The sequence below is a fragment of the Heterodontus francisci genome, chromosome 1 (genome assembly GCF_036365525.1).
Source record: "Heterodontus francisci isolate sHetFra1 chromosome 1, sHetFra1.hap1, whole genome shotgun sequence".
NCBI lineage: Eukaryota > Metazoa > Chordata > Chondrichthyes > Heterodontiformes > Heterodontidae > Heterodontus > Heterodontus francisci.
This window is the reverse complement of record NC_090371.1, coordinates 173,224,161-174,377,593: the sequence shown is the minus strand read 5'-3', so window position 1 is coordinate 174,377,593 and position 1,153,433 is coordinate 173,224,161. Positions and strand designations below refer to the sequence as shown.

The following is a 1,153,433-nucleotide window of genomic DNA, read 5'->3' as shown; positions in this document are numbered from 1 at the left end:
CAATTAAATTTTGAACTGGCTTTTTAGTTGAAGTCAGTTTGTTCTAACACACAGACAGAGGACACAGCTGTGGTGTCAGCACCTGGAAAAAGAGCTCTCAGCTTTTTAACTGAAGGAATAGGAATTTAGTCTGTCTAATTATTATCTCTCAAAATTCTAAAAAAATTAAGCCAAAATAGAGATCTCTGGTAATTTAAATTGAAGGAAGGGAAGTTAGACTGTGATAATCTTTTAGCCCTCAAAAACTCTAAAGTCAGATTGATTCTGTTGAAAGTGTTTGCAAGTCGTTAATTGTTGAAATTCGTTGGAGAAGGAAAGCAACATTCTGTGAGGACCTCAAGCAACATTCTGTGAGGACGTCAAGCAATATTGGACTTTAAATTTGCAAGGACTCTAATTTTTCTATTTTAAATGTTGTTCATATCTTCATAGTGTTTAAGAATTTAGTTCTTCTAATTAAAGAGTTAATTTGTTGATTTAAAGACACCTGGTTTGGGTAGCCTCATTCAGGGGCTAAGAGATGCTACAATTTGGTTGGGTCTTTCTTTAATTTGGAAAGTTTTAAATGATATGTTTGGCGATCTGTGGAGTGACGGGATTGAATTATCAGTGCATTTCTCCCACCACAATCAGAATCATGTATTTTGACTGGGGGCTTTGACTGGAGCAGTCAGTCATAACAATATCCTTGTATATTAAGCACCCCGTCCTCACCATTTTTAAGCCATGTGTCCATTATTGCCACTACATCATATTGCCGTACTGATATTTGTGCTTGTAGCTCACCAATCTTATTCACCACACTTTGTACCTTAACATACATGCATTGTAATCTTGTATTTGTATTCTTTGTAGCTTTTCTCAGTTTGCTTCTATCTAATATGGAACAACTCCCTTCTCTTGTACTCTGCAACACTCTCACATTATGCACCTTATTCCTTTTTTCTACTTCTATATCCTGGTACCAACACCCTGCCAATTAAATTTAAACCCTCACAACCAACTGGAAGTGAAAAATTCAGTTATATAGGGCTGATGTTCCAACTTCAGCAGAGGCATATAACTGCCGTGAGCCCGCCGAATTTCCTTTACTGTTGGGAGTAATGGAAAGTAAAATAGGGCAGGATAATCCAAATGAACATTTTTACATCTCTGCCAAAGTTGAAAATTCCATCCAATATTTCAGTAATTTTAGAATCAACTTTTCTACTGAAAATATCTCAGCAAACTAGCAGTTTATTTAGGCTTAGAATGATGATTTGACATTTTAATTAGCTGTGCATAAGATTATTATGTAGAATATACAAATTGTTGGATTATTGTGAGAAGATGGCTTGTTCATTATTGGCTACTTGAATTTGGTCCTGTAGACTAAAAGATATTTTGCATTTTGTAGACTGAGAAAAACTAGACTCAACTAATGAGACATTAATGATGTAAATATACTGGTGTGATGTCATACAGGATCCAATCATCAGCAAGAGGGGTATTTAAACAAAAGTGCATCTAGTATCCTGGGCAGCTTGTCATATTCTACGCTCCATAAACTTGATGTTATCCAAAACTCTGCTGCCCATGTGCTAATTCACACCAAATCTTGTTCACCCATCACCTTTGTGCTCACGGACCTACATTGGTTCCCAGTTAAGTAAAGCCTCGATTTTAAATTTCTCATTCTTGTTTTCAAATCCCTTCATGGTCTCACCCCTCCCTATCTCTGTAATCTTCTCCAGCCCTACAGCCCTCTGAGATATATGCGTTCCTCTAAATCTGGCCTCTTGAGCATCCCCAATTTTAATCACTCAACTATTGATGGTCATGCCTTCAGCTGCTTCAGCCCTAAGCTTTGAAATTCTCTCCCTAAACCTTTCTGTCTCTGTGCCTCACATTCCTCCTTTAAGGTACTCCTTAAAATCTTTGACCAAGCTTTTTGTCATTTACCCTATTATCTGCTTATGTGGCTTAGTGCCATAATTGGTTTTATAATGTCCCTGTGAAGCATCTTGGGATGTTTTCTTACATTAAAGGTGTTATCTAAATGCAAGTCATTGTTACTGTCTTCTTCTCTTCTTTGGCCTCCTTGTCTCGAGAGACAATGGGTAAGCGCCTGGAGGTGGTCAGTGGTTTGTGGAGCAGCGCCTGGAGTGGCTATAACGGCCAATATTAGAGTGACAGACTCTTCCACAGGTGCTGCAGAAAAAATTGTTTGTCGGGGCTGTTACACAATTGGCTCTCCCCTTGCACTTCTGTCTTTTTTCCTGCCAACTGCTAAGTCTCTTCGACTCGCCACACTTTAGCCCCGCCTTTATTGGCAGGCTGCCAGCATTGTTACTGTAGTTGTAGTAAAAAGTCACTAACAATTTTTTTAAATCTATTCATGGGATGTGGGTATGGCTGTCAAGGCTAGCATTGATTGCCTATTTGAATACAGCTGGGTGGCTTGCTAAGCCATTTCAGAGGGAACCTTAGAGTTAATCAAATCGCTGTGGGTCTGGAGTCACATGTAGGCCAGACCACATAAGGACAGCAGACTTCTTTCCCTAAAGGACATCAGTGAACTAAATGGGTTGTTACAACAATCTGGTAGTTACATGGTTACCATTACCGAGACTAGTATTTTTTATTACAAATTTATTTATTTAGTTGAATTTAAATTCCTCAGCTGCTATGATGGGATTTGAACTCACATCTCCAGATTATTAGCCCAGGCCACTGGATTACTAGTCCAGTAACATAACCACTATGCTACTTAGCTGTGATTTTGGGAAGTTTCTGCATTATGATTTCTCTGGGGGTAATCTTTTGGCTTTGTGCACTCAGAAGGATACATCAGCACTGATACTTTGTCCAGTTTTTACTTTAAAAAATTTCAATCATGAATAGTACAACCCAACTTCTGATATGTGATCTCAGCTGCCAGATGTTCCCTGTTAGAAACCTGACATTGGAAAATTACCACAATATGACTGGATAGACTTCAATGGAAAGGAAAATCAGCAGAGATGTAAAATGGACTGTTGCTTCACCATCACGCTTTACACTATGGCATCAAAGTCAAGATCTATCCTAGTTTGCTTATGGACATTGCTTTACAACCATGAGTACAATAGAAAAGTGATAGGAGAAGGGCTGAACTGTGACAACCTCACAATAAATTATTTAAGGGAAATGTTAAAACTCTATCATGATTAAACAGCAATATGGGTTTGATTCTTTCCATTCTGAAAGATTCAAGATAAATGATTGGTGAAGTCAGCCTTCAATCTCAGCTTTCAATCATCCTGTCCATTCCAGGAAGCACACACAAGCTCTTTTTTACTCTTAGTGATTGGGATTGAAAATACAGTTGTTGTTAATGAGCAGTCTCCTTAAACATTTCACACTGCATCCTTAAAGTCACAAAAAAGCAAAGGAACAGCTGTTGAAAATAATGATTAGTTACCACAAAAGTCTGAAACAACAAACACGATTGTGAAGTTGACACAAGAATCTGGAGTGGTTTCCCTGCAAGAACTGGGTGAATATAATAAATAAAGTGATAATTAATAGAATCATTCAACCCTTGTTATCTTTGTTTAGTCACAGGACACAACACTTCAATACTTTATTAACGATTTACGTGTAATAATGAATTTGCAAAGCAGAAACAAATATTAATCAACACATAGCTTTTTTTGCTTTTGGTGCAAAAATGATACTTGAGTGCTGGGAAAAATACAGCTCGTCCTCACAGATATGCTGGCATTGATTTTGTTTCATAATGATACACTGACTTTCACTGCAATGTTTGAGATCTAAATTAGGACTTGTACTAATTCATGAAGGGTGATTTTAACTCTGTCGGTGGAAACTGGGCAGAACGGGAATTAAAGTCTTGCGGTACTTTTTGCTAATGGGGTTACACTTACGTTAATGATTTGGTGAACACCTAGGGAAGAATTTTAATCATAACAGACGCGCACACAGTGGGAGGCTGGTAGTGGGTTAGGAACCTGTTTGTTCTGTCAAGCAGGCTTTGGCGTGGCTCTTTAACACAGACATGGCATTAGCGTCCTGCTTCCAGGTTTCCTGACCAAAAGAGAAGATGGGTGGGACCACACGCCAAATTTGTCAAAGGAAGGATTTCTAGTTAAAGGGACCCCACCAGGGGTCAGAAAGGCTAAACTCATTCCAGAAGCTTCAACAACCACAGGAATGGAGAGGAGACCTGAGAAGGCTGCTCCCTGGGTCTCTGACTTTTACCTGGAGTTACTGCTGCAGGATTTGAGGGGCTAAAAAGAGGTGATGTCTTGTAAGGACAGGAGAAAGAGGCAAGCATCTCAAACCAAGCAGGCGTGGATGGAAGTGGCCGAGGAAGTTAGCAGCAGGAGTGTTGTCCCTCCAACTGGGTTATAGTGCCCCAGGAGGGCAGAAAAGGTGAGTGTAGGAACACATTCAGGTGCAAACTCCGATATGCTGACTTTCCCAGCATTTTCCTGCTCAACAGACCTGCAGGTTGATAGGTGAATTGGCCATTGTAAATTGCCCCTAGTGTAGGTAGGTGGTAGGAGAATGGTGGGGATGCGGTAGGGAATATGGGATTAATGTAGGATTAGTATAAATGGGTGGTTGTTGGCCGGCACAGACTCAGTGGGCCGAAGGGCCTGTTTTAGTGCTGTATCTCTCTATGACTCTATGACTCTGTAACGCTCCTCAGAACAACGCACCTTACAGTTCCACTCATTCTTCCCTCTCCAGGCACCTCCTCAAATCCTCATCTGAACAGCCAACACTCTCACTCACCCTCATCTTCGAGCCATCTCACACGCATGCCTCATGGTCATCTTTCACAAATGTTGTCCTTCCTTTCTCTCCACACAATTCATTTCTGACACTCACAACTCTCTGCTTTCTCTCTTTGCAGGAGAAGAGAGCGCAGAACTCCAGGGAGAGGCAGAGAGCCAGGGAAGGGGAGGCACTTGTTGGCCACTGAAAATGCATGCCCACCTGGTCTCCTAGGAAGGAAGTCTTGTTCCAGGAGGTTGCAGATGGCAGCAACGAACTTCTATGAAAACCTGAGCCTCCTGAGGCACTGGTGCTCACACATGTCGAGAGCGCTGATTCTCTGCCTGTTGACCTTGTGTTGCGGGTCTCGCCTGCTTCGAGCTGGATCTTTGTGCCTATTCCCTCTGTCATGTGGAGTGGCAGCAAGTGCAGAGGAGGAGGCAGCAAGTGCTGCTGCTGGTGTTGCTCGAGCTGCTCCTGGTGCTGTTGGTGTTGCTGCTCCTCTTGTTCCTCATGCGAGGTCCAAGGTAGAGCTGCAGTGAAGGCTGACAACAGGGAAGTGCAGACTAAGGTGAGTGATGTCCAAGACAGGTGAAATTACTTCCAAGCAGTTGGAAATCACCTGTCAAGCAGTGAACTCACAATCTCAGAAGAAGTGCTGTGAGCACTAGCCTCTCACCTGGGCAGGGCAGCAGCTTTTTAGTTTCATTGTTTGAAGGATTCCCAGCTTGTCAGTTTCACTGAACAAACACTCCTCAGATTATTTCCAGCATTGTCTGTTTTTACCTCACTATGCTTTCACCTGATTGACCCTGGCGAGTTCCACACAGCTCAGGAAACCTGTTGCCTGTTAAAGCCAGAAGTCTAGGTTAAATCCTCAGTTAATTGGGGATTTAAATATCAAAATGATTTACCTGACAGCACCATAGGGGTTTCCCGCTCGCCTGCAAACCAGCCCGGGTTAAACCCAGAAGTGGGCGGGATCTTATCGAGTTACCGACCTGATGCCACTTTTCGGCACTTTCAACCCTGACCCAACGTCCGCATCCCGAACCTGTCCCACCTTGGCAGTTAAAATTCTGCCTCTTGTCTCTTCCAATACGTGTCCTTCATCATACCACTGGTTCAAACTAATTTTACATGGGACCTTTACATCTGCCAGAAGGTAAAATTCACACAATCAGTCTGCGCTGGATTCAAAATAAGGTCCCAGCGATAAAAGAATTAACTCCTTGGGACTGTCCAATGCAAATTGTTCTAAAGATTTTTTAAACTTATTTTCTGCATGTGTTTAAGACTTCAGGTGCACTCGTTATTGTAGCAATTTCAGTAGACTCTTTGAGGTGAGTTCCAACTACTCATAGAACCACATACAAGCAGGTTGAAATCAGCACTCAATTTTGATAGCCTTTGGATTTGTATGATTAAGCTGAAGTCATGGGGACTTAATGTCACATTAGGGTAAGACACTCCTTTTATTACTGGAATTTGGATTCAATTCCAACTCAAACAAATGGAATGAATGTCACATCTGTCAGAAAGGATCCAAAGTGAAATAAGTCTGGGTGTGGTCCCAGATAACAAAATGCCCACAATTCAATAAAAATTGCCCTTAAATGAGATGTTTTGAACAGAGAACAGAAGAAAAATGCCTCCCAATGCTGTTCTGAAGTTGTAAATACATTTTTGCAAAGAGCAGAGGAAGCTTTTCTTGACATGTGATGCAGCTGTATCCGGTTTACCACATTGTTCCAATTGAAGCTTAATGAAAGCTCAGGGAACTGCACTGTCTCTATCTATTAGACATTTTGTAGTCCTATGACCTTAATATTGACTTTAAGAAGTTCCGATTTTAACTTTAGTTCCCATTTTTTCTCTGGCAGGAGACAGTGGTGGTATGAGGTGGGTGTATTGGTATTTTGGGAACAGGATAGGACATGTTAATATGGGTGAAGGATAGGTTGGCACTTTTCCTCTGTTGGAGCACTGTGCTCGTGAATTGCTTGGCACCCTTGCTATCGGGCTGTTTTTCTCATCTCCCAGGTTCCTGGGCCAGTTTTTCTTTCTTCCATTTCTATCTGCTTTACTTACCCAACCCCCAACACCAACTCAGCTGTTCATAGTCTCTGTCTCATAAATGCTTTTCACTTATCGAACTAATGCCTGCTATTGTCTCATATTAATATCACTTCAGCCATTTCCTGTTTTCCATTTGATGATTTTACAGGCCATTCTATTAAGGTTGCCAACTCTCCTGGAATGCTCAGGCATCTCCCAGAATGGGCCCTGAATCTCATGGGTACTGCTGCTGGCAACCTGAGAATACTTCATGGCCCGTGGCATCACCAGCTGCTGCTGCAGAGAAAGCCTCCGGCTTGGTAAACAATGTTCTTCCCCATTCCAGTCATTGACACTCAATCCCAATAGAAGTATGGAGCCAAAAAATCTGCGTGTATTTGTGCTCGCTCTTAGGTGAATTGTTCACCTGTCATAAAGATATTAACATTAACTTTGTACATCTCAGAACTACAATAACCACAAGTTGATAATTCATTATTTTATAATATACAGCGTCCTCATTGGGTAAGACAGCCTATTGTGAAACAAATATCTGGAGATGTGGTCATAAACAATACACAGCTTGCAAGCGATCAAAAAATATGACTAAGAGATTGATAGGTTGATTTATATTTATTCGTTTGGTAATTACCACAGCAGTTAATTATCAGTTGAAATCTGGGCCTATATTTTGCAATGGGATTGTTCTGGGCAGCCTGTATGACTGAAGCAGAAATGTCTTTGGGAGCTGCTGCTTTGGCTTCCCACTTTCCCCTGCCACTTCCAGGATTTCCTGCTGGAAATGACAGGAAACGTATAAGACATCTGCCCATATATGGGTGCACCATAGCAGCACTGGGAACAAGGTGTATTCTTGGCATTGCTGTGCTGGCAGAGGTGGGTATTTAAATTTTAAAGGACCTGAGCAATTACCCATCTTATGTTATTATGTTAGTTACATGTAAAGAAAACCCATTTATTTGAAATTATGGACAAAATCCATCTACAACTGGTAATTATTCTCAGCTTGTTTTAAGCAAGTTTAAAGATCATGAGCAGATTGAAGCACAGAACTATTTTGGCATAAAACATGCTGGAGTGTTAATTATTATCAAAATGGTCTGTTCAGATCATCAAAATCATTTGAATCAGCAAATTTTGAATAATTCATGTTTTACCCTGTTTTTTTTATTCGTTCGGGGGATGTGGACACCACTGGCCATGACAGCATTTATTGCCCATTCCTACCATCCTGTGGTCTAGGTAGGCTCATGAAACCGTTCCTGCAGCATTTCACCATTCTGTGAACTGGCTTCCAAATGGAAATTTCCTCCTTAAAGAGGACTTATGGAAAAGTAATGATTTTAGTAAGTCACTTTCCAGGAAAAATTAGGGATGTTGGAAGTAGAAACATTTCTTTTACAGACTCTTGTTACAGACCACAGAAAATTGGCAGGTCATTCACTCTCGCAACACAGGGAAATCTGAACCACATTTTAATGGAAGCAGAATGAGATGGTCAAATACTAAAATCATACTGCAGTCATCTGTGAAGTTTCAGCTTTCTGCCTTCAGGGCCTCAGGACAAGATTCTCTGTTCAATTTTTATTCAGATATAACATCGACAATTTCACCAATATGACCAAAGGATTTTGGTTTTCATTGTTTCACGATAAGTTAGGTACGATGTTTCGATGGGGAGGGGGCTAAAGAGTCATCGAGAATCATAGAGTCATTTACAGCACAGAAGGAGGCCATTCGGCCCATCGAGTCCATGCCTGCTCTCTACGGAGCTATTCAGTCAGTCACACTCCCCCGCTCGATCCCCGTAGTCCTGCAAGTCTATTTCCTTCAAGTAGCCATCTAATTTCCTCTTGAAGTCATTAATTGTCTCCGCTTCCACCACCCTTGTGGGCAGCGAGTTCCAGGTCATTACCACACATTGCGTAAAAAAGTTCTATCTCACATTCCCCCTGCGTCTCTTGCCCAAAACCTTCAATCTGTGTCCCCTAATCCTTGTACCATTTGTTAATGGGAACAGTTTTCCCTTATCTAACTTATCCAAGCCTGTCAAAATCTTGTACACTTCTATTAAATCTCCCCCCAATCTCCTTTGTTCTAAGGAGAACAAACCCAGCTTTTCCAACCTAACCTTGTAACTAAAATTCCTCGAATCATTCTGGTAAATCTCCTCTGCACCCTCTCAAGGACCCTCACATCTTTCCTAAATTGTGGTGACCAAAACTGGATGCAATACTCCAGTTGGGGCCTAACCAGAGCTTTATAAAGATTAAACATAACTTCCCTGCTTTTGTACTCAAATCCTCTCTTTATGAAGCGCAAGATCCCATATGCTTTACCAACCACTCTCTCAATATGTCCTGCCACCTTCAAAGATTGATACACATGCACTTCCAGGTCCCTCTATTCCTTCACGCTCTTTAGAACTGTGCCATTAAGTATATATTGCCTGTCCCTATTCCTTCTGCCAAAATGCATCACCTCACACTTGTCAGTATTAAATTCCATCTGCCACCTGTCTGCCCATTCTACCAGCCTATCTATGGAGGCAGTTTATATCATCCTCACAGTTTGCCACACCTCCAAGTTTGGTGTATTAGCAAATTTTGAGATTCTACTCTGTATTCCAAGATCCAAGTCATTTATATATAGCAAAAATGCAGTGGTCCCAGCACTGACCCTTGGGAAACACCACTGTCTACCATCCCCCAGTCTGAAAAGCAACCATTTACTACAACTAACTGTTTTCTGTCCTTAAGCCAATATATTTGTCCAATTGGATACTGACTCTCTTATTCAATGAGCCTCAATTTTGTTAATCAGCCTTTAATGTGGCACCTTATCAAACGCTTTCTTAAAATCCATACAAACAACATCCACCGCATTCCCTTTATGAACCTTCTCTGTTGCTTCATCAAAAAACCAAATTAGATTAGTCAAGCATGATCTGCCTTTTACAAATCCACACTGGCCATCCTTAATGAACTCAAACCTCTCCAATGCCTGTTGATTTTTTCCCCTGATTATTGGTTCTAAAACCTTACCCACCACTAATGTTGAACTAACTGGCCGGTAATTGCTAGGACTGTCCTTACACCATTCCTTGTATAAGGGTGTCACATTTGACTCTCTCCAATCCTCTGGCATTTCTCTCCTATCCAGGGAATATTGGAAAAATATGGCAAACTCTTTTGCTATCTCCATCCCCACTTCATTTAGTAAGGATTAATGTTGTTCATTTAACAGCAATGAATGTATTTTAGAACTTTGTTCAATTACAATTCTTGTGATCATGAGGCTTTGGTTGTACCTTTGCTGGGCATCAGTGGTACGGCTCCTCACAGGTGTCATCAGTCACATCCTTTGACGGTAGCCCTTGTCTCCAAGGAGCCACTCTGTTTGGGGTGCGAAGATCTGTGGGAGAATTGACTGACGCAGAATGAAGGCATCATGGTAACTAGAGAATATTTTGCAGAGACATACATAAAAATTTTCCAGTGGTTAGATCACAGCTGAACATTGATGGAGTGGAATCCCTTCTGATTGACAAATACTGCTAGATGATCTGAGGGTGCCTTGCTTGCCACACATATTCAATCTATGATCCCTGAACCTGTGGGAATGCAGCCAGATCAGCAAAGGTGAGGACCCTCTGGTTCTTACTGACCTCATCAGTAGCAATGTGAATGTAAGTGGCAGCCCTGGCAAACATGGCATTGGTCACCTGGGACATGCACTTCTGAGCAACAGATTGTGAAATCCTGCAGATGTCACAAGCAGATCCCTGGGAAGATCTGCAGACGAAGTAATTCAGGACTGTGGTGACCTTGTCGGCCACTGGCAATGCTTGCCCACCTGGTCCACTGGTAAGTAGGTCTTGTTCCTGGAGGTTGCAGATGTCAGCAACCATCTGCCATGAAAGTGTGAGATTCCTAAGGCACTGCTGCTCAGTCATGTTGAGAAAGCTGATTCTCTGTCAGTATACCCCGTGATGGAGGTTTACCTCCTGTGAGCTGGAGCTCTATGTTCATCCTCTCTGTCCTGCGGAGTGCAGGTGGCTGAGGAGAAGGCAGCTGATGTTGCTCCTGCTGCTGCTGGCGCTGCTCCTCTTGTTCCTCATCAGAGGTCCTAGGTAGAGCTTCATTGGCTGCTGCTGCTGAGAAGGCTGACAGCTGGGAAGTGCAGATCAAAGGCACAATACTGCAAGGTGGTCAAAATAATATCCGAAGCAATGAAAGCACACCTCAGAAGAAGTCCTGTGAGCAAAAACTTTTCACGTAGGGAAGGAAGCAGTTGTCATTGGTCTGTATTTAAAGCCTTTGCAGCCTGTCCATTACTCAGCCCCATCAATCTCAGCTGTTCTCTCACCTTGTTCAACGTGGCGAGTTCCAGAAAGCTCAGGAAATCCATGTGCTGGCAATTCAAGCCTGACACCAAATAAAGATGCAGTCATTCAAGTGGGGGGAGAAAAGAGAAATGTAATAGTAATAGGGGATGGCATAGTTAGGGGAATAGATACTGTTCTCTGCAGCAAAGACAGGGAGTCCAAAAGGCTGTGTTGCTTACCTGGTGCCAAGGTTAAGGACATCTCTTCTGGGCTGGAGAGGAACTTGGAGTGGGAGGGGAAGGATCCAGTTGTTGTGATCCACGTGGGTACCAATGACATAGGGAGGACTAGGAAAGAGGTTCTGCTGAGGGACTATGAGCAGCTCAGGGTTAAACAAAAAGCAGAACCACAAAGGTAATAATCTCCGGATTACTACCTAAGCCATGTGCAAATTGGCGTAGGGTAAATAAGATTAGAGCGGTAAGCTCAAAGATTGGTGTGGGAGAAATGGGTTCTGATACATGGGGCACTGGCACCAGTACTGGAGAAGGAGAGAGCTGTTCCATTGGGACAGGCTCCATTTGAACCATGCTGGGACCAGTGTCCTGGCGAATCATATAACTAGGGTTGTAGGTAGGACTTTAAACTAATTAGTGGGAGGCAGGGTTCAGTTGAAGAGAAGTTTAAAAAATTAAAAAGAAACGAGAGAGCAGAGGTGCAGGATAGTGAAGAGGCAAACGGTAATCAAAGTGTGACAGGAAGGGGCAGAAAATATAAGCAGAAGAGTGCAGCAGAAATTAGAACCAGAATGAGTAATAATGGTAAAAAGCTAAAGCTTAAGGCTCTTTATCTGAATGCACACAGCATTTGTAACAAGATAGATGAGTTGACGGCACAAATAGAAATAAATGAATGTGACATGATAGCTATTACAGAGACGTAGTTACAGGGCGACCAAGACTGGGAACTCGATATTTAAGGGTATTCAACGTTCCGGAAAAATAGGCAAAAAGGAAAAGGAGGTGGGGTAGCTTTGTTAATAAAGGAAGGTATCAGTGCGGTGGTGAGTAGAGATATAGGTGCAATAGATTGGGATGTGGAATCAGTTTGGGTGGAAGTAAGGAATAGCAGGGGAAGAAGTCACGGCTGGGACTCGTCTATAGGCCCCCGAAGAGTTGCCTCACTGTAGGACAAAGTATAAATCGGGAAATAACGGAGGCGTGTAAGAGGGCGCAACAATTATCATGTGTGATTTTAATTTGCATATTGAATGGACAAATCAGATAGGCAGAAGTAACATGGAAGACAAACTTGTAGAGTGCATCAGGGATTGTTACTTAGAGCAATATGTTGCAGAACCTACCCAGGAACAGGCAATTTTAGATCTAGTAATGTGTAATGAGGTAGGATTAATAAGAGAGATTGTAGTTAAGGATCCTCGAGGGGGTAGCGATCACAACATGGTCGAATTTCAAACTCAGTTTGAGGGCAAGCAACTCGGGTCTCAAACCAGTGTCCTCAACCTAAACAAGGACAATTACGGAGGTATGAAGAAAGAGTTGTCTAAAGCGGGCTGGGAAAATAGACGAAGGGGAAGGTCAGTGGATGAGCAGTGGCAGACATTTAAGCAGATATTTCATAACGCTCAGCAAAAATTTATCCCGGTCAAAAAGAAGGACTCGATGAGAAGGATGAACCACCCGTGATTAACAAAGGCAGTCAAGGAGAGTATCCAATCAAAAACTAAGGCATACAAAGCGGCAGAAAATAGTGGTAGGCCAGAGGACGGGAATTTTTTAGGAACCAGCAGCGGATGACTAAAAAGCCAACAAATAGGGAGAAAATTGATTATGAAAGTAAATTGGCAAGAAATATAAAAACAAACAGCAAGAGCTTCTCTGGGTATATAAAATGCGGGTAGCTAAAGTGAGCATGGGACCCTTCGAGGATGCGACTGGAGCATTGATAACGGGGAACAGTGAAATGGCAGATAATTTAAATGAATATTTTGCATCGGTCTTCATGGTGGAGGACACTATAAACATCCCATAGATATCAGATAAGCAAGGAGCTAATGGGAGGAAAGATTGTAACAGTCTCTATCACAAAGGACAAAGTATTTGACAAACTAATGGGACTAAGGGCCTGATGACCTACATCCAAGGGTTTTAAAGGAAGTGGCTGCAGAGATAGTGGAGGCATTGGTCGAAATATTCCAGAACTCACTGGATTCCGGGAGGGGCCCAGCAGACTCAAAAAATGCTAATGTGACATCCCTGTTCAAGAAGGGAGGGAGACAAAAAGTAGGAAACTATAGGCCAGTCAGCCTAACATCGGTCATTGGGAAAATGCTAGAGTCCATTATTAAGGAAGAAAAAGCAGGGCATTTAGAAAAGCTTAACGCAATCAAACAAAGTCAACATATTTTTGTGAAAGGGAAATCATGTTTGACAAATTTGCTAGAGTTCTTTGAGGATATAACAAGCAGAGTTGATAAAGGGGAACCAGCAGATGTAGTGTATTTGGATTTCCAGAAGGCATTCGATAAAGTGCCACATAAAAGATTATTTCACAAGATAGGAGCTCACAGTATTCGGGGTAATGTATTATCATGGATTGAGGATTGGTTAACTCACAGAAGACAGAGTGTCGGGATTAATAGATCTTTTTCAGGTTGGAAAGCTGCAACTAGTGGAGTACGACAAAGATCAGTCCTAGGGCCTCAATTATTTACTATCTATATTAATGACTTGGAGGAGGGGGCAGAGTGTAATATATCCAACTTTTCTGATGATACAAAAATAGGTGGGAGGGCATGTTCTGATGAGGACGTAAGGAATCTGCAAAGGGATATAGATAGGTTGAGTGAATGGGCAAAAACTTGGCAGATGGAGTTTAATGTAGGAAAGCGTGAGGTTATGCACTTTGGTAGGAAGAATCAAAAGGCAGACTATTATTTAAATGGAGAGAGACTTCAAAAAGTGCAGCACAGAGGGATCTGGGTGTTCTTGTGCATGGGTGGGAGGGTGAGTTGTGAAGAGGATGCAGAGAGGCTTCAGGGTGATTTGGACAAGTTGAGTGAGTGAGCTAATGCATGGCAGATGCAGTATAGTGTGGATAAATGAGAGGTTATCCACTTTGGTAGCAAAAACAAGAAGGCAGATTATTATTTGAACGGCTATAAACTGAGAGAGGGGAATACGCAGCGAGACCTGGGTGTTCTCGTACACCAGTCACTAAAGGTAAGCATGCAGGTGCAACAGGCGGTAAAAAAGGCAAATGGTATGTTGGCCTTCATAGCGAGAGGATTCGAGTACAGAGGCAGAGATGTCTTGCTCCAATTATACAGGGCCTTGGTGAGGCCACACCTGGAATATTGTGTGCAGCTTTGGTCTCCTTATCTGAGGAAGGATGTTCTTGCTATAGAGGGAGTGCAGCAAAGGTTTCCCAGACTAATTCCTGGGATGGTGGGACTGATGTATGAGGAGAGATTGAGTCGGTTAGGATTATATTCGCTGGAGTTCAGAAGAAAAGTGAGGGGGGGATCTCATAGAAACCTATAAAATTCTAACAGGACTTGACAGGGTAGATGCAGGAAGGATGTTCCCGTTGGTGGGGGAGTCCAGAACCAGGGGTCATAGTCTAAGGATATGGGGTAAACCTTTCAGGACTGAGATGAGGAGAAATTTCTTCACCCAGAGAGTGGTGAGCCTGTGGAATTCGCTACCACAGAAAGCAGTTGAGGCCAAAACATTGTATGTTTTCAAGAAGGAGTTAGATATAGCTGGAGGGTCTAAAGGGATCAAAGGATATGGGGCGAAAGCAGGAACAGGCTACTGAGTTGGATGATCAGCTATGATCATAATGAATGGTGCAGCAGGTTCGAAGGGCCGAATGGCCTACTCCTGCTCCTATTTTCTATGTTTCTATGCTGGAGGTGGCAGAAATGGTGGAGGATGACCGGTGAATACGGAAGCTGGTGGGGGTGGAAGGTGTGGACAAGGGGAACCTTATCATGGTTCTGGGAGGAAAGGGAAGGGGAGAGAGCAGAATGCATGAAATAAAACTGGCATAGTTGAGGGCACTATCGATGCTGGTGACAGGGAATCCTCAGTTGAGGAAATGGGAAGACACATCTTCTCCTTCGACAGCACCTCCCAAATCTGTGACATCTACCGCCAAGAAGGACAAGGGCAGCAGATGCATGGGAACACCACAACCTCCAAGTTCCCTTCCAAGTCACACATCATCCTGACTTGGAACAATATCGCCATTCCTTCACTGTCGCTGGGTCAAAAACCTGGAATTCCCTTCCTAACAGTACTGTGGGTGTATCTACACCAAATGGACTGCAGCAGTTCAAGAAGGTGGTTCACCACCAACTTCTCAAGGGCAATTAGGGATGGGCAACAAATGCTGGAGTACTGTGTACAGTTTTGGTCCCCGTATTTAAGAAAGGATATACTGGCATTGGAGGCAGGTCAAAAGAGATTCACTAGGCTGATTCCTGGGATGAAGGGCTTGATTTATCAAGAAGGCTAAACAGGTTAGGCGTATATTCATTTGAGTTTAGAAGAATGAGCGGTGATCTTATTGAAACATACAAGATTCTAAGGGGGCTTGACAGGGTAGATGTTGAGAAGATGTTTCCACTCGTGGGGGAATCTCAAACTAGGGAACATAGTTACAGAATAAGGGGACACTCATTTAAAACTGAGATGCGAAGGAATTTCTTCTCTCAAAGGGTAGTGAATGCCTGAAATTCTCTATCCCAGAGAGTTGTGGAGGCTAGATCACTGAAAGTATTTAACGAGGAGGTAGATAGATTTTTGAAATATCAGGGAGTTGAGGGCTATGAGGAGCTGGCACGAAAGAGGAGTTGAGGTCTGGGGCAGATCAGCCATGATCTTATTGAATGGCGGGGCAGGCTTGAGGGGCCGAATGACCGACTCCTGCTCCTATTTCGTATGTTCTTATGTTCTTATGCCTTTTAGTAGACCCGCCTGTCCCACGTGCCCCAGTTAAATGCGGAAGTTGGCAGGCTCCTGTCGGTTTCCCAGCATACCAACATGTTTTGTGTTTTAACCTCCCCCGCACACTGACACCCACCCCGCAAGCTAAAACTCCCCCCATTGAATCATGTAATATGCTATCCTGAAAGAGTAAGTGGTTGCTATTTATTCATAGGAAAAACTCGTACGCCACAGAGTTGGAGTTATAGGCATGAAGATATTTTCAGCAGTAAACTGCCATTGACCGTGTTATGTTAGCCTGAATGTCTAATGCACAATATTCTGTCCAACTGCTACTTAATTAATAATCAGGATTAAGTTAAACCATCCAACTACCAATTCTCACAAAGAATTTTGCCACTCTGATCTATGCATATAAGCTTGATTCATATCAATGGAATTAAAGGGCAGAAAGTGTCAACAAACACAAATTAAGTTTCACTCAGACTAAATTATTTTTGTGAAGCGATTTGGAATGGAAGGAAGCATTCTTTGGGATAAAAATAGAATGCTAAAACTGCAGGGCTGTTGAAAAAGTAGTCAATAATAGTGAGGAAGTAAATACAATTTCCAAAGCTTTTCTTTTCAATTGCTCCATTTGCCATATCTCCTCCAGATTATCAACCTCCAATGCCAAGATTTTTCGCTGCACCTGAGCAGCATGTTCTCTGCATTGTTCAAACAATGCAGTGAGAGCCTATTTTCTCAGTATGTGAGGCTGGCAGTGAACCTTAAATATTAATAAGTTTTAAAACATTGTTGTGAAATGAATTACTTTTAAATGTTGTGTGAAATGTGCCATGCCTGCACTTTCCTAATATGCATAACTGGCAGGCAAAGGTCCCTCCGACATTGCATATTGGCAAAGTCAGCCCTGCAGACTCCAGTAAAACAGATGTAGCATCACATCAGCTACATAGGTGGCTGTTGGCCCTTCATCACCCTGGCCACACATCCAGAGTGCGGGGGAGGAGGAAACCGGCAAACACATCAGGCCCTTGAGAATATCAGTGCGGTATGGAAATGTAATCTTCCAGCTGCACAACAACATGATAATGTATTTAGCAGGGCACAGCTAATGAATTGGATCGGACTTACAGTGAACACACTCAATACAGTGGTCAGAACTCAGCAAGCTCAACGGTGAAATGAGTCCTCTGAAGCTGTTCTGTTGGGATTATGGACACAGTCCCTTTGTAGCTGAAGCATCACATCATTCATATGTGGACCATACTTTGAGTGCTGAGTCCATTAGCAGCTAATCAGATAGGCCTTTTTAGTGCCTGTAAATGGACATTGGAATTAGTTTTGTTGAAAATGGTGTTCAAAAATTTCCATTTTACATATTTTCATATTTTTTCAGTGCTGAGTATGTTTTTGCATAATTTTGATTAAATTCAAAATTTTTTATTTGTTTCATGTTAAAACATTGTATTGAAATTGACAACTTTTTACTTTAAATAGCATGTGAAATACAGGAATAATGTAATTACCTGTGAAATCCGATACGATAATTAGGTGTAATATCATGTTTTTTATCCAGTGCCTTTTGTCTTTATCATGCTGGTGGTCATTCAGGTTTATACAGACTAAAAAATGCTGCAGGATCTTGCTATTTAACTTGCAATGTGCAGCTCAGTTTCTAGAATTATCCATCACAAATTATACCCTTTTCGTCTGGGTCCTGCTTTCATGTAGAAAGAGCTTATTCCAGTTGAAATAAAAATGGTTCCATTCAACATTGTGTCCATTCAGAATTTTCTGTCACATGATTATAGTAATAGGAATATGTGTCGATTTATGAAATATATTTTCCCTTTAATTATCAATAGAGAAAGGAACAAAAAACCTTGTAAAATTAAATAATCTGGAACGATCATTCATGAATCACGAATGTTAAAAGACCCAGAGCCTGAAATAAGGAACCTTAAGCCCTCTTGCCTCATATTTTAATTAACCTTCTCTGGTGGCACATTCAGCCTAGAACATGCAGGATTATTTATTAACTGCAGCCTTCCTTGCCTTTATAGTTTTAATAAGCACTGTTTTACACAAGCCGACATTCCATTATCACTGCTATTATTGTACTGTAAGCAGCAAAATCTTGGCATAAAATGGCGAAGTGGCATTTGAAAGAGCAGCAATTTACTCAAATCCAGACTGTTCGCCAAGTTTTGTATTTCATCAAAATATGGAATGCCAGAGAGCACGTTCAGACATCTGTCTCTTCACTTGTCCAGTGGTGCTGCAAAATTTGGTGCCCAGCCTTTCAACCCAGTTACACGGTTGTTTAGCAGCTTGGGGAAGGGGCAGTCAAACTTGAAAGTAGCACACGCCAGTCTTTTTATGCAAGTACCAGTGCATTATCAGAGACCATTAAACTCTATAAGGTGGGCCAAAGTGTGAAGGAAAATTCTTCCTCGCAAAATATTTGCCCTTTTCTTATGCACTATTTTACCTTGCGCTCTGTATGGGATGGAGGTGGGTGGGGTCTAGAGTTTCCACCACAATTCCACCTGAAATGGAGTGGGATAGTAATGCAGAATGGGGCAAAATCAGGCAGTGAGGCCTGTGCTGCCTCACTGCCTCAACCTGAATTTCCCTCCACATCCAAGACCAGTCTTTCCCTTTCCTTCCCTTTCTGTCACATGCAGATACCGAGAAGGTGGTGTGGTGGCAGCGGAGGGAGGAAGAGCATGTAGGTGGGTCCCAGATCCCAGGCTCATCTAATCTGTCTGCCATAGTTGCTGCTGCTTCTTGGGACCACAATGTGAAGGGTGGCAGTAGGGCTGGAGTAATGCTGGCAGGCACCCAAGGTGAGGGAATGAAGGGAGGGTGTCATAAGAACATAAGAAATAGGAGCTGGATGAGACCATTTGTTCCTTCAAGCCTGCTCTGCCATTCAACACGATCATGACTGATCTTCCACCTTAACTCCACATTCCCCCACTATCCCCATATCCCTTAATTTCCTTTGTACCCAAAGATCTCTCAACCTCTGTCTTGAATGTACTTGCCGACTGAGCATCACTGCTCTCTGCGCTGGACAATTCCAAAGATTCACAACCCTTTGAGTGAAGAAATGTTGCCTCATCTCAGTCCGAAGTGGCCAACCCCTTATTCTAAGTCAGAGAACCTGTGTTCTAGATTCCCGAGCCAGGGGAAACATTTCGCAGCAAACTACCCTGTCAAGCCCTTAAGAACTTTATATGTTTTAATTAGATCACCTCTCCTTCTTCTAAACTCCAGGAAATATAGGCTTAGTCTACTCAATCTCTCCTCATATATCTGTTGTATGATTACCTTTAAGAGCGATGTCCCTTTAAGATCTTAGTATGTTATTGAGCTAAATACCAGGATGTAGTCATGTGACTCAAAGTCAGGGTCACTCTGTAACTGTAACACCCAGAGTAAGGTTCTGTAAATAGTTAGCTCTATACTGTATAATAGTTCAACTGTTAATAAAACTGTTGGAGATCTTCAACCAACTGGACTCCATGCATTTCTTTTATGTTGCATCAGACAACATAAAGAACTCATAATATGGTGGCAGCCCTGGTGTGAAGAAAAAAAATCTAAGTTGAAGACCACGGATAAAACAGCTGTGAAAACGATCATTCCTACAGCCGCTAGAGAGAAAGTAAAAAAAAAACTGGCTCAAACAGTGAAAAAAAACTTACCTCAAGCTGTAGAAGACAGAGCTCAGAACAACAGGCTGCAAGTAAATCGGGTGAGTCAAAAGAAAAAACTCTGAAGTTCTTTAAAAGATTGATTCTTTTAAAAGCTCCGTGTAGAAAAAAAAGGGAAGACCCGACTCCCCTCCCAGGCTGATTGAGGTCGGCGCCATTAGAGGAGGTGTCCTAATACAAAAAGCACAGGAAAACTCTGATCACTGCAGAGGCTTTATCCACACAGACAAAGTTTTTTTAAAAATCCATTAAACCACTTGAGCGTGAATAAGAGCTTCCATTCACAAAGCCACAATAAAAAAAACCCATTAAAACCACTTGGGCATGAAGAACATAAACAAACTCTTTAGAAAGGCTATTGAACTGCCGATTGATCAGCTGTGTAAACAGAACAAGCTTGAGTGCTGGAAGCAAAATAAACACACAGCACTAGCAAACACCAGTTCCTGTCAATGGTGTAAAAACACTGGCTTATCTGAGAAGACCAGAAAGATCCCACAAAGAAACAGAAAGTGCTAGAAAATCAGTGCCAATTATGACTAAATTTTAGAATTCACCGCCTGGAATTGATGTTCTACAGGCATCAGCCACAGGAATCAATAGACCAGTTATCAGTAGATGCCATAGTAAGTGCAATGAATGCGATTTTTCTGAAAATGAGATGTCAGAGCAACTAATGGAGTTGGTGATGTTTTAACACCCATTGAAGCATTTCAGAAAGACCTCCTGGGGAGAAAGAAAGGTCACAGTATTGATGCACTGTTAGAAAATGGCAGGAAATATGAAGCCATGGTAGCAGGACGACAGAATCTGCAAGCACTAGGTGCAGCTAATAGTATTGGCCCGATAACCGGGTTGAAAAGAGCAAGCAAGCTGTGTGTAAGTGTGGTTGGACCCACTCACTGCAAAACTGTCCTGCATTTCACGATCCATGCAAGGTGTGCGGTGCAAAAGAACACTGGGCCTGTCTATGCAAGAAATCTGGCTCTAAAGATGCAGCCAGAAGTCACAGTAGAACATAACCAAACAGATGACAGACACAGCAACAGGGCAACAGCAACAAGAAGAGTTCCAGAGACCTACGTAAAGGCAAGACGATACATGAGGTTCACAGCGAAATAAAACTGAGACAAGACGCAGCGAGAAGTAATTCTCAGTCAGAAGACGAGCAAGCGTTCCACATTGTGAAACTGACACATCATGTTGATGAAGTCAAACAACTGGAAGCTTTCACCACTATCAACATCATGTGCTGAAAGAAAGCTGGCAGACATACACTCAGGGTTAATATTGACATCAGCGCTAGTGCAAATATCCTACCAGTCAGAATGTTGAAGGATATGTACCGGAGTTGTTAAAAATCAATGATACAATCAACAACTGCAAAGTTATCTGGATACAATGGGTTACCCAACCCTTGCAGTGGCACACTAACAATGCAATGCAGCTATGGCAAGTCGGCTTGGAAACCACAAACATTCTACCTAGTAGACACAAGTTGACCAGCCATGGCAGGACTACCAGCGTGTAAGGACCTCAACATCATCACCATCCACAAGGTCACCAAGGTACCAATTACAGCAGAAGAGACCAAGGGTGCCTGCATTGAGTCACAGTTCCTCCAGGATCTCAGAATTTCTGGTTTGGAGAGTATCAGCCCCTTCTCAGAGACACCACACCAAAAGAATGAAGATCCAAATTCAGATGGTGAAAGTTCTCTGCCAACAGGCAGTATCTCTTCGCGTTCCAGCGACTCAGAAGAAGAGATTGACGTTGAAAAGCAAAGTGGTGAGCATTGCCAAGGGGAAATCTCCAAGGACCGGAACCCACTTATAGATTCTTAACAGCATCAAATGGTGCAATCTGGAAATGCAGAAACAGCACAACTGCATTGCGCCTTCACTTCTGCCCTCCAGAGAGCCACCAGCACAACAAAGAGCCAGAATGGACAAGTATCTCCATGAGACCAAATACTCTCCCTCTAACAAGTCCTTGACCTTCAGCCCCAGGCCTTCAGATGCAGAGGACGAGAAGAGGTGAAGGACACGCAATGTCCTGAAGAGGCAGAGGACGAATGAGTTGAAGCATTGTCTGTTGGCTCTTTGAGATGAGGTGCTGGAACTTTCCAAGAATGACAAAACCTCAAAGGTGGTCAGCTTGAGAAAAGCAACAGAGTATGTTAGCAGGCTGAAGGCAGAGCAACAGAAGCTGAATGCAGAGAGGGAGAAACTTAAGAAAGAACAACCAACACAGTGGCAACATCCCTGCAAACCCAAAACAGCCAAGGATGACATCCCCAACAGGTTATACCATGACCAGATCTGGAAAAGCTGTCAAACCACCAAAATAATCTATGGACTCTTAAGCTTCTATACTTATAAATTTCATAATCTCTATAACTGTTTAAATAGTTTGGTGTTAGCTAATTTTGTGTGTTTTTACTTTTAGCATGAGACTTATTTTTGAAAAGAAAGGGGATGTTGTATGATTGCCTTTAAGAGTGATGTTCCTTTAAGAGCTTCGTATGCAAATGAGTTAAGGAAATAGTCATGTGACTCAGAGCCAGGGTCACTCTGCAACTGTAACATCCAGAGTAAGGTTCTGTAAGTAGTTCGCTCTGTACTGTATAATAGTTTAGCTGTTAATAAACCTGTTTGAGATCTTCAACTAACTGGTCTCAACGCTTCTCATTTGCGTTGCATCAGAAAACATAAAAGAACTCATAATATGGTGGCAGCGGTGGGGAGAAGACAAAGTTTGAAGTTGAAGACCACGGTCAAAACAGCTCTGAAAATAACTTTTCCTACAGCCAGTAGAGAGAAAGAAAAATACTGGTTCAAACTGTGAAAAAAGAACTTACGTCAAGCCAATTCAATTCACTCTGCCTGATATCAAGAAATGACTGAAGGCTTTGGATACTGCAAAGCCTATGGGCCCTGACAACATTCCGGCAAGAGTACTGAAAACCTGTGCTCCAGAACTTGCCACGCCCCTAGCCAAGCTGTTCCAGTACAGCTACAACAGTGGCATCAACCCGGCAATGTGGAAAATTGCCCAGCTATGTCCTGTACACAAAATGCAGGACAAATCCAACCCGGCCAATTACCGCCCCATCAGTCTACTCTCAATCATCAGTAAAGTAATGGAAGGTTGCGTGAACAGTGCTATCAAGCGGCACTTGCTTAGCAATAAACTGCTCAGTTTGGGTTCCGCCAGGGCCAATCAGCTCCTGACCTCATTACAGCTTTGGTTCAAACATGAACAAAAGAGCTGAATTCCAGAGGTGATGTGAGATGAGAGTGACTGCCCATGACATCAAGGCAGCATTTGACAAAGTATGGCATCAAGGTGCCCTCGAAAAACTGGAATCAATGGAAATCAGGGGGGGAAATTTCTACTGGTTGGAGTCACAAAGGAAGATGTTTGTGGTTTAGTTTTAGTTTTAGAGATACAGCACTGAAACAGGCCCTTCGGCCCACCGAGTCTGTGCCGACCATCAACCACCCATTTATACTAATCCTACACTAATCCCATATTCCTATCACATCCCCACCTGTCCCTATATATTTCCCTACCACCTACCTATACTAGGGGCAATTTATAATGGCCAATTAACCTATCAACCTGCAAGTCTTTGGCATGTGGGAGGAAACCGGAGCACCCGGAGGAAACCCACGCAGACACAGGGAGAACTTGCAAACTCCGCACAGGCAGTACCCAGAATCGAACCCGGGTCGCTGCAGTGGCAATCAGAGGGAAAACTCTCCACTGGTTGGAGTCATACCGAGCACAAAGGAAGATGTTTGTGGTTGTTGGAGGTCAATCATCTCAGCTCCAGGACATCACTGCAGGAGTTCCTCAGGGTAGTGTCCTAGGCCCAACCATCTTCAGCTGCTTCATCAATGATCTTCCTTCAATCATAAGGTCAGAAGTGGGGATGTAAACTGATGATTGCACAATGTTCAGCACCATTCGCCTTTCCTCAGATACTGAAGCAGTCCGTATAGAAATGCAGCAAGACCTGGACAATATCCAGGCTTGGGCTGACAAGTGGCAAGTAACATATAAATACCGTAGCTACATGAGCAGGTCAGAGGCTAGGAATCCTGTGATGAGTAACTCACCTCCTGACTCCCCAAAGCTTGTCTACCATCTCTAAGGCACAAGTCAGCAGTGTGATGGAATACTCTCCACTTGCCTGGATGGGTGCAGCTCCAACAACACTCAAGAAGCTCGACACCATCCAGGACAAAGCAACCCGCTTGGTTGTCATCCCATCCACAAACTTTCATTCCCTCCACTACCGACGCACTGTGGCAGCAGTGTGTACCATCTACAAGATGCACTGCAGCAATGCACCAAGGCTCCTTAGACAGCACCTTCTAAACCCAGGACCTCTACCACCTAGAAGGACAAGGGCAGCAGATGCATGGAAACACCACCACCTGCAAGTTCCCCTCCAAGTCACACACCATCCTGACTTGGAACTATATCGCCGTTCCTTCACTGTCGCTGAGTCAAAATCCTGGAACTCCCTTCCTAACAGCACTGTGGGTGTACCTACCCCACAAGGACTGCACCATTTCCAGAAGGCAGCTCACCACCACCTTCTCATGGGCAATTAGGGATTGGCAATAAATACTGGCCTAGCCAGCAATGCCCACATCGCCATAAAAAAACAAATTTAAAAGAAGCTGCAGAAGACAGAGCACAGAACGACAGGCTGCAAGTAAAGTCATTGGATGAGTCATTGTGCCAACAGGCGAGGGATACTGCTTTAAAAAACAGCCTTGAAGTGCTTCAAAAGCTTGTTTTAAAAGAACGCATTACAAAATCAGTACCTTTATCCCAGATCCCAGGAACCAGTCCTGTTGCACTTCCTCTAGGGCAAGTATGTCCTTTCTTAGGTAAGGAGACCAAAACTGCACACAGTAGACTGAATTTAGTGAGCTCGTCGTGGGTCCTGGCAGCGGACCCAGAAGTGGGCACCAACCCCGCTCATTACTTGTGCGGCCTGTCTGATGCGATCATGCAGCGAACAGCGACTTTACATAATGAAGGCACAGGGCACAAGAAATAGGAGCAGAAGTAGACCACCTGGTCCATCGAGACTGCTCCGCCATTCAATACAATCATGGCTGATCTTAGGCTTCAACTCCACTTTCCTGCCCACTCGCCATATCCCTTGATTCTCTGAAAGACCAAAAATCTATCTATCCCAGTCTTAAATGTATTCAATTCTGAAGCATCCACAACCCTCTGGGGTAGAGAATTGCAAAGATTCACAACTCTTTGAGTGAAGTAACATCTCCTCATCGCAGTCCTAAATGAGACTGTGTCCCCGTGTTTTAGATTCCCCGACCAGCAGAAGCAATCTCTCAGTGTCTACCCTATCCAGCCCCTTCAGCATCTTGTATGTTTCAATGAGATGGCCTCTCATTCTTCTAAACTCCAGAGAATATAGGCCTGGCCAATTACGTGACGGGGTGGGATTCAAGGTGTCGAATAAAGCATCAGATGATTCCGGAGCAGGTGCTAGCACCATATTTAAAGCCCTGCCAGCCCTGCTTGATTGCTGACTTAAACTCATTTGCAGTGCTCCCTGCTGAAGCCCTTGCTGCAGTGACTCCTGCCCCCTCCACCACCCCTGGAGAAGGATTCTGCAAGATGGCAGAAGCAAGTTACCTCCCTCGAGATTTTCCTCCAGGCTGCAAGGGAAAGGCGAGAAGTCCTCTTCCTCAGTGATGGCAAGAAGAGGTCCTCCCGCCTGACCAAGCAAGCCTGGATGGAGATCGCAGAGGAGGTCAGAAGCCGTGGGGTCAGCCCCTGAACATGGGTCCAATGCTGCAAGAGGGTCAATGACCTCCTTCGTTCTGCCAAGGTGATTGCTCCACTCCTTTTTAGCGATTACATGTGTCTTCGCAGGAGGAAGCGGGACATGGGGAGGGAGGCACAGCAAAGGTGCTAGCAAAGGGGATTAAGCGTCACCACATCCTGCAGATGCATGGCTGCATCTCATCCACAGGCCACCTTCTTTCACAGCTCACCTCCGTTAACTCTCCTGAGAGCTGATGGGAGGATGAGATATCTAGGAAACCCCAGCAGAGGACGAGGGGCTGTCACTAGCAGAACTGTCATGTCGCTCTTTCTGCGAAGTACTATTATCTCCCTCTTTCCACTTGAAGGAGAAGAGAGCCCATAACAGCAGGGAGATATCGCGGACTGGTGGAGTCATGGCCAACATTCGGCCTCCCTTGACAGCTGAGGAGGGGCCACTGGAGTTAGTGGGGACCCAGGGTGGCCGCTCAATAGCTGATGTTGAGACTGGGATCTCCGCACAAGAGAGTGAGGATTGTCTTCAAATGACATACAGTTCACTTCTGGAGATTCACACCATGCATGGTTGGTATGATGAGATTTGTAATGCCTAACCCACACATGAAGGTCGGCAGCCGCAGGAGACTCCAGCAGAAGGGGGATAAAATTCCACCTCTGAGAAGGATCAGCAGTCAGATGATGCACCGTCACATGACTCTCCTGCACCTTCCACCAGCACAGATACTTTCACCTCAGTGGCTTTCAGCTCAGCTTTAGAATCAGGGTCACAAGCTGGTGAGAGCTCGACACACGTGCTCGAGCAGCTGGCCGAGGCTGAGAAAGTTGAGGCCTCTGATAGTTGGAGGACTGTGGGTGGCCAGGCCCAGGCTGATGACGAGCCTCTGGTATCAACAGCACAGGGCATGCTGGAGTTGCAGAGAGAGGTTTAGTTTAGTTTAGTTTAGAGATGCAGCACTGAAACAGGCCCTTCGGCCCACCGAGTCTGTGCCGACCATCCACCACCCATTTATTCTAATCCTACAATAATCCCATATTCCTACCATATCCTCACCTGTCCCGATATTTCCCTACCACCTACCTATACTAGGGGCAATTTATAATGGCCAATTTACCTATCAACCTGCAAGTCTTTTGGCTTGAGGTAAGACAACATCTGGCTGAGATGCCAGAGGCCATGCGCAGCCATGAGCAGATGATGGAGGAGTCCATCCATGCCATTAGTGCTGCCATATCTCAGGTGTGCAAGCACATGGCTTCCTCCATCGAGAGGTTGGTGACCCTCATGCAGAGCCAGATCCCACAAATGCTCGCGGATCTGCACATCATCACCTTGGCCATGAGCTCAACGTAGCAGTGGCAAGGTGAGAGAAGGATGAGGCGCTTGGAGTCTTCTCCAAATCCTAGTCCTTCTCTGGTCATAAGGGAGGTTCAAGTGAGCCTTGAAAGCGAGGAGGAGAGACTGACCTCCACATCTGAGGACTCACCTCAGGGCACTCTTGAGTGTGGATGACAGCTCCTCAGCCCCTCTGCCAGTGAGCCCAACTCCAGTATCTGCGATACCTGAGGAGAGTCCTGCACCTGTGCAGGAAATCCTCAGGCAGCTGGGGCCCTCCAGGCCTCAGGCCGCTGAAGTCATCACAGGCCAAGGGACAGCCTGATCAGCAGCCTGCCTCCAGCCCAGCTGATAGCACAGGGGTTACACCTCATAGAAGCACTTGAAAATGTATAAAGAAAAGCACATAGACAGAGTTGAGGTTTCACGGGTATTTGAAATTTGCCATTTGTCTTATAAAATAATTTTGTTTTTGAATTTACTTTTCATTGTGGAAAATGCTTATTCTTTCATACCTTAATTGTGAGATACTGACTTCACCTTCCCCCTTAGTGGCTGCCAACATATGTATAGCCCTCATTTGACTAGCGTCTCCCATGGGCCACAGCATGTGGTTTAGCTGGGCGCTGTGCACAGAACAGAAGTAGAAAAGCGGCAACAGACTGAATGCATTGAGGCGAGTCTTTATTGATTTCACTCCAAGAGGCCAAATAGTGGATGGTAGCGGGTAAGTATGAGATTGTCTCTTGATCTCCTTGGCCCATCCAGTGCTGTCTGCTCATCACCCTCTTCCACGCTCTCCTTGTCGGTTGAGGGGTGAAGGCCAGTCATGTACTTGTTATGCAAGGCCTCCCCCCTCTGCAGTGCTAGATTGTGCAGAGCACAGAAGACCATTACAAAATGCGAGACCCTCGCTGGGACATACTGCAGGGCTCCGCCAGATCAATCCAGGCACCGAAATCTCATCTTCAGCACCCGAATGGCCTGCTCAATGGTCGCTCGGGTACAGCTGTGGCAAGTGTTGTATCTCTTCTCTGCTGTAGTGCGAGGGTTCCTCACAGGTGTCAGTAGCCATGTCTTCAATGGGTAGCCCTTGACCCTGAGAAACCATCCCTGCACGCAAGCAGGGGGTCTGACAAGCTGTTGCACCTGGGACTGTCAAAGTATGCTGCTTCCCGGGAAGTGGGCACACGCCTGCAGGAAATGCTTTCAGTGAATGTTGATGGAATGGAAGCCCTTCTTGTTGATGAAGGTGGCTGGCTGGTCTGTTAGAGCCTTGATGGCCACATGTATGCAATCTATCACACTTTGCACCCGGGGAAATCCAGCAATGACCTCGAATCCGATGGCCCTCTCGGCCTGACTGCCAGGGTTGGTCCAGTTGCCGGCCCTCTTGAACAAAGCATTGGTCACCTCCTTGATACAACGATGGGCTTCAGCCGGGCAGACGCCACACATGTTCCCAGTGGATCTTTGGAATCATCCAGACATGTAAAAGTTAAGTGCCATAGTGATCTTCAAGGCCACAGGCATACGGTGACAACCGAATCCCATAGTTCGCAATTCTTCCTGCAACATGGCGCATATCGATGATGGCCTCCCTGGACACCTTTGTTGACAATGCTGCTCAGACATTTGGAGGTAGCTGAGTCGAGTCCGGTACACTCTCCGATGCAAGTGGGCCCTTCTTGGCATGGCTGGTTGCTGTCGCTCTCATCGGAGGCGCTGCATCATGCCACGGGGGCCCAGAAATACCTGGTGTATGAGTCCCATGCCAGGTGATCAGTAGGCCTCAAGAGCACTGTCCTTGCAGAGATGAACCTGCCTCGCAGCTTTACCTTTGCTAATCCTCTCAGCTGTCTCACTAATGGCCCTCAGTGCCCACCCTTGCTGATAGCCAACCCTCTCACCCAGCAGTATGGTCACCCAGTACTGCCATTCGAGACTAAGCCCACACTTGCACAGTGCATAGCACTATAGGCTGACAGTGGCCTCCGTTCCCCCCTCTTCCCCTGTGCAGTGCTGGTTATGATTGCCTACTCGTCGCAGCAATGAGGTCTTGCCTTGGTGCCTCCAGCTCTAAATGGCCAGGGAATCAAAGGGACGTGAGGGCTGTCCGTCGTCCACTTAATTCCAAGCCCTCCATTGAATTGCAATCAATTACATGCTAATGCACTAAAATTAACTGTTCTACAATTTAAATTACACTCTCGTCGCGTCGGGGTATTGGCGCCGCCGCCTTGGTGCTTTCCCGTCGCTGACTAAATCCGGAACCGGATTTCTGGGCGTACTCGTCCGACACTATTCTCCGACCCCCCCACGTCTCTATTCCTGCTCCATCGGCCACACTAAATTCAGCCTCATCCTCCAGCTGTGGCCTCACCAAGCTGCCTGCAGCAGATGCTTCTGTCCATGACAGTATTGGTAGGAGTGACCACCGCACAGTCCTTGGGGAGACGAAGTCCCGCCTTCACATTGAGGATACCGTCCATCGTGTTGTGTGGCACTATCACTGTGCTAAATGGGATAGATTTCGAACAGATCTAGCAATGCAAAACTGGGCATCCATGAGGCGCTGTGGGCCATCAGCAGCAGCAGAATTGTACTCAACCACAATCTGTAACCTCATGGCCCAGCATATCCCCCACTCTACCATTACCATCAAGCCAGGAGACTAACCCTGGTTCAATGAAGAGTGCAGGAGGGCATGTTTAGTTTAGTTTAGTTTAGAGATACAGCACTGAAACAGGCCCTTCGGCCCACCGAGTCTGTGCCGACTATCAACCACCCATTTATACTAATCCTACACTAATCCCATATCCCTACCACATCCCCACCTGTCCCTATATTTCCCTACCACCTACCTATACTAGGGGCAATTTATAATGGCCAATTTACCTACCAACCTGCAAGTCTTTTGGCTGTGGGAGGAAACCGGAGCACCCGGAGAAAACCCACGCAGACACAGGGAGAACTTGCAAACTCCACACAGGCAGTACCCAGAATTGAACCCGGGTCGCTGGAGCTGTGAGGCTGCGGTGCGAACCACTGCGCCACTGTGCCGCCCAGGAGCAGCACCAGGCATACCTCAAAATGAGGTGTCAACCTGGTGAAGCTACAACACAGTATTACATGCATGCCAAACAGCAGAAGCAGCATGTGATAGACAGGGCTAAGCGATCCCATAACCAACGGATCATATCTAAGCTCTGCAGTCCTGCCACGTCCAGCGGTGAATGGTGGTGGACAATTAAACAACTAACTGGAGGAGGAGGCTCCACAAATATCCCCATCCTCAATGATGGGGGAGCCCAGCACATCAGTGCGAAAGATAAGGCTGAAGCTTTTGCAAGAATCTACAGCCAGAAGTGCCGAGTTGATGATCCATCTCGGCCTCCTCCTGAAGTCCCCAGCATCACAGATGCCAGACTTCAGCCAATTCAATTCACTCCGCGTGATATCAAGAAACCACTGAAGGCACAGGATACTGCAAACGCTATGGGCCCTGACAATATTCCGGCAATAGTACTGAAGACCTGTGCTCCAGAACTTGTCGCGCCCCTAGCCAAGCTGTTCCAGTACAGCTACAACACAGACATCTACCCTGCAATGTGGAAAATTGCCCAGGTATGTCCTGTACACAAAAAGCAGGACAAATCCAACCCGGCCAATTACCGCCCCATCAGCCTACTCTCTATCATCAGTAAAGTGATGGAAGGTGTCATCAACAGTGCCATCGAGCAGCACTTGCTTAGCAATAACCTGCGCAGTGACGCTCAGTTTGGGTTTTGCCAGGGCCACTCAGCTCCTGACCTCATTACAGCCTTGGTTCAAACATGGACTAAAGGGCTGAACTCAAGAGGTGAGGTGAGAGTGACTGCCCTTGACATCAAGGCAGCAATTGACCAAGTATTGCATCAAGGAGCCCCAGCAAAACTGAGTACAATGGGAATCAGGGGGAAAACCCTCCACTGGTTGGAGTCATACCTCGCACAAAGGAAGATGGTTGTGGTTGTTGGAGGTCAATCATCTGAGCTCCAGGACATCACTGCAGGAGTTCCTCAGGGTAGTGTCCTCGTCCCAACCATCTTCAGCTGCTTCATCAATGACCTTCCTTCAATCATAAGGTCGGAATTGGGGATGTTCGCTGATGATTGCACAATGTTCAGCACCATTCGTGACTCCTCAGATACTGAAGCAGTCCATGTAGAAATGCAGCAAGACCTGGACAATATCCAGGCTTGGGCTGATAAGTGGCAAGTAACATTCGCACCACACAAGAGCCAGGCAATGACCATCTCCAACAAGAGAGAATCTAACCATCTCCCCTTGACATTCAACAGCATTACCATCGCTGAATCCCCCACTATCAACATCCTACAGGCTACCCTTGTCCAGAAACTGAACTGGAGGAGCCATATAAATACCATGGCTACAAGAGCAGGTCAGAGGCTAGGAGTCCTGAGGCGAGTAACTCACCTCCGGACTCCCCAAAGCCTGTCCACCATCTACAAGGCACAAGTCAGGAGTGTGATGGAATACTCTCCACTTGCCTGGATGGGTGCAATCCAACAACACTCAAGAAGCTCGACACCATCCAGGACAAAGCAGCCCGCTTGATTGGCACCCCATCTACAAACATTCACTCCCTCCACCACCGACGCACAGTGGCAGCAGTGTGTAACATCTACAAGATGCACTGCAGCAATGTACCAAGGCTCCTTAGACAGCACCTTCCAAACCCACGACCTCTACCAACTAGAAGGAGAAGGGCAGCAAATACATGGGAACACCACCACCACCTACAAGTTCCCCTCCAAGTCACACACCATCCTGACTTGGAACTATATCGCCGTTCCTTCACTGTCGCTGAGACAAAATCCTGGAACTCCCTTCCTAACAGCACTGTGGGTATACCTACCCCAAATGGACTGCAGCGGTTCAAGAAGGCAGCTCACCACCACCTTCTCATGGGCAATTAGGGATGGGCAATAAATGCTGGCCTGGACGGTGTCGCCCACATCCCATGAATGAATTTAAAAAAAACCCTGTACAATTGCAGTAAGACTTCTTTACTCTTGTACTCCAATCCTTTTGTAACAAAAGTTAACATAGCATTTGGCTTTCTAATTGCTTGCTGCACCTGCATGTTAACTTGCTGTGATTCATGTTCAAGAACACCCAGGTCCCTCTGAATGCAAACCTTTCCCAGTCTCTCACCATTCAAAAAATATTGTGCATTTTTATTTTTCCTACCAAAGTGGATAACTTCACACTTCGCCACATTGTATTCCATCTGCCATGTTCTTGCTCACTCACCCAACCTGTCTATATTCCTCTGCAGCCTCTTTGCATCCTCCTCACAGCTTACTTTCCCATCTAACTTTATTTCATCAGTAAATTTGGATATGTAACATTCAGTCCCCTCATCTAAGTGATTAATACAGATTGTAAATAGCTCAGGCCCAAGTACTGATTCTTGAGATACCTCGCTAGTTACACCTGCCAACCTGAAAATAACCCATCTATTCCCACTCCCTTTTTTCAGCCTACAGTCCTCAATTCATGCTCATTTATTATCCTAACCCCATGAGTCCGAATTTTATGCAGCACCTTATTGAATGCTTTTCGAAAATCCAATTGCAGTCCATCCACTGGTTCCCCCATATCCATCCTACCTGTCACATACTCAAAAAACTCTGGTATATTTGTCATACAAAATTTCCCTTTCATAAATCCATGCTGATTCTGCTTAATAATTTTATGATTTTCTTCGTGCCCTGCTACCATGTCCCTAATAATATATTCTCGCATTTTGCCGTTTTCTGACGTTAGGCTAACTGGCCTATAGTTCCCCATTTTCTCTCGTCCTCCTTTCTTAAACAGTGGGATTATGTTTGCTACCTTCCAATTCTGGGAAACTGTTCTAGAATATATGGAATACTGGAAGATCAAAATTAATGCATCGATGAAGGTATCGCTTTTGAAACCCTCGGACGCATGTTGTCAGGCCAGGAATTTGTTGCCACTTAGTTCCATTAATTTCACCAGTACTATTTCTTTACTTGTACTGATTTCTAAAAGTTCCTCATTCATGCTAGACCCTTGAGTCATAGAGTAATTATGGCATCATAGAGTAGTTAGGCACAGAAGGAGGCCATTCAGCCCATCGAGTCCATGCCTGCTCTCCATAGTGCAATCCAGTCAGTCCCATTACCCTGCCTTATCCCTATAGCCCTGCAAGTCTCAATATGTTCTGACACCTTCAAAGATCTATGCACAGGGAACCCCAGGTCCCTCTGTCCCTGCACACTCTTTAGGACTGTTCCATTAAGTATATATTGCCTGTCCCTATTCCTTCTGCCAAAATGCATCACCTCACACTTGTCAGTTTTAAAATCCATCTGCCACTTGTCTGCCCATTCTGCTAGCCTATCTATATCCTGATGCAGTTTTGATTAGCATCATCTCACTGTCTGCCACACCTCCAAGTTTGGTATCATCAGCAAATTTTTAAACTTTTCACTGTATTCCAATATCACATCATTTATATATCACAAAAAGCAGTTGTCATGAGTTTCTTTGTGTTAAATTAAACAATATAATGAGGTACATGGATTGGAGATACATGGATTCCAGTTCCTTGAAGATCTCTGGAAGGTTTATTAACAGCTAAACTAGTACATACAATACAGAGCAAATTATATACAGAATCTCTGTCCAGGATGTCACAGAATGACTATGGCTTCTAGTCACCTGAATACATCCTGGTACTTATCTCATTAGCATCCTGAGTTCTTCAAGGGCCATCACTCTTAAAGCGATCATACAGCATCCCCTTTCTTTCCAAAGACAAGCTTCGTATGCTCCAAGTAAAAACACATAAAATTGGATAATATCAAAATTAGTTATACAGGGATAGAGATAGAAAATTTACAAGTATAAAGATAGGGATTGTGTTATTTATAAGTGCAGAAGCTTAAGAGTTCATATATTGTTTTGGTGGTTTGACAACTCTTCCAGATCGTGTTGCGATATAACCTTCTGGGAATGTGGATTTCATCCTTGGCTGTTTTCGGTTTGCAGACTTGTTGTCGATGTGTTGGTTGTTGTCCTGTTGTTCAGTCACACCCTCATCATCACAGTGTGTTCTTTTGAGTCCACTGTGCGTAATTGGAGTATTGCACACTTCTCATAATTGGCTTTCGTTCCTCCTCAACACTGCTCCGTTAGATGTTGTAATCTTGTAGGACCTAGGCTCACTGCATACTTTGGATACCTCTGCGGGTAACCATGTTCAGATTGTGGAGTGTATGACCTTTTGTCCTAAGTGTAGTAGAGGTAGTTCCACCCCTGCATGTCAGTCCTGCACCATCTTCATTCTCCCTTGTTTTTTGAGCAGTGTCTCCTGCATCTCGAAGAATTTGGACAGATAATGTCTTGGCAGAATCGTTCTCACTTGTCTGTCAAACATGATCTCCGTTGGTCACGGTAAGTCCATATCCAGAGATGTAGCTCTGAGGTGTAACATGGCCACATGAAAATCTTGTTTTGATGTCCTACACTTCAGGATAAGCGATTTAACTGTGCGAATCATTCACTCGGCGAGATCATTAGATCTAGGGTAATGTGCTGAGGACATCACATGGTTTACTCCCCATTTGGTACACATATCCCTGAAAGGTCTGCCCGTATACTGTGGCCCATTGTCAGAAATAATTTCTTCAGGTGCACCGAACAGACTGAATATGGCACTCAATATGCTGGATTTGATCTCGGCGGCAAACCTCAAAAATGGCGGCCTGCCTGTGTGAGCCGCACCCTAAAGAGCCGCTTTGATCTCAAGCATGGTGGCTCATTTAAATAGCCAGGGTGGGCTGCCCCACCACCGATCATGTGGAGGGCTGTCCATTCCCGGCAATGGCGTCAGCTGCCTGTACACAGGCGCTGATGCCATTTTTAAAGGACTGTTAGCCCTACCGGCTTAATTAAATATTTAAATATAGATTGAATTAAATAAATAAATACATTTCTTTTGCCCCTCTTCCACCCCCCCAATAATAATTGAATTAATTATTTGCCCTTTCCCCCAAAACATTTATCTTTACCATCTGACCTTCCACCCCCAAACTGCACAAACTTTAAACAACAACTCTTCCCACCATCCCCTACATACATACGTTAACTTGACCCCATTTCACCCCCCCCCCCCCACACTGATAAACTTACCTCCTTCCCCTACCCCACCAATGTTGCGCCTCATTTCCCCAGACAGGGATCTGAAAGCATGGGAGTGCCGGCCGGAGTGAAGTTGTGACAAGATGTCCTGTCGGGGAGCTTTGGGCACAATCACTTGTTTTCCTTTGAAGGTGAAGCCTCTCGGGATCCCGAGTTCATCTCTGCAAGGCCAAATGCAGCTGAGGGTTTCTGGCACCTCTTTTATTGCGTCAGGCCATCCTTCTATGATGACTCTCTACAGTGCCTTCAGTTGTAGGTCATTGACTGTTTCTGATTGCAGTTGATCACATTTGTCCTGACCAAAATACAGTAAATCGATTTTGAGCACATTTTCCACCTCGATGTCCATGTGCTCTTTGTTCAGCTCTGTGTGTGCCTTCAGCACTGCTTATTATGACATTTCTATTTGTGGCTTAAGACTTGTTTTCAAACCTGTTCTATTAACTCTGCATTGTTCCCCCTTTAAGAAATTCATTTTCTCTAAGGCTAGCTGCTTTGATGGAGTGTAACAGGTGCTTACCAGTGTTCTCTTTCTCTTTCAGCGCTCTGCTGAAATGTTTACACAGCTCCTTATTGGAATTCACAGAGTGTTGGATAGTTCCAGTTGCTTTTTTTTGCTAGAGTTTATTTACCTTGTTCATGCTTGACTGGTTTAATGTTTTTTTCTTTCTCAGCTGTGGCTTTATTAATGGAGACCCTGCCCACTTCCGGGTTTCCCATGCTTTTTTTTACTTTATTATCGGACTTTTTTTCTCAGTTCACCCGCTTTTCAGGTTTCCCCCTTTTTTTTCTCTTGCTCACACGGAGACTTTAGAAAATGAATTTATAAAATAAAAACTCTTCAAAGGCTTTTATTACTGGGATTTCTCGATTGCTGGCACAATGACTCACCTGATTGCTTGCTCTTCAGCCACACTTCCATTCTATAGAGTTTTTCTCAGCCTTCTAAGGTATGTAGCTTTCTTTCAGTCTTTTCAGGTACTTGTTTTAAAGTTTCTTCACTTGGTTGCTGTTTTACCCGTGGTTTTCAAGCTTACATCTTATCTTTTCACCACCGCTGCCACCATATCACGAGTTTCTTTGTGTTATCTTAAGCAACACAATGAGGTACGTAGATTCCACTTCCTTGAAGATCTCTAGAAGATTTATTAATGGCTAAACTATTACATACAATACAGAGCAAACTATATACAGAACCTTTGTCCAGGTCTTATAGTCCAGATGGACTATGGCTTCTAGTCACATGAATACATCCTGGTACTTAGCTCTTTAGCAAACTGAGTTCTTCAAGGGACATCACTCTGAAAACGATCATACAACGGCAGTAGCCCTAGCACTGACCCTTGGGGAATACCACAGTCTACCATCCTCCAGTCTGAAAAACCACAATTTACCACGATTAGCTGTTTTCTGACCTTAAGACAATTTTTTTATCCAAGCTGACAGTGATCATCCTATTCCATGAGCCTCAATTTTGTGAACCGGCCTTTTATATGGTATTTTCTTAAAATGTATCCAGACAACATCCACATCATTCCATTCATCGACCTTCTCTTACTTCAAAAAATTCAATTTGATTATTCAAGAACAATCTTCCTTTTACAAATCCATGCTGGCTCTCCTTAAATAACTCAAACCACATCAAGTCCCTGTTAATTTTTTTCCCTGATTATTGTTTCTAAAACCTTACTCACCACTAATGTTAAACTGACCAGCCTGCAGTTACTAGGAATGATCTTAAACCCTTCCTTGAATAAGGGTGTCATGTTTGCCACTTTCCAATCCTTTGGCGCCTCCCCTGATCTAGGGAAGATTGGAAGGTCATGGCAAGTCCTTCCGCTATCTCCACCCCCCCCCCCCCCCCCCCTCCACCTCGTTCAGCAACTTGGGATGCAAGCCATCCGGACCAGGTGACTTATCACTCTAAGCATAGCCAGCCTTTCTAGTAGGTCCTGGCTTGTAATATTCTGGTTACTTTACACTTTGAACCGAATAAAGATGGTAGTCTGTGGGTTAAGGTAACAGGAGTTTATTTACAAACGTCTATCATCTAGGCTGCCACTGCAATATTCCTCACACGAGGCTCTGTACAATCTGTGACATCACATCCTATAATGATTCTTACAGTATAGTTACGTAGCAACAACTTACATCACATTATACTACATCTCCTCCCAAGACTCTGGCTTCATTCATCAGGTTAAGTAAGTGTGGTGTTTTCACGACTCTGCCACAACATGTTCTCCTTTCACATGTAGATGTTTGGGGATTATAGTCTCTTATTCCTTCCTCTTCACTTTCTTGTATTTGAGTGGAACTATTTGATGACTCCAGTTCTCTATCTTGGTTGTCCTCTGGATTGTCTGCTAATTGTTGTATCACTGGTCCATCAACACTCACTGATAACTGATTCTCTTGCATTTCTTCTATTTGTTTCTTCTGAGGAACTGGTACCTTAACTTTAACCAATCTCTTGTAATGGTCAACGACAATAAGGAACATCTTCCCTTTGTGCTCAAAGAGATCCATTCCTAGACGCTCCCATGGTCTGGATAGAAACAAAGATGATATAAGTGGCTCTCTCTCTTGTCTGGTACTAGCACATGTGATGCAACTGAATACCATCTCTTTGCTATCATTTGATATCGCAGGCCACAATTCTGAGTTTCTGGCTCTTGCTCTACATTTAGTGATTCCTCAATGACCTTGGTGTAATTTCTCCAAGATATCCAATCTAGAAGCTCTTGGGATGGCCAATCTTTCCTCGTAGACTAGCAAATCATTTGCAATACCCAGATGACCTCTTTGCTCATGATAATTCCTTAAAACCGGGTTAGGTGGCATATTTGCTGGCCAACCAATTTGACAATATTCTCTTATTCGATTGCATACCTCTTCTTCTTTCTCAAGTTTCTGATTTCACTCAATTTTTTCGCTGTTGCCAGTAAATTCTCAGTTACTGTTAAAGCAAAGGCTTCTACGTCCTCCAGAAATGAGACATCTCTTTCTTTAGAACTTCCAATTGTTGCTCTTGATAATGCATCTGCTGCCAACTCTGCCTTCAACTTCTCTCACATCACAAGATTCATGGTCACGTGCAAAATCACTGTGACTACGTAGTCTTTGATGTTGCAAGTCGCTTCATTATTGCTAATGCTGTTTGCGATAGTAGTGTGGCTAAGCATATCAGCTACACGGTTGCATGAACCTGTCAGACACTCGACCTCGAAGTTGTACTGATGAAGATGTTCAAGCCGTCCCTAGATTTGTAGAGGTCGATGACCAGATCCTGATGTAGCTAACAATGTAGTCAACGGTGCGGATGGTGAACTTCCTACCATAGAGATACATGTGCCAATGTTCACAAGTGTAGATGCAAGCTAGTGCTTCCTGTTCTCCAGTGGAGTATTTGTGTTCAGTTTCCGACAGTGGGTGTGATGCATACACAACCAGCCATTCGCTTCCTGCAATATACTGTGAGAGTACAGCTCCTATCACATTTCCTGATATGTCTGTTGTAACATATGATTCTGCATGTGGGTTGAAATGCATGAGGACTGCGGAGATGCTATCTTAACCTTTAACGTGGTAAATGCTGTTTGCTGTGCGATTGTCCATTCCCATTGTATATCTTTGGACAGTAGCTTTTGAAGTGGCTCTGCAATCTCCACGAACTGGAGCACAAATTTGTGATAAAAGTTGGTAGTGCCGAGGAATTATGCCAACTTTTTCGCATTAGACGGGGTTGGAAGCGTTTGAATGGCTTTGACATTGTTGTACTTAGGCTTTACTCCAGTTGCTGTCACTTTGTATCCAAGAAAGTCAATCTTGGATGCTGCGAAAGTGCATTTGTTCTTGTTGAGTGTCAAATTGTGTTGTGCAAGTCGAACGAGCACCGTGGATAACCACTGATCATGTTCTTCTTTGTCCCTTCCATGATGACGATGTCATCGAGAAGGTTGAACGTCCCCTTGACGTCTGACAAGTCTGAAGAGACAATTTTCTGGTACATGCTAGATGCTGAACTTAGTTCATAGGGCATTCTGTGGTGAAACACGCCGTCATGTGTAAAAAAGGCTGTAAGATGTCAGCTTTGCTGTGCCAGTTGATCTGAAGATAACTCCATCGCATATCGAGCTTTGTAAAGATTGTGGAGTCATGAAATGTTGCCCATTGTTCTTGGATCGTAGGGAACAGGTACTTGTCTGGAATAATTGTTTTTATGACTGACTTAAGGTGACTGACTATAATGCATAGTTTAAGTTCTCCATTTTTGGGTCACGCAATGACTCGGTTCGATATTCATGGGGATGAGTTGATTCGCTTCCAGTTGTTTCAGCCCCTGTGAAACTTGGCATGGATTGCAAACGGCAACTGTCTTAAATTTTGCAAAACAAGCAGAACTGACGTGTCAGAATTGACAGTACCCCTTAATCTCCCCGAATCTGGTGTAGAAGGAAGGATACTGTTGTGCGTAGTCTGTATCAACTATCACATTAATGTGTACTTTGGTGGGATCTGCAAGTTTGAGGTCAAGCTTATCGAACATGTTATGAATGCTGGACTTTGTAACATGATTATCTTTTAAAAAACTGTGATTTTTAAAAGTTTAAGATAGAGTCAGAGAAGTCAGGTGAACTCATATCAATTCTACTTCGGGACAAGACAGAAATCTTGGTTACCAGAACAACGGAGAACCCAGAGCAAAGACATTTTTGAAAAACTGAGACTGCAAGGGTATAACACCTGAAGAACAATGAGTTTCACCCTCCCAGACTTTCAGATTGTAAACAAGAAGTCAATAATTCTGAGGATGCAAATATGCATGGCAGTTGCTAACACCTGGAAACAATGAAAAGCCTGGGTGACTCTGCTGAAGCCAGACTTGTGGACTTTGCATATTGGAAAAGGACAATGGGTTATTGACTTCTGATGCAGATGAATTTAACAGGCTGTACAGAAGACAGTGGTGGCAGCCTCAGAGAAGGCTGTAAAGCAGACAACCAGCAGTGACAGCCTCAAGGGAAAGAAAGAAGGAACAACTGCTCTCAGAGGAAAAACTGATACAGTGAAAGGCTGCAAAGACTTGAACCTGTTTTGAAAGTTGAGGTTTGCAGAGAAGTAAAAAACCAACAGGATCACCAGGAATCACCTTATTCATGGACGTCTTGGTCAAAAGTGCTCGGAGAAGTGAGCTAAGAGGACATTGACTTTGAGAAAGGGCTAGGAGATCCAACCCATTGGAACTGGGAGGAGTTTGGGACTTTTAACCTCAAAGCTGTTGACATCAACGAGGACTGTGTAACGCATAAGGGTGGTGTGAGGTTTTCAGGTGTTTTAATGAGTGAAGAAAATACCTTTCCCTGTGACCTGGGGTATCAGCTACTTACAAATTACTACTTAGTTAATGCAGATTTCTTTTAGTTAAGTTGTTATAATAAAAGTCTTAAAACGTGAAATCTTGTTGTCTAATTCTTTTAATTTGTCTGAGGGTTCATATCATGTATTTTAACGTTAACAGTCTCACTGAGTTCTTACCAAACAGGTCTAACCCTTAAGGCTCCTGCCTTTGACCACATAGAATGTGAACTTGTCCAGGTTGACATTTTTGTAGAGCACTGGAACTGTGATCATTCTGTAAGCTTGAAGAGTGTCTATCTCATCAGTGAAAGTTGCGAAAAATAATCATGGCGGAGGTCTTTGTTCAATATGGATACTTTCGCACCCACATCAATGAGGAGTGACATTGAAATGCCCCATGATCGCAACTGTGCAATCCTTGAAGTGAACCCCGTAAATAGGACCGGGTGCTTTACTGTCTGCGATAGTATAAACATACCGTCTTTCACTCTCAGGAACAGGTTCCTGCATGTGTTGAGCTGATGAATTCTTCTTCGATGACCTGCATACCTTGCAAAGTGATTCATCTTTTAGCATGAGTTGCACTTTTTCCCTCGTGTTTTGAATCCATGGGTACCCCCACAATTTGGGCACTTTTTTGAGGGTGCCTGGCCATGATAGGGGGAGTGTTGATGAGCCTGCTGAGGTCTCTTTGTCCATAACCCTTGCACTCGAGCTGATTGGGCAAGCTGCATCTGTGACCCTGAGCTTGAGGATGTATTTTTGTGTAACATTTTCGAATCTAACATGGCGGATTCGATTTGGACAGCCAAGGTCGTGGTCCTTTCTAAAGTCAAGCCATCATCCTCCATGAGTAGGCGTTCCCTAATTCATGGGATTTAAGTTTTTCAATTAGTTGGCCACAAATTAGTTAATTAGTTAGTGTGCCAAATTTGCATGTAGAAACCAACTGACACAATGCTGCCTCATATTGTTTTATGGGCTCACCATTGCCCTGACATCTCTGGCAGAATGTGTATCATTCGATCATTATACTTTTCGTCAGACAAAAGTATTTCTTGAGAGCAGTTACCACCTTATCGAATGTAGACGTATCATCCATTAGCTGCTCAAATATACGCTGGTCCTCTGCTCCGAGGCAATGCACGAGTATCGCCTTCTTGTGGATAGATGTTACTTCCGTACCGTCCATACCCATAGTGAGCAAGTAGGTTTTAAACCCAGAAATCCATCTGTCCCACGGAATCGGAGGATCTCCTGATGATGGCAGGAAAAGCGCTGGGGCTGGTAAATATAACTTACCATCTTCGTTGCCAGATGTTATGTTTCGTACTCCAAGCATGAAGAAACTAAATTCACGATTTCTGTGTGTGCGTAGGCTTTATTCAGATGGCTGCCCAGAATCACATTTTGGAACCACACCCCCTCAGGGTTGACTGACAGCACAGTGAGCAGTCTGACAAACATAGCACAGAGCAATCAATCACTGGGCAATCAAACACAACAGTAAACACCAATACAAAGTCCTCATTAAGTAGGCCTGAAGCTCTGGCGTTCCCTCCCTACACGTCTATGCCTCTCTATCTCACTTTCCTCCTTTAAGACACTCCTTAAAACCAAGCTCTTTGGCCAAGCTTTTGATCATCTGACCTAATATCTCCTTATGTGGCTCGGTCTCATTTCTTTTATATTGCTCCTGGGAAGTGCCTTGGGACATTTTATTATGTTAAAGGTGCTATATAAATATAAGTTGTTGCTGTTCTAAGTACCCTAGCCTTTCCTTGCTCCTCTAAGCATATAATCGCCTTCTTTGTCCTTAATAGGCCCCAACCTGCCTCTTACGACCCATTTACTATTTACATGCCGGTAGAAGATTTTAGGGTTCCCTTTTATATTAACTGCCTTTTTTTCTCATATTCTCTCTTTGCCAGTCTTATTTTCCTCTTCACTTCCCCTCTCAACTTATTATATTCGGCCTGGTTCACCTGATGAGCATCATACACCCTCTTTTTTTGTTTCATCATATTCAGTATCTCCCTCATCATCCAAGGAGCCCTGGCTTTGGTTCACTGCTTTTCCCTTTTGTTGGAATGCAGGTACCCCATACCTGAACCATCTCTTTATCAAAGATCATCCATTGTTCTGTTACAGTTTTTCCTGTCAGTCTTTGGCTCATCCCATTGAAGTTAGCCCTCTTCCAATTTAGAAGTTCTACTTTATATTGTTCCTTTCTCTTCTCCATCACTAATCTCAACCTTTTGATACGGTGATCACTCTTACTCAAGTGCTCCCACACAGGCATTTGGTCAGCTTGACTTAGCTCATTCCACGGCACTTACGACAGTACTCAAGACCCTGGGTGAAGCTGTTTCCCTGACAGGTAATTAAAATGCTAGCAATAGAAATCCCCATTTACTGAGATAGTTGCTCACCATTTTCTTTCGACATGTACAGTCAGTGATTTTGGACTGTTGCCCGCGCATCGATGTTCTGCAGTGAAGGTCTGCTTTTCAGGAGCCTCCAGTATCCCAGGCGAAGACTTGCCCTAGAATATCCCAAAAGTTGTTTGTGTGCATGTGCAGATTTGTGCACATTTGCAGAGTTCCCCAGCACATCTGTCAGTGTGGGAAGAATACTCAATGTGCGAAAGCCACACTCCAAGTAGGGACCTCTAATGTGTTCTGCCCTGACACTATGGGCTGGATTTCAAGACCCCGTTGTCGCTCTCGCATGGCGACTCATTTAAATAGCTGGAGCGGCCCGCCCACCCTAGCCACGTGGAGGGGAGGGCTGTCCGATGCCAGCAATGGCATCAGCTGCCTGTGCGCAGGCGCTGGCACCATTTTTAAAGGGTAACCAACCCTGCTGGCAGATGTACATTTTTAAAGATACACTCCCCCAAAATCTATCAAATAAAACTATAATGCCCTTTCCCACCCCCGATAACAATTACATTCACTATTTGCCCTTCCCTCCACAAAATACCTTTTAAATCTGACCTCCCCCCCACCCCCGAGACTGCACAAAGTTTAAAATTCACCCCTTCCCACCATCCCCTGCACTCATAACGTTTATTTGACCCCGTTCCGCCCCCCTGCACTGAAAATCTTAATTCCTCCCCCCTCCCCACCAATGTCATGCCGGCTTTCCCCAGACAGGCAATTGAAAGCAAGGGAGTGCCAGACGCCACACTGAGGATTGCGGGGGGGGGCCCAGAAGAATGCGGGTAAGTACATTTAAATTTATTAATTTCATTGATTTAAATATGTAGATGCAGGTCCTGTCGCCCATCGGCGGGGGGTGGTGGGGGTTCCCGCCAAGGAGCCTCACTGCCGGCGGCAGGGTCAGGCTAGGCCCTCCAGCGTTGAGTTCCGCGGTGGGCCTCTGCTGCAATCATCTTCTGGCCCACCTCCCACTGCCATGGAGCCCGATGCCGTGGGCTTGGCAAGTGGCTCAAAGACCGGTGTGGTAGAAGTGGGTTCCAGTTCGTGGGGCGCTGGCACCGATACTGGGGAAAGTGGGGGTTGTACCGACGGGACGGTCTACACCTGAACTATGCTGGGACCAGTGTTCTAGCGAGCCACATAACTAGGGAAGTAAAGGGGATTTTAAATTAAATAGTGGATGAAAGGGATCAAATTTGGAAAGATGTGGTAAATCAAAGAGTAGAGACAAGGCAAGAGAAAAAATTATTAATATGGGAAATGAGAAACAGACCATGACAGGAAGTGACAGAAAGTACAAATCTAAGAGTAAATCAGCAGATAAGGCTAGAGGTCACAAAAATAATAAGACAAAACTAAAGGTTCTGTATCTGAATGCACGTAGCATTCAAAACAAAACAGATGAACTGATAGCGCAAATAGAAATAAATAATGTGATCTGATAGCCATTACAGAGACATGGCTGCAGAATGACATAGATTGGGACCTGAATATTGAAGGGTACATGACATTCAGGAAGAATAGGAAGCTAGGAAAAGGTGGAGGGGTGGCCCTGTTAATTAATGATTGTATTAGCACATTAGAGAGGTATGACCTAAGTTCCGGAAACCAGTATGTAGAAGTGGTTTGGGTAGAGATGAGAAACGATAAAGGCAAGAAGTCACTTGTGGGAGTGGTGTACAGGCCCCCTAACAGTAACCACATGATAGGACAGGGTAAAAAGGAAGAAATAATGGCAGCTTGTCAGAAAGGTAATGCAATAATCATGGGGGATTTTAATCTACATTTAGACTGGAGAAGTCAGATGGGAAAATTTAGCCTAGATGAGCAGTTCAAAGAATTTTTTCATGATAGTTTCTTCGAACAGCACCTTCTGGAGCCAACCAGAGAGCAGGCTATACTAGACCTGGTGTTGTGTGAAGAGATAGGATTAATTAATGACCTCATAATGAAGGTACGCCTAGGCAGCAGTGATCATATATGATTGAATTTTACATTCAGTTTGAGGGAGAGAAGAGTCTGTCTAAGACTAGTATTTTAAACTTAAATAAGGGCAATCATGAGGACATGAAGGCAGAGCTAGCTAAAGTGAACTGGCAAATTAGGTTAAGGGATAGGTCAATAGAGATGCAGTGGCAGACATTTAAGGGGATATTTCAGAATACACAGAATAGATACATTCCAACGAGAAAGAAAAATTCCAACGGGAGGACCTACCATCCATAGTTAACTAAAAAAGTTAAAGATATCAAACTTAAAGAAAAAAAGGCATATAATTGCGCAAAAATGGGTGGCAGAAGATTGGACAGAATATGAAAAACAGCAAAGAATGAATAAAAGGAGGGAAAAATTTGAATACAAGAGAAAGCTAGCTAGAAATATAAAAATAGACAGTAAGAGTTTCGAGACATTTAAAAAAGAAAAGAGTTAACGAAGTGAACGTTGGTGCTATAGAAATTGAGTCTGGGGAATGAATAATGGAAAATAAGGAGATGACATATGCATTGAACAAGTATTTTGCATCGGTCTTCCCAGAGAGGATACAAGTAACATCCCAGAAATAGCTGTAAATCAGGAAATGGAAGGGAGGACCTCAAGAAAATTACAATCACCAGGGAAGTGGTACTGAGCAAATTGTTGGAGCTGCGGGCTGATAAGTCCCCGGGTCCTGCTGGACTTCATCCGAGGGTCTTAAAAGAAGTGGCTAGTGAGATAGTTGCTGCGTTGGTTTTAATTTTCCAAAATTCCCTAGATTCAGAGAAGGTTCCATTAGATTGGAAAATAGCAAATGTAACTCCTTTATTCAAAAAGGGAGGGAGACAGAAAGCAGGAAACTACAGGCTAGTTAGCTTAACATGTGTCGTAGGGAAAATGTTAGAAGCTGTTATGAAAGACGTTATAGCAGGGTACTTAGAAAATTCAAGGTAATCAGGCAGAGCCAACATGGTTTCGTGAAAAGGAAATCATGTTAAACCAATTTATTTGAATTCTTTGAAGAAATATCATGTGCTGTGGATAAAGGGGAACTGGTGGATGTACTGTGCTTAGATTTCCAGAAGGCATTTGGTAAGGTTATTGGTTATTGCAGAAAATAAAAGCTCATGGTGTGGGGGTAATATATTGGCAGGGATAGAAGATTGGTTAGCTAACAGGAAACAGAGAGTAGGCATAAATGGGTCATTTTCTGGTTAGCAAGATATAATGAGTGGTGTGTCACAGCGATCAGTGCTGGAGTCTCAACTTTTTACAATTTGTGAAGAAATGACTTGGATGAAGGGACCGAAGGTATGGTTGCTAAATTTGCTGGTGATACAAAGATACATAGGAAAGTAAGCTGTGAAGAGGACATAAGGAGGGTAAAAAGGGATATAGATAAGTTAAGTGAGTGGGCAAAGATCTGGCAAATGGAGTATAGTGTGGGAAAATGTGAAATTGTCCATTTTGGCAGGACGAATAAAAAAGAGGCATATTCTCTAAATGGTGAGAGATTGCAGAGCTCTGAGATGCAGAGGGATCTGGGTATCCCAGTGCATGAATTGCAGCAGATTATTATGCAGGTACAGCAAGTAATTAGGAAAGCTAATAAAATGTTACCGTTTATTGCGAGGGGAATTGAATACAAAAGTAAGGAGGTTATGCTTCAATTACACACAGCATTGGTGAGACCACATCTGGAATACTGTGTACAGTATTGGTCTACTTATTTAAGGAAGGATGTAAATGTGTTGGAAGCATTCATATTCACAGAGAATATTTACTAGACTAATACCTGGAATGGGCGGGTTATCTTATGAGGAAAAGTTGGACAGGCTAGGTTTGCATCCGCTGGAGTTTAGAAGAGTAAGAAATGAATTGATTGAAACATATAAGATTCTGAGGGACCTTGAAGGGTGGATGTGGGATGGATGTTTCCTCTTTGGGAGAATCTAGAACTAGGGGTCACTGTTTAAAAATAAGAAGCCGCTCATTTAAGAAAGAGATGAGGCGAAGGTGTTTCTCTTAGAGGGTTGTGAGTCTTTGGAACTCTCTTCCTCAAAAGGAAGCAGAGCCTTTGAATATTTTTAAGGCAGCGGTAGATAGATTCTTGATAAGCAATGGGGGGTGAAAGGTTATCAGGGGCAGGCGGGAATGTGGAGTTGAGGTTACAATCAGATCAGACATGATCTTGTTGAATGGCAGGGCAGGCTCGAGGGGCCGAGTGGCCTACTCCTACTTCTAATTTGTATGTTTGTATGTGAGTTACAAATCTAATAGAAATTATGGCTTTTAGAGGGGATTATTGGAATCTGAATAGACAGAGTAACAATTCTGATACAGCCTATAAAAATAGCTACAGGAATTGGAATAATATTACCTGTGCTTTCAACACCCATGGCATACAAGGCTGGGACTTAGTTTTATGTAAAAAATAAAGATGCTGGGCAGAATTTTACATTCCCACCAGTGCTACCCCATGATTAGCTTTTGCATACTTACTAATTGGGTATAATGTCACTGGAAAATTGCATCAGTTATCCCATACTTCATTGCACTTGAATTGACTTTGTTAGACATGAAAGCAGATATGTAGTATTTTATATCTCAATACAATGACTCAGCTAGATAGATAAATATTTTAAGCACCCAACTTTATCCTCACCAATCTACCAGTCACAGATGCATCTGTCCACGACAGTATTGGTAGGAGTGACCACCACACAGTCCTTGGCAAAATAAAGTCCTGTTTTCACACTGAGGACACCCTCCATCTTGTTGTGTGGCATTACCACCATGCTAAATGGGATAGATTCAGAACAGGTCTAGCAGCTCAAAACTGGGCATCCATGAGGTGATGTGGGCCATCAGCAGCAGCAGAATTGTATTCAACGACATTCTGTAACTTCATGGCATATCCCCCATTTTACCATTACCATCAAGCCAGGGGACCTGGCTTCAATGAGGAGTGTAGAGAAGCTTGCCAGGAGCAGCATCAGGTGTACCTAAAAATGAGATGCCACCCTGGTGAAAATACAACACAGGACTACATGCATGTAACAGCAGAAGCAGGATGCTGTGGACAGAGCTAAGCAATCCCACAACCAATGGATCAGTTCATAGCTTTGCAGTCCTGCCATGTCCAGTCATGAATAATGATGGATAATTAATCAACAAACAGGAGGAGGAGACTCCAAGAATATCCTCAACCTCAATGTTGCCGGATCCTAGTATTTGAGTGCAAGAGACAATGCTGAAGCATTTGCAAACATCTTCAGCCAGAACTGCTGAGTGGATGATCCATCTCTGCCTCCTCCTGAGGTTCCCAGCATCACAGATGCCAGTCTTTAGCCTATTCGATTCACTCCACGTGATATCAAGAAACAGCTGAATGCATTGGATACAACAAAGGCTATGGGACCTGAGTACATCCCGGCTGAAGACTTGTGCTCCAGAACTAGCTGCATCTCTAGCCAAGCTGTTCCAATACAGCTACAACACTAGCATCTACCTGACAAAGTAGACATTTTTCCAGGTATGTCCTGGCCACAAAAAAGCAGGACAAATCCAATCCAGTCGTTAACCACCCCGTCAGCCTACTCACAATCATCAGAAATGTGAGGGAGGTTTTAATTGACAGTGCTATCAAGTGGCACTTACTCACCAATAACCAATGCTCAGTTTGGATTCCGCCGTGACCATTCAGCTCCAGACCTCTTACAGTCTTGATTCAAGCAGGGACAAAAGAGCTGAATTCCAGAGATGAGGTGAAAATAACTGCCCTTGACATCAAGGCTGCATTTGACCGAGTGTGGCATCAAGGAGCCCTAGTAAACTGAACTCAATGGGAATCAGGGGGAAAACTCTCCACCGGCTGGTGTTATGACTTGCACAAAGGAAGATGGTTGTGGTTGTTGGAGGTTAATCATCTCAGTCCCAGGACATCACTGCAGGAGTTCCTCAGGGTAGTGTCCTAGACCCAACCATCGTCAGCTGCTTCATCAATGACCTTCGCTCCATCATAAGGTCTGAAATGAGGATGTTTACTGAAGATTGCACAATGTTCAGTCTCATTCGCAAATCCTCAGATACTGAAGCAGTCCAGGCCCTCATGCAGCAAGACCTGGAGAACATTCAGGCTTGGGCTGATAAGTGGAAGTAACATTCAAACTACAAAAGCGTCAGACAATGACTGTCCCCAACAGGAGAGAATCTAGCCAACACCTCACCCCTTGACATTCAGTGGCATTGCTATGTTTGAATCCTCCCCATTAACATTAATTGACCAGAAACTTGTCTGGACCAGCCACATAAATACTATGGCTACAAATTTTACCAGTTTTTATTGAATCCAAGATTCTAACATTATTTCAGAAATTGTCTCAGCGACTGTATGTACATGATTTTCATGGTGTTTTTACTTTCCAAAATATTTCAATCTAGCCTGTTTGCACAATGGCTCTCCGCTCACAACTTTTTGAACGTATGCTGGCCTCCTATTCTCCAATGGTCTCTCTTGTGGGTACATGCCCAGTTAACTAAACTGGTTTGCTCCCAGGCCACCTTTAAGGCAGCTGTTTGCAGGACCAACAAGGCACATGAGAGCTATCTTGTAGACACACTTGGTAGCTGGGATATTCTGCTTAAGTTACTCCTGGAGTCTGGCATAATGTAGATGGACTTGGGAGGGAAATGTCACAGGTACCTGTTTGCTCAGACCTCTCCAGGACTTCATTCTGAAGATAATTTAGTTATGGAAAAAGACTTGAGAAACTTGGCTGTTAAACCTGGAAAGGGACCCCTCTGAAATGACCCATAGAGGTATAAAAGATAGTAAATAGTATAAGAAAGTTAAATTCAGAAAATTGCTTTAAACACGTGGACAAAGGTCACAGGAATTCAGAATTCACATTTATATAATCTTTATATAATCTTTCACAACCTTGCTGTCCTAGAAGCTTTCCTAAAGCACTTCACAACATTTAAGTGTGGTCATTGTTGTAATGTAACTAATTTACACACAGCAAGGCCTCATGAACAGCAGTGAGATAGTCTCTTTTGATGAGATTGAGAGATAAATGTTAGCTAGAATTACAGGAAACCAGTTACCAAGCTATGGAGGAAGAGATTAGGAGGGCTGCCAAAAGCTTGGATGAAAAATACTGGGTTTGAGAAGATTGTTAAAAGAGGAGAGAAAATTAGAGTGGTGCATGGCTTTAGGGGAGGAATGCTAGAGAGTGGGGTTGAGGCAATTTAAGACTCCACCGTATCATACACAAAAGGACAGTCGAATGCACACAGGAAGAAGCCTACCACAGCCCTCACAGAGCAACTAGGGATGGACAATAAAGATGCCCTTTATGTCCTTGATGTGATGACATCCCAAGAACAATTTTTTAAAAGGCTGCGTTTGCTGACACGGAGACCGAGGGGTGTTGGGGGGGTTAGAAGCCTGGAGGAGGTTGCAGGGTTAGGATGGGGCAAGACTGTGAAGGGGTTTGAAGGCAAGTTGAATGACCTTTGCATTCTGTATCCATCTTGTGAGCTTGTGAATTTCATATGAGTGCAATAAGCATTCATGCACTGGTATTTCAGACCCGAATCATAACCAATCCCAAGATTTTTTCATTTACCAAAGTTCAACATTAAATAACAATACACAAAGGAGTTCATTTTCAAACTTGACATTCATACATGTGGTGTCTTTTTAATCATCAGAAAACTTATATTTTCAGTCCCCTCATACTGATTTGTGAAGGCATGCAAGTGCTTTCCTCACTAATATTTAAACAAGGGGAAAATGAAGTGCAGCGTATGGGGCTGTTTTCATGTTTTTCCCACAATCTGTTGAAAGAGCTTGGCACTCATGATTGCTACCGTGAAAGGAGGTGAATTTGTGCGACAAATCACTCCAAGCCTCTCTTGTATATCTCCAAGCAGCCAATGCAGGTATCGCACTTGTCAGAGGTCATGTTCTCAGCCAGGGAATAGCATGTGGCACAGAGACTAGAAGAAGGGGGACAAAATATATTTAAATTGCAGGCAGTGTTGGGGGGAAAATATAATGAAAGGGACAAAGGTCTTAACATCTGGAGAGAGAAAAAATCAGACAGGAGGAGCTGTCTGCTTCACAGGGCTAAGTGACAGACACCAGTTCCCAGTGTTATGAAACATGCAGCCAGTAGACTGCTAATTGCTCAGTTCTCAGAGTCTCTAGTATGTGCTCAGCAAGCATCTGTGACACTCAGAGACTGCACATGGCCATTAATTTTATTCAAATGTGGAGATTGCCCTATGATAAGTGCTCCAGATACTTAGTACCTACATGAAATAGGCACTACAGGAGAAAGTCGATTTTGGGCACTTAATACATCACAGTCCAATTGGGATGTCACTACCTGAAAAAGGACAAATTCTTCCTCCAATATTTTAATGGAAGGATGAGCCTGTTCATTTTAAACAAATCCATTAGGTTTCACGAGAGTAACCTATTGCCATTGGCTATTTGTTTGCAGTTATTACTGTGGTTCTTTGGTGTTCTTCTGGTGAAAAGTTAATCTATGGGCTGGATTCTATGAGCCTGTTGCTGATCTCAGCAGCAAGCTCAAAAATGGCGGCCCGCAAAGTGCGGCGGCTCATTTAAATAGTCGGGGCAGCCCGCCTACCCCAATCACGTGGAGGGGTGGGCTGTCTGTCCCTGGCAATGGCGTCAGCTGCCTGTGCGGAGGCGCTAGTGCCATTTTTAAAGGGTAGACAGCCCTGCTGGCTTATTTACATACTAAAAAAAATATACACCAAAATTAAACAAATGCATTTCTTTTTCCCCTTTCCCACCCCCTAATAACAATTACGATAACTATTTGCCCCACCCAAAACACTTAGCTTTTACATCTGACCTTCCCCCCCCCATAAACTGCACAAAGTTTAAGGTTCAACCCTTCCCACCATTCCCTGCATCCATTACGTTTATATGACTCTGTTCCCCCATCCCCCACACTGACAAACTTACCTCCTCTCCCCTCCACACCCGTGTCACGACTCATTTGCCCGGACAGGGATCTGAAGGCATAGGCGTGCCGGCTGCTGCTCCGAAGATCACGGCGGACCTTCAACATCTGAGGTAAGTGTATGTAATTTAATTAATTTTATTGATTTGAATATTCAAATTGTAGTCCTGTTGACCAGGCAGCGGGGTGGCCACCATGGAGCCTTGCCGCCGGAGGAAGGATTAGTCCAGGCCTTGCCGGCGTGGAGGTCCGTGGCGGGCCTTATCCGGAGCCATCTTCAGGCCCCTCCACCACGGATCACGACGTCGCGGGCTTGTTAAGATCCAACCCTATTTATCTATTTGTTGCAAAACATCCAACTTACAGATGGCTTCTTAAAGTTGGATCCCATTTTCTACCAGTCCCAAAATGTTTGCACTCTGTACTCTTTCTTAAAGAAACCAAATAAACTCAGAACACATCAAAAGCAGCTAATGGAGAATTGTATAGTAGTAGCAGATGAAACAAGGGCAATAGAACCCTTACATTTTGTATGAAGCAAGGATATGTTCCATTCCTTATATAATAGGTCCAGGGAACAAATCAATCTAATATTACACAGGGCAACTTGAACACTCAATAGGGAACACTAACCATGGGTAGGTTCAGCAAATGATGAACTTATTTTGCAGGAGCATTCCCCACTATGAACATCATCTTGATACAAGAGAACCGTCTTGGCTTAATCATATTTTTTCTGCAATAATATTTTTTAATTGATCTTAATCATTTTGCAAATAAAGCTTCACAAATCAAAATAGCTAACATAATGTGAGCTGGTACTGTTGCATATTGCGCCCCTGCGAATTAAATTATAATACTGAGCAAGTAATATTTACTATCACTAACAGGTGACAGAATAATACATGCTTAGGGTTCGATATAGATGCATCAACAGCAGTAAAATAACTAGTACACCTGTTAGTGCAGTAATAATGAAATAACTACCACGGAACTGACATCAATATTATGCTCAAAATTTGTATTGTTACAATAGTATTATAACTTATCATTATGGCCCAACTTGTTAACCAAACCCATTTGGAAATAAACCCTACGGGAAAAAACAGTTCTCAGAGAAGTCACTATCTTAATTCTATCAGTTGTGTCTCTGGGCAACAGAATAATGGCTATTTCTTTTACTAATGTCACGCAGCACTGCTTGCCTTGAGTGCGCATAAACATGGGTGAAAACTTTCTCCAGGTTTATTGAATGTGCTCTAAGGACATAATAAAGTGAACTTTGAATCCAATTCTTAACACTGTAGCTGGAGTAATATTTCTTCTTGGGTCACCCAAGTGCTTGTGATAACACCCTACAGCTTTTGTTTGAAGATTTATTATGTAGTTTAGCAGCTTGGAGTAGCTGATCAGGAGCTTCAGGCTACAGTGCACATGGCTCATTAGTGTTGCCTGAACCTCAAGATGGGTTTTTAAAAATTCTTTCATAGGATGTGGGCTTCTCTGCCAACGCCAGCATTTGTTGCCCATCCCTAATTGCACTTGAGAAGGTGGTGAGCCACCTTCTTGCACTGCTGCAATCCATCTGGTGCGGGTACCCATACAGTGCTGTTAGGAAGGGAGTTCCAGGATTTTGATTCAGTGACAATGAACGACGGTGTGTGGCTTGGTGGGGAACTTGCAGGTGGTGGTGTTCCCATGTGTCTGCTGCCTTTGTCCTTCTAGGTGGTAGAAGTCGCGGGTTTGAAAGGTAGTGTCGGAGGACCCTTGGTCAGTTGCTGCAGTGCATCTTGTAGATGGTACATACCGCTGCCACTGTGCGTCAGTGGTGGGGTGAGTGAATGTTGAAGGTGGTGGGTGGGGTGCCGATTAAGTGGACTGCTTTGTCCTGGATGGTGTCGAGCTTCTTGAGTGTTGTTCAAGCTGCACCCATCCAGGCAAGTGGAGAGTATTCTATCACACTCCTGACTTGTGCCTTGTAGATGCTGGACAGGCTTTGGGGAGTCAGAAGGTAAGTTATTTGTCTCAGAATTCCCAATCTCTGACTTGCTCTTGTAGCCAAAGTATTTATATGGCTGGTCCAGTTCAGTTTCTGGTCAATGGTAACCCCTAGGATGTTGATAGTGGGGATTCAGTGATGGCAAAGCCATTGAATGTCAGGGGAGGTGGTTAGATTCTCTATTGTAGGAGATGGTCATTGTCTGGCACTTACGTGGCGCGAATGTTACTTGCCACATATCAGCCCAAGCCTGGATATTGTCTAGGTATCGCTGCATATGGACACGGACTGCTTCAATATCTGAGGAGTTGCGAATGGTACTGCACATTGCACAATCAGTAGCAAACATCCCCACTTCAGATCTTATGATGGAGGGAAGGTCACTGATGAAGCAGCTGAAGATGGTTGGGCCTAGGACACGACCCTGAGGAACTCCTGCAGTGATGTCCTGGGACTGAGATGATTGGCCTCCAACAACCACAACCTTTGTGCTAGGTATGACTCCAACCAGTGGAGAATTTTCCCCCACTTCCCAGTGACTTCAATTTTGCCAGGGCTCCTTGATGTCACACTCGGTCAAATGCTGCCTTGATGTCAAGGGCAATCACTCTCACCTCCCCACGAGACACATGTTAAAGTGCATTTACCTTACAATGTTGCTATCTCAGCTTCAGCAGCAGTGCTGTAAATGTATGTTAGGTGACACTAGTACCTCCAGCAGCACAGATGCTGTTTTCCATTTACCACCAGAGGCCCAGAACCTACAGTAGCAAACGTAGGATGATGCTGCAGGTGCCACTAGGTACCACCTGATGCTTTTTTGTTGGCTATGTGTACACATGAGTCAGCTGCTTGTAAAAGTCAGCAATGCGGTTCCCATATTTCTGCTCTGCAGAGACCTTCCTCAAATACTTGGGAAGATCCATGGTCAGAAAGTTACAGCCACAACTATATGCATGAGCACAGTTGCTTTTTTGATCCTGTAGGTGATGTGGACTCTGCTCCACAATGTAAACTGGGTGGGTTCTAGAGCACCGGAAGCCAAAATAAATAGATCCACTTCTACCTGTAACAGCTCAGTGTGATATAATGTGATTTTATTTTATAACATGTGGTCAAAAATAGACTGTTTCACATAGGGCTGTATTTTGCGGTCAGCAATGAAGCAACGGTGCTCACCGCTGATCTCAAAGAAAGCTGCAAATAAAGATCTAGTGATCTCGATGACGTGGATTTTCCCTTTCCTGATACGAATTCAAATTTGGCGCCAAGTCAAGGGGATCTCCAGGTGCCCAGCAGCTGTGATGTCAGTAAGCATGGCAGGCAGCCAATCACATTGAAGTATTCTCACAGATAGGAAAAGAAGGAAGATAAAAGCACTGATTATCATTCGTTTTTAATTTAGATTTTCAGATAGTGAAATAAATGATTATGATTGCATTAAGATAGAAGCTAAAATATCATAAACAAACTTTAAAAAATTATTTTAAAAGTGTGTGGATTTTTAAAAATCATAATTGGGCAAATTTTACATTCCACTAATATAAAGTTAGCTTTTCGAGACCATTGAGGCTGCTTAGCAGTAATTATGAAGTTCGGACACCATTGAAAAATCCAATTACACCTCATTCAAAAAGGTGTAACTTTTTCAAAGGTTTTTACAGTGAAACTAACAGTGTAAAAGTGGAATTTTCATCAAATCACTGATTGTTTAGGGATTGCACTCTTGGGGGGACCTCAACAGCACACTCTCTGGAGAAGCGGCACAGTGGTGCAGTGGTTAGCACCACAGCCTCAGCTCCAGTGAACCGGGTTTGATTCTGGGTACTGCCTGTGCGGAGTTTGCAAGTTCTCCCTGTGACTGTGTGGGTTTCCGCCGGGTGCTCCGGTTTCCTCCCACAGCCAAAGACTTGCAGGTTTGATAGGTAAATTAGCCATTATAAATTGCCCCTAGTATAGGTAGGTGGTAGGGGAATTGAGAGAAGGTGGGGATGTGAGAGGGTAATGGGATTAATGTAGGATTAGTATAAATGGGTGGTTGATGGTTGGCACAGACTCGGTGGGCCAAACGGCCTGTTTCAGTGCTGTATCTCTAAATAAATAAAAGTGTAGAAACACTGACAACAACTTCTGGATTTTCACGTTATTCCGCACACATGTGGATCACTGAAGTTGCTGTCAGTTTCAGTGGAGTAATAACGGTGCATGCAGACAGTTATGCCGTCATTACCAGTGCACAATTCAGCTTGTAGTCAGTGCACAAGCAGAGAGACTGGAGTAGATGGGTCAGAACAAGGTAAAACTGGTTAAATTCTTCCACAGACTTTGAAAGGTTTATATCTTTGCATTCAGGTACATCCAGTGATTCAATGGCACATATCACTCCATTGATGCTCTGAGGATCATCTTCAAATCCTCACTAGATGCAGGCGAGGTACCAGAGGATTGGAGGTCTGTGAACATTGTACCATTGTTATAAAAGGGTGGAAGGGATAGGCCAAATAATTATAGGCCAGTCAGTCTGACCTCGGTGGTGGGCAAATTATTAGAATCAATTCTGAGAGATAGGATAAACTGTCACTTAGAAAGGCACGGATTAATCAGGGATAGTCAGCATGGATTTGTTAAGGGAAGGTCATGTCTTACTAACTTGATTGAATTTTTTGAGGAAGTAACAAGGAGGATTGATGAGGGTAGTGCAGTGGATGTTGTCAAAATGGATTTTTGTGAGGCATTTGACAAGGTCCCATATGGCAGACTGGTCAGAAAAATAAAAGCCCATGGGATAGAGGGGAATATAGCAAGTTGGATCCAAAATTGGCTCACTGACGGGAAACAAAAGGCAATGGTTAACGGATGTTTTTGTGAATGGAAAGCAGTTTCCAGTTGCATTCCACAGGACTCAGTGTTGGGTCCCTTGCTGTTTGTGATAAATATTAATGATTTGGACTTAAATGTGGGAGACATGATTGGGAAATTTGCAGATGACACAAAAATTGGCCGTGTAGTTGATGGTGAAAAGAATAGCTGTGAACTCTAGAATGATATCAATGGTTTGGTTGAGTGGGTGAAAAAGTGGAAAATGGAATTCAATCTGGAGAAGTGTGAGGTAATGCATTTGGGGAGGGCAAACAAAGCAAGGGAATACACAATAAACGGGAGGATATTGAGAGGGGTAGAAGAAGTGAGAGACCTTAGAGTGCATGTCCACAGGTCCCTGAAGGTGGCAGGACAGGTAGATAGAGTGGTGAAGAAGACATATGGAATGCTTTCCTTCATTGGCCGAGGTATAGAATTCAAAAGCAGGGATGTAATGCTAGAACTGTATAAAACATTGGTTAGGCCACAGCTGGAGTATTGTGCACAGTTCTGGTCACCACATTACAGGAAGGACATAATTGCTCTGGAGAGAGTACAGAGGAGATTTATAAGAATGTTGCCAGGGTTCGAAAGTTGCAGCTATGAGGAAAGATTGGATAGGCTAGGGTTGTTTTCCTTAGAATAGAGGAGGCTGAGGGGTGACTTAATTGAGGTGTACAAAATTATGAGGGGCCTAGATAGAGTAGACAGGAAGGACCTGTTTCCCCTAGCAGAGAGGTCAATTACCAGGGGACACAGATTTAAGGTGATTGGTAGAAGGATTAGAGGGGACATGGAGAGAAACTTCACCAGAGGGTGGTGGGTGTCTGGAATTCACTGCCCGGATTGGTGGTGGAGGCAAAAACCCTCAATTCATTTAAAAGCTACCTGGACATGTACCTGAAATGCTGTAACCTGCAAGGCTACGGACCAGTTGCTGGAAGGTCGGATTAGAGTGGGCAGCTAGTTTTGTCAGCTGGCACAGACATGATGGGCTGAATGCCCTCCTTCTCTGCCGTAACTTTTCTATGGTTTCTATGGTTACACATTTCTATTTAATGCTCACCTTCACTTCACATAGATACCAATATGCATTCAAAAACACCAGAAAGTTACTTCTGTGCTACTTATTTAATTTAACAGTGAGTGAAGTAGACAGACTGGGTGTTCTGGCTTCTGAAATCAGTGTCCCTAGGCTGACAGTTTTTCTTCAAGTTTAAATCATCAAATACACACGTACTGTTTTTAGGATTACTTTCAAGCTTTGAGGATTAAGGTTGGAAATATAAAGCAGAATAGAGTATTTTTTATTCATTCCTGATATGTGGGCATTGCTGGCAAGGGCAGCATTTATTGCCCATCACTAATTGTCCTTGAGAAGGATGTGCCACCTCACTGAACAATTGCAGTCTGTGTGGTGCAGCTACACCTACAATGCTTAGAGAGGGAATTCCAGCATTTTGGCCCAGCAACACTGAAGGAACGGTGATATGGTTCCAAGTTAGGATGGTGTGACTTGGAGAGGAACTTGCAGCTGGGATGTTCCTATGTGGCTGTTGCCCTTTTACTTCTAGGAGGTAGAGTTCACAGGTTTGAAATAAGCTGTCGAGGAAGCTTTGATGAGTTACAACAGTGCATCTTGTAGATGGTACACTATACATTGCAGCCAGTGGTGGAGGGAGTGAATGTTTAATGTTGTGGATGGGGTGTCAATCCAGCAGGCTGCACAGTCCTGGATGGTGTCAAACCTCTTGAGTGCTGTTGGAGCTGCACTCATCCAAGTAAGTGGAGAGTATTCTGTCAAATTCCTGAGTTTTTTTTATTCATTCATGGGATGACGGCATTATTAGCAAGGCCAGCATTTGTTGCCCATCCCTAATTGCCTTTGAGAAGGTGGTGGTGAGTTGCCTTCTTGAACCATTGCAGTCCGTTTGCTGCAAGTACATCCACAGTGCTGTTAGGGAGTGATTTCCGGAATTTTGACCCAGTGACAGTGAAAGAATGGTAATATAGTTCCAAGTCAGGATGGTGTGTGACTTGGAGGGAAACTTGCAGGTGGTGATGTTCCCATGTATCTGCTGCCCTTGTCTTTCTAGGTGGTAGTGGTCGGGGGTTTGGAAGGTGCTATCGAAAGAGCCTTGGTGAGTTCCTGCAGTGCATCTTGTAGATGGTACACATTGCTGCCACTGTGTGTCAGTTGTGAAGGGAGTGTGTTGAAGGTGGTGGATGGTGTGATGATCAAACAAGCTGCTTTGTCCTGGATGGTGTTGAGCTTCTTGGGTTTTGTTGCAGGTGCACCCATCCAGGCAAGTGGAGAGTATTCCATCACACTCCTGACTTGTGCCTTGTAGATGGTGGACAGGCATTGGGGAGTCAGGAGGTAGTTACTCGCCACAGAATTCCCAGCCTATGACCTGCTCTTGTAGCCACAGTATTTATGTGGCTGGTCCAGTTCAGTTTCTGGTCAATGGTAACCCCTAAGATGTTTATATTGGGGGATTCAGTGATGATAATGCCACTGAATGTCAAGGGAGATGGTTGTATTCTCTCTTGTTGCAGATGGTCATTGCCTGGCACTTGTGTGGGGGGAATGTTACTTGCCACTTATCAGCCCAAGGCCCAGGGCTTGCTACATATGGACGCGGACTGCTTCATTATCTGAGGAGTCGTGAATGGTGCTGAACATCGTGCAATCATCGGTGAACATCCCCACTTCTAACCTTATGATGGATGGAAAGTCATTGATGAAGCAGCTGAAGATGGTTGAGCCTAGGGCACCACCCTGAGGAACTCCTGCAATTAAGTCCTGGAGCTGAGATGATTGGCCTACAACAACTGCATCCATCTTCCTTTGTAATAGATTCCAGCTGGTGAAGAGATTTCCCTGTGATTCCCATTGACCTCAACTTACTCGGGCTCCTTGATGCCACACTCAAACAAATGCTGCCTTGATGTGAAGGGAAGTCACTCCCAACTCACCTCTGGAATTCAGTTCCTTTGTTGATGTTTGAACCCAGGTATAATAAATTCTGGATCCAAGTGTTCCTGGTAGAATCCAAACTGAGCATCAGTGAGTAGGTTATTACTGAGGAAGTGCTGCTCGATAGCATTGTTGACGACCCCTTCCATCACTTTGCTGATGATTGAGAGTAGACTGATGGGGCGATAATTGGATTGATTGGATTTGTCCTGCTTTTGTGGACAGGACATACCTGGCAATTTTCCACTTTGTCAGGTAGGTGCCAGCTGTCTTGAAACAGCTTGGTTAGAGGCACAGCTAGTTCTGGAGCACAAGTCTTTAGCACTACTGCCAGGATATTATCAGGGACAATTGTCATTACTCTGTCCACTGTGTTCAGCCGTCTCTTGATATCACATGGAGTGAAACAAGTTGTCTGAAAACTGGTTTCTGTAATGGTGGGGACTTCAAGAGAGGCCAAGATTGATGATTCACACAGAAATTCTGGTGAAAGATGCTTACAAATACTTTGGCCTTGTCTCTTGCACTCATGTGCTGGGCTCTGCCTTCATTGAGGATGAGGATGATCAAGGTGCCTCCTTCTCCTTTAGTTCTTTAATTGTCCACTATCATTCACAACTGATGTGACAGGATGCAGAACTTTCATCTGATCCGACCAGCAGACCCATTCACCCACCTCCAGCATTCTCCCTCTACCTGGACTCCTCCCCCTGGCCTCTTACCCACTCTTGATCTCTTCACTGAAAACTGTCGGCGAGACATTGGTCATCTCAATTTCTCTGCCCCCCTCACTCACTCTAACCTGTCCCCCTCTGAACTTGAGGCACTCCGTTCTCTCAGGTCTAACCCCGACATGGTCATCAAACCTGCAGACAAGGGTGGTGCTGTTGTTGTCTGGCGTACCGACCTCTACCTTGCAGGAGCTCAACACCAACTCACAGACACCTCTTCCTACCTCCCTCTGGACCATGACCCCACCACCGAACATCAAGCCACCGTCCAAAGGACTGTCACTGACCTCATCTCCTCTGGAGATCTTCCCTCTACGGCTTCCAACCTCATAGTCCCAAAACCCTGGACAGCCCGCTTCTACCTCCTTCCCAAAATCCACAAACGGGACTGTCCCGGCAGACCCATTGTGTCAGCCTGCTCCTGCCCCACTGAACTTATTTCTTCCTATCTAGACTCTATCTTTTCTCCGCTGGTCCAGTCTCTTCCCACCTACATCCGTGACTCTTCTGACGCCCTACGTCATTTTGCCAATTTCCAGTTTCCTGGTCCCAACCGCCTCCTCTTCACTATGGATGTCCACTCGCTCTACACCTCCATCCCCCACCAGGATGGTTTGAGGGCTCTCTGCTTCTTCCTGGAACAGAGGCCCAACCAGTCCCCATCCACCATCACCCTCCTCCGCCTGACTGAACTTGTTCTCACATTGAACAACTTCTCCTTCAACTCCACGCACTTCCTTCAAGTAAAAGGTGTCGCTATGGGTACCCGCATGGGTCCGAGTTATGCCTGTCTTTTTGTGGGATATGTCGAGCATTCTTTGTTCCAGTCCTACTCAGGCCCCCTCCCCCAACTCTTTTTCCAGTACATTGATGACTGTATCGGTGCCGTTTCCTGCTCCCGCCCCGAACTAGAAAACTTTATCAACTTTGCTTCCAATTTCCACCCTTCTCTCACCTTTACATGGTCCATCTCTGACACTTCCCTTCCCTTCCTCGACTTCTCTGTCTCCATCTCTGGGGATAGGTTGTCTACCAATATCCATTATAAGCCCACCAACTCCCACAGCTACCTCGACTACACTTCTTCACACCCTACCTCCTGTAAGGACTCCATTCCATTCTCCCAGTTTCTCCGTCTCCGACGCATCTGCTCTGATGATGCTACCTTCCATGACGGTGCTTTTGATATGACCTCCTTTTTCCTCAACCGAGGCTTTCCCCCCATTGTGGTTGACAGGGCCCTCAACCGTGTCCGACCCATTCCCCGCACCTCTACCCTCACCCCTTCCCCTCCCTCCCAGAACCGTGACAGGGTTCCCCTTGTCCTCACTTTTCATCCCACCAGCCTCCATATCCAAAGGATCATCCTCCGCCATTTTCGCCACCTCCAGCGTGATGCCACTACCAGTCGCATCTTCCCCTCCCTTCCCCTGTCAGCATTCCGAAGGGATCGTTCCCTCCGCGACACCCTGGTCCACTCCTCCATTACCCCCACCACCTCGTCCCCGTCACAGGGCACCTTCCCCTGCAATCGCAGGAGGTGTAATACCTGCCCATTTACCTCCCCTCTCCTCACTATCCCAGGCCCCAAACACTCCTTTCAGGTGAAGCAGCGATTTACTTGTACTTCTTTCAATGTAGTATACTGTATTCGCTGCTCACAGTGTGGTCTCCTCTACATTGGGGAGACCAAGCGCAGACTGGGTGACCGCTTTGCGGAACATCTCCGCTCAGTCCGCAAGCAGGACTCTGAGCTTCCGGTTGCTTGCCATTTCAACACTCCCCCCTGCTCTCATGCTCACATCTCTGTCCTGGGATTGCTGCAGTGTTCCAGTGAACATCAACGCAAGCTCGAGGAACAGCATCTCATCTACCGATTAGGCACACTACAGCCTGCCAGACTGAACATTGAGTTCAATAATTTCAGAGCATGACAGCCCCCCATTTTACTTTCATTTTTAGTTATTTTTTCTTCCTTTTTTTCACATTCTTTTTTACATTTTTTACAATCTTTTTTTTTGCATTTATTTCATTTCATCTTAGTTTGTTCAGTTTGCTTACCCACTGTTTTTTTCAGGTTGTTTTTCTTCAGGTTTGCACTTGCTGCTGTTCAATATTCAGTGTATTCACACCTAATCTGTACTAATGCTTTGTCTTTCAACACACCATTAACATATTGTTTGCCTTTTCTCCGTGACCTTTTGGTCAGCTATGTGGCCTGGTCCAATCTGCACCTTCTCCTTTGTTATCTCTTGCCCCACCCCCACCTCACTTGTTTATAATCTGTGACTTTTCTAATATTTGTCAGTTCCGAAGAAGGGTCACTGACCCGAAACGTTAACTCTGCTTCTCTTTCCACAGATGCTGCCAGACCTGCTGAGTGATTCCAGCATTTCTTGTTTTTGTTTCATCTGCTCCGTTGGTTGAGGGGTTGCTTTAGCTTTGTTTATAGCATGCTGCTTCTGCTGTGTAGCATACATGTAGTCCTGTGTTGTAGCTTCACCAGGTTGGCACCTCATTTTTAGATACACCTGAGGTGGGTGGAAATTTGGAGTAATCAGTTCAGCCATGAACTTATTGAATGGCTGAGTGGCCTACTCCTGCTCCTAATTTGTATGTTCGTATGCTCTTCTCCATTCTTCACTTTTGGTCCCCTGGCGTGATGGTAATGGTTGAGTGGGGGATGTGCTGAGCCATGAGGTTACAGATTCTGGTAGAAGGATGGCCCACAGCACCTCATGGATACCCAGTTTTGAGCTGCTAGATCTGTTCTGAATCTATCTCATTTAGCACAGAGGTAGTGTTACACAATATGATAGAGGGTGTCCTAAATGTGAAGATGGAACTTAGTCTCATGGGCAGATGCATCTGTGACAGGTAGATTGTTGAGGACAAGGTGAAGTAGGTTTTTGCCTCATGTTAGTTCTGTCACCACCTGTTGCCAGTCCAATCTGGCAGTTATGTCTTACAGAACTCAGCCAGCTCAGTCAGCAGTTGTGCTGCTGAGCTACTCTTAGTGATGGACATTGAAGATCACCACCCAGAGTACATTCTGTCCCTTTGGTGTCCTCAGTGCTTCTTCCAAGTTGTGTTCAAAATGGAGGAGCTCTGATTGATCAGCTAAGGGAGGGCAGGAGGTTTCCTTGCCCATGTTAGACCTGGTGCCATGAGACTTCATGGAGTTGGAGTCAATGTTGAGGATTCTGAGGGCCATTCCCTCCTGCCTGTATACTACTAGGCTGACACTTCTTGTGTGTCTGTCATGCCAGAGGGACAGGACACACCTCAGTGACTCTTCCAAGTTGTGTTCAACATGAAGGAGTACTGGTTCATCAGCTTAGGGAGGACAATAGGTGCTAATCAATGGGAGGTTTCTTTGCCCATGCTCGACCTGATGCCATGAGATTTCATGGGGTTTGGTGTCAATGTTGAGGATTCCCAGGGTCCCTCCCTCCGGTCTGTATCTATTGTGCTGCCACCTTTGATGGAACAGGACATACTCAGGAATGGTGATGAAGGGGTCTGGGATGTTGTCTGAAAGGTATGATCCAGTGAGTAGACTCTGTCAGGCTGTTGCTTAACTAGTCTTTGGGACAGGTCTTCCAATTTTGGCACAAGTCCCCAGCTGTTAGGAGGGCTTTCCAGGTTGACTGGTCTGGGTGTGCCTTTGTCGTACCTGGTGCCGAGATTGATGCCAGGTGGTCTGTTCAGTATTTATATTTATTATACTTTTTTGTAGCAGTTTTGTAGAACTGAGTGGCTTGCTGGCCCATTTCAGAGGACAGTTCAGAATATAAGACAAATAGGCCAGAGTAAGTAAGGATGTCAGATTTCCTTCCCTGAAGGACATTCGTGAATCACTTGGGTTTTTACAACAATCATGGTCACCATTACTGATACTAGCTTTTTAATTCCAGATTTATTTAATTAACTGAATTTAAATTCCCCCAGCTGCCATGGTCGGGGTTTCACCTTATGTTTCTGGATTATTAGTCCAGGCATCGAGGTTACTAATTCAGTAATATAACCACTTATATTTCCTTGGCTGTAAGTATTAACAATGCAAACTACTCCTGCCTTGTATTTACTCATTACAAATTGAAACTCTAACCTCAAATCAACAGGAAAGAATGATATTCAAAAAGTGTTCATGGCAAGTTCCCAGTTCAGGAATTTGGTCCTGAACCACAGTTAATTACCACTTAATAGTCCACATTATGTCATGCACTTAGGGACACACTCCAAAACAAACCCATAACTATATAGAATAACAAAGCATTAAGGTCAAATTTTACAAGACTTCTTTCACTTGTGTGAACCATCGAAACTCTGTCACTCGTGAAATAACTTCACTGATGTGCCACATTGCAGTCTTTTTGTTTACGATGCACTTGGTGCGCATACCATTGATTAGCTGTTGATGACTTATGTTTCTTTCCACCTGCTACTTGAACTGTTTTATAACTGTTACATGCCACTTGTGAAAGCTGTTAAGCCTTCATTTGTTCCTGATTAGTTAATATTCGGGAGTTAACAGAATCAAGGTGACAATAGATAATTGGATTGGTGGTGCTTTGTGTTGGGGGTAAATTCACTTTCTCACCTTGCTGTGCTCTCAATCTCAGCAGTGCTGCTCAAAGAGCCAGGAAAAGAAAGGTCTACAGTGGTGACAGTGCAAAGGAAAATGAGATACGTTACCTTGATAATCCACTTTGTAAAATTGGGACATATAGTGTTGTGGCATGATTTCCATCCACCATAAAGGTGCATCCCTAATCCCAGATGATTTTCTGACCTCAGAGTTACTTATATAAGTGAGCTCCCTGAAATCTGATGGGGAGTCTGCCTGATGGGGAGTGTGGGGGGGTGGGGGCTGAAACACAAGATCTAGGCTGATAATTCAGTGTAATACTAGAGGAATGCTGAACTATTGGAAATAGTATTCCTTGGATTGCCCATTAAACTAATGCCCCGTCTACCCTCTCAGGTGGACATAAAAGATCTCATGGCCCTATTGCAAAAAAGGAGAGAGGATTTCTCCCCAGTATGCTGGTCAATTTTTTTCTGGAGTCGGACTTGAACCCACAACCTTCTGACTCAGAGAGTGCTACCATAAAAGCTGCCACTTCATCTAAAATCCATGGTCTAATGACATAATCCCAACTTGATTTTTTACAACATTTCTGTTATGACACAAGGACAGGACGCTATCTCGCAAATGATCTGTAGTAACACTAATAGTCCCAATGGGATCAGTCAAGCCTCACGTGATGCCTGCCTGCAACCCATCTCCAAGCCTTCACAGGCTTGAAGAGATAGTCTTCTCCAATCCGGCACTTCAGGCCTCTTAATGAGTCACCTGAGCATCTATGAAAGTAGTACAGGTTGCCCTTTATGGCTTGTGTCTGAGAACCTGTTGCAGTTTGCTTTGTAGTTGCTAAGCACACCAAGATGGATTGCAGAGTTGCAAACCTGTTCTCCAATGTCCTGTATATGCTGCGAGTGAACTCCTCCACTTTGCCTGCATTTAGCAGCAAACTATATGACATGGTTCCCAGCAAATACACTGACATTTGATGTTCTCCAATTATTGTTCCTTTAAAAGCTGGAGCAAAGAGATCATGATACACAAGCTCTTCAGACAAGACGCTATGCAACATAACCCTCTGGCCAGTGATGTCAACCTCTTTTGACCAATATCCACCATAAGCCCACTGACTCCCACAGCTATCTTCCCCACACCTGCTTCCTGTAAGGACTCGATTCCATTCTCCCAGTTTTTCCATCTCCGTGGCATCTGTCCTGATGAGGCAACCTTCCATACCAATGTTTCCGATATGTCTTCCTATTTCCTCAAGAAAAGATACCCTCCCCCCCATTGTGGTTAACAGTGCCCATGACCATGTCCATTTCATTTCACACACTTATTTTAACTCAAAAATAAAAGCAAAATACTGCGGATGCTGGAAATCTGAAATAAAACAGAAAGCGCTAGAAATACTCGGCATGCCTGACTTTCTATTTTTACGTATTTTAACTCAAATTGGCCTTAATATCAACAGACAGTTGGAAAGTGCCATAACACAAGTTTATGATTTTGCTAGAAATACTAAGCTGTGGAAACTTTACTGCACTCTTTACTTAAGTTTAGACTGTGGGATATTACCCCCACTGATTATATTAATCAGCTTCTGGTGCAAGATATTTTGCCTATTTGCTCTATCTTCCCAACTCCCCCACCATCCAGAACCATGACAGGATTCCCCTTGTCCTCACCTGCCATTCCACTAGCCTTCATATTCAACATATTCCTCCACTGTTTCCGCCATCTCCAGTGTGATGTCATCACTGAACACATCTCCCTTCCCCTCCCCTTTCAGCATTCTGAAAGGACTGTTCCCTCTGTGACACCCTGGTCCACTCCTCAATCACTCCCAACATCCCCTACCCTTCCCACCTCATCTTCCCATGCAAGCACAGGAGATGTAACACCTTTTACCTCCTCCCTTCTCAACTTCCAAGGTCCCAACTACTTCTTCCAGATCAAACAGTGATTTATTTGTACTTCTTTCAATTGAGTATATTGTATTTGCTGTTTACGATGTGGTCCCTCCACTGGGGAGACTGAATGCAAGATTGGGTGACCACTTTGCGGAACACCTCTGCTTAACCCACAAGCAAAACCCTGAGATTAGGTCATGTTTCATTTTGATTCTCCGCTCCAATCCCATTCTGACCTCTCTGTTGTCGGCCTCCTACACTGTTCCAATGAAGCTCAATGTAAGCTCCAGGAACAGAACATCATTTTTCGATTAGGCACTTTCCAATCTTCCAGACTCAACGTTGAGTTCAACAATTTCAGATTATAACCTCTGCCCCTACTTTTTGTGTTTTTTTGTTTTTGGATGGCAGCTAATGTTCTTTTTTGCCCATCCACACTTCCTCCAGACACATCTTTTGTTTCTTTACTTGTCCCATTAGGACCTGGTTTTACCTGTACCATCATCCCATTTGTCATTTAATCCTGCCCTCCACCCCATCACAGACCTTCACTTTTGTTCTTAACCCCTCCCCACTTCCCTGCCTCTGTACTTTCCTGTTACCTGTTAGATCTCAAATTTTTTCCAGTTCTGACAAAAGGTCATCGACCTGAAACATTAATTCTGTTTTCTCTCCAGGGGCTCCCACTCTTGCTGAGTATTTCCAGCATTTTCTTTTTTTATTTCAGATGTCCACCTTGTCCTCATGTATCATCGGCTGCTCTTCCTTTTCATGTCACATGAACCCTGTGAACTCCCTCAATTCCCCAGGTGATGTTTCTAGTGGTGCTTTGGAGGAAAAGAGTAACAAGCCACTTGTCTATACATCACTGAAGGCAGCAGCACAAGTGGATAAGGTGGTTAGGAAGGCATATGGGATACTTGCCTTTATTAGCCGAGGCATAGAATATAAGAGCAGGGAGGTTATGATGGAGCTGTATAAAACATTAGTTAGGCCACAGCTGGATTACTGTTTACAGTTCTGGTCGCCACACTATAGGATGGATGTGATTGTACTGGAGAGGGTGCAGAGGAGATTCACCAGAATGTTGCCTGGGCTGGAGCATTTCAGCTATGAAGAGAGACTGGATAGGCTAGGGTTGTTTTCCTTAGAGCAGAGAAGGCTGAGGAGAGACCAGATAGAGGTTTACAAAATTATGAGAGGCATAGATAGGGTAGATAGGAAGAAACCTTTTCCCTTAGCGGAGGCGTCAATAACCAGATTTAAGGTAAGGGGCAGGAGGTTTAGAGGGGATTTGAGGAAAAATGTTTTCACCCAGAGGGTGGTTGGAATCAACACACTGCCTGAAGGACTGGTAGAGGCTGGAACCCTTACAAGATTTAATAAGTATTTAGATGAGCACTTGAAACGCCATAACATACAAGGCTATGGGCCAAGTTCTGGAAAATGGGATTAGAATAGATAGATGCTTGATGGCCGGCATGGACACAATAGGCCGAAAGGCCTGTTTCTGTGCTGTATAACACTATGACTCTCTGACTCTAAGCCACACAAGTGCCAGGCAATGACCATCTCCAACAAGAAAGAATCTAATCATCTCGCCTTGACATTCAATGGCATTACTATCCCCCACTATCAACAACCTGGGAGTTACCATTGACCAGAAACTGAACTGGAGTAGCCATATAAATACCGTGGCTACAAGAGCAGGTCAGAGTCTACGAATCCTGTAGTGAGTAACTCACTTCCTGACTCCCCAAAGCCTGTCCACCATCTATAAGGCACAAGTCGGGAGTGTGATGGAGTACTCTCCACTTGCCTGGATGGGTTCAGCTCCAACAACACTCAAGGAGCTCAACACCATCCAGGACAAAGCAACCCACTTGATTGGCACCCCATTCACAAACATTCACTCCCCCCACCATGATGCACAGTGCCAGCAGTGTGTACCATCTACAAGATGCACTGCAGCAATGCACCAAGGCTCTTTAAACAGTACCTTCCAAACCTGCGACCTCTACCACCTGGAAGGACAAGGGCAGCAGATGCATGGGAACACCACCACCTGCAACTTTCCCTCCAAGCCACACACCATCCTGATTTGGAACTACATCACTGTTCCTTCACTGTCCTGGAACTCCCTTCCTAACAACACTATGGGTGTACCTACCCTACATGGACTGCAGCGGTTCAAAAGGGCAGCTCAGCATCACCTTCTCAAGGGCAATTAAGGATGAGCAATAAATGCTGGCCTAGCCAGCGACGCCCATATCCCATGAACGAATTAAAAAAAAGTACTCTGAAGTGCTGGCAGAGCTGGCTTTTTTGGGTTTTGTGCATTCTTCCTCAGCAACATCTAGAGGAAGAAAAGAAGAGAGTGCATAATGAATTCCCAATAAACAGAGCTCACTTGCAATTACAGCAGAAGGAATGACACGAGAATTTCATGATTTAATACTGGAATACTGTGTGCAATTTTGATCTCCATATTTAAGGAAGGATATACTTATATTGGAGGCAGTACAGTGAAGGGTCACTAGATTGGTCCCTGGGATGAGAGGGTTGTCCTATGATGAGAGGCTGAATAAATTTACTCTATGTTCTCTGGAGTTTTGAAGAATGAGAAGTGATTTCATTGAAACATTCAATATTATAAGGGGGCTTGACAGGATAGATACTGAGACTGAAGACTGATACTGAAGAAGGGTTACTGACCTGAAACGTTAACTCTGCTTCTCTCTCCACAGATACTGCTAGACCTGCTGAGTATTTACAGCATTTCTTGTTTTTATTTCAGGTTTCCAGCATCCACAATATTTTGCTTTTATTATAGCAGTTAGCAGTATTTCTTCTTCTTGCTGAGCAAACAGGTAGTTCCTTTAAACTTCCTGGGTCATGGTTCTTGCTGGGGACTTGGCAGACATTTTGTCTCTCTCCTCACAAGCTATGCTGTGTAGGATACAGTGTTGCAAATTAGGTGATCATCTTAAACTGAAAGGATGAGTTTGCGGGCAGCTTGTCTTATAAAAATGTTTGTTTTTAAAGTACAAATTCAGACCTCCAACCAGTGAACCAAAGAAAATTATCATTCAACAAAACACATTGGCGTAACAGTACTGTGATGTTGTTTCCCCTGGCTGGGGAATCTAGAACAAGGGGAGCACAGTTTCAGGATAAGGGGGCAATCATTTAGCACTGAAATGTGGAGAAATTTCTCCACTCAAAGTGTTGTGAATCTTTGAAATTCTCTACCCCATGGGGAAGTCGGATGCTCCATCATTGAATATATTTAAGGCTGAGACATACAGATTTTTGGTCTCTCAGGAAATCAAGGGACATGGGGAGCAAGTGGGAAAATGGAGTTGAAGCCCAAGATAAGTCATGGTCATATTGAATAGCGGGGCAGGCTCGATGGGCCGTATGGTCTACTCCTGCTCCTATTTCTTATGTTCTTATGCAGTGTGATGACAGCTAATGCGCGATAGGATATGAAGAGAAGCAGATGTTTGTCACAAACTCACAGCTGACACGTCCTCCTACTTCCCCTATCTCTGACACTCTGTATGACCTCTTTTCCCTGGATTGCTGTTCATATTATTCATAGTGGAGGAGAGATCAAAGGTTTGCAGAGCTACCACCTGTCACCATGCTCCCTCTCTCATGTATGGACTAAATTCTCTTTGAAAAATAATGCAAAATGGGAACTTACTTTTGTTTCTGTGACACGCAGCAAAATACAGATATCAGATTGTAGTCCACAATGGGAATCATGACAAGTGTATGCAACATACTCAAGTGAGGCTTTTGTGGGGTGAATGCATGTCAGAACTTGAGAGAGGAACACTATCCAGATGAAAAATAGAGGTGTCGAGGACATGATGCAACCTGATTGGCATGGATGGAAAACCACTAAAGCACTTAAACACATTGTGAGGAGAAGATCTTCGTAATTGCCAAGGTATGTTTATTACTGTTACGACCAGGTGAGAGGGGTCTAGGGGTTCCCTCTCAGCCTTTGCCTGGTTTAACCATAACAGGGTTTAATTTTTAAAAAAACAGTGTTGTAGCTCCCCCTTAGTGAATCCTTGTTCACCGCTTTCCAATTGCAAGGCAAAGAAATTAATTCAGACAGGTTTTCTTAGTTTTGAAACAAGAAAGGTAGACTTTTATTAATCTTAAGCTCTAATTCGATTACCGACTCCGATTATGCGATGTGACCATGCTGGCATGCACATGCGATAAATATACACATAGATAGAGTCAGAAAAGTAGAAAAGAATAAAGGGGAAAAGGTTGAGGCAATAGATGGGTTTCTATTTTTACTGTCCTTTGGGTTTGTTGTGAAGTCTTTGGTTGCTGGTCAGACTTGCAATTTGTTGGGGCCCAGTGCACGCTTCAACTTGTTTCGAGGTTGAAGTCTTTTCTCTGTTGAGGTTTACGTATCTTCCATGGGTCCGGTGGCTTGGGAGAAAGTGAGAGAGAGAGAGAGAGGCTTCCTTCTTCCAGATTCAGTTTCAAACTGCCTTCTGCCTTTCTCTGTGGTGCGATTCAATAAAATCCCAGGTTGCCCAGTGGGTTAGTCATGTGACTAGCTGGTTTGACCATTTCTGTTTGTGGATTCTGTCATCTTAGCAGATCTCCTGGAATGTGAGCTTCCTTACCTTCAATGTCTGGTGATCAAAGTCCATTTTGGGTTAACTGGAGCAGGGAATAATCCTTTGTCTCTCCAAGCACTGTCTGTTAGTATGCAAATGTTTTTCCAGCCACTGCTGATTTGTTTAAAAAGTAATTTCCTCACTCCAGCAACAGTTTAAAATTCATGTTCATATGACAAAATTAATATGTCTCATTCTTGACAGGTGGGGGAGGCTGCATAACAATGACAGTGCTTTCTTAAAAGGTATGGGTGACTTCTCTTAACTTGGTTGACCTGGTTGACCATTGAGTGATAGAGTTAACATATACAGCCTTGGTTACTTCCTTCTATTGCCTCTAGGCAGTTCTCCTTGGAGCACTGCAGCACTCTAGACGAAGGCCAGCACTCTGTGCCAAAGAATATCTTCTTCCTCTAGCTCACCTCCTTCAGCAGTATCTCTACAGCCCCATCAGAAAGCCTGGATGCTTTCTGCCCTCCTGCAATGCTAGCAGCCATAATGGAATTTTAGAGTCTTTTCTCCCGTAGCAAGATAGTAATGATAATCCCTGTCCCTATAAGGTGCTGATGACCTTTTAATCCTGTCAAAGCTATTTTCTGCTCCCAAATGGCTGCTTTGCCAATCTGAGCTGTTTCTGAAGTTTGAATATCACCCAGAAAGTTATATTGAGGAAGACATTATGGTGAGTTTAGTACTCATTGGGGTAGAAATTCATCTTGGGAAGTAGCACAAAATGGGCATTGCATCAGCTTCCTATTGTATGTAATGCATGATTATTCAGTTCAAGTTCAAGTCAATGGAACTGGATATTAGGCAAGGAGGATGATGATTGGCCCATGCGATACTGCTTGCGTTGCACTATCATTCTCGACAGATTTCCACTCCTTTACACATCGAGAGCAGGAGTCATGCTCTGTCGTATTTCCAGTCAGCTTCACCAATCAATAAAATCCAGACTACGAATTCTTAATCATTGAGAAAGAAGAACGGGAGAACATTGATGCCATCATAGCATTTAACATTAATGTCACAAGAAAATTACATATTTTATGACAATTGACATTGTCTCATTGCACTATTGGACAAAAAAAACGACCACACTCTTTTATTCAAATGCATTCCTAATAATTCGGATATTTTGCAAATATCCCTATTTCCAGCTGAACATAATTTATATTTTGTAACTTACTTTAGCATAGATGCTACAAGCTCTAAATGTTTTTCACTGCCAGCACGGATATTTAAATCAGTGGAAGTAATATGGAGTAGATCGGAATAGAACTCATTGCATGATAACTCACCAATAACTATGTCAGTCTTGCCAGTACTAAAGCATAAGGTAAAAGTGTGGCAGATGATAACCAGCAGAGTATTTTGGGAACTACCTTAGTCATCATAAATCATCTTTGACTTGCTGTGTTTTGCTGATGCAGAAGTGGAATGGTGCAAAGTAATCACTCCTGTAAAATGGTGGATAGCTTCGAATGATCAGATGATACACTACACTCTTCAGCTTTTACTCAATGAATTAACAGTACACTCATATTTGATAGAGTAACATGCATCTGGGCAGCCCCACATTAATTTGATGTTGACAGCTGGGGATTTTTTAACAGAAACCAGACCTCTATTGGCGCCAGAGTTGTACCTGACCCAAACAGGGCAGTCATAACTCTGACTCAGACTGTAGTCATGACAAAACACTGTGTGCTTAGCAGTGTACCAATATACCTATTGATTCTTAGCTTGGACTGTTGGGTGCGGGAAGATTCCATGCTGGATGAAGAATGGCACTATTATGCTTGGCTAAACAAAATAATTTTCCTAACTCCCATAGGCCATTCTGTTGATAACAAGTTGCAGCTTCTAGTCAGATGAGAGTGGTGTACAGTTTCAGCACGCTTACCTTGCAAGCTTTATGTGCTATTTGAGATATAGCAAGAGGACAGTGTAGTCCGATCTGTGGGGTATTCCATGCCTACCTATATGGAGGTAAGAACTCTTCTGGTTGCTCTGTGAAGTGACATCAGAAATGTGTTTGATGATTTCTCTTGTGTGTTTTTTCTAATGAAATTATAAAGGCACAATAAAAGAACACCTACATGCTTTCGCAATTTGAAATTATCACTTTGAATGAGGAGGGCGATTAGGAGAAATATCTTTGCACAAAGGATTGTTGGTGCACAGAATGCTTTGCAGCGAATGACTGAGGCAGCGACTGTTGCATTTTAAGGCAAAAATTGGAGGAATATTTGAAGCAGAGGAAGACACAAAGATATGGGAGAGAGAGCAGGGCAGTGGGATTCATTTTGGATTGTGCTAGCAAAGAGCTGGCACAGGCACAACAGGCTGAATGGCCTCATCCTGTGCTGTAATCCTCTATGGTTCTAAAAATAATGAACAGAAGGAAATTCTTAACAAATATACTTACAATCCTGCTCTATGTAGTTACCAGTGGAATTCTCACCCATGGTGAACAGATAGGCAGTCTCTTGGGATTTATTGGGCTACTGTAGCAATAGTTGCACATGTATGGGTGTTGCTCCATGTATAGTGGATTTGAGTTATTCAAATTGCAAAGATTGGCAAATTATTCACTTAACCCATAAAATGATTCATGCTTTGCCTCTTTAAGTACAAAGAAAAGAAAGAGTAATACAGTCATAGAGTCATTTAAGGCATAGAAATAGGCCATTGGGCCCAGAGAGTCTCCTTGGAGCTATCCAGTCAGTCCCACTCTCTCGCTTGATTCCCATAGCCCTGCAAGTTTATTTCCTTCAAGAGCCCATGCAATTTCTTTTTGAGATCTTTGATTGTCTCCACTTTCACCACCCTCATGGGCAGAAAGTTCCAGGCCATCACTGATTAACAAAGTTCTTTATCGGATTCCTCCTGCATCTCTTCCCCAAAACCTTCAACCTGAGTCCCCTAGTCTTTATATCAATAGCTAATGGGAACAGTTTTTCCTTGTCTAACTTATCTAAGCCTGTCATAATCTTGTACACCTCTATCAAATATCCCCTCAATCTCCTTTGCTCCAGAGAGAATAACCCCACCTTCTCCAAACTAACCTTGTAACTAAAATCCCCCATCCCTGGAACCATTCTGCTAAATCTCCTCTGCACCCTCTCAAGGACGCTCACATCCTTCCTAAAGTGTGATGACCAGAACTGGATGCAATTCTCCAGTTGGGTCGTAAAGATTTTTAAATATATAGCATCTTTCACTGCCTCATGATGTTTTACAGCTAATGAAGTACTTTTAAAGCGTAGTTACTGTTGAAATGTAAGACACACAGCAGCCAATTTGCATACAGCATGTTCTGACAAACAGTAATGTGATAATGACCAGATCATCTGTTTCTTTTTAGTGATGTTAGTTGAGGGAGAAATATTGACCAGGACACTGGGGAGAATGCCACTTCTCTTATTCGAAATAATGCCTTGGGACCTTTTACATCCACCTGCGAGAGCAGAAAGGACCTCAGCTTAGTGCCTCATTTGAAGGACGGCGCCTTCAAAAGTGATGCACTCCCTCAGTACCATACTGGAATGTCAGCCTAGACTTTTGTGCTCAAGTCTTTTTGGAGTGGTACTTGAACCCAGAACTTTGTGGGCTGAATTTTACCTGGCTCATTGGTGATGGGCTGGGAGGTGGGAGGGTTAGCAAAATGGCGGGGTAAGACATCTGGAGGGGAGCCCAACATCTTCCTGTTCTGATAAAAGGTCATAGACCTGAAATATTAACTCTGTTTCTCTCTCCACAGATGCTGCCAGACCTGCTGAGTATTTCCAGCACTTTCTGTTTTTATATACTGAAGAGGATGCTGACAAAATGTCGGTAGAAGCAGAGATGGTAATGGGTGGGATGAAAATCAGTTGGCAGGATGTACTGGAAAGGTCGGCTATGCTTAGTGGATAAGTCACCTGGTCCGGATGGCTTGCATCCCAGGTTGCTAAAGGAAGTGGGTGTGGTGATAGCGGAAGGCTTGTCATAATCTTCTAATCTCCCCTGGATATGGGCAAGGTGCCAGAGGATTGGAGAGTGGCAAATGTGACACCCTTATTCAAGAAAGGGTGTAAGGACAGTCCTAGCAACTACAGACCAGTGAGTTTAACAACAGTGGTGTGTAAGATTTTAGAAACAATAATCAGGGAAAAAATCAACTCACACTTGGAGAGTTTTGAGTTAATTCAGGAGAGCTAGCAAGGATTTGTAAAAAGCAGATCGTGTTTGACTAATCTAATTGAATTTTTTTGATGAAGTAACAGAGAAGTTTGATGAAGGGAATGCAATAGATGTTGTCTGTTTGGATTTTAAGAAAGCATTTGACAAAGTACCACATAAAAGGTTACTTAACAAAATTGAGGCTCATGGAATAGGAGGGTCAGTGTCAGCTTGGATAAAAAAGTTAGCATTGGACAGAAAACAGCGAGTCATGGCAAATGGTTGTTTTTCAGACTGGAGGATAGTAGACAGTGGTGTTCCACAAGGGTCAGTGCTAGGACCACAGTTATTTTTGATATATATGAATGACTTGAATATTGGAATGCAGAGTAAAAAGTAAAAATTTGCTGATCATACCAAACTTGGAGCTGTGGCAAACAGTGAGGATGATACCAATTGACAGCAATAGGACAGAGATAGGCCAGCAGAATGAGCAGACAAGTGGCAGATGGAATTTAATACAGTAAAGTGTGAGGTAATGAATTTTGGCAGCAGGGATAGAGAGAGGCAATGTAAACTTCATTGCACAGTTCCAAAGAGTATTTACAGACAGTGGGTCCTGGGGTTCAAGTGCATCAATCTTTGAAGGTGGCAGGACATATTGAGAGAATAATTGGTAAAGCCAATGGGATCTTGAGCTTCACAAAAAGAGGCATTAAGTACAAAAGAGGGAAGTTATGCTGAACCTTTATAAGGCTCTGGTTAGGTCACAGCAAGAGGAATGCGTCCAATTCTGGTCACCACACTTCAGGAAGGAAGTGAGGATCCTTGAGAAGGTGCAGAGAAGATTTACCAGAATGGTTCCAGGGATGAGGGATTTTAGCTACAAGGTTAGGTTGGAGAAGCTGGGGCTGTTTTCCCTGGAACAAAGGAGATTTTGGGGAGATTTGATAGAGGTGTAGAAGATTATGACAGGTTTAGATAAGGTAGACAAAAGAGCAACTCCCATTAGCTGATGATACAAGGACTAGGGGACACAAGACTTAAGGTTTTGGGGAAGAGATGCAGGGGGGATGTGAGGAAGAACTTTTTTATGCAGTGGGTGCTAATGAGCTGGAACTCGCTGCCTACGAGGGTGGTAGAAGTGGAAACAATCAATAATTGCAAAAGGAAATTAGATAGGCACTTGATGGAAACAAACCTCCGGGGCTACAGAGATAGAGCTGGGTAATGGGACTGACTGGATGTTCTACAGAGAGTCAATGAACTGAGTGGCCTCTTTCTGTGCTGTAATGACTCTGACATTATGATTCTATGACGCTATGACTATGCTTTGCATCCACTCAGAGTTTACTTAGATTGAGTTATGTATAAAGTGAGCTAAATAAGTGTTTACTGAGGAATTACATTCATAAGGACTGCAGTGGTTCAAGAAGGCAGCTCACCACCACCTTCTCAAGGGCATTTTTAAAAATTAATTCATGGGATGACAAGGTGCCGCACAAGAGGCTGCTGCATAAGATAAGGATGCATGGCGTCAGGGGTAAAGTATTAGCATGGATAGAGGATTGGTTGACGAACAGGAAGCAGAGAGTGGGGATAAATGAGTGCTATTCTGGTTGGCAATCAGTCACTAGTGGTGTGCCTCAGGGATCGGTGTTGGGACCGCAATTATTTACAATTTATATAGATGATTTGGAGTTGGGGACCACGTGTAGGGTGTCAAAGTTTGCAGATGACACTAAGATGAGTGGCAGAGCAAAGTGTGCAGATGACTGTGAAACTTTGCAGAGGAACATAGATACATTGAGTGAGTGGGCAAAGGTCTGGCAGATGGAATACAATGTTAGTAAATGTGAAGTCATTCATTTCGGTAGGAGTATCAGGAAAAAGGATTATTACTTGAATGGTAAAAAGTTGCAGCATGCTGCTATGCAGAGGGACTAGGTGTCCTTGTGCATGAATCGCAGAAGGTTGGTCTGCAGGTACAGCAAGTAATTAGGAAGGCAAATGGAATTTTGTCCTTCATTGCTAAAGGGATTGAGTTTAAAAGCAGAGAGGTTATGTTGCAGCTGTATAAGGTACTGGTGAGGCCGCACCTGGAGTACTGTGTGCAGTTTTGGTCTCCTCACTTGAGAAAGGATATACTGGCACTGGAGAGGGTGCAGAGGAGGTTCACTAGGTTGATTCCGGAGTTGAGGGGGTTGGCTTATGAGGAGAGACTGAGTAGATTGGGATTATATTCATTGGAGTTCAGAAGAATGAGGGGGGATCTTATAGAAACATATAAAATCATGAAGGGAATAGATAAGATACAAGTAGAGAGGATGTTTCCACTGGCAGGTGAAGCTAGGACAAGAGGGCATAGCCTCAAGATTAGAGGGAGCAGATTTAGGACTGAATTAAGAAGGAACTTCTTCACCCAGAGGGTTGTTAATCTATGGAATTCCTTGCCCAGTGAAGTAGTTGACGTTTCTTCAGTAAACGTCTTTAAAGCTAAGGTAGATATCTTTTTGAACTATAAAGGAATTAAGGGATACTGTGGGAGCGCGGGTAAGTGGATCTGAGTCCATGAAAAGATCAGCCATGATCTTATTGAATGGCGGAGCAGGCTCGAGGGGCCGGACAGCCTACTCCTGCTCCTAGTTCTTATGATCTTATGATCTTATGATGTGGGCATCGCTGGCTAGGCCAGCATTTATTGCCCATCCCTAATTGTCCTTGAGAAGATGGTGGCGAGCTGCCTTCTTGAACCACTGCAGTCCTCGGGGTGTAGGTAGAAGCCATAGGTTTGGAAGGTGCTGTCGAAGGAGCCTTGGTGCATTGCTGCAGTGCGTCTTGGAGATGGTACACACTGCTGCCACTATGCGTTGGTGGCAAAGGGAGTGAATGTTTGTGGACGGGGCGCCAATCAAGTGGGCTGCTTTTTCCTGGATGTTATCGAGCTTCTTGAGTGTTGTTGGAGCTACACCCATCAAAGCAAGTGGAGAGTATTCCATCACACTCCTGACTTGTGCTTTGTAGATGGTGGACAGGCTTTGGGGAGTCAGAAGTTGAGTTACTTGCTGCAGGATTCCTAGCCTTCAACCCGCTCTTATAGCCACGGTATTCATATGGCTTCTCCACTTCACTTTCTGGTCAATGGTAACCCCTAGGATGTTGATAGTGGGGGATTCAGCGATCGTAATAACATTGAATGTCGAGGAGAGATGGTTAGATTCTTTCTTGTTGCAGATGGTCATTGCCTGGCACTTGTGTGGCGCGAATGTTACTTGCCACTTATCAGCCCAAGCCTGGGTATTGTCCAGGTCTTGCTGCATTTCTACTCAGACTGCTTCAGTATCTGTGGAGTCGCGAATGGTGCTGAACATTGTGCAATCATCAGCAAACATCCCCACTTACGACTTATGATTGAAGGAAGGCCATTGATGAAGCAGCTGAAATGGTTGGGCCGAGGATACTATCCTGAGGAACTCCGGCAGTAATGTCCTGGAGCTGAGATGATTGACCTTCAACAACCACAACTATCTTCCTTTGCACTAGACATGACTCCCACAAGCAGAGAGTTTTCCCCTTCTTCCCATTGACTCCAGTTTTGCGAGGGCTCCTTGATGCCATACTCAGTCAAGTGCTACCTTGATGTCAAGGGCAATCACTGTCACCTCTGGAGTTCAGCTCTTTTGTTCTTGTGTGAACCAAGGCTGTAATGAGGTCAGGAGCTGAGTGGCCCTGGCGGAACCCAAACTGAGGGTCACCGAGCAGGTTATTACTGAGCAGGTGCCACTTGATAGCACTGTCGACGACACCTTCCATCGCCAATGATCGAGAGTAGACTGATGGAGTAGTAATTGGCAAGACTGGATTTGTCCTGCTTTTTGTGTACAGGACATACCTGGGCAATTTTCCACATTGCCAGGTAGATGCCAGTATTGTAGCTGTACTGGAACAACTTGGCTAGGGGCACGGCAAGTTCTGGAGCACACGTCTTCAATACTACTGCCGGAATGTTGTCAGGGCCTATAGGCTTTGCAGTATCCAGTGCCTTCAGCCGTTTCTTGATATCATGTGGAGTGAATCGAATTGGCTGAAGACTGGCATCTGTGATGCTGCGGACTTCAGGAGGAGGCCGAGATGGATCATCCACTCGGCACTTTTGGCTGAAGCTTGTTGCAAATGCTTCAGCTTTATCTTTGACACTGATATGCTGGGCTCCTCCATCATTGAGGATGGGGATATTTGTGGAGCCACCTCTTCCAGTTAGTTGTTTAATTGTCTACCACCATTCACGACTGGATATGGCAGGACTGTGTCTATCACATGCTGCTTATGCTGTTTTGCACGCAAGTAGTCCTGGGTTGTAGCCTCACCAGGTTGACACCTCATTTTGAGGTGTGCCTGGTGCTGCTTCTGGCATGCCCTCCTGCACTCTTCATTGAACCGGGGTTGGTCTTCTGGCTTGATGGTAATGGTAGAGTGGGGGATATGCTGGGCCATGAGATTACAGATTGTGTTTGAGTACAATTCTGCTGCTGCTGATGGGCCACAGTGCCTCATGGATGCCCAATTTTGCATTGCTAGATCTGTTGGAAATCTATCCCATTTAGCATGGTGGTAGTGCCACACAACACGATGGAGGGCATCCTCAATGTGGAGACAGGTCTTTGTGGTGGTCATTCCTGCCCGTACTGTCAGGGACGATTACATCTGCAGCAGACAGATTGGTGAGGACAAGGTCAAGTAGGTGTTTCCCTCACCACCTGCCGCAGACCCAGTCTCACAGCTATTTCCTTTAGGACTCAGCCAGCAGTGGTGCTACCGAGCCACTCTTGGTGATGCACATTGAAGTTCTCCCACCCAGAGTACATTCTGCACCCCGGCCACCCTGCAAGTGGTGTTCAACATGGAGGAATACTGATTCATCAGCTGAGGCTGTGTGACAGCTCTCCCAACTTTGGTACAAGCACTCAGATCTTCGCAAGGATGACTTTGTAGGGTCGACAGAGCTAGTTTTGCTGTTGTCATTTCTGGTGCCTCAGTTGATCTGTCTGATTTCATTCCTGATCGACTTTTTAGCAGTTAGGTACAACTGAATGACTTGCTAGGCCATTTCAGAGGTCACTTAAGAGTCAACCCCATTGCTGTGGGTCTGGAGTCATACGTAGACCAGACCAGGTAAGGACAGCAGATTTCCTTCCCTGAAGGACATTAGTGAACCAAATGGGTTTCAACAACCATTGACAGTGGTTTCATGGCCATCATTAAATTAGCTTTTAATTCCAGATTTATTCTTTGAATTTAAATTCCACTTTCTGTTGTGGTGGGATTCAAACCCATGTCCCCAGAGCAATACTCTGTGTCTCTGTGTCTAGTGACAATACCACTATGCCACTGTCTCCCCACTAGGGATTAAGGATGAGCAATAAATGCTGGCCGAGCCAGCAACGCCCATATCCCCTGAATGAATTTTTAAAAATTGTAAGTATTTTATTATGTCTTCAGGGCACCGGACAGTATTTTGCAACCAATAAATTATTTTTGAAGTGCTGTCAATGTTATATAAGTAAACACAGTTGTCCATTTGCATACAGAAAATTCCCACAAACAGCAAATGAATGACGAGCCAATAATCTGTTTTTGTTGGTGTCGGGTGAAGGAAGGATGCTGGCCAGGACATTTGGAGGACTGTTTATTGTTCTTTGAAAAGTTCCATGGAATCTTTTCTATCCACTTGGGTCATCAGACCCCTTTCCTATCCTGAATGGCGTGAAACAGGGCTGTGTTCTCGCACCTACACTGTTTGGGATTTTCTTCTCCCTGCTGCTCTCACATGTGTTCAAGTCTTCAGAAGAAGGAATTTTCCACCACACAAGATCAGGTGACAGGTTGTTCAACCTTGCCCGTCTAAGAGCAAAGACCAAAGTATGGAAAGTCCTCATCAGGGAACTCCTCTTTGCTGACGATGCTACATTAACATCTCACACAGAAGAGTGTCTGCAGAATCTCATCGACAGGTTTGAGGCTGCCTGCAACAAATTTGGCCTAACCATCAGCCTCAAGAAAACGAAAATCATGGGACAGGGCGTCAGAAATGCTCCATCCATCAATATCGGCGACCACGCTCTGGAAGTGGTTCAAGAGTTCACCTACCTAGGCTCAACTATCACCAGTAACCTTTCTCTCGATACAGAAATCAACAAGCGCAGCGCAGCATTAAATACAGCATCGATTTAATGCCTCATCTACAATATGACTGAGCCCATAACCTTCTGACTCAGAGACAAGGGACTACCACTGAACCAAGCTGCCAATTAACTCTGCACTCAGACTTCAAGTTCTTCTTCTTTCTTCTTTGGCTTCCTTGTCTCGGGAGACAATGGGTAAGCGCCTGGAGGTGGTCAGTGGTTTGTCGAGCAGCACCTGGAGTGGCTATAAAGGCCAATACTAGAGTGACAGACTCTTCCACAGGTGCTGCAGATAAAATTGGTTGTCAGGGCTGTTTCGCAGTTGGCTCTCCCCTTGCGCTTCTGTCTTTTTTCCTGCCAACTGCTATGTCTCATCGACTCGCCACACTTTAGCCCTCCCTCTGTGGCTGCCCGCCAGCTTTGGCGATCGCTGGCAACTGACTCCCACGACTTGTGATCAATGTCACAGGACTTCATGTCGCGTTTGCAGACGTCTTTAAAGCGGAGACATGGACGGCCGGTGGGTCTGATACCAGTGGCGAGCTCGCTGTACAATGTGTCCTAGGGGATCCTGCCATCTTCCATGCGGCTCACATGGCCAAGCCATCTCAAGCGCCGATGACTCAGTAGGGTGTATAAGCTGGGGATGTTGGCCGCCTCGAGGACTTCTGTGTTGGAGATACAGTCCTGCCACCTGATGGCAAGGATTCTCCGGAGGCAGCGAAGATGGAATGAATTGAGACGTCGCTCTTGGCTGACATACGTTGTCCAGGCCTCGCTGCTGTAGAGCAAGGTACTGAGGACACAGGCTTGATACACGCGGACTTTTGTGTTCCATGTCAGAGCGCCATTTTCCCACACTCTCTTGGCCAGTCTGGACATAGCAGTGGAAGCCTTTCCCATGCGCTTGTTGATTTCTGTATCGAGAGAAAGGTTACTGGTGATAGTTGAGCCTAGGTAGGTGAACTCTTGAACCACTTCCAGAGCGTGGTCGCCGATATTGATGGATGGAGCATTTCTGACGCCCTGTCCCATGATTTTCGTTTTCTTGAGGCTGATGGTTAGGCCAAATTTGTTGCAGGCAGCCTCAAACCTGTCGATGAGATTCTGCAGACACTCTTCAGTGTGAGATGTTAATGTAGCATCGTCAGCAAAGAGGAGTTCCCTGATGAGGACTTTCCATACTTTGGTCTTTGCTCTTAGACGGGCAAGGTTGAACAACCTGTCACCTGATCTTGTGTGGAGGAAAATTCCTTCTTCTGAAGACTTGAACACATGTGAGAGCAGCAGGGAGAAGAAAATCCCAAACAGTGTAGGTGCGAGAACACAGCCCTGTTTCACGCCATTCAGGATAGGAAAGGGGTCTGATGGCCCTACTATGCTGAATTGTGCCTTTCATATTGTCATGGAATGAGGTGATGATACTTAGTAGCTTTGGTGGACATCTGATCTTTTCTAGTAGTCTGAAGAGACCACGTCTGTTGACGAGGTCAAAGGCTTTGGTGAGATCAATGAAAGCAATGTCGAGGGGCATCTGTTGTTCGCAGCATTTCTCCTGTATCTGACGAAGGGAGAACAGCATGTCAATGGTCCACCTCTCTGCTCGAAAGCCACACTGTGCCTCAGGGTAGACATGCTCGGCCAGCTTCTGGAGCCTGTTTAAAGCGACTCGAGCTTAATTAATTCACTCTGCACTCAGACTTCAAGTTACATCAACATTATCAATTTCGCTCAGCATTTAAAAAAAAATTTTGATCTTGTCTCTTAATCTTTTTTCTCTCGAATAAATCAAGTTCAGTTCTGAGTGTCTTCTGCTGTCGCTCTTCACTGAATGTTCTCCAGATATTAACACCCCTTTAAAGATATTGTTCTGGGGTACCAATGCTTCCAGCGTGACAGAGGTGGAGGTAAGAGAGGAGGGGGAGTTGCACTATTGATTATGGAGGACATCACTGCAGTACTTAGAGAGGATATCCTGGGGGGAATGTCCAGCGAGGCCATACGGGTGGAATTTAGAAATATAAAGGGCTGATCACTTTGATGGGATTATACTATCGGCCCCCCAATAGTCAGAGGGAATTGGAGGAGCAAATATGTAGGGAAATCACAGATAGGTGTAGGAATTATAGGGTTGTAATAGTCGGTGATTTTAACTTCCCTAATATTGACTGGGACTGCCTTAGTGCTAAGAGATCAGATGGGTAAGAATTTGTTAAGTGTGTCCAGGATAGTTTTCTGAAGCAGTATGTGAATGGCCCTACTAAAGAAGGGGCTACACCCGACCTCCTCTTAGGAAATGAGGCTGGGCAGGTGGTTGATGTGTCAGTGGGGGAGCACTTTGGGATCAGTGACCATAACTCTATTAGCTTCAAGATAGTTATGGAAAAGGATTGGACTGGTCCTCAAGTTGAAGTCCTAAATTGGGGGATGGCTAATTTCAATGGCATCAGACAGGAACTGTCAAAAGTTGATTGGGAGTGGCTGCTTACAGGTAAAGGGACATCTGGCAAGTGGGAGGCTTTTAAAAGTGAGATAGGAAGAGTTCAGGACTGGTATGTTCCTATTAGATGAAAGGGCAAGGCTGGCAAGTTTAGGGAACCTTGGTTGATGAGGGATATTGATGGTCTGGTCAGGACAAAGAAGGAGGCATATGTCAGGTATGGGCAGCTGGGATCAAGCGAGTCCCTCGAGGAGTATAAGGGATGTAGGAGTACACTTAAGAAGGAAATTAGGAGGGTGAAAAGGGGCCATGAGATTTCTCTGGCAGATAAGATAAAGGAAAATCCTAAAAGATCCTATAAGTATATTAAGAGTAAAAGGGTAGCTAGGGAGAGAGTAGTTCCCCTTAAGGATCAGTGTGGTAATCTATGTGTGGAGCCACGGGAAATGGGCGAGGTCTTAAATGAATACTTCTTGTCTGTATTTACCGTGGAGAAGGTCATGGAAGCTAGTGAGTTTAAGGGAGTGAACACCAATATCCTGGAGCATATCAAAGGAGGAGGTGTTGGAGGTTTTGAAGTGCATTAAGGTGGATAAATCCCCAGGGCCTGACCAGGTATATCCTCGGATGCTGTGGGAAGCAAGGGAGGAGATTGCTGGGGCCCTGCCAGAGATTTTTGTATCATCGTTAGCCGTGGGTGAGGTACTGGAAGCATGGAGGATAGCTAATGTTGTGCCTTTATTTAAGAAGGGCAGCAGGGATGAGTCAGGAAACTACAGGCCGGTGTGCCTTACATCAGTGGTGGGAAAGTTATTGGAAGGGATTCTGAGAGACAGGATTAATATGCATTTGGAAAGGCAAGGTCTGATTAGGGATAGGCAGCATGGCTTTGTGCGTAGGAAATCATGTCTCACCAATTTGATTGAGCTTTTTGAGGAGGTGACCAAGAGGATTGATGAGGGCAGGGCAGTGGACGTTGTCTACATGGACTTTAGCAAGGCCTTTGACAAGGTCCCACATGGTAGGTTGGTTCGGAAGGTTCAAACACATGGGATCCAGGGTGAGCTAGCCAATTGGATACACAATTAGCTTGGTGATAGGAGGCAGAGGGTGGTGGTGGAGGGTTGTTTTTCAGATTGGAGGCCGGTGACCAGTGGTGTGCCGCAGGGATTGGTGCTGGGCCCTCTGTTGTTTGTCATATATATGAATGACTTGGATGAGAATGTAGGGGGCATGATTAGTAAGTTTGCAAATGATGCCAAAATTGGTGGTATAGTGGACAGTGAAGAAGGTTGTCTGAGGTTACAACAGGATATAGATCAACTGGGAAAGTGGGCAAGGGATTGGCAAATGGAATTTAATGCAGACAAGTGCGAAGTGATGCATTTTGGGAAGTTAAACCAGGGAAGGACATATACAGTGAATGTCAGGGCCCTGGGGAGTGTTGTTGAGCAGAGGGACATTGGGGTGCAAGTACATAGTTCCCTGAAAGTGGCAACACAGGTAGACAGGGTGGTGAAGAAGGCGTATGGCATGCTTGCCTTCATCGGCCGAGGCATTGAGCATAGAGTTGGGACGTCATGTTGCAGTTGTACATAACGTTGGTTCGACAGCACTTGGAGTACTGTGTGCAGTTCTGGTCGCCGCACTACAGGAAAGATGTGGTTAAGCTAGCGAGGGTGCAGATAAGGTTCACAAGGATGTAACCTGTTTTGGAGGGCTTGAGTTATAAAGAGAGATTGGATAGGCTGGATCTGTTTTCCCTGGAGCAAAGGAGGCTGAGAGGGGACATCATAGAGGTATATAAAATTATGAGAGGCAGAGATAGGGTAGATAGCCAGAGTCTGTTTCCCATGGTAGGGGTGACTAAAACTAGAGGGCATAGATTTAGGGTGAGAGGGAGGAGGTTTAAAGGGGATCAAAGGGATAAATTTTTCACACAAAGAATAGTAGGTATCTGGGATGAGCTGCCAGAGGAGGTGGCGGAGGCAGGAACAGTAGCAACATTTAAGAGGCATCTGGACAGGTACTTGAATGAGCAAGGCATAGAGGGATATGGAATTAATGCAGGCAGGTGGGATTAGTATAGATAGGCATTATGGTCGGCATGGACGCAGTTGGCCAAAGGGCCTGTTTCTCTGCTGTACGACTCTATGACTCTATGACCAAGACAATATGTAATACTGCAAACATGGTCCCAGCAATCTTGTATGGAAAAAGGTTTTGTTTATGTGCTAATAATTCAACTGTCTTTATTTAAACAATATAAAATCAATTAGTGTAAATATATATAGTCTAACAGTATTTGACACATCTTTTGGCCAAATAATGAAGTGTTTGGCCCTTTACAAAATGGCTTCTGTTGAGTCACGTGTCATGATAGGCTGCCACGTGCCAAGAATGAGGCACATTATTTTTGTCATGAACAGTGATTTTAAACTGTTACTGGAGTGAAGAAATGACTCATTAAACAGATCAGCCGTGGCTGGAAAAAACATTTGCACATTAACAGACAATGTTTGGAAGGACAAAGCAGCCATTCCCAGACACATTCAACCCAAAATGGACTTTTGATCACCAGGCGTTGAAGGTGGGGGAGCTTGCATTCCAGGTTGGCTGCTAGGATGACCGGATACACAAACGGACGTGGTCAAACCAGCTAGTCACGTGACTAACTTGCGGGGTAACCTGAGTTTTTTGAATTTGTACAAACAGTTAGGGCAGAAAGTCTGTTTGCTCCTGGACTGAGAAGATCTCTCTCCTATCTGCCTGCTCCCATCTCTTTCTCACAAGCCTCTGAATCCATTGAAGACACATGAACCCCAAGAGAGAAAAATCTCCTACAACGAACATGGTTTAAGCAGAATACTGGGCCCCAACAAAAAGCAAGATCTAACTACAATCAAGGACTCTACAGTGAGCTCGAAGAACCGTAACAACAACTTTTCAGATACTGCCTCAAGCCTTTCCACTTTATTTTTCTCCTGCTCTTTTCTGTCTCTATTTGCATGTGTGTATCGTGTATGCATGCTAGCGTAGGCACGTCATGTATCTGTAGGCATCAACTGAATTAGAATTTAAGTTTAATAAATTTCAACTTTTCTTCTTTAAACCTAAGAAAGCCTGCTTGTGCTGGTTTCTTTACCTTATAATTGGAAAGCGGTGAACAAGGATTCACCAGGGGGAGCTAAAAACACGTGTTGTTTAAAATTAAACCCTGTTACAGTAAGACAAAGTGAAGGCTGAAAGGGAACCCTAGACCTCTTTCTTACCTGGTCGTAACACACTCCTTATTTTGCATTATTTTTATGGCACATCAAAGTCACACAACTGAGGTGTGGGGCAGGATTTGAGCCCCCACCATGGCTGGGAATGGAGGTGGGTGGGAGCTAAAAGTAGCCCCACCAGTCGGCTCCATCCTGTCTCCAGGCCGTTTGCATGAAGGTGGGATGCAGGATGGCTGGGCTACCTGTCTACATGCGGCTGGTACCCAACATACCTCATTAAGTGCCACATTTTCCAGTCAGCATCCACGTTTCTGCAGGCGGCAGGGACCAGCTTGGGTGCCTGGAGGTGGCCTCCCAGCGGCAGACCAGGGGACCAACACTTCAGGCAGGCTTAGAGGCACTTGCTGCCTGCCTGGATGCTGCACCTTGTAGAGGGGCTACCCCGCCCCGCCCCGTCCCCCACCCTGCTCCTCACCACCCTACAGTGGTGCCTGGCTGGCCAAGCTGTTTTTTAATTTAAATTTTAAAAAGCAGGAGAGAGAGTGCCTCCAACTTGAAGCACCCTCTCCCTTACTTACCTTCCATTGCAGGCGGCTGTTTCTTTCAAGCTGGAAGGCCTCTGATTGGCCCCCCAGCTTTGAGAGCCCAGCCACCATCCTGAATTAGATGGTGAGCCAACCCTCTGGCCATTATTTGGCCACCCAGAGGAAAGTGACAATGAGTGACTGTTCGCCACAAAGTGCGGGTTTCTGATTCACATTGGAGCCTGACGGCAGGGTTCAGGAGCCCACAGGGAAAACCCTGCCCCTGAAAACAGTTCCAAACTTTACCCAGAATGCTTCACCTTAACATCAAATCTGTATCGATTTAAAAAAAAATTAAATCAGTTCACCCAAGATTCCTAATTTGAAGTAATGATAACTTAGCATCTCAATTCAGAATTTAGGTTCTGTCAACTCATTATGATGAGAGATACTCCCTCTAACTACCTCCATTAAAACAGCCTCAACGTAGGAAAACATTTTTGTTGCCAGGCATCTTTGAACTATGTGTTGTTGCCGAAGGAGTCTAAACATAAAGGAGAAACAGGAAACAAAAGGGAATCAGTTAATATTGATGGTCCATTAACACATTAATCTTGTCAGTAAGATGTTTCCCAAACTGCCTTATTTTTCAAAATACCTGCATGATAAATGTAGCTTTAAATAGAGCATGAAGAATCAAGACCAGACAATACCCAAGTTACTGTGAAGTACTTACCTTCCACTCAAATAAAATAGTTTCTAAGGGTCTTAGGTACTATTGCGAAGCTGGAATTCTGAGAGTGCTTTGTAAGTAGAGGTGATTCAGGTCAGGTGCCATATGGTTGACCTCTGCCTTTTTTCACATAGAGATCTCTGAGGAAAATGTCAAACTGTGTGCTAAATACAGAGGTGACTTTCAGTGTGGAAATCTATTCATATGTGCTTCTGATCAATAAACAGCACCATACAAACAGACAAAGCAAAACTATATTTCACAGCAAAGGAATGTTCAAGTCATAAATTTATATCAGAAAGAATACAACTTCTAAAGAGAAACTGGACAAATATTTGAAGCTGAGGAAGAGACAGAGCTATGGGAATATGGCAGAGCAGTAGAATTTGTTTTGAATTGCTCTAGCAGAGTTGACAAACATAATTGACCGAACAGCCTCCTATAAACTTATGAAGTTACATCTTGCTCTGCCCATTCGGATGGTATGGAAAGATGATGAACTGCTATCAGTTATGTTTTATGAATGGTTCTCCAATTCTGGTCTGCGTTCCTGCAATTCTGGCACGTGGTGCACCCAACTTTCTTTGTCCCACCATTGGCAGTCATGTCTTCAGCTGTCTAGGCTCTAAACTCTGGAATTCCCTCCCTAAACTTTCCCACCTCTTTATCTCTCTGTCCTCCTTTCAGACACTTCTCAGGATCTATTTGTTTGACCAAGCGTTTGGTAACCTGTCCTAATGGCCGGAATATTACGCCACCCCAGCAAGCTGGATGGTGGCGGGGTGGTGGCGTAAAATGGAGCTGGAGGCTTCGAGAGGCTTTCCTGGCCTGCTCCCACCTCCGCCTCGCTTTACGTGGGCCACAGGAGGGGGGGGTGGCGGGGAGGGGGAAACAGGCCGCCCACCCCAGGCCAGTTGAGGCCCTTAAGTAGCCACTTAGCAGCCACTTAAGGGCCTTTGCCCACCTCCACAGGTATTTTACTCATGTCAAGCAGGCGTCCGGTAGACGTGAAAGGCTGCCCGGTGATACCTGGCGGCCTTCCAGCGCACTGGGGAGGGGGCCTGACAATCGAGCACAGGGTGCATGATTGAGGGCCACCCCTGCTTCCTTACCCACCCCCAGGACCCAAGATGCATCCCCTCTTCCCCCCAAATGACCACCCTTGCCTCGCCGGGCCGCAACCGCTCTGCCCTGGGAGGCAAACCAAACTTACCTCAGTCCTGGCTCCATGTCCTCGGCTGGGCTGCAGTCCCAGCAATTGCCACTGCTCCCGGTGGCGCTGCTGGGTCTAAGAACTGCCGGCCCAATGATTGGCCGGCAGCTCAATGAAGCAGGACTTCCTCCCTTAATTGGGTGGAAGTCCTGCCTCAGAACAATTAAAGCCAGGGGACCGGTAAAATGCAGGTCAGATCCCTGGGCTGGGTGGATGCAGGTTCCCCACCGACTTTTACGTCAGTGGCCAGCTCCCATCCGCCCATCGTAAAATCCAAACCAATATCCCTTTCTTGGACTCAGTGTTAATTTTTTTTTCTGATTACGTTTCTGTGAAGCGCTTTGGGACATTTTACTACATTAAAGGGGCTATATAAATGCAAATTGTTGGTTGGCCAGAGATACAACGCAAGGGAGACATGTTAAATTATATGCATCCTGTTTTTGGTATAGTCCCTAGAGATAAGATTCTGACTGAAGTGATGGGGTTACATCTTCTTCCTGCCTTGAGGTTGTGATGCTGACCTCGCTATAAATTGAAGGTTGGATAATTTAAGTAAGCAGAACTGTGCACACCTTACTATGTAGGCAGAAGCTCGACCTGTGTGAATTTCTCAGTGGCTTAGTTTAGAAATCTTTAAAATTGGTGATCAATTTTTTCAAGGGTCATACACCCGCTGACCAAAAATAATTAAAACCCACATTAAAAAATAAAAAAAACTCCAATCTGCTGCTTCTTTCAGAGTGATGTAAGACTGCTATGAGTCATAGTAATCCTCAAATATTTGGATAGGATCCAATGTTCCACACTGCAATGATTTCTTGAGCAATTGTAACCTTTATTTGTGTTATGGCCAGGTGGGTGATGGTGTGGCTGGTTTCCACTGTTCACCTCACAACTCACCACAGACAGTGTTTTTGTTACTAGTGTCTTCACCCCTTGTATTTTATTTGCCAAATAAACATTCAGTGACAGATTTTCTTGTAGGCTTAAAACAGCAGATTAGATCTTTATTAAACAATACTCATTCCCCGAAACTGTTTGCAACACCACGCATGCATGCATTCGCTCTCACAAGCACTCTCAAGAAAAGATAGAAAAATACAGGGTAAGATGTGTTTAGAGTTCAGGTTAAAATCTGTTGTTTCAGGAATAACCTGTGGGATCCTCTCGGAAGGTGAATTTTAAAGTTGCAGGCCTGTTTTCTGGTTGTCTGGTAATAGTTGAGCTGTTGCAGTCTCCTGGCCGTTCTCTTTGGGATGAAGATGGTGCTGATGTCTTAGATCAATTCTCACTGGTAGAAGAGTCATTTTTGCAAAGGCACTTTCTTGTCTCTGTTGTAGCTGGCTTCCAACTTGTCTCAGCAGGGTTCAACTGTGTTGGCTGGAATGAATCTCTTCCTCTCTCTCAGCCTTGCTGGAATTCAAGATGGCTTTTTGTTGCATGGTGTAGCAGAGGACAGACCAGACTGATGTTGTTGTCTCTAGTCCTGTTTCCCTTTGTTCCTCAAAATGATTACCTTTTAAGGTGAATTTTACCAGGGTTGGCTTCACCCATGTGACTTCAGGTTTCGGTCTTAGCTGGGCTGTATAATGGCCTTGATGATGACCCCATTCTGAGGAGATGAGGGCGGTTCACATTCCATTGTAATGGAGGTTATTCAGAGATGGGAAGTCTGAGAAAGATCTTGTCTCATTGTTTTTGAGTATAGCTCCCATCCAGGTTGATTACCTGTCACATTTCCATGCAGACAGGGCTTAATTGGTTTTCAGTCTGAGTAGCCACGGATGTGGATTTGAGTGCAAGAGATGCTGAGGGCCATGTGTCTTGTCCTCCATTTTGCTGACAGTCTCTTTAAAATTGTTCCAATTTTTTAACAACTCTTCTCGTGAGCGTGACAATTTGTTTAGAGTTTATTTTTGTTTTTATCTCATCCCAGATTATTGCTTTCCTCTTCTGAAGTTGAGGCACTAACTCTGGGCCAAGTGAAAATGGATTGGGTGGGAGCGGGGCACAGAGTTGAGCCTGATGCTTTTCTTACTCAATACTCACAAAGGTGCACCTTTCTGCCGTGGTCATTGTATAGTGATCAGGTGAAGGACCCTGGTTCAATTTTTCACTTCCTCAGTGGCACAGAGGAACCTGTGAGCACCCCAGCTAAGCTCAAATATCTCAACAGAGCAGAAATTGTACCTTCCTAATCTGCCTGACTTGGTTATACCAGGCAGTGCATTTACCAACCAATCCTGTAAGATAGCCTGGCCTAATAACCTTTAAAATGATGATGTATACTCATCAGAACACCATTAATATTGTCATGTTATAACTGAACTTTTCATTGCACAGCTCTGGTGGACATTTATTTTTCTATTGATCATGACGTTTGAACAGTAAATAAACTGGACAAGTTCTGAATCTCATTGGTTTTGTTGAAGGTAGTGAAACTCACCAAAATGGCAGTGGATGAGTGAATGTAAAAGGCCTGTAATATATAGGGTCAGCTGCAGGACTCTCACATGAATGATTTGTGTCAGGATGCGCTTGTGCTACTTGTGATGTTAGCAGAGAATCCCTTGAGAAAACCTCTTAACAGCTGAGAATGGAACAACAGTGACAACGGCGTTTATGAATGGCCCTGTATCATCCTCGGCCCCCACCTGCCAAGAATGAGGCACATTAATTTTGTCATGAATATTAATTTTAAACTGTACTGGAGTGAAGAAGGGACTTGTTAAACAGATCAGCCGTGGCTGAAAAAGACATTTGTATATTAACAGATTGGAAGGACAAAGGACCATTCCCTGACACATTCAACCCACAATGGACCTTGATCACTAGGTATTGTGTGTAAGAGGAGCATTCCAGAGACTGCTAAGGTGATACAATCCAAGACATGGTCAGACCAGTTAGTCACATGACTAACCTGTGGGGCAACCTGGGTTTTTCAAAATTGTACAAACAGTTTGAACTGAGAGTGTCTGCTTGCTCCTGGACTGAGAAGATCTCTCCTGTCTGCTCCCATCTCTTTCTGACAAGCCTCTGAATCCACTGAAAACACATGAACCCCAAAAGAGAAAAGTCTCCTACAGCGAACTAGGTTTCAGAAGAATACTGGGCCCCAACAAAAAGCAAGATCTATCTGGACTCTACAGTGAGCTCGAAGAACCGTAACAACAACTCTTCAGATATTGCCTCAAACTTTTCCACTTTATTTTTCTACTGCTCTTTTCTGTCTCTATTTGCATGTGTGTATCGCGTATGCATGCTAGTGTGGGCATGCCGTAGGCATCAACTGAATTACAGTTTAAGTTTAATAAATTTCAACTTTTCTTCTTTAAACCAGCCTGTTTGTGCTGGTTTCTTTGCCTTATAATTGGAAAGCAGTGAACAAGGATTCACCAAGGGGGAGCTAAAAACAGTCTGTTTAAAATTAAACCATGTTACGGTAAGACCAGGTGAAGGTTGAAAGCAAACCCTAGACCTTTTTGTTATGACCAGGTGAGAAAGTGGTCTAGGGTTCCCTTTCAGCCTTCACCTGTTCTTGCTGTAACACTCTTTTACTCTCTCAGCTCGAGGGAGTACGGATCAGTGAACTGCTTTGAAGAATGACATGAAAATGAGAAGCCACTGGGGAAAGTACTTTGATTTTTGATGTAAGTTACTGTTGGAGTGCTGGGCGTAGTGGTAGATTCAGGACAAAGATAAGCATCTGCTTTTGTTCTTAGTAAGGCAGGAAAAAAAGTGATTGTTAATACACTGTCAGCCTGAAATTCCACATATTTTTAAAAGAATATTTTTATAACGTTTGTTGATGATACTTTAGCTTCTATCTCAATCCCATCTATATGCTCCAATCATTTATTTCACTATTCAGATGTTGAGAAAGAGGAAAAACTGCGCCACAGAGGTTGCTAGATCTTTATGGGCAGCTTTGTTCAAAGGTTAACACTGAGTGCCGTTGCTTTGCTGCTGTTTGCAAAATCCAGCCCATTAATTTCTCGCATTGCAGTATCTAGATTAACTGGGCAGTTAGTGTTGCAGTTTGGCTGTGTCATGAATAACAAAAGAAAATTAAATAGAATTACATAGAATATATAGCATAGAAACAGGTCATGCTGATGGTTATGCTCCACTCAAGGCTCCTCCCATCCTTCCTCATTGAACACTATAAGCATAACCCTCTATTCCTTTTGCCCTCATAGGCATACCTAGCTTCCCCTTAAATGCATCTATTTTATTTGCCTCAATTAATCCTTGGGTAACAAGTTTCACATTCAGCACTCTCTGAATAAAGAGATTTTTCCTGAATTCCCTTTTTGATTTCTTGGTGACTCTATTATATTAATGGCCTCCAGTTCTGCTTTTTCCACAAGCAGAAACAGTCTCTCTCTGTTTACCCTATTAAACACTTTCATAATTTAAAAGACCTCAATTAGGTCATCCCTTAGTCATCTCTTTTCAAGAGAATGGAGATCCAGCTTGTTCATCCTCTCCTGATAGGTATAACCTCGCAGTTCTGCTATCATCCTTGTGAATCTCTTTTGCACCCTCTCCAGTGCCTCTACATCCTTATTCTAATATGACGACTAGAACTGCACAGTTCTCCAAGTGTCGTCTATCTAAGGTCTGGTAAAGTGAAGCATAACGTCTCTAGTTTTCAATTGTATCTCTCCAGAAATAGACCCTAGTGCTTGGTTTGCTTTCTTCATGGCCTTGTTAACCTGCATCCTTACTTTTAGTGATTTTGCTCCTCTACCCCATTTAGATTCTTAGGCTGGAATTTTATCAGCCCATTTGCAAAGGGCTGGGAGGCAGCAAGGGTGGCAAAATGGCACAAGAAGGCATCAAGGGGGTGTGCCTGACATCTTCCTGCCACCATGCCATTTTGCCAGTGGTGGGAAAGCTGGCAGATATGCCACCTGCCAGGAACACAATTGAGCCACTTAAGTTGGGGGGCCTCCTTTTTGGACACTCCATGGCCCACGGAGAGGCTACCAGTGGCAATGGCTGACCCCGCAGCAACAGTGCTGCTCGGCTTCAGCTGAAACCATTGAAGATGATGGTATGCTCATACCTAATCCTCCTTCTCATAACCCACTTCACTCTCCTCCCACACTCTCTTCTCATTTACAAGTTGCAGATGATGTAAGCATGCACTTCTTACTTCTCCTGCCTCCCCTCACAACCTTACCCTTGTGCCTTTCTCCTTTCAGATACCCAAGAACTCAAATGAGGCTAGACAATGCTGCAAAAGCATGAAGTGAAGAGGAGGAAAAGATTGATGATGGAGAAACACTATCACTGGGTTTTCTCCGGGTGCTCCGGTTTCCTCCCACAAGCCAAAAGACTTGCAGGTTGATAGGTAAATTGGCCATTATAAATTGTCACTGGTATAGGTAGGTGGTAGGGAAATATAGGGACAGGTGGGGATGTTTGGTAGGAATATAGGATTAGTGTAGTATAAATGGGTGGTTGATGTTCGGCACAGACTCGGTGGGCCGAAGGGCCTGTTTCAGTGCTGTATCTCTAATCTAATCAATCTCACTCTTGCAGCCACCAGCTCGGATACTGACACTACACAAACTTTAAACAGTAGCTTAGAGGTAGGACCTTCACATTTGATTCACTGGGCACAAGTGGCCTGAAGTCAGGACAGGGGGAAAGTATAGCACAGGTGTCAGCGCACCAGAGAACAAGGTCTCGCACGGGTTCTGCTGCAGAGATCTCAGATGTAGACTTTGATAGCCTGGTATACAGATAAAGGCTGATGGGTATGCAGGCAGAATTGCTTGATGCACTGGCTGGCCTGCTAGAAAGACTGCTGTCACTGTCAAGGGGAGTGGAGGAGGCTGGGTACTAATTTGACACAGGGCTTTGTGCAGAACTTGGAGCTCATTGTCTCCACTGTGGCAGTGACGGCTAGCTTCATTAGCACACTTGTGGATCCAACCATGATGCAGCATCTAATGGCCGATGTTTCAACTTCCATTGCAGCACAAGCAGAAGCCATCCAATGCCTGAGTACTGCAGTAGAAGCTCAGACTGAAGTCATGCAGAGCTCAGCTTGTTGCCACTCAAGATCAGACTGCTGCCATCATGGCTGTAGATACTAGTATTCAAAGGGCCTTCAGGGTGTCAAAGCTGTCCAACAATCTGTCCTCTGACACATTGCTAGGATTGCTGAGGCTCTGCCCAGGGGAGTGGCAGTCGCTCCATGGAGTATGAGCCAACGGTTCTCGTTCAGGATGACAGCATTTGAGCTTTCACCACTGTTACTCCAACAGTGTCCTTGCTGTTGCCTCTCAGCTACCAGCCCAGACTGCTGCCACCCATACCGAGATAGCGCAATCCACAGCTAGGCCTTTTAGAGCCAGAGCTGCTCAAGGTTGTCCTCCAAGGCCATCCATAGTCTCCCCCACCGAATGCCAGCAGCCTTCCACTAGCCATGCTGCAGTCACTGAGGTATCACTGTGTAGCACTCGGACCGGCAAAGGCACATGGAAGACAGGCACTAAGGGAATACACAAAGATGATTATGTTATGGCCACGTGGTGTGATGTGGGTAGTTCCCACTGTTCAACTCCCCACCTGATGCTGCAAGTGTATTTGTATTAAGAGTTTAGCCCCTTGGTGTTTTATTTTTCAAATAAACAGAGAGCGACAGGTTTTCTTGTAGGTTTTAGAAACAGAAAGTCAATTGTTTATTGATCAATATGCCTTTTCCCGAAATTGTCATAACTGCATTCACTCACACATTCACACACACAAGAAGAAACAGATAGAGAAGAGAAAGAGGAAGGTGTTTTTTTTAGTGGGGGAGAAAGGTTACGATAAACCAGTAGAATTCTTGTGAGGCTCAAGTTCTAGATGGTTGCAGGCCTGAAATGATTGCAGATTTCTCTCTTGATTGATGGTTCTGTTGAAGATGGTGGTCATTTCCAGCTCTCTCTCCTGTAAAATGTAGATGTTGAATTTTTCAGAAGGGTATGTGTGTTCTGGAATGCCAGCTGTTGCAAGTAGCTTCACCTTCTGGGTCACTCTCTCTCTCTTGCGCTCTCTCTCTCTCTCTCTCTCTCTCCCTCTCTCTGGCTGTCTTTGTTTCAAGGTAAAACTGTGTCACCTCTCACCTCCTGTTAGGAGAAACTGGTTTCTTTCCCTTGGTGATCATGCAATGGCCCAGGACGTGGCTACTTCACACCTCCTTTGTTTTAGAGGAAGGCATTCAATTCCAGAATGTTTTTAAGATAGGTGTAGGATGGGTTTCATTAACACCTTTTGGCTTTGAAGATTTGTCCTGTGTCCTTGACCGACTGTTTTGATACACAAAAGGCTAATCCCCTTTTTCTTTAGTGGCCATTTTGGACCATTGTTCACTTTTTAAAATAAAAGTTCATCTTTTAAAGACAAAGTCCTTTTTTATAACTCTTCAGAGTTAGTGAATGTTGTATCATTGCACTTGCGATGTGTGTGATAATTAGTTGACGTTTGAATGCAATATTACATAGTTTGATCAATAAATCTGGATTGGAATGTGCATTTTATGCTGGCTTTTATTTTTACATTTTGGTCAAGTGGATGCTGTGTTGTTCAGTAACAAAGGGAAGGTATGGCGTGGGACTGTTGGTGAATGGGAAATTGGGGTTGCGGTTACTGGTATCGTAGTTGGTTGAGTCAGTCACGGACAGCCCAATCAAAAAGGGGCTGTGTTGGTTGCCTCTTCCCTTCCCCTTCCTCCTCCCCTTCTCAGCTGCTTGCTGTATACCTCATGCAGGAGCTGTGTCCTCATGATAGCAAGGTTGTGTGCAAACCATGACGAATCATGACTCGTACTTTGTCAAGAATGGCAAAACTCCTCCAATGCAGTCCACACAGAGGGCGTGTTGTTTAAGCACCTCAATCATCTTCTCTATTGCATTCCGTGTGGCAGCATAGCTTTTAGTATATACATGCTACCCACATGCACATAGGTTACGAACTGGCATCATGAGCTGCATGTGAGCAGATAGCACTTGTTGCCCAGTAGCTACTCTTTGGTTGGCCATGGTAGCTCAAATGGTACAGTGGACTGCCACAGAATGAAAGCATCATGACTGCTAGCAGGATACTGAGCACTGACCTGCATGATGCGTTGTGCACAGTCGCATACCAGTTGGACACTGAGGAAATGGAATCCCTTCTGGTTGCAGTACAGCTCCAAATTGACATTCAGTATCCACAAACAATATGCTTGTAGTTGATGGCACCCTGCACCATGGGGAAACCTGATATCCCAACAAAGCCATACGCCCTCTCTGCCTGCTTCTCTCTGTCAAGAGAGAATGAGATGTATTCATCTCTCTTTGCATACAGAGCTTCACAGACCTCCCTTATACAATAGCAGACAGTGAATTGGGAGATGCTGCAAATATTACCTGCTCCAGCCTGGGAGGAGCCTGACGTACAAATATTCCTGGCCACGGTCACCTTCACACCCACTGGAAACATTATCCTCCACCTTCTCTTAGGCTGAAATTCTCAACAGCCAACAAAGGGGCACTCCAATCTCTGACCCTGAGATGGGATCAAATCCCTAACCTCAAGATGGGGAGATCCGATTCCTGATCCCAATGTGGGTCTGATCTGGGTCTGGTCTGATCTCTGACCCCCAGGTGGAGCTCCAATGTTTCCTTAAATATAGGTATAACGTTGAGATTCACCAGTCCTCTAGTGCTAGACCTTCATCTAATGATTTATTAAATGTGTGTATTAGTACCTCTTCTGTTTCTTCCCTGGTGGATTCTTTTAAAATGCGTGGTTGCAATCCATTCAGACTAGGGGCATTATCCTCTTTGAGTTTGATTAGGTTATTTAATATTCCTCTTTTTTTATGTTAAATGTGGTTATATTATTTTTAACCTCATCTCCTGCTGTCATAAAACCAGAAATTGCTGGAAATACTCAGCAGGTCTGGCAGCATCTGTGGAGAGAGTTTCTCCAAAATAAAATGGGAGCATTGGTTAAGATCTGAAATTGTCGAACTCAATGTTGAATCTGGAAGGTTGTAAAGTAATCAAAAGATGAGGTCCTGTCCCTCGAACGTCCATTGAGGTTCATTGGAACAGTGTAGGAGGCCAAGGACAGAGAGGTCAGAGTGGGAGTGGAATGAAGAATTAAAATGACGTGACTGGAATCTCAGGGTCACATTTGCAGACTGAATGGCGGTGTTAAGCAAAGTAATCACCCAATCTGCATTTGGCATCCCCAGTGTAGGAGAGACTGTATTGTTAGCAACATATACAGTATAATAAATTGAAAGAAGTGAAAGTAAATCACTGTTTCACCTGGAAGGAGTGTTTGGAGCCCAGGATGATGGGAAAGGAGGATGAGAAAGGGCAGGTGTTACATCTCCTGTATTTGCATGGGAGGGTGCTGTGGTAGGGGAAGGGAGTGTTGGCAGTGATTGAAGACTGCATCGGTGTCAAGGAAGGAACGATCCCTTTGGTATCCTGAAAGGGGAAGGGGTGAAAATGTGTTTGGTGGTGACATCAGTGGAGATCTGGATATGCCAGATCCTGACTTATTCTGGGATTTCCTGCTTTGCCTTGTCTGCCTATCTTTTCCAAGGTCACTGAGATGGAGAAGGTGGGTGAAGTTCCTACTTCTATGCTTTCCTGGACTATGTAAGTCCTGGACCAAATGTCTAGAGGGTGTTACGCCCAGTGTGATCAAGTGTTCTATCCTCCAGGAGAGTACAATTGTACCACAGAGGGTCCAGGCCAAAGAATTGGCTTGTCCCATTCTAAAATTGAGGGAAGATTTTCTAATCAAATGATCAATATAATCAAATAATTAATAATCAATATAATTAAAAAGGCTAATAAAATGCTGGCCTTTATATCTAGAGGGCTAGAATACAAGGGGATAGAAGTCATGCTTCAGCTACACAAAGCTCTCATTAGACCACACCTAGAGTGTCAAGCATAGATCTGGGCACCACACCTGAGGAGGGTGTGCAGCGTAGATTTACCAGAAAGATACCTGGACTTCAAGGATTAAATTATCAGCAGAGATTACACAAACCAGGGTTGTATTTCGTTGAATTTAGAAGGTTAAGGGTGATTTGATCAATGTTTTCAAGATATTAAGGGGAACAGATAGGGTAGATAGAGAGAAATAATTTCAGTAGATTGGGGAGTCTAGGACTGGTGGCATAGTCTAAAAATTAGAGCCAGACCTTTCAGGAATTAAATTAGGAAATGCTTCTACATGTAAAGGGTGGTGTTAACCAAAGTTATTAAGGGATATGGAGTTAGGTCGCTGGTCAGCCCTAATCTCATTGAATGGTGGAACAGGTTTGAGGGGCTAAATGGCCTACTCCTGCTTCTATGTTTCTATGTCCCTATATTAAGGAGCTATTTTTTCCAGGCTGGCGGGGGTGGGGGTGGGGGTGGTGTGGTTGTGAGGTTGGGGACTGTTGAGCATCCCTGAACGGCAGCCTAGAGCTTACAGCAGCATTCAACTAGCCAGTACCCGAGATATACTACTTGCGGGTGCCTGCTGACCCCATGCAAATAGGGTGTCATTCTACTAACCCCATATACTCCAGTGAGATCAGTGCTGGAATATAGCAGGTGAGCATGACCCCCAGTCTAATTGTCAGGTTCACGACCTGTGGATTTTCATCCTAATACAATTTACAAATCCCAATGACAGTGGATCAAAATAATAAAAGAAATAACAAGTTTCATGTGCAGCAGGATATATATGGTAGGCTTGTAACCAAGGATTAGTCTGTCATAGTGGGAGGTAGTAAACCCTACTCCAAAGATATATTTATATTGTACAAATAAAACTGAGCAACATTACACATTTTTATTCATGTAGTCAAGTCCACATGATGGCCAAGTTGGTATTCTAGTCAATGCACAATCAAACTTCATGAAATGCAATATAGAAACTGGAAACTTGTAATTATGACAAAATAATTGCCATGAAAATGACGATATTACTGTACATGGTAGGCTGCTGCCACTATTAACACAGGCAGAATGGTTCTAATGAGTACCATTTAACATAAATAATAACATGAGGTCTACTAAATCAATACTGAAAAGTGAATAGAAGCCAATGTTGTTACAAAGTTGTCAAATTTTCCTTTACTACAAAATTCAATTTTGACCGTTGAGAGCTGAAATAGAATTTCTTTGCCATGAGTAGAAATTACTAGTGCTTGTTTTTCCTTCTTTTTATTCTACATCCCAATTGCAATATTCCTTTTCTAATTACCCACTTGTCAGTTTTGATAACATTTCATTAATTCGAACTCCACCAGGAGCGTACTCAGGATTTAGAGAAATTCCTTTCAAGAAAAACATAAATCCTCATGTGGTCGCATTGCTAACTGCTGGTACCGAGAACATTCTTCTCGCTTCAGTTGTTTTCAAGACTGCTGATTTCACAATATGTATTTACATTTACAATGTTAATTTTTCACAGAGAAGGAATTTAGACCAGTCAAGTTATTAAAATACTGTTTTTGGAGCATTAACTGGAGACTAAGTAGGAGATTAGTTCTACCTCCTGCAACTGAATAAATTATACACATGAGAGAGGATGTTGAAAAATTAAAGCTGATACAATAGACTGTACTCCTGCATTTAATCTGAAGCATGGGGAACATTGCAGGTGTTTTAACTTCTATGCTGTTGAAAATTTGAAAATTGTTTGGAAATATGATAAGAATCAGCCTGTAGCATGACAAAGATTAATCCAGACATGTTGGGAGGAGCAGACTGTAGAATACAAGAATGTGAGAAAATATAAAACAAGAAAGGGATAAATTAGCCCAACAGGTTTGTTCCTTCCACATACCAGTTAGGGCCTGCTTTATGATAGATAGTGGAGCAGGCCCAAGGAGCCAAATGGCCTACTCTTGCTCCTATTTCTTATGTTCTTGTGGACCATAACCCATTTATTCAATTGGTTGGAAGAGGTGATCAACCCTACGTAAAACTTCCAAGAAAGCAAAATCTGTGAAATTTCTTGCCTACCTTCTAAAATAATCGACAGACCTCCAAGATATGAATTTGATCCTACAAGCTACATCCACCCAATCTGGAAAGTTGTATTCCACAAATATTCCCATAGCCCCAGCAACACAAGACGCCTCAGGTTCCATAAAGTATTTGATCATCGCTACCACTGTATATTTTTGTAATCTTCAATCTCATTCTTGAACAGATATTAATTCAGTTTTTGTTTAAAGAAGTTTATCAACACAGTACATTCGCTTTTGGTAGGAATCTGTGAGGGGACCATCTTCTAATGTCAAGTCTTACTTGAGGGCTGTACACATAGTCATTAATTCCGTGAGCACAGCCCAAGTTAATTAACCTGTTTACTCAAGAGTGTAATTTATACCTTACAGCACTTAAAAAACCTGGATCGTGTCCTGTCTCAATATTTTTTTCTCTGGCATGAACAAGTTCAATTCAGAATGTCTCTCTGTAGTTTAAGAGTTTAAAGTTTCAGAATCATCTTCGACACTTTGTTTGAACTCTGTCTGATAGATTGGGCTGAAGTTTCACCACAGAGATGGGAAACAGGAGCCGGGTGTGTTTTCAGGTCAGAAACCCACCTAGAATCACAGAATCACAGAATCATTACAGTGCAGAAGGAGGTCATTTGTCCATTGTGTCCGCTCTGGCTCTCTGAAAGAGCAACTCCCTCAGTTCCATTCCCCTGCCTTCTCCCCGTAACCCTGCACATTCTTCCTTTTCATATTACTGTCTAATTCCCTTTTGATTGCTTCAATTGAACCTGCCTCCACCATGTTCTCAGGCAACACATTCCAGACCTTAACTACTTGCTGCGTGAAAATATTTTTCCTCATGTCACTTTTGCTTATCTTACCAAATACTCAAAATCTGTGCCTTCTCGTTCTCGCTCCTTTCACAAGTGGAAACAGTTTCTCTCTATCTACTCTGTCCAGACCCCTCATGATTTTGAATATCTCTATCAAGTCACCGCTCAGCCTTCTCTTCTCCAAGGAAAACAGCCCTAACTTCTCCAATCTATCTTCATAACTGAAATTCCTCATCCCTGGAACCATTCTCGTGAATCTTTTCTGTACTCTCTCCAAAGCCCTCACGTCTTTCCTCAAGCGCAGTGCCCAGAATTGGATGCAATACTCTAGCTGAGGCCGAACTAGTGTCTTGTACAAGTTCAACATAACTTCCTTGCTCTTGTACTCTATGCCCCTATTAATAAAGCCCAGGATACTAAATGCTCTATTAACCGCTCTCTCAACCTGTCCTGCCACCTTCAATGACTTATGCACATCTACACCTAGGTCCCTCTGCTCCTGCACCCCCTTTAGAATTGTACCCTTTATTCTATATTTTCTTTCCATGTTCTTCCTACCAAAATGAATCACTTCACATTTCTCTGCATTGAACTTCATCTGCCACTCATCTGCCCATTCCACCAACTTGTCTATGTCCTTTTGAAGTTCTACACTATCCTTCCCACTGTTCACAATGCTTCCAAGTTTCATATCATCTGCAAACTTTGAAATTGTGCCCTGTACACTGAATTCTAGGTCATTAAAATATATCATGAAAAACAAGGGTCCCAAAACTGATCCCTGGGGAACTCCACTACAAACCTTCCTGCAGCCTGAAAAACTTCCATTAACCACAACTCTTTTGTTTCCTGTGACTCAGCCAATTTCGTATCCATGTTGCTACCATCCCTTTTATTCCATGAGCGACAAGTTTGCTCACAAGTCTGTTGTGTGGCACAGTTTCAAACACCTTTTGAAATTCCATGTACACCACATCAACAGCATTGCCCTCATCATCCCTCTCTGTTACCTCCTCAAAAAACTCCAGCAAGTTAGTTAAACATGATTTTCCCTTACGAAATCCAAGCTGGCTTTCCTTAATTAATTCGCATTTGTCCATGTGTCTATTGATTTTGTTGTGAATTATTTTCTCTAGAAGCTTCCCCACCACCGAAGTTAAACTGACTGGCCTGTAGTTGCTGTGCTTATCTTAACACCATTTTTTGAACAGGGCTTTAACATTTGCAATTCTCCAGCCCTCTGGCACCATTCCTGAGTCTAAGGAAGACTGAAAAATTATGGCCAGTCATAGAGTCATAGAGTTATACTGCACATAAACAGGCCCTTCGGCCCATCGTGTCTGTGCTGGCCATCAAGCACCTATCTATTCTAATCCCATTTTCCAGCACTTGGCCCATAGCCTTGTGTGCTATGGCATTTCAAGTGCTCATCGAAATACTTCTTAAATGTTGTGAGGGTTCATGCCTCTACCACCCCTTCAGGTAGTGTGTTCCAGATTCCAACCACCTTTTGGGTGAAAAAATGTTTCCTCATATCCCCTCTAAACCACCTGCCCCTTACCTTAAATCTATGCCCCCTGGTTTTTGATCCCTCCGCTAAGGGAAAAGGTTTCTTCCTATCTACCCTATTAATGCCCCTCATAATTTTGTATACCTCAATCAGGTTCCTCCTCAGCCTTCTCTGCTCTAAGGAAAACAACCCTAGTCTCTCTTCATAGCTGAAATGCTTCAGCCCAGGCAACATCCTGGTGAATCTCCTCTGCACCCTCTCCAGTGCAATCACTTCCTTCCTATAGTGCGGTGACCAGAACTGTACACAGTACTCCAGCTGTGGCCTAACTAGCATTTTATACAGATCCATCATTACCTCCCTGCTCCTATATTCTATGCCTCGGCTAATAAAGGCAAGTATCCAACATGCCTTCCTAACCACCTTATCTACATGTGTTGCTGCTTTCAGTGATCTATGGACAAGTACACCAAGGTCCCTCTGACCCTCTGTAGGGTCCTACCATCCATTGTCCAGTGCCTCTGCGATTTCCACCTCACTTCCCTCAGAATCCTTGGATGCATCTCATCTGGCCCTGGTGTCTTATCCACTTTAAGTACAGACAGCCTATCTAATACTTCCTCTTTATCAATTTGAAACCCCTCTAGTCTCTGTCTTACCTCCTCTTTCAAGATTGCTTGGGTTGCATCTTCTTCCTTGGTAAAGACAGATGCAAAGTATTCATTTAATACCTCAGCTATGCCCTCTGCCTCCATGTGTAAATCCCCTTTCTGGTCCCTAATTGGCCCCACTATTCCTTTTACCACCCTTTTACTATTTATATGCCTGTAAAAAACTTTACGATTTCCTTTAATGCCAGCTGCCACTCTCTTTTCATGCTCTCTCTTTGCTTCTCTTATTTGCTTTTTCCCTTCCCCAGTGGTCCTTCTATATTCAGCCTGGTTCTCAATAGTACTTTCTACCTGGCATCTGTCATAAGCACATTTTTCTTCTTTATCTTAATCTCTACCTCTTCTGTCATCCAAGGAGCTCGGGATTTGTTTGCCCTACTTTTCCCCTTTGAGAGACCATACCTTGACTGTGCCTGAACAATCTCTTCTTGAAGGTAGCCCGTTGTTCATCTACCAGTTCTCCTGCCAGCTTTTAACTCCAATTTAGTTGCTCCAGCTCCATTCTTACCCCATTGAAGTTGGCCTTGCCCCAGTTAATTATTCTTACCCTGGATTCTCTTTGAAGATGTAACAAGTAAAGTAGATAATGGGGATCCTGTAGATGTAGTATATCTGGACTTCCAGAGGCATTTGAAGACATCGGGCCCCAACTATTTACAATCTATATAAATGACTTGGATGCAGGGATAGAAGGTATGATAGCCAAATTTGCAGATGACACTAAAATAGGAGGGATAGTGAGTTGCAATAAAGAAATAATAAATTTACAAATGGATATGGATCGGTTAGGTGAATGGGCCAAAATTTGGCAGATGGAGTTTAACATGGATCAGTGTGAGGTTATCTATTTTGGTCGGAAGAATAGAAAGGCAAATTATTATCTAAATGGAGAGAAACTTCAGAGTGCTTCGGTGCAGAGGGATCTGGGTGTTCTCGTGCATGAATCGCAGAAAACTAGGATGCAGGTGCAGCAGGTAATAAGGAAAGCAAATGGAATTTTGCTAAAGGAATAGAGTATAAAAGTGGGGAAGTGTTGCTGCAACTGTACAAGGCATTAGTGAGTCTGCACCTGGAGTATTGCGTACAGTTTTGGTCCCCTTACTTGAGGAGGGATATAGTTTCATTGGAGGCAGTTCAGAGGAGGTTCACTAGATGGATTCCAGAGATAGGGGGTTTCTCATATGAAGAGAGATTGAGCAGTTTCGACCTTTACTCTCTAGAGTTTAGAAGAATGAGAGGACATCTAATTGAGGTACATAAGATGATTAAGGGGATTGACAAAGTAGACGTAGAGAGGATATTTCCTCTGGTGGGGCAAGCTAGAATGAGAGGTCATAGTTTTATGATAAGGGGTAGCAGATTTAAAAGAGAGATGAGGAGAAATTACTTCTCTCAAAGGCTCATGAGTCTGTGGAATTCACTACCCCAGAGTGCGGTGGAAGCCGGGACACTGAGTAAATTTAAGGAGGAGATAGACAGATTTTTAATTAGTAATGGGTTGAAGGGTTATGGAGAACGGGTAGGAAAGTGGAGTTGAAGCCGAGATGAGATCAGCCATGATTGTATTGAATGGCGGAGCAGGCTCGAGGGGCTGAATTGCCTGCTCCTGCTCCTAGTTCTTATGTTCTTTGTCCTTTTCCATAGTCAGCCTAAACCTTATGATAAAATGACCGCTATCCCCTAAATGCTGTCCTACTGGTACTTGATCCACTTGGCCTACTTCATTCCCAGTAACCAGGTCTAGCAGTGCTTCCTTTCTTGTTGGATTAGCAACATATTGTTGTCGAAAATTTTCCTGAAAACACTCTCGGAACTCTTGCCCCTCACTTCCCTTTACACTACTATTATTCCAGTCTATGTTTGGATAATTAAAATCCACCATTATAACTACCCTATAATTTGTGCACCTCTCTGTAATTTCCTTGCAAATTTGTTCCTCCATTTCGTTCTCACTAGCTGGTGTCCTACAGACAACACTGAGCAATGTAACTGCACCTTTTTTGTTCCTTAGCTCTAGCCAAATTGATTCTGTCCTCGGCCCCTCTGGCACGTCCTTTTTCTCCAGCACTGCAATGCTCTCCTTAATCAATACCGCCAACCCTCCTGCTTTTTTCCCTTTCCTATCTTTCCTGAACACCTTGTATCCAGGAATATTTACCTCCCAGTCTGCCCTTCTTTGAGCCAGTTCTCTGTTATAGCCACAACATCATACTTCCACATGGCAATCTGCGCCTGTACCTCACTAATCTTATTAACCACACTCCATGCATTCACATACATGCACATTCAGACCTTATTACTTTCTCCCTTACTCTGACCCCACCTAATAACTTACTATTCTCTGCTCTTGTGCTTTCTCCCCCAGTATTCTGTGCACCTTGGTATTCCTCTGAAATACTTGCTCCTGGTTCCCACACCCCAGACAAGTTACCAGTTTTGCTTCCCTCCAATCTGAGCTCTTTCTCAGGTTCCCATCTCCCTGACAATTTAGTTTAAACCCTCCCCAACAGCACTAGCAAATCTTCCTGCAAGGATATTCGTCCCAGTCCTGCTAAGATGCAACCCGTCCATCTTGTACAGGTCCCACCTGCCCCAGAACTGGTCCCAATGTCTCAGAAATCTGATGCCCTCCCTCCTAAGCCAGTTCTCCAGCCATGTGCTCAATTCTTCTATTCCTATACTCACTTGCACTTGGGACTGGGAGTAATCTGAGATTGCTGCTTTTGAGGTCCTGCTTTTTAATCTCCTTCCTAACTCCCTAAAATCTGCTTTCAGGACCATCTTACCTATGTCATTGGCACCAATGTGGAACACAACCTCTGGATGTTCACCCTCCCCCAGAAGAATGTCCTGTAGCCTCTCCGTGACATCCTTGACCCTGGCACCAGGGAGGCAACACACCATCCCGGAGTCATGTCTACAGCTGCAGAAATGCCTGTCTGTTCCTCTAACTAATGAATCCCCTATCACTACTGCTCTTGCAATCTTCTTCTTCCCCTCCTGTGCAGCTGAGCCACCTGTGGTGCCACAAACCTGGTTCTGACTGCACTCCTCTGAGGAACCATCACCCTCACCAGTATCCAAAATGGAAAATCGATTAGTGAGTGAGATCATATCAGGGGACTCCTGCACTACCTGTCTGGTTCTCTTAGACTGCCTGGCAGTCACCCATTCCCTATCTGCCTGCAAGCTCCTAACCTGCAATGTGACCACCTCCCTAAATGTGCTATCCACGTAGTCCTCTGCCATCACGAATGCAGAACAGTGACTGCAGCCACTGCTCGAGTTCCAAAACCCGGAGTTCAAGCTTCTGCAGCCAGTGACATTTCCTGCAGATGTGTTTGTCTAGGACACATGGCACATCCATGACCTCTCACATACTACAGGCTGCACATTCCACTCAACGGAACTGCCCTGCCATACCTTAACTTTACAGTCTATTTATTATAAGTAGAATAGCTTACCAGGTACTCACCAAACAGCTCCTTCCACTGCACCTCCAGTGGGAAACTAATTAAAGTTCAGATTTTCATAGGGGAAGCGCTTAATTGGTATGGAAACTGGTTTCCTGTTCACTTAGAGCCAGTGGGAGAGAGAACAGAGGCGTGTCAGATGAAGTGTGGAACTCATTTAGACTCCCAAGGCAGCCATCACTGAGGCTGCTGGTTGTCCTAAGAGAGAGATCTGCGGTTTGTGCCAAAGACTTCCACTGCACCAGAGAGAAGCGAGATGTCACAGGGGAGCTGGAGGTCTGGCACCCAGTGCAGGGCAGCCCCTAGCTTCGTGGATGCCAAACTGACTCTAATGCTAGAGGTTGTGAAGGAGAGGAGGGAGGCCCTCTTCCCAGAGGATGCAGGATGAGGCCACTTCATTGTGCAACAGAGGCACCTCTCTGTTCAGTGTCATCCCCTCCGCCTCCACTTTCTCCTCATTCTTACCTCCTCCTCCTCCTCATCTCCAGGCAGCTCCATCTTCAGCACTAGATCCTGTGTTGAAGGTTTGGCCTCCATTGCCATCTTGCCTATCTCTTCCCTCCCTTGCCCTCCTGGTGCCCAGGGTTCTGCCCTTCAGAGAGTGTTTCCCCTTATCGTCTGGGCCCAAAATCTGCTAGTCATGCCCTGAATACCTGCTGCAGTCTTCCTTTTAGACAGGTGGTCATCCTAATATGATTGCCATCCTTCCCTCTGCTCCCATGATGCCAACGGGGTGATGACCTCTTTCGATGCCCAAGCATTGAATGCCCACTCTCCCTGTCACCTGTGCAACACCAAGAGTGCCTACTTATCAAGTGCCTAGTGCCTCTTTGCCCTGCTGACCCTTTTATGGGACCAAGGTGATGCCTTGGGCAGCCTTGACTGGCTCCCCACTCCCCTTTCCTCAGCTGTTCAGAAACTGACAGTTTCTAAAACCCTTTTAACTATTCCACCTTCCCCTTCAACAAGCTCTTAATGAGCTTTTTAACTAATTTAACTGCTTTAATTGGGAGGAGAGCAGGATTCCTGTCCTGCCATCCCCCACCCTGGTAACTATCACCAGCACCAGGACTGTGCCCTGCAATTGACATGCCGCTCGGTGCCAGAATTATCAGGGGCCCCCGCTTCTGTTCCCAACTTTGGGGGCCCCAATAATTCAGCCCAATAATGTTTTTTTGAAGGTCAGGTATCAAAGCTGCACTAAGTATTATCAGCATGGCCTCGCCAATATGTTATTAAGAGTTGTTTTGATTTACATGTGTGGACTTCAGACAGATTATATGTGGTTGTGAATTGGTCCAAAGTTAAGATAATCAAACAGTGCTCCTGTGCTATGCTTCTTTGCCAGGGAAGAGGGCTAAATGCTGTCTTTGGAAGCAAGTAGGCCAGGGTTGAACAGTGGAGGTGTGGGGATGGAAGAACATTCTGAAGTTTTGCTTGATAATCTTTTGAGGACTGAGAAGTATTTATGCAGAACTTTACCACAGGAGATTAGATGAGTTAGGTACAAAGCATGACATGATCGATTATGTATGGTTTGTGGAAGGAATTGGTTTGATGAACTGAATGGCCTTTTCATATCGAATGGTTTTCTAGGTTCCTGATTAACTTTGATGACAGAATCACATTGATTGGAAACATTTGATGAATATTAGCACCTAAATCCTTTGCTATGGATACACATTCATTGTGTGCCAATGTTTCTATGGCCAGAACTTTGCAGGGCTTTTGGGGATAGGTTTGGAGGAGGGAAGGCTGGCAAAATGGTGTGGGAAGGTGTAGGGTGGGGTGCTCAAAGACTTCCTGCCAACATGCAATTTTTCCAGTGGTGGAAAGTTAGCAGATTCGTCACCCATAGGGTGGCCAATTAAGCCACTTAAGTGTCTAATTGAAGGCTTCTTCGTGCCTCTGCTGGCATTTTACCAGTGGTGGGGGGTTCCCTCTGCCCCGTGGGGAGAATGCCAGGTAAACACTGGCAGCCTCCCAGTGAGCTCTGTTGGGAGTGCTCCTTTTTGGAGATACTCTTTAGCCCACAAAGGGGAACCCCCCCTTTCCAGTGGTAATGGGCACCCCTGTGACATCAGCGCCACCTGCCCTCAGTGACCACCACCCTCCGCTACCTCACCAGCACCTCCCTGACTTGCCCCAGTGCCTCGAGAACCTACTTACCTTACTTTGAGGGAACATGTCCATCGATGTGCCCTTGTCCTCCAGGTGCAGCCCCAGCAGTGGCCACTCCTCCTGGCTGAGGCTGCTGAGCTGCTGGCCCAATCAGAGGGCCGGCACTTCCTGGGGGAGGGTTGCCGTCCACAATTGGACAGCAGCACTGGCACCATCCATTTATTTGGCTATCACTCATAAAATGCAGCCCTGGATCCCACCGCCCACTGAAGCGGGGTCGCCCCCACCCCCCCCACCCTGCTACCACCACCCCCCCCATCCCCGCCACCACCACATCCCCCACCGCTTTTGGCTCCGGCAGTGGAACTCCTGCTGCCTCTGAGAAATCCTGGCCTATGTTTCTCATAGAATTTGTGTTATTTAGTCTGTATTTTGTGGATGAAAGAATCTGGGCTGGGAGAGTGGCGTATGTGGATTTATGGAAGGAGACAATATTGGGTGGGGGTGATTAGAACAAAGAACAAAGAACAGTACAGCACAGGAACAGGCCATTCGGCCCTCCAAGCCTGCGCCGATCTTGACGCCTGCCTAAACTAAAACCTTCTGTACTTCCGGGGACCGTATCCCTCTATTCCCATCCTATTCATGTATTTGTCAAGATGCCTCTTAAACATCTCTATGGTACCTGCTTCCACCACCTCCCCCGGCAACAAGTTCCAGGCACTCACCACCCTCTGTGTAAAGAACTTGCCTCGCACATCCCCTCTAAATTTTGCCCCTCTCACCTTAAATCTATGTCCCCTAGTAACTGACTCTTCGACCCTGGGATAAAGCTTCTGACTATCCACTCTGTCCATGCCGCTTATAACTTTGTAAACCTCTATCATGTCACCCCTCCACCTCCCTCATTCCAGTGAAAACAATTTGAGTTTATCCAACCTCTCCTCATAGCTAATGCCCTCCAGACCAGGCAACATCCTGGTAAACCTCTTCTGTACCCTCTCCAAAGCCTCCACGTCCTTCTGGCAGTGTGGCGACCAGAATTGCACGCAATATTCTAAGTGTGGCCTAACTAAAGTTCTGTACAGCTGCAGCATGACTTGCCTATTTTTATACTCGGTGCCCCGACTGATGAAGGCATGCATGCTGTAAGCCTTCTTGACTACCTTATCCACCTGCGTTGCCACTTTCAGTGACCTGTGGACCTGTACGTCCAGATCTCTCTGCCTGTCAATACTCCTAAGGGTTCTGCCATTTACTGTATACTTCCCACCTGCATTAGACCTTCCAAAATGCATTACCTCACATTTGTCCGGATTAAACTCCATCTGCCATTTCTCCGCCCAAGTCTCCAACCGATCTATATCCTGCTGTATCTTCTGACAATCCTCATCACTGTCCGCAACTCCACCAACCTTTGTGTCGTCCGCAAACTTACAAATCAGACCAGCTACATTTTCCTCCAAATCATTTATATATACTACAAACAGCAAAGGTCCCAGCACTGATCCCTGCGGAACACCACTAGTCACATCCCTCCATTCAGAAAAGCACCCTTCCACTGCTACCCTCTGTCTTCTGTGACCGAGCCAGTTCTGTATCCATCTTGCCAGCTCCCTTCTGATCCCATGTGACTTCACCTTTTCTATCAGTCTGCCATGAGGGACCTTGTCAAAGGCTTTACTGAAGTCCATATAGATAACATCCACTGCCCTTCCTTCATCAATCATCTTCTTCACTTCCTCAAAAAACCCAATCAAATTAGTGAGACATGACCTCCCCTTCACAAAACCATGCTGCCTCTCGCTAATAAGTCCATTTGTTTCCAAATGGGAGTAAGTCCTGTCCCGAAGAATCCTCTCTAATAATTTCCCTACCACTGACGTAAGGCTCACCGGCCTATAATTTCCTGGATTATCCTTGCTACCCTTCTTAAACAAAGGAACAACATTGGCTATTCTCCAGTCCTCTGGGACCTCACCTGTAGCCAATGAGGAAGCAAAGATTTCTTTCAAGGCCCCAGCAATTTCTTCCCTTGCCTCTCTTAGTATTCTGGGGTAGATCCCATCAGGCCCTGGGGACTTATCTACCTTAATGCTTTGCAAGACACCCAACACCTCCTCCTTTTTGATAATGAGATGACTGAGACTATCTACACTCCCTTCCCTAGGCTCATCATCCACCAAGTCCTTCTCTTTGGTGAATACTGATGCAAAGTACTCATTTAGTACCTTGCCCATTTCCTCTGGCTCCACACATAGATCCCCTTCTCTGTCCTTGAGTGGGCCAACCCTTTCCCTGGTTACCCTCTTGCTCTTTATATACATAGAAAAAGCCTTGGGATTTTCCTTAATCCTGTTTCCTTAATCCTTCTTCCTCACAGGAACATGCTGGTCCTGGATTCTAATCAACTGACATTTGAAAGACTCCCACATGTCAGATGTTGATTTATCCTCAAACAGCTGCCCCCAATCTAAATTCTTCAGTTCCTGCCTAATACTCTGCTAATTTTCAGGGGCAGAGGAAAGATGAAAGAGAGATTTTGTGAGAAACTGTTACAGAACTGCTCGAAACTGGAGAAAAGGTGCTTCTTATTTTTATTTTGCTTTGAAAATCAGACTCCCTGTGTTTAAAGTACACTCTGCTTTCTCTTTTCTCAGATCTCTCACTGGAAATGCACCATTTCTGAGCAAGAGGGTTGGTAGATTCCCAGGTCTTATTCAAACCCCATCTGAAGTTGGTCTCTGGGAGCTGTGGGAAAGAAACCCACTTACCCTTTGCCTGGTCTCTGTATAGTACTTCTCCATGCAGCATGGCTGTGATGGGGAATTCAGTATTTCGAGGAGTAAAGGCATGGATCCCTATCTTACTTTTCATGGTGTTATCCTTTGGGGTTCCAATATGTTGCAGTACTATTCACCCTTAAGAGGATGCATTTTATAAAGAACAAAGTAAAGATATGGGAACGGTGAAGAGCACATGATGTGCTGGGAACCAATTCTGAATCTATTTCTTAGGTTTTTACTGAGTACCACAAATATTTATTTCATACAAACCTTAAATGCACTTAAGCACCCAGGCATGTTAAAAGGGAACGCAAAGAAGAATGTTTTTTTTTTCTCATTCATGGGATGCGGGCATTGCTGGCTAGGCCAGCATTTATTGCCCATCCCTAATTGCCCTGGAGAAGATGGTGGTGAGTCACCTTCCTGAACAGCTGCAGTCTGTGCGGATTGTAGCTTTTCTTAGCAGTTTTGCTTACTAGGCCATCTCAAAAGGCAGGAAGAGTCAAACATGTCTTTGTGGTACTGGAGTCACATATAAGTCGGACTGGAGTCACATATAAGTCAGACTGGGTAAGGACAGCAGGTTTCTTTCCCTCAAGGTCAAACAATCATGTCTTGTCTTATCCAGGCAGTAAAAGAGAAGTCTAAATAAAAATACATTCATTGGATTTTGAGAAATGAATTAAAGCTATTGATTTTCCCTGCTGCATTGCTGCATATGCACACATCGACCATACCTTGTATTGGGATTAAGTTGCCTGTACTGAATGATGAAACAGTCTCATTATTATAGGCCAGCTACAGCAGAGTGACAATAATAAGCCTGTAAAACCTTTAAACCTTGATCAAATGGATGCATGGGCTCTTTTCACAAGTCATTTACAGATTTACAGAGTAAGGATTTTAGAATTGTTAGTCCACAACTGGAAACACACTTTAGACTGGATTTTATCCAACCAATAGCTCAGGGCTTTCATTTGGCTACAGGTATGATGGACTGGGCTTTCCACTGGGCATTGGTACCGGCAGATTTTAAGATCTCACCATCACCAAGCAGGTTCGTCAATGCCTCCGAGGTGTTTTTCATGGTCAGTTAATGTTCACATTGAATGACAGCCTCCCATTTGAGATTCAGCAGATATTGACCATGACTGCAGAGGGGGCAAGAATGGTATCTAGTCAATGCAGCATCTCCTATCACTTCTCGATTCACCTGCTCCATGTCCCTCTTGAATGTGCCAGATTATGAAGCATGCAATGCACAACAGCTATCCTGGACACATTGTTATAGAACATAACAAATAGAAGCAGGAGCAGACCATTCATCACTTCAAGCCAGCTTCCTCATTCATTGGAACATAAGAACAGGAGTAGGCCAATCAGCCCATCAAGCCTGCTCCGCCATTCAATACGATCATCCACCTCAATGTCTTTTTCCCACACTATCCTCATATCCCCTTCTGTCATTTGTATTTAGAAATTTGTCAATCTCTGTTTTAAACATACTCAATGACTGAGCTTCCACAGCCCTCTGGGGTAGAGAATTCCAAAATTCACAACCCTCTGAGTGAAGAAATTTCTCCTCATCTCTGTTCTAAGTGGCTTCCCCCTTATTTTGAAATTGTGTCCCCTGGTTCGAGAGTCCCCATCCAGATGAAACATCTTACCTGCATCTACCCTGTCTATCCCTTTAAGTATTTTGTAGGTTTCAATAAGATCACCTCTCATTCTTCGAAACTCGAGAGAATATAGGCCCAGTTTCCCCAATCTCTCTTCATAGGATAGTCCCAACATCCACAAGTCTGGTGAACCTTCGTTGCACTTCCTCTCTGGTAATAATATCCTTCCTCAGGTCAGGGGACCAAAACTGTACACAGTACTCCAGGTGGGGTCCAACCAAGGTTCTATACAATTGAAGCAAGACTTCACTACTCCTATACTTAAATCGTCTTGCGATAAAGGCTAACATACAATTAGCCTTCTAATTGCTTGCTGCACCTGCATGTTAGCTTTCAGTGACTTATTGACGAAGACACCCAGATCCCTTTGTTCATCTACACTTTCTAATCTCTTACCATTTAAGAAATACTCTGCACATCTATTCCTCCTACCAAAGTGGATAACCTCACATTTTTCCACATTATATTCCATCTGCCACATACTTGCCCACTCACTAGGTTTTTCCAACTCCCCTTGAAGCCACTTTGCATCTTCCTCACAACACACATTCACACCTAGTTATGTGTCATCCATGAATTTGGAAATACTACATTTGGTCCCCACATCCAAATCATTGATATATATTGTGAACAGCTGGGGCCCAAGCAATGATCCCTGTGGTACCCCACGAGTCACAGCCTGCCAACGTGAGAATGACCTGTTTATTCCTACTCTCTGTTTTCTGCCTGTTAACCAATCCTTAATCCATGACAGTATATTACTTCCTATCCCATGTGCTTTGATTTTGCTAACCAACCTCCTGTGGGAGACTTTATCAAAGGCCTTTTGATAATCGAAGTATACCACGTCCACCGACTCCCCTTTATCAATTCTGTTAGTAACATCCTCAAAAAACTCCCAAAAGGTTCATCAAACATGATTTCTCATTCATAAATCAATGTTGACTTTGCCCAATCAGATCATTATTTTCCAAATATTCATTCATCACACCCCTTAGAATAGATTCTAACATTTTCCCTACTACTGTTAGTGCATTTAAATTGCTTAAAAAAAGGAAAGTTTTTTTTTTTAAAAACCTCCAGTGATAAGGTGACTGATGTAAGGCTAACAGGTCTGTAATTCCCTGTTTTCTCTCTCCCTCCCTTCTTAAAGAGTGGGGTGACATTTGTGACCTTCCAATCTGCAGGAATTGTTCCAGAATCCATAGAATTTTGGAAGATGATCACCAATGCATCTCCATAGCTACCTGTCATGCAGGCCCCCACCTGCCAAGAATGAGGCACATAATTTTGCCACATGGACATTAAACTTAAAATTGTTGCTGGGAAGAAAAGAGGGCCTATCACAAGGAATTGCCAGGCCCCTCGCCAGAAAGACCTTTTTTGTATACTAGCAGACTGTGTTGGAACAAAGGAACCAGTCCCTGCTCCCCCAATACACTAACTGACATGGTCAGACCAGTTTAGTCACATGACTAATTGGCTGTTGGAGTTTTTTGAATTTGAACTTGCCACAGTGAAGTTTGAACTCAGAAAGCTGTTTGCTCCTGGACTGGAAAAGACCTCTTGTGGCTAGCTTGCCGCTGCCTCTCTCCTGTGTGTGATATACATAAATGATTTGGAGGAAAGTATAGGTGGTCTGATTAGCAAGTTTGCAGACGACACTAAGATTGGTGGAGTAGCAGATAGTGAAGGGGACTGTCAGAGAATACGGCAGAATATAGATAGATTGGCGAGTTGGGCAGAGAAATGGCAGATGGAGTTCAATCAGGGCAAATGCGAGGTGATGCATTTTGGAAGATCCAATTCAAGAGTGAACTATACAGTAAATGGAAAAGTCCTGGGGAAAATTGATGTACAGAGAGATTTGGGTGTTCAGGTCCATTGTTCCCTGAAGGTGGCAACGCAGGTCAATAGAGTGGTCAAGAAGGCATACGGCATGCTTTCCTTCATCGGACGGGGTATTGAGTACAAGGGTTGGCAGGTCATGTTACAGTTGTATAAGACTTTGGTTCGGCCACATTTGGAATACTGCGTGCAGTTCTGGTCGCCACATTACCAAAAGGATGTAGATGCTTTGGAGAGGGTGCAGAGGAGGTTCACCAGGATGTTGCCTGGTATGGAGGGCGCTAGCTATGAAGAGAGGTTGAGTAGATTAGGATTATTTTCATTAGAAAGACGGAGGTTGAGAGGGGACCTGATTGAGGTGTACAAAATCATGAGAGGTATAGACAGGGTGGATAGCAAGAAGCTTTTTCCCAGAGTGGGGGATTCAATTACGAGGGGTCACGAGTTCAAAGTGAGAGGGGAAATGTTTAGGGGGGATATGCGTGGAAAGTTCTTTACGCAGAGGGTGGTGGGTGCCTGGAACGCGTTGCCAGCGGATGTGGTAGACGCGAGCACGATAGCGTCTTTTAAGATGTATCTAGACAGATACATGAATAGGCAGGAAGCAAAGAGATACAGACCCTTAGAAAATAGGCGACATGTTTAGATAGAGGATCTGGATCGGCGCAGGCTTGGAGGGCCGAAGGGCCTGTTCCTGTGCTGTAATTTTCTTTGTTCTTTGTTCTTTGTCTGCTGATCTCATTCTCACCAGCTTTGGAATCCATTGAAGACACAGGAACCCCAAGAGAGAAAGGTCTCCTACAGTGAACAAGGTTTAAGAAGAAGAATGGGCCCCAATGAAATGCAAGAATTACCTACAAAAGGACTACAGTGTGCTCAAAGCACAGTAACTTCTGATATTGCCTCAAACCTCTCTTCTTTACTTTTTATTCTGCTCTTTTCTGTCTCTATTTGCATGTGCGTATCACGTATGCATGCTAGAGTGGGGCGCGGTGTGTATCTGTAGACGTTAACCGAATTAGAGATTAAGTTTAAGTTTTAATAAATTTTACTTTTCTTCTTTAAACCTGGGAAAGCCTGTTTGTGCTCATTTCTTTGCCTTATAATTGGAAAGCAGTGAATAAGGATTCACAAAGGGGGAGCTCAAAACAGTGTGTGTTTAAAAATAGGATTAATTAATGACCTCATAGTTAAGTTGCCCCTAGGTAGTAGCGATCATAATGTGATTGAATTTTACATTCAGTTTGAGGGAGAGAAGAGTGGGTCCAAGACTAATATTTTAAACTTAAATAAGGGCAATTATGAGGGCATGAAAGCAGAGCTAGCTAAAGTGCATTGGCAAATCAGATTAATGGATAGGTCAATACAGATGCAGTGGCAGACATTTAAGGGAATATTTCAGACTACACAGAATAGATACATTTCAACAAGAAATAAAAATTCCAAGGGTGGGACCTGCCATCCATGGTTAACTAAAGCAGTTAAAGATAGTATCAAACTTAAAGCAAAAGCCTATAATTGCGCAAAGATGGGAGACAGATCAGAAGATTGGATAACATAAAAAACAGCAATGAATGACTAAAAAATTGATAAGGAAGATAAACTTAGAGTACGAGAAAAAGCTTGCTCGAAATATAAAGACAGATAGTAAGAGTTTCTATAGATATTTTAAAAAGAAAAGAAAAGAGTTAACCAAGTGAGAGTTGGTCCTATAGAAAGTATGTCTGGGGAATTAATCATGGATAATAAGGAGATGGCAGATGAATTGAACAGATATTTTGCATCAGTCTTCACCATAGAGGATACAAGTAACATCCCAATATTAGCTGTAAATCAGGAAATGGAAGGGAGGGAGGAACTCAAGAAAATTACAATCATCAGAGAAGTGGTACTGAACAAAGTGTTGGAGCTGCGGACTGAAAAGTCCCTGAGTCCTGATGGACTTCATCCAAGGGTGTTAAAAGAAGTGGCTAGTGAGATAGTTGATGCATTAGTTTTAATTTTCCAAAATTCCCTAGATTCGAGGAAGGTTCCATTAGATTGGAAAATAGTGAATGTAACTCCTTTTTTCAAAAAGTGAGGGAGGCAGAAAGCAGGAAGCTACAGGCCAGTTAGCTTGACATCTGTCGTAGGGAAAATGTTAGAAACTATAATTAAAGGTGGTATAGCAGGACATTTCGAAACATTTAAGGTAATCAGGCAATGTCAACATGATTTTGTGAAAAGGAAATCATGTTTAACCGATTTATTGGAGTTCTTTGAAGGAGTTACATGTGCTGTGGATAAAGGAGATGTGTTGTACTTAGATTTCCAGAAGGCATTTGATAAGGTGTCACATCAAAGGTTATTGCAGAAAATAAAAGCTCATGGTGTAGGGGATAACATATTGGCATGGATAGAAGATTGGTTAGCTAACAGGAAAGAGAGAGTAGGCATAAATGGGTCATTTGCTGGTTGGCAAGATGTAACGAGTGGTGTGCAACACGGATCTGTGCTGGGGCCTCAACTTTTTACAATTTAGATGAAGAGATCGAAGGTATGGTTGCTAAATGTGCTGATGACACAAAGATAGGTAGGAAAGAAATTATGAAGAGGACATAAGGAGGCTACAAATGGATATAGATAGGTTAAGGGAATGGGCAAAGACCTGGCAAATGGAGTATAATGTAGGGAAGTGTGAAATTGTCCACTTTGGCAGGAAGAATGAAAAAGAAGCATATTATCTAAATGGTGAGAGATTGCAGATCTCTGAGATGTGAGGGATCTGGGTTTCCTAGTGCATGAATTGCAAAAGGTTAGTATGCAGGTACAGCACGTAATTAGGAAAGCTAATAGAATGTTATTGTTTATCGCGAGGCGAATTGAATACAAAAGTAGGGAGGTTATGCTTCAGCAATACAGGGCATTGGTGAGACCACATCTGGAGTACTGTGTACAGTACTGGTCACCTTATTTAAAGAAGCATGTAAATGCATTTGGAGGCAGTACAGAGAAGGTTTACTAGACGAATACCTGGAATGGGCAGGCTGTCTTACAAGGAAAGATTGGACAAGCTAGGCTTGTCTCCACTGGAATGTAGAAGATTAAGAGGTGAACTGATTGAAACATACAAGATCCTGAGGGGTCTTGACAGGGTGGATGTGGAAAGGATTTTTCCTCTTGTGGGAGAATCTAGAACTAGGGGTCACTGTTTAAAAATAAGGGGTCGCCCATTTAAGACAGAGATGAGGAGAAATTGTTTCTCTCAGAGGGTCGTGAGTCTTTGGAATTCTCTTCCTCAAATGGTGGTGGAAGCAGAGTCTTTGAATATTTTTAAGCCAGAGGTAGATAGATTCTTGATAAGCAAGGAGGTGGAAGGTTATCAGGGGTAGGTGGAAATGTGGAGTAATCAGTTCAGCCATGATATTATTGAATGGCGGAGCAGGCTTGAAGGGCCGAGTGGCCTACTCCTGCTTCTAATTCGTATGTTCATAATTAAATCCTGTTACAATAAGACCAGATGAAGGCTGTAAGAAATCCTTTCTCACCTGGTCAGAACATTACCTCTTTCAACACTCTGGGATGTCGAATATTAGGTCCTGGGGACTTATCAACCGTCAGCCCCATTAATTTCTCCAATACAACCTTCTTACTAATGCTACTTTCCTTCAATTCCTCATTCCCCCTAATCCCTTGGATCTTTAATTCTGGGAGATTTCTTGTATCTTCCTCAGTGAAGACAGACACAAAGTAATAAGTTAGCTTTTCTGCCATTCCTCTCTTCCCCATTGTAAATTCTCCCGACTCTGCCTGTAATGCACCCACATTTGTCTTAGCCAAACGTTTCCTTTTTACATACCTATAGAAGCTTTTACAGTCTATTTTTATATTTTTTTGCTAGCTTACATTCATATTCTATTCTCCCTTTCTTTACCAGTTTCTTCGTTCTCCTTTGCTGTATTCTAAAATCCTCCCAATCCTCATGTCTACTACTATTTCTGGCAATTTTACAGGTTTTTTCTTCTAATCTTATTCAATCCTTAACTTCCTTTGTTATCTTTGGGTTCTTGTGCCTTGAAGGAATGTATAGTTGCTGTAAACTATGTAATATTTATTTAAAGATTATCTATTGCCGATGTACTGCAATACCTTTTAATGCATTTTCCCAATCCACCTCAGTCAAAGTTTTCCCTCATACCTTCATACTTTCCTTTATTCCTTTGTTCAAACTGAACACTCTGGCTTCAGCTTGAATTACCTCACTTTCAAACATAATGTAAAATTCTATCATATTATGGTCACTCATCCCTAAAGGTTCTTTTACAACAAGATTATTAATTAGCCCTGTCTCATTACGTAATAATAGATCTAAAATAGCCTGTTCTCTAGTCAGTTCCTCGACATACTGCTCTAGAAAGCCATCCCTGACACATTCCAGAAACTCGTTCTCCACAGCATTGGTGTTCATTAGGTTTACCCAGTCTATATGCAGATTGAAGTCACCCATGATTACTGTATTACCCATGCTACATGCTTCTCTAATCTCCTGATTGATGCCATGCCCCACACTACTATTACTGTTTGGTGGCCTATAAACAACTCCTACCAATGTTTGCTTCCCATTACTGTTTCTTAGCTCCACCCACACAGATTCCACATTTTGTTCTTCCGATCTGAGATCCTCCCTTACTAATGTACTGATCCCATCTCTTATTATCAGCGCAACACCACCTCTTTTTTCCTTTTTGCCTGTCTTTCCTAAATGTCGAATATCCTTGAATAGTCAGTTCCCAGTCTTGGTCACCCAAATCACCCAACAAGTTAATAGCTAATCTTCTTTCTTGCACTATTGCCATGTCCCTGAATTCCCTTAGTACCCATACTCTATCGATCTCTGTCTTGAATATACTGAATGACTGAGCATCCACAACTCCCTCCAAAGATTCACAAACCTTTGAGTGAAGAAAATTCTCCTCAGCTCAGTCCTAAATGGCTGACATCTTATTCTGAGACTGTGACCCCATGTTCTAGATTCCCCAGCCAGGCGAATCATCCTCCCAGCATCTACCCTGTCAATCCCCTTAAGAATTTTGTATGTTTCAATGAGATCACCTCTCATTCTTCGAAATTCCAGGACAATAGGACAATCCTCTCATCTCAGAATCTGTCTTGTGAACCTTTGCTGTACTCCCTCTAAGGCAAGTATATCCTTCCTTAGGAGTGGAACCCAAATTTGTACACAGTATTCCAAGTGTGGTCTCACCAAGGCCCTATATAATTGTAGTAAGTCTTCTTTACTTTTATACTTCAATCCCTTTGTAATAAAGTCTAAGATACCATTTGCCTTCATAATTTCTTGCTGTACCTGCATGTTAACTTTCTGTGATTCATGTACAAGGACACCCGGGTCCCTCTGAATCTCAGCATTTCCCAGTGTCACACCATTTTAAAAAAAATCTGCTTTTCTGTTCTTCCTACCAAACTGGATAACTTCACCCTTCCCCAACCTTCACGCCTCTTTGCGTCCTCCTCACCATTTATTTTCCCACCTAACTTAGTATTGTCAACAAACTTCAATACATTACAATAAAAGCAAAATACTGCGGATGCTGGAAATCTGAAACAAAAACAAGAAATGCTGGATTCACTCAGCAGGTCTGGCAGCATCTGTGGAAAGAGAAACAAAGTTAACGTTTCGGATCACTGACCCTTCGGGTCCGAAGAAGGGTCACTGACCCAAAACGTTAACTCTGTTTCTCTTTCCACAGATGCTGCCAGACCTGCTGAGTGAATCCAGCATTTCTTGTTTTTGTTTCAATACATTACACTCGGTTTCCTTATCTAAGTCATTGATATAGATTGTGAGTAAGTGAGGCCTAAGTATTGATGCTTGTGGTACCCAGCTAGTTATACCCTACCAACCCAAGAATGACCCATTTATTCCTGTTCTCTGTTGCTCTCTGGTGACCAATTTTCAATCCCTTGAGCCCTAATTTTGTGTAATATTCTCTTGTGTGGCACATTATCGAATGCTTTTTGAAAATCCAAATACACTACATCCATTGGATCCTTCTTATCCATCCTACTAGTTACATGTTCAAAAGACTCTAATAGATTTGGCAAACACGATTTTCCTTTCATAAATCCTTGTTGACTCTGCTTAATCATATTATGATTTTTTAAAATGCTCTGTCACCACGTCCCTCACAATAGATTCAAGCATTTTCCCTGCTACTGACATCAGGCTAGGTGGACCATAGACTCCCATTTTCTCTCTCTCTCTTTTCTTGAATAGCAGTGTTACGTTTGCAAATTTCCAACCCATGGGAACTGTTCGGGAATCTAAGGAATTCTGGAAGATCAAAACCAATGTATCCACTATCTCTATAACTTTCTTGTTCCCTCAAGCATCTGCCTGATATATAGTCAGGCACATCCTGAAACATGGCTGGTGCACTTGACCACTTTCAAACAAAATCATCATGGGAGGACCCAGGTAATGGAAATGTATATACATGATGCATTGCTAGTTGTTACAGCCAAGCTGAACGATGATGGAATTGGTCCTCTTTCTATCCATATATGAATCAGTGAAAAGGGCTGCTGTAGTATCATAGGCTCTGTCAATAGCACATTGTACTCTGGAAAAGTCAGCCATCCAGTCGATGCCAGCAGTCCTCTTATTCTGTGATTCATAGTCCATTGGCATCTTGATGTAATTTGATGTTGTTTCAAATGCTGCATTGCAAATATTGAGATATTGCTAATGTCCACCTGCAACCTAAGAAGGATTCATGTGCATAGACGTTAAGTGTCACTATGATTTTCAACAATTGAGATTGGTCTCAGATCCAAATTGAGCATTCTACACAACTCCTGAATGTTTTCCTCAGGAGCTTTAGCTTCTTCAAGCATTGTCATCTGTGTTTTGTCTCTGTCGCCCGGAGTGGTGGGGTGGGGGTTTGTCTTTTGTCTCTGTCGCCCGGAGTGGTGGGGTGGGGGTTACAGGTGTGTGAGCATAGATGCTTCTGGTGAAATTGCACCTTTGCACACTTTCCCTCTGATTCTGCTCCTCTTCTTCCGACATGGCTTTCAAGCAAATGGGAAATAGCACATGGGAGTTCCCAGCAGACATGAGGACTACTTTTTTACAGTTGAGATGACAAAACTATATCCTGAAGGTAATAGAGCTGGATTCAGTAATAACAGAAAAATAATGATTAAAAAACAATAGAGCTACTTATAATAATAGCAGTTTCAGACCTCAGTATGTCAACATCACTATTTACTCCCTTCAGACTACAAGGGATACCTATTCTAAACAGATGAGCACTCTTTTTGGCAGCTAAAACAGTGGAGGCTGAGATCCCAGTGAATTACATTAGGATTCAAGGAGCTCATGGACATTTCTGCATCCTTCAGTAGGCAGGCACATCCTCAGCATGGCAGAACAGAGGCAGCAATACCACACAGGTGCCTCCAGGACCAGTTCACCATTGCTGCTGGATTCCACGTTGGGTTATATACTTTACTGGCTCTTTTACATTGCTTCTCTGGCACAAGGAGATAGAAATTACTGAAATTATAATGCCATGTGAAGGAGGTTCTGATAAGTGAAACCCTGATAAGTAAGTATCCATTATGTGGAAAGCTTTCATTAATATATTCCTATTGATAGCAGAGCAAATAAAACTTGTAGTTCAAGCCACCTTTCTTTACTCAAATGGTTCAAGTGAATTCATACTTATGTGGATTGGGTTAAAATAAGGACTAGCATTGATTAAAATGTGGAATGGAGGGGGGAAGAAAAGGGAAAACATCAATTTGTTTGCCTTACCGTACACAAAATAAATTGCACTTTCTATCACAGATTCGTGCTAATTTGAACCTGAGGTTTATCCAGACAAGTAATCAAAAGCATTGGTGGTTTAGTGATAGTGTGTTTTGAGAAGGGGAGTAAACACTTCATTCATTAAAGTATGAGGCAACTAATACATGTATTTGATAAGCTAAGAATGTTAATGGTTGATGGGTCTAATAGTGTGATGAAACGCAATCTTGACAGATGATAAATTGCCATGTTTCTCACAGATATATATTGTGAGTTTGTTGTATGTTTACTGATATTGTTTTCCCTTAGATTGAATTTATTTCATTGAATTACAATTGGACGCCCCAGGTAGAGTTCCATTTATTAAAGAAAGGACCAGCTTGAATAAAACTAATATTTGAAAGACCAGGAGAGCTGATGTCAGTTATGTTCAGTCAAGTAATTTGTTAATGAATTTTAGCATAATTTGCTTCATTTTGGCGAGCATTTGTAAACAGTTAAAAATGCTCCTGTATGTGGTGCCTGATCTTAAAGGAATAATTTCTTTGCCAGCCAGGAGTTGTATCAGCTGCACAATCATTCAGTTGTTATGACAAAGACATCACAAACAAGCAACGTAATGCTGGTTTACAATGTACTGATATACTTCAATACAAATGACATCATTGCATTATATTTGACAAACATCTATAGCGGATCTCACTAATTTAATATAATAAGGTCAAATAGAAATATTATATTCCATAAATGGAGCTAAAAACTCTTAGGCCGGAATTTCTTGTTGGTCGGGGGGGGGGGCTCCGTCCACTGGCCAAAAAGCCGCTGGTGAACCCACCTCCACCAGGCCTGGGGAGCCAGACCAGATTTTACGCTCCCCAGACCCTTAATTGGTCTTGGGCGGGACTTGCACCTCCTTGAGGCAGGATGTCCCGCCTAATGGAGCTGCTGGCCAATCAGTGGGCCTGCAGTGCTTAGTACCAGCAGCGCCACTGGGAGCAGTGGCCACTGCTGGGACTACACCCAGCCATCGGAAGAAGATGAAGGACGGCTCCAGAAAAAAAGGTAAGATTTTAGGGCCTTGCCAGGGACAATTGGTTGGGCCCCGGCAAGGCATGGGGAGTTGGTTGAGGGGGGCGGGGGGAGTGTTGTGTGTTGAGGGTAGTTGGGGCTTCGGGGGCAGCCCTCCGTGGGGCACGTAGTGCCTGATCAGGAGCAACCCCCCCCAGCTGCAAAAAGGCTGCCTAGTTTCACCAGGTGGGCTTTTTGAAGCCTTAGCCGCTTGCTGGCCAAGGGTAAAATACCCGCGGCAGCAGGCGAAGGCCCTTAAGTGCCAGTTGATTGGCCTGGAGCGGGAGGGCCATTTCTTGCTGCCGCCCCGCCTAATTTGGCAACGGGGGTGGGAGGGGGTCAAGAATGGCCCCTCCCCCCCGTCTCCCATTCAATTGTATGCTCCCACTGGCCCTGCCGCCAGCCCGCTAATTTGGGGGTGGGGGGAGGGCATAAAATTCCAGCCTAAGTGGAGCTTTGGGCGCCCCACTGGTAATCTGGCCCTGGCAACCTCACCACACAGAAGATCTTTGGGTACGCGACCATCTTCCATCCTGCGGACGTGTCCGATCCACCGAAGCCACCTCAGTTTGATTAGTGCCAACACACTTGTGAGCTCTGCCTTTGAGAGGACTGCCACATTTATGATTTTGTCCTGCCAGGATATACCCATAATGCACTACAGACAGCATAGATGGAAATTATTGAGCTTCTTTTCCGGGTAGCTGTAAGTTGCCCAGGTTTCACAGCTATACAGCAAGGTGCTGAGAACACAGGCCTTATAAACCATCAGCTTGGTCCTAAGGGTCAGCTTGGTGTTACGCCATGCACATTTCCCAAGTTGGCCAAAGGTGGAAGCTGCTTTCCCTATGCGTGTATCCCTGTGCGTGTATCCAGCAAGGATAATTTCACAAGTTTGGGGAAATCTGCGCTCCCTTAGACCTGGTCACCCATTTGAAACAGGTATGTTGCAGATATGGTACTCTGGCCTTTGAGAGTTAGCTTCTTACTGGTTGGTTGGACTTTTGCCTGCTTCTTTCTTTTTTGGTTCTTTAATTTTCTTTTGTGCATTTACCTTATTATATGAGTCCCTGCTGCTAATTTGGGATAATTTGAGATAACGTTTTGCATTGTTGAAAATTACTGAAAACGTGTAAGCATATTTTAAAAACCAAGGAAAGTAGCCAGTGAGAATTCACAAATGAGGGAAGCAGAAGTTTGCCAAGCTCGTGCCCCTTCCATCTAAATAAGGAGGGAACACAAATATCTTCTCCTCTTCTTCGTCTTCTTTGGCCTCCTTGCCTCAAGAGACAATGGATAAGCGCCTGGAGCTGGTCAGTGGTTTGTGAAGCAGCGCCTGGAGTGGCTATAAAGGCCAATTCTAGAGTGACAGGCTTTTCCACAGGTGCTGCAGAGAAATTTGTTTGTCGGGGCTGTTGCACAGTTGGCTCTCCCCTTGCGCCTCTGTCTTTTTTCCTGCCAACTACTAAGTCTCTTCAACTCGCCACACTTTAACCCTGTCTTTATGGCTGACCGCCAGCTCTGGCGAACGCTGGCAACTGACTCCCACGACTTGTGATCAATGTCACAGGATTTCATGTCGTGTTTGCAGACGTCTTTATAGCGGAGACATGGACGGCCGGTGGGTCTGATACCAGTGGCGAGCTCGCTGTACAATGTGTCTTTGGGGATCCTGCCATCTTCCATGTGGCTCACATGGCCAAGCCATCTCAAGCGCCGCTGACTCAGTAGAAGGTCTTGCTCTCTTAGAGATTTGCTCGCAGGGAGGTGTGTCTCCTGGAGTGCTGCAATGTCCACATTGAGCTTGTTGTTAATGATGGCGGTCTTCCAAGAATCGTTGATTTGTGTAAGGTCTTCCGACAGGCCAGGACACAAATCTACTTAATTTGCAATTACTGTTAGCTGTTAGCTGCTGTTTAACTTGCAGGAACCAAATAATTCAGCATACAAATTCCTTTGGCAATTTCATTGACATTCCTAGATTAGCATATAGTGGAGTTCACGAGGAGGCAAGAGAGGCAGGTACTTTTACACTTGAGGGATTCTTGTTGTACCTGCCTTACCTCAGGAGCCACATTAGACCTGGGCGCAATCAGCTGGGCATGGGTTAGAGAGTAGTAGTTCTATCTTTGACTTTGGGAAGAGTATTTTTATGTTTTCTAATTTGCATTTTGAATAACTGTTGGGCTAGTCTTTAGCTAATGGAAGTGGATAACAGTAATAACTAAAATATAGAACTTGTAATGAGTTCTTTTCTTTTGTCTCATGCAACATAAATGAGATGCATGGAGTCCAGTTGGTTGAAGATCTCAAACAGGTTTATTACAGCTTACTAACATATACAGTACAGAGCTAACTATTTACAGAACCTTACTCTGGGTGTTACAGTTGCATAGTGACTCTGGCTCCAAGTCACATGACTGTGTCCCCATACTTGGCTCATGAGCATACTAAGATCTTAAAGGGACATCACTCTGAAAGGCAATCACACAACATCCCCTTCTTTCCAAAGATAAGTCTTGTATGCTAAAAGTAAAATCACATAAAATTAGATAACATCAAAATTAGTTATATGGGATATAGACTATAACATTTACAGGTATAAGGATAGGAATTGTGAAATTTACAAGTACAGAAGTTCAAAAGTCCACATATCATCTCGGTGGTTTTACAACTCTTGCTCGGGCAGTTTGAATTTCATCTGTTTCTATTCTTTCTGAAGTTTCTCTCTCTCTGCATTCAGAATCTATTCCTCTGCCTTCAGCCTGCTAATATACTCTGTTGCTTTTCTCAAGATGATTGCTTTTGAGGCTTTGTCTTTCTTGGAAAGTTCTGGCACCTCATCTTGAATAAGTAGCAGACAATGCTTCAACTCATTCCTCCTCTGCCTCTTCAGGACATTGCCTGTCCATTGCCTCTCCTCATCCTCTACATCTGAAAGCTTGGGGCTCAAGGTTGAGGGCTTGTTAGGGGAGGAGGACTTGGCCTCATGCAGGTACCTGTCCGTTCTGGCTCGTTGTGGTGCTGGTGGTTCTGTAGAGAGCAGAAGTGAAGGTGCAACATAGCTGTGCTGTTGCTGGGTTTCCAGATTGCACTGTTTGATGCTGTTCAGATTCTGTGAGCAGGTTCTGGTCCTTGGAGATATCCCATTGGCAATGCTCTCATGGATAGTTATGATGTTGAGGTCCTTACATACTGGTAGTACTGCCACTGCTGGTCCGCCTGTGTCTGCAAGGTAGAATGTTTGTGGTTTCCATGCCGACTTGCCATAGCTGCATAGCATTGTTAGTGTGCCACTGAAAGGAATGGGTGACCCATTGTATGCAGATAACTTGGCAGTTGTCAGTTGTATCATTGATTTCCAATGACTCCGGTACATATCTTTGAGGATTTGGCCTGGTAGGATATTTGCACTAGCGCTGGTGTCATTCTTGACCTTGAGTGTATGTTTGCCATCTTTCTATGGGCACATGATATTAATAGTGGTGCAAGCTTCCAGTTGTTTGACTTCATCAACGTGATGTGTCAGGTTCACAATGTGAAACACCTGTAGGTCTTCTGGCTGAGAATTACTGTTCGTCGAGTCTTGTCTCAGGTCTGTTTCACTGTGGACTTCGTGTATCAGCTTGCGTTTACGCAGTTCTCTGAGTGCTCTCCTTGCTGTTGTTGCCCTATTGCTGTGTCTGTCTTCTGTTTGTCTGTGTCCTGCTGTGGCTTCTGGCTGCGTCTTTGGAGTCAGATCTCTTGCATAGACCCAGTATCCTTTTGCACTGCACGCCTTGCAAAGGTCACAAACTGCAGGGCAATTTCGCCCTAAGAGGGACAGACCACACTTACCACACAGTTTCCTTGTTCTTTTCGACCTGGTTATGGTGCCAATACTGTTGGCTTCACCTAGTGCTTGCAGGTTCTGTTGTCAGCTCCAAAGGCTTCATATTTCCTGCCATCTTCCAGCAGTGCATCAATGCTTTGACCTTTCTTTTTCCCTAGGAGGCCTTTCTGAAATGCTTCAATAGTCGATACAATCACCAGCTCCATTATTCAGTCTGACAGCTTGGTTTCTGAGAAGTCACATTCATTGACCTTACTACGGCATCTACTGATGAACTGGTCTGTTGAATCCTTTGGCTGTTGCCTGTAGGGCATCAATTCCAGGTGGTGAATTCTAAAATTCACTCATAATCAGAGTTGATCTTCCAGCACTTTCCATACCTTTGCGGATTCTTTCTGGCCCTCTTCAGATAATCCAGAGGTATTGATTTTGTGTAATCCCTCATTTTCAATTACTATTAGTATTTTACAGCCTGTTTTTCTGGATTTACAGTCGCTTAGTCAGTGAAGCAAAACTGCATTCTTTGTTTGAAAAGTTTGAATTCAGATAGGATATGCAAGGCCTTCCAGTTCATGCTGGGAAATTCAGTATCCATATTTCTGCTATTCTTTTGCTTTAAAACTTGTTTTCAGACTTGTTCCATGACTCTGCACTCTTTCCCCTTTAAGACACACTGTTAGTTAGACTAACTGCTTTGATTGACAGGAGGAAGTGTTTGCTAATGCTGTGTGTTTATCTTGCTTCCAGCACTTAACCCTGTTCTGTTTCTTTGTGTTCTTCACACCTGAGTGGTTTCAATTTTTTTTTAGCTGTGGCTTAGTGAATGGAAGCTGTTATTCAATCTTGAGTAGTTTAATGGGATTTTTAAAACTTTGGCTGCATGGCTGAAGGCTCTGCAGTGATCTGCGATTTCCCGCATTTTTTCTAATGATGCCTCTTGTAATGGTGCCGACCTTGATCAGCTCGGGAAAGGAGTCAGGTCATCCCTGTTTTTTTGACAGGGAGCTTTTGAAAAAAAAAAGATTTTTTTGAAGGACTTCAAGGCTTTTCATCCCTCACCCGTCGGCACAATGATACATCCGATTTACTTGCAGCCTGTCATTCTGTGCTCTGTCTTCTAGAGCTTGAAGTAAGTTCTCTTTTTTCACTGTTTGAGCCAGTATTTTTCTTGAACTTTCTCTCTACTGACTGTAGGAAATGTTGTTTTCAGGGCTGTTTTAACTGTGGTCTTCAAACTCAGACTTTGTATTCTCACCACAGCTGCCACCGTATAATGAGATATTTAATGTTGTCTGATACAACATAAATTAGATGCATGGAGTTTAGTTGGTTGAAGATCTCAGACAGGTTTATTACAGCTAACTGACATATACAGTACAGAACTAACTATTTACAGAAACTTTCTCTGAGTGTTACAGTTGTAGAGTGACTCTGGCTCTGAGTCAGATTTTTTAAAATTTGTTTCATGGGATGTGTGTGTCGCTGGCCAGGCCAGCATTTATTTCCCATCCCTAATTGCCCATGAGAAGGTGGTGGTGAACTGCCTTCTTGAACCGCTGCAGTCCATGTGGGGTAGGTACACCCACAGTGCTGTTAGGAAAGGAGTTCCAGGGTTTTGGCCCAGCGACAGTGAAGGAACTGTGATATTGTTCCAAGTCAGGATGGTGTGTGGCTTGGAGAGGAACTTGTCGGTGGATGTGTTCCCAATGCATTTGCTGCCCTTGTCCTTTCAGGCGGTAGAGGTCGCGGGTTTGGAAGGTGATGCCTGAGTAGCCTTAGTGCGTTGCTGCAGTGCATCTTGTAGATGGTACACACTGCTGCCACTATGCGTCGGTGGTGGAGGGAGTGAATGTTTATGGACAGGGTGCCAATCAAGTGGGCTGCTTTGTCCTGGATGTTATTGAGCTTCTTGAGTGTTATTAGAGCTGCAACCATCCAGGCAAGTGAACAGTATTTCATCACACTCCTGACTTGCGCCTTGTAGATGGTGGACAGGTATTGGGAAGTCAGGAGGTGAGTTACTCACCACAGGATTCCTAGCCTCTGACCTGCTCTTGTAGCGAGGTATTTATATGGCTACTCCACTTCAGTTTCTGGTCAATGGTAACAAAAGATATTGATCGTGGGGGATTCAGCGATTGTAATGCCATTGGATGTCAAGGAGAGATGGTTAGATTCTCTCTTGTTGGATATGGTCATTGCCTGGCACTTGTGTGGTGTGAATGTTACTTGCCACTTATCAGCCCAAACCTGGATGTTGTCCAGATCTTGCTGCAATTCTACATGGACTGCTTCAGTATCTGAGGAGTCGCGAATGGTGCTGAACATTGTGCAATCATTAGCGAACATCCCCACTTCTGACCTTATGATTGAAGGAAGGTCATTGATGAAACAGCTGAAGATGGTTGGGCCTCAGACACTACCCTGAGGAACTCTTGCAATGAATTCCTGGAGCTCAGATGATTGACCTCCAACAACCACAACCATCTTCCTTTGCGCTAGGTAAGATTCCAACCAGCGAAGAGCTTTTCCCCTGATTCCCATTGACTGCAGTTTTGCTAGGGCTCCTTGAAGCCATACTTGGTCAAGTGCTGCCTTGATGTCAAGGGCAGTCACTCTCACCTCACCTGCGCCTGGTACTTGGCTCATTAGCGTACTAAGATCTTAAAGGGACAGCACTGTTAAAGGCAATCACACAACAAGACAGTCCCTCAAGGAATGAAATAGATGGAATAGAGTCCACAGAGTGCAGATTATCTGTGGAAGGAAATGAGGTTGATGGGCCACATTCCTTTCCAGCAGGAATACTTGACTGATCAATTGAAAATAGCAATCAACAAAGACAATAGGATGCTGAATTATAGAGCCAGAATGGTAGAATGTAAGTCAGGGGAAGTTCTGATCAAACATAATGGAGCTTTGAACAAACCAAACTATGAATACTTGAAGAGGCACTAGGTTGATCCCCATTGTCAGCATCTGAGTTAAGAGGTTAAGTTAGGTGAGACTTAGACTTTTAGAAGTATGCAAGACAGTTGAGAGTATAAAAAAGTTAATCTGAAATATTATTTTTAAATTGAATTATGAGAGTAGAATCAGGGAACATGGAATCAAACTAGTAATATGTAAGTTGGGGACTGATATCAGGAATTTCCTCTCCATGCAAAGAATGATCAGTCTGATCATTATTTGAAGATTGGTCCTAACTCAAGTCTCACACATGAGATTCTTGATTCATTCACTAAGTAGCTGAGGTAGTTTTCCAGTGCTTTCCTTACCAGTTTTATCTTCCGAGACCATTTCCTAGTTGGGCTTCAACCAAGGTTAAAGAGTCCCAAGAGTCTAAGACTCCTTCTGAATCCATTGTGACCTTGGTGTACAGATGATCCTCAAGTTCACTCATGATAATCAATTCCATTACATTACAGTAAGACTATTGGAGCTATACTTACCTGTGTCTAGCTTGTTACCATTTTTGAACAGGGGCAGCAGAATAGGTTTTTTTTAATCTACAGGTACCTCCATAGTCCACCAATACCTATTGAGCATAATGGTTGTTTGTGCCTCACAAATCACCTCCCAAGTGTCTCAGCCCATGAGATAATACCATCTGTAAAAGAGAATTAATTCATTTTGAAGTGTCTGGGACTTCCATTTTGTTTATGACAAAATCATTTATTTTATTGGGATATCTTGCTTCAGGGAGGATATGCTGCTCATCACTTCCTTTGTGAATGTATGGAGGAAGCCATCATTTAGAATATTTGTGATGCTCTGCAATTTTGCAGGTGTTTCCATCTTTAATGGTTTTCATTTTTCTATGACTGCACTCCTGTTGTTCGGCACTTCATCATTGATCAGCTAGGGGAAAAAAATCTAAAATATTCTTCAACTAAAACAGCTGGTGAAGGCTTTGCAGTTCCTACAAATCTAAACAAAAATTCTCAGACTGCACTTAACTTAGAATAATGACAATGACAAGTTTAGTAAATATTCATTGATATGAGGGCATAATGATAGCTACTAGCTAAGCTCAATGCACTCTGTCACTATCCATAAGCATTAAAGACATTGTAAATCAATCAACTGCTGACTTGATACATAATTCAAAATATAATACCTGAAGCATCCAGATAAAAAATACATACACAGAGCCAGGTGTTTAGACAGAAATGGGGACATCTACATTTGTCTTTTCTGTATGTTGGATTGTGGAGGAGTGACAACTGTGTGTCTGCTCCTCATATTTACATTGCTAAAGGTAGCTCCCTTCACTCAATAACAGAATTACAAACCTGTATTTCATGGTCTATAATTCTGCTTTGAAGATAAGAGATTCTGCCGTCTGCATAAGAGAACCTGGGGCATAAATTCAACATCATTGTGTCAATTTTATGAATGTAAAACAAGTGCAACAATGACAAATTTAACAGAGCAACAGCCCACACCCAATTCACATTCAGCTTACCCCCATTTTATTTTCCTGCATTACAACAGTGACTACACATCAAAAGTACTTAATTGACTGTAAAGTGCTTTGGGATGTCCGATGGTCGTGAAAGGCAAGTCTTTCTTTTTTTATGGTTCTTATTCGGTGGTGGAGGCAGAAATTCATTTAACTCAACTCATTTAACAGGTACCTGGACCTGCACCTGAAGTGCTGTAACCTGCAAGTCTATGGACCAAGTGCTGGAAGGTGGGACTAGAATGGGCAGCTAGTTCTTGCAGCTGTGCAGACAGGATGGGCCTCTTTCTGTGCTGTAACCTTTCTATGGTTCTATGGTTCTTTTTACGTGAATGTTCAGGCTGCTGCTTTATTTCTCAGGGCCTTTTTGGACAGCTCTGTCATCTCCTTGAAATAAGAGCAAGTCTCATTTCAATATGCACTCATTCTCATGAAATTTATCAAGACTAGTCAGAGATAGCATTGTGCAAGTTTCGACTACTTTGTCAGGCTCCATAGTGGCCTAACTAGAGATTCTTAAAGGGACCGCTGGAGGCCTTTGAAGAAACTGGCAGTTACGTTTTTTCCACTTTTTTTAATCTGCAGGAAAAGAGTTGCCTCTTGGCTGGCTTGCCATTGAGACAATCACAATTTGAAGGATTGGTGATTGCCACCCGCAACTTGTGGATTTATTTCATTGAGGCACCAAGGACAAATTTAGGCCTGACCTTGGGCTTCTCTGTTCTGGCACACAAATCCCTTAATTGGGGGACTATTGAATTTAAACACCCTGAGGTCTCGTACTGTGAATGCCAGGATCCAAAAGACAAAGGGGTAGATTTTCAAATTGCTGCCTGGGCATAAAACTGACATTACAGATCATCCATCTCATATAGAAGTCTCCCAATTTTCATTGAAATCAATGGAAATTAATATTGGGTGGCTGTTATATCGGGTCACCAATCCGTAACAACATTTCACGCCCAGGCTGCAAGTTAAAAATCTATCCCAGAGTCATCAAATATAAAAATGCCAGTAGAATTGACAAATGCACACAGCATGTGTCCTATTGTTGTAGAGGTGTTGAACAAGAATTAGGATCACATATATTGGCTGTGAAATTCAATAACCCCCAAAAACAGATGTGGAACTTACAATGGGTAATTCGCCTGCGTCCGTTGCTTCCGATGCAGCCACCATGCAATCTTCAAGCTGTCTGCTTAATGAAATGATTGTGGAATCAGCCAGTGCGAAGCATGCTGTTGAATGGCCACACACCTGAGCAGGGGGCACAAATTGTGAGAGTTAAAGCTAGCCTGCACTAACCACTTGAAATCAACCTGCATCTCTTATAGGGAAGTTACATTGTGGCTGGAGCAGATGCTGGAAGTCAATCTAAAAGTGATTTTAACCTAGGGAACACTAAATAATTGGTCCAGGAGGTGGAGTGGAGGAAAGATGTGATCTATCCTCAGGGGGCTAGGAGGCCCTCCAGACAAACTTTGAGAATGCAGTGGTACCAGATGGCCATGAAGGTCAATGTCTAGTTCTAAGGACCTGCATGCAGTGCCGCAAGAAGTTTAATGACCTCAAACAAGTGGTCAAGGTTAGTGAATGTATCTTCAAAGGCCACATCCCGGCAACTGCACCACTAGCCTCAGACACTGTTCAAATCACCAAACCCCTTCACTTGCCTACCAGTAGTCTCAATCAACCATGATTCATACCTAACATTCATACCCTCACCTCACCCTCACACACATAGCACTGTTGCAAGCCGCACACTCACATCTCAAAGCTTGCACACACTGCCAGTTATTTAACTGTGGCAGGCACATCACCCAAACACTTTGTCCCACACTCACTGACACACTTCCATCTCTTTTGCAGGAAAGGTGGAGGATAATTGAATGAAGTAGCATCTAACCTGTAGGGCACAGGCATGGCTGCATATTCTCTTCCCGATGGAGGAGACAGTGCTCACCATCATTGTCGTAGGCAGAACTGAGGTTGTGGCCAGCAGGGGGCTATAACTATTGAAGCTGATGATATACGCCTAATTTTTCTTCTCACATCCCTCATCTCTCTTATCCCACAATTTCTTTTGATTTACAAGCTGCACATGGTGTCAGCATACACCTTTTGCTTTCCCCTATACTCTCACCAGAATGCTATCAAAGAACAAAGAACAAAGAACAGTACAGCACAGAAACAGGCCATTCGGCCCTCCAAGCCTGCTCCGATCTTGATGCCTGCTAAAACTAAAACCTTCTGCACTTCCGGGGTCCGTATCCCTCTATTCCCATCCTATTCATGTATTTGTCAAGATGCCTCTTAAACGTCTCGATGGTACCTGCTTCCACCACCTCCCCCGGCAACAAGTTCCAGGCACTCACCACCCTCTGTGTAAAGAACTTGCCTCGCACATCCCTTCTAAACTTTGCCCCTCTCACCTTAAACCTATGTCCCCTAGTAACTGACTCTTCCACCCTGGGAAAAAGCTTCTGACTATCCACTCTGTCCATGCCGCTTATAACTTTGTAAACCTCCATCATGTTGCCCCTGCACCTCCGTCGTTCCAGTGAAAACAATCCAAGTTTATCCAACTTCTCCTCATAGCTAATGTCCTCCAGACCAGGCAACATCCTGGTAAACCTCCTCTGTACCCTCTCCAAAGCCTCCACGTCCTTCTGGTAGTGTCGCGACCAGAATTGCACACAATATTCTAAGTGTGGCCTAACTAAAGTTCTGTACAGCTGCAGCATGACTTGCCAATTTTTATACTCTATGCCCCGACCGATGAAGGGATTCATGCCGTAAGCCTTCTTGACTACCTTATCCACCTGCTTTGCCACTTTCAGTGACCTGTGGACCTGTACGCCCAGATCTCTCAGCCTGTCAATACTCCTAAGGGTTCTGCCATTTACTGTATACTTCCCACCTGCATTAGACCTTCCAAAATGCATTACCTCACATTTGTCCGGATTAAACTCCATCTGCCATTTCTCCGCCCAAGTCTCCAACCGATCTATATCCTGCTGTATCCTTTGACAATCCTCATCACTGTCCACAACTCCACCAACCTTTGTGTCGTCCGCAAACTTACTAATCAGACCAGCTACATTTTCCTCCAAATCACTTATATATACTACAAACAGCAAAGGTCCCAGCACTGATCCCTGCGGAACACCACTAGTCACATCTCTCCATTCAGAAAAGCACCCTTCCACTGCTACCCTCTGTCTTCTGTGACCGAGCCAGTTCTGTATCCATCTTGCCAGCTCCCCTCTGATCCCGTGTGACTTCACCTTTTGCACCAGTCTGCCATGAGGGACCTTGTCAAAGGCTTTACTGAAGTCCATATAGATAACATCCACTGCCCTTCCTTCATCAATCATCTTCGTCACTTCCTCAAAAAACTCAATCAAATTAGTGAGACACGACCTCCCCTTCACAAAACCATGCTGCCTCTTGCTAACAAGTCCATTTGTTTCCAAATGGGAGTAAATCCTGTCCCGAAGAATCCTCTCTAATAATTTCCCTACCACTGACGTAAGGCTCACCGGCCTATAATTTCCTGGATTATTCTTGCTACCCTTCTTAAACAAAGGAACAACATTGGCTATTCTCCAGTCCTCTGGGACCTCACCTGTAGCCAATGAGGATGCAGAGATTTCTGTCAATGCCCCAGCAATTTCTTCCCTTGCCTCCGTTAGTATTCTGGAGTAGATCCCATCAGGCCCTGGGGACTTATCTACTTTAATGCTTTGCAAGACACCCAACACCTCCTCCTTTTTGATAATGAGATGACTGAGACTATCTACACTCTCTTCCCGAGGCTCATCATCCACCAAGTCCTTCTCCTTGATGAATACTGATGCAAAGTACTCATTTAGTGCATCGCCCATTTCCTCTGGCTCCACACATAGATTCCCTTCTCTGTCCTTGAGTGGGCCAACCCTTTCCCTGGTTACCCTCTTGCTCTTTATATCCGTATAAAAAGCCTTGGGATTTTCCTTAATCCTGTTTGCCAATGACTTCTCATAACCTCTTTTAGCCCTCCTGACTCCTTGCTTAAGTTCCTTCCTACTGTCTTTATATTCCTCAAGGGATTCGTCTGTTCCTAGCCTTCCAGCCCTTACGAATGCTTCCTTTTTCTTTTTGACGAGGCTCACAATATCCTGTGTTATCCAAAGTTCCCGAAACTTGCCAAACCTATCCTTCTTCCTCACAGGAACATGCTGGCCCTGGATTCTAATCAACTGACGTTTGAAAGACTCCCACATGTCAGATGTTGATTTACCCTCAAACAGCCGCCCCCAATCTAAATTCTTCAGTTCCTGCCTAATATTGTTATAATTAGCCTTCCCCCAATTTAGCACCTTCACCCAAGGACTACTCTTATCCTCATCCACAAGTACCTTAAAACTTATGGAATTATGGTCACTGTTCCCGAAATGCTCCCCTACTGAAAGTGACCCTTCCTCCCGAGGCGTTGTCTCTGCTTCTCTTTCCGCAGATGCTGCCGGGCCTGCTGAGTGATTCCAGCATTTCTTGTTTTTGTTTCAGGTTTCCAGCATCCGCAGTATTTTGCTTTTATTTTCGTCTCTAAAACTGCTGTCTGTGACACTTTCTGCCACCTGCATGCTCCTAAATGCATCCAGTTGCTGCTCCAACCGATCCATGCGTCACGGACCTCCCACATCTCACAGGTGAAGTACTTCACCCCTCTAAATGACATTTCTCGCACTATTTAATAAATAAAAATAAATACTTATTAAATCCTTACTAAATTGTTATAATTAACGATATGGTCCCTAGTGCTAAATTCCAACTATAAATATTAAATGCTGACTAAATACAGTAATCTCCTCCCTCTGGTTTAGTTACTCTACTTATTAATTAGTTAATTAGGGTTTTAATCAATTTTTATCAATGTTTTATTTTCAAATTCAGTACAAATTCCCTACCAGCCAATCAGGTAACAGCTTTCCTGTGACGTCACATTTCAGTTTTTTTTAACCAGAGGTAAGTTTTTTATATTTGCAGGTCCGGAACTCCGCCATCCGAGTTCTCCTTTTAGGTGCCGAAGAACTGCAACCTGACCAGGCCGTGGTGCAAGAGCAAGAAGTGTAACAGTAGGAAGACTGCTACCAACTCATACTGACACTGTACGTACTTTAAAGGATAGCTTAGAGGCAGGATCTGCACATGGCGAGACACCAGGCATCAGTGACCTGCAGCCAGGACTGGTGACAAGGATAGTGCAGGTGCCAGCTCGCTGGAGGACAAGGACGCGCATGGGTTCTGCTGCAGAGAACTCAGTTGAAGACTTACAGAAGGAGGCTGCTGGGTACGCACAATGAAATGTTTGGTTCATTGGCAGGCTTGCCAGAAAGGCTGCTGTCACTGTCAAGGAGCATAGAGGATTCCGGCATCAACCTGGCACAGAGTTTTGCATAGAGCTTGGAGCCCATCCTTTCCACCGTGGAAGTGGTGGTCAACTCCATTGGCACACTTGCAGACCCAACCAGTGTCTGATGGCCAATATTTCAGCTTCCATTGAAGAACGATCAGAAGCCACCCAATGTCTGGAAGCTGCACTGGAAGCTCAGACTGAAGTTATGCAAACTCAGCTTACTGCCATGCAGGTTCAGACTGCTCCCATCATGGCTATGGATACAAGTGTTCAAAAGGGCTTCAGGATGTAGCAGCAGTCCAACAATCTTTCTCCAACAGATTACAAAGATTGCTGAGGCTCTGATCCAGGGCAGCAGCAGTAGCTCCATGGAGCACAAACCTACTGTCCTCAGGATGACAGAATTTGTCCTCCCACCACTGCCACTCCGCCAGTGCCATTGCTGTTGCCTGTCAGCCAGCCAGACCAGACTGCTGCCACCCATGTTGAGGTGGTGCTGGCTGAAGGTGGGCCTTCAAGGACCAGAGCTGCTCAAGGTTGTCCTGCAAGGCCATCTGCATTCTTTTCCTCTGAAAGTCAGCAACCTTCCACCAGCCATGCTGCAGCCACTGGGGTAGCAATACATAGGAGCACTAGGAAAGACAAAGATACATGGAAGAAAGGCATTAAGGGAATGGACAATGATGATTAGTTGATGTTTGTATATGGCATGGTTTGATTTATAAATTGCATTTGGAATATTTATTTTCTGGTAGTTTTTTTTTGCATTGTGGTCAAGCGGATGTTGTGATGGTCAGTAACAGAAGTAAGGTAATTGTGGGTCTGCTGGTGAATGGAGAATTGGGATTTGGGTGACTGGTATCGCAGATGGATGAATCGGTCACGGACAGCCCGATCAGAAAGGAGCTGTATTGGGTGCCTCTTCCCTTCCTCTATTTCCTCCTTTTTTTCCCCTCTTCCTTCTCCTGCTCTTTCTTCACCTCTGCTGGTAGCTGTATAGCTGTTGGCAAGGGCCATGGAGCATGTAGTATACAACAACAAAACTTGAGATGCGCTCTGCCAAATACTGCAGGGCTCATCCAGAACAGTCCAGGCAGTGGAAGCATTGTTTAAGCACTGCAATGATCTGCTCGATCAGATTTTGTGTGGCAGAATGGCTTTTATTATATGCATGCAGGCAGGGGAGGTGGTGGCATAGTGGTATTGTCACTGGACTAGTAACCCAGAGACCCAGGGTATTGCTCTGGGGACATGGGTTCAAATCCCACCACAGCAGAAGGTGGAATTTGAATTCAATTAATAAATCTGAAATTAAAAAGCTAGTCTAATGATGGCCAGAAAACCATTGTCGATTGTTGCAGAAAACCCATCTGGATTACTAATGTCCTTTAGGGAAGGAAATCTGCTGTCCTTACCTGGTCTGGCCTACATGTGATACCAGACCCACAGCAATGTGGTTGACTCTTACATGCCCTCTGCAAGCCACTCAGTTGTATCTAACTGCTACGAAGTCAATAAAAAGGAATGAAACCGAACGGACCACCCGGCATCGACCTAGGCACCTGAAACAATAACGGCAAACCCAGCCCTGTCGACCCTGCAAAGTCCTCCTTACTAACATCTGGGGGCTTGTGCCAAAGTTGGGTCTGTCCTGCCGGTGGGACAGAACATACCCGGGGATGGTGATAGCAGTGTCTGGGACATTGTCTGTCAGGTATAAGTTGGCACAAGTTGGGAGAGCTGTCCCCCAGACTAGTCAAGTAACAGCCTGACATTGTCATACTCACGAATCATACCTGACAGACAATGTCCCAGACACTGCTATCACCATCCCCGGGTATGTTCTGTCCCCACCGGCAGGACAGACCCAGCAGAGGTGGCACAGTGGTATACAGTTGCCCTGGGAGTCCTCAACATCAACTCCGGACCCCATGAAGTCTCATGGCATCAGGTCAAACATGGACAAGGAAACCTCCTGCTGATTACCACCTACTGCCCTCCCTCAGCTGATGAGTCAGTACTCCTCCATACTGAACAGCACTTGGAGGAAGCACTAAGGGTGGCAAGGGCACAGAATATACTCTGGGTGGGGGACTTCAATGTCCATCACCAAGAGTGGCTCGGTAGCACCACGACTGACCGGGCTGGCTGAGTCCTAAAGGACATAGCTGCTAGACTGGGTATGCAGCAGGTGATGAGGGAACCAACAAGAGGGGAAAACATACTTGACCTTGTCCTCACCAATCTGCCTGCCGCAGATGCATCTGTCCATGACAGTATTGGTAGAAGTGACCACCGCACAGTCGTTGTGGAGACGAAGTCCCGCTTTCACATTGAGGATACCCTCCTTCGTGTTGTATGGCATTACCACCGTGCTAAATGGGATAGATTTCGAACAGAACTAGCAATGCAAAACTGGGCATCCATGAGGTGTTGTGGCCCATCAGCAGCAGCAGAATTGTACTCAACCACAATCTGTAACCTCCTGGCCCAGAATATCCCCCACTCTACCATTACCATCAAGCCAGAAGACCAACCCTGGTTCAATGAAGAGTGCAGGAGGGCATGCTAGGAGCATTACCAGGCATACCTCAAAGTGAGTTGTCAACCTGGTGAAGCTACAACACAGGACTATCTGCATGCCAAACTGCGTAAGCAGCATGCGATATACAGAGCTAAGCAATCCCATAACCAACGGATCAGATCTAAGCTCTGCCATTCTGCCACATCCAGTCGTGAACAGTGGTGGACAATTAAACAATGAACTGGAAGAGGTGGCTCCACAAATATCCCCATCCTCAATGATGGGGAAGCACAGCACATCAGTGCAAAAGATAAGGCTGAAGCATTTGCAACAAATCTTCAGCCAGAAGTGCCGAGTTGATGATCCATCTCGGCCTCCTCCTGAAGTCCCCAGCATCACAGATGCCAGTCTTCAGCCAATTCGATTCACTCCGCGTGATATCAAGAAACGACTGAAGGCACTGGATACTGCAAAGGCTATGGGCCCTGACAATATTCCGGCAATAGTACTGAAGACCTATGCTCCAGAACATGCCGCGCCCCTAGCCAAGCTGTTCCAGTACAGCTACAGCACTGGCATCTACCCTGCAATGTGGAAAATTGCCCAGGTATGTCCTGTACACAAAAAGCAGGACATGTCCAAACTGGCCAATTACCGCCCCATCAGCCAACTTTCAATCATCAGGAAAGTGATGGAAGGTGTCATCAACAGTGCCATCAAGCGGCACTTGCTTAGCAATAACCTGCTCAGTGATGCTCAGTTTCGGTTCTGCCAGGTCCACTCAGCTCCTGACCTCATTACAGCCTTGGTTCAAACATGGACAAAGGAGCTGAACTCAAGAGGTGAGGTGAGAGTGACTGCCCTTGACATCAAGGCAGCAATTGACCAAGTATGGCATCAAGGAGCCCTAGCAAAACTGAGTACAATGGGAATCAGGAGGAAAACCCTCCGCTGGTTGGAGTCATAACTCGCGCAAAGAAAGATGGTTGTGGTTGTTGGAGGTCAATCGTCTGAGCTCCAGGACATCACTTCAGGAGTTCCTCAGGGTAGTGTCCTAGGCCTAACCATCTTCAGCTGCTTCATCAATGACCTTCCTTTTATCATAAGGTCAGAAATGGGGATGTTCACTGATGATTGCACAATGTTCAACACCATTCGTGACTCCTCAGATACTGAAGCAGTCCACGTAGACATGCAGCAAGACTTGGACAATATCCAGGCTTGGGCTGATAAGTGGCAAGTAACATTCGCACCACACAAATGCCAGGCAATGACCATCTCCAACAAGAGAGAATCTAACCATCTCTCCTTGACATTCAATGGCATTATCATCGCTGAATCCCCCACTATCAACATCCTAGGGGCTACCATTGACCAGAAACTGAACTGGAGTAGCCATATAAGTTCCGTGGCTACAAGAGCAGGTCGGAGGTTAGGAATCCTGAGGCGAGTAACTCACCGCCTGACTCCCCAAAGCCTGTCCACCATCTACAAGGCACAAGTCAGAAGTGTGATGGAATACTCTCCACTTGCGTGGATGGGTGCAGCTGCAAAAATACTCAAGAAGCTCGACACCATCCAGGACAATGCAGCCCGCTTGAATGCCACCCCGTCCATAAATATTCACTCCCTCCACCACCGACGCACAGTGGCAGCAGTGTGTACCAGCTACAAGATGCACTGCAGCAATGGACCAAGGTTCCTTAGACAGCACGTGCCAAACACATGACCTCTACCAACTAGAAGGACAAGGGCAGCAAATTCATGGGAACACCACCACCTGCAAGTTCCCCTCCAAGTCACACACCATCCTGACTTGGAACTATATCACCGTTCCTTCACTGTCACTGGGTCAAAATCCTGGAACTCCCTTCCTGATAGCACTGTGGGTGTACCTACCCCACATGGACTGCAGCGGTTCAAGAAGGCAGCTCACCACCACCTTCTCATGGGCAATTAGGGATGGGCAATAAATGCTGGCCTGGCCAGCGACACCCACATCCCATGAATGAATTTTTAAAAAAATGTTGCCCATGTGTGTGAGTGGGTTGCCCACCGGCATCATCAGCCATGTCGCCAACTGATAGATCTTCTTACCTTACAGCCACCCTCTGGTTTGTCATGGTGGCTCAAATACAGATGTCACAGTGGACCTCCACTAAATGAAGTCATCATGATTGTTGCCAGGCTACCAGGCACTGACCTGCAAGATATGCTGTGTATGGGTGCACACCTGCTGGACATTGAGGGAGTGGAATCCCTTTTAGTTGTGGTACTTCTCAGAGTTGACATGTTGCACACACAAAATAATGTGCACGCCATTAATGACACACGGCATCATGGGGATGCATGCAGTCCTTGCGAAGCCACATTCTAGACTCTACCTGCTTCTCCCTGGTCAGAGAGAAATAAATGTATTCAGCTCTCTTGGAATATAGAGCCTCAGTGGCCTTCCTTATTCAACAGTCAATAGCAAATGGTGATATGTTGCAAATATTGCCTGCTCCGGCCTGGAAAGACCCAGGTGTATAAAATTCATGGCCATGGTTAGCTTCACAGTCACTGGCAAAGCCGTCTTTGCCCTGCTCTGAGGTTGCAGTTTTGTCTGCAACAGATGGCAGGTTTCATTTAGGATGCCATTAATGAAGTGGAAGTATCTGACATATTGTTCCTCGCAGAAGTTCAGGTAGGGAAATTGCTCCTTGAACACCCTGGTCAGGTATGTTCCCCAGCTGCGAGCCCTTCTCCCCCTTTCCTGCTTCTTCTTTGAGTAACTTGTCCTCTGCATTTCCTTTATTACAGCACAGAAGGAGACCATTCAGTTAATCATATCTGCACCGGCTCTTCGAATGATCAGTTCACCTAGTGCCACTCCCCCGCCGTCTCCCTGTAACCCTACGCATTCTCTCTTTTCAGATAACAGTCTAATTCCCTTTTGAATGCCTCAGTTGAACCTGCCTGCCCCACACTGTCATGCAGTGCATTCCAGAGTTTAACCACTGGTTGCATGAAAAAGTTTTTCCTCATGTCACCATTGCTTCTGTTGGCAATTACCTTAAATCTGTGCCCTCTCATTCTTGATCCTTTCCTATAGTGCGGTGCCCAGAATTGGATGCAATCCATTTGAGGCCGAACTAGTGTCTTATACAAGTTCAACATAACCTCCTTGCTCTTGTATTCTTTGCCCTTATTAATAAAGCCCAGGATACTGTATGCTTTATTAACTGCGCTCTCAACCTGTCCTGCCACCTTCGACAACTTATGCACATATACATCTAGGTCCCTCTGCACCTGCACCCCCTTTAGAAACGTACCCTTTAATTTATATTCTTCCTAGCAAGATGTATCACTTCACATTTATTCACATTGAACTTCACTGCCACTTGTCCACCCATTCCACCAACTTGTCTATGTCTTTATCAAGTTCTACACTGTCTTCCTCATATTTCACAATGCTTCCAAGTTTCGGATCATCCGCAAATTTTGAAATTGTGCCCTGTATATCAAGTTCTAGGTCATTAATATATATCAGGAAGTGCAAGGGTCCCAACACGGATCCCTGGGGAACTTCACTACAAACCTTCCTCCAGCCTGAAAAACATCCATTAATCACTACTATCTGTTTCCTGGCACACAGCCAATTTTGTATCCATGTTGCTACTGTTCCTTTTATTCCATGAGCTATAATTTTTCTTACAAGTCTGTTGTGCAGCACTGTATCAAATGCCTTTTGGAAGTTCATGTACACCACATCCACTGCAGTGTCCTCATCAACCCTCTCTGTTACCTCTTCAAAAAACTCCAGCAAGTTAGTTAAACATGATTTTCCCTGAAACAAATCCATGCTGGCTTTCCTTAAATAATCTGCATTTGTCCATGTGCCTATTAATTTTATCCCGAATTATTGTTTCAAGAAGTTTCTCCACCACCAAAGTTAAACTGACTGTCCTGTAGTTGCTGGGCTTATCTTTACACCCTTTTTTGAACATGGGTGTAACATTTACAATTCTCCAGTCCTCTGGCACCACCCCTGAGTCTAAGGAAGACTGGAAAATTATGGCCAGTGCCTCCGCAATTTTACTGGCACGCTGTGGGTCCTGCCACCACAAACAACTATGGGTCTCGAGCCTACGCGGGTGAATGGCAGGACCGTGGAGGGCAGTCAGCCAATTAAGAGGCTGCCTGCAGGGACCACCATTCCATTAAGGACGGTAGCCTGCCTCTGAGCTGCCAGCCCAATCAGAGGACCGTCAGCTCGACAGCCTTGGAGCACCACTGATAGAGGTGGCCACTGCTGAGGCTGCAGGGAAAAGGAAAGGGCACCTCCGTATTGAGGTGCCCTCGAAGGGCTGGAGAGAATTTTTTCATTTTCAAATCCTCTTTGGCCACAGGAGAGGTGCCGGAGGACTGTGAATGTGGGGCCATTATTCAAGAAGGGTAGCAGGGATAAACCAGGTAATTACAGGCCGGTGAATCTAACATCAGTGGTTGGGAAAACATTGGAAAAAATTCTGTGGGACAGGATTAATCTCCACTTGGAGAGGCAGGGATCAATCAGGGATAGTCAGCATGGCTTTATCAGGGGGAGATCCTGTCTAACTAACTTGATTGAATTTTTCAAGGCGATGACTATATGTGTAGATGAGGATAAGGCAGTTGATGTAGTCTACATTGACTTCAGTAAGGCTTTTGATAAGGTCCCGTATGGGAGATTGGTTAAGAAGGTAAGAGCCCATGGGATCCAGGGCAATTTGGCAAAGTGGATCCAAAATTGGCTTAGTGGCAGGAGGCAGAGGGTGATGGTCGAGGGTTGTTTTTGCGATTGGAAGCCTGTGACCAATGGTGTACCGCAGGGATTGGTGCTGGGACCTTTGCTGTTTGTAGTGCACATTAATGATTTAGACATGAATATCGGAGGCATGATCAGTAAGTTCGCAGATGACACGAAAATTGGTGGTGTCGTAAATAGTGAGGAGGAAAGCCTTAGATTACAGGACGATATAGATGGGCTGGTAAGATGGGCAGAGCTGTGGCAAATGGAATTTAATCCTGAGAAGTGTGAGGTGATGCATTTTGGGAGGACTAACAAGGCAAGGGAATATACAATGGATGGCAGGACCCTAGAAAGTACAGAGGGTCAGAGGGACCTTGGTGTACTTGTCCATAGATCACTGAAGGCAGCAGGTAGATAAGGTGGTTAGGAAGGCATAGGGGATACTTGCCTTTAACAGTCGAGGCACAGAATATAAGAGCAGGGAGATTATGATGGAGCTGTATAAAACACTAGTTAGGACACAGCTGGAGTACTGTGTACAATTCTGGGCACCACACTATAGGAAGGATGTGATTGCACTGGAGCGGGTGCAGAGAAGATTCACCAGGATGTTGCCTGGGCTGGAGCATTTCAGCTATGAAGAGAGACTGAAAAGACTCGGGTTGTTTTCCTTAGAGCAGAGAAGGCTGAGGGGGGACATGATTAAGGTATACAAAATTATGAGGGGCATTGATAAGTTAGATAGGAAGAAGTCTTTTCCCTTAGTGGAGGGTCAATAACCAGGGGCCATAGATTTAAGGTAAGGAGCAGGAGATTTAGAGGGGATTTGAGGAAACATTTTTTCACCCACAGGGTGGTTGGAATCTGGAACACACTGCCTGAAGGGATGGTAGAGGCAGGAACCCTCACAACATTTAAAAAGTATTTAGATGAGCGCTTGAAATGCCATAGCATACAAGGCTACGGGCCAAGTGCTGGAAAATGGGATTAGGATAGTTAGGTGCTTGATGACCAGCATGACACGATGGGCCAAAGGGCCTGTTTCTGTGCTGTATTACTCTATGACTATATGACTCTATGTGTCAGGGCCAGGCAGGGAGGCCCCAGTGATCGGAGGGCTGAATGGTCCAGTGGCAGTTGCCATTGCCTCCAGGGCCCCTCTATGGGACATGGAGCCCCTGGGTAGGGAGGCTGTTCTGACGCTGGTAAAATGCTGGTGTGGTGTAAAATGGCTGTTAATTGACTGCCCACCTCAGGTTGGCAGGCGGCCTTTCCCGTCTCTTGAAATATCCCGTGGCGGCGGGAAGACATTGGGTTTCCTTCCTGACGCCTTCCGCCATAATTTTACCAGCCCTCCCAGCTCCCAGCCTGTCTCCAGAGGGATGGTAAACTTTGGACCAGAGTTAGCGTTTCAGGCCAATGGCCTTTCATTAGAACTCAGAAGGGAAACAGACAGCAATGAAAAATTCCAGTTACCCTGTTTCGCATAAAAATGTTATCATCAAATTCATTTTCTATGCTTTACACATCATCATAACATCAAACAACCTGAATCAAAGTTTCCAAATATAGTTTTCCGACATGTACCAAAATCCAATCTTCATATTTTGAATGTAAATTAAAAAGGATGGGATGAGAAAGAACTAATAGATATTGTTATGGCCAGGTTAGGAAGGGTCTCAGGCTCCCTCTTTTGCCCCTTCCCTAGTTTGACCGCAACAGGGTTTATCCTTTTTACACAGTGATTGAACTTGCCACCTCAGTGAGTGCTTGTTCCTGTTCCTCTAATGTAATTGCAAAAGAATGAATCGGACAGGTTTTCTTGAGTTTAGACAAGAAAGATATAACTTTATTATCCTTAACACTCTAAACCGGTTAAAATTACTAAAAAATATGCTGCGTGTTCACGCACTCAGACACACAAAAGTCACACACACACTCAAATAGATTACAGAGGAAAAAAAACTTTTGTGGTTGGAGTAGAGTCTGGATTAAATGGAATTTAAATACTGAGTATCAGTCCCAGAGTCCACAGTTGAAACTGATGTCCTGACATCCTCGCTGGGCCTCGTGCACGGTTGCGGGCTTGCTTCTCAGGCTCCGGAAGGCAGAAAAGTAAGTTTGATCCTTGTCCCCTAGTTATTGGCTGTGCTGATCTGTAGGTTTGAGGCTTCAACAGTTGCAGCCGAGGCTTCTCTGGATTTTACTGGAGAGAGAGAGAGCTGCTCCTTTGATGGCTTATGGTTACTGTTCTCTGCTTTCTGAGTCAAAGCTTACTCTGTTCAGAGCTGCCCAAGCAGACACATGACATTCTCAAACCTCTGTGTTTTTAATGAGGTCTTTCCGGTAGCTTCTCTGATATTCAAGGTTTTACTCCTCAAAATGTCCAGTCACACTTGGTGGGGGTTGGCTCTTTCAAAGTCAATGAGTGTCGATGGCCCTTGGCGCCCATACTGATAAAGGCATTGAATCAGAGAGAACCCCATTGTTCCGGCTAGGTTGAATCAGTCATGCTGTCTCCAGTCTACCCTGTTGGTGTTTCATATGAAAATTGCAGTGGCCATTTTGTCTGCCAGCTTTTATTTTTAAAAGTTATTTGTAACAATTTCCAGTAATTGTCTCAGGCAAGGTTCCAACTGATGAAATTAATATTTCCCATTTGACATCTAGTGTTTTCATGACAATATGTTATTCACAATCTATAGTGATTATAAAATGACAGCATGATTCAAGTATGAATGAAATTCCTTCATGTAAAGGTGATGGATGTGGCTCTTTGTTAGCGGAGGGGAAAATCAAAAGGGCCATTGTGTGCATTATGCCAATGATTAAGTTTCTTTTTTTTTGATATTGTAGTGTGGCTGTTGCCAGAACTCAATGAGGGGTTGTGGGGCTTGAGTGGGTTTTGCTTTGCTGTAAGTTTAATACTTCAAACCACCTGCATTTGATCACAGGTCATCATGTCCAGATCAACCAGTCATAACACTGCATTCCACTTCTGATTCAGTCATTTGTTGATGGTGATGTTGTATTGCTGAGAACATCATATCCAGTAGGATTGGTTGACCTGATCACTATCTGTCCTCTACTACATTTATGTAAGCATGTCGTTTTTGTAATTTTGCAAATTTTGATCAGAATTCTCAGCATAAAATTTGCTTTGACTTATGGAAATATGATTAATTATTGAAGCAATGCAAATGAATACCTTCAATTTTAGGCCTGGTTTAATTGAAACTAATTGTTCAACTGCTGCAATGTCATCCATTTCACACTCCATTTCTCGAGGTGGCATTGTTATATCGAGAAGCAATATAGTTGACAATTTCAGTATTTATGATTGTCTAATGTGGAGAAAAATGACAGGATTGATAGGTGTGATCTGATGCAGCTGCAATGTAAACATTGTTTCTAACAGAGTAGGTGCAATTGCTTGGCCATGTGAATGCCATTTATGCAGTTGAGAGTATGTCCTTTTATTTGCATAACGAATGTTTTCAGCTAAATAAATAGGCTTATTGAAGCTAATGAAGACATGCCAACAGCAGCCATGAAAAATAGTGGAAGAATATGAGGCTGAGATGAGAGCCAGCAAATAAAATGTAAGATAGTGAGAAGGACTCAATGGGTCAATGCAAAGGTCAGGGCTGTAACCAATGCAGTTATATACATGTGGCGCAAACTTAATCTCTGTAGCTCTGCTGGGTGACACCACGGAAGCTGATCCTCTTCAGGAGGGTGCATGTGGCATGCCATCTTAAGAAGGGTGCCCGTGCGGGCATTACCTGCGTGCACTGGAAGCAGCTGAACCAGTGCTGTCCTGACGTCACACGGCCCTCTTGGTTGATGTGATGCCCCTTGCCCAAATTTGGACCATGCAGATACATTGTACGAATTTGTAAGTTACTCAACAAAGATCAGGAGCTGAATTTTTGTTACAGGGTTGGGAACCTGATGCTTGGAACATTTCTGGGACCCGACCTCTTGATGTTATTTTTAAATGCAGTCATTAATAGGTCTGGGTGTGAGTTCGGCGCCCAGTTAGAGGTGCCGGACGGTTCCTGAGGTGGGAACATGGGCAATTTTAAAAGGCAAGCGACAGCCATGACTGGGCTTGCTGTTGCCTTCAGTATTGCAGCACCAGTGAAATCAGAGGGCCTTTGTTGGCATGGGCATGCATCCCCTGGCAGCACCCAGCTTCTCTAATGCCTCTCTGGAAGGACCCATTGGTACAGTGTCAGAGAGGAGAGAGCTGTTCTTCCCAGTCACAAGAAGGAGCAATCCACCCAGCAAGACCAAGAGGGTAAAGATGGAGGTGGCCACAGAGGTCAGCAGCCGAGGACTCACACAAAGGACCTGGGTCCAGTGTTGGAAAAGGTTCAATGAACTCTTGTGGTCTGGAAAGGTGAGTGGTCAGCAGCACATGGTTCATTGGGCACCAACTCTCTAAGTACCAGAATGCACATGAGCTGACCTCACAGAATGTTCATAGTTCTCCCTCATATTGTCAGAGTAAGTGAACAGTCACGACACTGAGCCGCAGCCACCCTCACAAATAGGATGCATTCAGATGGGAACATCACTGAGGGGAACATCAGCCATTGTGTGTGTCATGTTGCAAGAGATGAGGGAGGGCAACCTACTTATGAATCTTTCTCCTCTCAATCTGCAGGAGACGACAGCCCATAATATGTGGGAGATGGTCAGAATGGGAGGTGGAGTGGCCCAGCTTCACATGTTGAAGGAGGCGGCATTGGAGATCGTCAGGGTGCCATCAAGGCATTTGGTGGGGGATGGTGTGATAGGAGGCCATGAGCAACAGGGTCATTGGATAACTCTTTCCTGAGGTGAAGGGGATGGAGGAGACTCCCGCCCAATGTGAGCTATGAATCTTAGACCGCTGTCATCTGAGAGGGTGGCTGTGCTGGGGCACATGTTCAGTAGGACCAGTTCTCATCATCATTTTCTTGTGCCTCCCACAGGGCCAGTAGCAGAGCAGCACCAAAGTGGATCTGCTGTATCGGCACCGACATGCTCGGTTAGGGGGAGGGGGGTTGGGAGTCCATGGAACGTCCACCGATACATCATAACTCAGCACTTCCCACCAGCGCAGAGACACTTCTCTCAGTTGGGCCCCAGATTAGTGTAGAAAGGGAAGCACTGGGTGAATCTCACAGGATGCACGAACTGGAGGAAGAGGTTGAGGCAGAGTCACCTTTGGTCAGTCCCCTTCGGAGGACAGAGGACAGACACGGTGATGCATTGCTGTGCGAAGTTGCTGGGCCTCGGGTGGCACAGACAAGGAGGGCCTTCCTTGAGAACCAGAGGCAGATAAATTCCTGTTTGTTGGAGTTCCCTGAGGCCTTGAGGAAACATCGTTAGGCAATGCAGTGCATGTGCTCTGTCATGAATCAAGAATTCAATCACATGAGCTCCTCCATTGAGAGATTGGGCAGCCTCTTGGAGAGCCTCTTGTAGCAGCACACTGAGTGGGTGCAGGAGCAGCACGCTTATATGCACAAAAAGAGTGAAACACTCTGCAGCATTGGCCCTTGGTGTCACTAATGGTGCAAGGTGGTCGGAGTGGATCCAGCTGTGTCCTAGTTGGTGGCCACTTCTAGCATCTACGGCTGCCAGGAAAGGGCTGAGATGGTCCTAGCGGCAGGCGAAGGGACCACCCCTCTGACTCTGGAGCCATCAATGTGCCAGGGTTCTGTGATAAAGGCAGCTCATACCATGACGCTGGAGCGGCAGCCTGTGAGGAAGCCCCCACGGACACCTCCACAATGAGGCTGGAAGCCACGGGCATCTCAGCCCATGGCAGAGTTGGGAACAGACTGCCTCCACCTCATTCTGTGCCACAGCGGGAGCACCCCATGGAAGTGTTAGAGAGATGAAGGTGCCATGATGTTGATTTCACTTATTTAGTCGCCTGGGTACTATTGTCTACATGTGTCTGTTATCTCATTTGCCTCACAATATAACTTCTTTATTTTACCACTGTGCCACATGTGTCCATTCTGGACCTGGTATTGGGGAATGAGCCCGGCCAGGTGGTCGAAATTTCAGTGGGGGAGCATTTCGGGAGAAGTGACCATAATTCCATAAGTTTTAAGGTACTTGTGGATAAGGATAAAAGTAGTCCTCGGGTGAAGGTGCTAAATTGGAGGAAGGCTAATTATAACAATATTAGGCAGGAACTGAAGAATTTAGATTGGGGGCGGCTATTTGAGGGTAAATCAACATCTGACATGTGGGAGTCCTTCAAACATCAGCTGATTAGAATCCAGGACCAGCATGTTCCTGTGAGAAAGAAAGACAAGTTTGGCAAGTTTCGGGAATCTCGGATAACACGGGATATTGTGAGCCGAGTCAAAAAGAAAAAGGAAGCATTTGTAAGGGCTGGAAGGCTAGGAACAGACGAAGCACTTGAGGAATATAAAGACAGTAGGAAGGAACTTAAGCAAGGGGTTAGGAGGGCTAAAAGGGGTCTTGAAAAGTCATTGGCAAACAGGATTAAGGAAAATCCCAAGGCTTTTTGTACATATATAAAGAGTAAGAGGGTAACCAGGGAAAGGGTTGGCCCACTCAAGGACAGAGATGGGAATCTATGTGTGGAGCCAGAGGACATGGGTGAGGTGCTAAATGAGTACTTTGCATCAGTATTCACCAAAGAGAAGGACTTGGTGGATGATGAGCCCAGGGAACGGAGTGCAGATAGTCTCAGTCATCTCATTATCAAAAAGGAGGAGGTGTTGGGTGTCTTGCAAAGCATTAAGGTAGATAAGTCCCCAGGGCCTGATGGGAGCTACCCCAGAATACTGAGGGAGGCAAGGGAAGAAATTGCTGGGGCCTTGACAGAAATCTTTGCATCCTCATTGGCTACAGGTGAGGTCCCAGAGGACTGGAGAATAGCCAATGTTGTTCCTTTGTTTAAGAAGGGTGGCAAGGATAATCCAGGAAATTATAGGCCGGTGAGCTTTACGTCAGTGGTAGGGAAGCTATTAGAGAGGATTATTCTGGACAGGATTTACTCCCAGTTGGAAACAAACGAACTTATTAGCGAGAGACAGCATGGTTTTGTGAAGGGGAGCTCGTGTCTTACTAGTTTGATTGAGTTTTTTGAGGAAGTGACGAAGATGATTGATGAAGGAAGGGCAGTGGATGTTATCTATATGGACTTTAGTAAAGCCTTTGACAAAGTCCTGCATGGCAGACTGGTACTAAAGGTGAAGTCACACGGGATCAGAGGTGAGCTGGCAAGATAGATATAGAACTGGCTCGGTCATAGAAGACAGAGGGTAGCAGTGGATGGGTGTTTTTCTGAATGGAGGGATGTGACTAGTGGTGTTCCGCAGGGATCAGTGCTGGGACCTTTGCTGTTTGTAGTATATATAAATGATTTGGAGGAAAATGTAGCTGGTCTGATTAGTAAGTTTGCGGACGACACAAAGGTTGGTGGAGTTGCGGATAATGATGAGGATTGTCAGAGGATACAGCAGGATATAGATCGGTTGGAGACTTGGGCGGAGAAATGGCAGATGGAGTTTAATCCGGACAAATGTGAGGTAATGCATTTTGGAAGGTCTAATGCAGGTGGGAGGTATACAGTAAATGGCAGAACCCTTAGGAGTATTGACAGGCAGAGAGATCTGGGCGGACAGGTCACTGAAAGTGGCAACACAGGTGGATAAGGTAGTCAAGAAGGCATACGGCATGCTTGCCTTCATCGGTCGGGGCATAGAGTATAAAAATTGGCAAGTCATGTTGCAGCTGTACAGAACCTTAGTTAGGCCACACTTAGAATATTGCGTGCAATTCTGGTCGCCACACTACCAGAAGGACGTGGAGGCTTTGGAGAGGGTACAGAGGAGGTTTACCAGGATGTTGCCTGGTCTGGAGGGCATAAGCTATGAGGAGAGATTGGTAAAACTCGGATTGTCTTCACTGGAACGACGGAGGTGGAGGGGCGACATGATAGAGGTTTACAAAGTTATAAGCGGCATGGACAGAGTGGATAGTCAGAAGCTTTTTCCCAGGGTGGAAGAGTCAGTTACTAGGGGACATAGGTTTAAGGTGCAAGGGGCAAAGGTTAGAGGGGATGTGCGAGGCAAGTTTTTTACACAGAGGGTGGTGAGTGCCTGGAACTTGCTGCTAGGGGAGGTGGTGGAAGCAGATACGATAGCGACGTTTAAGAGACATCTTAACAAATACATGAATCGGAAAGGAATAGAGGGATATGGGCCCCGGAAGTGCAGAAGGTGTTAGTTTAGGCAGGCATCAAGATCGGCACAGGCTTGGAGGGCCGAATGGCCTGTTCCTGTGCTGTACTGTTCTTTGTTCTTTGTTGTTGTCCTATCTCAAAAGGGGGACATCGCATTCTGGGGCAGGTGGTGGGGATGTGGGGGCCTATGAATGTTATGTGCCCATGCCTTTTGATGTTGGACAATAGTGGATGGAGGAATCCTCCATCTGTATGTTCATGGTTGCCAATGCAACCTTGCGATTAAGGGTCATAGTAGTGAAATAGCTCTGTATGCTGGAAGAAGAATTGAGGTGTTATCAACCACAAGCGTTTGTGGGAGATCATGTGAAGCACTGCTGAATCAGCATGACCCTTGCTGCCATGCCAGTCTGCAGTTCACCCTGAGGTCTTGGCATTGTCCAGCTCTGGAGCGATCCCTTCCCCCTCCTCTTTGTCCTCTTCTTCTTCCTCCCAGTCCTCATCTGAGATGGAGTGGCATTCCAGATACTCCTCCGCATTTGTATCCGGGCCTCTTTCTAGCATCATTTGTGCAGGTCGCAGCATATGGGAAACTCTGGCTGGTTGATGCTGGAGGGCACCACCTGACCGGCCAAGGCAATGGAAGCACATCTTCTAGATGCCAATGGTTTGTTCAATGCAGGTCCGTGTTAGGAGATGGCTCTGGTTGTAGCACCTCTCTCTATCTGTGTCTGGGCTTTGAATGGGCATCAGGAGCCACATCCTTGGGGGATAACTCTTATACCCCAACAACCACCCACGGAGTCTGGATCTGGGCCTGAAGAGGTGTGGCACCTGGGACTCTCGCAGGATAAAGGAGTCATGACCGCTGTTTGTTGACTGATCACAGACCTGCAAGATTTACTTCCTGTGGTCACAGACCAGCTAGGCATTCAATGAGTGGTAGCCCTTTCTGTTCAGGAATCTGGCTGGTTTCTCTGTCAGTGCCTTGATGGCTACGTCAGTGCAATCAATGATGCCCTGGACCTGAGGAAATCCATCGATGTTGGCAAAGCCCTCTGTGCCTGCACTGGCACATTGTATCAAACTGAATGTCGTCCCTGCCCTCCAGAATATGGCATCCGTGACCTGCCTGATGATCTGCCGCTTGTGAGATACCACCTAGGCCCGCAGCTGATCCCTGGAATGAGCAGTTTGCATAGATGTTTAGGGCAACAGTGACCTTGACAGCTGCAGGTAAGGGACTGCCATAGGTGCCATGAGGCCTCAGGTCACTGTGGATCAGAGCACACAGATCTAAGACCACCTGAGGGATAGGTGCAGGCTCCTTTGGCACTGGCAATCTGTCATTTGTAAGTTAATGACTTGTAGATAGTAGACCTGATGTCTTGGGTAGTGCCTTCTTCCACTTGCAGCCCCCAGCTGTGCTCCTCTGGCCTCCTGCTATCCAGGAGGTTGCATCTGCTGAAGCTCATCCTGGCTGTTCTGTCCAATGTCACAGTAACCTGTTCCCATCTGAACTCCCTCAGCTGGGCTTTGTGCATTCACCAGGCCTTCCCCTGACAACCCCAGCTGCCCCAATGTTGCTAGTGGGCTCACATCCCTCTCCGGATTCCTGCCACTCACCACTAAGATAAGCAAGTCTGACAGCATCAGCAATGGCTACTCTGTGGCACTTCTGGAGCAGCTGCACTTTATTTCATGCATCTGCATTATTTTAATCAGCCCTTCCCAGAGACCTCATGGCCCCCCGCATTGTTCATGTCTTGTACACCCTGCCGTGTTCCAGACATGGCATTTTTCACGATCCCTTCCTTTATACATTGAAAACTGCTGCTGACAAGCCTGTTAATGAACTCCACAATGAGCTCACAGGCACTTAACTGGAGGCATGTGGGCTTGCCATTCCCTCCCTCCTGGCATACCTTTAAAAACGGCGTTGCGTTCCGGAGATGGTGGGACCTTGTGCTGACCTCCGACAATGCGATCTTCAAATTGTGCACGCACCCACTCCTGCCCCCAGCAGACTATAAAAATCTGATCCCAGGTGTTCAGCTATAAGAGGGACCCAGCACTAGCATTACTTAAAGGGCCAGGCACCCAACTTGCAGGTCAGGTGATTTTTAAGAACATCTGGAAGTACTACGAAGTGTTTTTGGAGGTGTTACGGTGAGTTCCTGGATTTGGCAGGGAGTATTGCTGCATCCTCACAGCGAGGAGAGAGGATTATGTGACCTGTCCACACAAAGGCTGCAACAGATGGGGGCAGCTATGGCAGTGCCTCTGGGTCTGCAGCATGATAGGGACATGGAGCACAGGCTATGGAGAAGGCAAGCTCTGTGCAAAACCCTCTGTAAAGTTGGAGCTGGATTCCTCCATGTTCCTTGACAATGACAGGAGGCTGCCTGGCCGACCTGCCAATGCACCCAGCATCTTCATGTGCATATTCATCAGCATTCACCTGTATGCTGCCTCATCGAGGTCCTCAACTGAATCCCCTGTAACAAGATTGGTTTGTGACCTCGCTTCCGGTGAGCTTCCAAATAAATTATCTTTTATCTCTGGCCTGGCTGCAACCCATTCATGCCTGGTGACTGACCACGTGTTGATCCCAAATTACACTCGCCTCTAAGTATCTGCAATGCCAGTATCTCAGCTGGTGGCTACGAGTGTCATCAGTTCTGTGCTGTTGTTGTCTTTTGTCCTCCTGGGGCTGCTGTGACTGGGCAAGCGGCAGTTCTTGGGTGTCTGAAAGCAGGGAGTCAGAAGAGGAGGGTTGGTGTGGGGGAGGTGGGCTGGGTCAGATGCAAGATGCTCATGGTTGCACCATCTGCAGCTTACTCATTATGTCAGATAGCAGGATAATGGTGTGCTGGGAGTTGAGAAGGGGCATAAGGGAGGAACATACCGTCGTCCTCAATATTTTCAGTGACAACAGATTGCAAGGGCTCTGTCGCAGCTAGTCCCATGATGTGGAGAGCTATCTCCTCCATAGGGCTCAGGAGATGCAGACTTCTTTTAAGAACGGAAGGTTGGCTGCTCCACATGCCATCAGTACAACATTGCTAGGCCCCTTGCTGATCACTCAGGCAGCCAGCAGTGCGGGAGCTGCACAGCCCTACACTACAATCATTGAAACGAGGTGGGCAGCATCCAACCCATGAGCTGCCCATCTCCACCAGAACTGGTGCGGACAGGTTTAAATCACAACACCCGGGCTCAATTAACACCACTATCCAGTTCTGAACCCATGCTCTTTTCAACAATACTCCTTGGACTGGATACAGTTGGGCAGCAAATGCCATTGTTTTGATGAGCTATTGAGGATGTTACTACTGAGTTCTCACACCTTAATCAAGACTCAGTAATCAAATCCATAGCATGAGATTGAGGGGAGCTGCTTCATTTAAATGAGTAGCTCTCAGCAGAATACAATCCATGACATTATCATAATTCAAGAATGCTTGTACATGCCTCTTGACTGAGGCTCTGATATTTTCCATGACTATTTTGCTGATTTATTGTAGATGGAAAGGTGCTGATGTTGTGGATGGTGCAATGCCAAATGATGCAGTAAATTTGGCAGAATTGATCCTGGTATGATTCCTAGTCCAAAGGCATCACCTTACATGAAAATGTTGGAATTGCTAGTTAGTGGATGTCAGACCCTCTCTAAACCTGATGTTGCTGGTATAAATGAGATACTTCAGCCTGGCCTAATGCATTCCATCAAAACATAGAATGGGATCCGATATAATGAAATGATTAACAAATGGTTCGCTGTTTCTTTAAAATTCTGTGAGAATAAACAGGTTAACATCTATAATGGTGTGCAATAAACTTTTGATGACTGGTTCCATAGTTGCTGTCAGGGAGCAACATTCTGCTCATTACTTAAATGGATGGATAATTAAGCACTGTGTGTCTGCAGGTTCCCCTGCGAGTGCAGAATCTGCCTTTCAGGTCATCTTATAAATAGATCATTCCCAGGTACTGAGGTTATGGTTGAGATTTTTACTATATACTAATATGCATAATCTTATCCACTTCATGCAGTTGAACCTTCACATATATAATGGGCGGCAATTTGGCAGGGTAATAGTTTTGTTATGGTTGTCGTTATTCAGGCAAATTTGAACACAGGATGGGTTTCAGGCAAGAAAAGGTGAAATCAGTGTGAAACACATTTGCTGGCCTCACTTCAGGCCCGTGTCATTTTAACTTGTGAGCCTCATTTAAATGCTGCCCATTCACTTCCCGCCCATTCTGGGCTGGAAGAGGGCACAGAGTGACAGCTGGTAGAAAAAGATCAGCTGAGGTAAGTGGTGAGGAGGGACTTTCATGAGGGTTGCTGGGAGGGAAGGGCAGGAATTCGGAGCAGAGGAGTCCACCACTTTCCTTGTGGGGCCCAGAGAAGATCTCCTGCTCCTCCTGGCCCCACGAAGGAAATGTTAACATGTACCTGGTAGGCCTCTTCGTCTGTCTTCTCAGCTTCTGGCCTGCTTCAGCCTGGCAGGAAGGCCGCGGTGAGACCCCCACTCTGGACCCAGTTAAAATGTTATCGGGGCTCTATTGACATCATGGGGCCTGAACCAGGATTTATGCATGAGGCTCCAGCCTGCCACCAGTGGGCATCTCATCCACCAACAGAACCAGCAGCATTAAAATTGGAGATTAATGGAAAATGTGAGCTGCAGCATTAGGTTTGCTGAGTGATAACGTGCTTATCTCTAAACCAGAACATTGTGGGTTCAAGCACCATTCTTGGTTGATAGTTCAGTGCAGTACTTAGAGAGAGTGGACTGCATTGTCTGAGGGAGAGCTGCATTGACTGAGGCAGGGCTCAATTGCCTGAGCAGAGGGCTACATTGTCTGAGGGAGTGCGTCATTGTCTGAGGGAGGGCTGTATTGTCTGAGGGAGAGCTGCATTTTCTGACCGAGGTCTGCATTGTCTGTGGGAGGTCTGCATTGTCTGAGGGAGGTCTGCATTGTCTTACGGACTGCATTGTCTGATGGAGGACTGCATTGTCTCAGGGAGGGCTTTATTGTCGGAAGGAAGTCTGCATTGTCTGAGGGAGGACTGCATTGTCTGAGGGAGGTCTGCATTCTCTGAGGTGGACTGCATTGTCTGAGGGGGGTCTGCATTGTCTGACGGACTGCATTGTCTGATGGAGGACTGCATTGTCTCAGGGAGGGCTTTATTGTCGGAAGGAAGTCTGCATTGTCTGAGGGAGGACTGCATTGTCTGAGGGAGGACTGCATTCTCTGAGTGAAGACTGCATTGTCTGAGGGAGGTCTGCATTCTCTGAGTGAGGACTACCTTGTCTGAGGGAGGTCTGCATTGTCTGAGAGAGGTGTGCATTGTCTGACGGACTGCATTGTCTGATGGAGGACTGCATTGTCTCAGGGAGGGCTTTATTGTCGGAAGGAAGTCTGCATTGTCTGAGGGAGGACTGCATTGTCTGAGGGAGGTCTGCATTCTCTGAGTGAAGACTGCATTGTCTGAGGGAGGTCTGCATTCTCTGAGTGAGGACTACCTTGTCTGAGGGAGGTCTGCATTGTCTGAGGGAGGTCTGCATTCTCTGAGTGAGGACTGCATTGTCTGAGGGAGGGCTGCATTGTCAGAGGGAAGACTGCCTAGTCTGAGGGAGAGCTGCAATCGCTGAGGGGGGCCTGTATTGTCTGAGGGAGGTCTGCATTGTCTGAGGGAGGGCTACATTATCTGAGGGTGGGCTGCATTGTCTGAGGGAGGGCTTTATTGTCGAGGGAGGACTGCATTGTCTGAGGGAGGGCTGCCTTGTCTGAGGGAGGGCTTTATTGTCGAGGGAGGACTGCATTGTCTGAGGGAGGGCAGCCTTGTCTGAGGGAGGGCTGCATTGTCTGAGGGAGGGCTGCCTTGTCTGAGGGAGGGCTGCCTTGTCTGAGGGAGGGCTGCCTTGTCTGAGGGAGGGCTGCATTGTCTGAGGGAGGGTTGTATTTGTCTGATGGAGGGTTGTACTGTCTGAGGGAGAGCTGTATTGTCTGAGGGAGGGTTGTATTGTCTGAGGGAGGACTGTTTTGTCTGAGGGAGGGTTGTATTGTCTGAGGGAGGGTTGTATTATCTGAGGGAGGATTGTATTATCTGAGGGAGGACTGTATTATCTGAGGGAGGGTTGTATTGTCTGAGGGAGAGCTATATTGTCTGAGGGAGGGTTGTATTGTCTGAGGGAGGGTTGTATTGCCTGAGGGAGGGTTGTATTGTCTGAGGGAGGACTGCATTGTCTGAGGGAGGGTTGTATTATCTGAGGGAGGGTTGTATTATCTGAGGGAGAGCTGCATTGTCTGAGGGAGGGTTGTATTGCCTGAGGGAGGGTTGTATTTCTGAGGGAGAGCTGCATTGCCTGAGGGAGGGTCGTATTGTCTGAGGGAGAGCTGCATTGTCTGAGGGAGGGTTGTATTGCCTGAGGGAGGGTCGTATTGTCTGAGGGAGAGCTGCATTGTCTGAGGGAGGGTTGTATTGTCTGAGGGAGGGTTGTATTGTCTGAGGGAGAGCTGCATTGTCTGAGGGAGAGTTGCATTGTCTGAGGGAGGGCTGCATTGTCTGAGGGAGGGCTTTATTGTCTGAGGGAGGGTTGTAATTGTCTGAGGCAAGGTTCTATTGTCTGAGGAAGGTCTGCATTGTCTGAGGCAAGGTTGAATTGTCTGAGGAAGGTCTGCAATGTCTGAGGGAGGGTTGTATTGTCTGAGGGAGGGCTGCATTATCTGAGGGTGGGTTGTATTGTCTGAGGGAGGTCTGCATTGTCTGAGGGAGGGCTGCCTTGTCTGAGGGAGGGCTGCCTTGTCTGAGGGAGGGCTGCATTGTCTGAGGGAGGGTTGTATTGTCTGAGGGAGGGCTGCATTGTCTGAGGGAGGGTTGTATTGTCTGAGGGAGAGCTGTATTGTCTGAGGGAGGGTTGTATTGTCTGAGGGAGGGCTGCATTGTCTGAGGGAAGGTTGTATTGTCTGAGGGAGGTTTGTATTGTCTGAGGAAGGTCTGCATTGTCTGAGGGAGGGTTGTATTGTCTGAGGGAGGGCTGCATTGTCTGAGGGAGAGTTGTATTGTCTGAGGGAGGGCTGCATTGTCTGAGGGAAGGTTGTATTGTCTGAGGGAGGGTTGTATTGTCTGAGGAATGTCTGCATTGTCTGAGGGAGGGTTGTATTGTCTGAGGGAGGGCTGCATTGTCTGAAGGAGGGCTTTATTGTCTGAGGGAGGGTTGTAATTGTCTGAGGCAAGGTTGTATTGTCTGAGGAAGGTCTGCATTGTCTGAGGCAAGGTTGTATTTTCTGAGGAAGGTCTGCATTGTCTGAGGGAGGGTTGTAGTGTCTGAGGGAGGGCTGCATTATCTGAGGGAGGGTTGTATTGTCTGAGGGAGGTCTGCATTGTCTGAGGGAGAGCTGCAATCTCTGAGGGGGCCCTGTATTGTCTGAGGGAAAGCTGTATTTTCTGAGAGGTGGGGGGAGGTGGGGGTGGCTGTATTGTCTGAGAGAGGGCTTTATTGTCTGAGGGAGGTCTGCATTGTCTGAGGGAGGGCCACATTATCTGACGGCGGGCTGTATTGTCTGAGGGAGGATGCATTGTCTGAGGGAGGTCTGCATTGTTTGAGGGAGGACTGCATTGTCTGAGTGAGGACTGCCTTGTCTGAGGGAGGGCCGCATTGTCTGAGGGAGGGTTGTATTGTCTGAGGGAGGACTGCATTGTCTGAGGGAGGACTGCATTGTCTGAGTGAGGACTGCCTTGTCTGAGGGAGGGCCGCATTGTCTGAGGGAGTGTTGTATTGTCTGAGGGAGGGTTGTATTTGTTGGAGGGAGGGCTGTATTATCTGAGCGAGGACTGTATTGTCTGAGGGAGGACTGCCTTGTCTGAGGGAGGGTTGTATTGTCTGAGGGAGAGCTGTATTGTCAGATGAGGGTTGTATTGTCTGAGGGAGGGCTGCATTGTCTGAGGGAGGGTTGTATTGTCTGAGGGAGGGCTGCATTGTCGGAGGGAAGGTTGTATTGTCTGAGGGAGGGTTGTATTGTCTGAGGGGGGGTTGTATTGTCTGAGGGAGGGTTGTATTGTCTGAGGAAGGTCTGCATTGTCTGAGGGCGGGTTGTATTGTCTGAGGGAGGGTTGTATTGTCTGAGGGAGTGTTGTATTGTCTGAGGGAAGGCTGCATTGTCTGAGGGAGGTCTGCATTGTCTGAGGGAGGGCTGTATTTTCTGAGGAAGAGTCGCATGGTCTGAGGGAGGACTGCATTGTCTGAAAGAGAGCTGCATTGTATGATGGAGAGATGCCTTGCATGAGGGAGGGCTGTATTGTCTGAGGGAAAGCTGTATTGTCTGAGGGAGAGCTGTATTGTCTGAGGGGGGGGCTGTACTGTCTGAGGGAAAGCTGTATTGTCTGTGGGGGGGCTGTATTGTCTGAGGGAGAGCTGTTCTGTCTGAGGGAAAGCTGTATTGTCTGAGGGAGAGCTGCATTGTCTGAGGGGGGGGCTGCATTGTCTGAGGGAGGGCTGTATTGTCTGAGGGAAAGCTGTATTTTCTGAGGGAGAGCTGCATTGTCTGAGGGGGGGCTGTATTGTCTGAGGGAAAGCTGTATTGTCTGAGGGGGTCTGTATTGTCTACGGGGGGGCTGTATTGTCTGAGGGAAAGCTGTATTTGAGGGAAAGCTATATTGTCTGAGGGAAAGCTGCATTGTCTGAGGGAGGGCTGTATTGTCTGAGGGAAAGCTGTATTGTCTGAGGGAGAGCTGCATTGTCTGAGGGGGGGGCTGTATTGTCTGAGGGAGGGCTGTCTTGTCTGAGGGAAAGCTGTATTGTCTGAGGGAAAGCTGTATTGTCTGAGGGAGAGCTGCATTGTCTGATGGAGAGCTGCATTGTCTGAGGGGGGGGCGGCTCTTTTGTCTGAGGGAAAGCTGTATCGTCTGAGGGAGAGCTGTATTGTCTGAGGGGCGGCTGCATTGTCTGAGGCAAAGTTGTATTTTCTGAGGAAGGTCTGCATTGTCTGAGGGAGGGTTGTATTGTCTGAGGGAGGGCTGCATTATCTGAGGGAGGGTTGTATTGTCTGAGGGAGGTCTGCATTGTCTGAGGGAGAGCAGTATTGTCTGAGGGAGGGCTGCATTGTCTGAGGGAGAGCTGCAATCTCTGAGGGGGCCCTGTATTGTCTGAGGGAAAGCTGTATTTTCTGAGAGGGTGGGGGGGGGTGGGTGGGGGTGGCTGTATTGTCTGAGAGAGGGCTTTATTGTCTGAGGGAGGTCTGCATTGTCTGAGGGAGGGCCACATTATCTGACGGCGGGCTGTATTGTCTGAGGGAGGTCTGCATTGTCTGAGGGAGGTCTGCATTGTCTGAGGGAGGACTGCATTGTCTGAGTGAGGACTGCCTTGTCTGAGGGAGGGCCGCATTGTCTGAGGGAGGATTGTATTGTCTGAGGGAAAGCTGTATTGTCTGAGGGAGAGCTGTATTGTCTGAGGGGGGGGGGCTGTACTGTCTGAGGGAAAGCTGTATTGTCTGTGGGGGGGCTGTATTGTCTGAGGGAGAGCTGTTCTGTCTGAGGGAAAGCTGTATTGTCTGAGGGAGAGCTGCATTGTCTGAGGGGGGGGGGCTGCATTGTCTGAGGGAGGGCTGTATTGTCTGAGGGAAAGCTGTATTGTCTGAGGGAGAGCTGCATTGTCTGAGGGGGGGCTGTATTGTCTGAGGGAAAGCTGTATTGTCTGAGGGGGTCTGTATTGTCTGAGGGGGGGCTGTATTGTCTGAGGGAAAGCTGTATTTGAGGGAAAGCTATATTGTCTGAGGGAAAGCTGCATTGTCTGAGGGAGGGCTGTATTGTCTGAGGGAAAGCTGTATTGTCTGAGGGAGAGCTGCATTGTCTGAGGGGGGGGCTGTATTGTCTGAGGGAGGGCTGTCTTGTCTGAGGGAAAGCTGTATTGTCTGAGGGAAAGCTGTATTGTCTGAGGGAGAGCTGCATTGTCTGATGGAGAGCTGCATTGTCTGAGGGGGGGGCGGCTCTTTTGTCTGAGGGAAAGCTGTATCGTCTGAGGGAGAGCTGTATTGTCTGAGGGGCGGCTGCATTGTCTGAGGCAAAGTTGTATTTTCTGAGGAAGGTCTGCATTGTCTGAGGGAGGGTTGTATTGTCTGAGGGAGGGCTGCATTATCTGAGGGAGGGTTGTATTGTCTGAGGGAGGTCTGCATTGTCTGAGGGAGAGCAGTATTGTCTGAGGGAGGGCTGCATTGTCTGAGGGAGAGCTGCAATCTCTGAGGGGGCCCTGTATTGTCTGAGGGAAAGCTGTATTTTCTGAGAGGGAGGGGGGGGTGGGTGGGGGTGGCTGTATTCTCTGAGAGAGGGCTTTATTGTCTGAGGGAGGTCTGCATTGTCTGAGGGAGGGCCACATTATCTGACGGCGGGCTGTATTGTCTGAGGGAAGTCTGCATTGTCTGAGGGAGGTCTGCATTGTCTGAGGGAGGACTGCATTGTCTGAGTGAGGACTGCCTTGTCTGAGGGAGGGCCGCATTGTCTGAGGGAGGATTGTATTGTCTGAGGGAGGACTGCATTGTCTGAGGGAGGACTGCATTGTCTGAGTGAGGACTGCCTTGTCTGAGGGAGGGCCGCATTGTCTGAGGGAGGGTTGTATTGTCTGAGGGAGGGTTGTATTTGTCGGAGGGAGGGCTGTATTATCTGAGTGAGGACTGCATTGTCTGAGGGAGGACTGCCTTGTCTGAGGGAGGGTTGTATTGTCTGAGGGAGAGCTGTATTGTCTGAGGGAGGGTTGTATTGTCTGAGGGAGGGCTGCATTGTCTGAGGGAGGGTTGTATTGTCTGAGGGAGAGCTGCATTGTCTGAGGGAGGGTTGTATTGTCTGAGGGAGAGCTGTATTGTCTGAGGGAGGGTTGTATTGTCTGAGGGAGGGCTGCATTGTCTGAGAGAAGGTTGTATTGTCTGAGGGAGGGTTGTATTGTCTGAGGAAGGTCTGCATTGTCTGAGGGTGGGTTGTATTGTCTGAGGGAAGGCTGCATTGTCTGAGGGAGGGTTGTATTGTCTGAGGGAGGGCTGCATTGTCTGAGGGAAGGTTGTATTGTCTGAGGGAGGGTTGTATTGTCTGAGGGGGGGTTGTATTGTCTGAGGGAGGGTTGTATTGTCTGAGAAAGGTCTGCATTGTCTGAGGGCGGGTTGTATTGTCTGAGGGAGGGCTGCATTGTCTGAGGGAGGGTTGTATTGTCTGAGGGAGAGCTGTATTGTCTGAGGGAGTGTTGTATTGTCTGAGGGAGGGCTGCATTGTCTGAGGGAGGGCTGTATTTTCTGAGGGAAGGTTGTATTGTCTGAGGGAGAGCTGTATTGTCTGAGGGAAGGTTGTATTGTCTGAGGGAGGTCTGCATTGTCTGAGGGAGGGCTGTATTGTCTGAGGGAAAGCTGTATTGTCTGAGGGAGAGCTGCATTGTCTGAGGGGGGGCTGTATTGTGTGAGGGAAAGCTGTATTGTCTGAGGGGGTCTGTATTGTCTGAGGGGGGGCTGTATTGTCTGAGGGAAAGCTGTATTGTCTGAGGGAAAGCTGTATTGTCTGAGGGAGAGCTGCATTGTCTGAGGGGGTCTGTATTGTCTGAGGGAAAGCTGTATTGTCTGAGGGAGAGCTGCATTGTCTGAGGGAGAGCTGCATTGTCTGGGGGGGGGGGCTGTATTGTCTGAGGGAGGGCTGTATTGTCTGAGGGAAAGCTGTATTGTCTGAGGGAGAGCTGCATTGTCTGATGGAGAGCTGCATTGTCTGAGGGGGGGGGCGGCTCTTTTGTCTGAGGGAAAGCTGTATTGTCTGAGGGAGAGCTGTATTGTCTGAGGGGCGGCTGCATTGTCTGAGGGAGAGCTGCATTGTCTGAGGGGGGGGATTGTATTGTCTGAGGGAGGGCTGTCTTGTCTGAGGGAAAGCTGTATTGTCTGAGGGAAAGCTGTATTGTCTGAGGGGAAGCTGCATTGTCTGAGGGAGAGCTGTATTGTCTGAGGGGCGGCTGCATTGTCTGAGGGAGAGCTGCACTGTCTGAGGGGGGGGCTGTATTGTCTGAGGGAGGGCTGTCTTGTCTGAGGGAAAGCTGTATTGTCTGAGGGAAAGCTGAATTGTCTGAGGGAGAGCTGTATTGTCTGAGGGGCGGCTGCATTGTCTGAGGGAGAGCTGCATTGTCTGAGGGGGGGGGCTGTATTGTCTGAGGGAGGGCTGTCTTGTCTGAGGGAAAGCTGTATTGTCTGAGGGAAAGCTGTATTGTCTGAGGGAGAGCTGCATTGTCTGAGGGAGGGCTGCATTGTCTGAGGGGGGGGCGGCATTGTCTGAGGGAGGGCCGTATTGTCTGAGGGAAAGCTGTATTGTCTGAGGGAGAGCTTCATTGTCTGTGGGGGGGTTTATTGTCTGAGGGAGGGCTGTATTGTCTGAGGGAAAGCTGTATTGTCTGAGGGAGAGGTTCATTGTCTGAGGGGGGGCTGTATTGTCTGAGCGAGGGCTGTATTGTCTGAGGGAAAGCTGTATTGTCTGAGGGAGGCCTGTATTGTCTGAGGGATAGCTGTATTGTCTGAAGGAGAGCTGCATTGTCTGGGGGAGGGCTGTATTGTCTGAGGGAGGGCTGTCTTATCTGAGGGAGGGCTGTATTGTCTGAGGAAGGGCTGCATGGTCTGAGGGAAGTCTGCATTGTCTGAAGGAGAGCTGCATTGTCTGAAGCCCGACTGCATTGAGTGAGGGAGGGCTGTATTGTCTGAGGGAGAGCTGCATTGTCTGAGGGAAGTCTGCATTGTCTGAAGGAGAGCTGCATTGTCTGAAGCCCGACTGCATTGAGTGAGGGAGGGCTGTATTGTCTGAGGGAGAGCTGCATTGTCTGAGGGCTGGCTGCAATCTGAGGGAGGTTTGCATTGTCTGAGGGTGGGCTGCATTGTCTGAGGGAGGTCTGCATTGTCTGAAGGAGGGCTGTCTTGTCTGAGGTAGGGCTGTATTGTAAAAAGGAGGGCTGTATTGTCTGCGGGAGAGCTGCATTGTCTGAGGGAGGGTTGTATTGTCTAAAGGAGGGCTGTATTGTCTGAGGGAGAGCTGCATTGTCTGAGGGTGTGCTGCATTGTCTGAGGGAGGTCTGCATTGTCTGAAGCAGGGCTGTCCTGTCTGAGGGAGGGCTGTATTGTAAAAAGGAGGGCTGTATAGTCTGCGGGAGAGCTGCATTGTCTGAGGGAGGGCTCTACTGTCTGAAGGAGGGCTGCATTGTCTGAGGTAGGGTTGCATTGTCTGAGGAAGGGCTGCATTGTCTGAGGGTGGGCTGCATTGTCTGAGGGAGGGCTGTATTGTCTGAAGGAGGGCTGTATTGTCTGAGGGAGAGCTGCATTGTCTGAGGGAGGGCTGTATTGTCTGAAGGAGGGCTGTATTGTCTGAGGGAGAGCTGCATTGTCTGAGGGAGGGCTGTATTGTCTGCAGGAGGGCTGTATTGTCTGAAGGAGGGCTGCATTGTCTGAGGGAGGGCTGCATTGTCTGAAGGAGGGCTGCATTGTCTGAGGGTGGGCTGCATTGTCTGAGGGAGAGCTGCATTGTCTGAAGGAGGGCTGTATTGTCTGAAGGAGGGCTGCATTGTCTGAGGGAGGGCTGCATTGTCTGAAGGAGGGCTGCATTGTCTGAGGGTGGGCTGCATTGTCTCAGGGTGGGCTGCATTGTCTGAGGGAGAGCTGCATTGTCTGCAGGAGGGCTGTATTGTCTGAAGGAGGGCTGCATTGTCTGAGGGAGGACTGCATTGTCTGAAGGAGGGCTGCATTGTCTGAGGGTGGGCTGCATTGTCTGAAGGAGGGCTGCATTGTCTGAAGGAGGGCTGCATTGTCTGAGGGAGAGCTGCATTGTCTGAAGGAGGGCTGCATTGTCTGAGGGAGGGCTGTATTGTCTGAGGGATGCATTCGTTGTCTGAGGGAGGTCTGCATTGTGTGAGGGAGTTCTGCATTGTGTGAGGGAGAAGTACGTTGTCAGACATATTGTCGTTTGGGTGAGATGTTGAGCTGAAGCCTCACCATCATGTTCATGTGGCTGTTAATGCTCCCGTGCTATTACCATACCAGGGGTTTGCCCAGATCCTGGCCAACCTCGTTAACTCAAGCAAGACTACCAAATAATATAGCTCCTGGTCATTTGTGAGTTCTCAGTGTCTGCTAAATGGTTACTGTGATTTTTGTATAACGACAGTGTCTGCACTTCAGAAATAATTCATTACATGAGAAGCTTTTTGAGATGTTTCTCAGAGAGGTGATAAGGTGCTATAGAACTGCATATTATTTCGAAGAAAAGCTGTTGAATTTCACTCCTGTATCACAACATCCGAGTGGATAGGATGTGGTCATTGCACTGAAATCTCCAAACAAGGATTGTGCAATGGATAAAAATCATAATTTTCTCCTAATTGATTAGGATGAGGAAGATTTATAGACTGCCATCATCTTAGAGAGTGAAAGGCTGAGATACTGTTCTACTTCTTTGCCACTGTCCTCTATAAATAAATGAGGGAACTAAAAGGATCAAACTGGTTATTGACATCACCTGGCTTTTTGAAATGACTCATCAGAAGTAGATCAGCTGCTTTCAACTCTTCAGCGTAGAAATGTCACGAAGTTAAGTTAAGGTACAAACTGTTCCTACTTAAAGAGATGAGTATAAGGGAAAGATTACCATTGCAATTGATTTTAGCTAAAAGTCAGTTCTGTAATGGAGTTAAAGAGCAATCAAGTTCCCTGCTTACTTCCATTATGTTCTTCTTCTTTTGGGCCTCCTTATCTCGAGAGACAATGGATACGCGCCTGGAGGTGGTCAGTGATTTGTGAAGCAGCGCCTGGAGTGGCTATAAAGGCCAATTCTGGAGTGACAGGCTCTTCCACAGGTGCTGCAGAGAAATTTGTTTGTTGGGGCTGTTGCACAGTTGGCTCTCCCCTTGCGCCTCTGTCTTTTTTCCTGCCAACTACTAAGTCTCTTCGACTCGCCACAATTTAGCCCTGTCTTTATGGCTGCCCGCCAGCTCTGGCGAATGCTGGCAACTGACTCCCACGACTTGTGATCAATGTCACACGATTTCATGTCGCGTTTGCAGACGTCTTTATAACGGAGACATGGACGGCCGGTGGGTCTGATACCAGTGGCGAGCTCCATTATGTGGCACCCCTGTATAGTGCAGTAATATATAATTCTGTTTGTATCACACGAGCAACTGTTTTGAATTAGTTGAGGTCTTGTAAATGCTGCAAAGATTTGTTTTAGACAAGGAGTTCATACTGCACTACAGCAAAATAACTCAGGTTATGGTCATGTAAACATCTTGGTGCCACTAAATCACTCACCACCACCCCCTCCCCCACTCCCCCTACCACCACCACCACCCCCACCCCACCTTGAGTTAGGTTGTGGTGGTGTACATTCTGTTGGCTCATTTCCCTTACAAAGCAAGTTTTAATGTTTATTTGCATAATGTTCATTCAAACCATCTGCATAGACATCCTTGCAGATACGAAGCAAGTTCTGGGTTCTTTACTGCATTATCCATAGCATCAGAAAATTGCGCAAGAACATGATAAAATATTTTCCAGTTTACAAATAAATGGCATCAGCTTTGTGCTTGCAATTTATTACATCATTTCTTTTAAATTATCATAGCTTCTTAATACATTTGGCTGTTTCTTTGTATATAATGCATTCCAAAGCTTTGTAAATGTATTGGAAAATACACCTGATTCAAATAAGCAGGACCAGGTTTCAGTTGATGGACACCTTGTTAATCTTCCTCCTCCCCATCAGAATCTTGTCCTTCTTTTTTTCTTTTTCTTTTTCTTTTGGGCCTCCTTATCTCGAGAGACAATGGGTACGCGCCTGGAGGTGGTCAGTGGTTTGTGAAGCAGTGCCTGGAGTGGCTATAAAGGCCAATTCTGGAGTGACAGGCTCTTCCACAGGTGCTGCAGAGAAATTTGTTTGTCGGGGCTGTTACACAGTTGGCTCTCCCCTTGCACCTCTGTCTTTTTTCCTGTCAACTACTAAGTCTCTTCGACTCGCCACAATTTAGCCCTGTCTTTATGGCTGCCCGCCAGCTCTGGCGAATGCTGGCAACTGACTCCCACGACTTGTGATCAATGTCACACGATTTCATGTCGCGTTTGCAGACGTCTTTATAGCGGAGACATGGACGGCCGGTGGGTCTGATACCAGTGGCGAGCTCACTGTACAATGTGTCTTGGGGATCCTGCCATCTTCCATGCGGCTCACATGGCCAAGCCATCTCAAGCGCCGCTGACTCAGTAGTGTGTATAAGCTGGGGGTGTTGGCCGCTTCAAGGACTTCTGTGTTGGAGATATAGTCCTGCCACCTGATGCCAAGTATTCTCCGAAGGCAGCAAAGATGGAATGAATTGAGACGTCGCTCTTGGCTGGCATACGTTGTCCAGGCCTCGCTGCCGTAGAGCAAGGTACTGAGGACACAGGCCTGATACACTCGGACTTTTGTGTTCCGTGTCAGTGCGCCATTTTCCCACACTCTCTTGGCCAGTCTGGACATAGCAGTGGAAGCCTTACCCATGCGCTTGTTGATTTCTGCATCTAGAGACAGGTTACTGGTGATAGTTGAGCCTAGGTAGGTGAACTCTTGAACCATTTCCAGAGCGTGGTCGCCAATATTGATGGATGGAGCATTTCTGACGTCCTGCCCCATGATGTTCGTTTTCTTGAGGCTGATGGTTAGGCCAAATTCATTGCAGGCAGCCGCAAACCTGTCGATGAGACTCTGCAGGCACTCTTCAGTGTGAGATGTTAAAGCAGCATCGTCAGCAAAGAGGAGTTCTCTGATGAGGACTTTCCGTACTTTGGACTTCGCTCTTAGACGGGCAAGGTTGAACAACCTGCCCCCTGATCTTGTGTGGAGGAAAATTCCTTCTTCAGAGGATTTGAACGCATGTGAAAGCAGCAGGGAGAAGAAAATCCCAAAAAGTGTGGGTGCGAGAACACAGCCCTGTTTCACACCACTCAGGATAGGAAAGGGGTCTGATGAGGAGCCACCATGTTGAATTGTGCCTTTCATATTGTCATGGAATGAGGTGATGATACTTAGTAGCTTTGGTGGACATCCAATCTTTTCTAGTAGTCTGAAGAGACCACGTCTGCTGACGAGGTCAAAGGCTTTGGTGAGATCAATGAAAGCAACGTAGAGGGGCATCTGTTGTTCACGGCATTTCTCCTGTATCTGACAAAGGGAGAACAGCATGTCAACGGTCGATCTCTCTGCACGAAAGCCACACTGTGCCTCAGGGTAGACGCGCTCGGCCAGCTTCTGGAGCCTGTTCAGAGCGACTCGAGCAAAGACTTTCCCCACTATGCTGAGCAGGGAGATTCCACGGTAGTTGTTGCAGTCACCGCGGTCACCTTTGTTTTTATAGAGGGTGATGATATTGGCATCGCGCATGTCCTGGGGTACTGCTCCCTCGTCCCAGAATCTTGTCCTACACAACTATATTAGACATAGTAATACTTTTATGAATAGTACTAATAATTCTTGCTATTGCACCTAATAATAAGCCTTAGGTCTTTGTCAGTTAAAAGGAAACCTTGCTACAATGTAGCACTTTATCCCATCTCTCACAAATGTTTTGACACTTGCTGGCTCTCTGAAACAGCTCCCAATTAGTCACACGCGCCTGCCCTTTCCCTACAGCCCTGAAACTTTTTTTTTTACTTTTCAAGAATGTATCCAATTCCTTTTTGAAACTTCGTATTGAATCTGCTTCCATCACCCTTTTAGGCAGTACATTCCAGATTATAACAACTCGCAGAGTGAAATAAATTCTCCTCCTCTGCCTTTTTGGGCTTTTTTGCCAATTATCTTAAATCTGTGTCTTCCAGCTACCAATCCTCCTGCCAGTGGAAACACTTTCTCCCTATCTACTCTATCAAAAACGCCTCATGGGTTGGATGGATGACTAGTACGTGAAAAAGTATCAATACAAGATGAATAAGATTACTATTTGCATCGTTTGAATAGTATTTTAAGAATGCGATGACAGTTATTTTCTCATGCTAATGGCCTGTAAACTATTAACACAAACAGTTAAGAAAAACTTCTTTTACATTACTCTATTCTTTAGTATGTGGTATTTTTAAGATAGTCAGAATGAATTTGATCTTGAATGGTCATGCAAAATGGGTGACAGTGATCAGGAAACTGATTTTACAGTCTGTCTGATCTTCATCGACATCAGGGGAAAATACAATCAGGCAGGCTGTAAAATGAGCTGCTCATTCACTATTGCCTATTTTACACTGTTGCCCAACACCAATTTCACCCCCATTTCCTCCTTTTCTCTTTTCTTGGATCTCTTCCACAGCCATTAGGTCTGGATTTCAAAAGGAAATTGGATGGCCACACGAAGAAAATAAACTTGCAGGGTAATGGGCTATGAGACAATAGAGGTCTACTACTCTGCTTCTGCCCGTGCAGTTCCGAAGTTGGATAGTAGAAGGTTAGCAAGAGCGACCCTGCATAAGTATGCTTCTGAATTCCCCCTCACTCCACCATGGAGGAGCTTTGGGCTTCTGCTCAGCATCTTCCATTAATGTCACCCACAGCTGAGATCGCTAGATTAAGGGCATAAACAACAACAACTTGTATTCATATAACACCTTTAATGTAGTAAAACATACCAAGGTTCTTCACAGGAATGTTATCAATCAACATGTGACACTAATCCACATAAGGAAATATTAGGACAGGCGACCAAAAGCTTGGTCAATGGTGTAGGTTTTAACAACAACAGCAACTTACATTAATATAGCACCTTAAATGTAATAAAATGTCTCAAGATGCTTTACAGGAGTATTATAAAACAAAGTATGACACTGAGCCGCAAAAGTTAGTTCAGATGACCAGAAGCTTGGCCCAAAAGGTGAGTTTTAAGGGCCGGGATTTTACGGGCTTCCCTGAAGCGGGTGGAGGAGGGGGCATGGAGTATTGTGATGGGTGGCAGGTGGTGACAGGGGGACACTCAAGTGGCCTATTAACAGCCAATTGAGGGCCACTTCCCACCACCGCTGGGATCTTATCAACGGCGGCGGAGGGGTGGTGGGGGGGTGCCTCTGCCGCATGGGGAGGACGCCTTATAACATGAGGCAACATCCCTGTGGGTTTGGAAGGATTCCTCCTCCATGGGCAATCTGTGGCCCACGGCGGACCTCCACAGGGAATCAGTTTACCCAACTGAACTCCCCCCCACGACCCCCAAACTGCCGACCACACCCCACCCCCCACTTGCTGGAGCCTTCCAGACTGGCCCTGGTGACCCCGCCACACTCACCTTGGGTCCGGGTTCCAGGCCTCTGCAGTACCAGCAGTCGCCACCATTTCCAGTGATGCTGCTGATACTGCTGAGCTGCCAGCCCTCTGATTGGCCTGCAGCTCCTGGAGGCAGGATCCACATCCATAAAGGGACAGAGATCCCACCTCCTGAAACTGTGATTTAAAAAGACCGGAGCATTGCTACGGGACGGGGGGGGTGGGATGCAAAAAGGCCGAGGCGGGCTTTCCCTGCCTTTTCAACCCGGCACCAAGAGCCCTCCCTCCAGCACAAAATCCACTCCAAGGTGTGTCTTAAAGGAGGAAAATGAGTGAGATGGAGAAGCAGAGAGTTGTAAGGAAGGAATTCCAGAGCCTGGGGCCAAGGGATCTGAAGGCACAGCCAACAATGGTGGAGTGATTAAAATCAGGAATGCACAAGAGGCCAGAATTAGAAGAATGCAGATATTTTGGAGGGTTGGAGGGTTGGAGGAGATTACAGAGATAGGGAGGGGCGAGGCCATGGAGGGATTTGAAAACAAGGATGAGAATTTAAAAATAAAAATGTTGCTTAACCAGGAGCACTCAGTCTGTGAGCACACCGTATTCGGAGAAAAAATAAATAGTGGCATCACAGGGAAACAGGTAAGTGATTAGTTGGTGAGTATTTTGCTATTTTATTATTTTCCTCAATTATCTTTCAAAAATCAGGTAATTTATCAGTAATTGTAAGGTTTTATTAGTACTAATAAAGTTTACTAGTGGTAATAAAGCATATTGGGAGTAGGGTAAGGTCTGCAGTTTTTTTATATAGTAAGTAGTGTTTTTTAGGGAATCAAGATCCCTAGTGTAAATAATCTCTAATTTTTGAGTAATTTAAGGGAGTAAATTAAGAGTAAGTCATGGCAGGGCAGCTCGGCAGTGTGGAGTGCTCTTCCTGTGCAATGTGGGAAGTCAGGGACACTTCCAGTGTCCAGGGCGAACACGTGTGCAGGAAGTGTCTCCAGCTACAGCTGCTCGAAATCCACGTTTCGGATCTGGAGCAGTGGCTGGGGACACTGTGGAGCATCCGCGAGGCTGAGATCATCTTGGATAGCACGTACAGGGAGGTGGTATCACCGCAGGTAAAGACTGCTCAGGCAGAAAGGGAATCGGTGAGTGCCAGGCAGAGTAGAAGAACTAGGCAGGTAGTGCAGGAGTCCCCTGGGTCCATCTCCCTCTCTAACAGATTTTCTGCTTTGGATACTGTTGGGGGAGATAGCTTCTCAGGGGAATGCAGCAAGAGCCAGGTCTGTGGCACCACGGGTGGCTCAGCTGCACAGGAGGGGAGGAAAAGGAGTGGGAGAATAATAGTGATAGGGGATTCTACCATAAGGGGTACAGATAGACATTTCTGTGGCTGCAAACGTGACTCTAGAATGATGTGTTGCCTCCCTGGTGCTAGGGTTAGGATGTCACAAAGCGGCTGCAGGACATTCTGAAGGGGAGGATGAATAGTCAGAGGTCGTGGTTCACATTGGTATGAACGACATAGGTAGAAAGAGGGATGAGGTCCTGCAACAAGAATTTAGGGAGCTAGGTAGCAGATTAAAAAGCAGGACCTCAAAGATTGTAATCTCTGGATTACTCCCGGTGCCACGTGCTAGTGAGTATAGGAATAGGAGGATAGAGCAGATAAATTCGTGGCTGAGGAGATGGTGCAGGAGGGAGGGCTTTAGTTTCCTGGATTGCTGGGTCTGTTTCTGGCGAAGGTGGGACCTGTACAAGTTGGACGGGTTGCACCTGAACCGGAACTAGACTAACATTCTTGCAGGGAGGTTTGCTAGTGCTGTTGGGGTGGTGGGGGGTGGGGGGGGGGGGGTGGCATACAGAGTGGAGGTACAGTAGGGGGTGATACACAGCCAAATATAAAAGAGAAATTAAGTCAGTCTGGAAGGGAGAGCAAAAATAGACCTGTTAAGGCTCAAGTAAACAATACAAGACTGGATTGCATCTATTTTAACGCAAGGAGTCTTACAACTAAGGCAAATGAATTGAGGGCATTGATTAACACATGGGATTATGATATTATTGCTGTCACAGAGACATGGTTGAGGGAAGGGCAGGACTGGCAGCTTAATATTCCAGGGTATCGAATCTTCAGGCATGATGGGGGGGTGGGGTGATGTAAAAGAAGAGGTGGCATTGCACTATTGATCAAGGAGTCAATTACTGCAGTAAGGAGGGATAATATCTTAGAAGGTTCCTCAAATGAGGCCATATGGGTAGAATTTAAAAACAAAAAGCGGGCAATCACTTTTCTGGGCGTGTACTACAGGCCTCCAAACAGTCAGGGAGAGATAGAGGAGCAGATATGGAGGCAAATCTCAGAGACATGTAAATATAATAGGGTAATAATAGTCGGGGATTTCAACTTCCCCAATATCAACTGGGATAGTCTTAGTGAAAAGGCTTAAAGGGGACAGAATTCTTAAAGTGCATCCAGGATAGCTTTTCGAGCCAGCACGTAGAAAGTCCTACAAGGGAAGGGATAGTACTGGACCTAATCTAACGGAATGAAGCTGGACCAGTGGTAGAAGTGTCAGTGGGGGAGCATTTCGGGGACAGTGACCATAACTCTAAGATTTAAGATAGTTATGGAAAAGGACAAAGATGGACTGGAATTAAAGGTACTGAATTGGGGGAAGGCCGATTTCAATATAATAAAACAGGATCTGGCCAAAGTGGACTGGGAGCAGCTACAGATAGGAAAGTCTACATCAGACCAGTGGGAGTCATTCAAAAAGGAAATATTGAGAGTTCAGGGCCAACTTGTTCCCATAAAGGTGAAGGGTAGGACCAACAAGTCCAGGGAACCCTGGATGTCAAGGGATATAGAGGATTGGATAAAGAAAAAAAAGAGGCTTATGGCAGATTCAGAGGACTGAAAAAAGTGGAGGCCTGAGAGGAGTATAGAAAGTGTAGGAGGGTACTGAGAAAAGTAATTAGGAGAGCGAAGAGGGGCATGAAAAAACACTGGCGGGCAAGATAAAGGAAAATCCCAAGGCGTTTTAGAGTATATTAAGGGCAAGAGGATAACCAGGGAAAGAGTAGGGCCCATTAGGGACCAAAGTGGCAATCTGTGTGTGGACGTAGGTGAGGTTTTAAATGATTACTTTTCATCTGTGTTCACTATGGAGAAGGACGATGTAGATGTAAAGATCAGGGAGGGGGATTGTGATATACTTGAACAAATTAACATTGAAAGGGACAAGGTATTAGCGGTTTTAGCAGGCTTAAAAATGAATAAATCCCCAGGCCCAGATGAGATGTATCCCAGGCTGCTATGTGAGGCAAGGGAGGAGATTGTAGGGGCTCTGACACAAATTTTCAAATTCTCTGTGGCCACAGGAGAGGTACCAGAGGCCTGGAGGACAGTGAATGTGGTGCAATTATTTAAGAAGGGTGGCAGGAATAAACCAGGTAATTAAAGGTCAGTGAGTAAAACATGAGTGGTAGGGAAACTATTGGAAAAAATTCTGAGGGACAGATTAATCTCCACTTGGAGAGGCAGGGATTAATCAAAGATAGTCAGCATGGCTTTGTCAGGGGCAAATCATGTCTCACAAATTTGATTGAATTTTTCGAGGAGGTGACTAGATGTGCAGAGAGGGTAAAGCAGTTGATGTAGTCTACATGGACTTCAGTAAGGCTTTTGATAAGGTCCCGCATGGGAGATTGGTCAAGAAGGTAAGAGCCCATGGGATCCAGGGCAATTTGGCAAAGTGGATCCAAAATTGGCTTAGTGGCAGGAGGCAGAGGGTGTTGGTCGAGGGTTGTTTTTGCGATTGGAAGCCTGTGACCAGTGGTGTACCGCAGGGATTGTTGCTGAGACCCTAGCTATTTGTAGTGTACATTAATGATTTAGATGTGAATATAGGAGGCATGATCAGTAAATTCGCAGATGACATGAAAATTGGTGGTGTCGTAAATAGTGAGGAGGAAAGCCTTAGATTACAGGACGATATAGATGGGCTGGTAAGATGGGCAGAGCAGTGGCAAATGGAATTTAATCCTGCCGTGATGCATTTTGGGAGGACTAACAAGGCAAGGGAATATACAATGGATGGTAGGACCCTTGGAAGTATAGAGGGACCTTGGTGTACTTGTCCATAGATCACTGAAGGCAGCAGCACAGGTAGATAAGATGATTAGGGAAGCATATTGGATACTTGCCTTTATTAGCCAAGGCATAGAATATAAGAGCAGGGAGGTTATGATGGAGCTGTATCAAATGCTAGTTAGGCCACAGCTGTAGTACTGTGTACAGTTCTGGTTGCCACACTATAGGAAGGATGTGATTGCACTGGAAAGGGTGCAGAGGAGATTCACTGGGATTTTTTTTTGGTTCATTCATGGGATGTGGGCGTCGCTGGCCAGGCCAGCATTTATTTCCCATCCCTAATTGCCCTTGAGAAGGTGGTGGTGAGCTGGCTTCTTGAATTGCTGCAGTCCATTTGGGGTAGGTAGACCCACAGTGCCGTTAGGAAGGGAGTTCCAGGATTTTGACCCAGCGACAGTGAAGGAATAGCGATATAGTTCCAATTCAGGATTGTATGTAACTTGGAAGAGAACTTGCAGGTGGTGGTGTTCCAATGCATTTGCTGCCCTTGTCCTTCTAGTTGGTAGAGGTCGTGGGTTTGGAAGGTGCTGTCTAAGGAGTCTTGGGGCATTGCTGCAGTGCATCTTGTAGATGGTGCACACTGCTGCCACTGTGCGTCGGTGGTGGAGGGAGTGAATATTTGTAGATGGGGTGCCAATCAAGCGGGCTGCTTTGTTCTGGATGGTGTCGAGCTTCTTGAGTGTTTTTGGAGCTGCACCCATCCAGGCAAGTGGAGAGTATTCCATCACACTCCTGACTTGTGCCTTGTAGATGGTGGACAGGCTTTGGGGAGTCAGGAGGTCAGTTACTCGCCTCAGGATTCCTAGCCTTTGACCTGCTCTTGTAGCCACAGTATTTATATGGCTACTCCAGTTCAGTTTCTGGTCAATACTAGCCCCTAGGATGTTGATAGTAGGGGATTCAGCAATGGTAATGCTGTTGAATGTCAAGGGGAGATGGTTAGATTCTCTCTTGTTGGAGATGGTCGTTGCCTGGCACTTGTGTGGCGCGAATGTTACTTGCCACTTATCAGCCCAGGCCTGGATATTGTCCAGGTCTTGCTACATTTCTACACGGACTGCTTCAGTATCTGAGGAGTTGCGAATGGTGCTGAACGTTGTGCAATCATCAGCGAGCATCCCCACTTCTGATCTTATGATTGAAGGAATGTCATTGATGAAGCAGCTGAAGATGGTTGGGCGTTGGACACTACCCTGAGGAACTCCTGCAGTGAACACCTGGAGCTCAGATGATTGACCTCCAACAACCACAACCATCTTCCTTTGCGCGAGGTATGAATCCAGCCAGCGGAGGGTTTCCCCCCTGATTCCCATTGTACTCAGTTTTGCTAGGGCTCCTTGATGCCATGCTCGGTCAAATGCTGCCTTGATGTCAAGGGCAGTCACTCTCCCCTCACCTCTTGAGTTCAGCTCTTTTGTCCATGTCTGAATCAAGGCTGTAATGAGGTCAGGAGCTGAGTGGCCCTGGCGGAACCCAAACTGAGCGTCACTGAGCAGGTTATTGCTAAGCAAGTGCCGCTTGATGGCACTGTTGATGATACCTTCCATCACTTTACTGATGATTGAGAGTAGGCTGATGGGGCGGTAATTGGCCGGGTTGGACTTGTCCTGCTTTTTATGTACAGGACATACCTGGGCAATTTTCCACATTGCCTGGTAGATGCCAGTGTTGTAGCTGTACTGGAACAGCTTGGCTAGGGGCGTGGCATGTTCTGGAGCAAAGGTTTTCAGTACTATTGATGGAATATTGTCAGGGCCCATAGCTTTTGCAGTATCCAGTGCCTTCAGTCGTTTCTTGATATCACGCGGAGTGAATCGAATTGGCTGAAGTCTGACATCTGTGATGCTGGGGACTTCAGGAGGAGGCCGAGATGGATCATCAACTCGGCACTTCTGGCTGAAGATTGTTGTAAATGCTTCAGCCTTATCTTTCGCACTGGCTCCCCCATCATTGAGGATGGGGATATTTGTGGAGCCACCTCCTCCAGTTAGTTGTTTAATTGTCCACCACCGTTCACGGCTGGATGTGGCAGGACTGCAGAGCTTAGATCTGATCCGTTGGTTATGAGATCGCTTAGCTCTGTCTATCGCATGCTGCTTACGCAGTTTGGCTCTGGATATTTGCCTGGACTGGAGCATTTCAGCTATGAAGAGAGACTGGATAGGCTAGGGTTGTTTTCCTTAGATCAGAGAAAGCTGAGGGGGACTTGATTAAGGTGTACAAAATTATGAGGGGCATAGATAGGGTAGAAAGGAAGAAACCTTTTCCCTTAGTTGAGGTGTCAATGACCAGGGGGCATAGATTTAAGGTAAGGGGCAGGAGGTTTAGTGGGGATGTGCAGAAACATTTTTTCACCCAGATGGTGATTGGAATCTGGAACACACTGCCTGAAGAGGTGGTAGAGGCAGAAACCCTCACAACGTTTTAGAAGTATTTAGATGAGCACTTGAAACGCCATAACATGCAAGGCTATGGGCCAACTGCTGGAAAATGGGATTAGAATAGATTGGTGCTTGATGGCCGGCACAGACATGATGAGCTCAAGGGCCTGTGTCTGTGCTGTATAACTCTATGACTCTGTGAGGAGCCAGTGTAGGTCAGCGAGCAAAGGTTAAACATGGGAATTGGACTTGTTGCGAGTTAAGACACGGGCAGTAGAATTTTGGATGACCTCAAGTTGACAGAGAGTTGAATGTGGGAGACCAGCCAGAAGTGCATTAGACTCGTCAAGTCTAGAGGGAACAAAGGCATGAATGAGGGTTTCAACAGCAAGTGAGCTGAGACAGGGGCAAAGTAGAGAGATGTTACGGAGGTGGAAATAGGCGGTCTCAGTGATGGTATGAATATAAGGTTGGAAGCTCAACTTGGGGTCAAATGTGACACCAAGGTTGTGAACAGCCTGGCTTAATCTTAGACTGTTGCCAGAGAGAGGGTTGGAGTTGGTAGCTAGGGAAAGGAGATTGGAGCGGGGACCGAAAATGATGGCTTCAGTCTTTCCAATACTTAATGGAGGAAATTTCTACAATAAGACATCTTTGCTCTTGTACTCAAATCCTCTTGCAATGAGGGCCAACATACAATTCGCTTTCATAATTGCTTGCTGCACCTGAATGCTTGCTTTCAGCGACTGGTGTACAAGGACACCCAGGTCTTGTTGCCCCTCCCCTTTCCCAATCTATCACCATTCAGATAATAATCTGCCTTTCTGCTTTTACAACCAAAGTGGATAACCTCACATTTATCCACGTTATACTGCATCTGCCATGCATTTGCCCACTCACTCAACTTTTCCAAATCACTTTGGAGCCTCTTTGCATCCTCCTCAGAGCTCACTTTGCCCCCCAGCTTTGTGTTGTGTGCAAACTTGGAAATGTTACATTTAGTTCCCTCACCCAAGTCATTAATATATATTGTGAATAGCTGGGGCTCAAGCACTGATCCCTGCGGTATCCCACTAGTCACTGCCTGCCACCCGGAAAAAGATCCGTTTATTCCTGATCTCTGTTTCCTCCACCAATTCTCAATCCATGCCAGTATATTACCCCCAATCCCATTTTGCCTACTAACCTCTTCTGTGGGACCTTATTAAAAGCTTTCTGAAAATCCAAATACACCACATCCACTGGTTCTCCCTTATCTATTCTACTAGTTACATCCTCAAAAAGCTCCTGTAGATTTGTTAAGCATGATTTCCCTTTCGTAAACCTATGCTGACTTTGCCCAATCCTATTTATGCTTTCCAGGTGTTCTGCTATCACATCCTTTAGATTTGGGAGGCGACAACACATTCAAGGACTTTGAAGAGGAAAGAGAGATTGGAGATGGGATGGTAGTTTGCAAGGGTTTTTTTGAGGAGGCAGTGATGACAGCAGATTTAAAGAAGATTAGATTAGATTAGAGATACAGCACTGAAACAGGCCCTTCGGCCCACCGAGTCTGTGCCGACCATCAACCACCCATTTATACTAATCCTATACTAATCCCATATTCCTACCAAACATCCCCATCTGTCCCTATATTTCCCTACCACCTACCTATACTAGTGACAATTTATAATGGCCAATTTACCTACCAACCTGCAAGTCTTTTGGCTTGTGGGAAGAAACCGGAGCACCCGGAGAAAACCCACGCAGACACAGGGAGAACTTGCAAACTCCACACAGGCAGTGCCCAGAATCGAACCCGGGTCCCTGGAGCTGTGAGGCTGCAGTGCTAACCACTGCGCCACTGTGCTGCCCCAGAGTGGGATAACACCTGAACAGAGAAAACCATTTTCAAGATCGGCTAACATGGGGACCAGGAGGTGAAGTTGGGTGGTCAACAGATTAGTAGGAATAGAATAGAGGGAGCAGGAGGTGGGTCTCATGGACAAAATGAGCTCAGAGAGGGCATGAGGGGAAATAGGAATGAAACTAGTGAAAGCTGCAAGTTCAGGGCTAGGGCAGGGGGAGCTTTATAGGAAATTTGACCAGGTGGGCTAGTGAAAGGGATGGATGTGGCAGAGGCAGCTGATTAGATGGTTTCAAGGAACGTCTTTAAGTTAAACAGAGGCAATGAGAGAAAGAAAGTTTTAGGGCTTAGGGCCTAGACAGCTGAAGATATGGCTGCCAATGATGGAGAAAAAATCGGGGATGTGCAAAAGCACGGAATTTGAGGAGCACAGAGATCTTGAAGGGTTGCGGGGCTGAAAGAGATTACAGAGATAGGAAGGTCATGGAGAGATTTGAAAACAAGGATGAGAATTTTTAAATTAAGGAGTTCCCAGACTGGAAACAAATGTATGTTAGCGAGTGAATGGAACTTTCTGCGAGTTAAGATACGGGTAGTAGAGTTTTGGATGAGCCCACACTTACAAAATGTGCAAGGTGGGAGGCCAGCCAGGAGAACATTGGGATAGGCGTGTCTAGAAGTAACAAAGGCCTGGATGAGGTATTCAGTAATAGATGAGCTGTGGCTGGAGCAGAGACAGGCGACATTACAGAAGTGGAAGTAGACAGTCTTGGTGATGGAGAGGATATCAAATCAGGAGCTCAACTCAAGTCAAATTGGACTTCGGCTTCAGTCCATCCAATCATTCCATGCTTTGCATGCTGACACTGCCACATGCTGGTACGTAGCAGATTATGGAATGAAATCCAAATGGCTCAATGATGATATTTAATGACAAATTGAGGTCTAATTTTAACATTATCACGCTTATTTTATGAACCTAAATTGGGCACAATGATAATCAGTTTAGCAGTACAGAGACCTGAATCTGCATGAGAGTTTAGGCTACTGCTAACTTGATCTAGTCTTTATGAGACAGATATTGCATCTGCCTGAAATGGGCACAAGCCTCATTACCATATTGAAATGAGTTCTTGCGCTCTTTTCAAACCCAGATTCCTAAATGCATTTGCCCTTTTTGATGTGCAAGCTTCCACTGGCATTTCTGGGTTTTGAAGAGCTGAACCAGGTGTCCTAAAAGGGCTTGCATGAGGCCCAAAAACTTATAAACCTTTCAGTATTTTGTAGAATTGTAAGGAACGAGAATGTTCCCCATGAAACAACTGCAGCCTACCACCACTCCAGCCTCAGCCTTTTTCAATCGCTTCCCCCTGGCCACTTCTCAATTTACACCTAGGCCCCGTTGCAGGCCGAAATTCAAAAGGCTCCAATAGGCGAGCTGCATTGGGTGCCTGATTGGTATCTGCAGCTCACCTAATGAGACCCTGAGAATGAGTTTACTAGTTTTCAGGTCTCTCTATTCCATTGGAAACACATCAGGTATATTATGCCCATTAACTTTAAGAAGTATTTTATTATATTTAAGATATTGAAATGGCCAAAAGAAAAATGCGAGAGAAGATTGTGTATAGTTGTGGCTGTGATAGGAAGATCTTTTTTAGTTACGTCAGTGATCAGAGAGTGATCAAGAAGCAATAGAGCCTGAGAGAGATTTTGCAGGGCAGATTTGGATTGAGTCCCAAGAAATGGCTGAGATGTTAAAATGGTTACTTTGAATCTGTTTTTGCTACTGAAAATGTTGCTGAGTTGTCAGTGGGGAAATACAGAGGGTGTACTTAAATTGAATCCATGGAAGTTAATGTAGTCATAGTCCTGGCTATGATTAGGGCTCTTAAGGCAGATAAGGGTTCTGGCCCTGATGGTATTGACCCTACAGCACTAAAAGATTGTGTTATGCAAGCCACTAAACTCAATATGAAACAAAGTCATTCGGCCCATTATCCCTAATCAACTCTATGATAGAGAAACTCTAAACTATTCCCACAGCCCCATGCTCCCCCATGGTCCTGTATCATTCTCTGCTTCAAATATTTGTCACATTTTCTCTTCAGGAAAACTATGGGCTCTACCACCACCAAGTTGTGTGGCAAACTACTCTATGTACCATCAACCATCTATGGAAATACATTTTGCCTAAACACTCTCCTCACTGTCTTACAATTTTAAATTGATTGTGATGTATGATCAATTAGGAAGAGTTAAAGTTATTACAGAATCTCAACCTGACCTTTGAAACTGGAAGTCTTGTCTCACTAATGGTCACATTTTTTGAAAAGTTCATGAAGTTTGCAGATACCAATGGTCCAGTAGATGTTAACAGGAAAAGACAGGCTAGATAAAGATAAACTATTTCCACTGGTTGGAGATTCTAAAACTAGGGGGCATAGTCTAAAAATTAGGACCAGACCGTTCAGGAGAGATGTTAGGAAGCACTTCTTCATGCAAAGGGTAGTAGAGGTTTGGAACTCTCTCCCACAAACAGCAATTGAAGCTAGAACAGTTGTTAATTTTAAATCTGAGTTAGATAGATTTTTGTTAAGCAAAGATATTAAGGGATATGGGCCAAAAGCAGGTATATGGAGTTAGGCTGCTGATCAGCCATGATCTCATTGAATGGCGGGACTGACTCGAGGGGCTGAATGCCTACTCCTGTTCCTATCTTCCTATGTTCCTATGTTCCTAGATATCATGCATCCTGATGTTCAAAAAACGTTCAACAAAGTGCTGCATAGAAATCTTAAGTGTGGTTATATTCTGTGGCATTTTAGGTTTGATAGAGAAGTGGTTGCATTTGGCTTGGTAAAAGATAGTTACCAATGTTAGTAACTCTACATGGGGTCAGTCACCAGTGGAGACCTGCTAAGAATTTGTGTTGGAGAATCATTCTTCTTCACCATCTTTATCAAGCATTTGGATAAAAACATCAGGGTCTGGATGCAATTTTTAAATTTGTTGATGGCACAAAGATATGTGAGAGCGTTAGGACTTTAGATGAAATAAATAGATTCAGGCAAATCATGATGCAGTGGAGGCATGGGCCTAAGTGTCACTGATATCCTGAAGATAGCATGTTACATTTGTGTCAAAGTAATTCCAGGTATATGCATAAAATGCAGGGTTACCCACTAAAGCCTTCTGAATTAATGTGGGATCTGGGGTTTATAGATTATGAAACATTGAAGGTCCATAATCAGTATAACTAAGGCAAATAGGGTGTTACTGTGTAAAGCTAGGATGGTTAAATGTAAAACTAGAAGTCTGATACTTGCCTTAATCAAGGCTTTGGTACAGCTGTATCTAGAATACTGTAACTAGCATAGTCCTTCACATGGTGAGGATATTGAAGTCATGGAGGAGGTTCAGGGAAGGCCCACCCGGACCTAATCTTATGGCTCTTAGTTATCAGGTCTGCCTCAGGGAACTGGAGAGTTGTAGAATTAGAAACGATATGATTGAGATTGTTAAAATGTTAAAGGAAATAAATTTTATTTGGGTGGCTAGATTATTTAGGCTAGATGGAGAGGAGAGGACGAGGGAGCAATGAGTACAAAACATAAAAACTTAAGAGTTAGGTTAAATACCAAGAAGTACTTCTTTTGGCAGAGAATCACTGAACTCTGGAATAGATTAATTTGCCAGGCTTTCTGAAGGGAGCTGGACCAGATCCTGAGAGTGGCAGACATCTCAAGTCATAGGATGTAGGTGAGGGTTAAGCTTTAATTATTGCAAGCAGTTTCTGCATTCTCTTGGAACTTGCTTGGTTGCCTCCGGGGTCGGAGAGGAATTTTGTAAAGTGCTTTTTCCTAAATTAGCGTAAGATTTATTTTCTTTTTTTTTGCCTGTCTCAGGAGATGGCACGATTGAGGGGGAGAGGGAGTTGATGGTGTATCCAAACTGCGCCATATTTGGATGCGACAGACTGGATGGGCCAGTTGGTCTATTATTTTTTCATATGTTTACATGTGCCTTGGCACTGCCAAAGCATTTGATCCTTTTTTATAATCTTAGGGCTGAACCAGCAGATGAAGTTTGCAGACTGACTAAAAACATATTTGGGAGAAGCAGCTGTCAGTGCAGTGAGGGAATGTTTGACATTCTGTTTCCTGGAATGCAGGTTGTTGCGAGTGCAGAACTATTTTCAAACTGTGGGGAGCAGCTGGTCAGGACAGCAGTATGACTACCAGAAGAACAAGGACAGTAATGGTCAATATTTCTGAAACTGAACCATAATCTGTTACACATTTTCTTTGTTAATTTTGGACAACATTTGAATGACAGTGGTGCCTGGCTGATTCTCTGTGGTCTCTAGTGAGACCTGTATCATTACTGTTTACCTCTGCTATAATAATGAAAGCTTAGACTGTTTCTCTTTGATAGGCTTATTGTACAACTCACAATGACAGTTTGTGCTTGTGGTAGGTGATTCAGTGGTGGTGGTGATATTGTGATAGCAGTCTAAGTCCAGCAGCTACAGAGTGTGATGTACAGCCAGCAGCACCTCAATTAAAATGCAGGCTGTGAGTCACACTCTGGTACCAAAGCACAGGCAAGAGTGTTTATTTTCACAAGAGTATTTACTTTTGCAAGAGTGTTTACTATCTCAAAACTTTAAAGACTCAGTGCTAAGTTTATAAATTGCCTGGGAATTCTAACTATTAAACCCACTTTGGCACAATGCACAGTTCCAAGCCCAAACAGTACAGATGTCCTTCCTAAAGCTGATCTCACACCACTGGACTTCAGTCCATTCTGAAGTTAGATTGGAGTGTGCTACTGCTTCTCCTAGACTGCTGTGTATCAAAGTAATGAGTGGCAGTACAACTGCATCCAGTGACTGTGATGTATCTTTGAAACCTTACATTCAACTCATTTCGGGATCAATTTCCTGCCTGTGTTCAACAATGCAGAATGTTAGAATAGTAGAGTAAAGTTCTTTAGAAGTTCTAATAAAGCTTTAGAATTCATTTGTCACATCCACTACTTTTTTGATAGATATGAATGACTTGGATATATCTGAATACAGAGTAAAATTTCAAAAATTGATGATGACTCCACACTTGGAGGAATGGCAAACAATGAGGATGATACAAATCGATGGCAACAGGACATAGATAGGCCAGCAGAATGGGCAGAAAAGGGGAAGATAGAATTTATTACAGAGAAGTGAGAGGTGATGCATTTTGGCAGAAGGAATAGGGAGAGGTAATATAGACTTAATTGCGCAGTTCTGAAGAGTGTGCAGGGACAGAGGAACCTGGGGGTGCATGTGCGTTGATCTGTGAAGGTGGCAGGACATATTGAGAGAGTGGTCAGCAAAGCATATGGACTCTTAAGCTTCAGAAATAGAGGTATTGAATACAAAAGCAGGGAAGTTATGCTGAAATAAAAGCAAAATACTGCAGATGCTGGAACTCTGAAATGAGAACAGAAAGTGCTGGAAATACTCAGCAGGTCTGGTAGCATCTGTGTAAAGAGAAACAGAGTTAATGTTTCAGGTCTGTGACCTGTCATCAGAACTGGCAAAATTTAGAAATGTAACAGTCTTTGAGCAAGTGAAAGGCGGGAGGGGGGGGAAGAAGAACAAAAGGGAAGGTCTGTGATAGGATGGAGAGATTAAATGACAGAGATGTCATGGAACAGAATGCAAATGGAGTGCTAAATAGTTGTAATGAAAGACAAAGCATGAGTCCAGAGAGAGTGCTAATGGTAGAATAATGAACAGTTCTGTATGAAAGCAAAAGCATTGAAAAATAAATTTAAAAATAATTGAAAAAGAAGAAAATATATATAAAAAATAAATAAACAAAAAATAATGGGGTTTATGGTCCGAAATTATTGAACTCAATATTGAGTCCAGAAGGCTGTAGAAGTTATGCTTGACCTTTATAAAACTCTGGTTATGCCGTAACTAGAGTAATGGGTCCAGTTCTTGTCACCAAACGTTAGGAAGGATGTGAGGGTCTTTGAGAAGCTGCAGAGGAGATTTTCCAGAATGGTTCCAGGGATGAGGGATTTTAGCTACAAGGTTAGGCTGGAGAAGCTGGGTTTGTTCTCCTTGCAACAAAGAAGATTGAGGGGAGGTTTGATAGAGGTGTACAAGATTATGACAGGTAGACAAGGAAAAGCTATTCCCACTAGCCATTGGTACAAGGACTATCACAGAATCACAGAATTGTTACAGCACAGAAGGATACCGTTCAACCCATCATGTCTGCTCCGGCTCTCCAAGTGAGCAATTCACTTCATGCTATTCCCCTCCCCTTCTCCCCCATAACCCTGTGCATTCTTCCTTTTCAGCTAACTATCTAATTTCCTTCTGAATGCCTCGATTGAACCTGCCTTCACCGCATTCTCTGGCAGTGCATTCCAGATCCTAATCACTCACTACATGAAAAAGTTTTTCCTCCTGTCGCCATTTCTCCTTTTGGCAATAACCTTTAATCTGTGTCCTCTCGTTCTCGTTCCTTTCACGAGTGGGAACAGTTTCCCTCTATCTACTCTGTCCAGACTCCTCATGATTTTGAATACCTCTAACAAATCTCCTCTCAGCCTTCTCTTCTCCAAGGAAAACAGTCCCAACTTCTCCAATTTATCTTCAGAACTGAAGTTCCTCATCCCTGGAACCATTCTCGTGAATCTTTTCTGCACTCTCTCCAATGCCTTCACATCTTTCTTTAAATGCAGTGCCCAGAACTGGATGCAATACTTCAGCTGAGGCCAAACTAGTGTCTTATACAAGTTCAACATAACCTCCTTGCTCTTGTACTCCACGCCTCTATTAGTAAAGCCTAGGATACTGTATGCTTTATTAACCGTGCTCTCAACCTGTTCTGCCAGCTTCAATAACTTATGCACATATACACCCAGGTCCCTCTGCTCCTGCACCCCTTTTAGAATTGTACCCTTTATTTTATATTGTTTCTCCATGTTCTTGCTACTAAATTGAATCACTTCACATTTCTCTGCATTGAACTTCATCTGCCACCTGTCTACTCATTCCACCAACTTGTCTATATCCTTTTGATGTACTATGTTATCCTCCTCACAGTTCACAATGCTTCCAAGTTTTGTATCATCTGCAAATGTTGAAATTATGCCCTGTACACCAAGGTCTAGGTCATTAATATATATCAGGAAGAGCAGTGATACCAACACTGACCCCTGGGGACTAGGGGACATAAATTTCAGGTTTTAGTTGGTTAGTTAGTTAGAGATACAGCACTGAAACAGGCCCTTCGGCCCACCGAGTCTGTGCCGACCATCAACCACCCATTTATACTAATCCTACACTAATTCCATATTCCTACTACATCCCCACCTGTCACTATATTTCCTTACCACCTACCTATAATAGTGACAATTTTTAATGGCCAATTTACCTATCAACCTGCAAGTCTTTGGCATGTGGGAGGAAACCAGAGCACTCGGAGAAAACCCACGCAGACACAGGGAGAACTTGCAAACTCCACACAGGCAGCACCCAGAATTGAACCCGGGTCGCTGGAGCTGTGAGGCTGCGGTGCTAACCACTGCTAACCACTGGGAAGAGACGTAGGGGATAGGTGAGGAAAAACATTTTTACGGAGCGAATGGTAATGACCTAGAACTCACTGCCTACAAGGGTGGTGGAAGCGAAGTCGATCAATGATTTCAAAAGGAAATTAGGTGGACATATGAAGGAAATAAATTTGCAAGTCTCTGGGGATAGAGTGGGGGAATGGGACTGACTGTATGGAGAACAGGCAAAGACTCGATGGGCCGAATGTCCTCCTTCTGTGTTGTAATGACTGAGTGACTCATATTGAGAGTGCTGTATCCACCACACCTAGTGCTGATAGTAGGGGCAGAAATGTAAGGGCCGGCTGAAGCTGTGTATCTGGCCTTATTGATTGGGACTCTCTGATTGGCAAGCAACAAGTTTCCAATTTCACCACAACATCCTAGTAGGGTGTGCTGAATTATAAATACACACTTCCTGAAATTCTTGGGCCTGGTCAACCTTTTAGCCCACGTGGGTCATGAGGCAGGTCACAGTCCCTGAGCACACTAGCTCAAAAAAAATGGCCTGTCCCTTGAAAACTGGGATTGCCCTTTCACACCTTATTTTTATAGATCTGATTGGCCTACACCCTTCTTCTTCTTTGGCCTCCTTGTCTCGAGAGACAATGGGTAAGCGCCTAGAGGTGGTCAGTGGTTTGTGAAGCAGCGCCTGGAGTGGCTGTAAAGGCCAATTCTAGAGTGACAGACTCTTCCACAGGTGCTGCAGATAAAATTGGTTGTCGGGGCAGTTACACAGTTGGCTCTCCCTGTGCGCTTCTGTCTTTTTTCGTGCCAACTGCTAAGTCTGTTCGACTGGCCACTCTTTAGCCCCGCCTTTATGGCTGTCCGCCAGCTCTGGCGATCATTGGCAACTGACTCCCACGACTTGTGATCAATATCACAGGACTTCATGTTGCATTTACAGACATCTTTAAAGTGGAGACATGGATGGCCGGTGGGTCTGATAACAGTGATGAGCTCGCTGTGCAATGTGTCCTTGGGGATCCTGCCATCTTCCATGCGGCTCACATGGCCAAGCCATCTCAAGCGCTGCTGGCTCAGTAGGGTGTATATGCTGGGGATGTTGGCCGCCTCGAGGACTTCTGCATTGGAGATACCACCTGATGCCAAGGATTCTCTGGAGGCAGCAAAGATGGAATGAATTGAGACATCGCTCTTGGCTGACATACATTGTCCAGGCCTCGCTGCCATAGAGAAAGGTACTGAGGACACAGGCTTGATACACTCGGACTTTTGTATTCCATGTCAGTGCGCCATTTTCCCACACTCTCTTGGCCAATCTGGACAAAGCAGTGGACGCCTTTCCCATGCACTTGTTGATTTTTGCATCGAGAGACAGGTTACTGGTGATAGTTGAGCCTAGGTAGGCGAACTCTTGAACCACTTCCAGAGCATGGTCGCCGATATTGATGGATGGAGCATTTCTGACGTCCTGTCCCATGATGCTCATTTTCTTGAGGCTGATGGTTAGGCCAAATTCGTTGCAGGCAGCTTCAATCCTGTCGATGAGTCTCTGCAGACACTCTTCTGTGTGGGCAGCAGCAAACCAAGCTCTGTCCCTTCCAACTACTGAGGAAAGCCCTGGAAATCCTGGACAGGTTGGAAACCTAGATAATTGGGTCGTTGTTCCCTTTGTTTACCTTTGCAGCCAAACAACTGCTTATTCTAGATCAGGAAAATCCACCCATTCAACTTCAAAAGTGAACCAAGGGGCCATGAATGTAAATTTGTGAGAGTAAGTTTAGACAGATATTAGGAAAAAAGCTCTTTATTCAAAGACAGATTAAAGGTGTTGAATACTTCAAAAAAAAACAAGCAGGGTAGCAAAGGCTGTAATATCGAGGTTGTTCAAAATGCGGTGAGAGAAGAGCTAGGAATTTTTTTTTGTAAATTCATTAATGGGATGCGGGCGTCGCTGACTAGGCCAGCATTTGTTGCCCATCCTAATTGCCCTTGAGAAGATGGTGGCGAGCCGCCTTGTTGAACCGCTGCAGTCCATCTGGTGTAGGTACATCAACAGTGCTGTTAGGAAGGGAGTTCCAGGATTTTGACTCAGCGACAGTGAAGGAACGGCGATATGTTTCCAAGTCAGGATGATGTGTGACTTGGAGGGGAACTTTTGTTCGTTTTGTTCCCATGTGTCTGCTGTCCTTGTCCTTCTAGAAGTCATGGGTTTGGAAGGTGCTGTCAGAGGAGTCTTGGCAAGTTGCTGCAGTGCATCTTGTAGATGGTACACACTGCTACCACTGTGTGCCTGTGGTGGATGAAGTCAACGTTTTAGGAATCAAAAGGATGAACTTTGATGGCCCGAATGGTTTATCTCATCCCTAAAATTTCTTGTTACATTCTTAGGAATTGGTCAGTTGGCCCTGATTTGCATTGCCACAGCACTAGAATGCTCTCATTGACCACCGGGAGAGCAAAATGTCAATTTGAATTAAATGAGAATACCTGAGTTATCCTGGAATACTTTTCCTTCATTGATATGTTAATTCCTGCGAATGCAAGAGTGCATCATTAGCAGCCATTATAGGGCAACAATGACGTACGTATTATGCAATAGAACATTGCTAGTTCACAATCCAAACTTTTCCTTTTGATAAGAGAAATCTGTGAGTACCTGTTTAGTTTGTTCTCAGGATGTGGGTTGAGCTGAGAGGTAGTTGCAGCTGAGAAGAGTTAACCACATTGTGTAGGGTTCGAGTTGCATGCTGGTTCGACCAAATAGCAGATTTCCTTCCCTGAAAGATACGCGTTTGTGGCCATTTTTCCCCTACATTTATTCATTTTACTTCCATACCTTGCCATGAGAGATTTGAATTGCCAAGCTCTGGTTTCTGGTCTATTATCATAACCAGTACATTACTGTACCTCTGCATGTTTAACTCATACTTTGTTAATCCAGGTAAATTGCTTGCTCAACCTGTGCTTCGTCCAGACTGATTCAGATTACTAGGGCTGAATTTAGTCATGCTGGTGGGGCTCCCGGTGCTGGGCTGAAAAGACAAGAGGAACCCCGCATTGGCCTTTCAGTGCACCACTGGCGTGATTCCACAGCACTCGGGATCCTGCCTCCAAGAGCTCAGTAGTATCAGCAGCGCCACTGGGAACAGTGGCTGCTACAGGAGGCCAGGGACCAGACCCATTGCTGGAGGCCTGGGACTAATCCCTTCTCTGGAGCCCTGGCCGGACCAGAGGTGAGTGAGGCAGGTTCATCAGGACCAGTCCGCAGGCCCCAGCCATGGTGGGTGGGAGGGTGGGCAATGAGGGCGGAGGTGTTACCTGAGAGGCGGCCTTTACTGCCGGGGCCCTCTGTGGGCCCCAGATTGCCCATGGAGGAGGTCCAGCCCCAAGCCGCAGGGAGGCTGCTTTGTTTCACTGGATGACCGCCCTACGCGGCAGAGACCCACTCGTCATTGTTTTAATTCCAGCGATGGTGGCAAGAGGCCCTTAAGTAGCCTCCACTGGCCTCTGGGCGAGAAGCCATCTTTGGCCTTTTCCACCCCCTGACTTAATTGTGGTGCAATGGGAAGGCGACGGACCCTCTGACTACCCCCAACCCCTTGCCATCTGTCGCAATTCTATGGGCCCCTCTGCCCCCTAGCCTGCTGGCCTATTAAATTACACCCTTCTGTTCTAAAATATACCTAACACATTACTACTTCCCTGACAACTTTTGCTTTTAACCAAATGATACAAGTGATGTAGTTGCAGATCCTTCGTAAAATTTGGTCTGATATTGGGGATAAATATATCCAAATGGTTGACTGATATGATTCTTTATGTCCCTCAGTCCTGCAGTGGAATGTCAGCCCAGATGATATGCTCTGGAGTGACTTTCAAGCCAACAACATTCTGCCTCAGGTGATAATACTACTAACTGAGGCAAGCAGACACTGCTTTTAAATAGAAAACATCAATTTCAAAAATACGTAGTGCTCCTAGGCCACAATCAGATTTCTCTTAGACATGTTACAACCTTTTCCTGCATTTTTTATTGTATCTTTTCCTACGATGAAAAGATAAATGGTTGGCAAATACTTTTCCATTGAGAAATTGTGTTTAAATAACAGTACTTTTTTGTCCATTTCATTCTCTCTTATTTTTCGGTTTCTTCTACTTTATTGCTGTTTTGCTTCTATTTTTCTTTGTTGCCCTGGCACTCCCTTCTGTCTTAGGAACTTAGGAACAAAGGAAATAGGAGCAGGAGCAGGCCATTCGACCCTTAGAGCCTGTTCCGCTATTCAAACAGATCATGGCTGATCTTCTGCCTCAATGCCATTTTTCTGGACTATATCCATATCCTTTGATATTTTTAATATCTAGAAAACTATCGATCGCTGTCTTGAACATACTCAATGACTGAACCTCCACAGCCCTCTGGGATAGAGAATTCCAAAGATTCACCACCCTCTCAGTGAAGAACTTTCTCCTCATCTCAGTCCTAAATGGAGTACCTCTTATTCTGAGACTGTGTCCCCTAATTCTAGGCCCCCCAGCCAGGGGAAACATCATTGCTGATTCTACCTTATCAAGCCTTGCAAGAATTTTGCAAGCTTCAGTAAGATCACCTCTCATTCTTCTAAACGCCAGAGAATATAGGCCCAGTCTTCTCAATCTCTCCTCATAGCTCAATCCCACTATCTCTGGTGAACTTTCATTGCACTCCCACTATGACAAGTATATCCTTTCTTAGGTGAGAAGACTAAAACTGGACACAATATTCCAGGTGTGGTCTCACCAAGGCTTTTTGACTTTTTCAGCATTCATTCCCTCCAACCACTTGGCCAAAGGAATGTCCTCCCAAAGAATAAAGCTTTTGAAAGAGGGAGACAAAATTAAATAAAATGGTCACTGAATCAATTACATGTTTTCTCCAAGAATTTCAATGACCAATTTAAGAAACTTCCACAGCTATTTGTAAAATGGACTGGAAAAACATCAGTATTTTGCTCTTTCTTTGATTAGAAACCTAAGGGGCCAAATTGCACAGCCCCCAAAAACAGGTAAGGATTGTGATACAAAGAACAAAGAACAAAGAAAATTACAGCACAGGAACAGGCCCTTCGGCCCTCCAAGCCTGCGCCGATCCTGATCCTCTATCTAAACATGATGCCTATTTTCTAAGGGTCTGTATCTCTTTACTTCCTGCCCATTCATGTATCTGTCTAGATACATCTTAAAAGACACTATTGTGCCCGCGTCTACCACCTCCGCTGGCAACGCATTCCAGGCACCCACCACTCTCTGCGTAAAGAACTTTCCACGCATATCTCCCCTAAACTTTTCCCCTTTCACTTTGAACTCGTGACCCCTAGTAATTGAATCCCCCACTCTGGGAAAAAGCTTCTTGCTATCCAACCTGTCTATACCTCTCATGATTTTGTACACCTCAATCAGGTCCCCCCCTCAACCTCCGTCTTTCTAATGAAAATAATCCTAATCTACTCAACCTCTCTTCATAGCTAGCGCCCTCCATACCAGGCAACATCCTGGTGAACCTCCTCTGCACCCTCTCCAAAGCATCCACATCCTTTTGGTAATGTGGCGACCAGAACTGCACGCAGTATTCCAAATGTGGCCGAACCAAAGTCTTATACAACTGTAACATGACCTGCCAACTCTTGTACTCAATACCCCGTCCGATGAAGGAAAGCATGCCGTATGCCTTCTTGACCACTCTATTGACCTGCGTTGCCACCTTCAGGGAACAATGGACCTGAACACCCAAATCTCTCTGTACATCAATTTTCCCCAGGACTTTTCCATTTGCTGTATAGTTCACTCTTGAATTGGATCTTCCAAAATGCATCACCTCGCATTTGCCCTGATTGAACTCCATCTGCAATTTCTCTGCCCAACTCTCCAATCTATCTATATTCTGCTGTATTCTCTGACAGTCCCCTTCACTATCTGCTACTCCACCAATCTTAGTGTCATCTGCAAACTTGCTAATCAGACCACCTATACTTTCCTCCAAATCATTTATGTATATCACAAACAACAGTGGTCCCAGCACGGATCCCTGTGGAACACCACTGGTCACACGTCTCCATTTTGAGAAACTCCCTTCCACTGCTACTCTCTGTCTCCTGTTGCCCAGCCAGTTCTTTATCCATCTAGCTAGTACACCTTGGACCCCATGCGCCTTCACTTTTTCCATCAGCCTACCATGGGGAACCTTATCAAACGCCTTACTGAAGTCCATGTATATGACATCTACAGCCCTTCCTTCATCAATCAACTTTGTCACTTCCTCAAAGAATTCTATTAAGTTGGTAAGACATGACCTTCCCTGCACAAAACCATGTTGCCTATCACTGATAAGCCCATTTTCTTCCAAATGGGAATAGATCCTATCCCTCAGTAACTTCTCCAGCAGCTCCCCTACCACTGACGTCAGGCTCACCAGTCTATAATTACCTGGATTATCCCTGCTACCCTTCTTAAACAAGGGGACAACATTAGCAATTCTCCAGCCCTCCAGGACCTCACCCGTGTTTAAGGATGCTGCAAAGATATCTGTTAAGGCCCCAGCTATTTCCTCTCTCGCTTCCCTCAGTAACCTAGGATAGATCCCATCCGGACCTGGGGACTTGTCCACCTTAATGCCTTTTAGAATACCCAACACTTCCTCCCTCCTTATGCCGACTTGACCTAGAGTAATCAAACATCTGTCCCTAACCTCAACATCCTTCATGTCCCTCTCCTCGGTGAATACCGATGCAAAGTACTCGTTTAGAATCTCACCCATTTTCTCTGACTCCACGCATAACTTTCCTCCTTTGTCCTTGAGTGGGCCAATCCTTTCTCTAGTTACCCTCTTGCTCCTTTTCTATGAATAAGAAGCTTTGGGATTTTCCTTAACCCTGTTTGCTAAAGATATTTCATGACCCCTTTTAGCCCTCTTAATTCTTCGTTTCAGATTGGTCCTACATTCCCGATATTCTTTCAAAGCTTCGTCTTTCTTCAGCCACCTGGACCTTATGTGTGCTTCCTTTTTCCTCTTAGCTAGTCTCACAATTTCACCTGTCATCCATGGTTCCCTAATCTTGCCATTTCTATCCCTCATTTTCACAGGAACATGTCTCTCCTGCACGCTAATCAACCTCTCTTTAAAAGCCTCCCACATATCACATGTGGATTTACCTTCAAACAGCTGCTCCCAATCTACATTCCCCAGCTCCTGCCGAATTTTGGTATAGTTGGCCTTCCCCCAATTTAGCACTCTTCCTTTAGGACCACTCTCGTCTTTGTCCATGAGTATTTTAAAGCTTACGGAATTGTGATCACTATTGCCAAAGTAGTCCCCTACTGAAACTTCAACCACCTGGCCGGGTTCATTCCCCAACACCAGGTCCAGTATGGCCCCTTCCCGAGTTGGACTATTTACATACTGCTCTAGAAAACCCTCCTGGATGCTCCTGACAAATTCTGCTCCATCTAGACCTCTAACACTAAGTGAATCCCAGTCAATGTTGGGAAAATTAAAATCTCCTATCACCACCACCCTGTTGCTCCTACATCTTTCCATAATCTGTTTACATATTTGTACCTCTATCTCACGCTCGCTGTTGGGAGGCCTGTAGTGCAGCCCCAACATTGTTACCGCACCCTTCCTATTTCTGAGTTCTGCCCATATTGCCTCACTGCTCGAGTCCTCCATAGTGCCCTCCTTCAGCACAGCTGTGATATCCTCTTTGACCAGTAATGCAACTCCTCCACCCCTTTTACCTCCCTCTCTATCCCGCCTGAAGCATCGATATCCTGGGATATTTAGTTGCCAATCATGCCCTTCACTCAACCAAGTCTCAGTAATAGCAATAACATCATACTCCCAGGTACTAATTCAAGCCCTAAGTTCATCTGCCTTACCTACTACACTTCTTGCATTAAAAAATATGCACCTCAGACTACCACTCCCTTTGCGTTCATCATCTGCTCCCTGCCTACTCTTCCCCTTAGTCACGCTGACTTCATTATCTAGTTCCTTACAGGCTTTCGTTACTACCTCCTTACTGTCCACTGACCTCCTCATTTGGTTCCCATCCCCCTGCCACATTAGTTTAAACCCTCCCCAACAGCTCAATTGATGCTCAATTAAACTGTGCCCTTTGCTTCTGATGCAGGCAAAAGTCAAATTTGTGCTGCCTGCTAATTTGCTGGATTGCTGAGAGCAGCCAGTGATAAATGCATCGTTGATTGCCTCAGAAGGGAACCCAAGTTCACATGAGGTTAGCACCACCTTAAAGCTAGCCTTCATTTCTTAAGACCAGCCTGCTCCTCTTAAATGGGAGGGACATTTTGGCTGCAGCAAGTGCTGGAATTGTTTACGGAAGAGAGTCCAAGAAGAAAGAATAAATTATGGTGCGATAGAAGGAGAACATGTACCAAGAATCTCTGACACTGCGCTGAATGTCTTTATGGAACAGGTGGCTAGGAGGAGTGATGTGATCTGTCCACAGGGGTAAAGAGAAGTCCAGGCAAACTTTGTAAAGGCAGTGGGACCAGATCGCCATGGCAGCCAATGCCAGGAGTCAAACCTTGAGAACTTGGCTACAGTGTCACAAAAATTTCAATAACCTCACACGAGTGGTCAGGGTCAATGAATGTACCTTCAAATGCCAACTGTACCACTAGCCTCAGTCACTGCTCAATGCACCACACCTGCATCACTCACTCACTAACAATCTCCATCAATCACGACTCATACCTCACATTAATAGCTTCAACTCACCCTCATACACTTAATACTGCTGCAAGCCTTACACCTACATCTCACAGCTTGCACACACTGCCAACTATTCAATCATGTCAGCCATAACACCCAAACACGTGGCACTGAACTCACTGACACACTTCCCTCATTCTGGCAAGACAGGTGCCGCATAATTGGAGGCAGCAGGAGCTAACTGGCTGAGGACAGGTTCACTTGCATTTCCTCACACTCATGGAGGAGACGATAGTCATCATCATTGGAGCAGCCATCGCTGTTGCCATGACCAGTTCTCATTTTCTCCATATCCCACAATCTCTTCCGATTTATAAGCTGCAGATGGTGTAAATATGATCCTCTTGCTTTCCTTGCCCATGGTCCCACCACAACTGTAACCTTGTGCATTTCTTCTCTCAGATTCTAAAGAACTGCAACTTGGCCAGGTAGTGGTGGAAGAGAAACAGGTGGAAGAGCAGGAAGACTATGGTGAAGAAAAAGCACTGAAATTCACTCTGACACTTGCAGCCACCAGCTCCAATACTGATACAGACGCATACGTTAGAGGATCTTTATGTGGTGAGATACTGGGCATGAGTGGGTTGCAGTCAGGATAGGGGACAAGAATAGCACAGGTGCAAGCTGACTGGAGGGCAGGGTTGCACAGGAGCTCTGCTGCAAAGGACTCAGACAAAGCCTTCGATGAGGTAGCCTACAGAAGAAAGCTGTTGGGTTTGCATATTGAAATGCTTGGTGCGTTGGAAGGCCTATCAGAGAGGACTAGACAGGCTAGATGCAGGGAGGATGTTCCCGATGACAGGGGAGTCCAGAACCAGGGGTCACAGTCTCAGGATACGGGATATGCCATTTCGAACCAAGATGAGGAGAGATTTCTTCACTCAGAGGGTGGTGAACCTGTGGAATTCTCTACCGCTGAAGACTGTGGAGGCCAAGTCATTAAATATATTCAAGAAGGAGATAGATATATTTCTTTAGGCAAAAGGGATCAATGGATATGGGGAGAAAGCGGGAACAGGGTCCTAAACTAGATGATCAGCCATGATCTTTTTGAATGGCAGAGCAGCCCAAAGGGCCGAATGGCCTACTCCTGCTCCTATTTTCTATGTTTTTCTATGTTTCTATGCAATGTGCAATCTCAAGAAGCATTTTTAAAATATTTTCATTCATGGTTTGTGGGCATCGCTGTCTAGGCCAGCATTTATTACCCATCCCTAATTGCACTTGAGAAGGTGGTGATGAGCTGCCTTCTTGAACCGCTGCAGTCCATGGAGCGCAGGTATACCAACGGTGCTGTTAGGAGGGAGTTCCAGGATCTTGACCCAGCGACAGGGAAGGAACGACGATATAGTTCCAAATCAGGATGGTGTGTGGCTTGGAGGGGAACTTGCAGATGGCGGTGTTCCCATGCATTTGCTGCCCTTGTCCTTCTAGTTGGTAGAGGCCGCAGGTTTGGAAAGTGCTGTCAGGAGCCTTGGTGAGTTGCTGCAGTGCATCTTGTAGATGGTACATATTGCTGCCACTGTGCTTCAGTGGTGAAGGGAGTGAATGTTGAAGGTGGTGGATGGGGTGTTAATCAAGTGGGTTGCTTTGTCCTGGATGGTGTCGAGCTTCTTGAGTGTTGTTGGAGCTGCATCCTTCGAGGCAAGTGGACAGTATTCCATTACACTCCTGACTTGTGCCTTGGAGATGGTAGACAGACATTGGGGAGACAGGCAGTTAGTTACTTGCCGCAGAATTCCCAGCCTCTGACCTGCTCTTGTAGCCACAGCATTTATGTGGTTGGTCCAGTTCAGTTTCTGGTCAATGGTAACCCCCAGGATGTTGATAGTGGGGGATTCAGCGATGGTAATGCCACTGAATGTCAAGGGGAGATGATTAGATTCTCTCTTGTTGCAGATGGTCATTACCTGGCACTTGTGCGGCGTGAATGTTACTTGCCACTTATCAGCCCAAGCCTGAATGTTGTCCAAGTCTTGCTGCATCTGGACATGAGCTGCTTCATTATCTGAGGAGTCGCGAATGGTGCTGAACATTGTGCAATCGTCAGCGAAGAACCCCACATCTGATCTTATGATAGAAGGAAGTTCATTGCTGAAGCAGCTGAAGATGGTTGGGCCTAGGACACTACCCTGAGGAACTCCTGCAGTGATGACCTGGGACTGAGATGATTGACCTCCAACAACCACAATCATCTACCTTTGTGCTAGGTATGACTCCAACCAGCGGAGAGTTTTCCAGCAGATTCCTATTGACTCCAGTTTTGTTAGGACTCCTGGATGCCATACTTGGTCCAATGCTGCCTTGATCTCAATGGCAGTCACTCTCACCTCACCTCTGGAGTTCATCTCTTTTGGCCATGTTTCGACCAAGGCTGTAATGAGGTCAGGAGCTGAGTGACCCTGGCAGAACCCAAACTGAGGGTCAGAGAACATGTTATTGCTGAGCAAGTGCCGCTTGATAGCACTGTTGACGATCCCTTCCATCACTTTGCTGATGATCAAGAGTAGACTGATAGGACGATAATTGACTGGATTGGATTTGTCCTGCTTTTTGTGGACAGGACATACCTTGGCAATTTTCCACATTGTTGGGTTGATGCCAGTGTTGTAGCTGTACTGGAACAGCTTGTCTGGAGCCCGGCTAGTTCTAGAGCACAAGTCTTCAGTACTGTTGCCAGAATGTTGTCAGGACCCATAGCTTTTGCAGTATCCAGTGCCTTTAGTTGTTTCTTGATATCATGTGGAATGAATCAGATTGGCTAAAGACTGGTATCATCAGGGAACTCCTCTTTGCTGACGATGCTGCTTTAACATCTCACACTGAAGAGTGCCTGCAGAGTCTCATCGACAGGTTTGTGGCTGCCTGCAATGAATTTGGCCTAACCATCAGCCTCAAGAAAACTAACATCATGGGGCAGGACGTCAGAAATGCTCCATCCATCAATATTGGCGACCACGCTCTGGAAGTGGTTCAAGAGTTCACCTACCTAGGCTCAACTATCACCAGTAACCTGTCTCTAGATGCAGAAATCAACAAGCGCATGGGTAAGGCTTCCACTGCTATGTCCAGACTGGCCAAGAGAGTGTGGGAAAATGGCGCACTGACACGGAACACAAAAGTCCGTGTGTATCAGGCCTGTGTCCTCAGTACCTTGCTCTATGGCAGCGAGGCCTGGACAACGTATGCCAGCCAAGAGCGATGTCTCAATTCATTCCATCTTCGCTGCCTCCGGAGAATACTTGGCATCAGGTGGCAGGACCGTATCTCCAACACAGAAGTCCTCGAAGCGGCCAACATCCCCAGCTTGTACACACTACTGAGTCAGCGGCGCTTGAGATGGCTTGGCCATGTGAGCCGCATGGAAGGTGGCAGGATCCCCAAGGACGCATTGTACAGCGAGCTCGCCACTGGTATCAGACCCACCGGCCGTCCATGTCTCCGCTATAAAGACGTCTGCAAACGCGACATGAAATCCTGTGACATTGATCACAAGTCGTGGGAGTCAGTTGCCAGCGTTCGCCAGAGCTGGCGGGCAACCATAAAGACAGGGCTAAAGTGTGGCGAGTCGAAGAGACTTAGTAGTTGGCAGGAAAAAAGTCAGAGGCGCAAGGGGAGAGCCAACTGTGCAACAGCCCCGACAAACAAATTTCTCTGCAGCACCTGTGGAAGAGCCTGTCACTCCAGAATCGGCCTTTATAGCCACTCCAGGCGCTGCTTCACAAACCACTGACCACCTCCAGGCGCGTATCCATTGTCTCTCGAGATAAGGAGGCCCAAAAGAAAGAAAGAAAAGACTGGTATCTGTGATGCTGGGGACCTCAGGAGGAGGCCGAGATAAATCATCCACTCGGCACTTCTGGCTGAAGATGGATGAAAATGCTTCAGCCTTGTCTTTTGCACTGATGTGCTGGGCTACCCCATCATTGAGGATGGGGATATTTGTGGAGCCTCCTCCTCCTGTCAGTTGTTTAATTGTCCACCACCATTCACGACTGGATATGGCAGGACTGCAGAGCGTAGATCTGATCCATTGATTGTGGGATCGCTGAGCCCTGTCGATAGCATGCTGCTTCCACTGTTTGACATGCAAATAGTCCTGTTTTGTAGCTTCACCAGACTGGCACCTCATTTTTAGATGTGCCTGGTGCCGCTCCTGGCACGCACTCCTGCACTCTTCATTGAACCAGGGTTGGTCCTCGAGCTTGATGGCAATGGTAGAGTGGGGGTTATGCTGGGCCATGAGGTTACAGATTGTGGTTGAATATGATTCTGCTGCTGCTGATGGCCCACAGCGCCTCATGGATGCCCAGTTTTGAGTTGCTAGATCTGTTCAAAATCTCTCCCAATTAGCACGGTGGTAGTGCCACACAACACGATGGTGGGTGCCCTCAATGTGCAGACAGGACTTCGCCTCCAGAAGGACTGTGCGGTGGTCGCTCTTACCAATACTGTTATAGACAGATGCATCTGCGACAGGTAGATTGGTGAAGACGAGGTCAAGTAGGTTTTTCCCTCTTGTTGGTTCCCTCACCACCTTTTGCAGACCCGGCTTTGCAGCTATGTCCTTTAGGACTCAGCCAGCTCGGTCAGTAGTGGTGCTACTGAGCCAGTCTTAGTGAGGGACATTGAAGTCTACCATGATGATGAAAGGTCACAGACCTGAAACACTAACTCTGCTTCTCTCTCCACAGATGCTGCCTGATTTGCTGAATATTTCCAGTACTTTCTGTTTTTATTTCAGATTTCCAGCATCTGCAGTATTTTGCTTTTATTATTATTGATGTTCCCCCACCCAGAGCACATTTTGTTCCCTTGCTACCCCCAGTGCTTTTTCCAGTTGGTATTCAATATGGAGGAGCTCTGATTCAGCAACTGAGGGGGCCAGTAGGTGGTATTTAGCTGGAGGTTTCCTTGACCATGTTTGACCTGATGCCATGAAACTTTATGGGGTCAGAGTCAATGTTGAGTACTCCCAGGGCAACTCCCTCCTGACTGTATACCACTGTGTCGCCACCTCTGGTGGGTCTATCCTGCCAGTGGGACAGGACAGACCCAGGGATGGTGATGGTGGTGTCTGGGATACTGTCTGCAAGTTATGAATCCATGAGTGTGACTATGTCAGGCTGTTGCTTGACTAGTCTGTGGGACAGCTCTCCCAATTTAGGCAGAAGCCCCCAAATATTAGTAAGAAGGACTTTGCAGGGTCGACAGGGCTGGGTTTGCTGTTGCCATTTCTGGTGCCTAGGTCGATGCTGGGTGGTCCGTCTGGTTTCATTCCTTTTTCTTAGACTTTGTAGCGGTTTGAACTGAGTGGCTTGTGAGGCCATTTCAGAGGGCATTTAAGAGTCAACCACATTGCTGTGCGTCTGGAGTTACATGTAGGCCAGACCAGGTAAGGACATTAGTGAACCAGATGGGTTTTTGCAACAATCAACAATGGTTTCATGGTCACCACTGGACTAACTTTTAAGTTCCAGATTTATTAATTGAATTCAACTTCCACCATCTGCCATGATGAGATTCAAATCCATGTCACCAGAGCATTAGCCTGGGGCTCTGGGTTACTAAAATAAAAGCAAAATACTACAGATGCTGGAAATCTGAAATAAAAACAAGATATGCCGGAAATACTCAGCAGTTCTGGCAGCATCTGTGAAGAGAGAAGCAGAGTTAATGTTTCAGGTCAGTGACCCTTCATCAGAACTGGCAAATGTTAGAAATGTATTAGGTTTTAAGCAAATAAAGCAGGGGTTGGGCAAGAGATGACAAAAGGCAAGATGTTGATATTAGCTCTGGGTTACTAGTCTAGTGACATTACCACTATGTCACCACCTCCCCCTAAAGTCTCAGTTCATTGCCCAGAATCAGATCCAGTGCTGCTTCCTTCCTTGTTGGGTTGGATACATGCTGATCAAAAATGTTTTCTTGCACACATTTCAGGAGTTCCTCTCCTTCTTTGCCCTTTACAGTGTTAATATCCCAGTCTTTATTCAGATAATTAAGTCCCCCATTATCATTATTCTGTAGTTCTTTGCATTTAACTGCAATCTGCCTGCTAATATTTGGGGGCTTCTGCTGGTAATAAAAAGAGCAAAGGTAAATTATGAAAGAAAACTAGCGCAAAATATAAAAATGGATAGCAAAAGCTCCTATAAGTATATAAAAGTGAAGAGAGTAGCTAAAGTGAATCCTTTGAGGATGAGACTGGGGAGTTAATTGTGGGGAACACAGAAATGGCAGAGACACTAAATTAGTATTTTGCCTCAGTTTTCACAGTGGTCGACACGAATACCATCCCAATAGTAACAAATAATGCAGAAGATATAGAAAGGGAGGAACTTAGAACAATCATTATCATGAGGGAAAAAGTACTGAGCAAACTATTGGGATTGAAGGCAGACAAGTCCCTAGGGTCTGATGGCCGACAGGGTCTTAAAGGAAGTGGCAGCAGAGATAGTGGATCCATTGGTTATAATATTCCAAAATTACCTGGATACGGGAAAGGTTCCAGTGGATTGGAAAAATGCTAATATTCAAATAAGGAGGGAGGCAGAAAGTAGGAAACTATAGACCAGTTAGTTTAACATCTGTTGTTGGGAAATTGTTAGAATCCATTATTAAGGAAGTAGTAACAGGACATTTAGAAAGTCAAAACGCAATCCATCAGAGTCAGCATGGTTTTCTGAAGGGTAAATCGTGTTTTACTAATTTTCTGGAGTTCTTTGAACATGTAACAAGTAAAGTGGAGAATGGGGATCCTGTAGATGTAGTATATCTGGACTTCCAGAAGACATTTGATCAGGTGCTGCACAAAAGGTTAATATACAAGGGAAGATCACATGGGGTTAGGGGCAATTTATTAGTTTGGACAGAGGATTGGCTAACCAACAGAAAACAGGGAGTCGGGATAAATGGGTCCTTTTCTGGTTGGCAAGATGTAACTAGTGGGGTGCACAGGGTTCGGTCCTCGGGCCCCAACTATTTACAATCTATATAAATGACTTGGATGCAGGAATAGAAGGTACTATAACCAAATTTGCAGGTGATACTAAAATAGGAGGGATAGTGAGTTGCAATAAAGAAATAAGAAATTTACAAATGGATATGGATAGGTTAGGTGAATGGTAGATGGAGTTTAATGTGGATAAGTGTGAGGTTATCCATATTGGTCAGAAGAATAGAAAAGCAAATTATTATCTAAATGGAGAGAAACTTCAGAGTGCTTCAGTGCAGAGGGATCTGGGTGTCCTCATGCATGAATCGCAGAAAACTAGCATGTAGGTGCAGCAGGTAATAAGGAAGGAAAATTAAATTTTGTCATTTATTTCTAAAGGAATAGAGTATAAAAGTAGGGAAGTGTTGCTGCAACTGTACAAGGCATTAGTGAGACCGCACCTGGAGTATTGCGTACAATTTTGGTTCCCTTACTTGAGGAGGGATGTAGTTGCATTGGAGGCAGTTTAGAGGAGGTTCACTAGATTGATTCCAGAGATGAGGGGTTTGTCTTATGAATAGAGATTGAGCAGTTTAGGCCTTTACTCTCTAGAGTTTAGAAGAATGAGAGGAGATCTAATTGAGGTATATAAGATGATTAAGGGGATTGACAAAGTAGACGTAGAGAGGATGTTTCCTCTGGTGTGGCAATCTAGAACAAGAGGTCATAGTTGTAGGAATAGGGGGTAGCAGACTTAAAACAGAGATGAGGAGAAATTACTTCTCTCAAAGGGTCGTGACTCTGTGCAATTCACTACCCCAGAGTGCGGTGGATGCCGGGACATTGAGTATATTCAAGGAGGAGATAGACAGATTTTTAATTTGTAATGGGTTGAAGGGTTATGGAGAACGGGCAGGAAAGTGGAGTTGAGGCCGAGATAAGATCAGCCACGATGGTATTGAATGGTGGAGCAGGCTCCAGGGGCTGAATTGCCTACTCCTGCTCTTAGTTCTTATGTTCTTATGTTCAAATTTGCTCCTCTATCTCCTTCTCACTATCTGGTGACCCAGTAGTAAAATAGCTTCTCTACTGTTTCTTCATTTCAACCAAATCAATTCTGTTGTTGACTCCTCCACTACAACATTCCTCTTAACTGTTTTTTTTTTTATCAATACTGCTGCCCCTCCATCCTTTTTTTCCTTCCCCAGCTTTCCTGAATACCTTGTAGCCAGGACTATAAAGTTTCCAATATTCCCTTCTTTGAGGCAGGTTTCTGTTTTTGCCACTATATCATATTCCCATGTGGTGACTTGTGCCTGCAGCTCACCAGTCTTATTTACATGTTACATTTATGCACATGTACTCCATACCCATCTTAGACTGGCTCGCATGTGGCTGCTTTATGATCCCTCCTATTTTCTTACTCTAGTACTATTTGTCACTCCAGTCCATTGTGCATCGTGTTTCTTCTTCTCTGATGTCTCATCCTTGTGCTGGTTCCCCCGCCAACTTGTTTTAAACCCTTCCACAGTACTAGTTAAGGTTCCCGCGAGGACATTGGTCCAGCTGTGTTGAGGTGGAACCCATCAATCATGGTCCTTCCTGCCCCAGAACTGTTCCCAAAACTGAATTCCTTCCTCCTGCACCATTTCTCTAGCCATATTTTAACCTGTTTTACCATATTATACCTATACTCACTAACATGTTGCACTCAGATGAATCCAGAAATAGTTACCTTTGAGGCCCTGCCCTTAAATTTTCTCCTAATCTTCTGAAATGCTCACTGCAACCCTTTTCCTTCCTATGTCATTGGTTCCCACATAGACCATGACTTCTGGCTGTTCTCCTTCCCCCTTCAAAACATTTTGCACCCACTCTGTGATGTCCTGTACCCTGGCACTAGCGATGCAACGCACATCAAGAAACGGCTGAAGGCACTGGATACTGCAAAGGTTCTGGAACCTGACAACATTCTGGCAATAGCACTGCAGACCTGCGCTCCAGAATTAGCCGTGCCCCTAGCCAAGCTGTTCCAGTGCAGCTACAACACTGGCATCTACCCGGTAATGTGGAAAATTGCCCAAATATGTCCTGTCCACAAAAAGCAGGACAATCCAACCCGGCCAATTACTACCCTATCAGTCTACTCTCGATCCTCAGCAAAGTGATGGAAGGGGTTGTCGACAGTGCTATCAAGCGGCACTTGCTCAGCAATAACCTGCACTGACGCTCAGTTGCGGTTCCGCTAGGGTAAGTCAGCTCCTGATCTCATTACAGTCTTGGTCCAAACATGGACAAAAGAGCTGAACTCCAGAGGTGAGGTGAGAGTGACTGCCCTTGAGATCAAGGCAGCATTTGACCGAGTATGGCATCAAGGAGCCCTAGAAAATCTAGAGTCAATGGGAATTTGCGGAAAACTCTCCGCTGATTGGAGTCATATCTAGCACAAAGGAAGATGGTTGTGGTTGTTGGAGGTCAATCATCTCAGTCCCAAGACATCACCGCAGGAGTTCCTCAGGGCTGTGTCCTTAGCCCAACCATCTTCAGCTGCTTCATCAATGACCTTCCCTCCATCGCAGCAATGTGTACCATCTACAAGATGCACTGCAGCAACTCACCAAGGCTCCTTCGATAGCAGCTTCCAAACCCGCGACCTCTACCACCTAGAAAGACAAGGGCAGCAGATGCATGGGAACATCACCACCTGCAAGTTCCCCTTCAAGCTACACACCATCCTGACTTGGAACTATATCACCATTCTTTCCCGTGGTGCCGTGCATGTGCTCTTGACTGCACTCCCCCAAGGTGCCATCACTCTCATCAGTATTCAGGATTGAAAACAAATTTGAGAGTGACACTCCCCTGGAGGATTCCTGCACTGTCCTGTCAGATAGCCACTCACTTACTATCCTCCTGAACTCTGTAACTGTGTGGTGACCACCTCCTGGAATGTGCAATTCAGAAAATTCTCAGACTCCCCTACATCATGCAATGACTTCAACCACTCCTCAAGTTCATAAATGCTGGGCTTGAGTTCGAGCAACTGGAGGCACTTCCTGCATACATGCTTCTTCAGCACCCATGAAGTGTCTTGGAGTTCCCACATGAGACAAGAATTGCAAGCAATGGGTTTCAGCTGTCCCATCGTTTTACTCCAAATTCTACGTGTTTGTGTTTTATATGTATATATTTTAGCTTTGTATCCCCTTACTCCTATTTATGATTCAATTATTTATGTATTGCAGATTTTTATTCAATGCAATTCAGAACAGTTTAATGTTGGTAACCTCTACTTAGTTAATTGTATCTTTAAAGAAAATTTGCATTTATATCGCGCCTTTCACAACTACCAGACATCTCAAAGTGCTTTACAGCCAATTAAGTACTTTTCAAGTGTAGTCACTGTTGTAATCTGAGAAACACGGCAGCCAATTTGCGCACAGTAAGTTCCCACAAACAACAATATGATAATGACTAGGTAATCTGTTTTTCTGATGTTGATTGAGGGATAGATGTTGGCCAGGACACCAGGGAGAAATCCCCTTCCCTTCTTTGAAATAGTGCTTTGGGATCTTTTACGTCCATCTGCGAGGACAGACAGCGAACAGGCCCTCAGTTTAATGCCTCATCCAAAAGATGGCACTTCCGACAATGCAGCACTCCCTTAGTACTGCACTAGAGTGTCAGCCTTGATTTTTGTTCCCAAGTCCTGGAGTCATCTGACTCGGAGTTGAGAGCACTACCAACTGAGCCATGGCTGACAATGTAATATCCGGGTTATTATACTCTTTGTACCGAATAACGATATTAGTCTGTGGGTTAAGGTAACTGGAATTTATTTACAAACGTCTACCAGCTATGGCTTCCACGATAATGCTCCTCATACAAGGTTCTGTACAATCTATGATGTCACACCCTGTAATGATGCTTACAGTCTGTTTACATAATCTACCCAGCAACAACATATATCCCAAGTCTCTGACTTTATTCATCAGGTTAAGTAATGCTGTGGCGTTTTCACAACTCTGCTGCAATGAGTTCTCCTTTCACTTGAAGATGTTTGAGGTTTTGAGTCTTTTAATTCTTCCTCCTCATTTTCTTGTATTTGAATGGAACTAATTGATGACTCAAGTTCTCAATTTCTGTTGTCCTCTGGGTTATCTGTTGACTGCAGCATCACCAGTTCATCAACTCTCTCTGATGATTGACTCTCTTGCTTTCTTCCATTTATTTTTTCTGCAGTGCCTGTACCAATAATCTTCTGTTCCTTCTTATCAATCTGGACAACATATGATCATGGATATGGTTATTTCTCTATCACTTCTCCATATCGACTCTGGTCTTTAACCTAAACTGATTCTCCAGGTTGGATGTCTGACAGATTTCTTACTCTGTAGTGTCTATCATAATTCTCTGCTTGAATTGGCCACTCTCGATCCTCTCTCTCCCTTACTTTTTCCAAGTGTTTTGCACTAATTCGTAGCTTTAGTGTACTTGGGAAAACAGGAATTTATGTCTTCAACCTTCTTCCCATTAACAATTTACATGGGGCGAACCCATTCTGGAGTGGTGTAGATCGATAGTTTCACAGTGCCAGTTGAAAATCTGCGTTTTTCTTCAATATCATCTTCACAGTTCATACAGCTCTCTCTGCTTCTCCATTGGCCTGAGGGTACCTCGGTGAACTGGTGACATGGAAAAATCTGTATGTTTCAGTAAACTCTTTGAAACTTTCATTCTCAAATTGCGGCCCATTGTCTGCTATCACAATATCTGGAATGCCATGTGAAGTAAAAATTTCTCTCAAAGATTTGATCACAGCTTCTGAACTCTGGCCATGTAGTAGCTTAACTTCGACCCATCTTGAGTGATAGTCAACGACAATAAGGAACACCTTCCCTTTATGCTCAAAAAGATCCATTCCTAGATGCTCCTAAGGTCTGAATGGAAACGAAGATGACATGAGTGGCTCTTGTTTGGTAGTAGCACATCTGGATATCATTTCTTCGATCTGTTTTGATATATCAGGCCACCATACTGAGTTGCTCGCTCTTGCTCTACATTCGGTGATTCCTAAATGGCCTTGGTGTAATTTCCCCAAGATATCAAATCTGAAAGCTCTTGGGATAACCAATCTTTTGTTGTAGACTAGCAAATCATCCACAATACTTAGACGACTCCTTTGCCCATGATATTTGCTTAAAAATGGGTTACGTGGCATATATTCTGGCCAACCATTTTGACAATATTCTTTTATTTCGCATATTTCGTCTTCTTTCTGCAAATTTCTGATTTCACTCAATTTTTGAGTTGTTGCCGGTAAATTCTTGGTTATGTTTAAAGCAAAGACTTCTACTTCCTCCAAAAGTAAGACATCTCCTCCTTCAAGTCTTTCAGTTGTCGCTGTTGTTAATGCAACTGCTGTTATCTGCTGTTTCCTTGAACATATTCAGTCGTCGTATTATACCTCATTAGTCTTAGTCGAAATCTTTAAATCTTTGTACCCTTGGAGGTAACCTTTTCGAATTCAACAGCGTGATGAGTGGTTTCTGGTTGGTTTCAATCTTAAACTTAAGGCCCAATACGTAATCCGAAAAATGTTTGCATGCCTAAGTTGCTGCCAATGCTTCCTTCTTAATGACTACATATCTCTGTTCAGTTTCAGTTAATGAAAGAGAAACAAAATACACAGGTCTGTGCCTTCCATCCTTCTGGGCTTGAAACAAGACTGCATCTAATCCTGTTGCTGATGCAATTATAGTTGTTAGCTATGGATCATAGTGCACTAATACCTCTGATAAAGTTAGCATCTCTTTGATTTTCTCAAAGGATTTTTTCTGGCTTTCTTCCCAACACCAGATATTACTGCTCTTTAACAGTTGTCGCAAAGGCCCATTTTTAGTCGTTATATTTGACAAGAATTTCCCTCCCTGATTCACCATTCCCATGAATCTTTGTAATTCTGTTATGTTCTTTGGTTTTGGGAAATCTTTTATTGCCTTTGTCTTCTGTGGATCTGCCTTGATACCTGACCCATCAATTATGGGACCAAGGAACCTCATTGTTGGTTGCGAAAATACACACATCTCCTTCAATGTGAGACTTGCTTCTTCTAATTTTTGTAATACTGCCTTTACCCTTGTGTCATGTTCTTTCTGATTTGCTGCATGGACGTCGTCCATGTGACAGATTATCCCCTCTAAACCTTCCAGGATCTTGACATCATTCTGTGAAAGATCTCAGGTGCTGACGTAATACCAGATGGTAAAATGTTGAAAGAGAGTCTTCCAAATGTTGTTCTAAATATTGTCAACAATTTAGACTCTTCGTCCAAAGGTAACTGCCAAAATCCACTGTTCGCATCTAATTTCGTAAACATGGATCTTTTCTCCAGTTTTGCTAAACTTTCATAGAATCATAGAAAGTTTACGGCACAGACAGAGGCCACTTGGTCCATTGTGTCTGTGCCGGCTGAAAAATGATCAGCCCATTCTAATCCCACCTTCCAGCATTTGGTCCATAGCCCTGCAGATTACAGCACTTGAGGTGGATATCCAGACTCCTTTTAAATGAATTGAGGGTTTCTGCCTCAACTACTCTTTCAGGCAATGAGTTCCACACCTCCACCATCGTTTGGGTGAAAAAACTTTTCCCCATCTCCCCTCTAATCTTTCTACCAATCACTTTAAATCTATGCGCCTTAGTCACTGACCTCTCTGCTAAGGTAAATAGACCCTTCACCTCCACTCTATCCAGGCCCCTCAAAATTTTGTGCATTTCAATCAGATCTCCCCTCAGACTTCTCTGTTCCAAGGCGAACAACCCCAGCCTATCCAATCTTTCATCATAGCTGCATTTTTCCAGGCCTGGCAACATCCTCGGAAATCTCCTCTGTACCCTCTCAAGTGCAATTACTTCTTTTCTGTAATGAGGTGAAATGCATTATCTCACACTTCTCCGGGTTGAATTCCATTTGCCACTTTTCTACTCATCTAACCAGACCATCAATATCTAGCTGCAGCTACAGCTATCCTCCTTGCTATTTACCACACGGCCAATCTTTTTGTCGTCTGCAAACATCTTGATCATACCCCCCGTATTTACATCTAAATCGTTAATATATGCCACAAAAAGCAAGGGACCCAGTACTGAGCCCTGCGGAATTCCACTGGAAACAGCCCTCCAGTCGCAAAAACACCCGTCAACAATTATTCTTTGTTTCCTGAAACTGAGCCAACTTTCTATCCACCTTGCTGCATTTCCCTGGATCACATACGATTTTATTTTTTTAACCAGTCTGCCATGTGGGACCTTATCTATGGCCTTGCAAAAATCCATGTAGACCACATCAACTGCATTACCTCATCAATCTTCCTTGTTACTTCTTCAAAAAATTCGATCAAGTTGGTCAGACAAGATCTTCCCTTAACAAGTCCACGCTGACTATCCTTGATTAATCTGTACCTTTCTAAGTGACAGTTTATCCTGTCTCTCAGAATAGATTCCAATAATTTGCCCACTACTGAGGTTAGACTGACTGGCCTGTAATTGTTCGGTCTATTCCTCACTCCCTCTTTAAACAAACATACAATGCTAGCAGTCCTCCAATCCCCTGGCACCACACCTGTATCCAGTGAGGACTGCAAAATGATGATCAGATCTTCTGCTATTTCCTCTCTTGCTTCTTTTAACAGCCTGGGGTACATTTCATCCGGCCCTGGTGATTTATCAACTTTCAAGGATGCAAATACCACTGATGCCATAGGGTGGATCTCTCTCTCTGTCTCCAGTGCTTTGTTAAGTTGAGTGAGGTCTACACAGATTCTTATGGATCCATTTGTTACTGATTTACTGTTTTCTTTACTATTGCTGATATCACTCTGTGGTTCTGCGTTGCTTCTATTTCTTTTTTAACCTTTTCCAGGAGTGGATGTGGGACCTTTTTCGGTGTGAATAAACACTTTGGCTCTGCCTCTTGTCTCAGAGGGATGTGATATTCTGTTTTCAATTTTCCCAATCCTCTAAATAGCTTTGGGAATTCAGCCTTAAAATCTCTTGGCTGCTTCTCTTGTCCCTTAATTTCTTCTACCCTACATAACAGTTGTGGGTCAGTGCCAGCCTTCCTGCTGAGTAATGAACCACTCTGTGTTACGGCCAAGCGAGGAGGGGGTCACAGTCGTCCCTCTTGCCCTTCCTCTTATTTGACCGCAACAGGGTTTATTCCTTTTTTAAACAGTGGTTGTGCTTACCACCTTCATGAGTGTTTTACCTTTCATCTTTACTGCAATTTGTGAAAGAACCAATCAGACAGGTTTTCTTGAGTTTAAACAAGAAAGAGGTAAGTTGTTATACTTAACAATCTAACTCCGATTTGGAAATAATAAAAACGCTACACATTCATGCATACATTCACATGAGAATCACACACGCATAAAGAGATTACAGAGTGAAAAATAGATTTGGTGGTTGGATTAGAGTCCAGAATAAATGGAACTTGAATACACAGTCTGTAGAGTGGATGATTCGGTCCTCTTCCGGCTGAAGCTGTATTTCTTGAAGTTCTTGGTTGGTCAAAGTGCACTTTATGGTTGGCCCGCTTTGCTCAGGGTTTTCTTGCAGGCAGAATTGTAGTTGGCCCTCTTTCCCTGGTCTCTGGCTGTAGCAGTCTGTCAGCTTGGAGGGTCCACAGTCACAGATGGTTTTTAACTTGACGTTTTCTGGAGAGAGAGAGAGAGTGAATGGGAAGCACACAGCCTTCTGCTTCTGCACAAACCAAGTTACTGCTTATCTCTTTTGAATGTAACAAAACCAGCTTCCCCCCAAGAGGGATAGATGGTCTCAAGACTGCTTCAGGCTTTCTGGATCCTTCTAATGAAATTCAAGGTTATGAATTGGCGCCACAGGCCCCAGGATGCCAATTTACACTTGGAGAGGGTTTGCTCTTTCATAGTCAGTGTGTTAGGACTGCCTTGACTGTCATGCTAATGAAGCCATTTAGGTAATTCAATCACTTAGAGCAAGACATTGTCTTGGATCCATGCTGTTCAAACCTTTGGCTTCGGGTGGATCTTCTGAATATGAAAAGGTGTTTCAAATGTAAATTGCGGTGGCCATCTTGTCTGCTAATTTTTTTAAATGTTAACTGCAAGATTTTCTCCATGGAAAGTCTAATGTAAGTTTCCACCGATGAAATTAATATTTCTCATTTGGCATATGGTGTTTTCTTGACACTCTGATTCTTAATATATAGCATTTCAGGGATCTCTTCATTCTTGTATCTTAAAGTCATTCTCATTTCCCCTATAACTTTCAGCTCTCTGCCTCCAAGCCCATATAGCTTCTTGTTTGTCGTTCTAAAGCTTCCCTTCTTTAGCTATGGTTCCTTATCCGATAGAACAGAAACTGCTGCCCCCATGACTAACTTAAAGCTAGCTTTATTATCTCTGCTGTCCAGCAATTTTCATTTGCTCCATATATTTCTCCTAAGAAAGGCGTTTCAATCATTTGCTCATCTTGTACCTCACTTGTTCTCTTGTTTAAACAATTTGTCCCTTTGCTGGCCTGCAGTATTTGCTTCTTGCTATGACAAATAGGCTGGAAATGCCCCTTTTATTTACATAGGAAACATTCTGCCTCCCAGTCTGGGCAAATTTCCTACCAGTGCCTCTCTCTGCAGTTCAGTGCTGCTGTCTTGAGATGCCTTTCCTGCTTTTTGGGCTTTTTGGCACCATTCCTTTCTGTTTTTTTCACAAACTCCACTGAGTCTAATGCCTTCAAGGTCAGACTCTCCCTTTCCCCTCGAAATATGGGTCGGTTGAATTTTCTAACATCCGCCTGTCTGCTGAACTGAATGGCTTCTTGCAAACTCGGGACTTCCCTTGACTGTAGCTGATCTGACAGCGCATCGTCTATAACCCCGACTATGATTCTATCTTGAATCAACTCCTCATGCAAGCTTCCATACTCACAATCTCCTGCGATCCTGCACAGGCCATTAATAAACAAATAAATTCTTTCCCATTTTTTCTGTGTGCACTTATTAAACTTTGCCCGTTCAACAATAACATTTTTCCTGATCTTAAAATACTCTTCAAAAGCTTTCATATCTTCGGCATAAGTAGTCTGCTGCACATTGATTCCTTCGGTTATGAGAATGTCGTCTGCACACTCCCCCATAGAGTATAGCAAAGTACTGACCTGCTCCTTGTCTGGTCTCTGTGCTAAACCGAATGCAGAACAGTACTTCTCGAACCTCTGGACCCATTTCGGTCATGCCTCGGCTTGGTTCAGACCTACTACCGGCTCGAAGTTTTCGGCAAGGGCAATAACTTTTCCATCTTTTGTTTTTTGATGTGTTATGACCAGGTGAGGAAGGGGTCTAGGGCTCCCCTCTCGGCCTTTTATTGGTTTGGCTGTAACAGGGTTTAATTTTTTAAAACACCGTGTTTTTAGCTTCCCTTCAGTGAGTCCTTGCTCACTGCTCTCTAATTGTAATTGTAAAGAAATCAACCCAACATGTTTTCTTAGGTCTAAGCAAGAAAGGTGTAAGTTTATTAACCTTAAAACTCTAACTCAGTTAAAACTATTAAAAATACACGACACGACCATGCTAGCATACATACGTGATAAACATACAAATAGATACAGAGGAGGAGAAAGAATTAAAGGGGGGAAGGTTTGAAGTAGTAGATGAAATTCAGTTATTAGTTTTGGGTTGGATGTAAAGTCTTTGATTGAAGTTAAGTCTTGCAGTTCTCGTTGGGGCCCAGTGCACACTTTCAATCTTGTTTCACTGATACCAGAAGATTGCAGGGGATCTTCTATCTTGAGGTTTAAGTTACTTCTGTGGGTCCTGGAACGTTGTGTGAGACAGAGAGAGGGAGACCTTCCTTCTTGGTTCTCAACTTGGAGTCTGTCTCAAAACTTTATTGTGAGCACAATTCAATCAACTCCAGGTTGACCAGCAAGTTAGTCAAAAGACTAGATTTCTGTTTGAAACAGCATCACCTGTGAAGTTTGTTAATTCTTCCAAGCTTACCAGACATACTCAGGGGTGGGGGGTCTGGCTACTTGGATCAGGGAGTACTTCCATTGTCTCTCTGGGCAACTGTCTCTCAGAATGCAAATGTGCAGCCATGTTTTCAGCCACTCAGTCCTGTGGTCTTTTTAAACAAGTTTGTTCAAGGTTCAGTACCAGTTCAAATAGTGTTCCATATGATGAAATTAATATGTTTCCATTTGGCAGGTGTGGTTTCAGTCACAGATGTTTTTGTTTCTTCTCTTCTATGATTTTTTTCCACTGCCATTGTCTTCTTCTTCTTCTTCTCGTCTTCTTCTTTGGCCTCCTTGTCTCGGGAGACAATGGGTAAGCGCCTGGAGGTGGTCAGTTGTTTGTGGAGCAGCGCCGGAGTGGCTATAAAGGCCAATACTAGAGTGACAGACTCTTCCACAGGTGCTGCAGAAAAAATTGGTTGTTGGGGCTATTACACAGTTGGCTCTCCCCTTGTGCTTCTGTCTTTTGTCCTGCCAACTGCTAAGTCTCTTCGATTCGCCACACTTTAGCCCCGCCTTTATGGCTGCCCGCCAGCTCTGGCAATCGCTGGCAACTGACTCCCATGACTTGTGATCAATGTCACAGGACTTCATGTTGCATTTGCAGACGTCTTTAAAGCGGAGACATGGACGGCTGGTGGGTCTGATACCAGTGGCGAGCTAGCTGTATAATGTGTCCTTGGGGATCCTGACATCTTCCATGCTGCTCACATTGCCAAGCCATCTGAAGCGCCGCTGGCTCAGTAGGGTGTATATGCTGGGGATGTTGGCCACCTCGAGGACCTCTGTGTTGGAGATACAGTCCTGCCACCTGATGCCAAGGATTCTCCGGATGCAGCGAAGATGGAATGAGTTGAGACGTCGCTCTTGGCTGACATACGTTGTCCAGGCCTCGCTGCTGTAGAGCAAGGTACTGAGGACACAGGCTTTATACACTTGGACTTTTGTGTTCCGTGTCAGTGCACCATTTTCCCACACCCTCTTGGTCAGTCTGGACATAACAGTGGAAGCCTTTCCCATGCGCTTGTTGATTTCTGTTTCGAGAGACAGGTTACTGGTGATAGTTGAGCCTAGGTAGGTGAACTCTTGAACCATTTCCAGAGCGTGGTCGCTGATATTGATGAATGAAGCATTTCTGACGTCCAGTCCCATGATGTTCGTTTTCTTGAGGCTGATGGTTAGGCCAAATTCATTGCAAGCAGCCGCAAACCTGTTGATGAGACTCTGCAGGCACTCTTCAGTGTGAGATGTTAATGCAGCATCGTCAGCAAAGAGGAGTTCCCTGATGAGGACTTTCCGTACTTTGGTCTTCGCTCTTCGACGGGCAAGGTTGAACAACCTGCCACCTGATCTTGTGTGGAGGAAAATTCCTTCTTCTGAAGACTTGAACGCATGTGAGAGCAGCAGGGAGAAGAAAATCCCAAACAGTGTGGGTGCGAGAACACAGCCCTGTTTCACGCCACTCAGGATAGGAAAAGGGTCTGATGAGGCGCCGCTATACTGAATTGTGCCTTTCATATTGTCATGGAATGAGGTGATGATACTTAGTAGCTTTGGTGGACATCCGATCTTTTCTAGTAGTCTGAAGAGACCACGTCTGCTGACGAGGTCAAAGGCTTTGGTGAGATCAATGAAAGCAACGTAGAGGGGCATCTGTTGTTCGCGGCATTTCTCCTGTTGCTGACGAAGGGAGAACAGCATGTCAATGGTCGATCTCTCTGCTCGAAAGCCACACTGTGCCTCAGGGTAGACACGCTCGGCCAGCTTCTGGAGCCTGTTTAAAGCGACTCGAGCGAAGACTTTCCCCATTTTGCTGAGCAGGGAGATTCCACGGTAGTTGTTGCAGTCACTGTGGTCACCTTTGTTTTTATAGAGGGTGATGATATTGGCATCGCGCATGTCCTGTGGTACTGCTCCCTCGTCCCAGCACAGGCAAAGCAGTTCGTAGAGCGCTGAGAGTATAGCAGGCTTAGCACTCTTGATTATTTCAGGGGTAATGCCATCCTTCCCAGGGGCTTTTCCGCTGGCTAGAGAATCAATGGCATCACTGAGTTCCAATTTTGTTGGAACCTCACACGAGGTTCTGTATAATCCCTGACATCACATCCTGTAATGATGCTTACATCATTTTACATAATCTACCCAGCAACAACCTGCATCACATTATACCACAGACACTATCCTGAATTATTCTAATTATTGATATGTATACTTATTCACTGTTGCCTCTTGGTTTAAAGTATTTAATATCCTTTCCCCTTCTGCACCAAATTTCCATCATCCAGCTCATCCATGACTGGTAGAGGCTGGGCTGCATTGAGGGTGGTCTCAGTGACAACATTCTCCCTGGAGTACAGTTCTAGGTAGTGCTCAACCCAGCGGTCCAGTTGCTTGCGTTGGCCAGTGATTGTGTCCCCTGATTTAGATTTGAGGGGGGGGCGATCTTCTTGATGGTTGGCCCAAAAGCTCTCTTAATGCCATCATACATTTGATATTTCCGGTGTCTGAGGCCAGCTGAATATGACTGCATAGGTGTTGCCAGTAGTCATTTGCGCAGCGTCTGGCTGTTCTTTGTGCAGCGCTTCTGGCTGTTTTAAGGATGTTAACTCGCTGGGGGCTTTCTTGTAGTTCAGCAGTGCAATGCACTTAGCGGCTATGACAGGTTCCAGCTCTTCAAAACGAGATTGAAACCAGTCTGCATTCCGCTTCACACGTTTGCCATAGGTGATCAAAGCTGACTCATAGATGGCGTCTCTGATGTGGGCCCACTTGGTCTCTGCATCCCCTGTGGGAGTGTTTTTAAGGGCTTTTTCAAGTGAATTGAGAAATTTTTGTAACAGCTGTGGATAAGAAATTCTGCTCGTGTTGATGCGCGGGTGGCCCTTCTGCTTGGAGTGATGCAGCTTCTTTGGTTTGAGTCTAACCTCGCTGCACACCAGGGAGTGGTCGGTGTTGCAGTCCGCACTGTGGAAGCTGCGTGTGATTTGAACACTGTTTAAGGAGGCTCGCCTTGTGACAATGAGGTCCAGCTGGTGCCAACGAAGTGATCTTGGGTGCCTCCAAGAAACCTGGTGACAGGGTTTAGTGTGAAAGAACGAGTTGGTGATGCAGAGGTTATGATAGGTACACAACTCAAGCAGTCTCTGTCCATTCTCATTCATCCTTCCAATGCCATAGCGCCCAAGGCAGGAGGGCCATGAGTCATGGTCGGCCCCAACCCTAATATCTGGGTTACTATACTCTTCGTACCGAATAAAGATATTAATCTGTGGGTTAAGGTAACTGGAGTTTATTTACAAATGTCTAACATCTATGGCTTTCACTACAATATTCCTCACACGAGGTTCTGTATAATCCCTGACATCACATCCTGTAATGATGCTTACATCATTTTACATAATCTACCCAGCAACAACCTGCATCACATTATACCACAGACACTATCCTGAATTATTCTAATTATTGATATGTATACTTATTCACTGTTGCCTCTTGGTTTAAAGTATTTAATATCCTTTCTCCTTCTGCACCAAATTTCCATCATCACTCCATTTAGGAGAGTCTCCCAACTCTGAGTGCATGGCTCTCTCTCCATGCTTTCCTGGTTTCCTGTTAAATGTGGGAATCTCCATACATTTGCGAGCATTGCATCACCAGGATAAGAGACAAATGACCATTCAATATCTTGGATGCAAATTAAGTCAAATATTACCCATATGCTCAAAAATGTATTTGTGAGCAAAATGCTTAAAAGGGATATGAGGCATCAAGGACCTTGTTTGTTTCATTGATATTTATGGCAGAGGAAGTTGCCAAGTTTATGAAACAATAAATAGCAGCAGTGCATTGAATAGGGTGATTGTATGTGACCCATTTTTACTGAATAAAATCCCAAAGTATTGTAACTATTTCATTGCAGGAATATTTTGAATGTTTTAATTTGTCATTCAATAAAAGTTGAGTCACCTTTTTTGTGTGTACAAATACGTAGTGCTTATTAAATCCTAATGTGAAAAAATAATAGTTTTAATATAGTAAAAACTGCAACATATTAAGTAAACATGTTGTCATGTCCGGGTGAGGTAGGTGTCTCAGGCTCCCCTCTGGCCCCTTTCCTAGTTTGAGCGTAATAGGGTTTAACTTTTAAAACCACGGCTGAATTTTAAGCCCCCCAAAGAGTTGGAAGTTGGCAGGCATAAAATGGAGCAGGAGGCTCAGGCGGCCCTTCCCGACCTGCTCCCACCTCTGCCGCCACTTTCCGCAGGGCAGTGGCGACGAAAAACGGCTCGCCCACCCCAGGCCAATCAAGGCCCTTAAGTGGCCACTTAACGACCACTTAAGGGCCTCCATCCACCTACACAGGGATTTTACCCTTGGCAGGCGGGCATCCCAGACCCGAGAAAAGCCGCCTGACAAAAGCAGGTGGCTCTCTGATGGCCTGGGGGGGTGCCCTCATGATCGGGCACCCTGTGCCTGATGGAAGGCCACCCCCACTGTCCCAACCACTCCCAACACCTAACATGACCCCTGTCCTCCCAATCGATCGGTCGGGCCCCGGCGAGGCAACAAAAACTTATCTGCATTCCGGGGTTCCCCAACATCTCCCTCACAAAGCTGGGCTGCAGTCCCAGCAGTCGCCACTGGTCCTGGTGGTGCTGCTGAGACAGAAAGCTGCTGGTCCGCTGATTGGCCTGAAACTCTATTAAACTGGACTTCGCTCCTCAAGCGGGTGGAAGTCCCACCTCAGAACAATTAAAGGCCAGGGACCCGCAAAATGCGGGTCAGATTCCCAGGCCAGGCGGAAGCAAGTTTGCCACCAACTTTTCAGTTGGTGGATGGCTCCTGTCCGCCAAGGGTAAATTTCTGGCCACAGTGTTTTAGCTTAATACCTCAGTGAGTCCTTACTCACTGCTGTCTAATTGTAATTGTAAATGAACCAACCAGACAGGCTTTCTTAGGTTTAAACAAAAAAGATGTAACACTCTAACTCTGTTAAAGTTACTAAAACATACGATGCAACTATGCATACGCGATGAACGCACACACGCAAATAGATACAGAGGGGGAGAAAGAATAAAGTGGGGGGGGGGGGGTTGGAGTAGTAAATGGAATTCAGTTACTGTCTTTAGTTTGGATGTAAAGTCCTTGATTGGAGTTACGTCTTGCAGTTCATGCTGGGGCCCAGTGCACAATTTCAAACTTGTTTCGCTGGTACCAGAAGACTGAAGAGGTCCTCTGTCTTGAGGCTTAAGTTGCTTCCGTGGGCCCCTGGAACTTTGCTTCAGAGAGAGAGAGGGAGAAGGGTGCTCTATTCTTGAAGTTCAATTGCAGTCTGCCCTTTCTGTCTGGCACAATTCAAAAGTTCCGCAGGTTGGCCAGCCGGTTAATCAGGTAACCAACTCTTTGTTTGAAACAGTATTGTATGCAAGGATTGTTGATTTCAAAAGTTCTCCAGTCACACTCAGTGGCGGGGTGGGGATGGGGGGGATGTGGAATGCTGGCTCTTACATAGACAATGACTCTCAAGGTCTTTTGATCATTACTATTGACAAAACCCATCTTGTTAATTGAATCAGGGAGCACTTCCATTGTCTCTCTATTCAACTGTATCTCAGAATGTAAATGTCCAGCCATGTTTTCAGCTGTTCAGCTCTGTGGTCTTTTTAAACAAGTTATGTTCAATGTCCAGTAAAAGTTCAAATAGTGTTTCATATGACAAAATTAATATGTTTCAATTTGGCCGGTTTCCGTCACAATGTTGGAACATCTTGAGTCGCAACAAGCACAGCATGGCATTCTTTCCATACCCAAGAGGGTATCTTGCCAACCCCAGCAGGGCTGAGGAGGATGAACCACGTTTGCAAAACCTGGAAGTGGCAAAGTCAAGATCTTCCAGTGCCAGCTGCCTGTTGCTCCAAAGTAAATCAGGTGTCCATATTGGAAAATGGCCAAGGGCTCTGTTGCATCGGTACTCTGTTCTCTGATGATCAAGGTCAGTGGCAGTACAAGACCCCCTGCCAAGCAGACAGGCACTTCATTTAAATATTAATTTAGGGGCATGTCTATTCCATAGGCCGTATCCTGCTGTTGTGAGATGTAGCACACTCAGCAAAAGTCACGCCTAATGAAATTGGCACCTATGGTTGTTAGGACACATTCGTATAATGATAAGTCTGTTTTAGCCATTTCCCAACAGCTCCCATGTGCCTTTGTGCCAATTGTTCTAAATTATTTATTTTTTTTGCCTTCAGCTGCATTGTTGGCATCAATGGATTCCACAATGTTAATCCTCTTATCTGACATATTTGGAAGAAGAGGAGAATCTATAGAGCTATGCCCATCATGTCAGACCCATGAGAGATACCCTTGGACCCACATCTGCAAACAGATGAACATGCAACACTTTGCAAGATGATTAGTGTAAGTGTAGGCTCCTATTCCTGAAGGAAACTTGGACGAGCACACCCAATGGCACCACGAGGATACTGTCCTGAATAACACATATCCCTGCATCAATGCCAAAAATAGATGAACTCGTCTTTATCTCAATGTTCTTTGTGAGACCTTGCTGTGTGTAATTTGACTGCCGCCATTGCCTACTAAACAACAGTGGTTCTAGTTCAAAAAGTATTTAATTGGCTGTAAGGCAGTTTGGGACAACTTAACGGACTACAAGCACAGAATGTCATGTTACACTGAAAGTTTTGTAGTAGTAATCAAGGAACAGTGCAGGCTGATGAGACAAATCTAGGAAGTTTCAAATTGTTTCTGTAGGCATTACACATCTCTCTGGCAATGACTTGGGAGACAGGCTTTTCAGGGTCAGGATCAGCAGAGAAGCATCTGCAGAGCCATGTCAACTGCTGCAAGGACACCTGGTGCAGGATTGGGATTCTACCTCCAGTGGCAGATGCAATCCAAAACCTGGATGTATCCTTACAGGAGATGTTGCAATGCCGAATCCATGGAGAAGGTAGCATACCGTAGCAAAGAGGACAACTTTCTCTGCAAGCCTCATGCAGCATCATTTCCACATCAGTAATGACCAAACAGGGGCCAGGTGTTATTGCCTGCAGACTCATGCCTGCACCTTGGGTTTCCTTTCCCTTCATTTTTGCCTGTTTTGTTCTAGACTCTGCCTCTTCAGCCTTAGAAAGGCTGGTAATGGACTGAGAGAACGTTTTGAGGTTCTCAAGTCATTCAAATTTTTATCACCTTATTGTGACACTCCGCTTTAATTGCTCCTATTCTTTAAAAATTCACTTATACGAAGCTTTCTCCCCCCATCATTAATCTTCTCCCTTCGCCTGTCCATATCTGCACCCAAAGCTATGCTGATGAGTTAATCTCAGAACATTGGGCACAAAAAGCAAACTCAATTTGAATCTGGCAGAAGGAATAGGGTGAAGCAACATAGACTTAATGGCACAGTTCTAAAGTGTGTGCAGGAACAGAGGGACCTGGGGATGCATGTACATTGAACTTTGAAGGTGGCAGGCTGAATTGAGAGAGTAGTTAGCAAATCATATGGGATCTTGGGCATCATAAATAAAGACATAGAGTACAAAAGCAGGGAAGTTATGCTGAACCTTTATAAATCTCTGCTTAGGCCCCAATTAGAGTATTGCATCCAGTTCTGGTCACCACACTTTAGGAAGGATATCAGGGTACTTGAGAGGGCGCAGAGGAGATTTACCAGAATGGTTCCAGGGATGAGGGATCTTAGTTACAAGGTTAGGTTGGAGAAAGTGGGATTGTTCTCCCTGGAACAAAGGAGATTGAGGGGAGATTTGATGGAGGTGTACAAGATTATGACAGGCTTAGATAAGTTAGACAAGGAAAACCTGTTCTCATTGTCACACTCACAGAAGGAGAAATTATGAACTATAAAATGAACTTATGAATTGAACTCAAAAGGGGCATTTTTTGCTGCAAAACAAGATGGAATAAGAGAGATTAACAACAGAAAGTGTTGGAAATACTTGCCAGGTCTGGCAGCATCTGTGGAGAGGGAAGCAGAGTTAATGTTTCAGGTCTGTGACCTTTCATCAGAACTGACAAAAATTAGAAATGTAATGGGCTTTGAGCAAGTGAAAGGGGGCAGATGGGAAGAAGAACAAAAGGGAAAGTGTGTGATAAGGCAAAAAAATAGGAGAGATTATGACAGAGATGTCACAGAACAAAAGGCAAAGGGAGTGCTAATAGTTGTAGTAAAAGACAAAGTATTAGTCCAGAGAGAGTGTTAATGGTAGAATAATGAACAGCTCTGTCCAAAAGCAAAAACATGAAAAACAGGTTTAAGACAGACACATGGTTAAAAATAAAATAAATAAATAAAAATTAAAATGGCAGTCATACTGTGAAATTGTTGAACTCAATGTTGAGTCCAGAAGGCTGTAGACTGCCAAATCGGAAGATGAGGTGCTGTTCTTCAAGCTTATGTTGAGCTTCATTAGAACACTGGAGCAAGCCAAGGACAGAAATGTGGGCAAGAGAGAAAGGTGGTGATTTAAAATGACAGGCGACCAGAAGCTCGGGATCATGCTTTCAGACTCAAAGCGGCCACCCAATCTGCATTTGGTCTCCCCAATGTAGAGGATACCGCATTGTGAGCAGTGAATACAGCGTACTAAATTGAAAGAAGTACAAGTAAATCGTTACTTCACCTGGAAGTTGTGTTTGGGACCTTGGATGGTGAGGAGAGAGGGGCTAAAACGGCAGGTGTTGCACCTCCTGCAATTGCATGGGAAGGTGCTGTGAGAAGGAGACGAGGTGTCGCGCAGATTGTGGAGTGGACTAGGGTGTCGCAGAGGGAACGGTCCCTTCGGAATGCTGACGGGGAGGGGAGAGGAAGAGGGCTTCTGATATGTCTTCCTTTTTCCTCAACCGAGGATTTCCCCTCTACCCCCAACCGTGTCTGACCCATTTCCCGCACTTCTGCTCTCCCTTCCCCTCCCTCCCAGAACTTGTCCTCACTTTCCACCCCACCAGCCTCCACATCCAAAGGATCATCCTCCACCATTTTCACTACCTCCAGCATGATGCCACCGCCAAACACATCTGGCAAGTCCCCATGCCCACCCAAGCTAAGGAAATTTCAGATTTTCTAACACCTGATGGCTTATCCCAATGTAAAGTCATGCTATTTGGTTTAAAAGATGCCCCAGCAACCTTTCAAAGATTGATGAATCAGGTGGTGGCTGTGTCGTCTGCCTTGATGACCTGCTGGTCTATAGTGACACCTGGGAAGACCATCTAAACCATTTAAGAACACTATTTAAGGGTTTACAAAATGCCAACCTCACAGCCAACTTAGCCAAAAGCAAGTTCGCTAAGGCAAAAGTGACCTATTTGGGACATGTTGTAGGTCAAGGTCGGGTGTTGCCAAGGGCAGCAAAACAGAGATTGCTGCATTTCCAAGACCAAGAGAGATATAATGCGACTTCTGGAGATGTGCAGTTTCTACAGAAAATTTGTCCCTAACTTTAACACCCTGGCTGCACCTTTAACTGACCCTTAAAGAAAGATATTACGATAGTGTGGTCTGAATAGTACCAGACAGCTTTTGAAAAGTTGAAGGCTATTTTGGCAAATGAACCCATATTAGCAGCCCCAAATTTTAACAGATCCTTTAAGTTGGCCATTGATGCAAGTGATGTGGGAGTAGGAGTGATCTTACTGCAGGAAGATGACTCAGGCATCGAAAGGCCAATTGATTATTTTTCAAAAAAATTAATAAACATCAGCATAAATATTCCACCATAGAAAAGGAGGCATTGGGCCTTCTATCAGCCCTTCAACATTTCGAGGTCTATGTTAATGGCATTCACAGGGAAATTCTCATATACACTGACCACAACTCACTAACCTTCTTACAGAAATTCAAAGCTAACAATGCCAGGCAGTTCAGATGGAGTTTACTCCTCCAGCCATTTAACTTGAAAATTACACACATAGCTGGGAAAAACAATGTCATTACGGACGCCCTGTCCAGAATTTAAACAATGTGCTACCAGTAAACTGTGAGAGGCTAGTGACAGAAAACCTGAGGAATGCATGTGATGAGTGTATGTAGATGTGTGCTGTCGTGTGTTTTTACTTTCTTTCCAAAAACAACAAAAACTGAAATACGAAGGAATTTCATTTTTTCCTGGGGAGGTATCACACTTACGCAAGGAGAAATTATGAACTATAAAATGAACTGATGAATTGAACTCCAAAGGGACACTTTTTTCTGCAAAACAAGATGGAATAAAAGATCAGACGACCTCTCCTGTACTGCAGATACACTTGGTAACTGCTGGAACCCTGAAATAATTATCATGTCTGGTCAAGTGTTGAAGATAACATTAGAAATGTAAAAGACCCATTCAATGTTAATGGCTACCTCGCTTCAGTAAGTTGGGCTGACAATGACTTGGCAGAAACGAACACTCCAGAATCAAACTCAGGATAAAAGGTGTGAAAAAAACATCACTTGATCAAGATGGCATAGAGATGACCAAGGCTAAGGGAGTAAACCCTAACAGAAAATCCGGAGCGGAACCCCGAAGGCGGTCATGTGTCACCTTTGGCATGTTTCCGGCAGTTCCTGCAGCCATACCGGTGCCAAACGTCGTGCACTGCACTCCTTTGGACCCCACCAGGAAGGCCGAGAGGGGGGTTTTGACGCTTGGGCAACTCACCACCTCCATATAGCTGCCCAGGCATGCACCATGGAGAGATCACTCCATAGTCGCCTCACAGTGACCAAAACAACACGGAAGGCAGCAGTTACGGGTTATAAGTCCAGCTCAATTGGCGTAGAGATTGGGCACCACGGGTTGCCTTTGTCGGTGAGAGAGGTCATCGCATATCTGCAGCACCTGTGGAAGAGTCTGTCACTATAGAATTGGCCTTTATAGCCACTCCAGGCGCTTCTTCACAAACCACTGACCACCTCCAGGCACCCATTGTCTCTCGAGACAAGGAGGCCAAAGAAGAAGAAGAAGATAGAGATGAACAACATGCAAGCTCATTGTCTAACAATGGCCACACCATTAAACACCATTTATGAAAACATAATGGGAGAAGAACTTTGGTCACCTGACAGAAGCCAAGTCTCTGATAAGGAACTGTAATGTGCATTGAAGGCCAGAAAATCAGAAGCCAGAAGGAAGCAAGAGGGTCCCTACCAGAATACCATCTTTAAACTACCCGGAGGCAGTGATGAAAAGTGACCTTGAAAATCCCTGTCTGAGAAATTGTAACAGGATCTTCACCATTGAACTGTGACTGAGATTTGACCAAAGAAGTCTGTAACCCAAGCATCCGTCCATGTGAAATTTTCCAAAGTTTGACGTCAGTGAACCAGGAAAAAGGAAAAACAGTGCTGCATTCTTTTTAAATCTTCCTCCCGGGGAAACAAACAAGGTTTCACAACAAACTCTTTTTAAAACCATCAGACCTAAATGCATGCTATATTTTAATCTCTAACTTTTCTCATGTGTGTGTATGTGCGTGTGACATTGTGAATATTTTTGGGTATTGTTTAATAAACATTTATCTTTCTTTAAAGCTATGAGAAAACCTGTCATTTGTCTGTTTATTGACCATTAAAATGCTCAGAGGATAAAACACTTTTTAAAAACACTGTGTCTTCAGTCAGTTGAGAGATGAAAAAGGGAAACCACCCATATCATTTTCCACCTGTCCTTAACACCATTAACTGACAGTAAAAAGACTAAATGGACACAGATTGAAGATTTTAGGCAAGAGATGCAGGGAGAATATGAGGAAGAACCTTTTTACGCAGCGGGTGGTAATGATCTGGAACTCGCTGCCCATGACGGGGCTGGAAGCAGAGACAATCATTGCTTTCAAAAGGAAATTGGATGGCCACGGGGATCAAGTGGGGGAGTGGGACTGACTGGTTTGATCCGTGGAGAGCCGGCATGGACTCGATGGGCCGATTGACCTCCTTCTATGCCGTAAATGACACTATGACTGTCTAAAACTTGCCAATAGCCAATTTGGCACAAATGCTACCAATACTGGAAAATGCATGCTAATGCCTCTAGTTAAAAAAAGGGTAATGCAAAACACTAAAATCATCTTAACAGTAATCCTTGCCTCTGTACATAGATTAGCTCAATTTGATCATCTGTTTAAATATAAGATCAAGCCTATGTAGTGTATAAACATACACCTGTTTGGTGCTTCAATTAATCTAAGAAGTACCATGTACATTTGTATTTCGAAGCATTTTCCTCGATTTGAAAAATGATCCTTTTTTTCTCACTAGAAAGAAAAGTATTGCCTCCATCAGTCATCACACTTCCGTGGCAGTGAAAACCCTTCACCAATTTCTCAGCACAGAACACACACAGCAACATTGATTTGGCACCTGCTTACCTCTTGTGGTTTTATTATATGAACAATGTTTTCCTTGGGCCCTTGTTTTTCTTCAAATGGAAGAAATGTTGTTGGAGATCAAGAGTCAATATTAATTGGTCATTTATTCCAAGGAAGAGGCACAGTATGAACGTTTTTACAGTGGTTTAATTAATGCATTTTGTAATCAGAGTTATCTTCTACCTACTTCAGTGAGCTGGCACAACTTTAAAATCCTGCGAGCTTTTTCCTTTTTCAAACCTTGTCTCTGGTTAGACTTTAAGGGTAGATTAGCTTGGTTAGGTGAGTCTCTACAGAAACTTCAGACTTGTGCTTTTGAGAATAATAATTAGATTATGAGTAATACTTTGAGAATGTGTAGCTCTTTAACTATTGAATGAATGTAGTGCCATTGTACTAAAGTATGCATAAAAAATTTACAGATTGTGACATGTTGTTTTGCATTTTCTGAAAGCTCTATAATTACACATACAGTAATACAAGGACCTGAGTAGATACTTCAGGCACAGTTACCAAGGTAAATCATGATTATAATCTAGCATTTTTGTATATAACAGGTGGATCATAACTCACCCAGGAGTTACAGATGTTGAAATCTGTTACTAAGAAGATGAAATGCATAATGACCACACTCTAGTCTTCAAGCAGGCCACATTTTATTGTTCAATTGCCAACTTCGGTAGCAGCATTACTAAGATTGAACTCAACGATGCAAAGCAAGTGACTTGTAATTAATATCTGCTTACAATGTAGCATGAAATCACTATTTTAAATTTACGAAAACATGAACAAACAAGTTGTACTAGGACCAGTCCATCATGAGGCCCATACTTGGACTTTCAATTTTTTTCTCCCCTTTTTATTTGTCTTTGTTCTAATCCGTTACAGCAACTAACAACATTTATTTTATTTTATTTTCATTTTACTGGTCCCTGACTCTGTCCTTTTTAATGACCCTGCTTTATCTAATGGATCCAGCAATCTATAGGCCATGAGCTTCCTTTCCGACACAGTCCCTGTTCCAATAATCCAACAGCTGCAGCAGCTGTCAGTGTCACTTTCCACATTTTTAACTATAATGGCTGAGAATCAATATTATTAAATTGCACTGCCTTCACTCACGTAAGATTTTAAGCCTCCCCATCAACATCATCCTTTGTGAATCAAACAGCTGAAAAGAATTGTAATGCCCCCTTGTGTTTTCCTTTCCATTTCAAGTGACTTTCCAAGTATAACTGTTTAAATACTGATGATGGTTTAATAGAGGGACAAACTTGGAGATGTTACTGTGTGTGACGGCGTGACGGAGTTGAATTGAACCAACAATCATGGCCTTGATTTCTCTCTTGGTGATAACTAAAGCAGAGTTACTGTGAATAAAATGGAGAAAGCATCAAATGTTGGGAATTCAAAATGAAAATAAGAAATGCTAGAAATACACAGCATCTTGGGAGAACAGAGGAAAAGTTTACTTGAAATGTAAGCTTTTTCGCCTCTACAGGTAGTGACCAATCTGCAGGGTATTTCCAGCATTTTCTGTTATTGTTTCAAAGTTATTGCAAGTTGTCTTTTTTGGTGCTAATTAATTTAAACCAAGAGACAACCATAAATAAGTCTTATTATATTCATTCATGGGATGTGGACATCGCTGGCCAGGCCATCATTTCGTTCCCATCCCTAACTGTCCCTGAGAAGGTGGTAGTGAACTGCCTTCTTGAACCCTGCAGTCTGTGTGGTGAAGGAACACTCATGGTGCTGTTAGGTAGGGAGTTTCAGGATTTTGGCCCAGTGACAGTGAAGGAACGGCAATGTATTTCCAAGTTAGGATGTTGTGTGACTTGGAGAGGAACTTGCAGGTGGTGGTATAATCATGCACCTGTTGCCCTTGTCCTCCTAGGTGGTAGAGGTGGTGGGATTAGGAAGTGCTATTGACGTAGCCTTGGTGGGTTGCTGCACACTGCATCTATAGTGCACTGATGGTGGAGGGAGTGAATGTTTAAAGTGGTGAATGGGGTGCCAATCAAGTGGTTGCTTTGTTCTGATGGTGTCGAGCTTCTTGAATGTTGTTTTCCAGGGAAGTGGAGTGTATTCCATCATAATCCTGACTTGTGCCTTGTCGATGGTGGAAAGTCTTCGGGGAGTCAGGAGGTGAGTTATTCACCACAGAATACTAAGTCTCTGAACTGCCACAGTATTTATATGGTTTATTTTCTAATCAATGGTGACTCCCAGGATGTTGCTGATTGGAGATTTGATGATGAGAGTGCCATTAAATGTCAAGGGAAGCTTGTTAGATTCTCTCTTGTTGGAGATGGTGATAGCCTGACACTTGTGTGTCATGAATATTACATGCCACTTATCAGTCCAAGACTTGTTACATGCGGGCATGGAAGGTTTCATTATTGAGGACTTGCAAATGGAACTGAGTGTTCGCCACTTCTGAACTTATGATGTGGAAACGTCACTGATGAAGCAGCAGAAGATGGTTTAGCCTAGGACACTGCCATGAGGAACTCCTACAGTGATGTTCTGGGACTGAGATGACTGGTCTCCAACAACAACCATCTTCCTTGTGCTTGGTAAATCTATAAATAAATAAACAGAGTAATTAACTATATCTCAGGGCATAAAATTAAAATTAACAAACAAAAGGATATCAACATTAAAAGGATCTGAATAGTATGAGATAAAACTGTGGTATACATGAATAACAAATAGGAGGTAAGGGGATACTAAAATAAAGAAGTTAATAAACAGAAAAAAGACTAATTAGTTACAAATTAACCTGAAATCAACCTACATACATCGACTAACTATAATCTACATTTCAAGTAATTATGTAATATCTAGAATTAAATTACTATTAACAAATAAGTAAAAACTAGAAATGGCAGTACAATCTATGTGTCGGGTCTGTGTTATATGAAAATTTGTGGACAGTGAGAGTGTCCTGGGTTACAACATCTGCAGAGCTCTTGAGCTGGAGTGTGAGTTAGAGACACATAAGGGAGGGCAAGAAATTTATGGATAATTTTCTCCAGAGTACAGTCACACTACTGAGGAAAACATAGGTACAGAAAGGGGAGAGCGTGACTGTCAGACTGTTGGATAGAACCAGTTATGTGGAACCTCCTCCTCTATCTCCCCTTGGTTCCCCTTACCCTGCTAGGTACAAATTACTTGATATCTGTGAAGGTAATAACAATAGCAACTTGCATTGATATAGCACCTTTAGCATAATAAAACATCCCAAGGTGCTTCACAGGAGCAGTATCAAAAAAAATTTGACATCAAACCCCTTAAGGCGATATTACAGCAAATGGCCAAAAGCTTGGTCAAAGAGGTAGGTTTTAAGGAGCGTCTTAAAGGAGAAAAGAGGGGTAGAGAAGTGGAGAGGGAATTCCAGAGCTTAGGGTCTAGTAGATGAAAGCACGTCCAACAATGGTGGAGTATTTAAAATTAGGAATGCTGCAGAGGCCAGAATTCGATGATCGCAGATATCTTGGAGGGTTGTGGGGCAGGAGGAAATTACAGAGATAGGGAGGGGCGAGGCCATGGAGGGTTTTGAAAACAAGGATGAGAATTTTAAATCACGACCTTGCTTGACGAGGACACAATGTAGGTTAGCGAGCACAGGGGTGATGGGTGAACGGGACTTGACGCAAGTAAGGATACAGGCAGCAGAGTTTTGGAGTACCTCAAGTTTATGGAGGGCAGAAAGTGGGAGACCGGCCCAGACTGTGTTGGAATAGTGAAGTCTAGACATAACAAAGGCATGGATGAGGGTTTCAGCAGCTGATGAGCTGCAGCAAGGGCAGAGTTGGCGGATGTTATGGAGGTAGAAAAACGCGGTATTAGTGATTGCACGGATATGTGGTTGGAAGTTCATCTCTTGGTTAAATTTGACACCAAAGCTGCAAACAAGCTGGTTCAGCCTCAGACGGATGCCAGGGAGGAGGATGGAGTCGATAGCTAGGGCATGGAGTTTGTAGCGGGCACCCAATGTTTCATTGGAGGAAATTTCTGCTCATCAGTGCTGCATGTGGTACAACATTCTGACAATTTAGAGACAGTGGAGGAGTCAAGAGAGGTGGTGGCGAGGTAGGGCTGAGTGTTGTCCGCAAACCTGTGAAAACTAATGCTGTGCTTTTGGATGATGTTGCCAAAGGGCAGCACATAGATGAATAATAGGAGGGGCTAAGGATAGATCATTCAGGGATACTAGAGGGTGCACGAGCAGGAAGAAAAGCCATTGAAAGTGATGCTCTGGCTTTGATTGGATAGATAAGGAAGGAACCAGGTGAGTGTGATTTCACCCAGCTGGATGATGGTGGAGAAGCGTCAGAGGAAGATTGTGTGGTCAACCATGTCAAAGGGTGCAGACAGTTGAAAAGGACAAGAAGGCAGTAGTTTACCTTTGTCACAGTCACATAGGATGTCATTTGTTCTAAACATGAGGGGGAGTTTTATGGGCCCCGCAAGAGTGGCTTTGGTGATGCACAGGGTGATTTAATTAGCCGTGATTTGTTTTTTCAGATTTCCAACGGCGGGTTTTTGTATCGCAATTGCATCAGCGGCATGTTTGCAGTGGTCCGGGGATCTCCCTTCAAGGTGGCAGATTGCAGCTTTGCATTCATTTCCATACCATGAATACCTATTAGCCTACACTCAGTTCAAATTAAGTCCTACCTGCCAGATTAAGTTGTGCAGTTGTGTCTGAGGTCAGTGGTTTCATATCTTGAACTCATTGGCACAAGGAAGGCCAGCATTAGAATGGATGTTTGGCTCCAGGCTTGGCACCAGCAAGGGCAACGGCAGGGAAGGCCTTGCGGGGGTGGGGGGAGGGGGTTTGCATGGAGGCGCAGGGGAAGGTAGCCAATGAGGACACAGGGTGGTGTTATCGGGTTCATGGAGGAGCAGGGGAGGGCACCTGGGCAGGACAGGGTGGGGTCTAGGGTGAGTGGAGGAGCAGATGAGGGAGGAGGGCAGCATTCAGGGTGTGTAGTAGTTGTTATTGATGCTGAAGCTGGCTATGGGTGGTTGCAGGGGGTGATGGGTTGATGTGTGCATGACAGTAAACAAATGGCCATGAGGGGCATGAAGGGAGGTGTGTGTGCTGTCTACGTCAGGGTCCTGTGGGGTGAAATCAGGGTACTGGCTGGCAGAGAGAACAGTCACAAGAAAAAAAAATTATGAGGGGGAGGTGGTGCTTGGGTGCAAACTGAAAATGTAGGTAAACCAAGCCCAAATTATAGTATTCTTATTCTGTGGCCGCAATCAGCATATGCTTCCAAAGACTGCTGAACTTTGTGGCTTGCAACACAATGATTTATAGATGTGTGTCTCATGGTGCTTCACAGAGTGACGGTGGGTTCCATCAGTGAAAGTCCATCCCGCCCATGATCGCACATGTCTCCCATGCCTGTCACCGCACCATTAATTTGCATGTAAAATTGCATGCGAAACAGGAAAAAGGGCGGAAGCGGTAGTTCTGCCAACTTCCGGTTCTGCCATCGGAAACGCTGTGGGACTCATAAAATTGAACCATGAAATTCTGGGAAAGATGGGCACGGATTTGGGAGGTGACAAAATGTTCAAGGACTTTGGAAAGGCAAAAGAGGTTGGAGATAGGGCAATAGTTTGCAAGGATGAGGAGGAGGAAGCCACAATGCTGATCTGGGCACTGTGAAGGAAGTGGCTGTCCAAAGGAGGAAGGAGCAAATAGAAATGCAGTGCTTATAGGGGATTCGATAATTAGGGAAATAATTTGGATCCCCAGCAACCCTGATCGAGAGTGTTGAAGCAGGTGTTGAGTGCCTGGTGCCAAGTAAGTGACATCTTAATGTGGCTGAAAAGGAATTTGGAAAGAGCAGGGCAAGATCCAGTTGTTGTGATCCATTTGGGACTGATGGCATAGGGAACAAAAGGGAGGAGGTCCTGCTGAGGAGTATCAGGAGTTAGAAGCTAAATTAAAGAGCAGGACCGCAAGGTGGTAATCTGAGGATTATTACCTAAAGCACAATGCTAATTGGCATAGGAACAAACAGATCAGGAAGGTAAACATGTGGCTAAAGGAGTGGTGTGAGAAAGAAGGGTTCCATTTCATAAGGCACCGGCACCAGTACTGGGGCAGGAAGGAACTGTACTATTGGGATGCGCTACACCTGAACTGGGCTGGGACCAAGGTTCCAGTGGAAAGGATAACAGGGTACTAAAAAGGACTTTAAACTAATATGTTGGGATGGGGGAGGGTTCAGTCAGAAACAATGAGCTGGATTTTACCAGCCCTCTGGAGACAGGCTAGGAGATGGGATGGCTCGTAAAATGTGAGTGGAAGATGTCAGGAGAACCTGGCGTCTTCTCACCACCACGGGATTTTCTCAATGGTGGAAAACTCAGCGGCACGGTCACCTGCCAACAGGAGGTGGGCAGGCAATTAAATCAATTTTACCTGTGTCAGGAGGGTCCGCTGCTGCGTAGGGAGACTGCCAGGTAAATTGTGGCAGCGTCCCATCAGGTTCCTGATGCGGGTGGGGGGTGGGGAAGGGGTGGTGGAGGGGGGGACAGGGTTTGCCCTCCTTTATGGCCGCTCCATTGTCCACAGAGTGGTCTCCTAGTGGCAATGAACACCTCCATGTCTACGGCAATGCTGCTGGAGAGTGCACCTCCGCCCATCGCGGGACTTGTCTGCCTGGCCCCGGTACCATTAAACAACTTACCTGGCCTTTGAGGGCTCCTCAACATGGAGGCGCTTTCTTCTTCTTCCCGCAGTCTCAGCAGTGGCCACGTCTATCAGTGGCACTGCCGAGGCTGCCGAGTAGCCGGCCCTGTGATTGGACTGGCAGCTATAGGAGGCAGGCCGCCACCCTCAATTGGGCGGCAATCCCAACAGCGCCTCTTAATTGACCACCGCCGGTAAAATGCCACCCTGTGTCCCGCCGTCTGTCTGTGCAGGCTCGGGTCCCACTGTCGGTCCTGGTGGCAGGACAACCTGGGCTTTGATAAAATTCCGGCCAATAGAAAAATGATGGTTTAGTGATTTGAAAAGGGATAATAGTGGACTTCAGGTCACAAACAGTGATAGAGAGGCTGTAGTTGAAGGGAATACTAAAATAACTAAAGTAATTACAGCAGGAGTGACAAATAAGAAATGTGTTAAGTTAAACAGTGTGAGAAGACAGCATTCGGGCAGAAGGAAAGGCTAATGTCTCTTGCCCAAATAAAAGTTTTATATCCTAATACATGGAGTATAAGAAATGAATAGAGTGAATGAGAGGCTCAAATACAACTCAGAGGGCATGACATGATGGCCATTGCAGAGACATGGCAGCAAGGTGATCATGATTGAGAGTTAAATATTCTAGATGATAAGGTCTTTAGAAACGAGAGGGAAGTTGAAAGAGAAGGATGGATAGCCTTATTGATTAAATATACTATTACAACATTATTAAGAGAGGATATAGATAAGGGAAAACAATTAATGGAAACACTGTAGTTAGAACTGAGGAATAAGAGCAGACGTAAAACTGTAGTGGGAACTGTTTACACGTCTCCTGTTAGCAGCAATGAAGCGATAGAATTTATTAGTTCAGAGATTAGCCAGGCTTGCGGAAAAAGCAGTTATTTTAATAGAATACTTTAATTTTTGGATATATTGGGAATAGCAGAGTATCTCAAGTCAGAATTATAGGCCAGCATTCTCTGGGCCCTTTAGGGACAGGCTTGGGTGGTCGGTATGAAATATCGGGATGGAAGACATCGGAGCGGAAATCCGACCTCTTCACGTCAGAACCATATATGCCAAGGGGCGGGAGGACGTTGCACCTCGATGCGGCAAAAGGTAATTAAGGCAATTAAATTGCCAAGTGAAAGCTATTTTAAGGGGTTTTTGAATTTTCCAGCAGGTGCACAGGAATCATGGGGCTTCAGAGCCTCACCAAGTATATGGGGGCGACAAGGAAGCAGGAGGTCAATACTGGCTTCACTTGGCAGCCATAGAGTGAGCCAGTGTGGTCTGGTAGGGAGAGTGGAGCAGTGTGGGCATCAGATATCGCTGTCAGGAATGGGGGAAAAGGTGCCAGCACTGCAGGGCAGGCTGCCAGAACTGGCAGAATCTTGGAACTGGCACTTGTGTGGATTAAACAGGGAGGAAGAGGCAGTGGGGTAGGGTGGGGGGGAGGAGGGGTCTGGGTAAGAGGCCCTGGAAACTAACAGCGCCCACCTACCATGGGCATCGTTCATTCAGGATGTGGGACCTCTAGTTAAGAGGAGCAGCAGAGAGGGAGAGAGCTGCAGCCACAGAGAGGCAGCAGGACAGCGGCAACCTCAGGGTCAACAGGAGTGCCAGCCTTGGGGTGGGGATGTAGGAGAAGGGTGCAGAGGGAAACGCGAGTAGCTTCCTATGTGCAGAAGGGTGTACCCTTCAGCGAGAGTCTACCATCAGAGGCTGAGCTACCTTCAAATGTCTGAACAGCAGTGTCGCCGAAGACTGCGCCTCTCCAGAGGGGCTGTCACAAATCTGTGCACCATATTGGTGGATGAGCTGACCGCCAATTGAGGTGATGTCCACCCAATGCCATTGGCACTGAAGGTCACCAGGGCACTGAACGTCTAAGCCTCTGTTTCTTTCCAGTGAGCTACTGGAGATATGTGTGTGATCTCCCAGTCCATGTCACATCAATGCATCAAGGTGGTGACTGATGCCCTCTTCAAGAGGACCAGCCAATACATCCATTTGTGTACCGATCCGGACAGTCAAGCTGAGAGAGTCATTGATTTCGGGGCCATAGCAGAATTTCTCCAGGTGCAGGCTATCATCGACTTTTCTTTTATTAGTTCGGGGGATGTGGACATCGCTGGCTAGGCCAGCATTTATTGCCCATCCCTAATTGCCCTTGAGAAGGTGGTGGAGAGCTGCCTTCTTGAACCGCTACAGTCCTTGGGGTGTAGGTACACCAACAGTGCAGTTAGGAAGGGAGTTCCAGGATTTTGACCCAGCAACAGTGAAGGAACGGCAATACAGTTCCAAGTCAGGATGTTGTGTGACTTGGAGGGGAGCTTACATGTGGTGGTGTTCCCATGCATCTGCTGCCTTTGTCTTCCTAGTTGGTAAAGATCACGGATTTGGAAGTTGCTGTCGAAGGACCTTGGCAAGTTGCTTCAGTGCATCTTGTAGATGGTACACACTGCTGCCACTGTGTATTGGTGGTGAAGGGAGTGAATGTTTGTTTGTGGATGTGGTGCCAATCAAGTGGGCTGCTTGGTCTTGGATGGTGTCGAACTTCTTGTGTTGTTGGAGCTGCATCCATCCAGGCAAGTGGAGAGTATTCCATCACATTTCTGACTTATGCCTTGTAGATGATGGACAGGCATTTGGGAGTCAGGAGATGAGTTACTTATCACAGAATTACCAGCCTCTGACCTGCTCTTGTAGCCACAGCATTTATGTGGCTGGTCCAGTTCAGTGTCTGGTCAATGGTGGCCCCCCCCAGATGTTGATAACGGGGGATTCAGCCATTGAACGTCAAGGGGGAATGATTAGATTCTCTCTTGTTTGAGATTGCCAATGCCTGGCACTTGAGGGGCATGAATGTTACTTGCCACTTATCAGCCCAAGTCTGGATATTGTCAGGTCTTGCTGCATATGGACACGGGCTGCTTCAGTATCTGAGGAGTCATGAATGGTGCTGAACATTGTGCAGTGATTACTAAACATCCCCATTTCTGACCTTATGATTGAAGGAAGGTCATTGATGAAACAGTTGAAGATGGTTGGGCCGAGAACACGACCCTGAGGAACTCCTGCAGTGATGTCATGGGACTGAGATGATTGACTTCCAACTACCCATTGACTCCAGTTTTGCTGGGGCTCCTTGATGCTATACTCGGTCAAATGCTGCCTTGATGTCAAGGGCAGTCACTTTCACCTCACCTCTGGAACTCAGCTTTTTTGTCCATATTTGGACCAAGGCTGTAATGAGGTCTGGAGCTGAGTGGCCTTGTCACAACCCTACGTGAGCGTCAGTGAGCAGGTTATTGCCAAGCAAATGCTGCTTGATAGCACTGTCAACGACCCGTTCCATCACTTTGCTGAAGATTGGGAGTAGACTGATAGGGCGGTAATTGGCTGGCTCGGATTTGATCTGCTTTTTGTGCACAGGACATAAATGGGCAATTTTCCACATTGCCTGGTAGATACCAGTGTTGTAGTTGTACTGGAACAGCTTGGTTAGGGGCGTGGCTATTTCTGAAACACAAGTCTATGGTACCATTGCTGGAATGTTGTCAGGGCCCATAGCCTTTGCAGTATCCTGTGCCTTCAGTCATTTCTTGATTTTGCGTGAAGTGAATCGGATTGGCTGAAGACTGACATCTGTGATGCTGGGGACCTCAGGAGGAGGCTGAGATGGATCATCCACTTGGTACTTCTAGCTGAAGATGGATGTAAATGCTTCAGCCTTGCCTTTTGCACTGATGTGCTTTGCACCCCCATCATTGAGAATGGGCATGTTTGTGGAGCCACCTCCTCCAGTGGTTAATTGTCCACAACCATTCACGACTAGATGTGGCAGGACTGCACACATATGGCCATTAAGGCTCCCACAGGCCAGCCAGTGGCATCAACAGGAAAGGCTTCCACTTGCTCAATGTACAACTGGCCTGTGACCACCACAAATGGATCCTGCAGGCGTATACATGGAACCTGGAAGCTGCCACTATGCCTACACACTAAGGTACTCCCAGGTCCTCCAGCTTTTCACTCACCCACAACCCCACCCCTCAAGGGGCCTTCAAAGGATGAATTCGGGGATCAAGGACTACCCACTAAAGAGATGGCTATTTACTTCTGTGAGAAACCCAAGTATGGATGCAGAGGAGAGGTACAACACACGTTATGGAGCAACCTGAGTGACCATCGAGCAGGCCATAGTTCACTTAAAGATGCGATTCAGTTACCCAGATCGATCTGGTGGCACCCTTCAATATGCCCCAGCAAGGGTCTCGTGTATTGTGGTGGTTTGCTGTATTCTGTACAATCTGGCATTCCAGAGGGAGGAGCCACTGAACAGTGAGGATGTAGTGAAGCGTGATGTCTCCTCACACGATGAGAATGTGGAAGAAGCTGGTGACCAGGCGATACATTATGAAGGACCTCAGGGACCACAGGAAAGGCACAATGACACATGTACTAATACAGACACGTTTCAGATGATCCTTGCTACCCGATCCTTCCATCCCATCAAAGCTTCACCTTTCTGTTGCACTGCTGCCATTTCCTTCATTTAACATCCCATCACCCAGCACCCAGTGATACCTCACTCTTAGAAACTTCAGGCGGGATAGAGGGGGATGTAAAAGGGGTGGGGGAGTTGTATTACTTGTTAAGGAGAATATCACAGCTGTACTGCAAGAGGACACCTCGGAGGGGTCGTGCAGCAAGCAATATGGGTGGAGCTCAGGAATAGGAAGGGTGCAGTCACGATGTTGGGGGTTTTCTACAGGCCTCCCAACAGCCAGCGGGAGGTAGAGGAGCAGATATGTAGACAGATTTTGGAAAGATGTAAAGGTAACAGGGTTGTAGTGGTGGGTGATTTTAACTTCCACTATATTGACTGGGACTCACTTAGTGCTAGGGGCTTGGATGGGGCAGAATTTGTAAGGAGCATCCAGGAGGGCTTCTTGAAACAATATGTAGATAGTCCAACTAGGGATGGGGCCATACTGGACCTGGTATTGGGGAATGAGCCCGGCCAGGTGGTCGAATTTTCAGTAGGGGAGCATTTCGGGAACAGGGACCATAATTCCATAAGTTTTAAGGTACTTGTGGATGAGGATAAGTGTAGTCCTCGGGTGAAGGTGCTAAATTGGGGGAAGGCAAATTATAACAATATTAGGCAGGAACTGAAGAATTTAGATTGGAGGTGGCTGTTTGAGGGTAAATCAACATCTGACATGTGGGAGTCTTTCACATGTCAGTTGATTAGAATCCAGGGCCGGCATGTTCCTGTGAGGAAGAAGGATAAGTTTGGCAAGTTTCGGGAACCTTGGTTAACGCGGGATATTGTGAGCTTCGTCAAAAAGAAAAAGGAAGCATTCATAAGGGCTGGAAGGCTAGGAACAGACGAATCCCTTGAGGAATATAAAGACAGTAGGAAGGAACTTAAGCAAGGAGTCAGGAGGGCTAAAAGGGGTCATGAAAAGTCATTGGCAAACAGGATTAAGGATAATCCCAAGGCTTTTTATATGTATATAAAGAGCAAGAGGGCAACCAGGGAAAGGGTTGGCCCACTCAAGGACAGAGAAGGGAATCTATGTGTGGAGCCAGAGGAAATGGGCGAGGTACTAAATGAGTACTTTGCATCAGTATTCACCAAAGAGAAGGACTTGGTGGATGATGAGCCTAGGGAAGGGAGTGTAGATAGTCTCAGTCATCTCATTATCAAAAAGGAGGAGATGTTGGGTGTCTTGCAAAGCATTAAGGTAGATAAGTCCCCAGGGCCTGATGGGATCTACCCCAGAATACTAAGGGAGGCAAGGGAAGAAATTGCTGGGGCCTTGACAGAAATCTTTGCATCCTCATTGGCTACAGGTGAGGTCCCAGAGGACTGGAGAATAGCCAATGTTGTTCCTTTGTTTAAGAAGCGTAGCAAGGATAATCCAGGAAATGATAGGCCGGTGAGCCTTACGTCAGTGGTAGGGAAATTATTAGAGAGCAATCTTCGGGACAGGATTTGCTCCCATTTGGAAACAAACGAACTTATTAGCGAGAGGCAGCATGGTTTTGTGAAGGGGAGGTCGTGTCTCACTAATTTGATTGAGTTTTTTGAGGAAGTGAAGAAGATGATTGATGAAGGAAGGGCAGTGGATGTTATCTATATGGACTTCAGTAAAGCCTTTGACAAGGTCCCTCATGGCAGACTGGTACAAAAGGTGATGTCACACGGGATCAGAGGTGAGCTGGCAAGATAGATATAGAACTGGCTCGGTCATAGAAGACAGAGGGTAGCAGTGGATGGGTGTTTTTCTGAATGGAGGGATGTGACTAGTGGTGTTCCGCAGGGATCAGTGCTGGGACCTTTGCTGTTTGTAGTATATATAAATGATTTGGAGGAAAATGTAGCTGGTCTGATTAGTAAATTTGCAGACAACACAAAGGTTGGTGGAGTTGCGAATAGTGATGAGGATTGTCAGAGGATACAGCAGGATATAGATCGGTTGGAGACTTGGGCGGAGAAATCTCAGATGGAGTTTAATCCGGACAAATGTGAGGTAATGCAATCTAATGCAGGTGGAAAGTATACAGTAAATGGCAGAACCCTTTTGAGTATTGACAGGCAGAGAGATCTGGGCGTACAGGTCCACAGGTCACTAAAAGTGGCAACGCAGGTGGATAAGGTAGTCAAGAAGGCATACGGCAATGCTTGCCTTCATCGTTCAGGGCATAGAGTATAAAAATTGGCAAGTCATGCTGCAGCTGTACAGAACTTTAGTTAGGCCACACTTAGAATATTGCGTGCAATTTTTGTCGCCACACTACCAGAAGGACGTGGAGGCTTTGGAGAGGGTACAGAAGAGGTTTACCAGGATGTTGCCTGGTCTGGAGGGCATTAGCTATGAGGAGAGGTTGGATAAACTCGGATTGTTTTCACTGGAACGACGGAGGTGCAGGGGCGACATGATAGAGATTTACAAAGTTATGAGCGGCATGGACAGAGTGGATAGTCAGAAGCTTTTTCCCAGGGTGGAAGAGTCAGTTACTAGGGGACATAGGTTTAAGGTGAGAGGGGCAAAGTTTAGAGGGGATGTGCGAGGCAAGTTCTTTACAGAGGGTGGTGAGTGCCTGGAACGTGCTGCCAGGGGAGGTGGTGGAAGCAGGTACGATAGCAACGTTTAAGAGGCATCTTGACAAATACATGAATAGGATGGGAATAGAGGGATACGGTCCCCGGAAGTGCAGAAGGTTTTAGTTTCGGCAGGCATCAAGATCGGCGCAGGCTTGGAGGGATGAATGGCCTATTCCTGTGCTGTACTGTTCTTTGTTCTTTGTTCTTCGGCATGGGGAAAGCAATGACCCTGTGCAGTAGGGTCTCTCCAAGTCATGTCTGGGGCGAGCCAGGGTACTCCTGAAGTCCCAAAGGGACACAAGTAATGGAAGGAGATGTCACCACAATGCAGTATGTCTTTATTGCACACCAAACAGACGCAAGGTGTAAATCTCTAACAATGTTTTCACCCGTGAACCCCGAGTGCAACTAGGTGCCCTTCTTAAATCCCTTACACATGCTCCGATGTGGTGTTCCTCCTGCACTGGTGGGCCAGTCTAGGACAAGAGGACATAACCTTAAAATCAGAGCCAAGGCTATTCAGGAGAGAAGTTAGGAAACACTTCTTCACACAAAAGGTGACAGAAGTGTGGAACTCTCTCCCACAAAAAGCAGTAGATGCTAGTTCAATTAATAATTTTAAATCTAAGATTGATACATAAAGTATATAAGGATATGCAGTCAAGGCAGGGTAATGGAGGTAAGATTTGAGTGTCTCTATAAAGAAATGGGTGAGAGCCAGGCAGAGAGATTGGGAGATTCACAGAGGAGAAAAGACATGGAGGTAAGATGAGGCTTACAGTAGGAGCTGAGAATGAGAAAGGTACGTTGCAGTCACAGAATCACAGAATTGTTACAGCGCAGAAGGAGGCCATTTGGCCCATCGTGTCTGTACTAGCTGTCCAAATGAACAATTCATCTCGTGCCATCCTCCGTCTTCTCCCTGTAACCCTTCACATTCTTCCTTTTCATATAACGGTCTAATTCCCTGTTGAATGCTTCAATTGAACTGTTCTCAGGCAGCACATTCCAGATTTAACCACTCGCTGCATGAAGAAGTTTTTTCTCATGTCACTTTTGCTTCTTTTAACAATTAGTTTAAATCTTTGCCCTCTCGTTCTCAATTCTTTCACGAGTGGGAACAGTTTCTCTTTATCTACTCTGTCCAGACCCCTCATGATTTTGAATACCTCTATCAAATCTCCTCTCAACCTTCTCTTCTTCAAGGAAAACAGTCCCAACTTCTCCGATCTATCTTCATAACTGAAATTCCTAATTCCTGGAACCATTCTCGTGAATCTTTTCTACACCCTCTCTAACGCCTTCACATCCTTCCTAAAGTGTGACGCTAGAACTGGATGCAATACTCCAGCTGAGGCTGAACTAGTGTCTTATACAAGTTCAACATAACCTCCTTGCTCTTGTACTCTATGCCCCTATTAATCTTTTTTTTTCTTTTGGGCCTCCTTATCTCGAGAGACAATGGATACGCGCCTGGAGGTGGTCTATGCCCCTATTAATAAAGCTCAGGATTCTGTATGTTTTATTAACCTGTCCTGCCACCTTCAATGATTTACACACATATACACCCAGGTCCCTCTCCTGCTACACCCCCTTTAGAATTGTACCCTTTATTTTATATTGTCTCTCTATCTTCTTCCTACCAAAATGTAGCACTTTACATTTATTCCGCATTGAACTTCATCTGCCACCTGTCTGCCCATTCCACCAACTTGTCTATGTCCTTTTGAAGTTCTATACTATCCTCCTCACAGTTCACATTGTTTCCAAGTTTCGTATCAGCTGCAGACTTTGAAATTGTGCCCTGTACACCATGGTCTAGGCCATTAATGTATATCAGGAAAAGCAAGGGTCCCAACATTGACCCCTGGGGAACTCAATTACAAACCTTCCTCCAGCCTGAAAAACATCCATTAACCACTACTCTTTGTTTCCTGTCACTCAGCCAATTCCTTATCCATGTTGCTACTGTTTGATTTATCCATGAGCTATAACTTTGCTCACAAGTCTGTTGTGTCGCACAGTATCAAATGCCTTTTGGAAGTCGATGTACACTACATCAACAGCATTGCCTTCATCAATCCTCTCTGTTGCCTCTCCAAAGACTTTCCCTTAATAAATCCATGCTGGCTTTCTTTAATTAACCCACGTTTGTCCATGTGACTATTAATTTTGCCCTGAATTAATCTTTCTAGAAGTTTCCCCATGACTGAAGTTAAACTGAGTGGTCTGCAATTGCTGGGCTTGTCTTTACACCCTTTTTAGAACAAGGGTATAATATTTGCAATTCTCCAGTCCTCTGGCACCATCCCTGAGTCTAAGGAAGACTGAAAAATTATGGCCAGGGCCTCTGCAATTTCCATTCTCGTTTCCTTCAGTATTCTTGGATGCATCTCATCTGGTCCTGGTGTCTTATCTACTCTAAGTACAGACAGCCTATCCAACACCTCCTCCTTATCATTTTTAAACCCTTCTAGTGTCTGAATTACTTCCTCTTTCACCGTTGCCTGGGTTGCATCTTCTTCCTTGGTAAAGACCGATGCAAACAATTCATTTAATACCTCAGCTATGCCCTCTGCCTCTATATGCAAGTCCCCTTGGTGGTCCCTAATTGGCCCCACTCCTCCTTTTACCACCCTTTTACTATTTATATATCTGTAGAAAATTTTGGGATTCCCTTTTATGTTAGCTGCCAGTCTCTTTTTATACTCTCTTTGCATCTCTTATTTATTTTTTCACTTCCCCTCTGAACCTTCTGTATTCAGTCTGGTTCTCAATATATTCTCTACTTGGCATCTGTCATAAGTATAATTTTTCTTCTTTATCTTAATCTATTTTTTGTCATCCAGGGAGCTCTGGATTTGTTTACCCTACCTTCCCCCTTTGAGGGAAATACCTTAACTGTGCCCAAACTATCTCTTGTTTAAAGGTAGGCCATTGTTCAGCTCCCATTTCTCCTGCCAACCTTGGACTCCAATTTATTCATCCCAGATGCGTTCTTAAGCTATTGAAGTTGGCTTTCCCCCAGTTAATTATTCTTACTCTGGATTGTTCTTTGCCCTTTTTCCATAGTCAGCCTAAACCTTATGATACAATGATCACTATCCCCTACATGTTCCCCTACTGACACTTGATCCACTTGGCCTACCTCATTTCCAAGAACCAGGTCTAGCAGTGCCTCTTTTCTCATTGGACTAAAAACATATTGCTGTAGAAAATTTTCCTGAACACAATCTAGGAACTTTTGCCCCTCACTGCAATCCCAGTCTATGTTTGGATAATTAAAGTCCCCCATTATAACTATCCTATAATTTTTGCACCTCTCTGTATTTCCTTGCAAATTTCTTTCTCTACATCCTTCCCACTAGTTGGTGGCCTATAGACAACACCAAGCAATGTAACTGCACCTTTTTTATTCCTTAGTTCTGGCCAAATAGATTCTGTCCTCGACCCTTCTGGGATATCTTTTTTCTCCAGCACTGCAATGCTCTCCTTAATCAATACCACCACCCCTCCCTCTTTTTTCCCTTTCCTATCTTTCCTGAACATCTTGTATCCAAGAATATTTAATACCTTGTCTTGCCCTTCTTTGAGGCAGGTCTCTGTTATGGTCATACAGACAGAAAGATACAGAGAAAGAAAAAAATGGTAAAATGAAAACAGAAAATTCCAGAAAACACTTGGCAGATCAGTCAACAAATGTGGAGAGAGAAAGTTAACTCTGTTTTTCTCTCCACAGATATTTCCCCCACATGCTGTGTTTTCTAGCATTTCCTGTTCTTATTTCAAACTGCCAGAATCTGCAGTATTTTGTCTGTGAGAAAAAAAAACTGATAGAGAATGAAATAAAAGTTTAGAGGATGAATTTGAGAATGGGAAAGAACCAGAGAGATAGTTACAAGAAGAGAGAACTGTATTTTTTTATTTTTGTCTGTGAGCAGCACCGTGTAAGATTAAATAGTTTATGGTATAATTCTTTTGACTTGATTGTGAGGATGTGGCCATCATTGTGGTCCAGCAGTGAGCAGGGTGATTGAAGGTTACAGCAATGATCAAGCAACCTGTGGAACATGAGCTACTGACAGTGAAAATGTCACACAGTGAAAAACCAATGGTCAAAGATGAATAATGTATGTTATAAGCTTAAGGGGACATTCTGGAGTTTAGTTTCATTGTTTTTGGGAAAACAAAGAGAAACTTTGTAAATCCTTCCCTCAGGAGATGAAATAAATTGGGCAAAATGATGAAAGGATAAATTGCACCTTATTTATGGCAGAAGCAGAATAGATGGAGTCAATTTATTTCATTTTTGTTCATTTATAGTCTTAAGAAAATAACATTTAAAGGACAGAGATAACGAGGTAATGTGTCTTGTGAGACACTTAACCTGGTTTCAAAATTGTGGTGATAAAATCTTCCACTAAAATGAAAACTTTTTTCAAAAATAGAAATTTGAAAAAATGTGTATTGCAGCAGCATATCATGCCATGGTTACCTTGTAACATGGAGGCATGGCAGTGAGATTTTCCAGGACAGGTTATTGCTACCTGCTTCAGTAGCTGAGCACCTTGAAATCTCCCTATTGTGATGCCAGAGAGCGGGTGATTTTTGTTTGTAGTACTACTCGGGTGGGCTTTGGCTGAGGCGTGCAGTGCCCAACACAGAGGAGTTACGGGTTGGGGGGATCTCAATCTATTTTAGGTTCAGGACCCTCATTATAATGGGGTTGATGAGCTGCCAGCGCGAAGCACACTCTGGTGTAGGCAGTTCGCCAATCTGGAGGTGGGATGTCAAGTGAGACAGCTGAATGTGAAGGGCCTGCAGCAACACCTTAATGGAGAGGGGGTAGAATTGTTAGGAGTGAAAAGAAGCAGCACTTTAACGCAGGAATTAAATTCTATCTATAACCGATCGCAGTAAGTAAATTAACCTCAGAAACCTTTCAGGCTCAAAATGCACAAGTGACTGCCATAAAAATGAATCCTAAAGCACCATCCAGCTTTCTCCAACTACAGCCAAAATCCCTTTAGTTCACACTGACAACAGCTGAATCCTGACTTGTACTCCCCATCTTTGTTGGACTGTTGCAGGAACAGACAGTAGCAATGCAGCCAGAGAGGAAAACGGTGTTGTGGGAGTCCTAGCTGTGTCATTTGACCCATCATCCGATTCTAGCAGGAGTTCAGGCCATTTGAATTAAGGTGTGCCAACAAATCGGGGAAGTCATGAACTCAGCAGTGAGTAAGCAGATCCATTCCTTATGGTACCTTGGTCTTGCCTCCACCTGTTTTTCAGTGAAAACGTACTGACACAGAGATTGACCCCTGGCAATGTTACAGTTAATGAGATATTTCCAATACACCATTTTGAAAATTGTACTGATTAAAGTTTTATTTCCTAATAAAAACAGAAAATGCTGGAAATACTCAGCAGTCTGGCAGCAGCTGTGGAGAGAGAAACAGAGTTAACGGTCTGGATTTTCCAGGCTGGGTTGCGATCTTGATGTCAGGCTCAATTCTGGGTTGGAAAATGTGCAAGTGGCCATGGCAGAACATTGGTTGCAATTTTTCCAGAGGCGGCCAACCAAAAAGCTGCCTCTGAGTGCCCTGTTCACCCTGCGGGTGAACCATGGAAGAAGGAGGCCCAATCAGAGGGTCCGTTGCAATGTCTGCAGGCAGCCTCACCGGGAGAGATGGATGCTGTTGATACAGGCGGGCGAATGCAAGGGTGCACTCACAGTTACCTGCAGAGACGTCAACAATTAAAGAGGCCCGAAGCCAGTAGGGCCAACATGGTGGAGGGGAAACCCCTCTACAGCAGTAGTGATGGACGAGGTTATGGCCTTTGATCCCCATGGCCCTGTTATTAGGGCACAGAGACTCTAGCCCCGATAGTCACCTGTCCTGCTGCCAGGAGGCCACCTCCAATGATCTGACAGCTTCCACACACAGTGGGGGGGCCACTCTGACTGCGGAAAACTACCAACGCCATTGCAAAATGGCCCTGAAGTGAGGCTTCAATTGCACTAATTGGCCTTTGTGGAGCAGGCAGCCAACCCTGACCCCCACCTCCTCTGGGAAAGACCCCCAAGAGACGGAAATGCGTCTTCCTAGTCACCCACCCATCCCAATCCCACCTCCACTGGGCAGGGAAAATTCCACCCAAAGTTTCAGGTGGATGAATTTTCATCAGAACTGGGAAAAGTTGGAAATATAATAGGTTTTAAGCAAGTAAAAGGGGGGAGGGTTGGAAAAAGAACAAAAAAGAAGGATGGTGATAGAATGGAAGACCGGAGAGATTAAATAACAAAAGGGTTGGTGGTGGAAGACCAGAGGGAGTGGTAATGTAACAAGTAATGAAACAAAGAGGAGCTGTGAATGGCAGCATCATGAACAGCTGCCGTCCGAAGTTTTATTAATGTTTACTTCTATTGCTTTTTCAAATGCTATTTTAACAGTGACAAGGCTGTTGGCATTGTCAAAAGAACCAGATAGTATGAGGGCTTGAACTTGATGAGGAGTTGAAACAAATGATTGAAGGTTCCCTGCCTGAAATATTTCTACTAACCATAATTAAACTCCAGCGCATCCTCAGTCTTCACAATAATATTTCCAAACCAGTTCACTGATAGTCAATAATCAGGGTGTGATGGAATACTCTTCACTTGCCTGGATGAGCTGCAACAAACTCAAGAATCTAAACACCATCCAGGAAAAAGCAGTCTGCGTGATTGGCAGGCAATACCCTGCCTAAAACATCCAATTTCTCTACCTCCGGTGCAATGTGGCTGCAGTATGTCCTACCTACAGGATAAACTGTAGTAACTCACCAAGGCTTCTTCGATAGCACCTCCCAAACCTACGATCTCCATCACCTAGAAGGACTAGGACAGCAGGTACATGAGAACACCATCGTCTCCAAGTTCTCTTCCAAGCCACCTACTGTCTCAATATCGCTGTTCCTTCATCGCCACTTGATCAATATTCTGGAACTCCCTACCTAACAGCATTATGGACTGCAGTGGTTCAAGATGACAGCCCACCATCACCTTCTCAAGGGCAACGAGGGAAGTGCAATAAATGCTGGCCTTGCTAGCGACACCTGTATTCCGAGACTGAATTTAAAAAAAAATTGTTTTATTAGACAACAACAACTTATATGGTTCTTTTAATGTAATAAAATGTCCCAAGACGCTTCACAGGAACATTATAAGATAAAACACCCAGCTTGGTCAAAGAGGTGTTAAGGAGCATCTTAAAGGAGGAAAGTGAGATAGAGAGGTGGCTTGGCCGCCACTGGTGGAGCGATTGAAATCAGGGATGCTCAAGAGGCCAGAATTGGATGAGTGCAGATATCTCGAGGGTTGTGGGACTGGAGGAGATTAGAGAGACAGGGAGGGGTGAGGACATGGACCAATCTGAAAACAAGGATGAGAATTTTAACATTAAGACGTTGCTTAACTGGGCACCAATGTATGCAATGAACACAGAAAAAATATGTAAATAGAATCAGAAGTGAAAGCAAAAAGATGTTTCAAATAATTGTTTTAATTGTTTTGTATTCAGAAGTGAATTTGATGGTAAGGCTTCTTTTCACAGTTGGAGAGATACTTTACACATAGATGGACAGTTGGCAGTAACAAGCCATTTATAATTTTTAAAAGCTTTATTAAATCTCCTCTGCTCCAGTGGAAATAGTTTCAGAAGCACATGTTTCTTCTCATTACTATAAATTCTCATCATGGGCATCATCCCAGTGAATCTACACTATACACGCTCTACGGTTTTAATGCCCTTTCTATTATCGTGACTTCAAACTGCACATGGCTGAATTTTGTTGGCCGTTTAAGGCAGGTCTGTTGGCATGGGGGGCGGGGGGATGGAGAATTGCAGTGGAGCTGTCTGCCCTGAAATCAGGTGTCATTCCATAGTTTCCCAGTTTTGGCAGAGGTGGGGAAGTTCCATGGCGATATGACACCCCTGACACGAGGGGAACCTCATTTAAATTGCTGAAATGCTGTTTAACATGAATTTTACTGTAATTATCTCTGATTTAATGACTGGACTGTAATTTTGTGATTGGCGTGCAACACTCACGTGCCTTCGGGTTTGTGACCGTTAAAAGCTGGTGGCACTGATGTGAGAGGCCTCAGTGCTGCGAAGGGGAGGTATTCTGACCATTGCAGCATAGAGGAAGTTGGGCAGTGGGGGGGGGGGGGGGGGGTTCTGAGGCCATTGTTGCTCTGCTGATGTAGAGTCTACAAGGGGGTTGTGTACAGGGGATAAAAACAGAAACCGCTGGAAAACCCAGCAGGGCAGGCAACAACTGTGGAGAGAGAAGCAGAGTTAATGTTTCAGGTCTGTGACCTTTCTTCAGAACCGGTGTGTATCGGGGGCTCTCCAAGGGGTTTGTGCGTATTGGGGGCTCTCCATGGCAGTTGTGTGTACTGGGGGCTCTCCAAGGGAGTATTGTATATCGGGGGCTCTCCAAGCTGGTTGTGTTATCGGTGGCTCTCCAAGGGGGGTTTATCAGGGTTCTGCAAGGGGGTATTATGTATTGGTGGCTCTGCAAGGGGTATTGCGTACCAGTGGCTCTGCAAGGGGGTTGTGTTATCGTGGATCTGCAAGGGGGTATTATGTATCGGGGCGCTCCAAGGGTTTATTGTGTATCGGGGGCTCTGCAAGGGGGTATTTATTATGTATTGGGGCTCTGCAAGGGGGTTGTGTCTGTTGGGGGCTTTGCAAGGGTTTAGCTTGGGTGTGGATGGGCATTAGAGGTTATCATAAATGCTGTGCTACTGTGGTGGCTCACACTGCTGGAAAAGATGGTGGTCCATCAGTAAGTTTTAGTTCTAAGGCACTATTGTGATAAGTGAATAATGATAAGCATATTTGCCAAGACTGGGTCGTCTCTCCATCTGAAGTGATCCGAAGGCCCCAGGACACCTGCCATGGGTCTCATATACCCCGTGTTTTTGGATTTCCTTGATGTGTTGAGGCGTGTCCAATGGACGCAGGCCCAAGAGGCAGCTGTACCTGACCCAGAAGCTCCACGACGAGAGCCCAAGCAGCCATCCAGGCCAAGAAGGGCCATGTATGCCAGAGAGTCTACAGGACTCGCATTATCTACCTCCAGATGTCCGAGCGAAACTGCCAGTAAGACTACAGCTCTCCAGGGAGGTCTTCACAGACTTATGCGGCTTTCTGCAGGACGATTTGTGATCTCTGGGATTTGGGATTAACCGTATGATAGTGGCCCTAAAGATGACCGTGGCACTAAACTTCTATGCATCTGGATCTTTCCAAAGATCCACCGGGGACATGTGTGGGGTCTCCCAGTCTGCAGTCCATCACTGCATCAAGGAGGTGCACAATGCCCTGTTCAAGAGGGCTGGAGACTATGTGCGCTACCGGACCGACCCTGACAGTCAGGCCGAGAGGGCCATCGGATTCAGGGCCATTGCTGGATTTCCCCGGGTGCAAGGTGTCATAGATTGCACACGTGACCATCATTTCTCCCACAGATCAGCCAGTCGCCATCATCAACAGGAAGGACTTCCATTCAATCAACTTTCAACTGCTCTGAGACCACCAAAAGCATTTCCTGCAGGTATCTGCCTGCTTCCCAGGAAGCAGCCATGACGCTTACATATTTCGACAGTCCCAGGTACCTCAGCTTTTCAATCCCCCCGTTTGGCTTCAGGGATGGATTCTTGAGGACAAGGGCTACCCATTGAAGACATGGCTACTGACGCCAGTGAGGATCCATCGCAATGCAGTGGAGGAGATATACAACACTTGCCACAGCTCCATCCAAGTGGCCATTGAGCAGGCCATTGGGCTGCCGAAGATGAGGTCCCACTGCCTCGATCAATCTTGTGGAGCCTTGCAGTATGCCCCGTCTAGGGTCTCTCATATCATTGTGGTCTGCTGTGCTCTGTATAATCTAACACTACAGAGGAAGGAGGCCTTACACAAGGAAGATATGCCTGACCAATAATCATCCTCCAATGAACGTAGAGGAGAGACAGGTGCAACCAGCAATGGATGATGATAACATGGCAATGGAAGCCAGACATGTTGAGCGTCGTACAAAGGAGCTAAGAGACAACCTCATAATGGCCTGCTTTTAGCCACCCTGATGTCCACTCACAGAGAATCCAATAAAAACTCACCCTCATGCACGTAGTCTGCCGCCTCCTTTCCATTTGTGTTCCCTGAATGTCGACCAGCTGCATTGTGCGCTAGTGCCCATGGGAGAGTATGTGTTAGTGAGTTCTGCAGTCATCTTGCTTTGATAATGAGGGCCATGGCCACATTGGCACTGCACTATGGTGGAATTCAGAACTTCACAATTAAGGCATGTTTTTAGTTTTTTTTAGTTTTAGAGATACAGCACTGAAACAGGCCCTTCGGCCCACCGAATCTGTGCCGACCATCAATCACCCATTTATACTAATCCTACACTAATCCCATATTCCTACCACATCCCCACCTGTCCCTATATTTCCCTACCACCTACCTATACTAGGGGCAATTTATAACGGCCAATTAACCTATCAACCTGCAAGTCTTTGGCATGTGGGAGGAAACCGGAGCACTCGGAGGAAACCCACGCAGACACAGGGAGAACTTGCAAACTCCACACAGGCAGTACCCAGAATTGAACCCGGGTCGCTGCAGCTGTGAGGCTGAGGTGCTAACCACTGCGCCACTGTGCCGCATGGTGGAACATGGATGGCTAATGATTAGCACAAAAGAACGTTTAATTAAATTCCAAAGAACACATTTGCAACACCCATGAATACGCAAGTGTGGCTAGGTGCTTTTCTTAATACGTTTGCAGGTGATCCTATGTGGTGTGAGCATTGTGCCAGCATCTGGGCTGGAGGCAGTATGCTGATCATCCTGTGATGACTTCAGCAGTCATCCTCTGGCTGCCTGAGGCCTGGAAGGCCCCGGTTGCCTGAGGGTTTTCTGGACTGGTGCAGGGCTCTCCTCAAGCATCGTGACAGCTGGAGCTCAGCTCACGGAGAGGCTGAGCATCCAGTGTCCAAACTCAGAGGGTCCTGAGGGGAGCTCCCAGATGTGGAGGGCAGCCTCTACTCCTCCCTTTCAAAGCTCGCTGGAACCTCCCTGTTGACCAAAGAAGGACGAGGATCTGGAGAAATCTGTGTTGACCTCATTGCCAAGGTGATGATGTGCAGGTCTGTGCGCAACTGTGGTATCTGGCTCTCCATGAGGATCGCCAACCTCTCGATGAAGGAACACATGCGCTCGTATGCCTGGGATATGGCCGCAGTCATGGCAAGGATGGACTCTTCAATTGTCTGCTCATGGCTGCGCATGGCCTCTGGCATCTCCGCCAAATGTTGCCTTACCTCTCTCTGCAAATCAGTATGCTCTGTGCTGTTGACACAGAGGCTCATCATCCACCTAGAACTCAGCGTGGGCCTGGCCACCGCAGTCCTCCGAATGTCAGAGGCCTTGGCTGTGTCTGCCTCACCCAACTGCTCGGATGCGTGTGCGGTGCTTCACCAGCTTGTGTCCCTGATTACCCACCAAGGTGAAATTATCTGCGCTGGTGGAAGGTGGAAGAGAGTCATGGGATGGTGCATCCTCTGAGTGGTCCTCCTTTACAGAGGTTGATGGATGTCCCTATGTGGCTGCAGTCACCTGCGACCTGCATGAGAGAACATAAACATGGTTAGGTTGTACACATCCCGTAATGGCAAATATGCCTGATGTGAACTTTTTGATGCATAGCAATAATCACTCTCTTGTGCAGGGAGTCCAATCTCCCCATCAGATATTGCACATCCGCCCTGGCTCCCTGCCAGTTCTCAGCCTGGCTTAGAGGACGAATGTCAGGGATCGCTCCACCAGTCCTGGTTGCCTCACTCCCGTTATGGTACCTCTTCTCCTGCAAGAGGAAGATGGAGAGATTATAAATTGGCATAAGTATCACCACGATAGATCTGTAACAATGGGCCCCTCATCCCCAAATGGTGGATCTGATATATCTCATGCTGAAACATGCTGTCATGGGATTTACTGGGGGTGAGCTATGAACAAGGCTAGTGTGTGTCCCAGATGCAACCATACATCTGTCATGATGAGGTTATAACCTATCTGTCATCGTGCTGGCAGAGGGACCCTCACCATGTCGCACACCCTGTAGTCACATCCAAACCACAGAAAAGAACATTGGAATGTAGCACTTAACTTGGCTGAGCCTCTGAGGATCACTGACCCTCTTCCTGCACTGGACCCAGTTACGAAGGGTGACCCCAAGACTGCTGACCTCCTCTGCGATCTCCGTCCAGTCTTGTTTGGTCAGGTGGGAGGACCTCTTCTTGCCATCATTGGGGAAGAGACCCTCCTGCCTTTCCCTTGCACGCTGCAGGAGAATCTTCAGGGAGATATCACTGAAGCATGGAGCCACCCTGGGCCTACCCTCTCCCTTCCTGTCCACACTTCTTAGGGGGGTTGGGTGGTGCAGGAAACAGTGCTGTGAATTTTTATGCCTCACAGTACACAGACCTTCTATTAACTGCAAGGCAGGAGTGAATGCAGGGCTGGCAGGCTTTTAAAGATGGTGCCAGAACCTGATCTGTTGTCAGCTGACATCGTAGTCGGCATCTCGCCTGCCGCCCCTGCCATGTGATTGGGGGTGACTGCGCCTCCATTATGTTAAATGGCCACTTGCCACATAATCACGGCAGCACAGCCACATACATGACACACGGGAACGTCACCCTTTTCCAGGCCTGCCACCCTGTTACTCTAAGTGTGACTATTACTTATTACTATTACTATTACTCTAACTATTATCTTGTCCAACTATCACACAACCTCTGTCCATACCCTCATTTATTAAAACCAATGCACACCAATTGATCTGTATCTGAAAGACAAAATTAGATCAGTGTAACTATTCTTCAGGACTGGACAACATTAATCTACTCTCTGACTGACTTGTGTATTTCTAACAGTTACTGTTTTACTTCAGATATCCAGCATTTAAGTTTATTCTCTTTATCTCAATAAAGTTATGAAATCAATGACATTTTGATCTCTGATGGTCCATCTATTGCCTTTTCTGTATATTACCAGGAAAATGGCCACCTTGGGAATATATCCACCCTCCTAAAGATATAAACAGACTATCCAACATTTTTCTTTAAAAAGCTAAAAAGCCCTGATTTAACTCCTGATGCAGGTGAGGTTTGGGGACAGGGAAGAACGAGTGAAAAGCTCGATGACTGCTCCGGAGTCCAGGCCATTTTAACTCCCAGGACTCATTTAAATTTTTCAAATCGGAATTGCGCCTGAAGTTGGTAGAAGTGATGCGATGGCCAGTAAACAGCAACAGTTCGAGAACCCAAGGAAATGGTCCAGCAAGGTGAATGATAGGGGCCAGAGTAGGGGTAGGGGGAGTTCCAAGTTGATTGCAGTGATGTGAAGGTGATGCCCAGGGCAGAGGAGGCCTAAACATTCCTTGTGGTAATCGAACGAGTATCCCTGCTCCTTCTACTCCACAAGGAGACCTTCAAATAATTTCAAGCATCACCTACCTGGACCTCTCCTGGCCCTCGATTCAATTCGCTCTCGGCACTGTACGTGACTCATGAGGCTTGGGGTTAAAATCATAGAGAGGTCCCAACGACATCATCAAATCTAGATTTTTTTGAATATTTATGCAGCCCTTGCATGCCAGTGGCCTTACACAACTTAAAGGCCTACTCCTGCTCCTAATTCCTATGTTCGTATGTAAAGATCGGGACTGGTGAGAATGCAGCATGAATGCAGAGGCAACACGCTTCTGCAATTTTAACCCCATTCCCATTGGCTATGGGAGGGTTAAAATATGAGATAAAATCTTGTTGTACCTTGAGTACCAGCCCTCAGCCACTGTGATGGCAGAAAAGGTTCTGGGCTCAAGCCCTACTCCAGGGCTGCACTGTTAGAGGTGTGGTCTTTCAAATAAGACATTTAACTGAGGCCCTATCTGCTTGTTTGGGTGGATGTAAGAGGTCCCCTTGGCACTGTTTCGTAGAAGAGCAGGGGAGTTATCCCTGGTGAAATGGAAAGCAGACTCTGCATTGCCTCTAAAATTTATTTTGCAAAAGTTTTCGTTCGGGTTTCAAAGCTGCGATGCAAGAACCGAACTTTGTGCTGAAGAGCAGCATTTCTGCGGAAGCAATTGGCGTAACCCTTGCACATGACACCGAATATCATGTAACTCTGTGCTTGTTACATTGGCTATTCTTCCACATAACAGCTCCAATCCCCTCTCCAGCTGCCCTGGGCTGTTTCATAAGAAGAACTGACTGCAGCTGACGCCAGCCTTTGGGGCAGTGAAAGAGTTAACAGCAGACAAACAAACTCCAAAGTGGTTTAATTGTTCGAGCTGACGGGCCGGCGCGATGATCCTGAGAATGTTTGAGCAGTGAGTTATTCTAACAGAAGGGGTTGTCCCCGAAGCACCGGCTGGTAACCTCGATTGGTGCTGCCAGTTGCCTGTGAAACCTGAAACCTAAGGCAGAGGTTGAAGGCTGTCAGTAGAGTATTGACTATTGCAGCCTCGTCTAGTACACACACGCACACATACACACAGACAGATCATCAGACAGACAAACACACTTTGTCTGTCTCTCTCCCCCAGTAAACTCTCTGCATCTCACTCTGCTGGCACTTTTCATGTGGATGTCCCTGCACTCCAGCGCTGTAATAAGGTAGCAGGATAGCAGCTCCCCCCACCCCCCTGGGAGTTTGTCGATACAGATGGTCTGAACAGTCAAAAGAGAAGAGAGGGTAAAAAAAAAACTTTTCACTTAAGTGACAGCTTATTTTAGATCCACTTCCTCTCTGGGCTGATGGTTCTGCTGCAGGGTTTATGGCTGTGAATTCTTCTGGTGTGTGAGCAGTTGTCTCCGCTTGTTTCTCGCTCCCAATTCTGATCCAGGTCCACACTCCTCGTCTGTCCCACGGTAGGTACCTTTTAAAGTGCTATTTGTGGATGATTGACTGTAAAGGTCGAATTGGTCAAACACGAGCCTTTGCTGCAGACCAGGAAGCAGCTGGTGTGTGGCGACGGTACTGTATTGTATTCGATGGCATTGAGCAGTGCTACTATTACTGTATTTCAATAATTGATTAGATTAGGTTAGTTCCACAGTTTCTGTCACGACTGTGCTGTGCACCTAATGGCTAATCCTGGCACAAATCATTATAGGACCTTTGTACAATGTATTCTATGGAATTGAAAATTCTACAGCTTTCTGTAAAGTGTCCTTGATGGGGCATCATTTTATCTGTGTGCCTGCAGTGGGTGTTCGTATCCACTAATCAAGTGTTAACTGTATAGGTATCCATTTCGTAATACATAACTTCTTTGTTGTATTGTAGATGTCACGATGGTGTCGCGTGTCATTGGCACCTAAGGGAAGCATTCTCTGTCTTCTCCTTTGCTGTCAGAATATAATGCATGAAACTTCAGATGACACAAGGTGTTGTTAAGAATCTTGATCCAGGGTCAGTGCAACTGCTGGGGATGGGGGAAGGGATATAATTAACAGTAATCACTGAAGCACACATTCCCCTGAGAAATATTAAAACAATATTATTCACAGTCAGTCTAATCATTGTTTGCCGTGAACCGACATAAAGTAAGATCTCACTATTTGGTTCTGGAATGTCTCAGTCACTGTGTTTTTTCAATTTGTGATTGAAAATTCAAATGACCAAGTCTGTGCTGTAAATAAGCAGATGTATTGAAGTCTGGTTAAAATATTTACTGTGGTTTCAACTACTGGCAGATTCATTTACATTTGAGATTCACAAATTAGTGGAAAAGAAACAGTTGAAAAATTGAGACAAAATTTGGAGCTTATTAAACGAAAATATAATCAGACTTGCATCGTATAAGATCTTTCTACCCACTGCAGACATTTTAGCGATGCTCTACACTTGCTTGATGAATATTTTCAGAAAACATAGTGAAATGGTTTTAAAATCATGCAACTCAGCATATACAATATTAAAATTAGTTTGTAATGATGTTCCTTGAAGAAGGTTTCATATAACGAAAGACATTTTTAAACAAAAAATAGTCACATTTCCTTTATGTATGGAAGAATCATTGCCGACCTATTTCTGGTGGGAAACTGACTGTGCCCAGTGAGCTTTGTAGGGTAAAATAAGAATCTTCCACCCACCTTCCCACAACAGTAATAATTTTAGCTGCTGCTGGGGATGTATGATCGAGGCGATTTTTGCAACTTCTGCTTTGGTAGTTTTGCTTGCTGCTGCAGTGCCTCATGTGTGCTTCCCTCTGCTGGGTTGAGTATCTTTTATTGCAGCATACTGCTTTTTCGTTAGCGTGCTTGCTCTCTTTGCCACCTTGTTTAATCTAAGGCCCCACTGGCCTGGGTTCACATCTACACCCTCAGCATATTTGTCAAGCAGAGGGCTGTCACTGTTGGTGGGTGGAGGGATAGAACATTCTCTGTCCCTTGAAACTCAGGCTGGAGCTGCTGTTCAAATGCCCAGAAATGAACAGGGGCTTCTTTAAAAGAATGCTATTTTGTCTGTTTCTTGCAGTATTCTCCCGAAAAGGCATTACCATTGTGCCAGGTCCTGCCCTCCAGCTGACATCCACATTTATGCTCTTATGGTCATTAAGCAGCAATCTCGAGCAGAATTTCTGGGTGATTTTTCTGTTAAGCACAGGGATATTGAGGCCTGTTGCAGCACCTCTGCCACTGCCATAGATGAACCAGATTCAACAGTAACTTTCAAAAGGGAATTGGATGCATGATTGAAAAGGTAACATTTGCAAGGCTGTGGGGAAAATAGCAGGGGAATGGGAATAATTGAACAGTTCTTTCACAGTGTTACGACCAGGCGAGAAAGAGGTCTAGGGTTCCTTTTCAGCCTTCACCTGGTCTTACTGTAACATGGTTTTATTTTTAAACACAAAGTGTTTTTAGCTCCCCCTAGGTGAATCCTTGTTCACTGCTTTCCAATTATAAGGCAAAGAAACCAGCACAAACAAGTTTTCTTCGGTTTAAAGAAGAAAGGTTGAAATTTATTAAACTTAAACTTAAACTCTAATTCAGTTATTGCCTACCGATGCACGACGCGCCCATGCTAGCATGCATACGTGATACACACATGCAAATAAAGACAGAAAAGAGCAGAAGAAAAATAAAGCGGAAAAGTTTGAGGCAATATCTGAAGAGTTTTTGTTACAGTTCTTCGAGCTCGTTGTAGAGTCCTTGCTTTTCATTGGGACCCAGTATTCTTCTTAAACGTTGTTCGCTGTAGGAGACTTCTCTCTTGGGGTTCATGTGTCTTCAGTGTGAGAAAGAGATGGGAGCAGACAGGAGAGATCTTCTCAGTCCAGGAGCAAACAGCCACTCTCAGTTCAGAGTTACCAAGCAGGTTAGTCTTGTGACTAACTGGTCTGACCACATCTTGGATTGTATCACCTTAGCAGTCTCTGGAATGCTCCTGTAACACACAACATCTGGTGATCAAGGTCCATTGTGGGTTGAATGTGGCAGGGAATGGTTCTTTGCCCTTCCAAGCACCGTCTGTTAATATGCAAATGTCTTTTCCAGCCACGGCTGATCTGTCTAACAGTTTAAAATCAATGTTCATGACAAAATTTATGTGCCTCATTCTTGGCAGGTGGGGGCCAAGCATGACACACAGTCACGATGGGCAGAGTGGCCTCCTCATGTGCTGTAAGATTCTATGAAGTCAGCCGAGTCAGTACAAATAAGAGGTCAAACCTGGACTCTTACTGGTCTTTATGATTCACAACCAGAACACATGCACCTTGAAATTCTGGTAATTGTGGCAGGTGACTGGAGGAACATCCCCCAGAGAAACAGCATCAAGAGCTAAAAATTGCCATATATGTCATTTTCTTGGGGATTCCACTGTTCTCCCACCAAAATGATGGTAGGATATTGGGACAACCTTCTGGAATTTCAGTGACTGACATAGTCAGTTTGCCCAAAGAGCCATCAGGAAAGCCCTAGAGTGATATGTCTTAATTGGCAGTAGAATTGCTGCCAGTGCACTCGACAATCAACACTTTTCCAAATACGAAATATATTACTTTTTAGTCTAATTCAAGTAGCAGTCCAGCTACCCTGATAGGAATACCATTTAAAATGTGGAGCCTGCAAGATTCAGTCTCTGTATTCCTGTGGTTCCAGTCCCCAGATACAGCTGCAGTCTGCCACTTAATGTAATCTGAAAGCAGGCAAGACCAACTGGGATAAAAATATCTTTGAGCAACAAGAAAAAAATAATAAAAAAAGTCATTCCTTTTGTTGTACTACCATGAAGTTATAAGACATAAAAAATTAGATTAATGAAACAAATCTATATTTATCATTCAAAGACTATTTTGTGACTACTTATTCCCAATTAGAATGATCACATTCATAGTTTACATGGGTTGCCCGTTAGCTGTCAAATGTGTAGTTCGCAATAATGATGGAACAGTGTGGTATACCTGCTTCACCTGTTTCATTTGAGCATGAGTGATTCAGTATATTGGCACAGAGGTAGAACAAGGAAAACAGTGCATGTGCCGTCTGTATTAGGTACCATCAATTCAATTGGACACAAATATAGCCACTGCAGTATGGGTGTGGTTATATGAAAGTTATTGAGAATTTGGAAAATGCTAAACGAATCAGAACAAAAGGCTAAGAGAAATCTACTACTCACCCACGTCATTCTCCATTGTTGCACTTTGGGTAAATTTAGAAGGAATTTCAGTGTATTTTACAACAAAAAATTCATTGCAGTAAATATTGCAAAAAATTGAGAAAACGTTGACAAACCTCCACATTGCAATACAATGACCGTACAAGCATGTATTGTTTAGAATTCTACCTGACCGGCCTGTTCTGATCTGTAAAGTTTATCGGACTTGTTTGCCTGTCTTTTGTTCAGTCATAATTTCTCCCAATTTCTTTTTCAATTCTCTTCTATGGACCCCTCAACCACCAGCATTACATGCAGATGACCTGTCTGTCCCCCAGGCAATTGTAAGTACTGCTGTGGAACTTGCCACTAGGAGGAGTGAAGGAGTGACCCAGGATGTCCTTTCGAGTTTTACATCCCTCAGTGTACAAAAACTGTAGCTTTTGAAATTTTGTGAAGCCATTTTGAGTTAACACTTTATTAAAATAGTGCATTTGGGAATTTTACATGTGCATGTGTAAAGCTAACTCACAGCAGAATTTCAACTCCTAAGTCTCTGGTAAATGCATCTGATTTATTACCTGGGTGAATCATGGATTTCACTGTATGGCACATTACAGGCACAAGAAGACATCCTACCACTATAGTACAGTGCATTGGTATGACAAGACACTACGTAAGATGCTTGTCTTTACAAACATTGTTGAAGCGTGCAAATGGTGTTTCTGGAATGAATTGACACATGTCCTTTCAAATAAAATATATAAATGTTTCTTTTAAAATCATACAGAAGGTCCATTTTGGCAGGGGACTCCAACATGATTGAGTTACTAGAAAACTTTGTTCTTTGTTGATGTTCTTTGTTCTTTGTTGATGTTTTCAGACCAAAACTTAATTTTGGTCTATTCACTCTTGTTGATACCTGTATTGCTGTATATATAATAAGCATGTTAGCACAAAATTAATATTTTATGCTCAACTATGGAATCTTCCAATTGTAATGACACATTCACTTGTCAGAAATTGCTGTATGTGATGAAGAAAAGTGATGTGCTGCTTTCAGTGTTAAAAAAAACTGTACGAATTACCGACAACACTAAAGTAGAATGTTTGGTAAATCATGAGAGGATCTGTACAGGACTTCCGGAGGATAAAGACAGGTTAGTGGAATCGGTGGACAAATAGCAGATAAAATTTAATTAGGAGAATGTGAGGTAATGCATTTAAGGAGGAAAAACAAGGAATGGAAATATAAAGTCAATGGAAAGATCTTGAAGGACGAGGAGGGATAGAGAGACATAAGGAGATCAAATGCATAATTCCATTAGGTGCAAATTGATAAAGCCATATAAAAGGGTTGCTGAGCAGACATATGGGTTTTGATTAAAAATGATGGTTGCACTAAAGTTGAATTAAGTGCAGTCTATGTTCTAGGGAAGGTTTTGGAGTGTTTGAAGTGGAATGAATAGTAGCCATTGAGTTGATTCACACCACAAAGTGTATGTAGATGAAGACACATTTGTGGTCAGAAGGAGAAAGGACTGTTAATGTAATGCGTAGATATGATATTGAAAAGAAGGTCCACTGAATCAAAGTGGGTTGTCCTCTGCATCTTTCTCATGCTCCTGCTGGTTGTCTACCTGGTTCCTCGGCTGCAGATTAAGGAAAAGTTGTGCACTGCACCACGAAGAGACATCGTATTCAGGCAAAGTTGTGCACTGCGCCACCATAATATTCACCACTCTAGCTAGACTACATTGCAGAGTGCTGCCAGACTGATCCAGGGACCTGGTGCACCTTCAGAACTGTATTTGTGTGGAAATTTCTATAGGCCAGCAAGATAGAGCAGTTGGGGTTGGAGCCAAGTGCCAGAATACCCAGAAGCAGATGGGGATTTCTTAGAAATCAGGGAAAATTTATGACACAGAAGGAGGTCATTTGGCCTATTGTGTCCGTGCTAGTTGACGAAGAGCTACTCAGCCTAATCCCATTTTCCTGCACTTGTTCCATCGGCCTGAAGGTCACAGCTCTTCAAGTAGACATCCAAGCTCTTTTTAAATGTGATGAGAGTTTCTTCCTCTACTACCCTTTCAGGCAGAGTTCTAGGTCTCTGCCACCCTCTGGCTGAAAAAACGTTCCCTCATCTCTCCTCTAATCCTTCTACCAATTACTGTAAATCTATGCCACCTGGTTTTTGACCCCTCTGCTAAGGCAAATAGATCATCCTATTTACTTTGTCTAGGTCCCTTATAATTTCATACACCTCAATTAACTCTCCCATCAGCCTCCTCTTCCAGGAAAACAACCACAGCCTTTCCAACTCCTCCTCATAGCTGCAATTTTCCAGTCCTGGCAACGTCCTTATTAATCTCTTCTGTACCCTCTCCAGTGCAGCCACATTTTTCCTGTAATGTGGTGACCAGAACTGTACACAGTACTCTAGCTGCAGTCTAACTGTTGTATACAGTTCTAGCATAACATCCCTCCTCTTCAATTCTGTGCCTCAGCTAATAAAGGAAATCATGCCATGTGCCTTCTTAATCACCTTATCAACCGGTCCTGCCATCTTTAAGGATCTGTGGACATATACTCCAAGGTCCCTCTGTTCCTCCATGCAACTCAGTATTCTCCCGTTTATTGTGCATTCCCTTGTCTTATTGCTGCTCCCAAAATGCATTACCTCACACATCTCCAGACTGAATTCCATTTTCTACTTTTTGCCCAACTGACCAGACCAGCTATATCATCTTTTTATTGATACAGCTTGTTTCATCATCAGGACAGTTCCTCTTCCACCGGGAGAACTATATAAAGGGTGGCTGATCCGATATCGCCCGTTTTGCACTATGATCCAAAGTTTAAAATTACTCCCAGACTGCATCAGATTGTGGTGCTGTGTAGTACAAAGCACTCTTGAACACATCACAATCTCTAATGGCTTCAATTAACTATTTTTATTGTGCCATAAATGTCAATGCTAAGCTACCTATTAACACAATAAAACACAAAGCATGGAAGCCCAGCTGGGTTTTAAATCATTTGTAGATGGCAAGCCATCATTTCAAATGAATCGAAACATCATTTGGGACAGGTAATGCAATTCTGGTTCAGATTTCTGGACGTTTCCTGCCTTTTCTGTTGTCAAACTGATCTTGCAGTAATGAGATCCAAAATGAAATGTACTTTGTCTTTGCCTAGTCTTTGCTGATTTATTGCATAATGAACATCACTGGATTTAACCCAGGTAGTACAGGAGGCACAGAGTTGTCGTTAAGTACCTGTGGAATGTCCAGCTATGTGGGGTCCTCAATGCACTGGTGGGGTTGTGGGAGGGAAGGTGAGTAACAGCCTGCAGGTGAACGCAGTAACAGGCCTTGCAGTAATAGTTAAAAGTAAAACTAATTTCAAAATTGCAATTCATTTTCTGTCCTCTCTGTTCCCTCCTTTCTCCCATTTTTGTCAGGAACCAAGTCAGGAAGATGCAGTTAAGATACAGGACACCTATGATCTAATTGAAGGTTTGAGGGGCTGAATGGCCTACTCTTGTTTTTATGTTCCTATTATATTTAAGGGTCCCAGGTGGCAACTTCCACATTCAGTAGCCACCTTGGGGCTAACTTTTCAATATTTTTTGAAATAATAAAACTAAAACTGCAGCTGCAGGAAGGGTGGTCGGAGAAACTGTACCTTAGATAATTAATAACATAGATCCTCTGTTGGGTAAATAAACTCTGGGAGGCAGGGTCAAAAAGCCTAGCTGAGGATGAGGAAGGTCCATAACTGACTTTGCCCAGGGCCCCCAAAAATATTAAGGTCAGCTCTGAATATACACAGCTGCACCAGGGTTAAATGTAATATCGTGTGCAGGCATAGGCAATGTGGCCATTAAAGCTCTTGAATTGGGTCACAACCATTAAAACCACAGCCGTTTGTGTCCCATTTTATCAGATTTGTCCAGTTATTGAAATCGTAAATCTATAGGTTAATGTACAGCCTAGATTTCATGAGACATCATTGTGCTTTCTGTGAGTTTAAGCAGGTTGAATTCATACATAAATAAGGGGAAGCCTGTTCCAAAAATCTGTTTCCGAGAAGCCACTTTGTTTGCTTATGCTCCATTAGCTAAAGCACTAGCTATTGCAGGGAGGTCCTCACCTGGGTCTTTAAAGTTTCAGTAAGTTTCTAATATTGGATGCTCATGAAAAAAAATGTATTTCTGTTCACAAACATAAATTCATGATCTGGAAAACAGTGATGCTCCATTCACAGGCTGGCACCTCTGTGAGAGATGTACATCATTTATAGAGCGGATGGACACGGTTTGAATGTCTGCTTTGCCCATGCAAACACTAGCTCCTTCATCATTGAGATAGTCAGAAGCATCGTCACGTAGCAGGACCATCATGATTATTTTAATATATTCATTCATGGATGTGAGCATTTCTGGCATGACCAGCATTTAATGCCTATTGTGAGTTGTCCTAACAAGGTGGTTGTGGGCCTTCTTCTTGAACTGCTACAGTCTACATGGTGAATGAGCTCCCAAAATGTTGTTAGGTAGGGAGTTCCAGGATTTTGACCAAGTGACAATGAAGAAACAGCGATATATATAATGAAGCCCATATGGTGTTTGACTGGGATGGAAACTTGGAAATGATGTTGATCCCATGCATCTGTTGCACCAGTCCTTCTAGATAGTGGAGGTTGTGGGTTTGGGAGGCACAGTTGAAGAAGCATTGGTGAGTTGTCACAATGCATTCTGCAGTAAGGTGTACCATGGCTGCAGTGTGTACAATCTACAGGATGTCTCATTATTCAAACACATTGCTGTGGTGGGCGTGTAATGCATTTATATTACAATATGCTTTGTATATGCTGTATACACAGGTTGGGAGTGAGGCATTTGCTAGCCATACAGTACAAATTGTTGCCTCTTCCACAGATCTACAGCTGTAATTCCACATCTGTTTTGTCTTGAATTGAGTGAAATTCCTCTTGCAAAACAATGGACCCGAATGCAAAGAGGAAAATTGCTTTGTTTTGTTACTGTGTTACGACTGAGAATGGAGGAGTGCACTGTCTTTCCACTTCTCCGTGGGTCACAACATATATTTAAATGTTTTACCCAGTTGGGAAGCACCTTCATAAGAACTGTAGTATAGCCGCTGTGTTTCTTTGTGAAACCTCTCTCAGATTCAGGCTTCTGAAGGCTTTCTTCCTTTCATTTCATCTCCCGATCTTTTTCTTCTTGTATTGCTACACCTTCCCTTGCCACCCCCACCATGCAGGCTCTGGAGAAATGTGAGTGGCAGAAAGCTGAGTGTAGCATTGTAGAAGGATTGGTGTTCGTCCTTCAAGGCGAAGATGACCATGTACCTCATCTGGGGTGTTTGGTAGGGTTTCAGTGGGTACATAAGGCTAAGGCTGATCTGCAGCCAGGATGTTCTGCTGAAAATAGGGCAGGATACTGCAGCTGATTGAGTTTTGAATGAGCTGCTGACTTGGGATATACTCTCCTTGTGTTTTCTCTCTGCCTCTGCTATGCGCTTGCTTTTGAAGGAGGCTGCACTTTTTTTTATTTGGTTGTATCAGGTGCAGCGAAGCTGGGAGAGCTTCTGCCAGGACTTGGGGTTGATATCAAAACTCCTAAGCGAAATCTTCAGAGTGTCCTTGTAGCGCTTCCTTCAACTGCCATGGGAGCGCACCCCAGACTCAAGCTCTCCATTGAAGATTCGCTTTGGTAAATGAGTGTCAGGCATTGGCTACATGATCAGCCCAACTCAATTGTGACTGTCTCAATATGGTGTGGATGGTTGGCTCGGGTGAGCACCTCAGTGTCTGGGATTTTTCCTGCCATCTGATCTTTAGAATCCTTTAGAAGGATTAGCAGGCTAAACAAAGCCTGACAAGGACCATGACATAAAAGCAAAATACTGCAGATGCTGGAAATCTGAAACAAAAACAAGAAATGCTGGAATCACTCAGCAGGTCTGGCAGCATCTGTGGAAAGAGAAGCAGAGTTAACGTTTCGGGTCAGTGACCCTTCTTCGGAACTGACAAATGTTAGAAAAGTCACAGATTATAAGCAAGTGAGGTGGGGGTGGGGAAAGAGATAACAAAGGAGAAGGTGCAGATTGGACCAGGCCACATAGCTGACCAAAAGGTCACGGAGCAAAGGCAAACAATATGTTAATGGTGTGTTGAAAGACAAAGCATTAGTACAGATTAGGTGTGAATACACTGAATATTGAACAGCAGCAAGTGCAAACCTGAAGAAAAACAACCTGAAAAAAACAGTGGGTAAGCAAACTGAACAAACTAAGATGAAATGAAATAAATGCAAAAAAAGATAGTAAAAAATGTAAAAAAGAATGTAAAAAAAAGGAAGAAAAAATAACTAAAAATGAAAGTAAAATGGGGGGCTGTCATGCTCTGAAATTATTGAACTCAATGTTCAGTCCGGCAGGCTGTAGTGTGCCTAATCGGTAGATGAGATGCTGTTCCTTGAGCTTGCGTTGATGTTCACTGGAACACTGCAGCAATCCCAGGACAGAGATGTGAGCATGAGAGCAGGGGGGAGTGTTGAAATGGCAAGCAACCGGAAGCTCAGGGTCCTGCTTGCGGACTGAGCGGAGATGTTCCGCAAAGCGGTCACCCAGTCTGCGCTTGGTCTCCCCAATGTAGAGGAGACCACACTGTGAGCAGCGAATACAGTATACTACATTGAAAGAAGTACAAGTAAATCGCTGCTTCACCTGAAAGGAGTGTTTGGGGCCTGGGATAGTGAGGAGAGAGGAGGTAAGTGGGCAGATATTACACCTCCTGCGATTGCAGGGGAAGGTGCCCTGGGACGGGGACGAGGTGGTGGGGGTAATGGAGGAGTGGACCAGGGTGTCGCGGAGGGAACGATCCCTTCGGAATGCTGACAGGGGAAGGGAGGGGAAGATGCGACTGGTAGTGGCATCACGCTGGAGGTGGCGAAAATGGCGGAGGATGATCCTTTGGATATGGAGGCTGGTGGGATGAAAAGTGAGGACAAGGGGAACCCTGTCACGGTTCTGGGAGGGAAGGGAAGGGGTGAGGGTAGAGGTGCGGGGAATGGGTCGGACACGGTTGAGGGCCCTGTCAACCACAGTGGGGGGAAATCCTTGGTTGAGGAAAAAGGAGACGGTGCTTCTGATATGACCTCCTTTTGATGTTCATCCTATTAACCCTCATCTTCACATCACCTTTTAGCCAACAGGAACTGTGAGCAGATTTATTTTGAAATTGAAAGATAAATTGGATCGTGTGATTCATCACTTGTGGAAATTTTTGTAATCATTTTTGTTTGTTTAGACATGCAGATCTGAATGAATCACATCAAATCACTTGAACACAACAGTGTTAAGAAAATAGTGGGCTGGATTTTAACAGCGACGAGCTCACAAGCCAAAGAGCCGCCATTATCTTAAGCATGGCGACTCATTTAAATAGCTGGCGCGGCCCGCCCCCCGCAATCTCGTGGAGGGGCGGGCTGTCCGTCCCTGGCAATGGCGTCGGCTGCCTGTACGCAGACGCTGGTGTCCTTTTTAAAGGGCAGCCAGCCCAGCTGCCTAATTTAAATTTTTAACGACAAACCTGCGAAATTAAATAAATACATTTCTAATGCCCCTTTCCTACACCCCAATAATGTAATAACAATTACATTAAATATTTTCCCTTCCCCCCCAAAAAACACTCCCCTTTAACATCTGACCTTTACGCCCCCAAACTGCACAAAGTTTACAATTCAACCCTTCCCACCATCCCCTACACCCATTACGTTTATTTGACCCTGTCCGTTCCCCCCACCCGTCCTTCACTGCAAATCTTACCTCCTCCCCTCTCCCCACCAGTGTGGCGCTGCCTTTCCCCAGACGGGGATTTGAAGGCACGGGAGTGTGGCGGGCCTGCAAGATCACAGCTAAGTATATGTTAATTCATTAATTAATTCATTTTATTGATTTGAATATTTTAATTGTGGGCCCGTTGCCCAGTGGTGGGGTGGGGGGGGGGAGTGGTGCCACGGAACCTCACCACCACCGGGAGGATCAGGCTGGGTCCTCACGGCATCGAGGTCCGTGGCGGACCTCATCCGGAGCCATTTTCAGGCCCCCCCACCCCCCCACCCCACACCATGGAACCCGACGCCTTTCGGAGAACAAGATCCGGCCCAGTGTATGGCTCCTCTGACTCTTCTCAGTGTTTAAATAAAAACAACTTGCCAGGTAATTTTTCATGGCAAGCATTCCTTTAACGGTTAGGACAAACATGCTCAGAAATGTTCAGTGAAGTGGCAGCAACTACATCACTGGATCTTGTTCCTCTGGCCAGCTATGTCACATTATCCAACTATGATAAAGGACCGCACAGTGACAAATGTTGCACCTCTGTTCAAAAAGGGAGCAAGAGATAGGCTGAGAACTATTGATTAACTCGCGTTGCATTAGTCATCAGAAACTTGTTAGACACTATAATTAGAAATAAAATAAATGAATACCTGAAGGGCAGGACTGATGAAAGCTAGTCAATATGGATTCGTGATGAGGCTAATAGAATTCTTTTCAGAAAATAATGAAAAGTATAGATGGGGATACAGTCTAAGTCATTTATACAGACTTTCAAAAAGTCTTAAGTAACATATTAAAAACTTGAGGAACCTAGTCGCCCTGGCATAAAAGGGAAAGTACCATTCTAGTCAGACAGCTAGCTGAAAGGCAGGCTGATTTGAACTGAAATAAAAACAAGAAATGCTGGAACCACTCAGCAGGTCTGGCAGCATCTGTGAAAAGAGAAGCAGAGTTAACGTTTCGGGTCAGTGACCCTTCTTCGGAACTGACAAATATAAGCAAGTGAGGTGGGGGTGGGGCAAGAGATACTGTATTCGCTGCTCACAGTGTGGTCTCCTCTACATTGGGGAGACCAAGCGCAGACTGGGTGACCGCTTTGCGGAACATCTCCGCTCAGTCCGCAAGCAGGACCCTGAGCTTCCGGTTGCTTGCCATTTCAACACTCCCCCCTGCTCTCATGCTCACATCTCTGTCCTGGGATTGCTGCAGTGTTCCAGTGAACATCAATGCAAGCTCGAGGAACAGCATCTCATCTACCGATTAGGCACACTACAGCCTGCTGGACTGAACATTGAGTTCAATAATTTCAGAGCATGACAGCCCCCCATTTTACTTTCATTTTTAGTTATATTTTCTTCCTTTTTTTAACATTCTTTTTTACATTTTTTACAATTTTTTTTTGCATTTATTTCATTTCATCTTAGTTTGTTCAGTTTGCTTATCCACTGTTTTTTTTCAGGTTTGTACTTGCTGCTGTTCAATATTCAGTGTATTAATACCTAATCTGTACTAATGCTTTGTCTTTCAACACACCATTAACATATTGTTTGCCTTTGCTCCGTGACCTTTTGGTCAGCTATGTGGCCTGGTCCAATCTAGACCTCCTTTGTTATCTCTTGCCCCACCCCCACCTCACTTGCTTATAACCTGTGACTTTTCTAATATTTGTCAGTTCCGAAGAAGGGTCACTGACCCGAAACGTTAATTCTGCTTCTCTTTTCACAGATGCTGCCAGACCTGCTAAGTGGTTCCAGCATTTCTTGTTTTTATTTCAGATTTCCAGCATCCGCAGTATTTTGCTTTTATTTTAGCGCTGATTTGAACTGAGCCAGGCAATGGTGAACATCAAGGTTTGATGTTGGTACAAAATAATAGGAGTAGCAAGCTGCCAGGAAGAATGCAGGAGAAAACATGAGGGCCGAAAACAGTTTAGAGCAATGGGCAGATAAATGGCAGGTGCAGTTTGATACTGTAAATTATGAGGTAATGGAAGCGAGAATGTAGAATAGAAATATACCTTAAGTAGTAAACTTTTCACTGCTGTAGTAGAATAAGTGCAGTTAGGTATACAGATACATAAATCATTAAAATGTGGCTGGACAAGTTAAAAACAAACCTTTAAAAAAAATCAAATAATGTTGGGGAGTTTATAGAGGGATTCAATACAAAAGCAAAGAGGTCACACTGATTCTGTACAAGAAATGGTTAGTCCACATCTGGAATGCTGTGTGCAGTTTTGAACTCCTCACTGTTGAGGCTGTTTATCCTGTCTCTTCACACTTGGACATCATACAGGTGAAGAACACGCAAAGTCCTTTCCACCTGCAATGACCTGCAAATGCCAGTCTTTCGGGATTCAGTCCATTATCCTATCTCTGATGTGCCCTGGCACAAGCCTAACCCCTGGCAGGGCCCAGCACTAGAAAGTGGAGAAGAAAATGATATGTAAGAAAACAAGAAAATGGGATTAATTTGCGATGAATAGGTATAAATTGAGCCTGGAGTGGGCCTAAATTTAATGTCCCTCCTTTGTTTAGAAGATTCTGTTTTTTGTTTCTGTTTCTATTATGTAAAGGTAGCGAAGCCCACAACTTCTGATCTTACTGGAAAAATAGATGAAAATATTATTTTCAATGCAAAGAAAAAGGCGATAATATTTTTAAGAAGATACCAGTTTGGTGGAAAGGTGGAGCTATGAATTTTTTTTTAAAGAATAGTTTTCAGTGCAGAGGCAGAGATGATATTCTTGTAAATGAAGTGGTTTCAATGCAGAGGTCAAGTTACTAGGGTAAATCTTGCAGAGTGAAGCAAGTGGTGTGGAGCCTCACTTGACACGAATGTGAATCAGGGAATCAGATGCAGAGGTCAAATTACCCAAGGTCATTAAAATGAATAAGCTACAAATCAGGAGAACTGTGGATTGCAGGCCTGACCTCTGGGCCCAATTCAATGCTTCACATTTCATCAGACTATTCTCCAAGCTGGAGGCACAGCTTCATAGCATTTACCTTATGACATTTTTTACATAAAGTTTCGCAGTCAAGCACCCCAGAGTAATTTTGAGAAGAGGATGTGGCCCTAGTCAGATCAGATGAGCGTTTCATGTTTATTTGAAATAGATTAACAACTGCATTAAAGATAGCACACAGGGAAATTTTACACCAGTGCACTACCAGAAAATAGCTTATCATCAGCATCAAAAGAACATGACACAGCCCTCATGAACTGAAGAACTGCCCTGATGTGGAAACAAATTGTTCCATCAGATTTTTTAACTTAAGGTGTTGGTATACACAGCATTCCTTCACTCGTTATTAGAGGACACCGGAAGGGGAGAGTCAAATGTTGACGTCACAAATTTGGTTCCCTGAAAACTTTCCCTCCTGGATTATTTTTTGATCCTTTTCATTAAAAATTATGCATTCTGGTTAATTTTTAAAACTTTTTTAATCGTTGCAATTGGTAGATTATTAATCTAAAATAATGAAAATGGAAGTGGCATTTGGATTTTCGACAGAATTTCATTGACCCTGATGTTACCTCCCTAGTCACTAGACCACATCCAACCGCCCCAGCTTAAAAAGGCACTGTGGCCCTCCAGATCCAGCTCAGAGAGACATTGCAATCCCTCCAAATCCACACCCTTTCACAGAGACAATCTCTTCTCCAGTCCTTCCAGTTCATACTAATACTTTTCTCCTCTCAATTCAACTTGCCTCTCCTCCCCCTTCCAATTGATTAGTGCAGACCAATCCACTCTCCCCATAGTTCCAATCCTGTTAATGCACTGAACCAAATGCCTGTTCCTTCAGAGCCATTCCCAATGCTAATTCCAGGGATTATGGCATCTGTATTTTTAAGTGAAAACTAAAAATAAAGCCTGGAAAGCTGGCACATGCCTTCACACCCCAAGTTCTAACTGGCACTCTTTTCTCCTGTCGGATTGGCATTCTTTCCCTTCCCTTCAGTTTATGCTGGCAGTTGCACTCATCACTTCCTCTCAGTTAATTGTGCAACTCTTCTCCTTTCTGCACCCCATACAGTAAAGTCCATCTTTTTCCCTCTTCTCCCACACCCTCCCACCAATACCACCCAAGCACAACTCCCAGCTTCCAACTGCTTTTTTCTCCCTTTCATTCTCCTCTTTGCTCTGTCCTTCATGCCATCCATTTGCCCCCTTTCATTGCCATCTGGTCATCATTGCCTGCTCAGTCCCACTCCCTATCTGACTTGTCTGCCAATACAATCTATTCCTGCTCAGCACTATCTCTTGTGCTAATTCTTGGGATGTGGCCTACACTAGAGGCTGTACAGCAAAGGTTTACTAAATTGGTCCCTGGGATGAGGAGGTTGACCTATGATGAGAGGCTGAGTAAATTGGGCCTATATTCTCTGGAGTTTAGAAGAATGAGAGGTGATCTAATTGAGACATACAAGATTCGGAAAGGGCTTGATAGGGTCGAAGCTGAAAGATTGTTACTGCTGGTCAGGGAATCTAGAACACAGTCTCAGGAAAAGAGGTCAATCATTCAGGACTGAGATGAGAAGAAATTACGACACTCAAAGGGTTGTAAATCTTTGGAATTCTCTACCCCAGAGGGTTGTGGATGCTCAATGGTTGAATACATTTAAGGCTGGGGATAGATAGATTTTTGCTCTCGCAGGGAATCAAGGGATATGGGGAGCGGGCAAGAAAGTGGAATCGAAGCCCAAGATCAGCCATGATCGTATTGAATGGTGGAGCAGACTCGATGAGCCATGTGGTCTACTTCTGCTCCCATTTCTTGTATATACTGTGGGTGGAAAGTCCTGCTGTCATAGAATTCCCACCTAAATATACAGGGGCCATAATCCATGGAATTAGTGCTGGGCATGGCTCTGAAGTGATAGCCACACAGTTCAATGCATTAGCAGCTAGGAGTAGAACTATGAGGAGAGGGAATTGGGCTGCATTCTTATTTGTCAGAAAACCTTGATATGTTGATTGGATCCCTGAAATACTGACTGCCACCATTGAAGGACACAAGGTAGGCATGTATGCCTCACTCTGCTGGCTTCAAGGTGATGTTAGTTTGGGTAATCTCAATGCAATTCCTAGTAGGCTAAGGGCTAATGGCACAAAACTGCCTCAGTTCTGCACTAATTGGCAATCTCACTCAGAGGCCACAGGATGGTTGGTGAAGCAAATGGGAATATGGGATGTTCTCCAAAAAATTAGAGTTGAGGCACGTTAGTGAGGCAGAGTAGAGGAAACTACTTTTGGCTGTGTTTTACTCAACATGATAGTGTTTGATGTTGGCACTGAGTGTCTTAAATAGATGGGGAGATTTCCATTTCTCGCCCTAACATCCCTCATCTTGAAGAACAGGATAGATTAAATAAAAGAAAACATTGAGATGGAAAATCAGAGGTGTTTTCAAAGCCCTCCATGGCCTCGTCCCTCCTTATCTCTGTAATCTCCTGCAGCTCCACAACCCTCTGAGATATCTGTGCTCTTCCAATCCTGGCCTCTTGCACATTTTGATTTTAATCAGTCCACTATTAGCAGCAGCTCCTTCAGGTGTCAAGTTCTTAAGCTCTGGAATTCCAGCCTTAAATTTCTCCGTCTCTCCATCTCTTTTTCCTCCTTTTAAGACACCCCTTAAAAGCTACCTCTTTGACCAAGCTTTTGGACATCTGTCCTAATAGGAACATAGGAGCATGAGTAGGCCAATCAGCCCATCAAGCCTGCTCCGGCATTCAATACAATCATGACTGATCATCCACTTCAATGCCTTTTCCCCACACTATCCCCATATCCATTTATGTCAGTGGTGTTTAGAAATCTATCAATCTGTGCTTTAAACATATTTCATGATGGAGCTTCCACAGCCCTCTATGGTAGAGAATTCCAAAGATTCACAACCCTCTGAGTAAAGAAATTTCTCCTCATTTCTGTCTAAGTGGCTTCTCCCTTATTTTGAAATTGTGTCCCATGGTTCTAGACTCCCCAACCAGGGGAAACATCTTAGCTTCATCTACCCTGTCTATCCCTTTAAGTACTTTGTAGGTTTCAATGAGATCACCTGTCATTCTTCGAAACTCTGGAGAATACAGGCCCAGTTTTCCCAATCTCTCTTCATAGGACAGTCCTGCCATCCTGAGAACAAGTCTGGTGAACTTTGGTTGCACTTCCTCTATGGCAATAATATCCTTCCTAAGGTAAGAGGACCAAACCTGCACACAGTACTCCAGGTGCAGTCTAACCAAGATTCTATACAATTAAAGCAAGATTTCACTACTCCTGTACTCAAATCCTCTTGCGATAAAGGCTAACATACCATTAGCCTTCTTAATTGCTTACTGCACCTGCATGTTAGCTTTCATTGACTTATTGATGAGGACACGCAGGCCCCTTTGTCCATCTACACTTTCTAATCTCTTACCATTTAAGAAATACTCTGCATATCTGTCCTCCTGCCAAAGTGAATAACCTCACATTTTTCCACATTATATTCCATCTGCCACATTCTTGCCCACTCACTAAGTCTGTCTAAATCCCCTTGAAGCCGCTTTGCATCTTTCTCACAACATACATTCCTACCTAGTTTTGTGTCATCTGCGAACTTGGAAATATTACATTTGGTCCCCACATCCAAATCATTGATATATCATGTGAACAGTTGGGGCCCAAGTACTAATTCTTGCAGTAGCCCACTAGTCACAGCCTGCCAATGCGAGAATGACCCGTTTATTCCAACTCTCTGTTTTCTGCCTGTGAACCAATCCTTAATCCATGCCAGTATATTACCTCCTATCCCATGTGCTTTAGTTTTGCTAAACAACCTCCTGTAGGGGACTTTATCAATAGCCTTCTGAAAATCCTGGTATACCACATCCACCGACTCCCCTTTATCAATTCTGTTAGTAACATCCTCAAAAAACTCCCAAAAGGTTCATCAAACATGATTTCTCATTCATAAATCAATGTTGACTTTGCCCAATCAGATCATTATTTTCCAAATATTCATTGATCACACCCCTTAGAATAGATTCTAACATTTTCCCTACTACTGTTATTGCATTTAAATTGCTTTAAAAAAGGGAAAGTTTTTTTTTAAAAACCTCCAGTGATAAGGTGAGTAGTACTACTTAAATTAGAGTAATTTATTAAGGATTTTAGATTGTAGTGGGTAGTGTTTGGAGTACAACAAGACCCCTAGTGTAATTAGTATTTATTAAAGAGAGGAACTAAATCAATTTAAAGGTAAGTCATGGCAGGAGAGCGCAGCCCCGTGAGATACTCCTCCTGCGCTATGTGGGAAATCAGGGACGCTTCCAGAGTCCCTGATGACCATGTGTGCAGGAAGTGTATCCATCTGCAGCTACTGGCTACCCACAGTACGGAGCTGGTGCTGAGGGTGGATTCACTGTGGAGCATTTGCGATGCTGAGGACGTCGTGGATAGCACGTTTAGTGAGGCGGTCACACCGCAGGTAATGGCTGCACAGGCAGAAAAGATTGCATGACCACCAGATGGAGTAATAGGTGCATCAGATAAAGCAGGAGTCCCCTGTGGCCATCCCCCTCTCAAACAGATATACCGCTTTGGATACTGTTGGGGGGGGGGAAGACCTCCCAGGGGAAAGCAGCAACAGCCAGGTCCATGGCACCACAGAGGGCTCTGCTGCACAGCAGGGGAGGAAAAGGTGTGTAAGAGCTATAGTGATAGGGGATTCTATCGTAAGGGGTGCAGATAGGCGTTTCTGTGGCCACAAACGAGACTCCAGGATGGTATGTTGCCTCCCTGGTGCTAGGGTCAAGGATGTTTCGGAGTGGCTGCAGGATATTCTGAAAGGGGAGGTTGAGCAGCCAGAGGTCGTGGTCCATATTGGTAATAACGACATAGGCAGGAAGAGAGATGAGGTCCTGCAAAGTGAATATAGGGAGTTAGGCAGAAGGTTAAAAAGCAGGACCTCTAGGGTTGTAATCTCAGGATTACTCCCTGTGCCATGTGCTAGTGAGGGTAGGAATAGTAAGGCAAATGAATGCGTGGCTGAAGAGCTGGTGTAGGCGTGAGGGATTCAGCTACTTGGATCATTGGGATCTCTTCTGGTGCAGAGGTGACCTGTACAAGAGGGACGGGTTGCATCTGAACTGGAAGGGGACCAATATCCTTGCAGGGAGGTTTGCTGGTACTACTCGGGAGGGTTTAAACTAGTCTTGCAGGGGGGTGGGACCCAAAGTAGTAGTCTCTCCGATGAGATAGTTGAGGCAAATGTAGAGGTTAAAGCAAGCAGGTCCAGTAGGCTGGCTGGGCAGCAGCAGGACAGGGAGTGTGGAAGGTCTGGTAGGCTAAACTGCATTTACTTTAATGCAAGAAGCCTTACAGGTAAGGCAGATGAACTCAGAGCATGGATCGGGACATGGGATTGTGATGTTATAGCTATTACGGAAACGTCGTTGAGGGATGGGCAGGACCGGCAGCTCAATGTTCAGGGGTACCGATGCTTCCGGCCTGACAGAGGTGGAGGTAAGAGAGGAGGGGGAGTTGCACTATTGATTAGGGAGGACATCACGGCAGTACTTAGAGAGGATATCCCGGGGGGATCGTCCAGCGAGGCCATGTGGGTAGAACTTAGAAATAAGAAAGAGGTGATCACTTTGATGGGATTATACTATAGGCCCCCCAATAGTCAGAGGGAAGTGGAGGAGCATATATGTAGGGAAATCACAGATAGGTGTAGGAATTGTAGGGTTGTAATAGTCGGTGATTTTAACTTCCCTAATATTGACTGGGACTGCCTTAGTGCTAAGGGATCAGATGGGGAAGAATTTGTTAAGTGTGTCTAGGATAGTTTTCTGAGGCAGTATGTGGATGGCCCTACTAGAGAAGGGGCGACACCCGACCTCCTCTTGGGAAATGAGGATGGGCAGGTGGTTGATGTGTCAGTGTGGAAGCACTTTGGGACCAGTGACCATAACTCTATTAGCGTCAAAGTAGTTATGGAAAAGGATAGGACTGGTCCTCAGGTTGAAGTCCTAAATTGGGGGAAGGCTAATTTCGATGGCATCAGACAGGAACTCTCAAAAGTTGAATGGGAGAGGCTGTTTACAGGTAAAGGGATGTCTGGCAAGTGGGAGGCTTTTAAAAGTGAGATAGGAGGAGTTCAGGGCCGGCATGTTCCTGTTAGATGGAAGGGCAAGGCTGGCAATTTTAGGGAACCTTGGTTGACAAGGGATATTGAGGGTCTGGTCAAGACAAAGAAGGAGGCATATGTCAGGTATAGGCAGCTGGGATTAAGCAAGTCCCTCGAGGAGTACAGGGGATGTAGGAGTACACTTAAGAAGGAAATTAGGAGGGCGAAAAGGGGCCTTGAGATTTTCCTGGCAGATAAGATAAAGGAGAATCCTAAAAGATTCTATAAGTATATTAAGAGTAAAAGGGTAGCTCGGGAGAGAGCAGGTCCCCTTAAGGATCAGTGTGGTAATCTATGTGTGGAGCCACGGGAAATGGGCGAGGTCTTAAATGAATACTTCTCGTCTGTATTTACCATGGAGAAGGTCATGGAAGCTAGTGAGTTCAAGGGAGGGAACACCGATGTCCTGGAGCATATCAACATTACAAAGGAGGAGGTGTTGGAGGTTTTGAAGCGCATTCAGGTGGATAAATCCCCAGGGCCTGACCAGGTGTATCCTAGGATTCTATGGGAAGCAAGGGAGAAGATTGCTGGGGCCCTGGCAGAGGTTTTGTATCATCGTTAGCCACGGGTGAGGTACCGGAAGACTGGAGGATAGCTAATGTTGTGCCTTTATTTAAGAAGGGCAGCAGGGATAAGCCAGGGAATGACAGGCCGCTGAGCCTTACATCAGTGGTGGGAAAGTTATTGGAAGGGATTCTGCAAGACAGGATTTATATGCATTTGGAAAGGCAAGGTCTGATTAGGGATAGTCAGCATGGCTTTGTGCGTGGGAAATCATGTCTCACGAATTTGATTGAGTTTTTTGAGGAGGTGCCCATGAGGATTGACGAGGGCAGGGTGATGGACGTTGTTTACATGGACTTTAGCAAGGCCTTTGACAAGGTCCCACATGGTAGGCTGGTCCAGAAGGTTCGAACAAATGGGATCCAGGGTGAGCCAGCAAATTGGATACAAAATTGGCTTGGTGACAGGAGGCAGAGGGTGGTAGTGGAGGGTTGTTTTTCAGATTGGAGGCCGGTGACCAGTGGTGTGCCGCAGGGATCTGTGCTGGGCCCTCTGTTGTTTTTCATATATATTAATGACTTGGATGAGAATGTAGGGGGCATGATTAGTAAGTTTGCAGATGACACCAAAATTGGTGGTATAGTGGACAGTGAAGAAGGTTGTCTAAGGTTACAACAGGATATAGATAAACTGGGAAAGTGGGCAAGGGATTGGCAAATGGAATTTAATGCAGACAAGTGCGAAGTGATGCATTTTGGGAAGTTAAACCAGGGCAGGACATATACAGTGAATGGCAGGACATATACAGTGAATTGCAGGGCCCTGGGGAGTGTTGTTGAGCAGAGAGACCTTGGCTGCAAGTACGTAGTTCCCTGAAAGTAGCAACACAGGTAGGCAGGGTGGTGAAGAAGGTGTATGGCATGCTTTCCTTCATTGGCCGAGGCATTGAGTGCAAGAGTTGGGACGTCATGTTACAGTTGTACATAACATTGGTTAGGCTGCATTTGGAGTACTGTGTGCAGTTCTGGTCGCCACACAACAGGAAAGATGTGAGATGAGCTAGAGAGGGTGCAGAAAAGATTCACAAGGATGTTGCCTGGTTTGGAGGGCTTGAATTATAAAGAGAGATTGGATAGGCTGGGTCTGTTTTCCCTGGAGCGAAGGAGGCTGAGAGGGGACATGATAGAAGTGTATAAAATTATGAGAGGCATAGATAGGGTAGATAGCCAGAGTCTGTTTCCCATCCTCGGGGTGTCTAAAACTAGAGGGCATAGACTTAAGGTGAGAGGGAGGTAATTTAAAGGGGATCAAAGGGGTAAATCTTTCACACAAAGAATAGTGGGTATCTGGAATGAGCTGCCAGAGGAGGTGGTGGAGACAGGAACAGTAGCAACATTTAAGAGGCATCTGGACAGGTGCTTGAATGAGAAAGGCATAGAGGGATATGGAATTAATGCAGGCAGGTGGGATTAGTATAGATAGGCATTATGGTCGGCATGGACGCGGTGGGCCAAAGGGCCTGTTTCTATACTGTACGACTCTATGACTCTATCTATGACTCTATGATGTAAGGCTAACAGGTCTGTAATTCCCTGTTTTCTCTGTCCCTCCTTTCTTAAATAGTGGGCTAACATTTGCTACCTTCCAATCTGCAGGAACCATTCCAGAATCTACAGAATTTTGGAAGGTGATCACCAATGCATAATATCTTTTTATGTGGCTCAGTGTCAAATTTTGTTTGATAATGCTCCTGTGAATGTTTTACTAAGTTAATAGCGCTTTATAAATGCAAGTTGATTTTGTTGTTGCTGGGTAAAAATGCATCCTGCCACTCATATCAGCGTAGCAACTATGAGCCATCTTTGTTCAATACTTTTGCATTAAAGCATTGCCACAGACATTTTAATTCCACCTCAGATTGCTGATCTCTACTGCATTTGCACGACACGACAGATATCAGACAAAATAAGGAGAGAAAATTGGCAATCAGCCTAAAGTTAGCAGTCACATTGACACTGATAGCGATTGACAGATTGTACAGTGAACTGCCCAGCAGTTAATGGCATCATAAACTGCAAACATTAGTACTTTAAGAACCTTTAAGTCAAACATCATAAAAAATATAGATGCAGTATGTTCTCCCTTCACATCCACTCTCATTCGCTGTTTTTAAAAAATCTAACTGCTAAATTCCAGGGGAGGGAAAGTGATGCTGTCCTTGTGGGGAGAGGGGGTGGGATCGGGCGGGGGAACTGCCTTTTGGGGCAGAATTTGAAACTCCCTACATACTGGCAGCAATTGAAGGGCAGGTCTGCAGGCATTCCTGAGCTACCCGAGCAATTCTCACCTTGCCATACGTAGGCTTCCCAAAAGCCCCAAGGAACTGACTGAGGATAAACAATTAAACCCAGGGAGGTCAATTATCTTCTGAATGCAGGCCCTGGGTTCCCATGGGAACATATGAATTTTTTTTCTGCTTTTCCAGCTACGCTGATTTGACCTAGCTGATATTCGCAAGAAAGTAACCCTATTGTGTCTGTCACTATTTTGGGCATTGATTGAAAATGGGATAAGTCAGTGTAAATTTAAAATGGTGGTCAGTAGGGGGCTACTTTGGGAATAGCGATCACAATTCCGTAAGTTTTAGAATACTCATGGACAAAGACGAGAGTGGTCCTAAAGGAAGAGTGCTAAATTGGGGGAAGGCCAACTATCCCAAAATTCGGCAGGAGTTGGGGAATGTAGATTGGGAGCAGCTGTTTGAAGGTAAATCCACATTTGATATGTGGGAGGCTTTTAAAGAGAGGTTGATTAGAGTGCAGGAGAGACATGTTCCTGTGAAAATGAGGGATAGAAATGGCAAGATTAGGGAACCATGGATGACAGGTGAAATTGTGAGACTAGCTAAGAGGAAAAAGGAAGCATACATAAGGTCTAGGAGGCTGAAGAAAGACGAAGCTTTGAAAGAATATCGGGAATGTAGGACCAATCTGAAACAAGGAATTAAGAGGGCTAAAAGGGGTCATGAAATATCTTTAGCAAACAGGGTTAAGGAAAATCCCAAAGCCTTTTATTCATATATAAGGAGCAAGAGGGTAACTAGAGAAAGGATTGGCCCACTCAAGGACAAAGGAGGAACGTTATGCGTGGAGTCAGAGAAAATGGGTGAGATTCTAAACGAGTACTTTGCATCGGTATTCACCGAGGAGAGGGACATGACAGATATTGAGGTTAGGGACAGATGTTTGATTACTCCAGGTCAAATCGGCATAAGGAGGGAGGAAGTGTTGGGTATTCTAAAAGGCATTAAGGTGGACAGGTCCCCAGGTCCGGATGGGATCTATCCCAGGTTACTGAGGGAAGCGAGAGAGGAAATAGCTGGGGCCTTAACAGATATCTTTGCAGCATCCTTAAACACGGGTGAGGTCCCGGAGGACTGGAGAATTGCTAATGTTGTCCCCTTGTTTAAGAAGGGTAGCAGGGATAATCCAGGTAATTATAGACCGGTGAGCCTGACGTCAGTGGTAGGGAAGCTGCTGGAGAAGTTACTGAGGGAAAGGATCTATTCCCATTTGGAAGAAAATGGGCTTATCAGTGATAGGCAACATGGTTTTGTGCAGGGAAGGTCATGTCTTACCAACTTAATAGTATTCTTTGAGGAAGTGACAAAGTTGATTGATGAGGGAAGGGCTGCATATGTCATACACATGGACTTCAGTAAGGCGTTTGATAAGGTTCCCCATGGTAGGCTGATGGAGAAAGTGAAGTCGCATGGGGTCCAGGGTGTTCTAGCTAGATGGATAAAGAACTGGCTGGGCAACAGGAGACAGAGAGTAGCAGTGGAAGGGAGTTTCTCAAAATGGAGACGTGTGACCAGTGGTGTTCCACAGGGATCCATGCTGGGACCACTGTTGTTTGTGATATACATAAATGATTTGGAGGAAAGTATAGGTGGTCTGATTAGCAAGTTTGCAGACGACACTAAGATTGGTGGAGTAGCAGATAGTGAAGGGGACTGTCAGAGAATACAGCAGAATATAAATAGATTGGAGAGTTGGGCTGAGAAATGGCAGATGGAGTTCAATCAGGGCAAATGCGAGGTGATGCATTTTGGAAGATCCAATTCAAGAGTGAACTATACAGTAAATGGAAAAGTCCTGGGGAAAATTGATGCACAGAGGGATTTAGGTGTTCAGGTCCATTGTTCCCTGAAGGTGGCAACGCAGGTCAATAGAGTGGTCAAGAAGGCATACGGCATGCTTTCCTTCATCGGACGGGGTATTGAGTACAAGGGTTGGCAGGTCATGTTACAGTTGTATAAGACTTTGGTTCGGCCACATTTGGAATACTGCGTGCTGTTCTGGTCGCCACATTACCAAAAGGATGTAGATGCTTTGGAGAGGGTGCAGAGGAGGTTCACCAGGATGTTGCCTGGTATGGAGGGCGCTAGCTATGAAGAGAGGTTGAGTAGATTAGGATTATTTTCATTAGAAAGACGGAGGTTGAGGGAGAACTTGATTGAGGTGTACAAAATCATGAGAGGTATAGACAGGGTGGATAGCAAGAAGCTTTTTCCCAGAGTGGGGAATTACTAGGGGTCACGAGTTCAAAGTTTAGGGGGGATATGCGTGGAAAATTCTTTACGCAGAGGGTGGTGGGTACCTGGAACGCGTTGCCAGCGGAGGTGGTAGACGCGGGCACGATAGCGTCTTTTAAGATGTATCTAGACAGATACATGAATGGGCAGGAAGCAGAGATACAGACCCTTAGAAAATAGGCGACATGTTTAGATAGAGGATCTGGATCGGCATAGGCTTGGAGGGCCGAAGGGCCTGTTCCTGTGCTGTAATTTTCTTTGTTCTTTGTTCTTTGTCCTAGACAGAGTAGCAGGTGTGTTGCTGTGTTGAATGTAAGGTTTGCCTGCAGGTCTACATTTTCATTTTCCAACCATTCAGTTGTAAAACCATACACAGCATGAATTTCCAGTATGTGCTCCCAGCGGGCAGAATCTTCCTGGTCCCATCAAAGCGGGTTTGAAAGTGAGTCCAGGAGCAAAACTGGAGATTAGGGCGTCAGGGCCTTCCCATCTCCGGTTGATCTTGCCGGAGGCTACTGCACCCAGTAGCACCAGGCCAGCCATTTAAACCAATTAAGTGCCTAATGGCGGGGGGGGTGGGGGGGGGTGGTGGAACAGGGAGTACTCCACTGGGAACTTTATGGCATTGGAGCAGAGCCCCGCTGAGTGGCATGCCGGGCAGCTCTGTGGAAATGGCCTCCTGGTGACAGACTGGGAGGATGGCGGGAGGGGCCATTGGAGCCGGAGGCTACATACCCCAATGATGCGACTGCAAGGATAAAAGGCCGCACCCATGGCTGAAACAAATCCTCCAGAGGGGTTTTCCTTCACTCTGATGGCACTACCAGCTTCAGGTCTCCATCTTTGGAATTTTAACCACATTTCCAAGTACGTCTCCATGTTGAGGTGCCCTCGCGCTTGCCTGCCTGCCTGCCTCAGGAGCGCCCACCTCTCCCAGTAAGACTGCCAGCCTGAGAATGCTGTGGGCCCTCTGATTGGGCCTGCAGCCTCAGGAATTCGCCAGTGTCCTTAATTGGACATCAGACACGGAGGCGGCCAATTAGGAGTCTGCCTCCCAGAAGATCACACTGGCTGGTGCACTGTCGACCCGTGCGGGGTCGGGACCTGGAAATGGTCCCAATTCCTCAAAATAACCTATCAATAGGAGATTCTGCTCTGTGGGCACCAGCAGCACCAAATCAAAAAGATAACCCACAAAGTTTTCTCTTCATATGAACTTTGCTTCTGCTGTTATGACTATTTTGAAATGCCACTATTGCTACCCCTAACACATAGCCAAAGAACATTTGAACATCTATCTGCTGAAGATTTTCTGTTTGGAAAATGCATTATGATATTTTGAAATTGTCTATTTTCTAATGTAAAGTTTATGAATTATGTCTGCAGTATAATAGTTCACAGATGATTTTGATCCAGTGGGATGAACCTTTTGTTACACAGCTGCAGTGACAAAGCAGTGGCACACAACTTTCTGATCCTTTACGAATGAAATCCTTCACAAGTAATATAAGATTCCCGGAAATATGTTTTTGGTCAACAGATCTTTTAAGTATAGCATCATGGCAGCACATTAATCAGCAAAGTGGCTTACCAAAGCGAATCCACTCCCAACTATGCCGGCATAGTTTACTCATGACTGTGTTACCTGTGGGTTATACAGCTGAGTGAGTCAGTCTGTTAATTATCCATGTAAGTGCAGTTTGTGAATGATGGTATCAATCTGGGGAGAATCCAGAGACGGCATTTCTTTTGTTGGATCGCATTGGATATGTTCCTGTGTCTGTGTTTTTATCCATCTGTCAAGTAAGATTTGAGGTGAGAACACATTTATTTTCTTGGAATATGAGATATTGTTTCCCAGCGAAGGCAACTAATGTCGTACCACATGATTCTATTTTTTAAAGAAGGAGGATGAATATCTGATTAAGAACAAATACAAATGGAATTCACTGGCTGAAAGGGAGGTGGAAGCAGGTTTGATAGTGATGTTCAAAAGAGGACTGGATATATATTTGCAAAGGAAAATTTTGCAGGAGTATGGGGAAAGAGCTGGGGTGTGTGACTAATTGGATAGCTCTTTCAAACAGCGGCACCAGACAATGGGCCAAATGGCCACCTTCTGTGCCTTAGAGACTTTACGGTTCGAAATGGAGGTGATTGAGAATTGTGTTGAACATGGGAGCCTACAATTGCCATGCCAAGGAGGCAAACCTGCCAAAGTTGAATAATGTACGATATAAAGTTAGATAGGTTTCATAGAGATTTGTTCAATGTACTTTTGGGAGTGTGGGGAAAGCAGGAAGAAAAATTTTACCGTGATCACATTGCTTTACTTGTGCAAATAAGAACAAAAGGTTCCAGGAACTGTTTAAGCCTACAGCTGGTATATTTGGATCTTCTGCCCAGTGTAAATAGGGAGGTAGTATCCTGGAAACGGTGGAGAATGACTTACTGCTCCATTCCCACCAGCACTGTGGCTGCTACAGTCGTCTCCTAGGTGACGGGCACTGGGCCCCTTTCAAAAGCAAATTGGAGTTTGATGATACACATTAGGAGAGATCCGGGCATATGTTCTCTATACGTGTTCTCCCAGTATTAGCTGACGGTCCAGCTGAAGAGGAGTCGACCAGTAAGTTAGTAATAATTTTTGCGAAGCCTGGAAGGGCAGGAGTGATTCACAAGCCTGCACCATTGCTGGTCCTCCGCTCCTGAGAACAGCCTATCCTCCATGGACATACCATCTTCCTGTTTGGAGGCTGGCCGAACTTCCTAAAATTATGGTGTCCCTTAGCTGGCGGACTGCCCGAATGCTACTTTTCTGCCTGCAGCTTACCAGCTGAATGCTAATGGGGCCTGCTACCTCAAGATGGACCGGGCCTCCCACTGGGATTATTGGCAATGGCCTGGCACACTCCAATGGCCAGATACCCAAAGTCTGCCCAGGGTGAAAATCTGCCCCTTGGGTCCAATTTTCACTTGTTGAAATTGGCATTGATGGGCCAGTGACTGGCTCAGAATTAGGTTCTGTAGACTTACCACCATCACTTTGCCCACTGCCACTCTTACAGGGGTCCAACGCTGTATATCTGGACCGCCTGCTTGTTTCGGACATTCGGCACTTTTGGTATGCAAATTAGGGCCCTGTGACATACATAGGGCCTGGATTGAGTGGTGGTGAAGGGTCTATTCAGAGGGGTCAATGACGAGGGCATAAATTTAAAGTGATTGGCAGAAAAATTAGAGGGGAGATGAGGAAAAACTTTTTCACCCAGAGGGTGGTGAGGGTCTAGAACTGGCAAAAAAGGGTCACTGACCTGAAACATTAATTTTGCTTCTCTCTCCACAGTTGCTGCCAGACCTGCTGAGTATTTCCAGCATTTCTTGTTTTTATTTCAGATTTCCAGCATCTGCAGTATTTTGCTTTTATTTTAGTTTCTTGTTAGGTTGGATTAGAGTAGTCAGTTCCTTAATACGTTTTTTTTAAAGAAATCATTCAAACCCTTTCGAAGTGTATCTGTTTGTGGCCTTGTACCCAATAGCACCAATTTAATTTTTGGAGCTTCCTCAAAGACCTCCAAATAAGCGCAATAGCAGAAACTCCCAATGGTGATGAATTCACTCTGTGGCATTGCCGGTTTTGTGGGCAGGGCCAACTTTTGGGGGAGGTTTTTAAAATGAATGCAAAAGATCATAGAAACGCAAGTTGCACTGAACACAATTCATTCTTAAAATTCTGTGATCTTTTGAGCAGTTTCCGCCAATATTGGGCAAATAGCAATAAAACAACCAGTGTGATCAAAAGGAAACTCCAGACCCAGACTTTGAACATGGAACGTGATGCTGGTGAAATTGTGTCTAATTTCTGACTGGAAATTATTTTGTGAGTTACATTCTTCTAGCCTGGTATTTCAACTAAATGCTTACAAAAGGTGGGGGACTGTGTAGTTCAGTTGGCTTGCAAGTAGTTCAAAACAACATTAACAGTGTGGGTTCAATGCCTTTCCTGGCCTCAGGAAGGCACCTTGTATATCAAATTCCATAGGCTTGCTCATTTTTCCTGGGTGGGGGAAAAAAAGAGCAGAAAACCTGTCCTTGAGCAGACCACCACTATGACACAGCTCATGAAAGAATGACATTGGTTAAAAAATAACTTAGGTAACAAAAGATAAATAAAACTCAGTTTTCAACCTAGAATCATGAATGAAGGACATTACTCATGGGCCTAGGAAAAGGTTGACAAAAGAACCATGCATTTGTCCAGAATTAATGTAGCATTGGATGTTATACAGGGGCTGCAACTAAAATACCAAGCTATATTCAAAATGAGGTTGGATTTATTCAAGGTATAAAAGGCAGTTTGAAGGGATCACTTTGAATTATATGTATCCCTGATAGAATAAAATGAATGGGCAGCTTCTGTTGTATATGTGTCTAAATCAGATGATATTGTGAGTTTTTGTGATGATGAAAGAGGTTTGAAGGTTTATCTGCAGTATGTTTTCCATAGAGGTACATTCTGAATCACTTCAGTGCATTATAATTATCTGTTTGTTAAAGGATTCAACTCCCTCAATGTGCAAATGGCTTGCACCTGCAAGCAGCATATCCTGCAGCAGCCATGACTCTTTCATCTTGCACCAGTCTTCTGTGTTGCCTTTGTTCCAACCAGGTGGCCAAATTACACTTGGCTATTGGGAGACAAGGGATAACCCATCTGGACATGACTCTTAATTACAGTCAGGAACCAATGTGCAGCTGCAAAGGTGCTCTCCAGCAACAGCCATGCTGCCAAAAGGAATATCATTGAGCAAACAATCGATGTGCTGAAGCAAAGCTTCTACTATCTGAACTGTTTGGGAGGAGACTTGCAGTCCGCCCTTGAGCAGGTATCCAGATATATTGTTGTCTGCTACATGCTCCACAACTTTGCCATCATGAGGGACCAGCTCTTACCACCACCGAGTGAAACAGGGTTTAATTTTAAACACACTGTGTATTTAGCTCCCCCTTGGTGAATCCTTGTTCACCGCTTTCCAATTATAAGGCAAAGAAACCAGCAAAAACAAGCTTTCTTAGGTTTAAAGAAGAAAAGTTGAAATTTATTAAACTTAAACTCTAATTCGGTTGACGCCTACGGATACACGACGCTCCCATGCTAGCATACATACACGATAGACACCTGCAAACAGAAACAGAAAAGAGCAGAAGAAAAATAAAGTGGAGAAGTTTGAGGTAATATCTGAAGAGTTTTTGTTACGATTGTTCAAGCGCACTGTAGACTCCTTGATTGTAGGTAGATCTTGCTTTTTGTTGGGGTCCAGTATTCTTCTTAAACCTAGTTCGCTGTAAAAGACTTTTCTCTCTTGGGGTTCATGTGTCTTCAGTGGATTCAGAGGCTTGTGAGAAAGAGATGGGAGCAGACAGGAGAGATCTTCTCAGTTCAGAAGCAAACAGACTTTCTGAGTTCAAACTGTTTGTATAATTCAGAAAACCTCAGGTTGCCAAGCAGGTTTGACATGTGACTAATTGGTCTGACCACATCTTGGTTCTGTGGATTGTATCATCTTAGCAGGGCCTGGAATGCTCCTCTTGCTCACAATTCCAGGTGATCAAGGTCCATTGTGAATTCCAGGTGATCAAGGTCCATTGTGGGTTGACTGTCTCAGGGAATGGTCCTTTGTTCTTCCAATCACTGTCTGTTAATATTCAAATATCTTTTCCAGCCATGGCTGATCTGTTTAACAAGTCCTTTCTTCACTCCAGTAACGGTTTAAAATCAACGTTCATGACAAAATTCATGTGCCTTATTCTTGGCAGGTGGGGGCCTACCCTGACACTAGAAACCAACAAGTCCAGGAGGAAGAGGAAGTGGGGTATGAGAGGCAGTGGTCACCAGAACGCCATTTGCCCAAGTCTCAGAGACAATCTCACTGAGGGGCACTTCAAAGAAGTCAGCCCTTCTATTCCCCATTCACTAACAGTCTCACAATCCCTACCACCCTTCTTACAACCACCATACAATTGCCTTTCTTCACTCTTGACATACTGGTCTTGCCCTCACTTCACTACAAAACAAATACCAGCATAAAATCCAGGTCAAAGAACAATATTATCAAACAAATCATGTCAGCATTGACAAAAAATTGATTAATGAAGCTTGTGCAAGCCCTTCTTCATGCTTGTCTTCACATTCTTTTTCCTATCCTAGTGCTCCTTTGAAGTGTTTTGTCAGTAGCTGCAGCTTGTGATGTGGAAGGCCACTGAGTTTCTGTTGAGTACACTTCAGAGGATCTTGGAGGATGATTTTCAGTAGTTCTGGGCCTAGAGGGCCTGGCTGCAGACTGCAGCATTATGGTGTGTGCTGTAGAAGTCTGGCTGTTTGGCTGAGGAGCAACCCAAAGGCAGAGGCTTAGCGGGCGAGCGGTCTTTCTGTCATTCTGACAGAGGTCAACAAGTGCCTCTCCCATGGAGTCAATCTGCTGGTGGGGGGTGCGGTGCTCCAGTATTCTTAGGCCTCTGTTGGAGAAGAGTTTGCTGCAGTGATGGGGCATGCTGAATGTTTAGTGAAGTGTGGACCAATGATTGCAGGACAACCAGGGTAGTGGAGGAGCACAGTGATGAGAGTGCTGGACTATTGTAGTTAAAAAGCCGTTAGCTTTGCAAGTGTGATGAGGAAGAATTTTTGCAGTCTTCTTACCTGGACAACTCTAGTTAGAGTACTGGATTTCTTCCAGCAATGCTGCCATGTTCTTGTAGCAATGCTCCTGCATTGAAGGCCCAGTTAGGGCGCTTGAGAGTTACAAGCTAGCCAGGAAGGATCTAAAGGGAGAGCTAAGAAGAGCACGAGAGGACATGAGAAGTCATTGGCGGATAGGATCAAGGAAAACCCTAAGGCTTTCTATAGGTATATCAGGAATAAAAGAATGACTAGAGTTAGATTAGGGCCAATCAAGGATAGTAGTGGGAAGTTGTGTGTGGAATCAGAGGAGATAGGGGAAGCGTTAAATGAATATTTTCCGTCAGTATTTACAGTAGAGAAAGAAAATGTTGTCGAGGGGAATACTGAGATTCAGACTACTAGGCTAGATGGGATTGAGGTTCACAAGGAGGAGGTGTTCGCAATTTTGCAAAGTGTGAAAATAGATAAGTCCCCTGGGCCAGATGGGATTTATCCTAGGATTCTCTGGGAAGCTAGGGAGGAGATTGCAGAGCCTTTGTCCTTGATCTTTATGTCGTCATTGTCGACAGGAATAGTGCCGGAAGACTGGAGGATAGCAAATGTTGTCCCCTTGTTCAAGAAGGGGAGTAGAGACAGCCCTGGTAATTATAGACCTGTGAGCCTTACTTCGGTTGTGGGTAAAATGTTGGAAAAGGTTATAAGAGATAGGATTTATAATCATCTTGAAAAGAATAAGTTCATTAGCGATAGTCAGCACGGTTTTGTGAAGGGTAGGTCGTGCCTCACAAACCTTATTGAGTTTTTCGAGAAGGTGACCAAACAGGTGGATGAGGGTAAAGCAGTGGATGTGGTGTATATGGATTTCAGTAAGGCGTTCGATAAGGTTCCCCACGGTAGGCTATTGCAGAAAATACGGAAGTATGGGGTTGAAGGTGATTTAGAGCTTTGGATCAGAAATTGGCTAGCTGAAAGAAGACAGAGGGTGGTGGTTGATGGCAAATGTTCATCCTGGAGTTTAGTTACTAGTGGTGTACCGCAAGGATCTGTTTTGGGGTCACTGCTGTTTGTCATTTTTATAAATGACCTGGAAGAGGGTGTAGAAGGGTGGGTTAGTAAATTTGCGGATGACACAAAGGTCGGTGGAGTTGTGGATAGTGCCGAAGGATGTTGTAGGGTACAGAGGGACATAGATAGGCTGCAGAGCTGGGCTGAGAGATGGCAAATGGAGTTTAATGCGGAAAAGTGTGAGGTGATTCACTTTGGAAGGAGTAACAGGAATGCAGAGTACTGGGCTAATGGGAAGATTCTTGGTAGTGTAGATGAACAGAGAGATCTTGGTGTCCAGGTACATAAATCCCTGAAAGTTGCTACCCAGGTTAATAGGGCTATTAAGAAGGCATATGGTGTGTTAGCTTTTATTAGTAGGGGGATCGAGTTTCGGAGCCACGAGGTCATGCTGCAGCTGTAGAAAACTCTGGTGAGACCGCACCTGGAGTATTGCGTGCAGTTCTGGTCACCGCATTATAGGAAGGATGTGGAAGCTTTGGAAAGGGTGCAGAGGAGATTTACTAGGATGTTGCCTGGTATGGAGGGAAGGTCTTACGAGGAAAGGCTGAGGGACTTGAGGTTGTTTTCGTTGGAGAGAAGGAGGAGGAGAGGTGACTTAATAGAGACATAAAAGATAATAGGGTGGATAGTGAGAGTCTTTTTCCTCGGATGGTGATGGCAAACACGAGGGGACATAGCTTTAAGTTGAGGGGTGATAGATATAGGACAGATGTTAGAGGTAGTTTCTTTACTCAGAGAGTAGTAGGGGCGTGGAACGCCCTGCCTGCAACAGTAGTAGACTCTCCAACTTTAAGGGCATTTAAGTGGTCATTGGATAGACATATGGATGAAAATGGAATAGTGTAGGTCAGATGGTTTCACAGGTCGGCGCAACATCGAGGGCCGAAGGGCCTGTACTGCGCTGTAATGTTCTAATTCATTGATAACCTCAACTATCTCCTCCCACTGCCTTCTCAATAGATGCCTGGAAAACTTCCAGCCACCTGGGGAAATAAGATATGCCTCCTCTCCACTGCCTGCAGCATGGCCTGCAGTATAGCATCAGCAAACTTTGGTGTTTGCTGTCTCCCTCCTTCAGTCATTTCCTCCAGACCTTGCAGATCATGTTTTGCAGCTGAAATGCACCTCCCTTTTGAGAGCTGCTGGCTGCTTTTCAGCAGCATCCTGAACTCCTGATATAGTCTCCTCCTCCAATAGGCGTGCAGGCAATGAATAGTGCGGGTAGCACTGTCTGCACACATAAATTGTTATAATAAGCAGGCATCACGGAATTTGCAAGCTGCCTGCATTGGCTTCATCTGTCGCGGATAGTTAGAAGGATATTTCAGTGTGGTGCAGTAATTGCAGAATAATGCAGGGTCGTGGGGGAGGGCAATGTGGAGAGTGCTGTGAGTGTTGTAATTAATGAGGATGTGAGTGCTGCAGGTATGATGAGAAAGTATTTTAACTGTCTTCCTGAGCAGTCTTCACCTCCCATGGGCACAATCCCATTTCTAGGCTGAGATATCCATCGTTGTCTGCTTACACCACTGTGAAGTGCCTTGGGATGCTTTTCTACTTTAAAGGTGCCATATAAATGCAAGTTGTTGTCAATGTTATAGTTGTCGCAGTTAAAGGAGTGAATTGTTTTTCTCTTTTTAGCCCAGGGGAAACATTGTACCTTATTACTGCTAGAACAGAAAGGACAATTTTTTCTGTTGCTTCAGAGTCAATACCATCTAACAATTTAAAAGTTTCTTCGATAATAATATGTGTTGATGTTATTTACTGAAAGACATCATCAGTTAAGTCAAAGCAGAGCATTCTGCATAGTGGGTGCAATAGTCAGAGCAGACTATGCAGATTAGCATTTGGATTGGGACAGAGAAAAAACTATATTCTGGCATGAGATGCTTTCTGTTGTTTATGGAAAAGCCACAAGAGAGCTTATTTGTTTTGTCAGTTTACTTATCTTAAGTTTTTCAAGAAAGGATTATTTTAGAATTTTGTTCAAACACTATACCTGATAATATGGAGCCAGGCTTTCCCATCCAATTTGCTGATCTGCATGGGTTTGAAGTGTAGCTTGTCAATAAGACCTGTATCACAGGACAGACAAGGGGGTGATTTTCCCCGGATACTTTATGTGCTCAAGAGCCTCTGAGGTAGCTAAGTTGAAATGCCTGTTTTTAGTGCAAGACACCAGGTTGGTAAAGGAGTTGAGGCTTGCGCTAGGAATGGCTGCCTGGAGAATCATTAAGGGGCAGATTACCACTGAAATTGCCTGCCAGCACTCATTAAAGAGGCTGGATAGCATTTTGGTGGCTAGCTGTTGAACTAATGCCCTCTTCTAACCAGCTAATTGGGAGTAAACAAGTCATTGCTACAGATTGTGAGTGCTACTTAAAGGTGAAACACCTTTTACTGTTCATTTGCTGCTGGAGGTTTGAAGAGGACTTTTGAAACACATCGGGAGACATACTTAGGCACTTTAGCAAGACTTCACCAATACTCTTTCAACATTTCTTCCAGAAATTATCTGAAGACTTCACGTTAAAAAAAATAAGTGCTGTGCTGCTCTACCTCACAGGAGTCACCAGTGGAAAGGGAGTGTTTGGTCATCGGCATCTTGCTAAGGGTCTCTCTTGGTTTGCCGGAGGAATGCCAAAGACTTGCAGGTGATAGGTAAATTGGCTGTTGTAAATTGCCCCTAGTGTAGGTTAGGAAATATGGGTTAGTATAAATGGGTGATTGTTGGTCGGCACAGACTCGGTGGGCCGAAGGGCCTGTTTCAGTGCTGTATCTCTAAATAAAATTAAAATAAAATAAAAAATGCCTGTGGTTAACCTGCAGTGACTTAGTTCCCTTTACATTTTTGAATGTGCAGTTTACCATCCTGTAGAAGATAGTGTTGTGGAGAAAAAGAACAAATCGCCTTAGGATGAAATCTGCCAAACTATGAATAAAGACTAGCAACTGAGTGGAGCCCAACACACTCCTCAGGTTCCTTCACATTTGTTTTAAAAGATGAATGCTTATGAATAAGGAGCTGTTATTTACAGCTTTATTTCAGCAGGTCATCTCAGGGAGGCTGGTTACCATAACCTCTCGATGTTAACCTCTCGGTCAGTTAGTGATGGGATTACAAAATTTACTAAAGAATCACATTATGGGAAAAATGTTTCAAGAAAGGGACAGAGAAAAAGAGCAATAGTAAGATTTAAATCATTAAGGAGATATTTCTTAAAATATAAATAGTTTGGATTCAGAGCTACAACTGGATTAAAATAGATCAATCTAGTTACTGGACGCTTCTCCACTCTAAGGGATCTTACGATCTTTGAGATTTTTCTGCTGACGGGAGCAAATGCAGGTCCTGACCCTGATGGTGTCGCTGGTCGCACGCTGTTGCGATCTTAGGGGAGGCGGTTAATTAAAAGGCTGCCTCCATGTTCACCATCCAATTAGAATGGCGGACAGGTTCCTGAAGCAGGAGGCTCAATCAGAAGGTCCAAAGTTCTGGATGGCTGGCAGCCCCACTGAGAGAGGTGGACGCTGCTTATGCATGCAGAGGAGCACAAGGGCATCTCAAAATGAAGGTGCTGACTGCAGGTTTCTGAACATGTAAAATTCAGTCAGGGCCACAGCTGTCAGGCCATTAGCGTGGAGGGGCAACCCCTACACGGATGGCTTGTAGCCATGGCTGTGGTTCTTACATCCCAGCGGCTGCAAGATGTGATGATTAAGAGGAGGTGCCGATGGGGACAGTCAGTCTTCATTGACCTGCCAGGCTCCAGTCTCATTGGGGGTGGGGTGGGTGCGTCTGCCATCAGGATGATCCCAACAGTGCCATAAACCTGCCCCTAATTGGCCCCTTGATGAGCCTAATTGACTACCTGCCACTGCCAGGCGGGTAGCCACTACCGCGTAGACCCTGCCTCCGGCAGGATTGCAGGAAAGCATCAGTTAGTGCTATAATTTCCAAGTTTCTTCCTGGTTCCACCTCCTAACCCGCCTCTGCAGGAGCCAGGAAGATTTGCCCTAAATATCTGAAGGTTGCTGGTCTCTGACTGCTAAATGATTACTAAATGCAATTTTCTTTTTGTAGTGCTTTGAACTATTTCAGTAGCTGTTTCAAATTTCCATCTTTATTGGTATGGCTTTATAGTTGATAAGTGAAGCATACTGTAATTTTTTACTTTGATATAAGTGGTGGGGTTTTTCAGCTCTAGTGGTTTCATTATCAAGAATCCAGGATTCAAATGTTAGAAAGCCAGTAGGCATGAGGGAGTTAAAATCTGGACGTGGTTCATACTGCTGTCTGAATGTTCCACCTGCCTGTAGAATTCAAAGACAGTAGAATCAAATTAAAACACTACACTGAGACGACAGTGCCTTTTTCTACTCAATTTACCCTAAAGTTCGAATATGGACATGTCCGAATATTATAAATAATACATGTAGTTTTTTCAGCAGAATGCCTGATATTTTATTCATCAGTCCAGCAGTAGAAGAGGCTGACAGTACACCTTTATAATGCTCTTTGGCTCCCTGCTTATAACGTTAGAACAATCATTGAGCTCTAGGGTTTGAGAAACAAAGATGCTGCTAAGTCCACGGTTGAGAATCACCAGACAAGGTAAGACGTGTGATGTGTCTGTGCAGCTGTTGCCTGCTTGTTAAGAGATGTTATATCAGATGAACTCCTTGCCTGCTGTGATAGATAAAAGGGAAGTTGAAGGGTACAGTGGAGATTGTATGGTAGATTCTGCAGTGCTATTGATTGCTGATTTGTTAATGGTGAATTTACATTAAGAATGTTGTCTGTTCCATGCAATTCAGAGATAGAAATCTTTGGAATTCTGCTTTGCAAATAATTGCACAGCAAGATAAAATTACAAGATGCCTTTGAACTGCCAAAAGGAGCATAGGCAGCATAGTTCGACGTGTGATAGGTGTGCATTACAAATCACAGCAATTCAACTCCATCTGTTAATTCACAGAACAATTTATGACAATTCAATTGCAAATGGACAGCATACAAATTACACTGATTATTCATAGCAATGAGCATCTGAAAGTCTGGGTTTGGTTTAAATCAAGATGCTTGAAGGCTGAAAATTAAATTGAGCTTTGGATTTTTTGAGTTGCTTCAGCCCTTGGAAACTGAAGTTCAGATCCTCGGAAACCCAGTTATCTTTGAATTATTGGCCATTTGAATTAAATTCCAAATTAAAGTATAAGCCCCCAAAATGCATCACTAAATTTTAATCACCAATTAAATCTTAATTTTGCTGTTGATAAACAGAATAATTTTCATCTATCACTTTTGAGTTGAAAGTACATTACTGTTCCTTGGCTCTTGGCTCACATATGTACAAAGGCACAATAATCCAAAAAATGATAAGATTAAAGTAAAAGTTCCAGAAACACTACTGCAATTTCAACGTAGTTTGTGCCAAGAATATATACAGGGAATTGAAAATTAAGAAACATTTTTTGGTTGTACAGTTTTATAACATAAGAAACAGCTTCAGACATTTCCAGAAAATCAGGTTTGCAGCATGATTTGCAAACCTGAGGATTGGGAGCAGTTTAGAATTCAGCAAAGGAGGACAAAGGGATTGATTAAGAAGAGGAAAATAGAGTATGAGAGTAAGCTTGCGGGGAACATAAAAACTGTAAAAGCTTCTATAGATATGTGAAGAGAAAAAGATTAGTGAAGACAAATGTGGGTCCCTTACAGTCAGAAACAGGGGAATTTATAATGGGAACAAAGAAATGGCAGACCAATTAAATACATACTTTGGTTCTGTCTTCACAAAGGAGGACACAAATTACCTCCTAGAAATGTTGGGGAACATAGGGTCTAGTGAGAAGGAGGAACTGTATGAAATCAGTATTAGTAGGGAAATTGATGGGATTGAAGGCCAAAAAATCCCCAGGGCCTGATAATCTACATCTCAGAGTACTTAAGGAAGTGGCCTTTGAAATAGATGCACTGCTGGCCATTTTTCAAAATTCTGTAGATTCTGGAACAGTTCCAATGGATTGGAGGGTAGCTAATGTAACTCCACTATTTAAAAAAGGAGGCAGAGAGAAAACAGAGAATTATAGACCAGTTAGCCTGACATCAGTAGTGGAAAAATGCTAGAGTCCATTATAAAAGATGTAATAGCAGGGCACTTGGAAAACAGTGACATGATCGGACAAAGTCAACATCGATTTACGAAAGGGAAATCATGCTTGACAACTCTACTGGAATTATTTGAGGATGTAACTCGTAGAATAGATAAGGGAGAACCAGTGGATGTGATGTATTTGGACTTTCAGAAGGCTTTCAATAAGGTCCCACATAAGAGATTAATGTGCAAAATTAGAGCACATGGGATTGGAGGTAAGGTACTGACATGGACAGAGAACTGGTTGGCAGACAGGAAACAAAGAGTAGGAATAAATGGGTCTTTTTCCGTGTGGCAGACAGTGACTAGTGGGGTACTGCAGGGATCAGTGCTAGGACCCCAGCTAATCACAATATATGTTAATGATACAGATAAGGGAATTAAATGTAATATATCCAAGTTTGCAGATCACACAAAGCTTTGTGGGAATGTGAGCTGTGAGGAGGATGCAGAGAAGCTCCAGTGTGATTTGGACAGGTTGAATGAGTGGGCAAATACATGGCAGATGCAGTATAATGTGAATAAATGTCAGGTTATCCACTTTGGTGGCAAAAACAGAAAGGCAGATTATTATCTGAATGGCAATAGATTAGGAAAGGGGGAGGTGCAGCGAGACCTGGGTGTCCTTCTGCACTGAAAGTAAGCATGCAGGTACAGCAGGCAGTTAAGAAGGCAAATGGTATGTTGGCCTTCATAGCGAGGGGATTCGAGTACAGGAGCAAGGATGTCTTGCTGCAATTATACAAGGCCTTGGTGAGACCATACCTGGAGTATTGTGTGCAATTTTGGTCTCCTTATCTGAGGAAGGATGTTCTTGCTATGGACGGAGTGCAGTCAAGGTTCACCAGACTGATTCCTGGGATGGCAGGACTGATGTATGAAGAGAGATTGAGTCGATTAGGCTTGTATTCGCTAGAGTTTAGAAGAATGAGAGGGGATCTCATAGAAACCTACAAAATTCTAACAGGACTGGACAGACTAGATGCAGGAAGGATGTTCTCGATGGCGGGGGAGTCCAGGACCAGGGGTCACAGTCTAAGGATAAGGGGTAAGACATTTAGGACTGAGATGAGGAGGGATTTCTTCACCAGAGAGTGGTGAACCTGTGGAATTCTCTACCACGGAAAGCAGTTGAGGCCAAATCATTAAATATATTCAAGAAAGAGTTAGATATAGTTCTTAGGGCTAAAGGAATTAAGGATATGGGGAGAAAGTGGGAACAGGGTATTGAGTTTGGACGATCAGCCATGATCGTATTGAATGGCGGAGCAGACTCGAAGGGCCAAATGGCCTACTCCTGCTTCTATTTTCTATGTTTCTAGCTATGTTTCTATGAAAGGTAAAAAGTGTAAATGTTAAAATTTGAAAAAACCAACACTCAGAAGATGAGTGGTGTCTCACTGGAATGCTGCAATCAGACTGGCTGAAATATCTGTTCAGTTTTCAGTTAAAGATAATTTGTTTATACTTGTTATGTTGTTGATGACTGATTGGTGTAACACCAGGCCAAATAAACAGTTCAGTAAGCTGTTCAGCTGGGCATGTCAGTCTGGCAGTTCTGAAGAAGGGTCATTGACCCGAAACGTTAACTCTGCTTCTCTTTCCACAGATGCTGCCAGACCTGCTGAGTGATTCCAGCATTTCTTGTTTTTGTTTCAGATTTCCAGCATCCGCAGTATTTTGCTTTTATATTATTATGGTAGTTTCATGTGTTTAAATCCTGAAAGGGACACCTAAGGTTCATGTTGTTTTGTACACAATCTATGGATAGCAGATTTACATGTAAACTGGAAATCTGTCTTTCTGCTTTTCATGGCACCACCCATTTGTGTTATGAGATAGTCTCATGAAGCAATGAGAAAGATGGCTATAAGTAGTCTGCTTACTTCCCTACTCCCTTAACTGCCCTGTTCTTCCTGACTTCTCCTGCCACTCCCTTTGACTGACAGGAAAACATTAATGAAATTGTGTATGAATGAAAAATCTGTCCATGCACAAGGGCATTGCACATTGTAAAATTCAAATTCTGCTTTGGAACTACTTGGACAGCATTACAAAATATCAAGATGTAATTAAACTAGCAGTAACAACACTGTCTTTGATATATGTTTTGATCCCATGTGACCGGTGAGCTAATATTGTGTGCTTGACTCAGGAAGTGGTTAACTGGCTACGTCAGTCAATCAACATAACCAGATTACCTCTAGATAGCAGAAACTTCTGCTCTTGCCTTTGCCACCTCTTGCACCTATTGGCTGTTCGCTACTCTTCGTTTACATTTTACCACGCACAGTCCTACCATCTCAGCTTGGACTTTCCATGTGATCTTTACCCAGCTGGGACCCATTCAGTCACAAGCGGATGAACTGATTTTCATCCATATGATGTATTTTCTCTGCTGATTGCAATCTTCTCACTATAATACACACTGTGACTGCACACTGGCCAGTTCTGCCACTAATTCAGTCTTGGCCACTCTGTTTTTCTAGCTGATGCTCAGCTCTTTCCTTGCCTTCTGTCTTTGGAAGGCATCCAGGTCCCTAATTTCATTAGCACCTAAAATTGAGTGAGAATCTTGTGGACCTCGGTGGTGGTGTGCAGAAACAGAGAAGTCTGAGGACCCTCCTAAATCCGTCGCTTGGCCTCATGATAATAATATGAGCCACATCTCACCTTTCAGGGCCTTATCAATTTTGCCCCCACTGAGATCCAAGGTATGTGGGTTGGGTTGGGGTGAGAGGGGAGGGGGGGACAGAAGCAATTGGGAAAGGGGTGATGGCGTATTGGCAGTCACCTGCAGTTGTGTTGTGGAGCCAAGAGATGCACTCCTGATACTTAAGACTCCACAAAAAAGCAACAATTTCAAAGTTTTGGGGCCTTTTTTTGAGCAGTATCTAGTGGTCCCTTTAAGGATGGTTGGTTTGGATCTTCAAGACATGGAAATAATTGTCTGAGCTGGCAGAGGACAAACTCCAAATTAGGATAAATGACTTTAGGAATCTTCATCTGAAATGTGTGCAGGAACCTCATTTCAATATTGAAATGATGCCTTAGCTCACTTCAGGCGGCCACAAGGATTGCCTATTCGAAGACCCAGAACACTTAAGCACTGGCCCAAACAAACATGCAGATTGGATGTGCCTATGCTCTGCTAAATTTAGTTTATAGTTGCACCTTTCCAGGCTTATAAAACAGTTACATCAGCGCTGAACGCAATCCCTCATGGGGCTGAATTTTAAGGAGCCCTTGACGTTGGGATCCATGGTGGGGTGTCCTGAAGTTGGCCCCGGATGAGGTCTGCCACGGACCTCGATGCTGGCAGGGCCTGGCCCGATCCTCCTGGTGGTGGCGGGGCACCGTGGCAGCCCCCCCACGCCACTTGGCAACGGGAGCACAATCACCATATGCAAATAAAGTAAATGAATACATTTGCGTATACTTACCATTAATCTTGATGCCCTGCTGCCATTTTTGGCCCAGCGGCCGGCATTCCCGCGCCTTCGGATTACAGCATGGCTACCCGACCCGAACCTAAGGGGAGTTGACGACTTGTGTCCAGGTCAGGCATTCGGGCTCGGGTCGGGCCGGGTCGGATACACTCACCACCTCTGGTACGTGGCTCCAGTCTGAATGTACTTTTTAAACAACCTTTCAAGTCCAGTTACAGTTTTTGTTGCTTATCTGCACAAGCTTAAAAAATGAAAAACAGAAGCTAAGTTAACTGAACATTCTGGAGGTCGGGTCGAGCGCGGGTAAAAATGAAAGGACTCAGGCCGGGTTGGACTCGAGTCAGATATGGTTCTGTCAGGCTCGGGTCGGGTTTCATTTGCAAACCCGAGCTGGCCTTTACTTCGGATCCCCGTCCAGGGAAACGAGGCGCAACCCTGGTGAGGAGGGGGGAGGAGGTAAGTTTATCAGTGCCGGAGGAGGGGGAAACGGAGTCAAATTAATGTAATGGATGTAGGGGATAGTGGGAAGGGTTGGAGTTTAAAGTTTATGCAGCTTGGGGCGGGGGTGGGGGGGAAGGTTGGATGGTAAAGGTAAGAGTTTTTGAGGGAGCATTGGTGGCAAACCAGCACAAATATGTAGATGAAGCCTCCAAGAAGGAGATCAAGGACATCCTCATACAGTATGACAGGACTTTGCTGATTGCTGATCCATGCCATTGTCAGGCCAAGAAATTTGGTGGACCTGGTGCCTATGCACGCTACCAGAAATCTTACCGTTAAATCTTTTATTTGGTTGCGGCAAATAAATAAGTAACTGTCAAAAAAAAGTGTTTTTGAAGGGGAAAGGTCAGATAATTAATTTAATTGTTATTGGGGGTTGGGATAGAGGCAAAAGAAATGTTTTTACTTAATTTAATTCTTTAAAAACTTAAATTAGCCAGTAGGGCTGACAGCCCTTTAAAAATGGCGTCAGCGCCTGCGCATGGGCAGCTGATGCCATTGCTGGGGAAGGGCAGGCTGCCCCCTCCACATGATCGTGGGGGGGTGGTGGTTGTTGGTGGCCCTGCCCTGGCTATTTAAATGAACCACCGTGCTTGAGATTGCTGTGGTTCTTTGGCGTGTGACCCGCTCGGGTGGCCCGCCCATTTATGAAACTGTTTTCTTGAGGGCTCAGGGGCTCAACCAACAGCAGTCAAAGGGTGACATTGAAAATGGTTGTGACAATCCATTTTGGAAATAAAATGAGCACCACCCTATGATATTCTGGCTATAAAATATGAGCTGCATGCTAATTGGCTAAAAATAGCAAAAGAGCATTTTGGCACAAAAATAGGAACAGAAGCACCATCAGTGGCCAAATAATTCTATTTATTGCAGGTATTTGAGAATCATCTCTTTTCATTCTCTGACCTCTCCACCTAAGCATTTGCAAAAAAAAAGCTGACGTTGTTGTCAATACTTCAATCAAAGTATGAGATCAGCAAACAAGAAAACCCTGGTCGCACAGCAATTAGACAAAAATAGATACGTGTTGCAGGGAATTTGATTTTAACTGATCACTTAACTGATCTCGGTACTCCTTTGTCACATTAAATACTTGCAACGATTGTGTGTTATGTCCCTCAGTGATGTCTCAAAGACTTGACATATAATAAATTACTTAAACTGCAAGAGCTGTTGTTAAATCACCTTTTGTGGCAGTTGATTTGTGCATAAGGAAGTTCCACAAACACCAAACAGATCAGTGACACTTTTGGCCTGTTTAATGGTGCTGCTTTCCAATATTTTTTGGGAGTCCTGGATCATGGTACTGTTTATTTTGTCCAACCTGTAAAAGAATAATAATGGACATGTAGGACAAGTACATACCCAAGAGCAGCAGGATCAGACTAAAAGGGCACCTACCCGACGATATGAAAAATTATCCAGATACATCCTGCCCACCAAAAGCAGGACACGTTCAATTCAGCCAGTTATCATCACATCAGTCTACTCTCAATCATTAGCAAAGTGATGGAAGGTGTTGTCTGCAGTACTATCAAGTGGCACTTATTCATCAATAACCTCATTACAGCCTTGGTCCAAATATGGACAAAAGAGCTAAATTCCAGAGGTGAGGTGAGAGTGACTGCCCTTCACATCAAGGCAGCATTTGACCAAATGTAGTGTCAAGGAGCCCGAGTAGAATGGAAGACAATGGGAATCAGGCGTAAACTCTCCACTGGTTGGAGTCATAGCTAGGACAAAAGAAGACATTTGTGGTTGTTGGAGGCCAATCATCGCAGGTCCTGAACTTTGTTACAGGAGTTCCTCAGGACAGTGTCCTAGGCCCAACCATCTACAGCCGCTTCAGCCTTCCCTCCATCACAAAGTCAGTTCGCTGATGATTGCACAGTGTTCAGTTCATTCGCAACTCCTCAGATACTGAGGCATCATTCAGGCTTGGACAGCTAAATGGCAAGTAAGATTCATGCCACAGAAGTGCCAAGCAATGAACATTGCCAACAGGAGAGAGTCTAATCGCTTCCCCTCGGCATTACCAACGACAAATCCCTCACCTCTATTGACCAGAAACTTAACTAGATGAGCCACATAAATACTGTGGCTACAGAAGAAGGCCAGAGGCTGAGAATTCACTGGTGAGTAACTCACTTCCTGTCTCCCCAAAGCCTGCCCACCATTTACAAGGCACAAGTCAACAGTGTGATGGAATACTCTCAACTTACCTGGCTGAATGTGGCTCCAGCAACACTCAAGATGCTCAACATGGTTGAGGACAAAGTGGCTTGCTGGATCGGCACCCCATCCACCACCTTAAACATTCACTCCCTCTACCACCGGCGTATAGTGGCTGCATCATGCACCATCTACAAGGTACACTGCAGAAACTCACCTAGGTTTCTTCAGCAGCACCTGCCAAACCCATGACCTCTACCAACTAAAGGCCTGCTCAGGTCTGCAAATGAGACCCGATCTGAGCCTGACAGAACCCCATCCGACCTGGAGCCCGACCAGGCCCGAGTCCTTCCATTTTTTCCCGCGCCTGACCATCAGTTAACCTACCTTCCGTTTTCACTTTGTTCCTTACTTGCATGAGCTTAAAATAACTGTAACAAAACCACCTTTAAAGTCCAAAAAGTCAATTAACATTAGAGTCACTTACCTGAGGTAGTGATAGAGCGTGTCCGATCCAGCCCGAGCCCAAATGCCGGACCTGGAAATGCTACCCGACCTGAACCTGACACGTCGTTGGGTCCCATCGGGTTCGGGTCGTGTAGCAGGCCTTTACTACCAACTAGAAGGACAAAGCAGCAGACGCAAGGGAGCACTGTAAATTCCCCTTCCAATCACACACCATCCTGACTTGGAACTCTATCACTGTTCCTTCATCATCGCTGGGTCAAAATCCTGGAACTCCCTCCCTAACAGTACTGTGGGTGTACCTACCCCACATAGACTGAAGCGGTTCACGAAGGCTGCTCACGACCACCTTCTCAAAGGCAATTAGGGATGGGCAAAAAATACTGGCCTTGTCAGCAATACCCATATCCCATGAATGAAATTTTTTTTAAAAAACATAACCCTAAATAAAAGTGAAACAAAGAACAAAAATGACTTCTACAAATCCTGCCAGGAGAAAGGAGAAGGGGCACCCTGGGATGAATATGGGATCACTCATAAACAAGTTAAAAGGGTTAACAAAAGGGTTAGTAAAGCATTTTAGAAATTATAGGAGTTAAACAAGGCATGTCAGACAATTGCAAACTATTGCACATTGAAAGAAAACATGGCAGCCACATCTCAGTGGGGAGCAATCTTGACTCTGAGTCAGAAGTTTGTGGGTTCACGTCCTATTCCAGAAACTTGAACACAAAAGTCTAGGCTGACACTCCAGTGCAATAGTCAAAGGTGCCATCTTTTGGATGAAATGTTAAACCAAGGCCTTGTCTGCCCTCTCAGGTGGATGTAAAACATCCCATGGCACTATTTTGAAGAAGAGCAGGGGAGTTATACCGGCCAATATTTATCCTTCAATCAACATGAGTAAAAACACATTACCTGATCATTGTCATATTACTATTTGAGGGACCTGGTTGTGCGTAAATTGGTTGCTGCTTTTCCTATGTTACAACAATGTTGGTGGCCTAAGGATGAAGTTGAAAGGGACCTCAGAATCTACTAAACAAGTCCAACCAATGCAGCACAGCAATCAGCAAAGCCAATTGAATGTTAAATTGCACAGCCAAAAAAGTAGAACATAGGTCAGAGGAGATTATGATCTCACTACATGGAGCTCAGGTCAGCCTTAAATACTGTGCCCAGTTCTGGTCACCAAGAACGAACAGAGACATTCAAATGCTGAAGGCAGCATCGAGAAGAAATATGAGGCTGATTCATGCTCCCCTCGCCCCACCCAAATCATTGCCATAGGTGGTCTTTTGAACATTTGGGAGCGGCCTCCATTGTTCCCATTAGGAACTGCTGGTCAGGCTGTTCCACATCCTTTATAACAGGCCGGAGCACGTATATCTCATTCTCTGCCCATTAGTGCATTGAAATGGTGTCAAGACCTAAAATTGGTATATAAACTTGATTTAAATTTTTAAATAAGGCTCCTACCTTTTTCAGGCAGGAGCCACCCATTTTGAGATCCGCTTGAAAATCAAGTGGACCTGTCTGAATTTAAAACATTCAGCTGCTGACTGCCACATTTTTAGCATTAATGGGTGATATGTGGAGTAAAATTATCCCCTCAGAATCAAAAGTCTGAGAAACGAGGGAAAGACTGAAGAAACTGGAGCATTCAGCTTAGAAAGAAGGTGACTGAAAGGAAATCCTTTACAGATAGATATGACAGTAAATGGTAGGGAACGAGTTAATCTGGGCTAGTACTTTAAATTGAACACTGGCAGTAGGACAGGGGTCACAGGTTCAGACTGGTACGAGGTAACTTTAGGACTGATATCAGCAGGTTCTTCTTCATGCAGAACGTGATCAACACTTGAAATGGACTCTAGGCAGAATAGTGGATGCAACATCTCTGCAATCACTGAAGAAAGAATTAGATGTAACAGTGGAGGCAGCATCGGCTATTTCTGGATAAGCCAAATAGCCTGGCTCATCATTGACTATCATGATCTTGTGACATAATTGCAAAAGCTGCATGAAAATGATAGAAACCATAAATTTGTTGATTGTCTTTTGCTAAATAGTAACAGTAGAGCATGTCTTGAATGCTTAATCACCAGATGGTGCATTACCCAGTAAGCCTTCCCATGTCCAATTTGGATACATTTTTCCTGTAAAATGTTGGAATTTTTGTAAGTATGAAAATGATCTGACCTGGAGTAGGATTTTATCTTTACAATATTGATTTTGCTTAACATTCATTGCAGTGACTGGAAACAGTACTCTAAATGCATTTGTACATTTGAGTTGAAAAGATTTCTGTTATACTCATTTTTAAATAAAACAAACTATATAAGTGAAATAAAAATCATTGACAGCTTAACTGGGCTGTAATAATCAATTTCATATGTATTATCTTATTAAACTGATGGACTGATGGACAAAACCAAAGAGGGCTTGACCTTTGATCTTGCCCTTCAATCTTTCAACCAGTCCTTGGATTGCCAATTAGACAGGGCGTGCAGACATCCCATATTATTTAATTCAGGTCAGGAAACATTGGCTCCACAATAGTGCTTCACATGTCACTCTGCCTGCAGTATACATGACACAATGTGGGGCACCAGTTCAGATATGAACCATTTCGGAGCAAATCATTCCTCAGCAGATTTTTAAAATAAAATTTATCCCAAACTGATGACTTTTTTTATATTTTCAAAAGCACAGTGCTGGAATTTATTGTGAGAAAAACAGTGAAATGTGTGAGAAATGCTGGTGGCTTTTGTGCTTTATTAAATAGCTTTCAGCAAAGTGTTCCATTGCTCCTATCAATTGATGTGTTAAGAAATGACTTAAAGGCCCAAATGAACATGCTATAAAAGTTCATTGTGATTTGTTATACTTATTTTCCTTTTTCTTTATGAACCATAATGAATTCAGAGCTGGTTGGTGCTGCTCGCAGAAGAGAAAATGTCCATGTGACGGTAATAGCTACTGGCTAGAATTTGCAGCATCAGGGAAGAAATTAAATGCGAGAGCAGAGCTGGTAGTTGATTTAGATTCCATTTAAATTAAGTCTTAGTGTAATGAGGACTACAGTAGTCTTAATCATACATTCTTCTCTTAAAACTTGCACCACCATGTATTGCTTTTGTAATGATGTCCTTGTTCCCGATGTTGGCTTGAGATAGGGCTGAAAGCCTTGAGGACAATTCATTACTTCGATCTCATTGACTGGTGGCTGCCGATTAATTTTCAGATTTATAGAGAGTTGATGGTACAAAGAGAACAGTACGTGTCAAGAATAACTATTGTACACAGAGAGATTTCTCTTCAAGAATAATCTCCAGGGAAACTTTCCAAACTCACTGCCTTGTAGGTAGTATATTTTTAGGGGAGTATTGCCGAGTGAAATAGTGCATTGTTGGAGCAATGCACTGCGCCATGAGGTGTTGAATCTGAGTTCACCCCCTATGCTTCCCGACATAATCTCAGTTCCACTTTTTTTGGGAAGTTCAAGATGAAAATGGATTGCTTCCTCAGGGAAAAGGAGGGACAGTTGAAAGGTGAATTACCCCTCACAGCTCTAGTGCCCTTGGTATCAACCAGTTATGCATTCAAAAATCTGATCTAAGGCAATGGTTGTGTGGCATTAACAAAAGGAAAAAAGGTGAGGAAAATACCTTAACTTACTCTAGTCTCCACCAGTGCTTATCTACATCTGATTTTCTAAAATCTTTTTCATTTAAGTGTTTACTGATAAACATGAGTTAATATGGACTAAGGTACACAGAGGATATTCTGTGGGCTCAGCTGATTGCTACCAAGCTCTGCAGAAAAATGCAGTGTGAACAGCATTTTCAAAGTAGGTATATAGAGGAGTATCATGTAATAATTTCATCATTCTAGTTACATTATTAACAATATTACTGCAATCTAATAATCTCAATGAGTTACAATTGAAGTTCGTGAAGATCTTTCACGTGAAAAGAATGAAACAAATATGGATGAGACTTCTTTTCCAGCAGAAACATTATACGGGTAGTGTCTCAATGGAGCAGTCCAGCAAACACAATTTTAGGACCAATGAGATTAAGTGCTGAACCAGCAAATGGTGCAAATACTGCTTTTACAAGCGTTGCATTGTATGCCAGGATCACTATTGTTTACAATTTTTTGCAGTATTTATTTTGGCAATATAATTTTGTTCTTATTTCAGCCCCTGCCAATAAGAATTTAGTTTGATTGATGTATTTTGAAACCAAAAGTGCTTGAGTATCTTTTAGTTTTGCCTCCGTGTGTCATTTTGGTGGTGGAATGGAAGAAATGCTTTACCACCTCAGACTACCTGGAAGATTCAGAAACCAAAAGAGGATGCAATCAGTAGGCTTCATTCCAAAGTCAGAGATTGTGGGTCATATTTTATTATCTCTATAAGCACTCTCACTAAGATACTCTTTACATAGGAGTATGATCTTTTCCCACTGTCCCTGTATACAGTACCATTTCATTATTTTCATGATTATCTGGCTTCTATCATACTGCAGCACTTAAACGAGCCTTTATTACGAGCACAACAGGAAGGCATGGCCAATGATGCAGCAAACTTTGAATGACTTTTTATTTTTCATTTAGGTAAAACAATAGTTCCAAATCCTTCTTAGAATTTTGGTGCATAGTCTATCCTGACAAGAAGCATGCTTAACTTATATTAAAAATCAGAAATACATTATGAGCAGATAAATGTATGATCATTAAAATATACACATATGTGCCTTGCCTAGATGTGGTCCCCTCACATCAGTAAGTAATTTGTAAGCAATATTTCTCTCGTTTGTACAGCCACCAGTGGTATGAAAATGTGGGTCTGCATTTAAAACAGGTCGGCTTAATATTTAGCAATGTTAGTTTATAGATTCTTTAAACTTTTCGGAAAAAAAAGGGTGCTCTGTCATTGTATTGGAGATAGTCACAATTTTACCTTTTCAGTTTGTGAAATGCAAATAAAAAAATCTCTCCCTACTTAAACAGCTGTAGTTCTGAAGGTGATTTTGACTGTTTTGTTTGTTATGGGGATAACTAAAAGGAAGCTTGAATTCAAATTCAGCTGTCAGTTGACCTGAAAAGCAAACAGTATCTATTGTTACAGGAAAAGTTATCTCAGTTTTTCTTACAAATTCATGAATCTCAGAACAAGAGAGGAGGGCAGCATTTGTTATAAGTTTCACTTTAAATAACGTAGAAAAAAACAAATGGTGTTATTTGTGAATTGTGCAAATTCTAGTGGAATATCTAATTGTCTATTACTTTATTTGTCAAACAAAATACATCACAATGAGCTTAATAAGGTAAACATCCCCATCTTGCACAAATATTTCCAGACCATCAGGAAAATAGATACCTTTGGGTCAATCCGACTGCCGTGAAAATGGATGCTTCATGTGCTTTTCATGAGAGCAGTTATGATTTTAATATCAATGTCATTGATGATAAGCTCGGGCCAAGACTGTGACTCCATTTGCCAATAATTCTCAACAAGAATAACTGATGTGGTGTGAATAAGTGAGAACAGAATGTTTTGCCTAGGGGAATGAGAAACCGCTAAAAATAATGTTACAGTGCAACAAAAGAATGACTAACAATTGTGTTTTGGGGACGGTAACTTGTACCCTACCCAATATGTGGTTAGTAAAATGTTAGTAAAAGGTGGGGCTAAAGTGTGGTGAGTCGAAGAGACGTAGCAGTTGGCAGGAAAAAAGACAGAAGCGCAAGGGGAGAGCCAACTGTGTAACAGCCCCGACAAACAAATTTTTCTGCAGCACCTGTGGAAGAGCCTGTCACTCTAGAATTGGCCTTTATAGCCACTCCAGGCGCTGCTCCACACACCACTGACCACCTCCAGGCGCTTACCCATTGTCTCTCGAGATAAGGAGGCCAAAGAAGAAAATGTCATGAATCGAGCTTCAAAGTTTATGGGGCGGTATATAGATTTTTGGAAGCCGCTTTATTGAGATGCCTCAGTGCAGGGATTACACCCTACATCCAGTTTTCACTAGCTTGTCAGTGCAAGCCAATCTTTTAAGTCTGTAGTTGCAATAGGTAAGAGTTACAATATTTCATATACATTAATTGAATTCAGTGAGTGATTAGATAACAGAAGCAATAAAAAAGGAGTTCAAACTAAGACAGTTAGGAGACAGTCAAAGTAATGAATATAAAATTCATATTTGCCTGCACTGACTTTATGTGCATTAATAACGTAGATTCAAAAATAGATTTCAATTATCCAGTGAGTCACTACGTCATGCAGATCAGGAAGATCCCAGATTTGATTCTGGCCTGTGCTGGAGTATTTGATATCAGCTTGACTGGTGGTAGGAATGTTACAATTGGTCTCTTCACCCCTGGATTAGGAAAGAGAAAATCCTTCGTGGCTCCTGCTTCAAATTACTTTTAGTGACAATCCTTGCTATGTGGACTATGGTCAGATTTGACTGCAGTACTTTCTGTAGCCAACTAGCCTTCTGACATTCACTGTCAAGTCTCAGACCTCACCAGTTGGATGGGTACTGGAGTGTGGCTAGTGACTGTGCAACCAACAAAAAGTCAATACCTTTAGGAGAATTGGCAAGGAAGGAAAACAAGGGACTAAAAGAGATTATGCTGCCGTTATTTACTCATTATCTTAGTATCAATAACATCAAAATCTTAGCGGCACAGCACAGCGGCACAGTGGTTAGCACCGCAGCCTCACATCTCCAGCGACCCGGGTTCAATTCTGGGTACTGCCTGTGTGGAGTTTGCAAGTTCTCCCTGTGTCTGCGTGGGTTTCCTCCGGGTGCTCCGGTTTCCTCCCACATGCCAAAGACTTGCAGGTTGATAGGTAAATTGGCCATTAGCAATTGCCCCTCGTATAGGTAGGTGGTAGGGAAATATAGGGACAGGTGGGGATGTGGTAGGAATATGGAATTAGTGTAGGATTAGTATAAATGGGTGGTTGATGGTCGGCACAGACTCGGTGGGCCGAAGGGCCTGTTTCAGTGCTGTATCACTAAACTAAACAAGTCACACTGCCATAGAGGGAAATTGATGCTACAGGGATGGAGTTCAGTTGTGGTAAAAATTACTGTCACAATTTAATTCTTGAGCCTTACTTCTTATTTAATGATGCATTGAATGGCAGAGCAGGCGTGAGGGGCCATATGGTCCACTCCTGCTCCTATTTGTTATGTTCATTTGTTTACAAAAAACAATCACGAATGGCTGTACTTGCACTCTGCTGGCTCTATTTCAGTGGAACATTTAAACTTAATTACAGTTTATCCAAATACGCCTTCTTTCTAAATAAATTAAGCAACCTTTGTTAACAATAAGATAATTGAAGAGATGCTAAGGAATTAAAGTGAACATCTGAGTAAGAGCACAATATTATTAGGAGTTGGAAAGCTGCTTATCTGACATTGGATGGTTAAGTGGAATCAAGCTGAAACTGGGGATTGCTGCATTGGGGCTCAGATTTATTTATTTTTTAACAGTAATGTGGAACTATAGTTTTACATCGTCTTTAAATAAAATGAGGGAATAGTATTTAAATCACCTGAGATGAGATAGGAAGCTGCTTATTTATCCTGAGACAGCACCTCTCCTTGTTGCAATGTCATTACACAGAAACAGGCCATTTGGCCCAACCAGTCAATGTTGGTGTTTATGCTCCATTCAATCCTCCTTCCATCCTTTCTCATCAAACTGTATCAGCATAACCCTCTATTCCCTTCTCCCTCATATGTTTATCTAGCTTCCACTTAAATGCATCAATACTATTCATCTCAACCACTACCTGGGGTGGTGGGTTCCACATTCTCACCACTCTCTGGATAAAGAAGTTCCTTCTGAATTCTCTATTTGATTTCTTGGTGACAATTTTATACTGAGACCTTGTAGTTGTGCTCTTTCCCACAAGAAGGAACACACTTTTTGTGTTTACTCTATCAAACCCTTTCCTAATTTTAAATACTTCCAATAGGTCACACCTCAGCCTACTCTTTTCAAGATTAAAAGAGACCCGGCCTCTCATCCTTTACTGATAGGTATAAACTTGCAGTTCTGTTATCTCCCCTGTAAATCTTGTTTTCACCCTCTCCAGTACCTCTATCCTTTTCATAATATGGTGACCAGAACTGCATGCAGTACTCCCAAGCATGGTTTAACCAAGGTTCGATACAAGTTTAGAGTAGCTTCTCTACTTTTCAAATCTATCCCTCTAGAAATAATCCCTGGCACTTGGTTTGCTTTTTTTTTTGGCCTGATTGACCTGAGCTACAACTTTTAGTGATTTGTGTATTTGTACTCCCAGATCCCTTTGATCCTCTACCTCATTTAGATTCTTATTTTCTCAGTAAAATATGACCTCTTTATTTTTCTTACCAAAATATACCTCAGACTTATTTATATTGAAATGTATTTGCCAATTATATGCCCATTCTAAAAGTTTAATAATGTCGTCTTGTAATTTGTAGCAGTCCAATGTTGATTTTCCCTCTGCAAATTGTGTTCTTGATTCCAAAATCTAAATTGTTAATATAAAATTGTGAACAACAGTAGTCCCAGCACTGATCCTTGAAGGACCCCATTTCTCACCTTCTGCCACTCTGATTAGCTACTCTGTACCCATACTCTCTGCTTTCTATCTTTCAGCCAGCTAGCTATCCATTCTACCACTTATCTCCTGGTTCTGCATGCTCTGACTTTATTCATTAGTCTATTATCTGGTACCTTATCAAAGGCATTTTGGAAATCTAGATATATTTAGCAAGAAATTGGACTCATTAGTGCCTGTTTCTTGGGCACCACGAGTGTCCTTAGAGCTCCAAAATGGCTTCCGCAGTGTGTGCACACTTGTGGGATGACATATTGGTGCAGACACATGCTGTGAACATCTGCTGAAAGTATGTCAAGTGGATGGTGTCATTTTGGAGCTCAATGCTCCAGCTAGCACCTTCTCTTAGTCTAACAGGTGTTCAACAGCAGGAAAGAACCCCCCCAGTGCTATTTAAAAGGATCATTAGCTACTTACAGGTTAGTTTCATAGCTGTTGCTATGATTTTACATGTGTTTGCTTGCCATTGTTGTTTCAAGTTGCAAAAGTCTACAACGAGTGGTGTGATAGGTACTGAAGGACTTTTGCTATCTTCAAGGCTTCTCTATGGGTGCATTAGAAGTAATTTCCCTTGGAATACAGTTTGACTTTGAGAATGAACAGAGGCCACACAGAGCAGGACAAGCTCCTGGAAGAGGGAGGAGGAGGGGGAAAGCATTCTCAGCAGGAGGTCCTATCTGCCCAGGGTGTTCAGGGAGCAATTCTCCTGACTGGATTTCAACAAGGAACAATGAGTGAAGTGTCTCTGCTTTAATAAAGCCATCCTCACTGAAGTTTGCTACCTGCTGCAGCCACAACTGCAACCCAGAGCAGGGCAAGGACTACGTTAATGGTGACTGTGAATGCATGCATCGTGCAGTTGTGTGAAGAAGGTCACTGATGCTTTCTATTCAAAGAGAGCTAACTACATTTCATTCTCTCTTGCCAGAGACAAGCAGGCAGAGCAAGCATGTAGCTTCACTAGGATTGCAGGCTTCCCCATGGTTCAGGGTTAGGGTTAGGGTGCCATTGACTGCACATATATTGCTTTGTGGGTGCTTTATGTCAACTCTGCCCTCTACTGGAACTTAAAGAAATTCCGCTCCCTCAACGTTCGGATGGTGTGCGACAACAGGCTGCAACTCATGCAAGGCAGTGCCCAGTATCCTGGCAGCAGCCATGATGTCTTCATTCTGCACCATTCCACTGTGCCAGCTGCATTGGAGCCACCACAGCAAACCAAAGGGTGACCACTGGGTGACCAGAGCTATCTATGGCAACATGGCTGATGACTCCGGTGCACAACCCAAGCACATGTGGGTGGCAAGCTTCCAATGAAAATCATGCTGCCGCACAAAATGTGAGAGGGCAGATCACTGGTGTGCTGAAACAATGTCTCTGCTGCCTGCACAGCTCTGGAGGAGCTCTGCAGTACTCTCCAGAGTATGGCAAGATTTCAGTTGCTCTGCTGCGTGCTGGAAAACTCGCTATCATGAAGGTACATCCCTTGCCGCCAGCTATACTGTGGAAAACTGAGGAGCAGGAATACAAAGAGGAGGAAGGGAGAAAGCCACTTAGACAGCTCCTTTCTCCCTGCGCTGCCAGTGAAGAGTTCATCCGATGCGATAACGGTAACTGTAATCCCAATTCCCCATTCACCAGCACGAAACCTTCCCTCTGTTATTGATCATCACAGCATCTGTTTGGCTGTAATGCAATAATAAATGCCACCACAAAATAAATATTCCAAACCGTTTATGAATGAAGTCATACCATAATTGTGCATTGCCTTAGTGCCCGTTCTCCATGTGCTTTTGCCTGTCCTAGTGTTCCTACGCAGTGCTACCTGGTGGCTGCAGCATCGCTAATGGAAGGCTGCTGACCTCCAGTGGAAGAGACTGCAGATAGCCCTGGAGGACAACCTTGAATAGCTCTGGGCCTAGAAGGTCCAGCTTTTGACTGCATTATCTCTGCATGGGCGGTAGCAGTCTGGGTTTGCTGATTGATAGGTCAACAGCAAGGACGCTGGAGGAGTGGCAGAGATGGGAGGATGAATGCTGTCTTCCTGAGAGAAGACAGCAAGTTCATGCTCCTTGGAGCGATTGCCACTCCTCCAGGATGGGTGGGGGCATGCCTCAGCAATCTGTTGGAGGACAGATTGCTGGACTGCTGTGACACCATGCAAGCTCCTTTGCACACTGTAATCCATAGTCATGATGCAGCAATCTGAGCTGCATGACAGCAAACTGACATTGTGTGATATCAGGCTGAGCTTCCACTTCAGCACTCAGACATTGAGTGGCTGCTGATTGGACTGTAATGGAAGTTAAGACATTGGCTATCATGGTTGGGTCCACGTTTGTGAATGGAGTTGGCCACCACGTCCATACTAGAAAGAATGAACTCTAAGATGTGCCTCAAACCCTGTGCCAAGTTGGTGATGGACTCCTTCATGCTCATTGATCACTTTCTGGCAAACTTTGCAATGCAGCAAGCATTTTCTTTGCATAAATAACAGTGTCCTTCTGTAGACTGCCCCATCTAAGTCCTCTGCAGCTGACCTCCTGTGCGATGTGGTGCTTAGGTGAGCTAACACCTACGCTATACTTTCCCCCTGCCTTGGCTGCAGGCCACTCATGTCTGGTCGCTCACCATGTGCAGATCTAGACTCAAATTTATCCTTTAAATTACCCTCAGTTTCCATTTCTGAGCTGCTGGCTGCAAGTATGAAATCGAGTGTTGGTGATCTCATGTAAGGCCATGGAACTTCTTGCACTGCATCTAGGTCCTTGGGGTTTGGCTCTTGGCATTGATCTCCATGGCTATGTCTGAATATGTATCTGGGAGCTTCTTTCCCCCTGAAGAAACAGGACATCTCTTTGCTACCTCCTCCACCAAGACTTCCAGTGCAGAGTCTGAAAACCTTGGAGCCTGTTCTCTTCCTGTTCTGCCATTCCTCACTCTTCCCCAGGTCAGATTCTCTTCAGCCATAACTCCCAGCACCTGCTGCAGCCACAATGCACAGCCCGTTAAGCGGCACCGGCTGGCTTTAAGTGGTGTTTGGCATTCAAGACATTGGCCCCGTGCTGATGTCTCCAGCCAATGAACAACATGGCTAGTGCTGGCTGGACACAGAGATCATTCTAATGAGTAGGCAGCACAAAATTGACTTGTTGCCTGTATTGTGGTCAGTGGGTAAGGGTTAATTGTGCATTGCGATCCCCATGCCCGTTTTTGGGTGCTGGCTAATTTAGTCCCTCTTACATCTACTGCTGTATCCTTGCCTACTCTCTCTGTTACCACTTCAAAGTACTCCCTGAGGTTGGTCAGTCAAGACTTTCCCTTTTGAAATCCATGTTGACTGTTCATTCTATTTCTGGTTTCTAGATGCTTTACTATTTTATTCTTTGGTATGGATTTCATTATTTTTTCTACCACCAATGTTAAGCTGCCTGGTCTATATTTCCCTGGACATGTTCTCTCTCCCTTCGTAAATATTGGTGTAATGTTAGCTATCTGCCAGTCCTTTTTCTAATGAATTATTAAACAAGGTGAAAAGCTAATGAGACTGATTCATGGGGTAAATAGATAAACTGTGACATATTAACTTGAAATGATTTGTTTTGATTTATTTATGGAACACAATACTCCAAAAGCCTTAAGGCTGTATTTCACATGGTGTAATAGCATTTCTGCTAGGTCAGTATGCAAACTTTTCATCTTATATCTATCTGTGCCTTGACTGTGCTTCACTAATAGACCAATGCATCAGATTTATTTGAGATTTTGGTCACAGATTTCTGTCTGATTTTTAAAAATTCATTTGTGGGATATGGGCATCGCTGGTTAGGCCAACATTTATTGCCCATCCCTAATTGCCTTTGGCCATTTCAGAGTTAACCACATTGCTGTGGTCTGGAGTCACATAAAGGCCAGAACCAGGAAAGGACAGCAGATTTCCTTCCCTAAAGAACATTAGTGAACAAGATGGGTTTTTACAACAATCGACCGTGGTTTCATGGCCACCATTAGACTAGTGCTTTTTATTTTCAGATTTTTATTAATTGAATTCAGATTTCACCACCTGCCTTGGTGGGATTTGAACCCATGTCCCCCGAGCATTATCATGGGCTCTGGATTACCAGTCCAGTGACATTCCCATTATGCTACCACCTCCCCTTCTGTCTGATTTGGTTAATTGGGAATGCTGCAAGAGCATTTCCAGGAGTTAAGAATTAGAATTAGAATATTACAGCGCAGTACAGGCCCTTCGGCCCTCGATGTTGCGCCGACCTGTGAAACCATCTGACCTACACTATTCCATTTTCATCCATATGTCTATCCAATGACCACTTAAATGCCCTTAAAGTTGGCGAGTCTACTACTGCTGCAGGAAGGGCGTTCCACGCCCCTACTACTCTCTGAGTAAAGAAACTACCTCTGACATCTGTCCTATATCTATCACCCCTCAACTTAAAGCTATGTCCCCTCGTGTTTGCCATCACCATCCGAGGAAAAAGACTCTCACTATCCACCCTATCTAACCCTCTGATTATCGTATATGTCTCTATTAAGTCACCTCTCCTCCTCCTTCTCTCCAACGAAAACAACCTCAAGTCCCTCAGCCTTTCCTCATAAGACCTTCCCTCCATACCAGGCAACATCCTAGTAAATCTCCTCTGCACCCTTTCCAAAGCTTCCACATCCTTCCTATAATGCGGTGACCAGAACTGCACGCAATACTCCAGGTGTGGTCTCACCAGAGTTTTGTACAGCTGCAGCATGACCTCGTGGCTCCGAAACTCGATCCCCCTACTTATAAAAGCTAACACACCATATGCCTTCTTAACAGCCCTATTAACCTGGGTAGCAACCTTCAGGGATTTATGTACCTGGACACCAAGATCTCTCTGTTCATCTACACTACCAAGAATCTTCCCATTAGCCCAGTACTCTGCATTCCTGTTACCCCTTCCAAAGTGAAATACCTCACACTTTTCCGCATTAAACTCCATTTGCCATCTCTCAGCCCAGCTCTGCAGCCTATCTATGTCCCTCTGTACCCTACAACATCCTTCGGCACTATCCACAACTCCACCGACCTTAGTGTCAGCCGCAAATTTACTAACCCACCCTTCTACATCCTCTTCCAGGTCATTTATAAAAATGACAAACAGCAGTGGCCCCAAAATAGATCCTTGCGGTACACCACTAGTAACTAAACTCCAGGATGAACATTTGCCATCAACCACCACCCTCTGTCTTCTTTCAGCTAGCCAATTTCTGATCGAAAGCTCTAAATCACCTTCAACCCCATACTTCCGTATTTTCTGCAATAGCCTACCGTGGGGAACCTTATCAAACGCCTTACTGAAATCCATATACACCACATCCACTGCTTTACCCTCATCCACCTGTTTGGTCACCTTCTCGAAAAACTCAATAAGGTTTGTGAGGCATGACCTACCCTTCACAAAACCGTGCTGACTATCGCTAATGAACTTATTCTTCTCTAGATGGTTATAAATCCTGTCTCTTATAACCTTTTCCAACATTTTACCCACAACCGAAGTAAGGCTCACAGGTCTATAATTACCAGGGCTGTCTCTACTCCCCTTCTTGAACAAGGGGACAACATTTGCTATCCTCCAGTCTTCCGGCACTATTCCTGTCGACAATGACGACATAAAGATAAAGGACAGAGGCTCTGCAATCTCCTCCCTTGCTTCCCAGAGAATCCTAGGATAAATCCCATCTGGCCCAGGGGACTTATCTATTTTCACACTTTCCAAAATTGCTAACACCTCCTCCTTGTGAACCTCAATCACACATTGTTAGTCACACATTGGGAAGAATATTAACTCTCTTCATTCTGCAGAAATAAGGCAGGACAACGAATGCAGTTAAATAGGAGCAGGTGAATTATCTGCTCTGTCTCTGACCTGTTGCAATTTTAAAATGCCTAATTTTTCAGGCGTATAAGGTGCCAGCCTGAGACAGATGGAAATCTCATACATTTGTGCTAATTGGAGCCCTAATAGATTAATAAAATCCTGATGCCATTTTAACAGGATGTCAGTGGGGCACCCGCTGTGCCCGCTCAATACCAAAAAGCAGCTAGACCACTTACATACTCGTGTAGCGTAAGTTTAGAATGTTCCTCCGAGTGGCTAGGTGAGCAGGAGTGCTTACCCGGACCCCCATGAAGGAAGTATAGGCCTCCTTTGCCCTGACTCCCATTACTGAACTACTGACTGTCCCATAGGCTCTGTCCCATTTACTTTGGGCCTGGCCTGACTTTCCTTCAGCTCTCATGAACTTCTTGCTGTTATGGTCAAGAATCGGCCAGAAGCATATCAATGTGGCCTGGCTGTTTAAAATTGACTGGGCCTCCCGTTCCTGGATGGGTTGGCTACCTGTAAGGCAGCTTTCCTGCTGGGGAGTTAAAACTCCCAGCATTGCTTCAGTTTCGCATTGACTGCAGTATTAGCTGTACTGCAAATGTTAAAATTACAGCCTAAAAAGTTCCTAGGCAATTCAGCAGACAGCTGGTTTAAGTTCTTAATTTTAAAAGCTTGTGGAGGATTCGTACTTTACTGAGGTCAAAAATTTCACTGGTGTACTGTTTGGAGCTCTTTGTATTTTACTCGCACTGAACCCTAACTTTGTCTGAGCGGAGTACGGTATGGGGCCAGCAGTATAACTCAATGTTGCCCCCTTAGACTGCTCAGAAGGAGCTATCGGTGCCAGTCCAGTGTACACCAGAATAAGAAGCCATTAAATGTAAGTATAATGATTTTTCAGTCAGCTGCAGAGCTCAAGACAATATTGTTTTCATTAGGAATGGCCTCCCACTGTGTTACAAATGGTCCATGACAGTTTTAGTAAATCTGGAGGTGTTACTTTCTGTATTTTCCATTAAAATGATCAAACTTGCAGGGTGGCTTTTAGAGCTCCCATTGGAGGCAAGAATGAGATTAATTGGCTAAATGTTTGCATTATGAACACAGCAATAAAATCACACTCCTATTAGTCACCCGAAAAACAGCATCAAACGGATAGATATCTGTGTTGGGCGGCCATACTAAATGGGCGTTATCTCATTGGCCAACTATTACGCCTCCTGCTCGATAATTATTTCTATTGAACTAAACATCGGGCGGAGAGAAAATGGGCTGCCCATGTATATGCATTTGGAAAGGCAAGGTCTGATTAGGGATAGTCAGCATGGCTTTGTGCGTGGGAAATCATGTCTCACGAATTTGATTGAGTTTTTTGAGGAGGTGACCAAGAGGATTGACGAGAGCAGGGCGATGGACGTTGTCTACATGGACTTTAACAAGGCCTTTGACAAGGTCCCGCATGGTAGGCTGGTCCAGAGGTTCAAACACATGGAATCCAGGGTGAGCTAGCCAATTAGATACAAAATTGGCTTGGTGATAGGAGGCAGAGGGTGGTAGTGGAGGGTTGTTTTTCAGATTGGAGGCCGGTGACCAGTGGTGTGCCACAGAGATCGGTGCTGGGCCCTCTGTTGTTTGTCATATATATTAATGACTTGGATGTGAATGTAGGGGGCATGATTAGTAAGTTTGCAAGATGACACCAAAATTAGTGGTATCGTGGACAGTGAAGAAGGTTGTCTAAGGTTACAACAGGATATAGATAAACTGGGAAAGTGGGCAAGGGATTGGCAAATGGAATTTAATGCAGACAAGTGTGAAGTGATGCATTTTGGGAAGTTAAACCAGGGCAGGACATTTCCAGTGAATGTCAGGGCCCTGGGGAGTGTTGTTGAGTAGAGAGACCTTGGGGTGCAAGTACATAGTTCCCAGAAAGTGGCAACACAGATAGACAGGGTGGTGAAGAAGGCCTATGGCACGCTTGTTTTCATCGGCCGAGGCATTGAGTACAAGAGTTGGGACATCATGTTACAGTTGTACATAACATTGGTTCGGCTGCATTTGGAGTACTGTGTGCAGTTCTGGTCGCCGCACTACAGGAAAGATGTGATTAAGCTAGAGAGGGTGCAGAAACAATTCACAAGGATGTTGCCTGGTTTGGAGGGCTTGAGTTATAAAGAGAGATTGGATAGGCTGAGTCTGTTTTCCCTGGAGCGAAGGAGGCTGAGAGGGGACATGATAGAGTTATATAAAATTATGAGAGGCATAGATAGGGTAGATAGCCAGAGTCTGTTTCCCATGGTAGGGGTGACTAAAACTAGAGGGCATAGATTTAAGGTGAGAGGGAGGAGGTTTAAAGGGGATCAAAGGGGTAAATTTTTCACACAAAGAATAGTGGGTATCTGGAATGAGCTGCCAGAGGAGGTGGTGGAGGCAGGAACAGTAGCAACATTTAAGAGGCGTCTGGATGGGTACTTGAATGAGCAAGGCATAGAGAGATATGGAATTAATGCAGGCAGGTGGGATAAGTATAGATAGGCATTATGGTCGGCATGGACGTGATGGGCCGAAGGGCCTGTTTCTCTGCTGTACGACTCTATGAGATGTGATATCATCTGTTTTGCATTACTGCCCAAGATGGATTTCTATCTCAAATCATTGTAAAGTAACTTTTCCAGCCTTGACAGTGGTAATCCACCTCAAATTATAACTTAATTCAAAGAGCCTGAGCATTGCTTTCTTGAATACTGTAATTTCACCAGTGCCCGTGCCATCAATGTGTTTCTAATCAACACTCTGGCATAGGCCCAGAAGTTTCACTAGGTTCATTCTCTCAGTTAATAAGGTGGTTTGAGTTTCATAATCTCACAATTACACTAAGGCTATTTGTCTTAGTACCACCAACATTTGTGCAATTGTGCAAATAACTCCCACTCAAGCTGCTCAGGTGTGGATTGGGAGTTCTTGGTGGGCATAGTCCATGCAGGCATGGAATGAGAGATGTTACAACGCAGCAACAAGCCATTTGGTCCAATCAGTCTGTATTGGTGTTTACCCTTCATGCGACCAAAGAGAACTCATCAGATTTACCCAATCTGTTCCCATATCCCTTCAACCCTTTTTCCTTCACACACCTAGCCAATCCAACCTTCAATGTTGATATCATTTCTTTCTCTGCCACTAACCTTGGAAGGAAATTCCATTCACTCACAATCCTGTGTAATTTTTGGCCTGCTGTGTTTTGTACTGATGGAAGAGAGCTGTGAGTTCTAAAAAGAAAATGTAAACAGAAGGAATAGTTGATTGTAAATTACCCCTTGGCCCACTCGCTGCTTATGTCACTAAAGTTCAGATCAAATCATGATGCATTTTTGGGCCAGCTGATGAAAATCATAGTGTGAAAGTGCAGTGTATGCTACTAACATTAACTGTTCACCCTTGTTAGATGTGACAGAGTAACACCTATTTTTGTAAATTGGGAGATGTCTGTTTTTCCTGTTGGAGAAAGGAAATTATTTGCTGGCCATAAAGTCGAATGCTGCTGACTCTGCAACATTGGATAAGGTTAATAAAGACATATATTTTTGGTGGTTTGAGAGTTAAGGGCTTTGATGCAGCTTCTGAAACAAATGGTCTCGCCAACATTTCTCCCACGCGTACTCCTAAATAGTTTCTTTTGTTCATGCGTTAAATTCTTTTTTCAGTCAGGCTCCTTGAATTCTTTCAATCGGCCATGGCAGGTTTAGGTCATGAAGGGGAAATGGCAGAGAGAGATTAAATTGAAAGGAAATTCCCGTTCAGTTCTTTTGGATTGGTTTACATGGACGGTGCTGAGGGGCTGCTCAGCCCCTTTTATAAGAGTTGGAGAGTAGAAAAGTCAGACAACTTGGATTTTTATTTACATGCACTGAGGTCACCTGGTTATACAATAAGCCAGTGAGCAAGTGTAACAGTATACTATTTATCCCCTTTAATAAAGATTATAAATCTCGCTAACAAAACATGTTTCACTACACCAAGTCTCTGTAAAACAAACTTATGTAATTGTTAACATGCAGAATTGAAAAAAAAAAGATCAAAGTCTAAAATAGATGGTTCTAGTTTTTCCAGCTTTTGAGGCTCATGCTTAGGGTTGGGTAACACATTTGATGGAAAGTAGATGGACAGGGTAAGAGCAGTGATTAAGTGCTGTACAGGTGAATAAAGCTGCTTTGCATCTGCTTTGAATTACAAGTCCCAAGCACGAGCTGGCTAAACAGGCAACTCACAAGTAGCCGGATAGTGAGAATTATGAGTAGAATATTAATCCCTTGTCATATCCATCCATAGAACTTTATGTTGTTTCTATTTTTTAATATATAATATTTCAATATCCCCTCTCCTGGCCTCTGCATCACATTCCTATATTCTGCACTGTCATTCCATATACTTTTAAAAATCTTTATTTGTAAATTTATACCACATGTTTGAAATTAAAATATATTATTTCAGTACTGTTTTGATTTGAATTACTCTTAACTGGGATTACTCTGCTGCAGGGGAGCCGGAAAACTTGTATTAATTTCGAGCAGACAGCCTCCCAAAGGACTCTCACTCCCTTGGATCACTGTCCCTTCCAAAGTGTCATTAATTAATTGCAAAGCTAGAATGAATGTGTAGCTGTGTATACATTTTAAAATGTGAGAGCATCTACTTGTAGTCATGATTTGAGTACAGTAAATACATTAAAACATCACTTAAGGGAGGCATTTATTTTCTGCTCTGTGGTCACCTATACTTCAAATGTCCTGATCCCCCAAAAATCTCCAATAGATTTAAGACAGCTTTAGAGTTAATATTACAAAAAGGGATAACAGTGTGGAGAAATGGCTGAGGGAAAGCTTGAGCTAAATGTAACTCTCTCAGTGGGACAGCTGACAGGCAGACTGAATGTAGAGAAAACAAGAGAATGGCAAAGCCACCCCTGCAGGGAAATAGAAGGAGTGAAACAAACATGACAGCATAAAAATAAAGGCAACGGGACAAAGTTGTGCACATTAAGAGAGCTAGCGATAGAATTGAAGGTGCATGAAAGAGATGACAAAAGTAACATCTGCCTCTCTGATGTCTCAGATTGTCCAATCTGCTTAAGAAGGACTGAGGGACAAAGAGGGAAATAGTCCTAGTACTCACAGCTGATGAACTCAGACATGTGGAAAGATAATCTATGTTTCCATAATTCTGGGACTGGGACCACACACACATGGCATGAAATTAATTCCAAAAAGAAAGCTCTTAGTGAGTGATCGGATGGAAGGCATGTTTGTAAACACTACATGTTATTGTTAAAAAGGTGCATTCAAAATAATTATTTAGAGAGTAGATTTGTGGTTATTTATTTGTCTATTATATGGTGTGTTAAAAGTAGGTAAGCTTTGTTCACATGGTTTTCAATTTCAAGCTATGAACTATGTTATTTTGGGTGTGGTTAAGGAGAATTTGAACGAAGGTTTTAATAAATGGAAGATCCTTTTCTTTTTGTTGCTGGCTGATTACTGCTGTCAACCTCAGAGAGGGAGTTCTTCAGAAAACAGAAAATATGGATCGGTAACAATTTTTTGAGGCAGAAGTCATCATCCAACGTGATGAAGAATGAGATTTTGTAAAGCTGTCGTGTGGATTATTTTACTATACCAGATTTATAATTAAGGATCCAGCTGAATATTTGTTATTTTGGTTCATTCAAGCTGCATTACCACCATGAGTTTCGAGTTATCAGGGAGGTTCACTTCCTTGAACTTGCTGTGTTGGTTGTGACTGTGAATTTTCTGCCATGGCACAAATACTTATAGCCTGATTTGAAAATGTTTATTAAAGCTTTAGTCAAAAGATAATAAATCAGCAATGGGAATGTGATTAGTGACTCAGAAGCAATAGCCACGATATTCCCCCCAAGATAAGAGGTGGGGAGGGTGCGGGTTAAATGGGGAACACATCTCCAGCACTCTGCATACATGCCCATTGCCGTTTTTCCTGCTTCGGATAGCGAGGTATGCCAGTATCCTGTTTTGGAGTGGTGGGATATTTCATTAGCATATCGAAATCAGGCACCCACAGTGCATTTGGAGCCTTATTTAAATGTAACTGCTGCCAGCAGGGTTTTTCAGGGCCCAGGAAACCTGGCAGCCAAAATGGAGGCAGGGACTACTGGCTCCAGAAGGTAAGTGCTTTGTGCAGCACGCCTTGTGGGGCAGGAGGAGCTGGAGTGGTTCCTTGACCCTCAAGGAAGTCTTGAGCCTTCCCTCTGCCAATTGCAGCCTCTTTCTACCCTCTGCTGTGATTGGCAACCTTTTCTTTCCTCCTCACCAAGCCCTGATCTTCAGCATGCCCTGCAATCCGATTGCCAGGGACCAACCACAAGGGACCTTGGCCGCAGCCTCTGGCCTCTGGTTTTCATGCCTGGCAGCTGTCAGCCTGTCAATTTGTCCAGCTACTGGGTAATACTATCGCGCTGCCTTGCAACCTCCATGCCTTGCTGTAAATATCAGGTCCAATGTGCCACTGATTATTACTTTGCATTTTGTGGGTATGTAATGAGTTCTTTCTGTTGTTTGATGCAACATAAATGAGATGTGTGGAGTACAGTGATGCTGAACATCTCTAACAGCTGAACAAGTATATACAGTTGCAGAGAGACGCTGGCATGTAGTCACATGACTACATCCTGGTACTTAGCTCACTAACGTATTGCGATCTTATAGGGACATCACTCTTAAGGCGATCATATGACATCCCCTTTCTTTCCAAAGATAGGTCTTGTATGCTGCAAGTAAAAATACACAACATTAGATAACATCAAAATTAGTTATACAGGATATAGATTATAAAACTTATAGGTATGAGGATAGGGATTGTGAAATTCACAAGTGCAGAGGCTTAAAAGTCCATATGTTATTTGGAGGTTTGACAACTCTTGCTCGGGGAGTTTGCGTCTCACCTTGCTGTTTTTTTCTGAAGTTTCTCCCTTTCTGCATCCAGTTTCTGTTGCTCTACTTTCAGCCTGCTAACATACCCTGTTGCTTTTCTCAAGATGACCACTTTTGAGGCCTTGTCATTCTTGGAAAGTTCCAGCACCTCACCTCGAAGAGCCAATAGACAATGCTTCAACTCATTCCTCCTCTGCCTCTTCAGGACATTGTGTGTCCTTTGCCTTCCCTCATCCTCTGCATCTGAAGGCCTGGGGCTCAAGATCAAGGACTTGTTGGGGGAAGAGTACTTGGCCTCATGGAGGTACTTGTTTGTTCTGGCTCGTTGTGGTGCTGGTGGTTCTCCAGAGAGCAGAACTGAAGGTGCAGCATAGTTGTGTGTTGCCGGATTTCCAGATTTCACTGTTTGATGCTTGCCAGAGTCTGCGAGCGGGTGCCAGTCCTTGGAGATTTCCCATTGGCAATGCTCCCCACTGCCAGTCTTTGCTTCTCGGTAATGACAACTTCTGAATTGCTGGAGCGCGAGGAAACACTGCCTGTTACAAAGAACTTTCACCATCTGAGTTTGGGATCTTCATTCTCTTGATGTTGCATCTCTGAGAAGGAGCTGATACTCTCCAAACCAGAACTACTGAGATCTTGGAGGAACTGTGACTTTGTGCGGGCACCCTTGTTCTGTTCTGCTGTAATGGATACCTTGGTGATCTTGTGGATAATCATGATGTTGAGGTCCCTACACGCTGGTAGTCCTGCCACTGCTGGTCTGTTCGTGTCGACCAGATGGAATATTTGCAGTTTCCATGCCGACTTGCCATAGCTGCATTGCATTGTTAGTGTGCCACTGCAAGAGATGGGTGACCCATTGTATGCAGATAACTTTGCAGTTGTAGGTTCTATCATTGATTTTCAATGACTCTGGTACATATCTTTCAGGATTTGGATTGGTAGGATATTTGCACTAGCGCTGGTGTCAATCTTAATCCTGAGTGTATGCTTGCCAGCTTTCTTTGGGCACATGATATTAATGGTTGCAAAAACTTCCAGTTGTTTGACTTCATCAACACAATGTGTCAGGTTCACAATGTGAAGCACCTGCTCGTCTTCTGGCTGAAAATCACTCCTCTCTGATTCTTGTCTCCGGCCTGTTTCGACTTTGAGTGTCGGCTTTCTTTTAAGCAGGTCTCTGGCGCTCCCCTTGCTGCTGTTGCCCTTTTGCTGTGCTTGTCTCTTTGTTTGTGTCCTACTATGACCTCTGGCTGCGTCTTTGGAGCCAGATTTCTTGCATTGGTGGGCCCAGTGTTCTTTTACACAGCACACCTTGCACAGGTCTCGAAATGCAGGATATTTCACGGTGAGTGGGACCAACCACACTTAGCACACAGCTTGCTTGCTCTTTTCAACCTAGTTATTGTGCCGATACTGTTGACTGCAACTAGTGCTTACAGATGCTGTTGTCCAGCTACAATGGCTTCATATTTCCTGTCATCTTCTAGTAGTGCATCAATGCTGTGACCTTTCTTTTTCCCCAAGAGGTCTTCCTGAAATGCTTCAATAGGTGTTGAGACAACCACCAGCTCCATTAGTCACTCTGACAGCTCAGTGACTGAGAAATTGCATTTGTTACCCTTAATTCTGCATCTACTGACAAACTGATCTACTGATTACTGTTGCTGTTGCCTGCAGGGCATCAATTCCAGGTGGTGAATTCTAAAATTCACTCTTAATCAGAGCTGATCTTCTAGCACTTTCCATAGCTTTGCAGGATCATTATGGTCCTCTTCTGAAAAACCAGAGGTGTTGATTCTGTATAGTCCCTCATTTCCAACTGCTATCAATATTTTTAGAGCTTGCTTCTCTGGTTCTACAATCACTTGGTCTGTGAAGCATAATGGCATTCGTTGTTTGAAAAGTTTGAACTCAGATAGGATATCAATGGCTTTGCAATTCATGCTGGGAAATTTGGTATCCATCTTCCTGCTGTTCTTTTGCTTAAAACTTGCTTTAAGACTTGTTTTATGACTGTGCACTGTTTCCCCTTTAAGCAACTCTTTGTTATTGAGACTAGTTGCTTGGATGGAGAGGAGCAGGTGTTTTGCAGTGCTCTCTGTTTATTTTGCTTGCAGCACTAAAGCTTGTCTTTTCCACGGCTATTCAATAGGCAGTTCAATTTTTTTTTGCTAGAGTTTGTTTATGTTCTTCACGCTCGAGTGGTTTAATGATTTTTTTAAGCTGTGGCTGCGTGAATGGGGACTCTTCTTCATGCTCAAGTGGTTTATTGATTTTTTAAAAAACTTTGGCTGCAAGATTGGAGACTCTGCAGTGTTCGGGGTTTTCCTGCGCTTTTACTATCAGATGCCTCCTCTAATGGCACAGCCCTCGATTATCCTGGGAGAGGAATTGGGTTTTCCCCATTTTTTTTCTCTCCCACGGAGCCTTTGAGAGAAAAAAAATCAGTCTTTTAAGCCCTTCAAAGCTTGTTTTTTTTAAAACCAGTATCCCTTAACATTGGCACAATGACTCACCAATCACAGGAATTTATTTGAAGCCTGTCATTCTGTACTCTTGTCTTATACAGCTCTCTTTTACCCATAGGAAGTGTTGTTTTCAAAGCTGTTTTGCCTATGGTCTTCAAACTTAGACTTTGTTTTTTCACCACAGCTGCCACCATATAATGAGTTCTTTAATGTTGTCTGATGCAACATATAAGAGATGGGTGGAGTCCAATTATGCTGAAGATCTCTAACAGGTTTATTAACAGCTAAACAAGTATATACAGTACAGTGCAAACTATTTACAGAACCTTCCTCTAGGTGTTACAGTTGCAGAGAGACTCTGGTATGTAGTCATATGACTACATCCTGGTACTCAGCTCATTAGCATACTGAGATCTTAAAGGGACATCACTCTTAAGGTGATCATACAACAGGGTACACAAAGCAAAATGTTCAGTGTTCTCACCTTCACTCTTATAAAGCAAATATGTATTTTTAAAGTCGGTGAAATTAGTACCATCAACAAATGTATGCCATACGAGAGGGACTTGTGCTCATAGAAACCATATTTTGACAGTTATTGATCATTTGAAGTTCACCAACAGCATTTGCAACAGCCACTGCCTCTAGCACCCAAAGGTTTGCTTAAATTTGTATTGAAATGCCAGAAAAGCTGTGCTAGTATAATTCCATACTTAATGACTTCATGAAGTAAATCTTCAATGCTAGATTCTATTCCATAATCCATATTCTCAGGATACCATCTCAAGCTATAAAATTTTATGAATTATTTCCCTGTAACTAAACATTACACAATCGAACTCAACCTCATTATAATTCTCTCAGTTTCAACCCAATCTCAGGATATGGTTACTGCCCTTGGCCCCTGCCTTTTTTGTGTTCATTTTGTGCTGTGTTATCGGACATTCACTATGCAGTGCTTCTTGAAACTGTGTTGTAATGAGGGTGGCTGTACATAATTTGGATTTTATTTTGACCTGATTTCAGTGATACAACAATTAAAGCAAATTCAAAGAGGAAGCTATTAAGACAATTTTAGCTTTACAGTAAGGAATAATATATCAATACATTTATTTCTACAGTAAAGTTGAATTATTTTATTACTTGGAATTACATTATTACTGAGGAAAAATTAACAAGCACAGTTGTTTTAGTCAGTCTGTTTACAAGATGAGAGGGGCTACAGTGTGACTGGATGCATGTTTACACATATGATGATTCCTCACACTGTGATTTCCTGACCTCAGGTGACTCATAGGGGGTGGCGCTGAGTGGAGGCCCAGGTCTTCTTTGCTATGATTTAGTGCACTGGTGCATCGAATTTCAGTCCAAAGCAAACAACCTCCTCTTTGCCAAATACTGCTGATCAAAAAATCCACAATCTGAGTGTTTAAATGCTGTTCCTGTACATCTTTAAAAAATATATATATAGTTTTAAACATTTGCTGCATTACTCAGTTGTGCTTTGATCCTTGACGAGTATAACTATGGCCACAGATCCCATTCAAGTCGATGTACATATGGTTTAGTAATCTGATAACTGCCACAAAACACTTTACAGTGCACAATTTATTGCCTGACTCTTTCTCAAAGTGAAGACCTTCTATTCAGCATTGTACGTTTAACATGAGCATTTTGAAATGTTTTACATTAAAGGCGTGCAGTGTCTTTGTGTCATCGAGCATTGCGAATAGATAGGAGAACAAATAGGTGACATTTACAGAATCAAACAAACATGCACATCTATAATAAAAGCAAAATACTGTGGATGCTGGAAATCTGAAATAAAAACAAGAAATGCTGGAAATACTCAGCAGGTCTGGCAGCATCTGTGGAGAAAGAAGCAGAGTTAACATTTCAGGGCAGTGACCCTTCTTCAGAACTGGCAAATATTAGAAACGTAAAAGGTTATAAGCAAGTAAAGCGGGGGTGGGGCAAGAGATAACAAAGGAGGTGTAGATAGGACAAGGTCACAGAATAGCTGACCAGAAGGTCGTGGAGCAAAGGCAAACACTATGTTAATGGTGTGTTGAAAGACAAAACATTAGTACAGATAGGGTGTTAACGGACTGAAAATTGAAAAGCCGCAAGTACAAACATGAAAAAAAACAGTGGGTAAGCAAACTGAACCAAACTAAGGTGAAATAAAACAAAATAAACACAAAAAATATTTAAAAAAGGAAAAAGAAAAAATAACTAAAAATAAAAGTAAAATGGGGGGTCCGTCATGCTCTGAAATTATTGAACTCAATGTTCAAACCGGCAGGCTGTAGTGTGCCTAATCGGTAAATGAGATGCTATTCCTCGAGCTTGCCTGAGCGTGAGAGCAGGGGGAGTGTTGAAACATACACATCTGTTGCTGAGTGTGGTCCCAAACTTGGCAGCCTTCATATCTCTAAGATATTAAAATAAAGCTGAGTGTGACAAGAATGGCAGCACCTCATGTGACTTTATCGTTGAAGTCAAACTTTTTTGAAGGGTGAGAGTAGGATACAAAACAAAGAGCTTGTGTCGCCATCAAACATTGAAAAAAGCATCATCTTCAACTGATCTGTGACATTGTGGTTTATGATCTGTGGCTTGGAGGTGCTATAGAGCTGATATCACAAAGCCTAATCTTACCCAGTTGCTCATTATTTATGATCTTGTATGTCTATTACTTTAAACAAATAGATGTTAAGTTTAATCCTGTTTAAAATCGTAAATTGCAATATTTAACTCACTTAAAAAAATCCTTTGTTGAACATTACAATATAGCAGAATATTACAAAGAAATTCAACTATTATAGTATTGCAGCTTGATATTACTGGTAGGAACTGGGTGAATGAGACCATAGTAACACAGTAATGTTTTGCATAGGAAACCATTGATGCATCTAAACTACCATTCTGAACCTCCCATCAGGTTTCCTACTGTGATTCTACAGCTAATTGCCTAACTCATCCCCTCTACTATTAGGAATTCTTTCCCATCTTTTTTAAACTCTGCCATGGTTTTCTGGTTCACCATCACTGTCTGCCACCTCTGCCTGATTACATGGTTTGTCCAGAACCCTTTGGCTGTCAAGTTGCACATTGGTTAACATTATTGACTGCTGCACCTAATTTTGTCAACATGTGTTGGAGAATATTACATGTGCTTTGTTACTTATAAAAAAAACAAGAGGACCTAACACTACTTTCTGTGGCAACAAGTTTCCACTTTAGTATCTCCCCGTACACCACTCTGCAACCCTTTGCTGATTATTTTGTAGCCATTCATCAATCCAGCCTAATACTTAGTAATTTACCCCATGGGCATATGACTTGTCAATCAGTCTATTATTTTTAATCCCTTTTTTTGTGGGATGTGGGCGTCACTGGTTAGGCCAAGCAGTTATTCCCCACATCCCATGAACCATTTGGGACAGTGTCAAATATTCCCTGAAATCCAAGTAGACAAAATCTACTGCCTCACCCTTATCCACTGGATCATCAACCTCCTTAAGGATGCCCAGTAAATTGGTTAGACACAGCCTGCTCCTTATGAATCCATGCTGACTCTCTCTAATCAGACCCTTTCCTTCCAGATGATCCCAAATGCTATCCTTCTTCAAAGGGCTGAAGATTTCCCAACAGTCAAAGTAAGATTGCAATTTGAGGGCATATTTCTTACCTCTTTATGTTGTCAGGTCAGTGTTTACAGATGGACAAGAAATACAGATAAATTGTTGGAATGTATCACTAGGAGTGTGACTTGTAAGTCAAAGGAGTGGATAGAGAATAAAAACAGAAAATGCTGGAAATACTCAGCAGGTCTGGTAGCAGGGAGAAACAAAGTTAACATTTCATCAATAACCTTTCATTAGGACTGCAGTTCTGATGAATGGTCACAGACCTGAAACATGCAGGAGCGGTGGCCACTACTGGGACTGCAGCCCAGCCAACCACAGAGGAAGACATGGAGCCAGCAATTAAGGTAAGTTTTGGTTGCCTCGCTGGGGGTAATCGGTAAATGAGATGCTGTTCCTCGAGCTTGCCTTGATGTTCACTGGAACACTGCAGCAATCCCAGGACAGAGATGTGAGCATGAGAGCAGGGGGAAGTGTTGAAACATACACATTTGTTGCTGAGTGTGGTCCCAAACTTGGCAGCCTTCATGTCTCTAAGATATTAAGATAAAGCTGAGTGTGACAAGAGTGGCAGGTGAGGCAAGGGTGTTCGGTTGGGGGGAGGGGGGGCGGCGTGTTGGGTGCTGGGGATGGTTTGGGTAGCGGGGGCGGCCCTCCATTGGGCACCCTGTGCCCGATAAGCAGGGCCCCCCACCCCCCGGGAAGATCAGCAGCTGCCTGGTATTCCCAGGCAGCTTTTCCCAGCTCCAGGAAACCTGCTTGCCACGTGTAAAATCTGCTGTTAAGTGGCCACTTAAGGGCTGGAATTGGCATGGGGTGGGCGGGCCGTTTCCTCCCCCCCCCCCACCCAGCACCGCCCGAAGTATAGGGTGGCGGAGTCGGTAGTGGGTCGGGAAAGCCTCCTGGAGCCTCCCGCTCCATTTTACGCCACTCCCCCTTACCACAATTGAGGTGGTATAAAATTCCGACCGTTAACTCCATTTCTCGCTCCACAGATGCTGCCTGACCTACTGAGTATTTCCAGCATTTTCTGTTTTTATTTCCACATGGACAAAACTAACTGTTACGACCAGATAAGAAAGAAGTCTAGGGTTCTTTTCAGCCTTCACCTGGTCTTACTGTAACAGGCTTTAATTTTAAACACACTGTGTTCTTAGCTCCCCCTTGGTGAATCCTTGTTCACTGCTTTCAATTATAAGGCAATGAAACTAGCACAAACTGGCTTCCTTGGGTTTAAAGAAGAAAAGTTGAAATTTATTAACCAAATTAGAGTTTAAGTTTAATGCTTACGGATACACAACGCGCCCGACACTAGCATACAGACACAACACACACATGCAAATAGAGACAGAAAAGAGCAGAAGAGAAATAAAGTGGAAACGTTTGAGGCAATATCTGAAGAGTTGTTGTTATGGTTCTTCGAGTTCACTGCAGAATCCTTGATTGTAGGTAGATCTTGCTTTTCATTGGGGCCCAGTATTATACGTAAACCTTGTTTGCCATAGGAGACCTTTCTCTCTTGGGGTTCCTGTGTCTTCAGTGGATTCAGAAGCTTGTGAGAAAGAGATGGGAGCAGACAGGAGAGATCTTCTCAGTTCAGGAGCAAACAGACTCTCTGAGTTCAAACTGTTAGTACAATTTCAAAAAACTCAGGTTGCCCCGCAGGTTAGTCATGTGACTAGCTGGCTTGACCATGTCCATTTGTGTATTCGGTCATCTTAGCAGTCAACCTGGAATGTGAGCTCCCCCCCTTCAATGTCTGGTGATCAAAAGTCCATTGTGGGTTGAATGTGTCAGGGAATGGCTGCTTTGTCCTTCCAAACGCTGTCTGTTAATATGCAAATTTCTTTTCCAGCCATGGCTGATCTGTTTTACAAATACTTTCTTCACTCCAGTAACAGTTTAAAATCAATGTTCATGACAAAATTAATGTGCCTCATTCTTGGCAGGTGGGGGCCTAGCATGCCACCAACACTTAATGAGTTTTACCTTTAAAGGCAATCTTTTTGGACAAGGAAGGGGACATCAGGAAATCTGCCAGAAATCTCTAGCCACAGAGGGAACATCAAAAGCCATCTTTAACTACAGCACAAGGTTGAGAGAGAGATCAATTCCAGCTAAGACAGTTGAACCCCGCTGAGACGTGTTTCTAACCAACTGTAGTGGAGAAATAAAACAGTGACTATTAAACAACTACTCTGCCTGTGAAAAATGAACTAAGAAATACCAGCACCATCTTCAAACTGAAGTGTTGACTGCCAGAAGACTTCAACATTCCAGCAAATGTAATCCAACCAGCAAACAGGCCTGCAACTTTAAAAACTTACCTTCCAAGAGGATCCCACAGTTTTTCCTGAAATAACAGACTTTTGCACCTCAAATTCTAAATACCTGCTCCCCTTTACCTTCTATCTATCGATCTATCTATCTTTTCTTGAGTATGCATGTGTGAATGTATGTGTGGGTGGTGTTAGATCATTTTGGGCGATTATTGTTCAGTAAATATTTAATCTTCTATTTCAAATTTACAAGAAAACATGTCACTCTGTTTAATTGGAAAACAAAGCATAGGGGCTGAAACACTAGTTTAACAAAAGCACAATGTGTGCTCAGTTGGGAGGTGACAGGTGGAAACCAGTCACCTCATTTCCTACATGCTTGTAACATGTATTCATTCTGATTGGGAAAACTGATGCACTACAGTTCTGTTAAGGATGCCTTCAGACCTGTGAAATTTGTATAAAATAATCTTAATTTAACCGACTTTGAAAGGAAGTACTTTGGACTATAGCATTTCCTCTTTACAAATCTTGCTTCTGAACATTTATTTGAATTCATTCCACAGTTCAAGGAACTTGCTGACTATTAAGTACATTTTATGTGGCATTTTTCTTTGTTTCTAGAGGATGTGTGGATGGGCCTGTGGTAAATATTCCTCAATATCAATAAATGTTACTCTCTTTTTTACAAATCTAATCAACATGACTTGAGGCAACAGCTGTGATAATCAAACTGTTCCTGTCAAAAAATCAACGGAAACAGCAGAGATAGAACATAGTAAATGTGTCAGACATTAATTCAAGATACTTTTCCTGTTTAAGTAACAATCAAAAGTCCCAATAAACGAGAAGAAATTCATGTGTGGAAAATTAGTTAGCATTCATTCAGTAAGAAGAAAGGATGCTACTTTTTAAGCAAATTGATATTTACTGTGCCTCGAATACATCAAAATTAAATATGATTTATTTAATTTTACTTTTTGTGATTGTTGTACTCTTCAAAGGTGCTAGTGCAGGAAAATAGCATATTTCGCCAGTTTTGCCATCAAATGTCAGTGTCAAGCACTCCAAGATTAGGCATGAAGTGGATTAAATGCAACACGAATCTTCTTTCGAATGAAGTGACAACAATGTTCCTCAACTCCAACCTAGAGTTGCCAACTCTGGTTTTGCATACCCCTGGAGATTTCATCACATGACTTATCTGCTAGAACCAACCTGCCCCCATACCCACACCCATTGGTTGCCCAATAGTCCATCATCCCAGAGTACCACTTCCCCATGTCAATTGGAAAGTAAGCATAATCTATGTTCCCTAGCTACTGACTCTATCCCGAGGCGGAGAGTATCGTAGATAGCACGTATAGAGAGGTGGTCAGACCGCAGGCTCAGACTCCACAGGCAGGAAGGGAATGGGTGACCACCAGGCAGGGCAAGAGGTCCAGACAGGCAGTGCAGGAATCTCCTGTGGTTATTTCCTTGCAAAACAGATATACTGCTTTGGATACTTTTAGGGGGAATGACCTCCCAGGGGAAAGCAGCAGCAACCCAATTCGTTGCACCACGGTTGGCTCTGCTGCACAGGGGAGGAGTAAAAATTGTGGGAATGCAATAGTTATCGGGGATTTAATTGTAAGGGGAATAGATAGGCATTTCTGTGGCCACAAACGAGACTCCAGGATGGTGTGTTGCCTCCCTGGTGCTACGGGTCAAGGATGTCTCAGAGCGGTTACAGGACATTCTGAAGGGGGAGGGTGAACAGCCAATGGTCGTGGTACACATTGGTACAAACGACGTAGGAAAAAAAAAGGATGAGGTCCTAAAAGCAGAATATAGGGATTTAGGCAGTAATTTGAAAAGTAGGACCTCAAAAGTACTGATCTCAGGATTACTACCAGTGCCACATGCCAGTCAGAGGAGAAATAGCAGGATATATCGGATGAATACGTGGTTGAAGAGATGGTGTGAGGGGGAGGGTTTTAGATTCCTGGACATTGGGACCGGTTCTGAGGGAGGTGGGACCAGTACAAACCAGACGGGTTACACCTGGGCAGGATGAGGACTGATGTCCTAGGGGGAGTATTTGCGAGTGTGATTGGGGAGGGTTTAAACTAAAATGGCAGGGGGATGGGAATCTTTGCAAGGTGTCAGAGGAGGGGGGGGGAATCAAAGACAAGAACAAAGGACAAAGTAAGGGGAATAAGAAAAGTGATAGGCAGAGAAATCAAGGGCCAGAATCAAACAGGGCCACAGTGAAAAATAGTGGGAAGAGGACAAGTAATGTTAAAAAGACAAACCTTAAGGCTTTGTGCCTTAGTGCGCGGAGCATTCGCAATTAAGTGGATGAATTAATGGCGCAAATAGATGTAAACGGGTATGAAATAGTCAGGATTACAGAGATATGGCTGCAGTGTGACCAGGGTTGGGAGATGAACATCCAGGGGTATTCAGTATTTAGGAAGGACAGACAAAAAGGAAAAGGCGGTGGAGTTGCATTGCTGGTTAAAGAGGAAATTAACGCAATAGTGAGGAAGGATATTAGCACTGATGATGTGGAATCTGTATGGGTAGAGCTGAGAAACACTAAGGGGCAAAAAACGTTAGTGGGGGTTGTATATAGACTCCCAAACTGTAGTGGTGATGTTGAGAATGGCATTAAACAGGAAATTAGAGACGCATGCGATAAAGGAACATCTGTAATTATGGGTGACTTTAATCTGCATATAGATTGGGCAAATCAAATTAGTCACAATACCATAGAGGAGGAATTCATGGAGTGTATATGGGATGGTTTTCTGGACCAATAGATTGAGGAACCAACGAGAGAACAGGCCATCTTAGACTGGGTATTGTGTAATGAGAGAGGGATCATTGACAATCGAGTTGTGCAAGACCCCTTGGGGATGAGTGACTGCAATATGATAGAATTCCTCATTAAGATGGAGAGTGCCGTAGTTGATTCTGAGACTAGGGTCCTGAATCTTAATGAAGGAAACTATGAAGGTATGAGGCGTGAGTTGGCTCTGATGGATTGGGAAACATTACTTAAAGGGATGACAGTGGATAGGCAATGGCAAACATTCAAAGAGCGCATGAATGAACTGCAACAATTGTTTATTCCTGTCTGCCGCAAAAGTAAAATGGGAAAGGTAGCCAAACCATGGCTTACAAGGGAAATTAGAGATAGAAGGTCTGGCAGCATCTGTGAAAAGAGAAGCAGAGTTAACGTTTCGGGTCAGTGGCCCTTCTTCGGAACTGACAAATATTAGAAAAGTCACAGGTTATAAGCAAGTGAGGTGGGGGTGGGGCAAGAGATAACAAAGGAGGTCTAGATTGGACCAGGCCACATAGCTGACCAAAAGATCACGGAGCAAAGGCAAACAATATGTTAATAGTGTGTTGAAAGACAAAGCATTAGTACAGATTAGGTGTTAATACACTGAATATTGAACAGCAGCAAGTGCAAACCTGAAAAAAAACAGTGGGTAAGCAAACTGAACAAACTAAGATGAAATGAAATAAATGCAAAAAAAAAGATTGTAAAAAATGTAAAAAAGAATGTAAAAAAAAAAGGAAGAAAAAATAACTAAAAATGAAAGTAAAATGGGGGGCTGTCATGCTCTGAAATTATTGAACTCAATGTTCAGTCCGGCAGGCTGTAGTGTGCCTAATCGGTAGATGAGATGCTGTTCCTCGAGCCACTGTGTGTCAATGGTGGAGGGAGTGAATGTTGAAGGTGGTGAATGGTTTGCTGATCAAGTGGGCTGCTTTGTCCTGGATGGTGTCGAGCTTCCTGAGTGTTTTTGGAGCTGCACCCATAAAGCAAGTGGAGCGTATTACATCACAATCCTAACTTGTGCCTTGTAGATGTTGGACAGGCTTTGGGGAGTGAGGAGGTCAGTTACTCACCGCAGGATTCCCAGCCTCTGACCTGCTCTTGAAGCCACAGTATTTATATTGCTGGTCCAATTTTGTTTCTGGTAAATGGTGACCCCCAGGATGTTGATAATGGGGGATTCAGTGATGGTAATGCCATTGAATGTCAAGGGGAGATGGTTAGATTCTCTATCAACACCTCTTTTGTTATCTCTTTCCCCACCCCTGCGTTACTTGCTTAAAACCTATTACATTTCTAGCCTCTGCCAGTTCTGATGAAGGGTCACTGACCTGTAACGTTAACTCTGCTTCTCTCTCCATCGCTGCTGCAAGACCTGCTGAGTATTTCCAGCATTTCTTGTTTTTATTTCAGATTTCCAGCATCTGCAGTATTTTGCTTTTATGTTATGGTGAGATTCTCTCTTGTTTGAGATGGTCATTGCCTGGCATTTCTGTGGTGCAAATGTAACTTTCCACTAATCAGCCCAGGCTTGAATGTTGTCCAGGTCTTGCTGTATATGAGCATGGACTGCTTCAGTATCTGAGGAGTTGCGAATGGAACTGAACACTGTGCAATCATCAGTGAACATCCCCACCTCTGACCCGATGATGGAGGGAAAGCCATTGATGAAGCAGCTGAAGATGGTTGGGGCTAGGACACTACCCTGAGGAGCGCATGCAGTGATGTCCTGGGACTGAAATGATTGGCCTCCAACAACCACAACCATCTTCCTTTCTGCCAGGTGTGACTCCAACCAGTGGAGAGTTTTCCTCCTGATTCCCATTAACTTTAATTTTGCTCGGGCAAAATTAAAACACATCTCCACCTTAGCAGCCAAATGATGCCAAAGTCAGTCAAATGCTGCCTGGATGTCAAGGGCAGTCACTCTCACCTCACCCCTGGAATTCAGCTTTTTTGTCCATGTTTGAACCAAGGCTGTATCGAGGTCTGGAGCTCAGTGCCCCTGGAGGAACCCAAACTGAGCATCAGTGAGGATCTTGTTGCTGAGTATGTGCTGCTTTATAGCATTGTTAACAACATCTTCCATCACTTTGTTGATGATTGAAAGTAGAGGGCAGTAATTGGCTGAGTTGGATTTGTCCAGCTTTTTGTGTACAGGAAATAGCTAGGCAATTTTCCACATTGTTGGGTAGATACCAGTATTGTAACTGTACTGGAACAGCTTGGCTAGGGAACAGCTTGTTTTGGAGCATAAGTCTTCAGTACTACATCTGCGTTGTTGTCTGGGCCTATAGCCTTTGCTACATCCAGTGCCTTCAGCCGTTTCTTGATATCACATGGAGTGAATTGAATTGGCTGAAGACTAGCATCTGTGATGCTGTGAATCCCGGGAGGAGGCTGTGAGGGATCATTCACTTGGCACAGATGGTTGCAAATGCTTCAGCCTTGTCTTTTGCACTGATGTGCTGGGCTCCCCCATCATTGAGGATGGGGATGTTTGTGGTGCCTCCTCCTCCAGTTAGTTGTTTAATTATCCACCACCAGTCACAACAATATGGCAGGATTGCAGAGCAATTGGTTGTGGGATCATTTAGCTCTGTCTGTAGCATGCTGTTTCCACAGTTTAGCATGCATGTATTCCTGTGTTGTAGCTGCACCAGGATGCCACCTAATTTTTAGGTCTGCTTGGTGCTGCTTTTGGCATGCCCTCCTAGGCTCTTCATTGAACCAGGGTTGATCCCCTGGCTTGATGGTAATGGTAGAGTCAGGGAAATACCAGGCCTTGAGGTTACAGATTACTGAAGCAACAAAACCATTACTGCAACAGTAGGGCTCTTCGGCAGAGGCTAGATTTTCATTGCTGATTCTGAGTGCAGGGCTGCTGCATTTCTGGGGAATATTAGGCAAATATTAATATTCTGGACCCAAAAGTAAGTGTTTGTCAGTCAGAGCACAGTGTGTGAGTACACCACCTGACATGCAACTAGCTTTCATAACGAAAAGCTATGAGGCCAAAACTCGGTGGGAAATGATCCTGCCATCAGCTGCCAGTGTCCTCTAGTGCTGTGCAGGGTCAGCAGTAGGGCACCTTGTTCACATGGGGGCAATAAGTGCTTGTGCCACGACCAGTGCATCTTGGGCTCCTGCCTGCTGCATGCTGCCAGACATTCTTGCCTCATCTCATTGGGCGTACTGGGCCAGCGGATTATCCCGGTATTATATAGGCAGGGATGTGGGAACTCACAGTATAGGCGCCAGCACAGCTTTGTAAAGGACATATGAGGACTCTACCCTGTACAAAGCCTAGTCCAAAATCACAAATCAGTCAATGGAAATGAAAAGCGGAAGGGATGTATAACAGGTGGCTGATCCTATATTGCCTGATGAATAAGAAATTAATGGAAAAGCTGAAGGCACTAAAAGGAGGAACAGGCATGTAGCATGCTAGGGTACCATGTGTGATATGTTTTTGGAGTGATAACAAGGAACAGGATGAACCATTAGTGGAAAAATGCTGAAAGATGTAGAGGAAGAGAGAGACATTTGGGTTCAAATATATAATTCTTTGAAAATGCAGGTAGGTAAAGATATTAAAAAGGCCAACAATATTTTGGATTTAATGAATAGGGCATACAGTACAAGAGTAAAGAAGTAGCTTGTAGATTCGCCACAACGATACCAGGGAGGATAAACTATTGTTATGAGAAGAGAATTGATATTGCTGAGGGTAAATTTTCATCTTCACCATTGGCAGTAACCTAGTGGAGCAGATCACCTGCCTGTTGTAGAACCTACCTGGCTTTTTTTCCATGAATTTGAATGAAATGAAATCAGATAGGTTCTGTTTGAAATGAGTGATCTGCTCTGTCTAATTACCGCCCTGGTGGTGAAGACAAAGATTCACCCCTTGGAGCATTTCCAAAAGATCAGAGATTTTACAGAGGAGAAAGACTGTTTCTGTAGTGGTGAGGTTGTGGGGGCGCAGGGGAGTCCTGAATTTAAAATTGTCACTAGGAAAGTGAAGAAAAAGGCTAAGAGAAATTTATTTGCAGGAATTTGTATGAGCAGATAATGCTTTATCACAGGGAGTACTCGAGGAAGTGACCATTGGACCCTTTAGGGGAAGGACAGATAAATATTTGAAACAGAGTATTGTGAGGAACAAACCGAGCTGTGGGATTCATTTTGAATGTTTACACAAAGAATCAGTGCAGACATAATGGGGTAAATGGCTTCCTTCCATCCTGTAAAGATGCAGTTGTTCCAAGAGGCAAAAAAGGGCCATGTTTTACCCTTGACATGATGCCATCTGCAAATGGGAGGGCAATGCAATGGGTCGAAGTAATTTATATGATAGTATTTGGCATGTAACACCAAATGGGGAAGAACTGGTTTGCCAAATTCTTTATAATAAAGAGACAGGATTTTCAATGTGTTATGATCCCTCCAGATACAGCAGGTGCATGCCTTTCCATGACCTGTAGTGCTGACCCTGTTTGAGTATGCATGGTTAACGGGAGCAGTGGCATCTATTGGAATAGGGCTGACAGACACCTATGCCACTGCAGGCACATTTCCGACACCTACCTGACCAGCACCGCTGGGGAATCCAACAGCAGTGCCTAGTCGGGGAAAGGAGTGACCTGCCCCCACACTCAGAACCAAGGAAACTAGCCTCTGGCTGTAAATTTCAAAAAATAATTGTACAATCTGATATCTTAGATAATGGCTGACATGGTTTATAATATACATTTGAATGATACTAGGTAACATTTTCAATGATAGAAAACATCAGCGAAGGGAACATTTAGATTATATCACAAATGAGCAGAATGAGATCCAGTTAAAGTCCAGCATAATCTAGATTAAGAGAACAGAAGTGCTGCATCTTTATTTATGTATAGTTCTTTGGGGCATTCCCTCGAGACATGATAAGGTACAATATAAATGCGACTCCTTTTATTAAATCCATGTATGCTGACTGGGCTGAAATAGGTAAATTATGAGAACCAGCGCAGTAGGAAGATTAAGGAGATGCGACAGATGTGTCCTAATGTCACATGTGGCAAAAGAACGCTGATAAAGAAAAAAAGCTGACTATTGCCAACTGATCGCACATCTGTTGTTCTAGATAAAACGAGGCAAGCCCAGTATTGAAGTAGGTGACTGAATCCAATTGGAAAATCTCAGTAGTATTGGTGAGTGTGTCACATTAGAGTATAAATTAGTCTTGGTACAAGTTAACTAAAAAGAAAATGAGGTGGAGTGTAAAACAGGCGCCTGATATGTGATTGCCCATTTTGTGTTACCGTTGAAGATAAATACAGTGTCAGAAACAATTATCTTCTGCATGATTTATGTCAGATATGCCTTCTGCTTTGAGGTACTTTTTATTAATTTTTAAAGGGGAGGCTTGACTGTGCAAACGGTTTTGTTTTCTGTCATATATATACAATATGTGCTGACATAAGTTGGGGTAGAATTTTGTCTGGGCCCACGTGTAGGTCCAAACTTGGCACTGCATAGCCAGCGTGAGCCTGGAGATCTATAGAATAGGCAGTGGTCCTCTGGTATGTCCAGGGATGGGGAAGGTGGAGCAAGCTCCAGATGGGGGAAGGGGCAATTGCAATGTCTGTGAAGTCAGGGGAGCTCTCCTGCCTCTTCTGCCTTCACAATAAGGGCCTATTTTTTAAACAAAATTCTTTTTTTCGCTGAAGAATCCTGAGTGGGGTAGGCATGACACTTGCCTCGCTCATCGCTGAATAGCTTTGAAGAGGGATCCTTCAACTGTCATTAAATCCTCATTAACATATTCAAGGTGCCTAACACGTGTTTTAGGCGCAGGCTGCCCAAGTGTTAATTTGATATACTTTGCATCCACTTTACCCCCCAAAATGGGCACTGCACAATTTCTACCCACATTGTGTCAAACAGATCATTCTGCATTTGTTTGAAATGTCATTGTGCGTGGAAATGATGCACATTTACCGTTGCTCTTTCCCAAAAGAAGAGTTTTGTTGATCGAATGGCACAGTTTGACAATATTTAAAATTCTCAGCTAATACCGTACCATATAATTTGACACATGGAAAATGTCAGTTAGGTTAATGTGACATTGATGATGAAGCCTCAAGGAGTTGTTATTTTAGTCTTAACAATGTCAATCATCAATTATTTCAGAAACTTTGACTGCCTTGAACCTGCACCACAACAAAGTTTGTAACATTAACATATTGTCCATCTCTTTATAAAAACTGGTTGGTGTTTGAGGGGTGGGAAAATGAAATTCCTGTGTTCACTAAATACAGTGAAAGCTATTAACCTGAGTATCAAGTAACACTCAACTGCCGAATTTAAAGAATCAAAAGAAAAACAACCTGTTTTTATTATATCTTTTTGTAACACATTAAGGAGAATATGGATGCTCCTAAATTATTTGAAGCAATATTTATGTCTCTGTAAAACAGAAATATAGAAGGGTAGGAACTGTATGGAAGTGTTAAAGTGCAGGAATCCTCCCCTGGGAACCCAAGTAAACTTCAAGTCAAGGACGGAATTTCTAATGTCATCGCCTTCAGTTGATGGGTTTTGCTAATTGTTGGTCTGGGTGAGGTGGAGCACACAGGAACCGTATAAGTTTACAGCTTTGGAGGATAGGTCTGAACCCATAGAAACTGAATCCCTTTTTGACCAATTGCGAGTATTAATGGGAACCACAAAGGAGGTTCCAGATCGACTGACCCATCCTTTTAGGTGAAGAAGCAAAGGAGACAGTGTTTTACACAAGGTCGGGTGCTAAAATGACAAAGGGGAATGGAAATTGGGGAAAAAAGCATTTTTAGAGAAAACAGCAAGGATTTTGTCGATACGTATTTTGCTTTCAGAACCATAGAAAAGTTATGGCACAGAAAGAGGCCATTCAACCCATCATATCTACGCTGGGTGAAAAAACTAGCCCCCCAATCTAATCCCACCTTCCAGCACATGATCCTTAGCCTTGCAGGTTGCTGCACTTCAGGTGCAGGTCCAGGTACCTTTTAAATGATTTGAGGGATTCTGCCTCCACCACCCATCCAGGCATTGCATTCCAGACACCAACCACGCTCTGGGTGAAAAAGCTTTTCCTCATGTCCCCTCTAATCCTTCTACCAATCACCTTAAGTCTGTGCCTCCTGGTAATTGACCTCTCTGCTAGGGGAAACAGGTCCTTCCTGTCTACTCTGTCTAGGCCCCTCATTATTTTGTATACCTTAATTAAGTCACTCCTCAGCCTCCTCTTCTAAGGAAAACAACCCTAGCCTATCCAATCTTTCCTCATAGTTGCAATTTTCAAGCCCTGGCAACATTCTTGTAAATCTCCTCTGTACCCTCTCCAGAGCTATGTCCTTCCTGTAATGTGGTGACCAGAACTGTACACAATACTCCAGCTGTGGCCTAACCAATGTTTTATACAGTTCCAGCATTCCATCCCTGCTTTTGAATTCTATACCTCGGCCAATAAAGGAAAGCATTCCATATGTCTTCTTCACCACTTTTATCTATCTGTCCTACCACTTTCAGGAATCTGTGGACATGCACTGCAAGGTCTCTCACTTCCTTTACCCCTCTCAATATTCTCCCATTTATTGTGTATTCCCTTGCTTTGTTTACCCTCCCCAAATGCATTACCTCACACTTTTCTGGATTGAATCCCATTTGCCAATTTTCCGCCCGCTTAACCAAACCATTGATATCATTCTGGAGTCGACAGCTATTCTCTTCACTGTCATCTACAGGGCCAATTTTTGTGTCATCTGCAAATTTCCCAATCATGCCTCCCACATTTAAGTCCAAATAATTAATATATACCACAAACAGCAAGGGACCCAACACTGAGCCCTGTGGAACCCCACTGGAAATCACTTTCCAATCGCAAAAACATCCGTCGACCATTACCCTTTTTTCCTGTCCCTGAGCCAATTTTGGATCCAACTCGCCACATTCCCCTGTGTCCCATGGGCTTTTATTTTTATGACCAGTCTGCCATGTGGGACCTTGTCAAATGCCTTACTAAAATCCATGTAGACAACATCCACTGCACTACCCTCATCAATCCTCCTTGTTACTTCCTCAAAAAATTCAATTATTTGAGTAAGACATGACCTTCCCTTAACAAATCCATGCTGACTATCCCTGATTAATCCATGCCTTTCTAAGTGACAGTTTATCCTATCTCTCAGAACTGATTCTAATAATTTGTCCACCAGCAAAGTCAGACTGACTGGCGTATAATTATTTGGCCTATCCCTTGCACCCTTTTTAAACAATGGTACAATATTCGCAGACCTCCAATCCTGTGGTACCTTGCCTGTATCTAGTGAGGAATTGAAGATAATCCTCAAAGCATCTTCTATTTCCTCCCTGGCTTCCTTTAACAGCTTGGGATGCGATCCATCCGGCCCTGGTGATTTATCCACTTTCAAGGATGTCAGTCCCTCCAGTAATTCCTCTCCCATTATGCTTATCGTTTCTAATATTTCACACTCCTCCTCTTTAACTACAATAAGAACATAAGAAATAGGAGCAGCCCTTCAAGCCTGCCCCGCCATTCAATAAGATCATGGCTGATCTGTCCCAGGCCTCAACTCCTCTTTCAGGCCTGCTCTGCATAACCGTCAACTCCCCGAGATTTCAAAAATCTATCTACCTCCTCCTTAAATAGATTTAGTGACCTAGCCTGCACAACTGTCTGAGGTAGAGAATTCCAGAGATTCACCACTCTGTGAGAGAAGAAATTCCTTCGCATCTCAGTTTTAAATGTGTGGCCCCTTGCTCTGTAACTATGTCCTCTAGTTCGAGATTCCCCCACCAGTGGAAACATATTCTCAACATCTACCCTGTCAAGCCCCCTTAAATCTTATGTTTCAATAAGATCACCTCTCATTCTTCTAAACTCTAATGAATAAAGGCCTAACCTGTTTTGCCGTTCTTGATAAGACAACCCCTTCATCCCAGGAATCAGCCAATTGAACCTTTTCTGAACTGCTTCCAATGCTAATATATCCTTCCTTAAATACAGGGACCAAAACTGTATGCAGTACTCCAGGTGTGGCCTCACCAACACCCTGTACAGTTGTAACAAGACTTCCCTATTTTTAAACTCTAACCCCCCAGCAATAAAGGACAACGTTCCATTTGCCTTCCTAATTACTTGCTGCATCTGCATGATAACTTTTTGTGTTTCATGTACAAGATCGCCTAGATCCCTCTGTACTGCAGTATTTTGTAGTCTTTCTCCATCTAAATAATAATCTGCCTTTTTATTCTTCCTACCAAAGTGGATTACCTCACACTTTCCAACATTGAACTCCAACTGCCAAGTTTTTGCCATTCACTTAACCTATCTATATCCCTTTGCAGATTCTTTGTGTCCTCATCACAACATGCCTTCCCACCTATTTTTGTATCATCAGCAAATATGGATACACTACACTCTGTCCCTTCCTCCCAGTCATTAATATAGATAGTAAATAGTTGAGCCCCCTAGGGCCGATCCTTGTGGCACCCCACTAGTTACGGCTTGCGAACCCCATTGATCCCGACTCTCTGCCTTCTGTGTCTTAGCCAATCCTCAATCAATGCCAACACATTACCCCCAATACTCTGAGCCCTTATTTTGTGCAATAACCTTTTATGTGTCACCTTTTCGAACGCCTCCTGAAAATCAAAATACAGTACATCTACTGGTTCCGTGGCTGCATCATCCCTCTCCTTTGTGAAGACGGAGGCAAAGTAGTTATTAAGAACTCTGCCCAAATCTTCTGCATCCACACATAAGTTCCCTTGTACATCTCTGATAGGCCCTACCCTTTCCTTTGTTATCCTCTTGCTCTTAATCTACTGATAAAACATGTTCGCTGATGATTGCACAATGTTCAGCACCATTCGCGACGACTCAGATACTGAAGCAGTCTGTGTAGAAATGCAGCAAGACCTGGACAATATCCAGGCTTGGGCTGATAAGTGGCAAGTAACATTTGTGCCAGGCAATGACCATCTCCAACAAGAGAGAATCTAACCATCTCCCCTTGACATTCAATGGCATTACCATTGCTGAATCCCCCGCTATCACTATCCGAGGGGCTACCATTGACAGAAACTGAACTGGAGTAGCCATATAAACACCGTGGCTACAAGAGCAGGTCAGAGGCTAGGAATCCTGCAGCGAGTAACTCACCTCCTGACTCCCAAAGCTTGTCCACCATCGACAAGGCACAAGTCAGGAGTGTGATGGAATACTCTCCACTTGCCTGGTTGAGTGCAGCTCCAAGAACACTCAAGACGTTTGAAACCATCCAAGATAAAGCAACCTGCTTGATCGGCACCCTATCCACCACCTTAAACATTCACTCCCTCGGTCATCGGCACACTGTAACAGCAGTGTGTACTGTCTACAAGACGCACTGCAGCAACTCACCAAGTCTCCTTGGACAGCATCTTCCAAACCCGCAAACTTTAACACCTAGAAGAACAAGGGCAGCAGATGCATGGAAACACCACCACCTGCATTTTCCCCTCCAAGTCACACACCATCCTGACTTGGAACTATATCGCTGTTCCTTCACTGCGGCTGGGTCAAAATCCCTGGAACTCCCTTCCTAACAGCACTGTGGGTGTACCTACACCACACAGACTGCAGCGATTCAAGAAAGTGGCTCACCACCAGGGCAGTTAGGGATGGGCAATAAATGTGAGCATTGTCAGTGACGCTCAAACCACATGAACAAATAAAAACGAAAAAAAAAGTGTTTCACTTGAATTGGGTAAGCCCAGAAAAGTCATCTGGGTTGAACAGTTCCCTCATTTGACTTCTGCAAGAACAGAGTTGCTCATAACATAACCAGGAACTGAAATAATAAGGATGGTAAACAATATATGGATTTTACATTAAATGCATGTATTTGGACTGGTTTTACTATGTGACCCTCTGCTGCTGTGCTCACAGCTTCAGTCCCTGGCGAGATGCTTTATGTGATTACAGGAGATGTTCAGATTTCCCTTCGCTGTAAATCAATGTTACATACTTAAATGTTCATAGGTATGAAGATACAATTTGAGTTATTTGAAGTATGTGACAGTTGCATTTGTAGAGAAACTGGTGGGTGTTTACATTGAGTACAAATAACAGGACAAAAGAGGGCAAAATAATCTGACGTTGATTTTGTAATATTGGCATTCATGAGGCAGGGAATGGATTCTTCTTCCACAGTTGAAAAGATCTATGATCATTTGTTTTCCTTGGTGGGAGCTACTTCTATAAACCTTCAAGTGTGGGTTAGCTCCTATCCTGGCACCCTATGAGCAAGTAGGTTCATCCACAGCAAGATTATATAGATGTGAACCTATAATATAAAGTCTGGTATTTACTGCAAGATGATGTACGTGTACTTATATGTTCCTAATTGGCTGTTGTTTTTCTTTACCAGGAAAATCTATTAGTCTTATAATGGATGACCACAGTGGCTCCTTGGACAGTCCCCAGTCTATCCGAGGCAGGCAAAATGTCATTAAGTGTGGATGGCTGAGAAAGCAAGGTGGCTTTGTCAAGACGTGGCACACACGATGGTTTGTGCTGAAGGGGGACCAGCTTCACTACTACAAGGACGAAGATGAAAACAGACCACTGGTAAGTAGGCCAGTGCTAAAAGTTGATATGTGATATCAGGCATCTTTCAAAGACTTCATGTGAATCTACTGTTTAAGTAGGAGTGCCTGACTTGAAATGATTAATGTGTTATCTCACAGCATTGCATGGTGCTGTAGTAGGTATTTTTATATATATATTATGCTTTTACTGGTATTCTGAGGTTTCCATATTCTGTTTCTCATGTGCCTTTTTGTTGAAAGCTTGAAATGATTTTGACAAAGCATAGGTGTGGTCTCATTGCTAATAATTTCTAGCTTCTAAGTTAAAAGAGAAGCTCTGTGCAAATAGAAGTTAAATTACTGCACTGTATGTATAATTGCATTTTGTTAGATTGCCAATTCCAAAGCTTTGGAGAACATAAGTTGCTGACCTTTATAGGTGCCAATGGGGAAACAATTAAAAATGGGTTAAAAATACCCTAAACAATGATGAGGAAAAGGCAGTATTTTCTGCTAAAGGATTCAGTTGTGACACAAAAAGGCAGTTGAAAAATTGTCAACAGAATCAGAAATGAAACATTGAGCTGAACCTTCCTGGCCCATTGGCGACATGTTGGGAGGTGGGTGGGCTGGCAAAATGGCGGGGGGAAATGATGGGAGGGGAACCAGACCTCTTCCTGCTGCCATGCCATATGTTCAATTACAGGCCACCTCCTGCCACCATAGGCATTTTGCCTGCATCGGGAAGACCCGCCATCACGTGGGGAGACCACCCATGAAACCATTAACTTCAGTTTTACTGGGGCTTCTTGATGCCATACTTGGTCAAATGCGACCTTGATGTCAAGGGCAGTCACTCTCACCTCACCTCTGGAGTTCAGCTCAATTGTCTATGTTTGAACCAAGGCTGTAATGAGGTCAGGAGCTGAGTGAACTCCTGGCAGTCAGTGAGCAGGTTATTGCTGATGATTGGGTGTAAACTGATAGGGCAGTAATTGGCAAGTTGGATTTGTCCTGCTTTTTGTGCAAAGGACATACCTGGGCAATTTTCCACATTGCCAGGTAGATGCCAGTGTTGTAGCTGTACTGGAACAGCTTGGCTAGGGGTGCGGCTAGTTCTGGAGCACATGTCTTCAGTACTATTGCCGGAATGTTGTCAGGACCCATAGTCTTTGTAGTATCCAGTGCCTTCAGTCGTTTCTTGATATCACGTGGAGTGAATCGAATTGGCTGAAGACTGGCATCTGTGATGCTGGGGATTTCAGGAGGAGGCCGAGATGTATCATCCACTCGGCACTTCTGACTGAAGATGGATGCAAATGCCATGTCTTTTGCAGTGATGTGCTGGGCTCCCCCATCGTTGAGGATGGTGATGTTTGTGGAGCTGCCTCCTCTTGTCAGTTGTTTAATTGTCCATCAGCACTCATGACTGGATGTGGTAGGATTGCAGAGATTAGATCTGATCCGTTGGTTGTGGGATTGCTTAGTTCCATCTATCACATGCTTCTTATGCTGTTTGACACGCAAGTAGTCCTGTGTTGTAGCTTCACCAGATTGACACCTCATTTTGAGGTATGCCTGATGCTGCTCCTGGCATGCCCTCCTGCAGTGTTGGTCTGCTGGCTTGATGGTAAAGGTAGAGTTGGGGATATGCCGGGCTATGAGGTTACAGATTGTGGTCGAATACAATTCTTTTGCTGCTGATGGTCCATAGCGCCTCATGGATGCCCAGTTTTGCATTGCTAGATCTGTTCAAAAGCTATCCCATTTAGCATGGTGGTAGTGCCTCACAACACAATGATGAGTACCCTCAATGTGAAGACAGGACTTCGTCTCCACAAGGACTATGCGGTGGTCACTCCTACCAATACTGTGATGGACAGATGCATCTGCAATAAGTAGATTGATAAGGACGAGGTCATGTATGTTTTTCTCTCTTGTTGATTCCCTCACCACCTGCCGCAGACTCAGTCTAGCAGCTATGTCCTTTAGGGCTCGGCCAGCATTGGTGCGACCGAGCTACTCTTGGTGATGGACATTGAAGTCCCCCACCCAGAGTACATTTTGTGCCCTTGCTACCCTCAGTGCTGCTTCCAATTGGTGTTCAACATAGAGAAGCACTGATACATCAGCCGAGGTGGGTGGGGGGGAGGGGTGGTAAGCAGCAGGAGGTTTCCTTACCCATGTTTCACCTGATGCCATGAGACTTCATGGGGTCCGGACCTCCAGGGCAACTGTATACCACTGTGCCGCCCGCCACCCTGGTGGGTATGTCCTGTCGGTGGGACAGGACATACCCAGGGATGGTAATGGTGGTGTCTGGGACATTGTCTGCAAGGTATGATTCCATGAGTATGACTATGTCGGCCTGTTGCTTGACTAGTCTGTGGGACAGCTCTCTCAATTTGGGCCAAGCCCCCAGATGTTAGTACGGACGACTTTGCAGGGTTGACAGGGCTGGGTTTGCCGTTGTCGTTGCCAGTGCCTAGGTCAGTGCCAGGTGGTCCGTCCGGTTTCATTCCTTTTCTTAGATTTGTAGCACTTTGATACAACTGAGTGGCTTGCTCGGCCATTTCAGAGGGCATTTAAGAGTCAACCACATTGCGGTGGGTCTAGAGTTACATGTAGGCCAGACCAGGTAAGGACAGCAGATTTCCTTCCCTAAAGGATATTAGTGAACCAGATGGGTTTTTACAACATCGACAATGGTTTCCTGGTCACCACTAAACTAGCTTTTAATTCCAGATTTTTTATTAATTGAATTTAAATTCCACCATCTGCCATGGTGGGATTCAAACCCCCAGAGGATTAGCCTGGGACTCTGGGTTCCTAGTCTAGTGACATTATCACTATGCCACTGCCTCCCCCTGTTACCAGTTTGACGCTGTAGCTTGATCAGCCAAGTTGTACAAACTGTGTGGTATTGTTCTTTTTTCCAGGGGTGGAATGTTTAAATTGAATCCATATTTTTTTTTAACAGTTTAAAACTGTAAAATTTTTAAGGTAAAGAACTTTCTAAGTATATGATGGATACCTGGGCACACTTAACTGCTGAAAAGAAAAACAAAATTCTTCCCACATTCCAGTGGAGGCATAAATCACCCTGGAAACCTCTTTGTACTTTGTTTTTATACCAAAGCTTACATTTTCCCTCGTTATTCATCAGCAGTACATTAAACACCAACCCATTCCACATTAATTCACCCAAAGTTGGAGACGTTAGTTTAACCTTGATTCTGACCCAGGTGCAACAACATGAAGAAACTTCTTCCTTACAACTGCATTCCTGAGATGAAGTAGTTTAATTCAAAATCACTAATATTGAACTTACTCAAAACCTTGATATCAAGATCAAGGCTTTTTTTTAGCAATTCATTTTACTCTGCAGTAGGTAATCGATTAGTTTTACTCTGACACAATGTGACAGCTCACATATTTTGAGGTGCTTTTGCGACAACCAAAGAGGCTAATCTGAAATAAAAACAAAAAATGCAGGAAATACTCAGCAGGAACAACAGCAGGCACTTCTTCCACCCAACCCTCACCCTGCCACCACCTCCACCTCCCCCATCCCAGGATCTCATGGGATCCTAGGTTCTCTCTTCGTGCAGACATGTTATCATTGTAAATATATCTGCATTTGCTTCGTGGGCTATATTTATTATGTATATAATATCATTCCTTCATTGTCACTGGGTGAAAATCGTGGAATTTCCAACATAAAACCTTTGTAGCAGTATATGCTGAAATGCCAGCATTGCCTATAACTCGAGTGCAAAAATTCTGCAGTACTGTCAATGACTTAGCTAATTGAAAGTTTTGTTTACAAAATGGGAATTTCTGTTTTGCAGAATGTTTTTTTTATTCGTTCAGGGGATGTGGGCATTGCTGGCTAGGCCAGCATTTATCGCCCATCCTTAATTGCCCTTGAGAAGGTGGTGGTGAGCTGCCTTCTTGAACTGCTGCAGTCCTTGCGGTAAAGGACTGTAGAGGCATTATATGTGGCCAAGTGGAAAAGTATGCATGAGTATAAAGTGGTGCAAGGGAAAGATTTTGAAGGAGCATTGCAGGCACAGGCAGAGCTAGGCGAGATTATAAATCCACCTATTGGTCAGAAATATGACATCGAACAGTGCCTAACACTGAGATCTGATCCTGGCAGAGGAAGAAACCATAATCAGTGGCCTTTGATCCTGTTCCAGTAGATTTTGAGTAAAATGGCTGTAATCAATTCTAGAGCCTCAGGCCAGGGAGTGCGTAACACCGTTCGGGTGGTGGTGACGGATAAGAAAGGAGATGCACCGGTCGACCGTACCTTCATCATTAAGAAAATCCTTATTGATTGCTGTGGATTCCTAGCTGCGGACATCTTCTGCCTGCAGGACTTCCCAGCAGTGGATATTTTGATGTGACTTTCAAGAACGTGGTGGGATGCATCAAGTTCCTGAAGGTGTTCAAGGAGAAGGGAAACCAGGCACCGCTGTCGATCCTCACAGTGGAGCCACTCTTCACGCTGCAGTCGCAACACAACCTGGTGGTGACAATCCACCTCTACAACCCCCATGTTCCTGTCGTGGATGTACTCACCTTCCTCGCCAGGTACGTCGAGGTGTCTGGCAGCAGCACTGATATCAAGGACCCATTTGGGATTTGGACCAGCAAGCGGCAGGTCAAGGTGACCTTGAGGGTCGATGCCAACGGAGCCATCATCCATCCTCCCTCCAGCTTTGCTATCGGGGGAAGTTGAGGCTTCTTGGTCTAGGTGGGGCAGCCCAGAGTTTGTCACACCCGTGGCAAGTCTGGTCACGTGGCAGCTAACTGCAGCACAGTCATCTGCAAGAACTGCAAGAAGGAAGGCTATCAGACCAAGGACTGTAAGCAAAGTAAGTGTTGCAACCTGTGCAGTGGGGCAGGCCACCTCTACAAAACCTGCCCCAAACGCTGCCTCAGTTATGCTCAGGCAGCAAGGTCCAAGGAAAGGCCGGGAGAAGGAACGGTGAATGCGTCTGGTGCTGGGAAGGAGACAAGCAATCCTCCCCGCAGTGAGAAAAGTCTACCTAAGAAGGAGAAGAAAGGGGAGGCAGCTGCAACCAGCGACCCAACACCTACCCTGTACCCGGAAACCCCTCCTGTACAGACTGAGTCAATGGAGGAGGAGGCAGCAGATGGACAAACTGGTGAGTGGCAACTGGTACAAAAGAAAGCCACAAAGAAAAAACCTCCAAAAAAGGAACAGGCCACCACCCAAACCAATGGCAGGAGGGGGCTACCGTCTGAGACAGACTACGGCAGCTCCTCCTCACTGGACGAGGAAGGGCCGGAACAACGGCACCTGCAAAAGAAGTGACAGAACTCAAAGGAGCTGGAAGATAAAGACCCCCAGCTCCGGGGCACTGGAAGCTGTGATGGGCCCAGCGCGCCCCAAACCCAAAGCGCCGAACCTAGTGGCATGCCCAATGCATCCCAGCTCCGGGACACCAAGAGCAAAGAAGTGTCGGACACACTCCAGCTCCGGGAAGCCGGGAGCAGTGATGTCTTCGAGGAGGAACAGAGGGAAAAGACACCAACAGCAGAGGACAGCCCAAGCCACGCTGCCTATAAGACTCCCCTGATGTTACCCCAGCGGAACAAACCCCCCATGAGAAACTAGGAGGGGTTTCTGAGCCCAACAAATGTGAAAAAGCTTGCATACAATATGGGTATGCAGGAACATACCGAAGGACTAGCGAGGACAACTGGTGTGGGAAGCAACAACTAACTTAAAAATGAGTATTAAGATTGCTTCAATTAACGTGCGTAGCATTAAATCCACAACGCGATGTGTTTCCACCTTGGACTACCTCGCTAAGGTCAAAGCCAACCTACTGTTTCTGCAGGAGTGTGCAATACCACACCTCAGCACCTACAGGCAGTGGTTGCGATGGTGGCCCCACGGGCCATCGATCTGGTCAGGGGGTAATGATTGCTGTTCCTCCGGCCTGGGTATTCTGCTGCAGGGAGGTAACATCGCCATCTCCGAAGTTAAGGAGGTGGTGGGCGATCGCCTCCTTGTAGCAAATGTAATGTACAACAATGCTCTGGTCCGGTTGATCAACTTGTACTCCCTGATTCAATACAGCGAGCGTCTGACCGTCTTCCAGCAGCTCCCACTGCTGCTGGGGTGTCCAGGCCGGTCATTCTAGGCGGTGACTTCAACTGCATTATCGATGCAGCTGAATGATCCAACAGCGACGATAGCAAACTGGACGCTACATCCAGATTCCTAGTGGAAACAGTAAAAGATGCCAAGCTGCACGACGTCTTCAGCAAACCTGCAGACGGAGCGCAGCGTAAATACACCTGGTCAAGATCGGACGGGTCTGCCCATTCCAGGATTGACGTCCTGTTTGTGTCCCGTGCTGTCATGGTCACATCCACCGACGTCAGGTTGGTGTTCTTCTCTGTCCATTGCCTCTTACTGGCTGATTGTCACTTACAGGACGACCAGCAGGTTGGCAGGGGGACATGGAAGCTCAATGTTACACTGCTAACCCCAGAGAACGTTGAGGAACTCAAAAGTGATTACAAAGGTTGGAGAACTGTGAAACCCCTCTGAGTCTCCAGTTCACTGGTGGGAGGCGATCAAGGAGAACATCAGGAGGTTCTTTATCTTCAAAGGTGTTCAGAGGGCGAGAGAGAGACAGAGGGAAATGTCCCGACTCCAGGAAAGATTTCAAAATCTCGCTGCAGTCGATGGGGGTCGAGGTCAGGGAGGACCTCCATGAGGTGAAGAGCCAACAGGCCTCGCTCTTTGCCACGGAGGCCTCCAAGATCATCTTCCGGTCCAGAGTCCGCTCCATTGAGCAGCATGAGACGTGCTCACGTTACTTCTTCCAAAAGGTACACACAGAGAGCTCTGTGATCAGAAGCCTGAAGGAAGAGGATGGCTCGGTAAGGTCTTCGCAGTCCGACATACTAAGGATCAGCAAATCCTTTTATGCTGGGCTCTATGACGCGAAGCCCACGGACAGCAGAGCCTCCCAGTCCTTCCTGTCATCTATCACAGAGGTCTTAGACGACAACATGAGGGAACTGGGCCGACCGATCCTTTGTCCCCTTCACCGTCAGGTCAGACTACCTGCAGGTGCTGGGGATATGGTTCAGAAGGGCTGGGGCGTGTGCCAAAACCTGGAAGGAGCGAGTAGCTAGGGTACACCATAAACTGAGCATGTGGGAGCAGCGATCTCTCCCTATTGTGGGTAAGAACCTGGTCATCAGGTGCGAGGCGCTCATGTTGTTGCTGTATCTGGCGCAGGTCTGGCCCATACCCCACTCCTGTGCCGTGGCGGTCACCCGAGCCATTTTCCGCTGTATCTGGAGATCCAAAATGGACCGGGTCCGGAGGGTCACGATATTCAAACCTCTGGATAAGGGCAGGAAAAATGTACCCAACGTCGCCCTCATCCTGATGACCAGCTTTGTGTGCGGCTGCATCAAGCTGTGCGTAGAGCTCCAGTGCGCAAACACCAAGCGTCACTGCGTGCTGAGGTTCTATCGGTCCCCGGTGTTACGAACGGTGGGTCTGGTCACATTGCTGCGGAACGGTCCATCCAGTTGGACCGTGATGTACCACCTATCCTTCGTGGAAAAGTTTCTGCGGGAAAACACCTTTGACCTCCAATCCATCAGGCAGTGGTCTGCACGGAATGTCCTCAAGGCCCTACGGGAAAAGCAGATGGTGGATCCTGTCGGATGGCTCCCTGAGCCGACTACCAAAGTCATTTGGCAGAATGCCTCATCACTAGAACTTTCAAACAAGCACAAAGATGTAGCCTGACTTGTGGTGAGAAGGACCCTCCCCGTCAGATCCTTCCTGCATGCCTGGAGTCTCGCCTCCTCCACACGCTGCCCTCAAGATGGCTGCAGTGGGGAAGAGACAGTTGCCGACCTCCTTCTGGAACGTGTCTTTGCAAAGCAGGTGTGGAAAGAGATGCAGTGTTTTTTGTCGAAGTTCATCCCAAGCAGCTCTGTAACACAGGAGTCTGTGCTCTACAGGCTGTTTTCAGGGATGCACACCGAGATAAACGTCAACTGCTGCTGGAGGACCATCAATTCGGTGAAAGACGCTCTTTGGTCTGCCCGAAACTTGCTGGTCTTCCAGCGCAAAGAGTTGTCCACGACCAAGTGTTGCAGACTGGCACATTCCAAGGTCCAGGACTACGTGCTGAGGGATGCACTTAAGCTTGGGGCAGCCACTGCGAAGGCTCAATGGGGAAAGACCACTGTGTAAGGTCCTCCCACCAAAGTGAACTGAGGGGCTGAACCCATAGGAAACCCCCCAGGCTGTATACACCAAATATGGGTTTGCTATAAAATGTACATGGCACATAAAATGGAAAGGAAGGGTTGTGAGGCAACTCACTCCTGTATTGAAGAAAACTGTATTTTTAGTTTTTAGTTTTTTTTTTAGTGTTTAGAGATACAGCACTGAAACAGACCCTTCGGCCCACCGAGTCTGTGCCGACCATCAACCACCCATTTATACTAATCCTACACTAATTCCATATTCCCTACCACACCCCCACCTGTCCCTATATTTCCCTACCACCTACCTATACTAGGGGCAATGTATAATGGCCAACTTACCTATCAACCTACAAGTCTTTTGGCTTGTCAACTTTGTGCTGTTTTGAATTGTTTTGTAATGCATATTTTACAGATTTTTATGAATAAAGTAAATTTTGGGGGAAAAAAAAGAAATATGGCAAGAGTTGAAAAAGCAAAAGTAAGATAAAACATATTGATTAAGCTAGTTAGCAAATTCATCTTTATTGGCTATTCTATTTTGCCTTTAGAAGCAACTGGTCAGCAGGAGAAGATTTAGATATTTCTGAAAGGGCTGATAGTGCTGCAGGCCCAAGATCTATTCTCCTAGATCAGGTGGTGGGGGGTCAGAGACCTGCCACCCACCCCTGCTCTCCCCAACCTCTGATTTTTTTTTTAACTTTTGAAAGTTTGATCCAGTACTCGAGTGAACATTATTTTATAATAATTAAAAACAGAAAATTCTGGAAATGTTCACCAGGTCCAGCAGCATCTGTGGAGAGAGAACCAGAGTGAACAGAGGTTATTTTAACCTAAATCACCGGCTGGAAACCGATGGGATCGAGTGGAAGCCCAGTTTCACACCCACCCAGTATTACTCCCCATTTCCTTCAATGGAGAGTACAATCGGCGGAGTGTAAAACTTGTGTTCTACCCAAACTCGCCACTTCCCTGATGGGTGGCTTAGGTTAAAATTCAGCCTGAATGTTTCAGATCAATAACCTTCCATCAGAACTTTGATTTTGTAGTTGGTCATGCATGAGCTCTTGACCCAAAATTACCTTTCATATTGCAAAAATATTATTTTGAAAGTAGTTGAATGTTTTCCTATAAAATGTGATGAATGTAGATTTCCTGAATAACCTTTCCAAAGGGTGAAATTGATCTACACCAGCAGTGCAAAATGGGCTCGTAGCAAAGCGGTAGCCGATTGTTTTCAGTGCGCCCAATCTGCTTTCCACTGAAGTTCATAGAACGATAGTTCATACTTCTTTTCGAGACTCATTTCCTAATCTCACTGTCACTTTTATTTTGTTTGAAATTAAAAATCTTGGCAATATTTTCTCCAAGTCAATGGAAAATATAAACGAGCACCAAGAACAATTGGCTGCCGATTCGCTACAAGCTTGTTTTGTCCTGCCAGTGTAAACCAGTTTCACCCCCAGCATTCACATTGTACAGTGAATTAAAATACAAAATAAATAGACCTCAGCCTCTAACAAATTAAGTCTGTAGAATCCAATCAGGTATGTTTTTTGGTTTTGCTGGCATGATCCTGGTGCCAAGATCAAGGATATCACAGAGTAGCTGCAGGACATCTTTTGGGGGGAGGGTGAACAGCCAGAGGTCATGGTCCACATTGGTACCAATGACATAGGTGGGAAGAGGGATGAGGTCCTGAAAGCAGATTTTAGGGAGTTAGAAAGGAAACTAAAAAGCGGGACCTCAAGAGCAGTAATCTCAGGATTACTCCCAGTAGGAATAGGAGGATTGATCGATTGAACACGTAGCTGGAGAATTGGTGTAGGAGGGAGGCCATCAGATTTCTGAGGCATTGGGACTGGTTCTGGGGCAGGTGGGACCTGTACAAGCTGGACAGGTTACATCTTAACAAGACCAGGACTAATATCCTCGCAGGGAGGTTGCTGGTGCTGTTGGGGAGAGTTTAAACTAGCTTGTCAGGGGGATGGGAACCTAAAGGGTAGCTCCAATTGGAAGGAAGTAAAGCTGGTAACAGGAGGTAGAAAAGTAGCAAGCAAAATTAGAAGGCAGGCGAAGTAAACAAAATTAGAATGCAGAATATTGTCAAACAGACAAAACTAAGGGCACTCTACCTGAATGCACACAGCATTCACAAAAAGATAGATGATTTAAAGACACAAACAGAGGTAAATGGGTATGACCTAACTGCCATTACAGAAACGTGGCTACAGGGCGACCAAGACTGGGAACTGAATATTCAAGGATATTCAACATTTAGGAAGGAAAGGCAAAAAGGAAAAGGAAGTGGTCTTGCACTGATAATAAGGGATGGGATCAGTACATTAGTAAGGGAGGATCTCAGATTGGAAGAACAAAATGTTGACTCTGGGTGGAGCTAAGGAACAGCAAGGGGCAGCAAACATGGTAGGAGTTGTTTCTAGGTCACCAAACAATAGTGGTAGTGTGAGGCATGGTATTAATCAAGAGATAAGAGAAGCATATAGCATGGGTAATAGAGTAATCATGGGTGACTTCAATCTGCATATAGACTGGGTAACCCTAATGAGCAATAATGCTGTGGAGGACCAGTTTCTAGAGTGTGTCAGGGATGGTTTTCTAGAGCGGTATGTTGAGGAATTGACTAGAGAACAGGCTATTTTAGATGTATTATGTAATGTGAAAGCGCAAATTAATAATCTTGTTGTAAAAGAACCTTTAGGGATGAGTGACCATAATATGATAGAATTTACATTATGTTTGAAAGTGAGGTAGTTCAATCTGAAGCCAGGGTGTTAAATTTGAACAAAGGAAATTATGAAGGTATGAGGGACAAATTGGCTGAGGTGGGTTGGGAAAATACATTAAAAGGTATGACAATACATAGGCAATGGATAGACTTTAAAAAATTATTACATAATTTACATTCCTTCAAGGCACAAGAACCCAAAAAGAAAAGTCAGTCAACTGTGGCTAACAAAGAAAGTTAAGGATTATATAAGATTAAAAGAAAACGCCTATAAAGTTGCCAGAAATAGTAGTAAACCTGAGGATTGGGAGGATTTTAGAATACAGCAAAGGAGGACGAAGAAACTGGGAAAGAAAGGGAGAATAGAATATGAACATAAGCTAGCAAAAAATATTAAAACAGACTATAAAAGCTTCTATAGGTATGTAAAAAGGAAACATTTGGCTAAGACAAATGTGGGTCCATTATTGGCAGAGTCAGGAGAATTTATAATGGGGAACAGAGAAATGGCAGAGAAGCTAAATGATTTCTTTGTGTCTGTCTTCACTGAGGAAGATACAAGAAATCTCCCAGAATTACAGATCCAAGGGACTAGGGAGAATGAGGAACTGAAGAAAATTAGTATTAGTAAGAAGGGTGTATTGGAGAAATTAATGGGGCTGAAGGTTGATAAGTCCCCGGGACCTGATATTCTACATCCCAGAGTGTTGAAAGAGGTTGCTATGGAGATAGTGGATGCATTGGTGATCATCTTCCAAAATTCTATAGATTCTGGAATGGTTCCTGCAGATTGGAAGGTAGCAAATGTTACCACACTATTTAAGAAGGGAGATAGATGAAACAGGGAACTACAGACCTGTTAGCCTTACATTAGTAGTAGGGAAAATGCTAGAATCTATTCTAAAGGATGTGATAAATGGACACTTGGATAATAATGATCTGATTGGGCATAGTCAACATGGATTTATGAATGGGAATTATGTTTGATGAACCTGCTGGAGTTTTTTGAGGATGTTACTAACAGAACTGATAAAGAGCAGTCAGCGGATCAAGTATACTTGGATATTCAGAAGGCTTTTGATAACATCCCCCACGGGAGGTTGGTTAGCAAAATTAAAGCACATGGGACAGGAGGTAATATTACTGGAATGGATTAAGGATTGGTTAACAGGCAGAAAACAGAGAGTAGGAATAAATGGGGCATTCTCGCATTGGCAGGCTGTGACTTGTGAGGTATCACAAGGATCAGTACTTGGGACCCAACTTTCACAATATATATCAATGATTTGGATATGGAGAACAAATGTAGTTTTTCTAAGTTCACAGATGACCCAAATCTAGGTGGGAATATGTGTTGTGACGAAGATGCAAAGTGGCTTCAAGGGGATTTGGACAGACTTTGTGAGTGGGCAAGAATATGGCAGATGGAATATAATGTGGAAAAATGTGAGGTTATCCACTTTGGTAGAAGGAATAGATGTGCAGAATATTTCTTAAATGGTAAGAGATTAGAAAGTGTAGATGTACAAAGGGACCTGGGTGTCCTCGTCAATAAGTCACTGAAATCTAACATGCAAGTGCAGCAAGCAATTAAGAAGGTATATTGGCCTTTATCGCAAGAGGATTTGAGTACAGGAGTAGTGAAGTCTTGTTTCTATTGTATAGAACCTTGGTTAGACCACACCTGAAGTTTGTGCAGTTTTGGTTCGCTTACCTTAGGAAGGATATTATTGCCATAGAGGGAGTGCAACGAAAGTTCACAAGACTTGGCAGGAGTGTCCTTTGAAGAGAGATTGGGAAACTGGGCCTGTATTCTCTAGGGTTTCGAAGAATGAGAGGTGATCTCATTGAAACCTACAAAATACTTCAAGGGATAGACAGGATAGATGCAGCTAAGATGTTTCCCCTGGTTGGGGAGTCTAGAACCAGGGGACACAATTTCAAAATAAGGGGGAAGCCACTTAGGACCGAAATGAGGAGAAATTTCTTTACTCAGAGGATTGTGAATCTTTGGAATTCTTTACCTCAGAGGGCCGTGGAAACTCAGTCATTGAGTACGTTTAAAGCAGAGATTGACAGATTTCTAAATACTAATGACATAAAGGGAAAGGGGGATAGTGATGTAAAAAGGCATTGAAGTGGATGATCAGACATGATAGTATTGAATGGCCTATTCCTGCTCCGATGTTCCTATGATCATTGATTGATAGAGAGATGGACATACTAATAACAGAGCAAAATACATTTTCCTGCTGCTGGAAGGTACATTGTTAAAGCCAACAGAGGCCTGTGATTGTAATACTGAAGCTGGAGGCTTCAATTCTTGTGCAGATCGTGGCTGATAGTTAAAGGCAAAAACCTGAGCTTCATGCCACTTCAAGTTTGATACAATTTCCTTGCACAGTAAAGAAAATCAGTGCAGATGGTGCATGTCCCAGACATTCATCAAATGATATGGGGGATGCAGCCACATTCCTGATACTGGTTACTTGGATATGGAAACTGCCTACAGGAAGCAACCTTGGGCGGACATTGCCTCTGTGCACTTATTGTAGTAAAACTGTAAATATCTTGTTAGGAATGCATTTACAATTTTACTAGAATTAGTACAGAAGAGTTCTCCCACCCTGAAATCCTGCCCGACCAACACTCCCACGTAAATACTTGCAGTCACAAAAATTTTGACAATTTGAAGATGGCCAGAACTTTAAAGTCTGATCTTCATATTAAACCATCATGCAGATGGGAGTTTACTGCAGTTGGGGGTAAGGTCAGCCAAAAAAAATCTGTTGAATAAGTAGAGTAACTAAAAATGAGATTTCTTTTTTGGAATACAGTATCAATCTTAGGAGTTTCAAAAAATATTTTTCTTCCAATTTGTACCTCTAAAATAATTACGTTAGAAAATCCGTAGCCCTTCTGATATACTCCTGCCATAACTTTGACAGGTGCATGCTGGAGCAGCTGGAATTATGGTCAGGACCCAGATATGTGGATTCCGGTCTTAAATCGAGAATTCTACAATGGCCTAGTGGTGTGAACCTGCCCCATCTCAAACCCCATGGAGATCAGCATACGAGGGATACTGGGCTGAGGTGACCATCTCTACATTAGGAGTCCCCGTGTCCTGGGCCCTCAGTGGGACATAGCATATTATTGGTGGAGGAGAACCCTTGGACAGATCAGTGCTCAGGGCACTTGCTAATTGGAGTCTCCACCAGATCCTGGACAGTCCATGAGGGTCAATGATGATGGTTCTCGCTAGGCGTGATCATGATGCAATTGACGAGATCGCAGGCCACAGAGTTGTGGGATCAGTATTCTTAAGTTGACATCACTGATCAGATAAAATGCCTCTGGAAGTTTAATATTGCACTTTTATTTTGCTGGAAATTAAATTGTGCAACCTGAAAAAAATTCTAAATGCAAAAAACATTGTTAAGATTAGTTGATTCTGTTGCTGTGTAGAAACTGCTACCAGCATCAGAAATCTTCTCTGCTGCACTTTAAGCCAGGAAGGTTAGGAATGTTGCTACAGGCCTCCAATGCCTGGCAAGTAAACTCAAATATTTTCTTTTGGCATTCAGCCATTTATATTACAGTTCCACATGCCACAGCTGGATTACCAAGCCCTTCAACATTTCTACTTGGTAAGTAGCTTGTTAGCTGCTTGAGAAGTGTTAAAGGGTTCTTCCGACTGGCTGCTACTTTTCATTATCGTTAATGAGGTTAGTGTTTCCTCCAGCACTTGAATGTCTCCTTTGTTTCTCGGCGACCAGATCTAGACACAGTACTCGGGGGGTGGTCTGACCAGAGCACTGTGCTGTTTGACCACAATTTTCTAAAACTTGTATTCTACAGTTTGCCGATGTCGTTCAATATTCTATTCAATATGGCTTTGGTGATTGCTACTCTGCATTGGCTGGAAATGTTGACTAATTATGTCTAGTAAGACCCCGAAATCTCTTTCAAAAGCATTTATTGAAGCCAACCGTGCAAAATATAGGGGAGAAATTGCTTTTGATCTTGTAAAACAGGTGCAATATATACCAGTGTTTGGGCGTCAGGTGCTGCACCTGATCTGCGCACAGGGCATAGCTGTCACCACTTGTTTTTAATCAGTCCATGTGGTCACCTCAGTGAAGTCTGAGGCTTCAGGTTATTCTCTGTACGCTGCCTACTTTTCTTTCCTATGTACAGAACCCTGAGGGGTGGTGGGAGATCAAAGGCCTGTGTTATCCAAGGTGGCGGTGAGGCAGTATGTGAGATCAGAGGGTTAGGGGTGAGATCAGAGGTTTTGTGTGGGAGGTGGGAGGATAACAAAGGGTTGAATTATGGGGGTTAGGCGAGGCAGGTACTCTGGATCAAGCAGTGACGTGTAAAGGCACTTATCTCCTGGATCCAGCAGCCCTCACCTCCCTTTAGCTGCCCCGAAAACTTGGATTGCAAGAGTAAAATTTGCAATCGTGTATCAATATGGGGCTGTCAGCCTCATTGTAATATTTTAATTGCCAACCTGTCTCCTGGGAACAGGTTGGCTGTCTGCTCCCCATCCCCCCTCCATTAAAACTGGAAGTGTGTGGATTAGAGGCAGGTTGGGGTTGGGATTCAGATTTTTAACACTTCAACCTCCCACCCGACACAAACTCGCCTGCTCTTAGGGTTAAATTTCCTTGCTAAATTTCATCTACCATTTCTTTTAGTTCACTCACTTACTTCGTTTAATTCATTCTGTAAATTTGTTCTTTTTAAATTCACTGCCACTCCCAGTTTAATATCTCATGTCAGTTTTTTTTTCATTCTATCATGGGATGTGGGCGTCGCTGGCAATGCCAGCATTTGTTGCCCATCCCTAATTGCCCTTGAACTAAGTGGCTTTCTAGGCCATTTCAGAGGGCAGTTAAGAGTCAACCACATTGCTGTGGGTCTGACCAGGCAAGGACAGCAGATTTCCTTCCCTAAAGGACATTAGTGAACCAGATGGGTTTTTATGACAAGCGATGATAGCTTCATGGCATCATTACTGAGACTATTTTCAAATCCAGATTTTTAATTAATTGAATTTAAATTCCACCATCTGCCATGGTGGGATTTGAACCCATGTCCCTCAGGCATTAGGCCTAGGCCTCTGGATTACTAGCCCAGTGACATTACCAATATGCCACCATCTCCCCTACAATTTGACCAGTTTGCATTGAATTTATGAATACAAGTCATTAATATAAATTGGGAACAGATGTGGCCCCAATACTGAGCCCTGGTTACCCGATCAATATTTCCTCCCACCCGCCATTACCTCTCAAACCAAATGCCTTTTGGCTGACTAAATACACAACACCATTGGTTTTACCACAATCAACTTGGGTTGTCACTTTTTCAAAGAAATTAAGGAGGTTGATCAGGCAGAATCAAAGCTGTGTAAAGTCATGTTGACTGGTGTCTGCTAGATTATTGTTGTATGGCTAATCTTCAAAATGACATCTGATAAGAAAAAGCTCTTTTGCCTCTCTTTTTGATTATGCACACCATTTCCAGTTTCCAATTTAGAAACTATAAACTTAAGGTCATCCAAAACTTCATTTCCCATGTCCTAACTTGCAGCAAGTCCCATTCACCCATCACCTCTGTGATTGCAGACCTATATTGGCTCCTGGTTGGGCAATGCCTTAATTTCAAAATTCTGATCCTCATTTTCAAATCCCTTTATGGCTTCTCCCCATCCTATCTCTATAACCTCCTCCAGCCCTACAACCGTCTAAGATATCTGCACTCAATGCTCCCTTTGTTGTGCGTGACCCATTTATTGCACTGTGCAGTCCTTTTAAGATTGCTAATGGCCACGTATATGCACATATTAAAGGGACCGCTGTGTGCAGCCTGTTAGTCCCCTGCATGGCACATTCCTGACTGCTGCACAGCTGTGTACCCGTGCAGTTTATAGGGAACATTGTTTGCAATCCTCCCTTTCTGGCTTCTTGAGCACCATTGATTTTAATCACTCCACCATTGGCAGCTGTGCCTTCAGCTGCCAAGGGCCGAAGCTCTGGAATTCCCTCCCTAAACCTCTTTGCCTCTCTTCCTCACTTTCCTCCATTAAGATGCTTATTAAAACCTACCTCTTTGACCAAGCTTTGATCATCTGCCCTAATATCGCCTTATGTGGCTCGGTGTCAAATTTTGTTTGGTAATGTTCCTGTGAAATGTTTTAGTACGTTAAATGCATTATGTAGATGCATTTTGTTGTTAGTGATACCTCTCCAGTGTCCATTACCTCCCTTGTAATGATTCTCACTGTTTTATGTGTCTTCTCAGCAGTCTCTCTCAGTACTCTGTGATAAATATCATCAAACCCTAGGGATTTATCTGTTTTAAACTCTTTCAGCTTGTGTGGGACAAGTCTCTGATTTATTTTGAATACTTGAATTTTGCCTTTGTACTTTTTGGGAAGTGAAGGGCACATTGTTCCTCTTTTTCCTTGGGAATACAATGAGAAATTAAGCATTCAGATTATTTACTACATTGCTCACACCTTTAGTTTCAAGCCATTTGCATCTTTTAATGTTCTTGCCTGTTTGCTGACAGTCTTCTTGCTATTATAGTACTGAAAGAAGGTTCACTTCTGTATTTGTGCTATTTTTTTCAGGTCTCTCTTTGCATCTTCTATTAACTTTTTGTGGTGTTTTAGTCATCAATCTTTAGTCATTAATCTGAATAAACAGCCCAATTTCCATATGACTTCTCATTAGACCTTTAGCCTCTTACTGGGAAGATGCCACAAAGCACAGCGTACACATTTTTAAAAAATCTATCGATTACCTTTTCTTTTTGAGAGAGAATTGGAACACCCTTCAGAATTGGTAGGTCACAGTTTCAAAAATAAGCCACATCCCCAAAATAACTCAGCCATTTTATAAGCCACACTCTACAATCACAAAATGAACAGGAATGGGGCGTGAATTTTGGAAGAAGTGTATCATCCAATGGGACTAGACGTTCAGCCAGTGATTAGGTCAGTAAAAATAGGCAATAAAACACCAGTATCAGCGGTCTGCAGTAAAGAGCCTGTTACTGTTATCTCCTTAAACTCCTGATTACACAGTTTGCAGAGAAAGGGAGACAGGGAGCTATTTGCCTGTACAGTTTACTGCTGAGCAAGAATGCCCTGCAGGTCAGTGCTTATAGAAATACCAGATGTACCAGACCTTCATATATGAAATAGATGCGATTTGTAACATTTTTGGAGATGTACTCATTCACATTTTTAATTGCTGGCCTGTCCTTTGACAACATTTTTATTCTTATTTTTCCCAGATTTTTATTTCAGATTTCCAGCATCTGCAGTGTGTTACTCTTTTCTTCTGTTATTTTTCTTTATTGGGATCACAAGGAATCAAGCTCCTGCCCCACATAACAACTGGCTGTAGGCTATCCCATTCTACATTGATGCCTTTAGGCAGGGGAAATAACATAAGTAGAAAAAAAGACTTACATTTATATAGGACCATGTATGAGCTCAGGATGTCCCAAAGTGCTATACAACCAAATAAATACTTTTGAAGTGTAATGTAGCAGGATGTTAACTGGAAGCTCTCAATATGTGTAGATGAGGTGAATAATGTCCCTCCTTGTGGCATTCTTTTCCTTGAAATAACTTATTTGAAGCTGGAGATTTTATGATTTGAAAGGATCTATGGGGGTAAGTTAATCCCAAAGGGTGGGATTTGGCAGGTGGAAAATAAAAAAATTTTAAAACTCAAATCCGACCCTAACCCACCCACTTCTGTTTTTAACAAAGGCAGGTCAGGGGACAAGTGACCAGTCAATTCTAAGGAAGCAGATTGGTCGGTAACATTTCTTAAGAAGCTGCATGCCTTCATTTTGACTGGATTTTACATTTTCACTGATGGAGGCTATGTTTCTGACGCCTTGGGGATCCTGACAGGTAAAAGGAGGTGAGGACGGCTGGATCCATGAGGTAAGTGCATTTACAGCACTGCTTGTGGGCCAGGAGGAGCAGGAGTGTTTACTCCAGGCTCAACAAGCTAACCTCTTTACACATCCCGCAATTGGCTGACGCCACCCCACACTGCACAATCTCCAACTCCCCATCGCCATTATCTCCTCGACCCTAACCTGCACCTTGGACATCCCCCACTCCCGACCTGTGACTCCCCCGACCTGTGACTCCCCCGACCTGTAATGAGTTCTTTATATTGTCTGATGCAACATGAATGAGATGTGTGCGGTCCAGTTATGCTGAAGATCTCAAACAGATTTATTACAACTAACGTTATATACAGTACAGAGCAAACTATTTACAGAGCCTTCCTCTAGGCGTTACAGTTGCAGAGTGACTCTGGCTTGGCATCACATGACTACATCTTGGTGCTCAGCTCATTAGCATGCTAAGATTTTAAAGGGACATAACTCTCAAAGGCAATCATACAACACAATCCCCATCTTAGATTCTCCCACCCCCATCTGGGATTCCCCCATTCCCGATCTCCAACTACCTGATCTCCAACTCCTCAAACCCCACCTCCATGATCTCCTACATATCTGGCATCTACTCTCCAACTGCTTTCCCATTCGACAGACAGGTAGTTAATTTCAGCAGGATATCTGGATTATCTGTACTTCCAAGTTTCCCATCAGGAAATCTCCCACCATTGCTCTTTTCATGGCCCCGTGAATTCCTTTTTGAATTGTGATGATTCACACAAGCAGAATGATGATGTTTCCTTGTGATTTCCATCATTGGGTTATATATTAGTGTACAACTGCGAAAAGTTTTGCCAAACGTTTATTTGTGGACATGGTAATTCTTGAATAGCATATTCTAATCACTTTTTTTTTGTTTCAATGTGCCACTTTTGTGTATTTGTATAAATGTAAATAGTAGTACTGGAGCCAATTTGAGTTGAGCAAAACCAGTCCAATATTTTTGTTGGGGCATTTATCAACACCACAAATGCATTTAAGTAACATTCCACCAGGACGGGTGCATTTGTTAGTGAACCCGGACAAATGGACACAGGGAGCGTCCCAACAACTTGCTAAAATATTTTTGTAAATTATTTTTGCTGTTGTTATCAAACCTATTTTGCCCTTTTGCCATCTCCAGTAAATTAACCTTATTTGTGTAACATCCCAAGGCTTAAAACATCTTTCTGGGACACTGGTGTTACTGCTCATCCAAAACATGAGTTCAAATGCCCTTCCGTATGTGCCAACAATGATATTCCTACCACTGAATCTGGAATTAATTTGAAAATAATAAAATCACTTTGACAGATGCAAAACTTCCATTGGTGCCAGCAATAACAGCAGAAGGCATTGGTTCTTGTACAACAGGAAAAAATGCTTCTGTTCTGGAACAAGCTATACTGAAATGCTTGGTAACAACAGCTTGAATTTATATAGTGCATTTAACCTCAAAGAAAATCTCAAGATACTTCACAGAAACATAATTGTACAAAAATCAACATCGAGCCAAAGAAGGAGCTATCAAGAGGGGTAACTAAAAACTTGGTCAAAGTGGCACATTTTAAGGAACTTCTTAAGGGAAGCGAGAGAGGTTTGGGGAAAGAATTCGGATTGTAGGTTCCAGAGGGTTGAACGCACGGCCGTCAATGATGGGGTGAAGGAAGTGGAGGGATGCACAAGAGCTAGACTTGGAGGAACTCAGATTTTGTTGAAGGGTTGTAGGACTGGAGATTGTTACAAAGTAATGGAGGGGAAAGCCATGAAGGGGTATAAGCTTTAGGAAGAGAATTTTAATTGGGGGCATTGGGAAAATAGGAGCCATTGGAGGTCAATGAGCACAGGAGCGATGGATGAGTGGGTCTTGGTGCGGGATAGGATACAGGCAGCAGGTTTTGGAGGAGTTGAAGGTTTAATTGAACATCCTACATTACAGTAGTGACTACACTTTACAAGTAATTCATTGTTTGTGAGATGCTTTGGGACTTCCTGAGGTTGTGAAAGGCACTATATAATGGCAAGTTCTTTCTTTAAAGAGGATGGGAGGTCAGTCTAGAGAGCAATGAAATAGTGATACTTGGAACTAACAAAGTCATGGATGAGGTCTTCAGCAGCCGAGCAGCTGAGGCGGGGTGGAGACTGGCAGTGTTACAGAGATGGAAGCAGATGATCTTTGTGCTGTTGAGGATATCTGGGTGGAAATTCAGCTCTGGGTCAGGGAGGATACAAAGGTTGCACACAGTCTGGTTCATCTTGAGGCAGTGGCTAGGAAGAAGGATGATATTAATGGTAAGGATACAGAGCCTGTCGTGTGTGCCGAAGATAATGGCTTCGGTCTTCCCAATGTTTAACTGGATGAAATTGCAGCTCAACCAGGACTGGATGCCTGACATGTTGCCTGAGAGTACAGAAGCAGTGGAGGGATCTGAGTGCAGTGCTGGAGAGGTAGAGCGAGGTGTTATCAGTGTACATGTGAAATCTAAATCAAGTCTTCAGGTTATGTCGCTAAGCATTGCATGGAAACTACTTGCATGAGGAACTATTTGACTCCTCATTCTTTTAAAAGTGTAGCAAAGAAATGTAATCTCAGGTTGTCAAGGTGATGGATGTCTCTGCTTGGGAATGAAACTCTTTCCATTTTGCGCATCAAATGGGTAATTTTCCAATTTCACACTTTTGACAGGGAGCTTTGCCTGCTGGTAGCACCTATTGAAAATTTGGGAATAGGTGGCACATAATTTTCTGACCATTAGTGAAAATATTTGAGGTGCACTGCTACTGTGCAAGTCTCTGCACCACCCCTCACATGCTGGCAATGAGGACTCCTAGCAACAGCAGCGATAAATGCAGGGTAAAGATTCCTCTTCTCTAATCATGTGATAACTGTGGCTCAGTTGGTAGCACTTTTGCCTCTGAGTCACAAGGTTGTGGGCTCAAGTCCCACTCAGGGTGTTTTGTACTTGAATACAAAAATCAAAGCTGCTGCTCCGGTGTAGTACAGAGGGAATGCAATACTGTTAGAGGTGCTGCCTCTCAGATGAGATGTTAAACTGAGGTCCTGTGTTTCCTCTCAGGGGACATAAAAGATCCTGTGGCACTATTCCAAAGAGCAGGGGAAGTTATCCCTGGTGTCCTGGTAAATATTTATCCCTCAATCAACATCACAAAAACAGATTACCTAGTCATTATTGCATTGCTGTGTACACATTGGCCGCAGTGTTTTGTACATTACAACAGTGACTATAAGAACAAAGAACAAAGAAAATGACAGCACAGGAACAGGCCCTTCGGCCCTCCAAGCCTGCGCCGATCCAGATCCTCTATCTAAACATGACGCCTATTTTCTAAGGGTCTGTATCTCTTTACTTCCTGCCCATTCATGTATCTGTCTAGATACACCTTAAAAGACGCTATCGTGCCCGCGTCTACCACCTCCGCAGGCAACGCGTTCCAGGCACCCACTACCCTCTGCGTAAAGAACTTTCCACGCATATCCCCCCTAAACGTTTCCCCTTTCACTTTGAACTCATGACCCCTTGTAATTGAATCCCCCACTCTGGGAAAAAGCTTCTTGCTATCCACCCTGTCTATACCTCTCATGATTTTGTACACCTCAATCAGGTCCCCCCTCAACCTCCGTCTTTCTAATGAAAATAATCCTAATCTACTCAACCTCTCTTCATAGCTAGCGCCCTCCATACCAGGCAACATCCTGGTGAACCTCCTCTGCACCCTCTCCAAAGCATCCACATCCTTTTGGTAATGTGGCGACCAGAACTGCACGCAGTATTCCAAATGTGGCCGAACCAAAGTCCTATACAACTGTAACATGACCTGCCAACTCTTGTACTCAATATCCTGTCCGATGAAGGAAAGCATGCCGTATGCCTTCTTCGTATACTTCAAAAGTACTTCATTGATGTGTGGTGATCATGAAAGGTGCTCTATAACTTCAGTCCCAACCTTGGAAAAACATCAGCAGTGCTTTCCACTCACCACACCAGTTAACCTGTGGTCTGTCTGAGCGAGATTGCCAGTGAGTGCTGAATTGGGACTGGTTCTGTGTTATTGGCCCATGCTCATTAGGAACAGGATTCAGACTGGCAACATAGACCTTTACAGGTAACTTATAAAAGGAGGTTTTCATTTGTGGGTTGGACCCAGAATAAAAATCCAGTGTCTGAACTAAAGCATGTCCCAATCTATTTGCCATTAAGACTGCCAAGCAACACTGCCCTTTCTGTACAAATAGCCTAGTGTCTTGCTAGAAGACAAAATTATACTAAGCAGTAAACATTGTATTCATAGGTCTCATATCTGTAGCAGTTATATATATATACATATATATATATATATATATATATATATATATATATAGAGGTGGCAGGACTATATCTCCAACACAGAAGTCCTCGAGGCGGCCAACACCCCCAGCTTATACACACTACTGAGTCAGCGGCGCTTGAGATGGCTTGGCCATGTGAGCCGCATGGAAGATGGCAGGATCCCCAAAGACACATTGTACAGCGAGCTCGCCACTGGTATCAGACCCACCGGCCGTCCATGTCTCCGCTATAAAGACGTCTGCAAACGCGACATGAAATCGTGTGACATTGATCACAAGTCGTAGGAGTCAGTTGCCAGCATTCGCCAGAGCTGGCAGGCAGCCATAAAGACAGGGCTAAATTGTGGCGAGTCGAAGAGACTTAGTAGTTGGCAGGAAAAAAGACAGAGGCGCAAGGGGAGAGCCAACTGTGCAACAGCCCCGACAAACAAATTTCTCTGCAGCACCTGTGGAAGAGCCTGTCACTCCAGAATTGGCCTTTATAGCCACTCCAGGCGTTGCTTCACAAACCACTGACCACCTCCAGGCGCGTATCCATTGTCTCTCGAGATAAGGAGGCCCAAAAGAAAGAATATATATATATTGTCATGCAGGCCCTTGCCTGCCAAGCATGAGGCATATTAATTTCACCACATGGACATTAAATTTCAATCTGTTGTTGAAGTGAAGAAAGGACTTGTTTTAAAAAATTGCCAGATCTTGGCTGGAAATACATTTGCATATTAACAGACAATGCTTGAAAAGGACAAAGGACCATTCCCTGACACATTCAACCCACAATGGACTTTTGATCACCAGATGTTAAAGGTGGGAGAGCTCACATTCCAGGTTGACTGCTAAGATGGCTGAATACACAAACGGACATGGTCAAATCAGCTAGTCCCATGACTAACCTGCGGGGCAACCTGAGTTTTTTAAATTTGGACAAACTGTTTTGACAGAAAAGCAGAATGCTCCTGGACTGAGAAGATCTCTCCTGGCTGGCTCGCCAGAGCCTCTCCTGTCTGCCTGCTCCCATCTCTTTCTCACAAACCTCTGAATCCACTGAGAGAAAAGTCTCCTACAGTGAAGAAGGTTTAAGAGGAATACTGGGCCCCAACGAAAAGCAAGATCTACCTACAATCAAGGACTCTACAGTGAGCTCGAAGACCCATAACAAAAACTCTTCAGATATTACCTCAAACTTTTCCACTTTATTTCTTCTGCTGTTTTCTGTCTCTATTTGCATGTGTGTATCAAGTATGCATGCTAGCGTGGGCACATTGTGTATCCATAGGCATCAACCGAATTAGAGTTTAAGTTTAAACTTAATAAATTTCAACATTTCTTCTTTAAACCTAAGAAAGCCTGTTTGTGCTGGTTTCTTTGCCTTATAATTGGAAAGCGGCGAACAAGGATTCACCAAGGGGGAGCTAAAAACACGGTGTGTTTAAAATTAAACACTGTTTCAGTAAGACCAGGTGAAGGCTGAGAGGGTACCCTAGACATCGTTCTCAGCTGGTAATTACAATACATACAACTTTTCAATTGGTCAGATCTGGAATTCTTTTGAAATAATTGCTCTTTAAAAATTAAACCATCTGTTAATTTTTCCTTTAAAAGTTTAATGGAACATGGCTCGAAGGTCCTTTCAAGTCAAATAATGAATAAATGTTTAAAATGTTGCACCTAATTAAACATCACATTATCCAGAATAATGTCTGCTGGAACTTGGTTTTTTCTTCAGCTTTCGTGGAATATTAGTTTGAGAGATCAGTTAAAATTTCCTCTCTTTTTGTCCTACTTCAGTCTCATTTGAGAAGCAATAATTGTATTAATTTCATTCAATTGGGCCAGGGTTGCCAGTTTGATTGCTGCAGTTTCCTTTGCCAATCTGAGCATCACCGTGCATTTATAGGTCCATATGTGCAGGCTAATAACACTGCACATATATGTTTGCCCATGGGCAGTGGTATTCTGAGTTTTGAAGAAAATCAGAGACGCACTATAGGTGGATAGTGTATGCTGGTTGATCTGAATGAGCTGGCATTGTCTGATGACGAGCTTCACTGGAACCAATCACATAGTGTAAGGGAACATAAGAATTTACTCAAATTTGAACAAATACTGTGAATTGGGAGTCAACAACAACTTGTCTAAATCTGCTTCACTAATGAATACATGGCAAATTCAGTTGTTTGCTTTTCAAACAACTCTATTTAATGTATGATATTCTATTGAAACACGCATGGGATAACACCAAGCTGACACTTAGGACCAAGCTGATGTTTTATAAGGCCTGTGTTCTCAGCACCTTACTGTATGATGGTGAAACATGGGCAACTTACAGCTACCAGGAAAAGAAGCTCAATAATTTCCATCTTCGCTGTCTGTGGTGCATTATGGGTATATCCTGGCAGGACAAAATCACAAATGCAGCAGTCCTCTCAAAGGCAGAGCTCCCAAGTGTGTTGGCGCTAATCAAACAGAGGCAGCTTTGGTGGATCAGACACGACGGCAAAATGGAAGATGGTCGCGTGAAGTAGCCGGGGCCAGATGACCAGTGGGGCGTTCAAGGATCCTGTTTCAAGGATTCTTGCAAGCGTGTTATGAAGGCCCTAAATGTCGGCTATTGCATTTGGGAGTTACTAGCTGGCGAAAGAGGGAAATAGTGACACATCCTGTGGACTGGTGTGCACTACCATGATGACCAGTTGCTACAGCAGCTTGGCAATAGGCAGCAAATTCAAAAACAACAACTCACAGCGTCACTTGGCAGATTCACATGCGGCGTAACCTGCCTCTTAAGGATTGTCCTTCGCAGCCATCAAGAGAAGACCCCCCCACCTAAATGAATTGTTTGCTGCATGTCCATCATCTTTCATTGATGGAAGGATACCAATCTATTGAAATTAGAAAATGCATACTGTGATGAATGCAGGAAAGTTCTAAAATGATTTAAATAAAAGCAAAATACTGCGGATGCTGGAAATCTGAAGGGTCACTGACCTGAAACGTTAACTCTGCTTCTCTCTCCACAGATGCTGCCAGACCTGCTGAGTATTTCCAGCATTTCTTGTTTTTATTTATAAAATGATTTGTTTGCTTCTGATATGGTCCTCAGCCAATTAAACGTAATGTACTATGGTAGTTATGCACAAGTCTTCAATTTTTGGGGGGATATAACTATTTGGTTGTTTTTTGGGAGGAGAAGCTTTTTTGGGGGGTGTGCATATTTAAGGTTCCATTCCATACTGTGGCTCTTTCCTCTGGTGCATAGGTGTAACTTGTGCCCACTAGAAACATATTTTTGGCCAGTTAAGCATCTGACAGGCATAGAAATCTGTTACCTTTATCAAGTGCCAATAATCATCTCTTCAGCACCACCAAAACACATTGGGGGGAGTTTTATGCTGTTTCCCGCAATGGGTTTGGAGGCGGGGAGAGCATATAATTGGGTATGATGATAGCAGGGGGGAGATCCCACCACCTTCCCATCTCTGCCAAAATTAGTCCAGGGGAGGCCTTCCCGCCCTGTCACCAATTATAATGCCCAATTAAGGGCTTTATCCCACCCCCACCGCTGTTAGCATGGGAAGTATGGCAGGAAAAACCATGCGGACTGCTTCCTGGCTCCGGGGGGTGTGCAGGCGGGTCCATTGTTAAAAGACTGTCTGAATGAGGGACCTGGCATCGGGAAGGGGGGACCCGCTGAGAGCCACCCCCCTGCCCTTGCTACCAAATCCCCTACACTCCTCGCTCCATGTGGCTCCCACCCTGCGAGACCCTCCCATCTTGAGCTACCGGGGCCTCGGGTAGGTGCTCTACCACCACTGCCTCCACAGTGGCGCTGCTCATGGGAAGAGCTGATGGCCTCTGATTGGCCGGCAGCTCTCAGAGGGCAGAACTTCAGACGCTGGGGTCCTTGATCCCGTGGAAGACCTGCTGCTGTCCAGTTAAGTGCCTAATCGGCACTTGATTTGACAGGCCTTCCACAGAAGGGGTGACGCAGGGTTCTCGGTATCGCTTTTGCCGTATATTGAGTCCCCCATTGCCCAAATAAAATCCGGCCATTATCTGATCATCTGTCTCATTTGCAGTTTGTGGGACCTTATCATGTATGCAAAGTCAGCAGTCAATTTGCAAAAGCAAGATACTGCAGATGCTGGAAATCTGAAATAAAAATAGAAAATGCTGGAAATTTTCAGCAAGACTGGCAGCATGTGTGGAGAGAGAAACAGAGTTAACATTACAGATCTGTGACCTTTCAATTTGCTCACAGTATCTGCGATTAACATTGGCTGTGAAATGCTTTGGGATGTCCTGAGGACATGAAATACACTACATAAGTGCAATGACCAGTTAATCTGTTTCAGTGCTTTTGGATGAACAATAATGGCAAACTCCCTTGTTTTTCAAATAGCACCATGTGATCTTTTAATACCCATCTAAGCAGACAAATGGGGCCTCAACTTAAAGTTTCATCTAAAAAACAATGCCTCTGATAATGCAGTGCTCCCACATTATTCCACTGAAGTATCAAAGCACTACCATAAAACTGAAACTCATGTGACTGCGATGATTGAAATACAATTTCTGTCTTTCATAATTTCCTTCGAGTCATGGACGTACATTTTCAGGTTCAGAACTGAAGTCAAGTTTCCAATGAGTATAAAAGCAAAATACTGCGGATGCTGGAAATCTGAAATAAAAACAAGAAATGCTGGAAATACTCAGCAGGTCTGGCAGCATCTGTGGAGAGAGAAACAAAGTTAATGTTTCAGGTCAGTGACCTTTCATCAGAACGGTTCTGATGAAAGAAACCTGAAACGTTAACTCTGCTTCTCTCTTGACAGATGCTGCCAGATCTGCTATTTCCAGCACTTTCTGTTTTTTATTTCCAATAAATATGCCAGTTTATTTTCCATTATAAGCTTGTTATTAGTGTTGGATTTGATGTGTAGCCTTTTCCATGTGTGCGTGCATGTGCGTGCATGTTTTTGACATTAATAGGTATCATCCATTGCATATGCTGCAAATCAAGAACACCTTATTTTCTTGATGCATATATAAGCCATTTCACTTATACCCTCTGTCTTATCTTCTGTTATACATGAATATTATATGGACAGTAATGGATATTTAGGAGTGGTTATAAGGCAGTAATCTAATTACGGCTTTGAGTCATTTATAATTGTCATTTGAACCAAAATTAGATGATCTCCATGATATCACTCCATGTATATATTATGTTTTATAGAATTTAATGTGGTTTATACATGCTGGTTTTATCTGGGTTTAGATTCATTTTTATCCTCTCAACTAGAGTCAACACTGACACCTGGCCAGACTTCAGCCAATTTGATTCACTCCGCATGATATCAAGAAACGACTGAAGGCACTGGATACTGCGAAGGCTATGGGCCCTGACAATATTCCGGCAATAGTACTGAAGACCTGTGCTCCAGAACTTGCCGCACCCCTGCAAATCTGTTTCAGTACAGCTACAACACTGGCATCTACCCGGCAATGTGGAAAATTGTCCAGTTATGTCCTGTACACAAAAAGCAGGACAAATCCAACCCGGCCAATTACCGCCCCATCAGTCTACTCTCAATCATCAGTAAAGTGATGGAAGGTGTCATCAACAGTGCCATCAAGCGGCACCTGCTTTGCAATAACCTGCTCAGTGATGCTCAGTGACGCTCAGTTTGGGTTCTGCCAGGGCCACTCAGCTCCAGACCTCATTACAGCCTTGGTTCAAACATGGACAAAAGAGCTGAACTCAAGGGGTGAGGTGAGAGTGACTGCCCTTGACATCAAGGCAGCATTTGACTGAGTATGGCATCAAGGAGCCCCAGCAAAACTGAAGTTAATGGGAATCAGGGGGAACACTCTCTGCTAGTTGGAGTCATACCTAGCGCAAAGGAAGATGGTTGTGGTTGTTGGAGGTCAATCATCTCAGCTCCAGGCCATCACTGCAGGAGTTCTTCAAGGTAGTGTCCTAGGCCCAACCATCTTCAGCTGCTTCATCAATGACCTTCCTTCAATCATAAGGTCAGAAGTGGGGATGTTCGCTGATGATTGCACAATGTTCAGCACCAGCCGCGACTCCTCAGATACTGAAGCAGTCCGTGTAGAAATGCAACAAGACCTGGACAATATCCAGGCTTGGGCTGATAAGCGGCAAGTAACATTCGAGCCACACAAGTGCCAGGCAATGACCATCTCCAACAAGAGAGAATCTAACCATCTCCCCTTGACATTCAATGGCATTATGATTGCTGAATCCCCCACTATCAACATCCTGGGGGTTACCATTGACCAGAAACTGAACTGGAGTAGCCATATAGATACCATGGCTACAAAAGCAGGTCAGAGGCTGGGAATCCTGCAGTGAGTAACTCACCTCCTGACTCCCGAAAGCCTGTCCACCATCTACAAGGCACAAATCAAGAGTGTGATGGAATACTCTCCACTTGCCTGGATGTGTGCAGCTCCAACGACACTCAAGAAGCTCAACACCATCCTGGACAAAGCAGCCCACTTGATTGGTAACACATCCACAAGCATTCACTCCCTCCACCACCGATGCACAGTAGCAGCAGTGTGTACCATCTACAAGATGCACTGCAGCAACACACCAAGGCTCCTTAGACAGCACCTTCCAAACCTGCGACCTCCACCAACTAGAAGGACAAGGGCAGCAGATGCATGGGAACACCACCACCTGCAAGTTCCCCTCCAAGTCACACACCATCCTGACTTGGAACTATATCTTCATTCCTTCACTGTCACTGGGTCAAAATCCTGGAACTCCCTTCCCAACAGCACTGCGGGTGTACCTACCTCACATGGACTGCAGCGGTTCAAGAAGGCAGCTCACCACCACCTTCTCAAGGGCAATTAGGGATGGGCAATAAATACTGGCCTAGCCAGCAACACCCACATCCCATGAATGAATAAAAAAAATCTGTGTGTGGTCTGTGTGCAGTCTGTGTACTCCACATTGTCATTGTGTGATGGTATTCACTCTGAACAACCCGAAGTTGTTTTGGCACAACTACAACTTTATTGAGAAATAATTTGCTGTAGATGACTTAGCCAGTATAATAGTCCACACAGGAGTTAAATTTCCTGGTAAAAACCCAATAGCATTACTCTCCATCATTTATGTCGACAACCATAATGGTGGCAGCTGTTGGCAATAAGAGAAAACAAATTGTAGTGGCAAGAAACTTGAATGGTGAAACATTAGCAAGAAAGAACACTGATAGAAAAAGAAAAGACAGGACTCTATATTATAAAGAAGAGAATGCTCTTTAAGAGACTTAGTACAATATGGGGAGTTCAGCTGGATTGTTGGAGCTTTACTGTTGGTTCTGATGTCAAAAGAACGTTCAATTGCATAACAGTTTTGAACATGTTTCATGCTGTCTTTATATAGTCTATATAATTATGATGGTAATGATGAATTACTAGCTTCAGCTTTATGGTTTCTAAATATTAGTTTCTACCGAATTAAATGTCTCGCCCCACATGAGAGATACAGCTGGGAAAACCCCTGAATGAAATAACATACTGGCTACACGTGTACATTCTTGAATTCATCAAGTACTGGATCAGTTACAGATTCCACTTGGATTTACCTTATCTTCAGTATGCTCTGGTAACTCAGTGTATGACAATCTGGTGAGACTGCAACATTAATTGATCTGAGAGTAGAACCTTCAGTCTAGTTGCAAGCTGCAGTGGGACCATGGATGGAAACACTGATCCCCAGTCCGCCCTGCAGTGGAAATCTGTGTTTGCTGCCAACACTGAAGGTTGAGAATCTAAAGTGGAAGTGGGCGGCAGAAAGAATAAAAACAAAAAGAAACATCTTGTTCAGTAAAGCTGCTGTTGTTCTGATAGGCATTTATGAATAAATCCCTACTTTTGTCCTTTTCCTGCCATACATTCCAGTTTACTCAGCAGAATATTCTGAGATTGAAGTAACAGGATCACAGTTTAAGAGGTTTGCTGCAGCAATATGTAGGAAGATTTATAAGCAGCGGCTGATGGCTCTGACAGGCAAGTATTCAATGCCTTGGCATAGATGGCACTGAGAGATGAGGGACTGTACATACGAGTCAAAGATCATTTCTGTGGCAAACCTGCGCTCGGGGAGAAGGCAATGTTCTGATTTCAAGCTTCAGGAGTGACAGCCTAATGGTTCTTTTGCCACCTGGCTTTGTTGACAATGCCTTTCTGTTCAGAGTGGTAACATCCATTTTAATGAGCTCCACCTTTTGCTTCTTTCACTTCCTTGCCACTTGCTGATATTCACACTCCTTTAGATATGAGGGAATTTCTGGGTGAAAACTATTTTAATGCTATTTGCTAATGGTGCTTCACGATTGACTGGGGAAAGTTGGGTGTGCAGGATGAGATGAGCTATATCCCTTATTTCCTTTCCTAATGTCTCACTGTGGCCCAAGAACTGATGATTCTCACATAATTCAAACAGCCTGGAGTCTCAGCCTCAAAGATTAATAGTTAACTGTCAGGGATTATTGGTCCAATCTGATCTTTGGAACAAGTTTTATTGATAATTTAATGATAACAGATAACGATAAATATTATGTGTTTGTCCAGAGTTTATTTAGAATTGATTACCAGGTACTTCAGGGTTGCAGCCTGAAGTAATCTAGAACAGGACATCTTTTTGTATGCCTTTTGAAAAATGAAAATCTATGACCATATTATTTATTTTATGAAAGTACAGAGATGGAGGAGGAGAATTCACTAACATGCATTGTTGACTTTCGTGCTCGGAATGGGAAAAGTATCAGCAAAAGCATGATCTTGAGTAAAAAGAGAATTATGGATGGGCCCTTACAAATAATTTTTTTAACATTATCAAATATATCTCTCACAAATAGGCAGAAATATAATTAGACTTCCTGTTTCCTGTTTTAGCATGTTACGGTGGTGTTGACTACTGCTGAGCATTTTCTAACTTTGCCTGCCATATTTTTAATATTCAATTCTTTTAGAAGTCTAGATGGTCGCCAATATATTTTTATCTGTGTTACCATCAATTTCTGCTTCCAAACATTACCTCTGTGACCTCTTTAACCTCATGTACAGATTTGTTCATTATATTTTGTTTCTGTTTAATTTATGAAAACATAGTTGTTTTCAGTTCATAGGGACCATTCACAAAAAAATACCCTTTTTAATCTGACCCATGTAGATGTTGGGGGATTTTTATTCTTTTGAACTTGAAGGCAAATTGTCTAGACAAAGTGCATAGAGGAACTTTGGGTGGAGAGGATCATGCGCCTGTAATGGAACCCACCTGATTTTACATCCATTTAAATCAAGTCGGTGCTGTTATGAGCATATGATCTTCCCCATTCAGCTTCAGTCCTGGTAGGCCTCTTTAAACACTGCTCATTCTACCTTGATGCTTGCTTTTGGAGAAGAGCTGTGCTAGACTTATCATCATGGTTGATTTACCAGTAAAGGATCTGAATGGTTTCAACAATACTTCAAATCACTTCCAGCATCATCAAGGGTTTCGTCACTTGGGTTCTAATACTTAACCTCATTGAAGGTTATTCTTCTCAAAAAGCAAAAACATTAGAAATTTTAATATGAACGGGTCAGGAACCAGGGAACAAGTTTCTATTAACGAGAACATAAAAAAAGAAACTTACTTCCATTTAGTGTGTAATTACAACATTGGAATTTTGCTGTTCTGAGAAAAATCTCATGTCTTTATTTGTATTTGTAGGAAAAAGAAAAATATTATAAGCAGAATCCGTTGTGTTTGTATCTGTCATAAAGTAGCGTTTATTTTGAAAATACAGTTGAATGAAACTTATAAAACTAGAAAAACACTGGGACTAGAAGGTGCATTGGGACTTCCAGAAGACATAAAGAGCTGAACATTTGCTTAGGCCCATTTTTGGGCACAAAATGGCCCGCGTGCTTCCAGTGCACACCAGAAGATGGAAGTCCAATATCAGGCACAACTTGGGTGAGATGCAGGCACCTGCCGTGCTTCCAGAGGGAGCTGTCTGGTTTGGGCGTCTCCAATTTAGGCGGGTTGCCTTGCCAGCAGTGACCCTCCTGGAAGGGGGAGGAAACAGGATGGGGTTACTGCAGGCCGGCAGCAGTCCGCAGTACTACTATTTAAGGAGCAGCACTATAGAAAAATTACTTACATTTTTGTTTGGGTCTCCAGCAGTTCCTTTAAGAACTGCTGGTTAGGTAACCTGCAGGGCTAGCACCTGCTCTGTTTCAGGCAGGAGAATTTCCAGTTGGGGCCCTCAAACCAATGTAGGCCCCTGATTTGTATATGAAAGGGGCCTGATGCCCGGAAAGCTGTGGAGACCAATATGGCTCCACTCCTAATGCAGGTGGAAATCAAGAGGGGACAATCTTTGCAGAAATTTGCCCTTTTTCACCCTGTGTTCCACCCAGAAAATGGATGCAACCGCAACCAATTTCTACCCCAAAAACTGCTACAGGTTCTTTCCTTATTGCTTCAAGCTTAGTAATGTCTTGCATTATCAGCTTTGGCCATTAGACTAGGGATCGGATTTTGTAATCCTGCCACTACTCTCGTAACATGGCGGCCGATGCCCACGGGACCCATGCCACCACGATTACGCGGCAGGCGACAACTTTACATATTGATGGCGACTGCGCCCCCCCCACCCCCCAATCATGTAGTGTGGGCGCCCTTGGCAACGCCGTGAACAGCATCACCTGATTCGTGAGCAGGTGCTGGTGCCATTTTTAAAAGACTGCCAACCCTGCAAACAAAATGCAGAGTTGCCCCTATTCCCGCCACCCCCACCCCCCCTCCCCATGTATACACTGAATGCAGAGTTGACCTCTTTCCCTCCTCTGTGGTGTCAGCTTGTCCTGGACCGGAAAACGAAGGCGCATGAGTGCCACGTGTCACGATGAAGATTGGAAATGGATGGGAAGATCGCGCCGGATGACATCGTAATAAATGCAGAGAGGTATTTTAAATAGTCTATCTAGGATCCCATCACAGTGCAGCAGAGGGGCTGCCACGGAGCTTCCCTGCTGCCGGGAAGATCGGGCCCAGCAATCCCAGTGTCGGGTTCCGTGGTGGCGGCTGCCGCTCTGATTCTCTTCCCCGCGCCCCCCCCCGCTACGAAACCCGACGTCAGGCTGAGAACAAAATCCAGCCCTAGGTTTTTCCATTCTAAAACATAACACAAAAATTAAAAAATAATCCTTTTTACAATGGCACTTTTATTTTATTAACCATGCATATTTGAGGAATTTAAATTTGAATGTTGTTTATGTAATTTTAGGGGGGGGGGGCACTTTCCTTTTCTAATATTTGAATAGGGAGTCTTTTGCATGAAAGGTTTCTCACAATCACAGACCTCATGTGTGGCTCAACAGAACCACAGAGCTAGTTCTGTTAAACACAAATTCAACTTAGCTCATTCCCCATCCTCTGATACTATCACTCCATTTCTAACCTCTCCTCTGTTAAAGGCTTGGAAAAAAGGGAAATTACCCCAAAAATAGAGTGAACAATTTGTAACTGTTTATTTCCAAAAGTCCTTAATTTCTTTTAGCACATTCCTTGCACATTGTCAGTAAATTACATGAAATTTGTCCTGTATCTGTACATCAGGCACAATCACAGCACTGTTAGTTCAGCTACCCAATTTCATTTTTGTCCTTTAAACTAAAATTACGAAATATGTCTCAGAAAAACACACTTGCATTTTTGAAAAAGTATCAACATATTGTACAAGATATCTTTGTTGCCTTTCATTAATGATTCAAGTGCATGAATATTTTATTGCACCATCTCGTACTACATTCTGTAGGCTGCAGATAATTCCAAGAGTCTCTGTAAAAGATACATAATGTCAAAGGTTTACTTACAAAGTTGAGGATTTTCATGCGTAGGCCTGCCATGCACTTGTAATGCGCAGACTGCTACAAAATCTTCAAAAGGGCAGTAGCTTTCTGTGTTAGCTGAATGGAGTATCTTGGACTTTATTTAATGTTCAAATTTCGCACGGGCATGCAGTTTCCACTGATAAATGAAAGTGGCAACATAAATTGATGATTCAAATGAACCATGTGCAATAATCCACTTTAGTAGGAAGAATTGAAAAGCAAAATATATTTTAAAAGATGAGAGACGAGTAAATGTTGATATTCAGCATGATTTGCTGGTCCTTGTACACAGAAAATTGACATGCATGTATACTAAGCATTTAGGAAGGCAGAAATGGTATGTTATGTCATTATTGTTAGGGGATTGGAGTAGAAGAATAAGGAAGTCTTGCTCCAATGATATAGGGCTTTGGTGGGACCACACCTGGAGTACTATGTACAGTTTCAATCTCCTTACTTAAGGAAGGATATAATTGCCCTAGAGGGAGTACAACAAAGGCACAGTAGATTGATTCCTAGAATTAGAGGGCTGTCCCATGAGGAGAGATTGAGTAAAATGGGCCTATATTCCCTAGAATTTAGAGGTTTGAAAGATGTTCTTATTGAAACATATAAAATTCTTAAGGGGCTTGACAGGGTAGATGCTAGGAGGATGTTTCCCCTAGCTGGAGAGTCTAGATCTAGGGCTCAAAGTCTCAGGATAAGGGGTTGGCCATTTAAGGCAAAGATGAGGAAATATTCCTCCTCATAAAGGCTTTTAATCTTTGGAAATTGCTACTCCAGTGGTCTTTGGATACTCAGTCGATGAGTAAAATCAAGACTGAGATAATTTGCTTTTTGGGCACTAAAGGAATAGAGTGGGAAAGTGAAATTGATGTAGGAGTTTAGCCATGTTCTTACTGAATGGCAGAACACGCTTGAGGAGCTAGCTGACGTACTCCTGCTCCTATTTCTTATGTTCTTGTGAACCTGAACATATCTACGGAACAGCAATTTGTGGCAGTTGTGTTATGAGTCACCACTATCAACTTAAAATCTTTGAACCACCCCCTTCCTCTCAGCCTTATCCATCCTCTCAAAACATCATTCGATTTCTAACTGTCTGTTCTATTATAAATATCCACAAACTCATTGTTACCTTCCAACCCATGGTCATCACTCCTAGCATATCCTTTTCAAATCTGTTCACCAGAGTCTCTATCTTGCCTATGACACTGAGACTGTCCAGATCAAGGAAACCAACAATATGCTATGTGACTGTGACCATGGTGCATTATCCTTCTGCCTCTTTTCTGAGGCCTCCTGTAGGATTGACAACTCCATCCTCCACAACCACTTTCTGTGCTTCATTTCTGTGACATCAAGTTTTTCTGGTTCCATCAAACAGTTAGAGTACATATCCCAGATAAGTCTAAGATTTGGCCATGTTTCCAACTTTCTCCTTCAGTGCTGCATAAGATACTAGATTGAAAGTTCTTGAAAATTTCCGCTGAACTTTAGAACATTTGTAATCTTGAAAATGCCACAGCCTGTCCTACACATTCTGCCTGAAAGCAGAATCCAGCCAGTTCTCTATTGATTGTTCTGCCAATAAATTGTAAAAAAAAACCCATTCATTATGTCTGCTGTGACAATTCAGAAAGTGATCTGATGAATCACTAATGTCAGTGATTTCAGAGACTCAGTAGCACCCCTCTTCTTGTAGATAGACACCACAACCGTGCTCAGCAACACCAAGGTTATGCATGCCTCAAGCATAATCCTATTCGTGAGCCTCAGAAGGACAGCTCCAAAACAACTCGGTGGTTCCCAGCAGGATCTTCAAGATCCCAAGACCATTATCCTCCTTCCTCATCGGTCTTCCCCTCTCCCCTGCTTAGTGGAACTTTTAGAAGTTCAGCATGAATACTATCTATACATGCTGCCTTACCATGAGCTAGTTAAGGCAATGTGGCATCCACTTTCTCCAATCAGATTGACATATTAAAGTCATCTACATGTCCAGCTTCCTTGAAGGTGGGCTTTCTCTTCGAAATGTTCAGTCCAAGGCTTTTGTTCCTGTAGAGTCTTATAATACAATCATGGGCTTGTTGGAGACCACCAACTTGTCAATCATTGACTGGAGCTCAGAGAGCTTCTTTTGAGCACAATGAAGAAATTACTTAAGATCCACTAGTCACGATGGTCAGTATTGAAATAAAGAACCTGAGCCATGAAAATAAAGAAATGTAAATCAAAGACCAAAGAACAAAGAACAAAGAAAATTACAGCACAGGAACAGGCCCTTTGGCCCTCCAAGCCTGCGCCGATCCAGATCCTCTATCTAAACATGTCGCCTATTTTCTAAGGGTCTGTATCTCTTTGCTTCCTGCCCATTCATGTATCTGTCAAAGTAAGTAATGTATTGGTGCAGTGTGGTAGAGCACCAATGTGCAATGCCATAGAATGGTGGGCCACAAGTGTGAAACACTCAGCACCTCTGCATTTAGACCCCCCTCGCTCCATCCCCTGACGCTGCTGTTGAGTTCTGGCTCTCTGTCATACTGAAGTGGGGCCCCAGCAATTGGAAAATGTCAAGACTGAGCAAGAATTGTCTGTGGGCCACTTCCTAAACCTTCGAGTAACTAGCTCCAAAGCAGTACTAGCAGGCTATTACTGGGTGTACTAGGATTCCACTTAAGGAGCTCACAATTGGGTAGCACAGTGGCGCAGTGGTTAGCACTGCAGCCTCACAGCTCCTGTGACCTGAGTTCAGTTCTGAGTACTGCCTGTGTGGAGTTTGCAAGTTCTCCCTGTGACCGCATGGGTTTCCGCCGGGTGCTCCAGTTTCCTCCCGTAGCCAAAGACTTGCAGGTTGATAGGTAAATTAGCCATTGTAAATTGCCCCTAGTGTAGGTGGGCGGTAGTAGAATGGTGGGGATGCAGTAGGGAATATGGGATTATTGTAGGATTTGTATAAATGGGTGGTTGTTGGTCAGCAGAGACTCAATGGGCCAAAGGGCCTGTTTCAGTGTTTTATCTCAAAATTAATTCCTCTTCAATCTGCTGACCATTGCACTGCAGATCAATCTTACTGCAATAAAATTCTAACTGGTAAATTTTGAGTGAACCCGACCAATAACAGTACATATGAAGACGATATGCTTCAGCTTTGTCATTACTTTAGAAAACATTGGCAGCAAAGCTGCTGCCCTTCACAGCTTCGCCTGCATAGACATTGCATTCCAGAAATTCCACTGTATGCAACATGTAGGTGTGATCGCTAATTATGCAAGTGACGTAACACAGTTTTGCATGTTTACTTGGTAACTCACCACCACCACAAGCACCCACCTTTTCTCTTCATATCTAAGGTTCGATGACTGATTCTGGTGTGGTTATGGCAGGGCTGCTTTTTACCTCAGGCAACAGGTTCATTAAAAAAAGATATTGCTTTTTTTCTTCACTTGGCCACCTATCATTCTAGCTAAGAATAAATAAATGCAGTTGGCTCTTTGGAGTTTGAGGACTTTATGTTTAGCTATGATTTTTGAGATGAGCATAACTTTGGTATGGAAATTCCAGTACAGAGCTGCCAAATCTCACTCCAGCTTGGCTACACCACAACACATATTGCAATCATTTATCTCTTTACCAGTCAGAGCCTAGCACTATGGCCTAATAAATTCAAGCTGAAAAGTGCTTGTACTTGTTGAAAACACTGCCTTCTTCAGTTATCTCTGTACTTGATTCCACGCTATCTTGTCAAACCTGGAGTACCATCGCACATGTGCAGGTGCCATGCCTCTCATGGAACCCATACATTATTACATGCTCAGTGACACTCCAGGTTTGGGGAAAAACAGGTTATCCTATGTGTATAGTGAGATAACAGGGCCAGATTAAATGTGGCAGTATTGTTTTCTTTTATGCCAGCCAGGTAAACCGAACAAAAACATCAATGATTATATTCGTATAAGTATCTGCTACGGGTTAGCTGTAAAAGTAAGAATGTTGTAGGTATTTATTTCCTCCTTGTTTTAGTTTATAATTATCTTTTCTGCAGACTTCTGTCTCTCTCCTGCACCATGCACTGATAGAGAGGTAGCCCTATTAGAACCTAAAACCTGAAACATGTGGAGAAGGGGGAATCCTACTGCCAATGCTAATGCAACTTGGCCATGGGGAGATGGGTGAGAAGATGAGGGTTAGTGCTCCCTTTGACTTTCTTTCCCCGATCATATCAATTGTGTAGTCTTCAACGTGCTCCATCAAGATAGCTCTGATTTTGAACCACTCTTTGATTCCCAGGAGTACAGTGTATTGGATCCAACTGAAATGATATTGCATGATTGGTGCACCATTTAGTAATAGCAATTATTAGTCATTACATTTACAGGGAAACTTCAGTTCCAAATGTTTCAGACATCAATTTGTACCGATGACATTATTACATCACAATGTTTCCCAGCTGGGAATTCCACTTACCACAAACAGGAACTTCAGCTGAAGTTGGCTCTTTGTCTTTCCAGTTGATGATAAAACAGGAGGCATCCAACCAGCTTACTATCAATTGGTTCATCTTTACTCCCTTGTTCACCAGTAACATTGCTATCATGGTCCAGAATTTGCTGCAGTGCAGCATCTCGCAGTGTGCCGCATATTATTTATTTTATTTAGAGTTACAGCACTGAAACAGGCCCTTCGGCCCACCGACTCTGTGCCGACCATCAACCACCCATTTATACTAATCCTACATTAATCCCATTACCCGCTCAGATCCCCACCTTCCCTCAATTCCCCTACCACCTACCTATACTAGGGGCAATTTATAATGGCCAATTTACCCATCAGCCTGCAAGTCTTTGGCTGTGGGAGGAAACCGGAGCACCCGACGAAAACCCACGTGGTCACAGGGAGAACTTGCAAACTCTGCACAGGCAGTACCCAGAATCGAACTCGCTGGAGCTGTGGGGCTGCAGTGCTAACCACTGCACCACTGTGCCACCCGTTATGATCACGTGAGGAGGGGCCACAAGGCTCCTTTCATGCCCTTCTCTTTATTTGACGTCAACAGAGTTTATTCCTTTTTAAACAGTGGATGTGCTTACCACTTCAGTGAGTGTTTTACCTTTTACCTTTGCTGTGATTGTAAAAGAACCAATCAGACAGGTTTTCTTGAGTTTAACAAGAAAGAGTTGAGTTTATTGTACTTAAAAAAATAAACACAATCTAGATAAGATAATAAAAGTACGCTACACTTTAACTCTCATTCACATGAGAATCACACACACAATTAGAGTACAGGGCGATGAGAAATAGTTTGGTTTGAATTAGAGCCCAGAACAAGTAAAAATAATATACAGTCTGTGGGGTTGAGTAATTCCGTTGTCTTCCAGCTGAAGTTGTGATTTTGAAGACTCTGACTGGTAGAAGTGCACTTTGTGACTGGCCCACCAGGCTCAGACTTTGTTTGGAAACAGAGGTGCAGGTGGCTTTCTTCCCCGGGATCTCTGTCTGTAGAATGGTAGACTTGGATGTTGCACAGTTGCAGACAGGTTTCAAATTTGTGATGATATCTGGAGAGAGAGAGAGACATATACTGTCCCCACTGGGATCTTGTCTGCTTAGCACTTGAAGCTTGTCTGCTTCCAAGTCTCAGGAGCTTGTCGTTTTGCAAAATTCTGCTAGTTTTTCCACAGATGGGGAGGCGGTCACATGATTGTCTAGTGTCTTCAATTGCAATTTAATTAGATTCGAGTCTAGGTATTTTCAATCTCTCTTGAGTTTCATTATTTCAATGTTCACCCCCTGGAGGTATGACTCCACTGTTAATGTTCCAATGTTTTGCTATTAGAAGTGAAGCTGTTAGCTGATTCCAAATTCATGAGGTATTGTCCTGGATGCAACCTCGTTAGACATGTGTCTCCAATTCGATGTCCTGGAATGTGAGGTATTTCAATGCAAATTATGGTGGTCAGCTTGGCTGCCAGCTTTGTAAAAGTTAACGGTAGGATCCCAGCTCCTTTTTAAATTTTAATGCAGGTTTCCAACCGGTGAATTAAAAATCCTCATTCGGTTTAGCATGTTTTCTTGATACGCATTTGTTAGATTTTTTCCTTGCTCTTCAGGTCAAAAATTTTTTTTGCAGCAAATTTCTGAAAGTGTAAATTGATGATGGGGCATCTGAGACTTTGGTGAGTGACAGGACCAACAGTCTATCTCCTTAACCAATGAGATTTAAGGTTAAGTTAAGAAACAGAAGAACACCAGAAAAGGAAATGGGTGAATGAGAGTCAGTGCAGATACAGAAAAAGAGATAAAGGGCTGAATTTTAACCTGACAGGGTAGGCAGTAAGTTAAAACTCCAAAAACTGTCAGCATGTTGGGAAGCCAGCAGGAACCTGTCAACTTCCATATTTACTCGAGCGTGTTCATTAACATGTGGGAAACCCCCGTGAAAAGATGGTCCTGACATTTGCATGCGTTAAAAGGAAATTAAGTGGAGTTTTAGCCCTGGATTCTATTTTTAAATCCGAGTGCATGGGTTTCCAAGGCTTCCTGGAACTCACCAGGTTAAAAAAGGTAAGAGGACAGTGGGGCTTGACAGTGCTGAGCAATTGACAGGCACAAAAGGCTATAAAATCTGAGATAAAAGCAAAATACTGGGGATGCTGGAAATCTGAAATAAAATCAGAAAATACTGGAAATACAGGGTTCTGATGAAAGGTTATCGGACTGAAACGTTGGGGGAATTTTATGCTGGCGGTGGGGGTCTCATCGTCAGGGGCAAGGTTCCCTGAATTTAGTGCCAGTCAGGCACTTAACTAGACAGTGGCAAGCCTTCCATAGGATTTAGGACCCCGTTGCCAGATGTTCTGGCCTAATAGAGCTGCCGGGAAATCAGAGTTCCACAGCTGCAGCGACACTGCGGAGGTGGTGGTTGCTGCTGTAGCTGAAGTAGCAGTGCTGGAACCAGGCTTAAGGTAGGTCAGGGCAGGAGGAGTCTCACGGGTGAGGGTCGGGGAGGAAAGGGGGGTGTCTTTGAACGAGGGACCCCCCACCGCACCACCCCACCTTAATTGGGTGTTAAGGGCCTCAATTGGCAATGGGACAGGAAGGCTCTCTATGTGGATTGCCAATCTCTCAATGGAGAATGCCATGTGTGCACATGCCAGAGTCATGGCTGCACTCATGGTCTGGATGGATTTCTCTGTTGCCTGTGCATGGGTGCACATAGCCCCTGGAAACTCCACCAGATTTTCACCCACCTCACATTGCAGCTCCAACATCTGATGCCTTGTTGATGACTCCAGAGGAATGTTATGAGCCTGAAGCTGAGCATCACTGGGCCTTCCTACAGTCCTCCGAGTGTGAGTAGCCTCAACTGTCACTGCATCCGTCAGCTGCTCAGGTATGGCTATGCTATGCTCACCAGATTGTGACCCTGTTACTACTTGTGGGCTACTACCCACCGACATGAGAGTTTCAGCGCTGGTGGAGGATGTAGGGGAATGATGTGACTATTCACCCCCTGAGGTCTCCTCCTCCTTGTCAGAGATAGAGACTGTCGCATAGGCTCAGCAGCTGGCTGGTCTTGTCCATGACCTACGAGAAAAAGAGTGATGAGAGGGCAATGCGCTTTCCAACATGTTTTTCTGACTACTCATCATCTGGAGCTCCATGTGACCAGTGATGCACACATGGGCACAATGCTTTGTGCCCGCCAGCGGGTCTCTTACGCCAATCCACTTAGCCACTCACTTTCTTGGTGCTCCATGCCTATCTCACCATCAGCGATAGCCTGCCCTGCCTCCATGCTTCCCAGCTGCAACACCTCTTCCTCCATAGGCATGAGGATGGCCATGTACTGGATGCCTCCAGTTCTTGGCCTTTCCCTCGCATTGTGAGCTTTCTTCTCCTGCAAGTACATAAGTTCCCATTGTTACTTGCCCATCAAAGACTCGTACAACACCTATGTTGGTGGCAGCCTAATTATCTATCATGGTGCCTCAGGCAAACCTCCTGCTTGCACAATCAGTAGTGGCTGTGCAGGAGTCACCTCTGCCTGACCACTGTCCTGCACAGAGATACTAACATGCATTTAACAGCCTGGGCATCTCCATTAACTGGGTGCACAACCCTTTCTCTAATCTTGTATTCATCTTCAGTCACATTGAAGGCTGTAAGCTTAATATTATGCATTGCATTCGCCTTGCCAAAACACATCAAGTCATTGACCCTCTTTTGGCACTGCAGCCATGTACGTGGGTTAGTCCCATGCCTGCTGACCTCCTCTGCTATCTCCATCCAGGCCTGTTTGATTTCACAAGCCAGACTCCTCCTCTCATCCCAAGGGAACAGGACATCCCTCTGAGCCCTTACAGCTTGGAGGAGCACCCCCGGGAGGCAGCAGTGAATCGTGGAGTGGTTGTTAATCTGCCTTTGGCCATTTCAGCAATTTGTGCGGTCAGGGCTCCCTCGTTGCTCCGTACACCGCTACTGCATGTAAAGTACTGCTGGCTGCCTTTTAAGGATGGCCCGCCCCAGTGTTACCTGAGCTGGAACGTTCCCCCCTCCATGCTCCCCTGCCTGCCGGCTGCTAATTGGCCGGCCCTGAGAATACTACATTTGCAATCCACTGCCCATTCACCTGGCCACGCCACCTGCTTTTGGTCCCTGGTCGGGACTTGGCACTGCTAGTAAAATCCCAGCCAAAGTTTTTGGTTGATAAACATTGAACGGAAAGATGACAATGTCACACAGTGTTGAACACCCAAGCGATTACCCTTGTGCAACAACTAATCCTTTCTCTTCCTTTTACTATTACTCTTTCATGGTGCTACCCCTGTGGCTTCAGCAGAGCTCATGGCAGGCTGCTTGTTCCCCTGCTCTGACTGCTCAGATGCTCTTGACTGACATCCTCTGGGTTTTTGAGCCTAAGAGGGCCCCCCCCCACAATGACTGGCCCACCTGCACCGGGACTGACTCAGTTATCGGGACAGGAGGCAACATGTGTGGGTCTCCCTGAGGAGGGGGTGCGAGGGGTGAAGATTGGGAACAATTTGAGCAGAGTCCCCATTTCCAAGTTCCCATTCCCGATTTTCCCTCTGCACTTTTCTGCTAGCCAAGAGCTGGAGAGCACATTGCTGCACTTCACTAATGCGGTAAGCCTCATGATGAGGCTTTCTTCCTTCCTACTTAAGGTGGCAGACTGAGTGTGCAGGCCATTATTGAGGGCCATTCTGCACTTGGTTGCCTGCCGTGTCTGATGCTCCATGGAGGTGGCCATTTTTTCATGGAGGTGGACATCAGCATAAAAGGCTGAGACATCATGGACTCATGCTATAGATGGACTCCTTCAGTCTCTCTTCAACAGTGCACAGTGCCCCTGGAAATGCGACAGAATCTCACACATTTTCTGCTGCTGCTCCAGAATAGTTATCTTCATCAATGACTCCCAAGGCTCAGCACCTGCTTCCAGCTGAGCAGAGCTTGAAGTTCCTGCATCTTCTGATGAGGACTCTCTATCGTTGTCCATGTCTTCAACACCTGCTTCGACTCACTTCTGATGTGTGGCTCACCATGTGAACAATCTGTATTCTGTCTTGATGGTGAGATGTGTGTATCTGAGCTTGTGGAGGGTGCGCATGAGTCACGTGACAGTGCTTTCTCAGAGTGCAAGGAGTCTTCATCCTCCTCCCGCACCAGCTCCTGAGGGATGCCTGCAGGACCTTTGGGAGAGGAAAGACATGATTAGAATTAACAAGGTGGGAGGGTTCTAAATCATCATTGTGCAGATCTCATCATATTTCAGTGGCTGCTGATATCTAGTTAACATGAGTTGCCTGCCACGTGGTTGTGTTACATTTAATTTGTTCACCAGATAGCTGGCAGATCCCCAGCTCTCCCTCTCTAATGGCCAGATCTTCCGAGACCCAGCTTATCTCTGCACCTTTTCCTCCACAGATATCAATGTGGCAATAACTGGAGGTATACCTCTGATTCTCTGCCTCTCCCTGCTGTTCCGTGTTAATGAATGCGAGAAACGGAATGTTTTAAGAGGATAGAAGGACAACATTTCTGCAGGGTGACTGTGAGAAATGGATGTGACATTGTAAAAAGACGAGGGTGAATGTCAGTGGTGGCTGATCAGACAGGAATATAAGGAATAAAAACAAGAAATGCTGGAAATACTCAGCAGGTCTGGCAACATCTGTGGAGAGCGAAGCAGAGTTAACGTTTCAGGTCAGTGACCCTGCATCAGGAATATGAGGAAGTGCCTCGAGAGAGACGGATGGATGCACCTGCAAGGTTTGTTGGTCTGAGGAGAGATGTACAGGAGAAGGCTGGGGAAGGCAGAGTCAGGGGGTTTGTACTTGTATGTGCCATGCCACTCACTTTCCCTGCCCTGATCAGGCCATGATATCTCTTGCAGCACTGTATTAATGTGACGGGCCACACTCTTGCTCCTAACCTCCTTGTCAACCTCCAGCCACGCCTGTTTGTTCTCTGCGCCAGGCTTCTTCCTCCCATCCAAGGGGAAAAGAATTTCCCTGCTGGCCTTGACAGCCCACAGCATGATGTCCAAAGACACATCTGAAAAGCATAGTGCTGCTTTTGCACTTTGACACTCCATCTCTCAATTTGGTGGCTCTGTTTTGACACTTTGACAGTGCTTCTATTCTTACCCTTACAAGGTTCCTTCATAATGGAGCTGAAACAGACTGAGGTAGGTTGTCAGCATTCCCATCCCCTCTAATTGGTTAAGAATCCCAGAAGTCAGATGCAAATGCTGTGGCTAAGTTAAAAAGTCACTGACTAACACACTGCTGAAACTTCCAGGTTCCTGACATGCTGCCTGTCTCCCCCACCACAAAAGGATTGGAAAATTAAAATTCAGTCTAAAGAGAGGGAAAGAAAGACTAGATCAAGAGAGAAAGAAAGAAGGGACAGCAAGAAGAAGAAAGAAAAATTGTAAAAATTTAGCATTTTAAATTTTATAAATCTCTGGTCGAGCGAGCTTAAGTGGCATCACAGGAACATAAATCTCATTACTATAAGGGTCCTTATGTCATTCAGTACCAGTCCTAACTTTCTGCGACAAGTTTAATTTGTTTTAACAGGGCAAATGCAGCATGAAATTCATGGGGAGGTTGATGCCAAGTTCCCATTTTTGCGAGGCTGACAATTGGGGTGATTTGCAACTCATGTCATATCACTTCCTCGCCACAAATTGATGGATTAGTTGCACACCAACGCACATATTAAACTCGCTATTATTTTCCAGCAAATTCTGGGCCCATATTATACAAATCAGCAACTTTATTGAAATTATTTTACATACCTGTGGAGTTAGTAAATATGAGGAGCATGCTTAATTCAGAAGTTACAAATTGCAGTCTTTACTGCGAAAAAGCTACCAGAAACATTGAAGGTAACAGAACAGCAAATTGGCATCACTTCTCTCGTATTAACAAAGGGCTGTCTTCTTGAAAGATTTTTCGTTAAACTTTTAATTGTTTATTTTGAAATACCAATGCAGTGACATTATTCTGATTCTGAAATGGAACTCCCAACTGCACTCCACCATTGATGAAGCTGTGAGGAAAATTCAATTGGTGTCAAATATTTCTGCAGAAGTTGCTGATTTTTTAATGGTAACTATTATAGGGCTGAATTTTCCTGGCCCTATGGATGTGGGTTTGTGGGGGGGGTGGGTTGGGGGTGATGGGTGGTAGGTGGGAAATTAGGGGGAAACTGCGCCAGGATGGCTCCCTGACACCTTCCTGCCTCCGGGGAATTTCCCAAGCGCGGGCCGGGAACAAAGTCAGCAGGCTGCTCCATGGAGGCGGGCAGCCAATTAGGCCAATTAAGGCCCCACCTAAGGGCTCTTTTCTGAGGACGATACTAGTTTTCCACTGTTGGAGCAACCAACATCCCACACCCCATCTCCCAGTCAAGTGCAGAGATTGGCAGCTCATTGGAGACTGCCTCTCAGCAGGAGTTTGGTGGGCCACCACAGGCTGCATTAAAGGTCTGCATCGGGGGCTGCAAGATTCTCAGGGGTCCAAGAGTGGCTGCAGACATTCTTCTGGAGGGGTTACCCCTCCACACTGAGCTCCCTCACAGTACTGTACCTTCTATTATTTCAGCTGAAGAAGAGGGTCTTCATGAGCGCCTTCATTTTGAGACGCCCCTTAGGTCTCCGTCTTCTCTAGCAGCACTCACGTGTCCCGATGGAACTGTTGGCCAGACATTGCTGCAGGCTCTCCTATTGGCCCTCCTGCTTCCCTGGCCCGCCCGCTGTCCTTAATTGGACGGGGCTCCTGGAGGTGGCTTCTTAATTGGCCACTTCCAGGAAGATCACAGTCGACGTCCAGCCAAGGCCACTTTTGACTTCCCAACCCAGAATTGAGGCTGATGTCGGAATCGCAACCCACCCAGCTAAACGCAGCCCTGTTTGTCCAAAAGCAAACTATTCAGAATGTGGTCATTTTTGTGGGAACTTGTTTTTGAGATTAGTATTACAAAAATGACACACACCTCTGTTCCCTTTACAGACAAAATAGATTCCACCAAATACTTTTTTCATGAGCATAGTACTCCTTTAAACCAATAAAGTAAAATGTAAATATGAATAATATTTAAATTGTCATGCAGAAAAATGGAAATACCCCATACTCCAACATTGATGAAATGTAAGGAAAATTCAATCATTGTCATATGTTTCTGTAGAAATTGCATATTTTGTGATGACTTTATGCTCAACAACGAATTATCCATCACATGTTAATTGTGGCAACATCCAATGTAATGACAATTACTAGGGAAACTAAACATAAATTCCAAAATATATCTGGGTGAATCCACTCCTCTGTGTATTCCAGCCCTAGTAGTTACACATGTGCTAAGATTGCTCAGAGCAATGACTGGAAGGGAAAATATCTAAAGGTGCACATTGTTCATAACCTGCCATAAGTTATATGAATCTTTTCTGCATCCACATGAGGCCACTTTGGATCATTTGGACTTGTATATTTCACCTTTCTCTGTTACTTGGATAATAGAGTTTTGAAATCACTTGACTGGTTTCAAAAACTGAGGCCTTACCAAAAAGAAATCAGAGTGTGGGGTTCCAGAGGGCAAAGATCAGATGTGAATTCACCAGACAAATGATGTACAATTCTTCAAAACACACCAGTAAAAAGATTAATGAACCTTCTCATGTTTGGATGCTTGGGAAAGGCAATGCCTTTGCAATTAACAGAATCACAAAAATCCTATCCATCTTTTTTTCCTCAATGTAAGGGATAAAGAAAAAGTATTTAGGGCTGAATGAGAGACTTAAATAAATTACTCAGTGACACCTAGTGAAGGCAAACACAGCTGTGCAATGCGAACAGCTGCTGTTTTTTTTTGTTTGTAGTGAAAATTACTGAGCTTGTCCACATCCGTAGACTTGCTCCTTTGTGCTGAGCAATTAAACACAGTGGGTATCTTTTGCCAGCCTTGTGCAATGATTTTAAAGTGGTCAGGTATTGTTTCCAGTTTGTCTTCCTTGTGATGTTTCAACAGATGAATGGGTCTTGGAAGTGGCTTATGTTTACTCTTGTTTGAACTGTGTAGTGTGATACCAAGGTTCACTGCCATCTTCAGCCTTGTAAGAGGACTGGGATCGATACAAGAATATTTATCAGGGCATCAGATGAATCCTTAACACTTTCACCTTATTTCCTCATTGAGGAACAGTCTGTGGTTCATCATCCACTCCACGCCGAGGAGTCAATGACATCTAAATATGGTCACGAAACTCTTAACATCAATTAGTTTGGATTATGTGAGCTTTTACTCTACCAACCACCCACTGGGATCCGTACAGGTTACTGAGTGAATGAATTAACCCTTTCTTGCCCATTATCAAAGAGGTTAGACAGCAAAGGCAGGAACTAAGAATTGTTGATTAACTTTAAAATCAGAATTAAAAGCACTTAACTTAAACATTGACTATGCAAATAATTAGTAAATTGGGTTAATTTGCAAAATAAGTAGCAGAGGTAACAAAAACAGTTCACTTATATCACAGTAATTTAACTGCTTTAACTGCTTGCTGATAAACTTACAGTTGAGCTTAATTTAGGATTAGACTGCCAAGATAGCTGACATATTGACAGCATTAGATAACAGTCCATTGAATAAGATTAATTTCTATATGTTTGTGGTTAGCAATGTTTCTAGGACATATACAACCAATGTCCTTACAACCTGGCATGGATAAACTGGCTACCTTGCTTACCCTAGGGAAGATTGTTAGCTTCTAAGATGTTAGTGATGAACTAGTACAGGTGCAGTCTCCTGGATCCTTTGCTCCTGGGTAAATTCCTGTTCTGCTGATAATGGTGTCAGGTCTCTCTGGCTTAAATCTCTCATCCCTTGACCTCAGTACATCTAAATGTTATGATCCTGTAGCTTTTTTTTCTTTTCTGGGAAGTATATGGGGCGCCTCTAAGGCTATAAAAGGATCAGTACTGCTTTAAGCAAACAAGCTCCAGGGACTGTAAGCAAGAAAGTGCATCTTGGTTGCCCTGGGATGCAGCCATACAGTCTAGAAGTAACAGCCAGCTTCAAATGTGCATTCTGGTTGCCCTTGGATACAGCCACAGAGAGACTGAGAATCGATAGATACAACGTTGCAATTTAATTTTGAACTGGCTGATAGTGGAAACAGACTGTCCTAACTCTCAGACACATGGACAGCTGAACCCGCATTACCTAACAGAGTTCTCTGATAATTTAAACTGAAGGAAGGGGAATTTTAGACTGATCATTTTTCCACCCCTCAAAACAATTCTAAAGCCAAATTACTTTAACTACTAAACTGTAATTGCTGAATTCATCACTGGAGAAGAAGAGTATCACTTCAAGTTCTGAAATAAACTACTGACTGTCCTCCTGTTGAAGAACCTTTGCTTTTCCCCCATCGGACAGCTCTGAGGACTTCAAGCAACCTTGGACTGTTCCACCTTGGAAGATTCCACTTCGGCAGGAGCAAAAATCTGCAAGGACACTAATTTTTTCTATTTTAAATGTCTATATCTTCGTATTGTTTAAGAATTTTTTTTTTCTAATTAAACAGTTAATTTGTTGATCTAAAGCCACCTGGTTTGGTTAGCCTCATTTGGGGTTAATAGATGGTCAGTTTGGCTGTGGATTTCTTTAATTTGGAAAGTTTAAAGTGATATGTTAGGCGATCTGTGGAGGGACAGGACTGAATCAACATTGTGTTTCTCCCACCACAATCAGAATCATATATTTTGATTGGGGCTTTGTCTTTAGCAGTCAGTCGTAACATATTAATTGGGGGCTCACTCGCAGTTGAATCATATTTAATTAGGTGGCTCGCATTTGGGTAATTACTCGTTTCTAGGATAACATATTTAAATTGGGGTCTTGAGTCTGGCATCATATTTAATTTCTCTCGAGTCTGGGATCATAGCAATTGGAAACTTGATTGTTGGGCTCTAAATCTAATGCCAATTACAAAGAAATAAAAGAACCAGATCTCTTGGAGAATAAGGTACAGTCTATACCATTGTAATGGCATTAGTAGTTGTAGCAGGGATTTTGGGAAAGCAGAATGTTTCCCTAAGTGACTTGATAACTTTAACTAAGAACAAATTAAAAGAACTGGCACTGAAATTGGGGTTGGAATTGAAATTAGGTGCCAAAAAAGCAGAGATAATTGACATAATAGCTGAACATCTGGAATTAGTAGAAGAAGATGATGATGCTGATGAAGGGCGATACGAGGAACAAGAAAGTATTAGGTGCAAGAGTGGTGCAGAGTGTTGGCTATGATTCAGTTAGAAATAAAAAAACTTGAAATAGTAAAAGAAAAAGCAATGGCAATAAGAAAACTTAAATTGGAGGAAAGGAAGAAAGAGAGAGCATTTCAGAGAGAAAGTGAAAGAGAAGAGAGAGAATTTAAGTTAAAAGAGATGGAACTAAGAGAAAAGGGTAGTCTTGAATCCAGGGAAAATTCAGGTCAGGAAGAATCTGAATTTAGATCAGGACCCAGCGAAAAGTTGTTTAAATTTATACAGGCTCTTCGTAAGTTCAAGGAAAGGGACGTAGAGGCATTTTTCATATCCTTTGAAAAAATAGCCAAACAGATGAAATGGCTGAAAGAAAGCTGGACACTGCTTATGCAGGGCAGGTTGGTAGGCAGAGCTCATGAAGCTTATGCCATGCTTCCTGATGTGCCTTCTGCAGATTATGAGGTAAAAAAGGCTGTTTTCGCTGCATATAAGTTACTCCCTGAAGCTTACCATCAGAAGTTTAGGAACTTACAGAGATTGGCTGGGCAGACATATTTAGAATTTGAGAGGGTGAAGCAAATTATTTTTGACCATTGAAGCGGGCATTAAAGATAGAAACCATATATGAGAACCTTCGAGAATTGATTCTCTTAGAAGAGTTTAAAAATTCTATTCCTTCAGTAGTGAGAACTCATATTAATAACCTGAAAGTTTTGAAAGCTAGGCAAGCTGCAGAGATTGCTGATGATTTTGAGCTTGTGAATAAGCCAACCTTTTTTGTCCATTATCCCCATAAACCCAAGAAGGATAGAACGTAGGAGAATGAAAGGAAAGCAAGTAGCCGGGGACAAGAAGGAACAGCTGGGAATGCCCCAGGATCATCACCTCAGGTCAGAAAGGAAGGTGCTGAGGGTAAAAGTGAGGTTCGCAAGACAAAGTGTTATCATTGCAACAAAACGGGCCATCTTCGTTCAGGATGCTGGAAATTGCGAGGTAAACCCATTGGACTTGTTGGGGTACGCAAAGCTAGTGCAGCGGAAAAGACTGTGACTGAGAGTATAGCAGACCAGGCTATAGCTTTAATGACAGCTGTGAAACCAGATACTACGCCTAAAAGGAGTGTAAAGGTTAATTATAAAATACCTGAGAGTTGTAATGAATTTTTTTCAAAGGGGAGAGTAACTCCATATCCTGTAAGTGAGGCAGGAAAACCTATCATTATACTCAGGGACACAGGAGCAACCCAAACGCTTTTGCTGGGGAAAGTTATAACGTTTCCACCAGAGAATGCTTTGAACGCTAAAGTTTTAGTTCATGGAATTGGCCGGGAGTATATACCCGTACCTTTGCATAAAGTATGCCTAGAGAGTGACTTAATATTTGGGATAGTAACTGTAGGTGTTGTCCACAGTTTGCCAGTAAAGGGAATTGATCTATTCCTAGGAAATGATTTGGCTGGATCAAAAGTATCAGTTTCTCCTATAGTTACAGAGGAACCGAGTGAAATTAAGGAAACAGAGCAATTACAGGAACAAGTTCCGGGAATATTTCCTGCGTGTGTAGTCACCCGTGCAATGCTAAACAGGATCCATTGTCGGAGGTAAAAAGGGCACCACAAATAGATAGCCAAGTATCTGAAAGCTTATTTGGGGATTTAGATCATTCAAATGAGATGTTTCACAGATAGTCTATCAGTGCAGCACAGCAAGCTGATCCAGAGATATACCGAATAGCACAGATGGCTCTGTCAGAAGCTGAGGCGAAAGGAGTTCTGGAAGGCTATTAGATGGCAAATGGGGTTTTGAGGAGGAAATGGAATCTGCCTCATAGACCTGCTGATGAAGACTGGACAGTTGTTGAACAGATAGTGGTACCACCTAAATATCGACAAAGATTATTAAGGTTAGCACACGACATTCCTTTTGCAGGCCATACGGGAATTCGGAAGACCAAATCACACGTAAGCCAACATTATTGGCCAGGTCTTACAAAGGATGTGAGGCAATTTTGTAGGACATGCCATACCTGTCAAATGGTGGGAGAACCACAACCTACCATAAAACCAGGGGATGAAGTATTAGTGTTTCACCATTATAGGGAGAACCATTAAAAGCGTGGTTCAGTGGCCCATATAGAGTGATCAAAAGTGTGGGTAAGGTAGATTACTTGATGGACACCCCTGATTGCTGGAAGAAGAACTGGTTGTGTCACATTAATATGCTCCAACAATATTACCGCAGGGAAGAGGATGAGCCAGTACAGGTATGTCAGGTAATCGGGACTGTTGAGAAAGAAAAGCATAGTGAGGATGAATCAGAAACAGGCCTAGGAAATTCTCAGATTGAACCTCCAACTATCCAATTAGTGAATATAGAATGGCTAGGAAAATTAAACAATAGGCTCTTATACATAGAGGCAAAACAGCGTGAAGTCCTATCCAGGGTTTTCACAATGTTTCAAAAGGTCTGTAGGGATAAGCCGGGGTGTACAACCTTAACCACACATGATGTGGGTATAGGAGGGACTATTCCTTTAAAACAACATCCTTGCTGCTTAGGTCCAGACAGACAGGTCCAAGTGGAAGCAGAGGTACATTGTATGCTGAAGGGCAACTTAGTTGAACCTAGTCAAGACAGCTGGAATTCGCAGGTGGTCTTGATATCTAAACTTGGTGGGCAGGCTCAAACTTGCATAAACTCTAGAAACGTCACTGCGGTAAAGAAGGCAGACTCCTACCCAAATTCTTATTTAAAGGACTGTATGGACAGAGTGGGCAACACAATGTGTCTTAAAGAGACAGATGTGTTGGAGGGATACTGTCAAATTCCTTTGACACCCCAAGATAAGAAAAAGTCAGCTTCAGTTACACCAAACAGGGTTTTCCAGTGTCAAGTGATGCTACATAGGTTAAGGGGTCCTCAAGAAACTTCTCAGAGAACAGTGAACCCAATAGTGGCCAGTACTCCTAGCATTGCAGTTCACCTGGCTGAGGTGATGGGCAATAGGGACATTTGGAAGGAAAACACAAAACAGCTGGAAGACAATGCTTGGAAATTCTAAATGGGTTAATTGGGACAACCTTTTGAAAATTTTAAGCCAAAAATGTTCTGGTGGAACTTATTGCTGTTGTCCTAACATTTTAGAAAAATTGTGTACCAGTAAATGCTTGAAAAAATGTGTTCGCATTTTTTTCAATTTGTATTTTTTACACATTGTAATGAAACGCATTTCAGGAATGGTGTTTCATTATGCCAGGGGTGGAGGTGTTATGATCTGTAGTTTTTTTCCTTTTCTGAGAAGTATGCGGTGTGCCTTTAAGGCTATAAAAGGATCAGTACTGCTTTAAGGCAACAAGCTCCAGGGACTGTGAGCAAGGAAGTGCATCTTGGTTGCCCCGGGATACAGCCATACAGAGTGGAAGTACCAGCCAGCTTCAAATGTGCATTCTGGTTGCCCTTGAATACAGCCACAGAGAGACTGAGAATCGACAGATACAATGTTACAATTTAATTTTGAACTGGCTTATAGTGGAAACAGACTGTTCTAACTCTCAGACACACAGACAGCTGGACCAGCATTAACCTAACAGAGTTCTCTGATAATTTAAACTGAAGGGAGGGGAATTTTAGACTGATCACTTTTTCACCCTTCAAAACAATTCTAAAACCAAATTACTTTAAGTACTAAACTGTAATTTCTGAATTCATCACTGGAGAAGAAGAGCATCACTTCAACTTCTGAAATAAACTACTGACTGTCCTACTGTTGAAGAACCTTTGTTTTTTCCCCATCGGACAGCTGTGAGAACTTCAAGCAACCTTGGACTGTTCCACATTGGAAGATTCCACTTCAGGAGGAGTGGAAATCTGCAAGGACACTAATTTTTTTTCTATTTTAAATGTTGTTTATATCTTAGTAGTGTTTAAGAATTTCATTTTAAAAAATTAAACAGTTAATTTGTTGATCTAAAGACGCCTGGTTTGGTTAGCCTCATTTGGGGTTAATAGACGGTCAATTTGGCTGTGGATTTATTTAATTTGGAAAGTTTAAAGTGATATGTTAGGCAATCTGTGGAGGGACAGGACAGAATCAACAGTGCGATTCTTCCACCACAATCAGAATCATATATTTTGATTGGGGGCTTTGTCTTGAGCGGTTGGTCATAACATAAGTTACAACAACAATTTATATTTATATAATTCGTTTAACATAACAAAATGTCCCAAAGTGCTTCACAGGAGCATTATAAAACAAAGTATTACACCAAGACACATAAGGAGATATTAGGTCAGATGACCAAAAGCTTGATCAAAGAGGTAGGTTTAAAGGAGCGTCTTAAAGGAGGAAAGCGAGGTAGAAAAACAAAGAGGGTTAGGGAAGGAATCTCAGAGCGTAGGGCCTAGGCAGCTGAAGGCACAGCCACCAATGGTAGAGCGATTAAAATTGAGGATGCTCAAGTGGCCAGAAGTAGATGAGTGTGGGGCTAGAGGAGATTACAAAGGTAAGGAGGGGGCCAGGCCAATCGGGGCTTTGAAAACAAGGATGAGAATTTTAAAATTAAGGCATGGTTTGACCAGGAGTCAACATGTAGATCAGCGACCACAGAGGTGATAGGTGAACAGGACTTGGCACGACTGAGGACACGGGCAACAGAGTTTTGGATGACCTGAAGTTTATGGAGGGTAGTTTATGTGGGAGGTGAACCAGGACTGTATTGGAATTGTCAAGTCTAGAGGTAACCAAAGCAGGAATGTGGGTTTCAGCAGCAGATGAGCTGAGGCAAGAGCGAAGTCGGGCGATGTCACAGATTGTAAAAAGGCTGTCTCAGTGATGGCATGGATATGTAGTTGGAAGCTCATCTTGGGGTCAAATATGACACTAAGGTTGCGAACAGACTGGTTTAGTCTCAAACAGTTGCCAGGGAGAGGGGTGGAGTCAGTAGCGAGGAAACAGAGTTTGGAGTGGGAACCGAAGACTGTGGCTTCAGTCGTCCCAATATTTAATCGGAGGAAATTTTGTCTCATCCAGTACTGGATATCAGATGAACAGTCTGATTGTTTAGCAACAATGGGGGAGTCAAGAGAGGTGGTGGTGAGGTAGAGCTAGGTGTCATCAGTGTGCATGTGAAAATTAACTCTGTGCTTTCGGATGATGTCACAGAGGGGCAGCATGTAGATGAGAAATAGAGGGTCCAAGGATAGATCCTTGGGAGACACCAGAGGTAACGTTGCAGAAGTGGCAAGAGAAGCCATTGCAAGTGATACTTTAGCTACAATTAGATACATAAGAATAGAACCAGGTAAGAGCCGACCACCCAGCTGAATGACAGTGCAGAGTCGTTGGTGTAGTCAAATGTGTCAAAGGCTGCAGACAGTTCAAGAAGGCCAGAAGGATAGTTTACCTTTGTCACAGTCACATTGGATGTCACTTGTGACTTTGATAAGAGCTGTTTCGATACTGTGGCGGAGGGAGGGTGGTGGTGGAGAAACCTGATTGGAGAGATTCACACATGCAGTAGTGGTAATCTGCCCAAGGCCAGGTCCTTTGCTCATTTCTCCATGCCTCATGGTCCTGTGCTTTCTTCTTCAGTGGCTCGTAACAGCCTCCCTTTTTTTTAACTTCCATGAGAAATAAGCAATATAACTCAGGAGAAAGTTGGTGAGGTGGTTTCCCGTTACCTGCCTCATGTGTACTTTAAAAGAAACAGAAGTCCTCTTCCTGAAGGATCCTCTACCTGTAAGTAGCCATTGTCCCTCGTGGTTCTAGCTCTTCAGCCATCACCACCAAAGATTCACTGGCTCTGCCGTTGGCCATGGCTCGTAACTCTGAGCATGGGATCCTTACATGGACTTCCAGTAAAGATGCAAACAGATATGGGAGGTGACAATATGTTCAAGGACTTTGGAGAGGAATGGAGTGGTAGTTTGCAAGGACGGTGGGGTCAACACACACATATCTTTCTGCAGCTGGCTGGTATAGTCGTACAATTTAACTTCTTTAAAGCTCTGTTGGAGGCACATATTCCAATTTTACACAAGTTCCTTCTAGATATATTGAGACAAAGTACTCCTACACCTTTGGCTACAAAGACTACTGCAAGAACGACTAAAAGAACTAAAACTGAAACAAGAAATAAGGACTGAAGTCTGGGAACTAAGAACTGTGCCAAAAACAGTGCATATTCTAATTTCCAAATAAACCACTTTAATTCTATTGATGAATCTGAGTAACACATGTTAGAAGAGTTCAGCCCTTCTGATACCAATCACCTCATGCAGCAGCTGACCCTGGTGACCTCCAAATCAATGAAATACCAACACTGAGATATGCCAGGTCACTCATAAACTCCATAGTTTTTCAGGTCTCTGCTAACAAAGTGATCACACACAGATCCAGATAGGGCAGTACATCATAATATCTCCTTTAATGTACCACCTCAATTGGTGATGCCATATTTTGGATGAGATGTTAAACTGAGGCCACCTTTGCCCTCTCAGGTAGATGTAAAACATTCCACGACAGTATTCGAAGAATATAAAGGAGACCTCTGAGTATCATAGACAACATTTTATCCTTCAACCACATCACTGCACATTTATGTTATTCCTGTGCCACGTTTCCTTAGGATATTACAGAAGTGACGTCAATGGCTGTGAAGCACCTTGGGATGTTCTGAGGTTGAGTTAGTTAGTTAGCTTCTTTCTTACCAATCCATAGAGCATTTTTAACATCTAAATGGAAACAGAGGTTTCCATTTATTTTTACTTTCACACGGTACTTCTTGTTCACTCTGCCTAACCGCAGGACTAGAAAATGAGATCCAAATGGATTAAAACTTTTCATCACTGCAGCCAAAGTTATCAACCTCAATATCGACTGCAGTAGCCTGTCGGAGCAATGCCTTAAGAATTGACTTAAACATATCCTCAAAATGGAGTCAGTAGCCAGACTCAGTACTGGAAAAAGATAGGGCTAATGCTTAATAAACCATGAGGGCTCACGCAAACGAAATATTCCTTACCAGGAAAACATCAAGACCACGGGCTCAGTGCACCACAGAAATGTTAGCATAGATTCTGGGCTGAATTTTACAGGCTGCCTAGGGACTTGAACAGAGGCGTGGGAGCCCACAAAATAGCATGGGAAAATGGGGGTGGCGTGCTTGTTGCCTTCGAATTTAGTCAGGGGCAGGGAAGGCCAAGGATGACCAGAGGCCAATTGAGGCCCTTAAATGGTCAATTAATGTCCAGTTAAGGGCTTCATCCTGCTGTCGCTGGTATTTTACCAGTGGCTGGTAGGAGCCCTACTATGTGACGAGGCTGCCCAGTAACTCAAGGTGGCCTCTGTGTGGGGGGCTGGGGTGGGGGTGGGGGCCTCCTTTGTGGGCAATCTGTGGCCCATGGAGGGCCTCTGACAGCAAAGGCCGTCCCTGTGGCATCACCCATCCCCTGCCCTCAGTAACCCACACCATCCCTCCCTCACTGGGGCCTGCCTGACTGGTCCCAGTGAGCCCACCGCCACTTACCTTCAGTCCAGGCTCCATGGCTGCTCTTCTTTAAGTGACTGCTGTAGTTGTAGCAGTGCCCACCGCTCCCCCTGATAGGTCAGAAGCTCTTGGAGGCAGGATCCCCATCCTTAAAGGAACAGGAACCCTGGCTCCAGGCAGTTAATTGCCCAATTTCCATTAAACACAGCCAGGTGGTCCACCAAAGGGTTAACACCTAACAGAATGACCTCAAACTATTATTAACTCACCAGTCATCAATGTCCTTGAGATGAAAAGTGTAAAAAATTGATTCCTCAGAAGGTTATATATTGCTGTAACAACATTTTATTTTCAATCAGTGCTTGATCAACACTAAAGTTGGTGGACTCACAAAATAAAACTGCTTCCAGACACCATAATAAGAACAGTGAGAGGATTTCAAGGCAATAATCTCGTCCTGAATTGGTCCATATTCACTTGAATATATACCATGTGATAGTGCATCAATCTTTAATGAATTCATATGAAATTCCTTTGTCTATTATTGCAACAAAAGTTTTAACTCCTTTAAAATAGTGAATAAAGGCACTTCATAGAAATGCATTAAATATTCATATACCAGTATCACATGAAGCATTTGCAAAGCCACAAAGAGACTAAGCTGCCTCAGTCTGTCAGTAGCAAGGAGGCTTGAGCGTGGGTTCAGTCGGCTGTATAGTTGAAGTTGGTTCTACCATAACAAACTATAGCGATGGTCATCTACAGATAGATTCCACATGCATTCCCAAGCTATAGAAACTACAATTTCTCTCCACCTTTGTGGAAAGGCACTGAAACGTCCTCTTTAACTTTGAAATGTTAGTTGACAGAGACATTAAAAAATCGAGCTGTTTTTAGAACCTTAAAACTCCCCCAGACGGCATTAGCGAGTTTTTGATTCCTGACCTGATATTCGTTCAAGACTGATTGGAACAACTTTGAGATCGTTGAGTCTGAGTTCTGAGATAATATAAATGCAATTTATTTTGCTCTAAATTATTAAAGACAAATTTAATTGTTCACATATGTTGAGTAAACTGAGTTAAAATTAAATTAACTTCTTGAAAGGACATTCAGTCTTAGAAACCATTACAGTTAAACTATAATTAGAAGTCCAAAGGACTTTTATCTAGCAGACTAATGGGTGCAGGAGCCTCAGAGTATGGAGTATCCCAGATTAATTTTACCAATATATGAATTTTGATGCAGATTTCATTGATACTACATTGTTAATATGCAAGTAAATGTATTAATATGACCATGAGTTTTTGAAGCATGGTCTGTGTCTGGTGAGTTATTTGTTGTCACTTGATTGTGAATATAATCCTGTGATTCTGGTATCAGTGTTGCACAGTTCACTGAGATACAAATTACAGTTTGTTCTCTTGCAGTTGTTGTCATTGATTCACTATTTATTCTGTCTCTAGCGTTGCACTAATCAATGGCTGAGTCTCACTTGAAGAAAATCGCACTGTTTTGAAACACAATGTAAATAATGTATACCGGTCACATTATTCCCTGATAAAAAGTGATAAGCATCAGCATTCACCTTAAGCTCTGCTGTAAAATGAAGAAAAATTGTTTCTAAAACTAAATACAATCACTGAAATACACAGTTACATGTAAAAAATGCTGCCTTGTAGTAATTGCATGGTTGTGACCCCCACCTTGGGGTTAAACAACAATTAGGAGCGACTCATGCTTCACTCTTGCAGTTTTATGCAACATCCTCTGAATCCTTTGATTAAACTGTTTCTTTGTCATTAAGTTGTCCATCATTCCGTAGGAAACTTTTTAATAATGATGAATCCTCCCATTTGAAAATGATCTTGTCGCAATCATAGATGATAAATCCATGTACAGTAGATTCCTGATGTCACTTTCACTAATGTCACTAATAGCCATAGAAAGTGGCAATAACAATATTTCACTCCCTTATGAGGTTGTGTCTTTCTGTGATTAACCATTCCATATCAACATTACTTTTTTTTTCCAGTGAATGCAACAACAGTTTTGTAGGGTTTTTTAACTACTTTATTCATCTAGAAACAATGATGAGGTAGGAGCACTTCCATCTGTGCAGGGTGCTGAAAATAATGATTAATTGTAGTGTGTATTATGAATCTTTGTGAAATACATGATTGTGTGTGGAATTTGCCAAAGGGAGCTAATAGACAAATGATAATAGTCTTACAGAATGTCCTGGTGGGACATCAGCCGGTAGGATTTAAATGAGACCTATGAGTTTTAACAGCCCTGACCTCAGTTCTGAAGCAGTGGGTGAGTCCCCAATTCACTCTGCCACCCACCTGCCCCAAACCTGCCCCATTCGCAACAGTGTGAGGAAGGTGACCTAACATATAGGGTTTGAGTTTCTGTTCGAGTTCTCTCAATGTAACTTCAGTGGCAGAAACCCCAGAGAAAGCAATGTAAACACCACTTCACCCTAATTTCTCTGGGATTACTCTTCTGCCAAAATTACAGCGACAATCGTGAGAACTCCCATAGAAAAATCAAACCCACGCAGTCCTGAAGCATTCTTGAAGCACTCCAAATTAATGATTGCACTTCTTCTGTCAACTCAGCCCTACCTATCAAGCTCAGTAATTCACCGTAGCCAGTTTTCTAACAGTCTTAACAGTATTTATTTTTTATATTAAATATTAAAAGAAACATTGATAGAAACAAATAAAAGTTAATTGCAAAAATAGGTTAAATAGGTGATCATGAGAGGCAAAGAGCACTGAGAAAAAAGTTTAGCAGCTTTCAGTACCACAAAAGCGAAGGCAGTCAGGCCAGAAATTAAATCCATAAAAGATGCAAACAGGATCGAAACTGAGGATAAGTACAAAATAGTAAATATTATGCATGGATTTTTTCTCCAAATATTCACAAGAGAAGACATGAGCAATATGTCCTCTCCAAACAAAGATGTCCCAAGTAATATCAGTGACTTTGTCATAAATAAGATGCAAGTCTTAGACAGGTTAATTGAGCTCAAAACAAGTAAATCCCCAAGGATCGATGATATTTATACAAAAGCAAAATGCGACAAATGCTGGAAATCTGAAATAAAAACAGAAAATGCTGGAAATACTTAGATGAAAAGTAACAGACCTGAAACATTAACTCTCAATGATATTTATCCCAGGTGGTGAGTGAATAGAGAGGAGACGCTGACAATCATTATGATCAATGGGATTCAATGGGCACTGAGGAGGTATCAGTAGATTGAAAAAGGCTGTTATGATGTCCATATTCAAAAAGGATAGCAAAACAGATATAGATAACTATAGATTCATTAGGCTTCCACTCTGCGTAAAATACACCATTGATGATTAGGAGTAAGTCTTTACAGCAATATCTTAGTTAATAGAAGACAACAAGGATTCGGAAGGGGTAGGCAGCATTTGTGGAGAGAGAAGCAAAGTTAACGTTTCAGGTCTGTGACCTTTCATCAGACCTGAAACATTAACTCTGCTTCTCTCTCCACAGATGCTGCCTGACCTGCGGAGTATTTGCAGCACTTTCTGTTTTTATTTCAGATTTCTAGCACCTGCAATATGTTGCTTTTATTCAGAAGGGGTAGGTCCTGGCCAACCTCCTTATCTTCTCCAAGTGGACTGTGGAAATTCCAATGATTGTGTGTACCTTAATTTCCAAAAGGCTATTGTCAAAGTTGCACACACAAGGCTATAATTAAACTTAAAGCAGTGAGGATTCAGGGTAAACCTTGGGAACGGATAAATAAGCTGGTTGAAGGGCAGAAAACAATGAATACTCATTAGCGAAGCATTGTTATGGTGGGGCGGTGGGTGGGTCGGGGGGTGGGGGGGGGGTGCGAGGGGGAGTAGTGTCGGACAGGGAAAGTACTGAGTTAAATGCCCAGGGCTTAGTGATGGGACAACTATTGCTTTTACTTTACATAAATGACATGAATTCAAAAATTCGATATGAAGTGATCAAATTTGCAGGTGATACCAAAATACAAGGGACAGTGGAATCAGAAGAGGCAGGTCAGAAATTACCAGATATGTTAGTGGACAGAATAACTGCAGATGGAATTTAATGTAAACAAATTTAAATTGTTATACATTAGAGGAAAACACTGGCAACCTACATAATTCCACAATTTTTCATTAATTCTTGGGATGTGAGCATTGCTGGCAAGGCCAGCATTAATTGCCCATCCCTAGTTGCCTTGATAAACTGATGGTGAGCCTTCTTCTTAAACCGCTACAACAGTTGATACAACTGAGCTTACAAGACCACTTCAGAGGGCAGCTAAATATCAACTGCATTTATAGGCCAGACTAAGGACAACAGATTTCCTTCCCTACATGAAATTAGTGATCCAACAGCTTCGTAGTCACTTTTATTGATTTTTTTTAAAAACAAAGTTTAAATTTTCAAATTGTCCTGTGGGATTTGAACTAATGTCCTCTGGATTATTGGCCCTGGCCTCTGGATTAAGAAACCCAATACATTACCACGCCATTACTGTACCCTCTATCATGATTTGTGTTGAGATGGCTAAGGATGAAGTTAAAAGAGATCTTGCAGTTTTAGTAGGCCCTACACTAAACCTGTCCAACCTGCGCACAGCACCAATCAACAAGAGGATGTTGAACTACATCACTAAAACAACAGAACACGAGTCAGAGGAGATAATGATCAAACTGCATAGTGCTCTCCTCAGGACACACCATGAATACTGTGTCCAGCTCTGGTTGCCAAGGGATAAGGGAAATATTCAAATGCTGGAAGCAGTGTAGAGAAGAGTGATGAGGCTGATCTCCAGTGTCGGATGTCTGAGTTATGAGGAAAAACTGTAGCAATTTGGGCTTTTCAGCCCGGAAAGGCAGCCTCTGAGAGGTGATGGTACATAAGTGTTTAAGATTGTTAAGGATATCCAGAATATTACTTCAAATGAAACTGCAGCAGTCGGACTGGGGTACATGCATTCAAGCTAAAGATGATTACTTTTAGGATAAATATTGAAGAAATTCTTCTTCATACAGAGTGATCAACATGTAGAATAAACTTCCTGATACAGCAGTGGAGGGAAAAAGCCTGGAATTGTTTAAAAATCAATTGGATACTATATAGGGGAGTTAGTAGGATCTCTCTGAATGGATGAATAAAGATCGGTCTATCGGTCTTACTCAACCGTAATTATCTTGTGATCTTGTAATTCTTTGTATGTAATTGATGAGGACACTCACTTTTAAAGATTTCTTTGAAAGTTTCTGAGCCTTTCAACCTTCCAGTAGTTTGCTTGGTTGTACTGTCATTTATGAAATAGCAGACTTATCCAAGTTTAAAGGAACAGCAATGTTTGCTAATATATTTCAAATGACGAGTATTTTAGTTTTAAAATGATACTGAGTTGTTGCTGTGCATTGATATGTTGAGAGTAGCTTTAGTTAACATTATTTTTCTTTTTTACTCACTTGTCATAAGAAAGAACAGAGCTTTGTATAAAGTTAGTTCATATAATTGCCTGGTTAAAATACCCCACAAATGAAATAGGTTGGGACTCTTCATGTGTTTGCAGGACAATCGCTTGAAAGATTCGCTAATTCTGAGACAGTCTGTTCTAGTTTTTAAAAAAGGCCTTTATGCAGAAGTATATCATCTTGATAGTAACTAATAACTGACTTGTCTTTGTATGTATTATGTCCCAGAGAGTCTTTGCTTTGGAACCACTCCATATAATACATGATAGGATACTTGTGGAAGGGTCCATTAGTGTAGCCTTACATGAATTGTGTTTCTCAGATAAAATGTGTTTAATGTGTATCTGACGCCATTACTCAGATCAGAACGCAGCAGCTGAAGAGCATCTTTTAACTGATGATGAATAAGTTTCTATTCATAGAATTCTTTACTCTAAAATGCACTTAAAGACTCAATTTCAATACTAAATAGCCCCATGTGAATGGAGCTGCTCAGTTGAGTTGACTGTGACATCAATTCTATACTGAGTATATTGAACCCTAAAATATCCTTCAATTTAATTTTGAAATAGGCAGATGGGAGCATAGTGGTTATGTTATTGGATTAGTAATCCAGAAGGCTGGACTAATAATCCGGAGACATGAGTTCAAATCCCACCATGGCAGTTTGTGAATTTGAATTCAGTTACTGAATTAGATCTACAATAGAATGCTAGTGTCAGTAATGGTGACCACAAGGCTATCAGATTGTCATAAAAACCCAACTTGTCCATTAATGTGCTTTAAGGAAGAAAACCAGTAGTCTTTACCCAGTTTGGCCTATATCTGACTTCAGACCCATAGCAAGCTGGTTTTCTGTGCTCTGAAATGGCCTAGAAAGCCATTGAGTTGTACCAAATAGCAACAAAATAGTGTAAGAATAAAACTGGGCTGATCACCCAGCATCAGATTTGGACACGACAAAGGACACTCAGCCCAGTTGCACCTGCAAAGTCCTCCTCACTAGCATCTGAGGACTTGTTTCAAAATTGGGAGAGCTGTCGAATAGACTACTCAAGCAACAGCCTGACATAGCCATACTCATCTAATTGTACCTTACAGTCAATGTCTTAGAATCCTCCATCACAGTCCCTGGGTATGTCCTGTCCCACTGGCAGGACAGACCTACCAGAATTGGTGGCACAGCAATGTACAGTCAGGAAGAAGTGGCTGTGAGAGTTCTCAACATTGAATCTGGACCCCATGAAGTCTCATGGCTTCAGGTCAAACATGGTCAGGAAATCTCCTGCTGATTACCACCTACTGCCCTCCCCTAGCTGATGAATCAGTGCTCCTCCATCTTGAACACCACTCGGAAGGAGCAAGGACACAGATGTACTCTGGATGGGGGACTTCAGTGTCCTTCACCAAGAGAGGCATGCTAGCACCACCTTTGGTCGACTCCTGAAGAACATATTTGTCATACTGGAGCTGTGGTAAGCGGTGAGAGAACCAACACGAGGGAAAACCTACATGACCTCATTCTCACCAATCTATCTGTTGCAGATGCATCTGTCCATGACAGTATTGGTAGACGTGACCACCGCATAGTCCTTATGGAGATGAAGTCCAGTCTTAACGCTGAGGATATCCTCCGTTGTGTCTGTGGTGTTACCACCTGCTAAATGGGATAGATTCAGAACAGATATAGCAGCTCAAAACTAGATAGCCCTGAGGCATTGTGGATCAGCAGCAGCAGCAGAATTATATTCCAGCACACTCTGTAAAGTCATGGCCCAGCATATTCTTCACTCTACCATTACTATCAAGATAGGGGACCAACCCTGGTTCAGTGAAGAGTGTAGAAGAGCATGCCAGGAGCAGCAGCAGGCATATCTAAAAGTGAGGTGCCAACCTGGTGAAGCTAACCCTTTAGTCCTCCAGTCCTGTGCCACTCCATGGTTGGCTTTGCTCTCTGCTTTCTGGAAAACACTAATGGTATCACAAATGTTACATTCATGTCACATTCAACCATTTTCACAAAAGATGTTTTGTTTTAGATTTCTAGAAGGGGCTGGGCTGTCTTGGAAAAGAACCTTCATTTTTGTTTTTATTCTTTAAAGTGGTCATTAATGCTGCCCAAGGTTGCCAGCAAGGAGCCATACCTGTTGGCAGTGCTTGCAGGAATCAGAGGCACATGCTGCGCATAATTCTTCCACACAAAGTATTTACCAACGGCAGCACAGACTTGTAACATTGACCCACGATGAAAACACCTGTCAGCCCATCCACCAGATCCCACCATCATCTTCTCTGTCCTACAGTCCTTTCAGCTGCCACTACACCCAGTTGAGGACATGCCATTTTAAATAACATTGAGCCAGTGCTTCTATAAATTGTCTCTTATAAATTGGCCAGTCACTTGTCTCTGCCACCAAGGTTAAAAGTAGCAGCCTTAGCACAGTAACAGGAATGCAAATTATTCTTATAAGATGTTCTATAAAGTTGCTTTAGAAGATGCTTCAGTAGATCACATGAGGAGAGAGTCCTCTGGTGAATTTTTTGCTTTTATCTCAAAACTATTACAAAGGCAAACTGTGCACATAATGACCACATAATGATGGCTATTCTGTCAGTATTTAGAATCCTCTTCCCAAATTACAGTTTTTTTCCAAAAATATAACGCACCACTGTCAGAGCTCAATGACAGTCATTTTTGCATGGGTTCACCTAATATCCCATTGTAACTTTAGTAGAAGATCAGCAGAAACTCTAGAGAAACAACATGAATGGCCATTTTTACTGTTTTTTCTGGGGTTTCTACTGAAGTTACAATAGAAGATTAGGAAAATCGCTGAGAAAATCCTACCACTAGATATATAACTAAATCTTACACTTGATAATTAATTACAGTTTTATTTTTGAGTGAGAAACCGAAGTAAATGCTAGCCATAGTACGGAGCATCAAGGCTGAAAAGAGTTGTAGTGAAGAGTGATGCCAAGCTTGAGTTTTAAATGCTGAGTGAAAGGGAAGATCAGAACACTGAGGGTAGTAAGATATTCTGGGAATTAAGAGAGTCAGAGCACAAGATGGTATGATGGCTTTTAATTCCAACAGGATGAGGATGCAGGGAGGGTGAAAAGAGCAAAGCACAGCATATTCCCAGCCTAGGGGAAACTTCAGTAGAGAAATCAGCAAACTGATTTTGCTTTGCTGTGAAGTGAAATGCTATTCAGGCTGACTAAATTCCATCTGTTTTCATTTTTTTCTTTTCCTCTATAAATACCTCTGCAATATGTCTTGTTCAATCTTTCCTGGGAATAACAGGCTTCTGCCAATCCCACTCTATAGCTAGTGCACAAGAGTGGCACATAACAACTAATCCTCTGATGTTTTCCTTTAAGCCCTTAAGACAATAGCTCAGTTCTGCTGAGCTGCTGCTGCTGCACAAGTGCTGAATGAAGTCGAGGACCAAATCTATTGCATTACACTATGAATGTCAACTTAAAATATATTTTTTATTGCTTTTGCTTTTTTACTGGTACAAAGCCACGATTTTCTACCTAGCAAGAGTACTGATGCAAAATAGCACATAAGACATGTATGGTTTGGATGATATTACTGCAAACCTTTCATTTGAAACTAGGCTTGGTTGGTAAGAGACTTTCCTAGGTCAGAAGCTTGTGGTTTCAAATGCTGCTGCAGGACTTGATCATGCAATGTTGGCCAACAATTCAATATAACACAGAAGGAGTGCTGCACTGTTATAGGTGTTGTCTTTCAGATGAGACTTTAATCCCAGACTCCATCTGGTGGTTTAGGTGGGCATTAAAAATTCGTGACTCTTCAAAGAAGAGCAGATCAATGATCTTCCCTCAATGAATACCATCAAAAACAGATTAAGAACATAAGAGCCTGCTCCGCCATTCAATACGATCATGGCTGATCTCATCTCAGCCTCAACTCCACTTTCCTGCCCGTTCTCCATAACCTTTCAACCCATTACTAATTAAAAATCTGTCCATCTCCTCCTTAAATTTACTCAATGACCCAGCATACACTGCACTCTGGGGTAGTGAATTCCACAGACTCACGACCCTTTGAGAGAAGTAATTTCTCCTCATCTCTGTTTTAAATCTGCTACCCCTTAACCTAAAACTATGACCTCTCATTCTAGATTGCCCCACCAGAGGAAACATCCTCTCTACGTCTACTTCGTCAATTCCCTTAATCATCTTATATACCTCAATTAGATCTCCTCTCATTCTTCTAAACTCCAGAGAGTAAAGGCCTAACCTGCTTAATCTTTCTTCATAAGACAAGCCCCTCATCTCTGGAATCAATCTAGTGAACCTCCTCTGAACTGCCTCCAATGCAACTACATCCCTCTTTAAGTAAGGGGACCAAAACTGTACGCAATACTCCAGGTGCGGTCTCACTAATGCCTTGTACAGTTGCAGCAACACTTCCCTACTTTTATGCTCTATTCCTTTCGCAATAAATGTTAAAATCCCATTTGCCTTCCTTATTACCTGCTGCACCTGCATACTAGTTTTCTGCGATCCATGCACAAGGACACCCAGATCCTTCTGCACCAAAGCACTCTGAAGTTTCCCTCCATTTTGTATTTGGGTGCTCAGATTGGCTGTGGCTTTTGCCTACATATTAACAGTAAATGTACTTCAGTGGCTGGGAAATACTTTGAAATGACCTATGGATCTAGTAAAGAATCATATAAATGCAGGTTCTCTCTTTAAAGATTGTTCACCTCATACACGTTACAAAAATTAGATCTAAACTCATAATCAGTACCTGTGACATGAAATTTGCAATTAAAATATCTTTAAATTAGTGGGATTAGGTAGGAAAGTAATGTAAACTAAATGGTACAATTTTAAAACTGGTGCAGGAATACAGAGAACTGGAGGTGCATGTCTTTAAGTCTTTAAAGGTGACAGGACAAGTTGAGAAGGCTGTTTAAAAATAGCATGTGGGTCCTTTAGTTTTATTAATAGAGGCATGGAGAACAATGTAGTATAATGTAATATAGGGTTGTTACTGGGCAGAATATGTAAATAGTCTGTGAGTGTCATCACAGGAAGGTGATGGAACAGAACTTGTATAGAACCTCATGTAGAGTGAAACTGGAAACCATAGATAGCAGATGCACGTAAATAAACTCCTGTTCCTGTAACCGTCAATCTATCACATATTCTGTTATAAGACTAATCAGCATCAGAATATTACATGGTGGCAGTGGTAAGCTGAAAAAAAAATGGAAAAATCACTACCCTTACTGGACAACTTCGAGAAAGTAGCTGGAACGAAGCAAGCAGAGGGGTGGCTGAAATGGATCCGAAGATTTACTAGGTACTGTACATTATCGAGTCTTGACCAGAAGCCAGACAAGGAATGGGTCATTATTATATATGCCATAGGGGAGTGCACAGATCACATCCTCATAACACAAAGCACTGACGAAGGAAAAGCTATGTGCAAGGAAGTCATTAAGGCTCTGGAGTCTCACTTTAACGTCAGAAAAACCATGATTGTCAAGCGCACCAAGTTCAATAAGCAGTCTCAGCTGAGAGGAGAAAGTATTTATTCTTTTATCAATAACTTCTATAAGCTGGCTGAAGATTATGAATATGGCAGTTTGCAGCAAAAGTTAATTGGAGACAGGATCATGGTTGGAGTGGCAGATGACGTTCTGTCAGATCATCTGCAGTCGAGAAATGATCTTACATTCACCAAGGCGATTCAGATAAGCAGGCAAGCAGAGGTTAGAAAATGTAACCGTCTTGTCATTTGAGGGGACAGGGAGAGTCCAATTTGAAAGTAGCAGACTCCATTGAATACTTAAAGAAAGTGAAGGTGAAAAATGGCGGTCAAAGACAGGAAAGGCGGGAAGAGCGTCTAGAAGCAGCAGCGTCTCACTGCAGTAGGTGTAGCCGAGTGAGGCACCAGTGGGAAAATTGCCCAACCAGAGAAGCGGAGTGTTTTGTATATAAAAAGGCACTTCCAATTGGCATGCTGCAGCAAGAAACCAGGACTGCAAAATATAAAAAGCAAACCAAAAGTAAATAAGAAAATTAACGAAGTACAAGATGTACAATGTGTTGAATTACCATTTTTGGGAGAAATCCACAGATCAAGTGAAGATTCCTCGATAGCAGACATTCTTGTAGGAGGCTATTAGACAAGATTCAAACTGGACACTGGAGAAGCAGTTACAGGACTGGCAGACATGGAATTGTGGCTGAAAAAAATAAACACAGATCTACAGGTAAAAAACTGTACGGATCTGGAGGTATCGAGCTAAAGATAACAGGAGAGCTGAAAATGATTCTGAATTACCGGGGAAAAGAAATTCCTAAGATATTATATATTATTAAGAACCAGAATTGCTCACTATTAAGCAGAAAATCTTGCATGGACTTACAGTTAGTATGTAGAGTTTAAGAGCTGAAAGGCATAGAGGAACAGCCAAGAAATTTTAGGACTGAATTCCCTAAATTATTCAAGGGATTGGGAAAACTAAAAACAGCCTACCACATCCCATTAAGAAAAGATGCAGAACCATTGTGTTTATATACACCAAGAAAAGTTCCACACCCACTCCTAGAGAAAGTTAAGAAAGAAATAGAGCTAATGACCAAACAGGAAGTCATCTCACCAGTTACTAAGACTACAGGATGGTGTTCCAATGGTTCCAGTGAAGAAAGCAAACGGGTCCATCGAATTTGTCTAGATCTTATGCAATTAAACAAAGCTGTCAAGTGGGAAACTCATTCAATGGCATCAGTGAATGAAAGTCTGGCAAAGTTAGCGAAAAGCATGATTTTCACTAACTTAGATGCTAACAGTGGATTCTGGCAAGTACCTTTAGATGAAGAATTTAAACTATTGACAACTTTTATAACACTGTTTGGAAGATTCCGTTTTAACAGATTACCTTTTGGAATTACATTAGCCCTGGAAATTTTCCAAAGAATTATGTCCGGAATCATGGAGGGATCATCTGTCAGATGGGTGATGTGTTGATCCATGGTGCAAGTCAGCAGGACCATGATGCGGTAGTGCGAGCAGTGTTGCAGAGACTGCAGGAAACTGGTCTAACGCTGAATGAGAAGTGTGTCTTTTCATAACAAACAGTGAGATTTCTAGGTCATATTATTGATGGATCAGGCATCAGAGCAGACCCTGAAAAGATGAAAGTCATCAAAGACTTTCCTGAGCCTAAAAACATCACAGTATTGCAAAGGTTTATGGGCATGGTCAATCAGGTGGGAAAGTTTTCGCCAAATCTGGCTATGATAAATGAACCACTGAGACAGTTACTGAAGAATGACAAGGCCTGGAGTTGGAGCGACGTCCAATAGGAAGCTTTTGAGAAAATCAAGCAGAAACTTCTTTCTTCAGAAGTACTAGTGCATTATGACCCAAAATTACCATCTATTATAGCAGCGGATGCATCAGCAACAGGGGTAGGTACAGTTTTGCTTCAGGTAGAAAGTGATGGAAATCACAGGCCTGTGTGTTTTGCATCTCGTTATTTAACAGAAACAGAACAAAGACATGTGGTCATCGAGAAGAAAGCACTGGCAGCAACTTGGGCATACGAGAAATTCTCTATGTGCCAGGTCTTCACTTTAAGATTGAAATGGATTACAAACTGTTAGTTACTCTGCTAACTATAAAAGAATTAGCAAAGTTACCTCCATGAGTGCAAGCTTTTGATTGAGGTTAATGAGATTTGATGCTGTAACTGGGAAACTGCAAATAACAGCAGATGCGTTATCACACATTACATCAACAGGACCTGAAGAAGGTGGCATTCTATTTTTTGAGGAAGTAGAAGTGTTTGCTCTAACAACTACAGAGTACTTACTTACCTGCTACAAATCAGAATTTGAGCAAAATCAGGAAGGCTCAAAAAGAAGATGAAGCATGTGCAGCAATTCGAGATTATTGTTTGCATGGATGATCAGCATACATACTACATAACCCAGTGTTAAGGCAATATTATGAGCAATGAGGTCATTTGAGTATTGTTGATGATTTGTTGATATTTGACAAGAGTTTAGTCATCCCCAGGATACTGAGATTAGAGATCATGGAGAGATTACTCTCATGGAGAAATTACATTTAGGAATAACAAAGTGCAAAGCCAGGGCTAGACAGTCAGTTTGGTGGTCTGGTATATTGAAAGAGATCAAAGAGAGGATATCAAGGTGTATCACATGTGCTGTCAATCATCATGAGACGAAGGAGCCACTAACGTCATCATCTTTTCCGTCTAGACCTTGGGAACGTCTAGGTATGGATCTTTTCAAGCATAAGAGTAAGATGTTCTTAATCATTGTTGATTACTATTCGAGATGGTTTGAAGTGGAACAGCTACAAGGTCAGAGCTCAGAAGCTGTAATCACATCCTTGAGAGAAATTTTTGCTACGCACGGGATCCCAGACATGGTGATATCCAACAATGGACCACAATTCACGAATGAGTGCTTCAGAGAGTTCACAGAGGCATGCGGCATTACTCACATCACTAACTCACTGAGATATCCTCAGGTAAATGGCGAAGCTGAGAGAGGTGTAAGGACTGTGAAATCTTTGTTAAAGAAGAATGAAAATTTTCAATTAGCACTTTTAAGTTACCGAGTAATACCACTTCAGAATGGTTTAGCCCCATGCAAATTTCTGATGGGATGAAGGTTAAGAACACGACTTCTTATACTTCAAAGAATGCTTAAACCACAAGTGAGTGCAGAAGACCTGGAAAAGGTGAGGGAGCGAAAGGATAGAGGAAGATCTATTCAAGCTGAAATTTATGACAGACGTCACATTACCAAAAGCTTGACAGTTATACAACCTGGAGAATCAGGTTGGGTTAGAGATCAGAGAAGGTATGGAGAAATGATAGAACAATCACTATATCCACAATCATGCATTGTGCAAACTGACCAAGGGATGATAAGAAGAAACAGAAGGTCATTGGTGATGATACCAAAGAAGCAGCAATTTTGAGAGGGACAATCATCTCAAGAAGTTGATGAACCCACAGAGCTGCAATCAGCCATCAAACCAGAGGACAATGCGAGTGAAGAAATCATGCCATGAGAAGCTGTAAAGTGGCAAGATGGAGGCGGAGACTGTTTGACTGTTTTTGGGGTGCAAGTGAATACCATTATGGAGGTTCCTTTGAACTATTCACTCTGCAATGTCACAGTCATCTGCAAACAAGAAAGAGCGCTGGCAAATTGTTGTTGCAAACTCCTCGTCTAAAAGCAACAATAGTGATTTTCATCCTGTCAATCATCATAAAGACTTGAAGTTTCTGCATGTTCTCTATGCGCCCCATCTCACATTACTGAAGTAGCTTGTGGAGGAGAGAAATAGAGAAATGGAACTTGTGAAAATTCTACTCTGAACAATTTTTTGAATAGTTCCCTTAAGAATGACTGTAAAGGAGAAAAAAATCGAAATTAAGTTTCATATTAGTATATCCTTCAAAAAGGATTGATTTTAACCAGGGCAGGAATTGGGTGATGGGGTAGCAGGTGAGGGGAATGGAATGATGGTGGGGGTGGGGGGGTGGGTGCAAATGATCCTGACCTTGTAATCATGACCTTAACTTCTGTACCTCATCTGCATTATCCCCGTCAGTTGTCTGCCTGTAACTATGGGAAGGTAAGAGCAGAATGTTGGCTAGCAGGAGGCCACGAGCAGGGGCTGATGGAATGGTCCCCAGCACTGAGGTAAGTTGCTGGGAGTGGATTTTGGGAGGGACTTGTGATCCTGCTCCTCCTGACTCAACAAGGAAAGAAAAATAAGATTTGGAACAAACTGACCTGTTTGGGTCACTTTCTCACGAGCTTCACGTGATGGGAAATCCAAAAGGGCTTTCTCATTCAGGCCACTGGTTAAACTGGCAGTTGGCCCTGATTGCATCATTGGAGCCTCATCTGCTGTTTTAAAGATAGGCCCTGCCGGTTTCCACCTGCTGCTAAGAACCAGTTAAAATGGAAAACTGCGAGAGGAGAGCAGGACATCAGTGAGCAAATCCCTGAGGTGATTTTAATTAAGGTGACTTTAATTGCCTTGTGGGCAGAGTTAAAATCACCTGTTTAGAGTTCCAATTAATGTTGTTTGATGAAGGGATCCGAGTTCATTTTATTAAGCTGGGATTGTCATGCTTATTAATATTGTAGAAGCGAGAGGTTATGATTACATTTATTAAATAACCCTTTTCTGGACATGTACACCTGACATTCAACATGTTTTCAGTAAATTCATTCATTATTTCCAATTTTTGTCTGGGAAGTTGCAGATTTTATGATATTTTGTCACACGACACATACATTTTTCTTTTGTTATGAAGGCGAACTTCCCGTGAAGTGAGCTAAGACATATTTTGTGTTATAATTCATAGTGAGGAACGTGGGACAGTCAGAAATTTAATTCTAAAGCACAGTGATGCAAAAAGTACATTTTTAACATGCCAAAATACATCTTTTTTAATTGTCCCTTTTAAGCTTTTTGAGTTTTGCATTTTGGGGCATTTTTCGAGTACTGTGATTGGTCAGTGGACAGATTTTTATTGGGTAAGTGTATGAAGGGCAGGTAAATGGAATTGAGGTATGGATCAGCCAAAATCGAATGGAATGTCTGAATGGGCTTGAGGAGCTGAATGGCCTACCACTGTTCTATTGTTCCTATGTACTTCCACTTCATTGGTGCTCTGGTGTACTTCTACAGGTACGGCCTGCTCACCCCAACTATGGAAATAACTCTGTTCCTGCGATTTTGGTTGAGGTGAACATTGTGAAGAGTTGGCAAGCAAAGGTCCAGCTCACCTTCCCTTTCAGCAGTCAAACAGGGACCTAGCAATTTCCACACTCATAAGTTTAACATCAGTGCAAAGCAGTTTGGACTTTGCATAATTATTACACTTGTGTAGCATCAATGCAGAGTTAAGACCTGAACCGACTCTACAGCAAAAGAAAATAGAGTGAGATTCTTTTTTTGTAGCTGTTTTACTCCACTTGACTTCAGAGTCAGGTCACACACTGACTCCAGGTTTGGGTTGCATTTACAGTGCAACTCATGCTGTGATACTAAACCACTTTTCACTGATGCTACACTTGTAAAACTGAACCATTAGCGCTGGATTGCCCTTCCCTCCTGAGTACGTGATTATACCACCAAGTAGGAAAAAGAGTCAATTTCCCACTATTATCAACATACATAGGAAGAAAAATATGTGTAATTGTTTAGTAAATAAAATATCCACAGTAAATGACTCTGTTACAACCAGGTGATCAATGTCTAGGGGTCGTTTGCTGTCTTTACCTGGTCTTTTTTTAAACACACTGTGTGAATCCTTGTTCATAGTTTTCAATTATCAGGCAAAGAACTGAGCACAAACAGGTTTTCTTTGTTTTAGAGCAGAAAGATGAAATTTATTAAATCTTTAACTTATACTCTAACACAGTTGACACTTACGGATATACAACGCGCTCACGCTAAAATAGGGACAGAAAAGAGCAGAAGAGAAGATAAGTAGAACAGTTTGAGGCAATATCTTGTTACTGTTTCCTGAGCCTGGTGTAGTCCTTGATTGAAAATATAGTCTTGCGTTTGGTTGGTGTCCAGTAATCTTCTTAAAACTTGGTTCAGGTTGCAAACCTTTCTCTCTTTGAGTTTCATGTGTTTTCACAAGATTCCGTTCCGTGGGAAGAGATAAAGGCAGGCAGACAGGAGACAGGTAGGCAGAGGAGATCTTCTCAGTTCATGAGCACACGGCATTCTGCCTGGCAATTCCTTTGTTGGGAGTTCAAAAACTCTGCCACAGCCAGTCAGTCATGTGACTAAAACTGGTCTGACCACTTCCGTGTATTAGAGGAACAGGGACTGGCTCCCTTTGTTTCCACATTGTCTGGTGCTGTGCAAATGTCCTTCCAGTCAGAGATTGCATTTTTAAAAGTTTTAATGTTCATGTGGCGAATAATGTGTGCCTCAGTCTTGGCAGGTGGAGTTTGCCTGACAACTCTATGATTCATTCCAGATGGCTTTCATTCTGTGATGTTTAATTAAAATTGGTGCTGAAGTGTCTTGTGGAAGTGCTCCTTGATAAATCCTACATGAACTGTGTCATATTTTAAACTCCTATTTTGCTTTGTAGCATGTACCCCTTGTATTATTCTATGCACTATTCTGTGAACACATTGCAGACTTAAACACTGAGCACTGTCTGGAAGAACAAATAATGATTGGCATATTCATTGCTTGGCTTGCAACAGCACAGGAATAACAGTCGTGCAAGTAATTATTGATCAGAGGCCAAACAATTTGATAGCAAGTAGACCTGAATGGCATTCCCCCCACCCCATTCCCATCAGGGGAGCATATCAGGATTTCAAGGAAAATTATGAGGCGAGCAGACCAAAATACTCAATATACACACCCAGTGAGAAAACTGCCAGAAAGTCAAGGAATACCCCTCAAGTTTCAACTCCGAACTTCACTCTGAATATGCTTATGTTTCTTTGTACTTCCTGTTTATGAGAAGCTTGGTAGTTTTTATTTTATTAAGGACAGGCTATGCTGAGAACAATAACAAAGATAATTCCTTTTGCATTGACATTTTCCGTTCACTACACTTTCAATTAGGAGTTTGAATGCTGAGTTTCAATTATTTCTTTTGACATAACCATCTGTTACTGTTGAATGAGGACAGAAGTGGACCATTCGTTTATCAGTTTCATTTCTCTTCTGCAATTTCTTACCAGGAATTTCCTCAGGGCTTCCCGCCACAGCTTTGGCAGAAGATTGGTGTTAACTGCAGATAAACTGCAAAAAATAGGGCAATCAAGTCCTCAACTCCATTAGTTTGAGGAAGCTGCTGCTTATCTTGTGGAAAAAGTTATTTGGTATAGAACTATTTTATCATAAAGCTCTTGTTCATTAATCCTTCCTGTATACTTGTTGTCATATTGTCAGTGGGTGTTCGGATTACTGCAACTGGGAGCTATTGCACAGAAATATTCTAACAATTTTCCCACCACATTAACCAAGTACAAAGGTCAGAGGGCTATGTTTTCACTGTGATTTTTTTGTGTGCTTTTATTAATTGCAATGATCATGAATATCCCTTACTCGGTCCTTCCCACTGAATAGCTGGGTGGATGACATATTTTCTGGCCTCTGTTCTCAGACTGGCACCAGTGCCCATGTGCAGCTCAGGTTGTCTGTTACAGTTGGAGCAATACAGCATTTTTTTAGGAATAGCAAAAGAGTATTAGACGCTTCTTAAAACCTACCTCTTTGATCAAGCTATTGCTCAGCTGTCCTAATATGTCCTCATGAGACGCGGTGTTATATTTTGTCTGATAACGTTCCTGTTGGATTGTTTAATTATGTTAATGGTGCTATGTAAATGCAAGTTGTTGTTAGGCTCAATAGCCGGTCCCCTTTTGATAGATAGTTTTCCCTCTGTTTCCATACCTTCACCTCGATATTAACCCTTCCACAATGTGCAAGCGAGGGTGGGGGGGGTGAAAAATGAAAAGTTTGGGAACACATCCACACCATTTATGCCCCTCTTGGTGTTTTTACACCTTCATTCAGCAGAAGATTTCAAAAGAAATAGTAGAAACTCAGAATTCAAACTCCTTAATGAAAGCGTAGTGAACTGTAAATGTCAATGCGGAAAGGAATTATCTTTGTTATTGTTCCCAGACATAGCCTGTCCTTAATAAAATAAAAGCTACCACGCTTCTCAGGGACTACAAAAAAACATAGGACATATTCAAAGTGCAGTTCAGAGTTGAAACTTGAGGGGTATTCCTTGACTTTCTGCTCCCACTGCAGAGTTTTCTCACTGGGTGTGTTTAGTGGCATCTGAGTATCCCACTGTTGAGAGGTGGAACACATCATAGAGAGATACAGCACTGAAACAGGCCCTTCGTCCCACTGAGTCTGTGCTGACCAACAACCACCCATTCATACTAATCCTATATTAATCCCATATTCCCTACCACATCCCCACCGCCTACCTACACTAGGGGCAATTTACAATGGCCAATTTACCTATCAACCTGCAAGTCTTTGGCTGTGGGAGGAAACCAGAGCACCCGGTGGAAACCCATGCAGTCACAGGGAGAACTTGCAAACTCTGCACGGGCAGTACCCAGAACCGAACCCAGGTCACTGGAGCTGTAAGGCTGCAGTGCTAACCACTGCGCCACTCCATATTTAACCATCACCATATTTAAATCAGGTTCCGACAATGAAATTGGGTGCCTAACTTAACTTTAACTGTTGCCAGCATGGTTTCCCAGGACTCAGGAAACTAGCTAGTAAAAGGGAGGCAGGAGCTGCCAGCTCAAGATGATAAGTAATTTTTACAACACCCTTTGAGGGCCAGGAGGTGTAGGACTGATTTCCCTGGCCCTCAAGTAGGCCTTGTACCAATCGTGGCCTCTCTCTGCCCCCATTGCAAATCACAGACCTAGACCTCCCCCACCATAATCACAGACCACTCCCCCCCACCCCATAAGCCCCAATCTCCCACTCGCTCCTCCCACGATGACCTTTCTCCTCCATCCACCAAACCCCTGCTGATCCCAGACATCTCACCCGCTCCACACTCCCAATTGGTGGGTTGGTCCCCAAGGATCCATGGCTGCAATCTCCTGCCACTGGTTTTCCATCATGAAACCTGGCCAGCCTGTCTACTTGGCAGCTGCCAAGTGTGGATCAGAAGAAAAAGATTACAATGAGTTTAACCTTGGCAGGTCCTTCATGACCCAGCCTTGCCAGTTTTTCCCTGCCATACTGTGTTTCCCCTTACCCTCCCCATAAATATTGGGGCCCTTTCATGGGAATGTGGGCATCACTAGCAAGGCCAGCTTTTGCTGCGTATCCCATTTGCCCTTGAACAGAGTGGCCCTAGGCCATTTCAGAGGGCAGTTAACAGTCAATCACATTACTCTTGGTCTGGAGTCACATGTAGGCCAGACCAAGTAAAGATGGCAGATTTCTTTCCCTAAAGGATATTAGTGAACCAGATGGGCTTTTACGACAATTGATGATTGTTTCATGGCACCATTACTTAGAGTAGTGTACAATTCCAAATCTTTAGTAGTTTATTGAATTTGAATTCCACCAGCTGTCTTGGTGGGATTTGAACCTGTGACCCCAGGGCAGTTGCCTGGGCCTCTGGATTACTAGTTCCAGAGACATTACCATGCCACCATTTCCCCTCCACTTGTTGCTTCCACACAGCAGCATACATGATACCAAATATTCAATGCTTGAGAAATATTGGGCTGGAATTTGTGCTGGAGTGGGGCTCCTGGCACTGGGCAATAAAGGCAGCGGGAGCCCCGCCTCTGTCTTTTCATGCAACACCCCAGAGCGATCCTCCAGTCTTTTTAAATCAAACTTTCAGGAGGCAGGATCCCCCTCTCTTTAAATACAGATCCCGCCTCCAAGAGCTACCATCCAATAAGAGGGATGGCAGTTTAGCAATATCAACAGTACCACTGGGAGTGCTGGTCACTGTCAGTACTTCAGAGGTCTCAGACTCAGGCCCAACAGTGGAACCCTGGACCAAAGCTAGGTGAGGCGGGGTCACTGGAGTTAGTCTGGAAAGCCCCAGTGAGGGGGGTGGGGGGGTTGGTCTTGCAGTCCAGGGAGAGGGGGGGGTCCTGGGGGGGTAAACTAGTTCCCAGTGGGGGTACTCTTTGGGCCACATATTGCCCATGAAGGAGGAACCCCCCCACCGCAAGCCCACAGGAAGGCACCTTGTGTTACAAGGCGACCTCCCAGCATGGTGGAGGCCACACCCTGCCGCTGGTAAGATCCCAACAGCGGTGGGAAGAGGCCCTTAATTGGCTCTTAATAGGCCACTTAAAAGCCTCCAATGGCCTCTGGGCAGGAAGGCTGATGTTGGCCTATCCTGCCCCTGGGAAGATCACTTGGTGATGGACAGGCGACGGGCCCTCCGTCCTGCCGCCCCCCCCATCCCACCCGTCGCGATACTCCATGCCCCCACCTCAAGGGACCATACAAAATCCAGCCCATTGTGAATGAATCTAGCTTCTAGTAGCGATGAATCCCCAAAGTGCTGCTACTACCTAAGTAAACCGTTCCAAGATTGTTAAATGTAATTTCTCACTTAATGATTCAAGTCAAAAATAGACCAAGTAGAAGAACAGCGAAGAATACCATATGTTAACCGAGATAGTTTTTATTAAGGTATTTAATCATACCATTCCAGTCTAGAGTAGCATTTGCCTAAACCTCCTATTGAACTCCCAGAGTAATTATTCTCACACTTTGTAATGGATTTCAGATTTTTCCATGGAATTTTGTTATTAATTTTGTACAGTTAAATATACCCTACTGTAATTTACTGCTTCAACTCATTGCTTGTGATTTAAACTCTCTACTTATTATGTCTCCCATCTGACTGTACAGATTCTCTGTTTTATCTATCCCATTTCCATGTTGCGTTTAGATTGATTGGGACTTAAAACAGCACCAATATTGATAACTAGAATCATGAGAGTAGGTGTACTGTATAAAAACTATTACACATGGTTTCCAGGGTAATTGAATGCAATTAGTTTTATTTTTCTGAATATAACAGAGAGATGGGCACCAAGGCCTGGAATTTCCTCAGAGTCACTCCCTTTCTACTGACATTATTTCAATGGAAGTACAGTGAAACCCCATTTAGCCATGTGGACATAGGCCTGAATTTTACGCCACTCCAGCAAGCAGGATGGTGGGGGCTGGGTGGCGTAAAATGGAGCGGGAGGCTCCGGGAGGCCTTCTCGACCTGCTCCTGCCTCTGCCCCACTTTACGTAGGGTGGGGGGGGGGGAACGGAAAAAGGGCTGCCCGCCCCAGACCAATCAAGGCCCTTAAGTGGCCAATTCATGGCCACTTAAGGGCCTTCGTCCACCTCCACGAGGATTTCACCCACGGCAAGTGGGCACCCTGGAGCCGGGAAAGGCCGCCCAGTGAAAGTTGGCAGCCTCTCAGCCCCCGGTGGGCGGGGCTTGACAATCGGGCACAGGATGCCCGATTGAGGGCCGCCCCCGCTTCCCCAACCACCTCCAGGGCCCAACATTCCCCCACTTCCCCCCCAAACAACCACCCTTGCCTTGCCGGGGCACGATCGATTACCCCCGGCGATGCAACCCAAACTTATCTGCAGTCCTGGCTTCATGTCCTTGGCTGGGCTGCAGTCCCAGCAGTGGCCACCGCTCCCGATGGCACCACTGGGACTAAGAGCTGCTGGCCCGATGATTGGTTGGCAGCTCAATGAGGTGGGACTTCGTCCCTCAAGCAGGTGGAAGTCCCGCCTCAGAACAATTAAAGCCTGGGGACACGTAAAATACAGGACGGATCCCCAGGCTAGGCAGAGGCAGGTTCACCACCAAATTTTATGTCGGTGGCCAGCTCCTGTCCACCCGATGTAAAATCCAGCCCATAGTTTCCACCGCACTTCCTATGCATTCAGGGTGGTGGAACAGGAGCAGCTTCGAGGAAATTAATGGCCTAGATGACCTTTTTTTTAACAACCTTGCTCAAACTTTACTTTTTTCATTAAAGTGCTGCAGATAATGTAATTATGAAAAGAAAATGAAGAAAAAGTTTCATGTGTTTCATCAGTTCCCCATTTTCTCCTGCGATACTTTCATATCTTTTGATTTGTTGGGATTAAAATGACTGACACCTAAAATTCCTGTTTGTAATAATAGGGGAGCATCTGCTTATTGTCACCTTTATCCACTGTTTCAACAACTAGAAAAATTTCAGTTAATCAGGGACAGCCAGCATGGATTCATGACAGGAAGGTCATGCCGGACAAATCTCATTGAATTTTTTGAAGAGGTGACGAAGGTAGTGGACAGGGGAGTGTCTATGGATGTTATTTATATGGACTTCCAGAAGGCATTTAATAAAGTCCCGCATAAGAGACTGTTAACTAAGGTAGAAGCCCATGGAGTTGCGGGCAAATTATTGACGTGGTTAGGATGTTGGTTGAGTGGTAGGCGACAGGGAGTGGGGATAATAGGCAAGTACTCCGACTGGCAGGATGTGACTAGTGGTGTCACGCAGGGATGTGTGTTGGTGCCTCAATTATTCACATTATTCATTAACAACTTGGATGATGGCATAGTAAATCATATATCCAAATTTGCTAATGATACAAAGTTAGGCTACATTGTAGACAGTCTAGATGATAGCAAAAAATTGCAAAGAGATATTGACAGACTAGGTGAGTGGGCAAAACTGTGGCAGATGGATTTCAATGCGGGCAAGTGTGAGATTATCCATTTTGGACCGAAAAAGGATAGAGCAGGGTACTTTCTAAATGGGAAGAGATTAAGTACAGTGGATATCCAAAGAGACTTGGGGGTTCAGGTGCATAGATCTTTAAAATGCCACGAGCAAGTGCAGAAAATAATCAAAAAGGCTAATGGAATACTAGCCTTTATATCTAGAGGATTGGAGTAGAAAGACACAGAGGTTCTGCTGCAGCTGTACAAAATCCTGGTTAGACCCCACTTGGAGTACTGTGAGCAGTTCTGGGCACCACACCTTAGGAAGAATATATTGGCCTTGGAGGGAGTGCAACGTAGGTTTACAAGAATGATACCTGGACTACAGGGGTTAAGTTACGAGGAGAGATTACACAAATTAGGCCTGTTTTCGCTAGAATTTAGAAGGTTAAGGGGTGATCTGATCGAAGTCTTCAAGATATTAACAGGAAAAGACAGGCTAGATAAATATAAACTATTTCCACTGGTTGGAGATTCTAAAACTAGGGGGCATAGTCTAAAAATTAGGACCAGACCATTCAGGAGAGATGTTAGGAAGCACTTCTTCATGCAAAGGGTAGTAGAGGTTTGGAACTCTCTCCCACAAACAGCAGTTGAAGCTAGAACAGTTGTTAATTTTAAATCTGAGATAGATTTTTGTTAAGCAAAGATATTAAAGGATATGGGCCAAAGGCAGGTATATGGAGTTAGGCCGCGGATCAGCCATGATCTCATTGAATGGCGGGACAGGCTCGAGGGGCTGAATGGCCTACTCCTGTTCCTATGTTCCTATTCACCCATTTAAAATGGTTTGGAGCCCATAGTTACGAATTACTAATATTTAGTCAGTCTTAACTCAATGGCAGCACACTAGTTTCGAAGTTAGAAGACCATTTGAGGGTAAAAATTGAACCTAGTTGTGCTTGTTTTATGCCATCAGAGGGCAATTGTTGGCCTGTGATCAACCCCTATCCTGTTGTCCTTCCATCTCCCCTTCCCCAGACAGGCTATAACCAATTCTCACACCTTGACCTTATAATCTCGGGTAGTACTTCAGTGCAGTTCTAAGGGAGTCCATCTTTCAGATGAGATGTTAAACTGACCCCCTTTCATGGTGGATGATATATGGAGAAGAGCAGGGGAGTCCTCTCAGTGTCCTGGCAAACATTTAATCCTTGACCAACATCATTAAAACAAATGATCTGGTTATTTATTTCAGTTGTTTATGGGACCTTACTATGCACAAATTGGTTGCCACAATTGCCGACTGTAACAGAACTTTAACTATCCTTTGAAAGTACTCCAATGGCTGACACGTGCTTTAGGATATGCTGAAGACATGAAAAGCCCTATGAATATGCAAATTCTTCTTCAATTCATTAAATGTTAATGTCATCACTGAACACTAAGATAATAGTAAATTAAATCACAGAAGTTAGTTCTGTCAGACAGTTGATTCACATTAGGAAAATTTATAAAATTGGAGGATTTTTCTCTTGTTTTTAAACAGATTGTCTCATTCATGTATTGTGCAAATTTAATAGAATTTAGTATTTTTCCACTAAAATAGGAGCAAAATACTGTGGATGCTGGAACTCTGAAATGAGAACAGAAAGTGCCGGAAACACTCAGCAGGTCTGGTAGCATCTGTGTGGTGTTAATGTTTCAGGTCTGTGACCCTTCATCAGATCTGGCAAAAGTTGGAAATATAACAGTCTTTGAGAAACTGCATGGGGAAGGGGGGAAGAAGAACAAGAGCAAAGATCTCTGATATGACGGAGAGGGGGAGAGATTAAATGACAGAGATATCATGGAACAGAATGCAAATGGAGCACTGAATAGTCGTAGTGAAAGATGAAGTATGAGTCCAGAGAGAGTGCTAATGGCAGAATAATGAACAGCTCTGTCCAAAAGCAAAAATATGAAAAACAAGTTAAGACTAGCGCACGGTTAAAAAAATAAAAATAACGGAGCTCAAGGTCTGAAATTATTGAACTCAATATTGAGTCCAGAAGGCTGCAGAGTGCCTAATCAGAAGATGAGGTGCTGTTCCTTGAGCTTGCGTTGAGCTTCACTGGAACACTGCAGCAGGCGGAGGACGGAAATGTGGGCATGAGAGCAGGGTGGTGAATTGAAATGACAAGCAACCGGAAGCTCAAGGTCGTGCTCGCGACTGAGCAGAGGTGTTCTGCAAAGCGGTCACCCAATCTGCGTTTGGTCTCCCCAGTGTAGAGGCGACCACATTGTGAGTAGCGAATACAGTATATTAAATTGAAAGAGTACAATTAAATCGTTGCTTCACCTGGGAGGAGTGTTTGGGTTTGGGGCCTTCGATGGTGAGGAGAGAGGAGGTAAACGGGCAGGTATTACAGCTCCTGCGATTGCATGGGAAGGTGCCATGGGAAGGGGACAAGGTGATGGAGTAGTGGACCAGGGTATCACGGAGGAAACGGTCCCTTCGGAATGCTGACAGGGGAGGGGAAGGGAAGCTGTGTTTGGTGGTGCCATCACACTGAAGGTGGTGGAAATGGCGGAGGATGATCCTTTGGATATGGAGGCTGGTGGGGTGGGAAGTGAGGACAAGGGGAACCCTGTCGCAGTTTTAGGAGGGAGGGGAAAGGGTGAGGGCAGAACTGCGGGAAATGTGTCGGTCATGGTCGATGGTCCTGTCAATCACAGTAGGAGGGAATCCTCTGTTGAGGAAAAAGGAAGACATATCAGAAGCGCTGTTGCGGAAGGTTGCATCATCAGAACAGATACATTGGATAAGGAGAACCAGGGAGAATGGAATGGAGTCCTTGCAGGAGGTTGGGTGTGAGGGTGTGTAGTTGAGGTAGCCGTGGGAGTCGCTGGGCCTATAATAAATACTAGTGGACAGCCTATCTCCATAGATGGAGACAGAGAAGTTGAGGAAGGGAAGTGTTGGAGATGGATCTGTGAAGGTGAGAGAAGGGTGGAAATTGGAATCAAAGTTGATGAAGTTTTCCAGTTCGGGGCGAGAGCAGGACGCGGCACCGATACAGTCATCAATGTACCGGAAAAAGAGTTGGAGAAGGGAGCCTGAGTAGGAGTGGAATAAGGGATGCTCAACATATCCCACAAAAAGACAGGCATAACAAGGACCCATGTGGGTACCCATAGCAACGCCTTTTATTTGGAAGAAGTAAGTGGAGTTGAAGGAGAAGTTGTTCAATGTGAGAACAAGTTCAGCCAGGCGGAGGAGGGCGGTGATGGATGGGGACTGGTTGGGCCTCGGTTCAAGGAAGAAGCGGAGACCCCTCAGACATAGAAACATAGAAAATAGGAGCAGGAGTAGGCCATTTGGCCCTTCGAGCCTGCTCCACCATTCATTATGATCATGGCTGATCATCCAACTCAGTAGCCTGTTCCCGCTTTCGCCCCATACCCTTTGATCCCTTTAGACCCAAGAGTTATATCTAACTTCTTTTTGAAAACATACAATGTTTTGGCCTCAACTGCTTTCTGTGGTAGCGAATTTCACAGGCTCACCACTCTCTGGGTGAAGAAATTTCTCCTCATCTCAGTCCTGAAAGGTTTACCCTGTCTCCTTAGACTATGACCCCTGGTTCTGGACTCCCCCACCATTGGGAACATCCTTCCTGCATCTACCCTGTCAAGTCCTGATAGAATTTTATATGTTTCTATGAGATCCCCCTCACTCTTCTGAACTCCAGTGAATATAATCCTATCCGACTCAATCTCTCCTCATATGTCAGTCCTGCCATCCCAGGAATCAGTCTGGTAAACCTTCGCTGCACTCCCTCGATAGCAAGAACATCCTTCTTCAGATAAGCAGACCCAAACTGCACACAATATTCCAGGTGTGGCCTCACCAAGGCCCTGTATAATTGCAGCAAGACATCCCTACTCCTGTACTCGAATCCTCTCGCTATGAAGGCCAACATACCATTTGCCTTTTTTACCGCATGTTGCACCTGCATGCTTCCCTTCAGCGACTGGTGTACGAGAACACCCAGGTCTCGCTGTATATTCCCCTCTCTCAGTTTATAGCCATTCAGATAATAATCTGCCTTCCTGTTTTTGTTACCAAAGTGGATAACGTCACATTTATCCATATTATACTGCATCTGCCATGCATTAGCCCACTCACTCAATTTGTCCAAATCACCCCGAAGCCTCTCTGCATCCTCCTCACAACTCACCCTTCCACCCAATTTTGTGTCATCTGCAAATTTGGAGATATGACATTTAGTTCCCTCATCTAAATCATTAATATATATTGTGAATAGCTGGGGTCCTAGCACCGATCCCTCCAGTACCCCACTAGTCACTGCCTGCCATTCGGAAAAAGACCCATTTATCGCTACTCCTTATTTCCTGTCTGCCAACCAATTTTCTATCCATCGCAATACACTACCCCCAATCCCATGCGCTTTAATTTTACATGCTAATCTCTTATGTGGGACTTTTGTCAAAAGTCTTCTGAATGTCCAAATAAACCACATCCACTGGCTCCCTCTCATCAACTCTACTAGTTACATCCTCGAAGAATTCTAATAGATTTGTCAAGCATGATTTCCCTTTCGTAAATCCATGCTGAATCTGTCCAATTCTACCACTGTTCTCCAAGTGCTCTGCTATAAAATCTTTGATAATGGACTCTAGAATTTTCCCCACTATTGACGTCAGGCTGACTGGTCTATAATTCCCTGCTTTCTCTCTACCTTCCTTTTTAAATAGTGGGGTTAGATTAGCTACCCTCCAATCTGTAGGAACTGTTCCACAGTCTATAGAGCCTTGGAAGATGACCACCAATGCATCCACTATTTCTAGGGCCACTTCCTTAAGTACTCTGGGATGCGTACCATCAGGCCCTGGGGATTTATTGGCCTTCAATCCCATCAATTTCCCCAACACCATTTCTCTACTAATACTGATTTCTTTCAGTTTCTCTCTCTCACTAAGCCCTGTGTTCCCCAACATTTCTGGTATGATATTTGTGTCCTCCTTTGTGAAGACAGAACCAAAGTATGCATTTAGTTGGTCAGCCATTTCTCTATTCCCCATAATAAATTCCCCTGTTTCTGACTGTAAGGCACTTACATTTGTCTTCACCAATCGTTTTCTCTTCACATACCTATAGACTATCCTGGGAGGGGATGGAAGTGTAGAGAGACTGAGATGTCCAGAGTAAAGAGGAGGTGGTTAGGACCATCAAACTGGAAACTGTCGAAATGACGTAGGGGGTCAGAAGAGACCGTTCCCTCCATGACACCCTGGTCCACTCCTCCATCACCCCTGATACCTCGTCCCCTTCCCACAGCACCTACCCATGCAATCACAGGAGGTGTAATACCTGCCCTTTTACCTTCTCTCTCCTCACCATCCAGGCCCCAAATACTCCTTCCAGATGAAGCAGCAATTTACTTGTACTTCTTTCAATTTTAGTATAATGTATTCGCTGCTCACAATATGGTCTGCTCTACACTGGGGAGACCAAATGCAGATTGGGTGACCCCTTTGCAGAACACCTCTGCTCGGTCCGCAAGCATGACCCCGAGCTTTCAGTTGCTTGCCCTTTGAATTCATCACCCTGCTCTCATGCCCACATTTCTGTCCTTGGCTTGCTGCAGTGTTCCAGTGAAGCTCAACATAAGCTTGAGGAACAGCATCTCAACTTCCAATTAGGCACTCAACAGCCTTCTGGACTCAACACTGAGTTCAACAATTTCGGACCGTGAGCCCCATTTTTTTTTATGTATTTACTTTCTTTATTATTTATTTTTTAACCATGTACTAGTCTTAACTTATTTTTCATGTTTTTGCTTTCGTACAGAACTGTTCATTATTCTGCCATTAGCAATCTCTCTGGACTCATGCTTTGTCTTTCACTACAACTATTTAGCACTCCATTTGCATTCTGTTCCATGACATCTCTGTTGTTTAATCTCTTCACCCTCCATCCTATCACTGACGTTCCCTTTTGTTTTTCTTCCCCTGCTCCCCGCTTTCAGTTGCTCAAAGACTGTTGCATTTCTAACTTTAGCCAGTTCTGATGAATGGTCACAGACCTGAAATGTTAACTCTGTTTCTCTCTGCACAGATGCTGCCAGACCTGCTGAGTATTTCCGGGACTTACTGTTCTCATTTAATTAGTATTTTGCCATGTGTTTTTGCTTTTGCATATTATTTTACCTGTAAATAATTCTAGCCAAGCAGATTTAGACTCTACATATTAGTCTGACTGCCACCTCCATATAAATCTACAATACATTTCCTTAAAGCTACAAAGCTCACCAGCGTTTTGTGTGTAACTCACTAAAATCCAGCAATACCCCAGCACACACTTAGAGATCACTAATCCATGGCTTTTGACAATCTGCACGAGCGCTTTCTGGACTTTGGTGAGATTGTTTACTCTATATCAATCAAACAGAAATTCTTGATTTGGAGTTTTTGAAGCACAGTTTTTATATCAGACACCACGCTGAGAGAAAAACAACATTGTTTGTGGTGCGCTATTCTTATTTGATCCTTGAGAAAATCCCTTCACTGGGAGTATACAGTAGTGTGAAACATGGAAGTCTGAAAAACCACAGTGGATGCTCCTGTGTAATTGTGATTCATGATGAACTTGATCCTGGAAAACCTTGTTTCTTCACAGCACTTCAGACAGTGGTCTGAATCAAAGCTGAGAAAACAATCCCACTGAAACAAAGCAGTCTGATTGATAGTCGGCTCTGCAACTTGACCCTGTCACCTTCTGCTTTAGAGGTCAATTAGCTGAGCTGCCAATGTTTTGTTTGATAGACTTCTTTAAGGAAGAATCTCCTTACAGGCTGGGCTGAATTTTGTCAGTGTGGCAAGCGTCCCAACACCGGGCCAGAAAGCTGGAGGCAGCTTCACCTCGGAATTTTAGGGGACTCCCGGCTGCATTTTCCGGCACTCAGGCAATTAACTGCCTGGTCCCGGGCTTCATGTCCCTTTAAAACACAGGAGCCCACCTCCAAGAGCTGCTGACCAATCATAGGGCAGGCAGCTCTTCAGTCTCAGCAGCACCTGGGAGCAGTGGCCATTGCTGGAGCTGCGGCTATCAAAAAGGGACGCTGATCTCCCCACAAGAGAAGTGGGGTCAGGGGTCACTAGGGCCAATCAGGCAAGCCCCAGTGAGGTGTGGGGGAGGTTTGGTAAGGGTAGGGGGAGGTGTTTTCATGGGGGAAGCCTTTGCCACCAGGAACCTCTCTGTGGGTCACAGAGTGCCCAATCAGGAGGGCCCACCCCCCCTCACCCAGCCTACAGAGAGGTAGCCAGGTTTTACTGGGCAGTCTGTATGTGGTGAGGGGCCCACCAGCCGCTGGTAAAATGCTAGCAGCAGCGGGCCTCTGGGTGGAAAGGCTGTCCTCCAACTTCTCGCCGCTGATAAAACTCCATGGCGTCAGGAAGCCAACTGACACTCCATTCCCACCTGTCCTCACCATTTTGTGTTCCCCGCCACCTCCCAGCCCATACCTAGAGGACTAGTAAAAATCAGCCTGCCATATGCAACTTGGTTGCTATGTTTCCTACATTACAACAGTGATTATATTTCAAAAATACTTCATTTGGTGCAAAGCACTTTGGGAGGTCTTGAGGCTGTGTAAGGTGCTTTATAGAGCAGGTTCTTTCTTTAAATGAGAAGTCTTGGGTGCATTTCCCATGATGTTCAGTCCATTGATTTCAATGGAAGGTGAATTGTAGGAAGTGTGCTCATAGTTTCTCGATATGTGCTTCTGCCAACCAAGGCTCCACACTGGGGAAACACAATCATAAAACCAACCCTCTGGAGTGGAAAATGAGGAATGAAATTAGTGAACATTTAGGAAGACATGGGCTAATCAGGAGTAATCAGCATTACTTTGGAAAAGGAAAGTGATGCTTGATCTAATTTTTTTTTTGCAAATCCCAGTGGTTATATAAAAGGATTGCCTTGGATATGGTAAATATGAATTTTCATAAGCATTTAATAAGCTGTCACATCAGAGATTTATTTTGAAGATGAAGGTATTAATGGGAATGGAGCCATATGAATGGATAGAAGAATGGCTTGGTGATAAAAAGTCAAGGGATTGACAGGATATGCCCCTCAGATCTCTGCTGAGACATCATTTGTTTTGTATTTATATAAATGATCTGGATATAGGCATAAGAGGACTGATTGGCATTTTCTCATGAAACTAAATTAGGGGGCTTTGAAAACTGTAAGGGGATTACAGGAGGACATAGGTTAATAGAGTAGCCAATAAGTGGCAGATGCAGCTCATGCAGAGAATATGAAATTCTGTAATACATTTTAGTAAAAATGAATAATGAAAGGAAATATATCCTAAATGGTAAGATTCTTAACAAGAGGAGAGGAACAGAGTCATTAGTGATGTAGAAGTATGATTTTCTAACAGTTAGAATGCACCTCAACCAATATGACCACGAAAATGCAGGACACTTCTCCAGCATCCCAATCCCAACCAACCCCAGAACACAGAGCCAAATAAATTGCCTCAGTGTCCCCACCTGAATTGCTCCCACAGCAAGCAGCCTGATGTGGTAATACCGCATGCCTCAATTTTAAAATTCTTATCCACGTTTCCAAATCCCTCCATGGCCTCATCCTCCCTATCTCTGTAACCTTCTGCAGCCCCACAACCCTCTGAGATATCTGTGCTCCTCCAATTCTGGCTTCTTCAGCATCCCCGATTTTAATTACTTCACCATTGGTTGCTGTACTTTCAGCTGCCAAGACCCTAATGCTCAGAATTCCCTCACTAAACCTTTCTACCTCTCTATCTTGCTTTCATCTTTTTAAGACTCTACTTAAAACCTACCTCTTTGATCAAGCTTTGGTCAACTTTCTTAATATCTCATTTTGTTGCTTGGTCTCAAATTTTGTTTGATAACGCTCCTGTGAAGTGCCTTGGGACATTTTACTATATTAAAGGCACTATATAAATACAAGTTATCGTGATTGTAATAATCCCAATAGGGAAGTAAGGAGACATTTCTTTACTCAGAGATTGGTTAGAATGTGGGCATGGAAGAGGAAGTGGTTCAGGTAAAAAGCTTAGATGCTTTCGCGAGGAAACCAGACAAGTACATGAGAGAAAACGAAGTAGAAAGATATGTTGAAAGGCTGAGATGAGGCAGATAGAATGGGAGGAGACTCATGTGGTGTATAAACAACAGCACAGACTATTTGGGCTGAATGGCCTGTTTCTACATTGTATATTCTATGCTATTCTATGTAAAAGAACACCTATATGCATATTAGCTTCATAAAATTAATTTTTGAATATACACCCACATGTCCAATTGCTTCATAAAATATATGTATGAATGCACATCCATATAGCCCCCATATGGCATTGAATATAAAAGAAAACAATGCTGAATTTGTACAAGATATTTTTTTAGGCCACATTGGGAATATTACATATGTCATACGAATGTGAGTACTGAGATCAGACACCCAACAACAGAATCTATTACCTTTTCTTAAATTTACATATCAGAAATACAATTAACCGTATCGGGATTCTCAATAGCCACATGTGACTAGTGGCTAATATATTGAACAACACTGGACTATAACATCACTGAAGTGTAAGTGCCTGAAAAGAAAGAATATAAAAGGAGGAAAGGCAGAGATTGACATCAGAGTCAGTAGCGACTTTTGAATTCAGTAACACTGACAAATGCATGATGAGCCAAATGCCCTCCTGTCTGGTGTAAGCTCAATGATTCAATAGGGCTAGCTTTCCACAGGAGACGTCTGGCCTGCACCCGTAACTCCAGCAGATCCTGAAAAGTAAGGGTGTCATTGCCACCACCACCCCACCTCCATGATTCATTGGCAATTCTCATCCACTCATCCACTTCATGTGAAGTAGAAATGACTTGCAGAAACACAGATAAGCTGCAGAAGACATCCTGTTAATAAGATAACAGATAATATCACCTTCCGATGCCAGTTTAAAATAATATTATCATTAATAAAATGACTGACAAATGATCTTTATCTAGTCTGTAAACAGAGGTCTCTGCAAATATGTGATCAGCAAAGTGCCAGTATGTCAGTGCGATTCAAAATCAAGGAAATGAGAAAGCCATTACTACAGCAGATCTAGTGCCTGCTGCACTCAGGCAACACAGTGGAGATCCTGCTTAATTTTTGAAATGGGCTTTTCAGTGTATCTGAAAATTCACCAATGTGGTGTGACTCCATCTTCAAATCTGGCCATTCGTGTAAGGATTCAAATGAAGTTTCTGTCACCCACCAGTTCAAATGCCTACATGCTTGCTGCCCAAAGATCTTCATTAACAGGAGTGTCAGATTATACCCAACACGTCATGATTAATGACTAAGATGAAGGCTAATGGGACTTGGCTAAACTTGGTCAACATCTGAGTTCAATTTGATACAAAAGCCTTGAGAATGTTCCTAAAAAGATAAGTTAGGTGAGTGAATTAGTTTGTTTTTATTTGAAAATAGTTCCAGCAGCCTCTAAGTGGAACTTATCATAATAATCCACTTCCTTTGTTACGAAGGGGACATACATCAGGTATTCATGGCATACCACTTGTGATGGGAGATGAGTCACATGTTTCTGGTTATTTCTGATCCAGTAACGTTGTGTTAATGTAAATATAAGATAATAGATGACTGGCATTGAGTTACAAGGGACTAATTCAATCGGGAGGTTCATATGATGTCATGCACCATAAGTGCAGCTTGTGAGCCTCAGCGGAACTCAATGGTTGAATTTACTGCTTTAAACTCACTGCCAGAAAGTTGTTATCCTTTTTAAAATAAATGACATCAAGTAATTTAAAAGAAAACAAAAGAATTCGCTTTTGAACTTATTTTATCTTTATAGATCAAACTTACAGTCTGTGACAAGGGTAAAAGGGTAATACAGCTGCTGGGGTGACATAGCACCTGAAGGTATAAAGCGTCACAGGAAAGATTTTTTTGTTATTCAGATGTAAAGATTAGGAAAGAAGACAAGGTAAGGAAGAAATAGTAGCTAGCTGATGCCAAGCCCTGGTTTGAAAGGTTGTAGATTGTAAGAAGGGAAAGCAGAGTTAGGCTATGAGTGCCATGATGTTGAGGTATAAGAATTCACTTTCAGAATTTGCCAATTTGCTGGTAATTCTACATTAACAACCTATCAACCTCTCGCTGTATGGTTAAACACTTATATCACTACTAAAGTATTATTATGTTATGACCAGGTGAGAAACATGTCTAGGGGTCTCACTCAGCCTTCACCTGGTCTTACCGCAACAGGGTTTAATTTTAAACACACTGTTTTTAGCTCCCCCTTGATGAATCCTTGTTCACCGCTTTCCAATTAGAAGGCAAAGAAACCAGCACACACAGGTTTTCTTAGGTTTAAAGAAGAAAGGTTGAAAGTTATTAAACTTAAACTGTAATTTGGTTGATGCCTACAGATACAGGACGCGCCCACGCTAGCATGCTTGCTCAATACACACAGGCAAATAGAGACAGAAAAGAGCTGAAGAAAAATAAAGTGGAAAAGGTTGAGGCAATATCTGAAGAGTTTTTGTTATGGTTCTTCAAGCTCACTGTAGAGTCCTTACTTGTAGGTAGATCTTGCTTTTTGTTGGGGTCCAGTATTCTTCTTAAACCTTGTTCGCTTAGGAGACTTTTCTCCCTTGGGGTTCATGTGTCTTTAGTGGATTCAGAGGCTTGTGAGAAAGAGATGGGAGCAGACAGGAGAGATCTTCTCAGTCCAGGAGCAAATAGTCTTTCTGAGTTAAAACTGTTTTTCCCATTCAGAAAACCCCAGGTTGCCAAGCAGGTTAGTCATTTGACTAACTGGTCTGACCACGTCTTGGCTTTGTGGATTGTATCATCTTCGCAGGGCCGGGAATGCGCTTCCCTGCCTACAATGTCTGGTGCTCAAAGTCCATTGTGGCTTAAATGGGTAAGGGAAGTAACCTTTCTTGTCCCTATTGGTATGTAAATGTCTTGCAGCCAAGTGTCTGGCACCCGTTATAACAGACCTTCTCTTCTTCCCAGCAACAATTTGAAATTTAATGTCTATATGGTGAAATTAATATGTCTCATTCTTGGCAGGTGGGGGTCCAGCATGGTAATTAATATTTAATTATTGAATATTGGGAAGACTGAAGCTGTTTTTTTCAGTCCCTGCTCCAAACTCCTTTCCCTAGCTTCCGACTTTATATTCATGCCATCACTAAGACCACCTTTTCCACCTCCATAACATCATCCGACTTTGCCCCTATCTCAGCTCATCTGCTGCCGAAACCTTCATTCATGCCTTCGTTACCTCTAGACTTGACTATTCCAATGCACTCCTGGCAGATCTCCCACATTCTACTCTCCATAAACTTGAGGTCATCCAAAACTCTGCTGCCCGTGTCTTAACTCGCACCAAGTCTCGTTCTCATATCACTCTTGTTCCCGCTGACCTACATTGGCTTCTAGTCAAGCAACAACTTGATTTTAAAATTCCCATCCTTGTTTTCAAGTTTTTATGTCTCTCCATGGCCTCACCCCTCCTTATCTCTGTAATCTCCTCCAGCCCCACAACCCTCCAAAATATCTGCACTCCTCTAATTCTGGCTTTCTGTGCATCCCAGATTTTAAACGCTGCACCATTAGTGGCTGAGCCTTCAGTTGCCTTGGCCCCAAGCTCTGAAATACCCTCCCTACATCTCTCTACCTCCTCATCTCACTTTCCTCCTTTAAGAGACTCCTTAATACCTACCTCTTTGACCAAGCTTTTGGTCACATGACATAATATTTCCTTTTGTGATTCGGTATTATACTTTGTTTTATAATGCTCCTGTGAAGCGCCTTGGGACTTTTATTACGTTAAAGGTGCCATATAAATATAAGTTGTTTTTATTGTTGTTATCTTGGTCTCTGAAATGGAATCACACTGACTTTAATGGTTAAGTATGGAAGCAAAGAAAGCAGCATTTGAAACTGGAACAGCTAAGTATGAGTAAACCTAAGCACCACTATTAGTCAGTCCTTTAACATCCCTCCCTGCTTACAGTCAGCTTTATGCCTTTAAGGCTGATTTTCTTGGATTTGACCAGGAATCTATCATTCCAGCCATATTTTAATTTTATAGGGCATCGCCTGACAGACGGTTACCACAGAAGAGACTGGTAATGAGTCATAACATCAGTTTAGGAAATTGCCATTGTTTGTGAATGCCAAACTGTAATTATGTCTTCTGGTTCCACCCCTATTATAGTATTAGTTATGAATAGCTCCCGTTGAGACACTGGAACATGGATGATATTTCAAAGAGATGGGAGAATAAGCAGCACTCCATACTTAATAAAATTAAACAGCATGTCATGCTGCTGGAAGATCGTCCATTTCCAGTATCATCACTCACTGTGGAACATGCAATGCCGACTGCCCTCTCAAAAATTAACAGTGATTGAAGAAAATGTGTTTATGATTTGTTCTAGGGTAGCTAGACAAATTGAACAATGTCCACCAAAAGTATTGGGGCTGAAACTCCGTGGGTGTTGCACTGAGTCTCGGTTGTTGTGAGTTTCCAATTTGCCTTCACCCAAACAAAGCAGGTTATCCCTAAACCAGGGTTTCCACTCCCTTTGCTCAGTTAGAACGAAGAAAACCCTGGCAAGGTCCCTGGGAGAGAGTCTAATTTGCACTGGGCAGCTGGATGCAAGCTTTACGACTGCATCTGCCAGCCACTGAGAAAAGGAGAGATGCTCAGGCTTTATCCCGGACCCAAGTCATGTTCCCTTTGGCTTCAATGAGATAGCTGATCTGGAAATTTAGAGAAAAATAATTCACCTGAGGTTTCTGTGGTGATTCAGTCTCCTTCCTTGGCCTAGTTCCTACTGATAGGGCTCACATTTGCCCATGTAAAGGCCTCATCTCATGTGGCCTTCCGCAAATAACATCAGGTTCCGACTGAGCTCAGGAATGGGAACACCACCTCAAGGAGTTGCTACCCCTGGCTCTGCCACCTTGGATTTATTTGCTTTGTAGGAGATGGGTGGAGGTCTTGTTCTTTACGAGACAAATCAGAAACACTAAGAAGTGGAACATATTTAGCACAGCCGGGCCTCTGCCATTTTAACAAGAATTCCAGTGGCCTTCCACTGGCATTACAGCCGGTGACTTGTAGAATTCCCGAGGAGGTCCGGCACATTGAATTGTTCTTCTTTATGAAAAGGAATCTGTATTCAAGTTTTCTGATTTTTGTAATGTGTGTGGGAGGATTCTGAATTCCTTGCTGGTTTATGGTCTATAACAAATTTTTGGTAATTTAGCATATGTTTGAGGGTGGGGAAAGTAGCAGAGGTCTTCGTTCCCTGCTGGTTAAGTGGTGGGCTGTATTCAAAACTTTCCCATAAATATCCCAATCTGGTCTGAGTGTTTTTTGTATTCATATCAGCCATTTCTTTTCAACTTTCTTTCTTGACATAGGAGGGGGAATTGAGAGGGGTCTGAATTCATGAAGTCCCTACTTTCACCTTTCCTGTGTGATACTGTATAGCCCTCACCTTTCAATTACGGCCAATTCAGCTGCAGTGGTTCGCCCGGTTCTGAAAGTGTCTGCTAATGTGATGGCACTTCAGCTGCATCCGAGGGCAAGATCATTTGCAGCGGGATGATTGGTTCCTTTCCCAAAACCAGCAGTGTTTTTCAGGATGATTTTTGCATTTGTTCCATCTTGACTGCCCTGTGACCAGCCTCCCTCCATAAATGCTCAGTTTGAACTGAAACCATTTTCTGCTTCAGCCCAGTTTAAAAACACCTCAAAGGGTTAATCAGCTGGAAGGTAAATGAAGAGGGCAGGGAAAACGGTCCTTGTCAGTCTTTTAAAAGAATGACTATTCTATTTTAGCCTGTTACAATCCAGAATGGACTCCGATAAATCCTTTCATTGGGGATAAAAGCAGCATTTTCAGCCCAATAAAGGGTTTGGAGAAAGACATAACTTGTTGCTATGGGAATCTTTATTATCTTTGTGCTGAGGCTTGTAGCTTTGTAACTAGGGTAAAGTGAAGTCAAGTTGTGGTTTTAAAGCTTTCCAGCTGTATCTCGAATAGTTTAAAGTGGCAACTTTATTTCTTTACTTTTTAGAAAGAACAATTACAGCTTTATGTTCTGTAAAATAAAGTTGCTTCTAATAAGTTTGAGTTCTATTTCTTGCTTTCTCACTGCCTATCTGGTACTCTTCTGACATAATTTATCATACCTCGTGGTATAGATTTATTAAAGATTGGCTAATGCTACGGGACTAATTATACCTGTTGTTACAGTTTGATTTCAGTAAGATGGGGATGAATTTTATGGGCACCGTGGACGGGTTCAGAGGCTGGGGAGGGGCCCATGGAATTGTGACGAGAGGCGGGGGTGGAGGGCCCGTCGCCTCCCCGTCACAATATAATTTTGTCAGGGACAAAATAAACTGACAACAGCCTTCCCACCCAGAGACCAATTGAGGGTCTTAAGAGGCCTATTAACAGCCACTTAAGGGCCTCTTCCCCTGTCACTGGCATTATGCCAGCGACCTCCCTGAGAGCTTGGGGGGGGCCCTCATCCGTGTGCAATCTGTAGCCCATGGAGGGCGAACAAAACACCTCCCTGAACCCCTCCTTCTGTACCTAACACCCAACCTCCCCGCCACCCCCCACCCCCCCACCACTGTCAAGGCCTTCCGGACTGGCCCCAGCGACCCTGCCTCACTTACCTGAGGTCTGGTTGTGCAGCGCTGGACCTGGGTCCAAGGCCTGTGCAGTACTGGCAGTGGCCACTGCTCCTGGTGGCGTTGCCGATACGACTAAGCTGCTGGTCCTGTGATTGGCCGGCAGCTCTTGGAGGTGGGATCCCGATCTTTAAAAGGACAGGGATCCTGGCGCCAGGCTGTTAATTGGCCTGTACTGTAGAATCACACCAGGGGTGGGGATCTAGCTAGCTGAGGCGGGATTCCCTCTGCCTTTTCAGCCCAATGCCAGGAACCCTGCCGTGGGCACAAAATTCAACCCATGATTTTCATTGAACACTTTACACTCATGCAAATCTTCCATCATATAGTTTAGCCATCTCATTAAAGTCTATGTTGGAAATTAAAGGTATACTAATTAATTAAGACAGTACAAAAAATATTCTTGGAATATCTATAGAAAACAGAATGAAGAGCAATATAAAACATAGAGTCAATGAGTCATTTACAGAAGCAAAGAAGGCCATTTGGCCCACTGAGTCCATGCTGGCTCTTCACAGAGCTATGCAGTCTTCCCACTCCCTGGCTTGATCGCTGTAGCCCTGCAAGTCTATTTCTCTCAGGTGGCCATCCAACTTCCTCTTGAAGTCATTGATCGTCTCCGCTTCCACCACCTTGTGGGCAACGAGTTCCAGGTCATTACCACCCGCTGCATGTAAATAATGCTTGCTCATATTTCCCCTGCATCTTTTGCCTAAAACTTTCAATCTGTGTCCCCTAGTCCTTGTACCATTTGTTAATGGGAACAGCTTTTCCTTGTCTAACATATCTAAGCCTGTCATAATCTAGTACACTTCTATTAAATCTCCCCTCAATCTTGCTTATAACCTTTTACATTTCTAATATTTGCCAGTTCTGAAGAAGGGTCACTGACCTGAAACGTTAACTCTGCTTCTCTCTCCACAGATGCTGCCAGACCTGCTGAGTATTTCCAGCATTTCTTGTTTTTACTCCCTTCAATCTCCTTTGTTTTAAGGAGAACAACCCCAGCTTTTCCAACCTAATCTTGTAACTAAAATCCCTCATCCCTGGACCATTCTGGTAAATCTCCTCTGCACCCTCTCAAGGATCCTCACATCCTTCCTGAAGTTTGGTGACCAGAATTGGATGCAGTGGGGACTACTCCAGTTGGGACCTAACCAGAGCTTTATAAAGGTTCAGCATAACTTCCCTGCTTTTATACTCAATGCCTCTATTTATAAAGCCCAAGATCCCATATGCTTTACTAACCACTCTCTCAATATATCCCGCTACCTTCAAAGATCTAACCAAATTTACCCCCAGGTCCCTCTGTTCCTGCACACTCTTTAGAACTATGCCATTAAGTATATATTGCCTCTCCCTATTAGTTCTGCCAAAATGCACCGCCTCACACTTGTCAGTATTAAATTCCATCGGCCACCTCTCTACCCATTCTGCTAGCCTATCTATGTCCTGTTGCAGGCATTTCATAACATCCTCACTGCATATTAAGCACCAGTCCTTGCCATTTTTAAGCCATGTTTCTGTTATTGCTACTACATTATATTCCTGTAGTGTTATTTGTGCTTGTAGCTCACCAGCCTTATTCACCACACTTTGTGCATTTACACACGTGCATTGTAATCCTGTCATTGCATTCCTCGTAGTCCTTCTCAGTCCACTCCCATCTAACATGGAACTACTCCCTGCTCTAATACTGTCTAACACTCACTCTGACCCCACCTAATACTTTTCTGTTTCCTACTCTAGTGCTATCTGTCTCTTCCAATTCTCTGTGCACCTTGGTGTTCCTCTCTTGTATTATCTTCTGATTCCCACACCCCTGCCAAGTAGTTAAAACCCTCCCCAATAGCATGAGTAAATCACCCCGCAAGGAAATTTGTCCCAGCTCTGTTCAGGTGCAACCCGTCTGGCCTGAACAAGTCCCACCTTCTCTGGAACTGGCCCCAGTGCCCCAGAAATCTAAAAAACATCATAAAACAGTTTCTCTTTCTAAAGTTGACTGGCTGGAAGGACTTAAAATTAGATTTAAGTTTCTTCCCCTACTCCTCTAGTGCCTTCTCATCCTTCAAACACCTCATATTATCCCAACCATCTCGCCTCTTCCTTAAAATTGTTTTGGTCTATTCCTCCCCCAAGCCCATCCCAAGTTTCTTCCAAATATATCCTCTCTCCTTTGTTCCCTCTGCCTTGAGTGACTCCTCATCCTCACTGATCTCCATCTCTGCTCCTCATGTCCTCCCTTTTCAGAATTCACTGCCTTCCTGTCCTCCCTGTCCTCTCCCTCCATATAAATTTTCACACCCTTGTTCCTGCAACCCCCTCAATCATGCCTCTCTTCTCCCCTGGACTTGATCACTGACAAGACCATTTCTGATAACTTCCTTGCATCCCTAACCACCCATAGCCCCAGGCCATTTCCAACCCCACTTTCTTCTGTGACTGGCCGTGGAAAAAACTCTTCCCCCAAGTCACTGAAAACTGCACTTTCAAACTGAACTTTTGTCCATTTTACACAATACTTATGCAGCCATCAGTTTACTCAACCACTTTCTCAGCTCCACCTTTGATGTCCTTCTTTTGAATAAAACTTTTACTCTCTTCCACCTCAGTCATTTCCCCCTTCCAGCCATCACCAAGGGCTATCAGCCTTTTCTCTCATCTTCGTTAACCACTTACTATTCCAGAATCACCCGGGAAACAACACAACAACTTATATTTATATAGCGGCTTTAATATATTAAAAAACTTCACAGGAGCATTATAAAACAAAGTATTTCACCGAGCCACAAAAAGAGATATTAGGTCAGATGACCAAAAGCTTGGTCAAAGAGTTAAGTTTTAAGGAATGTCTTAAAGGAGGAAAGTGAGGTAGTGAGTTAGAGAGGGGTAGGGTGGGTATTCCAGAGCTTGGAGCCTAGGCAACTGAAAACGCGGCCACCAATGGTGGAGCAATTAAAATCAGGGATGCACAAAAAGCCAGAATTAGAGGAGTGCAGATATCTTGGAGGGTTATGGGGCTGGAGGAGATTCCAGAGATAAGGAGTAGCAAGGCCATGGAGGGATTTGAAAACAAGGATGAGAATTTTAAAATCAAGATGTTGCTTGACCTGAAGCTAATGTAGGTCAGCAGGAACAAAAGTGACAGGAGAATGGACTTGGTGCAAGTTGAGACATGGGCAGCAGAGTTTTGAATAGCCATAAGTTTACGGAGAGTAGAATGTGGGAGACCAGCCAGGAGTGTGTTACAATAGTCAAGTCTAGAGGTAATGAAGGCATGATTGAGGGTTTCAGCAGCAGATGAGCTGAGACAGGGGCAACGTCAGGCAATGCTACCAAGGTGGAAATAGGCAGTCTTAGTGAAGGCACAAATATGAGGTCGGAAGCAAAAGCAAATTTTCTGAACAGAATTTTTACTCTCTTCCACCTCAGTCATTTCTCTCAGTATGGCCCCCAGCTCTTCATCCTCAAGGCCAAGGGACACAGTCTTGAGTGTATCTAATATATAGCTTTTCAGAAAATATAATTGGAAAAATTCAAATTGAAAGCAAAAATAACTCTCAACTACCAACTACCTTAAAGCCCTTTGTCCTGCACCATCACTTCTAGCAACAAGATGGGGGAATGATACATATGGTACTTGTATGTTGTTAACTGATTACTAGATGGCCGCATCATTGGAGTAAGCACATTGTAGCAATGACACTCCAATGTCTTCTCGTGCATTCTTTTGTTATTCTTTGGGATATTCTAGAAGGACTGGAAATAAAAGCAGCTAAAAGCACAGAATGGTTGAACTTAATCACTAGAGTCAAAGGAATGATGAAAATATTTCTCAGCTTATGGCAGAATTAAGAAAGCTGCCGAAACATGTGACTTTGATGAGTTTCTCAACAATGTAATAAGAGATTGCTTTGTCTTTGGTTTGAAGGATATGGCGATTTAGAGGAAACTGTTGATAGAAGACAAACAACTTTGCTAGAGCTCTTGAGATAGCACTCTGGATGGAGGCTGAATGTTGAGTTACATGCCTCAGGATCAAACAGCAATGGAGCAAACATAGTTGCTGAACCATGTTGGAGGTGCAGCAAAAGTAATCATTGTCCAGCCCAATGTTTTTGTAAGAAGGTTAAATGTCATGGCTGCACAGAATCAGGCCATTTAGCTAATTGTTGCTGGAAGACAGTAGCTGCTGCTAGATTGGAGGCAAGGAGAAAGGAAAGAAGACTGCAAATCATATTGTGGTGAACCATAGAACCATAGAAAAATTACAACACAGAAGGAGGCCATTCAGCCCGTCGTGTCTGTGCCAGCTGAAAAAACTAGCCACCCAATCTAATTCCACTTCCAGCTGCTGGTCCATAGCCTTGCAGGTTACAGCACTTCAGGTGCATGTCCAGATATCTTTTAAAAGAATTGAGGGTTTCTGCCTCCAGCACCATTCCCGGCAGTGAATTCCAGATACCCACCACCCTTTGGGTGACAAAGTTTCTCCGCATGTCCCCTCTAATCCTTCTACCAATCACCTTAAATCTGTGCTCCCTGGTGATTGACCGGTGCTGTGAGGAATCAACAGAAAGAAAGACAAAAATTCAGTGTCTGTTATGTCCATCCTGGGGAAGAAGCCCAAGGTAAGATGGATGAAGAGGAACACGGCTTCCTGTTTATTTCACAATAGGAAAGGGGCAATGCAAAGGGGAAACACAGTAGGTGTTAAATGTAATTTTTCAGAGTGGTTGGAAATGAGTTGTGGTATCTGATAGGGTTCAGTTGTGGGACTACTTCTGTTCACTCTGTATAGCAATGATTTGGATATAGACCTAGAGTGAGTGTGGTCAACCTTTGCAGGTGATATCAAAATGGGAGGCATAGTTAATTCTTCAGAGGACCCAAGGGATATTGACAAAATGGGCCAATTGGCTAAAACGTGGTCGATGGAGTTCAATGTTGGTACGTGTGAGGTGACACGTTTTGGTGAAAACAATAACTGCTGTTATTTCATTCTGGATGGAAGTATTTGTGGTACTGTGGAAGAACAGAACAATTTCAGGTACAGATTCCCAGGATGTTAAAAGCAGCACCTCAGATTAATAAGGCTATTTTTATTTTTAAAAAGCTAATGGAATTCTAGGTTTTAACACGAGATATAAAAAATAAAAGCCAAGTGATAATGATGTGCCTGTATAAAACCTAAATAAGATCTGTTATGAGTACTATGTGCAGCATTGAGCTTCACACCATGGGAAGGATGTTGAGGCTTTAGAGAAGGAACAGTGCAGATTCATTAGGATTCCACCTGATGTAAGGAAATACAAATATGAAGAAAGGCTTTCAAAATAAAATGCCGACTATGGGGTGATTTGATAGAAGTTTGTAAAATTATGAAAGGATGTGTTGGGGTCAGTAGAAACAGACAGTCTCCAGCAGTTGAGGGGGCCATAGATGCAAGATTTAGAACAGAAGGCAGGAGAAAATACTTTACACATACTGTTATAAAGCTGGGGAATTCACTGAGGCAGGAACTATGGTCTTAATTTTAACTCCCCTTGCCCGGTTTCCCCAACAGGTTATAGCAATTAAAATGGAGCAGCCCACTCTTTTGCTATCCGACCGATTGCAGTTTTGACTGGCCGGTGGAATGGAAACGCATCCCATAATAGAAAGTTCCTCTTTGAAACATACAGGTTAAACTCTCATGACATTAACAGGGCTCCATCTGGAATTTTAACCTAAGGTTTGAATGGGAGAAAGCAGTGATGGCTTCCCACCTTGCCAAACCTGCCAGGAACAGGAGCCAGGACCAGGGGAAGAAGCCCAGCAAGGTAAGTTATATATTTGTAGTTTCCTTGTGCGCCAGAACCTCTTCTGAGGGTGTGCCTTCAGTGCTTTACAGGTAAGTTCCAACATTTTGGAAGCTGTTTAACCTGTCTTGGACTTTACTCACATTGATCTCCACTTCCTTGCTGTCAGCTTTGAGTGCAGCATGGGAGCAGCTTATGCAGCTCTACTTTGGACCTCTGATGACAAACTAGAGGAGCAGCAACATCAACACAACCAACAGCAGCAGGAGAAACACGAGCAGCAGCACCAGCTGTTTTCTCCTTAGCTACATGTTGCTCCATTGGGCAGAGGGGAAGGGCACAAAGATCCAGCTTGAAGGAGGCGATACCCCCAACACAAGGTCTACAGGCAGAGGATCAGCTTTCTCGAGATGACAGAGGCACAGTGCCTCAGGAGGCTCCAGCTTTCACAGGAGGTCATTGCTGACATCTACAGCCTCTTGGAACAAGACCTCCTTCCAAGTGGGTCTGGTGGGCATTGCCAGTGACTGTCAAGGTTACCATAGCCCTGAAATTCTTCACTTTTGGCTCTTTCCAGGGATCTGCTGGTGACATCTGCAGGATTTCACAGTCTACTGCCCACAAATGCATGTCCCAGGTGACTTATGCCATGTTTACTAGGGCTGTCATTTATGTCCATTTTGACATGATGAGGCCAGTCAGAACAAGAGGTCTCTCACCTTTGCTGCTCTGGCTGAATTCCCACAGGTTCAGGGAATCATAGACTGAGCACATGGGGTAATCAATGTGCCCTCAGATCATCCAGCAGTCTTTGTCAATTGGGAAGGATTCCACTCCTTCAATGTTCAGCTCGTATGCAACATCAGAAGGTTTTCATGCATATATGTGCAAGATAACCTGGAAGCTGCCATGATGCCATCATTCTGCACCTGTCAAGTGTTCCATAGATTTTCATACCTCCAAATAGACTGAGTGGGTGGCTCTTTGGAGACAATACTGCTTTCTAAGAATGTGACTGATGACATCAGTGAAGGACCCTACCACTGATGCAGAGGAAAGTTACAATGGAGTCACATAAGCACCAAGGTGCTCATTGAACAATCCATTGGGTTGCTGAAGATGCAATTCAGGTCCCTGGATAGATCTGGGGGTGCCCTGTAGTATGTACCACAAAGGGTGTCCAGAATGGTAGTATCTGCTGTGCCTTGCACAACATTGCACTGCGGAGAGGAATGGAGCTGCAGGAGGGGAAAGGTGAGGATCACTTTGCATCCCCAAAGGAGGAGGAGCCTGATGTGTCCAGGGTTCCTGCAGCCGCTCACCTAGCTGCCAGAGAAGCCCGCTACAGACTCATCTGGGCATGATTCAGATAACCTGAATGTGTGAAACCTTAAGGCACAACAATGCTGAACCCACTACTCCCCACCACTACCCCCAACACAACTCATTTCCACAGTCAAAATTCCCTCCATCACATTCACACCCTTTGCTCATCTTCCACTCTGCTCATACCATTTCCTCAAGGCTAATGTTCATTTGGAAGCCGGGATGGAACAATGGGGATGACTAAACAATGTAGACTTGAAATGTGCATGATTCATTTACAATTTGCTATACATTATTACAGTGACATTTTTATAAACACCCAAGTGAAGCCCCTTTTGAAACTGAAATGTCTTTTTTTTCCTTTTCCTATTATAGTCAAGTGGTGCTAGTCCTGTGGCTTCAGCAGAGCTGGAGACAGATTGATCATTTCCCTGCTCTGACAGATAAGATATCCATGGCAGACGTCCTCTGGGATTGGGGCCCATGAAGGCCCTGCCAAAGGCTGCTCCACCTGCACCTGTGCAGGGGCGGACTTGGTCATTGGGACAGGAGGCAGCACGTGGGGCTCTGTCTAAGGGAGTGGGTGGCAAGGGATGAAAGTAGGAGTGCCTTGAGCAGAGCCCCTACTTCCATGTGCCCTCTCTCCATCTTCCCTCTCATGGCCCACCTGCACTTTCCTATTAACCAAGAACTGGAGAGCACTTTGCTGTACTTCAGTGAGGTGCTGAAAATCCAAGGTGAGGCTTTCCTCCATTCTGTCTAAAGTGGCAGGCCATGGTAAGGGCCAGCATGCACGTGCTTGCCTGCCACGTCTGATGCTTCATGCAGGTGGCCACTCTTTCCATATAAGTGAACATCAGTGCAAAGGCCTGAGATATCATGACTCTTCCAATCTCTCTCCAACAATGCACCTTGCCTCTGGAAATGCTGACAGAACCTCACATATTTTCTGTTGCTACTCCAGAATAGTCCTCTGCATGGATTACCGTTGAGGCTCAGCATCTGCTTCCAGCTGAGTACAGCTTGGAGGGTCCTGCGTCCTCTGACAGGAACTCACCACTGCTGTCTCTGTTTCCAAAAGCTGCTCTTGCTCACTTGTGATATGTGCGTCACCATGTGACAACCTAGCTAACTCCCTTGGAGGTCCCAGCAAGGTGTGTGTATCTGCGCTGGTGGAGGGTGCACATGAGTCGTATGATGGTACTTCCTCAGTGTGCATGACCTTATTTGAGAATTCCTTCCTGTCCGCCTGCTCCAGCTCATGTGGGAGATGAAAGACATGAATTAGAACTGGCATTAGGGAAAAGGTTAAAAGTCACAATTGTGCAGATGTTCACATTTCAGTTCAGCAAATTGACAGTGATTGTTGTGTGCCAAGTTGCTGCTTGATTTCTAATTTTATCACCAAGTATCTGGGAGACCCCCATCTCTCCATCGCCAATGGCCATGGACTCCACCACCCTGCCAATCACCAAGGTCTCCTCCCCCACAGTGGTCAGAGTAGCTCTCACTGGAGGGCCACCCCCAGTTCTCGATCTCTCCTTGGAGTTGTATGCTCTCTTTTTCTGCAAGGAGAGAAAGCAGAGAGTTATGTGTGAGAAATGGCATGTTTTGAGAGAAAGCAAGGACAACTTTTGTAGAGGGTGACTGAGGGATGGGTGTCAGATGTCAATAAGATGAAGGTGAGTGCCAGTGGTGGCTGTTCAGATGGGGCTGTGAGGAGGTGCTTTGAGAGAGGAATGAGTGGAGCTGCAAAGTATGTTGGTCTGAGGAGTGCTGTATAGGAGGATGCTGGGGATGTCAGAGTGAGGGGACTGGCACCTGAAAGTGTTATGCCCCTCAGCTTTCCTGCCCTCCTGAGGTTATTGATCCTCTTGGTGCACTGAATCCATGTTTGAGGGACCTCACTACTGCTGCTGACATCCTCAGCCACTTCCAGCCGCACCTGTTTGGATTGTAAGGCTGGCCTCTTCCTTTCATTCATGGGAAACAACCCTTCTCTGTGAGCCCTCACAGACTGTAGCATGGTCTACAGGGAAAAGTCAAAGAACCAGGGGTGGGGTGCTGCCTTCCCATGTTTCACTTCCATTCCTTTGTTTTCTGAAGCCTCTAGAACCAATACAGAATGCAGCCATTCCTGACTCCTGCTGGGCTCTCTTTAAGTAGAAGTCCTTTCATTGACAGGATCATCATACCTACACTGTGACATTGGTCGGAAAACCCGGAAGTAGAATACTAATTCTGTGGTTGAGTTAAACAGCCCCATCAAAGCCCACAGGTGTAACAATCAGATTTCCCACCCACTGTCGGCCTCCTGCCTGCTGGAAGCAGGTCAGTTTGTTGAAAATTCTACCCTTAATCTCTAAATTTTGCAGTAACAAGTCTAACCTGACTCGTAAACCTTCTGCCTCCCTTCCATTTGTTGTGCATACAGATGATGCTATTGTTTGATTTGTGATATATTCTTCAGTCAATATCTCAAGTTGAACTTCGTAAACAAAATGTTTTATTTTGATGGCATGACCTGAACTGATGAGATCATGATGCTTATATAAACAGCTAAAATGAAAACCTGACAAGTTTTGTTTTAACCATGAAGGAAAAAGCTGATTTCTTTTTTGATAATGAATGGCTAAGCTTACTTTCCCTATGAAATAATCTGAAGCCTTCCTGGAATAAAGCTTCCTTTTTATCATGAGAGCAGAGTGTTGCAGTGTAGCACTAATTTAACAAGCACCAGCTGTCATGAAAACATGCTATGCTGAATTATGATTTTTAATTCATTGGTTGGAAACCTAAATTAAACTTTTAAAAAGAAAGCAGCAAACCTAAATTCGACAGTTAAGATGGCCACCGCAATTTGCATTGAAATACCTCACATTCCAAGGTATTGAGATGGAGACGCATGTCTGAATAGCCCTCATCCAGAACAATGGCTTGAGCAGTTGAATGAGCTGACTGGTATCGCCTTCGTTAGCAAGACATTCAAAGCCATCTTGGAATATTAACACCAGTGGAGACAAACCTCAAAGGGTAATAAAGACAAAGACAAAAACAATAAGACCTGAGAGAGATTGGAATTCTTAGACTTGGATCTCATTAAAGTGCAAAAGAGAATACACTGGGATAATCATGTGACAGTCTCCCGATCTGTGTGAAAACTTGGAATTTCTTTTGTACACATCAGACAAGCATCTGAGCTAACCAGTGCAGGACCCAAGTGGGTGCCTCTCTCTCTCCAGGCAATACTGTGTGCTTTGAACCCTGGCTGCAGACTGCAAAACATCCAAGTCTATCATTGCTGCAGGCAGAGACTCTGGGGAGAAAACCATCTACATCACTGTCTCCAAAAAAACCCTGAACCAGGTGACCACCTCTACCAGCCAGAAACTTCAGGACCATGAGTTCATCCAGAAGACAACTGAATTACCAGATTCCACAGACCCAGACTCCACAGACTGTATATTATTTTATTTGTTCTGGAATCTAATCCAACCAAACTACTCTGTAACCTATTTGTGTTTGTGTGATTCTCATGTGTGTGTGTTTAGTTTAGTTTAGAGATACAGCACTGAAACAGGCCCTTCAGCCCACCGATTCTGTGCCAACCATCAACCACCCATTTATACTAATCCTACACTAATTCCATATTCCTACCATATCCCCACCTGTCACTATACCTATACTAGGGGCAATTTATAATGGCCAATTTACCTATCAACCTGCAAGTCTTTGGCATGTGGGAGGAAACCGGAGCACCCGGAGGAAACCCACGCAGACACAGGGAGAACTTGCAAACTCCAAACAGGCAGTACCCAGAATTGAACCCGGGTCGCTGGAGCTGTGAGGCTGCGGTGCTAACCACTGCGCCACTGCACCACTGTGTGTGTATGTGTGTTTGTGAGAAAGTTGGAGCGTAGCTTATTATTTTTACTTAGATCGGGTTTTGATTTTGAGTACAATAAACTAACCTCTTTCTTGTTTAAACTAAAAAAAACTGTCCGATTGATTCTTTTATGATCATAGTACCTAAAATGGTTGAACACTCACTGAATTGGTAAATGCATTCACTGTTTAAAAGAAATAATCCCTGTTATGATCAAACAAAGAGAGGAACAAGAGGAACAAGCCTTTCAACCCCTCCTCACCTGATTGTAATACAGTAAATAGTTAAAGCAGCTTTGGTGAGCAAAGTGTTGACCAAATGTTGCACCTCAGGAAGGATATGTTTGCTTGATAAAGGGGTGCAGTGCAGTGCAGATTCACCAGAATAATAGTGGCCTAAAAGGCTTAAATCAAGGCCATGTTGCATAGACTTGTCTTGTATTCTATTAAGTATAAACGATTATGGGGTAACCTAATTAAGTTGTTTAAGATGATCATTTTACTGCAGTTAATGGCGTAGACAGCAATAAAATATTTTCTCTGATGGGAGAGTCCAGAACAAGGGGGCATAATCTTAAAATTAGAGCTAGGTCATTCAGCGGTGATGTCAGAGAGCATTTCCTCACATAAAAGGTACTGGAAATCTGGAACTCTTTCCCCCAAGGGGCTATTGAGAGACTAAGTCAATTGACATTGATAGATTTTTGTTCGGCAAGGGTATTAAGGGCTATGACAGCAAGCCGGGTAAATGGAGTTAACATACAGATCAGCCTTGATTTAATTGAATCACTTGAGGGCTGAATGGCCTACTCCTCTTCCTATGTATCCAATATATTAGCCACATTCAGCTAATTGAAAATCCAGATGAAGCAAATTGCATGTCCAATTAGTAAATGAGTAATAGACACCTTAGTTGAGCATGTGATCTCAATACTCATTCACATGGGGCATGCATGTGTAGTTTAACGTATTTGTGCATTTGTTGGTAAAATGGTAAGATGAAAAAATTGTCTTGAGTGATTATTGATCATTGTGAGCGCTTGACTTGTTTACTGTATAGTGGTAGATGTTTAGGTAAATATACATGTGAAATATATTTACCTATATAGTCTGCATGTAAAGCTTTTCTACTAAAATTAGTACATGTGACTAAAACAGTGTCACCACAACTATACCTGTGGCCAGTGAATGATTTCTCCTGGACAACATTAGGTTAGCATGTTATTAGTTGTGGTCTGCACTAAACTTTGGCAGTATATTAGTTTTTTCCATGTGTCACGCACACCGGAAGTGCAATAATATAACAATCATGGACTAACTCTGAAGAGTTATGAAAAATGAACTTTGTCTTTAAAAAAAAATAACCTTTATTTTAAAAAATGAACAATGGTCCAAAATGGCCACTGAAGAAAAGGGGGTTGGACTTTTGTGTATTCAAACAGTCTGACAAAGACAAGGACAAATTTTCAAAGCCAAAAGGTGCTAATGGAAACCATCTTACACCTATCCTAAAACATTCCAGAATTAAATGTCTTCTTCTGAAACAAAGGATGTGTGAAGTAACCAGGGCCATTGTCCAATCACCATGGAGAAGAGATGAGACTGTATCCTACTAGGAGGTGAGAGGTGACACAATTTTACCTTAAAAAAAAGACAGCCGAGAGAGAGAGAGAGAGACTTCCCCAGGAGAGAAGCAACTCAGAACAGCTGGCATTCCAGCAAGCCAGAAAGCACATGACCTGCTGAAAAAATCTGACATCCACGTTATACAGCAGTGAGAGCTAGAAGTAACCCACCATCTTCAACAGAACTTTCAATCAAGAGAGAAATTTACAATCATCTCAGGCCTTCATCCATCTAGAACTCGATTCTCAAGAGAATTCAACAGGTTTATCCTAACCTTTCCCCCGAACTGAAAGTCTCCTTTCTTCTTGTGTGTGTGTGTGTGTGTGTGTGTGTGTGTGTGTGTGTGTGCGCGAGCGAATGCGTGAGTGAATGCGTTGTGACAATTTCAGGATAAGGCTTATTGATTAATAAACAATTGACTTTCTGTTTTTAAAACAGACACGAATCATAGAAGGTTTACTGCACAGAAAGAGGCCACTTGGCCTATTGTGTCTGCATGGCCAAAAAATGAGCCACACGGTCTAATCTCACTTTCCAGGATTTGAGTCCACAGCCCTGCAGGTTGCAGCACTTGAGGTGCATATCCAGACACCTTTCAAATGAGTTGAGGGTTTCTGCTTCTACTACCCTTCAGGCAGTGAGTTCCAGACCCCCACCACCCTCTGGGTGAAAAAAGTTTCCTCATCTCCCCTCTAGTCTTTCTACCAATCACTTTAAATCTATGTCCCCTAGTCACTGACCTCTCTGCGAAGGTAAATAGGCCCTTCACATTGACTCTATCCAGGCCCCTCACAAATTTTGTACATTTCAATCAAATCTCCCCTCAGCCTCCTCTGTTCCAAGGAGAACAGCCCCAACCTATCCAATCTTTGCTCATAGCTGCATTTTTCCAGTCCTGGCAACCTCCTCGTACATCTCCTCTGTACCCTCTCCAGTGCAATTACATCATTTCTATAATGAGGTGACCAAAACTGCACACAGTACTCAAGTTGTGACCTAACTAATGAGTATGCAGTTCCAGCATAACCTCCCTGCTCTTATATTCTATACCTCGGCTAATAAAAGAAAGGATTCCATATGCCTTCTTAACCACCTTATCGACCTACCCTGCTACCTTCATGGCTCACTCCAAGGTCCCTCACTTCCTCTATACCTCTCAGTATTTTCCCATTAATTGTCTATTCTTTTGCCTTGTTTGACCTTCCCAAATGCATCACCTCACACATCTCTGGGTTGAATTTCATTTGCCATTTTTCTGCCCACCTAGCTAGTCGATTAATGTCTTCCTGCAGTCCACAGCTATCCTCCTTGCTATCAACCCACAGCCAATTTTTATGTCATCTGCAAACTTCTTGATCATTCCCCTTACATTTATGTCCAAATTATTAATATATAGCACAAAAAGCAAGGGAGCTAGTACTGAGCCCTGCGGAACACCACTGGAAACAACCTTCCTGTCGCAAAAGCACACGTCAATAATTACCCTTTGTTTCCTGCCACTGAGCTAATTTTGTATTTCCTTGGATCCCATGGGCTTTTTTTTAACCAGTCTGTCATGTAGGACCTTGTCAAAAGCTTTGCTAAAAGCCATGCAGACCACATCAACTGCATGACTTTCATCAATCCTCCTTGTTACTTCTTCAAAAAATTCAATCAAGTTAGTCAAACAAGATCTTCCCTTAACAAATCCATGCTGACTATCCTTGATTAATCAGTGACCTTCCGAGAACAGATTTCAATAATTTGCCCACTACTGAGGTTAGGCTGAATGGCCTGTAATTTGGTCTATCTCTCGCTCCCTTTTTAAACAAAGGTACAATGTGAGCAGTCCTCTAAAGGGAACTAAGCTTTTATACAAATACATCTGCTGCGGTCAGGTAAAAGTAGCAGCTACCCATATCACACCATAACATGTATTACATAGAATCCACAGCACAGAAACAGGTCATTTAATCCAACTGCCCTGTGCCAGTCCTTATACTCCACACAAGTCTCCACACACTCGCATTACCTTTTCACACCCTGCCTCCATATCATTCTATTCCTTTCTTCCTCGTGTTTACAATCAAGCCTCCCCTTAAAATACAGCAATGACATCTGCTTCAACCACACCACATGCCAGCCAGTTCCATATTTTCATCACTGTGTTAAAGAAATTCCTCCTAAATTAATTTGATCTGTTAGTGGACATCTTATATTTATGTTCTGGGCTCACCTACAGTTTCTCCACATCTGCCCTAACGAACCCTTCATAACTTTAGAGACTTCTATCAGGACTTCTTCACCTCCCCTCTTTTTCAGAGAAAAGAGGCCAACCTGCTAATCAGCCCCGATAGTTGCCTCCTATCAATTTTGATAACTTTCTTGGAGTCTTTTTCTGGACTTTCTCCTTTTTGTAGTGTGGAGACCTGAACTGTACCCAGTATTCACAAATGTGGTTTAACCAAGGTTCTAAATAAATTTAACACTAGCCCCAGGCTTTTGTATTCTACCGCTCTAGTACTTTCTTTACACTCTTTATGACTTCATTACATTGTGTTGCTACGTTTAGTAGTTTAAGTATCCGTATTCCCGGATCCCTTTGCTCCTCTACCTCATTTAGTTCCTTACCTTCCAAGGAACAATTGGCCACCTTATTCCTTCAACCAAAATGAACCACCTCACACTTTATATATTAACCCACACCTGGTAAGCCAAATACTTCACCTCCCATATATGTTGAAGGAGAGACTTTGGAATATGTTGAGCACTTCCCAAACCTTGGCAGCCACCTCTTTCAAAAGGCCACATTAACGAGAAGATCCAACACCGATCAGCTGTGCCAGCTCAGCCTTCTATAAACTACGGTAGTGAGTGTTTGACAACAAAGACCTCCGCAAGTCAACAAAAGTCCTAGTGTACAGAGCAGTTGTCGTCACCACATTCCTGTACTGCAGTGTGATCTGGACTGTGTATCAGCAATACCTAAGAGTGCTAGAGAAATTCCATCAGCAATGTCTCCACTGCATCCTCCAGATTCAATGGGAGGACCATTGAACAAACACTAGTGTCTTTCTTGAGGCCAGCTCCACAAGCATTCAGGCAAAACTCCTGTAAAACCAACTTCGATAGACTGGGCACTGTGACTGGATGGCTGAAAACCATCTCCCACCAGGTCATGTTTTCTCAACTCTCAAATGGCCAGTGTTCCAGGGGAGGACAAAGAAAACGCTTCAAAGGCACTCTAAAGCTCTCCTTAAAGCGTGGCAGCATTGACATTGATGACTGAAAGGAACTTGCTACCAATCGTTCAAGAGCAACAACTTGTCCATCAAGTTGTATCATGCTTTGAGTCCAAATGCCTTAATGATGAGGCAGAGCAGCAGCAGAGAAGGAAAGGAAAGGAAGCAAATCCTGCACTCTGGATCCCACTAGCACGTGGGACATCCTGTCCCATGTGTCCAAAGATCTGTGGGTCGAGAATTGGCCTGTTCAGTCACATGAAAACTCATGGCAGAATCTCGCTGCCCTGAGTAGACGCCAACCTCAAATCAAGGGCCAGTCGACGATGACCTCACACTTTGCTATATTGAGTTTTATTTGTCATTTATCCTCCCACTCTGCAAGGTTGTTTGTCTTCCTGTATTTTGGTGCGATCTTCCACTACACTAGTTATACCCCCCAATTTGGTATCATCTAAAAATTTCAACACTGTACCCCCAATTCCTGAGGCCAGCTTTGTGCAATTTAAACACATACAATAGTACAGCAGAAGTAATAAAACATCCTGCATTGCTGTTAGTGAATTTTTAATGAATTGCCTGTCACTTCTAATGAACTCGAGAAGGCTAGGAAAATTGCGTTTAACACAGCATTACAAATTAAGTGCTCATATACTACTTCTCTGAGAGCAGGGGAAATCATTCACCAATGGACAATGAGCTCCTATTCAGATAGGAGCTGTTTAATGATTCAATATATTATTGAAACCCACTGGAGTTTAGTCAAAGTAATATTTCTTTTCCAACTGAACTAAGAGGTTTATGAGTGACTTTTATGAAGATTTTTGCATGTTCATTTGTGGCTGGAGGGTATGTACCCTGTGCCAGAATGCTGAGGCCCAAGGCACCCCTGACATTGGGCCTCGGCCCTCATTATGATGGAGTCGGTGAAGCACAACAGCCTGCCAGCAAACAGGACTGTAAGATCAGGCTGCTGCTCGCCTCGCTGCAGCCCTCAGATAAAGGGGTTGAGGGATTGGGGCTAGGATTTGAGTTGTTGGAGTCGGATCTAGAATTGGGATCGGATCCAGAATTGTGGGGGTTGGGGATCATGGAAGTTAATTTGTGGATTGGGAAGGTTGGACCGGGGCGTCGAGAGAGGAAGGAGGTTGTGATGAGGATCAGGGGTTGGGAGAGGAAGCTCCTGCTCCTCCTGGTTCCACATTCAGGTAAGTAAATGTAAAAAGGCACACTACTATATGTCGCAATTCACCCAGAGGCCTGGTTTCCCTGAGTGCAGCTGGCATTAGTAAGGGCTTCCTCAGCGCAAACCAACCTTGAAATGCAGACCTCAAACAGGCCTTAGAGGCCTTTTGTATATGTAAGTAAAGGGCCAAACACCTGCTTCAGGCATGGGTAAAGGATGGCAATTTCTTTTTCCTTTCCCATGATGATGGGTGGCACAAATCTGGCTGTAAATGTTCACCTGCTTTCTGCCTGCCATACTGGGAGCTTAGCAGACCAGTTAGTGTCCCAAAAATGGGTGCCAGCCAGCTGAATTTATAGGCCAAGTCTTATTATGGACTAAAATGATGCCTTTCAAATAAAACCTTAACCTTCTCCCTATCCAGCTGTTTTCTCCTAGTATTGAATTTCATAAGCCCAGGCGCTCCACTCAGTGCATCAGGCAGCAGACTATCTGAGCAACATCAGTGACTCTGAAAACCAGCATGTAGATTGTATCATGCTCATCTCTGGACAAACTACAGATTTCTGCATTTAGTTGAGTTTTTTGAATGCTAATGTTTTCTGCTGTTTGATCTATCAGGACATTCATGAGAACCAACTGCGAAATTTATTATTTTTTCTTTCTTCCCCCTTCCCTGCTCTGCCATCTTCCTCCTCCCTGCCACCTTCCCTTCCCATCTCTTCTGAAGGTACTGACTCTTACTGGGATACAGTTCCCCAGGTGGTGATAAGTGATTATTCTGTAAGAGTGGAGCGTGGCATTGTGAGTCAAGAGATAATGCTACTGAAGGACATCAGATGATATTTTGAGAGGCTGGAGATGAATTTGGTTAAAAGAGACCCCTTTACAGTTATTACAGCTATTAAATTAGATTGTCCTCTTCACTACCTTGGGGGAATGGGGCACAGACTAGTAATATAATGAGGGGAACGGGGTAGACCATTCCCTGCTGAATGATCCATTTACTGGTTCCATGCTGCAGTCATACTCCACATCTTTGTTCACCACAAAAGATTTTCCGACAGCCCAAATCCACCTTTACTGCAAACTCCCAGCCTATCAACCTCACATCACCACAGCGTCCCAAAGACAAATGCACCACTACAATGAAAGAAAGAGGCAGAGAGAGATTAAAAAAAAGCACACAGAAAGCCACAAAAAACAATTCCCAGTTGATATTAAGTGCGGCGGCTCATTTAAATAGCTGAGGCAGACCACCCACCCCGAAGGGGGCGGGCAGTCTGTGCCCTGCAATGGCGTCAGCTGCCTCTGCGCAGGTGCTGACGCTATTTCTAAAGGGATTCAAGCCCTATATTTCAATTTAAATATGTAAAGGGAGATTGAAGGAAAAAAATTAAAAACATTAATTTTGCCCCTCTCCCACCGCCCCCCCCAAATAACCACATAATTAATTGCTTGTCTTCTCCCCCACCAAAACACTGACCTTGTCCACTTGACCTTCCCCCACCAAAGTGCATAAACTTTAAACTATAACCCTTCCCACCATCCCCTACAACAATGATACTGCTTTGACCTCACTCCCACCACCCCACCCAGTCCCCTCGCACTGAGAAACTTACCTACTTCCCCCTCCCACCAGTGTTCCGCCTCGGTTCCCCGGATGGGGCTCTGAAGGTACGGGAGCACCGGCCACCGTCACGAAGATCGCACCGGGACCGACGGTGGGAGCGTAACGGTAATTAATTCATTGATTTACATCAATTTAAATATTTAAATTAGGTTCCCATCGCCGAGCGGCAGGGGGGCCACCATGCGGCTTCACCTCTGCCAGCAATATCGGGCCAGGCCTTCTTGGCGTCGAGGTCCGTGACCGGCCTCTGCCAGAGGCATTTTCTGGCCCATCCCCCCCCCCACCCCCACCATGCCACCCGACATCGGGGGGTCTGTAAAATTCAGCCTTCAGTTGGAACACAGTCAATATTCAAGGAATGTGTCATAACTTTCAGTTATAATGTACTGAAGAACTCTAGCAAATAAAAAAGAAAAGCTAGCATTTATGTGGCACCCTTCATGTCTTTAGGACATCCCAGAAGCATTAAAACTAATGAATGCACTTCAAAAGTAAATCAGTGTTATTATATAGGCAAGCAAATCAACCAATTTTCACACTGCAGGGCCCGCAAGCAACAAATGAGCAGATTATTTGGTTTGGTGGCGTTGGTTGTGGAAGGAGTGTTGGCCAGCACATTGCGATCGCTGCCTGATAGTTTGTGAATAATACCCTGGAATTTTTTGGTTCACTAAAGTGGGCAGATGGAGCTTCAGTTTAATCTCATTCAAAAGGTGGGACATCTGACAATGCAGCACTTCCTCTGCACTGCACTAAATCCTCAACAAAAGTTTGCATTATAGCACCTTTAAAACAGAAAAAGATCCCATGGCACAGAAGAGGGAGGGATGATGTCATGATCCTGACCTAACGTCACTTTTTAGGGATTTAGCTCCCTACACGCACCCAAACCCATCTCCCTGAGCCTGTGAAAATTCCTCCCCTGTGGCTTTGTACCTATCAATGGTAATAATTTATCTACGTTTATGTAATCTTTTCTTTCATCATTTTGAACACCTCTATCAAATCCCTCCCCTCCCCTCCCCTCCCCCCACTCACAGTCTTCTCAACTCAGGAGTTTGGTTTCTCTAGCTTTTCCTCATGCCCTGGCATCATCCCAGTTAATCTGTGTTGCAATTTCTTCAGGACTATTGTATCTTTGTTAGAGCAGAGCCGAGAATTGCATACAATCTTCTGGAGCCGTACTAATCTTGTTTTATAGAGTCAAGGGACTGGACTTTCAATTGCCCATGGGGGCAAGGTTGGGAGCAAGTGCACTTTGAAAATGGCACTCCTGGATGGCGTGTCAGTCTTCCGATGCCTCTGAAATGTGCTGAAATTTTCAAAGCGAGGGTTGGAGGGGGTAGTGGGGAGCTGGCAACCGGCAAACCTCCAATTAACTGCCTACTAAGTTCCTTGAAGAGCTTGTTAACAGGCTGGGGAGAGACAGGAAGAACTTTTCAATGCTGAAAGAAGGAAGAGCGAATGGTCAGGGCGGTTAGTGCACAGCTGCCGGAAGATTAACGGTATGCATTGTTGCTGCTGATTTATCAAACTTTTGAGACGAAAGGGAAATTCTAACTGAGGTGCTCAGGTGGTGGAACAAAGTTGCCATCGCTTGAGCAGAGTGGATCAATAAAATGACTGACCACTTGGACACTTGTTTAGTCCGTGAGGCTGCTAGCCCTCTACTCCATTCTGCCAGGCAATGGCAAACCCAGTCATGGCTGCCGTCTGCCTCTGAGATTTGCCCTTCAGAGCCAGTTCTTGCAGCCAGGCACTGCCTGGCACAGCTAATTGGGTGCTGAGCTAGCCTTCGGCCCATTTTGTGGCTTTGCATATAAAAATAGCACGCAGCCTGGAGCCGAAACCCGGAAATGTTCTGGCATCGGGTTCCTCGTGCCAGATTGAAAATCCAGCCCAGACTGCATTCACTCCCTCTTGATGTAAATCAAAAATCTAATTTCACCTTAATGGCTTTTCTTTCACCAATTTACACATTTTTATTATTGATGTATTGACACATCTAGATCCTTTTAGTCCTTCACTACACTGAGAAATTTACCATTTAAGTTGTAGCTTCATTCCTTTTTGTTCCAGAATGTATCACTTCACATACTGATACATTTTACTTTGACTTCCACTCATCTCTTTATCCATAATGTTATATTTCCATTTATACCATGGCCTCTCATTTTCTCAAGCAATTTCTTATGCAGTTGTTCATCAATGTTTTCTGGAACTCCATATAAACTAAACCTGCTGCGTTCCTCTGTGTATACTTTCTGTCATCTCAAAACTTCTATCAGGTTAATCAAATCCACGTTAATTATTTCTGATCAGTCCATTCCTTCTAAGAATTGATTTATTTATCTCTGGTTCTGGTTCCTAGTAATTTTCCGACCACTGACATAAGCCTAACCAATCATTAGTTGGCTGTCTTATCCCTTTGTGAATAGGAGTGTAACATTTGTCATCCTCCAGTTCTATGGCACAGCTCCTGGCCTATAAATTTAGGATGCACTAATGCGTCATTAGAAATGAAGTGTAATAAGAATAGTTAATGAGGTATTGGTTTGAGGTGCTGATCATTTTACTGCTCTGTCTTCCAAGGTTACACCTGATATACTTTTATTTGCCTGGATCTCTAGTGCACGTTATCATCCTCTTCATCTCCATCAAAACTGCATTACCATGACGGAAAACACTTTCCCATTGTTTAAAAATACTTGTTTCCTGCATCGACTATAGTCTGTATGGAGTGTGTATGAAAATGGAGAACGGTTTTAAATCTCACCCCCCCCCCTACCCCGCCCCCATCCCCATACCCCCGCTGTTACGAATGATGGCTGCTGCAGATGCTTGACTGTGGATCCATGTTCACATGGTCAGGCTCTGATCCACTTCAAAGTTGTTCTGCAGAACACAGAGATGTGAAGTAAGATTTCACACAGTCAGAGTCATAGTAAGAAAGGGGGAAAAGTGATTGATAGATCTAGTTACTTTAGTTGGTTGTGATAGCTTGAAAAGCTGACATATATGATGCACAGACCCTACAATTTAAAAAAATATTTTTGCATAAATGGATAGCTATCAATAAGGTTCTTAAAGACTGCCATACATACTATAGAATGAACACTTTCAAATTGATTTTCAAAATATTATCTCAGATATGAGATGTTAATAGGTATAGACATAGTTATTGATGCACTGTTGCAATCATGTTCTACTGTATTTTCAATGTCACTTTGTAAGATACTTTACCTTGACATAACCGTCCTTTAAATACAAAAGGAGCAGCAAGCAATACACTTCTAGAGAAGCATCACTTCAAAAAAGAACTGTTGAGTGCATTCAGTGGTCTGATTCTCTCACTGGGCTGATCACACTGTGGTGTGGTACTAAGCCACGTCTTTAAAGATTTTCTAATTACTTTATTAGAACACAACAACATTGGAAAATCAGTCTGGAGGAGACAAGGTCACTGCTTATAGACTAGGGATATGCTTTTTTCCCATTGGCTTGTTAATAGGGTTACTGAAAGTCGGAAAGGTTCACTAACTACTTCAGTTATTGCACAGCACAGAGCCCAGCAATGTAATATTACTCTAGCCCCGCTGTCCTTACGTTAAATAAATGTACTTGAGCAAGTGCCATACTGCATCATTTGTGATTAATAGCTTCACGTTATAACAGGGGGCACGCCAGCTTCTTGGCTGTTTTGTTTGTCTGAGAGCAGCACTACTATTGGAATATTAACATGTTTATCTAAGACTTTTTTTTAAAGTTTCAAGCTTCAACCTCTGATTGAATTAATTAATGTGATGAAGCAGAAAAGAAATTATTGCAGTTAATGTCCAGAACAGAGAATTGCTGACATGGTTCTTAAAGTAGGCTAAAAAAAACTGTAAACAAAAAATAGCCTTCTTCTGTGCCGTAATGGCTATAAATGTACTGACAGATTTATGTTCTCTGGCATCAGATATTGGGAAATCCAACACAAATGTTGATAGCTTGTGCAGCTGCTAGGTTTATGATCTTTCTAATATTGACCAGAGTTAATCTAGTTCTGTGCATTTAATGAAGAGCAGTGAATGAACCACATTGCTTCACATAGAGGGCAATGGCTGCTGAAACATGTGTGAGACACCATTTTACTTTTCGGTAAGGTAGTTGCCAGTTTGAACAGTGGAACCTCCATTATCCTCACTCCAATTATCAGACATCACGATCATCCAGCAAAATTTTCACAGAACTAAACCTTGTATGAAACATTGTCTTGTTGTCAATATTTATCCCTCAATCAGCATCACCAAAACCGATTTTCCAGTCATTATCACATTTTAGTTTGCGGGAGCTTGCTGTGCACAAATTGGTTGCTGCATTTCCCACATTACAACAGTGACTACACTTTCTTGGCTGTAATGCAATTTGGGACATCCTGAATCCATAGAAACATCGAATGATACAGCACAGAAGGAGGCCATTCAGCCCATCGTGCCTATGCCAGCTCTTTGAAAGAGCTAACCAATTCATCCCACTTCCTGACTCTTTTCCCAAAGCTCTATAGTTTATTTTTCCCTTTCAAGTATTTATTCAATTTCCTTTTTAAAGTTGTCATAGGTGCTACATAAATATAAGATTTCTATAATTTGCATTTCATTTCCTTTTCTTGGTGAATGCTACAAATGATTATTGTGTTATTTGTATTGCACTCACCTTTGTTTCTTGCCAAGGATGTTACTCTAGTGTACATAAGGACCAAAATTTGGGGATTCTTGATTGCATGCCACTTTATCTCTATTGGACTGTCCTCCATTAATAATGGAGGTTAGGCACTGTCAAAGATACCAATAGCTTTACATTGCTCAAATTATACTAACACATTTGTAATAGTTCATGCTTTGATTTGAGATTCAGAATAATATACAATGTTTTCATTGTTTAGGGCCATAATAGCTAGAGTTTTGTTTAAATGTTATTCAATATTTCTTTCAAACTTTTAGCATGATTCTTTGTTCTTTCTGTCCAACATTGGTTTTCAAACAATTAGGACCACAGAGGTTGGTATAGACCACACAGCATGGTGTATAGCTGCTGGTTCTAAATAATTACTGCTAAGGGTATATCGCAGATATTGATCAGTTTTTCAGTAATTAGCTATGATTTATTTCTCATTAAACTTCCAGTAATCAATAAAACGGCAGTGATTACAGGTCATCAATCAGTAACACTGAGACTGGACACAAAAAGGAGCACATCTTAAAAAAATATAGACTGGAGTGTCTTCAAGTCAATGATCAAATCTCAGGATCAGTTATAAACCACTCAAGTTATGCTTTTTGTGGTTTATGTTGTGGCTCAAATCGCTTAGAAGTCATTACCAAATGCATTTTATTCTGTGTTTGGAAAGTATACTTTTTACAAGATTGAATTGGGACTTAAAAGCCAGTACATGATACAAAACGAAATCATAGACCAGAGCATCTTAAGTTATTTGATCCATTGAAAAAAAAATTATTGTTAGATCAAGTAGTGAATATATATTACAAAGAACAGTCAACAACCTGAATGCTTTAGGAAACTGCATCACTGATTAAAATGCCTGTTCCTGTTAGGGCCAGAATGCTAAGTTTTGTGAAATACTGTCAGCAGTGGAAGGGTGATCATTACATTCAACTAATTCTAACAAAGACTTGAAAATTGGAGAGTTGCAGCGACTTTCATGACCACAGGACATCCCAAAGCACTTTACAGCCAATGAAGTACTTCGTTTTTTTGAGGTGTAGGCACTGTGTAATGTCAGAAATGAGGCAACCATTTTGCAGACAGCAAGCTTTCACAAACAGAAATGTGCGAATGATCAGATAATCTGTTTTTGTGATGTTGATTGAGGGATAAATATTGGGCAGGATGCCAGGGATAACTCCTCTGCTGTTCTTGGTTTAACGTCCCATCCAAAAAACAGCAGCTCCAACAGTGCAGCACTCCCTCAGTACTGGACTGGAGTGTCAGCCTTGATTTTTGTGCTTAAGTCATGGAGTGGGCTTGAATCTTGCAACTCAGAGGCAAGAGTACTACCAACTGAGCCACAGCTCACACTCATCCTATGGAAATAAAATGCTTAGAAATGATTAGGCTCATCACCCGCTGTTTTTTAATGACTGGTGTAAGAGCTACTTTGTAAAGCATGGAGCAGTGACAGTTTTGCTCAGGATCATAAACATTAAAGTTCACTTACAATTTAAAGGCTAAGCAAATGATTGAATGATGAATTGGTAGAGTTAGCAACAGGTCTATAGAATGGCAATGCAGCCCAGTAAATGAAATGTAAAGTTAATGCTTTTATATACTTCTCCGCTAACATTAGTAGCTCTTTAAAAATGTGTTTGACTAGAAACTGGTTAGTTAGTACAGTATTGCTCCCCAAAGTCATGTTTTTGGAAAATAACCCCTGTGATTTCTATATTAGAAATTATTTGTAATGGAATATGGCAAATCATCTCTAAAGGGGAAAAAAGCAGAATAACTCAGTGATAGAAATTGTACAGCAGATTATTGTTCTTTCATCTCTGGGATCTTGGTTTAATTCCAGGCCAAATAAATATCTTTCCTTTGGTTGAAATTAGTCTGTGTTTCTAATGCTGCCGTTATACTTTGAATTGTATTTAAGATGGTGATTTCATACTGGCTGCAGGCTTTAAATGTAAGGTGTAATGAGACAGGATTAATAAATGACCTCATAGTGAAGGATCCTCGAAGCAAGAGTGATCATAACTTGGTAGAATTTCACATTCAGTTTGAGAATGAGAAGTTTGGGTCTGAAACTAGTGTGTTAAACTTAAGTAAAGACAATTACAAGGATACGAAGACAGAGTTGGCTAAAGTGGACCTGGAAAATAAATTAAAAGTTAAGACAGTAGAGAAGCAGTGGCAGACATTTAAGGAGATATTTCATTGAGAAAGAAAGACTCTATATGGAGGATGCGCCATCCATGGTTAACAAAAGAAGTTAAGGATGGTATAAAATTGAAAGGAAAGGTGTACAATGTTGCAAACATTATTGGTAGACCAAAAAATTGGGAAAATTTTAGAAGCCGGCAGAGGATGACTAAAAAAAAAGAGGGAGAAATTCAAGTATGAGTGTAAACTAGTAAGAAATATAAAAACAGACAGTAAAAGCTTCTACAATTATATGAAAAGGAAGAGAGTAGCTAAATTAAGTGTTGGTCCGTTAGAGGATGAGCTGGGGAATTAATAATGGGAAAGAAGAAAATGGCAGAGACCTTGAACAAGTATTTTGTATCTACCTATCTTCGCAGTAGAAAACACAAAAAGCAACCCAAGAATAGTAGAAAATCAAGAAGCAAAAGGGAGGAATTTAAAATAATCACTATCACTAGAGAAAAAAATTAATGGGACTAAAGGCTAGCATGTCCCCTGCAGCTGATTCTCTGCATCCCAAGATCTTAAAAGAAGTGGCTGCAGAGATGATGGATGCGTTGGTTGTAATCGTCCAAAATTCCCTAGATTCTGGAATGGTCCCAACGGATTGGAAACCGCAAATATAACACCTCTATTTAAGAAAGGAGGTTGGGGGTGGGGGGGGGGTCGTGAGGGGCGGGGGGCAACAGAAAGCAGAAAACTATAGACCAATTAGCCTAACATCTGTCATTGGGAAAATGCTACAATCTATTATTAAGGAAATAGTACCAGGACATTTAGAAAATCATAATCAATCAAGCAGAGTCAACATGGTTTTATGAAAGGGAAATGGTGTTTGACACATTTATTAGAGTTCTTTGAAGATGTAACAAGCTGGGTGGATAAAGACAAACCAGTAGATGTAGTGTATTTGGATTTTCAAAAGGCATTTGATAAGATGCCACGTTAAAGGCTACTACATGAGATAAGAGCTCAGTGGGAATTATATTAGCATGGGTAGAGGATTGACTAACAGGAAACAGAGAGTTGGGATAAATGGGGCATTTTCAGGTTGGCAAATTGTAAGTGGAGTACCACAGGGATCAGTGCTGGGGCCTCAGTTATTTATGATTTATATTAATGACTTGGAAGAAGGGATTGAGCATATTGTAGCCAAATTGTGGACAATACAAAGATAGATAGGAAAGGAAGTTGTGAGGAGGACACAAAGTGTCTGCAAAGAGATATAGATAAGTTAAGTGAGTGGGAAAAAATTTGGCAGATGGAGTATAATGTGGGAAAATGTGAGGTTGTCCACTTTGGCAGGAAGAATAGAAAAGCAGAATATTATTTACATGGAAAGAGACTGCAGAATGTTGTGGTATAAAGGGATCTGGGTGTCCTTGTACATGAATTACAAAAGGTTAGCATGCAGGTACAGCAAATAATTAGGAAGGCAAATGGAACGTTGGCCTTTATTGCAAGGGGGATGGAGTATAAAAGTAGGAAAGTCTTGCTACAACTGTATAGGGCATTGGTGAGACTGCACCTAGAATACTGCATACAGTTTTGGTCTCCTTGCTTAAGTAGGGATATACTTGCATTGGAAGCAGTTCAGAGAAGGTTCATTGGGCTGATTCCTGGGATGAAGGGGTCATGTTATGAGGAAAGATTGAGCAGGTTGGGCCTATACTTATTGGAGTTTAGAAGAATAAGAGGTGATCTTATTGAAGCATATAAGATTTTGAGTGGGCTTAACAAGGTCGATGATGAGAGGATGTTTCCCCTGATGGGGGGGGGGGGGTTTAGAACAAGGGGGAACAGTTTCAAAATAAGGGGTTTCCCTTTTAAGTCAGAATTGAGGAGGAATTTCTTCTCTCAGAGGGTAGTTAATCTATGGAATTCCCTTCCCCAGAGAGTAGTGCAGGCTGGGTCATTGAATATATTCAAGGCTGAGTTAGACAGATTTTTGGTCTACAAGGGAGTCAAGGGTTATGGGAGATAGGCAAGAAAGTGGAGTTAAGGCCAGAATCAGATCTGCCTTGATTTTACTGAATGATGGAGCAGGCTCGAGGAGTTGAATGGTCTATTCCTCTTATTTCTTATCTTCCAACTTAGTGCAGTTGGGAGGAAAAGGGGTCAGCTCTGCATTGGTTGTGTAGTTACAGGGGAAATGGGGCAAAAATGCATTTTTGGTGTAGTTGGGGGTGCAAGGGCAACTCTGCAGTTTCTTCACAGGGCTGGCAGCCCTTTAAAAATGGCGGCAGCATCTGCACAGAAACAGTTTACGCTGTTCATGGCGTCGCCAAAGCCGCTGCCGCCATGTGATTGAGGGTTGGCTGCCCTGCATATGATAATGAGCTGCATGGCTGAAGATTGCAGCTGTGTGGCAGCACACAGTCTGGGCATGCTGGCCTCCATTTTTTACGCCCGCAGCAGTGGGACCAAAAGATTCAGCTCTCTGTTTCCATTGGCTTCAATAGAAATAAAATCAAGAGTGATGTAAAATACACGGGTGACTTGCTAACCCTGTTTTACACTATTGCACTATCGTCTAAATCTACCCCCTTGTGTACTTAGTGTAGAGATGGTTGGTTCAAGCTGTCTTTGAACGAATCAAACAAGTTTGATCCTTGGCCCTGAATGTTAAAGAAAATAGAGAAGTTGACAGGTAAGAAAATAAGGAGCCATAAAGGAATAGGATATAAAGCTAAGGCAAAGGATGAGGGCTCTAGATCCTATATGGAAAAAAGAATGCTTCATCTGTCAAGGAGACAAAGTGCATGGAATGAATGGAAATATAGTTAAAGGAGTATGACCGAAGGGGAGGAAGAAAAGGAACCAGAATAGGTAATAGACAAAATATAGAACAGAAGATAAGATAATGATTCTGGAGCCAACACCTCCAGTTTACAGCTCTTGAAGAAAAATCTCACATATGGGTCTGAATTGTATGAGCTCCAGTGGTGAGCTTGAAAGAAGGTGCGGCACACGTGGGACATATCCGCTGCGGAGCCCACACAATATTTCACGCGGGGGGCTCATTTAAATGAAGGGGGCGGAACGGCTGCCCCCGATGACGTAGAGGGGGTGGTCGCTTCGTCCCCATCAATAATGTCTGGCGACACCGCGCAGGCACCGGTGCCATTTTAAAGGGCTTCAAGCCCTTACCGGTAATTGTAATTTTTAAAGGTGCCACTGCAATTAAAAGTGTAAATTAAATTTAAATGTAACTTTGAAACCCCTCTACCACCTCCCTCTCCCCACTGAGTAAACAAATAAAATGACCTATCCCCCCCAAAAAACACCTTTTGCTATGCCTATCTTTCACCCCCCCAACTTCATCACCTTTGATGCTAAGCTCCTTCCCACCATCCCCATGACCAATTGGAATGGTTTTCACCGCTCCCCACGCCGCCCCCCACGACCTGAAAATTTCAGTCCTCCCCCTCCCCACCAGCGTCACACTTTGGACCTCCATACGGAGATCCGAAGGCTCAGGGGTTCCGGCCACCAGCCAGAATATCGACGTGGGACGGCCATCGGGTTAAGTTAGGTAATTTACGTTTATTTAATTTGATTTTAATATCAAAATGAAGGCCCCGCCGTCAAGTGGCGGGGGGCCGGACCAAGACCTTGCCGCCACCAGTAAATCACGGCAAGGCTTTCCTGGTGTTGGGGGTCTTGGCGGGCCTCTCTCGGAAGAATTTTCTGGGTCTGTCTGTCACGATCCCCGACGTCGGAGTGCTGGTAAAATTTAGCCCATAGTGCCACACCAATGTGCTTTGTTGAATGATAATTTTCTTTAATCCACTGACTGGAGATCAGATTTTATATTTTTTGAAGAAATTTTTAAAAAGAACAGATAAAAAAAGATGTCTTTGCTAGCAGCTTAGGAAGGCCACACTTGCCTCTGAGTTACAAGGTTCTGGGTTCAAGTCCCATGCTAGGGATTATGCATAAAAATCAAGCTTGACACTCCAAGGAGTGCTGCATTGTTGGTGGTGCTGTCTTTCAGATGAGATGTTAAACCGAGGCCCACTCTGCCTGCTCAGGTGGATGTAAAAGATCCCATGGCACTATTTTGAAGAAGAGCAGGGGAGTTATCCTCTGTGCCTTGGCCAATATTTATCCCTCAATTAACATCACAAAAACAGATTATTTGGTCATTTATCACATTGTGGGAGTTTGCTGTCTACAAATTGGCTGCTGTTTCCTACATTACACTTCAAAAGAACTTCATTGGCTGTAAAGCGCTTGGAGATATCTGTGGTGGTGAAAAGCACTATATAAATGCAAGTTTTTCTTTCTCTTTTTAAAGAAATTAGTTGGCGGCATAATATGAATAGTTGATTATCTCTGGTATTAATTCTTTTTGTCTGGGAGATTTTTGAGGCTTTTCCTTGGCGCTCCATGGAACTCTCACCAACTCTTAGCTGACTAGATTTTTGTTGAGTCCTACTGAAATCATAATGTGCTGAATTTGTGAGAGACCCTGGGAACTTCACCTCCCCCACCCCCTCTGCCCCACCACAGCTGCAGCACCCAGCTCCCCCTCCCGCACCCGCCCCCGACTAGACCCATCTCCCTTCACCGCAGCTTCTCGTGCGGCCAGAATCCCAGTGGACCAAGTTTCACCCCCATCCAGAGATCTGCTCCACTTGTGTCTTGGCCTGGACTAGAATTTCGGGTACCTTGATTTTGGCAGTGAAGGTGCCTATTCACATACGGAGTCTGCAAAAGTTCAATTTTCCTATTTTTTCAAAATGACTGAAATGGTTATTTTATAAATAAAAGATTGCAGAATTGCTGCGGAAGATTGAATTTTAGCTAATTTTCAAAAACCTGATGCGAAGACCAGTCAAACAAAAAAAAATCTCTTGCTGAAGTATATTTGATTGGTTCTGCAATTCAACAGTTGACACAAACAAAAGCAAACTACTGCGGATGCTGGAAATCTGAAATGAAAACAAAAAAATGCTAGAAACGCTCAGGGCAGGCGGCATCTGTGGAGAGAGAAACTGAGTTAACTGTTAATGGTTGAATGACACTGGATGTTTTGATGAAGGAATTGGGATGGCCATATAAGACGTTATTTTGTGTTGTCTCTTCATTCAGTACATTTCACACCCACAAGCAACCTCTGTGTTATAAATACAGAGAAATAAAAATGGAAAATGTTCCTATGGAGAGGAATTGGGCTGCGTCACAGTTCAAATGTGTTCAATTGAAATTCATTACAATTGTAGTTGAAATATATTCAGCTTTTTAAAATTCTGTGAGTTTAGATTTGCTCATTTAATTGGGTTTAGTCTGTTGTCATAGATGTGTAGTTTTGTTTCTAATTAATATAGCCCTATTCTTCGTGGTGTAACATGCCCTAATTAAATACAGTTTATAATTGATCCTTGTGCAATATGCAAACCTTCAGCCTAGTTTAATAATAATGCATGCAAACACAAGGAGAAGAAAACTATGGAACTGGAGGGTGCCATCAGACTTAATGCTAGACTGACCATTGGATTGTGAGCCATAGAATTTCAGAGTTTTGCAAGTCTACTTCCACTGCACAGATCTATTCCTGTCCTGTCCACAAAAAGCAGGATAAATCCAATCCGGCCAATTACAGCCCCATCAGTCTACTCTCGATCATCAGCAAAGTGATGGAAGGTGTCATCAACAGTGCTATCAAGGGGCTCTTATGGAACAATAATCTGCTCACTGATGCTTAGTTTGGGTTCTGCTAGGGCCTTTCAGCTCCAGACCTCATTACAAACATGTCCAAACATGGACAAAAGAGCTAAATTCCAGAGATGAGGTGAGAGTGACTGCCCTTGACATGAAGTCAGCATTTGACCGAGTGTGGCCTCATAGAGCCCTAACAAAATTGGTCAATGGAAATCAGGGGTAAAACTCTCCACTGGTTGCAGTCATACCTAATAGTGGTTGTTGGAGGCCAATTATCTGAGCCTCAGTACTTTGCTCCAGGAGTTCCTCAGGGTAGTGTCCTAGGCTCAGCCATCTTTAGCCGCTTCATCAATGACCTCCCCTCCATAAGAAGGTCAGAAGTGGGGTTGTTTGCTGATGATTGCACAATGTTCAGTACCATTTGCGAATCCTGGGGGTTACCATTGACGAGAAACTGAACTGGACCAGCCACATAAATACTGTGGCTATAAGAGGCTGGGAATTCTGCGGCGAGTAACTCACCTCCTGACTCCCCAATGCCTGTCCACAAGGCACAAGTCAGGAGTGTGATGGAATGCTCTCCACTTGCCTGGATGGTGCAGCTCCAACAACACTCAAGAAGCTTGACACCATTCAGGGCAAAGCAACCCACTTGATTGGCAACCCGTCCACCACCTTCAACATTCACTCCCTTCACCACAGTGGCAGTAGTGTGTAATATATATAAGATGCACAGCAGCAACTTGTCAAGCTTCCTTTGACAGCACCTTCCAAACCCACGACATCTATCCCCTTGAAGGACAAGGGCATCAGATGCATGACAACACCACCACCTGCAAGTTCCCCTCCAAGTCACGCACCATCCTGACTTGGAACTATATCGCTGTTCCTTCACTGTCGCTGGGTCAAAAACCTGGAACTCCCTTCCTAACAGCACTGTACGTGTACCTGCTCCAGAAGGACTGCAGCGGTTCAAGAAGGCAGCTCACCACCACCTTTTCAAGGGCAATTAGGGATGGGCAATAAATGCTGTTTATTTGTGTTGGAATTCTCATTGCTGTTCTGATTTTTGCGATTAGCTTATTGTGGAAGGAAGATGGGTGCTATCTGTGGAAATATGGTCCATGTCTGTTGAATTACTGGAGGGAAGAGTCTGTGTTACATTGCAATGTTAACATTGCATAGCTGGGATGGCAGGAGGGTCCCCAGAAGCTTTGCGTACCTGGAAGCAGAACTCTATATTAGTTTAGGACTAAGAGAAACATTTAATTTCTGTCATGCTCATACCAGCAAGCAATTTAACTTATTGCGATAATTTTATTATCAAATTTATAGTGTGACAGAAACGGAGTCATTCCTGATGTAGTTGGAGATTCATTAAACTTCACCAACTTTTAGTATTTCGTTAAATGGAGATAGTCGTACTGTGAAATGCGCACTTTCCCATTTTGTGCGATTTTTCTGATTTCTGTACTGCCTTACCCACCAGTCGTGTCTATTGAAAACTCGGGCATGTACTAATCATAATTTCCCAACCATCATTCCAGTTTTGTGAAATTATTCCAGCACCAGTGTCAGGATCAAGTACTGTCAGGTCAGGTAGACATGAAGAATAAACCCCCACTACTATGTCCCAATATTGTCCCATAGCTCCAGAAATATATTATTTCTGAATCGGTGTATCAATTTCCCACTTCTCACACCTGCCATCCTACAACCTGTCCAGCCAATGATTCCAGCCCCCTCCATGACTACTGTCTCAGACTGAAGCAGACAGTTTACAAACTCGCTATCATAGTTGACCCTGAGCTGAGTTTCCGATGCTATATTATCTCCATCACAAAGACTGCCTACTTTCACCTCTGTAATATACCCCTCTCTTCCCCTGTCTCAGCCCATGTTTTGTTGAAACCTTCATCCATGTTTGTTACTTCCAGGCTGAACTATTCCAATACTCTCCTGCTGACCTACCCTCCATAAACTTCAGTTCTTTCAAAAGTTTGCTGCCCAGATCCTAAACCACACCAAGACCCACTCACCCAACATCCCAACATCTCTGAGCCCGCTGACCTATATTCACTATTGGTACACCGACACCTTGATTTTAAAATTCTCATCCTCATGTTCAAATCCTTCGTGACCACGCCCTTCTCTTATCTCTGTAACCTCATCCGTGCAGCTCTACAACCCTCCGAGAACTCTCTGTTTCTCCAATTCATCCTCTTGTACATCCCCCACTCCCTTCCCGCAGCATTGTCAGCAGTGCCTGTAATTTCCTCTTTAAACCTCTCTCATGTCATTTAAAATCCCTTCTTTGATCAAGCTTTTAGTCACTCTTTCTTTAGCTCGGTATTGATTTTTGTCCAATTTTATGCTTCTCTAAAGAGCCTTGAGATGTTTTCCTGCATCAAAGGTGCTATATAAATGCAAGTTGTTGTTGAATTTGGGACAGTTTTATATTATAGGAGCATGAACTGGATTTATACTGCCCAAATTGATTTCTTTATAGTTGACAGAAGAGAATGTAATCCCATCAGTCAAGTCTTGAATAGAAGTCTCTTAGGTTTGGGTCGAAGTTCATTCAGGTTGGCATGTGGTTTAGTGTTTAAGATGATGAAGATATAGAGGATATGCATTCTGAGTTATTGAGGCAGTTTCTCTTAATACATTGGAAGCAGGTCTTTGATCTGGTTTCAGAATGACTTTACAGTAGTGTAGCTCAAAGAAAAAATGTAATCCACAAAACAAGTTATCTGCCTATATGAATCCATTGTTATTCATTATTAAGCTCCTTTTCCCTTCGTTCATTTCCGATTTCAGTCTGCATTCAACTGTTAGTTTGGATTGATCTTAAAAAAAGGCAAGATGTGAACAATGTCCATGCAATTGCTGCTTAGAAAATTTCCTGTGAATCTGTTTGATCATTAAAATTTGGGTTGACATATCAAATCATGCACTCTGTTTCTCCTAAACTTATATTAATAGTATGTTTAGCTGAGCTAAAAAAAGAAGCATTTTATTTATGACAGCTTAATCTTCAAAGTTGCTTCTCACTACCACCTCCAAATTTCTCATCTCTCATGAAGGGGAAGACTCATGATAGGATACAGCTGCAAAGTTGCTGTCAGCTCGCTGCTTCTTGCTCAAATAGTTAATGTTGGTCAGCTATTTGATAATGGGGCAAGTCACAACTCAGTTCTATCTTCACCCAACATCGACATGCATCTTCCGTGCATTCCAAAAGAGGTCACTGAAGTTTTTTTTCCTCTGTCAGGTCAAGGGAAGTTGAAGTCAACCATGTCATCCCCAACATCATATCCACTTGAAATCAGCTAACTGAGCACAGAGTCTGGTACCTTTGTCTGTAATACATGATGTATTTCGCTACTGAGACATGAAGAAGTCCAAAGTTGCTTCTCAACTTACTTAATCATGCAGTTTAATTAAATATCCCTGGCTCAGATGAGAACAGTGAAGGGACCGGGAGGGAACTGCAGCAAGCATCAATTATATTTCAGCAAAACATCATCAGTCCAATGTTTAACATTGTTTAACATCTTTGTTTAACATCCCTTGAAACAAGAGTACGTTTACCACTGAGAATTTAATCAAAATTTCTGGTGCCAATGTGAATGAAATTTCAAATCTTAACAGGAAATTTATATATGAGCTTGCAGCATGGGTTGGTACCTGGGATCTCGATGTAGTGGCCATTTCGGAGACATGGGTAGAGCAGGGGCAGGAATGGATGTTGCAGGTTCTGGGATTTAGATGTTTCAGTAAGAACAGAGAAGATGGTAAAAGAGGGGGGGGTGTGGCATTGTTAATAAAGGAGAGTATTACAGCGACAGAAAAGACGTTTGAGGACTCGTCTACTGAGGTAGTATGGGCCGAGGTTAGAAACAGGAGAGGAGAGGTCACCCTGTTGGGAGTCTTCTATAGACCTCCAAATAGTTCCAGAGATGTAGAGGAAAGGATAGCGAAGATGATTCTCGACATGGGCGAGAGTAACAGGGTAGTTGTTATGGGGGACTTTAACTTTCCAAATATTGACTGGAAATACTATAGTTCGAGTACTTTAGATGGGTCAGTTTTTGTCCAGTATGTGCAGGAGGGTTTTCTGACACAGTATGTAGACAGGCCAACCAGGGGCGATGCCACATTGGATTTGGTACTGGGTAATGAACCCGGCCAGGTGTTAGAGTTAGATGCAGGTGAGCACTTTGGTGATAGTGACCACAATTCGGTTCAGTTTACCTTAGCGATGGGCAGGGACAGGTATATACCGCAGGGCAAAAATTATAGCTGGGGGAAAGGAAATTATGATGCGATTAGGCAAGATTTAGGATGCGTAGGATCGGGAAGGAAACTGCAGGGGATGGGAACAATCGAAATGTGGAGCTTATTCAAGGAGCAGCTACTGCGTGTCCTTGATAAGTATGTACCTGTGAGGCAGGGAGGAAGTTGTCGAGCGAGGGAGCCGTGGTTTACTAAAGAAGTTGAAGCGCTTGTCAAGAGGAAGAAGATGCCTTATGTTAGGATGAGAAGTGAAGGCTCAGTTAGGGCGCTTGAGAGTTACAAGCTAGCCAGGAAGGATCTAAAGGGAGAGCTAAGAAGAGCAAGGAGAGGACATGAGAAGTCATTGGCGGATAGGATCAGGGAAAACCCTAAGGCTTTCTATAGGTATATCAGGAATAAAAGAATGACTAGAGTTAGATTAGGGCCAATCAAGGATAGTAGTGGGAAGTTGTGTGTGGAATCAGAGGAGGTAGGGGAAGTGTGAAATGAATATTTTTCGTCAGTATTTACAGTAGAGAAAGAAAATGCTGTCGAGGAGAATACTGAGATTCAGGCTACTAGGCTAGATGGGATTGAGGTTCACAAGGAGGAGGTGTTATCAATTTTGGAAAGTGTGAAAATAGATAAGTCCCCTGGGCCAGATGGGATTTATCCTAGGATTCTCTGGGAAGCTAGGGAGGAGATTGCAGAGCCTTTGTCCTTGATCTTTATGTCGTCATTGTCGACAGGAATAGTGCCGGAAGACTGGAGGATAGCAAATGTTGTCCCCTTGTTCAAGAAGGGGAGTAGAGACAGCCCTGGTAATTATAGACCTGTGAGCCTTACTTCGGTTGTGGGTAAAATGTTGGAAAAGGTTATAAGAGACAGGATTTATAATCATCTTGAAAAGAATAAGTTCATTAGCGATAGTCAGCACGGTTTTGTGACGGGTAGGTCGTGCCTCACAAACCTTATTGAGTTTTTCGAGAAGGTGACCAAACAGGTGGATGAGGGTAAAGCAGTGGATGTGGTGTATTGGATTTCAGTAAGGCGTTTGATAAGGTTCCCCACGGTAGGCTATTGCAGAAAATACGGAAGTATGGGGTTGAAGGTGATTTAGAGCTTTGGATCAGAAATTGGCTAGCTGAAAGAAGACAGAGGGTGGTGGTTGATGGCAAATGTTCATCCTGGAGTTTAGTTACTAGTGGTGTACCGCAAGGATCTGTTTTGGGGCCACTGCTGTTTGTCATTTTTATAAATGACCTGGAAGAGGATGTAGAAGGGTGGGTTAGTAAATTTGCGGATGACACTAAGGTCGGTGGAGTTGTGGATAGTGCCGAAGGATGTTGTAGGGTACAGAGGGACATAGATAGGCTGCAGAGCTGGGCTGAGAGATGGCAAATGGAGTTTAATGCGGAAAAGTGCGAGGTGATTCACTTTGGAAGGAGTAACAGGAATGCAGAGTACTGGGCTAATGGGAAGATTCTTGGTAGTGTAGATGAACAGAGAGATCTTGGTGTCCAGGTGCATAAATCCCTGAAGGTTGCTACCCAGGTTAATAGGGCTGTTAAGAAGGCATATGGTGTGTTAGCTTTTATTAGTAGGGGGATCGAGTTTCGGAGCCACGAGGTCATGCTGCAGCTGTAGAAAACTCTGGTGAGACCGCACCTGGAGTATTGCGTGCAGTTCTGGTCACCGCATTATAGGAAGGATGTGGAAGCTTTGGAAAGGGTGCAGAGGAGATTTACTAGGATGTTGCCTGGTATGGAGGGAAGGTCTTACGAGGAAAGGCTGAGGGACTTGAGGTTGTTTTCGTTGGAGAGAAGGAGGAGGAGAGGTGACTTAATAGAGACATATAAGATAATCAGAGGGTTGGATAGGGTGGATAGTGAGAGTCATTTTCCTCGGATGGTGATGGCAAACACGAGGGGACATAGCTTTAAGTTGAGGGGTGATAGATATAGGACAGATGTCAGAGGTAGTTTCTTTACTCAGAGAGTAGTAGGGGCGTGGAACGCCCTGCCTGCAACAGTAGTAGACTCGCCAACTTTAAGGGCATTTAAGTGGTCATTGGATAGACATATGGATGAAAATGGAATAGTGTAGGTCAGATGGTTTCACAGGTCGGCGCAACATCGAGGGCCGAAGGGCCTGTACTGCGCTGTAATGTTCTAATTCTAATTCTAATTCTAATATATGATCATTGAATATAAACACATGGATGTGATGTTGAATTTGTAAAAGTCATTGGGATATTGCACACAGTTCTCAGCACACATTATGAGAAGAATGCTAAAACCAAGATGATGTTAGAATTGTGAAGAAAGGCTTGTAAAATTGGGGCTCTTTTCACTTGAACAAAAATGATTAAAGGAGGGCCCAGTGGAGGTTTTCAAAGTAATGAAATGTTTGAGAAAATAATGAATAAAAGTAAGTTATGATATATTTTTTCCACCGGTCGTCAAATCAGTAAGAGGCGTTTACTCAAGATTATCACGTGAAGAACACGGTATAATATTTTTCACACAGAGGGTCAATCAGAACTTGTAATGCTTTGCCACAAGCGGCAAGTTGAATACGTATTTGAAAAAATGTAACTGGGATGCAGGGAAGGGATTCAAGCATCAGCACTGGCACAGGAGCAGTGGGTCAGATGTCATCTAGGTGCTGTGATTTCTGATTCTATAAGCAAGACCCATATACAAGAATGCATACCTCTCCATAATCATGAGTTTTGAAGTTGGGTAATGTGTGTGGAAAGGTTACATGAATAAAGAGTTCAACAGCAGTGTAAATGGAAATTCAGAGAAATTGTATAGACTGATCAAAAACATGAGACATGTGCATTGTCTTATTAATGGTACCCCCTGCATCACTTTTGTTGGTTGCTTCAATGTTGATTTCATTTATAATCAACATCAATAGTACAGCAGATGTAAAACCAGTTGTCCATAGTGACCGTGTTGTAATCTGTTGTTCTTTGTAAGGTTACAGTTTCCTAATAATGCACATTTAGTTTGAATAAACTGCAGGCAAGTATGTATTATAAACCTGGTAAATATGCAACATTCACATAAACCGACATTAGAGAATAACCTACTTGACTTTGGCCACACCAGTCTACGTATCACAGACATACATCTTCATGATAGCAGTGACTACCTTGTAGTGTAGTTCTACCACCATTCTAAGTGGGTCAGATTAAGGACAGATGAGACATTTGGAGTCATTTCAGATTCAGAAATCAGTTTGGTGTATTTCCCCATATTATGGAACATAACTCCTTCTTAGGCAATATTTTACTTTGAGATGTGAAATTCATTAACTATTCCCAAAGAGTCACGTTAATTTTTTTTACCATTTTGAAAACCACATTGGCCAATCTCTGAATCATCTGTTCTTGCCTATCTGTTCCTTGTATCAGTAAATCCTTCCTGACATCTGCTATTCTATTGAGAAATCTCTTGGGTTTCTCCTCTGTATCCTTGCATTGTCTAGTTATGATAAAACAACTTCTACTCTCACTTCTGTCACGCCAACATGCTTTGTTGAAAGATTTTCTTTAATTCAGTGATTGGAGATCTGAATTTATATTTTTAAAGAAATTTAAAAGGGAACAGATAAAAGATGACTTTGCTAGCAGCTAATGATGGACACCTAATTTGCAATGTTGTATCCTACGTTGCAAGGCCTGTGAGCAAGACAAAATGTCTGCTTTCCCAGGAAGTTTAAGGGAACAGCCTGTTCTTTTTAGCAAGAAGAAATATACTGCTAACTACCATGCTTGAATCACTGGGTGGCTGTCATGTGACAAGCCCCCCTCCCAACCATCTGTGGTTTTAAGGTGGTATTTCTCTGCAGCAGCAATGAATAGAATCTGTCCTCTGACACGTGCAGACCCAAGTGGGCGTCCCTCTTTCTCTCCATTCCAGCTTCCAAGTTGCGAACTCTGCCTGCTGACTGACCAGCTTTGCATACTCTGGCTACAATCAGAAACCCTTTGGAGCATTGCTGTCTCCGAGACCCATCTTATCAGTCATCTATCTCTTCAAATTAAAAGCCTCAGGACTACCGAATTCAACTAGAAGCCAGCCGAATCACCAAACTCCACAGACTCTTTTTCTATGGACTCTAATTTGACCAATCTACCCTTCCCCACTCTGTGACCTATTTTTGTGTGTGAACCACTAGTGTGTGTGTGTGTATGTGAAAGTTGGTACGTAGTTTATCATTTTAATTAGTTCAGTTTAAGAACAATAAAGTTTACCTCTTTCTTTGTTAAACTCAAGAAAACCTGCCCAATGGTTCTTGTTATGATCATAGTAAGTAAGTAATCAAACACCTACTGAATTGTCCAATACATCCACTTTAAAAAAGAATTAAACCTGATGTGGTCAAACAAGGAGAGGGAAAAGAGAGGAGCTATTCAACCCCTCCTCACCTGACTGTAACACTTCTATTATTATAGCAACATGAAACAAAGTGCTGCAGAGGGTAGGTGTTCCCAATCTCACAAGATAGACAACACAAGTTTTTTTTTACCCAAACACTGCTTTGATGTGCCATAATTGAAATAAGTATAGAAAACTGGTATATGAAATATTAAAAATCATATTCATTGCTGTGTTTTGTGTAGGTCAAAAGATCATAAGACAATTGCGGGTGAGGAAGGCTATTCAGCCCATCTTAATTCATCCATCTAGAAACTTCCTAAAGTCTGTCCCATTGCAGCATCCAGTTGATTGTTAAACAATTCCAGGGCTTTTGCTTCCTTTAAGATCATCCGTTGATCAGCATTTACTGCTTTGTTTGCCCCCACCAACATCTCCTTTCTCACCAAGACAAGGTTCCCTCTATGCTCCCTCCTGTTCTAGCCCTGAACCCAGTGCCTTTCTTTAGTTTCTCTTCGATCCACCCTCATGCCCTCTCCAAGCTCATCTTATCCTTGAGACCCTATTTCTAATTCACTGCTGAGAACGCAACTGTTCTGTCTGGCCCCTTTGTTACTAACACTGGTCTGCATTAAATTTTATCTGCTATTATTCTGTACACATAACAAGAACACAAGAAATAGGAGCAGGAGTAGACCATATGGCCTATCGAGCCTGTTCCATCATTCTCCTCTGCTTTGGGGCAGGATAATGATGGTGAATGTTGTAAAATTTGGTGAGACAGAGGTAGGCTGCACCGTCTGCCCTGCAGTTAATTCCCCTGCACCTGCTGAGACCACTGCTGGCTGCTCTTTTCCCACGTACCGCATGCAGATGGCAGTGGAGGTGTGAGGTCTGGTTCCCTGTCAAATTTCCTTCTCATCCATCTTTATTACCATTGCTTTTCAGAGGTGACATGTCAAAGATGATAGTAGACCCCAGGAAGTGGCAGTAATAGCACTGAGATCCATGATATGGTGGGGATCTCTTCTCCCTCCACTGTGACCATCATTTACCTTTCCACAGCCATTGTGCAGATCGTCACAGCACTTCCAACATTTTAACCCACTGCAGAACCACCCAGTGGAAGGCTCTCTGTTGATGGTGTGAATCCCACCAGGAGCAACCATACACACCCGATGAACCCTGACCCAGGAAATATTTGGTCAAGGTTACAGTATTGTCGGAGGCACAGGTGAAAGTCCCACCCTGTGGAACACTGCCACTTGAAGGAGAATCCTTATATTCGGTAATTGTTAGCAATAAAGAGACGAAACTGTCCATCATAATTTTATATGAATATTTGCTGATATATTGGTTTCCATATCAAGAAAAACATTGGCTCAGTGTAGATGGTAAAGATTCTTGTTTGGTGTTTAGTATGATGTGAAATTATTTTCCATATTAATTCCTATAAATTCTGACGTCTGCTGATGTCTCTATTTTGCTATATGCTGTTGTATAAAATTAGTGAAAATTTTTAATAGGTTTGGAGAAAAATATCATAAAATCACACTGTGACATCATAAACTAATCAGAACTTTTATTCATTCATGGGAAGTGGGCATCGCTGGCTAGGACAGCATTTATTGCCCAGCCCCAATTGCTCTCGAGATGGTGGTGGTGAGCCAACGTCTTGAATTGCTGCAGTCCTTGTGGTGTAGGTATACCCAAAGTCTGTTAGGGAGGGAGTTTCAGGATTTTGACCCAGTGACAATGAAAGAAGAGCAATATATTTCCAACTCAGGATGGTGTGTGACTTGCAGGAGAACATCTTGCAGGTGGTGGTGTTCCCAAGTACCTACTGCCCTTGTTCTTCAGGCAGTAGATGCTGCAGGTTTGGAAGGTGCTGTTGAAGAAGCCTTGGTGAGTTGCTGCAGTGCATCTTGTAGATGGTACACACTGCTGCCACTGTGTGCCAGTGGTGGAGGGAATGAATATTTAATGTGGTGGATGGGGTTCTGATCAAGCAGGCTGGTTTATTCTGGATGCTGTTGAGCTTCTTGAGTGTTGTTGAGCTACGCTGATCCAGATAAGTGGAGAGTATTCCATCACACTCCTGACTTGTGCCTTGTAGATATTGGACAAGCTTTGAGGAGTCAAGAGGTGAGACACATGCCACAGAATTCCCAACCTCTGACCTGCTCTTGTTTACAGCAGAGGTGTGGGGGAACCCCCATGGAAATACATGTCCATTATGTTCCTCAAATTGCTCCCAGTGCGGAGTTTTGTTGGCTGAAAGCATGAATGAGAGATTTGGACATGAACATCAGCCTGCTGAATTTGTGATGCTCCTGATTGTTCAGTGATTAAAATTAATGGCCAGGAGGTCAGGAATATGGCAATTTGAGCTGGCTGACCAGCGTATCCATTTTTCAGTTCAAATCTCCAGATATATCTGCGATGATTGATAGCTGTAAAATGTAATATTTTTACCTTATGTCAGTTATGTGATATGTTGCTTCAATATGTTTGCTATAGTAGTAGTGGATGAACCACCATCATGTTTACACCTCTGTGTGACTATGGCAAGCACAAGGTCCTGGACTACCCATGAGTAACACCACAGAAGTTGTAATAGTAAATGTTATGAATAAAACATGTCACATGCATTGGGGAGATTGCTGTCTCTATAACCACTTGCTAGTCTGTCGAGGGTAATCCAATCAGCTTGATCTCTGGAGGCATTTATGGTGTCAGCTGTGTGAGCACTCTCACCTCTGAGTCAGTTGGTTGTGGGTTCAAGTCCCAATCTAGAGACTTCAGCACACAAATCTATCCTAACACTCCAGTGCACTACTGAGGAAGTGTTGTGCTATTGGAGGTGCTAACTTTTAGACAAGCTGTTAAACCAAGTCTGCCATGTTCAGTGGATGTAAAAGATTCCATGGCACTATTCAAATAAGAGCAGGAGAGTTCCCCCTGGTGTCCTGACCAATATTTATCCCTCAACCAACATCAGTAAAGAATAGATCATCTGGTTATTATCACATTGTTGTTTGTTGACCTAGCTGTATGCAAATTGACTGCTGCATTTCATACATTACAACTGTGATTACATTTCAACAGTACTTCATTGGCTGTTAAGTACTTTGGGACATCCTAAGGTTGTGAAAGGTGTTCTGTAAAAGCAAGTGTAATATTTTTATTTCTCAATTAACATTGACAACCATGTTGCATTCAGTTCCTGTTTATCGATGGAGTTTTTAACGGTAATCCTGCTGCGAATTTTAATTGTTTGTGTTTTATAATTGCATAACCTGTTATTAGTTCTTTTCTCAACCTGTTGTTCTGTGTAAGATCTTTTTTCTCAATCTCGTTTGGTCTGTTTTACAGGGAAGCATTTTCTTGCCTGGAAATAATGTCACTGAGCATTCGTATAATGGAGATGAGTCCAAGAAGTTCCTTTTTGAAATTGTGCCTGGTAAGAAACATTTATATTTTTCTTCTAGCAACCATGCTATAAGCTGACCAAAAGCCACACCAGAGAGGTCAAAGTTCAATACATCCCAAGTGAAATGCTGCTGTCGTTTCTGAAGTATATTGAACCGACAGGGTGAGATTGCTTTTTCTTTCAGCTAGGGGATGTAGAGCTGGTTCGAATAGATGAATAACACTCAAAATATAACCAAAAGGGGGGGAAAAATTCCCAAACATTTGCAATGCATCATATCCCAACTGGAGGAAAAGTTTGAAAATAACAATAGCTGTGGTGGTGTCTTTACTAGTCAGCTGTAGAATCCATGACCGTATCGCAATTAATATATGTTAAATTGAGCTGTGGTGAACATGACAGTAAATTTATTTCAATGACCTAAGGTAAGAATTATTGCAATTGTCCAGCATACATCACCATAATGTAGTCACAAAGGTACTTGTATCAGTTTATTGTGAATTGGTTAAAGGAATATTGTTAAGAATGTTACCTAAAAGCATTGCTGATTTCATTTGAAAAGATTTGATTACACACTGGGTAATATCAATAAATAACCCCTGACTTATTACCAAAGTCACAACTTACATCCTGTTACATCAAACTGTCCCTCCTCATCCTTTTTGACCTGTTTGCAGCCTTTGGTATGGTTGACCACACCATCCTCCTCCAACATCTTTGCACTGTCATCCAGCTATGGTCGCCAGAGGATCACTTGCAAAGGCTTCACTTCCTGCTCCCGCACTGTTAGTTCTGGTGTCCCCCAAGGATCTATCCTTGGCCCCCTCTTATTTCTCAGCTACACGCTGCCCCTCAGTGACATCATCTGAAAGCACAGCATGAGTTTGCACATGTACGCTACGACACCCAGTTCTACCTCACCATGACTTCTCTCAGCTCTTCCACTGCTGCTAAATCATCAAACTGCTTATCTGACATCCAGTGTTAGATAAGCAGAAATTTCCCCCGCTTAAATATTGGGAAGACAGAAGCTATTATCTTCGGTTCCCGCTCCAAACTCCGTTCCCTAGCTACTGACTCTATCCCTCTCTCTGAAAACTAAACCAGACTTGGTGTCATATTTGAGCCCAAAATGAGCTTCCAAACTCATGTTTACGCCATCATTAAGACCACCTATTTCCACCTCTATAATATTGCCTAACTTTGTCCTTGCCTCAGCCCGTCTGCTGCTGAAACTCTCATTCATTCCTTTGTTACCTCTAGACTTGACTATTCCAATACAATCCTGGCTGGTCCCCCACATTCTACCCTCCATAAACTTGAGGTGATCCAAATCTCTGCTGCCTGTGTCCTTACTTGCACCAAGTTTTGTTCACTTATCACCCCTGTGCTCGCTGGCCTACATTGGCTCCCAGTCAAGCAACATCTTGACTTTAAAATTTTCACCCTTGTTTTCAAATCTCTTCATGGCCTCACCCCTTTCTATCTCTGTAATCTCCTCTAGCCTTACAACACTCTGAGATATCTACTCTCATCTAATCCTGGCTTCTACAGCATCCCTAATTTTAATTGCTTCATGATTGGCGGCCATGCCTTCAGCTGCCTAGGCACTAAGCTCTGGAATTCCCTCCTTACACCTCTCCGCCTCTCTACTTCACTTTCCTTTTTTAAGACACTCCTTAAAACCTACCTCTTTGACAAAGCTTTTAATCATCTGACCTAATAGCTCCTTTTGTGGCTCAGTGTCATACTTTGTTTTCTTATGCCCCTGTAGTTTCACCTCTCTACATTGTTCCCCCATTTCTGCACCTCTCTACATTGTTCCCCCATTTCTGCACCTCTCTGCATTGTTCCCCCAATGTCTTGGGACGTTTTATTATGTTAAGGGTGCTATATAAATATAAGTTGTTGTTATTGTTATGACAGGCTGAACTGTAATGGTGTGACAGTCAAACACATAAACTTGTAGCAGATCTGATTCTGTTAACCAACTACAAGTGTAACCAAAGTATATATTGCAAAATCATACGTATACATGCACTGTAATCGTTGCTAAACATTGAACTATAGATAAAGGGGTGTTGTTGCTTGTTGTGGGAGTTTTCAGACAGGTTTGGTCATAAGAACAACCTTTTAATGAAAACATTGTGATCCATTAGGAGGGTGAAATTCCTTCTAATACAACAGGAGTGCATTAAATGGCAAGTGTTAGTGCACTTGCAGGAACAACTGTATTCTGTGTGCTTTCAGAAAGGTTGAGTGCACGGAAATATATAAAAGTAACCAACAACTGTGTGTTCAATCTAGAAACACTTACAAGAATCCTGCCTAACTGGCTGAACAGTCACTGACCCATATACATGTGCACTATGGACCAGTGTAGCTGGTGATTACACAGAAATGGGGGAAAAATGCAGAGAGGTGAAATTATCAGTAGTAAATAAAGATCTGCAGGTCATAGTTGATGACAGAGGGGAAGAAGAACTGCTTTGTACATGGCGGGGGAGTGGGGTCTGAGGTAATGGAAGCAGGTTATATATAAATCAATAGTAACTCGATGGGTGTTGAGGCCCAAATAATTAATCCTACCTCAGCCTTATGCTGTTGCCAGGAAGGAATCTGTGGTAGAAAGGTTGGTTACCATTGTCACTTTTAACATTTCTGTCACTGTGCTGTTGCTTGGCGATTACAGGAAATGGCACAATTTATCCGTGGTCTGCTGCTACAGCCTTACTTGCTAAGATCAAGCTAGTTCTATCATCTCTGGTCGCTTTGTTGCTTTAGATGGTAACAGTTCTGTTGGTCCTCCTTCTATGATCTCTCTGACACCCACTGTGTTGCTGCTGTTCTTCAGCCAATGTGTCCAGCATCTTAAAACTTGTTGATTACCTGCCACTGAAAAGTATCCTGCCCTATTCTATCCCTCCGCCAGCTAAGCACCACGCTTATACTGGATATTGTTAATATGAGCTAAAAGGAAATCATGGGCAAAGTTACATGTTTCCTTTATTGGCACTTAAGCTTGCCCTATCCCCACAAAAAAAGGCATTTACATGCAGTCATCCTTGGACAATTTCTAGAAGTATGGAGAAAAATGCGCTAATCTGTAGTTAACACATTTTTAAACATTTGTTCGGGAGATGTGGGCATTGCTGGCTATGCCAGCATTTATTGCCCATCCCTAATTGCCCTTGAGAAGGTGGTGAGTCATCTTCTTGAACTGCTGCAGTCCATGTAGGGTAGGTACACCTACACTACTGTTAGGAAGGGAGTTCCCAGATTTTGACCCAGCGATAGTGAGGGAACGGCGATATAGTTCCAAGTCAGGATGGTGTGTGGCTTGGAGGTAAACTTGCAGGTAGTGGTGTTCCCATGCAGCTGCTGTCCTTGTCCTTCTCGGTGGTAATGCCATTGATATCAAGGGAAGATGGTTATATTCTGTCTTGTTTGAGATGGTCATTGTCTGGCACTTCGGTGGCGTGAATGTTACTTGCCACTTATCAGCCCAGGCCTGGATGTTATCCAGGTCTTGCTGCATATGGACACGGGCTGCTTCAGTATCTGAGGAGTTGCACATGGTGCTGAACATTGTGCAGTCATCAGCGAACATCTCCACTCATTGGTGAAGCAGCTGAAGATGGTTGGGCCTAGGACACTACCCAGCCAAACTCCTGCAGTGATGTCTGGGACTGAGATGATTGACCTCCAATACCCACAACCGTCTTCCTTTGTGCTAGGTCTGACTCCAACCAACGGAGAGTTTTCCCCTGATTCCCATTGACAAATGCAATAATTGATTACATACAAGAATGTGCAAGGTGGTGGCAATACACGATTAAAATATCAGCAGTGTGGCTTTACTGGATTTAGACTGCACATGTGCACTTTTTAATTTTTATTGACACACTTCAGGCAGTGTGTGAGGCCCTTGCTCCAGGAAAGCAACAGCCTCATTAACATTCAAAAGACGGGGTCTAATAATGGCAATCAGACCCCACCATTATGTTTACTGGCAGGATCAAAGTCAGCTTCGGTTTCTGGACTCACCAATGACATCGGGCACAAAGGATCAACCGCCCTGTCCTGGGATTCCTGAGGTCGCCTGGAAGCCCTGCCCCCTCACCCCTTTCACCTAGTTTAACTGGGACCATTCCTGCAGGTCAGTGACTGTGGCCTCCTGCTGCTCTTGCCCACTTCCCACCCACTGGCCTGATGTCATTGATGCCAGGCCTGATTTATTTAAATGAGATCTGGGAGTTAAAATGGGTCAGGCCTCATGCCAATTAGTCATGCTGCTCGCCTGGCAGGCCTGGCATTTGTTGCTTGCTTCAAGTTAATTTTTGACCTCTACTCTTTTGAGCTTACATTTTCTGACACACATAGATGCATACGCAAACACTGATATGCACCGAGCAGTCAAATGGAACTGGTGAAGCCACAACCTTCTAAATCCTGAACGAACATACAAGCAGGTTGAGAATTCCACACAGCTTGCTATCACACAATAATGAATGAATTTAGTAAGGATTCTATCCATAAGTTTGTCCTCTTCAGTGAATGATGCGCAGCGACATTAAATAGAAATATACAGGACCCTATTTATGTGAGAAAAATTTTGAAAATAGGAAATGCTAGCAGAATCTTCCAACATGAGAGAGGTTTTTAAGTGTTTTTAATTGCAGTTCGGCTTTGGCACTGTGAAGCCTTCCCAAATATATTCAAGCATGACGACAAACATGACTAGCCAAGTGTTGCTTGCACCAATCATTGGGACGTTTTTCTCGAATTTAACCGATCTTCTGCAAAGGGTAAGGTAGTTTGCAAGGAATAATGCCATGTGTTTACTTTTTTTGGAACATGCCTTGGGCTAAATTCTCTTTTGTTTATGTTGTGGCAAAAATGTGTTTGCAGCTTTATTGAAAGCGCACCTCCTGTGATTATAAAACATCACCAAATTCCTCAGTGAAATTTTGGTATAACTTCTTAATACATTTTCAGGCAGACAGAGTCAGTATAACCCATTTTCTAATGGCTACTGTGCAGTCTGTAATTTTCTATTAGATGCCCACACAAGTAATAATGCATCACTGCTGGTGCGGATTTATTATATGAATCTGGGATAGGGCAATAACTAAAAGCTGCTCAAAACATTTCTGTTTAAAAGTGAATGAGGTTATTGGCATCCAGTGAACTTTACTCTACTGAAGGACAAGAAGGGAAGGGAGAAATTGGATGTTTTTAACTAACTGATGAACTGTTGGTACTGATGATTAATTTGCATAAGTGAAGACAAGAGCAAATAAAGTTGAGCAAAGGAGCCCTGAGATTGAGATGTCAGAGTAATGTAGACACACTATGCCAGTGACTCAGTTGCCATTGCAGGAGCAAGAAAATGGGCCTTAGTTGCAGAAGGACAGTCACTTGACATCTTCAATCAAGGTGTCAGACATAGGATGGATAAATTTTCTATGATTCCATCTGCCGGTGACATCTGCAGGATATCAGAATCTGCTCCCCACAAGTTCATGTCCCAGGTGACTGATGCCATGTTTGTCAAGGCTGCTGATGAAGTCAGTCAGAACCAGAGGGCTGTCACATTTGCTGCAATGGCTGGATTTCCACAGGTAAAGGCACAGAAAGAGGCCACTTGGTCCATCGTGTCTGCACCAGCCACAAAATAAAGAGCCACCATGCCTAATCCCACTTTCAAGCATTTGGTCCATAGCCCTGCAGGTTATGACACTTCAGGTGCACATCCAGGCACCTTTTAAATGAGATGAGGTTTTCTGCCTCTACTACCCTTACATGCAGTGAGTTCCAGACCCCCACCACCCTCTGGGTGAAAAAGCTTTTCCTCATCTCCCCTCTAATCCTACTACCATTCACTTTCAATTTATACCTCCTAGTTACTGACCCCTGTAAGAAACTCTGCCCTGGTGCAGAGGACAGCTACAACAAGATCTACATGAGCAGAAGAGCAATCATTGAGTAAGCTATTGGGTTGCTGAAGATGCAAATCACGTACCTGGATAGTTCTGGGGGTGTCCTGTAGCATAACCAGCAAGAGTAGTATTTGTGTCTTCCACAACATTGTGCTGCAGAAGGAGGAAGGTACTGACTGCTCGGAATCTGAGGTGGAGGAGTAAGAGGAGGAAGAGCCTGATGTAGCCAATCACCCACCTGGCTGTGAGAGAAGTCTGCAATGGGCTTCAGATAAACTGAGTGCGTGAAGCCATATGGCACTCCAGTGCTAAAACCCCTTCCCCCTCCTCACGCCCCTCAACCCAACACAACTCATTCCCACAGTTATAAATCCTTCCATCATATTCACACCCTTTGCTCATCCTCCACCCTGGTCACGTCATTCTCCTTAAGGCTATTGTTCATTCGGAATTCGGGTTGCAACAATGGAGATGACAGGACAATGGACAGTTCAAATGAAGTGCATGATTCATTGAAATTTCCATAGACATAACGATACTGACATAGTTATATGCATAGGAACAAAGGAACAGGAGTAGGCCATTCAGCCCATCAAGCCTGCTCTGCCATTCAATTAGATCATGGCTCATCATCTACCTCAACACCACTTTCCCCATATCCCTTGATCTCATTGGTATCCAGATATTTATCAACTTCTGTCTTGAACATGCTCAATGATTGAGCTTCCACAGCCCTCTGAGGTAGAGAACTCCATAGATTTACCACCCTGTGAGGGAAGAAATTCCTCCTCATCTCAGTCTTAAATGGCCTACCCCTTATTCTGAGACTGTGTCCTCTGGTTCTAGACACACCAGCCACAGGAAACATCCTATCTAAATTCATCCTGCCACGTCCTGTAAGAACTTTGTAAGTTTCAATGAGATCACCTCTCATTCTTCGAAATTCTAGAGAATACAGGCCCAGTTTCTTCAATCTCTGTTCATAAGACAATCCCACCATCCCAGGGATTAGTCTGGTGAACCCCTGTTGCACTCCCTTTATAGCAAATATATCCTTCCTTAGATGAGACCAAAACAACACTCTAGGTGTGATCTCACCAAGGCTGTGTACAACAGCCTGCAAAACACCCAAGAAACACCCCTTGTGCAACAAGAAGTCTTCCTCTTCTGCTCTCTGTTACCCCAATGAGGTGCTACCCCTGTGGCTTCAGCAGAGTTAGAGACAGGTTGCTCATTCCCATGCTCAGACAGGTGAGATGCCCATGGCTGAAGTCTTATGGGTTTTAGAGCCTGTGAGGGCCCCACCAAAGACTGCCCCACCTGCACCTGTGCAGGCGCAGACTCTGTCAGGGAGACTCAAGGCAGCATGTGCAGCCCTGTCTGTGGTGGCAGGCGTCGAGTGATGAGAGGTGGGAATGCCTTGAGAAAAGTCCCCATTTCCATGTGCCCTTTCTCATCTTCCCTCTCATGGCTCACCCACACTTCCCTGCTATCCAAGAGGTGGAGGTTGTCATTGTGCCCATACTCTGCAATTGGTCACGAAACCCGAAAGTGGGATGTTAATGCCGTGGCTGTTAAACAGCCATGGAAAAGCCCGCTCCAGCCAGAAACCCCCCACCCAACTGAAAGTGGGTTGGATCCATTAAAATTCTGCCGGCAGAGACATAACCCAGGGCAAAATTAATTGGCACTTGGAAAAATATAGGTTAATAAATGAAAGCCAGCATGGATTTGTTAAAATAAATCATGTTTGACTAACATGATTGAGTTATTTGAAATAACAGAGAGAGTTGATGAGCTTAGTGCAGTCGATATTGTGTATATGAACTTTCAAAAGACATTTTGATAAAGTGCCACATAATAGACTTGTTAGCAAAATTGAAGCCCATGGGATTAATGGGGCATTGGCTGTGTGGATACATTATTCACTAAGAAACAGAAAGCAGAAAACAGTGGTCAGCAATGTTTCCTCTAATTTCCCTTAGCTGTACACAGCCTGTTTGTTGCAGTGTGAGGTACATTCCCGATTGCTGCATGGCTGCGAAGCTCAGAGGGAGCGTTGATAGCGAGAGGTTGTTTTGCAGAATGGAGGGAATTGTCCAGTGGTGTCCCCCAGTGGTCAATGTTGAAATTACTGTTCCTTTTGATCCATGCTAATAACCTGGAGTTAGATATACAGGGCATAATGCCCGTCTTAGAGCGAAGACCAAAGTACGGAAGGTCCTCATCAGGGAACTCCTATTTGCTGACGATGCTGCATTACCATCCCACACTGAAGAGTGTCTGCAGAGACTCATCGACAGGATTGCGGCTGTCTGCAACGAATTTGGCCTAACCATCAGCCTCAAGAAAACGGACATCATGGGACAGGATGTCAGACATGCTCCATGCATCAATATCGGCAATCACGCTCTGGAAATGGTTCAAGAGTTCACCTACCTAGGCTCAACTATCACCAGTAACCTGTCTCTCGATGCAGAAATCAACATGCGCATGGGAAAGGTGTCTGCTGCAATGTCCAGACTGGCCAAGAGAGTGTGGGGAAATGGCGCACTGACTCGGAACAAGTGTATCAAGCCTGTGTCCTCAGTACCTTGCTGTACGGCAGTGAGGCCTGGACAACGTATGTCAGCCAAGAGCGACGTCTCAATTCATTCCATCTTCGCTGCCTCCGGAGAATCCTTGGCATCAGGTGGCAGGACTGTATCTCTAACGCAGAACTCCTTGAGGCGACCAACATCCCCAGCATAAACACCCTACTGAGCCAGCGGCACTTGAGGTGGCTTGACCATGTGAGCCGCATGGAAGATGGCAGGATCCCCAAGGACACATTGTACAGCGAGCTCGTCACGGGTATCAGACCCACCAGCCATCCATGTCTCCACTTTAAAGACATCTGCAAACGTGACATGAAGTCCTGTGACATTGACCACAAGTCGTGGGAGTTGATTGCCAGTGATCACCAGAGCTGGCGGACAGCCATAAATGCGGGGCTAAAGAGTGGAGAGTCAAAGAGACTTAGCTGTTGGCAGGAAAAAAGACAGAAGCGCAAGGAGAGAGCCAACTGTGTAACAGCCCCGACAACCAATTTTATCTGCAGTGCCTGTGGAAGAGTCTGTCACTCTAGAATTGGCCTTTAAAGCCACTGCAGGAGCTGCTTCACAAACCATTGACCACCTCCAGGCGCTTACCCATTGTCTCTCGAGACAAGGAGGTTAAAGAAGAATTTCACAGTTTGCAGATGACAAAAAACTTGGAAATATAGTAAAGAGTGAGGCAGATAGTAATAGACTGCGGAAGGACATTGACTAACTGGTGAAATGGGCAAACACATGCCAGATGAAACTTAATGCAGAGAAGTGTGAAGTAATCACTTTGGTAGGAAGAATGAGAAATGGCTATATTGCTATATAACTAAATTTTATAATCTTTGCAAATCCTTGAAAGTGGGAGGACAAGTTGAAAAGGCTTTAAAAAAGCGTGCGGACCAAAAGAAGACAGTTCTGCTGAATCTTTATAAAACAGTTGTTAGGCCTCAGCCAGAGTATTACGTACAATTCTGGCCACCAAACATTAGGAAGCACGTCAAGGCCTTACTGATGGTGTAGAAAAGATTCACTAGAATGCTAATACAAAAGCAAAATACTGCAGATGCTGGAAATCTGAAATAAAAACAGAAAATGCTGGGATTCTCAGCAGATCTGGCAGCATCTGTGGAGAGAGAAACAGAATCCCCTTCATCAACCTGAAACATTAACTCTGTTTCTCCCCTCACAGATGCTGCCAGACCTGCTGAGTATTTCCAGCATTTTCTGTTTTTATTTCACTAGAATGGTACCAGGGATGAATGTTACTTGGAGAGACAAGAGAAACTAGGGTTGTTCTCCTTGGAGCAGGCAAGGCTACGGGGAGATTTGGTTCAAAATAATGAAGAATTTTGATAGAGTAAATAAAGAGAAACTGTCTCAAGTGGCAGAAGGGTCCGTAAACTGAGGACACGGGTTTAAGGTGATTGGCAAAAGAAACAGAGGCGGCATGAGGAAATACATTTATATGCAGTGAGTTGTTATGATCTGATATGCACTGCCTGATAGAATGGTGGAAGCAGTTTTGACAGTAACATTCAAAAGGGAATTGGATATATATTCAAAAGGAGAAATTTGCAGGTCTATAGGAGAAGAGCAGGTGAGTGGGGCCAATTGAATATCTCTTACAAAGAGCTGGCACAGGCACGATGGGATGAATGGCCATCTTCTGTATCATTCTCCGTTTCTCTGGAGGTCATTATTTTCACTCCAGTTCTCCCTCTTTCCCCTTCTCCCCTGATGGTGGCAACTTGTTCTCAAGTGTACATTTCTGAGTAATGTTCACCGTCCAGTATCTCCTGAAAATGGCCATTATTCATGTGTGAGGCCTGACAGCAAGAATGAGCAGGTTATTCAGCTGTGGAGAACATGAGAGCCAGGCTTGATCTCATTTACGTATGGTTTCCATGCGCACTTTCCTGTTGAGGCCGTTGGAAAGTCATCCAAAATAGGAATCGGGGTTGAGTTTTCTCCTTCCTATTCCGTGGTGCTGCTGCCAAATGCAATGTCCCTTCAGCTACCTGAACTGAGATAACCTAACTGGTTTTGATCACCTGATGGGGTTGGAGAGGAATTTTCCAGAGTACTTTTTCCATTATTGGCCCTGGGTTTTGCGCTCTTATTTTTGCCTCTGGAGAGATTTTTGAATATATACCAAAGTTATGTGTATGTAATTCTTGTTACGGGTCTCATTTGGTCCAGATGTTCCTATTATCCCCTCTTTTTCTATAAATACAGCCTGTTCATTCACAGGCAAAGATCTTTTTCCAACTGGATTAATAGACCTCTAGAGCAATAAAATTATTCAAAGGTGAGTTTGAGTGAATATGTTTATTATGAATTTTGCATGGTTAGCAATGTGTAGACAGTCTGTTTTGGCTCAGTGGTAGCACTGTAGCTTCTGAGTCAGAAGGTCATGAGTTCAAACCCTACTCCAGAGGCCTGTGCGTATTAACTAGGCTGACGTTCTAGTACAGTCCTAACAGAGTGCTGTCATTTGGATGAAACAGCAAACTGAGACCTCGTCTGCCATTCAGGTGGATGTAAAGGATCCTACAGACCTATTTTTAAGAAGAGCAGGGCTTTATCCCTGGTGTTCTGGCCAATATTTATCCCTCAACCAACATCACAAAAACAAATTACCTGGTCATTATCACATTGCTGTCTATGTGAGCGCACCATGTGCAAATTGGCTGCTGTGTTTCCTACATTATAACAGTGACAACACTTCAAAAGTACTTAAATGGCTTTATGACATCCGGTGGTCGTGAAAAGCATTATATAAATGCAAAACTTTCTTTTTAAACGTCCTCACATATATCTTTCTTAAACCGATGTAGCCATAGCTCAAAAATTCCTTCTAATGTCAGAGTCGCCAGGTTGAGGTGTTTGGAGAGCGGAAGCCTCAGTTTCTGGAACAGCGAAGCGCACTTTTTGAAACCTCTGCTGCAAATATTGCCTGTTGGAGAAACTTGAGTCTTGAAGTTGCAAACTGGGCACAAGGGACAGAATGGATGAATTATCCACCCATTACCAAAATTGTGATGCGTCCCCATTTCTTATATGCAGCCATTTTCAGGCGGGGAGAGGTGTGATCATGGGAACATTTTAAGCTATTCCCCTGACACCATACGGCAGTGTCTTGGAGAGTTCCTGGGTTACCCCAGGAATTCCACAGAATATACCCTTGTAAGGCCTCATTGAAACTGTCACCAGCTGAAAGCTGCTGTGAACATACGAACATATGAATTAGGAGCAGGAATAGGCCATTTGGCCCCCGAGCCTGCTCCACCATTTGATAAGATCATGGCTGATCTGATTGTGGCGTCAACTCTACTTTGCTGTCTACCCCCTATAACCTTTGACTCCCTTGTCAATTAAGAATCTATCTAACTCAGCCTTAAATATATTCAATGACCCTGCTTCCACTGCTCTCTGGGGAAGAAAATTCCACATACGAACAACCTTCTGATAGGAAAATATTTTTCCTCATCTCTGTCTTAAATGGGAGACCCCTTATTTTTAAACTGTGTCCACTAATTCTAGTCTCTCCTATAAAGGGAAACATCCTTTCAGCATCCACCTCGTCAGGTCCCCTCAGGATCTTGAATGTTTCAACAAGATCTAATAAGACCTCTCATTCTTCTAAACTCCAATGGATACAGACCCAACCTGTCCAGCCTTTCCTTATAAGATAACAACCCCCATCCCAGGAATCAGTCACATGAACCTTCTGTAACTGCTTCAATGCAATTATATCCTTTCTTAAGTAAAGAGACCAAAACTGTACACAGTACTCTAGATGTGGGAAACAAATTTGGGTGGCACAGTGGCGCAGTGGTTAGCACCACAGCCTCATAGCTCTAGGGACCTGGGTTCAATTCTGGGTATTGCCTGTGTGGAGTTTGCAAGTTCTCCCTGTGACCGTGTGGGTTTTCGCTGAGTGCTCCAGTTTCCTCCCACAGCCAAAGACTTGCAGGTAATAGGTAAATTGGCCATTGTAAATTGCCCCTAGTGGTGGTAGGGAATATGAGATTGCTGTAGGGTTAGTATAAATGGGTGGCTGTTGGTCAGCACAGACTGGGTGGGCCGAAGGGCCTGTTTCAGTGCTGTATCTCTAAATAAATAAATTTTATGCTCTCCCCCACGGTGGATTTGGAAGTCGGAGAGCGTAAAATCGGGTGGGATTGTAGCTGGGGGTTCCCACCACCTTCCCGCCTCCACCAAAATAAACGACAACATTCCATTTTCCTTCCTAATCACTTTTTGTGATTCATGTACCAATACACCCTGAGCCCTCTGTACCACCAAGTCTGCGATCTCTCTCCATTTAAATTATATATTGCTTTTTAATTTTTCCTGCCAAAGTGGACAAGTTCACATTTTCCCACATTATAATCCATCTGCCATATTTTTTCCCACTCACTTAGCCTATCTATATCCCTTTGCAGACTCCTTAAGACCTCTTTGCAACTTACTCTCTGTCCTATCTTGGTGTCATCAGCAAATTTAGAAACCATATATGCTGTCCCTTCATCCAAGTCATTTATATAGATTATATATAGTTGAGGTCCCAGCTGTGATCCCTGTGGCACTCCACTAGTTACAGCTTGCCAACTTGAAAATGACCCATTTATCTCTACTCTCTGTTTCATGTTAGCTAACCAATCCTCTATCTATGCTCATATGTTATCTCCTACAACATTTATAAGTTCCCCTTATCCACTTTGCTTGTTACTTCATGGTTTCTGAAAGGCCTCAAATCTTCAGTAAGCAAAGAAAATCAAGGGGTAATAGGACAATGTTGAGATCTGACCCACAGAAGCAAATCATCACTGCATATAATAGTTGTGGAGCATCAATGGCACATCTACACAGTAGAGACCATGCTGCTCTTCTGGCTAAAGGTGATAAAAAACAAAACTGAGACCAATAGGGAGGAAAAAATGGGGGTAAAGAAATGAGGAGAAGAGCAAAGAAGTAGTATCATGTACAAATTACTTATAATGATGGATAGTTACAATAATAATACCTTTTTAATAATACCTTAATTAAAGTAAAAAATATATCCCAAGGTGCTTCACAGAAGAGTAAGGAAAAATGGCACAAAAACAAGAAATGCTGGATTCACTCAGCAGGTCTGGCAGCATCTGTGGAAAAAAATGGCAGCCAAGCTTTAGAAAGTAAGTATTAGGAAGGGTGAGCAAAAGACAGGTCAAAAAGAGTCTTAAAGAGATGGAGAGGCAGAAGGAGGGAATTTCAGAGTGTGGGGATGAGGCAGCTGAAGGCGTGGCTGCTGAAAGGGGGCGAAGGAAGGTGATGCACAAAAGGCGAGAATCAGAAGAATGGAAAGTTTGGGAGGGGTTGTAGGGTTAGAAGAGGTTAGAAGTAGGAATGGTTGAGGCAACAAAAATATTTAAATATAAAAATAACAATTTTAAAGTTGGGGAACCAGGAGCTAATCCAGGTTAGTGAGGGCAGGGGTGATGGGTGAGCGGGACCTGGTGCTGGACAATATGTGGGCAGCATAGTTTAGAGATTAGTTGTAGTTTGGGAAGGTAGAGGATGGGAGGCTGACCAGGAGAACATTGGTACATTTGAGTCTGGAGATGACAAAGGAATGAATACAAGTTTCAGCAGCAGATGGGCTCAGGCAAGAGCGGGGGCAGGCAATGCGACAGTGGTGGATGTAAGCGGTCTTTCTGATGAAGAGAATATGGGGTCAGAAGCTCAGTTTAGGGTTGAATAGATTGCTGAGGTTGCAAGTCATCTGGTTCTGACTGAGACAGTGAGCAGCAGTGGGTTTGATTGCTCTGTCTGACTGCCTCTCTTCCACGCCTGGATGGCCCTGGAGAAGGAGCATGCAGTGTCTGTTGGTCCGTGTGAGACCTTCCGTGACCAGTGGGCACAGCAGAGACTGGAGGCCTTAGCGGAGACATCATTCTTATTTAATTTGATACATTTTTTTTTAATGATTTCGGTGTTTATTGTTTGTCCTCCTTGAACTAAAGCGCGTGAAGACAGGGACCATTTCAGAAGGAACAACCGGGATGGGAGAGAGTAAAAGTTTAACAGAGGGCAAAGGTGGAAGTGAGAGAGTGGTTGAGCAGCTGCAGAAGTATTGTGCCAAATGGAAGTCTTCAATCGAAGTGTTCAGAGGACATGTGTTGCAGCATAGCATTTCATTCTGCAGCACTTTATCTTTTGTTAAAATCTCTCTGGGCTGCAGCTGTTTCATCTTGTTTTATATTTGTAATTATATATTCGTTTTGACCATTTTGAGTTCTCTCATCCTCTTTTTTATTCTGTTTTATGGTATTCTGAAGTATTTTGTTAGAGTTAATATGGAGAATAAGTTTCCTTTGCTGGGAAGTAGAAACAAGGGCTGAACTTTTGGACTTTGAACATTTTTAACAGTCGGGTTCCAACCCTTTTTGCAACAGTAGCGTACCTCCTGGGGTAATTTTACTGGAGGTGCCCAATGAAGAGACCACCTAAGGGATTGCCGTACAATCAAGAGTGGCGAGCAGGAGGTGGGAGGGCGAGTCAGCAGATGAGACTGCAAAGCCAGCTGGCAGTCTTTACTGTGTATGCAGCAAGAGTGCTGGTAGTGGGCATGGGACGCAAGAGGGCTAGACAAAATGATGGAGTGAAATGGCCAGAGGCAACGGCTGCCACTTCCTCACCACCAGCATTACTCCTACTGCTGTCTCCAGGAGATTTGGAGGAAATTGCAAGCCTCTGCCTGCGGAGCTGATGTGCATCTTAAGGCAATAGATTTGAATTATTTGTCATGGTACTGCAACCTGCCGCTCTGCATATACCTCCTGTTACCTGACGAGCTGCAGACTCAGTGGGAGTCCCATAATCTCATCTACATGGGAAAATTGTTGTTAATTAGTTGCTAATGAGCCTTAATTGGCTTCCTGACACTGCCGGACAGGTTGCCGTCAGCGCACTGAAGCCACCTCCAGGAAAAGCGTGAGGAGGCGGGAGCACATCGGGGGAACGGCATGACCTCTGTCTTAATAATTTTCCCAGCAACAACCCCCCCAACCCCACCTCCAAATGTGTCTGTGACTCCTTGGGAAAATTCCCCCCAAGATAATTGGAAAATGAACATGGGGTTGGGTGGGAAATAAGGAGAAATGTTTTTTATGCAGTGAGCTTTTATGATCTGGAATCATGAAAGGGTGGTGGAAGCAGATTCAATAATAACTTTCTTAAGGGGAATTGGATATATCCTTGACCAGGAAAGAATTGCAGGGCCATAGGGAAATGGAACCAATTGAATGGTTCATTCAAAGAGTTGGCAGAGGCACGGCAGGTCAAATAGCCTCCTTCTGTGCTGTCTGATTCTATGATTTTACAACTGTTTACTTGCTTAATTGCTTCCTTCCTTTGCCTTTTTCCCCTATTTAATGATTACCCTTATTTCACTTGCCATCATCATGCAAATAAAAAGTAACAACTCCCTCAGCCAAACTGCAGTGCACAACATGAATGGCCTACTACAACACACCAGTCAGACTCGGCATGATGTTGTTGGCCAGCAGTTCTTTTCCATGACATTACAAAATGTTGGCACCGTTTGTTTCATCCAGAACTTCTGAAGTTGTCAGTCAAGTACTGATAGTGATATTTACATTGACTTAGAAAAGCATAAGTAGAAATTTTCCCCTCTCATGAGTAATATTGGGTATTTTTGTAAAATTTTAAGACAACCATGTAAAATTAAACAGCTTAGCAATGATAGATCCTCAAGTATGGTTTGTGGGATTATCTTTTTTATTCATGCATAGGCAAGGTCAGTATTTATTGCCCATCCCTAATCACCCTTAACTGAATGATTTGCTAGGCCACTAGGGCAGTTAAGAGTCAACACCTTTCTGTAGATTTAGACCTGCAATAAGGCTAGACTGGGTAAGGACAGTAAATGTCCTTCCCTAAAGGCCATTGGTGAATCAGATGGGCTTTTAATGACAATCTGGTAGTCTCATGGTCACCATTACTGATACCAGCTTTTTATTCCAGATTTATTTATTTATTGAATTTATATTCTCCAGGGTTTTGAACTCTTCTTTCCAGATCATTAGTCCAGACCTCTGGATTACAGTGCAGTGCGGTGCAGTGGCGCACTGGTTAGCACCGCAGCCTCACAGCTCCAGCGACCCGGGTTCAATTCTGGGTGCTGCCTGTGCGGAGTTTGCAAGTTCTCCCTGTGACCATGTGGGTTTTCGTCGGGTGCTCCGGTTTCCTCCCACAGCCAAGGACTTGCAGGTTGATAGGTAAATTGGCCATTATAAATTGCCCCTAGTATATGTAGGGGAATATAGGGTTAGTACAAATGGGTGGTTGATGGTCGGCACAAACCCGGTGGGCCGAAGGGCCTGTTTCAGTGCTGTATTGCTAAAAAGAATGCTCCCATTAATATGTGGTCACTGGGATTAGGTTGCCATTCCAGTTAGTATCCCATACTCAGCAGACTTTTCGGGTGGCGCAGTGGTTAGCACCACAGCCTCACAGCTCCAGGGACCCGGGCCCAATTCTGGGTACTGCCTGTGTGGAGTTTGCAAGTTCTCCCTGTGACTGCGTGGGTTTCCGCTGGGTGCTCTGGTTTCCTCCCACAGCCAAAGACTTGAAGGTTGATAGGTAAATTGGCCGTTGTAAATTGCCCCTAGTGTAGGTAGGTGGTAGGGAATATGGGATTACTGCAGGGCTAGTATAAATGGGTGGTTGTTGGTGGGCCAAAGGGCCTTGAATCATCAGAAACAGGACCTATGATAGCATGAATTGGAGGATGGCACAAGAGACTAGTGATGTGACGACAATTATGCAGAAGAGTTTGAAGAAAAACAAAGAGGTGCAAATGTAAATGCCGCTCTCTTGATGGTTATGTCTAAGCAGTGCTGAGTGTGAATTGTTATGCAGTTCTTGTTGTTGACTGAAACTGCACTTCTGTATGATGTTAATAATTCAAGTATTGTTGAATCTGCCCTGATTGCTTGTTTGACAAAACAGAAACCATTTATGCTGAATATTATCTCAAGTGAACAGACTGTTAAGAGCTGCTCTCCATCTACTCTCCATCTAATCTATTAACTGTCTTGTGATAGATCTCTCAAGGCACTATGGCTAACATTTGTAACACTTAAACTAATTAGTAATCTTGAATATCAATGACACTTGAAGGACCACTGCAATATTTAAGACTTTGAATACTTCATTTATTCAAAAATTATCACTTTAGAAAATGTTCGACTGTTCCTTGTACAACTAAATGTTTGAGTAAACTTTACAGGAGAAAGCTGTGACAGGTTTTCTGCCTTTATGTATGTTTCTGCATTCATGTATGCTATCCTAGAGTGAGAAATGATTGAGTGTTGATGGTGGCACGTGCACAGGAAGTGCGATGATACAAATTATGGACTAACTTGGAAGAGTTATAAAAAAACTGACTTTGTCTTTTAAAAATGAACCTTTATTTTAAAATGTGAACAATGGTCCAAAATGGCTGCTGAAGAAAAATGGGAGTGGCCTTTGTGGATTCAGTCTGTCTGACAAGGACAAAGGACAGATCTTCGAAGCTAAGAGGTGTCAATTGCACCCCATCCTACAACATTCCAGAATTGAATGTCTTCTTCTGAAACAAAGAAGGTGTGAAGTGGCCACATCTTGGGCGATCATCATGGGGAAGAGGCCAAAGCATCTCCTACCAGGAGGTAAGAAGTAATACAGCTTTACCTTGAAAAAAGACAACCTAGAGTGAGAGACTCCAGAGAGAGGAAGAGAGAGAGAGAAGAGAAGCAACATGCAGCAATTTGTTTTCAAGCAAACCAGAAGGCATATGCCATGCTGTAGAATCCTACATCTACACTAGACAGCAGTGAACTAGAAGTGATCCACCGTCTTCAACTGAACTTTCAATCAAGAGAGAAATCTACAATCATTTCAGGCCTGCACCCACCGAGAACTTGACTTTCAAAAGAATTCAACAGGTTTATCACTAAAAATCACTTTCCCTTTTTTCCCTCTCTATCTGTCTGTTATGTGTGTGTGTGTGTGTGTGTGTGTGTGTGCGAGCAAATGTGTGAGTGGATGCGGTTGCGACAATTTCAGGATAAGGCATATTGATTAATAAACAATTGATTTTCTTGAGTATTTCTGAAAATAGAGACATTTTGTCAAAGCTTTTCATCTTGCACTCATCAGGACAATTCACAGGAATACCAATGTAATGTAATACCAATGACTGGTTTAAATTTCAAACAAAGCCTGACAGTTAACTGTCAGTCATCATAAACTGTTGCAGTCTCCATGGCAATGCCTCTACCAATCAGAGTCCACTTGCCAACCAATCAGCACTCTCTTCTCATACAGTATAAATTTGTTGTTTCCCTTACATTGGTATTCTTGCGAATTGTCTCGATGACTGCAAAGTGTCTCTATTTCCAGCAATACTACCAAATGACGAATTGATTTTCTGTCTTTTAAACCTACAAGAAAACTTTTCACTGTCTGTTTATTTGAAAAATAGGGTTAAACCCTAATAACAATACACAATTGCTGCGGTCAGGTGGGCAGTTGAACAGTGTGAAGCACCCACCTCGCACCATGTGGCTGTAACAATGGTCTTTTCCCTCTCTGTGTTGAGTGATGCATGAGGCTACCCATTTCTTCCACTGCTTTTACAGCCCACATATTGTGGTCTGGGTTGGAACATAGGCTCATTTTTTATGTGATCAGAATGTTTGCCTGCCCTGGGAAGCTGACTAGATCTGATTTGTGGGAGCATGGGGTCGATACTCTGATCTCCAAGTACCACAGTTGGTGGCAACCCAGTTTTCAGAGATGGAAACTGTGGTCTCCAATCGCCGGTGCTGTCTGAAGTTGGGCTCAGACCCATAGCCTCCTGACTCGATGCAGGAATGGTACCACTGAACCAAGGCTTACCCCACAACTACAACTTGCATTTATGTAATGTATTTAACAGGAGGTTAAGAATTTTAAAATTGAGCTGTTCCTGAAACAGGAACCAATTTTATTGATGTTAGTGGATAACTAATGTGTTTATATGGCATTATTTCAATTTACTAACACAAGCATTAACCCATTTATTTTGAATATGTCAACAACTTTGCTAAAGGAATACCACACAAGTGTGCTGATTAGTGTGGTTTAATAACATCAAAGTGATATCTAGGTTTAATTTAAGGCTTCCTTCTTATAAGCATTATTTTTAAGTGCAGTACCATGATCTCAGATAATCTTGTATCATTCAGCCATATGCCAGTTATTCAGTAGTATTTAGGTCTTTCAGTTTGCAGTTCCCATTGTGACAGTCATGCTGGTCTGTTCTCCCAACACATCCCTCCCATCTCTATATTTCCAGCAGGTGGAATTCTCCATCACATGCCAGGCAGAAGCAGATCACAAAAGTAGCTCACTGCTCCTGCTGGAAAGTGTCACATCTCAGGCTGAAAGAATCACACCTGAAGTCACAGATTTAATTTTAATAAAGGTTTAACAGGCTTTTAATGGAGGCTCCTTCTTACTGCTGCTGCATGTGCTATCTGACCTTACAACAACCCCCAGGTCAAATGACTCACCCTAATACAGAGAGTTCATTTCAGTTTCTATTCCAAGTACCCTACAGTCTCTAATACTCAAAGCCCACATATGCAATCAGCCATCATGACATCTCTCCCTTATCAGACCAAAGCATGTTCATGATTTTTCTGCTTGTCAGCCAGCCATGTGACCAAACTGGTCCGACCATGTCTGTGTGTGTATTCGGCCATCTTAGCAGTTAACCTAGAATGCTAGCCTTTCCACCTTCAACGTCTGGTAATCAAAAGTCCATTGTGGATTAAATTGGAGCAGGGAATAGCTCCTTTGTCCTTCGACATTCCGTCTGTGGACATGCTAATGTCTGTCTCCAGCTAAAGTCTCCAATTGCTTTTAAGGCAAGTTCTTTCTTCGCCATCAGCAGTTTAAAATCAATGTTCATGTGGCCAAGTTAATTTTCCTCATTCTTGGCAGGTGGGGGAGCTTGCCTGACATCTGGCATCACATCAGGCTGTCTAGTTCCCCTTCTGTGGTCTGCATAAAACTTTGCAGCACTCTTTTTCTAAGCATCATGATGTCGAACTTCCTGATTAACTCTAATGTCCCTCAGCTCTGGTATCTTGGTGCGTATTTTGCGTCCAAGTAACAACTCAGCTGGGCTCTTTCCCATCATTGTGTGTTTAGTTGCTCTATACATGGTCACATGACACCAACACCTCCTTCCAGTCTTTGCCTTCAGCCTGAGCAATCCTCATCTGTTTCCCTAAGGATTAGTTTTGTCGTTTCACTTCCCCCATTTGCCTGTGCCCATTTAGGGGTTACTCAGTGACCATGAATACCTGTGACGTGTAGGTAATCTGCAAAGATCTGTGAAATGAATTGTGGCCCATTGTCTGAATCCAGAGTGACTAGTAGACCGTGCCTTGCAAATATTGCAGTCAATGCAAACACTGTTTACTCTGCCATTGTAAACTTCATTACCACATTTTCATAATAATGGCTATCATAGTCAATCACCACTAGTATGGACTCTCCTGATGGAAATGGGCCTAAGAAGTCGACTGCTACATCCTCCCATGGTCCATCCAGTAACAGAGTACTGCGTACTAGTTCTGGTGGATTGGCTCTGCTGACAAGTTGACATCCATGACATGTTTTGACAAACTGCTCCACATCTTTTTCCATTCCTAGCCACGATACTTTTGTTCATAAGTTTTGCTTATTACCAACCACTCTCAAGTGACCCTCATGAGTTAGATTCACTAGTCTAGGCCTAAGCTTTTGTGGCACTATAAGTTTGTTGCCTCTGAGAACACACTTCCCAATTGTGCACAGTTCATTTCGTATAACGATGTACACCTTGAATGGGCAATCATCCTAATTTCCAGCTTGGATTTTCCGTCTGATGTCATCCAATTCTGGATCTTTGTCTGTCTCGCTTTCAGTTTCTCTAGTTGTCATTGTTCTGGGTGTAGCATGAACTGCCACAAAGTGCACAAACAATTCAGCTTCTTTCTCTAATGAAGATCTGTGTGTTTGATCAATCAGTTCCTTGATCTTTGCCTCAACTTTTCCTCTCAGACCAAAAGGTGTTCTATATACAGGCTGAACTACAGGCTTCACGTTCTTGTCAATTGTTAATCTCACTTGACGGTTGTGCAACTTCCCAATTCCTTGAAACACTGGTCCAAAGTCCTCTCGAAGCACCACACAGGATTTCACAGAATTCACTTTCAATCCAATGTGTCGCACCCCCAAGACTTGGCCAGTTTCTCTACTCAGAAGAGGCTGTTTACATTTACATGTACCTGGAGTCCATTGTACCACTCGGTTAACCTCAAATTTTGTCATGCCAATAGAGGCAATGGGACCAAATTTCATGCTGTGAACTTGTCCAACCACTGCTTCCAATGCAGCCGCTATTTTCAAAGTGTCATCCAATGTTGCGTCACCTCCTCTTTCCAGCAGCCTGGGCCTCAACTTATCCGACTTGCAATGTTGGACCACCTGATCTGTTATTTGGTTATTCAGATCCGTCACAACATAATTGCGTCCATACAATGCCTGCCTCAAACGAGTCACAAATTAGGCTGTTTCCCCCCTTACTGTCTCATTTGATGGAAAACATGCCTTTGGAATGTGGGATTTAGTGTCACCACATAATGGTCCTTCAAAGCTTTCACTGCACATTCATAATCCGCCTTTTCTCCCATGTCAGGTAATGTCTTGAAAATCTCCCTCACCGAAGCACCCACACTGAACAGCAATAAGGCCCGTCGCTGTGTTTTCTGCACCTCCGTCGTCCTGTCCAAAAACAAGCTGCGACTGTCAGCATACACTTCAAACTCCTCCAGCCATGTTTCCCATTTCACGCTCAGTATCGGCATCACCCGCCGGATCAATATATAGACTCTGGAGCAGTTCCTACAGATTGGAGGGTGGCAAATGTAACCTCACTATTTAAAAAAAGAGGGAGAGAAAAAACGGGGAATTACAGACCATTTAGCCTTACATCAGTAGTGGGGAAAATGCTACAGTCTGTTATAAAGGATGTGATAGCAGAACACCTGGAAAGCATAAACGGGATTGGACAACATCGGCATGGGTTTACGAAAGGGAAATCATGCTTAACAAATCTACTGAAGTTTTTTGAGGATGTAACTAGTAGAATAGATAAGGAAGAGCCAGTGGATGTGGTGTAATTGGATTTTCAGAAGGCTTTTGATAAGGTCCCACATAAGAGGTTAGTGTGCAAAATTAAAGTACATGGAATTGGGGGTAATACACTGGCATGGATTGAGAATTGGTTGACAGACAGGCAACAGAGAGTAAGAAAAGGTCTTTTTCCGGGTGGCAGGCAGTGACTCGTGGGGTACCGCAGGGATCAGTGCTTGGGCCCCAGCTATTCACAATATCTATTAATGACTTGGGTGAGGGAACTAAATGTAACATTTCCAAGTTTGCAGATGACACAAAGCTGGGGGGGAAGGTGAGCTGTGAGGAGGATGCAAAGAGGCTCCAATGTGATTGGGACAAGTTGGGTGAGTGGGCAAATGCATGGCAGATGCAGTATAACGTGGATAATTGTGAGGTTATCCACTTTGGTTATAAAAATAGAAAGGCAGATTATTATCTGAATAGTGATAGATTGGGAAACGGGGAGGTGCAACGAGACCTGGGTGTCCTTGTACACCAGTCGCTGAAAGTAAGCATTCAGGTGCAGCAAGCAGTTCGAACGGCGAATGATATGCTGGCCTTCATTGCAAGAGGATTTGAATACAGGAGCAAGGATGTCTTACTGCAATTATACAGGGCTTTGGTGAGACCACATCTGGAGTATTGTGTGCAGTTTTGGTCTCCTTATCTGAGGAAGGATGTTCTTGCCATGGAGGGAGTGCAAAGAAGATTTACTAGGCTGATTCCTGAGATAGCAGGATTGACGTATGAGGAGAGATTTGGCCGACTAGGCCTATATTCGCTAGAGTTTAGAAGAATGAGAGGGGATCTCATAGATACCTATAAAATTCTAACAGGACTAGACAGGCTAGATGCAGGGAGGATGGTCCCGATGGCTGGGGAGTTCAGAATCGGGGATCACAGTCTCAGGTTACGGGGTATGCCATTTAGAACCGAGATGAGGAGAAATTTCTTCACTCAGAGGGTGCTGAACCTGTGGAATTCTCTACCGCAGAAGACAGTGGCGGCCAAGTCATTAAATATATTCAAAAAGGAGATAGATATATTTCTGAATGCCAAAGGGATCAAGGGATATGGGGAGAAAGCAGGAACAGGGTACTGAATTAGACAATCAGCTATGATTTTTTTGAATGGCAGAGCAGGCCCGAAGGGCCGAATGGCCTACTCCTGCTCCTATTTTCTATGTTTCTATGTTTCTATCAAACGGCTCACTTCCCTGGACTGCAGACATATCAGCTCCAGCAAATGCTATGATACAATTCTAAATATCTCTGTATTTACCTGTGTATTTCTTTTTATTTATCCTCGTTGCCAATGTCACATCTCAGGCTGAAAGAATCACACCTGAAGTCACAGATTTAATTTTAACAAAGATTTAACAAGCTTTTAATGGAGGCTCCTTCTTACTGCTGCTGCATGTGCTATCTGACCTTACAACAACCCCCCAGGTCAGGTGGCTCTCCATAGTACAGAGAGTTCCTTTTAGTTTCTCTTTCAAGTACCATATAGTCTCGAATACACAAGCCTACCTGTACAAACAGCCATCATGACAGAAAGCTCTTGTGTTTCTGAGTCTGACTTTGGACCTATGGTTCCAAATTTTTCCACCACTGTGGTTTCCTCACATCATTTCTGGGTCCGTTGTATATTAATTAACATAGATTGATTGCAACAATTAGTCAATAACTCCATTACCATTGTATCATGTGATTATCAGGATGGTAGAAGGTGAGCTAGATGGATCTAGATAGTTTTTTGCCAAGAAATTCCTATGTTCCTATATTTCCTATGAGTGCAGTGAACAGTGCAATGGAGAACAGTGTGTATGTGATCGACTACCTTTTTATAATGTAAAAGTAGCTTTTAGTTATTTCTGCCCTCATTCTTTTCAGTGCTATGCACTGTTCGCCAACCAAGGGACTGTGCAGGTGACTTGTGCCTGTCAGTCCTGCCGTGGAACTGCTTTTGTTGTTAGGTGGATGGGAGTGTCCCGGGGTAATTATTATTCGCCAGCCTCCATTAATCCAGAGAAGAATATGAATTAATAGAGCAGTAATGGTGGATGGGATCATGACTCTTATTTCTCCATGGTGCAGAACACTGGTACCCACTTCAAAAATACTTCATTGGTGTTAAAGCATTTCGGACATCCTAAGGTTATGAAAGGTGCTATATAAAAACAATTTCTTGCTTTCTTCTTTACCCACTGCACTACCAGGATAATATTTTTATCCGGTTGAGGGATATGGGTGTCGCTGGCTCGGCCAGCATTTATTGCCCATCCTTAACGGCCCTTGAGAAGGTGGTGGTGAGCTGCCTTCTTGAACCGCTGCAGTCCTTGGGGTGTAGGTACACCCACGGTGCTGTTAGGAAGGGTGGTTCAGGAATTTGACCCAGCGACAGTGAAGGAACGGCGATATAGTTCCAAGTCAGGATTGGGTGTGGCTTGGAGGGGAACTTGCACGTGGTGGTGTTGTTCCCATGCGTCTGCTATCCTTGTTCTTCTAGGATGGTAGAGGTCGCAGGTTTGGAAGATGTTATTGAAAGAGACTTGGCGGGGTGCTGCAGTGCATCTTGCAGATGGAACACACTGCTGCCACTGTTGCACCAGTGATGAAGGAAGTGAATGTTTAAGGTGGTGGATAGGGTACCAATTAAACGGGCTGCTTTGTCCTGGATGCTGTTGAGTTTCTTGAGTGTGTTGGAGGTGCACTCATCCAGGCAAGTGGAGAGCATTCCATCACACTCCTGACTTGTGACTTGTTGGTGGTGGATAGGCTTTGGGGAGTTAGGAGGTTACAGCCTCTGACCTGCTGTTGTAGCCACAGTATTTATATGGCTGGTCCAGTTGAGTTTCTGGTCAATGGTAACCCCCAGGATGTCGATAGTAGGGGACTTGGTGATGGTAATGTCATTGAGCACCAAGGGGAGATGGATAGATTCTTTTTGACAATGGTCATTGCCTGACACTTGTGTGAGAGAATGTTACTTGCCACTTATAAACCCAAGCCTGAATGTTGTCCAGGTCATGCTGCATTCAGGAATGACTACTTCAGTATCTGAGGAGTTTCAAATGGAACTGAACACTGTGAACATTGTGATCAGTGAACATCCCAATTCTGACCTTATTTTGGAGGGAAGACCATTGATGAAGCAGCTGAAGATAGTTGGGCCTTGGACAGTACCCTAAGGAACTCCTGCAGTGATGCCCTGGGGTTGAGAAGATTGGCCTCCTACAACTATCTTCCTTTGTACTAGGTATAACTCCAACCAGTGGAGAGTTTTCCTCTGATTCCCATTGACTTCAATTTTGCTATGGCTCCTTGATACCACACTCAGTCAAAAGCTGCCTTGATATCAGGGACAGTTGCTCTCACCTCACCAAGAGGATAATGCACCTTTATCGTAATGCACTTTTCCTTTTTCTGTCAATTTATATACAGAAGTAAATTATTACAAGGAAGAACTAACCACAAATGTGGCCAAATTAAGGCCTTTTATTACTAATTGGCTATAAAGACTTTGGGATGATCTCAGGTTGTGAAAGATTGTATATAAAATGCATGTTCTTTCTTTAACTAAAAATCATTACAATGTGGACGCATATATCATATTACTGCAGGGTTAATTTTCATAAATTTATTGATTTTACTTTAAATAGATGTAAAGGTTACTGCAAGGCTGTACCGGCTATATAAATACTGATTCCAAAATTAATGTCTTGGCAAGTGACCAGATCAATAAAATAGATTTACTTTTAATGACTATCATATATTTAATAAAGGGCCCATATTGTTTTGTCATGGTCTGAACATCAAATTGATGATACTTTAGTGATTTTATTGATAAGATATGTAAGTGAGAGATTTGCATTTATTTGGTTCCTGATCACATCTAAACATCTCAAAGTGCTTTCACACATTTTCCCTAATTTTAACCGAACCTGCACTCCAGGAATGGTGGGTGGGAGGTGTGACAGTGGGGAAGGTGGTGTGAGGTGAGGGTGTGGAGTGGGTAGGGGAACAGATCGTGGGGGGTGCGGGTGGGGGGTGTGGTGGTGGTGAAGGTGGCTTAAGAGCAAGCTGGCAGTGTGGATTGGATTTGGAGGAAAACATGAATGGGCCGGCATGGGCCTAAAACAATAGCTGCCCGCCCCCCCCCCTCCCCCCAAAAAACTTAAAAATAACATAGTATTACCTGTTCCTTAGCGACCTGCAGTGGTCCCTTTAAGGGCTGTTGGTTAGCTTGCTTAATATCTGATACAACTAGAAATGGCATGCATGGTGCATGCTTCACTTATTTATGCATTAAAATTGCAATTGAAGTCCAACAACTGGATTGGACCTCAATTTGCATATTTAAACTGCCCTCTGCCTATTTTGGATAAGAGTGCTGGGCACCCATTTAAAGGCCTGTCTAAATATCAGGGAGGAAAATGTGTGTCCATCAGGTTTTCCTCAGCCAGTTGCCCGTTCTTCAGGCAAGAAACCACAGACAGCAATTGAAAATCCTTCCTCTACCCCATCCAACCCATTCCCTTATAGAAAGTTAAAGAAAGTGGTACATTCAAAAGACAAATTGTTCATCTGATGGGATCACAAGGCATCATATGCAGTCAGTAGTGAATATTTTTGTAAGAAAAAGCTTTTTGAAGCAGTCTTGCCTATAATCACTCATAGTACTGGCTTTGGGGCAATTGCCCAGTTCCTTGGGCCTTAGTGGGACACACTCGGTTAAGTTGTCATATCTAGTGTAGTGAAAAATATAAATTTAACCACATCACCTTAAAATGGCATAGTCTAATTCCTGGCCTGTTTATCCTCCTTAAATCTCTCCCTGCATGTAAACTCCCCAACCCATATTGACATCCATCCCCTCGACCTTGCCATCTCACGTGGTCTTGCTAGTCCCATCGTATCAATTACAGATAAGGTCATTTCTGATCACTTAGTTGTATCACTCTCCACCACATCCCCCTTCCACGTCCCAATCCTACCTCATTCTGGTATCTGTCCCTGGAAAAGAACATCCCCCTATTCACTTATAACTGCATTTACAAAATCTCAACTATCGAGCCTTTGGCCATCCGTTTGCCACAACATTTCTGCAGTTATTGATTTGCTCAACCACACCCTCACCTCCACCTTTGAACCCTAATCTCCCACCCTGGCATTTCCCCCGGTACAGCCCTCATCTCCACTCTCTTAAGTTTTAAGTGACACAGACTTGAAAAGATATGGCGGACAACTGGTTTAGCCATCCACCTCCAGATCAGGCTGGACCACTTAAAACATTTATCGGGTCCTGCTCTTGTCTGCTAAAATGGCTCACTATTCCAGGATCATCTTGGAATGCAAAGATAACCCCTGGCTTATTTTCTCTACTGCAAGCCGTCTTTTCAAACCTGTTTCCCCTGTCCCCTCCATCCTCACCTCCAACAATAAGTGAGGAATCCATAGACTTGTCATAAGATTGAGACCATCTGATCAGCTGTCTATGCCACCTCCCAAACTTTCCCTAGCCCACCTGGCCAAACTTCCTATAAAGTTCCCCCCTCTCCTAGCCTTGAACTCGCATCTTTCTCTAGTTTCTCTCCTATCTCCCCTCATGTCCTCTCTAAGCTCATCTTGTCGATCCTATTCCCACTAAATTGCTGACCACTCAATTTTCACTTCTGATCCTCATGTTAGCCGATATTGTTAACGGTTCTCTCCCTTCAAGTGTTGCCCCTCTCTCGTTTAAATCTGGCATCATCACCCCTCTCTTCAAAAAAAAATCCTTGACCCTACTGCCCTTGCAAACTACTATCCCATCTCCAACCTCCCTTTTCTCTCCATGCTGTTGTCTCCTAAATCTGTTCCCATCTTTCCCAGAACTCCATATTTGAATCCCTCTAATCAGGTTTCCGCCTTGTCACGGTATCAAAACAGCTCTTATCAAAGTCACAAATGACATCCATGTTACTGTGATCTGTCTGCTGCCTTTGACATGGTTAACACACCATCCTCCTCCAACCCTCTCCACTGTCATCCAACTGGATGGGACTACTGTCACTTGGTTCCGTTCTTATCTATCTAATTGTAGTCAGAGAATCACTTTCAATGGTATCTCTTCCTGCTCCTGCATCATTACCTCTAATGTCCCCCGAGGAGCTATCTTTGTTCCCCTCCTATTTCTCATCCATATGCTACCCTTGGCAACATCATCCAAAAGCACAACATTAGTTTTTACATGTATGCTGACAACACTCAGCTCTGTCTCACCACCACTTCTCTCAACTCCTCCACTGCTGCTAAATTGTCAGACTGCTTATCCAACATCCAGTACTGGACAAGCAGAAATTTCCTCCAATTAAATATTGGGAAGGCTAAAGTAATTGTTTTCAGTCCCTGCTCGGAACTCCATTCCCTAGCTACCGACTCCAGCCCTCTCCTGGCAATAGTCTAAGATTAAGCCAATCTGTTTGCAACATACCTCGGTGTCACATTTGACCCCGAGATGAGCTTCTGACTGCATATTCGTGGCATCACTAAGAGCACCTATTTCCACCTCCCTAATAATGCTCGATCTCACCCCTGTCTCAGCTCATCTGCTGCTGAAACCCTCATTCATGCCTTTGTTACCTCTTGTCTCGACTATTCCAATGCGCCCCTGGCTGGCCTCCCACATTCTACTCTCCATAAACTTAAGGTCAGTCAAATCTCTGCTGCCCGTGTCTTAACTCGCATCAAGTCATGTTCCCCTATCACCCCTGTGCTTGCTGACCTACATTGGCTCCTGGTCTAGCAATGTCTTGATTTAAAAATTCTCATCCTTGTTTTCAAATCCTCCATGTCCTCACCCCTCCCTATCTCTGCAATCTCCTCCAGCCCCACAACCCTCCAAGATATCTGCACTCCTCCAATTCTGGCCTCCTATGCATCACTGATTTTAATCACTCCACCATTGGTGACCGGGCCTTCAGTTCCCTCGGTCTCAAGCTCTGGAATTCCCTCCCTATACCTCTCTGCGTCTCTGCCCCTCCGCCTCACTTTCCTCCTTTAAGACACTCCTAAAAATCTACCTCTTTGACCAAGCTTTGGTCATCTGACCTAATATCTCCTTTTGTGGCTCGGTGTCATATTTTGTTTTATAATGCTCCTGTGAAGCGCCTTGGAATGTTTTATGACTTTAAAGGCACTATATAAATATAAGTTGTTGTTTAATTAACAATTGGTACTATAGTGATTTGGTAGTACAGAACTTGAATATTCACGCTGTTTCATGCCGCTGCTATGCAGTCGCAACACGTGTGATGTTCACCTCTAAAAGGATGCTGTCGTCAAACCAAAAACGCATTCTGTCTATCATACAAATGAGTAATGTGATATATGAATCTCAATGCCAGTGTGATGCTATGTATATAGGTTGTACGTCCCAAAGATTGGCGGATTGTATCAAATAACGTGTCCCTTCCACTATTCCCAACAGACAAGGAACAGGCCGTATCCAACCAGCCCGTGCTTGCAAAACTCAAAACACAGTGTCCAACATTAGATGTGATTCTGCGATTGGACAACATTTGCTAAGTAATCCTCAGTGTGCTAGGAATTACCTTGACAACCAATTTATGATTGTCAGTCGGGCTCACCCTGTGGTACTGGAAGCTATGTATATTAATACACAGGACTCTGTCCTTTGCAGGCAGGAGGAACAAGTACACACATTGCACTTATTTCAGCTAAACAAAATAAGTGACAGCCATTCACTGGTTCATTCCTCAGGGCAATGCCTTGACCAATCAGAGTCAAGCTGCCTGGTTTAAATTTCAAACAAATCTTGGTAGTCACCATAATTCAGTCACCATAAACTGGTACATTCTCCATGGCAATGCCTCTACCAATCAGAGTCCACTTGCCAACCAATCAGCACTCTCTTCTCATACGGTATAAATTTATTGCTTCCCCTTACATTGATATTCTTGCGAGATGTCCTGATGAGTGCAAGATGGAAAGCTTTGACAAAATATTTCTATTTTCAGCAATACTCAATTGTTACCATATATTGATATAATAACCTTTCAACGGGTACTTAACAATAATTAGGCCACTGATCTTTTAATTCAGTTTGTATTTCCATATTTGGTTGGTAGCAGAATATTTTTGTTACCACACATTCTCTGCAAAGCTTAACAAGCACGCAGAATTGATTTGCTAGCCGTCGACTGTTGCTTTCATCCACTCAGACTCTGTTTTGAGAATTCAGAAGGGAGGTGGCCATAAGTCTTTAAAATGCATTGATAATATAAGTACAAGAAGATTATGTATCTGGACTTTTTTTTGAAGAGATACAGCACTGAAACAGGCCCTTCGGCCCACCGAGTCTGTGCCGACCAAGAACCACCCATTTATACTAACCCGACAGTAATCCCATATTTCCTACCACCTACCTACACTAGGGGCAATTTACAATGGCCAATTTACTTATTCACCTGCAAGTCTTTGGCGGTGGGAGGAAACCAGATCACCCAGCAAAAACCCACGCGGTCACAGGGAGAACTTGCAAACTCCACACAGGCAGTACACAGAATTGAACCCGGGTCCCTGGAGCTGTGAGGCTGTGGTGCTAACCACTGCGCCACTGTGCCGCCCTTAACCTTAACTTAACCAATACTTTTTTTTATTCGTTCAAAGGCTACGGGCATCGCTGGCAAGGCCAGCATTTATTGCCCATCCCTAATTTCCCTTGAACTGTGTGGCTTACTAGGCTATTTCAGAGGGCAGTTAGGGGTCAACCCCATTGCTGTGGGTCTGGAGTCACATGTAGACCAGACCAGGTAAGGATGACAGATTGCCTTCTCTAAAGGACATTAGTGAACCAGATGGGTTTTTATAAAAATCTACAATGCTTTCATGGTCACCATTAGACAAGCTTTTAAATTCCAGATTTTTAAAAATTATTAATTGAATTCAAATTTCCCCTACTGCTTTATCCTGGGCCTCTTGATTACTAATCTAGTGACATTATCACGATGTCACTGCCTCCCCTCCATCCAGTACACTGCTATTCTAAATAAACTTCAAATTCCTTTTGTTGTCACTTCACAGGTGAATCAACACCATGTAGCGTTGATCACCAGTGAAGGTTTTTTTTGAACCGTAGAACCATAGCAAAATTATGGCACAGAAGGAGGCCATTCAGCCCATCCTGTCTGCGCCAGCCGAAAAAAACTAGCCACCCTGTTTTTTCTCCTGACTCTTTGGGAGTGCAGGTGATTTTGAAGTTCAGGCCAAAATGGGCGTGTAGTTGGCATAACATCTGCAGTGTCCGCACAAGAGCAAAGTCAGAGGCCTGAAGTATTTTCAGGTTCGGGCCCGATTTGAATTTTGCCGGTGATCTTCAGGCATCATATGTTTGGTCTGCTGATGCTTGCTGGTTTTGGAAAATCGTTCTGTTTCTGCAGGGGGGTCAGCCAACATGCAAGATGTATTGGAGCGGGGAGGGCGGCACATCCTTGGGGGTGGGGGGTGGGGGGAGGTTGCACGTGATGTGGGGATTTGAGAACAAGCTGCCAGTGGATGGCTAGTTTTTGTGATGCTAGGAGGAACATTTGTGCTCTTCCTGCTGGCCTCACAAACATCTTAAAAATAGCAAAACCTTATATTCCAAAACAGGCAGCTGGCAATTGAAGAAACCCCCCTTTTCAGATGTATGGCCGATCAGGAGTTACCACTTCACAGACTATTTCACTGTACATGAGCTTCATTTAATTTAGATTGCAAAGGACAATTCAGTTAAATTTCTCTAGATTCTAATTTTGTTTCTTTTTCATTCAGCAAAACAGAGGACTGGGCCTTTTTGTAAAAAAAAACTCTAAACGTCCCATTAAAAAAATACTTATCCTTTTCGTTACAAATGAAAACAAATTGTTATTCTTGTGCAACCCGATTACACTTCAGCCTGAGAAAAATCCATTAGGACTGAAATTCTAGCCATGCCTTCATGTTGTCTGTGTGAGTTCCACTTCATTAAAGAATTAGACTTATGAGCAGTTTATTTTTTTTTTCACTGAAGATAAATAGGCTATTTGACAGGAGAACAGATTGTGTACAAAGAGGTAGAAAGTCTAGGCTTGGAAATGCGACATTATGGATTCTGATTACCAATGAGAACTGCAATAGACCTGTTTGCTGCTGCGTGTAGTGATGGGACATTAGAATTCTTGCAAGATAAAACCTAAGTTAAAAATAATTATATGCTATATATATCATTTGAGATAACAGTTCGCAGACTTACCAACTCTCCTACATTTAAGGAGTCTTGCTTGAAAGATGGCAGACTCTTTCCCTCCCACCTCTGGACTACAATCTCCCATACTTTTGGACTGCGTAGGTAGATCTTGGCATTTCCCCAGCATTCATTAGTGACACTTGGCCATTCCCTATGGTCAATGTGAAAGAAGCATCTCAGCATTTTTAAAGATGTTGAGGGCCTTTGACAGGGTGCAGAGGAGATTTACCAGAATGGTTCCAGTGATGGGGGATTTTAGTTACAAGGTTAGGTTGGAAAAGCTGGGGTTGTTCTCCTTAGAGCAAAGGAGATTGAGGGGAGATTGATAGAGGTGTACAGGATTATGACAGGCTTAGATAAGTTAGACAAGGAAAAGCTGTTCCCATTAACTAATGGTACCAGGACTCGGGGACACAGATTGAAGGTTTTGGGCAAAATATGCAGGGGGAATATGAGGAAGAACCTTTTTTACACAGCGAGTGGTAATGACCTGGAACCCGCTGCCCACAAGGGCGGTGGAAGCAAAGCCAATCAATGACTTCAAAAGGAAATTGGATGGGTACTTGAAGGAAATAGACTTGCAGGGCTACGGGGAGTGGGACTGACTGGATAGCTCCATGGAGAGGAAGCATGTATTCAATGGGCTGAATGGCCTCCTTACTGTGCCACAAATTACTCTATGACTCTCTGGGCTGGATTTTGTGCTTGAGGTGGGGCTCCTGGTTCTGGGCTGAAAAGGTGAGGAGAAGCCTTGCCTCTGCCTTGCTCCCCACCACTTTAAAGCATTTAAAGGGACAGGGATCCTGCCTCCAAGAGGTGCTGGCCAATCACAGGGCTGGCAGTTCAGCAATATCAGCAGCGCCACTAGGGGCGGTGGCCACTCCTGGTACTGCAGAGGCCTCAGACCTCGGCCCAGCGCTGGAACACCGGAACAGAGGGTAGGTGAGACTGGGTCACCAGGGCCAATCCAGAAGGCCCTGTGAGGGGTTGTGGGGGGCGGGGTGGGGGGGGGGGGGTGGTGTGGTCTTGCGGTCCAGGTGGAGGGGGGGGTCCTGCGTTTTTTTTTATTCGTTTCATGGGATGTGGGTGTCACTGGCCAGCCCAGCATTTATTGCCCATCCCTAATTGCCCATGAGAAGGTGGTGGTGAGCTGCCTTCTTGAACCGCTGCAGTCCATGTGGGGCAGGTACACCCACAGTGCTGTTAGGAAGGGAGTTCCAGGATTTTGAGCTTGTTCCCGGTCGGAGTCCTCGGTGGGTCACAAATTGCCCACAAATGATGGACCCACCCCAAGCCCGCAGGGAGGGTGCTTCGTGTTGCAAGTCCCTGCGTGGTGGAGGCCCCTCTCCCCACCATTGGTACGATCCCAGCGGCAGCAGGAAGAGGTCCTTAATAGGCTACTCAAGGGCCTCAATTTGCCTCTGGATGGGAAGGTCATCGTCTGTCTATCACACCCCTGGGAAGATTGCTGGGCAATGGGAAGGCGACGGGCACTCCTGCCCCACCGCCTTCCCCTCCACCCGCCACGATTCTCTGTGCTCCCCCATCCCCCCTGACCCTGCCTCGGCGTAGCCCATAAAATCCCGGCCTATAAATTAACGTCATTGGTGTGACTGCTACTTTATGTATGCACCTTTAAAATGAAAATCTCCCACTTTGGATATATTCAATGTTGACCGTCCTGCTGACTGGGTCTTACTGATGTGTATGTTTCCTGCATAGTGCTGCTTTTGAACCAGATCCCGCAATTCTGGTTCATATCTACCCTTCCCTTCATGTGTTTGTTTCATTGTACTCAGGAAAGTAACAACTCATAGTATTGAAGATTGAAAAGTAAAATTCTAACTGCTCTTAGTTATTTGAGAGCTTCCAACCTTGAAGAAAGTGATGTGTGAAAAAGGGTCTCCAGGGAGATTTTGGTGGGGGAAGTTGTCGGGGGAGGCAGAGGAGTGGTAACTCCACTGGAGGGAGAAGGGAGAGCCAGGAAATCGGAAGTCACACATTGGGTTGAATGTTCCTGGTACAATGGAGATGGGTTAGAAGGCAGGACTGAGAGCAAAGTTGGAATAACATGCATCGAGTCAGCTACTCGACGTGTTGCTGCCTCTGAGCAATTAATGGGCCAATTAGGGGAAAGATGGTGTCACCGTTGAGATCTTCCTGACATTGGACAGGCCCCCTCCACTGAGGCTGGAGCCCGGAATTGAACTGGCGGCAGCCTCCTGGCAGCACAGCCGGGGCCGCAAGCCATCCTGTGGAGGGGCACCCCCTTCACAATGATGGTTTGACAACTGTAGCCATCTATGAGTTTTAATTTTTTGCAATGCTGCACTGACGCCTCCATTTTGAGCTCGCATGCGGTCTCCTGTCTGTCTCAGCAGCGCACACTTATTCTGTTGGGCTGCCGGGCAAACATCACTATGGGCCCTCTGATTGGGCCTCCTGCTTCCCTAGTCCACCTGCCATCCTTAATTGGACGGGGCTCCTGGAGGGGACCTCTTAATTGGCCGCCTCCGGGAAGATAGAGCCAGCGATGCCCCACCATGGCCACTTCTGGGTTCCCCACCTGGAATTGAAGCTGGCTTCGGAATCACCAGCCAACTGGGAAAATCCAGCCCATTGGATCTGGAGATTCTGTGATCATTTTATACCGAATACCATGTTTCAAAGGAACCCACATATGATAAATTGGACATGACACAATTTGTAGTGCATTGGGTTCTTTCACTTGCATGGTATTGTTGATGATTTATGAGTTCTATAATCTTAACAGAGTTATGTAAAGTACCAACTCTGGTAGAGTCTCCTGTGTGAAATTCATCTTGATACTTTCACTATTCATCATCCATTTCCATTATACTCAATTACCTGTCAGAAGTTTCTTGAAATTTAACATGAATTTAAAAATATGTAACAGTAAAACAGTCATAAGCCTAGAAATTAGGCCACATCACCTGATTTTCAGGCACTTTATAGCCTATTAAAGCCTCAAAATGTCAGGCAAGAAGCATGCACCCACTTTCCGCTGGAAGTGTGCCAGCTGTCATATTGGGTAAGGACAAATAAAGCATCCTCCACCCATGCCTGTAGCAGGCGTTAGACCCTTTGTATCTATAATGAAGGGCTCAATGACTGCTCGAGGTTCCCAGTCCAACACTGATTTACCCTGAGGCAGCCAGTGACATCTCGGACTACAGTCAGAAAACCAGCCCTATGGAAAACCTGCCAACCTCGAAGGTATGTGCACCTCCTGACAGCATGATAGCAAACTCCAGGCCCCAATCACCAGCTGGGGACTCCGTGCCCCCAAACTAGTATAAAGTTTGAAAGGGATAATGTCTGGGATAGTGTGAGTAATACCTCCCACTATGATGACATAAGAGATCACATGTGAGAGAGACTTGAAGAAGAAATGGCATGGCATCAGACTGACTTGTACAAAGCTGTATATAGTTAATATGTAATAAACTAATGTTAAACTTACTGAAGACTCAGTAATCTCTCCTAGCTAGACTAACCAAACATACATCACAGAGGCAGACTAACCAAACATACATCACAGAGGCAGACTAACCAAATGTACAACACGGTGGCAGACTAACCAAATGTACAACACGGTGGCAGACTAACCAAACATACAATCTGGTGACCAGCTGTGGTTCTTACCATACAACACCCGTAAAATGTTGAAAAAATACTTTGAAGAAGGCTGACCTAAAAAAAGTGCCAAAACTGCAGAACTCGAGAAGAGGCTGTGAAAAGCCCCAGAGCTGATCTGTGGATGAGTGAGGTATGGAGAATCAGGGAGTTGGCTTGCAAAGGCATTTAGGCTGCACCACAAAGGCGTGGCGATCAGCAAAAAAAATCCTGGTCCACTGATCGCAGGCTTCATGTCAGTGAACGAAGCAATGGTCAGGGATCTGGTGAGCAACCCATGAAGACAGTAGAAATTTGTTCCTAATGGTGCACTAGGCAGGCAGCACTGGGAAAACCAATAGGCCCCAGTAACAGCAGATCAAAGGTTGGCACCATTACATGTGGCAACCGCGGGGCAAAAAGAGAAAGAAAAAATGAGACTGTAACTAATTGATACTTCAAGTGAAGGGAGTAAAAGGATATAGAACACTGAAAAAACTGCTTTTAAGAAAAGATAAATACATAGTCTAGTGGAGAAATTTCCCAAGGAAAGACAGCAACTGCAGCGGGTGTCAGTGCGAGGCTGAGAAGCGCAGGGAAACTTCCAATACTGGAGGGAAATTTTTAAAAAGAAAGTAACCTACTTAGAAAGCCATCGATCTCAAATTTACACTAACAGAGAGGTTTGAACATATGGAAGGATCAAATCAAACTCAAAACTGGTGACTTTGGCGAAAAAGATTTTTAAGATACAGAATTGCTTCAAAAATGAGGCAGCAAGTGTGAAGCAGAACAAGTCAACACATTACTTTACTCCATAGGAGCAATAGCAGATAATGGTATTGCAAGACAAGGCATAATGAGACATCAGATAAATTTGACAAAGTCTTAACAGCCTTTGACAATTATTTCAACCTGAGGAACAAGATTCTAGAAAGGGCCAAATTCAACAGAAGGGTCTAGATACCAGGTGAGCCATTAAATGCTTTTATTAATGACCTTTACAGGCTAGCTGAAGGATGCGAATATGCAGACTTGAAAGCAGAATTAATAAGAGACCGTATTGTAGTAGGTATTGCTGATGAATCCCTATCAGATTTATTACAGTTCAAGGAAAACCTCATCCTAGAAAAAGCAATACAACTGGAGAGAGAAGCAAAGGTTTAAAAGAAGAACACAGCAATCCTGAGAGGTGAATCAGTTGGCAAAATTTTTACCCAAGTTATTTTTTAGCGCAAGTTACTAAACCCTTAAGACAACTCTTATGACCAGGTGAGAAAGGCTGGGGGTCTTTTCAGCCTTCACCTGGTCTTATTGTAACAGGGTTTTAATTTTAAACACAGTGTTTTGAGCTCCCCCTTGGTGAATCCTTGTTCACCACTTTCTAAGGCAAAGAAATGAGCATAAACAGGCTTTCTTAGGTTTAAAGACGAAAAGTGAATTTTATTAAAACTTAAACTTAAACTCTAATACAGTTAACGTCTATGGATATATGACGCGCCCACACTAGCACGCACACATGATACACACATGCAAATAAGGACAGAAAAGAGCAGAAGAAAAATACAGTAGAGAGGTTTGAGGCAATATTAGAAGAGTTCCTTGTTTACTCTACTTCAAGTTCACTGTAGTCCTTTTGTAAGTAGTCTTGCTTTTCATTGGGGCCCAGTATTCTTCTTAAACCTTGTTCACTGTAGGAGACTTTTCTCTCTTGGGGTTCATGTGTCTTCAATGGGTCTTTAGTTCCGTGAGAAAGAGATGAGAACAGACAGGAGAGAGGTGTTCTCAGTCCAGGAGGAAAGAGCTTTCTGCCTTTCAAACACTCTGTGGCAAGTTCAAATTCAAACAGCCAGATAGTCATGTGACTAAACTGGCCTGACCAGGTCTTCTGTGTATTGGAGCAGCAGGGACTGGGTCCTTTGTTCCAACAATGTCTGCTAGTATGCAAAAAACGTCTTTCCGGCTTGTGATAGGCCTTCTTTTCTCCTGAGCAACATTTTAAAGTTTTTAATGTTCATGTGGCGAAATAATGTGTGCCTCATTCTTGGCAGGTGGGGGCCTTCATGGCATAACTATTAAGGAAAGCTCAAGCATGGTATTGGGATGCACATCAGGAGTAAGCATTTCAAAGGATCAAGGAGATGTTGATATCACCAGATATCTTAGTGCATTATAACCCCTCACTACAGACCACAATTGCAGCAGGGGTAAGGGCAGTCCTTTTTCAAGAACAACCAGATGGATGTCAAAGACCAGTTTATTATGCATCTAAAGCATTGTCTGAGACTGAGACAAGGTATGCCGTCATAGAGAAAGAAGCTCTCACATTCACGTGGGCTTGTGAGAAGTTCTCAGATTATATTATCGGCTTAAAGGTTGTCATAGAGACAGAGTTTTCTTACTTAATGAAAAGGAACTCACTAGAATGTCTCCGAGAATCCAGAGATTCCGATTGAGGCTAATGAGATTCATGTATGAAACGGTATATGCACAGGGCAAGCAGCAAACGACAACAGATACATTGTACAGAACTACTGTTAACCATACTCCACAACAGGATGTTAATTTCATTAATGCGATTGAGTCATATTCTCAGTTCACTGCATCACAATGGCCGGTGAGCTCAAAAATTCTCCAAGAAAGTCGTCATGCTCAGAGGCAAGATGAAGAATGCATCCATATACGTCAAGGTTGCATGCAAGGATGGCTGCAGCAGGTCCCAATGGTAAGAGGATGAAAATCTTCTTTGAACACAGAAATCAATTTACTATTGTGGATGGGTGGCTGGGAATATTGAAAGATGTAGAAAAAATGATTTCTAATCGCCAGGTTTGGGCAGTGCACAGATCAGACCAGAGGGAACCCCTTATTTCGACCCAATTTCCAACCAAACCTTGGAAACGTCTGGGGATGGATCTATTCATGTTTAATGGCAAATCCTACCTGACTGTTACTGATTATTTTTCAAGGTGGATCGAAGTCAAACATATGTACACGATGACTACAGAAACAGTCTTTGGAGCTTTATCGTAGATCTTTGCTGCACATGGCATTCCTGACGCGATAGTTTCCGATAATAGACCACAATTTACAACGATTACTTTATGCACATTGCAGAAAACCATGGATTTGTACATCTTACAAGTTCCGCTAGATATCCTCAATCTAATGGTGAAGCTGAAAGAGGAGTCAGAACTATCAAAGCAATGTTAAGGATGGGAAGGAAGCTTTGAACACAACTTCCCATCCTGCCCAAAAAATTACTTGCAGGACCAGAAGTCCAGGATTATCAGAGAGTTCAAGACAGAGAAAAGTCTTATCGAAAGCAACAAGCTTATAATTATAACAAGAGATATCATACCAGGAACCTACCTAAGTTGATGCAAGGAAAAAAGGTATGGGTGCGTGACCAAGGCAGAGAAGGATGAAATGTCCAGTGAGATGATAATCAACAGAGATCTTATATAATACATTCTTCAGACAGTACTATATGAAGAAACAGGAGAAATATTATTTCTATTCATCAAAGACATCAATCAGTCATACATTTGGATGAACCAGAAGTTGAACCTGAACTTCAGAAAGCACTGAATACTACAAACCCTCAATGAAGGCCATCCAAGTGAAGAAAGAGTTCAGAGAAAGACTACTGATCTTCTGCATCTGACATCAACTCGATCAGGGAGAGGTGTGAAGATCCCTGACAGATTGAATTTTTGATATCAGAGACTTGGGGGGGAGATGGGGTAGTATGTAAAAATAAAAATGAATGTAATATATATCTGGACAAAGGCTTAGGGTAGATATAGTATACGGGTTTGAAAGGGTTAATTTCTGGGACAGTGTGAGTAATACCTCCCACTATGATGATGTAAGAGATCACATGTGAGAAAGACTTGAAGAAGAAGTAGCAATGCACCAGACAGACTTGTATAAAGCTGTATATAGTTAATATGTAATAAAATAAGGTTAAACTTACTGAAGGCTCAGTAATCTCTCCTAGCTAGACTAACCAAGTATACAACATGGTGGCAGACTAACCAAACATACAACACGAACTTTGATCCAGATCCTTGATTCAAGCCCTGGACACACTTACCTGAGGACAGAAGATCAGCTTTCACACCAGCAGTGGTCTGACTTTTCTTTGCAGTTCTTCTGGTCTTTGCCAATGGGCTGATGCACCCTGCTAGCTCAGTTACAATGAGTCCCCAGGCCCAAAATCTCAGGAGCAATGGACCTCACTATTCTGGAACGGGATACTTACCCTTCACTGCCATGGTTAGCTAGTGAAAATGCTGGGCCTATTAAGGGCCCAAAGGGAAATCTTCATGTAGAGGCAGAGGACATGGCTAAAGTATTAAATTAGCACTTTGCATCTATCTTCACAAAGGAAGTGGATGATGTGAAAGCTACATTAAAAGAGGAGAGGGAAGTTATGGACAGAATAGTAATATATATAGAAAAAGGATTAGCATTGTGAAATGTTGGTAAATCACCTGGTCTGGAAGGAATGCATCCTAAGTTGTGGAAAGAAGCAAAGGTAGAAATAGCAGAGGCATTGGTCACAGTCTTTCTCTCCTCATTAAATACAAGAATAATGTCAGAGAACTGGAGGGTATTCAAGGAAACAGAAAGGGATAAACCAGGAAACTACAGGCCGGTCAGCCTAACATTGATTGTGGGAAGTTAGTGGAAATCATTATCGGGGCAGAAGAAACTTTCATTTGGAAGAGCATGGGTTAATCAAGGAGAGGCAGCACGGACGTGTTAAAGGCAAATTATGTCTGACTAATTTGTTTAAATTATTTGATGAGATAACATAAAAGGTTGATCGAGGTAGTGCAGTAGATCTATGTACGGACCTTTGGCAGGCATTTGACAAAGAGCCAAACAAGAAGCTTATTAAAAAGATGGAAGCCGATAAAATTAAGGGGAAAGTGGTGGTATGGATACAAAATTGGCTTAATGGCAGGAACAGAAGGGTAGAGGTGGATGGATGTTTTTCAGACTGAGAGATGGTTTGCAGTGGTGCTCACCAAGGGTCAGTTTTGGGTCCATTACTCCTTTCAATTTTTAGAAAGTCCTAGACTTGGATGTAGGGAGCAGCATTATAAAGTTTACAGATGAAACAAAACTTAGCAAAGTATTAAATAGTGATCTGAATAGTTATAGGCTTCAAATGACTTAGGACGGTGAAATGGGCAAAAGCATGGCAGATGGAGTTCAATGGGGAGAAGTGTGAAGTAATGCACTTTGGGAGGACTAGTATGGAAAGACAGTATACTATAAATGGCATGGTGTTGAAAAGCAGAAAGACCTTGGTGTCCATATTTTTTTCATTCATTCATGGGATGTGGGCGTTGCTGGCTAGGCCAGTATTTATTGCCCATCCCTAATTGCCATTGAGAAGGTGGTGTGGAGTCGCCTTCTTGAACCGCTGCAGTCCATGTGGGGTAGGTACACCCATAGTGCTGTTAGGAAGGGAGTTTCAGGATTTTGTCCCAGCGACAGTGAAGGAATGGCGATATAGTTCCAAGTCAGGATGCTGTGTGGCTTGGAGGGGAACTTGCAGGTGGTGGTGTTCCATGCATGTGCTGTTCTTGTCCTTCTAGTTGGTAGAGGACGCGGGTTTGAAAGCTGCTGTCTAAGGAGCCTTGGTGAGTTGCTGCAATGCATCTTGTAGATTGTACACAGTGCTGCCACTGTGCGTCAGTGGTGGAGGGAGGGAGGGAATGAATGTTTGTGGATGGGTTACCAATCAAGCGGGCTGCTTTGGCCTGGATGGTGTCGAGCTTCTTGAGTGTTGTTGGAGCTGCACCCATCCAGGCAAGTGGGGAGTATTTCATCACACTCCTGACTTGTGCCTTATAGATGGTGGACAGGCTTTGAGGAGTCAGGAGGTGAGTTATTCGCTGCAGACTTCCCAGCCTCTGACCTGCTGTTGTAGCTATGGTATCTATATGGCTACTCCAGTTCAGTTTCTGGTCAATGGTAACCCCCAGGATGTTGATAGTGGCGTATGCAGCAATGGTAATGCCATTGAACGTCAAGGGGAGATGGTTAGATTCTCTTGTTTGAGATAGACATTGGCTGGCACTTGTGTGGCATGAATGTTACTTGCCACTTATCAGCCCAAGCCTGGATGTTGTCCACGCCTTGTTGCATTTCTACACGGACTACTTCAGTATCTAAGGTGCTGAACTTTGTGCAATCATGAGTCAACATTCCCACTTCTGGCCTTATGATTGAAGGAAGGTCATTGATGAAGCAGCTGACGATGGTTCAGCCTAGGACACTATCCTGAGGAACTCCTGCAGTGATGTCCTGGAGTTGATATGATTGACCTCCAACAACCACAACCATCTTCCTTTGCGCTAGGTATGACTCCAACCAGTGGAGTGTTTTTCCCCTGATTCCCATTGACCTCAGTTTTGCTAGGGCTCCTTGATGCCATACTCGGTCAAATGCTGCCTTGATGTCAAGGGCAGTCACTCTCACCTCACATCTGGAGATCAGCTCTTTTGTCCATGTTTGAACCAAGGCTGTAATGAGGTCAGGAGCTGAGTGGCCCTGGCGGAACCCAAACTGAGCGTCACTGAGCAGGTTATTGCTAAGCAAGTACTGCTTGATAGCACTGTCAATGACACCTTCCATCACTTTACTGCTGATTGAGAGTAGACTGCTGGGACGGTAATTGGTCAGGTTGGATTTGTCCTGCTTTTTGTGGACAGGACAGAACTGGGCAATTTTCCACATTGACGGGTAGTTGCCCGTGTTGTAGCTGTACTGGAACAGCTTGGCTAGGGGCATGGCAAGTTCTGGAGCATAGGTCTTCAGTACTATTGCTGGAATGTTGTCAGGGCCCATAGCCTTGCCAGTATTCAGTGCCTTCAGTCATTTAGTTTAGTTTAGTTTAGTTTAGAGATACAGCACTGAAACAGGCCCTTCGGCCCACCGAGTCTATGCCGACCATCAACCACCCATTTATACTAATCCTACACTAATCCCACATTCCTACCACATCCCCACCTGTCCATATATTTCCCTACCACCTACCTACACTAGGGGCAATTTACAATGGCCAATTTACCTACCAACCTGCAAGTCTTTTGGCTTGTGGGAGGAAACCGGAGCACCCGGAGAAAACCCACGCAGACACAGGGAGAACTTGCAAACTCCACAGAGGCAGTACCAGAATTGAACCCGGGTCGCTGGAGCTGTGAGGCTGCGGTGCTAACCACTGCGCCATTTCTTGAGATCATGTGGAGTTAATCGAATTGGCTGAAATCTGGCATCTGTGATGCTGGGGACTTCAGGAGGAGGCCAAGATGTATCATTCACTTGACACTTCTGGCTGAAGATTGTTGCAAATCTTCAGCCTTGTCTTTTGCACTGATGTGCTGGGCTCCCCCATTATTGAGGATGGGGATATTTGTGGAGTCACCTCCTCTGTCAGTTGTTTAATTGTCCATCACCATTCACAACTGGATGTAGCAAGACAGAGCTTAGATCTGATCCGTTGTTTGTGGGATCGCTTAGCTCTATCGCATGTTGTTTACACTGTTTGGCACGCAAGTAGTCCTGGGACGTAGCTTCACCAGGTTGACACCTCATTTTGAGGTGCTCCTGGTGCTGCTCCTGGCATGCCCTCCTTCACTCTTATTTGAACAAATCTTTAAAGGTGGCAGGGCAAGTTGATAAGGTGGTTAAAAATCATATGGGTTACTTGGGTTCATAAGTAGAGGAATAGAATATAAAAGCAAAGAGATCATACTAGAACTTTGCAAATCACTGGTTAGCTATTAGCTGGAGTATTGTGGACAATTCTGGGCACTACACTTCAGGAAAGATATTAAGGCCTTAAAAAGGATACAGAGGAGGTTAACCAAGATGCTACCAACAATGATAGAATTCAGTTAAGAAGAGAGGTTCAAAACATTAGTCCTGTTCTCCTTGGAACAAAGAAAGGTGACCTAATAGAGGTGTTCATGACAATCATGGGCTTGGATCGAGTAGATTGAGAAAAGCCTCTGAGGAGTAGGTCAATAACCAGAGGTCATGGATTTAAAATCATTGGCAAAAGTCCTAGAGGGTAGATGAGGAGATTTTTTTTTGCTTGAAGAGTTGTTGGAATCCTGAACGTTCTACCTGAAAAGGTGTTAGAAACTGATTCTGTAAATAACTTTGAAAGGCAGTTGGCCAGGTTCTTGAGAATGAGGAATTTACAGGATTACAGACAAAAAGCAGGTGTGTGGGATGAAGCATGGATGCTTTTCCAAAGAGCCAACACAGGCAAGACAGGCCAAATGGCCTCCTTCAATGCTGTAATTTTCTACGATTCTATGATCTCCACATTAGTTAGTGAACTTCATAGAATCATAGAATGATGCAGCACAACAGGAGGCTATTCAATCCATCTTGGCTGTTCCAGCTCTTTGAAAGACCTGTACAATTAGTCCCACTCTGCTTTTCTTTCCCCACAGCCTGAAAATGTTTTCCCTTCTGCTGCATGAAGGAATGGTGATATAGTTCCAAGTCAGGATGGTGTGTGGCTTGGAGTGGAATGTGGTGGTGTTCCTATGCGTCTGCTGGCCCTGTCCATCTAGGTGATAGAGGTCGCAGGTTTAGAAGGTGCTGTTGAAGAAGGCTTGGTAGTTGCTGCAGTGCATCTTGTAGATGATACACACTGCCGCCGCTGTGCGCCGGTGGTGTACGGAGTGAATGTTTAAGGTGGTGGATGGGGTGCCGATCAAGTGGGCTTCTTTGTTCTGGATGGTGTCGAGCTTCTTGAGTGTTCGAGCTACACTCATCCAGGCAAGTGGAGAGTATTCCATTACACTCCTGACTTGTGCCTTGTAGATGGTGGACAGGCATTGGGGAGTCAGGAGGTGAGTTATCTGCTGCAGAATTCCCAGCCTCTGACCTGCTCTTGTAGCATTTATGTGGTTGGTCCAATTCAGTTTCTGGTCAATGGTCACCCCCAGAATGTTGATAGTGGGGGATTCAGCAATGGCAATGCCATTGAATGCCAAGGGAGGTGGTTAGATTCTCTCCTGTTGGAGATGGTCATTGCCTGGCACTTGTGTGGCGCGAATGTTACTTTCCACTGATCAGCCCAAGCCTGGATATTGTCCAGCTGTTGCTGCATTTCTACACGGACTGCTTCAGTATCTGAGGAGTCATGAATGCTTCTGAAAACTGCATTCATCAGCAAACATCCCCACTTCTGATGCAGCTGAAGATGGTTGGGCCTCAGACACTACCCTGAGAAACTCCTGCAGCGATGACCTGGGGCTTAGATGTTTGGCCTCCAACAACCAAAATCATTTTCCTTTGTGCTGGGTATGACTCCATCCAACGGAAAGTTCCCCCTCCCCCCAACCTCCCGATTCCCATTGACTTCAATTTTGCTAGGACTCCTTGATGCCACACGGTCAAATGTTGTCTTGATGTCAAGGGCAATCACTCTCACCTCACCTTTGGAGTTCGGCTGTTTTGTCCTTGTTTGAACCAAGGCTGTAATGAGGTCAGGAGCTGAGTGGACCTGGAAAACCCAAACTGAGCATCAGTGAGCAGGATATTGCTGAGTAAGTGCCACTTGATATCACTGTCGACAACACCTTCCATCACTTTGCTGATGATCAAGAGTAGACTGATGGGGCGTTAATTGTCAGGATTGGACTTGTCCTTTTTGTGGACAGGACATCCCTGGGCAATTTTCCACATTGCTGGGTAGATGCGAGTGTTGTAACTGTACTGGAATAGCTTGACTGGGGTACAGCTAATTCTGAAGCACAGGTCTTCAGTCCTCCTGCCGGAATGTTGTCCAGGCTCATAGCCTTTGCAGTATCCAGCAACATCAGCCATCTCTTGATATGGCATGGAGTGAATTGAATTGTCTGAAAACTGGCATCTGTGATGCCGGGGACCTCAAAAGGAGGCTGAGATGGATCATCCACTTGGCACTTCTGGCTGAAGATGCTTGCAAATGATTCAGCCTTTTCTTTTGCAATGGCGTGCTGGGCTCCCCCATCATTGAAGATGGGGATGTTTATGGAACTTCATCCTCTGTTTTTTGTTTAATTGTGCACCGCCATTCACAACTAGATGTGGTAGGACTGCAGAGCTTAGATCTGATCCATTGGTTATGGGATTGCATATCTCTGTCTGTTGCATGCTGCTTCTGCTGTTTAACATGCATGTAGTCCAGTGTTGTAGCTTCACGAGGTTGGCACCTCATTTTAGGTATGCCTGTTCTTCTCCTGGTATGCTCTCCTAAACTCCTCATTGAACCAGGGTTGATCCCCTGGCTTGAAGGTAATGGTAGAGTGAGGGATATGCCAGGCCATGAGTTTACAGATTATGGTTGAATACAATTCTGCTAATGGTCCACAGCGCTTCATGGATGCCCAGTTTTGAGCTGTTAGATCTGTTCTGAATCTATCCCATTTAGCACAGTGGTAGTGCCACGCAACATGCTGGAGGGTCTCCTCAGCGTGAAGACGGGACTTGGTCTCCACGAGGATTGTGCAGTGGTCAGTCCTACCAATCCTACCAATATTGTCATGGACAGATGCATCCGGGACAGGGCATATTGGTGAGGGCGAAGTCAAGCAGGTTTTTCCCTCTTATTGGTTCCTTCACCACCTGCCACAGGCCAGTCTGACAGATATGTCCTTCAGGATTCGGCCAGCAGTGGTTTTACCGAGCCAGTCTTTGTGCTAGGCATTGATGTTCCCCATTCAGAGTACATACTGTGCCCTTGCTACCCTCAGTGCTTCTTCCAAGTACTCAACATGGAAGAGTACTGATTCATCAACTGAGGAAGGGCAGTAGGTGCTAATCAGCAGGAGGTTTCCTTGCTCATGTTTGATCTGATGCAGTGAGGCTTCGTGGGGTCCGGAGTCAATGTTGAGGATTTCCAGGGTAATGCCCTCCCAACTGTATGCCACTGTGCTGCCACCTCTGGTGGGTCTGTCTTGCCCGTAGGACAGGGCCTACCCAGGGACGGCAAAGGAGAAGTCTGGGACATTGGCTGTAAGGTCTGATCTGGTGAGTAAGACTATGTCAAGTTGTTGCTTGACTAGCCTGTTGGACAGCTCTCCCAATGTTGGCATAAATCCCCAGACGTTAGTAAGGAGGACTTTGCAGGGTCAACTGGGCAGGGTGTGCCGTTGTTGCTTCCAGTGCCTAGGTTAATGACGGGTGGTCAGTCTGGTTTTGCTCTTTTTCGACTTTTCTGTAGCGGCTTGGTACAACTGAATGGCTTGCTCCCCCTCTTCAGAGGGCAGTTAAGAGTCAACCATATTGGAGTCAGACATAGGCCAGACCAGGTAAAGACGGGAGATTTCCCCTCCCTAAAATAAATTATTGAACCAAATCGATTTTACGACAATCTGGTAGTTTCATCATCACCATTACTGAGACTAGCTTCTTAATTCCAGATTTATTAATTAATTTAATTCAAATTCCACTAGCTGCCATGGTGGGATTTGAACTTGTGTCCCCAGAACATTAGTCAGGGCCTCTGCATTACTAGTCCAGTAACATTGCCAGTGCACCACTGTCCCCAGCTGTTGCTGTGGTGACACTGCCAATGTAGCACCTATGCTGCCAATGTTGCTCTTAAAGAGTTTTCCAGTGATCTAAAGGAAGAAACAATTTTTTTTTAGACCTACATTCAGATGTTGGTCATAATGACAGTGCCAGCACGGTGGCATGCCCTGCTGGTGTGGCATCATGCCATCTCACGGCACTGCATCACAGTATGTTAGGAAATGGCTTTGAACCCATACTTATCCACAAGCTAATGATTTCAGCTGGGTCATCGGAGTTTGGCACTGAGTGGAGCCAGATGCTCCCATACAGGGAGGCACAGAATGGTGCTTCATGAGTAGAGACATAAAAAAGGGGAGGAAATGCAACAAAAAAAAAATCCACAGCAGAAAGCACTCATGATTAATAATGCCAAGAAATTGAGCTGCTCTTTGTTATTGTGGCCAAGATGGAAAAAGTGACGCCTGCCTCTTTTATGCTTTGCATGGAAAGAAAAGCATACACATGAGAAAGAAATTCAATCCAGACATGGTTGACCATTCAGCCAACCAATTGGATAGCAATTAGTGCTGGGTCTGCGGAGGAAAGACCATCTGCTACCATTTGCCGTATCTTGGCCAGTGGTGCATATAGTGTGTTATTGTCTCCTCTCTCAGCGAGTGGAGTTGGCAGTTGGCCATGAGGTCTGATGTCTGTACAAAAAATAGAGGACATGGGCTGAATTAATTTTGAAGCATTTACACAAATTGCTAAAACTGGTCTTTCATCACCTTAAAGGTGCCACAGGCTGCAGTATTAATCGTGTTTCAATGTAGTTTTGACAAAGTAAATGAGAAGAGGTGCAATATTGGCGAATACAGCAAGATAAAAATGATATAAGAATGATGAAATGTTGAATGGCCAAATTAGCTTTCTTAGTAAATAGATTTCCCCTGTGTGATTCATCAGGCTGCAGTCATATGTGTTTGCTGCCTGCTGTGCGTTACTATTTAGCAACATCTTTCATCTCTACTTTACATAAAGATGCAGCAATTGGACAGCTTTTTGGAATGAGTATTGAACAGTATGGCACAGTAGAGAATTATGAATTAACATTGGTGTATGGTGCTCATTTCCGTCAGGTATATTGCAACCAAATTCAGAACATGTACTCCACCTTCAATCGTTCTAAAGGTAAGGGCAGATCAGAAAATCAGCCGTCAGATCAGACTGTGAGGCTATATATTCCACCTAGTGTGCTTGTCTCCTGATGGCTGACTAACTTAAACAATGCTTTCTTATATTTGTTCTCTATTTCTGAATTTTTTTCCTTCTTGCATCTCATTATTTCTATCTCTTTTCTATGTTCTTCTTTCTTTTCATCATCCATTTTCTTAAAAGTTCCTATGTTCCTATGATGCCACATGCAGAGAATGCTGCCAGGAGGTAACGGGTGGAATTGGTGTAAAATGTGAGTGTTACACTTCCTGCTTTGATGCCGCACAAATCCCTTCCACCCGCTGTCACTTTACCTGGTGTTACTCTCCAGAAAGCCCGCTGGCAAAGGATAAAACAGGAGCCAATTTTTACACACTCGTATTAACATTTATTCACAGAGGTACACATTACAAACATGTACCTCCTAAACTCAAACCCCACTGCCAGTCTGTTCCTATTTATTGGTGCCCAAATGAATTCCTTGTTAATCCCCACCGCCTGTATCCAACTAAACACAATTTAAACTAACATCCAGGACCTTTGCATTAGTGACCAAGATGCTCACCTGAATCAGTCATGAGCCTAATTAAATTATACAAATCGGGGGCCTATGACATACATTGGACCCCGATTGCATGTCCAAGTTACAAATTAGAATGTGGAGGTACAAGGTGGAGTATGTGCCACACCCAGTTGTGCCAAGTGTTCAGCAACCTAAGCAGTGGTTCTTTAAAAGGACTGCTGAAACTGCTTACAAAATGGCCCAGGAAAGGAGCAGTGGTGCTCTTCCTGGGATCAGCTTCTCAATCATGTCCCCTCTCACCGCCACCCCTGTCTCCGATTGTTCCCCCCTCGCCCCCAGAACTGGTGAGCTGCAGCTGGGCATCCTTTGGCCAATGGAATGGAAATGACTCAGGCCTCTAAATGATTCAGGCCTCCTGCTGACAAAAACAGGCGTGTGATGGGCAGCTGATGCCCAGTCTCTGTTAGAAATTAAAATTGGCCCTGCAGTCACTTCAAGTATTGGAGATATGGATCATAGATCACCCCTCCAATATCTTCATTGCTCTCTTTGAGTTCCTTTTCTGAGTATTTGCTTTCATTCTCCTTTTATTTTTTCCTATTTCCTATTCCAATGTGGCACTGAGGTGCTGTTCTTCGGTTGAAAGTTACACAAAGGTCTATGTCCAATATTCTGGTGATTCAGGTGAAGATTGAAGATTCCATAGCAATGATCTGTTTGACCCAGTCATTCCTCCATCAAACAGCATCAGAAAAACATAGATTACTGGGTTATTAATTTCCATGCTGTTGAGGAGCTTTTGTTGTGTGCAATATAGTTGCTGTGTTTACCTACATAACAACAGCCACTGCACTTCAAAGTAGCTCACTGTGTGTGAAGCACTTTGGGACATTTCTGAGAAGCATGATATTCATGCAAATTCTTTATTTTTATAATCCTCCCTCTGCCTAGAATTTGCACATCATTTTCTAACACTGTTAAAGGCTAGAAGTTAGGTATATATTTGAAAAGGAAACATTTGCAGGGCTATGGAGAAAGAGCAAGTGAGTGGGATTAATTGGATAGCTCTTTCAAAGTGTCAGCACAGGCATGATGGGCTGAATGACCTCCTTCGTGCTCTATGACTCTAGAAAGAATCAAGAAGCAATATGATAAATATTTGCAGTGTAAAATCTGTTTGGGACTGCAGGCCATTTTAGAAATTCCATCACTGTTTGTTCTGTGCTATTGGCCACGTGTGTCCACATTGGAATACATATCTTTTACAGTAAGTCAATGAGGTATTACGTTAAGATTCCTACTTATATTTTTTGGGTGTTGCCAACATTGCTTCCTCCTGATAATTGTTGAAGCAGCACAAATATGCTTCATCCTCATTAAATCTCAGCTGGAATATTCTTTCTCCCAGATGTACTTAAAAGTGTTGGTGACTTATTTGTTCTCAGATTTGTCCCATTTCATTCCAAAGAGAACAAGTTTATGGCCATGGAGTTTTAGAAGTGTGTTCACTTTTTCACTTTAGCTGTCTATCATCAGCAGCCCTAAGAATATTTATTTTATTTTAATTGAAAACTGATTGTAAGTGCACTAGATGTAATTTGTCCTAAATATTTCCACTCATGAAGTGGGCATAAACCACTCAAGACCACTTCCTCCCTTGGTGACTGAACTGGTTACCTTCCTCTCTGTTTGATGACAGCAGATGGGATTTAACTCTAACACTGGTGCATGATTTATTTGAATTTGTACTTTAGTGACATGTGAAAACCATAATGACACAAACTAACATAGTCCCTTGCAGGATACTCAAGCTCTTAACATCTTTATAGTACTTATTTTTGTCACATTTCATAACTGTCTTGACAGAAGTTTTTAAAAAGCACATCATAATTGTTAACCAATAAATTATTTCATAATCAGTGAAGTCACCAATTTGCAGTTTTCACAGGGAAATAGACAAATAGTTGAATACAACCCCCTAAAGACTGGCAAGAATCCTGAAATCGCATGGAATAAAAATAACACTTGAAATATTTATTTCCTGTAAAACAATAGCCCTATCATAACTTTATTGCTTTTATTTTGGAATTGTCAGCATTATTTCAATCTGTTAATCCTGTTTAAAATTGTCAGATACAGCTCAGTTGAGGCATACATTTCAATTTTGGATCAATAGTTCTGAGTGATACTGTATTTAAAATTGTGAATTCCTTGCAGTATGCTAAACAATATGCTATTTAAAACTATCTCCCTGCAATGCACCTAGTACAATTATTAAATAAATTGATGACATTATTCTATTCACTTAATTAATTATTGGGAAAAAAATGTAAATTGATGGAATGAATTAGTTTGTCTTTTAAAGCCAAACTGTTCTCTAGATAGTTTCATAACAAAAGTTGCTTCTTTGTAAGTGACCTTCCTTGTCATTACATGGATTGTGCTGCGATTTGCCCACTTTGCCAGACACTTACTTGCAAAGATTACTAGCAAAGATGTAGCAACAACCTTTAAAAAAAAACTTTTTCATTGTTTCCAAATGCATACTGTTCACAGCTGATGTACTATTGAAACAAATTATTAGACCATTTCTGCCTATCATTTATTTGGAAACACATGCTTGTCTCTTCTCGATTTTCTGCCTCTCAAAGGGAGAAGAAAAGGTTTTCAACGCAGAAGATTTAAAAAAAAATGAAAAGCATAATATTTCCAACAAAAAGACAGCAAATGACAGTGGAGGTAATTATCCTGGTTTTAGCTCATTATTTGGATGAATTCCAGTTTTCCCCATTTAAATTTTTTTGCATTATTAGATAGTCACAAGATTCCTTAGTGCACACTGCAGATGAGATGTTAGGCAGCCACATGCTGCCTAGGACTTTTGATGACACATATTTTGGGGGCTCTTAAGCTCCTGGAAATTAATAGTCCTTGAACCACCATCCTGTAGATTTCCATTAGAGTGCTCCGTGCAGTCATTCCAATATGGATGACTGCATTAGCTTGTACTAGAGCGCTCGACCCTCAGAGCCAAACTTAAGAATAAACAGATGTCTTCACCATTAATTGTAGACCCTTTGAAAACTGACCTTCTACTATAGGCTCCTGCAGTGATGGATTCCTCCAGGATCTATATTTACCCTCAAAGAGGCTGTAATCCAACAGTTTAAACTCCTAAATCAATGATTCAGCTGCAAAATCTTCTCAGTCCCTGACAGTGCATAACAGGCACTTCGCTGATGACCAAACTTTTTAACCTGACATTTGCTCCAATTACAAGTGAAATGTTCCATTCACTACATCCCTCACCTTGATAGTAGTACCATCATTATTTTAACAGCGATACTTCAAGGTCAAGAATAAAATCACAAGTTACAGCTTCATATTGTTGCCTTGGATGGACTGTCCACAGCCAGAAATTAAATTCTTGATTAAATATTGATTTTTAAACTCCTTTGCACATGTAGTCTTTTGGCTAGTGCTGTGGAATCTACCCTGCAATGTGTATAGGGCAGATAAAACAGCTTGGAATATGGTTCTTTATAGTGTAAATTCATAAGAATCTCCTCCCTTTTAAGACTGTAAAAGTTCCATGTAAAATGACTGAGCATTTTCAACTCAACTCCTAATGGTCACAGGGTTACATTACAGAATAGTCATAGTTTAGAACTAGTTGCCACTAAAGTGATTGTCTAAATCAGTGAGGTGACAAAGATGGCTGATGTGGGAAATGGAAATGTCACACTGCGGAATAGGATCTGCTCTTGTGAGTATGGCATTAATCATAGATTCATACAGCATAAAAGGAGTCCATTTGACCCTTTTTACCTGTGCCATCACTCTGAAAGAGCTATCCAATTCGTCCCACTCCCCTGCTCTTTTGCCATATGCCTGCAATTTTTCCTTTCAATATATATCCAATTTCCTTGTGAAAGTTACTATTCAATCTGCTTCCACCACCCTTTCAGGCAGTGTGTTCCAGATCATCATTACTCACTGTGTATCAAAAACACTCCTTATCTTCTTTCTGGTTCTATTGCTAATTATCATAATACTTTTTTTAATTGGTTGGATGTTTGACACGCATGAAAACTCATCACCATGTTTAAGAGCCTCCAAACTAAGTTACTGAAAAATTTGCACAGAGCTTTGTGCCAAAAGTAGAGTAAATGCTCTCTACCCATATAATACATCCAACTTACCAAAGTCTGGAGACCTTAGGTTGGTAATAGGTAAACTTTAAGAATCCACAACCTTTTAAAGTTTAACCAAGTAAAGCCTTACCTGCTCAGAACATTGCTAAGTTTCCATGGTTGGCCCAGCTAGAACAACCTGGGCCATTTGAGCAGGGTTATCTGGAGCTGAATGGAAGGATCCATCTTCTGGTGTCTGTTAATGAGCAGGTTGACTGGTCAAGCAGTAACAATGTCCTGCAGGTCATGCATCAGATTATTGAGTCCACCATAAAAGGTTCAGTTGGCTCCAGTGTTCCATTGCCAAGCATGTCATCTTAGACCCAGAGGTTAGTCATTAGTTTATCATTAATCAATTAACAAGCATGGATTTGTGCCCTCACTAGGTGAACTCCTCATGAGCAGCAATGTGAGCGGCACAGCACAATGTAAAATATTTAATGTGTTGCGGTCATTATCCTGACCTTGTATCTAATGAATGGTGGTTCCACCAGTCAGAGGTGCACAGTTTCAACAGCAACTGCTAGTCTCTCTGGAGCCTAATCACAGCGGACAACAAACATTGAATCTATATGCATCTATTGTTAGATCCAGTCTCTAGATTATGCTGCCCAGCACCAAACTTGCCGCATCGATTACATAATGGAAATTTGTCTTCAGTGCTACAATGCAGAGCAGCTCGGAATGTGTCAGGCACATTGATGTACTAGACATCCAATTGCAGTGTTGCTTACCAGGCTTATTCATCACCAACTACTTAATTCAGATCGTCAACCAAAGGACTTTGATAAAGATTAAGTGTCTACTTTTATCAGACTCCCCCTTTAGAGTGCTGAGTGACTTATTACTACAGGCCAGAGCTCTTCCTTCCTACAAATATTTCCCCTTTTGCACTTTGTTGGTGATGGACTCTGTGTCTGGCACATGTTGTACCTGACCGTGAAGTGCTTCATGCTGACATTGAATGCCAAAAATGGAAAAGTCTCTCATTGTCTAACATCCTTCACTTTTATAACACAACAAGCAAATAATTTGTGAAGAACGGTTAGCAAAAATGTATATAATCGTAACAGGAAACGAAACCATTGTAACATGGAGGAAAGTTCTGACAGTCCTCGGGGGTGGGGGTGTGTCGAAGTGTATGGCTTTATACTCACTGTGGTCTTGGAATTGAGTCTCAGTGCAGACTGGCACATTTACAAACTTGGCTGGCCACATGTGCAAGGAAGGTTGTCACCTTTTCACTTCAGCTAGCTCTTGGCGTGTAATGCATCGTGCAACTAGAGCATCTCAGTAAAAAAATGCAACATTTTGTTCATGCCGTATTCCAGCAGCACTTGTGTCTCTCATGTATAGACTAGCATTGGAATCTGAAACCTCAGTAGATACTGACCTATTTACAGCCTTTCTTGACAGAAAAGAGAATGCTTAGGGCTGAGGAAAGACCCAGTTTAAAATCAAACTGGAAATACAGAGGCCTTTTAATAATGAGGCTATAGATTGCAGAGCGATAAGATCAATCAGATATTTCTCTGGAGAATTTGGTCCACAAAGGAGGTCTAGCCCACCACCTTTTCTAGACGTCAAGCAATTTAAATACATTTTTTAAATCTCATTCCAGTTGGAACTTGGCAGCAAGCATGAGGCTGATATAGTGTGACAACTTAGCCTGGAAATTCCTTAGACCCTTTTAATGGAGCATGGGTATGAAGGGTGATTCATTGACCCAGTCTCAAATCCTGGAGGCGCACTCATTTGTTTTTTAAGGTGGCCACCTGCCCTGCTGAGCAAGCAAAACCCAGAGTGGCTGAAGATAAGACAATGACTTCATTCTCTGCAAGGAATGTAGGACAGCTTTCTTGGGGCAATGAATTCATCTGGGATTAATTATTTTTAGTGATTTTTCTTCTTGAGGCCTTAAGGAGGCCCAGAATGGAGCCTGTTTGCTCTTAGCAGCATAAAGATATGCTGGATTTTTCAGGGATTTATTAGGCAGAATTTCCAGGATACCTGCAAAATGTACCCAGATACTTCCCCCACCCCCACCAACCACCCCCCCCACCTCCCCCGGTCGCTCCCTCCCCCCCCCCCCCCCCCCACCCACACACTCTACTCTCCCCAAGAATGGATTTTTGACAGAACAGAATAGAAGCAGGCCTAAGGCATGTAATATAGAAGGAATTGCCAACTTGGCATTTCTGGTGGGCAGCTCAACCTAACAGGAGTGCATATTGAAAATGTGGGTGCGCACAGCTCATGATTTTCAAATCCTTTAAAACAGTCAGGTAATTGTCAGAACACACCGAATTTGTGTTTCTGTCAGGCAGGACTCCCCATCAGAAGTGACAAGTTAGAATGTGACTCCTATGCTACTTAATCATTTATGCATTGGCATAGCAGGCATTTTGTTGTTGGCATGGGCTGTGCAAGAAAAAAAACAGGCTATTATTTAACTTTATTTACTATTTAAATGGCAAATAGTGTGATGCAATAAAGCCATCTTCACACATGGTCTACCACAATTCTTTGTTATGCCACAAAAAAGTGATCAGTTTGAAGAAAGGGATTACAAACTGCCTATGAGGCAAGTCCTTCTCTTTAAAAAAAAACATCTTCATGAAACTGTAGAAGGACTTGGTTGAGTGCTGCAGTGAGTAGTCATTGGTCCATGGTAAAGCAGGCAATCTGACATCTTAAGTGTTAGACGTGTGTGACAGGGCTTTAAAAACAAATGTGCTACAATTTTTGGTCTTATGCAAAGGTTGATGAGAATACACAGCCAAAATTCTAAATATGCCATGCAAGATTTAAATTAAACCTTTAGAACAGTGGTTCTCAAATTTTTTCATCTGCAGACCACTTATTTAGGGTAAAAAAACTCGAACCCTCCGGTCCTACCCCACCTGCTTTCACTTGCCATTGCAAAAAATCTCTTCAGAATTAATGGGAATTTATGCAAACTATAAATGTTTTGCTTCTTTTTTGCTACTAAATGTAATAAATGTGTGTGCATTTTTATTATATCTAAGTAAATTATAAATTCATGCCAGAAACAAACATATAGATGTTTTCATAGTATAAATATTAATACTACAAGAGGACATGTTTATTTAAAACATTCCAATATGTGTTATAAAATCGTCACAATCTTCTTCTGAAAAACTAATACTTATCTTATATCTATATTAATCAAACAAAATCAACAGTAACATAAATCTTGCTTTTAAAACAACATTGTTGTTGCTCATGCTCATGACGACTCGTGCCGCGCCTGTGGGAGCCAGTCTGGTTGTGTGATGTCACGCGAATGGTGGGAATGAGGGTTCTGGCCTGTTCTGTCATATGGTGTCAGCTGTGATGTTGCTCACCAGTGACTTGTATTTTAGATCAGCCCACAGACCACCTAGAGGACACTCAGGGACTACCAGTAGTCCACAGGCCAGACTTTGAGATCTACTGCTTGAAAATGCATTTACACAACGACAATCTCTGAAAGCTGTCAATGCCAATTGTGCTGTCTCTACTAGTAGGAGCAGCAGTTGATGTTCCATCTTTATCAAAGACTCATTGTAGAGATACACGAATGGCAGCTTGCCAAAGGGATTCTGTAATGCATCACCTGGTTAACAAGTTTCTTCCTCTCCTCAGAACCATTGTCAGCTGAACCTTATCTTTTGAGAATGTCAACATTTGAGTGTCGTGCCAATCACTCCTCATTTTCCCAAGAAAAGATAGCTCGCAAAGAAGATCCAGTCTGTAATGCTCACCGATACTACAGGGTTGCTTCTGTAGCAAAAGAACAAGAAAAATGGTGGGCTGGACTTTGTGCCGGAGGCGGGGCTCCTGGCGTAGGGCTGAAAAGGTGGGGGGAGCCCAGTCTCTGTATTTTCGTGCGCCACCACCCCCCCCCCCCACCCCCCCCACCATCCTCGGAGCAATCCTTTGGTCTTTTTAAATTAAAGTGGGAAGAGGCCCTTCATTGGCCATCAATAGGCCACGCAAAGGCTTCAATTGGCCTCTGGGTAGGAAGGCTGTTGTCGGCCTATCCCACCCCTGGGAAGATCGCTGGGTGATGGGGAGGCGATGGGCTCTCCACCCCGCCACACCCCCCTGCCACTCATCGCAATACTCAGTGACCCCCCCGCCTCCGACCCCGCCTCAGGGGGCCTCACAAAATGCCAACTGGTGAGTGTGGTTTAGAGAGTTTATTTGAGGTGTGAGATCAGGTGAGGGCAGGAGGTCAGAGAACTCTAAGAGATTGGCTTCGGTTGTTTAGGTGTCGCTTGAAATCATCAAGGATGGCGGGGGGGTGCTCAGTGTTCAGGCTAAGGAAGGAGAACAGGGAAGAGATCCTGGTGAGGAAGTCAGCATAGGTTTAGATAGGTGGCACATGACAAGAATTTTAAGTGAGATTTTAAGTGAGAGCTGGAAAGCATGGAAGAGGATGAGGTGCTTGAAGGAGGAAGTATAGATGTCAGACTAGTGGGAGGAGAACTCAAAAAGGGAAGGACTACCCACTGCCGCAAGTGATGGATGGAGCAAGTGATGAAATATGTCGCCAAGCAGGGAGGTTTCAGTGAGGGAGAGGAACCATTTCTCATAGGTCAAGTTTCTGTCAGCATCGCAATGTCAATAGATTCATCCACACTGTGGCCATGGATAGTGAGGGATTTTTATGTAAAGGAGCAAATATACAGGAGGTTAATAAGGGCAGAGTGGTGATTGATGATGCACTGGTAGGATTGGGTCAAAAAATGAGGTAGGAAGGTTTGGGAGGAGAAGGATCGAGAAATTACAAAGTGTGTACTCAGCAAGATGCTTACCGGGAATGAAGGGTGATGCAGTTGGGGTGACTGTTCAGGTGATCCAATGCAGTGGACAGGCTGAGAATACTAGGACCAATACAGAGAGATGCAACAGACTCATTTAAAATAGGCTGATGCCTGGGAAGGTAGCAGGAGGGAATATAGTATGAGGAGTGTGCGTGTGGGGTGTAGTGTGTGGTGGGTGTTCATGGGGTAAGAAGGCATGGCTGAATGAGATGAAGAGAAGGATAGAAGGGATGAAAAAGTAAAACTGGGAGCTGGGAGCTTGGATCTGGAGTGACAAGCAATATACAAGATTGAATGGGCAAAGAGGGAGGCCTTAAATTACATGAATCGGTTGCAGTACTGTTTGTCTCAAAATTCTTTTACTGTGGGGGAAACTTGGGACTGAATGGAGCAAACAATCTGTTTGCTGATTTGGTATTACTCATGGTTGTTATTCTACTTTCAATTTTCTGACAATGAATTGAAAGTAGGAGGAAAAGGTTCCAATGTGGTTCTGAAATCTGGATCCAGAGATTGCATTTTTCTGAGTTCAAGCCAAATCAAGAGTCACATCTGTGAATTGTGGAAGCAGTGCACAGTTAATTTGGTGCCAGAATTGGATGCATGGCACTATAAATCATCCTTATCTGCCTTCCCCAAACACTATCCACAACAAGCCCAGACTAGAGAATCCATTATGTGAGTGTGATTATCCATTTCAGTGACAGTACCCCTTTGTTCTAGATTGGGGAACAACACTTACTGCTGTGGAAACAAGAGTAATTTTTCCTTCTGTGCATATTGATGAAAACTGAGATTGCAGACATGTCCTAGCCTGAATTTGAATTTCTCTATTGGCCATGAAATGTTAAGGATTAACTTACTACATCATTTCGCTACACCCCCCACTCACCCACTCCCTTGCCTGTCCCAAACAGTGTATTCTTGGAAGATACATAACAATACAACCAGTAAATCACTTTATTCTAATCTCTGCTCCATTCCAAATGTCACCTGTGTTCTGCACTAGTGCTAGTCAACTTTAATCTCTGTAGTTAGTTCTAGGAGTAAGTTTCAAGTCGCCATGTCTTTTAAAACTGGCATCCAGTGCCTTTCTGACAAAGTGATAAACCAATTCTTGGGGGAAGAAAGCGATCCAAGTAGTTGAAGACGGAAAGTTTAGGAGACCAGTTGCATCGTAGAGCACTCCTGTATCTGTATTCTTTTAAAGGTGCTCCCTGCTTGGGAGGCGGTGGGGGATAAAATAGTCTTAAATGAATAATTTCTCCTCCCCTGATCTCAGATGTCACTCAGAACCACTTTAAGATGCTTATGCTGGAGCAACGTCCTGTTCTCCTTGTGATTATTCCTGTTGTTGCGATATCTCAGGACTGGAGTGAGATTTAGCTGAGTTTAGTATAAGGTATGAGGCAAAAGCAGAGAGACAAAGGCTGTAGCTGCTGAACACAAAGTCCTCTGTTATTCTGTCTTAGTTTCACTTTCTCTTTGCTAGCATTTGTGTTTTACAGCAGCCTCTCGAGTACACAATGCACAATACAATCGCAGTCTCACAACACTACAACACGACAGTTGTGAATGACAGGTTAGATTCAGTCAACCAACTACCAAAGCCAATCCCCGAATCTGGACAGTCCTGATTGTGGAAGAGAGTCAATTGCTTAGGGAGCATCTGCCCATCCTTCCATTGCTTACCCCTGGCCAGGATTTCCTGGGCTGCAGAGGTTTGCTACATTGGCACATTATCTGATGGACATTTTGATAAAAATAAAAACACTGTAGTAAGTAATATTCACAACCTTTCATCCCCAACAGCCAAATTCAAATTCAGGCTTCGGCATGTCTGCAATCTTAGTTTTCAGTGAGAAGCGGAGAAGGGAAACTAACTCTTGTTTCCATGGCAGTAGGTGTTATTCTCCAATCTGGAATGGATGTGTACTCTCACTGACATGGGTAACCACAACTTTCATTGTGCATACTGTTTGGGGGTGATAGATAAGGTTGATTTATGAGACATCTTCATTGTGATTTACTGTGTTAGGAAAACAGATCCCATGCATCCAATTTTGGCACCAAATGAAATGTGCATTACAGATATAATCTACAAATGGTGCGCTTTGCAAATGTAACTTTTTGGTAACAAAGAATGAACTGCAGATATATCAGACTTGGGGAACTAGTCATTGTAAAGTACTACTCCATTTAATATGGTCCAACAACCTGAAGCATTTCTTCATTTAATTGGAAAGCAATCCAGTTAAAATATTGATTTGAGCTTCCAGCACTGAAGGAGTCCCAGTACAAATGAGGTAAAGTAACAAGGTCTCTTTCAGGTGTATGTAGCTATCACTTTTCATTTATGAGTGTATTATAATTGAATTGCAAGTTATAATTGAACTCCAGATTTGCATGCGTGATAGTTTGGTTTTTTCAATGGTGTATGTATATATGATTGCACACAGGCCATCATAGCACAGTTCTGGGGCTGAGAATCCAAGACCTTTCTGGCATAACTATATGAGGAGTACAGCAGAATGGCTGTTAATCTGGTTGGATTCTAGGTACGCTGGGTTCTGACCTTCTCTCCAGAGTTTCCATGTAACCTTGAAGGGGCAGGGCCTCTGCCTACCTCAAACAAGGTGAATAGAGTAAGAAATGGAGCAGTGCGGGTGGGGAGTCCTAGCTCAGGGACTTGGAGGAAAATTGGCAGCTCATATGCCAAATCGAAGCAGGCTGATTATACGCTGAGGAAACACTTTTCTTCATATGGACACCCTGATACTACCTTCCAAACCCAACTCGATTTGTGCAGGCTATTTAAATTAAAGGACCTTCCCTGACCCCACTGTCAACATTTTTAGGTTCTCACAAGTTTTTGGTCCCTCTGTGATCTTGGCTGGATAACCACACATTCAAAATAGCAGCCAAGATACTTGAAGCACTCCTGAGTTTTATACTTAATGATTGACGGTGATTAGATCCATTTGTTTTTACTAAGCAAGGAAAGTTAAGAGAAAAAACTGGCCATAAGTCAAGGGACATAAACTAGACAATGTCAAACTGCAGGAGCCTGCTTGTATAGTAAATTAGATGAGTTGTAATTCACTTCCTGCATTGCAATAGTGACTACACTTCAAAAAGTATTTCATTGGCTGTAAAGTGCTTTGAGACGTCTGGTGGTCGTGAAAGGCAGTAAATAAATGCAATTCCTTCTTTTATTTGACACAAGTGTGAGTAGCTTTGAAAATACAAGGTCGGAATTTTCTTCAACTGACTAATGGTGGAGGTGGAAGGGGGAATTACAGAAAATATTTCTGAAATATCACTTTATGCACAACATATATCTCAGTAGATTGTATTTCTTTTGTCTGTATTATCTATCTGGCTCAGTGATACACATACTAATGCCATGAATTACAACACCTGTCACCTCCAAAAGAAAATCTGTGACTTTACCATCAAAGCAAAAGTCTAATGATCTGTTGCAATACGTTAACATGAAATTTGATGACTTGCCCTCATTAAACCTGTGCTACCTATCAGTGGCCTATATGACTCCTTCTTAGTCTGCTTTTCGTAAACATTCTTTGGTCTATGTAGTATAACATAGAACATTTCTCTAGTCCTGGCGTGCCTTACAGAAGCTTTGTGGATGCTTTATAGCCTTTGTCAGGCAATGATTGATGCTTATTGATAGCTGCAAATTGAATGTCCTGTCTGGTAATGTGAAGCTGCAGTAGCAGACCCTAACACTCATTTTGGCTTCCTGCAGACTGTGATTAGCTGATCAACATGCAAGCTACAAACTGCTTATAAAAAGGGCAAGTGTATTCAAGGTGACTTGGCAGTCAGTCCATAACTGGCAAAGAGCCAAACTGCAGATAATAAACAACATAGGTTTTAAAATTCTGAAATCAAATGTAATGATATGCAAGAACAATTAACAATTTGTGCATATTGCCAACATTATTTTTCTTTCCTTTTTTAACTCCAAGGAGGTTCTTGCAGGTGGAAATGTTTAAACACGTGGTGTTGCAAAAGTCAGCCAAATTGCAATTGATTGGTCAGGCCTGTCTTACTTGTTCATGTCTGTAAAGTAATTAGTGCTGATCGCCTGGGTGAAGGTGGCAGAAGTTTGTATTTGGTGAGGTTGTGACACAGATTAAGGGCTGGGGGTTGTTACGGAGGAGTGTTTAAATCTGGTGGTAGTATCCGAACATGCAATGGAGGAGGACTGGGAAGGAGGCCAGTGCATTAAGCTTAGTTGCTCTGGCAGACAGGGCTGTCTCTGGGGTTTCTTGCTGACCTAGGAGCTAGTGGTGGCGGAGAAGATTATGGACAGTGTATGTTGCAAATAACATGGTGCCATGGGACTTAGTTGCTTCAAACCTACAAAGCCTGATCCTCAAAAGTGTCAAGGTAAAAGCTGTTTAACTGACAAATACGATACTTAAGTGATATAGTATAGTATTATTAAATTTAGAGAAATTTAATTCACATACTTCTACAGCTGATAAGAGTATCAACACAATATTGATGTGAATATTAAACTATAGTAGCCTAAGACTTTAAAAATGTGTATATCAATTGGCTTTTAACAAACACACTTCATTAAAATTTGCAGAGGAATAGATTATTATTGACAGTTTTACGTTTTAAACTAGCACCATTATTTGTGGAAAATTGTATATGTGTTCGTACTAAGAAAAGTAAAATATCTCCCATGGTGATTTATGAAACATTCCATCTCTCATTTCTTTTCCAAAAGGAGTAGTAAACATATTGATGATTCATATATAGTTTTACTGCTACAGCATTGTATTTTTGCAATCATTGTAGCATTATTTAATAGGATGCCGTAATGATATCTTGCTGCTGTAATATGGGAGCGATCATTTTTCACCTAAATCATGACCATATTGAAAATTACGGCACTCGTGGGTGACATCACCACAATGAAAGAACTATTTGTGCCTCCAGCTGTTCTCTTTCCTAAACCGCGTCCCCCCAAAAAATGTTTGCTAAACATTCTTTTTCACAAAGACCTTTTTAAAGAAAACTTGTTTCTGTAATAGCTTGAAATGTACTGCATTGGATATAAAAATGTAATACTATGAGTGTACTCTGATGGTCTTTACCTAGAGTAAAGCATTCAGGAAAATGCTGCCTATAGTATTGCCAAAATTTGTGTGGTTGGTACTGGACATGGGAGCGGGTATGAGAGAATGTTGATTTATATTAGTACTATAGTAGGACTGTCTCTTTTAGGGGGAGAAATTCATTTGTGTAATGCTTCTTCTAGTGGCACCAAGCAGACTATGTCAATTCCCTGGGGGCAGGAAAGTCCACAGGCTGCTACCTGAGCAACCCACACGGAGTTCTGGGATGATATCAAAGAAGAAATCTGTGTGGCCTATGGCGCTGCCTGGCCCTGGGAAAGCCACATAATTCAGTGTAGTACTGCTAGAAGTGGCACTGTGAACAAATTTCTCCCCCTTAGTGTTGGATGATAATTGTCAGGCACATTTACTATTCTATAGTCTACATATAAATTAGTCCAATCTCAGAGAAAGGCACCTCCTTCTACTGATGGCTACTTGCACTTCTTTTGGATGATGTGGAAAACTTACACACCACATCATTTAACATTTCTAACCCACATGAATAACAACAACTTACATCTGTACAACACCTTTGGCACAGAAAAGCATCCTATGTCATTTAACAGAGGTGTAATCTTGCAAAATCTTGATACCGAGACAAAGGGTCACCAAAGCTTGGTCAAAGAGGTGGGTTTTAAGGACTTTAAACGATAAAAGGGAAATGGAGAGGTAGAGGGGTTTAGAGGAGTCCCAGAGCATGGGACCTTTTGCCTGAAGGCATGGCCACCAATGTTGGTGTGAAAGGAATGGTCAATACATAAAAAGCCAGAGTCAGAGGAACTGAGAGTTCAGTGGGGGTAGGGGGAAAGTACAGGTCGGAGTTTGTGGGGGCTGGAGGAATAGAATAATGCTGTAATTCGTCATCATGCAACAGATTTATTCAATGCACTAACTATTGAATATTCTTAATTCCTTCACAAACCAAGTCCTACTGTAAATCTCATACAGTATGTCTCACTCGATAATTGTTTTTTTCTGGCAAAATTCCTGCACATTTTTCTCTCCCTCTTCTCCTCTTCATGTTGTTCAATTAAGTTCCCTTAATTACTTTAGCATTGGAGATAAAGAAAAGATAAGATAATGTCTGTGTTTTTTGAAACGGCAGAATCTCTTTTAAGAACATAAGAAATAGGAGCTGGAGTAAACTATTTTGGCCCTGTTAGCCTGCTCCACAATTCAATAAGATCATGGCTGATCTGCCTCATATCCCCCGATTACTTAGTCACCAAAAATCTATTGACCTCTGTCTTGAATATACTCAAACACGGAGCATGAACAGCTCTGTGGGGTAGAGAAATCTAAAGATTCACAACCCTTTGAGTGAAGATATTTCTCCTCATCTCAGTCCCAGAGTACCAACCCTTATTTTGAGACTCTAACCCCATGTTCGAGATTCTCCAGCCAACAACAACTGATATTTATATAGCGCCTTTAACATAATAAAGCATTTTAAGGCACTTCACAGGAGCCTTATAAAACAAAGTATGACATCAAGCCACATAAGGAGATATTAGGCCAGATGACTAAAAGCTTGGTGAAAGAAGTAGGTACAAGGAGCATCTTAAAGGAGGAAAACAGGTGGAGAAGTGCTGAAGTGCAGGGAGGGAATTCCAGAGCTTAGGGCCTGGGCAACTGATGGCATAGCCAACAATGGTGGAGAGATTAAAATCGGGGATGCTCAAGAGGCCAGAATTCAAGAAGCGCAGATATCTTAGAAAGTTGGGGGCTGGAGGAGATTACAGAGATAGGGAGGGGTGAGGCCTTGCAGGGATTTGAAAACAAGGATGAGATTTTTAAAATCAAGGCCTTGCTTGACCGGGAGTCAGAGAGCACAGGGATGATAAGTGAACGGGTCTTGCTGTGAGTTAAGACATGGGCATAAGAGTTTTGGATTATCTCAAGTTTACAGAAAGTAGAATGTGGGAGACCAGCCAGGAGTGTATTGGAATGGGCGAGTCTAGAGGTAACAAAGGCATGAATGAATGAGCCAGGGGAAACATTTTCTCAGCATTTACCCTGTCAAGTCCTTTAAGAATTTTATTTTTTTAAATATCTTTTTATTTTATGTTTTTTTGTTGTGACACTGACAATTTTGGAAGGCTGAGGTCCATCTGTCACGGAAAACTGAAATCATAGACCACAATTCAATCTCCCGATAAGGTACCATATAGTGTTGACATTTCAAATTCTTCAGATTATATGGAAGAAAAAAAATCTGCACAATTGGAGATTGTGCTTTTTGTTACGAACAAAACAGCACTGGGTGGTCTGGGAAATTTCAAAGGAGTAATAATAGAAAAATGGAAAAGGACTAAAGTGTTTGCTACCAACAGTATGGACATAATTTTCATGTTCTTTTGTACCAATCAGTATTATTTTGATTGTTGCACAAGCACCATCGACTACTTGGGGAAGTTGAAAAGAAAATTTATAAAGGCAGGTTAGTAGCAACAAATGTAGCGACATCATCACAGGTCCTAAGTATTGCAAAATGCTCCTACCATTATAGCCCTGTCACTAAGTCTTTGATGCTGGAGAAAAGTTGGAATGCAAAACGTTGTAATGCATGTGTTCTGTTTATTTAGATTGTATAATGATGGAACTGAGTATTTAACTACATTCCAAACTGTCTGAGTGATATTAATGATTTATAACTTATCAGGTGTGATTTCAAACAGAAGGACGTGCTTTTAGTTTGATTGTGCTATCTTCAAGCTTTATAGCAACAGTATACAAATTCTTCAGATACCTTAGTTTCTGCTCATTCATATCTATTACCACAATTTGATACGGTACACACATTCCAAATGCCTCAATTAGATGTGCAGGTTTAATGTTTTATTCCAGTGTTTTGAAAATTTGTTTTAGCTCTTCAGTTTCATTGAGAATAAATACTGTTCCTTGGGGGCATTTTTCTATGTTCAAAAGCTTCTTGGCTATCGTACCTGTAATAAAAGCTTCATATCTTCATAAGATATGTTATTAATGTGTTCCAGATTCCTGATGGATCTCCAGGGACTGTAATTTCAGAAGGAATCAAAAACTAGCTTGAAAACTGCTTAAAAGGCTGGCAGCTAGTTTCAATAATGCTGATCTTGTCATCTTTGAGTAAACTTAATTTAAACACCTTGGTCCTTGCAATAATGGAAGGCCCAGGAAATAGACCGGGGCCTGGATATATTTATTCCAGTTTTGCACTCTCAGTTTCTGCAGAGCCTTCTTTGGGGCAGAACCTCCACCACCTCAAACAAGTTCACCTGCATCAGAACGGGCATGTCTGGGGGTAGTTTCCTGGACTCTGGCCTGGAATCTCCTGGTATGCTGCGTGAGAAGAGGCCTGGCAGCCAGCAGAATTAGGCATACCTGACAGTCCAGACTTGGGTGTGACCTGGAATCCTGAGCATTTTGGAGAGCGTTTTTTTTTTACAAATTGGGAGTTGCCTTTCCCTTATTCTGGGCTGATGAGACAAAAAGGTGCTAGCCACGGCCATATTTAGAACGTTTCCGCCACCTTCATCCCGCCCCAACGCCGATATACACCAATCATGGTATGAGCACACACCATGGATATTTCTAATGAGGGATATTCTCCTGACCCTCAAAGGTCTGTCAAGGCTATTTGTGGAGATTCCCAGCAAACACATCCCATCATTTAAGCTGGGATATCAACTCCAAGGATCCCCATTGCACTGTTTCAAAACGGAATTATTAGTTCCTCAATTAACATTTGTTAAAAGTTCCTTATTGAAATACTACATAAGAGGTAGGAGATGGCCCCTCGAAGTTGCTCTGTCATTCAACAAGATCAAGGCTGTTCTTCTGCCTCAACTCCACTTTCCTATGCTATCCAAAATATCCCTTGATTCACTTAGTTTGGTGGGGATGTAGAACAGCTGAAATTGTGAATCAGGATGGGTATGATTTCAGATTTTTTGTCTCCATAAATCTAACTTTGGCTAAGCTTTTCCTTCAGATTTTCTACTGCTGAAACCCTCATCCATGACTTTGTTATCCTCAGACTTGACTATTCCAACGTATTCCTGCCTCCACAGGCACGCAGTTTGTTTACTCCAAACCAGGAAACAAATTAGTGCTAGCACCTCTAAAGAACATTTTCTGCTGGTTCCATTTATTCGAGATTAAAAAGTTTGCTTTCTATGAGTTGATCTCATACCCGACACAGAACTGAGGTCAGCTCGGCTTCAGTTATACTGCATGTTGTGCATTGCTACAAAGTTGAAACTGCTTTCACATGATACTATAAAAAGGCCAATTGAAAGGGCCTGCTACTGCATAGAGCTCCAGACAGCATACACTTTATTAATGACAAAATGGTAAGCAAAACCCAAATAAGCAAAACTGGATGGTGAGCATGAAAAGCTATGCATTAAGGTACTTAGCAGTTAATGTTGAAACAGAGGTTTTGAAGCACTAGGGGAATTGAGAGAAGTAGCTGGAGAGACAGCAGGAGGCACATGTAGATGGTGCACTAGTGGGGCATTTTCCTTCAATGTAGGTATCACAATCTATGAATTGTGTGCCACCATATGCTTTTCAATGATTATTGAAAGTTGTATGTTCCAGTTTCATTTAAAAAAAATTTTTGGCAATTTTTTTATTCTTTCATGGGATGTGAGCATTGCTGGCAAGGTAAGCATTTGTTGCCCATCCCTAATTGCCCTTGAGAATATTATTTTGAGCTACCTTCTTGAACTGCTGCAGTCAATGTGGGGTGTAGGTACACCCACAGTTCCATTTCGGAAGGGAGTTCCAGTGAAGGAACGGCAACATAGTTCCAAGTGAGGATGGTGTGAGGGTCGGAGGAGAACTTGCAGATGGTGGTGTTCCCATGTGTCTGCTGCCCTTGTCCTTCTAGGTGGTACAAGTCGAGGGTTTGGAAGATGCTGTCAAAGGAGGCATGGCGAGATGCTGCAGTGCAATTTGTAGATGGTGCATACTGCTGCCACTGTGCACAGGTGTGGAGGGAGTGGATGTTTAAGATGATGCATGGGTGCCGATCAAGCAGGCCACTTTGTGCTGGATGGTGTTGAGTTTCTTGAGTGCTGTTGGGGCTGCACTCATCCAGGCAAGTGGAGACTATTCCATTACACTCCTGACTTATGCCTTTGTAGATGGTGGACTGGCTTTGGGGAGTCAGGAGTTGAGTTATGCGCTGTAGAATTCCCAGCCTCTAGCCTTTTTTGTCAATTGTTTATGTGAAAATGACACAAAGACATACATCATATTAATGGTGAGTTGTTGAAATGGCTTGGCTGTTCTCTGTGGCTAAACAAAAGGAAAAGTGCTTGCCAAATGCCTTTCATGAAAGCAATGCCCCCGTTTAGCACCTTCAATATTGTGCTTCTTCATCATATTGACAATTGCAATGAGAACAACACTGTTTATTTTAACAGCATCCATTAAGATTGAGAGTATAACATGATGCTCAGGTACTGCTAATCCAAGCATTCTTATGTAGAAGTAGTGCAGCTTTAAATCAAATGGAAATAAAATCATCTCTGCTAAGTTTGGCTACATCCTATTCTTCTGGTAAATAAGATAGCACCACAACACCATTAATTTCCCACTTAGCAGAACTGAAATTAACAGCTGTGTGTGTGTGTGAAGTGAGCCATAATCACTCAGTGATCAGACTACTTCTGCACTAATTTGTTTCCTGGTTTGGAGTAAACAAACTGCGTGCCTGTGGAGGTTTAGATAAAGAAATCCAATGAAGGAGACATAGATTCACTTTTGGAATTCATTCAAATTGTTACTGCAAACAATGAATGAGAATAAAAGTGGATATGGTGGGAGGAGGGGAGAAGCAGCATAATGTCAAAGATTGATTTGGCATATGATGAACCCAAGCAGAAAACTGGACGTACAACTGTTTCTGTTGCAAAGCTTTAGTGAAGCTCATGGGATTTTGTATCTACCCAGTGCATGAGCTGAGTACTGATTTCTGTTACATATCTGTGCTGACTTGATTCAAAGCTTCTTCTTGATAGCCCAGTTACCCTGAGGCACTTACAATTCAAGCACCACATATTCATAGATTATTCGTTGTGGAAATGTTGCTTTCCCCACTTTTTTCATTCCATTCTGAATTGTCACTGAATATTCGGCATGACCACCATTATTTTGGTGGTTTGTTTAAAACTCTTACACATTTTGGTTGTGAGTTACACATGATGCTCCATATTAGACCTTTAAGAGCTTGTGTGATGGGAATTTCATTTGGAATGAAGATGCCTTCATGTCTGCTCTGTCCAGTCACCCTTTATGTCTGTGATGCAAAATTCCCAATGAATAAAAGTCTGAAATGCAAGTCAAAATAGGATGATGGTTGAAATCCTTCAAAACCATTGTTTAATTAAAAGAGACCAGGCTGCTGGTTATTATCAAACTCAGTCAGTTTCCTGCAGTCCTCCTCCCACCTGTACACTACTTTCCTGGTACAAAATTTAATATAACAAATATTTGCAAGGTTGTGAATCTTCATTTTTCTTCTTCCTTTTACCTTACCATATGGAATTGCGAGTACACATTGGCAGTGTGTCTACTGATACCACTCAAATGCCTTATACATCAAATGAACGCCCCCTCAGATTATGTACTTACTACATCTGCTATGTGATGACATAATATGTTTCTAAAGGATCAAAGGCAGTTAATGAAAGTGGGATAGACAAACTGCAAAGTCAAATGCAGCCCACAAAAAGAAATATAATTAGCAATCCCGCCAGTCAACCAAGTTGATATTTTTAATGAAAATATATTGGCGTGGTAGCGGAGGAATTTATATTGTAATGTGCTGTTCAAATGATTAAGAACAATCACAAAACAGTTCATAAATTTGTGCTGCCTCCAGTGATTAGCCTGTTTATCTTCAGGTTTATTCATTTCCTAGTTACAATTTCAAGGAGACACCTGCAGTGGCTTGCTCTGTATAATATCTTGCATTTTGTGTGAATATAATATTAGTCAATCTCTCAAGCTATTGTACAAAGGGGAGAGGAAATTCCTCTAGGCTTTTTCTCGGACCTGAGAAGTGTATCATGCACAGAGAGCACACCCAAATTGGGAGGCCCAAGTGCTGCCTGAAATTGGGCCTCTGGCCTCATTAGCATAATTTGAATGCCAGGCCTCTGTAGGCAGCTCACCCATTTAATAAGGATGAATATCTGGCTACTGACCTCACATTTGCAGTGGCCCGAAGGTAAGTCATTGGTGAGGGAAGAGCACAGGATGGGGCCCAATAGTGAGCTGGCAGTGGTCTTCAAGAGGGCTGTGTCACCAGGAGGGCCATTCCACAGCAAACTTCCAAATCAAGCTTAAAAAGAGAATCTTTTTGGCGGCAGCTGCTTGCTAGGCCTTATCTGCGACTTCTCCATTCAGGGCAGCCCAATTTCCCTGAGGGGTCCTAAAACAGATGTTAGGCCCTTCATTAGCATATGGTTGGGGTCTAATATAAAAGCAAAATACTGCGGATGCTGGAAATCTGAAATAAAAACAAGAAATGCTGGAACCACTCAGCAGGTCTGGCAGCATCTGTGGAAAGAGAAGCAGAGTTAACGTTTCGGGTCAGTGACCCTTCTTCGGAACTAGCAAATATTAGAAATGTCAAAGGTAATAAGCAAGTGAGCCGGGGGTGGGGCAAGAGATAACAAAGGAGAAGTTGTAGATTGGATAAGGCCACATAGCTGACCAAGAGGTCATGGAGCAAAGGCAAATAAGTTGGGGTCTAATACTTGGCCTTAACAGCAAGGAGATCCATGGAGGATTAGTGAGCACCACTCTGGCCATGACAATGGAAAGGGGAGGAGGTTTGAGGTAGAAGAGGAATGAATGATGGAAATGCTCCTCATTGGTGCTAGGAGGGAGGGTGAGTATTTGAACGTGATGCATCTGAATGTCCCCAAACTTGTTGAAGGAACTAGAAGAAACAGGCTGGGTCCAAAGTAGCTGTTTCTATGTGTGTTATTGAGCAAAATGATGGGACGGTTAAGTCATAGGCTGTTGTGGGAACAGAAGAGAAGATGCTAGCTCTTGCAACACTAGGCTGCTGAAAAATCGGGTGGCTTCTTTGGCTATATCAGCAGGAGGTGGAGGAGTACCACCATATCATGGGGAAGTGTTTGGGAAAGTGAGTGAAGTGATGCCTTCTAAATTTTAGAAATTCCCAAGTGATATTTAAAGTTCATTGATATATTCACTTTGTGGAAGCTCAGCAAACATTGAGCTGACAGCCAAGCTGGCACAGAAAGCTGCACCATCATTGGCAGTTGAACAATTAATAGGGCAATTTCCATTATGAATGAGGATAGCGGAATTTTTAATGGAAAACTTTACCCAAAAAGTACGACAAAGGGGCGACATCAAGAATTCGGGTAGTGTGCATAGACAGCAGATATTTAAGATAGTGTAGCTATGGTAGTTTCCTTTTAAACATGATGAAGCTTTCCAGTCATGTAAAAAAAATGTAAAGAAAGAACACCATTTTTATGGATATTAAAATTTCAGGGTTGACATATTTGTCCTTGTTTTCATGTTTCATCTTTGCCTGTACCAAACAGTATTACTGTCTGACATTGTATTAAAGTAATCTTCTGATAGGCCTGAACAGAGGTCAGCCATCTGCTGACTTGTGAGAGTGGTTCAATGTGATGCATTTGATCTTAAAGGACTCTTTGGGCTGGATTTTTCATTCGGTGGCAGATGTGAATGATGGCGGTCTGCCCACACAGACCGCACGTCGCGGAGCCGCTGTGAGATTAAATGCAGAGGCTCATTTAAATAGCTGGGGGGGACCAACCCCCGATGAAGTGGAGGGGGCGGGTGGTCCGTGCCTGGCAATGGTGTCAGGTGCCACTGTGCAGGTGTTGACGCCATTTTTAAAGGGCTTGAGCCCTACATTGCAATATAAAATTTTAAAGCAGTAATGATTCTGAAAAATGAAATAAAGTGATCCTGACCCCCTCCCACACTGTCTCCAATAAGCACAGAAATAATTACCAGCCCTCCCCTCCCCAACAAAACACTTACCTTGTGTTCCCGACCTTCCCCACCCAAAGTTCATCAACTTTAAACTTTACCCTTCCCACCACCCCCTCGACCAAGGAAATTAGTTTGACCCCACTCCCCCCCACTTCCTGCGCTGAAAAACTTACTGCCCCCCCCCCCCCCACCACCCCCCCACCTCAGATACCTGGATGGTTATCTGAAGGCACGGGAGTGCCGGCCATCGGCACCAATATTGCCCCGAAATGGATGGCGGGAGCGGGTAAGTAATTAATTCATTTATTTTAATTAATTAACATATTTAAATTTTGGTCCCGTTGCTGAGCAGTGGTGGAGCAGCCACGAGGTCTCACTGCTGCCGGCAATATCGGGCTGGGTCTTCTTGGTGTCGGGGCCTCTGCCGGATGCATTTTCCGGCACCCCCCGCCACGACCCCTGATGTCGGGGTGGGGGGGGCTATAAAATCCAGCCCTTTGTCTTTGAGAAAAGGTCTTCACTGAATCTTTAGCAATGTGAAGACAAGAAGTACACTGTGCCATTTTCATCATGACAATATCATGGACCTTGCTGAAATGGTAACTCCATTGTGGAACTTTGATGCAATGATGTGATCTGTAACATTGCTTTGTGTGTTTTCAAGCAAATAAGAATAATTTTCAGGAAGTTGGTGACCCTTTAACATTTTTTTTCCTGTAGGAAAGAGCCTTGTCCCCAATTTGTGCCATTCCTTAATAATTCAAACTGCAGCTGTCTTCCACATCCATCCCAATGATAGAGTGTGGTGCTAAAATCCTATTGAGTAGTCTACAAAGATTTCTTTTCAGCATACAAGCAATTGATTGTGCACAGACTTTGTTTACTTGCTCCCAGCCCTTTGAAGATATGTTCAGTGTGCTTCAGTTTCATCTAATGTTGCATTAGTCATACAGTCCCACAATGAGCCTGCCACTTCAGCAGAGGGTTGTGCATTGGCCTATCTTCCCCTGAGTTAGTGAACAAAGATCACTAAGCAGAAAATGGTGGAAACGCTCAGCAGGTCAGTCAGCATCTCTGGGAAAGAATAGAACCATTTAAACTGCCTGCACCATGAACATCAAGTCGGCTGTTCTCTCTACAGATGTTAGTGTTCCCAACATTTTTTGTTTGTTTCAGATTTCCAGCATCTGCAGTATTTTGCTTTTTCTTTAGCGCTGATCACAGTCTGGACTGGAAGGTGTGGCAATGGAGGAATTGTATCACTACTTTATTAGAGATTACTAGAAACATACATCTGTAATTCACATTGACAGTTCTCTTTGACGGATCACTAGTTTCACAAAGCTCCTGCTAACAGAGTTCAGCCTATCCTGATGAAATTTAGCCATATTTAATTCAAATATCTCTAACTAAGTTAATGCTTCCAAGTTCCCTTATTAACATTAGAGCAGGGATTGTGAATAACCATCTTTAATTCAAGTGTTGTTTACATTGAGCTCAATACCAAACATCAGATTATCTAATGCACCACATTAATTTTGAAAGTACAGAATTATTGTACCTTACCACAAATTAAAAAGCTTACTTCTACTTGAGAGCTGTAGCTCACAGCATTACAGTGATTGCTATTCAGAGCTACCCATGTGTGCAATTGTATTGAAAGGGGGTAGAGAGGAATGTTGAACAATGGCCTAGAAATGTTATTACATTCCCTTCTGGATTGTTCAGTTTATGTACATCAAAAAAAAGTTGGATGAAGGTTGACTTAGTTTGTAATTGGTTGGTGGGGTGAGGGGGGGGGGCATGTAATTGTTTACAAAACAGTGAATATTACATAGCAACACTGGTTCCAATGCTTAGATCAGGGAGTTCGGATAGCACCGTGAAAATTGATTTAACTTTGCAAATCCATGGTCAGCAAGTCAGCAGATTTCAGGATGCATGCCACACGCACACAGCCCATAAAACCGACCTGAGCTAATATTGCTGAGCTCAGACTGATAGTTCTATGATCATGTCACTGTGACTCCAGAAGATGCTTGACTTCAGGAGGGAAGAAATAAGAATATAAGAACATATAAAACATAAGAAAAAGGACAAGGGGAGTAGACCATATGGCCCCTCAAGCCTGCTCCGCTATTAAATACACTCATGACTGATCTTGGGCTTCAACTCCACTTTCCCGCCCGCTTGCCATATCCTTTGATTCCAGGAGAGACCAAAAATCTGTCTATCTCAGCCTTAAATGTATTCAATGATGGAGCATCCACAATCCTCAGGGGTAGAGAATTCCAAAGATTCACAACCCTTTGAGTGAAGAAATTTCTCCTCATCTCAGGCCTAACTGATCATCCCCTCATCCTGAAACTATGCCTCCTTGTTCTAAATACCCCAGCCAGGGAAAACAATGTCTCAGTATCTACTCTGTCAAGCCCATTCATAATCTTGAATGTTTCAATGCAATCATCTCTCATTCTTCTAAACTCCAGAGAAAATAGACCCAATTTACTCAGCCTCTCATCATAGGACAAAATAGGACAATTAATTACACAATTAAATGCATAATGATCAGCGACAAAAATTTACAATTTGCGCCAAAATACGCACATTCCTGTTTTACTGTACACCAGGAGTGTTATATATTGGACATTACAGGACACCAGGGCTGATTTCTCTGAGCATGTGCTGTTACGGAGAAACTGGGGCATCACTGTCTCCAAGATCAAGGGCAATTAGGGATGGGCAATAAATGCTGGCCTGGCCAGCGACGTCCACATCCGACAAATGAATATAAAAAGAAATCTTCAGATGTCTGGCTACATCCAGGCCTGGAGCCTCAGGTGGGTCGTATGTCCATCAGTTAGCAGGGCATTATGCCCCCTTTCATGAGCTGCACCAGTCTAAGAGTGGGTTCCCAAGTCAGTGGCAAGAAAATTACTAACCCTATCCCCAGCCATGCCCATTCTGACACAGAAGGCTTTGCTTGGGGCAAGCACAGGATATTGTCAGTAGAGGTGTACCTGGTTCCTGGCTAAATACACAGGGTTTCCAAAGCCCTCCCACCCAACTAATAGTAGGATTGCATTGGAAGGTCCATAGCTTTTTGGGGCCGCTATTTCATTTATATCCATTATCATTCTACACTATGCATAAGCCACACTCATATATGTTGGTCATTACCATGACATGTTGTGCTGAACCATCATTCATATGCATGGTTTTATGATATTGTCACACCAATGTGCTTTGTTGAATGATAATTTTCTTTAATCCACTGACTGGAGTTCTGAATTTATATTTTTTTAAAGAAATTTAAAAAGAAACAGATAAAATATGATTTTGCTAGCATCTTAAGATGGCCACTTAATTTGCAACACTATATTCTACATTGCAAGGCCTGTGAGCTGGAGACAAAATGTTTGCTCATCCCAGCAAAAACCAAGAAGTTTAAGGGAACTGCCTGTTCTTTTTAGCAAGAAGAAATATACTGCTAACTACCATGCTTGAATCACTGGGTGATTGTCATGTGACAAGCTTCCCCCCCCCCCCCCCCACCATCTGTGGTTTTAAGCTGGTAATTCTCTGCAGCAGGTTGAGAAGCATCTGGACTCTCCATGCAGACCCAAGTGGGGGTCCCTCCTCTCTCTTTCTCTCTCCTTTTCTGCTTGCAAGCTTCAAACTCTGTCTGCTGACTGACCACCTCTGCATATTCCGGCCAGTGATGCCTTCCAAGTGCGCAATTTTACGGGCCTGCCTGCACCTGAACTCACCCCCATGGGCGATTGAAAATTCAGCCCTACAGATCAGTATCCTGGCTTGTCTCCGCACTTCCTGAATATCTCCCCTGTGTCTTGTTGACCAGAATGGGACATAGTACTCAAAATGTGGTCTGGCAAGAGCACTGTGCAGTTTGATCATGACATTCTCTGATCTTTATTCCACTCTTCTGGCTATATAGTTCAGCATCCTAGTGAATTTTTTGATTATGTTACAGCCATGTGGTGTGACATGGGTAATTTCCCCTGTTCAACTGCCCACCTGACCACAGCAAGTGTATTCGTATTAGAGTTTAGCCCCTTGGTGTTTTATTTTTCAAATAAACAGACAGCAACAGATTTTCTTGTAGGTTGAAAAAAAAACCAGAAAGTCAATTGTTTGTTGATCAATACGCTTTATCCCAAAATTGTTGCAACTGTATCCAGTCACGCATTCGTTTGCACAGACACACAAGAAGAAACATAGACAAAGGAAAAAGGAAGGTGTTTTTCAGTGGAGGGAAAAGTTAGAAATCTGTTGAATTCTCTTGAGAATCGAGTTCTGAATAGTTGCAGGCCTGACATAATTGTAGATTTCTCTCTTGATTGGAGGTTCTGTTGAAGAGGGTGGGTTACTTCTAACTGTATAATGTAGATGTCAGATTTTTCCAGCAGAGCATGTGCTTTCTGGCTTGCTAGAATGCCAGCTGTTACAAGTAGCTTCACCTTCTGGGCCAGTCTGTCTCTCTCTTTCTCTCTGGCTGCCTTTTTTAAAGGTAAAACTGTGTCATCTCCCACCTCCTGGTAGGAGACATTTTCCTCTCTACCCCATAGTGATCGCACAATGGTCCAGGACGTGGCTACTTCACACCTCCTTTGTTTCTGGAGAAGGCATTCAATTCTGGAATGTATTTGGATAGTTGTAAGCTGGGTTTCATGAACACCTTTAGGCTTTGAACATTTGTCCTCTGTCAGTGAGTTTGAATACACAGAAGGCCAATCCCCTTTCTTCAGCAGCCATTTTAGACCATCGTTCACTTTTTTAAAATAAAGGTTCATTTTTTAAAGACAAAGTCCATTTTTCATAACTTTTCAGAGTTAGTCCATGATTGTTGTATCATTGCACTTCTGGTGTGTGTGACAATTGCCTCCTGAAAACCTATCTCTTTGACCAGGCCTTTAGTCACCTCCATTAGCACTACTCTTGTTACTCCTTGGTGCTTGTTTTCACCCTATGAAGTCCCGTGGGATAATTTGTCATATTGTTTTATAAATGCAAGTTGTTTTGGTTGTGTCTTTTGCAGATTAATGGTTGTTCTATAGTAATGGCAAGAACGAGAACACATTTAAAACATAAGATAGTTGTTGGAAAGTTACACACTAAATTTTCAGTCAGCAGCACAACTAGGTAGTTAATGATTCCAACTTTAGTGGTCTGATTTTCAGATATGAATCTTGTATCAATTTAATTATAGGAAATTGAGGTAAAGATGTTGTTTTTCATACATGATAGTCTGTTAGCCCTCAGAGAATCAATTAGCTACAAATAATGGATGTCCCATACTGCACAAAATCTCACAGTTGCCTTTTTTGTTTATGGCCCAGTAGAAGTTGTCATATCCACCATCAGAATCTTTTAACATAAAAGATGTAATGTGATAAGATCACATTCTTTGTCTCAGTGAGTGTAATGCCATTAGTGATATCACTGACTACAGATGTCAGCTTTAAAGATCCTTTTTGTTTTTCATCTTTAGTGAGTTAAATGGGAATAATGAATAAGCCCCTTTGGCCCTCAGTATGTGAAATTCCTAGATAATGTGTTTAGGGCAACACATTGCCAGGGTAAGGCAAGGGAGAAGGTAAACAGAGATCATAATCTGTCATTAGGGATTATGTCAGTACTTCTTATGTTTCCGTACTTTGCAAAATCTCTTAAATGCAGGAAACTTCATTTTCCGTTGATAGTATAATATCACATGCTAAAATAAGCCATTCCTTAGTTGGTGAGTCTCTTGTCAGAGGAGGCTGTAATAATGTCAAGGCTGAATATTAATATTGGGGCCCACTCACAGTGGACGAGCTGATCCATCAAACTAATGTCACTCTTCTGATGCCTGGAGCATTGTGACTAGAAATTTCCTATTTCCCCAGCAGCCATGTTATCTCTTGGGGCAAGCAAACAAATCACAAGCAAAAGTGAGCGCCAAAAAGGAATACATGGTATAAAGCTTCTGTCATTCTAAAATAATGTATCCTCTAACTTACTGTGATAAACACCACACAAGATATGTTAGAATAAGACCTGCTGCACGCCAAACGTGACGAATTTTCCTAAGCAAATTCTTCCTGGCTCCTTCAGGAACCGAATCTTAAGCAAATCTGATGAATAATGTGACATTAACTTTAAGGATCAGGATATTTTAAATTATTTAATTACATTTAAATATTGATGCCTTTAAATTTTAAATGGTTTCACATTCACTATATTGAATTCTTAAAATATGTCTGCAAATGATCATAGCCGAACACGTGTATGACAAATAATTGTGAAATAAAAATATATTAAAATAGAGGCAACCCGATGACTGTGAGTAGAGGCACTGAATGATGTGGTGCTGAACTGTGAAGCTCAGGATGGTTGAAGGTGCAAATCTTGGCCTGTGCTGAGTAGGCTGACCTTGGCTGAGACAGCATAGCACACACTTTTTAATTGTAAGTGTTGGAATGTGACTACCCAGTACCTCTGCTGTTGATCCTGTCTAAGTTTACAGGGTCAGATGCATTTTCCTTAATATGAATGGTATTGAAGGGCCACTAGGTGAACATCTGGGGTGTTCTCCTGCTGAAGAGGTTGCAAATTGTGCTGGAACAGTGGTGGGCTACTTTTTGAAGAGATATTCGGCCCACTGGTTTAATTGGAAAGTAATTGTATCTGTTGAAAAATGTGATGGTTGTTGGTTTATGCGTTGGACCTGGTTTCCTCACCAAATTATTGAGTTACCACCGTTGTTTTCAAAATCCCCAGTTCCACGCTTTGCAGCTGTTTTCAGAAGCAAAAAAGGGCCAACACACTGCATTCTTGGAATTGACAGATATTCCTATTACATGGATTTCTTCAATGTTGAAGGCATCTGGTATATATGATTCATTAAGAGTTGAATATAACAATCATTAATACTTTGAACACTGATTTTTCTCTTGGTTGAGCCAACACCAGTCAACACCAAAACTTTTGTGATAGAATGTCTGTTTTCTGAATATTAAGCGCATGCTTTCTTGCCACTCCTATAAGCTCATTCTACTAATCCAAGCCAGGAGCAATTAGCCATGCGTTGATCAGAGCCAAGGCTTAATGTGTGCGTAGGGGTGCTAATCAAGTTGATTGAGTCAAAACCCGTGCATTGGAAAGCTTCCCACACTTGTCTAATTAAAACCATGCTACTCATTGGAGCATTGGTCTGGAACTGATTGAGAAATATTTGAGCCAACAGTGACTGGTTTACCTTGTTGTGTCCTACCAATGTGCCACTGTAGCTGGCCCTTCATTAATGAATACTGCAGACCTGCCTGGTCCAAGATATTGCATTACCACATCCAGCACAGAAGATTGACTTGAATCCAATTTCCCATTGTTCAGTTTGTCACCAAGAGCACATCCCCAAAAGGACAACTTATCTTCCCTCACTAGTAACATATGCACTAGTTGATCATTAGATCACTGACAAGCATAAATTTGAGCTAGGCAGATAATAGATATTTCTCCTGAGTGCACAGTGGCGCAGTGGTTAGCACCGCAGACTCACAGCTCCAACAACCTGGGTTCGATTCTGGGTACTGCCTGTGTGGAGTTTGCAAGTTGTCCCTGTGACCGCGATGGGTTTTCGCCGGGTGCTCCGGTTTCCTCCCACAACCAAAGACTTGCAGGTTGATAGGTAAATTGGCCATTGTAAATTGCCCCTAGTGTAGGTAGGTGGTCGGAGAATGGCAGGGAATATGGGATTACTGTCGGGTTAGTATAAGTGGGTAGTTGTTGGTCGGCACAGACTCAGTGGGCTGAAGGGCCTGTTTCAGTGCTGTACCTGAATATAATATGAAAATATGTGCGTGTCTTGCCACCATATTCTTGACCACATCATGGGCACACACCAAACTCCATTGCCTGGTCAGTCTATCAGTTAGAAGTGTGAGATTTCAGCAGGAACTGCTTGCTTCTCTTGCATGCCTCGCTACCAGGTTATATCTTCAAGCAGTTACTATTGGTTGTCCATAGGTCATTTTCCTTCAGTATAATGGAAATAGCTATACTTCTCAACTGCTTAATCCAATTCCTGATGGTAAATATTTGAAGTATACATTTATACAGTTCAGACATCACGGGCTTCATTTTACCAGCTCCTCGACACTGCAGGTCACGGTGGGGGAGGGGGGGTGGTGGGGGCTGGCAGTAAAATTCTGCGGGGAGAAGCCCGCATTGACCCCCGACATCGGGAAGGGCCCACCACATATTACCGGCGCTGGGGGGACCTCAGTGCGGCCCCCACACCGCCTGGCGGCAGGCCCTTCATCTAAATATTTAAATTAACCTTAAATAGATGTAAATTAATTTCCCTGCTGGCAGCAGCTGTCCCACACCGATTTTATGGCTGCAACTCGCACCTCGCGTGCCTTCGGAACTCCGTATGGAGTTCCAAGGCAAGAACCTAGTGGGGAGGGAGGAGGAATAAAATTTTCAGGGCAGGAGTGGGGGGAACGGCAAAATTGAATGCGATTGGGTGAGGGGGTGGTGGGAAGGGGTTGAAGGTTAAAGGAAAGAAAGTTCGTGGGGGAAATGTTGTTATGGTAACTTTAATGTTTTGGGGGGAGGAGGACAAATAAGACTCTGATTGTTCATTGAGGGGGTGGGAGAGGGGATTTGAAGTGTGCATAACATTTTATTGAAAATTATTTCAAAACCTGCCACTTTAAATATTGAAATATAAGTGAAGGGCTTGAAGCCCTTCAAAAATGGTGCCGGCGCCTGCGCAGTGGCACCAGACGCCGTTGCCGGGGATGTGGCAGCCACCCTCTCTACGTTATTGGGGGCGGCCGGTCCACCCCCTCCATTTAAATGAGCCCCATGCGTAATATCGTGGGGATGCTTCGGCGGCACTTCCATGTCGGAAGGCTGGCTGCACGCGAATAAAATTCAGGCCCGGGGATCTGGGTTATTGTGCAAATACAATCTAATTGAATGTACTGAGACAAAAGACCCGAAATTCCTGGGGCCAGGGCGAGTGCACTGGCAATTATGGGGGAGGTGGGTGGGGGTAGGCCGTGAAGAGCAGAGGTGTGGTGGTGGGGGAGTGGGGGGGCGCGGGTTGTTGGGGGGAGCTTTTAGCTGGTTGGAATTTTGGGAAGAACCAGTAAGGTTCCATCCAGTTTCTACTCCATTAGATAATCACAGTAGTTTTGGGGCAGATTCATAATATGCCCGACCACAAATGGTCAGGCATATTACTGTTTTAGTGCTGTGGCAAGGTTGGAGACCTGACTAAAGGGATTAAAACACTGAGTTGCAGGAAAGATATGCACCAGCATATTTAAAGATTTGGAAAGAAGAGGCAAGAGAGGGTGCAGTAGTTTCCAAGGACAGAGGGCTCGAGGGTTGTTTTTTGAAGAGGAGGAGGATGATGATAGCGATCGTAAAAGGGAGGGTCAGTATCTGAGGAAAGGAAATCATTTACGATGTCAGATAGCATGGAGGCCAGCAAGGGAAGTTGTGTGGTTAACAGTTCAGTGTGAAGGGGGACAAGAGAAAGGGAGTTGGGTCTCATGAGCCAGATGTACTTGAAGGATGGCATAAGGGGAGATGGAGATGGAAGAAATTAGAGAAAGATGTGGGATCAAGGCTAGTGTACTGGGAGCCATGGGTGAGGAGGTAAGATTGGCTTCATGGGCAAAGCAAGGCAGGGAAGCAGCTAAGACAACTGAATGGCAATAAGATGAAGATCATTTAAAGGAGCCTGTAAGCTCCCCATACTTGTTAGAGGTGAGGATGGGGAGGGCAGCAGAGAGAGGTTAAGGAGACTGTTGATCGTGGAGAAAGAACCTGGAGATTATCTTTGCTCTTCAGGATGATCTTGGATAGTGAACGGTTTAGGCAGAGCAGAGTAAAACCTAAAGTGGTCCAGCTCGATATGGTAATGGATATTTAAAACTGCTGTGTGCCAGCTGCACTAAGTCTGTGTCTTTTGGACATGAATGAGAGAAGATGGGGACCACACCAGGAAGAGCTACCAGGACAGGGGAGAGCAAGGTGTTTATAGGGGACAAGAACATCAAAGATAGAGGTGAGAGAGTATTTGTGAGGCAGATGTGGTGAATAGAAGAGCAAAGGCTATGCAATTGGGAGTTTGAAACTGTAATTTAAGGGAATATCATTCATGCCCATAGTACACTAGGGTTGCCTGTCAGTTTCCAGTGTCCAGCATTGTGAGGGCCATAGAAGGCTGGAAGTTGAAAAGAATCCATAGATAATTTTTGATATGCAATTGATCACAGACCCAGTGATGTATGGCAAGGTGCCACAGCCAAAATACAAACCAGTTGCACCCCAGTTGCTCTGGAAATGGTACAGGTGCCCATCCAAAATATTTAAACTGGTATGAGCCTGGGCTTTGGATGGGGTCGCAGATATTGTCATGGATAAATCTAGCCCCTTCTCCCCCTTTAAGGCCTCCCTTGGAATTTCTGGATCAGATTGTGGGGTGAGATAGCTGAAAACCTGTTCATATAGTGCTTGCTGCTTAATTGATGGTTCATTCGTTTTGTGAATGGATTTTATATTTAAATTTTTTGATAAGGGTTCAGATGTGAGTATATATTGCACTCATGGGATTGACTATTAACAATGTAGAACTGTGATTATTTTTACCATGTTGCAAAAAGAAACAACTGATTCTCTCATACAAGCTCACAGGGTTACCTGTGAGTTGCTGGTATCCATCATCGTGAGGGCCATGGGGAATGAGAGTTGAAAAAATCCAAAGCCAGTTTTGGATATGCTATTGACCTCAGACATACTGATGTTGAATGTATAATTTACAAAAACTAGTTTTTAAAAAAAATATTTACACATTAAAGAAGACTTTCAGATTCCTGTTTTAAAAATTGTGAAGTGCAATTGATATGAATCTGTAGCCTTTAGCTGACAGGGTTAGTAATGTTCACAACATTCTTTTGAGATATGTATGCGACTTGTGATGTCAAAGCCAATGCATCACTTTTCAAAGCGAGCTGTGATTGATTTGTTTTCTTGATCAGGTTTGTCAGAAAACTGGCAGTTGTTTAATTTCAAATTGTTTCAAAGTGACAAGAAGGTTTATTTGAAAAAAGGAAATTCTGCAGCTTCTGCTGGAGATCTGCATGACAGAATTCATGCTGGTGACAGTCACCAGGCCTTCATATACAAAAAAACATGTTTCAAGAGAATAACCCTATTGAAGTAAATTCTCAGCATCTGATTATTCAATATTTCTTCTACCTCTTGGCCATAGAGGCTTTGTGGGTCACTAAGTTGGCTGTGTGCCTGTTGTCAGTTATCAGATTTACAGTCTTCCAACTTTTCCCGTTTCACATTGTCTCAGCTGCTGCTTTGCATAGCTGACTCCCTCATCACAGCTGCTGTCTCCCCCCCCCCCCACCCTCCTCCCCCCCCCCCCACCCCAACCCAACCCTTCACTCATTCACTCACTCATTACGCTCTTGTTCAGTCGAGAGCCGGTGTGCAGCTCACCTTGTGGTGACTTTGTGGCCCTGGCTAGCATTGAGAACCTGCTTTCCACACAGCAGCGGGCAGGTGATTTCCCATTCCTAGCTGATGGAGTCTTGGGAGAAACGGCAGTGAACAAATAGCCTTCAACAGATGTGGAATTGTGTGCAACAAATTCAAAGCAGCAGCTGCTGCTGAGTATTATGGTGGATACTCTCCCACTCAAATGGATTACATTTGTGTTCAAGGTGAGCGGAAGCCTTTACTTTTCTCTCTGAAAGATGCATTCCCTGTTCAACCTTATATAACTCTCTTCAATACAGTACTTCAGTTAACTGTAAAAGCACAACAGTGCTATTTCAATTCAGAATGGTCTTAAATAAAATCTGCTAAGTGGTTAATCATTGGTGTAATTGATAACAATTACTGTTTTGGTTTAGTACATAATTTTACAGGGCATTAACTGTTTGGTTGCTGGGTTATAGCAATTTCTGTTAGCTCTAATGGAGTGGGTGACCTTTCTAGTCACGGGAAACATGAGGTGGCAATAAAATCATTCCCTGATGAAGATCATGTCAACCCTCACCACACCTACCTTCCATGTAACGCTGTTGGACTGTCTTCAGCTTCAGTCTGATGTTCTCAGTAGGACTGCCTTAAATGGAACAGGACACTTTCTTGTTCACAGTTTTATTTTGCCAAGTAAATTAAACTTTTGGGGAAGTGTTCAAATAAGAAGGAAAGGGCATAGTAAGTGTTTTACAGGATGATGGGGAAAATACAATTAACAGAAGTTAAAAGGAAAAAAGGCTTAAAGCAGTTCTAAAAAAAAACATTGCATTGTACTAGGGTGAAGGAGGAATGTGTTGACATTGCCTGGTCAATGAAATGGTGATTTTAAACATGTGCTTTTCTAATTAATGCGCAACATGACATAGAATGAAAACTGTTGTTTTAGTCTTGGTAATTCGTTTAAATCAGTTCATATTATTTTCACATAAAAAAATACACACACATTGTTGATACTTGTCTATATTGACTTTGATTTCCTTCTTTTGGTATTCAAATTATAGTTTCTAATATCTCAGTAACACCCTACACCTCATTACACCCGTAGGGTAATCAGAAAATGATCCGGGCATTGCATCAGAGTAATACTGAACAATATACAGTGCATCAGTAATAAGATTAAGGAGGAATTAATTGCAATTAAATCTAAAAATTGACCTGTGCTTCTAACACTGAGATCGCTGACACGACAACTTGACATTAAATACAGTTGATGTCTTCTGAACCTGGTGTGTGGGTCATAATGTTAGTCTGAAATGTGGTAATGCTAATAGAGTATCGAAAAGCAGATCAAATGAAGTCTGGTAAAATGAACAAAGATCAAAGAGAAGCCTGAGGCAGATAAATACAGCGAATTGTCAAACTGTCCTGACCACTTTACCTTGTTTATCAGATTGAGATGCTGTCATTGCCATGTGGGAGGTATAGTTTTTATTTGATTCTTCAATGAAATGTGTCTCTCAGTGCGTGATTCTATTGGTAGAGCAAGCGTTATTGTATCAGATGATTTGTATTGTGCTAAATTATGGTCAGCACTTCCAACATCAGGATGGGGCGTAAAACTGAGGACAGCAGATAAGGTGCCCATTATACACTCTGCCTGACTTTACTTTCCACTGTCCTCAATAGAAAGAAAAATTGGGTGTCCATCTGCAAATTCTTCCCGAGGAGGTAAACTTTCCCCTAGTGAGAACCGGTGAAGCACTTTGACTAGTTGTCCGATAATCCCAGCAGGAAAACTGGTATATTTTGCGGACTGGGCCTCATTACAGTTAAGCTAGCTGTTTGCAGACAGGAATGAGTGCTCTGAATCCCTGCAGGATTCACCCACTACCATCTTAAAATAACAAATGGAGTCATGTGCACATCACAGAACCCTGATTTACATATTAAAATAACCTTTTGCTTGACTCAGCCGCATGCTCAGGCCTCCTAGTGAACAGCCCAGGAGAAGATTGCAGTGCCCACAGTATCATTGCCTGACATTTTTGATACCACCCCTTTTCTGCTAGGCAGGCGACCTCAAAATCGGTCCCTGAATCTTTTACCGAATTTCAGTAAGATGTTATATCTGTAGGGTTGCGAACCCTCCAGGAATGTCCTGGAGTCTACAAGCATTAAAGATTAATTCTGTGGATCGCCTGGACAGTGGTGCACGCAACCCAGAAGAAAGATCAATTGAGCACTCAAAAAATTGTGTTTTTTATATTTTCTTTGAACATTTTAGTTTATTCATTTATTGGAGATGGTTTAAAAAAAAGGTGTTTGACTGGGCAGAGTGAGTGGAGGAGAACTGATGAAGTCTTCAGAGGTACATCCAATCAAAGTTAGCAACCATAAATATCAGATGATTACATTCTATTATGAGACAAACAGCTAGTATTCAGAGATTAATTTGGTAAATGCATTGTGTAAAAGGGGGGATTACAATGGTAGCATCAACATAATGTAGCAACAATTGTATTATGTCTTATTTTGAGATGCATCCCTATGGTGACATATCTAACCTGCACATAATGGACTATATTTCCCTCTGTGTATAAAGTGAAAGAAAAAGTGCAGTGGGGCAGAACTTGCAGTCTCTTGGTCATGTCATGACCCTGCCACAAATCCCAGGGACAAGCTCATACCATATTAGCTGTAGGTACCGGTGCCAGTCGTGGCAGAAACAATCAACCAGTGGAGCAAGTAAAATATGGAAACCGCATCTGCTGCTGTGAAGGAAATCCCAACAAACCAATGCAACTGAAGGCATTGGTAACTCAATTTTCTTCCAGATGCTGTTCTCTCGATGGTGGATCCTTACATGAATAACAATTGCCATTTAATTAGTTCTGGGTGAGGCCCAACAGTCTAACCAGCATCTGAATCTACTTTCTGCAAACTTGCATACCACTCTGCCTTCTGCTGCATGTCCGGCACAATTCACCAGGGAGCCTGGGACTGCTCCCAGACACGCCTCCATACTGTGGTCAGAACCGCAGTGTGGGCACATAGGCAAACTGTTCACCCTACACCTGTCTTGAGTTTTCCGTTGATGCTCTGAAGGTGTAGAAAGCTGACCAAACCAGATCCCAGACAGTGCTGTCCTGGCAGTGAAGTGAGGCTGGGGATCTTTGCAAAGAAAATCACAAAGATGTGCAATGACAGTCTTGAACAATCACACCCTTCGAAAGCAGAGTTCTGCCAAGAGGTTCTTGAAGGACCTCAGGAGGGTAATTCACCGTCTTGATAGGCTGGTCTCTTCTGCCTTGCTGCATTATTCCCCTCATCTCCACATACTGTTGTTGACAACTGTGACTACTTGTCAAGAGTACTTAATTGGTTGTAAACAGCTCTTAGGGTGCCCTGAGGTCATGAAAGGTGTTATATCAATAAAAAAACCTTTCTTTTCTTTGCTATCCTTATGAAGGAAGAAATACAGAGGTACCTATGGAGCATGCCACATATTCTCCAGAGTGGATCTGAATATGTAGGAGGGTGAGGGGCGGGATACAAAATAAAGGAGTGAGATGAGACTTTAGCACTGTGGGGTGGATCAAGTGAAAATCATGGTGGAGAAAGCTGATAACAAACGTTGAAAACATATCTGTGAAGCCAGAAATTAGCAAGCAAAGTTTGGAGACATTTTAAGCTCTCAAGCTTCTTACTTCTGCTTGAATCAGTGACAGGGGAGAGCAGCTGTCCTTGTTTTAGATGGCTGTAACTTCCCAGATTGCTATAGTCATGCACGGGCAAGAAGTTCGGGGCATAGTGAGACCAGGTGAATGGTGCCCTTGTGCAAATTTTAGCATAATAACAGTGTAATATCTGCACAGTGCTGAAGATAATGAGGAAATGCTGGGCCATAATCAAAAGTTTATGGGCAACATCACATTCTACTCTGAGCCAATCAGATTCTCCCAGTTGAAAAAGTCTTCTTTTGTTAGGCACGGTTCTGTGTTCATTGCTGGCCTAATGGCAGGAAACGTAGCTGTGACATTTGCAGGACCTTTTTGTGACCTTAGTAGTAATGGTTTAGAGTTCAGTTGAATAGCAGCAACAATTCTGTATCATCATAAAATGCTGACCAAGTATATTTAATCTGCGATGGAACAATTGTCTGAAGTAATTTTGTCTAAAATCAAAGTAAATATTTCCTCAGCAATGCAACATTTCATCTTTTGCCTTTGTTGCTTTTATTTTGAACAACTACACATAAGCACATATCACACACACTCACTTTCTCACACTGAGGCAGTGACACCTGTGTGCAGGTTAGAGTACCCAAAAAGGGGCTCTTTTAGCTCAGGGACCAACAAGTATTGAGTTTGGTACAGTTAAGTCCACTGAAATCGACACTGATGAACAAATCATCAAAGGATCAAAGGATAAAATATCATGACACAAATCTTTCTGTTATGATTCCCAGGACTTCCACATTGTTTCAGCAAGTCAATATGATGTTTCAAATGACTTAAGTTAAAGACAACAGCCCTTGCTTGAAACATTACTTTCCGTAATAATAACAGTTTGCTGACTTGACTATGATATTTCAGTCAGCTATACTGAGACTCCTTGCGCTCCCCAACTCTCTGATTTCCCCAACACTTCTTGTAAATCACTTGTGATCCACTGCAGTTCAAATCCATTGAAAGCAGAACTGTTTGAAATGGTGTGAGACAGCAGGCATAGCAGAAATAATGGGGTAATAAGTTACTAGAATAACCAGGTTAAAAGAGTAGTTCACAAAAAAATGTTCATTTAGGGAGGTTCCAATATAATCTGATCCCAAGGTTTTATTGAGAAACTGCATTAGCTAGTATGCTAGCACAGTTGGAGCAAAAGACTTCTCAGCTGTAATAATCATTAAAATTAACTATCACAAAAACCTTAGCAAATACTAATATAAGTATAGACAATAGTACATGAACACTCAACAATACACAATGACAGTGATAATATACATTGATACTAAAGGTTTAATTTCCTCTGCAGAATTTTTATTGCCTTGCTTAACCCATTTGTGTCAGTTTTATGAACACTTTTAATAGTTGTTAAACCATCTCCAATTTATATATAAATTTAAAATAAATAGGTAATAAATCTGTAGTTAATAAATCTTATTAAAAAAAGGAATTTGATGCAAATTCATCAGCCAGTATCCAAAAATGGCACACCGAGGAATTGTATCCTTAATTATTAACCCAATAATACATGTTGGCATTAATACAATAACACACAATGACTGTTGCTAATTCAATGACACACAATTATGCTCTGATCCAAATCCAGATATTTTACCTGTTTAATTAACTGTTTTTTAATTGATTTTTCCTATTAAAGGGGAAGGTAGCTTTGGGCTAAATTACATGATTATTAAGCACGTATCCCAATGTTCCATTTCCTTATTGAAACAAAACAATGGATGCGCTCTAGTAGTGTTAACCAGCACGATTACCTTGGAATGTGGCCATGTCCCAGTATTGGTGCCTCTTGGTATAGTTTGTTTGAAGGCCAGCTTTTATTAAATGAGTGAAAGTGCTTTATTCAGATAGATGAAAAAATATCCGGACACATTCAATGCAGCAGATATCACTTGGTTGCAAAATTTCGGACTTCTACCTCCGTGAATATAGCAATAACATGCAACACTTCACCAAATCTCTTGATCGTACTAAAATTGTACCAACGTCTATGGCATCACACACATGTACAACTTTTCATTTGGCGATTGAAGAGTCTCAAGGTATATATCTCTATTTTGATGAATCCAGAAGAACTGATGCACAAGAAAAAACTATCTCCAATTATCTTTGGGAAATCAGTAGCTTTCAGCTACCAAGCTTTTCATAAAGTGGGCCTGAAAGCATCAGTTCCCCACCCTCCCAGAAAACTGTTTTGAATCAACCAGGGGGACAAGCTGACAATCAGCCAGATTCATTAAATCGAAAACTGAATAGGTATCAGGAACTGCTTCTGGTGAGTTCAATGCTAATGGCTTTGCAATTAAAAAGTATTAATAAATCAAGGCCAATTAGTCTTGTGGTGGCCATTTGCTGCTGTGATGCCTATAGACATGTTTTTCTCCACAATGCAATTTCTAGCCACATATGCAGAATATGGATGTTATCTCGTCCAGATACACTAAGCCTATAGTCACACCAATTTGAAGTAGTCAATCTCACGTCATAGTTGTTAAAAATATATGAACTTTCTTGTGAGTTAAATTGTGACAGAACACTTATTCATCACAGGAGGATAAACATTTGCAGTGTTTAACTCTAGAGGTTCCTTCTCCTTTAATGCTTTAAATTTCCTTGCCGTTTCTGATCTACTTCCCATGCAGGAACATTGTTGAATTGTTTTTAGTGATAAAATTTGTCCAGTTTTGATTTATAGAAGGTTTCTCCCCACTCAACTTCCTTGATCTGTTCACCAACTCCCTTACTAAAAAAGGGAGTTTCCCTTAGACTACTACCCATCTTACCAGCTGACAACAGATCAATCTCCTTTACCCTTTCATGAATGTGCCAATTACCATCACCTTAGTGAAGACATGAGCACCACATAAGTGATTCCTTTCCTGTGTGACTCTAACCTCCATCAGTAACCAAGAAACATGTCAGTGTATATTCTGTTTTACTACAGTGAATTCCAAAGTGCATACAATTACTCTTTTTTCACACCATGTTCTCCCCACCTCCCCTACCCCTCCCCCCATCCCCCGCCCCCGGGGGCACATCACGTAAATCCTGTGGAAGCATCTTTGCATCTTGTGCAACTGATAATATCTTGAGGAAAACTGTATATGGGCTTCTGTTGTGGTTGTTCTCCTTCCCCCAAACCAAAAAATCTGTTACTTTTTTTTGTAAAAGTTGTGCCCCTTTAATAGACTGTTTACCACTGAGTGATAAGACAGGAGTTTGCTTATACATGATCATAAGGTGCTCAGCAAAGGCAGGGTACGTCTGTGGAGGAAGGACGGAAGAATCAGGGGGTTTCTGCCACCTTACTCTTTTATAGCAGATTAGTTATAGTGTGGTAGTGGCAAAGATCTGGGAGCAGCCCCCATGTCTAGAAATGTAGAAGTTTCCTAAAAAGGTGAAAAGTAAATAAAAATTGTATGTCAAAAAATGATTGTCCCACAAAGCAGTTGTTTGAATGTGAAGGGCCCACAGTAAGTTTTTTAAAATTCTTTCTTGGGATGTGAGAGTCACTGGCAAGACCATCATTTATTGCCCATCCCTAATTGCCCTTGAGAAGGTGGTGTTGAGCCACACCCCTGAACCATTGCAATCCATGTGGTGTAGGTACACCCACAGTGCTGTTAGGGAGGGAGTTCCAAGATTTTGACCTAGCAACAGTGAAGGAACAGCGATATATTTCCAAGTCAGGATGGTGTGTGGCTTGGAGGGGAACTTGCAGGTGGTGGTGCTCCTATGCCTCAGCTGGTTTTGTTCTTCTAGGTGGTAGAGGTTGTGGCTTTGGAAGGTGCTGTCGCATGAGCCACGGTGAGTTCCTGTAGTGTATCTTGTAGATAGCACACACTGCTGCCACTGTGCGCTAGTGGTGGAAGGAGTGAATATTTAAGGTAGTGAATGGGGTGCTGATCAACCGGGCTGCTTTGTCCTGGATTGTGTCGAGGTTCTTGAGCATTGTTGGAGCTGCGCCCATCCAGGCAAGTGGAGAGTATTCTATCACAGTTCTGTCTTGTGCCCTGTAGATAGTGGACAGGCATTGGGGAGTCAGGAGGTGAGTTACTCTGCAGAATTCCCAGTATCTGACCTGCTCATGTAGCCACAGTATTTACATGGCTGGTCCAGTTAAGTTTGTCGTCCAGGTTCATTGTTAAGCGATTGGATTGTTTAAACTGCCTGGTTATTTTGATAAAAACAAAGCAATGATATTGTCTGCAGATGTGAAAGAATTGCAGAAATAACAGCAGTGGCTTTTTCTCATTGTTATCAGTCCTGTTATGTATACTTTTAATCCGCATATTTGCTGGGATTGTGCATTCAGGCAGTCTGTTTGCATATAACTGCACAAAGGGGATTAGAACATCAGCCATGTTTTGGATGTTCAGTTTGATGTGAACTGTCCTGAATCCATTAAATTCAGGGCCAAATACAGACCATTAATGTAGATGACACTTACAAAAAAGTGGCTCAGATCGAATTTATTTGTGAGGAATGTATCTTACGCTCAGCAATGAAGGATAACAGTTTTGCAGAAGTAAAACATTTTTGTCACCAGGTCTGCTAATGCTCCTATAATTGGCAGGAGACTCACACATGAAACCAAGGTCTCCTTCCTGAATTGTGGTACCAATCCTTTTCAATGTGAGATCATCTGATTTCTGATAGGTGATCGAGTTAAAGTGCTTCTTTCCATAGCGATTAAGTTACTTTAATGAGAATTCTGCATGGGGACTTAGTTGGCTCCAATTTCTTATTAAGTAAACAATTCTAGATTTTGTCTAGTTCAGTTTGACTAAACCTGAGATTAAAGAAAGGACTTGCATTTATAAACACCTTAGATACAGGGGTGGTGCCAGAGGACTGGAGAATTTCAAATGTTACACCATTGTTCAAAATAGGGTATAAGGATGAGCACAGCAACGACAGACCAGTCAGTTTAACCTTGGTAATGGGGAAGCTTTTGGAAATGATAATTCAGGACAAAATTAACGGTCACATGGCCCAATGAGGATTAATTAGGGAAAGCCAGCACAGATGTGTTAAAGGCAAATAGTGTTTAATTAACTTGTTTGAGTTTTTTGATGAAGTAACAGTGAAGGTTGATAAGGGTGATGCGGTTGATGTGGTGTCCGTGGACTTCCAAAAACGTTTGATAAAGTGCTACATAATAGACTTGTCAGCAAAGTCAAAGTGCATGGAAGAAAAGAGACAGCAGCAGCATGGGTATGAAGTTCGCTGACTGACAGGAAACAGAGAGTAGTGGTGATCAGTTGTTTTCTGGGCTGGAGGGAGGTTTATAGTGGGGTTCCCCAGGGGTCGGTACCAGGACCACTGCTTTTCTTGATCTGCATAAATGACCTTGACTTGGGTGTACAGTGCACAATTTCAAAGTTTGCAGATTGCACAAAACTTGGAAGTCTTGGGAACTGTGAGGAGGATTGTGATAGACTTCAAGAGGTCATAGACAGGCTGGTGGAATGGGCAGACACGTGGCATATGAAATTGAATGTAGAAAAGTGTGAAGTGATATATTTTGGTAGGAAAAAATAGGAGAGGCAATGTAAAATAAAGGGTACAATTCTAAAGGGGGTGCAGGACCAGAGGGACCTGTTGCGTGTTGTTATTCTTGTAGCATAGCTAGGGCATTGTAGATAAAGTCTAGGAGTCTATAGTAGGTCAACTAATAACTTTATTAGATATACACATTACTATTTCCACTCTCCTTAAGCCTCCTTAGCTAGTATTATTTGGGCTGCTACCTCTTCTCCCCAAGCCTATTACCATGTGACTGTTACATCATCATCCTTACAGTGGGAGGAGTTGCTCTCACTGTTTCCAACATTAATGCTTGCATGTTCTTATACCACAGTGGTGCAGTGGTTAGCACCGCAACCTCACAGCTCCAGCAACCCTGGTTCAGTTCTGGGTACTGCCTGTGTGGAGTTTGCAAGTTCTCCCTGTGTCTGCATGGGTTTTCTCCGGGTGCTCCGGTTTCCTCCCACAAGCCAAAAGACTTGCAGGTTGGTAGGTAAATTGGCCATTATAAATTGTCCCTAGTATAGGTAGGTGGTAGAGAAATATAGGGACAGGTGGGGATGTGGTAGGAATATGGGATTAATGTAGGATTAGTATAAATGGGTGGTTGATGGTCGGCACAGACTCGGTGGGCCGAAGGGCCTGTTTCAGTGCTGTATCTCTAAACTAAACTAAACTAAACTAAACACAGGACCTGGGGGTATATGTGCACCAGTCGTTGAAGGTAGCAGGGCAGGTTGAGAAAGCGATTAATAAAGCATACGGGATCCTGGGATTTATAAATAGAAGCATAAGAGTACAAAAAGCAAGGATGTTATGGTGAACCTTAATTAAAAAACTGGTTCGGCCTCAACTGGAGTATTGTGCCCCATTCTGGGTGCCACACTTTAGGAAGGATGTGAAGGCATTAGAGATGGTGCAGAAAAGATTTACGAGAATGGTTCCAGGGATGAGGGACTTCAGTTACATGGATAGAGTAGAGAAGCTGGGGCTGTTCTCCTTGGGGAAGTGAAGGTTAAGAGAAGATTTGATAGAGGTTTCCAAAATCATGAATGGTCTGGACAGAGATAGGGAGAAACTGTTGCCTCTGGCGGAAGGATGGAGAAGCAGGGTGCACCAATTAAGGAGATTGGCAAAAGAAACAATGGCTACATGAGGAAAAGCTTTTTTGCACAGCGAGTTGTTAGCATGTGGAATGCAATGCCTGAGAGTGTGCTGGAAGCAGATTGAATGGTGGCTTTGAAAAGGAATTGGATAATCATCTGAAAAGATTTGCCGGGCTACAGGGAAAAGGCAGGGATGGGACTAGCTGAGTTGCTTTTGTAGAGGGCTAGCATGGACATGACAGGCCAAATGGTCTCCTTCTGTGCTGTAATTATTCTGTGATCATACCCTCAGCATGTCAAAGTGCTTCATATCCAATTAATTACTTTTGAAGGCAATTTGTAGGCAAACATGGCAGCCAATTTGTGCACAGCAGTAACTGGAATGAAGAACTAGTTAATCTGTTTTTGCTTGAAAGAGAATGTTGGTAAAACATACTGCCCTCTACTCGCTAAGGCTCGAGAGCTAAATGGCCTACTTCTGTTCCTATTGTCATGCAGACACCCACCTGCCAAGAATGAGGCATATTAATTTTGTCATATGAACATTGCTTTTAAGCTGTTGCTGGAGTGAAGAAATGACTTGTTAAAGAGATCACCAGACCTTTGACTGGAGGACATTTGCATACTAAGAGACGGTGCTTGTGGTGACAAAGAACTACTCCCTGGGTCAATGAACCCAGATGGATTTCGATCATCAGACATTAACAGTGTAAGGAAGAGCATTCCAGGGATTGCTAAAATATACAATCCACAAGGACAGGACTGGTTAAACCAGCTGGTCACATGACCAACCGGCTGGTCCTGGTTTTTGAATGAGACACAGGACAGTTTGAATTCAGACTTGAGTTTGCAACTGAAGCTGGAACAAGGAAGCCTCTCTCCTGGCTGTCTCTCTCTTGCTTTCTCCCAACCCACCGGACCCACGGAAGACACGTAAAGCTCAAGAGAGAAAAGACTCCGACATCAATACAAGTTGAAGCATGCATTGGGCCCCAACGAATTACAGGACCTACCGGCAACCAAAGACTCCACATTGAACTTAAAGGACTGTAATTATACCCCAGCTATTGCCTCAAACTTTTCTCCTTTATTGCGTGTTTATCGCATATGCATGCTAGCGTGGTTGCGTGGCATATTTGTAGCCATTAACCGGATTAGGGTTTAAGATTAATAAACTTCTACCTTTCTTATTTAAATCTAAGAAAACCTGTCTGATTTCTTTGCCTTACAATTGGAGCAGTGATCAAGGATTCACTGAGGGGGAGCTAAAAACAGTGTTTTAAAAATTAAACCCTGTTATGGTAAACCAGGCAAAGGCTGAGAGGGAACTCCTAGACCCTTTCTCACCTGGTCCTAACACTATGAATAGTGACACCTGAGAAGACAGGCAGGGCTTTGGTTTAAGGTCTCACATAAAAGATGGCACCTCCAACTATTCAGCACTCCCTCAGTACAGCAATGATGTTCAGCCTAGGTTATGTGCTGAAATCCTTATTGGGTCTTGAACCTACAACCTTTCTTTGAGATGAGTGCTAACATCTGAACAAATTTGGCCGATTAATTTAGTCTAGATTACAGATCTAGATTTATATGCATCATTCCTATTACATCCACAAAGCTCAGTTTGAATCAACTGAAACAGTACTGTAAATGCCAGCTTTAAAAATAATGCAATATGTTTCACAAAATCACTGATACTGGATGGACGATAATGTGCTTTTCTGATTATTATTACAAACAGTTTTCCAGAGGACACGCTGTCGCTTACTGCTTTATCTTGTACATGTATTCTAATCGGATAGCGTGTCAGTGTCCTTTCCGAGGTCAGACTTGTTTACACAGTAGCCGGACAGAATTTCAAATTTGATGAATGATGCGATAAGCCTGCAAAATATATAGCAGTATTGGGGACGTCCAAGAACTGGGCCACAGAGGTCACTCGGGAGGATAGAAAAGAAAAACAGTAGCTGCTGGAGTGTGTTACTGTTTTGTGTCACGCTCGATTGGAATATTTTGTCCCACTTATATTTGCATATTTATTGCAAGGTAGATGTAAACTGGTCACAAATGCAAATTGCACTTGCAGCAGAGCAGGGATTTTGTTTTACTATTGCAATTTGTATCACTTTGGTGTTTGCGGGGGGTGATGTGGGGAAGCTGCCATAAGAAAGGGCAATCAACCAGCAGAAGCTGTTAACGAACCTTGCTACTTGGAGTTTTGCTTTGCCAGTGTGCCGCAAATGCTGGAGCCTTGTCTTTAGTGTTGGGGAACAGGGGAATTCTGTTTAGAAGATAACTGTAGAAGGAAAACCGTACAAGATTTTCTCAGGAGAGTTGGCAGAGGCACAGTTAATCTCATTCATAAATCCACTGGGTGCACGCTGTGCAACTAGTTTTCATTCAGATTTATCCAGTGTAATTAATTATGAAAGCAACCTGAGAGGTTGGATCTCATTGTGCTCGTCCATTAAAAAGCTTGTAGCATTACTGCAGTATAATGCAAATGTAGGTGATGTACTAGGACTTTGTGAATCAACTCAAGAGGCTGAGAGCGCCCTCCTCTGGAAAGAGAGTCTCAAACACCACAACCAATTGCAGGACAACTCACTAAACTTTTATCATGTTGGTGAATTCAATGACAAATGTGCTTACGAACGAGGGACCCCCCCCCCCCCAACCCACTGCTGCTACACCCACTCCCCCCCCCCCCCCAACAGCCGGAAGCCGTGTGCCGTGTACATGGGTTTACGTGCCGTGCTTCCCATGCAGTGACGGGACTGCCCGCCGCATGGGTAATTGCGACTGCAGCGGGAAGAGGCCCTTAATTAGGGGTTAATTACCCAGTTGAGGGCGTCAGTTGGCGGCAGGGTGGGAAGGCTGTACAAAGGCTTTCCCGCCATGGCCTAAATTTTGGCGAGATGGTGGCGGGGTCCCCTTCCCCGCGACCATCCCACCGCATTTTATGCTGTCCCCCACCTCCAAACCCGCCACGGGGAGAGCATAAAATTCCACCCTTTGTGTCCTCCTCACAGCTTGCTTTCCTACCTATCTTTGAACCTTGGCTAGAATACACTCGGTCCCTTCATCCAAATCATTAATATAAGAACATAACAACTAGGAGCAGGAGTAGGCAATTCAGCCCCTCGAACCTGCTCCGCCATTCAATACAATCATGGCTGATCTCATCTCGGCCTCAATGCCACTTTCCTGCCCGTTCTCCAGAACCCTTCAACCCATTACTAATTAAAAATCTGTCTATCTCCTCCTAAAATTTGCTCAATGTCCCGGCATCCACCGCACTCTGGGGTAGTGAATTCCACAGACTCACGACCCTTTGAGAGAAGTAATTTCACCTCATCTCTGTTTTAAATCTGCTACCCTTTATCCTAAAACTAAGACCTCTTGTTCTGAATTGCCCCACAAGAGGAAACATCCTCTCTACGTCTACTTTGTCAATCCCCTTAATTATCTTATATACCTCAATTAGATCTCCTCTCATTCTTCTAAACCCCAGAGAGTAAAGGCCTAAACTGCTCAACCCCTCTTCATAAGATAAATCCCTCATCTCTGGAATCAATCTAGTGAACCTCCTCTGAACTGCCTCCATTGCAACTACATCCCTCCTCAAGTCAGGGAACCAAAACTGTACGCAATACTCCAGGTGCGGTCTCACTAATGCCTTGTACAGTTGCAACAACACTTCCCTACTTTTATACTCTATTCCTTGAGCAATAAATGCCAAAATTCCATTTGCCTTCCTTATTACCTGCTGTACCTGCGTACTAGTTTTCTGCGATTCATGCATGAGAACACCCAGATCCCTCTGCACCGAAGCACTCTGAAGTTTCTCTCCATTTAGATAATAATTTGCATTTCTATTCTTCTGACCAAAATGGATAACCTCACACTTATCCACGTTAAACTCCATCTGCCAAATTTTGGCCTATTCACCTAACCTATCCATATCCATTTGTAAATTTCTTATTTATTGCAACTTACTACCCACCTATTTTATTGTCATCTGCAAATTTGGCTATAGTACCTTCTATCCTTGCATCCAAGTCATTAATATAGATTGTAACTAGTTGAGGCTCCAGCACTGATCCCTGTGGACTCCACTAGTTACAGTTCGCCAACCTGAAAATGACCCATTTATTCCCGACTGTCTGTTTCCTGTTAGCTAGCCATTCCTCTGTCTATGCTAATATATCACCCCCAACACCATCAGCTCTTATCTTGTAGTAAACTTTTATGTGGCATCTTATCGAATGCCTTTTGGAAATCCAAATACACTACATCTACTGGTTCTCCTTTATCCACCCTTCTTGGTACATCCTCAAAGAACTCTAATAAATTTATCAAACACGATTTCCCTTCCATAAAACCATGTTGACTCATCTTTATTGTATTATGATTTTCTAAATGTCCTGCTGCTACTTCCTTAATGATGGATTCCAATTTTTTTCCAATGACAGATGTTAAACTAACTGATCTATAGTTTCTTCCTTTTTATCTTTCTCCTTTCTTGAATAGGGGTGTCACAGTGGCTGTATTCCAATCTGCTGGTACCTTTCCAGAATCTAGAGAATTTTTGAAGATTACAACCAATGCATCCACTATCTCTGCAGCCATTTCTTTTAAGACCCTAGGATGCAGGCCATCAGGTCAAGGGGAGATGTCAGCCTTTAGTCCCATTAGTTTTCCTAGTAATAATTGCTTTAAGTTCCTCCCTTCCTTTTGCCCTTGATTTTCTACAATTATTGGGATGTTTTTAGTGTTTTCTACTGTGAAGACAGATACAAGCTATTTGTTCTAAGTCTCTGCCATTTCCTGGTTTCCCATTATTGATTCCCCAGTCTCATCCTCTAAGGAAGCAACATTTACTGTAGCTACTCTCTTCCTTTTTATATATTTGTAGATGCTCTTACTGTCGGTTTTGTATTTCTTGCTACTTTATTCGATTTTCTTCCTTTTTATATTTTTTTAGTCATCCTTTGCTGGTTTCTAAAATGTTCCCAATCTTCTGGCCTTCCACTAATCTTCGCAGCATTTTACACCTTTTCTTTCAACTTGATACCATCCTTAACTTCCTTAGTTAGCCAAAGATGGTTTGTCCTTCTCGGAGTCTTTCTTTCTCAATGGAATATATCTTTGTTGAGAGTTATGAAATATCTCCTTAAATGTCTACCACAGCTTATCTACCATCATAACTTAAACCCGTTTTCCCAGTCCATTTTAGCTAACTCTGTCCTCATATCCTTGTAATTGCCTTTAATTAAGTTTAAGACTAGTTTCCGATCCAAGTTTGGGGTGGTATCCCAACGACTTCCCGCCTTTTTCCATCTTTCTCAGGGGCGATTTGTGAGTCTTGTTGGCAATCCACGTGGCAGCAGTGTGAAGGCAATTAAAGTATTTAAGGGGGCAACTGAGAGAAATTTTGTGCCTGCAATGGCTATTTGTGGAGGGGAGGGCTGGGTGGGTGGGGGGCATGGGGGGTGGAGAAGGTCACATGCAGCATCTGGAACACGGCAGCCTGGAGGCAACTGCACAGCAGAAAGTCATTGAGACCTGCAACTGACATGCACTCAGTACTATACATGGGGAAAGCGGCAAGCCTGAGGTCAGCTGTTGGCAGTGACTTGCGATGACAGGAGCAGGTCACCGAGGTTGATATTAATGATCGTGGTCTTGGTAAGGATATTGCTGGCAGTTCCTGCAGGAGACTTTCACAACTCAGGCAGGCTACAGACCTTCCCTGTCTCTCTTCTATTTTCTTCACAGTAGCTCTTCCAAGTCACTACAGCACAAATCTCTGTGCAGCCACTGTGAAGGCTGCCAGAAGCCTTTTAAATCCTGCGTGCTTGATCACAATCCCAACTTGTCATACCGCACCCCCATCCCTAACTGGACCGTGATCCTGGCAGCAGGTTCCTAATTGGATGTCTTGTGGAAAGTTCAACCGGAAGGCCTGTCGTTCGTGCAAAAACTAAGGTGGCAAAATTTCGCCCATTGTGTTTGTCTGCCCAAAATTACTACTTCCAACATAATAAATGCCATCACCACTAACCAGGGGGATTCAGGCAGCTGGGTAGCCATTTTTAGCAGTTTTTGCCTTCTGGTACATTGTCCTAACAAGCCCACTGAAAACTGTTAAACTAAATAAACTAAACTTCTAGAAACATGGATATGTCTAACTGTAAAATCTGAATCATGTACTGTTCTCTCTTTAATAGACTGTGGGCAACCATCTGTATCAATGTGTTCCCAGATATCACTGTCTGCATAAACAGATGGTTAAAGCAGTACCATTCTCTCCACCTGTTTTTCAGATGGAATGATTGTTAAGTATGAGGACATTGAATAGGATCCCTGCCACAGTTTGCTACATATCTGGAACCTTTGTGTCCTCAAAGCTTACAAAAGCATCATTAGGAAAATGATTGGACCTCTGTATAGTGAAGGGACCCTTTCAGTTCTATTGAGATTACACAGACTGTGTGTGTATAACTTCAGCTAGCAATTGACAGTCTCATTTTTCAATTACACAGAAATTGGGTGCGTGAGAGCTCGGCATGTGGCTGAACTTTGCAAGTGTTTCATATTTTCATGGATGATTTGAAGTACTGTGGCAGTTTCCTATTGGCCATCACAGGCTTTATTTTGAAACTATCAAATGCTACAGTCAGCTGTTTAATCCTTCAGTGACTGCAACAGGCTGACACCAATATCTGGTGGGTTACCTTTAGTACTATTAACACCAAACTTTGAAAAATACATTTCTATGCAAACTGTTTTCCCCTGGCTTTGTTGTCTCTAGAATGCAGTGACGTGCTAGCTACCAGTTCCTATATTATATTAGTGGCTGTTCTTCATATGTGAGTGTTGTTAGGTTACTTGAGTTATGGGCTATCAAGCAAAGCTCTAGTATTTCCTCGGTCAGCATGCACTTTCTGGCAGGGGACAGCCAATTAGGAATGGGGTGCTTTGATTTTCATGGAGATTCTCCCAATCATCTGCTATAACTCCATTGGAAGAATCCACAGATATCCCAGAGAAATAGCATAATCCCTGTTTGTGTCATTCCTCCGTGGATTCCATGGATATTCTGCTGAAGTTACAGTGGATGATTGGGAGAATCCCTGCCAATATATGCATCCAGAGGTAATCTGGAGATTAAAAGATCATGAAATTTTGGGCGTAAGAGTAATGCATGTGTAACTGCAAGTTGCAAGACATACCCAAGTCTTCTCAAACCTGTATGTTCAGCCATCAAATCTTACATCTGAATAAACTTCCATCCACCAAATTAGCCACGCACAACTCAAGTGTGCTCTAATCATGCTTTTTCAGAGGGTCTCTTAACATTGCCACCAGATTTTTTGGCATACTGGGAAACAAATTCATTTTTTTGATGTTCAATTGATATCTCTGAGTATTTGTTTTGAAGACCTGCTCTGTATTTTCTGGGTTGTCTTTTCATAGATTGTCGTATATGTCACATGAAAAATTGAAAAGTTTATCTTGATTGCAGGTTCCTAAAGAATGTTCTGCCTGATGTGCATGAATAATGGTTAAGTTAGTTGAAAATTAATCTTTAAAGAATTCAAATGAGAAATGTATGGTGTAGGTTCAGCAAGCTACACCCTGTTTAAGTTTGGCCACATACTAATGAGATTGAGAGGATACTTTGGTGTAAGTTGACATCTGGAAAATGGGCACGACATTGGGAAAATTTTCCAGTCAAATATCTGGGATATGCTCAAGGAGAAAAATCCAGGCCTTTGACTCTTTGACTTGTTAAAATCTTGAGATAAAATATCTACAATGTTAACTCTATTTAAAATCTACTCCTTTAGAAAAATGATAGAAAAACAGTAGTTTTGGTAACCAGGGCAGAGCCTGTGATAACTCTAAATTATGAAAGCCCATTTCCTTTGCAAGAGACATTTTTTACTCAGTAGGTTCTTGACAAATGGGGCTGCCATACTGTGCTAGAAAGACACAAAAAGGATGGATGTTTACTACTACAGATGTCTATAGATATACTGAAAGGCTGCCTGTGTGAGTTGATGGCCTACTACAGTCTGCTGCCAAAGAGAAGAAAACAATTGGGCAACTGTTGATTAAAAGAATAGAGGGACTGAAAGTCCTCAGCTCTTCCAGAACGAGGGCTGCCAGCTGACATGAGGGATTCTGCAGGGCTGAGTAAGGGCCGGAGCCTCTGCTTGACCCTTACAAACCCGTGGTGTCTGAGGGAGTAAAACAGGGGAGAGGTGGGGTGGGGACTCCCAAGATTGGGAATTCCTGAGTTCCTGGCTTTTCAGCCAGCATGGGAAGAATTGCTAGCCAGTGTGCCCAGTAAAAAGAGGCATATTGGCCCAGCAAAAGGTACATGTAGATTCCACCTTTGGGTCTAGGCTGACATCTTGGTCTGGACCTCTGAAGATGAACCTGAATCATTTTGTAAACATCCTTTTTGGGGGAAAAAACGGTCTGTTCACAATAGAAGCATTTTAAACTACTTTCTGAGGATGGGGGAGTGAAGGTACTAATAACCCCCTCTTTTCCAGGCCACACAAAGAACATCCGAGACTAACCCTTGGAGGCGTGAGCGTAAAATAGGGAACCTCCCCAACTCCCGGAAATCCACTGTAGTTCGCAACAAAGATTCTGAGTGTAGTATAGGACTGCCGGCCTGTGGATTTTCAGAGCCTTGTCTTTTGATTTATTATACCCTCTCTCTCTCTCCATGGCCCTTCCTTGATGTTTCCCCCAATGGCATGGCAGGAATTGTGATTTCACGTGACAGAGGACATTTGAATGCCGCCATTGTGAATTACTTACTTTAAATGGTTCATCCCTGAGATAAACAAGAGAAGAGCTTTTTGTGTGACTATTAACAGTCAGCTCAAGATGGCATAGAATTGGTGCTGCCAGGTGAGAAGAACACGAGAATGAAGTAAAAAATGAAGGAAGCCACTTCTAAGGAGTTATGCCCAATTTTGATCCTGCCCGTCCAGCAGGAATGATGTGAGTGAGGGTGTGCCACTCTGCAGCTTGTTAATCTGACAACAAGTAACCTTTTCAGAAATGTCTTGCATTATTCTCAATACCAATGACCAGGATTTATTTAGACTGTGAGAATGATTTGCGGTTACATTTGTGCTACAGCACCAGGAGGCAGTGTTTTTTCAAAAACTGAATGTCAGACAGCTCATGTGTGTCCATCCAGTTTGTCAAGGTTACTACAATTCGTACTTTTTGGATCTGCCTTTATGTAGAAGCAACAGCAGATGCACAACTTACAATACAGAGTTTCAATCTGCTTTATATTTCCTTTAAGTAGACACTGCCATGGGATGAATGGTCTCCTTCTGTGCCGTAAAATTCTATGAGTCTATGAATTAGATCAAAATATTTGTATGTATATACTTGACCCTGACATGATTCCTTGCTGAATGGCAGAGCAGAAACTGCAATTTCATGCGACACAGGCCATTTGCATGCCACCATTATGGATTACATATTTTAAATGCCTTCATCTCTAAGATAAGCAAGAGGTGAGATTGAATCAAAAGACAAACAGCAGCAACAAAACTCTGACATGCAGCAAAAAACTGTAACCATCCACAAAGCTTCCAGTTCGTCTTAATAAATGAGGACAGGTGATTCCTCTGCAGAGTACCATTTCCTGATCATCAGCAGTGTTAGATAGCTACATTACTGTACTTCTGCCAAAGTAAATCAGTAAGCCATGGCTTGGAAGCAATTCTGCCAATTTTCAATGATTACTTTGGCACAAAATCTAGAATTGGGATTTTTTAAATGAGGTGTCTCTGGAACTGAGCAGACTTTTCTCTTAATGAATAACATCTGCCAGATAACCAACTCAAACAGTTGAAGAATTGGAATCAATGGTACGTTCTTCTGAACGTTTCACAACATTTATAAAAATCACTGTAGTTTGCCTCATCTATAGAGTTGCTGGAAAGGCAGAAATAGTTCTATAATTATTTCACATTCAGTTGAGTTATTTGAAACTTGAAAGCAGTATTTTTAAATGGTGATTTTAGTAGAATGAATTAGAAACAATCACATCAGAGACTGTCTCTTGCCAGTGTTGATGATGACTACTGTTTATTGTCTATTGAATGGTATCATGTTAATCATAGCAGATGCAGGATTATTCTTTTGAAGTTGGGTTTTCTCAACCTCCCGTGCATGGGAAATACAGTTGCTGGCCTGAGAATACAATTACTCACCCTGTAGCAGTGTCTGATTTCTTAGTACAGCTGAGTTTAGCTTTTTCTCGAGATGACTGTAGGATTGCCTGGCACATGACTACCATAGTTGTGATGAGTCTTTCTGTTCCTTAGTGGAATGCTGGGCAGTGAGCCCCAATACTACAAGCAGGACTGATCACAATGATCTTGGTGACATTCCCGGAGATCATGTGGGATTTTAAAGGCTCTTATGGAAATAGGACGAATGGAAAAGAATAAAGTACAATATTTGTTGTTAATCTTCAAATCAATTTAATCTTTCATTCCAAATGAATTTTTTATTGCATGCGATGCATAGGAAAATGACAGACACAGAAACACCAGCTCGTCCATCTAGCCTGTTTCATATAGTTGTGAAGCATTATGTATCACATTATAGACACTCCCTACTCAGTCCAGGGAGAGGCAAGAAACCAGATAAAAACCCAGGCCAATTAGTGGGGGAGAAATCGGGCAAACCCCCTATGACCTTTTTAGGTAAACAAAACTAATCCAGGAGATTGCATTGTCTCCATCGGTATTCTGAGTGACATTTTTAATTCTACAGGATCAGCAGTACTATTCCTATCCCGTAACCTGTCACGGTATATGCCTTGTGCACTATGTACACTTCCTGCAACATTTCTCGCCATGTCTATTTCTGTCACACTTTACTGTTGCTATTTAACTGACTATTCATTGTACATACTGATGGAGACCTACAAGATCGGTGATACTGCCTTATACTTATTTATCAGAACTATCAATGCGATCTCCAAGAGCCTAAATTTTTTTAGGCTGCGTTTGCTGACAACGCAACCACTAGGTGGTGCAGTACTGACACATACACAAATCCATCCTCATCCACTAAAACGTCACTGACTGCAATGTCTCAGGCAGCTGCTAGTAACAAAGATGGTGCTGCTCAATTTATCTCAAGAAACAAATACAATCCAAATCTACTCAATGGCTGTGATCGCCGCCTTCATCCCACCCTCAACAGCTCCCCACTGCCATCGTGCTTCTCTTCACTGCTCCCTCCCGAGCCCATCTGCTCACGGTTTGCTCCCTGCCTTGCCGCTGCCTTCCCTCAGCAACTCGCTCCCGCCATCGCCGCTTCCCCCCGTCGACCACTTACTCCCCACTTCCCCACACCCCCGGCCGCTCGCTCAGGATTTTGACCAAGTGGCAATGAAGGATGATGGAGCCAGGATGGTGTGTGACCTGGAAGGGAACTTGCAGATGGTGGTGTTCCCATGCATCTGCTTCCCATGTCTTTCTTGTTGGTAGAGGTCGCAGGTTTGGAAGGTGCTGTCGAAGGAGCTTTGGTGAGTTGCCGCAGTGCATCTTGTAGATGGTACACACTGCTGCAATTGTGTGCCAGTGGTGGAGGGAGAGAATGTTGAAGGTGGTGAATGGGGTGTCAATCAAGCGGACTGCTTTGTCCGGGATGGTGTTGAGCTTCTTGAGTGTTGTTGGAGCTGCACCCATCCAGGCAAGTGGAGAGTATTCCATCACACTCCAGACTTGTGCCTTGTAGATGGTGGACAGGCTTTGGGGAGTCAGGAGGTGAGTTACACGCCTCAGGATTCCTAGCCTCTGACCTGCTCTTGTAGCCACGGTATTTATATGGCTACTCCAGTTCAGTTTCTGGTCAATGGTAGCCCCGAGGATGTTGATAGTGGGGGATTCAGTGATGGTAATGCCGTTGAATGTCAAGGGGAGATGGTTAGATTCTCTCTTGTAGGAGATGGTCATTGCCTGGCACTTGTGCGACCCGAATGTTACTTGCCACTTATCAACTCAAGCCTGGATGGTGTTCAGGTCTTGCTGTATGTGGGCATGGACTGCTCGAGTTTCTGAGGAGTCGCGAATGGTACTGAAGACTGTGCAATCATCAGTGAGCATCCCCACCTCTGACCTTATGATCGAGGGAGGGTCACTGATGAAGCAGCTGAAGATGGTTGGGCCTAGTACATTGTCCTTAGGAACTCCTGCAGCAATGTCCTGGGGCTGAGATGATTGGTCTCCAACAACCACATTTTATTGTACATACCAATCAGCCTTCTTTCAGCTGTCCCATTGATGTCCTCATCTCTATTTTATTTTTTAAATTTTTTATTTTTATTTAGAGATACAACACTGAAACAGGCCCTTCGGCCCACCAAGTCTGTGCCGACCATCAACCACCTATTTATACTAATCCTACACTAATTCCATATTCCTACCACATCCCCACCTGTCCCTATATTTCCCGACCACCTACCTATACTAGGGGCAATTTATAATGGCCAATTTACCTATCAACCTGCAAGTCTTTGGCATGTGGGAGGAAACCCACGTAGACACAGGGAGAACTTGCAAACTCCACACAGGCAGTACCCAGAATTGAACCCGGGTCGCTGGAGCTGTGAGGCTGCGGTGCTAACCACTGCGCCACTGTGCCGCCCTATTCTGTGCAGCAGAACGCATGTGTGACCTCGGCTTATGGCAAGCTGCCACCTGTGCTACCATTGTGCCCTGCCCTGTGGCTGCAGTGCATTTGTGCCCGGTGCCTCATCATGTGTAGATCCAGTCTCTGTGCTACCCTCTATAGTACATGCAGTGTCAGTATCTGAGTTGGAAGCTGTGAGTATGAGAGCGAGTGATGGTGCTTAATCTTCATCACTGTCTTCTATTCTTCCATCTCTTTCCCTTCTACCACTACCTGGCCAGGTGGCAGTGCTTGGGTTTTCTGAAAGGAGAAAGGGTTGTGGTGAGGAGAGTTGAGGGTGGAAAGCAAGAGGTGAATGCTTACATCAGCTGCAGCTTGTAAATGAGAAGAGAGTGTGGGATGAGGGGAAAGAGAGGATTAGGTAGGAGCATAGTGACATCGTTAATGGTTTCAGCCCCGCCGCTGGCGATGGCCTCAGTCATTGCCACTCCCATGGTGGCAAGCACTGTATCATTCATGGGGGTGGGGGGAGGGTAGTGGGAAGGTCATACACAGCGATAGACATAAATATGTGGCAGCACAGACATTTGACAAAATTATTGACTCAGCCACGAACATGAGGAAATGAATCTGTATTTGAAGTATATAACCAACCTAATGCCATCAAAACATAGTCCAATTTAAAACACATTTCTCCCTATAGATGAAGTAGCTAAGCATACAAACATCAATGGAGAGCAGCACAACTGTACTAGCTAGTTAGCAAGAAAAATAGTATGCAATGCCAATGTGAATTACTTTTGTTGACAGAATAGAGCTAGCTGCACCATTTGGCAGGGTGGTAGATGGACCTTATCGGATGACCTCTGTGGAATTACAGTGTGTCAGGAGTGCAAATTCGTCCAATAAACCATGAAACTCAAAGAGAGGATTGTTATTGTGGTTATTGAGGTGAGGCAGTAGAAAAATCAGCAATAGGAAGACGGACCATTTCTCACACTGCTGTTGTCACTGGACATTTTAACCCGTGATGGTCAATGTTTGTACAACTTCTCCAAATACTTGTAATAGTGTCTGAAGACAGGGCATTCAACAAAAGGGCAATGATCTCCAAATCAGGATAATTTTATAGGATGAGGCAGATCGTAATTCAGAAGAGTCATGTAAAACAGAAAAGCAGAGAGGGACAGGAAGGGACAGAGAGATTAATGGAAGGTATCCAAGACTAGTTTATTCATCTTGACAGGCTGTTAAACTAGATCCTGGATTCTAAAATACAGAAACAACAGAATTTCTCATGGACAAAATGTCACTCGCTCACCAAAGCTAATGACAAAATTAAATAAACACAATTACAAATAAAGAGTGCCCTTCAATTCCTCCAATAAAGCGATTCTCTTAAATTCATTTATGTCTATATCTCAGTCTCTCACTGTTGATTCCAATTCAGCTCTGACAAGATATTTATTAACAAAAAGCTTTTCTGCAAAAAGTTGAGCGGTAGTTACTGCATGTATTATTCACTTACAAAATGTTTAGTCACTATCTGTAAGATTGTACTGCAGCCTAATTAATTTATGCTCAAGTCAAATCTGTTACCTGTTGGCAAAGGTGCACTTTTAATGTAATGTAATTATATGATACAGACAACTTTCAATGACATTGGCCACTCATGTTACCTATCCTGAAGCTGGGTAGTAAATGATGCACATTGCAGTTACTGATCTTTGACATACTTGTAAAACTTGTCCTTTAATCCAATTTGCAGCAAAAAAAAGCAGTTGATGACTGTTTCTAATGTGGTCATTGAAACATAATAATTTTTTACTATGTCTTCCCTGACCGTTTTTAAAATTGCAAATACAGCATAGATTTTTTAAGCCATTGCAGACAGTTCATCATAGATTAAGGTTTATTATAGCGGTCCATTGCATTGTCTTTACTAACTATTGTATATGGGTCAGCAGCATTCTGTTTTTGCCAATATTGCTCAGCCCCTTTACACTATACTCGTGTATTCATGAGGAGCTTACAGTGCTGACTTCTGGAGACTGCTTGGATTTTATTGCATGTTTTCCCCTCAATACATGTTCTGGAGCAATGTGATTCCAAATGGATAGCAGCAGAATTGCAGCATTTATATATAAGTAAAAGTCTAGCAACTTTCAACATGTCACTGAGCTTGTGTCCCAGGTGAAAGTAATGCGTGCCAGAGTTTAGAAATAGAGACATTTCCTAAGTGACTTTTGCCATTTTAAAATGAGTTTACATAACACAAGCCTTTAAACTGTGTTTTAAACTAACCTAGCTGCTAGGTTATTTTAAACACAGATTAAAGGCTTGAAGCAGGGGTGTCCAACATTTTAGGGTGGGAAGGCCACATTACAATTTTTGTCTTACATAGGGGGCTGGTGAGACAATTTCTGAAAGATAAAGGCATTAAAAATTTATCTTACCATTAATCAAAAAACAACAAATGTGCATTTTTGTGAAGAAGCTTTAAATGAGAAGACTAATTTATTGACTTACTTTCTGGTCACTATGTTGGATACTGATTTAGTGAGATACCTGGCATTTTGTTGCTTGCACAAGTAGTTAATGTTTGCTTGCACACTTGTTGAAGTGTTGCAGAGTATTCTGCATAGACATCCATCTGTCAGGAGTAAACTTGATCACATGCTGTCCCACCTCTCTCTCTTTGTCCCCCTCTCTCTGCCCTCCTCTCTCTGCCCCCTCTCTCCCTCTCTCTCTCTGACAGTTGCAGAGAGTGGGAACACTCCACTGATCAGCTTTGTGGTTGGTCCATTTTTGAAAAAATTTGCAGTCATCAGTTTCACAGCTGACAGGTGCTTAGAGCAGAGACTGTGCTTCTGAACTTCAGACAAGTTTGTGGTTATCGGTGGGCTTTTAAAAAAATCGGAACCTGCCGGAAAACCATGAACCTATCCAAAGTTCAGAAGCATGGTCTCCGTTCTAAGCCCCTGTCAGCTGTTGCACTGCCGTCTGCGATTTTTTTTTAAAGTCGGACTGGTCGGAAAGAAGAAGCCAATGGGAAATTTCTCATCCCTGAAATTACCAGTCATGGACCTCAAAACTTTTACCCATATACTGGTCACTGAAACTCTGGGTGGGTTTATTAACTGCTTTCCTGCCTCAGTCTCAGGGGTAGGGCGCCAATTATATACAAAACAGCTTTGCTCAGATAGAAAATATTTAGAAAAATTCTGGGAATTTCACATTTTGCACTATTCTGTATGTGAATTGTATTTTAAAGTGGTCTGCCCTCAAAGTGTCATTTTACTTTTAAGAAGAGAAGGAAGCCAAGCAAGAATTAAAGTTTTATTTTTGGGCACCGAAGCATTAAAAGCCTTCCTTCCATGAGAATTTGAGGACTCTGCTTTTCATCAACATTCGGAGTAGTTTTATCTCCAACCACAGCTTCTGCAATTAATGAATCCATATAAGTACTCAGCGGTACAAATTGACACTGAATTACAAACCACAGTTTGCAGAATGAATGCAAACCTTCATTGTTGAGTTAAACATACTGAATTCGTTATCTGCCAAAACTTGGAACTTAATTCCTGAGAATGTTAATGTTGTTCATTTTTTTTCTCAATGTTTTGTTCAGGTTTTGCTTAAATGTTTTTTTAAAAGGTTAACATTTAAAAGATATCCTAGGATGTGGATCATATTCCTTCCTCCATCCTGCTCACTTTTAATGTACTTCCCAGAGATCCCGGGCCATCTCTTTGCTGAGATAACCAATCAAAAAATTATTGGTGATTGAAATCTCGAGAGAGAGAGAGGTATAGTGGCACTAGAAGCAATAGTTGTGCTGTCAATTCAGAATCAGTATAGTTTATATTTTTTGAAGGTCTTTGTGTGGATTTAATATAACTGACTAGAAAATTCATTGGAATCACTTATGACCCTTGCTCGCTAACCTACATTGGCTCCCGAATGGACAAGTTTAAGATTCTCACCATTGTTTTCAAATTTCTCCATGGCCTTACTCCTCCCTATTTTTGTAACCTCCTCCAGCCTTGTAAACCTTTGATATCTCTGTGCTCTGGCCTCTTGAGCATCCTCGATTTTAATTGCTCCACCATTGTTGGCTGTGCCTTCAGCTGCCTCGACCCTAAGCTCTGGAATTCCCTCCCTAAACCTTTCCACCTCTTTACCTCTCTTTCCTCCTTTCAGACGCTCCTTAGAACCTATTTCTTTGTTCAAACTTTTGGTCAGCTGTCCTAATATCTCCTTGTGTGGCTCGCTGTCAAATTTTGTTTGATGCTCCTGTTGAAGTGCCTTGTGACATTTCGCTATGATAAAGGTGCTATATAAATGCAAGTTGTTTTTGTTATCTGTTTGGTTTATTACAATAGTTGATTAAGCCAACAGTAGTACTTCTAACACAAATAGCATTTTAGCTCATATATGTTGAATATTTAATGTAAGCAATTCCAAAATATTGGAATAGACCAGAGATCTCATTCTTATTGCTGAAAAGCAAAGTGAAACTAAAAACTAAAGTCCTCATATAGCTCCAGACAATATTACTACACAAATTATTGGTTAGGTCATAGTTAAAACAATGTGTTCAGTTTGGACACTGTACATTATAGGAAGTATGTTAAGGCCAGGAAGGTGGTGCAAAACAGACTTGGCAAGATGACACCAGGGATGAGATATTTTTGTTATGAGGAGAAACCAGAAAAACTGGGGCTCTTTTGGCCTCAACTGGAGTATTGTGTGCAGTTCTGGGCACCACACCTCAGGAGGGATGTGAAGGCAATGGAGAGGGTCCAGAAAAGATTCATGAGAATAGTTCCAGGAATGAGCAACTTCAGTTACATGGATAAGCTGGGGCTGTTCTTCTTGAAGAGATTAAGAGGAAATCTAATAGAGGTGTTCAAAATTATGAAAGGTTTATAAAGAAAGATTATTTCCACCAGTCAATGAGTTGGCAACTAGAGGGCATAAATTTAGGAACATCACCAAAAAACCAAAGAGACCAGGAAAACCTTTTTTTAATATAATGTAGTTGTCAGAACACACAATCGTCTACCAGTTTTGGAAGCAGAATCCATAATAGCTTTTGAAAGGGAAGTGGATAAATATTTGAAAGGGAAGTGGATAAATATTTGAAAAGGGAAAATTTACAAGCATTCATATCCCTCTCCTGTGACATTGCACACTGGGAGTCGAGAATAAGTGGAGCCCTCAGGTATAGTAGGCTTAGAGAGTCGGCGATAATTGGATCTTGGCACACAGAAGTAATTCAGACCCTATTATAAAGCTGCGTATTCTATCTGTATTTTTATGTTTCCATTATAGATTCCTATGTCCACATTTATAACTGAATCAACCTGTGTAAACTTGTCAAACCGTAATTATACTCTCCCACCAGTGGTGGTCCTGCTCCTCCACCCAGTCAGTTAAAAATCAATAGTTTCCAATGAGTTTTCTATATAGAGGGAAGGTAAAATGTTCATTTCACTATCACAAGTTATGTCAAAATTGGACATGCATTCTGAGATATGAAGTTTTGAATCCCAACTGATTTGCCCAATCCTTTAAAAAATGGTAATTGCCACATTGATTTACTCTGTTTTGTCACTCCATTGTGGTTAGACTGCATTTGTGGAAATAGTTTTTTGATTAAACTAAAATGTTCATATTCAAAAAGTGTAGCATAACCAGTGTATAAGTCCAGAGTTCTGCATTGCGAGTTGTCTTTCTTTGGCCGCCTTGTCTCGAGAGACAATGGGTAAGCGCCTGGAGGTGGTCAGTAGTTTGTGAAGCAGCGCCTGGAGTGGCTATAAAGGCCAATTCTAGAGCGGCCGACTCTTCCACAGGTGCTGCAGATAAAATTGGTTGACAGGGCTGTTACGCAGTTGGCTCTCTCCTTGCGCTTCTGACTTTTTTCCTGCCAACTGCTAAGTCTCTTCGACGCGCCACACTTTAGCCCCGCCTTTATGGTTGCCCACCAGCTCTGGCGATCGCTGGCAAATGACTCCCACGACTTGTAATCAATGTCACAGGACTTCATGTCGTGTTCGCAGACGTCTTTAAAGCGGAGACAAGGACGGCCGGTGGGTTTGATACCAGTGGCGAGCTCGCTGTACAATGTGTCCTTGGGGAACCTGCCATCTTCCATACGGCTCACATGGCCAAGCCATCTCAGGCGCTGCTGGCTCAGTAGGGTGTATATGCTGGGGATGTTGGCCGCTTCGAGGACTTCAGTGTTGGAGATACGGTCCTGCCACCTGATGCCAAGGATTCTCCGGAGGCAGCGAAGATGGAATGAATTGAGACGTCACTCTTGGCTGACATACGTTGTCCAGGCCTCGCTGCCGTAGAGCAAGGTACTGAGGACACAGGCTTGATACACTTGGACTTTTGTGTTCTGTGTCAGTGCGCCATTTTCCCACACTCTCTTGGCCAGTCTGGACATAGCAGTGGAAGCCTTTCCCATGCGCTTGTTGATTTCTGCATCGAGAGACAGGTTACTGGTGATAGTTGAACCTAGGTAGGTGAACTCTTGAACCACTTCCAGAGCATGGTCGCCGATATTGATGGATGGAGCATTTCTGACGTCCTGTCCCATGATGTTCGTTTTCTTGAGGCTGATGGTTTGGCCAAATTCGGTGCAGTCAGCCGCAAACCTGTCGATGAGTCTCTGCAGACACTCTTCAGTGTGAGATGTTAATGCAGCATCGTCAGCAAAGAGGAGTTGCCTGATGAGGACTTTCCGTACTTTGGTCTTCGCTCTTAGACGGGCAAGGTTGAACAACCTGCCACCTGATCTTGTGTGGAGGAAAATTCCTTCTTCTGAAGACTTGAATGCATGTGACAGCAGCAGGGAGAAGAAGATCCCAAACAGTGTAGGTGCGAGAACACAGCCCAGTTTCATGCCACTCAGGATAGGAAAGGGGTCTGATGAGGTGCCGCTATGCTGAATTGTGCCTTTCATATTGTCATGGAATGAGGTGATGATACTTAGTCGCTTTGGTGGGCATCCAATCTTTTCTAGTAGTCTGAAGAGACCACGTCTGCTGACAAGGTCAAAGGCTTTGGTGAGATCAATGAAAGCAATGTAGAGGGGCATCTGTTGTTCGTGGCATTTCTCCTGTAGCTGACGAAGGGAGAACAGCATGTCAATGGTGGATCTCTCTGTTCGAAAGCCACACTGTGCCTCAGGGTAGACACGCTCAGCCAGCTTCTAGTGCCTGTTTAAAGCGACTCGAGCGAAGACTTACCCCACTATGCTGAGCAGGGAGATTCCATGGTAGTTGTTGCAGTCACCACGGTCACCCTTGTTCTTATAGAGGGTGATGATATTGGCATCGCGCATGTCCTGTGGTACTGCTCCCTCATCCCAGCATAGGCAAAGCAGCTCGTACAGTGCTGAAAGTATAGCAGGCTTGGTTTTTTTAGTGATGATTTTAGGGGTAATGCTGTCCTTCCCAGGGGCTTTTCTGCTGGTTAGAGAATCAATGGCATCACTGAGTTCCGATTTTGTTTGTTGTACCTTATTATAATGATGCTGCAAATTCAGTTTCTTCGGAATCAGCATAGATTTGCAAAGCTTAGGCTAGTTCTATCAACCAGTTAAAACAAATGGTAGATGCATACACAGTTCACGGCATGTTACATTATGCACAGATTTCTGGAAGTGAATTCTGTTGCACATAGATAATAGCGCACAGACGGGAAGTTGGAGATATACTGCAGCTGGCTACATGTGGCACTGGAGCTGCACTATGACATTGTGTTGTTTTGACTGTTCAGATGCTTGCTGCTTCAAGATGCTTATATTTTTTCACCAAATTTCCTTTGAATGGGAAGCTGTTCCAGCTTTATATTTTATGGATAACAGTGGAAAGGAGTTTGGTGGTGGGGTTTGGGCAGCTGATCTGGGCAAAGGGTTTCAATTCAGCTATGGGTTTTGTTCAGGAAGATTTTATTGATATGTAGCCCTATAATGGAACTCCACTGTTGGGTAATCATCGCATTTAAAAATGACACTTTGCATATGTGTTGGTATGAATGAACTAATTAGGTAGTTTGTGGCAACTCCTTTAATCACAGCACACAATCATTTGCATAATCACTTCAATACCTGTAGATAGGGCCCAGTGGCTTCAGAAGCTTATGTGTCGGGGGTGGGGGGAGGGAGGGGGGTACACAGGGGGGAGGCGGGAAAGCAATATTAATCTAACTGAAGTTAATAGCATTGTCCTACTTGTTTGTGGCTAATGTATCAGTGACTGCTGTTCATGCCTTTGTGCTTTATTTAGTAGCTTGCTGACTGAGCTGCTGTTGGATGCTGAAAATTTTTATCATTTTTTTCTATCCAAGACAATAAAGCAGATTGGAAAAGTATTAAGTAATATTTCAATCCTGTTGTTAAATCAAGCTCTACAGGAGGCTATTTCATTCTTATTAAATTAAACTGTCATGTCATTTTCTACACGAGCAGAGCTCTGGTGGTATTGCTCACCGGTACTCTGGGATCTGGAGTGTAGTTTCTGATCTGACTGCAGGTTCTACTGCAGCTGAAATGCGACAGTGTTTTGCCAATCATTGTAAAACAGAAACATCTACTGAAGCGATAGATCACATGATTAACTTAAGGTGAAAACATGACTGATACTGAAAGATGCACTGCTCACAGATATAACATTTTCTGAACTATTCACTCACCAACAAGGTTTTATTCTTAAGTCTCTGGTTCCTTTTGTGGCTTTCTAAAACCCCAACTCTTACCAGAGTAAGGAAATTGATCCGAGGTGGCATCGGCTATCTTCTGTCAACAGAGTGGCATCTGTGGTAACTAACAAAAGATAATTTAAAGAAAACTCTTCAGCCCAGTTGAGTGGAACTCAGGACAAGATCTATGGCTTTGGTCGAGGGTGGGCGGGGATTCTGTTTGCTGCACTTAGACCAGTGGAGTAGAAAAAAAAAGGCTTGCATTTATATTGCACCTTTTACAACCAGCAGATGTCTCGAGGTGCTTTACAGCCAATGAAGTACTTTTGAATTGTAATCACTGTTGTAAAGTAGGAAGCGTGGCAGTCAGTATGTACACAGCAAGCTCCCACAAACAGCAATGTGATAATGACCAACAATCTGTTTGGTGGTGTTGACTGAGGGATATCTATTGAGCAAGATACTAGGGATAACTTCACCTTTGAAGTAGTGCCATAGATTATTTTATATCAACCCAAGCAGGCAGATGGGGCCTTGGTTTAACATTTCATTTGAAAGACGGCACCTCCAACAGCACAGCAATCCCTCGGTATTGCACTAGAGTGTCAGCCTTGATTTTTGTGCTCAATTCCTGCAGTGGGACTTGAACCTGGAGCTTTGTAACTCAGAGGCAAGGGTGCTACTGACTGAGCCACTGAGCCCCAAAAATTTCCAGGCCACTAACTGTACTGCTACAGAAATGTACTTAACTGGAAGATCCCAAGTTCAATACTTTCTATTGAGTGAGCTGATCGTATTGAGATCCATGGTAGGCGTGTGGTAGTTACCCTCAGTGATTCTGGGTTATTTATTTATTTATAGATACAGCACTGAAACAGGCCCTTCGGCCCACCGAGTCTGTGCCGATCAACAACCACCCATTTATACTAATCCTACATTAATCCCATATTCTCTACCACATCCCCACAATTCTCCTACCACCTACCTACACTAGGGGCAATTTACAATGGCCAATTTACCTATCAACCAGCAAGTCTTTGGAGGTGGGAGGAAACCGGAGCACCCGGCGGAAATCCACGCAGACACAGGGAGAACTTGCAAACTCCGCACAGGCAGTACCCAGAATCGAACCCGGGTCCCTGGAGCTGTGAGGCTGCGGTGCTAACCACTGTGCCGCCCGTTAGGGAGGGAAAAGTTGATGAAGGTTCCTCCTCCTGATTATTATTTGCACACCTCCCTGGAATCACTGAAAGAGATGGTCAAGCTTGGCTGTGAATGCCTTACATAGCATTTGCTGCCTGAACATGAAAAATAGCCACTTGTTCAAAGAGCAAGACAGCTGCAGGTGCTCCTGGAACTGTACCCAGCAATACTTTTAAGAAGAGTGAAGAGAATTTGGGGGAAAAAAATTCAAATGCTGTGATTTGATCATGCTGCACTTTGCACACTTTGGGAACTGGACCACTGACCATGCCTCTATGGGCAAGTCATTTTTAAAAATTGCATTGTTAGCTCGTACAGTCCTTCACCAGCCACTAGAGCCAGGAGTAGAAGTTGCCAAACAGATGGTATTAGAATTAGAACATTAGAACATTACAGCGCAGCGCAGTACAGGCCCTTCGGCCCTCGATGTTGCGCCGACCTGTGAAACCATCTGACCTACACTATTCCATTTTCATCTATATGTCTATCCAATGACCACTTAAATGCCCTTAAAGTTGGCGAGTCTACTACTGTTGCAGGCAGGACATTCCACGCCCCTACTACTCTCTGAGTAAAGAAACTACCTCTGACATCTGTCCTATATCTATCACCCCTCAACTTAAAGCTATGTCCCCTCGTGTTTGCCATCACCATCCGAGGAAAAAGACTCTCACTATCCACCCTATCTAACCCTCTGATTATCTTATATGTCTCTATTAAGTCACCTCTCCTCCTCCTTCTCTCCAACGAAAACAACCTCAAGTCCCTCAGCCTTTCCTCGTAAGACCTTCCCTCCATACCAGGCAACATCCTAGTAAATCTCCTCTGCACCCTTTCCAAAGCTTCCACATCCTTCCTATAATGCGGTGACCAGAACTGCACGCAATACTCCAGGTGCGGTCTCACCAGAGTCTTGTACAGCTGCAGCATGACCTCGTGGCTCCAAAACTCGATCCCCCTACTAATAAAAGCTAACACACCATATGCCTTCTTAACAGCCCTATTAACCTGGGTAGCAACCTTCAGGGATTTATGCACCTGGACACCAAGATCTCTCTGTTCATCTACACTACCAAGAATCTTCCCATTAGCCCAGTACTCTGCATTCAAGTGAATCACCTCGCACTTTTCCGCATTAAACTCCATTTGCCATCTCTCAGCCCAGCTCTGCAGCCTATCTATGTCCCTCTATGATATCTCTCCTCATACTTCAGTCCCACCATCCCAGGAATCAGTCTGGTAAACCTTCGCTGCACTTCCTCTATAGCAAGAACATCCTTCCTCAGATAAGGAGACCAAAACTGCACACAATATTCCAGGTGTGGCCTCACCAAGGCCCTGTATAATTGCAGCAAGACATCCCTGCTCCTGTACTCAAATCCTCTCGCTATGAAGGCCAACATGCCATTTGCCTTTTTTACCGCCTGTTGGACCTGCATGCTTACCTTCAGCGACTGGTGTACGAGAACACCCAGGTCTTGTTGCATATTCCCCTCTCTCAGTTTATAGCCGTTCAGATAATAATCTGCCTTCCTGTTTTTTCTACCAAAGTGGATAACCTCACATTTATCCACATTATACTGCATCTGCCATGCATTTACCCACTCACTTAACTTGCCCAAATTACCCTGAAGCCTCTCTGCATCCTCCTCACAACTCACCCTCCCACCCAGTTTTGTCTCATCTGCAAAGCTGGAGATATTACATTTATTTCCCTCATCTAAATCATTAATGTATATTGTGAATAGCTGGGGTCCTAGCACCGATCCCTCCGGTACCCCACTAGTCACTGCCTGCCATTTGGAAAAAGACCCGTTTATTCCTACTCTTTGTTTCCTGTCTGCCAACCAACTTTCTATCCATCGCAATACACTACCCCCAATCCCATGTGCTTTAATTTTACACGCTAATCTCTTGGATGGGACTTTGTCGAAAGCCTTCTGAAAGTCCAAATAAACCACATCCACCGGCTCCCCCTCATCAACTCTACTAGTTACATCCTCGAAGAATTCTAGTAGATTTGTCAAGCATGATTCCCCTTTCGTAAATCCATGCTGACTCTGTCCGATTCTATCACTGTTCTCCAAGTGCTCTGCTATAAAATCTTTGATAACAGACTCTAGAATTTTCCCCACTACCGACGTCAGGCTGACTGGTCTATAATTCCCTGCTTTCTCTCTACCTCCCTTTTTAAATAGTGGGTTTACATTAGCTACCCTCCAATCTGTAGGAACCGTTCCAGTCTATAGAATCTTGGACGATGACCACCAATGCATCCACTATTTCTAGGGCCACTTCCTTAAGTGCTCTGTTATGGTGGAATCCGTCCCACAATGTAATCAGGGTGATTTCTACAGCACCAGCAGCCAAGTCCATTTATGGAAGCACTTCAAATAGAAGTGTGTCTATAATATAAACTCAGTGTAAGAGGTGGAAAGGATGATTAAAAACCCACAGGAGGAATATACATTACCTTTATATCTACACCTCTCCCCCTACAGATTAACAACTGCACATGTATATTCAGTCATTCTCATAGCTTTTCTCTGTGTCGTGAAATCTTGCAGAGCAGGAACACGGTGTAGATTTTGACTTTGTGATATAATATAAAGGGGCAAGAGTGAGTCAGCAGTCTGTCTTACATCTGTTCTGATTTCTATTTCTATTGACCTCAATGGAAATAAAAACCAGGGGAGGCTTAGAGTGGGCTCCTGACTAACTAGTGCCCATTTCACACTATCACACAAAGTCAGAACGACCCTCCAATTTTGTGCGCTTCATGCATTTGAATTTTGAAAAAACTGCCTCCTACTGGCTGAATGTCACCTGTAGGAACACAAGATGGTCGGCAGGAGGACATGGAAGCTGAACGTGAAACTGTTAACCCCAGAAAACATCAAGGAACTCAAAAGGGATTACAAAGGTTGGAGTACCCAACATATTGTTGGGAAGCGATCAAGGTGAACAAGAGAAATCAAGAGAGAGAGAGAGACAGAGGGAAATGCCCTGACTCCAGAAAAGCATGCAGAATCTGTTCCTGTTGCAGTCAATGGGGGTTGATGTTGGGGAGAATCTCTAAGAGATAAAGAGGCAGCAGGCCTCACTCTTTACCCTGGAGGCTTCCAAGATCACCTTCTGGTCCTGAGTCGGCTCCATTGAGCAGGATGAGACATGTTAGTGTTTCTTCTTCCAAAAGGTACACACAGAGAGCTCTGTAATCAGCTGTCTGAATGAAGAAGATGGCTCGGTAATGTCATCGCAGCCTGACCTACTAAGGATTAGCAAATCCTTTTATGCTGGCCTGTATGATGTGAAGTGCACAGGCAGCATGACCTCCCAGTCCTTCCTGTTCCCTATTGCAGAGGTCTTAGACGACAGTATGCTGGAGAGTCTGGACAAACCACTAACTCTGGACGAGCTGACAAAGTCTGTCAGGTCCTTCAAGATGAGTAAAATTCCCAGAAGCGATGGTTTACCAGCCAAGTTGTATTAAACTCTGTGGGACTGGATCAGCCCAGACCAGCTGGAGGTTTACGAGAGTACGCTTCTGGCTGGCAGCATGTCAGAATCCAGAGAAAAGGTATCATCACCCTCATCGACAAACAGAAGGCGAAGAAGGAGGAAATCAGAAATTGGCAGCACATTTCACTGCTTAATGTGGACTACAAAATTCTGTCCAAGGTCATTGCCAATTGGGTCAAGTCTGCTCTGGACTTGGTGATCCATCCTGATCAGACCTCCGCTGTACCTGGCAGGAAGATCTCTGATAGCCTTGCCCTACTCAGGGATGCGACTGCCCATATATGGGACAGTGGGGTGGGCACCTGCCTTATCAGCTTGGACCACGGGAAGGCCTTTGACAGAATATTGCCCACCTACATGATGAACATGCTTTCTAAAATGGGGCTTGGGAAGGGAATCCACAATTGGATCCAAATGCTCTACACAAGTATCAGTAGTGCATTATTTATATGGTTGGTCCAGTTCAGTTTCTGGTCAATGGTAATCCCCAGGATGTTGATAGTGGGCAATTCAGTGATGGGTAATGCCATTGAATATCAAGGGGAGATGGTTAGATTCCCTCTTGTTTGAGATGGTCATTGCCTGGCACTTGTGTGGCATGAATGTTACTTGCCACTTATCAGCCCAAGCCTGGATGTTGTCCAGGTTTTGCTGCATCTGGACACGGGTTGCTTCAGTATCTGAGGAGTAGCGAATGGTGCTGAACATTGTGCAATCATCAGCGACCATCCCCACTTCCAACCTTATAATGGAGGGAAGGTCATTGATGAAGCAGCTGAAGATGGTTGGGCCTAGGACCCTGATCCTGTGGTCTCCCAAGCCACTTTCCAGTTTATCTAGAGATCAAAAATGGACCGTGTCCACAGGGACACCATATACAAATCTCTAGATAAAGAGGTGGAAAACGAACCCAATGTCACCCTCATCCTGATGGCCACCTTTGTGTATGGCTGCATCAGGCTGTGCATAGTCTCTCGCTACGCAAACACCAAGCATCGCTACGTGCTGAGGTTCTATCCGTCCCCAGTGTGTGAAGGATGGTTCTGGCCATGTTGCTGCAGAAAACCCCATTTAGTTGGCCCGGGCTGTATCACCTGTCCCTTGTGGAAAATTTTGTGCAGATAAACACCTTTCACCACAAGTGGTTAGTAGTCAGTAGGTAAAATCCTTGAGGCCCTCTAGGTAAAGAAGATGGTGGATCCTGTCAGATGGTTCCCTGAGCAAACTGTTGAAGTCATTTGGCAGAATGCCTCATTGCCAGAGCTTGCAAACAAGCACCAAGACGTAGCTTGGCTGGTGGTGAGCAGGGCCGTCTCCGTCAGATCCTTCATGCAGACCCAGAGACTCTGCGCTACCACATGCCACCCTCAAGACGGCTGCAACAGGGAAGAGACCATTGCCCACCTCCAACTGGAATGTGCCCTTGCAAAGAAGATCTGGAAAGAGATGCAGTGGTTTTTGTCAAGGTTCATCCCGAGCAACTTCGTAATGCAGGGCTGTTCCCAGGGACGCACATCGAGACTACTTTCAACTGCTGTTGGAGGACGATCAACTCGGTGAAAGACGCTCTTTGGTCTGCCCAAAATTTGTTGGTCTTCCGGTGCGAAGAGCTCTCCATGAATTGAGTGTTGCAGAGTGGCGCATTCCAAGGTCCAGGACTATGTGCTGAGGGATGCTGAAAGGTTGGGGCAGCTGCCACAAAGGCTCAATGGGGAAAGGCCACAATCTATGGCCCTCCCACTATAGTATACTGAGGAGCTGGAATCCTGGGGTTGTATGCACCAGAGAATGTTTGACATGTAATCTAAATGTATATTGAAAGTGTAATGCGGGACCTCATGTACTGTATTGAAAGAAACTGATCTGTATTGCACTTTATATAATGTTAAATTTCAACTGTTATGTAATGTATTTTTACAAAGTTTGTGAATGAAGTATATTTTTAAAAAAAGAAAATTTGAATATTGAGAAACTTATTGTGACCTATTAACCTTACTGTACAGGCAGAATCTCAGGTGGGAGTGAAATGGATAAAAAGCAGACTTTCCATTGTTGGAGGTTTATGCCTTTTGGTAAAATCACTACTGGTTGGAGGTTGCAGGGGCAGGGTGGGGATGGGCAGGGTTAGGGGAGACAGGAAGTGATCAGAAGGCATCAAAAGTGATCAAAAGTATCCCCTGATACTTTTATACAGTCAAATTAGACTCCCAGAGAGCTGTCAGTCCTGTGCTACAGCTCTCTATTTATCCACTCTCCCACAGAGCATGGAATTTTTTTTACTGCTTAATAATACATAACTAGAAAAGTTAAAGTGTAGGAAAGGCATTTGAAACCATGGGCTGAATTATACCACAGGCTTTGGGACCCTGACATCAGGACCAAATGGGGTTCCCTAGTCCGCACTTGCTGGCTGTGGGACCGGCTAGGCGACTTGCCGTCCAATTAAGGATGGCAGGTGGGCTCCTGACGCTGCCAGCAGCTGGTAGCAATCAGAGGGCCAGCAGCAGCCCTACCGGGAGAGGTGGGCACTGCTGAGGCAGGTCGGGGATCAAGAGGGTGCCTCAACATGGCGGTGCCCTCAGACAGATAAGTATAATTTGAAATTCAGGCTGGCTGAGGAGAAAGTCCTCCAGGGGAATCTTTGGGGCTGTGCGGGCTGCCTTTCCTACCCATGGCCCCCTCTTTGTGCCATGGAGACTGTGGTTCTGAAGGCCCCCCAGGCTCAGCCACCTCAGTGACTTTATTACAGTTTCAGAGCTCTGGCCATGTATTGGTTTGACTTCAACCCAGCTAGAGTAATAATCAACAACAATGAGGAAAATCTTCCCTCTGTATTCAAAGAGGTCCATTCCTAGGTGCTCCCATGGCCTGGATGGAAACAAAGCCAATGTCAGTGGCTCTCTGGAGTCCTGTCTGGTAGTAGTGCATGTAATGCAATTGGACATCATGTCTTCAATTTCCTTGGAAGCACCCATCCACCATACTGCTTTCCTAGCTCTTGCTCGACACTTGGTAATTCCTAAGTGTCTTTGGTGTAGTTTCTCTAAGGCGCCTAATTTTAAAGCCCTTGGAATAACTACTCTTTTATCGTTGACTAGTATGTCATCGACAATAGTAAGATAGCTTCGTTGCTCATAATACTTTCTCAGGATTGGGTTATTCGGCATATATTCTGGCCAACCTTCTTGGCAAAACTGTTTTACTTTATCGCAGACTTCGCACTCTTTCTGTAGGTTTCTAATTTTGCATAACCTTTAAGCAGTTGCTGGAAAATCGTTGGTTATAGCTAAAGTAAACACTTCCACTTCCACTTCCCCCAAGAATGAGACATCTCCCAGTCCAGGTAGATCACTTAATGCTCTTGATAAATCGTCAGCTGTCACCAGATGCTTCCCTGGGACATATTCAGTTGTAGTGTCATATCTCATTAGTCGTAGTCGAAATCTCTGTACCCTTGGGGGTAATTTTGCTAACTCCTTGGAATTAAGCAATGTTACTAGTGGCTTGTGGTCAGTTTCAATCTTGTCCTTGAGGTCTAGTACGTAGTCTGAAGATTTTTCGCACACCCATGTTGCTGCTAATACTTCCTTTTCAATTACTGTGTGCCTTCGTTCAGTCTCTGACAATGAACAAGAGGCAAAGTACACGGGCCTGTGTCATCCATCTTTTTGAACCTGGAACAGGACCGTACCTAATCCTATTGACAATGCAGACGCTGCAATAATGGTCTCTAGTTCCAGATCATAATGTGCCAAAACCTCTGGTGAAGTCAACATTTCTTTGATCTTCTTAAAAGAATCTTTCTGGCTACCTCGCCAGCACCAGGCTGTTCTTTAGCAGTTGTCATAGAGGCTCATTAATAGTTGCTAGATTTGGTAGAAATTTCCCTCCTTGGTTAATCATATCCATACATCACTGTAGATCGGTTATATACTTTGGTTCTGCAAAATCTTTTGTGATTCCCGATCCATCAATTATGTGGCCAAGGAACCTTACTGTCAACTGTGAGAATACACATTTGTCATTCAAGGTCAGCCCTGCCTCTTGTAATCTGTATAATACTTTCCCTTGCATCGTGCTCTTCTTGGTTTGCTCCATGAATCAGAACATTATCCATGTGGCAGATGATTCACTCCAAGCCTTCTAGGATTGTTGACATCGTTCGCTGGAATATCTCTGGTGCCGTGCAATACTGAATGGCTGTCTGTTGAAGCAGAATCTGCTGAAGGGTGTGATAAAAGTGGTTAACAATTTAGACTCCTAATCTAAAGGTAACTGCCAGAATCCACTATTTATGTCCAAATTTGTGAATATGGAGCTTTTTTCCCAATTCTGCAAGGCTGTCTTTGATTGACGCCATTGGGTGAATTTCCCTCTATTCCACTTTATTGAGTTGGGTAAGTTCCACACAATTCCTAATAGACCCACTTGGTTTCCTTACTGGGACCATCCCAGAGCACCACCTAGTGGGTTTTGTCACTGCGGCGATAACTCCATAGATGAGTGTGGCATCAATTTCCTTCTTCACCTTTTCTAGGAGCGGCTGTGGGACCTTTCTCTGTGTGAACAAACATACCGGTTCTTCCTCTTTATTGAGAATAATATGGTACTCCGTTTTGAATTTCCCTAAGCCCTCGAATAGTTTGAGGAATTCCGCTCTAAAATCACTGAGCTGTTTCTCCTGTCTCTTGATCTCTTCCACCCTCCATGACAGCTTTAAGGCTAGGCACTTTTTTTTTATTAAGGAGCGACCAGGCTTGGTTCCCGGGATCGTGTCGTTTCTCTGTGTTTAGATTCACCATCTGCACAGTGGGATCTCTTCTCCTTTCAGATGCTCTTTAAAACCTACCTCTTTGATGACCAAGTGTTTGGTCACCTGTTCCAACTTCTCACATGGCTCAGTGTCAAATTTTGTTTGATAACGTTCCTGTGAAACAGGAAGTTTCACTACATTAAAGATGCTATATAAATGCAATTTGATATTGTGATGATCAAAGCCATAGTATAAGGTTACCATGATGAAGTTGTGGAATGGTAAAAACATCATGGGTTTTTGAAGAAATGTTGGATGTGTTTGGATTTATTCCCTTTGCTGAATTTGTTCTCTTTGTGTTTTGGAAGAGCCAGAGCAATAATATTTTGTGAGAACAAGATGAAGTATTTCAAGGACACTTAGATTAATTGACAGATTAAGCACTGAAGGGCATGCACAGTGCTGTCAGTATGCTGGGGTTAGTCACTTCAGGCGCAAGGTTCCACTCAAAGCCGATGTTTATAGTGGAAAACAGGAAAAGAATTGCTGAGAGGTGATGTGATTTGGCTCTCATTTGCCAATACAGGAATCACAAATTTACCAAATTTAGATTAAATGCAATGTCCCTTGTTGATGTATTTGGTAAATTACACATTTTTGTAATGCCGCCTTGATATTGTGGAAGCATTCTACTTCAAGCAGTTCTGCAATATGTTTCAGCTTCTGGTTTGCTGTAGTTCCTCCATTTAGACTTCAGAATACCACCAGCAACACTAAATCAAGGTACATATCAAAAACAGAAAATGTTGGAAATACTCAGTGGGTCTGTGGAGAGAGACACACAGTTAACATTTCAGGCCTGTGACCTTTCATCAAAACTGAATTTTGTTTCAGATTTCCAGCATTCGCAGGATTTTGTTTTTCTACTAAAACAAGATGGGCATGTTGAAAAGTCACAATTTAATTTCTTGCTGTTGATATTTTAAATGTCACTACGTTCCATATAGACTGACTGTGCAAAGAACATATTGCTGGCCTTTATATTTGCTGAGGGATTAGTCTGCTGATGACTAGAAACAATTTTGACGTGCTGCATTGAGCGTCTCCAACGCTGCAGGTGGAAATAACACCCCTGATAATGTGTCTCTTTGTGCTGCAGAAAACATTAACTCTGCTTCTTTGATGTTGGCAGATTCAGGCCTGCCTTATGGCATGGATGTAACCTAGATGAAAGAAGGTACATTTATATAGCACGTTTCAGGACCTCAAGATGTGTCAAAGTGCTTTACCACCAATGAAGTACTTTTGAAGTGGAGTCACTGTTGTGATTTAGGAAATGAGGCAGCCAATTTGTGCACAGCAAGGTCTGGCAGAGAGCAATGTGATAATAACTAGATAATCTGTTTTAGTGATGTTGGTCAATCAATTCCCAGGTTGGCCAGCAGGTTAGTCATGTGACTAGCTCTTTGTTTGACACAGCATCACCTGCGAGGGTTGTTGATTCTTCAAAGCTTACTGAACACACTCAGGGTGGGGTGGGTGGGGGGGGGGGGGGGAATGCATGGGGAGCTGGCTCTTACACAGACAATGACTCTCAATGTCTTTTGATCATCACTGTTGACAAAACCTATCTGGCTAATTGAATTAGGGAGCACTTCCATTGTCTCTCTATACAACTTTCTTTCAGAATGCAAATATGCAACCATGTTTTCAGCCATTCAGTTCTGTGGTCTTTTTAAACAAGTTATGTTCAATGTCCAGTAAACGTTCAAATAGTGTTCCATATGATGATAAAATATGTTTCCATTTGGCAGATATGGTTTCCATCACACCTCCACCTCTGACTGAATGAAATGCGACATTATGCGGAGCATTTCATTATAAATTAGAAGGAAGAAAAAGTACAGAAAAACACACATATATTTCTCTTATTCATTCTCATTCATTCAGAAATCTTAAAATTGTTACAGCCAGTCTTTCCTTTGTAGCCGAGCTGCTTTAAACTGCCCTTTTCCCCAAGGTGGGTCTGAGATAGTTATGTGTTGCCCAAGGGGTTTAAAGTTTCTTCACTATCAGCCTGCAATACGTTGGAAATGGGTATCCCAATAAACATGTGATTTTTGGCGAGGTTTGAAGTTTGCACATTCCATGATTGTCTAGGGTGCCTTTGTTCCTGTTGGGGTCTGCAGGGGGATGGTTAGATTTAGTTAGCCCTGGGTTGGAGCTGTGATTATGGGAGTCGGCAGTGGATGGGTCCACTGTGACCTCAGTTTCAGTGCTCTGGTGAGACATCCAAGTGCTGCTTACTTGAGGGGATGGTTGGGGTTCCCTTTTCACCTGACTGGGGTGGGGGAGGATTCTTTGCTAATCTTCCCATTGTCCTCTGGGACATTCCTGCTTGCAGGTATTTGTCCAGATTCTACAGCAGTCCCCTGCGGCACTTCAACTAGGTGAGGCATCAGCCTCACGGTTTCTCTGCCTTCTTGTGGACGCTCTTTGTCCCTGCAGGTTTCTGTAAATGCTGTTAGCAACCTTAGTGGGTGCTGCTGGTGTCTGCATTTACATAGGAGGATGTGGGGTCTAATGTTCCCAACATTTCGGGGTTGGCTGAGTGGACAGTAAAGGTTTTCATTTGGGAATCCTCCCGGACCTCCTTTGACTTGTCCCTTTGTCCCTTTTTCCCCTTTCCTCTCTAACTTTTGTCAGCCCTGTGCCTGTCTGTTTCCTTTTGTTCTCAGCAGGGGTCCCTTACAATTCACCAGCCCTCTGCTGGAGGATCTCCCAAAAGCTGATACAGGAATTCAGGGTGCAGATTTCACTACGGGTTGGGACTTCCCCTCAACCTGACATATGTGGCAATGCCTCTAGCAAAATCACCTCTCTCAGGTTTTCATAGCTGGGCTGCACTTTAAGAGCCCTCAGCCACTGGTCAAAAGCCAGCTGCTTACTTTGTTTGTTCCCTGAGGGTTTGGAACTTCTGGCGGTAGGCTTCCGGTACTCACTCACATGCCCCGAGGACAGCATTTTTTGTCAGTTCATAATTTGATGAACTCTCATCTGGCAACAGGGAATAAACCTCATGGGCTTTTCCTGTTAGCTTACTTTGCAGCAGAAGAGTCCAACTCTCAGCCAGCCACTTCACCTGCCTTGCAAGTTTTTCAAAAGTTGCAAAAAATGCTTCCACGTCTCCCTCAGTGAATTTTGGAATCAGTTGGGAAAATTTAAAAAATTCAATACACAGCCCCGCACTACTTGTATTTTCCATACTTTCACTGGGGTTAAACTAGTTTGGCAGGGGGATGGGAACCGGAGCTACGGATCAGTGGATGGGGTAGCTGTTGAACAGGAATATACAGAGAGCAGAGAGTCTGTGAGGAAGGTTAGACAGTTGACAGGGCAAAGTTGCAGCCAGTATGATGGGTTGAAGTGTGTCTATTTTAACGCAAGAAGTGTCAGGAATAAGGATGATGAACTTAGAGCATGGATCAGTACTTGGAGCTACGATGTTGTGGCCATTACGGAGACTTGGATATCACAGGGGCAGGAATGGATGTTGGATGTTCCGGGGTTTGGATGTTTCAAAAGGAATAGGGAGGGAGGTAAAAGAGGTGGGGGAGTGGCATTGCTAATCAGGGATAGTATCACAGCTGCAGAAAGGGAGGTCGTCGAGGAGGGTTTGTCTACTGAGTCATTATGGGTGGAAGTCAGAAACAGGAAAGGAGCAGTCACTTTATTGGGAGTTTTCTATAGACCCCCCAATAGCAGCAGAGACACGGAGGAACAGATTGGGAGGCAGATTTTGGAAAGGTGCAGAAGTAACAGGGTTGTTGTCATGGGTGACTTCAACTTCCCTACTATTGATTGGAACCTTCTTAGTGCAAATAGTCTGGATGGAGCAGATTTTGTCAGATGTGTCCAGGAAGGTTTCCTGACTCAATATGTAGATAGGCCGACTAGAGGGGAGGCTATGTTGGATTTGATGCTTGGCAACGAACCAGGCCAGGTGGCAGATCTCTCGGTGGGAAAGCATTTCGGTGATAGTGATCACAACTCCCTGACCTTTACTATATTCATGGAGAGGGACAGGAGCAGACGGGATGGGAAAATATTTAATTGGGGGAGGGGGAATTACAATGCTATTAGGCAGGAACTGGGGAGCACAAATTGGGAACAGATGTTCTCAGGGAAATGCATGACAGAAATGTGGAGGTTGTTTAGGGAGCACTTGCTGCGACTGCTGGATAGGTTTGTCCCGATGAGGCAAGGAAGGGATGGTAGGGTGAAGGAACCTTGGATGACAAGAGATGTGGAACAGCTAGTCAAGAGGAAGAAGGAAGCTTACTTAAGGTTGAGGAAGCAAGGATGAGACAGGGCTCTAGAGGGTTACAAGGTAGCCAGGAAGGAACTGAAGAATGGACTTAGGAGAGCTAGAAGGGGACATGAAAAAGTCTTGGCGGGTAGGATTAAGGAAAATCCCAAGGCGTTCTACACTTATGTGAGGAACAAGAGGATGGCCAGAGTGAGGGTGGGGCCGATCAGGGATAGTGGAGGGAACTTGTGCCTGGAGTCGGAGGAGGTAGGGGAGGTCCTAAATGAATTCTTTGCTTCAGTATTCACTAGTGAGAGGGACCTGGTCGTTTGTGAGGACAGCGTGAAACAGGCTGATATTATTCGAACAGGTTGATGTTAAGAGGGAGGATGTGCTGGAAATTTTGAAAGACATGAGGACAGATAAGTCCCCGGGGCCAGACGGGATATACCCAAGGATATTACGGGAAGCGAGGGAAGAGATTGCCGCGCCTTTGGCGATGATCTTTGCGTCCTCACTGTCCACTGGAGTAGTACCAGATGATTGGAGGGTGGCAAATGTTATTCCCTTGTTCAAGAAAGGGAATAGGGATAACCCTGGGAATTATAGACCAGTCAGTCTTACGTCAGTAGTGGCAAATTATTGGAGAGGATTCTGAGAGACAGGATTTATGATTATTTGGAAAAGTATAGTTTGATTAGAGACAGTCAGCATGGCTTTGTGAGGGGCAGGTCATGCCTCACAAGCCTTATTGAATTCTTTGAAGTTGTGACAAAACACATTGATGAAGGAAGAGCAGTGGATGTGGTGTATATGGATTTTAGCAAGGCGTTTGATAAGGTCCCCCATGGTAGGCTCATTCAGAAAGTAAGGAGGCATGGGATACAGGGAAAGTTGGCTGTCTGGATACAGAATTGGCTGGCCCATAGAAGACAGAGGGTGGTAATAGATGGAAAGTATTCAGCCTGGAGCTCGGTGACCAGTGGTGTTCTGCAGGGATCTGTTCTGGGACCTCTGCTCTTTGTGATTTTTATAAATGACTTGGTTGAGGAAGTGGAAGGCTGGGTTAGCAAGTTTGCCGATGACACAAAGGTTTCTGGAGTTGTGGATAGTGTGGAAGGCTGTTGTAAGTTGCAACGGGACATTGACAGGATGCAGAGCTGGGCTGAGAAGTGGCAGATGGAGTTCAACCTGGAAAAGTGTGAAGTGATTCATTTTGGAAGGTCGAATTTGAATGCAGAATACAGGCTTAAAGACAGGATTCTTGATAGTGTGGAGGAACAGAGGGATTTTGGGGTCCATGTCCATAGATCGCTCAAAGTTGCCACCCAAGTTGATAGGGTTGTTAAGAAGGCGTATGGTGTGCTGGCTTTCATTAACAGGGGGATTGAGTTTAAGAGCCGTGAGGTTATGCTGCAGCTCTATAAAGCCCTGGTTAGACCACACTTGGAATATTGTGTTCAGTTCTGGTCGCATCATTATAGGAAGGATGTGGAAGCTTTAGAGAGGGTGCAGAGGAGATTTACCAGGATGCTGCCTGGACTGGAGGGCATGTCTTACGTGGAAAGGTTGAGGGAGCTAGGGCTTTTCTCATTGGAGCGAAGAAGGATGAGAGGTGACCTGATAGAGGGGTACAAGATGATGAGAGGCAAAGATAGAGTGGATAGCCAGAGACTTTTTCCCAGGGCGGAAAGGGCTATCACCAGGGGGCATAATTTTAAGGTGATTGGAGGAAGGTTTCGGGAAGATGTCAGAGGTAGGTTCTTTACACAGAGAGTGGTGGGTGCGTGGAATGCACTGCCAGCGGTGGTAGTAGAAGCAGATACATTAGGGACATTTAAGCGACTCTTGGATAGGTACATGGCTGATAGTAGAATGAAGGGTAGGTAGCTAGTTTGATCTTAGAATAGGTTAAATGTTCGGCACAACATCGTGGGCCGAAGGGCCTGTACTGTGCTGTACTGTTCTATGTTCTATGTTACTCTGTCGCCCCCAAGTTAACGCAAGCCACTTCAGCTCTTTTTCCTCCTGTTCCTTCTGGAAATGCCTTTCTCTTTGTCTCTCCTGTCTTTCTCTCTCTCTTTCCTCTCTCTCCCTTTCTCTTCCTCTTTTCCTGTCTTCTAATTCAAGTTTCCTCTGATCCAGTTGTATCTTTGCTAGCAGTACTCTGTCGGAGTCTATTTCTAACCTTGTTTCTGATTCTTCAGATTTGAGAGAAAGGTGGTTGGCCAATAGTCTTAGGAGTTCGGACTTCCTATTCTTGACATGGAAAGTAATCCCACACTGCTCAGCCATATTCTTCAACTCCACCATTGACAGTGCCTTTAACTTATCCCAAACTACTTAACCCTGTCTTGGGTAGTTACTGCTTTCAGTCGTGGACATGTTAGTATTCTAGCACACACAACCACAAGAAAACCTGTACTGAAATCTTTTCTCTTTTTGATTGGGATCAATTTGATTTCTCATTTCCAGTTTCTCGTTTTACTGTGGGTCCAATCTTGGTATGGAAGGGGTCTCAGGCTCCCCTCTCAGCCCTTTCCTGGCTTGGCAATAACAGGATTTAACTTTTAAAAACATAGTGCTTTTAGCTTCCGTTCAGTGAGTCCTTGCTCACTGCTCTCTAATTGTAATTGTAAAGGAACCAATCAAACAGGTTTTCTCAGGTTTAAACAAGAAAGGTGTATGTTTATTAACCTTAACACTCTAACCCAGTTAAAACTGCAAAAAATACATGACACAACCATGCTAGCATGCATATACGATAAACATACAAACAAATTGATACAGAGGAGGAGAAAGAATTAAAGGGGGGGGGAAGGTTTGAAGTAGTAGATGGAATTCAGTTGCTTTTTTTTAGTTTTGCTGTGAAGCTTTTGATCGAAGTTACATCTTGCAGGTCTTGTTGGGGCCCAGTGCACACTTTCAAACTTGTTTTGTTGGTACCAGAAGGGTGCAGGGGTCTTCTGTCTTGAGGCTTAAGTTACTTCTGTGGGTGCCTGGAACTTTGCATGAGAGAGAGACAGAGAGAAAGAGAGGCCTTGCTTCTCTTTGGTCTTCAAAATTGAAGTCTGTCTCAAAAGCTTTCAATGATGCACAATTCAATCAATTCCCAGGTTGGCCAGCAGGTTAGTCATGTGACTAGCTCTTTGTTTGACAGAGCATCACCTGCGAGGTTTGTTGATTCTTCAAAGCTTACTAGACACACTCTGTGGAGTTGGGGGTTGGGGGATGCGTGGAGTGCTGGCTCTTACACAGACAATGACTCTCAATGTCTTTTGATCATTACTATTGACAAAAACCATCTGGCTAATTGAATCGGGAAGCACTCCCATTGTCTCTCTGTGCAACTACCTTTCAGAATGCAAACATGCAGCCATGTTTTCAGCCATTCAGTTCTAAGGTTTTTTAAACAAGCTATGTTCAATGTCCAGTAAACGTTCAAGTAGCGTTCCATTTGACAAAATTAATATGTTTCCATTTGGCAGGTGTGGTTTCTGTTACAATCCAATGAGGGAAGATGTAAAACATGTCATCCTCATTGTCTATGATTTAACATCTGAAGCACACAGATAAAAATATCAGAAATTGAGGGATAACCTTTGCTAGCACAATAATAATTAGCGGCAAGTCTAGAAGAAATTTTGAAAATTAGGCATGAAAGTCAAAATGGAAAATATTGCAAAAGTCTTTATTACCTAATGTTGGGGAATATATTTCTGGAGGTGGTTCCAGACAGTCTAAGGATATAATTATAAAACTCCGAAGCAGTGAGGAAAACGAGCAGACCATTATGTGCACTCAGGAGCACCAGGTCCAGACCGGTTAATGGCTATTCAGATTCCTCCTGTCATTCAGCCGGCAAGGGACAGACACAGTCTATCCACAGCCTTGATGGCCAGTAAGTGCTCCCCAGAGTTAAAAAAAAACTATGGGGTGATACCAGAGGCTAACAAAGGCACAATGTGAATGACTGCTGGTCCAGGCACAGGAACAGATGCCAATCGAAAAGTCCAAACTCAGCGATAGGACACGAGACTAAGGGCTGTAGACCCGATGTGAGGAATATGACAGCATTTTTACATCCATTCTTGATTAATGAACGTTCCATCGACAGATTTCTATAATACTGGGTATACCCTAACATCAGTGTGACCACACCTAGAATAAGACAACCTAATACTTAAAAGCATGTAATAAAAACAGATAGTGCTGAAAATACTCAGTAGTTAGGCAGCATCTGTGGCGAGAGAAGCAAAGTTAACGTTTAAAGGTCACAGACCTGAAAAATTAACTCTGCTTCTCTCTGCACAGATGCTGCCTGACTTGCTGAGTTTTTCCAGCACTTCCTGGTTTTATTTCAGATTTCCAGCATCTGCAATATTTTGCTTTTACTTAGGAATGGCCTGTATTCATCGAATGACTGAGGCAATTGGCATACCATCGACATGATCTAGACAGAATATCACCTCTTTAATTGTCCCCACCTCATTACATTTCACTTACATGCAGTTTCTGTTCCCAGAACTAGTGAGCTCTCTACCTGCGTCTATACTTACAAAGGCCCCAAAATATATGTGCCTGTGCTCGCATGACTGCATTATAAAAGGCTTAAATTATGCTTTAAGATTAATTGATAGACTTGTATTATCTGGGGTTAGGTTTATGGAGGCACTCTGGGTAGTATTTCTAGATCGAAAGCTAAGACACTAATTCCAGACCCTGACCTTAGCAGGAATAGGAAGGACTGGTTGAAGATCAGTGAAGCATATAGGATGTGGCATTTCAAAGGCAAATGTCTGCCTCTGATCTTCCTGTAGTTTTTTGAAAACATTTTAAGAGCATAAAAGTTACCTTAACGCAGAATCAACTGCTGTGAAGAGCTTTCCACTTAATTGTTTGTTGGGGGCTTAAATCTGTAACTCAGAGTGATCAGTCGCAGACTGCAGCTTACCTGCATTTGGGGAGGGGAGAAAGAGAGATGAGTGTCAGGAACTTTATGTAGGAGTTATGTCACATTGGCATCTATGAACTATATGGCAGGATTCAGAAAAAATGCCTGGAGTCGAGGAATAATTGAGTTTCAAATCAAGGATACAGAAGGCAGACTACATTGTGAACCTGTGCACGCACAGACCCCACTGTGCTCATTCTTTACTTGAAAAGGTTGGAAGCTATTTTTGAATTTGTCAGTTTATTTTTCTTCTTGTTTTGACAGCAGCACGGTGTGGAAGAGCTTTATATGTTGTTTCATATAAAAGTGTGGCTTGTATCAAGGACATGAGATTCGCTTACTGACTGGATTGCGGTGTCACTAACGTTAAATCAAGTCTGAAATTTTTTTTTTTTCTAAAGCTTTTCTTGCCCTTGTAACAAATTAGTTTCATGTTTTTGCTCAACTCTTTTGTTTACAGCTACAAGCTCTGAGAAAGATTATGAATTGCTCCCAAAAATCTATTTCCAATTCTGGACCGGACATTACATTATGTTAAAGGCACTTGTTAATAGCTGCTGCAGGAACTCTGCTATAGGGCTGGATTTTACCAAGCCCACGATATTGGGCTCCATGGCGGGGGGGCCGGAATATGGGCCCGGCAGCGACCCGCCACAGAGGCTGACGCCAGGAGGGCCCAGTCCGATCCTCCCGATAGCGGTGAGGCTCCATGGTGGCCCCCCACCCCCCTGCCGCTGGGTGACAGGAACACCATTTCAATATTTAAATGAATAACATAAATAAATTTAAATAAACTTACCTGAAATTTTCCGGGCCCGCCGCGATCTTTGGCGCGGCAGGCGGCACTCCCGCGCCTTCAATTCCCTGTCTGGGGAAAGCCAGTGCGACGCTGGTGGGGAAGGGGGAAGAGTTAAGATTTTCAGTGTGGTGGGGGGGGGGGGGGGTCAAATAAACATAATGGGTATAGGGGATGGTGGGAGGGGGTGAACTTTAAACTTTGTGCAGTTTGGTGGGGGAGGTCAGATTTAAATGGTAAGTATCTTGTGGGGGAAGGGTAAATAATTAATCTAATTGTTATTGGGGGGTGGGAAAGGGGCGTTAGAAATTTACTGGATACATTTTGGGTGTGATATTGTTTTAAAACTTCAAATTGAGCGGCAGGGCTGGCTGCCCTTTAAAAATGACACCAGCGCCAGCGCACAGGCAGCTGGTGCCATTGCCAGGGATGGACAGCCCGCCCTTTCCACATGATTTGGGTGCGGGGGGTGTGGTTGCTGGCTGCCCCGGCTACATATTTGAGCTGCCGCACGGGAGATTGTGGCGGCTTGCCATTTTTTGAGCTCGCCGCCGAGATCGGCAGCGGGCTCTTAAAATCCAGCCCATAATAATAGAGAGCTGCAGGCTTCATATTCCCTATTTGTTCTCTTCTCTATTAAATGTACAGTATATGGGCATTCAGTGCATTGCAAGAAATAAGAAGCTATTCATTCTGGACCGTACCAAAAGCAACTGTGCTACCTGTGGGCTAGTATTTAAAGAAGAACCATCTTCACCTAAGACTTTTAATACTTGTTTGCAGTTGCATTGTAATTTAAAATAAAATTCACTGTTGTGCCATATGCTCAAGATGTCACCAGAACAACAATGATGCTCACGCAACTATTCTGGCTATTCTTCCTCCCCAGTAAGAGAAGATTTGTCAAACGCTTTTCATGATGATGCTGCCTGTTTCAGTTTAAAGTTTAGTACTATTGATTTCTAAGTCAGCATTTCCCACCTCTAGAGTCTCAGTCAGGACCAGGCATACAATTGGGTCAGGTGTTCTTCCTCTCACCAAACATGCCTGAATGAAAGAAGTGGGACCTACCTCAGGCTCCAGGTTGGAATCAGGCTTGATCTCACATTGGATTGGGTTTGGTTGGAGGGGATTGAAATGGCCCCATTTGATATGGCAGGATGAAGAAGGATCTACTTCCTGGTACCTTTCTGGTCTTTATAGCTCAATATTATACCACATGCTGCATTTACCTAGTGAGATATCAAGTAGCCATGTAGTGGAGTTAAACATTTTGAGATTCTGATGCCTCAATTCTGAAAGGATTAGGACACTTTTAATCTGATATTGCACTAGCCCAGTCTGCATTATGGGACCAATAATGGAGTCCTCTGTGCACAAAACACCATAACGTATCAAGTATGGCCACCTGGCATTATTGAGTATTGAGGCCTGAGGCGTACTCACTGGCTGATGTGTGCAGCATCCAATGAAGCAGGTCTTTCGTGCTGTCAGCATATAAAGTCTACACTTGCAATCTTTGATGTGCTGTGCCCAGGAATGTTGTCAGAATACTTTAACAGAGTGTTCTTGCGTTATGGAGCAAGGTGAGCTGGAATCCCTGCAGGAACAGCCAGTGGACAATGCATGATGGTCCAGGCGGCAACACATAGTATTGTCCACTTTAGTCTGAAATTGCAAGACTCTAATCCTAGTTCAAAGGAATGGCTGTAAGTTCAGGATCACCATGAATGCGAACTGATGTCCGCATCTAGTTCTTTCCCATTCCACTGCTCTTTCCCTATAGCCTGCAATGTCTTGTCTTTTTCAAATATACATTCAATTCCCTTTTGAAAGTAACAATTAAATTTGCTTCATCACTCTTTCAGGCAGCATATTCCAGATCATAACAACTTCCTGCACAAAGCTTTTCTCATTTGCCTTCTGCTTCTTTTGCCATGGAGAGCTATCCTGACCTTTCATATCACCTCCTAGAAGGTGCCTTAAAAATGCCGTTAGCAGAGTCTTGGGAGCAGGACACCAGAAGAAAAGAATGTGATGCAATTAATTTCCCAAAAATAGATCTTATCTATTGATTTTGTTGTTAAACCTGCATGAACAAAGAGAAAAAAAAGTGTTAATTTTAAAACAACTGTCACTTAAACTGTTAACATTCCAAATATCCATACATTCCTGATTATGTTTTAAACGTTTTGGGGAAAAGATTTCTTTGCTAAATAATAAAGCTATAATAATTTTAATAATCTTAACATGGCAACATTGGTATAAATAAATATCTTAAGTATTGAATTGCAAGACACCTTTATTTGCAAAATATTTATTTTAACAATGTCAATGAATAAATCATTACAATAGTGATTGTTACAAATTATTTTTGCATGCATAGAAAAAATTTTTTCGTGAGTATTAATAACACTTTGAACCTTATAAAGTTGCCGATTCTGCCATGCAGATTTTTTTTTAAAAGTTTATCGATTAAGTGTCCAATCTCTGGCTTGTGTTAAAAGTGTTATATTTGGGGATCAGCAGCTATAATGAGACAGAGCCCTTGTTCAGAAAGTATTGATGCACATCTGGGTAAATGAGTTGCTAGTGGAAGAAAGCAATGGTGCGTTATTCAGATGAGGGCTTTATGCTAGCAGCTGACGGTGCAGTTATTTCACTGCTCTATGATGTTACTTCCAAAGCTTTGTCGCACCCGCCACGATTATTGGAGGGATTTGAATTAAAATTTGCACGGCCCCACAATTCTAAAGACCTGCATTACTGGGGATTTCATGTCGCAAGATAAACGTGCTAACTTTCATTGCGTTCACTGTGTCACGATGCTGCTGTTTACGGAGTTATTGGCTTTGAAGTGGTCCCATTTGTGCCAACATTTGATAAACAAAAATCTGACTATGGTGCAGTCCATAGTGACAAGCTCAGGGAAGCTGTCTTGGAGGAGTTGCTGAATTTAATGACATGTGGGGGGCGGGGGCGGTGGCGGTGCGAGCAAAGGGCAGCATAAATACATCCCAAGATGCATTGATAAGTTTGGTTGCTTTATCCCACTCCATTGCTGTCTTGGATTTCATAATTCCAAGTTTGCATGATTTATGACGTTGACAACATTCACTGATTGTGTTAAATAAAATTAAAGGAATCAATAGAAATGTGGTGGTAAAAAATCTTATTATAAAGACATTTCCTGCTCCAAGAATAACTCCCCGAAGCTACTCCAGTAACAATCCAGATGTGGAGGTATTGCATCCCAAGGTGCCTCTATTGTTTTTAATAGGGGTTGCAACGCCTGATTGGTCTGGGAGCCAATCCAGAGCCTGCTAAAGAAACCAGATGAGTGTGGTGCACACTTTGCCAATAACATGTTTCGTGTGTTCAGGTGACTTTAACTCAGCTCCCAGGCCAGTCCAGAGTTGCAACTTCTGCTCCATGAAAAGGTACTTTGCCTCGACTTTCCTTCTCCTTTAACGATGATTCTTTTATAGATGCTTAAAAATCTCCATGAAAGTGTTTGCAAGCTTATTTTCATGACAGCATGGTGAAATAAATGATAGCAAGGGCTAGAGAAATGCCCTCAATATCTGTAAATTAAAAAAAAGTCTGGGTTCTTACATTTTGGGAAATATTCAATGACCTTTGCTGGAAAGTGCCTATCAGAGAAAGATTATACATCTTCCCTACGGTACATATTTCTTGTTGACATTACCCTTACTTCCTGTAATACAACTGTCAAGAAAACATACTCTTCCCAAATGAGGATTTTTAATTCATCAGTTGGAAACCTACATTAAACTTTTATAAAGGAGCTGGGATCCTACAGTTAACTTGTAAAAAGCTGGCAGCCAAGATCACCATGATTTGCATTGAAATACCTCACATTCCAAGACATCGAATTGGAGACACATGTCTAATAAGGTTGCATCCAGGACAATGCCTCATGAATGAAGCTAACAGCTGAACTTCTAATGGCAAAACATTCAAAGTTGTCTTGAAATATTAACAGTGAAGTCATACTTCCAGGGGGTGAAAATTGAAACCACGAGACTTTAGAGAGTTTGAAAATACCTAGACTCGAATCTAATTAAATTGTAAATGAGGCCACTGGACAATCATGTGACCACCTTCCCACCTGTGGAAAAACTAGCAGTCTTTTGCAAAAGGACAAGCTCCTGAGACTTTGAAGCAGACAAGCTTCGAGTGCTAACCAGACAAGACCCCAGTGGGGCCGTGTGTGTGTGTGTGTCTCTCTCCAGATAACATTGCAAGTTTGAAAGCTGTTGTCGACTGTGGAATATCCAAGCCTACCATTTCTACAGACAGAGACCCCGGAGAGGAAAGCCACCTACAACTCTGTCTCCAAGAAAAACAGAAACAGCTGGGCCAGCTGCAAAGTACTTCTACAAGCCAGAGACTTCAGAATCACAACTTCAGCTGGGAGACAACCGAATTACCAGACCCCACAGACTATATACTATTTTTATTCGTTCTGGACTTTAATTCAATCCAAACTATCCCTTATCACTCTAATCTATTTGTGTGTGTGTGTGAGTGAAAGTATAGCGTAGTTTATTATTTTATTTAGATTGTGTTTTTGATTAATTACAATAAACTCACCTCTTGTTAAAACTCAAGAAAACCTATCCGATTGGTTTTTTTACGATCGCAACAAAGATAAAGGGTAAAACACTCACTGAAGTGGTAAGCACATCCACTGTTTAAAAAGGAATAAACCCTTGTGGTCAAATGAGGAGAAGGACAAGAGGGGAGCCTTGTGACCCCTCCTCACCTGATCGTTACCCAAAGGCAAATGAGAAATTGGAAGTGGGAAACCAAATTGATCCCTGTCAAAAATTTAAAAACTTCAATACAGGTTTTCTTGTGATTTTCACTGCTAGAGTACTAACATGTCCACATTTGAGGCCAGTAACTTCTCACACCAGAGTGAAGTAACTTGGGACTGGTTAAATGCCCAATCTATTGAAGAGTTGAGGAATGTGGCTGGGCAATTTGGGATTACTATTCGTCCAAAAGCTAGGGAACCCGAAATCCTAAAACATGTGGCCAACCATTTTGCACTTGAACCTGAAGACTCAGAAACAGGTTTAGAATAGGAAACAGATAAAGTAACATTAGCTAAAGTACAACTAGAACAAAAGAGACTCGAATTGGAATTCCAAAAGGAGAAAGAGCAGAGAGAGTTTCAGGAAAGAGAAAAAGAGAGTTTTCCAGAGGAGAAAGAGGAAAGGGAGTTAAGGCGGCTAATACTAACTAGGGAAAGACTCAATACACCTAGTGAGGGAGCTGGCCCTACTTCAGGACCTAGTGCTGTGCCCTTAAAGTTCTCCTAGTTGATACCAAAGTTCAATGGGGGGACGTGGAAGCATTTTTCATCTCTTTTTTTCAAAAGCTTGCAAAACAACTGAAGTGGCTGGCAGACAGCTGGGCTCCATTATTGCAAAGCAAACTAACAGGAAAAGCCCATGAGGTTTATTTCACAATGTTCAGCACCATTCGTGACTCCTCAGATACTGAAGCAGTCCGTGTAGAAATGCAGCAAGACCTGGACAATAGCCAGGCTTGGGCTGATAAGTGGCAAGTAACATTCGCGCCACACAAGTGCCAGGCAATGACCATCTCCAACAAGAGAGAATCTAACCATCTCCCCTTGACATTCAACGGCATTACAATCACTGAATCCCCCACTATCAACATCCTCGGGGCTACCATTGACCAGAAACCTGCGACCTCTGCCACCTAGAAGAACAAGGGCAGCAGGTGCATGGGAACACCACTACCTGCAAGTTCTCCTCCAAGCCACACACCATCCTGACTTGGAACTATATCGCTGTTCCTTCACTGTCACTGGGTCAAAATCCTGGAACTCCCTTCCCAACAACACTGTTTAAGAAGGCAACTCACCATCATCTTCTCAAGGGCAATTAGGGGTGGACAATAAATGCTGGCCTTGATAGCAACATCCACATCCCATGAATAATAAAAAAATCTGAACCCTTAGGTCTCTCTGCTCCTCTGTTCCTTTTAAATATTTACCATTTGGTGTATATTTCCTCTCCTTTATCTTTTTGGAGGTGGCTACGGAACGGTTTCCCTTGGGGTATCGGCTTGTGGACAAGCGTACATTCATCAGCCAGGATTGTGGCCTGCCTGGATCTTGGAACCTTTTGTTCTTCAATGTGAGTGTTAATGGGAAGGGGAAGTGAGTTTTTGAACTCCTCAAGAAGGATCACCTCTCTAAAGTTTTCGTATGTGGGCTGTATCTTGAGTGCCCATACCCACTGGTCATAAGTAAGCTGCTTAATTCTTTCAATCTCGAAGTTAAGTTTGTTCAGGCTGCTTTCAGAGGGTTTGGAATTTTTGGCGGTACGCCTCCGGCACTACCTCATATGCGCCCAGGATAGCATTTTTAGTCATTTCATAGTCTGACGAACTCTCGGCTGGCAACGGTGAATTTTTTTTTTGTTCATTCATGGGATGTGGGTATCGCCGGCTAGGCCAGCATTTATTGCCCATCCCTAATTGTCCTTGAGAAGGTGGTGATGAGCTACCTCCTTGAACCGCTGCAGTCCATTTGGGGTAGGTATACCCACAGTGCTGTTAGGAAGGGAGTTCCAAGATTTTGGCCCAGCGACAGTGACGGAACGGCGATATAGTTCCAAGTCAGGATGGTGTGTGGCTTGGAGGGGAACTTGCAGGTAGTGGTGTTCCCATGCACCTGCTGCCCTTGTTCTTCTAGTTGGCAGAGGTCGCAGGTTTGGAAGGAGCCTTGGCGATTTTCTGCAGTGCATCTTGTAGATGGTACACACTGATGTCACTGCGCACTGTGGTGGAGGGAGTGAATGTTTGGCAGGGGCGGCAATCAGGTGGGCTGCTTTATCCTGGATTGTGTTGAGCTTCTTGAGTGTTGTTGGAGCTGCACTCATCCAGGAAAATGGAGAATATTCTATCATACTTGTGTCGTGTAGTTGGTAGAAAGGGTTTGGGGAGTGAGAAGGTGAGTCTCTTGCAGCAGAATACCCAACCTCACCCCTAGGCAATTTTGCACTTTGTTGGGTAGTTGCCAGTGCTTTAGCTGTGCTGGAACAGCTTAGCTGGAAGCGTGGCTAGTTCTGGAGCACAAGTTGTCAGCACTACAGCCAGGATGTTCTCAGTGCCGTAGCCTTTGCTGTATCCAGCCCGCTCAGCCGTTGCTTGATATCACATGGAGCGAGTCGAATTAGCTGAAGACTGGCTTCTGTGTTGGTGGTGACCACGGGATGGGTCATCCACTCGGTGTGTCACGATTCCGAGTGTTTCAGCCTTGTCTTTTGCACTCACGTGCTGGGCTCCCCCGTCATTGAGCATGGAGATGTTCAAAGAGCCTCTTCCTCATGTTAAATTTTTAATTGTCTACCGTCGTTCACCAGTCGATGTGACAGGACTGCAGAGCTTTAATTTGATCGGTTGGTTGTGGGATTACTTTGCTCTATCACATGTTGCTTCCACTATTTAACATGCATGTAGTCCTGTGTTGTCGCTCACCAGGCTGGCACCTCATTTTTTGGTATGTCTGGTGCTGGTGTTGCCATGCTCTCCTGCATTCTTCATAGAACCAGGGTTGATCCCTTCGCTTGATGGTAATGGTAAAGTGAGGGATATGCCAGGCCATATGGTTACAGATTGTGGTTGAATACAATTATGCTGCTGCTGATGGCCCACAGCACCTCATGCATGCCCAATTTTGAGCTGCTAGATCAGCTTTCCAGTTGTTTTGAATCTTACACACCAGCAGTGACATTATTCTTGCCGGCTTCAGGTGGGAGTCAATATTGGGACATGCAAGTAATGTCTGGGAGTCAAAATCTCCTGGGCCTCGTGCTTTAGACCAGTGAGATTATGGGTTAATCTCCACTTTACCAACTCAAAACACTGAGTGCAGCCATAGACCAGCACCTATTTATACTCACTGAAGTGGAGTTGATAACTTGTTTTTAAAATTTCTCATATATAATAGAATGCATTTTGAATATTTTATAACCAGAGTTTGAACATGTTTCAAATGGACTGATTTGTGAGTTCTACGTTGCTTTCATTGATCTCACCAAAGCCTTTGACCTCATCAGCAGATGTGGTCTCTTCAGACTACGAGAAAAGATTGGATGCCCACCAAAGCTACTAAGTATCATCACCTCATTCTATGACAATATGAAAGACACAATTCAGCATAGCGGCGCCTCATCAGACCCCTTTCCTATCCTGAGTGGCGTGAAACAGGGCTGTGTTCTCGCACCTACACAGTTTGGGATTTTCTTCTCCCTGCTGCTCTCACATGCGTTCAAGTCTTCAGAAGAAGGAATTTTCCTCCACGCAAGATCAGGTGGCAGGTTGTTCAACCTTGCCCGTCTAAGAGCGAAGACCAAAGTACGGAAAGTCCTCATCAGGGAACTCCTCTTTGCTGACGATGCTACATTAACATCTCACACAGAAGAGTGTCTGCAGAAGCTCATTGACAGGTTTGCGGCTGCCTGCAACGAATTTGGCCTAACCATCAGCCTCAAGAAAACGAACATCATGGGACAGGACGTCAGAAATGCTCCATCCATCAATATCGGCGACCACGCTCTGGAAGTGGTTCAAGAGTTCACCTACCTAGGCTCAACTATCACCAGTAACCTGTCTCTCGATGCAGAAATCAACAAGCGCATGGGAAAGGCTTCCACTGCTATGTCCAGACTGGCCAAGAGGGTGTGGGAAAATGGCGCACTGACACGGAACACAAAAGTCCAAGTGTATCAAGCCTGTGTCCTCAGTACCTTGCTGTACGGCAGCGAGGCCTGGACAACGTATGTCAGCCAAGAACGACGTCTCAATTCATTCCATCTTTGCTGCCTCCGGACAATCCTTGGCATCAGGTGGCAGGACCATATCTCCAACACAAAAGTCTTTGAGGCGGCCAACATCTCCAGCTTATACACCCTACTGAGTCAGCGGCGCTTGAGATGGCTTGGCCATGTGAGCCGCATGGAAGATGGCAGGATCCCCAAGGACACATTGTACAGCGAGCTCGCCACTGGTATCAGACCCACCGGCCGTCCATGTCTCCACTTTAAAGACGTCTGCAAACGCGACATGAAGTCCTGTGTCATTGATCACAAGTCATGGGAGTCAGTTGCCAGCAATCGCCAGAGCTGGCGGGCAGCCATAAAGGCAGGGTTAAAGTGTGGCGAAGAGACTTAGCAATTGGCAGGAAAAAAGACAGAAGCGCAAGGGGACAGCCAACTGCGAAACAGCCCTGACAACCAATTTTACCTGCAGCACCTGTGGAAGAGTCTGTCACTCTAGTATTGGCCTTTATAGCCACTCCAGGTGCTGCTCCACAAACCACTGACCACCTCCAGGTGCTTACCCATTGTCTCCCGAGACAAGGAGGCCAAAGAGAGAAAGAGAGAAAATACTGTTGCAATTAGAAAGCGATGCAGAAGAGGGAATACAGGAAACAAACTGTCTAAAATAAGGGCGGGGCTGTAAGTTTCTGTTCGATCATCGCAACAAACTGCAACTTGTTTTCGCTTCACTCAGATTTCACATTCAATGAACCTTTGCCCATAGATAATTACGTTAGCATTCAACCCAGCATTGCTGGCTCCTGGTGAATTATGAACACACAGCTTTTTCATCAAAATGCATCGAAAAGCAATCATTCTTCATTTGCATCTTTTTATTTTGTTATGTGTGCAAGGTTATATATTTGCCCAGCAGGAGCACTTGAAAGAAAAATTCCATTGCCTCAACGAGGAACAGCATTACAATTACACATTCTCTATTATCCTTGATCAGCTCATTGGTAATGCCATTTCTGGGAAGTACACGCTGTCAATCATGTACCATTACTGCAGAACTGACCTTGCACACAAGATAGAAATAATGCCTGTGGAGAAAACTTATTTGATATTTTAGGACAGAGCAAGAGAAAGCAGAATCCATATCACCTTTACATTCAGTACTGAATTCATAATAAAGCACTTTAAGCTCTGTTAGATATCAAGCCGAGATATCAGCTGTAACTTGCGCAATGTATCATTTCCAACATGCCTTAGCACATAATATGGGGCACCACAACGGATTTCTCAAAGCACTACAGTCCATAAAATAAACTCTGATAACATCAATTAATATATTATCATGGCATAGCAAAATCAGGTGATGGGAATGAAGAGCAGTTTGACATTTTAGGTGGGATCTTTCAGCAGCCCTGAAAATGCGACAAGATCACTGATCTAGAAAGCTCTTGCTTTCAACATCTTCTCACCCCTGCTCCCCCGCTGTCCATATATTAGGCAGTATAACAAGAGGATGGAAAGGGAAACAGCTGTTACAAGAGCAGACATGTGTAAATCCAGTTGTTGTCTGAAGCATAGCAAGGTTTGGAGATGTTAGGGCCAATTTCCTGAGTTTATACTGGCAGAAGGGAACCTCACCGTTAATTTGAATGGGTAAAGAAGCAATGGCAGCATGCTTGTGCTTTCTCACTCTGTGTGGTTAGTGGTGAGACCTTCTTCAGGCAGCTGTGTGGTTAGTGGTGAGACCTTCTTCAGGCAGTGTGAACTCAATCGTTCCTGTTTAACCAGGGTACAACTGGGCAAGTTACAGAGCTTCCATAGGTCAAGACCTACTGTAGTAAACAACATTTGGCAACTGCTGGATAGCTGTACGATTTAAATTATTTGTTCTGTTTTTTCTCCCCCTCGCCTCCTAATGCTGGTGATCCCCAGCACCACAGCTACCAGACATCTTCCAGTACCTTGCCCAAGTGTTTGTCCTTTTATTTGTTTATGTATCAGAAGCAAGCCTAATCCTCTACTAATGAGACAGCAGCACTTTCAATATGGGTTACTGAAGATTGAACATGTGTGGGGAACCCTGGTCAATTTTCCCTGCCTTACTCAGAGCACTAAGGCTAATTAGAAATCTATCTGCGCCCTCATTGAGATTCAGCACAGACCAAGGATCCAATCTGAGACCATCTTAGCACATGGGTAGGATTCTGCTCTTTGGAGCATAGGAGTGGGAGGTGTAGGACTTCCACCTTCCACTACACTTTACCATAATCCTGATATATTTTCCAGGCTCACAGCATGTTTGGCTCCTGGCAGGAATCTTGCTGCTAAGAGGAAGCATACTGCTGCAGAAGAGGAGAATGAGGTAATTGTGCAGTGACAACCTTCCGAAGAGGTGGTGAGGGATGTTAAAAGGACAAAAGAGGCTGATGAGAAAGAACACTTCCAGCTACGTAGGCCACGGCCACCAGCTCTGCTCAGCTATATTCTTGGAGGTTTGATCAGATGACACTGGATCACATGACATTTGATCACGTAACCACCTACAGGATGGCCCTGTTTCTATTTTATTAAAACATCGTCCACAGGATGCATGCCATCTGCCCTCCAAAATTTACTTCCTGTTATCCCACTTTGGGTCACACTTTTCTGTCAGCGTTAGTACCTTAATGAATGTTTGCTGTGTTGCTTTTTATTTGCATTCTTGAAATTTTGCTCAAGTTACAGAGGGTGTTTTCATAAACCCATTTAAGGTTTTGTTACACTTAAATGATCACAGGAATTCTCTCCCACTGTGATTTTCCCTGTTGCTCAGTACTGTCTCCCCAAATGTTTTTGTATAAATAAGTAGCTTTGGACATAAAACAAAAAAGGATTTTTTTAAGTCTCTTGGGATGGATCAATATGTAACAATATAAGCAAGATCACATTATTCCAAGGCATGCTATAAAGAGACAGCACTGTACTAAATGCCACAACTGATCACAGGCAGTGTTAAGTCCAAGCTGAACAATCAAACTATCCCTTACAAGCATAAGTGCAATGGAATTGCACTATAGGAGTGTTGTGTGTTGGTGTATTTAGTAGCGTAGCTGGGGCATTCTGGAAAAGTCTCAGACTCAGGATAAAGTGAAATAACAACTCATTATTTATATAATACTATATACACTCTCATTAAGCCTCCTAAGCTAACATCCTTCGTTTTTTTGCCTCTTCTTCTCCCAAGCCTAACTTCATGTGACTGTTACATCATCACTCTTCTGCGAATGCGTTCTTCATCGTTTTTTTGGGCTTGACATATTTCTTGCAACGTCTGTGAGCTTGCTGGCCAATTTTGTGCTGTATGTTGCGAATATGATTCTATCTCACATACAAAGTTCACATCTTTCTGTGTTGGGTTGCCATTTATATGCCCTTAATAGTGCATCGGTTGGCGTTTGCAACTTTCCTTGGACGTATACTGTCTCATACATATTCCTTATCAACCATAGACAAAATCTTTGTAGTCGTGGAGGCATTTTTGCAAATTCCTTTTCATCTCACAAAGATACCAAAGGTTGGTGATGAAAGTTCACAGACTTGAAACATTAACTCTCCTCTCTCCACAGATGCTGCCAGACCAGCTGACTATTTCCAGCACTTTCTGTTTTTACACTAAAGGTTTGTGGTTTGGCTTCGATAATGACTCTCAATCCAACTATGTAGTCAGAAAATCTTTCACATACCCATGTAACAGCTAGCGTTTCTTTTTCTATTACTGCATTGCGTGTCTCTGTGTCTGACAAAGCTCTAGATGTGTAGAACATTAGCCTAAAGGAACTATCAGGTTGTTCCTGAAAAAGAATTGCCCCTAACCCAGTGGAGGAGGCATCTGCCTCGTTCTAGGTAATGTAAGGTTGTAGTGTGCCAAGATATCCAGTGCTATAAGTGTCTCTTTAATCCTCCGGAATGCTTGTCCTTGGTGGGAATTCCAACACAATGCCTGCTGTTTTTTAAGAAGTTGTCTCAGTGGTTCAGTGATCTGTGCTAAGTGAGGTAGAAGCTTTGCTTATTGGTTTACCATTCCCATGAATCTCTGAAGCTGCTGAATGGTAGGAATTTCTGTAATGGCCTGTGTCTTCTGTGGATCTGTCATTATACCTTCACTGCTCACTGTGTGTCCCAAGAAATGAATTGAGTTTTTGGAAAATTCAAACTTCTTGTGCAGAGTTAGTCCTGCTTCCTGAAGTCTCTGTAGAATGGCTCGAACTCTTTGGTCATGTTCCTGTACTGACTGCCCATGTATCAGCATGTCATCCATGTGCCAAATAACTCCTCTGCGCCATTCAAAGATGTTAGGCATAGACCTTTGAAAAAATCTGGTGTGGAAGTTGTTCTAAACGGTAACCTATTGAAACAAAACCTCCTGAAAGGTGTAATAAATGTGGTCAGTAATCTTGAGGTCTCATCTAGGGGTACCTGACAAAACCCACTATTGGCATCAAGTTTTGTAAAGATGGTAATAAAAGCAAAATACTGCGGATGCTGGAAATCTGAAATAAAAACAAGAAATGTTGGAAATACTCAGCAGGTGTGGCAGCATCCTGTGGAGAGACAAGCAGAGTTAACGTTTCAGGTCAGTGACCCTTCTTCAGAACTGACAAATATTAGAAATGTGAAAGGTTATAAGCAAGTAAAGCTGGGGTGGCACAAGAGATAACAAAGGAGAAGGTGTAGATCGGACAAGGTCACAGAATAGCTGGCCAGAAAGTCATGGAGCAAAGGCGAACAATATGTTAATGGTGTGTTGAAAGACAAAGCATTAGTACAGTTAGGGTGTTAACGGACTGAAAATTGAGCAGCCGCAAGCACAAACATGAAAAAAAAAACAGTGGGTAAGCAAACTGAACAAACTAAGATGAAATAACATAAAATAAACACAAAAAAAATTAAATATATAAAAAAGAAAAAATAACTAAAAATAAAAGTAAAATGGGGGGGGGGGGGGGGGGGCCCATATTGCTCTGAAATTATTGAACTCAATGTTCAGTCCAGCAGGCTGTAGTGTGCCTAATCGGGAAATGAGATGCTGTTCCTCGAGCTTCGTTGATGTTTGCTGGAACACTGCAGCAATCCCAGGACAGAGATGTGAGCATGAGAGCAGGGGGGGAGTGCTGAAATGGCAAGCAACCGGAGGCTCGGGGTTATGCTTTTGGACTGAGCGGAGGTGTTCCGCAAAGCGTTCACCCAGCCTGCGTTTGGTCTCCCCAATGTAGAGGAGACCACATTGTGAGCAGCGAATACAGTATACTACATTGAAAGAAGTACAAGTAAATCGCTGCTTCACCTGAAAGGAGCATTTGGGGCCTGGGATAATGAGGAGAGAGTTTGTTCAGTTTGCTTACCCACTGTTTTTTTTCATATTTGTACTTGTGGCTGTTCAATTTTCAGTCCGTTAACACCCTATCTGTACTAATGCTTTGTCTTTCAACACAACATTAACATATTGTTTTCCTTTGCTCCATGACCTTCTGGTCAGCTATTCTGTGACCTTGTCCTATCTACACCTTCTCCTTTGTTATCTCTTGCCCCACCCCTGCTTTGCTTGCTTATAACATTTCACATTTCTAATATTTGCCAGTTCTGAAGAAGAGTCAGTGACCTGAAATGTTAACTCTGCTTCTCTCTCCACAGGATGCTGCCAGACCTGATGAGTATTTCCAGCAATTCTTGTTTTTATTTGTGAACATGATGCAGTGAGAGAGTTTCGCTAAGCTGTCATCAACTGTGAACATTGGGTGAATCTCACATGCTACTGCTTTGTTGAGCTGTGTTAAATCCATACAAATATGCAGAGTTGCATTTTGTTTTGGGACAGGAACCATGGCCGAACGCCACTCTATTGGTTAAGTTACCGGAGCGATAACCCCCATTCCTGTCATATCTTCCTATTGGTCTTGAACTTGATTTAATAATGGATGAGGTATCTTTCTGGGTGTAATGATACTCACTGGCCTGGCCCCTTCCTTAAGTGTGATTCTATACTCTGTCCTGAGTCTTCTGAGCCTTGTGAACAGCTGCGGGTATTCTGCGTGAAAGTGATTCCTTACCTCTGTTTGCTTGACTTTGTCTATCTTCTTGATCAAATGCAGGTCTAAGCATGCTTTTCTACTCAGTAAGGAAAATTCTTGATTATGCCAGACATATAAGGTCTCCATAATCTGTCTCCCAACTGGAGAGTTGCTTGAAGTTTACCTTTTACTTTCAGTTGCGTCCCGCCTGGACCATGCAACTGTATATCCACCAGTTGTAGGCAATGTCTCATCAACGATGGCTCTTGCTCTGACAGAAGTGTGGCACTAGCACCTGTGTCCAATTTAAAATTCATAAGGTGTCCATTTACATAGATGTCTGCCATCTAGCATCCTTGGTTTGGGTCATTAATTTCTCCTAGGAAATCTCCTGGTTCTTTGCCTTCTGGATATTGATGCATTTGATTCACAGCTCTTTGTATGAAGTTCTTCTACCTTGCACTCTAAAGCAAAGAAATTTTACTCTGGCACATTTTCCCATAATGTCCAGGCTTTTTACAATTGTAACATTTGGCTTTACTTGCTCAACACTGCTCCTGTTGGTTGGTCTTCCTGGCTCCACAGCGTTGGCACAGTTTCCTGATATCATGCACCTTCTCACCTGTGTGTATCTTCTTTTCCACAAAGTGCTTCTCTGATTTTGACTTCACAAACTGTACAGTCATTGGACTTCTTCTTATCCACGGCTTGTCTTCAACTCGCAGAATGGGCCTATTTTGTTTGTGAATGTCAGCCTGTCTTACAATCTGAATGACCTTTTGGAATGTAAGGTCCTCTTTTGACTGCAAAAGGCCTGACAAGGATTCATCAGCTATGCCAACAACTATTCGATCCCTTAGTTCTACCTTTAATTCACCTTATTCACATCCTTCTGCCAATCTGTACAAATCATTTATATGAGTCTACAGGTTCACGTATCTTCTGCACCTGCTTGTTAAATTTGACTTTTTCAAGGATTTTATTGCTGTGAAGATTGAAATATTTCTCAAAAGCTTGAAGTACATCTTCAAATTTATCAGAAGCCTTGTTTATTCCTTGCTGCACTATCACGTCGTCCGCAGTCGCTCCTATTGAATATAAAAGGGTATTCACTTGTTCTACTGGTATGGAGTTAGGAAGCAATCCTAAATCGTGGGAATCTTTTCCTCCATAATGACCAATTTTGTACCTGATTGGGTCCTTCTTGATCGTGGAAACTTTCAGGCATTCTGAGTTTCGAATCCATATTGCATTATCTGCTTTTGCAAGGCTTTATAGGGTGTTCCCCTCTGTTTAAAATCTTTCAGTCTTGAATGGAGGTTTTCGCATTCTTTCTGGGGATTTCCCGCACTTTCCGGTCTTTCCCGCTCTTTCTCACCATAGTCTGGCCGACTCTGCGCAACTGTTCGGCCACCTCTTCATCCAAGATTGACTTCTCTACCTGTGTTTTTGACCCAGTGTGCAGTTAACCTTTAATAGCCGCTTTTAAAATCTCTCACCTGATCCTGGACCATCGCTGAAACTTGGAACTGATCGCTGGACCTGGATGTTCCATTGCAGACCCCCATGCTTTTGTGGTGCAGTCTGAGAGGCTGCAGGTCTGTTTCACTGTCTGTCCACATCGCCTGTGGCTATGGAGCAGCTCTTGAGTTTGTTGCAGTCCCCCGACTAGATCTGCTGTTCTCCTGGCGCTACCTCATGAGGTTAGGAGATCTTCAAATTTTCCTGGTTGTTTTAACCGGTGCCACCATATTGTGTGTTGTTGTTGTATTTGGTAGCGTAGCTGGGGCATTCTGGCGAAAGTTTCAGACTTAAGATAAGGTCAACTAAGAACTCTATTATTTACCTAATACTATATACACTCTCAAGCCTCCTAAGCTAGCATCCTTCGTGCTGCTATCTCTTCTTCTCCCAAGCCTAACTTCATGTGACTGTTACATCATCACTCTTACAGTGGGAGGGGTTGCTCTCACTGTCTTCAGCATTAACCCTTTACATCCTTATACTACAAGAAGTACCATTAATCCCCAATACAAGCTGAAAGTGCTTCATAACTGGGCTGGCCAGATCCTCCTGCAGCAGACTGGATGGCTATCTCTGCAAAGAACAAGTATGGAAGTCATTTCTTGACTCGAGTAAGACTCGAGTTGAGAGAAGGAGTGAATAAAAAAAGAAGCTTCTCTCTTCCATAGTAGCTGAAACTTGATGCTGCTGGAAGGTCCTGTTGCACAAAACCAGCTGTCTGTTACATCTTACTTCTGACAGACTTGACCTGCTTGAATTAGACTTGGCAGTGGTTCTTTGAGTAGTTGTTGGTAGATTTAGAATTTATCTGCCAACAGCCATTCAGAGTGTAGCCCTGATTATGGAGGTGTGCGGGTATGGATATCAGTACAAAGTATTTTTTTCTCAGGCTGCTGACAGCAGTGCCCACGTGATCAGTCAGTTCTGGCACACTGCTGGCCAATCTGTAACATAGGCTGAGATTAAGGTCAACAAGGTAAGTGCATGGGAGCCAAACTGGAGGGAGAGGATGCCTCTGCTCGGCCTACTCCTCTATTAACAATGTTCAAGGCTTTGCTGCTGCTGACCTGAGCCTACTATCAACTTTCACCAGCTGGCCACATTTGGAGGAACAGAAAGCTGGGAAGCACCTCCTTCAGCTGGCATTCACATATGGTGGACAGGAAGGAGGTGACAAACACTGGCCGTTGTTTGGATTGGAAGAGGGAATTGGAGATCACAGCAAGGAAGTAGTGGTAGACCTTGGTGCCTGAATTTGCCCCTTTTTCTGCCAGGCAGGATCACAGAGGAGAATCTAGCTCTACTTACCATAGTGACTGACTGCTTTAACCTGCTTACCCATCTGGGAATCCTTTAAGCTTCTATTTATAAGGGACTGAGGTCCTGGCAGCATCTGGGAGACTGTATCATGGGCAAAGCTTGAGGCCTCACCATGGCATTCTGTGTGAACTGTTGGCATTGAGATGCAGGTGTATCGTTTATACGGACTGAACAACTGCTGTGTGGAATCTGGTGGTTCTGAAATGGCAGGGTCCATTGCAACATCATAGATGCAGCCAAGGATGCATAATACAGCACATTAGATGGAACAGTTATACAGGAATTAAAGTTGATTTACATTTGTGGGAAAATATTGCTGTTTGTTGTCCTTTCTTGAAAGCTGCAATGGTGCAGCAGTTGGTTTCACTGATTAGGAGAATTCACAGCTTCTGGAAAGCCTGAAAGGCAGAGTTATGTAGAGTGAGAATTATTTTTCCCATGACTTCTCTGCTTGTAGCTTATTGAGCTGGAGATTAATGCAGTATTAACTACTGATACAATCTCTCCATTTGCTCTGCTTACATTGAACCACCTCTACGTCAACAGATAAGAATGCTGCTTCTAACATGAACTTGATGAAGCATTTTCAAAACCTTCAGGAGCATGTTTTGTAAAATGCAGTGATCAACTGGTTTAATTCAGGATGTAATAAGGTTAACTTGCAAAGGAACAGCAATGCTCTGTAGAACCATAGAAAAATTACGGCACAGAAGGAGGCCATTCAGCCCATTATGTCCGTGCCGGCTGAAAAAACTAGCCGCCCAATCTAATCCCACCTTCCAGCACTTGGTCGATAGCCTTGCAGGTTATAGCACTTCAGGTGTATGTCCAGGTACTTTTTAAAAGAATTGAGGGTTTCTGCCTCCCCCAACATTCCTGGTAGTGAATTCCAGACGCCCATCACCCTCTGGGTATAAAAGTTTTTCCTCATATCCCCTCTAATCCTACCAATCACCTTAAATCTGTGCCCCCTGGTAATTGTCCTTTCTGCTAGGGGAAACAGGTCCTTCTTGTTTGCTTTATCTACACCCCTCATAACTTTGTATACCTCGATTAAGTCACCCCTGAGCCTCCTCTGTTCTAAGGAAAACAACCCTAGCCTATCCAATCTTTCCTCATAGCTGCAACTATCAAGCCCTGGCAACACATTCTTGTAAATCTCCTCTGTACTCTCTCCAGAGCAATTATGTCCTTCCTGTAATGTGGTGACCAGAACTGTACGCAATACTCCAGCTGTGGCCTAACAATCATTTTATACAATTCCAGCATTACATCCCTACTTTTGTATTCTATACCTCGGCCAATAAAGGAAAGCATTCCATATGCCTATTTCACCACTTTATCTACCTGTCCTGCCACCTTCAGGGACCTGTGGACATGCACTCCAAGGTCTCTCACTTCTTCTAACTGTCTCAATATACTTCTGTTTATTGTGTATTCCCTCGCTTTGTTTACTCTCTACAAGTGCATTATCTCACATTTTTCTGGATTAAATTCCATTTGCCACTTTTCTGCCCACTCAACCAAACCATTGATATAATTGTGGAGTCGACAGCTATCCTCTTCACTATCAACTACACGGCTAATTTTTGTGTCATCAGCAAATTTCCCAATCATGTCTCCCACATTTAAGTCCAAATCATTAATATATACCACAAACAGCAAGGGACCCAACATTCAGCCCTGTGGAATGCCACTGGATACTGCTTTCCATTTGCAAAAACATCCATTGACCATTACCTTTTGTTTCCTTTCACTGAGCCAATTTTGGATCCAACCTGCCACATTCCCCTGTATCCCATGGATTTCATTTTGCTGACCAGTCTGCCATGTGAAACTTGTCAAATGCCTTACTAAACAGACAACTCTGTTTTATTTTTGTCAGGAGGTGAATGTTATTCCTAACTCTTTATTTGTCCTTAATCCCATTTTATAGTTCAGCTCCAAGTATCTTTAATTGGGGGTTCTCTGGATTTAGGTCCCTGGCATATTCATACACAAATTGTTAGCCAGAGTCTGTGTGCCAGGATGTTTTAATTACCTGCCTAACGTGCCAACTTCATTTATTTCAAAATGTGCGAGAGCTGCTCACCAGGCAAGAGTGGCAGATCATATCAAACAGCATGTTCCTTCCGCTGTTTGCAATGGGCAAGGTACAGGCCGTACCCAACCAACCTGTGCTTGCGAAACTCAAAACACAGTGTCCAACATTAAATGTGATTCTGCAATTGGACAACATTTGCTAAATAATCCTCAGTGTGCTAAGAATTACGCTGAAAACCGGTTTAAGATTGTCAGTAGGGCTCGCAGTGTGGTGCATTTGCGCGTACTGGAAGCTACACATACTAATATACAGGGCCCTGTTCTTTGCAGACAAAAAGAACATGTACACAGATTGTGCCTGCTTCAGTTAAACAATATAAGTGACAGCCATTCGCTGGCTTATTCCTCAGGGCAATGCCTTGACCAATCAGAGCCAAGCGGCCTGGTTAAAATTTCAAACAAAGCTTGGCAGGTAACTGTCAGTCAACATAAACTGGTGCATTCTCCATGGCAATGCTTCTACCAATCAGAGTTCATTTGCCAACCAATCAGCACTCTCTGCTCATACAGTATAAAGTTGTTGTTTTCCCATACATTGGTATTCTTTCAGATTGTCCTGATGAATGCAAGACGAAAAGCTTCAACAACATGTCTCTATTTTCAGCAATGTATATACAAACAGTTACTGCACAAGCCACCAAGGCATGTCTTACTACGTATGACTCCACCCACTACTAACTGATCATGTGTAACATGACATCACTTCCTCCAGTGATCTTCACTTTCAGCTCCTTCTGGTGGTCTGCTCTTAAGTTTGTCTTAAAACGTCCTACTTTTTTCCCAAAGATAAAAAACATATGTATAATAAATAATGATGTTGCAATTTGGACAAAGTATACACAATTAAAACAAAACGTTATTTACAGGTAAGAAAATTTAACAACCCCTAAAAAGTAGAGGAGATTTGCTTATTCATCCCAATCTGGTTATTGTGAACCTCCTCCTTTGTTTGGAAAGCTTAGAAAAATGATGGCTGGCAACCTCACCATTCACCAGCTATCCCTCTAGCCTCCAGATACTTGTTGCAATGAACAGAAGCCAGAGGAGAGACTCCCGGTCATCTCACCTCTCCGTCTCAAGACTCCCTGCCTTTGTGTTGTCCTTTACATGGACCAACCCAATAAACACGTCCTGGGTATTTTATACCATCTTCGGTGCATTATTGAATCCATGTATTGTAACAATTCATAGATCTTGGCATACTGGAAGTCCTGCGACAGCTGGTCCATTTGGTCTACAATATAAAACATTTGTGGTTGCCATTCGGAGTTCCCATAGCTGCACTGCAAGGTTATCGTTCCAATGCACTTGATTGGAGAACCATTGTAGGCTGTCAGCCCAGCTGTGGTGGGTTGCACCATAGATTCCCATTTCTTTGAGTACATGCCCCTCAGTATACAGATGAGCAGAATATTTGCATTTGCTCGCATTTCGATTTTTACTCTAAGCTTATGCTTTCCATTCTTCTGCGGACATACAATCCCGATCGTGGTGAATGCCTCAGATTGCGTAATTGCATTGACATGTTGATCCAGGTTAACTATGTGGAATGCTTGCTCGCTGTTCACACGAGTGCATTCTTCACCCATGCCTTCCTGGCAATCTGTCCTTCTGTTGACCTGATGTACTTACTTGGGCTTTTGTTGTGTGTTGGCATACTTCTTGTTGCGTTTGCCATCCTGTCTTGCAGACGTTCTCTCTGCATGTGATCTGCCACCATTCCTGTGTGCAGTATCTGCACTTGGCCTTCTGTACTTCCTTGCTCACTGTCCTCGCACGCCCATACTTTGCACTGGTCTAGGTACACCGGACAACTGCTAATTGTCAGGCCACAGTTGCCACACGGCTTAGGAAAGTTCTGAAATAAAACAGAAAATGCTAGAAAAACTCAGCAGGTCAGGCAGCATCTGTGGAGAGAAAATCAGAGTTAATGGTTCAGATCAGTGACCTTTCATCAGAAACTTCTGAGCCTTGGTTAGCAAACCATTTGCTGTAGCCGTCCCCAATGCTTGTAACTGTTGGTGCCCAGCCATGATGGCTTCAAATTTCCTTCCATCATTAAGGTGTGTCCTTACTTCTTTTCTAGCAGGCCTTTTTGAAAGGCTTCTAGTGGGGTAGACACGATTACTAACTCTATGACCCGTTCCGATAATTCAATATCTACCAAGTCACAATATTGAACTTTGTCTCGGCACCTTGCAACAAACTGGTCAATGGTCTCATCTTGCCTTTGCCAGTAGGTCAGAAGCTTAATCCTATGTACTTGGAAATTTACCTTCGCTTTGAGTTGCTGCTCCAGGAATGGCCATAGCATGTTTGGGTCCTTCTGATCCTCAACTGACAATCCTGATATATTGATCCATTTCAGGCCCTTGTTGCCCAGTGTAATCTTAAGTTTGGTAGCTTGTTTTGCTGGTTTGCTCAGTTGATCGAGGAAATGCAGCTCCATTCCCTGTCAAAACAGTTTAAATTCAAACGCTATGTCTGACGCCTTCTGGTCTATAACTGGATATCTGAAAGTCATTGTCTTAATGATCCTGATTTCTTTTATAAAGGACTTTTTCACAGGATTTAGGAACATAGGAGCAGGAGTAGCCCATCGAGCCTGCCCTGCCATTCAATACAATTATGGCTGATCATCCACTTCAATGCCTTTTTCCCACACTATCCTTATATCCCGTTATGTCATTTGTATTTAGAAATCTGTCAATCTCTGCTTTAAACATACTCAATGACTGAGCTTCCTCAGCCCTCTGGGGTAGAGAATTCCAAAGATTCACAACCCTCTGAGTAAAAAAATTTCTCCTCATCTCTGTCCTAAGTGGCTTCCCTCTTATTTTTAAATTGTGTCCCCTGGTTCTAGACTCCCCAACCAGGGGAAACATATTAGCTGTGTATACCCTGTCTATCCCTTTAAGTATTTTGTGTGTTTCAATGAGAGCACCTGTCATTCTTTGAAACTCAAGAGATTCCCCAATCTCTCTTCATAGGACAGTCCCGCCATCCCGGGAACAAATCTGGTAAACCTTCATTGCACTCCCTCTATGACAATAATATCCTTCCAAAGCTGCACACAATATTCCAGGTGTGGTCTAATCAAGGTTCTATACAATTGAAGCAAAACTTCACTATTCCTGTGCAACAGCCTGACATAGTCTTACTCACGGAAGTGTACCCCACAATATCCCTGACACCACCACCATCACTGAGGTGGCAGCACAATGGTTTACAGTTGGGAGGGAAGGAGTTGCCCTGGGAGTCCTCAACATTGACTGTGGACCCCATGAAGTGTCATGGCAACAGGTCAAACATGGGCAAGGAAACCTCCTGTTGATTACCACCTACTGCCCTCCCCTCCTGAGCTGATGAATCAGTGCTTCTCCATGTTAAACACCAATTGGAAGAAGCAGTAAGGGTAGCAAGGCCACAGAATGTACTCTGGGTGGGGGACTTCAATGTCCATTACCAAGAGTGGCTCAGTAGCACCATTACTGACCGAGCTGGCTGAGTCCTAAAGGCCAGAGCTGTTAGGCTGGGTTTGCGGCAGGTGGTGAGGGAACCAACGAGAGAGAAAAACATATTTGACCTCATCCTCACCAATCTACCTGCCACCGATGCATGTGTCCATGACAGTATTAGTAGGAGTGATGACCACGCAGTCCTTGTGGAGACGAAGTCCCGTCTTCACATTGAGGATAACCTTCATCGTGTTGTGTGGCACTACCACTACCACCCTGCTAAATGGGATAGATTTCGAACAGATCTAGCAACTCAAAACTGACATACATGAGGCGCTGTGGACCATCATCAGCAGAACTGTACTCAACCACAATCTGTAACCCCATGGCCCGGCATATCCCCCACTCTACCATTACCATCAATCCAGGAGACCAACCCTGGTTCAATGAAGAGTGCAGAATGGCATGTCAGGAGCAGCACCAGGCATGAATTTTGGGGGACAATTAAACAACTAACAGGAGGAGGAGGCTCAACAAATATCCCCATCCTCAATGATGGAGGAGCCCAGCACATCAGTGCAAAATACTAGGCTGAAACATTTGCATCCATCTTCAGCCAGAAGTGCCGAGTGGATGATCCATCTCGGTCTCCACCTGAGGTCCCCAACATCACAGATACCAATCTTCAGCCAATCCGATTCACTCTACTCCACTGGATACTGCAAAGGCTATGGGTCCTGACAATATTCCAGCAGTAGTACTGAAGACTCGTGCTCCAGAACTAGCCGCACCCTAGCCAAGCTGTTCCAGTACAGCTACAACACTGGCATCTACCTGGCAATGTGGAAAATTGCCCAAGTATGTCCTGCACACAAAAAGCAGGACAAATCCAACCCTGCCAATTACCATCCCATCTGTTTACTCTCGATTGTCAGCAAAGTGATGGAAAGGGTTGTCGACAGTGCTATCAAGCGGCACTTGCTTAGCAATAACCTGCTCACTGACGCTCAGTTTGGGTTCCACCAGAGCCACTCAGATCCTGACCTCATTACAGTGTTTGTCCAAATATGGACAAAAGAGCTGCACTCCAGAGGTGAAGTGAGAGTGACTGCCCTTGACATCAAGGCAGCATTTGACCGAGCCTGCGCAAAACTGAAGTCAATGGGAATGAGGGGGGAAAATTCTCCACTGGTTAGAGTCATACCTGGCACAAAAGAAGATGGTTGTGGTTGTTGGATGTCAATCATCTCTGCTTCAGGACATCACTGCAGGAGTTCCTCAGGGTAGTGTCCTCGGTCCAACCATCTTCGGCTGCTTCATCAATGACCTTCCCTCCATCATAAGGTGAGAAATGGGGATGTTCGCTGATGATTGCGCAATGTTCAGCACCATTTGTGACTCCTCAGATACTGAAGCAGCCTGTGTCCAGATGCAACAAGACCTGGACAATAAATAGGCTTGCACTGATAAGTGTTAAGTAACATTCATGCCACACAAGTGCCAGGCAATGACCATCTCAAACAAGAGAGAATCTAACCATCTCCCCTTGACATTCAATGGCATTACCATTGCTGCTTTCCCACTATTAACATCCTGGCGGTTACCATTGGCCAGAAACTGAACTGGACCAGCTTTATAAATACCATGGCTATAAGAGCAGGTCAGAGGCTAGGAATTCTGCAGCGAGTAACTCACCTCCTGACTCCCCCAAAGCCTGTCCACCATCTACAAGGCACAAGTCAGGAGTGATTGAATACTCTCCACTTGCCTGGATGGGTGCAGCTCCAACAACACTCAAGAAGCTCGACACCATCCAGGACAAAGCAGCCCGCTTAATTGGCATCCCATCCACCACCTTCAACAGTCACTCCCTTCAACACCAACGTACAGTGGCAGCAGTGTGTACCATCTACAAGATGCACTGCAGCATCTCAGCAAAGCTCCTTCGACAGCACCTCCCAAACCCACAACCTCTACCACCTACCAGCGGTTCAAGAAGGCAGCTCACCACCACCTTCTCAAGGACAATTAGGGATGGGCAATAAGTGCTGGCCTAGCCAACGACACTCCCATTCCATGAACAAATAAAAAAAAAAGACAAATCTAGACTTGGGTTTTGTAGTCTTTCACATTCAGATCCTCCAAATGAAAATCCATGGCTTTTTAAGACCACTATAGTGTGCAGGGACATCCCTGCCAGTTTATTCCGAACTTAGTGAAGAAGTTGAAATAGCAGTAGTGTTCTAAAACAAAATCACTTCATTTGGGCCAGAAGGATGTGTCACATGTGCATCGACAAATCAAGTGCAGTGGTTGCCACATGTTTAGTCAGTTAATTTTATTTTTACTTGCCCCATTTTATGCTAAAATGCAGATGAGTGGACCACTCACTGATAGTCCTCCAGAGACACTTTGCCACCAGCTCAGCTGCTTCAGGAAGTGTGCAGATGAGCCATAAAGGCTGCTTCTTTTTGGAGTTGAAACAGAGAGACAGGAAATGGCTGGAACTTATTGGCTCCAGGTTTTCACCCCTTATTCACTCGAGAGAAATTCTGCTGGGGAGGAGGAATGGGCACTTGTGCCTGAGCCCTAAGGTTCTGATGTCACTTTTGGGTCATATATGAGTCCCATGATGCAGTTTTCAAATGACAATGGCACGGTGATTACCGTTCAAATATGAGGCCATCTAGTACAAGAGTATCAGAGAATGTAGAATTTAGAGTTTCGGTTGGACAGCCCTGCTTCTGCTCCTGCTCATTTACAACATGTACGGAAAGGATCAGACACAACTGTGATATCCATAGCAGCTGAATAGCCTTCTGACACTCGGGATGAATTTTGACAGCAGAAGCCCCATGGACAGTCATTCCTGGACTTCCGTGTGTAAAATGGCCACTGAAGTGAGGTGCTGGAAGGTTGATCATTACCACAATCATGGAGGTGGCAGCTTCAGGATTGAATGAGGTTGGGGACAATTAGGGTAAAAAGGGCTGCAGAATCTGATTTTCTATAAAACGAGGAATATGAGAGCTTGAAGTAGGTGGCTAGTTGTGACGCCAGTGTGCTTTGTGAATGATAATTTTCTTTCATCCACTGATTGCCCAGAATTGGATGCAATACTCCGGCAGAGGCCGAACTAGTTCAACATAACTTCCTTGCTCTTGTACTCTATGCCCCTATTGATAAAGCCCAGGATACTGTATGCTTTATTAACAGCTCTCTCAACCTGTCCTGCCATCTTCAATGACTTATGCACAAATACACCCAGGTCCCTTTGCTCCTGCACCCCCTTTAGAATTGTACCCTTTATTTTATATTGTCTCTCCATGTTTTTCCTACAAAAATAAATCACTTCGCATTTCTCCGCGTTGAACTTCATCTGCCACCTGTCTGTCCATTCCACTGACTTGTCCATGTCCTTTTGGAGTTCTACACTATCCTCCTTACGGTTCACAATGCTTCCAAGTTTTGTATCATCTGCAAACTTTGAAATTGTGCCCTATACACCAATGTCCAGCTCATTAATATAGAACAGGAAAAGCAAGGGTCCCAACCCTAATCCCTGGGGAATGCCACTACAAACCTTCCTCCAGCCCGAAAAACATCCATTAATCACTACTCTTTGTCTCCTGTCACTCAGCAAATTCCGTATATCCATGGTGCTATCTTCCCTTTTATTCCATGAGCTATAACTTTGCTCACAAGTCTGTTGTGTGGCATTGTATCACATCAACAGCATTGCCCTCATCAACCCTCTCTGTTACCACCTCAAAAAACTCCAGCAAGTTAGTTAAACATGATTTTTTAATAAGTACATTATTTGAATACATTTAAAGCAAAAGGTTTGTGATTATGTAAATGCACAATAAGATTTTGTAAAAAGATTTCTTCAAAATAAAATATATCAGTAATTTATAATGCTGCTTGTCAGACAGGAAGCTGCAATATGAGGGATATTCAAGTATCAGTTTGTAGATACAGACATTGAATCCTTTTGCCTCTTGAAGTCCTGGGCAGATCTATTCACAAGTATCATGAGACTATTAGAATCTTCCAAGAATAGCTGCATATAAAATTACATCAATATGTACGAAAACAAGGAGAGAGCAAAAATCATTCATCTTAACAAGCTCAGTCCTTCCACAGAGCATGAATAATTTACCCCTAAAAACAAAAATGCTGGAAACATAGAGGTCAGTCAACATCAGTAAAGGGAAAATAAAGGTTAAAATCATAAAATCGCAGACTTTTACAACATAGAAGGAGGCCTTTTGGCCTGTCATGTCTGTGCCAGATCTTTGAAAGAGCAGTCCAATTTAGTCCCATAACCCTGCAAATTAATCCTGTTCAGGTACATGTCCAATTGACTTCGAAAGCTCCTATGGAATTTGCTTTGATTACTCTTTCAGGTAGTGTGTTCCAGATCTTTAACAACCCTCTGTGTGAATAAATTTCTTCCCATTTCCCCTCTAGTCCTTTCAACAGTTATTTTAAATTCATATCCTCTGGTTACTGACCCACTTGCCTGAGGAAATCGTTTCTCCCTACTTGCTCTATCAAAACACTTCATAATTTTGAATATTATGCTATGGTCTCTGCTTAACTATCACAGCTCTAAGGAGAAAAATCCCAGATTCTCTAATCTCTCCATCTAACTGAGCTCCCTCATCCCTACTATCCTCCTGGTAAACCTCCTCTGTACCCTCATCAATGTCTTGACAACTTTTGTAATGTGTGGTGCTCAGAAATGTACACAATACTCCAGCCGAAATTTAACCAGTGATTTGTAAAGGTTTAGCAAGACATCTTTGTTTTTGTATTCAGCGCCCCTATTTACAAAGCCAAGTATGCATCTTTCTGTTAAATTGAGGTGGATGGAGATCGTTTAGTTTGTACAGTGAGAATTTTTACATCATGAGGCAGAAGAGGTTATTTCATTTTTTAAAAACACATCTTAAGTTTCATTGAACAAAGAATAAGACATGGCTGATAGGTATTAAATGAAAAAATGGATCTTGATCTTCAAGAGGGTCTACACCAAGAGTCTAGACCATTGACACTGGCATTTCCATCCTTGCAAAATTATGGCTATGTTTTCTTAATATTTTAATTAAAAAATTTAATGTGATCAGCACTGCACTGCTGTCGAGATTTCAGATCCTGAGTGAAACCTGTATCACAGAACACAAGTAGAATCCACATGAACCTCAGAAACCTGCAGCAATTTCTTTTTCATTTCAGTCACTTTAAAAAAAATTACCTGAACTCACAATCCAAGTTTATTCTCTCCATGTTTAGTAAGGCCACCAGTGGAATCCTATCTCCTGTTTGTAAAGATCTAATGGCGTGATGCAGGGAAGGACCCACATTAATCTCAAGCAGCAAGAATATTAGCCAACCTATTTAAATACATTAAGAAATCTTTCTTGCTTAGGATATTTAATGGTATTGTTTTGAATATGTGTAGGAAGAAATGATCAGATGATCTAATGATTGGTCTAATCAAGCCTGAGTGTTTGCTATTTATCTGCTTTCACAACAATGTCTAGTCTGGCATTGTTATTGTGAAATGCTTCCTGATAGAAATGTGAAATGAGATTATTTTATCACTCACAAATACACACAGATACACACCCCACGTATGTATGCACACTTCTTAGGCAGTTCCTCAGGATCGAGGATGACTTGCTTCCACTCTGGTTCAATGGCTGATAAATCCAATATGTGATCTGCAGACTCTGTCACACGATGGGTGGGCAGTGCTTGAAGGGTCAGGTAGATGAGTAGTTTTGAGGTTTGTGCGCTCCCTCCAATACCACCACATGTTCCCGACAAAGCCCCTTGAGGTGTACGATGCATTCCTGAATTAGCTTTCTCCGTCTAGGACGGTCATGAGCCAGGGACACCCACAAGTCGACGGGATGTTTGATCTCTTCAGGGATGTTTTGAGGACATCTCTAAACGGTTTCCACTGTCCTCCTGGGCGTCTCCTACCGTGACAAAGTTCTGAGCAGAACAGCTGTTTCAGGAGTCTGGTGTCAGGCATGCGAGTGACGCGTCCCACCCAGCGGAGCTGGTTTTGGGTGATCAGCACCCTGGTGCTAGGCAGGTTGGCTTGGAAGAGGATGCTGCTGCTGGATTGCCTTTCTTACCACTGGATTTGGAGGATCTTGCGGAGAATCGTCTAGTGGTACTTCTCCAGTGCTTTGAGGTACCTGCTGTAGGTTGTCCAAGTCTCCGAAGCATATAGGAGCGCAGGGATCACTGCTGCCTGGTAAACCATGGTCTGAGTCTTGCGTTTGAGATCCTGATCCTCAAATACTCTCTTACTCAGCTGGCCGAAGTCTGAGTTGGCACATTGGAGGCAATGATGGACCTTGTCGTCTATGTCTGCCTTCGCCAAGAGGAGGTTCCCAAGAAATGAAAAACACAACCCCAAACATACACACTCCACATACACACATATTCATACATACATACACACACACTTCCTGTACATGCAAACACACACATAATTGGCTTTCTGCAACTGAAACACAATACTCCTGTCACTGCTGCTACGAATGCTGGGATAGTGCTGACTATATAGCAATCTCCAAGACAGAATACTCACAAATTCCAGGTTCGCTTTGAAGAGAGATAAGTGAAAATGTAAAAGAGGAAGAAATAAAAGGCAACATTGATGCCGTTTGGCCATCTGCTGCGTTTAAGAACAGAGCTGTGTCTGGTGTAAGTCGATATGTCAGACATACACCTTGCAACTGAAAACTACATGAATACAATTTGCCTAATATTTTACATTAACACTGACTGAATGTGGAAGTTAGTTCAACTATACCGGGGTAAATTTTCCACTTGGTCCTGCTGGCAACATTTGAGGACCAGGAAATTGAGTGTCGTTTTCTCCTGTCAAGTCCCTGCTGAAAAATTCCCTGTTAATGTTTCACGAAGGCTGTACTCCTGCCTTTTGACTTCTGCTGGCTTGCATGCAAACTGTATGTTTATGCTGTGCTTTAGTTAGACCTATCAAATCCTCTGATGTTTGAGTGAAAGTAATACCCAGAATAAAAGCAAGTTGCGTGGGCCATTTAGTCAAAGCTAAATTTAGGTAAATTATGTTGAACACATTTTTCTCCATATAATTCTTGAGGTTATTTTGTTATGCATTGTCCTTTTTTAAAACAGACTATGGGGTAAGGTTTCTATTAGACAAGAAGCCCAAGTACTGTTTTCAATATTAAAAGAAAACTGACTATAAATTAACTCTTTCTAAGAACTCAGCAGAACAGGAAGATTCTTAAAGAGGAAAAGGGTCAGGATTGACATTCACTGATCAAAGATTGATTTCATTGGAAATAAAAATCTAGAGAGCTGCAAAACTGGCTTTTGATTTGCTATCGCCCAATTTACACTATCTTATAAAGTCAAGATCAACCCCAATGAGAGAGATATTGGAATCCATTTCATCCATTTGACAGGCATAAATCAGACAAAAATGAGCAATTTAGCAGCATGACATTCCACGTCTGAACTGCACCTGAAATGCATCTGGCACCATATTTTGGATAAGCCCGAGGTCTCTGGTGGGTGCTCAATGTCGCCAATTATTTTGGGCCTGTGGCCAGGTGTTAACCAGTTTCTTGCCCAACCTCTTTGGTCTGGATTGTAAGCAGGGCTGAGGCATTGAAACCACCTTCTGTCACTTCCACAGTAACAACAACTGCCATCTCTGTAACATCCCTTACGTGCAATGAGATGACTGAGCAGTTTACTGGACAATGAACAACAAATGGCACCGAGGTTTAAGAGGAGATGGAGGCACAGGTGAAGGGGAGGGTCTTTTTGAGGCTCTGGAGGCAGGGAAAAAGGATGGAAGTTATGAAGGAAAGGAGTTTCAGGGATGGGGACCAATTGTGGTTGAAAAAGCTGCCAATGCTGGCATGGATTGAATAGGCAGCAAGAACTGTTCTGGTGTTGAGGTCAGAAGGTGTGTGCAGGGAGAAAAGGGTGAAGGAGATAATGGAGTTGGGGAAAGGTGAAGTCATGGATGAAATTTAAGGTGAGGATGAAAATATGATTTTTTTTGTGGAGCATAATGAGGACAATGAAGCTGGGAAAGGAAAGATCTTTGGGGAATGTGGGCTGGGTCAGAATGTAGGCTTCAGCTCTCTGAATGATTTGTAATTTATGGTGATTGAAGCAGTAGCGGGAAAAAGATGGGGGTGGAGATTATTAATGGTTCACAACATCTCAGATCAAGTATCCAATAGTATTCTGTCAAACATGCAAACAATTAATCTAAGCACGGCCCCCCATTATGCATCTTCTTCAGCTGGGGCTTTAATTGGGAGAGATGCAAATGGCAGCAATGCCCCATTAGGAAGAGGAAAAAAAATTCAGCCAGTTGTTTCTGGTTGCTTTTCAGTGAGCCCTGCTGGAAAGGGCAAGTGTATGAACATCAGATGCAAAGAGGATTGAATCAAATTCTGTGCTACCCTTCACAGTCAAATCGTTCACTGTCTAGGCTCACAATGGAAGAATAGTCACATGGTTAAAGTACTGCAGGGTTTTGGATGCCATACCCCAGCAAGCAACAGTATTTTGAAGAGAGGAGGAAAGAAAATTGTGCTCAAAGTATACACTCCTTACTTTTTAACTCACTCATGGACATATGTATGTGGTTTTCCACTGTTGAAAGGATGTCATGGTGACACCACATGGTAGTCAGAGAGTAGCCCATGGCAGAAGTGCTTCTACCAGCTGTTCTCAATGTATTCTCCATCTTTGCTTCAATCGCAGGGTTTGAATTATCCCAGGGCCTCTTTTGTGAACTAGCTAGCAGGCTGTTTACCAGCAACATTGTCAAGGGTCTGGTAAAAGATTCACTAACCCTGCCAGTCAGGAAAGTGGAGTTGAGGCCACAATCAAATCAGCCGTGATCTTATTAAATGATGGAGCAGGCTCGAAGGTGCTGAATGGCCCACTCCTGCTCCTAATTCGTATGTGTGTGTGGCAGAGAGAAACCTAAAAAAATGAGAAAACAAAACTGGGGTCAAGAAATACCAGATAGGTCATTCAGGTGGTTTTCTTTGGAGTGTCACTGCTATATTATACCTTCCAGGTGGAGATCGCGATCGGATGACTGCCAATCATGAAACATATCTCCTCATGGCCAGTGCACAGAATGACATGGAAGACTGGGTGAAGACAATTCGCAGAGTGATATGGGCGCCTTTCGGTGGAGGTAAGATTGGTGTTTTCAACTGCTTGGCTGTAAATATTTATTTTAAGGCAAAATCATTTAACCTCATATCACCAGTTTTACAAGCGCAGCAGGTTAAATGTGAAGTGAAAATCCTAGTCCAGAAGGATTCCATTTATGTAAACATCACTGAGCCCCGTAAAATGTAGTAGTCCATCACTGGAATAACATTGCCTTATTCAAAGTCATACTGGCATGATACATATTGGAACTATTGTACTTGCTGACAGCATTCCTACTTGGTTCTGCACTTGATATGCCAGTAGTTAGGAATAAGTATTTATGGCAAATATGGGCTGTGTATATGCATCTGGCTTCCTCCAAAACATTGAGTACCATTATGTATGTGTAGGCACTTACCTCAATAAAGAGTGGTGCTTTAAGTAATAGTGGAGTCCAGAGCATCCAATTACATGGCTCCATAAAACATCAATAGCTTATATTTATTTAGCGCCTTTAACATAATAAAGCACTCCAAGGTGCTTCACAGGAACATTATAAAACAAAATGACAACAAGCCAAATAAGGAGCAGATGAACAAAAGCTTGGTCAAAGAAAGAGGTTTTAGAGATTGTCTTAAAGGAGGAAAGTGAGGTGGAGAGGCAGAGACCTATAGGGAGGGTATTCCAGAGCTTGGGGCTAGGCAACTGAAGGTGCAGCCAACAATGTTGGAGCGATTAAAATTGGGAATGCTAAAGAGGCCAGAATTATATGAGCGCAAATATCTCAGAGAATTGTAAGGCTGGAGGAGATTACAGAGATAGGGAGCGACGGGGACATGGAGGGATTTGAAAACAAGGATGAGCATTTTAAAATCAAGATATTGCTTGCTCAGGAGCAAATGTAGGTCAGTTAGCATAAGGGTGATTGGTGGATGGGACCTGGTATGAGTAAGGACACGGGCTGCAGAGTTCTGGATGCCTTCTAGTTTACAGAGGGTAGAATGTGGAAGACCAGCCAGGAGTGCTTTGGAATTGTCAAGTCTAGAGCTAACAAAGGTATGAATGATAAAAGCAAAATACTGCGGATGCTGGAAATCTGAAATAGAAACAAGAAACGCTGGAAATACTCAGCTGGTCTGGCAGCATCTGCGGAGAGAGAAACAGAGTTAACATTTCAGGTCAGTGACCCTTCTTCAGAACTAGAAAGGTATGAATGAGTTTTTCAGCAGCAGATGAGCTGAGGCAGTGGTGAAGTCAGGTGATATTAGGGATAGACAGTCTTACTGATGGCACAAATATGGAGTCAGAAGCTCATCTTGGGGTATATTATGTCACCAAGAATGTGAACATTCTGATTTAGTCTCAGTCAGTTGCCAGGGAGAGGGATGGAATTAGTAGCTAGGCAGTGGAGTTTGGAGTGGGAACCGAAAGCAATGTCTTCAGTCTCAATATTTAATTGAAGTAAATTTCTGCTCAACCAGTACTGGATGTCGGATAAGCAGTCTGATAATTTAGCAACAGTACAGAAGTCGAGAGATGTGGTGTTGTGGTAGAGCTGGGTATCGTCAGCATACATGTGAAAACAAACGCTGTGCTTTTGGATGATGTCGCTGAGGGGCAGCATGTAGATGAGAAATAGGAGGGGCCAAGGATGAATCCTCGGGGGATACCAGAGGTAATGGTGGGGGAACGGTAAGAGAAACCATTGCAAGTGATGCTCTGGATAAGATTAGATAAGTGAGAATGAAACCACGCGAAAGCAGTCCCGCCCAGCTGGACAGCAGTGGAGAGGCTTTGGAGGAGGATGGTGTGGTCAACCCTGTCAAAGGCTGCAGACAGGTTGAGAAGGACGAGGAGGGAAATTTTACCTTTGTCACAGTCACGTAGGATGTCATTTGTGACTTTAATAAGAGTCGTTTTGGTACCATGGCAGAGCGTAAGCCTGATTGGAGGGATTCAAACATGGAGTTCCGGGAAAGATGGGAACAGATTTAGGAGGCGACAACACGTTCAGGGACTTTGTAGAGGAAAGGGAGGTTAGAGCTGGGGCAGTAGTTTTCATAGATGATGGGGCCAAGGATTGGTTTTTGAGGAGAGGGGTGATAACAACAGATTTAAAGGAGAGAGAGAACACCTGAAGAGAGAAAACTGTTAACAATATCGGCTAACATGGGGACCAGGAGGGGATGTTGGGTGGTCAGCAGTTTTCTGAGAATAGGGTCAAGGGAGCAGGAGGTAGATCTCATGGACAAGATGAGCTTAGAGAGGACATGAGAGGAGGTAGGAGAGAAACCAGAAGAAGATGCAAATTCATGGATAGGACGGGGATTGGGGGAGCCTTCGAGGATGTTTGGCCAGGTGAGCTAGTAGAAAGGAGGGATGTGGCAGAGGCAGTTGATCGAATGGTCTTGATCTTAGTGACAAAGAAGTCCATGAGCTCCTTGCACTCTTTGTTGGAGGTGAGAATGGAAGAGACGGGGAGAAGCATTAAAGAAGACGGTTTTCAGTAGAGAAAAGAAGCCAGGGAGTTATTTTGCATTCCCAGATGATCCTGGAATAGTGAGCAGTTTTAACAAATGAAAGCAGAACTTGATAGTGTTTTATGTAGTCCAGCCAGATCTGGTGGTGAATAGCTAAACCAGTTGTCCGTCATATCCTTTCACGTCTGCGTCCCTTGGAATTAAGTGAGCAGAGATGAGGGCTGTACCGGGGGAATGGCCAGGGTGAGAGATTAATGGTTTTCTTGGGGACTAGGGCGTCAAAGGTGTGGTTCAGCAAATCAATAGCTGCCAAAACATTGTGGTGAATGGAGAGCCAAAGACTAGACAGATGGGATTTTGAAAGTGTCGTTATAAATGAGACTTGAGCTCCTCCAAACTATGATGCCCGTATCTTAACTCGTATCTAGTTCTATTCACCCATCACCCAATGCTCACTGACCTACATTGGGTCCCGGTTTGGAATTTAAAATTCTCATCCTTGTGTTCAAATTTCTACATGGCCTTGCCCTTCCCTATCTCTGCCCTGGTTTTCAAATCTAAAGTTTGTGGATTTGTTAGCTCCTATTTAGTGCCTTCTGTCCTATGGATTGTTTGGGGTTTTTTTGCCTGCTGCAATCCATGGAATATTAAATTTAGCATCTTCAGGTTGGGCCTGTCATGTAACACTAAGTCATGCAATGTTATGCTGACAACACCATCTATTGGTGTAGTGACCTCAGAATGTTGTGGCAGAGTACAAATACAAATATTTAGTACTGTGATTGCAAGAAAACTTTAGGGGAAAAGTCTTACATTTTGACTCCTTATTGTATGCTCTAAAGAAGGGCTATCCAGCTTTTTGTCCTCATGGATTATGTAACGGAGCCTTGGGGACTAAATTCATATTTTCATTAATTTTCATTTATCTCAAGTTGCTGATACCAACAGATCTTGGCCTTCTGATTTAGGAGTTATCCACCAATAAGTCAACTGCACATATAACAGGCCTTTTCAAACCTCCAGATCCCAAAATCTGAACATGATAAAACAACAACCAGAAAATATAGCCTAGAGTCACAGACTGAACAGGCTTTCTGCCTGACCCATTACAGAAAGTACCACACCATCAGCTCCTTGGAGATCCAGACCGGCGTGCGCCTGCATCTGCCCGGGGATCTTGGCCAAGCAGGCTGTATCAGAAGGGAGAAGGAACAGTGACCAAGTACACCAGTTTCAAGTGAGACTCCATAATGAGAAAACAAATACTGTGCTGTCAGGGAGTATGTTACTGTGAGGCTTCAGTGTTAATATTTTTAAAAAATCATGCGTGAAAACATTTAACAGAAGTTCAGACTATTTTTATAAACCATTCCACTGAGCTTCTCTTTCATGGTTTATGAGGTTATGTAATTCATTTTAGGGTCTTGTAACCTCATTGCCAGTCACTTCTGCCAATCCTCTGTTGCATGAATACTGCTCCTATAACTACTATGTACAAACCAATCGAAATACAGTCAAAAAAACACGTGTGCACAGAGTGTAGATTGTGTTTAAGATAGTGGGTAGATTGGGGCATATTTACAACCCAAAAATACCATATATGCTTCCATATACTCACTTCTCTTCCACAAACAACAATTGATGATGGATCAATTATCCATTTCAAATCTGAGGTTGGTAGATTTTTGTTATTGAAAGGTATTAAGGGATATGGAGCAAAGGTGGAAAAATGGAGTTAGGTCGCAGATCAGCCATGATCATTGAATAGCAGAACAGGCTTGAGGGAATAAATGGCCTAGTCCTGTTCCTATAACGATCAGGAATAATGGAGTTCCTCTCTGCCGACAAGGTGGAAAATCTGTCCTGCGTGTTTTTCTCTTTTCTGCCAGCTTCACCCACCAAATTTAAATATACAAGTGCCCGCACATTGTAGCATTCACTATTTTTTTTTGCAGAGACCGAAATGTTCACCTTCCGCATTTTCCCTTTTAATTCTAAGATTTGTTTCACATTAGAATGTTCCAGAGCAGTTCTATCCCACTGCAAATAAAGCACAATCTGTGGAAAGTAACTTGAGAGCTGAGAAAATTAATAAAATACCTAGACAGAGACTAACCTTCAGTATTCTTATCACCCTTACTGGTAGTGCTGCAAGTTGATATTTTGCACCCTCTTCAGACTGCTCCACCCATTTACAAGTCCTTGCAACAGTTCCTTACCACTGTGCTGGAGGGAAACGAAATTGGAAACCTGCAATATTGTCCTGCTGCAACTAGCCCACAAATATGTACTGTTTGACATAACACTCCTCCCATTTACTAACAGTAATAGAATCCAACCTGGAGCCCATTTGATCAATGTAGCTGCCCTCTTCACTACTTTTTTAAAAATTCATTCATGGGATGTGGACATTGTTGGCTAGGCCAGCATTTATTGCCCGTCCCTAATTGCCCTTGAGCTGGTGGTGGTAAGTTGCCTTCTTGAACTGCTGCAGTCCATGTAATGAAAGTACTCCCACAATGCTGTTAGGTAGGGAGTTCCAGGATTTTGACCCAGTGACGATGAAGGAATGCGATATATTTCAAAGTTAGGATGTGTGACTTGAAGGAGAATGAATGATATGCCAGGCCATGACGTTTCAGATTGCGATGGTTTACAATTCTGCTGCTGCTAATGGCCCACAGCACCTCATCGGTTTTGAGCTGTTAAATTTGTTCTATATCTATACCATTTAGAATGGTGATAGTGCCGCATAACATGATGGAGGGTATCCTCAATGTAATGACGGGACTTTGGGTGGAATATTATGCTCCCCCTTGCTGCGGATCTGGAGGTGGGGAGAACATAAAATCGGATGGGATGGTGGCTGGGCAGGGGGTTCCCACCACCATCTGGCCTTGCCCGAAATTTAGTCCAGGGTGGGAAAGCCTGTGAAAGGCCTTCCCGCCCCGCTGCTAATTGAGGCCCTTAACTGGGCAATTAATGGGGAGGCGGTGGCGTAGTGGTATTGTCACTGGACTAGTAACATGGGGACATGGGTTCAAATCCCACCACAGCAGAAGGTAGAATTTGAATTCAATTAATAAATCTGGTATTAAAAAAAGCTAGTCTAATGATGGCCATGAAACCCTTGTCGATTGTTGTAAAAACTCATCTGGTTCATTAATGTCATTTAGGGAAGGAAATCTGCTGTCCTTACCTGGTCTGGCCTACATGTGACTCCAGACCCACAGCAATGTGGTTGACTCTTACATGCCCTCTGAAATGGCCTAGCAAGCCACTCAGTTAGGGCAATTAGGGATGGGCACTAAATGCTGGCCTGGCCAACGACGCTCACATCCCATGAGTGAATTAAAAAAAAATTGACCCCAAATTAAGGACCTCTCCCTGCTGCAGCTGCAATTAGCCAAGCGGCAGGTGGCCCTGTCACTGCACAGGAAACATGGCACAAAAACCCGTGTGGGCTGCTTCCCAGCTGTGTGGGGAGGGGCGCGGGGAGGGTGGTTGCTGGTTGTCCCTCATTCAAAGGCACAGTGCCTGAACGAGGCGCCTGGCATTGGGAAAGGTGGGGCCCAATGAGGCTTAGCCCCCTGCCCTTGCTGCTGACCCCCCCCGCCCCCCCCGAGCCTCCTTCCCCATGACTCCCACCCCATGAGACCCCTCCCACCCTGACCTACCTTGAGCCTGGTTCCAGCAACACTCCTCGGTGTCTGGTCTGCTACAGCTATAGCAGCAGCCTTCACCTCTGCGGTGGTGCTGCAGCTGCCAGCCTCTGATTAGCCTGTAGCTCTGCAAGCAGGGATTTCCGGTGGCGAGGTCCTAAATTGTATGGAAGGTGTGCCACTGTCCAGTTAAGGGTCTGATTGGCACTAAATCCGATGTCAAGACCCCCGCCACCAGGACAAAATTCCACCCCTAGTCTCCACAAGGTCTATGCGGTGGTCACTCCTACCAATACTGTCCTGGACAGATGCATCTGTGACAGGTAGATTGCTGAGGACCATTGATTCTGCATAAGGTTCATAGCTGTGTTTCATCTGAGATCAGTGTGCAAATTCCTTTAGGAATACATTTGAGGATTGGCCTGTCCCCATGAGCTAAGGTTCAACATATGATTGCTCTTGGTGTAGAATACCATCTCTCTCTAAGGTGGTATAACTTTACCATGCTTTATACCAGGATTGAAAACATGAGCATTGTTTTTTTGGCATTGTAAGCATGGCCATGTTGAATTTGTTAGTGTTACAACCCGGTGAGAAAGGGGTTCTGGGTTCCCTGTCAGCCTTCACCTGGTCTTTCCGTGATAGGGTTATTTTTTAAACACACCTTTTTTTTGTAGCTCCCCTTTAGTGAATCCTTGTTCACTAACTTCCAATTATAAGGCAAAGAAACTAGCCAAACAGGTTTTCTTAGGGTCAAAGAAAAAAGGTTGAACTTTATTAAACTTAAACTCTAATTCAGGTTAATGCCTACAGATACGTGACACGCCCACGCTAGCATGCATACGCGATACACATATGCAGATAGAGACAGAAAAGAGTAGAAGAAATAAAGTGGGGAAAAGTATGAGGCAATATCTGAAGATGGTTTTGGTTACTGTTCTTTGAGCTCACTGTAGAGTCCTTGATTGTAGGTAGGTCTTGCTTTTTGTTGGGGCCCAGTATTCTTCTTAATCCTTGTTCAATGTAGGAGACTTTTCTCTCTTGAAGTTCATGTGTCCTCAGTGGGTCCAGAGGCCTGGCTTTTGTGGAATGTATCACCTTAGCAGTCTCTGGAATGCTCTTCCTTACACCTTCGATGTCTGGTGATCAAAAACCATTGTGGGTTGAATGTGTCAGGGAATGGTCCTTTTGTATCCACAAGCATTGTCTGTTGGTCTGCAAGTGTTTTTCAGCTAAGTGTCTGGCAGCCCTTGCAACAGGCTTTCTCCCCAGCAAGTTTAAAATCAATGTTCATATGACAAAATTTATATGCCTCATCCTTGGCAGGTGGGGGTCTGCATGACAGTCAGTCAGTAATGCCGTTCCTGGGTCACATGTAATCATGAATATCTACTGATTTTCACCAAACTCTTCTTTCGTGATGTACAAAAGCTGTTTCTTAGATTGCTCCAGTGAAAATTCCCTCGTCTAAGTTGTGCCCCGGCTCTGAAGATAGGTCTTATCTGTGAATGGTGCCCACTAGGGTTTTTTTTAAATTCAGTCATGGAAACATTTTAACAATGGTAGGCACAGGAGTCCAGACATGAATTCTCTTGTTTAACCAAGAAAGATTTTTGCAGTATGTGCTATGCTAGCAGGAATAGCGATTTATTTTGATGTATTTTAGATAATTTCTCCGATGTGCAAACAACCAAAGTGCAAAGGTGAAAATAATCAACTTATTCAAATTGGTTACACATATGGAGTTGCTTTCTACATGAGATGGCAGAAGCAATACATTGATATATGCATAGACCTTCCAAATGTCACTCATTAGAATTACAATTGCTCATTTTGGTTTAAAAATACTCACTGTCTAGAGTTTGACATGACAGGTTTCAAATATTTTGCATCAGTCCTTACTCCTTTATACTGAGCTCAGTTACCATGAAGCAGTGTATAGCTAACACTGAAGTTATAAATGTTAACACTCCTTGAAGAATTCAACCAGATTGGCAAGATAGGACCTTTTCCAGAATTTGCCTCAGTGTCCCTGGAAAAGGTAGGGAAAGAATTAAGCATGCTCTTGACGATGATCCAACTGGAATCCAGGTGCAGACCAAATTGGGCTCAGTTGTGATTGTCTCCATGGTTGAGTAGTCTTCCAGCATCCAGTGTCTAAGCTTGTACATGAAGGATGGCCCATGGTGTCAGTCTTGTCTGTGGTAGCACTCTTGCCTTTCAGTCACAGTGTTGTGGGTTCAAGCTTCGTTCCAGAGACTTGAGCACATAATTGTGCCTGACACTTCAGTGCAGGACTGAGGGAATGCTGCATTGTTGGAGATGGCGTCTTTCAGATGAGATGTTAAACCGAGTTCCCATCTGCCCTCTCTGATGATGTAAAGATCCCATGGCACTATTTGAGCTGGGGAGTTACCCTGGTGTCCTAACCAATATTCATTCCTCAACCGACATCACCAAAGCTGTTTATCTGGGCACTTATATGAACTATTGTCTTGAGAAGAGGAAGAAAATTGTAAGTAGGATGAAGTAGAAGTGTTCAGAAAGCCTGTTTTTGTTTGAAAACCACTACATCATCAATGATGTAAGTCACATGATGACGTGCCGTTCTATGTATACATCATGTCCTTGTGATATAAATGATGAATGCCCTTCCACTTCTTCTATTTTCTTGAGCTGAAAGATTAGCAAAACATTTTAGATAAAGACGGTGCCCATAGTGAATTCATTGGCAAAGGTGGCAGCATAACCCCAACAAACTACAGATGCCATTGGCACATGGCTGGCAGTGATTTCATAGTAATCTAAGCCATGGGCTGCAGAAACAGCACAAATGCTGAAAAAAATGAAGTAGGTTTTGAATTTAATTGAGTCAGAAGAGAATATCTCTTTAAAAAAATCACATTCAACATATATTGTTTTCATTATTCACTCAAAAGCACTCTGAGTGGAATGTAAGAGGGTCATTCAGCAGTGAACAAAGACCTGCTGAAGATCTTGGGATATATTTTGAGTTGTTCCATCAACACTCCTGTTATTGCACCGTAACATGCTGCACTATAATAGAGTGACATTGACTAAATAATTTGAAGTATTCATTTCTTGTGGCCTTTAGGCACAATATTGCAGAGTGGCCCCTTTCCGGTTACCACAGACTTTATTACCTTCTAATCTGTGCTCAGCAAATCCCTTCTGGGTAATAATGCCAGTGGTCACTGAATATTAATTTCCGCTGTATATTAGGTTTTATGCTCATTGTACAGTTGTGGCCTGTAAATGAATAGTAATAGCATGCTAATGCCAACAGAATGTAAGGCATCAGGTATTTGATAGCTCAGACCTGATAAGTGCACATTTTTCTTATTAGGAATGTTTTCATTTTTGGCAATTTTCCCAAGGAGGATTGAATATCCATTAAAGGAACATTATCCTCCTAAAAGATATGTGACTAACCTTTTTTTAAATTATTTGGTTGCAAACATAAAGAAGACAGGGCCTTTGATCCTGGTGTAAATGCCAGGTTCTACACCCTCGTGACCTTTGGCACCAACCCTACCAAAGATTGCAGGGCCAAGGGGAGATCAGCTCATTATAAAACTAATGATAGGTGCATCTCACATGATTGCCATGGTGGAGAGACCTGTCAAGAATCCTAGTCAGGGATACCAGCCCCCCTCCCCCAAAAGAAAGCAGAATTAGCCCTCTCAAACTTCTTTAAAAGGGAGCCAAAATTCCATGAAAATATTCACCTAATCTTCACAAGTTCAGACCATGTTTCAAGCATGGACCACTGTTCCCTCTTGCTGTGCACAGCTGGCTTGTTGCATTGCGTGGTCCTTTATGATTGACACGTGACTGCACATGTGCACATCTTAAAGGGAGCGTTGCTTATGTGTGGCCTGCTCTCTGTGCGGCACATTACCCACCCACCCGTGCAGCTTAGAGGGAACGCTGGGTGGACCCCTAGCTGAGCCCCTCATCTACCTTTGTACACCTGCTTCTGCTCAGTGAATTGGCCACCATAGCATCGCTAGACAACCAACCAAGCGTACTTTGCACCCTGGTAACACTTTGTCCTATGGAGACTGTTACAATTTTCTGACCTGCCTTAGATATTCTCTCAAATTCAGCATTATGGGTCATTCCTGTAAGCATTCCCCATGTGTTAAGTTTAGAAGTGCATTCGTACTATCCAATGGTTAAACATAGGGAAGCATACCTTAGGGGTGTAACAAAAGTATCGTCTTGTGATCAGAGCTGGATATCCCTGGGTATAAATTCATCTTGGGCAGTAGGGCAAAATGGCCGGTATTATATTGGCCTCCCATTCTCCTCCCTGCCCAATATTCCATTCCATTGACCTCACGAGAATTGAATATCAAGCGAGGCGTGTAACAGGCAACCGATGCAATAATGCCTGTTCACTGCTGTTGTTCAAGTTGAATTTCAATCCCCATATATTTTGTACTTGCCCTTGTGTGTGCTTCTAATCTTTCAGTAGGCCAATCAGAATACTTTAGTGTGATGAGGCCAGAGAACAAATATTTAAGCTGCTTTATTTAACAGATAGCAAGTGAACATAGGAACACAGGAACAGGAGTAGGCCATTTAGCCCCTTGAGCCTGTTCTGCAATTCAATGAGATTATGGCTAATCTGCGACCTAGCTCTATATACCTACCTTCGCCCCATTTCCCTTAATACCTTTGGATAACAAACATTTATCAATCTCAGAGAATATACAGAGTAGCACTGTAGTCACTACCTTTTTTTATTTGCTCATGGGATGTAAGCGTCGCTGGCAAAACCAGCACTTATTGCCCATCCATAATTGTGCTTGAGAAGGCGCTGGTGAGCCACCTTCTTGAACTGCTGCAGTGCATGTGCTGCAGGTACACCCACAGTGCTGTTAGGAGGGGAGTTCCAGTTTTTTGACCCAGCGACAGTGAAGCAACAGCGATATAGTTCCAAGTCAAGATGTTGTATGACTTGGAGGGGAACTTGCAGGTGGTGGTGTCCCCATGTGTCTGCTGTCCTTGTCCTTCAAGGTGGTAGAGGTCGCAGGTCTGGAAGGTGCTGTCAAAGGAGGCTTGGTGAGTTGCTGCAGAGCATCTTGTAGAAGTTATACACTGCTGCCACTGTGCACTGGTTCTGAAGGGAGTGAATGTTTAAGGGAGTGGATGGGATGCCGATCAAGCGGGCTGCTTTGTTCTGGATGGTGTCGAGCTTCTTGAGTGTTGTTGGAGCTGCACTCATTCAGGCAAGTGGAGAATATTCTATCACACTCCTGACTTGTGCCTTGTAGATGGTGGACAGGCTTTGGGGAGTCAGGAGGTGAGTTACTCGCCACAGAGTTCTGGGAATTCTACAGTGAGTAACTTACTTCATTTAACTTCAAAACCATCCTCGTGAATTAAAAAAAATATAACAAAACATACTGTCTTGCCCTTCGTTACAGAGCTGATTAATAATAGCTTTGATCTGTCTCGCACTCAAACAGGCCAATTAATATATTGGCTTGGTTACCACTAGTATTACAATAAATTGTCTAGGCTTTTCTGGCAGACATCATAACTGACTGATCTGGAGCAAGGGTTTCTATTCACCTTTTTCTTACTGTTGGCTACAAGAAGTGGGTGAACTGTCTTTCCAACTACTTCCCCACTCAGTGAGTCACCAGTTAATAATGCCAACCGGCTCTGCCTTATAAGAATGAGTTCTCAGAAGTCATCCTCGGCTGAGATCAAATAAAAATTTCAATTCAAGGACGATGCGTGTTGATGATAGGAGAATGCCTGTGATGAGATAACAAACCTGGATTTACTTCTCATTAATTCTCATATGGTCAGATCACTGTGAGATTTTCAGAACCACCCCCCTCCATCCCTTACCCACATGAGGGGTTAGAATCATTGAAGCTTAAAGCATGGAAAGAGGTTGTTCGGCCCACCATACTTGCCAACTCTTGGAAAGAGTTCAATTTAGTCCCACAACTCTTCCAATACGTGTCCAATTGCTTTTTGAACCTTCCTATGGAGTCTGATTCCACTACACTTCAAGGTAGTGCGTCTCACATCATAAAAAACCCCTGTGTGACATAATTTCTCCTCATTTTCCCCAATAGTTCTTTGCCAATTATTTTAAATCTATGACCTCTGATTGCTGACCCACTTTCCAGAGAAAACCAACTTGATCTTTCAAAACGCCTCATAACTTTGCATACCTCTCTTAGGTCTCCCCTTAACTTTCTCTACTTTAACAAGAACAATTCCAGCTTCTTCAATCTCTCCACATAACTGAACTCCCTCATCCCTGGTAGCATCCTGATAAACCTCCTCTGTACCCTCTCTGGGGCCTTGACATCCTTCCGAAAGTGTGCTGCTCAAAATTGAACACAATACTCCAGCTAAGGCCTAACCAATGATTTGTAAATGTTTAGCATGACTTTGTTGTTTCTATATTCAATGTTCTTATTTACGAAGCCAATTATCCAATATGCCTTCTAACCGCCTTATCAACTCACCCTGCCATCTTCAAAGATTTGTGAATATGCATTCCGTCAAAATAGTACCATTTATATTATACTTCCTCTACATGATGTTTCTCCCAAAATGCATTACTTCACGCTTATCTGCATTAAACTGCATCTGCCATGTGTCTACCCATTTCACTAGTCTGTCTATGGCCTCCTGAGGTCCATTATTATTATTCTGCTCACTCTTGCCAATAATTGCCAAGTATTGTAACATCCGTAAACTTCAAAATTATAGTCTCTATACCCAAGTTCAGGCCATTTATACATAAACAAGGAAAGCAGTTGTCCAAACATCGATCTCTAGGATACTTTTCTCCAGTTAGAAAAATATCCATTCACTGCTACTACTCTGCCTCCTATCCCTTAGCCAATTACATATGCAAGTTAACTCCATCCCTTTCCTACCATGTGCATTTATTTTATGAATAAATCTGTTATGTGATACATTATCAAATGTTTTTTGAAATTTTATCTATACATCACAAGTTCTCCCTGTGTCTGCGTGGGTTTCCTCCGGGTGCTCCGGTTTCCTCCCACAGCCAAAAGACTTGCAGGTTGATAGGTTAATTGGCCATTCTAAATTGCCCCTAGTATAGGTAGGAGGTAGGGAAATATAGGGACAGGTGGGGATGTGGTAGGAATATGGGATTAGTGAAGGATTAGTATAAATGGGTGGTTAATGGTCAGCACAGACTCGGTGGGCCGAAGGGCCTGTTTCAGTGCTGTATCTCTAAATCTAAATCTAAATCTAAATCAACGACTGCACGACTCTATCAACCCTCTCTGTTGAGAACTCAGTCAGGTTAGTCATATATGATTTGCCTTTAACAAATCTGTGCTGGCTGTCCTGTATTAAAGCATGCTTCTCCAAGTGAGAATTCATTTTGTCCTTGACAATGGTCTCCAGTAGTTTGCTCACCACTGACATTAGACTGATTACAAAAGAAAGACTTGCATTTATATAGCATCTTTCACAACCACTGGATGTCTTTATAGCCAGTGAAGTACTTTTTTGAAGTGTAGTCACTGTTGTCTTGCCGGAAACGTGGCAGCCAATTTGCGCACGGCAAACTCCCACAAACAGCAATATGACAATGACCAGATTTTGCAGTTTCGTGATGTTGATTGAGAGATAAATATTTGCAAGGACACCTCCCCTACTCTTGTTTGAAATAGTGCCATAGGATCTTTTACTTCCACCCAAGCAAGCAGATGGGGCTTTAATTTAGCATCTTATCTGAAAGGTGGCACCTCCAAAAGTGTAGCACTCCCTTAGTGCTCCACTGGAATGTCAGCCTTGACTTTTGTGCTCAACCACTGGAGTGGGACTTGAACTCAGAACCTTGTGACTCAAAAACAAGAGTACTCCCATCTGAGCCACAGCTGATTAGCCTGCCATTGCTATATATATACCTCTCCTCTTTTGTAGAACAGGGGTGTAACATTTGCAATTCTCCAGTCCTCCTGGATTGAAAGACTGCGGTCAAAGATTTTGCCAACTCCATCCTGCATTCGTTCAATAACTTGGAATGCATTCCATCTGGACCAGATGACTTGTTAACTTTGAATGATACCAACCTGTTTAATCTATTCTATCTATTTTTATCTGTTCAGTATCTCTGCTCCCTCATTCTCTACTGTGACATTAACTGCATCCTCTTCTTTTGTGAAGACAGATACAAAGTACTTTATTCAGTACCTCAGTCATGACCTCTGCCTTCAAAAGATTTCCTTTTTTGTCTCGAATTTCCCCCATTATTCCTTTAACTATCTTTTTACTTTCTATATGTTGCAAGAAAGATTTTGGGCTCCCTTTTATGTTACTTGCAAATCTATCCTCAAACTTTGCTAGTGAGGGTAGGAATAGGAGGAAAAGGCAAATGAATGCGTGGCTGAAGAGCTGGTGTAGGCGGGAGGGCTTCAGCTACCTGGATCATTGGGTTCTCTTCTGGTGCAGAGGTGACCTGTACAAGAAGGACGGGTTGCATCTAAACTGGAAGGGGACCAATATCCTTGCGGGGAGGTTTGCTAGTACTACTCGGGAGGGTTTAAACTAGTCTTGCAGTGGGGTGGGACCCAAAGTAGTAGTCTCTCCGATGAGATAGTTGAGGCAAATGTAGAGGTTAAAGCAAGCAAGTCCAGTAGACAGGCTGGGCAGGGGCAGGACAGGGAGTGTGAAAGGTCTGATAGGCTAAACTGCATTTACTTTAATGCAAGAAGCCTTACTGGTAAGGCAGATGAACTCAGAGCATGGATTGGTACATGGGATTGTGATATTATAGCTATTACGGAAACGTGGCTGGGGGATGGGCAGGACTGGTGGCTCAATGTTCCGGGGTACCGATGCTTCCAGCATGACAGAGGTGGAGGTAAGAGAGGAGGGGGAGTTGCACTATTGATTAGGGAGGACATCACGGCAGTACTTAGAGAGGATATCCCGGAGGGAATGTCCAGCGAGGCCATATGGGTAGGACTTAGAAATAAGAAAGGGGTGATCACTTTAATGGGATTATACTATAGGCCCCCCAATAGTCAGAGGGAAATGGAGGAGCATATATGTAGGGAAAGCACAGATAGGTGTAGGAATTATAGGGTTGTAATAGTAGGTGATTTTAACTTACCCTAATATTGACTGGGACTGTCTTAGTGCTAAGGGATCAGATGGGGAAGAATTTGTTAAGTGTGTCCAGGATAGTTTTCTGAAGCAGTATGTGGATGGCCCTACTAGAGAAGGGGCTACACTTGACCTCCTCTTAGGAAATGAGGATGGGCAGGTGGTTGATGTGTCAGTGGGGGAGCACTTTGGGACCAGTGACCATAACTCTATTAGCCTTAAGATAGCTATGGAAAAGGATAGGACTGGTCCTCAGGTTGAAGTCCTAAATTGGGGGATGGCTAATTTCGATGGCATCAGACAGGAACTCTCAAAAGTTGAATGGGAGAGGCTGTTTACAAGTAAAGGGACATCTGGCAAGTGGGAGGCGTTTAAAAGTGAGATAGGAAGAGTTCAGGGCCGGCATGTTCCTGTTAGATGGAAGGGCAAGGCTGGCAAGTTTAGAGAATCTTGGTTGACAAGGGATATTGAGAGTCTGATCAGGACAAAGAAGGAGGCATATGTCAGGTATAGGCAGCTGGGATCAAGCGAGTCCCTCGAGGAGTATAGGGGATATAGGAGTACACTTAAGAAGGAAATTAGGAGGGTGAAAAGGGGCCATGAGATTTCCCTGGCAGATAAGATAAAGGAGAATCCTAAAAGATTCTATAAGTATATTAAGAGTAAAAGGGTAGCTAGGGAGAGAGTAGGTCCCCTTAAGGACCAGTGTGGCAATCTATGTGTGGAGCCACGGGAAATGGGCGAGGTCTTAAATGAATATTTCTCTTCAGTATTTACCGTGGAGAAGGTCATGGAAGCTAGTGAGTTCACGGGAGGGAACAGCGATATCCTGGAGCATATCAATATTACAAAGGAGGAGGTGTTGGAAGTTTTGAAGCGCATTATGGTGGATAAATCCCCAGAGCCTGACCAGGTGTATCCTAGGATTCTATGGGAAGCAAGGGAGGAGATTGCTGGGGCCCTGGCAGAGATCTTTGTATCATCGTTAGCCACGGATGAGGTGCCAGAAGACTGGAGGATAGCTAATGTTGTGCCTTTATTTAAGAAGGGCAGCAGGGATAAGCAAGGGAACTACAGGCCGGTGAGCCTTACATCAGTGATGGGAAAGTTATTGGAAGGGATTCTGAGAGACAGGATTTATATGCATTTGGAAAGGCATGGTCTGATTAGGGATAGTCAGCATGGCTTTGTGCGTGGGAAATCATGTCTCACGAATTTGATTGAGTTTTTCGAGGAGGTGACCAAGAGGATTGACGAGGGCAGGGCGATGGGCGTTGTCTACATGGACTTTAGCAAGGCCTTTGACAAGGTCCCTCATGGTAGGCTGGTCCAGAAGGTTCGAACACATGGGATCCAGGGTGAGCTAGCCAATTGGATACAATATTGGCTTGGTGATAGGAGGCAGAGGGTGGTAGTGGAGGATTGTTTTTCAGATTGGAGGCCGGTGACCAGTGGTGTGCCGCAGGGATTGGTGCTGGGCCCTCTGTTGTTTGTCGTATATATTAATGACTTGGATGTGAATGTAGGGGGCATGATTAGTAAGTTTGCAGATGACACCAAAATTGGTGGTATAGTGGACAGTGAAGAAGGTTGTCTAAGGTTACAACAGGATGTAGATAAACTGGGAAAGTGGGCAAGGGATTGGCAAATGGAATTTAACGCAGACAAGTGTGAAGTGATACATTTTGGGAAGTTAAATCAGGGCAGGACATATACAGTGAATGACAGGGCCCTGGGGAATGTTGTTGAGCAGAGAGACCTTGGGTTGCAAGTACATAGTTCCCTGAAAGTGGCAACAGAGGTAGACAGGGTGGTGAGGAAGGCATATGGCATGCTTTCCTTCAACGGCCGAGGCATTGAGTGCAAGAGTTGGGATGTCATGTTACAGTTGTACATAACATTGGTTAGGTCGCATTTGGAGTACTGTGTGCTGGTCGCCGCACAACAGGAAAGATGTGACTAAGCTATAGAGGGTGCAGAAAAGATTCACAAGGATGTTGCCTGGTTTGGAGGGCTTGAGTTATAAAGAGAGATTGGATAGGCTGAGTCTGTTTTCCCTGGAGCGGAGGAGGCTGAGAGAGGACATGATAGAGCTATATAAAATTATGAGAGGCATAGATAGGGTAGATAGCCAGAGTCTGTTTCCCATGGTAGGGGTGACTAAAATTAGAGGGCATAGATTTAAGGTGAGAGGGAGGCGGTTTAAAGGGGATCAAAGGGGTAAATTTTTCACACAAAGAATAGTGTGTTTCTGGAATGAGCTGCCAGAGGTGGTGGTGGAGGCAGGAACAGTAGCAACATTTAAGAGGCATCTGGACAGGTACTTGAATGAGCAAGGCATTGAGGGATATGGAATTAATGCAGGCAGGTGGGATTAATATAGATAGGCATTATGGTCAGCATGGACGCGGTGGGCCGTAGGGCCTGTTTCTATGCTGTACGACTCTATGACTCTATGACTTTCTCTTTGTCCTTTTTATAGCCTTTATCAATCCCCTCCCCTCCTACCAAAAACACACTCAGTACTATTCTGTACCTGGCAAAATAAACATATTTTTTGTATTTTAATCTCTTATTTCCTTTGTCATCCAGGGAACTCTAGCTCTGGATATCTGATTTTTCCTCCATATGGCAATATGTTTGGTTCATAGTGAATGTTTCTCTGCCTTGAAGTCCTGCATTGCTTATAAATTATTATACTGACCAATCTTTGTTTCCAATCTACCTTCTCAAATCACTGAAATTTGCTCTCTCGCAGTTGGGAATTTTCACTTTTGATTTTTCTTTGTCCCTTTCCCTAACTACTAGACCTAATTATGTTATGATCACTATTACCCAACAGTTTTCCCACTGCAGCACACTCCACCTGCACTACTTCATGCCCTCGAAGTAGATCCAGCACTGTTTTCTTCCTTGTTGATTAGATTGATTAGAGATACAGCACTGAAACAAACCCTTCGGCCCACCGAGTCTGTGCCAAACATCAACCACCCATTTATACTAATCCTACACTAATCCCATATTCCTACCAAACATCCCCACCTGTCCCTATATTTCCCTACCACCTACCTATACTAGTGACAATTTATAATGGCCAATTTACCTATCAACCTGCAAGTCTTTTGGCTTGTGGGAGGAAACCGGAGCACCCGGAGAAAACCCACGCAGACACAGGGAGAACTCTTGCACTCAATGCCTCGGCCGTTGAAGGAAAGCATGCCATATGCCTTCCTCACCACCCTGTCTACCTCTGTTGCCACTTTCAGGGAACTATGTACTTGCAACCCAAGGTCTCTCTGCTCAACAACACTCCCCAGGGCCCTGTCATTCACTGTATATGTCCTGCCCTGATTTAACTTCCCAAAATGTATCACTTGGACTAGTAACATACAGATTAAGAAAGTTCTCCTTTACACATTTTAGGAATACTTCACCCTCCTTGCCCTTTACACTTTTTTTTCGTCCAGTCTGTATTAGGGTAATTGAAGTCCCTCAAATTTGCCTGTAGATTTCTCCTCTATCTTCTCACTATTTGGAGATCTATCATAAATGCCCAGCATTGTAACAGCTCCTTTTCTGTTCCTTAACTCTAACCAAATGGATTCAGTCTTTGGACCCTCTGGTACATTATCCCTCTATAGAACTATAATATTATCCTTGACCAATCGTGCCACCCATGCCTTCCATCTTTTTTTCCTTCCCTATATCTCCTCAATACGCTGTAACTAGGAATGTTTAATTCCCGACCATATTTGGGCCAGGTCTCCATAATAGACATTATTTCATAACGCTACCTGGCAACTTGCACCTGTAGCTCGTCAATTTTAATCGTAACACATTAAAACACATCCATTCCAACGTCATGCTAGTCAGCTTTGCTTCTTTCCTCCATCTATTTCCTGCTCTTTTTACACTATTCTTTATTCGGTTGCTGATTGTCCCTCCTAGTTTTCTTTGCAGCTCATCTGTCCTCTCTGTTTCTACAGCCTGGTGCCCCTCCCCAAGACAAATAAACTCAAACCCTCCCCCACAGCAATCGTTAACCTCCCTGCAAGGACATTGGTCCCAGCCCTGTTCAGGTGCAACCCGACAAAACTGACAAAAGATCATTGACCTGAAACATTAACTCTTTCTTTCTCTCCCCACATATTCTGCCAGACCTGCTGAGTTTTTCCAGGATTTTCTGTTTTTATTTCAGATTTTCAGCATCCAAAGTATTTTGTTTTTGTGTTTGTGATATGCTTTTCCAGGTACCAGGGAGACAAAATACCATTCGGGGCTCACGTCTATGGTTGCGTGAACAAGTGTCTGTCCCCTTACTATTGAATCCCATATAATAACCATATTTCTACACTTTCTTGTACCTCACTGTGCAGCCAAGTCTTCCATAGTGCTGTGGATTTGCTTCTGGCTGTATCCCATCACCTCACAAGGTGTCATCACCCTCACTGGTATTCAACACTGAGTACCGATTTGTGAGTGCCACACTCATAGGGGTTCCTGCATTGTCTGCCTATTCTTCCTAGACTATCTTATAGTCACCCACTACCTCTGCCCTGAACTCTTTGTAACTGCAGAGTGATCACCTCCTGAAGCATGCTATCCACAAAACTCTCAGCTTCCCAGGTGTACTGTAGTAATGTCAGCTGCCTCTCAAGCTCGGAGACTGTCAGCTGAAGCTTGAGCTCAAACAGTTGGCGGCACTTCCTGCATATGCAGTTTTCCAGGACACACACAAAGTGTGAGCCCCAGCTGTCCTACTTTGTTAGCGAACAGTTATTTCAAATTGTTTGTTTTGTTTTAGCACTCAAACACCAACCACTGAAAACACAAACCATAAGCACAAAAAAACCCCCCAATAATAATGCTAACCAATAAACTACATACTTAAACTTTTAATGCTAACCACCAAATACTCATCCTAAAACCTTACTTATAATTGCTCGGGTTTCCCTGTGTAGCTGTGATGGTGACCGCCGCACTCAACTTTAATGGCACTGGCACATTTCAGGCAACAACAAGTGATCTCTGCCATATAAACCAGGTTGCCTATGCGCTTTTATTCATCAAGTGACTGGCACACTTTACAGGAGATCTGGAGAATTTGTCACTTTTGGCATCACAGCAAGGCAGCAGGAGATAGGATCATACAGAGGATAAGGAATCTCCTGGAAGAAGGTGATTTTTTAGGAGTCACCTTACAGAATAAAGATTACCGCTGTTGTACACTGGATTTACACCAATCACTACTGCAACGAGTAAGCAAATGAATTGGTCCAGGAAACACTTGTGTAAATACCTCACCAGACAGGTGCACCTGCAGGTACAATAATGGCACAAATCAGCACAAGGAAATTAACTCACCTGTTTTTTTTAAGAAAGCATTTGTTATGCCTGCCCCTTTAAGGTTCCTGCTGACTTTAAGATATAGCAAGTGTACAGACTTCCTCATCTGTTTATGGCCTTTCCAGTAGTGCACCCAATAGGTTGGATTTTGTGTAGCTGTCAAGGGCGGGAATGGTGGTGGGGGAGGGGGGTGGGGGGGTCCGGAGAATCGCAACACAGTTGTCCATCTGGAAATCTAGAGTTGTGACGTTGGTTCTTGATTTTGTCAGTGGTGAGAAAGCACAATGGCGGCACGCTTGCCTCAGTGCGATGGGAACCTATTTTAAATTGCTGAGATGCTGATCTAAATGTTTTTAAATATCATTAAAGGCAACTTTATGTCCGATGGCCGATTCTGTGAATGGTGGGCGACACTGACCCGCGTCCAGTTTCAAGAGCAGTGAAACCTGGCAGCACAAAGGCGAGAGGGCCCATTGAGGCAATGGGTAGACAGTCTTGAGGAATGCAGCTTAGGGGAAGAGGGAGGTTTTGGAGGCCATTGTGGGAGCACGGTGCTGGAGGGCTCTGCAAGAGGGTCGGGGGTAGTGGGTCTCTGCAAAGGGGTCCGGGGTTGCTGCAGGCTCTGGAAGGGGGCAAAATGTATGTTTGAGGGGGTGAGAGTGGGGGGTTCAGTATGGGGTAGGCAACCAGCTGTGTGATGGGTCTGTGTGATCACACGGCTGAAACCTAGGTTAGGTCATCATCTAGGCTGGGATTTGAGATCCATGAGCGACTACGCCAACAGAATTTGCACATTCTCATGTACCAAGGCAGGAGGCCAAGTGGGTAGAGCTGCGTGCAAAGGAGGCAAGAGAGAATCTCACAACAACTCACTTGCAACCATCCTGGTGTCTATTCACAGAGTGAAATAAAGGCTCACTTTAATGCCTGAGCTCTGTCATGTCCTTTCCATTTGTCCTTGTCTTGTGAGCAGATGCAATGTGTGCGAGTGCCCATGGGAGAGCATTTGTTAACTGAGGCTCTCATCAGATTGGCATATTAATGAGCGCTGTAGTCACATTGGCATAGCCCTAAGGGGGAAGGGGGAGGTCAACATCTCACAATTAAGGGATAATGGCACATGGCTTTCAAACAATGAAGCCTAAAGATTTCAACAAAGCATCTTATAATTATTTAACATGAAAAGTGTAATATACACCCGTGAAACCTGAAGTGTTGCTATGTGCTCTTTTTAATCTTTTTGCCGGTGCTCCCGTGCAATGTGATCCTGGTGGCAGAAGCTGGGCCGGAGGAAGGCTGCTGATTAGCTGCCCCTTGGCCTGTGATGACTATGGCAGGCGTCCTCTGACTGCCTGAGGCCTGGAAAGCTCGGGCTGCCTGGGAGTGTCCTGGACTGGTGCAGGACTCTCCTCCGGCATCGCGGCTGCTGGAGCTGGGCTTGTTGGTGGAGGAGCTGAGGAGCCGGGTGTCACACTCGGAGCGCCCTGAACGGAGCCTCCAACTGTGCCTGTCATTCTCTCCTCCTCCATTTGAAGACTTTCTTGAGCCTTCATGCTCACCAGAGAAGGACCAGGTGCTGAAGAATCATCATGGTTCCTGTTCCTTCCCTCGCCTTGCTACTGCTGCGTCAAGCTCATGGCCAAGGCGATGATGTGCAGGTCAGCGTGGACCTGTGGGATCTGGCTCTCCATGAGGGTCACCAACCTTTCGATGGAGGAAGCCATGCACTCACAGGCCTGAGACATGAAAGTTGTCATGGCATGGATGGACAACTCCATCGTCTGTGCATGGCATCTAGCATCTCCGCCGGATTTTGCACGATCCCTCTCTGCAACTCTAGCATGCCCTGTGCTGCCAACACCAGAGGCTCGTCATCATCCTGGGGCTCAGCATGGGCCTGGTCGCCCACAGTCCTCCGACTGTCAGAGGCCTCGGCTGTCTCAGCCTCTGCCAGCTGTTGGGGCGCATGTGCGGTGCTCTCACCAGCTGGTGACTCTGATTCTAAAGCCAAGCAGGTACCCACCATGGTGAAAGTATCTGTGCTGGTGGAGGGTGCAAGAGTGTTATGGGACAGTGCATCTTCTGAGTTGTCCTCCTCTCAGACTTGGACGGCTGGCCCCCAGTGGTAGTGGACCCCTGCAAATGGCTACCTGCATGAGAGAACACAAATATATAAGGCTAAGGCTGTGTTGTTCTCCTGATGCCGAGCAAGCATTATACAGGTCTCCAATATCGATGTGCATGCCAACGGGAGACAATCGTCACTCTCTTGCGCAGGGACTCCAATCTCCCCATTGCCTACTCAGTGGCCGCCCTGGGTGCTCGCCAACTCCAAGGCCTTATCCTCGGTTAAGGTAAGTGGATGTACATCTGGGATTCCTCCGCTTGTCCAGGATATCTCCCTCCTACTGTGGACTCTCTTGTCCTGCAAGAGGAAGGATGGAGATGGTTGAGAAAGGCACACAGATCAACATGACAGTTCAGCTCTTAGCAGCTCCTCATCCCCTACTGGGGAATCTGATGACTCTCATGGCGACACTTGCTGTCATGGGAATTAAGCAGGGGTGAGCTATGAGGGAAGGTGGCCTGTGGCTGAGAGACATCCATACACATGTCAGGAAGAGACAGAACCCCTAGGCATTCAGGCAACACCGCATCATTGCCACCATTCCCATGTCACGCAAACTCCCGTGTAGTCACATGCAATCCTCAAGAAGGAGACTAGTATGGAGCACTCACCTTGGCAGAATGCCATTGACCCTCTTCCTGCACTGGACTCAGTTGCACTGGATGACTCCACAGCTGCTGACCTCCTCTTCGATCTCCACCCAGGCTTGCTTAGTCAGCTGTTTGCCTACCCGATGCTGAGCCCCCACACCCTCACCCCTCAAACATAGATTTTGCTCCTTGCATCCAATTGAGACTGTTATGTTGTCAATTGGAGATGATATTCCACTACGTTTAGAATTTTTCATAGGGCGCATGGGCCCCAAGGATGCTTCAGCGGCTTGCCAGCTCAAAGGAGGTGACAGCTGAGTGGCAGGTGATGTTGACTGAAACAACCATTTAGTTCTTCTGCGTTGACAAGCCGGAAGGCTCAGGGCAGAGAGTGGAAGGGAGGGACCTTTAGAGATTTCTGTGTGTAAGGCCAGTGCGGAGGGCTTTAACTGGAAGGGTGTCTCCCAGGTCCCCTGTAGCGAGCACAGGCAACGCAAGGAGGGTGGTGTGACGGCTTGAAAGGGAGATGGATGCTGTGCACTCTGAGTTTGACTCCTCCAGCTAGGAGGAGAGTGGGATAGAGAGCGAGATACTGCCACATGGAAAGGGGCAGCAGTGGGCAGAGGAGCACCCGTGGCATGATGTTGTGATGGGATGCGGACATGGAGGGCACATAGGGGCAGTAAGCCAGTCGAATGTTCAAAGAAGGGGGTACCCAGTGCAAAGGGTGTACAGACAAAGGCTAAGCTTCATGGAGATGTCGGAGAACCAGTGTCTCCAAAGACTGTGTCTATCAAGGCAGATGGTTGCTAACCTATGCGGAATGCTGCAGGAGAAATTGAGGCCACTGGGATGTGGTGGGAACTCACTGCCTGTGGCAGTGAAGGTGATTGTGGGGCTCAACATTTTCACTACAGGGTCCTTCCAGGGATTGTCCAGAGATGTTTGTGGGATTTCTTAGTCAGCACCTCATCACCTCATCAGGCAGGTAGAGGATGCCTTTTTCGAGAGGGCAGGGCTATACATTAGGTTTCACACCGATCAGGCAAGTCTAGCTGAGAGGGGGGATCGGATTCTGCACCGTGGTCGGATTCCCTCAGGTCCAGGAATTGAAAGACTGCACACATGTGGCCATCAAGTCTCACTCAGAGCAGCCCAGGCACTTTCGTGAACAGGATAGGGTTTCATTCCCTCAATGGTCAAATAGCCTGCGACCAATGAAAACAGGTCCTCTATGTGTTTTCAAGGTTCCCGGAAAGCCACCATGACTTGCACATCCTGAGACAGTCCCAGGTGCCTCAACTCTTCATTCCACCTGAACACCATCTTTGTGGATGGATCCTGGGTGACAAAGGGAATCCACTAAAGACATGGCTGCTTACAGCTGTGCAGAACCTCAACAGAGGGGCAGAGGAAACTTATAAGTGCTGCCATATGATTACAAGGGTGACCATCAAGCAGGCAATTAGCCTTCTGAAAATGTGGTTCAGCGTTCTTGGGAGCCCTCCAATATGGCCCTTCAAGGATCTCCAATATCACAGTGGTGTGCTGTGCTCTGCACAACTTGGTGCAGCAGAAAGGATTTGAACTGGCAATGGATGACAATAGTGAGTGCGCCACCTCCTCCTAGGAGGGGAAAAGGCATCCAATGTTCAATGGCCATGCACAAGAGGGGATGATGGCCACGGGCATTGACATGCATGTAAAGGAAACACACAACTCCCTCATCCGCACAGGATTCAGCTTAGAATCCCTGTCACTCCATTGGACATGGGACAGGCATCTCCCTGTGGATGCCATGGTGAACTGTAATGAAAATCCACGACTATGTCAGGGGCCCTGTGATGAGACTATCCCAAGTGGTTCATTCACCATAGCCCCATTCATTGGCCACCATTTCATGGGTGCCTTTTCAAAGTCTCAACATCTGGTCATGGACTACTGGAGTAGAAAGAAAGATACAAGCTGTCTGAGTATGAATTTCAATGAATGCTAAGATGCACAAAGGAAACACACAGTGGCAAACAGGAAATAAAAACCACCCAGTGAGACTGCGTGTGCATCTTGGTGCCTTTACGCAACAGCTTCCATGTGCTCCTACATTTTGCTGTATACCGGCTGCACTATCTGATGTGGAGGCAGCCTGTTGCTCTTGCTGCTCTGGTGCATGAGATGCCCACAGCAGGCAGCCTCGGTGTGGCTGAATCCTGAGGGGCCTGGCACAGGCTAGGCCACCTGTATCTGTGCAGTGGTAGCCTCAATCATCTGTGCTGGCAGCAGCATTCATGTCACTGCAGAGTTGCCACTGTCAACGCCAGGAGGGCCTTGAGAAGAGCCCCCATAGACTTTAGACATACGCTTCTTGACCCTTTCAAGGCCCACCTGCACTCTCCAGCTTACCTGGAATAGGACAACATCTGGCAACAGGTCCATGCGTCTCTGGGCCATCTCACCTACCCAGCGCTCAACATGGCTCAAAGCTGAGGCCATACTGTGGAGGCCGATGCACAACTCCTGCACCTACTCGGTGGTCTGTCACATGTGGCTCTCCATGAGGGTCGCCACTCTCTTAATGGAGGAGACCATATATTAATATGCCAGAAACATGGCACAACCCATGGCATTGATGGATTCCTCCATCGTATGTACATGGATGGGTGTGAACAGCCTCTGGGAACGCTGACAGATGTCCACACCTTTCATGGTGCTGCTCCAGCATCCGCTGCTTCATTGAGAACACCTGAGGCTCAGCTTCTGCAGGAAGCTGAGTGTTTCTGGGCCTGTTATCAAACCTCCGATGGGGACTGGCTGGAGCTGTCACTGCCTCCGTCGCCTGCTCCTATGTGTTTGTGCTGTGCTCACCAGCTGGTCAATGCCCACCGTGAAAGTAGCTGCACTGGTGGTGGGTGGGCTGGACTGATGTGACACTGTCTCCTCAAATGGAGGATCCTCCTCTGATGTCTCAGGGAACAGGCTATATTAGATTTGGTATTGTGTAATGAGGTAGGATTAATAAGAGATCTCATAGTTAAGGATCCTTTAGGGGAAAGTGATCACAACATGGTAGAATTTCAAATTCAGTTTGACAGTGAGCAACTTGGGTCTCAAACCAGTGTCTTCAACTTAAACAAGGGCAATTACAGAGGTATGAAGAAAAAGTTGTCTAAAGTGGGCTGGGAAGATAGACTACAGGGGAAGTCAGTAGATGAGCAGTGGCAGACTTTTAAGCAGATATTTCATAACACTCAACAAACATTTATTCCAGTCAGAAGGAAGGACTTGAAGAGAACGATGAACCACCTGTGGATAACAAAGGAAGTTAAGGAGAATATCAAATCAAAAACAAAGGCGTACAAAGCGGTGAAAGATAGTGGTAGGCCAGAGGATGGGAATTTTTTAGAAACCAGCAGCGGATGACTAAAAAACTAATAAAGAGGGAGAAAATTGATTGAGAGTAAATTGGCACGAAATATAAAAACAGTAAGTGCTTCTATGGGTATTTAAAAAGGAAGAGAGTAGCTAAAGTAAGTGTGGGACCCTTAGAGGATGAGACTGGGGAATTAACAACAGGGAACAGAGAAATGGCAGATAATTTAAACCAATATTTTGCATTGGTCTTCATAGTGGAGGACACTATAAACATCCCAACAATAATAGATGAGCAAGGTGTAAATGGGAGGGAGGAACTTGTAGCAATCTCTGTCACGAGGGAAAAGGTGCTGGACAAACTGATGGGCCTAAAGGCAGACAAGTCGCGAGGACCTGATGGCCTGCATCCAAGGGTTTTAAAAGAAGTGGCTGCAGAGATAGTGAAGGCATTGGTCATAATATACCAAAACTCATTGGATTCCAGTGGATTGGAAAACCGCCAATGTGACACCCCTATTCAAGAAAGGAGGGAGACAGAAAGCAGGAAACTACAGACCAGTTAGCTTAACATCAGTCATTGGGAAAATGCTAGAGTCCATTATTAAGGAAGAAATAGCAGGACATTTCGAAAAACATAATACAATCAAACAGAGTGAACATGGTTTTATGAAAGGGAAATCATGTTTGATAAATTTGTTAGAGTTCTTTGAGGATATAACAAGCAGAGTGGATAAAAGGGAACCAGTAGATGTAGTGTATTTGATTTTCAGAAGGCGCTTAATAAAGTGACACATAAAAGGTTATTGCACAAAATAAGAGCTCAGGGTATTGGGTGTAATATGTTGGCATGGATTGAGGATTGGCTAACACACAGAAGGCAGAGAGTCAGGATCAATATGTCTTTTTCAGGTTGGAAAGCCATAACTAGTGGGGTGCCACAAGGATCAGTCCTAGGGCCTCAACTATTTACGATCTATATTAATGACTTAGAGGAAGGGACAGAGTGTAACGTATCCAAATTTGCTGATGATACAAAAATAGGTGGGAAGGCAACTTGGCAGATGGTGTTCAATGTGGGAAAGTGTGAGGTAATCCACTTTGGGAGGAAGAATAAAAAGGCAGATTATTATTTAGATGGAAAAAGATTACAAAATACTGCAGTACAGAGGGAACTGGGTGTTCTTGTGCATGAAACACAAAAGGTTAGCATGCAGGTGCAGCAAGTAATTAGGAAGGCAAATGGAATTTTGGCCTTTATTGCTCGGGGGTTAGAGTTTAAAAATAAGGAAGTCTTGTTACAACTGTACAGGGTGTTGGTGAGGCCACACCTGGAGTACTGCGTACAGTTTTGGTCCCCGTATTTAAGGAAGGATATACTAGCATTGGAGGCAGTTCAGAAAAGGTTCACTAGGCTGGTTCCTGGGATGAAGGGGTTGTCCTATCAAGAACGGCTAAACAGGTTAGGCCTTTATTCATTGGAGTTCAAAAGAATGAGAAGTGATCTTATAGAAACATACAAGATTTTAAGGGGGCTTGACAGGGTAGATGTTGAGAAGCTGTTTCCACTAGTGGGGGAATCTCGAACCAGGGGACATAGCTACAGAATAAGGGGACACACATTTAAAACTGAGATGCAAAGGAATTTCTTCTCTCAGAAGGTGGTGAATCTCTGGAATTCTCTGCCTCAGAGAGTTGTGGAGGCTAGGTCACTAAATGTATTTAAGGAGGAGGTGGATAGATTTTTGAAATTTCGGGGAGTCAAGGGTTATGCAGAGCAGGCCTGAAAGAGGAGTAGAGGTCTGGGAAAGATCAGCCATGATCTTATTGAATGGAGGGACAGGCTTGAAGGGCTGAATGGCCTACTCCTGCTCCTATTTCTTATGATTCATACACAATCAGCAGCGCCTCATCGGCTACTGGCCCTACAGGAGATACAAAAGTGCTATTAACAACTTCCACATCCACCCATGTCCTCCTGCCTGTCCTTGATCTGTAGCTTCTTGTGATCATCAAGAGCCTCAGAAACGCCAATGCTAATATTCATCGAAAGGTTTGCTGCTCATGACCATTGATTGTCTCACTCTCTCTGGGCTCCACCCTGCCTTGTCCTTTGTGATAGGCTGGCCTGCTGCAACCCAACCAATCACCATCTCTTCCTCCTACATCTGCGTGACAAGAGCAATGAAAGGCACACCACCTCCCGTGCTGCTCCCTTGTGTTATGAGCTCACTTCTCCTGCAATGACAAAATCCACAGTGTCACACTTGTCTCGTGGCTCAGCTGTGCTCATCAGACTGTGTCACTTGAAATGTCCATCATCGTGCCACTTGATGGCCAGCTGCAAACAGCCATTCACCCTTGTCACTGCAGCGAGGATCTCTGACTGACCATGGTCCTCCCGTGTGAGAACTCTGCAGCTCACTGTCCGCAGTGGTCCTTGATCATTCCCATGCATGGGTCAGTCACCTTGCCTCACATCTCATGGCTACCATATTAGATATGCAGATATGTCACCTTGCCATCATGAATGCCACACATCTTGCCAGACATCACGAGGTCATTGAATTGCTTTACCAATGAACTCCATGTTTGTGCAGCCACCCCGCAGCTGCCCGCTTCATTGGCCACTTCCAGCCATGCTTTCGTCATCAGGCTTGCTGGCCTCCTCCTCCCATCCACTGGGAACAGAACCTTTCTCTATTCCCTCACTGCCTGCAGGAGAACCTCCATGGAGGCATCACTGAAACCTGGAGCAACCCTTCCTCTTACTGCAGCCATTACTCCACAAGTTCCCTTCAGCTGCATCCCTTCCTCTGCTTTCTCCATGTGCAGCCAGTGTGAAGGCTGAAAACTGGCCTTTATAAATGCTCCATTCACCTCCCTGCCAGCACTAGCTCCTGCGCACCACCTGTTATTGGCCGGCTCTCCCACTGGCAGGACGCTAATGGGTCGCATTGCGGAAGATGACCACAGAAATCCCGTCACCCGACTGTACAACCTGCAACTGACCCTGGCATCAGGACTTTTAGTCATTTGGTCAAATCCAGCCCTATGTGACACTTTATGCTGCTGATGGCAGCATTTCTTTGGTTTGAAATCGATGGAATATTATTATAGTGGTGTGAAACTAGTTGGGGATTAAATCTCTACACTGCTAATTTTCATGGGGGCGGGGGTTCCCCCGATTTCCTGCCATTACTTCATTTTTCCGGGAGTTTCTGTTGATCCGCTGAAGTAATGGTGAGAGTTGGGAAACCTCCCTGGACATCCTGCCTCTAAAGCTTGCTGAAGATTCCCAATTGCACAAACTTGGAAAAATTAAAGGGGAGCTAAACAGTCAGGGCCAGAGTGGTCTCCTGGACGAGCTTCAATTCCATAAGGCAATCGGAGAGGAATTTTCCAGATTATTTTCCCCTCTATTGACCTTGGTTTTTAATCTGTTTTTTTGCCACTGCCAGGTATTACATGGCTTTCAGGTGGGATAGGCTGTCTACATATTGTGATGCACAAGGGATCGCAGTTGTGTGAGATGGGCTGAGTGAATGAATGGGTCTTCTCCTGTTCATAAAAAGGAACGAGTCCTGACTCTTCAACATGAGGACTAGGTGCATGATCCTGTCCGATGAACCAAATGCTCTTCTATGTTTTGTTCCTGGAATTTGTGCTATTTCAAATATTATGAGCAGAGAGTGATACTCAGGATAACAAAAGAAATCAAAATTAGCTCGTCCTTCAAGTCTGTCATTGACGTTCGAGAGAATTAGGTGACGTTTCGATCAGCCATTTAGCATCAGACCATCTGCTTCTTGCCAGTGAGTACCTGACAGTCCCTCTCACCTTCACAACAGAGCTGAGAAAACACTGTCCCTACTCTAAGCAACAACTGCCAACACTGCTCTCCTTAACATACACAGAATGCCAGCTCCAGTTACAGACCATATCTCTATTAATCATTTACCTACACATGATTACATTATTGTTTGCTGACTGGGAGCTCAGGGAGTGGGGGAGGCCTTACGCTGGCCAGTTTATGTCAGTCCAAATAAATAAGGTAGCAAGGGAGAAAGAAACGATTGTTTTCATGCATGTTTGCTTACAAGATTCTCTCCCTGATTTGATTCTAATAATATAAAAGGTCTTTGCTTTTGACTAATGATGGCAGAGCAGGAAGATTGCAGGGCCAACATAAAAGAAAAGGAGGCAGTCGGGGGATGCAAACTAAATGCTCCCTCTCTCTTAAGGGTTAGTGGATTGGCACTACCTATGCATGCCAAAAAGATCATTAATTGCCTGCTGGAAAGCTACTGCATGTGACTGCAGCTGCAAGTCAAGTGAAAGTCAGTTCTCCTTTTGACCGAATATTTTCTGCCTCAGTTTCACTGCTGGAGGCAGCAAATAACACAGATAGACGACCGAGCTGGAGCTATTTCTCACAGAGGGCTTTTAAGTCGTCCCTGTCGAAGATGTCTGCAACTACAGTGAGCACACTGAAGGGATTTTCAAGCTTTTCTTTGATGACCAATTGCTTGTGAAATATCATTTTTTCATATTTTATTGTGTCTTTTGAGCTTGATAACCACAGTGACTGTTCCAGTTTGAAGAATAGCCCATGTGGACAACATATGCAGCACAGACTAAATTCGACACTTTGCAATGCCTGAGAATAAGAATATCATATTCTGCACAACGAGTGCTTTGGCATACCCCACTTTCCTCCCCAAAACTACCTACAGGAAAATTAAGCGATGTTTCAGTTTCAGAAAAGGTAAGTTTTGTTGGAGTGTGTGCCACATTTTGGATAATATTCAGCAGCTATTTAAAAAGCTGTGAGGGCTGCCAGTGTGTCTGCTTGTACGTATCCTATCAGCTTGGACTGAATGCCTTTGCTAGTATAAAATTCTTCACTGTGCATGAAAAGATACCTCATCGCTTAAAACTGTTTTCCTCTGCATTGTAGCAAACATACAGATAGCTTTACAAGAAGATCAGATGGGGCAATTAATTACTGAATTGCATGGGCTGACAAGTCAGTCAATTTTCATGTGAAATTCAGAGACTCTACCAAATTACACATTCATGGCTTCTTTACATGTAAAGGTTAAGTCTAGCACTGGAACTCCACCAACTATCTGAGTCTTAGTTACTCTCCAGCTCTGAGAGCACAGATGGCGATTTACTGTCAATCATCCGAAAGATGTGACCAACAATAGACTTTGCATCATAAATTGTCAGTAGTTTTCCCTACATCAGAGCACATGGGTTTTCATGTGCTCAAGTGAATGTAAACATTGGATGACAAAGGTTTTATAAATCAGAAACGTGGTGATGTCTTTAATGAGAGGTTGGCTCCGATAGCCTAGTGCTCAATCATTTAACTGGTGACTTAACTATTGTGATTATATTTTCTATCCCAAGCATTTCTTCTGTTTTGTCGGGTGTGAGCTTCATCTGGAAACATTTGCCATCGGGTAAGCCGTTGTTCTTTTGTTTGTGATTGAACAGGTATCTTTGGCCAACGGCTTGAAGACACTGTACGGTATGAGCGCAGGTATGGGACTCACATGGCACCAACACTTGTGGAGCAGTGTGCAGACTTCATTCGTCAGAGAGGACTGAAGGAAGAGGGTCTTTTTCGGCTACCTGGTCAGGCCAATCTAGTGAAGGAGTTACAAGAGGCCTTTGACTGTGGTGAGAAGCCATTGTTTGATAGGTAAGGGTTGTGACATTCTGTAGACATGACTTTTTACACTATTCTTAAAAAAAAATATGAATTTCTTAATGTCAGCTTCAGTGAGTTTTATAAACTACCTTTGATGCATACGTTTGATTCAGTTTTTCCACATGAGAGAGAAAAAGAGTTGAATTTATATAGCGCCTTTCATGGTCATCAGGTGTCTCAAAGTGCTTTACAGCCATTGAAAAATTTACTGAAATGTCGTCACTGTTGTAATGTAAGAAACACAGCAGCCAATCTTCATGCAGCAAACACCCACAAACAGAAATGTGATAATGACCAGATGAACTGTTTTTTGTGATGTCAATTGAGGGATAAATATTGGCCAGGACACCGGGGAGAATTCCCCTGCTCTTCTTCCAAATAGTGCCATGGGATCTTTTATGCCCACCTAGGAGGGCAGACGAGGCATCAGTTTAATGTCTCATCTGCAAAATGGCACCTCTGATAATGCATCATCTCCCTGGAGTGTCAGCCTAGATTTTTGTACTAAGGTCATGGAATGGGACTTGAACCCAGAACCTTCTGACTTAGCAGTGAGAGAGCTACTAACTGAGCCACAACTAACAATATGGTGACTATGTTTTTCAGTAGAAACTGATTTTAGCTGTAACCGTATTATGCATTTAAGGATAAAATCTTTGGCACCAATTTGTATTGTTATTTATCAGTACATGTGATACCATTATAGACCTTAAATCAAATATTTGACTTTTCATTTCATTGCTTTGAATATTATACAACAGTTTATTCCATAAAGTAAATATTTATCGGTATATATTAGGATTAACAGTTTCTGTACAAGCTTGTTATTCAAGGTGAATAGTTTGTTTTGGTGAACAAAGTGATTGAGGGATATAAGAAATATCATAAGGTATATTTAAACTCTGTTATTGGCCTAAAGTGTTCCTGTGGTCTTTTCCAGTTCTGCACATTACTATTTTCTAAAACATTTTTATTACAAGCTGAATGACTAATAATTATATGAGTACGTGAGAGGCCTTTCTAAATCCATAAACACTGTGCTGAACCAGATCTTTGGATTGTAATTGTGGAGGAGATTGTAAATGAGAAGATGATGCTGACTTTCCATTAGGCTTGATGTGAATATTCTCAGCTATTAAGATTTTTAACCATTTTACAAAGCATTCAGTTGTCTCCCCTCTAAGTATTGCACTAATTTCCGTGCTTCATTAAAACATCCTAATGTAGTGAAGTAGTGAATCAGACTGATTTGATGAACAGGCAGGATATGATGAAATCCATTCAATCTGAGAATGCAGATTCCCTTCTGACCCATCTAATTATCTTATTGTTAATCATTCACAAACCTTCTTACTCCAACAGCAAATTACTTTTTAACCATACATTTAAATACAGCAAATAATTAGCCCACCATTAGCTCCCAAAAAATTAAGTTACAATACTCAAGTTCTCAAACTCAGAGTCAAGATTGTTATTTCTGGTACTAGCCTTAGCCAAATGAATGTTACCACAGATTTGAAAAAGTAAGGAAAGCTATATTGTCCAAGTTTGGCAAAGATGGAACAATAGCTTTAAGGCACCAAAGCTGATTGAGGATATTTGAGCCAGACTAATCAAATGTGGAAGACAGTTAAAGAGAAAGGAAATGAGGGAGGATCTGTAGAAGCAATCGATGCAAATACACACGGGAGTTTGGCAGTAGATGAGAAAATTGTTGGAGATCAGGACAAGATGGTTGACCAGACCAAATGAACAATTCAATAAAGAAGAAAATAAATCATGCGATAGAAAATTGCTTCTAATTTAATAGGTGATATTATATACAGCTGGAAGATATTGGAGGGAAAGAAATGTTTTTGAATGTGATTAATTGTACATTAATAAAGTAAATCATATTGTGAATAAACAAATAAGCAAAAAGTAATTTTATTAATAAAAAATACTAGCAGACCTAATGCCCAAACTGCAAAATCAGTAGCCATGATTACAAAAATGATGAGGAGGAGGTGGCAGTGGTGCAGTGATAATGTCACTGGATGAGCAATCAAGAGGCCCAGACAAATGCTCTGGGGACATGGGTTTGAATCCCACCACGGCAGATGGTGAAATTTGAATTCAATTAATAAATCTGGAATTAAGAAAGCTAGCCTAATGGTGACCAGGAAACCATTGTTGTAAAAACCCATCTGGTTCATTAATGTCTTTTAGGGAAGAAAATCTGCCGTCCTTAGCTGGTCTGGCCAACATGTGATATGTGACTCCAGACCCACAGCAATATGGTTGATTCTTAAATGCTCTCTGAAATGGCCTAGCAAGCCAATCAGTTGTATCCAAACTGCTCGAAAGCCTAAGAAAAAGAATGAAACCAAATGGACCACCCAGTATCGAACTAGGCACTGACAGTGGCAAACCCAGCCCTGTCGACCCTGCAAAGTCCTCCTTACTAACATCTGGGGGCTTGTGCCAAAATTGAGAGAGCTGTCCCACAGACTAGTCAAGCAACAGTCTGACATAGTCATACTCACAAAATCATACTTTACAGACAATGTGCCAACCACCACCATCTCCGGGTATGTCCTGTCCCACTGGCAGGACAGACCCAGTAGAGGTGGCGGCACAGTGGTATACAGTCAGGAGGGAGTTGTCGTGGGAGTCCTCAACATTGACTCCAGACCCATTAAGTCTCATGGCATCAGGTCAAACAAGGAAACCTCCTGCTGATTACCACCTACCACGCCAACCACCTCCTCCCCCCCACCCCCACCTCCCCCACTCTCGGCTAATGAATCAGTGCTTCTCCATGTTGAACGCCAATTGCGAGAAGTACTGAGGGTAGCAAGAGCACAGAATGTACTCTGGGTGGGGGATTTCAATGTCCATCACCAAGAGTGGCTCAGTAGCACCACTACTGACTGAGCTGGCCGAGTCCTAAAGGAAATAACAGCTAGGCCGCGTCTGCGGCAAGTGGTGAGGGAACCAACAAGAAAAACCTACTTGACCTCATCCTCACCGATCTACCTGTCGCAGATGCATCTGTTGATGACAGTACTGGTAGGAGTGACCACTGCACAGTCCTTGTGGAGACTAAGACCCGTCTTCACATTAGGGATACCCACCATCATGTTGTGTGATACTACCACCATGCTAAATGGGATAGATTTCAAATAGATCTAGCAACTCGAAACTGGGCATTCATGAGGCGCTGTGGGCCATCAGCAACAGCAGCAGAATTGTATTCAGTCACACTCTGTAACCTCATGGCCTGACATACCCCAACTCTACCATTACCATCAATCTGGGGGACCAACCCTGGTTCACAAAGAGGAGCAGCATCAGGCATACCTAAAAATGAGGTGTCAGCCTGGTGAAGCTACAACACAGGACTACATGCATGCCAAACAGCAGAAGCAGCATGTGATAGACAGGGCTAAGCGATCCCACAACCAGTGGATCAGATCTAAGCTCTGCAGTCTTGCCACATCCAGTCGTGAATGGTGGTGGACAATTAAACAACTAACTGGAGGAGAAGGCTCCACAAATATCCCCATCCTCAATGATAGGGGAGCCCAGCACATCAGTGCAAATGACAAGGCTGAAGTATTTGCCTCCATCTTCAGCCAGAAGTGCCGAGTGGATAATCCATCTTGGCCTCCTCCTGAGGTTCCAGCATCACAGATGCCAGTCTTCAGCCAAACCGATTCACTCCACATGATATCAAGAAACGGCTGAAGGCACTGGATACTGCAAAGGCTATGGGCCCTGACAACATTCCGGCAATAGTACTGAAAACTTGTGCTCCAGAACTAGCTGCATGCCTAGCCAAGCTAGGACAAATCCAACCTGGCCAATTACCACCCCATCAGCCTACTTGCAATCATCAGCAAAGTGATGGAAGGGGTCATCGACAGTGCTATCAAGCGGTACTTGCTCAACAATAGCCTGCTCACTGATGCTCAGTTTGCGTTCTGCCAAAGCTGCTCAGTTCCTGACCTCAATACAGCTTTGGTCCAAAAATGAACAAAAGAGCTGAACTCAAGAGGTGAGGTGAGGGTGACTGCCCTTGACATCAAGGCAGCATTTGACTGAGTCTGCCATCATTTTTACGTATGCCTGATGCTGCTCCTGGCATGCTCTCCTGCACTCTTCATTGAACCAGGGTTGGTCCCCCAGATTGATGGTAATGGTAGAGTTGGGGTACGTCAGACCACGAGGTTACAGAGTGTGATTGAATACAATTCTGCTGCTGCTGCTGATGGCCAGTAGCAAAAGTGGAGTCAATGGAAATCAGGGGGAAAAGTCTTCACTGGTTGGAGTCACACCTAGCACAAAAGAAGATGGGTTGTGGTTGCTGGATGTCAATCATCTGAGCTCCAGGACGTCACTGCAGAGTTCCTTAGGGTAGTGTCCTAGGTCCAACCATCTTCAGCTGCTTCGTCAATGACCTTCCCTCCATCATAAGGTGAGAAGTGGGGATGTTCGCTGATGATTACACAATGTTCAGCACCATTCGTGACTCCTCCAATAATAAAGCGGCCCGTGTCCAGATGCAGCAAGACCTAGCTTGGGATGATAAGTGGCAAGTAACATTTGCACGACACAAGTGCCAGGCACTGACCATTTCAAATTTGAAAGAATCTAACCATCTCCCCTTGATGTTCAATGGCATTGCCATCACTGAATCCCCACTATCAACGTCGTGGGGGTTACCATTGATCAGCCATATAAATACTGTGGCTATAAGAGCAAGTCAGAGGCTAGGAATTCTGCGGCAAGCAACTCACCTCCTGTCTCCCCAATGCCTGTCCACCATCTACAAGGCATAAGTCATGAGTGTGATGGAATACTCTCCACTTGTCTGGATGGGTGCAGCTCCAACAACACTCAAGAAGCTCGACACCATCCAGGACAAAGCAGCCCACTTGATTGGCTCCCCATCTACAAATATTCACTCCCTTCACCACTGACACACAGTGGCAGCAGTGTGTGCCATCTACAAGATGCACTGCAGCAATGCACCAAGGCTCCTAGACAGCACCTTCCAAACCCGCGACCTCTCCCAACTAGAAGGACAAGGGCAGCAAATGCATGGGAACACCACCACCTGAAAGTTCCCCTCCAAGTCACACACCATCCTGACTTGGAACTATATTGCCATTCCTTCACTGTCACTCCTGGAACTCCCTTCCTAACAGCACTATGGGTATACCTACCCCACATGGACTGCAGCGGTTCAAGAAGGCAGCTCACCACCACCTTCTCAAGGGCAATTAGGGATGGGCAATAAATGCTGGCCTAGTCAGCGATACCCACATCCCATGAGTGAATAAAATAAAAATGACATTTATGAAGAACTTGAAGTCATTTCACTACCAGGAAAATTATCTTTGCCTCCAGTTATACATTTACTGATGGACTCTTTTAATTTCAAAGTGACACTAATGGAGTTGAGTTCCTATTCTGCTGCTGGCACCATTTCATGTAAATGTTCACCCAGCAGACATTGTGATAACATGGCAGTTTACAAGAACAATGGCTATCAGTCCACATTGGACAGAGAATCTGAATGATAACTTTTCATCATTACTTTTCACACAATGTTTCTTCTTGTTATTTTTTCCACACTAATTGCTGCTGAAAACATTTTAAATGTATGAATCCTCAGAATGGAAATAGAATACTCTACGATGAGAATAAAGGCAGCTTGAGCTGTTCCATTGTGAGAATTAATAATTCTGGCAGATGAAGAATTGCACAATTTGGTGTTTTTACTGGCTCATCCCTTTCCCTAAACTTTGACTGTGGCTCTCTCTTGCCAACACTAGAATTATGGGGAGTTTGGAAATTTGATCTATAGGAATGAGAGCAAAAGAAAGAACAAGCTTCCATTTGTATAATATAAATTATGGTTGCCACCAGCAGTAAAATTCATCTCAGCACGTGTAATGTCTCCTAAATGGCAGAATGGTAGAAGTGGGATGAGTGTGAAGAAGAGTATTGTCATTGATGTGCACATCTTTTTTTGAAAATGTAAACACTTTGATCAACACTGGCTCCAGTGTTACTGGGTTAGGGACAAGGAAAATTAGGCAATGCTGTTGCTGCTCCTGATAGCTAGTCAGTGATCCCCTGAAGGCAAATGTCTGTCTATGTATGGGCGTTAGGTGAGACGAGGGTCAGGTTCAGGAGAATTGCTCCCCCTGTTGAAGAACATGAAGAACAGTCACTTAGATGAAGTAGCACAGGCTCGTGAAGCCGGAAAGGTGAGTTGGGGAGAACAGTGAAAGGAAAAAAGGAGATAAAGATAATAGAAAACTTGGTGTTGAGATTGCATAAAGCTTAACTCTAGAAAAATCAAAACAAAGGGAGGAGGGGAATGTTTAATTCAGGTGTGATTGAAATAATCAACCTGTGCCATTATGGCACTGTTAGGCCAGTCTCAGCCTTACTATCTTGCATAATGTGACATTTATTAATGGATTAGGCAGCAAGTGGTGAATGCCCATCTCAGCAGCTTCAGCATATCTGAAGCAGAACAGCACAGTCATATCTACAAAAGGTACTATTGTTGCTACACAGTTGGGTGTTGACAGCTTCCAAACTGTGATGCTGCCCATATAGTATTTTACCTTAAAAAGACAAAACTAGTGTGTTGCCTTTGCCCACAAGTTCACAGTAATGCTCATCCTCAAAGTCTATCATTGTAACAGGTGAACAGAAAACCATTAATGAACAAAAATGGGCTGAATGGCCTCTCTGTTCATGATTACCTTGCAATGGAAATCAACATCCACAATATCTCAATTGTCGCTAAACATCCTGAAGAGAAGGAGTTATTCCACCTTGTCTTCCTGTCCTTCATCTGCCACCGGGACTCCCATGGACACTCTGGTTGGTGGGGTCCAGGGCATCTCATAGTGCCTTGCTTTACTGGGTGACGTTGTTCTGGGATGTCCAGTTAATGATGTCCAAGGAAAATGACATGGAATCCGGGAACACTGCCTATAACTTCACAAACATAGGCACAGGCAGAGGCCCAGCTCCCAACTTTAAACTGGTGGTAACAGAACATCCCTTGGCTTATATTTGTATGAATAACAGATATTAGCTTTGATTTGGCAAATCTAGGGTTGAATTGTAGGTTTGCCTGCACCAACAGTTCAGGGGGTGAACTGTGCTGACATTTCTGAGGAGCTGGAGAACAGAAAAATCTGAAGAGGGGCCAGCGATTAAAGGGCAACAGTTCACCATTATTGGGGAAGTAGTGAGAGAAAAATGAACATATTGTTCACAATGATACAACAGGAGATGTTTGGAGAACACAAATCCCTTTGCTTCTGAAGACTGGGAGGTCCTGCTGTACGAGGTGCACCATTCGGGGCAGAAGGTGAGGCATCTTTTTCAAAGAATTCTCACATCCAAATGAAGATCGCAATTGCCAGTAGCACAGCCTCACGTTCTGCCTCCAAATCACCTCCTGAAAAATGGAGCCTGGCTTGATTCAGGTGCTGATATTCTGATCCATACGTGCTGCCAGTGAGGCTTCAGGCTGCTGGTAGAAAATTGAGGCTTTTGTGTTAAATAGCTGCTTAAATTGGTGGCTCTGATTATTGCAGGCAAGCTCCAGAGTTATAAAATAAGGACTTCATATTTTCCTCTACTTATTTTTGATTTGTGAGTTAACTTGCCATTTTTTAATTACAACATATTTGATTTTTCAGTGATTTTTTTTCTTGTTGTTATCAATGGTAACCTCATAATCTACATGTTCATCCTAGAATCCAGCATCTCTCAGATTATTGTTTAAACAGTAGAGAGTGATTGCCCTCAAATCGTGCAGTTGCTGAAAGGAAGCCATTTTCCAGCTGTTATGATCAAAGGACACAATAAGATGATTACTGTGTAAATAAGTGGATTATAGGTTTTGCTAGCCTATTATTTCAGAGGGAGGTTTGGCTTGCAATGTTTGAGTTAAACCAGACCTACAGAACTTTGCCGTCACACAGTCAGCATAAAACCAAGAAAAACTTGTATTAGGTAAAGCTATGAGCTTTCCCTCTGGATTTTTAGTGGGAGAGGTTGGAGCCCCTGTTTGATTATTTAAGGTGACTGATCCTCAATTTCCAGCTAAAAGGAATGGGCAGAGAACCATCTTGAGAATCTGCACCTAGCCACGGTGGCAAAGTAGGGTGGAGTGGATGGCTCTGACAGCCTGCCTTTCTTCTGTGGTCATGTCCATGCTGGGGTGGCCCTGCAGCAGGAGCCTGCAGTGTCCACAGGTATGCTTGAGGCCTTCCACAACCAGTGGGTACTGCAAGGACAGGAGTTTTGTGGACAATGGGAATATTATAATTTAGTTTAGATTTTCCCTCGAGTCAGGTCAAAGTTATTAAAGAAATAGATTAATTTCCCATCATTTTGTGCAGGTCTCATGCATTAGTTTGGGGTCTCCTGTCTCAAAATTATGATCTGTTTTTATTGGTAAATCCTGTCATTTCTATCGCTGTCTCCCTCAGGCCATCTTGTTCTAATAGACAGCTTCCATTACTGCTATGATTCCTTGGATGGCTCAGCCTCAATTGCTGCCTCTTGCTTACCGCTAGCAGGAAACTCTCTCAAATCCCACAGTCAGATGAGCTGCGAAGAAAGAATCCGTAGTGGCATTCAGGCCCTATGTATTTATTGTAAAGTTGGCAATCCATTGCTGGAAGTGACTGCTTTTAGCACTCACCTCTGTAGCTGGAAAGCCAGAAGGTAGAGCTGAGGGAGCCCTTTGGCTCTGTCATACTGTGGCAGATCCAATGGTTAGAGTCTTAGAACAGAGAATGGAGGCCATATGAACTGATTGGTCAGCTGATTGATCAGTTTTGCAAGTGTCAACTAATCCTGCTAATAATTAGCACAGACCTTTCCCTTTTTTACCAAGCTACCTTATAAATAGAAGTAATGAGTGTTAATTCACTCCTGCTGCTCTTGCTGGCAAGATTAGTTGATGCTGGAGTAGCTGAACTATTTTTGGGAACCAATGGAAATGAGGATTACTGTACAGCACGGAAGCAAGTAGGTGGAGTGAGGGAGAGCAATCAAAGTAATTTGGGAATGTTTGAGAATCCCCCCAGTAAGAAAACTTGAAATAAGAAAAGGTCATTCCATCAAGCTTACTTGTCATGCTTCAGGATTTCTGACTATGCCATCACAGAGGGGGGAACCTTGATGTAATATACGTTTACAATGTTACAATTGAGCTAAACTTAGGACCCAAGGAGTTAAACTCACAGGACAGCAGGTTTGGGAGATGTCAATTAAGATTCAGATGGGTGTCTGAATCAACATGCTGTCAGCCAATGAAAGATTGTTTGACATTATAGCATTATATTGACTGTTGACTATGCTGCAGAAACAATTTTATTCATTTTTAACTCAAAGGGTCATTGCCAAGTCGGAGGTGGGGTGATGGGGGGAGGGGGTGCTCTGAGTAAGGGGTGGAAGTAACCACAGTTGACAAAAAGCTGATCCTGAAGTCAGGCTGACTGAAGTAAAGGCAGGAGAGACTGCCCTGGGCTGAAGGCCAGAATGCAGAGGTGTTATTCTGTTTAAGTCAAATAACATGACCACTGATGTGGGGACTGTAGTTTGATCATTATTTTGTATTATATAGAGTCATAAGGCTCAGGAAGGAGGCCATTTAGCCCATGGAGTCCACACTAGCTCTCTGTATAGCAATCCAGTCAGTCCCATTCCCCTACTCTATTCCTGTAGCCCTATAAATTTACTTCCATCAAGTGCCCATCCAATTTCCTTTAGAATTCATTGATCATCTCCATTTCCACCATCCTTGGAGGCAGCGAGTTTCAGGTCATTACTTGCTGCATAAAATGTTCTTCTTCACATCCCCCCTGCATCTCTTGCCATAAAACCTTAAATCTGTATCCCTTAGTCCTTGAACCATCAGCTAATGGGAACAGCTTTTCTTTGTCTACCTTAACTAAACCTGTCATAATCTTGTACACCTCTATCAAATCTCCCCTCAATCTCCTTTGCTCCAGCCTCTCCAAGTTAACCTTGTAGTGAAAATCCTCCATCCCTGGAACAATTCTGGTAAATCTCCTCTCCACCATGTCAAAGACCCTCACATCCTTCCTAAAGTGTAGTGACGAGAACTGGACAGAATACTCTAGTTGGGGCCTAACCAGAACTTTATAAAGGTTCAGCATAACTTCCCTACTTTTGTACACAATGTCTCTATTTATGAAGTCCAAGATCCCATGTGCTTTGCTAACTACTCTCTCAATATGTTCTACCACCTTCAGATCTATGCATGTGCACCCCCAGATCCTTCTGTCCCTGCACTCTCTTTAGAACTGTGCCAATTAGTCTATATTGTGAGGGCATTGGAAAGAGTGCAGAAAAGATTAATGAGAATGGTTTCAGGGATGAAGAACTTCAGTTATGAAGATAGATTGGAGAAGTTAGGACTGTTTTCCTTGGAGAAGAGAAGGCTGAGAGGTAATTTGATAAGAGGTATTTAAAAGCATGAAGGGTCTGGACAGAGTAGATATGGAGAAATGCAGTCATGAAAGGATCGAGAACGAGAGGGCACAGATTTATAGTAATGGGTAAGAGAAGCAAAAATGACATGAGGAAAAACTTTTTCATGCAGCAAGTGGTTAAGGTCTGGAATGCGCTGCCTGAGAACGTGGTGGAGGCAGGTTCAATTGAAGCATTCAAAACAAAATTAGACAGTTAAATGAAAAGGAAGAATGTGCAGGGTTATGGGGAGAAAGCAGGGGAATGGCACTAAGTGAATTGCTCGTTCGGAGAGCCAGTGCAGACACGATGGGCTGAATGGCTTCCTTCTGCGTTGCAACAATTCTGTGATTCTGTGATTTTGCTGAAATGCATCACCTCACACTTGCTAGTATTAAATTCCATCTGCCACTTGTCTGCCTGTTCTGCTTGCCCAGGGATCGACAACCTTTCCTGACTGACAGCTACTTCTGATAAAGGAAAAGAACGCGTTTCCTGACAACACCACCATTAAGTGGCGCACCAAGATTCTATAGACTCTGGAACAGTTCCTATAGATTGGAGCGTAGCTAATGTAACCCCACTATTTAAAAAGGGAGGTAGAGAGAAAGCAGGGAATTATAGACCAGTCAGCCTGATGTCGCTAGTGGGGAAAATTCTAGAGTCCATTATCAAAGATTTTATAGCAGAGCACTTGGAGAACAGTGGTAGAATTGGGCAGAGTCAGCATGGATTTACGAACGGGAAATCATGCTTGACAATCTATTAGAATTCTTTGAGGATGTAACTAGTAGAGTTGATGAGGGGGAGCCAGTGGATGTGGTTTATTTGGACTTTCAGAAGGCTTTCGACAAAGTCCCACATAAGAGATTAGCATGTAAAATTAAAGTGCATGGGATTAGGGGTAGTGTATTGCGATGGATAGAAAATTGGTTGGCAGACAGGAAACAAAGAGTAGGGATAAATGGGTCTTTTTCTGAATGGCAGGCAATGACTAGTGGGGTACCGCAGGGATCGGTGCTCGGACCCCAGCTATTCACAATATACATTAATAATTTAGATGAGGAAACTGAATGTAATATCTCCAAATTTGCAGATGACACAAAACTGGGTGGGAGGGTGAGTTGTGAGGAGGATACAGAGAGGCTTCAGGGTGATTTGGACAAGTTGAGTGAGTGGGCTAATGCATGGCAGATGCAGTATAATGTGGATAAATGTGAGGTTATCCACTTTGGTAGCAAAAAAAGGAAGGCAGATTCTTATCTGAATAGCTATAAACTGAGAGAGGGGAATATGCAGCGAGACCTGGGTGTTCTCGTACACCAGTCGCTGAAGGTAAGCATGCAGGTGCAACAGGAGGTAAAAAAGGCAAATGGTATGTTGGCCTTCATAGCGAGAGGATTCGAGTACAGAAGCAGGGATGTCTTGCTGCAATTATACAGGGCCTTGGTGAGGCCACAGCTGGAATATTGTGTGCAGTTTTGGTCTCCCTATCTGAGGAATGATGTTCTTGCTATAGAGGGAGTGCAGCGAAGGTTTACCAGACTGATTTCTGGGATGGCGGGACTGACGTATGAGGAGAGATTGAGTCGGTTAGGATTATATTCGCTGGAGTTCAGAAGAGTGAGGGGGGGAATCTCATAGAAACCTATAAAATTCTAACAGGACTTGACAGGGTAGATGCAGGAAGGATGTTCCCGATGGTGGGGGAGTGCAGAACCAGGGGTCATAGTCTAAGGATATCGGCTAAATCTTTCAGGACTGAGATGAGGAGAAATTTCTTCACCCAGAGAGTGGTGAACCTGTGGAATTCGCTACCACAGAAAGCAGTTGAGGCCAAAACATTGTATGTATTCAAAAAGGAGTTAGATATAGCTCTTAGGTCTGAAGGGATCAAAGGGTATGGGGCGAAAGCCAGAACAGGCTACTGAGTTGGATGATCAGCCATGATCATAATGAATGGCCGAGCAGGCTCGAAGGGCTGAATGGCCTACTCCATCTCCTATTTTCTATGTTTCTATGTTACTACTCGCACATCTGCAATGTTTCAGGCAGCTGCCAGTAATAAAGATGGCGCTGCTCAATTTGGCGCCAAAGGCCCTTCCTCCATGACTGCTTCTCTTCTCCGCCTCCCCTCCACTCCAGTCTGTTTGCTGCCTCCCCTCGCCAGTTGCCATTTATTCCCACCCCCCCACACCGCTTGCCACTCACTTGCCCCATTCCCCGCTCATCATTTGGTGCTGGCTACTCCGTGCTTGCTGCTCAAAAGCACCCTTGCCGTTCGTTTCCGCGCTCCCTCGCTGTTTGCCACTCGCTCCCCTGCTTGCCGCTCCTTCGCCGCTCAGCTCCCTGCTTGCTGCTCCCTCGCCACTGGGCCCCCTGCACACCACTCCCTTGTCACTAGGCCCCCTGTTCAGTGGTCCCTCGGCGTTTGCCGCTGGGCCCCCCACTCACTGTTCCCTCAGCATTTGCCACTGGTGGTGGTGCTGTTGCCTCCCACTCTTCCCATTGTGACGTCAGTACAATGTGACGGCAGTACATGGTGACGGCAGGATACCTATGCACAGATTAATGCTGGCAGAATGACGTGAGCGATCAGGAGCATTATGTGAACTACTGAAAGGGCGACACGAGCTGCCAGTAGCCTGCGTTTGACGTATTGGCGACCCTTGTGCTATCCTACCTATGTCATGTTACAGTCGATTGCTATCATCCTCACTGTTTGCCACTCATCAAAGTTTTATACCTTAGGCAAATTTTGAAATTTTACTCTGTATTCAAGATCCAAGACATTTATATAAGGCAAAAAAAAGCAGTGGTTCTAGTACTGACCCTTGGGGAACACCACTGTCTACCATCCTCCAGTCTGAAAAGCAACCATTCACTACAACTTGCTATTTTCTGTCCTTAATCCAATTTTTTTGTCCTGGAGGACACTGATCCTTCTATTCCAGGAGCCTCAATTTTTTTTAACCAGCCTTTGATGTGGTACTTTATCAAATGCTTTTTTAAAATCCATATAAACAATATCCATCGTATTCTCTTCAACCTTCTCTGTTACTTCATCATAAAATTCAATTATTTACATCAAGGACAATCTGTACTCGCTCTCCTTAATTAACTTAAACATTTCCAAGTGTCTGTTGATTTTTTTCCCCCTGATTATTGTTCCTAAAACCTTATCCACCACTGATGTTAAACTGACCAGCCTCTTGTTACTAGGACAGTCCTTACACCCTTACTTGAATAAGGGTGTCACATTTGCCACTCTCCAATCCTCTGGATCCTCCCTTGTATCTAGGGAAGATTGGAAGATTATGGCAAGCCCTTCTGCTATCTCCATCCCCACTTCCCTTAGGAACCTGGGATGCAAATCATCCGGATCAGGCAACTTATTCTCTCCAAACACGGACAGCCTTTACGCACATCCTTCCGATGAATTTTCACCCCATCCATTACCTCTACCACCTTGCTTTTACCGATATTGCATCAGCTTCCTCTTCCTCAGTAAACACTGATACAAAGTACTCATTAAGTATTCTAGCTCTAAGCATATATCGCCCTCTTTATCCCTAATGGGCCCCAACCCTTTCTTACTATCCTCTTAATATTTATATGCCAGTAGAGGATTTTGGGTTCCCTTTTATGCTGACTGGCATTCTATTTTCATCTTCTTTCTTTGCTAGTTTTATTTTCCTTTTCATTTCCGCTCTCAGTTTATTGTATTTGGCCTGTTCTTGCTTGAAGAATTCACCTGACCTGCATCATACGCCATTTTTATTTCATAATATTCTCTATCTCCCTCATCATCCAAGGAGTCCGAGCTTTGGTTTCCTCACCTTTGTCCTCGTTGGAATATATTGAGCCTGTACCTGAAACATCTCCACCTTAACAATCACTCATTATTCAGTTACAGTTTTTCCTGTCAATCTATGGTTCCATTTTACACTGACTAAATCCCCTCTCATCCCACTGAAGTTAATCCTCTTCCAATTTAGAAGTTCTACTTCAGATCATTCGTTGCTCCTCTCCATTTCTAGTCTAAACCACTTATGATATGATGATCACTCTTACCCATGTGCTCCCGCACAGACACTTGGGTTCACTTGGCCCACCTCATTCCCCAGCACCAGATCCAGCAATGCTTCCTTCCTAGTTGGACTGAGAACATGCTGGTCAAGGAAGTTCTCCGAACACATTTCAGAAATTCCTCACCCTCCTTACCCTTTACTCTAATATTATCCCAATCGATATTTGGGTAATTAAAGTCCACATTATCACCACTCTATAGTTCTTGTACATCTCTGTGATTTCCCTGCAGATTTCTTTCACTCGCTATTCTTTCTCTCACTCACTATTTGGAGGACTATAGAAAACCCCCAGTAGTGTGATCATACACCCTTTTTGCTTCTCAACTCTAATCGAATGGATTCTGTCTTTGCCCCCTCAAGGACATCTTCCCTTTCCAACACCACAATGTATATTAATATACAAAGGTAAATTGCATTTATTAGATTAAGTAAAGTTGATCATAATTGTTGCTCTCTAAAGCAGCTTAGTGATTCATATCAAGTCTTCTCTCATCAAGTGTTTGTTTGATCCAACCTTGGTGAGATTGAAGAAACTAGCATATGAAAGACCTGAATATCCAATTCAGAGCATTGTATTGTTATGTCCCTGGTTTAAACAGCGTTACAAGTAATATAGAGCAGTGTGAGCCAGTTGCTATAAAGTAAGATGTTCAAACTATATATAGAAGTGGCTGGCACCACTGAGCTCAATTGCAGGCCTGAATTTGTGACACTGCTAAGTTCTGTACAAATATTCCCCGATCCCTGTAAGTCATCAAGCAAAAGCAATCATACCCTGGTATGACACACCACCTTCAGGAAAGGAGCAGAGAAAATTGAAAAAAAAAACAAGTCTGCTGATTCCTGAGGCTGCATCTTAAAGCTTCCCTACCCTCAGGAACGGGGGCGGGGGGGGGTGGCGCAATAGAGATCTGTACGGCGGAGGCTCGCCACTGACTGCGACGGCGGCAGGCCCCATGCCGATCTCTGAGGTGGCAGTGAGGCCTCGAGGCAGCCGACCCACCTCTCGGCAATGGGACCACCATTTCCATTTGGAAATTAATTTACATATCTGATTTAATGAAGGTCCCATCACCTCCTTAATCACCAAACCGATCTTCATTCGGGCGGTCAACAATGCTGAGCCTTCAAATCCCCATTCAGGAAAACAAGGCCGACACCTGTGGGGAAGGAGGAGGAGGTATTTTTCTCCGTGCGGGAGTGGGGGAGCGGTGTTACAACGCTACGGATTGGTCGGGGGATGTGATGGGAAGGGGTAAAAGACAATGGTGTCGAGCTTTAGGGGTGGGGTGGCGGGGGGATGATCAAATTTTCAATATCTGTATTCTGGGAGGAAAAGGGCAGCAATGTTGTGACATGCCATTGGAAGGGTGGGAGAGTTCATGGTTAGGTTATTTTATTCAGTTTTACAAAACTTGACATTACCTGGCCATAAATTTTAAAATGCACATTAAGGGCTGTAAGCCCTCTAAAAATGGTGCTGGCGCCTGCGCATTGGCAGCGGACGCGTTGCCGGCAACGGCTCGTCTGCCTCCTCCATGTCATTGCGGTGGAGGGCGAGCGCCGTGACCTTGCTCATTAGCTGCCGCGTTTGGAATCGCGGCAGCTCCGTGACATCGTCCACATGTGCGCGGGCTGCATTTTTTTACGTCTGCCACCGACTCAGCCGCGGAGTCTTAAAATGCAGCCCTTGGTGTTTCTAACAGGATTCTGCTAATTGATAAAGACCAGTGCAATAGAGCAGTTCCAAAGCTATCATTATAAAATGTGATCATTTAAATGTATGAAATTAATTTTCTATTTACAATAGCACAATAGGTTAAATGCAGAAGAAGATGGTCAGGTTTTGCAAAGAAAATCTAACTGAGGACCTGTTGGATAACAGAGATCAGATTGCACTAGCGTTCGTGCTAAGTGAAATACCTTGTATTTTCTATTAGGACTTTGTGTAAAGATCCTGTCAGATAATCTAAGGTTATTTTACGAGGAGTAGAGATTGATTAGCAGGCACAGACTCTGAACTGCAGTAACACTGGGAATCAGCACTAAGGTTTTGTCTATTAGGGTATGAGCTATTTATTAGTGACTCGATGAATGCATTCAGCATTGAATCAGTAAAATCAATTACCCCAGGGCAGAGGAATATAACTCGATCCCCTTTTAATTATACCTGCAAAAGGGACCTTCGCTACTTTTTATCAGTTTGACTGTTTCTTGCTAGCCACTCTAACAATCATTTGCCTTTTCATCCAATTTCAGCCTGTGGTAGAGAAGAACAAAATAAATCATTTAAAATATCTCAGTGCACTAAATTAAGCAGGCAGTGACCCTGTTTACATGAATTATTGAGTAGCATCATTCTATTTTGTTTATTGTTTTTCTTGTTAATGATCTAATTAGCTAATGCAATGGCAGAACCTCATTTAAATGCAGTTTAATTATACGCATCAGGCAATCTGCTAAGAAATTCCAAAGCGCCTAGGATTACGTGGCATTGACAGATCTATAAACTAATTACTGGATTAATGGACATACTAGTGCTAAACAATTGTCATTCAGTGTACAGATTCATGCTCCAGATGTTTGGAAATTGTAGTATAACACCAGCTCCTTTTTTGGGACATAAAACCAGTCATAAAAATCAGCTGTGTTTAAATGGTTGGAATTATTTTTGTTTGCTATTGTTCAATAGATTTAATCTAGTCAATGCAGAAAGTCCTATGTGTGACTTCATGTAAATGGGAGCATGGTAGCTCAAGCTAGTTGTGGGACTTGGTTAAAAATGGAAACAACACCCAGGGAGTAATTTTCTGAGTATGTCCCAGTGGTGGAGAAGCTTGGCTACTGCCAGCACGTATTGGACAATCGCAGACTTGTAGTTATTTTCTCATCTGATGTGTGTGTCAGCCGTAGCCCAGCAGGTAGCATGCTTGCCCCTGAATCACAAGGTTCTGGAGTAAGGCTTGAGCACAAAAACTAAGCCTGATGCTTTCGTGCAGTACTGAGAGGGTCTGCACTGTCTGAGGTGCTGTCTTTTGGATGAGACATTAAACTGAGTGTCCTATCTGTTCGTTCAGGTGGATGTACAAGATGCCAAAGCACTATTTTGAAGAAGAGCAGGGAAGTTACCCCTGGTGTCCTGGCCAATATTTATCCTTCAATCAATCCCTCAATCAACATCACAAAAACAGATTATCTGGTGATTATCATGTCGCTGTTTGTGGGAGTTTGCTGTGTGCAAATTGGCTGCTGTGTTTCCTGCCTTACAACAGTGACAACTCTTCAAAAGTACTTCATTGGCTCTGAAGTACTTTGAAATGTCCAGCGGTCAGGAAAAGCGCCATATAAATGCAAGTCTTTCTTTTACGTACTGACAGGGTTCCCTGTCTGCAGCCTGTGCTTGCATTTATCCCATTCACCCAAAACACCCAATAAGTTTGTGGATTCTGTTTCTGTGATTAGGGTCAGTTGCATTTAAAACGAACCACGTTTACAAGTGGCACAATACGTTAGATTGCTTTGCAATGACCGCTTTTGTTTACTTTGCTTTCAGCAATACAGATGTGCACACCGTGGCCTCGTTACTCAAACTGTATCTGCGGGAGCTGCCAGAGCCTGTCATCCCCTATGCCAAATATGATGAGTTCCTCTCATGTGCCAAACTCTTCACCAAAGAACAAGAGAGTGTAAGAATTTTACTTCAACTTTGTCTGAAATTGGATACATTTGAGACTGTGTTTACATTATGAACGTAAACCTCTCCCTCGCTCTTTATGCCTATATAACTGTATATTTATCTATAGCAGTGTTGTCCAATAAGTTAGGCACTGACATGTAGGGAGGTTATGCTTCAGCTATACGGGGCATTGGTGAGACCACATCTGGAGTACTGTGTACAGTTACTGGTCTCCTTATTTAAGGAAGGATGTAAATGCATTGGAGGCAGTAGAGATAATGTTTACTAGACTAATACCTGGAATGGGCTTACGAGGAAAGATTGGACAGGCTAGGCTTGTATACGCTGGAGTTTAGAAGAGTATGAGGCGACTTGATTGAAACATATAAGATCCTGAGGGGTCTTGACAGGGTGGATGTGGAAAGAATGTTTCCCCTTGTGGGAGAATCTAGAACTAAGGGTCCCTGTTTAAAAATAGACCGCAATTGTTGACAACGCGATCGGTAGGTGGCGCTGTTTTGGCACATGCGCAGATACAGCATGTGCCACGAAAACGTCACAGCCTGCGACTGTTGCAGCTGCCAGGACTAAAGATGGCGCTGCTCAAAAAATCACAGAGATGAAACCTAACAAACACGTGGCAGAAATCAATGGCCGGAGTGAGAGAGTGGAGTGGGCCGGGGAGAGCAGCGCGGGGGCCGGGGAGAGCAGCGCGGGGGCCGGGGAAAGCAGCGCGGGGGCCGGGGAGATCAGCGCGGGGGCCGGGGACAGCAGCGCGGGGGCCGGGGAGAGCAGCGCGGGGAGACCAGTGGTAGCGGTGCCGGGGAGGGGGGGGAGAAAGAGGGAGAGGGAGGGGGGGGAGAAAGAGGGAGAGGGAGGGGGGGAGAAAGAGGGAGAGGGAGGGGAGGAGAAAGAGGGAGAGAAAGAGGGAGGGGGAGAAAGAGGGAGGGGAGAGGGGGAGAAAGAGGGAGGGAGGGGAGAGGGGAGAGGGGGAGAAAGAGGGAGGGGAGAGGGGGAGAAAGAGGGAGGGGAGAGGGGAGAGGGGGAGAAAGAGAGGGGAGGGGAGAAAGAGGGAGGGGAGAGGGGGAGAAAGAGGGAGAGGGAGGGGAGGAGAAAGAGGGAGAGGGAGGGGAGGAGAAAGAGGGAAAGGGAGGGGAGGAGAAAGCGGGAGAGAAAGAGGGAGGGGGAGAAAGAGGGAGGGGAGAGGGGGAGAAAGAGGGAGGGGAGAGGGGGAGAAAGAGGGAGGGGAGAGGGGGAGAAAGAGGGAGGGGAGAGGGGGAGAAAGAGGGAGGGGAGAGGGGGAGAAAGAGGGAGAGGGAGGGGAGGAGAAAGAGGGGGAGAAAGAGGGAGGGGTAGAAAGAGGGAGGGGGAGAAAGAGGGAGAGGGGGAGAAAGAGGGAGGGGAGAGGGGGAGAAAGAGGGAGGGGAGAGGGGGAGAAAGAGGGAGGGGAGAGGGGAGAAAGAGGGGGAGAAAGAGGGAGGGGAGAGGGGGAGAAAGAGGGAGAGAAAGAGGGAGGGGGAGAAAGAGGGAGGGGGAGGGGGAGAAAGAGGGAGGGGAGAGGGGGAGAAAGAGGGAGGGGAGAGGGGGAGAAAGAGGGAGAGGTCAGGAAGGGGGGAGAAAGAGGGAGAGGGAGGGGGGAGAAAGAGGGAGAGGGAGGGGGGAGAAAGAGGGAGAGGGAGGGGGAGAGAGAGGGAGGGGAGAGGGGGAGAGAGAGGGAGGGGAGAGAGGGAGAAAGAGGGAGGGGAGAGGGGGAGAAAGAGGGAGAGGAGAGGGGGAGAAAGAGGGAGGGGAGGGGGGAGAAAGAGGGAGAGGGAGGGGGGGAGAAAGAGGGAGGGGAGGAGAAAGAGGGAGAGAAAGAGGGAGGGGAGAGGGGGAGAAAGAGGGAGAGGGAGGGGGGAGAAAGAGGGAGGGGAGGAGAAAGAGGGAGGGGGAGAAAGAGGGAGGGGAGAGGGAGGGGAGAGGGGGAGAAAGAGGGAGGGGAGAGGGGGAGAAAGAGGGAGGGGAGAGGGGGAGAAAGAGGGAGAGGTCAGGAAGGGGGGAGGGGGAGAAAGAGGGAGAGGGAGGGGGGGAGAAAGAGGGAGGGGGGAGAAAGAGGGAGAGGGAGGGGGGGAGAAAGAGGGAGAGGGAGGGGGGGAGAAAGAGGGAGAGGGAGGGGGGGAGAAAGAGGGAGAGGGGGAGAAAGAGGGAGGGGAGAGGGGGAGAAAGAGGGAGAGGGAGGGGGGGAGAAAGAGGGAGAGGGAGGGGGGGAGAAAGAGGGAGGGGAGGAGAAAGAGGGAGAGAAAGAGGGAGGGGAGAGGGGGAGAAAGAGGGAGGGGAGGAGAAAGAGGGAAGGGGAGAAAGAGGGAGGGGAGAGGGAGGGGAGAGGGGGAGAAAGAGGGAGGGGAGAGGGGGAGAAAGAGGGAGAGGTCAGGAAGGGGGGAGGGGGAGAAAGAGGGAGAGGGAGGGGGGGAGAAAGAGGGAGGGGGGGAGAAAGAGGGAGAGGGAGGGGGGGAGAAAGAGGGAGAGGGGGAGAAAGAGGGAGAGGGGGAGAAAGAGGGAGAGAAAGGGGGAGGGGGGGTGAAAGAGGGAGAGGGAGGGGTAAGGAAGGGGGGAGGGGGAGAGCTGGGGGGAGAGGGAGGAAGGGGAGAGAGTGGGGGGGAGCAGCGGAACAGAAGAGGAGTGCCTTTTTCTGTGCATGCGCCATAAACACAACAGCAAAAGACTTACTGGCCAGTCCCTGGACCCGGTGACACCAAGGTCTTCGCACGCTCGCTCCCCGCGGCTCTCTACGGCCTCTCGCTTCCGGCCCTCTCCATTCAGCCGTTCCCTCCAGCTGCGGATGCCCAATCCAGTTGCTTTCTCCCCTACCCAGTTGCTTTCTCTACTTCTCCACAGTACTTCAGGCATTGCAACTGTTTGGTCCCTGCATTTTGCATGCTCCCTCTCCCCACCCCTCCCCCTCTTCACCCACCCCTCCCTCTACCCCCCCACCATAGTTGAATATCTGAAGTGCAGTTGCAAAGTCGGGGAAATAGCATGCAAAACAAAACCTCAACAATTCTGGGTTTAATTATTGAAAAGTTTTATTAAGTTCATTAAGTATCCGAGGAACTGCTGTGCATGGATACATGAGTGTTGTGTCCAGCATTCCCGTTAGACAGACAGGCCGAGTCTCTGCTATGCACAGCTAAAGAGATTGTTCCTGGAGAGCCTTGTGGTGAATAAAAGCTTGGCTCTCTATTCCACTACTGTATTGTCCATGTGAAGAAGGCAAAGTCACAAGAGTCTGAGCTCAGTCTATTCTTGGTGAATGTTCCCCAAGCGCATCCCAATGTGCATTCCCAATTCATCCATAAATGCAATGTTCCTTTCCACATCGTGACGAGCTCCGCAGCATGATCCAGTTGCCTTCGTTGCTTGAATGCTGACCTTAAGTCTCAAGGATTGTTTTCTCGACGGCATGTTTTACATGAAAAGAAATAAAACAAATCAGAGTCAGAGCTTGCCTCCGTCCATCCACTGAAATTACTGTTGCGCACACCTTTTTAAGTTCTGCAGTGAAGGCACCAATTGATAACGTCGCCAATGAAGCACTTATTACCCACCTCAGATACAGGAATCATCACATCCTTGCGTCATCTCCTGCACTGCCTCCTTTGCTTGAACGCCGTCCTTAAGTGTCAAGGATTGTTTTCTCAAGGGCACGTTTTACATGAAAGGAAATAAGGAAAGAACATCAGTGTCAGAGCTTCCCTCCCTCCAATGAAATTACTGTTGAGCATGCTTTGTGTTCTGCGGTAAAGGCATGTACTGATAACACCGCCAATGAATCGCTTAGTACCCACCTCAGCTGTAGGAGGCAGGATGATGTTACTGCCCCTATCTCGTGATGGTTCAATGCTGCTCTCGGAAAACATGAATGATGTGAGGGTGCTGGAAAAGAAGCACATTTCTTTTGGGCTATGAACATAAAGCTGGCCATTTAGCCCAGCAGTTCCCTGCCAGTGGTTATGTTACTCGTGCGTCTTTCCATCCATTCCCATTTAATCCTGCCTACTACTATCACCAGTTGTGTTCACAGCAAGAGCATTCACATTTCTGCTACCACTGGACACAGCATGCTTGTTTCTTTTAGTGCTCAGTCTCTTCTTGCTGAATGTTCCCCAAGTGCTTGACCCCTTTGGACGCCCTCTCTGCTTGACAGGCAGCAACTGGCAATTGCGGAGTCTCACAAGGCTCTGCATGGTTGTTTCAACGTCGGATGGGGTAACAGGTAGCTGTGTGTCCATGAGCACTGCCCTGATGGGTGTAGGAGCAGGTAACTGTGTGCCCATGAGCACTGCCCTGATGGGTGTAGGAGCAGGTAACTGTGTGTCCATGTGCACTGCCCTGATGGGTGTAGGAGCAGGTAACTGTGTGTCCATGTGCACTGCCCTGATGGGTGTAGGAGCAGGTAACTGTGTGTCCATGTGCACTGCCCTGATGGGTGTAGGAGCAGGTAACTGTGTGTCCATGTGCACTGCCCTGATGGGTGTAAGAGCAGGTAACTGTGTGTCCATGTGCACTGCCCTGATGGGTGTAGGAGCAGGTGACTGTGTGTCCATGTGCACTGCCCTGATGGGTGTAGGAGCAGGTAACTGTGTGTCCATGTGCACTGCCCTGATGGGTGTAGGAGCAGGTAACTGTGTGTCCATGTGCACTGCCCTGATGGGTGTAGGAGCAGGTGACTGTGTAACTGAGCAGCAAGGAGAGGGTACCGCAGGTAGGGGAAGTGGAGATTTGAACAGGTAGGCATATGTATGGTCCATCAGATCATTAGGCCAGGGGGTGAGACGCTCAGGATCCAGGGTTTGTGACACGTGACTGATGTCCAGCGCGCGGCCACCTCCATCCGAAGGTGCTTCCGGGCAATTGTTGGGCATAGTAAATGGCTCCATCTCATCAGCCAGTCCTTGCTGCCAGCGGAGAGTCTGTTGCCGCAGCCAGTCCAGTCTCCTCATGAATGCTGCCGTTCCACTCTGCAGAACGGCCTGTTGTAGCTGGTACAATTGATCTGAAAGCAAGCGGTATTTTTCATTGTGGCTGAGGGGCATTGGCTGTTCCTCTGTAATCACAATGGCAGCAGCCATGCCTGTCGTCGTTGGTGTCTGAGATGCACGCCAGCGACAATTGGGGGCGAGCCTGTCCAAAGGCAGACCCAGATGCCTCTGCACAACAACAGCATGTTTGCAGGGCAACAAAGTCTGAATGGAGAAGATGCAGCTGCAGGTAGCCTGGCCATCATGTATCTGCAGTGTGTACTGTTTGGCGCCAGAAATCACAGTCACTGTGCCTTCATCCTGCTACATGCGGTGGCCCAGACAATGGAAATGTTTTCAGAGCAACTTACAACAGGGACTGGAGAACATGCGGTGGCCCAGACAATGGAAATGTTTTCAGAGCAACTCACAACAGGGACTGGAGAACATGCGGTGGCCCAGACAATGGAAATGTTTTCAGAGCAACTCACAACAGGGACTGGAGAACATGCGGTGGCCCAGACAATGGAAATGTTTTCAGAGCAACTCACAACAGGGACTGGAGAACATGCGGTGGCCCAGACAATGGAAATGTTTTCACAGCAACTTACAAAGGCAGAGCAACTTACCTTGGAACAATCTCCTGTGTCAAATAAAAATGAAGCAAGTCTCCAAAACGAATAAATAATTCAGATAAGATGCGAGAAAATGCCCGACGAAACCTCCCCTCCTTCCACTTTCAAAAAGTCGCGCCGAAGCTTTGACGCATGCGCAGAGGCCAAACTGGCGCGTCGGCGAGGAAGACGAAATAACGCGATGACGTCATCTGCGCATGCGCACAACCTTACCAGCAGGTCGGACCGCAGCGCATGCGCAGAGATGAAGAGACTGTGTGCGCATGCGCGTACCGCGTCGTCTGCGCATGCGCAAAGCGGCCCTGGTAAGTCGGACCGCAGCGCATGCGCAGGGGGCATGAGACCGTCTGCGCATGTGCGCACCGCGGCGCATCCTGATGACGTTCTCCGATGAAGTAGCGTTGTCATGAATTACTTTGTTAAAAATAAGGGATCGCCCATTTAAGATAGAGATGAGGAGAAATTCTTTCTCTCAGAGGGTTGTGAGTCTTTGGAATTCTGTTCCTCAAAAGGTGGTGGAATCAGAGTCTTTGAATATTTTTAAGGCAGAATTAGATAAATTCTTGATAAGCAAGGGGGTGGAAGGTTATCGGGGGTAGGTGGAAATGTGGAGTAATCAGTTCAGCTATGAACTTATTGAATGGCGGAGCAGGTTCGAGGGGCCGAATGGCCTACTCCTGCTCCTAATTCGTATGTTCGTATGTAATTTGGAATGCTGATGTTAATTACAGAGACATGGTTACAAGGTGACCAAGGTTAGGAAATAAATATTTCTTTTACACAATATTTCGAAAAGCAGATAGAATGGCAAAGGAGGAGGGGTAGCTGTAATAGTAAAAAATGACATAAAGGCATTCGTGAGAAAGAACCTTGAATCAGAAGATCATGAAGTATAATCAGTATGGCTGGAGATTAGGAATAGCAAGAGTCAGAAAATGCCAGTGGGAGTATTTTATAGGCCCCTGAACAGTAGATATACCATTGGCCGGGGCATTAAACAAGAAACTATTGAAACTTGTAAGAAAAGCAATGTAATAATTGTGGGGGACTTGAATCTTTATATAGACTGAACATACCAACATATGAATTAGGAGCAGGAGTAGGCCACTCGGTCCCTCGAGCCAGCTCCGTCATTCAATAAAATCATGGCTGATCTGATTGTAACCTCGACTCCACAATCCCACCTACCCTCGATAACCTTTCATCCCCTTGCTTATCAAGAATCTATCTGCCTCTGCCTGAAAAATATTCAAAGCCTCCGCTTCCACCACCTTTTGAGGAAGAGAATTCCAAAGACTCATGACCCTCTGAGAGAGAGAATTTCTGAGAGAAAAACTTCTCATCTCTATCTTAACTGGATGACCCCTTATTTTTTAACAGTGACCCCTAGTTCTAGATTCTCCCACAAGAGGAAACGTCCTTTCCACATCCACCCTGTCAAGACCCCTCAGAATCTTGTATGTTTCAATCAAGTCACCTCTTACTCTTCTTAACTCCAGCAGATACAAGCCAAGCCTGTCCAACCTTTCCTCGTAAGACAACCCACCCATTCCAGGTATTAGTCTAGTAAACCTTCTCTGAACTGCTTCCAACGCATTTACATCCTTCCTTAAATAAGGAGACCAAGACTGCACACAGTACTCCAGATGTCGTCTCACCAATTCCCCTTGCAATAAATGATAACATTCTATTATCTTTCCTAATTACTTGCCGTACCTGCATAGTAACCTTTTGCGATTCATGCACGAGGATACCCAGATCATTCTGCATCTCAGAGCTCTGCAATCTCTCACCATTTAGATAACATGCTTCTTTTTTATTCTTCCTGCCAAAATGGACAACCTCACACTTCCCCACATTATACTCCATTTGCCAGGTCTTTGCCTACTCATTTAACCTATCTACGTTACTTTGTAGCCTCTTCACAACTATGTGGCATCAGCAAATTTAGCAACCATACCTTCAGTCCCTTCTTCCAAGTCATTTATATAAATTGTAAAAAGTTGAGGCCCCAGCACTGATCCCTGTGGCACACCATTCGTTACATCTTGCCAACCAGAAAATGACCCATTAATGCCTACTCTCTGTTTCCTGTTAGTCAGCTAATCCTCTATCCATGTTACGTCCTACACCATGAGCTTTTATTTTCCGCAATAACCTTTGATGTGGCACTTTATCAAATGCCTTCTGGAAATCGAAGTACAATACCTCCACCAGTTCCCCTTTATCCACAGCACATGTTACTTCTTCAAAGAACTCCAATAAATTGGTTAAACATGATTTCCCTTTCACAAAACCTGTTGACTCTGCCTGATTACCTTGAATTTTTCTAAGTGCCCTGCTATAATGTCTTTAATAATAGCTTCTAACATTTTCCCTATGACAGATGTTAAGTTAACTGGCCTGTAGTTTCCTGCTTTCTGTCTCCCTCCCTTTTTGAAGAAAGGAGTTACATTGGCTATTTTCCAATCTACTGGAACCTTCCCCGAATCTAGGGAATTTTGGAAAATTAAAACCAACGCATCAACTATCTCACTAGCCACTTCTGTTAAGACCCTAGGATGAAGTCCATCAGGATCCAGAGACTTGTCAGCCCGCAGCTCCAACAATTTGCTCAGTACCACTTCCCTGCTGATTGTAATTTTCTTGAGTTGTTCCCTCCCTTCCATTTCCTGATTTACAGCTATTTCTGGGATGTTACTTGTATCCTCTATAGTGAAGACCAATGCCAAATACCTGTTCAATCCATCTGCCATCTCCTTATTTTCCCTTATCATTTCCCCGACTCACTTTCTATAGGGCAAATGCTCACTTTGTTAACTTTTCTTTTTTAAATATCTATAGAAACTCTTACTATCTGTTTTTATATTTCTAGCCAGCTTTCTCTCTTACTCTAATTTTTCCTTCCTTACTAATCTTTGCTGTTTTTTATATTCTGTCCAATCTTCTGACCTGCCTCCCATCTTTGCGCAATTATATGCTGGACCAATCAAATTGACAAGACTGGACTAAAAGATGAGTTTGCGGAATGTTTTCGTGACAGTTTCCTGGAGCAATACATTGTGGAACCAACTTGGGATAAGTTATTTTAGTTCTAGTATTGTGTAATGAGGCAGGGTTAATTAGTAATCTCATAGTAAAAGATCCACTGGGAAATATTGATCTTAATACAGTTGAATTCCATGTTATGTTTGAAAGCGACATATTCCAATCACAAACAAGAATCTTAAACAAAGCCAATTAGATGGGTATGAGGAAAGATCTGGCTGGGGTTGATTGGCTAAGTAGACTAAAAGATATGTCAGTAAATGAACAGTGGAAAACATTTAAAGAAGCAATTCAAAATGTTCAACAAAAATACATTCCATTGCAAAGTAAAAAGTCAGCAAGAAAGAAGGTGGCGTACTCAGGAAGTTGAGGATAGTATTAGATTAAAAGAAGAGGCTTATAATGTTGCAAAGAATGGTAGCAAGTCTGAGGATTGGGAATGTTTTAGAAACCGACAAAAGGCCGCCAAAAAGTTGCTAAAAAGGGAAAAAATAGAATACGAGAATACACTAACTAGGAATATTGAATCAGATTGTAAGAGCTTTTACAAGTATACGAAAAGGAGAGTAGCTAAAGTCAACATTGGTTCCTTAGAAACAGAGGCAGGAGGAATTATAATGGAGAATGAGGAAAAGGCAGAGATGTTGAACAAATATTTTTGTCTGTCTTCACAATAGAAGAAACAAGTTGCATACCAGAAATAGAAAGTAACCTAGGGGCTAAAAGGAGTGAGGAAATTAACGTCATTAATATCACTAGAGAAGAAGTATTGGAGAAACTTGGACTAAAATCTGACAAAGTCCCAGGATCTGATGGCCTACATCCTAGGGTTTTAAAAGAGATAGCTATAGTGATAGTGGATGTGTGCTGACTATGATTTTTCAAAATTCATTAGATTCTAGAATGGCCCCTGCAGATTGGAAGTTAGCAAATGTAACTCTGCTATTCAAAAAAGTAGGGAGAGAGAAAACAGGGAACTACAGGCCAGTTAGCATGACATCAGTCATCGGGAAAGTGCTGAAATCTATTATTAAGGATGTCTTAACAATGCACTTAGAAAATCATAATATAATCAGGCAAAGTCAACATGGTTTTACAAAAGGAAAATCATGTTTGACAAATTTATTAGCGTTTTTTGAGGATGTAACTGGTAGGGTAGATAAAGGGACACAGTAGATGTAGTATACCTGAATTTCCAAAAGGTTCCACACAAAAGGTTAATAGGCAAGATAAGGGCTACGAGAGTTGGTGGTAATATATTAGCATGGACAGAGGATTAATTAACCAACAGCAAACAAAGAGTATGTATATAAAAGCAAAATACTGCGGATGCTGGAAATCTGAAACAAAAACAAGAAATGCTGGAATCACTCAGCAGGTCTGGCAGCATCTGTGGAAAGAGAAGCAGAGTTAACATTTCAGGTCAGTGACCCTTCTTCGGAACTGACAAATATTAGAAAAGTCACAGATTATAAACAAGTGAGGTGGGGGTTGGGCAAGAGATAACAAAGGAGAAGGTGCAGATTGGACCAGGCAACATAGCTGACCAAAAGGTCACGGAGCAAAGGCAAACAATATGTTAATGGTGTGTTGAAAGACAAAGCATTAGTACCAATTAGGTGTGAATATACGGAATATTGAACAGCAGCAAGTGCAAACCTGAAGAAAAACAACCTGAAAAAAACAGTGGGTAAGCAAACTGAACAAACTAAGATGAAATGAAATAAATGCAAAAAAAATTGTAAAAAATGTAAAAAGGAATGTAAAAAAAAAAAGGAAGAAAAAATAACTAAAAATGAAAGTAAAGTGGGGGGCTGTCATGCTCTGAAATTATTGAACTCAATGTTCAGTCCGGCAGGCTGTAGTGTGCCTAATCGGTAGATGAGATGCTGTTCCTCGAGCTTGCGTTGATGTTCACTGGAACACTGCAGCAATCCCAGGACAGAGATGTGAGCATGAGAGCAGGGGGAGTGTTGAAATGGCAAGCAACCGGAAGCTCAGGGTCCTGCTTGCAGACTGAGCGGTATGTATAAAAGAGTATGTATAAATGGGGCATTTTAAAGTTGGCGGGCTATGATTGGTGGAGTGCCACAAGGATCAGTGCTGGGGCCTCAGCTATTAATGACTTAGATGAAGAGACAGCGAGTAATGCATCCAAGTTTTCTGATGATACAAAGGTAGGTGAAAATGCAAACTTTGAGGAAACACAGAGAGACTGCAAAGAGATATAGACAGGTTAAGTGAGTGGGTAACAAGGTGGCAGATGGAGTATAATGTGGAGAAGTGTGAGATTATTCACTTTAATCATCAGAATGAAGAGCAGAATATTTTTTAAAAGGCGTGAAACTTGTAAGTGTTGATGTTCAGAGAGACTTGGGAGTGCTCATACAAGGAACACAGAAATTTAAAATGCAGGTACAGCAAGCAATTAGGAAGACAAATGGCAGGTTAGCCTTTATTGCAAGGGGATTGGAGTAAAAGAATAAAGAAGTCTTGCTACAATTGTGCAGGGCTTTGATGAGAACACACCTGGAATACTGGGCTGAATTTTGTGCTCCCGTTAAGGCGAGTTCGGTGGTGTAGGGGGCGGAGAATCACTGTGGAGCCAACCATCCTGAAACCCGGCACCATACCACATATACTGTGGTAGTGTTTGAAATTTCAATTGCATTGTGTACTCTAGAACACACGTGCTAGCAAAGTGAAACTAGGAGAATAAAAGAGAAGCCTTTATGTTCAGCTGCTGCAGTCTTTGTCTTTGTGATGGAAATCACACATGCCAAATGGAACTATTAATTTCGTCATATGGAAAACTGCTTGAAATTTTTTATTGGACACTACAAATAACTTTTAAAAAAGAGCAGAACTAAAAAATGGCCAGGAACATTTTCATCTTGAGAAGATAAAGGCTGGCTGAGAGACAGAAGTAAATAATCAGTCTAGCTGGAACAATGGGGGTGCTCCCTGATTCAATTAGTGAGATTGGTTTTGTCAATAGTGCTAATCAAGACGGCGACGCCATTTTGACTTTGGTAAGAACCAAACTAAAGCCTGGCATTACCATCGCTGAATTCCCCACTGGTAACATCCTGTGGGTTACCATTGACCAGAAACTGAACTGGACTAGCCACATAAATGCTGTGGCTACAAGAGCAGGTCAGAGGCTGGGAATTCTGCAGCCTATGCCTGTCCACCATTTACAAGGCACAAGTCAGGAGTGTGATGAAATACTCTGCACTTGCCTGGATGGATGCAGCTTCAACAACACTCAAGATGCTCAACACCACCCAGGACAAAGCAGCCCACTTGATTGGCACCCTATCTACCACCTTCAACATTCACTCCCTTCACCACTGATGCACAGTGGCAGCAATGTGTGCCATCTACAAGATGCACTGCAGCAACTCACCAAGGCTCCTTCATCAGCACCTTCCAAACATGCGACCTCCACCTACACCCCAAGGACTGCAGTGGTTCAAGAAGACAGCTCACCACCACCTTCTAAAGGGCAATTAGGAATAGGCCATAAATGCTGGCCTAGCCAGTGATGTCCACATCCCATGAATGAATAAAAAATTACATTCCACAAAACATATTGGCATCACCCGTGAATATCCGTGGCTGGGTTATTTTCTCAATACGCTTTTGGGTGCTCCTATGCAGTCTGATGCCTGCCCAAACAGCTCTGCTGAAGGCAGGCTGCTGATCATGCTGCCCCTTGGCTTGAGATGACTTCTACAGCTATCCTCTGGGTGCCTGAGGCCTGAATGGCCCCAGCTGCCTGAGGGTTTCCTGCACAGGTGGAGGACTCTTCTCAGGCATCACAGCTGCTGGAACTGGGCTTACTGGTTGAGGGGCTGAGGAGTCAGTCCACACTTGAAATACCTTGAGGGGAGTCTCCAAATGTGGAGCGCAGCCTCTCCTCCTCCCTCTTGAGGCTTAATGGACCCTCCCTGCTGACCAGAGAAGGACTAGAAGCAGGAAAAGTGAGCGTTACCAACCTCTCAATGGAGGAAGCCTTCTGTTCGTATGCCTGGGACATGGCAGCAGTCATGGCATGGATGGACTCCACCATCATTTGCTCATGACTGCGCATGGTCTCTGGCATCTCTGCCAGATGTTGTCTTACTTATCCCTGCAACTCCAGCATGCCCTGTGCTGTTGACAACAGGGGCTTGTCATTAGCCTTGAGCTCTGCATGGGCTGACCGCTCACAGTCCTCCGACTGTCAGAGGCCTCAGCTGTCTCAGCTTCAGCTTGGAACTATATTACCGTTTCTTCACTGTCGTTGGATCAAAATCCTGGAACTCGCTTCCTCACAGCACTGTGGGTGCACCTACCCCACGTGGACTGCAGTGGTTCAAGAAGGCAGCTCACCAGCACCTTCTCAAGGGCAATTAGGGATGGGCAATAAATGCTGGCCTAGCCAGCGACGCCCACATCCCATGAACGAATAAAATAAAAGCCAGCTGCTCGGGCGCATGTGCAGTGCTCTCACCAGCTAGTGACCCTGATTCTAATGCCGATTGATTTTCTCAACGAGGTGAAAGTTTCTGCACTGGTGGAAGATGCAGGCGAGTCATGTGACAGTGCATCCCCTGAGTGGTCCTCCTCAGGGGCTGTAGTCACCTACGAATGCCAGCCTGCATGATAGAACAAAAACATGTGTGGGTTAGGCTGCACATATCCCATTATGGCAAATATGCCTGAGGTGGCTCTCCATCATTAATGAATTTTTCGATGAATGACAATAATCACTTTCTTGCGCAGTGACCCCAGTCTCCCCGTCTGATAGAGCAGGTCCGCATTGACTTCCCGCTAGTCATAAGGCCTCTTCTTCAGCCTGGCTGAGAGGACGTATGTCTGGGTCAGCGCCACCAGTCCTGACTGCTTCCCTCCTGTTCTGGGCCCTCTTCTCCTGCAAGAGGAAGGGTGTTGAAATTGTAAATTGGCATACATTTCACCCTGAATGTTCTGCCACCATGGGCCCCTTGTCACAAACTGGGGAATGTGATGTATCTCATACTAGCTCATGCTGTCATAGAATTTACCGGGGCTGAGCAATGAATGAGAATGGCTTGTTTCCCAGATGTAGCCAAGCATCTGTCCCGATGTTATAACCTTGCTTTCTTTGGGATGGCAGTGGCACCCTCAACGTGTCGAAGACACTGCAGTGGCATTCAAACCCCCGAAAAAAACTTTGTAACATGGCACTTGCCTTGGCTAAACGCAGGTCATTTACCCTCCTTCTGCACTGCACCCAGTGCAGTGATCCCATAGCTGCTGACCTCCTCCGCAAGCTCCATCCAGGTCCGTTTGGTCAGGCGGGAGGACCTCTTGCCATTGCTGAGGAAGAGAACCTCCCGCCTTTCCCTTGCAGCTTGGAGGAGAATCAGCTGGGCGGCATCAATGAAATGTGGAGCGATCCTTGGTCTGACCTCTACCATCCTCTCCAGTCTTCCTAGGGGGATGATTTTTGAAGTTGACAGTGATGTGAACTTCTATGCACAACAGCGAAATGACCTTCTGTAGACTTCAAGGAAGGAGTGAATGGAGGGCTGGCAGGCTTTTAAAAATGGTGCCAGTACCTGATCCAATGTCAGTTGATGCCATGATCAGCGTCTGGCCTGCTGCTTTTGCAGGTGATTGAGGGAGACGATTGCCTCCATAGTCACACGTGACTCACAGGACTGCCGCTATTTTCTGTTACATCAGGCTCATTGAATTCAGCCCATTGTGTGCAGTTTTGGTCTCCATATTTAAGGAAGGATATACAATCCCTGATTTACAGATATAAAAATGCTGGAAATTCTATAAATGTTAAAAATATAACAGAGAATGCTGCAGGTCTATCATCCGAAAGATAAAGATATAAACATTTCCAGCATGGCACATACTCAGCAAAATGGATTCTGATGAATAATCACTTGAAACATTAACCTTGATTCCTCTCTCAAGTGTTGATTGTCTGACTGTAGATTTCCATAATTTTCTATGTTTGTTAAATATAATTACATTATTTTCCACATGCATGTGCATATATAAATCTGTAGATAGATTCATCCTCACAATCACATTTAGCTAACATCTATCCCATTATTCACAGTACCAAAGTTTCCTCAGCAGTGCTATTGAGAAGTGGTGCTGCCCCAGATAGTGCCCGGATTTTATGCCCGGATCATAAAAATAAGCTAGTAATGCTACCAGGACTGCATTACAGAAAATGTTTGTTTATTGTTTTAAAAAGTCCCAAATATATACAACAATATTTGAAAATCTTAGCACACATCCAAAATCATATAATGCCAGTAATGCCCACATCCCAGAGAGTCATAGAGTCATTACAGCACAGAAGGAAGCCAATCGCCCCATCGAATCCATGCCAGCTCTCTGTAGAGCAATCCAGTCAGTCCTATTCCCCTGCTCTATCCCTGTAGCCCTGCAAGTTTAGTTCACTCAAGTGCCCATCCAATTTCCTATTGAAATCATTAATCATCATGGGCAGCGAGTTCCAGGTCATTACCACTCACTGCGTAAAAAAAAGTTCTTCCTGTCTCCCCTGCATTTCTTGCCCCAAATCTTAAATCTGTGTCCCCTAATCCTTGTACAATCAGATAATGGGATATAGTTTTTCTGAAGTGATTTATGACTTTAACCCCTTATAGGGACTAAACCAAATCAGGAGTACATCTTTATGAACCTCCTTTAATTAAATTCTTATAGACACTTATTTGGGTCCAAAGAATTGAACTAGTTTTCCCTCAAAGAAAGAAAACTAACAGAGAATATTACCATGTTTTGGATAGCCTATTTTTAAAATAATTATGGCTGAGTCATAAATATCCCAGATATTATAAGGGTCTGGGAAACTCTCTTCAATACGTATCTTTCCTCTTAAAGAGACACAGAAAGGGGGTTTTTATCGTTGTATACAGAATACTACTTGAGATGATTTATTAACTTTTATATATTTATTTAATAATTGAACATACAGTACTCTTCTAAGTGGATAAGTATATCACAATATCAAATATTACTGAGAGATGTAACACATAATCTTATTTCTAACATAGAATCCAAAAGTTTAACCTTTCTGTTGTTACAGCAAAATATTTTAGAATATCCACCAAAATTTAAAGCAAACCTTTACCTTAAGTTCCCCGGGTGAGCCATAGGGTGAGAAGTATTGTTGAGGAATTCAACACTTCTAATTTTTGCTTCAGAAACTCTCATGTTTATACTGTTTCTAAGATATCATCTGACCTTTTAGCATAAAGGGGTAACCTTTCTGTTTGTGTTTTTCCTGCTTTTAAAATCCATATTTGGTAGTATCATTAACTAACATCTCCACTTAATGTTTTGCTGGAATTCCCCTGTTCTTGAAATTGTGTGCATGTATCTGGTCAAAATGTTTATAATTGTGTTTACTTGACCTCTTGTTCCTGTAATTACTATTCCATTTATTGTTTTATTATCTTCAATTGTGTTTTTATGGTACCTTGTGACAACCTTTTGAGTTGATCTATCTACATCACCAACCAACACTATCAATTAATTTTATTGCTACCTCTTACTGATGCCACACAGGATATTTCAATGTATGTTTATCCTGCAAGTCCCTGGCAACAGAAACACTGAAATGGATTTCCAACTTAAAAGGTGTTTCTAGTTCACATTCTATTCTAGCAGGGACCTTGAAAGACCTTGGAATTTTTAACTCCGCCTTCTTAAAGGGGAATGTCAGTGAGTCTTGAACACTGACCATTTATTCAATCTCTAATTCTAAAAGGTATAATATATGAACTATATCTAAATTCTACCTAATTAAGCCTATATTTCATCACATCTCCTTGTCTATCTTACCTAAACCTGTCATAGTCTTGTATAACTCTATCAAATCTCCCCTCAATATTCTTTGCTCCAAGGAGAACAGCCCCAGCTTCTCCAACCTAACCTTGTCACTAAAATCCTTCATCCCTTGAACCATTCTGGTACATCTTCTCTGCACCCTCTCAAGGACCCTCACATCCCTTCTAAAGTGTGGTGATCAGAACTGAACATTATGCTCTAGTTGTGGCCCAACCATAGCTTTATAAAAATTCAGCAGAAATTTCCTGCTTTTGTATTCCATACCTCTATTTATGAAGCCCAAGATCCCATGAATAAATTTTTTAAAAGTATTTAATTTCAATTATTTTCATGACAATAAATCTGCAGACTTCAAAAATTGTTCAATTAAACTTTGGCAATAAGTTTCATATCTCTCTGAATATATCTAAATGTTCCCCAGCCACTCAGACCCTGCCACCATTTTAATAACATGAGAAACTACAGAATAAGAAAACACCATTTGGTTCATCTAGAGTGTTCCTTGTACATACTATATGCAAACGATGCTGTCAGGGACTCTAATCCACCCATTTAGTGTCCTGAGGGAAAGTTCTGCAATAAACACTTCCAAAGGTGCTGAAGCTCTATTCTTTGGTGCTGTATGTTACCTCCCAATTCATGTTCTAATTGTTTTCAAATTATGGAGTCAAACTATCATAGTCCTTTACTGTGCTCCAAATAGACAAAATAAGTTATGCTACAACGCATAAAACAGAAGGGACATGACACCAATGACAGGAGTCTGAATGGAATTCATGAAAAGATTTGATGTGCAGGTCCTATTGCTGCCATGTTTGTAAAATTGATTTATAATAGGTGCACTCATCCAAGTTCTGAAAGCACAAGTTTAATGCTGGCTACCAAATCCAGCAGGTTATTGGATTCAGAGAGCACTTTGAGTGGTTTTCTTAATAGCCCTTTTTAAAAATTTCTTTCAGGGAATGAAGGAACTACTTAAACAAGTGAAGACCCTCCCTCCAGTCAACTTCAACTTGCTAAAGTATATCTGCAGGTAACCTCTTTGGGAGTGGGGCGTTGCGGGGTTTTTGGTTGATGTGGAAGGATTGCAATACTGCCCAGTGCCCATCGTTCTGACAGTGCCAAATACACCACTGAATCCAAAATTAGCACATGTGAGCTGTTGGTCTGATGGTGTAGCGATGTGATGCCAGGATTGGTATGACAGCTGCAATCTACATAGCATCCTAGAAATGGACACATCACGTGGTAAAGCTGGTTTATCTGTTTAGCACATAATTCCAGGCCTGCTTGAGCTAGCAAATTCACGTGATTAGATAGATTTAAGTAACTTGCTGATTCTGCCAGTGCAAGTGACAGGGTGCAACTGGCCACATAGACTGAATGCTAAGATTTCCCTGAAATTCAGAGCATTACTATACATGCAAGGCTGCTGCAAGGTTTGGAGTAATAGAGTGCCATCAATAAAAGCAGGTACAGCTCTGCCAGTGCTGGAAAATTTTCAGATATTCGAGATCTGGCCAATGTTAGCAAGCTGTTAATTCTCTTGGGAAGGAGGTGGTGGTGTTTAGTTTAGTTTAGTTTAGTTTAGAGATACAGCACTGAAACAGGCCCTTCGGCCCACCGAGTCTGTGCCGACCATCAACCACCCATTTATACTAATCCTACACTAATTCCATATCCCTACCACATCCCCACCTGTCCCTATATTTCCCTACCACCTACCAATACTAGGGGCAATTTATAATGGCCAATTTACCTACCAACCTGCAAGTCTTTTGGCTTGTGGGAGGAAACCGGAGCACCCGGAGGAAACCCACGCAGACACAGGGAGAACTTGCAAACTCCACACAGGCAGCGCCTGGAATTGAACCCGGGTTGCTGGAGCTGTGAGGCGGCGGTGCTAACCACTGCGCCACTGTGCCGCCCACTGGTGGTATATCTTCTTCTTGAACTGCTACTTCATAGTAATTGTCTTTATAACTAATTAGTTTATTCGGCCACTTCAGAGGATTAAGAGTCAACCACAGTGGTGTAGGACTGGAGTCATCTGTAGGTGACCAGATAGGAGTGGCAGGTTCCCTTCCTTGAAGGACATTAGTGAACCATTTGGGTTTTTATGATAGTCTGGCAACTTTCATGATCATTTTTTTCATGGTGCCAGTTTACAAATGACCTGATTTATTGAGTTTAGTTCCATAACTTGTCATAATTGGATTTGTATTCTTGACCACTAGTTTGCTTGTACAGTACTATGAGCACTATTCAATTTTACCTATTAAGTGACATTATTCAATGTGCTTTATCCACTCTGAAGCCTAAGGTTATCTTTATTCAGCATTAGGAATTCACAGGAAGTCATTTATTATCAATGGTGTTTTCCACGGAAGTTCTCTCACTCTGGTGGAAGATCCATGGAAACTCCAGAGGAATGTGTTAATTCTGTTTAGGCTGTTCATTGATATTTCTGCTGAAGTTACAGCAGAGAAGTAGGAGACTATCAGCAGAAATTCAACCCCAAAATAATATTTAGTAATTAAAGGTTGGAACCCGGTTAACTGGCAGAGTCTTTTGAGTTTAGGTTGAAGGCAATGCTTAGTCCTCAGGCTGAAACTGATCCCATGCATTTGACAATGTAGATGGTGCACTTCATGTAAATAGAGAATACAAAGCAGTGCTGCACCGTTTGCACATATGGTACTTTTTACATGCCAGAGAAACTTGCTATTATGCCATGATGCAAGTGACTGGCAGCAGGAAGTAGTTAACACTGATTCAATATTCTTTCTAAATCCTGATTTGATTAATGAATCTTTCACAGGTTCTTGGATGAGGTCCAGTCTTATTCAGATGTAAACAAAATGAGCGTTCAGAATCTGGGAACGGTGTTCGGTCCAAACATACTGCGTCCAAAGGTGGAAAATCCTGTTACTATTATGGAAGGTAACTTTTAAAATCTGCATTTTGGATTTGTGTTTTTTGTTATGGCTTACTGCATCTACACGTGGTATTTTCAAGCTTATCTGTATTTTTCATCCTTGGGTGGTTGCCAACTGTATTGTAATATGGCTGCACACCATTCTGACCATGGCTATCCAGCTGGATCTACTATTATATGTTGTTCTGGAGAAGGATCTGCGGAGGCATGAGAGGGAATAACATTTATATGTAGATCGTCATGCTGCATCCTCCCTTACCCAAAGGATTGTGTGTACACATGAAGGTACACTTACCTTGACAGACCAGAGGAAAGCTGCCTTAATAGGATATGAAGAAGGGAGGGACAGAATTACGCAGTCTCCTGGACTAAGACCTTCAGACCAGTTCCAGAACAGGGATGCCTCTACCAATAGCTGTCAAATCACCAGTGCTTAGAACATTTATGTCATTGCTTCCTTTCAAGCAGCAGCAGAGGATAGTTGCAAAATATCACAACAAGTATTTCTCTGATGTGCCAAAGAATTAACAAATGCCTTTTTTTGCAAGGGCAGTCTCCTTCATTTAGTTCCTCATGGAAACCAGCCAGCATATAGTGACACCACTATTCCTGGCCAGAATGGAGATAATGCATGGTAATTCCTTCCCCCTGTCAATCACACCTGAAGACCAGACTGCTTTAAGTGTAAGTGACTTGGATTAATTTTAGACACACAGTTTGTATGTAATTATCCTCCATTCACTGTATTTTGCTGGTGAAATAACGCTGCTTTTGTATCGGGAGTCTTTGGTGTCATTTTGGAAATGAGTTCTGTGTGTTGTAGTACACTATTTGCCGAGTGAATAAACAATGCTTGCTGTAAAATAGACTGTTTGCTGTGAGTCCTGCCATAAGTTCTGCCACACCTCCAACTCATTGGCTGACACAGTTGTGTCAATAGACACAGTAAACAAAATGAGATAACTGCATATTTACCCATGTGACAGATTGTGCCTATACTTTCCATCGCCAATCCCATCCCTTTGTGGACCGAGAGGTGTCTGTGGCCATTTGTACCGAATCATGTACATTAATGGACCCTTCTCTGGTTGTTATCATGTGTCCTTAATTTGATGCAAATCAATACGGTCAGTATTATTTGAAGGTCAAGAAGACTCTATGGATTGGTGTTTGGGGGTTAAGGTTATCCTCCTCAGCCATGGCTCATGATCCTTTTGAGATAAACCAAAAAAGAGCTGAAGAGACACCACCCAGCAGGATCCTGGTGGGACAGATTATCAGGATATTGAAGCAAAAATTCCAAATGTCTTGATAGATCATGGGAGGGAGTGTGTTGCAATAGAATCCAATGAAGATCTCCAAGATTATGAAGGTTCATTGCCTTTGCTCCATGCCCCCCAAAGAAGCTTTGCATGGAGTGAGTAAAAGAAGTAAAAGCTGTCAACCATGGAGGAACTGAAGAATGATGTGAATCTGCTCTAGCTTGCATAATGTATTGTATATAGGAGTGATTGTATGTTTGAATGCAATTTTGTTCAGTTTGTCTGAAAATGTTAACTTCAAAAGCTTTTAATGGGTAAAAAATGGAGTTCAGATAGTTCAGGAGTTCTTCTGGACCTCTGTTTTGTGATTAGACAAAGTAATTGGCATTACCCTCTGCTTCACACATCGTTTTGCAATATGTTGGAACACAATAAGAGGAACTTTGATTTCACGATTACCCCACTTATGCCTGAAAATAGGGAAGTAGCAGGACAGAAATTGTGAGGCACAGAACTACTGATGTGGTGCTGGTTGTCTGCCTGTAATGACTTTTGGGGGGACCTCGATTCAGGCGTCCAGAGCTCTCACTGAAAAGAGGCAGGGCCTAATGAATTGTCAAGTCTCCAGCATCATTTAAATCTCTGCTATCCAGTAGTTCATGATATTAACCCATAAACCTGAGCAGTAAAAGGCAGGAAGCAGTTATTTCCAATTATATTTAAAGGAATCGTCAGCTGATGTCAGGTAAAATCCTGGAACATTTTGGGAAACATTTTGCCTGTATTATATTGTGCAGGTTTCTTAATCCTTAGACAAATTCAAAGTGCTTGTAGTGGCTCTAGAACATTCTGAACTCTCAAGGGGCTTCTGACAATTCCACTTTGATGAAAGGAAGAGCAGCAGCAGCAGCAAGATGAAGGAGCAAGCAGAACTGTAACATCAGGAAGGAAGAATAGACTGAGGCATGCTTGCAGAAAATCGTAAACTCCTGTCATGCTGGACCCCCATCTGCCAAGGATGAGGCATATTATGAACACTGAAATTTCAAACTGTTGCTGAAGTGAAGAAAGGACTTGTTTAAAAAATCACCACACCCTTGGCTGGAAAAACAGTTTTGCATACTAACAGCCAGTGCTTGTAAGGACAAAGGGGCTATTCCCTGCTGCAATTTAACCCACAATGGACTTTGAGCACCAGGTATTGCCTGTAAGAAGAGACATTCCATGGTCGCCGAAGACCAGAGAATCCACAAACAGACGTGGTCAGACCAGCTAGTCACATGACTAACCTGCTTGACAACCTGAGTTTTTCTGAATTGTATAAAGAGTTTGAATTCAGTGTTTCTGTTTGCTCTTGGACTGAAAAGACTTCTCCTGGCTGGCTCGCCACAACCTCTCCTGTCTGCTCCCATCTCTTTCTCACAGGACTCCAAATCCACTGAAGACACATGAACCCCAAGAGGGAAAGGTCTTTTACAGCGCACAAGGTTTAAGACGAATACAGGACCCCAATGAAAAGCAAGACCTACCTACAAACAAGGACTGTACAGTAATCTCGAAGAACTGTAACAAAACCCTCTTCCGAGATTGCCTCAAACTTTTCCACTTTATTTTTCTTCTGCTCTTTTCTGTCTCAATGTGCATGTGTGTATCACGTATGCATGCTAGCGTGGGTGCATCGTGTATCTGTAGGCATTAACTGAATTAGAGTTTAAGTTTGATAAATTTCAACCTTTTTTTCTTTAAACCTAAGAAAACATGTTTAGCTAGTTTCTTTGCCTTATAATTGGAAATTAGTGAACAAGGATTCACTAAGGGGGAGCTAAAAACACTGTGTTTAAAAATTAAACCCTGTTACAGTAAGATCAGGTGAAGGCTGAGAGGGAACCCTAGACCCCTTTTTCACCTGGTCATAACAGAAATCTGGGGGCTCGACAAGAATTTTACCCACAAACGAGAGAAATTGGAATTGGGAAGCCAAATTGTTCCTAATCAAAAAAGAGCAAGATTTCAGTACAGGTTTTCTTGTGATTGTGTGTGCTTGGATACCAACATGTCTGCAACTGAAACTAGTAGCTCCCTAAGCTAGGGTGAAGTAACTTGGGATAAGTTAAAAGCACTGTCTATGGAGGAGTTGAGGAAAATGGCTGAGCAGTGTGGGTTCACTGTATATGGCAAGGCTAGGAAGTCTGAACTCGTAAGACTAGGGGCCAACCATTTTTCCCTTGAATCTGAGGAAGCAGAAACAGGTTTAGAAGTAGATCCTGACAGAGCATTGCTAGCAAAGCTACAATTGGAGCAGAGGAAACTTGAAATACAGGAAAGGGAGAAAGAAAGAGCCTTCCAGAAGAAACATGAAGAAAATGAAAGGCAGGACAGGGAGAGAGAAAGAATATTCAGCAAGGAATGCGAAGAGAGAGAGCTGAATCGCTTGAGTTAACTAGGGGGTGACAGAGTACGCCAGTGAAAGCATAGACAATATGGAGGAGCGTAATTCAGGGCTGAGTACAAAATTGTTAAAGCTAGCTCAACAAGTCCCAAAATTCAATGAGGAAGATGTAGAAATGTTTTTTGTGTCTTTTAAGAAACTGACAAGGCAGCTAAAATGGCCAACTGAGACCTGACCTCTTTTATTACAAAGCAAACGAATTGGAAAAGCACATGAGGTATATTCCCTGTTGCCAGATGAGAATTCATCAGATTAGGAACTGACAAAAAGTGCTATCCTCGGGGCATATGAATTAGTACCCGAAGCCTATCGCCAAAAGTTTAGAACCCTCAAGAAGCAATCGAATCAAACTTACCTGGAGTTTGAAAGAAATAAGCAGCTGGCTTTTGACCAGTGGCTAAGGACTCTCAAGGTACAGCTGAGCTATGAGAATCTCAGATGAGTAATTCTGTTAGAGTAATTTAAACACTCACTCCCACACTCCATAAAGACCCATGTAGAGGAGCAGCAGATTCAGAGAGCCTGGCAAGCGGCCGTTCTGGCCAATGAGTTTGCTTTAATTTCTTAGTCGGTTTCGCAGGGGAAAACTTTTCTTAGTCATCCCCACAAATCCAAAAAGGACAAAGGGTGGGAAGGTGATAGGAGCCCAAGCAGTTCTGGGAGAGAAAGGAAAGCAGGAGACACAGGGGACCCTCCTCTAACCAAAAAGGAAGGTACTGTGAGCAAGAGTGAGACCCAGAGATGTGTGTGCTTCCATTCTAATAAAGCAGGGTATTTAAAAGCTGACTGCTGGAAACAAAAGGGAAAACCTGTAGGGTTAATCAGGGCACACCCACTCATTGAAGACGGGACCCTGATGGAAAGCACAGCAGAACAAATTGTGACTTTAACTGCAGTAAGAGTGAGACACAGGACGTTTACGGCTGCAAGTGCCAGAAGATTTAATAGGATTCCTGAGGGTTATCAGACTTTTGTGTCTGAATGGAAAGTAACCCCCATACCCCTCAAGTTGGGCAAGCAAGCCCATAGTAATTCTCAGGGACACAGGGGTCACAAGATCCCTTTTACTGGGAAAAGGTCTGACCCTTCCCCCAGAGAGTGCAGTGAACACCAGAATGGTAGTGAATAGTATTGGAGGACCATTTATGCCTTTACCTGTACACCGGGTGCACCTGGAGTGTGACCTAGTTTTGGGACCAGTGACCGTAGGGATTGTCCCTAGTTTGCCTGTGGATGGGGTTGACCTGTTCCTGGTAATGATCCGGCAGGGGTGAAGGTGCTAGCACCCCCCAGTAGTGAAAGAAAGACTGCAGGAGGTCAGAGAGACAGGGCAGTGGCAGGAGACGGTCCCCTGCAGTTTCCCTGAATGTGAAATGGATCAGCCCATGGTCAAACCAGCTCCCCCACAGGAGACTGCATTGGCACTGCAGGTAGATGACCAGAACTGTCTGTCTGAGACTTTCTTTGGAAAGTTAGGAGACCCAGGGAGTGAATTAAATGGATTTTCCCTCGCTGAGGCTCAGTGAGCCAACCCAGTATTGTGAGAGGTAGCACAGGCTGCCCAGTCTGAAAGTGAAGCAGAGGGAGTCCCTGACTGCTATTATTTAAAGAATGAGGTACTGATGAGAAAATGGAGTTCTCCTCACAGACCTAAGAGCAAGGAGAGGACCAGTTAGTGGTGCCGCAGAGGTACTGGAGAGAAATAGTAAGAATGGCCTACGAGACTACAGTGGCTGTACATGCCAGTATACGAAAGATCAAAGCCTGCATAAAAAAGCAGTTTGACTGGCAAAACTCCACAAAGATGTGGTGGAGTACTGCAGGAGTTGCCACATGTGCCAGGTTGAGGGGAAACCCAACCTACAGTGAAACCTGCACCCCTAAGTCCTGTACCGGTGTTGGGAGGACCCTCCAGCAGAGGGTTGGTGAACTGTAAGGGAACCCTGCCGAGAACAAAAAGGGACAGGCAGGCACAAGGCTGGCAAAAGGCTGGACAGGGAAGAGGAAAAAGTGACCAAGAGGACAGGTTAAAGGAAGTCCGGGAGGAATCTCGGATGTAAACCCCTACTGTCCAGTCAGCCAACCCCAAAAAATGTGAATAGTTAGACCCCCACATCCTCCTACGTAAATGCAGACACGAGAAGCACCTCACCAGAGTTGCAAACAGCATTTACAGGAACCTGCAGAGACAAAGAAAGCCTCTAGGGGGGCTGAAAAGCTGTGAGGGTGATGCCTCACCTAGTCGAAGTGCCACAGGGGCATGCAGTAGAGTCTGTAGGCAGGAGTGTCCCAGAGGACAATAGGGAGATTAACAAAGAATCCTCCCCCACAGTCAGAGAGAACGAAAACCATGCATCCCCTTAAGTCAAAAGCCTTTGAACGATTCAGCAATGCACTGAGGGGGAGTTCAGCATTGACCCACCCACTATTGACTCTCCTGCAAAAAGAATTCCAACTCAGGGCTAATTAAACCTAACCTTCTCAAATACCCTAGGCAGCCATGGAAATGGGCAAACTGAAGAAAGGCTTCCCCAAAAAAAACACATGTTTATTGGGATGACGGAAAAGGGGCAATTAAGGCAGCACTCCCATTAAGAAAAGACAGGCTGTAATAAGTTTTAGGATTTATGAATGAATGCGAATGAATGAAAGAAATGCATGTTTTTTTCTGTACCTTATATTTTCTCTCGACACTTTTAATGAATTGCGTTTTGCTCAAATCACATTTCAGTCCACTGGGTGTGGAGGTGGCATGCTAGACCCTTACCTGCCAAGGATGAGGCATACTAATTTTGTCATATGAATATTGAAATTTCAAACTGTTGCTGAAGTGCAGAAAGGAGTTGTTTAAAAAATCACCAGGCCTTTGGCTGGTAAAACATTTTTGCATACCAGCAGCCATTGCTTGGAAGGACAAAAAATTCCCTGCTCCAATTTAGCCCACAATGGGACTTTGAGCACCAGGTATTGTGTGTAAGAAGAGACATTCCAGATTCGGCTAAGACCAGAGAATCCACAAACAGATGTGGTCAGACCAGCTAGTCACATGACTAACCTGCTTGGCAACCTTGGTTTTTCTGAATTGTACAAACAGTTTGAACTGAGAGTGTCTGTTTGCTCCTGGACTGAAAAGTCCTCTCCTGGCTGGCTCGCCACAGCCTCTCCTGTCTGCTCCCATCTCTTTCTCACGGAACTCTAAATCCACTGAAGACACATGAACCCCAAGAGAGAAACGTCTCCTACAGCAAACAAGGTTTAAGAAGAATACTGGGCCCCAATGAAAAGCAAGACCTACCTACAATCAAGGACGCTACAGTGAGCTTGAAGAACTGTAACAAAACCCTCTCCAGAGATTGCCTCAAACGTTTCCACTTTATTTTTCTTCTCTTTTCAGTCCCTATCTGCATGTGTGTATTGTGTATGCATGCTAGCGTGGATGTGTCGTGTATCCATAAGCGTTAACCGAATTAGAGTTTAAGTTTAATAAATTTCGACCTATTTTTCTTTAAACCTAAGGAAACCTGTTTGGCCCAGTTTCTTTGCCATATAATTGGATGTCAGTGAACAAGGATTCACTAAGGGGGAGCTAAAAACACGGTGTGTTAAAAAATTAAACCCTGTTACAGTAAGACCAGGTGAAGGCTGAGAGGAAACCCTAGACCCCTTTCTCACCTGGTCGTAACACCTCCTGACAAAGGACAACGTATCTGCAATTGTCTGGGGAATAAATCATAAAGAGGCTGCACTTCCCAACAGAGGCTGTCACAAACCTGTGTCGCCTCCTGTGAAATGATTTGCAACCAAATGCCACAGCTATGACAGTGACACCTATTATAAGCAAGGTTGCTACAGCCCTGAACTCTTTAGCTTCTGGCTTCTTCCAGGCTGCCGCAGGAAATATCAGCTACATCAGTTAATCTGCAATTCAAGGTAACTGATGCCATATTTGCTAGTGTAAACACTTTCATTACTTTCCCCATGAACATCCAGAAGCAACAGGACAGGGCTCAGGGATTTTCTTAAATTGCTGGCTTCCCCCAAGTCCAGGGTGTCATTGATTGGACCCACATCACTTTGTAGGCTCACTCAGAGCTTTCATGAATTGCGAGGGCTTCTTCCCTATTAGTTAATGTGTGATCAGTTGATGTGTGATCACCAGCAGTGTATCATAAAGGCCTTTTAAATGGGGGAAATCCTCCATCTCCCCACTCTATGCCCCTGGAGAGCAAGAGGCTGGTTGACAAGAGCTAATCTCTACACATTTGGCCCATGACTCCTTAGGAACACCCCCCTTGACAACTGAACTGTACTACAATTAGATTCATGGCTTATCTAGAGTCCTCATCAAGATGACTAGAGAAATCCTCAAGGAGCAATTCCCCTGCCTTCACAAGTCTGATGTCGTCCTACAATACAGCCCACAAAGAGTGTCCCAAATGTATAATGGTGGTTTCCTGTAAGCTGCATAACTTTGCTCTGCAACAGGGACAACATGTGGAGCCACCACTGGATAAGAACCTTCAGTATGATGAGTGAAAGGACCTGATAATGTACAGGATGGTGAGGAAGCAGGAGGGCTACAACACCAGCCTGCAGCCAGAGCTTTCCGACAACAGCTCACTGAGGAGCACTTCATCTGAACAAGCCCTGCTCTCCTGCATTAATAGCCAGGTCTACTATTTCTCCCAGTGCTTAAACCTGCATCTGCTCAAGGAGACCAACACTGATATTCATGCAACTAACATTGCTGCATCACCAGCCACTACAGGAACATTCCCCACGCATAAAGTTTTCAGAAACATATAATTTTCATGCATTATACGAATGTCTACACATTAATTATCCCCCTGCTGCCTGTCCTGAGGGCTGTTCAACAAGATGTTTCTCCAGTGGTTGCTGCATGGGAGGTTGTTGGCTTTCGTGGCTCAGATTAGAGATACAGCACTGAAACAGGCCCTTCGGCCCACCGAGTCTGTGTCGAACATCAACCACCCATTTATACTAATCCTACACTAATCCCATATTCCCAACAAACATCCCCACCTGTCCCTATATTACCCTACCACCTACCTATACTGGTGACAATTTATAATGGCCAATTTACCTATCAACCTGCAAGTCTTTTGGCTTGTGGGAGGAAACCGGAGCACCCGGAGAAAACCCACGCAGACACAGGGAGAACTTGCAAACTCCACACAGGCAGTACCCGGAAGCGAACCCGGGTCCCTGGAGCTGTGAGGCTGCGGTGCTAACCACTGCGCCACTGTGCCGCCCTCAGTCAAGGGATCTTGAGATGCTTGTGTTTGGTGATCTCTAGGAGCTAGAGCCAGAGAAGGCCTATCTGCAGGCTGCAGTAACTCAGTGGCTGCTGGGGCAGTCTGGCCAGTTGGCTTTCTGGGACCAGGATCAGCATTTTTGAGAGGATCATGAGGGTCCTGATATGCTGTCATACTGAGAGATAGCAACATGTTTCATTCCCATTGCATAACTGTCCCTGCTATTGGGCTTATTACTATTGTTGAAGAGTTTTCAGGATGTCCGAGGCAGCTTAGTGTTGTGTGCGTGATGAAAGGAAGAAGCACAATGTGTCACCAGGAATGGGGAAGTATTTGTGGAGGAAGGGGTTGGTATGAATGCAAACAGAAGTAGATGCAGAGAAATGTCATGTTCTGATTGGATGTGAGGCATGGGAAGTAACGTAGAGAAGGATTGATACTGCTGGGGTTCAAGTAGAGTCATGCAGGGCTGTGTAGAGAGTAAGAGAATTGTGAATAGGTTTCTTACCTTGGAGTCCTGGTGAGGTCATTAAATGTTGTCTTGTGCTGAAGTTAATCTGCAGTTCAAGGTACCTGATGGCATATTTGCTAGTGTAAGCACTTTCATTACCTTCCCCATGAACATCCAGAAGCAACAGGACAGGGAACAAAGAACAAAGAACAGTACAGCACAGGAACAGGCCATTCGACCCTCCAAGCCTGTGCCGATCTTGATGCCTATCTAAACTAAAACCTTCTGCACTTCCGGGGACCGTATCCCTCTATTCCCATCCTATTCATGTATTTGTCAAGATGCCTCTTAAACATCGCTATCGTACCTACTTCCACCACCTCCCTCGGCAGCAAGTTCGAGGCACTCACCACCCTCTGTGTAAAGAACTTGCCTCGCACATCCCCTCTAAACTTTGCACCTCTATCATGTCGCCCCTCCACCTCCGTTGTTCCAGTGAAAACAATCCAAGTTTATCCAACCTCTCCTCATAGCTAATGCCCTCCAGACCAGGCAACATCCTGGTAAACCTCTTCTGTACCCTCTCCAAAGCCTCCACATCCTTCTGGTCGTGTGACGACCAGAATTGCACGCACTATTCTTAGTATGGCCTAACTAAAGTTCTGTACAGCTGCAGCATGACTTGCCAATTTTTATACTCTATGCCCCGACCGATGAAGGCAAGCATGCCGTATGCCTTCTTGACTACCTTATCCACCTGCGTTGCCACTTTCAGTGACCTGTGGACCTGTACTCTCAGATCTCTCTGCCTGTCAATACTCCTAAGGGTTCTGCCATTTACTGTATAGGGCTCAGGGATTTTCTCAAATTGCTGGCTTCCCCCAAGTCCAGGGTGTTATTTATTGGACCCACATCACTCTGTGGGCTTCTTCAGATTGGTGCTTATGGCATTTACTTGCTCTGTCACCTCCCCATTGCTGCTGAAAAATCTGTCTAGGCACCTTCACCCAACGGACATGAAGAGAACCTCCTCCCTGTTGCTGGTTTCCTCTATAAGCACTTCCACTGCAGCTCTGGTTAAGGTCATGCAGCCTGATGTTCCAGACAATTGCTGTCTGCTATTCACCATTGAGAACTGCCTCTCCCCTTTAAGGAAGGCAGGCTGCCTTTAAATGGCAGTCTCCTCCCGCATACCCCACCCTTCCAATTGACGTGCTGCCTTTAAAGAGTACAGTGAGTGCAGGCAGATTGGAAATTGCATTTAAATTAGGCCTGGCCACGAAAATGGCAGGGGTCCCCCCCAACTCCATTGAGCAGTGAAGCAGATTTCCTGCCTATCACTAGGTCGGTTTCTTGTGCCGTGCTTCCTGTGTGGTGACAGGACTGCCCTCCATACGGGTACTTGCGGCTGCAGCGGAAAGAGGCCCTTAATTGGGTGTTAATTGGCAGCAGGGTAGGAAGGCTGGTCAGAGGCCTTCCCGCTCCCGACTAAATTTCGGCAGAGGCGGGATGGTGGTGGGGTCACCCCCCCCCCCCTGCCACCATCCCACCTGATTTTATGTTCTCCCCGTCTCAAAACCCACCGCGGTGAGAGCATTAAATTCCACCCATTGAGTCTGGCCAAGTCTCTGGAAAACTGAAGCATAACTTCTTACCTTTTGTATTCCAGTCATTTTAAGATAAAGACCAACACATTGTGTGATTACTTTTTGTACCTGTGCAGTAGCGTTTAGTGATTTTTGTACATGGACACATAAATCCCTTTGCTTCTTCAAGTTGCTCACCATTAAGGAAATATTTTGATTTGTTTTTCTCAGATTAAGAGTGGATGACCTCACATTGAATGACATGATCTTAATATGACAGGCCATTTTTCCCTTTGGGGAAATTGATTTTTTGCCATTTCTTTGAGGGCCTTTGACTCCGCCATCAAAGCGACAGGTGCTATTCCAATTTTAAGACTATTTTTTGTTTCTAGTATGAGGGGGAGGGGTGATATTGAGGTTCTGCAGACATCCTTCCAGGGAGGGCCCAGGCAGTGCCCCTGAATTGGCCATCCCTCGAAAGAACTCCCAGCATTCTCAGCAGCAGAGGTCACCGCCAAACAGATCACAACATTTCTGACGGGATCAGAGGGCTGTGGATATTAGGTACCATCATGTTCATTAGCTCAAACAATGGTTTCAACTGAGCACTTGCTACAAAGGGGAGCTGAGTTTAAAATAGGAGTCATATTTTCATGGTTTATTTGCGTAAATAAAAGATGCATAAGTCAATATAGGTTGTTTCTCTCTTTCAACCTAGCTAATAGACTAATGCAGCAATATGATCTTTCACTGCTTGCCTGTTTGGTGTAAATGTTGTGAGGTTGACACTGTTTAATTCTAGAAATAGTACATTGTTCAGAATTTGCACCTAATTTCTTGTCATTGATTTCTACCCTCCCCCACTTTGCAGGTACAGTCCTGGTTCAGCAGTTAATGTCTGTATTTATAAGTGAACACAGCAATTTATTTCCCAAAGATGGAGAGGAAATTCAGGGCAGACAGGACGGTTGCAATAACAACAATGAAATACCAAAGAAACCCTTTGTGCCATTTCCTCCGCCTCTCAATAAAGAGAACAAGAAGCCAGCAGTCGAACCTATACGTCAGTGCTCCTGGGATAACTCAGAGTCACCTAACAGGGGAAGTAGTGAGAATGGGGGCTCTCCTACCACTCTGAATGGGGGCAACAAGTCAAGCAGCAGCCCCAGGAACAGCCTCAGCAAAGTGGATGTCAACAGAAGCCCACCGGTCATGGTGAAAAAGAATCCAGCTTATTCTAAAGGCAGTGGTATAGTCACAAATGGGTCCTTCAGCAGCCCTGTAGAAAACCAGGAGAAAATGCAAACATTGCCAAGCGGAACTTTGCAAGCAAGAAGAAACTCCTCACTTAAAGGAACAGGGACCAAGATGGGGACTGGTAGCATGCAGAATGGGGGAGTGAGAATGGGGATCTCCAGCACAGATATGATGAGTTCCTCTTTAAACAATCGAATTGCAGGATGGATGCCCAATGGGTACGTCACACTGAGGGACAATAAGCCCAAGGACACAGTAAACAGCGAATCCACACAGCATAACAGACTATCCACCTACGATAATGTTCAGCAGCAGTTTTCACTTTCAAACTCCGACGACAAGCAGAGTGTGGACAGTGCCACCTGGTCTACCTCTTCCTGTGAAATCTCCTTGATGGAACATTCAAACTCCTGTCGCTCCTCCACAACTACCTGCCCAGACCAAGACATTTATACAGGAAGTTACGAAGACCCGAATTTGGAGGCACCAGCGCATGAGACATCCCTTCGGACTGACTCCGAGAACAAATATGAGCGGAGTAGTGGAGGTGGCTGCAGTAGTCATGCTACGAACAGCAGTGATAACAGCGACACATTTGTCTCCAACACTTCCACTGGCAATCACAGTGCTTTGCACAGTCTTGTAACAAGCCTGAAGCAAGAAGTAACAAAACAGAAGATTGAGTATGAAACAAGATTAAAAAGGTATGTGTCTGTTAAGTAGACTACACAAAGCAGATGCACTATTTTAAAGCTACACTGCAACCTATGCTTTCAAAATTTAAATAGCACTTACTATTAACAAAAAGAATTTACCTTAATTTCTCCCCATATTTAACTTCCTGTTCTGTTGTAAAATAAAAGTTGTTTCCTAATGTCCATAACAAACTTCTTTTGGCAGGAAGAATGAGGAGAAGCAATATAAACTGATAGAATTTTAAAGGAGGTGCAGGACCAGAGAACCCTGCGGTTGTACATACACTAATCTTTGAAGGTGGCAGGACAATTTGATAAGGCTGTTTTTTTTTAAAAAAAAGCAAGAGGATCCATGGCTTTATAAATAGATACATATAGCACAAAAGCAAAGAAGTTATGCTAATCCTTTATAAACAACTGGTTAGGCCTCAGCTGGAGTATTTTGTCCAATTCTGGGCACCACACTTTAGGAAGGATGTCAAGGCCTTGGAGAGGGTGCAGAGGTGATTTTCTGGAACTGGGGATCAGGAAATTCAGTTATGTGGAGAGACTGGAGAAACTGGGGCTGTTCTCCTTAGAGCAGAGAAGGTTAAGGGGGTTTAATAAATATGTTCAAAATTATGAAGGATTTTGGTAGAGTAAACAAGGAGAAACTGCTTCCACTGGCAGGAGGTTCAATAACCAAGAGATGCAGATTTAAACTAATTGGCAAAAGAACCAGAGGGAAGATGAGGATTTTTTTTATGCAGTGTGTTTTAATCTGGAATGCACTGCCCGAAATGGTGGCGGAAGCCGATTGATTGAAAGGCAATTTTGAGAAGGAATCGGATACATACTTCAGAAGGAAAGATTTACAAGGCTATAGGGATGGGAGGGAGTGGAAATAATTGAATAGCTCATTCAAAAAGTTGGCACAGACATGATGGCCTGAATGGCCTCCTTCTGTGCTGTATGTTTCTCTGATCTATGATCATGTTGAACAAGATCTTAATTAGGCTGCATTTGGAGTATTTCATGTAGTTTTGGACACCCCATTGTAGGAAGGGTATTCACTACTATGCTACCAGGTATGAGGGGTTACAGTTATGAAGAGAGACTTGAGAAAGTGAAACTTTTCCACTGAAGATGAGAAGGGTTAGGGTTTGCCTGAAAGAGTTCTTCAAGATTATCAAGTGTAATGGTAGGTAAATTATAATTGATAGCTTCCACTGGTTGACGAGACAGTAATGAGGGGGCACAAACTTAAGGTGACCATAAAAAGAATTAAAAGGGCAGTGAGAACAAATGTGTTTACAGAAAATCAATAAAATGTGGAATTCTCTACCACAAACAGCTGCTGACACAGAATCCATTTTTAAAATTCTTTTAAAATGGAATTGGACAGTTGATTGCAGAAAAAGGGATATTATCAAAAAAGGACAGGACTGGGTACTAGATATTACTGGATGCAAGGTGTTCAGGAAAGATAGGGAAGGAAAGAAAGAAGGGGTAGCAGTATTGATTAAAGAGAATGTTGCAGTGCTGGAGAGAGAGGGTGATCTAAATGGGTAAAGGACAGAATCTTTTTTTTACGGGATATGGGCACTGCTGGCTAGGCCAGCATTTATTGCCCATCCCTAATTGCCCTTGAGAATCTATTGGTTAGAGCTAAGAAAAAATAAAGGTACCATTACATTGCTGGGTGTATTCTATATAGGCCACGAACTGGCGGGAAAGATATAGAGGAACAAATTTGCAAGAAAATTACAAAGAGGTGCAATAATTATAAATTAGTTATAATGGAGGATTTAAATTATCCAAATATAGACCGCGATAGTAATAGTGTGAAGGGTAGTGAGGGACAAGGGTTTCTAGAATGTGTTCAGGAGAACTTTCTACCAGACTCTGTTCCCAGTGCAACGAGGAAGGAGGCATTGCTGGATCTGGTTCTGGGGAATGAGATGGATCAAGTGTCAGTTGGGGTACATTTAGGGGACAGTGATCGTAGGTTGGCTATGGAAAAGGCTAAGGGGCAATCCAGAGTAAAAATAATAATTAACAGGGGAGGGCCAACTTCAATAAGGTGAGAACAGATATGGCCCAGGTAAATTGGAATCTATCAGATTGGCAGGCAAAACTGTAACAGAACAATGGGCTGCTTTTAAAGAGGAGATAGTTCTGGTATAATTGAGGTACATTCTCACAAGAGGGAAATGTGGGGCAAACAAATCCAGAGCTCCCTAGATGACAAAAGAGAGGGAGAGTAAGATGAAGCTGAAAAAGAGTGCACAAAACTGAAGTCAGGTGGATAGTACAATTGAGAACCAGGCTGATTTTGTTTTTAATTCATTCATGGGATGTGGGCATCACTGGCTGGGCCAGCATTTATTGCCCATCCCTAATTGCCCCTGAGAAGGTGGTGGTGAGCTGCCTTCTTGAATTCCTGCAGTCCATGTGAGGTAGATAATTTCAAAATTTGCAAATGACATAAAACTTGGAAGCATTGTGAACGGTGAGGAGGATAGTGATAAACTTCAAGAGGACATTGACAAGCTGTGGAGTGAGTGGGCAAGTGGCCAATGAAATTTATTGCAGAGAATTGTGAAGTGATTCATTTTCATAGTAAGAATAAGGAGAGGCAATATAAAATAAAGGGTACAATTCTAAAGGGGCTGCAGGAACAGAGGGACCTGGGGGTATATGTGCACAAATCATTGAAGGTGGCAGGGCAGGTTGAGAAAGCAGTTAACTAAACATACTGGATCCTGGGCTTTATAAATAGAGGGATACAGTACAAAAGCAAGGAAGTTATGATGAACCTGTGTAAAAGATTGGTATTGTGTGTGATTCAGGGCACCACACTTAGGTAAGGATGTGTAGGCATTAAGAGGGTGCAGGAAAGTTTCACGAGAATGGTTCCAGGGATGAGGAAGTTGAGTTCCGTGGATAGATTGGAGAAGATGGAGCTGTGGGTCTTTGGAGAAGATAAGATCAAGAGGAGATTTGATAGAGGTGTTGGAAATCTCGAGGGGTGTGGACCGAGTAGATAGGGAGAAAGAGTTGCCGTTGGCGGAAGGACGGAGAAGCAGGGGCACCGATTTAAAGTGATTGGCAAAAGAAGCAACAGCGACATGAGGAGATACTATTTTACACAGTGAGTGGTTAGGATCTGGAATGCAATACCTGAGCATGAGAGGCAGATTCAATCGTGGCTTTCAAAAGGGAATTGGATAATTGTCAAAAAGAAATTGCAGGGCTGTGGGAAGAAGATGGGGAGTGGGACTAGCAGAGTTGCTGTTGCAGAGAGCCAGCAAAGACACGACAGGCCAAATTGTCTCCTTCTGTGCTGTAACCATTCCATCATTCTATGTTTCTATGGCAAAGGATTATGGAGAGCAAGTACAGTCAGATTAAACTAGGTGGCTCAAGTGGAAAAAAACACCAGCACAAACTTGATGGGTCAGCTGGCCTTTTTCTGCGCTGTCAAATTTTATGACAGATTCTTTCCATCCTCTAACTCAGGACTGCTGAGGGCAGTTGTGGTACATCTATTACCATTCTGGCTGAGTTCAACTAACTCAGCACAGACCAGGAAATGAACTTGAGGCTTTACTCAGGGAACTATCAAGGGAGATGAAAGAGATCATTTTGATCAGGCCAATGATAGCCCAGGATTGTCCAACATACGGCCCACAAGCCAGGATCCAGCCAGGCAAAGGTTTCCCTCCAACCCACGGATGTATTTCAGAGATGAGAAATTTCCCATTGGCTTCTTCTTCCAGACCAGCTGTTTAAAAAAGATCACAAGTCAGATTCATAGCTGACAGGTGCTGATATCGGGAACAACAGTTTCCCAACTTCGGACAGATTCGGGCTTTCCGGTGGGCTTTAAAAAAAGGTCGGAATTCACTGGAAAACCCCCGAATCTGTCTGAAGTTGTGAAACTGCTGTTCCCGATGTTAGCACCTGTCAGTTGTGAAACTGACTTGCAATTTCTTTTAAAAAGAACTGACCAACCATTAAGCTGCTGTGTTAAGCACTCCCGCTCTCTGCGACTATCAGAGAGAGAGGGTGGGACAGAGAGAGTGAAAGAGAGAAAGGGCAGAGAGAGAGAGGGAATGGGCAGAGAGAGAAGTGGGGAACGAGAGAGAGGGGAGGCACAGGAATAGAGAAACACAGAGAGAGGGAGAGAGAGTGATCAAGATCGCTCCTGACAGATGGACATCTATCCAGAATACTCCGCATCGCTACACAAGTATGCAGGCAAACACTGACTACTTGTGCAAGCAAAAAAAGGTCAGGTATCTCACTAAATCAGTGTCCAACAAAGTGACAAAAAAAGTAAGTCAATAAATTAATCTTCTCATTTAAAGCTTTACTAATATGCACATTTATTGTTGTTTTGATTAGTAGTAAGATCAGTTTTTAATATCATTATCTTTCTGAAATTATCTCACCGGCCCCTTATGTATGGCAAAAATTGTAATGTCGCTCCCCCCCCACGCGAAAAGGTTGGACAACCCTGTGATAGCCACTCTATACACTGCGGGGAAAATTGATCCTTGTTGTGCCCATTTGCCCGGTGTAAAATGAGGCAACGAGGACCAGTTTTAGGCACTATATCCAGCACCCGATCTGTGCCTGGGATACACGTGGTACATATTGATGAAGGTGGCTTCTCAGACAGCCATGCAGATAAAGTAATGCCAAGCAGAGTAGGCCAGGCACCTGATCTACTTAATGCTGCCATATTTCCTCAAGGAGTCCTGAAACAGGCATTAGGCCCATAAATGCAAGAACCCTGCAGCCTGATAGTTCCAGCAGAGGCCTGCCACAGAGGCAAATGCCAGGAGGGCCCGGCTTGGCCTGATCCTCCCAGCAGCGGCAAGGCTCTGCAGCGGCCACCCCGCTGCTGGACGACGGAAACTGAATTACAATATTTAATTGAATGGGATGAATACATTTAAATAAACTTACCTTTAATCTTCCCGGCCCACTGCAATCCTTAGTGCGGCAGCCGACACTCCCATGCCTTCAATTCCCCGTCTGGGGAAAGCCAGCGTGGCACCGGTGAGGAGGGGGAGGAGCTAAGATTTTCAGTGCGGTTGTTGGGGGGCAGAAACGGGATCAAATAAACATAATGAATGTAGGGGATGGTGGGAAGGGATAAACTTTAATCTTCGTACAGTCTGGAGGGGTTGAAAGGTCAAGTTTAAAAGCTAAGTGTTTTTTGGGGAGGGAAAGGGCAAAATGTTAATGTAATATTTATTGGGGGGGGGTGGGAAAGGGGTGTTAGAAATGTATTTGATAAATTTTGGGAGATGTATCTTTAAAAATGTAAACATGCTGCCAGGGCTGTCTGCTCTTTAAAAATGGCACCAGTGCCTGCGCATCGGCAGCTGACGCCATTGCTGGCAATGGACAGCCCATCTCCTCCACGTTATTGGGGGGCAGGCCATCTCAGCTATTTAAATGAGCTGCCACGCGGGAGATTGCGTTAGCTCTTTGGCGTGCGGCCTGCACATGCGGACCGCCATATTTTGAGCTCGCCACCAATCTTGGCGGCGAGCTCTTAAAATCCAGCCTGTTGGTGCTTGCACTCCAGGTCCAGATCGGGCTCAGGACGTCCCAACACAAAACTGTTTTTTCTTTTACTTACTCATTCACAGGAAGTGGGTGTCGCTTGCAAGTTGATCATTTATTGTCCTTTCCGAATTCCTCGTGAGAAGGAGGTGATGAACTGCCTTCTTAAACTGCTGCAGTCCATGTGATGTAGGTACACCCACAGTCCTGTTAGGGAGACAGTTCCAGGAATTTGACCCTGTGACGATGAAGGAATGACAATATAGCTCCAATTCAGGATGGTGGGTAACTTGGAGGAGAACTTGAAGGTGGTGGTGTTCCTATACGCCTCCTGCCCTTGTCCTTCTAGGCAGTAGAGGTCGCAGGTTTTTGAGGTGTTAAGTACACAGCCTGTTATAGATGGGACACACTGCAGCCAGAATGCACTGGTGGTTGTGAGAGGGAATGTTTAAGGTGGTAGATGAGGTACCGATCATGTGGTTGACTTGTTTTGGATGGTGTCTAGCTTCTTGAGTGTTGTTGGAGCTGCACTCATCCAGGTGCTTTTTTTGCTATATTTAAATGACTTGGATCTTGGAATACAGAGTAGAATCTCAAAATTTGCCAATGACACCAAACTTGGAGGTGTAGCATACAGTGAGGATGCTATGAACTGCCTGCAACAGGACATTGATAGGCTAGTGGAGTGGGCAGATGGAATTTAATAATAAGTGTGTGGTGATGCATTTTGTCGGAAGGAATAGGGAGAGGCAATATAGACTTAATGGCACAGTTCTGAAGAGTGTGCAGGAACAGAGGGACCTTCGGATGCATGTGTATCGATCTTTGAAGGTGGCGGGACATATTGAGAGAATGGTTAATAAAGCATATCAGAACTTGGGCTTCATAAACAGAGGCATAGAGTATAAAAGCAGGGAAGTTATGCTGAACCTTTATAAAGCTCTGGTTAGGCCCCAAGTGGAGTATTGCATTCAGTTCTGCTCACTACACTTTAGGAAGGATGTGAGTATCCTTGAGAGGGTGCAGAGGAGATTTACCAGAATGGTTCCAGGGATGGAGAATTTTAGTTTCAAGGTTAGGTTGGAAAAGCTGGGGTTGTTCTCTAGAAAAAAGGAGATTGAGGGGAGATTTAATCGAAGTATACAAGATTATGACAGACTTAGATAAGTCAGTCAAAGAAAAACTGTTCCCATTAACTAATGAAGGACTAAGGGACACAGATTGAAGGTTTGGGGCAAGAGTTGCATTGGAGGAATATGAGGAAGAATTTTTTTATGCAGTGCGTGGCAATGACCTGGAACTTGCTGCCCACAAGGGTGGTAGAAGTGGAGACAATCAATGACTTCAAGAGGAAATTGGATGGCCACTTGAAGGAAATAAACTTACAAGTCTATGGGGATTGAGCGGAGGAGTGGGACTGACTGCATAGCTCTGTGAAGAGCTTACATGGACTCGATGGGCTGAATGGCCTCCTTCTGTGCCGTAAATGACTCTGTGGTGGTGCTGGTGTTACTGAGGCACTCTTGGTGATGGACATTGAAGTCCCCTGTCCAGAGAACATTTGACACCCTTCCAACTGGTGTTTAAAATGTGAGTCATCAGCTGAGTGAGGGTAGGTGGTAATCAGCTGGAGGTTTCTTTGCACATGTTTGACCTGATGCCAGGAGTCTTCTTGAGGTCCAAAGTCAATGTTGAGGATGCCCAGAGCGACATTGTTCTACTGTATTGCCACCTTTGAGTGAGTTGGGGGTGGGGTTGGTCGTGCAGTGTGGTCTGTCCTGCTGATGGGACAGGACATACCCAGGGATGGTGACGGAGGAGTCTGGGACATTGGTTGTAAAGTTTGATTCTGTGAGTGTGACTGTGTAGACTGTTGCTTGACTAGTCTGTGGGAAAGTTCTCCCATGTTTGGCACAAGTCCCCAGATCGTGTCCGAATCCGATGCCTAGGTCAATGTTGGGTGATCCATTTGGTTTTATTCTTATACCTTTTTGTAGTGGTTGCCATTTTAGAGGCCAGTTAGGAGTCAACCACATTGCTGTGGATCATATAGGTCAAATCAGGTAAGGACAGCAGGTTTCGTTCTCTAAACAGCATTAGTTTGGGTTTTTATGAATATCTGAACTTCATGGTCATCTTTATTGGTACCAGTTTTTTATTCCAGATTTATGTAATTAACTGATTTCACAAACTGGTAGGTCTCTGGATTACTAGTCCAGCCACATAACCACGATGCTGACATACCTGGCATGGGTATTACGCCGGGAAAACTGGAAAATGGGATGTGCTGTAATATAATGTGGATCAACTAAGCACAGCAGCGATCCTAGAGAGCGGAGCACAGCTTGGGATCGGGATGGGAAATGAGTCACTGGGAGGAGAAGGCCAAATATAATACAGTGGAATTTGTGCTTTTTTAAAATATGTACACTGACAACACCCAGCTGTACCTCTCCGCCACCACTCTTGACCCCTCCACTGTCTTTAATTTGTTAGACTGCTTGTCCGACGTCCAGTACTGCATAAGCAGAAATTTCTTCCAACTAAATATCGGGAAGACCGCAAACTCCGTTCCCTATCCACTGACTCCATCCCTTTCCCTAGCAACTGTCTGAGGCTGAACCTGACAGTTTGTAACCTTGGTGTCATATTTGACTCCCAAGAAGAGCTTCCAACCACATATTCACACCATCACCTAAGATCACTTATTTCCACCTCCATAACATTGCCTGACTTCATTCACCCTTGTCTCAGCTCGTCTGCTGCTGAAACCTTCATTCATGCCTTTTTTACCTCTGGATTTGACTATTCCAATGCTCTCCTGGCCAGCCTCCCATGTTCCACCCTCTGTGAACTTGATGTCATCTAAACCTCTGCTGCCTGTGTCCTTACTCGCACCAAGTCACATTCCCTTATCACTCCTGTACTCGTTGAACTACATTGGCTTCCGGTTAAGCAACGTCTTGATTTTAAAATTTGCATCCTTATTTTTGAATCCCCCCATGGCCTCGCCCTTCCCTAACTCTGTAATCTCCTTCTGCCCACAACACTTTGAGACATCTGTGCTCATCTAATTCTGGTTTCTTGAGCATCTCCTGACTTAAATTACTCCACCATAGGTGGCCGTGCCTTCAGCTGCCTGGGCCCTAAGCTGTGGAATTCCCTCCCTAAACCTCTCTGCCTTTCTATCTTGCTTTCCTCCTTTAAAACTTACCTCTTGGACCAAACTTTTGTTCATCTGCCCTAACATCTCCTTATGTGGCTCATTGTCATATTTTGTTTTGTTATGCTCTTGTGGAGTGCCTTGGACATTTTATTACATTAAAGCTGCTATATAAATATAAGTCATTGTTGTTTTACAAATGATTAGGGTAGAGATATTGGAAGGCAGCAGATTTTGTGGAACTTAACCTCAATATGGCCACCAGAAAATGAGGAATAAACAGGTAGGAAAATAAAGGATCCAACTAGCGTTCTGTCGACCTGGTCACTCCCACATTTGTCCACCCTGTCTCTAGGGATGTGTGCCACGGATGCTCCCCTCAGTGAAGGCTGCTGCATACCTAGCGGAGGCCCTGTTCAGTAGGTTAACACATATCTTTATGTGATCAGGAAGAGCAGGAGTGCTCCTCTGGATGCCAGAAAGAACATTGGGGCTGCTGTCATCGCAGACTTAGGCCCCCCCCCCCCACCTTCTATCCAACAAAAACTCTCCAAACCTTATCTTATTTATCAAAAGTTGTTTGACTGTGGGCCTAGTGACTTCTGGCCTGGCCAGTAAGCTGCCTCTGGACACCCATTTCGTATTGGCATTTGACCGGCAGAATGTTAAGGAGCCCTGACTGTCAAATTGGACCAGATCTCCCACTGCAGTTCCAGTAAGGCAGCTCATGCATGTTGCCAGCCATGTACCTGGGAATTCAAATTGCTCCTAATCTGACCAGATATTCTCAACATTATAAAATCAGCCAGAAAGTCAAAGTTAATTGTTTTTTCTCTTTGTCCCATGTTTCCATTTTGAAACAACTGCCATGGAATCTTGTTTGTCTATTTTACTTGATAAAAGTTGTAAAAGTAGTAGAAATTCAGACTAAATGGTGATAAGGAACTCAGGTGTCGAGTGTTTTAGTTACAATAGTGATTGTTTCAGAACTCAGCTCTGCCTCATGTCAGAACAATACCTGGCATGGAACATTGTCCCAATTCCTCTCCTCTCCTGCTCCAATGACTGTGCACTTTATGACTCATTATTATTTAATTTATCTGGAGTTTTGCTCTTGGGCAAAAGTTGAAACCTGGGGTGGTTGGGGGGTTGGGCATTGGCAGGGTGAGGTTGAGTTTAACTCATGGCTGCCCATAATGTACCTAAAAGTGAACGTCCAGCATTTGAAAATTTTGGGTGCCCCTTAGATGCCCAAGGCCTGCCTGAGGCAATATTCAGATGAGTCTGTAAATGGATGCATTCCACTGTCCACCTGAAACTGGCAGATAGCTTTTTAAGTATGCAAATCAGAGCCATATGTTGGTTGTAGGACCACAGTTACAAAATTTAAGTACAAGTGTGCACTGCGCATGTTCGACTTGTACCAAGTGTTGGGAGGCTAAGCCAGCAGTATTTAAAGGAACCACAAAACAGCTGAGGAAATGTTGAGTTTGTAGCTTTGGGTACCCTGGAGAAGCAGGGGGGCTCCTTCTGGACCCACAAAAAAGCTCCATGCATTACAAGTCCACTCATGGCCCTCCATGCATTACAAGTCCACTCATGGCCCTCCATGCATTACAAGTCCACTCATGGCCCTCCATGCATTACAAGTCCACTCATGGCCCTCCATGCATTACAAGTCCACTCATGGCCCTCCATGCATTACAAGTCCACTCATGGCCCTCCATGCATTACAAGTCCACTCATGGCCCTCCATGCATTACAAGTCCACTCATGGCCCTCCATGCATTACAAGACCACTCATGGCCCTCCAGGCATCACAAGTCCACTCATGGCCCTCCAGGCATTACAAGTCCAGCTCACCATAGAAGCCGGCCAATTTCTGCCTTCCAGCATCCGACAAATTGCAGTGGGGAAACCATTTGTTGGCCATAGTACACCAGCGCGAATGAGCAGATGGAGCATCTCTCTGCCAACTTCATGCCTGTTTTGGGCAGAAGTCGAATTTCCTGATCATTGAAAATAACTTTCCTGGGTTATTTCTTGACCTGGAATTCACAAGTGTTAAATCGCTGCATCAGCCAGTTGAAATAGGGATAAACTAAAAGGCTTTACAGTAATGGACACCATTCTAAATTAGTGCTTATCATTTTTCTTGACCATTTCCACATGCTTAGAAAGTTAGCCTTGTGTGAGTTACATAACCAGGTACTACAAAGCTGGAAATCGGCAGTAAATAGCCTTTAGAGATGCATCAATTCAAAAACCTTGTACTCATGGTGCTCTCTCTCTGTTGCTGTTTTCAATTGTTCAATAAAACAAACATGTGATGAACTGTAAGAAGCAGCCTTTGTCTTGTAACAGATTTTTTCATTACTGTTTCCCTGTTGTACTGGTGCCGGAGGGTAGCTGCTGAGGAAATGAATAAATCCAGATGTCCCACACTTAGACAGAATTATCATTCATTCCAGAATCATAATGAGAAATTCAATAACCTTTAGCATTGCTCCATGTGGGAGAATGTGAATTTATAACCTACACAGCCTAGTTGGCAGAAAATCATATCTTCTTAAGACTCTTTACCTGAATCATTGCGACATCTGAAATGCCCCTGAACACCTCAGCATTGCTTTTTTATGGAAAAAAAATCAGCAGCTATGATTTCCATGCATGGCAGCTGAGCATAACCAACTCGAACTTTGTAGCCTGTCTGTTTCGTGGTTGTATTGACTGTTGATGTAAAGCTCATATGTGGCAGCTGGCAACTGCTGTAGCTCCTGATGTGGCTTGAAGTATCACATCCAAAGGTAGACAAATAGTGTGGAACCTATTTTCCTCCTTAACATATATGGCCCAATTATCTTTTGTTTCTTCATCAATGACCTTCAATACGACAAAGATAGTGGACCTGACATTCCGTTGGGATTCTGTCGATCTCTTGCTGTAACCTGGACAGGATACTGGCAGAACCCTGAGGATGCAGAGTAAACCGGGGTAACAACTCATTTGCTTTGGTTCAGCGGGTGACTGTGCCAATATAGGTGCCTGCTCCTGGGGAAGGAGAGAATGTGGAGCCAAGTGGCCATTAGAGGAGGTTATACTGTGAGAAGCAGCCTTTGTCTTGTAACAGACTTTTTCATTACTGTTTCCCTGTTGCACTTGTGCCGCAGAGTAGCTGCTGAGGAAATGAATAAATCCAGAAGTCCCACACCTCCTCTCCCTGCAACCCCAACCCAGACAACCACCCCCTCAAAGTGCTGGCAGACAAGAAGATGGCATCTATTTATTGAAGGCCCAATCCAAACAGACAAATAAAGAATTGCTGGCTTATTCAAAGCCATGATCTGATCCCAGTGAGTTCCATTCAAATGTGCAAAGTAAATTAGAGAGGGAAAAAACAAGAGGTGTGAAATTCGGAGGCGTCACTATGGAAGGCTGAAGTTCCTCCAAGTGGGGTGCGCTAATCCTCCTGACAATTCCGATGTGGCCCATGTGGCACCCTACCCTGAGAGGGGTGCTCATATGGGCATCCCCTGTGTGCGGCGGAAACTGTCATGACAACACTCAGCACGACTGGCTGATTTGATGCTCTATTTGCGAATGCAGGGCCATTCAACTTATTCACTTGTCACTCATAAAAGGACATGTGTTCAGTTGGAACAGGGGGCCAGCACTAACATTATTTAAAGTCCCTAGCACCAAACCTGCAGGTAAGGTAACTGAGAATAACTTGTGTTAATGCAAAGTGTGTGGAAGTACTGTGGGTGTTTTTGGAGGTGTTGTGGTGAGTTACTGGATTTGGCAGGACATGTTGCTGCAACCTCAACAGGGAGGGCAGAGGATTTGGTGACCTGTCTAGACAAAGGCTGCAATGGGCATGGGGGCTGCTGTTGCAGTACCTCTGGTTCTGCAGCATCACAGGGAGATGGAGCACAGGCTGTGGAGAGAGCAAACTCTATGTGTTGTCCTCTGGCAAGTTGGAGCCGGATTGCTACTATGCTCCTTGACAGTGACAGGAGGCTGTCTGGCAGGCCAGCTAATGTACCCAGCATATTGGAGTGCATCCTCATCAGCGTCTTTAGTTTAGTTTAGTTTAGAGATACAGCACTGAAACAGGCCCTTCGGCGTCTTCCTGTATGCTGGCCCATCGAGGTCATCATCTGAGTCCCCCATAGCAGAACTTGTCTGCGACATCACTGTCCAGTGAGCTGGCAAATTAACTATCCTTTATCTCAGGCCTGGCTGTAGCCCACTCAAGCGCGGTGAGGGTGAGGGAGTGGGGCACGTAAAATTCCAGCCAATGTCTGTTTGTGATCTGGCTTCTCAGCCAAATATTCGCAGTTGTATTTTTGCTTGTTATCGGGTTAGACAGCATGGACTGCGGGAATTTAAATTGTTTCACTAAATCTTTCTTTTGGGTAAAGACTCAATGCCTAGCAAAATCTCCATCTTACATTTCAGTGGTAGTACAGAATGAGATCTCCAGGTATTTCACATCAGCGAAGGCTGATGCTCAGAGTGAAGAATAAAACAAAGTCTTCTTCCATATCTAGAGCAAGTCAATTCAGTTCTCATTGTATTTTATGGGTACTACCAAAAGTGGTAAATTCCTTTCTGGCTGTGGAATATCAAATGAAATCATTTCAAAATTGATCTTTTCTATCAAATGTCTCATGATCACTCTAACTGAGTGCAAACATAATAATCAGGTATTTATATTAATAACCAATAATCTTTCAAAGTGAATTCCAATGTAAAATATGTCTTTAGAATCTCTGTCACAATTCAGATGTCACACTTCAAAGTAGTAAATGAAAGTCAAAACATTCTTTCACCTGATATAGAGACAGACATTTATAAGCACCTGGCAATGTGGAAACCTGCTGCACTGAAAGGAAGTACCTGAGCAGTGACCTTGAAAGGGCACTGCATTTAAGTTTCAGACCCCAGCTTATCGTTGAGAAATGCCGTATCAGATTATCTCTACCCCTCTCTGTTTCTATATATCGACATATAATGGAAACAACCCGATTTTCATTTCCATATCAATCAAATTGAATTGAAAATCAGTTGGTTTCTACAACAGGCAGTCAGTCTGCAACAACAGATTTACACCCAGGCAGAAAGGTGAAAATCTAACGCACTATAGCTGACTGCCATCATCTTTTCTATCCACCACGTATGTTATTTTGGTATAAACAGAAGCTTCTTCTTTAAATAACTTTCATAAACTTGAGTCTTTACAAGGGGAATGTGGTTAACTTTCAATCTAATAGCCACATCTATCAGAATTAACACAGGAGTATTTGATCATTTCCCTGCTCATTGCTTCTTTTACTTTGCTTTGACAGTTTGGAACAGAGGAACCTTGAGTTGGAGTCTGAGGTAATGACACTTCATGAGGAACTGGACCAGGAAAGGAAGAAGTATACCATGGTGGAAATAAAGATGAGGAACACGGAGCGTGCACGAGAGGATGCCGAGAAACGCAATGAAATGTTGCAAAAAGAGATGGAGCAATTTTTCTCGACGTTTGGTGACCTGACTGTGGAGACACGAAGGCCAGATAGAAGTAACACCATATGGATTCAGTAAAGATCAAAAGATCAGGACAATGGATTGGGAGTAGAAAAGCCAGGTGACTGGTCACCTGTCTCGGGTTAGCACTCATTGAAATTCAAAACCTTGAAGGGAAAAAAATACATTTCAACTGTACTTGCCAGTATTTTAATTGTATACTTATTATGTTATTATAACCTATAAGCTCTATGTAATTATGTTACTGTTAAGTGTTACAGCTGATTGTGTATATAGCTTCAAAGAAAACAAAATCAGTGGCACCTATCAAAAAATGTATGTCAAACAGAAAATGGAAACTTTTAATGAAAGCCTTGTATTTAAACTGCTACAGTTAATATTGTTGTGTTGCAATCCAGCTTTTTATCAAGGCTTTATAACTTGCACTTAACATAAGCTATTTTTTAGCATTGTGGTACAGTTGGCCTGTTTTGTAATTCTTTTTTGTGACCCCCTTTCTTGCTGGGGACAAGAGAATCCTGAAGAATTTAGAGATTATGGAATGGGTAACAGGATATATAAAGTTAAAATATTGACTAGCGTGGCGATGCTTTATGTGCCATTTTACTTGTTCATGACCAAAAAAAGTGTACATATTTTATAAAAAATATAACAAGTGAATTACCTAAACCTTTTTGTACATGTATTGTTTTATTTCAATGTGTAATTTAATGTGCCAGAGCCAACCATGATTTGCTCATCTCTTTCAAGCACCACATCTAAGCATTGTGCATACACAGGTTACATGTATTGTTAATGCCAGAACTTGGAAATATAGTTAATGAGGAAATTCCTGCAGAAAAGACATTTTCTCATGCACTGATTTTACCAAAGATTTTGCTTCAGAGTGGAATGATCTGACAAATGGTACAATTTTAATTCTGGCAGAACATCTATTTTAAAAGGTTCCTTCTTGCCTTGATTCAACACAAGCCCCTATTTATCATGCATGAGAAGGAATGATAATTGAGTATGTTGATCACACCAAAATCAAGGTGCATGGTTCAAAAGGCTGGACCACAAATTAGAGTCAAATAGAATCATAGAGATCTCTGCACAGGAGAACATTTGGCTGATCAGCCAGTGCAAGCGCCAAGGTGGAATTTTCTATCAGAATCCCATTTCCTTTCCTCTTTCCCTGTATCCTTTAATATATTTTCTTCTTGAAGAATTTATCTAAATTCCTGCTGCACATCCCCAGGCAGCTTGCTGGAGATGCGGATATAAGTTGTGTTGTCACCAGAAGTGGCCAGCAGGTAGGTTCTAGGAGAGATAGGGGGAAACGATCGGGAAGCGTCCAAACAGAGGTTGGCTATGTTCTTCGGGACTAATGTGGAGCCAGGAGAAACGCTCCAACAACTCATGGCTTCACATTCAGGTATTTTTTTTTAATTTGCCGAATAGGAAGTGGCCTACAGTGAATGTTTTAAGCACCGCCAGTTAGGCCACATATAGACGTAGTTATTCTGAATGCAGCAGTCCAGTGCAGCCCATTTTGGGAAGGGGCATTGAAATAGACTTTCATATGCAAAAGACCTAGGCTGGAATTTTACATTGGGTGGTAGGCCTTGCCCACCAGCCAAAAAGTCAGGCGAGCCTGCCTCCACCGGGCCTGGGTAGCCAGGCCAGGATTTTTCACTCCCCAGACCCTTAATTGGTCTTGTGCGGGACTCCCATCTCCTTGAGGTAGGAAGTCCCACCTAATGGAGGTGCTGGCCAATCAGCAGGCCGGCAGCTCTTAGTCCCAGCAACGCCATTGAGAGTGGTGGCCACTGCTGGTACTACACACAGCCATCGGAGGCAAGAGGAAGAATGGCCCTGGAACTCACTGTGGACCATCAGCCAGGTCCCGGTGAGGCAAGGGGGGTCAGTTAGGGGAAGCGGGGGTGAAGTGTTGTGCTTTGGGGGCAGTTGGGGCTTCGGGGGCTGCCCTCCATGGGGCACAGGGTGCCTGATCAGGAAGGCTGCCCCCAGCCTGCAAGAAGGCCGCCTGGTTTTACCAGGCAGGGTTCTTGGGCCTTTTGCCGTCCGGCCACCGAGGGTAAAAGACCCACTACAGCGGGAGGAGGCCCTTAAGTGGCAGTTAATTGGACACTTAAAAGCCTTGATTGGCCTGGGGCGGGTGAATCATATCTGGCCGCCGCCACCCTGCGTAAATTGCATTGGGGGCAGGAGGGAGTTGGAATGCCCCCTACCCACCCCCACCCACCTCCCACTGAATTTTACGCACCCCCACAGACACACACCCCCGCCCCCCCACTCCCACCACCAGCCCACTCATTGGCGGGGCCATAAAATTCTAGCCCTAATGCCTGTTTCAGGCATGGGCCCTGAATACCGAGACTTTAGCCTTTACCAATATGACAGTCAGTGCACTTCCGATGCAGAATGTGCACAAGTGCTGCCTACCATATTGGATACTTCTGTGATTGTTTTATGCCTGCAAAATGAGCATGGTATTAACTAATTTGTAGATTGTATTTATGCAGCAATTGATTACCTGATAGCCTAATTTTCACCCTTTACCAGTGCTTGGCTGTGCCTTGACTTTCCTTAATTCCTTTGAAAAGCAGATTCAGCATTTACAGTCTGATGTTACTAAGCAACGCTGGCAATCTAGAACTGTAAGATTAACTTTCAACAAGTCCTTCACTAAGTTTTGAAGTCATGGTAGATTATGCCAGCAGATATTATTCATACTTTTATGAATTCAGGAGCAAATTGACATTAATTAAATATAATTGATCAAAATGATGAAAGGAGATATGGTTCATGAAACTTCACCTTTCCAGAGACCATGTATGATCTGTACTTTAGTGGATTCTATTCAACCTATTTAATCTCTTAAATCAGGTAATAGATTTTCCAAATAAGCCAGTGTGACATGTCCTTCAACTCCTAAGGTTAGTTAAATGCAGTGGTGGGCTATTAGTTTAACATTACAATCCACATAATGCAACCTTGACCAGTTGCCCAATGACATTACACAGCTAACACTCCCATGGACATTAAATAAAGAAGCTATTTTATTCCAGGAGCATTTGGTAATCCATGTCTGGATTTATATTTACACTGTAAGTTTAAAAAAATACCTGAATGTGGAGCTTCACTGGGTAGAGTAAAGCTTCTTCCTCTTGCTTGTGTTGCCTGAGGTGAATGGGATTTCTGTCATGATTTCTACAAGGATGGATTTGTCTAGTCATCCTCCTCTCAGACTTACCTTTCTGTTAATTCCACCAAAAGTAATTGGTAACTCAGAGACTACAACTCTTATGGCTGACAGCTTTTTTTTTCTTAGACTTTTTTGGTTCAATGTTGTCCATTTGAACTATGGGGTTAGCATTGAGTTTAAGGGCTAAAAATTAGATTGCCCTGTATGTTGGAAAGGGGATCGCGATTTGCCACCTTCCCCGCCAGTTCTGTTGGAGGTAGGCAGCATGTAAATTTCAAGTTGCCTCCTCACTTAAATCATTATGTTGTGCAGCCCAGCATGACCCATGCTGCTGGCTGGCTGCACACACAACAGGGAACCAAAGAGTGTCTGAGGCTAGCATGTGTTCCAGCTAGATTCCAGTTCTTAAAGGTACTCTGTCCCTCTTAAAGGGTAGCTGAACTGGTGAACTAGAGGCTGTCAATATGTCATACTTGAAGACTGAAGGCAATGAGAAATGGATCACCAGCTCAGGAAGAGGGCTGCAAGATTCACTGATGTCATGATGGAGGCACTAGTCATGGAAGTGGAGTCACAGAATCATTACAGCATAGAAGGAGGCTATTCGGCCTATCAAGTCCATGCCTGCTCTCTGTAGAGCAATCCAGTTAGTCCCAGCCTCCCTCTCTATCCCCATAGCCCTGTAAGTTTATTTCCATCCAATTTCCTTTTGAAATCATTCATCACCTTGGCTTCTTCTACCCTCGTAGGCAGCGAGTTCCAAATCATTACTGGGCTATATTGTCATTGTGTTATTAGTATAGAATGAGGATAGCAGACTTTGGGTCAAAGTAACAGGAGTTTATTTACAGGGGTCTTCTGACTACAATATCTACATGAACACTGAGCAACACGAGATTCAGACTCGTGATATAGCATCCTGTGATGATGCTTAAGGTCTATACACATAATCTACCCAGCAAAGGCTTATGTACATTATACTACATCTCCCCCCAAGTCTCTGATTTCATTGATCAGGTCTGTAACACTGTGGGGTTTTCACGACTCTGCCATAGGGTTTTCTTCTCTCACATGTTTGAGGTATTGAGTCTTTCAGTTCTTCTTCCTCACTTTCCTGTGTGTGAGTGGAGCTACTGAATGACTCAGGTTCTCTGTCTTCACTGTCGTCTGGGTGATCTGTTGTTGGTTGTGTCACCGGTTCATCAGCTCTCTCTGGTCGCTGATTCTCTTGACCTTTCATCAATTGATCTTTCGGAGATGCCAGAACCAATGGTCTTCTATTTCTCCTTATCCATCCCTCATCTGTCTGGACTATGTAGGACTGATGATATGGAGATTTCTCCATCACATCTCCATATCAATCCTGATCTTTAATTCAAACCAAATCTCCAAGTCGTAGTTCTGTCTGATTTGTAGCTCTGTAAAGTCTATCATGATTCTTCATTTTAGATTACCTTTCTTTCTCTTCTCTCACCCTCTTTGTATCCTCATTGGCTACAGGTGAGGTACCAGAGGACTGGAGAATAGCCAATGTTCTTCACTAAAATAAAAGCAAAATACTGCGGATGCTGGAAATCTGAAATAAAAACAAGAAATGCTGGAACCACTCAGCAGGTCTGGCAGCATCTGTGGAAAGAGAAGCAGAGTTAACGTTTCGGGTCAGTGACCCTTCCGAAGAAGGACTTCAGTAAAACCTTTGACAAGGTCCCTCATGGCAGACTGGTACAAAAGGTGAAGTCACACGGGATCAGAGATGAGCTGGCAAGATGGATACAGAACTGGCTCACTCATAGAAGACAGAGGGTAGCAGTGGAAGGGTGCTTTTCTGAATGGAGGGCTGTGACTAGTGGTGTTCTGCAGGATCAGTGCTGGGACCTTTGCTGTTTGTAGTATATATAAATGATTTGGAGGAAAATGTAGCTGGTCTGATTAGTAAGTTTGCGGACGACACAAAGGTTGGTGGAGTTACGGATAGTGATGAGGATTGTCAGAGGATACAGCAGGATATAGATCGTTTGGAGACCTGGGCGGAGAAATGGCAGATGGAGTTTAATCCGGACAAATGTGAGGTAATGCATTTTGGAAGATCTAATACAGGTGGGAAGTATACAGTAAATGGCAGAACCCTTAGGAGTATTGACAGGCAGAGAGATCTGGTCGTACAGGTCCACAGGTCACTGAAAGTGGCAACGCAGGTGGATAAGGTAGTCAAGAAGGCATGCTTGCCATCATCGGTCGGGGCATAGAGTATAAAAATTGGCAAGTCATGCTACAGCTGTACAGAACGTCAGTTAGGCCACACTTAGAATATTGCGTGCAATTCTGGTCGCCACACTACCAGAAGGACGTGGAGGCTTTGGAGAGGGTACAGAAGAGGTTTACCAGGATATTGCCTGGTCTGGAGGGCATTAGCTATGAGGAGAGAATTAGAATTAGAATATTACAGCGCAGTACAGGCCCTTCGGCCCTCGATGTTGCGCCGATCATCTGACCTACACTATTCCATTTACATCCATATGTCTATCCAATGACCACTTAAATGCCCTTAAAGTTGGCGAGTCTACTACTGTTGCAGGCAGGTCGTTCCACGCCCCTACTACTCTCTGCGTAAAGAAACTACCTCTGACATCTGTCCTATATCTTTCACCCCTCAACTTAAAGCTATGTCCCCTCGTGTTTGCCATCCTCATCCGAGGAAAAAGACTCTCACTATCCACCCTATCTAACCCTCTGATTATCTTGTATGTCTCTATTAAGTCACCTCTCCTCCTCCTTCTCTCTAACGAAAACAACCCCAAGTCCCTCAGCCTTTCCTCGTAAGACCTTCCTTCCATACCAGGCAACATCCTAGTAAATCTCCTCTGCACCCTTTCCAAAGCTTCGACATCCTTCCTATAATGCGGTGACCAGAACTGCACGCAATACTCCAGGTGCGGCCTCACCAGAGTTTTGTACAGCTGCATCATGACCCCGTGGCTCTGAAACTCGATCCCCCTACTAATAAAGGCTAACACACCATATGCCTTCTTAACAGCCCTATTAACCTGGGTAGCAACTTTCAGGGATTTATGTACCTGGATACCAAGATCTCTCTGCTCATCTACACTACCAAGAATCTTCCCATTAGCCCAGTACTCTGCATTGCTGTTACTCCTTCCAAAGTGAATCACCTCACACTTCTCCGCAATAAACACAGATTGTTTTCACTAGAACGACGGAGGTGGAGGGGCGACATGATAGAGGTTTACAAAGTTATGAGTGGCATGGACAGAGTGGATAGTCAGAAGCTTTATGCCAGGGTGGAAGAGTCAGTTACTAGGGGACATAGGTTTAAGGTGCAAGGGGCAAAGTTTAGAGGGGATGTGCGAGGCAAGTTCTTTACACAGAAGGTGGTGAGTGCCCGGAACTTGCGGCCGGGGGAGGTGGTGGAAGCAGGTACGATAATGACGTTTAAGAGGCATCTTGACAAATACATGAATAGGATGGGAATAGAGGGATACGGTCCCCGGAAGTGCGGAAGGTTTTAGTTTAGGCAGGCATCAAGATCAGCGCAGGCTTGGAGGGCCGAATGGCCTGTTCCTGTGTTGTACTGTTCTTTGTTCTTTGTTCTCACCTTTCCTGGTGCACCAATTTGTGGCTGAAGGGTGCTTGGGAGTGTGGGTAGTTGTGTTTTCATGGTTCAAACACATCTGTCTGCTTCTCCACTGCCCTGGAGGTACCTTGGTGAATTTGTAACATAGGCAAACCCATACATTTCTGCGAACTGCTGGAAGGCCTCATTTGCAAATTGTGGACCATTATCCGAGATCACTAGATCCGGAATGCCATGTTTGGTGAAAATCTCTTTTTATGATTTTATTGCGGCTTCAGAACTCTGGCCATGTATTGGTTTGACTTCAACCTATCTCGAGTAATAATCAACGACAACAAGGAAATAATCAAACAGGTCCATTCACAGGTGCTCCTATGGCCTGGACAAAAACAAAGACGACTTCAGTGGCTCTCTGCAGCCCTGTCTAGTAGTAGCACTTGTAATGCAATTGGAAATTATGTCTTCGATCTCCTTGGAAACCCCCGGCCACCATACTCTTTCCTAGCTCTTGCTCTACACTTGGTGATTTTTAAGTGCCCTTGATGTAGTTTCTCTAGCACATCTAATCTTAAAGCGCTTGTAATAACTAGCCTTTTATTGTAGACTAGTAAATCGTTGACAATAGTAAGATGGCCTCGTTGCTCATAATGCGTTCTCAGGATTTGGTTATTCGGCATATGTTCCGGCCAGTCTTCTTGGCAAAACTATCTTAGATTAGATTAGATTAGAGATACAGCACTGAAACAGGCCCTTCGGCCCACCGAGTCTGTGCCGACCATCAACCACCCATTTATACTAATCCTACTTTATCGCAGACTTCGCACTTTTTCAGTCGCTTTCTAATTTGGCATAACCTTTGAGCAGTTGCCGGCAAATCTGCGGTTATAGCTAAAGCAAAGACTTACACTTCCTCCAGGAATGAGACATCTCCCGCTTCAGGTAGATTTCTTGATGCCCTCGACTTATTTGTTTCACAATCTTTCATCAACAGGACTTCTACTATTCTTCCATATTTTCCAAACACTGCTTCAAGTGCCTTTTCATTTGTTTCAGTATTCATACCAATGAAGAGATTTCCAGGATGATCCGCTTCCACCCTGCATAACACCTCTAAGGCTAAGCACGATTTTTACTAAGGAGTGAACAGGCTTGGTTTCTAATAATACATAGGGTTTCCGGAATGGTGTTGTTTCTGTGTGTTATTGTTGTCTGTATTTCTCCCACAAACTTCAACTGAATCCATCTTGGCCCACATAATTTCTTGTTGGTTTTTCTGAGCATTTTTTTCCTCAGCCGAGGTGTTTGGTCAGACAGGATAGAAACCGCTGCTCCTGTATCTAATTTGAATGTGGTTTTATTTTCTCCCACTAAAATTTCTGCTTCCCAGCAATCTTCGTTTTTTTCCCTGTACTTCTCCTAGGAAGGGAGTATTAATTGTTTGACCCTCCTTTCTTTCCTTTATCTTTTTACCAGTCTGCAGCATTTGTTTTCTGCTACGACAGACCTGCTGAAAGTGTCCCTTTCTCTTGCACCAGAAACATTCAGCTTCCCAAGCTGGGCAATTCTCCCGCCAGTGCTGCTCTCGGCCATACCTACTGCAGTTTAGTGTTACTGCCTGTAGGTGTATTTCCTGCTTCTCAGGCTTTCTGGTGCCATTTCTCTCTGGCTTCTCAATGGATTCAACTGATTCCAGAATTTTGAGGCTGGACTTCCCCGATCCCACCGAACCAGTATTCGATTACTCTTCCATACTTCTGCCTGCTCAATAAAATAGCTTGTTTCAAAGTCAAGTCTTCTTTCAATTGAAGCTGTTCTGACAGCGCTTCATCTATAACCCCCACTACTATTCTGTCCCAAACCAGTTCCTCTTGCAGTCTCCCACAGTCTCAATCCTCCGCTGCTTTATACAGATCATCAATAAATGAATCAATGCTTTCACCAACTTTTTGGGTGTACTTGTTGAACTTAGCCCTTTCCATGATTACATTCTTCTTGATCTGAAAATATCCCTCCAGTGCTTTAATCACTTCGCCATATGGGGTTTCTTTTTCATCGATCCCAGTGTTGTCAGAATGTTGTCTGCACTGTCTCCCATAGCGTAAAGCAAAACACTGACCTGTTCTTTGTCTGGTTGTGACATTAAACCTGATACAAAATGGAACCTGTCAAATCTTCGAATCCATCTCGGCCATGCCTTGGCCTGGTTGGGCCCCACCACTTGCGCAAAGCTCTCTGGCAAGGGTATCAACATTTCCATGTCTCCTCAATGTTTTCAGTCTCTTCTGTTTTCTTATGCTGCAGAAGTCGTTTTCACCGCTGCCACCATGTACTATATTGTGAGTGTGCTATTAGTATAAAATGAGGATCGTAGACTTTGGGTCAAAGTAACAGGAGTTTATTTATAGGGGTCTTCTCACAATGATATCTGCATTAACACTGAGCAATAGAGGTACAGCCTCGTGACATCATACCCTGTGATGATGCTTAAGGTCTATATGCATAATCTACCCAGCAACAGCTTACTTTCATTATACTACAATTACTATTGGCTGTGTAAAAAAATTCTTCCTCACATCACCCCTTCATCTCTTGCCAAAAACTTTAAATCTGTGTCCCCTGATCCCTGTACCATCAACTATTGGAAACAGTTTTTCTTTGTTTACCTTATCTAAACCTGTCATAATCTTGTATGCCTCTATCAAATCTCCCTTCAATCTCCTTTGCTCCAAGAAGAATAACCCCAGCTTCTCCAACCTAATATTGTAGCTAAAATCACTCATCCCTGGAACCATTCTGGTAAATCTCCTTTGCACCCTTTCAAGAACCTTCACAACCTTACTAAAGTGTGGTGACCATAACTGGATGCAATACTCTAGTTGTGGCCTAACCAGAGCTTTATAAAAGTTCAGCATAACTTCCTCGCTTTTGTGCTCAATGTCTCTATTTATGAAGCCCAAGATCCCATATGCTTTGCTAACCATTCCCTCAGCACGTCCTGCCGCTTTCAAAGATCTATGCACATGAACCCCAGGTCCTTCTGTCCCTGCACGCCAAAGAAGAGGCAATATTTCTGCATGGTGCCAGGAGACCCTCACACCAGACCCTCTGAAGGGAAAAGAAGCAGGTGACAAGGGAGGTCAATGCTCAGAGTTTGGTCCGAAGGACCTGGCAGCAATGTTGGAAGAAATGTAATGACCTCACACTGTGGTTAATATCAGTGAATGCATCTTCACATCATCTCTCAGACTGACCAAACCACCGGCCTATCACACTGTTCAATGCAGCACATCCCATCACTCACCCAGCAACACTCACTAGCACTTGGGACGCATGCCTAACATCCAGATACTCCACTTCACCCAGACACACCTACCAATGCTGCCAACCTTGCACCCACCTCTCACTGCCTCCATTTACCTCCAGCTGTTTGGCTATGACAGAAACATCACCCAAACATAGTGCTACACAATCACAGACATTCTGCACTCTTGCAGGAGAAAGTTACACATAACAGGAGGGAGAACCAGGGAACTGGTGGGGAGCTGCCATGTAAAGGCCTGCTACCCGACCCGAACCCGCCGGGACCCGACGACATGTGTCGGGTTCGGGTCGGGTTGCACTTCCGGGTCCGGCATTCGGGCTCGGGTCAGACATGCTGTATCACAGGTAAGTGACTCCAATGTTAATTTAATTTTTGGACTAGAAAGATGGTTTTGTTACAGTTATTTCAAGCTTGTGCAGATCAGCAACAAAGTGAAAAAGAGATGGTAAGTTAACTGATGATCGGGTCGGGTCGGACGCAGGAAAAAATGGAAGGACTCGGGCTGGGTCGGGCTCAGGTCGGATGTGTTTCTGTCAGGCTTGGGTTGGGTTTTCTTTTGCAGACCCGAGCAGGCCTTTACCGCCATGACTCCATCCCCTGAGCCCGATGGACAGATATTGTTGGGAATCATGGGGCCAATCGCGACTGAGCCCATGGCATCTGGCATTACCGAGACCATCAAGGATGGTGGTATATTACTGCCTTCTGCCCTTTCTCAACTCCCTCTCACCCTCAACCTGAGATCTGATATGAAATGAAAGTTGCAGATGGTGTGACCATGGACCTCCTGCTTTCCTCTCCACCCCCCACTTCATCATCCCAACCCTCCCCTTCGGCTTTTATGCTTTCAGATACCCAAGAACCTCTGGTTGGCAAGCCACAGTACAGCCAGAAGAAGGAGAGAGAGCAACTCCACACCAGTGATGAAGAACTACCATCACTTGACCTGACACTCACAGCCATCAGCTCAGATACTGGCACTCTGCCGACTTTGGAGGATAGTATGGAGGCAGGATCTGCACATGGTGAATCACCCGGCACAAGTGGGCTTCAGCCAGGCCAAGGGGAAAGAGGAGCTCATGTACCAGCTCCCCAGTTGCAGGGGACTCAGATGAGGACTTCAATGAGGCAAACGCTGATGAGCATGCACAATGAGATGCTTTGTGCATTGGCAGATGTTACTGTCAAGGAGCATGAAGGAGTCTGGCTCCAACCTGGCACAGGCTATCAAGCAGAGCTTGGAGCCCATTCTTTCCACCGTGCTAGTGGTGGCCAACTCCATGACAGCATTGCGGAACACACCCATGATGCAGTATCTGGCCATCATCTCAGCTTCCATGCAGAACAGGCGAAAGCCACCCAAAGTCTCAGTGCTGCAGTGGAAGATCGAGGTTATGATATCCATGCTTGCTGCCATGCATGCTCCTACTGCTGTCATCATGGCTGCAGATTTCAGTGCTTGGGGTCATGAAGACTCTCATGGTAGTCCAGCAAATTACTAGTGTTATGCTCACGTGAAATGCAGTGAGAAACTTTTAGCTCTAAAGGTAGTTCTCTGAAGAGAGAGGGACACCCAGAAAGCAGTGTCCAGCTGAGAACTGGGAAAAAATCCAACAGACAAAGAAGCAGGGGACCCAGCTGCGAATTCTATATTTCAACTTGTGTAGCAGTGAATTGGAAGTGATCCTCTGTCTTCAAACTGAACTTTCAACCAAGAGAGAAATCTACAAACACCTCAGGCCTACAAGCAAAGAGAACTTGACCTAAAAGAGAATTCAACAGGTTTACCGCAAACCCTGAAACCCGACCTCACTTAAAAACTATTGACTCCTATTCATCTCTATCTGTGTGTGTGTGTGTGTGTGTGTGTGTGTGTGTGTGTGTGTGTGTGTGTGTGTGTGTGTGTGTGTGTGTGTGTGTGTGTGTGTGTGTGTGTGTGTGAGTAAATGCGAGAGTGGATGCGATTGTGACAATTCCGGGATAAGGTGTATTGATCAATAAATAATCTTCTGTTTTAAACATACAAGAAAACCTGACACTGTCTGTTTATTTGACAAATATCACACAAAAAGGGTTAAACCCTAAGAACAAAAAACACTTGCTGCAGTCAGTTGGGAGTTGAACATTGGGAGGAGGAGGAACAGGAGGAGGCAGGGAGGAAGCATCCTGAACCCCTTGTAACCAGGTGGGCTGTCAGAGAGCAGATTCTCAGACTTCGCTTGCAATGATACAACTTCCCCTGACCAACATGGACCCACCCATACCCCTTACGACATGGCTGTAACATGAGGATTGCTAAGATGCCACCCATGAGAATGACCATGGCTCCATGATGCACAAGCTTGCTGCCTTCTCTGAGGATGACAGCATTCGTGCTCCCACCATTGCCACTCCACTAGCGTTCTTGCTGTTGCCTCTTAGCCAGCCAGCCCAGACAGTTGCTGCCATGCCAAAGTGGTGCTACCCAAAGCGGGGTCCAGAGATGCTTGAAAGTGTCCTGCAAGGCCATCTGCAGTTTCCCCAGTGAAAGTCAGCAGCCATTGGGGTAGCACTACGTGGAGCACTAGGATAGGCAAAGACACCCATAAGACAAACACTAAGGAATTGTACAAGGGAAAGTAGTTCATTGTTGTTTGTATAATTGGATGTGTTTTGGATAAAGATGTTATGTAAAGGTTTCTGTTGGTAGCTTTTATTCTTGGATGGTGGCCAACGGAATGCTGTGATGGGGCTTCTCACAGTAGGGAATGGTGGGTCCATGTTGGTCCGGGGAAGTTGTATCACTGAAAGTGAAGTCTGATAATCTGCTCTCTGACAGCCCGCCTGGTTACAAGGGGTTTAGGATGCCTCCTCCCCTCCTCCCTCTTTGCAGAGCTACCCCACTTTGCATTCTCAGCTTCATTTCCTGGTCATGTTGTAGAGTACGAGGCACTGCCACCACAGCCTGTGTCAGGTATTCCTCTGTCCTCCCTAACTGTAAGCACCAGCTCTCAGAAACCAACTCCAAAAACTTTGCTGCCACTTCGAAATAGCAGAACTTCTTAAAAATTACCTTATCAGCCAGCTGGGAGCCAAAGCTGGGGCTCCTCCTGCAGTTGAACAGTTAGGGCTGGATCTTGTTCTCCCCCAGGCATCGGGTTCCATACTGGGGCTGGAGTGGGTTGGGGTGAGCCTGAAGATGGCTCCGGATGAGGCCCGCCATGGACCTTGACGTCATGAGCACCCAGCCCGATCCTCCTGGCAGTGGCGAAGCTCTGTGGTGGCCCGCTGCCTCTGGGTGACGGTGACAATTAAAATATTCAAATCAATAAAATTGATGAATTAACTTACACTTACCTGTGATCTTGAGGGACTGCCGTGAGTTTTGGCATGGCGGCCAGCACTCCAACGCCTTCAAATCCCCAGCGGCACCACACTGGTTGGGGGAGGGGAGGAGGTAAGATTTTAAGTGCAGGCAGCGGTGGGGGGGGGGGGGGGGGGGGTGGGAATGGGGCCAATTGGATATAATGGGTGTAGGGGATGGTGGGAAGGGTTGAACTGTAAACTTTGTGCAGTTTGGGGGCGAAAAGATCAGATGTTAAAGGTAAGTATTTTTGGGCGGCAGGGCTGGCTGCCCTTTAAAAATGGCGTCAGTGGCTGTGCACAGGCAGCTGACGTCATTGCCAGGAATGGACAGCCCGCCACCTCCACGAGATTGGAGGGGTGGTCAGGGGTGATGGGGGGTGGTGGGCGAGCCGCCCCAACTACTTAAATGAGCCGCCACACTTAAGATTGCAGCAACTCTTTGGGACCGCCAGTTTTTGAGCTCGTCACTCTCTTAAAAACCAGCTCTCAGTCTTTCCTTATAATGGACAAGTTCATTGAATGGTCCTGCGTGGTCTATATTAGGGCAATGGGAATCACATCAAGCAGTGGGGCTTTGTGATGGCAGGATAGCATTGGTTCAGCTGCTTCCAGCGCACACAGGGGATGCCCGCATGAGTGCCCTTCTCGAGAGGGTGAGCTGGAAGCAGCTGGTGGTGCAGCATTCACCACTCCTTGCCCCCCTGCCAGAGGGCGTTTGGCTTTAGTGCGACTTAGCACTGAGTGTGACTTGAACAGAGTGCTGGGAGTTTGGTGAGTTGAGGGAGCTGGATGAGAAGGGGAAGGAGGTGCTCCTTTGCCTCTTCTCACTATTTCACCCTGTTGAATTTGGTTCTTACTCGGCAATAGGGGAAGAAGCTAACTGTTTGGTGATTATCTGGTAAGTGGTTAAGGTCTATTCTATCCCTAAGGTTTAAAATAGTACAGGAACTGCTGGTAAGGTTAATAAAATATATAAAATGAAAATAAATAATTGAATAAAATAATTGTATTTAATTAAAACACATTAAGGATGGCAGGACAGATGATGTGTCACAGCTGCAACATGTGGGAGCTCTTGGATGCCAATGTGATCCAGGGCAAACATGTCTGCAGTAAGTGATTGCGGCTAGAGGAGCTTCGGCTCAGAGTCATTGAACTGGAGGCCGAGCTGCAGACACTATGACACATCAGGGAGGGGGAAAGTTATCTGGACAGTTTGTACCAGGAGGCGGTCACATCCCTTAGATACGGCCTTCCTTTTAGTCAGTGGTCAGCGACTGAAGAGTGTGGCTACAGCTGAGGCAGGTAAGAGGATCCAGAGGGCAGGAGTGCAGGAGCTTCAGCCCTTGCGATTGTCCAACAGGTTTGAGGTTCTTTCAGCCTGTTTGGATGAGAGTGGGGGCTGCAGGGTGGATTAGCTAACTGACCATGGCACTGTGGTACAGGAAGCCATTCAAGTGGAGGAAGCAAAAAGGAATGTAGTGGTAATAGGGGACAGTATAGTTAGGGGGATTGACACTGTTCTATGCAGCAAAGAGCGAAAGTCCAGACAGCTGTGTTATCTGCCCAGTGCCAGGGTTCGGGACATCTGCTCAGGGCTACAGAGGAACTTACAGTGGAAGTTCAATGTGGTCCATGTAGGTACCATAACATAGGCAGGACAAGGAAGGAGGTTCTGCATAGTATGAGGAGCTAGGGAGCGATGCATGAAATTAAGAAGCAGAACCTCAAAGGTAATAATCTCTGGGTTATTACCTGAGCCACGTGCAAATTGGCATACGGCAAATAGGATTATAGAAATGAATGTGTGGCTCAAAGACTGGGGTGGTAGAAATGGGTTCCAGTTTATGGGACACTGGCACCAGTACTGAGGAAAATGGGGACTGTAACATTGACACCTGAACCATGCTGGGGCTGATGTTCTAGCTGGTCTCTTAATATTACCTAGGATACAAACAATGTGAAGGGCACAGAGGGCACAAAATTCTTGAACTGCATTCAAGTGAACCTTTTTAGCCAGCATGTAACAAGCCCAATGAGAGGGGGCGCAATTCTAGATTTAGTCTTCAGTAATGAAGCTGGGCAAGTGGATGAAGTAGCAGTGGGTGACCGTTTTGGAGAAAGTGACAATAATACAGTTAGTTTTAGCATAATCATGAAAAGATAAAACAGGAGTAAAAGTTCTAAATTGGGGGAAGGCAAATTTTATGAAACTGAGAGGTGATCTGGCGAAAGTGGACTGGATATAGCTATTTGAAGGAAAATCAGTGGCAAACCAATGGGAGGCATTCAAAAGCAAGATTCTACAGGCACAGTGTAGGCATGTCCCAACAAAGATAAAAGGTGGTACTGCCAAATCTAAAGACCCCTGGTTAGCTTACAGGGTAAGTTAAAGCAGAAAAAGAAAGCTTATGATGATCACAAAAAACGTAATACTTTAGCAAGCCTAGAGGAGTATAGATTAGAGATACAGCACTGAAACAGGCCCTTTGGCCCACCGAGTCTGTGCTTAACATCAGCCACCCATTTATACCAATCCTACACTAATCCCATATTCCTACCAAACATCCCCACCTGTCCCTATATTTCCCAACCACCCACCTATACTAGTGACAACTTATAATGGCCAATTTACCTATCAACCTGCAAGTCTTTTGGCTTGTGGGAGGAAACCGGAGCACCCGGAGAAAACCCACACAGACACAGGGAGAACTTGCAAACTCCACACAGGCAGTACCCGGAATCGAACCCAGGTCCCTGGAGCTGTGAGGCTGTGGTGCTAACCACTGCGCCACTGCACCGCCCTTAGCGCAATTTTAAAAAGATAAGCCTTAGGGCTTTGTGCCTTAACGCGCGGAGCATTCGCAATAAAGTGGATGAATTAATCACGCAAAGAGATGTAAACGGGTTTGATATAGTCATGATTATGGAGACATGGCTGCAGGGTGACCAGGGATGGGAAATGAACATCCAGGGGTGTTCAGAGAATTAGAAAGCAAAGAGAGGACGTGAAAAATTATTGGCAGGTAAAATCAAGGAAAACCCAAAGATGTTTTATCAGTACATTAAGAGCAAGAGGATAACTAAGGAAAGGGTAGGGCCTATCAGAGATGTACGAGGGAACTTAGGCGTGGATGCAGAAGATTTGGGCAGGGTTCTTATTGAGTTTTTTGTCTCTGTCTTCACAAAGGAGAGGGTTGAGGTCGACATTGTAGTAAAAGAAGAGGAGTAAAATATTAGATACAATAAGCGTAATGAGAGAGAATAATGACCACCAGGCAGAGCAGGCGGATTAGGCAGGCAGTGCAGGAATCTCCTGTGGCTATTCCCCTACGAAACAGATATAGTGCTTTGGATACTGTTAGGGAGAATGGCCTCTCAGGGGAAAGCAGCAGCAGCAACAGCCGAATTCGTTGCACCACGGTTGGCTCTGCTGCACAGGGGAGGAATAAAAAGTGTGGGAATGCAATAGTTATCGGGGATTCAATTGTAAGGGGAGTAGATATGTGTTTCTGTGGCCGCAAACGAGACTCCAGGATGGTGTGTTGCCGCCCTGGTGCTACGGATCAAGGATGTCTCAGAGTGGTTACAGGACATTCTGAAGGGGGAGGGTGAACAGCCAGTGGTCGTGGTACACATTGGTACAAATGACGTAGGAAAAAAAAGGATGAGGTCTTAAAAGCAGAATATAGTGAGTTAGGAAGTAAGTTGAAAAGTAGAACCCCAAAGCTAGTGATCTCAGGATTATGACCAGTGCCACGTGCTAGTCAGAGTAGAAATAGCAGGATATATCGGATGAATACGTGGCTGAAGAGATGGTGTGAGGGGGAGGGTTTTAGATTCCTGGGGCATTGGGACCGGTTCTTGGGGAGGTGGGACCACTACAAACTTGATGGGTTACACCTGGGCAGGACCGGGACTGATGTCTGAGGGGGAGTATTTGCTAGAGTGGTTGGGGAGGGTTTAAACTAAATGGCAGGGGGGTGGGAACGTTTGCAAGGAGTCAGAGGAGGGAGGATCAAAGACAAGAACAAAGGACAGTAAGGGGAATAAGAAAAGTGATAGGCATAGAAATCAAGGGCCAGAATCAAACAGGGTCACAGTGAAAAATAGTGGGAAGGGGACAAGTAATTTTAAAAAGATAAGCCATCAGGCTTTGCGCCTTAACGCGCGGAGCATTCGCAATAAAATGGATGAATTAATCACACAAATAGATGTAAATGGGTATGATCTAGTCAGGAATACGGAGACATGGCTGCAGGGTGACCAGGGATGGGAAATGAACATCCAGGGGTATTCAGTATTTAGGAAGGACAGACAAAAAGCAAAAGGCGGTGGAGTTGCATTGCAGGTTAAAGAGGAAATTAACGCAATAGTGAGGAAGGATATTAGCTCTGACGATGTGGAATCTGTATGGGTAGAGCTGAGAAACACTAAGGGGCAAAAAACATTAGTGGGGGTTGTATATAGACCCCCAAACTGTAGTAGTGATGTTTGGAATGGTATTAAACAGGAAATTAGAGACGCATGCGATAAAGGAACATCTGTAATTATGGGTGACTCTAATCTGCATATAGATTGGGCAAATCAAATTAATCACAATACCATAGAGGAGGAATTCATGGAGTTATACGGGATGGTTTTCTGCACCAAAACATTGAGGAACCAACCAGTGAACAAGCCATTGTAGACTGGGTATTGTATAATGAGAGAGGAATAATTGACAATCTAGTTGTGCAAGACCCCTTGGGGATGAGCAACCATAATATGATAGAATTCTTCATCAAGATGGAGAGTGACATAGTTGATTCTGAGACAAGGGTCCTGACTCTTAATAAAGGAAACTACGAAGGTATGATGCGCGAGTTGGCCTTGATGGTTTGGGAAATATTACTTAAAGGGATGACGGTGGATAGGCAGTGGCAAACAGTCAAAGAGTGCATGGATGAACTGCAACAATTGTTTATTCCTGTCTGGCGCAAACGTAAAATGGGAAAGATAGCCAAACCATGGCTTACAAGGGAAATTAGAGATAACATTAGATCCAAGGAAGAGGCATCCAAATTCGCCAGAAACAAAAACAGACCTGAGGATTGGGAGCAGTTTAGAATTCAGCAAAGGAGGACAAAGGGGTTGATTAAGAAGGGGAAAAATAGAGTACGAGAGTAAGCTTGCAGGGAACATAAAAACTGACAGTAAACGTTTCTATAGGTATGTGAAGAGAAAAGATTGGTGAAGACAAATGCATCTCCCTCACAGTCAGAAACAGGGGAATTTATTATGGGGAACAAAGAAATAGCTGACCAACTAATGCATACTTTGGTTCTGTTTTCACGAAGGAAGACACAAATATCATACCAGAAATGTTGGGGAACACAGGGCTTAGTGAGAGAGAGGAACTGAAGGAAATTAGTATTAGTAGAGAAATGGTGTTGGGGAAATTGATGGGATTGAAGGCCGATAAATCCCCAGGGCCTGATAATCTACATCCCAGATTATTTAAGGAAGTGGTCCTAGAAATAATGGATGCATTGGTGGTCATCTTCCAAGATTCTATAGACTCTGGAACAGTTCCGACAGATTGGAGGGTAGCTAATGTAACCCCACTATTTAAAAAGGGAGGTAGATTATAGACCAGTCAGCCTGACGTCAATAGTGGGGAAAATTGTAGAGTCCATTGTCAAAGATTTTATAGCAGAGCACTTGGAGAACAGTGGTAGAATCAGGCAGAGTCAGCATGGATTTACGAAAGGGAAATCATGCTTGACAAATCTACTAGAATTCTCCGAGGATGTAACTAGTAGAGTTGATGAGGGGGAGCCAGTGGATGTGGTTTATTTGGACTTTCAGAAGGCTTTCGAAAAAGTTCCACATAAGAGATTAGCGTGTAAAATTAAAGCCCATGGGATTGGGGGTGGTGTATTGCGATGGATAGAAAATTGGTTGGCAGACAGGAAACAAAGAGTAGGAATAAACAGGTCTTTTTCCAAATGACAGGCAGTGACTAGTGGGGTACCACAGGGATCGGTGCTGGGACCCCAGCTATTCACAATAAATATTAATGATTTAGATGAGGGAACTAAATGTAATATCTCCAGATTTGCAGATGACACAAAACTGGGTGGGTGGGTGAGTTGTGAGGAGGATGCAGAGAGGCCTCGGGGTGATTTGGACAAGTTAAGTGAGTGGGCAATGCATGGCAGATGCAGTATAATGTAGATAAATGTGAGGTTATCCACTTTGGTAGCAAAAACAGGAAGGCAGATTATTATCTGAATGGCTATAAACTGAGAGAGGGGAATATGCAACGAGACATGGGTGTTCTCGTACACCAGTCGCTGAAGGTAAGCGTGCAGGTGCAACAGGCGGTAAAAAAGTCAAATGAAGTTGGCTTTCATAGTGAGAGGATTCAAGTACAGGAGCAGGGATGTCTTGCTGCAATTATACTGGGCCTTGGTGAGGCCACACCTGGAATATTGTGTGCAGTTTTAGTCTCCTTATCTGAGGAAGGATGTTCTTGCTATAAAGGGAGTGCAGCGAAGGTTTACCAGTCTGATTCCTGGGATGGCAGGACTGACGTATGAGGAGAAATTGAGTCGGTTAGGATTATATTCGCTGGAGTTCAGAAGCGTGAGGGGGAATCTCATAGAAACCTATAAAATTGTAACAGGACTTGACAGGGTAGATGCAGGAAGGATGTTCTCGATGGTGGGGGAGTCCAGAACCAGGGGTCATAGTCTAAGGATATGGGGTAAACCTTTCAGGACTGAGATGAGGTGAAATTATTTCACCCAGAGAGTGGTGAGCCTATGGAATTCGCTACCACAGAAAGTAGTTGAGGCCAAAACAATGTCTGTTTTCAAGAAAGAGTTAGATATAGCTCTTGGGGCGAAAGGGATCAAAGGATATGGGGCGAAAGCAGGAACAGGTTACTGAGTTGGATGATCAGCTATGATCATAATGAATGGCAGAGCAGGCTCGAAGGTTGAATGGCCTACTCCTGCTCCTATTTTCTATCTTTCTCTGTTTCTAAGTACTAGAGAGTCTGATGTCCTTGAAAGGGGATAAATCGCTAGGCCCGGATGGATTGCATCCCAGGTTGTTATAAGGAGCCAGGGATGAAATAGCAGATGCGCTGAGGATCATCTTCAATTCCTCACTGGATATGGGCGAGGTGCCAGAGGATTAAAAGTCTGCGAACATTATACCATTGTTTAAAAAGGGTGCGAGGGCTAGGCCAAATAATTATAGGCTGATCAGTTTGATCTCATTGGTGGCTAAATTTTTAAAATCAATTCTGAGAGACAGGATAAACTGCCACTTAGAAAGGCATGGATTAATCATGGATAGTCACCATGGATTTGTTGAGGGAAGGTCATGTCTGACTAACTTGATTGAGTTTTTTGAAGAAGTAACGAGGAGGAATGATGAGGGTAATGCACTTGATGTGGTCTACATGGATTTTAATAATCATTTGACAAGGTCCCGCATGGCAGACTGGTCAGTAAAATGAAAGCCCATAGGATACAGGGGAATGTGACAGGTTGGATCCAAAATTGGCTCAGTGACAGGAAACAAAGGGTAGTAATCGACAGATGTTTTTGCGAATGGAAAGCTGTTTCCAGTGGCATTCCACAGGGCTCAGTATTGGGACCCTTGCTGTTTGTGGTATATATTAATGATTTGGACTTAAATGTGGGAGGCTAGATTGGGAAATTTGCTGATGGCACAAAAATTGGCCATGTAGTTGATAGTGAAGAGGATAGCTGTAAACTCTAGAATTATATCAATGGTTTCGTTGAATGTGCAGAAAAGAGGCAAATGGAATTCAATCCAGAGAAGTGTGAGGTAGTGCATTTTGGGAGGTCAAACAAAGCAAGGAAATGCACATTACACAGGAGGATATTGCGAGGGATAGAAGAAGTGAGAGACCTTGGAGTGCATGTCCACAGGTCCCTGAAGGTGGCAGGACAGGTAGGTAGAATAGTGAAGAAGGCATATGGAATTATTTCCTTTATTGGCTGAGGTATAGAATACAAAAGTAAGGATGTGTATAAAACACTGGTTAAGCCACAGCTGGAGTATTGTGCACAGTTCAGGTCACCACATTACAGGAAGGACATAATTGCTCTGGAGAGAGTACAGAGGAGATTTACAAGAATGTTGCCAGGGCTTGAAAGTTGCAGCTATGAGGAAAGATTGGATTGGCTAGGGCTGTTTTCCTTAGAACAGAGGAGGCTGAGGCGGTGACTTAATTGAGGTGTACAAAATTATGAGGGGCCTAGATAGAGTAGACAGGAAGGACTTGTTTCCCCTAGTGGAGAGGTCAGTTACCAGGGGCACAGATTTAAGGTGATTGGTAGAAGGATTAGAGGGGATATGAGGAAAGCCTCTTACACCCAGAGAGTGGTGGGTGTCTGAAATTCCCTGCCAGGAATGGTGGTGGAGGCAGAAACCCTCAACTCGTTTAAAAGGCACCTGGACATGCACCTGAAGTGTTGTAACCTGCAAGGCTACGGAGCAGGTGCTGGAAGGTGGAATTAAATTGGGCGGCTAGTTTTTTCAACTGGCGCAGACATGATGGGCTGAAGAGCCTCCTTCTGTGCCATAATTTTTCTATGGTTTCTAGCATAAGTAGGGAAGTAGAAAATGTATTAAACTAAATAGTGGGAGCAAGGGATTAAATTTGGGAAGATGTGGTAAATCAAAGAGTAGAGACCAGGCAAAAAAGAAAGGTATTAATATGGGAAATGATAAACAGACCATGACAGGAAGGGAAAGAGAGTAAAAATCTAAGAGTAAATCAGCAGTCAAGACTAGATGTTGCAAAAATAATAAAAGGACAAAACTAAAGGCTTTGTAGCTGAATGCACGTAGCATTCGAAATAAAACAGATGAACTGGAAGCGCAAATAGAAATAAATAAGTACAATCTGATAATCATCACAGAGACATGGCTGCAGGATAGATTGGGCCCTGAATACTGAAGGGTACATAGCATTTAGGAAGGACAGGAAAAGACGGAGGGGTGGCTCTGTTACTTAATGAGACACTTTAGAGAGGAATGACCTAAGTTCAGGAAACCAGGATGTAGAAGCAGTTTGAGTAGAGATGAAAAATGATAAAAGAAAAAAGTCACTCATGGGAGTGGTGTACAGGCCCCCTAACGGTAAACACATGGTAGGTCAGAGTATAAAGGAAGAAATAGTGGGAGCTTGTCAGAAAGGTATGGTGATAATCATGGGGGATTTTAATCTACATATTGACTGGAAAAATCAGATGGGCATAGTTAGCCTAGATGAGGAGTTCATAGAATGTTTTTGAGATAATTTCTTAGAACAGCACATTCTGCCGCCAACCAGAGAGCAGCCTTTACTGGACCTGGCATTGTGCAATGAGATAGGATTAATTGATGACCTCATAGTGAAGGTGGCCCTTGGTAGCAGTGATCATAATATGATTGAATTTTACATTCAGTTTGAGGGAGAGAAGAATGGGTCCAAGACTAGTATTTTAAACTTAAATAAGGGCAATTATGAGGGCATGAAATCAGAGCTAACTAAAGTGAACTGGCAAATTAGGTTTAGGGATAGGTCAATAAAGATGCAGTAGCAGACATTTAAGGGTTATTTAAGAATACACAGAATAGATACATTCCAACGAGAAAGAAAAATTCCAAGGGGAGGACCCACTCTATGTGGTTAACTAAAAAAGTTAAAAATAGTATCAAACTTAAAGAAAAAGCATAAAATTGCACATAGATGGCTGGCAGGTCAGACAATTGGACAGAATATAAAAAACAGCAAAGAATGACTATAGGATTTCTAAGGAGGGAAAAATTAGAGTACGAGAGAAAGCGAGCAAGAAATATAAAAACAGATTGTAAGAGTTTCTATAGATATTTTTAAAAGAATAGTTAACAAAGTGAGTATTGCTCCTACAGAAAGTGAGTCTGGGGAATTAATAATGGAAAATAAGGAGATGGCAGATGAATTGAACAGATATTTTGCACGGTCTTCACTGTAGAGGATACAAGTAACATCCCAGAAATAGCTATAAATTGGGAAATGGAAGGGAGGGAGGAACTCAAGAAAATTACAATCACCAGGGAAGTAGTATAGAGCAAGTTGTTGGAGCTGTGGGCTGACAAGTCCCTGGGTCCTGATAAGTAGCTCGTGAGATAGTTGATGTGTTGGTTTTAATTTTCCAAAATTCCCTAGATTCGGGGAAGGTTTCATTAAATTGGAAAATAGCAACTGTAACTGTAGATTAAGTGAGTTGGCAAAAATCTGGCAAATGGAGTATAATGTGGGAAAATGTGAAATTGTCCATTTTGGCAGGAAGAATAAAAAAGAAGCATAATTATCTAAATGGTGAGAGATTGCAGAGATGGGTCCCCTAGTGCAATCCCAAAAGGATAATATGCAGCTTCAGCAATAATTAGGAAAGCTAATAGAATATTATCCTTTATCATGAGGGGAATTAAATACAAAATTAGGGAGGTTATGCTTCAGTTATACAGGGCATTGGTGAGACTACATCTGAAGTACTGTGTACAGTACTGGTCTCCTTATTTAAGGAAGGACGTAAAAGCGTTGGAAGCAGTTCAGAGAAGGTTTATTAGACTAATACCTAGAATGCGTTGGTTGTGTTATGAGGAAAGGTTGGACAGGCTTAGCTTGTATCCACTGGAGTTTAGGAAAGTAAGAGGCAACTTGATTGAAACATATAAGATCATGTGGGATCTTGACAGGGTGAATGTGGAAAGGGTGTTTCCTCTTGTGGGAGAATCTAGAACTAAGGTCACTGTTTCAAATAAGGGGCTTCCCATTTAAGACAGAGATGAGGAGAAATGTTTTCTCTCAGAAGGTCGTGAGTCTTTGGAACTCTCTTCCTCAAAAGGCAATGGAAGCAGAGTCTTTAAATATTTTTAAGGTAGAGGTGGATAGATCCTTGATAAGCAAGAGAGGGGTGAAAGTTTATCAGGGGTATGCAGGAATGTGGCGTCGAGGTTACAATTAGATCAACCATGATCTTACTGAATGGCTGAGCAAGCTCGAGGGGCAGAGTGGCCTACTCCTGCTCCTAATTCGTATGTTCAATGGAGACAGTGCTACCACTATGAATTTCATACCCGTAGTCTTTTAAAGCCTTCTCTGTACATTATGTTGGGAGGATGGAGACGATATTCCTGAGCTTTACTTTGCTCTTTTTTGCTTTGGCGTTCCAAATTTTGTGGTGTTACTATAAGGGCGTATCTAAAACAGCTGTCGATCACCAGACAGCCTGTGATGTACAGACCCATGTGATCTTTAGGCAATTGTTGGAAGCAGCTGCAGAGTCAAGTCGTGTTACCCTACCTTCCCACTATTGCTTTATAATATTCAGTATCTTCAATAAAAGAACCCCACCCCCCTCCCCCCCCCCCCCCATTTAGATTTACCAATATGATTGGTGTGGCTGTGCTAAGAAAGAGAAAACACAACACCAAACATCACAGTGATTAATTATAGATTTGCAGCTGATGAAAAGGTCAGGTGCACTGTCATCACTATCCAGCTTACTGTTGGTATCTCCCATTTTTTGATTGGGGGTTTTGAGTTTCCTCTATAGATCTGCTACCTATTTTTCCTACTTTCTCTGTGAAATACAGATAATTTAAATCGTTTTCACTAATCACTGATAACACAGGCACTTACTGTTGGAAAAGATGTCCTTCTTTGGTACTTTAGATTGCTGGTATATGACTCTGTGTCAGCATTTATTTGTTATTTCCAACAGTGCCCCCATATCATGATCAGGTTTTTCCTTTGTCACACATTACTTCCTCCTGCTTTCTTTTAGTTCTATAACTGGTGTCATGCAGAACCCCACCTGCCAAGAATGAGGCATATTAATTTTGCCACATGGACATTAACTTTCAATTTGTTGCTGGGAAGAAGAGAAGACCTGTTACAAGGGCTGCCAGACACTTGGATGGAAGACATTTGCATACCAATGGAGACAAGAGAGGTTACTTCCCTTATCAACTTAACCTAAAATGGACTTTGATCACCAGGTATTGTAAGAAGAGACATTCCAGGGTCTTCTAGGACAAGAGAATCCACAAACACAGAAGTGGTTGCACCAGTTGGTCAAGTAACTAACCTGTTGGCCAGCTTGGGAGTTTTTGAATTGTGCACAGTGTTTTTGAACTCAGAGAGACTGTTTGCTCCTGGACTGAGAAGATTTCTTCTGTCTGCTCCCATCTCTTTCTCACAAGCCTCTGGACCCACTGAAGACACGTGAAACTCAAGAGAGTAAAGTCTCCTGCATCAAACAAGGTTTAAGAAGAATACTGGGCCCCAATGAAAAGCAAGCTCGAAGAACAGTAACCAAACCCATCTTCAGATATTGCCTCAAACTTTTCCACTTTATTTCATCTGCTGTTTTCTGTCTCTATCTGCATGTGTGTATCGCGTATGCATGCTAACATGGGCATTTCATGTATCCGTAGGTGTTAACTGAATTAGAGTTTAAGTTTAATAAAGTTTAACCTTTCTTCTTTAAACCTAAGAAAACCTGTTTGGCTGGTTTCTTTGCCTTATAATTGGAAAGCAATGAACAAGGACTCACTAAGGGGGAGCTAAAACAGTTTTTTAAAAATTAAACCCTGTTACGGTAAACCAGACAAAGGTTGAGAGGGAACCCCTAGACCTTCTCACCTGGTCATAACACTGGTTTTATTGCCTTTTCTCCTGATGTACAAGAACACCAGGAAAATCATTACATTTTCTAAACTTTTCTTGATGTATTCATGGGCATACAAGGAAAATGTTAATGTAAGCTGATATTGCATGGCACCAGAAGACAACTTACTATTCGTTTCACTGTTTCCCCTGACTTTTGTGTTTATTGCTTTCATGTTTGTTTACTTGCTGTGCTGTTCTTGTTTGGGAATTATTTCTGTATTTCTTTCCCTTTCTCTGTTGCTTCTATTTCATTATTCTTGTATTCTTTAAATTATTCCCGATTGTCCCTGTCTTTCTTCAATTTGTTTGATTTCTTTTGTTTCAGCCATTGCCTATTCCAATTATATGGCTGCTGAATTTTCACACAGAAATAGAAAGGATGGTTTGCTTTTCAGCTGAACTGGGCAGCAGCAACCATTTTTATAATTCAGTCTTCCAAGAAAAAAAAGTTCTAGGCCCAATTTTAAGTCTCTGTGCCTAATTAGAACAGGGTGTGTGATGGGTGGGGGAGAGGTGTAAAACCGAGGCAACATTCTTGCCTTCGCATTTATGCTGTCTTCTCGCTTACTGTGATTTGTACTCCTGGGTTTTGGGAAGTATGTGAGGCCCTCGCCACAGCACAGGAGAACCTCAGAAATATTCGAGTATTGGAGTCAGATGACATCATTCCCACCCTGAGCCAATTTTTAACCTCTAACCTCAAGAGACATGCAGGGAGTCTGCCGCAAGTTAGGTCCAGTTAGTTAAGTGGCCTCACGGGCACTCCCCCTAAGCTGCACGGGTACGCGGCCATGCATCAACTGGGAATGTGACGAGCAGGGAACAAACAGGACTTGCACAAGCAAACAGAAGTTAAAGGGAACATTGGTGACAGCCATCGCATGCTGGCTTAAAATTGGGGCTTCTAAATCTGGTTTCAAGTCAGGATTCCAGTGTAAGGTTCTAAATAATTTGAGAGGGGCTGAAAATCCTTGGCTTCTTCTGATGCAGTCCATTATAACACTAGTGGATCTCAACCTTGCATTGAAATTCTGCCAGGATCTTATAAGGGGTAGAGTCTCCATTCCAGCATAGGAAGTGTGGGATCAGAGATAAAGACTCCCAGCCTGAGAATTCATGTTATCCTGGCCTCTTGGTAGTGAGTGGATAATTGCCGGTCGTTATGCCTGTTGAAACAAGACATACTCATGTGGCAAATAACACAAACGGTTCATTTGAGGGTCCATGCCTAAATCGTGGCTTGGACTGCTGAGCAGCAAGTACATTATTGGATAGATTTGCTCCCCTTACACAGGCACCTGTGCTGTGCCTCCAGTGATTCGGGCACCTGCCGCAGGGATACTTAAACCAATGAACCTCCCCCTATTTCCGCAAACGTTGGTGAATTCAGTGGCAGAGATGCTGACAATTATACTGTGCAACCGCCAGCCCCCCCCCACCCCACCCCCAAAAGATGTTTAGCCCTTGGAGGGGATTTTAACTGGAAGCAAATTTTGGGCGGGAGCTTGGCCAATTTAACTCTTGCACCTCATATATATCCAACTGGCCAGCTGCCTGCCTGAAACAAGTGTAAAAGGATAGCTGGCCCATAGCTGGCAGGCAAGGTTTGTGTAGCCCGGATGCTGCCCGTCGACAAACAGGTATGCCATGTGGGGGCTTCGGCAGGGTCTTGTGGGTGGGAGAAGGGAAATCCTGGGGCAGTAGAACCCCAACCTTTGCATGTGGTTCCTGAAGATACATTTTTGATCCTCTTTGCCCCAAAAAGATAAACTAAAAAATAACTTCCTTCCCAAACAGTTTTTATTGAATGGAGTGGCCTGAAAGGGCACCCTGCATAGTTAATACATGAACCACAAGTCGCTCTAAATTTACCCAGACGGTTGGTGATATATTTATAATTTTTATTTCTTTTTATTGAGAGATACAGCACTGAAACAGGCCCTTCGGCCCACTGAGTCTGTGCTGACCATCAACCACCTATTTTTACTAATCCTACATTAATCCCATATTCCTACCACATCCCGTTAATTCCCCTACCACATACCTACACTAGGGGCAATTTACAACGGCCAATTTACCTATCAACCTGCAAGTTTGGCTGTGGGAGGAAACCGGAGCACCCGGCGGAAACCCACGCGGTCAGAGGGAGAACTTGCAAACTCCACACAGGCAGTACCCAGAATTGAACCCGGGTCGCTGGAGCTGTGATGCTAACCATTGCGCCACTGTGCCGCCCTAATATTCTGTGAAGTGTTAGGAACATTACATTCAAAATAATAGCTATTTAATGGGGAAGGATCCTCATGGGAAAATACCTCCAATTCCTACCAGCATTATAAAAGACAGGTTTGCCATTACTGTTTGATCTTGCACTATACTAATTGGCTACTATATTTGCCTACGTTACAACAGTGATTACAATTCAAAAGTACCTCATTAGCTGTAAAGTGCTTTGAGATGTCCTAAGGATATCAAAGGTACCAGATATTGCAAGTTCTTCCTTTCATTATTGAACCTTATAAATCTTCAAGGTCAAGCCTTCCTGTTCTTGTTGGTGGATTTTATTCTGAAATAGTATTAGAATATATAGTTGGCCATAACGGTAACTGGGTAAAACATTTAAATATATGTTGTGATCCATGGAGAAGTGGAACCAGAGAAAGACAATGCATTCCTCCGGCCTTGGTCATAACATATAATTGGGGGCTCGTCTGGGATAACCCAAAACCGATGAAGTGCAATTGGAAGTGGGGTCATAATAATTGAAAAGGAGAAAAGATAAATACCAGGTTTCTGGCACATTAGGGTAAAGTTTACACTACTGGAATGGCTTTGTCAGTGGCTATGACCTTTCTGGAGAGGGAGGATTTATCCCTGAGTGATTTGCAACACTTAAATAAGGCTGGGATAAAACCATTGGCAGAAAAGTTGGAGTTAGAGTTAAAACCAGGGGCTAGGAAAGCAAACATAATTGAAATAATAGCACAGCATTTGAAATTGGAAGAAGGAAAAGGCAATCCAGATGGTAGTTCCGTTGAATTAGCTAGAATTCAGTTGCAGATGAAGCACCTTGAACAGGGAGGAGAAATGAAAAAAACTTGAACTAGAATTTGAAAGGGAACAAGCAGAGTGGCAGGAGATTTAAAAAAAAGAGAAAGAGAAAGGGAGAAGATGGAGCAAGAAAGGATATTCCAATTAAAAAAGCTAGAACTAAAACAAAAGGGTGGCCTTCACCCTGATGAAAAGTCTGGTGAGGAAAGACTTGACCCCAGCCCAGAACCTAGTGGAGAGCTGAGAGTGCAAGCCCTCCCGAAGTTTGAGGAAAGGGACATAGAGGCATTTTCATTTCTTTTGAAAAGATAGCTAGACAAATGAAGTGGGCGAAGGAAAGCTGGACACTGCTCTTGCAAAGCCGGTTGATGGGCAGAGCTCATTAAGTTTATGCCATGCTTTCTGAGGAGGTATCTGCAGATTATGAGATGGCAAAAAGGCTATTCTTGCTGATTATTAGTTAGTTCCTCAAGTTTACTGGCAGAAATGTGGAACCTCCAGAAACAGTCTGGGCAGACTTATATAGAATTTAAGAGAGTTAAGCAAATTAATTTTGATTGTTGGATGTGGGTGCTAAAGGTAGAGGCCACGTAGGAGACCCTTAAGGAAATAATTCTCCTGGAAGAATTTAAAAATTCACTCCCTCCCTTAGTAAAAACTCACGTAGAGAACAAGAAAGTTTCAACAGCCAGACAGGCAGCTGAGATCACTGATGATTGCGAGCTTGTTTGCAAGCCCAAACCCTTTTTCTGTCATCCCCACAAAACCAAGAAGGATAGAAGGTGGGATGGTGAAAGGAAGGTAAGTAGCCAGGGACAGGAAGGGAAAGCTGGGAATGCCTGTGATCTCCTCCTCGGGACAGAAAGGAAGATGCTGAGGGTTTCCATTGCCACAAGGTGGGACACTTACCTGCAGAATGCTGTAAGTTGTGGGGTAAACACATGGGACTTATTGGGGTACACAAGACCAATGCAGAGAAACGGGCCCTGACTGAGAGTATGACAGATCAGGCTGTAGCTCTGATTGCAGCTGTAAGTCCAAGTACAAAAACCATTGTAAGTGTGGGAGACGTGAACAAGATACCTGAGAGCTATAGGGAATTCTTGTCAAAAATAAAAGTAACTCCTTATCCCTCAAGTGAGGTAGGTAAACCCATAGTTATACTTAGAGATACAGGAGCTACCCAAACTCTTTTGCTGGGGAAAGGCATAACTTTTCCACTAGAGAGTGCACTGATTACCAAGGTTTTAGTGAATCATATCGGTGGGAATATATACCCGTATCTTTGCATCTGGTGCACCTGGAGTGTGACCTAATGTCTGGAACTGGAACCGTTGCAACTGTAGGAGTTGCCCATAGTTTGCCTGTCCACGGAGTTGACCCACTCCTGGGGAATGATTTGGTTGGAGCTTGTCCAGTAGTCATGGAAAGATCAAGTGAAGTCAAAGAGACAGTGCACTCCTCCAGCCTTGGTCGTAACAATATTCAAAATATTAGTGCACCCAAACCAAACCCAGTGCAGAATGATGCAACAGTCAGTCATGTTATGACATGTAACTGTGGGTGTAACAATGCTTTACACTTGCACAGAGAAGCAGTTTTAAGCATCAAGAATACCTTCTAATTCAGATGTGCAAACAGATGCCTATTTCAGGCATACAGGTGACAACCTTCCTACTATCTGATCATGGTCAGCTAAATATTTACTGCACATAACCACAGTTCTGATATAGAAATAGTATGAGAAAAACTCTTCAAATTCTCTGCAGACAGTGTTCACTGAACCTACTAATTACTATGCATCAAAGAAACTTTCCCATTTTCAAGGCATATTTTATTTTTTTTAATCACATACATATATTTTCTACATACACAGTAGCTTTAAAATCTTGAGTGCTTTATTTTCCCTTCCAGTTTTGATCTGAAAAGTCAAGTCCTATCCTGGAGCTGGACCTTGAGGAACCATCTTACTAAGCACTGCTGTAGAGTTCGGACACATATCTCATTCTTACATCCTAACAAAATTGATCACAAACAGTACAAAAAAAAGCAACCACCAGAGTTTGTTTAAAATCAAACTTGACACAAAGTCATCACATCAGATTCCAGTTGTGATCGCAGCTGACCTCATCATAATGGTGCGGTCTCAGAAAGAAATCTTATTGCACCGCCATTAAGTGAAAACACTTGGATGTTATGAACACATTTTCAGTTAGACTGACAAATGGTATTGAGAAGTCTCATTAAAATATTGTTTTTAAACACTTTTTAATATAAAATCCTCTTCCCCGAACAAAACATGTTTTTGAAAACCCCTTACAGAATCGGAAAGACATACAAGCTGTCCAAACGGAGCTGTTATGCCCAGTTATTACTTTTCTCTTCCCCATGCTTCTACACACAGTGCATTGTGGGAGTCACTGCAACATCAGTATGGATATGGCAGTAATTAAAAAATCTGTCATTTATTTAATTAACTGGACCACTGACTGATTTTTTTTCATGGTCAGTTAATCAAATAATCCTACTGCACTTAGAAAGGCAATATCTGGTGTTGAAGGGTCCTTTATCTAAATTTCAATTCTTTTTGATGGTCTGCCCCTGTCCCCATCAGATTATGGACATCTCAGTTCAACCGGGGGAATGTTTTGTCTAGGGCAAACAGCATTGGCATTCCCTCTCTCTCAACCCCCAAACACCCCTTCTCCATTTGGGATGAGACTCACTTTCACTCTGAATAAACCTAAAAGTGGTTTGATATTGTTATTACACTGATTCAGCAACTCAAAATGCAGGAGCTCTGCCTCTCAATTAATCATGCACGTCTCCCACTGCCCCTCACTTTCCAAAAAAGAGAAAATACAAATCCATGAGGGGAAGGGAAGGACATTCTGCTTAAGATGATCATTATAAAAATGATTGATGAATGACTGACAGCTCCAGGAAACTTATTAGCAACCTCTTCCACTGTTAGTACAGCCAGATAATGCTTCACACACCTCCAGAAAGAGAAACATCCTGTATACTCTTAAATAGACTTTGTGCCATCAGCTTCATAGGACGCATCTTTGTTATAAGTCTGTAGGACAAAAACCTCAGGGAGGACACATGCAGCATTGCCGTGTTTTTGTTCATTCTTAAATTTTAACTTTGTAATCATAAAGATTGAAAATAACCTTCCATAAATGGACTAGCTCCACCCAGACAGTCTGGGAGAAACCTTCTGGTGTGAACCATTTGCAAACATCTCTGCAGGAAATCAGAAAGGAATCATTCATTTATATCCTGTCATGCCATTGATTTTAGAAGATAAGCCATTAGCAAGAACAAGCAGACTTAGAGTGGATTCAGCATAGTGGTTAGCTATGTTCTGCTACAAAATATAGCAATAAAGCTTATCAGAGTAAGCCTCCTACTATCCTATGCTTTGCAAGCATCTTTTGTATAAGGACACTGGGCTGACTAATTCAGACACCTTTGCTGCTGAAATTGCTTGGACATAAAATCCTATAACTCAAGTTCATTGATAGTTATTTGTCTTAAAATAGAATTGAGGAACAACCATCTTTTCAATTACTGCAATAATCATTGATCTGATCCTCCATTTTACCTATCAGTTTTGCACATCTACATGGTCACCAAATTCACATTAAGAAGGTAACCTTTAGGAAAAATATAATTTTCTTAAAATACCTTTCAAAAACTTTTAAAATAACCATCAACAATGCACTTCTATTACGGTTTTCAGGGTCTACAGACAAGTATTACAAACAAATTGAACTGAACTGCACAACCCTATTTCACCCAATGGAGTTAGGTGCTACATAAAGTCTGCTCTACACTGGGAACAGGTCAAAGTTTCAACTCACTGCTTGGCTCCTGGGTCCTTCTCAGTTCAGATGCTGTGCAAGTTAGAATGCAACAGGGGCTGTTTATTTTTATATGCTATGAAGGTAGTGATGCTTGATTACGTGTAGCAATGTGTACATAAACTGTCCCAGATAAATGATACAGATCTAGGAATGTTGTAGAAGTACACCAACTATTTTAGAAAAGTTAGTGTGTCTGGCATGCTCTGTCAGTGTCACATTGGTATCCCATGCATGGCACATTGTCAGTGCACCACATACAAATGAGGCCATCAAAAAATATGAATTACAATTCCTCAACCACCACCGAAACAGATGACCTGGTCATTTATTTCACTGCTTTTGTAGGAGCTTGCTGTGCACAAATTGGCTACTATTTTTTAGCCCCCTAAAATTCCAATTGGGTCCAAGGCAGAATCCCAGTGGATTCCTGGATCAGAGGCCAGAAAATTGGATGAAACATGTTTTTGCCATGATTCTGTCCCATGTTTTAGCTGCAGCCAAATACATTTTTCCCTGTGTTCTCCAGTCTGACAAGAGCCCGAGGGCACCTTTGACAACTGTTCCACCTTAGGTGGTGGGCACCACTAAAATACCTTAGTAAGTGCCTGCAGCCCAACCCAATGATGCTTATGGCAACGCCCCACAATTTGGGAGAGGGTTTCCAGCTTGGGCCATCAGCAGTTTTATGGTCTACTCTGCTGCGCTGCCACTGGTGGAACAACCAGACTGTATGGGCCTTAGTGTTTACCCAATCACATCCCGTTTGAATACAGTAAACTGACAGGCTAAAGGGGACCACTACATTTAGTTGGATCAAAGATAGCCTTGATATTACCACAACAATGATAAATCATAATGAGTTCTGATGGAAGGTAGACCTGAAACGTTAACTCTGTTTCTCTCTCCACAGATGCTGCCAGACCTGCTGAGTATTTCCAGCACTTTCTGTTTTTAAAACATAATGGACTTGGACTTTGCAGTGCCAGTAACTGCGACATGTTCAGCATTCACCACTACTGGATGTCGGAGAGGCCCTGCAACTTCCAGAGTTGCGCAGTGTTGTGCATAAATCCAGAAGTTGCAGTCAGCCAACCAACGCTATTCCTGAAGGTTCGCTACTTCAAATGGCAAGTATGGAATCAGTGCAAATTTGGACTAATTGTTCATTACACTTTAATTCCACTTTAAAATTTTAGACTTGCATTTCCAGGCATAAGGGCTTCTTCTCTATTCACGAATACTGAATGAGGAGGCCCACACCAGAAAAGATCTTTTAAAAGTTAAAATGAATTGATTTTTAACATGAAACCTTTTAAAAGTTTGAAAAATCTTATTAAAAAGTAAAATCTATGACTTTTTAGCATGATTTATCAGACTTCTTAAATATCACTTTTTAAAATGATATATCTGATCAAAATTATTGCATTTTTTAAAAACATGTTTAAATTTTTAATTCTGTAAAGATATGTTTAAATTTTCAATTTTATAAAATTAATAATGTCTACTGAATCTGATTTTTCAATACCTTTTTACTGCAGCAGCCTGCTTTACATGGTTTATGTGATGCAATGATGTAGGCTACACCAACAACTCCATGCAGTTTTCACCCATACTGCGCACTGCTGCTGGGCCTCACTACAGCCCATGCTTCCTCAAGGCAACCGAAATTCTTGCTTTGAGAATCGCAGTAGGTTAATTCATAGATTGATTCGACGTCAGTGGCGAGTGCCATTGCTGCACTACTGACTGCAAAATCCGGGCCAATACTTTGAGCACCCCACACCCCTTGGAGCGCTTGTTTCACGTTGTAATTGTGTTTGTGGTGGAATCATGAGTTGAATTATTAAATATTGTTCAAATATTAACTAAAATTGTACTACACTCTAAAGTGATGTAAACATCTTTTGATACAAGGCTTTTCTCAGTTACTACTTATATGTGTTGTTTTATTTACTCCACTTTTGGAGTATTTCATGTAATGATGCTTGAAGGGGACTACTATGGGACCCCAGCATCCACTGAGGTAATAGCTAGTCATTACATAGCATTCTAGTACTGATAGGCCCACAGTGTCTCACCAGTAAAATGTCACTGTATTAATTACAGATGTCAGAGGCATTTAGTTAAAACAAATTAAAAATTATGTTGGATTTAAGTTTAAAAATCTTAAAAGAAAACATTGTTGGCAGTGTGATGGAACTGAGTAATGGAATAATAATTTTTTATGTAAAAGGAGATGGGCTCAATTTCCCCACATCTGAGCAGTGCCGAACATAGAAAACCAGAAGCTGCCTCTGGGGATGGGAGATTTGGATGAGTTTTCCCAGCCTGGTGAACAGCCAAAGGGTTAATATCAGAGGTCTAAGATTAGCCTACTAACCTGTCCATTCAACAGCAAAAAAAATCAGACCGGACATAAAATGGAATAACTTAGATAATTTGAAAATTATATTAACAACAATTCGCATCTTTACAGATCTTTACTGTAGCAAAACATCCCAAAATGCTTCACAAAAGCATAATCAAACAAAAAAAAAAATTGGCACTGACCCAAAGGAGCAAAGGATGAGACATTCGAACAGGTAATAAAAGCTTTGGTCAAGGACCTAGGATTTAAGGGGCATCTTAAAGGGAAATAGATTTTGGAAGACAATTCCAGAACTTAGAGGCGAGACCTTGTCTACCTTGTCAATACACTTGCAATCGAAGTTGCATCTCAAAATCTTGAACAAGGTAAGTTTGTGGATGGGTTGAGGAAAGTGGATTTGCTTCAGGTCATGTGTTTTCTGAAGTCTAAACTATGCCTCCTAACTTTTATCAGCAGGCAAATCCGATAACTGAGCTCACCTGTAACTTTCCTTGCTCTGACTATAAAGTGCAACTTACATTCTTACCAGGAGCAAATGATTGAACCCAAGTCGACCAGATATACCATTTTTTTGACACAGGCACTGATATTTGAAGCTGGTAGGGAGCAAGCAAGCAAGAAATTTAATCTCCACCATAATTCTGAAAAATATCAGTCCCGCAAAGGTGGCTGACAAGTCTGAATAATATTCCAAGCCTCGGATTTCATAAAGCAGATTGAACAAATGTTTTATCTTAGTAATTAAAAGCATTATTCTATAAAGTCCAAATGGCTTTACTTGTTTATAGACCAAGAGATCTGGCTTTGCGTGTCAGAAAATAATGATTTCAGTTTGGAGTTCTTACTTCACATGAAATGAAGATTGATGGACCTGCTCTTCAGTTTTGTTCTTTTATCACCATGCTTAAGCACCAATTTTCCAAAATTGGTTAAAATGGGGTCAAATACACCAGCAGCTCTGAAACTGATGAGAGCGAATTTTCCAAAGGCAACTCCTATTCTTAATTTGATTAAGCTACTGGCACATGAGAAGCTTCCACAGAGAACTTGGCCTGTAGCAGACGTTGCTGGGGAATGGAAAAATCTGGTGAAGCAGTAGCTGTTAAGTAACTGCAGCTTGCCATTAAAGGGGACACTGTGTACAGACAGCATTTTGCTAATGAGGATAGATTATCTGAATCTTCACATGCAGTAAGCTATCTTGCATGCCATAAGCACATGTTGGAAAATATTTGTCTGAAGACTGAGAAAATGAGCCTGTTGTTCAGAATGGTACAGCAGAAACATGTGTGCAGCACTGTTACTTTTGATTCTGAAGAGTTGGAGATCATGCTGCAGTAGGTGCACCAAAAGAAACTAACCCTATTTAGGGCTGTAGGTCATTCTCCGGAAAAATGCTCAGGTACCAGCTGTATAGGCAAGGTCATCAACAGGGTTAACCACATCCCTTATAACTGGTTATAAAAGAGGAGGTAACGTAATTGTGTCAGGAGCAAGCCAAAGGATAGTCACTTGCATACATTTCTTGTGGGGTCCATCATCCATAACACAAAGCAGCATCTCTGAGGTACCATTTGAACCAGTGTGAATACCATTACTCTTCTGCACATGTGTTTCATTGAGCCAAAGCTGCATGGGATGCACTTTAGAAGGTGAATTTGACAACTGAGGAACAGAAAACAGTCCCGGTCTTCAGTGCTCCTCTGCTGATGGATGGAAGGGGATTTCTCATTGTGATCAGCATCCAGAGAAGCAGAGCAGAGTTCTATTCTCCTGAGAGCTACCCACTCAGTATTATATCTTCTTCAAATAATGTGGGCAGTCTGAATAAAAGAAGACAAAAGACTGCTTCCTAGATAAGGGCTGCTAATACACTTGGGGCTGGATTTTCAAATTGGGGTCAAGAACCTGACGCCTGGATAATTTTCGGCTCCCAACCCTGTGCTGCACTGTGTCGCTCACACGACGCTATCTTTAAATGCAAATGCCCCAGTTGGGCTAAAGGCAAGTTCGGCACCCAATTATTGGAGCTGAGCATCACCAGGAGGCAGGAGCTACCTACAGAGCACAGGCAACAATGGCAGACAGCAGAGCAGGCAGCACCTTGGAGGGCCAGCAGCCTCACCGAGCACAAAAGTGGCCAAACCACCAAATGGAAGGTAAAGTGCATGATCTGGCGCAAGGTCCCCCAGCTCCCAAAATTTTTCATCATCAATGTGCACCAGACTGCTCGGGTTCGGCAATCTCACCTTTAAAGATTACCTTCCAGCCCTCCCCCCTCCGGTTAACAAGCTCCTCAAGAGCTTAATGGGTTGTTAATTGGAGGAGTGCAGGTTCCCCCCTTGAAAATTGCCTTGCATTGTGGAGATGGCAGGATCCAGTGTAACCCTCCAGGAATGTGATTTTCAAATCATGCCCGCATCCCTTCCTGGCCATACTGGCAATTGTGGTCAGATACCAGCTGAACCTTACTACATTATCTACAATGCCGTTTACTCAAGGGTACTCTTCTACCTGGAAAATTTATGCCCCGTCAATTCATATCTCCTTTCCACAGCTAATGTAATTCCGACATTGTTACTAGTGTTTGCCACACCTGATGCAGACTGCCTGATGTGGCAGATAATCCTTGAGGGATTGGAAGGGTCGGGTAGCATGAAAGCTTCATTCTGTGAAAGCCTTCCCTTTTTTTGGAAAAGCTGGCCCTGTTCCATACGTTGTCTTCAGGTTATTTGGATGATCAACTGTGCAGCAGCTCCTCTTTAAATCAAAGGCAGTGAAGATAGTTCTTTAAAATGTCCAGGTAGGTGTAACAGATTCCCTAAACACAGGGTAGTAAATGATGCAGAAAAACCCCTTAGACGCTCTTGTCGCAAATTTGTTGACTCTTATGAACATATCTCAGGAACATAGGAACAGGACAAGGCCATTTAGCCCCTCAAGCCTGTTCCGCAATTCAATGAGATCACGGCTAAGCTGCAACCTAACTCCATATACCTGCTTTTTCCCCATATCCCTTATTACCTGTGGTTAACAAAAATCTATCAATCTCAGTTTTAAGTTTAACAATTGATCTGGCACCAATTGCTGTTTGCGGAAGATAGTTCCAATCTTCTATCACGTCTTCCCTCCTGAAAGGTCTGACTCTAATTTTTAGGCTCTGCCCCCTAGTACTAGTCTCCCCAACCAGTGGAAGTAGGTTCTCTCTATCTACCTTATCTGTTAATATCTTGAAAACTAGATTAAATCACCCCTTAATCTTCTAAATTCCAGGGAGTATAACCCTATTTTGTGTAATCACTCATCATAATTTAACCCTTGGAGTTATAGTATCATTCTGGTAAATCTACATTGCATTCTCCCCAAAATCAATCTATCCTTCCTCAGGTGCCCAGAATTGCTCACAGCACTCCAGTGTGGTTTATCCAGAGCTATGTATAGCTGAAGGTTGACTTCTTCCCCCTTGTATTCTAGTCCTCTAGATATAAAGACCAGCATTCCATTCGCCTTTTTGAGTATTTTCTGTACCTGTTCATGACATTTCAATGATCTACCTACCTGGACCCCCAAGTTTCTTTGGACCTCCACTGTTTTTAGCTGTTCACCATTTAGAAAATACCCTGTTCTATCCATTTTTGTTCCTAAGTGGATGACCTCACATTTGCCTACACTGAAATCCATTTGCCACAATTTTGTCCATTCACTTAATCTATCAATATCTCCTTGTAATGTTACACTTCCATCTACACTGCATTTATTGCCGCCTATATTTGTGTCATCAGCAAGTTTGGACATGTGGCTTTCTATCCCATCATCTAAGTTGTTAACAAATACAGTGAATAGTTGAGGCCCTAACACAGATCCTTGCAGGACACCACATTCTGCCAATTAGAGTACCTGCCCATTATCCCTGTTCTTTATATCTTGCCACTCAGTCAGTTTTCTAACCAAGTCAATAAGTTGCCATCAATTCCATGAGCTTCAACTTTAGTTAACAGTCTCTTATGAGGGACTTTATCAAATGCCTTTTGGAAGTCCGCATAAATAACATCCACAGACAATCCCCTATCCACTACTTGTCACCTCTTCAAAAAATTCAATCTGGTTCATCAGGCATGATCAACAATTTACAAATTCATGCTGACTCTCTCTGATCAGCTGAAAATTTTCAGTGTTCAGTCACCATATCCTTAATTTTCGACAGTAGCAATTTCCCGACAACAAATGTTGGAGTAACTGATCTATAGTTCCTTCCTTTCCCTTTGTCACCTTTCATAAATAGCAGAGTGACATGCACAATATTCCAATCTAAAGGAATGGTTCTTGAATCAAGAGAACTTTGGAATATTATATTTGGGCATCTGCAATGTTCTCACCTACTTCCTTTAAAACCCTAAGATGGAAACCATGTGTTCCTGTGGAATTGTCAAGCTTTAGTGCCATTATTTTCTTCACTACTGTTATTCTACTTATGTTAATTTGGGTTAGTCCCTGACCCTGATTCATTTCCTTGGGATGTCTGGCAAGCTGACCTCTTCTTCTACTATAAATAGTGACACAAAGTAATTATTGAGCATCTCTGCCATTTCCTTATTTTCATTAACAATATCACCATTATCAGTTTTTAAGGGGCTCACTTTGCTTCTGACTACCATTTTTTCCCTAATGTAATAGGAAAAAAATGTTGTTCTGATTTTGACATCCCTTACAAGATTCTTTTCATACTCCCTTTTTGTAGCTTTTACTATCTGTTTTGTCATCTTTTTTGTATCTTTTCCAGGATCTGTGTTATTTTTTGCATTTTTGTATGCTTTTTCTCTTAGTTTTATGTTAATTCCTACCTCTTTAATTGTCCATGACTGTCTTTTTGGCAAGTAGAGCTCTTGCCCTTTAGGGGTATAAACTAGTTAATGTATCATATTAAATTCTTTTTTGAACACCTCCTACAGCTCTTCTGCAACAGGTTTGCTCAGTTTACTGTAAACAGTCTCTGTCTCTTCCCATTGACGTAGCTTTACCTAGAATCTTAGTAGCTGTTTCACATTTCTCCATTTCAAACACAATGTTGAACTCAATTATATTATGATTGCTGTTAGATAAATGTTCATGCACCATTGGGCTGTTAACTAAATCTGGTTTATTACTCATTACTAAATAAATCTAACTTAGCATGCCCCCTTGTTGCAGAAAACTATTTCGGACACACTGAAGAAATTCACTACCTTTCTGACATGTGCTGGTCAGCTTATCTCAGTCTATATGAAAGCTAAAAACTTCTGTTAAAACCCCTCTGCCTTTGATAGATGCTTGTCTAAACTCTGCATTTATACAATCTGCCACTTCGCAGCTGCTATTAGGGGCCTATACACAACTCCCATTATAGTCTTAAATCCTTTTCTATTTCTAAATTCTACCCATAAAGTTGCCATTGTCTGCTTACCTCTCCTTATATCCTCTCTTATCATCAAAGTGATTTCATCCTTAATCACTAAGGCCATTCCTCCCCATCTACCATTTTCTCTATCTTTCCTGCAGACCTTCTAACCTGGTATATTTAGTTCCCAGTCCTGACCATCTTCCATACCTGAATAATGTAAAACCACTCAAACTTCAAATGAATTCCAAGCCTCACCACTTGATTAGTGCTACTTAGATGGCTGCAGAAATAAGGAATTTGGATGGAAAGTATTAGTAGGGAAAAAATATAAAAGTGGTGGACCACCCAGTAAAATCAACTATGGCATGGAGCAAAACTTAACTGAAAATGCAGAAGAAAACAAACAAACAAATAACAACTATATGACATTAACCTCCCTTTAAGAAGCCTACTTCAGCAGGCTAGGCTTGCAAATCCCCAATGTGGTTATTTTATTATCGGTGAAGTGTACATTGCAGGCAGAGTCTCACTTAGGTTGGGAAATTTGGGGTGAAATTTTATAAAAATAATTATTATACTTAAAAGGGGCTTTCCAGTCTTACTGCCTCACTTCCTCCTTCAGATCATGTCTCAAAAACTTGGGTGCAACACCATGCAAAATAAAAAGCCAGAGGCTTGATTTTTCTGACGTGCCCTCACCATCAGCAAGGCTCCGTGCCACGAGCACAGCTTCAGAAAATCGGACGTTGGTGTCAATGTGACAAGACAGAGAATAAGGATGCTCACTACTTTTCATATCAGAATATTCATTTGACCTGAAATCATGTAAACTTTGCAAGCATTCTCCCAAGCACATTCATTTCTGTACTGTTGTACTGTTGTATGCTTGTTTTCAGTTTCAGTTATTCATAACTTTTATCTCTAAGCAAATGGAGCTTTGCTAAACCCCGTTTCCTATTTTGAATGTACTCTTTCATTGCAAAAGTTTGTTGAAATGTTCTAAAGCACTTAGATACCCTGTTAGCCAATCATTTCTGGTGTGCATTTGCGAATCAGTCATTTTTCCCAAAAAGTGCTTCTACACAAATATGCAACTCAACCAAATATGATTAAAACTGCGTCATTTCCTATTGTGTTGTTTCAGTGCTGATCTTAACCTAAATTTGAATCTTCTTATTTAAAATGAACTCACTGTGGTTATAAATCCCAATGCTCTTTTTTGGCATAGTTCACATCACGAATGTCCTGAATGTGAGTCTCTAATGTTCTGCATCCCACCAGTTAAAGTCTTGTTTTAACATCAAGTGCCAGCTAATAAATTTGATTTTGTTAATGCAATTTATAACAATTCAGCATAACTCCTTGTTTTCTGGGGAGCAGAGTAGACAGATTACGAGTCCATGCAGGTTCAGCATTTAAGGGGTTGAAGAGTACAGCAACTTTTTTCAGGTCCTTGGCTGCATACATTATGTACCACATAATAGCCTACAGTACATCTAAGTATATTTCATCTTCCATTTTAAAGTAATATATTTGGAAGTTTGATCATGCACAACTACAGGCAAGTGCAACTAAAGGCTCTGTGCAGCCAACTATGGCAAGGTGTGCAATCATTTTATATGTCTTTTATCTTACTGGCCAAAAGTTCCCGCTACCTCAAAACATTGCATACAAATGCATGTATGAGTAGGAATTCCAGGATCTTTCAATCTAGATCACAAATCTAACTTGAGTTTGCTCTCCTTACTCAATTTCAATTCTTTTTAAAGTGATAATGCCATATTATCATGTCCAAAAGCTAATAAATTAATCATGCCATACTGTATGACATGTACTTCCTTGTCATAATTTATTAAAGGTCTTTCAATTTAGTTCTGAATAAATGACAGTAGTATAACAGAACGTAGCTACCACCTTACCATTTTAATGTAATGTCGGTGTAGAGACAGTGCACCGTTTTATGAAAATTGGCATACTATAATAAGATTTTTTTTTTAATTGCATGTATTTGGCAAACTTGGACTGCAGCCTAATTAGGACAGGTAGAAAGAGTATAGTCCCTTTAACTGATCAAGGAAGCAGCAACATTTCAAAGCAAAGAAAAGTAACATTACAGTTTATAGTCTATGCATGGTCAGAAATGGCTTCTGTTTCTGGATGTCCCTTTAATTAGACTTACAGAAATGTATTCTTGTTTGTGTTTCAAACTGCAATGAAATTCAATGCTCAAAGGACTAATAGAATTGCATTTCCTGTCATTTCGTAGTTACTATCATGTAGCATGTGTTTGATGAGATTTTTGGTAGGTAATATGCATATGGCCATATATAGGAATATATTTTCACAAGGTGTTTATAGTCGTCAAATACATAACGAGTGGAAGAAGGGACACATATTGCAACTTTAAGGAGACAAAAGTGCATTTAGTTTTAACTATAATGCTGTATCTTTCCTGCTCACCTTGAGTCGCCAAAGCAAGTGCCACAGGGAGCTAATTTATAATCACATATTTACACACTGTGAAATGATGCTGCCTAATACTCTGAATGAACATCAGTTTCATTGGAATGAGATATAAGCAAAGCATTTTGACATAATATTTTAGCATCAGTACTTCCACGTTCCTTTTTAAGTAGTTCATTTCCAGAGAGACACGCTGAGTATTTAGTACTTGCATCATTTTCTAAAGAAGAAGGGGCTCCTCAGGCAGACGGTTAGTCACCTGCAACAAAGCGGTCCTGCTGAAGTTTCCAGGCTGCTGTCAGTGTCCGACGCGAGGGTCTGGTCGGTTGACATAGATGAGATGTCGTTTACTGATGAGGATGGAGGAAGGCTTTCGCTGCTATTCACTGCTGCACCTGTGCTAAGAAATTAACAGTAGAGCCATAAAATCTGGGAACACAGTTCAATGAGGGCAACATTCTTTACTCGATTATTAAAGGGTGCATTCACACAACAGAGCTGGCTTTACAAATTTGAGCTCCTGGTTGTGTTTCCTGCCAAAAGCAGATATTCATAACATTGGCCTTTATAGTTCAGTGGCAATGCCAAGCAGTTTCAGCTTTCCACTGACACTCAACTTTTTTGTTAAAGGCTAACCATACTCTATAGATTAGCAATATGAGACTCCCTTCTTTAGGTGGTCCAGAGAGAGATAAGGAAAAAAAAATGCTCAATCCTTTCAAAACATGTGTGTTGCAGAGTGACATTTCTGATTAAGGGGCAATCTGTGATCAAAACAGTATCAGCCACCAATATGAGCCACTAGTATAGCAGCACACTTCCTGGGAAGATAACCAATCCCATCAACCCACTGGTGTGGCAACCTTCTGTTAATAGATGAGCACCTGCTCGATGTCTCCACACTTGAAGGCTCACTTTCAGTGTCTGGTGACCGTCCAGTCAACAAATACACTTGCACATGCAAGAGAGTTGCTGATTCTCCATACAATGTCCTCTCTGTGCTGTTCTAATTATTAGCAGGAATGTTCCCTCACATACTGGAGTCTGATTCCTAATATTTTGCTGGAGTATTCAAAGCAGGAACAACTGTCGAGGAAGCAATTTTTAAAAATTCATTCACAGGATGTGGGTGTTGAAGCCAACATTTGTATTTATTGCCTATCTCTAATTGCCCTTGAGAAGGTGCTGGTGAGCAGCATTCTTGAACCTCTACAGTCCTTGTGGTGTAGGTATACCCCCAGTACTATTAGGTAGTGAGCTCCAGGATTTTAATCCATCAACAATGAAGGAATTGCAATATAGTTCCAAGTCAGGATGATGTGTGACTTGGAGGGGAATTTGCAGGTGGTGGTGTTTCCATGCGCTACTCCCCTTGTCCTTCTAAGTGGTAGAAGTTGTGGGTTTGAAAGTAAAATGCACGCAACAGCAATTGACATTCTTAAAATTCCCATTTTTAATGTGAGCAGTTTCCAAAACATAAGGCATTTCCAAGGAGTGGATTGCTTCTTGACTTGAACAAGCTATTCATTTCTCTAATCCAAAAATGCTAACTTCAATAAGCAAAATCCCGTTTATGGCTCAACAGGACATGTAAATCATATGCAAGGAGCACTTAAAATCTGAGGAAAGAGCACAGAGGAGTATTACTGTCCTTCTAACGTAGCAGACCAAATGAGAGCAAGTGTAGGTGGACCACATTCAGCCCCACATTCAGTCTGGGCAATATTCAGCATTGTTGTGAATGGCTGCACTGAATTGAATGCTTATCGCTGGCAGTGTTGGTCTTCTTATGGCTCCTTTTCTGTTCAACATCCAGGTGGTAGCAGGCAGAAACTACACTCTCAGTTTCTCCCACCGTGTTTGGGCTGATTGCAGAACTCAATTGATTTTCCAGGGGGATTTCTAAGGGTCCAGAGCTCCTGTCTGAAAGAGGCAGGATCCTCATGGATGCACAGAAACTGAGGTTACATGATGCTATTACAATGCTGGTGCCATTTTCTGACCTTACTGCCCAATGGCACTTCCTGCCCCTGTCCGCACAAACAATCAGCAGTAGAAATTATTACGACCAGGTGAGAAAGGGGTCTATGGGTTCCCTCGCAGCCTTTTCCTGGTTTGGCCGTAACAGGGTTTAATTTGTAAAGCATCTTTTTTTTTAGCTTCCCCTCAGTGAATCATTGTTCACTGCTCTTCAGTTGTAATGGCAAAAAAACCAACCAGACAGGTTTTCTTAGATTTAAACAGGAAAGGCGTAAGTTTATTAACCTTAAAACTCTAATTCAGTTAAAACTACAAAAATACGTGATACGACCACACTAGCATGCACACGCAATAAACACACACACGGATAGAGACAGAAAAGGAGAAAGAATCAAGGGGAAAGGTTTGAAGCAATAGCTGGAGTTCATTTACTGTCTTTTGAGTTTGATGTTAAGTCTTTGGTTGCAGTTAAATCCTCTCGTCTCGTTGGGGCCCAGTGCATTTTTTCAAACTTGTTTTGATGGTTTTCTGTCTTCTTGAAATCCAGTTGCAGTCTCTTCTTTTCGTGAGAGAGACAGTGACAGGAAAAAATGTTCTCTCTTCAAGTTTAGTTGCAGTTGGACTTCAAACTGTTATATGTACACAATTCAAATGAAACTTGGGCCAGCAGGCCAGTCATGTGACTAGCTCTTTTTTGGTGCAACCTGCCCGGCGAGGTTTTGTGGAATCTTTCAATCTGAGTAGACATCTTCAGTAGGGGGTTGGAATGCTGACTTTCACACATTCAATGTCTTGTGATCAAAATCCATTAGGTTAATTGAATCAGGGAGCAGTTCCATTGTCTTCTCCAGGCAACTGTCTCTTAGAATGCAAGTGTTTCCAGCCACTGTCCTGTTAGATTGCAGGTGCAGCCATGTTTTTGGTTCAGTAAGAGTTTAAAATTAATGTTCCAGCCTTTCTGCTACTGCACAGTCTGAGTTACTGGCTTCATTCCTTTTGTTCAAGGAAATTCCCAGCTTTCACAGAGACGGGCAGATGGTCACATGATTGCCTCAGTGTATTCTCTGGAACCTTCCAATAATTAAAAGGTACCTGGACCTGCACCTGAAGTGCTGTAACCTGCAAGGCTACGGATCAGGTGCTGGAAGGTGAGATTAGAATGGATGGCTGATGTTTTTCCCAGCCAGTGTAGACACAATGGTCTGAATGGCCTCTTTCTGTGTTGTAACCTTCCTTTGGTTCTATGGTTCTATGAGATTCAAGGTTCGGAATTGGCTCCCCAGGTCCCAGGATGCCAATATTTACACTTGGAGGGGTTTGCTCTTTCAAAGTCAAGGTGTTAGGATTTCCTTGAATGCAATCTTAGGTTTTTCAATCACTTAGAGCAAGCCATTGTTCTGGGTCTATGCTCCTCAGACCTCTGTCTCCTGTTGGGCTTTGGAATGTGAAAAGGTGTTTCTGATGCAAATTGCAGTGGCCGTCTTGGCTGCCAGTTTTTTAAAAGTTAACTGCAGGATTTTTTCCATCAGCAGTTTAATGTAAGTTTCCAACCGATGAATTAATCTTCCTTATTTAGCACATCATTTTTCCAGACAGTTGCTGCAGTTCAAAACCTCTATGCTGCCAGCACCTCTCAGGCTGCCATAGGAAATAACAGCAACATCAGTCAGTCCACAGTCCTTGACTGTATTAAACAGGTGATGGATACTTTGTTTTTCAGAGCAAACATATTCATCATTTTCCCCATGGACATGCAGAAACAGCATCCTGCGCAACCTCCTTCATAAATCACCATGTGAATGAGTCTATTTGTGTACGCCTAGAGTGTGATCATCAGTAGAGTGTCACACAGGTCTGTGCCCACTTTCCTGGCAATTACCATGATGCTTTCGTATTGCGTAAATATCCATTGCACACTGTTTTCCATTACACAACCTGGCTGCTTGGAGACCAGGGCTAATGGATGCACAACTAGCTGATGACATCTTTTTTTAATTCATTCATGGTATGTGGACGTCACACTTATTACCAGCATTTATTACTCATCCCTAATTGCCCTTGAAAAGGTGGTGGTGAGCTGCCTTCTTGAACTGTTTCAGTCCATGTGGGGTAGGTATACCCACAGTGCTGTTAGGAAGGGAGTTTCAGGAATTTGATCTAGTGACAGTGAAGGAATGGTGATATAGTTCCAAGTCAGGATGGTGTGTTACTTGGAGGGGAATTTGCAGGTGGTGGTGTTCCCATGCATCTGCTGCCCTTGTCCTTCCAAGTGGTAGAGGTTGCGGGTTTGGAAAGTGCTGTCTAAGGAGCCTTGGTGCATTACTGCAGTGGATCTTGTAGATAGTACACACTGCTGCCACTGTGCATCGGTGGTGGAGAGAGTGGTCATTCAAGGGCTTGTCGTCTGCAACCTGTAGGAACTCAGGACTGAAAGGGCCCAGCTTCAGACTGTAACAACTGGGTGTCTGCTCAAGCAATCTGGTCCAGCTTATTTTCTAACATCAAGTTGGGCATTTCTTCAGGAGGTTGCAAGGGTACAGAAGAGTGTGGGATCGCCTCCCTTGCTGGTTGTCTGCCACTGTTGTGTGCAAGAAGACAGGAAGCAGGTAAATATGTGCCCTGTGCGAGAGCTTTCAACCCTCATCATGTATCAGTCAGTTTAGAATGCATGATGACAGGAAGAAGCAACAAGTGTGGCTAAGAGGGTGAAGCAGTTCTGAGGGCAGTAGCAGCTTTCGAGGGTGTGAGTAAAAGCAAAAAGAAGACACAATGAAGTCATCCCTGCTGGCCTATGGACAATCAAGGGATTGGATGATCAACCATGATCATAATGAATGGCCGAATGGTCTACACCTGCTCATATTTTTTATGTTTCTATGAAATGAGTTAGGAAAGGATTGATTGTGCAAAGGCAAAGGTAGAGTCCTACAGAAAGAACAAGAGATGTAATGGGAGGCTTACCTGGCACGCTTACTGAGATCATTAAATTTCTCTCTGCACTGCAGTCAGGTACTGGAGCTAAAACTGATCACATTCATATGTGCCACTTGTCATACCTGTTCACCACTCACCATCCAAGGGGAAGAGGATCTCCCTCCATCAGCATCCCACAACTGTATCCTAAAGCATGGCCTTGTTGCAGCATCATAATGTTGTTTCCATGCTTTGGCCACAAAAAAAGACTTCCCTTTAAGCTGCTGCAGGCCCTTAAGAATCTACAATTGTGTCCAATTTCCCACCTTCTTGTCAGCAAGCTATCTATGGGAAGTACTTTATATGTTGGCTGTTTGCCTTATGCACACAGATAAGGGGCGACCCAGCAAATGGTAAAGATCCCCCGCCAACCCCTCTGGGTGGACACGGCTCTTGGCCCAACAATGTCCATCTGGTTTCACATTGAAAGATCAAGATCGACCCAATCATATTCAGTGGTGTCCCTTTTCATACCCTCTAATTATACCAGGAAAACAACACAGTGTTTCACTGATTTTAACATTTTAACAATGACCACTTACCATCAATACTTACTTTTGCAAAGCTATTTTGGGGAATACAGAAGTCAGACCTCACTTAAAAGTCTTCCCAGGATCAGGCATTGATACAACATACTGAAAGTGCCAGACATGAACTGTGAATGATTATCTCCTGCCATTAATACAGGGTACTGCTCAGAAAACTGTTATTATCCGTTGTATACATTGAAATACCAAACTGATGAAAATAGTTGCTTTTTTAACTTTACCTGCTTTGCTCAACTTTTTCATCATTTTCTGCAACTGATTGTGCTTCCATTAATACACTATCCTAAAATTTCAACTCAGCTTTATATATTAACATTTGTTAACTTTTCCCTTTGACAGTTTGGAATAAGATAGATGCCAGCTGTGGCTCAGTGGTAGCCCTCTCGCCTCTGAGTCAGAAGGTTATGCATTCAGGTTCCATTCCAGACACTTGTGCACATAATCCAGGCCTACACTCCAGTGCAGTACTGAGGGAGTGCTGCACTGTCTGAGGTGCTGTCTTTCAGATGAGGCATTAAACTGAAGCCCCATCTTCTCTCTTAGGTGCATGTAAAAAATCCCATGGCATTACTTGAAGAAGAGCAAGTGAGTTCTCTCTGGCATCCTGACTAATATTTATTCCTCAACCAACATCACTAAAACAAATGATCCAAGTGCTGTTTGTGTGATCTTGCAGTGCACAAATTTGCTGCTATGTTTCCCTACATTACAACAGTAACTAGACTTCAAATGTATTTCATTGGCTGAAAAATGCTTTGAGATGCTCTGAGGTTGTAAAAGGTGCTATGTAAGCATCCTACATGTTACCTATATTGAAATATTTCATTCCCTTTTCAAATATGCACAGAATAGAAGCATAAGGCCACAAAATCACCAACTGGGGCTGGGATGCAGTAATTATTTTTCTGAAATATGGATGGAAAGTTGAATAAAATTCATCAGTAACAAGGGATTTAAATGGGATGGAAGAAATGAATTCATTCATGCAAGGCACTTTGCAGCCAATGATGTACCTTTAAGCTGCAATTGTCATATTGCAGGAAATGCAGCAACCAATTTGCAAACAGCAAGATCCCATGAACAGCAATGTGATAATGTCCTGATAATCATTTTTTAATAGTGTTGATTGATGGTTATATATTGATCAGGCCACTGGCCTAACGTCCCTGTTCCACTTTGAATAATGGCATGCAATCTTTTGCATCCACCTGAAACAGCAAATGTAGCCTCAGTTTATCATCTCATCAAATATCAGCACCTTCTAGTAGTTCAGCACTCCCTCAATACTGCACTGGATTGTCAGCCTTGATTTTTATGCTCAAGTTTCTGGAATGGGACTCAAACCCACAATCTCCTAATTTAGAGGTAAGAGTGCTACCAACTGAGCCACAGAGCACAACTAGAAAACAACACTAAACTGAACAGTACAATACACCTGGAGCTACTCTGTACAAGTTAAATACACACTGTGGGAAATATTAGGCATTGTGATGGTTAAATTAGTTGTACAGTTACTAACATCATTTTATTTCTTTCAATTGGAGAGCCAATGCCATTTAGTGCAACCAAGCTTGGCAAAAATCTATGAACTTAATTCTTAAGAACATAATAATTCTATTCTATAGGTCAGGTCATGAATTTATAATATTGACTAACACTATAAGTAAACTTGGAAACTTACAGTGAAACTAAAAACAACTATTAGGAATATGGCAATAGCTGCAGTTAGAAAATATCTTTGAATAATTCCATTTATTTTCACTGTGTAAATGGATAAACACCTTAGGGGAAATCAAAGCAAAATATTTGAAAAATCAACAGAAAGTAAATGTCACTGAATGAAGAGTTCCCTCCACAAACACTAAGTGGAGTCTTCAGAATTTTCAAAAGGCTCTTTCTTATGTCTTGTACTTTGAGATCATGAGGGTTATTCTAACTTTGTATGATAATATAAAGTGGGTGATAGTGAATCAGCAGCTTGTCTTCCATCTCTCCCGATTTGCATTTTCAGTGTAATGGCCTTGAACAAGTTGACCACTAACAACACAACCTCCTTGTTTCGAGAACAAACTGGATCCCAATGATCAAGAACAAAATGCTTCAATCCTTAAGCTTGCACTGCTCCCAGCACAAGCACAACCATCCAAGAAAATCTTAGTGTATCAACCTACAACTTCTGCAAGCACCATGGAATAAAAATGTACAATAACTTCATAAAATATATATCTGACTATGCATCCCTGTAAATACAATTTTAGAAAACCTAGAATCATAGAATCATACAGCATATGATGGAGGCCATTTGGCCCATTGAGCTATGTGAAAGAGTTTTCAATTAGTCCCACTATCCTGCTCTTTCCCTATAGCCCTACATTTTTTTTCTTTATAAGTATATATCCACTTTCCTTTAGAAAATTAGTATTGAATCTGCTTCCACCACCATTTCAGGCAGTGCATTCCAGATCATAACAACTCACTGAGTAAAAATTTTTTTCTTCATCTCCTCATTGGTTTTTTTGTCAATTATCTTATATCTGTGTCCTTTGGTTACCGACCCTTGGGCTAGTAGAAACAGTTTCCCCTATCTATATCAAAACCCCATATAATTTTGAACAACTCTTTGAAATCAACTCTTAAACTTCTCTGCTCTACATAGAACAACACCAGCTTCTTTAGTCTCTTCACACAATTGGAATCCCTCATATCTGGTACCATTATAGTAAAAATCTCTTCTGCATCCTCTTCAAGACCTTATCATCCTTCCTAAAGTTTGGTGCCCCGAATTGGATACAATACTCTAGCTAATACCTCATCGGTGATTTATAAATGTTTAGCACAACTTCCTTACTTTTGTGCTCTAAAACCCAGGATCTCATATGATTTTAACAGCTTTATCAACTTGTCCTGCCACCACCAAAGATTTAGCCGGCAACCCTTTTAAAATTGTGCCATTTAGTTTAATTGCCTCTCATCATTTTTCCTGCAAAATTCATCAGTTCACACTTCTCTGCATCAAATTTCACCTTTCATTTATCTGCCCATTTCACAAGTCTGCCTATGTCCTTAAAGAAGAGAGTTAAATTCTTCTAAAAGTATGATGATTCAGCCCACTGGGGTATCAACATGCAGCGTTCTGACAATGGAAGAAAAGGTCTTCACCTTCCACTCTGCACAGTTCTTGATCTCAACAACACCAAAGATGGCAAGTAGAGTTCAGGAAAGATCCATCAGTGACTTATTCAAAGCACGATGGGCTTGATGGCGACTAGATTGATTCCTGGAATGAGAGGATGGTCCTGTGAGGAGGGATTGAGTAAAATGAGCCTATATTCTCTGGAGTTTAGAAGAATGAGAAGTGATCTCACTGAAACGTATAAAATTATTAGTGGGCTTATAAGGGTAGATGCTGAGATGCTGCTTCCCATGATTGGAGCATCTAGAGCTAGAGGACATAATCTCAAGATAAGGAGTCAACCATTCAGGGCTGAGATTGGGAGAAATTTCTTCCCTCTTTGAGCATGACTCCCTGCTCAGAGTTGGGCTTAAGTGAATTTACCCTTGGCTCTCTTTGTTTAAACAGTGTCCTCCAAAAGATGCACTCCTGGAGTGAAATGTGAATATTGTTGTGATGTTTACTTGAATGGGCATGGTATCTCTACTACATCGACCTTTTTTTTTCAAATAGGGAGACTTTAAAAATGTTAACAGTTCATCAACTTGCTTTTCCTATTATACATTTACAGTATAGAAATGTAACACTATAGTACTGCAATAACATTAAATAGAAATTGTTGTGGGCCATTTCTACATGTGAATGAAATGTAAAGACAGTGTTTTATTTATTTGCAATTGTTTCATTTTCCATGCACTCTAACTCCTGCAGTAATGTAGCTCACTGTTTTTCCTGTTCTGGCACTTCCATTCTTGTTACAAACATGTACCTGTGAGTACTCTTTTTCTCTCCCCAGCCTGAACTATTAGTGACAAGGGCATTATATTCTATATAAATATTGTACTTTATAACAGCTTACATTGTGACTTCAACAAACTTAAGAGGGGAGTCTACCATTAGAAATATTTCAAAAAACAAACTGTTCAGAAGAATTATTATTACATCCATGTATTTGTAGGATTATTTTTGAATGCCTTCCTTCAAACAGTAAGTGGCGATGGTATTATGCTGCATCTAGTTAGCAGCTGTAACATCATAAGGAGACCCAAGTAAAATCAGTAACTGGAGTACTTCCATTTTGGGCAGGTGCCCGGGAAATTTCAGCTGCTAAAGGGGACCAGCCACTGCTAAACTGGCTTCTTTTAAATGTAAAAAAAATTGTTGGTGGTGTAGTGAATGTGCTGGCTCAAAGAGAAAGAAGAAACATTCCACTCAGGCGCACAGTTGTCCCGATTTTAAATTCCATTGACTTCAAGGTAAATAAAAATCAGATGAGATATGAAACGGGCTGCAGATTCACTAGCATCTATTTTACATTATCTCACAAAGTCAAGATCTACCCCAATTACCCACATGAGAAGTTTGGCTCATGGCTATAATGCTATCCAGTGGCCACTCTAACTAGGACAGAGGTAAAACTGGAAAGTCACTCTTTGCAGCTTTCCAACCTCTGCTCTCAGCTGACGGTGGACATATGAATGAGCAGAATCACCAAAGTGAATATTGGAAATAATAATAAACTTTCTCCCTTAAAATAAATATTAAATTCAGCCTGCCCTCTCTCTCAGACATGGAGGGAAAAAATAATCGCATTAACAGAAGGATCTAATGGTCTCACAAAAATTATTGAAAAAGACAGCTACAGAAAATGGCTCAAAGATTGGTCTTCATGAAAACCATAATTAAAATTTTAAAAATGTATCTCTCAACACAACATAAGCATTTATTTCACAGCAAACTTTGTTTGTTTAAGGTATATTTATAGAATGTTTTTAAAGGCAACTGTAGGGAAAGAACACTGAAGATACTCCTCATGTGAGAGTCCTCACTCAGAAAGGCAGTTAGGGATGATATTTTCCTTCGTTCGCTAATTTTAGACCAAAAGCAGTCATGAGAATATCAACCTCTTCATTAAATTAGTGAATAACTTCCTCTCCCCTGACCATCCCACCCACTCACTTTGCATTACCTGTGCATTTCATTCTTTGTTACTGAGTTGAAGTTTATTTATGAGCAATCAATGCTAGCATTCCCAGTGACGCCTAATCATGAAAATGCATTAAAAAGTTGGTGAGGAGGCAGTACTTGGCAGGTGTGTGGGAACCAGGAGATAATACAAGAGAGGAACACCAAGATGCACAGAGAATTGGAAGGGACAGATAGCACTAGAGTAGGAGATAGTGAAGTATTAGATGGGGTCAGAGTGAGAGTGTTAGATAGTACTAGAGGAGGGAATCGTTCTGTATTAGATGGGAGTGGACTGAGAAGGACTATGAGGAATGCAAAGGCAGGATTACAATGCATGTGTGTAAACTCACCGAGTGTGGTAATAAGGTTGGTGAGCTACAAGGGCAAATAGCAGTCTGGGAATATGATGTAGTGGCAAAAACGGAATGGTGGGTTAAAAATGGCGAGGGCTGGGCACTTAATATGCAAGATAGAGAAGGAAAAAAGGGAGGTGGGTTGGCAGTCCTGATTAGGGAAGACATTGCAGTGCTGGAAAGTGGGGATGTCCTTGAGCAGGCAAGGACAGAATCCATTTGGTTAGAGTTGAGGAGCAAAAAGGCCATGATCACATTACTAGGGGTATTCTATAGGCCTCCAAATAGTGAGAGAAAGATAGAGGAGCAAGCCTACAGGGAAATCATAGAGATGTGCAAAAATTATAGGGATGAATTATAGGGTTGTGGCGCGCTTTGAACTCGGCGGCCTTCCGACATGGAAGTGCTGCCACCAAGCCCTGCAATATTACACGCGGGGGTTCATTTAATTAGAGGGATGGAGCAGCCACCCCAGATGATAGAGAGGGGGCGTCCAGCATGTCCCTGGTGACGACGACCGGCGCCAGCGCCGGCACCATATTTAAAGGGCTTCAATCCCTTCAGTAACATTATAATATTGAAAGGTCCCGGTCTCCGGGAAACAAAGATAAAATTTTATTTCAACTCTAAAGCCCATCTCCCACCCCACAATGGGTAATTTATATATATATATGCCCTCTCCCCCGATAATAAACTTTTATTGATATCCTGAACCTTTCCCCCTGAACTTTGTTCCCTTTGACCCTCAACCCCTTCCCACCATCCCCACAGCCAATAAAAATTGTTTTCCCCATTCCCCCACCCCTGCTGCCCTGAAAATGTTATTCCTCCCCCACTCCTCACCAGGTTCTCACCTCGGAACTCTGTACGGAGTTCCGAAGGTGCACAAGGTGCAATCGGCGGCTGTAAAATCAGCGTGGGACGGCTGCCGCCTGCAGGTAAGTTCATTTACATCCAATTTTTGCTAATTTAGCTATTTAGATGCAGGCCCTGCGGGGTCGCACCGAGGTCACCCCACCGCCAATAATATGAAGGGCCCTTCTCGACATTAGGGGTTTAGGCAGGTCTCTCCCCGCAGAATTTTATGGGCCCCCCCCCCTGCCGCAACCACGGCATTGAGGGGTGGGTAAAATTTATCCCACAGAGTGGTGATATTGGGGGACTTTAATTACCCAAATATCGATTGGGATAATTTTAGGGTAAAGGGTTAAGAGCGGGAGGAATTTCTAAAATGTGTCCTTGATCAGTATGTTCTCAGCCCAACTAGAAAAGAGGCATTGCTGGATCTGGTACTGGGAAATGAGGTGGGCCAAACAGACTAAGTGTAACAGTGATCATCGTATCATAAGGTTTAAACCAGTAATGCAGAAAAGCAAGGAGCAAAATAAGATAGAACGTCTAGATTGGAAGAGGGCTAATTTCAACACGATGAGAAGGGATCCAGCCAGGGTAGAATGGAAACAAAGACTGGCAGGAAGAGCTGTTTCAGAACAATGGGCTATCTTTAAGGAACAGATACTTCAGGTACAGGCTAGGAACATTCCAACAAGGCTGAAAGGTAGTGGAACCAAGAAAAGGGCTCCTTAGTTGACAAGGAAGATAGACATGATGATGAAACAAAAAAAGAGGGCATATGATGCATGTCAGGTGAACTCATCAGTGAGAGCCAGGCCATACACAATAAGTTGAGAGGGAAGGTGAAGAGGAAAATAAGACTGGCAAAGAGAGAATATGAAAATAGAATGGCAGTCAACATAAAAGGGAACTCAAAGATCTTCCACTGGCATGTAAATAGTAAGCAAGTAATCAGAGGAGGAGTGGGGGCTATTACGGACAGAGAAGGTAATATATGCATAGAGGCGCAGGGCAAGGCCAATATATTTAATAAGTGGTTTGTATCAGTGTTCACTAAGGAAATGGAAGCTGGCAAAATAGCAGGAGAAGCAGAGAGAATAGAGGCAGCAGATAGGATAAAAATTGAGAGAGGGGAGGTACTAAAAAGGCTGGCTATGCTTAGGGTAGATAAGTTATCTGGTCCAGATAGCTTGCATCACAGGTTGCTGAAGGAAGTAGGGATGGAGATAGCTGAAGGGCTTGTCATAATCTTCCAATCTTCTCTGGATATGTGGAGGTGCCAGAGGATTGGAGAGTGGCAAATGTGACACCCTTATTCAAGAAAGGGTGCAAGGACAATCCTAGCAACTACAGACCAGTTAGTTTAACAACAGTTGTGGGTAAGGTTTTAGAACTATAATCAGGGAAAATATCAATGGACACTTAGAGAGATTTGAGTTAATTAAGGATAGCCAGAACGGATTTGTAAAAGGCAGATCATGCTTGCCTAATCTAATTGAATTTTTTGATGAAGTAACAGAGAAAGTTGATGAAGGCAATGCAGTGGATGGTGCTTTTATGGATTTTAAGAAAGCATTTGATAAGGTATCATAGAAAAGGATGGTTAACAAAATTGATACTCATGGAATAGGAGGGTCAGTGTCCAATGGATAAAAAAAATTGGCTTAAGGACAGAAAACAGTGATTCGCAGTAAATGGTTGCTTTTCAGACTGCAGGATGGTAGACAATGATGTTCCCCAAGGGTCAGTTCTGGGACCACTGCTTTTTTGCTATATGTAAATCACTTGGATCTTGGGATACAGAGTAGAATCTCAAAATTTGCTGATGATACCAAACTTGGAGGTGTGGCAAACTGTGAGGGTGATAAGAACTGCCTGCAACAGGACATAGATAGGTTAGCAGAATGGGCAGACAGGTGGCAGATGGAATTTAATACTGACAAGTGGGAGGTGATGCATTTTGGCAGAAGGAATAGGAATAGGCAATGTATACTTAATGGCACAGTTCAAAAGAGTGTGCAGGAACAGAGGGATCTGGGGGTGCATGTGCATCGATCTTTGAAGGTGGCGGGACATATTGAGAGTGTGGTTAGTAAAGCATATGGGATCTTGGGCTTCATAAATGGAGGCATTGAGTATAAAAGCAGGGAAGTTATGCTGAATCTTTATAAAGCTCTGGTTAGGCCCCAACCTGAGAATTGTGTCCAGTTCTGGTCACCACACTTTAGGAAGGATGTGAAGGTACTTGCGAGGGTGCAGAGGAGATTTACCAGAATTGCTCCAGGGATGGCGGATTTTACAAGGTTAGGCTGGAAACGCTGGGTTTGTTCCCCTTAGTACAAAGGAGATTGAGGGGAGATTTAATAAAAGTGTACAAGATTATGACAGGCTTAGTTACATTTTACAAGGAAAAACTGGTCCGATTTACAAGTACAAGGACTGGGGGGACACAAATAGAAAGTTTTGGACAAAAGATGCAGCGTGAATATGAGGAAGCATTTTTTTTTAACACAGCAGGTAGTAATGACCTGGAACTCGCTGCCCACAAGGGTGGTGGAAGCAGCGATGATCAAAGACTTCAAGAGGATGTTAGATGGCCACCTGAGAGAAACAGACTTGCAGGGCTACAGGGATCGAGCCGGGGAGTGGGACTGACTGCATAGCTCTGTGGAGAGCCAGCATGGACTTGATAGGCCGAATGGCCTCCTTCTGTGCCATAAATGACTCTATGACTAGTGTAAACAACTGGAAAATGTTATACGTCTGAAAAAGCATATTGTGAGGCATCAGTTATGTGGATTCTTCATTTGCATCCAGTTGTATTTCATGCATTCTGTAGGAAATCACTACATTGTAAATTAATCACTGCCCCCTAGTGGCCAGCAAAGGCAGACCAGAAATGTAAGAACCTCCAACTATGGAAGAGATCTTGTGCAAGTAAGAAATAACAGCAATGATTCCAAATTCTGTTTTGTATTGTTACCTTATTGACCACAGTGTTATTTTGTTCTTTTCTGGTGATTTATGATATAACAAAGAACCTTTTAGCTGCAGAAAACTTTCAACTGATGATTAAACATGTTTCTGGAACACACTGTTAGAAACAATGGAAAATGGCTGAATCGTATATATATATTTGAGAATCAATCTTCTTATCTGTGTTCAGGGTTACTGGATTTACCTGAGGGAGATGGTTGCCCCTTCACAACACCGTTTTTAGTTTTCTCCTCAAAATCCATCACCTCCTTGTAAATTAATTCTGTTAATTAAAGACAAAAGTCAATGTAATATTTATTTATTAAATTTCCTTACATTTATTATAGCAGTGATGACTTTTGGGGTCTTCACTACAGAAGCAATATTACTACAACAGTATCAACACAGAATGTACCCAAAGTGAACACCAACATCAACTATCTCCCATTACAAACCAGCTCAATCATCTATACTGTAGGCACCCAGTACACACAGAAGTTACATTTACCAGTGTCCTAGTCAGGTGCTGAATCTGGCAGTGCAATTCCAGCAAGGGGTCTGCATTTTGGTGTGGAACCTAGATTTACTGAATTTCCACCCCATTGAAGCCAAGTTATAAAATTGCACTCTGTAACGCTGCAGAACAAATCAGGGGTCATGACCGGGGGCCTTCCCGAGCTACCCCAGGAATTTCAGCTGGCATGTTCCGACAGGCTGAGTAGGTCCTACACCTGCCAAGAGCCAGCACAGGATCTGTTGTGGCCGTACTGAAGGCGATAAGGAGAAAACAGCGTGCTTACCCCTAAGCAAGTTGCTCCTTTGTTCCCTTTGGGGAATTGGAAAAACTTCTGCTCAATATACTTTCCTCGATCTGGGCCTTGGATGCTCCTTCTTGGAGTGGCCTGGTATCTGCCTCCTCAATCAAATGAATGGTCATATTGTGCCACCGACGGTGTGGGCACCTGCCTCTAATATTTAAATTAACCCATCCCATGATTTGGGATTGAGTTTCCAGAGAGAGGGGTCAGAGTTGCAGGCAGAAGCCAGCTGACCTGCCACAGTTCCACCTTCTTCACTGTTTCTGTGGAATTTCAACCCCATCTTTTTCCCTCTTCCTCTATGCTTCTGCTCCCCATCCATAATTGTGTTTGACTGGAGGATAGGGCTTTAGCTGTCACAGAGAATCCAAGGAAATTATTATTTAAGAAGCCTATAGTCTGATGACCACTAATGATTACTGACATTGAAAATCTGAAGATCAAGGGCCGCTTTGGTAATCTCCTCAACCCCCCATTCCCACTTACTCTATTCTGCTCCTTTGGCAGAAATTCAATGTGAACAATAGGTAAAGTTGTTTCACTAAAGAACGGTCAGTACCACCAAGCAACATTTAAACATTGGGTGCTAACAAAAATATCCTTTATTTTTTGCTGTATGTTTGCAGGTATTAAATATACTGGGGTAGATTTTCAATTTGTTGCTTGGGTGTAACACTGGTGTTGCAGATTAGCTGGCTGTTACAGAAACCAGCAATTTTCAATTCAATTGATTTATGCCTGACAGCCAGTTGAAAATCTGCCTATCATTTCCTACAATTTAGCAAATATGGTAATAATCAGCATACATAAAAAATGTTTAAGTAAGATCATCATACATATATGATCATAATTGTAACCAGAGTCCTTGTTCCACATTACCTTTCCATTCATCTATACTGTGTTCTCTCTCATCAAGCTGTTTATCATAGATTTGGGGTGGAGGCTATAAAACAAAGAACACATATAATACTTAGCATGCCATAGAAATTTATATTTTAGCCCATCTCTCCATTCCTCATTATGAGTCAGAATTATATACTTTTTAAAATCATCCTCATACCGCATTATTCGTTATCATAGCCTAAAAATTGCAGTTCTAGTGCTATCGATGGATTAAATGTGAGTTACTACGTGTCAAACTACAAGTCCCGGAAACAATGACAAACAGCTTCAAAAGAGCTGATGCAGACCCAGAAGAGCTGACAGCTCAAAAAAACAAGGTACAACTGAAAATGTCTAATTTTGTCTCTGGGTTTTGTTTCTTCTAATCAACAGTGTTATCTATCACCGTACTCTGTATATAGAATTCAGAGCTGTTTTCTCTGCAATGTGTTTTTTTATGACTCATTGGTTTCCTATCCCGGGTTAGCTGATTTATAGCATTGCTGTTCTCACAAGCCACTAAGAATTAAACGTTGGGTGTTGGGTGCATAGCAGTCAGCCAGTAACATTTAGGTAAATAAAGGCTACATCAAGACATTCCAGATCAGTATTTACAGGACACAGGCATACAGTGCTATGGGAGATAGCAGATATGTTCAATGGTCATTTGCATGAAGACAGTGGGTTGTCTTTCTTGCTCAACTTCAAAAAACTATGAAACAGTGCAGCTGTGACACTTCTGGAGAGGATTTGAAATTAGTAGCCAATGCATCAATCTTCCTTGCTTCATTGTTGGTAACATTGCTAAGTTTTTATTGGCATTTTTACCTTGTCAAGGCTTTGTCATCCTGGTCATCGTGCTGTATAAGAACATAAGAACATAAGAAATAGGAAAGAGTAGACTATATGGCCCCTCAAGCCTGCTCCGCCGTTCAATAAGATCATGGCTGATCTTCTGATTCAACTCCATTTTCCTGCCTGCTCCCCTTATCCCTTAATTCCCTGAGAAACCAAAAATCTATCTTGGCTTTAAATATATTAAACGATGGAGCATCCACAACCCTCTGGGGTAGAGAATTTCAAAGATTCACAACCCTTTGAGTGATGGAATTTCTCCTTATCTCAGTCCTAAATGATCGGCCCCTTATCTAGAGGCTTTGCCCCATGTTCTAAATTCCCCAGCCAGAGGAAGCAACCTCTCATTTTCTACCCTGTCAAGCACCTTCATAATTTTTTTAATGCTTTCATGGGATGTGGGCATTATTGGCAAGGAGAGCATTTGTTGCCTATCTCTAACTGTTTTGTCTTGTATGCTTCAATGAGACCATCTCTCATTCTTCTAAACTCCAGACAGTATAGGCCCGATTTACTCAGTCTTGCATCATAGGACAATCCTCTCATCCCCGGAGTCAAAATAGTGAACGTTTGCTGTACTGTCTCCAAGGCATGTATATGCTTCCTTAGACATGGAGACCAAAACTGTGCACAGTACTCCAGGTGTGGTCTCACCAATACCCTATACAACTGTAGCAAGATTTCCTAGTTCTTATACTTCAGACCTCTTGTATTAAAGGCCAACATGCCATTTGCCTTCCTAATTGCTTGCTGTACTGGCATGCTAACTTGCTGTGTTCCTTGTATGACTGCACTCATATCTCTCTGAATGTCAACATTTAAAAGTTCTGTGCCTTTTAAAAAATATTCTGCTTTCCTATTCTTATTACCAAAGTGAATAACCTTACATTTCCCCAGATTATACTTCATCTGCCACCTTGATGCCCACTCACTTAACCTGTCTATATCTCTTTGCAGCCTCTTTGTGTCATCCCAACAGTTTACATTCACACCTAGCTTTGTGAGTTGAAGTTTCATGGAGTATTGAGCAGATAACTGTTATTCTGGAAATCCCAAGATATATACTCCATGGTCCAGACATGTGAAGCAAGACTTCAAAATATCAATGGGATATTTGATCATACTGGTTGTGACATGAGCTTTGTTGCACCTGTAATTTGCTTCTGTCCATGGTTGTGAGTCATCACATTATACTGGACACTTGGGGCTGGATTGTATCCAGCCCTTGAAGACAGGTTGAAAGGTAGGTGGGCAGACGAAATGGCGTGGGGTAGCCTTGGGCGGCGTGCCTGACATTGTCTTGCCCCCATGCCATTTTGTCTGCAGCGGGCACCGTGGCAGATGGGAAGTCCACTGGGAGACCAACTGAGCCACTTAAGTGGCCCATTAAGTGCCACTTAAGGGCCGCCTCCCGTCTTGGCCAACATCGGAGGGGCCCGCCGCCGCGTGGAGACACCAACAAGAGAAACTAACGGCAAGGACCCTCCGCTGGAAGGCGTTCCCTGCCTTCAGTAACAAGCCCCCTCGACTCGCCAGGGCCTGCCTGAGTGGCCCTGTCGAGCCCAACCCCACTTACCTGTCTTCTGGGGCCTCCTGAATGGCTGTTGCTCTTGGCCTCCTGCAGTACCAGCAGTGACCACCGCTCCCAGTACCGCTGCTGGGACAGCTGAACTGCCGGTTCTCTGATTGGTTGGCAGCTGTTGGGGTGGAATCTTGTCCCTTAAAAGAGACGGCATCCCCAACAGCGGGAAGTTAATTGCTTGCCTGCCGCTAAATTTGGGCGGGGGTAAAGGGCCAGGGCAGGTTCGCGCGACCCACCCCCCCACCACCGCCTTCTGGCCTGTTGCCAGGACCCGTGTCACTGAAATAAAATCCAGCCCTTGGTCTCCCTAGAGACTTATCTTAAGGTTGGTACAGCTTATGCCTCAAAATGAAGGCATTGTGAAGGGTAGGAAGCATTGTCGTGCATGATGCTGTGCTGGTGGCCGAATATCATCACTTTGAGGTTAAAATATTGTTTCAGTTTTACGGGCCTTAGCGTTTTGCAGAGGAACCTGAATGGCATCATGTCACACAAACCCAACTGGTTCATTAATGCCCTTTAGGGAAGGAAGCCTGGCTTCCTTATCTGGTTTGACCTATATGTGACTCCAGTCCGACACCAATGTGATTCTGAACTGCCCGAGCCTGACAAGTCACTCAGTTGTATCAAGCTCAGGGCACTAGAGATGGGCAATAAATGCCAGCTTTGTCAGTGACTCACAAGAATGAATAATAATAGGAATATAGGAACAGGTCATTCAATCCCTCAAGCTTGTTCCACCATTTCATTAGATTTTGGCTGATTTTAACTCCATCTGCCTTGGCTCTGTAATCCTTAAGACTCTTACCTAACAAAAATCATTCAATCTTAACTTTAAAATATTCAATGGCCTCAACTGGTCAATTGCTGTCATTTTACCATTGGGCACTGGGGAAACTCTGTGAAATTATGTTGGTCAGAGGCAAAAATTATGAAGTTTCAGGCCCCGCTGAATAATGCATCTGAGACTCTCTTGAAACATCCGTATACAGTAGGAGGATTCAAAACCTCGGTGGATGAGGTGCATCCTGGGGTAAATGCTGGATGTGCCCACTGGTGACCCCTTGCACTGACCTTGCTGGAGTTTGTAGAGTCAGGGAGAGGTCAACCCAATTATGCACAATGGCAATATGCCCGTATCACTACAGGCACATCTCAGGTACCCATCACCACAACATTCCAAAAGGTCTCCTGACTATTGTCATGGGCGGGGGGCAGGAAAAGTAGAATTGCTCCCAACAGCTGCTTTATAGAGCAACTGCATTTTTAAAAAAAGTTTAAACAATGATGTTGCTCTTCAAGGGTCCAGTCCATGATCCCATCTTACAGGACCACAATCATGCTTTGGCAGGCTAGTATTCCATCTTCGCTGGTTGTGCTGGTTGCTGGTCCTATCCTGATCTGCTCCTACGCCATGTCACCAGATCTCCTGAAGTAGGAAATCCGCACACCTTCCTACGGGAGTGGCCTTTTAAGGAACGGGCAGAGGTTCTGCTTGTTATAAGAGCCCATTAGGAGTTATTTCCAGACTGACTTATCTGAATGCCACCTTATATTCATGCTGTTCGAGTTGAGGCTGGAGTGCACTGAAAGTTTGGTGATTTTCTGACCCTCCCCACCGCCCCGAAATGTCCCCAGTATAAGACGAGAAATAGCCCGATACATAAAACTGAGGGACACACTAACTTTAGCTGCTCTAGCCATGTTACTTATTGTACAGTGATCTTCCTGAAGGATATTGCACTTCTCTGCCATGGTAAGTGTCAGCCTCCTTAGTCACATCTCTACTGTCATTACCAGGCTGACACACCTGTAGTAGAGCAGCAGGACTTGAGACAATGTATGCCACCTGACACCACTGACAGCCCTTTCCTGCTTTTGTTTTTTTTATTTGTTTCTGGGATGTGGGTGTCGCTGGCTAGGCCCACATTTATTGCCCATCCCTAATTGCCCTTGAGAAGGTGGTGGTGAGCTGCCTTCTTGAACTGCTGCAGTCCTTGGGGTGTAGGTACACCCACAGCGCTGTTAAAAAGGGAGTTCCAGGATTTTGATCAAGTGACAGTGAAGGAACAGCAATGCAGTTCCAAGGAAGGATGGTGTGTGGCTTGGAGGGGAACTTGTAGGTGGTGGTGTTCCCATGCTTCTGCTGCTCTTGTCCTTCTAGGTGGAAGAGGTCGCAGGTTTGGAAGGTGCTGTCGAAGGAACTTTGGTGCATTGCTGCAGTGCATCTTGTAGATGGTTCACACTGCTGCCACTGTGCACAGTGGTGGAGGGAGTGAGTGTTGAAGGTGATGGATGGGGTGCCAATCAAGCGGGCTGCTTTGTCCTGGATGGTGTCGAGCGTCTTGAGTATTGTTGGAGCTGCACCCATCCTGGCAAGTGGAGAGTATTCCATCATACTCCTGACTTGTGCCTTGTGGACAGGCATTGGGGAGACAGGACGTGAGTTAATCACCGCAATATTCCCAGCCTCTGACCTGCTCTTGTAGCCACAGCGTTTATGTGGCTGGTCCAGTTATGTTTCTGGTCAATGGTGACCCCCAGGATGTTGATAGTGGGGGATTCAGCAATAATAATGCCATTGAATGTAAAGGGGAGATGGTTAGGTTCTCTCTTGTTGGAGATGGTCATTGCCTGGCACTAGTGTGGCGTGAATGTTACTTGCCACTTATCAGCCCAAGCCTGGATATTGTCCAGGTCTTGTTGCATTTCTACACAGACTGCTTCAGTAAATGAGGAATCACGAATGGTGCTGAACATTGTGCAATCATCAGCGAACATCCCCACATCTGACCTTATGATGGAGGGAAGGTCATTGATGAAGCAGCTGAAGATGGTTGGGCCTAGGACACTACCCTGAGGAACTCCTGCAGTGATGTCCTGGGACTGAGATGATTGGCCTCCAACAATCACAATCATCTCCCTTTGTGATAGGCATGACTCCAAACAGCGGAGAGTTTTCCCCCTGATTCTCATTGACTCCAGGTTTGTTCAGGCTGCTTGATGCTAATTTTCAGTCAAATGCTGCCTTGATGTCAAGGGCAGTCACTCTCACCTCACCTCTGGAGCTCAACTCTTTTGTCCATGTTTGAACCAAGGCTGTAATGAGGTCAGGAGCTGAGTGGCCCTGGCGGAACCCAAACTGAGAGTCAGTGAGTAGGTTATTGCTGACCAAGTGCTGCTTGATAGCACTGTCGATGACCCCTTCCATTTTGTTGATCCTCCTATGCCATGCCCGGTGCTAGAGTCGCACTAAATGTAGTTCCCATTATGCCAAAAAACCTAGAATGCTGAAGGAAATAGGCAACAACTGACCTGTGAATGAGAACTCTAGCTTTGTTACTGCAGCCCCTCCAGGAACATCTGTTCCTTTTGGGCCAGATTAATGCATCACATTAGCAACAATAGCAATAGTGACTGCTTCTCCCTTAACTGCCTAATTTGGCAACTTAATTGCACTGATACACAGAATCAGTACATTAGTCCTTATTTCAGTTTGTGCTTACAGCAGTTTTGTTGGTGTTGGGAAATGCAGCAATGCACTGATACTGGAAAGCCATGTCATGCTGTTGTTGCTATTCAGTCAGAAAGAAGATAAAAATGATCAAAGCATCAGTCACTTGCTTGATACATCTATGGACAGTAAATTGTTTGATACTGCAGGTGATTCCCAAGCTAGCCTGCAAGAATACACAGGCATAACAGGTAAGGGAGGAGATGGCTTTGCCACCATCACTGAAATATACCTACGGTGAAGGTTGCAGGTTATTTTAGAGTAGATGGCACAGTCTGCAGAGACAATTCCTCTTGCTTATTCCAGGATATATATGCCAGGACCTGTAGATATAATGAGGTATATATAATAAGGGGAGCAGCCAGTCTGTTTTTTGTGCCAGCTGAACTCCCTGGCATTAATAGTTTGATCTTCTTCATCAATCCCTCCCCCTCTGAGAGAATAATGGCTGTTCAAAAAAACAAAGTAACTGTATACCATACCTCTTCCTTGTGAGGAAAGACATTGGTAGCTTTTAACACCCATTTTCAATGGGCAGATTGAATGCTGAGCAGTACCTCCACCTGAATCTTGAAAACGGTGTAATTTGAAGCAAATTCCCCTTTTTCTCCTCTGATAAAGGCATTGACTTCTACTGGGATATGGCTTCAAAGCAGCAAACAATTTGTCCAAGTGACCAGTCTTCCTGCATGAGCTTAGACAGTGTGTGTGGGTATTCCAGGTGAGGCATCAAGCCCAGGTCCAATCTCATCCTTGCCCTAACTTTCACAGAGGTGCATTGTGCAGCAGATTTCACAGGATACCAATCAGGAGCACAACCCTGGAGGAGTCCAAGGACACTATGGTCAATTGTGGTATCCCAACTGCAAATTCAGCTGAGATTGGCTAACTCGGCAGGAATTGACTCAGCTACATTCTGACTTTACCATCGGAGCTCCCTGCTTGATTGTCAAAAGTGATGTTGGTGCTGAGTCTTTTAAGAATTACTTGAAAAACTAATTTTACATTGATACCTTACTTAACAAATTATTTTTCTTTTTCAAAATACTCAGTAACTGTTCGGAAAGCAGCTGACAGTTTGTGAATACTGATATACAGTGAATGGAGATATTGATTCATCTGACAGTTTCTTGAATAATGCATGTCACTTTCAGACAACTTCTGGGCTAATCAAAGGGAAGTAACAATCAAATCCTGACCCCTCGAGAAAAGAAAAAAAAATGCCTGGATTTGAGTGTGCTACAAAACCTTAAGAGATGTTAGAAAGCCAAAGAGTGAAGCTTAAATGGTTTTTAAAGCCATCTAGATTGCCACATTGTTACACCTCTATAGTACACTATCCTCACCCAGTTATTTACAACATACCCAACCTTTCTGTGATGTAATTCTATGCTCCCTGATATGATTCTGTTTTGCTACCCAGATGAGTTTCTTCTCTTGTTGCCAATAGGATATTGTCATTCGGGTTTATATTTCCAACTGTCACTGCATTTTGTCGGGACTCAGGTCCAATGGGACAATATGAAGCAATAGGAAAATGAGATACAGTTACATTTTGCTGTCGAACAGCAGGTTATTTTACTACCTTGTGTATAATTGACAAATTTCCAGAAAAAATGCTACAACAAGCCAATAAATAATGCTCTGATTGATGAATTGCTTTTATAAGTGAATAAAACCACCACTTCTCCTGTGAAAATAACTTAAGCATGGTTCTTTTTAGGACAGAGGCAAGTATTGTGAACAAAAGATTGTCAATAATCAGTGGTTGCTTTGAGCAGCTTTTTTATAGTTATCCCTTGGAATTTAATGTTTTATGTTGTGATTCTGCAAAACTTTGAATTTGGCAAAGATGTTCAGTTCAAAATAAATTATTTAGCGTTAGCAGATCTCTCATTGTATCACTTACAGTGAATGAGAGGATATGCCATTTTTAGAATGGAGACATTATTTCATGTAACACACAATACGCCTGATTTTAAACCATCCCCATGTCCCAGACAGGAAGCAGCAATGTTCCCTTTCATTAATGGTCATGTAATCTCTTGGGATGGGCATAAAACAGTTTAAAAAAAACACAAGTCAATTCAAGGAGAAAAATATCTGATTCATGCATAATGGACAAACACACACTGGGCTCAATGTGAGTTAGAAATTCCTGTCATCTGGTGACATAAAGGGCAGGATTTTCTCTCCAGGCATGGGAAACAGGTCAGGACCATTTCCAAGTCCCGAATCCGCCCCTGGGGGGAAACAACCATTCTTTGGGATTTTCCCTGGAGCATCCAAATAATGGTTAGAGGGTGGGCTCACCGCCCAATTAAGGATGGTGGGTGGGCTCTCAAAGCTGGAGGGCTAATCAGAGACTGTCCAGCTTGAAAAGAATAGCAGGCTGTGATGGCAGATATATAAGGAGGAGGACACTTCAAAATGGAGATGTCCACTCTCCTACGTTTTCAAAGTTTGAATTAAAAAATGTGTTTTGCAGCCAGACCCCACTATTGTGGGGGTTTGGGGGTGGGGGGGGGGGGGAAGGTAGGGAGAGAGGTGGTGGGTGGGGGGGCTTATCTACAGGGTGACTTGAGGCTTCTGCAGCACCCAGCCAGACAGAGAGGGCCTCTAAACTGGCCCTCGTTGCCTGTGGGAACCTGAAGGGCAACTGGAAAATCCCAGTTGGCCCGCTTTAATTGGCCTCAATGGGCTCCTTAAAAGCCGCCTCGGCTACCCACCCCGTGCAGGCGGGTAGCCCTGCCACCCCAACATCCCGCCTACGCCCATGTCCCGGGATGGAATGGAGTCAGGGAACCGGCACGCCAGCGGAGGGGCTATTTTAGCTTCCACACAGCTCCAGTCCAAGCCCTAGCGGGAGATAAAAATCCTGCCCAATATTGCGTAATATGGGAAGGCAAGGAACTAAATATTCGGTTTGCAAAATTCCCCTAGTGCTCACTTCAGAAGAGGAAGCAGGCTGGCAGGAAACCCTCTGAAAACCTTTTCAGTTTCATGTCCTTTTCCCCTAACATCAAGCAGGTGTACGTTGCTTGCCAGCACTGGTCCTGGTGGAAGTGGGGCCTACGTTGCTAGTTTCTGAATGACAATCGCAGAGTGGTTGATTGCAATTAGGAAAAAGACAAAAGTCCATTTGGTCAGCTTTAAAAAACATCACTCCGGCATGCCTGCACCTCCTCCACTCATGGAGGAGGAAGGTGTTTCTCTGAGATTCCCCCATCCTGTATGGGAGGGATGAAGAAAGTGGCATGAGTGTCCAATACCAACATGTTGACCCTTTGCAGGTCTTACTTGAGGTTGGTAATATTGTGCTAAGAAAGTTGGTTTTTCTACCTGACCTCTCCCCAATATCATGTAAATAAGGTATAAGGGGCAAGCGGAGGGTTGATGCCGAGATCACTGGTGGGGGTGCAACGGAATCTGAGGGGGCATTTGGAAGGGGGTGATATGCCGGAAGGCCTGCCCAACTCATTTTCTCTGCTCCTCTACTACTATATTCCCATACTGTGGGTGGTATAGTAGAGGAAAATCTAGCCCATAGCATCATTGAAGAGCCAATTGGATGCTGTGATGGACACATCGGTTCACCTTTCTGGACGATTAGGATAAGATGCATTAAATTCCTTTTCAGTATTTATGTTGTGATCTTAGGTATCACTTACTGTGAATACAATGTCATTTATTGGAGAGAAAAAAACATCAGGACTTACCGCCTCAACTTCAGCTGGATCATACCAGACATTAATATATGGGTGCTGTAAAGCTTCATCCACAGATATCCGTTTGGCAGGGTCAATTACCAACATTTTGGACAGAAGATCTCTGGCTTGGCTGGCTGCAAAACATATTAATGTATTTCCCAAATCTCAGTCAATTTCCTGTCCATGCACAATATCACCTCTAGCTCTATGTGCCTTCATATTTGGCTTGTAATGTAGCCTCTAGGGTGGAACCTGGCCAAATGTCTACTACAAATTGCTTCATTCATTGATTTTCTCTATGCACTGGCGCCATCTCATTATTCAAAACCTCTATTAGTTTGAGTAGACATGACAGCTGAAAATCCTCAGCCCTGCACTGCTGATGGAAGTGCAGGGGAGTGGATGCTGATCACCTCTGCCCCTGACCCTGCTGGGGTCAAGAAGAGGTCACCCAATAACAACACTAGTGTTGTGCACCCATATCATCATGAGTGTATCTCGGGCATCTGTAAGAGAAAGTTGCTGGGGGAGGGGATGTGGCAAAAGCAGCACTAACCAGTTAGAAAGGCTGCAGTTGGCACCACTGGCTATGAACGTTTTTAAACATTGCTCCCTTGGCTCCCTTTATAAAGGTGTTGTTAAAAAGTGAAGTGGACATGACTGGGGTCCAGGTCAGGACTCAGACCTCAATCCACAGGTGGGCCCCATTTTTACTACTCAAACAACCTGTAGTGTGTTGAACTCTGGGAAGTTATTTGCAGCTGCTCAACAATCTTGTAAACAGAGGCTCCATCCCAACCTGCACATTAGATTCATCATGATGGCAGGTCCTGGCTTTGAAATTCCCTTGCCCTGGCCATGGCCGCGGCAACATCAGAGGCCATCCTGGGGGTGAAGAGAGGGTCAGTCCCACCCAGACCCCAACCGAAACTGGTGATTCAGCCTGGACTTGGTATATCTGGGATAAAAGCAAAATACTGCAGATGCTGGAAATCTGAAATAAAAACAAGTGCGGGAAATACTCAGCAGGTCTGGCAGCACCTGTAGAAAGAGAAGCAGAGTTAATGTTTCAGGTCTGTGACCTGTGAGTTCTGATGAAAGGTCACAGACCCAAAACGTTAACTCTGTTTCTCTCTCCCCAGATGCTGCCACACCTGCTGAGTATTTCCAGCACTTGCTGTTTTTATTTAATGTATCTGAGTTCTGGCCGATTGCCTTGGGGCAAGGCTACATTCCTGGCTGGCTAGGATTGCAACTTTAACCTCATGAAAATTGGGAAGTGGAATTCCCTTTCACAAAATCATACTGAATCTCTGTAATCACCTTACACTTTGATGAAGAGTGGCACCTGTCTTATATTTACAGCTGCTGGCATCCCTGCTGTATATTTCCCACCTTTTCTGTTTCATTTTAATTTCACCGCACTGTAATAAATCAAACATGCTCACCAACAGCAGCTACAAGATTGTGGGGGTTTATGAACCATGTTTAGAAAATGTAAAAAGTGGCAATTGATAAGAGATATTCATGTGGCAGAAAAAGGTCACTAAAATGAGGTAACTTGTGAGAGCAAATTTAAAAACATGTAGGTTTGGGTTTGAGTTTCAATTCAGATACTTATAGATTCCATTCAAGCATTCCTTTGGTTTATGTCAGCCAAATCGTTCTTACAAATGAATAAAGACTAGTAATTACTCTTGTGTCTTACCTTTTAATTTATTGTGCTCTGAGTCTGCTGGGAAGAGGCAGTCTGGGAACAGCTTCGGAAAAGTGTGTCCTGTGTACTTGGGTCTATTCTCCACATAGTTACGAACAGTGGGCTGCAATTTCTTCATGAACTCTGGGGAAGGTGTTCCCAGCTGCTCAATGACCTTATTCCATTGATCAATATCTGAATTGAAGAAGTTTAGGAAAAGCTGCCACTGGTATCAGAGGATAAGCTGCACTTAAACCTGATTTAGATGAACAGGAATAAATGAAAGCTTGGACAGGACATAGGTATCCCTCCAAGGGAATAAAGTATATGTTCTAAATTTATGAAAATAATAGCAACATTCTTGTCATATTTCTGTTCTTCTAGAGATCTTTATACAAGAAATTGCTTTTTAGGCATTATGTTTGCACCCTTAAAGCTGATATGACATGCAGGTTTGGCTTAAGATTTTTCACTCTGGTTCCATGAAAACTTACCAGCTATTGTTATAACACATACACAAACATTAATTAACAAGAAAAGGACGTGTTGTAGAAAAATGTTCAACACGCATTTGCAATATATATGTTTAGATGACTTTGCAATGATTTCTCCTTTTTGGGATGTGAATCTAGATAGTTAGCTTCTACAGGCTGCATTGTTACCTCTGAGCATTGTGCTGAATCCTGTCCATTTTTAAGCAGGTGAATAACAGAGCAAACATTTCCCAGAGTTAAGAGTTGAGAGCGCTCAATTTTTTTTGAATTTTCTGATGTGTTTTGTGGGGCATTTTTTTTTCTGGAAAAAGAATCTTCCCTACAATTAAAATTGATTTACAATGGGTTTGTCAGCACTGGTGGTGGATATTAGAACAGAAATCAATTCAGAAGGAAAACTTTCAAATCACATGGGCCTGCCTGTGTCTATCTGTATAATACTGTTTGCAGTACAACAGATTCAAAATGCAAAAACCTTTTTCAAATAAAAGGTGAAATAACTACCCCGTTAGTACCCCTGGCAGCTACATGCTGGGAAAGAAACCTAGCTTGTTAGACCTTTCCCAATTCCATTGTATGACAAAATAAGAGAGCCATATTCAAGTATTACTTATCTCATCATTTCATCCTTACATTCAGGAGATGCACACTTTGGTTTCCTGAGGCATATTGCAACAACAATAACTTGCATTTATGTAGCAACTTCATGCAGATAAACAGCTTAAGAGGTGTAGTCAGCAATAAACCAGTGCTGAGACAAAAGAGATATTAGAAGGCCTGATCAAACGCTTGGTCAAAGACGTGGGAGGAGAGGGAGGTAAGGAGTTTAGGGAAGTCATTCCAGAGGATGGGGCCTAGTAAGTCAGCTACCATTGGTGAGTGAAAGGAGGGTGAGGATAAACAAGAGTTAGAGCAGATATTTTGGGGATGGGATAATAAAGTTGGAGGAGGTTGGAGAGACAGGGATGGGTGAGACCAAGAAGGGATTTAAATATATAAATATAGAATATAGTCCACACATCATCCACCAAACATTTAATGTGTAATATATAAAGAGGTTGCTCTCCTATGTAATAGCTAAAATGCAGTAAAGGAGGTGCAATTTTATTTTCAGGAAATGTGGGGAGGGGGCATGAAACAGGCATTTGCAGATCAGCTGCCCTTTATACACCCATCCTGATTTTGTTTCTCATTAACTTCAATGTGGCCAATTCATAATCGTCTGTTTTTTGCCTCCGTTGAAAGTTAAACTTGGCTCCTAGGTATATATGTAAGGCCATTAGATACAGGTGAGCTGATGTGGCTATCACAATAACATCAAGCATCGTTTGCATAAAGTAAATTGAAAATAATTCTTGAAATGAAGGTGTAAGGATTCTGCTAAAACCTTCCACAATACTTTACAATATTACAAAAATACATAAATCTGATTTTTGACGAGATGAAAACAATCATTAGTTTTCACAATATATAAATTGATGACTAAAACTGGTCTTTAGCCGGATATCATTCTCTTTAAGAAAACTTTTCTGTTTACTTGAAATCCCAGCAATCAATAACATAAATCAAATTAAAATTAATGAACATATCTCCTTTGTACGACATTGGGACAGTAATAAAGGTGTGCAGAAACTTTTAACAAAGAACCACACAGTACTTAGTGAGGGCGTTAATTATTTTTAATTATTAACATGATGTTTATTAAAGTCATTATTGAGCGTGATATTCTCTCTCCTTGATTCAGATTACTGACTGCCGTGGAATTTGGAACCACTCAAATATAGCTTATCAACAACTTCCTAAGCTTTTGTGATTGAGGAAGATGATTTAGCTTGGAATTTCTACTGTGGTTATTCTTTCTGCAAAGAAACCTGACATTAAACCTGTGTGAGAATAGGTGGAAGGCTACATTGGGCAGGTTCAGCAGGGAGGCCATCACTGAAATTTGCTTGCTGCAGATCCAGATATTGGTCCACTCAAGTCCACAACCCTTCCCATCATGGATAAAGATACAGCTACCTTGAATTCCTTATGTTTTTCATAGCTCCTGCAGGAGGATACCACATCACTATGCATGTACAATGTAGGACTGCATATTGAGTGTGATGTTGTAGTGTTTATATATTGAATTATATGGAATAAGTACATAATATTGCTATACTACATAAATTAATATAACATCTAGGCTTTTCATTTTCATCAGTGCCATTTTGCAGCCCTTAATTCATGAAATCACTACTCATAGTTTAATGCTTGGAGCCCTGGCAACATTCTGGTGAACTGCTCTGCACTCCTCCCAAGGCCAACATATCCTTTCTAAGAACTGTACATGATACTCCAGAGATGGTCTAACTAGTGTCACACTCATGCATCGAGAAATTATGAACTATATAATGAACTTATAAAACAAACCCACAGATGGACACTTTTCCTGAAAAACAAGATGGAGTTGAGAGGTCAGGTGACCTTATCCTGTACTGCCAATACACATAGAAACTACAAGAACCCTGAGTCAACCTTCATGCCTGGACCAGCCTTGGAGAAGGCATTAAAATGTAAATGCTGTGTTGATGGCTACCTCTCTTCACCAAATTATGTTAACAATGGTATGGCAGACATGGTGTCTCCAAATTCAAACTCAAATGAATGGGTGTGAAAATCTCCACTTTATCAAAATGGAATAAAGATGGGTGACATCCAGACCCTGTTGTCTAACAATGGTAAAGAAAAACCATAGTCACATGACAGAAACCAGGAGTCTGATAAGAAGCTTATTAAAAGTATATGCTTGCAGAAAAAGACAAAGAGCCAGAGAGAGAGGGAGGGAGAGAGAGAGATTCCATCTGCTCCAGCAGAAGAAAAAGGACCCTGCCTAAGAACATCATTTTCAAAACTACAAGTAGGCAGTGACTGGAAGTGGCTTTGAGACTCCCTACCTGAGAAATTGTACCAGGGTTTTCGACATTGAACTGTGACTGAGTTATTACCAAACAAACAAAGTCTGCAGCAATGCATTCGCCCTCCTGAAACTTTTCAAGCTTTGTCTTGTGAGCAGGGGAAAGGAAAGACACGCCTGCACCGCTTTTTAAATCTTAACCCCCCCCCATCCCCCCTGTCCCCGGGGAAGGATGCAAGGTGAACTCTTTTAAAAACCATCAGACCGAAATATAGGTTATCTTCAAATCACTATCTTTTCTTCTGTGTGTGCGTGTCTCTGTTTGCGTGTGAGTGCGGGTGAAGTTGCAAATATTTTCTGATATTGTATAATACAGATTTATCTTTCTTTAAACAAATGAGAAAACCTGGTATTTTTCTGTTGACCATTAAAATGTTCAGGGATTAAAATGTATTTCTAATAAAAACACTGTCTTCGGTCAGTTGAGAGATGCAAAAGGGAAACCACCCCTATCATTTCCCACCTGTCTGTAACATTAAGGCTTTTTATTGCTGTGGTAAAACTGCCTCTCCTTTATATTCTCACCTCTAAATATAAAGCCTTATATTTAGAGATTAGCCTTTTTGATTATTTCTTGTCCCTGACATTTTAATGATCTGTATACATGGACCCCTGTGTACATGCAGAGATATGCTTGAGCTAGATATTACCAAAAACAGTTAGGTGGCATAAGCACCATTGTCCTGCTGCACATGTCCCAAAGTTTTTTATGCAGTATTGTTAAGGTAATCATCCAGAAACCAGTCTGGATGGTATCCCTAACCTCTAAATAAAAAAAAATTATTTCACTCATGTCTACAAATTTTCCTGACATCATCACAACATCTTCTCCGAACTAACCCCATATAGATCATTCTTTGTGTCAATTTCAATGCAGTGCGGCCATTTTGGAATCAAAAAGGCTGTTGTGATCAAGGTGGTTTTTTGTATTTTTCAATCTTTCCTCTATATTCATGTCTGATTTTTCAAATGTCTGATGAATATCCTATTGCTACTCTTTCCCTGCTTAAGCACCTGCTGTTTCCAAAACATCTTCCTTAGCTGGTAGTGCTAATTCCGCTAGAGCAAAGAAGACTTGCACTTCTATGGTATCTTTCATGTCCCAAAGCATTTTACAGCCAATGAAATACTTTGGAAGTGCAGTTACTGTTGCAATGTTGGAAACATGGCAGCCAATTTGCACACAGCAAGGTCCACAAAACAGCATTGTGTTAATGACCAGATAATTTGTTTTTTAATGATGTTGTTTGAGGGACAAATATTAGCCAGGACACCAGGAAGAAGCCCTTGCTCCTCTTTGAAATCGTGCCATAGGATCTTTTACAGAGACCTGAGAGAGCCGATGGGACCTTGGTTTGTTGTCTCATTCAAAAGACTCCAACAGTGTAGCACTCCCTAAGGACTGCACTGGCGTGTCAGACTCTATTAATTGCTCACGTGCAAGGAATTCGATAACGGTGCACTCACGGATGTACTAATGGCTGCAGTTTGTGATGAAGCATGCACTGGAGCTAAAAAATCTTTGTTGCTTTTTATTGCTGAAAGTGTTGATGGCACTGGGGTACTTGTGATTCCCAAATAATGGATAATTCAGATGCTCCTTGTGCATCTGTATAAAGAAAACAGAATGAAGTTAGGAACATTTTGCAGCACCACCACCACTATCTTCATATCCTCTCAGGTAAATATTACTGTACACATATAAACAGTGGGTAATACTTTAAATTAATACTTGCATTTTCTACAGTGTAAATTGTTGTGTTGAATATAAACAAATGTTATAGCACATGATACGTTAGTAATGGAGATATAGATCTTGGGAATAAAGTTACCTCTGTCAATACAGGTGTTTCTTACCTTCAGGTCCAACACTCAATACAGCATTTCAGGTGAAGATAGTGAGAGGATGTTTCCTCTGTTTGAAGATACTTTGTGGTTCTGCGTTCCTTCACTGCTTCAAAGGCCGATTTTTATATTGCACCTTTTCATAAAATCATTAAAGCTTTTGCATGTAACCTGCCAGGTTTTTTGGTGCAAACATCACATTTAAATGCCATGTTATAGCCTCCCATGGTTTCCTTCTGGATTGGACTGGGATTAATGGATTCTGATTGCTTCCGACAATGTCCTCAGCCAAAATGTCCAACTCCATCCCGATTAAATTCAGTTCCCACCAACGTTAGACATTTTTAGCACAACTTTCAACCTGAATAATCTGCACAGGTGTCTTTATATGGCAGCAAGAGAATAATTTCAAACTCACTATCATGAAAAATTGTCATTTTTTGATTAGAAGTCTTACTTTTTGTGGATGGAAATTTATTTTTAGCAAGCAGACCTCTGTGCTGTCTTGATATGATACAGGAGAAAATGGTGAATGGAATTTTTCCCCCTGAAAACTGGTCAAAAATCTGCCAACATTATATATATACATAGAATTACACAGAATATACAGCACAGAAACAGGCCATTCGGCCCGATCAGTCCATGAAGCGTTTATGCTTCACTCAAGCCTTCTTCCATCCTTCCTCATCTAACTCTATCAGCACAACTCTCTATTCCCTTCCCCCTCATATACTTGTCTAGCCTCCCCTTAAATGTATCTATTCTATTCGATTCAACGCTCCATGTGGTAGCGAATTCCTCATTTTTACCACTCATTGGCTAAAGATGTTTTTTCTGAACCCCCAATTTGACTTCTTAATGACATTTATATTGATGGCCTCTAGTTATGCTCTTATGCACAATTGGAAATGTTCTCTCTGTATCCAGTCTATCGAAACCTTTCATAATTTTAAAGATCTCCATTAGGTCACCCCCTCAGCTTCCTCTTTTCAAAAGAAAAAAGACCTGAATATTGAGCCTTTCCTGCAAAGTATAATCTTGCATTTCCGACATCACTCTAGTAAATCATTTTTGCAACTTTGCCTGTGTTTCTTTATATTTTTTATAATGTAGTGACCAGAACTGCACAGAGTACTCTAAGTGTGGGCTAACCAAGGTTCAATACAAGTTTGGCATAACGTCATTACTTTTAATTCTATTCCTCTAAAAATAAACCTTAGTGCTTGGTTTGATTTATTATTATTACCTTTATTGACCTGCATCATAACTTTTATTGATTTGTCTATTTGTACTTCCAGATCCCTTTACTCCTCTACCCCATATAAATTCTTATTTTCTAAGTTATATGTAACCTCCTTATTTTTCTTACCAAAATGTAATACCTCATACTTACCTGTGTTGAAATTTATTTGCCAAATTAGAATCACAGAAAGTTTACGGCACAGGAAGAGGCCACTTGACCCACGTGTCTGCACAGGCGAAAAACAAGCCACCCAGCCGAATTCCATCTTCCAGCATTTGGTTCATAGCCCTGCAGGTTACGGAAGTTGAAGTGCATATCCAGACGCCTTTCAAATGAGTTGAGGGTTTCTGTCTCTACTACCCTTTCAGGCAGTGAGTTCCAGACCCCCACTCTTCAAGTTCATTAATGTCTTCTTGCAATTTATTGCAGCCCTCCTCACTGTTGATTATCACTCCCAATTTGGTGTTGTCCACAAATTTAGAAATTGTGCTTTTGATTACAAAATCTATCTTGTTAACTTAAATTGTGAACAACTGTGGTCTCAGCAGTGATTCTTGTGGGACCCTACTTCCCACCTTCTCCCACTCTGAATAACCACCCTGTATCTCTACTCTTTTCTTTCTATCTTTATACCAGCTATACATTGTTTCTTTTAATTCATTCATAGGATGTGAGCATCACTGGCCAGGCCAGCATTTGTTGCCCATCCCTAATTGCCCTTGAGAAGGTGGTGGTGAACTGTCTTCTTGAACCACTGCAGTCCATGGTGTAGGTACACCAACAGTGCTGTTTGGAAGGGAGTTCCAGGTTTTTGACCCAGCGACAGTGAAGAAACGGTGATATAGTTCCAGGTCAGGAAGGTGTGCGAATTGGAGGGGAACTTGCAGGTGTTATTGTTCCCATGGTCTGGATTTTGTCCCTGCAGTGGGGGTCCTGACGCTGAGCTGGAAAGCTAGAGGCAACCCCGCCTTAGCCATTTTCAGAGGCCCCGATGGAATTCAATGGCAATCAGGCAGTTAACTGCCTTGTGCCGGAGCTTCCGCCCCTTTAAGAGGGAAGGTCTCACTTCCCAGAGCCACTGCCCAGAGGGCCGGCAACTATTACGTCCCACCAGCGCCATCAGGAGCGATGGCCACTGCTGGGACTACAGCAGTCCCAGGCCAGTCACCATGGAGGAGAACCCGGAATCAAGGTGAGTTTATGGGACTCGCCGGGGCCAGCCAGACAGCCCCTGGTGGGGTAGGAGGTGTGGGGAGGTTGGTCTTTAGGAGAGGGGAGTGTCCTTCAATGGGGTGATCCTTGCCACTGTGGGGGCCCGCCGTGGGCCACAGGGTGCCTGATCAGGAGGGTCCCTCCCCCGGTGCCTGCAGGGTGGCCGCCAGCTTTTACAGGGCAGCCTCCCCACATGGCGGATGGCCCCCTGCTGTCGGGAAAATACCAGCAGCTGCATGAAGAGGCCTGAAGTGTTCCTTAATTGGCCACTTAATTGGTACCCCACCTCCTGCCTTCCCTCACCATTTTATGCCTCCTGCCCCCTCCCCCTTCCCGCCCCCCCCCCCCCCCCCCCCCACCACCCCTAGCTCTCAGTATATCCCACGAGGGCTGGTAAAATTTAGCTCATACCTTGTCCTTCTAGGTGGTAGTGGTTGTGGGTTTGGAATGTACTGTCAAAGGAGCCTTGATGAGTTGCTGCAGTGCATCTTGTAGATGGTACACACTGCTACCACTGTGTACTGGTGGTGGAAGGAGTGGATGTTTAAGGTGGTGGATGGGGTGCTGATCAAGTGGGCTGCTTTGTCCTGGATGGTGTCGAGCTTCCTGAGTGTTGTTGGAGATGCACTTATCCAGCTAAGTGAAGAGTATTCCATCACACTCCTGACTTGTGCCTTGTAGATGGTGGACAGGCTTTGGGGAGTCAAGAGGTGAGTTACTCACCGCAGAATTCCCCCAATCTCTGACCTGTTCTTGTAGCCATAGTATTTATATGGCTGGTCCAGGTAATTTTCTGGTCAATGGTAACCCCCAGGACGCTGATGGTGAGGGATTCAGTGATGGTAATGCTGTTGAATGTCAAGGGGAGATGGTTAGATACTCACTTGTTGGAGATGGTCATTGCCTTGCACTTGTGAGGCATGAATGCTACTTGCCACATCAGCCCAAGCCTGAATGTCGTTCAGGTCTTCTTGCATATGGGCATGAACTGCTTCAGTATCTGAGGAGTTGCAAGTAGTAGCAAACATTGTGCAATCATCAGCAAACATCCCACTTCTGACCTTATAATGGAAGGAAGATGACTGTTGAAGCAGCTGAAGATGGCTGGGCCTTGGACACTACCCTGAGGAACTCCTGCAGCAATGTCCTGGGGCTGAGATGATTGGCCTTCAACAAGTACAACTATCTTCCTTTGTGCTAAGTATGACTCCAACCAGCGGAGAGTTTTCTCTCTGATTCCTGTTGACTTCAATTTTGCCAGGTCTTCTTGGTGCCACACTGTGTCAAATGCTATCTTGATGTCAAGGGCAGTCACTCTCACCTCACCTCTTGAATTCAGCTCTTTTGTCCATGTTTGGATCAAGGCAGTAATGAGGTTTGGAGCTGAGTGGCCCTGGCAGAACCCAAATTGAGCATTGGTGAGCATGTAATTGATGTATGAGTGTCACTTAATCGCTTTGTTGATGACACCTTCCATCACTTTGCTGATGATCGAGAGTAGACTGATGGGGCAGTAATTGTCCGTGTTGGATTTGTCCTGCTTTTTATTGGCAGGACATACCTGGGCAATTTGCCACATTGGTGGGCAGATGCCATTGTTGTAGCTGTACTGGAACAGCTTGGCTAGGGACGCAGCCAGTACTGGAGCACAATCTTCAGTACTACAACCGGGATGTTCTCAGGGCCCACAGCCTTTGCTATAGCCAGTGCATTCATCTGTTTCTTGATATCATGTGGAGTGAATTGAATTGGCTGAAGACTGGCATCTGTGATGCTGGGGCACCTTAGAAGGAGGCCGAGATGGATCATCCACATGGCACTTCTGGCTGAAGATGTTTGCAATTGCTTCAGCCTTTTCTTTTGCACTGATGTGCCGGGATCCCCCATCATTGAGGTTGGGAATGTTCGTGAAGGCTCGTCCTCCAGTTAGTTGTTTAATTGTGCACCACCATTCCACCATTCACAACTGGATGTGGCAGGGCTGCAGAGCTTAGATCTGATCTAAGTTGTGGGATCACTTAGCTGTCTTTAGCATGCTGCTTCCACTATTTAGCATGCATGTAGTCCTGTATTGTAGCTTTTTCAGGTTCTTAGGTATGCCTAGTGCTGCTCCTGCACTCCTGCTCCTACACTCCACAGAGAACTAGGAATAGTCCCCTGGCTTGATGATAATGGTCAGGTGAGGAATATGCCAAACTATGAGGTTACAGATTGTGGTGGAATACAATTCTGCTGCTGCTGATGGCCCACAGCGCCTCATGGATGCCCAGTATTGAGCTGCTAGATCTGTTCTGAATCTATCCCATTTAGCATGGTGGTAGTATCACACAACACAATGGACAGTGTCGTCAGTGTGAAGACAGGGCTTCATCTCCACAAGGACTATGCGGGGTCACTCCTACCAATATTGTCATGGACAGATGCATTTGCAACAGGTAGATTGGCGAGGACAAGGTCAAGTAGGTTTTTCCCTCTTGTTGGTTCTCTCACCACCTGCCGCAGGCCTAGTTTGATAGATATGTCCTTCAAGACTTGGCCACCTCAGTCAGCAGTGGTGTTACCAAAACTCTTGGTGATGGGCATTGAAGTAACCCACCCTGAGTACATTCTGTGCCTTTGCTGCCCTGAGTGCTTCTTCCAAATGGTGTTCAACATGGAGGAGCAATGACTTATCAGCTGAGGGAGGGTGTTAGGTTGTAATCAGCATAAAGTTTCCTATCACTGAATAACTGTGTCACTGTGTCACTCGCACGTTTGTCCAGTACACCACACATTATTAGCTATGTCAGCTCTGTTTGAAGAGATATATTGCAGAAAGTATTGGAACATTTCTATAGGCCAGCTCTCACAGCATCCTGCATTGCACATCCCTTCCGTAGTGGTACCAACGCAGTTACATAGAGGAGGGTGTGCCAGGTAACACAGAGAATAAGGCAAAGCTGTTGCTGGTAATAGCAAAGGAAGAGCAAAAGCCTTCTGTTTGTTGTTATTAATGAGCATGGAAAGTCGCCAAGGTCTGGCAAGGACTGAGGACACTCATTGTGAAGTGTGCAGTCATGCAGGACTGCTTAAATGTAGAGGTCTTGGTTCCAAAAGGCTATTATGTTCAGTTTGAAAACACAGCAGAATCAAATAGAAAGGTGATTATTTAGGACCAACCAATCTGCCCAGAGGTCTGCCCACACTAAGCCAATGGGATGTCACCCACCAGCAGAGGTTGGTTGATATAGGCACAGATGAGGCTGCTGCCTGTCAGAGTGACAGCACCTTTGGCAGATGTAGTTTTTGATTAATTACTGGATTGATGATTCGTAGAATTTTACAACACATCCTCTAATCCCATTCCTCTTACTCTCATCTGGTCAACCTCCTCTCTTTATTCATGCTGACAAATTTGTCATGGCACCTTTTTGCCATTTGAGGGAAACTTAACAAACTTCCTGGCTTTTTGAGTAAACACCACCTCTGCATTATCAGAAATTCAGGGTGCTCTAGCAATCGACATTGTGCGTACTGCTCCACAATATGCTTTCCACACTGCACCAATGAAGATTTCACCTCCCCTTTAACAAGTGCGGCCTGGCTTTAAGAAGTGGTTGGCCTGCCAGATTCCCCACCCTCCCATACGGTGAGCTACTTATAAGCAGTGCAACTAGTGCTGACAGCTCACCACTCAAATTTAAATGATGCCTAATCCTGAATATTGATCTGGCCTCATACTAGTATCATCAGACAGATGGAGCAGACGTCCTGCCCACTGTCCATCTGATGTACAGTAACAACAAAACCAACCCCATAGTGTCTGATGAGTAAGAAGATTAAGGTCAAGTTCAGCAGATTATTACTTTAAAGTAGAATTATGGTTTTGTGAAGTCTACTATAACCCTATAGTACAACTATTTCCTATTTTCAGCTTCCTGGCTGGCAAAGGTAGTCAGCAATCCACAATGCACAGAGAAAGCAGTTACGGTAGATTCCAGATCTTGCATACTAGATATGCCGGTGAAGTGTGGAAATTGTGAAATGCATAGGGGTTAGAGTGATTTTTAAAAAATTCTTTCATGGGATGTGGGTGCCACTGGCAGCCCAGCATTTGTTGCCCATCCCTAATTACCCTTGAACTGAGAGGCTTGCTAGGCCATTTCAGAGGGCAGTTAAAAGTCAACCACATTCCTGTGTGTCTTGAGTAAGGCAAGACCAGGTAAGGATGGCAGATTTCCTTCCCTAAAGGACATTAGTGAACCAGATGGGTTTTTATGACAATCGATGATAGATTCATGGCACAATTACTCAAACTAGCTTTCAACTCCAGATTCATCATTCATTTCATCTTTCAGGCTGTGTTCATCCACTGTAACCCTCCTCATGCCTTTGCCATGTATCTCTATCCCTTGCTGTTCTCTCCCATGTGGTTCCTAGGTATGATATTATGTCATCGTTCCATCTTCTTCTCAATCTCCTCTTTCTTCTTTTTCCTGTTCTTAGCTGCCACTCCAATAGCCTTTTTGTCCACCTGATATTATTTCTTTGAGCAACATGCCCAGCACATTTGGCTTCTTTTGTCTTCTGAATGATGTTCTTAGCTCTGATTTTCTGGTGTGTTACATTATACCTGATTTTATCAGAATGAAGCTGTGTAAAACATTTGTTTTTCCATTGCTCTTTGAGCTGTACACAGTTTTTGTTCTATATATTTTGCAGTTGTCCATGATTCCGCCCCATATGTCATGATCAGTAGCACACACTGATCATATACCCTCCTCTTTAATGCCAGCGATATTTTCTTATCACATAGAATATCTCTATCCGGTAACAACTCCATTCTGCCCTAATTTTACTCAGTACCTCTTCATTTGTTCAATCCTTCATCTTTAATGTTTGGCTCAGATATTTGTATTCAGTCACTTTCTCTATTTCTTGGTCTTCAATTTAATGCTATCGTCTGTCTTAAAGACGTCATATACTTTGTTTTTCCTTTATGCAATTTCAGTCCAATATTATGACTCTCTTTATATAAGTTATTTCCAAGTCTTTAACAGATGAAATAATTAGTGTGACATCATCTGCAGATGGTATGTCTTAGTTTAATATTTAATCCTCTCTCCTCAAAGGGTATCTTCTTGAATATGTCTTCCATTCTTGTGCTGAATATTTTTGGTGAGATTCTATCCCCTTGTCTCACTCCTCTTTCAGTATTTATCAACTGTGTTACATCTTTGTTGCTGTGCATTCTGGCCTCGTATCTGTGTAAATGTCCTCTATGATCTTCATACATCCCTCACTTATTCCTGTTTTCTTTAAAGTCATAAATAAAACTGTGTTCCACTGAATTGACTGCCTTATAGTCAATAAATCCAATGCTCAGTTGAACCTGTTCATTGGATTTATTGACTGTGTGTTATAGATTGATGGTTATTAAAAGATTGGTGTCAGCTGACAGTATTCATCCACACCAGTGATCTTTGCTGATGATGCTGCATTAACATCCCACACAGAAGAGTGTCTGCAGAAACTCATCGACAGGATTGCGGCTGCCTGCAATGAATTTGGCCTAACTATCAGCCTCAAGAAAATGAACATCATGGGACAGGACGTCAGAAATGCTCCATCCATCAATATCGGCGACCATGCTCTGGAAGTGGTTCAAGAGTTCACCTACCTAGGCTCAACTATCACCAGTAACCTGTCTCTTGATGCAGAAATCAACAAGCGCATGGGAAAGGCGTCCACTGCTATGTCTAGAATGGCCAAGAGGGTGTGGGAAAATGGCGCACTGACACGGAACACAAAAGTCCGAGTGTTTCAAGCCTGTGTCCTCAGTACCTTGCTCTATGGCAGCGAGGCCTGGACAACGTATGTCAGCCAAGAGCGACGTCTCAACTCATTCCATCTTCACTGCCTCCGGAGAATCCTTGGCATCAGGTGGCAGGACTGTATCTCCAACGCAGAAGCCCTCGAGGTGGCCAACATCCCCAGCATATACACCCTACTGAGCCAGTGGCACTTGAGATGGCTTGGCCATGTGAGCCGCATGGAAGATGGCAGAATCCCCAAGGACGCATTGTTACAGCGAGCTCGTCACGGGTATCAGATCCACCGGCCGTCCATGTCTCCGCTTTAAAGACGTCTGCAAACGCGGCATGAAGTCCTGTGACATTGACCACAAGTCGTGAGAGTCAGTTGCCAGTGATCGCCAGATCGGCGGACAGCCATAAAGGTGGGGCTAAAGAGTGGCGAGTTGAAGAGACTTAGCAGTTGGCAGGAAAAAAGACAGAAGCGCAAGGAGAGAGCCAACTGTGTAATAGCCCCGACAACCAATTTTATCTGCAGCACCTATCACTCTAGAATTGGCCTTTATAGCCACTCCAAGCGCTGCTTCACAAACCACTGACCACCTCTAGGCGCTTGCCCATTGTCTCCTGAGACAAGGAGGCCAAAGAAGTGAGGGAGTCCACCATATAATGCATCACTCACTAAGGTCTACCTTGATTATTCCTCTCATCACTGTGGCTTATCTCATTAGCTTTGCCAAATAGGAAACTGAAAGTAAGCACTAGTTAGATTTCAGAAATCAATGAGATTATAGGCAGAACCCCCGAATGCTCCATGATTCTGTAACTGCAGAAATTGCAGAGCATCGAGTGCCCACTGGAGTGTCTATCCTGCCATTTTTCTTCCCCAGTTTACCCATTGTCACTTGGCATACTTAAAGATAACACCACATCACACCAATGTTCTAATACTCATTGATATGCAGCCTTCTAATTTTCAGACACAATTCACACACTTCAGACATAAGTGTAGTTTGCAAGGTGTAAAATGCGTGGGCATTATTCAACCCCAACTGGTTTTGCAGAAACTCTAAATCCAATTTAGCAGGTACATGTAAAGTACAAAATGGATAAGGATCAATGAACTGCAAATCAATGGGGATTAGTAAATTCCTGTCAGTTGAAATATAGTGCACCACATATTGCTATACCAGATATAAATTATTACTACTAAAAAATTAGCCTCTTGTGCATTTTAGACATTGTAAATTGCTTGTTTTTTTAGCCCCTAGGTTCCAAATGTAGTATTTAGCTGCTGTACAGTTAGCTGCTGTTTAACACCTAGCTGTCTCACATCTTATTTGCATCTACCTAGGTGAGATAGCTAGGCGTTAAGTGGCAGCTAATTCTGTAGAAAAGCTAAATAATGCATTTGGAACTGGGGGTGGGGGGAGGGTTGTTAAACCCAGCAATTTACACAGTCTAAAATGCACAATTTTTCCAAAATAAGCCCACCAGATTTGTACCGCTTCTACCCAGAATTAAAAAAATATTTATTATATTGACGTTGAGATTTCCCCAAAACCCCAGATAAATCTGCAACAAGATTGACATTCCCTTGCTGCAGATATTTTCCTTGAAGTGCCACAGAATTCTAGGGGCTCTGATTATGATAAACTCCAATGGTTGTTGAAGTTATGGTGGAGTCTGAGAGAATGACAGGAATAATAAACCAGAGAAACCTGAGACATTTACTATCTTTTTTTTCAGATTCCTAAATGATCTGTCACGCAATTCCAGTATTTTCTGCAATGAGTACTGTGAAGTTTGCAATGAATGCAACAAAAATAACTTGCATTTATAGAATGCCTTTAACGTGATAGAACATGTAAAGGCACTTCACATGAGCATTGTCAGACAAAAATGACACCGAGACACATCAGGAGATATAAGCAGGTGTCCAAAAGCTTGGTCAAATAGGTACATTTCAAGGCATATCTAAAAGGAGGAGAGGGAGGTAGAGAGGTTTATGGTCTCGATAGCTGAAGGCATGGTCACTAATGGAGGGGTGAAGAAATCGGGATGCACGAGTCCAGAATTGGAGGAACACAGAGGATTGTAGGGCTGAAAGAGGTTACAAAGATTGGGACAGGCAAGGCCATGGAGGGACTTGAACAAATTTTAAATTTGAGGTGTTGCTAGATCAGGAGCCAATGTAAATCAGTGAGCACAGAATGATGGGTGAACAGGACTCGATGCAAGTAAGGATATGGGCTCTGGATGAACTCAAGTTTACTGATGGTGATAGATGGGAGCCTGATCAAGAGAGGATTGAAATAATCCCATCTGGAGGTAACAAATTCCCAGATGAGGATTTCAGCAGCAGATGGGCTGATGCAGGAGCAGAGACAGGTGATACTATGGAGATGATAATAGGCAGTCTTGATGATGAAAAGGATATCGTGGCAGTAAGATAGAGCTGAGTGTCATTAACATACATATGGGGCTGAATTTTAACAGCTTGCTGCTGTTCTTGGCGGCAAGCTTGAAAAAGTGCGCGGCACACGAACAAGACGTATTTTGCGTGGTGACTCATTAGCATGGAGGCACGGAGCGCCCGCCCTCGATGACATAGAGGGAGCTGGCGCCATTTTTAACATGCTTCAAGCCCTTAGGAGACATTTAAATTTTTAAAAGGATATGTAACTTTGTTGTCAGTTTTCACATTAAAAAATGAGCGAAGCCCCTCTTGCACCACCCCCCCCAATGATCTAGCAAGGTTTCAATTTCCCTCTCCCCACCCTGAATACACTGTATTGCCAGTCCCGATCTTTCACCCCCAAACGTAAAGATCTTTGTCCTTCAACCCCTTCCCACCATCCCCTCAGCCAATAGAAATTGTTTTCCCCGCTTCTCCATCCCACCCTGAAAGTTTCACTCCTCCCCCCTCCCCACCAATGGAGATCCGAAGGCACCTGAGTTCCGGCCACTGGCTGAAATATCGGCATGGGACGGCCATCGGGACAAGGTCAGTGTTTTTGCATGTATTTAAATTTAAATATTGAAATGAAGGCTCCGTCGCCAAGCATCCCATTCACTCGCCTTACCAGACACCACCTCCCCCACCAGTGGCAGAGTGTGTGGATCCAGAATTGGATTATTCAGTCACCTAGGGACCCACAACCCTTGAGTGGAAGAAAGTCATCCTTGCCGCCACCAGTAAAATGCGACAGAGACTTCCCAGCGTCGAAACCCATGGGGGGCCTCTCCCGGAAGGATTTTCCAGGCCTTCTCTGCCATGACCCCTGACGTTGGGGGGCTTATAAATTTCAGTTTATGGAATCTGATGTTGCGTTTTCAAATGATGCCACTGAGGGGCAGCATGAGAATGGAAATAGGAGGGGGCCAAGGGTAGATCCTAGGGGGACACCAGAGGTAACAGTCATGGAAAGAGAAGACATTTCAGGTAATTCTCTGGCTATGACTGGATAGATTAGAATGCACCTGAAATCAATGATAGTTAACAATTTCAAATATCTGTGGTTTACTTTACTCAGATGAAAATGAACACTTGCATGTCTGTGAACAAAAATAAAAGACAGGTTAGGTATGTTTTGTTTGTGGTGTATGCATTAATTATGCTCAGAACCAAGAAAACGTGTGATGTAGCACAAAAATGCAATTTACCGCAATAGAGAAAAGAAACCGTCTATGTCAATCTGACAGAGTAATCTGAATATACTGGCAGAGAATACTTGATAACTGAATTCCAAGTTTCAAGTCAGCAACATTATTGTATTTTGATACATAGTCTCACAAGTGCATTGAAAAATATGAGCACAGATGGCTGCCATAATGTTGACACAGTAGGTAGGAATCAGTAAATTGGATTGAGAAAACTAATCCCTTGTATTGTATTTATTCCAGTGTCTCTGTTTTGATAAATTATTCCATTGTATGAACAGGATTGAAAGCATTGATGCACACCTCCAACTGTGTCCTAATAAGTATCAACCTAAACTTGCATATACTTTCTCTGAGCTGCATCTGAACTAGAATTTCTGGAAGCTGCGTGTTGTCTGATAGCCACCATTTAAAAAAATAGATAGCATCTTAAAAGCTATGCATTTATTAGGAAAATAGGAACTGGAGTAGGCCATTCAGCCCCTCCAGACTCTCCACTATTCAATTAGATCATGAATGATCTATATCTTAATTCTATCTGTCAACTTTGGTTTTATAATCCTTAATACCGTTGCCTAACAAAAATCAATCCATCTCAGTTTTGAAAATTTCAATTGACCTAACCTCAACAGCTTTTTGAGGAAAGTGTTCCAGATTTCTGCTACCCTTTAGGTGAAGTGCTTCTTGATATAACCCCATAGCCTCTTGTTCTGGGCCTTGCCACTAAAGGAAATAGTTTCTCTGACAGTGGCCTTGTGATATTGTAGTAATACTCGTAATCAAAAGGCCCAGGCTATTACCATAGGGACACGGATTCAAATCCCACCCCAGCAGTGGGTGGAATTTAAATTCAATTCATTAATAAGTCAATTCATTAATAATAATCTGGAATGGAAAGATAGTCTCAGTAATGGTGCCATAAAACTATATTTTTTGTTGTAAAATCCCATCTGGTTCGCTAATGTCCTTTAGGGAAGGAAATCTGCCATCCTTACCTGGTCTGGCCTAAATGTAACTCCAGACCCACAGCAATGTGGTTGACCCTTAACTGCCCTCTGAAATGGTCGAGCAAGCCACTCAGTTGTCAAGGGCAATTAGGGATGGGCCACAAATGCTGGCCTGCCAGTGATGCCCACATCCCATGAAAGAATTTTTAAAAATCCATCAAATCCTTTAATCATCTTAAACAGCTCAATTAGATCACCCATAAATCTTCTAAACGCAAAGGAAGACAAGCCAGGTCTATGCAACCTGCCCTCATAATTTAACTGTTTTAGACGTGCTAAGGAAGCTTTTTGACAGTTTTGTTTCTTCACATGAAAGGCTGTTATGTAACTCTTTTGAAAGAGGACTATATCACACAAATCAGAGTAGGTTTTAATTACTTGTTATGGTATTGAACAATTAATTGCATTAGGTTGAGTACAAATGTTGTTGTTACAGTAACAGCCTGGATATTCTAAAATGGGTAGCTCTCCTACCTTTGTAGGATGATGTAGACCCTATAAATCACAGCATTTTTTGACCAAGTAAGCTATGACAGCACAACAACAGAAAAACAGGCAGCACAGTGGCGCAGTGGTTAGCACCGCAGCCTCACAGCTCCAGTGACCTGGGTTCAATTCTGGGTACTGCCTGTGCAGACTTTGCAAGTTCTCTCTGTGACTGTGTGGGTTTTCACTGGGTGCTCCAGTTTCCTCCCAGGTTGCTAGGTAAATTGGCTGTTGTAAATTGCCCCTTATATAGGTAGGGGGGATGTGGTAGGAATCTAGGATTAGCATAAATAGGTGGTTGATGGCGGACTGAAGGGCCTGTTTCAGTGCTGTATCTCTAAAAAAAAAGATGAGGTAATTTCTTTATGTTGGTGCAGTAATGTCACTGAGTTCCTAACAAGTTAAATATCATATAAATTCTCACTTGAGTTGATGGCTACAGAGTAACACAAATAATTCCAGATGAGGAAGGACATTCGGCTCCTCCTTTAGTTCATCCTTAGGAAGACCCTAAAATTTCCCATTCCAGCATCCAATTAATTTTAAATAGTTCCAAGTTTTTGCCTCCACTACTCCATCTGAGAGTTTGTTCCATATATTGACCACTTTATATGAATTTTCTGATATCAGTTCAAAATTTGCCTTTCAGTAGTTTGAACTTGTGGCCCCTTGCCCCACCCTCACAATTTGGTTTGAAATAAATATCTCAATGTAGCATTTACTGTCTGATATATCTCTATAAGATCACCATTTAGTTGTCTCTTTGCAAAATAGAAATGACAACATTTCTCCAGTGTCTCTTATAGTTTAGACCTTTATCACTAAGGATCAGCTTTATAACTCCTCTCTGCACTGTCTCAGTGTTCAAATGTCTGGGTGAAACCGGACATAGTACTCTATTATGTGATCTGACCAAAATGCCAGACAGTTTGGCCAAACTTCCTCTGATTTGTTCTCTGTTGTTTTGGCCATATAGTGCAGCATTCATTTTGCTGTGTGTTTGCTGCTGCATGCCGACTCTACTATTCAACTTTATGCTTTAGTATTTCAATACACATCCTGCGGCAGGTGTCAACAATTTTTCCTTCCTGATGTGCTTTACATTACACTTGTCTACGTTAAATCTCCTCAACCATTGTTCTGCCCTCTTAAATATTTTGTCCAACTTTCCTACATTACAACAGCGATTCCACTTCAATAGTATTTCATTGGCTGTAAAGTGCTTTGAGATGACTGGTGGTCATGAAACGCACTGTATGAATGCAAGCCTTTCTTTTTTCCAACTCATTTTGTAATTTCTGAGTTGTCTTTCCACCGTCCCATTGGAATTTGATACTATTTGCATGGTTTTGCATTGAGTTTCTGTAAACTAGAAAAAATAGTGGTGCCAACACCAATCTCTGGGCACCACACTCACCATTTTTCCTACCCTGACATGACACCTGTAACAATGACATGCTATTTTCCACTGTCCAGCCAATTTTAAAAATCTATTCTCAAGGTTTACTTTAAATCCCCACTTCTTTGAATTCAACTTGTCGCTCCTCGCTAAAAGCCTTTTTGGAAGTCTAGGGGGTGAAATTGGCCTTGGGCGGTAATGCAAAACATGCACTGGTGAACCAACAGCCTGTTTTACACCACTCTGTTTTGAAATAACCAGAAATGAAAATCAAACTGGGTGTAAAATTATGGCCTATTTCCGAACACCCATTTCGCACTGCTGCCCAAGACCAATTTCACCCCCCACCACCCCCCCCCCCATACTTTCTACAGCTTTAAAGCTTTCCATGCTCCACTTTGATATCACTCCCTTAAAAAATTAATGAGGTTTACCATGCAGAATCTTCCCCTCCTGAATCTACATTGGCTGTTGTTTAAGAGGTTATTATTGTACAGATAAATCTGAAGTTTCCTGCTGATAATTAGTTTTATCATTTTACATGGTCCTGAAGTAACTCTAATGAGTCTGTAGTATGGTCATCTCTACTTTGTTGCTCTTTATGAAATAGGCATCATGTTAGTTCCTGACTAATGGTCATAGGAATAACAGTGCATTATGATGTCTGAGTAAAAAGCCTTCAAATAACCAGAGAATTAACATTTTGTAAATACTTGGTTGCGTGTCACTAATTTTTATGTGATTATGTGATTTTTTTTTTACAAAAGTAGTTTCTACTAATACATTTATAAAGTAATGCAGAGCAAGAGGCCAGACTCTCCCAAAATACAATGAAGGCCATCATAATTGCACCTTAAAGTACCTATTTTTATGTACTTATCCCTTATGTGGAAAATTCAACAGTTACTGTCAGGAATCTATGCTAGCGGTCAAAAGGTTGCCAGGAAGGATACGATCAGTGCCAGGGAACAACACAGCGCCTCTGATCATTTCTCCCATGATGCACCCCACTGACCAGTTATCAACTGAAAACAAAATGGAATGAAGGATAATTAACGTGCAAAACAGAACAAATAACAAACAAGGTGACTCCGGCTACCACAATACAGAAACCCAAAGAAAATTATTGAAGACAGTTACTACTTTTTAAAAAAACTCTGCATATTTACAACATTTCTTAAGAATTCACAGTGGAAACAGAAGCAAATGAACATCTCCCAACAATAAAACCATTTTACAGTTTCAATATGTGAGCTGATATTTTACGGCCCTGAATTTCTCTGAAATGTGGTTTCTGCCATGTTATTGACAGAGTTACCACGCTTCAGCAGCAGGAAGTCCAAGGAAATTCAAGGCCCTTTGTGTCTTTTACCCTTCAACTAATTGCTTTCACAGTATCCTGTAAATATTCTGTGAAACAAATACCCAATTCAAAAAAGATTCTGAATGTTCATGGTCTTCATAGACAATCAATCATTTCCTTTGCTGACCAGATACTAGCTGCATGTAGTCCTCTCTGGAGAATGCATGCTTGGATTGAATTGGAGGTCTGGGTGCAGTCAACCAGAAAATCTCTGCTGCCAGTGCACTTAATTCATCAATTGTGATTGGTTTTCACACCAACCATCAAACAATGTATGCTTCAGAAATTTGTAGCTTTCAAGCCGAGATATTCTAGCTTATCAGTAACTATTTCTATTCAAGAAATGATGCTGGAATGTGATTCTGATTTTTGCAATTACTGTATGCTGTTTAAGAAATGTTTAAAAATGCCTAGACTTCAGACAGGAGGGTTAATTTAAATGTCATCCTGCTTTTGATTTTTTTCAGAAACAGCGTTATTTTTAATTATTGTGGTTGCAGGAACATAGGAACTGCAGTAGGCCAATCAGCCTCACGAGCCTGTTCTGCCATTCAATTAAATCATGGCTGATCTATACCATAACTCCTGTTCTGTAACCCTTGCCTAAGAAAAACCTCTCAATCTCAGTTTGAAATTTTCAATTGACCTAGGCTCAACAGCTTTTTGGGGGAGAGAATTCCAAATTTCCACTACCTTTTGTGTGAAGAGGTGCTTTTTGACATCACCCTGAGCAGCCTCAGTCAAAATTTAAGCTGTGCCTCCTTGTCCTGGATTCTCCCACCAGAGTAAATAGTTTCTCCATATCTACCTTATCAAATCCTTTAACCTACATAAACAGTTCAATTGGATTACCCCTTAATCTTCTATATTTAAGGGAATGCAAAACTAGTCTATGCAAACTATCCTCATAATTTAAACCTTTTAGCCCCAGCATCATTCTGGTGAATCTGCACTGCACTCCCTCCAAGGCCAATATATCCTTCCTGAGGTGTGGCAACCAGAACTGAATGTAATGCTCTAGTTGGGGCTCTGTGCAGCTGTAACATAATTTCTACCTCATTGTATTCTACTCTTATTGAGATAAAGGCCAACATTTTATTAACCCTTTATTTTTTTTTATGCCTGTTCACTATCTTTTAACAATTTCTATACTTGGACCCCTAAATCTCTTTGCTCATCCACAGTTTCTAGTTCATCACCATTTAGAAAATACTCTGATCTATCTTTTTTAGGTCCAAAGTGGATGAACTCACACAGTCTCAGATTGAAGTCCATCTGCCAGTTTTGCCCACTCACTTAATCTATCTGTGACCCTTTGCAACTTTCTGCTCCCATCTACATTATTTACTGTGCCACCTAACTTTAGAGTTGTCAGCAAATGTAGATATATGGCTCTCTTCCCTCACCTAATGAATTTGTAAATATAGTAAAATGCTGCATCCCCATTACAAATCACTGAGGGGCACCACTAGTCACATCCTCCCACTTTGAGGACATACCCATTATCCCTACTCTCTGTCTCCCACCTCCTAACTAATTCCATGTCTAAGTCAATAGGTCATCTCTCATTCCATGTGCTTTCATTTTTGTTGACAGTCTGTTATGTCAAACTTGTCGAATGCCTTCTGGAAGTTCATATAAATATCTACCAGGTGAGTTGCCTCCTCAAAAAATCAGCAAGGTTTGTTAGACATCATTTACCCTTAACAAATCCATGCTGGCTCTCTCTGATCAGCTCACATTTATTCAAATGCTCAGTCTTTCTGTCCTTAATAGCAGATTTTACTAACCTCCTTGTGACTGATGCTAGACAGATAAGCCTATCATTTCCTAATTTATCTCTTTTACCCTTCTTAAATAGTGGAGTGACATTGGGAGTTTTCCAATTCAAGGGGACAATTCCTGATTCAGGACAGTTTTAGAAGAATATGATTAACTCATCAACAATTTCTTCACCTGTTCCTTTTACCACCCTGGGATAGAAATCATTGGGTCCTGGAGAATTGTCTTTTTTATTATTCATTTGTGGGATATAGGTGTTGCTGACAAGGCCATAATTTATTGCCCATCCCTAATTGCCCTTGAGAAGGAGGTGATGAGCTGCCTTCTTGAACCGCTGCGGTCCATGCGGTGTGAGTACACCCACAGTGCTGTTAGGAAGGGAGTTCCAGGATTTTGTCCCAGCGACAGTGAAGGAACAGCAATATAGTTCCAAGTCAAGATGTTGTGTGACTTGGAGGGGAACCTGCAGGTGGTGGTGTTCCCATCCATCTGCTGCCCTTGTCCTTTTAGGTGGTAGGGGTTGCAGGTTTGGAAGGTGCTGTCGTAGGAACCTTGGTGAGTTGCTGCAGTGCATTTTGTAGATGGTGCACACTGCTGCCACTGTGCGTCGGTGGTGGAGGGAGTGAATGTCTCTCTTTATTAAATCAGTTTCTCTATCACCATATTGTCTTACATTCTGTTTTTACTACAAATAGTTTTCAAATTAATCCCATCATTATGGAAAGAGCTGTGAACATAGTCATTAATGCCTCTCGTTTGATGATCCTGCCCAGTATCCATATCCTCCCTACAGGTAGCCAATTCTTCAAGGTAAGTTGTTCAAGGCAACCTCCTCACTTTCCCTGAGCTGAGAATAATCACTACTCCTTCTTCTACTACTCCTAGGCTCATAACTCTCAGCAGGGTGATTACCCTTTGAAACCTTTGCATCAAAACTCTCCTTTCCTCTCTGATGTGTCAAATTGTCTTCAACTCTACCCAAAATGGGAGATAGTGAGCTCAGTTAATCTCAGTTGGAGACACTTCCTGAAGATGCTTTTTTCAGAGTTAACATTTGCTACTCAGAATTCCCACATCCTTCAGGAACTCTACATTATTGTTCTTTCCTATTGTCACTCTCATTATAATGTTTGCGAATTTATAGTTTTGTTCATATTCATATCTACTTAAGTTTTAATGAAACTACTCTTCGCCTTCCCCCAGGCTATAAATTCCCACATTATCCAAATACCTAGTAGAGATGTAATATTTTAACTTTGTCCCTACCTCACGCTGTTACCAGGTCTCTCCATTGGTGTGTTCTCCACATTGAGTACTGAAATCTCAATCTTACCAGCAATTCCATCCTGGATCTTTTTCATTATTCATTCACAGTATGTGGGTGTTGCTGGCAAGGCCAGCATTTATTGTACATCCGTAAATGCTCTTGAGAAGGTGATGGTGTGTCAGTTTAGTGAAAATTAGGCAGCTATCACCTTAAATCTTTCTAAATAATTAAATATGTTACAAGGTTTATCCATGTATTATTTTAATCAACAGAATATCTTTATTCTCTTACAAATTTTAAATTTGATTCTAGTTTTGGGCCAATTTCTTTAAAGAAAACTTAGTCACTTGAAATGTTTACAAAATATTTCACAAATTTGTCCCGAACAATGAACTGCATGGAACCAAAAGGTAAATCTTTATTCACATTTAGTGATGTTAAAGCATCAAAATATCTCAGGCATGAAAATTAGACACGGGAATATAATTATGAAATTATTCTCCCAGTGCTTGTCTGCTGGAAGCAGAGAGCAGGAATTCGGGTGTGCACTCCCATGATTTTCCATCCATTAGCACAGGGGTATTCAAGTTTTTCATCCAGTTAGACTGCTTAAGTCTTTACCATAGAGCCTCAGGATCCACAAAAAACATTTCAATGCATCTTCCCATTAATTTGTTAATTTCCCAGATGTCGATAGTAACAGAACATGTTATTTTGATTTAGAATTTATCCATCAATGACACCACAGCACTAAGCCAGCCTTTTCCAAACCATCAGGTCCACAAATAGGGCAAACTAGCAAATAAGAAATTTAAGCACATAAAATATGGGGCGGAATTTTATCCTGGCGGCGGGGGTCTCGATGTTGGGAGAAAGCAACGCTGAGTTCCCTGCATCACCTCTTTTCCAGAAGGCCTGCCAGATTTAGTGCCAGTTAGGCACTTAAGTGGACAGAGATGGACCTTCCATAGGATCTAGGACCCCATTGCCGGAAGTCCCATTCTTGGAGAGATTCTGCCCATCAGAGGCCGGTAGATGCAGCGCCACTGCGAAGGCGGTGGCTGTTGCTGGAGGGGACTGTTCTTGAGGCTGAGGAACCTTGCTGGAGCTAGGCCTCAGGTAGGTCAGGGTGGGAAGGGTCTTGTGGGGTAGGGGTCGCGGGGAAGCAGTGGGCAGTAGCAAGAGCAGCGGGGTGGCCCTCAGCAGGCTCCCCCTTCCTGATGCCAGGTCCCTCATTCAGGCACTAAGTGCCTTTTAACAAGGAGCCACCTCCCCCCCCCCCTCAACATCCATCAGGAACCGGGAAGCAGCTTGCACAGTTTTTCCTACCATGCTTCCCAAGCATTGATAGGGTCACCAGCTGCACAGGTAATTGCAGCTGCAGTGGGCAGAGGCTCTTAATTGGGGGTTAATTGCCCAGTTAAGGGCCTCAATTGGTGGTGGGGCAGGAAGGCCGTTCACAAGCCTTCTTGCCCCTGACTAAATTTTAGCGGAGGTGGGATGATGGCGGAAACCACCACCCCCCCCCCCCCCCCCAACACCACCAGGCCCCCACCACCCCACCTGAATTTATGCTCTTTCAGCCTCCAAACCTGCCATGGGGGAGAGCATAAAATTCCACCCACTTTGTTTCCTGGGCTTTGAAGGCCAGGGTGTCTGGGCTTTGGGGCTATGTGTTGCCCACAAGCTGTAGTTTGGACACCCATACATTAATGGAGAGAACATCATGGGTAGTGTGCACCCAAACTCCTAATACACACAATTGGATTCTGATGAAAGGTCATCCACCTGAAATGTTAACTGTGTTTCTCTCTCCACAGAGGCTGCCTGACCTGCTGAGCGTTTCCAGCAATTTCTGTTTTTCTTTCAGATTTATTTCCTTTGTCCCAATATACACTACTTGCAGCTGAGTCTCCAGGCTGGAACTGTGATTTTGTAAAATTACCTAATATGATTCTAAAAGTAATAATATTTTATGTGATCTTCGGCACTCGAGTGCTGAAACTTTGAGAGAACACCACTATAGAATGTTACCCATTGTGATCTGTTCTCGACAACTTTATTAGCAGTAATTGAGAGGCAGAACTGACATGCTCATGAGGTATAAAAGATAGGAAGACCAGTGTCCAAATCGGAAAAAAAAACAGTTACAGAATACTTGTTTTACCCCGCTGTGGTTATCATAGCTTTTAGCCAATTGCATTCTTAACGTTTCCATGTTAACTCTTTCAAATTCAGTGATAGTTATACTTAAATGTTAAATGCTGAGGTTATTTATACACTTTCCAAATATCCCAAGTTAGAAGTTGTTGTGAAAAACCTGACGAAATCACTTTCAACAACAAAAATGATTGTAAGTTACATTTTAGCTTTTGAGGACTAATGATTTTTAAATTGCTTTCATAATGAGTGAGTTCCTTTCTGTAAAACCCTGACTAACTTCTGAGGAACAAATCAAATAGACCTTATCAATAAAATCTGATTTATAGTAAACCCTGAGCAACAATGGAAATATTATATTACAGCTTTAATATCTAAAAGGGGAAACATTGCTGTGTTGAGGAAGATGAGGAATGCAACTAAAAGGTAATTACTAACAGCTCTTCTAATATACAGCTGACCATACATCTGGTAGAGTCTTTTCAAAAACAGTATTTTGATTGCAAATACTGGGCAAGTTTGCAAATTGTTGTAATAAGGGGATCATGTTGAGCAGCAGTTTGATTACTTCAGCTATATTGCCTTTTAACCCAAACAATCCTTTACTTGTCTCCATGAGCAAGTCCATGAACTATCCCCAAGAGCACGGATCTATGTTATATAGACACAATGCACCAGTAACTACACTCTTCAGAGGGTTAACTGGACATGTTAGCAATCAAATTAATTTGATAATAAATCCCCACATTCACCTGCTGCTGTAAAGCACAGTGTTGACTGAAGGCTTCAGCTGACATAGGTGAGAGGTTAGGAATGCAGTAAGGGAAGGACCAGAATTATTCATTTTAAAAATAAGCAACTTTTGTGTCTTATACTTTGACACCACATTTTGAAGCTTGAAAGGTTATCCAGATGATAAAGACTTCTATAAACAACTGAAGATAGATAGGTGTAGAATAAGAACACTGTTGTATAATCTCATCCAATTCTACAGACATCTCATTAATGACGAGAAGTTGTTAGAATTAACTTGTAACTGTTTGACTCAAGCAGTCTTTCCGACTTCTGAAATATTGATAGAATTTATGGATAAAGAACATTTATCCTCCATTTGTAAACAGAATCCCAGCAGAGGCAGAGACTGTATTTTCCTTGACTGGCTGCAGCTGCCCTCTGCTGTCCAAAAGGCAAGTTGAAAGATCGGCTTGTGTGGTTGACTGAACAAACCCTTGCACAAAAATAGTTTGGAAATTATTTTTTCTATATTAGATGAACTCAAGATTTTTAAACATGCCAAGATATTGTATTAATGGCATATGATATGATGAAAGCATATTATTAATAGAAAATACATTCAAACTTTACAGGAAAAAAGATCAATAATTGTTATGAAAGAAATATGGCAATAAATATACATTTTGTGATAACACATTTATGCTTCAATTTGTTAACTACAGAGATAAATGGGGAAATCTTCATTTGTTTGAAAACTAGTTTGGCAGACTAATGAAACCTGAATAGCTACAACAGTTGCTATTCAAATTTCAATGTATTCGATTTAATACACTTAAATTATATTTAAATATGTATTCAATGGTTTTATTGTTAATGAGGGCAATGATTCAAGAGTCAAGTGGTGGAGGCTTCAGTTCTGTTATTTTTACTAGATCCGATACCGTCTCTTATAAATAAATATAAAACAAAAATTATGATAAATGCCAGGACAGTGACATTTTAATCAGCCTGTAACACCAGCTGGAGGGCTCCAATTTGAACAATTGGATGTCAAAAATGCCCATAATTTCTGGATGACTATTCAGAAAGGAGAAAAGGAGTACAGCTGACGTAAAATGTGCCAGGTATTGTTGAAACACTGGATGCAATCATCTGAGCTGCCAAGAAAAATCTAGACCCACCTGTGGTCAATTTTCCTTTTCACCACCTGGATGGTAATCCGACAGAGCAGACCTATGATACAGCCCACCAGTTTTTCATCCCAGTAAGATCAGTGGGATTAAAAATCAGACAGTTTCTGTAATGGGTGAATGATTCACTCTGCCAGATTATTGCCCAGGTGCCGAAGCCTAAAAAAAATCCCATCTGCATCAGATCAAACAACATGGCACTAGCCTTTCTGAGGAACCTGCTTTTACTCTGAACTGACTCCTCCCAACAGCCTCAGTAGTTTTTTGCAAGTACCAATCACTAAAATATTTACTGAACTAAAAGAATATTTTTTTTTTGGTTGACATGCATTCTAAAAAAAGACTTGTGTTGCTACAACACCTTTCACAAACACAAGACGTCCAAAGTACTTTACAGTCAATGAAGTACTTTTGAAGTATAGTCACTGTTGTAACGTAGGAAATGCAGCAGCTATTTTTTACACAGCAAGATCCCACAAACAGCAATGTGATAATGACCAGAAAATCTGTTTTTAGTGATATTGATGGAGGGATAAATATTGGCCAGGACACCAGGGATAACACGCCTGCTTTTCTTCAAAATGGTGCCATGGGATCTTTTACATCCAGCTGAGAGGGCAGTTGGGAGCTCGGTTTTAACATCTCATTCGAAAGACAGTGGGCTGAATTATATGTGGCCGCCACTGAGTGCGGCAGTGGCTGTAAAAGATGGTGGCCCGCACGTGCAACATTCACTCTGCGGAGCCGCCATGATCTTAAACGCAACGGCTCATTACATGCCCAGGGCGGACGCCCCTGCTCCCCGATCACATGAAGGGGGTGGGCGAGCCGTCTCCAGCAACAGTGTCTGGCACCACTATGCAGGCCCCAGCGCCAGTTTTAAAGGGCTTAGAGCCCAAAATGACACTTTAAATTTTTAAAGACACAGTGAATTTAAAATTATTCAAAATAATGTTGCACCTCATTTCCCTTGACAGGGATTCAAAGGCGTGGCAGTTCCAGCCGCCGTGATGAAGATCGCAGCGGCACTTCAGGTGACTAAGGTATGTAAATTAATTTGAATATTTAAATGGTGGGCCCGTCGCTGAGCAGTGGGGGGGCTGCCCACGAGGCCTCGCCACCGTCGTCAAGGTCGAGACGGGCCCTGCTGCCGTTGAGGTCGGTGGCGGGCTTCATCTGGTGTAATCTTCATGCCCCCCCCCGTCATGGCTCCCGACATTGAGGCCCCTATAAAATTCAGCCCAGTATCTCTGACAGTGCAGCACTCCCTCAGTATTCACTAGAGTGTCAGGCTAGATTGCTGTGCTCAACTGACCCATGGCTGACACATTCTCCTAGTATCAAAGCAAAATCATTTTTTAATTTTCTATTAAATATTACACCCTACTGTCTAACATTTTCTAGCATTGAACTGGGTTAGATAGTGAATGGCTGGTGGGTTAAGGTGTCTGTCCTGGTGCTGTGGTAGTACTCTTGCCTCTGTGTGGAAGGTTATAGGTTCAAATCCCACTCCAGAGGCTTGACTATATAGTTTCAACTGATACTTCACTACAGCACTGAGGAAGTGCTGCACTGGCAGAGGTTCTGTCAATGCCATGTTAAACCAAAGTTTCTCATGTGGACATGGTACTATTTGAAAAAGAAGCAGGGAGTTCTCCTCAGTGTTCTGGCTTTTTTCTTACCTCGCAACCAACATTATTAAATCAGATTGTCTGGTCTTTATCACATTGCTGTTTGTCGGGTCTTGCTGTGTGCAAATTGGCTGTTGCATTTCCTATATTACAACAATGACTACACTTCAAAAGTTCTTTATTGGCTGTAAAGTGCTTTGGGATGTCCTAAGGTTGTGAAATGTGCCACATAAATGCAAATTCTTTGTTTAAAAAAATATTTGTGTACTAATCCAAACTCAGGTGATACTTCTCATATTTTCATTAATGTTTGCCAATTGATAGCATAGACACAGCTTGGAATAAGGAAAAAAATGAATAGGCCCACTAAACCAAAAGTGCTGTCAAAAATGAAAGTTAAAAATTTGTTTTACAAGTGGCAGTTTTTTTCTCACGGTTGCTGTTACGCCAATGTGTTTTGTTGAGTGATAATTTACTTCAATCCACTGGCTGGAGATCTGAATTTATATATTTAAAAAAAAAGATATTTTAAAAAGACAAGCTGCCAGCAAAGTCATCCTTTGAGCTTAAGATGATCATCTAATTTGCAACGTTGTATCCTACACTGCACTGCTTGTGAGAAATGAGATGAAATGTCTGCATTTCCCAACAAGAACCAAGACCCAGGAAGTTTAAAGGAACTACCTGTTCTCTCAGCAAGAAGAGAAATACTGCTAACTGCTATGTTTCAATGACTGAGTGACTGTCATGTGACAAGCCCCTCCTCATCTGTTGTTTTAAGCTGGTGTTTTTCTCTGCAGCAGAGGAGAAGCAACTGGACTCTGACATGAGAAACCCCTAAGTAGGGGTTCCTCTCTCTCTCTCGCTCTCTCTCCATTCCAGCTTGAAAGCTTTCAAATTCTGCTTGTTGCCTGACCACCAGCTACAATCAGAAACCCCACTGGAGGAAATCATCCGCATCGCTATCTCCAAGAGACTCATCAAACCAGTCACCTATCTCTTCAAACTAAAAGCCTCAGGACCACTGAATCCAGCTCGAAGACAGACGAATCATCAAACTCCACAGACTGTATACCTTTTGTTTTATGGATTCTAACTGAACCAATCTACTTTCCCTCACTCTGTAACCTATTTGTGTGTGTGTAAACCTCTAGTGCGTGTTGTTTATTATTTTTATTAGTTGGGTTTAGGTAAACACCTATTGAATTGGCCAGTACATCCACTTTAAGAAAGAATTAAAGCCGTTGTGGTCAAACAAGGAAAGGGGGAAGCCCTTTGACCCCACCTCACTTGACCGTAACAGTTGCATTATGAAATGTCAGTGCAGTCAGGAGATTGAAGCCATTACAATATAGGCTGGAATCTAGGCGGGTTGGGAGACAAAGGGCATAGAATTGAGTGGGAAGGAGTGCTGTGCCTGTTGCCTACCCACTCCTGCTGCTATTTTACTAGCGGTGGGGGAGGTGGCAAATGACCTGCCAATCCCAGGCCAATTGAAGCCTTTAAGTGGCCAATTAATTGCCACTTAAGGGCCTCCTCCCTCCGCACTGGTATTTTACCAGCAGCAAACAAACACTTCAGCACGAGGATGCCACCCAGTAATAACTGGTGGTTTCCTTGCAGGCAGGGGAGGGCCTTCCTGATCAGCACCCTGTGCCCCACGGAGGGCTCCTCAGGCAATATGGGCCATCCCTGCTAAAACTATCGCCCCCTGCTCTGCTCTAGCCAATAGTCCCTGGAGAGGCCCGACTTCCACTTACCTGTTCCCAGGTCTGCGACCATCATGGGGCATCTCGCTGGGTGCAGTCCCAGTCGTGGCTACTGCTCCTGGAGGTGCTGCTGGAATTGAAGAGCTGCCGGCCCTCCAATTGGCAAGCAGCTCTTGGAGGCGGGACTTTCTGCCTCAGAGGGGCGGAAGTCCCAACCAAAGCTAAATATGGGCCTGACCACGCAAAATAGCAGCGTAGCTTCCAGGCGCAGTGATGGCAGGCTCACCCCCAAATATTCAGCTGGTGGGTGGGGACACCATCTCAATGTTAAATTCTGGCCATAGTGTAAACTGCTTCCCTCATTCAAATTTATAATATTTAAATATTATTTTTGAAACATGGTTTTCCCAGCTGCTCCTATCTATGACACCTTGATCAGGAGCATGGTCTACAACATAGAGGAGAGTTCTTTTCTGGGTCACAGCAATATAAAACTGTGAAAGCTAGGAATTAACAAGGAGGATTAATAATAGTGCAATTGATGTGGTCTACATGGATTTGAGCAAGGCTTTTGACAATGTCCCACATGGCAGACTGTTATAAAATTAAAACCCCATGGGATCCAGGAGAATGTAGCAAGTTGGATGCAAAATTGGTCAGAGGCTGGAAGAAAAGGGTAATTGTTGATGGGTGTTGTTGTAACTGGAAGGCTGTTTCCAGTGGGGTTCTGCAGCACTCAGTACTAGCTCCCTGCTTTTTGTGGTTTACATTAATGATTCGGATATAAATGCAGGGAGAATGATCAAGAAGTTTGCAGATGACACAAAAATTGGCCATGTGGTTGGAGCAAGGATGATAGCTGTAGACTGCAGGAAGATATCAATGGACTGGTCAGATGGGCAGAGAAGAGGAAAATGGAGTTTAACCAGGAGAAGTGTGAGGTGATGCATTTGGGGAGGTCAAATAAGGCAAAGAAATACACAATAAATGGGAAAATGCTGAGAGGTGCAGAGGAAGTGAGGGACCTTGGAGTGAATATCCACAGATCTCTGAAGGTAGCAGGACAGGTCAATAAGGTGGTTTAGAAGTCATATGGATTCCTTTCCTATATCAGCTGAGGCATAGAATATAAGAGCAGGGAGGTTATGCTGGAACTATATAAAACATTAGTTAGGCCACAACTTGAATACTGTGTGCTAAAGGCCTGCTCAGATCGGGAAAAAGAACCTGACCTGAACCCGACCAATGCACAGGGGACCCGAGCCCGACCCGGCCTGAATGCCTCCAATTTTGTCCTGCACTCGACCCGACCCGAGCCCGACCCTAACTCGACCCGACCAGACCATCCCTTTACTTACCTTCCGACTCAGAATCTCCAGGAAGTTGCAGCGTGTGCGTGATGACGTCATAGAGACGTCACTCGCTCACTGCGCAGACTCAGGACTCCCAGTTCTGTTAAGTTTTTTATTTTTAATACTTACCAGCAGAGCACTTACCATGTATGTCCGGCCCGACCCGGACCTGGCCCGACCCAGACCTGGCCCGACCCAACCCGAGCCCGAAAGCTGGACCCGGAAGAGGGGCTCGACCCGACCCGAACCCGACACGTCGTCAGGTCCCGTCAGGTTCAGGTTGGGTAGCAGACCTTTACTGTGTGCAGTTCTGGTCACCTCATTACAGAAAGGATGTAATTGCACTAGAGAGGGTACAGAGGAGATTTACGAGGATGTTGCCAGGACTGGAAAATTGCAGCAATGAGGAAAGATTGGATAGGCTGGCGTTGTTCTCCTTGGAACAGAGGAGGCTGAGAGGAGATTTGATTGAGATGTGCAAAATTGCGAGGGGCCTGGATAGAGTGGATGAGGAGGGCCTATTAACCTTAGCAGAGGGGTCAGTGACTAGAGGGCATAGATTTAAAGTGATTGGTAGAAGGATTAAAGGAGAGATGAGGAAAAGCTTTTTCACCCAGAGGGTGGTGGGGGTCTGGAATTCACTGCCTGAAAGGGTAGTAGAGGCAGAAAATCTCATTACATTTAAAAGGTGCCCAGATGTGCATCTGAAGTGTCATAACCTGCAGGGCTATGGACCAAATGCTGGAAAGAGGGATTAGGCTGGGTGGCTCTTTTTTTTCGGACAGCATAAACACGATGGGCCAAGTAGCCTCTTTCTGTACCGTAAACTCTCTTTGATTCTATAATTCTAAAGTGAGGCATTCCCAACCCACCTAATAGTCATTTCCTGCCTATGAACAAAACAGCCACAAAACCTTTGACAAAGTTGCAAACAAAGTGCTTCTGCTGAAGCTTAAGTTTAGTTCAGTTCAGTTTAGTTTAGTTTAGAGATACAGCACAGAATCAGGCCCTTCGGCCCACCGAGTCTGTGCCGACCATCAACCACCCATTTATACTAACCCGACACTAATTCCATATTCCTACCACATCCCCACCTGTCCCTGTATTTCCCTACCACTTACCTATACTAGGGGCAATTTATAATGGCCAATTAAGCTATCAACTAAAGCAGTGCTGACTGAAAGTAAAGACTGGGAATGAAGGCCAGGCAGACCACAACTTCAGTACTCAGTCCACTTTTTGGTAACAGACATAAGAAATATTCAGGTTTTGGAGGTGGTGCAGAGAAAGCAATAAGGCTGATTCCCAGGGTCAAAGATTGAATTATGAGGGAAGATTAGAGAAAGTTGACTTTTTGATCTACAAAGAAGGAAACTGATCGGGGAACTCATAAAGCTCTGTAAAATGGGAAACAATATGCAGTAGCTAAATCCAGAACATTATTTGAAAATAGATCATGAAAACAGAAAAAGACAGCACGCTAATGAATGAGATACAACTCATAGAAGACAAATCAATGAATGACATCAGGCACTTTCTCAGATACTGAGGATAGAGTAAACATGAAGCACTTTAATGTAAGATTTGGAATTAAATTGGCTTCTTTAATTCTGTCATCATAAAACAACAGGCCTAGTTTATTTTTGATATAATAATTGCAGTCAATTACTTATCTAAGCCAGGTGTATGGAGGCAGAGGGTGAAGAGAGAAGAGGGGCACAAACCATTCAATTCAGCTACAAACATCTTATGGGATTACTTGGATAGATATTTAATTACTTACTATTTTGGAGTTTTCACAAAGTTATTAAAATTTAGTTGTTACGAATCTTTTTTTAGGAATTTTCTTTTCATTAATGGCTGGCTCATATTAGAGAGTATGGGGAAAAACTCATTAAGACCCATTTTTGGGTGTGGTGCTCAAGATTTGCAATCTGCCCACACCTGTTCCCATTGAGGCAGGCAGCAGTCAAACTCTGTGCTGCCTCCTCATTTCCATGAGTTCTGCGTGCAGCACAGTGTGACTCGCGCTGCTGGCTGCATGTGTAGCAGAGAACCTAACAGTATGCGAGGCTAGCATGTGTTCCAACTAGCTGCCAGCTCTTAAGGGCTGTCTGTCCCTCTTAAAGGGAACTGCATTGAATTACAGGAGGTTGCTGCTTACTGCCAGTGCTGCAAAAGGAGAGAAGGGAAATGCAGCACCAGGGCAGAGGCTCCACACCTCACAGATGTAGCAATGGAGGCCGTAGTCATGGAAGTCCACAGGATGAGAGATGCCATTTTTCCGCAGTGTCAGGTAACCCTTAAAGACCACCCTGTGAAAGAAGTGGCAGCAGGTGGCTGGGAAGGTCAATACCCAGAGTCTGGCCCCAGGGACTTGGCAGCCATGCTGGAAGATGTTTAATGACCTCAGGCAGGTGGTCAAGGCCAATGAATGCATCTTCAAAGGATATCTCATATCTACCACACCACTGATCTCTCACGCTGCTCAGCGCACCACATCCCCATCAACAGTCCCCATCAGTCAGGACTCATGCCCAACATTTAGATGCTCCACCTTACCCTCACACACATTCCAATGCTGTCAGCCTCACACCCATCTCTTATTGCCTACACATACCTCGAGCTATTCAGCAATGCCAGCACAGTACCCAAGTACAGTGCAACACTCTACTGACATTCTTCCCTCCATCTTGCAGGACAAGGTGGCATGAAATAGAAAGGAGCAGCAGAGAAGCAGTGGGGGCCAGCAATGCCTTCATCCCCTGAGCCTAATAGAAGACATGGTGCTCTGCATCATGGAGCCAGCTGTAACAGAGCCTGTAGCATGCGGCGTCACTGAAAGAATTCAGGATAATGTTATGTTCATGGCTCTTGCCCCTTCTCAACCCCGCAGATCTTCCTCATCCTGCTGTATGGCATGAAGTGTAAACAGTTGATGGTGTAATCATGGACCTCTTGCTTTCTCACCTCAACCCTTGCCTTCTGATTTTATGCTTTCAGAAACCCAGGAACTGCCACCTGATCAGCCACAGCAACTCTAGGAGGAAGAGAGTTGCAACAGACCTTGTAGGAAGAAGCACTCTTACTTGATCTGACACCAGCAGACTTCAGCTCCGAAACAGGCACTGCATGAGCTTCAGAGACAAGTATAGAGTCAGGATCTGCACGTGTTGAGTCACAAAGCATGAGTGAGCAGCAGCAAGGTCAGGGGGACAGGGTAGCTCATCTGTCAGCTCCCCACAGGATGAGGACACAGATGAGTTCTGTCACTGGGGACTCAGATGAGGACCTTGAAGGGGTGACATACAAAATTCAAAAATGGCCTCAGCAGCTGAGCTGCCATTGTGGAGGAAAAGCCCCTCAACAAGGCAGCTAGTGCTGCAGTTGAAGCCAGACAGGCAGGAGTGCCTCTAAGCCTGCCTGGATCACTGGTCCCCCACTCCTGGTCTACTGCCGAGAGGCAACCTCCTATCAGATACACTGTTCCCCAATACCTCCAGGGACCTGGAGGCTGACTGGAAAATTCCAGCTGAATTGGCTACCTGCCGCTGCCACCCAACACCACCACAACCTCTCCCCCATCATCCCACCGCTGGAAAATGGAAAATGGCCTGGATGGGATGAAGCCAGGGAACTGACAGGCCAGCTGGTGGCGCGGAAGTCCGTGCATGCCAACCTACATGCCTGCCCCATCGGGGTCTTAAAATACAGCTCATTACCTCTGTTTCTCTCTGCACAGATGCTGCCAGACCCGTTAAATGTTTCCAGCATTTTCTGTTTTTATTTCAGATTTCCAGCACCTGCAGTATTTTGGTTTTGTAGTCATGAATATTTGTCATTTTCTACTTCTTCAATGAGATAGTCAAGTTTAATAATTACTCTAAAATCTATATTATGTCAATAATAAGTGTTATTTTTCTACCTTCTGAGGTCAAGAAAGATCATGAGTGGATATGATAAAATCCAAAATAAAGTGGGGGATTTTCAGTTTGATCCCTGGGCATGCTGCAGGTTGAAAGCATTCCATGGGATTTAGGCAAAGGTGATACCTATGGCCTGAGAGTGCTATGAATGCTGGACTTTGTAGTCTGATTATGTTTTTAAAAACTGTGATATTTAAGCAGTGTAAGGAGTTGGAGGAGACATGTGACCTTACACCAAGTCTGCCCAGAGATAAGCCAGGGATCTTGGTTAGCATGCAAACAAGGAACCCAGATCAAAGACCCTATTGAAAGTGCAGTGCAATATTTTAACACCTGACGGACAATGGGTTTTGTTGTCCTAGACTCGCAGATGGTAAACAGGGAGCCAAGGGCTCTAAAAGTGCAAATTAGAGTTGTAATTGCTAACCTGGAAACAAAGAAAGGCCCTGGTGGTTTTACCATGGTCAGACATATGGACTGTAAATATTATAAATATTGTAAAAGGAAAATGACTATTGACTTTTGATTCTGGATAACTTCAACAGGCATTCCTAGGTCTGGAGGCTGTAAGGAAGGCTGTAAGGAAAAAAGGAAGACAGAAAGAAACCAGCAGGAGCTGCACAGCCTCAAAAGAGAGAGAAAAAAAACAACTGCTCTCAGAACACTGACACAGCGAAAGGCTACTAAGACGAGATCCTTGTTCGAAGGCTCATGATTTGTGGAGGAAAGAAAACCAACAGGGTCACCAGAGATTGCCTTATTAATAGAAGACCAGTCGCATGGGCTCAGAAGTGAGTGAAGAGGACATTGATTTTGTTAAGAACACTAGGAGACCCAAACCATTGCAAATGGGCGGAGTTTGGGACTTTTAACTGCAAAGATACCAATTCGATGATAACACTGTATGACGTATAAATGTGGTTTTCAAATGTTTTAATACGTTAATGGGAAATACCTTTCTCTGTAATTTAGTGTATTAGCTACCTGCTAAGTACTATTTTGTTAATGTCTTAAACTGTGAAATGTTGTTGTGTAATCCTTTATTCGGTCTGGGGAGTTCATATCCCTTGTTTTAAAGTTAACGTCTCTGCTGAGGTCCTAACAAGGGTAAAAAAAAAGAAAATAAACTCTAAAACCTTAACAGAACAATCCAAAAGCAGAATGGACTGTCAGATAGGGTGGTAGAGGCAATTTAATATGAATCGATTCAGAAGCAGTAGGAGGAGATGATGGGGAGTTGGGTTAAACTGATTAGCCTTCTTCATCCCTACTACCTCTTTTGCAAATAATTTTTTCAAATCTTCTCTGGCATAACGCATTCATATTTTACTTTCCCTATTGATACTCTTACCATTATCTCCTGTTGTTTTTGTGACATTTCTAAACCACCCCTACAATGATATAAAGTGTATATAAATAGTACTTGCTGTTTGATGGTGATGTCATTCATGTAAAAATGTTTGTATATTAAGGATGAGTATTTGGCTAATTTCATACTTTGTCTCCTTCATGCATGTTTTCATTATGGGTTAATTACCTCCTTAAAATCTATCACATTCTTGTTCCCTTAATTCTGTCTCTACTCTTCTCAATTAGTTTCACTGGCCGGATTAATATTAGTAGCATGCTGAGTATGACCAAATCAGGAGCTACTAATACTGTACTGAAAGTTACCTTAATATAACAATCACACGCAAAGAAGTTGTAGATCTTTTATATGTTTCCCTTTTAAACTTTGAAGGATCGAGTCATTGACATGAGCCTTTCACTAATGAGTTCAGTACATGCTTGAACTCTAGCAATAGCCTGAATGCCACCTCAGACTGATTTCTAAAAACTGTTAAGATTATCATTCCAGCCAATGGATTACTAGAATAATCCTACATTGGTTTTGTGACAGCTATATGACATAATTAATAAGCCACTTCCAGGGTGATTCAATGGCTACTCTTAAGAGTTTATAACCAGCTTGGTGGTGGTCATTATAGTGTAATTGTGCATGCACTAACAAGTAAATGTTGGGAATGAGAACTAAAATTTTTATTAGTGAATGGCTAGTCACTCAGTGATTAAATTAAATGATAAATTAGTTCTGGCCTTCCATAGTTCAGAGCCTAACTTTAATGTTGCTGGTACTCACAGCAGAAAAGGCACTGGAAATGGCCGAGTCTGCTTGCCTGCTCTCAAGAGTGAGTGAATGACATTGAAACAAGATGTATAAACAATGGAAAAATGATAATAGGTAGATAGCAAAGGACAACAATATTAGAAGAACGTATGTCATTTCTATCAGCATGGTGAGAAAGTCTGAAAGCTGCAACACCTCATAGATTCACTTGAAACTGTTGTAAATATATGGGTCTGGATTTTGCAGTCAGTGGTGAAATGACAACATTCACTGCTGACCTCAAAGAACGTGGCCTACAACAATTTAGCAATCTCTGTGGCGTGGATTTCATCTTTGCCGTTGTTATTTGAAACTGGTGCCAAGGCAAAGGGAGCTCCAGGCATCCAGCAAGTGATGTCATCCATCGGGGTAAACAGCCAATCACAATGAAGAATTCTCAGACTGCAAACCAGGAAGTTAACAGCATTGATTATCATTCAGTTTTGAATATCATTTTACTGAGAGTGAAATAAAGATTGAAATATGTGGATTTTAAAAAATAATATTAGAGAAATTTGACATTCCACAAATATAAGATTAGTTTTCAGGACCAGACAGGTTGTTCATCAGCAATTCTGAATTTAGTATGTTGTTAGAAACGCAGTTGAACCTCATTCAACAAGGTGGAACATTTTCAAGGGTTTTTACAACAAGATTAATAGTGAGAAGGTGGGAATTTTAGTAAGTTCAGTGATTTCTAATTGATTGCATCTGCAGAAGTTCAACAGTGCATCATTGACTATCACAAAAATCCAGCTGGTTCACTAACGTCCTTTAGGGAAGGAAATCTGCTGTCCTGATTTGGTCTGGCCTAGTTGTGACTCCTGACCCACAGCAATGTAGTTGACTCTTAACTACCCTTTGAAATGGCCTAGCAAGCCACTCAGTTGTCAAGGGCAATTAGGGATTGGCAACAAATGTTGGCCTAGCTAGTGATGCCCACATCCCATGAAAGAATAAAAAAAACCCTGTGGAGGAGCAGAGAACCACTAACAGCAACTTCTAGATTTCCACGTTTAACCGCACATGTGTAGCTTCCAGAAGTTGCATCAGTTTCAGAGGAACAATGACAGCAAATGCTGACAGATTCATCATCATTACTATTGCAAAATCCGTGCCAATACTTTAATACTTTGATTAAGTGGGGGAAAATAGAGTATGAGAGTAAACTTGCAGGGAACATAAAAACTGACTGTAAAAGCTTCTATAAATATGTGAAGAGAGAAAGATTAGTGAAGACAAATCTAGGTCCCTTACAGTCAGAAACGGAGAAAATTATAATGGGGAACAAAGAAATGGCAGAACAATTAAACACATACTTTGGTTCTGTCTTCACAAAGGAGGCTACAAATAACTTCCCAGAAATGTTAGGGACTCAAGGATCTAATGAGAGGGAGGAGCTGAAGGAAATCAGTATTAGTAAAAAAAATGTGCTAGGGAAATTAATATGGTTAAAGGTTGACAAATCTCCAGGGTCTGATAATCTCCATCCCAGAATACTAAAGGAAGTGGCCCTGGAATGGATGCATTGGTGGTCATATTCCAAAATTCTTTAGACTCTGGAGCAGTTCCTACACATTGGAGGGTGGCAAATGTAGCCCCACTATTTAAAAAAGGAGGAAGAAACAGGGAATTACAGACAAGTTAGCCTTACATCAGTAATCACCAGCCTTATTGAATTCTTTGAAGATGTGACAAAACATATTGATGAAGGAAGAGCAGTGGATGTGGTGTATATGGATTTTAGCAAGGCGTTTGATAAGGTTCCCCATGGTAGGCTCATTCAGAAAGTGAGGAGGCATGGGATACAGGGGAAGTTGGCTGTCTGGATACAAAATTGGCTGGCCCATAGAAGACAGAGGGTGTTAGTAGATGGAAAGTATTCAGCATGGAGCTCGGTGACCAGTGGTGTTCCGCAGGGATCTGTTCTGGGACCTCTGCTCTTTGTGATTTTTATAAATGACTTGGATGAGGAGGTGGAAGGCTGGGTTAGCAAGTTTGCCAATGACACAAAGGTTGCTGGAGTTGTGGATAGTGTGGAAGGCTGTTGTAGGTTGCAACGGGACATTGACAGGATGCAGAGCTGGGCTGAGAAGTGGCAGATGGAGTTCAACCTGGAAAAGTGTGAAGTGATTCATTTTGGAAGGTCAAATTTGAATGCAAAATACAGGCTTAAAGACAGGATTCTTGGTAGTGTGGAGGAACAGAGGGATCTTGGGGTCCATGTACCATAGATCGCTCAAAGTTGCCACCCAAGTTGATAGGGTTGTTAAGAAGGCGTATGGTCTGTTGGCTTTCATTAACAGGGGGATTGAGTTTAAGAGCCGCGAGGTTATGCTGCAGCTCTATAAGGCCCTGGTTCGACCACACTTGGAATATTGTGTTCAGTTCTGGTCGCCTCATTATAGGAAGGATGTGGAAGCTTTAGAGAGGGTGCAGAGGAGATTTACCAGGATGCTGCCTGGACTGGAGGGCATGTCTTACTAAGAAAGATTGAGGGAGCTAGGGCTTTTCTCATTGGAGCGAAGAAGGATGAGAGGTGACTTGATAGAGGAGTACAAGATGCTGAGAGGCATAGATAGAGTGGATAGCCAGAGACTTTTTCCCAGGGTGGAAAGGGCTATCACCAGGAGGCATAATTTTAAGGTGATTGGAGGAAGGTTTCGGGGAGATGTCAGAGGTAGGTTCTTTACACAGAGAGTGGTGTGTGCGTGGAATGCACTGCCAGCGGTGGTAGTAGAAGCAGATACATTAGGGACATTTAAGCGACTCTTGGATAGGTACATGGATGATAGTAGAATGAAGGGTAGGTAGTTAGTTTGATCTTAGAGTAGGTTAAAGGTTCGGCACAACATCGTGGGCCGAAGGGCCTGTACTGTGCAGTACTGTTCTATGTTCTATGTTTAATGGGGAAAATGCTACAGTCTATTATAAAGGATGTAATAGTAGAACACCTGGAAAGCATAAATGGGATTGAACAAAGTCAGAATGGGTTTATGAAAGGGAGATCATGCTTAACAAATCTACTGGAGTTTTTAGAGGATGTAACTAGTAGAATACATAAGGAAGAATCAGTGGATGTGGTGTATTTGGATTTTCAGAAGGCTTTTGATAAGGTCCCATATAAGAGGTTAGTGTGCAAAATTAAAGTACATGGGATTGGGGGTAATATACTGTCATGGATTGAGAATTGATTGATAGACAGGAAACAGAGAGTAGGAATAAACGGGTCTTTTTCCAGGTGGCAGGCAGTGACTAGTGGGGTACTGCAGGGATCAATGCTTGGGCCCCAGCTATTCACAATATATATTAATGACTTGGATGAGGGAACTAAATGTAACATTTCCAAGTTTGCAGATGACACAAAGCTGTGGGGGGGGGGGGGGGGGGGGGGTGGAATCTGAGCTGAGAGGAGGGTGCAAAGAAGCTCCAATGTGATTTGGACAAGTTGGGTGAGTGGGCAAATGCATGGCAGATGCAGTACAACGTGGATAAATGTGAGGTTATCCACTTTGGTTGTAAAAACAGAAAGGCAGATTATCTGAATGGTGATAAAGTGGGAAAGGGGGAGTTGCAACGAGAGCAAGCATTCAGGTGTAGCAAGCAGTGAGGAAGGAGAATGGTATGTTGGCCTTCATTGCAGGAGGATTTGAGTACAGGAGCCAGGATGTCTTACTGTACTTATACAGGGCCTTGGTGAGATCACATCTGGAGTATTGTGTGCAGTTTTGCTTTCCTTATCTGAGGAAGGATGCTCTTGCCATGGAGGGAGTGCACAGAAGATTTACTAGGCTGATTTCTGGGATGGTAGGATTGATGTATGAGGAGAGATTGGGTCAACTAGGCCTATATTCACTACAGTTTAGAAGAACGAGAAGGAATCTCATAGAAACCTATAAAATTCTAACAGGACTAGACAGGCTAGATGAAGGGAGGATGTTCCTGATGGCTGGGCAGTCCAGAACCAGGGGTCACAGTCTCAGGATACAGGGTATGCCATTTAGAACCAAGATGAGGAGAAATGTTTTCACTCAGAGGGTGGGGAACCTGTGGAATTCTCTACCGCAGAAGGCAGTGGAGGCCAAATCATTAAATATATTCAAGAAGGAGATAGATATATTTCTTAATGCCAAAGGGATCAAGAGATAGGGGGAGAAAGTGGGAACAGGGTACTGAATTAGACAATCAGTCATGATCTTTTTTGAATGGCGGAGCAGGCCCGAAGGGCAGAATGGCCTACTCCTGCTCCTATTTTCTATGTTTCTATGTTTTTAAACATTCCATTTATTATTTGTGTTACATATTGACTTCATAATTTCCATGGGCAGCGTTTTTTCATTGCACTTCTATTCTTCTTGTATTTAAAGCTCCTTCTTGTGACAAATCTGAGCAAATTGCAGGATTGCCAGGATCTAGTACAGTATGTGAACACATCTCATGTGGATAAACTACAAGATCTCAGAAAGAAAGGTGGCTAAATTGTACAGCCCCTGAAAACGGGCACAGGGATCGTATTGCACAATTAACCCGCAAGTGTTGATTGCATTGCATGCAGCATGTCAACTTCATGCTGCCTGCTCATTTGAACGAGCTCTGCATCCAGCCAGCATTAACTGTGATGTTCATTGGCTGGACAAATCAGCAGGGGCCAATATTATGAGTGGCTGGCACCACTTAAAGCTAGCCTGCACTTTTTAAAGGGGAGGTGCATTGAAGCTGGAGCAAGTGCTCGAAATCATTCTGGAACTAGTTCTGATGTGGAAAAAGATGTAATAATGGCACAACATGGGGGAAAGCATGCTCCAATCTTTTCCGACACTGCATGGGATGTCTTGGTTGAGGAGGAGAGATGAGCCGTATTCACAGGGTGCCAGGAGGCCCTACAGATAAACTCTCAGAAGGCAGTGCGACCAGATAGCTGTGGTGGTCAATACCAAGATGCAAGCCCCGAGGACCTGGCTTCAGTGCCACAAAAAGCTCACACGAGTGGTCAAGGTCAGTGAATGTATTTTCAAATGCCATATCTCACCAACTTCAACACTAGCCTCAGCCACTGCTCACATCACCCCACCTCCATCACTCACTTACCTATAATCTCTATCAATCAGGACAAAACCCTGACAGTCATAGCTTCACGTCACACTCACACACTTCACACTGCTGCAAACCGCACACCCACATCTTACAGCTTGCACAAACTGCCAATTATTCAACCATAACAGCCACATCAGCCAAACAGATTCCACCACATGTACTAACACACTTCCCTCTCTCTTGCAGAATAAGGGGACTCACTATCAGGGGAGCAGGAGCTAACTGGAGGCTGACAGGTGCACCTGCATGTCTTAACCCTCATGGAGGAGATGGTGGTGGTCATTATTGGAATGACCATTGCTGAGGCCGTGGCCAGTGTCGGGGCTGAAACCGTTAAGGATGATGGTATCCACATACTTAATCCTCCTTCTTACATCCCGTTTCCACTTCATCCCACACTCTCTTCTGATGTACAAGCTGCAGATGGTGTAAGCATACACCCTCTTACTTGCTGACCACCACCCCCCCCCCCCCCCCCCCCCCACCAACCTTACCCTTGTGCTATTTTCCTTTCAGATACCAAAGAGGTTCAGCCTAGCTACACAATGGAGGAACACTAAGAAGAGAGGGAAGATGAAAACACAGTACTGACACTTAATTTCACACATGTGGCCATCAGCTTATATACTGACACTGTGCATATCGTAGAGGATAGACTAGAGGCAGAATCTGCATGTGATGAAACACTGCGCATGAGTGGACTGTAGCCAGAGTGGGCAGCAAGACTAGCGCAGGTGTCAGCTCACTGGAGAATGATGTCGCACATGGGTTCCACTGCAGGGGACTTAGATGAGGATTTTGATGGGGCAGCATACAGTGGAACACTGCAAGGTATGCACATAGAAATGTTTGGTGAATTGGCAAGCCTGCCAGAAAGCCTGCAGTCAATGTCAAGGAACAAATAGGCACAAGGCCTTGCACAGAACTTGGAGCCCATCCTTTCCAACATGGAACTGGTGGGCAATTCCATTCACACACTTCTGGACCAAACAATGATGCAGCGGCCACCCAATATCAGAGCGCTGCAGTGGAAGCTCAGACTGCTGTCATGCAAGGTCAGATTGCTGTCATCATGGCTGTGAATTACAATGTGCAAGACAGAACCTCTGCAATTCTAGTAATCTGTTGGAGTACATTGTATCCTTGCAAGGTGTCACAGCAGTCCAGCAAGAATACAATGTACTCCAACAGCTTGCTAGAATTGCAGAGGTTCTGTCTTGCAGGAATGGCAGTGACTCCATGGAACATAGACCTGCTGTCATCTCTTTTGAATATAGCATTCATCCTCCTACCCTGCCAGCGCCTTTGCTGTTGCCCGTCAGTCAGCACAGACTGCTACAGTCCATGCCAAGATGGTGCAGTCCAAAGCCAGGCCTTCTAGGTCCAGAGCTGCTCAAGATTGCCCTCCAAGGCCACCTGCAGCCTCCTCTACTGAAAGTCAGCAGCCTTCCACCAGCCACGCTGCAGCCATTGGGGTAGCACTGCACAGGACACTGGGACAAGCAAATGCACATACAAGTCAGGCAATAAGGGACTGCACAAGGGTGATCAGTTGACATTTGCATGCAATATAGCATAGTTTCATATATAAATTTGCTTTGGAATGTTTTTTTTTGTGGTGGCTTTTAATTTTGCATTATGGATAAGTGGATGCTGTGATGGTCAGTGACAGAGGGAAGGTAAGGTGTGGGACAGTTGGTGAGTGGGGATTTTGGGTTGTGTTTACTGGTATCGCAGTTCGATGAGTTCTTCACAGACAGAAAAGGAGCCGTCTAGGTTTCCTCATCCTTCTCCTCCTCTCGTCATATTACTGGTGGCAAGGGCTGCCCCTTATGTTGATGAGGTTGCACCACCATGAATCTTGTCACCCGATCAGCCGAGTACTGCAGGGCTCCTCTCGAGTGGTCCAGGCAGCGGGAGCACTGTTTCAGCACACCAATAGCCTTGTCTATCACATTTTGTGTGCCAGCATGGTTTTTGTTGCATGCATGCTATGCACATGTGCCTGGGTTTGCACCCGAGTCATCAGCCATGTCATCAGCAGATAGCTCTTGCCACAATGGCTCAAATGCAGCCGGAACAGTGGAGTGCCAAAGAATGAAGGCATCATGACTGCTGCCAGAATACCAGGCACTGACCTACATGCTTTGTGCCAATAGTCACACACCAGCTGGATGTTGTAGGAGTGGAATCTCTTTAAGTTCTGGTATGGGGCAAAATTGACATGCAACACTCACAAAGCAATGTGCATTCAGTCAATGGCACCTAGCACCAGGGGAAGCCTGCCATCCACTCACTCCACCTGTTTGTCTCTGGCAAGAGAGAATGAAATGTTATTAGCTCTCTTTGAATAGAGTGGACAGCAAACTGGGAGATGCTGCAAATATTGCCTGCTCCAGCCAGGTCACCTGCACAGCCACTGCCAATGCTGTTGTGGCTGCAGCAGGTGGCAGTTTTTTAGTGAGGACTTTCTTACTCACGTCCTTACTGAAATACAGATGTCTCACACATTGTTCCTCACAGGTAGAAGAATTGCTCTCTTATTATCCTGGTCAGATATGGTTTCCTGCTAAAAGCCCTTCTCCCCACCATGACCACCTTCCTCCCCACCATGACCACCCTCCTCCCTCTTCCAGCAGCTTGTTCTGCTCTGCATAGCCTCTGTTCATTCCCCAAGTCACATTGTATTCCAAGGGGAATGCCTATGACTGTACCCATATCTGGGAGCAACTGCTTTGTGCAGAAGCCTTGAAGTCAACAAAAAGCCCTTCAGCATCTGCCATGTCACACCCTGCAGCCTTTTGCAACTTGAAACAATTATAGAAAGCACCAAACATACAAACATACATGCAAACATACAAATTAGGAGCAGGAGTAGGCCACTCGGCCCCTAAAACCTGCTCTGTCATTCAATAAGATTATGGCTGATTGGATTGTAACCTCAACTCCACATTCCTGCCTACCCCTGATAACCTTTCACCCCCTTGCTTATCAAGAATCTATCTACCTCTGCCTTAAAAATATTTAAAGACTCTGCTTCCACTGCCATTTGAGGAAGAGAGTTACAAAGACTCATGGCCCGCTGAGAGAAAATATTTCTCCTCATCTTTGTCTTAAATGGGCAACCTCTTATTTTTAAATAGTGACCCCTAGTTCTAGATTCTTCATCAAGGGGAAACATCCTTTCCACAGCCACCCTGTCAAGACCCACCAGGATCTTATATGTTTCAATTAAGTCACCTCTTACTCTTCTAAACTCCAGCAGATACAATCCTAGCCTGTCCAACCTTTCCTCATAAGACAACCTGCCCATTCCAGTTTTTAGTCTATTAAACCTTCTCCGAACTGCTTCCAACACATTTGTATCTTTGCTTAAATAAGGAGACCAATACTGTACACAGTACTCCAGCTGTGGTCTCACCAATGTCCTGCAACTGAAGCAAAACCTCCCTACTTTTGTATTCAATTCCCCTCATAATAAATGATGCTATTCTATTAGCTATACCTGCATATTAAACTCATGCAATTCATGAACTTGGACACACAGATCCTTCTGCATCTCAGAGCTCTGCAATTGCTCACCATTTAGATAACATGCTGCGTTTGAATTCTTCCTGCCAAAATGGACAATTTCACATTTTTCCACATTATACTCCATTTGCCAGATCTTTGTCCACTCACTTAACCTTTCTACATCCTGGCTTGCGAAACTTTGATGTAAAAGGACAGGAGGATGGCACCAGGAACACACGAAAAGACCACCCCGGCGGCAGGTGCCATGCGTCCTACACAAAATCCAGCCCATAGCGCCCAAATAATGGGCTCTAAAGAGCCCAATTTCCCATTCAAAGTATGTTAGAAGCATGGTTTTCTGAAAGTTTAACTTGTAACTTTAAAAACATCTTCAGTTTCTTTATGGGGTATCCCAGCTTTAAAAATAGCTTCAGAGGAAAGCAATACGATTGAATTAAACTGCCATTCAAAAAAAAAATTTTGCGACAAATTCTACAAAAGCATTGCAACTAAAATGATGTGGAAGAGAAGAAATTATATGGAGTGTCCTAGCTGGGAGGATTGTGTGGTCAGGAATAATGCACAATATAAATATAATGCAGCTTAATGAAAGACAAAGAATGAATGTGAAGAACTATCAATATCTTGGGAAGATTCTAAGATTTGCCTCCTCTCAAAGTGATTCTATCAGGACACTGAATAGTAGCTTAAAGGTTAAAGGACAGCACTTGGTCACATTTTTAGAAGGTAGAATAATTAATCAACACTTATTCAAATGTATGTTAAAAACAAGCATGTAATATATCTTGCCACATTTCTGCATCAAATACTAAATGTTTTCATGAAATAAACATTTCTAATGTCAAATTGTCACATGAAAAATGCACTACAAGATGTCTGTGCAATTAAAAAAATACACGGTCGCTTACAGTTTATTCTTTACTCATCTGAACTTAAGGAGTTAAAGATATGCATCAAAAAGCACTGATTAGCTGCTGCAAGCAGCGCAAGGATACAGTCCCTTCCTGGAAAGAGGATTTTGTGGCGGACCATTTCTCCCATAATGCACCCAACAGACCAAATATCCACTATGAGTTCAGAGAATGGGTGATAACACAAAGAAATTATAATCAACATCATAAACATCATATAAAAGAGGAAAACAGTTAGGGATGAGAAAATAAGTAACAATTATTTGAAGGCCCCAGGTGATATGTACCCAATATCCTGAAAGTTAAACAAACTCAAAAGAGTGTTAATGAAGACAATGCACCAATACTAGATGCTATTTGCTGCACCTTGATTTAAAACAAATAAAAACAAGCTTAGATTAAAGATTTAAAATCACTAGCTGGCCATTCTTAGCTAAGTGCCAACAAGGTCTATGGTGAAATTATAGTCTAAATTCTGTGCAATATAATAATAATTGTCGATATTTATTACAACATGCAGCCAAGATACTAAATGAATTAATAAGATATAATCCTAGGTCACACTTCTCTAGAACATAAAGCAATGTGTTGGGAATAGAAAATAGAGTTTGGCAGCACCTTTGGTGGCTTATTAGCAGAGAATGCCTTTTTTCATTGTAATGTAAATACAACTCATAACTTAAATAATAGGTTTCACTCAGACAACAGGATGTAAAGAAATCAGCTAATTATCATCTCTTTCCTCTTTACCACACCAGTATATCTGTCAAATATTATTTCTATTAATTATTAATTATTCATCAATATTTTATATGTATTTCCTTTCATCGTTAAATTTTCAGTTGAGTCTAGATGCTGGCATAATCATGAATAATTCATATTTTAAAAACAAATTCCAAAAAATAGTTCTGTATCCCAGCAAGACTATGTAAATATTTGTATCTATAGATCGCCACCAAGGGTCTAGCTATTCCAGACTTACTTGTCAATATGCCAATCTTGAAATTAATTTTCAATAAGGTGAACAATACTTGATAATCCAGTGACAAATAACAATTAAAATTAGGAGAATTGTCTCTGTGCAGAAATACTACATTATTCTATGCTCTTTTAAGGTTGCCATCATCTAAAATACAAGATTGTCAAATACTATACAAATGACAACGCAAAATTGTCAAGAAACTTTTCCTTCCCACAAGAAGTAAGAATGAAAACAAAATAGACCAGGATATCACTTCTCCCTGTGAATTTTGAATTTTACATTTTGAGTTCACTTTAAATAATACAAAACATGCAGAGGATAAAGAAAACAATTAGCCTTGTAATTAAAGGTAGAGTATGCTACTGCAGAGATTTTGTAGTGATATTCTTAGACCTGTTGATGAAGACTTGGAAGTGATTTCAGTTCTTATTATTCTTTCCTATAACTCAGGATTATTCACATTTTTACTCACAATGGAAAACTGTTCAATGCTGAATATAAATCAGTTGCACATGTTTAAGAATATATCACTTTAATAGTTAAACTGTTACTATCTAGGTAACTCAGTAGTGCAGTGTATTGTTCTACCAAACTGCTGCGTCATGCAGTAGCAGGATGTGCACTTGTGCACACAATGGAGTACATTTTAATTTGGCCCATCTGGAGTAAACAGAGGGGTAGTGGCCCCAAAATGGCTGACAACCCTGTTTATGTGGCTACTGTCCACAAAGGCATTCCTCTAGGCAGCCAGAACGCTCACCTGTTTCGGGGGTAGGCCCTTTTAACATACAAATTGTGTCCTTATGACCTGTACAGGGGTCTGATTTAAATATGACAGGTAACTGGGTGGAACCTGGACTGTGCATGTGCCACCCAGTTTTACCAGGAGGCACAGCAGAGGAGGCACCAAAAAGGTACGTTGAAAATTATTTTTGTGGGATCCATTTGAGCAATAGTGCTCCATCAAGCTCCACAAGAATGGGGTGGGCTGTTGCTGCTCTGGAGTCCCCACTTCACAACAGCCGCCCCAAATGAAACAATCCTTTTGGCCAAGTGATTTAAATCAGGAGACATCATTACAGGTTAACAGTACACTTAAATATTTTTTTTTTCAAATACTGAGATCCAAATTAATTCATTAAATAGAACAGAGATGGCTGGGCAGGTGATGTGTTGCAGCTGTAGTATATGGGAACTGGTGGACGCTGGTGTGATCCACGGTGGCCACATCTGCAACAAGTACTGTGTGCTTGAGTACCTTCAGCTCAGAGTTGATGAGCTGGAGTCCGAGCTGCGGACACTGCGACACATCAGGGAGGGGGACAGTTACCTGGACACTGTGTTTCAGGAGACAGTCACACCCCTTAGAATAATTACATCAAATTTGGAACTTGGTCAGGGACAGGAGGGTGTGACTGCGAGTGAGGCAGGTATGGGGATCCAGAATTTAGCTTTAGAGGAGCCTCAGGCAGTGCCCTTATCCAATAGGTATGAGGTTATTGCTCCCAGTGTGGAACGAGGGCACAGACTGCAGGGAGGATGAGCAAATTGATCACAGCGCCGTGGTTCAGACTGCCATTCAAGTCGGGGGAGAAAAGAGAAATGTAGTTGTAATAGGGGATAACATAGTGAGGGGAATACATACTGTTCTCTGCAGCAAAGATAGAGAGTCCTGAAGGCTGTGTTGCCTACCTGGTGCCAAGGTTAAGGACATCTCTTCTAGGCTAGAGAGGAACTTGGAGTGGGGGGGAAAGAATCCAGTTGTCATGGTCCACGTAGGTACCAATGACATAGGGAGGACTAGGAAAGAGGTTCTGCTGAGGGACTATGAGCAGCTCGGGGCTAAAATAAAAAGCAGAACTACAAAGGTAATAATCTCTGGATTACTACCTGAGCCACGTGCAAATTGGCATAGGGTAAATAAGATTAGAGAGGTAAATGCGTGGCTCAAAGATTGGTGTGGGAGAAATGGGTTCCGTTTCATGAGACACTGGCACCAGTACTGGGGAAAGAGAGAACTGTTCCGTTGGAATGGGCTTCACATGAACCATGCTGGGACCACTGTCCTGACGAATTGTATAACTAGGGCTGTAGATAAGGCTTTAAACTAAATAGTGGGGGGGAGGGTTCAAATGAAGGGAAGTTTAAAATGTCAAAAAGTAACGACAGAGCAGAGGTGTAGGGTAGTGAAGGAACATACATTAATCAGAGTGTGACAGGAAGACACAGAGAATACAAGCACAAGAGTACAGCAGAAATTAGAACCAGAGTAGGTAAAAATGGTAAAAAGTCAAAGCTTAAGGCTCTTTATCTGAATGCACGTAGCATTTGTGTACAAAATAGATGAGTTGATGGCACAGATAGAAATAAATGAATATGATTTGATGGCTATCACTGAGACATGGTTGCAGGATGACCAGGACTGGAAACTCAATGTTCAAGGATATTCAACGTTCCAGAAGAATAGGCAGAAAGGAAAAGGAGGTGGGGTAGCTTTGTTATTAAAGGAAGGGATTAGTACAGTTGTGAGTAATGATATAGGTGTAATAGATCGTGATGTAGAATCAGTTTGGGTGGAAATAAGGAATAGCAAGGGAAAGAAATCACGGGTGGGAGTGACCTATCGGCCCCCGAGGAGTTGCCTCTCTGTAGGACAAAATATTAATCAGCAAATAATGGAGGCATGTAAGAAGGGCACTGCAATTATCATGGGTGATTTTAATTTGCATATAAACCGGACAAATCAAATTGGCAAGGGTAGCATGGAGGACGAATTTGTAGAATGCATCAGGGATTGTTTCTTAGAACAATACTTTGCAGAACCTTGGCCATTATAAAAAAAAAATTGCCACTAGTATAGGTAGATGGTAGGGAAATATAAGGATAGGTGGGGATGTGGTAGGAATATGGGATTAGTGTAGGATTAGTATAAGTGGGTGGTTGATGGTCGGCACAGACTCGGTGGGCCGAAGGGCCTGTTTCAGTGCTGTCTCTCTAAATAAAAACCTACCCGGGAACAGGCTATTTTAGATTTGGTAACGTGTAATGAGATAGGATTAATAAGAGATCTCGTAGTTAAGGATCCTCTAGGGGGAAGCGATCATAACATGGTAGAATTTCAAATTCAGTTTGAGGGTGAGCAACTCGGGTCTCAAACCAGTGTCTTCAACTTAAACAAGGGCAAATACAGAGGTATGAAGAAAGAGTTGTCTAAAGCGGGCTGGGAAGATAGACTAATGGGAAAGTCAGTAGATGAGCAGTGGCAGACTTTTAAGCAGATATTTCATAACACTCAGCAAACATTTATTCCAGTCAGAGGGAGGGACTCTATGAGAACAATGAACCACCAGTGGATAACAAAGAAAGTTAAGGAGAGTATCAAATCAAAAACAAAGGCATACAAAGTGGTGAAAGCTAGTGGTAGGGCAGAGGATTAGGAACTTTTTAGAAACCAACAGCTGAGGACTAAAAAACTAATAAAGAGGGAGAAAGTTGATTATGAGTAAATTGGCAAGAAATATAAAAACAAACAGTAAGAGCTTCTATGGATATGTAAAAAGGGAGAGTAGCTAAAGTAAGTATGAGACCCTTGGAGGATGAGACTGGGAAATTAATAACAAGGAACAGGAAAATGGCAGATAATTTAAACCAATATTTTGCATCGGTCTTCACGGTGGAGGACACTATAAACATCCCAACAATAATAGATGAACAAGGTGTAAATGGGAGGGAGGAACTTGTAACAATCTCTATCACGAGGGAAAAGGGGCAAGCCAAACAGATAGGACTAAAGGCAGACAAGTCGCCAGGACCTGATGACCTGCATCCAAGGGTTTTAAAAGAAGTGGCTGCAGAGATAGTGGAGGCATTGGTCATAATATACCAAAACTCACTGGATTCCGGGAGGATACCAGCAGATTGGAAAACCGCTAATGTGACACCCCTATTCAAGAAAGGAGGGAGACAGAAAGCAAGAAACTACAGACCAGTTAGCTTAACATTTGTCATTGGGAAAATGCTAGAGTCCATTATTAAGGAAGAAATAGCAGGACATTTAGAAAAACATAATGCAATCAAACAGAGTAAACATGGTTTTATGAAAGGGAAATCATGATTGACAAATTTGTTAGAGTTCTTTGAAGATATAACAAGCAGAGTGGATAAAAGGGAACCAGTAGACGTAATGTATTTGGATTTTCAGAAGGTGTTCGATAAGATGCCACATAAAAGGTTTTGCACAAAATAAGAGCTCAGGGTATTGGTGGTAATATGTTGGCATGGATTGAGGATTGACTAACACACAGAAGGCAGAGAGTCGGGATCAATGGGTCTTTTTCAGGTTGGAAAGCCGTAACTAGTGGGATGCCACAAGGATCAGTCCTAGAGCCTCAACTATTTACTATCTATATTAATGACTGGGAGGAAGGGACAGAGTGTAGTGTATCCAAATTTGCTGACGATACAAAAATAGGTGGGAAGGCATGTTGTGATGAGGCCACAAAGAATCTGCAAAGGGATATAGATAGGTTAAGTGAGTTGGCAAAAACTTGGCAGATGGCGTTCATTGTGGGAAAGTGTGAGGTCATTCACTTCGGTAGGAAGAATAAAAAGGCAGATTATTATTTAGATGGAAAAAGACCTCAAAATACTGCAGTACAGAGGGATCTGGGTGTTCTTGTACATGAAACACAAAAAATTAGCATGCAGGTGCAGCATGTAGTTGGGAAGGCAAATGGAATTTTGGCCTTTATTGCTAGGGGGTTAGAATTTAAAAATAGGGAAGTCTTATTACAACTGTACAGGGTGTTGGTGAGGTCACACCTGGAGTACTGTGTACAGTTTCGGTCCCTGTATTTAAGGAAGGATATACTAGCATTGGAAGCAGTTCAGAAAAGGTTCAATCGGCTGATTCCTGGGATGAAGGGGTTGTCTTATCAAGAACGGCTAAACAGGTTAGGCCTTTATTCGTTGGAGTTTAGAAGAATGAAAGGTGATCTTATTGAAACATATAAGATTTTAAGGGGGTTTGACAGGGTAGATGTTGAGAATATGTTTCCACTGATGGGGGAATCTCAAACTAGGGGATATAGTTACAGAATAAGGGGTCACACATTTAAAGCTGAGATGCGGAGGAATTTCTTCTCTCAGAGGATGAAGAATCTCTGGAATTCTCTGCCTCAGAGAGTTGTGGAGGCTAGGTCACTAAAAGTATTTAAAGAGGAGGTAGATAGATTTTTGAAATCTCGGGGAGTCGAGGGTTATGCAGAGCAGGCCCGAAAGAGGAGTTGAGACCTGGGGCAGATCAGCCATGATCTTATTGAATGGCGGGGTAGGCTTGAAGGGCTGAATGGCCTACTCCTGCTCCTATTTCTTATGTTCTTATGTTCAGCCCCCTACCCCCTCCACCCACCCCCCCACCCATCCCAGGTAGGCCTCTGGCCCTTTGATATTAAGCCAGTCTGGACCTAGAGAGCTGCAGTGAGCACTGGTTATTGCCCACAGTTTGCCAGCAGCCTGGTATTGAGACTGTACCCTCAAAAGCCTCCCATGGGCAGCAGCGGGCAGCTGGCTGGCGCATTCTACTGGTCAGTCTGGTAGTTAAAATGTACCCTAATAACGTTTCAGGGGCATTGGGGGGAGTGGTGGGAAGTGCTAAATGGAGGCAAAGTACTAATCACAGGGAAGGAGGAAATTAATTGGGAGTAAATCCACTTGCCTGTATCTCAATATTACAGAGTAAACTGGCTTAGGTTTTCAGGCAGATCTTCTGCCTCCTCTGTTGGCATTGGCAAGTTAAAGCCGGAGGAAAATGAATAACAGGTGGGAAGAAAACCACATTTATACCTATCCATAGATTGTATAATGAATCCGTCTATATTTCTTTGCAAGCCCTGTCCCTGATTCTTTTCCCCTGGAATTCATTTTTGCATTTTGTTCTCCAGATGTGAGCATCACTAGAAAAACTGTATTTATTGACCATCCCTAGTTACCCTAAGAAAGTGGTGGCCTTCTACCTGAACCACTGCCATCTTTATGGTGATGGTGCCACTCATAAGCACGCAGCAACCTTCAACTAAAGCGGCAATATGGCAGGGTTCTGGACTGCAGCTGTCATCAATATCTACTCTTCAGCTAGGTAATTTCGTCCATCCCTCATTATTCTGCAACACTTCCCAGTCACCTGACTGAGAGTTGGCAAGTACATCTAAGTAGCCCAAGAGTTCATATGGCAACCAACCAGAGAAACTATTTGGGATAACCAGTCTTTTAAATCTTCTGATTAATTGCCACATGAATTCTTAGATGCGTTTGCCAGCTCTCAGTCAGATGACTGGGTGGTGTTGCAGATCATTAACTTGAATTACTGATCTGCCTTTAGATAAAACAATTACTTCATGTCCTATCACTAGGTAAGTAGCTCTTTTTAATGCATTAAAGTCTTAAAATCATTTTTTTAAGTTAACAGGATGATTCAAAATATGCATGACATAATGATGTATTCTGCATATTACACAGTTAAACAACAATGTGATTGTCCAGTAAGCATCTCACCATTTTCTTTGTACCCCATCCCCAGAATTACTTCTGGTGCTCTATAATAACGGGTTACTACATAGGGAGTCATCATGAAGCTTGTTCCAGCAGTCCTTGCCAGTCCAAAGTCAAGGATTTTCAGTGTGCAGTCTGATTTTACCACAATGTTGCTTGGTTTTAGATCCTGTGAATATAAAAGAAAGGGTTAATAGAGCCCAGATAGCAAGTTAAGTTTGGATACTACACACCCACAGCCAGAGATACGGAAATGCTGAATGTATGAGGGATCAAGGTCAGGCCCCCTTGATTGGAATGCGGTAAACACGTAAATTGGCCAGTGAGGTGTAGTTTAGTGATTTTGATGGTTTTTGATCCACAGTAAGGGTATAAAAACGGGTATGCATGCGTGTTTTTGCTATTGCCTGGCCTCTGCGTACGTCCAAGCTTGCTATGTAGGTTCTGTTCTCAGGAGAAATAAAAAACCTTTGCTTGAAAAGGAAAGAATTATATATGTGACTATTTCAACATGGTCGACCCAGCAACCAAGGGGGTTATCAATAGACATCAGGGTTCGTTCAGAATTTACATATTAAGGGGCTAATTTATGACCCCATTTATGAACGAAACATGATGGCAGCTCAGGGAAAATATCAGTGCATTACTTACTGTCCTATTCCTGTTGTCAATTTGTGCACCACATTTCCATTTGGTCCTAGAAATGGGTGACCAGATCACCCGCCTGTTTTAGTTGGGTGTGTCATTAAGGTATGCAAATCAGTGTCCTATGACAAAAATAGGATTGTATGCTCCACCCACTGATATTTGACAAAAAGCGACCTAACCAGCAGACTTAAAGGGGTTGCTACAGGTCATTCTAAAAATGGTGAGTAAAAGTTTTTAAATGTTTTCATGGCTCCATATTAAACCTTCTCATTTGCTGCTGGCCCTTCCACATCCTGGGTAGGATTTGTGTGTTGCGTTGGAACCCTGATGTTGGTGTCAAATGCAGGTCCTGACCCTGTCACCTGACATGGATTTTGGCAATTAGAGGGCAGATGAAGCCCTTGCTGTCCAATTAAGGATGACGAGCAGGTTTTTGCAGCTGGAAGGCCAATAGGAGGCCCTCCAGCATGGAAGGAACTGCAGCCTGCCATTGCAGGTAAAGAAGAGAAAGGCCACCTCCATCTTGAGGAATCCTGTCAGCAACTTAAAAAAATTTTGAATAATTGTGGAGGTGACCTGCATCCACAGCTGTAGCCAGGTAGGGGGGCCTCAAAAACATCGTGGAGCACTGGTCCCTTAGTCTGCCGCCAGGAGGATGCCTCCAGACTGATTCTGTGCTCCCGACACCACAGGGGGCCCACAGACCAAATGGAAAATTTCAGTCAGCCTCTGATTATTGACCTTAATTGACCTTTAAATCATCTCAACAAGCTACCTGCCACTTGCAGGAAACTGGCTTGGGGATGGGATGATGTCGGCAAACCAACACTCTGGTCGACAGCGTGAACGTATGCGCCCACCCGCCTCCTTTCCTGCTCTCATATCAGGGTGAAAATCCTTCCCCTTCACCCAGGGATTGCTTCCCCCTCGCAGCTTTAGGGCTTTACTTTCAGCTTGACTCTGAGGAGGAGCTGCCTGACTTCCAGCTTCCCCCCTCCCCCTATCAACTGACAGTTCGCCGCAATTATTCAAATTAAGCCTGGCAATGAGAATGACTGTGGTCTAACACCGATTCCATTGGGTAGACAGCTGGCTCACAACATTGGCTTCCTGCCTGATGGAATGGGACATGGGAAAATCTGCCTGATTTTGATTAAAAACATCTCGACATCCAGGTGAGATAAAGCCAGATTGAATGTGCAGTCAGTAATTACTTTGAAATTACAGATATAAAATCATGGGTACAGCAGTTTTAAAGAGCATTCTCCAGAACAATCGTCCTTCATTTTACTGAGACCATATAGAATGAAATCTGAAATGTCTAATTGTAGCAATGAAATTGAGTGGAAAATCTAAAAATACAAAGTGTCGTGCATGTTCCTAAAGTAATTTTATTGACCATATACTGTATAAAAATTAATGTCGTGTACAAATGCAGCTGTTAAAGCATAGCAATGCATATTTCCTTTGATGTGACGTTCTACCAAGCTCAAAGCCTGAGGTTGTCTTTTACTGAATACCCACCCTGTGAATAATGCCCGCAGAATGGAGGTGTTTGATGCCACACAGCATCTGGTACAGTAGGTAGGACATCCGCTCATGATCCAGTTCCATTTGGATTACCTGACATAGGTTGGCATCCATCAGTTCCATAACTAAATACCTATTAACAAAAGGGGAAAAAGGAGGCTGCTGGATTGATAATTTCATGGGCAACAATGTTCCATCACCTTAGTCATAGATTAAAAGGGGATTCAACATTTATTTCAATTGTGAAAAAGGCCACAAAAAACCTTTAGATTTTTATCCCCATTTATTGTCATCAGGAGATGTTTTTAACTCTACATCTAACCTGTAGCTGGGAGAACAAAGCGGTGTGGGCCACAGAACTTTCTTCAACTCAGATCAATGGTGCAACATTATCACCTAGCAAGGGAATACAATATAGCTGGTGCAAGAGCATTTTTTCAAGTTTCCCTTTCTGTATCCCTCACTAAGATGGAATGTCACATTCAACCACACCATTCCACTTTACAGCAGGAATGGTTCTAAATGTATGCAACTGAGCAAAATGATGGTCAGCTTTTGCACTCAAAGCTAAAGCAGTTTCTGGGTGCTTGCGCACAGCAATGCAAATGCCCAGAAGTAGCTTCTGACCTGAGTCCAGAGAGAAGCAATGAGAGACTGCCCGGAGGATGTAGTCTCGCACAGCTTCGGTTTAGCAATGAACAGAATGCAACTGGAGAGCATTGTCAAACTGGACTCTAAAAATGCTCAGGGGACTCTTTATAAATCCATCTGTGGTTAATAAAATTGTTGGCAGAGTTCAGGTGCTTCCATTCATGTGTGTGCAGAGCTGTGTCTTGGGCAGAAGAATTGGAGTTCCAGCCATGCAGTATAAATGGGATACTGCCTGGCTGGAAGCCATACTGCAACTGCTGGTCTGAGACTGGTAGCTGCAGTGGAAACACAGTATCAGTGTTATTTTGTTAGTGTTCAACTGAACAATGGTGCAGTCATCAGATAGTGCACACATTTATCATGTGTTTATGAAGACTAATGTGCCATTCCAGACAGTATGTTATTTCTAGACTAGCAATTACTTCTAAACTGCAAAAGGGAATTGTTGTTCGCAATGATATTACAACATAATGAACCATCAGTTGCTAATGGAAACAGTATTAAAAAAAGTTGCCACACAGAAAATTGAATAGATATGAAAAGGCTACTGCCTCCTCTGCTATCCCATAACTCTGTGACTACTGCTCTTCAAATTTATCGGATTAACATTTTGTGGGGCTGCTGTGCATGATCAAATGACTCACTAACAGTTACTGATCAGGTCTAATTGTTTTCTTGTAAGCGATGTTCAGCACAGTGATGCTCATGTTTTTCTGTTATATTTAATCTCTCTACCTAACCTCAGTGTGGTTATTGCAATTCCCAATCAGTAAATGCTTATTGAATTTTTAAATTAAAAACAAAAATATTTTTTGTATGTATTCTCTCTTCAATTAAAACACAAAATCAATATCAGGCCTTGGTGTGCATTCACATGAAAAATAATTTTACAAAAACTAAGGTCAGATATGCACTGGCCTGAAGTTTATGCTGAGTCGTATATGTATGTGTGTTTTTGAAGCATGATTTGCCTGAAATCAGGATACCAGGGAGAAAAATCACAGAATTTTAAGGGCAAGTTATGTTCCTCGCAAATAAAGTTTCAGTAATCTTTTGCGTTAATTTAAAAGACATTGTGCTAGAAATCTGGCTACACTCCCAGATCAAATTAATCACCAATGGGAGTTTTCGCTAATCGCTAAAATTAGTCTTTTTGGGGGGCTCATGGTCACTAATCAGCATGTTTTAAAATCTTCATTTTTTAAAAATTTACTAAGAAACTGACTACTGTACACCAGTACAACTAGAAAATGATTCTGTATAGGTTTTTTAAAGTAATCTTTTCCAGTCTTTCTGAAAATTGCTTTTACCCTAGAACCTGGTAGTTGCCAAAGTATCTGAGACTCTTGTTCTGAAATACAAGAGATAGTATCCACCTCTCTACCTATTAAGTCGCCTATTACTACTGATTTGCTACGAACATACTATTACGGTCAAGTGAGGAGGGGCCAAAGGGCTTCCCTCTTTTCTCTCTCCTTGTTTGACCACAACAGGTTTAATTCTTTCTTAAAGTGAATGTACTGGCCAATTCAGTAGATGTTTGATTACTTACTTGCTATGATCATAATAAGAACCAATCTGAAAGGTTTTCTTGCATTAACAAAGAAAGAGGTAACTTTATTGTACCTAAGCTGAACTAATAAAATAATAAACAACACACCAACTTGCACTCTCACACACACACACTAGAGATGTACACACACAAATAGGTTACAGAGTGGGGAAAGGTAGATTGGTTGAGTTAGAGTCCATAAAGAAGGTATACAGTCTGTGGGGTTTGGTGATTTGTCTGGCTTCTAGCTAAATTTGGTGGTCCTGAGACTTTTAGTTTGAAGAGGTAGATGACTGGTTCAGTGAGTCTCTTTGGAGCTAGCGATGCAGATGATTTCCTCCAATGGGGTTTCTGATTGTAGCCGGAGTATGCAAAGGTGGTCAGTCAACAGCAGGATTTGAAAGCTTTCAAGATGAAATGGAAAGAGAAAAAGAGAGGAACCCCCACTTACGGTCTGCTCATGTCAGAGTCCAGTTGCTTCTCCTCTGCTGCAGAGAAAACACCAGCTTAAAAACCACAGATAGGGAGGGGCTTGTCACATGACAGTCACTCAGTGATTCAAAATATAGCAGTTAGCAGTATTTCTCTGCTTGCTGAGAGAACAGTTCCCCTGGGTCATGGTTCTTGCTGGGATATTAGCAGACATTTCACCTCTCTCTTCACAAGCATTGCAGTGTAGGATACAGTGTTGCAAATTAGATAGCCAACCTAAGCTGAAAGGATGACTTTGCTGGCAGCTTGTCTTTTAAAAATGTCTTAAAAAAAATATAAGTTCAGATCTCCAGTCAGTGGATTAAAGAAAATTGCCATTCAACAAAACACATTGGTGTAACAATATGAACAGACGAATTAGGAGTAGGAGTAGGCCACTCTACCCCTCGAGCCTGTTCCGCCATTCAATAAGATCATGGCTGATCTGATTGTAACTTCGACTCCACAATCCTCCTACCCCCATAACCTTTCACCCTAAGCTAATTTCCGCCTTTGAGCCATTTCATGTTTATTGGCACTAGAACAAATAAAATTACAGCACAGGAACAGGCCCTTCGGCCCTCCAAGCCTGCGCCGATCCAAATCCTCTATCTAAACATGACGCCTATTTTCTAAGGGTCTGTATCTCTTTACTTCCTGCCCATTCATGTATCTGTCTAGATACATCTTAAAAGACGCTATCATGCCTGCGTTTACCACCTCCGCTGGCAATGCGTTCCAGGCACCCACATCCCTCTGCGTAAAGAACTTTCCACGCATATCCCCCCTAAACTTTTGCCCTCTCACTTTGAACTCGTGACCCCTAGTAATTGAATCCCCCACTCTGGGAAAAAGCTTCTTGCAATCCAACCTGTCTATACCTCTCATGATTTTGTACACCTCAATCAGGTCCCCCCTCAACCTCCGTCTTTCTAATGAAAATAATCCTAATCTACTCAACCTCTCTTCATAGCTAGCGCCCTCCATACCAGGCAACATCCTGGTGAACCTCCTCTGCACCCGCCCCAAAGCATCCACATCCTTTTGGTAATGTGGCGACCAGAACTGCACGCAGTATTCCAAATGTGGCCGAACCAAAGTCCTATACAACTGTAACATGACCTGCCAACTCTTGTACTCAATACCCCGTCCGATGAAGGAAAGCATGCCATATGCCTTCTTGACCACTCTATTGACCTGCGTTGCCACCTTCAGGGAACAATGGACATGAACACCCAAATCTCTCTGTACATCAATTTTCCCCAGGACTTTTCCATTTACTGTATAGTTCACTCTTGAATTGGATCTTCCAAAATGCATCACCTCGCATTTGCCCTGATTGAACTCCATCTGCCATTTCTCTGCCCAACTCTCCAGTCTATCTATATTCTGCTGTATTCTCTGACAGTCCCCTTCACTATCTGCTACTCCACCAATCTTAGTGTCGTCTGCAAACTTGCTAATCAGACCACCTATACTTTCCTCCAAATCATTTATGTATATCACAAACAACAGTGGTCCCAGCACGGAACCCTGTGGAACACCACTGGTCACACGTCTCCATTTTGAGAAACTCCCTTCCACTGCTACTCTCTGTCTCCTGTTGCCCAGCCAGTTCTTTATCCATCTAGCTAGTACACCTTGGACCCCATGCGCCTTCACTTTCTCCATCAGCCTACCATGGGGAACCTTATCAAACGCCTTACTGAAGTCCATGTATATGACATCTACAGTCCTTCCCTCATCAATCAACTTTGTCACTTCGTCAAAGAATTCTATTAAGTTGGTAAGACATGACCTTCCCTGCACAAAACCATGTTGCCTATCACTGATAAGCCCATTTTCTTCCAAATGGGAATAGATCCTATCCCTCAGTAACTTCTCCAGCAGCTTCCCTACCACTGACGTCAGGCTCACCGGTCTATAATTACCTGGATTATCCCTGCTACCCTTCTTAAACAAGGGGACAACATTAGCAATTCTCCAGTCCTCCGGAGAATGTAATCCATTTGATGATCCTGCTCAAAGTCCTCATGCTTCAAACCTGTTAGAAAGGATAATTTTCTCAGGGTGTTGCTTTTCCAAGCTATCTCTGCTCATTTTCTCTCAGATATGGACAATCACTACTTCTTCCTCCACTGCTCCCAGCCTTCTGTCTCTCAGCAGCATGACTAAACTGTGCTCTTGCACCAAAAAAACTCCCTCCCTTCTGACTGCATCTGCGGGAAGTGCACCCAACTCCAGCTCCTCGCAGACTGCGTTAGGGAACTGGAGCTGGAGCTGGATGAACTTCGGATCATTCGGGAGGCGGAGGGGATTATTGACAGGAGTTATAGGGAGGCAGTCACACCTCAGGTAAAAGACGTAGGTAGATGGGTTACCGTCAGGGGAAGGAAAGGGAACCAGCAGGCAGTGCAGGGATCCCCTGTGGCCGTTTCCCTCAACAACAGGTATACCGTTTTGGATACTGTTGGGGGGGACGACTTACCAGGGGTAAGCAATGGGGTGCAGGTCTCTGGCACAGAGTCTGTCCCTGTTGCTCAGAAGGGAAAGGGGAAGAGGAGCAGAGCATTAGTCATTGGGGACTCCATAGTTAGGGGAACAGATAGGAGGTTCTGTGGGAACGAGAGAGACTCACGGTTGGTGTGTTGCCTCCCAGGTGCCAGGGTACGTGATGTCTCCGATCGTGTTTTTGGGATCCTTAAGGGGGAGGGGGAGCACCCCCAAGTCGTGGTCCACATAGGCACCAACGACATAGGTAGGAAGAGAGATGGGGATTTAAGGCAGAAATTCAGGGAGCTAGGGTGGAAGCTTAGAGCGAGAACAACCAGAGTTGTTATCTCTGGGTTGTTGCCTGTGCCACGTGCTAGCGAAGAGAGGAATAGGGAGAGAGAGGAGTTGAACACGTGGCTGCAGGGATGGTGTAGGAGGGAGGGTTTTGGTTTCCTGGATAATTGGGGCTCTTTCTGGGGTAGGTGGGACCTCTACAAACAGGATGGTCTTCACCTGAACCAGAGGGGTACCAATATCCTGGGGGGGAGATTTGTTAGTGCTCTTCGGGGGAGTTTAAACTAAATCAGCAGGGAAATGGGAACCTAAATTGTAGTTCCAGTGTACAGGCTGTTGAGAGTAGTGAGGTAGGGGATAAGGTTACAGGGACGCAAGAGGGCACTGGCAAGCAAGAACTTGGTTTAAAGTGTGTCTACTTCAACGCCAGGAGCATCCGGAATAAGGTGGGTGAGCTTGCAGCATGGGTTGGTACCTGGGATCCTGATGTTGTGGCCATTTCAGAGACATGGGTAGAGCAGGGGCAGGAATGGATGTTGCAGGTTCCGGGATTTAGATGTTTCAGTAAGAACAAAGAAGAGGGTAAAAGAGGGGGGGGTGTGGCATTGTTAATCAAGGAAAGTATTACAGCGGCAGAAAGGACGTTTGAGGACTCGTCTACTGAGGTAGTATGGGCCGAGGTTAGAAACAGGAGAGGAGAGGTCACCCTGTTGGGAGTTTTCTATAGACCTCCGAATAGTTCCAGAGATGTAGAGGAAAGGATAGCGAAGATGATTCTCGACAGGAGCGAGAGTAACAGGGTAGTGGTTATGGGGGACTTTAACTTTCCAAATATTGACTGGAAATACTATAGTTCGAGTACTTTAGATGGGTCTGTTTTTGTCCAGTGTGTGCAGGAGGGTTTTCTGACACAGTATGTGGACAGGCCAACCAGGGGCGATGCCACATTGGATTTGGTACTGGGTAATGAACCCGGCCAGGTGTTCGATTTAGATGTAGGTGAGCACTTTGGCGATAGTGATCACAATTCGGTTAGGTTTACCTTAGCGATGGGCAGGGACAGGTATATACCACAGGGCAAGAATTATAGCTGGGGGAAAGGAAATTATGACGCGATTAGGCAAGATTTAGGATGTGTAGGATGGGGAAGGAAACTGCAGGGGATGGGCACAAACGAAATGTGGAGCTTATTCAAGGAGCAGCTAATGCGTGTCCTTGATAAGTATGTACCTGTCAGGCAGGGAGGAAGTTGGCGAGCGAGGGAGCCGTGGTTTACTCAAGAAGTTGAAGCGCTTGTCAAGAGGAAGAGGGCGGCTTATGTTAGGATGAGACGTGAAGGCTCAGTTAGGGCGCTTGAGAGTTACAAGCTAGCCAGGAAGGATCTAAAGGGAGGGCTAAGAAGAGCAAGGAGAGGACACGAGAAGTCATTGGCGGATAGGATCAAAGAAAACCCTAAGGCTTTCTATAGGTATATCAGGAATAAACGAATGATAAGAGTTAGAACAGGGCCAATCAAGGATAGTAGTGGGAAGTTGTGTGCGGAATCAGAGGAGATAGGGGAAGCGTTAAATGAATATTTTTCGTCAGTATTTACAGTAGAAAAAGAAAATGTTGCCGAGGAGATTACTGAGATACAGCCTACTAGGCTAGATGGGATTGAGATTCACAAGGAGGAGGTGTTAGCAATTTTGGAAAGAGTGAAAATAGATAAGTCCCCTGGGCCAGATGGGATTTATCCTAGGATTCTCTGGGAAGCCAGGGAGGAGATTGCAGAGCCGTTGTTGTTGATCTTTATGTCGTCATTGTCGACAGGAGTAGTGCCGGAGGACTGGAGGATAGCAAATGTTGTCCCCTTGTTCAAGAAGGGGAGTAGAGACAGCCCTGGTAATTATAGACCTGTGAGCCTTACTTCGGTTGTGGGTAAAATGTTGGAAAAGGTTATAAGAGACAGGATTTATAATCATCTTGAAAAGAATAAGTTCATTTGCGATAGTCAGCACGGTTTTGTGAAAGGTAGGTTGTGCCTCACAAACCTTATTGAGTTTTTCGAGAAGGTGACCAAACAGGTGGATGAGGGTAAAGCCGTGGATGTGGTGTATATGGATTTCAGTAAGGCGTTTGATAAGGTTCCCCACAGTAGGCTATTGCAGAAAATACGGAAGTATGGGGTTGAAGGTGATTTAGAGCTTTGGATCAGAAATTGCCTAGCTGAAAGAAGACAGAGGGTGGTGGTTGATGGCAAATGTTCATCCTGGAGTTTAGTTACTAGTGGTGTACCGCAAGGTTCTGTTTTGGGGCCACTGCTGTTTGTCATTTTTATAAACGACCTGGATGAGGGTGTAGAAGGGTGGGTTAGTAAATTTGCGGATGACACGAAGGTCGGTGGAGTTGTGGATAGTGTCGAAGGGTGTTGTAGGGTACAGAGGGACATAGATAGGCTGCAGAGCTGGGCTGAGAGATGGCAAATGGAGTTTAATGCGGAGAAGTGTGAGGTGATTCACTTTGGAAGGAGTAACAGCAATGCAGAGTACTGGGCTAATGGGAAGATTCTTGGTAGTGTAGATGAGCAGAGAGATCTTGGTATCCAGGTACATAAATCCCTGAAAGTTGCTACCCAGGTTAATAGGGCTGTTAAGAAGGCATATGGTGTGTTAGCTTTTATTAGTAGGGGGATCGAGTTTCGGAGCCACGAGGTCATGATGCAGCTGTACAAAACTCTGGTGAGGCCGCACCTTGAGTATTGCGTGCAGTTCTGGTCACCGCATTATAGGAAGGATGTGGAAGCTTTGGAAAGGGTGCAGAGGAGATTTACTAGGATGTTGCCTGGTATGGAAGGAAGGTCTTACGAGGAAAGGCTGAGGGACTTGGGGTTGTTTTCGTTAGAGAGAAGGAGGAGGAGAGGTGACTTAATAGAGACATACAAGATAATCAGAGGGTTAGATAGGGTGGATAGTGAGAGTCTTTTTCCTCGGATGAGGATGGCAAACACGAGGGGACATAGCTTTAAGTTGAGGGGTGAAAGATATAGGACAGATGTCAGAGGTAGTTTCTTTACGCAGAGAGTAGTAGGGGCGTGGAATGCCCTGCCTGCAACAGTAGTAGACTCGCCAACTTTAAGGGCATTTAAGTGGTCATTGGATAGATATATGGATGTAAATGGAATAGTGTAGGTCAGATGATCGGCGCAACATCGAGGGCCGAAGGGCCTGTACTGCGCTGTAATATTCTAATTCTAAAAAAAAATTCTAATTCTGTGTCTCCAACTCTGCCTCAAATCCTGAGATATTGATTTCAGGTAATCTCAGTTGGAGACACTTCCCAGTGGTATCCAAGTTAATGTATAGTATTCAAAATTCCCATAATCTCCAGCAACCACACATTACTGTCCCTCCCTGTGCTGCCAAGTTAGCACCATACATCTGATTCGAGCTCCCTTCAAGTGCAGCTCTCCACTGGGAGCGGGATTAATGAACTCACCCAATCATTAAAGGAAAATGTTTCTGTGTCTACAACTGCTACCAGGAAGTAATATACAGCATTTTGCAGTCAAGTTGTCTGATTATCTCTCCTTAATAGGGATATTTTAAAATTTGAACTGGTATACCCATCCAAGCCTGTGTCCTCAGTATTTTGCTCTATGGCAGCGAGGCCTGGACAACATATGTCAGCCAAGAGTGATGTCTCAACTCATTCCATCTTCGCTGCCTCCGGAGAATCCTTGGCATCAGGTGGCAGGACCGTATCTCCAACGCAGAAGTCCTCGAGGCGGCCAACATCCCCAGCATATACACCCTACTGAGCCAGCGACGCTTGAGATGGCTTGGCCATGTGAACCGCATGGAAGATGGCAGGATCCCCAAGGACACATTGTACAGCGAGCTCGTCACTGGTATCAGACCCACCAGCAGTCCATGTCTCCGCTTTAAAGACGTCTGCAAACGCGACATGAAGTTCTGCGACATTGACCACAAGTCGTGGGAGTCAGTTGCCAGTGATTGCCAGAGCTGGCGGGGAACCATAAAGACGGAGCTAAAGAGTGGCGAGTCGAAGAGACTTAGCAGTTGGCAGGAAAAAAGACAGAAGTGCAAGGAGACGGCCAACAGTGTAACAGCCCCGACAACCAATTTTATCTGCAATGCCTGTGGAAGAGTCTGTCAGTCTAGAATTGGCCATTATAGCCACTCCAGGCACTGCTCCACAAACCACTGACCACCTCTAGGTGCTTACCCATTGTCTCTCGAGACAAGGAGGCCAAAGAAGAAGATACCCATCCACAATATTCCCAGTCAAGTCTTTGAAAATGAAGAAAACCCAATGCCATGTGTTTTAAAACTACAGTTTTACAAGCTGAATTTCTTCATGAAAAAGCAGACTGTGGTGGGGGCAGAGGTTCCTGTTAGTAGGCAAATGATTTGCATGTTGACATTTTACAAGATTGATATGGATGAAGAAGGCCATTTAGAATTACCTTACCCCCTTCATAGCATCCAACTGGTTCTTAAATGATGCCATGGTTTCTGCCCCTACTACTCTACCCAGTAGAAGCTCTGTTTCATATGTTGATCATTCTTTGTCTGAAGAAAGACTTACTCAAACTGTCCTAAATTTGACTTTTACTAGCTTGAATCTGTGTCACCTTGTCCTATTGTCACAATTTATTTTCAAGTGATGTTCTGAATCTGCTTTTTCCTTACTGATTGCAATCTCACATATGCCAATAAGATCATGTCAAAGTCAATAACTTCAAAAGCTGAAAAGATCATATTTTCCAATTCTTTCTTGTAAATTAGTTCTCCGATGGAAGGAATTAGCCTTCTGTCTCTTCTATCAAGTGCTTTCAATGCTTGTCACCTTTGTGACCATAATTGGCCATAATACTCAAGGTTTGTTCTGATCAGACCACATATAGATTCAACATGGCTTTCTCTGACTTGTATTCTACTATCTTGACAATAAATCTTGACATTCTATTTGCTTTGTTACTTTTTATTCATTCTCAGGATATGGACGTCACTGGCAAGGCCAGCATCTATTGCCCATCCCTTGTTGCTACTCATAAGGTGATGGGCCTTTGTTGGTTGATGCTCCTTAGCGATTGGCTATATTATTGTATTGAGCTTACTAAAACCACCAAAACTATTTCAACTTCTTCCTTAGCTATTTCAACACTATGTATCGAGTATGTGTCAACCATTCTTTCCTATGTGCAGCCTGTAGTAACTTCCATCTGCCATTATTTGTCCCACTTACATATTTTGTACACCTCCACTTAAATACAATTTTTTGTCATAAAAACTTATTTTAAAGTGCAACTGCCCCTTGCAATTTGGGGTCATCTGCAAATTGTAATAATCTTCTGAATCCAAATCTTTAATGTAAATTGGAAAGACAAAAGGCCTTAACACCAATTTACGGAACCTCATTGAGCAATTGCTACACCCCCAACATAACCCCTCCAACAAGTCCTTTGCAACAAGGAATGTGAGGCAGACAGCATTGCATCTTTGAAACCAAAAATGGATAACTGTTAAAGGCTGAGGAAGACGCAGGACTGTGGGGAGGGAATATGTACAGTGGGATTAGTATTAGATTACTCCAACAAAGAGCCAGCAATAGGCTGAATGGCATCCTGCTTTGCTGTAAGCCTCCATGGCATTTTGGTTCTAACATGTTTTTTCCCACCATTTAGACAATTTTCTGTTAATAACAGGTTTGATTTCCTACTGCTATAGACTTAAATAATAACTTTTGGCTTAGAATGTTGCCAAATGTTTTTTCAAAGTCAAGCTATACTCTATCATGGGGCATTGCACAGTGAACTTGGGATGTGTCTTCCTCAAAAATATTGGTCAGACACAGTCTTCCCTGGTTATCCTGACTTCCAGCTTGTTTAATGTTGTAATCAGCACTTTTGGCAGGGGCTCAATTTTCCCCATCCTTTTAGAAAATGACAATAGAATAACTGGGACTTGGGGGAATGGCTATAAAAAAGGAAGGTCAGTGATATTAACAAGCAGTCATCCAATTTTCTCTCTAACCTGTTTATTTTAACTCCAGTGGAGACAGCAATAATAGCAGATGGTCATATTCCTGCTACTGTGTAGCTGTTTGGTGCCTTCAAATAAAATTACATAGAAATTACAGCACAGGAACAGGCCATTCAGCTTAACTGGTCAATACTGCTCCACAGGTGCCTTCTCCCACACTGCTTCATCTCACCCTATCAGCATATCCTTCTATTCCTTTCTCCTATGCAATTGTCTCACTTCTCCTTACATCATATTTACAGCAGAGAAACAGGCTATTTGGCCCAACAGGACAAAGCTGGTGGTTATATATTTTTATTTGTTCATGGAATGTGAGAATTGCTGGAAAGCTCAGCATTTATTGTCCATCCCTGAACAGCCTTTATTTTCCACATGAACCAGTTCATTTGTAAATGAAACACTTTTGGATGTCTCAGATAAATGTGATAAGGTGGTACATAAATGCAAGTCTTTCTTCTTTCTTTCTCTGTTGCTACATTTCTCCCTATTTTAACTCTGTTGACAATTCTTAACAAGCTTCCAATTGGTTTTAGTATCCAGATCAGTTACGTAGCTTAGAAATAACAGGTTCACTCATTCAGAGTCTCCACTCAACACCTTGCCTTCATCTCTCATATTGCCTCCGAGTATCCTAATTTTTAATCAACTTATCAACTCCCATGTTCTACCCTAATTTTCTGTGTTTTTTTGTTTCAAGTGGGGAATGGGGAACATTGTCAAAGCCTTCCTGAAAGTTCAACTAACAAAGAGAGATCCACCATTCACTTTATCAAGATGCAACAGTGAGAGGGCAGAGTAGTGAAAATCCTAATACATGCAAGCAGGCAGAGATTGAAAATCAGTCCAAAATAATAAATATTTACTTCCTTCAAGTAATCACAAGGAAAGTTATGGAGGAGTGTGGCTGATAGATATGGTCCTGTGAATATGACCTATTGTTTGAGTGGTCAGTGGGATAGCTCTCCCAACTTGGGAACCAGATGTTTATGCAGAGGACTTGGCAGATTTGACTGAGCTAAGCTTGCCCATATGATGTTGGGTCATTGCCAATAGGTCTGTTTGATCTTATAGAGGTATAACAAATAGCTAAAGGAATGAAAAAGGTAAATCCAAATATTATTTTGAATTAAATTATGAGTATAGAACAAGGGAACATGGAAACAAACAAGTAAAAGGTAAACTTAGTAGTTTAAATGCATTGATTGTATAAAATTGATTGAGTGTACTCTGGTCCACTGTGTGTTACTGTATATGTTCATTAACAACAAAAAAACCTTCTAAATTTGAAAATGGAATACTTACCATACTAGAAAGATGGGGGGGGGGGGGGGGGGGGAGGCGGGGGGTGGTGTGGTGCGGGGTGGTGAGGAAGGGGAAGAGAGAGAGAGACAAAAAGACAAATTGTGCATCATTGGTGGACAAGCAAACTGGCTGCAGTAGCACAAAGTCCAATGGGCTGCATTCCCATGTTTAAAGTACCACTGTGGTGAATAGAAGAAAATCCAAGTGAGATGTTAGAGGACTTTAAGAGGACAGAATCTTGAACATTTTAAAAATAATCGTGGGGCAGTATCATTTATGGATCCCGACCCCATACTGGCTGACAGAGGTCCCGCCAGAGAGATCTGCTGCCTTTGGGTGCACTGTCCAACTAAGGACAGCGGCTGGTTTCTGAGGATGCAGGCTCAATCAGAGGATCTGCAGCTTTGGGAAAATGGCAGCCCCACTGCTAGAGGTGGGCACTGCCACTGCAAGATGGGGACTGTGAGGGCGCCTCCATCTTGAGGCACCCTCTGAAGAAATATTTAACAAAATAAATGGTGGGCACAGCCCCTCCGCAGGATGGCCAGCAGCAGCATCTGTGGTCCACTGATGGCCGCGGCTCCAGTGTGGGGGGGTGGGGGAGGGTGGGGTTAGAACAGCAGGCCTTGCGGGCCCCCATGCCAGCTGCCGGCAAGCCAACTCCAGGCATCTGCCAGGTTTGGCCCTCAGTGGGGGACCTGTCCATCGCTGGGAAGATCCCGGTGGCATCCCCAAGCAGTCCACAAATGGACAGTTAATTATTCAAATGGCTACCTGCTGCTGCCAGGCAGGTAGGCATTGCCAGTGATGACCCGCCTCCAGCAAGATCACCCAGAGGTGGGAACACATTGGATCACCAACCGGCGCCAAGTTTTGTGAATTTCCTCCCGGTCTCACCTTCAAGACTGCCCCAGCAGGATCGGGAAGATTTCACTGCGTCCGGTACTTCCACTACTATCTAACTTGGGGAAAACAGTTCCCAGTAAAATAAATGCATACAACACCTGGGAGGGGAACATTTCGGATTACTTACACATCCTGGAACTCCTCTAGCGATTTTTGAGGTGTAAACACATTTAATAGACTGATGATCTGTGAAACAAAACATATGTTACTGTTATAACTTACTTTGCAACTGCTTCTAATCGCAAATCACAAATCATCACTGTCACAAATTTTACTATGCAATCAAAGTCAACTGTTAGCAGCTAGCCCTATGCATATGTATCTTCTATGCATACACGTACATTATATTTAAAATTATCATTAAAAGCTTTTCCAATTCTATATGAGCCTGATTAGCTATTATTATTACATAAAGTATAGCAATTGATTTAAAATACATATTTTACTTTTCAGGTGAATTTTATTCCATCATATGCTATGGTCAGAAAAAGAGAATACAAGAAATTAAAATAAAAATTGTCAACTTTTTTGGGCACATTTGTTCAATTTTCTACTACTTATGGCTAAGTTGAAAGCAGTTTGCTTTTGATGAGAATGAATGATGCAGTTGGAGTTTTGTTAGACAATGAGAATCAGAAATAGCAAAAATTGAATTATTATTCATGCACAATTTCATGTTGATTATTACTTTGCAAAGTTTGCAAAATGGACAATGTAAAATCGCAGTAGTTTGCATAGAACCAGTCTAGATGATAGAAAATATGAAACTGCACATCAAGCAACTCAAAATTACTTGTCCATTTATTGTTCCAGATAGGACGAGAGTCAACGGGGAAATCACTTATTGTAATGGAATTCTTTATTTGATCAAGATTATGCCTTACAAGATTGTAAGTTGAAGGCAGCCTCTCAGCTCATCTCATCTAATCCTTACAGTATGTCAATCCTATCATCTTCCCTTTTCAGCATCTAACTGTGTTTAAAATGTGCCCAGCAAGCTGGCGAGATTTTTTTAGGTGCTGTCCACATACTTACTGATAATAGTAATGTAGTGTGGAGAAATATAAATGCAGAGATAAGGAAAGCATGTAGCAAAAACAATATAGTTACAGTGGGGGATTTTAATTTTCACATAGACTAGCAGAAGTCGAATAGCTCAAGTAGTGAAGGCAATGAATTTTAGAATGTATTCAGGGACAGTTTTCTGTAATGCTTTAAAACGGTTTCACATGGCCATTTAACATGCTAGCTATCTAATGTTCAACACCATATACATTTCCCTAGTGTTGATAGTGTCAGGCCATTGAATCCGTTAGTGGTTTACAAAACCAAACAAATATTAATAAAGACATTCCAAGTTCTCTGTTATAATGCTCAAAACAATAGCATTTGAATTATCCACCACAGAATAATTTCATACACATGCTGATGAAACATGTAGTGTTGCATACTTATTATAACTGGAAATTCAGGAAGCATGGTGGAATATTTTTGAGACAGTAGCAAAGCATGACACATACTGGCTTCATAATGTATCAGGATAGACAGGAAATATAATGGATAACCATTACAAAATCAAAATAATTTTCTTTCTTTCTATGGGAAAATTACTAGGAATGACTCAGACTATAGTAAAAAGATGTTGTGTATCAGCAATTTTATAAAAGTTTACCAACAGAAACTAAAAGTTATTTGACTTTTAACTCCTGCAACCAACGATTTTCCAAATGTGAAGTACACAGCCTGGACTGAAAAGACTAAAATGATTGCTAGAATATATAAATCAACAATTCTTCAGAATTGCTCCTGCTCCGTTGGCAGTAGTTTACTGTAAGTGTGGTGAAAACCCTGTTTACATGTGTAAATGGAGTTTCAACTGTACTTCCAGCTCTGAGGAATTGCCTGGGCTTAGAATCTCTGATCGATTACCAACCTGGAAAATAATATATTATTACCAATGAAATCATGTAACACAATATCATTACTTTGTCAAAGCACATGATTTGATTGCAGCAGACTGTCATCTGATTATTGTACCACTGCCGGTGAGAAAAGGAAATTAGTACAAAAAAATTCAGACATGCTCCATTTCTACCAGATACTTCGCCGGAAGTGCAACGGAAACCATATTTATATGTGTAAACTATGTTTCCGCCACCCTTCCGACTTAGTAATAGTGACAAAGTAGGAGCTGATAAGAGGCATTTCCCAGCCTAGGTTTCAATATATTAAGTGTTCTGTGACATGTTCCACAGCGGTGACGTAACACACTGCTAGGGTTGCCAACTCTGGCTGAAGGCATTCCTGGAGGTTTGATCACGTGGCATTCTGACCACTTAAAAAATGACCATGTGAAGTCTGATCACAAGACCTGATCACGTGACATTTGATCATGTGATTTCTACAAATGCTATTGCATTATCCTTATAAAGGTTGGGTCTGCTGTAGTGGAGTACTTTTGCTCAATCTTACAGCTTCAGCAGCAATTGTGTGATAAGTTCCAAGAATTAGGAGGCCTCCCATGAACAGACGAAGAGGGGAAACCAGGGACAGGGAAAGTGCCGAAAAGAGGGCAGGGAAAGATGGGAAACCGGGGGTGGGTAAAGTGGGGAAATCAGGCAGCAGGGAAAATGGGAAAACCGAGGGTGGGGAAAGAGAGGAAACCAAGGGTGGGGAAAGTGGGGAAACCGAGGATGGGGAAAAAGGGGAAACCAACAGTGGGTAAAGAGGGGAAACCGAGAGTTGGGAACAGGGCAAATTTAGGGTGCAGTAAGAAGGAAAACCACGGGGCAGGGAAAGAGGGGAAACCGAGGGCGGGGAAATAGGGGAAACCGAGGGTGGGAAAAGAAGGGAAACCGAAAGTGGGGAAAGAGGGGAAACCGAGGGCAGGGAAAAAGGGGAAACTGAGGGTGCAGAAAGAGGGAAACCTGGGGGCGGGGAAAGAGTGGAAACAGGGGCCTGGGAAAGAGGGGAAACGGGGCGGGGAAAGAGGGGAAACTGAGGGCGGGGAAAGAGGGGAAACTGAGGGTGCAGAAAGAGGGAAACCTGGGGGCGGGGAAAGAGTGGAAACAGGGGCCTGGGAAAGAGGGGAAACGGGGCGGGGAAAGAGGGGAAACTGAGGGCGGGGAAAGAGGGGAAACTGACAGCGGGGAAAAAGGAGAAACCAAGGGAAGGGAAAGAGGTAAAACTGGGGACAGGGAAAAAGGGGAAACCGAGGGTGGGGTAAGAGGGGAAATGGAGGGCAGGGAAAGAGGGGAAACTGAGGGTGCAGAAAGAGGGAAACCCGAGGGTGACGAAAGAGGGGAAACTGGGGGTGGGGAAAGAGGGGACGGGAAAGAGGGGAAACTGAGGGTAGGGAAAGAGTGGAAACCAAGGGAAGGGAAAGAGGGAAAACTGAGGGCAGGGAAAAAGGGGAAACCGTGGGTGGGGAAAGAGGGGAAATGGAGGGCGGGGATAGAGGGGAAACTGAGGGTGCAGAAAAAGGGAAACCCGCGGATGATGAAAGGGGGAAACTGTGGGTGGGGAAAGAGAGAGTGGGGAAAGAGGGGAAATCGAGGGTGGGGAAAGAGGGGAAACCGAGGGCAGGGAAAGATGGGAAACTGCCAACAGAGAAAAGGGGGAAACCGAGTGTGAGGAAAGAGGGAAAACTGGGGGTGAGGAACGAGGGGAAAGTGGGGAACCAACGGAAGGATGAAAGAGGGGAAAGTGGGGGGGTTGCAGGGAAAGAGGGGAATCCGAGGACCCCCTCCCCCATTTCAGACCTTCCCATTCCAGACTTCCCCATGTCACAGACTCCTCTCATCTCAGAGACTCCCCAATGATTGCCGACTCTCTAGCCCCCTCCCAACTACACTCCATGCGGTTGCAGCTCTGCGGATGCTGTCACCGAGCTCTCCAACAGCAGCTGGTGATGTTAAAGGGTGGGTGGGGACATGCTATGGTGGAAATTTAAATTGCTGATCTTCTGGGCTTTTGGCAGCAGCGCTTGGGGAAGGGACCTCTGGTTCTGGAAAACTCCTGGTCATTCCAGGAGGAACCCTACGCACTGCGGACTGTGTGTTGTAATACAAATGTGTGTTTTACATTGTAAACAGAACTCAGACTCGTACCTCACACGTTGATGTAAAATGCGCTTTAATCCTAAATATTTCTTCCACTAAAGTGCTGTTTCCATGATCAGACATTCCATTAAAATTAATAAACTGCAAATCACTGACTGCAGTTTCCCAAACTGTGCTTCATGCAAGTGCTGCTCCTTGACAAAGCACCTGCTCACAGAATCAGCCCATAAGTGTGCATTAGATGGAGTAGTCTAGAAACATATCCTGTTGATTAATGTGCAGTCTACATGCAGATAGCAGTTGACTTTGTGTCTGCGAATCTGCACACAGCAGGTTTTCAGTTTCAGTTGAATTGTCAGGGAGACGCCAAATAGAAGCAACATGGCTTCCTATTGGAAGGAAGGAAGGAAGCAAGGGTCAGAATACAAGTCAGTCTGGTTCGCGCCAAGCCACACTTGCATGTAGTTGGCTCAAAAACACAGGCAGAGGCCCAGGAGCAGGTTGCTGTCACTATGTCGTTACCTTCTGCTCCCTCCCAACACCGTTGAGGAATGATGCATTATAAAAGGAGAAATTTTGGAAGGGGAAATAAATTAATAAAGTAAATACATCACAAACATAATTTTGTGCGTTTCATGTGAAATTTTCAAGTTTAGTTGCCTCACACATCTCTCAGAGAAACATATTCTTCACATAGAATAGTACAGCACAGAAGGAGATCATCAGGCCCATCGAGTCTGTGCTGGCTCTTCGGAAGAGCAATCCAGTTAGCCTCACTTCCCCCGCTCTTTCCCATGTCCCTGCATTTTTTTTCACCTTCAAGTATTTATCCAATTCCCTTTTGAAAGCTACAATTGAATTTGTATCCACCACCCCATCAGACTGGTGCAAATTTGAAACGCTTGTTGCATAAAAAAGTTTTTCCTCATGTCACCTTTGGATCTTTTGCCAACCACCTTAAATCTGTACCCTCTGGTTATTGACCCTTCAGCCATTGGAAACAGTTTCTCTTTATTTATTCTATCTAAACCCTTTATGATTTTAAATACCTCTATCAAATCTCTTAGTCTTCTCTGCTTTAAGAAGAACAACAGCAGCTTTATTTTAAATTCATTCATAGGATTTGGGTGTCACTGGCTATGCCAGCATTTACCGCCCATCCCTAATTGCCCTGAGAAGGTGGTGGTGAGCTGCCTTCTTGAACCGCTGCAGTCCATTTGGGGTAGGTACACCCACACTGCTGTTAGGAAGGGAGTTCCAGGATTTTGACCCAGAGACAGTGAAGGAACAGCGATATAGTTCCAAGTCAGGATGGTGTGTGACTTGGAGGGGAGCTTGCAGGTGGTGATGTTCCCATGCATTTGCTGCCCTTGTCCTTGTAGTTGGTAGAGATCACGGGTTTGGAAGGTGCTGTCTAAGGAGCCTTGGTGCATTGCTGCAGTGCATCTTGTAGATCGTACACACTGCGTCGATGGTGGAGGTAGTGGATGGGGTGCAAATCAAGCGGACTGCTATGTCCTGGATGGTGTCAAGCTTCTTGAGTGTTGTTGGAGCTGCACCCATCCAAGCAAGTGGAGAGTATTCCATCACACTCCTGACTTGTGCCTTGTAGATGGTGGACAGGCTTTGGGGAGTTAGGAGATGAGTTACTCATCGCAGGATTCCTAGCCTCCGACCTGCTCTTGTAGCCACGGTCTTTATATGGCTACTCCAGTTCAGTTTCTGGTCAATGGTAGCCCTTAGCATGTTGATGGTGGGGGATTCAGCGATGATAATGCCATTGAATATCAAGGGGAGGTGGTTAGATTCTCTCTTGTTGCAGATGGTCATTGCCTGGCACTTATGTGGCACGAATGTTACTTACCACCTATTAGCCCAAGCCTGGATATTGTCCAAGTCTTGCTGCATATCTACATGGACTGCTTCAGTATCTGAGGGGTTGTGAATGGTGCTGAACATTGTGCAATCATCAGCGAACATCCCCACTTCTAACCTTATGATTGAAGGAAGGTCATCGATGAAGCAGCTGAAGATGGTTGGGCCAAGGACACTACCCGGAGGAACTCCTGCAGTGATGTCCTGGAGCTCAGATGATTGACCTCCGACAACGACAACCATCTTCATTTGCGTTAGGTATGACTCCAACCAGTGGAGGGTTTTCCCCCTGATTTCCATTGACTCCAGTTTTGCTAGGGCTCCTTGATGCCATACTTGGTCAAATGCTGCCTTGATGTCAAGGGCAGTCACTCTCACCTCACCTCTTGAGTTCAGCTCTTTTGTCCATGTTTGAACCAAGGCTGTAATGAGGTCAGGAACTGAGTGGCCCTGGCAGAACCCAAACAGAGCGTCACTGAGCAGGTTATTGCTAAGCAAGTGCCACTTGATAGCACTGTTGATGACACCTTCCATCACGTTACTGATGATTGAGAGTAGACTGATGGGACGGTAATTGGCCGGGTTGGACTTGTCCTGCTTTTTGTGTGCAGGATATACCTGGGCAATTTTCCACATTGCCGGGTAGATGCCAGTGTTGTAGCTGTACTGGAACATCTTGGCTAGGGGCGCAGCATGTTCTGGAGCACAGGTCTTCGGTACTATTGCCGGAATATTGTTAGGGCCCATAGCCTTTGCAGTATCCAGTGTCTTCAGTCATTTCTTGATAGCACGCAGAGTGAACCGAATTGGCTGAAGTCTGGCACCTGTGATGCTGGGGACGTCAGGAGGAGGCTGAGATGAATCATCAACTCAGCACTTCTGGCTGAAGATTGTTGCAATGCTTCAGCCTTATCTTTCACACTGATGTGCTGGGCTGCCCCATCATTGAGGATGGGGATATTTGTGGAGCCACCTCCTCAAGTTAGTTGTTTAATTGTCCACCACCATTCCCAGCTGGATGTGGCAGGACTGCAGAGCTTAGATCTGATCCATTGGTTATGGGATTGCTTAGCTCTGTCTATCGCATGCTGCTTACGCAGTTTGGCATGCAAGTAGTCCTGGGTTGCAGCTTCACCAGGTTGACACCTCATTTTGAGGTATGCCTGGTGCTGCTCCTGGCATGCCCTCCTGCACTCTTCATTGAACCAAGGTTGGTCTCCTGGCTTGATGGTAGTGATAGAGTGGGGGATATGCCAGGCCATGAGGTTACAGATTTTGGATGAGTACAATTCTGCTGCAGCTGATGGGCCACAGCACCTCATGGATGCCCAGTTTTGCATTGCTAGTTCTGTTCGAAATCTATCCCATATAGCACGGTGGTAATGCCATACAACATGAAGGAGGGTATCCTCAATGTGAAAGCGGGACTTCGTCTCCACAACGACTGTGCGGTGGTCACTTCTACCAATACTGTCATGGACAGATGCATCTACGGCAGACAGATTGGTGAGGACAAGGTCAAGTATGATTTCCCCTCTTGTTGGTTCCCTTGCAGTGGTTAGCACTGCAGCCTCACAGCTCCAGTGACCCGGGTTCAATTCTGGGTACTGCCTGTGTGGAGTTTGCAAGTTCTCCTGTGTCTGCGTGGGTTTCCTCCGGGTGCTCCAGTTTCCTCCCACATGCCAAAGACTTGCAGGTTGATAGGTTAATTGGCCATTATAAATTGCCCCTAGTATAGGTAGGTGGTAGGGAAATATAGGGACAGGTGGGGATGTGGTAGGGATATGGGATTAGTGTAGGATTAGTATAAATGGGTGGTTGATGGTCGGCACGGACACGGTGGGCTGAAGGGCCTGTTTCAGTGCTGTATCTCTAAACTAAACTAAACTAAACCTGCTGCATACCCAGTCTAGCAGTTATGTCCTTTAGGACTCAGCCAGCTCGGTCAGTAGTGGTGCTACTGAGCCAGTCTTAGTGAGGGACATTGAAGTCCCCCATGATGATGAAAGGTCACAGACCTGAAAGACTAACTCTGCTTCTCTCTCCACAGATGCTGCCTGATCTGCTGAATATTTCCAGTACTTTCTGTTTTTATTTCAGATTTCCAGCATCTGCAGTATTTTTCTTTTATTATTATTGAAGTTCCCCCACCCAGAGCACATTTTGTGCCCTTGCTACCCTCAGTGCTTTTTCCAGTTGGTATTCAATATGGAGAAGCTCTGATTCAGCAACTGAGGGGGGCAGTAGGTGGTCCTCAGCAGGAGGTTTCCTTGACCATGTTTGACCTGATGCCATGAGACTTTATGGGGTCAGAGTCAATGTTGAGTACTCCCAGGGCAACTCCCTCCTGACTGTATACCACTGTGTCGCCACCTCTGGTGGGTCTATCCTGCCAGTGGGACAGGACAGACCCAGGGATGGTGATGGTGGTGTCTGGGATACTGTCTGCAAGTTATGAATCCATGAGTATGACTATGTCAGGCTGTTGCTTGACTAGTCTGTGGGACAGCTCTCCCAACTTTGGCACAAGCCCCCAGATGTTAGTAAGGAGGACTTTGCAGGGTCGACAGGGCTGGGTTTGCCGTTGTCATTTCAGGTGCCTAGGTCGATGCCGGGTGGTCCGTTCGGTGTCATTCCTTTTTATTGATTTTGTAACAGTTAGATACAACTGAGTGGTTTGCTAGGCCTTTTCAAAGGGCATGTAAGAGTCAACCACATTGCTGTGGATCTGGAATCACATGTAGGCCAGACCAGGTAAGGACGGCAGATTTCCTACCCTAAAAGGGCATTAGTGAACCAGATGGGTTTTTACAACAATTGACAATGGGTTTCATAGTCACCATTAGACTAGCTTTTAATTCCAGATTTATTAATTGAATTCAAATTCCACCTTCAGCTGTGGTGGGATTTGAACCCATGTCCCCAGAGCAATACCCTGAGTCTCTAGTCTGCGTTTTTAGTCCAGTGACAATACCACTATGCTATCACTTCTCCAGTCTATCTACGTAACTATAATTCCTCATCACTGGCATATTTCTAATAAATCTCTTCTGTACCTTCATGTCCATTCTAAAGTGTGATGCCCAGAATTGGACACAATACTTCAGCTGGGACCATTCTAGTGTTTTATGTAGGTTTAGCATAACATGCTGGCTTTGTTAGCTATCTTGCCACCTTCAAAGATTCGTACCACACCCCTCCCAGTCCAAGTTATTAAGGTATATCAGGAACAGTAGTGCTTCTAGTACTGTATCTTGGGGAAAACAACTATATGGCTTCTTTTGGTCCAAAAAACAATCATTTACCATGTTATGACCAGGTGAGAAAGAGGTCTAGGGTTCTCCTTCAGCCTTCACCTGGTATTACTGTAACAGGGTTTAATTTTAAACACATTATGTTTTTAGTTCCCCCATGGTGAATCCTTGTTCACTGCTTTCCAATTATAAGGCACAAAAACCAGCACAAATAAGCTTTCTTAGGTTTAAGGAAGAAAAGTTGAAATTTATTATACTTAAACTTAAATTCAGTTGACGCCTACGGATACATGACGCACCCACGTTAGCATGCATATGCAATACACTCATGCAAGTAGAGACAGAAAAGAGCAGAAGAAAAATAAAGTGGAGAAGTTTGAGGCAATATCTGAAGAGTTTTTGTTACAGTTCATCAAGCTCACTGTAAAGTCCTTGATTGTAGGTAGATCTTGCTTTTCATTGGGGCCCAGTTTACTTCTTAAACCTTGTTCACTGTAGAAGACTTTTCTCTCTTGGGGTTCATGTGTCTTCAGTGGATTCAGAGGCTTGTGAGAAAGAGATGGGAGCAGACAGGAGAGAGATCTTCTCAGTCCAAGAGCAAATCGCTTTTTTGCCCAAACTCTTTGTACAAATTCAAAAAACTCAGGTTTCCCAGCAGGTTAGTCAAGTGACTAGCTGGTTTGACCTTGTCCGTTTGTGTATTCGGCCATCTTAGCAGTCAACCTGGAATGTGAGCTCCCCACCTTCAACGTCTGGCGATCAAAAGTCCATTGTGGGTTGAATGTGTCAGGGAATGGCTGCTTTGTCCTTCCAATCAACATCTGTTAATATGCAAATGTATTTTCCAGCCACGGCTGATCTGTTTAACAAGTCATTTCTTCACTCCAGTAACAGTTTAAAATCAATGTCCATGACAAAATTAATGTGCCTCATTCTTGGCAGGTGGGGCCTAGCACAACAACTGCAACTCTGTTTCCTACACCTTAGCTAATTTTGTAAAGCCTGTTATGTGGCACTTTATCAACCAGCTTTTGAAAGTCCATATACACAACATAAATTGCACTGCTCTCATTCCTGCTCTCCTCTACCAAAACTGCTCTTTATTCCAGGTTCATTCTGGAATGCTAAACTTCTTTTCTCCACTACAAACTGCTTCCTTAAGCCTCTCTCTCCCTGCCTCTTCCACCCTCACCTCCACCAAAAAGTGTATGGCATTCTTGGAATTCACAAATATGAAGACCCTCCATTCAGCACTTCTCCTTCCCTCCCTTCCTCTAGATCACCAAGCCAAACTTCTCCTAAGGTACTCCCTGCCCTAGCCCTGAACTTGCATCTTTCTCTAGTTTCTCTCCTATCTCCCCTAATGCCCTCTCTGAGCTCATCTTGTCCACGAGATCTACCTCCTGCTCCCTTGACCCAATTCCCACCAAACTGTTGACCACCAAACTTCCCTGCCAGCCCCAAAGTTAATTTGACACTGTGAACAATTCTCCCTCCTCAGATATTGACCCTCCCCTTCAAATCTGCCGTCATCATCCCCTCCTCAAAAAGCTCATCCTTGATTCCTCTGTCCTTGCAAACTATCACATGATCTCCAACTTCCTTTTCCTCTCCAAATTTCTTGAACATTTTGTACTCCCCCAAAACCTTGTCCACCTTTCCCTCAATTGCAAGTTTGAACCCCTCTAATCAGGTTTCTGCCCCTTCCACAGCAGCTGATCAAAGTCACCAATGACATCCTATGTGACTGTGACAAAGACAAACTATCCCTCCTCGTCCTCCTGGTCTCTCTGTAGTCTTTGAAATGTAGACCACACCATCCTCCTCTGTTGCCAAACTGGATGGGACTGCCATTGTCTAGTTTCATTCCTATCTATCCAGTCATAGCCAAAGAATTTACCTGCAAAGGCTTCTCTTCCCTCTCCTACACCAGTACCTCCCTCCTATTTCTCATCTACATGCTACCCCATGGCAACATTATTCAAAAACGCAATGTCAGGTTCTACATGCATGCTGATGCCACCTCTCTTGACCCCTCCACTGTCACTGATTTGTCACACTGCTTGTTCGACGTCCGAAATTGGATAAGCAGAAATTTAATTTAACTAAATATTGGGAAGACTGAAATCATTGTCTTTGATCTCCATCACCAACTCCATCCCCCTCTCCGACCACTGCTGAGGCTGAACCAGACTGGTTGCAGACTTCGTGTCCTATTTGACCGTGAGCTGAACTTCTGGCCCCATATCCTCTCCATCACTAAAACTGCCTAATATCACCTCCATAATGTTGTCCACCTACACCCCTACCTCAGCCCATCTGCTGTTGAAACCCTCATCCATACCTTTTGTTACCTTTAGATTCAACTCTTCCAATGCTTTCCTGGTCGAGCCCCCACCTTGTATCCTCCATAAACCAGCTCATCCAGAACTCTACTGCCCGTAAGCCTAAGTCTCACCAAGTCCTGTTCATCCGACACTCTGGTGCTTGTTGACCTACACCGGCTCCTGGTTCATCAATGCCTCGATTTTTAAATTCTCACCCTTCATTTTTAAAATCGGTCCATGGCATCACCCCACTTGATCTTTGTAATATCCTCCAGCCCTACAACCCTCATATTTGTATCAGTCAAGAAACCGATATCCAGCCTAATCCCACTTTCCAGCTGTAGGTCCATGGCCTTGTAGGTTACAGCACTTCAAGTGCATATCCAAGTATTTTTTAAATGTAATGAGCATTTCTGTTTCTACCTTTTCAGACAGAGAGTTTCAGACTCCACCACCGTCTGGGTGAAAATAATTCTCCTCAATTTTCCTCTAATCCTTCCGCAAATTACTTTAAATCTGTGCCTCCTGATTAGCTACCCAAATGTACATGATGTGTGGACTGCAAATCTAAGCACTTCAAGGAGGTGTGTAAGAATCTCCAAAGCTATAACTGTAGCATTCCTGTTCACTTGCACAAGAGATAATTCATGGTTTGGGATTACTAGACTTTGCTGGAAGCCTAAAAACAGTTGCACTGAAAGATTTGTAATACATTTCCTATATACTTAGAGCTTTAATGTGATGCACAAGGGTAATCTTCATATAGTTGTTGTAAAAAGGCTAGGAAATACCAGTTCTCATTTAAATTTCCAATGTTATAGCACCCCAGGAAATTGTGACTTTCACCATATTAGTCAGTTGCAATTGCTCTTCGTATATTGAAACTGATTCATTGCTTCCAGGAATAAATAAACATAATTCTGTATTAAAACTGACCATCTACTTATTAGGGGAAAGAATAATTCCCTTGTACAATAAATCATCCAAATCCATCACATATATGAATCAGATAAATCTACTGTAAAAATGTAATTTGACAAGTGAATTCTGTTGTGCAGTCCTAATTTAGTTCCTAGTGGGCAAATGTTCTTGTAGTATAATGCAATATAATACATATAGAACATACAGCACAGAACAGGCCCTTCGGCCCACAATGTTGTGCCGATCCTTTGTCCTCTGTCAAGGACAATTTAATCTATACCCCATCATTCTCCTTTATCCATATACCTATCCAAAAGCCTTTTGAAAGTCCCTAAAGTTTCTGACTCAACAACTTCCCCGGGCAAGGCATTCCATGCCTCGACCACTCTCTGGGTAAAGAACCTTCCCCTGACATCCCCCTTATATCTCCCACCCTTCACCTTAAATTTATGACCCCTTGTAACGCTTTGCTCCACCCGGGGAAAAAGTTTCTGACTGTCTACCCTATCTATTCCCCTGATCATCTTATAAACCTCTATCATGTCACCCCTCATCCTTCTCCTTTCTAATGAGAAGAGGCCTAGAATGTTCAGCCTTTCCTCGTAAGACTTATTCTCCATTCCAGGCAACATCCTGGTAAATCTCCTCTGCACCCTCTCCAAGGCTTCCACATCCTTCCTAAAATGAGGCGACCAGAACTGCACACAGTACTCCAAATGAGGCCTTACCAAGGTCCTGTACAGCTGCATCATCACCTCACGGCTCTTAAATTCAATCCCTCTGCTAATGAACGCTAACACCCCATATGCCTTCTTCACAGCCCTATCCACTTGAGTTGCAACTTTCAATGATCTATGCACATAGACCCCAAGGTCTCTCTGCTCCTCCACATGCCCAAGAACCCTACCGTTAACCCAGTATTTTGCATTCATGTTTGTCCTTCCAAAATGGACGACCTCACACTTTTCAGGGTTAAACTCCATCTGCCACTTTTCAGCCCAGCACTGCAACCTATCCAAGTCCCTTTGCAGACGACAATAGCCCTCCTCGGTATCCACAACTCCACCAACCTTTGTATCATCTGCAAATTTACTGACCCACCCTTCGACTTCCTCATCCAAGTCGTTAATAAAAATCACAAACAGGAGAGGACCCAGAACTGATCCCTGCGGCACGCCACTGGTAACTGGGCTCCAGGCTGAGTATTTACCATCTAAGACCACTCTCTGCCTTCTATCAGTTAGCCAATTCTTAATCCAACTGGCCACATTCCCCACTATCCCATGCCTCCTGACTTTCTCCATAAGTCTACCATGGGGGACCTTATCAAATGCCTTACTAAAATCCATGTACACCACATCCACTGGTTTACCCTCATCCACTTGCTTGGTCACCTGCTCAAAGAATTCAATCAGGCTTGTGAGGCAAGACCTACCCCTCACAAAACCGTGCTGACTGTCCCGAATCAAGCAGTGTCTTTCCAGATGCTCAGAAATCCTATCCCTCAGCACCTTTTCCATCAACTTGACTACCACCGAAGTAAGACTAACTGGCCTGTAATTCCCAGGGTTGTTCCTATTCCCTTTCTTGAACAGGGGCACAACATTTGCCACCCTCCAATCACCTGGTACCACCCCCGTCAGCAGAGAAGATGAAAAGATCATTTCCAGCGGCTCTGCAATTTCATCCCTTGCTTCCCATAACATCCTTGGATATACCGCGTCAGGCCCGGGAGACTTGTCTATCTTCAAGTTATTCAAAAACCCCAACACATCTTCCCTCCTAACGAGCACTTCCTCGAGCTTACCAGTCTGTTTCACACCGTCCTCTTCAGTAATACACCCCTTCTCATTCGTAAATACCGAAGAGAAGTACTCATTCAAAACCTCACTTATCTCTTCCGGCTCAACACACAGTCTCCCGCTATTGTCCTTGACCGGACCTACGGTCCCCCTAGTCATCCTCATATTTCTGACATACGCGTAAAAGGCCTTGGGGTTTTCTTTTATCCTACCCGCCAAGCATTTTTCATGCCCTCTCTTAGCTCTCCTAATCCCTTTCTTCAGATCCTTCCTGGCCAATATAGGGTTGTCACTGGGAAAAATATGTAAATAGTCTGTGAGCATCATCACAGGAAATGATGTAATTGAATCTGTATAGAACCTTGTGTAGAGTGTAAGCGGAAGCAATACATGTGTAAATAAACTCCTGTTATTCTAACCGACAGTCTCTTAGATATTCTGTACTAAGCCTTATAGTTATCAGAATATTACATGGTGGCAATGGTAAACTGAAAAAAAGTTGGAAAAATCATTGCCCTTACCGGACAATGTCAAAAAAGTAGCTTTTTAAAAAAAAAATTATTCATTTGTGGGATGTCGGCGTTCCTGGCTAGGTCAACATTTATTGCCCATCCCTAATTGTCCTTGAACTGAGTGGCTTGCTAGGCCATTTCAGAGGGCATTTTAAGAGTCAACCACATTGCTGTGAGTCTGGAGTCACATGTAGGCCAGACCAGGTAAGGACAGCAGATTTCCTTCCCTAAAGGACATTAGTGAACCAGATGGGTTTTTACAACAATCGACAATGGCTTCATGCGCACTTTGGGCAGAACTAAGCCAAGGTGTGGCCAAAATGCGTCCGGAGGTTTGCAAGGTACTGCATTACATCGAGTCTCATGCATAAACCAGACAAGAATCAGGCCAGTGCATTATTGTATACAATGGGGATGGGGGGGGGAGGCGTTGCAAATGACAAGTATCTGGCAGATGGAATATAATGCAGAAAAATGTGAGGTTATCCACTTTGGTAGGAGGAATAGATGTGCAGAGTATTTCTTAAATGGTAAGTGACTAGAAAGTGTAGATGTCCAAAGGGACCTGGGTGTCCTTGTCAATAAGTCACTGAAAGCAAGCATGCAGGTGCAGCAAGCAATTAGGAAGGCTTATTGTATGTTAGCCTTTATTGCAAGAGGATTTGAGTACAGGGGTAATGAAGTCTTGCTTCAATTGTATAGAACCTTGGTTAGATCGTACCTGGAGTACTGTGTGCAGTTTTGGTCCCCTTACCTTAGGAAGGATATTATTGCCATAGAGGGAGTGCAACGAAAGTTCACCAGACTTGTTCCCGGGCTAGCAGGACTGTCCTATGAAGAGAGATTGGGGAAACTGGGCCTGTATTCTCTTGAGTTTCAAAGAATGAGAGGTGATCTTTATTGAAACCTACAAAATACTTCAAGGGATAGAAAGGGTAGATGCAGCTAAGATGTTTCCCCTGGTTGGGGAGTCTAGAACCAGGGGGCACAATTTCAAAATAAGGGGGAATCCACTTAGGACAGAGATGAGAAATTTCTTTACTCAGAGGGTTGTGAGTCTTTGGAATTCTCTACCCCAGAGGGCTGTGGAAGCTCAGTCATTGAGTATGTTTAAAGCAGAGATTGACAGATTTCTAAACACAAATGACATCAGGGGATATGAGGATAGTGTGGGAAAAAGGCATTGAAGTGGATGACCAGCCATGACTGTATTGAATGGCGGAGCAGGTTCGATGTGCTGAATTGCCTACTCCTGCCCCTATGTTCCCAGGACATCCTCATTACTCAAGGCATAGGCAAAGAGAAGGCTGCGTATGAAGAAGTTAATAAGGCACCCGCGACTTACTTTAATGTAAGGAAAAGTGTCATTGTGGAGCATGCCAAATTTAATAAGCGTGCTCAGCAGGAAGGGGAGAGCATTGATTCATTTATCAATGATTTATATAAACCCACTGAAATTGCGAGTACGGCAGCTTACGAGAAGAGCTGATTAGAGACAGGATAGTGTTTGATGTAGTAGACTGTGCCCTTTCAGATCATCTACAGTCGAGGGATGATTTATGCTAACAAAATTGATTCAGTTGAGCAGGCAAGCAGAGGTCAGAAAATGTAACTGATTTGTTGTTCGAGGGAGACTCCGATCTTGAATACGTAAGGAAAAAGAAAGTAAAAAATGGCAATCAAAGACAGGAAAGACAGGAAGAGTATCTAGAGGCAGCAGCATCTAATTGCAGTAGGTGTGGTCGAGTGAGGCACTGGCGGGAAAATGGCCCAGCCAGAGAAGCAGAGCGTTTTTTCTGTAAAAAGAGGTGACACTTTCAATCAGTCTGCTGCAGTAAAAAACCAGAGCTGCAAATAATTAAATGGAAATCCAAAGAAAATAAAAAAGTTAATGAAGTACAGGATGTACACTGTGTTGTACAATGTACAATTCCTTAGATTCAGGAATGGTCCCATCAGATTGGAAGTTGGCAAATGTTACACCGCTTTTCAAGAAAGTAGGGAGAGAGAAAACAGTGAACTACAGGCCAGTTAGCCTAACATCAGTCATTGGGAGAATGTTAGAATCTATTATTAAGGAAGTTTTAACAACGCACTTAGAAAAACACAGTATGATTAGAACAAGTCAACATGGTTTTACGAAAGGGAAATCCTGTTTGACAAATTCATTAGAGTTTTTTGAGGATGTAGCTGTATGGTAGATAAAGGGGAACCAGTAGATGTAGTATTTAGACCTGGATTTCCAAAAGGCATTCGACAAGGTGCTACACAAAAGATTAATAGGCAAGATAAGAGCTCATGGAGTTGGGGGTGATATATTAGCATGGATAGAGGATTGGTTAACAGACAGGAAGCAGAGAGTGGGCATAAATGGGGCATTTTCAATTTGGCAGGCAGTGAATAGTGGGGTGCCGCAACAATCAGTGCTGGGGCCTCAGCTATTTACAATCTATACTAATGACTGATGAAGAGACAGAGAGTAATGTATCTAGGTTTGCTGATGATACAAAGGTAGGTGGAAAGGTAAGCTGTGGGGATGTCATAGAGAGGCTGCAAAGAGATGTATACAGGTTAAGTCAGTGGGCAACAAGATAGCAGATGGAGTATAATGTAGGGAAGTGTGAAGTTACTCACTTTGGTCGTAAGAATAGAAAAGCAGAATATTTTTAAAAGGTGTGAAACTTGTAAGTGTTGATGTTCAAAGAGACTTGGGTGTGCTTGTACAAGGAATGCAGAAAGTTAGTTTGCAGATACAGCAAGCATTTAGGAAGACAAATTACATGTTGGCCTTTATTGCAAGGGGATTGGAGTGCAGGAATAGAGAAGTCTTGCTGCAATAGTACAGGGTTTTGGTAAGACCAGATCTGCAATACTGTGTGCAGTTTTGGTCTGCACATTTAAGAAAGGATATACTTGCATTGGAAGCAGTACAGCGAAGGTTTACTAAATTGTCACTGGGATGAGGGTGCTTTCCTATGATGAGAGGCTGAGTAAATTGGGCCTATATTCTCTGGAGTTTTGAAGAATGAGAGGCAATCTCATTGAAACATATAAGATTCTGAAGGGATGGATAGGTAGACATTGAGAGATTGTTTCCGCTGGTTGGGGAATCTAAAACATGGGGACACAGTCTCAGGATAAGGGGGTGAACATTTATGACTGAGATGCGGAGAAATTACTTCACTCAAAGGGTCGTGAATCTTTGGAATTCTCTACCCCAGAGGGTTGAATGCATTTAAGACTGGGATAGATTGATTTTTGGTCTCAGGGAATCAAGGGAATCAGGGAATCAGTGAACAGGCGGGAAAGTGGATTTGAATCCTAAGATGATCGTATTGAATGGTGGAGCAGGCTAGATGGGCAGTATGGTCTACTCCTGCTCCTATTTCTTGTGTTCATGTATTCTTGCATTGAAATACCATTTCCAGGGGAAATCCAAGGAGCAAGTGAGAGTTGCTGGATGGCAGAAATTCTTGAAAAAAAGGCAACAAGAATAAAGTTGCAGTTTCAGTGCTATCAGACACAGAACCATGGCTCAAGGTGAAAAGTCTTACACCATCGGGTAAAAAGGTTATATGGGCCTGGAGGTATCGATTTGAAAGCAATAGGGAGCTGAAAACACTTCTGAGTTTTTGGGGAAAAGAAACTCCTGAGACCTAATCTGTAATCAAGAATCAGAGTTGTTTACTCCTGAGCAGAACGGCTTGCATAGACTACAGCTAATATGTGGGAGTGAATTTTATTATCCCACCACCGAGAGCAGCAGCGGGTGTGCAAAATGGTGGCGGTCCCAGCTGTGAGGTGAGCGGCCGTGCCGCCATGATAACGCGGTGGGAGGCCATTTAGCATAATGACAGCAGCGTCCCTGCCAATCACGTGGGGAGGTGGCATTGGCGACACCATTAATGGCATCTCCTGATGTTGGATTGCAGAGTTTCACCCTCCCCCCACCCCACAACAGTATCCACTTGCAAAGCTCCCTCCTTCCCCCGCCCAACAGTATCCACTTACAGAGGTCCCCCCTTTCCCCCCAACCCTCAACAGTATCCAGTTGCAGAGTTCCCTCCTTCCCTCACATCTGCAGATTGAGCTCAGCGGCAATGGTCGATATGAAAAAACGTTCCATAAGATAACAATGGATAACTTACCTAACCTTTGCAGGCTCTCGCCTCAGTGGCGTCAGCTTTTCAAGGACAGAAAAATGAAGGCTCGTGAGTGCCGCACGTCATGCATATGATTGTGAATGCTTTGAAGGATCACAGCGAATTAGATGCAAATTCATGCAAAACAGTATTAACAAATTTAATTATGATCTCATCGCGTGGTGGCGGAGGTGTCGCCATGGAAACTCGCCGCCTCCGAGAAAATCGGAAACCGGCATTATGGCGTTGGATTTCGTGGTGGAGAACTCCGCACCAATTCTCTGGCCCCCCGCCATAAAACCTGCCTTCTAATGGAACATAAAATCCAGCCCATAGCGTAGAAGAGTTTAAAGGTACAGCAGAACAGCCTAGGAACTTTAGGGCTGAATTTCCTAAATTGTTCAAAGGATTGGGGAAATTAAAAACAGCATACATCACTCTGAGAAAGAATACAGAGCCAATATGTTTGTATACACCTAGGAAAGTTCCACATTCACTCCTGGAGAAAGTTAAAAATAAAATCGAATCAATGACAAAACAGGGTGTCATTTCACCTGTAACAAAACCTACATGATGGTGCTCAGGTATGGTCGCAGTGAAGAAACCTAATGGGCCCATTCGAATTTGTGTTGACCTCACACACTTGAATAAGGCAGTGGAAAGAGAAATACATCCAATGTCATCAGCAGATGAGAGTTTGACAAAGCTAGTGAAGAGCACAATCTTCACTAAATTAAACACTAACTGTGGATTTTGGCAATTACCATTGAATGAGGAATCTAAACTCTTGACAACATTTAAAACACCATTTGAAAGATACTGTATTAACAGATTACAATTCAAATTACGTCAGCACTGGAGATCTTTCAAAGGATGATGTCGAGGATCCTGGAATGATTAGCTGGGACCATCTGCCGTATGGACGACATGTTAATCCATAGAGCAAATCAGCAGGAAAATGATACAAGAGTGAGAGTAGTTCTCAGAGATTGGAAGAAGCAGGTCTTACATTGGAAGAGAAATGTGTCTTTTCACAGCCTAGGGTAAGATTTCTTGGCCATATTATTGATGGGTCTGGTCGGTATTGGAGCAGATTCACAAAAGATAAACGTGACAAAGGTCTTCCCAGAGCCTAAAAACATTACAGAGTCACAAAGTTTTATGGGAATGATGAATCAAGTAGGGAAATTTCTACCGAATTTAGCCATGATCAATGAGTCATTATAACAGTTGTTAAAAACTGACAATGTCTGGTGTTGGAGAGAAGCGCAGCAAGAATCCTTTGAGAAAATCAAGAACATGCTAGTATCATCAGGAGTTTTAGCACATCATGACCCAAAGCTATCAAACATCATAGCAACGGGATGTGGCATCAACGGGATTAGGAGCAGTCCTATTTCAAGTGCAGAGAGATGGGAGATGCAGACCTGTATATTTTTGCTTCTCGTTCAGTTACTCCATTAAAAACAAAGGAGCTAACGAAATTACCTCCAAGAGTGCAGAGGCTTAGATTAAGATTAATGAGGTTTGACAGGAAAACTGAATACGTTCCAGGGAAACAGCAGATCACAGCAGATGCTTTATCATGTATTTCATCAGCAGGACATGAAGATGGCAACATTTTATTTCTCGATGAAGTAGAAGTTTTTGCTTTGATGACGACAACAACCTTACCAGCTACAGCTCAGAAACTGAGTGAAATCAGGAATGCTCAGAATGCTCAGTAAACAGATGAAGTACGTGGGGCAATCAGGGAATATTGCTTGAATGATGGTCAGTGTACATGCCACATAGACCAGATCTAAGGCAGTATTACAAACAGAGAGGTCATCTCAGCATTGTTGATGATTTACTGATCTATGATGAGAGATTAGTTATCCCTAGAATACTGAGATTAGAGATCTTGGAGAGATTACAGCAAGGACACTTGAGAACCACAAATTGTGGAGCCAAGGTGAGACAATCAGTATGGTGGTCTGGTGTATCAAAAGAAATTGACGAGATGATATCGAGATGTATCACGTGTGCTATCAATCGTCATGAGATGAAGGAACCACTCATATCTCCTTTTCCATCGAGACCATGGAAGCGTCTGGGTGTGGATATTTTTGAGCATGAAAGTAAAATGTTCATGATAATAGTCGATTATTATTCAAGGTGGATTGAAGTTAAACAACTATAAAGTCAAAGTTCAGCAGCTGCAATCACATCCTTGAGAGAAATTTTTGTTACGCATGGAATTCCAAATATTGTGATATCTGACAATAGGCCACAATTTGCAAATGAATGCTTCAGTGAGTTTACAGAAGTATACGGCTTTATTCTTATCAATAGTTCGCCTCGGTACCCTTAGGCTAATGGTAAAGCTGAGAGAGGTGTAAGGACTGTGAAGGCATTGTTAAAAAAGAATGAAGCTCTTCAACTAGCACTTCTAAGTTATCGATCTGTGTGTAGTTTTGGTCCCCTTACCTTAGGAAGGATATTATTGCCATAGAGGGAGTGCAACAAAGGTTCACCAGACTTGTTCCCAGCATGGCAGGACTGTCCGTTGAAGAGAGATTGGGGAAACTGGGCCTGTATTCTCTAGAGTTTCAAAGAATGAGAGGTGATCTCATTGAAACCTACAAAATACTGAAAGGGATAGACAGGGTAGATGCAGCTAAGATGTTTCTCCTGGTTGGGGAGTCTAGAATCAAGGGATACAATTTCAAAATAAGGGGGAAGCCACTTAGGACAGAGATGAGGAGAAATTTCTTTACTCAGAAGGTTGTGAATCTTTGGAATTCTCTACCCCAGAGGGCTGTGGAAGCTCAGTCATTGAGTATGTTTAAAGTAGAGATTGACAGATTTCTAAATACCAATGACATAAAAGGATATGGGGATAGTGTGGGAAAAAGGCATTGAAGTGAATGATCAGCCATGATCATGTTGAATGGCAGAGCAGGTTCAATGTGCTGAATGGCCTATTCCTGCTCCTATGTTCCGATGATCGACACTATTACAGAATGTTTTAGCCCCATGCGAATTGTTAATGGGAAGAAGGTTGAAGACCCAACTTCCTATACTCCCAAGAACACTCAAGCCACAAGTGAATGCAGGCGACTTGGAAAAAGTGAGGAAGAGAGAGGATAGAGAGCATTCCAATCAATCAGCAAATTATGACAGATGTCACAGAACCAGAAACTTGTCAGACATCCAACCTGGGGAATCAGTTTGAGTTAGAGACCAAAATCGGTATGGAGAAGTGATCGAATAATCACCATTTCCACGATCATACATTGTCCAAACTGATCAAGGGATGATAAGAAGAAACAGAAGGTCATTGGTGGTAATACTAAAGAAGCAGCAAATACAGGAGGACTAATTATCTCAAAGGTTTGATGAACCAGTGATGCTGCAATCAGCCATCAACCCAGAGTACAACCCTTGAGTCATCAAATAGTTCTCCTGGAGTACACCAGAGTCAGAAGGAGGAACTAGAAGACTCAAAACCTCAAACCCCTTCGAAAGAAAGAAGAACATGTTCTGGAAAACTTGTAAAAACACCACAGCAATGAATCTAAAAAGTGAAGTCAGAGATTTGGGGGGGGGAGATGTAGTATAATGTAATATAGGGTTGTTACTGGGCAGGATATGTAAATAGTCTGTGAGCATCATCACAGGAAGTGATGTAATAGAATCCGTATAGAACCTTGTGTAGAGTGTAAGTGGAAGCCATAGATGCAAGACTTGCGTAAATAGACTCCTGTTATTCCAACCACGATCTCTTAGATATTCTGTGCTAAGCCTTACAGTTATCAGAATATTACAGTTCACACCATAAAACTGTCCATATTATTGCAGTTCTCATTGCCAATAAATTAGCAAGCTCACTGAGATCATAAAGAGAAAAGAAATGATGCATGGGAGGACTTTTTCTGAGTTGAGGTAAGGTGCACTGGGATGGAAATTTTCGGCCCCAATAGTGCTCCTGTGAACGTAAGAAATAGGAGCAGATGTAGGCCATACAGTCCACTGAGCATGCTCCACCATTCAATAAGATCATGGCTGACAGACATCAACTCCACTTTCACGTCCTATCATCATATCCCTGACTGCCTTAGTGCCCAAAAAGCCATCGATCTAAGTCTTGAATATAATCATCGAATCCACAGCTCTCTGGGTAGAAAATTCCAAAAATTCACAAGCTGCTGAGTAAAAAAATTTCTCCTCATCTCATCTCAGTCCTAAATGGCCAACCCCTTATCCTGAGACTATCACCCCAAGTTCTATACTTCCAGTCAGGGGAAACAGTCTCTCAGTATCTACCCTATCAAGCCTTTTAAGAATTTTATACGTTTCAATGAGATCGCCTCTCATTCTTTAAAACTCCAGAAAATATAGGCCCATTCTACTCAATCTCTTCTCATAGAACAGCCATCCCATCCCAGAAATCAACCTAGTGAACCTTCGATGCACCCCCTCTAAGACAAGTATATCCTTCCTTAAGTAAGGAGACGAAAACTCTACACAGCACTCCAGTTGTGACCCTATATAATTGCAGCAAGACTTTTTTATCTTGTATTTCAACCCCTTTGCAACAAAGGTGAACATATAATTTGCCTTCCTAATTGTTTGCTGTGCCTTCTTGTACACAGATCACAGAAAATTAACATGGACGCCCAAATCCCTCTGAACATTTACTTGCTTCTCACCTTTAAAAAAAAATCTGCTATTCCATTCCTACTGCCAAAGTGGATTATTTCACACTTCCCCCATTATACTCTATGTACCACCTTGCTCAGTCACTTAACTGGTCTATATTCCTTTACAGTGTCTTTGCGTCCTCCTCACAGCTTACTTTTCCACCTAGTTTTTTATCATCAGCAAACCTGGAAATATTAGTCTCGGTTCCCTCATCTAATTGTAAATAGTTGAGGCACTGGCGCTGATCTTGTGTGAACTTCCAACCTGAAGGTGACCCATTTATTTCTACTCTCCGTTTTCTGTCCATTAACCAATCGTCAATTGTATTAATATATTACCAATAATCCCATGAGCCCTAAATTTGTGTAATAATCTCCTAGGTGGCACCTTATGGATTGCACTCTGAAAATCCAAATTACCACATCCACTTGATCATCCTTACCTACCTTATTAATCACACCCTAAAAAAACTGTAACAGATTTACCAAGCATAAAACTGTGTTGACTCTGCCGAATTATTTTGTGATTTTCCAAGTGCCCTGTGTTACCTGGCCCTTCATAATAGATTCTAGCATTTTCACTACTACTGTTATCAGGCTAACTGGCCTGTTTTTCTCTCCCTACCTTCTTGAGCAGTGGGGTTACATTTTCTATCTTCCAATCCACCAGGACTAATCTAGAATCTAGGGAATTCTGGAAAATCAAAACCAATGCATCCACTATTTCTGCAGCTACCTCTTTAAAACTCTAGGATGTAGGCAATCAAGTCCCAGGATTTGTTGGCTTTTAGTCCCATTAATTTCACCAGTACTTTGTCTTTACTCATACTTTAAGTTCTTCACTCTCATTTGATGCCCAGTTCCCCACAATTTCCGATACATTTTTGTGTCCTCTACTGTGAAAACAAAAACAAAATATTTGTTTAATGTCTCCAATGTTTCCTTATTCCCCATTATAATTTCTCCTATTTCTGCCTGTAAGCGACCCACATAATTACTTTTGCTACTCTCTTCCTTTTTACATATTTGTAAAAGCTCTTACAATTTGTTTTTATATTACTTTCTAGTTTACTCTAATATTCAATATTCTCTCTCTACTAATTTTTTGGTCATCCTTTGCTGATTTTTAAAACCTTCCCAATCCTCATGCTTACTCCTCTTTTTGGCAACCTGCAAGCTTCTTCTTTTGATCTAATACTACTCTTGGCTTGTCTACTTAACCATGGCTATATCACTTTTCCAGTGCAGTTTTTATTCCTCAAGGGAATGTATGTGTGTTGAGATTTTTATTACTCATTTCTTTAAATGTTTGTCATTGCTTATCTATAATCTCATTTCTCAATCAACCTCAGCCAACTTGTCTCTCATACCTCTGTAATTGACTTTGTTTAAATTTAATATTCTAGTTTTGGATTTAACCACATCACTCTCAAACTTGATATGAAGTTCCATCATATTATGACCACTCATCCTCAGAAGATTGTATTTCCATCCATACTGATTCTATATCCTGATTTTGTAGGCTAAGATCCTTTCTCTGTACTGTCCTTATATTATCCTTATTAGAAGGGCTAATCGACCTCATTTTTCTCTTTGCCTATGTTTTCTAAAATTCAAGTATCCTGGAATATTTAATTCCCAACTATGGTCATCCTGCACCCTCAGTAAGGGCTACTAGATCAAACCTATTTATCTCTATTTGTGCCATTAGTTCATCTATCTTGTTATGAATACTTTGTACATTCAGATATAGTGCCTTTATTCTTAACATTTTACTATTTTTCACTGAAGTGGCCTTTGTCCTGTTACCATTATTAAACTCATTGTCTCAGAATCATAGAATCATAGAAAGTTTAAGGCACAGAAAGAGGCCACTTGGCCCATCGTGTCTGTGCCGGCTGAAAAACAATTCACCCATTCTAATCCCACCTTCTAGCATTTGGTCCGTAGCCGTACAGATTAGTGCACTTGAGGTGCTCCAGACTCCTGACGTGCCCGGCTTGATTTTACCCAAATCACAACTCTGCTCTACAGTCTTGATTTATAAATTTAACCTTATCTGAACCGTTCCTCTCCAAGATTACTTTAAAGCCTTATCTACTGTCTTCGTTATTCAATTCTCCAGGACACTGGCCTTAGCTGATTTAAGTGGAGCCTGTCCCAACACAGCAATTCCCTCTTTCCCCAGTACTGGTGTCAGTGCCCCAAGAATTGAAACCCCTGCCTCCCACAACACTCTTTCAGCCATGCTTTTAAACATCTAATCTGTTTGTTCCTATGCCAATTTGCACATGGTTCAGAAGAAGTTCTGCTTTTTAATTTGGATCACAGCTCCTCAAACACCCTCATCAGAACCTCATTCCACTTCTACCTCTGTTGCTGGTTTCTATGTGGATCACAACAACTGAACCCTCCCCCTCATTCTCCAAGTTCTTCTCCAGCCGTGACGAGATATCTTTAACCCTAGCACTGGACAGGCAATGTGCAATCACTGCTGCAGAGAATAATATCAGTCCCCATGACTTTACGGTCCCCTATCACTACCACACTCCTTTTAGTTCCCCCCCCCCTTGAATGCCCCCCTGTACCATGGTGCTATGGTCACTTTGCCATCCACCCGACAGTCTTTGTTCTCATCCACACAGGTAGCAAGTACTTCATACATGTTAGACAATGACAAAGGCTGAGGCTCTGAATCTGCAGTCCCAGTCACATCCTTCTGTTTCTGACCACTAACCAAATCTAAACCATTATCTAATCTAAGGGGTGTGACTATCTCCTGGGTCAATGTGTCCAAGTAACTCTACCCCTCCCTGAAGACCCACAATGTCTGCACCTCAGACTCCAGCCCAACAAGTTTGAGCCAAAGTTCCTCAAGTTGCAGACACTTTCTGCAGATGCCTGGGATCACGTTGCTCTCTACAAACTCCCACATGCTGCAGATGTAGCATCTGCACTGTCATATCTATCTAACTTTGTTTCATATATTTAATTAGTTAAAATTTTATGTAATTAATTCACATGGTTTATTTTAAACTAATTAATTTAACTAAAAGGTGAACCTCCTTCCTCCTCTGTACCGAGTTCACGCACTCAGCAAATTCTTAACTTCCCACTCTGTTTATGATGCACTCAGTTCACATTGTGCTCTATGCCTTAACAAACACCTTCTACTTTTATACACCTCTAAGCCACACCCAAGTTACTATTGCTTAGTTAGCTTCCAACTCCCTGCAATTACCCCCCAGTTCAAGCATATGCAGCTGAACATACGACCATGTGAATTAGGAGCAGGAGTAGCCCACTCGGCCCCTCGAGCCTGCTCCATCATTCAATACGATTATGGCTGATCTGATTGTAACCTCGACTCCACATTCCTGCCTACCCCCGATAACTTTTTACCCCCTTGCTTATCAAGAATCTAGCTACCTCTGTCTTTAAAATATTCAAAGACTCTGCTTCCACCGCCTTTTAAGGAAGAAAGTTCCAAAGACTCATGACCCTCTGAGAGAAAAAATTTCTCCTCATCTGTCTTAAATGGGCGGCCCCTTATATTTAAATAGTGACCCCCTAGTTCTAGATTCTCCCACAAGAGGAAACATCCTTTCCACATCCACCCTGTCAAGACCCCTCAGAATCTTATATGTTTCAATCAAGTCACCTCTTACTCTTCTAAACTCCAGCAGATACAAACCTATCTTGTCCAACCTTAACTCATAAGACAACCTACCTATTCCAGCTGATTAACTTCTAACTGCTTGAATGCTAACTGTCTTGTAGTTTATAAAATTCTAAGTAAAATTTGAAATGTTAAGGTTAAATTTCAGTTTAATCTACACACCAACTTACCAGACAGTCCCATTCTCACCAAATTCTCAACTTCTCACTATTTACAATGCACTCAGTTCACATTACACTCTGTGCTTTAACTCTGTGGCTCAAGACAATCCCAGATTTAGCTGGGATTCTTGGCTGAACCTGGCAATGCTGGATCTCCACTCAGAATTCCATGTTATTCCAATTTGTGCAATGGTTGATGTGGGCATAACCTCCACCCATCTCAAACATGGGCCTTTAGTGGATAGGGCCAAGAGGAGTGAATGCCCACACCAAAAATTATCTTATCCTTGGCCACTCTACTTTCGCGTGGCTTACAGTTTGGCCCAACTATGCCAGTGGGACCCAGATGTTGTCTGGGCCTGGGTGCTGGACTGCCTACCCCTAAAAATGGTGTTTCCATTGGTAATACCAACCTTATAAAAGGAGTAGTTTGGATTACAGAGAAGAAGTTTCCCAACAAGCAGCAGCTGCTTTTACTCTGCCTTTTCATCCCGTTTGACAGGCGGTCATTGTAGCTCAGGCACCTGCCGCTTGTATTTAAATTATATAATCCTGTCCTGACACTAGACACTTGACAGCTTCAAGTGACAGAGGTCACCAGTGGGTTCAAAGCATTTCAGCCCCATGGTTGGGGAAGGGCACAGGGATGTTTTTCTATCGAACCTCTATTATGTTTAACCTGAGAGTCTTTGTGCTGACACTGTGAATGAAAAGTGGAAAAGGTTCCATTCCCAAACAAATGCATCCTTCATCCAGGTGAACACAAAAATCATCCAAAACTATTTAAAAACAGTACAAAACCAACATGCATCGAAATTAATGGGAAACAGTACTTTGACTTGTAAAACTCCATAGGCTGAGTTTTGCAAAGCCTTACTCCAAGTTTAGAATCATACTCAACTGGAGCACAGATCAGAAAGTTGGGCACAGGTCAGTTTAGCCAATTCATGCACTCCAGGTTTGGAAGTGATCACAGTAAACTACTAGAGAATGAATGCACTGACCTCCATGCCCAATTCTCCAATTTGTGCTCCCTTTGAGTGAGGTTCACCCTGGGTGCAGAGTCTTGCAAGATTCAGCCTGAGGTGTACACTTAATGGGCTGTAGACTAATAGCAATAGAATGATTTTAGTCCAGATCAATCTTTGCAACCTGGGAGGAATACCACTCAATGCAAAATACCAGAAGTACAAGGAGGGAGGAAGGGAGTAAATTTTCTTCTTCACTATCTAGTGGGTAATTTTATTTTTGCGATATAGCACTGAAACAGGCCCTTCAGCCCACCGAGTCTGTGCTGACCAACAACCACCCATTTATACTAACCCTACAGTAATCCCATATTCCCTACCACCTACCTACACTAGGGGCAATTTACAACAGCCAATTTACCTATCACTTGCAAGTCTTCTGGCTGTGGGAGGAAATCGGAGCACCCGGAGGAAACCCACAGCCACAGCGGTCACAGGGAGAACTTGCAAACTCTGCACAGGCAGTACCCAGAATCGAACCTGGGTCCCGAGAGCTGTGAGGCTGCGGTGCTAACCACTGCACCACTGTGGCGCCCCCCTGCATGATTTGTATGCCAATAAATCAATATCATGAAAATTGTCCAGGTCCTACAACAGGCAGGCGAACCAGGTCCATCAGATTACCACCCAGGTGGTGAAGACAAAGATTTACCCCAAGAGGTCTTTGATTTGCTAAAAATCTCAATACAAGATCAAATACATGCTGCCAAAGCATAATTTTACTGAGACATATTTAGAGATACAGCACTGAAACAGGCCCTTCAGCCCACCGAGTCTGTGCCGACCAACAATCACCCATTTATACTAACCCTACAGTAATCCCATATTCCCTACCACCTACCTACACTAGGGGCAATTTACAACGGCCAATTTACCTATCACCTGCAAGTCTTTGACTGTGAGAGGAAACCGGAGCACCCGGCGAAAACCCACACGGTCACAGGGAGAACTTGCACACTCCACACAGGCAGTACCCAGAATCTAACCCGGGTCCCTGGAGCTGTGAGGCTGCGGTGCTAACCACTGCGCCACTGTGCCGCCCGGTAAAATCAGCCTGAAAAGCAGTAAGCATGTAATTCACAGTAGCCTTTATCTGACATTATTATGGATTTCTTGGGCTTTTTCTTATCTAAAAGCATGGAACAAGCCATAATAATGGGATTTGATATGCTAAACAGTAAAGACATTCTTTGCCACAGAAAGCAAGATCAGCTTAATAGAATAGAGAAGCTTTTTGGTAAATGTTTAGTAAATTGGCAGCTTCCCTACAGTCCTACGTAATGAATGCCATCTCCATGTTTTTATTGCCAATGCAGCTTCTAGGAATAATCAGGATATGTTAAAAATGTTAGAACTTACATTTTTGTGGTTGACACATTTCATGAGTACAAGTTCTCGATAAGCCCGTTTGGCATGCGTCTGGTTCTGAAATGGTCTGCTGAGTTTCTTAATGGCCACATTTCTATCAAGTACAGCATCATATGAAGCACTACATCAAGGAATACAATCATAAGCAATGTTAGTCAAACTATTTGTGATCACAATGTTAGTACAGTTATTGAACACTTGCCCTGAAATCATGCCGTGAGATACCAGTGGACAAATGCTGAGCGTGTTCTCCTGAAATCCCTCTCCCCCTTATTTGAATAGAAGAATTCATCTGTTTAAACTAAAGAGGTTAATGCCTCGGCTAAAACACCAGAGATAGCAACAACACATTAAATATTTGTGTTAATACTCCGCATTGTAATTTCAGAGTTATTGTTATATGCTAATGTTATGAGGGTTAGAGACAAAGGGCTGCACAATGTGATGATGTAGCAGGTTGTAGCATGCAGTAGTGTATAGAGCTACACAGGCTTTGTAAGTCCTATTTTCCTTCTCTGTAGCTACAGGCAGAGGTCACACAGTCTGTGCCAGCTATTCCATGTGTAAACCGAAAGACCTGAATACAACATCACTTTGTAAACACTAAAAATGCTTCCAAAGAACTTCAGAATGGACCCATTATGAACTCAGTCCACATCTGGGTAACTTGATAAACACACTCAATGATTACATTATGATAATTAATACTGACACCATTAGTAATCCCCGAACTGTTGCCCTGTCTTTTTTCTGTTCTTCTCCCCCCTTTCTAAGTTTCCCAACATTATATCTCAGTTCAGCAACATAGCAGGCAAACTACCATGAAACCTCTTCCAGTCCTACTCTATAACTGCTGACCATTAAGTTGTGTGTGAGTGTGTATTGGAGTGCCACATCTTCTAATCTCCCCATCCTCCAATAGCCCTTCTCCGTGGAGAAATGCTTAGCTTTGATGCAGTGGCTCTAAGGGTCCAGCTGAGATCAGGAACTGTGTGGGGAACAATGTGGGAAAAAATGTTATCTCATGTAACCCATTATTTTGGTAAGTAAAACATCTGCTATGAAATATTCATCCTAATTTTTCACAAACCTATCAATTCTAAAATTTTAGTCGCTGTCAGGAAAGGAGGCAGGAAGCTTTCTAATACAAATGATAACAACGCAAACAATGGTTACATTTCTGCCACTGATACTTTCCCTTAACAAGAAGTGAGAGATGTAATTTAGAAGATATTTTGCATTGACGAGCAATAAACACATCAGATATCCTAATGTAATAGTATCTTTGTAAAACTGTGTGCAGGCTAGAATACATTAATAAAACAGCAGTGCCTGTTTGTTACCAGTGCTGTAATTGGTACATGACAGAAAGTTACCAAAAACTTTGAAGCTTCAGAATTTTACATTTGGGGTTTGAATGGGCTGAACATTTTCAGGGCTACTACATCCTGGCGTTTACCACTTGCTGTTCTCCACATTTACATTCCTTGCTCACATTATTAGGGGGCAGAGCGAGGAAGAGCTCCAGGCCTGCTCACTGAGGCAAAATGTGGTCAGCTTTTCCCAGCTGAGGAGGGTATGAAGCAGTCAGTCAGCTCTCTTCCCTTGATAGAAACTAAAAAGCAATTTGCTATATTATTAGATTTTTAAAAGAGTGGTTGAGACAGTGAGTAGCTAAGTCACACAGTCGAGAAGATGCCAGGTTCATTTGCCAAGCTGTGCTGAAATAGCTGATGTCAACCAGTGGTGGTAAAGTTTCTACAACTAGCCTCAGAGCCCCAGCTTTAGGAAGGAAAAAATTCAGCCTTTAGCAGGGCAGCAAGAGAGTTAGTTAATGGTTGAAAAAAAGCTTCAGTCTGCCTGTAGTTGTGGTTTTTGGCCACCGGGTGCCACTACAGAGCAGTCTAATTCTCTGAGCATCTGTTGTGTTAGCCTACAGCCATGTTGTTTCTAGTATCTAATGTAGGTAATTACTAAGGTTTTAAATCAAATATATATAATATATACATAATATATTGGCCATTAATAGCTATCCTAGACTTCTTTCCCTTCCACTCTACTGGCTGACTTTTTCTCACCATGTATTCCAGTATAGCAGCAAACACTGACTATGCACCTCACTTGGTCCATTGGTCACTGGCTTCCCCTGCTCACACCTTATTCACTCCCCTCCTGCCGAAACCAAAGGGGCAACCACTTTTCTGCCCATTTAATGACTCAATCTCCCTGTTATACATTATTATACCAACTGTAAAGTGCTAGGAACTAATTATCAAGGAACTAATTGCTATATGTAAGTGTTCCGGGGGGTGCACATTTACAACTGCACTGGAGAGTCATGTGACATGTAACAGGACAGCAGCCTGGGGTAGTCCTATACCAGGGAGCATGGAAGCTGAATGGAATAAACAAAGACACTAGCCTTTCCAAGACAAAAGTTTGATTATTTCTAACATATGGGAAGCAGAAACCAACCAAGAGACATAGTGCTAAATTTCATTAGCGTGCCACGCTCAGCGGCAGTGTGCTTTGAACTCAGCGGCCTTCCGACGTGGAAGTGCTGCTGAAGAGCCCCTGCGATATTACGTATGGGGGCTCATTTAAGTAGAGGGTGCCTGGATGACGTAGAGGGGGCAACCGGCGCGTACCCAGCAATGGCGTCCGGTGTTACCGCACAGGCGCCATTTTTAAAGGGCTTCAAACCCTGCACTTATATGTTTAAAGTGGCAGGTTTTTAAATAGATTGCAAGATAATGTTATGCACACTTCAAATCCCCTCTCCCACCCCCTCGATGAATAATAAGTATTATTTGTCCTACCCCCACTAAACATTAAAATTTCCCTCACAACATTCCCCCCTACAAACTTTCTTTCCTTTAACCTTCAACCCCTTCTCACCATCCCCTCACCCAATCGCATTTGTTTTTGCCGCTCTACCCTCTGCCGCCCTGAAAATTTTACTCCCCCCTCCCCACCAGGTTCTCGTCTCGGAACTAAGTTCAGCAAACTAGCTGCATTCGGCGGCCGTAAAATCGGCGTGGGACAGCCGCTGCCTTCAGGTAAGTTCATTTAAATCTCATTATTGTTTATTTGAATATTTAGATGAAGGCCCTGCCGCCAGGCTGCGGGGGGCCGCACCGAGGTCCCCTCGCCGCCGGTAATATGTGGCGGGCCCCTCTCAATATTGGGGGTTGAGGCGGGCCTCTCCCCGCTGAAATTTACAGGACCCCCTGCCGGGACCCACGGCGTCGAGGCACTGGTAAAATTCAGCCCATAATATGGTGGCAACGAGTGTCCGTGAGTAAACCCAAAACACTTGAAATGAATTAATGCTGAATTGGATCTGAAAAATTTGACCCAAATTAGGGCCAGAAAATGAGAAAGAAAAGCTGAGTGAATCGTGCGAAAACGAAAACAAAAAGTCAGCCAGGACTGGAACGAATGTACAGCTACAGCCCCTTATGAATTGGGAATCTGATGATGTCCTAGAGACATTTGAGAAGTTTAAGCAATAGTGCAGATTGACATTCAATAATTTCCTAAATAGCACTAAATCATCGGATGTACCAATATGAATTTCAACACCTCAGACAGGAACTAGGTGAGCCTATTGACAATTTTATAACAAGGTTGAAAAATGCAGCCAGAAAATGAAAATTTAAAGACACAGATGAAAGGCTAATAGATTAGCTAATTTAGGGTTCTGCACATTCCAAAGTATAGAAAGCTCTAACTGATAGTGCAAAGGCTATGGGCCCTGACAATATTCCGGCAATAGTACTGAAGACCTGTGCTCCAGAAGTTGCCGTGCCCCTAGCCAAGCTGTTCCAGTACAGCTACAACACTGGCATCTACCCGGCAATGTGGAAAATTGCCCAGGTATATCCTGTACACAAAACGCAGGACAACTGCAACCCGGCCAATTACCGCCCCATCAGTCTACTCTCAATCATCAGTAAAGCGATGGAAGGCGTCCTCGACAGTGCTATCAAATGGCACTTGCTTGGCAACAACCTGTCACTGATGCTCAGTTTGGGTTCCACCAGGGCCACTCAGCTCCTGACCTTATTACAGCCTTGGTTCAAACATGGACAAAAGAGCTGAACTCAAGAGGTGAGGTGAGAGTGACTGCCCTTGACATCAAGGCAGCATTTGTCCGAGTATGGCATCAAGCCTAGCAAAACTGCAGTCAATGGGAATCGGAGAAAACCTCTCTGCTGGTTAGAGTCACGGCTAGCACGAAGGAAGATAGTTGTGGTTGTTGGAGGTCAATCATCTCAGCTCCAGGACATCACTGCAGGAGTTCCTCAGGGTAGTGTCCTAGGCCCAACCATCTTCAGCTGCTTCTTCATTGACCTTCCTTCAATCATGAGGTCAGAAGTGGGGATGTTCACTGATGATTGCACAATGTTCAGCACCATTCGCGACTCCTTAGTTAATGTAGCAGTCCATGTAGAAATGCAACAAGACCTGGACAATATCCAGGCTTGGGCTGATAAGTGGCATGTAACATTTGCGCCACACAAGTGCCAGGCAATGACCATCCGCAACAAGAGAGAATCTAACCATCTCCCCTTGATAGTCAATGGCATTACCATTGCTGAATCCCCCACTATCAACATTCTAGGGGTTACCATTGGCCAGAAACTGAACTGGAGTAGTCATATAAATACAGTGGCTACAAGAGCAGGTCAGAGGCTAGGAATCCTGCATCGAGTAACTCACCTCCTGACTCCCCAAAGCCTGTCCACCATCTACAAGGTATAAGTCAGGAGTGTGATGGAATACTCTCCACTTGCCTGGATGAGTGCAGCTCCAACAACACTCAAGAAGCTCGACACCATCCAGAACAAAGCAGCCCACTTGATTGGTACCCCATTCACAAACATTCACTACGTCCACCACCGACGCACAGTGGCAGCAGTGTGTACCATCTACAAGATGCACCACAGCAATGCACCAAGGCTCCTTAGATAGCACCTTCCAAACCCGCGACCTCTACCAACTAGAGGGACAAAGGCAAAATATGCAATGGAACACCACCACCTGCAAGTTCCCCTCCAAGCCACACACCATCCTGACTTGGAAATATATAGCCGTTCCTTCACTGTCACTGAGTCAAAATCCTGGAACTCCCTTCCTAACAGCACTGTGGATATCCCCACCCCATGTGGACTGCAGCGGTTCAAGAAGGCAGCTCACCACCACCTTCTCAAAGGCAATTAGGGATGGGCAATAAATACTGGCCTAGCCAGTGACTCCCACATCCCATGAATGAATAAAAAATAGAATTAAAAGGAAAGCTTGAAAAAGAGCTCCAAGAAATGGAAAAGAAGGTGATCACCAGAGTCACAGAGTCTACAGATTGGATAAATTTCATCGTGGTGAGAGAGAAGCCAAATGGACGGTTAAGAACCTGCCTAGATCCCAAAGATCTTAACCAAGTAATAAAGAGGGATCACTACCCTATTCCAACATTGGAAGAAATCACACCAGCAGTGGCAAGGGCAAAAGTTTTCAGCAAGCTTGATGCCAGAAATGGCTACTGGAATGTGAAGCTAGACGCAGAATCTTCACTGTTGACAACATTCAACACACCCTTTGGACGGTACAAATTCCTGCGTCTACCATTTGACCTTAAAGTAGCCAGGATGTGTTCCAATGGAAAGTAGATGAGATATACAGGGGATGCAAAGGAGCAGCTGGCATAGCAGATGATATCCAGATACATCGTGCAGATGGAAAAGATCATAACAACCATATACATGAAGCCGTGGAGAGCACCAGGAATGCTGGGATTAAGCTAAATGCAGACAACTATATTGTGAAAGTGACAGAATGTCAGTTCTTCGGAATGGTGTACACACCTGACAGAGTTAAGTCGAGTCCTGGAAGAATCTCAGCCATCTCGGGGATGGAAGCCCCAAGAGATAAGAGAGAGTGGAGAAGTTTCCTTGGTTTGATACAATACATGAGCTCCTTTATTCTGCACATGTCAGAACACACAGCAAACCTGCAGGAGCTGATGAAAGAAGATGTAGTGTGCCAGTGGTCAGAGTCACATGACAGGAGTTTCAACAAACTCAAAATGGTAGTATGCACAGAGACAAGTCTGTCATAATATAATAGAAAGAAACCTGTCACTCTGCAAGTAGATGCTTCCTCAAAAGGACTGGGAGCAGCCCTGGTACAAGAGGGAAAGCCAATAGCATTTGCACCCAATGCTCTGACATCAGCTGAGACAAGATATGCTAACATAGAGAGAGAGCTTTTGGCAGTCATGGATGGATGTGAGAAGTTCCACACACATATCTCTAGGGGAGGAAGTTCACAGTGGAAAGTGATCATCGTCCACTGGAGCAGATCTACAAGAAAAATCTATGTAAAGCACCAGCAGGACTGCAGAGGTTACTCTTGAGGCTTCAGAGTTATGATTTCACTCTGAAATATAAGCCAAGAAGGGAAATGGTGCTGGCAGACACCCTATCTCGGTTGTCACCAGAGGAGAAACATGAGATCTAGGCATAAAGATTCATCACCTAGTGAATGTAACACCACCGAAACGGAGTAAAATTAGAGATGAGACCAGCAAAGACGAGGTGTTACAGATGCTCTCTCAGCAAGTGATCCAGAGATGGCCTGATAAGAGACAGCACATACAGCCAGCAATACGGCAGTACTGGTCTATCAGAGATGACATCTCACTAGAAGATGGTGTTCTGCTGACCGGATCCAGAATAATCAAATCCAAAACAATGCAGGAAGAACTTCTTCAAAAGATACACGAAGGCCACACGGGAACGGAGACGTGTAAGCTCAGAGCCAGATCAGTTGAGACACGAAGGAAGACCCAAAGCTGGCCTTATTGTCACTCCAATCCACACCTCTCAAGGCTGACATGAAATCACCTGCAGAGCTGTTGAATGGAAGAAAATATAAGACTGCTCTGCCAACCAAGGTACATCCTCCAAGTGACCAGGAGGAAGCAAGACAACAACTCACTGAAGCACAGGTAAGAGGAGAGCAACACTTCAACAAGCATGCTAAATCCCTACCTGAGCTGTTGAAAGGACAAACTGTACACGTGCAGGATCCAATCATGAAAACCTGGAGCCCAGCAAAAGTTGTTGGTGATGCTGAGACTCCAAGATCATACATCATTGAGACTGAAACCAGTAACCAAATGAGAAGGGACAGAATCTATATTCGACCTACAGCTGAGCTGGAAAAACAGAAAAGACCATCAACAACATCGGAAACATCACTACCCAGCGAGACAACATTAACAACGTCACCAGCAAGTAACACAACATTAGCAACAGCAAGCATGACTCCTACAACACCAGGAGCAACATGCATAACATTGCCTGTGCAGCGTGCCAACTCACCATTGAGAGAAACGATAGTCAAATCTACAAGATGGACGCACAACATCTTACCACCTAAACAATACCATGAATAATATTTTTAGAAAAGAATACATAAGAACATAAGAACTAGGAGCAGGAATAGGCAATTCAGCCCCTCGAGCCTGCCCCACCATTCAATACAATCATGGCTAATCTCATCTCGGCCTCATCTCCACTTTCCTGCCCGTTCTCCATAACCCTTCAACCCATTACTAATTAAAAATCTGTCTATCTCCTCCTTAAATTTATTCAATGTCGCGGCATCCACCGCACTCTGGGGAAGTGAATTCCACAGACTCACGATCCTTTGAGAGAAGTAGTTTCTCCTCATCTCGTTTTTAAATCTGCTACCCCTTATCCTAAAACTATGACCTCTCGTTCTAGATTGCCCCACAAGAGGAAACATCCTCTCTACGTCTACTTTGTCCATCCCCTTAATCATCTTATATACCTCAATTAGATCTCCTCTCATTCTTCTAAACTCCAGAGAGTAGAGGCCTAAACAGCTCAATCTCTCTTCATAAGACAAACCCCTCATCCCTGGAATCATTCTAGTGAACCTCTTCTGAACTGCCTCCAATGCAACTACATCCCTCCTCAAGTAAGGGAACCAAAACTGTACGCAATACTCCAGGTGCGGTCTCACTAATGCCTTGTACAGTTGCAGCAACACTTCCCTACTTTTATATTCTATTCATTCAGCAATAAATGCCAAAATTCCATTTGCCTTCCTTATTACCTGCTGTACCTGCAAACTAGTTTTCTGCGATTCATGCACAAGGACACCCAGATCCCTCTGCACTAAAGCATTTTGAAGTTTCTCTCCATTTAGATAATAATTTGCCTTTCTATTCTTCTGACCAAAATAGATAACCTCACACTTATCCACGTTAAACTCCATCTGCCAAATTTTGGCCCATTCACCTAACCTGTCCTTATCCATTTGTAAATTTCTTATTTCTTTATTGCAACTCACTATCCCTCCTATTTTAGTATCATCTGCAAATTTGGTTATAGTACCTTCTATCCCTGCATCCAAGTCATTAATATAGATTGTAAATAGTTGGGGCCCAAGGACTGAACCCTGTGGCACCCCACTAGTTCCATCTTGCCAAATAGAAAAAGACCCATGTATCCCGACTCTCTGTTTTCTGTTGGTTAGCCAATCCTCTATCCAAGCTAATAAATTGCCCCTAACCCCATGTGATCTTACCTTGTGTATTAACCTTTTGTGCGGCATCTTATCAAATGCCTTCTGGAAGTCCAGATATACTATATCCCCATTATCCACTTTGCTTGTCACAGCTTCAAAGAACTCTAGCAAATTAGTCAAACACGATTTACCCTTCATAAAACCATGCTGACTCTGATGGATTGCGTTTTGACTTTCTAAATGTCCTGTTATTACTTCCTTAATAATGGATTCTAACAATTTCCCAATGACAGATGTTAAACTAACTGGTCTATAGTTTCCTACTTTCTGACTCCTTCCCTTTTTGAATAAGGGCATTATATTAGCTTTTTTCCAATCCACTGTAACCTTTCGAGCATCCAGGGGATTTTGGAATATTATAACCAATGGATCCACTATATACGCTATAAGAGACACTAAAAAGGGGTTCAGATTATGTCCAAAAGTCAGTTGTTAACTTTTTCTAAACTGAAGATTAATGACTGGGAGAGTTATATTGAAATAGGGACATTATGTTTTTAAAGAAAGAGGGAGGTTATATATTGTTATATCATCTGTAAAGTGCTAGGGACTAATTATCGAGGAACTAATTGCTATGTGTAAGTGTTCCGGGAAGGGCCACATTCACAGCTGCACTGGAGAGTCATGTGACATGTAACAGGCCAACAGCCTGGGGCAGTCCTATACCAGGGAGCATGGAAGCTGAATGGAATAAACAAAGACTCTAGCCTTTCCAAGGCTTAAGTGTGATTATTTCTAACATATGGGAATCAGAAAACAACCAAGAGACATAATACTCCCATTTTTATCTGCAACCCTCCTCGGTACCTGCCAGCTCAATTGCCACCCACCGGAAGAGAGATGGGAACCACAGAAACCATAGAAAAGTTATGGCACAAAAAGAGGCCATTCAGCCCATCGTGTCTGCACCAGCTGAAAAACTAGCCCACCAATCTAATCTCACCTCCTAGCACCTGCTCCGTAGCCTTGCAGGTTACAGCATCTCAGGTGCCTGTCCAGGTACCTTTTAAATGAGTTGAGGGTTTCTACCTCCACCACCAATCTGGGCAGTGAATTCCAGACACCCACCATCCTCTGGGTGCAAACATTGTTCCTCATGTCCCCTCTAATCCTTCTACCAATCACCTTAAATCTGTGCCCCTTGGTAATTGACCTCTCAGCTAGGGGAAACAGGTCCTTCCTGTCTACTCTATCTAGGCCTCTCATAATTTTGTACACCTTAATTAAGCCACCCCTTCGCCTTCTCTGTTCTAAGGAAAACGACTATAGCCTATCCAATCTTTCCTCATAGCTGCAACTTTCAAGCCCTAGCAATATTCTTGTAAATCTCCTCTGTACTCTCTCCAGAGCAATTATGTCCTTCCTGTAATGTGGTGATCAGAACTGCACGCAGTACTCCAGCTGTGGCCGAACCAGCACTTTATACAGTTCCAGCATTACATTCCTGCTTTTGTATTCTATACATCAGACAATAAATGAAAGCATTCCAGATGCCTTCTTCATCACTTTATCTACATGTCCTGCCACCTTCAGGGACCTGTCGACATGCACTCCAAGGTCTCTCACTTCCTCTACCCCTCTCAATATTCTCCTGTTTATTGTGTATTCCCTCGCTTTGTTTGCCCTCCCCAGATGCATTACCTCACACTTCTCCAGATTGAATTCCATTTGCCACTTTTCCACCCTCTCAACCGAACCATTGATATCATTCTGGAGTCGACAGCTATCCTCTTCACTATCAACTACATGGCCAATTTTTGTGTCATCTGCAAATTTCCCAATTATGCCTCCCACATTTAAGTCCAAATCATTAATATATACCACAAACAGCAAGGGACCAACACTGAGCCCTGTGGAACACCACTGGAAACCACTTTCCATTCACAAAAACGTCTGTCAACCATTCCCCTTTGTTTCCTGTCACTGAGCCAATTTTGGATCCAACTGGCCACATTCCCCTGAATCCCATGGGCTTTTAATTTTCTGACCAGTCTGCCATGTGGGACCTTGTCAAATGCCTCACTAAAATCTATGTTGACAACGTCCACTGCACTACCCTCATCATTCCTCCTTGTTACTTCCTCAAAAAATTCACTCAAGGGAAGGTCGTGTCTTACACACTTAACAAATCCATGCTGACTATCCCTGATTAATCCATGCCTTTCTAAGTGACAGTTTATCCTATCTCTCAGAATTGATTCTAATAATTTGCCCACCACCGAGGTCAGACTGACTGGCCTATAATTATTTGGTCTATCCCTTGCACCCTTTTAAACAACGTTCACAGACCACCAATCCTCTGGTACCTCACAGCAATCTAGTGAGGAATTGAAAACGATTCTCAGAGCATCTACTATTTCCTTCCTGGCTTCCTTTCACCACCTGGGATGCAATCCATCCAGCCCTGGTGATTTATCCACTTTCAAGGATGACAGACCCTCTAGTACTTCCTATCTCATTATGCTTATCATATCTAATACTTCACACTGCTCCTCTTTAACTACAATGTCTGGATCATCCCTCAGCTTTGTGAAGGCAGAGACCAAAGTACTCATTAAGAACCCTGCCCATATCTTCTGCATCCGTGCATAAGTTACCTTGTACATTTCTGATAATGTCTACCCTTTCCTAGGTTATCCTCTTGCTCTTAATGTACTGATAAAACATCTGTGGGTTTTCCTTGATATTAGCTGCCAATATTTTTTCATGTCCTCTCTTTGCTTTCCTAATTTCCTTTTTCACTTCACCCCTGTACTTTCTATACTCATATAGGTTTTCTGAAGTATAAAGCTTTTCTGACTGTCATACGCTTTCTTTTTCTGCTTTATCTTACCCTGTATGCTTCTAGATAACCAGGGGGCTCTAGATTTGGCAGTACCACCCTTTTCTTTGTGGGGACATGCCTACACTGTGCCCGTAGAATCTCGCTTTTGAATGCCTACCACTGATTTGCCACTGATTTTCCTTCAAGTAGCTGCATCCAGTCCACTTTTGCCAGGTCACCTCTCAGCTTCATAAAATTTGCCTTCCCCCAATTTCGAACTTTTACTCCTGTTCTATCTTTCCCCTCTTCCATAATAATGCTAAATCTAACTGTATTATGGTCACTATCTCCAAAACGGTAACCTACTGCTACTTCATCTACTTGCCCAGCTTCATTACCGAAGACTAAATTTAGAATTGCAACCCCTCGCGTTGGGCTTGTTGTGTGCTGACTAAAAAGTTCTCTTGAATGCAGTTCAAGAATTTTGTGCCCTCTGTGCCCTTCACACTGTTTGTATTTCAGTTGATATTAGGGTAGTTGAAATCCCCAACTATTAAAACCCTATCGTTTTTGCACTCAGAAATTTGCCTACATATTTCATCTTCTATCTCCCTCTCACTATTTGGGGGTCTATAGTACACTCCTAGTAGTGTGGCTGTCCCTTTTTTATTTCTGAGCTCAACCCATATGGCCTCATTTGATGATTAATTTAGCATATCATCCCTCCTCACAGCAGTAATTAACCAATAATGCTATAACCCCTACTTTTTCCCTCTCTCTATCCTGCCTGAAAACTATATATCCAGGGATGTTGAGCTGCCATTTTTACCGCTCTTTATGTCATGGAGTCATGTGACGTGTAACAGGACACCAGCCTGGGGCAGTCATGGGGCAATCATGGAGATTGTGACAGAGAAAGAAATTGAGGAAACAGAGATATTGAGGAGAAATAAAGAGAAATTTAAGGAGCAGAGAGACAAACGGAGCAGACATTGAATGAGAAGAGGGGATTTCAACCATACACCTGAATAATGTGGCAAGTTGGTGGTCTGTCTAAAGCTACCCGTCCGAAGTTTTCAGTGGGAGGTCCAAATCAATTGTAGTTTCAGGCCTCATTAGAATACAGTCACTCAATGTGCACTAGCGGGCAGCTTGGCAAACTGGGGCATGCCAAACCCAGCAAGGTGAGCACTAAAAGTCGAGGGCGGGTGCAGGGCTGGCTACTCCAAGCTAGCAGTTGGCTGTGGAGCCCGTTGGATTGCAGGATGATACACTCCTTCTTCTTCAGCATACCAGATTCTCATTTTATACCAAGTCTCCTTTAGGATGCAGAAATGCCTAACATTAGGAGTTGCCACCCCTTGGCTCATCCCTTCTGACATGGATGTCCAGGTCAGTGGAAGTTGGAGGTTCCGCCTCTCACCAGGCCCAACAGGAACTCCTGGAAACAGAGTGCAACCAAGTCCCTGCTGTATACCAGGGGATACTGGCAGCCTGCCAGTCTCCCAGCAGTGTTATTGTAGAATTATACGATCGTACAGCAGTAAAAGAGGCTATTAAGCCCATCGTGTGTGTCAGCTGTTTGAAAGAGCTATCCTACTCACTTGCTCTTTTCCCATTGCACTACAAATACTTTTCTTTCAGATATATCTACACTTCCCTTTAAAGTTACTATTGGATCTGCTTCCACCACCTTTCCGGATCTTAATAACTCATCTTGTTAAAAACAAACATTCTCCTCATCTCTGTAGTATAATCTGCATAAGTTGTTGCTGGGTAGATTATGTATATCGACCTGAAGCATCATCACATAATGATGTCACGAGTCTATACCTCATGCTGCTCAGTGTTCATGTAGATACTTTAGTAACAAGACCCCTGTAAATAAAGTCCTGTTATTTTGACCCAGAGTCTACTTTCCTCATTTGATACTAACAGCACACTAACAAGATAGTACATGGCAGGAGTGGTAAAAATGAAATTTCCAGCCTAAGAAAACAGAAGCGATTGAAGACTTCGAAGGAACATGGAAATATCGACACCATTACCAGAAAACTTTGAACAAACGGCGGGGCCCATCCTATCCGAAGAGTGGCCAAGATGGATTTAAAGATTCGACAGGTACCGTTGCACGTCAGGTTTAACAGCATGACTGGACAAAGAATAGGTCAGCGTTTTGCTTTATGCCTTGGGAGACATTGGAGACGATGTTCTGACTACCCTGGGGATCAATGAAAAAGAACCCCATACAGTGAGGTGATTAAAGTATTAAAAGGATACTTTCAGATCAGGAAAAATGTAATTGTAGAGCGAGCTAAGTTTAACAGGCATATCCAGAAAGTCATTGAAAGTATTGATTTGTTTACTAATGATATATATAAAGTATTTTTTTATTTGTTTGTGGGATGTGGGTGTCGGTGGCTAGGACAGCATTTATTGCCCATACCTAAATGCCCTTGAGAAGATGGTGGTGAGCTGCCTTCTTGAACCGCTGCAGTCCTTGGTGTGTAGCCACAACAACAGTGCTGTTAGGAAGGGAGTTCCAGGATTTTGATCAGCGACAGTGAAGGAACGGTGATATAGTTCTGTCAGGATGGTGTGTGACTTGGAGGGGAACTTGCAGGTGATGGTGCTCCCATGCATCTGCTGCCCTTGCCCTTCTAGGTGGGAGAGGTTGCAGGTTTGGAAGGTGCTGTTGAAGGAGCCTTGGTGAGTTGCCGCGGTGCATCTTCTATATGGTACACACTGCTACCACTGTGCGTCGGTGGTGAAGGGAGTGCTTGTTTAGGATGGCAGATAGGATATCAATCAAGCGGACTGCTTTGTCCTGGATGGTGTTGAGCTTCTTGAATGTTGTTGGAGCTGCACCCATCCAGGCAAGTGGAGAGTATTCCATCACACTCCTGACTTGTGCCTTGTTGATGGTGGTCAGGCTTTGGGGCGTCAGGAGGTGAGTTACTCACCATAGAATACCCAGCCTCTGCCCTGCTCTTATAGCCACAGCATTTATGTGGCTGGTCCAGTTCAGTTTCTGGTCAATGGTAACCCCCAGGATGTTGATAGTGGGGGATTCAGTGATGGAAATGCCATTGAATGTTAAGGGGAGATGGTTAGATTCTCTCTTGTTTGAGATGGTCATTGCCTGGCACTTGTGTGGCATGAATGTTACTTGCCACTTATTTGTCCAAGCCTGGATGTTGTCGAGGTCTTGCTGCATATGGACATGGGCTACTTCAGTATCTGAGGAGTCGCGAATGGTGTTGTACATTGTGCAATCATTAGCATACATCCCCACTTCTGACCTTATGATGGATGGAAGGTCATTGATGAAGCAGCTGAAGATGGTTGGGCCTAGCACACAACTCTGAAGAACTCCTGCAGTGATGTCCTGGGACTGTGCTGATTGACCTCCAACAACCGCAACTATCTTTCTTTGCGTTAGGTATGACTTCAACCAGCAGAGAGTTTTCCCCTGATTCCCATTGACTCCAGTTTTGCTAGGGCTCCTTGATGCCATACTCAGTCAAATGCTGCCTTGATGTCAAGGGCAATCACTCTCACCTCACCTCTTGAGTTCAGCTCTTTTGTCCATGTTTGGACCAAGGTTGTGGGATCGAAATTCCTCCCCCCACAACTGGACTTTAAAACGGGACTTTGGGGAGTATGGGGAAGGAACCCCAACCCCCATGGACGCTAGTACTGTGAATAAGAGCCAAACCTCAACACAAAGCACACAGAGGCAGGCTGCATTCCGATGAGTCGATTTTCAAACATCACAACAGAACTGATACTGTTAAAGGACTGGAATTTGGGACATCTTCATAACAGTGACACAGGATAACTGCCATCATGTTAAATGATTGGGGAGGCCATTGTTACAACTAACTGGCCCCAGAGCACAGCATTTACTCCTGTCAAGACAAGAGAGAAACCTCTTTCATGGATATTAGCTTTGGAGCCTGGATTACCTCACCTTGGTGGAGTTTATTGTTCTCAGTCATGGAAATCACATCAGCACTAAATGGGTCTGTCTGGACCAGGCAGGTAACAGAGGAAAGAGATTAAAAGGTGCTAAGTGCTGACTATCCAGCAGGATGGCTTCAGGAGATGTGTCCATGCTATTTCGATGAGGATCATCATAAAAAGGTCAAGATCGAAGGGTTTGGCACTGCAATTATGTGAAGGAGGACGGGGACTGGTCATCTCAGGTCCAAGCCTACTATCAACATTGGTAATGACTAGCCGTGAGGGTGATTGTAAGTTTTTCAGTCAAATCTTGAAGGGGTTTGTACTGTGGGGGCTGCAGTCGAGAAGGAGGTTCAGGAATGGTCAACCTGGCTCGTGGACCTAAAATTCTCACCGGAAGGACCAACCGCATGGAGAGTTATCAGCCAAATCAAGGAGTATTTGGGGCCGAGAGCTATAAAATAATTTTAAGTGTAGCAACCAAATCCTGGGAGGGTTTGGGTTTTGAAATGAGTGAATTTGGGGCAGAAATGTGGGGTTTTGCCTGTGGATTTTTTAAAAAGGTTTATTTTATAAGTCATGGGGACTTATGTGTTTGGGTAAGCGCTGAGGTTAAATCGCGGAGGGATTTATATTGGACTAACCAATCAAGGTGTCATGTGGTGTCCTTTAAATTAGTTTAGAGGTCTTTGGAACAGGGTGTTAGGAGGGTTTTTGTGTTTTTTTAAATAAACAAATTTGTGGTTCAGCCTAACCCTATGTCGTGTGCAATTTTGTTCTTGTAATTCCCAAAGTCCAAGAACTGTACTAAGATGGTACGGGAACGGAACCTCTTACAAGGCTGTGATGAGGTCAGGAGCTGAGTGGCTCTGGTGGAACCCAAACTGAGCGTTAGTGAGCTGGCTTTGCTGAACAAGTGCCGCTTGATAACACTATTGACAATCCCTTCCATCACTTTGCTGATGATTGAGAATATACTGAGGAGGCAGTAATTGGCCGGGCTGGATTTGTCCTGCTTTTTGTATACCGGACATATCTGGGCAATTTTTCACATTGCTGGGTAAATGCCAGTATTGTAGCTGTACTGGGACAACTTGGCTAGGGGCGCAGCTAGATCTGGAGCACGAGTCTCCAGCACTATTGCCGGAATGGTTGTCAGGGTCCATAGCCTTTGCAGTATCCAGTGCCTTCAGCTGTTTCTTGATATCACGTGGAGTGAATCGGATTGGCTGAAGACTGGCATCTGTGATGCTGGGGGCCTCAGGAGGAGGCCAAGATGGATCATCCACTCGGCACTTCTGGCTGAAGGTAGATGCAAATGCTACAACCTTGTCTTTTGCACTTATGTGCTGGGCTCCCCCATCGTTGAGGATGGGGATATTTGTGGAGCCTCCTCCTCCTGTCATTTGTTTAATTGTCTACCATCATTGACAACAGGATGTGGCAGCACTGTAGAGCTTAGATCTGATCCATTGGTTGTGGGATTGCTTAGCCCTGTCTATTGCATGCTGCTTCCACTGTTTGGCATGCAAATAGTCCTGTGCTGTAGCTTCACCAGGCTGACACCTCATTTTTAGGTATGCCTGGTGCTGCTCCTGGCATGCGCTCCTGCACTCTTCATTGAACCAAGGTTGATCCCCCGGCTTGATGGTAATGGTAGAGTGGGGAATATGCCGGGCCATGAGGTTACAGATTGTGGTTGAATACAATTCTGCTGCTGCTGATGGCCCACAGCATCTCATGGATGCCCAGTTTTGAGTTGCTCGATCTATTTGAAATCTATCCCATTTAACACAGTGGTAGTGCCACACAACAAAAGTAGCAGAGGGTTGTGACTACGGGAGTCTGAGAGAGGAACTAATTCAGGACAGAAGGGTAGTCAGAATTATAGATGAAGCACTGTCAGACCAGTTTCAGTTGAAAGAAGATTTGACTTTGAAAAAAAACAATTTATTGATCAGGCAGGCAGAAATGCAGAAGAGTAATCGATTACTAGTTTGGGGGATTGGGGGAGTCCAGCCTCTCAAATTCTAGAATCAGTCGGGTCCGTTGAGAAAACAGAGAGTAATGGCGCCAGAAAGCTCAAGAGTCAGGAAAGACACCTCCAGGCAGTAACATCAAACTGCAGTAAGTATGGCTGGGAGCGGCACTGACAGGAATATTGCCCAGCTTGGGAAACTGTAGTAAACAATCAGTCAAATAGTAAACAACATAAACCACCTCCACCCCCAGGAAGCCATGGCCGTCCTAGGGGGATTTGAGGAGAAATGAGACGTTCCCATCAGAAAGGTGGGCATGGTGAGTGGTTTCAGGAGAAGGAACACTACCTAAAAGGCCCTTTCCTTTGAGGGCAACACAAAGTGAAGAAATGGGGGCAAAAGGAAGTGGCTCAAGAGGACCTCTGTCAGGGATGGTTATAGTTTACCTCCATCTTGCAAATAAAGAATTGATGAAATATCAAGAGAATCAGCGACCAGACAGAGCTGATGAACCGGTGACACAACCAACAACAGATCACCCAGACGACAGTGAAGACAGAAAACCTGAGTCATTCAGTAGCTCCACTCACACACAGGAAAGTGAGGAAGAAGAACTGAAAGACTCAATACCTCAAACAAATGAAAGAAGAAAACCCTATGGCAGAGTCGTGAGAACCCCACAGTGTTACAGACCTGATGAATGAAGTCAGAGACTTGGGGGGAGATGTAGTATAATGTACACAAGCTGTTGCTGGGTGGATTATGAAAATAGATCTTAAGCATCATCACAGGATATTATGTCACAAGTCTGTACTTCGTGCTGTTCAGTGTTCATGTAGATATCCTAGTAAGAAGACGTCTGTAAATAAACTCCTGTTACTTTGACCCAGAGTCTACTTTCCTCACTCATTACTAATAGCACCCTGACAAGATAGTACCATCTCCCCTCTGGTTCCTTTACCAGTTACCTTAGATCTGTGTCCTCTGGTTACAGACCCTCCTGCTAGTGGAGACAGTTTCTCCTCATTTATACTGTCAAAAACCTTCATAATTTTGAGCACCTCTATTAAATCACCCTTTAACTATCTCTGTTCCAATGAGAACAATCTCAGCTTCTCCGGTCTCTCCACATAACTAAAGCCTTTCATAGCTCGTACCAATCTAGTAAATCTCCTCTACACCCTCTTCATGCTATGACAGCCTTTCTCATGTTTGGTTCCCAGAATTGGACACAATGCTCCAGCTGAGGTCTAATCAGTGATTTATAAATATTTAGCATAACTGTGGCGATGAACTGACAGAAACTCTGGAATTATGGCCCTACAAAATGCTATCACCATCAGCACACCTTTCTGAACATTACAGTTACATTAAATTACCATTAATCCCTAGAATGTCAGCAGGTTCAGGGAAAATCCTGTATCTTGGACTGATATACTGCAACATTGAAATATACTAATAGCACAATAACAAAGATACCCAAACAGGAATAACTTTATAACTAGATTATTAAGCTACTAAATGAAACACTTCAAACACAATTTTGCATAAAATTATAGACACTGAAACACCTTACCTATCAGCTCCTTTCCCACCTGTTCGCTTATCTTTCCTAATCCCTTTTAATTTTCTTTTTGCATCTCTTCTACCTATATTGAAATGCTTAACCTGACTTTATTCTTTTTAAAAGTGATACAGCACTGAAACAGGCCCTTCGGGCCACCGAGTCTGTGCCGACCATCAACCACCCATTTATACTTAGCCTACATTAATCCCATATTCCTACCACATCCCCACTACCACCTACCTACACTAGGGGCAATTTATAATGGCCAATTTACCTATCAACCTGCAAGTTTTTGGCTGTGGGAGGAAACCGGAGCATCCAGCGAAAACCCACATGGTCACAGGGAGAACTTGCAAACTCTGCACAGGCAGTACCCAGAATCGAACCCAGGTCACTGGAGCCGTGAGGCTGCGGTGCTAACCACTGCGCCACTGTGCCGCCCTGCATCCCTTGGGTGTTTTGTAAGTGGGATTCATTTTTAAAACATTGTCATTGGCTGGAAAGATATTTTTAAAGGTCAGTTTTCAAGCCAAAGAAAAATCTAGATTCTGAAGATTGGCATATTCATGTCATTAACTGACTTACTCCAACTGCTACTATGCTCTGATTGTTTAATTCAGATTACGTAATGTCAAGCTCAACTGCAGCTGTGAAGAACCTCCAGGGATTCAGTTACTTATTATGGAGGAGTGGGACTAATAGAATCAGACTTCTTCCTCCCAGAACACCTTTGGAAGTCTAGTTCTGTAAAGTCTTCCATGAAGCCAGTGATAGAATCTCAGAATCGCTGAGCTCTACACAGAATCACACAGCAGTCTCTGGTGCCTGAGACAGATTCACATAGCAGTCTGCAGAGCCTTGGCGGAGACCCATGCAGCAGTGTGATGATTTCCTGTTGGACCCCAGCATAGACGTGGCACTACATGCCTGGTCCCAGCACAAGACTCACATAACAATAACAACTGGCATTTTTTATTGGTCTTTAGTATAAAGTAATGTCCCAAAATGCTTCTCATAGGAAGCAGACAGACTGAGCAGTAAAGCATTTAGAGAGTTGGCTGAAGGGACAGTCAAGAAGATAGATTTTGAGGAGATTTTTAAAGGTGGGGAGGGAAATGGTGAGTTGAAGAGACGTAGGAAGGTTTAGCTTAAGACAGCTGAAAGCCTTGTCATGAAGTGAGGAACAGCATGGACTATAAATGGAGCCCCAGCAAAGACACACGAGGCATTGGAAGGATAACTCCACAGAGACAGTGTCCAGATTCCCCAACTCATAATTAGTGTTCTCTTGCTACTGAATAATATAAATATTTTTCAGCCTTTCTATGTACTGCAAAAATACGTTTAAAAAAGTATAGAAATATTTATCTTTTGTCATGTTTCAGGAAACTTCAGCAAAGAGAATGTGACTTTTATTTAGATATTGGCTCAAAAGGTCCTGAAATGCAAATGCAACCATTCTGAAACATCATGTACTAGACTTTCCCTAATAGGTTTTTCATAAACATTGCAAATTTAGAATCTGTTAGAATCATAGAATCACAGAAAGTTTAAGGCACAGAAAGAGGCCACTTGGCCCATCATGTCTGCAGATTACACCACTTGAGGTGCATATCCAGATAACTTTTGAATGAGTTGAGGGTCTCTGCCTCAACTACCCTTTCAGGCAGTGAGTTCCAGACCCCCACCACCCTCTGGGTAAAAATGTTTTTCCTCATCTCCCCTCTAGTTTTTCGACCAATCACTTTAAATCTATGCCCCCTTGTCACTGACCTCTTTGCTAAGGTGAAGAGACCCTTCACCTCCACTCAATCCAGGCCCTCAAAATTTTGTACATTTCAATCAGATCTCCCCTCAGCCTTCTCTGTTCCAAAGAGAACAACCCCAGCCTATCCAATCTTTCCTCATAGCTGCATTTTTCCAGTCCTGGCAACATCCTCATAAATTTCCTCTGTACTCCCTCTAGTGCAGTAAAATTGGCCTTGCCCCAATTGAGAACTCTAACTCAAGTTCTTTCTATGTCCTTTTCCATAATTAAGTTAAAACTGACTGAATTATGATCACTACCACCAAAATGCTCTCCCACTGCCACCCCTTCCACCTACCCATCTTCATTTCCTAAAACTAAGTCTAAAACTGTGCCCTCTCTTGTTGGACTTGCTACATACTGGGCAAAAGAGTTCTCCTGAATGCACCTACTCCCCCAATTCCTTTCACACTAAAACTATCCCAGTTAATATTGGGGTAATTAAAATACCCTACTATTACTGCCCTATTGTTCTTGCGCTTCTCAGAGATTTTCCCGCATATCTGCTCTTCTATCTCCCTCTGACTGTTTGGGGGTCTATAGTACACTCCCAGGAGTGTGATTTCCCCTTTTTTGTTCCTTAGCTCAATCCATATGGCCTCATTTGATGAACCTTCCAAAATATCATCCCTCCTCACAGCTGTCATAGGTTCTTTGACCAAAACTGTCACTCCCCCTCCTTTCTTATCCCCCTCCCTATTGTGTCTGAAACCTGTAACCAGGAAAGTTGAGCTGCTATTCCTGTCCCTCCTTAAGCCACGTTTCTGTAATAGCTATGATATCACACTGCCACATATCTATCTGTGTCCTCAACTCATCTGCTTTGTTTGCTATACTCTTTGCAATGAAATAGATACCCTTGAGCACCGCCAAACTCTTCTTTTTATTTTCTAACCCTCGTTTCCTCTGTCTTCCAGACTCGTCCATTAATTTTCCGTCTTCCATTTTCATTTCTGATTTTGTCCCAACTCAGCCTACCCTCAGGTCCCCATCCCCCTGCCAAACTAGTTTAAACCCTCTCCAACAGTATTAGCAAAACATCCCGCAAGGAACTCAGTCCTGGCTCTGTTCAGGTGCAACCGATCCGGCCTGTACAGGTCCCATCTCCCCCAGAGCCAGTCCTAATGTTCCAGGACTCTAAAGCCCTCCCTCCTGCACCATCTTTCCAGCCATGCATTCATCTGTCTTATCCTTCTATTTCTATACTCACTTGCACGTGACACTGGGAGTAATCCGGAGATTACTACTTTTGAGGTCCTGCTTGCTAATAACTTCCCTAGCTCCCTAAATTCTGACTGCAAGACCACATCTCAGTTTGTAGCTATATCGTTGGTTCCGATGTGGACCATGATTGCTGGCTGTTCACCCTCTCCCTTCAGGATGCTCTGCAGCCACTCAGTGACATCCTTGATCCTGACACCAGGGAGGCAACATGCCATCCTGGATGCACATCTGCAGCCACAGTTTGATAGTTTATATTTACTGAATTGAAAACTGAGGTGTACTAGTGTATTTTTCTTTGTGTACAATATAAAGAATAATATTCCTCAAATTGTTTGATTATAAGGATTATAAGGTTGGAATCTGGAACACACTGCCTGAAGGGGTGGTAGAGGCAGGAACCCTCACAACATTTATGAAGTATTTTAGATGAGCACTTGAAACGCCATAGCATGCAAGGCCAAGCGCTGGAAAATGGGATTAGAATAGATAGGTGCTTGATGGCCGGCACAGACACGATGGGCCGAAGGGCCTGTTTCTGTGCTGTATAACTATGAGTCTATGACTCTAATCAGCTATTTTTGCTCAAAAAATGGCATCAGCCCAACCTGTCAAAAAATAGTCTGCAATTATATATTCATGTTCACAACCTCAGGACATCCCAAAGCAATTCACAACCAATGAAACATTTTTGAAGTGTAGTCACTGTTGTACTATAGGGAAACGCTATAGTCAATTTTTGCACAGCAAGCTCCCACAAACAGCAATGAGATGAATGACCACACAATCTGCTTTTTTTGGTGATACTGGTTGAGGGATAAATAATGACCAGAATACCGGGGAGAGCGCCACTGCTTTTTGTTGAATACTGGGATCACTTACATCCATTTGAGAGGGCAGATGGGCCTCAGTTTAACACCTCATGCTGGAGTGAGGGTCGAGCCTACAACTTTCTGACTTAGAGAAAAGAATGCTGCTATTGTGCCAAGGTTGCTGCCTGACATGGTATACAAATATCATAACAATTATATATATGTACCACGTCAACTTTGGTCCACTGGCCTCTTTGGTGCCACTGGAATTAGTTTAATTATTTGCTATGAAAATACACTAGCAGGCTAGTCACTCAGGCACTTGTAACTCTACTGAGAAATGCATAGTTTCCCATTAATTATATGAATACTATGAATACCTGGTGACTATGGGGGTGATTTAACAAATTAGTACTCCTGGTGCACAGCTACAAACTGTACATGTCAGGAATTCTATCCTCATGACTCTCCCTCTATATTGGTTGGGAAAACAATAGGTTAAAACCTGACAGATTTGATCCAAATGGTTGCTAGAAGCACAGAAAAAGTCGAGAAAAGTGTACAGGGAGGTCACTAGCTTCCCTTCATTTAATGCTCGCTCCAGCAGCCCTGATGCAACAAATGATTTTCTGTTACCAGGGGAATAGTTCCACTCAACAAAGCTGGCTGGGAAAGAGTTCCAATATGCAGATCTTTGCTGTTGATGTTCTGTGCAGACTTCTTAGCTGGATTCAGAAGGTTGACTTGCCTGCTTAAAACAGTGTACTCACCATACAATTCCCTGAGCCCCAGAGCCAATGGGCTTTAGATTCTGGTAGCGTTTGAGAACTGTGAAGGTAGAGTCGCCTACTTCTACGCTGTAGAACTGGTTGTCCACTTTGCTTTTACTCATGTTGTAGTGTTTAGCAATATATGAAACATCCACTTGTTTGCCAAATCCCTGAAATTAAATAGGAGTTATTAAGTTATTGTGTTGCTGAGATTAGAATAGCACAATGCTATTAGTATTACAATTAGCAAAGTAATCCTGAAAGAGCTTATTATCCATTCCTTATCACAGAATTAGAATTGGGGAAAACTTGTTCCTTTATCAAATGATTGACAATACAGAACAATTGAACAAATTAATCTCTCAGCATGCATTCTCAAAGTCAGATACACATTTTTACCATAACACTTCTACATTGCCCAAAAATATATAACAGGCCCAGCTCTTGCCAATTAACAGTCAGTGAATAATGCACTTACAAGATCACAACATATATTATGAAAGACATTAACAGGGCTAATGGCAACGAAAAAGTTGCATTTAATTTTGGGAGGTTATGTAAGTGGATGTGACGTCAGTTAATTTGTTTTACTATGAGGCAAAAAATGGATTTGTGTTTTCAAAAGCTCCTTTACAAGTGAAATGCCTTATCTAAGTATTTGCATTTCCATAGTGCTTCTCACAGAGAAAATAAAATGTATCTGTATTCCTATCAATATCACCTTTTTGTTCATAAGAATTCACTTTAAATGAGGTTATCATTTATTATAACAAAAGAACACAAAAACATATTAAATAGGAACAGGAGTAGACCATATGGCCCATCGAGTCTACTCCACCATTCAATACGATCATGGCTGATCTTAGGATTCAACTCCACTTTCCTGCCCGCTCGCCATACCCCTTAATTCCCTGAGAGACCAAAAATCTGTCTATCCCAGCCTTAAATATATTCAATAATAGAGCATCCACAAACCTCTGGGGTAGAGAATTCCAAAGATTCACAACCCTTTCAGTGAAATAATTTCTCTTCATTTCAGTCCTAAATGATCAGCCCCTTATCCTGACACTGTGTCCTCGTGTTTTAGATTCCCCAACCAGCGTAAATAATCTCTCAGTGTCTACCCTATCCAGCCCCTTTAGAACCTTATATGTTTCAATTAGGTCACCTCTCAATCTTCTAAACTCCAGAGAATACAGGCCCAATTTACTTAGTCCCTCATCCCAGGGAACAATCTAGTGAACCTTCACTGCACTGCCTCCAATGCAAGTATATCCTTTCTTAAATGTGGAGTCCAAAACTGCCCACAGTATTCCTGATGTAGTCTCACCAAAACCCTGTACAATTGGAGCAAGACATCCTTATTCCTGTACTCCAATCCCCTTGCAATAAAGGCCAAATGGCATTTGCCTTCGTAATTGCTTGCTGTACCTGCATGTTAACTTTCTGCATTCCTTGCACAAGCACACCCAATTCTCTTTGAACATCGACACTTACAAGTTTCACACCTTTTAAAAAATACTCTGCTTTTCTATTCTTATGACCAAGGTGCATAACTTTACAATGCCCTACATTATACTCCATCTGCTGTCTTGTTGCCCACTTACTTAACCTGTCTATATCTCTTTGCAATCTCTTTGTGTCCTCCCCACAGCTTACCTTTCTACCAACCTTTGTATCATCAGCAAACTTAAATACATTACTCTCTGACTCCTCATCTAAGTCATTAATGTAGATTAATAGCTGAGGCCCCAGCACTGATCCTTACGGCACTCCACTATTTATTGCCTGCCAACTTGAAAGTGCCCTATTTATGCCCACTCGTTGCTTCCTGTCTGTTAACCAATCATCTATCCATGCTAATATATTACCCCCAACTTCATGAGCCCTTATCTTGCCAATTAACATTTTGTGTGTCACCTTATTGAATGCCTTTTTGAAATCCAGGTATACTACATTTATTGGTTCCCCTTTATCTACCCTACTAGTTGCATCCTCAAAAAACTCTTAATAAATTTGTCAAACAGGATCTCCCTTAGGAAAACCATGTTGACTTGTTCTAATCACACTGTGCTTTTCTAAGTACATTGTTAAGACTTCCTTAATAATAGATTCCAGCATTTTTCCAATGACTAATGTTAGACTAACTGTCATTCCCTGTTTTCTCTCTCCCTCCTTTCTTGAAAAGCGGTGTAACATTTGCCAACTTCCAATCTGATGGGATCGTTTCCGAATCTAAAGTATTTTGGAAAATCATAGCTAGCGCATCCACTATATCTGCAGCTATCTCTTTTAAAACCCTAGGATGTAGGCCATCAGGTCCTGGAGATTTGTCAGCTTTTAGTCCCTTAAGTTTCCCCAATACTTTTTCTCTATTGATAAGAATTTCCTTAATTTCCTCACTTTTTATAGCCCCTAGGTTACTGCCTATTTCTGGTATGGAACTTGTGTCTTCTACTGTGAAGGCAGACACAATATATTTTTTCTTTGCATCTGCCATTTCCTCATTCCTCTGTTTTTATGTTATTGCCAAGTTTGCTCTCATTCTATTTTTTCCTTTTTTTAACCAATTTTTTTGGTGGCCCTTTGCTGATTTCTAAAATACCCAATCCTGAGCCCAATCCTCAGACTTACTAATCTTTTCTGCAACATTGTAAGCCTTTCTTTTAATCTAATACTATCCTTAACTTCCTGAGCGAGCCACGAATGGGTCTTTGTGGCTGAGTTTTTTCTTTTTCAAAGGAATGTATTTTTGTTGAACATTTTTAATTGTTTTTTTAAAGGTTTCCCACTGTTCATTTACCAGCATACCTTTTAGTCTATTTACCCAATTTACCTTAGCCAGTTCTCCCCTCATGCCTACGTAATTGGTTTTAAGTAAGTTTAAAATTCTTGTTTGTGATTGGAGCATGTCACTTTCAAACTTAACATGGAATTCAATGGTATTATGGTCACTGTTTCTCAGTGAATCTTTTATTATGATGTTGCTTACTAACCCTGCTTCATTACATAATACTAGATCTAAGACAGTTTTATCGCTAGTTGGCTCCACAACATATTAGTCCAAGAAATCATCCCGAAAACATTCTACAACCTCATCTTCTAGACCACTCCTGCCAGTTTCATTGTCCCAGTCTATGTGAAGATTAAAGTCCCCCACAATTATTATATTGCCTTTGTTACAAGCTCCATTAAGCTCTTGTTTAATGCTCTGTTCAATGGTATAATTACTGTTAGGGGGCCTATAAACTACTCCCACCAGTGTTTTCTGATTCTTGCTATTTCTTATTTCCACCCATACTAATTCTACTTCTTGATCTTCTGAGGCCAGAACCTTTCTCACTAATGCTCTTATGTCATCCTTTGCAACCAGTGCTACCCCTCCTCCTTTGTCATTCTGTCTGTCTTTCCAAAATATTGTGCACCCTGGAATATTTATTTCCCAACCTTTATCACCATGTAACTATGTCTCTGTGATGGCGTTTAGATCTAAATCATGTACCTCTATTTGTGCCATTAGTTCATCTATCTTATTGCAGACACTTTGCGCATTCACATATAGAACCTTTAATTTCATTTTTTTGCTTCTCTTTCCTTCAATGACCTTATTTGCTGATGTACAATTTCTGTTAAACTCTCTGTCTCTTCCTGTCTCATTCTGCTAGTCTTTACCTACAATGTTATGCTGTCCCGATGCCTTGGCCTTTCTCTTTGGATTTCTAAATCTCACCTGTCCCGAATGCTCCTCCACTCTGTTAGTTCACAACCTCTAGTCTTATCTGCTGGCTCACTCTTGAGTTTGTATGCACTGTCCCTTCCTGTCACACCCTGATTATCATTATCCTTATTGCTGTCTTGCTGTCTTGCCTTCTCTCTCTTTAAGTTATCACATCTTCCCTCACTTGATCCCTCGCCCCCACTATTTAGTTTAAAGCCCTCTCTACTGCCCTAATTATATGACTCACCAGAACACTGGTCCCAGCACAGCTCAGGTGTAGCCTGTCCTAACGGTACAGCTCCCACTTTCCCCAGTACTGGTGCCAATGCCCCCATGAATCGAAACCCATTTCTCCCACACCAAGCTTTGAGCCACACATTCACCTCTCTAATCTTATTTACCCTATGCCAATTTGCTCATGGCTCAGGTAATAATCCAAAGATTATTACCTTTGAGGTTCTGCTTTTTAATTTAGTCCCAAGCTGCTCATACTCCCTATGCAGAACCCCTGTCCTAGTCCTATCTATGTCATTGGTACCCACATGGACAATGACAACTGGATCCTCCCCTTCCCAATGCAAGTTCCTCTCCAGCCCTAAGCAGATGTCCCAAACCCTGGTACCAGGCAGGCAACACAGCCTTCTGGACTCTCGCTCTTGGCTACAGAGAACGGTGTCTATCCCCCTGACGTATCACCACTGCATGCCTATTTACTCCCCCCGCTTGAATGGCTTCCTGTACCACAGTGCCATGGTTAATTTGCTCATCCACCCTGCAGCCTCGCTCTCATTCATATAAGCTGAAAGAACCTCAAATCTGTTGGACAATTGCAAGGCTGAGTCTGCTCCACTTCTGCTTTCTCAATCCCTTTACCTGCCTCACTTGCAGTCACCTCCTCCTGTCCCTGACCATTAACCAAATCAGAAGACCCTATCCTAAGGGGTGTGACTGCCTTCTGGAACAAAGTGTCCAGGTAACATTCCCCCTTCCTGACGCATCGCAGTGTCTGTAGCTTAGCCTCCAGCTCACTGACCCTGAGCTGAAGCTTTTCGAACTGCAGACACTTACTGCAGACATGGTTGCAGTGAATCACACTGGCATCCAGCAGCTCCCACATACTGCAGCTGCAGCACATCACCTGCCCTGCCATCCTGATTGTGTTTTAAATAATGGGAAATATTCAGCAGCCAATCTGTTAAGCTTTACTAGCATTAGTAAATAAAACCTCACAATTCATAAACTTACCCGAGTTTTGAAAGATAAATGATAAAGAAAACTCACCAACCAATCATCTACCTGTTTTCCTGTGATGACACACTTTGATTTTTTTTTCTCCTCAGGACGCTGTCGATCTGATCAGGTGGCCTAGACTGGACTGGACTGGCTAGCTTTTTTACACTGCTCGCTGGTCTCACTCTCTCTCTGTCTCTCTGACGCCGCTCTTTGAAACTGCTCGCTGGTCTCTCTCTCTCTGTCTCTCTGCCGCCACTCTTTTACACTGCTCGCTGGTCTTACTCTCTCTCTCTCTGTCTCTCTCTCTCTGTCTCTCTGCCGCCGCTCTTTTACACTGCTCGCTGGTCTCACTCTCACTCTCTCTCTCTGTCTCTCTCTGCCGCCGCTCTTTTCCACTGCTCGCTGGTCTCTCTCTCTCTCTCTCTGTCTCTCTGCTGCCGCTCTTTTACACTGCCCGCTGGTCTCACTCTCTCTCTCTCTGCCGCCACTCTTTTACACTGCTCGCTGGTCTCACTCTCTCTCTCTCACTCTCTCTGTCTCTCTGCCGCCACTCTTTTACACTGCTCGCTGGTCTCACTCTCTCTCTGTCTCTCTGCCGCCGCTCTTTTACACTTCTCGCTGGTCTCACTCTCTCTCTCTCTGTCTCTCTCTCTCTCTGCCGCCGCTCTTTTACACTGCTCGCTGGTCTCACTCTCTCTCTCTGCTGCCACTCTTTCACACTGCTCGCTGGTCTCACTCTCTCTCTCTGTCTCTCTGCTGCCACTCCTTTACACTGCTCGCTGGTCTCACTCTCTCTCTCTGTCTCTCTGCTGACGCTCTTTCACACTGCTCGCTGGTCTCACTCTCTCTCTCTGTCTCTCTCTGTCTCTGCCGGCGCTCTTTTACACTGCTCGCTGATCTCTCTCTCTCTGCCGCCACTCTTTTACACTGCTCGCTGGTCTCTCTCTCTCTCTGTCTCTCTGCCGCCGCACTTTTACACTGCTCACTGGTCTCACTCTCTCTCTCTCTCTCTCTGCTGCCGCTCTTTTACACTGCCCGCTGGTCTCACTCTCTCTCTCTCTGCCGCCACTCTTTTACACTGCTCGCTGGTCTCACTCTCTCTCTCTCTGCCGCCACTCTTTTACACTGCTCGCTGGTCTCACTCTCTCTCTCTCACTCTCTCTCTCTCCCTCTCTGTCTCTCTGCCGCCACTCTTTTACACTGCTCGCTGGTCTCACTCTCTCTCTCTCTCTCTGTCTCTCTCTCTCTCTGCCGCCGCTCTTTTACACTGCTCGCTGGTCTCACTCTCTCTCTCTGCTGCCACTCTTTCACACTGCTCGCTGGTCTCACTCTCTCTCTCTGTCTCTCTGCTGCCGCTCTTTTACACTGCTCACTGGTCTCACTCTCTCTCTCTGTCTCTCTGCTGCCACTCTTTTACACTGCTCGCTGGTCTCACTCTCTCTCTCTGTCTCTCTGCTGACGCTCTTTCACACTGCTCGCTGGTCTCACTCTCTCTCTCTGTCTCTCTCTGTCTCTGCCAGCGCTCTTTTACACTGCTCGCTGGTCTCTCTCTCTCTCTGTCTCTCTGCCGCCGCACTTTTACACTGCTCACTGGTCTCACTCTCTCTCTCTCTCTCTCTCTCTCTCTGCTGCCGCTCTTTTACACTTCTCGCTGGTCTCACTCTCTCTCTCTCTGTCTCTCTGCCGCCGCACTTTTACACTGCTCGCTGATCTCACTCTCACTCTCTCTCTCTCTCTCTGTCTCTCTCTCTCTCTGCCGCCGCTCTTTTACACTGCTCGCTGGTCTCTCTCTCTCTCTCTCTGTCTCTGTCTCTGTCTCTCTGCCGCCGCTCTTTTATGCTGCTCACTGGTCTCTCTCTCTCTCTCTCTCTCTGTCTCTCTCTCTCTCTGCCGCCGTACTTTTACACTGCTCGCTGGTCTCTCTCTCTCTCTCTCTGCCGCCGCACTTTTACACTGCTCACTGGTCTCACTCTCTCTCTCTCTCTCTGTCTCTCTGCCGCCATTCTTTTACACTGCTCACTGGTCTCTCTCTCTCACTCTCTCTCTCTGTCTCTCTGCCGCCACTCTTTTGCACTGCTCACTGGTCTCACTCTCTCTCTCTCTCTCTGCCGCCGCTCTTTTACACTGCTCACTGGTTTCACTCTCTCTCTCTCTGTCTCTCTCTGCCGCCACTCTTTTACACTGCTCACTGTTCTCTCTCTCTCACTCTCTCTCTCTGTCTCTCTCTGCCGCCACTCTTTTACACTGCTCACTGGTTTCACACTCTCTCTCTCTCTGTCTCTCTGCCGCCGCTCTTTTACACTGCTCACTGGTCTCACTCTCACTCTCTCTCTCTCTCTGTCTCTCTGCCGGCTCTCTTTTTGCACTGCTCCTCTGTCTCTCTGTCTCTCTGTCTCTCTGTCTCTCTGCCGGCTCTCTTTTTTGCACTGCTCCTCTGTCTCTCTGTCTCTCTGTCTCTCTGCCGGCTCTCTTTTTGCACTGCTCCTCTGTCTCTCTCTCTCTCTGCCGGCTCTCTTTTTGCACTGCTCCTCTGTCTCTCTGTCTCTCTGCCGGCTCTCTTTTTGCACTGCTCCTCTGTCTCTCTGTCTCTCTGTCTCTCTGCCGGCTCTCTTTTTGCACTGCTCCTCTGTCTCTCTGTCTCTCTGCCGGCTCTCTTTTTGCACTGCTCCTCTTTCTCTCTGTCTCTCTGCCGGCTCTCTTTTTGCACTGCTCCTCTGTCTCTCTGTCTCTCTGCCGGCTCTCTTTTTGCACTGCTCCTCTGTCTCTCTGTCTCTCTGTCTCTCTGTCTCTCTGTCTCTCTGTCTCTCTGTCTCTCTGTCTCTCTGCCGGCTCTCTTTTTGCACTGCTCCTCTGTTTCTCTGCCGGCTCTCTTTTTGCACTGCTCCTCTCTCTCTGCCGGCTCTCTTTTTGCACTGCTCCTCTGTCTCTCTGTCTCTCTGTCTCTCTGTCTCTCTGTCGGCTCTCTTTTTGCACTGCTCCTCTCTGTCTCTCTGTCTCTCTGCCGGCTCTCTTTTTGCACTGCTCCTCTCTGTCTCTCTGCCTCTCTGCCTCTCTGTCTCTCTGCCGGCTCTCTTTTTGCACTGCTCCTCTGTCTCTCTGTCTCTCTGTCTCTCTGTCTCTCTGCCGGCTCTCTTTTTGCACTGCTCCTCTGTCTCTCTGACTCTCTGCCGGCTCTCTTTTTGCACTGCTCCTCTGTCTCTCTGTCTCTCTGTCGGCTCTCTTTTTGCACTGCTCCTCTGTCTCTCTGTCTCTCTGTCTCTGTCTCTCTGTCTCTCTGCCGGCTCTCTTTTTGCACTGCTCGCCTGTCTCTCTGTCTCTCTGTCTCTCTGTCGGCTCTCTTTTTGCACTGCTCCTCTGTCTCTCTGTCTCTCTGTCTCTCTGCCGGCTCTCTTTTTGCACTGCTCCTCTGTCTCTCTGTCTCTCTGTCTCTCTGTCGGCTCTCTTTTTGCACTGCTCCTCTCTGTCTCTCTGTCTCTCTGTCTCTCTGCCGGCTCTCTTTTTGCACTGCTCCTCTGTCTCTCTGTCTCTCTGTCTCTCTGTCTCTCTGTCTCTCTGCCGGCTCTCTTTTTGCACTGCTCCTCAGTCTCTCTGTCTCTCTGTCTCTCTGCCGGCTCTCTTTTTGCACTGCTCCTCTGTCTCTCTGTCTCTCTGCCGGCTCTCTTTTTTCACTGCTCCTCTGTCTCTCTGTCTCTCTGTCTCTCTGCCGGCTCTCTTTTTGCACTGTCTCTCTGTCTCTCTGTCTCTCTGCCGGCTCTCTTTTTGCACTGCTCCTCTGTCTCTCTGTCTCTCTGTCTCTCTGCCGGCTCTCTTTTTGCACTGCTCCTCTGTCTCTCTGTCTCTCTGTCTCTCTGTCTCTCTGTCTCTCTGTCGGCTCTCTTTTTGCACTGCTCCTCTGTCTCTCTGTCTCTCTGTCTCTCTGTCTCTCTGTCGGCTCTCTTTTAGCACTGCTCCTCTGTCTCTCTGTCTCTGTCTCTCTGCCGCCACTCTTTTACACTGCTCACTGGTCTCTGTCTCTCACTCTCTCTGTCGCCACTCTTTTGCACTGCTCAATGGTCTCTCTCTCTCACTCTCTCTCTCTGTCTCTCTGCCGCCACTCTTTTACACTGCTCACTGGTCTCTCTCTCTCACTCTCTCTCTCTGTCTCTCTCTGCCGCCACTCTTTTACACTGCTCACTGGTTTCACTCTCTCTCTGTCTCTCACTGCCGCCGCTCTTTTACACTGCTCACTGGTTTCACTCTCTCTCTCTGTCTCTCTGCCGCCGCTCTTTTACACTGCTCGCTGGTCTCACTCTCTCTCTCTCTCTGTCTTTCTCTCTCTCTCTGCCGCCGCTCTTTTACACTGCTCACTGGTCTCTCTCTCTCTCTCTGTCTCTCTGCCGCCACTCTTTTACACTGCTCACTGGCCTCACTCTCTGTCTCTCGCTCTCTGCCGCCACTCTTTTACACTGCTCGCTGGTCTCACTCTCTCTCTCTGCCGCCGCTCTTTTACACTGCTCACTGGTCTCACTCTCTCTCTCTCTCTTTCTCTCTGCTGCCGCTCTTTTACACTGCTCGCTGGTCTCACTCTCTCTCTCTCTCTCTCTCTCTGCTGCCGCTCTTTTACACTGCTCGCTGGTCTCACTCTCTCACTCTGTCTCTCTGCCGCCGCTCTTTTACACTGCTCGCTGGTCTCTCTCTGTCTCTCTGTCGCCGCTCTTTTACACTGCTCGCTGGTGTCACTCTGTCTCTCTCTGCCGCCGCTCTTTTACACTGCTCACTGGTCTCACTCTCTCTCTCTCTGTCTCTGTCTCTTTGCTGCCGCTCTTTTACACTGCTCGCTGGTCTCTCTCTCTCTCTCTCTGCCGCCACTCTTTTACACTGCTCACTAGTCTCACTCTCTCTCTCTCTCTCTCTGTCTCTGTCTCTCTGCCGCCGCTCTTTTACACTGCTCACTGGTCTCACTCTCTCTCTCTCTCTGCCGCCACTCTTTTACACTGCTCGCTGGTCTCACTCTCTCACTCTCTCTCTGCCGCCGCTCTTTTACACTGCTCGCTGGTCTCACTCTCTCTCTCTGTCTCTCTCTCTCTGCTACCGCTCTTTTACACTGCTCGCTGGTCTCACTCTCTCTCTCTGTCTCTCTCTCTCTGCTACCGTTCTTTTACACTGCTCGCTGGTCTCACTCTCTCTCTCTGTCTCTCTCTCTCTCTGCTACCGCTCTTTTACACTGCTCACTGGTCTCATTCTCTCTCTCTCTCTGCTGCCGCTCTTTTACACTGCTCGCTGGTCTCACTCTCTCTCTCTCTGTGTCTCTCTCTCTCTCCTACCGCTCTTTTACACTGCTCGCTGGTCTCACTCTCTCTCTCTCTCTGCCGCTGCTATTTTTCACTGCTCGCTTGTCTCACTCTCTCTCTCTCTCTCTGCCGCCGCTCTTTTACACTGCTCGCTGGTCTCACTCTCTCTCTCTCTCTCTCTCTGCCGCTGCTCTTTTTCACTGCTCGCTTGTCTCACTCTCACTCTCTCTCTCTCTGTCTCTGTCTCTCTGTCGCCGCTCTTTTACACTGCTCACTGGTCTCACTCTCTCTCTGTCTCTCTCTCTGTCTCTCTGCCGCCGCTCTTTTACACTGCTCACTGGTCTCACTCTCTCTCTGTCTCACTCTCTGTCTCTCGCTCTCTCTACCTCCCATCGCCGCTCTTTTAAACTGCTCGCTCGTCCCGCTCTCCCTCTCTCTCCTTTCCACCACCGCTCTTTTGAAGTGCCTGCCGGTCCCACTCACTCTCTCAATTTAATTAAATTGATTTTTGTTAATTAATTTGTAATTCCCTCCCTCACTTACAAAACTCCCTTCTTCGCACTCTCTGCACTCCACCAGCATTCATTGCAGACAAGTATATAAAAAATAGTCAGACGTTAATTTGTGTGACACTGCTCGTTTATGCATTAATTGATGAGTAGTTAGCAGTGAATTAGTTATATTTATAGTTGATTATAACGATCCAGCTGATTATAAACATCACAAATAGCATTTTAAATGACTGTAATATTGAAACGACATATCTAATATTTAGATCACAGTGCACTCAAAAAGAGGCTCTACAAAAGTAAGACCAAGATCTTACCTATCCAAGGTTAAAGCTATTTGAAACCAATTAACTTTTTTGACACCTTTTAACAGAATGGAAATAAGTATTCAACATTTCAAAGAGTTATTTTATACACCTAGTATTTCAATGTGTACTTCATGGAATCATAGAATAATTACAGCACAGAATGAAGCCATTCGGCCCCTCGTATTTATGCTGGCTCTCTGCAAGTGCAGCTCACCGAGACCTACTCCCCTGCCTTGGCAATTCTGTTGGTGAGTAGGTAAAAATAAGGATCGCAACCAAGTTTTCCTGTTTTCCTGGGGGACCACCAATGTTTACATCCTTCACTTTCAAAAACATCCACTACTCTGTCTGCTGTCTTTAACCAACATCCCCCATATTATTATGTACCTTAATTTCATCCACATGTCTCCTATGTGGCTTCTGAAAATCTAAACGAATCATGTCAACTGCATTTCCTTTATAATACACTGTACTACTTCCTCAATGAACTCTGTTAAATTTATCAGAAACAATATGCCTTTTACAAAGTTGTGCTGAATTAATTAATTAATCCATGCCTTTCTATATATTCCATATTATGGTGAAGAGAAACTTACCCTTACTAATGTTAGACTGGTCCATAGTTACTTGATTTATACTTGTCTCTCTTATTAAAACAGATATGTTACATTGACAAGCCTCTCGTCTTCTGGCACCATTTCCATACCCACAGATATTTGAAAGATTGCGGTCAGAGCCTTGTGACATCATCGGAGCCCGACTGTATTACCTTAATAAGGACTCCGCCAGCTTTGGGTAGGTTTTCTTACTGCCTACAATCTGAAACATGGTCTGATCAGGGCAGGAAGGCAGTGGATAGGTCTCCTGTTCCATTCTAATTGCTAATGATTCATATTGGATGCAAGGGAGTTAAAGGTCCCCCATTGAGTCTAGTGACGTGTGCTTGGTTATCTAAGCATTTAAAGGAAATCACTCACTAGGTCATCCACTGTAGTTATCATATTTAGTAGAACAAGAAAAATTGTTCCCAAAAAGTATATGTGTAATTGCATTAGGTATAAAATATTATGGACCCAAAAATCCATGGTCCTTCTAGCACAGCCCCTCCATGAGTCCAGCAGAATTGCATTGGAAGGGCTGGGAACGCAAGCCCCAACTTTCCCCACCAGTTCCTGGAGTGCTTTGTTTCGGGTGGAACCTATGTCAGGAAAGAATTGTTAGGAGAGGGGACTCCCAGGCTGGGAAGACCCTTGCCCCCAGCCCAGCAGAACAGCAGCAGGCTGGTACATTGAGTGAGGGGAGATGTACTGGGCTCCTGGCTCGTGTCGGTGGCGAACACCCACCTGTACCCCAGAAGATTGTAAACATTTTTGCAGAATATTTCCTCTATAAATGGGATGATTTTTGGGTGCCCGTGCACCCCTGTCCCAAAGTGGGCAGCTGTTTCCAGAAGTATGAGTCTTCCCTAATTAATGGCCATCTGACCCACTCCGCAAGAGAAATATGGGGTTGAATTTTAAGAGCCCGCCGTTGCTCTCAGCGGCGTGCTAAAAAAATGCGGGCCGCACACCTTGAAGCCGCTGTGATCTCCCACGTGGCAGTTCATTTAAATGGCTCGGGCGGCCCACTGACCCTAATCACATTTTTAAAAAATTCATTCTTGGGATGTAGGCGTCACTGGCCAGGCCAGCATTTATTGCCCATCCCTAGTTGCCCTTGAGAAGGTGGTGGTGAGCTGCCTTCTTGAACCGCTGCAGTCCATTTGGGGTAGGTAGACCCACAGTGCTGTTAGGAAGGGAGTTCCAGGATTTTGACCCAGCGACAGTGAAGGAATGGCGATATAGTTCCAAGTCAGGATGGTGTGTGACTTGGAGGGGAACTTGCATTTGGTGGTGTTCCCATGTATTTGCTGCCCTTGTCCTTCTAGTTGGTAGAGGTCGCGGGTTTGGAAGGTGCTGTCTAAGGAGCCTTGGTGCATTGCTGCAGCGCATCTTGTAGATGGTACACACTGCTGCTACTGTGCGTCGGTGGTGGAGAGAGTGAATATTTGTAGATGGGTGCCAATCAAGCGGGCTGCTTTGTCCTGGATGGTGTCGAGTTTCTTGAGTGTTGTTGGAGCTGCACCCATCCAGGCAAGTGGAGAGTATTCCATCACATTCCTGACTTGTGCCTTGTAGATGGTGGACAGGCTTTGGGGAGTCAGGAGGTGAGTTACTCGCCTCAGGATTCCTAGCCTCTGACCTGCTCTTGTAGTCACGGTATTTATATGGATACTCCAGTTTAGTTTCTGGTCAATGGGAGCCCTTAGCATGTTGATAGTGGGGGTTTCAGCAATGCTAATGCCGTTGAATGTCAAGGGGAGATGGTTAGATTCTCTCTTGTTGGAGATGGTCATTGCCTGGCACTAGTGTGGCGTGAATGTTACTTGCCACTTATCAGCCCAAGCCTGGATATTGTCCAGGTCTTGCTGCATTTCGACATGGACTGCTTCAGTATCTGAGGAATCACAAATGGTGCTGAACATTGTGCAATCATCAGCGAACATCCCCACTTCTGACCTTATGATTGAAGGAAGGTCAATGAAGAAGCAGCTGAAGATGGTTGGGCCGAGGACACTACCCTGAGGAATTCCTGCAGTGATGTCCTGGAGTTCAGATGATTGACCTCTAACAACCACAACCATCTTCCTTTGCGCTAAGAGAAGGCAGGCTCACATGGAGAAGGCGGGCTGTCCAACACCAGCAATAGTGTCAGTTGCCCGTGCACAAGCACTGGCACCATTTTAAAGGGCAGCCAGCCCTGCCTGCATATTTGAATTTTAAAAGTAAACACCTCCAAAATTTACAAAATCAAATTTTAATGCACCTTTCTAATTCCCCAATAAAAATTACAGTAAGTTTTTGCCCTTCCCCCCCAAAACACTTACCTTTGAGTTCTGACCTTCCCCCCCACAGACTGTACAAAGTTTAAAGTGCACTCCTTCCCACCATCCCCTACACTGATGATGCTTACTTAACCCCATACCCCCCGCCGCAGTAAAAATCTTAGCTCCTCCCCCCCTCCTTACCGGTGTCACAGCTGCTTTTCCCACATGGTGAATTGAAGTAGTGAGAGTGCCAGCCACCTCTCCAAAGATTGCAGCGGGTCCGGAAGATTCAAGGTAAATTGATTTAAATTTATTCATCTCATTAATATTTAAATCCAGATCCCGTCGCCCAGTGGCGGGGGTGCCACCACAGAGCCTCGCCACTGCCGGGAGGATCAGGCTGGGCCTTCCCTGTGTCAGCCTCTGTGGCAGGCCTCTATTGCAACCATCTTCCAGCCCATCCCCACTACAGAGCCCGATGTCGTGGGCTTGGTAAAATACAGCCCATGTGCAAAACGGAGAATGACAACTGCCTTTACCTTAGTCCTGATATCAGACCATCTCTTCTTCATATGTAGTCAGGAACAAGGGAACTGCACGTCTGCATGGATTCAGTTCACAATCTCCCTCCATTCAGGGGGCATCTGTGACTTTACTGGAGAGTGGCCTTCAGCACCTTTGTGGCACCTTCTCCATCAGGACTTTCAATTCTTCAGTATGAAGGAAGCAGTGTTACCCATAAGTCTCCGCTGCTCCATTTTAAATAATTAGCTCACTCCCTTCTCCCCTCCCATAACTTGCCCTTTTATGGCAAGCTGGCAGGACTTTAAAGGCTGCCTAATTGGAATTTGTGGTCCCCAGACAAGTGTGCTACTGGCCAAGCTTCTCCTGCATCTGTACTAGTGGTGATCTGCCCAAGGACATGTCCTCTGCTCATTTCTCCACACCTCACAGTCCTGCACTTTCCTCTTCGGTTTCTCATAAGAGCCTCCCATTTTTTAAAATCTTCCCTGAGAAATAAGCAATGTGACGAGGGAGAAAGTACATGATAAAAGCAAAATACTGCGGATGCTGGAAATCTGAAATAAAAACAAGAAATGCTGGAACCACTCAGCAGGTCTGGCAGCATCTGTGGAAAGAGAAGCTGAGTTAACGTTTCAGGTCAGTGACCCTTCCTCGGAACTGACAAATATTAAAAATGTCACAGGTTATAAGCAAGTGAGGTGGGGGTGGGGCAAGAGATAACAAAGGAGAAGGTGTAGATTGGACAATGCCACATAGCTGACCAAAAGGTCATGGAGCAAAGGCAAACAATATGTCAATGGTGTGTTGAAAGACAAAGCATTAGTACAGATAGGGTATTAACGGACTGAATATTGAACAGCAGCAAGTGCAAACATGAAAAAAAAACAGTGGGTAAACAAACTGAACAAACTAAGATGAAATGAAATAAATGCAAAAAAGATTGTAAAAAATGTAAAAAAGAAAAAAGAAAAACCAACTAAAAATGAAAGTAAAATGGGGGGCTGTCATGCTCTGAAATTATTGAACTCAATGTTCAGTCCGGCAGGCTGTAGTGTGCCTAATCGGGAGATGAGATGCTGTTCCTCGAGCTTGCGTTGATGTTCACTGGAACACTGCAGCAATCCCAGGACAGAGATGTAAGCATGAGAGCAGGGGGGAGTGTTGAAATGGCAAGCAACCGGAAGCTCAGGGTCCTGCTTGCGGTCAGAGCGGAGGTGTTCCGCAAAGCGGTCACCCAGTCTGCGCTTGGTCTCCCCAATGCAGAGGAGACCATATTGTGAACAGCGAATACAGTATACATTGAAAGAAGTACAAGTAAATCGCTGCTTCACCTGAAAGGAGTGTTTGGGGCATGGGATAGTGAGGATAGAGGAGGTAAATGGTAGGTATTACACCTCCTGCGATTGCAGGAGAAGTTGCCATGGGAAGGGGATGAGGTAATGGAAGAGTGGACCAGGGTGTCCAGAAAACGATCCCTTCGGAATGCTGACAGGGGAAGGGAGGGGAAGATGCGTTTGGTAGTGGCATCAAGCTGGAGGTGGCGGAAATGGCGGAGGATGATCCTTTGGATATGGAGGCTGATGGGGTGAAAAGTGAGGACAAGGGGAACCCTGTCACGGTTCTGGGAGGGAGGGGAAGGGTTGAGGGCAGAGGTACAGCAAATGGGCCGGACACAGTTGAGGGCCCTGTCAACAACAGTGGGGGGGGGAATCCTCGGATGAGGAAAAAGGAGGTCATATCAGAAGCACCGTCATGGAAGGTAGCATCATCAGAGCAGATGTGTCGAAGACGGAGAAACTGGGAGAATGGAATGGAGTCCTTACAGGAGGTAGGGTGTGAAGAAATGTAGTCCAGGTAGCTGTGAGAGTCGGTGGGCTTATAATGGATATTAGTAGACAACCTATCCCCAGAGATGGAGACAGAAAAGTCGAGGAAAGGAAGGGAAGTGTCAGAGATGGACCATGTAATGTGAGAGAAGGATGGAAATTGGAAGCAAAGTTGATAAAGTTTTCCAATTCGGGGCGGGAGCAGGAAACGGCACCAATACAGTCATCAATGTACCGGAAAAAGAGTTGGGGGAGGGGGCCTGAGTAGGACTGGAACAAAGAATGCTCGACATATCCCACAACAAGACAGGCATAACTAGGACCCATGCGGGTACCCATAGCGACACCTTTTACTTGAAGGAAGTGCGTGGAGTTGAAGGAGAAGTTGTTCAATGTGAGAACAAGTTCAGCCAGGCAGAGGAGGGTAGTGGTGGATGGGGACTGGTTGGGCCTCTGTTCCAGGAAGAAGCGGAGAGCCCTCAAACCATCCTGGTGGGGGATGGAGGTGTAGAGCGATTGGACGTCCATAGTGAAGAGGAGACGGTTGGGACCAGGAAACTGGAAATTGTCAAAATGACGTAGGGCGTCAGAAGAGTCATGGAAGTAGGTGGGAAGAGACTGGACCAGCAGAGAAAAGATAGAGTCAAGATAGGAAGAAATAAGTTCAGTGGGGCAGGAGCAGGCTGACACAATGGGTCTGCCGAGACAGTCCCGTTTGTGGATTTTGGGAAGGAGGTAGAAGCGGGCTGTCCGGGGTTGCGGGACTATGAGGTTAGAAGCTGTAGAGGGAAGATCTCCAGAGGAGATGAGGTCAGTGACAGTCCTTTGAATGGTGGCTTGATGTTCTGTGGTGGGGTCATGGTCCAGAGGGAGGTGGGAAGAAGTGTCTGTGAGTTGGCGTTGAGCTTCTGCAAGGTAGAGGTCGGTACGCCATACAACAACAGCACCACTCTTGTCTGCAGGTTTGATGACCATGTCGGGGTTAGACCTGAGAGAACGGAGTTCCTCAAGTTCAGAGGGGGACAGGTTAGAGTGAGTGAGGGGGGCAGAGAAATTGAGGTGACCAATGTCTCGCCGACAGTTTTCAATGAAGAGATCAAGAGCGGATAAGTGGCCCGGGGGAGGAGTCCAGGTAGAGGGAGATTGCTGGAGGTGGGCGAATGGGTCTGCTGGTCGGGGGTAGGACTCCTGGTCAAAGAAGTGAGCCAGGAGGCGGAGGCGACGGAAGAAGAGCTCAACGTCATGCCGAGCGCGAAATGCATTGAGGTGGGGGCGTAAGGGGATAAAACTGAGACCTTTGCTGAGTATAGAATGTTCAGCACCAGAGAGGAGGAGGTCAGAGGGTACAGTGAATACAGCCCTCTGACCCCACCCCTTCTGATCTGACCACTTGCCGCGAGCTCTCAACGCCAACTGACAGACACTTCTTCCTACCTCCCTCTGGACCATGACCCCACCATCGAATATCAAGCCACCATCCAAAGGACTGTCACTGGCCTCATCTCCTCTGGAGATCTTCCCCCTACAGCTTCCAACCTCATAGACCTGCAACCCCGGACAGCCCGCTTCTACCTCCTTCCCAAATTCCACTAACAGGACTGTCCCGGCAGACCCATTGTGTCAGCCTGCTCCTGCCCCACTGAACTTATTTCTTCCTATCTTGACTCTATCTTTTCTCCGCTGGTCCAGTCTCTTCCCACCTACATCCGTGACTCTTCTGACGCCCTACGTCATTTTGACAATTTCCAGTTTCCTGTAGTATTCAACTTTGCTTCCAATTTCCACCCTTCTCTCACCTTTACATGGTCCATCTCTGACACTTCCCTTCCCTTCCTCGACTTCTCTGTCTCCACAGTGGCGCAGTGGTTAGCACCGCAGCCTCACAGCTCCAGTGACCCGGGTTCAATTCTGGGTACTGCCTGTGTGGAGTTTGCAAGTTCTCCCTGTGTCTGCGTGGGTTTCCTCCGGGTGCTCCGGTTTCCCCCCAGAGCCAAAGACTTGCAGGTTGATAGGTAAATTGGCCATTATAAATTGCCCCTAGTATAGTTAGGTGGTAGGGGAATATAGGAACAGGTGAGGATGTGGTAGGAATATGGGATTAGTGTAGGATTAGTATAAATGGATGGTTAATAGTCGGCACAGACTCGGTGGGCCGAAGGGCCTGTTTCAGTGCTGTATCTCTAAATCTAAAATCTAAATCTAAAATCTCTGGGGATAAGTTGTCTACTAATATCCATTACAAGCCCACCAACTCCCAGAGCTATCTCGACTACACTTCTTCACACCCTACCTCCTGTAAGGACTCCATTCAATTCTCCCAGTTTCTTCGTCTTCGACGCATATGCTCTGATGATGCTACCTTCCATGACGGAGCTTCTGGTATGACCTCCTTGTTCCTCAACCGAGGATTCCCCCCACTGTCCGGCCCTTTTCCCGGACCTCTGCCCTCAACCCTTCCCCTCCCTCCCAGAACCGTGACAGGGTTCCCCTTGTCCTCACTTTCCACCCCATCAGCCTCCATATCCAAAGGATCATCCTCCGCCATTTCCACCACCTCCAGCGTGATGCCACTACCAAACATCTTCCCCTCCCTTCCCCTGTCAGCATTCCGAAGGAATCGTTCCCTCCGCGACACCCTGGTCCACTCCTCCATTACCCCCACCACCTCGTCCCCGTCCCATGGCACCTTCCCCTGCAATCGCAGGAGGTGTAATACCTGCCCATTTACCTCCTCTCTCCTCACTATCCCAGGCCCCAAACACTCCTTTCAGGTGAAGCAGCGATTTACTTGTACTTCTTTCAATGTAGTATACTGAATTCGCTGCTCACAATGTGGTCTTCTCTACATTGGGGAGACCAAACACAGACTGGGTGACTGCTTTGCGAAACACCTCCGCTCTGTCCACAAGCAGGACCCTGAGCTTCCGGTTGCTTGTCATTTCAACAACCCCCCCTGCTCTCATGCTTACATCTCTGTCCTGGGATTGCTGCAGTGTTCCAGTGAACATCAACGCAAGCTCGAGGAACAGCATCTCATCTACCGATTAGGCACACTACAGCCTGCCGGACTGAACATCGAGTTCAATAATTTCAGAGCATGACAGCCCCCCATTTTACTTTCATTTTTAGTTGGTTTTTCTTTTTTCTTTTTTTCTTTTTTACATTTTTTACAACCTTTTTTTGCATTTATTTCATTTCATCTTCGTTTGTTCAGTTTGCTTACCCATTGTTTTTTTTCATGTTTGCACTTGCTTCTGTTCAATATTCAGTCCGTTCCACCTTTTCTGTACTAATGCTTTGTCTTTCAACACACCATTAACATATTGTTTGCCTTTGCTCCATGACCTTTTGGTCAGCTATGTGGCCTTGTCCAATCTACACCTTCTCCTTTGTTATCTCTTGCCCCACCCCCACCTCACTTGCTTATAACCTGTGACATTTTTAATATTTGTCAGTTCCGAGGAAGGGTTACTGACCCAAAACATTAACTCTGCTTCTCTTTCCACAGATGCTGCCAGACCTGCTGAGTGGTTTCAGCATTTCTTGTTTTTATTTGAGAAAGTAAATGAGGTGGTTTACTGTTTCCTTCTTCATGTGTGCTTTAAAAGAAACACATGTCCTCTTCCTGAAGGATCCTCCACCTGTAAGTAGCCACTGTCCCTCGAGGTTCTAGCTCTTCCTCCAACACTACCAAAAATTCACTGGTTCTGCCATTAGCCATGGCTCATAAACCTGAGCATGGGACCCTTACCTGGGCCTGGGACAACTCGCAAAAAGGCAGGGACGACCACCCCTTGAGGTCTCAAATGCACCTCCTACCCAGTCCTACAACTGTAGCCTTTTCAAAGTAGGGGGAAGTCTTAAGTCTCAAAATTTGAGTTCCTGGTCCAGGTGTGCCTGCTGCAATTTCAATTTTGTCTGTTCAAGGTAATAGAATATCTGTTCCAGTACCACTGAAACCATCCTTAAGAATTGATCTTTGTTTAGTGACTAGTCTTGATGAAACTAGGATAGCTGCAGATTTTGATTCCTTCTCAACCTCCAGTACCAACCATTCTACAATTTGTGATAAGGGCCTTAATTTTGTTGGAAGGCACAAGGTCCCACCGTTGAGATTGGAAGCAGGTGCCATTGCCATGCGGGCAGGGAGCAGGCTAAAGTTTCCTATTCGGTCAGAGCCAGCCAATTAACTGCCGGCAGGTGGACAGCCATCCACTGAGGCAGCACAGGTGGTGTGAAGTCACACCACAAGCAGCATGGCGCCATATTTAAAGGGCAGCCAACAGTAAGTTAAATAGCAGCAGCCCCATAGAGAGCTGAGAGGGAGCCCTGGAAACTGAGGCATGAACTGAGATGTCAGAAGGACCATCCAGGGTGGCTCCACAGTTTACTGACGCCTCCCTGCAGGTGCTCCTCCAGGCTGCTTGGGCAAGGAGGGACAGAAGGAGCAGACTGGCCCAGCAGACGAAGCAAGCTGGATGGAGATTGCAGAGGAGGTCGGTAACTGCGGGGTCATTCCTCACAAGTGGCTACAGTGCTGTAAAAGGGTCAATCACCTCATGCATTCCAGCAAGGTGAGTGCAGCACAAAATGTTAACATTATAGACTTAAATGTGACGAAGGATGAATGTGACATTGGTAGAAAGGGCATGTCCACCCATAGTCACTGGCAATGCCCAGGCAGCAGCATTGGCTGTCAGAGGCATGTCAGCCTCTCTGTCCAGTCAGTCAGAGTTGGCTCCTGACTGTCGCTACCGAGTGGCCACATGCTGGAGGCATCCCTGTGGAGCCATGATGGACGGTCAGGCTGCCACGCGCATATAAGTTCAGTGTGTCCTTGATGGGCAACTAACAATGGACATTTATGTGCTTGCAGCACAAGAGACTGAACAACACCAGGGAGAAAGCAAAGATAGCCTGCAGCGTCACATACTTCGCTATCTTGAGCCGATGGAGGAAGCGACGTTGGAGCTGGGAGGCCTGGAGGTGGGCAGGTCCATCGCTGATGGTGAAATTGGAGTGGAGCCCAAGACAGTGAGTGACCTAATGCATGGGCACAAGGAACCCTTTGACAAGCACAAAGCACAGTGCTCATGTGTCCACCACTGGTCACATGAAGCTCCAGAGTAGGCATATTCTAAGAATGGGATGGAGTTTGTATTAACCTCCAATCTCTCTTTCACAGGTCATTAATAAGAGCGGCCAGTTGCAGTGAGCAGAAGACAGGCATTCACCTCTGAGGAGGAGGAAGAGGGGACCTCAGAGGGTGCATCGACACATTACTTCCCTGCACCATCCACCAGCGCAGGTACTCTCACGTCAGTGGATTGTCGCACACAATTGGCTACGGGATCACAACCTGGTGAGCAAACCACAGACATGCCACAGCAGCTGACGGAGGCAATGACAGCCAAGTCCACTCACACTTGGAGGACTGTGGTTGGGTACGGTGATGCTGAGCTTCAGACTGATGACATATCTCCGGAGTGATCAACAAGGCGGCAGATGCTGGAGCTGCAATGTGATGTGCGTGAGCATCTGGCGTAGCTTCCAGAGGCTATGTGTACCCATGCCCAGATGATCAAGGAGTCCATCTGGGCCATGACTGCAGCCATGACTCCAGCAAGAGATTGGCAAGCCTCATGGAGAGCCACATCCAGCATACCACCCTGTGGCTGCCGGAGATGCATGTGTACCTGCATGCCACCACCACCTTTTTATTTATTTTTTTATTTATTTATTTAGAGATACAGCACTGAAACAGGCCCTTCGGCCCACCGAGTCTGTGCCGACCAACAACCACCCATTTATACTAACCCTACAGTAATCCCATATTCCCTATCACCTCCCTACACTAGGGGCAATTTACAACGGCCAATTTACCTATCACCTGCAAGTCTTTGGATGTGGGAGGAAACCGGAGCACCCGGCGAAAACCCACGCAGACACAGGGAGAACTTGCAAACTCTGCACAGGCAGTACCCAGAATCAAACCCGGGTCCCTGGAGCTGTGAGGCTGCAGTGCTAACCACTGTGCCACTGTGCCGCCCACACCTCCATGAGCTCTATGGAGCAACGGCTGGGCGAGAAGGGGACAAGATGTCTGCAGTCATCACCAGGTCCTCTGACTCCTCAGGTGAGCAGGGAGGGCCAAGTATGCCCTGAAAGGGCAGAGGACTGGGTGACTGCAGCATCTGGGGTGTCCTCTCAGAGTGCTCTGAGCGTGGGCGGCAGATCCTTGACCCCTCTGTCAATGAAAGTTGAGCCTCACGAAGCCGTGGAGACACTGGCAGCTCCTGCACCATTGCAGGAGACTCTTAAAATGCTTGGGCCCTCCAGGCCTCAGGCACTCAGAGGATGACCGCCATGGTTATTGAAAGCCATGGGGCAAAAAGATCAGCAGCATGTCTCCACCTCAGCTGACAGTGCTGGGGGAGCACAATGTTGGAGCACCCATAAGCACTTTAAAAATACCACCTAGCTGCTCTTGGGGTTCACGGGGTTTTTCTTTGTCAATACATATGAATTTGCTATATTTGTGTTTCAAATTAAATCAGGAATGGTGCAACACAAGAGGAATCCTTTTAATTTTTTACAGGCTGCTTTGGCTGCCATCAGGGATGTGATGGGAAGGACCACACCTAGTGAGGTCAATGCATTCCACATGCCAGTGTCCACTGTCTTCACAAGTGCACGTAAATGGTTAAGGGCAATAAAGGAAAAGGCAACAGGGCTGCAGAAGGTTGTAATTTTTTAGATTAAATACATCTATTAGAAAGAATCATGTGAAACGTACCTTTATTAGCATGTCACGAGCCTCCCTTGTCCTTTAGTAATTAAATAAAGCCAGATCCAAACTGACACTGGAGTGAAACAGAGTCAGACTTGATGCAGGAGGAAAGTTTCACTTTGCTTAGTTTTGAAGCCAGTTCTGGCCTTCATTGCTGATTTACAACAAAATTGTGGGAAATATTACACACCAATCTAGAAAAAATTAATGAATAGTCTCAAAATGAGATGTAAGAAATGGTGTAAGAGAAAATGTTTTTCGCAGAAAAGTTTCACGAGAATGGTTCCAGGGATGAGGAAGTTGATTTCCGTGGATAGATTGGAGAAGATGGAGCTGTGGGTTTTTGGAGTAGAGAAGATCAAGAGGAGATTTGATAGAGGTGTTGGAAATCACGAGGGGTGTGGACAGAGTAGATAGGGAGAAAGAGTTGCCGTTGGCGGAAGGACGGAGAAGCAGGGGCACCGATTTAAAGTGATTGGCAAAAGAAGCAACGGCGACATGAGGAAAAAGTTTTTTCCGCAGCGAGTTGATAGCAAGCGGAATGCAATGCCTGAGAGTGTGCTGGAGGCAGATTGAATGGTGGCTTTGAAAAAGGAATTGGATAATGACGTGTGGAGAAGAAATTTGCAGGGAGAAAAGGTGGGAGAGTGGGACTTGCTGAGTTGCTCTTGCAGAGAGCTGGCACAGACACGATGGGCTGCATGGCCTCCTTCGGTGCTGTAACCATTCTATTATTCTATGATTCATGCATATATCTCATTGTCCCTTGCCTGCAGGGTATACTGAAGGGCTCCACCAGATCTATTCAGGCATGTGAACCGCATCTTCAGAAGCCCTCGGGCCTGCTCAGTGGTCACTCGAGTTGTCCTGTGACAGCTGTTGTATCTCTTCTCTGCATCTGTGCTGGGATTCCACACACGCATAAGTAGTCATCTCTTCAGTGGGTAGCACTTGTCACCCCGTATCCATCTTTGAAGGTGCTGAGGGGCCTGAAAAAGTCGGGCACCTGGGACTGCCTTAGTATGTAGGCACGGTGACTGCTTCCCGGGAACCTTGCACAGACCTGAAGAATCCGCTTGCAATAGTCGCAGGCCAGTTATACATTAAACAATTGGAGGCCCTGTAGCTGAACGCTGCTGGCTGGTCAATGGGAGCCTTGATGGCCACATACATGTAGTCGATGGCACCCTGCATCTGGGGGAATCTAGCAATGATCCCGAATCCAATGGCCCTCTCAGCCAGACTCTCCAGAACAGTGCGGAGGTACACATATTGGCTGGCCCTCTCAAAGATGGCATTGGTGACCTTCTTAATGCAGCGACGAGCCACAGACTTGGAGATCTCACAAATATCTCCTGAGAATCCCTGGAATGACTCTTGAGACACAGAAATTCAGTGCCATGGTGACCTTCAGTTCCAAATGCATTTGATGCCCATCACTTCCTCTGGGACTTAGCTCTTTCTGCATCATGGCACACAGTTTGGTAACCATCTCCCTGGAGAATCACAGTCTTCAGCGACACTGCTGCTCTGACATTTGCAGGAAGTTGAGCCTCTGACGATAAACCCTCTCTGGTGGGTAACCTCTTCTTAACTAGGGGCTAGTTAAGAACCCCCCTTCGCCCTCCTCGTCTGTGCCCCCTTCCTGCCTCATGCAACCTGGTGCCCCTGTGGGTGCTGCTGTCCCACACCTGGTGGCTGCAGCTCTCTCCGTCTCTGATGCTCCACCTCACCGGAGGCCTCGAAGCCTGACTGAATGAGGCAAATAGTTGCACTCAGTCCTCTGGGCCTCTCACCTTCTTGCTTTGCATATACACATGCCAATTCTGAAAGGGCACTCAAGCAGTATGCCCCCACTGTGCCAGGCAAGTTTGTACCTACTCCCGATTGCTACATCTGCTGCCCATTCAGTCCCACCCACACTGCCAAGCCATGCTTTCATTTGCAATAGCTGCTGACTGCAACTAACACTGACATCCCGCTAATCCACCGCCTCATTATAGCTGGCAAAGCTCTGAAGCCCCATTGTTCCTGTGCAGCCATTGTAAAATTAGAAAACACTGGTAAAATCGCAGTTAATTACATGTTTAACAGGCTTAATTTACCTTCCCACCGCATTCCAGTGTGCTCTCCTCCTGCTAGTCCAGCAACCTTTGGTACTATCCAGTTACAAAGTAAAGATATCAGGCTTCCCTCCCAATGCCTTCACTGCGATATTTCCACTCCTTCTACCTCTCAGTCTGTCTCCAAAGGGCTGGTAAAATCCAGCCCAAGGATTTGATTGTAGTACTCAATAAGCTTCAGTGCACTGATTGAGAACTCAGTGATGATGGAGATGGGAAAATGAAAAATACCTCCATCATAATAAAATGCAAAATCTTCTCTATAATCTCCCAGTGTCATATAACAACACAACATGAATGATGAGTCTCCTTGTCATTTTGTTCTTCAGGAGGTATATTATGACCATTTACTCTTGGACTTAGGAATGTCTGAGAAAATTACCAATTCACGAAACCCATTTTGAAGAAAGAATTACTTTATGTATTTTTTCCCTCTGAGGACTACAGAAGTAAAGACTGGGGGCGGGGGGGGGGGGGGGGGGTGGGGGGGAGGTGGGGAACATGCTCTTTGTCCAACAAGACATTTCTTCCTATTTCCATCACCTATGTAAAATGGTAAAAATCATTGTATCACCTCAGAGATTATAATTTTTGAGGCATTTCCAGTCATTATCGAACAGGACAAATATTTATTTATGTTTTCCTTTGCTTTACAATTTTCTTTTTGAATTTTGATTCTGAATTTATCTATATTCTCTTTGACTGAGAGGACTATCAACAGGTGGGCAGCCATTCAATTTCCTAGCTGTTATGATCAGGTGATGATGGGTTGAAGGATTTCCTCTTTTCTCTCTACTTGTTTGACCACAACAGATTTATTTCTTTATTTAAAGTGGATATACTTGCCAATTTAGTGAGTGCTTAACTATTTACATGCTATGATCATAAAAAGAACCAATTGGATGAGTTTTCTTGAGGTTAACAAAGAAAGAGGTTAGCTTTATTGTAATTAAAATCAATCTAAGTAAAATAATAAACTACGCACCAACTTTCACACACACGCGAGGTACACACACACACACACAGATTACAAAGTGGGGGTGGATAGATTAGTCAGATTAGAATCCAGGGAAATAACAAAGGGTATACAGTCTGTGGAGCCTGGTAACTCAGCTGGCTTCAGGCTGAATTCGGTGGTCCTGAGACTTCTTGTTTGCAGATGTGGATGGCTGATTCGGCGGTTCTACTGGAGACAGTAATGTGGATGATTTCCTTCAGGAGCTCTCTGTTTGCAGCAGTGATATGCCTAGGTGGTTACAGCCAGCAGGCAGGGTTCGAAGCTTGTGAGGTGGATTGGCAAGAGAGAGAGGGAGGAGGGACCCCCACTTCAGTCTTCTCTTGTCAGTCTCTAGCTGCTTGTCTCCTTGCTGTGGAGAAAACACGAGCTTAAGCACACAGATGCCACAGGTAAAATCCCTGTGGCAAGCAGATATCCAGGGGACGTGAAAGGCCACCAAGCATATTGGGGGGGTGGGGGGGGTGGGGGGGTTGGAAACAGACAAACAGGCAGAGGGTGCCCGATTGAGGACCGCTCCCGCTCCCCAACCGCCCCCAGGATCTGAGACACCCCACCTTCCCCCAAAGGACCATCCTTGCCTCACTGGGACGTGACCGATTAGCCCGGCGAGGCAACCCTAACTTACCTGGACTCCTGGCTCCATGACCTCGACTGGGCTGCAGTCCCAGCAGTGACCACCATTCCCGATGGCGCTGCTGGGACTAAGAGCTGCCAGCCTGCTGATTAACTGGCAGCTCAATGAGATGGGGCTTCCTCCCTCAAGCTGGTGGAAGTCCTGCCTCAGAACAATTAAAGCCCGGGGACGGATCCCCGGACTGGGTGGAGGCGGATTCACATCCCCATTGAGGTGGGCGAAGGCCCTTAAGTGGGCCTTCAATGTGCTTACCCTCCTTGATGACATCACTGTTGCTGGATGCCTGGAGATCGCCTTGACTTGGCGCCAGAATCAATCTAACATTTGACAGTGCCTTCTAAACTCACGACTTCTACCACCTAAAATAAAAAGGGCAGTAGGCACTTGGGTACATCACCACCTGCAAGTTCCCCTTCAAGTCACACACCATCCTGACCTGGAAATATATCGTTGTTCCTTCAGCATTGCAGGGTTAAAATCCTGGAACTCCCTTCCTAACAGCACTGTGGGTGTACCTATCTCCCATGCCTGCAGTAGTTCAAGAAGTTGGCTCACCATCACTTTCTTACGGGCAATTAGGGATGGGTAATAAATTCTGGCCTTGCCAGCGACGCCCACATCCCATGAACAAATAGAAACAAAAACGTGGAGGTTAAACACATTCCAAGGACTAGTATGTGCAGAGTAAACAAATGTGATCCAAAATGGAATAACAAGACAAAATGAAATCAAACAAGTAATAAAAACTAACTCCATAATGCCTGTATGAAAAAATGTGAGTGAAACCTCAAAAAATGTAAAAGAAAGATTGTCAGAAGAGCCATTAGGGAATTAAACATGGTTATAATTGTCAAATGCAGCAATTAAGAATTTCTTTCAGTATTATAGCTGCAAAAAGATTATCAATTAAGAATTATGATCCCTTAAGAATATGAAAGGGTGGCAACTGATGATGAATAAAAATAGATAATGCACTAACAAATTACTTCCGAGAAATTTTCACTGGAGAAGAAGCTAGGACTATGGCAACTATCATAGGAGCACCTGTAACTAAACTGATTAAGTTTGACATCACTTGCAAGAAGATCACAGACAGGTTCAAAACCAATGAATTCCAGTAGACAAACAGTATGGTGCTAAATTAGACAATAGATAAAATCTACAAAATGGTGACAATCACCATGAATGACTCAGTGAACCCTTTCCTATCCTGAGTGGCGTGAAACAGGGCTGTGTTCTTGCACCTACACTGTTTGGGATTTTCTTCTCCCTGCTGCTCTCACATGCGTTCAAGTCTTCAAAAGAAGGAATTTTCCTCCACGCAAGATCAGGTGGCAGGTTGTTCAACCTTGCCCATCTAAGAGCGAAGACCAAAGTACGGAAAGTCCTCATCAGGGGACTCATGAGGGGGGACCTGTTTGAGGTGTACAAAATCATGAGAGGTATAGACAGGGTGGATAGCAAGAAGCTTTTTCCCAGAGTGGGGGATTCAATTACGAGGGGTCACGAGTTCAAAGTGAGAGGGGAAAAGTTTAGGGGGGATATGCATGGAAAGTTCTTTACACAGAGGGTGGTGGGTGCCTGGAACACGTTGCCAGCGGAGGTGGTAGACGCGGGCACGATAGCGTCTTTTAAGATGTATCTAGACAGATACATGAATGGGCAGGAAGCAAAGAGATACAGACCCTTAGAAAATAGGCGACATGTTTAGATAGAGGATCTGGATCGGCGCAGGCTTGGAGGGCCGAAGGGCCTGTTCCTGTGCTGTAATTTTCTTTGTTCTTTGTATCAGGGAACTTCTCTTTGCTGACGATGCTGCATTAACATCTCACACTGAAGAGTGTCTGCAGAATCTCATCGACAGGTTTGCGGCTGCCTGCAATGAATTTGGCCTAACCATCAGCCTCAAGAAAACGAACATCATGGGACAGGACGTCAGAAATGCTTCATCCATCAATATTGGCGACCACGCTCTGGAAGTGGTTCAAGAGTTCACCTACCTAGGCTCAACTATCACCAGTAACTTGTCTCAAGATGCAGAAATCAACAAGCGCATGGGAAAGGCTTCCACTGCTATGTCCAGACTGACCAAGAGACTATGGGAAAATGGCGCACTGACACGGAACACAAAAGTCCGCGTGTATCAAGCCTGTGTTCTCAGTACCTTACTCTAAGGCAGCGAGGCCTGGACAACGTATGTCAGCCAAGAGCGACTTCTCAATTCATTCCATCTTCGCTGCCTCCGGAGAATCCTTGGCATCAGGTGGCAGGACCGTATCCCCAACACAGAAGTCCTCGAGGCGGCCAACATCCCCAGCTTGTACACACTACTGAGTCAGCGGCACTTGAGATGGCTTGGCCATGTGAGCCGCATGGAAGATGGCAGGATCCCCAAGGACACATTGTACAGCGAGCTCGTCATGGGTATCAGACCCACCGGCCGTCCTTGTCTCCGCTTTAAAGACGTCTGCAAATGCGACATGAAATCCTGTGACATTGATCACAAGTCGTGGGAGTCAGTTGGCAGCGATCGCCAGAGCTGGCGGGCAGCCATAAAGACGGGGCTAAAGTGTTGGCGAGTCGAAGAGACTTAGCAGTTGGCAGGAAAAAGGACAGAGGCGCAAGGGGAGAGCCAACTGTGTAATAGCCCCGACAAACAAATTTCTCTGCAGCACCTGTGGAAGAGCCTGTCACTCTAGAATTGGCCTTCATAGCCACTGCAGGCACTGCTTCACAAACCACTGACCACCTGCAGGCGCTTATCCATTGTCTCTCAAGACAAGGAGGCCAAAGAAGAAGAAGAAGAGAAGAAGATTCAGTGAATACAGGGAAGTTTCCACTAGATTGGAAATAAACCAAATTTATACCTGTTTTTAAAAAGGTGCCTTTCCTATTGACACATCCTTTATTTATTTAATGTCTTATATTTTCTTCTCGGTTGTCTGTTTTAGTTTTACATTTCTTCCCTCCTTTCCTTCATCTGATCTTAATAATATGTTTTTCTGACAATTATTCTTCAGTTATAAATAAGACTATAATGGGAAATGTTGACTTCCCGCTCTATCCACAAATTTTCTTTTAAATTTATTCGTTCATGGCAAGGCCAGCATTTATTTCCCATACCAAATTGCCCTTGAGATGGTGGTGGTGAGCCCCCTTCTTGAACCTCTGCAGTCCTTGCGGTGTGGATACACCCTCGGTGCAGTTGGGAAAGGAGTTCCAGGATTTTGACACAGCGATGATGAAGGAATGGCGATATAGTTCCAAGTCAGGGTGGTGTGTGATTTGGAGGGGAACTTGTAGGTGGTGGTGTTCCCCTCCGCCTGTTGCCCTTGCTCTTCTAGGTGGTAAAGTTCACCAGCTTGGAAGGTGCTGTCAAAGGAGGCTTGGCAAGTTGTTTAAGTGCATCTTATAGATGGTACACACTGTTGTCACTGTGTGCCAGTGATGGAGGGAGTGAATGTTTAAAGTGGTGGATGGAGTGACAATTAAATGGGCTGCTTTAGCCTGGATGATGTCAAGCTTCTTGAGTGTTGTTGGAGCTGCACTCATCCGTGCAAATGGAAAGTATTCCATCACATTCATGACTTGTGCCTTGCAGATGGTGATAAAGCTTTGGGGAGTTGTGATGAGTTACTGCATGGGATGAGCTGCAAAATCCACAGCCTCTGACCTGCTCGTGCAGCCACAGTATTTCTTTGGCTGGTCCAGTTAAGTTTCTGGATGGTGGAGGATTCAGTGATGGTAAAGCCGTTGAATGTAAAGGAGAGGTGATTAGATTCTCTCTTGTTAGAGATGGTGATTGCCTGGCACTTGTGTGGTGAAAATGTTACTTGCCATTTATTGGTTGAAGCCTGAATGTTGTTCATGTCTTGCTGCATGCAGGCATTGACTGCTTCATTAGCTGAGGTGTTGCGAATGAAATTGAAGAGTGTGCAATCATCAGCCAACATCCACACTTTTGACCTTACATTGGAGGGAAGGTCATTGATGAAGCAGCTGAAGATGGTTGGGCCTAGGACACTGCGATGAAGAACTCCTGCAGCAATATCCTGTGGCTGAGATGATTGGCCTCCAACAACCACAACCATCTTCCTTTGTGCTAGGTATGACTCCAACCAGTGGAGAGTTTAATTTTGCTAGGGGTCCTTGATGCCACACTCAGTCAATTGCTACCTTGATATCAAGAACAGTCACTCTCACCTCACCTCTGGAACTCAGCTCTTTTGTCCATGCTTGGAATGAGCTTTGGAGCTGAGTGGTCCTGGTGGAGCCTAAATTTAGCATCGATGAGCAGATTATTGGTGAGTAAATGCTGCTTGATAGCACTATCGCGACACCTTCCCTCACTTTGCTGATGATTGAGAGTGGGCTGATGGGACGCGAATTGGCTGGATTGGCTTTGTCCTGATTTTTGTGGACAGGACATACCTGGGCATTTTTCCACTTTGCCGAGTAGATACCAGTGTTGTAGTTGGGTAGGGGTATGACTAGTTCTGGAACACAAGTCCTCAGCACTAAATCCTGAATGTTGTAGAGATCTTTGCTTTATCCACTGCCTTCAGTCGTTTAATTTCACACGGTGTTAATTGAATTGGCTGAAGGCTGTGATGCTGGGGACCACAAAAGGAGGCTGAGATGGATCACCCACTTAGCACTTCTGAAGATGGTTCCAAATGCTTCAGGCTTGCCTTTTGCAGTACTGATGTACTGGGCTCATGCAGCCTCCTCATCCCGTCGGTTGTTTAATTGTCCACCACCATTTGTGGCTGAATGTGACAGGATTACAGAGCTTTGCCCTGATCTGCTGGTTGTGGAATTGTTTAGCTCTGTCTTTCGCATGCATGTAGTCCTGTGTTGTAGCTTCACCAGGTTGGGACCTCATTTTTAGGTACACCTGATGCTGCTCCTGGCATCCTCTCCTACACTTGTCTTTGAACCAGGGTTGGTTCCCTGGCTTAATGGTAATTGTACAGTGAGGGATATACCAGGCTATGAGGTTTCAGATTGTGGTTGAATACAATTCTGCTGCTACTGATGGCTCAAAGAGCCACATGGATGTCCAGTTTTGAGCTGCTTGATCTGTTCTCAATCTATCCCATTTCGCACAGTGGTAGTGCCACACAACACGATGGACAGTATCCTCAGTGTGAAAACGGGACTTTGTCTCCACAAGGACTGTAAGGTGATTATTCCTACCAATATTGTCATGGACAGATGCATCTGTGACAGGTAGTTCAGTGTGGACAAGGTCAAGTAGGTTTTCCCTCTTGCTGCTTTTCTCACCACCTGCCATAGGCCCAGTCTGACAGATGTGTCCTTCAGGACTCGATGCTGCTACCGAGCCTCTCTTGGTGATGGACGTTGACGTCCCCCATCCATAGAAAATTCTGTGTCTTGGCTACCCTCAGTGCATCTTCCAAGTGGTTTTGAACATGGAGAAGTACTGATTCATCAGCTCAGGGAGGCCTGTAAGAGGTAATCAACAGCAAGTTTCCTTGCTCATATTTGATCTGATGCCATGAGACTTCATGGGGTTCAGACTCAATGTTGATGGCTCCCAGGGTTACTCTCTTGCAATTGGATACCACGGTGTTGTCACATCTGTTGGATCTGTACTGCTGCTGTGACAGGACATACCAGGGGATGATGATGGAGGAATCTGGGACATTGTGGCTGAAAGATATGATTATGTAAGAATGACTATGGACAGGATTTTATTCCGGTGACAGAGGCACGAGTGGCGGGCTGGAAGGTGGGGTGGGTGAGACACCGCCTCAGCTTCCATTGGACCCCCATTGCAATTACACAGCGGGTAGCCAATTAACTGCCCACCATTGTAGACAACGTCCCTTTAAGGGACAAGTTCCCATCTCCTGAGTTGCCAACCAATCAGAGGGCTGGCAGCTCTGCAGTACCGGCAGTGTCACTGAGAGCATTGGCCACTGTGAGTACTGCAGGAGGCTTGCAGTACCAAAGATGGAGCAGACCCCGGGACACAGGTAAGTGGGGTCGAGGTCACTAGGGCCAGTCAGGCAGGCCCCGGCAACGAGGTTGGGAGGGAAGGATGGTGCTCTTAGTGCCTAGTCTGGCAGATATGTCCTTCAGGACTCGGTTTCATCAGGGGGGCTTTCTGGGAGCCATGGATTTCCCCCTAAAGAGGGACCCTCCCACCCCAAGCTACCAGGTAAAGTGTCTCTACACAGTGGCGAGCCCCTCCATCTTCCATAAAATTGGCTTGGGCTGGGAAGGCTGTCCTCCGTCTTCCGCTCCCCATTCAAAATGGCAGGGTGCCAAGACAATGTCTGGTACGGCACCCCTTGCCATTTTGTTTGCACACACTGCCTCCATTCCCATCCCCAGCCTCATTTGTAGTATATGAAGTATTGATTTGCTGAGCTATTGCAGGATAATAGAACCAGTAGTTATAAATATAAGTGAATAAAAAAATTAAATTCAGAGTAGGGACCAGTAGTATAGATTCAGATTGTAAGAGCACTCAATATTGTTGGAACCCAGTCTGAAAGAGAAACTGGCTAGACAAACAAGCTTTGAAAGGCCTTTTCTCATCTTGATATTTCTAATGACCTTATACTGAGCTGATTGGTAAAGGGAACCTAGGAGCACACAGTCTCTATCGAACTCCTTCTTATGTGGTGAACCTTTATAAAATACTGGTTTGACCTCAACTGGAATATTGTATCCAATTCTGGGCACTACATTTTAGTAAGGATGTGAAGGTATTCAAGAGGGTGCAGAGAAGATTTACCAGAATGGTTCCAGGGATGAGGAACTTCAGTTACGTGGATAGATTGCAGAAGCTGTGGCTATTCTCCTTGGAGAAGAGAATGTTGAGAGGAGATTTGATAGAGGTGTTCAAAATCATGAGGGGTGTGGACAGAGTAGATAGGGAGAAACTTTTCCTATTGGCAGAAGGATTGGAAACCAGAGGACACCATTTTAAGGTGGTTGGCAAAAGAACCAAAGGTGACATGAGGTAAAACTTACTTTACACAGCGAGTGGTTAGGGTCTGGAATGCACTGCCTGAGAGTCTGGTGGAGGCAGATTCAATTGTGGCTTTCAAAAGAGAATTGGATAAATATCAGAAGAGAAGAATTTGCAGGGCTACGGGGAAAAGGCAGATAAGTGGAACTTGATGAGTTGCTCTTGCAGGAAGCCGGCATAGACACGACAGGCTGAATGGCTTACTTTTGTGCCGTAACCATTCTATGATTCTATGTCATGCAAATTCTGTTCAGGTAAATCATGAATGACAAGTACTGTCCACAGAACAATGTTTGTGCCCCTAATGCCGCCAGGAGAAAGATCATCAAATTACATGAGGAAAAGTTCTACAGAAAAGATCTGCTACTAGGCTGGCTCAAACCTCAAGTTTTAAAATGTAAAATGCTTTTTCAGGGACTTGTTAGAGATTGCAGGTGAAGCACAGATATTTCCACATTTTGGATTAGAGGACAAATGAGTAGAAATCTTCCTCTTTACATATATTAGATTTAGACAGAAATTAATGTGTATTTTATATACTATTTAACAAAGAACAAAGAACAGTACAGCACAGGAACAGGCCATTCGGCCCTCCAAGCCTACGCCGATCATGATGCTTCTGCACTTCCAGGGACCGTATCCCTCTATTCCCATCCTATTCATGTATTTATCAAGATGCCTCTTAAACGTCGCTATCATACCTGCTTCCACCACCTCCCCCAGCAGCAAATTCCACGCACTCACCACCCTCTATGTAAAAAACTTGCCTCGCACATCCCCTCTAAACTTTGCCCCTCGCACCTTAAACCTATATTAAACCTAATATTTAATCAATATTAGTCCAAAGTAATATTTTTACTACATCATAAATCTTGGTTGTTTTGTGCAAATAAATTACAAAAAAGATTTCAATATTTTCTTTGTCTAGTTATATCTACTGCATTATTATATTTTAGAATTGATTTCTAAACTAGTGCTGGAGGTAACTAAACCCTAAATACTTAGCTGTTAGCAATTAATTTCTTTTTTAACCCCCATTTTCCAAATACTACATGTTGTGACCTTATAAAACAATGTATGTTGGCACAGGTATGTACTATAGTGGTTATGTTACTAGACCAGTAATCCAGAGGCCTGGACAAATAACCCAGATAAAGCAAATTTAAATCTCATCAGTTTGAAAATTCGAATTCAATTTGAAAAGTCTAAAAATAAGTAGCTGGTATCAGTGAAAATGATCTTGTAGCTGTCAGATTGTGTAAACACCCAACTGGTTTACTAATGTTATTTAGAGAAGGAAACCTACTGGCCCTACTTAGTCTGGCCTATATGTGACTCCAATCTCACACCAATGTGGTTGACTCTTAACTGCCCTTTGAAGTGGCCGAACAAGTTGTACCAAAACACTACAGTGGTTGAAGAAGAAGGCACCACATCCTCAGGGCAAACAGGGAAGGGCAATAAATGTTGGTCTTGCCAGCGATCACCGCATTCTGTGAATTATTAAATAAAAACTAGAGTCCAACCAAAGTAGCCTTATGTTGATGTCTTGTTCCCCTTCTGCTTAGAGAAAGTCTTAAAGATATTTGGGAATTATAGAAGGCACAACACTTACAGTTGGTCATTTTACCTTATATCAGAAGGCAAGAAAATGGATGATAGTGAATCAGCTGTCCATTTTATACATATGCCAATTTTATTTTCCATCAAGTTAATAGAAAAGAAAACTGGACAAAGGTGTAAAACATGCTGCTAATTCATGATCACACATTTTTCACTGTGATAAATGCTAATATTACCCCCAACGGATCAAGTCATTGCAGTGCAGCAATCAACAAAGCAAACAGTACTGTTGAACTATGTTGCAAAATCAGTAGATTATGGACTGGATTTTCCTCTGCCCACCAAAAGCTTCCTTTCATATTGCTTGCACCCTCCACTTCTGGGACTTCTGCCATTACTGCCCCTTCAGAATCTTGTATGTTTCAGTGAGATCACAACCTATACTTCTAAACTCCAGAGAGCAGAGGTCCATTCTACTCAACCTCTCATCATAACACATCCCTCTCATCCCAGGAAGCAATCTAATGAACCTTCGCTGTACCACCTCCAAGGCAATTCTATCCTTCCTCAGATAAAAAGATCAAATCTGTACTCCAGGATGCTCTCATCAAAGCCCAGTATAACTGCAGCAAGACTTCCTTACTCTTACATTCCTAACACCATGCAATAAAGATTCATAGAATCGCTACAGTGCAGAAGGAGGCCATTTGGCCCATCGTGTCCACAATGGCTCTCTGAAAGATTGATTCCCTCAGTTCCATTCCCCCGCCTTCTCCCCGTAACCCTGCACATTCTTTTCATATAACTGTCTAATTCCCTTTTGAATGCTTCAATTGAACCTGCTTCCACCACACTCTCAGGCAGCGCATTCCAGACCTTAACCACTCGCTGCATGAAAAAGTTTTTCCTCATGTCACTTTTGCTTTTCTTACCAAATACTTTAAATCTGTGCCCTCTCATTTTTGATCCTTTCACCATTGGGAACAGTTTCTCTCTATCTACTCTGTCCAGACCCCTCATGATTTTGAATACCTCTATCAAATCACCTCTCAGCTTTCTTTCCAGGGAAAACAGTCCTAACTTCTCCAATCTATCTTCATAACTGAAATTCCTCATCCCTGGAACCATTCTCGTGAATCTTTTCCGTACTCACTCCAATGTCCTCACTTCTTTCCTAAAGTGCGGTGCCCAGAACTGGACGCAATAATACAGTTGAGGCCAAACTACTGAATTATACAAGTTCAACATAACTTCCTTGCTCTTGTACTCTATGCCCCTATTAATAAAGCCCAGGATACTGTATGCTTTATTAACCACTCTCTCAACCTGTCATACCACCTTCAATGACTTATGCACATATACATCTAGGTCCCTCTGCTCCTGCACCCCCTTTAGAATTGTACCCTTTATTTTATATTGTCTCTCCAAGTTCATCCTACCAAAATTAATCACTTCACATTTCTCAGCATTGAACTTCACTTGCCATCTGTCTGCCCATTCCATCAACTTGTCTATGTCCTTTTGAAGTTCTACATTATCCTCCTCACAGTGCACAATGCTTCCAAGTTTTGTATCATCTGCAAACTTTGAAATTGTGCCCTGTACACCAAGATCTAGGTCATTAATACATATCAGGAAAGGTAAGGGTCCCAACACTGATCCTGGGGGAACTCCATTGCAAACCTTCCTCCAGCCTGAAAAACATCCATTAACCACTACTCTTTGTTTCCTGTCACTCAGCCAATTTCGTAGCGTGTTGCTACAATCCCTTTTATTCCATGAGCTACAAATTTGCTCCCAAGTCTGTTGTGTGGCATTGTATCAAACACCTTTTGAAAGTCCATGTACACCACATCAACAGCATTGCCCTCATCAACCCTCTCTGTTACCTCCTCAAAATACTCCAGAAAGTTAGTTAAACATGATTTACCCTTAAAAAATCCATGCTGGCTTTCCTTAATTAATTCGCATTTGTCCATGTGATTATTCATTTTGTCCCAAATTATTCTTTCTAGAAGTTTTTCCACCACCAAAGTTCAACTGACTGGGCTTATCTTTACACGCATTTTTGAACAAGGGTGTAACATTTGCAATTCTCCAGTCCTCTGGCACTCTAAGGAAGACTGAAAAATTATGGCCAGTGCCTCTCCGATCTCCACCCTCACTTCCCTCAGTATCCTTGGATGCATCTCATCTGGTCCTGGTGCTTTATCCACTTTAAGTACAGACAGCCTATCGAATACATCCTCTTTATCAATTTTAAACCCTTCTAGTGTCTGACTTACGTCCTCTTTCAACATTGCCTGGGTTGCATCTTCTTCCTTGGTAAAGACAGATGCAAAGTATTCATTTAATACCTCAGCTATGCCCTCTGCCTCCATGTGTCAATCCCCTTTCTGGTTCCTAATCGGCCCCACTCCTCCTTTTATCACCCTTTTACTATTTATATGCTGATAGAAAACATTGCAATTTCCTTTAATGTTAGCTGCCAGTCTCTTTTCATGCCCTCTCTTTGCTTCTCTTATTTGCTTTTTCACTTCCCCTCTGGACCTTCTATATTCAGCCTGGTTCTCAGTATTTTCTACCTAGCATCTGTCATAAGCACATTTTTTTCTTCTTTTATCTTAATCTCTACCTCTGCAGGGATGGTGTAGGAGGGAGGGTTTTGGTTTCCTGGATAATTGGGGCTCTTTCTGGGGTAGGTGGGACCTCTACAAACAGGATGGTCTTCACCTGAACCAGAGGGGTACCAATATCCTGGGGGGGAGATTTGTTAGTGCTCTTCGGGGGGGTTTAAACTAAATCAGCAGGGGAATGGGAACCTAAATTGCAGTGCCAGTGTACAGGCTGTTGAGAGTAGTGAGGTAGGGGATAAGGTTACAGGGACGCAAGAGGGCACTGGCAAGCAAGAACTTGGTTTAAAGTGTGTCTACTTCAACGCCAGGAGCATCCGGAATAAGGTGGGTGAGCTTGCAGCATGGGTTGGTACCTGGGATCCTGATGTTGTGGCCATTTCGGAGACATGGGTAGAGCAGGGGCAGGAATGGATGTTGCAGGTTCCGGGATTTAGATGTTTCAGAAAGAACAGAGAAGAGGGTAAAAGAGGGGGGGGGTGTGGCATTGTTAATCAAGGAAAGTATTACAGCGGCAGAAAGGACGTTTGAGGACTCGTCTACTGAGGTAGTATGGGCCGAGGTTAGAAACAGGAGAGGAGAGGTCACGCTGTTGGGAGTTTTCTATAGACCTCCGAATAGTTCCAGAGATGTAGAGGAAAGGATAGCGAAGATGATTCTCGACAGGAGCGAGAGTAACAGGGTAGTGGTTATGGGGGACTTTAACTTTCCAAATATTGACTGGAAATACTATAGTTCGAGTACTTTAGATGGGTCTGTTTTTGTCCAGTGTGTGCAGGAGGGTTTTCTGACACAGTATGTGGACAGGCCAACCAGGGGCGATGCCACATTGGATTTGGTACTGGGTAATGAACCCGGCCAGGTGTTCGATTTAGATGTAGGTGAGCACTTTGGCGATAGTGATCACAATTCGGTTAGGTTTACCTTAGCGATGGGCAGGGACAGGTATATACCGCAGGGCAAGAATTATAGCTGGGGGAAAGGAAATTATGACGCGATTAGGCAAGATTTAGGATGTGTAGGATGGGGAAGGAAACTGCAGGGGATGGGCACAAACGAAATGTGGAGCTTATTCAAGGAGCAGCTAATGCGTGTCCTTGATAAGTATGTACCTGTCAGGCAGGGAGGAAGTTGTCGAGCAAGGGAGCCGTGGTTTACTCAAGAAGTTGAAGCGCTTGTCAAGAGGAAGAGGGCGGCTTATGTTAGGATGAGACGTGAAGGCTCAGTTAGGGCGCTTGAGAGTTACAAGCTAGCCAGGAAGGATCTAAAGGGAGAGCTAAGAAGAGCAAGGAGAGGACACGAGAAGTCATTGGCGGATAGGATCAAAGAAAACCCTAAGGCTTTCTATAGGTATATCAGGAATAAACGAATGATAAGAGTTAGAACAGGGCCAATCAAGGATAGTAGTGGGAAGTTGTGTGCGGAATCAGAGGAGATAGGGGAAGCGTTAAATGAATATTTTTCGTCAGTATTTACAGTAGAAAAAGAAAATGTTGCCGAGGAGATTACTGAGATACAGCCTACTAGGCTAGATGGGATTGAGATTCACAAGGAGGAGGTGTTAGCAATTTTGGAAAGAGTGAAAATAGATAAGTCCCCTGGGCCAGATGGGATTTATCCTAGGATTCTCTGGGAAGCCAGGGAGGAGATTGCAGAGCCGTTGTTGTTGATCTTTAAGTCGTCATTGTCGACAGGAGTAGTGCCGGAGGACTGGAGGATAGCAAATGTTGTCCCCTTGTTCAAGAAGGGGAGTAGAGACAGCCCTGGTAATTATAGACCTGTGAGCCTTCCTTCGGTTGTGGGTAAAATGTTGGAAAAGGTTATAAGAGACAGGATTTATAATCATCTTGAAAAGAATAAGTTCATTTGCGATAGTCAGCACGGTTTTGTGAAAGGTAGGTCGTGCCTCACAAACCTTATTGAGTTTTTCGAGAAGGTGACCAAACAGGTGGATGAGGGTAAAGCCGTGGATGTGGTGTATATGGATTTCAGTAAGGCGTTTGATAAGGTTCCCCACAGTAGGCTATTGCAGAAAATACGCAAGTATGGGGTTGAAGGTGATTTAGAGCTTTGGATCAGAAATTGGCTAGCTGAAAGAAGACAGAGGGTGGTGGTTGATGGCAAATGTTCATCCTGGAGTTTAGTTACTAGTGGTGTACCGCAAGGTTCTGTTTTGGGGCCACTGCTGTTTGTCATTTTTATAAACGACCTGGATGAGGGTGTAGAAGGGTGGGTTAGTAAATTTGCGGATGACACGAAGGTCGGTGGAGTTGTGGATAGTGTCGAAGGGTGTTGTAGGGTACAGAGGGACATAGATAGGCTGCAGAGCTGGGCTGAGAGATGGCAAATGGAGTTTAATGCGGAGAAGTGTGAGGTGATTCACTTTGGAAGGAGTAACAGCAATGCAGAGTACTGGGCTAATGGGAAGATTCTTGGTAGTGTAGATGAGCAGAGAGATCTTGGTATCCAGGTACATAAATCCCTGAAAGTTGCTACCCAGGTTAATAGGGCTGTTAAGAAGGCATATGGTGTGTTAGCCTTTATTAGTAGGGGGATCGAGTTTCAGAGCCACGGGGTCATGATGCAGCTGTACAAAACTCTGGTGAGGCCGCACCTGGAGTATTGCGTGCAGTTCTGGTCACCGCATTATAGGAAGGATGTCGAAGCTTTGGAAAGGGTGCAGAGGAGATTTACTAGGATGTTGCCTGGTATGGAAGGAAGGTCTTACGAGGAAAGGCTGAGGGACTTGGGGTTGTTTTCGTTAGAGAGAAGGAGGAGGAGAGGTGACTTAATAGAGACATACAAGATAATCAGAGGGTTAGATAGTGAGAGTCTTTTTCCTCGGATGAGGATGGCAAACACGAGGGGACATAGCTTTAAGTTGAGGGGTGAAAGATATAGGACAGATGTCAGAGGTAGTTTCTTTACGCAGAGAGTAGTAGGGGCGTGGAACGCCCTGCCTGCAACAGTAGTAGACTCGCCAACTTTAAGGGCATTTAAGTGGTCATTGGATAGACATATGGATGTAAATGGAATAGTGTAGGTCAGATGATCGGCGCAACATCGAGGGCCGAAGGGCCTGTACTGTGCTGTAATATTCTAATTCTAATTCTAATTCTAATTCTAATTCTTTTATCATCCAGGCAGCTCTGGATTTGTTTGCCCTACTTTTCCCCTTCGAGGGACCATACCTTGACTGTGCCCAAACTATCTCTTTATTGAAGGTAACCCATTGTTCATCTACTGGTTTTCCTGCCAGCTTTTGACTCCAATTTATTCACTCCAGCTCCATTCTTACCCCATTGAAGTTGGCCTTTCCCCAGTTAATTATTCTGACCTTGGATTGCTCTTTGTCCTTTTCCATAGTCAGCCTAAACCTTATGATACAATGATCACTATCCCCTAAATGCTCTCCTACTGATATTCGATCCACTTGGCCCACCTCCTTCCCAAGAACGAGGTCTAGCAATGCTTCCTTCTTGTTGGACTAGCAACATACTGTTATAGAAAATTTTCCTGAACACACTCTAGGAACTCTTTCCCCTCACTGCCCTTTACACTACTATTATCCCAACCAATGTTTGGATAATTAAAGTCCGCCGTTATAACTACCCTATAATTTTTGCACCTCTCTGTAATTTCCTTGCAAATGTGTTTCTCCATGTCCTTCCCACTAGCTGGTGGCCTGTAGACAACACTGAGCAATGTAACTGCACCTTTATATTCCTTAGCTCTAGTCAAATTGATTCTGTCCTCGACACCTCTAGGAAATCCTTTTTCTCCAGCACTGCAGTGCTTTCCTTAATCAATACCACCACCCCTTCGGCTTTCTTCCCATTCCTATCTTTCCTGATCACCTTGTATCCAGGAATATTTAACTCCCCGTCTGCCCTTCTTTGAGCCAGGTCTCTGTTATAGCCACAACATCATATTTCCACATGGCAACCTGTGCCTGTACCTCATCAGTCTTATTCACCACACTCCATGCATTCACATACATGCACATTTACCCTGATTCAGACTTTATTACTTTTTCCCTTGCACTGACCCCACCTAATAACTTATTATTCCCTACTCTAGTGTTATCTATCTCCCCCAGTATTCTGGGAACCTTGGTATTCCTCTCTGATACATACTCCTGGTTCCCACACCCCTGACAAGTTACCAGTTTTGCTTCCCTCCAATCTGAGTTCCCTCTCAGGTACCTGACAATTTAGATTAAACCCTCCCCAACAGCACTAGCAAATCTCCCTGTGAGGATATTCGTCCCAGTCCTGCTAAGATGCAACCCGTCCATCTTGTACAGGTCCCACCTGCCCCAGAACTGGTCCCACTGTCTCAGAAATTTGATGGCCTCCCTCCTACACCAGGTCTCCAGCCACAGGTTCAATCAATCAATCCTCCTATTCCTATGCTCACTTGCACGTGGGACTAGGAGTAATCCTGAGATTACTGCTTTTGAGGTCCTGCTTTTTAATCTACTTCCTAGCTCCCTGAAATCTGCTTTCAGGACCTCATCCCCCTTCTTACCTATGTCATTGGTGCCAATGTAGACCACAACCTCTGGATGTTTACTCTTCCCCAGAAGAATGTCCTGCAGCCGCTTCATGACATCCTTGACCCTAGCACCAGTGCGACAACACACCATCCTGGAGTCACATTTACTGTTGCAGAAACGCCTGTCTGTTCCTCTAACTAATGAATCCCCTACCACTACTGCTCTTCCATTATTCTTCCTCCCCTCCTGTGCAGCTGAGCCACCTGTGGTGCCACAAACTTGGTTCTGACTGCACTCCTCTGAGGAACCATCACCCTCACCAGTATCCAAAATGGAAAACCAATTAGCGAGTGAGATCATATCAGAGGACTTCTGCACTACCTGCCTGGCTCTCTTAGACTGCCTGGCGGTCACCCATTCCCTATCTGCCTGCAAGCTCCTAGCCCTCGATGTGACCACCTCCCTAAACATGCTATCCACGTAGTCCTCTGCCTCGTGGATGCAGAACAGCAACTCCAGCCACTGCTCGAGTTCCAAAACCCGGAGCTTCTGCAGCCGGTGACAATTCCTGCAGATGTGCTTGTCTAGGACACGTGGTGCGTCCATGACTTCCCACATGCCATAGGCTGTACATTCCACTCGGCAGAGCTATCCTGCCTTACTTTATCTTTACAGACTATTTATTATAAGTAGAATAGCTTACCAGTTACTCTCCAACCAGCTCTTTCCACTGCACCGAAGCAAGATCCAAATACTGGAGGGTTAAAAAAGTAGAAAAAAAGTAGCTCACCAAGCTCGCCACTCACCAAACTTTAATCTCCACACTCAGCTTGCAATCTGCACACCATTTCGGATGAGCATACCATTTACCTTCCTAATTGCTTGTTGCACCTACATGTTAACTTTCTGTAATTTGTGTACGAGGATATCAAAATTCCTCTGAATACTAACATTTACTAGTTTCTCACCTTCTAAAAAATATTTTGCGTTTTCATTCTTCCTACCAAAGTGGATAATTTCCCATTTCCCCACATTATACTCCAACTGACACCTTCTTGCCCAAACATTTAACCAGTCTACATCCCTTTACAGCCTCCTTGCATCCTCCTTCCCACCTAGCTTTTGTATCATCAGCAAACTTTCATATCTTACACACTGTACCCTCATCTAAGTAATTGATATAGATTGTAAATATGAGGCCCAAACACTGGTACCAGTTACACCCCGCTATCTCGAAAATGGCCCATTTATTCCTGCTTCTGTTTTCTGTCCATTAACCAATCCACAGTCCATGCTAATATATTACCCCTAATCCCATGAGCCTTAATCTTGTGTAACAGCTCATTCTGTGGCACCTTATCAAATGCCTTCTGAAAATACAAATATGCTTTATCTACTGGCTTCCCCTTATCTACCCTGCATGCTGTACACAGAAAAATAGATTTGTGAAACACAAATCTCCTTTCATACAACCATGTTGAGTTTGCTTAATCATATTATTATTTTCTAGTGCCTTGTTATCACATCCTTAATAATAGATTCCAGCATTTTCCCTACTACTGATGTCAGGCTAACTGGCCGATAGTTCGCTGTTTTCTCTCTCCTTCCATTCTTGAACAGTGGAGCTACTTTCAATCCATGTGGACCATTCCAGAGTCTGAGAAATTCTGGAAGATCAAAACCAGTGCATCCACTATCTCTGCAGCCACCTCTTTTAAAACCCTAGGATGTAGGCCCTCAGATCCAGGGGATTTATCACCTTACAGTGCCATTAATTTCTCCAGTACTTTGGGCAGAATCTTTAGCCCTTAGGCTATGAGTGGGACCCCACAGGCCAGCTGCCGGCAAGCTGCCTTCAGGCACTGCCGGGCTTGGTCCTCATGGGGCGCCCGTCTGCTGCCGGGATCTTCCTGGCGGCATCCCCAATCAGCCCACAAATGGGCACTTCAATTATGCAGATTGGCTACCTGCCACTGCTGGCTGGGTAGTCTCTGCAGGTGTAAACCCACCTCCAGGAAGATCACCCGGACATGGAAACAAGTCGGGCCACTGACCCAATGCGCCTTTCTCAGAAATTCCTCCTGGTCCTGGCTTGAAGCCTATCCTCGCAGGACTGGGAAGATTCAACCCTTTTCATTTACTCATATTAATTACTTTAAGTTCCTCACTCTCATTAAACCCTTGGTTCCCCACAATTTCAGATATTTTCTTTGTGTCTTCCACTGTGAAGACAGAAAAAAGAATGTGTTTAAAATCTCTGCTATTTCTTTATTCTTCAGTATAATCTCTTGCATCTTTGCCTCTAAGGTATCCACATTTACTTTTGCTAATCGCTTCCTTTTTACATATTTGTAAAAGCTCTTACAATCTGTTCTTATATTCCTTGCTAGTTTATTTTCATATTCTGTTTTCTCCCTCTTTAACAATTTCTTGGTCATCCTTTACTAATTTTTAAAACCCTCCCAATTCTCCAGCTTACTACTCTTTTTGGAAACATTGTAAGCCTTTTCTTTTAACCTAATGCTATCCTTAACTTCTCTAGTTAGACATTGTTGTACTATTTTTCCAGTAGAGTTTTATTCCTCAAATTAATGTATATTAATTGGGAATTATGAATTATTTCTTTAAATGTTTGCCATTGCTTATCTATCATGATATCTTTTAAACTAATTTTCCAACCTACCCCAGCCAACTCACACCTCATGCCTCCATAATTGGCTTTGGTTAAATTTACCGCCCTAGTTTTGGTCTTAACCATATCACTCAAACTTCATATGAAATTTATTCATATTATGATCATTCTTTCCCAAAAGATACTTTCCTATAATTAACTCAGCCTCAATACACAATTCTGGATCTAAAATAGCCTGTTCCCTCGTTGGTTCCTCAACATATTTTTCTTGAAAACTGTCTGAAATGCATCCTACGAACTCATCCTCCAAACTACTTTTTCTAATTTGGTTTGTCCAGTGTATATGAAGATTAAAGGGCCCGAGGATTGTTGCATTACCGTTGTTACATGCTCCTGTAATTTGCTGATTTATACTTTTCCAACGCTATGATTACTATTGTGGGTCCTATAAACTACTCCCACCAGCATTTTCTGTCCTTTGTTATTTCTTTGCTCAACCCACACTGATACTACATCTTTATTATCTGAGTTAATATCCTTTCTCACAACATCTATGTATCATCCCTTATTATAATGGCTACCATACCTCCTTTTATTTTTGTCGATATTTTCTAAAGGTCATGTACCCTGGAATATTTAGTTCCCAAATTTGGTCACCCTGCAACGACGTCATTTATCTCTATGCTATTAATTCATCTTCTTGTTACAAATGATTCATGTATCCAGATATAGTACCTTTAATATTTTACGTTTTTCTTTTTTTTCCTGATGTGGCCTTAGTCGCTAATGTCCTATTACCTGTATTAAACTCTCTGTCCGCATTCTAAGCATTGCCTGGATAAAGAAGTTTCTCTGAACTTCCCTATAGGATTTATTAGTGACTATCTTATATCTTATAAGAGTTCCGAAGAAGGGTCACTGACCCGAAACGTTAACTCTGCTTCTCTTTCCACAGATGCTGCCAGACCTGCTGAGTGAATCCAGCATTTCTTGTTTTTGTATCTTATATCTTATAATAGGCTTCTATGAAAGGATGAACTAGCTGGGCTGAATGGCCTTCACCATCAGAATTTAACTAGATAAAGACACCACAAATCCTTACAGCATGCCATTGCTGCAAATAAAAATAAGCTAGGTTTCCCACCAATTGTCTACAAATGGTTGAGAAAATTTAGCCCTATAAAATGTTTGCTAAAGTGAGGTTATTCCACTGCCAAATTATTAGCAAAATATTTGCATTTTATTTCAACACTACTACATTCAAGGTAAATTTAACTTTTAGTGCATGGGTGTAAGTTGTGTTTAATTGTCTCAATTTAGTATTTGCACTAAAGGAAAATACAGGCACAGGCGATGGTGCAAGTAAAAGCAAAATCAGATTTGTTGCATCCAATATAGGACCTTTTGAAAATAAAAGTGATTTTCTGAAATTATCATCCATTTGTTTCCCTCTTGAGGAATCAGTAAACATTGTTTTCTGCAGTGACAATTAATTTATAAATAATGAGGGACATTAAGCTATACTGAAGCATATTCATATTTAACAGATATAGTATTTTCATCGGCCAATAACAAGGGAAGTCTTTGCTTGTATAAATCAAAGGCAACTGCTGTGCTTTTTACTTCATAATTTCCTGAAGGTGTGCTCCAATGAAATAATGCTTCTTTTCTTTAATAGCATCCTTAATTTATTTAATTTGTGAAAAAATTCAATCAATTTATTTACAAGCTTGGGCTGGATTTTGTGGCGCTGGTGGGGCTCTCGGCATCGGACTGAAAAGGTGAAGAGAACCCTGCCTTGGCCTTTCCGAGCCCCCCGGAGCGATCTTGCATTGTCCTGGCGCTTAAGTGGCCAATGCCATGATCCTCACCCCTTTAAAGGTGGAAATCCAGCCTCCAAGAGTTGTTGGCCAATCACAGGGCTGACAGCTGACCTGTATCGTCAGCACCACTGGGAATGGTGGCCACTGCCAGTACTGTAGATGCCTTGGACCCAGGCCCAGCGCTGAAAACTCAGACCTCAGGTAAGTGAGGTGGGGTTGCCGGGGGCAGTCCAGTAGGCCCTGCTGAGGGGGGTGGGAGGATGGGCATATAGTGCAGGGGGAGGGGGGTCCAGGGAGGTGGAACTTTTCCCGGCGGGGGTCCTCCATGGGCCACATATTGCCCACGGAGGAGGGACACCCCCCCAAGCCAACAGGGAGGGAACCTGATATTACTGGGCGATCCCACACATGGCAGAGGCACCCTCCGCCACTGGTTAAATTCCAGCGGCAGGGGAAGAGGACCTTCAGGGGTTTGGAGGCAGGGGAAAGGGTTGTTGGTGGTGGGTAAAATTATGTGGGGTGGACAGCTAGTGGGAAGGGCCTGCAGCTCTGAGAAAAAGGTACTTTAGGTAAATAAAATGGCAATTAGTAGGTATTTTATGGGCCCATTCCAAATTTCTGAAAGGTATATGGGGGACCACGGGGCATCAGAGCTGCATTCAACAGCTGTCGGGTGAAGCAGTGTGTCTTTACAGGAAGGCTGGGGCAGCATGGCCATAGCGTTTTGCAGCAAGGAGCGGGAGTTCAGTTGCCAGGGATTTGGGGTCGCATGTCCTCCGTAGTGCCACCAGGCTGCTGGTACTTGGGTGCTTTGAAAGGGGGCTGAGAGGAGGTGGGGTGGTGTGGTTGGAGGAGGTATATGGGAGAATAGCCCTTGAAACCAGGAGTGCCCACCTGCAATGGGCATCGCCCACTCAGGAGGTGTGTCCTGCACTGCTGGCTGGATCTTCACTCAAGGCTGGCTTCACTCAAGGGGGGGCTTTGGTTGCATTCCAGTGCTGGCAGCCCTTTAAAGATGGTGCCAGCATATCTGTTGGCATCAGCGGATGACGCGGCCACTGCCTAAATCCCCACCTCCAACCCCAGAATGGTCAGCAACCTCTCCAGTCGGCCAACGCGAGATAGCAGTGCAATTGGGGATCGGATTGAGAGCACTAGCGCCACTCACTTCTGGCCCCAGCTATACTCGTAAAATCCTAGCCCAAGATATTACTGAGCTAGTTTGGGTTTTTAACAACAATCAAATGGCTTCATGGTCAGTTTGACTGATATCAGCTTTTTGTTGCCCAATTTATATTAAGCTGAATTTTAATTTGCATCCTGCCATGGTAGGATTTGAACTCACATTCTTTGGACTACGAGTCTAGTAACATAATGACTACACTACCATACCCATCCTGTTAAGCATGGTCGTGAAGTAATATTCTTCAGCACATTGAATTTGACATTACAGACTTCCCAAATTTGCAACTGCAAGGAGTGTTTGGTGAATTCATTCACGCCCCTCTCTGAGAAACCAGCCTATTGAAGCACAGCTGCAATGATTATAATTTTCAAACTGGGAAGCAGTGAACCAGCTGCTCAGTTATTTTAAATCCCAAATAAGTCACTAATCCAGTTCTGCAATGAGGAAATTCAGTGCTTTCAACAATATTGCAGCACAGCATGCAGAAAGCTGGCTTTATACACCACATATATGTCATCTCAATGGATGGAGTTTATGAAAAACAAGAAGAATTGTTCTGCTTGAGGGGCTACAGTACTCAAACACAAAGCAGGCAGACTGCATGGTAAGAGAAATACGTCAGGGTGAATGCTGGTGCAAGGTCTATATGAATCTGAGAGGATATGGAGAAGTTCCATGATTTATTAAGGGTGACACGATAAATAATTATGAATCTTAAGGAAGCATGTATTATTAATACATGTTCTGATGAAAGGTCATCAACCTGAAACAGTGGGCTTGATTTTCAATCCAGGGTTGGGAACTCAATGTTCGGCAAGTTTCCAGGTAACAACCCTGTTCCGCATCTGCGTCAGAATCTTATGCCCCCCAAATGGTGGTGTGGGGTGGGGGGAGGCCTAAAATGAAGTGGGAGGCTCGGGGGGGCCCTTCCCACCCCAGTCCAATCAAGGCCCTTAAGTGGCTAATTAACAGCCACTTAAGGGCCTCCGCCTGCCGCCATGGGGATTTCACCTGTGGCAAACAGGCGGCCCAGGCCCAAGAAAAGCCAGCTGACAAAAGCATGGCTTGGGGTAGCCCCCTCATGATCGGGCACCCTGTGCCCGATGGAGGGCCGCCCCCACTGCCCCAACCACCTCCAACTCACAGCACGCCCCCCCCATCTCCCCATTCAACCACCCTTGCTTCGCTGGGGCCCGGCCAATCCCGGTGAGGCAACCAAAACTTACCTTGGTTCCAGGGCTCCCCGACATCGTCTTCTTGAAGCTGGGCTGCAGTCCCAGCAGTGGCCACTGCACCCGGTGACACTGCTGGACTAAGAGCTGCCAGCCCGCTGATTGACCGGCAGCTCCATTAGGCAGGACTTCCTGTCTCAAGCTTGTAGAAAACCCGCCTCAGAACAATTAAAGGCCGGGGAACTGCAAAATGTGGGTCAGATCCCCAGGCCAGGTGGAAGCGGGTTCGCCACCAACTTTTCAGTCAGTGGACGGGCTCCCATCCGCCTAGGGAAAATTCCAATCCACTATCTTCATATGCAGAATGCCTAATTAGTGGCACCGAGCTCTGCCCTGAGGCTGGAGCACAATCCTCGAAGGCAGACAAGAGCGATGACAGGGCCTGTGCTGCCTTGCAGAATAGAGGAGGCAGGACATCAGAGGGTCAGCAGCCTCATGGCACAGAGAAGTGGCCAAATGCTCAACTATAAGGTACTGTGCCCGATCTGAGACAAAAATCCTTAATATGAAAAATTTTTCATCAGAGAAAACATTGCTTTGCACCCAACAGCTGTACCTGAACATGGACCAGACTGTTCGGGTTTGGTAAGCTGTGATTTGAAAATTGCCTTCTGGCCCTCACCTGCCCATTAACAAGCTCCTCAAGGAGCTTAACAGGCCGTTAATTGGAGGCAAGTGGGATCCCAGCTCCACCCCCTCACACTTGCTTTAAAAATACCAGTGTGTCCCAGAGAGATTGGGACACTAACAAATCATCTGGGAGTGGTATTTTCAAAGTGCACCCATTCCCGTTCTTGCCCCCAAGATGGAAAATCTTGGCCATTAAGTCTGTTTCTCTCTCCACAGATGCTGCCAGACCTGCTGGGTATTTCTAGCATTTTCTGTTTTTATTTCAGATATCCAGTATCCATAATATTTTGCTTTAATATTTATTCCCTTGATGGTAATTAATAGTGTATGTGCATCATAACTAATAGTCCTCATCTCTGTGGAGTCTCAGTATAGGGCTGGATTTTATAAGCTCGCCTTCAGAAATGGCAGTCTGCCTGCACGGACCGCATGTCACGGAGCCACCGCGATATTCAGCACGATGGCTCATTTAAATGGCCAGGGCGGACTGCCCACCCCGATGAAGTGGAGGGGGCAGGTTGTCTGTCCCCGGCATTGGCGTCAGGCGCCATTGCACAGGCACCAACGCCATTTTTGAAGGGCTTCGAGCCCTCCCATTTAGTTTAAATATTTAAAGAGATAGTGAATTAAAATTTATTTTAAAAAAGTTAAATAAATGTTTCTAACCCCTCTTTTACCACCCACCCAATAATCATACAATTCACTCCACTCTCCGCAAAATACTTACCTTATGCTGCCGACCTTTCCCCTCCAAAGTTCAACTTTAAACTTTACCCCTTCCCACCACCCCCTAGACCAATGAAATTAATCTGACCCCACTCCCCTCCCCCTGCACTGAAAAGCTTACCTGCTTCCCCCCTCCCCACCAGTGTTCTACCTCGGATCCCCGGATGGGTATCCGACAGCATGGGAGTGCCGGCCACCAGCAGTAATAGTGCTGCGGAATGGACGGCGGGAGCGGGTAATTTATTCTGCCATTAATATTATTTTGCATATTTAAATGTGCCTTCTGTCGCCAAGCAGCAGGGGGGCTGCCAAGAGGCCTTACTTCCTGGTGTCGAGGCCCATGACGGGCCTTTCCCAGAGGTACCTTCTGGCTCCCCCCGCGCAACGACCCCCGACATCGGGGGGGACTGTAAAATCCAGCCCATAGTGTTATGTTCATTTGCAGTGCTTATCTACCAAAAAGTTCCCAGTACTTCTTTCATTGATGTAGGTGAAACCTTCAATCAGCCATCAAAGCAAGAACCATGCGATGCACCCCAGCACACCCACTTCACCATTCAGTATCACTCGAAGTTTCAGTTCAGCTCCAAATGCATAGGAGCAATGTAACAGAAAAGAACAACTCTGCCCTTCAATCCTGCTCTGCTATTTTGTTAAACCTAAATCTGCGTCCTTTCTCTATCAGGGAAATTCACTCAGTTAGCTCTCCCAGCACTGAGCCTTGCTGGACAGGAGCACTGGTCAGAAAACTGGAGCTGTAGTGGTGTAGCTCCACCTGTATTACCGAGACTTAGCTCTGCGAATGCAGTATTTCTGATTAATCCCAACGTTCCTTAACACCCAACAAGCCAAGTAAGAATTGTTCTTATATTTAAATAATTTAGCAGCTTCGTCATGTGTGGCCTTCTGGGACCATGCATTCTACATTCTCAGCATCTTTGTGTGAAATATTTTTCTGGATTTATCAAATTTATGGTTCTGTCCCAAAGATATATAGGCATTTAAATAGCAAGAATGATAATGGACCACATGGTAAAGGGGCAGAGAAGATAAAAGCTCTGGAGAGGACAATAGGTGCAGGGCCAAGGCGGTACATTTACCCCCTTGTGGTGGATTGGTTTGCAATGTTAACCATTCCAGCTTTCCAAAAAGGATGCTGCAATGCCTCAAACGTGTTGCAAGGTCATGTGGGTGTCTGCTCACCACTGTTCAGGTGTGTTACGAAAGTTCTTCCATTTTTGAATATTTTATTTTTTGAGGACTTGTGTTAAAACTGAAAAGATTCCATGCATGTGCTTCTTTTTACCAAATTCACTAAAAGGACATTTGAGATGTTGTTTGAAAACAACCTGTGCTGGAAATCATGTATTTTAAGCTCAATAAACAACAGAAACCTTGGCAACCTGGGGAAGATGTTAACAGAGAAGTCGCACGTGCTGGTTTATAGCGATCAGGAGGTTGACTTTCTTGTTGGGGTGTGAACTGTTTTGAAGACAGTTGGTGTTTTGCCTGCCAAGGAAAAAGAAACCTGCTAGCTCACCTCTTTCTCTACCTCTTTGAAGAAACCCTACAAAGATCCAGCATGGGAGAACTAAAATCCCTGCTGCTGCATCTCTCACGAGAAGCTGGAAAAACCTGCCAGATTAATTCTCCATGCTGCTTGAAAAGAACTGCTTTAGAAAAGACCCGTCTCCATATACTCAGACGCCAGACCCAAAAGGGACAACTGACTTCCTTCCATATCTGCTCTTTTTTCTTCAAGAATTAGGAAGTATTTGGCCAAAGTATTCTTTTTATCTCTTTGTTTGCAACAGACCTCTGCAAAGAGAATTTCTGTATTTTTTTGCAGAGTGTGTGTGTGGGGAATTTAAAAAGGAAACTTTCATATTTCGATCTGTATGTTAATGCTCTGCTTCATTACTGGATAAGACGTATTTGATAATAAAATAATAATGTTGTTGTTTATTAATGAAACCTGGTTGGTGTATTTTATTCTAGGATAAAGAGTACAGTGTATGATTGACCGAATCGGTAACTGGGTAAACATTTTTAAAATATACGTTGTGACCTGCGGAGAAGTGGGACTAGAAAAGACAGTGCACTCCTCCCAACTTGGTCACAGCACATAATTGTGGGCTCATCAAGGATAACCCACAAGCCGATGACATACAATTGTAAGTGGGGTAACAATAATTGAAAAGAGGAAAAGGAAAACCAAGTTTCTTGTGCATTCGAGTAAAGTTTACATGACCGGAATGGCTTTTTCTGTTGCTATGACCTTTCTGGGGACGGAGGATGCATCCTTGAGCGATTTGAGCAACTTAACCAAGGTTAGACTAAAGGAATTGGCAAAAAGGTTGGTGTTAGAGTTAAAATCAGGATCTAAGAAAGCAGATGTAATTGAGGTAATAGCGCAGCTTTTGAAATTGGAAGAAGAAAAAAAGCGAACCAGATGGTCATGCAGTTAAATTAGCTAAAATTCAGTTGCAGATGAGGCAACTGGAACTTGACAAAGAAAAAGAAATAGAATTTGAAAAACTTAAATTTGCCCAAAAAGAGAATTGGCAATGAAAAACTTGAACAGGAATTTCAAAGAGAAGATGAAAGAGAAGGAAAGGAATTCTTATTAAAAAATATGGAACTAAGACAAAGGGCTGGTCTTGACTCCAGTGAAAATCTTGATTGGGAAAGATCTGACTCAAGCCCAGGACCCAGTGGAGAGCTGTTTAAATTTGTACAAGCCCTCATGAAGTTTGAGGAAAGGGATGTAGAGGCATTTGTCATTTATTTTGAAAAGATAGCCAGACAGATGAAGTGGCTGAAGGAAAGCTGGATACTGCTTATGCAAAACAGGTTGATGGGCAGAGCTTATGATGTTTATGCCATGCTTTCTGAGGAGGCTTCTGCAGGTTATGAGATGGCAAAAAAGGCTATTCTCGTTGCTTATGAGTTGGTCCCTGAAGCATACAGGCAGAAATTTCAGAACCTCCAGAGACAGCCTGGGCAGATGTATATAGAATTTGAGAGGGTGAAGCATGTTAATTTTGATCGTTGGATGCAGGCACTAAAGGTAGAGGCCATGTATGAGAACCTTAGGGAAATAATTTTCCAGGAAGAATTTTAAAATTCACTCCTTCCGTTAGTAAGGACCCATGTAGAGAACCAGAAGGCAATGGAACTCGCTGATGATTATGAGCTTGTTTACAAGCCCTAACCCTTTGTCACCCCCCAAATGCAAGAAGGATAGAAGGTGGGAGGATGAAAGGAAGGCAAGTAGCCGGGGACAAGAAGGGACAGCTGGGAATGCCCCAGGATCTCCTCTTCAGGCTAGAAAGGAAGATGCTGAGGGTGGCAGTGAGGTCCGAAAGCCTAAGTGTTACCATTATTACAAGGTAGGACACCTTCGTGCAGAATGCTAGAAGTTGCGGGGTAAACCCAAGGGCCTTATTGGGGTACACAAAGTCAATGCAGAGAAAGGGGCCCTAACTGAGAGTGTGACATATCAGGCTGTAGCTCTGACTGCAGCTGTAAGGCCTAGTACAAAAACTGCTGTGAGAGCGGAACAAGATACCAGAGAGTTATAGGGAATTCTTGTCAAAAGGAAAAGTAGCTTCTTATCCCTCGAGTGAGGCAGGTAAACCCTTAGTTATACTTAGGGATACAGGAGCCACCCAAACTTTTTTTACTGGGGAAAGGCATGACTTTTCTACCAGAGAGAGCATTGAATGTCAAGATTTTAGTGAATGGTATTGGCGGGGAGTATATACCCGTACCTTTGTATTGGGTGCACCTAGAGTATGACCTAATGTCTGGAATGGTAACTGTAGGAGTTGTTCATAGTTTACCTGTAGACGGAGTTGACCTACTCCTGGAATGATTTGGCCGGAGCGAAGGTCGTAGCTTCTCCAATAGTCATGGAAAAATAAAGTGAAGTCAAAGAGACAGAACAGTTGCAGGAAAAGGTTCCAGGAATTTTTCCTTCATTTGCAGTGACCCAAGCAGTGGCTAATCAAGTTCCATTGTCGGAGGTCAGATTGGCACTACAAAAAATAGCCAAATATGTGAAACTTTCCTTTGGGATTTGGATAATCCAAAGGAAATATTCAGCAAGTCTTTTCTGATCAAGGCTCAGCAAGCCATCTGAGAATTAATTAAAGTGGAACAATCGTCTCTAACTGAAGTTGAGGCAAAGGGAGTTCCAGAAAGCTACTATATTAAAAATGGAATTCTGATGAGGAAGTGGAGACCTCCTCACAGACCTGAAGATGAAGAATGGACGGCTGTACATCAGATAGTGGTACCGCCTAAGTATCGCCGGGAAATAATAAGGCTAGCCCATGAAATTCCTATGACGGGACATGTAGGGATCCGGAAGACCCAATCACGTACAGGCTGACATTTTTACTGGCCAGGTCTTTCCAAGGACGTGGTGCAGTTTTATAAAACATGCCATGCATGCCAGATTGTGGGAAAACCACAACCTGCCATAAGAGTGGCACCTCTAATTCCCATACCAGTTTTGGGGGAACCATTTAGTCAGGTGTTGGTAGACTGTGTAGGACCTTTACCGAAAACAAAAGCAGGACACCAATGTATACTCATTATCATGAATATGGCTACTTGGTTCCCACAGGCCATTCGCTTGAGAACAATTTCTGCTAAGGTAGTGGTAGAGAAGATAACCCAGTTCTTCACTAGATATGGGTTACCACTGAGATTCAGTCAAATCAAGGTTCCAATTTTATGTCTAAAATTTTCCAGGAACCTTTGAATAACCTAGGTATAAAGTGTTTAGCATACCACCTGTAGACACAAGGGGCTTTAGAAAGGTACCACCAGACCCTCAAAACAATGATCGGGCATACTGTCATGAATATCCCCATGATTGGGATAAAGGGCTAGAATTTTTTTTGTTTGCCATTAGGGATTCACCTAATGAGTCAACCAGTTTTAGTCCTTTTGAATTAGTTTATGGACATGAGATAAGAGGTCCTCTAAAACTAATCAAAGAAAAGTTTTTAGAACAGGGGGACGAATCTTCTGTGTTAGATTATGTATCCGTGTTCTGGGAGCGGCTCACGAGAGCCTGCAAAATGGCTCAGGAACACTTTAAAGCTTCCCAAACAACCATGAAAAAATGAACAGACAAGCATGCCAAGACCCGAACATTTCAACCCAGGGATGAGGCCTTTACCAGGAGAACCGCTGAAAGCACGGTTCAGTGGTCCATATAAAGTGGTCAATAGAATTGGTAAATTATTTGACTGACACCCAAGATCACCGGAAAAAAAATCAGCTGTGCCATATAAATATGTTGAAACAATATCATCGCCAGGAGGAGGATAAGCAAGCACAAGTATGTCAGGTAGCAGGAACAGTGAAGGATGAAATGGATAGTGAGGATGAGGCAAAAGGAGACTGAGACAATTCTCAAATTGAACTTCCTACTATCCGGTTATCTAATACTGAATTGTTACAGAGATTGGGCACTATGCTTTCATATTTAGATGTAGAATAACAAGAAGACCTAACAAGGCTACTCACAGCATTTAAAGGAGTCTATAGCGCCAAACCAGGATGTACAACCTTAGCCATACATGATGCGGATATAGGAGAATCCTTTCCTATAAAACAACATTCTTATTGCTTAAGTCCAGAGAAACAGGCCCAGGTAAAAGCAGAAATCCAATACATGCTGGAAAATCACCTAATTGAACCCAGTCAAAGCAGCTGGAATTCCCCAGCGGTGTTAGTGCCTAAACCTGACAGTTCAACTAGATTCTGCATAGACTACAGAAAGGTTAATGCAGTAACAAAGGCAGACTCCTACACAATTTCTCATTTGGAAGATTGTATTGACAGAGTGGGCAGTGTCACGTTTCTTACAAAAATAGATTTGTTAAAGGAATACTGGCAGGTGCCTTTAACGCCCCGAGCTAAAGAAATATCGGCCTTTGTCACACCAGATGGTCTTTTCCAATGCCGAGTGATGCCATTCGGGCGAAAAAAATGCCCCAGCCACTTTTCGGAGACGAATGAACCAAGTGGTAGCCAGTGTTCCTAACTGTGTCATTTATCTTGATGATGTGCTGGTCCAGTGACACTTGGATGGACCACTTGGAACAACTAGAAGCTTTGTTTAGAAAATTACAATCGGCTGATTTAGTGATAAATCTTGCCAAAAGTAAATTTGCAAAAGCAAGAATAACCTACCCGGGCATATAGTAGGGCATGGACAAGTGTTGCCAAGAACAGCAAAAGTACAAGCATTGGTGGAGTTCCCTACCCCTAAGACTAAACGAGAAATCATGAAGTTTTTGGGGATGTGTGATTTCTACCGCAAGTCTGTGCCAAACTTTAGTACTATAGCTGCTCCAGTGACAGATTTGCTGCAAAAAAAGAAAACCAAGGCAGTGTGATCAGGGGAGTGCCAAGAATCTTTTGACAGGCTGAAAGCCATTTTGGTTAATGAACCAGTGTTGGCTGATTCAAATTTCACTAAGCCCTTCAAAGTAGCAATTGATGCTAATGACCTGGGGGTTGCCTGTTACAAGGCAATGAGTCAGGCATAGAAAGGGCAGTGGGATACTTTTCCCAAAAGCTAAATCAACACCAAAAAAGATATTCAACAGTGGAAAAAGAAATCCTGGGTTTATTACTAGCTTTTAAGCATTTTGACAAGTATGTCTGCCACAACAACAGAGAGACACTGGTATATACTGATCAGAACCCCCTAGCCTTCGTGGAAACATTTAAAAAAGAAAGCTATTCTGATGGAGTTTACTATTGCAGCTGTACACTTAAAGATTATCCACATTTTGGGAAAATATAATGTAATTATGGATGCTTTGTTTAGAATCTAACTTTACTTTGAGTTATCTGAGTGCAAAGATGGTATAAAGCCAAATTCTATTCGCTACAGATAAAGAGTGAATGAAAATGAGTATGTAAATGTATTTTAATATTTTTCATCTTCTGTTTTTTTCACTCTTTGTAACGAGTATAATTCCTCCAAGGATGGCGGTGTTACGAAAGTGCTTCCATTTTTTAATATTTTATTTTTTGAGGACTATGTTAAAACTGAAATGATTCCATGGATGTGTTTCTTTTTACCAAGTTCACTAAAAGGACACTTGAGATGTTGTTTGAAAACAACCTTTGCTGGAAATCATGTTCATTAAGCTCAATAAACAACAGAAACCTTGGTGACCCGGGGAAGATGTTTACAGAGAAGCCACATGACAAGTTTTATGGAGGTCAGGAAGTTGACTTTCTAGTTGGGGTGTGAACTGTTTTGAAGACAGTTGGTGTTTTGCCAGCCAAGGAAAACAAAACCACCCAGCTCACCTCTTTACCTCTTTGAAGAAACCCTGCAAAGATTCAATATGGGAAAGCTAAAATCCCTGGTGTTGCATATCTCCTGAGAAGCTGGAAAAACCTGCCAGATTAATTCTCAATACCGCCTGAAAAAAACAGCTTTCGAAAAGTTTCCAGTTACTCATCTCCGTATACTCAGACGCCAGACCAAAAGGTACAACTGACTTCCTTCCATATCTTCTCTTTTTAACTTCAAGAATTAGCAATTCTCTCGCCTGGCTGTCTCTCTCTCTCGCTTTCTCCCAAGCTACCAGACCCACGGAAGCCACGTATACCTCAAGAGAGAAAAGACTCCTACATCGGAACAAGTTGAAGCATGAACTGGGCCCCAACAAATTGCAAGACTTACCGGCAACCAAAGATTCCACATCGAACTAAAAGGATTATAACTACCAGATATTGCCTCAAACTTTTCCCCTTTATTCCTTCTACTTTTTCTACTTTTACACTATCTGCATGTGTGTTTATCGCGTATGCATGCTAGCATGGTTGCGTCGCATATTCATAATCGTTAAACGGATTAGAATTTAAGATTAATAAACATCTACCTTTCTTGTTTAAATCTAAGCAAACCTGTTTGATTTCTTTGCCTTACAATTGGAGCAGTAAACGAGAATTCGCTAAGGGGGAGCTAAAACCACGGTGTTTCTAAAATTAAACCTTGTTATGGTTAAACCAGGCAAAGGCTGAAACCCCTAGATCCCTTTTCACCTGGTCGTAACAGTAACTTACCTCTGCAGAGAGAATTTCTGTATTTTTTCAGAGTGCGTGTGAGTGTGCGTGTGGGGAATTTAAAGAGGGAACTTTCATATTTCGATCTGTGTGTTAATGCTTTGCTTCATTACTTCATAAGTCTTGTTTGATAATAAACAAATTATTTTGTTGTTTATTAAAGAAACCTGGTTGGTATTTTATTCTGAGATAGAGTAGAGTGTATGATTGACCGAATTGGTAATTTTTTTATTTATTTAGAGACACAGCACTGAAACATGCCCTTTGGCCCACCGAGTCTGTGCTGACCATCAACCACCCATTTATACTAATCCCATATTCCTACCACATCCCCACCTTCCCTAAAGTCCCCTACCACCTACCTACACTAGGGGCAATTTATAATGGCCAATTTACCTATCAACCTGCAAGTCTTTGGCTGTGGGAGGAAACCGGAGCACCTGGAGGAAACCCACACGGTCACAGGGAGAACTTGCAAACTCCACACAGGCAGTACCCAGAATTGAACCCAGGTCACTGGAGCTGTGAGGCTGTGGTGCTAACCACTGTGTTGCCCTTGGGTAAATATCTTTAAAATATATGTTGTGACCTGCGGTAAAGTGGGTCTAGAAAAGACAGTGCATTCCTACCACCTCAGTTGTAACAGGTAATAGATGTTTATATTCTAAACAGCAGTCTGCCATCAATGTGACAGAAGCATCAGCAACCTGTGTTTTTTGAATTTGTACAAACAGTTTGGGTAGAAGTCTGTTTGCTCCTGGACTGAGAAGATTTCTCTCCTGTCTGCTCCTAACTCTTTCTCAAAGCCTCTCAATCCACTGAAGACACATGAACCCCAAGAGAAAGAAGTCTCCTATGGCGAATAAGATTTAAAAAGAGTACTGGGCCCGAATGAAAATCAAGATCTACCTACAATCAAGGACTCTACAGTGAGCTCGAAGAACCGTAACAACAATTCTTCAGATAATGCCTCAAAACTTTCCACTTTATTTTTCTTCTGCTCTTTTCTGTCTCTATTTGCATGTGTGTATCGTGTATGCATGCCAACGTGGGGTGCAACGTGTATCCATAAGCGTTAACCGAATTAGAGTTGAAGTTTGATAAATTTAATCTTTTCTGCTTTAAACCTAAGAAAGCCTGTTTGTGCTGGGTTTTTTTGCCTTATAATTGGAAAGCGGTGAACAAGGATTCAAAGGGAACTAAAAAACACGGTGTTATAAAAATTAAACCCTGTTACAGTAAGACCAGTTGAAGGCTGAAAGGGAACCCTAGACCTCTTGCTCACCTGTTCATAACAGAAATTTGGGTGCTGCCATCCTGGATTTTAGCCAGACAAACAAGAGAAATTGGAAGTGGGAAGCCAAATTGTTCCCAAGCAAAAAAGAGCAAGATTTCAATACAGGTTTTCTTGTGGTTGTGTGTGCTTGAATATTAACTTGTCTGCAACTAGTAGCTAGTAGCTCTCCAAGCCAGGGTGAAGTAACTTGGGATACGTTAAAAGCACTGTCTATGGAGGAGCTGACAAAAATGGCTGAGCTGTGTGGGATCACTGTACGTGGCAGGGCTCGGAAATCTGAACTCCTAAGGCTAGTGGTCAACCATTTTTCCTTTGAATCTGAAGAAGCAGAAGTAAGGGTAGAAGCAGACTCTGACAGGGTATTGTTAGCAAAGATACAATTGGAACTGAGGAAAATTGAATTAGAGGAGAGGGAGAAAAAAAGAGCCTTCCAGCAGGAACGTGAAGAAAATGAAAGGTAGGAGAGAGAGAAAGTATATTCCAGAAAGAATGCGAAGAAAGAGAGTTGAAGTGGCTTGAGTTAACTAGGGGGCAACAGAGTAACCCCAGTGAAACCATGGCCAATATGGAGGAGCAATGGGTTCAGAGAGCCCGGCAAGCAGCTGGAAAGCGGCGGTTCTGGCCGATGAATTTGCTTTAACTTATAAGTCGGTTTCCCAGGGGAGAACCTTTCCTAGTCACCCCCACAAATCTGAGAAGGACAAAGGGTGGGAAGGTGATAACCTAAGCAGCCCTGGGAGAGAAAGAAAAGCAGGATACACAGGGGACCCTCCTCTAGCCAAAAAGGAAGGTGCAGTGAGCAAGTGTGAGACCCGGAGACCTGTGTGCTTCCATTGTAATAAAGCAGGGCATTTAAAAGATGACTGCTGGAAACTAAAGGGAAAACCGGTAGGGTTAATCAGGGCACACCCGCTCAGTGAAGAAGGGACCCTGATGGAAAGCACAGCAGAACAAGCTGTGGCTTTAACTGCAGTAAGAGTGAGACCCAGGAAGTTTACGGCTGCAAGTGCAGGAAAATTTAATAGGATTCCTGAAGGTTATCAGGGTTTTGTGTCTGAAGGGAAAATAATCCCATACCCCTCGAGTGGGGTAAACAAGCCAATAGTGATTTTCAGAGACACAGGGGCCACTAGATCCCTTTTACTGACCTTTCCCCCAGAGAGTGCAGTAAACAGCAAAATGATGGTGATTGGTATTGGAGGGCAGTGTATGCCTGTACCTATAAACCGGGCGCACCTGGAGTGCGACCTGGTTTCAGGACTGTAGGGATTGATTCTAGTTTGCCTGTGGACGGGGTTGACCTGCTCCTAGCTAATGATCTGATGGGGATGAAGATGGTAGCCTGTCATGTAGTGAAAGAAAGACCACAGGAGGTCAGAGAGATAGGGCTGTGGCAGGAGATGGACCCCTGCAGTTTCCCTGAATGTGTAGTGGGTCAGGCCAGGATCAAACCAGCTGCCCCAGAGGAGACTGAATTGGCACTGCAGGCAGATGATCGGGTCTGTCTGACTGAGACTTTCTTTGGAAAGTTAGGAGGCCCAGGGAATTAATTAAATGGATTTCCCTTGGTGAGGCTCAGCGAGCCGACCCAGTATTGCGAGAGCTGGCACAGGCTGCCCAGTCTGAAAGTGAAGCAGAGGGAGTCACTGACTGCTACTATTTAAAGAATGAGGTACTGATGAGGAAATGGTGTTCTCCTCCCAGATCTGAGAGCAAGGAGTGGACAGTGGTTCACCAGTTAGTGGTACCTCAGAGATACTGGAGAGAAATATTAAGAAAGGCCCACGAGACTACAATGACTGTACATGCTGGTATACGAAAGACTGCATAAGACAGCAGTTGACTGGCCAAAACTCCACAAAGATGTGTGGAGTACTGCAGGAGTTGCAACATGTGCAAGGTTGAGGGGGAACCCCAACCTACAATGAAACCTGCACCCCTAAGTCCTGTTTAGGATTTAAAAATGAATGGGATGAATGAGAGAAATGCATGTTTTTTTCTGTATTTTATATTTTTCTCTCGACCCTTTTAATGAAATGCGCTTTTCTCAAATCACATTTCATTCCCCTGGTGTGTGGAGGTGTCGTGCAGGCCCCCACCTGCCAAGAATGAGGCGATTAGGCAAGATTTAGGATGCGTAGGATGGGGAAGGAAACTGCAGGGGATGGGCACAATCGAAATGTGGAGCTTATTCAAGGAGCAGCTACTCCGTGTCCTTGATAAGTATGTACCTGTCAGGCAGGGAGGAAGTTGTCGAGCGAGGGAGCCGTGGTTTACTAAAGAAGTTGAAGCGCTTGTCAAGAGGAAGAAGAAGGCTTATGTTAGGATGAGACGTGAAGGCTCAGTTAGGGCGCTTGAGAGTTACAAGCGAGCCAGGAAGGATCTAAAGGGAGAGCTAAGAAGAGCAAGGAGAGGACATGAGAAGTCATTGGCGGATAGGATCAAGGAAAACTCTAAGGCTTTCTATAGGTATATCAGGAATAAAAGAATGACTAGAGTTAGATTAGGGCCAATCAAGGATAGTAGTGGGAGGTTGTGTGTGGAATCAGAGGAGATAGGGGAAGCGTTAAATGAATATTTTTCGTCAGTATTTACAGTAGAGAAAGAAAATGTTGTCGAGGAGAATACTGAGATTCAGACTACTAGGCTAGATGGGATTGAAGTTCACAAGGAGGAGGTGTTAAGCAATTTTGGAAAGTGTGAAAATAGATAAGTCCCCTGGGCCAGATGGGATTTATCCTAGGATTCTCTGGGAAGCCAGGGAGGAGATTGCAGAGCCTTTGTCCTTGATCTTTATGTCGTCATTGTCGACAGGAATAGTGCCGGAAGACTGGAGGATAGCAAATGTTGTCCCCTTGTTCAAGAAGGGGAGTAGAGACAGCCCTGGTAATTATAGACCTGTGAGCCTTACTTCGGTTGTGGGTAAAATGTTGGAAAAGGTTATAAGAGACAGGATTTATAATCATCTTGAAAAGAATAAGTTCATTAGCGTTAGTCAGCACGGTTTTGTGAAGGGTAGGTCGTGCCTCACAAACCTTATTGAGTTTTTCGAGAAGGTGACCAAACAGGTGGATGAGGGTAAAGCAGTGGATGTGGTGTATATGGATTTCAGTAAGGCGTTTGATAAGGTTCCCCACGGTTCGCTATTGCAGAAAATACGGAAGAATGGGGTTGAAGGTGACTTAGAGCTTTGGATCAGAAATTGGCTAGCTGAAAGAAGACAGAGGGTGGTGGTTGATGGCAAATGTTCATCCTGGAGTTTAGTTACTAGTGGTGTACCACAAGGATCTGTTTTGGGGCCACTGCTGTTTGTCATTTTTATAAATGACCTGGAAGAGGGTGTAGAAGGGTGGGTTAGTAAATTTGCAGATGACACGAAGGTCGGTGGAGTTGTGGATAGTGCCGAAGGATGTTGTAGGGTACAGAAGGACATAGATAGGCTGCAGAGCTGGGCTGAGAGATGGCAAATGGAGTTTAATGCGGAAAACTGTGAGGTGATTCACTTTGGAAGGAGTAACAGGAATGCAGAGTACTGGGCTAGTGGGAAGATTCTTGGTAGTGTAGATGAACAAAGAGATCTTGGTGTCCAGGTACATAAATCCCTGAAAGTTGCTACCCAGGTTAATAGGGCTATTAAGAAGGCATATGGTGTGTTAGCTTTTATTAGTAGGGGGATCGAGTTTCGGAGCCACGAGGTCATGCTGCAGCTGTACAAAACTCTGGTGAGGCCGCACCTGGAGTATTGCGTGCAGTTCTGGTCACCGCATTATAGGAAGGATGTGGAAGCTTTGGAAAAGGTGCAGAGGAGATTTCCTAGGATGTTGCCTGGTATGGAGGGAAGGTCTTATGAGGAAAGGCTGAGGGACTTGAGGTTGTTTTCGTTGGAGAGAAGGAGGAGGAGAGGTGACTTAATAGAGACATATAAGATAATCAGAGGGTTAGATAGGGTGGATAGTGAGAGTCTTTTTCCTCAGATGGTGATGGCAAACACGAGGGGACATAGCTTTAAGTTGAGGGGTGATAGATATAGGACAGATGTTAGAGGTAGTTTCTTTACTCAGAGAGTAGTAGGGGCGTGGAACGCCCTGCCTGCAACAGTAGTAGACTCGCCAACTTTAAGGGCATTTAAGTGGTCATTGGATAGACATATGGATGAAAATGGAATAGTGTAGGTCAGATGGTTTCACAGGTCGGCGCAACATCGAGGGCCGAAGGGCCTGTACTGCGCTGTAATGTTCTAATTCTAATTCTAATATTGATTTTGCCACATGGACATTAAATTTCAAATTGTTGCTGGGAAGAAGCGGAGGCCTGTTACAAGGACTGCCTGGCCTTGGCTGGAAAAAAAGACAATTGCATATTAACAGACAGTGTTTAGAAGCACAAAGCAAGCATCCATTCCCTGACATTCAAACAACAATGGAATTTTGATCACCAGATGTTGAAGGTGGAGGAGCTCGCATTCCAGGTTGACTGCTAAGATGGCTGAATACACAAACGGACATGGCCAAACTAGTTAGTCACTGACTAACCTGCTGGGCAACATGAGATTATTGAATTTGTACAAACAGTTTTGGCAGAAGTCTGCTTGCTCCTGGACTGAGAAGATCTCTCTCCTGTCTGCTCCCATCTCCTTCTCACTAGCCTCTGAATCCACTGAAGACACATGAACCTCAAGAGAGCAAAGTCTCCTGCTGGGTCCCAACGATAAGCAAGATCTGCCTAAAAGCAAGGACTCCACAGTGAGCTCGAAGAACCGTAACAACTAATCTTCAGATATTGCCTCAAAACTTTCCATTTTATTTTTCTTCTGCTCTTTTCTGTCTCTATTTGCATGTGTGCATTGCATATGCCTGCTAACGTGGGGCGCAGCGTCTATCCGTAGGCATCAATTGAATTAGAGTTCAAGATTAAGTTTAATAAGTTTCAACTTTTCTTCTTTAAACCTACGAAAGCCTGTTTGTGCTGGTTTCTTTGCCTTATAATTGGAAAGCAGTGAACAAGGATTCACCAAGGGGGAGCTAAAAAAACAGTGTTTTAAAAATTAAACCCTGTTACAGTAAGACCAGGTGAAGGCTGAAAGGGAACCCTAGACCTCTTTCTCATCTGGCCGTAACAGTAGCATATGGGTACTCATACCACAATTGGTCATCTATAAGTCATCCTGTCTACGCTAATTCAAAATAGATCGTATTGTAATGTGAGGCTTTTTATGTTTTCTGATGCAACATAAATAAAATGTGTGGAGTTCAGTTGATTAAAGATCTCAAACAGGTTTATTAAACAGCTAACAAATATATACAGTGCCGAACTAACCGTTTACAGGACCTGCCTCTTGGTGTTACAGTTACAGAGTGACTCTGGCTCAGAATCACATGACTGAATCCTGGTACAAGGCTCATTAGCATACTAAGATCTTAAAGACACAATACTCTTAAAGGAAAAGCAGTGCAGAGTCACACAACCAGTTCTTAAAGAAAATTTTAAAGTAAATGAACAGCAGCAACATGGATACCAATTTTCCCAGCATGAACTGGAAAGCCTTGGATATCCTTTCTGACTTCAAACTGTTCCAAGAAAGAATGCAGCTATGCTTTACAGACCAAGTAATTATAGAACTAGAAAAACAGGCTGTAAAAATAATGATGGCAATTGGAAATGAGAGATTGCAAAAAATCAATACCTCAGGATTATCTTAACAGGACCAGAAAGATCCTGCAAAGATATGGAAAGTGCTGGAAGATCAGCTCCGATTAAAAGTGAATTTTTGAATTCACCACCTGGAATTGAGGTTCTACAGGCAACAGCCACAGGAATCAATAGCCAGTTCTTCAGCAGATGCCATAGTAAGGGCAACAAATGTGATTTTTCAGAAGCTGAGCTGTCAGACTGAATAATGGAGCTAGTGATTGTATCAATGACATCCATTGAAGCGTTTCAGAAAGACCTCTTGGAGAAAAAGAAAAGTCATAGCATTGATGCAATACTGGAAGATGGCAGGAAGTACGAAGCCATTGTAGCTGGAGAACAACACCTGCAAGCACTAGGTGCAGCCAACAGCATCGGCATCATAACCAGGTCGAGAAGAGTAAGCAAGCTATGCGGTAAGTGCAGTCTGTTCCACTCATGGCGAAATTGCCCTGCATTTTGAGACCTGTGCAAGGCATGTGGTGCAAAAGGACACTGGGGTCCACCTATGCCAAAATTCTAGTTCCAAAGACACAGCCAGAAGTCACAGTAGGACACAAACCAACAGAGGACAGGCGCAGAAACAGAGCAACAGCAGCAAGGAAAGCCCCAGAGACATGCATAAACGCAAGCTGAACACGAGGTCCACAGCAAAACAGACCTGAGACAAGACTCAGGTAGGAGCAAGTCTCAGTCAGAAGACGAGCAAGCATTTCACATTGTGAACCTGACACATCATGTGGATGAGGTCAAACAACTGGAAGCTTTCATCACTATTGACATCATGTGCCCAAAAGACAATCACACAACACATATTAAACAGGTGAACCCTTGATATCAGAGGATCTTCTATCATGTGTAATGTACATCCATCCTTGTGGTAGCTTTCTGTCCTATGTAGCAGCCTGCACTACAACACAATCTAAACATCCACACCAGAGAAATTAGACCATCCCCGAAATATGTTGTATCAATAATATATATTTTAAAAGCTATGTTCAAAGGTATATGACACATTCCTGCCCCGTGTTTCGGAGTTTAAACAGTTAACAACATTGTCGCTATTGGTGGAGCAATATATTTTGAGTAGAGTCTGAATTTGGTTTTCAATCAATTTACATTTTCTGATGCCACAGCTGTTCTATCTCATAAATTAGCAAAGTGGAAGTTGTAAAAATTATTGAGTGTAGCAGCAGCTTGTTAAGTAGGGAATATTAATTTCAGTGTAGCCAGATTGTATTAATTAATAATAATGGTGGAAATTGCACACTGGTTTTGAACATGCAGAGGTAGTAGTCTTTATTTCTTTCATTTATATTGTTAATAAATGTTGCATGACTACAAGATCACTGTTGGCAACAGGCATCCATTGAATATTGATTGATTGATACATGATGAACCTGACTACTTCACTCTCCAAGATTAAGCAATTTGGCCAACTGGCAAGATAGAAACTTAATTTCTTTTGCGTGGAGGTGTAAGTCTCAATAGGAATATTCCCATGCAAGTACATAAGTCCTGTCAATACATCAGGAACTTTCTTCATGTACCTGTGCATAAAATTAACACTCTATTCAAAAGGAAGGAGCTTTCTCTATGAACTAACCTACGTGCTGACTTGGACTAATACAATGGTCTACCCATGCTACTCATAGGAAAGCCAGAGGGAAATATCATGTTAGAATAAATCAGCCTCCACATGAAATTGAGAAGTACCAAGGTACTCTCGGGCTTATTCCTATTTCCCCAAGCACCCACACTGCCATAAAGGGAATATATTTTTGGGCCACACTAACCCTTTGTACAGCAAGTACACCTGCATACAGCAGATGACCACAAACCTGGATACCTGATCAGGGATATACTGCAAATCACCTCCAGAGTGGTCCAGGCAGTGAAAGCATTGCCTGAGCATGCTGATTGCTTGTCCAATCATGTTTCTAGTGGAGACATGGCTCTTGTTGCTGGCCAACTCTGCACCCTGTGCCCAGGTTTCTGACAGGAGTCATGCATTATGACTGGAGGAATATCCCTTGTAACTCAGTAGCCAGCCTGTAACCTGATGCCCTGCGTGGAATAAAGGTGGCACAGGATGAATGAATCATGACTGCTACCAGGAAACCAGGCACAGAGATGCCTGACGTACTGCCTTTGGTCGCAAACCAGATGTACATGGTGGGAATGGAATCCCTTTTGATTGATAAAGATGCCACACGGTCTTGGGCAGCATGCAAGGCAATGCAGTGCACCTTGCACCCAGGGGAAGCCTGAAATGCAGCTGTAGCCTACTGCTCTCTCATCCTGCTTCACTCTGTCTATGGGGAAGGATGTTTTATTACTATTCGTCCATTTACTGCCCATGTTAACTGCCCTTGAGAAGATGGTGGTGAGTCACCTTCTTGAGTGGCTTACCAGGCCATTTCATATTGCTGTGGGTTTTGGGTCACATATAGGCCAGACTGGGTAAGGACAGCAGACATTAAAGGGCATTAGTGAACCAGACAGATTTTTATCACAATCCATAGCTTTTTATTCCAAATGTATTTAATTAACTGAATTTAAATTCCCAAGCTGTCCTGGTGGGATGCATGTCTCCAGATCATCAGCTCAGGCTTCTGGCTTACTAGTCCAGTAACATAGCCACTATGCTACCATACCCCCAGCTGTTCTTCCTGATGTAGACAACTTTGGTGACCTGTCTGATACAACGATGGACTTCAAACTCTGAGATGTTGATGACACCACCAGCTGCAGCTTGAAAGGAACTTGTTGCATGAAGATTAAGGGTTAAGGCAACCTCAACAGCCACAATCAGTCCTGTCCATGGCCTGATGTGAGGCTTGAGTTGTGGTTGCCAGAGGGGACATAGCTTGGTGACATCCTACTTTGTGAGGCGAAGGCACCTCGTACATTGCTCCTAAGTGAAGTCCATGTAGGATAAGTGTTCCCTGAATACCCATGGTGGAAATCACCTCCTGTGCAGTTCCTTCTTCCTCCTCCCTCTTGTAACAGATACTCCTGCTCTTTTCTGTCTTTGTTGCAGCTCCTTCTGCCCCAAAAGCAGCCCGAACAGATGGCTCATGACTGCAATCAAATGGTTTATAAGCAAACAAAAACAGTGCAGCAACAGCAAAATCTTCTTCTCAGCAAGTAACTTAACTTTCCAGAGTCAGAAATCCATTCTAGGGGGTCACCATTGATCAGAAACTTATCTGGACCAGCCATATAACTGCTGTGGTTAAAAGAGCAGGTCAGAGTCTGGCAATTCTGCAGAGAGTAGCTCACCGCCTGTCTCCCCAATGCCTGTCCACCATCTACAAGGCCCAAGTCAGAAGTGTGATGGAACACTTTCCACTTGCCTGGATGGGTGCAGGTCCAACAACACTCAAGAAGCTCAACACCATCCAGGCAAAGCAGCCCATTTGATTGGCATCCCATACACCAGAACTAAATGTAATATCTCTAAATTTGCAGATGACACAAAACTGGGTGGGTGGGTGAGTTGTGAGGAGGATGCAGAGAGGCCTCAGGATGATTTGGACAAGTTGAGTGAGTGGGCAAATGCATGGCAGATGCAGTATAATGTGGATAAATGTGAGGTTACCCACTTCGGTAGCAAAAACAGGAAGCAGATTATTATCTGAACGGCTATAAACTGAGAGAGGGGAATATGCAGCGAAACCTGGGTGATCTCGTACACCAGTCGCTGAAGGTAAGCATGCAGGTGCAACAGATGGTAAAAAAGGCAAATGGTATGTTGGCCTTCATAGCAAGAGGATTCGAGTACAGGAGCAGAGATGTCTTGCTGCAATTATACAGGGCCTTGGTGAGGCCACACCTGGAATATTGTGTGCAGTTTTGGTCTCCTTATATGAGGAAGGATGTTCTTGCTATAGAGGGAGTGCAGCGAAGGTTTACCAGACTGATTCCTGGGATGGCGGGACTGACAGATGAGGAGAGATTGAGTCGGTTAGGATTATTTTCACTGGAGTTCAGAAGAGTGAGGGAGGATCTCCTAGAAACCTATAAAATTATAACAGGACTTGACAGGGAAGATGCAGGAAGGATGTTCCCAATGGTGGGGGAGTCCAGAACCAGCGGTCATAGTCTCAGGATACAGGGTGAACCTTTCAGGACTGAGATGAGGAGAAATTTCTTCACCCAGAGAGTGGTGAGCCTGTGGAATTTGCTAACACAGAAAGCAGTTGAGGCTAAAACACTGTATGTTTTCAAGAAGGAGTTCGATATAGCTCTTGGGTCTAAAGGGATCAAAGGGTATGGGGCGAAAGCGGGAACAGGTTACTAAGTGGATGATCAGCCATGATCATAATGAATGACGGAGCAGGCCCATAGGGCTGAATGGCCTACTCCTACTCCTATTTTCTATGTTTCTATGTCACTATGTAACATTCATTCCCTCCACCACCAGCGCACAGTGGCAGCAGTGTGTACCATATACAGTGTGTACTTGCTGCTGTTCAATCTTCAGTCCATTAACATCCTATCTGTACTAATGCTTTGTCTTTCAACACACCATTAACATATTGTTTGCCTTTGCTCCATGACCTTTTGGTCAGCTATGTGGCCTTGTCCAATCTACACCTTCTCCATTGTTATCTCTTGCCCCACCCCCGCCTCACTTGCTTATAAACTTTGACATTTCTAATATTTGTCAGTTCCGAAGAAGGGTCACTGACCCGAAATGTTACATCTGTTTCTATTTCCACAGATGCTGCCAGACCTGCTGAGTATCTCCAGCATTTCTTGTTTTTATTATGTACCATATACAAGTTGCACTGCAGCAACGCACCAAGGCTCCTTCAAAAGCACCCTCCAAACCCACGACCTCTACCAGCTAGAAGGACAAGGGCAGCTGATGCATGGGAACACCACCATCTGCAGGTTCTCCTCCAAGCCACACACCATTCTGACTTGGAACTATATCACCATTACTTCATTGTTGCTGGGTCGAAATCTTGGAACTCCCTTCCTAACAGCACTGTGGGTGTACCTACCCCAGATGGACTGCAGAGGTTCAAGGGGTATTAGAGATGGCAGTAAATGCTGGCCTTGCCAGCACCACTCACATCCGATGAAAGAATATAAGGCCAAAACATGCCCAGAAGTTAACCAGCCGTCCAAAATGACAAACTAACAACTAACATCCCTTTACATATTTAACTTTTTAAACTTCTTTTCTATCCTGATTTTTGAAAAATCTGAATAATTTTGCTAGTCTGTTAACATCCCCATATGAATTGAAGAAGCATCTGAATCTGAGACTGTGAATGCATATATTCTAATTAATTTGTAAAATCACACTAAGATATGAGAAACAACTCATTATGTGAAAGTGACATTAAATCCCTTGTAGCTTTGCCACTAGTGAGCTGTCTAACTAATTTTCCTGCAACCATATTTATCACATCTATGACATACTTCGTTTATAACACTAATCTGATCCCAGGTAACTGAAATTGACAAGTAATAATAAATCCTGGCAGTGAATTGCAAAGCAGTAATTCAATCAAGCAGTTTTGATGATGTCATCTATAAGACTGAACACCAACAAAATTTTAAGCCTTAAACTCACTAACAGGCATTTGCGTTATTCCTTAAATAGGCTCCAGAAATCCTTGTCTGCAATGGAAATGAAAATTGAAGGTCAGGAGGTGTTGGGGGAATATGTAAAATGGCCAACCGATTTGCGATCACCCATTTTACACTGTAGTACAAAGTCAAAATTACCCCCACTAAGTGCAAGGCCTTTAAATTCTATGAGGATTGTCCCAGTTTCCCTCTGTAACTTTAGCAAGAAACCCCCTTGCCCCGCCAAAAAGAAAAATGACAGGACCTGGCATAATGCTGTTTTTTGACCATTCCATCAGTGTCCTGCTAGGGTTATGGTGAGACACTGGGACAATCCACACAGAATTTCAGAGCTGAGGTCTTTCTCTTCTAGCTGTTAGATTCCTGTATGAAATGAGCTTAAGCAATCTTAGCCCAGTTCCTAATGCCACAAGCTCACTGCGCAAATAGTAAATTTATTGGGATTAATAATATGTATTGAGGTAGTATTGCATCACATCAAAGTCTTTGGCAGTAAACTTACAATTTTAACAAGATGGCTGGGCTTGGAAGGGGAAAATTTTACACTGGTACAGCAGTTGTGCGTTAAAGTTGGAGATTAAGGCATATTGTTGGAGTTGTACAGGGCAATGGTCTTCAAATGTTCACAGACACCCAGTGATTCCTGAAAATATTTTGGAGCCATGTTCAAAGGAGCTGCAGGGTGGAGATAGGTTGCAACATTGAAGTGTCAATTCTATGGCATACATACCATGCAAGGGCAGCTCTGAGCTAGGAGTGCAGGATCACAGAATGTACCCCATTGGCCCACTGCTAAAGACTCCCTAACTTAAAAGAGCAGAATCAACTACCCGAGGGAAACCAGATTTATCATGGCTGAAATGTATTATTACAATAAAGCAACAAACATTGACATGACAATATTTCAACAAATATAGAAAATACAGAAGTCTGATAGCCTCACTGACCCCTTGGGATGGCCTTACAGAACAGCTCAAATTCAGAAATGCTACTTCCAAAAACAATGGAGCAGAGGGAGTTTACTTTACAGTTGGCAAAACTACACCTGACCTATGAGTGCTTCATAAGGACCAGTGATGGCAATATCAGCAAACAAAAAGCTGACTATTCTAGCATTAATCTCTAACTTTGGCAACCATGAAATGCACAAAAAAAATTAAAATGATGGGTTAAAAGTTCACAAAGGTTTGAATACTTATTCAGACTCTATTAGTTTCATTTTTTCCTCTAATTTTCTTGGTCTTCTGAAGACAAAGGGGGTAATTGTGATTTTGGGTGATGGTGTTAAACAGGTGATATTGATTCAGCTACTTGTTAAAAAGCTCTCGTGATTTTTATTTCCGTTGACTTGAATGGAAATTAAAATGCAGAGAGAGAAACAACATGCAGGCTGAGGTGCATTTCCATCAGTAGCGGCAGCTTTCTGCTACTTTAAGCAAGTGGTCATCCTTCAAGCTTGAGCCTGGATGGCAGGAATAAGTAGTAAGGGCAATTTCAGCTGACTGCAATTCTATCCTCATTAGAAATTATACATTACAATGAGCAGTGATAACTGAATAGTAATCAGGAGAAGAAAATACAACTATTTTTTTCCTGTTTTTCTTAGTCACCAGAGACAGTTTTCATGCTGTCACAATTATCACGGCTGAGACGGGCTAATTCAGCAGAGACCAGCAAACAAATCAGGGAGCTGCACAAATCAGTTCACTTTATGTGACGCATTAAGCCATTGAGCCATTTGTGAAAGAGGTTCATTTATATCTGGATTTTGAAGTCAGCAGTGAATGAATGATGCCAGCCTTCATTACATTTACACTTGCCTGCAGACTTTCTGTGGGATATTGCACTGGAACTTGCTATGATTAGAAATCCATTTTGGTGCAGTACCTTCTCAGGGAATCTGGGACCAGTGTGAACAGGGTAAGTAACTGTGCATGTCCTTAACCAATCAGATTGAAAAATCATTACTGAGCCCTGCAGTGTTTGAACTAAGATGTATAAGTTAGAATATTTAATTCAATGTTAAATCGGGTACAGAAAACAAAATAAATAGAGGGAAAGAAAGATGGCATCAAGAGAGGGAGATAAAAGATACAGCAAAAAAAAGTAAAAAAAAACATTTTTTAAATCTCCAACAGCAATTAAAATCTGGAGGAATGAAACATCACTCTTATAAAAGTACATTTCAGGGTATTGTTTGGCAATAATTAAGACTTAACACACCATTAGAAATGTACTTGCACTGGAATGGACAAGTCAGAAATTTTTCTGGTGAGTTTACTGGGTATCTATCACGTAAGTACTGCAACTTCACGGCTTTCCTTGTTTTTTAATGCCTCGGTTGTTAGGGTCTGAAGTTCTGTTAATGGATGATAAATACCTGGTAATTCAAGATGATAGGGTGAACAGGTGTTGGGTGTTAATTAGTTAATTGTATTCAAGTGTGTATATATAAAGAGCTAGCCAGTACTGGCTGGTGGTTTTGTTTGGAGAGCAGAAGTAAGCTTTGTGACAAGTAATAAACAATCTACACCAAAGCATCCTAGTCTTAGTGTCTTCTTCACAAACAGGCTTGGAGATTTCTCTAACATTGGTAGCAGAGGATGGTTGCCTGAAGGTGAAGGTTGGAGACTAAGATTTGTTTTCAGACAGGAGATTAGAATTGGAGTTTTTTTTGAGAAAGCTATATTTGGAGTTTTCTTTTTGAAGAAAGATGACTGACACCAAGTGTAAGATGTCGGGATATGATTTTCCACCCCTCTTTTGTGAAGCCGAACCTTACGATCAATGGGAGAATGAGGTTGATCTATGGACATGGGTTACGTCTTTACCTAAAAGGAAGCAAGGAATGGCCCTTGCACTTTCACTTCCTGCCAGAAGCGAGATCGGGGCAAAATGTTCTCTGAGCTAGAGGCTCATCATTTAGATGATGAGGAAGGTTTGGACAAACTCTTGAACTATATGGGTAAAACTTATATGAAAGATGACTTATTGAGTGCCTATGAGTTGTGGTCAGACTTTGATAAATTTAGAAAAATGGATGGTTCTTCCATAGAAGAATATATTATGGAGTTTAACCAACTATATGCAAGGTTATAGCGATACTGCTTGGAAATTCCTAGCTCAGCAGTTGCCTTTAAGTTGGATTGTGCTAGGATATCGAACTTGGATAGGCTCTTGGTATTAACCAGAGTTGATTCAATGAAAAAAATACACTGTTTGATCAGATGTCTGACGCCCTAAAAGATTTTGGGGCAAACATTATTTTCCGGCTGCTTTCATGGCGCAGGTGGGCTCTTTAGCGGTGACACCGCAAGTGGAGGATACAATGCAAGCAGCATTTTGAGGACGTTCAAGTAAGGGGCCCAGATGTCAGTATGAAAGGAGAAACACACACAAAATGAATGAGGATAGAGACCCTTTTAGCAGCTATAACAGACAGCAGGAATTGGGTAATTATGGCAGCAGGATGAACCCCAGGAATAACCAACGGGTGGTCAACAGGTGTTTCCGATGTGACTCAAAGTATCACTATGCATTGCATTGTCCAAAAACGGAATAACAGGGTTTTTGACCTGACACATGATGTGGAAGATTCAGAAGGCGAGGATGACACTATTGATCAATCAGAAGGAATTGTATTGGTCACAAGAAGCTTCAGTCCGGTAATGAGTGTCCTAGTCGCAGATTCGTTCAATTGCGCAGTACTAGGCGGTGGGTGTACCTCCACAGTCTGTGGAGTGGACTGTTTAAGGTGTTCCATGGATTCTTTAAGCAAGGAAGACTGAAATAAGGTCAAAGAATATGACCGTTCTACCTGTTTCAGGTTTGGGATGACAACATGTCGAAATCACTAAAAAGAGTGGCAATTTTGTGTAAAATAGCAGGGGTAAACCATTTTATTAATACGGATGTAGTATCCAGTGATATACCTTTGCTGTTAAGTAAACTGTCTATGAAAAAGGCTTGGATGAAATGGATATGGAACATGATAAGGCTTTGGGAAATCTGTAGCTTTGCAGTTTACAGTCAGGACATTACTGTATTCCTTTATCGAGACCTAACTTCTCGAAGCAGGATGTGAAAGAGGTATTAACGGCATCCGGGGGTAGGGATTTAAAGGAGTAAAGGCAAATTATTTCAAAACTACATCGACAATTTGCACATCCATCTTGTGTCATAGGTTGAAGATTCTGTTAAAAGATGCAGGGGTAATAGACGATGACTACACTAAACTTATCGAAGATATCAGTGGAAAATGTAATATCTGTAAAACATACAGGAAGACGTCATCGCGACCTGCAGTGAATCTCCCATCAGCAAGGGACTTTAATGAAATCGTAGCGATGGACTTGAAGGGATGAGATAAAGAAAAAAACATTTTTATTCTAAACTTTATAGACGTGTACGACTAGATTCAGTCTGTCAACAGTAATTTATAGCAAAGAAAAAAAGTAATAGTGGACAAGATAATGGAAAGGTGTATAGGAACAGGGCTGGGAGCACTGGCTCAATTTCTAACTGACAATGGAGGAGAATTTGCCAGTGATGAATTCAGGAGTATATGTGAAAATATGAATATTGTAGCAATGCACACAGCAGCAGAAATTCCTTTTAGTAATGGGATTTGTGAGAGAAATCATGCCGTGATTGACGAAATGCTCTGAAAAATTTTAGCTGACCAGCCAAATTGTAAATTGACAACTGCTCTGGCATGGGCTGCAGATGTGAAAAACACACTTCTAATGGTTGGGGGCTACAGCCCATATCAATTAGTTTATGGCAGGAATCTGAAAATACCTTCCGCAATGTGGGATTATCCCCCGGCTTTAGAGGGGATTACAATTGGTTCAATCTTTGCAGAACATTTGAATGCCATGCATTTGTTAAGGTGGAGTTTTCAGAAAAAATCAGCTATCGGATCAGGCCATCAGAAAAGAATTTTGATTCTGGGGAGATGGTGTATTACAAAAGAGAAGGGCGGAAAGAATGGAAAGGCCCAGGAAATGTTATAGGCACTGATGGCAAAACGGTGATTTTGCAACATGACAACCAAACTGTTAAGTACATTCCTTGCGGCTTACTGGCACTGATTATACATTGACAGAATCTGAACAAATGATATGAACATGCGATGATGCACCATGTATTTCACATGCACATATGTCAGACCTTTGTGAGCAACAGATTGTGGCAGACAATGGGCTGACTGAGAGTGGACCAAGTGATAGTGAAGATCCAGATAAGGCCATTTATCCCAAAGGTCAACTACCAAAAGTTGGGACTAGAGCAACATATATGCCAGAAGGGACTAGTGAATGGAGGGAATCCACCATTATAGGAAGGGCAGGAAAGGCTACAGGAAAATACAAACATTGGCTGAATGTGCAAGACAACGGACAGGATATCTGACCAATTAATTGGCAGAAGGAAGTGAAAATATGGAAGGCTAGAAAATGTACAATAAGTTGTCAGTGGGCCTGAAGATGATCACAGTCCAAGGAAAAGGTCACGAACTTGTGAAAGGAGGTTTGGTTGTAGGAGGGACAGGTTGTGTACTAGTAGTCCAGAAAGGGATAGGAACTCTAGGGGATGTGGTTTCACAAGAGCAAGGACCAGAGAGCAGGTGAGGGGTGCCACAAGAAGTAGGAGGCCTTACGATAGAGAAGCTCTAGTGGCTACTAACAAGTTAGACAGTAAATTGATTAAGGATGCCAAGCAAAAAGAGCTTGACAGTTAGAGAGAGTTTGGCGTATACACGGAGGTGCCAGATAGAGGACAACCAGCATTGTCCCATAGATGGATCTGTACAGAGAAAGTACTTCCCAATGGTATGTATAAAGCGAAGGCCAGACTTGTAGCTCGGGGATTTGAGAAATGACTAGGCGACCAGGAAGTTAGAGTGGACTCTCCAACAGCAGGAAAAGCAAGTTTCAGGATTTTCCTAGCGCTTTTAGCGACACATTCATGGGAATGTAACTCTATGACATCAAAGCAGCATTTTTGCAAGGGGAGAAAAAGGGAAGTATGTTTAAAGCCACCAAAAGAAACTGGAAATATAGAAGGAAAATTATGGAAGCTAAACAAGCGTGTATATGGGCTAAATGATGCATCCGGGCTGTGGTATTTTTCAGTTAGGTCCGTCCTACTAAATGCTGGTTGTATTCAACTAAAGGTGGATGCGGCAATGTTTTATTGGTACTATGAAGAAAAACTAGCAGACATTTTCTTGATGCTCGTGGACGATTTTCTATGGGGAGGATCTGAGGCATTTGAGAAATTTGTGGTCAATAAAGTTCTGCAGGAATTTAAAATTGGAAGTCAGGTGTCCGGAGCTTTTAAATATATAGGGTTGCATATTAGGCAGACTGAGTTGGGAGTAACCCTAAATCAACAGTCTTACCGAGAGAATGTTAATAGGATCCCAATAAATTGGGCCAGATCCTCACAAAAGGAAGACTCTGCAACCAAGGAAGAAGTAGACCAGTTAAGGAGCTTAATTGGGCAGTTGAACTGGCTATGTACACTAACTAGGCCAGATTCTTGCTGTGATGTGTTAGAGTTGAGCACCATTCTGAAACATGCTACTGTTGAGGAAGTGCTGAAAGCAAATAAGACATTGAAAAGATTGAGTTTTGACAAATGTACAGTCATGTTTACAGCACTGGGTGACCCAGAAGAGATGAAGTTGGTCATTTTTAATGATGCCTCACACACTAATCTTCCCGATGGTTATTCGAGTGCAGCAGGGTTAATTATATTTTTGGTGGGAAGAAATGATAAGTGTTGTCCATAAGCCTGGGAATTGAAGAAAATAAAGAGGATAGTTAAAAGCACCTTGGCTGCTGAGACACTTGCACTGATAGAAGCAATATGTCAGTGTAGGTGGACAACTTCTTGTTAAAATAATAGAAATAAAGTAAAATGTCATTGAATTAAATTATTATTAGGACATAATCTGATTAAAAGTTGCTTATTTTTAAAGGATCACTGTTTGGTAAACTATTTTCTTTTTGTGAAAGGAGAAAGCAAGGAAAAGGCATGTCTCACTGTCCTGTCCTCAATTTGTTCCTTGTTGAAAATGTAAATTCCTTCCTTCATTTTAAATCCCTTCATGATCATCTTTCCCTATCTCAATAACCTCCTCCAACCATACAATCATCTCACAAACTGTCTGACTCTCTAACTCTGACCTTTTGTGCATCCCAATCCCTTCTTCCCAATATTGGTGCAATCCGTCTAAGTCACTTTCTTTGGAATTCCCTCCCAAAACCTTTCCTGCTCTCTTCTCTCCTATAAAATCCTTCTTAAAACCACCCTGATGGAATCAGTCCTCCAAATATCCCCTTATTTAGATTGGCATTGGTTTCTCCCCAGGCCTTTGTGAAGAGTCGTGGGACATGTTTCTTTGTTAAAGATGCTACCTAAATGCAAGTTGTTTTTGTGATATGATGTTATAGTATCATAGAAATATATTGCCCATCGTGTTCCTGCTGGCCATTACAGAGCTATCCAGGCTAATTCCACTATCCAGCTATTGGTTCATAGCCTTGTAGGTGACAGCATCTCAAGTGCATATCCAAACACTTTTTAAATGTGATGAGGGTTTCAGACACTGAGTTCAAGAAACCCTCTGGGTGAAAACATTTCTCCTCAACTCCCCTCCAACTCTTCTACCAATTACTTTAAATCTATGCCCCCTGGTTATTGACCAGACTGCTGATAGAAATAGGTCCTTCCTGTTGTGTGTTGTTGTTGTACTTATTAGCAGAGCTGAGGCCTTCTGGAGAAAGTCTCAGACTCAGGATAAGGTCAACTAAGAACTCTATTATTTACATAATATGTACACTCTCATCAAGCTTCCTAAGCTAGCATCCTTCGTGCTGCTATCTCTTCTCCCCAGCCTAATCTAATATGACTGTGGCATCATCACTCTTACAGTGGGAGGGGTTGCTCTCACTGTCTTCAGCATTAACCCTTTACATCCTTATACTACATCTCCCCCAAAGTCTTTATCCAACACTTTCTCAAATGTATACACCTACTTGACTTATCTACTAGACTCTCTCCCCACAAGTCTCCAACTTCACAGATTTAGTCTGTTAGGAAGTTTGACATCTTTCCCTGATCTGATTGTAGTCTGACTGGGATAATCAGTAATCTTCCGTGTAAGTCTCAATTGCTGACTTGGTTGATCTTTATTACGGGTCGTTGTATTCTGTTCGGTTTGGATTTGTTCATCTTCATCTGGGTCTTCCAAACGAATGACTGACTGTTGCTTTTGGGGAATAGGGATAATATTGCTCCTATTTTGGCATATGTTTCCTACAGTCATGTGTATCACATATGATCACTGGTAGTTCTCATGTCTGTGGATTACCGTACATTCCCTTTCCAGGTCATGTATCCATAGCTTTTGACCATTAGCCAATTTAGGTAAGTTTCTGGCTCAAAATCATTTATTAAAATTTCGGGTTTGTTGACTTCCATACGAGATTTCCCTGTTTCTTACTATCTCGTAGTCCTGGACATTCAATCCTGGAAGCAATATTTTAGGCAACACAGGAAGCTGTGCTCTTATTTTCCTGCCCATCAGTAATTCTGCAGGTGATAATCCTCACATCAACAGCGTAGATTGATAATTGAAGTGAAGTTGGAAAATCTTCATTCTTCTTCAAAGAGCAAAGAAAAAGAACAGTACAGCACAAGAACAGGCCATTCGGCCCTCCAAACCTGCGCCGATCTTGATGCCTGCCTAAACTAAAACCTTCTGCACTTCTGGGGACCGTATCCCTCTATTCCCATCCTATTCATGTATTTGTCAAGATGCCTCTTAAACGTCATTATCGTACCTGCTTCCACCACCTCCCCTGGCAGCAAGTTCCAGGCACTCACCACCCTCTGTGTAAAGAACTTGCCTTGCACAACCCCTCTAAACTTTGCCCCTCTCACCTTAAACCTACGTCCCCTAGTAACTAACTCTTCCACCCGGGGAAAAAGCTTCTGACTATCCACTCTGTCGATGCCGCTCATAACTTTATAAACCTCTATCATGTCACCCCTCCACCTCCGTCGTTCCGGTGAAAACAATCCGAGTTTATCCAACCTCTCCTCATAGCTAGTGCCCTCCAGACCAGGCAACATCTTGGTAAACCTCTTCTGTACCCTATCCAAAGCCTCCACGTCCTTCTGGTAGTGTGGCGACCAGAATTGCACACAATATTCTAAGTGTGGCCTAACTAAAGTTAAAGCATGACTTGCCAATTTTTATACTCTATGCCCCGACCGATGAAGGCAAGCATGCCGTATGCCTTCTTGACTACCTTATCCACCTGCGTTGCCACTTTCAGTGACCTGTGGACCTGTACGCCCAGATCTCTCTGCCTGTCAATACTCCTAAGGGTTCTGACATTTACTGTATACTTCCCACCTGTATTAGATCTTCCAAAATGCATTACCTCACATTTGTCCGGATTAAACTCCATCTGCCATTTCTCCGCCCAAGTCTCCAACCGATCTATATCCTGCTGTATCCTCTGACAATCCTCATCACTATCCGCAACTCCACCAACCTTTGTGTCGTCTGCAAACTTACTAATCAGACCAGCTACATTTTCCTCCAAATCATTTATATATATTACAAACAGCAAAGGTCCCAGCACTGATCCCTGCGGAACACCACTAGTCACATCCCTCCATTCAGAAAAGCAGCCTTCCACTGCTACCCTCTGTCTTCTATGACTGAGCCAGTTCTGCATCCATCTTGCCAGCTCACCTCTGATCCCGTGTGACTTCACCTTTTGTACCAGTCTGCCATGAGGGACCTTGTCAAAGGCTTTACTGAAGTCCATATCGATAACATCCACTGCCCTTCCTTCATCAAACATCTTTGTCACTTCCTCAAAAAACTCAATCAAATTAGTGAGACACGACCTCCCCTTCACAAAACCATGCTGCCTCTCGCTAATAAGTTTGTTTGTTTCCAAATGGGAGTAAATCCTGTCCCAAAGAATCCTCTCTAATAATTTCCCTACCACTGACGTAAGGCTCACCAGCCTATAATTTCCTAGATTATCCTTGCTACCCTTCTTAAACCAAGGAACAACATTGGCTATTCTCCATTCCTCTGGGACCTCACCTGTAGCCAATGAGGATGCAAAGATTTCTGTCAAGACCCCAGCAATTTCTTCCCTTGGCTCCCTCAGTATTCTGGGCTAGATCCCATCAGGCCTTGGGGACTTATCTACCTTAATGCTTTGCAAGACATCCAACACCTCCTTTTTGATAATGAGATGACTGAGACTATCTAAACTCCCTTCCCTAGGCTCATCATCCACCAAGTCCTCTTTGGTGAATACTGATGCAAAGTACTCATTTAGTACCTTGCCCATTTCCTCTGGCTCCAGACATAGATTCCCTTTTCTGTCCTTGAGTGGGCCAACCCTTTCCCTTGTTACCTTCTTACTCTTGGGATTTTCCTTAACCCTGTTTGCCAATGACTTTTCATGACCCCTTTTAGCCCTCCTGACTCCTTGCTTAAGTTCCTTCCTACTGTCTTTATATTCCTCAAGGGATTCGTCTGTTCCTAGCCTTCCAGCCCTTACGAATGCTTCCTTTTTCTTTTTGACTAGGCTCACAATATCCTGCGTTATCCAAGGTTCCTGAAACTTGCCAAGTAACTTCAGTAAGGACTTTGTGATTCTTACACCTCTTTCCACCTCCCCATTCGACTGTGGATGCCTTGGTGAACTAGTGAGATGTAGAAATCCCATCTTTGTCACAAATTGAGCAAAATATTCATTTGCAAACTAGTCCATTAGCTGACAATAATTCGTCAGGGATACCATGTGTCGCAAAGATGTCTTGGTGAATTCTGCTAACTGTTTCTGTTCTCGTAGAATGCAACCTTCGGACTTCTATCCACCTTGAGAGGTAAATTGATGATTATTATGTATGACATCCCACTGAATATGAATAAGTCCATACCTCGCCTTTGCCAAAGTCTGGTTGGAAATTGGATAGTTAACAAAGGTTCATGCGGTGCTGGCCACTGTCTTGCGCAAATCTGACTGTTCTGAACCATGTTCTTGATGTCCTTCAATATTGCAGGCCACTTGCTCCGCACTTGGTTATTCCTAAATGGCCTTGGTGTAGACAATCGAAGATCTCTGATCACAGTGAACTTGGAATAACTAGCCTGTCATTGTAAACTAACAAGTCATTGATAACGGTAAAGTATTTCCTATACTTATAGAATATTTTCATTGTTCTCCCCCCTTCACGTTCTTGTGACCACCTGTGTGTGTAATGCTGCCTTATGTGAATGCATTCTTCATCACTTTTTTGGGCTTTCCATATCACTTGCCACATCTGTGAGCTTGTGGGCCAATTTTGTGCTCTATGTTGGGAATATGATTCTATCTCGCATACAAAATTCACATCTTGCTGTGTTGGATGGTCTGCCGTCGCCTTTGATAGTGCATCAGCTGATGTTTGCAACTTTCCCTGGAAGTATAGTGTCTCATACGAATACCTCATTAATCTTAGACGAAATTTTTGTATTCATGGAGGCATTTTTGCAATCTCCTTTTTATCTAACAAAGATACTAAAGGTTTATGGTCTGTCTCGATGACAACGCTCAATCCCGCTATGTAATCAGAAAATTTTCCACAAGCACATGTGACGGTTAGCGCTTCCTTTTCTATAGTGCATACCGTGTCTCTGTCTGACAAAGCTCTAGATGTGTAGAATATTGGTCTTCGGGAACCATCAGGTTGCTCCTGAAAAAGACCTCATCTACGGGTACCTGACCAAACCCATTATTGACATTAACCCAGTTGAGTGGGCGTCTGCCACTATTGCTGTAGATAGTGTAGAGTTGTACTGTGCCAAGACGTTTGGTGATATATGCATCGCTTTAATCCTCTGGAATGATTGTCCTTGGTCGGAATTCCAACACCACGCTTGCTGGTTTTTGAGGAGTTGTCTCAGTGGTTCAGTGATCTGTGCTTAGTGAGGTAGAAACTTTGCTAATTGGTTTACCATTCCCATGAATCTTTGGAGCTGCTGAATGGTAGGAAATTCTGTAATGGCCCGTGTCTTCTGTGGATCTGCCATTATACTTTCACTGCTCACTGTGTATCCCAAGAAACGAATTGAGTTTTCGGAAAATTCACACTTCTCGTGCAGAGTTAGTCCTGCTTCTTGAAGTCTCTGTGGAACCGCTCGAACTCTTTGGTCACATTGGTCTACTGACTGCCCATGTATCAAGATGTCATCCATGTGACAAATAACTCCTCTGCACCCTTCTAAGATGTTAGACATAGACCTTTGAAAGATTTCTGGTGCACAAGTTGTTCTAAACGGTAACCTCTTGAAACAAAACCTCCTGACAGGTGTTACAAATGTGGTCAGTAATCTTGAGGTCTCATCTACGGGTACCTGACCAAACCCATTATTGACATTGAGTTTTGTAAAGATGGTGCTGTGAGAGAGTCTCGCTTAAGCTGTCATCAACTGTGGACATTGAGTGAATCTCACACACTACTGATTTGCTGTTGAGCTGTGTTAAATCCACACAAATATGCAGAGTTGCATTTTGTTTTGGGACAGGAACCATGGCCGAACACCACTCCGTTGGTTAAGTTACAGGAGAGATAACCCCCATTCCTGTCATCTCTTCCTATTGGTCTTGAACTTGATTTAATAATGAATGAGGTATCTTTCTGGGTGTAATGATGCTCACTGGCCTGGCCCCTTCAGTGTGATTCTATACTCTGTCTTGAGTCTTCTGGGCCTTGTGAACAGCTTCAGGTATTCTGCTTGAAAGTGATTCTTTACCTCTGTTTGCTTGACTTTGTCTATCTCCTTAATCAAATGCAGGTCTAAGCATGTTTTTCTACTTAATAAGGAAAATTCTTGATTATACAAGACATATAAGGTCTCCATAATCTGTCTCCCTCTACACTGGAGAGTTGCTTGAAGTTTACCTTTTACTTTCAGTTGTGTCCCGCCTGGACCATGCAACTGTGTATCCACCAGTTGTAGGGAATGTCTCATCAACCATGGCTCTTGGTCTGACAGAACTCTGACACTAGCACCTTGTAATGAGTTCTTTATGTTGTCTGATGCAATGTAAATGAGGTGAGTGGAGTCCAGTTATACTGAAGATTTCTAACAGGTTTATTAACAGTAAACTATTAGATACAGTACAGAGCAAACTATTTACAGAACCTTCATCTGGGTGTTACAGTTGCAGAGTGACGCTGGCTTTGAGTCACATGACTACATCCTGGTACTTAGCTCATTAGCACACCAAGATCTGAAAGGGACATCACTCTTAAGGCAATCATGTAACACACCCGTGTCCAGTTTAAAATTTGTATGGTGCCCATTTACATAGATGGACACTGTCCAGAATCCTTGGTTTGAGTCATTAATTTCACCTTGGAAATCTCCTGGTTCTTTGCCTTCTGGATATTGATGCACTTGATTCACTGCTTTTTGTGTGAAGGTCTTCTGCTTTGCACTCTTAAACGAAGAAATTTTACTCTGGCACATTTTCCCATAATGTACAGACTTTTTACAATTGTAACACTTGGCTTTACTTGCTCAACACTGCTCCTGTCTGTGGGTCTTCCTGGCTCCACAGTGTTGGCACGGTTTCCTGGTGTCATGCACCTCCTCACCTGTGTGTCTTTTCCACAAAGTGCTTCTCTGATTTTGGCTTCAAAAACTGCACAGCCATTGGACTTCTCATCCACTGCTTGTCTTCAGCCCACAGAATGGCTCTATCTTGTTTGTGAACCTCTGCCTGTCTTACAATCTTAATGGCCTTTGAGTGTAAGGTCCGCTTTTGAGTGCAAAAGGTCTGACAAGGAGATATCAGCTATGCCAACAACTATTCTGTCCCTGATTAGTTCTACCTTTAATTCGCCATATTTGCATCCCTCTGCCAATCTATTTAGATCATTTATATAAGAGTCTACGGAATCACCTATCTTCTGTGCCCGTTTGTTAAGTTTAGCTCTTTCAAGGATCTTACTGCTATGAAGATTGAAATATTTATCAAAAGCTTGAAGTTCATCTTCAAATTGATTGGAAGTCTCGTTAATCCCTTGTCGCACTATCACGTTGGCTGCAATCACTCCTATTGAATATAAAAGGGTATTCACTTGTTCTACTTCTGATTTAGAACCATAGAACCATAGAAAAATTATGACACAGAAGGAGGCCATTCAGCCCCTCGTCTGTGCCAGTCGAGAAGAAAAAAAAAGAAACTAGCAGCCCATTCTAATCCCACCTTCCAGCACCTGATCCATAGTGTCCAGGTACCTTTTAAATGAGTTGAAGGTTTCTGCCTCCACCACCGTTCCTGGCAGTGAATTCCAGACACCCACTACTCTCTGGATGAAAAAGATTTTCCTCATGTCCCCTCTAATCCTTCTACCAATCACCTTAAATCTGTGCCCCTCTCCACTCAGGGAAAGAGGTCCTTCCTATCTACTCTATCTAGGCCCCTCATAATTTTGTACATCTCAATTAAGTCACCCCTCAGCCTCCTCTGTTCTAAGGAAAACAACCCTAGTTTATCCAATCTTTCCTCATAGCTGCAACTTTCGAACCCTGGCAACATTCTTGTAAATCTCCTCTGTACTCTCTCCAGAGCAATTATGTCCTTTCTGTAATGTGGTGACCAGAACTGTACGCAATACTCCAACTGTGGCCTAACCAGTGTTTTTTACAGTTCCAGCATTACATCCCTGCTTTTGAATTCTATACCTCGGCCAATAAAGGAAAGCATTCCATATGCCTTCTTCACCAATCTATCTACCTGTCCTGCCACCTTCAGGGACCTGTGGACATGCACTCCAAGGTCTCTCACTTCTTCTACCCCTCTCAATATCCTACCATTTATTGTGTATTCCCTCGCTTTATTTGCCCTCCCCAAATGCATTACCTCACACTTTTTCTGGATTGAATTCCATTTGCCACTTATCCTCCCACTCAACCAAACCATTGATATCATTCTGGAGTCTACTATCTTCACTATCAACTACATGACCAATTTTTGTGTCATCTGCAAATTTCCCAATCATGCCTCCCACATTTAATTCCAAATCATTAATATATACCACAAACAGCAAGGGACCCAACACTGAGCCCTGTGGAATGTCACTGGAAACAGCTTTCCATTCACAAAAACATCCGTCAACTACTACCCTTTGTTTCCTGGCCCTGAGCCAATTCTGGATCCAACTTGCCACATTGTCCTGTATCTCTTGGGCTTTCATTTTACTGACCAGTCTGTCAAGTGGGACCTTGTCAATTGCCTTACTAAAGTCCATTTTGACAACATCCACTGCACTACCCTCATCAATCCTTCTTGTTACTTCCTCAAAAAGCTCAATTACGTTAGTAAGACATAAGTTAACAAATCCATGCTGATTTGGAGTTGGGAAGCAATCCTAAATTATAGGAACTTTTTCCTCCACAAAGACCAATTTTGTACCTGCTTGGGTCCTTCTAAATCATGGAAATTCTCAGGCATTCCGAATTTTGACTCCATATTGCTTTCTTTGCTTTTGCAAGGCTGTTTAGGGTGTTGCCATTTGTTTTTGAATCTTTCAGGCTTGAATGGAGGTTCTGGCGGTCACCCTGGGATTTCCAGCACTTTATCTCCGCAGTCTGGCCGAGAAATGGCTGTCGACTCCACCCGACTCTTGAGTCACATCTTCGCCCAAGATCGACTTCTCTACCTGTGTTTTTGACCCAGTGTGCTATTAACTGTTAATGGCCCCTTTCAAAATCTCTCACTCGATCCTGGACCATCGCCTGGTTCTGAAACACGGACCCGATCATTGGACCTGGATGTCCCATTGCAGGCCCCCATGCTTCTGTGGTGAAGTCTGAGAGGCTGCAGGGCTGTCTAACCAACTGTCCGTATCATCTATGGCTACAGAGCAGCTCTTGAGTTCGTTGCAGTCACCCGACTAGATCTGCTGTTCTCCTGGCACTACTTGACGAGGTGAGGAGATCTTCAAATTTTCCTGGTCGTTTTAGCAGGTTCATGTTGTGTGTTGATGTTGTATTAGGTAGCATAGCTGGGGCATTCTGGAGAAAGGCTCAGACTCGGGATAAGATTGACTAAGAACTCTATTATTTACATAATACTGTATACACTCTCATCAGGTCTCCTAAGCTAGCAGCCTTCGTGCTGCTACCTCTTCTTCTCCATCCTCATGTGACTGTTACATCAACCCTCCTACAGTGGGAGTGATTGCTGTCACTGTCTGCAACATTAAACCTTTACATCCTTCGACTACACTTCCTATCCACTCTATCTAGACCCCTCATAATTTTGTACATCTCAATTAAGCCTCAACCTCCTCTGTTCCAAAGAAAACTAACCCAGCCTGTCCAGTCTTTTCTCACAGCTAAAATTGGCAACATCCTTATAAATCTCCTCTGTACCCTCTCTAGTGCAACCATAAATTTCCTGTAATGCAGTGATCAGAACTGTACACAGTATTCTAGTCGTGGCCTAACTTTTTAAAAATTCATTCTTAGCATGTGAGCATCGCTGTCAAGGCCAGCATTTATTGTCCATCCCTAATAGTCCGTGGGAAGGTGGTGGTGAACCACCTTCTTGACCCGCTGCAGGTCATCTGGTGTAGGTACACGCTCACAGTGCAAGGGGGTGAAAGGTTATCGGAGGTAGGTGGAAATTTGGAGTAATCAGTTCAGCCATGACCTTATTGAATGGCAGAGCAGGCTCGAAGGGCCGAGTGGCTTACTCCTACTCCTAATTCGTATGTTTGTATGCACTTGTGTGGTGCAAATGTTACTTGCCACCTATCAGCTCAAGCCTGAATGTTTTCCAGGTCTTGCTGCATGTGGACATGGACTACCTCAGTATCTAGTGTTTTATACAGTTCTAGCATAACATCCCTGCTCTTATATTCTATGCCTCAGTTAATAAAGCAAAGTATCCCATATGTCTTCTTAACCACCTGACGTACATATACTGTTACCTTCAGAAATCTGTGGACATGCACTCCAAGGTCTCTCTGTTCATCTACACTTCTCAGTATCTGACCATTTACTGTGTATTTGCTTGCCCTGTTTGCCCTCCCCAAATGCATTACCTCACAAGTCCTGCTCAAGTGATGCAATATTGCAATTCAATGTGATTTACTCAGTTGCATTCTGTTTTTCTGTAAACAAAAAAGGTTTGCCAAACATTTTATTTTCCTAAAGGCAGTGTCTCTTTAAATTTGAAATACTAGCATTTCATTTTCTTCTGCCATATGCTTGTGCTGATAGAAAAATGGGGCCATTGAGTTGTGTTGAGCTCTATTCCTGCCAGAATGCCATATGGGGGCCATTGAGGCAAGTTGAATAATGTCAAGCATGAGTTTTGTTTGAGACCACAAAAGTGGTTGAATGATATGCATCCCTGAGTTCTATATTGGTCCATTGAGACAGGCTGAATGATGTGCATGCCTGAATCTGTAAGTGACTATTCCCAGTTTCAACGTGACTACTTACATTTTAAACCATTGAATATATTTAATAAAGGACTTTGGTAAATGTAACAAAGGTAGAGATACAAATATTTTTGGAACAAATTTATTTTATGTTCATTGCAATTCATTTGCTAGATGCAGCTTGTTGCTTTTAGTCATGGTAGCATTTTATTTTGTGGCACAAATAGCTCTGTGCTATATGGCACACAAATAAAAATCCCACACCTTGCATCTGTGCGACAGCCATGGAAACTTGCTCAATGAATATAATCAAGTTCAAATGATAGATGAGAGGATTGAAACATGGGGTTTTGGGTTGGAATCCATATTTCTAAGGCAAGAACATGTGGCAAAATCCAGAAAGCTTGTTATGGAAGGATAATGCTGGAGCCTATCTTTACTCAGTTTCACATTTATTATGCAGAGTAAAAGGATACGAACATGTATCTTCTCACCCTAAACCCTCCCCAAGTCTTAGTAAGTGTCTGCTTAAAGGTGCTCAACTAAGACCTTGATTAACACCCTTCACCTGCGTATAATCAAACCATTGATACAGAATTAACAGAGTAACAGATTCTCTTCTTTTTATTTTACAACTTGGATTAACATGCTCAAACAACATTTCAAAATAAATTTCATATTGGGAACAAAGCATTACATTGTGAGACACCCCTCCTATAGCACCCCTAACAATTTCTTTGTACTAGCATTTCTGTTTGTGAAACAGTTTCAGGGCTGATGACTTGCATCTACCCATTTAAGTTTAGAGATTTCCTTTCTCTCCAGCATTTGTTTCAATCCAGCAAGGTCAATATGTTGTCTTTTCTCACTCACATTTTGTAGAGTGTACATTGTCACACAAAGAACGATTATCCACATAACATTCAATGGGTATTCTGTCTTCAGTATGTCCCTTGTTCAGAATTTCACCCAAAATATTTGACAAATAGAATCCCATTTCCACTGCCTCCACAAGATCCAATGTTGCTGCAGCTAAAGTGCTTTTAAGACCCATTTTATTTTCTTAGCCTCCCAAGCTAAAAGACAATATTTCCTATTCTCACCCATCAGAAATATTATGAAGCACTCAAATGCCCATCAGCAAGATTAGCATGTGAAGCATCACTAAAAATTATTAGTTTCATGTTCTTTGCGTCACCTAAGGATGGGAACTTCAATACACATGTCTCCAGATTTAGTTTTTTCAACGTTTTGTTTGCCCTTAAAACAGTCTCAACTTTTGGATGTTTCATTATCATGCTTAACTCCAGCACATCAAAACTAGCATCAGGTCTAGTCTGAGTGCACAACCCGTTAATTGGCCAACCAAGCTTCACAATTGCTCATTCTCTACTTTTGGTCAATAAACATCTTTCTGTGATGACGTAACATGATTAACTGGGATGGGAATAACACTCTCTAAATAGGATTGTTGATTCAAACTTATTCCAGATTAAGTCTGCTTAATATCTAAACCAATATATTTAAAGGCCCCACAAGTCTGACTCCCAATCTTAAATTCTGCCCGAATCTTAATAAGATATTTCTCAAAATCCACAGTACCACCCCATAAGAAATCATTGTCATAAGAGTTTTGTTTTTTTATTTGAAAGCTTCTAATTCTGTGTGTTTTTAAAAAGACTGAGAAAAAGGATTTTCTGTGAACATTGAATGCTGAAACATGGTGTTTGAACTGAGTAGGACAGACTGCAAGACACCTATTCAAACAACAGCAAGGGAAATGACAAGTCACATTACTTGATTATTAGAGTTTCAGTTTCACTTCTGCATTGTAAAAGACCAGTGAACTGGACAGGCAGGAGGCAGAACAAACTGTCTGGGACCTGTTTTTTGCAGACCAGATAAAAGACCTCTTCCTGAAAAAGAAGGCTTGCCTCTCTTGTAAAAAGAAGTTCTACATTTGACGTGATGGCTGTGGTCAGCAGGAGAGAGAAAAAGCCCCCTGGAGAGGAAAAGACCCAGAGAAAGAGCAGTTGCTGCTCTCTGTGGAGAAAGGTTCCTTTGCTGAGAGGAAGCCCTGCATTTTAAAAGGTAGCAGATGCCATTGCCTCCAGTCTCTGAAAAATCTCTGCCTCAGGAGTGATTCCTGTTGCCTCTTATGTTTTGGGAGACCCTGAATATTCAATAAAGCTTCTATTGATAGACTGCTATTTCAAAACCCAAGTAGACCTGTTGCTACACCCTTTGCTGAAAGATCTGTGTGACGCCTGCTGCAGACGAAGTGCCATGAATGCCTACCCATCACAGACTGTTCATCAACCTCACCAGGAGAGACTTGGAGTGGCATCCGACTAATCGATTCTCTGACACCTCACCAACCTAGAAATACCCTATCAGAACGTGACAACCTTATTATTTTGTTATGCCTAAGAAACAGTTGTAAACTAAAAAAATCCTTTTCTCTCGGTTCATTTTTTTTTGAATGTATGTGTGTGTGCATGAGTGTTAGGAAGAATAAGAAGTTTTAAAAGAATCTTTTCACATATAGAGTTCTCATTTTTGTTTAAGACTTAGTTTATTAATAAATAGTTAACTTTGTTGTTTAAAGAAACTTGGTTTGGTGTGCTTTATTCTGGGGGACAAAGTGTTTAATTTGGTTATTTTTCAGTAGGTGGGAGAATTTACTTATATGCTGTGACCTGTGGAGTAGTGGGACTGAATTAACAATGCATTACTCCCGCCTTGGTCATAACATCATCAATGTGCATCATGAAGATGGCTGAAACTTTCCCTTTATGATCGCAATAAAGTATTGCATGATCTGTTTTTATTTGAACACAACCAATTTTCAACAAAACAGATCTCACCGCAAAATACCACACCCTCGAAGCATCATTAAGGCCATAGACACATTTGATCCGTTTCCATAATTTTCCTTCTGCATCTGCTGCCTCTAAAAAGTATCACCCTGCAGTTTTTGTTAAAGGGATACAATAATGCCCTGTTTAAAACGACTCAAACACTCCTAGCACAGGCATTACCCCTGAAATAATCAACAGTGCCAAGCCTGCTATACTCTCAGCACTCCATGAACTGCTTTGCCTGCGTCGGCATGAGTGAGCAGTACCACAGGACATGCATGTTGCCAATATCATCACCCTCTATAAGAACAAGGGTGACTGCAGTGACTGCAACAACAACTGTGGAATCTCCCTGCTCAGCATAGTGGGGAAAGTCTTCGCTTGAGTCGTTTTAAACAGACTCCAGAAGCTGGCTGAGCGTGTCTACCATGAGGCACAGTGCGGCTTTCGAGCAGAGATCCACCATTGACATGCTGTTCTCCCTTCGCCAGCTATAGGAGAAATGCCACAAACAACAGATGGCCCTCTACGTTGCTTTCATAGATCTCACCAAAGCCTTTGACCTTGTCAGCAGACGTGGTCTCTTCAGACTACTAGCAAAGGTCGGATGTCCACCAAAGCTATTAAGTATCATCATCTCATTCCATGACAATATGAAAGGCATAATTCAGCATAGCGGCGCCTAATCAGACCCCCTTCCTATCCTGACTGGCGTGAAACAGGTCTGTGTTCTCGCACTACACTGTTTGGGATTTTCTTCTCCCTGCTGCTCTCGCATGCGTTCAAGTCTTCAGAAGAAGGAATTTTCCTCCACACAAGATCAGGGGGCAGGTTGTTCAACCTTGCCCATCTTAGAGCGAAGACCAAAGTATGGAAAGTCCTCATCAGGGAACTCCTCTGCTGACGATGCTGCATTAACATCCCACACTGAAGAGTGTCTGCAGAGACTCATCGACAGGATTGCGGCTGCCTGCAATGAATTTGGCCTAACCATCAGCCTCAAGAAAACGAACATCATGGGACAGGATGTCAGAAATGCTCCATCCATCAATATCGGCGACCACGCTCAAGAAGTGGTTCAAGAGTTCACCTACCTAGGCTCAACTATCACCATATCACCTGTCTCTCGATGCAGAGATTAACAAGCGCATGGGAAAGGTGTCCACTGCTATGTCCAGACTGACCAAGAGGGTGTGGGAAAATGGCGCACTGACACGGAACACAAAAGTTCGAGTGTTTCAAGCCTCAGTACCTTGCTGTACGACAGCGAAACCTGGACAATGTATGTCAGCCAAGAGCGACGTCTCAACTCATTCCATCTTCGCTGCCTCCGGAGAATCCTTGGCATCAGGTGGCAGGACAGTATCTCCAACACAGAAGTCCTGGAGGCAGCCAACATCCCCAGCATATACACCCTACTGAGCCAGCAGCGCTTGAGATGGCTTGGCCATGTGAGCCGCATGGAAGATGGCAGGATCATCAAGGACGCATTGTACAGCGAGCTTGTCACTGGTATTAGACCCACCAGCCATCCATGTCTCCATTTTAAAGACGTCTGCAAATGCGACATGAAGTCCTGTGACATTGACCACAAGTCATGGGAATCAGTTGCCAGTGATCGCCAGAGCTGGCAGACAGCCATAAAGGCAGGCCTAAAGAGTGGCGAGTCGAAGACTTAGCAGTTGGCAGGAAAAAAGACAAGTGCAAGGAGAGAGCCAACTGTGTAAAAGTCCAACAACCAATTTTATGTGCAGCGCCTGTGGAAGAGTCTGTCACTCTAGAATTGGCTTTTATAGCCACCCCAGGCGCTGCTCCACAAACCACTGACTACCTCTAGGCGCTTACCCATTGTCTCTCGAGACAAGGCGGCCAAAGAAGAAGATGACAATAGTGCCCTAACCGGGTAAATTGCAAATTCACTGACTTCCCAAAAACAATTGCCTTATCATGTTCCATATCACATTTCATTTGTACCTTTTTCATTGAAGGCTTACTCAACAGTAAAGGTACCTCACTGGAGACTACATCAGCACTGATAAGGTTGCTTCCCCCAGCTATTTTACCTGGAATTACTACTCTCTTCAGTGCCTTCAATGTGTTGTCATCATCAAACCTAAAGCTGGTGGTACTTTTATACTCCTCAACCTTGCATTGATCGTCACTACTAAGTGAATCCAGATAACACTGTACCAATCAGTTCCACATACTGTCAACATGCAACCACTATCCAACACAGCACAGTTGAACAAATCCACAACTAACACATTCATCACAAGACTAAAACTCCTTGTGACTAGAACAATTCATTCAAATTCATCCGTATCTTTCTCTTCTGACTCAGAATTCTCTGTTGTGTTTTATTTTGAGGACTCTGCCCCTCTGCTTAGGACAATTCATTATGTAATGATATTTTGAGTCACATCTGAAGCAGCTATTAACTGTTCCTTGGGCATTCCTGGGATTCATCCGCCTTGCTGTTCCAATTCTGTCTTCCACTGTAATAGTCAGACATGCTAAACGTGCTTTCATCCTCATTCCTCCTATCTTTAACTCTTCCATTGTATTTCTGCCTGCATTTAGTATCTAGATTTCAAAATAATCCAGTAAACAGTGAGCCCTACATTCTTTGTGTTGCCGCAGAAAGCCCAGCTTGTTCTACCAGGGCTGCAGGAAATGACTGTTTCCCCAGGACTTTCTTTAAGGCAGCAGACATTTGATCCAACTTGGAGTCTTTGTCCAAGAACCGCACCCCAGTTAGAACCAGGAGCCTGTCCATATGCGACACCCTAGTACTATCTAGCAATTTAAAAGCTAACACTGAACCAAGGATCTCCAAATTGTATAGAAGATTGAGGAAATTCATTCTGTTAAAGTCCGTGATGTATTCCTCCATTAAATAACTATGTGTTTTTCGAAATCTATCAAAGTCTGACCATGTCTCAAATGCATTCAATAGATCATCTTTCTTATAAATTTCATCCAAGAATTCTAACAGGAGTATCCAGCTGACAAGCATTCAGTTCACAGAACACTTTATTCTGATTTTATTTTTGGTAGGAAGCAGCAACACCAAGGCCATACCTTGTTTCCTCTTTGGTAGAGATGTAACCTGTGTCCACATATTCACTTCATTCTTCTGGCCATACGGTTCAGACTCAGAGAACATTGGAGGGTAATCATACCCTGATAATTTATACTTGCTTTCTGCCATATTTTCCACAATAGCTCTTGAGATTTTAGTTTTCTCTGCAAAAAAAATCCTAGTTTCCAACCTTCCGCTTTAGGCGACCATCCTCTGCTACCATGTTAAACTCCAGAAAGCTTGTTATGGAAGGATAATGCTGGAGCCTATCTTTACTCAGTTTCACATTTATTGTACAGAGGAAAAGCAGTACAAACATGTAGCTCCTCACTCAAATTCTCCCCAATCTCAGTGAGTGTCTCACCTAAAACCCGCAATTCACACACTTCACCTGCATATAATCAAACCATTGATACACAATTAACAGATTAACAAGTGCATCTCTTTGTATGTTCTAAGTTATATCACTTTTTATCTATTAAATAGCATACCAACAGCAGGTAAACTTTGCAGTTTAGTGCTCCTGGCTTGGAGCTTTGCACAATAGAAGCGGATATACAAGACTTAGACATGGAAATCAGCATGCCCAATTTGCAGTCATTAAAACCGATTGATGGAAAATGTTGAGGAGTAGTTACATCAGCTCCTGTGCTCTGGGCATATACATTGAATTCTGTCTTAAGTCCAAGATACTCGTGAGGTGCTGTTCTTGTAATTGTGTAAAAGATCATATATATTGACACATACATAGATCCCAGTGAGAGGAGGCATACTGGCCTGCTGTGTCTAGGATGTGGCCTGCACCCTGAAGATTTTAATGATAGATTGTTTGACCCCCTTATCATTGTCCTATTCTGCACTTCTGGTACGAGCAGGGCCATGAATAGATGTCCAATGCCACATATCCCATTGCTTGTATCCCTCATGGAATGGCTGACGGCCATTGATGTTCTGATGAAGGAATCTCCTGGAAAGTCAGAAATGGTCAGCGGTGGTGGTTTCTGGTGGGCTGATCTCAGAACTTACCTTTAAAAGGCTTTTGTTAAATTCCAGCTGGCATGGAGCAGGTATTCAGTCAGGGGGAATGGGGTCTTCCTACCTTGAGGTAGCGATACAGCGGTTAGTGTTTAGGGAGAAGCTGAAATGAATTACTTCAGCAACTGTGAAGGGGGCTTATGATGCTTTCTTCACCAGCCTTCAAGTAAGCCAAATTACATAAGTTGGGGTGGAAGATGGGGTGCCCTAGTACTGAACATCACCTCCATCATTAAATGTAAAGGACTAACAGTATTCTGCTACAAGAACAGAAGCAAAACAACTATTGTTTTATTCAGTACCAGGTTGTGTCTTTGAAGAGATGGCACCAAAATGGCAGCTCTTGAATCAGTAGTGCATGTTTTGTTGGGGCCATTTGTCCTGACCTGCCTGTGACCCTATGAGAGGAAATCTGAGCACAAAGCTTCCTGATATACATCTGGATACAATTAATAATTCAGGCACAGTCAAGTGCAGACACTAGAAAAGCCATCAAGGAAGTTTGTGTGCAGTGCTATTTAGAAACAGAATAGGAACAAACCATCAGTGCACATTTTTCCTCTGCATTGTTTCCCATACCTATGGCATCACTCATGCACTCATTGTGCCCTAACTTTCTATAAGCAATGCTGCAGGAGATTCACTTGTCACACATAATAGATGCTTATGGACAGTAGCTTCTGGCCTGAAATGAATAAAAGTATAAATTTGGAGTGATGTAAAACGAGCTGCTGATTCGCTATCACCCATATTATACAATCACACAAAGTCAAAATTACCCCAAACACTGTTAATTTTCCTGTAAAGGTAAGGTAAAGGCCACTGCAGCACTCATGTACTGTCATTAGAATCCTGCTCTGCAATATGATGTTATCATACTGTACGACAACTGTGACATCACAAGAAACTAGTGAGTTGATTGGCCAGTAAGTGCTTAGTGTAAAGGACAGTGTGTTACTAGCCAGCTTAGGACACCGGAATTAGGGAAGATCTATAAATAAAAAGAACTACTACTTTAAAATAAATACCTAAAACACATACCTTTGTAATTAAAAATGCATAACTCTTAGTTATAGGTGATAATAGCATGTAATAAGCACAGTAAATTGTAGTATACAAAGGAATTATTCTAAGTTAATTAAGAAAGTATTTAAATTAAATTAAATAACATAAGTAACAATGGCAGGGCAGGTGTGATGCAGCTGTGGAATGTGGGATCACCTGGATGCCAATGCGATCGAGGACAAACACGTCTGCAGAAAGTGCAAGCTGCAAGAGGAATTCCAGATCAGGATTATTGATCTGGAAGCTGAACTGCAGACACTGTGCAACATCAGGGAGGGGGAGAGATACTGGACAGTTTGTACCAGAAGACGGTCACACATTTTAGAATAGTGTCGTCTATTTTGGTCAGTAGTGAGGGACAGGAGGGTGTTAACGTGAGTGAAGCAGGTAATGGGACCAAACAGACAGTAGGGCAGGAGCCTCAAACTTTGCAATTGTTAAACAGGTTTGAGGTGCTTGCAACCTGTGTGGACAAAAGCGAGGTCTGCAGGGTGGAGGAGCAGACTGATCATGGCACCATGGTACAGGAAGCCGTTCAAGCGGGTGAGCAAAAAGGAAGGTAGTGGTAGTAGGGGACTGAATAGTGAGAGAGACTAACACTGTTCTCTGCAGCAAAGAACGAGAGTCCAGAGGCTGTGTTGCCTGCCTGGATTCAGGAAATCTGCTCAGGGCTGGAGAGGGAGGGGGAGGATCCACTCATAGTGGTCCATGTAGGTACCAACGACATGCGTAGGACAAGGAAAGAGGTTCTGCATAGTCAGTCTGAGTGGCTAGGCACTAAATTAAGAGGCAGAACCTCAAAGGTAATAATCTCTGGATTATTACCTTAGCTACATGCAAATTGACATAGGACAAATAAGAATAGAGAAATAAATGCATGGCTCAAAGACTGGTGTGGTAGAAGTGAGGCACTGGTACCAGTACTGGGGAAAATGGGGGCTGTACCGTTGGGACAGTCTATACCTGAACTGTGCTAGGACCAGTGTTCTAGCAAGCCACATAACTAGGAAAGTAGAGAGGGTTTTAAACTAAATAGTGGTGGTAACAACTTTGGGACGATGTGGTAAATCAAAAAGAAGAGACAAGGCAAGAGAGAAAGGTATTAATATGGGAAATGATAAACAGACTGTGACAGGAAGGGACAGAGAGCTCAAATCTAAGAGTAAATCAGCAGGTAAGGCTAGAGGTTACAAAAATAATAAAAGGACAAAATTAAAGGTTCTGTATCGCAATGCACGTAGCATTTGAAACAAAACAGATGAACTGATAGTGCAAATAGAAATAAATAAGTGTGATAGCAATTACGGAAACATGGCTGCAGGATGACATAGATTGGGCCCTGAATATTAAAGGGTACATGACATTTAGGAAGAACAGGAAGCTAGGTGAAGGTGTGGCTCTGTTAATTAATGATGGTATTAGCGCAATAAAGCAGGATGATCTAAGTTCAGGGAACCAGGATGTAGAAGTTGTTTTGGCTTGAGATGAGAAATGATAAAGGCAAGAAGTCATTTGTGGGAGAGGTGTAAAGACCCCCTCACAGTAACCACATGGTGGGTATAAAGGAAGAAATAATGGGAGCTTGCCAGAAAGGTACAACGATTATCATGGGATTTTAATCTACATATAGACTGGAAAAATCCAATGGGCAAAGGTAGCCTAGATGGGGACTTCATAGAATGTTTTCCAGATAGTTTCTTAGAACAGCACATTCGGGAACCAACCAGAGAGCAGACCATACTAGACCTGGTATTGTACAACGAGATAGGATTAATTAATGGCCTCATTACGAAAGCACCCATAGGCAGCAGCGATCATAATATGATTGAATTTTACATTCACTTTGAGGGAAAGAAGAGTGTGTCCAAGACTAGTATTTTAAGCTTAAATAAGGACAATAATGAGGGCATGAAAGCAGAGCTAGCTAAAGTGAACTGGGGCAAATTAGGTCAAGGGATATGTCAATAGAGATGCAGTAGCAGACATTTAAGGGGATATTTCAGAATAAACAGAATAGATACATTCCAACGAGAAAGAAAAATTCAAAGGGGAGGACCCACCATCTGTGGTTGTGGTTAACTAAAATGTAAGATATAGGATTAAACTTAAAGAAAAAGCATATAATTGCGTAAAGATGGGTGGCAGGTCAGAAGATTGGACAGAATATAAAAAACAGCAAAGAATGACTTAAAGATTAATAAGGAAGGAAAAATAAGAGTATGGGAGAAACCTAGCTAGACACATAAAGACAGATAGTAAGAGTTTCCATAGATATTTTAAAAAGAAAAGAGGTAACAAAGTGAGCATTGGTCCTATAGAAAGTGAGTCTGGGGAATTAATAATGGAAAATAAAGAGATGGTGGTGATATGAACAGATATTTTGCATCGGTCTTCACCATTTACAGAAATAGCTGTAAATCAGGAAATGGAAGGGAGGGAGGAACTCAAGAAAATTACAGTCACCAGGGAAGTAGTACTGAGCAAATTGTTGAAGCTGCGGGATCCTGGATGGACCTCATTGTTGGGTCCTAAAAGAAGTGGTTAGTGAGATAGTTGATGTGTTGGTTTTCATTTTCCAAAATTCCCTAGATTCAGGGAAGGTACCATTTAATTGGAAAATAGCAACTGTAACTCCTTTATTCAAAAAGGGAGGGAGACAGAAAGCAGGATACTGCAGGCCAGTTAGCTTAACATCTGTCATAGAGAAAATGTTAGAAGCTATTATTAAAGACGCTATAGCAGGGCACTTAGAAAAATTCAAGGCAATCAGGCAGAGTCAACATGGTTTTGTGAAATGGAAATCATATTTAACAAATTTATTGCAGTTCTTTGAAGAAGTAACATGTGTTGTGGATAAAGGGGAACCGGTGGATGTACTGTACTTAGATTTCCAAAAGGCACTTGATAAGATGCCACATCAAAGGTTATTGCAGAAAATAAAAACTCATGGTGTAGGGGGTAACATATTGGCATGGATAGAAGATTGGCTAACTAACAGGAAACAGAAAGTAGGCAAAAATGGGTCATATTCTGTTTGGTAAGATATAAAGAGTGGTGTGCTGCAGGGATCAGTGCTGGGGCCCGAACATTTTACAATTTATATAAATGACTTGGATGAAGGGACCAAATGTGTGATTGCTAAATTTTCTGATGACACAAAGATAGGTAGGAAAGTAAGTTGTGAAGAGGACATAAGAAGGCTACAAAGGGATATAGATAGGTTAAATGAGTAGGCAAAGATCTGGCAGATGGAGTATAAGGTGGGAAAATGTGAAATTGTCCATTTTGGCAGGAAGAATAAAAAAGCATATTATCTAAATGGTGAGAGATTGCAGAGCTCTGAGATGCAGAGGGATCTGGGTGTCCTAATGCATGAATCGCAAAAGGTTAGTATGCAGGTAAAGCAAGTAATTAGGAAAGCTAATAGAATGTCTTTGTTTGTTTATTGCGAGGGGAATTGAATACAAAAGTAGGGAGGTTATGCTTCAGTTATACAGGGCATTGGTGAGACCACATCTGGAGTACCATGTACAGTATTCATCTCCTTATTTAAGGAAGGACGTAAATGCATTGGAAGCAGTTCAGAGAATGTTTAGTAGACTAATACCTGGAATGGGTGGGTTGTCTTATGAGGAAAGGTTGGACAGGCTAGGCATGTATCCACTGGAGTTTAGAAGAGTAAGAGATGACTTGATTGAAACCTATAAGATCCTGAGTTGTCTTAACAAGGTGGATGTTTCCCCTGTGGGAGAATCTAGAACTCAGGATCACAATTTAAAAATAAGGAATCGCCCATTTAAGACCAAAATGAGGAGAATTTTTTTTCTCTGAGGGTTGAGTCTTGGGAACTCTCTTGTTCAAAAGGTGGTGGAAGCAGAGTCTTTGAATATTTTTAAGGCAGAGGTAGATAGATTCTTGATGAGCAAGGGGGTGAAAGGTTATTGGGGTTAGGTAGGAATGTGGAGTTGTGGTTACAATCAGATCAGCCGTGATCTTGTTGAATGGCGGAGCAGGCTCAAGGGGCCAAGTGGTCTACTCTGGCTCCTAATTTGTATGTTCGTATGTTTGTATGTAACATGAGGAATTGTGGGGCCTATATCTTGATTTCAAGTCCAGGTAAGGTCAGTATTAATGTCGAAATATTAGAAAACAATGTTATTTTCATTTGTAAAGGTCTGACCCCTGAAAATTAATTAAATTTTATTTCTATGTGACTCTTAAGATATTTCCCCCTTCAATGAAGTTCCTTTGCATAAAGAGGCATTATGAAGCATTAGCTCCCTAATCCCAGCATTTGCCAAAGTTTTTTTTATCTTTCTTCCAACTTTTTCCCTTTTTCTGCTCTCTCCTTTAGAAGACACTGGGGGCAATTTTCCCTGGCTACTTTTGGTGCTAAAGAGACTCCAAGGTGGCCAAGATGGAGTCTTATGCTGAAACGTTGGTTTAGCCTGTGTTTAGTGCAAGACACTATCTGCCTAATGGAGTTGGAGCATGCTCTCGGAACAGCCACCTGGAGTATCATTATGGGGCTGATTGCCACTTAAATTGTTTGTTAGTGTTCATTAAGGAGGCTGGAAAGCATTTTGGTGACTATCGCTTGAATTAATGCCCTCTCCTAACAGTGACTAGCTGATTGGCAGTAAACAAGTCATTGCTAAGGATTTTGAGCACAACTTTAAAGGTAAATCACCTTTTACTGTTCACTTGCTGCTGAAGGTTTGAAGAAGACTTTTGAAACATACCAAGAGACTTTCTGGGACATTTTGGCAAGGCTTCACCAATGCTCTAACAACATTTATTCTGGAAATTCTCTGAGGACTTCATCTAAAGAGAATAAGTGTTGTGTTACTCTACCTTATTGGAAACTTTATAAGCGGTCATCGGCACCTTGCTAGGGATCCCTCTTGGTCGGCATGAAGAGGAGGAGGACATGAGGCCAGGCAGAGCAGAACCAGCTGCTGCAGGAGAAATTGACAGGAGGGTGAGGTGGATACCTTCCTCCCTGTGGATACAGGTCATTCCCACTCCTCTGGACCTCCTCCACCAGGACCTCCAATGCCATGTCTGAGAACCCGTGCATCCTCTCACTTGGTCCCTGAGCCATCCTGAAGTTTATCAAACAGCACACTCCACACCTTCAGTGGAAGTGGTTGCAGTGCGCCTAATCAACTTTTGAATGCTAAACCTACAGGTGCATGTTTTAGTGCCTCCAGGCAAATTCAAATTATGGTAATCAGCAATTAGGACCAGAATTGCATGCTAAAACCAGACTTTCAAACAGGCATGTCTTCTTAGCACAAAACCTGTTGAGCATCTGTTTTCACTCTTTCACCAAAATGTATCCCATTGACCCTTGCTGGGCTCGTGTTTCATTAAACACAAGCCTTACAGTTTCTTCTCCCAGTAGCCATCCTTTGTGTGTAAGTCCAGACAGTGGCCAGGATTTTGTTGAGCTCCCAATGTCAGGCTTCGTGGCAGGGGGGTGGGGCGGGGGGGTGCGGTTCGGGAAGATCACAGCAGCCCGCCATGGAGCCCAAGGCCAGGATTTCTGGGCCGATCTTCCCGACGCCAGCGAGGGTCCGTGGCAACCCTCTTGTTGCTTGTCGATGGGACCCAACTTTAAATATTTAAAAAAAGGCAATGAATAAATTTAAATACCTTTCTTCGCTGTCTTACTAGCTGTCTGTGATGTTCCGTGCGACGGGCAGCATTCATACACCTTCATTTTCCTGTCCAGAGAAAGCTGGTGCTACCGAGGTGGGGAAGGGGGTAACTTAGGATTCTGAGTGTAGTTTGGTGGGGTGGGGGGGGGGTGCGAGGGAATGGGGGTCAAATCTGTATTTCTAGTGTTGGGGAGGGGAGGGATGACCTTTGTACTTTGTGCAGTTGGAGGGGGGAGAGGTCAACTCGGAAGTTTAAATGTTTTGTCTGGAGGAGAGGGTAACAATGCAATGTAAGTGTTTCTGTGGGGGGGGATATGGGGCGACAATTTATTTGCTGTGTAGTAGTGGGGGGTATGGGGTTCAAATCTGCACTTTTAATGGCAGCTCTTTAAAAATGGCGGCAGCCCCTGTGCAGAGGCAGCTGATGCCATTCACGACATCACTGAGGCCACCCCGCTACGGGATTGTGGGGGCGGGGGGGCCTGCCCTGCGTATTTAAATGAGCCTCTCCGCGCTAGATCATGGCGTTGTTGTGGCGCACAGCCCGTGCATGCAGGCTGCAATTTTTTTTGCCCATCACCGGGAGCAGTGACGGGAGACTAAGATTCAGCCCAGTGAATGAAAGAAGCTTATTTGGCTGTGGAGAGTATTCCAGAGTCTGTCCTCACCCAATGTTCACATCCGTGCACTTACCTGCACATTATTTCTCTTTACTAGCCCAAAAGTGCTGAGGCCAATTGTAACGATTACTGTCCCAGCTTCAATCAACTAACTAAACACAGATCCAGCATCATAGGAGGGGCTTTGTTTGGTGTATGACTTAGTGCTACACCAAGCCACCAGCGGAGCTCTCCCCAATGCCACTCTCGAGAGGCCTGGGATGACTCATTAAAGAATAAATGTAATTCAACCACCTCTGGCTACATAGATCTAGTCTTCCAATCTCCCATAGGCAGTCGATGAAATTGGAGCAAACTGTCGGCAGATATTTCTAGTCTAATTAACCTGCTTACATTCAAAATGGCGGCACTAGTGGGGTTGTAGGCGTGCTATTTAAAATGATAATTATTTTCTTTAATACATTGTATCAAAATATACAGATGTTGCTATCTGTCAGCTTGCTATAATCAGAATCTCAGTATTAGTATTAGTGATCTACCACCCAGCTAATACCAAGTTAAGAATACGGCTCCTCTAAATTATTCTGATCACTGCAGGTACTCCATATAAGAACAAAGGAGCATATGTCATAGGAGTAGGAGTAGACCAATCATCCCTTCGAGCCTACTCCACCATTCTTTACGATTATGACTGACCCTCTACCTCAACTCCACTTTCCTGCCCACTCCCCAATATCCCTTGATTCACTGAGCGATCAAAAAATCTATCAATCTCAGTCTTGAATATACTCAAGGATGGAGCATTCACAACCCTCTGGGGGTAGACAATTCCAAAGATTCACAACCCTCTGGGTGAAGAAATTTCTCCTCATCTCAGCCCTAAATGATTAATCCCATATCCTGAGGCTATGCCCCCATGTTCTAGATTTGCCAGCCAGGGGCAAAAACCTCTCTGCATCTACCCCGTCAAGTCCCTTCAGAATCTTGTATATTTCAATGAAATCACCTCTCATTCTCTCAAACTCCAGAGAGTATAGGCCCAATTTACTCAGCCTCTCAACATAGGACAACCCTCTTATGCTAGGGACCAATCTAATGAAGCTTTGCTGTACTGCAAAGGCAAGTATATCCTTCCTTAGATATGGAAACTAAAAGTGCAACAATACTCCAGGTGTGGTCTCACCAAAGCCCTACAATACTATTGTAGCAAGACTTCCTTTATTCTTGTACTCCAGTCCCCTTGCAATAAAGGCCAACATGCCATTTGCCTTCCTAATTGCTTGCTGTGCCTGCATGCTAACTTTCTGTGTTCCTTGTACGAGTACACCCAAGTCTCTTTTTAAACATCAAACATTTACAAGTTTCACACCTTTTAAAAAAATATTCTGCTTTTCTATTCTTACTGCCAAGGTGAATAACCTCTCAGTTCCCCACCTTTTACTCCATCTGCCACCTTGTTGCCCACTCAATTAACCTGTCTATATCTCTTTGCAGCCTCTTTGTGTCCTCCTCACAGCTTACGTTCACACCTAACTTTGTATCGTCTGCAAGCTTAGGTGCATTACTCTCTGTCTCTTCATCTAAGTCATCAATAAAGATTGCAAATAGCTGAGGACCCAGCACTGATCTTTGCAGCACTCCACTAGTTACAGCCTGCCAATTTGAAACTGCCCCATTTATTCCTATTCTCTCCTTCCTGTCCGTTAACCAATCCTCAATGCTACTACATTACCCCCAACTCTATGAGCCCTTTTCTTGTGTATCAACCTTTTGTGTGGCATGTTATCGAATGCCTTTTGGAAATCCAAGTATACTACATCCACTGGTTCCCCTTTGTCTACCCTACTAGTTACATCCTCAAATAACACTAATACATTTGTCAAATACAATTTCCTTTTTGTAAAACCATGTTGACTTTGTCTGATCATACTATGATTTTCTAAGTGCGTTGTTAAGACTTCCTTAATAATCGATTCCAGCATTTTCCTGATGACTGATGTCAGGCTAACTGGCCTGTAGTTCCCTGTTTTCTCTCTCCCTCCTTTCTTGAAATGGGTGTTACATTTGATAACTTCCTACCCACTGGGACCATTCTAGAATCTAGGGAATTTTGGAAAATTATAACCAATGCATCCACTATCTCTGCAGCTACCTCTCTTAGAACCCTTGGGTACAGGCTATCAGATCCTAGGAATTTGTTGGTTTTTAGTCCCTTAAGCTTCTCCAATACTTTTTCTCTGCTGATATTAATTACCTTAAGTTCCTCATTCTTATTAGCCACTTGGTTACAATCTATTTCTGGTATATAATTTGTGCTGATGACTGTGAAGACAGAAACAATGGGCAGGATTTTCCCTGTGGGCTTCTGAACCCCTCCGCCAGGCTGAAATGTGAGTCAGAAACCTCACTGTGTGAGAATGTCACTCATTGTGATTTTCCCGAGGGTGGCCAATTAATGGTCAGAGGGCAGGCTCACCATCCAATTAACAATGGTGGCCAGGCTTTTGAGCAGGAGGGACATTCAGAGGCCTTGCAGCTTGAAGGGAGGAGCAGGCTGCAATGGAAGGTAAGTAAGGAAGAGGACGCTTCAAAATGGAAGTGTCCTCTCTCCAGCTTTTTTAAAATCTAAAATAAAAAATGGCTTTTGTGTGCAGGCCACCACTGTAGGGGTTGGGTGGGAAGCTTCTCTACAGGGAGGGAGGGGCTCTAGGCCTGCCTGGAGTACTGCCCCCCACCCTCTGCCCCCCCCCCCCCCCACCCCAGCCTCCTGCTGGGAGGCCACATCCAAGCCTTAAATGGCCCTTAACAAGTTGGGTCGGCTACCTGCCACACACAGGCAGTTAACCCTGCTACCACCCCCCCATCCCACCTCTGCAAAAATGGCCTGGTGGGCTGGGGGTGGGGCGGCGGTGGCGGCAGTGTAGGAATGAAGCCAGGGCAACGGTATGCAGGCTGGTGGTGCTATTTTTAACACCCGCCCACCTTCAATACCAGCCCTGATGGGGTCTAAAAATCAAGCCCAAAATAATTGTTCAACAACTCTGCCATTTCTTCATTCTGTAAAATCTTTTCTCCTCTCTCTGACTTTAAGGGGCTGAAACTTATTTTAGTTACTCTCCCTTTTATATACTTGTAAAAGCTCTTACAATCGTTTTTTACATTCCTTGCTAGTTTACTCTCATTCTATTTTCCCCTTTTTGTCAACTTTTTGGTCTCCCTTTGCTGGTTTCTGTAACACTCCCAATCCTCAGGTTTACTGCTATTCTTTGCAATATTATAAGCCTTTTCTTTTAACTGATGATAAAACAGAAAGAACAAAGTTATGCCTGATCTAAGACATGACAGCAGACACCAGTTTGAATCATGCATCACACAAGAGACATAAATGAAATGGAAATATGATTCAACAAGTACTGTACCTTGTTTACCTGTAAGGAACACACACCTGACAAAACGCAATCTTCACATCCAGAATAGGTTCACTGCAGTAGTACAAGAAATGTCGGCTCATAAATACCTGCAGGGAAATGAAAATGCAAATATAGTTTTAAGTTCAATTTTCACTTTGAATTTATCCTCTCTGAATTAAATAAGATAACTTAAGGCTGAAGCGGCATAATAAATTAGATATTGGTTTACACCATATTGACAGTTGCCATATTTGCACTGGACTCATAAATTACTGCCATACTAGATCCTTTCAAATGCATTAGAGCTGTAGTCAGTTCTACTTAAGTCAAAACCCAACAAGGGAGTAATACTCTTAATTGGAAAGATATTGAAAAACTCAAAACAATTTCATTTTACACCTACTACACTCATTCTGTTAAATGTGCAGTGTGCATTTTCTTATGCTCATCCATCAGTTTTGGGTTAGCTTTCCAATTTAGTAGAAAGCAACCAGCAATTTCTGTTTATTAAGATCAATTTAAAAAGAAATTACTTCATCACATTGAAATGTTTAGACGGACACAGCTTCATTTAACAAATGGAGACTTGGGTGATGTTGTAAGATGTGTAATTGCTTTAAAAAAAATGGTCTTGATTTTGATCCATCTCTTCCTCATTTGGAGGTTGAGAATGCACCATACTTTTCTGCAGCACCAGAAAGTATTAAACAAATATACCTTTTAAATACATTTTCAAAAACATTTGATAAAATAAAAGCAGTGCCTTTCCTGGGAAAGAGGCAGGTTGAGTGCTAAAATTGATTTTTGCCTGTGTTGAATGTTTTTTCTCCCTTGTGTTCTTGTAATGCTATATTCGGTATGCAACTTTCTATCCGTCAGGACTGTGCACAGTATTCTTTTTTAGCAGAAAACCATTTGTCTATCAGGATTTCCTCAAGATATAAATTTGGTTTGGCTGACTTAATAGTGGTTTCAATTGATATTAGTTCATTATCGGGGAGGGGTTTCTGTGGGGGGGGGGGGGGGTGGGGGGCACTGTTTGAAATCCCAGTGATCTCAAGATATTGTTAAAAATGGTTCCATTGTCTCAGAGGAGTACACCTGGATTCTCTAAGATCTTGTTCTATTCAATTTGTACAATGTGGGAGAGGGAAGGACAGTCAAGAAAATCCCTGCAAGCCTCCTAGTAGGCTAGAAATGGTTAGAAAATTAAAAGATTAGAAATTACCGTTGGCAGTTATGATGAAAAGTCACTGACCTGACACGTTAACTCTGTGTCTGTCTCCACAGATCTGCCAGACCTGCTGAGTATTTCCAGCACTTTCTGCTTTTAATTTACATTTCCACATATGTATTTTGTTCTTATTCCAGCATTTTTACATCTAAAACGTGATTATTTCTAACTTATGGGAACCAGAAGGCATAGCATGACTTTAATTGACAGCTATCTGAGTCCTTTTGAAGAAAGGGGCATCTTCAATTGATTGGAAACCCTGTGATTGGTGGCTTATTGAACAGCTTATTCATCTTACAGACTTAGGGTGGCAGTTCTCTTAGAGGCACAGAGTAAAAAGGCAGACCATGTACTTGTAAAGCACAGTCAACAGCTTTAATGCTGAATGGTTTTAAAGTTCTATTTCAGTCTGATAAATGGAATCAGACAGGTCTGAGGTTATAGTAAGCAAACATATGATTAGAGACAACGGGGTTGAATTCCCAGGAAATTCAGCCCCTCCGTTTAGTGAAGAAGCTGATTGTGTTTTTGTTGTTTTTATATATTGAAGAGTGTAAGGAAGTATATATCCTTACTGCGTTAAACACTGCTTATTCATATTTCTTATGTAAGTCAGTAAAAGCATGTGTCTCATCTCAATAGCGGTTATCCAGCCTACCAGCTGTAGAGAGAGAAGTCATGTGTCACCGTATTATACATTATAATAGGCATTGTACAGAGTAAAGTTTTTCTGCTACAATCCCTGGATCATGTTGTCACTTATCTAGATATTGGGCAGAAACGTGTTCAGCCTAATCATAGGGGATGCATGGTTTACTTATGGGAATGGTTGGTGATGCTAAGATTGAAAATATCTAGTGTAAAAACTCATAAACTGTGATGGGGCTTCTGAAAAATATTCTGATTCCTCAAGAGCAAAAATTCCTTTTGGCATTGAGGGTAGAATTTCTGTGATGCAAGAGTAACAATTACTGATTTTAGGTGGTGAACACTAACTTGCTGGATGGTGTCTTGGGGTTGATTTTCTTCTCCCTAAAGCACCATGTGCACCTACTGTGGGATGTTAGGGACAGGAAATCTGAGTAGAGACCCACATGACCAGGTCCACCAATCTGTCCCACAATGCACATTTCTTGGTGCTGAAACCATAGCCAACACTATGACTTCCTTTGGGCTGGAATGATCACCCATGATAACCTGGTATTAATCATTGTAATGCCTTGAAAGCAGAGGATCTTCAAAAGAGCACCTTCCAGTCTGGCTAAAAGGAGATGGTTCATGCTGCAAAATCTTCAGTGTATCAGGGCTACACTGTGAGGGTGAGGAAATTTTGGTTGCTGTCAGAAAGAGTAGTCACTGATGAACTTGCCATTTCACACAAAACTATCCACTGCCTATTGCGAATGAATACTGAATCTAAGGCAGAAGTCTTGACCAGCACTAGCCTATATGATTTAAATGAACCAGAAAACCAGCTGAGTTCAGCAGAGATCAAGTTGGGTGTGTGTGAAACGTACAACTCCCTATTTAGGCTAAGGTGACGAAGGGAAGAAAAGGGAAAATCTTTAACAGAGGACTTAATCCATTTAAAATAAATCTTGTCCATTAAAATAGCCGACAGCTATGTCATATGAATGGGTTAAGTGTTTGTCCAAGATTGCAGTTGCCCTTTCTTTCACAAAATTTGTCAGGTTTCCAGCAATGATTAAGGAGAGATCGATTGCCAATATGTTCTCAACAGATGCTAAATGATCTACCTGTAAAGGAATGCTGTTCATTTGTTGATCTGCTGCATAGGAGATATAGTCCATGGATGGAAGGAACAAAATTGTGAATAAACTAGCAGGAACAAAATCCTGAAAAATCTTTAGTAATCCACACTTAACTCCCAAATATCAAATGTAGAACAGTTTCGAAGTTATTTTTGTGTAATCAATAGAAGATATTGGATACCATCAGTAAATTGAAGATGGCAATCCAATTAAATCACAGAATCAGAATCTCAGAATTGTTACAGCACAGAAGGAGGTCATTCAGCCCATCATGTCTGCACTGGCTCTCCAAATGAGCAATGCACTTAGTGCCATTCCCCTGCCTTCTCCCTGTAACCCTGCACATTCTTCCTTTTCAGAGAACTATCTTTTGAATGTCTTGCTTGAACCTGCCTCCACCAGATTAATTCCAGATTAAAGGGACCCCATATTTCCCTGGTGAAAGCTGCTCCCATGGTTATAATGGGAACCACCTCGGCTCCAGGCCTAGGTCACAGCATGGCCCCTTGAAGTGAACCTTGCAAATTTATGGCTATTGTGTGGAGAATGACCAGTGTCACAGTGCATGAATCTCTGAAGGTCCATGAGCAGGCTATTGGATGTGTTGCCAGGACAATCAAGCACAAAACAAAAATACTATGCTGTCCTTGTCTAAGCCCTTGGTTAGGCTTCATTTAAATGACAGTGCCCAGTTTTTGTCTCTTTACATGGTGGATGATACAGAGGTCCTCGTAAAGATTCAGATAAGGGACACTAGTTTGATGCCTAGTTTAAAGGCTCTTTATTACCATGATGGATTTAAAGAGCTGAAACTTTTTACCATACAAATCTTTTGACATTGACGTGATTTGATTGAAATCGTTAAATCAATGAAAAGGTAGATTTGGTCCATGTGGGTCAGATATTTGAGTTATATAGGTTAGGGAGGATTGGGAACCTGGTTTAAAGTTACATAATCATAAAAGTAGGTTAGGTATCAAGAGGCATTTCTTTTCACAGAGAATTGTCAACCAATGGAACAAGTTGCTGGCATGTACAGTTCGTGTGGATTTGCTGCAAGTATTCAAACTGATACATTTTTGACTTGGCTGATATCAATACATATCAAAGATAGATGTACTACTGAAGTATCTCCCAGTCAGTGTTCTCCTGGAACTTATTTGGGAATCGGAAAGGAATCTCCTAGAATTTTGTTTTCTCTAAATAGGGTTTTTCTGTTTTTTTTGACTCTCCCAGGCCCCATTGAACTTCGACAGGGTCAGTGGCAAAGGTTCAGGTCAGGCATATCTCATCCCGTGGATCTATGGAGTCCAAGCTGGTGGAGCAGGCTTGAAGGGACTTTTGTTGCCTATCATTTGTCAGTCCAACTCTGAATGTTGACCAAGTTGGCATGGGCTGATTCATGATCACAGGAGTTATGGTAATGCTATTATGATAATATTATATTTTGGCTTGGACAAGAAACAATGCTTATATGGAAGCTTCAAGAAAAACAACTGCGATGTTTTAGGCATGCTTCAACAGCTGGAATACCTTTCATGCTCTGCACACAAGAGGTACATGGAACAAGTAGCTGAGGATAGACAATGTCAAAAGTGACTTGTCACAGAAAGGGATATAATGATTGAAGGGGCCAAGCTGGTTCAGAAATGACAATAATGGAGTGAATTAATTTGGCCCCTTTGTCAGTGCTGAGGTGATTGATGGGAATTAGGTAATAACAGTAGTAGTATTATGACTCTTCTTCTTAGGAAGTCCCTCGGGATTGAGGATGACTTGCTTCCACTCCGGTTTGATGGGTTCTGAGATGGCTGATAAGTCCAATGTGTGATCTTCAAACTCTTGCAAATGAGGGGCAGGTGGTGCTTGAAGGTTCAAGTAGATGAGTAGTTTGGAGTTTTGTGCGATCATTTCGATGCCTTGACTTCACCTCCACATGTTCCCGACGAAGTCCCTCGAGATGTACGATGCCTTCTCAAATGAGCTTTCTCCATCTAGGACAGTCATGAGCCAGGGACACCCATGAGTCGACAGGATGTTTGATCTCTTCAGGATGCTTTGAACCATTTCTGCTGTCTTCCCGTGAGTCTCCTGCCATGACCAAGTTTTGAGTAGAACAGCTGCTTCAGGAGTCTGGTATCAGGCATGCGAATGACATGCCCTGCCTAGCAGACCTGGTTTTGGATAATTAGTGCCGTGATGCTGGATTGGTTGGCTTGAGGGAGGACGCTGCTGTTGAACCACATTTCTTGTCACCGGATTTGGAGGATCTTGCGGAGGCACTTCTGGTGGCACTTCTCCAGTGCTTTGAGGTATCTGCTGTAGGTTGTCCAAGTCTCCGAAGCATATAGAAACATAGGGATCACTGCTGCTTAGGAAACCTTGATCTTAGTCTTGGGTTTGAGATCCTGATCCTCAAATACTCTCTTCCTTGCTCGGCCGAAGGCTGAGTTGACATATTGTAGGTGATGACGAACATCGTCGTCTATGTCTGCATTCGCTGAGAGGAGGCTCCCAAGATGTGGAAAATAGTTCACATTTTCCAGGATCTCACCATTGATATTGATTGATGGGGGAGGTGTTGGGTTGTGGGAGCTGGATGGAAGAGGACCTTTATTTTCTGAGTGTTTAGTGAAAGACCCATTTTTCTCATATGCTTCAGAAAAGGAGTCAATAATGTCTTGGAGTTCAGTTTCAGAGTGAGCGCACACACAAGCATCATCTGCATACTGAAGCTCAATGACCAAGTTTGGAGAGACTTTGGTTTGGATTGAAGGCAGCGAAGGTTGAACAGTTTCCCGTCTGTTCTGTGGATTATCTCCATGCCTGTGGGTAGTTTGCTGGAGATGAGGTGTAGCACTGCAGTGAGGAAAATGGAGAAGAGGATTGGTGCAATGACATAACCTTGCTTGACCCTGGTCTTGACTGAACTAGGGTCTGTACTGGTTCCGTTGGTGTGGATCAGGGCTTGCATGTCATCGTGGAGTAGACAGAGGATGGTGACAAACTTCTGAGGGCAGCCAAATTTGAGCAGGGTAGGTTTTTTGAGTATTGTGATAATAGTGTTACTGCATGCAAAGATCAGATGCAACATGATTTTGGGTAGTTCTAACCTAGCCCTCTGCCCAGACTGCCATAACGTAGCTAGTGTAGCAAGCACAAAAATAAATCATGCTGTTGCAGCAGAGTTTGTTTAAGATTTAAATCAGTGGATCAGAGTAGTGGGAACTTTACCGTTAGCAGATTGCCCCTGATTTGAGAATAGTTGAGGCCTTTTACCTTGATGAGCTCAGGATAAAACCAAAGAGGCAAGGTGACGACTTCCTCTCAAAATATCATCTATTCTACAAAAGTCCTGCACCTTCCACATTCCAATTCATATTTTCCAGTTTTCATATTTGAATGAAGATCTGATACATGGGCAAGATTTCAATTCCGGGGTTAGTACCCCGACATCGCGTTCATTTCCAGGTCCTGACCCTCCACTGGGTGATGTTACATCCAAGATGGGAGGAGTGCACTGTCTTTTCTAGTTACAATTCTCCACAGGTCACAATATATATTTTAAACGTTTACCCTGTTACTGATATATTCTACTCTTTATCTCAGAATAAGCTACACCAACCAGGTTTCTTTAATAAACAATAAAATTATCAGTTTATTATAAAACAAGACTTACCCAGTAATGAAGCAAAGCATTAACAGACAGATTGAAATATGAAAGTTCCTTTTTAAAATCCCCCACACACAAACTCACACACACACTGAAAAAAATACAGAAATTCTCTCTGCAGAGGTCTGATACAAGAAAAAGAAAAAAAGAGTATACTTTCACCAAATACTTGCTGATTCTTGAAGAAAAAAAGATATAGAAGGAAGTCAGTTGTCCCTTTTGGTCTGGCGTCTGGGTATATGGTGACAGATCACTGGGACCTTTTCTGGAGCAGTTCTCTTCAGGTGGCATTGAGAATTAATCTGGCAGGTTTTTCCAGGAGAAATGTGGCATCAGGGGTTTCAGCAAGCACACACTTGAATCGTAGGATTTTTCCAAAGACAGGAGGAAAGAGGCGCTGACACACTAGACTTCTCTTCTAAGGTGTCTTAGAGAGGTGCAGGGAAAATGAGCTGGGGGTTGAGCAGTTGATCTTCAACTGCTTTTCAAATACAGTCCACACCCCACCTGAACTGAAAACAATCAAAACCCCAAAACAGAAAGCCAACCTCCTGACCTCCATAAACCTTGATATATGGCTTCTCTATAAATATCTCTCCTTAGTCCAAGGTTCCTGTTGTTTATTTATCTTAAGGCATGTGATCTCCTTTAGAAGTTGTTTTTAGCACCCCTTGATTCTTTCAGTAAGTGTTTTCAGTCAAGTGTCCTCTCAATGACCCCGGTGAAAAAAAACAAAGTCGAGCATTTCTTCAGGCTTCCAAATGAATCTATTTCCACAATTTAAATGAGGCCTTAAAAACATATTTTTAAAAAAATAGAAGCCTCTCATAATAGCGCAACACGCATGTGTTGGAATTTTAATTAAAATTCAACTTAATTGGTCCAGAGTCACATTCACCGTCCAATTAGTGGCAGTTGGTGCAGGAAGGAGGTTGGACACAGGAAACAGCAGGTCTGATTTAAAGGGCGAGCAGCAGCTATTGATGTGGTTGCCATTTGTTTCAATAATGGAAGAAGGAGCTGAGCAGAGGGCAGCTGCAGGGAAAGCCCCTGTGCCAGGGCAGCTCCCCATTTCTCAAACACTTCACTTGAGGTACTATTGGAGGGGGTTATAGCACAAAGAAACATCCTTTTCCCTGCCAGCAGCAGGAGAAACCTGCAAGGCAAATCAAAAAGGCATGGCTGGAGGTGGCTTATGAGGTCAGCAGCAGAGGAATGGTGAGGAAGAACTGGGTCCAGTGCAGAAAACATTTCAATGACCTGCTTAGGTCTGGCAAGATGAGTTTTGATGGTATGCCTCCTGGTCAGTAGTCACCCGAGAGCAAAAGAGAGGGATATCCTGAGGGTGTATAGAGCTCTCCTGACCATGGGAGAGATGTGTGCTCAGTAGCATGGATGACCCATAAGCATAGAAGAGAACCCAAGTGCTATTGATCAGGAGGCGGGAGTGCAAACTGCAGCAGTATATGCAATTGAAAAGTTGCAAGTGGTGAGGAAGAGAGGCATTGTCCTAACAGCACCTTTCTTCACTTTGCAAGCCAAACCAGAGAACAATGCCAGGGAGAGCAAGAGGGCACACCTGGTCTGTGGGGCGCCCCAGCTCATGTCAGTGATGCATTTTGAGGAGTTGGCCCTTGATCTGGTCAGATTGGCAAGCCACAGGGGTATTGGAGGTGGAGAAACGGGAGTCCAACATAGACAGGGTGAAAAGATCTCCAGGTTCAGAGGATGCATGGCAATCCTTCTAGTTCAACGAGCTGTCAATGCATAAGCTGTCATTTATTTTAAGCATCAGAAGTATCTGTTGAATGTGCCAATTTCTCATTCCCACGATTTCTTATGTCTCCCACAGGGACACCTGCAGAGGGAGAGGAGTTGAAACACCACCGACACATTCTCAAGGAGTCAGAGGAGGAAGACAGCTTGGAGCCTGCACATCTTTCCTGTGCACTCTCCACCAGTGCAGATACTTGCACCTTGGTGGGTCCTCATGTGGTATTAGAAACAGTAGCACAGGGTGAAGTGCACATCCTTTCAGAGCTGGAGGGTACAGGGGAAGCAGAGTCAGCTGTTGGCAGTGCCCCTCAGAGGATGGAGGACAGTCACAGCCTGCTCAGCAGGGCAGAGATACAGAGCCTAGAGAGTCACGAAACAGGAGGCTCTACCTGGAGAACTAGCGTGAGATGTCAGAGTTACTTGAGGCTCTGCAGAGTCATGGGATGAGAATGGAGGAGTCCATTCATCTGATACGCTGCACAATAACTCAGTGCTTTGAGTGCGTGAGCTCATGCATCCAGAGAATGGCCAACTTCATGCAGAACCATATGTGGCATCACACAGAGTGGATGCAGGAACAGCACACTGACATGCACAGAATGCATGCCGCAGTCTGTAGCATTGACCATAGAATCATGGAGTGGATGCCTCTGAATGGATGTTTCTCAGCCTCCCTGGCAGGGTTACGCACCAGAGTCATCAGCCAACGCTTCAATGGATAAGCCTTATCCGCTAACAACCATCCACAGAGTTCCAATGGCTCCATGAAGAGCTGTGGCACCTGCGATTGGTCGAGGATGAAGGTGTCATGGCAGCTTCCAGGATAGCTTGCACACACCTGAATAAAGCACTTGCTGCGGTCACATACCAGCTGAACATTTAGGGAGTGGAATCGCTTCCTGTTGAGGAATCTCCCTGGCTGCTCAGTCAGTGCCTTGAAGGCTACATGTGTGCAATCAATGATCCCCCGCACCTGTTGGAAACTAGTGAAGGACAAAAATCCCACTGCCTTTGAGTTTGAGTGCCATTATCCGACTTGAATTCAATGTAATTCCCTGCCCTCTCGAAAAGAGCATCTGTTACCTCCATGATGCAATGATGTGCTGCTGCCAGTGAGATGCCACCAATGTCTGCTGCTGCTCCTTGGAAGGATTCAGTCACAAAAACGTGCAAGGCTACTGTGACTTTTACAGCCACAGGAAGGCCATGGCGACAGTTGCTGTGAATCCTTGGATGACCCTCAATGAGGACACCAGTCAGCAACCATTTGCCTGGACAGTTGGAGCCTTCTGCAGCACTGACACTCTGACATGTTCAGGTAGCTTCTCCTTTGGTAGTAGACCTTCTGCTGAGGGCATTTCCTTCATTGCCTTCCTGCCCCTCATTCCTCATCCCTGTGTCCCTCTCGTCCAGGGGTCTGCCTCTGCTCCTGCAGCTGCTGCTGCTCATCGCTAGTCGATTGGAGTAACTGAATCTCATTTCCTGTTATGTCCTTCCTTCCTTTCAATTGGATTGTGGAGTCTTCCTGAACCTCCCTCTCATAAACTCATGAGGCCTGTATGCAGAAGGACCTGTCTGCCCCCCAAACCTGCCCCCCAAAATGCCCTTATCAAGAGTGAAGGGATATTACAGATAATTCTCCTGATACTGGATCACTGTTTGCCTGTGAATGAGGGCCTTCTCTGAGATCTTCCCTCTTCAATGGTGCCTCTTGCTGCTGTTCCACTGATTCACTCCGTATTGTGTTGCTGCCTTCTCCTCCCTGTCATGGTTGAAACCCTGCATGAATCCTGTGCTTATAACTAAAATTCCAAACAGGCCCTTAATGAGCTGACAAACAGCACATTAAGAGCCTTACCTAGCCATTTATCCATTTCAGGCTGGTTTCCTCTTCCCATTCTTCTCAGAGCCTTTTAAACGTGCAGCATGTTGGTTTTGCGTCCGGAAACAGGCATGCTGGCCTGAGGGGTGGATTTAATCATGTGCCCACCTCCGTTCCTGCCTCATACATTTAAAGCAAAGTCCCGCCCAATATGCCAATAGAGGGTATATCAACTGTTCCGTTTTATTTCTCCACAAGGCCAAAATGAACATTTTAGGGGCGCATTAGATTGCAGTGAAATATGTTGTGCTTTTGTGAGATGTTTTGTACATATCATTTCATCTAAAATTTATGTAAAAGGCTAAGTCAGGCAGTAATATTCAAAGGGCGTGATTTAGAGCACTCAGTGTACATAGACTCTATTTACTTCCATCATGTAATCTGAATTATCTATAGGTAACATTTGCTTACAGACGTTTAACTGGTGCTACAGAGGACATCCTCAGGAAATGAAGAGGTTGTATATTTTATATGAATTATTTAATCAAGTTATTGCTGATGTAGGCTTCAAAGATTGCACTTCCAAATCTAATTCACAAGTGATTAAGCTCATGACCTGCATAACTTCTTTTATGTTTGATATTGGATATAACATTGAATTTTTTTTGACAGTGCTATCACCTGAAACAAATCTCCTAAAATGAGTACAGAAAAGGCCAAAGTCTTTGCCAATAAAATATTTCTCTCAAAATAAAGGTGGTTAAGAAATTTCCTTGTCACAAGTTTGCAAAAGAATTCTATATTTAAAGATTTGGATAGAAATATATATTGCATTGGCTCATTGAACATTTTATGCATTGAATTCCCCCTGAAGCTTGAAAAAAATGTGCTACATTTGTAATATACAACATTCTTCAGAAATGCTATTTTATCTTGTTTGCTTTTTTTTTTAAAGAAATTGTTTGCTCCTCTTCCAGGCTTTCTGCAGCAGATACCATTCCCCAGCTGAGAATGGCATCTCCAAACTCCACTTTATAAACTAGCCAATTACAAGGAGCCCAAGAGTGGCTGTACACCTAGTTACTGCTTCCTACATAACTTGACACCAAGCCAGAACTAGGAACTCATCAAATGAGGAATCCAATAGGAAATTTTCAAAATGTATCATTTTATTTGATGGTTCTAATTGGGTCAATTTTTAAAGGTCTTCAGTTCTTTGATATAGCTTTTCCTTGTACATGCTCCACAGTCTATATTTTGAATTACATCCCATTCATGTCTAATTTTTAGTCAGCTAAGTTTACTTATTGTCCTACACTCATTTTCAATGTTGATGTTCATTTCTAAGTCTGGGGTTTCACACTGTTTCCACCTCCCCCACCCTCTCCCCCAGTACTTTTTGGGCTGAATTTTGTTCTGTACTTGGGGGCAGGCATGGAGGGGGGGGGGTGGAGGTGGCGCAAACAAAATGGCAGGGGATGCCATATCCGATGTTGCCCAGGCCCCCATGCTATTTTATCCGGGGCGGGGAGGGTCGAGGATGGCCTTCCCACCTCAGGCCAATTGAGGCCCTTAAGTGGCCATATTTAGCCACTTAAGAGCCTCTTCTGGTCTCCACGAATTTTGCCAACGGCAGAGTGGCCCGCTGCTGCGTGGAGAAGCTGCCAGGCAAGGTTTGGTGGCTTCCTAGCAGGGTCAGAGGGTCCCTTCTTTAGGCACCTCCCTTAGTCCCTCCTTTAGGGGCAATCCAGGGCCCCCTGGTGGCAATTGCTACCCCCTGCGAAGAATACCTCCACCCTGTCATCAGGGCCTGTCTGAATCGTCCCGGTGATCCTGACCCCACTTACCCCTCCTGGAATTGGCGGCAGCTCTGGAAGTGGGAACTCATCCCTTAAAGGGATGGTGTCCCTGATGGCAGGCAGTTAATTGGCTGCCCGCCGTTAAGTAGCTATGGGGGTCCAACGGAGGCCTGAGGTGGGTTCTCCTCCCACCATCTGACCTGCTGCTGGGACCCCTGTCACTGGAATAAAATCCAACCCTTGTGTTGTGCAACACCTACCATTGTGTGCCAATCAAGCTGTGAGCAAGTACTGAAAGAGTTGGGAGAGATGAGAATGGTATCCAAATCCTGCTTATACTTTCAAACCCACCGAGGTCATATTCAATTGAGAATGAGCTAAACTCCTGAGTGATTCTGCCTGGCTTAAGACAAAGATTGCCCAAATTCTATTTGAACCCTCTGACATATTGACCTGGATTTCCCTCTTTCTGGCATGTAGCAATGGGGAAGGGTATTGTCCCACCCCTCCATTCCCACTGTGACACCACCCCATATTCATGGGTCAGAGTTACTTAGACATGCAGGGCAGGATCCCAGTGGGATTTGAAATGCCAAGAGAGAGCCCGAAACTGCAAGTAAGGGAAATCAGGTGGTGTTGCAGCGCAGACAAACTGCAGCTTCGGAAGACCTCTGCCACATCAGTTAAAGGGACAGAAGAGGCCAAATAACTAAAAGTGACAGTTTTTGTCGGCCTTGGCCGCGATAGAGAGTTACAAAGGTACGTTCTGAGGCCCATTTGGAGGAAGAGATCTCAACTATGCCCTCTCTCCGTTAAGAGATTTCAGGATAAATTCCACCACTCCTTGTGTCCGCTACCAACATTCACCTGTGGTCCCGGGGAGCAGCAGTAAGTCAGGCAGTTGGAAAAGAAATCCACCAGGAACCCAGGCCTCATCTCCTCACTGGTATGTGCTTCAAGGGAGGCAGCGGCCAGCAGCGGTCCCTGCAGGGGCGGGGTGGGGAGGGTGTTGGTGAATAAAGGTTGGAAGCAGGAGACTAGAGGACCCCTGTTTTCCCACAACTTCCACTGCTGTCTCGCTTGATTTGGGTTGGGATAGTGGAGGAAAATCCAGCCATTAATTTGCTTATTTATTAAGCATCCTGAATTTTGATTTCCTACTCAGATAAGTAGGAGAATCCCGTCGGATGTTCATACTAACTTTATTCAAATTATTTGCTTTGTAGCATCAGATAACGCTGGGGTGAAATGGTTGAAACTGTCAAACAAAATATTTCTTTCCTCATTTTAGTTGGCAAGATTTTTAAGTTGTTCCATGAAATATATTTCCTCCAATTAAATATCGGGAACACTGAACCCATTGCCCTGACTTTTATGGGGGGGGAGGGGTCAGAGTGCAGTTGCAGTGGGGATGGTGGGTGGGGTGGGGTGGGGTGGGGTGGGGGGGGGGGTGGTCAAGTAGGCAAGTGGGAGGGAGAGGTCACTTGGCAGAAGGCTGGGGATTGGGGTTTGAAGACGGTGGGGGTAAGGGCGGTGCGGTGGTCAGCTGATCGCAGCAGCAGGAGAAGCTGTGATTGGCAGAATGTTTGCTTGAGTGGCTGGAGGAGCACTCCTGCTTTTACTGGATCACAAGCAATGCTATGGAAAGCACATACCTGCTGGAGCCAGCTGTTCACATCTCCATTAAGCTGACGGGTTTCCTGAGCCCCGAAAAACCTGCCCCGCATCCTCTCCAAGATTGGATACACCCACACAACACAGCCCACTGTCGGAAAAAGACAGGCCACTTTTCATGATGTTTTATTTTTAATCCCTCCTTGACTCCCTCCCACATAGGGGTTAATATTGACCCCATTTTTTTCGGCTCCACCACAAATACAGTTCCCTAGCCACTTAATCTGTCTGTCTCTCTCTCTCTGGCCACTGTCTGAGGCTGAACCAGACTTTTTACAACTTATTAGATCTGGAGCTGAGTTTCTGACCCCATAATCACCAAACTCACCTACTTTGACCTCTGTAATATTGCCTGTCTCCTCCTCTGTCTCAGCTCATCACCTGCTGACGCCATCATTCACATTCTTCACCAATCCAATATTCTCCTGGCTGGCCTCCCATCTTCCCACCTTCAATAAACTTCAACTCATCCAAAGCACTGTTGCCCATTCCATGGCTCACTCCAAATCCCATTGATTCATCTGTAAGATAGAGTTCACTGCATGGTGTAATATTAAAGTGTATACTGCATAACACAAAAGTCCAAGTGTATCAAGCCTGTGTCCTCAGTACCTTGCTCTATGGCAGCGAGGCCTGGACAACGTACGTCAGCCAAGAGCGACGTCTCAATTCATTCCATCTTCGCTGCCTCCGGAGAATCCTTGGCATCAGGTGGCAGGACCGTATCTCCAACACAGAAGTCCTCGAGGCGGCCAACACCCCCAGCATATACACCCTACTAAGCCAGCGGCACCTGAGATGGCTTGGCCATGTGAGCTGCATGGAAGATGGTAGGATCCCCAAAGACACATTGTACAGCGAGCTCGCCACTGGTATCAGACCCACTGGCCGTAAATGGCTCCGCTTTAAAGACGTCTGCAAACGCGACATGAAGTCCTGTGACATTGATCACAAGTCGTGGGAATCAGTTGCCAGCGATCGCCAGAGCTGGCGGACAGCCATAAAGGCGGGGCTAAAGTGTGGCGAGTCGAAGAAACTTAGCAGTTGGCAGGAAAAAAGACAGACACGCAAGGAGAGAGCCAACTATGTAACAGCCCCGACAACCAATTTTATCTGCAGCACCTGTGGAAGAGTCTGTCACTCTAGAATTGGCCTTTATAGCCACTCCAGGCGCTGCTGCACAAACCACTGACCACCTCCAGGCGCTTACCCATTGTCTCTCGAGACAAGGAGGCCAAAGAAGAAGAACTGCATGGTGTAATGTCTTAAAAGTGTATAAGCTATTTCGAGATGATTATGATAGCTAATAATGCTTTAAAAGATTATTTAAGTAACTACATTATGTGTAAGCTCAGTTAAGTATGGTATGAGGCCAAGAAGCAAAGCATGGTGGTGAATTTAAGCCAACTTGATGTTAAAAACAAGAAGGAACATGCTGAGACAGTGTTATGTTTAAAACGAGCAGGCAGTGAAGGACGAAACATTGCGCAAATCTATAAAGAACATGCTGAAGTAGTGTTATGTTTGAAACAAACAGATGATGAAAGATAGACATTAATGAGTTACAATTAAAGAAATGGTTTAAAGTTTCTGAGATCTGTTATCACTGGAGTAAAAGACATTTACGACCAGCCGAATTAGGAGCAGAAGTAGGCCATTTGGCCTGTTGAGCCTGCTCCGCCATTCAATAAGATCATGGCTGATCTGTTTCTGTCTCGAATTCCACACTCCCATCTACCTCCAATAATCTTTGAACCCCTTACCGAACAAGAATATCTACCTCTGCCTTAAAAATGTTCAATGACCCCGCCTCCACCACCTTCTGAGGCAGAGAATTCCAAAGTCACATAACCTCCTTTGAACCACCTCCAACGCATTCACATCCTTCCTTAAAGAGAGAGACCAAAACTGCACACACTATTCGAGATGTGGTCTCACCAATGCCCTGTATAACTGAAGCATAACATCTTTACTTTTATTTTCAATTCCTCTCATCACAAAGGATTGCATTCCATTTGCCTTCTTTATTACTTGCTGTACCTGCATACTAACTTTTTGTGTCTCATGCACTAGAACACCTCGATCCCTCTGCCCCTCAGAATTCTGCAGTCGCTCTCCATTTAAGTAATACTCTGCTTTTTTATTCTGCCTGCCAAAGTGAACAACTTCACATTTTCCCACATTATACTCCATCTGCCAGATTTTTGCCCACTCACTCAACCTATCTATATCGGTCTGCAAAATCCTTATGTCCTCTTCACAACATACTTTCCTATCTATCTTTCTGTCATCTGAAAACTTAGCGACCATGCCATCGCTCCCCTCATCTAAGTCATTGATATAAAATGTAAAAAGTTGAGGCCCCAGCACAGACCCCTGTGGGACTCCACTCGTCACATCCTGCCAATCAGAAAAGGACACATTTATGCATACTCTCTGTTTTCTACCAGCCAGCCAATCTTCTATCCATGCTAATATGTTACCCCTACACCATGAGCTCCTACTTTGCACAATAACCTTTTATGTGGCACCTTGTCAAATGCCTTCTGGAAATCCAAGTACAGCACGTCAAAGGGTTCTCCTTTATCCACAGCACAAAGAACTCCAATAAATTGGTTAAACATGATTTCCCGATCACAAAACTATGCTGACATTCCCTGATTACCTTGAGTTTTTCTAAGTGCCCAGCTATAGTCTCCTTAATGATTTTCTGTAACTCATGTAACAACTGTTTGTATGAAGTTCTTAGATATGGAATAGATAAGTTTGTAAGAAGTTGGAACAGAGTGATACCAGAGAATTAAGCATAGAATGTACTGTTGAAGATTAGAAATGATGATTAACAGCAGAGGTGAGACAGCCCAGGCGATTGTCAGTTGCCACATAAGCTCAAAGGTGAAAAGGGTATAAAAGAACTGCTACTGAACATGAGAAGCAGTGTGAAAACCCAGAGGAAGAAAGACGAGATTCTTCAGTCAACAGAACACAGCAAGAGAAAGAGAGACCGCGCCACAGTCACTCAGAGAGCTACCACTGAGGTTCTGAGGGACAAATTGTGACTATCATCTTTGTTAAGTATTAGTTTTTTATACTAGATGTAAACCTACTTAATAAATATGCGATACTTATGACCAATATACCTATACCCACAGTGGTTTGTTGAGTCCAGTAACGTCTCAAATTTATAATTCTCATCCTTGTGGTCAATTCCCTCCATGGCACTGTCTTTCCCTATCTTTGTTACTTCCTCCAGTCATGCAACACTCTAAAAACTCTACATATCTCCAATTCTGGCCTTTTTGTGCATCCCCAATTTCCATTGCCCATCCATTGATGGCCGTGCCTTTAGCTGGCCTAACTCTGGAATTCTCTCCTAAATCTCCTCCTTTCAGGCAATCCTTAAAACCTACCTTTCACAGCAAGATTTTGTTCACTTGTCCGAACATCTTCTAGTATGGCGGGTGTTAAATTTGTCTGATAATATTCCTGTGAAGAACCTTGGGATGTTTTACTGCATTAAAGGCACTATATAAATGCAAGATCTCGGTGTTGTTTATATGGGAGAAACATGCTTAATTACGTCAAAATGTCTTTTTTTATTTTGTGCTTTCCTATGTTGTTATGCTGATGAAAGGAACAACTAAAATTGAACAGGGAACCAGATGGAGAGAATGGTGATCTGAGTTAAAATAAGGCAGTATGAAGAACTTGACAACACCCAGCAGGTGGCCAAGCTTCTTTGAGTAAAATGTTCTGATTTGTTTCATAATATTCTGTTATTCCTCTGAAAGCTGGATTTTCACTGCACTTTTGTGGAAACATTGCTGCTATAGTCTTCAAGTATTAACAGTATCTGAGCATTTTAAAATATTCTGGGGTAGATTTTCAACTTGCTGCCCTGATATAAAACTGATGTCGCTGCCCGATTATCCACTTGTTACAGAGACTGGTCGATTTTCATTTCCATTGAAATGAATAAAAATTAAAATTGATCACTTTCTACAATAGGCAGCCAATTCACAACTGTTTTACTGTCAGGTGACAAATTAAAATCTACCCTGTCTGTTGCTTCAGTGCAAAACAATTAATGAGCATCTGAACTATTGAGGAATTGATAAGTTAAAATGAACATGGTCAAGATTGTCACTCTGTATCTACAGTAAAATTAACAAACAGGAATTTCACTATGATTTTTATGATCTCAGTTAGTGTGACACATGTACTATTTGCGCGATGCTTTGTTCCTTCCTCTAATGCCCTCTTTGCACAGAGGGTGTGAACTGAGAGGATTTATCTTGAACCGGGATGAGTCAAAAGTTGACATAATCTAATGCAGCTATGATAGACTTTCTTTCCTGACTACTTTGCAATGTTCTGCATTTCATTTTTCACAATTTTAATATAATTTTCCCTTTTTGTGCTCCAAGGCGAGCTGACCTCCACATGTCCTCTTTCTTCAGCCCATAGACTGGATCTACAAACCTTCCTGCACAAACACAAATGCCTCAATGCCTAAGCTTTAGCACAATATTTATGGGAGGTGAGGAGGGAGCGGGGAGGGAGATGCTCTGGACTGGAAACCCGTAAGTACTGGTTTCTCAGGCATCCTCAGATATTAACTGCAGAACATTTCATAATTTTTTTCTGCAGGTTTCCTGTCCAACAGCCAGCCTGATTGACAGGGAGCATGCCTGTCACACAGGCAAGCCAGTGGCACCAGAGCACAGCCAAGGAGCAGAGAGCAGCTAGGAAGGTGGCAATGTTCACGCTAATTTTCCTTTGTTGTGTGTGGCCTGTTTATTACATTGCACAGTACATTCGAGATTGCTGCACAGCCACTAGCCTGCATAGCTTCAACAGAACATTGGGAGGAAGAGACAATGGTCGGGAAGAGATTGTAGTCGGAAGGAGATCGTGGTTGAGGGAATCATGGTGAGGGTGGGGTGGGATGGTGGAGATCACAATCGGTGGGGAACACCGTGGTTGGGGTGGGGGAATGATGATCAGGGGACAGCTCATGGTCGGGGAGGAGCGAGCTAATGGTCATTGTGGGGGACACCCTGTTGAGAGGAGGAGATGGCTGTGGGTGGGGGGGGGGGGGTGGGCGGGGAGACCGGGAGGAGTTGGAAGCCAGTTAGTTTGTTGTGCTGGGGAGAAACACTTCTGCTCCTCCTGGCCCACAAGCTATGCTGTAAATGCACTTATCTTCCGAATACCTTACAGGGGGAGATGATGGTGTAGTGGTAATGTTGCTGAACTAGTAATCCATAGGTTCAGGCTAATTCCCTGGGGACATGGGTTCAAATCCCACCATGGCAGCTGGTGGAATTTCAATTCAATTAATTAACAAGAATCTGAAATTGAAAGCTAGTCTCAGTAATGGTGCTATGAAACTATTATCAATTGTCACAAAAACCCATCTAGTTTACTAATGCCCTTTAGGGAAGGAAATCTGCTATCCTTACCTGGTCTGGCCTAGATGTGACATAACAGCCCTCCGAAATGGCCTAGTGAGCCTCTCAGTTGTTAAGGGCAATTAGGGATGGGCTACAAATGTTGGCCTTGCCAGCAATGCCCACATCCCATCAAAGAATTAAAAAAAGATCCAGCCCTTCCCACCTGCTTTCACCTGCCAGGATTCCCAAGACTCAGGAAATCCAGCTGAAATGATTTTAAATTAAAAAGTGGGTAAAAATGGAAGCACGCTACCTCCTTAAAAGCTGTTACTGAATGACACACCTCCAGGGAGCAGACTGGTTGTCCATCCCACCTTCATTAAAATCGGAATTGGGTGTGATTGAGGCAGGTTAGAGTGGTGTTTGAAATTTTTAACTTTGTAACTTGTCACCCAACCCAATCCACCCGTTCTTGGAGGTTAAAATTACCCCTAAGGTGTCTCAGATATAATGGGAGAAGAAAGCAACATTAGAAAAATCAAAAATAAAGTTTAAAACAAACTAGCTTAATTCTTAAATACGCTTCTGTTGCATTAAATTACTACTAAAGTAATTTTAAATCCAATATTCTCCACAATCACTCCTTTCCCTTTTAAATAATTAGTCTTGACAATTATTTGTTGTAGCAGGGTGCAGCTAGACCAAAAGACAGCTGTCTCATAAAATTGACTCTGATGGTTCCTGTGAGTAATGAAATACTTGGAGATATTTTATTAGGGTACCATTGACCAAATGGCAGAGTTTCCAGAGCCTAACATAAGTTCTAGCAAATTCAGGGCTGGCAAATGATAACTGGCTACTTAAATTGACATGGGCAAGGGGCTGACTCCGACAACAACAATATCTGGGGAGAATTTAACTGGCAGGAGAAATTTCATTGCGCGTAATCTGCCCAGGCTTTTTTTTAGACTGTTGCAATGCTGCGGCTATTTTTGTGATCCTGGCATAAACATGCAGGTCTGGCATAAAGGAAAGGCTGGGCAGGGCATGTTCAGTACAAAATACTTCAATTTTTTTTAAACTAAAAATGTTATCAGTGGAAAAATATTTCCCTTCTTACCAACACTTTTGCTTCTGAATCTGTCGGCTGTGGTTCAGTGGGTAGCAATCTTGCTTCTAAGTCACAAGGTTTCGGGCTTCAAGTTCCACTCCAGGGCTTGAGCACAAAAATCAAAGCTGACATTCCAGAGCAGTACTGAGGGAGTGCTGCACTGTCAGAGGTGTCGTGTTTTGGATGAGACGCAAAGAGAGGTCCTATCTGCCTGCTCGGGTGGATGTAAAAGATCCTATGGCACTATTTTGAAGAAGAGCAGGGGAGTTATCCATGGTGTTCTGGCCAATATTCATCCCTCAATCAACATCACAAAAACAGATTATCTGATCATGATCACATTGCTGTTTGTGAGAGTTTGCTTTGCGCATACTGGCCGCTGCATTACAGAAGTGACAACACTTCAAAAAGTATTTCATTGGCTGTAAAGCACTTTGAAACGTCCAGTCATCAGGAAAGGTGTTATATAAATGCAAGTCTTTCTCTTTTTTCTGAATTGACGCAGGCTCTTCTCAGAACAAACATCGTTAGGATGGCTCTAGGTGTGTGCACCTTAAATGGGGATCTCCATAAGAAGGAAAATATGCTGCTCAATTGAAGATATTTCCTAACATTATTTTAAATTAATAGTACAGGCAGGGGAATATCTTGCACTGAAAGTTGGTCTGTCTGTGATGGAATACTACAGTGTTCAGCTGGGGAGAGACTAAGCTCATTAGGCTATGATAAACAGCCCTGGCACACCAACCTTTGGGAAGCCAGCTGTGCAAATGTTGTTACAAGGGTCCAGATTATTCCACACAAAAGGAGTCGAACAGATAAGGTGGAAGCTGTCCATGTGCCATGTGTTGTATATAGTGCAAAGCATGTTCGTATCCAAATTGCATAACATCTCTACTTCCCATCTTTCTGTCATTAAATATGTCAACCTGCTTTGCTTACTGGCTCAACGGAAGCATCTTTGCCACTGGCATTGAAGATTGTGGATTCAATCCCATTCCAGGATTTGCACATATAATCTAGGTTGATGGTTTGATGCTGCACTGCAGGTCTGCTGCAGTACTGCAGATGTGAATGAGGGGATAGAAAGGTAGATCCCGACTTGGCTCAACACGAGCAGCGAGCAGCCAAACAGAAAGACCTTAGGTCAGCCTGGAGTTGGGCCTCAGGCCTCAATTGCATCTTTGGGGTGAGATCCCAGTGCTAGCTGTGCCTTCACAGGCAGCTTATCCAATGCAAATGAAATTCAGGTAAGTTCCAGGAGGGGGAACAGAACTGGGTAACAAAGGGCTGATTGCCAATCTGTGGAGTTGGGGATGGCACTCCTGCTCCTCCTGGATCCACAGAAAATATTTTTTTAAAAGCTCCTAACAACCTCAAGCTGGCAGCCCCAGGCACAGCTGAAGAATCCTGAGTGTAGCAGGACTGATTCCTGAACCATTAATAGTGAAGTAATTTCTGAATAGGCTATCTTATAACAGGAGTTAGGCCCCTAATTCACAGAGTCAAGGGGCCTAACATCAGTTTTAGGCCTCTGCTCAGTACACATAAATTGGGCTCCACAAATTTGATAGTGGGACCTGCTCCTTTGTAGATTGGACACAGGCCATCCCACAGCTAAACTGTTACATTTTGCACTTGAAATTTTATACACATTCTACCCCGTGATGTTAGTTCAAGATGTTAAGGCAATGTGGGTCATTCTCGCCAACATACTTCCCTCAAGCAAAAACAGTTTAATGTAATTAATTCATTACTGTTTCTGTTTGTGGGGCCTTGCCATGTGCAAAATTACTGCAGAATTTGCCTACCAATAACAGCAAAGCAATTCATTGAATATGACTGCTTTCTGATGTTTCTGAGGGATGTAGTAAGGTACTATATAAATGCAAATTCTTTCTCCAAGTGTAATGGAGACTAGCTTTTCCATGACAAGCAACTGTAACTGCAATTAGCCACATAAACTGTAATTAAGTATAGCTTTATCCATGCCAATTTGCTGCACATTTGTGTTCAACATAAGGAGTAATTTTGATCATTTTCAGATAAGCGTTGTCAGCACTGATTAAACTACCTCAAATAGTAATTAAAGTATTTTATTCTAGCACAATAAACCTTTTCCTGTATATCACAACAATTAGTCTGAAGTATAGAGTACTGTCATAAACTGTGGGCTCCTGGCAGGGCCCTACAACTGCTAATACTTGGGTAGGGCCTCCTCCCTGATAGGTGGTAATTATAAGCACAAAACCTACTCATTAGGAAAGCAGCTACATTCACAGATTTTTAGAGTTTGCTTTTCGTTCCCTCTTTTAACTTCCATTTTCTTTGGTCCTTAATCATTTCTGTCCTTTTAAACCTTTTCCTTTTTACATTTCCTGATTGACAATTCATACAATATTAATTGGAGTGTGTGAGTGCACCGATCCGAAGAATGGGCCAAAAATGTCCAAGGCATCATCTGGCCTCAAAATTCCCACAATGCCAGTGCAGAATGCATTATTTTTCCAAAGTTGATAAGTTTTGTGCGTAAGTAGTCACATTTGCATGATTGATAATGCTGGTTCTGGAGCAGAGTAATTGATCACAGCTCGACCAGACTGTGGCACCCCCAGGATAAATCAGCGATGGGCCACAAAAATGGACGATGAAAATGAAAATCCCAATATTGCAGGTGTGAAAAACCATCTCTCTCATTTGCTATACATCCCAGTGTTCCTCTTCCACTAACCCCCACCCCCGCTACCCCCCACACTGGGCATTACTGTCACGTGTTCCATGGTGTCTCTGCTGGTGACTGAGCAAATATTCCCAATACCTATTATTGTGGCTTTATTGCACAGAAGTCTACAAAATATGTTGAATTAATTTTTTAAAAAGACATATCCTTAATGCTACCAGGAGTCAAGCATTGATTGTATTTAGAAAAGTATTGTGCAATTCTTTTATATGTAAATGAAACATGAATCATAATTATGAACAATAGCTGTATTTATTTTACCTGTTTGCCTAATTAGCTTTTATAGAATCATAGAATGGCAACAGCACAGAAGACAGTCATCTGGCCCATCGAGACTGCACTGGCTCTCTGCAAGAGAAATTCACCTAGTCCCACTCCTCCGCCCTTTCCCTTTTACCCTGCAATTCTTTTATCTTCAGATGCTTATCCAATTCCCTTTTGAAAACTACTATTGAATATGCCTTCACCGCACTCTCTGGCATTGTATTCCAGATCCACATCCTGCGTAAAAAGATGCTTTCTCATGTCGTTTTTGGTTGTTTTGCCAATCACCCAAATCTGTGCCCTCTCATTCTCGACCCCTCAATATTCCTATATTGATGTGGTATTGTTACTTTCTCTTTCTCTAAACCTTTTATATAGCAGATCACTTGTGGTGCTGCTTACAGTCAGAGCAAAAGTGGGACAAAATTCTGCAGACCTCCTTCAAGTCCTCTGAAGAAGGAATTTTCCTCCACACAAGATCAGGGAGCAGGTTGTTCAACCTTGCCCGTCTAAGAGCGAAGACCAAAGTACGGAAAGTCCTCATCAGGGAACTCCTCTTTGCTGACGATGCTGCTTTAACATCTCACACTGAAGAGTGCCTGCAGAGTCTCATCGACAGGTTTGCGGCTGCCTGTAATGAATTTGGCCTAACCATCAGCCTCAAGAAAACGAACATCATGGGGCAGGATGTCAGAAATGCTCCATCCATCAATATTGGCGACCACGCTCTGGAAGTGGTTCAAGAGTTCACCTACCTAGGCTCAACTATCACCAGTAACCTGTCTCTAGATGCAGAAATCAACAAGCGCATGGGAAAGGCTTCCACTGCTATGTCCAGACTGGCCAAGAGAGTGTGGGAAAATGGCGCACTGACACGGAACACAAAAGTCCGAGTGTATCAGGCCTGTGTCCTCAGTACCTTGCTCTATGGCAGCGAGGCCTGGACAACGTATGTCAGCCAAGAGCGACGTCTCAATTCATTCCATCTTCGCTGCCTCCGGAGAATACTTGGCATCAGGTGGCAGGACCGTATCTCCAACACAGAAGTCCTCGAGGCGGCCAACATCCCCAGCTTGTACACACTACTGAGTCAGCAGCGCTTGAGATGGCTTGGCCATGTGAGTCGCATGGAAGATGGCAGGATCCCCAAAGACACATTGTACAGCGAGCTCGCCACTGGCATCAGACCCACCGGCAGTCCATGTCTCCGCTTTAAAGACGTCTGCAAACGCGACATGAAATCCTGTGACATTGATCACAAGTCGTGGGAGTCAGTTGCCAGCGTTCGCCAGAGCTGGCGGGCAGCCATAAAGACGGGGCTAAAATGTGGCGAGTCGAAGAGACTTAGTAGTTGGCAGGAAAAAAGACAGAGGCGCAAGGGGAGAGCCAACTGTGCAACAGCCCCGACAAACAAATTTCTCTGCAGCACCTGTGGAAGAGCCTGTCACTCTAGAATTGGCCTTTACAGCCACTCCAGGCGCTGCTTCACAAACCACTGACCACCTCCAGGCGCGTATCCATTGTCTCTCGAGATAAGGAGGCCCAAAAGAAAGAAAGTCAAGCATTGAATGTATTTAGAAAAGTATTGTGCAATTGTTTTATATGTAAATGAAACATGAATCAAAATTATGAACAATAGCTATATATCAAGTTCACTTCAGCAGGAATGAAGCAGAAAGCATGCAGATTAGGTTGAGACCCAGACATGTCGAATATATCAGACATATATGCCAGATGTGTCAGGCCCCAGCCTTATATCAGGATTCTGCCGTAACCTATTGGAGCAAAAGCTGTACCAGCCCCAAACAAGGCCAACAGTATTACAGGGGATGGATACTCCCTACATCATAAGTCCCCACTTTCTCAGCCCTCTGAGGGACCCACTGTCGGATCAACAAAAGTATGCCTAATGAGGATAACCAACAGAGGAAATGGGGCCCACCTGGACCCCAAATAAGCAACCTTTTATTATATTTGTTGTTTAATGCAGCCCCGTTACAAAATGGTGTGGGAATATTGGAAAATGGATCCCAGGGATTGCAAACAATGGGGGGGAGCATTACAGGCCATTGGCAACAGTGTAGCGATAATGGTTTCATAAGGAACAAGTCAAATGTGGGAGTTGGGCGAAAAGGTGTGGGCACTCAGTATGGAGAGCAGGAGTGGTGAGAGGTGGCAGGAGTAAGCAGGGAGGGGTAAAAGGTAAAAGATCAGGATGAAGGATGGGCATGGTGATAGGTGGTAGGAAGTAGCAGCAGGTGGGGAGAGGGAGAAAGGTACTCGGGGCAGATGGGCAAAAGAACAAGGGGAGAGGGAAGATCACTGCCATGGCCTCCTCTTGCAACCTACCACTGGCAGATGTTAGATCTGCTCCACTCTCATTGCCCTACCTGATTCAGCTTCTCATCTGGCATCTCCTTTGTGCCATTATCCTGCTACACCATTCACCAGGGGGTGGGGAACACCAGCGCATGGCAAGCAGTGCAGGAAGATAATGGGCTGCAAGCAAGTCCTGGAGATCACAGTGGGGAATGGTGGCAGATGAAGAGCAAAAAATAAGGTTGCAAAAGAAGGCTTTGTCCCATTCCCATTCCCACAATCTGAGATGCAGAGGGATCTGGGTGTCCTAATGCATGAATCAGAAAAGGTTCATATGCAGGTACAGCACGTAATTAGGAAAGCTAATAGAATGTTATTGTTTATCGTGAGGAGAATTGAATACAAAAGTAGGGAGGTTATGCTTCAGCTATACAGGGCATTGGTTAGACCACATCTGGAGTACTGTGTACAATATTGGTATCCTTATTTAAGGAAGGATATAAATGCGTTGGAGGCAGTTCAGAGAAGGTTTACTGGACTAATACCTGGAATGGGCGGGCTGTCTTACAAGGAAAGATTGGACAGGCTAGGCTTGTATCCGCTGGAATTTAGAAGAGTAAGAGGCAACTTGATTGAAACATATAAGATCCTGAGGGGTCTTGACAGGGTGGATGTGGAAAGGATGTTTCCCCTTGTGGGAGAATCTAGAACTAGGGGTCACTGTTTAAAAATAAGGAGTCGTCCATTTAAGACCGAGAGGAGGAGAAATTTTTCTCTCAGAAGGTCATGAGTCTTTGGAACTCTCTTCCTCAAAAGGCGGTGGAAGCAGAGTCTTTGAATATTTTTAAGGCAGAGATAGATAGATTGATAAGCAAGGGGGTGAAAGGTTATCGATAGTAGGCAGAAATGAGGAGTAATCAGTTCAGCCAGGAACTTATTGAATGGTGGAGCAGGCTCGAGGGGCTGTGGCCTACTCCTGCTCCTAATTCATATGTTCGTATGCTCGTAAGTGCACAATCGCTCCTACCGCACCACCAATTATTCACCAAGACAGCTTCCCTTTTCCCATCCCTGTCACCCTTCACCTGCTCCCTCCTCTATAACTGTTCACATCTAAACCCCTCCACCATCCCAGGTTTCCAAATTTCCATTCTGTTCTTTAGCACTTAGTTGGGAAATAGGTTTTTAATTTATTAAAGTACTTATATACTGTATCTGCCAAATGTATCCAGTATAAATGGGGAGAAGATAATGGTGGCATTGACATTGGAGGGTAGGTCTGTGGCAACACTGGTCACAATGGGCAAGTGGAAATATGGCAACAAAAATGGACAGTGACAGTACCAACAGGTAACAGTGGAAGTGAATGCCAACAGGTAGCACCAACATGGAGGTCCTGGCATGAAGGACCAAGGTTGGAGTTGATTACATGATCAACTTGGCCAATCGGGAATATCCAGCAGTCGCAAGACTGGGACTAAGTTACCTTCTAAGAATCAGCCAATCAAAGATAAGTAGAAAAAAATACAAAAAAATACTATTGAAAACAGTACATTTTAGTAAGGCCACCAGGAGTACTGAAAATAGCAAGACGGGATGCCTGTACGAATGCCCTTCTCAAGGTGGTGCACCATGCAGGTAGTGCTGCAACATACAACCCCAGCAGAATGATCAGCTTCAGTAGCACTGCTTCCGCCTCCAGCAGCATTATTGTTCTGAATTTCAGGACCACTATCTATTGTAGATACTAGCAGATTTCCCATCATGTTGCTTATAGTGAGTCAAAAGATATGCTGCTTTATGCCATTCAGCACAGAATACTATTGGGGACATTCATTTACAATTACTGAACAAATTACAATCTATTTTAATTGTGTGATATTATCGAATTTTTACCAGTGATTTGGCAATTGAATTCCTCAATTTGGCTCTGTCCATTATTCTGTGAAAATCATAAAGGTGTAGGCTTTGTTTTCTTGACCCTTGACCTTCCCCTTGACTTTACCATCTATGTGACCTTGCTACTTCCATCATATCAATCACCGATAAGGTCATCTCTGATCACTTCCTTGTATCACACTCCATCCACATCCCACTTCCCCATTTCAACGCGACTTCCTTCTGTATCCACCCCTGGAAAAGACTATCCTCCAATTCACTTACAACTGCACTTTCAAAATCCCAACAGTCTAGCCTTTGGCCCTTCAAGAGGATAAGCCCGAATAATTTAGAATCCAGCGAAGGATGACCAAGGCCAGAATTTTACACCATCCTATAGGAGCAGGCTGGTGGCAGTGGGGGGGGGGGGGGGGGGGGGTGGTTTTGGGGGTGGCTGGTGATCGTAAAATTGAGTGTCAGGCAGGGGGTGCTGTTCTCGATGCCTTCCCACCCCTGCTGCAATTTTACCAGGGCAGCGACCGCGAGAAATGGCCTGCCCACCCTAGGCCAATCAAGGTCCTTAAGTGGCCAATTTTATCAGTGGCTAGCGGATGCCTTAGGCCTGACAGAAGGTTTCCAGCTAAAACCTGGTGGCTTCCTTGCAGGCTGGAGGAGGGCCTCCTGATCGGGCACCCTGTGCCTCACCGAGGGCTCCCCCAATGAAATAAAGTCCTCGCCACCTCCCAACTGACCCCCCCCACCCCTTGCCTCATCGGGGCCCAGCTGATTATCTCCAGCAGGCCCCAAAACATAACTCTCTTCAGGGGCCACATCCACGATCCTGCTGTTGGCTGGGTGCAGTCCCAGCAGTGGCCACTGCTCCCGGGGGCACTGCTGGGACTGAGAGCTGCCAGCCGGCTGATTGGCCGGCAGCTCCTGGTGGCCGTACTTCCTGCCTCAGAGGGGTGGAAGTCCCACCCAAGTCCAATTATTCATCTGGGGAGCGTAAAATCCTGATGTGGCTGCCCAGGCCTGGCAGAGGCAGGCTTGTCCCCAATTTTTTGGCCGGTGGGCGAGCCTCATGCCCAACGTAAAATTACGGCACAAGGAGGATATAAATACAAGCTAGGGAGAAACATAAAGGCAGACTGTAAAAGCTTCTTTGGGTATGTGCGAAGGAAAAGATTAGCAAGAACAAATGTGGGTCCATTCAGTCAGAGACAGGAGAATTAATAATAGAGAATAGGGAAATGGAGGAGAAACTAAACAATTACTTTGTGTCTGTCTTCACAGAGGAAGATACAGAAAATCTCCCAGAAATACTAGGGACCAAGGAACTTGTGAAAATGACTATCTTAAAGAAATTAGTATTAATAAAGAGGGAGTACTTGAAAAATTAACTGGATTGAAGGTTGATAAATCCCCTGGACCAGATGAGCTACATCCTACAGTGTTGAAGGAGGTGGCTATTGAGATAGTGGATGGTTTGGAGGTTATCTTTCAAAATTCTATAGATTCTGGAAAGGCTCCTGCAGACTGGAAAGTAGCGAATGTAACCCCACTATTTAAGAAAGAAGGGAGAGAGAAAACGGGGAACTACAGACCTGTTAGTTTGATGTCAGTAGTAGGGAAAATGTTAGAACCTATTATAAAGGATGTGATAACTAGACACCTAGAAAATAATGATATGATTTGGCAGAGTCAACATGGATTTATGAAAGGGAAATTATGTTTGACAAAACTGTTGGAGTTTTTTGAGGACGTTGCTTGTAGCATAGATAAAGAAGAACCAGTGGATGTGGTGTATTTGGATTTTCAGAAGGCTTTTGATAAGGTCCCACACAGGAGGTTAGTGACCTGGGTGTCCTTGTTCATGAGTCACTAAGCTAGCATGCAGGTGCAGCAAGCATATAGGAAGGCAAATGGTATGTTGGCCTTCATCGCAAGGGGATTTGAGTACAGGAGTAAAGATGTCTTGCTGCAATTGTATAATTCTAATTGGTGAGACGTCACTTGGAGAATTGTGTAAAGTTTTGGTCTCCTCATCTAAGGAAGGTGTTATGCCAATGTGTTTTGTTGAATGATAATTTTCTTTGGTCCACTGGCTGGAGATCTGAATTTATATATTTAAAAAAAAAATACATTTTTAAAAGACAAGCTGCCAGCAAAGTTATCCTTTCAGCTTAAATGTAGCTTAGTTTGCTACACTGTAAACTAGTTTCCTACAGTGCAAAGGACTGTGAGGAAAGAGACAAAATGTCTGCTCAGTCCCCAGCAAGAACCAAAACCCAGGAAGTTTAAGGGAACTGTTCTCTTTCTTTTAGCAAGAAGAAGAAATACTGTTAAATGCAATGTTTGAATCTCTGAGTGACTGTCATGTGACAAACCCCTCCCCATCTTTGGTTTTAAGCTGGTGTTTCCTCTGCAGCAGAGGAGAAGCAACTGGACTCTGACAAGTGCAGACCCTAAGTGGGGGTCCCTCTCTCTCTCTCTCTCTCTCTCCATTTCAGCTTGAATGCTTTCAAATCCTGCTTGTTGACTGACCACCTTTGCATTCTCCAGCTACAATCCAAAACCCCGTTGGAGGAAATCATCCGCATCACTGTCTCCAAAGACACCCACCAAACCTGTTATCTACCCTTTCAAACTAAAAGCCTCAGGACCACTGAATTAATCTAGAAGCCAGCTGAATCACCAAACTCCACAGACTGTGTACCTTTTTTATGGACTCTATCAACCAATCTATCTTTCCCCACTCTGTAACCGATTTGTGTGTGCGTAAATCTCGAGTGTGTGTGTGAGAGTGAAAGTTGGCGCATTATTTATTATTTTCATTAATTCTGTTTGGGTATAATAAAGTTAACCTCTTTCTTTGTTAACTCAAGAAAACCTGCCCAATTGGTTCTTGTTATGATAATAGCAAGTAAGTAATCAAGCACCTACTGAATTGGCCAGTGCATCCACTTTAAGAAATAATTAAACCTGTTGTGGTCTAACAAGGAGAGAGCAAAACGAAAAGCCCTTCAACCCCTCGTCACTTGACCATAACAAAGGATATACTTGCCATAGAGGGAGTGCAACTGAGATTCACCAGATCAATCCCTGGGATGGCGGGATTGTCTTATCAGGAGAGATTGAAGAAACTGGGCCTGTATTCTCTAGAGTTTCGAAGAATGAGAGGTGATTTCATTGAAACTTACAAAATTCTTATAGGGCGTGACAGGGTGGATGTAGATTGAATGTTTCCCCTGGCTGTTGAGTCTAGAACCAGAGGACATAGTCTCAGAATAAGGGGCGGGCTATTTAAAACTGAGATGAGGAGGAACTTCTTCACTCAGAGGGTGGTGAATCTTTGGAATTCTCTACCCAGCGGGCTGTGGAAGCTCAATCATTGAGCATGTTCAAGACAGAAATCGATAGATATCTGGATACTAATGACATCAAAGGATATGGGGATTGCACGGCAAAGTGACATCGAGATAGATGATCAGCCATGATCTAACTGAATGATGGAGCAAGCTCGACAGGCTAAATGGCCTATCCTGTTCCTATGTTCCTATGTCCTATATTCTTCTGTTCACCGCAACATTTCTGTAGCTTCTGATTTGTTCAGCCGCATCCTCACCTCTACCTTTGATGCCATAATCCCCATTCAAACCATAAGTTTATTTCACCCTGACCATTCCACCTGGGACGACCCTCATCTCTGCTCCTTTAAGTCCATAGAATGCAGACACGAATGGATATGGTGGACAACTGGTTTAGCCATTCACTGCCAGATCTGACTGGGCCATATAAAGCACTAATGGGTCCTGCTCTTGTCTGCTAAAACTGCTCATTATTCCAGGATCATCCTGGAATGCAAAGATAATCTCCAGCTTCTTTTCTATACTGAAAACTGTCTTCTTAAACTATTCTCCCCTGTCTCCTCCACCCTCACCTCCAACAACAGGTGCAAAGAGTTCATGGACTTCAGTGTCTCTAAGATTGCAACAATCCGATCAACTGCCTCTATCCCATCCCTCCCTTTCCCTACCCACCAGTGAAACTTCATCTTAGGCTTTCCCTTGCTCTGAGCTCATCCTGTCCATGAGACCCAATTCCTGCTCTCTTGACGCTTCACAGAAGCATTATAAAGCAAAATTTGACACCAAACCACAGAAGACAGTATTAGGGCAGATGGCCAAAAGCTTAGTCAAAAAGGTAGATTCTAAGGAGCGTCTTAAAGGAATTAGAGATGTAGAGAGGCAGAGAGATTTAGGGAGGTAATTCCAGAGCTTAGGACCTTGGTAGCTGAAGGCACGGGCGCCAATGGTGGAGCAATTAAAATCAGGGATGCTCAAGAGACTAGAGTTAGAGAAGCGTAGATATCTCGGAGGGTTGTGGAACTGCAGGAGATTTCAGAAATGTGAAGGAGCGAGATTTGAAAACAAGGATGATAATTTTTAAATCAAGACATGGCTTAACTGGGAGCCAACATAGGTCATTGAGCACAGGGGTGATGGATGAATGGGACTTGCTGCAAGTATAGACATAGGCAGCAGAATTTTGGGTGACCTCAAGTTTACTGAGGGTAGAATGTGGGAAGCCAAAGGAGGTGTGTTGCAATAGTCAAGTCTACAGGCAACAAGAGCGTGAATGAGGGTTTCAGCAGCAGATAAGTTGAGGTAGGGGCAAAGTCAGGTGATGTGACGGGGTGATGTATGCTGGGAAATTGTGCACAATGCACACATTCAGACTGCACGGACTGATTTAAGCAAAAAGAATAAGAATATCATGCTAAAATATAAAGTCTAAGCCCTGGCTTTTGTAAAAGGCAGAGATTGTCAAGCAAAAACTTTAATAAAGGCATTAAAATACATAAAGATAATTTTAGTTGATAAATATTAAATGTTATTATGAATTGTCATTTTAAAATTTGTCCCAAGTGTTCAATCATGATGTAAATAAGCATATTTGAAGCACCTGGAACAATAGTTCACAAAGTGATTGTGTTTTTATTTTCGGTATTGGCTAAATCTGTTTGTGATGTCGACACTGCTCTTCAAAAGTCAATATTATTATAGCAGCAAAATCTAAACCAAAAGGGGCTAAAATTTGGATATGATCATGCATGCAGCCCAGTGCTAAATATGCTGCTGACTGGCTGCATGCTCAGCAGGCGTGTGCAAGGCTAACACAAGTTAAGCCTAACCTGCACTTCTTAAAGCCATTTGGTGCGGGGGGGAGGGGGTCATTCTGGATGCAGCAGTTATTGGAACTGTTTTTGAAAGTGTTTCCCACAAGGAAAAATGAGGAGAAATGGAGCAGCAGGCGAGAGAGGACTCCCAGGTTCTTCAATGTAATGCTGGAGGCCTTAATGATAGAGGAGGAAAGAGGTAATGTTTCTGCTGGGGGCCAGGAAGCCCTCCAGACACACATTGCAAAGGCAAAGAGAGCAGATAGCCATGGAAGGCAATGCAAGCAGTCTGGTCCCAAAGATCTGGTTACAGTGCTATAAAAAGATCAAAGACCTCACAGGAGTGGTCAAGGTTGCCGACTGCATCTTCAAATGCCATCTCCTACCCAGCACACAACCAAGCTCACACACTGCTCAATGCACCACACCCCTATCACTCACCCATCAACAATCTCTAGCAATCAGGACTCATGCCTAACACTCATATGCTCCACCTCACACTCATATACTCACCACTGCTGCAGATATCACACCGAAATCTTGCAGCTTCTACAAACTTCCAGCTATTCAGCTATGAGAGGCACATCATCCAAACACATTGCAGCACAGTCATTGACACTCTTCCCACTCTCCTGCAGGACAAAGTGGCCCATAACAGGAGGTAACAACAAAGATCCAACAGATAACAGGCACAGCTGCATGTCCTCGCTCCCTTGGAGGAGATGATGCTCCAAATTATCAGCGCGGCAGTCACTGAGGCTGAGGCAACCGGTGCCACTAAAACCATCCAGGATGATGGTATATTCCCGTGTTGTGCACCTTCTCATAATCCCACTTCATCCTCATCCTGCTATCTAGCATGAAGTACATGCTGCAGATGGTGTGACTGCAGAACTCCTACTTTCCACCCACCCCACTTCCCTCACCCCAACCCTCCCCTTGTGCATTTACTACTTGCAGATGCCCAAGAACTGCTGCCTGGACAGTCAGGGCAGGCTCACAATGAAGGGCAAGAAGAAGAGGAGGAGTCTGATGAAGAAGTACCATCACTTGATCTGACACTCACAGCCACCAACTCAGATACTGGCACTGTGTGTACTTTAGAGGGTTGTTATAGAAGAGGGATCAGAATGTGATGAATCACTGAGTGGGATGGGCTGCAGAAAGGCCGAGGGAGAGGATAGTGTGTGTGCCAGCTCCCCAGAGGGTGAATCGCAGATTCATTCTGCAGCAGGGAATTCAATGAGGAGGTCGATGGGGGCATCATGCAAGAAAAAAGCATGATTATATTTTTTTAAAATTATTTTTCATGTAGTTTACAATGGTGTCAGAGGAGTCATGTAACCTCACATCAACTCTGCTTGAAGACAGGGATCTTGGTTACTAGCACAACAAGGAGCCCAGATCAAAGACCCCTTTGAGAAGCAGGGAATTCAAGGTTATAATACCTGACGGACAACAAGTTTTGCTTTCTCAAACTCTTAAATGTAAACAAAGAGCCAGAGGCTCTTAAAATGCAAATGCAAATTGCAATTGTTAACACCTGGAAACGAAGGAAGGCCCAGATGGTTTGGCTGCGGCCAGACTTGTGGGCTCTGCAGTTTCCATTGCAGCACAGGCAGAAGCCACCCAATGTTTGAGTGCTGCAATGGTCATAAGATCTGTGCTTGATGCTACGCTGTACCATCATGACTGTGGACACCAGTACTCAAGGAGCTTGCAGGGTCTCAGAACAGTGTAGCAATCTGTGCTCCAGTAGATTACTAGGATTGCTGAGGTGCCATCCCGGGGGAGTGGCAGTGGCTCCATGGAGCACAAATCTGCTGTGCACGCTCATGATGACAGCATTTGCGCTTCCACCACTGCTACCCATCAGTGCCCTTCCTGTTGCCTGTCAGCCACCCAGCCCAGACTGCTGCCACCAGTACCAAGATGGCATAGTCCATAGCCGGCCCCTCAAGCTCCAGAGCTGCTCAATTGCACCCTGCAAGGCTATCTGCAGTCTTGTCCACCGAAAGTCAGCAGCCTTCCACCAGCCATGCTGCAGCCATTGGGGTAGCAATGTATAGGAGCATTAGGCCAGGCAAAGGTACCTGAAAGACAGGCTCTAAGAGAAAGCACAAAGGTGAATGGTTAGGTATTGTATGTAATATTGAAAGTTTTATTCCATAAAGTTGTTATGGAATGGTTGTTTTGTGGTATGTTTTATTTCAGAATTTTGGCTAAAAGGATGCTATGATGGTCCATAACAAAGGGATGGAAAAGTGGGAAAATGTTGAGCAGCAGTGATCTGGAGCTATTTTCAGGCAAACTGGAATCTGATGTGCAGTACATGGGCAGCCCATCTGGAGCGATGATGTCTCTGATGCTTCCTTCTTCCATCCTCCTCCTCCTCATTCACTTCCTCCTCCTCCACCTCTTCCTCCTCCTGAAGTGGTCGCTAAAGGCCTGTTAACAAGGGCTGCATCCTCCTGTTTGCCAGGTTGTGTAGGGTGCAGCAGACCACCATGAATTTGGAGGTTTGCTCCAGTGAGTATTGGAGGGCTCCCCCAAGTGATCAAGGTAGCAGAACTGTTGCCTTAGAATGCTCCACAATGTTCCTGGTCACAGTGTGGTTCCCATTGTTCAAGCACTGTTCACATGTGGTCAGATGGTGGAGGAGAATCATGAGTCAGGTGAGGAGTGCGTAGCCTTTGTCACCAAATAGCCACCCTCTGGTTCAACAAGATGTCAGGAGCAGCTGACTGTACATGATAAAGCATCGGGGCTGCTGCCAGGACAGCAGGCATTCACTAAAATAATGGTCTGTACTTTGTTTTGCACATCAACTGCACATTCAGGGAGTGGAACCCTTTGTGGTTAGAGGACATCTCCCTGTTGAAATCTCGCACCCGCAGAGTCAGTGGCTTTCCACACTACTGGGAATCCTGATATCCTGGTAAAGCCACATGGTCACTCCTTCTGCTTCTCTCTGCTTAGAGAGAAGACAATGAAGTTCCCTCTCCTTGCATACAGGGCCTGGTGACCTTCCTGATGCAGAGGTACAGGGCGTATTGAAAGATGTTGGAAAAGTCACAGCCTCCAGCCTGAGATGTAAAAATTGAGGATGATGGTGACCTTGACGGCCACTGGCAGCACCGTCCTCCCCCTGTTCTGTGGCTACATGTCCAGTTGTAGGAGGTAGTGCAATTCAGTGATCACCTCCTTGGTGAATTGTAGCTGTCTCAAACACTGACTGCCCCGAGATGGAGATAGGAGAGATGCTCTCTGAAGACCTTACTTGGGTACGGCTTCTACTGAGAGCACTTCTCCTCAGCACACAGCTTCTCCTCTCTGCTGCCTCTGTTTTATTTGCCTGTCTTCCTGCAGCCCCAAGAAGGACTGCAACTGTCGCCCCCAATTACTGAGGGTAAGCTTTCTGCTCAGAGGCCTTCAAAATCCACTCCTATCCTTGCAAAGGTCCACAACCACTCCCTGTTGACTGAAAGAATTTGTGTGAGCTCCTCCAACAACACAATACACAGTACTTCCACTAACCCTGCAGCAGCAAGAAAAAGTCAAAAACACTTCACCTGAAAGTCCCATGCTGATCCCTTTAAATAGCTAGCGAGAGGTCCCTCTTGTAGATGAATACACATTCAGCTGCACAGTTTAAGAGGGAATGTTACCAGGACCTCCAAGGTCCAAAATGGCAAATCTCGCACAAAAACAGCACTAAAGGTTGTTTGACGTCACAATCTGACCACTCTGCTTGCTGCTGGCACACGCATGGGACGCCCACTCTTTCACCCTTCATAAGATGCCAATTGGCACAGGCCGCACTGGAAGCCGTTGTAGGCAGACACTGCACCATTTCTTTTGGAACTCCAGACTCTCATAGCCACATTTTGCAGCCAGGAGCTGGTTGAGTGATGACATTGTGTTAATCATGATATGTTATTTTCTAATCTATTTTGATAACTGTCACAGTTTAGTTTAGTTTAGAGATACAGCACTGAAACAGGCCCTTCGGCCCACCGAGTCTGTGCCAACCATCAACCACCCATTTATACTAATCCTACACTAATCCCATATTCCTACCACATCCCCACCTGTCCCTATATTTCCCTACCTATACTAGGGGCAATTTATAATGGCCAATTTACCTACCAACCTGCAAGTCTTTTGGCTTGTGGGAGGAAACCGGAGCACCCGGAGAAAACCCACGCAGACACAGGGAGAACTTGCAAACTCCACACAGGCAGTACCCAGAATTGAACCCGGGTCGCTGGAGCTGTGAGGCTGCGGTGCTAACCACTGCGCCACTGTGCCGCCCTTCATGATGGAGATGCCATTTTAAAGCTGAATCATGAAATTGTTTCCTTCGTCAGTATTGAATCTACAAATTAGGGTGCACTTCTACGGCATGTACTAGTCTAACAATGGTATGTATTTTAGTGCATCACTTAGAGACCCTGTTCCTTAGCTCAGTTGAATTGTTCTGCACTATTACTGACCTTCCGGATAAATGCATGTGTTGACATGAAGACACACAAATGCACGATCATTCTTCACAAAAGTAAATGTAAAAAATTTGCAACACAAGCACTAGACTGTGGTCAACAATAAAACATAACAGGGAATACAGTTTGTATGCATTGCTTTTCTGATGCTCTGCAGCCTAGCTCAGAAAGGTTGAATTATACCACTACCATTCATTCTTTTCTTTTGGGCCTCCTTATCTCGAGAGACAATGGATACGCGCCTGGAGGTGGTCAGTGGTTTGTGAAGCAGCGCCTGGAGTGGCTATAAAGGCCAATTCTGGAGTAACAGGCTCTTCCACAGGTGCTGCAGAGAAATTTGTTTGTTGGGGCTGTTGCACAGTTGGCTCTCCCCTTGCGCCTCTGTCTTTTTTCCTGCCAACTACTAAGTCTCTTCGACTCGCCACAATTTAGCCCTGTCTTTATGGCTGCCCGCCAGCTCTGGCGAATGCTGGCAACTGACTCCCACGACTTGTGATCAATGTCACACGATTTCATGTCGCGTTTGCAGACGTCTTTATAACGGAGACATGGACGGCCGGTGGGTCTGATACCAGTGGCGAGCTCGCTGTACAATGTGTCTTTGGGGATCCTGCCATCTTCCATGCGGCTCACATGGCCAAGCCATCTCAAGCGCCGCTGACTCAGTAGTGTGTATAAGCTGGGGATGTTGGCCGCTTCAAGGACTTCTGTGTTGGAGATATAGTCCTGCCACCTGATGCCAAGTATTCTCCGAAGGCAGCGAAGATGGAATGAATTGAGACGTCGCTCTTGGCTGGCATACGTTGTCCAGGCCTCGCTGCCGTAGAGCAAGGTACTGAGGACACAGGCCTGATACACTCGGACTTTTGTGTTCCGTGTCAGTGCGCCATTTTCCCACACTCTCTTGGCCAGTCTGAACATAGCAGTGGAAGCCTTACCCATGCGCTTGTTGATTTCTGCATCTAGAGACAGGTTACTGGTGATAGTTGAGCCTAGGTAGGTGAACTCTTGAACCACTTCCAGAGCGTGGTCGCCAATATTGATGGATGGAGCATTTCTGACATCCTGCCCCATGATGTTCGTTTTCTTGAGGCTGATGGTTAGGCCAAATTCATTGCAGGCAGACGCAAACCTGTCGATGAGACTCTGCAGGCATTCTTCAGTGTGAGATGTTAAAGCAGCATCGTCAGCAAAGAGGAGTTCTCTGATGAGGACTTTCCGTACTTTGGACTTCGCTCTTAGACGGGCAAGGTTGAACAACCTGCCCCCTGATCTTGTGTGGAGGAAAATTCCTTCTTCAGAGGATTTGAACGCATGTGAAAGCAGCAGGGAGAAGAAAATCCCAAAAAGTGTGGGTGCGAGAACACAGCCCTGTTTCACACCACTCAGGATAGGAAAGGGCTCTGATGAGGAGCCACCATGTTGAATTGTGCCTTTCATATTGTCATGGAATGAGGTGATGATACTTAGTAGCTTTGGTGGACATCCGATCTTTTCTAGTAGTCTGAAGAGACCACGTCTGCTGACGAGGTCAAAGGCTTTGGTGAGATCAATGAAAGCAATGTAGAGGGGCATCTGTTGTTCACGGCATTTCTCCTGTATCTGACGAAGGGAGAACAGCATGTCAATAGTCGATCTCTCTGCACGAAAGCCACACTGTGCCTCAGGGTAGACGCGCTCGGCCAGCTTCTGGAGCCTGTTCAGAGCGACTCGAGCAAAGACTTTCCCCACTATGCTGAGCAGGGAGATTCCACGGTAGTTGTTGCAGTCACCGCGGTCACCTTTGTTTTTATAGAGGGTGATGATGTTGGCATCGCGCATGTCCTGGGGTACTGCTCCCTCGTCCCAGCACAGGCATAGCAGTTCATGTAGTGCTGAGAGTATAGCAGGCTTGGCACTCTTGATTATTTCAGGGGTAATGCTGTCCTTCCCAGGGGCTTTTCCGCTGGCTAGGGAATCAATGGCATCACTGAGTTCCGATTTGGTTGGCTGTATGTCCAGCTCATCCATGACTGGTAGAGGCTGGGCTGCATTGAGGGCAGTCTCAGTGACAGCATTCTCCCTGGAGTACAGTTCTAGGTAGTGCTCAACCCAGCGGTCCATCTGTTTGCGTTGGTCAGTGATTATGTCCCCCGATTTAGATTTGAGGGGGGTGATCTTCTTGATGGTTGGCCCAAGAGCTCTCTTCATGCCATCATACATTCCTCTGATGTTTCCGGTGTCTGAGGCCAGCTGAATATGACTGCATAGGTGTTGCCAGTAGTCGTTTGCGCAACGCCTAGCTGTTCTTTGTGCAGTACTTCTGGCTGCTTTAAGTGCTGTGGATGTTAAATCGCTGGGGGCTTTCTTGTAGTTCAAAAGTGCAATGCGCTTAGCGGCTATGACAGGTTCCAGCTCTTCATTATGAGATTGAAACCAGTCTGCATTTCTCTTCGCACTTTTGCCGTAGGTGGTCAAAGCTGACTCATAGATGGCGTCTCTGATGTGGGCCCACTTGGTCTCAGCATCCCCTGTGGGAGTGTTTTGAAGGGCTGTTACAAGTGAATTTAGAAATTTTTGTAACAGCTGTGGGTGAGAAATTCTGCTCGTGTTGATGCGCGGGTGGCCCTTCTGCTTGGAATGATGCAACTTCTTTGGTCTGAGTCTAACCTTGCTGCACACCAGGGAGTGGTCGGTGTCGCAGTCCGCACTGTGGAAGCTGCGTGTGATTTGAACACTGTTTAAGGCGGCTCGCCTTGTGACAATGAGGTCTAGCTGGTGCCAACGACGTGATCTTGGGTGCCTCCATGAAACCTGGTGACAGGGTTTAGTGTGAAAGAACGAGTTGGTGATGCAGAGGTTATGATAGGTACACAACTCAAGCAGTCTCTGCCCGTTCTCATTCATCCTTCCAACGCCATAGCGCCCAAGGCAGGAGGGCCATGAGTCATGGTCGGCCCCAACCCTGGCATTAAAGTCCCCCAGCAGGAATAGGTGTTCGGTGTTGGGGATGCTGCTAATGATGTTATGGAGTTGTTCATAGAACTGGTCTTTAGCTTCAGGTGCGGAACAGAGTGTTGGAGCATAGATGCTGAGTAGGTGTACTGGACCAGAGGTGGTGAGCAGTCGGATGGACAGTATGCGTTCCGAGCCATTTGAGGGAGGCTCTATCATGCTGAGCAAGGAGTTTCTGATGGCGAAGCCCACTCCATGCTGTCTTGGTTCTTCAGGATCCCTGCCCTGCCAGAAGAAGGTGTAGTCTTGCTCTGCTAGAGAGCCACTCGCGGGGAGGCGAGTCTCCTGAAGTGCTGCAATGTCCACATTGAGTCTACTGAGCTCGTTGTTAATGATGGCGGTCTTCCGAGAATCGTTGATTTGTGTAAGGTCTTCCGACAGGCCAGGACACATAGTTCTGACGTTCCAGCTTGCAAAGCGAAGGGCTGGTACCTTCTTTCCTTTTTTCATGTTGTTTGGTGCGGTGTATCAGTCCACCTTTCGGGCAATGACCCTGAGCTCCAAGCACCCATTGAAGCAGGCAGACTGTGGCGGGACAGAACCTTATTGACCGGGGGCTGCCCGGTTTGAGGCGGGCGGTAGCTGTCCAGTGAGGTGCAATGACCTCTCCCACCGACAAAGGCAACCCGTGGCGCCCAGTTTCTACGCCAATTTATCTGGACTTATAACCCGTAACTGCTGCCTTCCGTGTTGTTTCAGTCGCTGTGAGGCAACTATGGAGTGACCTCTCCATGGCGCATGCCTGGGCAAATTTATGGAGGTTGAGAGTTGCCCAGTCGTCAAAACCCCCCTCTCGGCCTTTCTGGTGGGGTCCAAAGGAGTGCAGGACACGACGTTTGGCACCAGTATGGCTGCAGGAACTGCCGGAAACATGCCAAAGGTGACACATGACCGCCTACGGGGTTCCGCTCCGGATTTTCTGTTAGGGTTTACTCCCTTAGCCTTGGTCTCTCCCGAGACGCCCACAAGGCAGTGGGGTTGTTGGGGCCCCTACACAGGTGTAGGATGGTGCCGGTGGGAGGAGGGGATGCAAGGGGGAGGGGTAGAGGGAGGAGGGGGGGGGTGCAGGGGAAGGGGGTGCGGGGTGAAGATGGTGCGGGGGGGGGCGGGCTGGGACGGGGTTGTGAGGGGGTGAGCTGAGAGGGTGGAGCAGGGAAGGGGAGGGGGGTGGAAGGGGGGTAAAGGGGGGGGGAGGGAGGGTGGAATCTGGTGCAGGTAATAAGCCATTTCCTCAGTGCCCACCATCGACGTCCGGAAAGCTCATCCACGTCCTTCGGGAGGTGAAGCATCATTTGGCAGACTTAGAGGTGATTTCATTTGCTAAGGGTTTTTTTTTTTTGCAGTGGTTTAAATAAAGGCATGCAGCATTGCCGACAGTGCGCTGCAGATGCTCTCCGAGCCATCTCCCGCGGGCGCTTTGAAGTTGCGGCCGGTGGGGCCGTTCGTGGATGTTTTGGGTGTTCGGGGCACCTTTTCACAGGACTTCTCTCGGGTCCCGCAGCTCCTTCTTCACCTCAATGGACTTACCGCACTCCGTGGCTGCAGACACTCTGGACTGTGAAGACAGCAGGATCGGAGATTAAAGTATCGGCAGCTGTTCTCGTCAGTTTCATCCGGATCAATTTCATTGAGAAAACAAAGAGCAGGTGTGGCTGGGGGAGGGCAGTGGGCCCAGGTAACATACACTGAACTAACTGTTAACTTTTAGATAGGGCTAAAATGAACTGATTTAAAGAGCCAGGGGAATTTAAACAGTTTAAGAGGGCAGATTGGGGGAGAAACCGTTAGGGATGGGAGCAGATGGCCATGGATAGAGTTGAACAGCAAGGGAGCTTCCTTGGGAGCTTCCAGCCCAGGAGCCATCTTGAAACGCCTAGCTCAGAAAGGTTGAATTATACCACTACCTATGTGCAGCAAAATAGGTGCAAAACCACTGACGAGAGGTAGTTTCATTCCTCCTGCTGCAATCTACTCACGAGCCATATTGCTGATCCTATATTCAAGTTTTATTGCCACTTTGCATTGATGTAAAGCTGAAACTGTTTCAGCTCACTGCAGGAGTGGCACTCTGGGGGTAATTTTGTGAATCCACAGTCACAGTGGGGAGTCTCACCCACCAGCAGCACATATTAAAAGATTTGATGTGTGTTGGGCATGATTCTCTAAGCATGGTGATGCTCCCTGCTGGGAATATAAAGTCAGAAAATGCCCCCTTTTAAATTCCCCTGGATTTTAATTCTGAAATTCTGCATGAGTTCTACGGTTTTCCCAATGTAACATCAGCTGGTTTCCACAAAGAAACAACGTAAACAGCCTTTCCCTGGGGGTTCCACCAGTCTCCCAGTTACAGTAGGAGTTGGATAGAATTCATGCGCAATTTCATGGCTATTCTGTCTTTCCCTCTGCATTGTTGACCCATTTCACAAAATTCACAAAGCAGTAGCTTAATAGTTGTAATTTTATTGCAATAATGCATAAATCTCACAACAATCAAGTTAGCAGACATGGCATCTGAATTATATTTAGTGCAGATCTGTTAAAAAGTTCAAGCTGAAGCCAATGAAAAGGGAAGCCGTCACTTAAATTTAAGTTATAACTTTAACAACACATATCCGTTGCGACAGCTTTCTGCTTGAATCATAACTTTGGATTTTAAATAGCCTAATCCTCTGAACTGTTCTGTAGTCGGTGTGTTTATCTATCCCATGCTTGCTTCCCGAAGTACTCCATAAAAAATATGTCACATTTTCTTACAACTTGTCTTTTTCTTATATTTTTCTATCCTTGCGGTCCACTCACCAAAAAATCTGAGTGGAAGAGTATCAGTTTCATCCCACTCACCATCTCTGTTATTCTGTGATCATTAACAGGATTATTCAAGGCAATCCAGGTGGTGTTAATATTTTCTGTCACATTTCACCATTGTCTCTCTTCCATCTGGAGTTCCAGTCATCAGTATCTGTCTGAAAAGTGCCATGTCATCTGACTGTGTTGCACTGACTGGATAGAGAGACCCCACACCATCATTTTATAAGGTCTTCCATGGATCTATTAAGAAACCAAGGTGTTGGTCAAGGTGCATAATGCATCACTCTAACAAGGTTCTAAGAATTAAGTGATAAGAGGTTATAGGAGCACACTTTTAATGTATAGGATTTATGTATGACCTATGGAATGGCTATGTTGCCATAGAGAATTTATTCTGCAGCTAAGCAGTCTGTTGTGGTGTCAGTATGTATTTATTTCAGTTTACACCACATTTGTCCACCCAAAAGTTTTCAATCATTGACTTTTTAGACTTATCTGAAAATTGGGTTACCTTGAAGTAAACAAAGCATCTAATTTTCCTCTTCAAATGTTGTCTTTGTGATGATGGGCTGTTTCCAGTGGGGTTGCACAAAGCTCAGTACTGGGTCCCTTCCTGTTCATGATTTATATCAATGATTTAGACTTAAATATAGGGGGCATGATTAAGAAGTTTCCAGATGATACAGAAATTGGTGGTGTGATTGATAGTGAGGAAGAAAGCTGTAGACTACAGGAAGATATCAATGAACTGATCAGGTGGGCAGAAAAGTGGCAAATGGAAGTCAATCCGGAGAAGTGTGAGGTAATGCATTTTGGGAGGACAAACAAGGCAAGGAAATACACAATAAATGATACCATACTGAGAAGTGTAGAGGAACAGAGGGACTTTGGTGTGCATGTGCACAGATCCCTTAAGGTAGCTGGGCAGGTAAATAAGATGGTTAAAAAAGCAGACAGGATGTATTCCTTTATTGGCTAAGGCAGAGTATAAGAGCAGGGAGGATATGTTAGAGCTATACAAACCACTAGTTAGATTGCAACTAGAGTACTGCATACAGTTCTGGGTACCACATTACAAGATGGCACTAGAAAAGGTACAAAGGAGATTCATGAGGATGTTGCCAGGAATGGAGAATTTTAGCGATGAGGAAAAATTGGATAGGCTGGGATTGGTTTCTTTGGAGCAGAGGAGGCTGAGGGGAGATTTAATTGAGGTGTATAAAATTATGATAGAGTAGATAGGAAGGACCTATTTCTCTTAACAAAGAGGTCAACTTGCTCTCCTTGACTGTAAGCGTCAAGAAAACTGTGGTCATGCAACAAGGTGTTGCATCGCTTTCCCTGATGACACTAAATTACACCCCACTGGAAGTGGTTAGCAAACAATCTGTCCCTTAATGCAGAGTTCAATACACGCATAGGGAAAGCAGCTACCACCTTTGGCTGACTTGCAAAATGCACATGGGATAACACCAAGCTGACCCTTAGGACCAAGCTGATGGTCTATAAGGCCTGTGTTCTCAGCACCTTGCTCTATGGCTGTGAAACCTGGGCAACTTACAGCTACCAGGAAAAGACGCTCAATAATTTCCATCTTTGCTGTCTGCAGCGCATTATGGGTATATCCTGGCAGGACAAAATCACAAATGCAGCAGTCCTCTCAAAGGCAGAGCTCACAAGTGTGTTGGCACTAATCAAACAGAGTCAGATTCGGTGGATTGGACATATCCACAGGATGGAAGACGGTCACATACCCAAGGACTTTCTGTTTGGTGAGGTAGCTGAGGCCAGGTGACCAGTAGGGCATCCAAAGCTCCACTTCAAGGATGCTTGCAAGCATGACATGAAGGCACTAAAGGTCGACTATCGCACCTGGGAGTCACTAGCTGGCGAAAGAGGGAAATGACAACACATCCTGTGGACTGCTGTGCACAACCATGAGGATCAGTTGCTACAGCAGCTTGGCACCAGGTGCCAACATCAAAAACAACAACTCATAGCATCACTTGGCAGCTTCACGTGCAGCACTTGTGGCAGAATCTGCCTCTCAAGGATTGGCCTTTGTAGTGTTTGATTGATCTGGGTTTGATTGTATTCGTCAGTCCACTTATCTGTGTTCACTATGTTTGAATGCTTAAGCCTATAGGTTGAGCTTAAGAATTAAAACTAAAACTAGGAGGTTCTATAGCAAACGAAAACACACTGCTCTGAGAAGATATTGTACTGAGATCATGTCAGAACTATTATAGCTTAAAGTACTGTAAATAAACCAGTTGGTGATTTAATACAAGTGTGATGTCTGCATTGCTCTGAGATAAATCAGATATACATACTATATCCAGCAACCTGACATAAACATAACAAAAACATGACAATGAAGATGATTCAACAAAATCCAATGTTATTAACTCCAGAATCTTTTCTTCCAACACCATGAAATCCTCCCTTGTACTGAGAGCGATGTATTTCGGGGTTCAAGACCTACTTGCTCGTTACACGGATGGACAGACTAGATATAGCAGCGAACCGTAAGAAAGCGATACTGGTACATTGTCTCGGAGCAGAAGGACAGTGATTATTTGAGCAGCTCACAGAAGATACATCTACTTTTGATACGGCGGTAAGTGCTCTTGAAAAATCTTATCTTTGTCTTTGGCCTCCTTGTCTTGAGAGACAATGGGTAAGCACCTGGAGGTGGTCAGTGGTTTGTGAAGCAGTGCCTGGAGTAGCTATAAAGGCCAATTCTAGAGTAACAGACTCTTCCACAGGTGCTGCAGATAAAATTGGTTGTCGGGGCTGTTACACAGTTGGCTCTCTCCTTGCGCTTCTGTCTTTTTTCCTGCCAACTGCTAAGTCTCTTCGACTCGCCACACTTTAGCCCCGCCTTTATGGTTGCCCGCCAGCTCTGGCGATCGCTGGCAACTGACTCCCACGACTTGTGATCAATGTGACAGGACTTCATGTCGCGTTTGCAGATGTCTTTAAAGCGGACACACGGACGGCCGGAGGGTCTGATACCAGTAACGAGCTCGCTGTGCAATGTGTCCTTGGGGATCCTGCCATCTTCCATGTGGCTCACATGGCCAAGCCATCTCAGGCGCCGCTGGCTTAGTAGGGTGTATATGCTGGGGATGTTGGCCACCTCGAGGACTTCTGTGTTGGAGATACGGTCCTGCCACCTGATGCCAAGGATTCTCCGGAGGCAGCGAAGATGGAATGATGGAATACTAGAAAAGATTGGATGCCCACCAAAGCTACTAAGTATCTTGAAAAATACATTGGGCCAAAGAAAAGTGTGATGATAGAGCGATACACACTCCGCCAGAGATCGCAGTGACATGATGAGCCCATTAAACAATATGTGACAGCATTGCAGCAATTGGCGGGTACATGTAAATTTGGCACATTAACCATCAAACTGATTTGTGACCAATTAATTGAAAAGACTTCAATTCCACAAATTAGCAAATGTCTCCTCATGGAAGATGATGATTTAACCTTGGAAAAATCCAGAACCTTGGCAGTCCAGATCGAATCTACCATGTTAGATTCCCAGGTTACACACACATGCACCCTTAGACTCAGGTTTGCAGATACAGCTTGCCCAACCAGCTTAAGTGCAAGGATTACAGACAAGAAGACCTCAGCAATATCATCAAAATGCGCCCCATCATGGTCAGTTACCTTCAAAACAGTGTTCATATTGTGGAAGTGCACATCGAGTCACAGTGCCACATCCAGCTCAAGGGAAAAAGTATAACTCATGTTTAAAGTGGAAGCATTTTGCAAAGATGTGCAGGTCGTTGAAGAAAAAGACTTCATCAGTTCGACATGTCAGGGAGTCTCCTCCTGAGAGTCAGGTACAACATGTATTTGCCATCACAAAAAGTAAAGCACCAGGTCACTTTAAGGAGAGCTCAGTCGAGATCGCAAGCGTCTCAATGTCACTTCTTATTGATGTTGGCATGAAAGTATCTATTTTGAGTGACAAGCTCTACCATCGGCATTTTTCGCAATTCTCTCTCACTCCTACAACAGATCTCTTCAAGCTTATGACGACACTATCATTCTAGTTTCAGGGACGATCACAGTTCAAATACGTTAGAAAAATGTCACCCTAGACAGGTTCACTTTCTGGGCTGAATTTTATTCGGGAGCCGTGCTCCACGGTGGCGCCCTTTAAACACAGCGGCATGCCCGCATTCAACGGTAGCCGCCGAGCCTCCGCGATGTTATGTGCAGGGACTTATATAAATAGAGGAGACAAAGCAGCAGCCCCCGATGACGTAGAGGGGCCGGCCACTGCATCCCTGGTAATGCCATCTGGTGCCACTGCACAGGCGCCGGCGCCATTTTTAAAGGGCTTTAAGCCCTTACAATTGTTTTTAATTTTTAAACAGAAAACATTACTGATTTTTATTAAATATAAAATTACGTGATGGAGGCCCTTCCCCAACCCTCCCAATGGTCATTTCATTGCCCAAAATGACCATCAATTTATATTTCAAATACCCGAACATCCCCCCCCCCCCCACCTTCAATCTTTTGCCCTTCAACCCCTTCCCACCATCCCCACATCCAATAAAAATTAATTTCCCCACTTCTCCACCCCTCCCACCCTGAAATTTTTGTTACTTCCCCCTCCCCACCAGGTTCTCGCCTTGGAACTCCATGCGGAGTTCCGAAGGCACATGAAGGCTGAGTGGAGGCCATAAAATCGGCATTGGATGAGAGGTAAGTCAATTTGAATATATTTAATGGCAATCTACATATGGAAATGAAGGGCCCGCCGCCAGGCGGTGGGGTGGGGGGTGCAGTGTTGCCGTACCGAGGTCCCCCCGCTGCCAATAATATGCATCAGGACCTTCTCGACGTTGCAGGTTGAGGCGGGCCTCTCCCCGCAGAATGTTACCGGCCCGCACGCCACGACCCACGACGTCGAGGGACAGGTAAAATTCAGCCCTCTATGTAGCTAAAGGTCGAAGCCTTATGGGGGTAAACCTTTTCGTTAGGTTTGGATTCAAACTCACTGACCCCACCACAGCACACATTAATGGGATTGGTCATGCAGATTATACACACCAGTATCCTTCCTTATTTACTGGATTTGAGGTACTGTCATGCTCCTTGCATCAACACATCAATTCAACCAGTTTCGCAGGAACTGAAATGACTAGAAGCAGATGATATCATTGAATGAATCGACTCATCGCCGTGGATATCAAATCTAGTTATTGCACGATGAAAAAATGGTGAATTTCGACTATGCATTGACCTAAAAGCAGTCAACAAAGTTATCATACCAGATAAGTATTCACTTCCTACAATCAGGAACTGTCAATATCATTTCACGGCTCCACTGTCTTCACAAAGCTCGATATGCGATGGGGTTATCTTCAGATACGTCTAGCAGCGCAAAACCGATATCTTACAGCTTTTGCTACTCATGAAGTTGTGTTTCAGTACTGCAGAAGGTCCTATGGACTAAGTTCAGCACCTAGCGCATTCCAGAAGCTCGTTTCTTCAGTCTTGTTGGATGTTGAGGGGACACTCACCTTACTTGATGACATTGTTGACCACAGAAGGGACAAAGCTGAACATGATCAATGTTTATCAACAGCACTCACTCGACTTGCAAATGACAATTTGATGCTCAACAAAGACAAATACATATTTCCAGCACCCGAGATTGACTTTCTAAGTTACAGAGTGACAGCAGCTGGAGTAAAGCCTACACACTCTCTGACCGAAAAAAACACAGCCAAACTTATGATAGGTCGTAACTTTCCCATACCACTGACCATTCTTAAGCCATCACTACCAGTTAATGAGAATGACAGAGTGAAAGCAGATGAAATCGCAAAGCGACAAGGTAAAACAAAAGCATACTTTGACAAATGTACAGGTGCAAGGGAACCACAATTTAAAGTTGGAGATTGGGTTTGAATCAAACAGCTAAATCTCCACCACAAGTTTGCTTCATCAGTATTAGGTCCAAAGCAGATTAAACGTTTGCTTGGTACCAGTGCTTATCTGCTGGATGACAACAGCAAGTGGAATGCGAGACTTTTGATAGGGAGTAGAACAGAATATTTTGAGGATAGTGGTCATGAGGATACATTTCCTTTTTCTATGAGTGATGTTAATAAACCGCCTCATCAAGTTGATCAAACAGATCCACAAAATCAAATATGTAAATCTAATCGCAGACCTAAGAGACCTACGTATCTCAAAGACTTCTGTACTTAGAGAAAACATGCAAGTTGAACACTAAGAAATAACACAATATATATATTTTATGTTTAGAATACTTAAATTCAAAAATAATGTCATTAGTCAAAAGGGGGGAAATGTGTTTGATTGATCTGGGTTTGATTGTATTTTACTGTCCACTTATCTGTGTTCACTGTGTTTGATTGCTTAAACCTATGGGTGGAGCTTAAGAGTTAAAACTGAAACTAGAAGGTTCTACAGGAAAAGAAAACACACTGCTCTGAGAAGACATTGTACTGAATTCATGTAACAACTATCATAAAGTGCTGTAAATAAACTAGTTGGTGATTTAATACAAGTGTGATATACATAACAGCCTTCACAGCCATTAACAAAGGTGCACGAAGAGAAGACACCCCACCTAAATGGATTGTGTGCTGCATGTCTATCATCTTTCGTAGATGGAAGGATGCCAACCAATATACTTAAAGTAATTGGTCGAAGGATTAGAGAAAAGTTGAGGATAATGCTTTTTGCCCAGAGGGTGGTGAGGTCTGGAAGTCACTACCTGAAAATGTGGTAGAGACAGAAACCCTCATTGCATTTAAAATACTTGGATATGCACTTAAAGTGTCAATATCAACAATGCTATGGACCAAGAGCTGGAAAGTGGGATAAGGCCGGATAGCTCTATTTAGGCTGGCAGAGACAAGATGGAGAAAATGGCTTCCTTCATTACTGTAAATTTTCTATGTTTCTATGGAGGTAGCTGGTAAATGCAAGACTGATGATCTTGGGATGTAAAGTCTTATCTGGAGGCCAGGTATGAGACAGATGCTCATTTATCCCAAGTTTGATCCCGACAACAACTTGCATTTACATAGCGCCTTTAATGTACTAATACTGCACAGGAGCATTCTCAAACAAAATTTGACAGCAAAACACGTCAGGAGATATTAGGATAGATGACCAAAAGCTTGGTCAAAGAGGTAGGTTTTAAGGAGTGTCTTAAAGGATGAAAGAGAAGTGGAGAGGTGGAAAGGTTTAGGGAGCAAATTCCAGAGCTTAGGGTCTTGGCAAGTCAAGGCATTGGCTGGGCAACAGTTATGCCAGAAACTGCATATAGTGTGTAGCCATGCAGTGGTGAGGACAATAGATGCAAAGCATTCATATATTCCATGGAAAGTTGTGTTGCTCACCATGCTGCTTGTAAGGACCTCCTAGTATGTTCTGCTCACCTACCCAAAGCTCAAACACTAACAACCAACCAGTGACTCTCCTCGTTGAGAGGCAGTTGATGTAGGTGGGGTTTCTTTGGAGTTAAGGTGGTTCCAAGATGACATTCCACTCATAGAAGTTTAGAGCCAAATCAACCCTCCATTGCAAACTTGATAAGTCAATGCCTATGTCGACAGATCTCCAGCCACACTGCCTTCACCAATGCATTCAAAAGTTTTTTCAAAAAAAAAATTTGGGCTGGATTATCTTCCACTATCCTGCCCGACATTTATTTTGCTGCCAAGGCTGGTATAATTGTCATTTTCTTCCTCGGATAATAAAAATAATTGGCTGGATTTTCTATTTCAATGACAGGTTAGTATTGGAGTGTAATAGTCATCAAAATGGCAAGAAAATGGGGTAGTAAGGCCTACCATATCTCCCTGCCCCAACCTTGATTTCCACTCCCCTTGTCCCTGCTGGGCACCACTGTCAGCCGTTCCTTGCCCACTTCCTTTTTTTTTGATAATGCAAACTGGAGGGGTAGCTCTGTCACTAAGGACTAAGATTCCTTGATAACTCTGCAGATGAAAGCATCAATGAGTACAGGAGCTTACCAATGACCAGCAATCAACAAAGCTAATAGAACATTGAACTACATATCCAAAACAAGAGAGCACAAGTCAAAGGAAGTCTTGCTTAAACTGTTTAGTGCTGTGGTCAGACAACTCTATGATGACTGTGTATAGTTCTGGTCTCTGAGAAATAAAGACATTCAAGTACTGGAGGTAACTCAGAGACAAGACACACAACATCTTTGCAGAGAGCTTGAACAAATAGTGATCCAATTAAGTGTTGATTTAGGTGGATCACCATTAGTTTGAGCATCATGTGACAATGTCTAAGTGTCTGAGATCTGAGACATGAGGAAAGACTGGAATAAGGTGAGGAGATCTGATAGAAGTATGCAAAATAGTGAACAATATGCATAGGGTAAATCCAGAAAATTACTTCAAACTAAATTGCAAGAGTAGGCCAAATTCAAACTAGTGAAAGGAAAATGTAAGACTGGAAGCTCTTTTTAATACAAAGAATCATCGACACTTGCAATGGACTTCTGGCGGAAGTAACAGAGGCAGAAACAGAGATTATTTAAGAAATTATTGGATGCCACAATGAAGCAATATCACACATTTCTGGATAGATGAACTAAGATAGACTGAATAGCCTACCTCATCTATACGCTGCTTGCGATTTTGTCATAGACGACTTGACTTTACATCTTTTCACAGTTGTGTAAACTATTTTAATTCCAGTACTAGTACAAATATCGTCTCTTCCTTGGATAATTTTTTTAAAATTCATTCATGGGATGTGGGCGTCGCTGGCCAGGCCAGCATTTATTGCCCATCCCTAATTGCCCTTGAGAAGGTGGTGGTGAACTGCCTTCTTGAACCCCTGCAGTCCATTTGGGGTAGGTACACCCACAGCGCTGTTAGGAAGGGAGTTCCAGGATTTTGACCCAGCGACAGTAAAGGAACGGCGATATAGTTCCAATGTCAGGATGGTATGCGACTTGAAGGGGAACTTGCAGGTGGTGGTGTTCCCATGTATTTGCTGCCCTTGTCCTTCTAGTTGGTAGAGGTCGCGGGTTTGGAAGGTGCTGTCTAAGGAGCATTGGTGCATTGCTGCAGTGCATCTTGTAGATGGTACACACTGCTGCCACTGTGCATCGGTGGTGGAGGGAGTGTATGTTTGTAGATGGGGTGCCAATCAAGCGGGTCGCTTTGTCCTGGATGGTGTCGAGCTTCTTGAGTGTTGTTGGAGCTGCAAGTGGAGAGTATTCCATCGCACTCCTGACTTGTGCCTTGAAGATGGTGGACAGGCTTTGGGGAGTCAGGAGGTGAGTTATTAATTCAGTTTTTTTTCAGCATCCGATCTTCCTGTTGGGGCTCATTGTAATGAAACAGGTGCACACCGGCAGCAATTGTGAGAAGATCAATCAGAATGAAATCTGGAAACTAATGTAAAAGCAAAATAGTGCGGATGCTGGAAATCTGAAACTAAAACAGAAAATACTGGAAGTACTCATCATCTTAGACAGCACCTGTGGAGAGAGAAACAGAGTTAATGGGCTGGATTTTATGCCGGGAGCTGACCACCGACATACAAGTCGGTGGCGAACTCACTTCCGCACAGCCCGGGGTTCCAACCCACATTTTACGGGTCCCTGGGCTTTAATTGTTCTGAGGCAGGACCTCCACTCGCTTGAGGGAGGAGATCCCACCTCATTGAGCTGCCGGCCAATCATCGGGCCGGCAGCTCTTAGTCCCACCAGTGCCACCAGAAGCGGTGGCCACTGCTGGGACTGCAGCACAGCTGAGGACATGGAGCCAGGACTGACGGATGTAAGGGTTGCCTCGCTGGGGAGATCGGTCACGCCCCGGTGAGGCAAGGCTGGTCGTTTGGGGGAAAGGGGAGCATCTCAGGTCCTGGGGGTGGTTGGGGAAGAGGGGGCGGCCCTCAATCGGGCACCCTGTGCCCAATTGTTAGGGCCCCCCCCACCCCGCGGTGCGCTGAGCGGCCACCAAGTATCACTTGGCCTTTCACATTTCCCGAATGCCCGCTTGCCACGGGTAAAATACCCATGGAGGCGAGTGAAGGCCCTTAAGTGGCCGTTAAGTGGCCACTTAAGGGCCTTGATTCGACCGGGGCGGGCGGGCTGTTGCTCGCCCCCCCTCTGGCCCACATAAAGTGGGGCGGAGGCGGGAGATAGCCGGAAAGGCCTCCCAGAGCCTCCCGCTCAATTTTACGTCACCATCCGCCCCCGCCTGGCAAGGGTTAGAAATGTAATAGGTTTTGAGCAAATGAAAGGGGAAAGGGGAGAAGAACAAAAGGGAAGGTCTGTGATAAGGTGGAGTGCAGGAGAGATTAAATGACAAAAGATTTCATGGTACAAAGCCAAGTAAAGAAACAAAAGATGTGTCTGGATGAGATGTAGATGGCAGGAAAGCTGCCATCTGAATTCAAAATAAAGGGATGAAGAAAAAAACAAAAGGAGGAGAACAAACCAGCAAAAGAAACACGAGAAAAAGAAAAGAAAATGAGGGCAGAGGTTATGATCTAAAATTATTGAACTCACTGTTGAGTCTGGAAAGCTGTAAAGAGCCCGGTTGAAAGATGAGGTGCTGTTCCTCGAGCTTGCATTGAGCTTTATTAGAACATTTCAGCAGGCAAAGGACAGAAAGGTCAGAGTGGAAGCAAGGTAGAAAATTAAAATGATGGGCAACAGGAAGCTCAGAGTCACATTTGCAGACTGAACAGAGGTGTCCCGCAAAGTGGTCGCCCAGTATGCGTTTAGTCTCCCCAGTAGAGAGGAGACCACATTGCGAGCAGCGACTACAGTATACTAAATTAAAAGAAATACAAGTAAATAGCTGTTTCACTTGGAAGGTGTGTTTGGGACCCAGGATAGTGGGAAGGGAGAAAGAACAAAGAACAAAGAACAAAGAAAATTACAGCACAGGAACAGGCCCTTCGGCCCTCCAAGCCTACGCCGATCCAAATCCTCTATCTAAACCTGTCGCCTATTTTCTAAGGGTCTGTATCTCTTTACTTCCTGCCCATTCATGTATCTGTCTAGATACATCTTAAAAGACGCTATCATGCCCGCGTCTACCACCTCCGCTGGTAATGGGTTCCATGCACCCACCACCCTCTGCGTAAAGAACTTTCCACGCATATCCCCCCTAAACTTTTCCCCTTTCACTTTGAACTCGTGTCCCCTTGTAATTGAATCCCCCACTCTGGGAAAAAGCTTCTTGCTATCCACCCTGTCTATACCTCTCATGATTTTGTACACCTCAATCAGGTCCCCCCTCAACCTCCGTCTTTCTAATGAAAATAACCCTAATCTACTCAACCTCTCTTCATAGCTAGCGCCCTCCATACCAGGCAACATCCTGGTGAACCTCCTCTGCACCCTCTCCAAAGCATCCACATCCTTTTGGTAATGTGGCGACCAGAACTGCACGCAGTATTCCAAATGTGGCCGAACCAAAGTCCTATCCAACTGTAACATGACCTGCCAACTCTTGTACTCAATACCCCGTCCGATGAAGGAAAGCATGCCGTATGCCTTCTTGACCACTCTATTGACCTGCGTTGCCACCTTCAGGGAACAATGGACCTGAACACCCAAATCTCTCTGTACATCAATTTTCCCTAGGACTTTTCCATTTACTTTATAGTTCACTCTTGAATTGGATCTTCCAAAATGCATCACCTCGCATTTGCCCTGATTGAACTCCATCTGCCATTTCTCTGCCCAACTCTCCAGTCTATCTATATTCTGCTGTATTCTCTGACAGTCCCCTTCAGTATCTGCTACTCCACCAATTTTAGTGTCGTCTGCAAACTTGCTAATCAGACCACCTATACTTTCCTCCAAATCATTGATGTATATCACAAACAACAGTGGTCCCAGCACGGATCCCTGTGGAACACCACTGGTCACACGTCTCCATTTTGAGAAACTCCCTTCCACTGCTACTCTCTGTCTCCTGTTGCCCAGCCAGTTCTTTATCCATCTAGCTAGTACACCTTGGACCCCATGCGCCTTCACTTTCTCCATCAGCCTACCATGGGGAACCTTATCAAACGCCTTACTGAAGTCCATGTATATGACATCTACAGCCCTTCCCTCATCAATCAACTTTGTCACTTCCTCAAAGAATTCTATTAAGTTGGTAAGACATGACCTTCCCTGCACAAAACCATGTTGCCTATCACTGATAAGCCCATTTTCTTCCAAATGGGAATAGATCCTATCCCTCAGTATCTTCTCCAGCAGCTTCCCTACCACTGACGTCAGGCTCACCGGTCTATAATTACCTGGATTATCCCTGCTACCCTTCTTAAGCAAGGGGACAACATTAGCAATTCTCCAGTCCTCCAGGACCTCACCCGTGTTTAAGGATGTTGCAAAGATATCTGTTAAGGCCCCAGCTATTTCCTCTCTCGCTTCCCACAGTAACCTGGGATAGACCCCATCCGGACCTGGGGACTTGTCCACCTTAATGCCTTTTCGAATACCCAACACTTCCTCCCTCCTTATGCCGACTTGACCTAGAGTAATCAAACATCTGTCCCTAACCTCAACATGTGTCATGTCCCTCTCCTCGGTGAATACCGATGCAAAGTACTCGTTTAGAATCTCACCCATTTTCTCTGACTCCACGCATAACTTTCCTCCTTTGTCCTTGAGTGGGCCAATCCTTTCTCTAGTTACCCTCTTGCTCCTTATATATGAATAAAAGGCTTTGGGATTTTCCTTAACCCTGTTTGCTAAAGATATTTCATGACCCCTTTTAGCCCTCTTAATTCCTCGTTTCAGATTGCGCCTACAATCCCGATATTCTTTCAAAGCTTCGTCTTTCTTCAGCCGCCTAGACCTTATGTGTGCTTCCTTTTTCCTCTTAGCTAGTCTCACAATTTCACCTGTCATCCATGGTTCCCTAATCTTGCCATTTCTACCCCTAATTTTCACAGGAACATGTCTCTCCTGCACGCTAATCAACCTCTCTTTAAAAGCCTCCCACATATCAAAAGTGGATTTACCTTCAAACAGCTGCTCCCAATCTACATTCCCCAGCTCCTGCCGAATTTTGGTATAGTTGGCCTTCCCCAATTTAGCACTCTTCCTTTAGGACCACTCTCGTCTTTGTCCATGAGTATTGTAAAACTTACGGAATTGTGATCACTATTCCCAAAGTAGTCCCTTACTGAAACGTCAACCACCTGGCCCGGCTCATTTCCCAACACCAGGTCCAGTATGGCCCCTTCCCGAGTTGGACTATTTACATACTGCTCTAGAAAACCCTCCTGGATGCTCCTTACAAATTCTGCTCCATCTAGACCTCTAACATTAAGTGAATCCCAGTCAATGTTGGGAAAATTAAAATCTCCTATCACCACCACCCTGTTGCTCCTACAGCTTTCCATAATCTGTTTACATATTTGTACCTCTATCTCACGCTCGCTGTTGGGAGGACTGTAGTACAGCCCCAACATTGTTACCGCACCCTTCCTATTTCTGAGTTCTGCCCATATTGCCTCACAGCTCAAGTCCTCCATAGTGCCTTCCTTCAGCACAGCTGTGATATCCTCTTTGACCAGTAATGCAACTCCTCCACCCCTTTTACCTCCCTCTCTATCCCGCTTGAAGCATCGGTATCCTGGGATATTTAGTTGCCAATCATGCCCTTCCCTTAATCAAGTCTCAGTAATAGCAATAACATCATATTCCCAGGTACTAATCCAAGCCCTAAGTTCATCTGCCTTACCTACTACACTTCTTGCATTAAAACAAATACACCTCAGACCACCAGTCCCTTTGCTTTCATCATCTGCTCCCTGCCTACTCTTTCCCTTAGTCACGCTGACTTCATTATCTAGTTCCTTACAGGCTTTAGTTACTACCTGCTTACTGTCCACTGACCTCATTTGGTTCCCATCCCCCTGCCACATTAGTTTAAACCCTCCCCAACAGCGTTAGCAAAAGCACCCCCAAGGACATTGGTTCCAGTCCGGCCCAGGTGTAGACCGTCCAATTTGTAATAGTCCCACCTCCCCCAGAACCGGTCCCAATGTCCCAAAAATCTGAACCCCTCCCTCCTGCACCATCTCTCAAGCCACGCATTCATCCTGACTATTCTTTCATTTCTACTCTGACTATCACGTGGCACTGGTAGCAATCCTGAGATTACTACCTCTGAGGTCCTACTTTTTAACTTGGCTCCTAACTCCCTAAATTCTGCTTGTAGGACCTCATCCCGTTTTTTTACCTATATCATTGGTGCCTAAGTGCACAACGACAACTGGCTGTTCACCCTCCCCCTTCAGAATGTTCTGCAGCCGATCTGAGACATCCCTGACCCGTGCACCTGGGAGGCAACATACCATTCGGGAGTCTCGTTTTCGAACACAGAACCGCCTATCTACTCCCCTTACAATCGAATCCCCTATGACTATAGCCCTTCCACTCTTTTTCCCGCCCTTCTGAACAGCAGAGCCAGCCACGGTGCCATGAACCTGGCTACTGCTGCCTTCCCCTGGTGAGCCATCTCCCTCAACAGTATCCAAAACAGTATACCTGTTGTGGAGGGAGATGACCGCAGGGGACACCTGCGCTGCCTTCCTGCTCTTTCTCTGCTTTTTGGTCACCCATTCCCTTTCTCCCTCAGCAATCCTAATCTGCAGTGTGACCAATTCACTAAACGTGCTATCCACGACCTCCTCAGCATCGCGCATGCTCCAAAGTGAGTCCATCCGCAGCTCCAGAGCCGTCATGCGGTCCAACAAGAGCTGCAGCTGGACACACTTCCTGCACGTGAAGGAGTCAGGGACATCAGCCATGTCCCTGAGCTCCCACATTGAGCAAGAGGAGCATGTCACGGGTCTGAGATCTCCTGCCATTTTTAATCTTAAGCTTAAACTTAGTTAAATGAAAAAGGAACGAAAAGTTTTTTACCAATCACACGATAAAAAAAAAGAGAAATAGAAAAAGCCTTACCTTATCTACACACCACCGAGTCCTTTTTTTTGGTTAGAGGAGGAGGGCGGGTGGGAGACACTACAGGTGTAGTGTCTCGGGTTCAGAAACGGCCCAAATGTATAGGGTTTTACTTACCCAGCAGCCCCCTGGTCTCCGCCGAAAACAAAAGGCAAAAGAGCAGGTGTTGCATCTCCTGCGCTTGCATGGGAAGGTGCCATAGGAAAGGGGGGAACACTGCTTGGGCCTTAAAGGCAGTTTCAAACTTAAAAGATGCAGGGACAATGAAAGCCCAGAAGAAAATCTTCAAAGTAACAATTTAAAGCAATAATATTTTTATCTTGAAAATTTCTGAAGAAGCATGGTGAGTTTTCAAATGTCAAAAGCTATAAATTATCTTTAAGCTATCTTCATCTTTACAAAAATTTTCCATTCCCTGTGAATGATCTTTGAGTTGATGCCTCATGGTGGGAATGGCAGCAGCATTCATGAACCTGCAGTCTGTCTCAAAAGGAGGTTGGTAACAACAACAACTTGTATTTATTTTTTTGATTTGTTCAGGGGATGTGGGCGTTGCTGGCTAGGCCAGCATTTATTGCCCAAACCTAACTGCCCTTGAGAAGTTGCTGGTGAGCTGCTTGAACGTGTTAAGACATCCCTAGGTGCTTCACAGGAATATTATTAAACAAAATTTGACACTGAGCCACATAAAGAGATGTTAGGACATGTGACAAAATGCTTGATCAAACAGTTATGTTTTAAGAAATAACTTAAAGCAGGAGAGGGAGAGGCAGGGATAATAAAAGCAAAATACTGCAGATGCTGGAAATCTGAAATAAAAACAAGAAATGCTGGAAATACTCAGCAGGTCTGGCAGCATCTGTGGAGAGAGAAGCAAAGTTAACGTTTCAGGTCAGTAACCCTTATTCAGAACTGGCAGAGGCTAGAAATGCAATAGGTTTTAAGCAAGTAAAGCGGGGGTGGGGCAAGAGATAACAAAAGAGAAGGTGTTGATAGGACAACGTCACAGAGAATAACTGACCGGAAGGTCATGGAGCAAAGGCACATGGTATGTTAATGGCGTGGTGAAAGACAAAGCGTTAGTACAGAGAGTGTGTTAATTGACAGAAAACTGAACAGCCAGACCCCAAGCACAAACATGAAAAAAAAAACAGTGGGTCGGCACAGTAGAAACAAAGTAAACAAACTAAAATTAAATAAACAACAAAGAAAAAATAAATAAAAATAAAAATAAAAAGGAGGGCCCATTATGCTCTGAAATTATTGAACTCAATGTTCAGTCCGGCAGGCTGTAGCGTGTCTAATTGGTAAATGAGGTGCTGTTCCTTGAGCTTGCGTTGATGTTCACTGGAACACTGCAGCAATCCCAGGATAGAGATGTGAGCATGAGAGCAGGGGAGAGTGTTGCAATGGCAAGCAACCGGAAGCTCGGGGTCATGCTTTCGGACTGCGTGGAGGTGTTCCGCAAAACAGTCACCCAGTCTGCATTTGGACTCCCCAATGTAAAGGAGACCACATTGTGAGCGGCGAATATAGTATACTAAATTGAAAGAAGTACAAGTAAATCGCTGCTTCACCTGAAAGGAGTGTTTGGGGCCTGGGATAGTGAAGAAAGAGGATGCAAATGGGCAGGTATTACACCTCCTGTGATTGCAGGGGAAGGTGCTGTAGAAAGGGAATGAGGTGGTGGGGGAAATGGAGGTAGAGATGCTTGGGAGGGAATTTCAGAGCTTAGGGTCTCAGGAGCTGAAGGCACAGTTGCCAATGGTGGAGCAATGGAAATTGGGGATGTTCAAAATGCCAGATTGGAGGAGCACAGATATTTTGGAGGGTTGTAGGGCTGGAGGAGATTACAGAGCCAGGGAGGGTGAGGCCATGAAAGGATGTGGAAACAGGATAAGAAATTTAAAATCACGACGTTCATTAACCAGGAGTCAATGGAGGCCAGCGAGCATGAGGGTAATGGGTGAATGGTACTTGGTGTAAGTTAGGACACAGGCAACAGAGCTTTGGATGAGCTCAGGTTTATACAGTGTGGTAAGAAGATGACAGTCGGGTGGAGAAATGGGGAAATTGAATGTAGGCATGTAGAATGATGTTGCAGGGAATATTTGATTCTGAGTTTTCCATTTCTATTCAAGGTGAGATGGAGCAAATAAACAATAAGATTCAACAATATTTTATGGGAAATACATAAGCAGCAAAACCAATTTTTGTTTAAAAAAGTCAAAATTAAAGACCTTTCTTAATACCAATCTGTGCCTCAAGAGAAATAGTTCAGGAAGCACGAGCCCCAAGTTGTTATAAGGACAGTCTATCCTTATCCAAACTATCATTATTAGAGGAAATCTAAGTGCAAAATCCTCTGATATTCACATGCATTTAATGTACATTGCTGAGACAGCTTCAGGTGCAGTCGGGTAGAAACATCCAAAAACCCAGGAACATGTTTGTCTGCAGTGCCGTTCACAAGCATGGGTAAAGGACTGGTGCCTATTTTTTCTCTGCATTGCACCCATTTTTTTCAGACACTTTTGGCAAAAGGACAGAAGAAAATCTGTTGTATGCTTTAAAAATATATTAAGTCCTAAAATATTCTTTTATCACAGCGGCTCTTTTATTCTCCACCAGGACTGACAAAAATAGCTGCTTCACCTCTTAAATGTGTTTAAAGCTACATTATACATATTACATTGTATTGTTTACTACTACAATCTGATGTAATAGAAAACAATTAAATTTGCTCTCTTAGTTCTGCTGTTCAATTAACTTTGAAAATAAAGTCCAAGAGTGCTATATTAGATCGCCCCTGAAAGTGGATGCGGGGATCACGATGCACAATTAACCTGAGCCCATTCAAAGTAATGCAGGCAGCCGGACAACTTCGAGCTGGCTGCTCATCTGAATGATTGCTGCGTGCATCCAGTGCTAACTGCACTGTTCATTGGCTGCACTCATTAGGAAGGGGCCCAAAATCGTAACTTACTAGGACAAATTAAAGCTAACCTGAATCTCTTAAAGGGGAGGTGCATTGAGGCTGCAGCAGATGCTGATAGTCACGCAGGAAGTGAATCTGGCCTGGGAAATAGTGAAGAATGGAATATGATTGGAGAGAGCAGACTCCAAGGTTTACAAATGCTGTTCTGGAGGCTTTGGTGGAGGAGATGGAAAGGAGATGTCTTAGCTGCAGCAGAGAAGGAGGTCCTCCAGACAAATGCTCAAAAGACAGTGGGAGCAGATAGCTGTGGAGATCAATGAAAGGAGTCAAGTCCTGAGGACCTGGATGCAGTGCCCAAAGAAGTTCAATGGCCTCTGAGGAGTGGTTAAGGTCAGTGAATGCATCTTCAAATGCTATATCTTACCGACTATACCACTAGCCTCAGCCACTGCTCAAATCACCATAACCCCATCACTCACCTACCAAAAATCACTGTCAATCAGGACTCATACATAAGATTCATAGCTTCACCTCACCCTCAAATCTTACAGCTTGCACACACTGCCAGCTATTCTAACATGAAAGCTACATTACCCAAACAGACTACACAACGCTCACTGACACACTTTCCTCTCTCTTGCAGGACAAGATGGCGCACAACCAAAGGTAGCAACAGCTAACCGGAGGAGCACAGGCACACCAGCATGTCCTAACCCCCATGGAGGAGATGGTATTGACCATTAGTGGAATGTCATGACTGAGGGCATGGCCATCTGTGGTCTGAAACAATCAAAGATAACAGTATCTTCATACCTAATCCACCTCTTAAATACCACTGACCCCCTCATCCCACACTCTTCTGATTTACAAGCTGCTGGCGGTGTAAGTATGCACCTTTTACTGTCCCCCACTTCCCACATCACAGATTTACTCTTATGCCTTTTTTCTTTTAGATACCAAGAGGCACAACCAGACCAGTCAGTGAAAGAACAGGAAGAAGAGAGTAATGATGAAGACACAGCACTGTCACTTTATTTCCCACTAGCAGCAACCAGCTCAGATACTGACACTGCACACAATTTGGAGGATTAATTATAGGTGTAGCTGCATGTATTGAGACACTAGGCATGAGTGGGCTGTAGCCAGGGCAGTAGGCAAGGATAGCACAAGTGCCAGCTTGCCCGAGGGCAGGGTCACATACAGGTTCTGCAGTAGAGGAGTCAGATAAGTACTTCAATGGGGCAGACAACAGAAGAAGGCTCATGGGTGTGCACAACGGAATGCTTGTGTATTGCGCAGCCTGCTGGAAATCCTGCCATCAATTTCAAAGAGCATGGAGGAGTCTGGCACCAACTTGGCACAGGGGATTGTTCAGATTTGGAGCCCATACTTTCGAGCAAGAAATTGGTGGTCAAATCGCTTCACACACGTGTGGATCCAAGCATTATGCAGTGTTTGATGGCCAATGTCTCAGCTTCCACCGCAGCACAGGCAGCAGCCACCTAAAGTCTGAGTGCTGCAATGGAAGCAGAATGTACTGTCATGCGAGCTCTGTTTGCTGCCAATAGGCTCAGACTGCTTCCATCATGGCTGTGAATTACAGTGTGCAAAGGGACTTGCAAGATCGTAGAGTCACAGGGCAAATGTTTAAGGGGCCTGTAGTGACAGGCTGGGAGGCTGGAGGAGGGTGGTAGACAAAATGCCGTGGGGTAGCGTTGGGTAGCATGCCTGACATTGTACTGCCCCCGTGTGCTTTGGCTGCAGTACGCACCGTAGCAGACGGGAGGCCTACCGGGACACCAATTGAGAGGCCCGCCGCCACTTAGAGATATGGCCAGATGAAACCTGGAGGCTTCCTAGCGGGCTGGGGGTCGAGGCCCTTAATCGGGTACCCTTTGGCCCATGAAGGGCCCCCCCCTGCTGAAAACCCCACTCCCTTCCTGCCCTCAGTAACGAACTCCCCTCGCCAGGGTCTACCTGAGGGGCTCCGGTGAGCTCAATCCCACTCACCTGTCTTCTGGAGCCATGTCCATGGCTGCTGCTCCAGACATCCTGCAGTACCAGCAGTGGCCTTTGCTCTCAGAGGTGCTGCTGGGATTGCTGAGCTGCCGGCTCTCTGATTGGCCGGCAGCTCTTGGGGTAGGATCAAGCACAGTGGCAGCAGTGTGTACCATCTACAAGATGCACTGCAGCGACGCATAAAGGCTCCTTAGACAGCACCTTCCAAACCAGTGACTTATACCACCTAGAAGGACAAGGACAGCAGAGGCATGGGAACACCACCACCTGCAAGTTCCCCTCCAAGCCACACACCATCCTGACTTGGAACTGTATCGCCGTTGCTTCACTGTCGCTGGGTCAAAATCCTGGAGCTCCCTTCCTAATAGCACTGTGGGTGTCCCTACCCCACATGGACTGCAGCAATTCAAGAATGCAGCTCACCACCACCTTCTCAAGGGCAATTAGGGATGGGCAATAAATGCTGGCCTGGCCAGCGACACCCACATCCCCATGGATGAATAAAAAAAGTGTCCCTTAAAGGGGGCGGCATGTTCGACGGTTAATTGCCTGACTGCTGTTGAATTTGGCAGAGGGGTCCAATATGGGCCGGTAAGGTCGTCATCCCCACCTTCCAGTCCGTTACCTGGAACCCTGCCACCAAAATAAAATCCAGCCCATAGAGTCATTAGGGCACAGAAGGAGGCCATTAGGTCCATCAAGTCTATGCCGTTTCTCTGTAGAGCAATCCAGTCAGTCCCACTCCCCTACTCGATCCCCTTAGCCCTTCAAGTTTATTTCCTTCAAGTGCTCTTCCAATTTCCTTTTAAAATCATTCATCACCTCCACTTCCACCACCTGCATAGGCAACGAAATCCAGGTCACCAACACTCGCTGAATAAAACAGTTCTTCCTCAGATCCCCACTGTATCTCTTGCCCAAAACCTTCAATCTATGTCCCCTGGTCCTTGTACCATCACCTAATGGGAATAGCTTTTCTTTGTCTAACTTATCTAAACATGTCATAATCTTGTACATCTCTATCAAATCTACCTTCAATCTGAAGAAGGGTCACTGACCTGAAACGTTAACTCTGCTTCTCTCACCACAGATACTGCCAGACCTGCTGAGTATTTCCAGCATTTCTTGTTTTTACTACCTTCAATCTCCTTTGCTTCAAGGAGAAGAACCCCGGCTTCTCCAATCTAATCTTGTAGCTAACATCCCTCATCCCTGGAACTATTCTGGTAAATCTCCTCTGCACCCTCTTAAGGACCCTCACATCCTTCCTAAAGTGTGGTGACTAGAACTGGACACAGTACTCCAGCTGGGGCCTATCCAGAGCTTTATAAAAGTTCAGCGTAACTTCCCTGCTTTTGTACTCAATGCCCCCATTTATGAAGCCCTAGCTCCCATGTGCTTTGCTAACTACTCTCTCAATATGTCCTGCTACCTTTAAGTATTTGTGCACATGGACCCCAAGGTCCTTCTGTCCCTGCACACTCTTTAGAAATGCACCACTAAATCTGTAATTCTCTCCCTATCCCCTCTGCCAACATGCATCACCCCACACTTCTCTGTATTAAATTCCATCTGCCACTTGTCTTCCCATTCTGCTAGCCTATCTATGTCCTGATGCAGTCAATTGGTATCATCCTCATTGTTTGCCATACCTCTGTGATATCCTTTACCCTGGCACCAGGGAGAAAACACACAATGCGGGACTCACGATGATGGTCACAGAAGTGCCTGTCAATCCTCTCATTATGAATCTTCTATAACAACTGCATTTCTACTCTTTGCTGTTCCCTCCTATGCAGTCCCTTGCCCATTGGTACCATGGTCTGGACTGCACTCCTTCAAGATGCCGTCACTCCCAGCAGTGTCCAAATCTGAGTACCTGTTTGAGAACGGCACACACCCCTAAGAATCCTGCACTTCCTGCCTTTTCCTACTCTTCTAGAAAGCCACCCATCTACTATCCTGAACTCTCTCTGCCGGGGTGGGGGTGGGTGTGGTGGTGGTGACGACCTCCTGGAATGTACAATCCCGGAAGCTCTCATTCTCCCTGATGCTCCGCAGTGACTGTGATGATGTCACAGTGGTCCAGAAATCTGTCCTCCAACACATTAATAGGATTACTGAGGCGCCATCCCATGGAAATGGCAGTGGCTCCTTGTAGCACGAACCTGCTGTACCCTCTCAGGAAGACAGCATTTGTACTCCCACCAGTGCCACTCCACCAGTGCCCTTGCTGTTGTCTGTCAGTCAGCCAGATCAGACTGCTGCTGTCCATGCCCAGATGGTGCAGTCTGAAGCCAGGCCTTCTAGGCCCAGAGCTGCTAAAGATCATCCTCCAAGGCCATCTGCATTCTCCACTACTGAAAGTCAGCAGTCTTCCACAGCCGTGTGCAGCCATTGGGGTAGCACTGCATAGGAGCATTAGGACAGGTAAAGACACACAGAAGACAGCCACTAAGGGAATTCACAAAATGATCTGTTGACTTTGTAAGCAATATGGCATGGTTTGCTTTATAAATTTGGTTTGAAATGTTTATTTTATGGTGGCTTTATTTTTGCATTGTGGACAAGGCGGTCAGTCACACTTAATACCTGCCAAAAACCTAGGATGTAAAATGATCACAGCAGTCTGATTATAGTTCACCATTCTTCCCACAATCAAGTGGACTTACACGAAATTGGCAAACTAATCTTTGCTTGGACAGAGCAGGAAATAGGAGCATTAACCTGAACAAATGTGTATATAAACTTTGATCTGAGCACAATGACAAAGGTACTTTCCATAGGTCTGATTTTCCAAGCTGTACAAGAAGTTACCAGGCTCTGACGGATTCCGTGTTGTAGATTCTGTGGCTGTTAGTTAGTTTCCCAATATATTTTCTATTGGTTCACAGGGAGAGCTGGTTTACCTTAGCAGGGAGGTGGGGAATCCAAAGTGCAGCTCCTTTAAATGATTGTTTCCAAAAGTCCTCAGCCCTTCAAGTGCACCCCCAGTGCAACTCAGGAAAGCTGAAAAATAGTTGCATTGGGGGTGCAGGATTTCTGGCCCTGAGCCATTTAGGATATAAACGAAAACTCCCACAAGAAATAAAGGGGCTGTATCAAATGCTGTTCATCTTTGGATGAGTAGAGAAATTCTAATTAAAATGAGATTTAAGAAAAAGTCATATACCAAATCTAGGAATAATATGCATAAAAGAAAATCAAGCACAGTATAGAAAGTATCAAGAAGAATGAAAAAAGATGAAAAATGTGAAGAGAATGTATAAAGATGGGCACATAGCATAAATTATAAAAAAGCAAAGCAAAATTAAAATTAAGCAAAAGAATATTATAAATATCAAGAAAAATTATTAATGAAAGTGTAAGGCCGATCGGAGATGAACAAAGAAAATAAATCTCATGCAGGATGAAGGAATGATAAAGTCCAATGAACAAATATCAGACAGTCAAGCTTTCAGAATTTCTGATCTGTAGCAAACAGGCTGAAAGCCTTGTCATGAAGACCCCCACCTGCCAAGAATGAGGCATATTCATTTCATCATATGAACATTAATTTTAAACTGTTGCTGGAGTGAAGAAATGACTTGTTTTACAAGAGATCACCAGACCCTTGGCTGGAGGGCATTTGCATACTCAGACACAGTGCTTGAAGAGACAAAAGAACTACTCACTGATTCAATTAACAGAGATTGGGCTGGGTGATCCAAGATGGTGATCCACATCTTGTCGGGATGGGAGACAGCATTACACCACTTCCTCCCCCCCCCCACCAAGAGCTTTGGAATCCACAAATGCAGGAGTGGTTAAGCCAGCTGATCACATGACTAACCGGTTGGTCCAGGCTTTTTGAGCTAGACACAGGACAGTTTGAATTCAGACTGCAGATTGTAACTGAAGCTGGAACAAGAGAGCCTCTCTTCTGGCTGCCTCTCTCTTGTGTTCTCACAAGCCTCCGAACCCACTGAAGTCACTTAAACCTCAAGAGAGAAAAGACTCCTACGTCAAAACAAATTGAAGCGTGCACTGGGCCCCAACGAACAGCAAGACTTACCGGCAACCAAAATCTCCACATTGAACTTAAAGGACCGTAATTAACTCAATTCTTTCTACTTTTTCTGTCTCTATCTGCATGTGTGTTTATCACGTATGCATGCTAGCGTGGTCACGTCGCATACTCGTAGTCGTTAACCAAATTAGAGTTTAAGATTAATCAATTTCCACCTTTCTGGTTTAAATCTAAGAAGACCTGTCTGATTTCTTTGCCTTACAATTGGAAAGCAGTGAACAAGGATTCGCTGAGGCGAAGCTAAAAACATGGTGTTTTTAAAATTAACAAAGTGATTATTGAAAACGCAGCCGGCAGCTGACGTCATCAGACTGTGCCAATACACATGCGCAGATTGGCTCCTACTCTCTGTGCATGCTCTGCGTTCCGCATTGCCAGGACTGGTTGGCGCATGCGCAGATGACGTCATTGCGTAACGCGGGCAGAGAGTAGGGAGACTGCGGGGGTGGGGGAAGCAGGGAGACCGTGTCCGAAGACCTTGGTGGTGGCAAGTGCGCTCTCCTCCCCCCACCCCCCAGCTCGCTTTCCATCCCCCCCACCCGTTTGCTCCTCCCCGCTCGCTTGCTCCCCCCCCAAGCGGGTGTGCTCTCCTCACCCCCCTGCCCGCTCGCTTCCCCCCCCCCCTCGCCCGCTCGCTCAGTCCCTCCCCACCCCACTCACTCACTCCCTCCCCATCCCACTCGCTCTCTCCCTCCGGCCATTGTGTGCTGCCATGTGTTTAGGTTGCTTTTGTGTGATTATTTGAGCAGCGCCATCTTTAGTCCTTGCAGCTACCTGACGTTGCAGACTGTGACGTTTTAGTGGCACAGTCTGCATTTGCACATGTGCCACTGCAGCGCCACCTAGTGGTTGCGTTGCCAGTAAACGCAGCCTAAAATTAAACTCTGTTCCGGTTAGACCAGGCAAAGGCTGAGAGGGAACCCCTAGACCCCTATCTCACGTGCTCATAACAGCCTACCAATAACCACTTAAAACACACTGTGAGTGTAGTTCCATGCTGCAAAGCAACATGAAGAATTTATTATTGGACTGATTAATATTAATTTACCTATTTTTAATGAATCCAATAAGGCCTCTGCACGCCTGAGACATGACTTTAGTGAAACAAAAATGTTCCTCTTTCCATGGAATTGGGAGTTAAGCATAACCTTTGGCCAGATCTAGAAGCCCAATTGCTCAGGTGATCCATGGGTGAAGCACAACATCAGAGAATTGACTTTTGGTACTCTTCTGAACTGGTTCTTTACCCAGAACAATGATGATTGTGCAATGAACTGCCTTTTATTTTGCAGCTGAAGCAACAATGACTGTTTAATCAAACTTTAGTCTTGTTGTGGTACTTTTCAGGTCATTTATTAAATTAGATGTGGATTATTTTTCTTTCCAATGTTTTTCCCGAAGTCCAAAAATATTTTCTTCATCTTATATGTGATATGCCTGTACATTTAATACATACATAAAGATATAGGACTTCTATAATATCTGCACACACAAAGAAAAATTACCAAATACGAATTTTTAAATTTATGTGTTTTAACACTAACGATGAACTATGAGGGAAGTTTGGCATTTGTATTGCACTGATCTCAAATTGCGAAAGATTCTATTGGTATTCTGAAAGGCAAGTTTATCCAGCTGTTAGCTCTTAAATCCAGCATGTAAACTTTCTCCAATGACCTAGAGGGTAAAGGCACTGCCTGGTGTAGTACTAAGCTTATGAAACCAGAATTGGGTGGATGACCTGATCTCAGCAAAGGGAGGAGTTGAGGTGCTACAAGTAGCCTCAATGCTCACTGTAAAATGGAACAATGGCTGTAATGTTACTTTGGGCTGGAGGGCCTGTCCACTGGTCGAAAAGTCAGGGGCAAGTCTGCCTCCACCGGCACTGGGGAGCCATGCCAGAATTTTTCACGCCCCAGGCTCTTAATTGGCCTTGAGCGGGACTTCCACCTCCTTCAGGCAGCAAGTCCCATCTAATGGAGCTGCTGGCCAATCAGCATGCCACTGCTGGGACTGCAGCAGCCGACAGAAGCAAGAGGGACGACTGCCCCAGAGCCAAGGTACATTTTTGGGGCCTCGCTGGGGACAATTAGCCAGACCCTGGCGAGGCAAGGGAGGTTAGATAGGAGGGTGGGGAGAGAATTGTCCAGTGGGGGTGGTTGGGCGTTGCAGGGGGCATCCCTCCATAGGGCGCAGGGTGCCTGATCAGGAGGGCCACATAGCCCCCCACCCCCCCAGCCTGCAAGAAGGCTTTCTGGGGGCCTTTACCACCTGGGCACCTTCCACTCAATTTTACAGCCCACCCAGCTACCAACTGGCTCATGTGGGGGCTGTAAAATTCTGGGAAATCCCTGAGTAACCTCAGGGAAGAACATTGGAAAGGAAAAACATCCACATCTAACTTAATAAATGACCCGACAAGTACCACGACAAGACTAAAGTTTGATTACACAGTCATTTGGAGATGAAAGGCCATTTCCTGTATTATCCAATTTCCAATTGATAGCGTAAGCACCCAAATTCTAGGTTGATTCCTAATGGAATAAAGATTTTGCTTTGGATAGAACTGGTACGAAACTGAAATCACTCAGATCCAGCTGTAAAAGAGAGAATCTGACTTCATGTAACTGCACTTTAACAGTATGATCTACAAGTTTGAGGGGGGATTGACAAAGCTTGTTTTACTAAAGAATTATTTATTTACAATTAACCAAAAGTGACAGAGGTCTGGAAATTCAGTGGGGGTTCTTCCAATGTTCTGCTATAACCCAGTAGAGATCAGTAATGCAGTTTCTCTGGGGTATCTATGTTTACTGTCAGAGTCATGGGAGATTCGTCATAGGTGTACAGAATTTTAGTGTGCTGCATTTCAAAGAAGACACTATTACATATTCAAATGCTGAACAAGTACTTCTATATACTATCATAACATGGCTTGAGAATCATGGAATAATTACAAGCCAATATTTTGATTAAGGATTTTAGACGGCATCCTTTTGAGTGTTTTATTCCTCATCTGAACCCAGAAGTAATATTCTAGCTTTCGCATTTCAAGGCATCCATTTGCTTTTTATATACTGTGACGTGCATGATTCTGTTATGATTCAAATCCTATTCATATCTTGCTAATGCAGTCAGGCCTGATGCTGATGTGTGGCATTGATCTAACAGGACACGTGTACCAAAGGAGGAATAATTGTGACATGATCACTGCAGGTTTCTTGAATGATGATCAATTTAGTCAGCACTCTCATATTAGTTACAATTGGACCTTTCCAATGTAACAGCCATTTTTGTTAAATCTTCTTCACATTTTGTTCCTTTCCCTCAGTCTACTTCTTTTTGTACAATTAACTATAAGCACACTGTGAAATGTTTTTAATTCAAGGTCATAACATACCGAACATTCCTGTTACTTATTGCTTCTCATTCAGTTTGTACCTCTGCTGTTTTCCTCCTGTTGGTCTCTTTCTCTCTCTCTTACTGATTCTCTACGTCTTTCTTTCTCGCTCTCTTGATTTAATCACTCTCCTTTCAGATACCACCTTTTGTTTATTTTCTTAGCACTGTATTCAGTTATAGGTTGTTTAGTTTAGAGATACAGCACTGAAACAGGCCCTTCGGCCCACCGAGTCTGTGCCGACCATCAACCACAGATTTATACTAATCCTACACTAATTCCATATTCCTACCACATCCCCACCTGTCCCTATATTTCCCTACCACCTACCTATACTAGGGGTAATTGCTAATGGCCAATTTACCTATCAACCTGCAAGTCTTTGGCATGTGGGAGGAAACCGGAGCATCCAGAGGAAACCCACGCAGACACAGGGAGAACTTGCAAACTCCACACAGGCAGTACCCAGAATTGAACCCGGGTCGCTGGAGCTGTGAGGCTGTGAGGCTGCGGTGCTAACCACTGCGCCACTGTGTCGCCCCTGTCCTGAGCTCATTACCATTACAGATTGTATGATCATCTAAAAGTTCTTAGATGAGTGCTTCTCTGCTTCTAAACACTTGGGCCAAGAGTTTCTGCTTTGAGCGTAATTGATGATCAGTATGTGAATTCCGATCAAAATTGCCCTCGTTTTAAGAAGGTTTTACTCTTAAATTTCTGCTCAAACTCATTTACTTATGACCAAATGTAAAAACTTTCATGAACCAGGGCAATTGGCAGTACTTTTGAATGTAAGTTGTTGGAAAAAATATTTGTATTAAAAAATATTCCTTGATATATTTAAGAGTGGTAACCTGGAGCAGTTTGATTAATTCAGCTGAAATGTGCTTATCGCAAAAAAAATAAGCATTTTTTACTCACAATGCCTAATTTACCACCAGTGAATAACCCAATTTTAAATAACTGAAAATGACTTAAAAAAAAACTGTTCAGAACCATGAAGAAGTTTCATTGATGTACAGTCGCCAGTAAATTAAAAAGAGGAGACTTTTAAAACAGGCTTATTAGAATCCTTGTACCTAAAAACAGCTTAACTTTCGGAGCCTCCTTGAAGGCCTGCAAACAGGTACAATTGGTAGAAACTCGTCATGGCGATTGATTCAATCTGGGGGCGTGGCCAAATTTGTAGGTGGGGCTGTCTTCTAGCACAATGGTTTTTAAACCAGCATAAAGGATCAGGGAAACTCGATTTGCACTGAAATGCCTCAGACTTTTGCGCTGATTTGGATAGTTTCATGCGAATTGCACTGAAAAAAAACAGCTGCAACTGAATGAAAACTCCAGGGCAAAATGTCCTTTTCTAATACTTCATAATATGAAGCAGTGACATGATATGATACACAGCAACTAGCAGAAACCCCATTTACATACACAGCAGGCATTTCTGTCCCACTTCCCGCAAAGTTAGGCTAGGAAATGAAAGTACCTCTGAGGAAATTCCTGAACAATGTGCAAGATAAAATATATAGGAGATGAAAATCTTGAGGAATTGCAGCAGAAGGGTGAATCCCAGCTAAGACTTAGGCTGCTAACCCTGCCAAAGTTCACTTCATAAGGGGGCTACAGTCAATTATTTTTTTTTTAATCCCTCTTTCTTCCAGGTTCTAGGCCACGAGCCTGGCCTGGACCACAAGTTGGGGTCTATTATTTTCATTCAATGTACTGGTCTCACCGGGCGTAACATTGCTGATCCTACATTGGGTCCCTATGACATCCAGGGACATGGGATCTGAAAGTGTTGGAAGCGCCAACCTGTCCATGCCCCTTTCTACAGCATGGCTTAGCTTGAGCCAGCAGAGGCTCCAGCCTAACAAAACCCATGGAAATTTCAGCATTAGACCAGGACCCGGATACTCCAGGTCCCGGCCTAATTTTGTGGCCCTTCTGGGACATTCCCGTTGGAGTGTGCTGGAAGAGCTAAGGACCTTTAGCCCCACAAAGTACTTTATGGAAATTGCAGTATTGGGTTGGAGTTTCGCTTTGTGAACAATGCAATGAAGCTAAATAAATTGACTTCTGCCTAGCTCAGACTTAATGGAGTTGCCAATTTAACAGCTACATCAAAAACTGCTTAAGTTCTCATAAAATCTTACAAATAATGAATCTGACTTCTACAGAGACTCAAACCTGTGATTATTGGGCATGAGAAAAAAATAGTGTTACTACTATTATTGTGATTAATCACAATACCAAATGTCTGGTTTCCTGCCTGTGGACAGATATGTAGCCTCCTTCAGCTTAAAAGCCTTAATATCACCAGCTCCATATTTATGGCTGAAAATAACCAGAGGAACATTAGTTTTAATAAACTATTTGTTAAAATGTTTCTACTTCAATTTTTGATGTGCCACATTGAAATTTGACAGAAACAGCTATAGAGAACAGTAACGTTTATGATTACTGCTCACTGTTGTTTCATGCAACTGTAAAGGATTCATGATATTCGTTGGACCTTGAAAAATAATTATTTTTGAAATTCTGAGGTAATAAAATATTCTACTCTAGCACCAAGTGAAGAATATGCAACATTTCTCAACTGAAAGGTTTGCAAGCTATTCTGAGTTGCAAACACAGGGGCTGAATTTAATGCAGTCATCAAAGGTGTGTATGGTGGCATGGGTGGATGGAGAATCGCATCAGGACTGTCCGCCCAGAAATTCCGCATCGTGGAGTCAGTTCCAGATTTTGTAAGTGGTGGGAAAGGACCATAAAAGTGACTGATATCTATTTTAAATTGCTTAAACGCTGTTTCAAATGCATTTAGATATAATTAATTCTGATTTAATGATTGGTCCTTGATTTTGTGAACAGCAGGCAGCACTAGCATGCTTTCGGGGTCACAACTGTTAAAACCTGGCAGCACCGAAGCAAGAGGCCAGATTGTCACGACGGCGAGGCAGTCCTGAGCATTGCTGCATTGGGGAAGACGGTGGTTCGAAGGCCATTGTGGGACTGTGCTGCCGCATGCTCTGCAAGGGTATCCGGGGTCTTGGAGGCTCTGTAAGGGGGTCCAAGGTCTCAGTGGCTCTCAGGGAGTTCAGTGTGGGTTGGGGAGGGGCAGTATTGGGTTGACAAACTGCTGTGTGATGTGTTTGGTTACTCACATTGCTGGAACAGAGGGTAGGCCATCAGAAAGGTTGGGCTTTGAGGTCCATCAGCGACTCCGCTGAGTGAATAGTCAGAACCTCTGTTGTCAAGGCAGGATCGTCTCTGCATCGACAGTGATCTGCAGGCCCACAGGCAACCTGGCATGGGCTCATACACCCTGTATTTCTGGACCTCCATGGTGTGATGTGGCGCCACTGACAGATGAAGGGATAGCAGGTTGCTAGGCCTATCCACAACAAGAGCAACTGCAGTCTGCCATGCCAAGAAGAGCCCATGTACACCGGAGAGTGTACCAGACTCAGATCAGCTACCTCCAAATGTCTGAGCGCCACTGACAGCGAAGACTGCGGCTCTCCAGGGAGGTCATCACCAACCTATGTGCCCTGCTGCAGGATGAGGTGCAACCTCTGGGATTTGGGGGTCACCCTATGCCAGTAGCCCTGAAGATCACCGTTGTACTAAACTTCTATGATCTGGGTCTTTCCAGGGATCCACCAGGGCCATGTGTGGGGTTTCCCAGGCAACAGCCCACTGCTGCATCAAGGAGGTGACCAATGCCCTGTTCAAGAGGGCTGGTGACTATGTTCACTACCAGACCGACCCTGACAGACAGGCTGAGAGGGCCATCGAATTCAGGGCCATCGCTGGATTTCCCCATGTGCAAGGTGCGACAGATTGCACGCATGTGGCCATCAAAGCTCTTCTGGACCAGCCAGCCACCTTCATCAACAGGAAGGGCTCCCACTCAATCAATGTTCAACTGATCTGCGACCATTGAAAACATTTCCTGCAGTGTGCACTCATTTCTCAGGAAGCAGCCACAACATACTTCAACAGTCCCAGGTGCCACAGCTTTTCAGGCCCCCCGCTCGCCTTCAGGGATGGATTCTCAGGGACAAAGGCTACCCATTGAAGACATTGCTACTGACACCTGAGTGGAACCCTCGCACTGCTGCAGAGGAGAGGTACAACAATTGTCACGGATCCATCCGAGTGACCATCGAGAAGGCTATTGGGCTGCTGAAGGTGAGATTCCGCTGCCTTGACTGATCCGGTGAAGCCCTGCAGGATGCCGCAGTGAGAAAAGTAGTACAGCCATAACTGCTTTAGTTTTCCTTTTTTTTTGCTTTGTGGGTGGTACCTAAGATGAAAAGAACTCAACAGCGCCACTGGAGATCCATCGCAAAGTAAAAGGCTGGTTGTGGCAGCTGCTGGTACTGCAAGCTGCATTACTCTTGCAGAGAAAAAAAAAAGGCTCTCCCAGGTTAGAAAAAATGAACGAGCTGTGTAAACAAAGAAAGCATCTGTCGTCTCACTCTTAAAAGTGGCAGGCCTACAAAAACAAACCAGTCTAAAAAAGGAAACAGAAAGCTGTACCTGTGCGACAGAAAACCTGTAAAGCGGACAGCCTGTAAAATAATTGTGCCTGTGAAAAAGAAAACCTGTGAAAAAAGCCTATATTTATTTTTTAAAAAGCAGGGTCATCCAGAAAGTGGCTTTCAGGTATCCAATTATATATTGGAAGGCGTCAGACATAGTGTCTGAATTTAAACTGTTTCAACAACGGATGGAACTGTGTTTCCTGGATCAAGAGGTGTGCGAACCAGAGAAACAAGATGTGAAAATCAAGATCGCACTAGGCAATGAGGGCCTGCAACAGATCAACACATCAGGATTGTCAGCTGAGGATCAGAAGGACCCTAGAAAGCTATGGGCATTCCTGGTAGATCAACTTAAGGTAAAGGTCAATTTCCGAGTACATAGACTTGAGCTTATGACCTACTGGCAAAGGCAGTTTGTTGGAAGGTGCCAAGACACAGCTCAAGAATGTGACTTTGCAGATATTGAATTGTCGGAATGGATTATAGAGCTCGTAATTGTGTCCTCCCTACTAGAGGCCTTTCAAAAAGACCTGCTAGAAAAGAAGAAAGGGCACACCATAGATACACTACTTAATGATAGAAGAAAATCTGATGCCATCATGGCTGGGCACCAACAGTTACAAGCGTTGGGGGAGGCTATGACAATTGGTATGGTAACCAAGACTTAGAAGTCTCCTAAGCCTTGTGGCAAATGTGGTCTGACTCACCCAATTCACAATTGTCCAGTGTACCAGGACCAGTGCAAAGCTTGTGGCATATGAGAGAATTGGGCAAGGCAGTGCAGAAGGTTGAGCTCAGATACTGCACACAGGAATGGTGGCAGATCACATACAGAGAAAACATCGGCAAGACAGACTAGCAAACACAACAAAAGGTATGCCAACACACAACAAAAGCCCAAGCAGGTACATCAGGTCAGCAGAAAGACAGATTGCCAGGAGGACATGGATGAAGAATGCACTTGTGCGAATAGTGAGCAAGCATGTAGTTTATTTGGATCAATGTGTCAATGCTATTACACAATCCCCATGATGGGGATTATATGTCCGCAGAAGAGTAGCAAGTATAAGATAAAACTGAAAACTGACACCAGAGCAAGTGCAAATATTCTGCCCATCCATTTACTGAAGGACATGTACTTGAAGAAATGCAAATCTATGGTACGACCCACCATGGCTAGACTGACTGCCTACAATGGTTCTTCAATCAAGTGCATTGGATCAATAACCTGGTAGTGCAGCTATGGGAGCTCTGAATGGCTACCACAAATGTTTTATATTGTAGACACAACCGGACCAGCTGTCACAGGACTTCCACTACGCCAAGATCTATGAATTGTCACAATACATGAAGTCAGTAACACGCCGAAGATGGTAGAAAGTATCCAGATCGAGTGTATCAGGTGTGTCCATGTAAAGGATTACACAAAGGCTGGGAGTCTTGGCACCAAGAGGCAACATGACTGGGAGTCTCTTCTTGGGCTTTAGTTCATTGCAGCAAGTACCCAGAGGCCAGAGGGATTGCTGATGATTGGTGATGTTGCCATTCATCCTTTTTCTAAGCTTTCTAAAAAAGGGAAGATGAAGGCATCATATGACAGATAAGCAAGACCAGAATTATCGTAATTGTAAGTGGGACAGAAGGTCAGCGCCCTTAATTATGGTATCCTGCAGAAGTTTCTAGGATATGCAACCAGCTCAGATCATATGAGATCCAGACACCAAGTGGTGTGATTCTCAGATGGAGACCAAGACAACTCAGAGAGCTGTACGCCAACACTACATGTGACAAGCCTGTGGTATCACGTACATGTTCAAAGACAAAGTCAGAAGATGGATGTACAGAGGCTATGAGCACAGAGGAAGAACATGCTAACCAGAGTTCCGAGTCTTAGAGGAGTCATCAAAATGAGCTCAGCTCCGAGAAGAGGTTTACGATAACAAGATCAGGACGAATAAGAAAACCTTCTCCATGTTTGAGAGAGTGTTAAACTTGCTTACTTGAAAATAATATTTTATTTTAATTATATTTAGTTAGTCTGAACCACAACATCATTGTATATTGTACATATGTTTTTATCTTTTCAGAAAAGGGGTTTGTTGTTGGACCACCTTAAAAATGGACCACCTTAAGAGGCTGTGAGTGAAAGACACTGGAGGAAGTGATGGCGCGTCATATATGCCCAGGGAGTTTTGGGTGTAGATGTGTGTACATGTGCTCGTGTAGTAGCTGTGTGTATATATATATATATATATATATGTTCCAGTTAAGTTATAATAAAAACCCACGGATTCTTTGGATACTACTAGTATTCATGTGAATCTTACAATAGTTCATATACCAAAGAAACAAGTAATATTACAGACACCGGAGGTTCGTCATCAGCCTGGGCCTCAGCATGAGCCCGGCCACCCACAGTCCTTTGACTGTCGGAGGCCTCAGCTCTCTGAGCCTCACTCGGCTACTCCGGCACGTGTGTAGTGCTCTCACTGGCCCTGATTCTAATGCCAAGTGGGTATCCACCAAGGTGAAAGTATCTGCACTGGTGGAAGGTGCAGGAGAGTCATAGGACAGTGCATCCTGAGTTATCCTCCTCAGAGGTGGATGACTATTCCCCCTATGGCTGCGGTCTCTTGCGCACGCCGACCCTTCATGACAGAACACAAACATGTGTGGGTTAGGCTATGTAGATCTCCTAATGCCAACCATGTGTGATATGGGTCTCCAACAATAATGAGTATGTCGCTGGAAGCCAATCCTCACTCTCTTGCACAGGGACTTGAGTCTCCCCCTCCGAAAAAGTGCGGCCGCCCTGGGTTCTCGTCAGTTCCAAGGCCTCTTACTCAGTGATGGTGAGAGGACGAAGATCTGGAACACCTCTGCCAGTCCAGGCCATCTTCCACCTATTGTGGGCCCTCTTGGCCTGTAAGAGGAAGGATGGAGATATTGGAGCATGGCAATGAAATCAACATGACAGTCCTGTCAATGTCAGCCATTTGTCCCCTACTGAGGGATCTGATCTTTCTCATGCTGCCAGACACAGTCAGGGGAGTTAAGGGGGGGGGGGGGGTGGTGAGCAATGATGGAAGGTGGCCTGCAGCCGAGATGCAGCCTTGCATCTGTTAGGAAGAAGTAATACATTAGCCCTTCTGCCATTGCTGTTGTAGTGCTACCCTCCCCATGTCGCGCATCCTCCTGCATAGTCACATGCACTCTCCAAAAAGGAGACAGTTATGGAGCACTCACCTTGGCTGAAAGCAGGACGTCACTGACCCTCTTTCGACACTGGACCCTGTTCTGGTGGGTGACCCCATGGCTGCTGACCTCCTCTGCAATCTCCACCCAGGCCTTGCTTGGTCAGGCAAAAGGACCTCTTGTCATCGCTGGGGAAGAGAACCTGCCATCTTTCCCTTGCAGCCTGGAGGAGAGTCTGCAGGGAAACATCACTGAACCGTGGGGCCACCCAGTATCTGGCCTCAGGCATCCTTTGCTGTCCTCATCAGGGGTTGGGGGTGTCCATGAGCTCAGCAATGTTTTCACAAGTCAACTGGAAGCTGCCAGTGACTATAAGGCAGGAGTGAATGCAGAGCTGGCAGGCCCTTAAATATGGCGTCAGCACCCTCATCGGAGTCACTTGAGCCGTAATCAGCGACTCTCCTCCAGCCCCCACCATGTGAATGGGGGTACCGCGCCTCCACCATACAAAATGGCTGCCTGTCACCTGATCGTGGTGGGTCAGCTGCCAACATGACAGATGGGAATGGCGCCCTTATCTGGGCCCACCACTGTAACTGGTTGGTGAGCTCATTAAATTCATCCCATGATGTGCCAAGTTGAAAAATCAGTCTTCCTCATGACCTTGCTTACTGGGAACAAGACATTTTTGGTTACAGGAACTACACATGATTATTCTACCTTGTATTGTCCCTGCTTAATACCTTCTTTGTTCACAGAATGTTACAGAAAAGAAAGGTTTCTGATTACGCAAATATCAGAAAATTTCACTGAAAAACTGAATATAGGTTTATTGCATCTGAAGACATTTGTTCTGGACTATTCTGGTCAATGCTGACTAAAATATCAAAGCTGCAATTTTCTCTTTCATTGGCTCATATAATGCTTTTTCATACTTTTCTAAGATATATTATAAAATTCTACCCTTTACATTTCATTGGCTCTTGAAACGGTTTTCCAATTGATTTGGAACTGTTTTTCCAGTGTTATGGCCAGGTGAAGAGGGGGTTCTCAGGCTCACCCTTCACCCCTTCTCTGGTTTGACTGCAACAGGGTTTATCCTTTCTTAAGACAGTGGTTGAATTTACCACTTCAGTGAGTACTTGCTCCTGTTCCTCTAATGTAATTGCACAAGAACCAATCAGACAGGTTTTCTTGAGTTAAACAAGAAAGATGTCAGTTTACTACACTTAACACTCTACCCGAGTTAAAAATGCTAAAAATACGCTACTATTCACGCACACATTCACACGAGAGTCGCACAAACACACAAATAGATTACAGAGGGAAAACAGATTTGGTGATTGGATTAAGCTCCAAAAGAAATGGAATTTAAATACGGTATATTAGTCCCATAGTCCTCAGTTGAAATTGCATTCCTGAAGTCCTCGCTGGGCCACATGCATGATTGTGGGCTTGCTTTTCTCAGGGCTCTTGAAGACAGAAGAGGGTTTGGTTCCTGTCACCTGGTTGCTGGTTGTGGCAGCTGGGTATTCTCTTGATATTTACTGGAGAGAGAGAGAGAGAGAGGGAGACCAGCTTTGTTGATGGCTTTTCTGTTGCTCTGTCTGCTTTCTGTGTGACAAAGCTGACAATCTCTCCAGAGCGGCACAGGCAGTCACATGACACTATCAAGCCCCTTTGTTCTTTTAATAAGGTTTTTCCAGAATCTTCTCTGAGATTCAAGGTGCTACAACTCAAGATGTCCAGTCACACTTGGAAGGGGTTGACTCTTTCAAAGTCAATGGGTGTAGGTGGCCCTGACGACCGTGTTGATAGGCCATTCTAAGGAATTTAATCACTGAGTGCACCCCATTGTTCTGACTAGGCTGCATGAGATTTGTCGTCTCCAGTTTGATCTTTTGATGTTTCAAATGCAAGTTGCAATGGCCATCTTGGCTGCCACTTTTTTTTTAAAGGTTACTGATAAGACTTTCCAATAAAAGTCTAATGTAAGGTTCCAACTGATGAAATCAATATTTCCCATTTGGCATATAGGGTTTTCATGACACCAGTAACTTCCTTAAGACATTGCAAGGCACTTCAAAACAAAAGCAAAATACTGCAGATGCTGGAAATCTGAAATAAAACCAAGAAATGCTGGAAATACTCAGCAGGTCTGGCAACATCTGTGGAGAGAGAAGCAGAGTTAACGTTTCGGGTCAGTGACCCTTCTTCGGAACTGGCAAATATTAGAAATGTCAAAGGTTATGAGCAAGTAAAGCGGGAGTGGGGCAAGAGATAACAAAGGAGAAGGAGTAGATAGGACAAGGCCAGAGATTAGGTGACGAGAGGTTCATGGAGCAAAGGCAAACAATATGTTAATGGTGTGTTGAAAGACAAAGCATTAGTACAGATAGGGTGTTAATGGATTGAAGATTGAACAGCTGCAAGTACAAACATGAAAAAAAAAACAGTGGGTAAGCAAACTGAACAAACTAAGATGAAATAAAATAAACATACAAAAAAAATGTAAAAAAGAAAAAATAACTAAAAATAAAAGTAAAATGGGGGGCCCGTCATGCTCTGGAATTATTGAACTCAATGTTCAGTCCGGCAGGCTGTAGTGTGCCTAATCGATAAATGAGATGCTGTTCCTCGAGCTTGCTACTCTTCTGACGCCCTACGTCATTTTGACAATTTCCAGTTTCCTGGTCCCAACCGCCTCCTCTTCACTATGGACGTCCAATCTCTCTACACCTCCATCCCCCACTAAGACGGTTTGAGGGCTCTCCGCTTCTTCCTTGAACAGAGGCCCAACCAGTCCCCATCCACCACCATCCTCCTCCGCCTGGCTGAACTTGTTCTCACATTGAACAACTTCTCCTTCAACTCCACTCACTTCCTTCAAGTAAAAGGTGTTGCTATGGGTACCCACATGGGTCCTAGTTATGCCTGTCTTTTTGTGGGATATGTCAAGCATTCTTTGTTCCAGTCCTATTCAGGCCCCTCCCCCAATTCTCTTTCCGGTACATTGATAACTGTATCGGTGCCGTTTCCTGCTCCTGCCCCGAACTGGAAAACTTTATCAACTTTGTTTCCAATTTCCACCCTTCTCTCACCTTTACATGGTCCATCTCTGACACTTGCCTTCCCTTCCTTGACTTCTCTGCCTCCATCTCTGGGGATAGGTTGTCTACTAATATCCATTATAAGCCCACCGACTCCCACAGCTACCTCTGATTACACTTCTTCACACCCTGCCTCCTGTAAGGACTCCATTGCATTCTCCCAGTTTCTCCGTCTCCGACGCATCTGCTCTGATGATGCTACCTTCCATGACAGCGCTTCTGATATGTCTTCCTTTTTCCTCAACCGAGGATTCCCCTCCACTGTTGTTGAGAGGGCCCTCAACCGTGTCCGGCCCATTTCCCGCACCTCTACCCTCACCCCTTCCCCTCCCTCCCAGAACCGTGACAGGGTTTCCCTTGTCTTCACTTTCCACCCTATCAGCCTCTATATCCAAAGGATCATCCTCTGCCATTTCCACCACCTCCAGCGTGATGCCACTACCAAATGTATCTTCCCCTCCCTTCCCCTGTCAGCATTCCGAAGGGATTGTTCCCTCTGTGACACCCTGGACCACACCTCCATTATCCCCACCACCTCGTCCCCTTTCCATGGTACCTTCCCCTGCAATCGCAGGAGGTGTAATACCTGCCCATTTACCTCCTCTCTCCTCACTATCCCAGGCCCCAAACACTCCTTTCAGGTGAAGCAGCGATTTACTTGCACTTCTTTCAATGTAGTATACTGTATTCGCTGCTCACAATGTTGTCTCCTCTACATTGGGGAGACCAAACACAGACTGGGTGACCGCTTTGCAGAACACATCTGCTCAGTCCGCAAGAAGGACCGTGAGCTTCCGGTTGCTTGCCATTTCAACACTCCCCCCTGCTCTCATGCTCACATCTCTATCCTGGGCTTGCCACAATGTTCAAGTGAACATCAACGCAAGCTCAAGGAACAGCATCTCATTTACCGATTAGGCACACTACAGCCTGCCGGACTGAACATTGAGTTCAATAATTTCAGAGCATGACGGGCCCCCCATTTTACTTTTATTTTTAGTTATTTTTTCTTTTTTACATTTTTTACATTTTTTTTGTATGTTTATTTTATTTCATCTTAGTTTGTTCAGTTCGCTTAGCCACTGTTTTTTTTTCATGTTTGTACTTGCAGCTGTTCAATCTTCAGTCCGTTAACCCCCTATCTGTACTAATGCTTTGTCTTTCAACACACCATTAACATATTGTTTGCCTTTGCTCTGTGACCTTCTGGTCGGTTATTCTGTGACCTTGTCCTATCTGCACCTTCTCCTTTGTTATCTCTTGCCCCACCCCCGCTTTACTTGCTTATAACCTTTGACATTTCTAATATTTGCCAGTTCCGAAGAAGGGTCACTGACCCGAAACGTTAACTCTGCTTCTCTCTCCACAGATGCTGCCAGACCTGCTGAGTATTTCCAGCATTTCTTGTTTTTAAGGCACTTCAAAACCTTGATGACAGAATTTCAATCAGTAAATTTTGGAAATGTGCACATAGTAAAACATGGAACAAGAAAATGCTCATCAGCTCATCAAGCCAATTTGTTTTACATCAAGTCGACACTATCCCAAATTCTAGCTCCTTCATTCAATCTCCTGGGAAAGTTTTGCGTAAATAATCAGCGATGGACAGAAATAATCAAAAAATATTCCAGACTATTTATCATTCCAACATCTCCACTATTTAACTGTTGCCTGTGTCCTTCTGAGACAAAAATCACCCTCTCTCTTTGCAGCAACAATCGTTTCCCTTACGTCCAAGATCAATTCAGTCCATACCCATATCTTGCAAACTCATTCCCTACCAGATATATAACCACCTCATTTTTAGCAGCTACTTTTTCTGGTTGTAAACACATTTTATATATAGGTAAATTCTGGATAAATTCAGGCTATGTACAGCAGCAAAATGTAGTGTGTGTTTTTTCAGTAATGTAATGAAATGTATCAAGAAGTAGATAAAGGTTCAAAATGAAAAAGAAGGGCTTCGATTAACAATAGGAAAGAGTTGTTAAAAAACTGAACAGGAAGAATGATAACATACCTTTGATGGATAGCAAAAATCATAACTGAATCAAGGAATAGCTCCTTAGGTTCTATGCATTGGTGGTAATTTTAACCTGATCTGCCCGGGAAGGTTTGGGTTGGACACTTGTTCTACATTGTGATTTTACACTTCAACGGAATGTAAAATTGGGCAGAGTTAAAAATGGCACGGTTCCCAACACCGGCACATACTCAGGAAATCACTCCAACTTATTATTGTTAACTCCTTTTACTAAACGACATTAATATAAATCTGTTCACAAATGCATTACCATTAGTAACACCTACCATTAGTATTATTAAAGTATACAAACAACATTGTGCATCATTATTTTTGCTAAGAATACTTTAAGGTGTACCTAAATTATTCTTACTCATGAGAAACTTCTATAATAAAGCACTGCATGGGATTTAATTAAAATTCCTACCTCAAGATTAATGTGATTGTCAAGCAGACCTATGTAGTTAAACACATTAAAAGGTTTCTCATTGTGAGTTACAATCAATGTGGGGATTGAGATAATTTCTTGGAAGGCTAAAGATGGGCTTGTTATCCCTGGAGGTAAAAAAAACTGAATACTTGTGATGAAATGCAATTTTTAACTGATTTCAAAACAAATGCGAAGCTAAACCTTTACCCCATCAAATGTATGCACTGAGTTTTAGGGGACATATTTCTCAGCTTAACACCTGGGGGTTGCTTATTTCCCAGATATTGAGGAGTGTAAAAAGAGAGGAGGCTCTAGATGCTGGGAATCCATCTTGTTTATATTGTAGGTGTACTTCCAGGGGTTTCCCGAGGAGGAATAGGGCACTTGGATGTAAAATGGAAGCATATTGACTCTAGCTGAGAGTATAAAATGGGCAATATCAGCATGCACAACTGTTAAACATCTCTCCTGACTTTTGTTTCTCTTGAAGTCAATTGGGAGAGGTGTTTAATGGGTGGCCAAGTCTATATTGCTCAGTTTACACTCTCGCCTAGAGTCAAAATTCCCACAAGCACTGTAATAAACTGCCAATGTGACAGGAGTGATTTTACCGTGCCTCCTTCCTCATTTTCCAGGACTTTGTTTTGGTTGAGGTCCAGCTGGAGTAAGGGGTCATACTGCATGTGCTCCATCCCCTCAGATCAGAGGATTTGAGAGGAACAGGCAATAAAGCACATGGAGGGTGGACAAAAGGTAAGCATATATTTTTAACAGAGCCAGCAGACCAGACACTGGGTTGGTTCCTTCTGACTGCCATTTTAGAATTGCAGCCACAAGACTCTGAAGCCAGTGCCCATTCCTGCTGCTACAAAAAACTCAGGCCTGCAGCAGGAGCTGACAACTTACCCATTTCTAGGCACAGACAGGGTGTCAAGGAGTGGCTTGTGCTGGGAGAAGGTTCAATTGTGCAGATGACTGTGCTATACTGGTCAGTGTGCCATTAGTATTAAACGAGGACAGAAGATTTTGGTCAAAGTAAGAGGAGTTTATTTGCAGGAGTCTTATCTCTAAGGCATCTACATTAACACTGAGCAACACGAGGTTCAGACTTGTGACATAGCATCCTGTGATGATGCTTAAGGTCTATATGTATATTCCATCCAGCAACAGCTTATGTACATTATACTACAATGACCTGAACCTGGAAGTGTAGGCAGGATCAGATCAAGTCAGTCGGTTGTAACTTCAGGTATGTTCCACTCAACTTGCACCTAGGATGGAGGGGGAAGCAAAAGCAGCCTGAGATATCAAACTGTGAACTATGGTAAGTGTATTCTGCAGATAGGAAATGGCAACAAGATCCTTTTAATGCTCAAGTTTGAAAACACTGCATGATGACGCTATCAGCAACTAATATCTGCACAGCAACACATCTTTCGAGCACATAATTTTAGTTCATCCATTTGCAGGTTTTGTAGTGATATTTAATTTAATCTAATTACTGTAGTCTGCCACCCCATTTATCTGAGACAATAATTTCAGTTGCTATTACTATTTTGATCACTATATTATGGGAATAATTTGTGCATATGATTAAAATGAGAGCTGATGACCAATATTTTGTAATTGTTCTTTTTATGCCTGTGGTAATTAACTTTTTTTGTAAGCCTACAGTACTCAAGAGAAACAGCAACCGTTAAATCAACAGGAACAAAAATCATTAGCTCTATAGAAAAAGTAAAGTAGTTCTGGAGAAAGTGGGGAAGAAATTCAGCTCAATCAGAATACATGACTAATGACTTCAGCAAAATTAGAATGTCTGCCTCACTTGATTATTAACAGTGAGATGCCAGAGCTAGCCACATTGCTTATTGGCAGTATGACAATTTAGGGGGCATCACTGATGCCATTTAAGAACAGGCAGCACTTTTTAAAGAGGAAGTGCACTTTGGCTGCTGTCCTTGGAATTATAATTCAAAACTGGAAATGGCAGGCAGACCCATCCCTTCCCCCCAATTTACAGACATTACTTTGGAGATGTTGGTTCAAGAGGTGACCAGGACAGAGATCCAATATTTCCAGCCAATGAAAGAAGGGTTTCAAGGCAAATTGCCCAGCACTAGTGGGCACAGCAGGTGAATTTTTTAAAACTCTTTCACAGGATGTGAGCATTGCTGACTAGGCCAGCATTTATTGCCCATCCCTTATTGCCCTAGAGAAGGTGGGGATGAGCCATCTTCTTGAACTGCTGCAGTCCATGTGGTGTAGTTACACCCACAGTCCTGCAAGAGAGGGAGTTCCAGGATTTTGGCCCAGTGACAGTGAAGGAATGGCAATATAGTTCCAAATCAGGATGGTGTGTGACTCGGATGAGAACTTGCAGGTGGTGGTGTTCCCATGCATCTACTGCCCTTGTCCTTCTAGGTGGTAGAGGTTGTGGGTTTGGAAGGTGCTATTGAAGGAGCCTTGGTGAGCTGCTGGTACACACTGCTGCCACTGTGCACAGTGGTGGAGGGAGGAATGTTGAAGGTGGTGGATGGGTTGCCAATCAAGCAGGCTGCTTTGTCCTTGATGGTGTCAAGATTCTTGAGTGTTGTTGGAGCTGGATTCATCCAGGCAAGTGGAGGGTATTCCATCACACTCCTGACTTGTACCCAGGTGAATTTGAGGAGCAAAGAACTAGGGCCTGGCTGCTAAGTAAGACTCTTATTAACTTCACTTTTACTCTCTGTTCAGTCTTGCACCACTTGTAGCCCCACCGCTCACAGAGCTTCTCTCCATCACTCTCCTTCAATCACAGAAGCATGCTTTCCTGAAACTCCTTTTGCTGCAACTGGCACACTCCGAACCTGCTACTGTCCTCACACCACTACCGAACGTGCTACTGTCCTCACTCCACTACCGAACGTGCTACTGTCCTCACTCCACTACCGAACATGCTACTGTCCTCACACCAGAACTGAACCTGCTACTGTCCTCACTCCACTACTGAACGTGCTACTGTCCTCACACCACGACTGAACGTGCTACCGTCCTCACTCCACTACCGAACGTGCTACTGTCCTCACTCCACTACTGAACGTGCTACTGTCCTCACGCCACTACCGAACGTGCTACTGTCCTCACTCCACTACTGAACGTGCTACTGTCCTCACTCCACTACCGAACGTGCTACTCTCCTCACACCACTACTGAACGTGCTACTGTCCTCACACCACTACTGAACGTGCTACTGTCCTCACTCCACTACCGAAAGTGCTACTGTCCTCACTCCACTACTGAACGTGCTACTGTCCTCACACCACTACTGAACGTGCTACTGTCCTCACTCCACTACCGAACGTGCTACTGTCCTCACTCCACTACCGAACATGCTACTGTCCTCACACCACTACCGAACGTGCTACTGTCCTCACTCCACTACCGAACATGCTACTGTCCTCACACCACTACCGAACGTGCTACTGTCCTCACTCCACTACCGAACGTGCTACTGTCCTCACTCCACTACCGAACATGCTACTGTCCTCACACCACTACCGAACGTGCTACTGTCCTCACACCACTACTGAACCTGCTACTCTCCTCACACCACTACCGAACGTGCTACTGTCCTCACACCCTACTGAACCTGCTACTCTCCTCACACCACTACCGAATGTGCTACTGTCCTCACACCACTGCCGAATCTGCTACTGTCCTCACACCACTACTGAACGTGCTACTGTCCTCACAACACTACTGAACCTGCTACTGTCCTCACACCACTACTGAACCTGCTACTGTCCTCACACCACTACCGAACGTGCTACTGTCCTCACACCACTACTGAACCTGCTACTCTCCGCACACCACTACCGAATGTGCTACTGTCCTCACACCACTACTGAACCTGCTACTCTCCTCACACCAGTTCCGAACGTGCTACTGTCCTCACACCACTACTGAACCTGCTACTGTCCTCACACCACTACCGAACGTGCTACTGTCCTCACACCACTACTGAACCTGCTACTCTCCTCACACCACTACCGAATGTGCTACTGTCCTCACACCACTACTGAACCTGCTACTCTCCTCACACCAGTACCGAACGTGCTACTGTCCTCACACCACTACTGAACCTGCTACTGTCCTTACACCACTACCGAACCTGCTACTGTCCTCACACCACTACCGAACGTGCTACTGTCCTCACACCACTACTGAACCTGCTACTCTCCTCACACCACTACCGAATGTGCTACTGTCCTCACACCACTGCCGAATCTGCTACTGTCCTCACACCACTACTGAACGTGCTACTGTCCCCACACCACTACCGAACGTGCTACTGTCCTCACACCACTACTGAACCTGCTACTCTCCTCACACCACTACCGAACGTGCTACTGTCCTCACACCACTACTGAACCTGCTACTCTCCTCACACCACTACCGAACGTGCTACTGTCCTCACACCACTACCGAACGTGCTACTGTCCTCACACCACTACTGAAACTGCTACTCTCCTCACACCACTTCCGAACGTGCTACTGTCCTCACTCCACTACTGAACCTGCTACTGTCCTCACACCACTACCGAACGTGCTACTATCCTCACACCACTACTGAACCTGCTACTGTCCTCACACCACTACTGAACGTGCTACTCTCCTCACACCACTACCGAACGTGCTACTGTCCTCACACCACTACTGAACCTGCTACTGTCCTCACACCACTACCGAACGTGCTACTGTCCTCACACCACTACTGAACCTGCTACTGTCCTCACACCACTACCGAACGTGCTACTGTCCTCACACCACTACCGAACGTGCTACTGTCCTCACACCACTGCCGAACCTGCTACTGTCCTCACACCACTACCGAACGTGCTACTGTCCTCACACCACTACCGAACGTGCTACTGTGGTGGAAGCTTAGAGCGAGAACAAACAGAGTTGTTATCTCTGGGTTGTTGCCCGTGCCACGTGATAGCGAAGCGAGGAATAGGGAGAGAGAGGAGTTGAACACGTGGCTGCAGGGATGGTGCAGGAGGGAGGGTTTTGGTTTCCTGGATAATTGGGGCTCTTTCTGGGGTAGGTGGGACCTCTACAAACAGGATGGTCTTCACCTGAACCAGAGGGGTACCAATATCCTGGGGGGGAGGTTTGCTAGTGCTCTTCGGGGGGGTTTAAACTAATTCAGCAGGGGAATGGGAACCTAAATTGTAGTGCCAGTGCACGGGATGTTGAGAGTAGTGAGGTCAGGGATATGGTTACAAGGACGCAAGAGGGCACTGGCAAGCAAGAACCTGGTTTAAAGTGTGTCTATTTCAACGCCAGGAGCATCCGGAATAAGGTGGGTGAGCTTGCAGCATGGGTTTGTACCTGGGATCTCGATGTAGTGGCCATTTCGGAGACATGGGTAGAGCAGGGGCAGGAATGGATGTTGCAGATTCCGGGATTTAGATGTTTCAGTAAGAACAGAGAAGATGGTAAAAGAGGGGGGGGTGTGGCATTGTTAATCAAGGAGAGTATTACAGCGACAGAAAGGACGTTTGAGGACTCGGCTACTGAGGTAGTATGGGCTGAGGTTAGAAACAGGAGAGGTGAGGTTACCCTGTTGGGAGTCTTTTATAGACCTCCAAATAGTTCCAGAGATGTAGAGGAAAGGATAGCGAAGATGATTCTCGACAGGGGCGAGAGTAACAGGGTAGTTGTTATGGGGGACTTTAACTTTCCAAATATCGACTGGAAATACTATAGTTCGAGTACTTTAGATGGGTCAGTTTTTGTCCAGTGTGTGCAGGAGGGTTTTCTGACACAGTATGTAGACAGGCCAACCAGGGGCGATGCCACATTGGATTTGGTACTGGGAAATGAACCCGGCCAGGTGTTAGATTTAGATGTAGGTGAGCACTTTGGTGATAGTGATCACAATTCGGTTAGGTTTACCTTAGCGATGGGCAGGGACAGGTATATACCGCAGGGCAAGAATTATAACTGGGGGAAAGGAAATTATGATGCGATTAGGCACGATTTAGGATGCGTAGGATGGGGAAGGAAACTGCAGGGGATGGGAACAATCGAAATGTGGAGCTTATTCAGGGAGCAGCTACTGTGTGTCCTTGATAAGTATGTACCTGTCAGGCAGGGAGGAAGTTGTCGTGCGAGGGAGCCGTGGTTTACTAAAGAAGTTGAAGCGCTTGTCAAGAGGAAGAAGAAGGCTTATGTTAGGATGAGACGTGAAGGCTCAGTTAGGGCGCTTGAGAGCTACAAGCTAGCCAGGAAGGATCTAAAGGGAGAGCTAAGAAGAGCAAGGAGAGGACACGAGAAGTCATTGGTGGATAGGATCAGGGAAAACCCTAAGGCTTTCTATAGGTATATCAGGAATAAAAGAATGACTAGAGTTAGATTAGGGCCAATCAAGGATAGTAGTGGGAAGTTGTGTGTGGAATCAGAGGAGATAGGGGAAGTGTTAAATGAATATTTTGCGTCAGTATTTACAGTAGAGAAAGAAAATGTTGTTGAGAATACTGAGATTCAGGCTACGAGGCTAGATGGGATTGAGGTTCACAAGGAGGAGGTGTTAGCAATTTTGGAAAGTGTGAAAATAGATAAGTCCCCTGGGCCAGATGGGATTTATCCTAGGATTCTCTGGGAAGCTAGGGAGGAGATTGCAGAGCCTTTGTCCTTGATCTTTATGTCGTCATTGTCGACAGGAATAGTGCCGGAAGACTGGAGGATAGCAAATGTTGTCCCCTTGTTCAAGAAGGGGAGTAGAGACAGCCCTGGTAATTATAGACCTGTGAGCCTTACTTCGGTTGTGGGTAAAATGTTGGAAAAGGTTATAAGAGACAGGATTTATAATCATCTTGAAAAGAATAAATACATTAGAGATAGTCAGCACGGTTTTGTGACGGGTAGGTCGTGCCTCACAAACCTTATTGAGTTTTTCGAGAAGGTGACCAAACAGGTGGATGAGGGTAAAGCAGTGGATGTGGTGTATATGGATTTCAGTAAGGCGTTTGATAAGGTTCCCCACGGTAGGCTATTGCAGAAAATACAGAAGAATGGGGTTGAAGGTGATTTAGAGCTTTGGATCAGAAATTGGCTAGCTGAAAGAAGACAGAGGGTGGTGGTTGATGGCAAATGTTCATCCTGGAGTTTAGTTACTAGTGGTGTACCGCAAGGATCTGTTTTGGGGCCACTGCTGTTTGTCATTTTTATAAATGACCTGGAAGAGGGTGTAGAAGGGTGGGTTAGTAAATTTGCAGATGACACTAAGGTCGGTGGAGTTGTGGATAGTGCCGAAGGATGTTGTCGGGTACAGAGAGACATAGATAGGCTGCAGAGCTGGGCTGAGAGATGGCAAATGGAGTTTAATGCGGAAAAGTGTGAGGTGATTCACTTTGGAAGGAGTAACAGGAATGCAGAGTACTGGGCTAATGGGAGGATTCTTGGTACTGTAGATGAACAGAGAGATCTTGGTGTCCAGGTGCATAAATCCCTGAAGGTTGCTAACCAGGTTAATAGGGCTGTTAAGAAGGCATATGGTGTGTTAGCTTTTATTAGTAGGGGGGTCGAGTTTCGGAGCCACGAGGTCATGCTGCAGCTGTACAAAACTCTGGTGAGACCGCACCTGGAGTATTGCGTGCAGTTCTGGTCACCGCATTATAGGAAGGATGTGGAAGCTATGGAAAGGGTGCAGAGGAGATTTACTAGGATGTTGCCTGGTATGGAGGGAAGGTCTTACGAGGAAAGGCTGAGGGACTTGAGGTTGTTTTCGTTGGAGAGAAGGAGGAGGAGAGGTGACTTAATAGAGACATATAAGATAATCAGAGGGTTAGATAGGGTGGATAGTGAGAGTCTTTTTCCTCGGATGGTGATGGCAAACACGAGGGGACATAGCTTGAAGTTGAGGGGTGATAGATATCGGACAGATGTGAGAGGTAGTTTCTTTACTCAGAGAGTAGTAAGGGCGTGGAACGCCCAGCCTGCAGCAGTAGTAGATTCGCCAACTTTAAGGGCATTTAAGTGGACATTGGATAGACACATGGATGAAAATGGAATAGTGTAGGTCAGATGGTTTCACAGGTCAGCGCAACATCGAGGGCCGAAGGGCCTGTACTGCGCTGTAATGTTCTAAATTCTAAATTCTAAATGTCCTCACACCACTACCGAACGTGCTAATGTCCTCACACCACTACCGAACGTGCTACTGTCCTCACTCCACTACCGAACGTGCTACTGTCCTCACACCACTACCGAACGTGCTACTGTCCTCACTCCACTACCGAACGTGCTACTGTCCTCACACCACTACCGAACGTGCTACTGTCCTCACACCACCGCCGAACGTGCTACTGTCCTCACTACACTACCGAACCTGCTACTGTCCTCACACCACTACCGAACCTGCCACTGTCCTCACACCACTACTGAACGTGCTACTGTCCTCACACCACTACCGAACCTTCTACTGTCCTCACACCACTACCGAACCTGCTACTGTCCTCACACCACTACCGAACCTGCTACTGTCCTCACACCACTACCGAACGTGCTACTGTCCTCACACCACTACTGAACCTGCTACTCTCCTCACACCACTACCGAACGTGCTACTGTCCTCACTCCACTACCGAACGTGCTACTGTCCTCACACCACTACCGAACCTGCTACTGTCCTCACACCACTACCGAACGTGCTACTGTCCTCACACCACTACCGAACCTGCTACTGTCCTCACACCACTACCGAACCTGCAACTGTCCTCACACCACTACCGAACATGCTTCTGTCCTCACACCACTACCGAACGTGCTACTGTCCTCACACCACTACCGAACGTGCAACTGTCCTCACTCCACTACTGAACCTGCTACTGTCCTCACACCACTACTGAACCTGCTACTCTCCTCACACCACGACCGAACCTGCTACTCTCCTCACACCACTACCGAACCTGCTACTCTCCTCACACCACTACCGAACGTGCTACTGTCCTCACACCACCACTGAACCTGCTACTCTCCTCACACCACTACCGAACGTGCTACTGTCCTCACACCACTACCGAACCTGCTACAGTCCTCACTCCACTACCGAACGTGCTACTGTCCTCACTCCACTACCAAACCTGCTGCTGTCCTCACACCACTACCGAACCTGCTACTGTCCTCACACCACTGCCGAACGTGCCCCTGTCCTCACACCACTGCCGAACGTGCTACTGTCCTCACACCACTGCCGAACGTGCTACTGTCCTCACACCACCGCCGAACGTGCTACTGTCCTCACTACACTACCGAACCTGCTACTGTCCTCACACCACTACCGAACCTGCTACTGTCCTCAGACCACTACTGAACGTGCTACTGTCCTCACACCACTACCGAACCTGCTACTGTCCTCACACC

The 1,153,433-nt window shown here is 43.8% G+C and overlaps 2 protein-coding genes across 9 annotated transcripts; one reads left to right on the top strand and one right to left on the bottom strand.

Moving 5' to 3' along the window:
* Window positions 1-258,175: 258,175 nt before the first annotated feature.
* arhgap24 (Rho GTPase activating protein 24) lies at window positions 258,176-757,454 on the top strand. Of its 3 annotated transcripts, XM_068038864.1 has the most exons (10): window positions 258,176-258,546; window positions 349,133-349,332; window positions 490,768-490,855; window positions 659,245-659,367; window positions 691,552-691,759; window positions 709,937-710,069; window positions 727,568-727,641; window positions 729,430-729,551; window positions 741,442-742,531; window positions 756,599-757,454. In XM_068038864.1, the coding sequence occupies exons 2-10, from the start codon at window positions 349,153-349,155 to the stop codon at window positions 756,840-756,842; spliced, it is 2,262 nt and encodes a 753-aa protein (XP_067894965.1). In that variant the 5' UTR covers window positions 258,176-258,546; window positions 349,133-349,152; the 3' UTR covers window positions 756,843-757,454. The 3 variants fall into 3 exon arrangements, with proteins under 3 accessions (XP_067894965.1, XP_067894975.1, XP_067894985.1); XM_068038874.1 differs by lacking the exons at window positions 258,176-258,546; window positions 349,133-349,332; window positions 490,768-490,855 and adding an exon at window positions 575,490-575,741; XM_068038884.1 differs by lacking the exons at window positions 258,176-258,546; window positions 349,133-349,332; window positions 490,768-490,855; window positions 659,245-659,367 and adding an exon at window positions 690,380-690,814.
* Window positions 757,455-800,098: 42,644 nt separating this feature from the next.
* On the bottom strand, window positions 800,099-1,060,462 carry mapk10 (mitogen-activated protein kinase 10). 6 transcript variants are annotated; one of them, XM_068015005.1, is made up of 13 exons: window positions 1,060,379-1,060,462; window positions 953,665-953,834; window positions 930,148-930,277; window positions 900,469-900,527; window positions 886,620-886,758; window positions 884,451-884,616; window positions 877,001-877,072; window positions 828,011-828,193; window positions 826,308-826,436; window positions 818,957-818,979; window positions 816,639-816,702; window positions 815,147-815,224; window positions 800,099-800,511 (listed from the first exon to the last, which is right to left on the bottom strand). In XM_068015005.1, exons 1-13 carry the CDS (start codon window positions 1,060,442-1,060,444, stop codon window positions 800,372-800,374), a joined length of 1,419 nt encoding a protein of 472 aa, XP_067871106.1. In that variant the 5' UTR covers window positions 1,060,445-1,060,462; the 3' UTR covers window positions 800,099-800,371. The 6 variants fall into 6 exon arrangements, with proteins under 6 accessions (XP_067871106.1, XP_067871059.1, XP_067870996.1 ...); XM_068014958.1 differs by lacking the exon at window positions 818,957-818,979 and having other exon boundaries at window positions 826,312-826,436; window positions 1,060,379-1,060,444; XM_068014895.1 differs by lacking the exons at window positions 818,957-818,979; window positions 877,001-877,072 and adding an exon at window positions 849,049-849,120 and having other exon boundaries at window positions 826,312-826,436; window positions 1,060,379-1,060,444.
* Window positions 1,060,463-1,153,433: the final 92,971 nt, after the last annotated feature.

Coding starts and splice junctions, on each gene's coding strand:
- arhgap24 (XM_068038864.1), top strand. CDS start 349,153: ATGGATGACCACAGTGGCTCCTTGGACAGTCCCCAGTCTATCCGAGGC. Junction 691,760..709,936: donor GAGAAGCCATTGTTTGATAG/GTAAGGGTTGTG, acceptor CTTTGCTTTCAG/CAATACAGATGTGCACACCG. Junction 729,552..741,441: donor TCCTGTTACTATTATGGAAG/GTAACTTTTAAA, acceptor CCCACTTTGCAG/GTACAGTCCTGGTTCAGCAG.
- mapk10 (XM_068015005.1), bottom strand. CDS start 1,060,444: ATGAGCCGACATTTCTTGTACTACTGCAGTGAACCTATTCTGGATGTG. Junction 884,617..886,619: donor CTGCGGGCATTATTCACAGG/GTGGGTATTCAG, acceptor TTATATTCACAG/GATCTAAAACCAAGCAACAT. Junction 828,194..877,000: donor CCTCTTTCCAGGAAGGGACT/GTATCCTTGCGC, acceptor TCTTCAATTCAG/ATATTGATCAATGGAATAAG.